This window comes from Podarcis pityusensis, assembly GCF_964106645.2.
Source record: "Podarcis pityusensis genome assembly, chromosome: 1".
NCBI lineage: Eukaryota > Metazoa > Chordata > Lepidosauria > Squamata > Lacertidae > Podarcis > Podarcis pityusensis.
Window position 1 is genome coordinate 70605697 of NC_138028.1, and position 1153433 is coordinate 71759129.

General features: G+C 42.4%; 12 protein-coding genes and 6 long non-coding RNA genes across 54 annotated transcripts in view; 7 read left to right on the forward strand and 11 right to left on the reverse strand.

Moving 5' to 3' along the window:
- Window positions 1-419: 419 nt before the first annotated feature.
- LMO1 (LIM domain only 1) lies at window positions 420-102112 on the forward strand. Of its 6 annotated transcripts, none has more exons than XM_080975361.1 (4): window positions 420-688; window positions 71157-71370; window positions 91667-91792; window positions 101655-102112. In XM_080975361.1, exons 1-4 carry the CDS (start codon window positions 667-669, stop codon window positions 101758-101760), a joined length of 468 nt encoding a protein of 155 aa, XP_080831487.1. In that variant the 5' UTR covers window positions 420-666; the 3' UTR covers window positions 101761-102112. The 6 variants fall into 6 exon arrangements, with proteins under 6 accessions (XP_080831487.1, XP_080831486.1, XP_080831483.1 ...); XM_080975360.1 differs by lacking the exon at window positions 420-688 and adding an exon at window positions 7917-8511; XM_080975357.1 differs by lacking the exon at window positions 420-688 and adding an exon at window positions 7917-8507.
- A 76364-nt stretch (window positions 102113-178476) lies between these two features.
- On the reverse strand, window positions 178477-180841 carry LOC308479725. Its single transcript, XR_013987801.1, has 3 exons — window positions 180700-180841; window positions 179022-179146; window positions 178477-178847 (listed from the first exon to the last, which is right to left on the reverse strand). It is a non-coding gene; the product is annotated as an uncharacterized lncRNA (long non-coding RNA).
- A 5249-nt stretch (window positions 180842-186090) lies between these two features.
- On the forward strand, window positions 186091-206158 carry RIC3 (RIC3 acetylcholine receptor chaperone). Of its 2 annotated transcripts, none has more exons than XM_080975297.1 (6): window positions 186091-186334; window positions 193755-193993; window positions 194562-194640; window positions 195349-195442; window positions 200674-200822; window positions 202207-206158. In XM_080975297.1, exons 1-6 carry the CDS (start codon window positions 186187-186189, stop codon window positions 202707-202709), a joined length of 1212 nt encoding a protein of 403 aa, XP_080831423.1. In that variant the 5' UTR covers window positions 186091-186186; the 3' UTR covers window positions 202710-206158. The 2 variants fall into 2 exon arrangements, with proteins under 2 accessions (XP_080831423.1, XP_080831424.1); XM_080975298.1 differs by having other exon boundaries at window positions 186093-186334; window positions 202393-206158.
- An 8124-nt stretch (window positions 206159-214282) lies between these two features.
- On the reverse strand, window positions 214283-345353 carry TUB (TUB bipartite transcription factor). 6 transcript variants are annotated; one of them, XM_080975235.1, is made up of 12 exons: window positions 345100-345352; window positions 256230-256281; window positions 254812-254974; window positions 247884-248018; window positions 236897-237061; window positions 233445-233566; window positions 231842-232033; window positions 229661-229773; window positions 223293-223407; window positions 219564-219662; window positions 218136-218307; window positions 214283-216974 (listed from the first exon to the last, which is right to left on the reverse strand). In XM_080975235.1, the coding sequence occupies exons 1-12, from the start codon at window positions 345153-345155 to the stop codon at window positions 216841-216843; spliced, it is 1518 nt and encodes a 505-aa protein (XP_080831361.1). In that variant the 5' UTR covers window positions 345156-345352; the 3' UTR covers window positions 214283-216840. The 6 variants fall into 6 exon arrangements, with proteins under 6 accessions (XP_080831361.1, XP_080831362.1, XP_080831366.1 ...); XM_080975236.1 differs by lacking the exon at window positions 345100-345352 and adding an exon at window positions 284000-284618; XM_080975240.1 differs by lacking the exon at window positions 345100-345352 and adding an exon at window positions 262992-263083.
- A 2321-nt stretch (window positions 345354-347674) lies between these two features.
- Window positions 347675-355930, reverse strand: LOC308462828. Its single transcript, XR_013979376.1, has 4 exons — window positions 355872-355930; window positions 354723-354796; window positions 349468-349610; window positions 347675-347782 (listed from the first exon to the last, which is right to left on the reverse strand). It is a non-coding gene; the product is annotated as an uncharacterized lncRNA (long non-coding RNA).
- Window positions 355931-363234: 7304 nt separating this feature from the next.
- Window positions 363235-394493, reverse strand: RRAS2 (RAS related 2). Of its 2 annotated transcripts, none has more exons than XM_080975319.1 (6): window positions 394161-394493; window positions 369942-370029; window positions 369408-369510; window positions 368829-368937; window positions 365804-365922; window positions 363235-364479 (listed from the first exon to the last, which is right to left on the reverse strand). In XM_080975319.1, the coding sequence occupies exons 1-6, from the start codon at window positions 394263-394265 to the stop codon at window positions 364392-364394; spliced, it is 612 nt and encodes a 203-aa protein (XP_080831445.1). In that variant the 5' UTR covers window positions 394266-394493; the 3' UTR covers window positions 363235-364391. The 2 variants fall into 2 exon arrangements, with proteins under 2 accessions (XP_080831445.1, XP_080831446.1); XM_080975320.1 differs by lacking the exon at window positions 394161-394493 and adding an exon at window positions 393508-393552.
- An 18931-nt stretch (window positions 394494-413424) lies between these two features.
- On the reverse strand, window positions 413425-435607 carry COPB1 (COPI coat complex subunit beta 1). The gene is made up of 22 exons (XM_080975145.1): window positions 435432-435607; window positions 432130-432281; window positions 430967-431196; window positions 430477-430646; window positions 428221-428335; window positions 427156-427248; window positions 426268-426405; window positions 425404-425523; window positions 425069-425176; window positions 424745-424891; window positions 423687-423832; window positions 422011-422107; window positions 421445-421605; window positions 419742-419862; window positions 419185-419412; window positions 418870-419049; window positions 417806-417950; window positions 417594-417713; window positions 416977-417122; window positions 416346-416435; window positions 415616-415771; window positions 413425-413754 (listed from the first exon to the last, which is right to left on the reverse strand). The coding sequence occupies exons 2-22, from the start codon at window positions 432218-432220 to the stop codon at window positions 413695-413697; spliced, it is 2862 nt and encodes a 953-aa protein (XP_080831271.1). The 5' UTR covers window positions 432221-432281; window positions 435432-435607; the 3' UTR covers window positions 413425-413694.
- A 2611-nt stretch (window positions 435608-438218) lies between these two features.
- PSMA1 (proteasome 20S subunit alpha 1) lies at window positions 438219-448303 on the reverse strand. The gene is made up of 10 exons (XM_080975318.1): window positions 448151-448303; window positions 446299-446343; window positions 445459-445560; window positions 444322-444425; window positions 443571-443659; window positions 442679-442749; window positions 441511-441640; window positions 440849-440928; window positions 439564-439668; window positions 438219-438551 (listed from the first exon to the last, which is right to left on the reverse strand). The coding sequence occupies exons 1-10, from the start codon at window positions 448151-448153 to the stop codon at window positions 438495-438497; spliced, it is 786 nt and encodes a 261-aa protein (XP_080831444.1). The 5' UTR covers window positions 448154-448303; the 3' UTR covers window positions 438219-438494.
- A 10032-nt stretch (window positions 448304-458335) lies between these two features.
- On the forward strand, window positions 458336-508426 carry PDE3B (phosphodiesterase 3B). Its single transcript, XM_080975133.1, has 16 exons — window positions 458336-459591; window positions 483985-484035; window positions 488745-488993; window positions 489487-489626; window positions 492901-493007; window positions 494466-494670; window positions 495217-495293; window positions 496239-496339; window positions 498400-498537; window positions 500261-500372; window positions 502240-502353; window positions 503199-503398; window positions 504348-504551; window positions 505332-505493; window positions 506339-506585; window positions 507241-508426. The coding sequence occupies exons 1-16, from the start codon at window positions 458581-458583 to the stop codon at window positions 507465-507467; spliced, it is 3345 nt and encodes a 1114-aa protein (XP_080831259.1). The 5' UTR covers window positions 458336-458580; the 3' UTR covers window positions 507468-508426.
- A 7116-nt stretch (window positions 508427-515542) lies between these two features.
- On the forward strand, window positions 515543-522570 carry LOC308459848. Its single transcript, XR_013978337.1, has 2 exons — window positions 515543-515798; window positions 520337-522570. It is a non-coding gene; the product is annotated as an uncharacterized lncRNA (long non-coding RNA).
- Window positions 521077-535657, reverse strand: CYP2R1 (cytochrome P450 family 2 subfamily R member 1). Of its 2 annotated transcripts, XR_013978263.1 has the most exons (6): window positions 535372-535657; window positions 531197-531338; window positions 527584-528216; window positions 526410-526739; window positions 524759-525592; window positions 521077-524386 (listed from the first exon to the last, which is right to left on the reverse strand). XR_013978263.1 is itself a non-coding variant. In XM_080975196.1 (5 exons), exons 1-5 carry the CDS (start codon window positions 535597-535599, stop codon window positions 525414-525416), a joined length of 1512 nt encoding a protein of 503 aa, XP_080831322.1. In that variant the 5' UTR covers window positions 535600-535657; the 3' UTR covers window positions 521077-525413. The 2 variants fall into 2 exon arrangements, 1 of the variants encoding a protein (XP_080831322.1); XM_080975196.1 differs by having other exon boundaries at window positions 521077-525592.
- Window positions 521077-927557, reverse strand: LOC308459821. The gene is made up of 2 exons (XR_013978330.1): window positions 927452-927557; window positions 521077-524603 (listed from the first exon to the last, which is right to left on the reverse strand). It is a non-coding gene; the product is annotated as an uncharacterized lncRNA (long non-coding RNA).
- LOC308471791 lies at window positions 543864-547012 on the reverse strand. Its single transcript, XR_013983155.1, has 3 exons — window positions 546910-547012; window positions 544859-545014; window positions 543864-544118 (listed from the first exon to the last, which is right to left on the reverse strand). It is a non-coding gene; the product is annotated as an uncharacterized lncRNA (long non-coding RNA).
- CALCB (calcitonin related polypeptide beta) lies at window positions 549784-557970 on the forward strand. 2 transcript variants are annotated; one of them, XM_081022789.1, is made up of 5 exons: window positions 549784-549858; window positions 551462-551557; window positions 552087-552209; window positions 555188-555372; window positions 557495-557970. In XM_081022789.1, exons 2-4 carry the CDS (start codon window positions 551472-551474, stop codon window positions 555345-555347), a joined length of 369 nt encoding a protein of 122 aa, XP_080878915.1. In that variant the 5' UTR covers window positions 549784-549858; window positions 551462-551471; the 3' UTR covers window positions 555348-555372; window positions 557495-557970. The 2 variants fall into 2 exon arrangements, with proteins under 2 accessions (XP_080878915.1, XP_080878914.1); XM_081022788.1 differs by lacking the exons at window positions 555188-555372; window positions 557495-557970 and adding an exon at window positions 553117-555170.
- INSC (INSC spindle orientation adaptor protein) lies at window positions 571514-722422 on the forward strand. Of its 3 annotated transcripts, XM_080975215.1 has the most exons (14): window positions 571563-571615; window positions 575165-575215; window positions 623657-623727; window positions 657664-658009; window positions 659417-659469; window positions 659815-659938; window positions 660849-660962; window positions 668333-668458; window positions 693959-694130; window positions 698806-698984; window positions 716277-716343; window positions 716444-716599; window positions 718237-718313; window positions 721573-722422. In XM_080975215.1, exons 3-14 carry the CDS (start codon window positions 623693-623695, stop codon window positions 721699-721701), a joined length of 1578 nt encoding a protein of 525 aa, XP_080831341.1. In that variant the 5' UTR covers window positions 571563-571615; window positions 575165-575215; window positions 623657-623692; the 3' UTR covers window positions 721702-722422. The 3 variants fall into 3 exon arrangements, with proteins under 3 accessions (XP_080831340.1, XP_080831341.1, XP_080831339.1); XM_080975214.1 differs by lacking the exon at window positions 575165-575215 and having other exon boundaries at window positions 571514-571615; XM_080975213.1 differs by lacking the exon at window positions 571563-571615 and having other exon boundaries at window positions 575038-575215.
- On the reverse strand, window positions 724890-727939 carry LOC308459829. Its single transcript, XR_013978334.1, has 2 exons — window positions 727138-727939; window positions 724890-725093 (listed from the first exon to the last, which is right to left on the reverse strand). It is a non-coding gene; the product is annotated as an uncharacterized lncRNA (long non-coding RNA).
- A 110591-nt stretch (window positions 927558-1038148) lies between the features above and the next one.
- Window positions 1038149-1107205, reverse strand: LOC308459808 (uncharacterized protein). Of its 5 annotated transcripts, XM_080975518.1 has the most exons (5): window positions 1104500-1107205; window positions 1088416-1088507; window positions 1078252-1078328; window positions 1078126-1078148; window positions 1038149-1038993 (listed from the first exon to the last, which is right to left on the reverse strand). In XM_080975518.1, exons 1-5 carry the CDS (start codon window positions 1104525-1104527, stop codon window positions 1038881-1038883), a joined length of 333 nt encoding a protein of 110 aa, XP_080831644.1. In that variant the 5' UTR covers window positions 1104528-1107205; the 3' UTR covers window positions 1038149-1038880. The 5 variants fall into 5 exon arrangements, 1 of the variants encoding a protein (XP_080831644.1); XR_013978326.1 differs by lacking the exons at window positions 1078126-1078148; window positions 1078252-1078328 and having other exon boundaries at window positions 1105258-1107205; XR_013978327.1 differs by lacking the exons at window positions 1078126-1078148; window positions 1078252-1078328.
- Window positions 1107206-1113337: 6132 nt separating this feature from the next.
- The window catches only part of LOC308459771 (uncharacterized protein), a 179598-nt gene continuing 139502 nt past the window's right edge, over window positions 1113338-1153433 (forward strand). For 16 of the 17 annotated variants that reach the window (XR_013978314.1, XR_013978315.1, XR_013978316.1 and 13 more), the window contains exons 1-3: window positions 1113495-1113515; window positions 1113726-1113839; window positions 1117506-1117576. Coding sequence is in view for 6 of the 17 variants with exons in the window: in XM_080975412.1 (XP_080831538.1) it covers window positions 1113501-1113515; window positions 1113726-1113839; window positions 1117506-1117576 (200 nt within the window). In the remaining 11 variants the exon portion in view is untranslated. Of the gene's footprint in view, window positions 1113516-1113725; window positions 1113840-1117465; window positions 1117577-1120149; window positions 1120224-1120425; window positions 1120463-1153433 lie in introns of those variants that run through there. The other variant, XM_080975416.1, reaches the window with a different exon arrangement.

Genomic DNA, 1153433 nt, shown 5'->3' on the forward strand with positions numbered 1-1153433 from the left:
GTGGAGGTTACGGGGAAAGGGACGAGCAGGAGAGAAGGAGAGAGAGAGAGAGAGAGAGAGAGAGAGAGAGAGAGAGAGAGAGCGCCCTCGATTCGTCTCCCTCCTTTTCTCGATGCGTGCCATTTCCAAACTGGCATTCGAGTTGCAGCCCCAGAAGGAGGGTGGGTGTCTCTGAGGTTGCTGCTGCTGCCGCCGCCGCCGCCGCCGCCTTGGGGAAAAGAGAGAGAAAGCTAGAGAGAGAGGGAAAGCGATCGAGCAAGAGCGAGCTGGCTCTTCGGGGGTTCGCCTCCTGTAATTCTAGCTGAGCGCGATCTGGGTTAAAAGTCGTGCAACTGTAGCCGGCTTGGCCGGGGTGTGCATGTGCAAAAGGGGGGTGGGGTGGGCGGCTGGGGGAGAGCGGAGGAAAGAAAAGGCGAGAGTGTGGGGCGGGGTGGGGGGGAGAGGGGGGAAAGAAGAAGAAGAAGAAGAAGAAGGGAGGACGCCGAGCCGGGCGCATTCCCCCTCCCGGGCGGCCCGCTTTGCAAACACTCCTCTCTCTCCCCCGCGTGCTCCTCTTCTGCCGCCGCCTGCCCTTTTTCCAACGGAGCGGAGGAACAGCGAACCGGCGGCTTGGAGGGCGAGCCGGCCACGGAGACGGAGCGGCGGAGGCAGCCGATCCCCGCCACAATGGTGCTGGACAAGGAGGACGGTAGGTGGCGGGTGCGGCGGGGTGGGCGAGAAGCAGCAGCAGCAGCAGAAGCGGCGGCGGCGGGGGGGGGGGAGCTGTGGCGAGGAGCGAGCGTGGCTCCCGCTTGCCCTTTCCACCCTCCGTGCCTTCCTCGCTGCTGCTGCTGCTGCTGTGCAGCTGGCAATAAGGCACCAGAGCCGCCCGAGCGGAGGGAGAGAGAGAGAGAGAGAGAGAGAGAGAGAGGCTGCCTCCGGGCGACGTGCGCGCGCGGGGCTGGCTGAGGGACATTTCTGCAAAGTGCACGGCCCGTCCCCTCGGCGCCTGTGCAAAGAAGAAGCCCGCGGCTTCTCTCTCTCGCTTTGCCCTCCCGCCTTCGGGGCTAGGTTTCCGAGGATTTGCCCGGGTGCTGCTATCTTGTCTCTCTCCCCCGTCACAGGACCCCGAAATTGTCATGTTGCGAAGGGAAGCCAGTCCCGTCCTTCCCTCCCGCCTGCTGCGTCTGCTTCTGCCACTTTCTTCTCCCGTCCCCGGATTAGCTCGCCTGTCCTTTAAAAACCCATTAGTTCCTCTCGCGAAATAATGTCGCCACCTTGCCTCGCTCTCTCTCCCCCGCCTCCTCTTATTGAGGAGAGCCGGCTTGGCTAAACGGCCTCGCCAAAAGGCTCCCGGGTGTTTTCAACGGGGAAACGGGGCTACTTTTAAATGTTCGAGAGAGCGCTTCTGAGGCCGAGCTGAGGGGCAAGGTGTGCGTGGAGAGGAGAGGGAGGGAGGGAGGGAGGAGAGTGGTAACTGCGTGCAAGTTTCGAAGAAGCGTGTGGTTATTGTCAAGACTTGCTGAGAATTCAGGCAGGGCTCACTTGGGGGTAGCGAGGGAAGGCCGGAGTTGGAGGCGAGAGTTAAAAAGACTATATAAGCTAATGAAAAGGGCAATTGCTGAGGAGGAGGAGGAAGGGACGTCGCCTCTGAAGAGACGGAGGGAGCTCTCCCAAGGGGTAAATAGGCTCCTGGAAATTGGCGTGTGTTGAGACTCAAGCGAGGATAAGTTAAGAACAGTGGCGTCTACTTAAGCAGTAATTTTAGCTGTCAGACTCGGCTGTAGCACTTTTTTGAGTTAACCATCTGAGGCGGCCTTTGTCCCAGTTGCACTTTAAAAACAACAACACAATAAAGTCATGGAGCAAAGCTTGAGCTTTCGTTTTCCCCCTCTCCCGCAAGAATATGTTGCTTTTTCTTTTTCTTTTTACAACAAAACTATTTGTCAGCACAAACCTAATAAAGCTTCTCTTGCTCGTTGCACAAGGATTACTGTTGGGTTGGGTTTTGGTTTTTTTTGAAAAACCTACGTGCTTCGTGAGAGTGCGTCCTTTTAAGTTTATGAGACAAATCTCTCTTCTGCTTTTGCAGCTGGGAAAAAAGATTGCTGGTACTGTATACTTCTCAGAATGCAGCATCCTTGGATGTCACTGCATCTCAACATGTGTTGGGTTGCTGTTTTTTGGGTTTTTTTAGGTGTGCACCTAAGGTTTCAAGGTGTACACCTAAAACATGTACAAGTGTTACTGTAAACAAACAGGTGTCCAAAAACCCATGTACAGCACAGACACATGAAAACCAGATTGGATGTGGCTCCTGTCTGAGGGTGAAATTTGCTTGCAAACTCATGAGAACATTAAGAAGAGTGCTGAATCAGGCCATTGGCCCACCTGGTCCAGCATCCTGCTCTCACAGTGGCCAGGCAGGAGAGTCCTCTCCCCTCCCATGGTTTCCTAGCCTAATATGTGAAACTGTTCTTTTAGTATGTGAGAGGGTCTGGCGCTGTACCATTTTTGCATGGCGCGTTCATGAGCAACCTTTTCCTCTCCTGAGTTTTCATTCGAAGCATCAGGGCATAAATATTCCCTCACAGAGCTTAGCTAGGGAGCACTGATGCTTTCCCTTTGCAGCACCGGTGTTTCAACACAGAGTTGCGCTCTCTCATAATTTCTCCTTAGTTACTCAGTTATAGGGCTGGAAAGGCTTTCTTCATTGGAGCTTACTTCCAAGTAAGAGGACATTACATTGCATCTTTAAGCATCAAAAGATGCTCAGGGCCATGAAAGAGAAATGCTGTCCTTAGATGTAAACTGATGTTTTGGCCTTGATAAAGTTATGGGAGGACATGAAGTTTGGGACATGAAGTCGTCATCCCATCCCATCCCCCCCCCCCATGAAAGTACTGTTAAAGTAGCATCCCTTTATGTGTTCTGCAAGAACATAATGGTAAGAGAAAAGTTTCATCCTCCTGCTTTGCATACACTTTCCATTTCCAAGGATGTATCTTCTGAGTAAAGCTTAATAAAATGGAAGCGCTGCCTTCTCTAACTGATGTACCCAGTTATGAAAGCTGAGAACCAACGATATAAACTGGGGCTGGGGGGGGGGGAGCGGGAGCACAATCCTGTGCCTGTTTCATGACTCTGCCTTAATACCAGAGGGCAGAACTTTGTGCACTTACAGAGGTTAACCCATCTATGGCTGTGCACTAATCAGGAGAGGAATCTGGCTGTCATACATTGAAAAATGCATGATAGTTAAAATTTATATGCTATTTGTAAGGCCATAGAGCAAGGCTGAGGGGCAAAGTAAATCAATCAATCAATCAATCAATCAAGCCCTAGCTCCTGGTTGCTAAAAGCTCTTAAAATTGTTATTACCAGGTAGGAATTAAATATCTTTTCATCTCTATGAGAGAAATGTGGCATATGTTTCTGTCCCCTGTACTGAGATCTCAATTCTTTTCAGGGTAGGTATGCCTAGTTGTCTATATGCCCAAATTGGAACTTTTGTTGCTATCATGTCCCCCGTCCCCCCACCAGCAGATATCTGAAACTTAAACACTGTTGTCTCAATCTTGTATTCTAGCAATTGAGGTTTTCCCTCCCAGTCATCAAAACTTAGGCCTCCGTCATAACAAATAATGGCTATATCTATGAACAAGTTCATTTAGGACTTGGGTCCCCATAGTAACTACATATGAATTTTAAAAAGCCTCCGCCTTGTCTATTCCCCTAAAGACAAAGATGTAAGAGGTTAACTAATGTCAGTATAATTAAGCAAGGTTAATTCATTGCTGTTTTGTTCCTGTGGGATTTTACTTGCATTTCCATCTGCTCTGGTTTTGATGGTGTGAACTGCACCAAATCATCCGAGTGATGTTGAAATGTTACAAATTTTGTTTTATTAGACAAAAAAAATGGGTCTTTTTTTTTCTTCATCCTTTTAAATAATAAGCTGGGTGACATTCTGTCCTCCCTGAACTTTTTTTTTTTTTTTGCCAAAGGGAGCCTTCCAGCCTATATCTGTTTAAATCTGATTGACGGGTCAAACAGCATGATGCTGCCTCCACAGAGGTAGTAAGGGAAGCAGGTGAGCTACTAGGAAAGACTGAGATCTAAGGAGAGTTTCCTAATGGGGGTATTTGGGTTCTTTCAAGTATTGCAGACATACTCATTAAACATAAGGAGCTCAGGGGCTGGAATGATGGTGGTGTAAGGAAGTGAAACTAGAAACATTGATTATCCAGACAGTTCTCAACAGCCCTCCTTCCAGGAGCTCTCACGAATGGCTGTATAAAAGGAAATAATGGGGATGGTAGTGAAGGTAAAGAGGAAATTAGAATGGGATGCACTTAAAAAGAAGAAATGTTAAGGAACAAACCCCTGATGAGAGGGATGTGGAGATCAGAGTAACAAACTGAAGCGGCGCCTGGGAAATTTTTCAGAATTGTTTGTAAGGAAGTTATTCCAGCAGAGAAATTTACGTCTGTTGAAATGTGTCTCAGAAATTAAGGGCAGAAGCTGCGAAAAGAAACTTGAAGGTTTGCCCCCCCCCTCCATTGGGGGTTTGCGTGCTGTTCTACACTAATATTTTTCTTTCTTCTTGATTGGGCTCCAGTTGTTGCTAATCTGCAAACATTAAAGGGAATGTCCTATTGCTACATTAAAAGTGAGAGAAGTGGAAGTTTTTATTGGCCTTTGGTATTCCTCTGTAAACCAAGGTGGAGAGATCGTGTTAATGATACTTTCAGGAAGTCTTGTTTATGGGCAGAAGGTCAAATTGTCACTTTACCTCTAACAGTCTTATCATTTCATCTCATAAAGTATCAGCAATTAAAAAAACCTAATAAAGTCAAATTCTGAAATAAGAGTTGTTCTCTTCAGAGTGGGTGTTGGACTGGCCATTAATATTATGGGCTGTCCTTTGACAAACTTTGGTTTTTGATATCTTCTAGGATATCTAGCAACACTAATGGTTTAAAAGCTGTTCTCTAGCTAGGAGAAGACTGCAGTGCACTGATTTTTTCTGTATTACTAAGATCTCTGCAGATCTAGTTCTGAAGCAGGAGAGGAGAACTGGCTTCATATTTATTTTATTTTTAAATTTTCTATCCCACCTTTGGAAGCATAGAGTTTGCACAGTTGCTGTTCTTTCAAATCTGATATTTTTCGTCAGTGTTTTTCGCAAATGCTCATTTTTTGTATAAGTAACTTGTTAATTAACATCCAGGCAAAAGTCTATTTCTGTGGGATAGGACTCAATAATATTCCAAATACGTGAAAGGACAAGAAGACAAAACTGTCACAGTCTTGATTTGATGTCTCCTGGCACCATGTCAAGTTGTGTCAGTGAGGTACCATCACGTCCTATAAGTCCAGAGTGATCTGATGTGATTAGATTGATGCAATAGAATGTGATATTGAGGTAGTGATGGGGAATCTTATTTTAGGACAGAAGCAAAGGTCAAAAATTAGGGCTGAAGGAGCAGATTCTATGACCTGGAATGTATAGAACTCAAGTTATACTCATGTGGACTAGGTTACAACTGAATTTCATTTTCTTCATCTTTATTCCTTCTTGGGTGATTATGCCTGTTCAAACCAACTCAGTGCCAGGTGTAGATCCACGGTTGGATCAATAGGGACAGACTGCTTTTGAATTGCAAAGGATTCAAGTCCTGCTCACGGAGTCAATTCGGTGCAGAATAATATGACCCATTCTAACCTTGGTTTAACTGAAGGTGCTTCGGTTAATAATTTGAGGCTACAGTTTGGCCGAAGTTAAGCACTTTTCACTCATACTGATTTCAGGAGCAGAGATTTTAAAACAGGCTCTTCACTCTTCCATTGAGATCAAAGGGATTTTTAAAATGCTTAACTTTGGCTGGATCCTGTCCTTAGTTTATTAGCATTTTAGAGAGCATGGGCGGTGGGGGGGGGGGCGAGGATGCCAAACAGAATGAGTGGAGGAGGAGATGTTGAACTGGGTAAAATTAATAGATGGAATTGTGTTTGCATACTGCTTCTCACTGTAGTTTCAATTGAGGTTTAAAATAATGGGATGGGCTTAGGGGACATTTAAGTCTCCTGTTCCCATGAAATGTAATAACACTCTCTCTCTCTCTGTCTGTCTGTCTGTCTGGATATCTCTTAAATGATACTGCTGAAGGAAATCTGTGGTGGTATAAAGAGGGAAGCAGTGTTTCAAGAAACTTAAAATTTGATAGCTATTAAAGTTTAACAATGTGTTAGAGAAGTATTATATTTGCTTTTATGATTCATTTAAAAGAACCTCAAACAGGATGAAACCTGACAAAATAGATGCTGTGTATACTTTTTCAATTTGGCAAAAGTGATGCTTTCTGAGGGCATTTAAGGACCAGATCTAAAACTATGGATGCTTAGGATTGCTGGAAATGATAATGGCATGCCTTCTGAAAAGAAGTGCCTTTGGGATTGTGGCATTAAAATCCCACTGACAGTTGTGGCATTCATGCTATAGCATAAAAAAAATTCTCGTTTGCAGATGGGCAGTGGCCAAATGAGAAGGGAAGTTTTAAGTATTGAATGAAATGATTCTCTATGCAAAATGATCTATTTAACATCAAATACGTTCAAGGACTGTTAGGATTAAGCATTCAAAATGAAGGGGAAAGGCAAAGCCATTTGAGTTGAGGATAAGGAATCTAATTAAAATAGGTATTAAGGGTATCTGGCTTGAGCTTGCTATCGTGCTTTTAAAAGATGACTCTTGTATCTGTTGTAAAGTAGAGGGAGAAGTATAGCGGAAACTGGAATGAAATGTTTTCTGGGATTAAAAAGGCAGTTGGAAACTTGTTCTTTAGCACTGAGTACTTAAGAACCTCATCCTGTAAGTGTAACCCTTATTTCTTGTGATAGAAAAATCTGAACGCTTCTTCTGAGAGTACGTTTTATGTGTGCAACTAAGGAGCGTTTCGGTTCAGATTTTGGTTTCAGCACCAGCAGTGTAAACTATCATAGTGAGACAATATGGAAAGAATGAATTGCAGACGAGAACCAGCTAGTAAAGGATTCCCCATCTTCATCATATCTAGGTGTTACTAGTGAAAAAATCATGGGTAGAAGGTCTCCCCCTGTATCCAAGAGTTCAAGTTTTAGATGAAAGCATATTGATGTGAATATTGTAGCTTGTGTTCAGTGTTGTGTCAAAATGTCAAAGTGGGGTGTGTTTTAGAAATAAACAAAGTGATTTTACAGAGGAAGCTGCCAGAACGGCTTTCAAACATAGAAATATAACATGACTGTAGGATTAGGGTGGAAGAGTCATATATATATTATTCAGATGATAAAGTCTTTTGCATAATGACTTACCACCTAATTTTTTTGTGGGAATCCATGCATGTGAAATAGCACCCATGCACACCCACACATGTAAGACTACAAAAAGTTATTTCACACTGTATATTAAAACAACAGCCCGAGGGTGTTTTACTATCTCAATAAAGTGAGAGGGGGAAATGGGGGGGGGGGAATCTGCCCTGAAACGCCTATCTACTACAGTGTACAGAACTGTGTTTCTGAATGATAGACTATGACCTGCTAGCAGCAACCAGTTATTTCAAAGTAAGCAGGAGAGAAAGAGAAGTGTGTTTGGGGGGGGGTGTCTAAGTACGATTAATAATGCAGATGGTAGTTTACTGTACAGATATTAAGGATATTTTTTTCTCTCCTACTGAGCATCATATCAAAGGTGCACTCAATCAAATAAATGAACCAATGTAATGAAAATGGAGAGCATCAAAACGACAAAGTTAATAGAAACGCAACGTAGTTGGTGCTCTCTGGTTATAGCGCACACGGTGCTGCAGGTGGTGCTGCTGAGCTGGAAAGCTTTAAATTCTCCATTAAAACCTGACAGAAGAATAAGCGGGTGTCCCTGGGAAATGAGTGCATTTATTCAGCAGCAAGGGTGCAAAGCTCACACAAATGGAGAAGCAGAGGCAGCAGTAGCTAGGCTCAGATATTTTTCTCCCCCTCCTCCCTCTCTTTGAGTGTAATTTTAGATTGAGATTCAGCTTAAATCCAAGGGGAAAACACTTTATAAGGCTGAAAGCTGTATAGTTGCAACAGCCAAGGTTATGGGCTATCAAATGCAATTACATTAAAACAGATTATACTGTGCAAATTGAGCCATTTAGAAGGTGAGAACCAAAGAAACAGCTCTGACCCCCCCTTTTTTTCTAAATTGCAGTTTTAGTTCCTTGCAATTCCAAGGTACGAAAGTAGGTGAGACTGCTTTTGTATCTGCAAAGTGCTTCATTTTTGAAGGTAATTCTAACTGAGTGCAATCTAGGTTAAAAGCTGGACAACTGGATAATTAGAGCTCTCTCACTGCTAGAGGACAATCAGCCGTACGTGGCAGCTCATCTTGGCTCCCACGTAGACTAGCTCTTTTCTGCCTTGAGTGGAGGCTATTGGAGACAGAGCATCTGCACCCCGACTTCCTCTGAACCCTGAGATGATGGTGCTGGACAAGGAGGACGGTAGGTGAGCTGAGATTTTGTGGGCATCACTCAGCATATTCACGTATGCTGCTTACATGCAGCGAATGAACCTTAAGCGTGCTTTAGTCTCCTGTCTCCCATTCATTTTATGACCCTGTCTGATAGAACAGCTTGCTCCCTCCTCTGCTCCGGCTGATCGGCAAAGGGGGGAAGCAACTCACGCTGCTTTACTTTTGGTTCTAGTGAAGGCTAACAAGTTAAAAACTGTTTAATTTTAAAATAACTGTGGGAGGGTCCCCCCCCCCTTACTGACAGCATCTTGCCACCCTGCTTGCTGAATTTATTTTTGTCATCTTAGTGTAGTTTCTCCCTCTTTCCCCCCCCTCTCGTTTGCTACTTGAGAGAGTATTCAGAACTCTGCATCTCTAAATGCCTCTTTCTCTGTAGCTATAAGCTTAATAATTACAGTTGTGAATGCAGCTACTAAATGGCTCTTGGAACAAACATTTTGGTAGGAAAGAGTTGATTTCTTTAAACATAAATGTGTGTATGTGTGTGTGTTTGGGAACTCCTCCTGTTTTAATTTCTGAGGCTAACTTATCCCTTGCAAAGAGTAAATGAATAGCATACAAGTACAGCAAAGGGTTCAAAGGCAGATGTGGCATAGTTGTGTGTGACTGTGAAATGACTTGCGAGATGCAACTTAACACTGGTGGTTTCTAGGAAAAGTACGGTAAGTGAGAAAGACATGCTGTTTACAAGCATTGTTTGTGTGTGTGATATATCTGCTTCAGCTAGTCTTGGTGTGCCTGAGATACAGATTATCGTTGGTCAAGTTTAAGGGTAGCGTATGAAATGTTGAGCTTGGAATGCGAAGGGGCAGCTAGTAAGTTAAAAGAAGTGTGAGAGTTCAGAATCCTCCCTCCCCTCTACTGTTCATTTCATTTTCTCAAAAATGACACAAAGTGAACTAGAACATGCTTCCAGGGAGAAGTTGTGCGTTAGGTTAAATATTAGTTCTGCATATGGTGGTTTCATTTAAGCACGTTGTCTCCTGCGTTTACCAAGTGACAGCAGAAAGTATCTGCTATCTGTTTCTGCTATCTGTTGCTGAATAGCATGTATGTTGGTTGGGGTATGTGTTAGGGTATCAATGGGGAGAGGGTGAAAAAAAAATCCCACACTGGATATGGCCAGGTTTTCAGTGTGGAGATCAGCAGCAGCAGCATTATTTTACTTTTCCAGCCCGCTTAGGATGATAAATAATGTTGCTGTTGAAGAAAGTGCTCAACATAACTTTTCATGCAGTTGGTGTATTATTTAAGGCAGCTCTGAATATTAAAACAAAGCAGTGTTGATTGCATAAGGTTGCTATTTACAACATTGGCTAGCTCAGTTTTTTTTAAAGGCAGCAGTCTTACACAAGCATCTGGGAATACGTCCCGTTGAACTTGCTGGAGCTTCTTTCTGACATGCATAGGATTGCACCATTCATGTCTCTTTTATCAAAGGTAAGTTAACACGAGAGTGGGGTGGGACAGAGATAAAGCAACACGCTTGCATTTAAGAAAATTGTTAATGCACTGATGTGTTTCAGGATGACAGAAGTTCTTTGAAATTTTGTGTCTGCCCATAGATCATTTAGGTCTTTCTCCTTGGCATGTAGTGGGGTGTACCTAATTTGGATGCTGGGAGCCCCCCTGAAAAGTATTGCAGTATTTAATGCATACACTTTTGATCTGCTTTATATAAGTTTAACAGTGCAATGCTTTACATCGGTGCAGTCCTATGCATATCTATTTAGAAGAGAGTTCCACAGAGTTCAGTGAGACGTACTCTCAGGAAAGTATGCAACCTTACTGTATTTTTATAACTCCTTTGATGTTTATATAAGTGTATTACAATGTCTCTAAAATTCTTAGTTTGAGCTGTCAGTCATATGCACGAGTAAAAGCTGCCATCTAAAATTTTGTATTAACCGGACATGTGTGATGGCAGAAGTTTTTCTACCAGTTCTGTTTGACTTTATGAAAATGCCCTGGTGCTTAAAAAGTAAGTCGTCCAACAACATTTGTTCTAGCCTCTTTTCAATAATCAGTAGATACAGCTTCAAATAACAAAGTGGTTTAAAATTATGAACAAAATAGTTATTTAGTATAGATTAGTGTAGGTTAGAGATAGCAGTTTTGCAGAGAGAGTTAAAAGTGGTATCACTCATTTTTGTTAAGCACCCCAGAAACTCCACTTACTTCTTTTGTCGCGGTGTTGCTTTTGGTTGAAGAGGTGTTTCAGGTATTTGAAGCACTGCAAAACCTGCAAATCCTGTTTCCTGGAGCCAGTAAGGGATGAGTGCACACACCACAGGCAACAGCATCTCTATCAGACCACTCTTTTTCCCCTGAAAAAACTGGCAGAATTAGCAAAGGTATTTCAAAGTGCTTGCTGATGTTAGACACTTGCTGAATGAACATTGTTGTCGTTGTTCTGTTCCAGCTTCTACTAATCTAGCAGTTCGAAAGCATACCAGTGCAAGTAGATAAATAGGTACTGCTGCATTGGGAAGGTAAATGGTGTTTCCGTAGGCTCTGGCTTCCGTTGCATCAGAAGCGGTTTAGTCAGGCTGGCCATATGACCCGGAAAGCTGTCTGTGGACAAATGCCGGCTCCCACGGCCTGAAGCAAGATAAGCGCCACATCCCATAGTCGCCCTTGACTGGACTTAACTGTCCAGGGGTCCTTTACCTTTTTACCTATTGTTGTTCATGGAACAGATGGTGTGTGTATATATATATATATATATATATATATATATATATATATCAATCACGTAACAAATTTAGTTACATGAGAGTAAGCTCTGCATACATAAGGAAGCACATCATAAGAGTACTGAGGTTGCAATGCTATGCACACTTACTGAAGAGTAAGCTCAATGAAAGCAGTGCATAAATTATGCTGTTGGCTTATAATTCTAAACGTTATTATTAGAAAGGAAGGTTCATTGTAGCCTATGTGTCTTGCTTCCAAGTACACATGATTAGGATCAGGCCCAAACCTCCATGTGAGTAAGAAATATTTGGCAGGCTGACCTTATTTTTTTACTCATCCACAATAACTGTACTAATTTCTTTGTTTCCCTTCAGAGTTTCAAGTGTTCAGATGAAAGCAACATCTTCTATGGTTGGAGTTTCTTGTTGTTTCTTTTAGTTCAAACTTAGTTGAAGGTGTTGCACCGTTGAGACGGAGTTTGGTATCAAAGCCAAAAAAATATATTTCATGACATGATGGTCTTTCTGAAATCAATAGGACTTGCATAACAGTGCCTGAGATCTCTGCTAGATTTTTTGGGTGGTGGTGTAATCTAATTAATACATGAAGGAAAACAAAATGAAGTTATGTGCAGGAATTTAGAAACATTGTTTCATATGTAAAAGGGGTAAGTGAGGAGTGCAGTTCAGAAATAATAGAACTCCCACCCCACTCCAGCCGCCAAATTAAATAACCACATATCAAGTTAAACTCAAGTGCTTTGATAAATCTGTTTTAAAACCATTCCTTAATAAAGGAACTTTGACAGTTACTCTGCCTCTACTACCTAGTTTGATTTGCTGATAGCCTTGGACCACATTGTTTACATATTTTTTTTTTGAGGAGGGGGGAGTTTGCCGGAAGCTGGATACTTGGAGTAATGAATATCAAATAATTTTTAGAGGAACGGGCAGGTTAACTGCTTTTGCAATCCTTTACAAAATACTTATTTTACAATATGGTGCAAACCTCTACACCTGTTAATACCACGAAGAGAATGAAATAGCAGAAACCTGAACTGCAAAGAAAGATCAAACCCTGAAGCTGCCCAGTCCCTGTTTGTATATAAGGTCTGATGGGTGAGGGAAGTCAAATGAGATGGTCATTCAAAAAGCTGGTCAACAGCTTAGATCAAATGGTCACCATGACAGTGAATATATTTGGAATTCATTTAAATTTGGTATTTATATTTGAATTTTGCTCCTAAATGGAGTCTCCAGAACTTTAAATAAAATTCCAAATTTACCGTATTGGCCTGAATATAAGCCTCACTTTTTTTTTCCAAATTCTGACCGTCAGAAAGTTAAAGTAACGGCTTAAATTTGCGACCTTACAAAAATTGGCTTTTACGATTTCGCTGCTGAAACAAACATACGGTAAAATGGAATGGGTGTGAGTGCCTGTGGAATTTTAAGGCAGAGGCTTATATTTGGGTATTGTCTTTTTTCTCCCCCCCCCCCTTGAATTTTAAAGGTGCGGCTTATATTCGGGCCAATACGGTACATGAATTCCAAATATATTCACCTGTCATGAGACGTAAGCATATCCCCCAAAATCACTTCATCAGGAGCATAAACTTTTGCAAAAGATAGCTCAGTGGTTAGAGCATGAAACCTTTAATTTCAGGGTCATAGGTTAGAGCCCCACGTTGGGCAAATGATTCCTGCATTGCAGGGGTTAGACTAGAAGGCCCTAGTGGTCCCTTCCAACTCTACAATTCTATGATTCTGTGAAAAGCACTATTTATACCTAATCTCCAAATCCTGTATTTGAGTTTAAGATCCTAGTGTTTGAATCTTCAGATGGAAAATTCAGCCTTTGCATGTAGATTTCAGTTTGATGCTTCTAATTCATTTCATTTTGGAGTTGCAGAAGGCATAAATCGCTGGTGTTACTTAGGCGTACTATTTAGTTAGCACTGTGTTTTTCTTAAATGGTTTGTTTTTTTAAAAAAAGTAAAAGTAACAATATGTAAAGGAGAGTAGATACGGATGAAGGTTGTTAGCAGTTGGAAACATCGGCCAGTTATAGAGCAAGACATTGATCAGCATATTGTAGCATCCATAGCTCTTGAACAGAACAAAGGTCACAGTAGCAGGAAGCATCAAGATTAGTTAGAGAACTCCAGGCACTTGACGTTGGGGTAGATTTCTCTAATAATAGTGAAAGTCAAAGCTTGCAGATAAATTGATCAAGAAGGGACAATCCACTTGATGTAAGATACCATTAGCAGCACACTTACGGGCATTTAAGAAGGCACTTACAGAGTAAAAACAAACCTGAAGTGGGGTGTTGACGGTATTGAAATGTGGGAATGGGAGATATCTGGTGTATTGATAGTGAAGAAATGGATGAGGGGGGAAAGCAAGTGACTCACTCTAAAATGTCACCTTAAGCACCACTCTGACTGCTTTCTACTTTGAGAAAACGATATGCATGTGCAACATTATGGAGCCATTGAACAGGCACTTCTGTATATTGTGCGTCCCACCAGTCCTCCTATAATGATAAATCTCTTTGCCTTGGAATAGATGCATTTCCAGGATATCTCCTGGTAAAAGTTATCTGTAATTACCTGCGGCAAATTGCAAAAAGAATTAGAAATACATTGCTGCCGAGGGACTCTGTAATGTACCTAGTTCAGAAAATTATGCAGTCTACTAGGAAGAATGAAGATACCTTGTTAAAAATGAGTGTTAAGAGTATCAGTTTATTAATTGTATTTATCATTGGCAATGCCAGAAAAGAAAAGAGAAAAGAAAAGGTAGTTTTAGCAGCGGTAAAAGCAGAAATAGATAAGTTTGTCGTTCTAGTATAGCATAAAGGAACGCCACCAAAACATCTCGCTTATGTAGTGGTAGTAACATCACAACTTCTTAGAAGAACACACAATTCAGTTTAATCACTAAATATTGGGGATTCTCACATGTCAAACTGGTAGTACTGGTTTAAAAGTAATTCTTGGTTTAAAAGTAAAAGTCAACCTAACATGAGTGAACAAGGCTGATGGCACATGTCTGAATGTAATAAACTGAATAGTTGTATGTGATTAAAAACATAGCTATTTTGGGTTCCCACCCTAAGTACAGCGCTGTCTTTTTAGAACAACAGTCTTAGAACAGGCAGTTCAAATGTATGAAGCATACAGTATGTCTGGACAGAAATTTATTCCTCAGGGTCTTGAGTCAGTGGTACTTTAACCAATCTATTTTCTCCACCCAAAAGGAAAATGAGGTGTTCTAAGAGCCATAACAATGAATACAGGTGACAGCAGAGAGCCTGGACCATCCACTGGACAGAGAATTTGCTTTGTAAGACCTGGGTTCAAAGCACAACTTTGCCACAGGTTTCCTAGGTTACAGTGAGCAAGTAAATATTTTCTGTCTCATACTCTAAATATTGGAATATTCAGAGAGTGGTTGTGAGGAAGAGTGAGCTTAAATTTGTCAAGTGCTTGGCATGCCATTGAAAAGATTGATTGGAATAGACTTTCCTTTATTTTAAGGTAACATCAAGGCTGTAATCCTGTGATTATGGGCTATGATTAAGGTTCATCTGAATCAACGGCAATTGCATGCGTGTGGCTGTTGTAGGATGTCAGCCGTCATTTGACTGGCTATGCTTGCAAACCCAGTTCCTAGAACTTTTCTAGAGAACAAACACATAATAAATAAAACCTGAGGTTGGATCCCTCCTTCAAGTTGTGCTCTTAATTCCCAGATGTTGCTGTTGGGATCAGCTTGGATACTCTGTTTTAGCATTAATCACTGGAGAAGGGGGATGAATGTGTATGAAAAGTATGCACTTAAAGGTTTACTTTTAACTGTAGTATGGAAGAATCTTTGAAATGCAGGGATATAGACACTATCTTTCTATGGACTTGCATTCAGTGTTCATGTTGCACTCACAAGAGATGATAAAATATCAATCTCTTTGCTGTAGCAGCTCTTATGAAACAGTGGAACTACAGAATCTTCAAAAAATGTTCCTTTTAAGAGCAGTACATTATTAATAAAGTAGTCCATTAGGTCTGGTGATAAAGGGTCAGAGAGTCTGAAATATCTGTCTCTCAAATGGTTAAGGAATTTATCACGGTTGGAGGATTAATTGATTTCATTTGGGAAGCATTTTAGGTCTTCACATTTCAAGTTCAGAGGTAGCTGTGCTCTGTAAATGTGACTTTCCTACTGGAAGGTCTTGTTTAATCCACATCAGATCATAAATTTGATTCACCCCCCACCTCCCAGTGCAAGCGCGCCTCTGACTTGGACTGAACATTTGTATATTCATTAATCTGTATCCTTCCAGCTATCTTCCAAGGAGATCAGCATGGTGTTTTAGTCCTTCAACCACCCGGTGGGGCAACTGAGGCTACGTGAATCCACCCAGAAAGTGCCGGGATCTTGAGGCTGGGTTCCCACATTCAAGAGTACTGTTTAATCTACTTGCACCAAACACTTGCGCAACACTTTAAAATAGTTAGATGATGGAAAGAGCACCATTATAACCTCCAGGTGAGATTTCAGTATGGAATTTGAAGTTAACAAGACTGATGTTAGTAAAGTTGGCAGTGTGTACGTAAATTAATTTCAGCCGCTTTTGGGCTTGCAAACAGCAACAAGAAACAGTTAGTGGCTGTGTTTGTACATAAAGCATTCATTTATTGTGTTTGGAAAAAGTCACAATACCCCTGCTAGTCCCACCCTCTCTCTTCTCAGATGTGGCTACAAAGAGGAATTCTGAAGTTGTTGCGTTTAAAACAGTTTGTTGCACCTGAACCCAATCAACATAGGTAGTATTAATTATGGCTTGCTGAAATAAGTCAGCTTCAACCATGGTTATGAAGCCGGTTTCTTGAAACCCATGGTTGAAGCTGACTTGTTTCAACAAATGATATGTAAGATCAACCACAGACAGGACATTGTAAACAGTGGTTAAATGAAATCAGAAATGAGAACTTCCGACTGAAAGCTGCATTGGAGGAGGAGATGGGAGAAGACGTGCATGGACTGAGGATCACCTAGGCTCAGTCCTCTCACAATAATCCGTAGTCGACCATAATGTCCAGACACAGCCAGTGTCTGTTGTGGGTGCAAGTGCTGTTATTCATTTCAGGTCTGCAAGTACCTGTCAGCATTGTTATTTCCCATATCTATTAGGTTAATATTATTGTCCTCCTTTCTTCTTCGAAGACACATCCTGAGATTATTTTTTATCCACTTGGCTCAAGAAATTCTATCAAGAATAGCACTAGGCAGTACTGACGCATAATTGAATAGGTTTTAAAAAACAAAAACACTTGATTTATTCCTGGACAGTGTTGAAAGGTATGGCTCAAAGTCACTGAAAAGAAGGGGTTTGGTAGAGCAATTCTTTGTTCTGTACTTCCTTGAGCTGGATTTTCTCTTCTTAAAAAGATTGATACTTATATGCTTAAAGTGAAAGAGATTGGATGTGAAGTATGTGAGCGGCTACCTTCGTGTCTTCCGTGGAATGATCAAGAGCTGCGATCTCACAAGCTGTGTTCAGTTTGGACGGAAGAAACAGAAACATATTGCAGTGGACTTGATTTCTAATAAATAAAAGCAAGTATAATGAGTGTGTAACTGGGAAGGAAGATAAAGGCAGCCATGCTTTAAATTGTTAATGACGGTGCCAATGGCTGCAGCTTTACCACAGCTGTTTAAATTGATCAATTTTGTTTAGGCAGTAGCCCGGCGTGCAGCCCTTTCAAGGGAGCTCCAAGATATTTTTAAAGACAAATCTGGATCTTATTAAATGGGCTTTTTAAAGGTCTGGAGTGCCAATATTGCGGATTATTTTTAAGGGTGGATTTGCTTTCTATTGTCACAATTCCGACAGGCGCGCATTCTCTGTGTAACACCTCTAAGCCTCGGGCTCCTAATAAAACCACAGTTTTGAAACCACTTAACAATTAAAGTACCAGGATTGTTTGTGAGTGGATTCCGGACTGCAGCCCTAAAGAGTTCCACTTGTTAATTTTTAACTAATGACACGTAATCAAAATGGTGGAATGGAACACCAGCACGAAATACGCCACTGCTTTGCCATGAGTTCTTGGCAGGCTTTTATTGACAGACTGGGCAGGGAGGGGGAAAAGTGTATATATTCCAAGATTGTGGATGGCCCTTTAATAATACTTAGCATTTATATAGCAGTTAAGAGTGTTCAAATCACTTTTCCGATATTGTAATATTTGCAGCAACCGTGTAAAGCCACAAGGACCCCCATATGCTAACTCCAGGTGTGAGGACTCCCTAGCAAAATACCACAGCAGGCTTACCCACAGCGAGAGGCAGAAGCGCCACAATTTGTGCCAAATGACTGTGAGCTGCCTGCTGTTCTAAATTTCACGCAGTTCCCTAGTGTCGCTGCAGGGCACTGTGGGACATTTAAAATGGCAGGCAGCTTCCCAGATCCAGCTGCTGGCACAAAGTTAGCCCACAGCTGAGAGAACAGGCATGTAGGAAGGCTCAACCTCAGTGACAGTGCCCCAACCCCCCTCTGGTCTGTGGGCCTCAGCACCTGCCTGAGGGTTCCAGATGCTGCACCCGGCCCTGAAGGTAGAGGTTAGAGATGGAAAATGTGATGGAGTGATTTGCTGAAGAACATCAAGTGAATTAATGGCAGAGATGAATTTGAGGTTCTGCTGCTTAGCCATTGTTCGATACTAGAGGTATTCTGGTAGGTGTTTACTAGCATTTGTTCCATACATCCATGCTCAGTAAGTGCCAGATTTGTGTGTTCAGCCACGCTACCTATTTTTGAAAAGTTCATCTGCAGCGAGTACAAACAATTGTGGTAATCGGGACTTTTGTTGCTATTGGTCTGTATTCGTGGGTGGGGGACTACTGAACTCTAATATGCAATGGCACCTACTCAGCTCAATGCTCTTTGGTTGAAGGTTGAATAAGTGATTGAAGGTTTTTGCAATGGCACCAAAGGCTGGCAAAACCTATCCAGTTGTTGTTGTTGTTTAGTCGTTTAGTCGTGTCCGACTCTTCGTGACCCCATGGACCAGAGCACGCCAGGCACTTCTGTCCTCCACTGCCTCCCTCAGTTTGGCCAAACTCATGCTGGTAGCTTCAAGAACACCATCCAACCATCTCATTCTCTGTCGTCCCCTTCTCCTTGTGCCCTCCATCTTTCCCAACATCAGGGTCTTTTCCAGGGAGTCTTCTCTTCTCATGAGGTGGCCAAAGTATTGGAGCCTCAGCTTCACGATCTGTCCAGTAGCTCAGAGGAAAATGAGCCTTGTTTGAGCACTAGTTATTCCTTGGCCCCTATAATGTGTTTATAGTTGCGTAAGCTTAAGATGAATCTGATTTCTTTCTCTTTTTTTAAAAAAATTATCCTTTGAAAGGAAAATGGTTTCTATAAATATTCTGCTATAGATATGAAGCCAACAGTGGGCAGCCGCCTTACACCTTTTGACCTGTCTGCAAAGAACAGAGCTCTTCTCTGCAAAGGACTCCTTGATGTCTGTTTTTACTCTGTGCCCTTCCATTCATTTGCCTATACAAAGCAATAAAGGGTAAAACTAAAGTAACATAAATTGGTCTGTCTTCCTGAATCCATGTCTCGCTAATGTACCCAGATTAACTCAACTGTAAATTGTCTCCTTTGGATGTCGTGTCTTGCTGAAAGTTTCCTATATGATTCATGATTTGAATTGCTTTTAACAGCTATTGGCTAAGCAATATGGTAAATGTACAAGGTGATGCAATTGGCATTAGTGAGAGAGAGAGAGAGAGGATGCACAGGAGCATGTAATGCAGTCAATACTACATTAACTACTGATGCCCAATTACAGAAACTGGAAGAGTGGCTTTTAGGAGCATTAGGACTTGCAGAAGAGCTGAGATCACCTGCCGCTCCTTGCCTAAAAGCTTCACCCTTTATGCGCTGGGATCAAAGCAAACATTCAGTTGCTATTTTGTCGTGCACAGCAACAAAGGGGCGTGTGGGGAGGGGGCGGTTCTTGTTCTTTTCCTTGCCTAAAAAGAAGTGTCACACAGATGCTTTTAATGCATGTAAATTCATGTCTTCGTTTTTCAAGATTTTGCTCTCCCATCTCCTGGGGGAGAGGCCCTATTTGAATAAAGACTTTAACCACCACTGCTCTAACTAGTTCTGTTGCTCTGTGCCTTTGTCACTGAAAGACGTACTCTACCTCTCCCCCCCCCTTCTTCTTTTTTTGTCTTTAGTGAATTAGACGGAGCAGAATTCATCCTCCCCACCCCGTATGGTTTCTGCACTTTCTCTAATCCCAACCTGATTGTTTGAGAGGCGAGGTGCCTTAAGTCGCTAGAAAGCATTCTAAATATAGAGAGATGATGGCTTCATTTCCACTGAGGTGGTAAACCTGAGATTCAACTGTACTGCTTCAAACTGCAGTTGTGGACTCGCACAATTGAAAGTGCTTCTACACACAAAATCAGTCAATAAAAATCCCAGCATGTCAGGGAGAAGGGTAGGTTAGATGCTTCCACCATGCCAGTTTCCCTGGGGGAGGGGTTTGGGGGGCCCTTCAGGTTGGTGTTTTATTGAGGCTGCATTCGGCAACATGTTATTGACAATACTAGGGCTAATACTACATTAGCAGTGGATTTAACCTATGTTATTAGTTATTCTATGATGATTTACCAACGCTACCACAGGATTTATGTCAGGAGGGGTTGCAGCATAACAAAAGCAGGGATTTTAGCAGGAAGTTACAGGATATCTGCCCCAACAGCATCATGAGTGTAAATCTTCATAGATGTGCAGGATAGATAGATAGATAGATAGATAGATAGATAGATAGATACAGTGGTACCTCTGGTTGCGGACAGGATCCATTCTGGAGCTCTGGTTGGATCCTGAGGTTTTTGCAACTGGAGGTGTCCTGCGCATGTGTGCGGCGTGGTAGAGCGCTTATGTGCATATGGCATATGGAAGGCTAGGGTGAAACAAGTTGTTTGGGATAGCTAGAGTTCAACTGGTTGAGTAGAGTACAACAGATAAATGCTTTAAGCTCTTGGGGCATCTAAGAAGGAGCAACTGAAGCCCATACTTTAAAGATACAAAGTTTTGACACCTAGAGTTCAAATTCCATGCTGTAACTCTCAAATATTATTTTTCACTGTTTTTAGTCTAAAAGTAATTTGCAATATTTAGCTCATCCTTGAGAAATACAATGTGATTCCAGTTTTACAGATGAGAGGAATGGAGATTGATGCTTGTCTAGGAACTGTTCAGTGGAGTTAATGACTGAACTCTTATTTGAACTTCATGTTGATAGGACAGAGTGCAGTGCTATCTACTGGACCATTGTATGTGGCAATTTAGAAGAAATAAGGAGAGGATGTAAGCCAGTGGTCAGTGTGCAATGCAGATTCTTAACTTCCACCTCTTGTTTCATGTCAAAAGGTAATGACATATGCGAATAATTTTATAATTAGGCACAAGTCAAGCACAAGGAATTATTAAAGCCACTGGGGGCTTGAAAGGGTCTAACTTTGAAATTGTAGTAGTGCAGAGTGAAAGGTTTGTATTGTAATGTTTAGTGAAATAAGTTTAGTAGAATGAAGAATGCCAAGACTGAGGGCTCATAGACATCATGACCACTACACAGAAGTCAGTGGAAATAGCCTCCATGTTGCTGTGATATGCAGGGCAGCTGGGTTCTCCCTTCTCCGCCATGGTGTGGCAAATCGACCTGCATGTTAAAGCCACTGAGTAGATATCAAGTGGCCTCCATAGAGTGGTCTCTTTGGAACCCCCTCCTCTTCAGTATTGGACAGGCACCACCTATCTTATGTTTTCGGTGCCTCCTGAAGGCCTTTGTCTTCCAACAAACCTGTTAAGTTGATATCTTTTCCAGTCTGCATTACTACTAGAATTGTTTATACAATGTTTTATTGTTTTACCACTTGCTTTCTGCCTTGGGCTGCTTTGGAAGCAATGGAGGGATATAAATTTAGGATGGAGTTCAGCGTCATGTTGTGGAGAATGTGCCACCAGAACAAGCTTCGCTACTTTCCAGATGGAACAATCCTCGCCCCCCACATGCTGTTCTGGGTGTTTTTCCAACCCTCCTGATCCAATTTTAGGGTTTGGGAAAAGCCCTCATACAGAGCTTTTGTTGATGAGACTCAAAAGAAATAGTATTAAGAAATAATGGAGCAACCTTATCAGTGTCTTCAAAGAGCAATTCTGAGAGGAGGAGCCGAAACTATTGTTGTCTTAGTCCCAGTTCATACATTCAAAAATCAGGCATTCAAAGTGGATTTAATCACTGTAGCTGTATAGGAAAAATAACATAGGCGCTGGATCCTCTTTGTCAAAAAAGAATTTTTGGGAGCCCTCTGACATCCTTATCCTTTGGAAAGAGAAAATGCATGAAGGACTTCCTTGACAACCTCCTAGACCCCAGCTTCTATGTTACTTTTGTGGCAAAGAGGGAAGAGTTAGGAAATATATGAATCTGACTATGACTTAGATTCCTAGACTGAGACATTCCTTCTTTGTCCTGCTACTTTTCATGGAAGGGAGCAATAGAAAGCAGTATGTTTTCATCGCCTTCCTGTGAATATATCCACACCCCCCCCCCCTTTTTCATAGAGGGAGAAAATTCAAGTCAAATGCTAATAAATCCCAGAACAGGGGTGGCCAACATGGTGCTCTCTATATGTTGCCAGGCTACAACTCCCATCAGCCCCAGCCAACATGGCCAAGGGCAGTGGGAGTTGTAGTCCTGCAACATCTGGAGGGTACCACATTGTCTATCTCTGTCCTCGATATATAATTTCTCAAAAGAATTCATGGGTATCCTTACTGATGAATCAAGAGTGCATTCTAGTGTTGTTCCTGTCTTGGCTAATACTTTTGCACATCTGCATATGTTTTGTTCAATCAAGTATTGGGCAGAATCAAAAATTGGAAGAGGATTGTTGCTGTTAGCTCTTCTTCATCAGTGCTCCTTTGCAGACCCAAAAACACTCAGGAGAAGACCAGAAAGTCATCCCTTGGCCTTCAATCAGGGCAAAGTGTGTGTAATGTTCTGGAGTCATGAGTCTGCTTGGTTAAGATCTGGTGGTTTTCAGAAATCTTGTTAGAAACGGATGCCAGTGGTTCTATATGCAAAACACTTCCAACACATGCTAAGTTGTTTAAACAAGCAATAGATTCCAACTGGTCAAACTCTTGTGACCAGTGTTTACCATATTTTTTGCCCTATAGGACGCACTTTTCACCTCCAAAAATGAAGGGGAAATGTGTGTGCGTCCTATGGGGCGAATGCAGGTTTTCGCTGAAGCCTGGAGAGCGAGAGGGGTCGGTGCGCACCGACCCCTCTCACTCTCCAGGCTTCAGGAAGCTATCCGCAAGCCTTGGGAGCCTGGCGGGAGTTCCCGACGGGCTCCCAAGGCTTGCGGACAGCAGCCTGCAGCCCGAAACCCGGGGAGCGCAGCGGGGCGCACCCCGGGCTTCAGGCAGCTCTCCGCAAGCCTTGGGAGCCCAGCGCGACTTCCCGCCGGGCTCCCAAGGCTTGCGGACAGCAAGCTCCGGGAGCAATGGCGAGGTTGCGCAACCTCGCCTTCGCTCCCGGACCCGTTCTGGGGGCTGGGGTTGGGGGAAGCTTGGGCTTCCCCCGCCCCCAGCCCGGCAAGCTCCGGGAGCGATGGCGAGGTTGCGCAACCTCACCGTCGCTTCTGGATCCGTTCTGGGGGCTGGGGTTGGGGGAAGCTCAGGCTTCCCTCACCCCCAGCCCCGCAAGCTCCGGGAGTGATGGCGAGGTTGCCCCCAGCCCCGAGGCTAAAAACGGGATGGATCCCGCTAGCTGTCCTGGCTTCTTTGCTCTTTGGGGCTCGGGGGGGGGAATAATTTTTTTCTTTATCCCCCCCCCCAAAATAAGTGCGCCCTATGGGCCGGTGCGCCCTATAGGGCGAAAAATACGGTAGTTTAATGAGCATTGTTGACAATATTTCCCCTGTAACAGTTCAGGCCCACAACCCCCAAAGTATAAGAAACCTAGGCCTCCTTTTGATTTTAATCACACACCCTTGCACTCTGATACTTTCCTTGGTGAAGTTCTGGGCTCACATTCCTAGTTAAGATCACAGGCACACCCCCCCATATGACTCATTTGTTAGCCTTTTCTTTTTGGAAAAAAGTGCACTCTTTAAGTGGGCTGCTCAGCGAAATAGGTACATTCATAAAATAGCTGATTGAAAAGCAATATTTCAGATAAATACAAGCCAGTGATCTATCAGCAGCTGTAATAAAAGCTGGGCTTCAGGCTGTGATTTTATTTTGAAATAATAAGAATTGCTTTATTCTTTTTACTTGAGTTACCATGGTAATTCTGTCGTGTAGCAGTGTTATATTGATTTAGAAAGTGGACAGTAATATTTCTTTTGTGTTACTCTGTTTCTAGGGGTTGATTTCTAATTTCCACTTGGAGATTACTTTTATAAATTTCTTAAGTCCTTCCCCCTTTTTTCTCTAGCAGTGTAATTTCCCTCTCACACAGTGCTATTTTCTGAGCTTATTGGTTTGCTCTTATTTTAAATTAAACTTGCAGGCTTCAAATATTGAAATGACATCTTTGTCTGTGTCTGTACTTTGGTTTAGCAAAATATTACAGTCTGGTGTTTTATACTTAATAATTTAAGGGAAGCTTTATGGCTGCCATCAGTGGTTCTTGGGTAACGTATGACTAAACCAACAGAAAGCGTGGACCTTTTAACATTTTAATACTGTGTAATGATGCCTCAACCTTGCATACCATTTCCTTTTTAAAGAAAAGTGTACCTGGTATGCAAGAGCAGGTTTTAATAATTAAGATATCAGGTTATTTATGTGAATTTATAATAGCTGGCTTGGTTTCTGCCTTCATAACTTCCAAGGTAGCTAAGAAAATAGCCAGTTCAGTGCATGAGGAGTTTGGAGTGATGGGGAGACAAAGCCTTCTATACATTTTCTTCTTTCAAAGTGTTCTTCCATGTCTGTGCAGGTGGTAGCCAGAGCAAAATTATTAAAAAGCAAACACGTAAAACGGTGACAGCTAAAATGCAACATGTTGTTGTGCCCATATGACATCTACTCAGAATTGCTTGGCATCATGTAGTGTTCTTAAACCTTGAGTCACCAAACGTTGTTAGGCTACAATTCCCATCATCCTTGACCATTGCTGGCTAGAGGTGATGGGAGTTATAGTAACTGGTCCAGAAGCTTCAACTAGTACAGAATGCAGAGGCCTGGCAACATGTAATTCCACTACTGAGACAGCTGCACATTCCAGATTCTTTTGTCAATTCACAAAGACCTCAACAACTTGGGCCCCAAGTATCTTAAGGATTGTCTGATCTCTTGTACTCCATCTTGATTATTGAGATCCCCTGATGGGGCATTTTCTCGTGATTGCCCACACCCCTGAGGTATGGTCGGACTTCATAATGGGCTGAGCCTTTAGTGCAGGTGGGCTTGCCCATCGAACTTCGTACCAGTAGAGGTTTGCCAGGAACCATCCCTGCCTTCTTTCAGACATCTTTGGAAACTGTAATATTTAGACACACCTTCACAATATGAAGTCCTCTTTTTAGCCAGCCAGTCTCTACCCATTTTGCATGGATGTTTTGAATTATGCTTTATAGATGCATATGGACTGGCTTTATTGTGTATGCTGTATGATTTATGTTCTGAAAGTGTGGGTTATTAAATAAGTAAATAAAGTTGGACAACATCAGTGGCCCAAGGCCATCTGGGGACCCTGGTATAATAATAAGCCCTCTTCCTTTTTCTCCTCCTGCCCTTAAACCATCTTTCTTTCCTCTTTTCTTTTCTACTGTTCCTTTTTCTTGTTCCCTACTGGTTGTCAATATGTTTGGGGGAAGACTATCTCAGGCCCAGGAAGCAAAGTGGTGCACTCCAGATGTTGGACCACAACTCCCATCATCCTTGACCATTGGCTATGCTGCCTGGGGATGATGGGAATTGTAGTCCAACAACACCTGGAGGCCATCACTCTTTCATGTTCAAAAGGGTAGATTTAGGGAGGGATTGAATTGTCCTAGGTTTATAAAATATAAAATGTATACATTATTATTATTTTTTTAAAAACCAATCTATGAGCCAGTTTCAAACATTTAGGAGCTATAACTGATCTGCCAACGTTGCCATACCTTTGGTGCTAGTTATCAACACTTTTGGTCTGGATACCCAACTGCCAAGGATCGTGTAGCCGTTATCTGCAGCAGACATTTAATTGCTTATCAGCAACTTCCTCTGAGCGCATGAGAAATAATGCTCACATTATACTCTGCCTGGGAAGGGTTTGTCTTAGGAGTCTATCCTTGCATGTTTCTTTGATCAGTTCCCTCCACTGAAATCAATAGGGATCCCTGTGTCGTCTGTGTTCCACAGATCTACGAACACATCTGCACACTCACTGATCCTTAGGTGAGACTGATGTGCCTTTTTATTTATAAAGTGACCTGTAAAGGTTGTCATCCAATTCCTGAAAGTGCTCATAGATTCATAGAATTGTAGAGTTGGAAGGGACCCCAAGGGCCATCTAGTCCAACCCCCTGCAATGCAGGAATCCTGCCCACAGCTAGTAAATATTCGACATCATTTTTAAATTGGGCATAATTTTACAGATTGAGAAAGGGATCCCACTTAGGATTCTGTCTATTTAGAGGATCAGGACCTAATTTTATTACTTAAGACAAAGGTAATTCTTCATTTGCTTTAAAACTTTGTATTTGGGAAAAATGGTTCAAATGTGAGGGCCGATACGAAACAGTAGAGTTATTTTTAATCTGAGAACAAACTTTCAGCATGCTTTACAAATCACCCACCTTGATATCTTTGCACATAAAGCAGGTGAGAGTCCCTAGCCATCCTTTTGACGTCACTTGACCGCAGCTTAAATGCAAATGCATCAAATTAGGAAGCCTATCCCTCGTAGCCTTGGGCTTTTCTCTCAAACCTGCTATTCTAGAATGGCCTTATTGTTTGGATACAACCAATATTTTTAATCAAAATTCACTTGGCAGGAAAACCCTGCACATTTCATTGCAGCCTGAAGATATGTTTATTTTATTTTTCTGCTAGATGTTTTGCTTGATTTTTTAAAAAACCCATTACTTTCAAAATACAGGACAACGTAAATCTTGGATTCTAAAAGTAATGTTACCTAAGATGCTGGATTAGCTATGCAAGGCTGAAATGAATAGCCTTTCATAGAAGACAGCATATCCCAGGGTGAGGGAACTAGTGATCCCAAGTGCTGGATGTTCCGGATCTCCAGCTCCCATCATCTCTCACCATTGTCCTTGCTGGCTGGGGCTGGTGGGTGTTAGAAATCCAAGGACCACTGGCAGAAGATCTTAGAATTGTAGAGTTGGAAGTGACCCAAGGGTCATCTAGCCTAATCGCCTGCAGTGCAGGAATCTCAACTAAAGCATCCATGACAGATGGCCATCCATCTGGGTTATGATGTGTGTAACCTACAATGGGGTGTGTGGTCTGTTCTCCAGTTTGCAGGTTAATTGTTGAAGAGGTTCCAAAGTAAAATACTTGTCATCGTAATAGTAAACCTTTTCCAGAGGTGTAGCTGTGTTAGAGATGTGTTGTGGTATGTGCACGAATGCGCATGTGTGTGAGAGTGAGAGGCCTATAAGGCACTTGTGTCCCTTTGAAAAATATTAGACACCCCTGCTTTAGCAAGACATGAACAAGTTCAGCCTTTTCTGCGCTCCATCACTCCCCCTTTCCTTGTCTTCCTTCCCTACAGCCAGGAGGAATTTGGAAATGTTGACTTTTGCATTGGGTTTGCCATAGCTTCCCATGTTATCCAAACTGGTTTATATGGTTTTTGTTAACCATGGTTTAAACACACCAGCATTAGAAACAATGACTTGAAGTTGGCTTGTTTTAAGCTACTCTTAGTTAAGCCAAACCTGCTCCTCTCAGCAGCACAAGGAGGCGGGGAAAAGGACAGAGTGGGGTGGGACACAAGCCCAAGAGCAGGCTAGGCTTGTTCATGGTTCATTAAGCCATGGTTCAGCATGATATCCAAACAGTGCTGAAACAGTGGCACTGTACACATACTTGCTTTTGTCCTTTTTTCATTCCTCATCCTCTCTCTCATTTCCCACTGTTGATAACTGACACCCTACCTTGTTTTTAAGACTGGGGTTTTCTGTGATTGTGGCAACAGATCTTTTTGTTAATCCTTGAATCCAGACTTGCTGATCCTCAGCTTGAACGCTGGCCTCATTTCTAATGCTTAGGCAGTTAGGTGCAATGCCTTCTGTTGGACTGGATACCATAATTCTTCCCTTGCAGGAGATATTGCTAAATAGGAGGGCTGGCAACCTGGATCTGAATGAACTTCATAAGCGAAAGAAAGACCTTCCAGGTCATCCCCAAGTGATCATCCTGGATGCTTGATTCATATATTACTCGTTGACATGGTAACAGCATCGCATAGTTTCACTACATCAGTTTTGCATGGTGATAGTATTTGAATGTATCGTCACACATAGAGAGTGCATAAATTGACTACTGTAGTCTTCACTAGGGTTGAACTAGGTTGAAACACTAGCCTTCCATAAATGTCAACTCTTGCCACATGCAGATGAAGTCAAATAGTTTCAAATTGATGACCTAGCCTGAAGAAAGGAACACAATTAATGTTAGCATGCAAAGCGAGCAACTGGGGGACTGCTGGACAGTAAAATATCAGGCATACAATTCCAAGTCAAGCCAGCTGCTTTGCAGTTTTTATGCAAAGATCTGGATAAGGTTTTTGAGTACTTTTAGTTGAAACCACTTTGAAACTTACCCAGTCATCAGGGACCCTAAAAAGTCAGGGTATCTGCTCATGTGTTTTCTAAGTCTGTCCAGTCAAACATGCTTAAAAACCCTTCTTCAGACCTTAGTGCTCATCACATAAAGATCTGAAGGACCATGCCCAGAGATGATGGCACACCCCTGTGCCTTCTCACGTTTTTGCTGTGGCATATTGTGTCTTCAGATGACACCAGAATATAGCTAAAGTTTTTGAAGGATGAGTGATCCAGGTTCAAATCTGTGTTCACCTGAAAAGTTCACTAGCTGTCTGTGGACAAGCCACTATTTCTCAGCCTGAGTCCACACATTCATGTCCATCCCTTAGTGACCTTAGCTCTGAACAATTCCTTGCCTATGTAACAAAAGCCATGAGAGCTCAAATGCTAACGAATAGATATTTCGTGTCATCTGGAGCACAATAGTTTTCATTGCTGGCAGCTGTAGGCCGTCAAATGATAATCACCGAGATGCATATAAATGCGTAATCATTCTACCTTAAGTCTTCTTTAATAAGGCTGCAAATACAAAGGAAATCCATATGCATAAATATTTTCCTAATATGCATGGGGACAGGTGGAGAACAATAACTAAACATTCAGAGCTGATGGTGTTGGTGCTTGTTTCCATTTGTGGACACATAGAGCAATGAAAAGTTGAGCAGGGCAACAAAGGATTTATAGCACATGAAGGCAAGACACCAGAGTCTAAGCAGAAGTAGCTAACCCCAGTTCAGGGGCCTAATCTGGCCTCCCACGTGAATTTGTTCTACATCCCCTCCAAGACCCAGCCTAGATATAAAGCCCAGCACCCTGACGGCAGTGCAGATTGCCCCATCCCCAGTCATCAGATCAATCATTTGATGAGCAGAGGGAGGGGGCGATACCCCCCCCCCCATTTCTGCTGATTTACATGTGTGGCTAGCTTTGAATGCATGGGAAAGTGTGAGGTGACCAGATCCACTGTTAGTCATACACAGTGCTGGCATGATGAGTCCATCCCCAGAGGCTTGCTCAAGGGTAAACGTGGCCCTTGGGAAAACATGTTATTCTCCCATTAGTCCCGAGCATTATTAGTCATCATATATGGCAGGTGATTGCAAAGGCCAGGGCCTTCTCAGTTGTGGCACCGATGTTGTGGAAACCTGTCTCCAGGGTAGTTTACCTGCACCCATCTTTATGTTCTTTTTGTGACTTTGTCAAAACATGGCGTTTTAGCGTGGTGACTGAATGCTTTTAGGATTTTCTTCTACTTCTTTGATAGATGATTCTCCTTCATGGGTTTTTCTAAATTATTACTGTTGCTGTGCTTTGATTGACTTTAAGAGGTGTGTGTGTGTGTGTTTTTGTCAGAAACACATTATAAAAATATAACCAGTTAATACTGTTTGTTTGGTCTAAGATAAAGAGAAACAGGGAGAGATCACATGAGGGGAATCAACATCCTGACTTGCCCAGCTACTGTTAGTATCTTGGAGAGCCTCGCCTCAAGGCATGGCCTAAAAATACAAATAGATAAATAGATATGTCAGTGAGTTTATGGTCTGTATGTTGCTTGGACAAGATATTTGAGGCTCCCGCCATCTGCTTTAGACTGTAATTGCAATTTGTCTCTCCCTCTACAGTTCATTCGATTATGACTATAAAACACACCTTCTGGGATGGCATAATTGGGCAGCTCAGAAGTAATCTTGGTTTCCACAGGAGAGAAGTTTGCAAACTGATGTATGTGGTACCAGAACTCACTAAGAATCTGATTAGAGGCAGGAAGATCTTGCGCAAGGACTGTAAGCTCCCTGTTGATTTGAAAGGGTCAATAGATTGACACTGGCCTAACTACTGTGGATTAAGTTAGGTTTGATTCAAATACTACTTTGTTTGTAGTACTGATTGGGCTATTTTCCAAGAAGCCACTGTTAACATAGTATAAATACACATGGGCCTTCCATTTAGTGCTATGCTTACTGCTCAGCAGTTGTGGATACTCAGCAACACACATGGCAAGATGGCGCCAGTATAGCTTGTCTTTGTTTCTTTTTGCTTTCTCGTCTTCTCTCTCTTCTTTCTCACATATGCACCACCCCATCTCTTTCTATTTTTAAACAGCATTTGAAGATCCATCTTTAAGAAGAAATGCCATTGTAGCCTTCAGCTCTTCCTCTCCTTGTGTCTCCTTCCCCTTACCTTATTGTCTGTCTCTGGTTGCTTCCTTGCTAGTCCTCATTCCCAGGAATTGCCAGAGAAATTTACAGGGAATTAGAGATGGAGGAGAATTTTGTTTGGTCTGCTTTTTCAAAGTGAGCTGACACAATTCATGCCTCACAGGCTAGTACACAGATCAGAATGTAATTATCCTTCAGGTTTTGCACTTCTTTGAATTTTGCATTGCACTTTTTGTTTCGAAAATCTATTAAAAATGTGTCTTTTAGGGTAAAAGATGTTTAGAAATGCATCCACTGAGATTAAATACATACTGTATTTAAGTGCATGCTTTATGCTAAAATATTTATTTGCATATGTATTAAAATAAATACAACTTTTTGTATAGATTTTTAAAAAAAAATTCAGTAATGAGACTGAATGGTCTTATGAATGAACACATGAAATAGACAAAGATCTGAAGTATAGTGTTTCAGCCATCCGTACAGAGAATCCCTGCTAATTTGTTGGTAGCTAATTGAATTCCATTTTTTTCCTTTTTTTAAAAAAATGAATCTGAATTTTCCAAGTGGCTGTGGCGTTTAAGCACCTCACTTTAATGTATAAACTATTAAAGTGCTATTGATGCACTATTGTGTGGCTTATGAGTTAGGGTGACATACTTGGCAATGCTGTTGTGGAAGAAAAGTTAAGGGAGAGAAGCAGAAATCCCCCTCCTTCGAGCCAGTCAAATTCCTAGAGGAGCAAGGGCTGTTTTTGGTACCCTACATGTTGGTAGAGGCCGTGAGAAAGTGCCCTCATTCATCCCTGGAACTCTCCATTCCCTTGTCTGTGACATACACCTGCATGTTGCTGTGCAGCCTCAGATGGAGCATCTGCCTCTTGCTCCAGCTTCTGCACTTCAGAGACGATGGGGGCATAATGTCCTTGAGCATCAGCAGCTTTTGGGCATTTTGGACATCTATCTCAGTGGCCCGCTCTCCCCCACCCCCCACCCCGCGCTATGCCTGGACAGGATGTTACAATCTTGGGGTTGGGGAGCACCAGGGTCACCATTTGCTGCCATCCCCATATCCTCTGCAGCCACAAGGTAGCACAGCAGGTAATCTAGACCCTGTGCACCTTGCATTTTCCCTTCCCTGTAACTTTTAAATTTAACTCACAGCTGTTGGCATTTCTTTGGAAAAGGTGTATATTTTCACTGTTCAGCTAAGTGTGTGTGTGTGTGTGTGTGTGTGTATATATATATATATATATATATATACACACACATACACACACATATATATATATATATATATACACACAAACATATATATATATATATATATATATATATATATGCGCTCACTGGAAGGACAGATCGTGAAGCTGAGGCTCCAATACTTTGGCCACCTCATGAGAAGAGAAGACTCCCTGGAAAAGACCCTGATGTTGGGAAAGATGGAGGGCACAAGGAGAAGGGGACGACAGAGGACGAGATGGTTGGATAGTGTCTTCAAAGCTACAAACATGAGTCTGACCAAACTGCGGGAGACAGTGGAAGACAGAAGTGCCTGGCGTGCTCTGGTCCAGGGGGTCACGAAGAGTCGGACACGACTAAACGACTAAACAACAACAACAATATATATATATATATATATATATATATATATATATCACTTTTGAAAAGGCTGCAATCCTTAGCGCATTATTTTTACAGTGAATAAGTACCATTGCATTCAATGAGGCTTACTTCAGAGTAAAACATTCTTAAGATCTCAGCAAGGCTGCAATCATCCACTTTTGCCTTTGCTGTGGAGACAGGCATTGTGAGGCGTTAATATAGAGCTGTATTAAATGGTTTGTGGAACCACAATTATAATTGCACTTCCAGCTGATTTGGGGCGAAAGTAGTGCTTCAGCTGCCCTAAAGGATCATAGTGTGGAAGCAACCTACATAATATTATAATAGAGAGAGAGAGAAAGAGCTTGTTTCCTTTTTTAACTGCTACCCAAAACTTATTATTTAAGTCATATAGAAGCAATAAAGGTGACTGCTACACAGCATTTGCCAAACTAGTTCCTAATACTTGCCGTTTTCTTTCTGTGAGATGGTTTACACTTAATGCTGAAACCAGGTTTAGGAATCAGGATCAGGTTGCAGGATCACCTGTGCCAGCCTTTGCCAACCCAGTGCCCTCGAGATGGCTGTTACAGTCCAAAGTATCTATGCCTTGATATGAACATAGCCAGGATCCCAAGCTTTCTGCATTGAGTGTTTTCTAACGTAAGATCCCATAGGGCATGGCCACCCCTACTATTTAAAACAAGTGTAGCATTAAATCTCAACCAGTCCTAATAGATTTTTACAAATAAAACAAAACAAAAACCATTGATGGATATGCTATCTATACAGCACCATTAATATTGGGGTTCTTCATCAACCAGTCTAGGGAACTGGGATGACAGCAGAAAGGATGTATTTTGCATCCAACATATAAGCCAAAAGAATGCAACAAAGCTGACATTATTTTGGTTCATCCTTGTTGATTCAGTTTGTGACATGAATAATTAGGTGCTGATAGTCGTTGAGGAAGATGGCTTTGTCTCTCAGAACTGTGAGGAAGAATAAATTGGCTGTTATGCCGTTTCGTGAATTAAATGTCTCTTGTTTTCCTCCTTGCATTGTTTTGCTGTTTAGGGGAAGAGAGAAGAGGCTTTGTTTATGCCTTTGCTCCATCTTCTTCTCATTTGATGGAGATGCTGACAGTAGCTGAGTCAGGGCACCTGCAAATAAGAGTAATAATGTACTTTACGGTATATGGTTTACACATTTCTTTAAAACAGAAACGGTGTCCTAGAAATATACAAAACAATGATCAAGCGAGGATGCAATCTTGTAGCTCCATCAAGAAGCACTCTGAGCAAATATATGATTCCTTTGAGTTTTTGGATGAACAGAGGCCATAATTCAGGCCAGCGTAACTCAACCTGCTTGAGCCTGCTGCCTTTGGGTCTACACCCGACCCCTTATTGACTTGCTGGGCAGCAGAACTCCCCAGCTAAATTTCCTCCAGATTCTCTCATGTGTGCAAATGCCCAGTAACATAAGCAAGCAAAGTTCTTGGTGTAAGTAAAGTTGCTACTAGGTTTCACCTGCAGGCTGAGGTTAACGTGAAGTCAGTACACAAAGAGAATTAGTGACAGTTCTCAGGCAGATTTGGCACACCCCCAAACATAAGGAACTAGAGTGTTGGAACAGTTGTTAGTGGAGGAAGAAAGCATGGTAAAAGCCTGTCCATAACAACAACCACCACCACCACCACCACCCACATGGTACAATAGGGCAGGGCAGTCCAGAAGATGCAGTGTCTAGGCGAACTCCAAGTAAGCAGCTCCCTCCAGCAAGTCTTAGAGTGGCCTGAAAGGTTTTATACTCTCATGGCAAGTTTACCACTCAGAGATGATGCAACTCCTGGACTGCCCTGCAACTCCTAGGCATCTTTCAGGCTGTAAAGGGACAGGTCTCTGGCATGGAGCTCAGCCCAGACACTGTTCCATTCCAAAACATCCTTGCATTGATGAAATGACATGGGCATGGAGAGATCAGTTCCTGGGGAGGGGGGACAGCATTGGAGGGCAGAACACTTCAGAGCTCTTGATCTGCTCTGGCTCTGACTCAGGCCAAGAACCTGCTGGATGAGGCCAGTGGTCCAACTAGTCCAGCATCCTGTTCTTACAGCGGCCAACCAGATGGCTATGGGAAGCCCACAAGCAAGACCTGAATGCGAGAGCATTCTTCCCTCCTGCAATTTCCAGCAACTGGTATTCAGAGGCATGCTGACTCTGTCCCTAGAGGTACAGCTTGGCCATCAGAGTTAGTAACTATTGATAGTTGGTTGTGTTGCTGGTGCCTGTCTTTCCCCCTTGAGTCACTGATCCGATGGATCTGCTCCATCTTTTAAGTCAGAGCTCGCTCTGCTCCTCTGAGCCATGGGTCCTTCACAGTGTCTGTTTTCCATGGGACGTTTCATGGAGTAAATGTATACATTGGTAAAACATGAATATTGCTTGTATCAAGAGACTCTTTTTAATAGATGGTACTACCACTTGCTTTGATGCAAAAAAAAGTTGTTGATTGTGAAATTGAAGGTGGAATATAGAGTGAAAGCTGAAATGGAACATCTTCACGTGTGAGGAAAAATGGGATATAACAACAAAAAGAACAACAATAGTAACAAATGTATAACAAAATACCCCTTTCTTTTTTCTTCTTTAAACTGATTTGATTTTAAACAAAAAAAAAAATACATGTCCATATAATCCTCCACCGTTCAGTTAACAAAGTAAACAAGTTCATGTGTTGCTGTTCCTGGCAATATGCATTATGCATTATACATTTGTACATTATAATTATGCACTTCATTGCTTAGCTATTTTACGTTTGCACGTATCTTTTCAAAATTGATGGAAGCATGTGACATTGTATCGTTGTTCATAGACCTGCAGTTTTAGCTAGTTTAAACCCAACACACTGGTTATTTTCCAAAATTTAACGAAATGTTTCCATCCCCTCCCCTGATGTTCACACATTTCACTCTTCTCTCTTAAGGCAGGGGAAGCTAGCTTGCAGCCCTCTAGAATCTGTGTTCCTGTGCAACTACAACTCCTATCATCCCTAGTCAGTAGCCATACTGGCTGGAGCTGATGGTAACTGTATTTCTGCAATGTCTGAAAAATAATAACAAACTGAACAAACTGAAGATTAGAAAAATGAGAAATGGAGAGAAACCAAAGCTGACAGATTCACCCATTCCTACTCTAAGGTTAATTTATTCATCCTCTCAACAGTTGTTGTTGTTGTTGTTGTTGTTGTTGTTGTTGTTGTTATTAAAAGCAGCAATGGGAGTCTGAAATCAGCAGCAGAAAACTGGCAGAGGGAGGGGCTTCTTAACCATTTGTTTTCCTGCTGTCTGCACAGAACCCTCCCCACTACTTCCTGGGGCTGCAGGGTGGGGAATTCTTTGAACCCATATCTTTTTCTCTGTGTTGAGGAGGACAGCTGAATGATGGATGATACCATGATTGCAATGAACAATAAGGAAATAGGGAAAGGGTTAAGCACCCGTCCCACCCTCCCACCACCTCATTCTCAGTTTCAACCCAAGCGATAGCTTTTATTTTCGAAAAGTGTCTGGGGGAAAATCACAAAACTGCCCATCACATGTAGCTTGGCCTTTAAAATAGAAAAAAATATACAGTATTTAAAAAACAAAAGAATTGCGCAGATTGAGAGTGTATAGAAGCTCCTGCTGGTTTCTCTTTCCAGACATTTTTCTCCTAAGCCCAAGCAAGCAGTGGTCTTGACTGGGAGAAAAGAGATGTAGAGAAGTAAGCACATACAGTGGTACCTCGCAAGAGGAATGCCTCGCAAGACGGAAAACTCGCAAAACGAAAGGGTTTTTGGTTTTTTGAGTTGCTTCGCAAGACGATTTTCCCTATGGGCTTGCTTCGCAAGACGGAAACGTCTTGCAAGTTTGTTTCCTTTTTCTTAAAACCGTTAATACAGTTGCGACTTGACTTCGAGGAGCAACTCATAGCACGCGGTGTGGTAGCCTTTTTTGAGGTCTTTGAAGACTTTGGTGATTTTTGAAGCTTTTCCAAAACTTTTCCGACACCGTGCTTCGCAAGACGAAAAAAACCGCAAGACGAAAAAACTCGCGGAACGAATTAATTTTGTCTTGCGAGGCACCACTGTAGTGGGTATTGAGGAAAGGGTTCCACAAATCCCCATTGCTTTTAAAATTTGATCCCCTGCCATCACCTTTCCACCTGATAGTTGCAATTACTAAGTCCCCATGAACTTTGGGAATTTATTCTGTGTATACATGCATGGGATTGCACTATAAGGCTGTAAGCATAGTTGGAGTCACGACTAGGGCTTATTTCTGAGTGGGCACACATAGGATGGCATGGCAAGTTAGTTGGCACTTGGTGCTCGCTGAAATCAGTGGGGCTTAAGCCTACTGAATTTAATAAGGGCTTTCTTGTGAGCACACATGGGTCCAACCTGTGAAACTGCTGCCACTGTATCTAGTTTGGCCCTCAATTAAAATGAATGTGTTAAAACAGGATTTGACCCTGGATTTCCACCAGTGGGTGGATAGCTTCAGTCGCAAAACTTGAGTAACAGTTCGGGATTTTTTTAGTCCTTGTTTCAAACAGTAGTCTATTCTTTCCGCTGTGCTTTATCAAAGTTGCTCTATGAAAGTCCATAGTGGGAACACAGTTTTAATTGTTGGAATTTGGGGAGGTAGACGGAGAAGAGCAAAAGAAAGGCTCAAGAGAAACCCATCTGAAAGAAGTTGGTTGCATACAGAATATTTCTGCCTCCCTCCAATGTTAAGTAATCTGTGTTAGAAATCCTTTATGTCACGTCCTTTACAGTTCTCAATAGGCTTTTTCAGTCAAACAGTATGGATGCTAGCAGGAGGTATATTTGGCAAATGACCTCTTCTCAATACATGTATGTTCAGAGGTTTGCTTTTCTCTATTCTTTTAATGCTGTGCTCTAAAAAAATATACTTTTCTTCCTTAAGAAAAGGGAGATTGAAAAGGCACATTGAAAAAAATAATTCTGAAGGGAGGGAACTCTGTAATTTTTCTTCCATGTTAGTAGCACTTAAAAGTTTTCAATCCCTGATTCTGAAACTTGTTTTTAAATAATAACTTTTTGGTTCCACTTAAAAACGGGTGGTATTCAACTTGGTTATACTCAGAGTAGGCCCATTTAAATTAGCATGTCTAAGCTATGCCTATTAATTTCATTGGTTCCTCAGCAAAGCATAGTTAAATGATCCTCTTGGTTTTTTAGTTATGTTGAATACTTGGGAATCAAGATTCCAGCTTCCCAAGCAAATTAGTAATTAGGTCTACTTTAACTAAGTATTAATCTCTTTGTGTTGGTTTTGTGTATCTAAATACATGACTACTAACACAGCTGGTTAGTACGTAACACTTTTCATCCTTCATGTTGCTTTAGGGAAACATTCATATTTTCTTGGATGGTATATCAGAGGCAAGGCCTCCTATGGGGTAGCTGTTATTGATAACACAATCTTTTGCATGTTTACTCAGAGGTAGGTTTCATTGAGTTTAGTGGGTTCCATCTATTAAGTGTGCATAGGATTGAACCCATAGGTACATTATTTATTTATTTATTTATATCGTGCCCAAGGCAACCCAAAGTTACTTAAATATAACATAACAACATTATATATATATATATATATATATATATAAAACATAAATATAAATTAATCTCTTCAAAAATGTTTAAGTTGGTAAGTGGTACTTGACAATACAGTGGTACCTCAAGTTACAAATGCCTCAGGTTACAAACGCTTCAGGTTACAAACTCGGCTAACCTGAAAGAGTTACCTCGAGTTGAGAACTTTTCCCCAGGATGAGAACGGAAATCATGCTGGCGGTGCAGCGGCAGCAAGAGGCCCCATTAGCAAAAGCGCGCCTCAGGTTAAGACTTTTCTGCTAGGTTACTGAATAATTATTTAGTGCATGGCCTAATTTGTTTGGTCTCTTCCCTCACAGGGCTACTATTCCCAGAGTTCCCTGTCAAGAGGGTTTGATTGTCGAACCATTCTGGGAATGGTAGCTCTGTGAGGGGAATAGGAGGTCACCTAACAACTCTCAGCACCCTTAACAAACTAACCCTCCAAGAATTCTTCTGAGGAGGGGAGCCATGGCCATTTAAAGTAGCAACATAGTGTGAATGTAGCTTGAGTCTGCGGCAGGGCTAAATCGAAACAAATTTTGAAGCTGGAGTGTTTCCTGTGGTCTTTTCCTAAGCTCTTCAGTATGGCTAAGAAATTAGCAGCATGACACTCGTCCTGAGCCATCAGTGTGTCTTCCTTGACACCTCCGATGTCACATCTCAGGAGATACAGCGTTCCAACCTTCCACTCAAAAGTGCAAAAGGAGAAAGTTCGCTTCTCTCATTTTGCTCCTTCCTGTATAACACCAGTTCCACCCACTGTTAAGACATCAGAACCTTTTATCCAGACACTAAGTTTAATGTGTGCCACAAGGCAGCCTTTTACAACCGAAGTTCTGAAGCATTTAAGACAAAACTCCCAGGCTAGGCAGAAGTGTCACTCTTTTCGGCTCTTCTCTTTCCCTCCCTTGCAACTCCAACCCCAGAAGGGACAGTTTAATGGAGTCTGACGCTTTCAAACTTGGAAATGGTTTTAAACATCAATTAGTTGACCAGCTTCCTCGGGTAAAATTGAAAATGCTTGCCAAAAATCTTGTGGTATTTAAACCTTTTGTAAAGTCTCTTGTCAAATACAGAAATGATTGCCTCTTTTCCCACCCCTCTCTCTCCTCCCCAGCCACTCTCAGCCCTGCATCTGGTTTAATATAATGGGTGCTTGCATGAATGGCTTAGTTAGCCGGAGTGGTAATAAAACACTTTAAATTTATTGTGACATTTGGATTTAATTAAAAAGTACACACTTAGAAAAGTAAAACATAATGTGAAGAGAGAGTTAGGAAGGTTTTTCTCCTTTTCTTCCAAAAAACTAATTAGAGTTGTATTTTAAATTGTTTATGTGCTGCTAATCATTGTAATAAATCATTTATACTGAAAAAGACACACTCTAATGTGCCTGTGTAACTGTTTATGTTCTCAAGTTTCTATCATGAACAAATTGATCTGGAAGTGAATTTATTAACCACTAGGGAAGAAATCATTAGTGCTTTCTCTAAATATTCCCCAGGTGCATTTTTATTATAGTAGTTTACTGCTTTAACTAAACGCACTGCTATACAGACTTGCTTGTAATTATGATGCAAATTGACTTTCCATCACTTAAAAGTGAGGGAGCTGTCTTTTTTAGTTGCTCATATTTGTCTTTCTGGTATCAGAAAATGACATGTCTTTAACATTTTGCAGAGGCAAATTGAAATTTAGCCAATGTACTCTTCTCTTTGGCACTAAAAGGGGAAAAAAGTTTTCTCCTGCACTTTTGATTAAACTGGTATATTATTGTCATTTTTTTGCTGCAATGTGGAAATCAGCAACCACTCACTGGCCCTTCTTAGGGTCTGATTTCTAAACAGGCCATGTTTTTGCTCGAATCCTCTGCTGTTTTGCGATGTTTTCAAAACCTCTGAAAGCTGAAGGCACCCTTTCATTCTGAATCAAAGCTGGAGACATGTCTCATTCTTACACCCCCAAAATGTTTACTTTTTGAGCATGCAAATGTAGGATGCGTAAAGGAGTCCAGCCTCCATATATCTTCTTGAATGACTATCCTGCATGTGGCTACTACCCTGTTGCATTTATCTGCATTGGTAGTGATTAACTGATCTAGTTGCATCCAATCCATAGATCTATTTGCCCACTGTTAGAAGATTGGAAACAGGAAAGGCCAGAGTAGCACATTGCACTCAGTTATGACTTCCTGCAGGGCCCACCTTGATAGCTCTCACCATTTGACAGGACCGACTGCACTGTCTTCTTAGGAACATTGGAAACTCCCTTGTGACAGCTCAGGGCATTTGTCCATCTACCTGATGGACTGCTCTGTTGGGCAGCTATTCTCCAGAGTCTCTACCAGAAGTCTTACCAATTACCTGCTATTTGACCCTTTTTAACCAGAGATGCCAGCTGGCTCCCAACTCTTTACTTCTGATGCTGTTGTGTATCCACACCTGTGCTAATAGAAAGATACCTTAGAATATTCACGATATTCAGTGAAGCCCATTTCAATTATCATATTTGTGCTATTAACAGGCTTTCACTAACTGCTGGTGGTCTTTCCTTTTCTCCTGCTTCTTACCGTCAAATTGCTTCATAAAACATTGCTTCCCTAATCTCAGTTTCAGAACCAATCTAAAGCCAGTACAAAGTTTCTCTTTAAAGGTTTTATGAAATCTCATAGGCCAATTACTAATGGCCTGTAGACAATTTAGTGTTCTAAAGCATTAACTCAAGATCTGAGTTAATTTCAATCGGCAAAACAATTTCTGACCTGTAATGTGTGTTTTCATAAAGAGAGTTCTTACCAAAAATTGCCCATTGGCAGGAAAGAAGCATTGTGGGGAAAAGTGGTTCGTTATACTGATCAGCTTTACTTGAACATTGGCTTTCCCTTATATTTTTCAGGATATTCTAGCCAACCCACATTCTGCTACCCCATAGTGCATCCTGCCTCTCCATCCTGCCCCTCCCATTTTTGCAGGTAGATGGTCCCTCCATCAGCGGCTGGCTGCCATTGCAACAGATGCTGCCCATTCATCCTACTGTTTAGCTGGCAGTGGAAAGGGTACCACTGCAAGTGAAATCCAGCTAACATCCAGTCCTATTATATTTTATGTATATGTTAAAGAAGAGTATGTTAAAGCTGCTGCTTCTTTTTTTAAAAAAGTAGCTATTACGCTGTGTTCTACCACATTAGGTTTTCCTAATAATCCATAGGAGAATATGATCAAGATGTATTACTGCTTCCTGATATGGTAGACTGTGATCATCACTAAGTTTTATGAAAGTTCTGCAGTGGTTGAGATACTTTAATCTGCATTTTGATACATCATTGAAAAATAATAAAGAAAATGGAGTGTCGTCTTTGGAACACTCTTTTCAAGAATGTGTCTGAAGTAAAATTAGTCTATACTGAGCCACAGCATAAATTTTAGTCTTTCAATCATTGTGTGGACTTTTTTTGTAACCAAAAAAGAGGCCTTTGCACATTAGCAATCCATCTAAGTTTGCTACTCAGAAATAACTTTAATTCCCCCCCTTCCCCATCAAGATGCCATTAATTGAGAATAGTAAATGCTACTTTACTTGCTTGCTTTTAAAGGAAGGAGGCCTCTGCTTCTGTTTCTGAATGCGTTTGTTCCTTAAAGGCATAAAAAATTCAGCATATAAAACAGCGTTTCCTATCGCATTGCAGCTCATGCAATTTCAGCTCTACATAACCAGCACCTATCCATAAGGAATATATTTTACAAAGTGTAGTTTCCAAATCTGTTCCTTAAAACAAGTGTGGCATATGTGAGAAGTGATGTCTGAAATGATAGCTCAAAACCAGTGGCCTTTATGGTGATATGTATGAGCAAGTATGCAAAAGCGTGATTTGAAGAGCACCAATACAAATGCAGACCAGTTCAGATCACATGTGTGTATCTTCTGTAGGGCCATCATAAAACCATGAATTTGTATCATGATTATGAAAAAGCAATGGTAAACATATGATACCTGAAGCACTTTCCATTTTTTAAGTCAGGTCTTAGACTTCGAGATGAAGTAGCAGGCCTGTTACTGGGCTACCACTTTTTCTGGATACTCCCCCCTTTTCAAGTGCTAATAGAAAACCAAGATACCAGACTCTTTGGGGAAAGCCACAACTGGTGGCTTAAAATGGTGTGATACAGCTTTGAATGTATAGTGCATATGGGGCCTGAGTTGCACTCCCTGTTTCTACAGTTCTCGTATAATGCTTGAAATGGATGCTTATTCATGTTCACACACTACATACCTTAGATTCGGGCACAGCTCAGGCTTACGGAGCCAATCCAAAGCTGTTCTCTACTGCAGACCCAAGTAGTGGTGGTGGGGATATGTGGATTTTTGCCTGCCTTTACCAAATATCGTTCTGCAGATTTGAGGAAGCCGTTTTCTTGTACATACTCATGCACCCATTGAGAATGTTGGCGACCTTTGTTGCCACTGTCCTCTGCAGCCGTGCAAAAGCATCCTAAATGAATGTCTCATGCAAAACAAATGTTTTCCTAACGCATCTCTAATCCCTGTTCTCTGCCATGTTTGCGTGAGAACTGCTTTTTTTTTAATGTCCAGCTCTGGAGAACTGCAGCTAAATGGAATAAACTGGGTTGTCTGACTCTAGAAATGACTTTAATACACATGCATCACAGCAGCATCTTAGGTTTTTAAAAAGTACAGCTGTGTTTAATATTTAGACTCAGATCTTCGCCAGTGACATTCTAATATGGTATTACACCTTATATATTATTAAATCTGCACTGTGTTTAGTCTCACTGATCTCATCAGTACACTGGAAGTGAAAACCATGCTTAAAATACCTTGGGGGCAGCTTCTCTGGGATAAAAATTCGTTATATGTTATGTGTGAAGATACCTACCGTATTTTTCGCCCCATAGGACACACTTTTTCCCCTCCAAAAATGAAGGGGAAATGTGTGTGCATCCTATGGGGCGAATGCAGGCTTTCGCTGAAGCCTGGAGAGTGAGAGGGGTTGGTGCGCACCGATGCCTCTAGCTCTCCAGGCTTCAGGAAGCTATCCGCAAGCCTTGCAAGCCCGGCGGGAGTTCCCGCGGGCTCACAAGGCTTGCGGGCAGCAGCCTGCAGCCCGAAGCATGGGGAGCCCTCCGGAGGGCGCCCCGTGCTTCGGGCAGGTGTGCGCAAGGCTTGGGGCTGCAGCCGCGGCTGGGGGGGGGGAAATAATTTTCTTTATTCATTTCCCCCCAAAAAAACGAGGTGCGTCCTATGGGCCGGTGCGCCCTATAGGACGAAAAATACAATATTTTCTGGTTCTGTACCCACAAACACACATATAATGAACATATAAGGTTAAAACGTGTGTCCAATAGTAGCAGTGCATTTACTCACTTCTCAAAATATTACATAAGAATTTTGAGTTGGGGGAAATGTAGACGTATCACTAAACACAGTTCTGCTTTTGTGGCACTGCTGTTGTTTAGTTGGATGTGTCGTAAATGGAGGGAGGCTGTATAATTTAATTGGCAGATTAATCAACTAAAAGTTAATAGTGCACTTATGTACATGTCTACACAAAAGTAAGTCCCATTGAGTTCAATAGGACTTGCACCTCGGTGAGTGGGTACAAGAGTGCAGCCCAACAGCGTAATCCTAGTTACCCATCTTATGAATATACATTCCCTATTTAGGGAAGTTTTTAATGTCTGGTGTTTTATTGTATTTTTAATATTTTGTTGGAAGCCGCCCAGAGTGGCTGGAGAAACCCAGCCAGATGGGTGGGGTATGTATATATGTATATGTATATACAAAAATAGTGTAACCAATCATGGACATTTAAACTAACAGCAAAACCACTATGCAAAAGAATTACAGTAGCACCAAACCAGCAGGACATAAATGAAATATGTCCCAAGACTAATGCAATAGGTTTGTCGGACACATTCCAAAAAAGGGGGATATAAATTTAGTCAAAAACATTTGAACTCTGGCTTCATGTTGGAAGAAACTAGCCTCCTTGGCTCTTGGTACCTCATTTTTGCTGAACTGGAAAGGGCTTTATTGAATGACCTCCTCAGCAGTGGATTCTGGGGTGTTTATTCTCTTTCCACGTTCCCATCAGGAAAAGTTGCCTGAGATTGCCCACTGCTGCTTTTATATGCCCCTGAATATTGGGGAAATAGGCAATTGGCAGATGTACTCAAACCTTTGTGAGGGTTCATATAGGCCAAGCAAATAGACGCTTGTGAGCCCCTATACAAAAGCGAGGACCTAAGTGATTGAGCGCTTTCCAGAAAGAGATCACTTCTTTTAAACAATGATCACCCAATATAATTGCATGGGTGACGGGGGGCAGAGAGAGATAACAGGAAGATAACAAGGATCTTCTCAGAACCCTTTTCAGGCACACCGAGGGCTCGAAAGGCAAGCACCCACCAGGAATCTTAACACTACTTCTGCAACTGGGGCTTCAGGGAGAAGGCACCCCACACTGGTAAGCACAGTAGGAGGGGGGCTCACTAGGGAGAGGAAGGTCACTCTTCAAAGCAGAACTTCTATGCCTCCTCCATCCATGCCTTCAAGCACCTCCCTACAAGAAAATTAATTAGTGTGCAGAGCGCTCAAAACAGCAATGGCCATAAGAACATCTCCTTCTTGCCCCCTTTTATAGTGAAGGATAAGGCACTTTACTAGCTTCATAAGTCAGGAATCTGAGTATACAAAAGAAAACAGCTTTTTCCCAATGTAGGGCTTGAACCCATATCTATAATTCGTATATATTCCACACGACGCTCAGCCAATCACTTTCGGGTACACCTCTTCAGTTGCTAGAGCTAATAAAAGATTAGAAACATGGGATTTGTGTTTTGTTTGGGCACTTCCTTCAGTATTTCAAGCGTGTTTTGATGGAACCTCACTAGAGAAAGTAAGACTAAGATGCATATTTACAAGAGGTGGGGAAACTTAAGAGAAACAAACGCCTAGCTTGAATACCCCACGAGTGAGAGAAAAGACTATGGTAACAGGTATAATCCCATATTTGTGTTTGTACAGCAATGTTTCCTTTTTACAGCACTTTGTGCTTCCTCAGTATGAACTTGAACTGCCCTCCAAAAATGGAAAAAACGCACACGTTATGACTGGGTTTGGTAAAGTCTCTTGCTTCCTCCCTTGTTCTTAGTCCATTAAAAGCTTGTTCTCCCAGCACTGAGTTCACTTTAATAAAATGGGGGGGGGGGGAGAGGGAGGAGTAAAAACCTAACACGATTCAAAAGTAATAAAATGGACTATGCAACATCCTCCTCCCCAGAGACAGTTTTGTTCTTTCAAATCTGGTTTCCAGACACTTATGATCCATGAACTTTTCTCAAAATCTCTCTGAATATCTGTAGCTGATCTTTTTTTGTGTGGGCTAATATATTGCCTGATTAGTTCATGATGCCATTTGACATTTTGTGGATAATTCCTTTTTTTGTTCAGTAAAGAGCAAGGTCATTTCTCCGTGGTTCATTAGTTCTTAGCAAATGTTTGTGTAAAAAGGAAAACACTGACGATAATCTGGCTAGCCAAGGTGGGGTCTGTACTGTACTCTGCTCCAAACACTTTGGTGTTCTAGCACATGGTGTAGTTGCCAACAGGAATCGGACATGATTGTCTAGTGCAGAAGTAACAAAATCTCAGGTAGTAATAAACTTACAACAGGGCTTAATTTTTCTTTTTATGTTCCTGACCGCTGAGGAACATCTGCTATGGAAACTCTATGTTGTAAATATAGATCAGAATCTTTCAATTTTGGTTTCTCTCGGTTTCACATTTTTCCAGTCTTAAGCTCAGTTCTCCACATTTGCACATCAGTTTGCAATTTAAACAGTCCTCACGAAAATCCGTAAGCATTTTCGGGTGCACACATTTTCAATTCAGTTTTGCATAATATACACAGTTTTGCAAAATCATTCTCCCTGATGCAGTATGATGCATTTTTGTATGTTGTTTTCACTAATATATATGCATTTTCTCAGTACATGCATTTCTGTACACTGCTTAGCTTGAGAACTGTACTGCAATATTCAGAAATGTGCGGATGCCAAAGGGTGTCTGTGTTTTGGTTTGCGTATTGTTTTGGAAACTGCAAATTTGATAGGGTGACCTTTAAATGCAAACTAGCATGTATTCATTCTCAACTCCTAGCTGTAGACTCAGTACTGTAGAAGATTCTGAGGAAATGTTTTTGGGCTCACAGTCAGTTCACACAGAGGTCGGGCCTCTTATGATTCCTGGTTGCCTCTGAGAGCTAAGATTGTGCTCTGTGCCTGCACATTTTAGGAGCAACTGGGATGCTTGTTCATCATTACTCGTCATCTCATTGAGGAATACCAGCTAAACTTCTAAGGAGCCCCAGCATTTCTCATAGCACAATTTGAAAGCCAGTGATGTACTGTACAAAGTGGTAGCTTCTAGAGGTAAATTGTGTTAGGACTCAGCTAGACTGGTAAAGAAAAAACAATTGATATGCGTTGTATGTGCGATATAACATTATGCCACCAGATGGCGACGTTGAGTTCCTTTTTTTCTCTACCTGTTTTCCCTGTTTAAACTTACAGTGCTTTAAACAGAAACGCTTCATTGATGTGTCTAGATCCAGCCTAAGTCTGTTGCAGCCAAAACAGTAAAGGGTGTCATGGCTTAAAGACCCTTTTATTTCCTCAGTCCACCTTTGAAATGGAGGAAGTGTATGTGACAGGGGTGTGGCCCATGCCCACCCTCTCCCCCTCCAAAAAGGTCTTCTGCAGGGACTGTTTGCCACCAGTGCTGCCCATCTGTGTCCATCTTTTGCCACTGTGGAGACTGTGCACCAGAATATACCACACAGGAGGCTAGATTTGGCCCTAGGTGTACCAGCAGCAGAATTGTGCTTTTCCTGATTTCCCCTTTTATCCAGAACAAGGGTGCCTCTTTATTTGTGGTAGTAATAATAGATGCAGAAACTGAGGGGTAGATAATAAAGGTTGTTTCACCCAGTTTTGAGAGAAGATCCATTCATTTTTATATTGTATCTTGAAAGTCCATTCAAATAATTCCTTCACAGCTCAAAGTCTTCTGAATGGTATGTTCCTCTTAATTGCCTCATTTTTGCTGCTTCTTAAAAAAAAAAAAATCAAGTGCCCACAGAACTTTAAACCATTTTAATCTCTATCTAGTGACTTTTTCCATATTAGCAGAGGCGTTTAGTGCTTTAAAAGCTTTCTTGAGTCTTTCTAAATAACTTAATTTGAGCTTGACAGGTTTTAATTACAATCTCTTGAGATACTTAGTGCTAGTTCTGAATACAAAGCAAACCTGTGTCAAGTTGCTGAGCATTAGCCATCTTAATTGCTTTTGGGCTGACCTTTGACCTCAGTCCTCTCATCTATATGTCTTGCAAATTTTCTTGCCTCATCTGAAATAATTTGAGTGGAGTTTTTTTTTTTTTGTATAATCACATGAATTAGTTTAAGGTTATTCAAGTGCTTTGGGGGAGGGTTGGCTTTGGTTTTGGCTTGTACTACCAACTTCTGTGATTTACTGTGTGTAAAGAAATGTACCTGCCATTTGAGGCTGACTTCATCCAGACTGTGTCTTCTAAATGAAGCTTATTTGAGTGGTGCCTACAAAGGGGGTTAGATAACTGCAGGTTTTGCAGTGTGCCTGTATGTTGTCCTGCAAAGACCCGTGGGAACTGAAGGCTGACTTTAGTTTGTGTCCATGCTGGAAGCACAGCACAATGGTGTCTGTGCTTGCTGGACTCTGTTAATATCGGAAGTACGTAAACACAGTTCCCTTTCTCCGGGAGATGTGATGTTAAGTACGGGGTTGGCCATTGCATGTTTGGTTTTTGTTTATTAAATAGCAGCTGTGGGGAGGGGCCTGATCTGAATTGGGACCACAGGGACAAAATCACCCCTTCCTGACACACCACATCCCTGTTGGAGATTCCCTAGGGCTGCTGTATCTTGAACAACAACAGCCTTGGCCCAGTATACCTGAAGGAGTGTCTCCACCCTCATGGTCCAGGCCGGACACTGAGGTCCAGCTCCGAGGGCCTTCTGGCACCTCACTGTGAGAAGTGAGGTTGTAGGGAACCAGGCAGAGGGCCTTCTCGGTAGTGGCACCCGCCCTGTGGAACGCCCTCCCGTCAGATGTCAAGAGAATAAACAACGCTCTGACTTTTAGAAGACATCTGAAGGCAGCCCTGTTTAGTGAATTTTTTAACGTTTGAAGTTTTATTCTGCTTTTAGTGTTCTGTTGGGAGACGCCCAGAGTGGCTGGGGAAATCCAGCCAGATGGGTGGAGTGTAAATAATAAAATTATTAAATTATTATTATTATAACAAGCCAAGTATATGCTTCTCATGGCTCCTAGTTTTTGCTCTTAGTTGCTGCATAGAAGAAGTGGCTGTGCAAGATAGCCTGTTCCATGCCTATATATAGTATAGGGACGTGGGTGGTGCAGTGGTCTAAACCTCTGAGCCCCTTGGGCTTGCCGATCGTAAGGTCGGCAGTTTGAATCTGCGCAATGGAGTGAGCTCCCGTTGCTCTGTCCCAGCTCCTGCCCACCTTGCATCTCAAAAACATACCAGCCTGAGTAGATAAATAGGTACTGCTGTGGCGGGAAAGTAAACAGCGTTTCCGTGTGCTCTGGCATTTGTCACGGTGTCCCATTCCACCAGAAGCAGCTAAGTCATGCCAGCCACATGACCCAAAAAGCAGTCTCCAGACAAATGCTGGCTCCCTTGACCTGAAAGTGGAAAAGAATGCTGCACCCCATAGTCAAATTTGACTGGACTTAACCATCCAGGGGTCCTTTACATTTACCTTTTTACCTATAGTACATCTGGAGACATTGCCTGATCTCAAGAGAGCTCCTGTGCTGAACCTAGTATTCCCATGCAGGCATTTTAAGACGTGGAATCACCTTTCAGGTAGGCTCAGATGCTAGAAGGGTTGTTCTTGTTGTGATCACCCTTGGGGACAAGCGCTGGAAGTGTGTGTGGTTTTTAAACATACTTATAGCCCCCTTTTCAAATCAGATGACTACACAAAGCTTACACTGACCCATAAATTAATACAACAGCAGGAGCTAAAGAAGCTTTAGATGTATCTATAAAATCTATGCAAGTGTCTCTGAACAGTGTGGCTTGAAACATAACACACTTTGCATTGTTGAAGTTTAATTTCTTGCACCTATGGGTTTGTTTCATCTCCTGTTTTGCATTTTCTGGGTATGCGCTTCATTATATACAGTACCATTTAAGTTTCTCTAGTCTTCTAGTAGTGAAACTGAGTAAGGTGCCAATCAAAGCGAGAAAAGACATGGTAATATGAACATTCAAATGGCGCAGGTTCTCCTAGGCTGCCTGAACTACTGTACGAATCAGCCTGAAGCTTTCTAGAATTGTTGAGATCCAATTCCCCCCCCCCACCTGATTTAGGCCTGCGAGCACCAAAAGGTTCCAAGTTGCTTCTTTTCTTTAGAAAACTTTTGAGTTGCACTGAAGCCTGTAGCAAATTAGCCTTGAAAATACCCACTTATTGCAAGTTCGTTTTCTGTGTTCTGGAGAGTGAGTGCATTTAAAAGTTTGAATCCAAAATTGATTTTGAAGTACCCTAATCTAAAATAACCCTGATGTTAGCAATGTGTCTCTAACTCCTGCTAGACTCTAGCTTTCTGGTTCAGTGCATTGGCACACAGTTACCTGAGGCAGTGAAATTGAGACTTGCCGAGAGAATCGGACTGTTCTAAAAAGATTGGAAGGTGCTTAGAATGCCTTATTTTATTAGTTTGGTAAGTCCAGTTCCCTTCAGCACTCAAAAATCCAACAAACACTAAAGGAACTTAACAGCCGTGGAATAAAGTGATGGGTCCTCTGAAGGATCTGTAATTGCCTTACTGCACAATTCTACTACAACATGTTGACTCAGAAGTAAGTCCCATTGAATTCACTGGAGCTTACTCCTAGGTAAATGGCTATAGAACTGCATATTTAAAGGCAGTAAGCGAGGCTAGGGATAAATGGACCTAAAAATTGCTTCATTTGGGCAGAGCAAAGGTCTTTCTGGTCTCCAGTTCTGTCTTTGGCCACATATCAGGAGTGTCCATTTCTGTGTCTGGCCTTATATAAGAAGTGAGGAACTGTGAGCCCTCCAGATGTTGCTGAACTACAACTTCCATCATTCCTGATCATTGGACAAGCTGGCAGGGGCTGATAGCAGTTGAGTCCAAAACATCTGGAAGGCCACAAGTTCCCCATTCTTGCCTTATATTATGGAAAGCTCTTTAGGAGGCCATGCCATGCTGTTTTGATAGTATGCCACATTGGATTGGACTGTCTCAGTCTAATCCATTGAGGCCCCATTTGACTCGTGGCTGATATCCAAATATCCACTTAATTTATCACCCACCCACCCACCTTTCAATGGCTATCATCACATGTTATGATAATAACTTTTATAAACAAGTTATGTGTTGTATAAAAGGGGTTTGGGGGGGCGCTGAATCTACACACAATCAGAAAATCCTTTTGCAACAAGAGAAAGTAAACAGTGGCACCCCCCTGACCAAAATATGTTTACATTTGGACAAGTTTGCAGTTGAAACCCAATAGCACAGGATGGTAAAAAAATAATAACCACATGGATCTTAAATAACTGTAAAAGGCGCTGCATTCAAACTGGTCAGATAGAATTGTAAGGTGATGCACAAACAGGACAAAAAAAGGCACTTTTTATGTATGCTGATTGGGTATGAATTGGTTGAAGCACTCGGGAAAGAGATTTTGGAGTCATAGAGAGCTCACTAAACACACCAGCTCAGCGTAGAGCAGCAGCGAAAAGGGCAATTTAAAACTGGGAATACTTAGGAAAGGAGGTGAAAATAAAACAGCAAGTATCACTGCAGCCTCCGTATTCATTGCAGATTTGCATTTAAGGTCACATCGCATTTGGCCCAAAGTCAGATGATTTCTTCAAACAGGAAGAAAAGAGAACGGCTTGGATCATAAGTACAAATCACTTCTCTTGGTGTGAGGGGGTCCCTAATCCCCCTCCAGCTGAACCACCAAGAGTTACTCTGGGAGAGATGCAGGATTGTGCAATGGGAAGGGTGAGTCAGGAAAACTCCATTCAGAACGCAGAACTCTGCTTGCATTCCACTGAATCCGAGCCTGTGCATTGAGCTTCTCAGAAGACAGTGGTGCTGGGGCTGAAGAAGATGGCTGCAGTTCAGTGGTAGAGCACATGGTTCACATGCAAAAGGACCCAGCTTCCATCCATTGTGTCTTCAGGTAGGACTAAGAATCTCTCCATGTCTTTAACCCCAGAGAGCGGCTCACAGTCAGTGTTGACAATAGTGAGCTACATGGACCAATGGCTTGACTCAGTAGAAGGCCGCTTCCTATACTCCTAAGGTGTTAAGCAGTGGGGAACACTCAGGAACTTTTTCTCCTCCTTTGAATGTTGCCTGCATTTGCAAATAAATTGTTGCGTGGATGCCACCTTGCGAAGCCTGGGCAGCCCAGTGGAATATTCAAAGTGCTGGATTCCATCTTCCCATACTTAAAAATGCTCTTGTAAACACATCCCCCTGGTTTGAGGTGCATGTTAAAGTAACTGGAAGTTTGAAATGCCTCTAAGTTAATGGGATCTCCAGAACCAAATGTGTCAAAATCTGCTCTAGTCATGATCTGTGTTTTAGTCTCTGACTTCAGGGTAGGCTAAATGAAGATGCTGAAAGGATTTTGCCTAAGGGCTGTGTTTAAGTAGAAGGTGCCCTTGGGGCCAGCACTTTAGGTATTCACAACTACTTTCAGAACCATTTTTTCCTGCTTTCCTTGTAGTGGAGGGTGAAAGGGATATCTGCTTCCGAGTGGATAAAATATTCGGGGAGTGGCTAAATTTGGAGCACTCGTTATGGGATTTAGCAGGTCTGGGTGAAACAAGCATGCCTTATGTGGCAGCCTCTTACAGGAGTAGTCCAGTGTAGGAATATTTTTATATTTATGTTCAAGGATTTATGTTTCACCTTTGAAAACACAGTTTTCCTAAGGTGGTCTACTGTTAGTAAAAAAAATTTTTTAAATCACACTGAAATGTGAAATATTGGAACTAAAAGAGCAGCGTAAAAGAACAGCACCCCAAAATACAGCCAGCAATATCACCATTTTTAAGAACAATCTAAAGCAAAGGCCAGTAACAATTTAAAGTCTGACGCCCTTTAATCAAAGGCAAATTGAAATAAAAAGGTATTGAAGTCTGCCTACATGAAAACAGGAAGGGAGCCAAATGGCACCTCTTGTAGGAAGATGTTCCACAGATATGGACCCACCACCAAAAAGGCCTCGACTCTTGTGACTGCCAATCTGATTGTTGGACCTGCAAGCAGGGGCTGAATTTAAGACCTGGGCAGGTTAACCTGGCACAGGCAGATATTCAGTTAACATTCTCCAGGACCATATAGGGCTTTAAGGATCAATGCCCAGCACTTTAAATTGGGCTTGGCAATGAGAGATGGAAAAGGAATGAGAATGGTGAAAAAAGGAGTGGGAAAGGCTACCTGTAGTGGAGGTATTTAGATCCCAGAGTGGTGGTTGTGCATTGAGTCTGATCCTACATCAGAAACAATAGTTGAGAGAGAGGAAATAAGCACTTATTATTTATTTTATTACCTCATATCCCACACCTCTTCCATCATGGAAGATGTGGTTCCAAGGTGGTCACCCATCCAAGCGTTGACCAGACACAAACCTCTTTAGCTCTAAAATGGAAGTTGGCCTCATGCGCCTTTAGACCACTCCCTGTGACGTATTGTTTCTATTGTTTTCCCCCTTTGACACACACTGCGTGTTGTAGTCATACAGCAAAACAGAAGCTACGTTTGGAAATATTAACACTTCCTGCATATAAAGTGAAAGAGAATTGATCACTGTTTTTGTTTGCAAAACTTGACTTTAAAACAAAATGGTGACCCCTCTACATCAAGCTATCTTCGTATGGAGCCTTGGAAGCTCTGCCACGACGGCACAATTTTCTTGCATAATGGAGAAATATACCACTTTTGATATTTAGACTGCTGAGTAGAAAATGGCTTTACTCCCATAACCTTTGGGTTGTTCTCCCCTGCTTTCACTCGACAAAATTCTAGCCTGCTTTATTTTTGAGTCTGCAAACTGATTATATATTGTAAAAGATCAGTGTTTTCATGGGTGAATAGTAATTACCAAGTAATGGCTTAAAACATTTCCTGAAGGAACATAAAGCTGTTTTTTAAAAGTCAAGAGTACATTAAAAGGATTACCGTGTAGATTTGATTTTTAGATAACACTAAAATGGATCCCAAATGGACTTATGAAAAAGGATGTTATCTCTTTAATGGAAAGTGCATGGTCTGACAGCTCAGCATGCAAATGGTCTGTAGTTATTCCTGCAAAGAACTGGGTGGGGAGGGAGGCTGTTCGTTCTTTCAGCTGGAGAGGAAAAGTTTTTTTTTAAAAAAAATCTCTTCAAACTTTTAATAGAAAATGTTTTGGTTCTGCTGTTATTTGTAAAGGTATAAAGAGGCTAAGTGTGGAAGGGAGCAGCATCTTTTTGAATCGTCGGAGGTCTGTATTTCATGACCTACATTTCATGATGCATGAATTGAATAAACTAGGAAGTCCATTAATACAGACTTCAAAGGGGTTGTCATTCACCTTTTCTGATACAGAGGAAGTGTAAATGACTCTACAACCATTAGATATTGTATGGGGCACATCTTGAAAAGCTGAATAATAAAAAAAAGGTCAGATCCACATAAGTCTCTAGGCCTTTTCAGAAGTTGCAAGGTTTAAACTGTGTTTACCATGTGTGCTGGACCACGGTGCTTCTATTCAGACACTGTCACCTTGAGTAGCAAAGTCCGGACACACTTGCAAACCTTCCTGTGGTCAAAAACTCTGATTCCAGAACATCCCCAATTTTGGGGGTGGGCTTGTAAGTTAGTTCATGTGAACCCACGTACAGGTCCCCTTGGTGGAAGGGGCAGGACTGGTGCACACAGGCCCATGCTGCAAATCCAGTTATAATGTTGTAATTTCTGAATAGGATAAGCAGGTTTTAGACAAATATATTTCAAGGCTTTCTTTTAGATCCTCAGGCTGTATGTGGAGCAGTTCAGTAATAGTGTGAAATATCGTGCAATGACCAGATTTCTTCCAAACGGATTTGGCTTTTCTCCATTCTTCCGCCTCTTCCCAAACCTACATTGTTACCTGCAACAATGAAAGTGTTATACCGTTTTTTCACAAAAAGCACCAAAACCTGCAGGTCTGAGGGCAGTGATGTGCTGATGACCTGAAGATACGGGGGGGGGGGGGCATCTGTGGGAAGAGACTTCCTCTCATGCCCTCCCATTATTTTGGGCTCCAAAAGTCTTCAGAAATGTCTGTAGTCCTGTAAAAGCTTGAGGCTGGAGAGTTGTCATTTGACTGCATTAGTGCTCCTGTGACAGACTGGTTTAATCTTTGTACACAGAAGAGAACATCAGATGGCCATTTGGCAGTGAATGCTGAAATTCTATTAAGGTTGTGGGGAGGTAGAGCCTGATACACACTGTGTGTGAGTGTGTGTTTTGCAGGAAAGGGGAAAAATGTCTTCCTTGCAGTGATAGACCTTTTTAACTTCAGAACAACTTTAAACAACTTTAAGTGTGTTAAAAAATTAAGAAAGACAAGATACCTGGAAAGCATGGGTGGATTTACAAACAATAGCTGAAGAGTCAGCTGAAGAATATCATAAAGGTCTAATCCCAAAAGCTATAACTTCATGGAGATTTGGGGTGGGGGTGGGGATACAGTTAAGCAATATTCTTGTATGTGATACAGTGATTGCAATGGATTCAAATAATCAAAGTTTATAACTTCTTAAACGGTTATACAAAGATGACTGTCATGAAATAACATTTTAAGTTCCAAATCAATGTCAGGCATGATGAACAAAATTTCTTCCTCTTTTGGAAGGATGCAGGCTAAAGGGCCCCTGACAGTTAAGTCCAGTCGCGAATGACTCTGGGGTTGCGGCGCTCATCTCGCTTTACTGGCCGAGGGAGCTGACGTTTGTCCGCAGACAGTTTTTCCGGGTCATGTGGCCAGCATGACTAAGCCGCTTCTGGCGAAACCAGAGCAGTGCACGGAAACACCGTTTACCTTCCTGCCAGAGCGGTACATATTTATCTACTTGCACTTTGACGCACTTTCGAACTGTTAGGTTGGCAGGAACTGGGACCGAACAATGGGAGCTCACCCCGTCATGGGGATTCGAACCACTGACCTTCCGATTGGCAAGCCCTAGGCTCAGTGGTTTAGACCACAGTGCCACAATGCCTATTTCAGCAGTCACCTTATTCATTCGACTTCATGGTGACTTCAGCAGTCACCTTATTCATTCGACTATAATACACTGTCAGCTCTGGTGAAGAGTCCTAACCCTGGGAGCAAGCTTTGTTAAGACTGGACCACAGCTGGCTATCTTTTAATGGACTGGAACCAGACTTAGTCAAGCTTTTAGTAATGAATCTACTTTAATCTCAAGAAAGGCCGTCTCTGCACCATGCATTTAAAGCACTGGGATACCACTTTAACAGCCATGAGTTCCCCCAAAGAATCCTGGGAACTGTAGTATCAAAGGCTACTGAGAGTTGTTAGGAGGCCTCTGTTCCTGTCACAGAACTACAATTCCCAGAGCTCTTTGGTAAGAAGGATTGATTGTTAAACCACTCTAGGAATTGTAACTCTGTGACAGGAATAGGGGTCGCCTAACAACTCTCAGATCCCTTAACAAACTACAGTTTCCAGGATTCATTGAGAGAAGCCATAACTGCTAGCGGAATAATAGTGCTTTAAATGTGTAGTGCAGCTGTGGCCTAAGTCTGGTTGCAGCCCAGTGTTAGGTCTTCAGTGTATTCCATTCTACCCATTGCATTATTTGCAATCACACACACACACACACACACACACACACACACAAAACTCTGCATACCAAAGACTATGTGACCTTAATTTTCTTTACACATGGGAGCTATAATGATAATTTGGTTCTAATTCTGTTTGATCCCGATCCATGAGTGATCAGAGTAATGCCTTCCAGGATCTTCTAATAAGAACACACTCCGTTTTCTTGTTTGGGAAACAGATTCTGTAAGAACAAGACAGTGCTAATGCCTTACATTATTGTCACATGAACCTGTCTTTATGTGGAACCAGAGCCCACCCATCTGTGGTCCAGTCTGCCATGGTGGGGGCTGTCCAAGGTATCCAGCAAGGGATTTTTGTTCTAGCACTGCTACCTTGAAATCCTTTTAACTGGCAGTGGCAAAGGGTTGAGCCTGGATCATTCTGTATGCATAGTATTTGCTGCATTGCTGAGCTATGGCCCATCTCATAAGGAAATGTTTCTTTGAAATTCAGAGTGAATATGTTGCATACTTTTACGGAAATCCTTGCAGGACGCTGGCATTAAAAATTGAATCAGATTTGGATGTTTTGCTCCTTGATGATTTGTATACCAATAAATGTGCTTTTGCAAATACAGTGGTACCTCGGGTTACATACGCTTCTGGTTATATACGCTTCAGGTTACAGACTCCGCTAACCCAGAAATAGTGCTTCAGGTTAAGAACTTTGCTTCAGGTTGAGAACAGAAATCGTTCTCTGGCGGTGCGGCGGCAGCGGGAGGCCCCATTAGCTAAAGTGGTGCTTCAGGTTAAGAACAGTTTCAGGTTAAGTACAGACCTCCGGAACGAATTAAGTACTTAATCCGAGGTACTACTGTATATATATATATTATGAGAGTCTGCCAACAATAAGACAATTTTGCTTATAGACTGGACTATAATGTATTATTATTATTATTATTATTATTATTATTATTATTATTATTGCCAGAAGATGAGCAGTTGCTTCTGTTTGTGCAGTGTGGCGAGTCTGACATTTTACAACCATTGGAGACAACTTTGAAATGCTGCTTCTTTATTGTGTTGACCAAAGTTAATGAGATTACTTTGCCATTCATTTAATTTTGCCAGACTCCTAGATGCCAGTCTTTTACTGGAATGAGGTGGCTCAACTATAAATGCTGGAATTAAACCTTTTTAAAGCTTGTGCTCTCAAATGCCATGCTGTGTCTTCCCAGTCTCTGACCTCAAACCATAAATTGCTTTAAAGGTGCAGCCGTTACAGAGCCTGACTCCGTTCTTATACATGTTTCTTTGATTCACCCAGTACTTTTTAATTCACAGGAGCATAACTTGAGAAGAATGGGACTGAAGAGTGCTTCACATTCCAAAATGTCAACAATAATGAATGAGCAGTCAGGTTTTCTCAAGTGAAAGGTAGGGAGATTTCCTGGGAAACTAGGATTTCTCCCTGATAACTCCTGAAGCGTGCCGTAAAAAAGATCTAAATTAACTAATAAACATTCACACTTTATAATGTGGGTGCCCTTTGCGGGATCACGCGTGGTGCTACAGTTCCCATGGAACTTTCTAGTAGAGAGGGGGCTGGCTTGCCTCTCAGTGTTATTATTTGGAGGTTCACGCCCAGCCTCAGTAATCGAGTTTCTTGCTGGGAGGCGGGACCAGCCCCATTTATAAATAGGGGGTGTAACTGATGGTAACCAGGCAGTCAGCTCTGGAGATTCACCCTCCCTACCTGCCCTTGCAGGTTAACTTTTTCTTCATGTTTCGCGGGTGCTGCTACGGTCTTTGATTGGTTGCTGTTAAAGGATCAGGAAGAAATTTTCCTGCAATGGCAGGTTTGGTCTTCTCCACAGCAATTCATCACAACTTTGGTGGTAATGGCCTTGGCTGGAATCTTTTAGTCTTTTTCCCCCTGTAATGTGTGTGTGTGTGAAGTGGTGACTCACTCCCCTGCGGTGGCGATTCCACGGTCCCCTCTTAAAGGGGTTATATAATGGGTGTCACTGGCCATACACTGAAAGGTTGTCAGTGAACTACCCTGCATGAGGGGTTATGGACTGGGCTGCCTGCTATACTTACATCTCGCAGAGCACCCCCATATCCCATTTACCCTGATGTGCCCCAGTTTCCCCGGCTGGGGGGCTGTGAGGGATACACGCCCAAGGCCTAAGCCAAGGTCTTCCTACATTTGGAAGTTTAATAAAGTTGTGGCCTAATTTTAATTCCATAACGTCGTCAGAGTCTTTATTCCTTTCTTATGATCCCTGGGGGCTGGGGCTGTTATGCCTGGTCACGCAATAAACCACACACCACAGAAATTGGGGCATAGACCAACTGGATCTGCATAGGGCACTCTGCATGCACAGTTGTATGTATCCCCCTTCTCAGTATGATGTTAAACTTGCTCCTGGTTCCAAAGCTCCAGCTAGTGCAAAATGCTGTGCCCAGGATATCTTAAGGGCCACCTCATCTCTTGTATCCCTGACCAGTCGCTGAGATCTTGGGGCAAGTCTCTGTTGGTGCTCTCCCGTGTCTCAAGAGGCACGGCTTATAACTGTGTGTACCTGTGGAACTCTCTCCCACCTGAGATTTGACAGGCACTCCCCTTTGATGAACTTCAGGTTCATGACAAAGTCACATTCTAGTGGGCATTTTAGGGTAGCGTACTGGCTACTGTTTCATTTTATGTGATTTTTTTTATCGTTTTACTTGCCATACGGTTTGTTTTTAGGCACACCACTTTAAAATGCCAACGATTCAGTGGTATGTAAATGCCTTTAAATAAATAAATACTTCAATAAAGAAACAAAACTCCCTACATATTGCCTAGCAAGCTTTTCCCCCCAAGGGCTGATGAACTTCTGGGAAGCAGTTTCCAATGTGTATATGAGCAATTGGAATGGGGAGGGGGGTAGGACAGGAGGAGAGCTAAGTACATATTGAAAGCACTTTTGCCACACATTACTAAAAAGTCTTTTTGATTGCCGGCCATAACTTCGGTTCTTAAGAAGTGCGAAGTTATTCTGTCTGAATAAGTAGAATGCCAGTGAGACGGTGGGTGTAATTGTGTTTCAAGACTGGGTTTTTATTTGTTTATTTTTTTAACTCCGGTACTTAGTGCGATCTTGGATGCTTCACAAAGAGTAGAAAACTGTGGTGTCTAAGCTGAGGGAATGCCTATGATATATTAATACTGCAGGGGGAGAGAGAGATGGTTAGCGCTTAGTGGAAGCACTTATTTCTGAGACATGCTCACTCACTGCCACTTCCGGGTCTCTTTGAATGAGTCTTCATAAAAATCTCCTCAGCACATGCACAGGCCGTATCTGTGTGTGAACCGCTTAGGTTGACTAGTGCAGCTGCTACAAAATCAGACAGCAAACCAGGGGGAGCGCTCCTGAAGAGCAGGGAAGCATACCCAGAAAACCAGGGGGGCAGGGACTCCCGAGGCCCTTGCTTTGAAGACCAGAGCAACATGCCCGCAAGGCATTTTGGGCTCCCAGTGAGAAGCTAAAATCTGAAAGCCATATTCACACATGGCCTTTGGTGGGGATCGTGGTTGCATTCCTCACATTGCACGTTGACATCTGCACATTGAAAGCCATGCTGTTTTGATTATGTAGCAATTAAGTTAAACCTTTAGTTTCCCAGTGATTAGCAATTAAAGGAGCAGGGAAGAATGTTTTCCCTGATATAAGGAAGGAAATGTTCGAGTGCGTCTCTGTACCTCAGTGCTAGAATTGCTGCACAGCTGTAAGGTTTGGTAGCAAAGCTTGACAGTGGATGGTTTTGTTCCGTTCCAGCGTATTCGCCGTTTCAGAAATATTTCCTCCCCACAAAGCCCAAATTTCATTCCAAAGCATGAATTCCAAAGCTTAGCATGGATTTTCTTTTCCTTTGCTAAATACAGCTTGCTCTTCAACGTTCCCACTTGCAACCTACAAAGGTCCACAGTGGAAATCCAGACTTGACACTTGAACCCTGGCCTGTGGTTAATCAAGGGAGTTTGTTTATAATGGGATTCAACCATTTCAAATGGGTAATAGTTGGGAAAAAATGGAAGTTATGTAACTCCCCTTTCCTCCCATTTCAGTGCTGTTGCTTATTGTCTACTATGCAATCATTTAAGTACCAGGAGTCTGTTTTTTTAGTCTTCGTTTTCTTCACAAGATCTTCTAAAGAATTACCTCGCAAACCCACGCTTTTGTGCAATGAACTGTGTGATGAGATATGGGTGGTAAAGCACGCGAAAAGTGCTCTAGAAACGACAAGCAATAATTATTGTCTCTATCTTTGAAGCAACAATGAATGAAGCATTTGCTCCCTGATTTTAGGTGCGGGTGTAGTAGGGAGGGAATCTTGAGATACATTTGAGTAGAAAAAAGAAAAAAAAGAGTGGCTATTAGGATTCACATACAAGTCTTGGGGGTGGAAACTGCTCCAACTTGAGTTGCAGCCGGAAAGAGTTAAAGCCATCTGCCCGAAAGCATTGTGTAAAACACACACAATGTTGGGGAAATAAGCCAATTATGTGTGCTTCACAGGAGGTGGGGGACTGACCTTTGTGTATAATTAGTTCTTTTATTTAAAGCAAAGATTTTGAATAGAATAACTAATTAGCTGTCATAACTGGCAAATTGAAGATTTTGGCCGGATCCCCTTATGGGATGTGGGAGGCCGTCTTTTCCCACACAGAATATTCGCACGCTTCTTTAATTAGGCCTGCTTTTAGTTCTGCGCGGTGGTAATGAGGAAGCCAGTTTGCCGCACTCGATGGAGCCCCTTCTAACAAGGCATAAAATACAGGTGGAACTAAACTGCCTTCAGCTACTGTTGCTTTAATGTGAAGCATTCCCCTTCCCCAACCCCCCTTTTTTATTAAAAAAAAATCCACGTTGATTGTGAGGTGATTGAGAGCGACTGAGATTGTGGCGATCTCGACAGCGGGCTCAACTCTGGACTCGTTCCTATAAAACACAAGAAGGCAGGGAAGCCTCGAGGCGTCTTTCATTAGCCAGCAGTCCCACATTACTCTTTCACAGACCAATTAACCTTTAGAGTTGCATTAAAGAAATGAGATGGTGAATTTCCATGCTTTTCAGATAGCAGCAGCAAACCTTTTCCAGAGCAGACGACACTGGGGTGTTTGTGCTTGACGTCTAGGGAATCTGTGTGGCTGTGCAGTGCAGGCAAGCAACCCTTCCTGCGTCTGCTCTAAGTCTCAGGCATGTTTTTGGCCTCGTGCAATGGAAGGGACATGCAAATGGTTTTACCTTTTCAAGGCCACCTCAAAAAGCCAATTTAAAATAAAGTTGGGTGCTAGTGGCGTGACTCAAACAGAACGCTCTTGCCATGGAAGGCCTAGGCTGATTAAAGCCAGTTTGTCATTCTTTGAACGGCGGTAAAGTCTAGCTTATCCAGTACAATAACAGCCTGTTTAGACACCCTCGTAAATTTCAGTATGACCAGAGGTGGTGTCCATAATTTTTTTAATGTACGCTGAAGCCGTGAGCGCTCCAAACAGGTTTTGTTTTTTGTTTTTACCAGCAGCGAGTCTATTAAACTGAAAGGACAAGGGGAGGAAAGGGGACTGGTCACCAAAAATAGAAAAAGTTCATCCACTGATCTTAAGAAAAAGGTGCCCCAGCCTGCTGGCATTTGTGTTGGTGTGTGTATGAAACAGGAACCTGGAAACCAGCCTTCTTCCTCAATCAACATTTTCTGTGTAACACGTCTTGATCACATATTTAAACAAGCAAGTATCAGTTTGTTGCTGCAAATACGTAGTTTCATTTCTAGTATTACCTTATTCTCTCCGTGTGGAATTGTACCTCTGGCAGGCTGTTTATTTCTTTTTGATAAAACACCACATAACACGTAACAGCATGCAATAAACTTTTCCCTCACCTTCCTTTCCGGGCTTATGGCTTTGGATGACTGCTGAAGGTGGAAGGAATCGAAATCTTCCGATTCCAACCAAAGACGAGGCTTTTGAATGCGTATGTTATGGAGGACAGTTATGTGCAGGGCAGATCTCAAACTGGTTTAGCAGTCTTCCCTTGCCCTGGGGAATCTTGGCAGTGCAGTGCTTTCATTCCTAGAGAAAGGGATGTGGGGAGACCACGTCTGTGCCAAAACGCCATCTTCTGATCTGAAAACCCTTCACTCCTGAAGACTGGGGATTCTTTACCATTACCCACTGGTCAATGACATGCAGCCTACGTTTTATTCATTTATTTTTGAATCACTTCCTATGATACATCTTGAAGTGATGTACAATGTAACACAAAACACTGAATATATTAAAAAATTACATATATAAAAGCATGACTGGAGGTCAAAAAGTATTTTCCCTAGCTGCCTGAGATCATATAGTAGGCTTCTGCTGTTTTATGTTTGTGGCATTAAAGTCAGAAAGGAGTTGCTTTCAGGTGCTTTCCAGAATAGTAGTTTTATTTGCCCTTTGTACAGAAACAGAACAACAACAACAAACCATCAGCAATAGCCCATTCAAACCCTGCAGGACTCATTTCTGAGAAGGCCAGTGTGGAACTGGAAATTCCAGTCTTGGGTAGCCATGATGCAAATTGAAACCAGTTGCTTTTCTTTCTGGATTAGTTAATCCAGATCAGTATCCCTCTGGAGCTGTCCAGTGCCAAGAGCTGGCCCCTAACAGATTACTGTAAGGAAATGTGTCTCTTCACAGAAAAAAGGTTGCCCAACCCTATTCACCTATGGCACAAATTAATTCCTGAGCACTCTATTTGCATATGGGTAGGGGTCTCTTACAGAAATGTCTGTAAAAGTTTCAGAATGATAATTATCAGAATAATAATTAAACTGCTCTAAAATTAATACGATATAGGTGGGCCCTCACTGTATCTAACTTGCAAGGACTGTGGTGATCACCAAGCTACTGGAAATGGAGAGATGACTGCAGCCTTTATATTTCCATGCTGAATATTTCTGTTTCTTGCCAGGGGCTGCTTTAAATGCTAACAACATTCTGAACTTGAAAGCACTTCCATGTTGGAATGAGCATCCACCTTATTTCTATTGATACACCGCCCACGCATAAGGCAGTGCAAAACAGTATATACAAATAAAACATAAGATACCATAAAACAATATAAAATAATCATAAGGATGATTAGCTCATCCTGAAATTTTTTTTAACAACCGAATAGGCCTATAGCATTTCTTTTAAGGATTCAGCAGATAGAATCATAGAATTGTAGAGTTGGAATAGATCCAAAGGGTCATTCTAGTCCAATCCTCTACAATGTAGGAATCACAGCTAAATAATCCATGATAGATGACCATCCAACCTCTGTTTAAAAACCTCCAATGAAGGAGACACTACCTTCTGAGTCAGTCTGTTCTACTGTCGAACAGTCATTGCCATCAGAAAGTTAGAACCTTACACTTGTCCCTACTGAATTTCATTTTGTCAGCTTGGGCCCAGTTCTCCAATCTGCTAAGAACAACTTGAATTCTTTGAGATATTAGCTTCCCCTCCCAGTTTGGTGTTATTTGCAAATTTGATGAGCATCCCCTCTGCTCCTTCATCCAAGACATTAATAAATATGTTGAACCACAGGCCCATCACAGGACCCTGCAGCACTCCACTTGTCACTGTTTCTGAGATAATGAGTGAGCACTCATTGGCTTCAGTCAGTCAACAAGCAACAAATCCACCTAACAGTAACATTGTCTAGCCCACATTTTACCAGATTTGTTCCACAAGAATATCATGGGGGACTTTGTCAAAATCCTTACTGAAATCAAGACCCGTTACATCCCACAGCATTCCCCTGATCCACCAAACTTGTAACTCTTTCAAAAAATAAGAAATAAGATGAGTCTGGCATCATTTGTTTTTGAGAAACCAATCCTGGCTTTTAATAATCATAGCATCCTTTTCTAAGTACTCACAGACTGTTTAATTATCTGTCTAGGATCTTTCCTGGTATAGATGTCAAACTGACTGGCCCATAGTTGTATGGTCCTCATTCCCTACCTTTTCGAAGATTCCCTCTGTCTGAGCATTAGCGAGGATGACTGCTAAATCTCTGCTAGAAGAGTATTCCACAGTATGGGAATGGTGACACTGAGTGTCCAACTTCTAGCGGAAGCAGGACAAATTTTTGAGCCATGTGTAGTGACAGATGCACTTTGCTGTGTACAACATATACATGGCGAGAAGCTCCCATTAGCTGCAGCTTCTCACCTGTGGATACACACAGCATGCACACATGACTCATTATTGCACATGTGATGACATATATGCAGATTACGGGCAGTCGTTTCCCTGTGGAAATTCTGTGGCATTGGAGCAGCCCTCAAAAAGAATAAGCACAGTGGTTTTACCTGCTCTGAGCCATGTCTCCAGAGGCGTAGGACTGGAAAGTTACAAGGCCACAGAGACAACGTTTGCTTGTTATTTGCCACAGAAATCCGCAGTGATGAATGCCGGCAGTTTTGAAATTTGTTTCTCAGTGCCCTTCCCACATCAACCAGTTGCCAGCTAATTACAGCCCCAACTTTTCTACATCTCTATTTGTTCCATCTCCAGGTTGGTTCGGGTGTCAGGGAGAAAAGCATTCCAGACCAAAATGTAATTTCAAAAAACTGAACCCGACTGGCATGGGTTGACCTTGCTCGTTATTATCTGAGTGGGAATAGCGGCTTTGAACATCATATGATCTCTGAAACGGTTGCTTTTTTTCATTAGAAAACCCCCTGCTGAAAACTGACCAAATGTGTCTGTGTGTGTGTTTTATCTTGCAAAGATAACTGCAAAAAAAGAGAGAGATCTTTTTCACGAATAACTAGAAGGGAGAAGAAGAAAAATCAGAAAGTGTCCCTCTTTTACCTGTCTCATAAGCCTTTCTGAAGACCATTGTGTCTCTAAAATGGATAGTAAAGAATCCGAATTGTTTTTGTCTGCTAGGTATGTTGGAGGCAAGAAACCTGCCTATGACCAATTTCCACATTCCTAAAAGTATTTCCTTCTCTTGTTCTAATTCAGCTTTTTATCATTTGTTCTAAAAGGAGACTTTTATGGATTGGAGGGGGGAGGAAGTGAAGGTACATGCCAGTCACAATTTTATAGAAAAAGTCATGGTTAAGGTGTGACATATCCCAAGGGTAAAACTACGGCTATTTTATGTCCACTCACATTTATGCATGTTGGAAATTCTCCGCTGTCTGACGTTAAGGCACTTGTGTGTGTAGGAAGGGAAACTAAACAACTGTAGTCACAGCCTTAACCTAGTTTAATGCCATCCATAACTTGTGTTTCTGGACTCACAGGGCCATGGGCTGAATGCAGCCTTCTCACTTTCTCTAGCTGATCTCCTCCGCAGCCCCTCCACACCCTCCTTGAGGTTTTTTACCTGGCTTGAATTTGTCCATGAATTCTGTTCAAGCCATTTGCTTCTCTGGGTAGAGAAGAGAGAGAGAGTGTGTAGTGATGGTGCTTTGCTTCTCCCAGACCTTTATTTAATTAGCCAATTAATGGTCTTTTAAACTGGGGGGGGGGGGTATTGTTTTTGTTTGTTACTATATTGTGCATTTCTGTGTTTTTATATTGTGCACCACCCTGTGATCCTCAGATGAAGGGCAGTATATTATTATTATGATTATTATTATTATTATTATTATTATTTCTCAAGAAGTTACAGGCTAACATTATCTGGTGGCACCATACTGAAGGTGGAGGGAATGGTAATGCATTCCCAGCCTAAATGCCACCCACCTGCCCCCATCGAAAAATGAAAGGCTACTATGGATTCTTCCATTTTTATTTTTAAAGAGAGGAATGAAGCTCGATGAGACTTTTCTTATGCCTGAGTGCTGGTGAAGTCGTGCTGATGCCTTCTCTGTGGGCCTCCTTCTGTCAAATGCCTGCACCATTAATATATATTTATTTGTACTCCACATTTTTCCCTGACAGGACTCAAGGCAGCTTACAGATAAAAACAAGAATTGCTAAAAACACACAATTAAAACGCAATTAAACATTAATAAAATGAAAACTGTATACATATATTTAAAAAATTGCAATAAAAACAGTATGGCACCAGCCCTTTCATTAAAAGCAGTCAATTTCCAAAAGTGTGTTGGAACAAGAGGTTGTTCACTTACTGATGAAGGACAAGAAGGAGGGAGCAAGTCTACCTTCTCCAGGGATGGAGTTCCAGAGTCTGGTAACAGCACTGAGAAGGCCCTCAATAATACTATACCCAGACTAGGAAAGATCCCCTCATGCCCTTTGACATAACATTTCAGCCTATATGAACTTCAGTAGCAGCTCAACACAACACGGGTGGCAACTTGTATTGGGTGCATGACTGTCATCCCGGCAACTATTTTCTCTTTTCCTTTCTAGCTAATGAAACCAAATATTTCCACTAAAGCTTCTGTTTTGAAAACGGATCTCGCTCCCCTGCATGCAATTCGTTGACATTTTGAAATGAGATTTTATTCCAGATTTGGAAGAAATTGCCAAAATGCTGATTCACTTGACAGGAGTCAAGAAGCCCTCCCAAAACGTCTCTCAAACTGGGTGAGGAGGGGGTGGGATGATTTGTATAATGAAGCCTTTCAGGATGTTGAAATTAGACAGCCTGTTACTGTATCTCTCAAAGAGTTGGCTCAACGCTTACTGCATTTCCCCCACCCCAAACAGAAAAGGTGTCAAAAATTTAGATTCTGAGGGGGAGGGGGACAAATCTATTCTGGTAAAAGTAACAAAAGGTGAACAAAATTTGGAAGTGAAACCCAAGATCTTCTGTGGGTGAGCAACTTCTCTCTTAGCCTAGCAGATACCTTTGAGTAGGGTGCCCAGTACAAAAGGGGACAAGGCTAGTGTACCTTTAAAAAGTTGTGTTTGTTTGAAGAGAGATTTTCAGTAGGTATATCTTGCATTACAAAGCTACAGCTGCTGAAATCCTCTCTTCCAAACAACTGCCCTGCCGCAGGTGGGCTCCCAAGGAAGTGGGCTGTGATTGTGGTACCTCTTCGCATAGTAGCAGATATAGGTGCTGTAGTCGTGTTCAGGTGAGGCAGAGGTCAAGCCAGAAATCTGGATACTGGCTGGAGGGAAGATGTGGCTTCAAAAAGTTTCCCCCGAGTACCTTCTGCTGCCTTCTGAAGGCCGGTGGATCAGTTCTGTTGGTGACCCTCTGCCCTTGAAATGTTTCTGCCTTGCTCTGCAGACATTGTCTGCTATGCCATGCAAATGGCAGGGGCTGCCCCAGAAATCTTTGGAAGCATCTGCAAAGCCGTGTCTTCTGTTCAGGAGAGACAAGGAGAGGGAGGCATCCTCAAGATCAGTGTGTGTGTTTGAGAAATGTAACAGTTGTGAGGGTGCTGCCCTGACCTTTCAAAACAGGTGAGATAAAAATCTAGCCCATAAATAAAAGTCACCACATGCTCCGGAGTCGTCATACTGAGTGCTTTCTTACTCCTACCCCACAGATTTTGGCGCCACTGGGAGGCAATTGATCACTGCAAGATGCTGCCAAGACAAAATATGACTGAATTACACCTCCCATTTGGGGTGTACAGCAACCCTGTTTGTTTCGTTTTGTAATGGATGGCTGCACTCTTAGCTTTGGAGAAATGCTAAGTATCTCACTCCACTCCGAACAAAAATCCCAATCCCTATATGGGTCTGTGCTTACTGGGTTTTATTTATTGAACTGGATTTCAATGTCATAAAGTCTGATACAAAGTGGCCCGTGTTAGTTATACCTTGGGTTCAACTGTGAGAAGTAAGAAAGCATTTGTTCCTTTACATGGACACTTCTTGGGTCAATAGTTTTGGAGTGTCTTGTGCCAGCTTTGGCCCTCAGCTGTCCATGTAGCGGTTCTGGTGGTAACTGATGCAACCTATAAGAGGCAGACAATTTTCTTTGTCCGGTCTCAAGTCCTGTCTCAGCATTTTCCACTTCACTGTTGGTCTCATATGGAGGGAGTCTTAGAATTGGAAGACACCCAGTAGGCCGTCTAATTGAAGACCATACTCTGTGGGAAATGGGCTGTTGGTTTTATTAGCCAAACTAAAATTATTGAATATCACGGTAAATGCAGCAATGCAGCTGCAAATGGACTCCTGAGTCCTTTCCAAAGCAGATTTAATTGAAAATAACTCCTATTGATTTCACTGGAACTTTTAAGCTAATTTACTTGGGATCATGCCTAAATATACATGGACAAAGTCATCCATAAGCAGACAATGGCTGTACAGTTAGAGGGTAGACTGATGAACTCAGTAAAGGGAAAGTTGGATTCAGCTCCCCATACAGCCTTGGAGTTGACCGGGTGGTCATGAGGCAATATGTTTCAGTCCAATCTGTACATTCATTCCTATGTCTGTTCTGTCCCATTTGCACATTAATACGTACACGTGTAAGCTTTTAAAAAAGAACAGTCTGCATCAAAGTATGTATTTGTGAAGTACTGCCACAAAAGACACATTTCTAAACTTAATATTTACTCAAAACTATGTGTATTCAAACATAGTTTATCTGAAAATACGGACTTCTTATAATTATTATTATTATAAAAGCTTTTCATTTACAAAAAAGAAATACCATTGATAAAACACAACAGCACTCAGTAAAAATAAATAATTGTCCGTAAAATACGATCAAGCAAGAGCATTACCGGTCAGGTAATGGCTGGGTAAATGCATTTTTTGTAGCACAAGAACTACATCGGGGGGAGAGTGAAATCTGAAGGATAGCTACACTCTGTCCCACACCTTACTTTGGAAGCTGTGGATCAGGTCAGTTCATCGGAAGAATTTGCAAAGGACAAATTCTCCAAACCTCTCTAGATCCTGTGTGCAACTCTGACCTCCTTAGCGGAAGAGTAGGATACACACAGTTGACAAATAAATAATAACAGGGAGCTACCCAGGGGAGATCTTGTGTAATGCCTATGCATGCATCCATATATTCCGAGTCACAGACATATTTTGAGTGGCACTATTGATTGTGTGCCGTCTTTTGAGAACATGGTTGTATTTTTCCTTAGTAATATGAGTTTGGTAGGCTGTTTTTTTTTTTAAAAAAAAGTCAAAAGTTGCTGGCATTAACACTGAAAGTGGATTTTTGTGACTCCAGCAGGCTCAGTGAAGAGGGCTCTTTTTAAGTCTCAAGGGTTTTTGAACATTACTTGACCTGTCTCCATAGTACTGAGGCCATTTTTGATAACGAATGGATCAATACCTCCCTGTTTGTCTTGAAGTGTCTTAAGTGCTGTTGTTGTCCGCTTGCAGTTCTGACAAAGCAATTATTACTGTAAGAGTGGCGGTTTTTATGTGTTGAGCATTTGCTACCCTCAGGTCACCCTTGCTTTTAAGGAAAGCATAAAATGTCACTTGCCATAGCGGGATTAACTAGAACCACTATGGTTAAGGGTCTGTTAATAATTCCATAATATATCCTGCTTTGGTCTGAAAACTACTTCAACTTGGCAAGAGAGTTTTTCCTTTGACTATCCTACTAGCGACCATTTCATTCTCTCCTCATCTCAGGCCAAATAAGTGCGTTGGGGTTGAGTTTGTTTTTAGTGCAAGGAAACAAGCATTTCTAATAGGGATATTGATGGTTCCTAAATATTCAGGAGTAGGAGCAAAGACATTTGCTACCAGGGACAAGAGAAGAAATTATTATTTTCTAAGAAACAAAACACAAACCCTGGAAATCCTCACACACAGTTGGCTAACTTATTTACTCTGCTATAATTGGGGTATAGTTATATATGGATCCACTGCAACCAGAATTTGACAGTGCTGTTTGCTTTCTTCTTTGTACCTCGTGTGTATGTAATGGGACCTTTTGGGATCACCCCAAGAATAAAAGAATAGTATTCAGAATGGGTATCATTATTGTTATTACTATTATTTATTAAATTTGTATACAGTGGTACCTCGGGTTACATACACTTCAGGTTACAGACTCCGCTAACCCAGAAATAGTACCTCGGGTTAAGAACTTTGCTTCAGGATGAGAACAGAAATCGTGCTCTGGCGGCGTGGTGGCAGCAGGAGGCCCCATTAGCTAAAGTGGTGCTTCAGGTTAAGAACAGTTTCAGGTTAAGAACAGACGTCCAGAACAAATTAAGTACTTAACCCGAGGTACCACTGTACTGCCTTTAGTCCGAAGATCACCGGGTGGTTCACAGCATAAAAATACAAAATGAGAACACAAAATGCATAAAACAAACAAACAAACAAACCAAAGAGAAACACATTTAAAATGCCAAAGAATATTTAATCAGCCAAAGGATTGGTTATAGAGAAACGTTTTTGCCTGACACCTAAAGATGCATAATGAAGACACCAGGCAGGCCTCCCTGGGGGGAGCATTCCACAAACGGGGAGCCACTGCAGAAAAGGCCCGTTCTTGTACAATGCCCATGTGATACCTTTTCTCGTGACATGCTGAGAGGCATACTACTTGATCACTACATTCGGAAGCAGCTTCAGGTATTGACCAAGGTCCAGCAATTGACCTTGATGGTTGAAGCTCCAGGGAAGCATCTAGGATTAGCATGCCAGTCAATTGACCAGATATTGTCAGCTGGCCACCTGTTACTTGACTGTGGCCAAACATTGTCAGATGCTTGAAGAATTCGCCTCCAGCCTCCTTAGCATAACTCCTTTCAGTAGCAGCCCTGGGTGAAGCTGCCCAGCTGCCCACTCCCCAATACTTGTGTTGACTCCAGCTACCTGGACAGGCTGTGCAGCCCCAGCCACCCCAGCCTCGTCCAGGTAAGGTACAACAACACCGACATCATCCAGAAAGTGGCTCAGTGGCCCTGCCTCAGCTTATGGGCCACTGTTGCTGCCTTTCAGCTTCTCACTGCAGCTTTTCCTTCTCTGGCCAATGAAGGGGGCCAGGCTGGTGTTCTCCTCGCAATGATGTTTATCTTGAGAGGCAAAAGGTGCAACATCTCAGCAGCTCTTGGATCCCTGATCAATGGGAGAGGCTACTTATCTCTTTTTCCTTGTTCTATTTTATTTTGACGTTTTTTCAAAAAGTTGCAACAAGTTGATCATACCAATCATGTCGTGTCTGCATAAAGCCTATCTTCTGAAATGGTTCCCCCCCCCCTCCCTTAATGAAGCTTTTTGATCAGAATCGCTGGAGTAGTTCTGGAAGTCAGGCAGAAGACTCAGTAGAGGTAGCAGAGAGGTTAACCTCAACTAGGTGGGCAACCTGCGGACATCTGGATGTCTGTCCTTGGACTCCAGGTCCCATCATCCATGACTGTTGGACGTGCTGGCTGAGACTGATGGAAGTTGGAGCTCAACAACATTTGGAAAGCCGCAAGTTGCCCACCCTTGACGTAAGCAAAATCCATGGTGTCAAGCCAGTTTGATTATGGGGGCAAATTATGGCCATATCCCTGCAACTAATCATGCTGCTCAGAGCAAAAAAACGGGACTCAGATTGTCTGTTCACTTAGTGGACAACCGGCTAGAAAACACCAAGAACCTGCCAACATTCTGTACAGGGGATTTCCTCCGAGAGCTAGCAGGAACCTGCTCAGTAACGTTACCTGTAACATCCTCATGGGTGTGCTTTGTTGTTCATAGGTGTGCCAATGTTATCCGTCCAGCCGAAAGGGAAGCAAAAGGGCTGCGCTGGCTGCAACCGGAAGATTAAGGACCGATACCTTTTGAAGGCCTTGGATAAGTACTGGCATGAAGATTGTCTAAAGTGCGCCTGCTGCGACTGTCGCCTGGGAGAGGTTGGATCAACACTTTACACAAAGGCAAATCTCATTCTCTGCCGCAGAGATTACCTGAGGTAAGTTAGGTTTTATGCCACACCTGCTTATAAGCATCTCACTCAATAAACTGCTTTCTTTTTCTTCCTGCCAGGGGTGCTTAAGACGTACCTCTATTGTTTGTTAACTTTATTTCCTTTTGGAAAATCTGTGGCGTACCTGTACAAAGAAGACCAACCCCCACAAAACAAACCTGTGTCAGCTTCTCGGGAAGAATAACTTTGGTGGGGTGCTTTTTGTTGGAACCATAGTACAGGAGGAAAGGGTTATACTTGCCCCCCCCCCCCAAAAAAAAACCCCAAACTGCTATTTAAATATCAAAAGACACATGAAATGCAATCACACCCTAAGTTTCTTAGTTAATTTTCTATTCTGATGTACCTTCAAAGGAAATTATGCTTAGATTTTTAGCAGTGAAGTACAATAGAAAGCCTATTGGACCTTATTTCTCTCTCATTTCTTTTGGCCAAAGTTGCTAGGGTTTGGGGAAATGAATTGGGATTGCAAATGTTCCCTCCTTTGCCCTTCTTTTGCCCCAAATTGCATAAGTACTGAGCAACCAAAGGGGATCCCTCAGTTATTTGAATGCAGAATCTCCCATGATCCTGAGAAACCGTCAAAAGATGGTTTTTCTCCCAGGGTAAGGAGGAGAATTCCCACGCTCAAAAAACAATATGATCTCCCCCTTCATTGCTTACTTTTTCCTGCAGTGAGGAGAGTAAAAGTAAAAAAAGTGCATAAGCTTTACTCATAATTTAGTAACAATTGAGATACAATCAGTTTCCTGTGAAATTCAGCAACAAAAATACTATGGGCTTGATACTCAGATAATACAAATAGAAATAAAGAGCTAATATATATATATATATATATATATATATATATATATATATATATATACTCAAATGGGTATAGGCTGCCTGTGGTCCTTCAGATGTTGGATTTTGTGCACCAGGAACTTAAAACTTCGTGGCCTGTGAAATAATGGAAATAATGGAAGCTGTGGTCTAGCAATATACGGGGCACCATGTCTTCCCAATCCCTGTGCTATAGGCAGGGCATTTTTTTCAGCCGGAACTTGTCATAACTCAACTCCAGCACCTCTCAGGTGAGCACCATTGCCATTCTAAGAGAATGAGGGAGATGTTCATGGTGAGTTCCAGCTCCTCTTTTTCTAGAAAAATAGCACAGGCTGTATGAAACATTCATAGTATCATGAAATAAAGGAAATGTATGCATGCCTTACAATGGTTTTACCTTGCTTCCAGATACGGGCTGAATAATAACGTAGCTCTTGTAAATGGTCCTACCTGACACCACTTTCCAAATTCCAAAACTGCCATTTTCCACCTCAGCAGCGATTGTGTGGACCAAGCCTATACAAAGTGTGTGGATAAACTTTTGCTGAATATGTTTTATATGCATTGAATCATTCTTAGCCCCGTTGTGTGGATTAGGTGGGCTTGAATGGTTCCTTCAGCTTTCTCGCGGGGCTCAATAAATTTGTTAAAATGATGCTGTATCCATGTAGGATAACAGAGGTGGGTTTTTTTAAAAAAAGCATATGGCAGAAAAGCTTTCAAATACCATTTGAAAAGTATCCCTGGCACTTAGTGCACTGCAACAGGGCATTGGTCCCTGGCACAGAGGCCTGCCGTGCTGTAGCTGAAGAGGCATCATCCTGTGTAGGGCAAGTGGAACGGGACTGTCCCGCTCAGGCCCTCTTGCCATTTCAAATGCATTAGCACACGTACACACGCCATTCCCTTTACTCCTACAAAATGCCAGCATCGCTTTGTACCAGAGCTCTGGGATTTGGGACCTCTCTGTCCTTTCAGGTGGCACGCAAGGGACTGCAGGCGGAATCGGCTATTAGCTGTCATGCCAGCATAGGCGAAAGTGAGGGAAGGTGGCCTGGTTCCAGCTCCAGTTCAAAGGCATAAATGGGTAGCACTCAAGACTGGGGGATTCTGCAGATGACTTGCTTATTGAGCATCTGTCCTGATTTGCTTGCACAAAGCTTACGCAGAGGTTAGACCACGTCCAGTCTTTACCGAGCAGTCGTTCTCCCTTGTTTGCACAGTGATTATACACCTTTCTGTTGATCATTAGTTCTGCTCACACTTTCCAGCGCATTTCCTGTCACTTTCCTAACCATAAAAAAAATCTATTTTTTCTTAAATAGATTTGTTTCTCCATGGCGACAGAGTCCTTTAACCCACTTTAATTGAGCAAACTTACCTTACTGGAATCCCTCCTGCAAAATACTGACACTCTGGAGGTGTGACCCCCTGTTAGCTTGTATCTTTTGCATCATCACCTTGGCCCTCGGTATCAAGACTAGGGCTGCAAATGTTCTTGACTCTTTCCAGAGAGAAATCATCACCACAGATTTGGAGGGGAAATGCAGCCTTGGCACACTAAAATGTCCACTCCCCCTCATTTTAAATCAGCCCTCAGAAAGGTCTCAAAATCTTAAAGGTAAAGAGACCCCCTGACCATTAGGTCCAGTCATGGCCAACTCTGGGGTTGCGGCGCTCATCTCGCTTTATTGGCCGAGGGAGCCAGCATACAGCTTCCAGGTCATGTGGCCACCATGACTAAGCTGCTTCTGGCGAACCAGAGCAGCGCACGGAAACGCCGTTTACCTTCCCGCTGGAGTGGTACCTATTTATCTACTTGCACTTTGACGTGCTTTTGAACTGCTAGGTTGGCAGGAGCTGGGACCGAGCAACAGAATCTCACCCCGTCACAGGGATTCGAACCGCCGACCTTCTGATCGGCAAGTCCTAGGCTCTGATGTTTAAGCCATAGCGCCACCTGCGTCCCTCTCAAAATCTTACCTTTGGGTATAATTAGAATCATAGCAATGTATGGAATTAAAATCTTGTTTGTTTGTTTGCTTGCTTGCTTGCTTGCTTGCTTTATTAGATTTCTTACCTGGCCTGTACCATAAGGTTCCAGAACGGATTACAGCAGTAAAATATACATTTATAAAACAAATAAAACAGAGCCGTAAAAATGTAAAAACAGTTCAATACATAAAAGAGTTTAAAACAATGTCACATCTAATAACAATGCAAACATTTGAAAGCAATTCCATATATATAAAAACAGTTTAAAAATACTTCCAGTACAGATGCAATCTGGGAAAAGGATTCATCCATCAAAGGCTTGTTGAACACTCCACCCTGTGGAAGGCTAGCGTCTTCTCAATAGACAAATGTAAACCGTTTCTGGTCCACAAATCAGTCCCTTGGTACCTGTACCACACTGGCTCTCATCTTCTGGCATCTTTGTCTGTTTTTTGTTTGTTTGTTTGTTTTAATGTAACATTAGCATCCTACCTTTCCTCCAAGAAGCTTAAGGAGACGTATATGTTTATTCTCCTTCCCATTTCCTCCCTTGCAACAACCCTGTAGGCTGAGGAATGGGGACTTTCCTAAGGTCACCCAGTGAGCTTCATGGTTGGGTAGGGGACTGAACACTGGTTTCCCAGGTCCCAGCCCATCACTTCTAACCACTACACCACATTGGCTCGCAATGAAGAAGGCACTGGCGTTTCAGGAAAGTAGAGGGCATCAACCGTGAGAGGGACTTGTGCCTCCACTTGCCCTGCTTCTTGTGTGAGGCAAGATCTGCAAGTCTCCTTTTTCCGTTGAGATGTGTGATCTCAACATGCATACTCCCCCTCCTTCCGTTTTGAGTGTCATTTGCATCGCTCTTCTTAGCTATCAAATGGAATTATGGTTAGTTGATTATTAGCTATGGCCCCACAACCCAGAAAAAACTTGTCACAGTTGAGACTCATGGAAATAAATAGGATTTTAGTTCATCACAGCCAAGTCCCATTTCAGTAGTCACAACTAGCTTTTCCTGGATTCCGCCCAATGCCTTTTTGAATGTTATGAATAACTCCTCGCTCTTTCTTGTAGGAGCTATTGTAAATGAACCTCACAGACCTGCTATCTGAACATAGATTTATGCAAACGTCCATTTTATTTGTTCAAATAAATACTTTGGAGAGGCTTCTTGTACTGAAGCATGTAAACAATCACCGTGAACCATGTCATGGCTGCGGGTCAGGTTGTATGATACGATTTCAGGGAGCTGATGTTCCTTTCCTGCCAGCCTTAACCGACTTCAGTTCCATTCACCATAATTATTTTTTTGTATTTTGGCTTATTGCAATTAAAGGGAAGGCAGGAATAGGAAGGGAAAGCAGGGGGATACACATCTCTGTATTCTGACAATGCCTCTAAATGGCTGAGTGGCACATTATTGGAATGTCATATGCCTTGTAAAGCTTGTTCCATTCAGGACAGAAATAGAGGCTCCCACAGAAAATTAGTAGTTGCATTCTCAAGGTTAACATTTAAATTTACATTAGCAGGAAAATATGCCGGTTGAGATGCAGTTTCAGAGCCTTTCCATAAAGATGCCATTATATCCAGAAACAAGGAGGCAAGTAAAACAGCTAGAAAGCACGAGGCACAGTTTCGTGAACAGTTTGTGATATAGGGAGATCTAATGGTTGTGGCTTCTGGTGCCTGTGCTGCTAGTATTCTGCAAACAAAGACAGTGTCTGGTAGTGCAGGTAGGGAATAGGCAAATCTGTCAGTTTTGGTTTCCCATTTCCCCAGTCTTAAATTCAGTTCTCCACATTTCCACATTAAATTGTTATTTTTAAAAAATAAAATAAAATAAAACCTAATGGAAATTCATCAGCATTTTAAGTTCTTTTAACATCTATATATTCAAATAAATTATTATTTATTCATTTAACAAAAGTGTATGTACACACACACACACACACATACACATCTCCATCTCATAAAATATTAGGGCAGTATACATATATGTATACGAAAAAACATAAAACACCACTAACACAGTATGAAACAATCATTAAATGACTGACTAATCAAGAAGGTTTTAAATGACTGTGAGGACCTGGTGGCCTAAAAGGGTCTTCAAGAGACGCCCAAATGTCAAAAGGTAAGGATTGTCTGTCAGATCTGTGCCAGAAGAGTGTTCCATGGCATTCGACTAGCAGTGCTCAGTGCCCAAGAACAAGGTGAAGCCAGTCAGGCGTCTGTAACATCAGAGGCGGATCCGAGGGAGCACAGATTTGAGGGCCTATTCAGCTGCATTAGGTGAGAAGCCTCGGAGGTGCTGCCAGTGGAGGGTGCTATATTTTGGCGTCGCACAGGGCACCACTGAAATTTGAGACCTCAAGGATGGAATCTACACATATATAAAAAAACTGCTGTGAAAATGCTTTTTTTAAAAACGTATTGAAAAATATATTGAGCTCACCTTCGCCATCTAGTATCACATTTGTATATTGCACTTTACAGCACATTTAAAATGTTTTATTTGCAGCTTCAGTAGCAGACCTTGGACTCAGCTATATAGCTGTATAGCTGAGTCCAAGGTCTGCTACTGGTAACATGGGGGACAACTAACAGCATTCCTCTGGATGATCTCAGGGCTTGGCCACACTTTCCCTGTGCCTAGAAAGCATGGGTCGGAGCGGTTTGCCTTTGCCCCACCACTTTCCCCTGAAAAACCCGCTCTTTGGTGCTAAACCAGAACAAATAGCCAATTGCCATTTGTTCTGCTAAACTATGGGTTTTCCTGGGGAAAGGCAGTGGGGCAAATGGAGGCATGGATGAACCCTCAGTGACTGAGCTAGGATATAAGGGCTCAGGTGGTACCCAAGGTAACCTGAGGAAGGCAGTCCTTAAGGTATATACTAAAGAAATGATGGGTTGACTTTCTTTCTCTTTGTGATGAGGAGAGCCATCCTGGCCATTAGCTGCATGTCCTGAGAAGATATGTTTTTTTGCTCATGAACCATGACTGTAGCTCAACAGCAATACTCTGTGTTTCCTACCCTCAGCCAGTTGCATAGTGCAGCGGTCTGTCCTCAGCAACCGTTCTGTGGACATCCTGTTTCAGTTTCCAAAGTGCTTCATAAGCACTGTGGGTGAAAGGTGTTTACAGTAGCTGCAGTGTCTCCTTTGATTACTGTCTGTCCAGAGTAAGACCTTGATTCTTGGAAGTGTGCCGTTTCTACCTGGAGAAGAGCTGCTCTTGGGAATACCTAGTTTTCATCAGGCTACCATTTTGAGGCAAGGGCGGTGGAACAAAATTAAATGGTCAGACCACAGGTCTGCACATAGACCCTGAATGTCGCATGTACGCATGCCAAACTTGTCAGACTCAAGTAACTGTCAAAGTGATTAATTCAAGTGACTGCAGCTTCTGTGTTCAGGAACGGACTTTGGTAAAACCAAGAATCGTTTTAAGGCAAATGGTGCTTCTTCCACAAATAGATGTCATGTTTTGTGGCCACTGGCAACAAATACCACTGGACAGGAATAGTGAACTTTTAAATAGAAAGCACCAGTCTTTAGAATTTTGATGGAAACATCATTAATATAACTTCCCAAAAGAAGGTGGCGATCAATCTGTTCATATTTTTTAAGGTGTACATCTATGTAAGAGGGTAAAAACAAGAACCATACATGAAGTGTGTGTGTGTGGGGGGGTCCATTAGGGCAAAATAGGTACTGCCCCACTAACCTCTGTGCGTCTCCAGCTAGCCCCCCCCCCGCCTGCCTTCTTACTTACAACCAGTTTAGGGGGTAGCAGTGGCTGCCAGCTTCATCCTCAGTCTCAGTGTTGCACTGAGCTCATCAGGGAGGAAGATGGGAACAAAGCTCAAAGTAGTTGACTCTGCTTGCCATTGGCTCTAGCTCCCCCTACTGCTGGCCTCCTGCATCATGCCCTAGCAGTCCCAATGGATGTCACTGACACACAGCTACTAACGACACACGTGGGTAGGTGAAAAAAAAGTCTGCAACCTTTTTTTTTTGCACAATACCTTCCATGGTTTGGTGTAACAAGCGGCAGGGACTAAATGACCCCATCCAGCTTTCTGGGTAGAATTTCAGAGGAAGCAAAAGCAATGTGGTGTAGTGGTTAGAGTGGGAGACCAGGGCTGAAATCCCTGCTTGGCCCTACTTGCTTCAGCCTAACGCACACCACAGAGTTGTTGTGGGGATTAAATGGGGGGGGGGACGACAACGACCATGTATGCCACCTTGAGCTCCTTGGAGAAAAGGTGTGATATAAATGCAATTAATAAATCATAAGACGAGGTTCATTGTACTGACTTATTTTCTCTCCCGCCCCCAATATCTGGAGGTATCATTGATTAGGTCCCAAGAAATTTGAGTTCCCATAATGAGGCACCCTCAAAACAAGCTATTGGGGAAGTCCCACTCTTCTTACTTCTCAAAGTGTCATCCTTGCCCAGTCCCAAGGTGTGGAGTTTGCACCTGGCTGGCTGGCTGGATTCCAGCACCAAAGAAAGAGATAGACACTGTCTTCTCCACAGAATTCCCTGCAGTTGTATGAGTTCTCCAGATAAGCAGCTACACGCATGCACATGCACACACCACAAATGTGGGCAGGAATTTTGCATCACCTTTGTTATTTATCTCAAGCGAGTCTTCAACTCACTTGGGTGATAAACATGCTTCCCTAAACAATGCTAGGGAAGCTATAGCACTTTTAATTCCCTTTTTTGTGATATTATCCTACAAGACTTACTACGAAATGTGGGTTTGCCACATCAGAATGGCATTGCCGGGATAAGGAGTAAGGCGAGGACGCTGCTATAATAATGTGATCTCTATAAAAGGATTTCCCTATTCCTTTCATTTAACCTACATTTGGCTCGAAAGATCTGAGCAGAAATTTACAGCTGCCCATTTCTACCGTTCTCAGATGTAGCAGTCATCCCATTAGAGCATACTGGCTTTGGCATAAAAGTTCTATTGCACTGTCTGCAACTTTGAAGCAAAGACCTTCCCCAAAGTATGATATCTTAACTGAGGCCGTCTAGTCGAAGTTCCACACTCTAAAGGCAAAAATAGATTGCACTTGGTTTGTTAGTTGACTTTTTTATTATTTCCTAAAGCCTTGTGATTAAGTGAAAAGCTTGCGTGGACTAAATCTTGCAGCCGTTTGATGTTCCAACCTGCCTCTGGCACTTTCAGACTTGCTGTTTTGCTACTGATAATTTTTAAACTCTCCAAAGAGACCTCTGCTCTGTTCATGTGTGTTTGCATAGCCTCTGTGAAACTCAAGTTGTGTGTTAATGCTCGTTGCAGCAGTTACACCCCAGGTGTCTCCCCCACGTAATACTAATACTGTGGCCGGCAAGCCAAAACCTTGTGGTTGAAATGAAGCACTCAAATTTGTACAAATTTACTGGATTTCTTTTGTAAAATGGTTACACGGTTTGCTCAAAAGAAATGGAGTCGGGCTCTAGCAAATTCCGGAGGACATGGAGAAGAAAGTGCCCAATAGTAAAATTCTTCCTTCTTCAGAGATGAGAAGCTTTATATTGAGATCACCACTGGTTTGAGTCTACTGCTTTGAAATGTAATGGCTTCTGTCTGAAATTAGTAATTGATTTCTTAAACTCTGGCATGAAGAGAGGAGGACTGATAGCTGAAAGGGCACAGTGGCTAGGGTGAATCTTACATAACGAGAGCCCTGCTATATCAGACCAAAGGCCCATCTCGTTCAGCATCCTGTTCCCCCAGTCATCAGCCAGGTGCCAATGGAAAGCCAGCAAGATGAACCTGCCTGCAGCCCTGCTAGTTCGTCAGCTGCCTCCTCAGCTACCATGGAAATCTTGGGCAGCTGAGTGGAGGCTGACTCCTCGCCTTATGTGTCATTGGCCTAAGAGCCAACTCATAGGGGCCAAGGTCTCTTCACCCCCAATAAAATTGAGAGGGCCACCCCCACCCCAAATGATGGGCATTGACATTCAAATGGTGTGTGGGCACCTTGTCTTGTGATTGATTATGTGTTGGCAGGAATTCCCTGGGGTCCCTCTCATATTTTATCCAAGATGGCACTTATCAGGCTTCAGGGAATCAGCTTCCTCCCCCTCCCCTCCCCTCCCCACCCCCTTGGCAGTAGGTAAGCAGAACAAAGGAAAAGGAGTCTTCTTACCAGTTAGAAATTTTCATGGTCACAGTGAGAGAACAAAGAATCCCTTTCCTAGGAATGGCAGAATGCTCCCAATTAAGGGTTCAACCCACTTCCTCCTTAGGAACCCACGTTCATACTGCATCTTGTAACCTGAGCTCATAACCTATGTGCATTCTGTTCTGCCACCTTATCAGCTCTTCTTGTCCTTGGGCTAGGTGGAGGACTGCTTTCCAGAGACAGTGAGTCTGTTCACTCTCTCCTGCAGTTGGTCTTCACCTAGCTGTTCCCCATCCAGTATTTCCCAGCTTCCGCTTTCTGAACTATGTCCCTCTGCAAACCACTGTTCCAAATCTATTCTGTCCTCCTGCTCCTGGGAAGATTCAGGATCCTGAGCAGGGGGAGGGGGAGGCTCCCACCATTCTTCCTCAGTGCAGTCCTCCTCAGGACAGTCCCTGACAGCACCCCTGGTATCTTCTGGCAATATTGTGGCAGGACCCTTTCCCAAGTCACCACTTGAGCTCTTGCCACACTCAGCCTCTCATTCCTCCTCCTCTGCTGCCCATCTGTCTTGGTTGGCACCATGGGACGCACGGCAGGGTTGGGTTTTTTTGTCCCAATGTGCCTCACTTTACACTTGCATACATTGAATCACATCTGCTGCTTCAATCCCCATTCATCTATTAAGGATAGAGTCTTCGCCTTATGGGTGGCTTGTCTCAAAGGGTGATCACTATTCCATGCAGACCCCAGGGTTGTAACCATTAGCTATCCGTTCACCAGCAAAAACTGCTCTTTTATAAGATGTATACTATCCAGGTAAGCAAGGCGCTGTTAAACAGCATACGTGTGGAAGGGTTACAGCTCAGTAGCAGAGGACATGTTCTGCTTGCCAAAGATCTCAGGTTCAGTTCCTAGTACAGTCATACCTTGGATCCCAAGCGCCTTGCGAGTCGAACGTTTTGGCTCCTGAACACCACAAACCCAGAGGTGAGTGTTCCGGCTTGCAAACGTTCTTTGGAACCCGAATGTCCGATATGACGTCCGCGGCTTCCGATTGGCGGCAGGAGCTTCCTGCAGCCAATTGGAAGCCGTGCCTTGGTTTCTGAACATTTGGGAAATTGAACAGACTTCCAGAACAGATTCTGTTCGACTTCTGGGGTACCACTGTATCTCTAGGTAGGGCAGGGAAAGACTCCTGTCTGAAATCCCAGAGAGCCACTGGAAGTAAATGTAGGTCAGGGGGTCTAATCAGTAGCCCTGCAGATGTTGTTGGAGTCCCAGCCAGCATGGCCAGTGGTCAGGATGATGGGATTTGTAGTCCAACCACAACTGGAAGGCCTTAGGTTGGTCATACCTGCTGCAGGCAATCCTGAGCTAGATGGACAAATGATCTCATAAGAAACAAGGCAGCTGCCCAGGGTCCTATCCTTGGTGCGGGTTTTTTTTGCCATTTAGCACAACTAAAAAGGTGCAATTTATTTTGTAGAAGGGAAGTAAGTGTTCTTCCATATAGATCTTTACCATACATATGCCAAAGAGTGAATCTGAAAAGGTAGCACATGTATCTTGTTCCATCTGTGCGTCTGTCTCTTCATCGGACTGGAAAAGTGTAAAAAGACTCCCAAACTAGGTCACCTTTTATCATACCACAGAAAAAGCTTGTAACAAGACACTGCACTTTCTTGATGCTACAATTCATTGGTTGCTGTCCTGTTAATTAAGTACGCAAATATTTATCCAAACAGCCCAAGGAGCACTAGATCCTTTGGATAGGCAGAGCTTCATAAAAGCTGCTGGAGTATTTCTATGGAGGATGCACAATGAATTCTGATAAACTGGAGCTTGAAAATACCATGGTTCAGCAAATGGGGATTCTGCTGAAAACTAGATTCAGCGGCTGAGTGCATCAATGACAGGCATGTCATCATTACAATAGCAAATCTGTGATATTTTTAAATATGTCTCTGACGAGGAAGCCCCCCCCCCCCATTGGAAGATTTTCCAGAAAGTCAAGTACATACAAAAATGTGCTTGTTAGGAGAAATTCACATTAAGATACTGAAGAATTTTCATAAGGAACTTGATGGAGAACAGATTTTTTTAAGAAAGAAAGGAACCAGAAAATTGGCAGATTCGTCAATCCCTAGAGATATGCCATGTGAATATTGTTTTCTCTTAAGCAGGCACATATTGAAGGTCAAATTTTGTCCCATTTCAGAGATGCTGTTTAATGTGATGTGTTGTCTTATGTAGTAATTCCAGTACAATTTCTGTTCCTTATCTAGATCCACAATAGTGAAAGAGATGAGATATTATAAAAATCATTTGTATTTTACCATTGTTCTGCCCGGACACTGAGGTCCAGCGCCGAGGGCCTTCTGGCGGTTCCCTCGCTGCGAGAAGCCAAGTTACAGGGAACCAGGCAGAGGGCCTTCTCGGTAGTGGTGCCCGCCCTGGGGAACGCCCTCCCACCAGATGTCAAAGAGAAAAATAACTACCAAACTTTTAGAAGACATCTAAAGCAGCCCTGTTTAGGGAAGCTTTTAATGTTTAATAGGTTATTGTATTTTAGTGTTTTGCTGGAAGCTGCCCAGAGTGGCTGGGGAAACCCAGCCAGATGGGTGGGGTATAAATAAATTATTATTATTATTATTATTATTATTATTATTATTATTATTATTACTGAAATTATGTAAGACTTATTACTGCTAACAATAAATAATAATAATTTAACCACAGAAAGGGTTTCTGTAACCGAACTGTCTCAGTAAATAAGCAACAGCATCAACATCAAAAGAAATTTATGAAAGTGCCCCAATATGCAAAGATTTCAGTATGAATAGCAATAATAAGTCTTACATAATTTCAGTAATAATAATAATAATCACATTTTATATTTTGGAATATCACTATGATAATTGCTCTGTTCATCTCAGGTACATAGAATCATAGAACTGTAGAGCTGAAATGGACCCCAAGGGTCATCTAGTCCAGTCCCCTGCTATGCAGAAATTTCAACTAAAGCATCCATGACAGATTGCCATCCAACCTCTGCTTAAAAACCTCCATGGAAGGAGAGTCCACCACCTTCTGAGGGAGTCCATCCCACTGTTGAATAGCTCTTACCATCATAATGTTCTTCCTGGTGTTTTGTTGGAATATCCTTTCTTATAACTAGATGCCATTGGTTTGGGTCCTACCCTCCACTGCAGGAGAAAACAAGTTTCCTCGATCTTCCATGTGTCAGCCCTTTAGATATTTGAAGATTGGCTATGGTATTTCCTCTCAGTCTCCTCTTTTCCAGGCTAAACATTCCCAGTGCCCTCATAATGTTTGGTTTCCAGACCTTGATCATCGTGGTTGCCCTCCTCTGATCACATTCCAGCTTGTCAACATCTTAAATTGTGGCGCCCACAGTACTCTAGGTATGGTCTGACCAAGGTAGAAAAGAGCAGGACTATTACTTCCCTTGAAAAGGACACTATATTTCTGTTGATGCAAGCTAGAATAGCATTGGGGATATTTTTGCTGCTGCATCACACTGTGGACTCATGGTAAGCTTGTGGTCTACTAAGACCCCCTAGATCCTCTTCACATGTACTACTGGCAAGCCAGGTGTCCCCCATTTTATATTTGTGCAGCTCCTGCGCATGTTGGCCAGGGCAGAGCACAATGGCAGAAGGAAGCCATTTTTGGAGGCATGCTATGTGGAGAGCCATAATGAATGTTCCAGTTCTAGTGGAAAAAGCGAGGCAGTGTCAGACATAGCAAGCATCCTGACAGAAGGCACAGAGGTGGGGCTGAGAGGGGGACAAAGAAGACACCCTTTGAGATGAGTTTGAAAGCAACGCTGTCCTCATTAAGAAAGTGAATTGGCGCAAAGAAGCATTAAATCTAATGTGCCTTTCTAAAGAATCAATTACTATTCCTTGGAAGAAGCCAGCCTGCTTGCCATATTTATCATAGGACCTGCTCACTGTGCCATCATTTTGGACAAAGTACCAAACCTTAGGCAAATCTGCACACCCGCCATGGATTTGGGACATAGCTGCAGCCCCTGAAACATGCACAAACTACTGTACAAAAGATTGCTGCTCTAAACAGAGAAGTCTTTAAATAAAAAGCCGCCTTCAACAGTCACACGCCGCTAAGCGTGCTTCCTTTTATTCCATTTTCTCCCATCAATTCATTCGTATTCACTACCAGTCCTCTGTGCCAATTAGCTTTAATTTTTACTATACACAATGACATCAACAGCCAATGGGATTCTAGGCTCGCAGGATTTTAGTGTGCCTATAAACTACAGAAAATTGTCCTTGGCTAAACTCCTGCTTTCAGATTGGCTGACGACAATAGGCATGGTTAAGTTCAGAGTAAGAGCCATTAAGCATAATTACTACCACAGGGTAAAAGTTTAATTGTGTTAAATTTTAAATCTGCATAGCCTAAGCTTATTTACAAGCTGGCTAGGCCCTTCCGTTACATAACGGAAAATAAATCTGTACTTAAAAATTTGCTGCTTGCCAACTTTTATTTTACAAAAAGTTTTTTAAAAGCTGATAAAAGCTTCTCTTGTCTCTGACTCATTCCTTCCTGTTGGGATCACGCTGGCTAAGTATTGAGGATCTTATGATATACTGCACTAATATGTCTGAGCCTTCTATTGATATGAGTGACAAGATTGCGTTTTGTATGAAAGACCAGGGGGGCGGGTGTCACAGGGACTGAGGATCCTCTCCCTTGTTTTGATACATTTAAGTCATGAGGATTTTTATTGCTGGAAGAAATCCTGATGTCCCTCACTCCTAACCACCTCCAATATCCTGTTGTAGATTCTCTAGGGAAAGGAGCACAACTGGTCATGTTATCAAAAGAAAATGCATTTATTGGTGGGAAACATACCTTGCCTTCAGGGCTATATAAATCATGAGACATGCTCCCCTCCTTCACTTGAGAACACATATGGATGGCTTTTCTGATATTACCAAACTGTGGGTACATGGCAAACATCCGGACACTTTCACCCTTTTTGAAAATGGAGTTGCAAAAAAAATCATAGGGGCAGATGAAGTCCTTAAGGGAAGAATGGGCCATAAGAAAAGGCTTTTTTGTTGTTGTTGAGAAGGCCTTCCCCAACTTGGTGTCCTCCAGATGTTTGGCACTACAACTCATAATTTCTAACCATTGGCCATGCTAGCTCAGGCTAACAGGAGATGTGGTCCAAAACATCTGGAAGGCATCGGTTGTGGAAGGCTGGTTCAAATCAAAGTCTTTCTGTTCCAACATGCTGTTACCAGCTTTGGCCAGTTGCATGCCTATAGGAAGTTCACAAGGAGTGTGTGGTGCGGATCATTTCTTGTTGCCCCCCCGCCAACCTGCTACTAAAATAGCAAACCATTTAGCTGTCGCTACTAATTGAAGCTGATCCAGGAATGGAGAACCTGTGACCTTCCAGATGTTGTTGGGACCCCCAACTCCCATCATCCCCAGACAGAATATCCCAATAGTTAGAGATGGTGGGAGTTGTACATCAGCATCTGAAGGCCCAAAGGTTCCCCCAGTCTAAGTCATCCAAGTTGGTGGTCATCACCTCACCTCATCTTGGGCGGGAGGGCGGAGAAGAAAGGAAGAAAGGTTTGGATCCTAAGCTAAGTTGACTTAAGGAAGTTCACCCATCTTCCCATTCCCAAAAATCCTCTGGAACCCCATTCCACATTGTTTAAGAGGACTCCAGAGAGGCTTTAGAGGTGTGGTGCCGGCTGCAGTGGGGAGAAGGTAATGGAAACCTTCCCTTCTGTGAACTTATTTAAGGTAAGTTATTTTAGGGTGCAAGCCAATGCGTTGAAAAATCAAAGCTTGTTTTCTGCCCTCAAACTCTGCTTGTACATCCTTTTGAAAGTCATGACCAATTGTCTGGGAACGTAACCTCTGCATGTCAAAGAGCTCGGTCTAGAACGCATAGCAGATGTATTCAGTTTATGTCCCTTAGTTCCTGTTGACAACCCCACTTAGATTACCTAACTGCTCGTTGAACATCCCAGGACATTTTTAAATGCAAGCAACTTTACCCTTCTGTGCTGTTCCCACAAAAGACAATTTGAACTTGGAAGTGCTAGAGTAAGTGAGATATATTCATATACTGAAGAGTGGGAAGAAATGTTCGAGGCCGAGAACAAGATTAGCACGCAGACTAGCTGGGAGCTATATTTGTTACAGACATTAAAAAGCAACATGATTTCAGCTGGACAGAACATAAGCCTTAAATCTTATGCAAACATTCAAAGCTGTTTAACACTGTCTTACCCCCAAAGCCCCTGGAAGGAGGCAGGTGAATCCAGTACCAAATACATTTTTCATGTTCCTTAAGCTGACTGTTTAAATAGTTAAGTGAACATCTGTCCAAACTTCCCATCATTTCCATTTAGAGAAGCCGCTAATTCAAAGGGTGACAAAAAGTGCCTGTTTAACAATGCAGATGGTGCTGTCTGCCCCCCTTTTTTTGTTTAATCTAGATTGAGCTCCACACAACTGTGATGCTAATGAATAATGGATTTTTTTATATTCGCACATGGAGTGGCATTGCGCTCTGAACAAATCTAGGATTAGCTTGCTTCTAATTTCCCCATTTGGATATAGGGCAGTGATTTATTTATTTTATAATGGTAACCGATGTGGATATTTTAAAGATCAGAGGGGTAGCATTCTGATTTCAAAGATGAAAGCAACTTGTCAACTTTGTCATTTGGAAGAGTAACACAGATTAATATGAGTGCAGCAATAAAATGCTGAGAACCTCCATTTTTTTGCAATTTAAGTGAGCTGCATCCATCAGTGATACTTATATTTTATTGGCAAAATTGACACAAATTTGCAACTGTCTGATAAACACATTGTGTGTTACCTACCAGTTTTCATAGAACTAGTGTCCCTTTAAAGATAAACAAGTATAGTCTCATTTCAAAGATAAAAGAAGTAGGGATACTTTCTAAAGCACAAACCAAATCAAGATGAGGCAATGTTATAGTTTCCTGAACTGATTTAGGCCATTTAGATTCATAAAACCTACAGAGAGGTGATGAGTTAGTAGTCATTCAGTAGCAGCAGCAATTATTATTATTATTATTATTATTATTATTATTATTATTATTAATATCCCACCTTTCCTCCAAGGAACTGGAAGTAGCATGCATGGTCCTCCCTATCCCCTTTTTACCTCACAACAACCCTGTAAGTAGGTTATGTTTAGAGAAATAATGACTGGCCCAAGGTGACCTTCATAGCTGAGTAAAGACTAGACTCCTTTACACCACACTGTTTGGGGCAAAAAATCATATTCAGCTGACCCCAGAAAGCACATCGGTTGAACAAATTCATGTGAGATTCGAAGTGTTCAAATATTTGTGGGGTTATTTTTTCAGTGGGATGTCTTTTGAGGGATGTGAAATGCCCGGCATAGTCATTTCCTGGGTTTGTTTCCCTTTCGTTGCAAAATTCGTTTAATGCCTCTTTCTACTTGTTTGCTTAAAGCTATTGTTCACTATAGCGGCCATTAAGTTAGATAACAGCTTGAGCTAAAACAATGTAAAGTAACAATAGGATAAAATCCATTCAACGTAGTCATTACAACAAACTGATGTGAATAAAGACCTTTCATATCAATTGACTTAGGCTGGAATTCGAAACACACTTCCAAAGGCCTAAATCCAGCTAACACAGATGAATTTCTGAGTAAACATGCAATAGATTGATCTTCTTATCTAACTTTTGAAGATAGTGATGGCTTCACTGCTGGGGCATCAGAAAAGGCTATCTCTCAAATATTTTAGGTAGGGGTAACCAGTGTAGTGTCCTCCAGATGCTATTTTGTCCCATTCATATGTGTGGGCCCCTTCCCCCAAGAAATACTACTGAAATGGAGGAGGCCTTTTCAAAGAGCTAAAGGTTGTGCCAACCAGCCCAGGGACGGAGGAAGGGGATACAGTGGGGGCAGGCCACCCTGGGTGTCACCACTGAGGGGGGTGACAAAATGCCAGGCAGCACTCACTGCAAGGCTTGCAGCGCGCCAAAGCCATGCGTCTCTCCTGGGAGTGATGCATGGCTTGGGCGCCCACAGGCACCATGCTGCCCCAAACAGTCCGCCAGCTGCCTCATCTGTAGGGCAGCTAAGTGGGAGGAGGCAGGCAGACCCCTCAGAGGCCCCGTGGAGTATCCTGACCTGGCTCTCCCCGCCCCACGGGCAGCTGGCCCCACCCCTGGGTGCAGGGTACACACGCCACTCCAGGCGCCCGATCAGCTTGCTCCACCGCTGAATCATTTTTGCTTGGTTCTATTTTAAAGTGCAAGTTAGAGGACTGATACTAAAACTCTGGACAAAGAGACTCTGGGTCTTCAGAGTCTTGTACAAATACTCCTAACTTTGTTTGAGAAAGAGACAAAAGCTTCAAATACTCTCCCACTTCTCCAAGAACAGGCTGCACAGGAAACTCTGGTTTCACGCAGATCTAGACAATGTTTTTCCTCTGACCTTGTGGTAACTTTTCCCATCACCTCATGGTGAGACCATATAGAAGTAGGTCATCAGAAGGTTATGATGCATATTTTTACTCTTGCACCCAGTCGCTGATGGAACGTGATTCTCAAGGCTCTGTCGAGGTAGACTACAGCCTGAGCTCAGTTATAATGGAAGCAAGGATGCGTCACGGTTGATGAAAAGCTGAACTCAGATCTGGGTTTAAGTAGCATCCGTGTGACAGCTTTCTTGTGTGTGGCCTTCAACAAATCTCAGATTCAGCTCCCCATCTGTAAAATGAGAATAGTAATGAACCATCTTGCCAGTCTGTTGTGAGGATGAAAGCAGTGAAGATTGCAAATTTTCTCTTCAGGATTAAAAGCACAAATATTAGCAATAGCACTAGGCCCATATTAATATTTATATATACAAGCATTTCTATCTACTCATTTGGCCCTAAAGAGCCTTCCCCCTCAAGGTAGCTTACATCTATAAAAGATGTAAGCATCAATTACAGTTATTATTGTTACATTTCTATAGCAGCAAACATGAACAAGTTGAAACATTACAATTTAAAACAAAACCAATTTTAAAACCAACTAAAACATTTGAAAGCATATAGAACATCTAAAAACACAATGGCAAACTCTCGCAGCTGCTAATTTCAAGGTTGCCATGGCCAGTATCTTTCAGTCATCAAAAGCCAGGGTGAACAAGAATGTTTTTCGATTCCTCCTGAAAGTCAACAATGAAGGAGGAGACGGATTCATCTCCCCAGGTTTTGAACACATAAGAGAGACCTTATCACAGACTCATACTCACATACTAAATCAGCACACTGTGTATTTTGTAGTTTTTACTGAGTATTTTTTACTTAAAGTGTAGCTAGCAGTTGATTGGCACCATTGTCATACAAACTTTGAAGTGGAATCATTTGCCAACTACTGAGGTTTAGCTCTTGTGTGTTGGAAAAGGTAACAGAATACTGTCTTCCACACCGCTGTAGTAATTACTTAATAAATCATATTGGATCTAGAGTAAGTTAGTTGTACTTAGGCCCCATTGAAATCTGCCTGAAAAATAAGACATGAAAGAGTGGAATCCCACTGATTTTTAAAAGTTTAACCCACTCAATCAGGATCAAACCTATTGCCTTTCAAATAAAGCTATTTATTGCCTACATTTATTGTTAAAGAGGAACTTAATCTGACCGGGTATGAAGTTGCTTTATATTGAGTCTGTCCGATGGGCCATCTAGTCCCACATTTTCTACTCTTGACTGGCCATAGCTTCCCAAGGTTGCAGGCCCTGCTGCTTATGGTTCTTTCACCTGAAAATACAGGACCTTCTGAGTACAAAACTTGTGGTCTACGACTGAGATACGGTGAACTTCCCATGTGTCGTACTTGTCAAGAGATTCCCGCCTCTTTTATAAGAGTTGTTGTGGTGCATTCTTCATGTGCTGGTGATGCTGCAGCGATCTTCAAGGACTTGTAGGTGGGCCTGGAAGAGCAAACCGTACTTCTTGGAGTGTCATGCTCTGAAAGCAGCCAGTATCTGTGGAAGCAGATAACAAAGTTGGCAAAGCGTTCGTGTTGACACAAAAGCTATCTCCAAAGACCAGGGGTGGGGGAGGGGTGGAACCAATTGATGTAGAGGAAGAATTACTTTCATTGAGAAATTGAAGAGAAAGGAGTAAAAGGGAAGCAACGCTATTTTTTGCCAAAATTCATTTCCAGGTTGAGATTCCAATTAAGATTCTTAACATTTTAACTGTGGGAAGATTGGACTCTTCTCAGAGGGAGACTTTGGGCCACGTAAACTTGGTTTACGTGGAGTCAACTTGACTCTTCCAGTGGATATGGATGGGCTGAGTAGCTTTTGTGAATGCCCATGTATGTTCAGATCACAAGTCCTCCACGTCCTAGAAAATCCTCCAGTGATGTGGTAGATAGTGATCTTGATCCACGTGGAAGCGGTTGTGGGATCTGTTCTGCACTGGAAAGATCAACTTGCATTTCCAATTCAGCACTAAATGCCTGAATTTGAAATAATTCAGATGAGTTTTTTGAGCCAAACCAAACTTGCATTGATTGATATCACCCTGGGGTCCCATCAGCATAGGATCTTTTCTCAGTGTTTAGTTCTAGAATGAAAATGCCACCACCACCCCCAGTCTGAAAAAATTAAGTATCATGTAGAATAAACTTTGCTCTCTCTGTCTCCCAGGTATCTTAACTTCACCCAACTTCTGCCTATAACAAAGGCAAATTGTGGCCCACAGGGAACATGTTTACATCCAATGCTCTAAAAAAAAAACATACCCAGCGCGCGCGCGCACACACACACACCCGTATAGCTAACAAATCAGTAGGAATTGATGAAAGAATAGCAAATTAGAAAGCGGAAGGTCTGAAAGAGGGGCCTGTAAAGATGTTCTGCAAAGATGCTCTTAATTTGCATAAGGGGGGGGCAATTAGATTGCTTTGACTAAGATGTTGGAAGCCCCAAAATAGTGCTCTGTGTGCAAAATGCATTTCTTCATTAGGCAGTCAATTAGCAGGAGGCTCAGCAGCCGAGCAAAGGAGCCCAGCTTTCTTCTCTTTCTCCCTTTTTCTTTTCTCCGTGCCATTTCAGCCCACATTCCCACACACTGGCTGGTCAGCGAAATAAGGGACGGCAACTTCTCTTTATTGGTGCAATACAGTATTTGATACTGCTAATTACACTTAATTAGTCCTTCCGCCATTTAATTAAAACGGCTTCTAATGATTGTGCTTCCTTGGCAGGCTCTTTGGGACCACGGGGAATTGTGCTGCCTGCAGTAAGCTGATCCCTGCCTTTGAGATGGTGATGAGGGCCAGAGATAATGTTTACCATTTGGACTGCTTTGCCTGCCAGCTTTGCAACCAGAGGTGAGGACATGAGGCTTTTATATGAACAGAACAGAAAGAAAGAAAGAATGCAAGTTATTCCCCACCCCCCACCCACCCCTGATCCCAGTGGAACAAGAAAGTCTGGCTCACGGTTTGATATCCATCACCTTCTCCCAGGCCTTCAAATTGCCACTGCTGGGTGAGTCATTTTACCTGCTAATGGAACACTGGAGCCTTCCCCCTGATAGGCCAACGTGTGGAATTGGTGGTAGGTTGGATTGTGGCAGGAGCAAACAAACAAACAAAAGTGAGTGCTGTGCTGCAGGCTAGCAGGTGGTGTTAAGCGGCACCGAGGCAACTGAATGAGCAGCTTCAAAGCCAAGTTTCTTGTCGGTCTGCTGCACATCCATTGATATGAGGATGGCTTGGCATAAATACTTTTTAAATCAAGGTTACTTAAGTTGGGCATCTGACAGGCTCGGAGGCCGGGCTGGGAAGAGTCAAAGGAAATAGAGCTCTTCAGAATAATTCCTCGCAGAGCCCCATCAGCTCGCCGCACGGTCGGGAGGGTCTGTTCAGAGTGCAGCTTTAAGTGCGACATATCATGTGTGCCTAAAAGGCAAGCTATAATAGGAGAGGCTATGTAATGAAGAGCACGGTCGCTATTCTGGCGTGCTTCACATCACCATTGTACTGAAGTGTCCTGCAGCTTTTAATGCACCGTGGTCAACTTGTATGTTGCGCATGGATATCAGGAGGGTATCCACTTAAGGTTTAATTTGCGGAGGGTTAGCTGGGGCCTGGAGCTTTTCTCTCAGATAACAACCATATTTCCCAATGACACGTAATCATCAAACCTAGGAGTCCTCTCACATTAAAATTCCAAACTCTACACAAGGCCAGCCTGGTCTCAGAGCCCTTTTGGGAAAGGTTCAGGTTTCAGTGAGTTTCCAAAGGCAGGAAAAGGTGGGAAATATGTTCGTTATGAAGCAGCTACAAACAATGCTGCCCTGCTATATACACCCTCGTAGTACATATTGAGATTTGCCACGCAGGTGATCTTTGCACTCAAGATGGTGTTTGGTCTAGGCGTTAAGCTAGATCAAATTCAAGAGCAAGACAGCATGCAATCCAGGCAGGGCTGCTTGCAAAATTACAGAAACATCTATTCTAATTAAAAAGTACTTCAGTATCTCTAAAGAGAAGGCGGAAATGCTTCATGCAGATGAGGGTAGCCAGCCTGGTGCTCCACATACGTTTGGGACTACAACTCCTTTCAGCCCCAGCTAACATTGTCAGTGCTCAGGAATTATGGAAATTGTAGTCCACAACATTAGGAGGCCACCAGGTTGGTACAGATAACTGTGAGGAAACAGAATCTGACAATGTCCAATATCAAATGTAGCAGTACTGGAAATTCAGAATCAAGTTTCCATAAAAATGCTTTAAATAAAGAGGAACATCAGTGTGTTGGGAATTGGGAACCATGTTAAGTCTGCCATTCTTATGCCTACTTACCTGTGCTTAAGTCCCATTTAATTCAATGGGATTTATTTCTGAATAGATATGTATAGGATTGTGCTCTTGGAATAGTTCCAGACACTACACCATGTAGAGGGGAAAGGAAGCACAATTTTATTAAGCTTCCTGATTGCTACAGTTCTTCTTAACTTTTGCATCTTTCTCCTACAGAGTTGCGAGCAGGAGTATCACAGAGAAGTTGCGCATCCCAGTCTGGCTCCCAAATTTCAACACATTTATAAACATGCACATCTCATCACAGAGGGGAATGTCTAATTGAAACTTGAGACATTTAGAAGAAGCCTGAAGGACAGGAAGTGGGAGCACTTCCTGTTTCCTGCACACAATTAAACCACTCAGCTGGCATCCTAGCATAAGCTTGCTTTCAAACAACAAATCCATATGCATACCTTACTTTAACCCAGATAAACTGTATTTCTACCTCTTAATATACTTTTTAAAAAACCTCTAAGCCTTATATGTGCCAAACAGGTAATCTAAAAAGCTCAGCTCATCGGCAGCTTGACATACTGCTGCTGTTGCTTCACCACACTAAGGAAGTTTGGAATTAGCAAACCAAATCCGTTTTTGCTTGATGAAGCATTCGGACAACAGACCTTCGTGCACAAAGAGGTCTCCACAGGATTACCGGTGAGTAGAGCTGCACTGCTGGCCCTCTGGATGTCCACATGTTGGCATAGACACCTGCACTGTCAAAGTAGCTCCTTTCATGTATGCTTCCATGTGTTCCAGAGCCCAAATCACATGGGCACCTGCGCATAAGCAACCAGTCACACATAGGCTTTGACAGTGCAGGTGTCCACACCAATCGGTGAACAGTCAGGGAGCAGAAACAGCAGCACAGCCCTGCTCCCTGGTAATCCCATGGAAACACCCTCGCCAGATTAATATGTGAAGGGTGCTCACCTTTTGGCCACATCATATTAAAAGCAATGACCAGTGGGCGTGTGGATTGGCCATAGAGAACATCATTATCATGATGAATCGATTCACTTTACTCAAAACCCCTTAGCTTCACAGCCATGCAGGATCCCTTGCGTGCAAACCCACTGCATTTCTTCTCAACAATTTCTATGAAATAATTTAGCTTTTCGGTGAAGTCAGTGTAGTTTCCCCTGATGGAAGGGTGCGGGGAACAGAACATATCTGAAGTTAAGAGTATCAGGAATGCTGTCGTTTTGGGTGGCTGTTATTGAAAAGGCTGCATCAAGCACGAAGCTGGCATTATTTGTTTGGAGTAGACTGCCTTTCTGTATGAAAGAGGCAGGCTCAATAAATCAAGCTGTCCCATTTGATAGGCTATTCCACTGAGGTTCTAGTGACATCTAGTGGGTTCAGATAGATATCCCCATTTCTGTGTCCGCCTTTGTTGAAAAATGTTGTAGGATCTTATTGTCTGCCCCGACTTTAAATGTGTTTGTGGAGCCTTTACCAAAGTTATGTGAGGAAAACGTATTGACTGTTTTTTAGTACTATGATGGTAACAAAAATACTTTCTTTCATCGCAGCGGAACTTTTTAGTAAACAGTGGAGTTTCTGAGGCTTGTTCATAAAGCTTTAGCAACCCTAATTAAAAATGAAGAGAAAAGTTGGCTGAGTTGATGGTCTGGACATTCTATGGAATAAGGCAAAGCTGAAGTTTTCCCAACTTTCCCAGACATAGAATTGTACTCATGGTCACTGTAGCTTCAGCCTTAAGCATGATAATCCTCCATTTATTTATTTATTTGTAATATTATATCCTCTCCTTCCAAGCATTCATGGAGCTATTCTGTGTTATCCTTCTAGCAACCCTGCATTCAGTGACCATGATATCCCCTATGATGGTTCTTCAGAGATTTGAGCAGAAGGAGTTTGCTGGTTAGGGTGGAGCCATGCTAGCGTCCCAGTCACCGTTGCTTACATGGGGCAGGTAGGTCAGGGTGGTGCAAATGCGCCAGCAGCACCAATCTAGTGCTCCTGCTGACCTGGTTGGGGAGGAGCCAGCCTGCAGTGTGCAGACCTGGCTTCTCCCCATCTTTCTTGCAGTAAGCAACAGTAGCCCACCTGCAGAGGGTTCTGGATTTGAACCCAGCTCTTCCCAGTCCAAGCCCAACACCCCAGCAACCATACTTTGTAGTTTCTCGGTGCTACTGAATGAAGAAAAGGCTAGGTTAATGTTTATTTCTGTATTTATTTGATTCCATTTATTAATTGCATCTTGAAGTAAAAGAACCATATAAGCAATTCCATGTTTGTACAGCATTGGAAACAATTCCTTATTTTATTTAAAAAAAAAAAACAATTTAAACCAGTTCATAAGTAGATCCAAACCAAGATGTGGAGCATATTTCCCAAAGTTTGGAAGGGAAGGGGGAGATAAGCACATAATAATGAAGTTCCTTGGACTTGAAGGGATGGAAACAAAATCAGATACTTCCTTGTCAGTTGGATTTGAAATTGTTTTTATATGTGTTTTTACCGATAGTGTTTTTAGTATCATTTTTTAAGATGCTTTGGTTGTTAATTTCCTCAAGTTTGTTTCATGGGAAGCGCTTCATAAATTAAATGAATGAATGTTACTTCTAGGGCGTTAGGTAAGAGGTGGGTGGCCCCTGGCCCTCCAGATATTGTTGGACTCAAACTTCCATCAGTCCCAAGCACACTGGCCAGTGGTCAAGCAACATTTGGGGGGCCAGAGATCTCCCACCCCTCTCTTAAGTCATAGCCTTTAGACACACACACACCCTTGACAACCCCCCCACACACAACTCCAGTGCTTGAGAAATGTCAAAAAGTGTGTCATGGAAGAGGTCCCCCCCCCCCAGTTTCCTAAAATATATGTCACCCAGATATATGATCAAAAGTTAGACTCATTTTAGATGACTTGTCTGTGCTGTTAGCACACTGTTTTTTTAAAACCACAAACTCAAAACTACTTCAGCACTCTATTTCCATTAATTATCTTCCACAGTGCACTGTTAGTGTTACTGTCAGCGTTAACTGTTACTTCTAAAATATTTCCTGGCAATAACTCTATTGCAATTTGTTAGATGAGAGCTGGGTTTGTTTGGTTTGTTGTTGGGTTTTTTGGGTTGTTTTTTTTTAAAATCCTTTTAAATCCTCAACCTCATTTCAAGAATTGTAGGCAGTGTTTAAAAGAATCCTGAAGGCAATTTACCTGCTGCTTTAAACAAATGTTATAAATTTAAACATTGGTTCCTAAAGTGACTGCGAATGGGACACCTCATTAAAAAAACAACAAAAAACTCATGCCAGCAGAATGAAAATAAATGATTTCTACTGATTCTCCCTGCCTTCTGCGCTTTCTGAAAAGCTGCTCCAGAGAGCTAGAGGCCATTCTGGAACCGTGTATTTGCAGAATGGACAGTTAGGGTCCAAGTCATTGATTCTGAGGTGATTCGGGCTGCACTTCTGCACCCACTTACATGGGAGTAAGCCCCACTGAACTCAGTGGGACTAACTTCTGAGTAAGCATATAAAGTGGATGGTTACTCATTGCATCTGGTACTGGTTCCTTTCACCCAGTCCTCAGGCACACCAGTTATCTCACATGATATGGATGCCCCAGGCTGCATGAAAATCTGTTCACTCTCTCCACATGAACCCATTTAAGTGAATATCGTGGAAATCATAGATTTGTAGTGTTGGAAGGGATCCTGAGGATCATCTAGTCCAACGCCCTGCAATGCAGGGAAATGCAGCTGTCCCATACGGGGATTGAACCTGCAACCTTGGCGTTATCAACACTACACTATAACTGAGTATCCAGAGTTGTTACATGCCAAATAAACTCATTGGTGTGTGTTTACCAACAATGTCCCCATATATAATGCATTTTTGTATATGATTTTGATTAAGACCTGCATTTTGGTGCATACTTTACCCCAATATACACATTTTTTGTATGTATTTTTGGGTTGGACAACTACATTGCAAAATTCAGAGTAGTGTGCATCGGTTTGGAAGGTGAAAATTAGGTAGATTCGCATAAAAATGCAAACTGACTGAATTTGTCCCCCTCCCCATGTCCAACCCACATCTGCTGCCATGTAATATATGACACAGCCCAGCTGCGGGGGGGGGGGCAGTTTGACCCCACTTTGAAATTCTAGTCGGGGAGCTTCCAAAATGTCATTTCTAAAACATAACACATTTCTTCTCCATGCTTTGCGAGGGCTTCCATCCCTGCTCCTCGAAACCTCCGCTGATTTGGCAAGAGGCAGCTGTCAAGCGCGCTGCACTTGTGCCGGTGGCAAGACTTTAATCTTCATTTTGCATTACTACTCCTTCAGTTTTTTGCTTCTTGGTTTAAGGCAAAAATATGTAGCGAGTCAGCAGCTGTCTGTTTTTCAGTCAGCAAGGGAAACCTTTCCAATTCAGCAAAACACTTGGAGAGGCCTGCACTTTTCACAACAGATTTTGAGGTGCGGATTTTAGCTGGTGTGGTAATTATTTTGTCTATATCTCCTTGATAGAAACCCAAAAATCATAGAGCTCTATAATATTGAAAGGAGTTTCGAAATTCTCATAAGGCTAATACATATAGGGCACCAAGCTGAATCTTACCTGATCTATTAATTAACCCTTTCCCCATTGAACCCATAAGCTTCTTGCCTATTGTCATCAAATTAAGCTGCCAGCAAACCTGAGGGTCAGAAGAAAATTAGCTGTCACCAAGACCGCTGATACTTCATTGGGCTAAGTGGAACCAGTATTTCCCCAGTGTGCAAGTTTGCTGCGGGAGGGTTTAATTTCCTATTCTGTGAAGTCTATAATTTTTTTCTGCAGCAGCATGAAAACTGCTTTGCCACTCTCTGGTTCCATCCGTCTCAAGCAGCATCCAGATTGGGGATAGCCAACATGGTGGCCTGCAGAGCTTGTTGGATTTCAATCCACATCATCCTTGACTGTTGCCCATGCTGCTTGGGGGGATGGGAGTTGCAGTCCAACATCTGCAGACCACCATGTTGACTACTTCTGACCTAGGCATTATTTGAAACTGATGACAGGGGACAAGGGGAAGACATTCTTTTGCTGCTTCAACTGCATATATGCCAATGTCCACACGTACATGCTGATCAGAGTCTCCCACATAAACCAGATGAACGATCATTACCCTTTTCAGTAGGTGATATTCAATGAGAAGGAACCATGATTATTGCTTCCTGGATATGGTACCTCGATCTGTATTGCAATGGGACTGGACTATTGAGCAGGAGCTCTCAAACGTTTGAAGTCATGTGCACACTAGGACTAAGAAAAATAAGCATGCATTCCATGAAGGTGTTTGATGGAACGACACCTCACTTTCCTTTATAGTGCAGGATAATTCTAGGCCTCATCAACACATGTTTGATGATAAATGTGTGAATCTTCCTTGAGCCAAAAGCTTAAGTAGGTCCCAGTGAAACTAAAATTGCAATCCATAGTCCATTTTCTCAGGAGTAAACCACACTGAACACAGTGTGACTTACTTCTGAGTACTCAAATTCATTTTCCAAAGCTTAGCAGCAAGACTCTCTGGTGATATAAGCAAGTTTCTTGCTGCCAGAGAACAAGTTACCTTGCAGTGTGTTTAGCGGGTTCCTGGTCCCTCAGTTGAGAGTAAATGCATTAAGTACCCACCAAAGTGCAAAGGCTGACACCTCCACTCCAGTCATACACTTGGCGTGCATGAAGTATTCTCTAGCCTTGCCTTTCAAATTATGCCTCTTGCACAGCCCTGAATACAATCAAGTGTTGCATCGCAGCAAAGTAGGAAGTAGGAAGACAGTTTGCCTTGGTGCCTATAGTTCAGCTGCTAGTCTTTGTTATGGGCCTGGCAAAGTTATTTCAGCCTTACCTAAATGATCTCACAAGTGGCCAATGCTACGTGTGCATAGCCCTGTTTTTAATGGGAAGACACTGGAGATGAGGTACACCTATAGGAACAGGATTAGCTGCCATGATCCAACTGTCCCTTCTGCTTAATGTGTGGGTGGGAGAATTGTGCTTTGGGAGGCTGCATTTCTTACTCATCATTCATCAAAAGTAACGTGAATGTCAAAGGAAATACATGCATACATCATTTTATTTGTATGCCGCCTTTCCATAGTTGGAACCATGCTCAGGGGGGATTGCAACATGTAAAAAAATGCATAATCACATACATAACAAAAGTAGTCAAACAATAAATAAAACATCCAAAAGTACAAAACCAAACAGAACAATTTCCACATAAATCATAAGATCAAAAATAAAGATACAAAAAAATTAATATCAATAACGGCAACAACCCCCACGCAGCAAAACCACATAAACAACACCCCCAGCCCAAGAGTATGGTCAGCAGCCTCAGCTTCTGCAGCTGGAATGAGTCTTCCAGGACTCACAGCCAATAAATAGCACATGGCTCATATTATGTTGGTGCAATATTCCATATACAACGTGAAAAAAATTACCTAGACATAGATTTCCATGCGCTGCTCTGATTTCACCAGAAGCGGCTTAGTCATGTTGGCCACATGACCCGGAAAAACTGTCTGCAGACAAACGTTGGCTCCCTTGGCCAGTAAAGTGAGATGAGCGCCGCAACCCCAGAGTCATTCACAACTGGACTTAACTGTCAGGGGTCCTTTACCTTTACCTTTTATACATGGATTAAGTTTTAAGATGGGAAGAGGCCAAGAGAAGAGACAGTTCCATTGCAAGTTCTCATTTGGTAACTAAGATGAGCATAGGCCATGGCTCTTTCAGACTACTGTTTCTGTCAGCTAGACTACATATCAGGTGAATGTAATAGTGGAGATCCTTGTTTTTAAGGTTTCGCAAATTCAGTTAGGTTCAATACCAACAGGGGCTTGCAGATTTATGGCAGACTTGGAATGAAGGTGTGGGTGTTTGCGAGGGGTTACACTTTTAGAGATCGTAAGTCGGACCCTTTATAATTTGATGGGTAATACAAAGAATGGGGACTCATGTGTATGTGTGTGCAGAACCCAGTTGCATTTAAAGACAGAAGGCACCACCTACATCCAGTACCAGGTTGAGACCTTAGATGAGCACTGGAAGTGTTCAGCAGGTGTATAAGCAAAGGGCCAGGACCACGGACAGCTCACTGCAGAACATAATAGGCTGGACATAAAGCACCAGAACACAAGTTAAGATGCTTCCACACAGCCATTTACTGTGGACCCTGTGCTGCAAGCTTTTCTCACCCACCACATAATGTCATCCTTATCGAAATGCCCTCCCATTCCCCACTTCCCTAATTTATTCTGCATTTACTATTTGCGATTCTTTTATTTTTTTACTTATCAGATTTCCCACAGAAATGGAAAATCCAAATTAAATTGTAAAAATGATACAGAACATCATTTTTTATGCACTCACTGTCATATGGATGCTGTGCAAAAGTTGCATGCAGGAGCAGCCCTGAGTCCACAATAAATTACCGTATGGAAGCGCCCTGTCTGACCTGAATCTGTATTGGGCCTGAATTCCATCCTGCTCCACAGTGAGCTGTCCATGGTCCTGGCTCCCCCACCTGCCCACTCACCTGCAGGTCTCAGCCTGGTACTGGACCTCTCATAGGTCACTGGGAAAGTGTGTGTAACTAAACATAAAGGGGGTGATTTATTAAAGGATTGCCAGAAGTGTCTGATGCATTGCAAACTCAGGGCCAAACAAGTTGAATAAGCCTGGTTTGTGGCCCCTGGAATCACCGGGTTAATTTTACTTTTCCAATTAACAGTCATAATTGAAGGCCTCTAGACCTTTTCATGCTATAGGCAGAAAATCTTAATGACATTCTTCTCTCCTACCCCTCACTTTGGTGTTTAAAAATATGATCATAAGCCAAATTACTGATCATTTTATGCCCTTTAAAACTTGCCATTTGAACCAAATCATCTAACTTCGCCTAATGTTAGGGCCAATCCCCCTTCTTGGGTTTCTTAATCAGCTCATAGCAACTCAAAAAGCGTGATCTGAATCTATCTTTGTGGAGCATTTTTATCTATACAAGCTTACCCTGCCATACGACCCAGTTTTATGTTCTTCTGATTCCCACTGCCCCTTTAAAAAAAAAAAAAAACTTTTTGCTTTTGTGTTGATTATATGCTCATCTCTTTGAGAAGTGTTTTTTATTCCTGATGTGGTGGTAATAGAAAAGTATTTGTAAATAAATTAAATATTTTCAGGTGGGGGTGAAAAAGACGCACAACATAACCACCTCTGTTTTTCTCAAAGGCCAATGGAAGAGAAAACATAAAGACCTTTAAAATGATGCATTACTTGCCTACTTAAGGTCAGGAAAGAGATTCTTGTTTTTTCTTTCCTTAGGTAAATGATCTCTTCTTTTTCTTCTGTGTTCTAGATTTTGCGTGGGAGACAAATTTTTCCTGAAGAACAACATGATCTTGTGTCAGATGGACTATGAGGAGGGGCAGCTGAACGGGAGCTTTGAGCCCCAAGTTCAATAACAAACCCTGCTTTGCTGAAACACTGTGGGATGGACGTTCAGCCGCACTAGCAGTGAAGGGCGTCTGTCAGCTTGCCTGCAATATTTTTTTAATTCTTGGTCCACAAAGGACTCTATACATTGTAGTATTTTCCCCCCTCCCCACAACACAAAGCAGTTACAATTTTAGATGTACAGTTGTGCCTGCTTAGCTGAGCACTGCATTGCCTGTATGTTCGTGAGTTTTTGGGGGGATATTTGGGGGAGGGCTCTGTACAGTCTGTTTTTTCTGTATATAAACTGGAACATTTATTTTATGAAAAATGTAATGCAATTTTATTACAGGTGTGAATTAAAAAAAAAATATGAATGTTTCCTGGCCATCTTTAAGCGATTATTTGCTCTGGCGGTGTTCACATAGGAAGAAGCCATGTCACTCAGTGCACACAAATTTCTCCATGTGGAAGTTCTCAGAGTGGTCTGAGATTGCAGAAGAGCAGTTCTGTCCTGGGGCTCGTCAGTATTCTAAGAATCAGTTTTAAGAAAAGAGGAGGACAATAGTTCATCCTAGCCTCTATGACATACCTTTTATTTCTGCATTCAGGGAGCTTCTCTTCAATACTGAATAAGTAATATTTAAACCAGCCAGCAGGAACATAGGAAGCTACCTATTGGTCCATCTAGCTCAATATTGTCTACCCTGATAGACAACATGCTGGGGATTGAATCTAGGACCTTCTGCGTGCAAAGCACGTTTTCTACCACTCAGCTATGATCCTTCCCACCGAGCCACAGCAACCAGTGCCAGGAAATCAGGGGTCACCAATATGACCACTAAGACTATCTCTGGCATCCACAGGGTTTCAGTCCCCTCTGCTCCACTGAAAAGAGACTTGGAAGATGCATTCTGTTGTAGCCAATGTAATAGCTTGTGTTGCGTGCTTGGCTGCCGTGTGTGTGTGATGCCCACAATGGTTTCTTCTGCTTGCAGATGTTCCCGTGGGCTCCAAAATGTCAGCAACCCCAGCTTTACCATTTGATCCTGCTGATTGTATAAGCCGACCTACAGAGTAAAAGGAGGAGAGATGCTGTAGAGAGAACTATTCAGGTTCCAGGGCAGAGGTCGGCAACCTAAGGCTAAACCGGTGCAGTGCGGCACGGGGACTCTCTTCCGCAGCTCCGGAAATCGCTTCTGCGCGTGCCCAGGTGCCAGAAATCGCATCTGCACATGTCTGCGGCGCCGAAAATAGCTTCTGCACAGGTGTGACTTTCTGCATCTGGGCATGTGCAGAAGCAATTTCTGGCGCCGCGGACATCCACAGACACAATTTCCGGCATCGCACTGCGCCAGTCCGGCCCATGGAGGAACTCCGCGGGAGTGATCCAGCCCATGCCTGGTAAGCCTTGCCGACCCCTGTTCCAGGGGATGCCTGTAGAAAAGAACTTCCTTATACATGATAGCACCCAATTCAAATGCACAGCCACTGCAGCCCAGGCCGGTGAGGCAGAGCCATGGTGTTGCCCTCTTGACCTGGGCAATGTTGCAGCTTCCTTGGACGAGGCTGGAATCATGCATCCACATGGGCATGGCTGCACCAGTGTGCAGGCACAGCCAATTCAGCACTCACACTGGTGTGCCTCCACAATTCCTGCCTCATCCCTACCCTCACCCCATCCAGCTAAGCTGTGGAAACAGTGGTGTCCATAGGGCGTCTCTTCTTTACCACATGGCCACTGTGGGCAGTAATTGTGCTGATCCATTAGAGGAGATGAACTACACCGGCTCTCCCCACCTCTGAATATCTATTGCCATTATTCTAATAGGACACCTGGACCAGCATCTGGGTGCTTTGACCAGCTTGGTATATATCCCTTACAGCAGAACCAAGCACATTACGGAGTCATTGCAAACAACATTTCGTATGTCATTTCCAATGGAAGATTCCACTGCTCCCAGGTTACGTTGAGTGTCACATTGAAAGAACACAAACTTCTTTCAGGGTTGTCTAGCTCATTCCTGGGGGAATGGGTGGGAACTTTAAACAGGGAAAAGTCAGTCAACTTTTTAAACAACAACAGGCATGGGGCATAGGCTGTTACTACTCATAACAGTGTGTCCAAACTGCAGAATACTGGCTGTGTTTGGATGTAATACTAAGCCATGGTTTGCTGAACAAACCAGGATCACAGTACAATAAACCGGTTTCTGGTTTTTAATGGTTTACCATGATATACCATTGCCCCCACTTCATTCTTCATCTGGCATGAGCAAGAGAAACGAGCAAGGATGCTGCGATTCAGCTCGGCTTCCTGATTACATCTTGTCCCCCATCATGTCACAGTCTGGAATCTATAAGCCACCCGCAAACCATTGTTTAAGACTTGCAAATGACCGTGGCTTGTTAGTTAGCTACAAACCACAGTCCTGGGTTTGGACATAATGAGAAGCCAAACCTAATTGCAGGTTTATGGTATGTTTTGCTTGTGTGAGGGGAAGAGTCAAGAGGGAGCCATCAGGCAGCATACACCAACATCCTGCTCAGTCACGGTAAACCACAGTAGGCCAGAAACTATGGTTTATCCTGATGTGCAAATGTGACTGCTCAAACAAGCCATGGTCTCTTTCATCTAAGGTGGGTTAGTTGCCCTGCTACCTCCTCTGTGAGAAGCCCTTTGCATCACCCATTATCATACCATTAGAGAAACAAGGCAGGTTGCAGAGATAATTTGGCTTTCAGCATAACCCTGAGCAAAAAAAGAGGGGAGGGAGAAACCAGTCTTAAAGCACCACTCCCTCCCCTATTTCTAGTCAATCCTCACAAAACCTTTGCAGCCCTCTTTGATAACCCTTACCTCTCAAACAAAAAGTCATCCCCACTGTAACCACTTTTTCAGTAGGAATAGTCCCACCTCCCCAGTACTAAACTTTCAGTGGCAGCAGAAGAAACAAGTGCTGGAAATGACTTGGGCCCTTGGAATATAAAAGGTGACAGGTGGATTTTTGCAGAACAAGGGCTTTTCATGGGAAGCAAGGGGAGGAGTGCTGGCCGTGGCTGAGAAGAGGAGCACAGAAGAAAGCTTGTGGCAGGACTGCTGTGCTTGGTAGCACTTCAGAGAGAGGAGACGGGACAGAAACATGTAAGAGCAGATTACAGTTCCTTTTCTAGGAATTCCTGGGGCTTGTGGAAAGGGAGGTGTTGAAACAGCGCAAAATACTATGATGAAGGACATCCAACAGCAGGAAAGAAGAATGGCAGCATTAAACAAAATGCTCCCCAAAAGCAACAAAGAAATGCAAGCCTCAGTAAGGTGCCCCAAGAAGAACATGTTCAGATAGCTGAATTGCCGAACATGTTTGGGGAAGTGTCATGCCTGTTTTGTTTTTTTAAGGTACTAACTAAGGGAAAGGACAGTTGCAACTTGGCGTCAACCTTAGTGAGACATGAAACGCATGTATGACTGCATTTACCATTTAAGATTTAACTTGCCTGCCTGCACACACACTTGCCATGGTCCCAATGCAAAGTGGCAACTTTCCTCCCAAAACCAATACAAACTTTCCCCTCCCCAGGCACCACCCCACTGACATTGATATATATAACACAAGGTATACGTAATGCATTCACACATACACACATGACCACAATCCGTTCCGGAGGCCCGTCCGGAAGTTGAAATGGGTCTCTGGGAGAGGTGCCATTGTGTGCAGGCGTGGGTGGCAATTGCCCGCTCCTGCACATGCGTGAACAGCAATCGCTGCTCCTGCGGATGCGCGAATGGTGGCAAACCCGCCGGTTACTTCCGGGTTTGCCATGGACGTTGGGCAAAATGGACGCGAGCGGAGGTGGATGTAAGAAGAGGTTTGACTGTATTGTATGTTCCAGATCATCACCCGTTTATCAAAAGGTGTTTCCCAGTAATCATTTAGCCTGATGCACTCCAGTTTACTTGAAAATAAACCACACTGACCTTAGGTATTTACTCTCAAGCAGGGTACCCAGCAGTGCAGCTTGAGCTGACCTCTTGCTTCACCTTCCTTTGATGCTTTTTGCATCCACAGAATCCAAGATCTGAGAAATGAAGTTGCTAGTGATTTCAAGCAGTTTTCATATTTCTAATGGGAATGTCTTTCTTAAGACAGGTTAGATGTGTCAATGTGGAAGCTGTTATTCATGTGCCCAAAATGGTATCCTCAACAGTCACCAGTCTTGCAAGTAATTCTTCTTATGGTCATAATGGTTTCCTAGAGCTTGCCTTCCACCAGGGTAAAACATGGCTCGCTTCAGAGATGTTGCACGTCAGGGAGAAGTTTGGACTGGAATACAGCCAGCATCTCTTCTCACAGTTGCCAACCAGATTCCCATGGGAAGCAAACAATCAGGACCTGTGCACATCAAATAATCTCCCTCCCATGGTTTCCAGCAGCAGGTATTCAGCCTCTAGAAGTGGAGGTGGAACATAGTCATCAGGGTTTAGTGGCCACCTCAGTTCTACAGATGCCAAATGCCTGCTATCTCTCTTCCCTCCTCCCTCCGTCCCCTGCCTTTCTGATAGTGCAAGCATCATGTCGATCATACTGTCATGTGATCTGGGCATCTGTATCGTGTGTGTGGTGTTGTGCTTGCTCCGCCACCATGCAAAAACTCGCTAGCTGGTAAACGTCTGAACTGGAACCATCACAGCTCATTCTGCTGTAATGCAGATGCGGGCCATGCTGAGTTAACTTGAGAATGGCTGTGCAAGCACCTCTGGTGCCAGGTCCATGCCAGAGATACCCACAATTGAAATGCTCCAAACCTAAGCCCCAGGGCAACAGGTCCACTTTTCTCTAGTCAATCTGCCAGCTGCTGTTCTTGTTGTTTCCCCCAAAACTTTAGTATAAAAGAGGGAGATTTGGAATGCACACATGAATCGCTAGAAAGTTAGTTGCACTTCAGGGCCATAGCGCAGCTCGCTGAGGCTCCGGGAATCTCATTTGTTTAGCATCTTCGCCACATGGACTCCCATGCAAATCCTGTTTGCATTTCCCTGCCTTTCATCTCGTTGCATTCAGAACAGCTCAATGCTCGTGTGCCCATGCAAATGGCTTCTTGAATTATTTCCACGATGTAAGTTTGGCAAGCGGGGGAAAAAACATTTGTAAAAAAAGAAATAAATCGCAAGGAATTATTGATCGGCTTTCACAGAAGCTGCAACAAAACAGCCAGAATTTCACATAAAACCTGGGAGAGAGATTGTACAGAATCTATATAACAGTGTACATAAATATATATGTGTGTGTTGAATAAGGCCCTCCTGCCGTGACCCACATTCTTAGGTGCAAAGGAATGATTTCCTTTTTTAAAAAAAAAAAGTGGAATAAAAATGCAATCATGAATTTTGTGTGAACACTGCAAATTTGCTTAATAGAAACAAGTATTGAAGACCAGACCTGCCGCTGAATAATCGCTGCAGCTCTGAAGAATGGAAACGGGGGGAGGAACCTTTTGATGGTGCTGTACTCATCACTTGGCATAAATATTCATTCACGGAATCAGAGCCGGGTAAATGGCATTTAGTATTAGCAGATAGCCTTTTTGCTGATAAAGATAACCACCTCTTAATCAGTTTAGTGACCACTGGCCTATAGTGAGGCATTTAAGCTTTTGAATCAGACCCTGCATTGAGAACAAGTTAATCCCTGCCCCTGGTGCTTGAACCTTAATGAATCTTACTTTTGAGTCCATTTATAGATGCTGCTGGATGCAGCAAAAAGGGAAAAAAAGTGCATGCTGCTCAACTTCTGAGGCCTGGTTCACGTGGCCATGTGGTTCTAGAAACAAACTATGCAGAGGCAGAGGGAGAGAGAGAGAGAGAGAGAGATGTAACTTCTAGAGGTCTAGAAAGGCAAAATAGGAGTTACTTATCAAGGCATAGGTACCACAAATTCGGATTGGTCTGGTAAATAGGAAATCAGATGGCACATACCGTCAGGTGTTCAGATGGGAGTCTTTCTCAGCCCTACCTAAAGATGCTGGCGATTTTACCGAACCTGGAATTTTTTGCACGCAAAGCATTACTCTGTCACTGAACAATGGCCTTTCTACTTGCAGGGATTTTCACCTTTCCCCTGCACCCTGAAAATCTGTTCTGGACTGGTGAAGCCTTAGCTGTTAATAGATCATGAACATCCACTCTTGCTTTGTAAATTTAGAAACCACAGGAATTCTAGGACTGACCAACGGTTCAATGATGCAGGAGGAAGTCCCTGCCTGACCAGATTCCGGTAAAAACAAAAAAGAAGATCCTGTAAAATTAGAGTTTGTCCGCACCCAAAACTGAACAATGATCAACTATGATCATTGTATTGGAAAGTGTTTGGTCTTATTTTAATTCAGGCTTACACCATGTTCGAATAACCAAAGCTGTCTTCTCCCACCGAATCCGTAATGCTGTGGTGATTGTTCTGCCAATGCTGACTTCATTTCCATTCTACCTCTTTCGCTTCCCAGTACATCTGTATTTCAGAGAGCCGCTGCTGCCGCCACGGCCGCCACCACAACCACCTTTTCCCTCGACTGCATTCCTTTTATTGGCCAGGCCAGCTCCAGGCAATCTTAACTCTCGCGAATTCATATCTTTCCAAAGAAGTTAATCTAATATTAACAGCAATTTGTTACCGTGCTATTAGCTTAATTTGAATTACAAAAAGCTGCTGCATTTGCAGCTCAACTCTGAGCCGTTCATTTGTAAGCTTTATCCAGCCTCTGTGCTGTTAACGATCACTCACTTTGCTGAGAGCGATACGCCAAAAAAAGAAAAAGAAAAGAAGGGGGGAAAGGAGGAGGTGGGGGGTAGAAGAAGAATCTCTTTGCCACGGCTGGCTGTAGCAAGTTACATATGGCAGACAGGGGGAAGCATAATGAGAAGTGTTCACTAATTGGCTGGGTGGTGAAAGATAGTCTGAAGAACTCTTTCAGCGATAAGGGCTACAGAATGAAGATCTGTGCATGTCCTGGAAATGGGAGAGTCCGCCGAATACAAATACAATACTGCTCTTCCAGTAATACCGCTAAAGAGTAGACAGCAGTTTTCCCTTGTGGCAAATGTATACAGTAAATGTCTTTAGTATGGAAATAAGCAGACATATGGGCACAACAGCAGACATTTCTAATACCAACAGATTCCTGACGCATTTAGATGCTGCTTCCACGCTCTTCGTCAACATGTGCATTAGGGTTTTCCGAGATTTATCTACTGCCAAAGTAAGTATCTGTCTTTTTGCCGGCAAATTCTTGTAAGAGTAGGGAGGGGAAAGGAAGAGGAATGCTGATGAACGCAATGAGGAAAGCTTTGCCCCCTCCTCGGCACTTACACACACACCTTCCCAGCTTCGCTACGCTTAGCTCAGATCTCCAACTGAGGAGGGCTGGGATGTAATTGGATGGAGGTCCTCCAAACGAAAGCTCGGCAGCAGATAAAATGCTGACAGCAGTTCAGTCCCTTCAGCAGTAAGCCGCAGTCTGCCACTCTATAAAAGGGAATGGTCCTGGTAATTCTGGGCTAATTGTTGGCCATGATGGGCATTGACCTGATCAGATTTGAGGCTAAATTTGCTGAGTCACTTTTTAATGGGGAGAGGATGTTCCAAATGTCTGTTCGGTGTTCTCATCCACTACCGAATACCATCTTTTCTTGGGAGACTTTCAGAGTGGTCCACATACTGAGCTTAACTTGACCCAGTTGGAGTGGCGGGCCAGTTCAGATGGGAAAGTGTTTAAGATGAAATCTGTGTCAAGGTTACTGACTGAAGATGTAAATCAAGTTTATATATGGGGGTGGGATGGATGTTTGGGTGGGCTTGGGAATTTGTTAGATTTTGATGAATTTTGATGAATAATTTTTGCAGTTTTTATTTGTATTGTTTTATTGTTTTCTGGGTTTTTGTTTTTTGTTTTTATTGTTTTAAGGTTTTATTGTTTTAGGCTGCGAAAGAATAACATTAATTGCCATCAATGGAGGCTACTATGAGGCTTGGGATTGCTACCGTGGAGGGGCGAGGGAGGTATGGCGGTGGGGGCTGATGTTATAGGTGAAGGGGATCGAGATATGGATATGCTCATACCCCTTCCAATCTGCGCCTCATCCCAAGGGACGAGGGTAGGGTGAGCAAGGATTACTCACCTCCGTCACTGGTGCTGTGCAATGCCAGGTCTATAGGCAACAAAACCGCCACCCTGCGAGATTTCTTTATCTCGCAGGGGGTCGACGTGGCTTGTGTGACGGAGACCTGGGTGCACGAAGGGGCAACAGTTACCTTATGAGAGATGGCGCCCCCGGGTTTCTCCGTCCTCCACCAGTCGCGGACTGTGGGCCGGGGGGGAGGGGAGGCATTATTAATCCGGGAAGATTGTCCTTTCAGGGCTCTACCATCGCCATCGATCCCCGGCATTGAATGTGTTGGCCTAGTGTGGGGCTCCGATGAGAGCTTGGCTGTCTGGCTGGTGTACTGGCCACCTAGCGCACCAGCAGCCACCCTGTCAGGCCTATTGGAGGCGGTGGCCGGCTGGGCCTTGGAGTTCCCTAACCTATTGGTATTGGTGGACTTCAACATCCATGCTGATGCCACTCCCTCCTCACAGGCTCTGGACCTGGTGTCTTCCATGGTGACACTAGGGCTCTCCCAGTTTGTTTCGGGCCCTACACATCAAGCAGGCCACACGCTGGATTTGATCTTTGGTGTAGGTATAGATGTGATCATGTCTCCTTCGATGAAGGTGCCATGGTCTGATCACTACGCTCTGAAAGCCAGGATTGACTTTCCACCCCCACCCTGCTTAGGTGGCGAGCCGATTTGGGCTTGCCCGCAGAGGCTGATGGACCCTGATAGATTCTGCCAAGCCTTGCAGGACCTTGCTCCCCCTGGCGACTCATTGACTGAGCTTGTTGAGGGCTGGAATATCCAGCTCCTGGCAGCCATCGATGAGATCGCACCTAAGCGCCCTCTGCGACCCCGCAGAAACCGGGCTCCCTGGTTTACCGAGGAGCTCCGGAAAATGAAGCGGGACCTCAGACGGCTAGAGCGAGTATGGCGGGGTGCCCGTGACGGAGCCTCAAGAACATCTTATAGGGCTTTTATGAAAACCTATGAGATGGCGGTGAAGGCTGCTAAGAAGTCTGACTTCTCGGCCTCCATTGCATCCGCTAGCTTTCGCCCGGCGCAATTATTTAGTATAATCAGGTCTTTAACGTCCCTTGAGGGACAGCCAAATTTAAATAACAATTTGACACACAGCTGTGAGGCATTTGCGAGCTTTTTTGCGGAGAAGGTCTTGTTGCTCCGCCATGACCTCCCTGCCAATTTGGATACAATAAAGGAACTGGAGGCCCCTCGACTGTCCTCGTGTCCAGTATTGGACCACTTCAACCGGATATCCCCAGCTAATGTGGACAGATTCCTCCAAGCTGGAAAGCCCACCACCTGTCCTCTCGACCCGTGCCCGTCTTGGCTGATTAGAGCGTGTCCAGACGAGGTGTGGGCCCTCCTGGGGGATATCATCAATTTGTCCCTTGGCACGGGGACATTCCCAGGGGAACTGAAGGAGGCAGTGGTGTGCCCGCTCTTAAAGAAAACATCATTAGATCCTTTAGATCTCTCCAATTACAGCCCGGTTTCGAATCTTCCGTTCCTGGGTAAGGTGATTGAGAGAGTGGTTGCTGAACAGCTTGGTGGGTTTCTGGATGAAACATCGGCTCTGGATCCATTCCAGTCCGGCTTCCGCGCTGGTCATGGGACCGAGACGGCTCTGGTTGCTCTAACAGATGATCTTCGTAGACAGCTGGATCGAGGTGGGTCGGGGCTGCTGATTCTTCTAGATCTGTCAGCAACTTTCGACATGGTCGATCACGAACTTCTGGACCACCGCCTTGCCGACGTGGGGATCCAAGGCACAGTCCTTCAATGGCTGCGCTCATTTCTCTCTGGTCGGGGACAGAGGGTGGCGCTTGGGAGGGAATTGTCATCGCGCCACTCCTTGGTGTGTGGAGTACCTCAGGGTGCGATACTCTCCCCGATGCTTTTCAACATCTTTATGCACCCCCTTGCCCAGCTTGTCCGGAGTTTTGGGCTGGGTTGCCATCAGTATGCTGATGACACCCAACTCTATCTGTTGATGGATGGCCATCCTGACACGGCCCCAGACACACTGACCAGATGTTTGGAAGCTGTGGCTGGATGGTTACGTGGGAGCCGGTTGAAGCTAAATCCTTCGAAGACAGAGGTCCTGTGGCTGAGACGGGATGATATGGGATTGGGGGGGCAACTCCCATCTCTTGCGGGGGCGCAATTAGTGCCAGCACTGGACTTCCGGGGGTGGCGCGAACGGCAATGGCGGTCCTCTTCTGAACGGGAGAGGAGGCTCCGCAGACAACGGGTCGTCCGCTACGGCGAAGCGGAGACCCACTTCGGAAAACCCCAGGCAGCAAGAGCCTGGGGTCTTGAGGCTCGGTGGGCGCCTTGAGCGACCCTCCAAGCGCGAAAGGAACCCCGTAAGGGGCTCCGGAGCGTGGAGGGGGGTTGCGGCGCTGAGAGCTGCTTCACAGTCTGTGGAGCGAAGCCGCGCTGCTGCTGCCGGTGAGCGCTGGTCCCTTTTCCTGTCAAATTACGGATTCGGATGAAAAGCAACTTATTCGTGAGTAAAAGACTGAATCACTTGAAATTAGAGACTTTAAAGGAAAAATCTTAATTGGCTTGAACTTGGCTGAAAGCGGAGAGACGTGGAAACAGGAAGTCCGTCTTCCGCAGCCATTGAACTTGAAAAAAGCAATCAGCTGGAGGAGTGGAGGCTGAAAGAAAGAGATTCTAAACTTTACAGATCTAAGCATCTACTGAACTTGCAATTTAAAGTAAAGACTTTAAGCTAAAGATTTGGAATTATTACTTGCACTTGACTTTCCTCCTTTTATTGGATTACAAATTAGAAGGTGAAACCCAGAGTCAGGAGCTGCCTGAGCATTAAGAGATTGAGCTGTCAGTACTGCAGATTTGGATACTGTATATTGGAACTTGCAACAATCTGAGGGTATTGAGACCTTTTAAATTTGAAACATTCTTTTTGGAGATAAATAAGCACTGTCTGTAACAAAGTGACCATTTATAAACTCTGCTAAACATTTGTATCTGAAGGTTCTTGGACATTAAATTAGACTCTGAAAGACATTTTAAGCTCCCTCTAGAGGATTGGATTAAAACAGTGACTTTACATGTACATTTACTTTCGATTCCCTTGTTGTTTGCTTGCTCTGGGCCTTTCCATTCCCATGGGAATAACTCAGTGTGACCTTGACTGACAGATAACGTTGGAATGAGTGGCACAAGAAAAAGAGGGAGAGTTAGACAAACAACTTTAACAACTCTAACCTCAGCCTCGCAGACACGTAGATCATCTGTACCTACTTTGCCCTCAGAAGTAGAAGTTGAAGAAGTTGCCTTGTCACAGGCAAAAGAGGGAGAGGGTGAAGCAGAGCAGTTACAACTGGAAGATATGGCCTCAGGAGTATCTGTTTCTGTTCTAGACAAAATCTTTGAAAAATTGGAAGCTTTGGACAAGAAAGTAGATGTGCAATCAGCAAAGATTGACAAAAATACAGAATGTCTAAATAAACTAACCATACAAGTGGTACAGAATACACAAGCAATTGGACAGTTAACGGAGGCCTCAGCAGAAAATCGGAAATTGGCTGAGGACACCAGACAAAAATTGGAAAATTTAGAGCAAGAGGTAAGACCACTCACTAAACAAGTTGGGGAACATCAGATTTATCTTTCTATGATAGAACTGCGAAATCGTGAGAATAATTTGAGGATTAGATCATTACAAGAGGCAGAAGAAGGAAATCTAACTGAGTTTTTGACCAAAGAATTCTCCAAGTTCTGGAATTTGGAAGAAAAGGACTTTAAAATTGTGTCAGCTTTCAGACTTGGAAGATTCATAAAGAAGGAGAGGCCCAGAGACTGTTTGATAACATTGAGATCAAAGGAGGAAAGGGATAAGATTTTGGGCCTACACTACGGAAAGTCACTGGAGGTTTTGGATAGAAGAATTGAAATTTATAAAGATATCCCAAGACAACTGCTGGATCTTAGAGCCGCCTATTCTGAACTTGCTAAACTACTAAGGAGCAACGCAATTCCATTCAGGTGGGAATTTCCCCAAGGAATATCTTTTACCTTTAGAGGGAGAAAGGTCAAAGTTAGAACATTGGAAGAGAGAGACAAATTTTTGGCTACATACGGAGAGGATCTTCAAAAAGGAATTGAACTACCCTCTGGGCCTGGGGCAACGCCAGCATCAACACCAGCACCTGGGGAACCTGAAGATTCAGAGAAGATACCACCCCTGGAGAAATAACCAGATTGATCCAGGATGTCTCTGCAACTGCTGAGTTGGAATATTAATGGTTGTAACATTCCGGAAAAAAGGAAGAAAATATTTCACATATTAAAAAAAGAACAATTGGACATTATCTGTTTACAAGAAACACATGTGACGAGGCTCCACAGAAAAGTGTTAATAAATAAAAGATTGGGCCAGGAATTTGTATCGTCGGACAAAGTTAAGAAGAGAGGCGTGGTGATATATGCAAAAGAGAGCCTGTCACCTAAATTCTTATTTAAAGATGAATATGGAAGAATTTTGGCTATTGAGATACAATATCAAGGAGAGAAACTGTTGATATTAGGAATCTATGCACCTAATGAAGGGAAATCGGAATTTTACAAGAAGCTGCAGGAGACAATGCTGGACTATCTGGATTACAACAACATCATAATGATGGGAGATATGAATGGGGTCGTATCAACTAACATGGATAAGTCACAAAGTCAAAATGTTACAAAAGACGGCAGACTACCTAAAACCTTTTTTGAAATGACTGACAATATGGATTTGATTGACATTTGGAGGACAAAGAACCCACTAGGAAGAGAGGGAACATTCTTTTCTGAAGCCCAACTGACCTGGACAAGAATCGACCAAATATGGATTTCTAGAGGCCTGGCACCTAAGGTCAGAAAAGTGGAAATCTGCCCAAAGACCTGTTCCGACCATAATGCAGTAAAGATGGATATGACACTACTACCAACTGGATCCTTTAGATGGAAGATGAATGACAATTTGTTCAGAGATCAGGAAATTACCAAGAAGGCCCAAAAAGTTTTGAAGGATTACTTTGAGATAAATATGAATAATATGGTGGAAAAAAGAATAGTCTGGGACGCAAGTAAAGCTGTAATGAGGGGATTCTTGATACAACAGAATGCAGTAAAGAAAAGAACACAAAATGAGAAAAAAGAGAAGATCTTGGATAAAATAAAAGAATTAGAGAAGAAATTAAGAGTGAATCCGAAGTCACAGCCAACTCTGAGAGAAATTAAACTTTATCAAACACAATATTCTAAATTGATAAATCAGGAAATTGAATGGAAGGTTAAATTAATGAAACAAAAAACGTTTGAGTCGGCGAATAAATGTGGAAAACTGCTAGCTTGGCAGTTGAAGAGAAGACAAAGATTAAATACGGTTACAAACTTAGAGGTTGATGGAAAAAACATTCAGAATCCAGTGGACATTAGAAAGTGTTTCCAGAGATATTTCAAAAAACTATACACCCAAGGGCCGCAAGATGATGTTGAGATTAAACAATTTTTGGCAAAAAATGGACTATCTAAATTGTCACAAGAAAATAGGACAATCCTGAATTCTAAAATAACACGACAGGAGATTGAACAAGCCATCCAGAACATGCAACTCGGCAAATCTCCAGGGCCAGATGGGCTGACCTCCAAGTACTATAAGACATTAAAAGACTATTTGATACAACCTTTGATGGAGGTCAGCAATGAAATTATGGAGGGGAAGAGGGCACCGGAGTCGTGGAAGGAAGCGTTCATCACATTAATACCAAAGTCGGAAGCTGAAAAGACACAACTTAAGAACTACCGTCCCATCTCCCTTTTAAATGTGGATTACAAAATATTTGCAGACATTTTGGCAAGTAGATTTAAAAAAGTTTTAAATGAAGTAATCCATAAGGACCAGGCCGGCTTTCTCCCAGGTAGACATCTGTTTGCTAATACAAGGAACATTATTGACATTTTGGAACTTTTGCAAACAGATATAAATACAAAAGCAGTTTTAATTTTTATAGACGCGGAGAAGGCCTTTGACAATATCTCCTGGAAATTTATGATGGGAAATTTAAAAGAGATGGGAGTGGGACGGGGTTTTGAGAATGGGATTGAGGCGATATATTCAGAACAGAAAGCTAAATTGATAGTTAATAATGTGGTTACAGAAGAGTTCAAAATTGAAAAAGGGACACGACAAGGTTGCCCTATCTCCCCTTTGTTATTCATTTCGGTTCTGGAAGTGCTATTGAACATGATTAGAGGGGATCGGTTGGTGGAAGGAATTCAGGTCGGTCAGAAACAATATAAATTAAAAGCTTTCGCAGATGACCTGGTTTTGACCCTGCAGAAGCCAGAGCCCAGTACGAAAAGAGTATTACAACTGATTAATGACTTTGGTCGGGTGGCTGGATTTAAATTAAATAAACAGAAAACTAAGGTTTTGGGGAAAAATTTGACTGATACAGAGTCAGAACGGTTTCAGAATGAGACGGAACTTAATGTGGTTAAAAAAGTAAAATACCTAGGGGTAAACATAACAGCAAAAAATCTAAGTCTATTTAAGGACAACTATGAAAAATGCTGGACAGAAATTAAGAGAGACTTAGATAGTTGGTCAAAATTGAAACTTTCTTTGTTAGGCCGAATTGCTGCTATTAAGATGAATGTATTGCCAAGGATGTTGTTTTTATTTCAAACACTTCAGGTTCTGGACAAAACGGAGTGCTTTCAGAAGTGGCAGAGAGACATTTCTAAGTTTGTCTGGCAGGGCAAAAAGCCCAGAATTAAGTTTAAGATATTAACTGATGCAAAACAAAGAGGGGGTTTTGCCCTGCCAGACTTAAAGTTGTATTATGAAGCCGCAGCGTTCTGCTGGCTAAAAGACTGGCTACTTCTTGAAGACACTGATGTGTTAGATCTGGAAGGGTTTAACAATGCTTTTGGATGGCATGCATATTTATGGTATGACAAGGTTAAAGCAAATAAGGCCTTTAAGAACCATATTGTCAGAAAATCACTGTTTAATGTCTGGACAAAATATAAAGACTTGCTGGAAAATAAAACACCAAGGTGGCTTTCACCTCTGGAAGCTAAGGCCCGAAAAAGACCCAATATGGAGGCTAAATGGCCAAAATATTGGGAAATACTAGAAAAGGATGGAGACAATTGGAAATTGCAGAGTTTGGAGAAAATGAAAGACAAAGTGCGAGATTGGTTACATTACGCTCAGATTAAAGAAGTTTTTAAAAATGATAAGAAACTAGGGTTCCAGGTGGAGAAATCGAAACTAGAAACAGAATTGTTAGAACCAAAGATTAAGGTACTTTCAAGGATGTATAACTTGCTGTTGAAATGGAATACACAAGATGAAACGGTTAAATCGGCTATGATAAGGTGGGCACAGGACATTGGGTATAATATCATGTTTGAGGACTGGGAGAGGTTGTGGAGTAATGGATTGAAATTTACTGCATGTAACGCTCTGAAAGAAAATGTAATGAAAATGATTTATAGATGGTATATGACCCCAGTCAAACTTGCAAAAATTTACCACCTGTCTGATAATAAGTGTTGGAAATGTAAAGAGTGTGAGGGAACGTTCTTCCACCTCTGGTGGACTTGCCCTAAAGTGAAGGCGTTCTGGGAAATGATTTATAATGAATTGAAAAAGGTATTTAAATATACCTTCACTAAGAAACCAGAGGCTTTCCTTTTGGGTATTGTCGGCCAAGGGGTGGCAAAGAAGGACCAGACATTTTTTATGTATGCAACAACAGCAGCAAGGATACTTCTCGCAAAACACTGGAAAACTCAAGATCTACCCACACTGGAAGAATGGCAGATGCAACTGATAGACTACATGGAACTGGCTGAAATGACCGGCAGAATTCGTGACCTGGGAGAAGAGAGGATTGAGGAGGATTGGAAGAAATTTAAGAATTATTTACAAAAGCATTGTAATTTGAGTGAATGCTAAATAAGATGCTAGATTAAAATAACTGAGCACCACTAAATTTAGAAGTTTTTAAGAAAATAAGTAAGACTGTGAAAATTTAACTCCTTTCGAGAATTATAAGATTATGAAATATAGAAGGGATATAAGAATTTAAATAAGATGATAAATTGCTGACAAAATGCTACAACGATGAAAGTGGGAGCGGGAGATGTGAGGAAGTCCAAAGAAAATGTGAAACTATGTTAAGACAAATGTTATATTGTGTATTATGTTTACTTTTATTGTAAAACCCAATAAATTGCTTAAAAAAAAAAAAAATTAGTGCCAGCACCGTCCGTTAAGAGTTTGGGTGTAATCTTCGACACCTCCCTTTCCATGGAGGCGCAGATTGCAGCTACAACAAAGGCGGCATTTTTCCATCCCCGCCAAGCTAAGCAGTTGGCTCCCTACCTCTCTCGCCCTGACCTAGCCACTGTGATCCACGCGACGGTCACCTCCAGACTGGATTATTGTAACTCGCTCTACGTGGGGCTGCCCTTGAGACTGACCCAGAAACTCCAGCGGGTGCAGAATGCTGCAGCGAGACTCCTTATGAGGTCTTCGCTGCGAGATCACATTCACCCGGTGCTATACCAGCTGCACTGGCTCCCGGTGGAGTACAGGATCAGGTTTAAGGTGCTGGTTTTAACCTTTAGAGCCCTATACGGCCTAGGACCCTCGTACCTATGGGACTGCCTCTCCTGGTATGCCCCACAGAGAAACTTACGGTCTTCAAATAAAAACATCTTGAAGGTCCCAGGCCACAGAGAAGTTAGGCTGGCCTCAACTAGAGCCAGGGCTTTTTTGGCCGTGGCTCCGATCTGGTGGAACACTCTGTCACAAGAGACCACGGCCCTGCGGGACTTGACATCTTTCCGCAGGGCCTGCAAGACAGAGCTGTTCCACCAGGCCTTTGGCCAGGGCACAGCCTGACTCCCTCCCTCGGCAATCTTCGCGGAGCTCTGGCCCAATGGTTGCCAGTGGCTTGAATTAATTAATTTTATAATGAATGATTTTAGAGTGTTGTTTGTGCTGTACTTTTGTACTGTTTTATTGTTGTTAGCCGCCCTGAGCCCGGCTTCGGCTGGGGAGGGCGGGATATAAATAAAAATTTTTATTATTATTATTATTAATATATGTTTGGCTTGCAACATGCTTTGGAAAGAAATGTGCTAAAATGTGTGAGGTGTTTAAAATATATATGGTATTAAACCCACAAAAATGGCATTGCAGCTCCTTCAGAGTTCTGAAGGGCGCAACTAGTGTTTTTTTAAAAAAAAAAAATGTTTAGGGGTACTTTCGTTTTGACTCAAGAAAATCACCATTTTACAGTTCAAATCGGGGGAAATAAATACAGAAAATGGACAAAAGTACAAAGATTCACAAAATGTTTAGGGGTATGCGTACCCCTGCATACCTCCAGAAAAAAGCACTGGGTTCAACTGAATAGAACTTCCTCACTGTGTATACCACATGTTAAAACCTGAGGCATCGAGTGGTGAGGGACCTCCATGTGTTCTTTAGCCATAGTCATATCTCCAGATGTCAATTCAAGCATAATAGCGTTCAAAGAAAACATGTCCCAGCTTTTGCCCAGCACAGAAGCTCTTACATTTAAGTAAGGAAGAGAGATTTATTCTGGCAAATAAAAGCACTGGCTCAGCAGCAGACATAGAGTTCAGGAATCATGATTCTGGAGATTAGGAATCAGGCAAAAAGTTAGAAGCAGCAAAGATGTCCCAACCCTTTGCATATGGTTCCACAGCTCCCCCCAGCCTCCACCAGGGCTCTCTGTTTAACTGGAAGGTCAGGCGGAGGAGAAGGCACCCCTTCTCCTGCTTCCAAAATGGCTGAAGTTGGGGCTCAATGGGGAATCTCCTTACCACCACCAACCCCAGTTCCCACCATTTAGGTCCCTTCTCTGTTTCTTCTTCCTCCTCCTCCTCCAGGGCCTGGCAATCCAAACTCAATCTCAACTGTACTGTCAGGCCCATGACAAAGACAATACAATTGTCCATGGGGTCATCTCATGTGTGAACCAATCCATGGAATCATAGGTACAAAAATGTCATTCAATCCAATCCTCTACCCTCAATATAGGGCTGTCCATCAGTTCACCACAGATCAATCACACAGTCCTGGGCTCAGTGTTCTATACAGAGAGAGAAGCTCGCCTGAGTGCTTGATAGAGTAGCCTGACTTGCCTGAGAAAGACGCAAGCTATTGTGCTATTGTGGGCTCGGTAATGATGAGCCCTGTTAAAAAATGTTGTCTATCTTCCACTTCTCCCTAAGTCTTAACATGCCTATTGCAGTATTTCCTCTCTGACCTAGAACTGTTTCCAGAAGATACTGTGAAGTGCTGAATTGATTTTGTGGGCATTACACCGATATGAAATTATGAATGGGGTCCAAGAAGGTCCACTATGATAGCTTCATTAGATTCTGTTTAATGAACTCTTACCTTCTACTTGACATAGTTTTTCTGGTATGTATGTCGACATTATTCCTCTATCAATGCTACATTGACTTTGGTTTTGAACTCATACCCAACTTCACACTCTGCTATAATGCTGTCAACTCACATTTTGTCACATTAAATACAGTAAAACCATTCAGATCAAATGTTGGGGGTTTTTTGGAAGCTAGTTGACATTTGTCATTTCTCCATTTTTCACAACTGCCAAGTTTTCCTTTCAGTGCCACTGACTTTTAATTTTTTCCGTCTATAACTTTTACTTTGTTCTCAGTTTAATTTACCACAGACATGCTTTTCTTTTCTTTCAACATTTATTTCTTCAACATGAATTGGTTTCCTAGTTCTCCTATAATTTCTGACTAGATTATCGTCATGTTATAAGCCATGAGTTTCTTGGTTGTTTTTGCTGTAAGAGGCTGCCTCTCCAGAGTTTTTGTCTTTCTTAATGAACACCCAAGAGGTCTTTGAACCATCTGTTAGATTTCTGCCAGTATATCTTATCATGGCTGTGCTAGCTGGAGCTGATGAGATATCTGCTGCAAAACAGCCGACGGGCACCAAGTTGGCAAACGCTGCCTTATCAGGGATCCAATTTCCTTTAAAAGTAAGTAGCATGCATTTCTCAACTATAGAACATAACTCTATTGGATCTACCTTGGGATATAGTACTGAGGGTGTTTATATTCTCCTATGAATATTGGCATGGAGAAGTCCCAGGTTAATCTGTTACCTACTTCTGGCTTTAATATTAACAAATCTTTTAAATAATATCTTGGAACAATTTGATTTGATTATTTGATTGCCTTATTTACACGAATCTAATGCACACTCAGTTTTCAAAACCTTGAAACCAAAAACAATTTGCTATATCAGTGGCGTTTATCAAGTTTACAATCAAACCTAATGCGCCACCAAATCTAATGCACACCCTAATTTTCACACCACTTAGTATAGGAAAAATATCTTTTCACCTGGAACACATAGGCATTCATCTTAAAAGGCTGATCCTAAAGGTGCAATAGAAATCCTGAAGGGTAATCCTATGTGTGTTACAGATCACTTATGAAACCAGGCCATAATATGAGGCCACATGAATCAGCCACCTTTTTGCTAGTAAGCAAGTCTCAATCAAGTCAGTACCTATATAGGAGATCCCCTGGGATTACCATCTTCATTTCTCTAGTAAAATAAAGGTGGGCTACATATGTTGCAAATAAACCAGGGTTTGCTATGGACACCAGTCACAAAATGGTTGCTCTGGGGCCTTGTAAGAGAGGCTGCACTAGTGCAAACAGGAACTGAGCAGGAGCAGCAAAGAGCTTCTAAACTAGTGCATTGTGGATAGATAGATAGATAGATAGATAGATGATAGATAGATAGATAGATGATAGATAAACTTTATTCGCATTAGCCAACAGCCATAGCAACATAAAACAAGCAATATATACAATTAAAAAGACAACAATGGGTAAAAAAGGCAATTAAATGACCAAGATTATCGTTCAGATAGTGGCCCTTAATCTCATTGCACCCTCGATAAACCTAGCAACCTTTGCTGTTGTCTGATCATTTTGATCTGATAAAAGAAAGGACAATGTGGCAGCAGATGGACGGCCTGGGATGGTAAGTAAGAGTGGGGTAATGATCTCATTCCTCAGATCTTTATAAAGGGGGCAGGACAGGAGAACATGCGCCACTGTTTCCAGATTGCCATCTTCACAGGGGCAGAGTCGTTTCTCAGTTGGAATCTTTTGGTATCTGCCCTCAAGTACGGCAGAGGGCATCACACTGGCCAGATTGGATGTGCATTGTGGATTATTGAGGGGATCTTGACTGAAACCTCACAAATAAACCTTACTAAAGTGATACCTCGATATCAAGGAACAGATCGCCTTCAAGTGCAAGGAGGAGCAAGGAGGAGTTAATGATCCACTATTCCAACATAAACCGTTGCACATAGAAAACAAGATGTGAACAATTCTAGTCTAGCTTTCCCCAGAACATGCTAGTTTTCTGTCTTGGGGGGAAACATTATATGGAATATAGCAGCATGCAGTCAAGAATGCCCCCACCAGTAGTGTTAAGTGGTGGGGTCCAGGCTCACCTCAGTGAGAAGCAATCCATCATTTTCTGACAGGGTATAATAGCTCAATGGGTATAGCATTGAGCAGATGCAGCAACAGATGCAGCGGCAAATGTTGGATTTTTCCTTGGCTCACAGCTATTGCAGTTACAGGTCAGGAGTTGGCAAAACACATGTTCACCAGAAGGTTCGGCTAATGCTCATTGTCCCCCTCAAAGGTGATAGTGGAAATTCAGCATATAACTTGTTCTGAAATACAGACGAGGTTGGGGGCCTTAATTCTTAAAGGTAAATGGAAGTCAGACTAACTAAATATTTCAAAGACAAATACCATCAACCCATTTGTCAAGCAATTAACAGATTTTACCTTCATTTAAAGATGAAAGTTAATGAGGAGATGACCCACTTTAACAGGCTGCAGCAGCAGAGCAGAGCAAACTAGATAAGGTGGTCCAAACCAAACAGAATTGGCACACACAGCAAAGCATTAAATATTTAAACACCATTTTGGTGAGCGGAGGCGACTCTAGTCCACCTGGCTGCTTTCTTCTTCAGCTGCTTTTGCTAGGCCTATGATGATGCTCTTATTAATCTAAAAAAGTTCCTTGAGCAAATAGTTCCTTTCTCCCCAATCTGCAGGGTAATAGCAGTAGATGGATTCTCCCTCCCAGACAGCATGAAGTGGCATTTCATTATGGCTGGACATCCAGTGAAACTGAATTTTGGAAGATTCGGGATGGATTTTTAAAAAGCACTTCTTCATGCAACACTATGGAACTTTCTCCCCTGGGAAGCAGTGATGGCCACCAACTTGGATGGCTTTAAGAGAGGATTTGACATTTTCCTCTTTTTTTGAATAACCTTTGAATAACCTAAAAATGTTATTTATTTAAGCTGCTACTGCTACTGTTAGCCCCAAAATGGAGAACAAGCGAGGTCCCAACGAAAGAAGAATGGCAACTAGAACTGATGGAATATGCGCAGCTTGCAGAACTAACATATAGAATAAGAGAACAAAAAGATTGGAAAATGTTTATAGAATATATGGGGGGGATGATAGTATACACTTGAAAACGTCGGCAGCATTAAGATAAATTCAACAGTGTAGATAAGTTTTGATGGATGTAAAAATGGAATACTGAATGGTTTAGTTTATGTAAAATATGCAGGGATTTATGTTATGCAAAATGAACCATGGAAAAGTGAAGAAGGGAAGTCGCTGATATTTTAAGGTTGTTTAAATGAATATTGTAAATTGTAAAACAGAAAAGTTAATAAAAATTAGAGAGGGGCTAGGAGAGAAAGAGAGAAGCGGGGTTTGACAAATTCATGGAGGGCAAGACTATCAATGGCTACTAGTCATGGTGACTTTGCTCTGCTTCCATGGCTTGACTGCCAGTTGCTGGAAACCCCAGGAGGAATGAGCGTTCTTGTGCTCAGGACCTGCTTGCTGGTTTCCCACAAGCATTTGGTTGGGCACTTTGAGGTTGCTGGACTAGATGAGCCAATGGCTTGATCCAGCAGGCTCTTCTTACAGTCTTATGTTCTAACTCTTGGCTGAACGTAAGAAGGATGACCATTCCCACCTAAATTAGGCTGCCGAAATTGAGAAAGCTAACCAGGAGTGGTCTTCTTTGTGAAAGCACTGTGAGCTCAGATCAGCTGTGGTGCTGAAAAGCAATCCCTAGACTGCTCTGAAGCAGCCCGTTCTTGAATTCTAACTGCATGCCCTTTGCACCTGACTCTAGCTGATAGATGTTGAGGTTCTAATAAAAAACAAAATAGATCTGCCAAGTCCAAAGTTCGCCCAACCTTGCTTCAGAAGAATGTCACTTTTGGTGCAATGTTTTTTGGTTTTCCCCCGAGCCTGATCTCACAGAGCAATTGGAAAGAAAACATTTTCCAGGTGTGAACAGTGCTGCAGCATTGCTTATGTACTGAGAATACTGTGGCATTCATGTGCTGGGCTGGTCCAAACCTGGGTTTGAGTCTGGCGTTGCTGCTTGTGATCAGCTGGGATCATCGACTGCTTTTCAAAGTGGCCAATGAAGACAGGCATTTGAACATGTCACCCCTGATGAAATCCTGCATAGACCAGGTGTGGGAAACCTTTGGTCCTCTGGATTTTGCTGAACTGGAACTCCCATCCTCCCTGGCCATTGGTCATGCTTGCTAGGGCTAATGGGAGCTGTACTTCAGCAACACCTGGAGGGTCAAAGGTTCACTTCCCCTGGCATAGACTATGCTTGCAAATGGCATTTGAAATTCTTATTGGTTGGGTGCAGAAATCGCCAGTTGTGCAATTAATCCTGAAAGTGAGTGTGCCACATGTCAATATATGCTTCATTGTAAACAGAACTTTGTGTAATACGCAGTAGGGGCTTGTGCACTAGGGACTAGGATAAAACCCCAGTTAAAAATTAAAATGGGAGCTCTGTGGGACTTACTCCCAGGCTGTTGTGTATAGGATGGCAGATGGAAATTATCAGATATTTGTAGAGTTGCGATATTTAAACGGAGGATGCGAACAAAACCAAGCCCCTTTGGCCCTGCCTATATGACCTCTTTGTCCACAAAGCAGCCCCACCAGGCTTAGGGATCACGAACCATCACTGTGCATCCATCTTAGTACCTTGCAGATAGAGGGCTAAATTTGTGCGCTAGTGCCAGAATTAGCCCTGGTGCAAGGGAATTTCCCCCACCCACGCCAGACATATTCCCAGATCTGCTCTGGAGTGTTGTGGGGAAATTCAGGACAGATTTCAGGGAGTGGGCTCAGGGGGAGAAGAATGGGAGCCCCCTGCCAGTGTGTTGCCTGATTGAAGAGAAATGGACTAAGGGGGGGGGTGTCTTGGTTTAATGCTGGGGTCTGGAAGGACAACCTCTTGAAGCAGGATTGAGCATCTGGGTTTCCTGTTGCCAATAGTTTAGACCATTGTTGTCATGTTCATTCAGAGATGAGAATACATAGATAACAAGTTGTGTTGGTAAAGGGGTTTGCAAGCTTCCCAAGCCCTGCTTGGGAAGAGCCAGTGTGGTGTAGTGGTTAAGAGCGGTAGTCTCGTAATCTGGGGAACCGGGTTCGCGTCTCCGCTCCTCCACATGCAGCTGCTGGGTGACCTTGGGCCAGTCACACTTCTTTGAAGTCTCTCAGCCCCACTTACCTCACAGAGTGTTTGTTGTGGGGGAGGAAGGGAAAAGGAGATTGTTAGCCGCTTTGAGACTCCTTAAAGGGAGTGAAAGGCGGGATATCAAATCCAAACTCTTCTTCTTCTTCTTCTTCTGCAGGTGCTATTACTTTTCAGTGTAATAGCTGAAGCCCATCTAAAATTCGTGATCTTCATGCTAGGAAGCCAGATGGGCTTCAGGTGTTATAGTGAATTTAAAAGGTGGTAAAATTGACGCACATCACATTTATAATCAAACAGAAGGTGTTTTTTTATTTAGGCAGTTCCGTATTCAGCACAAACTGATCTATCGCTACATGTGATTACACGAGAAACAGCATATAAAACATTACTAAAAGCATGCTGTAAAAAAACAAAAAAAAAAACCAAACCCCGCATACATTGGGAGGTTTGGCCTTGAAACGATCTATGACTGATAAGCTCTTTTACCATCCTATGAAACTGCATTTGGCACAGGAACCCCACCATGTATCTAAATATTCTCATTTGCAGCCTTCAGTGCCATAGGACCAGCCCATGCAGTTCATCACCTATACAACATATATGTCATTGTATATATTTGAATGGATGGGTGGCTGGATGGGATACGACTTTGCTGTACAAGAACCTCCAAACATTACAAGATTTGGGCTGCAATCCAAAAATACCCCAATGCTGGGCTGGTGTCTTTGTATGGATTGGGTAGAAGGACCCTCTGCCCAGCCCTGATGGTCTCTGCCCATCTCTGGCAGGTTCTGCCCATTGAATAGGTAGGATACAGGGCTGCTGCTGCAGCATCCCCACTGACTGAAACCAGCAGAGGCACCCCACAATGGGACATTCCGGGATGGGCTAGGGCTGATCTGCTCTGTGGTCTACAGTTTTCCAAGCATGCACGCACAACTATAATGTTGTTGGAATGATACTTAAAGGGACAGGAGCCGTGAGTTCATGGTAGAGTGCATGTGTTGCTCCCAAGTTAGCATCTTCAGTTTAAAGGAATGTGGGGCAGGGAGAGGCCTCTGCTCCTAGAGAGTTGTTGCCAGGGCCAGATGAACCAGATGGACTAATATTCTGACCTGTTTATAAGACAGTGCTCTATGCCCTAACCAGATACAGTGGGGCGCAATACCATGTGCATCCTAGGAATGTACCTTCTCATTTGTTTTACAATGAAGTTGGAAATCTGCAACCCCGTCTATGCCATGTAGTTCAATTGCAGCCTGCATCACTTCTGCGTGCCAGTGCCAATGTGGATACACACTGTGTGCAGCTTTTGTTGACCTGGATGAAGTAATGTATGAGTCTATCTCATTCTTTAAAGATTTATATCATAAATAAAGGGAACAAAGCTTAACACTTTTTAGGTTCACAAACCCAATCATTAAATAATTCCTCTGTCGTCTGCAAGAATTAACTGTGTATATAAGAAACCTTCGTCTACAAAATAACCACTGGCATCATATGGCAATCTTAAAACTCAGAACAGCAAGGTTACCAATCTCACTGCTATGTCCGCGCCTCTCCTTGTTTAGGGAGATTCTTTAGCTTAAATAAAAACCAGCATCAATCTCTGCTGTCCAAAAGCTTTCTCTCTCTCCCAGTCTGGCCTCCTCCTTTAATTTGCATTGGTAAAGCATGAAACAAAAATAAGAGTGTCAGTAAACCACTCATTTCAATATAGCAATGCTCTTCTACAAGTGAAGTTTAACCTACCATATTTTTCCGTGTATAACACGCCCCTATGTATAAGACGACCCCTTTTTTTTGGGACTGCAACAAAAAAATTTGGGGGGAGATTGCCCAGACTTGTTGAGCTTTTTTGGGGGGGGTCACCACCACCAAGCACTCTACACCCTTCCCGCAAACAGAAGTCGCACGCATTGCCGCAGCCACAAATCATCTGCACGCCCACCCCTGCTAGCTGTGTATAAGACAAGCCGCAATTTTTGCCTATTGTTTCTAAGGAAAAAATATCATCTTATACACGGAAAAATATGGTATATTGCCTTTCTGGATTTTTATATTATTATTAACATTGTTATCTTCCAGATTCAACAGTTTTTAAAAAAACAATGTTTTTGTTCCATACGGGGGGCAATTGACCAAGATGATTTTAAAAATTGAAAAGAATTTCAGGGAAGAAGCAGCTCTAGCATGCCTGACAGAGCCCAGTCCAAGACAAAGTGGAATGGAATTTGGCTCTGGGAAGCATGCAGAAACACTGAATGAACCATCTGCACATTTGCGCTAAGGGCATTACGGAGGAAATGTGTGGCCCGGTTTTGCCATTCCATATGCTTTCCAGCAAAACATTCATGTGGATTTATTGCTGCAGCTGACTCAGGGAGCTTTGCCTTCTCTCCTTGGGCGCTCATGGCTGCATCCTGAGGATATATTCTAGTGCTCATGGAATGGGTGTCCAGGAAGGACTTGATTTAGGAAGAGAGGCATGCTGGAGATACCAGTGCACAGAAGCAAAGGGCTAGTCCATGAAAGAGGATCCAAGAATGCAAGGAGCAGAGTTACAAAGTATTTTAAAACATATTATAATTTTCTGCCCTTATACGTTCTTAACTGGCCAAAGACAAGTTAAAATTGGTAGCCACTGTGGAATGCCCTCCCATAAGACGTCAAGGAAATAAACAACTATCTGACTTTTAGAAGACATCTGAAGGCAGCCCTGTTTAGGGAAGTTTTTAATGTTTGATGTTTTATTGCATTTTTAACATTTTGTTGGGAGCCGCCCAGAGTGGCTGGGGAAACCCAGCCAGATGGGTGGGGTATAAATAAATAAATTGTTGTTGTTGTTGTTGTTTATACCAATTAAAGTAATATTCAATAATCTGTTAGAATACAATAGAGCACAATAAAATTAACTCTCAAAATAATTAAACAGAAATTCACTCTTAGCAAGCACAATAAATAATTACTAAACTGCATAAAATACCACAATACATACAAAACTATGTAAAAGGATCAAACTGAGAAACAAAGACATGCAACTTATAAAAGTATTATTATTATTATTATTATTATTATTATTATTTAAAAAACCCAAACTCCTAGTCTCCCTTTCCAGCTGCTTCTGCTCTTCTTAAAGTCCTGACCTGGGAGAGGCTATTGCTCAACTGGACTTGACTGAGGGTGGGGGAGGTTCTTTCCCCTTCTTTGCACTTCCCTGCTGAGGAAGCTGGCAAGATGCTGAGAAAGTGGTAGATGTTCAAGGGGTCCTTTCCCTCCTCCCCATCCTTGATTCTTCTGCCTGTTCACTCATCAGGTCAGTCTGGCTGAAGCCTCAACATAATGCCCGTGGCAGCAGCTCCATTCTGAAGGTTCCTTAGGCCGGAGGTAGGGCAGCACGAGTGAAACCAACCACCCCAAATCTCACAACCCTCACAATTCTTAAGATTTAAGATAAATTTATTGTCATTGTCCGTATATACACAGTATACACAACAACGAAAATCAAACACCCACCCAAAGACCGGGTTCACATACACATTTGCACGTATCTCCAACACTCTCATCCTATTCAGACATAATCTATAAAAACATATCATACTCCAGAATGTAACATAACCTATTAAAGGCATAACATAACCTAAAAACCTGTCTCATTCCTTCCTACTCCCTGCTTGCTATTTCTTGCAACTGGCCCTGAGATCATTATTTAGTGCAATCAGAGCTCTTGGATAGAAACTATTCAGAAGCCGTGTGGTTCGTGTTTTCATTGTCCTATATCTTCTGCCCGAAGGCAACAGTTCAAAGAAGTTGTGAGCAGGATGGGTGGGATCTCTCAGGATATTGTGTGACTTCTTCAAAGTGCGAGACGTGAAGATCTCATCCAGGGTTGGTAGTTGGAGCCCAATAACATTCTGGGCAATTTTAATTATTCTCTGTAAAGCTTTTTTATCCGTTTCAGAGCTGCTCCCATACCACGATAATATACTATAGGTTAAGACACTCTCGATGGTACTGTGATAATAGGACAGAAGTAGGTGCTGAGATAGATTCAGTCCCCTGAGCATTCTCAGGAAATACAACCTCCCCTGCACCTTCCTCACAACCATATTAATATTTGCAGTCCATGAGAGGTCCTCAGAGATGTAAATGCCCAGGTATTTAAAACTACTAACCCTCTCCACCTCCTCGCCATTTATGTGCAATGGTAAAAATACACTTTTCTTTCTCCTAAAGTCAATTATGAGTTCTTTGGTTTTTTTGGTGTTAAGCATAAGATTGTTTTCTTTACACCATTGAATTAACCCCTGTACTTCTTTCCTATAAGCAGTCTCATCGTTCTCACTAATGAGCCCCACCTCCGGAAACAGCCCCCCATGAGGGCTCTTAGGACTGGAGGGTGGGACAAAGCCATTGCCTGGTGGCCAGCACAAAGTCTCTCACTCCTCACAGCTGCTACATGATGTGTTCATCCATATAACCAGTATGGTTATAACCAGTTTTTCGGGGGGGGGGGGGACGTGGGGATACACAGACCCCTAAACATCCATTTGTCCATTTACTGTATTTATGTTCCCCGATTTGAACTATAAAATGGTGAGAGTACCCCTAAACATTTTTTTAGGGGGGGAAGCACTGCATTTAACAGCCAGGAAGGTGGGCTGTGCTTGACATCCAATGCCCTTTTAAAATGTTTTGGGGAGGGGGATTATTGGGTTGTCTTTGCTTTAAGTTTTATTATGTATTTTGTGTTTTTAAATTGTGATTTTATGTTGTGAATGACCTTGAGCCCTGCAGGTATAGGGTGGTACAAAGTTTAATAATAATAATAGTGTTTTTTCTTTTAAAAAAATTGTTTAGGGGTACTTTCATTTTGATTCAAGAAAACCACCATTTTATAGTTCAAATTGGGGGAAATAAATACAGTAAATGGACAAAAGTACCAAGATTCACAAAATGTTTAGGGGTATGCATACCCCTCCGTCCCCCCAGAAAAAAGCACTGAATAATAATAATAATAATAATAATAATAATTACTAAAAAGGCATCATTGCCTATAATGTGTAATCATCTTGCCAATAGCAGTCAGTTCCCAATGTGGCAACTTACTGTTCATGTGCAGACATTTACATGCACAAGGCACAAGTTATATCTTCTGCCATGTAACTCCCAGAGAAACGGGGGAAAGACTGAAACCTAACAGACTAGAGCTCTAGCTATGCTCCTCAATGTCATTGTGAAAGGGCACCCCTTAAAAGCAAAGTTAGAGGGAGGGGAGAGAAAGAGAGAAAGATTTACCAGGATGTGGTACAGGAATATTGAGGTTGTTCCTTGCAATTAGGAATAGCTTGTTCATATGGGGAGAGAGCAATCACAGATTTGTTTGGGTTTACTTTGGTTTGAGCTATTTCCCCCCATTATACCCCCAGCAAGGAAAATAGCACACAAGCCTATCTTTTTACTCATCCCTGCAAAGTGATGCAGGACTAGCCATGAAAGTTGTGTTTCGACCACACAGTAACTCGCCGACAAAACTCTGCACTGCAGGTGTCATGAGAGGGCTCCAATATGTTGGAGGGGAATATAAAATCTTCTACAGACCCAAATAAACTGCCCCACACCTGAGCTGCTGACACCATCCCACATGTTCTCCCACAAACCATGTGTCATTGACTGTGCCTAATGGCTCTGTAACAAACAGAAGCATCCTGTTTAGTGCTGACAATGCTGAGGGTGGCAGTTTATGAAATATAATCTGGAAAGGATCCTGATTTACACATCTGCGCCTTCTGCATCAAATTGGACTAGGTCGGTCAGTGCAATTGCATCTGGTCTTTGTAATGCAGGTTGCAGACAATCACATTCTCTAAAACAATTAATCTTCTCTCCCCTCCACCACCACTTCCAATGTAGAAATACAAAAAAATCTGTCTCTTGGCAGCTTACCTGCCCAACACAGTAAGCATATGACAGATACAGCGTGCCTCATGCCAAGGTGCTTTGTACTGGAATTGAATTTTTTCCCTGCAGTTTATCTTTTTACACAGCATAGTATGTGCAGACAAAGCGGGTTGCGATGCACAATCGGAGCATTTATGCCATGTAGCAGATCATAGAGTTGTGGGAGAGAAAGGACGTTCTACATCAGGGATGGCCCCCAGTTAGTATTATCAGGCCCTGAAGCTCCCATCAAATTTCATCAAGCTGTTGTAAAATGCTTCCTCCAGTTCACTCACAAGGAATAGAAAACTGTTCTCGAGATGTAAGAACAGGTAACATGAACTGAGTTACAGTGAGTTCTGGCTGGGGGGGGGAGCCCTGTATGTAGCTATATATATTTACATGTAGCATTATGCCGGAGCATAATTATAGAGTCCATAATTGAGAAGTTCTTCCTCCTAGCTAGTGTTGGTGTGGAAAATTTGCAGGCACTCCAGTAGCCTGCAAACATTCAGGGCCCTTGACTCATTTTACAGCAAGACCAAGAGGGATTGGGTGTGCTGGGAAGTTCCTAATCCCACCAGCATGGATTGACTAGACAACAACAATAATGACCATAATTTAAACACATTAGAATCAAGAGGCTGGCTAGGGAGGTGGCTGGACGTTGGGACAACAAAGGACTTGAAAGTGTGCTAAAAGCTGCAAAAGAGATCGCAGAGAAACTGAATAAATTATTTGCATCTGTTTTCATAGCAGAATACATGTATGTGTGAACTAACTTTCAGAAAGAGCATTTAGAGAACTGCTGCCAATGGTAGTGACAAAAGACAAAGTCCTAGAACTTACTGACAAATTTGAAAAATGACAACTCACTTTAGCCACCATTGGCATGTCGGCCCTGGAAGGCTCTCCATGAGAGGATGCAGCTCAGAGGCTGAAAAATGGTTCTGCACACCTGTATAAGACAGAATCTTATAGTCCCTTCATTGTCTTCTCAACCTATTGTGCATCATACATCACCACCCGTTTGCCATTCAGCACTGTTGCAGACATATAACATTATATATTACGACTATCACTGAATGATCTATCTTAGATAATGCAATAAATTTTTGGAAAATATTTCAGAGGATTTAGAACATGCAGAGTCAGGCAAATGAGGTGAACACTGTTAAATGGCAATGCACAACTTACCAATTTCCCATCTTGTGTACATAATACCAGAGGTTTATTTGAATGTACACTTCTGCATCTGCACCTTCCTGGTGACGGCCTTTTCACTCCAGCTCCCCCGAATTAAGTTAAGTATGCAAGAGCGGTGGTCAGATTTCCAAAAGTCATAATCAACTAGCAGCTCCTGTTCTTAAATATCTTTGCACATACTTAAGTGCTCCAAATGGAAATCCAGGGGGCTGAACTTCTTTGAGAGTCTGGTCCAAACATTCCTTGTAAAACCTATTCAGTTGGAAGGCAGAAAAATATGCATTAAATGGAACATTACCAAAGAAAATCTCATTGTGAAAGTTAAAATGAGAGTAGGGAAAGGAGTCACTTGCAGTATCTTACAATTATGAATTCCCTCTGCGATTTTATTATAGGTATCTGTTAAAATATATTATGAGGCAAATTACCAAAGGCAGTGTAGTGTGTTACAATTACATTACAATGTGTGCTACAGAGGGAAGCCATTTCAGTACCTGTAGTAGTGTGAAACCAAACCAATTTTATGACAAATGAAGTTGTAGTGTTGTCAGAAATAATGAGAGAAACAAAGGAAATTTAAACACAAAAACCCGCCTCTAACATCAATTAAATTTCAATGTCTTGTGGATTTATGTCAGACCCCGAACGCTAATTTGAAGGGATTTTTTTGGTTAAATAATAGACGTGTTGAAAAGAAATGAAGGAAATCTGGTTATAATAGGACAAGTGTTAGTCTGCCACTACTGTATTTATTTATGGATTGTAAAAAAAAACCTAATCAAGTTTTAAACCCACATCTCAGGTAACTGGAGATGATGCCCCAATCGCACAACAACTAATAGAGCTGTCAACAGCTTTGTCTTCATAGTATTAATGCTACAAACCCATTCCTGGCTGCACAATCACACCGTTCTCTGCATAGTCTTTGGCTTTATCAGCCATCTTAGACCAATGGTTCCCATAAGAGGACTTGGGCCACGGAGGAGACCCAGCAGGTGCGAGTTGAATTGTGACCATTCTCAGTTTGCTGATGGGACCAGGAAGTAGAATATCAATTTATCTACCCGATGCAATCAGCACATAAGAAAAGCTTTGCTGGATCAAGCCAAAGTCCCATGTCATCTGGCATTCTGTACTCACAGTGATTAATCAGATGTCCATTGGAAGCTCACAAGTGGGGCCTGAGTGTAGCAGCACTCTCTCGCTCACAATGCCCAGCAACTCATCACTAGGGGCAGGGCCGTCTTAAGCATATGCAGCGCTGTGGTGCAAAAATTCGTCCGGCGCCCCCCCCCCCCGTTTCCCAGAGTTGTCGACCTTTTCCCAAGCCTCTGCGGGGTTCGTTCTCCTTCCACGGAGGCTTGGGAAGGAAGCTGCACACCCGCCAACCATATGGTCGACAGGGCACAGCTGGTGGGCATGCAGGGAAAGGGGAGGCCGCCGGCAAAGGCGCGCAGCTCCCCCACTCACTGGGGCACCCCTGAGAGACCAGCGCCCTGGCGCAACGTGCCACTAAGCCCAATAGGAAAGACGGCTCTGGCTAGGGGCATACTGTGACAAGAGAGGTATACCATAGCCCTGATGGCTAGTGACCATCTTACCTTCCACGAATTTGTCTCATCCTCTTTTAAAGTCATCTTCAGGCTATAGTTTAACTATGCAGTCTGTGAAATACTTTCTTTTGTCTGTCCTGAATCTTGCAGCATTTGTCTTCACTGGACGTCCCCAAGTTCTAATATCATGGAAGAGGAGGAAGATCTCCTCTCTATGCACCTTCTCCCCACCATGATAGACACCTCTATCTTGCCTCCTCTTGCTCACCTTTCCTCTAGCTAAAAAGCCCTGAATGCTGTAAACTTTCCTTATAGGGCAGCTGCTCCAACTCCTTGATTGTTTTGGTTTCGCTTTTCTGAACTCTTTCCAGCTCTACAATATCCTTTCTAAGGGGGATGTGACCAGCACTGCACCCTATAGTGGCACTATAGATTTGTATAATGGCATTATGATATTGGCAGTTTTATTTTTAGTCCCTTTCCTCATGATCCCTGGCATGGCGTTCACCTTTTTCACAGCTGCAGCAAACTGGGTCAACATCTTCATTGAGTTATATCCACTATGACTCTAAAGTCTCGTTCCTGGTCAGTCACTGCCAGTTGAGAGCCCATGAGTGCATATGTCAAATTAAGATTAGGATTATTATTTTGTTCTAATGTGCATTTACACTTGCTTACCTCAAATTGCATTCACCATGTTACTCCCCATTCTTCCAATATATACTAACAGTCATCCTCCTCACATCTTCTTAAATACACAGATTCAAAAAATCAGTGTCATGATCCAGCACTGTTGATCAAAGCCATTCCAATATATTTTGCCGTCTGTATTCCTTCATATATGGACACTTACCAGACTGGCAATTCAACATTTGCAGTGGAGCAGTATCTTGCACTGCCACTGGGGGCAGCAGGCTAGATTAGTGGGTGCAGGGCAGGTAGCACTGGCCCTTCAACTCTATCCTCCAGCAGAGGGGAATGGCTACAAGGCTCAGGGGGAATATCTGGAGGGTCCATCACAACTGCCCCCACATGTACCTAGTGCCTGAGGCACCACCTCACTCTGTTAATGAAAGATGGTCATGTCAGATTGCCCATGCTAGGGCTCCAGGCTGTTTGAATCTTACAGTCATACCTTGGTTGTCAAATGCCTTGGTACTCGGACATTTTGGTTGTCGAATGCCACAAACCCAGAATTTTTGCGAACTTTTTTCGGAAGCTGGACGTACGATGTGGCTTCCGCAGCTTCCAATTGAGTGCAGGAAGCTCCTACAGCCAATCAGAAGCCGCACCTTGGTTTTTGAACCATTTCAGGAGTCGAACGGACTCCCAGAATGGATTAAGTTCGACAACCAAGGTACGACTGTATTTGTTTTCTGAAAGGTGGGGTGTGATATCACATGTTGTGTCAGCAATGGTACTTTCTCAACCCTCTGGAGCAGATTTGGAAAAGGCAGGAGCTACACTCAGGAGAAGAGGGAAAGGAAATCCCATTGTGCTGGTGGAAGTTCATTCCAACAGCAGATAGTTACCATTGGATGTCACCAAAAATCTTCACACACATTCCCCACTCATGACCAAAGTTCAGGAGGAACAGAGCAGTCTAAAATACCACTCCATCAGAAGAGTAGCCATTCTAGGACTCTCAAGGGCCTTCAGTGAACTTCTCACACGAAAGGATTCATGAAATGTGGTGAAAAGAAACATCTTCTCCACAAAGCTTCTTGTGAGCCGCCATGTGTTCTCTCTCTTTTTCTTTGTCTTTTATTCAGGAGTTTCTCTTTCTGCTTCTCCTCTTTACAACAATGCACCATAATTTGGCACGGTTGTTTTACATGCTTCAGGAACAGCCTGGCAATATGACTAGCACGGATGCCGGAGATCAGGATTTAGTCCCACTGGCAGCACTCTGTGGAAAAGGTTCCCTGCCACCTGCCTGTACCATGTCCCCCTCAGTCTCATCAACGTGAATATCCTCCACATTAAAAAAAGAAAGAAAAGAAATTAATGGCATAAAAGCAATACAACTTCCACCTATGAAGGACATTTTTTTTGGTATCAGTACAGACAAAGAACCGAAATTTGGAAGCTTTTGAAGGGAACTGGGTCTGAACTTCTGAGTAAATGAGAAAGTATTGAAAAGCCCTGTGTTTGTGAGCTCCTCTGAGGTAACTTTCCGCTTTGAGAGAATATTTCACAAGACATTTTATTCTTTCAAAGATGCCAAAAAATGCAAGACTTGGCACTTTAACAAAACAGAAAAACGAAAATACATAATCTTCTTAACTAGTCAGTCTTTGAGCCCAGCATCACATTGTTGCCATATAATAAAAAGGATTGCTTTGCAGTAATTTGGGCAGTTAAGAATTCTGTGCATGCTCAAAATCATGACATTTCAAGGACAATAAAGTTGGCTGGCTGTTAGCCATTGGCTGTACAGAGTGGGGGGGGAAACCTGTTTTGTCAGCTGGTTATTCAGACTGCATTATAAAACAAGTTTCCAAACAGACAGCCACTCTTTTTATTTCCCTAGTATGTTACTCCAAAAAATATGTACATATATTTTTAATTCAGCATCTTTATGGGGGCATATTTAACAAATGTCAAACCCATACACAAAATTCCTCAGCACAATATGGTGTTCAACTGTTCTTTGTGTATGTTCAACAGAAACAATGGATGCAGAAAAGATATACCGTACTTTCATAAGCAAAAAATTATACCCGGTTAAAGTGAAATTTTAATAAGCACAGATCAAGTTTACCCCCCCCCCCCCAAAATAAAGTGATGTGATTAGAGCTGTTTCCAAGCCAGCAAACACAACACAAGTATCCTCGAAAGAGTTCTGTTTTGTAAGTCCTGTTTCCGCACAACCTTCAATTGTGTGGTACCACCAGCTGCTCTGGCATGGCTTCTTCTGCCCTGACCAATAATCTCAGAAGCCCAGACTCACACAGCAGGAGACACCATGCTGTGGTTAAGGATCTGAAATTGCTTCCACAATTACTTTGGGAAGACACCACAGAATGAACTCCTCCCATGTGATCATCATGGGTATCCATGTTCAAACTGCATGGGAAGGAATCAACCTGCAGTGGCTCCATCAGGCTGAATGGGACCCAGGTTTATCTTCAAGATAAGTTAACCCAGATAAGTTATTAGCCTTCAACCATTCTATTCTGTTTCCAGTTTGGTAAGATGGTAGTTTTTCTCTACCCTGTCCTATATCAGTGCATGTATATAGATGAAATGGAGTGTTCACTGTAGATTCAATAGAAATTCTGTGCAGATCGCATCCCCAACTCCTTATGTTCAAAATTCAACTCTCAACAGGCTTATGCATATATGTCTGAATCATACATGTAAGCTAGCCTGCAAAAAATGAAACATGTGGATCACATACAGGGAATACCCCATTCATGTGGGTCCCTGTGTAAATGGGAAGATCAGATTAGGTCCAGCGGGTGCAATCCCAATCCTTTCCTCTACTCATTCATTTTGCACACTCAGTGCCAGTCTGCATGGAAATGGAGACGAGGTATTCCAGACTGATTGCTGCAAAGTTTAAGAGTGTGGTTTTGTATACATGTCAGTCACTTTGAGAACAGGATGCCGGACCTGATTCAGGAGGCTCACCTTATGTGGCACGTTTTCATAGAATCATAGAATCATAGAGTTGGAAGAGACCACAAGGGCCATCGAGTCCAACCCCCTGCCAAGCAGGAAACACCATCAGAGCACTCCTGACATATGGTTGTCAAGCCTCTGCTTAAAGACCTCCAAAGAAGGAGACTCCACCACACTCCTTGGCAGCAAATTCCACTGTCGAACAGCTCTTACTGTCAGGAAGTTCATTTTCCCTCTCCATCTGAAGCCTTGCTTGTTGCATGTGGAGCCCTGCGGCCTTTGCCATCTCTTAGCCAATTAGGAGATCCGCTTCTGGAGAAGCCCGAAACCTTCCTTTGCTTCTTTGTCTATAGTTCTGTAATGGTTTGAAGACATGTCTTGCTGACTTGTTAGGACAGGCTGTCATTCTGGAGGATGGTATATTCAGGGGCAATGTGTGCCTAACTCCAGGATGGGGAACCTGCGATCCTCTGGAAGTTGAGAATAACCAAGTGGCCGCCGAGACCATATAACACTGGTCCTGAAAGACCTGCATTGGCTCCCAGTATGTTTCCAAGCACACTTCAAAGTGTTGGTGCTGACCTTTAAAGCCCTAAATGGCCTCGGCCCAGTATACCTGAAGGAGCATCTCCACCTCATCGTTCAGCCTGAACATGAGGTCCAGCTCCGAGGGCCTTCTGGCGATTCCCTCATTGCGAGAAGTGAGGTTACAGGGAACCAGGCAGAGGGCCTTCTCAGTAGTGGCACCCGCCCTGTGGAATGCCCTCCCATCAGATATCAAGGAAATAAACAACTATCTGACTTTTAGAAGACATCTGAAGGCAGCCCTGTTTAGGGAAGTTTTTAATGTTTGATGTTTTATCGTTGTTGTTGTTGTTGTTGTTGTTGTTGTTGTTGTTAATTCTGTTTGGAGCCGCCCAGAGTGGCTGGGGAAACACAGCCAGATGGGCAGAGTATAAATAAATTTATTATTATTATTATTATTACTACTGCTGCTAATACTACTACTACAACCACCACCACTTGAAGGCTGTTGCCTCCACCATCTTCTGTCCACGTGCACCCAGGCCTAGCATTTGAAGGAGAGAAAGGAGGCTGGATCAGAATGGTGTTTTATTACCTCTCAGTCCCCTGAGGGGTGTAGGAGGGGGTGCTATTTTTGAACTAGGGCATGCAGTCTTTTTCTTAATTAAATTTCAGAGTGCCTGAATGAATAGCAGAGACCGGATTAAATAATAGACACTCGTTATCCTGTTTCACAATGCGGCCTTCTTTGAAGTCAACAGGGTCTCATCGACACAATGGCTAATTGCACTCTTGCCTCTTTTTACATGTGGGCAGCGTTGGCCGGGGTGGGGGGCGGGGGCTGTGTTTTGCCAGACAGTAAGTGCGGCTGCAAAGCAAATAAATACAGGTGAGCAAATTTTGTCCGAAAGAGTTTGGCCTTTCTCGAGCTTGAAGGTTAATAGATTACAAAATGATTGCAGCAAAAATTGAAGCCTGTCTATTGGGAGGCTTGTTTTTTTGTCTTTCCCTACAAGCAGTCAACTGACAGTCATGCCTTCACTTCTCATTTCAAGGAGGCAACCGACTTCATTGACTTGATTTTCCACATAACCGTCGATCCCTTATGGTTCTTGTTGACTAGGTTTTATAAAAATGAAAGTTATCAGCAGTAAACTTGACCCTGCTGATCCTTGAAATTTATTTATTTATTTGTGGAAGGGGCAGACAGTCAAGGGAAATTAAACTGAAGCAGCTGATGTTTCGTCTAATAATACAGCACCAATATAAAAAAAAGAAAGAGAGAGAGAAGAAAATCTGAAGGGCAGTCTAACAGCACACTTTCAAACTGTAAAGAAGGCCTCCTGCCTTTTAATAGGAAAGACTTTGGGTTGCCAGGGCAAAGAAAGTTTTCCCAGCCATTTGGAGGAAGAAAAGAGGAAGAAGCAATTTGAAACAAAGACATCTTATTTCCTGGTCTAACCATGCAATCTTTTACATGCCTACTTAGAAGTAAATCCCACTGAGTTGTAATGAGATTCATTCCCGCCTAAGAAAGTGCTGGATTGCAGCCTAAGCTATATATAATTCATAGTTATTTTGCCTGTATTTTACCCGCTTTAAATTTTGTGTCCCAAATCTGGATTTATTTTGGACATGGCAGACCCTCCAAGTGTCCCTATTTTCCAGGGACGTCCCTGGTTTCTGATTTGATCCCAGAATGTCCCATTTTTCCTTAGGATGTCCCTATTTTCACTGGAGAAATGTTGGACTGTATGGAGTTATCCGACCCCCGAGCCATCTGAAGGCAATCCTGTATAGGGAAGGTTTTTTAAATGTTGAATGTTTTATTGTGTTTTTATATATGTTGGAAGCTGCCCAGAGTGGCTGGGGCAACCCAGTAAGATGTGTGGCGTATAAATAGTAAAGTTATCATTATGGAATGGGACGTCCCTATTTCATTGGAGAAATGTTGGAGGGTATGACATGGAAGTAAACTGGAGCTTTGCCACAAGAACTGCTTGGGTCCGGGATATGACTGTGTACATGATGTGAAGATTCATTACAAAGATATTCAGAAGCAAAAATGATGGAATCAGCTTTCATTTCATTACAGGTTTAGGGGGCTGCTGTAAGGACAATAGGAGACACCTGTCAGTGATGCATGTTTTGCATCTGATTGGACCCTGATGGAACTATAATGTTCAACAAAGAAAGCTGCTGTATTTACCGAGTCCATCTAGCCCAATAATGTCTACACTGACTGGCAGTAGCTCTCCAAGATCTCTAATAGGAGTGAGTGGTTCCTTTTTCATCTCTACCAGAGATGCCAGGGAATAAACCTTGGATCTTCTTCATGGAAAACATATGTAGAGTCACTGAGCAGGGACCTTACATGTATGATGGAATATAACCATCTCTCATCTCAACAAGGAGATGAAAGTATTATTGTGGGCAAGACAGGTTGTAGCAAAAAATATATGGAAGGGTCTGAAAAGGTGATAGAATCTGATTCCAACACGGCAGGCTGCCAGGGACATATGGATAAGAAAAGCTCTTACCAAAGTCTTTTATTCAGTATTCACAGAGAGCGGCTTACAAAGACAGCCTCTTGGAGTAATGGCATTGTTCCGAGTAATCTGCACCCCACTTCCCTTCTCAATCGTCAACAGCACCACCTCTGTTACGGTGGCTGCTTAAGGCCAATTGCCTCTTAGCACTTTGCTCTCCTACTTTCACTGCTCACCGGGTTCTGGGAGAAGGAGGGTCTGGAATGCTTTCTAGTGATAACGTGTCAGCCAGCTGCTCTGGCTCTGCTTCTCCCCCTCTCCTCTTCTCCCATTATTTCTCAGCTTGGCCCCTCATCTATCCCTGAGCCGCGACCCTCTGCAAACCACTGTTGCAAATCTATACTGCCTTCCTGTGGGAGGTTCAGGAGGAGGGGGAGGCAGTCTCCATCACGCCTTCTCAGTCCAGTCCCTGACATTGGGGCAGCTTTGTTTAAAAGTGTTATTGCCTTACAACATTCAGCAACATCCACAGGCAAAAAACAAAAACCAGACACACATGGACTTGGATTTCTACTGCTCTCTTTCCACTGACCCACCAGACATTTCCTCTTCAAGAAATCACCTTTTCAGAATTCCTAGCAGCGACCATAAGAGGTGAGTCCAGAAACCTAGACACTAAGAAAGGCCTATGCCCAGTCCAGTTTGGGCTTATGTGCTTCAGACTCAGAATGCATACACACCATACATTTAAAGCACATTTAAAGCATGTCCCTTTGTCCCAAAGAATCCTGGGAACTGTAGCTATGTGAAGGGGTCTCCTAACAGCTCATAGGATTTTTAATGTGTCACTGTTCCCAGGATTCTTCGGGGGAAGTCATGTGCCTTATGTGTGCTTTTAAATTTATCTAGCCAGAAGGATAGGGAGCATCTATCGTCTTTGTGTACATGCTCCATCAAATAAACTGACATCTCTGGGAGATAAGGAAACTGTCTTTTAGGGGAAAAAATCAGGGGGGCAGGACTGGAAAAAGTAGGAAAGGTATAGCAGCAGGCCTCTTTGAAGCCCATCACATGCTTTGAGGACACCCCTTAGGGGACACCTAAAAATGGAATGTAAAGTTATTAACTGTTGCTCATGCACAAATAGAGAAGCGGTCAATGACGCCATTTGAGCAGAGCTTTGCTCTGTGTGCTGCACTGTCTTCAGACCTGCACCCATCCCACAAATGCAAGTATAGGCCTAGTATGAAGATGGGCAGTTGCAGTCACGATTTCATCAGCGAAATGTGTGGAGGATCTACCAACAAAAGCTAGCTTCCCTACTTCCCTATTTATCATGTGGCTTAGAATTTCAACCTGCGTGCAATTATGCATTAGTTCTTAATTGCTCATTGACCCTCAGTTACTATAAACTTCCTGTAAATTAATTACATTAGAAGATCCCATGGTGGGAGGGGAGCTGCCACTGCAGAATGATTTGATAATGATTTGTACGGCTTATGATCCCATTACCCAAGCACGAGTGTCGAACGATTCTCTTCATTCAAGAGCAACATCAGCATATGAGGATTGCTGAGGCAAGCAGGGATGAGGGGAGGAAGCAAAAGTCCACGTTCAACCAAAGGAAGCTTCCTAAAATCTGGAAGTACAGAGTTACAGCGGCATCACTCCTATCTTACTAGCAAATTCCAGAAGGTACTGCTGTCTACTGCTCATATACAGTGGTATCTCAGGTTACGTACTTAATTCGTTCTGGAGGTCCATACTTAACCTGAAACTGTTCTTGACCTGAAGCACCACTTTAGCTAATGGGGCCTCCTGCTGCTGCCGCACCACTGGAGTACGATTTCTGTTCTCATCCGGAAGCAAAGTTCTTAACCTGAAGCACTATTTCTGGGTTAGCGGAGTCTGTAACCTGAAGTGTATGTAACCCGAGGTACCACTGTATTTATATTTATATTTATTTTTTTATTAGATTTATATACCACCCCACATCATAAGATCCCAGGGCAGTTCACAGAATAAAATGCATGATAAAAACAAGCAAATAAATGAAATGAAAGAGCAAAACAATAACCCCTCCCCTTTCTACATGTCCATTACTATAATGCATGCCCTTCGTGCTATTTTACATCTAATGAAACTACTGGGAATGGTCACTCAGGGGTTTGGGATGTGTTCATTGGGGTAGCCAGCAGGGTGCCCTCCAAATGTCACTGGTTACTGGTCAAGGATGATGGGAGGTGTAGTCCTTCAATATTTGAAGGGCTTCCCTTGATCCAGTGCTTTTTTTCTGGGGGTACGCAGGGGTACGCATACCCCTAAACATTTTGTGCATCTAAGTTTGGCCTTATTGAGGGGCAGTATTTCAGTAGGAGTAGGAAAATGAGAGTACCCCTAAACACTTTTTTTAGGGGTGGAAAGCACTGATGATACCCAGCTCTTCTTTTAACCTAACCTAGCTGTAGCTGTGAATACCCTGCTGAAGAGTTTGGAGTCAGTCATGGGCTGCATAGTAGGTTTATAATCTGATGTTTAATTGGGACAATATGGAGGCTGGGAATCCATCTCAGCTTGTATGTGGGGTTTGGCCTGTATTTGATGGGAACTGCTTTCCCTCTTAAAAGACCCGTGGTCCACTTTGAGCACTCAAATTTCAGTGGTGCCTTATGCGATGCTAAAATCCTGCCCCCCCCGCTTTGTTCTACAGCATTGTTTTGGTGCCCCCTGCAGGGCGGAGTCCAGGGTGACCACACCAGTTGTGCTACCCTAAAACCGCCTCTTCTGGTGGCTAGTGGCCCAGTTGCATGAAGTGTATTTCATTACTCTGGCTTGTTGCACAGATGCTCGCCTTCCAGAAGAAGATTATATTGCCTCATTTATCCACGTTTTCATATCATCTGCGCTTAATTGTTGCGATGCATTACACTGAGGACGGAAACTGTCTGGAAACTTCAGCTGGTTCAGAATACAGCCACTCGGCTGTTAACTGGCAGTCACAGTGAAGAACGTTATTTCTCTAAAAAAAACTTTTTGTTTCTGGGTTTATTTCAAAGTGACCTGCCAGGGAATGGGAATATGTAAAGTAAAAGCCACCCTCCACTTATTTCCTCTGTGGTAATAGCAGAAATATGTTGTTAAGTAGTGGTTCATCTCCAGCAATGACTTCACTATAAACCTCTGGAATGTAATGCATTGATAGAGGTGTGTGTGTGTGTGAGAGAGAGAGAGAGAGCCGGTGGGGTGGGGGAGAGAGAAAGAGATAGGGTAATAAGAAAGGTTTAGGAGTTTTGTGCAGTATTGTACAGTTCATAAATCCACACCTTGAACAGTCAGAAAAGACGGAAGTATCACAGCTCTTGTAAATCACTCTGCTCAAGAGTTCAATAGATTAACTCTCCAGTCATCCCAGGTCTTTTAAAGGGCTTTTTCTCTTTTTATTATCCAATTAGCTCTACATGTTAATAAGAAATTTTCTTTCTTATAAAACTGTGCAAATTTCTTTCCGTGCCTGGGGTGATATAAATAGACCTTTTCACATATAATTTCAGTGCCCCGGGACTGATTTGTGGGTATATATTGCTGCTTGGGAACATTATAATTTACAGGTGATTGTTTGGAGGAGTTCAAATTACCAGCACTCATATATATGGATATATAAATAAAAAAATGAAGCTCCTCAAGAGATTCTGCACAAACAGTTTTTTTGGACAGGAAAAGAGTTCTCAATAAAAACGTGTGTATATATATGTATACGTATACACACACACACACCTCTGCATAAAGTATTGATAGATTATTTCAGTCCTTCATTTCTATTTCAGCATTTCTGAACCATTTCCTCTCACATTTTATCTCCTCCCCCCACTCCCATCATCATATAAATCCTCATATATCTCAGTCCCTATGGAATCAGGCCATTCCACAGTTTGAAAAGGGGAAACCGAATCTAGGCTAGAGAATCTGGGTTTGTCAGTGGGATTTGATTACTTACTGCAAAACCGACTGTAAGAAGAAAAGATCGGTGTGCGGGTCAATCCGAAACCCTGATCTTCCTTGCTGGATAGAGAAAATGTGTCCCTCTGCTCAGCCCTGCCCAGTTCCACCAGCAGGAACTGCATCAGCACCAGCAGGAAAGCCATGTCAGAGAACCCCAATGTACCCAGGCAAATAACGGATCAAAGCAATCACCAGCAGTATTATTGACGTTTCATATAAAGGTAAAGGGACCCCTGACCATTAGGCCCAGTCGTGACCGACTCTGGGGTTGCGGCGCTCATCTCGCTTTATTGGCCAAGGGAGCCGGCGTACAGCTTCCGGGTCATGTGGCCAGCATGACTAAGCCGCTTCTGGCGAACCAGTGAGGCATCAAATCAAGGCCTGCATTTTAAAATGAGCTTTAAAAATATATTTGCAAATGTTTGTATGTCTCATGCCAGGCATAAAGCAGCTGGCTAAGTACTTTGGCAGTTGTTTATCTCCTTGAACAGGACCCTCCCTGATTTATAGTAGTAACAGGAGACACGTTTCTCAAATTTGTAAAAGGGAAATACAGGCTGGGAGCAAAGGTTACATTGACCCTACAAATTACAGAATACAATCAAGCTGCAAAAACACTAATTAAGAGTTGGTAAATAGTAAAATTTATTGTTTAACAGAAAATAATACCATGTGCCTCCCATTAGACTCGAGTCATATTTTCCTAAGGTTAAAGGGCAAGAGCTAATAGGAACAGCAGCTGGCTAGGAAAGGGAGTTGTAAATTGAAGAGGTTGCTTTTGAAACTGTTTTTACTAAGTTCCTTTTCTTCTAAAAATCTATCTATGTTATGTATGAAATATATTGGCTTAATGTAATTATGCAAAGGATTTAGAAAGTAAGAAATGTTAGATTCTTATGTTAGATTCTTATTTCATTGATGGTGTGTGAGAAGGTGAACCCAAGATCTCTGTTTTGACAAAATTTAATACCATGAGCCATCTGTTTTAGCCATCTGTTTTGGAGTGAAGGGGCAATAGGGTAATAGGGCAATAGGGCAAAAAGGTTATCTGATAATTAAGGTGCCTGGTCGAGGCAAATATAAGATATATGGCTACTTGTCTGCCATTTATGGATAGAAGGAAATATAGCTCTTTGTCTCCCATAAAAGGTAATAGGAAATGGGTGTATCTTTTATGATTGGTTCTAGCAAACAGCCAATAGGAATTTCAACCAGGCTGATTGGACAGAGGCAGCCAAAGGAGGAGCAAGGGGGCTGGGCTGAGGAAATATAAGTGCTAGCCATCAGGGCTGGAGTGGGCAGAGCTTTGGTAACCATATACCACTGTGTCTCTCATTTATTTGTCTGACAAATAAATTATTATTTTAATTTCTCTATTGCTGCGTTGAATATTTCATTCCAGCTAAGCGTTAACCACAAGCAGGGTGCTACACCAGAGCAGTGTACGGAAACGCCGTTTACCTTCCCGCTGGAGCAGTGCCTATTTATCTACTTGCACTTTGACATGCTTTCGAACTGCTAGGTTGGCAGGAGCAGGGACCGAGCAAGGGGAGCTCACCCCGTCACGGGGATTCAAACCGCCGACCTTCTGATCGGCAAGTCCTAGGCTCTGTGGTTTAACCCACAGCGCCACCTGCGTCCCTGACATTTCATATATTGAAGATTTAATTTATGTTTTCAATATTGCATATTGTTGTAAGCAGCTTTGAGACCTACATGGTGGGGAAAAAAGAGGAATACATGTTCAAATAAATAAACGGTAAATAAGTATCCTCGCTGGCAATAGTGGGAATCCCACCAAGTAGGGCATCTGAGGAGGCTGGAGGGATCCCGGCCAGCACTGATTTGTGGGAGCCATGATGGCTATGCTCTGCCTGTTAGGATATTTCCGTTCCACCTTAAAAGGGAGCAGGCTTTGAGAGTCACAGAGTCTGCGCATGTCCTGTTCACAGGATGTTTATGTTTGCTATTCCTTTCAATTTCAGTCGGTCAGAGACGCTGACTCAGAACGGTCATGTTTTTCTTTGTTCTGTTCAACGCTAAATAAAGTCTGTAAATATGCTCTTCTGCTCTTCTGCGGTGCAAGCTTTCTGGCTGTGTTTCTGCTGATAAAGGATGTGCACGAGCCTGGAATATGGCAGTCTATTTCTAAGGCTTCGTGTCGCTAATTGCTGGATCTGCGTGGCTACAGAGATCGATGGACGTCCGGCAGCCGGCTTGGGGCTCAGATGGACGCTATCTCCCTGGCAGTATCCCAACAACAAGGTTATGGGCCCAGATTCACAGCACCTACAGGAGAGTAAAGCTGCAACAGCCTGAGAGGTACGGGGGAAAAGCGAAAGAAAGGGAGGCTTTTCTTTTTCTGTTTACCTCGGAAGGAGCCTTTGGAACTCCGGCAGATTAATGGCTCTGGGAGCCAAGCCAGAGAGTTCGTGATTAATGAGCTGCCAAGATAAGGAGTCTTTGAAGGCATAAGAGACTCCCGGCTCAAAGGAAAAGCTGAAATGGAGTTTTTCCAAGCTTCAGAGGCCACTCACTGCCCTAAGTTACATGGGCAGAATTATGAAACCTGGGCAAAATGGTGTGAATCTTTGCTGCGTCAGTTTCGGGTGTGGCATACCGTATCTGAGCCCCCCCCCAGTTCCTCTGACAGAGAAATGGAAAGCCGATGATTCGAAGGCGATAGACGTAATAGTCTTATCCGTATCTCTTGAGGAAATTAAGACGCTTGCTGGCAACACCACTGCACGTGGGATGTGGAATGCTTTGATGAAAGCTCACAAGCCAGTCATCCCAGCCCAGAGTTTGACTGCATCGGAGGTCCTAGCTGTTTCCCAGAATGCGAGTGAATGCAGGGATGCTGAGGGCACCGGTTGCAAGCTGCAGGGGGAGCTGACCGTCATGTCATCCCAGGCAGCATTCCAGCCTCCAGGGGGAGCCAAGGAGTCGGCAGCTGAGAGCTCTGTTTCTCGTGGGAACCAAGGTCATCGTCTTTGCAGAGGCCGGAAGGCCAGAGGTAAACAAAGACAGATGCCTGCAGATGGCCAGAAGCAGAGGGAGGGTGAAGAGCCCGCGCCAGGGAAAAACAAGGCTATGTTTGCTGGCACTGCTTCACCAAAGGCTAAAGGCATGTCTGCTGACCAGAAGCAGGGGGGCAAGCTGCAAAAGCCCACGCCAGTGGAAAACAAGGCTATGTTTGCTGGCACTGCTTCACCAAAGGCTAAAGGCACGTCTGGTGGCCAGGAGCAGGGGGGCAAGCTGCAAAAGCCCACACCGGTGGAAAACAAGGGTTTGCATGCTGAAAAGACTGCTCCAACAGCCAAAGGCAGATTTATTGTCGATTCAGGTGCGAGCCGCCACGTTTCGAAGGACCGCCATCTCTTTATCTCCTTCAAGCCTCAGGAAGGTGAGATCCACCTGGCTGACGGAAGGACGTTGCAAATCGCAGGAGAAGGGACTGTGAAACGTGCAAGTTTGCACACAACCATCAGCGGTGTACTTTATGTTCCAGGCGCTGCAAGCAATTTGCTAAGTGTCCCACAGCGTACTGGGCGTGGTTTTCAGATATCCTTCAAGAGGAGCGTCTGTGTCATCAGTAAAGGCAAAGAGGACTATTCGCATGCATATAACTTATGAGGACACTGCTGTTGTGTCTAATGCTGATTCTTGTTGTGTTGCTCAAACTAACAAAGTTCTTCATGCAGGTTGCATTCACGATGTGCATCGAAGGTTTGGTCACCTCTCTTGGAAGGCACTGGCCAAGATGCCAGAGGTGGTTGAAGGTTTGAACATCAAACCCTGTAAATTTCACATGAAATGTGTATCTTGTGCAGAGAACAAGGTGAAGGTTGCTCCAAAAGGCAAGGAGTCTAGCAGGCAGGCCTCCAAGCCCTACCAGCTAGTGCATGCGGACCTGGTTGGTCCACTTACGCCCTCTTTAGGGGGAGCAAGGTACTTCATGGTTCTAATTGATTCTTTTTCCAGGTACATTCATGTGTTTTTGCTCGAACAGAAATCGCAAGCGTTTCCGAAGTTTAAGGCATTCTGTGCTTGGTTGGAGAATGTGCACGGTAAACGTATTGCCTGTTTGTTTACCGATCGAGGCGGGGAGTTCACTTCTCAGCAGTTTGAAGCTTTCCTGACTGAGAAGGGAATCCAGCATGACATGTCAACGCCCAGATCGCCATGGATGAATGGGCTTGCGGAGCGAGCAAATCAGACATTGCTGCAAGGAATGAAAACCTTGTTGCATGATGCCAATCTCCCTGATAAGTTTTGGGGGGAGGCTTTGGGGAATTTAGTTTATACCGTTAATCGCAGATTGTCATCACCTATTGGTTGTACTCCCTATGAGAAGATGTTTGGCAAGAAGCCCAACATCAAGCACATGAAAATCTTTGGTTCTGACATGTGGGTACGCACCCCACAAACCAACAAGCTTGGTAAGCGTGGGGCACATGGTTTGTTCATGGGGTACGAAAAAGGTGCATACAGGGTATGGATGACTAACTCTAAGTCCATTAAGTTCACAAGGAGTGTTGAGTACAATCCTAAGTGGGGGGAAAATGTGGGAATTTTCCAGAGTTACCCAGAGGAGGATGAAGGTGATGTCAAGCAAGCAGCTAAAGCTGAGGAAGCTGCTGAGGATGAGGATGATGAGGATGAGGATGATGATGATGATCAGAGTTCGGATTCCAGTTCAGTGGGCGGTGCTGCTGCTGGTGTCAGTGACAGTGATGACACAGCAGACTACCAGAGCGCAAAGGCCTCAGTCAGACCATCTGATGCGTCTGACAATGAACTGGAAGAACCACTGTTCACCATTGGTCATTTTTCTCCTAAGAAAGAGGAGATGAGTCCAGAAGACTTGCGTCTAGTACGCAGATCTGAGAGAGCCACGAAGGGCAGACCTCCAAAGAGGTATGCTGATGAGTTTGCTAAGACAGCAACTGCTGTTCTTAGTAGCTCAGAGAAGGTGTGGGAACCTTCAAGCTTCAAAGAGGTTCAGGAGTTAACCTCTAAAGATGCTGAGCCTTGGCTTAATGCCATGAAGGCTGAAGTTGATTCCTTGAACAGGAACCAAACTTGGGAACTGGTACCGGTAGTCCCAGGAATGAGACTGGTTGGCAGCAAATGGGTCTTCAAGGCCAAGACAGACCAGAATGGCAAGGTAGTCAGACACAAAGCCAGATTGGTTGCCAGAGGTTTTTCACAGGTACCAGGACAGGATTACCACGAGACCTACTCACCCACAGTCAAATATGAGAGCATTCGGCTGATGCTCAAGGTCGCTGCGGAGGAGAAACTGCATGTTTCCCATCATGACATTAATACAGCTTTTTTGTACGGGATTTTGAATGAAGAGCTGTTCATGCTTCCACCTGATGGGATGGAGATGCAGAGGGGAATGGTCTGTAAACTGCGGAAATCCTTATATGGTCTTAAGCAGAGTGCCAGGTGTTGGAACACAAAACTCACTGAGACGTTGCTTTCTCTAGGTTTTCACCAGGGCAAAGCTGATCCATGTGTGTTTGTCAAGGAGGAGGGGCAAAACAAACTGTATTGTTTATGTTTTGTTGATGATCTTCTGATGTTTTGGAAGAATCAGGCTTTCTACCAAAGCACCCTAGCTCAGCTGAAGGAGCACTTTGACATGAAGGATCTTGGTGAGGTATTCAACTATCTTTCTCTGCAGGTGGAGAAGGACCAAGCAGGTAATTTTCTGGTACACCAAACACAGAAAATTGCTGATGTGTTAACCAGGTTGAATTTGGTTGATGGAAACCCAGCAGACACACCGATGGTGACAGGTTACCAGGTAGACAGTACTGCTGAAGCGTTTTCTGACACAACGCTGTACAGATGCATTCTAGGCAAGTTGAATTTCATTGCCAGATGTTCAAGACCTGACATAGCTGTAAGCTGTAATCTGCTTAGCAGACATGCCAACAATCCTACGATTCAGGATTGGAAAGCTCTGAAGCGCATAGCCCGCTATTTGAAAGGGACTATGCACTACAGGCTGAGGTTCACCAGTCAGAAGACTGGAGGTCTTGAAATCTTTGCTGATGCAAGTTTTGGAAGTGACACCACGGATGGTACAAGCACTTCTGGAGTATGCTACATGTACAACCACTGCCTGTTTGACTGGTTGTGCAAGAAGCAGACAACAGTGAGCCTAAGTTCCTGTGAAGCAGAACTCAATGCCCTGTCATTTTCACCCATGGATTGTGAATGGTTGATGCAACTGTTTAAGGACATCGGAGTTTCTGTGAAATGTCCTGTACAAGTGTATCAAGACAATAGATCTTGTTTGGCTTTGCTGAACTCCGAGAGTTGCAAGCAAAGAACCAAGTACTTGCAGATTAAGCTACATCGTGCAAGGGAGTGTATTCAGAAAAGACTGATTCAGGTGTCCTACATGCCAGGAAATGAAATTCCTGCTGATCTGTTGTCTAAAGTTGTTAACAAAGAACAACTTAAGGTTTATGTACAAAGGTTGCAATTGGGTTGAACCACAGGTACTACAGGTTACACGGAAAGGGGGAGGATGTTAGGATATTTCCGTTCCACCTTAAAAGGGAGCAGGCTTTGAGAGTCACAGAGTCTGCGCATGTCCTGTTCACAGGATGTTTATGTTTGCTATTCCTTTCGATTTCAGTCGGTCAGAGACACTGACTCAGAACGGTCATGTTTTTCTTTGTTCTGTTCAACGCTAAATAAAGTCTGTAAATATGCTCTTCTGCTCTTCTGCGGTGCAAGCTTTCTGGCTGTGTTTCTGCTGATAAAGGATGTGCACGAGCCTGGAATATGGCAGTCTATTTCTAAGGCTTCGTGTCGCTAATTGCTGGATCTGCGTGGCTACAGAGATCGATGGACGTCCGGCAGCCGGCTTGGGGCTCAGATGGACGCTATCTCCCTGGCAGTATCCCAACACTGCCTTCACAGTGGGAGGCAGCAATGCTTCTGAACGCCAGTTGCCAGCAGCAGCAGGAGGGGAAAGGGCTGTTGTGCTCAGGCCCTGTTTGCAAGTTTCCCACAGGCATCTGGTTGGTCACTGTGAGAACAGAATGTTGGACAAGATGGGTCTTTGGCCTGATCCAGCGGGCCCTTTCTTATGTTCTTGTGCAGGGATCAGCAGGGGGCCGGTCCACTGTCCCTCAGACCTTGGGAGGGGGGAGACTATATTTTGGAGGGGGTGAAATGAACGAATTCCTATGCCCCACAAATAACCCAGGGATGCATTTTAAATAAAAACATACATTCTGCTCATGGAAAAACACCAGGCAGGCCCCACAAATAAGCCAGAGATGCATTTTAAATAAAAGGACACATTCTACTCATGGAAAAACACGCTGATTCCCGGACCGTCCACGAGCCGGATTAAGGCGATCGGGCCGGATCTGGCCCCCAGGCCTTAGTTTGCCTACCCATGTTCTTGTGGATGTTGAGTTAGCCCTGCTGTTGTCAGGTGATGACAAGGAGCCTGATCCAAGCCTCTTTGCTGTACCAGCCTTGGTAGCGACACAGTAAAGAGGCAGTTTTTCCTTCCCCGTCTTTCCTCCCTGGCAGTGAGGCTGTAGATGCGGAGCTGCCAGCAAGGGCTGTAGTTTAAGGAGCTGGGAATAACTAATCAAATGACGCCTTCCAAAGGAATTAGTTTCAGTGGGTGTCAAAAGAAAAAGGAGACAACTCCGTAGGAACCTGATATTTCAGAAAGGACTGAGAGCACCAACTTGAACAAGTCAGTAGGGCTACACCAGCCAGTATCTGCTTACCCCTTCTGCCTCCTTCCTTGTCCTTGAGAAATGAATTCAAAAGTTTTAAAACTGAAATAACTCGGGGAAATTAAGCAGCTTATTCAAATCTCAGCAGCTTATTTTGATAGCTCCATTTGAGGTATTTGACTGCAACATTTGTTGTGTTTTAGTGCAGAAAGCTACACACGTTCACACACCTGCCAGATGTAACTGATTTGTGTAGTGTAGCACTCGGTTTATAATCCTGCTAGCTGTTATGTTTCCAGATATGGCAATTTTAAGATTATTGGAATTTGTACTTTAATTGTAGCTTTCAAACTGTGCAATTTGTGTTAACCAACTTTTAACAGGCTACTAAAAAAAAAAGTGAGATCTATCTTTACACACAGAGAGACAGACACCCAGGTTTTGAGGTTGACCGAGATGGCTTTTTTTATTTCTTTCTTTAAAATTAACACAATCTATATGCCAGAGAAAGAGTTATCTATTTGAAAGGAATATTTCTGAAGTGAGATTACCTGATCCATGAACCATTAATAAAGCTCAATTCAATATATGCATTCCCTGGGAGTCAGAGGTAGATTTATTGCTTTTATTGCCTGCACAATCTCTTGTGACAGACAGAAAGAAATTCTGAGATTGCTGAGCCTGTTTTACCTAGGAGTGGTGAGCTGAGAGGAAACTGCATGGGCTCTTGTATATCATTGATCTCCTGGTCACCAAATAATGATTCAGATTCACAGAGAGATCCGTAAAAGTCTGTGGTTTATTACTGTCTTGTATCTCTATATTAACCACCTCATTATCATCCCAAATGGAATATAAATCTAGCAGTATCCAGTTGCTTTAATCTGCACGCTAGCTCCTCCGCCATCTTTATCCTGTAAATCTTAGCCCTACATAAAGTGAACAAGTGTACAATTACCAGGTTCTTGAATAGAAGACAATTACAGGAGATATATTTCTTTTGCTCGGGGGGACAAGGTACACACAGTTTCATATTTCTTAATAATACTTCCTTGCTTGTACAATGTTCCTCAGTCCTATTGACACAATTGATCAGGAGAGGCTGCTAGATTGCGGAAGGGGTTCAGAGTTAAACCACACTAATAATCTTCCTTCATTCCTGTTTTACAGAGAGGGCCGGGACTCTCTTATCCAAACCCATCTGCGGAATAGCACTCACTATGCAAACCTCTGTCAGATATAGCAGCTTCTTATCCAAACTCTCTACCCCACCAAATGATCCTTAAACTGGAATGGGGACCCTGTGATCCTCCAGATGTTGGACTATCGCTTCCATTATCCCTGACCTGTTAATGTGCAGGCTGGGACTGATGGGAGCTGAAGTCCAACAGCATCTGAATGGCTCTAGGTACCCCAAGCTGTGTGTATAACGTTTCCTGTTTGCATTACACTCTGTCCCAGAGTAAGTAGGCAGAAAGAGCCCTGCTGATCTGATTTACAGTCCATCTAACGCAGCATCCTCTTTCCAACTGTGGTCAGCTGGGAGGTTTGCAAGCAGGAGGTGAAGGCAACAGCCCTCCTCTGTCATATAGATACAGCATCTGATATTGAGGCATATACTACCTCTAAAGTGTATAAGGTGTTAGGGGAGCGGTAGTACCTCTGCTGGGGGACACATCATGCTCATTCTGGGGTAGTTTGCCCACCTTTGGTCCCCACCCTGCATTAATTTCTCACCTGTGACTCCTAGAAGCTGTCAATAGGTGACAGCGATCTCACCCCAGGAATGCCTTCCACTGGCCAGCTAAACCAGGTGAGGGTAGTCGATGGGTCTCAAACCCTCAGTGAGTCAGGGACTTTCCCTGCATGCAAAGACAGGTTCTGCTGGTTTGAGGTGATAAGACTAATAGTTGGCTCAACGGTCAAGAAGACAGTTTCTGCACATGCTGAAGAAAGAAATGAGGGGCAGATGGGGCCCATCAACCTGGGAAGGTAGCCCATCTAGCAGAATAAAAATTCTGATCCTAAACCTTCCCTGCTTTGTGGGATATCTTCAGGAGAAGAAAAGGCTAAGAAGTAAGCCCTACACAAATCTGGAGTGGAGTTGGTTAGATGGCACATTGGATGCTTCCTTCTGGCAACTCCTGCAGTCAAGCTGGTGCCAAATGTATTGCTCTGCTTTCCTTTGGATCACATTAGGGAAGCTGAGAGTGGAGCCTTGTCATCTGGGTAGCCCGGACCTCCATACACTCCATTTTGTACCACAAAATTCAGAGCACTTCAAAATTCAAAGAATAAACATGTTCCAATTCGTACATTAGGCCAGGGGATACCAATCAGGTGCCTTCACACCAGAATTAATAGAAATTGAATCCCTCAAGCATCGTGGGATTCAAGCATCGTGCCACAACAAACCTGAGGTCTTTCTAGATTCTTGCATACCTATGGCTCCAGACATATCTGAGTAATGTGGGTCAGTTACTGGCAGCAGTGTCAGGCTCCAATCTATTGCACTAATCCTACTGTAGTTGTAGGCAAGTACTAGAGCACAGTTGTACTCATTTGCATGGAAGGTAGACTTTGGCATGCCGATCTCACTTGCTTAATTAGGTGCATGTCTTTCAAATAGTGGAGGTTTCTACCTTGCAGGCCAGGGAAGGTGCATCCTTGGCAAGTCATACAATGTAACCTCAGAACTGCTCTGACTAGGCTTCCCCCCCCCCGACCTTATGAATGCTATTGACCCAAAACACAGAGTGAGCTAACAGCTCCTCCCGAGGTAATGAGGAAATAAGGCATCATTCCTCAGGTGAGAAGACCTATATTGCATTTTTACAGTTTCGTGCTACGTAATTTATGAGACACCCCTCAAAGTAGCCTTATACTTCAGTGTCTAGAAGAACCCAATTCTCTTTATGATCTGCCTGCTGGCACCTGGCAGAAAGGTTTAATAAAATTCTATAAGTCATGATGGGTAAAACACGGCGTAATTAAAATGCATTTGACAAAACAATAAAAAGAGCTTATGCTTCAAAATATAAGACCCTAGCATAACACTCAATCCCATCTGGCACAACTTAGATCCTCCCCTATATTTCAGGGGAAGCACACCAAAATAACTTGAGCTGAAGATGTGGTCCATGAAGTCATATCATTCAGGAGACTAGTGAGTTTATTCCATTATAAATCCAGTCAGTCTATGCTTTGGATACAGTAGCCAACACTTTCTGATTGTTTTTGACGGTAATTTCTTTACATTTTCTTGAATGGCCTCCTTTCCTCATATTTTTCCTTTCTGCTCAAAAAAGAGCTCATTATTTAACTTCTCCAAAGTGTTTTGGCTGAGCCAATTCAAATCTGATGCAGCCTTAATTTAAAAAAAATAAAAAATAAAATAAATCTTCCTGTTTGCCCCCTAAATGAAATATTGCTGCGTTTCTCTTCCCATGAATGCTAATTACTGAACAATTCCTGTTTGAACAGGAGCTTTGTTCCTCATTTCCCTTTTACCCATCCACTCAGTGTTTGTATCATTACAATCTGATGCCATGGAAATTACTCTAACATTACAGGCAGAGAATAATGAATCTATTGCTTGAAATGGTGAAGAGAGGAGATAGATTGTAAAAAGGAAAGGTCTGGCTTGAATAATGATACTCCTATGCTGAAAAAGAGAAAAGAGCACGATGATGATCTTGAAATTACAGGAAACATGAATATAATTCTATATATAAATATTAGGCTGAAATGTCCTTTTTAGGCAAAGAGGTTTTTTTTTTAAAAAAAAAAACAAGAACCATGCACTCTCAAATAGAAAAGGAAGAGAATGCAGGCTGAAATTTATTCTCCAATCCTCAGACACTACAGGCTTTGTCTTTTCAGTAAGCTACTTATACAAAAGAAGAAAAAGAAATGGTGATTCTCGTGATATTTAAGCGGCATTACCAATTTCCCAGAATAAGACCAATTAATATCTTCTCTCACACACCTTTAAAAATAGGCCTTTATTCCAATGAGAGCTGAGCTGAAATTTCTTAGGAGACAGACTTTGAGAACATTTCTGAGATATTGCACCAGTAGCTTCCTATTTTGCCTCAGGATGAATTTGTTACCAAAAGAAAAAGACCATTGGAACAGTAAATAGCTTCACCTTGTGTTTATCTGGAAGACATTCTGAAAATAGAGAAAATATGCAGCTATATATTGCTTTGTTTGCTGCGGTGCAGGCTTTCAAGATGTTTGCCCAAATGAAGCAGTGCTTGCACAAGTGACATTTGGTCCAACTTGGGATGAGTTGTGCACCACTGTCTCTAGTTGTGTGACTTGCTATTTCATTCACCCAAGCTCTTGTAGAGCCAAATAGTCCCTTGAGACTGAGGCAACAGAAGTGGTAGGGATGCTTTTTCAGTTTGGGGCTGATTGGGCTGTGGCCTCCAAAAAGTAAACAAACCCAGAACAAGAGCCCTCTCTCTCTCTCCATTCTCCCATATAAGCATCAGTTCTGACTATCGGTCCTCTCTTCACCTACCTCTGGAGTCCATTTTCAGTTTGTGCTGGCCAATCAGCTGCAAGTCAGACACATGTATCCAATCAGCAATCACTGTGTGAGGGGTGGGCAGGAGCTTCACTGGAAAGAGCATCTCACAGAGTTGGCAGTACAGCTGAAAAGACCCTGCCTCCCCTGTCCACCTTTGGCAGGTGGATACAGGGTAGGACCTCTGATGCTGAACAGAGAGAACAGGAAGGCACAGGTAGGAGAAGGTTAGACCCTCAGGTACCTGAGTCCCAAGCCATTTAATGCTTTAAAGCAAGGGTAAGGTGTCCCCAGGTCTTTATTTATTTACAAAAATAGTTGTACAGTGGTACCTTGGGTTAAGAACTTAATTCGTTCTGGAGGTCCGTTCTTAACCTGAAACTGTTCTTAACCTGAGGTACCACTTTAGCTAATGGGGCCTCCCACTGCCACCGCACGATTTCTGTTATCATCCTGAAGCAAAGTTCTTAACCCGAGGTACTATTTCTGGGTTAGCAGAGTCTGTAACCTGAAGCATCTGTAACCTGAAGCGTCTGTAACCCGAGGTACCACTGTATAACACTATTATCAAAGTGGTTTACAACAGCCAAACATACAATAAAAACCATGTAAAATGTTTAAAACTAGAGATCAAGTAACTGCAGAAATATACCTTCTCCGTTGCCTGAATAAGAGGTGTGGCACGGAAAAGTTTTCAGCAGCCATTTAAAAGCCAAAACGGAAGGTGTCTGTGGTTGTGGTTAGACTCCCAGCAATCATCAGCACCAGCTGGCCTGGTCAGTAGCCAGGGATGGTGGGAATTGCAGCCCAGTAGCACCTTGAGGACCATAGGTTCTCCATCTCTGCTTTGGAGGTAAGAATCAGCACTTTGAATTGAGCCTCGAAACCAGCAGAATTGTTTACTAGGCTGCTGTAGCTCAGCACTAGAAAGTGGAGAGATATTCTCACCGCTCTGTGCCAAGTGGCCACGTGGATAGGGGCCCTTGCTGCTGGTAGCAGCCTGAGAAAGAAAACAAGAAAATGCTTCTCATGCTGTTAAACTACTTCGAGGATTAGTTTGCAAAAGACTGATATTTTCAAAAGCAGGTCTATGACAAAGCAGTGGGTGAATGGGACCGGCTGCAGCTAAAATTCCAGTCAACAGAGTGTGTGCTTTCTGTTTGGAGAATTGTTTCAAGTGGCTGTTTTCTACGAAAACTTCTTTGAATTAATTTTCACCATTTATTCCGATTAACCCCCCCCCCTTTTGGAAAGAAAATGATAATGTAATATTTCATAATTGTGGACATTTGGATGCCATGGTGATGAGTTCAATATAAATTCCAAATGAAATAGAAGAGATTAGCAATAAATAGATTATGCAGACTAGTTACCTTTGCCAAAAACACTGCTCTGATTTATGGCTCCATCTCTAACACTAAGAAACAACACATTTCCTAGGTTTATGAACCCTCTGAACCAATCTTACATACATTGATCTTTTTGAGTTCATATGTTTTATTTCATTCGTGTTCAATTCAAGAGGATTTACTGAGGATGGTGGATACGTAATCTATAGCTGAGGGCAAAGAGGAAGAAGCCATGGAATATTTATTTCAGGGATCGGCAATATGGTGCCCTGCAAATGTTATTGGACTGCAGTTCCCATCAGTCTCAGCCTGCATGAATAGTGGTCAGGCATGAAGCAGCTTAACCACATCATCAGACTACTACAATTGAAACAGAGAAACGTTAGAGGGTAGAGATCTTATACGCACCATGACCCAAGTAAGGGATGCTTTGGTGAGGAGCAGAAGTGGCAGCTACTTCCTGCTTTGCCTCATGCCGTGAAAGGCTAGGCCACCCCGCCTATTCATTTCTCATTTACGTAGGGCTATTTAAAACTGCTTTACAGCTGATTATCTAAAAGATTATTATTATTATTATCCCACACACATGGGGTGGGATATGGGTGGCGCTGTGGTCTAAACCACTAAGCCTCTTGGGCTTGCCAATCAGAAGGTCACGGTTTAAATCCCCGCAATGGGGTGAGCTCCCATTGCTCAGTCCCTTTTCCTGCCAACCTAGCACTTTGAAAGCACGCCAAAGTGCAAGTAAATAAATAGATACCACTCTGGCGGGAAGGTAAACGGTGTTTTTGTGCGCTGCTCTGGTTTGCCAGAAGCGGCTTAGTCATGCTGGCCACATGACCCGGAAGCTATGCGCCGGCTCCCTCAGCCAATAAAGCGAGATGAGCGCAGCAAGCCCAGAGTCATCCGCTACTGGACCTAACGGTCAGGGGTCTCTTTACCTTTACCTTTACACATGAGGTACTAAAGCAAGCAAGGCTAGCAAAATGGCAGGACTAGAATCCCAATCTCCCAATCCAAGTTCACTCAGATCCTAAACTGGGGTTTTTTTAGGGTATTACATCCCCACATTATAAGAGCATAGGCCAGAGATTACCATCGTATTTACCTTTGGCGCATTGTGCTGCTTCAAAGTGATTGCATTTCTATGCTGTTTTCCCTTTCAGATGAAAAGCATTTGAGGAAGAGGCTCACAAGTTTTATGGCCAAGGTACACAAGAAGCAAATTAAAATTCCATAAATATATTTTCTTGTGGAAATTTACACATCCTGTATTCCTCGGGTATCTAATTAGAAACTGGGAAGAAAATAGCCCTGGAAAGAATAGACATTTTGTTCAAATAATTTTAAAAATTGAGCTAAATAATGGCCATTTTATACAGCACACAATATAATTGTTCTTCTTGTATTGGGGAGTAGTTATAAATTATCTAGTATCCCAGTTGGCCTGGTTGCCATGCAGAGCTCCAAACAATTGTGAGTTGAGTTCCTGGCCACGTAAATCCAAGGTTTTCTGACAGCTAGACTGTTATTGTAGCTAGTAACTAACCCTCTGCATAAAGAGAGAGGGGGGAAATGGGAATCGCCATGAAAGAATGGGCATTTATCTAAGTGCTGACATTGAAACATTGTGAATAACTCTCAGAATCATTTGTATTATTATGAGTAAAAAATATAATTACTGTAATCAGCCTTGAGTCTGAGGCAATGTTGTTTAAAAAATGGGAGAGAGAGGGAATCCGGAACTGAACAAACGAAAATGAAGCTTGATAATAGAAAAACCTTGAATTCCACTTCATTTATCACACTAATGGATGTCAAGATTACCTCAATCAAACATTTTGTTTTCCAGTTTCCAACAGAAAGGCTTTCCCTTTTTTTTCCTGAGGGGGGAAAAACTTATTTAAATTGTTTCTTTATAAAATGATCCTAGCAATTATATTACAGTAGAAGGTCAATTCCATTATTGGATTATTAAATGAAGGATGGGAGCTAATAGAAATTTGGGGAGGGATATTGATCACTACTCCCATGTATTTTGCTATGTAAAGTGAGAAATCTAAATGAGCATATACTGCTCACAAGAGAAGCAAGTCGTCTGCATTTGTTGAGCTGGCATAATCCATAACCAGAGACAGGGTCTTATCAAATTGTGGCACCTGTTTGTAGAATTGTCTCCCCAGAGAAGTCCCCCTGGCACCAACATTGTTATTTTTATTGTCCCCAAGCATCTGCTTTGCATGCAAAAGGTCTCCTGTTCAATCCCCATCATCTCTAGCTAGGACTGGGAATGCCCTCTGCCTGAAACTCTGAAGATCCACAATACTGAACAAGATGGACCAGTGGCCTGACTTAATATGGTGTCCTCCAATGTTCCTATGTATCCTTAATTAAGCCAATTGCTTGTTAGTGGCTGAGGATATCTCCTCAGTAGGAGCTAGTGGTTGAGCTATGGAAAGTGAGGGCCACTTCAGGAAGATGACTTCCCATCCCCAGCTGTGGGCAAGTGGTCTTAAGAGTCTCTGTATGAAAGAAGCTGCATATGGTGAGACAGGGAACAGATTCTCTCCCTACCCATCCCAGTAGTTTTCAATTAGGCCTTGGGGACTTGGCTTAATTGAGGTGAGGGTGAGAGTTGAAAACAGAAGTGTGGGATGAGCAGAGAACACAAAATAAAGGAGGAGGACTATGGTCAGGAAGACATTGTGAGGGAATAAACTGAGCAGTAACAGCATCACTGGAGAAATGGGTTTAAAGAATGGTAGTTGATCTACAGTAGAGATAAGGGTGAGATAGGCAAGTCCTCAACTCTTCAGTCCAAGAGCAGAGATCAGGAGCAGCCTCCTCTCACCCTGCCCTCTCACAGGAGATGAACAGACTGAGGTGTCACTGGGGAGAGTTCCCTACCATTAGGCAGAGTGAAGTAATTGCCACAACCAACTGGTTTGGGGCGTGTCATAGACTAACAGCACATTGCTGGTTAGTTATGGCAGCTCTGACCTCTCTTGTTGTTTAATTATGGATGTTTGCTGCTCTGCTTCAGGCAGTGAAATGTCTTGGGCTTAACCATAGAGGCCCACCCCAAACTTCTCTTCTCTTCACTGCAGCTTTTGAAGAGACAAAAAGAGAGCTTGTTATAAGATCCAAAGGCACCCTGAGACATAGGGACATCTCAGGAAGAATATGGTGGGGAGGCAGTGGGTCTGTTGCATGTTTGCTTCTGCCTATGTTTTACTTGAATAATGTCATAAGTCTCAGTGACTCTTCCCCAAAAGGAAGCCAAATCCTAGTAGTACTGGCCCTAGAATTTCTCACATTCAGAGAAGCAAGAAGCATGTAACAGTATTTTTGCATATTTGAAAGCCAGTGTTCCTGAGCTGTGAACCTCAAAGTCTCCCTGTTCAAATCTTGTTACAGGTAGGTAGCCGTGTTGGTCTGCCGTAGTCGAAACAAAATAAATACCTCAGATACCTGAGGTATCTGAAGAAGTGTGCATGCACACGAAAGCTCATACCAATAACCAACTTAGTTGGTCTCTAAGGTGCTACTGGACGGATTTTTTAAAATTATTTTGTTCAATTATGCCTGTGCAAAATTTCAGTAGGTTGCCTCAAGCAAGCCACTATTCTAGGGGAACACTGTTGCCTTTTCCCCAAGTCAGATCACTGCTCCGTCTAGCTCAGTAACTGACAGTGCTTCTCAATAGTTTCAAATAGGTGTCATTCCCAAGACCTGGTGAGGTGTGGGGGTGGAATCTGGGACCTGCGTATGGAAAGCATGGGCTCAGTCCTCAGCTTCAAAACACTACTTATGAAGTTATGTGATGCCTTTGAAGACATTATAGCTGTGTCCACTCCTATGATGATAGGTCCCCAGATGACCGGGAGAACAAGTGTGTCAGAAATAGGCCATTGCTCTAAGGAAGGTAAAAATGTAATAATAGGCCTCAGTTAATAAAGATTTTAACCTGGTGCCAAAATGAATACATTGTGGGTCTTCTTCTTCTTTGGCGATCACTCGTAGCCGAGTAAGATTGTCTTCCATAAACATGGTTTTAACCGTGAGTCCATATGTGACTGTGGAGGCCAATTTTGGATCCATGTGTCCTTTCACAGTGGGGACATAGGTTTCTGGGCAAGAGTTGATCATGGTGAGTGTTTGCCAAGCATGCCTTCCTCTTAGCATGCTTAGCACACTTCCTCTTCCCCTTTCATCCTGAGTTTGAGCGTCTTCAAAGCCCACGACACCTTTGGTAAAGGCTGTTCTCCAATTGGAGCGCTCGCAAGCCAGTGTTTCCCAGTTGTCGGTGTTTGTACTCCATTTTTAAAGATTTGCCTTGAGGGAGTCTTTAAACCTCTTTTGTTGACCACCAGCATTACACTTTCCATTTTTAAGTTCAGAATAGGGTAGTTGCTTTGGAAGACGATAATCAGGCATCTGTACAACATGACCAGTCCATCAAAGTTGATGTTGAAGAATCATCGCTTCAACACAGTGTGGGTACTATGTAGGTGTATATACCTTGGAAGGACATTCCACCATCAGAGTGCCAGCACATAAAAAGTCCTCTCTTTTTGCACATTTGTGATGTATATGATGTACTTCTAGAGTCAAAATATGAGGAAGGTCTTCCTCTAATGATCTGAGTGCATGAGCAGCTTGCTACAGAAAGATGCTGGCTCCTAGACTTTTTTGCCTTTTCCTTCCATGCCTTAAGTCTATTGTGAATCTCCTTTATTGTTTTCCTGTATGGTTCCCATGCAGGAAACCAGGACTGCCATCAATGGTTGTCATGGTTGGGCAGCTTATAGGGGCTCACACTCCAGCAGGGGGGCCACGGACAACAGCCCCCTGGACCTACTGCTATGAGGAAGTAGACTCACTAAGGGAGAGGGTGCCCAGGGAAAATGTTTTACCCAAGAACTGCACCTGACGCTGTAGGAAAGTGATCACTTATCACAAAACAGTACTTGCCTGCTGGTGAAACAAATGTTACCAAGGTACTTAGATATCCATAGCCCTTAATGTGGGCACTACTAAACACTGTTTAACAAATAGAAAACAGCAGTGAGTTATGATGGGGACATTATAATAAAGATAAAATTATTTTTAAAAATGAACAAGAAACACTGACTTGTCTGTCTTTACTAGGGTTAATGAATGCTCTCCTTAGTTACATTGGGCTAAAATAAAACCCCAAAACAGCCAATCATAATAATAGAGTGTTGAGTGGGGGTGGGGGTGGGGGTGGGGGGAGAGATTATACTAATTTTAAAATAAAGCTTTTTTAAAAAAAGTTAACTGAAGAGTTAAATCAGCTACCTCCCCTGCTTTCTCTCCCTTCCTCCCAAACATTTACCAGAAGGGTTGGAAATGTTTGTGGGTTCCACACACACACATGTATTTTCTTTCTGTTTTTGGTTTTTTGCCAAATCATGCAGAAGATGCTGGCAGCTGCAAAGATTCAATTATACACAATGCAAAAAATAATTTTTTTAAAATAATGGCACTCCAAAAAAAAATGCCTCTCCAGAAATTGCGTGGAACAATAAATCCGTTAATTAGCTAATTAATATTCAATTGGGGTCAGTGGGCTTAATAGAACATTTTTCTGAGACCCAAGAAATTTTCAAATCACAATGTTAAGTCTGCCCACTTCCATTATCATCTAAGACCAGGCAGCTCTTATCTAGCTGCCAGATGTATTAGAACAATACAGGACCATTATCATCTCATTGCAGTGGGTGAGAATACTACATTTGGATGTTGCAGGCTGTGAAGTAAAAATGCTTGAGCATTTAGCGTAATTGATATATGGTTTCTGCTATATTGTTTAGGGCTGTTTGTTTGCTCTACTGGTATTTAAAGCAACGGAGCATCAGAAGATTGATTTTCATTGGCTGCTATTTTTTCCCCTCCACAAAGTCAGTGACAACCTGCCAGGGCTAGATTCTGACCAATAGAACCAATCCAGTTCTTATGGCAACCCTGGTGTGTGGGACAGAATTTGGAAGTTTCATTTGTTCATCCACAACAGCCGCTATGAAAGATGGTGCAGCTTAAGTTCTGTATATTGTGATATTTGCAGGAGGAGGGCAAGACTGCTTTCAAGCTCATTCCGACAGGGCAAATGTGCACATAGGATTGCAACCCAAAGTACTAGGAAACTGGCTGTTACTGAGTCAAACCCATTGGTCCATCCAGTTTCAGACTGGGATTTCTCCCAGTCCTACCTGGAGATGCTCAGAATTGAACCTGGCACCTTACACATGCAAAGCTGATGGTCCACGAGTGACCCTTTACCCTTCTGCTAAATTCTATCCCTTCCTTTCACTGTTTGGTAAGCAGGTTCACAGAGGAGTTCCTTTTCTCCCATATGTGGGTAAGTCCTAAAAATGAGCTCTACTACAGAGCTGGGGCATCATGATGTTGGGCTTTACTCATTTGCAGGCAGGAGGTCCCAGGCCAACATTCTGCTTTGGTCCTTTTAAGGTGTGTCCAAACTAGAAGGCCATAACTGGATGTCCACTGGATGTCCACCCCCAATGTTTGATTTTTTTTGTGTGTTATTCCCATTGAAGGTTTTTATTACAAGCTTCCTCCTATCCAAAGAAAATATCCTACTCTTAAAAAACAACCATCACCTCCATCACCACCACGAATTAGCAAACACTAAATGCAGGACATTGTCCTATACAAATTTACACAATGCACAGTGTTGATGCTTCACCCAAGTCTGCATCTGTGCCAAATATGAAATTGTTTCACATATGAAACTGCTTTTCTTTTTCCTTTTAAAAGTCGTTATAATTGTTTTTATATACAAAATTGTATAATTTATAGTGAAATGACTTTGGGAGATTTTATAGAAAGCAATTAATAAATGGAAATAAATAAATGTCCTTTTGAATTATGGTGCTGGAGGAGACTCTTGAGAGTCCCATGGACTGCAAGAAGATCAAACCTATCCATTCTTAAGGAAATCAGCCCTGTGTGCTCACTGGAAGGACAGATCGTGAAACTGAGGCTCTAATACTTTGGCCACCTCATGAGAAGAGAAGACTCCCTGGAAAAGACCCTGATGTTGGGAAAGATGGAGGGCACAAGGAGAAGGGGACGACAGAGGACGAGATGGTTGGACAGTGTTCTCGAAGCTACCAGCATGAGTTTGACCAAACTGCGGGAGACAGTGGAAGACAGGAGTTCCTGGAGTGCTCTGGTCCATGGGGTCACGAAGAGTCGGACATGACTAAACAACTAAACAACAACAACAACAAATAAATATCAAATTTGTCCTCTTGTAGATCAATGCGGTAGAAAGTGTAGCATCCCAAGGACATATCTGTTTGCCTCTCTGCCACATTACTCCACCTGGGCAAAGCTGTGCCACTTTTGGACGCTTCTCCCAGTCAATGGGTGAGGGCTCTGACAGTGAGAGATCTGGGTCTGGAATGTTCAGCTTGGTGTTGTGTCTTCATTTCCCAGTTGGTGTTGGAAACTTCCATAGACTGCACTTCCACCTCTCTAAATCCCCCATATTTGCCTACCTAATATTCTTGTGTTTTGGGGGGGGCGGGGGGGACAAGCTTGAGAGTGTGAGATATGAGGTAGCGAATGAGGGGAGGCATCTCCCTCTTGCTCTGTCCTGAATGCCCCTTTTACAATACGATACCATTTCCAGGGTGTGCACTATCCTGTGCTATCTCTGCAGCTTTCTTATGGCACCTGGAAGCATAGATTTGATCCAAGGTGGGAAGAGTGCACCCAGTTATTCTCTCTGCAGTCTTTACAACCCTGGACAGCATTGTTTTTCCCCTGACCGTGCAGCTCCCAAACCACACACAGAGACCATAAGTTAATACACTCTCAACAGTACAATGGTAAAATGCCATCAACAGGTCCTTTGAGAGATTGTTTTTCCGGAGGATTACCCGTCCTGTCTGATTTGTCCGACGCTTTTCCCAAGCAAGAGGTACCAGTGCCTTCTGTGCAGTTGCTGCTGAGGCAGAGCTGTATGGCAACTGCAACTCTGAGGAACAGTGCGGGTCTGTGGGCATCAGACCCAGCCTGCCTCCCCTCCCCAGAAGTAAGACTTCTGCTGCCAGACTCTGGTAGCTCATTAACAGACTTCCTGGGAATCAAGAGAGCCCTGAGGAAAAGAATCCCACAGCTAGAAACCCAATTGTTTCCAATGAAGCAATGCTGCAGGGAAAAGGCTCCAGCTCTTGAAGTCGGCTCCCAAGGGGTAGGATCTCCATGTAACGACTACCTAGCCATCCTGTAAAATGCAGCTAGTTGCTCCAGGGCTATGCTGAGATAACTCTGCTGTTTGGCCTCAAGATAGGAGCGCTGTCCATTGTCCTGAACCCACACCTTGATCTCCTTCCAAGTTGTTAGACCTTGCCTTGCCATTCTGTCTATTGGAAATGACTGACCTCCCATTACTTGGGCCACCACTTCTCCTCAGTGGCGGGCGTCCACACTGCTCATGAGAGATATGTAGATAGCTAGACACATAGGGAAAGTGTTACATGTGAAATGGCCCTAGCGCTTGAGGAAAAATAATCTAGTTATGGCCTTGATGATTCTGCAGTGGGTCTAGCCATTGTCTTCTTGCCAGGAAATCAAACCAGGAAAGTTGGGAGTGAAAAAATTTAATACAAATCTTGGAGAGTGTTATTACAACTTTTGGAGTTCACTGGAGTGTACACAGTTGTTTATGGCATTCCACAAAATTTTATAAAATAGTTGTGATCAGAATTAGATTTTTTGTTTAGTTGGTAGTAAATCCTCCAGGTTAGTTTAGGAAGGCCATTTAGGTCCAAGCAGTTTGACATAGACTCCTTAAATCACTGTCACAACCCCTTGACATGTAATATACTCTTTTGATGATTAGATTGTAAATGAAAAATATAGTCTGCATTAACACTACCGAAAATGAACAGGATCTACACTACTCACCTATCAGCCTCTATAGGCCCTTTATGAGGCCTAATTTTAGCTCAGGGATACAAATGACACACACATACAGAGAGAGAGCATTTTTTAAAGCATAGAATGCTTAGTAATTTCAAGCATTCATCTTTTATGACTTTCAAAATATGTTTCCCTATGCCTGAACAGTTTGTGAACAACTTTGTTTCATAGATGATTTCAGGCATTTGAAAAAGGCAGATCAAGTCAGGAAGAATTTTTCCCCCTCCTTTGTGAATGCAGAGGAGAAAACATGAATATCTTCAAGGAAAATTATGAGAATATACAGGGATTTCACAATGGCAGGCTTTGTAATGATTTCTGCCCTGTATAGCTTAGCTTTTAAACCAAACTTCTAGAGATGGAGGACACTGTGCATCATATTATTCTAAAAGGCTAACTCTGGAGAAAATCCTTGCGAAAGTAACTTTTATTGGCCAATTCTGGAATAGCTATTCAGCAGACCTCTTTTGGGTTGTTCATAGCTTCTTAATATCTAACCCAATGAATGGGATCCTAGAACCCCATACTGTGACACTTTCAGTTATTGTGGCCTGAGGATGCAGGCAAAATTTATTTGTTTGTTTGTTGAATGGAAATAATTTATACCACGGAGGTCTCAAAATAACAATAAAATATACAATATACAAAATTTAAAACATAAATTAAATTTCCCAAATTTGAAACTTCTAACAAAAAAATTAGAATCTCTGTCTCCCCACCCTCTCCAAATGTAAAACATCTGAGAAGCATTCAGGGTGCAACAGTTTTGACCAGGTGCCTGAAACTCAGGAGGGACGGCGGCTGTCTAACTTCTTGTGGGAAGGAGTGCCACAGAGTTGGGCCCATAATAATGAAGGCACGGCTCCTCATTGACATGAGTTGTGCTTCTGACCTATAGGGACCTACTAACAGCGCTCCCTACCACTACCACCACTGCACCCCAAGCAGTCCTCTTGAAGGAGTAGGCTCATAGCTTGGAAGTGCTTCCTTAATCCAGCTTTGTCATTGGCAGGTCAGGGCCTCACCGACTAGGAGTGCCTTTTTGGTGCACCAACCATGCCTGTTCCCTGGATAGAGATGGCTTGGCCACAGTAATTCATGTATTAGAGCAGCGGTTCTCAACCTGTGGGTCCCCAGATGTTGTTGGACTACAACTCCCATCATCCCTGAGCTGTGGCCTTGCTAGCTAGGGGTGATGGGAGTTGTAGTCCAACAACATCTGGGGACCCACAGGTTGAGAAAGGCTGCATTAGAGAATTCTAGATTGGATTGTTGCAATGCCTCCTACACGGGGCTGCCTTTAGGGTTGATTCAGCAGCTGTAGCAGTTGCAAGAGTATTTAGTGGAGCATCCTAAAATGAACATCTTACAACTCATAGAATTGTAGAGTTGGAAGGCACCTCGAGGGTCATCTAGTCCAACCCCCAGGAATGCAGGAATCTCAACTAGATCATTCATGACAGGTGGCCATGCAACCTCTGTTTAATGACCTCCAAGGAAAGTGAGTCTACCACCTCCCGAGGAAGTCCATTCCACTGTTGAACAGCTCTGTCAGAAAGTTTTTCCTGGTGTTTAGTTGGAATCCATTGGTTCAGGTCCTAGCCTCCAGAACAGGAGAAAACAAGCTTGCTCCATCCTCCACGTGACACCCCTTTAGATATTTGAAGATGGCTATCCTATTAGTTTCTCTTTATCAGGCTAAACATACCCAATTTCCTCAATTGTTTCTCATAAGACTTAGTTTCCAGACCCTTGATCATCTTGGTCACCCTCCTCTGTGCACATTCCAGCTTGTCAACATCCTTCTTCAATTGTGGTGCCCAGAACTACATATTGTACTCCATGTGTGGCCTGACCAAGGCAGAACAGTGTGGTACTATTACTTCCCTTGATCTGGACACTATAGTTCTGTTGATGTGGCCTAGAATAGCATTAGCTTTTTTCGCTGCTGCATCACACTGTTGACATGTTCAGCTTGTGGTCTACTAAGACCCCTAGATCCTTTGCACACACTGAAGAATTTGAACCATCTGCCTGTTTGCTACAAAACCTACTTTAAGGTTTTGTTGCTGGTTTATAAAGTCCGGTACACCTTAAGGACTCAGCTAGATTGGTTAAAAAAAGACGAAGAGTGTTTTATATGCATAGTATATGCTATATAACACTGTGACACCAGATGGCACTGTGGAGGCCAGTCTTCCCCTACCGGATTTCTCTGTATGAATTTACAATGTGTTTAACAGAATCGCTTCTATGACATGTCTATATCCAGCCTAAGAGCAGGCTGAGAGAGTGCCTCCTTCCATATAGACCAGCCTGTTCAATGAGCTTTCCTGAACTCAGGATCTCTGGTGCCTGTATTGTAGTGCTTTTGTTTTGTAAATTATCCTATTTTCTGCAATGAAAGGCAACCTTTAAATATTTTAAAAATTATATATATATATTTATTCATTCCATGTTTATCCTGGTCTTCCCTTAAACCCTACTTAGAATAGGCCAACTGAAATAAATGAGTCTAGATTAGTCATTTTTGTTAAATTCAACAGGTCTACTCTGATTAAGACTAGCATGGAATACCACCCACAGTAATTATATCTAAGTTTGCACCTATACATTTAAATTAGAAGATGCATCATTTTACTTTTTGGGGTAAGTGTGTGTCTTTCTTGTCTTCTTTATTTGGTGATGAATAAGTGTCTAACCCTCTGTATAGCTGTACCGTATTTCTGTATTATAATTATTAAATTTTTACCGCACTCTTCCTCCCAAACAGAAGCAATTACCAACAGATAGATATTTCCTTGACAAGAAAAATAATGACAGGAATGAAAAATGGAATTTAGAGAGGGGGTCAAAACAGGTTTTTAAAAAAACCTTGAGATCCAGCTGTTTCTATTGCTTTATTCTGTGTTACCAAAAAGCAGGGGATTTATATATACATATAGCCTTATCTAAACTCACTTAAAAAAAACTAGGTCCCCCACCTCTTTGCAAGCTACTAGGCCTGTCCGTTGTGTTTAATTCAGACAGAGCCTCTGTGCAATTGTTCAGATTAGATGCCAATTGCTACCTCTCTGCTGTAAAGCTCAAGCACCCAAAACCTTAACAAGAAAATGAAAGCTCCATTTTCGCATTTCCATAAATGAAAAGATGTTTAAGTATTGGGAGACACTGAAAGAAATTCTGCAGTTTGAAGATACTTCAACTTAACTGCTAATTGCAGGGGACCAGTGGGCGTAATTTTGGCACTGTATTAGCTCTGCTACTCCATGAATAATTTGCATACAAAATGCTTTATTTTGGCAATCTATTAAAGAGCTATACAGTATTTGTGGCTTATCACATTCACGCAGGAAGCAGGATCCTTGGCCATCTCGTTAAATTCTGTTGATGCATAACAATTTAAAGCATGGCACAAGCTGGTATGACATTTAAAAGATGCCTTCACTTAATTATATTACACAAATATTGGGTTGTTTATCCTTGGGAATAAAGTCTTTTTGAAGTCAGAGTTGGCATGTGCATAAAGGAGTAAATTTTAACTGATCCCTCAAGTGGGCCTCCTAGCTGCAAATTGGGGTGCTTGCATTTTTTAAATTATTTGTGATAAGAAGCATTACATTTTTTGAATACAGTCACTGGAGTTTGGGTGTTTATTTTTTTTCCTTCCTCCCTCTTCTTTTTCTACGGTGGAGAATGTGTTGCTTAACAATAAATCATGTCGTGAAAATAGAAAGTGTGGAGTGTGCAGCAGTGGGGGAGAGATTGAAATTTTACAAACAATGCCTTCATGACAGTTACTCGCTGCAAAAGCAATATAATTAAAATGGTGATGCGTGTGGATTTTTAATTTTAAAACTTTACTCAAAAAGTAAAATAGTCGTTGAAAGTTTAGTTTTACAGTATTTGGGTACGGGTACATAACCTCCAACATTTCTCTGATGAAAATAGGGACGTCCCATTCCATAATGATAATTCTACTATTTATACCACACACATCTAACTGGGTTGCCCCAGCCACTCTGGGCAGCATCCAACATTTATAAAAAACATTAAACATTTTAAAAACCTTCCTTACACAGGATTGCCTTCAGATGGCTCGGGGGTCAGATAACTCCATACAGTTCAACATTTCTCCAGTGAAAATAGGGACATCCTAAGGAAACGTGGGACATTCCAGGATCAAATCAGAAACCGGGACGGTTTCTCTAAATCAGGGACGTCCCTGGAAAATAGGGACACTTGGAGGGTCTGTGGGTATACAGGGAAACAAAATGAGATTCCTTCTTTCTTTCCAAAATAGCATTTTGCTGTGGTGGATTAAAATGTGTTACGCAAATTGTGTGATCCAAACCTTGGTAGACAATACCAAGAGCTGTAACTGCACAAATTCTAGTTGTTCTTCATGGAACTTTCTGTGGCACATGATTGTGCCCATCTTTTAGCATCCTTTCTGAGTCAAACAGGTCACCTTTTGTCTCTGGGAAACTGGAAGTTGCTGGACTGGATGGGCCACTGGACTGAGCCAACAGCCTCTTATGCAAACTGTGCTGCTTTCAGACAGATTCTATACTAATTTTATGCCGTTTCACTGCTGGAGATGGTTGTGTGTGTATATTTGCTTGTTTGCTTTTCTGCCCATAGGCTGCATTCCCTCTTGGGCAACCCTATGGGGGGCATATAGGGCAGTGATGGGCAGGTCAAGAAGCAAAAGTAGCTGAAGCAATGGATGCCATTCTTCAGGGAAGCAAGAGGCATGGCTTTTTCGGCCGTGGCCCTGATCTGGTGGAACACTCTGTCACAAGAGACTAGGGCCCTGCGGGACTTGACATCTTTCCACAGGGCCTGCAAGACAGAGCTGTTCCACCAGGCCTTTGGCCAAGGCACAGTCTGACCCCCTCCTTCTGTAATCCTCATAGTACTCTAGCCCAATGGCTGCCATTAATTTGATTTTGAATTGATTTTAGAATGAACTGATTTTAGAATGCATTTCAATTAATTGATCGTGATTTTATGTAAACTGTGTTACTTTTATTGTTGTCAGCCGCTCTGAGCCCGGCTTCGGCTGGGGAGAGTGGGATATAAATAAAATTTTATTATTATTATAGTTCAGGGGTACATTGCAGCCAGGTGAGAGTACTCAAAGAGGGTGCAGAGCGGACTTGGCCTGGGGAAAGTGTGTGCGGCCTGTGGAAAGTCATGAGGGCCCAATAGAAAGGGCTGGTGGGGAGACATTTGGCCCTGTACCTGGGATTTCCAGTGCATGATGTAGAAGGAAACATAGCAGGTTGCTCCCTTGTGGTAATAGCTGGGTTGGTGACCACTGGTGAGGAAATGTGAGAACTGTGGGTCACTGTGTGGCATGCTGTTAAGATCGGAAGCTACAAGCACCATGTCTCCAACCTCCAGTTATGTTACCGTGTAAGTTTAAAACGGCTGTCACAACTCAAAGCCTCTCCACTACAGAAACCACCACCCCACCCTACAAACCCTTTTCCAGTGGCCTTTGGGGCAATACCTGCCCCCCTCCAAATAACTACTTGAGGTAGAAGCAATGTTACTTTTGCTGTTGGAGGGCAGGGGCCTGAAGGATTTCAGGAATAGAATTGCAGCTGGAAAAGCCTGTAAGCTTCATGTCATAATCTGAGCTGCTTTAGAAGTTAATGGGAAATTTTAGCACTCCATCAACGATATAGACAATATCCTCATGGGAGAGCCAGCAGGAGTGGGGCATAGCAACTGTTAGTTAAGTCTATGACAGGCTTAAATTTTATTCTCTAAAGGGGATCGTTTTCTAACAAATCATACAGATTTGCAATTTATACATAGCATTTACCAAATATTGCAGAAAACATAACTATTACATTCCAAGCCATAAAAATTATATATTGATGAAAAATGGGCACATAGAACACATACATAACATTTCCCAGTAACAATAAATGATATAGCATGCACATTTCGTCGCCATTCTTCGTTTTACATTAGGCTCATGTGCTTTTAAAAAAGGCTGTTAATTTGTGCATCTTGATGTTGCAGATGTTCATTGGTTTTATCAATCATTTGCTATTTGAACTCAAGCAAACAAGCCCATCGTGTAATTCAAAACATTTCAGAGGCTTTATAGAAGGAGCTGGACATTTTCTATTCTCTTACTCGGTTTCTATTGCATTGATGTGCATCATCTATAGAGGATTGCTTTGGGATTTATTCCAGTGGAAATACATACATAAAAATGTTTCGTCGGAATAATGCCACCCATCTAAATGTGTCAGCCATGAAACTTTATTTAAAGGTGATCTCATAAGATGGATAAGCAGGGAACCGGGAACCAATGGACATTGCTGTGGACAAATCTGCCTTGTGGCTTTACTTCCAAAGGTGCAATCCAGGCAGAATTAAGCACTTTTAAATGATGGAGGTAAACACTGCTCTCCATCTTTTGTAGGGGCTGTACCATCCCATGTGATCATTTGGGTATTGCAGGATGAACATGGACATTGTGTGACTTGCTGAGATCAGATGCATTGGTTGCGCATGAGTGACGCAGAATCCACAGCTTCAGATTCTTTGCATGGATCTGGGGTCAAGGGCTGGGCAGTATGGCTTACAAGCCCCCTACCTCCCTTCAACTCTATAATTCTAGAAACTTCACTCATAATTTGCACCCTGCTTTATGTAATCATTTTAGTTTAGTATAATGAAGCTTCTACTTGCTTTACAGTACAGCTAGTTCACCGCAGCTCTGCATTAGCAGATGAAAGGATGATCAAATTTTAAAAGCTACTCCATACATTACAGTTTTCATGTGTACATAGGAAAACGAAGGTGTCAGTTCAAAGACTGTATACAGTATGGGCACACAAGGCACAAAATCAAGACTTGTCACTGTGTCCTGCTGCATGAACAACCAAGGGTCTTGTGACACCTTAAAGACTAGCAAATTTATTATTAGCATTAACCATAATACATTTGTTAGGCTCTTGGGCCTTCTTAAAGATTAACAAATTTATTATGGCATGACCCATAATGTTTCTGCCAGAGTTTAAGGTGTCACAAAACTCTCCGTTATAGCAGAGTACCACAGCTACCCTTCTATATGCTGTCTGAATATGCTGAGATAAAACATGCCTATCATTATCCAAGGTTTCTAAGCTTTGGATTAAAAAAAAAAAAAAAAAAAGCCTCAGCTTGTGATCCAGGACTTTTTGATCTTAAATTGTAATTCTTTTCTGTTTGCTCATTTGTTTGTTTGTTCAATTGCTTGCACAGCCCTCTCTTATGTTTAAGTGCAAAAGATTGATGAATTGATTAATTAGCTGGCTGCTCCTGTTTTCTGCGTACGGAACACTGTTACCACACAAACTGAAACCTGCAAGACCAATGGTAAACAGCATTGCCAGTTATTTTTGTCTAGTTACTTCTATCTTCAATTAAGAAGTCTGTGACATGTCTTCCATGGAGTTCAGATTTGCAACATGATTAAGGGTGCTTTCCAGATTTTACACTCTCTGAATCAGAGAGCTGAATACCCACCAGGTGGGCAATGGGGAGTGATGCTGTCAGTGCACATGAACTTTGCAGGATCAACATCTGGGAAGGGTTATTGCCAGAATGAAAGACCAATGGTGGTGCAGATGCTCCCTGGCAGGAAGAACAGGGAAGATCACTTCAGTTGGGAGGGCTGCTTTCTCACAACCATCACTACTGGAAGTGATGTCTCAAAACAACCTGAGGGACAATCTTAAAAGTCATGTCACTTCTTACAGAGATTAATTCCCATGTTGGAAAAACGACTTTGCAGCTTAGATATTGAATCCTACACAAACACACAAGTACATAGGCTGAGAAGTTGAGGTACGCGGCAGTTTCCACATTAAGCCTTGGCTGTGACATCCCATGCATTCTGCTTCATTGTGTCCCAGACCTTGGATACCTTGTGTGGGTCAATGGGAATCCCATGGTTCTCAACTTTACCAAGGCTGCCTGAAGGCAAACCAGAGGAATAACCATGTGTGCTTCATCTTGGAAGAAGATTTAATGCCTGAGCTAATGGCAGAAATACAGAAACCTTATTGTGAGAGTAACATCTGTCTTGCCTGGGAGCTTTCTGAGGTGCTGACCATCCCTTACCACCTGTTGCCTGGAAACTGTCACTTTCTGCTGGACAGCTCTTATTCCAGTTAGTCCTTGCCCCATGGTCTGTCAGGCTGCCCAGAACTAGGGACAACATCAAACTGTGCAATTTCAGGGAGAAGGGTTGTAGATGGCAAGAAACAGCTCTGGAATTCAGAGATCTTTTTAGACACAAACATGGTTCTGCACTATACTTCAGCATATTTTGAGGAGTGTTTGAGGATTTTTTGTTTTTTTAGTGACATGAATAGCATTAGTACAAGCAGGAATTGACACTCATTAGTCTTTTATGGCTGAGAAGAATAATGGACAACACACTATACTTTTGGTGGAAGCAGCAATATTGGATACGCCATTTCACACCATACCACCTTACAGGTATTAAGTGGAATGGACATGCACGAGGCTTCTGACGTGCACAAGGCTTCTGTCCAACCCTGATAGATAGATAGATAGATGATAGATAGATAGATGATAGATAGATAGATAGATAGATGATAGATGATAGATGATAGATCGCTCTGCCTTGTATCTTGTCCACTTTCTGCAGCCAGGGTTGGGATGATGGTAACACAGTTATGGATCATCAGGTATTGTGTCAGTGGAGAAGTAGCCACACTTTGGAGCTATGATAAGTGCTGTCGTTATTGCTTTTGACAATCACTGAAGTAACATTATTGGATCATCCGTCTCTCTAAAAGTAAAATTAGGACCCCTCAGTGTAGCAGTGCTTCTTTTCCGTCAGAAACCGCTGACCGCATTCACACACTTCCCAACTTTGCTGCGACAGAAGCATGACAAACAGCCAGGAGTGATAACAGCTTAGGCTCCTTCAGACTTTTTTCTTTTATCCCATCTCCCCATAACATTTCACTTACTGTAAAAGGCACATTTGTGGCTCACTAAAATCTAGCTGAGTGGTTTTTTGAGTCAATAGAGAGATAAAATCTTTGTTAACTTGTAGCTCATCATAAGAAGGCTTTAATGAAACGGGATGAAGTTATGTGTGACCAGGTGATGAGGACTACAGAATAACTCTTTCCAGCAGCCTTTTACCTAAAGAAGGGAGTGCGGCCCTATTTTTGTTAGCATGAATCAGATGGGTGGCATCAACGAAAAGGCAATAAAGACTAAGAAATGGGTGGGGCCAAGCAGACTAGATCCCCCCCTCTCCCTCTCTGCATTTCACTGATCAGTTACTTTTTCGCTACGTTGCCTGTCAGTGTATGCAAAATCGTGGAAAAGCTTTGTGACATATTAATCAGAAATCAGGCTCAACTTAAACATTAGAGATTTAAGCTTGTACAGTTCTTGAAAGCAAATGGAATATCTCAGACAACCTCATCAGCATGTTGCAGTCTACTTAGCAACGTATTTAGCATATTGCTGCTCCTGGTAAAGTGCCACATTCCTTATTACTTTTTCAGGACATTTGGCTGACTTTCATTGAGTTTCACACGCAGTGCCAGAAGTGCTAGTCCATTCTTCCAGATGGGGGGTTGAATGTAGATTCCTATTTAATGGTTACCGTAAATAGTTCTGTCGTGACACTGGGCAGGAAAATGCAAGGAAAGCATGAGAGGCGTGGCAAAAGCAATTCAATACCCAACAAGAAGGTGTTTAGTTAACGTTAATGCTTGTGATTGTTGTATGTGACAGAAATCGAATAAAGAATGATCAAGAAGGTCCCTCAGCTTCCATCTGGACAAATGAAAGCATCACGTAAACCACTGAAAAGGCAAGCACATTTCAAAGTTGTAATGAGTCCTATCATTATTACTTTTGACCATCACCTAAGTACGATTATCTGATCATCTGTGCCTTTACTTTTTAAAAATATAAATGAATAAATAAATTAGGATCTTGAACCTATCAGTGACCCACTGGCAAATAACTGTAGAACAGAAATCGTAAGAATGAGCATTACGGCTTGTTTTTCTAGAGGGATGCTGCCACCTTCTGGGAGCCAAAAGCCTTGCTTCTATGAATCTTCCGGTTATTCAAGGATGGACATTCCCTTAAAAAAGTTTTTTGTTGTTGTTGGACTACTGAAACAATGGAAGGGAAATATTTGGAATTTGGATACATTTGAAGCAGGAACCTGAGGACCAGCAAAGATCATAGTGGACTAACTTATACTAACATATACAAAATCTTCATCAAGCAGAAAAATAGCTTATGTAGAACTACTGCTATTGGTTGCTGCTGCTGTTATTATTATATAATTGCATCACCAGTGTATCTCACTTACTTACAGATGAGATGCATCTGTATAGATAAACTGCCTTCCATACACCAAAGGAAATATATGGACTGGTGCATACCAAGCACAGCGTGCCATGTTAATTTGTATCAATATTCTCACGACAAAATTCTGACCAAACATCACAGTGGCACCTCGCTTGTTGAACGTAATACGTTCCGGAAGACCATTCGACTTCTGAAACGTTTGACAACTGAGGCGCAAATGGCCTTCTGCAATTTCCATTGAGCAAAATTGGAAAACACGCAGCAGAAGCCGTTCGACTTCCAAGGTGCGTTCGAAAACGGAAGCAATTCTGGGTTGTCGGAGTTTGGGTTCTGAAACATTCAGCTTCCGAGATGCTCGGAAACCGAGGTTCCGCTGTAATTATGGAGGCCAGATTCATACAATGTGACTAGAAAATATTTTTAAATGGTAAGAACAATATAGCACTTCCCATGCATATATTAAAAGTAAGCAGTGTGTGCAAAGTCGGTGTGGGGCAGGACAGAGATACAGGTTATATCTGGCTATGTTCTGGCAAATCTGTCTGAAGGCAATGAAGAATCAGCATGTATCTCTCTCACTGACTGTGTGTGTATTCATTTCATCAGGAACGCTACTCATTAAGAAGTATCCCAAAGGCAAAACAACAGGCTGATGACAGCAGAAACAAAAGAATAGAAGAACAGAGGCCTGATTCTGGTTTCAGAACAGGAATGTGCCAATGTTATCAAAAAGCATGATCTCCAGAAAATTATAGACTTCCTTGGACGAAACAACTTAGTTACTCATGAAGCATACAATCCTTAAATTTCCTTTAGTGGTATGTATGTATGTAAGCCCTGGTTATTGTCTGACTTGTCTTCTTCGACATTACATCCCTCATTTTGCTGATCTTCCCATATCCTTCCTGGACACACTTTGTTGCTCTGTACCTTGTCTCTTGCTCTAGAAAACAGAAGAGATAAACCCCCTACTTCATATAGCTGTGAGAATAAAATGTTATGGCAGTAATCATGGAGGCCATATAAATAAATACCATAGATAAATTTCACCTGTTTGCTTAGAAGCTTTTTCTGTTAAGTATAATGAAATACTTCCAGCTCGTTATTTTTACCTTACCAATATAAGACAGGTGGAGATATTTTTCATTTTCTCTTCCTCTGCCTCAGCTTTCGGTTACATCATTTAGAAAGAAGGAGATTCCTTTCCATTCTGTAAGATGCTGCTGCTAGCTGAACTTTCTTCTGTAAGGCAGACTGGAATGGGGGGTGTTTTATCAAGGGCAGCCAATGGCAACAGCACCTGTCCTGAAGGTGTGCTGCAGGTATAGGCAAACTCAGCCCTCCAGATGTTTTGGGACTACAACTCCCATCATCCCTAGCTAACAGGACCAGTGGTCAGGGATGATAGGAGTTGTAGTCCCAAAACATCTGGAGGGCCGAGTTTGCCTATGCCTGATGTGTTGGCCTAGTACTGTTGAGCGATAGTAAACAGATCTGTCCTTTATGCATTTGAGAAGCTTGTCTGTTTGCTAAGAGGAAAGTATTATTTCCAGCACAGGACACATAAAGGCTAGTTTCTTCTTAGGGTTTATTTTGTTCTTACTTTTCATCCTGTTTTTGATTTTTCCTAATCCTCATGGGTTACTTCTGCTAACAAATCTTCCAGTGGAAAACAGTAGACCACACCACAAGACATCTTGTAGACATGGACTTCTGATTAATATTTTCCTAATTTAAAATCACTTATGTACTCATTATGCACAAAAGCTACTAAAGTTTATCTCAGTACTAGATCAATATATACCAGATCAAAGTATAATTTACTTCCTTTAAAATCTTAAGTAACTTTGGGTTATTGCTGGCTTTTTGATTGGGTATTTTGTGGTTTTATATTTTTATTTTATTCTGTGAACCACCCTTAGACCTCTGGGTATAGGACGGTATATAAAGTTAATAATAAATAAATACATAAATACATAAATAAATAAACAACTTTCCCTATATTGATTTAGAAAGCCTTATAATATTGTGAAACTTTCTTCTGCTTTAGCTTTTAAGTTAGCAGGGCAGCAAGGAGTCTGTTAGGACAATTGTTTTCTTATACTTTCATTTTTCATTTATAATTTCTTGGTACACCATAAGCAGCTAATGTAGTTTTATATTTCTTCTATTTAGAGTTTGCAGTATCACCATTGTAATTGTTTCATCTAGTATATTGTGATCGCTTTATGTAATTTTCTGTTTATTTTCTATTGTGCTTTTACTATTTTAAAGAATTTTTTTCTCAATTCGTCAGTAATTTTTAATAACAATGTCAATATCTTTTGCTGTGGTTCTGGTTTTTTGATCACTGTTCTTATGCTTATGGGAGCAAATGAATACAGACCGAAATGAGAACCGTTTTCAATGGCCATCGTCTTGGATGACTTTGAAAGAGGATTATTCATGGAGGCTAAGGCTGTCAGTAATGCCTATGTTTTACTATCTATTGCTACCATGATGGCTATGTTTTCCTTTAACTGTTGGGGGACTTTGTATACCAGTTGTTGGGTTTCACAAGTGGGGAGAGTTCAGAGGTGCCATGCTTCAAAGCTGCTCCATGCAGCTAAACACCATTCACAGATGAAAAAATAAGAAGCATCCCTCAGCCAACCATATAAGTAAGAAAACGGAACCAGTGCTCAGAAAGGCAGGTAGGCCTGAGGCCTAAATCACAGGGCTACATTCTGCTCCAATTCGACAGGATCCAACAGGGCACATCACACCAAATGGCGGAGTAAAAGAAAACCCTTTACCATTCCTACCAGAGATTAGCTATTTCAAGTCCCATCTTTTACATTATGTCAACATGTAACTTGTGTACAGCACTCAAGCAATAATATCCTTAGAGTCCCATCCCTGGGCATTACATTTAATGTGATGACACAAGACAGCACCCTTTCCATGGCAGAGCTCTGCAGGTGGAATGCTCTCCTCTATGAATTCTGCCTGACGTGAACTTTGTTTTCATTTCAGTGACAGTTTAAAATCTGGTTATTTACTCAAGCTTTTGGTCATCATTCAGCTCACTCTTAATTTGTAATAACCATAACTTGTGTTTTAAGAAGATTATTTATTGTTTTATTGTTTATCCACTTCTGATCTGTAGATAGGGGAACTTTTTATGTGTGTTTTAATTACAGTGGTACCTCAGGTTACATACGCTTCAGGTTACAGACTCCGCTAACCCAGAAATATTACCTCGTGTTAAGTACTTTGCTTCAGGATGAGAACAGAAATCATGCTCCAGCGGCGTGGCGGCAGCGGGAGGCCCCATCAGCTAAAGTGGTGCTTCAGGTTAAGAACAGTTTCAGGTTAAGTACAGACCTCCGGAACGAATTAAGTACTTAACCTGAGGTACCACTGTATTGGTTTTCCCCTCCTAAAATCTTTGATAGAGGGTGGGATATAAATGTTTTAGTGAATAAATAAGCTTAGCTACATGTTAATGCCCCCCCCCCCCCAGTTGAGATTGCACATAGACAAAATCTGTATGTTCTAGTCAGCCCTTCCTGGGCCCTTTTAATCAAGCATAGCTGTGTCTCGATGAAAATCAATAGCATCATAAAATGTGAGCATACTCCTATCTCATAATTAGCAGGAATGTTTTGCCTGCAATGGAGAAAACCAAAGTTTGGCTCCAAAGGTAGCTGGCAGATGGTGTGAAGGCTGTGGTTTCTAGTATCCTTAAATGCATTCTCCAGCAGAAAGAAAAACAGTGATTATCAAAAAGTCAATTGTCATTCTGTGTCTTTAGAAAAATTCCCATTAAAGATAAAGCCAATTTTAATTAGATTAAGTATCCAATTACTGTAATTACATTTTTAAAAAAATTCACATCATGAGGATGACCCTTTTAAAAAGGGTTACAAGAATAATTAGTGTATTCATATTAACCAAAATGTATTGGATAATATTTATACCCAGAAGGCAAAGTACATTACACATATTTCACCTTTGGGGAAACCTTGTAAATGTTTTGGCAGTAGTATGAATATTTATAGGCAGGAATGTGCTTTAGCAAGATTATGTGAGAAAGCATTTATATCCTCACAATTTTTTACCCAAGGGTAAAGTATACATAAAATGTAGTGCAGAGATTATGGATATGCAAAGTACAATTTAAGCAGGGACAGTTTTTATCCGTTTGTTTAATTAATTGGAGCAGACTATTTTCTTTCTTTCTGCGCCCAAATGACCCACAAATCCAAGGGTGGGTCCCTTTTTTATTCAGTAGTAACCAAGCAAACAAAACTGCCAAAGGGGCAGTAAAGATATAACATACAGGCTGGGCATTAATTAGACTGGGCTAGAAGCCACATGGCCTTAAGGCCGTCCATGGAACAGGAACCTGGTACTCCAGAGCTTGGCTTGAAGGGATGCTATGGGCCACAGCAGGCTGTTGTTATCGGCTGGGCTTCCCCGGGCCAACAGCCTAGTGCCACTAGGCCAGAGAACAGATTCTATCGCTGCAGAGGCAGGACACGCCACACAGCTGAGTGAATTGTGTATCCTGCCACCATGTATTATACCAGGAAGCAAAAACTATGCTGAACAACATAAAATGCAACTTAATCGCAGCTGCTTTGTGAGCGAAGTTTATCCTCTTGTTGTTTATACACCGGCTCAGGGTGCATACACACTGATGCACGCCAGCACCTAGAAGGTTTATCTCCAGGTGATGGGCTGACATTGTAACACAGCCTAGAATGGGAATGGCTAACCTTTGGCCCTCCAGATGCTGCTGGACTACAACTCCCATCATCCCCCAAGTATTGGCCATACTGACTGTGGCCAATCGGAGCTGGAGTCCAACAACATTTGGAGTGCGCAGGTTAGTGTATGCTGGCCTAGAACATAGCTGAGAGAGCCAGTGAGAGAGGAGAGTGAGACTTGCCCAGAGACATTCACAAGACACAGAAGACTTCTCTGGAGCCCACACAGGTAAAGAACATACCCTGGAGAAGGAGCTCTGCTGGCCTCACCCTGGCATCTGCATGTCGGGCATGGACATCAGAAGAGGAGCTCCCTTGCCTGAGCAACTCTTCACACAAAGGGGTTCCTCTTCAGATGCCTGAAGTCAGTGCGTGGACCTCAGGGGCAGCGGTAGCATCTCACTTCTCCTACAACTGAGAGTAATGTGTGAATGCGGCTGGAGATACACTGACATATATAACAGAAGGAGGTGGAGGTTCCTATACTTTCTCAGAAAATAAGCAGTGCAGATTTATTTCATGGGGAAGAGCAGTGGGTTGGATGGAAATGAGGTATACGCCTACAGCTTTTCTGTGGATCTGCCATAGAAATGCAGACACAAGAGAATGATTTTTTTAAAAATGTGAAGATCCCACTTATGAGTTGGCACACAATTCTTAAGTCTGGTTCTGGAAATGCAAATTGGGACTATTCTTGCTAAGCAGGACATTTGCATAGTCATGGCCCTACCTCACAGAACAGGTTCAAGCTGAATATATAGGACAAGTCTTCATGGCTGGGAAGAAAGGGTGGGATCCAGACCTAGGCTGCAGTCCTAACCCTGCTTACCTCAGAGTAAGTTGGGTTACTTACCTGAGTGTCATCCTGACCTGAGTTCATTTTCACACAACCCTGCTCTGGCACAGTATATGTCCATAGTTAGTGTGGGTATGGAAAAGCCAACAAAATCTAATTTCAGGTAAGAAATAGTTTTGATAAATTGAATGCACAATAAGAAAATGTGTCCAGAAGGGAGCCCTGTGACTTGCTGTTCTTCAGTTTTACTCCTCATTGGTACAGTATCTCAAAGTTTAATATGTGTTGTCTTATCCCAGTTTGGGAGTATTTGGCAATGTTGCTAAACTACAACTCCCATCATTCCTGACCACACCCCATACTTGCTAGGGCTGATGGGAGCTGTAGTTCAGAAATACCTGGAGGGCAAAAAATCCCCCCCCCCATCTGGTCTTATCCAAAATACATATATTATGAACATTAAGGGCCATGCCATGCTACAAGCTATGCTAAATATGTTCATTTGTGACATTCTGGTTGTTCCCATCCCCAACAGAGACGTTGCCCAACCATGGATTTTGAAAGGATATGTGTTACTCTTTTTATGTGTGGAATTATACCCGTGCCTCATTCACCAACCAGCGGTGCTGCTGTCCTTTTATTTTCAAAGACAGCACTTCTGTAACTGCTGCACGGCAGGGCCGAACCCAGGCTTTGTAGGATTTTTTGCCAACATCCTCCTCCCGCTACAGCAGACCTAATATCAACCACTAAGGCATCCAGATAGAGAGAGCACAGACAAGAGAGCAGAGATGGCCCTTTTCAGCACTGTTACCACTCACTCCAGCCAGTGGCTGAGCTCTTTCATAGGTGGTGCGGCAGCCAGGAGTTCTCTTTCTCAAAAGGGGTGCATCTTTCTCAAAAGGGGTGCATCTTTCTGCTACACAGGAAAAGAGTGAGCAGAAGCAGCTTTGTGCAGCCGCCACTACCTCCCCTTGCTACCTCACATTTATATACCGCTCTCATAATATTCTTTATCTCTCTGGTGGTTTGCAATGCAAATTAAAAATTAAAAACTATGCAATTCGATAAAACAATTAAAACTAATTCTGTTTTCAGTGTGGCCAGCCATAGAAGAGTGAAATGCAAGAATTTCTAAACTAATTTTGACAGCATGCTTAAGATATTTAGCTTCACCCTTAAGAGTTCAAGAGTTTAGTTCTAGGTGACCATTTTAGAATGGACTTCTAAAGGTAGATGTTCAAGGAAAAGTCAGTTAAAAGGCCAAAGCTGATTTCTAGACAGATTTCCATATGTACCGAGATAAACAGGAATTGGAATACCAGATGTCAAGGAGAAGCCTGCAAGCAGGACATGGGTGCTACAGGGCTCTCTGCAGCAAATTGCATTCACAAAGGCATACTGCATCCAACAGTAGAAGCAGAATATAGCCATCATGGGGGGGGGGGGGCTATTAGGTTGTTGTTTTTATTTTTATGCATTTTGTTGCTTTATATCTTGATTTTATTCTGTGAACTGCCCTGAGACCCCTGGGTATGGGGTAAGGTTACCAGACGTCCCCGTTTCTCAGGGACAGTCCCCAGATTTACAAATCAGTCCCCTCACAAAATCCATCTATTAAGTAGGAAGTTGAAAAGTGTCCCAGGATTCATTGGGAAAAACCTAGTAACCTTAGTATGGGGCGGTATATAAATTCAATAAATACATAAAATAAATCACAGCCACCAGCCACTGATACCTTTCTCCTCCTGCACGGACTTGCAACACAAGTCATCTATCCACACATTCATTTAATAAGATCTATATATGTACCACTTAGAATTACAGAGTTGCAAGGGATCCCAAGGATCATTCAGTCCAATGCAGGAATACACAGCTGTCCCAGGGCCAGATTTAGGTGTGATGAGGCCCTAAGCTACTGAAGGTAATGGGGCCCTTTATATGTCCAGCTGTCCTTTGCCAGCAACAAATTGTCACTGTTTTTTGTGTTGAATATATGCTACATGGTAATTTATGGACCTAATAGGTATCTAAAGCCATTTGCACATAACAAAATACGTCTTTTATCAAAGCAATTGTTGAACTGAAATACAATTAAGAAGAAGTATATTAATAGTGAAATATTGGGGGGGGGGGGTGCAAGAGAGTGGGGCTCCAAGCTATAGTTGTTTAGTTTATACGTAAACCCGGCACTGGCTGTCCCATACAGGGATCGAAGCTGCAGCAACCTTGGTGTTATCCGCACCGAGCTCTTACCAACTGAGCTATCCAGGCTGATTGTAAAAAATAAAATAAAAAAGCAAAAAGCAAACCTCAAAAAGTTCGCAAGAGATGGAAAACAGTTTTTTTAAAAAAAGATCAACAAGAAGAACTGACGATTTCAAAGCATTCAAAAAATTAACAACAAGGATAAAGTGAAAGCAGATTAAAACATGCCTCCCTTAAATTCTGAGGTAAAATGTGCAGGGCAGCAAGCGGCAGAGGCTGCTGCTCTTCTTCGCTCTTCGCCTTCCCTCCAAGTGTGGGCACCCTGGCGTCCGCCGGCGCCTTCGGGAGAAGTGCGCATGTCCGCCACAGCCCTTCTCTTTCTCCCGCCCTCCCCCCGCCCCGCCCCAAGCCGGAAAACATTCCAAACGGCTTAGGGAAGCGAGCGAGGATGTGACGTCGTGCGGGAAAGGACGCCGACGTTCCGCTCCGGGCCGCGGCGGACGGGCGCGCGCTTGTGGCCAGCCATGGCGTACTCGACGTTCCGCAAGGTGGCCCTGGCCTCTTGCTTGGTGCTGTGCGTGTCGCTGCTGCTGCCCAAGGTCTTCCTTTCGCGGGGCTGGAGGCAGCCGGAGCCCAGCGCTGCGCCGCCTACTCTGGTCGCCGCGCCCGAGGGTAAGAGGCCGTCCCGAAGGCCCCGACCGCCCCGAACCCCTTCCGCCACCTCGTGCGTCAAGGGTTGCCGGACTGAGTCATGTGCATGTCAGGGTCACATCTGCACCCCCACCCCACCCCACGTAGCAGCTCCTGGAAACACAAATAGGGGGGTAATATTGGGTGGGATTGCTGTGCAAAATGCCCACGCATTAAATCACTTTCTCGATATTACTACGCAAGATTAGAGGAAGGTGGGTGGGTGGGGAACCCCAAGGATTTGCAAACCTATGCACACACAAATGCACCCAACCCCTTTTGCAGAGTTCACCCGTGCTGTTTTTTGCACGTGCTTTTTTTCTTTCTTGCAGGTGATTTTTTTCTTTCCCCTGCTCTTTCCGCACAGGAATTTTGGAAAGCGGGGTGGCTGGAAGCTCAGGATACATGTAGCGGGAAGGTGATCCTTGCTCATTTAATTTAGATCGGTCTTATTTGGGATGAAATGGACCATTCACTGAAGAAAGTAAATCGCAGTTCCTTGCCCTCGTTCGTTTTCACAACTAAGCTGTTGGGAAGTTCTGTCCGATGTGCTGAAACTGCTTAAGAAGCTGGGTGAATGGGCATTCCAAGTGTTAAATGCCATCAGAACAGACAAAGGGAAGTGCTTCTTCACACAGTGCGTGGTTAAATTACGGAATTCGCTGCTACAAAATGTAGTGATGGTCACCAACGTGGATGGCTTTGAAAGGGGTTTAATACAAATTAATGGAGGACCATTTGTTCAACGCCTCCATTGTGCAACTGTATCAGTTGCTAAGGAACACAAGTAAGGAGTGTGCTGTTGCACTCATGTCCTGTTTGAAGGCATTCCAGAGGCATTTGGTTGCCACAGTGAGAACAAGATGCAGAGCAATGAAGCTATTACTGAAGCTGCCCCTTGAGTCTAGGAGTGAATAAAAAAAAAGTGTGTGAGAGAAAGACTTCACCTTTTGACTAGTTGATATCTTGATTGAAGGAGGTTCAGGTTATTGTATTCAGTGTTAGGAAACGTGCAGTTATTTATACCTCCAGGTTTAGCTGTGGCTAGCAAAGTTAAGATTACGACTTTACCTTACCCGGCCTTTACCATTGAATTCACAGAAACTTTCTTCCAAGATGACATGCATTTTAAATTGTGTTCGTTTTTAAGCCATCCCTTGAAAGCATCAGTTTGTCAGCATCTTATAGTCATCACATTGTTTTTGTTTTTATAAACTTCAAAATTCCATGTCCACCAATTGTTTTGATGTTTGTTACATTGCTTTGGATATTTTATATGAAATAAAATATAATTTAAACTGTCTGTATCATTTTTTTGCTGCTTTCTGCCATTTCTTTTCTTTTTTTCAATTTCTGCCAGGCTTGGGGCAGAAATGGTCACCATTTGCATTATTTTTAAAGTGTCTTTCCTAATGGATATCTGTGATTGTACATGATGACCAAGGATTTCTCATGTGCAGAAAGAATCTGCACTAGTACTGCAGTATTTCTGCAATTTCTTGCCTTCCTTAATGTGTAGCTGATCTTACTTCTGAAGGCATAACTGTACATGTGGGGTGATAAGAGCTTACCGTCCTTCCCTTATTCATTCTCACGCCATTACGTACCACCCATGTCACCTTTTAAAGTTGCACTTTTACTATAGAGCTGCAGGCAATGAATGGTAGAAGTAGCATTTCAGGTGTGTTTAAATTGCCAGAAAAGAAGTACCCCATCTCAGCTATGTTAGCCTTGCTCTCTAAACCATTCATTAAGTACTTTTAAATTGCTGCAGGAAGTGCAAAGCATTTACCGAGTTGGATTTGTTGCCACTTAGTCGCAAGTCTCACTGTGGCAGGAATCAGGCTTCTCTGTCTTTCTGGAATTCAAAGGGGGAAGTATTGGCGTGGCCATATCCCATGAAGTTTGGTGCGGATGGTCATTTTTAAACTGCAGGTTTTTTGTTACAAATTATGCTGTTTGTAACACACTCCTTTTATTCAGCTAAAGCAGGGGTTTTCAACCAGTGTGCCGTGGCACCCTGGGGTGTCTGGAATGATGGTCAATGGTGCCACGGGCAACAGTGGCCTCTGTCCCTCTTTCCTTCCCTCCTTTGATGCCCTCTCGTGTCTCTGCCCCTCAAAGACCTGTGCGGCTGTTTATTGCAACAACTCTGGCCACAAGCTCTACAGGCGAATGGTGCCTCTGGGGCTGGCCAGGGGGTGCTGGTTGCCCAGAGCTGAGGTGGCCTTGGAGTAAGCAAGCAAGTGGGTAACGGAGCCCAGCCAGCCCTTGCTATTGGGAATGGACAGACAAGTGGGAGGTCGGGCAGGTAGACAGGTGCTGTGCTGGCCTTTCTCGTACTTGCTGTATGCCTGGGAGCTTAGTGCCTGGAGCCGAAGGGGAGCCTTTCCACCATGCAGGCCCAGCAACTCCTGCTGTTGCCACTGCTACCTCCCAAGGTGAGTAAGATGGTGGCTGCACATTCACCATCAGGCTGCTAAGGCTGGAGGCATCTTTTTCCCAGGTCCCTGTGGGTCGGTGTGAGGAGGCACCTCTCTTTGGGGTGGGGTGAGCGTGTCTCATGGACCAAAAGTGGCTGCGGTGGCTGCCCAGAGGACTTCCAAGGAGATGAGAGGAGGCTGAGGGAACACTCCACAAGGGCTGGTGTTCAAAAAGAGGTATGGGGCTGCTTACTCTGCAGGCAAGGGGTGACATAACTGGGCTTCTGAGGCTCAGAGCACGTTTTACCACAGGGAAAGAGTGTAGTTGGTCAAGGGAGCTGTGGACTCAAAAGGGTTCTTGAGCTAAAGCAATGAAGATAATGTTTTTAGCATTCTTGTTTCAGTTAAGTAAACAAAGCTTCTGTCAGGCTGAATATCTCACATGATAGTATAAAAGTAGATGGATGTAGCATTCCCTAAGCATAATAAAGTAAATCCCAGTTAGGGATAAAAGTATAGAAAGTGTATCCTGTTTCATGACCAAGCGTGATATATTGGCACAGGAGAAGGGAGCAGGTGGCGCTGTGGTCTAAACCACTGAACTTCTTGGGCTTGCTGATCGGAAGGCCAGCGGTTCGAATCTACACAAATGGGTGAGCTCCTGTTGCTCTGTCCCAGCTTCTGTCAACCTAGCAGTTCAAAAGCACGCCAGTGCAAGTAAATAGGTATCAGTGCGGCGGGGAGGTATTTCTGTGCACTCTGACTTCTGTCAGTGTTCTATTCTGCCAGAAGCAATATAGTCATGCTGGCCACATGACCCGGAAAGCTGCCTGTGGACAAACACCAGCTCCCTCAGTCTGAAAGCTAGATGAGCGCTGCACCCCCATAGTTGCCTTTGACTGTACTTAACTGACCAGGGGTTCTTTACCTTTATCTTTTTTTGGGGGGGAGGGGGACAGGAACAGTAAATGCAGGGATTTTTTCCCCAGCTGGAACTTGCTGAAACTCAGTTCTGACACCTCTCTGGTGGGCATTGGAGGTGGGGAATGGGGTGGGTATTGTCTAGATGGAGCAGGTCTAGATGCTGGTTTTGTCTGGCTCCCTCCTCATATAGTGGGTTAGTAACCCATCTAGTACAGCCACATGCAGCAGCCGTTCGTGTACAACTGCAATTAAAATCTTTGCACATTCCCCTGTGTATCAGAGTATTGGTGTTGAATTATGCAGGGCCACAAAATAAATGGAAGGCCAAGTTGGGAGAACTTTTACAGATCAATCATGGAATCACTGAGCACGCAATACTTTCATAAATCATCTTGAAGTCACAACGAGCAGAACTTTACTGATGACTGATGGGGCAGAATCAGGAGCTTCTCCTGGCAAAAAGTGACTCCTGAGCTATGGCAGGCCAGGCTCTGTAGGGCCATGGTTTTGTTGCCAGGTGTATTCAGGAAAATGGCGGTGGGGTGGGAGGGTAGACTTAGATATCTACCAAGGAACTTATATGAACCTGTCTTGGAACTCCAATGTCTTGTAGAGGCATCTGGGAAATATTTTGTAGTGTATGCAACATCATGTGGACTAGAGCATTAGCCAGGCCTGTCAGGACCTCCCTGATCCCCAGTTGAACTGAAAGGTAAGGTTTAAAGCACAGTGGAAACTATCCTGCAGCTACTCATTGCAGGGGGACACTGGTAGTGGTGAGTCAGCTGTCTTAACGTGCTCGTTTGACGTTCCTGGATTTTGATAAAAGCTCAGTAAGCTTCTGAGGAACCCCAAGATTTCCCTAAATTGTAGTTCATCAGTGGTTAAGGAATTAAATATATACACTGTAGTGCCTTAAATGTCAGGTGACTTTTCTGCAGCCCCCATACAGTTTTGAATTACAGTGTCTCTCAAAATCTGCATAAAATAGAATACAAACTGGTGTGGTTCATTCTGGCAAGGTATGCATGTCAACTTAGCTGGCAGTGTTCCATCTTGGCAAACTTTGGTGCCATAGCAACCTCCCATCATTTTTGATTAATCTCTTTTAGCTTGAGGTCGCATTCACCCTCCAGGAGCGGCATACAAGTGGTGAAGTTTGCCCAAAGTGCACCACCACACACTGTCAGAGACTCACAGCTCCCCCTCCTTAGTTGATTTGTGGAGATCAGTTGAGAAAGGGGCTATTGCTCCCCCTCCACCCATCAAATGACAGTTTGCATCCCCATAAAGACATTGGGCTCTGCCATCCTGTCCCTGCCCCAGACTGTGACTACTTTTTCTTTTTGCCGCTGCCACCAAAATTGATGGGTTCCTGAGGCAGGCCTAAGAAGCTGGATTAGTTCCTCAAACCGGTTGTTTAGGTGTTCCCACTTTGTGCCTTTCAACATACATTGTTATCCAGTGCTCATTCAATTGGATTCTTGACAGTAATTAATATGTCAATTACCATATGTTAAAATTGCCGTATGGTTTCTGATGATGGGGACTTATTGATAGAAATGTCAAACAGTCATTGTTATATGTGCAATCTCGTGTGAAAAAATATGGGTGTATGAACACCTTATTAAGGACTCCTCTATGAAGTTTACTATACAGCGGAAAGGAGCAGCCAAGCATACTAGGACTCAATTTCTTGACTTTAAGAAAGCCGACTTCATAAAACTTAGGGAAGTGCTGGGTGAGATCCCATGGAGAGTAATACTAAAAGGAAAGGGAGTTCATGATGGCTGGGAGTTGGTTAAGAGGGAGATAGTAAAAGCACAACTTCAGGCAATACCAATGAGACGGAAACATGGAAGGTGCCTAAAGAAGCCAGGGTGGCTATCTAAAGAACTTTTAACTGAGTTAAGATTAAAAAAGTACAAAAAATGGAAAAGGGGGGAAACCACCAAAGAGGAATTCAAACAAATAGCCAGCACGTGTAGACACAAAGTCAGAAAAGCTAAAACACAGAATGAACTCAGGCTTGCTAGAGAGGTTAAAAGCAACAAAAAAGGCTTTTATGGGTATGTTCGTAGCAAAAGGAAGAACAAAGAAACAGTGGGGTCACTCAGAGGAGAAGATGGTGAAATGCAAACAGGGGACACAGAAAGGGCTGAACTCCTCAATGCCTTCTTTGCCTCAGTCTTCTCCGATAAAGAAAACAATGCCCGACCTGAAGAATTTGAAGCAAATGATTCAGCATAGGAAACACAGCCCAGAATAACTAAGGAGATAGTACAAGAATACTTGGCTAGTCTAGATGTATTCAAGTCTCCAGAGCCAGATGAACTGCATCCAAGAGTATTAAAAGAACTGGCAGATGATTTCTGAAGAACAGGCGAAGTCCCGGCAGACTGGAGGAGGGCAAATGTTGTCCCTATTTTCAAAAAGGGGAAAAGAGAGGACCCAAATAATTACCGCCCAGTCAGTCTGACATCAATACCAGGGAAGATTCTGCAGCAGATCATTGAGCAAACAGTCTGTGAGCACCTAGAAAGGAATGCTGTGATCACCAATAGTCAGCATGGATTTCTGAAAAATAAGTCATGTCAGACTAACCTGATCTCGTTTTTTGACAGAATTACAAGCCTGGTAGATGAAGGGAACACAGTGGATGTAGCCTACCTTGATTTCAGCAAGGCATTTGACAAGGTGCCCCATGATATTCTTGTAAAGAAGCTGGTAAAATGCGGTCTTGACTATGCTACCACTCAGTGGATTTGTAACTGGCTGACTGACCGAACCCAAAGGGTGCTCATCAATGGTTCCTCTTCATCCTGGAGAACAGTGACTAGTGGGGTGTCACAGGGTTCTGTCTTGGGCCTGGTCTTATTCAACATCTTTATCAACGACTTGGATGATGGACTCAAGGGCATCCTGATCAAATTTGCAGATGACACCAAACTGGGAGGGGTGGCTAACACCCCAGAGGACAGGATCACACTTCAAAACGACCTTGACAGATTAGAGAACTGGGCCAAAACAAACAAGATGAATTTTAACAGGGAGAAATGTAAAGTATTGCACTTGGGCAAAAAAAATGAGAGGCACAAATACAAGATGGGGGACACCTGGCTTGAGAGCAGTACATGTGAAAAGGATCTAGGAGTCTTGGTTGACCACAAACTTGACATGAGCCAACAGTGTGACGCGGCAGCTAAAAAAGCCAATGCAATTCTGGGCTGCATCAATAGGAATATAGCATCTAGATCAAGGGAAGTAATAGTGCCACTGTATTCTGCTCTGGTCAGACCTCACCTGGAGTACTGTGTCCAGTTCTGGGCACCACAGTTCAAGAAGGACACTGACAAACTGGAACGTGTCCAGAGGAGGGCAACCAAAATGGCCAAAGGCCTGGAAACGATGCCTTATGAGGAACGGCTAAGGGAGCTGGGCATGTTTAGCCTGGAGAAGAGGAGGTTAAGGGGTGATATGATAGCCATGTTCAAATATATAAAAGGATGTCACATAGAGGAGGGAGAAAGGTTGTTTTCTGCTGCTCCAGAGAAGCGGACACGGAGCAATGGATCCAAACTACAAGAAAGAAGATTCCACCTAAACATTAGGAAGAACTTCCTGACAGTAAGAGCTGTTGGACAGTGGAATTTGCTGCCAAGGAGTGTGGTGGAGTCTCCTTCTTTGGAGGTCTTTAAGCAGAGGCTTGACAACCATATGTCAGGAGTGCTCTGATGGTGTTTCCTGCTTGGCAGGGGGTTGGACTCGATGGCCCTTGTGGTCTCTTCCAACTCTATGATTCTATGATTCTATACAGCTGCAAATAGAACATTTTAAGTCTGTTGTAAAGTGCATTATACAAATGTGACACTAGATGGCGATGTCAAGCTATGGCAAATTCGATACATGTTTCAAAGCATTTTTTTTAAAGGCATTTTCATAGCGTTTTTTATATGTGTCTAGATTCCACCTAAGATTCATATTCAGAGGATAGAACAGGACTTAAAACACAACACATCCCTTTAAGAATGGATCTTTTTAACCTTGATTTTCAGGAAAGACCAGTCAGTTTCCTCCAACAATGCATCCCCAGATGTCTCCAGAAACCAGACCACCCACTACCCATTTCCCAAGGTCTCATCTTGCGGAAGCAGTTGCAAAGGCCAAGGGTGGAGGTGGAGGCGGCGGTGGAGGTGGAGGAGGTGGCGGCGGCAGTGGAAGAGGTCTTGTGGGACAAGTCATCCCAATATATGGATTTGGGATCCTTTTATACATATTGTACATTCTTTTTAAGGTAAGAAATACCACTTCACCCTTAAAGTTGCATCAGTACAGTTTCTTAACCAGTGAGTCATTGACCTAGTTCACATGTCATGGTAAATCTAAGGGCTCTTTTGCTTCTCTCCACTAGTATTGGGGTGAAACGAATACTTAGTTCATATGGTCACTTGCCGGAGGAGAAGATCAAGAGCTTCTGTTTTGAAACTAACTGTATTTACCTGTAATGATCAAACTTGTTAGTGGTTCTTTTGAAAACCAACCAAAAAACCCTCTACTTAGTGAGCATAAACGAAAAGCAAACTGTGGTTTCTGATCCTGATAGATTCAGCAACTAGAGTTTGAACAAAATCGTAATTCCTCAAGTTAGGACTTGATAGGGAACTTTGGTTGGTTTAAAATTGAAAGCGGAAGCTTTCAGACCTGGCATGCAAAGGGGGAGTGTGGCGGTAGAGTGAGCCATGGCTTGCCTCAACTCATTTCATAACTTTGGTTTCCTTTTATGTTTTAGCTGAGGCTGTTAATGTCTTTCTAGAAACACCTATGTCTCTTCTGTCACAGCAATAACCCTTTCCAATTAATAGCTTTCTTCTAAGGGGAAAACCACAACAGTTGAGCGGAAATGTCCTCCGTCGTCATCTGGAAACACAAACAGGAAAATCAGTAAGTAGCATTTCCAAGACTGAATTGAAATGGCATCCAAAATTGGCTCTCACTTGGAAAATAAATCTAGCAGCACGATAGATGAGGCAATGTGATTATTATTACTACCAGTAGTAGTGAGTGATAGTCAGTGTTTGTCACACTGAGTAAACCCATTGAAATCAGTGGGATGAAATCCATGGGGAGAAATTGGATATCACCCATTTTGACACAGTTGGATTTTGTGTGTATGCAGAAGTAAATCCCACTGTTGTTAAATTGAGCTTACCCCACATAAACTATGCATAGAGTTGCAGCCTTGATCTCCTTCTTCGCAACAAAAATAATTGTTAGCTTTCCTTTTATTCTGAACATCCCTTATGTCATTAGACTGTGTGGTTTTCTGTGTCGTAGCCTTTCCTGTCTTGAGGCATTTACAATCAGCCAGTCACTCTGCATGTAGCTGCTTATGAGCAATTGGGTGCATTATATATGCTTCTCCTAGCCTTAGGGAAATTTTCTTTTTCCTTTCATTCTGCCTGGGAAGAATAAAAAGATTATTTTCATTAGTTCTGTTTACCGGTAAAGCCCTCTTAGTCGCCTCTCATGGTTCCCTCGGAACAAGTTCCATTTTGTTTGCTGCACATTCAGAACAAATACATGCTGATTGAATGGAGTGAATTGTCAGAGCTGCCGCTGATGCCTTTTGGGACCACATTTATTTTGCAGCTGACTATGAGCTTGCCCAACTTCAAGATAAGCTGAGAGAGACTGAAGAAGCCATGGAGAAATTAATCAATAGAGTGGGACCCAACTGTGAAAGGTATGTGGCAGTGACTCTTGTTCCGGCAGATTAAAAAGGGCGGGTTCTTTTTGTATTTCTCTGTTCCCAATAAAGCAAATTAGAACATTTCAAATAAAAATATGCTGTCAAATAAAAAACTGCATCTCTTAAACATCTTATAATTTGGAGGTACTTTTACTCAACTCTTTCCTCTTCCAGTTCTATGTTAAACTAAATTCAGCATTTTGAATTAAACTAAAAGAAATATGGATGCACGTGATTTCTGGTGTGGTGTTTCACTAGCTTTGTAGCTTCATAAATCCATTAAACACAGAGGGTGATACTCCTGTGTAGACCCATTTAAAACAATGGCTCTCCAAGACCATTCATTTCAATGGGCCTAATCTGAATATGATTTAGTTGGATGTCACCCAGAGATTGTAAAGAGATGACGTCAACTCTGTTACAATGTTCTGCATAAATGGATTGATGCCTTCTTAACCTCTATAAATTCCATTATGGAATTTCAGAAGGAATGCCAATATTTATAACTTCCTACAGTATTCCATTTGTTCACAGTAGATGGGAAATGAAAAAGAGGGTGGCTTGATGGGTTAAGTAAGAAAAGAAAAAATATCCCAGATCAGGCAATAAATAGGCACTTTTGTATGGTCTATAATTAAGTTATTTGTCTGAGTACTGTTTGTTTGAACTACCCTTACTACCTACTAGATTAAGAATATTTATAAATGTAGAACTAAAGATACTCACTCTTCCCAGTCTTTGCCATGCTGATGAGAATGGCCTATTTGCTACCCTTCACTACAGATCATATTAATCTGTAGCCTATCTTCCAGCTGCCTGCTCATCTGATGGCAGATCGCAAGGCTCTTTTTCTTATGCTTGGCATCCAAAAGCATAGGTGCATATTTATCCCAAAATAAGTCCCACTGGATTCAGCAGGTCTTGCTTTCAAGTAAGTGTGTTTAGTATTGCTGCCTAAAGCTAAGTCTCCAATCAGTTTGACACAAGAGACTGACCAAGGGGAAGGATGTAGCTCAGTGGTAGAGCATCTGCCTGGCATGCAGAAGGTCACAGGTTCAGTCCCCAGCGTGTCTGGGTGAGAGATTGCAGTGTGAAAGTCTGGAGAGAGCTGCTGCCATCGCTATAGACAAAACTGAAGGTAGATGGACCAATGGTCATAAAAACATTATGCTCCTGGTCTGATTCAGCATAAGACATCTTCCTGTGTTTTAGAATGGAACGGTGGACACATGCAGACAGGTTTCCTCTACTATTTGATTCTTCATAGATAAGGTTGCTGAAGTTATCTATGGAAAATTCAGCTAAAACAGTGGAGTTCTGAGTGAAATGGCACCGGTAAAACATTTCAGATGGCTTCTGTGTGGCATACAGTGAACAGAGCACATGAAGGCAAATTGTGAGCCACGCTGCACTGTGTTTGCCTCTTGCCAGTGTTGGATGCCCTAGTTAGGAGCCTGGTCCCTGATAGAGAAACTATAACAGTAATAAAGTCTGGGATTAGAGTTGCCATTGGCCATTAAACGTCACTCAAAGCAAAGCAGATTTTTGAAGGAATGTTGCTCAGGAGACCAGCAACGTTTCTCTAGGCAAAGCAGTTCTGCAGATTCCTAAACAATCCAGCTTCGTAAGATTCGCCCTTAGGCCAGAGCCACGACACTGTGTATCTTTCCTTTTATTTAGAGGCATCTTACTTTGCTAGTCTTGCTGCTTTCTAATGACATGATATGGAAAGGCCTCGTCACAATATCTTGCTATTCCTGTGAGGTAAAGTCTCTCTCATTAGGCAACCCAGTACCCATAGCAAAGACAAAGTGGCTTTGATTTTTTTCCTGCCTGTCTGGAGGTGACAGTCTTTCAAAAGGCACACGTTAGTTTGATAACCGTCAGGGTTGTCAGAGGAGACACTATCTTGAAAGCTGAAGAAATTCAATAGGGGTTCAATTCCTGCTTAGGTATGTTTACTTGGAGAAAAGTAGGTGGAGAAGGGAGGGAGACCCGCAAAAGCTATGACAAATGGAAAAAGAAATATATTTCCTAGAGACTGATGTGCCTCATTAAGGGTCGTGTTGGTTCTAAAAAATAATGAGAGAAAATCCCTACTGGTTTTTAATAAAAGGACCAGAGGCCTTATGCATAATTGTTTCAACCAAGTTGCTACTGTACTATTCCTTTTACTGTTTTAAAGATGAGACCTAGAAAACTCAGGGTGCTTCCAAACCACTGCTAATTTGTTTTGATGATTTCAGTGATATACTGGCAAATTTAGGTTTCAGACAATTAAAGTCAATCTGGCACTCTTTTGCAACAAACCTGCTCTCCCTCCAGGCCCATTTTGCTGTAAGGAAATAATTAATAATAATAATAATAATAATAATAATAATAATAATAATAATTTATTTGCCCTTCAACCAAAGAACTCAGGGAGGTTCACAAGATAAAATCAAAGAGATAGCACAAAATGAATAGATAAAACAAAACAGAACAATAACCCCCTTCCTGCAATCACATTAAAAAGGCCATAGAACATTAAACAGCCAGAGGCCTGGTTGAAGAGGGAATGCATTGGAAAGTGTGGGGTAGCAATTGCTTGTTGCATTGTCACAGAACCCGCGAGCAATCAAATGGGAATGGATGCTCCATAGAGAGCCAATGTTGTCTTGCCTCCCTGCAAATTTTGTGCAAACCAATTGGGATGATTGCTCCATAACTGGCCAGCTGGGAGTGACCTTTCAACAGATACAGAAGAACTATTGGGTTGCAGAGTCCAGCTCACTTTGATGCATGCGTTTTATTTATTTGGTTAGAATGCCGGTTGTGAGCTGACAGGAGCAGTCGTCTAAAATACCTGGAGGGCACCAGGTTGATAAAGGCTTTCACAAGCAATAGGTTGGATCTTTACAAATTTGTAAGATCAGAACCAGGCATTCTCCCCCCGCCCCGCCCCCTTCCATAGCTGTCTGACGGTCCCTTTTCTTAACTTAGGAGAAAAAATATAAGTAATTTGAATGCTTTCCTCTTTCTGTGATATTTAATCAGCATGGGATAAAATGATGATAAAAATTATGAGCCACTTGATCTTTCTCAAATAGTTGAAAATAACACAAAAGGTCACTGTTTCCATCTATTTCCTAGTCACTAATACTGTTCATCTATTATATATATAAAGCTCTCTGTGTTATTATTGCGCAGTGGCAAGAATTTATTCTACTGTGAGCAATAAAACAAATCGCCAAATGGTATTTTGATGGTCTTAGGGCATGGTCTGGAAGCACACAAGGCCCCCAACTTGCTGAAGCTAAGCAGGACTGGGAACCGCATGTATGGGTTGGGTTCCATGGTGGAAGAAAGGTGGGATATAAATAAAATAAAATAAAATTTAAAAGAGAGAAATAGGGATTCAGACAAAGATTTAATCAGTTACTTCATTTTTCTTTCTTTCTCCTTTTTTCCAGTTCCTTTGTTTTTTGAAAAAATAAAGGGTTTTTTAAAAAAAATTATGATTTTCAGGTTTATACATTTCACTAATTTTACAATCATTTTAACATTTCAAAACTTGACTTCCTTCCCCCTCTTTCTGTGGTTCCTTAAATTTATTTTTAATATCTTCTGCATATCCAAATTAACTTAATTTGCTCATTAATTCATCTACTTTAAATATATACTCTTATAAAACTGAAGGTTTACACTTTATCTGTAAATATTCAATAAACCATTTCCATTCTTTTATTAAAACATTTGTTTTCATGATTTCTTATTCTTCCGGTAAGTTTTGCCATTTCTTCATATTCCATAAGTTTTTGTATCCATTCTTCCTTCGCTGGGACTTCTGCTTCTCTCCATTTTGGGGCAAGTAACATTCTTGCCACTGTAGTAGTATACATCAATACGTTTCTGTACTGTACAATACGTTTCTAAGCTCTGGAGCCAAGTGAGGATTCCCAGGTAAGATCGTCCCTCTATTGTGTGGGCAGGTAATCCCTCCCCTACCTGGCCTGGTCTCCTTGGCAACGCTTCCCCCAGGTGGGATTGGACAACTGACTGAGGTAGGCGGAGACCTCCAGGTATCCCACCTGAGGGAAGGCAAAGCCAAGCCTATGCTGTTGGAGCCGCTCCAGATCTAGGGGCTGCGCGCGTCCACGCAAAGGGCGCCCCCCGTTTTAAGCGGGGAGCGGTCATTCTGTACAGTTTAGGTAGTTCTGTCCCTATAATTCCCAAAAGAAATCAGTTACTTCAGGTCAACATGTGAAGTGTAGCCACCTGCTTTCTTGGTACCTTTTCTTCGCCAGCTCCCTTGCATCTGTACCCTTTCATTTCACCCACAAAAGCTGTGATGTTAGTTGGCATTCCACAACTGTGCCTGAAGGCGGAGTGATTTAAATTATTGATTTATAAATTATGTAAATCAGCCAGAAAAAAATGCCATTTTAAATCACCAATAGTATCTCATTGATGCTACTTCATTTATTTTCTAAATAATGGTGTGAATCATATTAATTGGCAACAAAGTAGAATATTATTTACACTGTTTCAATCTTACAACTAGGTCTTTCATCTCCTTGTATGCTGTCCTTTTTTAAAAAACCTATAGAGTGAATGCCTTTAAAATAAGGCCTTTTTATGATTCCCCATGGCAGTTGGTGAGGTTAAGTATGGGACTATATAGCAGTCTTTTTTATTTGACATTGGGATACAGGTATCTTAATTGGCTTGCACGGTTGCTTTTTTCATGTTTGTTCACTAGGACAGAGAACCATTCCTCTAAAACTTATTCGGATATTGCCAGTCATGTCCAATAGTAGGTCTGAGCTGTTGTCGTGGGGTTTTTTAATGCCTGTTCCATGTTGTTGTTTAGTCATTTAGTCGTGTCCAACTCTTCGTGACCCCATGGACCAGAGCACGCCAGGCACTCCTGTCTTCCACTGCCTCCCGCAGTTTGGTCAAACTCATGTTCGTAGCTTTGAGAACACTATCCAACCATCTCGTCCTCTGTCGTCCCCTTCTCCTTGTGCCCTCCATCTTTCCCAACATCAGGGTCTTTTCCAGGGAGTCTTCTCTTCTCATGAGGTGGCCAAAGTATTGGAGCCTCAGCTTCAGGATCTGTCATTCCAGTGAGCACTCAGGCCTGATTTCCTTAAGAATGGATGCGTTTGATCTTCTTGCAGTCCATGGGACTCTCAAGAGTCTCCTCCAGCACTGTAATTCAAAACATCCATTCTGTTCCATAGTCGGCCCCAAAACGTCACGACTGATCAAGAGAAAAGGCTACTTCAGCAGCTCCGAGAAATTACGAAGGTCATGAAAGAAGGCAAACTCATAGATGGGATCTCCCCAGAGAAAGAAGCTGAAGAGGCTCCGTATATGCAGGACTGGGAAGGTAAGGAAGACCTTTCGATTTATATGAAGGAAGAATGAGTGTGCTGCTGTTTGTTTTTGCTTTTCCTTTAAAAGAAAAGCTTATCACAGGAAGCCATTCAGTATTCAAAGGCATCTGAGCACCTGGCTCTCTTAACAAGAGAGAATCCATTGATTGCTTAAGCATCTCAGACTAGCCAGCTGTAGTTTGTTGTTCATGAGGGCTTATAGCACTATGCTACAAAGCTGAGGGACAGGAGGGCTCCTTGGTAATATCTAGGGATGGGGGGAGAAACTTTATTCCTTTTGTATTTAAAGGCAAACCTACCTGATTTGCCCTTACCAAAACAATACACGAACTGTAACATCACTTCCTTTGACATCCACACTTCTCTGAATTTTGCAATGGAGTTCTCTAGACAAGTAAATGTGAACAAAAATGCATATGCTAGGTAGGCTGCCACTTACATAAAAATGCATATAGTGGTGAACGTAACATACAGAAATGCATAATATTTGTGGGGAACTGCTTTGCAAAAAAGTGTGTATCGGGCAAAATTCAATACAAGAAATGTGCATGTTAGGATAATTTCGGACTCAAGGGCTGATTTAAATAAATAAATAAATAAAATCACATACCGATGGGAAATTGTGGAGACCTGAATTTAAGACTGGGAAAATGAAAACTGAACGAAATCAAAATTGCCATTTTCACACATCCTGAGCTAACATCTGAGGCAGTTGTTCAGATTAAGAGTAGCTCCCCCAGTCTACATAGGGAGGAATACCGTGTCCTGAGTTGGGCATCTTTAAAAAGAATCTTATTGCCACTCCACTGTCTTTCTGCAGATGGATCAGTATCATTCTTTTTATCTCTACCAGTCTGTGCTTCATTTAGTGGTGCACAGGTGAAAGGCAGGTGGTTTCTACCGTGGAGGTAGAAGCAGGTGGTTTTTGTGACCCACCAACTCTCTTACAGGAATTGATCCAGGGGTTGAGAGAAGCTGCTCAGATTTGACCACTGTTAATAGCTGTGTTGGTGAAGCACAGTCAATGGCAGGGAGAGGGGATTTGCTCTAGGAAGGCAGTGTGCAATCGAAGAACTAAATCCCAATTTGTTAATCCTGGTTAGCAAGGAGCCATTAGTATGTCTAGACCAGTCCCGTATGGATGCAGGACAGATCTCATTCTAAAACACATAAGCAATTGATGACATTTCAGCCACTAGATGATCTCTTCTGGCTGCAATCTCAAATCAAGCACACTGATTTGAAAGTGCCACTGAAATCAGTGTCACTTCCTACAGGAATTCAGGTGTTTGTATGGCTGAACAGATCCAGTAATACTATGAGCAAGGTGCCTGGCATGATTGTTCCATCTAAGATGAGTTTATTTTATGTTCTAAGGTTATCCAGAGGAGACCTATCCTGTCTATGATAACTCTGATTGCGTCAAGCGCAGACAGGACACAATCCTTGTGGATTACCCTGACCCCAGCCAGCCTTCGGCTGAAGAGATAGCAGAGAGAATGGCGTTTGTGGACGATGAGGAGTGTTTATGTAGTGAAACCGTTTTGTCTGCTCTCGCTATAGTGAACAGTGACCCTGCAGCAGCCCACGAGACGGAGGGCCAGCACGCCACGCTCAGCGACCAGAGTGGCGCTGGCCATGACCCTGAGAAGTGCTACTGCTGCCACTTCGAAGAGGACGACCCTGCTGTGATAGCGGAGAATGAGGGCTTCTACCCCGAAAGCTGCGGTGAAATGGAAGATGCCACAGCCCAGGAGGAGCTGCTGCTGAATTCCAACCTCGAAAATGCAGATCCCCAAGAGCAGAACGAGGGAAGTCCAGACGAAATGGGCATTCTGAGGAAGCGAAACACGAAGGGCATAGCGTTGCTGGGACACTGAGGATCAAACGCGGAAGGCTATCTCCCCTTCTAGAAACTGGGCTAAACTGCTGCTTGCAAGACAAAGGCTTGTCTCCGTTGTTGCATACCCAGCTGCTGCATCTCTTTTGCATTTGCTGCTTATTTGAATGGAAAATGAGTAGCCCCCCACTAGTTCATCAGCCTGGCCACTTCAGCATCAACTGCCTTGGAATCATAGAATCATCGTTGGAAAGGACCCCAAGGATCATCTAGTCCAACCCCCCGCAATGCAGGAATCTCAACCAAAGCAACCATTACAGATGGCCTCCAACCTCTGCTTTAGAGCCTCCAAGGAAGGAGAGTCTGCTGAGAGAGTCCATCCTACTGTTGAACAGCTCTCACCGCCAGAAAGTTCTTAGTCAAAATCTCCTTTCTAGTAACTTGAAGCCATTGGTTTGGGTCCTACCCTCCAGAGCAGGGGAAAACAAGCTTGCTCCATCTTCCGTGTGACAACCCTTTAGATATTTGAAGATGGCTATCATGCGTATCTCCTCTTATTCAAGCTAAGCATACCCGACTCCCTCAATTGTTCCTCAGAAGGCTTGGTTTCCAGTCCCTTGCTTGCTATAGCCTCCCAAGGCGTCTAAATCAAGATAGCTTCCCATTGTGCCTTCTTTCAGCCTCTCCTCCTGTATAAAGTAATCCAGTAGGGAATTTTCCCACTGTACTTCTAACACCTTCACCAATGTTAACCATTCGTCAGGTTGAGGCAGCCTGTTTTAGATACACTTAAAAGGATAGCAGATAATCAGTTTTTATATTTGATTATCATATTTGATTTGCGTAAAGTAGTTGGCGTTTTATTTTATTTTTTGCCTCTGTCTTGGGTGGTCTCTTGTTGCAGACCAAAATCCTTCATGCTCTTGTAATGAGGAAATCATAAGGTGAAAGGGGTGTCTTAATGCCATTCCTTACGTGCAAGTGTTAGTTGATTTTCTTGGCTGATAAGCACAAGGCATTTCTGGGAAATTTAGGGGCAAATCTTAATACCGCCCACTGCCTAGCAGGACTCAATGGAGATAGGGGGCCAGTGGGGGAGGCAAGCAGATGGCTGTGCCAGCCTGGAGCTGGCACAGTGATGAGGCACTGATCTGGCATGATGCTGCTATCTGACAAACATGGTGCCAGCTCTGGTTCCAACTGATCCCAGACTGGCCCAGCCCCTTTGCCCCTGGAATGCCCCATTGCAGAGCCTTCCACTGGCTGTTGCTGCTGGGGATTCCACCAGTGGCACTTCTGCCTGCCAAGATCTTTGGCAGTCAGAAGGGTGATGTCTGTATTGATGGAGTGATGCTTGCAACCAAGTTGGCAGAGACAGGTGGGAGGCTTACTTAAGTGATAGAGGTGGGTGGAGGGACGCTTCTGCCCAATCCAACCCTTCCCCCCAGCCTGGCGCAAGGGTGTGTGGGTGTGTGCCAAATTATCTCTTTTTTGTTGTATCAACAAAGAACAGGGTTTCTTTTTCTAGGTCACTTGTGGAATGAGCAATCCATTTCACCTCGCCTGTGGCTCAAGATGGCAGCCCTTCCTGTGGCTCAAGGCTAACTTACCACATGATTCCACATGAACTTCAAGGCCAACTTTTCCAAAATGCACTCACAGTTAAAGTGTGCAACCAAAACACAAGGGCATGATTTTTGGAGGAGAGCAAAACAGATGACCAATATGCGTCATTTGACAGATGAATTAACAGCATCTTCAGAAAACCTGCTTCACTTGCCCAATCAAATCGCAGAAAGAAAGGGATTTCCAGGGTTCAAAGCAAAGAGATGAAGATGCCAAGCGGCATAACACTCCTTCTCTGAGGCCTAAAAGTACATGAGTAGTTTGTCTCCCTATTTTTCTTTTTCTACTAAAGGGTTTATAATTTCTTTTGATGTTGCAATTATTTATGAAAGCACTATTTATTTATTTATTTATTCATTTATGCAAGTATTTATATAGCTAAATATCACAACAATCCGAATACAATAAAACACAACTATAAGCTGTACAAAATAACCACTTAAATGACTGGTCAATCGATAACACTTAAAAAAAAAACAATGGGGAAAAACCCTGCATATGCTTGTTGGCATACAGGGGTTGTTTTGAGGGCTCTTTTTCCTTACAAGAATTTGGGTTTAGAAGAGATGCTGAAAGCATAAGAAGGATCACTTTCTCCCATGTCAGCTTTTCATAGCGCAATCCCATGCAGGTTTACTGAGAAGCAGCCGTGGCTTGAAGGAAGTGGGAAGGGGGCACAGTGCTGGCACTGCAGTCATTGGGATGAGGCAGGACAAGGTGGTGATGGGGCTGGGGAGCTCCAGCGGGGCACAGTTGCACATATACTTAAGGGGCCATTGCCACTAACCTTGTCATGATCACCCTGCTTCATCCCAGTGAGTTCACTGCTGCCAAGAGTAGACCACTCCCTTGGCCTACTCGCCCGCAATGGACCACTGCTCAGCTCCAGGGTTTGCTCCCAGGAAATTGTGGTTAGTATTGTAGGCAATCGGGTGCAGTCCTGTGTATTGTCTGCTCAGGAGTAAGTGCCAGTGAATTGAGTGAGACTCAACTCCGAAGAAATGTGTATAGGGTTGTGGCCTTAGAGTGGAATTCCGTGTTGTGCTTTTACAACCATCTGTGCAAGCACATCAGCTTATAAGAAGGAGTGATCTCTTCCTCCTTCCCCATGAGCTGTTCTGGGGATTCTCACAAGAAGCCAGTTTCAGGGAGTGCAGGGGAAGGAAAGGGGAGAAGGCCCTGTTGTGCAAGTGAAAGTTCATTAGATGAATCCTGTCCCATGTATGTAACATAGTAGGCAGACCGTCCATTGAAACATCATGCAGATGTAGCTATCCAGTAGATCGCTAGGAACTTCTCGAGAAGGTGACTCCATAGAGCCATTATGGCTAATTCAAAGTGTGGTTGTATTATAGGGTACATGGAGAACGTCAACAGCTGCACTTATAAAATGGGAGGGATGTAGGGAGGGTTAATTTTGGTTGGGTTTTCATTGCTGCCTACCTATTCTGCAGCAGGAAAGATTGTATGTGTATGTTGTCTTACGTTTGTGGCTTCTGCTGCTAGAAAGCCTGCCTTTTGGCAACTGTCCTGCTTAAATAACTAGGGGCTGAAATGTCAGATATGCCTGGCCAGCAGAAATGCTTCTGTATTATAAGTTTCTGTTCCTGGAATAAGGGACTTTGGTCATTCCAGTTCTCCATGCCTTTAGCAAAGATCTGCTTTAGCGAAGTTGATAATCAGTTCAGCACCATTTCGTGGCCCATGTTGGACATTACAGAAACCTGCTTTGAAAATAGTTTGCAGCACTAAGTGAATGGAAAATACCAGAGGAAATTTTGTAAGCATATTTCTCTTTTGCATCCATATTTATTTTTAAATTTGTTTATCTGTCTGAGTAAAATGAGGAACAACATTCCAGTATATATTTCGTGTGTGCGTCATGTGTGTGTTCTCTGGAACAAGCAATGTGACTTTCAAAAAGAATGGCAGACAGTTGCGTTTCCCATTTTAAGGCTGAGTGAGAAAAGACCATTCTGCTTACCATGAATGGAATTTCTGGATTTCATAGAAACTGCTACCATAGAGGGGGCTATGCTCCCTTTCCAGCAGCCAACTGGCAACGTTGCAAGTTCAAAACAGGTAACTAGGAAATACATACTTGGCTCTACCCTGCCCTGAAGGGAATCAGGTTTTTTAAATGCCAAGCCCCAAAGTGGAGACAGCTACTAAAACTACATTACTATAGAACAATGAGTAAACTAACCTTTGCTTGAAACGGAGGCTCACTGGCAGAGGGAAGAACAGAATAACTTTACAGAGGATCGGTAGAATTTGTTCTGGGTAGTTCAGAGGCAGCCAGATTAAGCCCAGGTGGGGCTGGTGGCTGTTTCTACAAGATCCAGAAATCCCATTCGTGATATGTAGAACGGTCTTCTCTTGAGATTTCCTGGTAGGAGCTGCCACCATAGAGACATACCAGAGAGAACATTTGATGACTAGATCTTCAGTGGTCTGTGGACATCCTGGAAAGACAGCACTACCCCTTCTTCGGTGGCAGTTACTACCAGGAGATCCAGAGAATGTGGTTCCACCTTTTCTTTCTGGATTTTGAACAGCCACGTTTCTTGCAGAAATTTCACAGTCGAATCCTTCCTTGGAATGCAGTCGTAGTGAAATTCAGCTGAGAAAGTTTTCATATCTGTCCAATGCACAGATGTCCCATGGGCCAGGAAGGGGAAAGCAGTTATGGTGAGAAGAGACAGCAATCTTGGAGCCACATGGTAAATGAGTAACGACCACGTATTTAAAAAAAAGCATGTTTTTTGGAGGGAAGGCACAATTCTTTGAAACAAATTCAAGTTTAATTTTTTTTCTGCACAAGTTTTCTGTATTGACATGTACTGTACTCTCTACAACAGACACAATGTAATTATGTGAAAATACCAAATTAGTTGTACACATACTGATAAATAAATACATTTGCTTCAGAATACCAAAGTGTTTTTTAAAAATTGACTTCATAAAAGCACATTTCCCCCCTCAGATTTATCTAAAACTCCATATAGTTTGAAACGAACGAACAAAAGAATGCCTGACTGCTCCAACAGGACAAGACAGTCTTGTGCAAATGGACAGAACACATTCTAAGCATTATGCAAAAATATGACTAATTAAATATTTGTTCGGTCCTAATTCCTCTTAGCCCACTCCCACCCATGTTTTGTTTAAAACCCAAAGACAATTTAAAACAAATTGAGACAGGAACATTGTCAAATTCTACTAGAATGATCATTGGTTTGTTTTAAGAAAGGCACAGTGATGAATTAGAAAATGTTAGCCATGGGAGACAACACTGCTAGCAAACCTTGTTCACCTAGCATCTCCAGTTTTCTGCTTTTTTACAATTAAAAAGTCAGCTGGGTTTTAAAACGCATCTTTGATGAAACAGAACATCTGGGCTTAATCCTACAAATACGTATGCCTGGCTCTCTATATTATACTCGAGCAACCACCTGGTTAGTTACAGGACAGATCCTTCAGAATAACATCACACAATTCTGTCCCCAGTTTGGTTCTCATTTATGGGTTTTTTTCACAATTCAGGCTCACATATTCTTCGCTGGCCAAAGGACAGCAGTGATCCGGCTGTCTGAAAAACTGTTAAGGTACAACTTTCAGTGACACAACTTCCTGGGACATCCTTGTTTTGTCCTTACAATTACATTTTAATAAGCCTTTCACAGAAACCAGAATGGCAAAATCTGATTTTTGCAAACTGCACTGGGGTTTTTTCCCCATTAGGGTTGATCTCATTCTAAAATATAGGGCCCATGCATTGAGAGAGAGTGAGTTAGAATTACTCATGGGAAACTGAGGCTGTCAGTGACATTTTTTAAAACTGAAGGAAGTTCAAAGTAAGTAAAGTGGAAAGATATTGAAATGCTTTTTGCCATATTCTTTATAAGAACCCCCCCCCCAACACTGGCTGGATGATTCTACAAAGAAGTTAGTGGGAGGCTGGGGTCCACACATTTTGGCTGGCCTTGGTCACCAGTTGACAATTGTGCTTGCCACTGACTCTTCCCTTCTCTCTGAACAGGGACAGCCAGTGTTTGCTGTAGAGGCCAGACCCCTGTCCTGCAGGGGCTCATCCCAGCCATGCTGAGCCTCAGAGAAGCTTGATAAGCTGCAATACAGCTTGCTGCTTTCCAAGCAAAATCCAAGAGAGTCTTTGGCCAGGTCCCCGCTCTGGAGAAGGCAGAGAATATCACCAGATTTAAAGTTGGAAAGTCACCAGGCTTGATTGTGGATCCCGAGCTGGAGGTAAAACTCAGGGCTGGCTTCACCCCCTTGGCATTAATGGGCAACTGTCAGGACACCTGATCCCTAGCAGGACCCACTGCTGGTGCCTGCCCTGGACCACACTTTTTGTTGTTTTCTGGTCCAGAGCTCCAACCTGCACCACACAGGTGGGTCACCATTTAATTCCTCCATGCCTCCAATATAAGCATTGGTTGGGGGCACAATACCAATAGCAGCTAGATCCAGCATATCAGAGTGCTGCTGATGCCCTCCGGTGCCACCAAGTAATCACACAAAAAACGAGGAATTCCAGGCCCTCTCAAACCTACAGCTTGCCCTGATAGAAAAGTTAAGGTGATGTTTCTCCCATGAGTCCTAATTTAGATGCGACCTGTGCTGCAGGTAGATTTTTCATGGATTAACTTCCAGCCAGTCTCTCCTAAATGCCCAAGTAAGGACAGAACTAGAAAGGTTGGTGGGAGATCAACGATCTGATCTGATTAGTTGCTGAAGACATCTTACCAAGTCCTTTTCCTGTGCAAACATAAATCTTTAGATATTGTCACAGGACTGTTTGTGTTGATGGAGGGGCCTAACTGAGCAAACACTATAGCAGCCTCCTTATTCTTTCACAATATCAGAAAGCAGTCCTTAGTGTTAAAGGTTTTGAATTTGGCTAAGTATATATAATGCATATTACAATGGATAAATATTTGGCCCTAGCCCTCCAAACATTTGTGTTTCTTTTATTTCAAACCAAATAATCACCAAAATTACATTTTGTTGTACAGCCTCAAGGCACACCCATGTAACCCAAATCTCTTTGCAAGTTGTTTTAGGGACAGAGAATGCACTCTGCCACTTAGTGTTCTGCATTTGTCCAGAGTCTTTGAGCTTTCCAGCTTTTAAAATGCTTGCCTTGCAGGACTTTTTCCTGCACCACATTACTGCATTACCTAAAATAGTGGCACTTTTATTTATACGTTGGTATCGCAGAAGTTTCAAATGCTGCTTTCAAAAGAAATCCAATGTACATTTCATGCTGGCAGCCAATGCTTTCAAATGGCGGGGAAATAACCCGGGAGGTCAACAAATGCTTTTTCCCCAAGGCTGTGTGTTTACAAAAATGAAACAACCACAACCAAAGTTATTTCTTGACTGTTTGGAAATATCTCTAGATAACTCAACCAATCATGCAATCTTCCAAATTTGGGGACAGGGGGGCTTGACTGATTTATCTGTTTGCCATTGCACACGGCTTTTTGTTCTTTGCCCATTCATGCTTTCACTAAAGCTGCCTAGGTATCAAAATGTAGCAAATCATAAAGTGTCTCATGAATAAGGCACATTAAACAGGCGGGATGGTGGGTTTTGCTGTTTTGGGATGCAATGAAACAGGCTGGCGTAAAATCCAGGACAGTATAGGGCATACCTGCACTACAAACTGGTACCTGCTTTCTACAGCCATGGCTTCTGTCTAAAGCATTCTGGTAACAAACATGTTAGAGGGTTAGTTTTCAAACTTCTGCTTTTAGAAACCCTTTCCATATACGCATCTGCTGACAAACCTCTACATATCTGCAATAAAAGCCACACTATCCTTGTGTGCTGCAGAGAGATGAGCTATTTTGTTGCCGGGTCACTGAAGCTCGTGTCAGCAGACCCCTCTGAAGAGCTTCACCAGGTGGCTACTTGAGGATGCAACTGAGGATGCCAAGTAGACCTTCACTGCCTACGCCATCTTATAGTACGTATCATTATGTGCACTAAGTTGTGTTCACTCAACTTCTTGTGCCAGGTCTTGTGCCACTCATGCGCTAGACATCATTTGGCCTGTTTCATTGCCATTAGTGACTCAAGGGCCTCAACTGGATGGCCAGCTCTAGCCACTGGGAAATCCCACCCCCACTAGAGCACACATGCAGGCATCCATTGGATAAAATTAGTTTCTGGGGGCAGACTACCCGAAGAGGTCACCCTCTCCTGCAGGGAGCAATTGCTGTTGCAAAGCTTAATTGAGCAGAAGTGTGGTTCTTTTTAGCAAGTTATCCATAAATTTAAAAGGTGCTCTTGATAAACTGGACAGAAGATTTAAAATATAAGTATATGCTTTTGTGGTATTTTTATGCATTGCGATTCGCTGTTATTTTTATTGATTATAGATTAGTAATTATTGTAATTGATAAGTGTAAACTGTTTAATTATTATTTGCTGCTGTTTAATTTTACTGTTTACTATTAGATCTTAATGGCTTATCCAATATTGCTTTATTTGATATAAGTTGTTTGTTTTAAGGTTACTGTGACATTTTTTATATCGGATCAGATTGTTATTATTAATATTTGGTGTTTTATTATATTTTTATATGTTTTTGAAGCCACCCAGAGTGGCTGGGGCAACCCAGACAGCTGGGCAGGGTATAAATTAAAAATTATTATTATTATTATTATTATTATTATTATTATTATTATTAAAAATGCAGATTGCAAGCATCATCTTAAGAGACACTTCGCATTTACTTCCGATTCCACAGAATGCTGCTTCTAAAGAAGACTGTGACAAGTTAAACCAGGAGGGGTTGGAGAAGGAATTATAGCAGAAAAGGAGGTGAACTTTTATTTCTTTACCCCCACCCCCCACAGGAGCCCACCTACAGCCTAAGGCTTGGGTGCCCACAGGGACAGGGATGTGCATAAAAGTGAACTATGGAATCTATTTTCCTTTGCTAACAAAGATGACTGCTTTAGTTTGTAACGCTGTGTGCACCTATTTGGCCATTGAACCAAGTGGGAACGAACCTTTCAGTCAGTGTGCCTAGGATCTGTGTGCAGGGCAACCTAATTCTCGAATGGACTATCAAATATGTTGGACCTTCTGCAGTTTTTACTCTGTCGGAATAATGCAAGTCAACTGAACTGACAGGGACCTGTTTCTGTGTAAACATGGTTAGGTTTTGTATTATGTAAGTGCCTTCAACTAGTGCCTCTTTTCTTTTGGAGGTGATTGAAACCGGATACAACCCAGTAGCCTCTAAGTCAGATTTGTAGAAGAAAACCAACTACGCCAAGAGTGGCATCCCATGCTTGCCTGCTCCTTAGTATGTTTAGGGTGGCAGCCTCTGGATAGGCAAGCAGTTGCAGCGTAACCTTTAGTAATGACAGCCCTAGGAGCAATATAGGTGGGACAGAAATAGAATATACTTTCTAGAGTGTTTTATAAGTCGGCTTTAGTTTATTTGCCTTTCATTTTCATTCTGCATGAGCGACAGAACCTTGCTCACCCTAATCCTTTATTTCTCTGGCATTTACACAACAATCACCTTGATATTTCTCTGCTGCTAGAATAATGCCATTTCTAAGAATAACACTGTGCGGAGAACAGGTATGTTCTTATATGGCCAGGATATTGCATTTTCTCCATATTCAGAGGATTGCATTTGTGTCTTGGATGATGCTGTTCACCAGCTACATGCGTGAAATATGGGTTTTGTTGTGGCCTTAGATGCTTTTGTTAGAAAAGCAGTCAGTATTCAAAAACAAATACCGTATTTTTTGCTCTATAGGACGCACTTTTCCCCTCCAAAAATTAAGGGGAAATGTGTGTGTGTCCTATGGAGCAAATGCAGGCTCCTTGGCTTCAGCGATAGCAACGCGAAGCCTCCGAAGCGCAGAGGGAGCGCTCCCTCCGCGCTCCGGAGGCTTCGCATTGCTTTCGCTGAAGCCTGGAGAGCAAGAGGGGTCGGTGCACACTGACCCCTCTCACTCTCCAGGCTTCAGGGATAGCTGCCTGAAGCCTTCGGAGTGCAGCGCGAATAAGCGAATTAGCGAATTACCATTTAGTATGCTCTGCTCCACAAAGCGTTGCTCTAATCCCAGGTATGTGGAGAGTGGCTGTAGTTTCTCAGTGAAGAGGAAACCAACTCAGCTTTGCGCTCAGGTAGAGCACTGAGGCGGGCATTTGAGATAGGTGCTAGGGCCAAATGTCAGCCTCAGTGCTCCACCTGAGTGCATGCCGAGTTGTTTTCCTCATCACTGAGAAACTACAGCCACTCTCCACACACCTCGGATTAGAGCAATGCTTTTTGGAGCAGTGTAAAACTTCCAGGAAGGAGGGAGCCCTGGAAGCAGTTCACCCCCTTTGAGAACTTAAGTAACCGGTACCCCCCCCCAAAAAAACCCCAATTCAGTAACATTTTGCATCTAAACCTGGATACCCTTTTAGCTATGATGTTTAATAGCCCAAGAATGTCTGCTCCTTTCTGAAAGTGCCATGCTGGTGCCCAAAGCTTCACCTTGTGGCAGAACATTCCATTTATTAATCATGCATTGTGTGAACAAACAGCTTTGTGATCAATTTCACTGGCTGACCCCTAAATTCTGGTAATGTTGGGAGGCATCTACTTTTTCCCCCATTCAATGCATAACTTTATAAACCATCTTGCCCAGCCCAGCTGCCCAAACACTTGACCTATTCAAGTCCTCCTAACGAACAAGGGTGCTGTAAAACGCAGAGATGTAGATTCTTTCGGCAATCGAAACACCTTTTTCTCCAAAGCGCTATCCTTTATGATTATTATTTCCTTAAGACTATTTGGTTACTGCACTTAAGGCCTTGGAAATGCTTGCTCTTGAAATTTCCCCAGAAATGACAGACATTGTGGATGTTCTTTGAATGTTCCGGACACGGTAGAACAAATTCTTTTCTACTGTCCATTGTACAACCAGTTACATAAAATGTGTGCTATCCTCTTTTTTGGGTAGTCTAACATCATGGCACAATGAAAATATCAGATTCTATCTGACATCAACCTGGAAGTAACTGCAAGGGTGGTTGAGTTTTTGTCAACAGTATGTCTTCGGGTGGTGAATGGCACTATTTAGCGGGAAGAAATCCCAATTAAAATCCTCATTATTATATATTTTGCATGGCTGTTTATTCCTATATATTTTAAAATTTTATATATGGATGTTTTATGTTGGCCTAGAATTGTAATGCCTAATAAAAGTTTGGCGGAGTAAGTAAGCTCTTCACAGTTGTTTTGGTTTCCAGCCACAAAGAAATTTTTTTAAAAGCCTAATTTGTTGCTGTGAATCTTGCTTCCCTCGCATGCACTTTGATAAGGTGCCCCTGAATCCAAATCTCTAGTAATCTAAAACCTGAAATTCTTTGGTGCTTAATGCATGTCTTTTCTGTAATGACTGATGGTGGGTAAAGACAGCAACAATTCTCCCTGTTTAGAATATTTTGATAACTTGGCCCAAGGCATGAACAAACTCTCACTCAAGTCTTCCCAGCTACTCACTTTGGAAAGGATTGCTACTGATAATCCCACTGAGGCCCCTTTGCCTTGCTGAAAGAATCTATGAAATCAAGGCATTAAAAAGCAACAATAATTCAAATGCACACTTGAACAAGGAAATCCACTTGCTCCCTTCTTTGTAAAAATCTACCTCCCCACAGGGGGCAAATACACAGAACATAATTATCTGAATATCTAAAATCACACAGTCCAGATGGATATAAACTCTCATCACAGCCGCGTCCTTGGATCTTATTTTCTTATCATACAAATATTTGGTAAATTGGAGGAAATGGCTGATGGTCACGTTTCTGAGGCTGCAACACTCTTTCTCGGAGAACAGGTCCACAGAAATCAGCCTAAATCTAATTCTTCTAATATCAATCTGCTCTTGCTTTAAGATTAGTGAAGGTATGCTATTTAAACAACTGACGCCAACAAGCAACATTAGCAAGTTATTTTATTTCACTGGTCAATGAGGATTTTTGAAATTAGGTTGTATTTTTAAAAAATTATGTATGCCACTTTGGATTTTTCCTAAATATTAAGTGGTTGATAAATACATGTAAATAAAAAACAAAACAAAAAAGGCTTTTTTTCCAGCAGTTTTTCCTCTCTCGTGCCATGTCCTCTCTTAAAAAAAAAGGCTAGCTTGACACCTATGTTGCAATCTTTGGCGCCAGGCAAATGTGTTATTCTTTACCTAGGCATTCTAAGATTGCAATTTTTAACTGTTTTATTATTGTATATGTATCATGATACAATTGCTCCTGAAATCCTAAATAGGGTGAAGACTGACATATAAATATTTAAAATAAAAAAAAATAATGTTGAATAAGGCTCTTTTGGATTCTGCCATAAAGCTCTTCTATCAGATTTTTATGTAGAGTTCATTGGCAGAGTTTTGCAGTGGGTTTTTAGCTAATCCATAATCTGGGATGCCGTAAATCTCTTTCCTTGCATATTGCATGGCCACATGAAAGTATTTCACCACTCTCATAATCAGCTATCATCCCACAGAAAATGGAAATTCACTGGGTTGGGTGAATCCTCGTGCTGTGTGAACTGTCATTATATTAGGGTTTCTCCACATCTTGGGGCATGGTCCCTGCTTCGTTGTCATCCAATAATAGAATGCTAATGTGTATTGACTTAGGAGGGGAGATTTTGAAGTATTTCTTGCCCACTACACAATGACATACATCCAAAGTGAATCCCGGTAACCCTTGTATGGTATTGGTGGTGAAGCTGTTTATTCCCAGCCTTCTCTTGATATGGCCAAGAAAGAGTGTCTTCCTACAACTCGCATGGCACCTTGGTTTCTCCCAAGCTGTGTGCTTTGCCTTACTGCATTCTCCCTCTGAATCTGGACCAAAGTGGCGAACCATCCTTTCAGCTCAATTTGTAGTACCTTTTTCTGAACTTAAAATACAATAAATTAGGATATTCAACAGCCTGTACTCTTCTGAAACATTTTGATCTAGTAATTAAAAGGCAGCATAGTGTATATTTAAAACTGGGACACTTTAAAAAATAAATTTGCATGTCCACCACAAATTTTCATGTCCACTTTTGCGTGTAACCTAAAATACACTTGCACAGCAAACTGGCTCAGTCTCGGTGGGTGGTATTTTCACATCAATGTGCAACTTAATAGTCCTTTCTATGAAAACAGATACGTGGACAGTATCAGTCACTGTAGGTTTAGCATATGGTAATTCTAGATTTTGTCCTCAAAAGGGCAGGACATATTTTGTAATCGTAACATTTTGCAATAGCTGCATTATCTTCTAAACAGCTGCCACAGAGGCAGTTGTCTGAAGAGGTCTTCATCCAAGTAACTGAGTGCCATACAGAACATATGGAGGTGACCTGAATTTAGCCAGCTCAATATTGACAGTGTTCATGAGCAGCAGTTCTTCAAGTCTTACAGCCCAGCTCTTCAGAATCTTAAGATCAGAAAAGTGGAACCTGCAGACCTCTGGGTGTTGCTGGACTACAAACCCCCTCATCCCCAAGCATTGGCCATGCTTGGGAGGTGAAATCAAGCAAAACCTGGAGGGTCACAAGTCCCACAACTCTGTGTTTACTGAATGTGCCACAGATTGAACCCAAGGCATCATACATGCAAACTGAATGCGTGCTCTTGATGATAACAGGAAGTTCCCCAGATATGACTTATGAGATAACATAATTTCTAGCATCCATATGGCAATTTTGCAAGAGTGCAGATTCTCTCCTTTAAAAATAACAATGACTTTGCATTTGAAAGTAAGGTTTAAATTAAAACACGTCTATAAAATGACAACTTTGCTTACAAGTGACTTGTGCAACATTAATTTGTGCTTCCTGTTTCTCTCTCGCCCATCTCCCATCATGACTAAAAATTCATCAGGCCCCTCCCACGTAAGCAATATAACAACTTAAGTTTGGTCTTGGCCTTGAGACCAAATGCTACCTTCATCTCTGGGTGCGTGTGTGTGTTTTTAAAGTGCATCTTTCCCGTGGTCTTGTTTCTAAAGTGGGTGATGTGAAGCTCTCAAGGAATTTAACGTGATCTTGAGGTATGCTTACAGCCTCTGAATACTTCTTAAATTTAAAACCAGATTTGTGTTGCGGTAGCTGTCATGGATTTAGGAAAGAAGAAGAAAAAGCACCACTCTCAATGGTGTTTTCACTTTAAGCCATGGTACAGTACCTCATGGCACATCTTCATCACATAACTGAGGACATAAGATAGGATTTCTATTTACAGATCTCTGATGCCCCTTCCAGAAAAAAATAGAGACTAGATGGAAAAAAAATATTTCCTGAAAGTCCTGAATTTTAAAATATTTTCTCTCCAGCAAAAGGGTTGGTCCTTCAAAAAAGCAAATTTTACCTGCCCCGTTAAAACATGAAACCAGTGATGACACCAGAGAAAACCTGGAACATCTCTTTACTCCTCCTTCTTCTGGTGGCATGTGGTCCTGGCGGTAGAGAGGCTCGGATGTAAGCTAGTTCACTCACAAGCCAGCTTGCTGTCAAAACTGGACAGGGCAATAGCAAAGGCTTGAAGTGCACACATTGGGTAGTTGTAGTCCATAGTGAAAATATCTTCTGCCACACGGCCAAACTGCATCACAATATAGTCAGCTGAAAGAGGGTGGGGGTGGGGAGTAAAGAAACACAGTACAAGGACATCAATATAAGGTTCTGTGTATTCAGTGTGTGTGTGTGTGTGTGTGTGTGTGTGTGTGTGTGTGTCTCACACTAACTTGTAGTCCAAAATATAAAGCAGGGGAAGATGAAAAATCATTTTCACCGCCCAGATTCAATGAATTCAGCCTGGGAGACAGTTTCCTTTAGAGAGTTGAAAGGGGCATGATTGAGATGCTGGCCAGCTGTGAATTGCCTGGCGCTTCCTCTCATACCAAGGATGTCCTCATAAAGGGCAGAGCCAGGAAACAGAAAAAGGATACAGAGATGCAGATGAGATGAATAGAGAAGCGGAAGGCAGCTGCAGCAATCAGGAAGAGACGGGGCAAAGCATCCTTCTCCCCTGCCCCCACCTCAGCTCCCCAGCCTGCTACCCTGACTGAACTCACTCAATAGTAGCCTTTCCCAATACTCTTTACTCTGCCTTCACTGTTAATCCTTGCCAGCCAGGCAAATGTTAAGGGGTGTAAGTCTCCTCTCCCCATAAACTGTGGGGCACATCACAGTGTAGCAAAGGCCTTGATCCCCATGGTGCGCATGTTCATTCCTCTGTTTCAGGTTTCATCACTTTCGGTGGCCATATTTAAAAAAAGCAGCCTGCAAAACCTATTTAACTAGCGGCAACAGTGACAATAGCAAATGAATGTGTACACCACCAAAAGCTATACCCCCCCCCAACATAAAACCTTCCAACTTTCTCAAAAACTAGTACATGCTCAGACTGAGTTCCATGGTGAAGTCAAATTGCTTGGTGTTGGTTAATTCTGTGAACTAGTTAACAATAGTTCAGCCATCTCCAGTCTGGTAGCCTTGAGATGTTTAGGACTATACCTCCTGTCAACCCCTGCCAGTGTGGCCAATGGTGAAGGATGGTACGAGCGGTACCCCAAGACATCTAGAAAGCACCAGGTTAGACCAGGCTGCCCTACTTCCTCATCTTCTGTGTCAAGCCTTTGCACCCACAGAACGGTTGGGGGACTGGACACTGAGCAAAGTGTAACAAAAACAGAATCTCTCTCTCTCTCCCTCCCTCTGTTTATCAGATTTCAGACAAATAAGCGCATTTCCAGGCAGTTTTGCTATAGCAGCTGTACTTACGATCATTATCGTGAATAATCTGAAAATTTTTCACTGAGGCCTGTGTCACGCGACCGTGGAAATTTAAAACGTAAGACTGGGTGTCATCGTTCCAGACTGGAGTTTTGTTGTGCAGCTCAATGACACTTTCTGTGTTTTTATTCTGCCACCTTGCAAGGAGAGTTTCATGCTCCTATGAAAGCCAAGGAAAAAGACATCATTTTAGCAAAAGACTACTTTTTACTTTTGGTTTATGCAACATCAGAATGTGCCCACCCCCATGCCATCACTCTCTCAAAAAGCAGTCTTTACGTGCAGCCCCCATATCGCCCATATCTGTCTGCCCACACTTCAAGGTCAGATGCCAAAACTATTCTCCAAGTGTCTCCTTTATTGGTGATGAGATTGAAGACCATGACAGAGAGACAAGTGGCTTTTTTATTTAAAGATTTCATATATTAAATATGAATCAGGGAAACTCCTGAGATACATGATTTAAGCTAACATGACAGCTTCTCTGTATGCAGAGCTGTAGCCGCTAGTATCTTGTGCAGACTGTATTTGCTAAAAAAGAAAAGCCACCTATCATTCAGAGGCTCCTTGTTAATGACCCATTCTCACAACTTCAGCAAGCATGACAGCTTTTATGTATGCAGATGTGAGAAGCCACTGGTACCATGCGCAGAAGAGCGGCAACCCTGACAGCGAGCACAGAGCTCTGTGCACTGAATTTTACCATACCACCGTGAAAACAGCTTTTTGCAATGCTCACGGGGTTAAAATTGCATGACAACACTTAAGTTCCTTGAATTCCTTGCACCGAGTGTTGTTGTCAGCTAGCTTCCACTCAACTGTAGACTCACTGAAATTAATGGACCTAGATTAGTCATGCTTCTTAATTTCAGTGAGTCTACTATGAGTAGAAGTTAGTTGAAGGTAGTTGTCTCTGGAGATGAGCTAAACACGTCTGCTTCTGCACATGGAACTTAGAAGAAGAAATTGGCATAGGCAGCTGCAGCCATGAGAATATTATTGACCGGCACCTTGGGTAAATCTCACCTGCAGTAATCTGTGAAACTCAGATTAGGAACCTAGCACACAGTACTAAGACAGAACTTTGAGCTCAGTATTCTCTCTGTTCAGTGTTCTCTCCTAATCTGGAAATGCCAGTGATTGAATGTGGAACCTTTGGCATGAAAAGCATCTGTTCTATCACTGCTTTATGGCAGCTAGGTTTTTTGTATCTCCAGTATCGCTCCTCCACAGCCTGTGACATTTACTTTTATTTTAGATATTTAAATGTATCATCAACAACAACAACTTGTCTTAGTATACACCCTCCCACACACACTTGAGACTCATTATGAAGAGGCTGGCAAACCCTTAGCTTAAACAAATGCGCCCACAGTCATTGCAGGTGAGCTAGTTTTACTGAGAAGAGTGACTTACATTGCGTGGCCTGATGGAAACTCTCTCATGGTCCATATTCATCCCTGGTATGATGACACTCATCTTACGAGGACCCTTAAACCCCAAAACATTTGTTTCCTGTTTTGAAATGAATAGGAAAAGCGTTTTGAATACCACACATCTTTCCTTTGGAAGTCAGTCTTTCCAAACAAATATCACTGGTGATAAAACAGTAATTAGCCTACAAAGGTGTTGCTACAAAGCCACCCCACTGTTGGCCAACGGCGTCCCAAAATATTCAATTTTACCTTGTAAGTTCACGGGGAAAGGGAAAATGTAGGCGCTTCATAAAACATACTTTGCATAAAGTTTAAAAATGTGCAGACACTTCAGCACCGGCTGCAGCTCTGCACTACCCAACAACAAGTATCATTAACAAGAATGCAACAAGTGACAGTTTTTGACAGTTACTGTATATTTTCAGGACCCACCTTATTTTTGTGATTGCAAGTTGTTCTAAACTGTTTTTGATATGTGTTTTAATGTTGCAACCCACCCAGGGAGCTTAGGGTGAAGAGCAGGTAATGATAAATAAATAAATACTTTTATATAGTACTTCTGTGTGTTGAAAGTGCTTGGCATACATATCTTAGTAACCCTTACAAAGGCCCTTGCAGTAAATCACCTTAAGCTACAGTGATCTCAGAGTGGTGAGACAGTGAGAATGAATGGGGTGGGTGAAGAGAGTGTGACGTAGCTCCCATGCTTCTGGCCAGAGTGAAAGACTTCCTGATACCTCCTGATTGCTCCTTTGCAGCTCCCAACTACTTTTGTTTCTTGGGCTTGGACATGAAGGAGGACCAAAGGGATGAACTTGCACCCAGTGAGACAGAGGAGGCTGCAGCAGGAGTAGGAAGAGAAATTCTTCCTTTGGCCATTATGTACAGCTTGGGTTTCCTTCTTTTCTACCATCATGTCGCAGGCAAAATAAGTAGATGATCTCAGAGGCTATATGTAGCCACTTGTCCTACTACCAACCAAGCTCATGGCACATGTAAGATTTAAACAGGACTGCATAGTCTGACTAAGTCCATAGGCATCAGCTTCTCCTAATGTGACCACATGCCCCTCCTAATTCACCGTGGAAGGGAGGCAATTGAGAGGTATCTCCTCTTGCATAATTTTGTCACTTCTCATTCATCAGCTGGCAACTGGTGCTCTACTGGCACCCAGCACACACAAGCAGGTGAATGCTAACCCATTATCACAGTTGAGTAATGTTAAGTGCACAACTGCAAAAACTGCGTACTCAGTTGCACACACTTATTTCAACGGTAGTATTCCAAAAACGGTTGGTACTGCAGCCCAACTTGATAAGTGAGGTCCATGTCACAGTTTTATGCAAACTAAATTGCACGTACGTGGTCAAGAGGTTAGCAACGGACCATTTCTCACTAATTGTTATATTTCCAAGGACTTGGCTGGAATCTCTCTTCTGCTGCAGTTCTAACTGTGACCATTAGATGCAGCTGTAGATTTATTAATCAGCAGCAGTGCCATTTCTGTAGGACTGCCTTGTTTTAAAAGCTATTCAGGATCCTGGGTTTTCTCTAAAGTCACGAGTGTTTGAAAATGCTATTGGAAATGTACACACCTAGGACTTAAGTGAATATGCATTTTGGGGCCACTTCTGATCCGATTCAGCAATTTGCATAGAATGTGTTTTGGGAACATCTCCCAGGCATGGGAAATTTTTTTGTCGGAATTGATTATCCACTCATGCAACTTTTTTGTGCATAATCCTGTGAGGTGGACTGCAAAACCATGCCCACATTCTTCCACAGATATGTAGCCAAGAGTGCTCCCAAATGTGGCTATAATATACAAAATGACCATGCAGTGTATGATCTTAAAAGACATCTGAATGTGTAAATACAATATATTAAACAAACAAACTTTTCTGATGAGTGGTTCCTGAGTTTCTCAGACTTGAAGCTTGCACAAGGTACAGCAACCCCCCATTTAAGCACTTTCAATATATGTGCAACCATGCACAAGAACATCGCACAGAACCTGGAAGTGACCCAAAAATGTCACAAAAAGGAGCAGAACAGGGTGCTTGCAGGCTTTTTCAATGGTGTTTCAAATATACATGATTTCGCTTAAATGTGCAGTGCCTTGGAACGTAAAGGTAAAGGTACCCCTGCCCGTGCGGGCCAGTCGTGTCCGACTCTAGGGTTGTGCGCCCATCTCACTTAAGAGGCCGGGGGCCAGCGCTGTCCGGAGACACTTCCGGGTCACGTGGCCAGCGTGACGAAGCTGCTCTGGCGAGCCAGCACCAGCGCAGCACACGGAAACACCGTTTACCTTCCCGCTATAAAGCGGTACCTATTTATCTACTTGCACTTAGGGGTGCTTTCGAACTGCTAGGTGGACAGGAGCTGGGATCGAAAGACAGGTGTTCACCCCGCTGCGGGGATTCGAACCGCCGACCATACAATCGGCAAGTCCTAGGCACTGAGGTTTTACCCACAGCGCCACCCGCGTCCCCCACCCTTGGAACGTAACCCCCATGTAAATGGGGGGGGGTATGGTTTGCCTGCATAGGGCTTAATCTGATGCAAGCCTTTGCCTTGAAAGTCCATTTTAAATATCAGGTCTGAACCTAATAACTTATGAAAGAACTTTGATCATTTGCAGAGAGTCTTTCTTTCACCCAGGTCCTATTCATTTAGAATTAAGGATGACGGTTTCCAATGCACTGGAAATGATTTGGAGGCAGGCCAAGCACCTCTCATTTTATAAATTGAACGCTGACTAGGGTTTCTCTTCAGTCCTGTAATATCTGGCAATTGGTTGTGAATCTACTGCCAACCTTTGGCTTTGCTTGTGCAACTCAAAGCAGGCTGGATGACTCAGACCCACAGCGGAACCAGGAGTTTGCTTGACCCAGGCACAGCAAAGGAGCATGTGATCATCGTGAGCTAAGAGCATTTTGCATCTTGTATATCAGATGCTCATTTCAGCAAGTCGCATTTGCTCCAGGGAAGTCTAGGACTTGAGCAGAAATGGGTCATTTGAGGGTAAAGAAATCCCGAGTACATCTGTGCTGGGGTTGGATGACTCATGCAAACAACATTCACCATCATTAGCAAATGGATGCAGATATTCTCAGTCTTATGGCCAGAATGAATCAACGGACACAGCCACCAGTCCCATTTACTCTGGTTTTACACCACCTCTGATTATACACTGTAATCTGTTTTTGCATAAGAGGCCCAGGTGTCCAATAATAAACCTAGAGAAATGAACCCCACTCTTGCACAATTTATGTACATAGACTTAATTTAAGAGCATCAAGGCCAGTGCCCATTTCTCACTGAAAAATCTGCTCCTAAAGGTAATCATAGTTTCCTAGAGGCACTTGGTCACTGCCCCTCCCTTGGACATGATGCCACTGTTCCTCATTTGAACTGGATGGGGGAGCATCTGGCCCCTTCAGTTAAAAGAACTACACAAGACGGCAGAGGAATCATTGGACATCCTCTTATTTTTCAGCAAGTGTGATAGCGGTGAGGAGGATGCGCTGGGAAGACAGTCTGAGCGCAGCACCAACCAGGCAAAAGGCATCACTGCTCTCTGGCTTCCGCCGATGGGTGTCCCTGATTTAGGTATGGGTGTGGGTCACAAATGTGTTGAATGGTTGGTACAGCTTTGCATGCTATTAATTACCTTACTGAAAAACATTTGCTTATGAATGGTACTTACGTAGCAAATAGCAGCTAGCTCCTGGCGCAGATTACTTGCCTCCAAGCTCAACGTTGTTTTCATTGGGTTTACTCCATTATCATACACTGTAAACTTAGTCCCCATAAGATTTGATCTATTAGAGAGGAAAAACAATGGATTACCTTCATAGCCTGCTACTGATTGATTATCATCATTTGAGCCTTAAGCACTCAGAATCTCTCTCTCTCTCTCTCTCTCTCTCTCTCTCTCTCTCTCTCCAGTGTATCTGGGACATCATAATCCCAGAGAGTGCAGAGGTTCTGGAGGTTGCATACGATAAGAGGCAAGCCAGATTGAGCTACTGTTACTATAACTCTGAAATGAATTTCACAAAATCTCAGAGAAATGTATCAAGGCTAGAGATATGATCCCATGTGAACCAATTATGAAGCCTTCATAAAAGCATACTTCTCTCCTGAATCAAATCATGCAGCATTAATACTCACCACTATCATTAATACCGGTATCTCCCCTCTCCTTCAAAGAGCTCTGGGTAGCGTACATGGCTTTCCCCTGTTTATCCTCACTACAATCCGGTGAGGTATATTGGGCTGCGAGAGATGTGTCTGCTGCTAGCAAGCTTCATAGCTGAAAAGGGGTTTGAAGTCAGGTCTTCCTGGATCAAGTCAACCATTTCCTCCACTATGCCCAGGAGTGGCTTGCCCAGTGAGAAGAGGTAGGGGGTGAGGAGGCCAGCCAAGCACACTGGTGGGAGTGGTGGACTGGGTCGCAGCAAGGGAAGGATGCGCAGAGACACTGTTCCTGGGAGGGTATTACTTTGGCTCTTCCCCATCTCCTGACTCTGCTACAGTGGCACTTCTATCTCTCATTAGCCCCCTTCTTCCCAATGCTCTTGGGAGGACAGAATGCCAGTTTCCTTACCACCCTTTAATCACTCCAGCTTGTGTAAATAAAAATAGTAGTTAAAATTAATTAAGGGGGTAATTAAACCAAGTTATTCTACAAGCATTCTGAAGTTACTGCAGTGTGTGAATGGACAGTAAATAAATAAATAAATAAATAAATAAAAAATTGTGTCAGCTTTCAGACTTGGAAGATTCATAAAGAAGGAGAGGCCCAGAGACTGTTTGATAACATTGAGATCAAAGGAGGAAAGGGATAAGATTTTGGGACTACACTTTGTAAAATCACTGGAGGTGTTGGATAGAAGAATTGAAATTTATAAAGATATCCCAAGACTACTGCTTGACCTTAGAACCGCCTATTCTGAACTTGTTAAACTACTAAGGAGCAACGCAATTCCATTTAGGTGGGAATTTCCTCAAGGATTATCTTTTACCTTTAGAGGGAGAAAGGTTAAAGTTAGAACACTGGAAGAGAGAGACAAATTCCTGTCTACACACGGAGAGGACCTTCAAAAAAGAATTGAACTACCTTCTGGGCCTGAGGCAACGCCAATACCAACATCAGCATCTGTGGAACCTGAAGTCCCTGAGAAGATACCACCCCTTGAAAAATAACCAGATAATTCAGGATGTCTCTGCAACTGTTGAGCTGGAATATTAATGGTTGTAACATTCCGGAAAAAAGGAAGAAAATATTTCATATATTAAAAAAAGAACAATTGGACATTATTTGTTTACAAGAAACACATGTGACGAGGCTCCACAGAAAAGTGTTAATAAATAAAAGATTGGGCCAGGAATTTGTATCTTCGGACAAAGTTAAGAAGAGAGGCGTAGTGATATATGCAAAAGAGAGCCTGTCACCTAAATTCCTATTTAAAGATGAACATGGAAGAATTTTGGCCATTGAGATACAATATCAAGGAGAGAAACTGCTGATATTAGGAATTTATGCACCTAATGAAGGGAAATCGGAATTTTACAAGAAGTTGCAGGAGACAATGCTGGATTATCTAGACTACAACAACATCATAATGATGGGAGATATGAATGGGGTCGTATCAACTAACATGGACAAGTCACAAAGTCAAAATGTTACAAAAGACGGCAGACTACCTAAAACCTTTTTTGAAATGACTGACAATATGGACTTGATTGACATTTGGAGGACAAAGAACCCACTAGGAAGAGAGGGAACATTCTTTTCTGAAGCCCAACTGACCTGGACAAGAATCGACCAAATATGGATTTCTAGAGGCCTGGCACCTAAGGTTAGAAAAGTGGAAATCTGCCCAAAGACCTGCTCTGACCACAATGCAGTAAAGATGGATATGACACTATTACCAACTGGATCCTTTAGATGGAAGATGAATGACAATTTGTTTAGAGATCAGGAAATTACCAAGAAGGCCCAAAAAGTTTTGAAGGACTATTTTGAGATAAACATGAATAATATGGTGGAAAAAAGAATAATCTGGGACGCAAGCAAAGCTGTAATGAGGGGATTCTTGATACAACAGAATGCAGTGAAGAAAAGAACACATAATGAGAAAAAAGATAAGATCTTGGATAAAATAAAAGAATTAGAGAAGAAATTAAGAGTGAATCCGAAGTCACAGCCAACTCTGAGAGAAATTAAACTTTATCAAACACAATATTCTAAGCTGATAAATCAGGAAATTGAATGGAAGGTTAAATTAATGAAACAAAAAACGTTTGAGTCGGCGAATAAATGTGGAAAACTGCTAGCTTGGCAGTTGAAGAGAAGACAAAGATTAAACACTGTTACAAACTTAGAGGTTGATGGAAAAAACATCCAGAATCCGGTGGACATTAGAAAGTGTTTCCAGAGATACTTCAAAAAATTATATACCCAAGGGCCGCAAGATGATGTTGAGATTAAACAATTTTTGGCAAAAAACGGATTATCTAAATTGTCACAAGAAAATAGGACAATCCTGAATTCTAAAATAACACGACAGGAGATCGAACAAGCTATCCAGAACATGCAACTTGGCAAATCTCCAGGACCAGATGGGCTGACCTCCAAGTACTATAAGACATTGAAAGACTATTTGATACAACCTTTGATGGAGGTCAGCAATGAAATTATGGAGGGGAGGAGGGCACCGGAGTCGTGGAAGGAAGCATTTATCACATTAATACCAAAGTCGGAAGCTGAAAAGACACAACTTAAGAACTACCGTCCCATCTCTCTCTTAAATGTGGATTACAAAATATTTGCAGACATTTTGGCAAATAGATTTAAAAAAGTTTTAAATGAAGTAATTCATAAGGACCAGGCTGGCTTTCTCCCAGGAAGACATCTGTTTGCTAATACAAGGAACATTATTGACATTCTGGAACTTCTGCAAACAGATATAAATACAAAAGCAGTTTTAATTTTTATAGATGCGGAGAAGGCCTTTGACAATATCTCCTGGAAATTTATGATGGGAAATTTAAAAGAGATGGGAGTGGGACGGGGTTTTGAAAATGGGATTGAGGCGATATATTCAGAACAGAAAGCTAAACTGATAGTTAATAATGTGGTTACGGAAGAGTTTAAAATTGAAAAAGGGACACGACAAGGTTGCCCTATTTCCCCTTTGTTATTTATTTCGGTTCTGGAAGTGCTATTGAACATGATTAGAAGGGATCAGTTGGTGGAAGGAATTCAGGTCGGTCAGAAACAATATAAATTAAAAGCTTTTGCAGATGACCTGGTTTTGATCTTGCAGAAGCCAGAGCCCAGTACGAAAAGAGTATTACAACTGATTAATGACTTTGGTCGGGTGGCTGGATTTAAATTAAATAAACAGAAAACTAAGGTTTTGGGGAAAAACTTGACTAATACAGAGTCAGAACGGTTTCAGAATGAGATGGAACTTAATGTGGTGAAAAAAGTGAAATACCTAGGGGTAAACATAACAGCAAAAAATCTAGGTCTATTTAAGGACAATTATGAAAAATGTTGGACAGAAATTAAGAGAGACCTAGATAGTTGGACAAAATTGAAACTTTCTTTGTTAGGCCGAATTGCTGCTATTAAGATGAATGTATTGCCAAGGATGTTGTTTTTATTTCAAACACTTCAGGTTTTGGACAAAACGGAGTGCTTTCAGAAGTGGCAGAGAGACATTTCCAAGTTTGTCTGGCAGGGCAAAAAGCCCAGAATTAAGTTTAAGATATTAACCGATGCAAAACAAAGAGGGGGCTTTGCCCTGCCAGACTTAAAGTTGTATTACGAAGCCGCAGCGTTCTGCTGGCTAAAAGACTGGCTACTTCTTGAAGACACTGATGTGCTGGATTTGGAGGGGTTTAACAATACCTTTGGTTGGCATGCATATTTATGGTATGACAAGGTTAAAGCAAATAAGGCCTTTAAGAACCATATTGTCAGAAAATCATTGTTTAATGTCTGGTTAAAATATAAAGACTTGCTGGAAAATAAAACACCAAGGTGGCTTTCACCTTTGGAAGCCAAGGCCCGAAAAAGACCCAATATGGAGGCTAAATGGCCAAAATATTGGGAAATACTAGAAAAGGATGGAGACAAATGGAAATTGCAGAGTCTAGAGAAAATGAAAGACAAAGTGCGAGACTGGTTACATTACGCTCAGATCAAAGAAGTTTTTAAAAATGATAAGAAATTAGGGTTCCAGGTGGAGAAATCGAAACTAGAAACAGAATTGTTAGAACCAAAGATTAAGGTACTTTCAAGGATGTATAACTTGCTGTTGAAATGGAATACACAAGACGAAACGGTTAAATCGGCTATGATAAGGTGGGCACAGGACATTGGGCATAATATTATGTTTGAGGACTGGGAGAGGTTGTGGAATAATGGACTGAAATTTACTGCATGTAACGCCCTGAAAGAAAATGTAATGAAAATGATTTATAGATGGTACATGACCCCAGTCAAACTTGCTAAAATTTACCACCTGTCTGATAATAAGTGTTGGAAATGCAAAGAGTGCGAGGGAACGTTCTTCCACCTCTGGTGGACTTGCCCTAAAGTGAAGGCGTTCTGGGAAATGATCTATAATGAACTGAAAAAGGTATTTAAATATACCTTCACTAAGAAACCAGAGGCTTTCCTTTTGGGTATTGTCGGCCAAGGGGTGGCAAAGAAGGACCAGACATTCTTTATGTATGCAACAACAGCAGCAAGGATACTTCTCGCAAAACATTGGAAAACCCAAGATCTACCCACACTGGAAGAATGGCAGATACAACTGATAGACTACATGGAACTGGCTGAAATGACCGGCAGAATCCGTGACCTGGGAGAAGAGAGGATTGAGGAGGACTGGAAGAAATTTAAGAACTATTTACAAAAGTATTGTAATTTGAGTGAATGCTAAATAAGATGCTAGACTAAAACAACTGAGCACCACTAAATTTAGAAGCTTTTTTAAGAAAATAAGTAAGACTGTGAAAAATTAGCTCCTTTTGAGAATTATATGATTATGAAATATAGAAGGGATATAAGAATTTAAACAAGATGATAAATTGCTGACAAAATGTTTTAACGATGAAAATGGGAGCGGGAGGTGTGAGGAAGTCCAAAGAAAATGTGAAAATATGTTAAGATCGATGTTACATTGTTTACTATGTCTATTTTTATTGTAAAATTTAATAAATTGCTTTAAAAAAAAAAAAAAATAAATAAATAACAGGAAATCTTTTGACTCCGTTATGCAAAATAAGGAACAGCTTGATTCTCTTGTGAATTGCTGTCAATTGTGACTTTCCATCAAGAGCTAAAGAACGCATGGTAGGTAGGAATGAAAACAGGGACTGATATCAAAGGTTTGCTTTCAGTGTTACCACTGGTATCCTGAATCCCAAAATGTTTATCTGATTCTCTTAGAATACAGTGGTGCCCCGCAAGACGAATGCCTCGCAAGACGGAAAACCCGCTAGACGAAAGGGTTTTCCGTTTTGGAGGTGCTTCGCAAAACGAATTTCCTATGTGCTTGCTTCACAAGACGAAAATGTCTTGCGAGTTCCTGCGGGTTTTTTTTCCTTTCCCCCCCCTTTCTCCCAAGCCGCTAAACCGCTTATCAGCTGATCGGCTAAGCCGCTTAACAGCTGATCGCTAAGCCGCTTATCAGCTGATCGTTAAGCCGCTTATCAGCTGATCGCTAAGCCGCTTAACAGCTGATCCGCTAAGCCCGCTAATCCGCTAATACTGTAGCGCTAATCCGCTAAACCGCTAATGGCTTGCTGCGCAAGACGAAAAAACCCGCAAGACGAAGAGACTCGCGGAACGGATTCTTTTCGTCTTGCGAGGCACCACTGTATACCCTAAATCAATGATGGTGAGCCTGTGGCCCTTCAGATGTGACTGCACTCCAACTCCTGTCATCTTTTATCACTGGCTATGCTGGCTGGAGCTGATGGAGTTGGAGTCTAAGAACATCTGGAAGACCAGAGGTTCCCTGTCCCTGCCTCAAAAATCTAAACCTTTACCTTAGCTTTCCAATGAAACTCTCTCCTCCTCGTGACAGGTCTGTAGGGTCAATGGAGATGAGGTAATTTGAGGTTTTGCTCTTCTTTCGCTTTCTTCCAGCTAACAAAAATACCTGAGGAATTTGAAAGTGGAACAAAACGTCACACTCCAGGCAGAATCTGATAGAACCACCAGAAAACGAAAACGGACTCTAATTTTCTTGGGGTTTAGTATCATCAGCAAAAATGTAGAAGGCCAAAGGGAAAGTTAGCAAAAAAAAGGGGGGGGGGAAATCAGCAGATGAAACTACTTCCTTCGATCCATTATTTATGGTTTAAATAATTCAACCTAGTACACTTTGTTAAATGTTTAATTTGAGCTTGAACAGTTTCCTTCAAGTAAAAGGAAAACAGATGCCAGTTCAGGTCAAAAGGGTAGAGAGTCCAACTACTAATCACTTGAAGACTCCAAGCATAATGACTTCTAAGGACAAAGTATAAAGTAAAAGACAACTACCTGAAGCCATGTGGGAGTAAATATTACATTACCCTTTTCCCAAGTTTCCCAGTACAGTGGTACCTCGGGTTACGGACTTAATTAATTTCGGAGGTCTATTCTTAACCCGAGTCGCGCTTCTGCTAATAGGGCCTCCTGCTGCCGGCGCCACACAATTTCCATTCTCATCCTGGGGCAAAGTTTGCAACCTGAGGTAACTACTTCTGGGTTAGCAGAGTTTGTAACCCAAAGCGATTGTAACCCGAAGCGTTTGTAACCCGAGGTACCATGTGTTGCTAACACATTCAGAAAGAAAAGAGAATGCAAGCTACTCTGACATGTTTCTGAAAATCATTTCAGCATACTCCCAGCTCCATAGAGCTATTGTAGCATGTGGCATTGGCTTTCCACATGGACTGGAAGGATGGCATGTTAAATATCCCAAACCAGGGTTGCACTTCCCTGAGGTCTAATGAGCTGACCTACGGCTGCATCTTATGGACCCTTCTCTGGGACCAAGTCCTATTGATTTCAGTGTGATTTACTTCTGAATAAATATGTATAGGATTACACTTCATATAAGGTAAAGGTAAAGGGATCCCTTGACCATTAGGTCCAGTTGTGACCGACTCTGGGGTTGCGGCGCTCATCTCGCTTTACTGGCCAAGGGAGCCGGCGTACAGCTTCCGTGTCATGTGGCCAGCATGACTAAGCCGCTTCTGGCGAACCAGAGCAGCGCACGGAAATGCCATTTACCTTCCTGCCGGAGTATTTATCTACTTGCACTTTGAGGTGCTTTCGAACTGCTAGGTTGGCAGGAGCAGGGACTGAGCAACGGGAGCTCACCCCGTCGCGGGGATTCGAACCGCCGATCTTCTGATCGGCAAGCCCTAGGCTCTGTGGTTTAACCCACAGCGCCACCCGTGTCCCTACACTTCATGTACTTCTGTACAATTTGACCATCTACAATAGGAAGCTGATTCCAGATGTCAAGTCAGCTGCATGGACTCTTGGAACTGATATTCAATGGCCACCACATGGCAATTAGAAATGTGTAAAGCTGCCCTAAAATGTTTACCATCCATATCTGATGCAAGAAGAGCACGTTTTAAGAGGCCGCTCCCCATTCCACTCCTTGATTACTTTTGATTATTTGCATATGGCTCAGGATTGGGTTGCCTCACCAGGACTGTCCTAATGAGACACAGCATCTAAACGTCTCTGTTTGTATACAGTTAATAAAGCAATAAATTTCCATGTTTAAGAGTGTGCCTTATGACACTTAGCACTGGGGAAATACTTGAATGAAACATTTTAACGGGATGAACAAAACCTGTATAAGCTCAGAAATTAAATGTTAACATTCAAGTGGTTATTCAATAATCATGCATAGTATTCCTCATTATAAATAATGCAGAGAACATTGAGGAGTTTGGTCTCTTAACAGGGCAATCCTGTACAGGTCTACTCAGAAGTAAACTCCACTGAGTTAAATAGGACTTACTCCCAGGAAAGATTAAAGCATATTGTTATGTTATTTTTTCTCTCTGCTTGCAGGTTATAATGTACTCTCAACTTTACGCATTCATATGTTGGGGGTGGATGGTCCAAACTCTGGGTATAGGGATTTTCCCACTTGTACAAGCTTGTTTCTGCATGTTTTCTTTTGCTGTTTTATATGCAACCAGCAAGATCTGCTTTATGACCTTTTTCCCATCTTCCCTTTCCAGGTGGAGGTAGTAAGTAGGGTACATTCCACGGTCCATTCCCTTCTTGTCCCTTGTGATTCGGCATTTGACAGTAACCCCCTGAGGAGCAGGTCTCACAGCAAACACCTCCAGGTCGTCTACGTCTATGACGGGGTTGTTTGTTGAAGGGCTAGGCCCGGAGGCCGACTCCTAGGAGAGGAAGAAAAGTGACCATGTGCTTAAAAGACAGACACAAATTTGCTCACAAATTTATTGACAGCTGCACGAATTATTATAGCTAGGAAATGGAAGGGCCAAGCAGAATGTAAAATGGAAGAATGGTATAAAGAGGTATGGGCTATAGCTATTAATGATAAATTAACATGTGCCATTAAGGTAAGATGGGGAATATACAGGAGAAATGATTTTGAGGAGATATGGAAGGTGTTTGTAGAATTTGTACTGTTAAAATGGAAAGGGGTCAAACTATCGCAAGAGGTGTTGAAATTTTGGGAGGTTGGATAGTTACAATGGAATGGTCTCAGTGGTGGGGAGCACATTTTTATTTTAATAATAAATTTTAGTTTATTTTATTTAAATTTAAATTTAATAAATTTAATAAATTTAATAAATTTAATAAATTTAATAAATTTTAATAATAATTTATTTTATTTTATTTTTTATTTATGATTATTACAGAAGTGTGGCCCTGCAGGGTCTGCATTGGAAAAGGGGATGTGCCTAAACTGGGCAAAAGCCAGAATGCGGGGCAATATGTCCTCACTGAACCACAGAACCATAGAATTGTAGAGTTGGAAGGGACCACAAAGATCACATGTATCAAAGACCATGTGCTGAACTGACAACACTGGGAAAACTGGGGTTTCCAAATGGTCGATGAAAGCCAGGCGCCAGTGTACACTGCAATCCTGACCCTATCAACCTGTGAGCAAGCTCTGATGAAATGTTAATATTCAATGTACTCAGGAGGACTTCTTCCTGACTATGTGTAGTTAGGATTGCACTGCCACTCAGAAGTTTGATGAGGGCAGCCAGCCAGGCAGAATAGCTCTGACGCAGTTTCTCATTGGCCCTGTGCCTTCAGCCATAATTAGGAAAGTCACTCTACACTGCTACTAAGGGAAGGGAGAAAGTGGGAAACGTGTGACATTAGTCAGCAATAGCCAACCAGAAGGTGGAGCCTGTTGATGGTAATACAACTATAAGCGCTCCCCTGATGTCACCGAGGGTCGTGCCATGCCCCCCCCCCCCGCCACACAGGCATCGGACAGGATCTGTTTGCCACACAACAGCTTATGATCAGGAGCAGTCTATATGGGACAGGTGACTTTACAGCATATCCTCCAAGTCTCACAAGTAATGTTTATTCACCACAATGTTGCATAATAATATTTGTTATGTTGTTTGCGCTCATCACACTTGTCATACAACGCTAAATCTGATTCCATAAACGGGCTGGGCAATAGAGCCAACAGCCCAGTGGAAGTATGGGATCTTTTCACTATAGTCTGAAGAATACTAACGTTTCTAGCAATTGCACTAGATGACTCTTGACAAATGTTTGAACCATGACCTGGCCTCATCACACCAGAGTTCTCACCTTATTTGATTTCTTGCTTGTTGCAGAACCTGGTCGCGTATTACTATTCAACTGTGATGAACTTGAGCTGTCTTCATCCTCCTCGTCCTCCTCTTCATCAAAATTCATGCTACTTGAAATGCCTAAGGGACATCCATCACATTTACAGATTTAAAAAAGGCATTTATAATATTCAGTTTGAATATACATCTCAATTGCTATGATAATTCTATGATTTTCAGAGACGGAATACCTCTGGTGACTGGATTCTGGGTATTTACAACAGAAGATGGAAACTTTCTTTTTATTGTTATTTATCATTTTTATTTGTTGTATGGCGGTCTGAAACACGTGTAATACAACAAATAAACATTAATACAGAATAACAAGAGAAGCTGTTCATTTGTTTTCCATTAAAGTCTTTTGCGGCAGGAAACTATCTTCTTTCCCTTTTACAGCATCTTTCTGCACATTAACAAATAGACAGAAGGCTGATTTAAGCAGAATATTTATCCAAACCATGGATCAGGGCAGGACAATTCTTATGCCCATACTCCATAGCATCACCATTCTATATTTCATATCTAAATGGAGATGCAAGTACGTGACAAAAAAATGATAAGGGTCACACCCATGGAAGATGTTAGAGCATTCTTCCCCAACCTGGTGCCCTCCAGATGTTTTGGAATACATCTCCCAGCACGGCTGTGTTGGGTGGAGCTGATGGGCACCTTATTTATTAACATTTCTTTACTGCTTGATTGTAGAAAACCTCAAAGTAGCACCACCAATGCCAGTTCGGCAGGTCAAAGTGGTCAAGAAGGCAGATATGAGGAAATATGTAGTCCAAAACACCGGCAGGGGGGCACCAGGTTGGGGAAAATTATCTTAAAGACTTGTGTTTTACCATCTCAGAACAGAAGATGTGCCAAGTATACAAGGTCTTTACACTGCAGAATGGTTGCAGTGTGGCTTCTGTCTATCAATTCATTGCTGTTAATGCTGCTTAAGGACTACCGAAGGCTGCTAATTTTCATATTGTTACAGTGACATAACTGGTACTGACAGCATCCCAGAAACAGAATGCTTGCTATAATGTAAGAAACAGTTGTACTGTCCTTTTGACTCTGTTCACCGACAAGGAAAATTGAAATCTAAATGGCAGAATATTTCCCAGTAACTAAAGCTGCTGGTGGCATATTCAGATTAGAGTATCAAACAAAACAGTTGACATTCTTTGCAGGCCTTGTATTTCCTGTACATTTTTATATTTTCAGGAAGTGCAAGTTTGGGGGGGGGGGGCATTTTGTGGATGCCACACAGGGAACAAACAAGCATTTGTTATGTGAGCTAAATATTAGCTGATGCTGCCACCAAAGAATTTGAACAGAGTAAGTTCAAACCAGAGCAAAGCAACTGGAAGAAATAGTTGCAAGCTTTCTGCACAGTATTTTAGTAATCCCCTTCTGTTGTTTATAGCTTTTCAATAATATTAAATTGATGGGGGTGTGGAGGAATACAGTGAAAGAGTTGCACATGTTCTCAGTATCCACAAGGGAGTCTAGTTGGCTTTCAAAGGCCTTACTTGGATATCAGACTGGCAAGCCATGCTCCTTAATAGAAATATCCCAAGTCCCCTAGTCATTAAAACTCGCTGCTTGATCCTTCTAGGACATAATATAATCCACCACCACGGGACAGGGGAGACAGTCACACAGCTAAGCCTCAGTCCTATGTACGAAACGGCGCTATCCACTGATGTTGAGAAGTGAGGCAGCTAAGCTCTCGTGTTTTCATGTAACACTTTCCTACAAACTTGTCACAGGTCCTAAGTGTGTCAATTTTAACAGGATTACTGGCTTGCTCCAAGAAAACACATAGCAAGAAGGAATAAGTGAAAACATCAGCTCATTAAAAAGTAAAATAAAAAATACAGCACATCTGAGTTACAATAAACCCAGATTTGACTTTAGGGGGGAAAGCAAATTATGATACACTGTGAAAATAGGGTGGGAAATAGGATGCTATTTTATTGAAAAACAAGCTGAAGACCCAACATACAGTGGTACCTCGCAAGACGAATGCCTCGCAAGACGAAAAACGCGCAAGACGAAAGAGTTTTCCATTTTTTGAGTCGTTCCGCAAGACGAATTTCCCTATGGGCTTGCTTCGCAAGACGAAACGTCTTGAGAGTTCTTGCGAGTTTGTTTCCTTTTTCTTAAAGCCGCTAAGCCGTTAATAGCCGCTAAGCCGCTAATAGCCGTGCTTCGCAAGACGAAAAAACCGCAAGACGAAGAGACTCGCGGAACGGATTAATTTCGTCATGCGAGGCACCACTGTATTCGAAAAGTAGGTAAACCCTCACCTTCCCACAACCAACCTCATTTTTTTCAGTACTCTGTACCCCACACTCCTATCATTTAGGCCTTGGCCTCAGAAAGAGGAAGGGCAGAGCCTAGGCTTCTTTTCCAACCCTGGCCTTGAATTCTTCTTCCTCAAACCTTAGCTGCAAGGTCCTCTAAAACAGTAAGGAAATCTTCTCTCCTTCCTAAACCTGTTGTCTGAAAGTGGGTCAAAACACTGGAAATGTAATACCCATTTCTAAAGCAATGAAGTTTTTTGATCCCGACCCTGAATGGATCCCTGTTTGAGGTAACTACACCAAACAGTATCAGACATGAATGGGAAGGATATTCTCCCACTGCAATGTTTCCAAGTGCAAACTACAGGGATGTGGTCAAGGATGTCATGGGGACAAGGGCTTAATCTGTCTCCTGATGAAGTCATTTTGATGTCTGAAGTTTTGGCCCCTCTTGGCTGAGTCCCAGATTGGAGCCCATTTACTTGACTATGAGGTGAAAGATTGAGATGTGATATGATCTTCAAGCATCCAAAGGGCTGTCAAATGGAAGGTAGGGCAAGTTTGTTTTCTGCTGAATGTAAGCCATTGGATTCAAATTTCAAAAAAAGAGATTCCAACTAATTATTGGGGGGGGGAGGATTTGACAGTAAAAGCTGTTTCGCGCTGGAATGGGTTATCTTGGAACCTTGACTCAATGAGAACCAAGCTAGTCCTTATCTCAGTAGTATTAACTAGCCATACTCTGGCATCTATTTGGGGGAGCATATTATGAATTGGTTTTTAGTAAAAAAAATTAAAAAAAAATAAAATCACAGTTTTCTGGAGTTGGAAAGGAGCCTGAGGGTCATTTAGTCCAACCCCGTATAATGCAGGAATCTCAACTAAAGCATCCACGACAGATGGCCATCCAATCTTGAATGATGGAGACACCACCACCTTCCAAAGGCGTCCATTCCATTGTCAAACAGCTCTTGCCATCAAAAAGTACCTCCTGATGTTTATTTGAAATCTCTTTTATTGTAACCTGAATCCATTGGATTAGGTGACCTGTAATCAAACCGAGTAGAACCAACAGCCAGCAGCATCAGCAGCAAGTTTCGTGGTTCCTTACCTTTCTTCTGCATTGTCAGTCTAAGGTCCTGTGTCCCTTGTTGTTGACTGGTAGCTATTGTCTCACCATCATCCTCATCTTGGCAAGCCTCTCCAACAGTAAGTATTTGAACTTGGCTCCCTACTTCCTGTACATCATCTTGAAAAGCGGCCGGACCATCAATTCCTATCAAGCAGAAAAAGTCAAACAACAGTGTCACTATCCAGAAACAATATGTGTTTTTCAACCTTTGACCACGGCATACCTAAGAAGTCAAACCTGGCAGCCATCTTTAGGTATATTTAAATAAGAAACGTAGTTTTCATACAAAAGAGTGCTTGCTTCCTGTTGCTTCCAGGGGTCTGGCTCTAGATCAGTTAGCATGAAAACTGTTATTTAGAAGAGTACTGAAAGAGCAATGTTATAGGAAGTCCTTTCACAGAGCACTTGCCTTTAGAATGGCACCTCAAGTGGCCTAAAACTACCATTGTAACCAATAGAGATTGGTCACATCCTGCGTGGGCTGCAGGAGACCCTGGATAAGAGGCAGGCAGTGGTAGGAAATGGCTCCCCATGGTTTGTTTTTTTTTTCTTGGCATGAGGAAGAGGCATGTGGAATTACCACTGCTTCCTGCCTGACATTTGGAGCTTCCAGGTTCATGGCAGGCAAAGACAGAAGCTGCTTTGGCTGTAGGCTGGGGAGGAATGGATTGAGTGCGTCACTTGCCTGCACAGCCACTGGATATGGAAGGCTAGCCCCACCCACATAGCTGCTTAAATGACCACAATATGGAATGACATGAAACAAGGATTGGATGCGTTCCGACAATCTTCCAAACCAAACTCAGAACTGAAATGTAAAGGTAACAGTACTCCCTTTGAGAAAAAAGCTTGCTATAGTGACAGAAAATCAAAACAAAATAGAATTATGTGCATTTCAGCTTCTGATTTTATGCTTGCATGTACAAAATGTTGTGCTTGTGTTTACTTATTTGTCCGCCCTATAAAAATCATTTTTGAACTGATATAAGCTGTAATATTTCAATTTCTTTGCATAATGGTTTACATGCTTCCTGTTCTGTGCGGTTCAAAATTAACTGCCGGAGACAGAAACTGCAGAGCACTAGGCAGAATTCACTACTATTTCAAAATGTCAATATTTTAATAATGTCTCTTGCAAAGATGATCACAAATGGGAATGTGGGGGGGGGGGAGCAAATCAGAACTGGGCAAACATTGCCTAATTCCCTCCTTGGCTATTAGCATTAATTTGCATCATCCATTTTACTTTCCTGTGACCACGCAACTTTATTATTTCTCACATACTATCAAAAGTAAATAAAAAAATGTTAATGTTGAATTTCTGCAGACTAGAAATTGGCACTTAAGAACTGGCAACAAAGAATTAAATTGGCACAAAAGTGCCTTATGCTTACACTGGTAGAATAAGCCTGCAAAATGTATGCAGAAAAGCCTTTTAGGGAGACAATTATGTGCACTATAGCCACAATAATTCTGCAAGTAACTAATGAAGCAAAGGTAGCCATGGGAACTAATTCATACTTTACAAGGAAGATTTCCCTTGCAGTTCCCTTTAAGCACTTTCCTTTCACTGGATATTCGCCCGAGACAGAGCACTGCATAGAATGGGCCACTGGTGTGACTTAGCATAGCAATTAATTGCGATGGTTTCTCACATTCATTAAGCCAGGCATCTTCTCTGCACGGTGAGAGAACAGACATGCATACAATGTAAAATGCCGGGTGGGTGGGTGGGACACACGTGTGCATCTGTTTCTGTTTGTGCCCAACTTAAGAGGGGAAAGGGTCACACCATCAAACACAGAAATATGCTACCCGTAGCCCTTAACAAACTAGTTATGCACCAATATGCTGATTCCCATCCAGAATGTCATAGCCTTCATTTGAAGAGCGCTATCTACAATTGAATAGCCAGAGGGATTCTAGAGTGAGCATCACTTATTTATATATCATTTATATTTATTTTCATGGGGGCTGCTGCTGAACTGTAGCTTTGATACAGTTCGATACAGTATAATTGTTCTTCTATTGTTTTTAATTGCTTTGGGTGGGCATTTGCACAGAAAAGCAGCCTAAGTAAAATATTTAAAAATAAATACATACATACGTTTTGTAGAAAGGCAGTATGGCTACACAAACAAACATTTCTATTGATCAACAGTGCAAACTCACACATGCTACTCAAAAATAAGGCAAAACAGAGAGAAAATAATTGCAATAATCAAACTAGCGATCAAAATATTTGCAGCAGAAGGCAATACAAAACAGTGGGTTAGAGCTACAGATAGGAGTAATTCTGCCAATGGCGCTCTTCTGTGTTGTACACGAGCTACTCGAGGAAATTGTGTGGCACTGAACAAGGCCCTGCAGAAGGGTTTGTACGACACCCTGGGCTAGCACTTGTCTTGGGACCTTATGCAAGGGATTACGAATTGTCTTGTACAAACAGAAGCACACCTCTGCATTTCAGTCCTCATAATGGAATCATGTGCTAAATCAGTCTGTCTATCTATCTAGATATAAGCAGAACTGAAAAATTATAGCTATGTGTTAGATATTTCATGATGACTCCTAGATATGTGTGTGCCTCCCCCACAAGAGGTCCAGAGGGTGGCAACACAAGAATGGGCCTTTTCTGCAGTGACTCCTCGTTTGTGGAATGTTGTCCCCAGATAGGCTACTCTGGTGCCTTCACTATATTATCTTCATTATATAACTTTAGGCACCAGGCAAAAACAGTTCTCTGTAACCAGGCCTTTGGCTGATTAACATTTGATGGTCTTTTAAATGTGTTTTCGTTCTTGTTTTTATTATGTATTTTGGGTTCTCATTTTGCAATTTTTTCTTGTTAACCAGAGGAAGGGTAATAAATAATAATAATAATAATAATAATAATAATAATAATATGATGTCCCATTTTTCTCCTCTTGATAATAGCTGCAGTGTCCAATGAGTTTTCAGAAGGAGGATGGAAAGAAGAGCAGAGAAAGCTGACTCTCATCCATTCGCTTCCTGTCCTCTGCCCTGACAGTAACCAGCTGCCACTGTAGCTTTCCTCACAGAACTACAGGAGTCAGGGGGTTCTAACTGCATCTGCCCATCCTAACAAACAAGAGACATGACCACAGATCCAAAACACATTCCAGCCAGGAAAAGGCACCTGAGGAGGGTGCAGAGTAGGGCCAATGAGGGCCTCAGCCAGGGGATAGGGGCCCAAGTCCAGAGGCCCAGAGCCTGTTGGGCCAGATTCAGGCCCTGGGCCAGATGTTGCCCATCCCTAGTGAAGGTACCGTATTTTTCACCCTATAGGACGCACTTTTTCCCCTCCAAAAATGAAGGGGAAATGTGTGTGCGTCCTATGGGGCGAATGCAGGCTTTCGCTGAAGCCTGGAGAGCGAGAGGGGTCGGTGCGCACCGACCCCTCTCGCTCTCCAGGCTTCAGGAAGCTCTGCGCAACCCTCGGGAGACCGGCGCCACTTCACGCTCGCCTCCCGAGGGTTGCACAGAGCTGCCTGCAGTCCCGGGGCGAGCGCCGCTCTGCGCAGCCATCGGGAGCGGGGCGCGAAGTCGCGCCCGCTTCCCAATGGCTGCGCAGAGCTGCCTGCTGTCCCGGGGCGAGCACAGCTCTGCGCAGCCATCGGGAGCGGGGCGCGAAGTCGCGCCTGCCTCCCGATGGCTGCGCAGAGCTGCCTGCATTCCGAAGCCTGGGGAGACCGGCGCGACTTACCACTGGCATCCCTAGGCTTGCAGATAGCAGGCTGTTCTCGGGGCTGGGATTGGGGGAAGCTCGGGCTTCCCCCATGCCAGCCCCGCGCCTGGGGGGGAAATAATTTTTTTTCTTTATTCCCCCCCCCAAAAAAAAACTAGGTGCGTCCTATGGGGCGGTGCGCCCTATCGGGCGAAAAATACGGTATTTCCCCCTGTTGGAAGTCAAGATGAAATTGTGTGTGTGCGCAGTTTCAGCTCAGCCGTAATGTATGTAAACCTACAAACAAAGCCAATTGGCCTCATCGGATGTGTAGTTCATAGCTCTTTCCCCTGGGATATTTATTACATTCAAAGGCCCAGTGTATACAGCGGAGTCACATCTGCACATTAGAATTCTGAAGTGCTGCTGAAAAGCCCACATCATCGCCAACCGTGCTGGAAAGTTGGCACTGCTATACATCAAAGAAACACTGGCCTGCTTTGAAATTAAGAAGAATGATAGGAGGTTAGGAGTAAAAAGAAGACACCAACTCTTTTTTTAAAGAGACAACTTATTTTGAAGTATAGCTAACCAAAATGACACTGTAAAGGCTTTCATTTAATCCAAACCACGACTCTCAAGAGATTCACATTTGAAAAGTGAACAGGAGAAGTAGCCAGATAATGATCTGAATTCCTTGCTCGTTTAAAAAAACCCACCTATTTCTTTGAGAATAGAGCCTATTTTTAGATAACTCTTACCGACAATTGTGTAAGGAACACGGCACAGTTAGCCTTGCTTCATCTGATCTGTCATCCAATGTCCCTTTTTAGCAACTGAAGTTGGGCAAAAGTTTGTACCTTATTCTTAATGAAGGCAGATAATCCTTATAGCAGATTGAATGATTTATGGTTACTAACTTTCCCAGTTAAACCACAATCCCCTGAGCCTCTGATATTCAGAGGTATACTGCCTCTGAGTCTGGAGGTGCCACAATCAGATGCTGAGGACAAAGAACAGGGGATCACCATCCCGTGCCCTAATGCTTCCAGAGGCATCTTACTGCATGGTAATAGAGAAGTTTCAGAATGCATGGAACTGGTTGGGTCTAGCAAGCCTATTCATGTCTATTCAGAAGTATGACTCATTTAGCTTAATGGGACTTACTCCCAGGTAAATCTGTACAGGATGGAAACCTAAGGCTTTCTGCAACTGGTTTGGATAGGAGACTTCTGCTGTCCCATCTCTATTCAATTTATGTTCACCACCTCCTGTATTATTATTTCTCTCTCTCTGTGTGTGTGTGTGTGTGTGTGTGTGTTTGTGTGTGTATGTGTGTGTCTGTCTGTCTCTCTTACCCATTACTAATATGTTTACCTTTGCCCCATGCATACCTTCCTAATTCTGTCACTTGGTTTATTTTTAATAAAGTTTTGCATACATACAGCAAGCAGCAGTTCTGGGTAAACCATTTTTGTCAGGGAAATGGTGGAGGCAGGGAGACCTAACCCTCTCTCCCACACCATGGTCCCAATCTGGATCTCTCACACAAACACACCAAAATATTTGTGAAGAGATTCGATCATGGATTTCTATTGTCTTGTCTGGGTTTGATCATTGCTAGATTATTATTTTTTTAAAGTTGGTTTCTTCTTGGATTTGGTATCTGGCTCAACTATTGACTAGACTTCTGTTAGTAGGGAAAATTGCCTTGGTGGCTCTTCTGGTACAAGAGTAGTCTTTTCCTACTATTCAGCTGTCTACTCATGCACAAGACATCTTTTGCACTCATCCCTTTTGGATAGTTGCCCTGACTGAAAGTAGGAGGATTTCATTGTTGCTGAACTTGCACCCTTAAGGAGGCAACCTGGCAACAGTCATTCTAATTAATTTCTGCATGTTTCTGAGGTAAGGCATAAATGTCAGAGGGAATTAACGAATTTGTTCTGGTCTGGATGTGCCCTTGAAGTTGGGGTACCATAAAGCTTGCCCCCATCTTAGTTGTTTAAAATAATAAGAACATGTCCATTTGCCATAGTAGAGGGAAACTACTGTACTGGAATTGAAATCTGCTCAGTTACAATTCTGGAACACCACTCTTGGGATTTCAAGTGTGCATTTTAAGGAGTTTACAGCTGCTTAAGGAGTTAACAAGTTTTCTTGTTGTCTGGATTTTGTAATTCCCTGTTCTTTCCAAAGTAGCATGCTCACGACTGACTGAGTTTGAAATAGAACTAATTTCAGAAATCATAATCACTACAGCTAAATTGCTCTGAGGTCAAAAGGACAATTTTAATGTGTCATCTTACATCCATGGCCACAACTAACTGAATTTACAGGACTCCAAAGCATATCTTTAATCAGCGATCTAGCAAGGATGGCGTTATAATCATATAGCTGAGACAAGGTAATGTTTGTGCTTGAAAATTATTGCAATTATTATTTTCCTGCCTATGAAAATAGAAGAAGAAAGCAGGGTTTCTATTAATGTGCATTGTGAGGGCTGGATAACCTATCCTTATTCTAATGAGAGCTTTTATGCACTGCACCAAAGCAATAGCTCTTTATTGGCCTGTAAGTACACAGGGAATGCAATGACCCTACACAAACAATTAGCTGCATCCAGTAACTAACCATTTCTCTCTCATTTTATGAAAGTGCAGCTTCGTTATGCCTAATATTTCCCTGGTGTTCATCTTTATCACATTGTCCTGAATGCAATGTCATCAGCCACTCAGCCACTCAGAAAACCATCAGTTTTTACATTTAAGGTTCTGCATTCAGTTATTACAAGAGAGACTATGAGTACTGCTCATGTATAATTCAATAGTTTACAGCTCAGAAAATTAGCTGATCATTCATAAAACCTGGTCTACTTTTAGCCCAACGAGATTGGCCTTACTATGAAATGAGACTCTTACATCATCTAAATGCATGAAAACCCTTTCGGAACATGCTGTTTCCGAGTACAGCTGAATTCTAACAGCACACCGCAGGGTCCCGCCAAATAGGGGATACACTACATATGATATACAAAATAAATTTTGTGATTTTTGTGCAACCTCTCAGCCATTAGAATTCTACCAGTTACTGAACTCCCAAACTACGCATTCCTACTGTATCTGTAAGTTATCAAAGTGAACTGTGACCATAAATAAGTAAATGGATACCAAAAGCAAAATCATGGAAGGGAAATTCCCATTCTCTTAGATCCTAGTTAACAGTTGTGGGGGGGTGACATTTTAACTGTGGAGGGGAGGTCTCACTATAGCACGTTTGGAGCTGCACAAGCAAGAGCCCTTTTAAAACAAATGAAGTCTACTAATCAGGTGACTTGTGGGGATAATAAGGATTGTGGTGGGGGGAAATAACTGAGCAAACAGCACAACGTTAGCTCTCTGCACAGAGCACCTGATGCTGGCCGGTCCACAAAGATGCAAGACACATGACCTAGGGCCCATGTACCTACGGGACCGCCTCTCTTGGTATGCCTCGCGGAGGACCTTAAGGTCCACAAATAACAACACTTTGGAGGTCCTGAGCCTCAAGGAGGTTGGATTGGTTTCAAATAGGGCCAAGGCCTTTTCAGCACTGGCCCCGACGTGGTGGAACACTCTGTCACAAGAGACTAGGGCCCTGCGGGACTTGACATCTTTCCGCAGGGCCTGCAAGACAGAGCTGTTCTGCCTGGCCTTTGGTTTGGACTCGGTCTGACCCTTATGTTTCCCTCCCCTTATGGTCTTGATTTATCGGCTATTTTAAATTGCATTTTAACCTGTATTTTAAATTGGTTTTTCTCCTCACCTCTCTTTCCCCCCTATTATGTTTTTACTGTGATTTTATTGGTGTTAGCCGCCCTGAGCCCAGCTCTGGCCAGGGAGGGCGGGGTATAAATAAAATGTATTTTTATTAATATTATTATTATTATTATTTGCCTATGCACATGCAACCTCATTTGATTATGGATAGAGACCTACTTCCATGCAGATAGAAGCCCTCCAATCAACTGGAGCAACTGAGACACTAACACACAACTGATATATAATAAAACTAAAATGCTAGTCCTATCCCCAAAATGTGTGAAGAAAAATCTCCAGAAAATGTTTGTATAGTTGTTGTTTTTCCCTTCTCCACCTTTTCCTGATATTAGACTGTGAAATTTTAAAAACCAGGAACATGAATTATTAGTCTGATGTGTAGTTTGATGCTCTTGAGCAGATGGGTGCTACTCTGGTGAAGAACATTGGTCAGGGTTGGCAGAGGAATATGCCCAAGGAGCCAAGTCCAAAATGATTGGATATGAAATTTTTTATCCTACTCCTTTGCATCCTACTCCCCCCCACCCCCACCCACCCCCAAAATATCTCGCTGCCTGAAAATCTCACTGTCAAAAAACAGAGTGCAAGTTGGGGGGAAAGTCCTAAATATTTTACCAAAACCAAAAATGTTAGTTACAGTATATACATTCATTAATATTAATACATAAGCTTAATGAAAATAAATACGTTCAAAACAACACATAGTTTCTAATCTGCTCATCCTTAAAAGCACGGCTTGTTGTTTTAAACAAAAATCACAAACATTTGTCTCTAAATTTCTTTGAGAAATACAGACTAGGCATTCACAGTTCTTCCTCATTAAGCGTGGTATTATTTTTTAACCAAAACCTTAAATCCAGTCCAGTTGAGGTAAACACTACTTTCACAGACAATATAGTTTTTTTAAAAAGCTAATTAATTGGGTCTAGATTTAATTAATTAGGACTACAGCCATTTTGACCCAGAACTGCCACTGCAGTGAGAGAAAAAGCCACACTGGAGAGCACCTGCAGCACTTGGCTCTGTCCCGAGAGATTTGTAAGAGGGGCCTTTCATGACCGAGATACACAAAAATCATTCAATCAGCATTTTGTATGGACGATTGTATATAGAGTTAGAGAATACACCAGCGCTTCAGCTAAAATGAATAGCCTTTTCAAATTCAGAAATCAAGTGAGTGCTTGTTTCCTAAACCATGCCAAGTATAATCTCATTCCTCTGCATAAACTAGGTAGATTTCCAGATAATCGGAAGATTTTGGAAAAGCAGGTGTACTGCCTATACAGGGTATCTCTGCCTTCTGGCACACTACGGAAGACAGCACTTCGCAAGTCTGCATTCCTGATGCACAATTTTTCAAGGCTGAGGTGTACAAACAGCCCCTTATAGATACAAATTCCAGACCAAGGGCTTAGCAGAGCAGCATGGATAGCACAGTTGAAAAAAGGGCCAGCAGTATGGGAACCTTGGGTGTACACTGACTAAAGGGCAAAGTAGAGGGCATTTGTCATTCATTTTGCCCTTCTACAGATGGGTAGCCGTGTTGGTCTGCCATAGTCGAAATAAAAAAATTCCTTCCTGTAGCACCTTAAAGACCAACTAAGTTAGTTCTTGGTATACCAAGAACTAACTTAGTTGGTCTTTAAGGTGCTACAGGAAGGAATTTTTTTATTTTGCCCTTCTGTTGTTGAATTTTCTTTAACTCAGGGCATGGACAGGCAAACTAAGGCCTGGGGCCCGGATCTGGCCCAATCGCTTTCTAAATCTGGCCCGGGAATCAGAGTGTTTTTACGTTAGTAGAATGTGTACTTTTATTTAAAATGCGTCTCTGGGTTATTTGTGGGGCATAGGAATTTGTTTGGTTTTTTTCCTCTTCAAAATATCGTCCAGCCCCCCACAAGGTCTAAGGGACAGTGGACCAGCCCCCTGCTGAAAAAGTTTGCTGACACCTGACTCTGGGTGTGTGAGAGAGCTAAATCAGGACTGTAGTATACTGAGGGGTAGGAGTCAACACTTTGCCATGGTCCCTATTAGAATGACTAACCAACACCTAAGTATTCACCTTGTGGAGGCTGGTGGGGGATTCTGACGGAGACAAAGAGGGGAAGCCCACCTCTTCCCAACACAGCAGGTCTGATTCAGTTTGCTAACCACACAAGCTATTTGTTATTTGAAAATCAACTATGCATGGGCTACCTGTGTGACAAACGTCACATCTAACTTGGCCCTTGGGATTGCCAAGGTTGTGACAATGAATGCTGGGCACGTGCATCACCCAGATCAGTGGGGTCTGTCACATGTCCTGTTCTGTTTGTCACAAGCGCCAACTGTGCTCAGAAAACAAGCAGATCCTTTGCTCTTCATTCACACACAGACACATGTGGAATCCTGCTGCGATGACTGGCAGAGTGGAGCTTCACATCCATGTCTTCATGCACAACATGCAGCACAAGGAGAAACAGGTTCAATGGCGATGCAGTCAAGCAGCCCAGGCTGAAAGCCTCTTGACAGTCCACCCCCATATCCACAAAGGTGAACCCAAATATCTACTAGCAAACTCTGGCCTTTATTATGTGGAATAGGAAAATATGTTCCCAAAAATGCAATCGATGAAATAAATCAATAAATACAAGCACTTGGATACAGCTGTATCTAGGCTTTCCATGCTAGATGGAATGGGCAAAAACATGCCATTAGAACAAGCCAGAGGAACAGCCCTATTGACATTCAGCAGGCACTGACTTTGTTATTATTTAGACACTAGCTTAAAATACAGTTGTTTGCCTAAGTTTTGGATAAATTTTAATGGGTGGCTGTGATTTGGGGCTGATCTGCTGCATCTGATGGATTTTGTTAATTTTGCTCATTGTGAACGCACTCTGTTTTCATATGCTTTTATTGTTTCCCACCCAGAGAGGCTATAATTTTTTTTATTAAAAATACATAAATAATGAATAATTACACTCTTTATATGTGGCAAGTAGCTAATAAATTTAAAACATCTCTTTGGAGACTCAGCAGAGAGAGTGGATATGTGTATCATTTCAAAAGTCTTGAAAACATTTCTAATTTGGATTTGAGTCACTGGTGTTAAGCCACGATTTTGTGGGCAGCATTCACCAGGGACTTGTTATATTATTGCTTTGTTACTGGAATCTTGCACTTTGGTTTATACATGTTGTAGCTTGCTCTGAGGCTTTCTGGGAAAGTGGTAAGCATTAAATCCTTAACACCACCAATTAAAGGAGTGGAAATATCAGTACTTTGGTGCACTTGATATCTCAACTGGACAATGCAAACTCCATCTATTGAATGCTTATACATATATATAATATAGGTTTCGGACAATGTGTAGCTTGAATGAAAAAATATGAAAGGGAAAAAAATCACCCCTTGCCATTGTATAAACATATGGTGACTTGTCTCATTCTTATTTAATAATCAGCAGCATGCAGCTAACCTTTGTGCTTCCCCTTTTTCTCCTTTCTGATGTTGCCAGTTTGGCAGCCTCCTGTGGCTGCCTTGGCTTTTTTAGTTGACTTTGGAGCTTGTGACTCTGCTACCACCTTTACGTCCTCTTGCTCAGGCTCCTGTACTGCTTGAGAGAATCCAGACACCCCAACCAAAAAGAAACATAAAGAGAAAAACAGAGGAGAGAAGAAATGAGAAACCTATGAAGCCACAAGAAGTGAGCAAGCAAGCAGGCAGATTGTAAAAGTATTTATATATATATCAAGTCAGTTCCAGAGAAAGAAGACAGTATAGGGTAGAAGACTGCAGGTTTATAACGATATTTTAAAAATACAGTATATTACCGTCTTTACCTTTAGGCTGCTAGTAAAATAAATGGCAATCCCTTTCTGTGTTACATTTTGCCTGGGTGAACCAGCCTTGACTGCTATGTCCAAGGACATCAGAAGAACTGAGAGTGCCATGTGCACATGGTCCCCTGTGATATCATCAGTTAAGGCTCCATTTCTAAGATTTCTTCTGGGGGAAAACAGCACCTTATTAAAAATGTACTAACATTCCTGCAATGTTCCTAATAATATCTGGAGGGATGCTGCAAGGGACACTGTCTCCGTCAAATTTGCCACTTCAAATTGCAAGCAGCAGCATTTACCTACAAGTCAACTTATTTTTATTGAGGGGGCACCAGCCTGCCCTTTCAAGCATCAAATAAAAGTCCCCAGCAGCAAGTAAATTTACTGGCTAGTATCTGGTCTTCTTGTCTCACTTCTCCTCTGCTTTATCTAAACATGTTTTGCAAATTCTCAAAGAGGAAAACAGAAAAAAATGAGAGACCATCAACTCAAAATGTAACAAAATTAAGCACAGAAGCTTTTGTGCTGGCGTAACCCATTCAGCTTCTTTGCAATTCAATCTATGCATGCCTGCTAATAAGCAAATCTCACTATGTTCAATGAAACTAATTCCTAAGTAAATGTGCAAAGGATTGCAGGCCTAATCATTAGACCTGCATGAACCTGTGAGGCAAACAATCACTGTAGTTTCATATTGTCAGTTTACTTATTTGAAATACATACAAACAAATATTTCTACAACAAAGTAAAAAACAGAAGTTGGCAGGCTGCTCCTTCTGATCCTCCAATCCCCACTCCATGCACACACCTTCATAAAAGTACAGAAAAGAAAAAAGTGGTAATGTTATGTAACTCCAGAGCTCACTAACAATGCAATTACAAGTACGTACACTTGGAAGCAAATCCCACTGAATTCAATGGGGCTTTACTTCCAAGTAAATGTGCATAATATGGCAGCCTAAATTGCAATACTCCTTTCATAAGTCAGAGCTTCTGCACACCATTAAAACGAACTCCACACTAGTTCCATCTTTGATTTAACATTCTGCTTTTTTTAGAGTTTAGGATAAGTGCTCAGATGTTCAAGCTGCCAAAAGAGGGTCCTTTTAAAGAAATAAGATTCAAATGGCAAGCAGCCTTGAGTAAAAGACTTGGCATTCATATAAAGCCATTTAATTATATTTGGGAAGTTCTAAAGCTTCAACAATGACCAGTAATGGTAACAGGAAGAGTTCCAGGAACCGCTGCTCCTTGACAAAGAAAAAGGTGAAGGATGGTCATATCAGGATTTCCTCTATGGCAGGGATGAGGAAGCTGTGGTCAATCAGCTGTGGCTGGGTTCCAGCTTCCATCAGCCCCTGCCAGCATGCTCAATGGTCAGATGATGGGAGTTGGAGTCGAGCAACATCTGGAGGACCACAGGTTCCCCATTGGTGGTTCATGGCATCCTATAAGCTTGGTGATCTGGTGTGGATTGCAGCATCTATTAGCAATGAATGATTAGGTTTTCAGGTCACTCAAACACATAGATTTGTGTGTATCCACATCTATTGTTTTGCCTGGTGTTTCCTGCAAGATGACTTTCAATAGTTGATCCATTTCACATCCGGATATCATCATCGTCGTCGTCGTCGTCGTCGTCGTCAATTCTTTCTTGGAATCACACACATAGTCTGGACCAGGCATAGGCAAACTTGCCCTGCAGCTGTTTTGGGACAACTCCCATCATCCCTAGCTAACAGGACAAGTGGACGGGATGATGGTAACTGTAGTCCCAAAACATCTGGAGGGCCGAGTTTGCCTATGCCTGTTCTGGACATCCCTCCAACAATGTCCAGCTGTGTTGAAATGCATTTGGGACTATCCAATTTTTTTGAAAAGGGACAAGAAGGCTCTGTTAGTGCTCCACTGAGCACTAGAAGGCTCTGTTAGTGCTCCACTGAGGAGTTTTGAGGCCTCGCAAAAATTATAAAAATGTGTATTAAAGGTGTCTAAAGCATGAGTTGATTTGCATGTGTCCCTAAACTGCATTTTTAAAGAAACACAGAAACTGTCTGGCACTTCTTATTTCAGCAGTTTGCTCAACTAACTAGGAATAGCCAGAAGCAAAATAAATAAATACTGTGGGCTGCAGCTTGAGAATTAGTTCCAAAGGTGGCACTTTCTCTGCACTTGTCAAAGCCTGAATTTCAGTTTTAATACGCATGTCGAATTTTGTTGAGGCAGAGCTTAGCAATCCATATGACTTTAGGTTTGAGGACTGATCCATACTGTCCATAGCACCACATGAGGTGGGGCAGGGTCATGAAGCTGCCCCACCACATGTCCCTCCAGCAAATATTGATGTCTTGAATCCACATAAAACTGAATTATTTGCTATAAAAGCAGCCAAATGAGATTTTCAAAAAGATAAACAGAGAGTACCCTATAATTTCAGCAGAATAAATTGACACTTAAGAGTAGAACAATAAACTATGGCAGGGACGGAGAACCTTTTTTGCTCCTTATTAGGATCAGCCTCGCAGGTCAAATTTGACAGGTGGGCAGAACTGAGCAGAATTCCTGAGCTCCTGGAAAGAACCATAGTAGGTGGCTGCTCCATGTTTGTGTTTATTTCCCTGTAATAAGAGTCAAACACAAAAACTCACTGCAATCCCACCTTGTGCTCAATTCCTTTTTGCTACCTCAGCAATTCATTCTTGGGAATGCTTCAGCCATGCTCAGTAGAATGTCAAGCTTAGAAGGAAGCCAGGTGGTCTTCTAAACCAACCCTCTACTCAGCGCAAGATTTGCAACGTAGGGTGCAACAACAGCATCCCTGGCAGGTGGCCACCACTGTTTAAAAGTCTCCAGTAAAGAACAGCCCACTATCTCCCAAGGCAGCCTCATCCATTGCCAGATAGCTCATACTGTGGAAGTTTCTCCTGCTAGTTAGCCGAAATCTGCTTCCTTGCCATTTCCATCCATTAGTTCTAACCCTGCCCTCTGGAAATCACAGAGTGCAGGACTTCTTGTGCTTCATCAGCCTGCTGAAAGAGAAGACCACGAGGAATATATGCCTGCAACCAACCCTGCCTGCCTCTGGCTTTGCGGCTCCATTATGTTAGGAGAGCAGCATCTGGGGTTGTCCCAGGGTGCACTTCTCTGTCGAGGAAGTGGCCAAAGATCAAGTGTACACATGGCTGCAATGGTGGCATGAGGCTTCTAGTCACCTATCAATGTGGAAGCAATAGAGAGTACAGAACGCTCCATCCAGAACACAAAATGAAATGAAATACAGATGGCATTTATACAGAGTGTAAATTAGCCAATTAGCCTTCTCTGAAGAGAAGTCTACACGGGTGAACTCATACATATTCCAAATCTTACCTGCTACAAATGACTGTCATGGAACTGAAGCTCTGCCTTTGCGAAACCACAAGGTGCAAAGGAGAGGCCTGTGTTTTACCCTGAAGAGATTTCTGCTGGCACATAGAATACCTAGCCCTATGTACCATGCTAAACATCAGTCTGGGAGGCTGATTTAAATAGGCCTTGAATGACAAGGAAGAGCAGTTTCTTTTCCTTTTGGTAAATAGCGTGAAATATTATTTTAATTCACTTGATTCCTTTCCTGATTTTTAGATGAATCTTACTACAGTGGTACCTCGGTTTTCGAACAGCTTAGTTCCCGAACAACCCGGAACCTGAACGCTGCAAACCCGGAAGTAGGTGTTCCGGTTTTCAAACTTTTTCTCGGAAGTCGAACATGCTCCTGAGCTTCCATTTTCACTGTCGCGCAGCAAATTTGAGTCCCCCACATAGTAATTAAGGCTTTTTTCATCTCGTTTTACCCTTGCCCAGCAAATTTAAGCCCCCCCCAATCGTAATTAAAGCCTTCCCAATCGTAATTAAAGCCCCCCAGTTGTAATTAAAGCCTTCCGTTTCTGATTGCAGGTGCTTTTGTTTTTGCTATTTTTTGGGTTTTAGTTTGTGTGGCTTTTTCATTTTTGTGACCCTGGCTTGTTTTATGATTGATTGATTGATTGATTGATTGACTGATTGTGTGACTGTGGAAATAGATAAAAGCCTCCCATTCAAACAATGACTATCATCAGTGCAGGTTAGAAAAAAAAAATAATTTTACTTTTTATCATCTACTATACTGTCTTATTTATTTTATAGTACAGAGCATTGATTATTGGATCAACGGTCTTGTTAGATAGTAAAATTCATGTTAAATTGCTGTTTTAGGGGTTGTTGTTAAAAGTCTGGAACAGAGTAATCCATTTTGTATTACTTTCTATGGGAAAGTGCACCTTGGTTTTGGAACGCATTGGTTTCGGAACAGACTTCCAGAACCGATTAAGTTTGAGAACCAAGGTACCAAGAACCAAGAACCAATGTTGAAGCATTATCATCCCACAGTACTGATAAAACCTGGCTGGTTGTTAACAATGTTTTGACTTGACATTTTCCTATGCTGGTGTCCTTTGATAAAGACAGAACATTTTTTTTCTTTATCTTTCTCCTGTAACCTTAGGTTTTTCCTCCCTATGTGAAGCTTTTCTGGAACAATTTTATCTCATGTTAGATTTGTACCCAGGTCCTTTTGTTCTACTGAAAAAGTAGAAAGCTATTAAGTTTCAACTGTACTTTTGTTAAAGGAGGATGAACTGAAACAAAAAGGTAGGTTTTCTTTAATAGAAAACATTTAATTTCCTGTATCAACCGATGCTTTCGATTATAGGTTAACAAAACTGAAATTTTCTGATATCTTGAAATGTAAATTAAAACACTGTTTCATATATATATATCATGTCAAAAACTGTTAGATTCCCCCTGCTTGTGTGAATAAAAACATTTAAAACATTTTAAGTGTTAACTAATACTCATTAATAGAAGGTGCACAAACATCCACTGAACTGGTAACTTGAAACTTGCCACTTGGTGGAAAACTGACGTCATTTATGGCTCAAAGTAAAATGGGGCTCAAAATTAAACAATGTACAGCCAAAACTTTTCATCTGAAATACATTTAATTTTTTGATGATTTTTTTACAAGTTATATAAAAGGAAGGAAGAAGCAGACAGGAACTGAATGTATTTTGAGCCAACACATTTTCCATAGGAAAAATGGGTTGCATCCCACTCTGCATGATCAGACTACCACACACGCAACAGGATTCCACCTTCCTCTCCTCTGCCTGCAACCCCCTAAATGCCAAAATCCGGTCCCTCAACATTACAGAGCATCTTTTGGCATGTGCAGGGGACCGTAGGAGAGATAAGAGGATGGAGAGGTTATGCCAATGATGGCAGTGCTGGATGCAACCTATTGCTTCTCTCCTCTGTGCACATGCATACCAACATGTGCTGGGCCACAAAATGCAAATCATTAATCCAAACAGAAGTTCTATTCACAGTGTGGTTTCCAGTTTATAAATGTAACTGAAGAAAAGGCTGCTGAGACTAAGTCAAATGCATTTAATATTCAGACACTGTGTACATTTAAATTGCTGTTAAAAACGGCTAATGAAATTCAAATGCTTCTTTAATTTTGAATTTAAAAAAACAAAAACACTTTTGAGGAATGCTAAAGGGGAAAAGTGAACATCAATGCAATTTTCTAAAAGGCTATTGTAAAAAAATAACATTTTCCCTGTAATATTTTGCAATGAAATACATACTTAAGGGGATTGAGATTTTAATATGGTGGGAAGGGGAGAAGGGTTGTTTCAGACTTACTGCAGTTGAAGCAAATGATGGCATAATTATAAACTAAAATGTAATGAGCATGCATATAAAATGAATCTGTGAGCAAAGGAACTGTATGCTCACATTAATAAGGTCATTTGGGCTGCATGATATTGCAGTGTTGCACATAATGTTTACTAAAATATGTATATTTACCATTCTTTGCCAAGATTGAAAGGCTGAGGACAGCAACCGTATACCAAGAAGTAAGATTTATTCAGTCAGACATTCAACTACCGATGGTGCATTTTTATTTTTATATTTAAAAGTTTAACTGGGGAGTGAGGGCAGTTAGTGATTATGAAAGTGGACAAAAAGCCTGAAAGTTTTATGTGCAGTCAACTTTCTACAGAACATGGAAAGGAAATGTACATTCTGTTGACAAGTTGTCCTCTTCCGTTTTATGAAAAGTAGTAGTTTTAGTTTTTGCTTAAAACCATGAGAAATTCATTGCTAAAACAACAGCAGTGCATTCTGCAACTGTGAATGGAACACCTCCCACAAATGGTGAATGATTGAATAATTTCAGAAGGAAGATAGATGGCTCAGTAGCTCTGTCAATCTCTGACAGAGATTGACAGAGCTAACCCCCCCAAACCCTTTCCATTGGGAGAATAATAATCAAAATACTATTTGATGGATTATTGAAGTAAGAGTTATGGGGAGACTGAGCCGCTGTGTAAAAAGGAACAAATATTCAATTCTGATGCCTATGTTTAGACCAGTTTATATTACTTTTTTCCCTAAAATTCTTGTCAGCATATTCTCGAATGCATCTCTTGATCTTTTCCCTGCCCTCGACATTTTGCAGTAAATTAGGACACATACCATTATAAATGGTGCTGCTGTTGCTGTTGAGGTAAGATTCAACCAATGGTGCTTGTTCTTCTGACTGTTTCATTCTGCGCGCCCTTGTCCGGCTGTCCACATTGGACTGAACCATCAGTGGCTCCTGACGTTTTTTCTTCTGCTTCTGCTCAAGTAATGCGCGCTGGGAAAACACACAGTGACACACAGAGAGAGCTCCTCATTAAATTAAATAGGAACCAGTGGGCCTATGGACTGATTTCTGGGTGTCTCAGCAAGATGCTTTGAACCAAACAATATTAAATTGGACGTCAACCTCCTACCACAATTCTGTATCAAACCATTTATTTTGCTACTATTATGTACAATGGAGATACGCAAGCAATTCTTTATGGAGAGGCTCTTTTAAAACTTAAAAAAGCAAAAATACCTACGGTGATAAGAGCAGAGATATTTGACTCCTCTACTGATAGTCAGATTTGAGATTTAAAATCGCTTATACTAAATATTGGGAAAGCAATAAAGTATAGGAACTAAAATTATTGCTGTATTATGGTGATTATAATTATGATCTAAGCTCTATGTGCTGCAACTCCCTAGCCACTGAATCAATGGAATTTATGTCTGAATAGGCACAGGGAGAATTGCACTGTGAAATGCATAAAAGTCTTTCCCAATGCTACAACTAATCTAGCACAGAGATTCTGCAACAATTGCATGATCCATCAGATCAATCCACACACCCCAGCCCTGAGAAGCACAAAGCAAGCGGGCTGCAGCCAATTGCTAGTGATGATTCTGGAAAACATACTAATAACTACTTGCATCAGACCATGTAAGTGACCCATGCTTGTTCAGGGGTGGCTGAAAGTAATTTCATACATCACACCCATAACCTGGAGAATGGAGCACTGTGGCCTGATTATGGAACATGTGAAAATGCTGACTGGGCCCAAAATGAGAGGGTGGGATATCTGATTTTCCAATTTAGATTCCAAATATTATTTTGTATCAAAGACAAATTTGAAAGCTAGTATCAACATCGCAGCCCAGGGTAACAGTGATCTTCGCTGAGCATTAAACAATTACCGTATTTCCGTTCTCAGTTCCTTAGCAGATTTTATAACCAGAAGGGGAGTGTATTTTCCAGCTGTATGGATCTCTCATTCCAGATGTTTCCATGTTTATATTATGATGGTAGATAGTGCATATTTATGAGTCATTTGTCCATATCCACAGCAAAACTACACACCTAGTTTTAAAGAGCCGGGTGGCTTATTGGTCAGCACTGATTTATGCTATGGAAAAAACCTAAAAGTTACCAGTTGTGAATATCAGTAAGAGGAAGTTTGTCTTATACTTAAGAAATCCAGTTAAGCAAGCTCCAGCTATCAACATGAAATAACCAATGAAGTGCAATGAAATTTTTACAAACTCACCTGTCTGTCAAGTTTTTGTTGTCGGAGATTGCTGCTCTCATCATCTAAAACGCTGCCAAGATAAATAAATAAATAAAAGCAGAATTTATTCATCTAACCACAGAAGAAAAACTTGCTGTTCTATAGTTATCTATACAGTGGTGCCTCTGTTTGAGAACAGTCCAGTTTAAGAACGATTTGGTTTACAAATTCTGCAAAACTGGAAATAGTGTCTTGGTTTGAGAACTTTACCTCGGTCTAAGAACAGAATCCAAATGGTGGAAAAGCACCCGTGGCGGGAGGCCTCGTTAGGGAAAGCACGCCTCAGTTTAAGAACTGTTTCGGTTTAAGAATGGATTAAATTCATAAACCGAGGTAGCACTGTAGTAGTTCACAGGAATTTTGTACCAACACTCTGCAACAGGGTTCCACAATTTTTTGTTGGCATTACACAACCATTCTTTGTAGCTGTCACAAATTTTGACCATCCCTTCCCTAAAGACACTCAGAAGCAGCAATAATCCAAGTGTCTCTAAAACCTGGCACATAGTAGCCAAATGACCTCTCCCTACCACCAAGTTCTGTGTGTGTCTACCAGAGCTTCTCTCTGTTGCTTATTCCTGCCGCCTGCCCCCCCCCCCCATATCTCGAAATCCTCTGGAGTGTAAGGAATACTCAGGAAAGATGAAGGATCTCTCATTTCATTGTGGGCAACCAGAGGAGGGTTGCTGCCGGAAAGAGATTTATGGTCACTATTGACATCCTGGTGACTATATATGCAAACCCTTGCTCTGCAATATTTTGGATCACTTGGATCAAGTTAATGTAATAACCACAGCAAAACAGGGCCTTTTCAGTGGTGTTCCCCCAGGTGTGGAATGCCCTCTCTAGTGAGGTGTGCTTGTCTCCCATCATTATTAACTTTATGAGGGAAATTAAAAACATTCTTGTTTTTAAACATTCGGTGGCTTAAGAATACCGTTTATGGAAACACTGAGATCATTGGATGGAAATATGTTTTTAATTGTAAGTGTTATCAGAACGTTTTGATCTGTTTTAAAATGTTTTTGCTTTGTTTTTTGTTTTTAAATTGTATAAAAATCTGCCACCCTGAGCAACTTGGGGGAGGCAGGGCAGGGCAAAAATTTAATAAATAAAAAAAAATGTGAGTGTAAAGGTGTCAGAGTCAGGGAATGATAGCACTGTAGGCATGGTTGCAATGGGCAATCTTTCACACGTATCCCACCATACACACAGAGAGAATGTCCAAACTGAGCCATTTTTTTAAAAACGTGCAATTTCAAAGCAAAGAAAAGGTGTTCCAGAATCCGCCAAACAGCAATATATTAAAAGCGCTAGCACAGAGCTAAAGCCCATCAGATGACAGTTCACTCAAGGCCTTCTGAAACAGATAAGTCTTAACAAAATGTAAGAAATAACACAACTTAGTGAATGAATCCCATCTAGCCATTTCAAAGCTAAATCCAGAGAATGGTGCGAAAAATCAAATCACAAACTTTACAAGAGTAAATAACTGTATGGCAGATCAGCTGTTAACTACATGTGAGATCTTATTCACGATTCTCCTACTTCATGTCTGGTTTGGCCCAGAGAGCCATTATCTTGTTGAAAGGGTTGGTACATCCCACAGTTGTGCAATGCAAAGCTTTGCTGCAGACAGGGGTTGCATGATTAATGGGACTTCTTTCTCTCTGACATTCAATATGACAAGCTGGGAGTGCAAAGGGATAGAATGACTGGTAATGAATTGAATTAACCTCAAACCTGCCTGCCAGAGGGCTCTGATATATTTACACAACCACCAGATTTATAAGCTATTGCTATCCTGGTCACAAGAGATCTTCTGCAGCAGCTTAGATAACCTTATTTAGTGCTGATATACTACATTTCTCAAACAGCAAATCTCCACTGCTAAGTAGCTGATCAGTTCCCAAACGATTTCCTGTAAAAAATTATGGACTCACATAATGTTTGTATCCTGTAGGAGCAACAGTGGCAAAAATGAGGTCAGAACTGGGCCTTAAGTACATTTCTATTATTTTAGTAGGTCACTCTCTGCAGGGAAGCCAGTACCCCACTATTATTGTCAAAGGGACAGCCATTCCGCCTTGAGCTAGTGACTAATGGCCCCTTGATTTCATTTTCCTGGACTCCTTGATGCAGAGATTGGGATTCAGAGGCTGGTGGGTCAAATTAGTCACTGAAGGGATGCTTGTCATTTTAAAAATACAGGTTTCTATCTCCAGAAAACCTCCACAAAGCTAGTTCTGAGAAGAGAGAGTTTATCAGCGCTGAAGTGAGGGTCTGGTCAATAGAGCTGACACAGATCCTCCCTCAGCAATGTGGCAACCTACCGGAGGCAGATTTAGGGGAGATGATTGGCTCGCCCGCAGGAGGTGCTGAGCCAAGAGGGTACCACAGGGGGGGCCCAACAATGACAAACAATGAAAGGCGAAAAACAAAAGTCCGCCAATGCAACGTACATACACTGAGAGATGATCCAGGCTGCAGGGTCCGCTAAGGAGTCACCCAGCAAAATATATGCCTGACACGAATGGGACAAAAATTGGTGAGATGCATTTCTATCCCCATCGCCCCCTCTCTTCCCACACTGAACAGTGCAAATAATCTACAACTGGTGGCTTGTAAAAGGTGAAGAAGACAGTTGAGGTCACATTTTAAACAGTATCACATTGCTTTATTGGGAGCTACATCTAACATCACGTATAATACTGTGACATCAGAAGTGATGGAAATTATGCAATGCTGTTGTTTCCGTTACAAACTTCCAGAAACCACTGAAGACAAGGAACCACTTTCTGTCCATTTACAAACTGATATAGCCTAAAAGTCTTTAGTCAGTATAACCTAAAACTCCTTACACTGAAACTCAGATTTCACCTTTCCATTTCACCCAAAGTGCCGTTGATTATCTCTATTTCTTTTTTTCAAAGGTGAGTTAACTGGCGTTTAAGATGGCTTTGTAATTAGGTCATCATCTGCGACGAGTCAAAATTTCCTTCAGGCAAGGCATGTTTTGTCCTCTTCAGCAGATCAGGCAGAGTCATGTGGTACCCACTCAAAAGCTTACTGTGTAGTGCCCATAATGACATGGGGAAGCAGCAGTCCAGAGCCTGGCCACACAATTATGCTTGTTGCTACCAGCTCCTTGCTTCTCCAGTTTCCCAAGCAGCTGTGGGAGGTCTGCAGTCTGGGGGTTGGCTGGTTAGTCGGAAGCTGGAGATAGTTGTGAACATTATGCAATAAGCTTCTGCGGCTACTACATGCTTCTCTGTCATAAGAATCCACTCACTGAATAGGCATTTTATTCATAATGCAAATTACTTAGCTATATTAGGGATGCTACAAATAGCTTCCAGTAGAGGAAAATGAATGTATTACACATACACACTTTGCATGCAATGTCAAATAAGATCCCTTGAACTAATTCTGCAACACAATTCTGCTAAAAATCACAATATTGCATGTAGAATCAAACATGCAGGGCCTGTTTTTCATTCTACCTTGTGGATGTCTAACTTGACTAGGAACCAGGTGGTTGCATTAATATATGGAATATTTGCCCCTAGGGCCTCTAGCTTATGTATATAAAGGGAGTGCAAGTTATATTTATACCACATACAATTCAAGGTGTTGTTGTTGTTTAGTCGTTTAGTCGTGTCCGACTCTTCATGACCCCATGGACCAGAGCACGCCAGGCACTCCTGTCTTCCACTGCCTCCCGCAGTTTGGTCAGACTCATGTTTGTAGCTTCGAGAACACTGTCCAACCATCTTGTCCTCTGTCGTCCCCTTCTCCTTGTGCCCTCCATCTTTCCCAGCATCAGGGTCTTTTCAAAGGAGTCTTCTCTTCTCATGAGGTGGCCATAGTATTGGAGTCTCAGCTTCACAATCTGTCCTTCCAGTGAGCACTCAGGGCTGATTTCCTTAAGAATGGATACGTTTGATCTTCTTGCAGTCCATGGGACCCTCAAGAATCTCCTCCAGCACCATAATTCAAAAGCATCAATTCTTTGGCGATCAGCCTTCTTTATGGTCCAATTCAAGGTACATACATTCAAATCCAACCTGAGATGTCCATTAAGCACATAAATGGAAAGGGAGCAGTGACTTTTACCTATAGCAAGTATATTGCAGAGGCTTGCAGCCACCTCATTTTGACATCTCTTAACCCCTTTTTTACTCCAATGCAGCTCCAGAGAACACCTGAAGAGAGTTGGCCAACCTGAGTGTCGGCCTCCTTGAGGTTTTAATGCCTAATTCAAACCCACTACCGTCAATGGGAATTGACAGCACAACTTCAATGATCAAGAACAAACTTTAATGGGCTCTTAGGTGCACATTTAAAATATGTTGTTTTGCTAACATTTTTCACAGTACAGTGATACCTCGGGTTGCATATGCTTCGGGTTACATACGCTTCAGGTTACAGACTCCGCTAACCCAGAAATATTACCTCAGGTTAAGAACTTTGCTTCAGGATGAGAACAGAAATTGTGCTCCGGTGGCGCAGTGGCAGCGGGAGGGTCCATTAGCTAAAGTGGTGCTTTAGGTTAAGAACAGTTTCAGGTTAAGAATGGACCTCCGGAACGAATTAAGTACTTAACCTGAGGTACCACAGTAAATGAGTTAACACTTGCTGGTTTTGCTTCAGTCAAAATATTTTTTGTCAGGAATTCCCTCTTAAGAAAAAATATGGCAATACAGTGGTACCTCGGGTTACATATGCTTCAGGTTACAGACTCCGCTAACCCAGAAATAGTACCTCAGGTTAAGAACTTTGCTTCAGGATGAGAACAGAAATCATGCAGCAGCGGCACAGTGGCAGCAGGAGGCCCCATTAGCTAAAGTGGTACCTCAGGTTAAGAACAGTTTCAGGTTAAGAACAGACCTCTGGAACGAATTAAGTACTTAACCCGAGGTACCACTGTAAATGTTTAAACTACCAGTATGTTACAGGCTAAACCCACTGCACTTTTCCAAGTTTCACATTCTTAAGAAGGTTCAACAAACCCTTAAAAAATGTTTTTTTTAATTAAAAAAATTAATTAAAAAAAACATTTTCGTACTTCAAGATGTAGGTGGCGTTTCAGTATATGAGACGCAAAGGCATATCCTTCATCAAGTTTCCCACACAGCCTTTTCATTTGCAAAGCCCTGGAGCTGCCACTGCCTTATGAAAACATGAGGAACTGATGGTGTATTGAGCTTATTTTAAAATCCCCCCACAGGTGAATTTCATACTGATATATGAAACTGAGACCAAGGCACGTACTACAGACACCATCTGGAGGCTGCTTCAGATCATTCCACATGGCAGCTGAGTTCATGCAGCAAGCAAAAAGAAGCTAAGACAACAAGGAGCTGTTATACAATCCAAACCAACGTCACATTAAGTAGAGCAGACCTGCGTACAGTTATAAAAGGAAGATTCTGCTGTGCCCTCACTGACAGGGACAGTGGCTCCTTTGGAACAAAGTGCCCAACACTGATCTTCCCCATCATTTGTAGGGCTGGAAGAATATCACAAATGCCACCTGCCATGGAAGCAGAAGAAGCTGTGGGGCACAGAGCACCCCTGGTATCCAGAAACATCATGAGGCAAAATGTGGACAGTCAAAAAAGACAATCATGTGGGGGGAACTGGATGAGATATTGAGGTGCATGGCGGAATGGGGGCAGTGTGAGGTAGTCGCCAGAGCGTTGGACTAGGACCTGGAAGATCAAACTTCAAATCTCCACTCAAACCATAAAGTTCACTGGGCGACCGCAGGCCAGTTGCTGCGTCTAATCCTAACCTACCTTGGAGGGCTTAGTGAGGATAAAATGAGGAGGGGGGAAGAGCTTTGAGCTCCTTGAAGGAAAATGAAATACAATAAACAAACAAATAAATAAAATGTTAGCAGCTGTCCCCCTGAAGCTTCCTCTTTGTTCGCAAAAATTTGTCTGAGAGTATGTTGAGGGTGCTACTCAAGCAGGCAATAGTAGTTGCTATGTCCCTTATTTGACAGATCCTCTAATCAGAGTATTTTCTAGAAGGAAAGCCTCAAGAGCTGTTTAGAAGTGTTTATTCTGAATATGACAGAAATAACTTTGGAAGGGCAACTATTCATCTTGGGCTTCCATCTCCTAGAGAGAAACACAAGGTCACTCAAATGTCAACATACTGCTGTAGTAAGGTTCAGACAGATGCCTGAAATTGCTGTAAGAAATGAAAAACAGTTTCACTCTTGCTTTTTTTTATTTTATTGTGGTGCTTTACTTTGAAATACTCTTAGCAGCCTGAAGAGACAATGACTGAGCTGACATACGGCATGTTCAAATTGTGTTACAGGCCAAACCCCTCTGTGCTAGGAGTTCAGCATCACTTATGCCAGCTCTGTGACAGAGGCTAGGTTTACTCTGTGTGCAAGGAAAAGGACAATCCAATGGGATAAGGATAAAAGGCGGGAGTGCAAAAGGAGGAGGGCAACCACAGAATCCTCACAATTATATGCAGCACCACACAGAGATGGAAGCGCTATTGCCATTTCTTAAACAGCAAGTGTTGCATGCCAACCCCTTCTAAGCAACTTGCCGCATTTGTATTTTGAGGAGAACAGAATACACTCTAAACTTTAGGACAGATTCACACACTGGCCTCCCACATTGCAGCAAGCAATATCCATAGGAATGTGACATTGTGTGTCAGAAGATCTGGTGTGTATTGTCTTGTGTAGATCCAATGAGCCAACTAGGCTACCTGGCAGGGGCCTAGTGCTGCTCTCTCACATGGGGAGAGGCAGTCTTTGAGGAGAAGATTCAACCACTGTGCCTTCCACCTCATTTCCCCACTGGCCCCTTCATCTTGCCACCGCCTCCATCTGCTATGGGGCAAAACTGAAGTCCTACTTACTACCACAAGCACAGGAGGAGGAAAGGCAAAGGGACCAGTGAAAAACACAGGACAGGAAGCCCAGCAACTATTGTGCTTTCTTGTTACCATAGAGATTTTAAAGAGACAGACAACAAGAGTTCTGGGTTGACAGATGGCAATGCCAGCTGCAGTTCTATGTACAGGGGTTACTGCAGGCTTCCTCAACATCAGCCCTCCAGAAGTTTTTTTAGACTACAATTCCCATCATCCCTGACCACTGGTCCTGCTAGCTAGGGATCATGGGAGTTGTAGGCCAAAAACATCTGGAGGGCCAAGGTTGAGGAAGCCTGGGTACCACTACCAAGGAGTAACTACAGTTTAACAAAGCCACACATGGTAACTACATCCTGGGTTAAATATAATGAAGAAGAAAAAAGTCGTGTGCTGAAAATCTGTCGAGAGTGCAGCGGATTGGAATAGGACAGCATGAGATTTAACGGTTTACTAGCCCAAGTCATGACAAAACTGAACTACAATCTGTAGAAAACAAAACACTGTTATAATGCTGGCATTACATGCTTCTTTATGGTTTAGCAGAGCACTATCATTTGAGCACAGTATGCCAGTGCAATTTATTCCACAGAGGTTCACTTCCCTAAGAAGCATACACACAGAACAATTTCAAAAAATCAGAGTGAGCTGTCAACAATCTCATTAGTTGGCTGCTTGAAATGCTGACTGCAGGGCCTGTTCCTTGAATTGTTATATACATTCTATAAATACCAAAGTCTTGTTTGGTATGTATTCAGCATTTGTCAGCTGGGATTAATATACAGAATTTTGGACTTGTAAAGCAGGAGTGGGGAGCAGCTGTCTCTCTTCCTTCACCATTCCTGGTACTAACATTTGAACAAGCAAAAACTCTGGCCTTTAGCAGCACTCCTTTCTGAGAGCTGTGCAGCAAACAGGACCGAAATGTCAACATGCCAGCTCATCTTTGCTTTTCTCACAGAAAGCGCTGCCAATGAATGGAAAGATTTGTTCAACGTTAAGGGCCTTGCATCAAAGTAACTTGCTTTATCAATTCTGAGGAGATACAAAAATTAATGGCAAACCCCCAAAGATACACACGATTATTCCAGCCTCTTTCCTCATAAATTTATTGATTTGTAATTAGCATTTTCCATCAAGGGAAATCGCTCCTGCAGGGACACATAACTACTGAGTAGAAAAGCAATAGCAAAAGCTAGGGTACAGGACATTTGCGGGCTTAGAGAAAAGGCATACATTTTTTCTTCCCACTCTCACCTGCAGGAGGAGAACGACATGAGGGGTTCACTGCCAAGCTGGTCTAAAACCAGGTTTCAATGGCTGCAAAAAGAAGGTGGGAAAACAGCAAAGGCTGAAAACACCTGATAATGTGGGCTGCAAGTTCCCCAAGTCTCCACCACAGATTTAGAGAGAGTGCCATGGACACAGGAAAAAGTGAATGCAGTACACCCAAAAAACAAATGAAAGCATTCCTAAGAGCATGTGGAATACAACAGACTAAAAACAAAGAACTAAATCCTTGGCTCACGGACAAGAGTTAGATGACCGATCCAATATACACAGCAAGAAGTGGAGGATTATCAAATCTGTGAAAATGGATTATTCCTGAAAGAACATTTGAGTGCTTTCTCCAGGGTCAAATGAGCCAAAGGCTAGTCTATATTGAACAGCTTCAGTACAGATCCTTTACATTTGCATAGCTGGCAATATAGCTCTCAAGGATAAAAAGCAACAGCAATAAATGCATATGAAAAGAATAGATGAGTTTAGTTATTGCTTCCATCCTGGCTTTAGCTCTTCAGAACACAGGAACAACCCTTTGGGATCAGACCAGAGGTCTAGCCAGATGCCTGCAAGTAAGGCATGAGCACAACAGAACTCTCCTACTCATGATCCCAAGCAACTGGAATGTTCAGAGGCAGGTCGCCTCTGCACTTGGAGGTAATATATACCCATCATGAGTAATAGTCATGGATAGGCTTAAGTGCAGTCCTAACCATCTCTACTCAGAAGCCCAAGTTAAGGTTGCAGCCTTATTTTCCTTCATGGAAGCTTCCCTACTAAGTCAAATAGCAGGAGAAGAGGCACCCAGTTTGAAATAGGGGCTAAGTGTTAAAACAACATGCACACCTGTGGCTGTTTTTTCTTTCTTTCTGAGAATACATCAGTAAATTGTTATAAACATCACTTCTAGTTTGGTCCATAAGCATGTAGAATTTCCCTGTCAGCTCAAAACTTATCTATTTGCCCAGGCATTTTAAAGTTGGCATTTTAGAATGCTCTAATTATTTTTAGTTGCAACTAATTGGTCCCCCCGCCCTGCTGCTTTATTTTACTTGTACTGTACTACAAACATTCTTTGTGGAATGTTTAATTTCATCCATGCCTATTGTGCACCAGCCTGGTATCTGCATGGATAAAGAGCAGTCTAGAAATGTTTTTAATAATAATGAAAAAGAAAATTAGAAATCCAAAAATAAAAATACAAAAAGCCATGAGGGGGATTGTAAATATTTTTTTAAAAAAACACACACGTTTTTTAAAAATACTATAGGCAGAAAACCATTTTCTAGGTTCTTCTACAAGCTAAAATGACACACATTTCACAGCTGCCACTTGGATAGCAGAACTCTTCAACAGGGGGAAGATATTGTATCCCAAAACTCTATGTGGCAAGAAACACACCTGGAAGTGATTCCCACTCAAATGGGGATACCAGATGGCATTCAGTAATGTCTGCTCACTTGCACAATGGAAATCTGCTTGAAAAATGGGGCTTCAGGACTGTCATCTCTCCTCTTTTCCCATTTGCAGCTCCCCCCCCCCCCCCGCATGCCTCACCCCAGAGGATCACCCAGCGCAAATGAAGGGTATGTGGATAGCTGTAGAGGGAGAAGAAAAAAAGCCCTGTTGAACATGTGGGTGCCTACTGATGCTACAGTGAATGTCACCTATTTAGCTAGAAACAGAAGGTATCGATCAAACTGCTTTGGGCTGGATTCTCCTCATCTGGATTGTGAAGATTCCATAACATCTGGACAGGAATGTGAAGCGATTCCTTGACACCAGAATGGGGAAAGAGTGAGAAGTTTTCACAAACTAGGTACACCACAGTTGTGCCTGAAGTTTACATAGTCCAAAGCCCTGCATGGTTACCCACAAACCAGATATAAGGGAAGTGAGGGAATGGTAATGTGAATGAACATCACATAGAAGCAGCTGTGCTTCTTGGGTTACACCAATTCTTATTCAGATAATGTTGCGAAGCCTGAGAACAACAAAGACAGAACGAATGTGCTAACTATACATACCCAAACCTACTTAAATGATCAAAGCTCAATGGAAGTACAATAAGGACTAGAGCAGTGCCACAACACATTTGTAGAGTGATACATCATAGGATTGTACTCTGTTTGTTGAAGCCTGCTTTTAGAATACAGCTTCAAACAGAATACATGTTTTTTTCTGTTTAGGGCTAGATTAAGATATTATCTTTTGACAGTCTCACAAATCTTCTGTCTATAAAGTTTGTGCATTGCTGAGATGGAGGAAGCAATTTTTTTTATATACTGTAATGTGAATTCATTTATTTTACTCCCAGTTGGGGCATTTTCAACATTGCTTCTGATGTACAGTGTCAGGTTTTAGAGGCTTCTCCTGCAAAGGAGAAAAATGTTATTATTTTGAACAGCCACTGTTTGTTAGAGCAGGTTCTAATTTGTGGTTGCCAGAGCTCAGCAAAAGAAATCTCTTTTCAATCCTTGAGTTAAATCACAGGACATATGAAACAATAATACTGTACATAGAAGTAATTCGGAACATGTTCAGAATGATATAACCTTTGCACTGAGTGACCACAGTCTGTCCCCAAACACTTTAAGGAATGTGTCTTCAAGGACAGATGGCATGGCTTTAGGCAGACTTGAAACACTCTTTCTCATCCCATCCTCTCTGACAGGAGCATATATCTGTATCTAAACAGGAAGTTACAGATATATGTTTTGCAAGCATCCAAACAGAAAACCAATGTTTTAATCATAGAGCCTTCCAGAAATAAACACACAAAGCTTAAATCAGCTTTGTTTTAAATTTGTTCCAGAGTGATTGTGAAACATACACTGAACTAGAACATACATTTGCTTTTCCTTCCAAATTCTCTCCCACATTAATGGAATTCAGACTCAACACAAATGCTCCTCTTCTCATATCACTGCTGCTCTTTCTCAGTGTCAATATACTGGGAATCCGACTTCAAGACCAAAAAATCCCCTTTAATTTTAACTTTGGTCTTTATCTCACTAAAACTGCAAGTCAATTGTTACTTTAAGAATACATTCATTTTATGAACTAATAATAATCTTTTATGTTCTATTTTAAAACCCCATTCTGGAATACAGTTCCAATTTGTGCTATGCTCCCAGGTAGCACCTGCCCACATCTCACCAAGTTTCTTTTACACAATACAAATCTGGGGGGAATTCAAATTGTCAGAAGTATGGCCTGATGTTTGTGGAATTCCATAATAATATGGAAGTGATAAGTAGAGTGGAATGTTCTAAGAACCATGCCCTGTCTTGCCACCAGAAGTATTAACACTGTGTAAATCTTAATTAGGATTGTGATTTGCATGAAGTTTAATACTTTGCAATTTGTACATCACATTGCATTTAAATCAGGGTGTATTTGGGGTTCTGCTGTCAGACTAAATCCCTTTGGTATTGCTGAAAAACAAACTCACCATCAATTCATTGCTTCCTTTTTAATACTAATTACTACATACGGTACATAGTATTCATTCATTTGTAATCACACACCTGTATTTAAAAAAGTCATTGTGTTAATTTCATTGTAGTCGTATTTATTTGCATTTAATTCCTTTATACCGCCCACTCGCATAAATATCAAGGCAATGCACAGCATAAAATACTGCAAAACAATACAAAATAATCACAATAACCATATGGCTTTTCTAAAACAGGTAATTGAACTGACTAGGCCTGCCAGCATTATTCCAGCAGTGTTTTGTACAGGAAGAAAAAACACACCACATGAATTCCAAAAACCCATTATGCCATTTATTGTATTGTTAAGCACTAGATGATAGGGGTAGGCAGCAGCTAGTGTCTGCTCTGGATTCCTATTATCTTCTAAATAATATTCAAGATGTTGACCTTGAATTATAAAAAACTAAAACAGAGAACTTTACAAACATATGAGGTAGGATATGAGAAGCCATTTTTGGAGACTGATCCAAACACACAGACACACACAAAAAACCACTTTTTCTTTCTTTGGAGACTCTCGACATCCTGAGCTAGAAACCAGCATTCAACAATACAGCACCTTTCTTTACTTCCTGAGTTAGCAGTGCATCACAACAGCATCATTAGTTCTATGAAGTATCTATCCCCCCCCCCCATATTCCCATGACTTCCATTGTTCTGTCTAAATCTATTTTTTCCTGCAGATAACAATAATTGCTCTGGTTGCTTACAACGGAGGCAGTAGAAATGATTTAAATTATACAAAGATGTAACAAAGGAGAGATGCTACATGGCTTTGTGGGCAGCTGGAAGTTATTTATCGAAACATGTATTTTGTTCAGAAATTCCTGCCATTTTTTGTAAACAGGTGTTGTGTTTTTTTGAAGAGATGTGTCTTTCAGGATGACAATAATATTAAAAAGGAATGAACCCTACCTAGTGTCAATATATCCAAGAATTGGATAAGTGACCTGGGTGGGCCTGACCTATCTCAGCTGTGTGCACCTGGGTAGTCAGTACAGCACCAGGCTAGACTGGAGGATGAAGGAGGGTGTTGTCCATTGAAATACTGTCTCATGTACCAGAAATCCTTGGAGTGGGCTTAAAAAACTCTGTACCTGTATTGGGCCAGAGAGAGAGAGATTGAGGGTTCTGCTGGCCTATTGATCATTCTGTTGCCCAACAGCATCCTTGACCAAGCTAGTCTCTGGCATGGTGGAGGACAATAGTTCTTCAATATCCATGAGAGTGCTGCCGTTGGGCTGGAACAGGACTTCATGGGTGATCCCCGCCCGGTAATGCAGTATGCAAAATTTAGCATGGTTCTGTGGTGGAATCGGATAGTGTTCTGAGTGAGTTCAATACAGCTAGTGGAATTTGTGGTGGCAGATGCCACCGGAAAAAGTGCTGGCTTGCCACCAGTCTCATACCAGATGCCTCATCTACAAAGGGAGTGGCAGTCATCACTGGCGTCATCAGTAGCAAAGGCCATTCCCACCATGATCTCCATTCTTCAACACCTGAAACTGGAGTAAAGAGAGGAGGCAGCAGGAAAAAGTTGGGCGGCAGGCAACTTTAAAGTTAGCACTGTAGCAGGTGTGTGAGACATCTCTGAATAACAAACACTGGAGAGAAATAATATTACATTTATCATTTCTCGTAAATATTTACACACACTCTCAGAATGCATGCTTTCTGCAGGTTTAATTGATTAATTACTGGTACATTAATTGACTAAAACTCAGATGATTAATTGGGTAAGCTTTTCTAAATCAAGTGACAGCCCTCGAGACTACATGTTAACCAGATATTAGATTGTCCAAAGAGCATTTCAACTAGTTTTATGCCATCATTCCATTAAACTTACTACAAAGCCACATTTTATTCTCCACTGTAGTTTGCTGAGCATGTACGTCACAAATTGAAAATTAAAGCATGTAAGTCTGGTAAACATGCACCAATGAATCTAAAAACACAGGTTTTTTCCTAGTAGTTTCCCCAAATAATCTACAACTCAATACAGTGGTACCTTGGGTTAAGAACTTAATTCATTCTGGAGGTCCGTTCTTAACCTGAAACTGTTCTTCACCTGAGGTACCACTTTAGCTAATGGGGCCTCCCGCCGCGGCTGCCGTGCAATTTCTGTTCTCATCCTGAAGCAAAGTTCTTAACCTGAGGTACTATTTCTGGGTTAGCAGAGTCTGTAACCTGAAGCATCTGTAACCCAAGGTACCACTGTAAATACCTCTTTCTTCCATTCTTAGAAATATCCAAATTTAATTCAGGAAAAAGGACAAAACTCCACAATGTAATAATATACCATATACCATATCCTTCCTATTCAATTGTCATTTTGTTTCCATTTCAGACTATTTTGCAAATTCACTTGAATGAAAACAGAAGTAAATGAGTTTAATAACCACTGATAGCTCTTCTCACTGCTATGTTCAGAAGATTTATAGGAGCTAGCTAATTAAGGAAATATAATCTAATAAAGTAACCAAGACTCAACATCTACAAATAGAACAAAATTGCCTAGAGTTTCTGTTGTCCCAGTTACTGAGATGGACAGCCTTTGTTTCAGACAATTAAGCCAGACATTTAAAATTACTACATAGAGAAAGTTCAATTGTTCCCAGACTACTTTCTGAATATTGAGGAATACAATCCTCTTGGAGTGAAACTAAGTGTTTCTCATTAATTACTCTGGGGCAGGATTCACTACTGCAGCATGCCTATTTACATGGCCAAGTGAGGTTGGTTTGTTCTTAATGATATTTAGGGTGTATGTCATTTGAAGGATGTTCACAATTTAAACTGCTGTACAATATTTTCTCAAATGAGCATGCATTACACCAGGAATAGATATTAGTGTTTAAAGAAGCAGTATGGAAAGTGCACTCACAGATGCAAGAGTCATTCATTCACATACTATTTCCCCACCAGACTATGCCTAAAAGCAGCTTACACAATGTGAGTCATAATAGATACAACTTGAAGTATACTATAGCAAAAACAATTATGGATATCAATAACAGTGTCAAGAATGAATAGCAGCATTCAATATATCTCAACACACTTAACGCAACCATAAAAAACAGGGTTAAACGAAACCAACCAGGAAATCATGGCTCTCCACCTTCCGATTCAATTCCATTTGCAAAGAGTGCACAACAGGTGGCAGGGGCTCCAATCTTGCCAGTTTTCAGTAAAGCTCAAGTTCATTCAAATGGCTCAAGGATAAAACCACCTCAAGGTTGCTTCTCAACCTCAGCTGTCAATCCTGGGAGGCAACTAAGTTATCCCTTATTCATAAAAAGTACTTGCTAGTAATTTCAAAAGCTAGATCTTTGCAGGTTACACATACTTATCTTCGATGTTTATGATGCAAGTAACTTAGCCCTTATAGAACCAGGCTGAACACATGAAAAACATTATAATATTTTCTATAGGGGAGGAGCCACCACTCAGTGGTAGAACATCTCATTTGCATGTAAAGGCCCTATGTGCTATCCTTGGCATCTTTAGGTGGGGCTTGGGGTGGGGGATGCTGTCTGAAACCCTGGAGAGTCACTCCCAAGCACTGCAGACAACACAGAGCTAGCTGAATTCATGAGTTCACGCCATGTAAATCAGCTTCTTACATTCCTATGAAAATGTATGATTGCTAAATTCTATTATACGAGATCTAAAATATATACTTCAGTTTATTGTAAGAACAAAAAATCTTGCGGCACTTTAATGTCAAATAAATTCATTATACCACAGGCTTTTGTAGGCCACAGTCCACTTTGCATGATTACAGCACCATAATGAATTTGTTAGAATTAAAGGTGCCTCAAGAGTCTTTGCTGCTTTTGTTACCAAAGATGAATATGGCTGGAAATTGCTCTACTGTGGTCTCTATTCTTAGGGTGCTGAAAGGATCAACAAAAATCCCTTTGCTCAGCTTCCTATTTTATTAATCTGTTAATGCAATGGCCCTCATTCCATCTCATCTGTCTTAATGCCCATAGGCAAAAGAAAGAACAATTATATTCAAATAAACAACACAGGGAATGAAAGCGACTACATATACATCCTACATTTAAGTATACTTCTTAGCTTGATAGCTCATTCATGTGGAATGCTTTCAATTAGCATATGGGAGAAGGAAATGAAACATAAATTGCAGTAGCATGGACTGCTGATTTCCTGGACAGGGCAAAAGGCAATGTGCAGTAGAACAAACAAAAATGTTCTATATGTGTTTGGAAAGCTTGCAGTTTAAACTATGAACTAAAACCCCTCTCCTGTGCAATGTTGGAGCTACAACCCATTTTAAAAGAACAGAAAGGAAAATGGGTCTTTAGTTGCAATAGTAATAGAGAAGTGTTTTCTATAAAACAAAACCTTGCTTTGCAATCCGTCCTAATTTGTTCTGTGGCAAAAGCCCACCAAAAGTAATTCTGCGAGCCTGCCCTATAAACATGAAGTTATACATAAGCAGATCAAAAGAAGTATCCAAAGTCAGTGGACATGGAGTCACAATGAATATAATCAGTGAGCACCACCTGTCAGCTAAGGAAGAAAAAACAGAAAGTTTATCAGTGACCTCATGGTATTCCCCAGCTACTCAGTCTCTACCCCAACCAGGAACCTTCTGGGGTTGACAGGTTTGATGCCTCAAGTACCTGGGAGTCATGGATGATCCCAGGCATCATGTCATGTGACCAGAAGAGGTCTCTTCTGGAGCCACATACAAGTACAATCTAGAGCCCTCAGAGCCAAGGGAAAGCCTTCAACCATGATCCAGGAAAGTTCTACTTTGAACAGAGGAAAGGGGGTGAACTTCTGGTACTGTTGGGCCATGGCATTTAGAAAGGTATCCTGGCATCTGCTGGTGGGGGACTGTGAAATAAGCAGTTTTAGAAACTGAGAAATGAAAGCTAGGTGCTAAATGGCACCTTAAATCTAGGTTATGGGTGCAACAATGGAATATCTAGGTGCACTTTTTTATAACAAGAATACAAAGCTGAAAATGAATGAACTGCAGCTAAAATATTATGTTCATTTTTCACATGGTCTAGTCCTTCCCCTGCCCACCCCCCTAGTATCCTTAAGAGGGTCTCTTCTCCAGTCTTCAAAGAGTAGCTAGAAGTGGGGAGGCAGAAAAAGGTCCTCCTTTCCTTCCACTCTGCAGTTTGAATCCAAAATCTTAGGCGCATTACTGAACCCAGTGCTCAGAAACTGCTCACACCAATGAAATTCCCTGTCAAAAATGCACTTAGAACGATGGGAGTTTTGAACACTGGAAATAAGGTGGGCTCCCCAACCAACATCCTATTGGAAGTCCTCTGTAGCCAGTTAATGCAGCCTCATTGGCACATCCTGCAGCACAAGGAAGTCTCAGTTGGAGTGCTCAGACCCCTGCAGGTGAGAGCACATCATGTGCAGCATTATATGTAATGCACATAGCAAAGATACAGAAGAACCTCTTCACCATGTAAACCTCTGAAGATACCTAACAATCAGGCTTGAACAAGCTTAAGTAGGAAGGATGCTTCAGCTCATGAAGCCACTGAAACCACTCGGTACATTTATGGAAATTATAATTTAGTGTCATTTTTGCTGGCGATGGAAGAGAAGAGAACCCCACAGATTATTTATAATACCACCAGATATAATTATGCTGTTCTTGGCACTGTGGGAAGCTGACTCTAAATGCTATGTTTATTTTCCCATATTGTACTGTTTGTGTAGCCAAAATAAGATTTCCTGCTATTTGTAATTGAAATCTGTGGCCTAATTGTTTGGCTGTTTCGCAAATCATTACACATGGCTGCACATTCCAAGACTTCTTCATGAATAAGGCAAATGCTCCTGCCATGACACACATGGTGTAATGGCATGGCATAATCATAAAGTCTGTGTCAGTTGAGGTTATGCATTCTGCAGAAGGGGTGTTCTGGGCTTACGACTGCGCCAGAAATGATAATTCAGACATCATGAACTTAACAAGACACTGTAATCAGCCTTATTCCCTGTTTTTGCTTTCCTTGTTGTGGCTGCTTTGTTACACTCTCACTTCCCAGGACAGTCAACTTGTACAAAGGTGAGAGAATGTAACAGCAAACAGTCACAGTTGTTATTGCGATTTTCTAAGTTTTACTGTTCTGGGACAGAATGAGATCATACAAGGCACTGAGCCGTCCACTGTGCTATGCAACAGCGTCCCCAAGCACAAAGGAGAGTAACTATGGCTAGGCAAGATGGGCACCAGCTGCAGCCCAGAAACCCATCTGTGATATGTTTCATTGTTAAAATAGTGTTAAAGCTATGCAATGTCATATTTTCACTTTGGAATGACAAGAGATGAAAAGCCTGATCTCCATCCACTGGGAAACTTAGCGAGGGCAACAGGCCAGACAGATTAGCAGCTTTTCACAGGCTCCTAAACTGACAGTCTAAAACAGTAACGCACATTCAGCGACTGACGGCTGCTGGTGGTTGAACAGCCTCTTCCACCAGGGCGCTTTTCTCTTTTTGCACTCTAGCTTGAAGTTCTGACACAGTATCACTGCAGAGCAGAATAAATATTTCTGATCAGCGCAAATTTGGGGGTTTCAGCAGCAGTATCCTTAAAGGCACACAAACCGCTCTGGATCCTACAAAGCAGTGTTCACGAGGGTCAAGCCGGAGGCAATTCCTATTTTATGCACTGACCTGTGGGGGCAGGGGAATTCAATTAAGTTTGACCTGAAAGGTGACTGTACCTAATTTTCCAGCCAAGTAATGTGTACAAGAATGAATATACCAGTGGAAAGTCTCTGCTCTATTATCAGTGAGAATATACAAAAAAATGAGGTGTTTGGGGAACTAGGGAAAGTGCCCCTTCTCGCTCCACTTTCCAACTCCTCCACTTCTCCCCCCCCCTGACCTCACCAAAGCCCCCTTACTCATACTACACACCTCACACCGATTCCCAGTTCATGTGGAAATAATTCTTATAAGAACTATTCATCCAGGGAAGGGGAAAGCTGTGGCGCTCTAGATGTGGTTCTACTCATGACTCTCATCATCTCTAGCCAGCATCTCTGATGGTCAGAGATAGTGGTAACTGCAGTTCAGCAAAATCTGGAGGGCAACAGTTTCCCCAGGTGCTCCCTACATCATTATAATTATCTTCAGTAAAGTATGCGGACAAAAAAATTTGATTTCCAATAACTCTCATAGACTCACATAATGGAAGATTTGCCTGTTGAAAACAGTGGAACTTAATTCCAAGTCAACATTAATAAATAGGATTGCACTCAGTGGAATAAATTACCAGCGCCAACGTTTTCAATTGATTTGTCTATCAATCAATAGGTGGCTTCCCTATTTGTAATCTGAAGCTATAAATAGCATACAAGGAAAGTTAGGTTGTCTGTCGGAAACACTGTGTGTGTCAAACATAAACAGCATTCCAAACAATAACAGCAATTATATATATCTATATATCTATATGTCAGGGAACTGCCATCAGTGCCGGAGGGAGAGAGCAAAAGCCAGAGGGATTCCAGAGAGCGTCCAGGGATCAGGAAAAGCAGCCCATCTTCTGGGGAAGAGAATCAGCGTAGCACCAGTGGAGAAGGGGGGCAGATGGGGGAAGCGGCGAGGCGGACCCATGACTCCTTGCCTGGGACCAGCGGGGAGAGTAGGGGTCCTCCGTTGCCTACGCCCTCCTTGCGCAGAAGGCTTTCGCGCAGAGAGAGTAGGAGGAGACTAGACGTCAAAGAGCTTCTTTGCTGGAAGAAGTTTAAGAAACGCCCACTGACGGATTCTGCCAGCAACTGAGTCAGCCACGGGTGAGTGGCTGTCCGGACAGAAAAGGTTCACTTTGGCAACCCAGCCAGGTGTTTGCACCCAGCCGGGGAGATAGGCACCTGCTTACGCACGAGCAACCCCATTACATATATATCTATATATATAAATTCTCTCCAGAAGGCAGCAAGATATTCATATAATATAATCCCAGATTAAAAATACAAATCTGTTAAATATTAGCTAAGTATGCAATTGCAAAAGAGATGGCCCACATCTTTTCAGAAGCAAGCTAACCTTCTACATACATGTAGATGAAGACCATCTCTGCTTGCCCACACATCTTCCTTTGAGCACACAGTCCTGACCACATCATCTGATGTCCTAAAAGCTTGCAGTTGATGTGCTGTTTTGGACAGCCCTACATGAGATGATAGGGTAAGGTTACCAGACATCCCCGTTTCCTGGGGACAGTCCCCAGATTTACAAATCAGTCCCCTGACAAAATCCTATCATTCCGAATGATTTCAATGAAGTGTCCCCGGATTCATTGGGGGGAAATCTGGTAACCTTATGGTAGGGCATATGGCTATAGACCAACTGGATCAGTCACTGTTTGAGGCTAATTAGCATTAGATAATTCAGTGGAGGGGTGAAGAATGATGCAGGAAATAAATTTTTAAAGATAGGAGAAACAGGGTGGAAGACCAAGTGTTTGTTTTGGGGTTTTTTTAAAAAAAAAAAAAAAAAAAACAACCCAAGATTCAATAAGATCCAATAACATTTCTTGTGATAACATTCCGTAAAGTTTCAGATTTACTGATTTGCCAAAAAAACATGGAAACTCTAAGTTACAGCAACTGACCTCTGCTTCTGAACCATGTAGCAATAAACATGTTCCACACTGTCACATATTGTGCTTGCTTACATGTGAGCACAACACACCCACATTTCACCTTGGACTTTCAGCTCCAATCCTCTTTCTCTGCAGGTTGGGGAAACACTCTGCTTTACTTGCAGGCTTTAATCTGGGTAAGAGGGTATATGTTTGCAGTAATATGGGGCGGGGTGACAAGATGGAAAGATGGAGAATGCCAAGGGGAGACATGGGACAGCCAGGCATTGGGGAAAGTGTGTCTCCAATTTCACCTTCCATACTAAGTCACTCTTTTAATAAAAATTTTGTATAGCATTTCCAAGTGTTCATGTATATCATATGCAATATCTATTTATTATTATTATTTATCTATATTATATTATATTATATTATATTATATTATATTATATTATATTATATTATATTATTATATTATTATCTATTATTAATTATAACCCATCCTTTGCCCTAAGGTCCCAGAATGGGTTAAAACATTAAAACACAGTATTAGAAACAGTTTTAAACAACCCAGAATGCAGTGGTCAAGTCATCTCTGTCCAAAAGGGCTGTAGGTGGAGAAAAGGCATTCCTAGCCCCTGAAGCCACCGGAGCCTCCAGTGACAGTGTTGAATCTAGGAGTGCCCCCTAAACTGAGAACCTGCTCCTTCCAGGAGACTGCAACCACATTCAGGGCAGCTCGCCTTCCCACCTCCCAGATGTGAGAACTTAGGACAACTAATACCTGTCTTTTCAGGATTCGGTTTCATTTTCTTGGCCCACATCCAGCCCATCTTACACCTCTACTGCCTATTCTGATGCACATGGAACAGAGAGATCGAGCTGGTTGTCACCTGCAGATTGACACACTTCACTCCAAATTTCCTGTTGACAGCTGCCAAAAGCTTCATATACATGTTGTATCTAGTTGATATCATTACACAACCCTATAAGGCAATACTATATTATTATCTCCCATTATCCCATATTCCAAATAGGGTAGGGAAATGCTGGAGCTTAGAGGGAGTGCCTTGTCTAAAGTCACAAAAATGAGTGGATAGCAAAGGCGAGATCTGAACCAGAGACTTTGAATTCAGTCTAAAAGTTGCATAGGTATATTGTTAATTTCAGTATGCATATTTTTAATCTCAGTTTCATAATTATAACCATGATTCTGATTCCAACACTAATAGGGATTTGGGTGGATTTTATTTCCCCCCCATAAGGTCAGAATGGATGGAGGCTAGACAGAGATACATTTTGAGCAATATTTTACTCAGCAAAAGTGCAGCCATAACACACACACACACATGTTCTGTGCTACTTCAGATGTAGTTGTAGCATTGCCACATCAAACCAACAGGTAACAGACTGCTGTAAGTCCCTTTCTGAGCTATGTTGCTCCTTTTTTTAATCAAATATGTCCTGTTTAAGCAAGTAAAGCTATTCTAGAGCACTGAAGATAGGATCCATGTATTTTCCTCCCCTACGTCATAATATGGTTTGGGTATTGCATATTTAGGTTACTTTACACACCGCCATCTGCTGTTATGAAGCATGCTAAATGTTGCTAATCAGATTATATAGGCCTTGCTGAAAATTTAGAGAGGCAATCATGTTATTTTCCCCATACTGTGCGCACACAGAGGATGACACTTTACGTTTCTGTTCTTAGCTGCCACCAGCAATGAGTTTTATATAAGCCTAATTTTCAACAGTGCAAACCATTTCCCATATGTGTACAAATAATCAAATGCACCAGATCTACTGAGACATGATGATACCACAGAGGGAATTATCTCTTCAGTGCTCTTGTAGCAGGAGTTCTGCACAGTCAGCACTGCAACCGTGCTGCTTCATTCAAGGCATGTTTGATGCGCTGTCAAAACAAAGCTAATATGCAAACTCCAGAGAATGCCAACCTCTCCAATGAGCTTGTGCTAGTGTCTTAAGCTTCCGAAGACCTCAGATTACGAGTATCAATATACATCACACAAGCAGTCAAAAGCAGTCAACAGACACTTTGAAGAGCTGTTAAATGAAGTAATTCCTGCTGTGCAAGCAGGAATTCTAATGTAGTATTAAGTGCAGAGCACTTATTTTGGGGACTGAATTGTCTTAGAGAAACCATCCATTCACCACAGACTTTATATATTAAGGGAGTGTTATCCAGGTGGGTTACCTGCCCACCCACAACACTAATGGATCAGTGCAGGCTTTTAACAGAGGAAGTATTTCAGAAGACAGTGCTTCCATGGACACATCCTGAATTTTCAGTACTTACTGCAGCGCATATGTTGGTTTAGAGTTAAAGAACCTCATTTAGGCACACCTGCGAAGCTTGGGAATGGAAACTGATTTTCTTTGAGCAGCAGACCCCAATGGCAAATCTTGGACCACTTTTGCAATTACCCAGTTTCAAATGCCACTTCAGGTAAGGCACAGAGAGGGAAGAAGATGCTCTTCATGGACCTCAACTACCCTACTCCATCCCTGACTGTGCATTTCTTTTCATCACAGCCATCTAAAGGCATCAACTGTTTTTAAATATATGTATATATATTTAACAGGATTTATATACCACTTAATCATCAAAACCTATAAACAGTTTGCATCCGCTATAATTCAGCCTTTAATCCACTAGAATGGAAAAAGAAAGTCAACGTTTCATTGGTGAAGGCAGTTTGGGACTGAGAGTATAATAACATAAAATAAGCACTCAGAAGAACCCATTGCGTTAGTTTTAAGTCACTGCAGGCTACTATGCTGTAAGGTATGTGCATTTTAAAAAGGAGAGACAGTGACAGAGATCAAAGAGAGGCAAATAATAAGAACGTTCATTTAAGGCTCCATTTCTTTGATGTGCACAGCGCAGAGAAGACAAAAGGATTACTTTTCACGGGGAAATGAAGATGAAGCACTGCCTCCCTTGCACAATATTACAAAGCCCCATGCAAAACCTTGGCATCAGTTGATAGGTTGCCTGAGTGATGGCATAGCTGTTATTCCCACCACAACTGCTTATCTTTCGGCAAATCTTTAGAAGGACAGAGAGAAAGCAATTGGAGTTCTTTGTTCTCTGCCTGATCTGCATACACACAAAAATGCTTTCCAAGAGTCAGTGGTGGTGTTGCATTCTTAGACATTCTGTAACAACTTTTCAACTACCAGTTAGCAGGAATGTTTGTTTACATCCTGCCTTTCCCCCAAGGAGCTCAAGGTGGCATACAGAGAGAGTTTCCTAGACCCAAACCTCATTCACTTCAGCAAGGCTGTTCCATCCTGAGCCTTCAGCCCATGCCCTGGGTCTTGTGTGTTATATCAATATGCATTTCCTTTTTCACAAAAAGCAACAACAAATAGCATGTTACAATCTTTGATTTCGCCACCCCCTGCTTATTTTTACTACATGCTGTGAACCAATTTGTCTGTCATGCATTTAAAGTTCATCCTCTCCCTGTAGGAAACACTAAAATGGCTGTAAGGTTTCCCATAAAATTGTGCAGTACTTGAGGGGAAATACTTTCTCTAAGTTGCTGTGCAAACAGAAACGTTTTACTAAAATACAAAGCATGTTCAGAAAAGTTATGATTCAGCCTTCAATTAAACATGCACATCATTAATGTGTATTTTTTAATTTTAAAAAGTTAAACGAAACACACAAGACCTAGTATAGCAAAGAAAAATGGAGAAATGCACACAAGTTACCCTCAGGACAATTTTAATTTTCAGTATGTTTTCCTGCCATCGGTGCAAAAAATGTGTTTTCATATTACAAGCCTGCTCATACAAAGCTTATTACTTTGAAGTAAGCTTCACTGAGTTCAGTAGGACTAACTTTCAAGTGTGTGTACTGGATTGCAGGCTCTGTTACTTTGTAATCTGCTCTTCAACTCTAATGAGTTCCCATAACAAAAAACAATTTTAATAACAAATAAACGGCAACGCCATTTTAAAAAACCCAAGGGGAAAAATACATAATAAATTAACAGCATTATCTGAACAGCAGGGAGTGTAGTCTAAACCACATTCCCACATTTGGAAAGGAAAAGCTGTTTAGGAAGGAAAGCTGTGACGTGCAGCCCTATAGATATGATTGCACAAAGGTAAGCAAAATTAAGTTCAGTGGGACTTATGCATAGGTAAGTGGGCAGTGATTTGCAGCTTTACATTAAAAATTTCATAGCTTAAGGGTGGCAGCAGAGAACTGACTATTGATTGTGGAAGACAATCAAGCCTCTGAAGGAGGCGATGCCTGCAGCAAAGATTTATCAGTTGGCAGAGCATGAGACTCAATCTCAGGGTCGTGGGTTCAAGCCGTACGTTAGGCGAAATATTCCTGTACTGCAGGTGCTTAGAGTAGATAATCCCGGATGTCCCTTCCAACTCTACAATTCCATGATTCTATGATTATCAGGCCTCAGTGTGAACATGAGAGGAGAATCCTTGACCCAGGCTGTACGGAACTATATAAGATCCAGAAGTCAGACATTAACCTTAAAATAAACTGGCAACCAGTGGAACTTCTGCAGCATTGGTGGGACAATGCTCCTGTCAGCTATTACCAATCACCAACCTGACCATTGTATTCTGGACCAAATGAAGTTTCTATACTGCCTTCATGGGCAGCCCCACAAATAGTGCATTACAGTAGTCCAATTGAAAACTTATCAGAACATGCAGAACAGTACATAAGAACTATGGCCACATGACGCATCTGGCAAGTATGTGTTTTAAAAACAAACATCGACAGCCCAAGGAGTTATCTAATTACAAATTTTCTTTCATTACAAAAAAGAGAGACAAAATACCATTTTATTTATAAGCCAAAAAGCATGGGTAGGCAAACAAAAGCCTGGGGGCCAGATGTGTCCCAATCACCTTCTAAATCTGGCCCGTGGACAGTCCAGGAATCAGTGTGTTTTTACATGAGTAGAATGTGTGCTTTTATTTAAAATGCATCTCTGGGTTATTTGTGGGGTATAGGAATTCGTTCATTATTATTTTTTCAAAATATAGTCTGGCCCCCGACAAGGTCTGAGGGACAGTGGACCAGCCCCCTGCTGAAAAAGTTTGCTGACCCCTGCCACAAAGTCATTAAAAATATTACAGAGGTTTACAAATGGTGTATGTCCCTCCTATAACCAAAGTGTTCAGACAAACCTAGAAATCCCACTTCACAGGAAATCAAATGCAATGCTGCAATGAAGCAAATATAAACTTAACCTTCTAAACTAAGCTACCAACATAATCCTGTGTCCATCAAAACTGTACTCTCAACTTTTATCAACTTCAAACTACTACTGGATTCCCGGCACAAACAAAGATCTTCAAGCCCTTGCCACTCTGCTCCTTGTCTATACCTCCCCTAAAGCCCTGTTACTTTCCCTGCTTCATTAGCAGGCAAGAGGAACAGGGGATCTAGCCCAGAGTGACAGGCAATGCCCCCCACAGTTTGACGCACAAACTTCCCCAGAAAGAGGCTTTGGTAGCTTATGGCAACCAAGGAGCCAATGACAGGCAACAGCAGCTGGTGCTGCCATGGCGATCCCTGCTCTTCTCCATGGCAGCAAGAGCAGCAGCAGGAGAATATGGGAGAGCAGCTAACACTGACTGCCAAGCTGCTGCACAGTCCACACTGTGTGTATTCTGTAAGGGGAAATGGATAGACAAGAGGAGGGCAAGAGGAAGGGGAGGAGAAATATTTGAGATGCCTTATGCAAGAAACTACCGCACTATCCCCTCCCCCAATCAATTTATGCACCGAAGTTGCAAAAACAGACTTTAAAAACAAAATCAAGCAAAGATGTAAAACTCTGGCTGCCTATCTCTCAGCAAAATTTCCCCAATTCCTTCTCCAACTTCACCTTTTTATTTAATAGGTTCATGATCTGTGCTTCTATTCATCCAGTAAGGGCTGCTTCATACAAGACAAAATGCCCTGCGTGGACAGCTAAGTTCCTTGTTCTTTGCCCTATACAGTGGTACCTCGGGTTAAGAACTTAATTCGTTCTGGAGGTCCATTCTTAACCTGAAAGTATTCTTAACCCGAGGTACTACTTTAGCTAATGGGGCTTCCCGCTGCCGCCGCCGTGCAATTTCTGTTCTCATCCTGAAGCAAAGTTCTTAACCCGAGGTACTATTTCTGGGTTAGCGGAGTCTGTAACCTGAAGCGTCTGTAACCTGAAGCGTCTGTAACCCGAGGTACCACTGTACTTGGAAGCTAGTTTCACTCTGCAGTGAACAGAGATCACTTCCACATAATAGGTAATGTCATGTAACCCATGTGCAATTTGTGGAGAGCCATGAATTGCAGTGGCTTACTGCCGATGATACACATGGCACGAAAGGCACCTGTGCATTAATCACTTGTGAAAGTACATACAGGTTTCATGCAATTGCACATGGAAGCGATTTAAGAGTAGGAATGAGCCTCTAGTGAAATCTCGTCAAGAAGGCACTATTAACAGAGCAGAAGTGAACTCCAGGTACAAAACAGGAGCTGGCACCTGCATTTCACAGCAAATGATGAAGAAGGATTTTGCATTAAAGTCAAGGCTGTCTTTATAGCTGTAAGTGTTCCACGTGTACCAAAACAAATAAGATTTCATACTGAAGAGTTACGAAAAATAAAAAGTATTTTCACAGCTGTTGGGAATATTGCAACAGTTTAAAATTTATAAATATGTCCTTAAAGCACCCAGCTAAATTTGAAGACCAGAACAAAACATAAAGAGTGGATTTCAATGGATAAGTCTGAGATATCACTCTACCCCAGTACATAAGTCACTCCTGTTAATAACTTGAGAGAAACCAGGGCAACAGAAGAATAGAGGAAGGAATGCCCTTGCCCACCCTAGAATTTGAGTTACTTATCATAAACCTGAAACACTACCAAAAAGAAAAATCAGTGTTGCTATCATACAAAGACAGCAATGCAGCTCACCTGCTGTTTTGGTCTTAAAAAGAAGTTTTATTAGCACACCCCCTAATCCAAGAAGGGGGTGAGCAATTGTCTTCGACATAGTTTTGCCTATCTGGATCTCATGTTTTCAAAGGAAGAGATTTCACAAGCACAGCGCTCATGCCTGCAAAATACCAAGATTGTAAAACAGAATGGCTGTGCGCGACTTTCATTCATTCAGGAAGCCTGTTATCCTACAATGAGGCGCTTCCTTCATAGCAACCTCCCTAAACAACACGATCTGCCGTCCTCCACTCCCCAAAATGATCGTGGGCTAACCTGGTTCGTGAAAACAAGGCAGAGCACCCCTCAATTTCCTTCCCTTCCTTTTCTTTTCTTTGAAAGGGCAACAACTTTGCTGCAGACGGGGCTGCTCCCCTGCTGGACCTCTTTCCCCTCTCCTGCCCACTTTGGTGAAGGGGGCGCCCGCAGCAGAGCCCCCGCCCTGGCGCCCTACCTGTAAGGGATCCAGTCCGCCTGGTGCTTCGAAGTCATCGCTCGCCGAAGGAGCTAGCAGCCGAGGCAGGGACAGCAGTCCCCAGGGCCGGGACGGGAGGCGAGCGGGCGGGCGCGGATCCCCTGGTCACAGCCTCCCACCGGCCAGGGCAGCATCCTTTACCCGGCCTAAGGAGCGGCGGCGGCGGCGGCGGCGGCGGCGGCGAGGTCAAGTACATGGGGAGGAATTATCCAAGCGGGGCTCCGAAGAGCGGAGGCAGCATTTTCCGCGCGAGGGTCGCGCGCAGCGGCAGCGGCTGAGGGAGCGGGAGGCGCCCCTAGCCACAGTCCCTTTCAGCAGCGGCTGGTCGGCGAGTGGCTCACGAGACACACGCGAGGAGGAGCAGGAGGCGGGAGAAGCCGCGGCGACTCTGGCGACCCCCGAGCCCGCGTCCCGGCCGTTGTTGCCTTCCTTCAGCCAATCAGGGTCAGCCCGCGCGTTTGTACACAGAGCCGAAAAGAGACGCCCGCCTTGCCCCAGCAGCGCCCAGGCGCGGCCACTGCGCTACACTGCACTGCATTGCATGCTCCCTGGACGCGGCGGCGGCAGCCGGGCCGGCCGCCTCCAAAACGCCTCCCTCCTTCCCTCCCTCCTTCGCCCTCGCGCCGGCCAATCGTCAGCGCCCTCCCTCCGGCCTGCCGGAGTTCCCCGCCTCGGCCGTCGCCGTGGCCCTGAAGGGGTCCTGCGCGCCGCGCGCGCCCTCTCGCCAGGAGGCTTCCGAGGCCAGTGTAGGCGCGCGCATCTTAGAAGGGGGGGGGGATGGAAAGAGCGGGCCGGAGACGAGGAGGAGGGGGCCGGCGGGGGGGGGCTTGGAAACGGCGCGCGCGAGGCGGAGGCTAAGGGATAAAGAATTTGTGGCGTTTTCGGGATTCGCAATGCTCTCCTGAGGCCCCACCAAAATAAATACTGTAGATAAATAAACCATAGTTGTCAACGTTTTCCTTTGTTAAGGGAAATTCCCTTATTCCGAATAGGATTCCTCGCAAGAAAAGGGAAAAGTTGACAGCTATGTAAATAAACAAACACACCACAACCAATAAGGCGTTCATCTTTGAGGCGCCACAGGACGACGTAGGAAGCTGGTTTTCTACCGAGTCAGGCAATCTGTCCATCTAGCTCAGGATTGTCCTCACGTGCAGGCAGTGGATTTGCAGTGTTTCAGACGCAGGAATAGCATTACCCTCCAACATTTCTCTGAAGAAAATAGCGACGTCCCATTCCTTAATGATAATTCTACTAGAGTCATACCCTGGGTTACAGACGCGGTTTCAGGTTGCGCACCGTGCCAAACCCGGAAGTACCAGAACAGGTTACTTCCAGGTTTTGGTGCTCACTCATGCACAGAAGCGCTATATCATACTTTGCACATGCACAGAAGTGCTGAATCAGGACCCGCGCGTGCGCAGACACGGTGCTGCGGGTTGCGAATGCTGTGGGTTGCAAACATGCCTCCGGCACAGATCACGTTCGCAACCCGAGCATCTTTATACCCCACACACCTTACTGAGCTGCCCCAGCCACTCTGGGCAGTCTCCAACATTTATAAAAACACCATACAACATTAAACATTTAAGAAACTTCCCTTTACAGGATTGCCTTCAGACAGCTCGGGGGTCGGATAACTCCACACCCTCTAACATTTCTCCAATGAAAACAGGGACATATCAAGGAAAAGCAGGACATTCTAGGATCAAATCAGAAATCGGGATGGCTTCTCTAAATCAGGGACATCGTCCCTGCATAATAGGGACACTTGGAGGGTCTGGAATGGTCTCTCCTGTCTCTACCTGGAGATGCTGTGGGTTGAACCAGGGACCTTCTGCATGCTGTACCGCTGAGGTGTGACCCTTTCCTTCGTGAACATTCATCCAGATTCGTTCAGAGTAAGAGCAGGCATGGGCTGCTTCATGAGTATCCATTCTGATTTGTTTGTGGGGAGGTTAGATGGTGATGTGTCAAAAGGAATGTTCTCCCATGCTTTCCGGTGCATTTCCCCTCTCCCCCTTCCCTTATCTCAAAAAGTCAGATCTTTGGGGATTGTTGTGCAAGACTTCCCAATCAACTATGGCTGCCTTCACGTGACAGTTTGTTCTGCTTCTCCTGTTAATCTCTGCATTAGTTTTGAGCTTTCACAACATGTCAAAGCCGCTTTCAGAAATCTAGTGGACGTTTATTGCTCATTTCCATGTTAATTGCTTCAAGGGGAAAACATTTGCAACCCCATTAAGAACGCATTCAGACTTAGAAAATATGTTGTTAATTTTCCTTTTTATAATGCTAGTGCTTCTGTGCCTTTTTCTAATACTGTGTTCCTTTCACACTTATCCAGCATGGGTGTTCTTACAGTTAATGTCAGAAAAAACAGGCATGGCTGCATGTTTACCAGCTACAACCTGGACATTGCTGTGTGAGCAGCATTCTGGTCATGTAGTGGGACTCATCCTCTGGAGCAGATTTTGAGGATATTTCTATTTTTACTATCTGAGGATCACAGGGCAGTTTATGATATAGAAATACATAACACTGTAGGAGGCGAAGGGGAAGTTCTGTTGTGCAAATGGAGTGGCGGTGAATCCAAATGCAGCCATATAACAGAAAGGGTAAGAAGAGAAGATGGTAATGAGGATTAAAAGGCAGACTTCAACAGTTACCATACCAGAAATGCCTGTAAGAGGTACTACCAGTCTTCTTTCTCTCTCCCACTATCGACTAGCACTTTGTTCTGTGAACACTTTTGATTCTTGTCCCTCTAGTACAACAAACTCTGCTGCCAGAAAAAGCCACTCATCCTGGCTGCGTGATACTGTTCCTTTTGTACATAAAACACTCTCCCAGTATTAAAACAATGCAAACACTTGCACCAATTCAAATGGCCCAAAAGTCCAGAGAGAGGGAGAGAGAGAGATTTTATTTCATGTTTGCAAACAAATTCTTCAAGCAATCTGTTAAATTTTAAGGCACTTTCACATCCCACTGATACCATCATGGATCCTATGGTCTTCTGATTTTAAATAGAGTGGTACCTCAGGTTAAGAACTTAATTCATCCTGGAGGTCTGTTCTTAACCTGAAACTGTTCTTAACCTGAAGCACCACTTTAGCTAATGGGGACTCCCGCTGCTGTCATGCCGCCGGAGCACGACTTCTGTTCTCATCCTGAAGCAAAGTTCTTAACCCGAGGTACTATTTCTGGGTTAGCGGAGTCTGTAACCTGAAGTGTATGTAATCTGAAGCGTATGTAACCCGAGGTACCACTGTACCTCAAATAATTCTCAGAATAGGGCAATGTTAAGACAGACAATGCAACACAGAATTTTATTTCTGTCTGCCACAGCCTAGCATTCAGAAGGAAATAGGAGTTGTAGGGCTGTTATCTGGAAGTTTAGAAAGAGGCCAGGCTTTATCGTCTTGGTCTTAAGAGCTTACAGTGTTACTACAAACATCAATGTAGACACAATTAAATGTGTCTGCCCTTGTATCATTTTCTTTCAGATTCATCGCATACTAGCCTGGTGATAGTCTTTGTGGGTTTCCCATAGCGTCTCCCCAGAAAGTTGGGTTGTATTTAATTCTCCCTGACCTGCACCACAATAACAATGTCTTTGTGCAACAATGTACAGTACTCACTTCAGATAACAGAACCACAGACTTGTTCATTTGTCATTGATTTGATTCTCACATTGCTTGGAGTAACTATCAACATCAACAATTGACAAATTCAGGAAGTATGTGTAATTCACTCCCTACAGGATTGCTGGTAACTATGCAGGCAGTTCTTTGCGCGGACAGGCGGAGTCCCCAGATCCCGAGCGGTCCCCCCCCCCGGTCATGTGGAATAACGACTCAAGACAACGTGCTATGGGATTAAATTGGCCACAACTTTATTAAATTTCAAATGTGGGTAGACCTTGGCTCAGGCATTGGGCATTCTCCCTCCCCAGTCCCCAGCCGGGGACCTAGGGAGCTTCAGGGTTATCCAGTGGGGGAGGGGATGGGCCGGCTCTGGAGAACATATGTTCAAGCAGAGATAGCAGCCCCTGTTACGCCGCCGCCGCAGGGGAGAGCAATGACGACCTTTCGGCGTACGGTCAAAGCCTCCCTTCAGAAACCCCTTTAACGGGGAACCCTGGTATCGCCGCCGCAAAGAGGAAGATGGACTAAAGGATTCCGCCCAAGGCCTGATACCGCCAAAGTTGTGACGTTTTGATACGGGAAAGGCGAAACCTGCCAATGCAGGGAAATTCCTTTCCGGCCCTTTAACAGCGACCTTAACATAGCAGCGCCCGCATCCCTGTGAAGAAAAGTTACCTGTAAAACCTATGAAGAAAAGTTAACCTGCAAAGAAGACATTAACTGAGGGTGGGTAGGGTGGGAGAAGCTCTGGAGCCAAGTGAGGATTCCCAGGTAAGATCCTCCCTCTATTGTGTGGGCAGGTAATCCCTCCCCTACCTGGCCTGGTCTCCTTGGCAACGCTTCCCCCAGGTGGGATTGGACAACTGACTGAGGTAGGCGGAGACCTCCAGGTATCCCACCTGAGGGAAGGCAAAGCCAAGCCTATGCTGATGGGGCCACTCCAGATCCAGGGCTGCGCGCGTCCACGCAAAGGTCGCCCCCTGTTTTAAGCGGGGAGCGGTCATTACATTTTTGTGTCGTTTTCTCAACTGCAGTCCAGCACATTAGAGCACCAAAATCTTGTTCCAAATAGAAGAAAATCATTCACACCTGGACAGAATAACCTCATGAAAAACAGAGCAAAGACAAAGGATGTAGCAAATGAACAGCTAAAACATAAGCATCCACATCACAACTCATATATTTCTGGCCTGCCACAATTTTTTGCCTGCAACAGGGCCTTCAATGTTGCTGCACCAGTTCTCTATCTTGAATTATGCCAGGCTCTTGCAATTGTGGGCTTTTAGAATATGTTGAAAACCCTTTTCTCCCCTCTCACTCAGGCTTTTCTAGCTTAGCATTCTTGTTAATTTTTCCACAACAAACAATTTGAATATGCCTGGGGGGGTGTTCTTTGTTTCTTTTTCTTCCTTCCTTTTTTAGACACCGCTTAAATAAATAAATAGCTAAACAAATAACATTTATTTAGCAGCAACAGACTACTTTGGGATTCAATCAAATGGGCATGTGCATGTACCACCACTGGCGTACACACAGTAATATAATCTTTAAAAAAAAAAAAAAGGTTTCATCTTAAAAACAAAGAACAACCAAGCCTAATAACCTTTAAAGATACAAAAAGAATGAGCAGCAGGTAAAGTGTGGTTTGTTTCCTAAAGCAGTGGTTCTAAATTGGTGGTCTGCGGATCCCAGGGCTTCCGTGGCAGCATTCACATAACAATAACTACCATAGAAATATCAAAATTTTCAAAAGTAGAGGGTCCATGGCTTGGTTTTTGAAAAACGGGGGGAGGGGGTGGTCCACAGTACTTAACTAATTAGGAACCACTATCCTAAAGGATTCATCAATAAAGGTCTAGTATCAACCTGCTTAAGGCTTTCTGGAATTTTGCATTCGTCTAGGGACATATCAGTCAGTCTGCTTACCAGTTGTTCCAGACCACCTCATGCTACCTTGAGCAGTCAAGACAGGCAAGGGTCAAGCGCACAGGTAGTTGGCCTTATTTTAAATCACTGTTTTGAAAAATGGGTCAAAAGCAATTTTATAGCTAAGGGTCCAATTCCCAACCCTTCTTGAAAACCATTTTTATCAAGGGCTGTTTCAATTAGGATGCTAATTGGTTGCCTAAGCCTTCTAGCGTTTCCTACATTAAAAGTGAACTGTCCAGATTTCATGATTGATACAATGAATACCACCCCTCCTATGTGCCAAACCCCTGCACTTGTTAAAAACAAAATCCATCTATCAATCGAGCCTAAGTAACAAGAAAGCATCAGAAGATAGTCTCTTCGGTCAGAATAATTTTAAAAGGATTTAATATAAAAGGCTGACATATATTTCCTTTTAATTAAAAATTAAATAGCCTAGTCCTGTAACACAGCAATCTCCCTGGCAGACAATAAATATCTGTTAATACTCCAAAATCAAAAGTGTTAAGCAGAGTGTTTTTTGTTTCTCATTCATATTCCCTCTTACTGCAGCCTTTTGCTTTCTTTGTTATTTTTCAGCTAGCATGAATGTCATTGTGCACAACTAATCTGCCAAGGCTTGCGAGAGCCTCTGATCACTGTGGCTTTGAGCATTTCCCATACAACTTACCTGTCCTCTGCTAATTGGGGCTTTATGAGCAACCTAATTAAAATTCCCATCTCATGCGCACTAATTATTTCCCCTATTTCCATTTCAGTCCCACATTTAAGCAGAGTGAGATCATGAAGCAAATCCAAAATACTCCAAAGTGTGTATGACACAGACACTGAGCCCTGCATCTGTTAAGCTACATTATGTTGAATTCATACCAAAACTTAAGGTGTGTCTTCTATTTAATCTCATTTTAGGCACAAGAATTGGGCATTTGTCAGCCTGCTTCTCATAGCGTGTTTTGCTTGCACAGTAGCATAGTTTCTTATCACTAATTAGTATTATTATTATACAAATGGGGGTGGCTTGTTAGTATAGTGTTCATTGACTGTTGTTTTGTATTAGATAGAAATGGTCTGTGCAGGCAAGTATTAAAGCTACTGAATATAGTACAGTACTTGAATAATGCACTGAAAGGATGGTCGGTGGTGTACCCATCTTATCTTTGGAACTACCAGCCCTTCAGTCTCCACTGCTGCAAGTTAAATGAGACAATTACATGTACCAGGGTTTGTTTGTTTTTTGCGTTAGCTGCCTTTCTGATCTTCACCTCCCCCTCCCCATGTAGTCTCCGTAACCACAAACAATGAGGTGTACAGATGCACTTTTCTTAACAAAATGAAACAAATCTTTAGGTAGAATCCAGTTGGTGCTTTTGCAATTCTATAATAACTTTTGATCCAGCAAATGCTGACTCTAGAGAAAAAAAGGGGGGAGGGCTCTCCCTTTTTTTTTGCTAATTCTTCCTCCCCTCTGCATTTCCCAATGACCCCCTCCTAAATCAGCTCCAGGGTGTTGGGTAAGGTTACCAGACGTCCCCGTTTCCCAGGGACAGTCCCCAGATTTACAAATCAGTCCCCATACAAAATCCATTGAAGTTGAAAAGTGTCCCCGGATTCATTGAAAAAAATCTGGTAACCTTAGGGTTGGGGAAGCCTCCAGAACAAGGTGGGAAAACCACAGGGGAAGAATAAGCAAATATATATATATATATATATATATATATATATATATATATCCTCCCCCTCCTCTTCCATTAATAGGCATCTGCTGAATCAAAAGTATAAGGGCACAAACTGGATTCCACCCAATACTGATAGACTATTTTAAATGCTTCTTTCTGAGTAAGGATACACCTCAAAGGATGAAGTTTCACCTGCAGTTATTGGTCCCCAGACTTGCACCGCGTACCTTACTGCTCAGTGCAGCTGGAACGTTATACCTGCCCTAAGACCATGTTTGTGATTTGGCTTTTCTCTGAACCATGGTGACTGAGGATTGTGATGGTGGAGAGAGAGAGCATCTTAGTGCGTGTGTTAACGACAATCCCAGCACCTGCCCATCACAAGCAGGGTGATGCCCCTGATATAGCTAATTCCAGTATTCAGTACCAAACTGCATGCAAAACCACATCTATAACCTCTCGAGGGAAATGGTTCCCAAAGAGCAGTCATCTCCAACCTACATAAATTAATTAAGAATTCTTTGGCTGTTTGGAGGAAATAACAAGCCTGGCTCCTTTCAGCTGAGTGAGAGCACTTTGCTAATAAACTATGAATAATTAGGATGTGTAGGTTTCCTTTTGCATTTATTTAGCACTTGCAGGTTCAACTTCTTTGAACTTCCCAAAGCACAAGATCATCACACAAAAAGGGAAACACCACTTTGGCTGGGCTCTCAAGTGTGGCATGGCAGTTAATTATATAATGTCAGGATGTCTCAGGAGCTTCTCCACTCATGTCTTTGTCATGAAAGGTACAAGCCTAGACCATCCCTGAAAAGATTACTTTGATAAAGGATGCTAAGGACAAGGTTAAGCAATAGCTTGGGTTCCCAACATATTCAGTCCTTGGTGGAAGGACTGTGCTACTCTGGATCAGCTCAGGGGGATGTTTCCAGTGGGCTGATCCATGTCACTTTGCTCCAAGACACATTGTCCCCATTGCAGAGCACGAGTACCAGCTTATTTTTTTCTTCCACAAGATTGTAACTATGCCCCCACCTTGCCTCTATCCTTCTTTGTTCCCTTGCCTGTAAGCTATGTTTATTCTTATGGGGGCTAGTAAGGACCTTCTTGGGGGACTACTAAGACAGGGGAAGATTTTTCTGCTTGCAAACTGCACTAAAAAAAACGTTCAGGAGAACACTAGAAAAGAAGGATCTACATGAAAGAGGAGTTATTTTGGCCCCATCAAGGTCCTGGTAAATGACTTGGGTCCCTTGGACAAGCAGGCACTGTCTCCTGGTCTTTACAAGGCACCAGGTTCTGTGTGGTAGTTACAATTAGTCTGGTCATAGTACTATGAACTCAGTATCCATGGCCCTCTTCTAAGTTACAGGCCATTCCTCATTTCCTCCTCCCACAGGGCAGGTAAATACTAGCATTTCATTTCATTTCTTTCTATTGCCTTATCTATCTCAGCAGCACATTATTATTAACATTATTAGCTGATTTTTTATTAGAACATTTTATAGGGTTCTTCCTAAGTGGTTTTATGTACTATTGATCTAAACCAAATCTTTTTTTTTTTAATGAATAGTGATATATACATATGTTATTAATACCAGTCACAATCCAGCCAAAACATCCATGAGAATATTAAAATCAATTAGATTTTAAAATGCTCGATTAGATTATGTACTTGGCTACATTGCGGCAGTAACCTCTGCATGCCCCACCCCTTGCTAGCTCTGACTTCAGGCAAAATATAGACTTTAGTCAATAAATAGTGAAAGCTTACATTTCTTTACTCTGAAGCAAGCTCAGCTGAGTTCAATGAGGTTTAGTCTCTAGTAAGTGTACAATCTGTTTACAACCCTAAAGGGGTGTTCTAAGTTCCACTGAGCTCAATGGCACCTACTTCTGGGAGAATGCGCAGGATAGGGCTGCTATTGAACCAAATCCTTCGTATACCTTCAAATCCTTAAAAGAGTGATATTAAGAAGTTAGATATTTAACTTTTCTGTTTATATTTTTTGTTTAATGAGCAGTTGTCTTGATGGAGTCACACTGTACACTGCTTGAAATGTTTGTGTAGTACACAATGTAATGTAATGAGGTTTCATTTCAGCTTAAATCTACAGTATCTTGGCCTTATAAAATAATGTGTGAATGATGATCCTTTCACTACACTTGCTTTTCGAAGAATGAAAACAATGCGGCCCATTTCATGGTTAAATCCACTATTTAGCAGATTTGGCTCATTACACTTGAAATATTGCATGTTGAAGTACTAACAACAATCTGTTTACATAAAAAAGGGATATTGTACGCTTTCAGCAGCCTTTTAGAATTACTTAACTGAAACAAAGTAATCAAATCCAGTGGAAAAGCTTGGTAACATTCATCTTCCTGAGATTTCCCTTCTTTTACATTTCCTGCAGAAGCTAGTTTAATGAAATCATGGCACTGATATCTAAATAAATATGTAAGTGGCTTGGGATCTATCACATAAAGAAGGAAGCTCTCCACATCTTGTTGCTATTTATACATTTGCAATTGCTTCAAATTTATGTCCCACCTTCCTTCCTTCTTTTTTTCTTTCTTTTTTTTAAAAGAAAGCTCCATGTACCTAACAAAAAAGAAATGAAAGATACATTGGTCACAGTGGGGAATGAGAAGGATTGCACTGTTTTTTTGCCTGGGGACTGTGATGTGTGGGCTAGTTAGAGTTGCCCCCTTTCTTCCATGGCCAGAGCTCTGGCTTCAGGTGCTGACCAGATCCAGGCCTGCTTAGTTGCAGCACAATAGTGGCTTCATGTGCCTTCAGATCATATTATGAGACCATGCCCTGGTAACTTCCTAACTGGATTAGTATAATGTGTTCTGTGTGGGGCTGCCTCTGAAGATGGTCTGGAAGCTTCAGTTGATGTGCCAGGATTTTGACTGTGTCAACTTATTTAGATCATGCGCTGCCTGTCTTTAAAAAGCCTGTCCACTTCTGAAGACAATTCAGTCTGCTAAGATTTACTTTTGAAGCCCTACATGGCTGGGGACCTAGCTACCTGAAGGAGTTTCCTCTCCCATATCATCCTATCCATACCTTCAGATCATCAACTGAGGCTCTTCTCTCTGTTCTCTCGAGTGAAAACCAGTTAGAGGACCCTTTTGGCTGTGGCATCTGGCAAATGGAATGTCCTTCCTAGGGAGACACACTGCTCTCTTATAGACTCGGGGGGAGGGGGAAGCTATTACAAGAGTACCATTGTGGCATTCTCCATATGTTGTTGGGACTACAACTCCCATCAGCCCTAAAGAGCATGACCATGACCAATGGACAGGGATGGTGGGAGTTGTTGTCCAACCACTTCTGCAAGCATCTGGAAGGCACCACATTGGCACTACAATGCTCATAGCTCTGTTTAATCAGTGCTTTTATTACGTGCTTTGATTGTTTTAAAAATAATTAATCGGGTTGGATGGACTCATGCTTCTTCATGGTGGAAGGGGGCATGGAGGTGATTTTCCTCAAGTTCCTCCTCCCTCTGCAGACCCCAGCACCACCTGCCATGCTATTCCAGGGCCCACCCCAACTTTATCCAGCAGCTTTGGGGGGAGGCACATTGGGCTGCAAGGAGAAAGAGGAATAAAGATAAATTGACTCCCCCCCCAACCCCCGGCTCTTTCCTACAGTGCTGAATGCAAGTATGGATCCATTGCTAGTTTTCTAGAAAAAGAGGTGCTGGAACTCATCATGAACACCACCCTCATTCTCTTATAACAGCAATGGCACCCACCTGAGAGGCACCAGAACTGAGTCCAGCGAGTTCCAGCTGGGGGAAAAAGGCCAGTCTAAATACAATTTTGATGAAAGGTGATATACAAAATGTTTTAAACAAATGAACCAGTGGGAAACAGTTTTAGTAATATGGAACCTTTGTATGACCTATAACGAGTGGAGTTAGGACTTTGCATGGTTGTGGTGGTCCATGGGAGCCCTTGGATTGGGAAATAAAGAAGATTTTTGGTACACCACAGTGACAATAAAACAACTTTCAGCTTAGCTTCCTAGAAGTCTCTAACTTAGATTAACTTCAAGATCCTGGCACAAGTCCAGTGTTTTAGCAGGTGGTAAATTGGACAGAAAATTCTTCAAATAGGCCCTGAGGAGCTGTTGATATATAGCTCATGCAGTTCCCCAACACTCCTAGCAGAGAGTAACCATCTAGTTCATCACTCCAGCTGCCCATCAGAGACTCTGAAGGAAATCAAAAGGGAGCCCTTTCAGTGGAGACAACGGAGGAAAATTTCAGATTTGAGGGAAGGCAAATAAATGATGTTTGAACTTGGCAGTTCACTTCTCAGTTAAATTGCTTTAGCAATTCTGAATTCTTCCCATACTTTGAAAAGACATCACAGGAAATGGTTAGCATTTCCATCCAGCGGTTTGTGATGAGGTAAATTGGGCTAACTCAGCAATGGGCACTGACTCAGAATACACAGCAGCACTTATGGAGTTATCCTAAAGTACAGTGATACTTTTCTCAGGCTCTTTCAAGCACTTTGGGCATTATAGGCAAAATGGCTATCATGAATCATCAGCAATTCACAGTGAGATTAATGGTGCTCACTCCCAGCTAAGTGCATAGGATTGCAACCTCAGCCACTATAATCAGGCACTAGGCATCAGTAGTTTGAGCAGGTTTTTCCAACAAGGAAACAAAATACATGTTCTAGTGTCATTTAAAGATCCCAGGACATTGTTTCCAAAATTGGCCTGATCCTCAGCATAGAAGAGGGAAGATGTTATTTTTAAATCCCTTTGTCAAATTATTTAAGCACCAGTCAATACATACTTCCTTCAAAAAAAAAAAAAAAAAAAAAGGGTGTGATCACCTGTAGATGTTCACAAAGTCATATTCTCATTTTAAAATGCCATTGTCTTTAGAAAAGAAAGAGTTCATTTTTTCCCCCTTTCAAAGACAGGATATAATACATATAATGAATTTGATATAATGAATCCATCAAATGCTCCAACATGTTGTTTGAAACCACACAAACACACACACCACTGTCAATAGTGTTATATAAGAAGCAGTAAGATCTGGATTTACGTTCCATGCACAGCCTTGAACTACATATATGGCTGTTGCTCGCCCTCTCCATCACATAAATTTGTGAATAATATGTCACAGAGTTTTGTGGCGACAAAGAGAAAATATATGGAGCATAGAGAGCTGCTTAGGCCCAGTAAGTCTAGCCCAATACTGTCAGCACTGATTGGCAATAGCTCTCTGGGTTTTCAGGAGGGAGTCTTTTCCAGCCCTACCTGGAGATACCAAGGCTTGGACCAAGGGCCTTCTCCTTGCTGAGCAATGTGAGCTTCCACAGAGCACATTCCCAAAGGGGATATGTCCCATCTGCCTCCTTAAGAGAGCGAGCTAACATTCTTTTTTTTTTTAATAAGATACTTATTAGGATTTTTTAAAATATTACAATAAAAAATGAAAAAGAAAAAACATACAAAATAAAAATGATTAAAAACACTCAGATTTTCCATTGCTTATTTTTCTTTAGCTTGTTTCCCGGACCTCCTCATACCTCCCTTTTTTGTATTCCAGTTCAGTTTGTTGGTTCAGCAAATCCTTACCCTCTTTATTTATCCTAATCTTTGGTCTTAAAATAATAACATTAAATTTTTACCTCTTAATAACCCCTTTTTCATATTCCCTTAAAGCATTACAGCTAGAAACCACTTAATTTCTATCCAACATCATTCTAACATTCATTAATTTTACAGTATTTCTGTAGATAATCTTTGAACTTCTTCCAATCTTCTTCCACCGACTCTTTTCCCTGGTCTCGGATTCTGCCAGTCATTTCTGCCAGTTCCATATAGTCCATCAGCTTCATCTGCCATTCTTCCAGAGTGGGTAGATCTTGTGTCTTCCAATACTTTGCAATGAGTATTCTTGCTGCTGTTGTGGCGTACATAAAAAAGGTTCTATCCTTCTTTGACACCAATTGGCCGACTATGCCCAGGAGAAAGGCCTCTGGTTTCTTCAAGAAGGTATATTTAAATACCTTTTTCAGTTCATTATAAATCATTTCCCAGAAAGCCTTAATCCTTGGGCACGTCCACCAAAGGTGAAAGAATGTACCTTCAGTTTCTTTACATTTCCAACATTTGTTATCGGGCAAATGATAGATTTTTGCAAGCTTGACTGGGGTCATGTACCACCTGTAGATCATTTTCATAATATTCTCTCTTAAGGCATTACATGCCGTAAACTTCATACCTGTGGTCCATAACTGTTCCCAGTCGGCCATCATTATGTTATGACCAACATCTTGTGCCCATTTAATCTTGTGCCCATTCTAAATTTGTAATAGTATTTAGTTTTTGTCTTTTTTTCATTTGCCAGGCCAGCAATTTCCCACATTTGTTGGCTGATTCAAATGTTTTTTGTCTCATTTGTTTAATTTTCCATTCTATTTCTTGATTCATCATTTCTATATATTGTACTTGATATAACTTTATTTCTCTCAAAATCTCCTGCGACTTTGGTTTTGCTCTCAATTTCTTTTCACTTTCTTTTATTTTCCCCAAAATTTTATCTTTCTTCTCATTTTGACTTCTCTTCTTTATTGCATTCTGTTGTATCAGAAACCCTCTCATAACAGCTTTACTTGTGTCCCAGATTACTCTTTTTTCTACATTAGTATTCATATTTATTTCAAAATAGTCTCTCAAGGTTTTTTGGGCCTTTTTGTACACTTTTTCATCTCTAAATAGGGTGTCATTCATCCTCCATCTGAAGGAGCCAGTTGATGTTAATTTCAACTCCATCCTTACCGCATTATGGTCGGAGCAGGTTTTTGGGCAGATTTCCACTTTCTTTAACTTTGGTGCCATTCCTCTAGTTACCCATATTTGGTCAATTCTAGTCCATGTCATCTTAGCTTCAGAAAAGAAGGTTCCCTCTCTTCCCAAGGGGTTCTTTGTTCTCCAAGTGTCCACTAAATCAAAATTGTCTATCATCTCAAAAAATGTTTTCGGTAGTCTACCATCCTTGGTAACTACCTGTCTTTGTGCCTTATCCATGTTTGTAGAAACTACTCCATTCATGTCCCCCATCAAAATCAGATTGTAATCCAAATAGTCCAATAAGGTCTCGTGCAACTTTTTAAAGAATTCAGATTTCCCCTCATTCGGTGCTTAAATTCCTACTATCAAAAATTTCTCTCCTTGAACTTGGATTTCAATTGCCAAAAATCTTCCTTGGTCATCTTTAAAAGTTAATTTCGGTGATAATTTCTCCTTTGCATATATCACAACTCCTCTTTTTTTGACTTTGTCAGATGATATAAACTCCTGTCCCAATCTCTTATTAATCAGTAGTTTCCTGTGTAACCTTGTTACATGTGTTTCTTGTAAACAAATCAAGTCCAATTGTTCCTTTTTTAATAAATGAAAAACACTTTTTCTCTTTCGAGGAGAGTTCAAACCATTACAATTCCAACTTAACAGTTGCAGAGCCATGATGGGGTTACTTCGCTTTACCTCCAACTGCGCCAAGTGTCTGTTCTTGTTCTGTCAGTGGTGTCTCTTTCTCTGGACCATGCAATCCAAAGGATAAGTTTGCTATGTCTAGTATTCCTTTTTCCAGTGCTTTTGGCTCTTCTCCGGATTCCACTTCTTTCTGTAGATCTTCTCCGTGATCCTTCAGAAACCTATCTTTGTCATTGACTGATCTTATATTTAAAGGACAGGCCTTGAGGGAATTCCCACCTAAAGATGATTCTGTTTCTTCTCAGCAGGGCAACCAGATCTCCGTAATTGAGCCTTAAGTCCAAAAGATGTTTTGGGATGTCCTTGAATATCTCCACACTTGAATCGTAAATTTCCAAAGTCTTTTGGTAATGCAGATTCAAAATTTTGTCTCTCTCCTCTTTTGTTCGAAGGGTAATCAAGCAGTCTCTCACCTTATTCCTCCTTCCTCCTCTTCCAAGTCTAAATGCACTCTCTATCTTGAATTCTTCCTTCCTCAAATCCTGTTGCCAGAAATCTGCGAATTCCTGAGTAAGAAAATCAGCCAAATTGTCACGTTCTGGTACAGCCCTGATTCTTAAATTTCTTTGTTTCTCTTTCAATTCAATCATAGACAATGTCAAACCGTGGTCCTCCAATTGCTTATATACCGGTGGTATCTTCTCTTGAGTAGCAGTTGCTATATCTTTTGCTTCTTCAACTATCTTTCGAGTCGAAGCAGATTCCTGTAGTAATTTTTCAATGGACTCTGTATTGGTATTCACCTTCTGTCCCAAATTATTAATGCTTGTAGTATTCTGGTCAATTTTAACTGATGCTTCAGCTACTTGTTTATTTGTTTCAGCTACTTGTCTAGCCAAATTTTCCAAAGATTCATTAATTTTTCCAAGTGCCTGTGCCAAAACGTCTTCGGACGACATAACTTTTGGTTTATCCTGTGGAGGTGCAGCCCCTGGTATTCCAGATGGTCCAGATGTTGAAACCCTTTGCTGCAACGCAGTATCTGTCTGATAGGGTCTGCCAGACCTAGTAGTTTTTTCCTGCGCCAACTCTAACTTTCCTCTTCCATCTGCCATAACACTCTCATGGGAATTCAAGGTCTATCCCACAGCTGAAAATTTGTTTTGGAATGGAAAATTCCTCTAGTCCAGTTGTTATTGTAACAATGTCAAGCCTCCTCTAGGGGGACACAGTAACAGCCAAAGCTTGCAACTTTTTTTTTTAGAAAAGAAAATAGTCCTTATAAGTCCCCCAATTCACATAAAAACAACAGTTTCAGTTGCACTTAATCAGTTACTTTAAAACCAGGAGAAGTTCAGAAACACTGTATTCTCTTTTGCAGAGTTAACTGTCAAAAGTCCTCTGCTTACCGATAGGCTTTCCACAGAGCGGCATTCCTTATCTGGGGGCAGTCCGTTCCCAGGTTTTAGGCAGCGGATTTTAGCTTCCTTCCCCCCCTTTTTTTTTGCAGATAAATACAGTTCAAACCTTCCCCCCTCCTCTCCTGCAATCCGGAGGGGAGACCGCTTTCCAGATGTTAAGATTTAAGTCTTTTTTCAAACGTCTTTCCAAGTTTCCGCTTACAGTCTCTTTGCTTTGATCTATTTACAAGAAAGGAAGGCAGACTTCCTGTTTATACCTTCCCGCTTCGGTGCCGAATTAACTTGTAGTTGCTTTCAAAGTCCAATTGTCCCAGGAAAAAGTCAGCGCTCTCCGATAACGGCTGTGCGGCTTCACTCCGTGGAAGAAGCAGTCGACTCTCAGCACCGCGCCGCTCACCCTGTCCCGCTCCGGAGCCCTTAAAAGGGTTCCTTGAGAGCGAGCTAACATTCAAATGCAATTGAATGGTTCCATTTTTCAGATCACAGTAAGTGACAGTATGCCATCACTAGCACTGTCATGATACTGTTGCACACAGCACTCTGATATGAGGAAATCTACTGTGCCCTCAGTAAGAACCTCCTTGTTATACAGATAAGAGAGCCCTTCTTAAAGTATTTGTAATAACATTGAACATGAGAAGTGTCCACCTGCATCAGACCAGTGACCCATCTGCTCCAGCATCCTGTTCTCACCGTGGCCCAACAGATGCAGGAGCTGAGCACAACCACACTGCCCACCTGTGATTCCAAGCAACTGGTATTCAGAGGAATACTGTATCTGGCAGTGGAGGTAGCACATAGTCATCATGGCTAGCAGCCACTGAAAAGCTAATGAAGTTGACCCATTGATGCAAAAACTTCAATTTACAGAACAGAATTTCCTGTGCAACTCCCATACTCCCTGAAAATCTGTGCTCAGAAACCCAGAACAGATTTGCAAGGTGCATGGGGGTTCCATTGCACAAGCAGAGGATCTTGCATGAACAGGACAACTTAGTTGGACTCAGCCCATTGCCCTTTGGCCATTCACAGAGTGATGTAATTGGATATGCATTAAACGATTATCTTTCTAGACCATGTGTGCCATCAGTCGTCCCTTTTACATATTCAGAGAGTGACACACACACACACAAAAGGAAAATGCTGTCAGAACAGGAGGTTCCTTTGAAGTTTTCCTGCACATGCTGAAGAAGAACCCCTTCTCACTTTGAACCTGGGAACTTTTCAAATATCTTGGCTTGAGGTGGCTGCAGTTTTTAAAAATGTGCTTTCCCACAAGGGGCAAACAAACCAGAAAAGAAGGCAATAAAGTTTAAGGACTATTAACCCATCGCCTTTTAGTGCAGTGGTTCTCAAAGGATGTAGTGTGCCACACTGGTGGGACTGGAAAGGAGGGCAAGTGTGTCAGGAAGATTCAAGGACAATCAATATGATATTTTGGGAATAATTCATGCTCTTATGTAGCTGCATCATTTTATGCTTTCTGGATGTCCCATGATCATATTACAGTATAAAGTAGTTGTGTTCTGTGTTATAAATCAAGCATTGCTAGTTATTGTTTCTTTTCATTTTCCAATGTATTTTCCCTCAGTAATTCAGTATGACGTGAGCAAATTGTTATTCTGAAAGTGAGGCCCAGAGAAAAAACTTTGAGAACCACTGCTTTAGTGGGATCTAGTGATTACCTTTTCAATTGCTGGGGGAAAGAAGGTGGTAATCTAACTTCTTCCTGTTTATAGTGCCTTAAATCCATATTAATGCCAGTGAACATTGACAGAAGGAAAGCACACATACAGTGACACCTTGGGTTACATACGCTTCAGGTTACATATGCTTCAGGTTACAGACTCCGCTAACCCAGAATTAGTACCTCGGGTTAAGAACTTTGCTTCAGGATGAGAACAGAAGTCGTGCTCTGGTGGCGCGGCGGCAGCAGGAGGCCCCCTTAGCTAAAGTAGTGCTTCAGGTTAAGAACAGTTTCAGGTTAAGAACGGACCTCCGGAATGAATTAAGTATGTAAACAGAGGTACCACTGTACACTGAAGAGACCAATCTCTGCCCATCTGCTGGAAGCATTTGCATTCACAATAGGCATCTGAGTAGAGGGTATCACATGCTTGGGCACAATGCACATTTGCTCACATCTGTCTTTCAAAGACATCCTGGTTTTTAAACAAAATGGATTAGACTGCATCTGCTTTCATGTTGCATTGTAGACGCAGTTTATCGGCTTCCTCTCTCCAGTGCCTGCCTGCTATCACTGGCAGACTTTTCCGTTGTCGGAACTGCTGTGTTCTCTGAAATGCAGTAATTGTTTGAACACGGCATTAGAAGCTGAAGCTGAATAAGAAGCTGCTTGCACACTCCAGTTCTTGCGGCGTGGAGAGATGCCTTTTTGTGTCTCAACATGTCTGCCAATCTCCCTCTCACAAGAGCCATAAAGAACAATGAAACCCACCCTGTCCTCTGAAGAAACCACAAAAGGAAATTGTTGTTTTGTTTCTTACGTTTTTAGAATAAGAAGAGGTGGAAAGAACAAAGCCCAAAGCAAAAATGTTGCAGTGGTTTCATTTCGAAAAGTCATTAGCTACATTCATATTGAAAGTGAGAAAGAGAAAGATAGAATTGAGGAGAGGAGATGATGGGAACCAGTTCTGAATAAATGGTGAGGGTTTTGGATTGTATTATGTACTAGCCATGAAAGTTGTGTTTTCTGCTTCAGTGGTGATGGACTTCATTGAAGGTTTTCAAACAGAGGTTGGATGGCCATCTGTCAAGAATTCTTTAGCAGTGATACCTGCATTAGAAGGGCTTGCACTAAATGACCCTTGGGGTCCTTTCCAACTCTACTGTGCTATGATTCGAGAAAACAAACCAATGAAGGCTTGCTCTAAACTACCAAATGACTCTTCAGTTCAATAGACAATGTATAGCTATCAGGGAGTGTTATCTAAGTAAATCTCAAAATGCCCCATCTTCTTTCCTCTTTTTTAATTATGCAGCTCCACTTTTTTGGCAATGCATAATGGCAGCCTAGCCTGTGCTGAAAGAGCAGGATGATTTGGCAATATCCATAATCAACACATGAACAGTCCATCATGCGCATCAATTTTCTGTGCACTGTTGAGCTTGGAAGGTCACTTCTCTTCACCAGGTATGTAAGGTAATGTGTGACATAAGAGCTTCATGTGTACATTTGTAGGTGCCAAAGTCTAATTACGAGCATAAAAAGAGCCTGTCTAGTCCAGCATCCCATTCTCACAGTGACCAACCAGATACCTATGGGGAGCCTGCAAGCAGGACCTGAGTACAAACAACACTACTCTCTCCAGTCTTGATTTATAAGGATATAGCCTTTGTTATGCCTTAATTCTTCCCCTCAAAATCTTTGAAGAGTTCTACAATCCAAGCTCACTTCTTTATAGACAAAATGCTTGACTCTCAGAGAAAGGACCCCTCTTTTAGACACATTCCATTTGGGCTGATATCTTGGTATTCTTATCTGTTTCCCCAGACTTACTAAGAGGATGTTTACTGGTTGCTGAGTCACTGTGCCCCTTACTTACCAGTTCTCGTGGGAGTGAAGACTAAACATTGTGCATGAAGCCCTTGAAAGTAAGAACCCCATGGTGTAGTGAGGTGCAATGAGTCATTCCATTTTAAAACAAAAGCTTCTTCTTTGTCCTTTGCATTGGTGCGTATTTACCAAAAATAGAACATCACTCATGCAAGATCACTGCCCGTTTGTGGCAATGCCTCACACACACTGCAACAAAGCCTGTTGTGCCCCCACCCCATTCCACCCCCATTTGAGTCAAAAAACAATGTGTGCATCAATTGAACATGCACAATATGGCGGCTGCCTACAATAGATCATCTTCATGGCCTTCAGGATTTAAGACAGGGGCAGAGTTTAGCCGTAAAGATACGGCAGTTAAAAAACCCACACCTATTTATGAATTTTTTGCTATTCAAGGAGTGCTATTAGGAAGCAAAATCAGATGTGTGATCTGAGCCCAGATTATGTTTTTGCTTTTGGAATGGTAATGCAGACTGAGCACTCGCACTATGACAAGGTGACAACAAGTTACTCGCCAGCACACCGATTGCATTAACAATGTTAGATCATAGGCTTGATAGATTCTGAAATTGTGTTTTAGCATCTGCAGCCGGTAGGGTGGGAGTGATATAAAAACCTTGTGATGTGGCTCAAAATGCAAATTGTTTGTCTATGGTTGCAGATGAGATCAATGAATATAAAGACCCCCTGCTAGATTAGGCCAAAGGCTCATCAAATCCAGCTTCCTGTTCTCACAGTGGCCAAACAGATGCCAATGGGAAGTCCAGATGTAGGACCTGAATGTGTGCTGAATAATTGCATACCGTACTGAATTGTATGGTCCCAGTGCACATATGGGGCTCTGTGAGACACCATGTCCTCAACTTTGGTAGAATAAACTTTACTTGGAAGCCATAAGGAGAGCATGTATGTGTTTGGGGCAACTTTGGGCTGCTTTGGGGTTGGATCTGCAGGTTCACTAGGTGGTTGTTGTTTAGTCGTTTAGTCATGTCCGACTCTTCGTGACCCATGGACCAGAACACGCCAGGCACTCCTGTCTTCCACTGCCTCCCGCAGTTTGGTCAAACTCATGTTCGTAGCTTTGAGAACACTGTCCAACCATCTCGTCCTCTGTCGTCCCCTTCTCCTTGTGCCCTCCATCTTTCCCAACATCAGGGTCTTTTCCAGGGAGTCTTCTCTTCTCATGAGGTGGCCAAAGTACTGGAGCCTCAGCTTCATAATCTGTCCTTCCAGTGAGCACTCAGGGCTGATTTCCTTAAGAATGGATAGGTTTGATCTTCTTGTTCACTAGGTAGTATCAAGTAATTATTTCTTCTCTGTGTGTGTCTCATGCCTTCCCTTTGGTACATAAAAATAATATACAAGTATATGCAGAGTCAATTTTAATGTTACAGCTGCCGTGGGACCCTCCAGACAGAGTCTTTGTATGATGGGTCTTACTGAACTTCTAAAAGTCTTCTAGAAGAGTGACTTGGATTTAGCTTTTAGCACCATTGTGCAACGCTTGCTGTCTGCACAGGTAATACTCAGCATTGTAGAAGCAACGGCTAAGAACTGGAAAGATCCCAGCGGGATGTGCCTGGCTTCTGATACAGTTAAGTTAGGGGTGCAGAACATGCAGCCACTCACATGTTGCTAGATTACAACTCCCGTAATCCCTTACCACTCGGGGTGGGTGGGAGTTGCATTGAAAGGCCTACTAGTTTCCCATCTGTGCCAGATGTGGAGAAGCTGTCCCTGGGCAGATCCTTAGCAAGGGCATGATGGTGCATCAATTATCCCTCTTGGAGTCTCTTGGAGGAAGAGATGCAGACGGAGATGTTAAATTTACGGGCATAGCAAAGCCCACTCTGGCAGCAAACTCATCACCATGTGGATTGCCCATCAGACGGGGAATCTCTAGATCAGCACCAGCTGGAGCTGTGTGGAGACTTTCCATCAGGGTGATCTATGTACAATGAGCAGTTCCTAAGTGATGATGCACATAATAGCCACCAAAACAATGGAGCCACATGTTGGTGTGGTAACTTTAACCATCAGTGACACCAACCTGAAACAAATTCAGAAGTGCTGCAGGTATATAAAATGTTGCTGTTGTTGTGCCTGGTTCTAGTGTGGCTCATTCTTGAAATCAATGGTATCAAGGGAGACCTCGCTACCTAGGTATGTTTTTTATTGTAAAGGTCACACTAATTACCACAGAGAAAGTATCACTTAATCTGAGCATGTCGCATTAGTATCTCATAGATTTCTGCATCCATATGCTCATTGTAACTTGTACCAAAAGAAAAAGTATGAGCAACCATTCCTGAATGCCACTGTCTTGGTTTGGCTCCAGTGACTTTTAATATTTGTACATTTTGGAAAATTAATTTAATGACTGTGGCATTTTAAGGACTCATACGAATAGCAAACTGACAAATGCTTGCACATCATTCATAGAAAATCATTTCAAACTGTGCCCAACAGCTATAATTGCACTGTTATTCAGATTGTTCAATATGTTCGAGCAATCAGACAGAATCTTTCCTTACTGTTCTAGCAAGTCAGCATTTTACAGGGGAAAAAATCCATAAGGAGCAAGTCATGAACATCAGCCCTACTAAAGGCGGCGGCGGGGGGGGCATCCAATAATGTGCTGTAAAAAGAAGAGAGGGTATGAAACTAGATTATATAATGCAATTAAGAGAGATATAACATTTGAAATGTGGCAGAGGTGGTGAGAAATGCCCTTTATCTATTTGTAATTATTATACCATCTCTTATTTTGCACATTCTTGCTAATGAACAGACATTAAGAAAAACACAGGATGGCATGAAGTCAGGGAATTTTTCAAGTAGGTTAATCATTCGAAACAGACAGTAATGTAGCAAGCTGCTGTATACCGAATCAGACTGCTGCTTCATCAGTATTGTCTACTCTGACAGTGGCTGTCCAGGTTTCAGAGAGAAGTCTTTGCCAGCCCTACCTGGAGATGCTGAGAATTGAACCATGGACCATTTGCAAGCAAAGAATGCATTCTACCCCAGAGCAATGGCCTGCCCTGTGGATGCCTAAATCTGAAAGCCATTCAGTTCTGACAAAATCAATGAACTTCAAGCAGACATTTATGCCTGCAATCTAGGAAATCCTAAGAAATTATGTTTACAAATGACTTCACTTTTAGTAAACTTCTGACTTTGGAGCCTGAAGTGTGAAACAAAGTGTGTCTTGACACATACCCTATATAAACTGAAACAATTCATACCAATCTTGGTGGCAGCTGCAATTGTAAATGCCCAAGGGGGGGATGAAGCAAAAATGGATCACATGGTATTTCTGAGAAATGCAATTCCATTAGCTCCTACACACAGCACCCACTACCTTCCATTAAACAAGGAAGTGGAAAGAAACACAACTGCAATGCTTTTTAGGTGATGTAGTGCGTGAGGCAAAATCCACGCAGGCCTCGCACGTTTCATGAGGGAAAGTGGCTGATATGGAATAAACCACCTCAAAAAGGGTTATCAACGTGTGGAGAACACAACTTAGTAAAACCCACCACCTGAGAAAAATATGAACCCCAAAATACCAACATTACCTTCTTGTGCAAGGATGGGAGTCTAATTAAGTTATAAATGAAGGAAACCCAGAAGGCTTATACGATTACAGTGGTACCTTGGTTTAAGAACAGGTTAGTTTATGAACTTGGATTAAGAATGCTGCAAACCCGGAAGCAGGTGTTTTGGTTTGTGAACTTTGCCTTGGAAGCGGAACATGTTCCGCTTCCTGTTGAGTGTAAATTGAGTCCCCCGCTGCTATGGGAAAGCATGTCTTGGTTTAAGAACGGACTTCCAGAACGGATTAAGTTCATAAACCAAGGTACCACTGTATACAATTCAGAAAAGGAGTCAGTTTTTTTTCAGCCCCGCTCATTGTTCAGATTACATTGGCTTTGTTTTGGACAAAGGAAATCTGTTGGAAAGGTTATTACATTGTTGGTATGAAGAATCATGAAACTGTCCATCAAGTGTAGCCGGTCAGTAGACTAAAGCAGGAATGCCTTGACTTCTCAAATATTAGAGCAACTTGTTCATTTTCTAAATGTGTCCAATTATGTCTCCCCCCCCTTTAATAAGCCAAATGAATGAAGCTTCCTTTTCATTCCATTTTAATCATGTGCCCATCACCTCCAGAGGGGCAAACCCCCTGAGCCTTGTAATATTTTCAGGTAGAACAATGAATTACATCATAACGTTTTGACTCCCTGTCGAATGAAATTGACATGGTGATTCAGATGACAGACTGCTTCTGGTGAAAGAATCAAAGGAAAAACCATTATGTGTTCTAGGGATGTGCATGGCCTCATAATTCTCCCTTTATCTCTGTGCATATTTTAAGACAGGCGGCAACCATTTTGCATGGGGGAGGTTCTGTTCCTGACCCCCAGGCTCATTGGCGGAGTGTGCATAAACCTGCCCCACCCTGTTTGGCCCTATTTTGGGGCCACTTCCAGGTCGGCAGTGACGAACATGTACACAACCGCACGTCAGTTGGATGTGTGCTAAATGTTTCCTGCCTGTATTCTGACCTGAGTTGCTGTGTGAGCTCTCTGCCCTTTGATCTGTGCTCCAGGTTCCAAGTTACTCTGCATAAAGTGCAGTTCTGTGTTCCCTGTGCACACTATAATGGGCAATCTTAAGCCACATTGCAGGCATCTTAGTTTCCCCGAAATGCCCCAGGAACCATTGCAACTGTGTCCTAGCCAGTTAGTCCCATCTCACTGAGATCAATATGAAGGTGGAATGAAAAGCTGCCCCCACATCACTTACCATTCCAGTTCCTCTAGTCCCCACACCATACTAGGCAGGTATTGTATAAACCAAAACACGTGCATGTATTCTTACCTAGCCTGCCTATGTCTCCATTCCTGCACTTCCTCTGTTGTCTCCCTGTGTCTTACTATAAGCCCTTGGGGTAAGGACCTGCCATACTTCTTCATTGTTAAGTGGCACATATATAGAGGGTGCTATATAAATAAATAAATCATCTCGGGGAAGGATGGCAAGCTGAAAGGAATCCTTTGCCCAGATTACCCCACCCCATTTAATCACTGGCTATCCATTTTATCTTATAATTAAATTGCAACAGCTAAATTTGCAATACTAAATTTGCAACTTTTTAAATAAAAATAAATAAACAACAGCACCTATTTTCATTGCAGTCAGCCTAGTAAATAAACTACTTGCTGAAGGAAGAGTGCTGGCTTTTAAAAACATTAAGTATGTTCCTACAAGTACTTCTTTAATTAAGCAATAACGAACTGTCCTGAAGATTAATGGCTGTCTGGGGGGACCAGCTGACTCAAGACAGCTCATTACCACACTCAAGATGCCCTGCAGGAAGAATCTTGGTTTTTGTATTTGCATATTTCTAAAAATTCAAATTGTTTCTGAGTTGCTCTGCACTCTCTCCACTTCTCTCCGTGTTTCAGGCTCCAAGCATCTTTGTATGAAACAGATTTTTGTATTTCCTAGTTATAATTTTCAGCCCTTTGACCAAAGCAAATTAAATTTACAAGCACAGGAGCACCCCCAGAGTGGATTAAGCTTGCAAAATGGCAGACAAACAGAACCAGGGGCTTTTTGTGGGGGAAGGAAAGGGGGTTGCTTCCCTATATAATTCTTACTTGTGGGGGTTGACTCTTGTTCTGTTTTACCTTAAAATCATTTAAAGATGGCTCGGTACTGTGTATTCTTGCTTGTACATTTTTGCAAACATTGTGGCTTCACACCAGCCTTGTCAACGCTTGCTTGTTCCCTCCAATAGCTCTTGAAACATCTGGCTATCCAAAATATTGGGATGCTTTTTTATTGTTGTTAAAGCAGAGCAGGGTAGGATCTTTTAAGAAGCAATGAAGCATTTAATTTTAAAGAAATACTCTGTTGCTGTGCTTCAAAATAAAAATCCAGAGTTCTTCTGTGCTCCCCAGGCAACTTTGTGAACAACCTTGTTATTTGCAAACCTAGAAATTCAGAGAGCTAGGAAAGGCAAAGCCATGCAAGAAGTCCACAAAAAGTGCAAATATTGAAGGATGGTTGTGCTTCGGCTCACGTATCCTTTCAAAAAGTGCAGATGAGGTAGGTTTGCCTTTAAATGTGAATTGAATTTCTCCCCCCCCCCCCTGAAAGCTACTGAAGCCTGCCTTCAGCTGAGGAGTTCAGAGCAAGCATTGGATAGGGGGAGCAGGAAGGAAAAACTGGTGGGTTTGGAAAGGGTTCCATGTCATGCTACTCAAAATGTGTCCATTGCAAATTGTATCTTCTTAGCCTCCATTTACCTAGGAGAAGCTGTGAGGAGGCTCATGACTACAGTGGGAGTAGAAAAGAAACTGGAAAGCCAACAGACAGAGCTGAATAAAGAGTAGACTACAACTTTATTAACCATACTTCCAGCTGGGATCAAGGACTCGGGCCTCATCAGCCTAGGGTGACCACTAGGAGTCACTTTACATGACATCCCGAGACAACTGAAGGATAAATATTAAAGGAGGAATTGGAACAGGTAGAGGCTCAACATAGGTGATTCCCACACCCTTAGATATCCCTCCAAAGGTGCATCAGGCCACATTTTCACTTCCTGAGCTGCTTTAGGGTGCCAAAAGTCTTTGGTAGCAGTCACTTGAGGCTTTCCTAAGAGGCTATCAAATGCTGGAACCCAACACACACTAACACAAAGTAATATTCCCAACCATAGCTGTCAACGTTTCCCTTTTTTAAAGAGAAATTCCCTTATTCTGAATAGGATTCCTCACAAGAAAAGGGAAAAGCTGACAGCTATGTTCCCAACAGACATTGGGTGGTGACGGCCAGAGGAATGGAGTCTGTTTGAAGAAGACCCTCCTAGTCCCACTTTGCACAAGAGTAGTAGTAGGAAGGCTTTGGGGGCTTTTGTTTTATTTAAAACTTGTATTTACCCCCAACTTACACTTGAAACATTTACAACCGTTAAAATAACAACACAGCTAAAAATAATAGAAAAAGCACATTCCAATAATGAAAGCCACAAGGTCTAGAGAGAATATAAAAGTTCTGCTTTCAAAAAGTGCTTGATCAGAGGACATACATGCTGAGACTTCCATGGCAACTGCCCTCTAAACAAAAACATCATGTTCTTCTGCAGATTGAGGTACCTCATTTGTCCCATGAGCTCAAAGAACCATGGAAGATTTGGAATGAGATGTCACTGAGACCTAAAGCATCAATATAACCCAAGATATTTTGTGTAATCATTTGCTTTTGTTTCTGTATTTTTTGGGGTGGGAACCCTGCTATCATATTGAATTGTTAGTCCTTCCATGGGTCCCAGGCAGTGTTGGATTTACGTATAAGCTAAACAAGCTATAGCTTAGGGCCCACTCTCTTGGGGGCCCCCAAAAAAATTAAAGGGAAAAAAACCTGGATGTAAATTTTCAAAATATAAGATAAAAAACAAAACAAAACCTACATACAGCAACAGTGTTTTGTACTGTGTAGGCTCCTATGATGTAAATACAGTGGTGCCTCGCAAGACAAAATTAATTCGTTCCGCGAGTTTTTTCGTCTTGCGGTTTTTTCCGTCTTGTAAAGCACGGTGTCGGAAAAGTTTTGGAAAAGCTTCAAAAATCACCAAAGTCTTCAAAAACCTCAAAAAAGGCTACCACACTGCGTGCTATGAGTTGCTCCTCGAAGTCAAGTCGCAACTGTATTAACGGTTTTAAGAAAAAGGAAACAAACTTGCAAGACGTTTCCGTCTTGCGAAGCAAGCCCATAGGGAAAATCGTCTTGCGAAGCAACTCAGAAAACCAAAAACCCTTTCGTTTTGCGAGTTTTCCGTCTTGCGAGGCATTCGTCTTGCGAGGTACCACTGTAATGGGCCTGACCTGCTAGCCTGCTCCCTAAAATATCACTGGTTTGCTCATTTCTATATTCATGCCTATATTCTGCATGTGCAAATGGCTTTAGATACCTATTAGGCCCATAAATTACCATATAGCATATATTCAACACAAGAAACAGCAACAATTTGTTGTTGACAAAGGACAGCTGGACATATAAAGGGCCCCATTACCTTCAGTAGCTTAGGGCCTCGTCAAACCTAAATCCGGCCCGGGTCCCAGCTATATTTGTGCCACTTCCTATTGCTCTGGTCTTTAAAAAGCTCAGCTCTGGGTAACTCAGGACCCCAAATAATGAATCTGTGATTGGCTGTGGAATTTTGGAAGCTGCAGCTCTTAAAGATGGCATCCCCCTGGTGTTAGGTTCCGTCCCTAATGTTCCTTGGGTGCTTTCATCTTCAAAGGCAGGATGCAAAGTCAAAACCTTTAGCCTGGCAAAGCTTGCTTTCTGGCAGGTTCACAGCTATAGCCCATCTGCTGGCTTCCCAAGGTGCTTGTTCTCATTTGAATAGCATCAGAGGAATGGCAAAGAAATTGGCTCTGGGCCAGAGTTCCCTCAAAAAGGTGAATGTTATTATACTCTTATGGACAGACAAAAGAAATCACTTCTTCACACAGCACGTATTTAAACTATGGATTTCACTCCCACAAGAGGCAGGGATGGTCACCAACTTAGTTTGCTTTCAAAGAGGGTTAGACAAATTCACGGAGGATAAGGCTGATCTCAAAACACCATGTAAAACAAGTTATGGTTTGACTGAGTAGACTGAGATGCTCCCACAAATGGCTTGCTGATGAGCACACATGTACCAGCAATGACCTTCACTGGTGACCACAAGTTCCTCCCCTTGCTGAAATTAGGCTTGGGAAAGTTAACTCTTGGCTCCCCAGCAACACTCACCAGAAAGATCACCCCCAAATTAGGTTGAGGAAAAGCAAAAATATTTTTCTAACATTTTTTTCAGGTAGGGATGGAGAACGTGAGTGTGCACATGTGCCTCCTGAACCCCTGGCCTACCTGGCAGCAAGTCTCCAGTCCACATGTCCAAATTCCAACCTGAAGCACAGTCTCACAGAAATCCTGGAGCATCCTTCAATACGGGCAGCTGAGCAAACACAGCACCTCAGCTCTGCTTCCCTTTTATACTTCGCATGCTGACTGCAGCACCTGGGCTTGATGAGGCATGTGACCCTCACCTGCTCCAAGCCTACTCCAGCTGAGAAATCATGTCACTAGTGAGGCCCACCTGGCCAGCTAGGGAGCTGGGCTATGGGCCTTTGTCTGCCTCAGCTTCCTAGAGCACCACTCCCGCTGCTCCCCATGCCTCAGAGCCCGGCATGTTCATGGAGACAGGGGCCTCTCTGGCTCTGGTGATGGGTCCTGCTACTCTGGTTGCTGTGCACTGAACCCTCCCCCCAATCCCTCTGTCACCCTGTGACTACTTCCTACACCAACCTCTCCTTCCCCATTCCCAGCTTGCTCCAGTATGTCCCAGTTCCAGCTACACCCCTCGCCAAGATCCTCTCCTCCTCTTCCTCTTCCCCGTAGTTCATGACATCATATGCATGGTTATAGGCTATAGGACAGACGTGTGTTATTGCTGGATGCCCACAACAGTTTCTCTGTGCTCAGAAAGGTTGGCAAACCTTGTGATAGAAGTCTTACTGCAATTTCAAAACTGATTGTGTATTTTAGGCACATCCCACATAGTGCTCTAAACCTAACCCAAAATTAATCCTCGGAGTTGTCAGATAAACCAAGCCCAATCTCAGTCTGTATCTTATCTTTTCAACAAAAAAGGCAAAATATATATATATAGAATGACAAATGCTATCTGACTTCTAAAAGTCAAATTCCAAGGTGACAGAGTGATATATAAGGAGTTGGCTGTTTTTAAACCCTTACATAGTAAATGAATGTAACCAAAGCAAGTAAATTCCTCCTAAGGAAAAAATATGTACCATTTTTCCATGCTTTTGAACAGTGGAATGTGTGGGTTTATTTTATAAAGCTATAATAATAAGCCAGTTTCAGTGTGCGGCATGAACTTTTAAGCTCGCATTTTGACATTGAAAAGGATAGATAGGAATTTCCCGGTTATCATCATGTTTACATTAATGTTTCTTCAAATTGGACTACACAGTGTTTCTGCTCCTAATTGAATAGCAAGACAATGGCAATTACCGTATTATATTACCATGTAATTGTTTTGGGTCTACACTGAAATTGGTGCCTCATTGTCCTCCAGAGATGACACACAGAGCACAGGACAGATTGAATTCCAGTATAAGAGGTCTGCCTTGTCCAATTGGTTACGCACATACACTAAATTGTTTTTCCATTGCCCTTGCTCTTCGTTCAGGGGAGCCAGCAGTAAACTTGCACGGAGCCCCATTGCCAACGTAGCACCACCAGCAGCTATGCATTCTGCACAACTGCCTTGCTGCCTTCACTGAGGCATCAATGCAAAAGGTATCTGCATCTCTCCAGTCCTGCCTTCCCTCCTCTGGACAGGACTTATCAGGTACCTGCCTTCCACCTTCTACACTCCTAGCTGTGCACTTCAGTACCGAACTTAAGAGTCAGAGAGGTTGCCATATGATGGGCCCCAACAATATAGCCTATCAACTGATCGGTGGCCAATTAATCATAATGAATCATTGCTGGAGTCCAGGAGGCTGGACAGAGGTCAGTGAAATGACGTCACCAGTCAGTGATGTTTCCTCCTTATCATCGCATGAAACAATGTATAGCTCCTTTGACTTGCTCATTCCAAGGGAATCAAAATCTGCTGGACCAGGATTTCAGACACCTCTGTGCTCAATGTGCCTTGTGCAGACAAGTACTCTGGTGTTTCTGGTCTCACCAACGGCAAGGATTAGTCTATGCCAGGCTTCCTCAGCCTCGGCCCTCCAGATGTTTTTGGCCTACAACTCCCATGATCCCTAGCTAGCAGGACCAGTGGTCAGGGATGCTGGGAATTGTCATCTCAAAACATCTGGAGGGCTAAGGTTGAGGAAGCCTAGTCTATGACCAACAAGGTAGAGCAAATAATGCTCCTTACATCTTTAGCAATGTGTGTCTGATTATGGATCCAAAAGTGACTTACATGGGCAGAATGGCACTTCTGCCTGGGCAAGGTAGTCTAAATTCTGCTGATTTCCCTCATGCCCCCATACCCCATACTATTCCAGAGGATCCCTTCACCATCAGGAGTAGCTCTTGGGAGATCACAGAAGCTCACAGGAGACTGAGACTGAGCCAGAAGCCTTGTGGGCCAGAGGCACCCCCTCCATCAGCAATTAGTCTGGGCTGAAAAGCTTTCTATGGAAGCCAGTAGGAGTCTTTTTTCAAGACTAATTGCAGTGTAGGGACCCATTTTCAGGGAGCTCTCCTCTCCGCATGCACTGTGACTTCCCTGCCGAAAACACACCACGCCACACAATCCCATGCTGCAATTAGGTTTGGAAAAAGCCTTCTATTCACTCATGCTTTTTTCCAAAGTGGCACAAGGGAGGGGAGTCATCTTCATGGGGAGCGCTGATGAGGAGAATGTAGCTACAATCTCCAGGACAATCAACTTTCCTCCTGCAATCAAGCTTCTAAAAAGCTAGTGTTCTCCCCCTCTGCCACCCTGAAGCTTAATTGTAGAGGGAATTGTAGAGGTGGAAACGGTAAAAGTCTGAATGCGTGTGAGCATAGGAGGGAGCAGCTATTTTAAAGACAGATGCCCAACATCACTTTTTCTAAACATTCATCGTATCAGAGGGGAATTGAGTCTATTTTTCAGCCATTTGTCCAAAGGTTTTGGTTTGTTTTTTTACAATGGAAATAGAATAACACGTTGTTGCTCTAGGAGGAGGAAGCCAAACATATGTGGTGCTGGAATGCCAGACAAAACAACAGATAAAGAGTTTTGCATCGATGGCTTTTTCTCTGATTGCAAAGTCAAACGTTGTGTTCTGCAAACGTGGCAAGGAAACAGCGGCTGGAGGCACATTAGACACAACACTTCTGCTTCTTCCCATAAGCAAATTCTATATAAAAAGCATGCTTCCCCAAGTGGTAGGATGTTCCAGGAGTCAGAGTACAGAGTCCATTTTCCTGGAAAGGGAGAGCTCCTGTGGCTTTTTTTGTTGCTGTCTCCAAATATCCATGCTGAGCAGAAGGGGGAAGCAGGCAAGCACCAAGGGATGAGTTGAAGACACTTCCAGGAGGGTTTCCAACACATCTCAGGAAATGTAGGTTTGTTCAGTTAAAGAGGCCTAGCACAACAAATCCTCTTTAAAATATAAGAAGAAAGAAACTGACTTTTGGTGGGATAGTTAGGAAACTGACAGGAATATGCATTGAGGAATGAATGAATGATTAACAAGAAGTCCCCAACAAGCAAATCGGGGCAGATGCTCGTTGTTATGCAAATCAGAATGAACGCAATCTAACTCCCACCTAAGCTTTGTGCAAGCAAATCGGGATGGATGCTCAATAAATAAGGCTACCTTGAGTCTTTGAACCAGGGTTATTTTTCCTCAAAGCAACGACACATCTTTTGACCCCCTCCCCACAAGTGCTGTTCCTTGCCAGCCAGCTGCAAAACTAAGCATTCCGTCTCCTCTGTTGACCTCACTGCACCAGCTCCCAAGTGTTTCTCTTGAGCCCCCGCCTGAGCATGGGAAGTGTGCCTTGGACGCAACCCATCAAACATCTATGCCCATTCACTTCCTGGCCATTAAAACATCTCCTGGTCATTAAAAGCCAGTGAAGAGCCATCTATTTCGACTGACTCTGGAAACACTGGCTGACCCTCACTGTGCCCATTAGTAAGCAGCAACACAGCGCAAAATATGGCCATATATTTGCTGGACATCACACTATAGTTTTCCTTTTATTGCATCTTTACTCTCACTGGTCCTTCTGTCACTTTGGGCTGTAAAGAAAAATGATAATGGCTAAGAGGGGGCTGGAATACTCAAATGGGCCTGCCATGATAAATCTATTTGCTTCTATCTATTAAATTTCATTTCACAGGGATCATCTTAGGCAGCAGTAGACATGGTCTCCCACCCACTCATTTTAGCCTCACAATAACTCAGAGAGGGGGAGGGAGATTCAAGGTCACTCAGTGATCTTTGTGTAGGATAAGGCAATAATGGCCACTAGTCACAATGGCTACTTTCTACCTCCCGTGCTGGCAACAATACCAGTTTCTGGGAAGAATGAGGTTGCCCTCAGATCTGCTTGTGGGATTCCCATAGGCACCTGGTTGGCCACTGTGGGAACAGGATGCTGGACTAGATGGGCCTTTGGTCTGATCCAGCAGGCTCTTCTTACATTCATGGCTGAGCAGGGATTTGAATCTGGGTCTTCCCAATCTTTCAGGCACTCCAGTCACTACTCCATTCTCACTGAAGCTGTTTTGGCTTTGGCGGGTGTGAACTATATAAACTTGGCAGAATGCAGGGAAAGAAAGAAATCATCAGCTTGTGACTAATGGGAAGTATTCTTTGAGACTCTGAAACAGTTTCAAAGTAATTACATTTCCCTCAAAATATCACATCAAATACTCTCACCCCTTTCCTCCTCCCTAGCATGCCTAGTCATTTGCTCAAATGTTGCTTTTTTGTAATGAACAGTATCTAGGCCAAAATTAAAAAAAACAAGAGTCTTATACAAGTTCATGAATGTGCAAGGCCAGGGATAATTTGGGGGATAAAAGCTGCCAGTTATCAAAATGGTTTCTTTCTTACTAAAGCTTATAAAACTGGAAGTTTACTTAGGCTCACAAATCTCTGGAAAAGCACCACCAGTGGAAGCCAGTCCACTGGGGTTTCTGGGACATAGCCTGTGCACTGAAAACATCAAGCATTTTTATTTTTAAATCCCCACCTCAAGACTTTTTCCTGTCCCACACACTTTTTATAGCTCCTCAAAGAGGCATTTCTGTCAATCATCTGTTCTTCGGCCAATCAGCTCTCTGCACCACTCAGCCAATCCAAATCCAAAAGTATGGCTACTGCAAAGAGGTCCCTTCCATGTGTCTCTAGTCTAAGCAGAAAAACCATCTGACTGACTGCACTACTGGAAAGTCAGCCCCAGTAGGAAAGCTCTTACTCCATCTATCGTTACACGGTCAGGCCAGCACAGCCACTCTAGCAGATATAGGAGGATTCAGGACTGCCTCAGAAACAGCCCTGTGTGGTTAAAATCAACCTATCAGAAGCATACATTGGTTCTGAGCATGGCCAGGTGTTTTCCTGAAGGCCAGGGAAGCAACAGGGAGCGTTTCTTACTTTGAGGAGCTTTGCTTGGTAATTTAATTTAGTCTTTGTTTTGCGACAGAGAGAGAGAAAGAGGGAGACAGAGGGAGCAACAGATGCTTTCAGATTCTGTTGTGTTTTTTAAATGATATTTTTGTTGTACTTTTTTGGGTAAAGTGTTGTATTATCATTTCATTTTGCATATATAAAACAGAGAGAAAAATCATAACATGAAAATTAAAAGAGGAAGGACAAAGCTATAAAATAGGCATTTAGAATAACAAAGTAAAGACTATCAGCCTTATCAGATTATCAAGTAATTTGTTTGACTATTTGGTTGTATTTTTATTGGCTTTGATCTCAGTTGATCCTTCCATGAATGGAAAATTTCCATGAATGCAAACTCTCCTGGAAACTTTTTGGAAGGGTGGAATAAAAACACTGTATAACAGACACTTGAGTAATTTGACCATATATAGAGATATGGATCTAAATATTGATATGTATAGACTGTGTACACATTACTGGCTTAAAACACAGCTATGCCATTATTATTATTATTATTATTATTATTATTATTATTATTATTATATTTCTTGTACCCCACCCATCTGACTGGCTTGCCCCAGCTACTCTGGGCAGCTTCCAACAGAATATAAAAGAACACAATTCAGATCAAAGCTGGTTTTGGGGAAAATATCAAAAGTTTCCTAAGAAACAACAGGATAGATACAGGATAGAGATGGGTTGCAGCTGAAGACGTGTGTACACCTTCCCAAACTGCCAGTGTGAACATAATATTAATGTAATGCTTGATTGTAAACAAAAACAAAAGCAAAAAACAAAAACCTCTCAAAGTGGTTGCAAAATACCTCAAAGACTTTATAATCACCTTATACCTGTGCTTTGCCAACTAACCTGGCTCCTAGTTCATTTCTGGGCTGAATTCAAAGTGCTGATTTTCATCTTTAAACCCTTTTCTGCATTGGTCTGTGATACCTGAATGACTGCTGGCCTCCAGAAGGACCCGTACATCAAGAATTTATACAAAGGCTCTTCTTTGAGTACCCCCCGCCATCTGAGGTGCAGCAGGGAGCTATAGGGGAAACAGCCTCCTCATGGGTGGCACCCCAACTGGGCAATGCCCTCCCCAGCAAGATTCACCTGGTACCAGCCTTGATGCCATTTTAGTGCCAGCCACAAACTTCGTGTTTTCCCAAGCTTTTATGCCACTTCACATTTCTGCGCCTAGGTTTTATGCTGCTTCACACTTCTTTTTAAATCTGCAGATTTGTTTTTAGAACATTCTTTTTATCTTGCAGTATTTTATTTGTTTATTTACTGTAATGTGTCACTCTTTAAAGGGACATGGGTGTCACTCTTTATAAGCTACAATTATAAAGAACCTCTGGGAAACCAACTAACCAACAAAACAGGCCAACTGTTCAGGAATGATGAGATTTGTACTCTAGCAACATCTGAATCCTTGCTGTGAATATACTGCAGTGGAAGAGAATCCTGATCCACAACATTTCTTTCTATTCCTTTCCGGAATAGAGGAAACTCTGTACGTGTAGTTTAAATGGAAGAGTGCAAAACAGAAATAATTTTCCTATTTGGAACTGTGGAGAGGGAGGGAGGCAGATGTAACCTTTGACAGAGCGTTTCTTAGAAATGTTGCCGACTGAATTATCTTACATCTCCCTGCTTCCATGCTACTCAGAAGTGCAAAGGATAATTGCAGGTTCTTGCAAAGACATGGCAGTTCCACTCGGTGGCACCATGGTTCCAGTTTCCATGGAAATACCCAAGGCTGGCATAGTTGCAGCAGGATGTTCCCATGGTAACTTGTTAAGAAAAATCTGTGCGGAAGACAATGGCCTAGTTTTATAGTGCTAGCATGTGTTCACGAACAGAATTATTGCCCTAGTATTGAATTACACTTAGGTCATCCTTAAAAATACAGAGTTCCCATGCTGAAACAAGCAAGCATGTGAAAATGCTTCATTTAATGTACTCCATTCATTTAGTAACTTTGATATTTAATCACTTTAAGGTTAGCTTAGTAACTTTAATATTCAAGTAGCTAATATCAAGTAACTTGATCAGGCAGTATAGGACCACCCATACGGTTCCGGGATCTCAACATCATTGGGCAGTATAGGAAGCTGCTAGGGAAAAGTAGCTTGCACAGCACCACTGGAAGGATTGAATTGGTAGCAGAAATATAGATAATATATACCAATGATAGGACTGCCTACAGTTTACGTTGGAGGGTTGCCAAAATGTGTCAACGTTCTAACATTTTCTTTGCATAACTGAAAACCAAAAATGTGTTTATTTGTGTTATTAAACTGAACTTGAAAGTTCTCAGGTTGCAAAATGCCCTGTGCCCTCACCAAATCTTGCTTCTCTCCTCCCCATGCCTGCACTGGCGGATGAAGGTGGGGGTGGGGGGCAGTCTGCCCCGGGTGCCATCCCAGGAGTGGGTGACATCGTGGCCACCCCCACCCCCAGGAATCTCAGCACTCACCTCACACGCCCCCAGACGCGCACCACTTGCTGCACACACACACCCCGACGCGTGCCACGCCCCCACGAGCAGTGCACCACACCCCCTGGGAGGTGTGCCAGCCACACCTGTGGATGTTTGCTGCTCCCAGTGCCGCAGCAGGTAGCTTCGCCACTGCCTGCATGCAGCCCTATGCTCTCCCCAGATCTGCTCCAGAGGTTTGGGAAACTCCTAGAACAGATTTAGGGGCTACATAGGGGGGTGGAATGGACTTCTGCTTGCACATCTAGACTTCACCTTCTGCAGTTCCTGCAGGCTTTCAAAATCCACTCCAGAGGAGCAGGTTTTGAAGGGGAACTGCAGGAGATGGGGAAGGAAAGTGACTTCTGCTTGCATGTCATTTCATTGTGCCCACAGCTGTAGGTATGAGCCCCCAGGATATTTCCTTTGATCCAGTTGACATCTGTCTCCCTCAAGAGGCAATGGAGTGTGCCTCTGGGGGTGAAGTCAAACTGCTGCATAAGCAGCACCAAAGTGACCTCCCTGGGGTACAAACCTGGGCAGTGTGAATGGAGGTCCTGGGCTGCCCAGACAACAAGACCCCTCCTCTTGACATCACTGATGTGGTCCATAGAATCATAGAATCATAGAATCATAGAGTTGGAAGAGACCACAAGGGCCATCGAGTCCAACCCCCTGCCAAGCAGGAAACACCATCAGAGCACTCCTGACATATGGTTGTCAAGCCTCTGCTTAAAGACCTCCAAAGAAGGAGACTCCACCACACTCCTTGGCAGCAAATTCCACTGTCGAACAGCTCTTACTGTCAGGAAGTTCTTCCTAATGTTTAGGTGGAATCTTCTTTCTTGTAGTTTGGATCCATTGCTCCGTGTCCGCTTCTCTGGAGCAGCAGAAAACAACCTTTCTCCCTCCTCTATGTGACATCCTTTTATATATTTGAACATGGCTATCATATCACCCCTTAACCTCCTCTTCTCCAGGCTAAACATGCCCAGCTCCCTTAGCCGTTCCTCGTAAGGCATCGTTTCCAGGCCTTTGACCATTTTGGTTGCCCTCCTCTGGACACGTTCCAGTTTGTCAGTGTCCTTCTTGAACTGTGGTGCCCAGAACTGGACACAGTACTCCAAGTGAGGTCTGACCAGAGCAGAATACAGTGGCACTATTACTTCCCTTGATCTAGATGCTATACTCCTATTGATGCAGCCCAGAATTGCATTGGCTTTTTTAGCTGCCGCGTCACACTGTTGGCTCATGTCAAGTTTGTGGTCAACCAAGACTCCTAGATCCTTTTCACATGTACTGCTCTCAAGCCAGGTGTCACCCATCTTGTATTTGTGCCTCTCATTTTTTTTGCCCAAGTGCAATACTTTCCATTTCTCCCTGTTAAAATTCATCTTGTTTGTTTTTGCCCAGTTCTCTAATCTGTCCAAAGAAAGCAGAGCAATACATTTGGCACCAGCGTGGCCGCAGGAGTTGCCAGGAGGAGGTAAACAAGGCACCATCCTACCGTCTCAGGGACTGCACTCCGGATTTGTGTAGGCCTGACGCCTTAGCCTTTTCTTCTCCTGAAGATATCCTGCAAGGAAGCCTTTGATCCAAGGTTTAGGATCAAAGTATTCCTTCTCCTAGATGAGCTACCTTCTCAGGGTGACGAGCCCCATCTGCCCCTCACTTCCCTCGACAGCATGTGCAGAAACTGCCTTTTTTGACCTTGGGACCCACTGTTGATTTGTCTGCTCAATCCACTGGAGTCTGACTTCACATGCAGGGGAAGCCCCTAATTTGCTGAGGGTTGAAGACCCATCAGTTACCCTCGCCTGGTTTTACCGGCCAGTCAAAGCCATTCCCAAGGTGTGGCCACTATCGCATGCTGACACCTTCTGGGAGCCACAGGGGAGAACTGCGGGCTGGATGGGGGGCAAAGGTGGACAAACCACCCAGAAGGAACACAACATGTCCCCCACCAGAGGTACTACCCCTCCCTTAACATCCCATGCGCCCCTTTCTTCCAATACTGCCCAGCAAATGCCATTCTTTTCACTGACATTTATACTGAACAGAACATATGTACCTCTCTATGTGGCATTTTATTCAACTAGCAAGGGGAAAAGGTATGAAAACTGCTGTTACAACACTTGGAAGCAGCAAAGTCAATTTCTTCATTATAAAGCACCAGAACACAGCAAATCTCCCCACAACCTATTCCATATGATGCATGAGTACCACTAGAGGGCAATAAATCTACCAACCTGTAACGAGTGAAGAAAAAGGATTCTGAACTGAATCTAAAATGTTCATTAATTTTACAGCAATTGGTATACCTGCTCTTCTAAAAGAATGTTATTGTTTCTAAGATAGTGCAACTAAGCAGTTCCTTATCTGTCTTTAGTATTTAAGAGATACCTGTGGGGAGAGATCTTTAACGCATTCTTACAACAGAGATACGTTTAAAATGCTAGCTCATCTAATTGTCTAGATGAATTGTCTGTTCTAATTGAATTCAGATGTTCTCCCTGAGATGCTTCTGGTAGTTTCCCTACCCTTTGGATAGTTATCCATAAAACCAAGGTAAGTGCTCAAATTTAACCCTGAAAATTAATGAGCATGGTTCTGCCAATATCTTCATCCCTATTCCTAGTTATTCCTCTAATTAATAAAGCAGGTATGTTTAGATTAATTTGAAAGGGGCAGCGGGAGAAGAGGTCAGGAGTGGTTTCTTGCATACCATGGGACTCTTAAGCATGCATTTTAAAAAATCATTAAAAATTAAATAATAATAATAATAAAACTATACTTTAACACACATACTCAAAAAAAACCCATAGGGACATGGCACATGTATACTGCCTGGCAGCAGAGAGGAGCATGCAAGTGTGAACCCACAGCATACTAGGGGTGCATATATTTTGCCTGCAAATTGACCCAGGCTCAACCCTTTGACATTTCTAGTCTGAAGGAATAGGCAACTGACAAAGTCAGTCAATCAATCAATCAATCAATCAATCAATCAGTAAGTTTAATGCCCTAGCCAAAGGCTATAACAAATTTGTAGCAATCATATTAATAAAATAATACAGAACATACATCCATGATATCAGCTGACATCCGTGGTGTAAGACAAAGAAGATACCAGAGACACTGAGCTTAAATCTAGCCTAATTTCAAATTAAACCTCTGAATCATCAAAACAGTTTATAGCAATTTTATCTAACTTGTTTTTCTTGATCTTTTTTTGTGGCCAGTGACAGAAGCAAGTGGCATTGGCTGTCGCTTGCTTTTCTGTTGTCTGGGGGCCACAAGGAGAGAGGCAACTGGTCTTAGAGAAACCCATCTCAGACAAACTGGTACCATGATAAGCCTTCACTTTGGTTCATAACTGTTGACATAACCAGAGAATTGCATTAGGGGATAGCTATCTCTCAGTGATTTTTTCTTCTCTAACCTTCTGCCTTATCTGTTGGGTTGATGTCACAGGAATCACTGTGAAAACTGGATTGTAATAAGAATAAAACGCTTGGGCTGTCAAAAGGTGGCCAAATGCAGAGACCCTGTGCCTCTGAGCTACAGTTATGAGCCCACTTGAATCAAATATGGGTATAGGGTGTCAGTTGAAAAGATGAGCAAAACCATAGATGGTATCCTGTCAACCTGGAAACAAGGTGCAAAAACAAAACCAGCCTTGAAAGATAACTCCTTGCCCAACTGAACTGGTGAGGTTATCCAGCATCTCCAGGCAGGGCTGGGAAGGATTCCTGACTGAAAGGCTGGAGAGAGTCATTGCCGCTCAACTAGATAAGCCAATGGTTATCCAAGTGGCTTCCTTGGTTCCTAAGCTCCTTAACAGAATTTAATAGATTTGAAATCAACAAAGCACATGAAGAGAATGGAAGACAATAGTTCTGGCAGGCTGGATCTTCTACTTTGGTGAAGGCAATAAGCCTACTCTGGAATCAAGCAAGTTATGAACATTAATATACAGAGCCACATATGGTTTCTCATCACTGCACACATCAGTAGGTGCATAATCTTGTTTTAGTTATCAGTTCTCATTGCTCTTCCACAATAAAGCGCTCAACAGAGACACAAAAAGAATACTGAATGTTGCATTCTTTTTTTCTGGGGCAAGACTGAATTAGTAGCCTAATGATACTGTTGCTTGCTTGCTTGCTTGCTTGCTTGCTTGCTTGCTTGCTTGCTTACTTCGCCAAACCTTTATTAGGCATTACAAGAAGAGACCATCATAAAACACCATAAAATATCCATATATAAAATTTTATGATACTGTTGGATGACACCCCGATCTCTGAGTGGTGCAAGATTCCAAGCGTTGCAGGTGGATTACCCAGGGTCCATGTTTCCTTTTGGAAATGAGGCACAGCAGAGACTGTGATGTCTTGATGATTTATGGCTTATTTACACATATATACAGCCTGAGCCTACAATGGAGGGGTTCACAGCATATTCACCCAATGCCCTGGATTCAAAAAGACATCAGACATTGTGCTTTGCCTGATACTTTGCTTCTCCCAGTCACATAACTCCTTCCTAACCCAAACTTCTCACTCACATTGCTGCCAATTCTCTACTCTAAACCTTTATCTGTTGAGGGAGGGGCCCCACCTGTTCGCTTTCTCACACCGAGTTCCTTTCATCCATTGTTTTCTTAATGGCTCATCACCCAGGCTATCACCTCACACAAGAAGCTTAGCCTGGCTTAATTAGCTTTTGGCACTTCCTGATTTCAGGGAACTAGAAGTGTCTAGTACATGACTTGATACACACAGATCTGGCCCCAGTTTTAACCCTCCAAGTCTTGATTAAGTTCTAACATTTACTGGTTCCAGGAATTGTGGGTTAAACCACAGAGCCTAGGACTTGCCGATCAGATGGTCGGCGGTTTGAATCCCCGCAACAGGGTGAGCTCCCATTGCTCAGTCCCAGCTCCTGCCAACCTAGCAGTTCCAAAGCACGTCAAAGTGCAAGTAGATAAATAGGTATCGCTCCGGCGGGAAGGTAAACGGCGTTTCCATGCGCTGCTCTGGCTCGCCAGAAGCGGCTTAGTCATGCTGGCCACATGACCCGGAAGCTGTACACTGGCTCCCTCGGCCAATAAAGCGAGATGAGTGCTCCAACCCCAGAGTCAGCCATGACTGGACCTAATGGTCGGGGGTCCCTTTACCTTGCTCCCACAAACTCGTAACAATACTTTTGCATTCTTATTTCTGTAATATGAGACTGTTGAGAATTCCAAATGCACAGCCACGGAAAGCCCTGATTGAAATGTGATACAACCCCTTCCCCTTCCTCATAGAATATTCTGTTGCACTACATACTGTAAGCTGTGTCTTGTTACATCCTGTGATGCATCCCATTCTCTCCAACAAATGATGCTGGCTTGGCATACAAAGGTTTTTGCTAAAGCGATGTCAAGTAGCAGAAGACTAATGAGCGCTGCCAGGGAGGAAAATGAGGGAAATGTTATGCGATTAATATCAGTATTTGCTTTGCAAGCAGATATGTCTGAAACTGCTCTTAACTAGCACAAATTTCCAAAGCATTACAGTAACTGTTTAGGCAGAGGGGGAAATACAGTAACTTAAGGCTGCAATCTCAGGCACTCTTTCTTGGTGGCAAACCCCATCAAATTCCATTGGATATGCTTCTGACTCACAGGGGGAGAAGTTTAGCCTATTTCCAGTATATGTCAGTTTCACATAGGTTTATCTGAAGTCTGTTAGGACCCATTTCTGCATTAATCTGATACACACTAACACAACATATTTCATCACAAAGTAATACATCTTTTATCTCAATGCATCCATTTCTAAACATATTTTATCCAAAAGTGTGCATTTTAAAATAGCTATGAATTGTACCACAAAATTAAGAGAAGTGCAACATCCAAAGGATAATAATGCTCTGGTCTGTGTTTTAGTCTGGGGAATGCTAATTAGGTGACTCCACTGATAAATCAAGACCAAACAAAATTCTTCTCCAACCCTACTCTGAGAAAACATGCACAGGGCGCCGCTGCTGTGTATAAAAAGGGGATTTGAAATGTGAAGTGGTACTATGGGTAAAACATGCATCTTTCATGAATACTCCTTCAAATGATTTGCCTATCTATCTATCTATCTATCTATTGCCAGCTCTGTCATCAGGCAGGAAGATATCTGTCACCACAAAGAGGGGTGGGGAGTGAGAAGAGAGGCCATTTTTATTTTCTGCTTCCATGGTCACCACCATGTCTTTTCTGAGTTATTTCCCTAAAATGAACACCATAGGAGAAAACCAATCTGTAGCACTAATTGTAGCTATTCTTTAGAGATTCACCTGGATACCACAGATCTAAAATTAAATGCTTCAATCAAATGAACAATGTGGATAATGTTAAAATACGGTGGCTGGAGTCTACATATTGTTTATTTATAAAAGCACTTCTATACTGCCCTATCATAAAATATATCAAGGCGGTGTGCACTATAAAACACCATTTAAAATAAAAAATAAAAATGCAGACAATCATTCAGGCAACAGACAAATAAAAAATTAAACAACTGCTAAGGCCTATCAGCACGAAAGAATTGCCAAGAGATGCCTCAAAGTTAAAACTGAGGATACCTGCTGAATCTCTATTGGAAGAGTATGCCACAGCAGGAGATCAATGACACTAAATGACCAACTTCCAGTTAAGGCCAGTCAGTTCTCTGTAGTACAGGGACAACTAACAGCACTCCTTCAGATCCCACAGTGATTGGGATGCGATCTAAGGGTGCACAAAGCCCTTAAAGTATTTTCAGCCCAAGTTGTTCTGGTCTTTGAATATCAACACAAGAACCTTCAAGGTGGCTTGGTAGCTTATGGACTATCATTGCAGATGCTTTCGCAGCAGAGATGCTGTCAGCCATCCTCCCCCATCAGCAGTCCAGCCACTGCATTCTTTACCAGCTAGAGCTTTGGAACTAGGTCCAAGTGCAGCCTCGCAGAGATTGCATTGCAGCAATCCAGTCTCAAGGCTACCTCTGCATGGACTACAGTGGCCAAGGTATTCCATGCCAAATATGGTTGTAGCTGGCATACCAGACAAGACTGGGAAACTGCACTCCTAGTCACAGAGGTCATTTGGATCTCTAATGACAGACATGCATCTAAGAGTACCCCCAATTTATGCACCTGCTCATTCAGAGGGAGTGACCCCTTAAGCTGCATGATGTTTATGGGGAAAATCTGGATCACTGTTGAGCCTATATATCCAATTTCAACCACCAAAATAAGATCAAGATACCTACAAAAAGCAAATCTTGAGAGAAAGGCAGAGAGATACAGGGGTCAAATACATACAGAATTCCTGGTGTTGTTGCAGCTTCAACAGCAACAAATGAAACTGATCTGTAGAAAATGTAACTTGAAAAAAGAGACATGGCACATACTTTTGTTAACCAAGAAATCTTTAATAAAAAATATGTTTTTTAAAAAATCCTTATGAGATTCATTCTTCCTTTCATTCTTGCCATAAGTTTCCCCTCTGATATAACCACATGTTCCTTTCAAGTTGAGTCCCTAAACAATCTTTGCATTGTTTTGGTTTTTTTGTGTGGAAAGCTATAGTTTAGCACAGATGTCATTTTTTTTATTTTTTATCTTTAGTAAAATCTCGTGTTAGAGGTGAATTGCTGGAAGCACAACAGCCAGTTTGCGATCTCACATACAGAAGATGGGGGCAGGCATGAAGGGAAAATAAACCCTTGAATTGCCCATGACAATAGTTCATTTCTGCCAAACTTTAAAAGTCAGGTATATTAAGTTGGTGCTGCCCAGGGCTCTTATTAGCTTACAGTTCCAGTATTTGCTTGACAGATAACCCAGGAAGGGAGTAACCTTGTCAGCATTGCCCAGGTAATCATTACATAAAGATGGATGGGTCAGGAACAATTTTCCAATCTATTAGACTCAAAGCATTCCTTCTGCAGCATTAGTCAGGCATGGCTTCCCCCTACATCAATTTCCTCTTTGGCCAAGGATTAGATTGCAGGAATGTTGCAAGCAGTTCTGACATGGTATTTAGATTTTGGTTTACATAAAGTTTTGAGAATTGTCAATTCATCCAGTTGTTTAAGAAAGGATTCCTTGGATTCTCAAAATTCATTTGTAGAAAGCAAATAAACTTCTAGAGCTCTTGTTGTTGTTGTTGTTGTTGTTTTGAGAGATACTGATATTTTGTTGAAAGATTTTCATTTATAAAGAAATAAAGTGATAAAAGAAAGAAAATAAAAAGTGGAGAAAGAGAAGAGAGAGAAAACAAAAACAATAAAAAAATTAGAAAACAAAAACCTTTAAAACTCTTGTGCTTCTCAACGTTGAAAGACTGAAGTCTCTCAAAGAGTCCATAGGTGATTTATCACAATGCCCTTAACGTACCATATTTTTGAGGCATTGTGGGAAATTAAAATGGCAGCCCTTGGTCACTCACTTCTGACTTCCACCACGGCTGTATAAGCCTTCCAGGGCCTTCCACCACAGGAATACCATTTACTTAGGCTGACCCCCAACCTGCAGCCACTTCCATTCATTGTGCTCTACATGTGACATGGCAGGAGTACCAACTTGGCCCCACACAAACATGGGTGCCCAGGGCTGTGGGTGTCATGCAATGTGCATAACCCTCACACCAAAATTTGTGGATGCCTGGCCCTTTCATGGGGAATTTTGTGGGTGCTCGGGTACCCAGGGCCCCAGGGAGTTGGCACCTAAGTGATGTGACTAAGTGCATATGTACTATTGAACAGTGATAGCTGAAAAATGCAGACAGACCTTTTGAAGTCTTTGAATGACTATGAAGACTGCACCTAAACTTTGTGTTGTCATCTGTGCAAGGATTTAGTATGTGGTTGACCATAGCTGTGTCAAAGTCTGAATAATAATAATAATAATAATAATAGTTGTTGTTGTTGGTACCCCGCTCATCTGGCTGGGTTGCCCCAGCCACTCTGGGTGGCTTCCAAGATATATATAAAGTCTAAAGATGTTTGAGATATAGGGCTGGTGTGTGTGTGTGGGTGTGTGGGTGTGGGTGTGTGTGGCAAGATCAGGGCCATGCCAGTGTACAGACGCAGTGCGGCTGTCAATTCAGCACCCTCACCAGCACAAAGGGATAAAAGCTCAGATAAAAGCCATCTAAAACTACCCACATTCCCCTCTTGAGCTATGTAGAAGGTCCCATGTTCACTCTCTGGCTTCTCCAGTTAGAAGGATCAGGGATGAGGAACCTGTGGCCCTACCAGATGTTACTGGACTCCAGCCCCCATCAGCCCCAACCAGCATGGCCAGTGGTCAGTGCTTATGGGAGCTGTAGTCCCACAACATCTGAAGGGTCACAGACTTCCATCCCTGAGGTAGCCGGCCACATGCTCCTTCCCTCATCTCTACTTATGTAGAAGCCTGGGTTTTTCTTGCAGCCATTTCTAGGACAGAGGTTTCACCATGTGTGTGTGCTGAGAAGCTAAATGCAGACGGAAACTGCTGCTGCTTATTCTAGTCACATGGAGCAACTAACCTGCTTAAAGTGCCTTCTTATTTCTAAATACCGTTTCACAGTGCTAAAACAAAAGAGGCTAACATTATCTTGACTGTGTACTAATCAGAGCCTGACAGTCAGCTTTTGTTTTGCTCACAACTCATCTGTGTATGGTGTGCTAAAAACATGGCTATTTATTGTTCTGTAAAAACTCTATGAGAAACCTTCTAAGCAGCAACTCTGAAATGACAAGAAGCTTCCAGTTTCTCCTGGAGGACACTAGAGGGCATTCGGAGTAGCATTTTCTTGCAATAATAGTTCCACAATGCTCACAACCCTTATCTGCAAGTTATAAACTGGTCTTTATATATATCCCTCATTGCTTCCCATTATCTTCTTTATTCTTTCACTATAGCACCCTGGCAGCTTGAGCAAAGATTACGGTTTAAGAAGCGGTATATGGGAGCCATTTGAATCCTTCTTGAAGGCTCTGGCATAAGATCAACATTTCCTAGTCGGAGCCAACGGCTGTTGCCTTGGTAACAAATCTATGATTCATAAATAACTAATCATCAAGCCCATAGTACTTGCTCATATCTGAGGCCTGCCAAATATGCTGTCAAAAGGCACTTTCCAGTCAGAGTGACATGCTTTGGAGGCAGTCCAGTTAATACTAGTTTGGAAAATGAAGTTCCATTCCCCCCCCCACACACCTCTATTTCATTTCCCCAAGCAGGGAAAAATGCTAGGAAGAGAGAGAGCCCCACAGTTTAGGTGCATATCAACTAAGTGCTCAAGCTTCAGACTTGAAAGAGCAGCAGCAAACTACTTCCTTCGGCCAATACATCACAAAACAGGATATTCTGTTTCTGGCATTGCTGGAAGGCTGCACCCATGTGCTTATTGGAACACTGAAGATTGCTTACCATTTAGAGTGCCCAGCATGCGCAGCACTGTGCAAAAAGAGGTCATCTGATGTCACTGTGATGTCAGGTGATTGACAGGTTGTGGCTCCACCCACCTGCCAAACATGGTCCATAGTGGTGGGGAGAAAAAGATCCTGTCTGCCCACCAGATTCAGGTCCCAATCCCTGATTCAGACCAGCAATTCTCAAGTGTTGTTTCAGGGTAACCCCGAGGTAGCTTGGAGGCTTATCAGGGAGTTCCTTGATGAGAAGATCAGGAATGGTGAATTAGCTTTCTTGAGTGACAGCTTGCATACCACTACCTAAGCTTTTCCCACAATGAGTAGTCACAAGGGAGTGGTGGCCATGCTCTTTTGAGCAGCCTCTCAGTTTATCCAGGCAACAGTGTAGCAGTGTAGCCTATCAAGTCTGGCCAGTGCCCTATTGTGAACTGAGTAGATGAACCGAAGAATATGCCCCAGAGTATGCCTCCTTTCAGGGAAACATTTAACTGTTTCCCCTTTGACTAGCAAATACTAGTTGAGATGTGAATGGGGCAAATGTATGAAATACAAATAAACATGCCCATTCCCATCACATCTAGTTTGGTCCTCATTATAAAGACAGATTGTAAAGGTAAAGGGACCCCTGACCATTAGGTCCAGTCGTGGCCGACTCCGGGGTTGCGGCGCTCATCTCGCTTTATTGGCCAAGGGAGCTGGCGTACAGCTTCCGGATCATGTGGCCAGCATAACTAAGCCGCTTCTGGCGAACCAGAGCAGTGCACGGAAACGCCGTTTACCTTCCCGCCGGAGCGGTACCTATTTATCTACTTGCACTTTGACGTGCTTTCGAACTGCTAGGTTGGCAGGAGCAGGGACCGAGCAATGGGAGCTCACCCCATCGCGGGGATTCGAACCGCCAACCTTCTGATCGGCAAGTCCTAGGCTCTGTGGTTTAACCCACAGCGCCACCTGCGTCCCAAAGACAGATTGTACATCCATACAAACACACACTTTGGGGTGCTCATGGTGACATATTGGAAGTGGGGATGGGAAGACAGTGGTGCTTCATATTAAACAAAATGATTTATCAGTGATCGACATGCAATTTATTTGAGCTTTCTGAAAACAACACACACACACACACACACACACAATTGAACTGAAGTTCTCACTAATCTGAAACAATGAGGTTAAGAAAAACAACTTTTATATTTTCCAGGTGAGTTTTGTTTTTGTTTTTTGCTGGCAACTCCAAGCAAGGAGGTTTTCCCCTTCCCTATATATGCACTTTCCAGTTATCAAGAGGATCCATATATGTGCTTGTGTACACACACACACACACACATAATGGAAAGGAAAGAAAAGAAAACAAGCAAAGGGCCATTGGGGATGCAAAGCCAGGCTTGTAAAAAAAAAACCCAACACTCAGCTAATAAATAGGAGCTGTATAATCAGTCTACTGGGAGGGAGGACATTTGTTTAATGAGTTTATTTATATATATAGAAATACCCCTGTTCTGTTAAGGCAACATTTAAATCCTCTTGATGATTACCAAGGTTCTACTAGAGACTGAGATCTCTCTCTTTGTCTCTCTCAACTCAAGATTTGAGGGCATTTTTCAGAGTTGGCAGATAAATGCAAAGGTCAGCACAGGTTTGAAATTTAAGATATGTTTTTCGGACTATGAGTAATTTAGTAACGCTGGTACAAGAAATAATGCTTACATAATTGCACCCTGAGGGCCAATAAAGCAAGGTTCTCATTAAGGACGATCTATGGGGATTTGATTGTGAGAGAGGGATCAAATTACCGTTTTGCCAAAGATATTCGTACTGTGTTATACAAAAAACCTTGTTCCAATGGCTGAAATCTCCTTATCATCAATATTTGTAACAGACCAAAGTCTTCAATTTGGAAAGAAGTTAAATAAAAACAGAGTTATATAGGAACTGATGTCTTTAGCAATGCCTCATTTCATATGCCGTTTGCATATATCTCCACTTCGTTTGGTAATTTGAGCACATGTGCTCCCACGTTCCAGGGCAGGAATACACATCTAACTTGTTCTTTACTGTTTTATAAAAAGCTAATCCCTTTCAAGAAGTCTCTTCGTTCTCTCCATCCGCTGCATCAATTACAACATGACTGAAACCATGCTAATCTTTGAACAGGGACTTGCAAAACTATCACACACAAACCCCAAGGCTAGGCCGTCTGCTGTGGCTTAGTGGCTGCTAGGTTGATCACGTATGCAGGAATATGTGTGGATCTGGATCAGAGGAGTAGTAGTTATTATACCCAAGTCACAGGAACAGGAAAAGGGCAAAAGAAGACCTATCCCTTCTAGATGTGTGGGCACAAAAAAGGCCAAAGATGAAGCCTCTCTTAGCTTCCATACATACATCTAGGCCCTAAAGGTAAAGGGACCCCTGACCGTTAAGTCCAGTGGCGAACAACTCTGGGGTTGCTGCGCTCATCTCGCTTTACTGGCCGAGAGAGCCGACGTTTGTCCGCAGACAGCTTCCTGGTCATGTGGCCAGCATGACTCTGGCGAACCAGAGCAGTGCACAGAAATACCGTTTACCTTCTCACCAGAGCGGTACCTATTTATCTACTTGCACTTTGACATACTTTCGAACTGCTAGGTTGGCAGGAGCAGGGGTTGAGCAACGGGAGCTCACCCCGTCGCAGGGATTTGAACCACCGACCTTCTGATCAGCAAGCCCTAGGCTCTGTGGTTTAGACCACAGTGCCACCCACATCCCTACACCTAGGGCCTAGACTCTATGAAAAAGGGACTGCCCATTTCCTTCTTTGTTTTCTTCCTTCTCAGTTAATACAGTCATACCTCGGGATGAATACGCTTCAGGTTGAATGCTTTCGGGTTGTGCTCCATGGCGACCTGGAAGTAACGGAGTGTGTTACTTCCAGGTTTTGCCACTCGCGCATGTGCAAAGGTCAAAATGACATCACACACATGCGTGGAAGCAGCAAAACGCGACCCACACACGCACAGACGCGCTGTCGTGTCTTACGTTCTGTTCAGGATGCGAACGGGGCTCCAGAACGGATCCCGTTCGCATCCCAAGGTACCACTGTATTAGCCTTGTAATAAATATACAAGTGCTATTAGCTTATACAGACTTCCACTCAAGCCAGATTTAGGGAAATTGGCCCAAGGTGTTCTGTTTTGAGCAATTGTCTCAGTAATATAGATGCAAGGCTGGTACCCTGGACAGCTCCCCGTAGGTTCAGGCTGGATACACCTTAAGAGGAGAGCTCTAATATTGCTTCAGCAACAGTCATCCTTAGACTGAGCCTAGCTCCAACATTCATAAGAGGAGCCTCCTTGTTTAAAAAGACCCCAGCCTACTTTAGCAGTTGTTGCCGCCAACGAAAGCAGGGGAGACTGGGGTTCCAACAGGGATTCTGAGCGATGCAATATACTTGAAGCAGAGAGATACTGGCATAACAGGCTGTCTTGCACAAATGCTTCTTGCTGCTAATCTGGAACTTGCCCCAAGGGCAACTGAACTCTTAATCCCCTAACTCATCCCCTGTGGTAGAGGAGCCATAGCAGGGCCGCCATTGGGGGTGTCTGTTATCAACCTTTTATTCAGCTATTGGTTCAGCAGTCTTTCTCTTTCCAGATTCAGGAGATTTTCTTTCTACCCATTTTCAAGTACAGGGTTTTCTAATTATTGGGGGGTTGTATATTGGGGGACAGTGATAAGTATGCTAAGGAAAGCCTCTGATCTTTGGAGAACTCAGTCTGATGTGTTTGTTGTAAAAAGTCATGGAAACATAATTCGTATCTTCATGAACATTATCATCTGTCTTTCATAAGTGCAGGTAGATATAAATCATAAAACTGCTTTAATATCACAAAAGCATTTCAAATCTCTATTTCCAGGCTCCGATAATTTTTGTAAAACTCGGGCAAGGTTTATCATATTTGTGGACAGAAGCGGGGGGGACACAGACAGACAAAATATAACTCCATTAGCTTTCATGGCAAACATTATGTACAAGCAAATAACATGTACATTATGGGAATTGTATGAACTAATTATGCCAGTTAGACTTTGCCTTTCAATATGTTTCCAATGAGGTACTTAAATATGGGATCATGTTCGTCAGCTCAGCAACATATCAAATCACCATTTTAAATAGTAGCTTCACTTATTTCAGATTATGTTCCAGTGATGCAACACTGTAACCATGAAGTATGAATGAGGCTCTGAGCATGCATAACAAGCTAATAAATTAATTCATAAAATAAATGACAATTGAAGGAAACCTGAGAGAGGTGAAAATGCATTCCCAGTTCTAATACTGTTTGTTGATTCAAACAATTATTTTACATTATAATTCCAATAAAAAATATATGTGCTTGTTTGGAGAAAATATGGTGTGCTAGAAGCACCCATTTTTATAATTTGACATTTGCTAACACTGGTAGTCAATAATAGATATAGATCCAGATTTCAGGGACCAAGCTGTTTTACTTTGCAAATTCATTTCTCATTCATTATTTTTAGTTTTGAATAAAATTGTGGTGAAAGTAAATAAAATATTCTTATCATCATTTTAAAATTTTGAATCCTGAAAATAGTTTGGTTCACTGGGCATAATCCACAGTCCAGATCTTCTGCCTTCCTGTGGTAGCTTTAAGGATGGGCGGCTTATCCACACACCCCACCACGCTGCCTCATAATGCTAAGGATCGGCCACCCAAAATGCTTAAGTGTCTCTGGGTTGCAACACACACAGCTTGTTGCAATTCATATACCGCAGCTTCGTAGCATGCTGTTGGGGAAGAAGCACGCTAACAGCTCTTACATATCAGTGCATTATGCTTTCATAGATAACTAAGCAGAAAATGTGACTCCTGAATCCATGTAAGATTTCCTGATCACATCAGACAGGTGGAGAGTTACAAAACCATTTCTGTTCGAGCCATTCAATTCCAACAACGGAGATTAAGTTTCAGGGTTATATTGTTGTTACAAGATAGATTCTCATCTATTTTCATGAACATAGCTCATTAGAAAGTCTCGATGCTCCCACTCGCCAAGGATAGCAATCTCAGTCAAAATGCATCTCAGAGACAAACTATACATAAGAGCAGCAAGCATTGCTCTCTGTTATGGGTGTCCTCAAGCCCTGTCTCAGCTTGGCGAAAGGTATCATGGAAGCTGCATAGCTGTCCGGCAAAATGCACTTCCTATGCTCAACAACAATAGGCAGAGGGAGGCAGCAACCTGAAGTGGTAGATGCTGCAAGGGCACATTCCCCACTGAGCCATGCTCAGCCCAAGTCTATGTGCCAGTACTGGTGATGCTTGTTGCTTTCACACTTACTTGCCTCCTCCCTTTGTGCCAAAGCATCCAACCTGGTTGTCACAAGTTATTTATTTTATTCCATTTCAAGTATCTGAGTTCTATGGGATGTACTCACAGTGTTATAGGATTGCAACCTCCAGTACTTGAGGGTTTATTATCTATTCCTCAGTAAAACGAGTAGAGAAGATTGTTAAAAGCAAATAAGAAACATCATCATTAAGACATCTAAGGAAAATAGACTCAATAAATTAGAAGCACTGTCTTAACAGCAGGGAGAGTAGAGAAAAAAATCACACCTGGAAGTGAAGCTGCTTAAAAAGAAGATCCATCCTCCTTATTTTGTTACTTTAATGTGTTATTGAATTATATGTTGGTTTGGGTTTTTTAATGTATGTTATTGATTTGTCAACATCTCTCTTACATCATGGGTGCTGGCAAATTGGATTTTAAAAAGGCAAAATGATATTAGAATCAGAGTTGTCAGAGATGCACAATGGAAACTGTTTTAATGCTCAGGAACTTGGCAAAGTCTTTTATATATATTATGGATTTTTATACAATGAATGTATGTTCTGTGTTATTTTATTAATACTATTGCCTAGTACAAGCTTGTTATGGCCTTTGGATAGAACAATAAACTTGCTGAACAGGTTGTTTTATGCCATGACAGCCATTTTGTGACTGGTTCCCACAGCACTATCTCAGAACCAAAAAGGCTGACAACCCCTACCTTTGGGAAACATGTTTCAGAGCCCTGGTGTAGCCACTAAAAAGACCCTCTCGCATGTGTCCACATTCCATACTTCAGAAGATGGTGGGAATTATACAAACCTTCATTACTGTTTTCATTGACTTGTGTTTGGTGAACTGCAGCTATTTTTGATGTTACAATTGTCACATTAATCAAAGGTGAGAAGAAACAGTTTGCAATTATTTAAACACAGCAGCACTTCACTGAAACATTTCTGGTTAAAAAATGTTTCTTAGCCGTTCTTACTTAGCATGTTAAGTTTAAAAATGTATACTATTTTAAAGAGGAAATGAAAAGCAATGGAAATCAAGCAGGTACTTTCTGTGCTTCGCTATGACAGCATCTGCACCTTGCCAGAAGGAAATATTGTTTCAGGAAATGGCTATACAGTCATGTACATTTTGCATTTCCTTGGCCTGCTTCCAGTTAATATACTTTGGGAACAGCACACATCTAATTCAGAGGACAGCACAATCCGTTGCTCAGTGCCATCTCCCTGTGTAGGAGAAACCTGAACAAAACAAGCTAATCTGCAGAAGGATGTATCATATATTCAAAAACCCATCCTCTGGAGTAGACATTGCTGTACCTGAAATGCTGTGGGTAATTACTCTTGCATTTTGTTAGCATTATGCTGCTGATCAAAAGGCTCTTGTGTGAAAAATAGTGGCAGACAAATGGGTGAGGAAATGAAGGAAGGAAATTGGGGAAGGATAAAATATCACAGAGGAATCTGGAGAGAGGTACAGAAGGACTAACACAGTAATAGCATGAAGGTACCATGAGTTACCTTTTCCTTTTTTAATTCAGTAGCAAAACAGTCTCTCAGGTGAGCAAACAAAGCCTGACTTCTGTACTTTTCCCACAGGATTTTGATTAGATACTGGGCAACTTCTACAGCAGCTGGTCATAGTGCTCCGACTCTGGTGCAAGGCCACACTGCTTTCTCCTGGAAAAACCTGCAGGTTAGCGCTGAATCGGAACAAATGTCAATTTAGCAAATTGCCGTTTATTCCAATATAGTGCTAGAGAGTGGGTTTTCTGGGCAAAAGTGGTGGGCAAAGGCAAAACCACTCAGACCCATGCTTTCTAGGCATGGGACAAATCTGCACATGTCTTATTGACTAGTAAGGGCAGAGTTAAGAACTTGCCATCAGACGTTGCAAAGGGAAGTTCAACAAGGGGGAAACGCCTAGATTAAAAAATATATTGTTGTCATTATTATTCAAAAGGAATAATAATATTCCTGTAAGGACAGGATGCTAGACTAGATGGGGTACTGGTCTGATCTAGCAGGCAGGTGTTTTTTACATTTTAGCCTCCAGGGTGGGACCCAATCCAGCCCTTTAAAAATTCAGTGAAAGCCTATACTTCTACCTTGGCCAGTGCAAGTGACAGAGATACAGGTGTGGTGGTTGTTTCCACCATTTCATTCTATCTCTCTGCATCCTGGACAAAGTTGGCTTGTTCTAGCAGTGAAGGCTGGTCCACTGGGCCAAATGGGGCACTAATTCGCCAAACTCAGTTACCTCCCACCTCTATGCCTTCTTACTTACAACCAGTCCAGAGGGTGGTCCCGGCAGTCAGTTTCCTCCTCCTTCTTAGTCTTAGCATTGCCCCTGAAGAACTCAGGGAGGAGGAGGGGAGAGGGGGACAAAACTAGAATTAATTGACACTGTCTGTCATTGTTTCTGGCTCCATCTGCAGTTGGTCTTCCTGCCTTCTGACCCACCAGTTACCAACTGTCAGGTGTGCATGTAGGAGCCAGGCCCTGTGACCAATAGGACTTTGCAGGACTTCCTAAGTTTGTTCTGAAGAGGCAAGGCACGGCCTCACAGGTGAGGCTGATTGGTAACTCACAGCACCTGGTGGCAAGAGCTGGGAAGGGATATAAGGTCAGCATTTCCCTTCAGCTCTTTGCCACAGCAACATGTTCCCTGCCTTGCTGTGTTTGACTCCTTGCTTCTTGATCCTCGGACCCATGACTTCGTGACTCCTTGCTTCCTGACCCTTGGACCCATGGCTTCTTGACTCCCAGCTCTCTGACCCTCGGACTCTTGGCTTTCTGACTCCTGGCTTCTGGAATCCCACCCCGCCATCTTGCCCTCGGTCCCGACGTCCCCAGCCGGGATTTCGATCACCCATGAACCAGACCATGGCACCAACCACTACTGAGATCCACCTATTTGTTTTATTTTCTAAAGCGAAAGTCTCTTTCTATCTTTCATGTTGGTTCAGGAAATAAAATATATAAAGGAGAATTCCTTGGTGCCAAGATCCAAGTTTGGAGCAAGTCAGAGAACCTCAGCAGAGATTTAAAATCACAAAACATGCTATGTGGAAATAAAGCATGGAAATATAGGCTGTAAAACATTAAAATGTGCCCTTTAAAGTGAGTTCAAAAGGTTTCTTTCCAAAGTTTCCCTCTTCCCCCAATGTAGGAAAATATCACACATTTGGTGAGTTGAAAAATGGTTTACTTACAAACTCTTCAAAGGTCAGGTTCATGCGCTTCAGAAAAGTTTCACAGGCGGAAAACCTGGGCTTTAGCTACGAAGTGGTCGAATTCCTAATTCATTGGTATAGGAACTCAAGGGTGGCTTGTGAGAGCTATGCAGCTAAGCTGGAGCAACCAGCTCAAACCTCTTCTATAATTATAATTATTTCATTATTTATTGAATTTATATATCGCCCTATACCTGCTGGTCTTCAGAAGATGAGCTTCTCACATAATCTGGAGGAGAACAAAGGTTTGATTACCTGATTCCTCTCAAGTTGAAGGGAAGTGGACATAGATAAGCCTGGCAGGACAGCTTACTATGTGGTATTAACCCCTTCATGCATTAATTAGACTTAAGAATGTTGGTTATATCAGGCTGGTTATCCTACATTTCACACATAAGGAGTTGCCTTTTGCCAAGTCTGTCCATCCATCCAGTTCAGTATTGTTTGTACTGACTGGCAGAGACTCTCTGCAGTTTCAAACAGAAGTCTTTCTTAGCTATACCTGGAGATGGCAGGGGTTGAAACTGGGATCTTTTTTTACGCAAAGCATGTGTTCTGTCACTGGGTTACAAGCACTCCAACAGCAGGAGAGCAACTCAAATGTGCTTTAAGTGGCATGTGTGAAATCAGTTTGCGTCAGTAAACAGTCAACAGTATTACTGTTGCTGGAATTAGCAATCCTGGGCAATGGTCCATAGTTTATTAACTTGTATTTGAATCAAGCTGATAATGAATGGTTCCTTTGCTTCCCGTACCCTTGGCAACAAAATGTTGTTGTCATGAGCTGGCAATAATCGAGGTTCACCTTTTCAACACTACTGCTGGTGAATGAAAAGCTATGACTTGAATTCTAAAGGCCATGACTGAATGAAGCTAACAACATATCTCTGCCTTTGAGAATGTACACTTCAAAGCTGCTTTCACTTTTGCACCAGTTATTCAAGCCTTGCCTTGTTCACTTCTCGCACACAATCACAAAGTAGACCTACAGATTTCAGTGACACGGCTCTCTAAAAAAGTAATTTAAAAACTAAAGATAGCTTTAAAAAAAAAGTTCCTGTATATTTGAATACGTTACAAAACCATCCAATTTAATTAGTTAAAAAAACTCAAAACACTACATTTTGAATACAGGAAGCATCTGATGGAAACTGATATAAGATATGAATGAAAATTGCATCCCTGGTTATTGCAAATGAAAACGCTATTCAGTAGAAAAGTGATAGGAATGCAACAGCATCAATTTGACACTGGTAATGTTACATTTAATCTGGCTGGTAGAGGAAGAAATTTGATATTTTTTAAAGGGGAAAAATGTTCACAGCATTCTGATCTAGTCTGATCAGTTGTATTGATTTAGCAATTAGCTATCATTTACATTGCAGGTCTATTCAAGTTGGAAAATCACAGATTACCTTTTTATGATCATATCACAATTCTAGTTTTGATCAGCAAAGCTGATTCCAAACCTCTGAAGAGCACAAAGGCTGGCCCTATTACTGCTTATGCCATTCTCTTTCCAACCATTTTCAGCTGATTTCGATGTGCCTTACTTTAGACCTACTGATAGAAAACCAAAAAAATTCAGGATACCACTTGTGATAAGACGCAAATAAAAACAGACAGGGTGGTTGAGAAAATTGAGAGGAAAAGCAACGTCCAAACAAGAAATAAGTTATTTTATCTCCTTTATACCAGCATCATAAACAAAACTATTAACAGTCAGGAACAGTTTCAGATTTGGGGCGTCATGAGGAGAAGATTTTGAATCACCTCCAAGGCACCTTGCCCCTCACAGTTTTCAACTATCTCTGTGGCAGCCTGCAGCATATTTGCAGAGAAGTAAGTTCCAGCAGTTCTAGAAAGAGTCTTGGAGAATAAGCCAGCACAGAGTAAGTAAAATTAGCCAGCAATTGAGATGGCAGGCTTAGAAATGTGAAGAGGTATGTGTCAAGTCACTAGCAAACTGGGAGAGAGGCAGGCAGTCTCAGGAGCTGCTGCTGTCCAAGTCTGTGCCTCAGCCAGGTCTATTGTCAATGCGAAAGTTGAGACACTTTGAATAGATCCCTACCATTAGACAGTGAGGCGGCCTTCACAGGCATCAGATTAAGGTTTTACAACAAGGTGGCAAATTTTTATTTTATTTTTCTAGTTTTACTACTGCCAGGGAGAGGTAAAGCTACTTGTAGAATTTCTGGCCTTGGCAGTCTTGGGTATTGTGGGCAGTATCCAGCTAAACAGTTCTGCTAGCACACAGCCTCCCCACCCTTACCTCTTGATTATGTTATATGGCCGCTGAGACCATATAACACCGGTCCTACATAGGCTCCCAGTACGTCCCTAAGCAGAATTCAAAGTATTGGTACTGACCTTTAAAGCCCTAAATGGCCTCGGCCCAGTATTCCTGAAGGAGCATCTCCACCCCCATTGTTCTGCACTGAGGTCCAGCGCCGAGGGCCTTCTGGCGGTTCCTTCACTGCAAGAAGTGAGGTTACAGGGAACCAGGGAGAGGGCCTTCTCGGTAGTATCACCCGCCCTGTGGAATGCCCTCCCCTCAGATGTCAAGGGAATAAACAACTCTCTGACTTTTAGAAGACATTTGAAGGCAGCCCTGTTTGGGAAGTTTTTAATGGTTGATGTTTTATTGTGTTTTTAATATTCTGTTGTGAGCTGCCCAGAGTGGCTGGGGAAATTATTATTATTAGTAGTAGTAGTAGTAGTATTACTATATCTATTTGGCTTCACGTAATGTGCTACTTTTGAACAGAGTATCAAAAATAGAGAAAGTTTTCTGCAGTCGTGCTTCACATCATAGACAGCCAACTTGAGTAATACTCTATGATCCAGGCCATGGGTAGGCAAACTAAGGCCCAGGGGCCGGATCCGGCCCTTTCGCCTTCTAAATCTGGCCCGTGGATGGTCCAGGAATCAGCGTGTTTGTACATGAGTAGAATGTGTGCTTTTATTTAAAATGCATCTCTGGGTTATTTATAGAATCATAGAATCATAGAGTTGGAAGAGACCACAAGGGCCATCGAGTCCAACCCCCTGCCAAGCAGGAAACACCATCAGAGCACTCCTGACATATGGTTGTCAAGCCTCTGCTTAAAGACCTCCAAAGAAGGAGACTCCACCACACTCCTTGGCAGCAAATTCCACTGCTGAACAGCTCTTACTGTCAGGAAGTTCTTCCTAATGTTTAGGTGGAATCTTCTTTCTTGTAGTTTGGATCCATTGCTCTGTGTCCGCTTCTCTTCTCTATTTGTGGGGCATAGGAATTCGTTCATAGTTTTTTTTCCAAAATATAGTCTGGCCCCTCACAAGGTCTGAGGGACAGTGGACCGGCCCCCTGCTGAAAAAGTTTGCTGACCCCTGATCTAGACAGAGGTTGGGAAGCCAGGAGTGGTAAGCTCCATAATCAACTTGTCCCTAGTAAACAGTAAGGGTTTCATGTCATTAGAAAGAAATCCATGCATTTATGTTATCATAGAACATGAAGGTACATAGTCTCTATTTCTTAACACTTGAAAACATTTTTGATAGAGCCACCAGAGGCCAGACAAGATTAATTCAGTTGACCATTTCCAATCTGCATGAGACTGTTGTGTTTGGGGCAAAGCTTGCGCACAAATCAAACACAGACAGTATACTGTTGATCATAAACGATCAATTTTATATCTTGTGGGCTGTCTCCAGCTAATCAGCTATGCATTGGAATTTCTCTACCCACTTCTCTGCCTGTGCAATCTGTAAATATATCTAGGGGGTCCCCCAACGCTCTGAAGTAGGTTTACTGGGTGTGCAGGGGGTGTGCAGAGAGAGGAGGTGGTAGTGAAGTTCTATTGCATAGCTAAAAGTCCTTGAGCTAGCAGAACTGTTTAGTTGAAGACCACCCTAGACCACCCCACATGGTATATATTGAGGTGTATACATCATTCTCTCCAGCTTGATGACTTTATAAACAAATAAATAGGAGAAAACTAACTTGTGACCCTGCATATAAGCAAATTAAAGTATCCCCCATGAGAATATGAATTGCCAGCCCAAGTGATGCTTTACCAAGCATGGAACCTGCAGCCATTCATCTTCTGTTAATGCATTTTGCTATAAGAGATCATCCAAGATGCAACATGTTATGACTTCCATAGTTACAGCCACTGGCAGAAAGCTACTTTGAACACAAGAGAGAATCCATCTATTTTGCAATTGTCAAGTAGCACAGAAGTGTGAGGGCAGATTTAATGAGCAAGAGACACCTCTGCACCATTTCTCAACTTAACAGTATTAGCCATTCAGGATATATGAAGCAATATATGAACTTGCACAACATTTCTTAACCCCTGTCAAACACACACACACACACACAGCGCCTGGAAACCAAAGCAGAGGAGGCCCTATCCTATAGAACCAAAACATGGGAGCTGAAAAAAGTGTTGTCCATATAAGATCCATCCTTTTTTTTTTCTTTCCCCCACTAGCCTGTCCTATTACAAGAAGACATGAAGTAGTGAAATTAAATTCTATTGCTAGGCAGAAACTATTTCAGTCACCTGTAGTGTGTTTCAGCTGTCACACACCTGTCATCTATCAAAAGGCACCAAGTGCATCACAGAACAGGGCATGATGGAAAACATAGACTGAGGCGGTTGGCTCTGATACACTCTCCTCCACCTCTTCTAACAGCACACAATGTTAGTTCAATGTTTTCTTCCTGTTGCTGTGTGACTATCATTTACCTTACGAGGCACACACTGCAGCTTGAACACACAGGAGGATTTCTGTGGCCTGGTGGGCGGTACTTAAGATTTTTCAGAAATTACCTTTTTGTGATTCATCAGTCAACAGTTATTAAGGAACAACAAGCACAACAAACACAAACATAAGAATCCAATGTTCTAGATGCAGTTAGAGAAAAGGAACTTAAACCTTTCGTTTGGTTACTTGTAGAGCTGCCATTGCACCAATTCTCTAATGATAGTGAATTTTATATTGGGGGGATATAATAATGGGGAGGTGGACAGAGGGAGAAAAATAGCTGCTTGTTGCAAGATGTAGCAGGTGCATCACAGTGAGCTCCCCCCCCCATCTAAATGCTTTGTGAACATTTTGCAGAGTTCTCAGCAGAAAATCTGCCCCAATTTTCCCTTTACCTGACACATCACCCCACATGTTACAGAACATCTCCTGCTAATTTCTAATGGAACTTTATGGCACCACTTCTAAGCCACTAATTAACCACACAGGTCTTTCCTTCTGCTCAGTTCTGGGGACACCATTTCTGCAAAAGACGAGAAACCGAGCACATTTCCCTGAACTTTCCCACCTTCAACATTACAGAGGAATTGTGGGGAGAAGCCGGCTGTCATTTGGAATAAGGAGGGAAACAAACAGCAAGTTGATAACATTGTCAGTTCAAGCGAACACCAAATGGTTATGAAGGAAAGTGCCAGTCTGACGCCTCAAAAGTAAACACTGATTTTAATAGGGCAAAGGCTGTGAAGCTTTTCTAATGAGAAGGCAACAGTAAGTTTAGGAATCGCCTTGCCTAATTTTGTCTACCTGGTAAAGAGAGGTGATGTCAAAGGCTGCAAAACACAGTACCTGTCATAACTCCACCGACTGTAAGACATCGTCCTGTTGCCACTGACACCATCCATTCTTTGCAGCTGAGCGCTTGCTCCTACTCCCTGCAGCCTCTCCGATTGTCTAATCAAAAGAATGGCTGAAAAGAGTTCCTTTTAAAAAGAAGGAGGGAGAGAGACAGAGACACCTGCCTCTGAAAATCCTGTCCGACTGGAAAGATGCTGTACAACACCTATAAGCACTGAACAGTGGGACTAGAATTAAATGCACAGCAACCAATTTAGTAGAGGTTCACAATTGAAGGAATGTACCACTGTCTTTTCAAGAGCAGGGGATTCTCCCCGAGCTGCGATTCATATGTTCTGTGCCAATGTCTGGAACATGATTTCAGCTGTTTCTCTGGCAATACAAGATGACGGTGGGAGACAATAGGATTATGCTGAGGAGCTTTCAAGTGTTTGTACAAATGTGCAGCCATGGATAGGAGAGATGTAACTCCTGCTGCAGCATTTCTTTGTTATTTATGCTCGTTTCCACAGATACAGCTCCATCTTCCTTCCCCCCCCCCATCACTTTTCTCTGGCCAATAACATAATCCCTAGATCTTTCAAATGCTACCTTCAGATGGACATGTAATAATGATGTCCTCTGCGTATTAGCTGAAATGAAGCACCAGCCCCAGAGTAACTTGTTCAATGGTTTAGCTGTGTGAAGAGCACTCTGTTTGTTTTGTTTTTGACAAAAAACACACTTCTAATCCTGTTTTCTGTATATATGCAAATGAGCCACAAAGGCGGTTCTGTTTGTTTTTAATTCTGCTGCTTGACAAGCAGCACTTTAATTTTTTTTATAAAAAAGAATCTAAGCCACTAACTGGCCAGCCCAAAGAATGCTGAACTCAGTAACATGAGAGCCACAACCAGAGACATTGCTTTCATTGCTCCAAATGACAGCATACTGGAAATACTTCACATGCTTAACATGTCAAATCACTGCATTTATTTCATGTAAAATAAACCTGATCTTGTTGTTATTATTTATATGGGACCATTCATGTTCATGATTCTCCACAAAGCCAAATGCCTCTCCTGAAAGAGCCAGACTAGCCTCCAGGGGAGGTGATAGCTTGGGTGACAAGCCACTAAGGATAATAATAATAATAATAATAATAATAATAATAATAATAATAATAAATTATTTGTACCCAACCCATCTGACTGGGTGGCTTCCATCACATATAAAAGCATAGTAAAAACTTAAACCTTAAAAAGCTTCCCTATACAGGGACACTTGCAGGTAAGTTAGAAAGACAGAGGCAGAGTTGAGTTTTTGAAGAGATGTGAGCTAGAGGCTAGATGCAAAAAGCTGTAGGCTGAGGAGTGGAAACAAGAGGAATTACCGACAAAGAAAGAATGACAATCGAGTATGCGGAACTGGCTAAAATGATGGGAAGAATCCAAGAACAGAGGGACCAAAAGTTCATCAAGGACTGGACTAAATCTGGAGATTATTTGAAAGACAATTGTATTCAATTAAATACGTTGGTAGGATTGCAAGAAGCTTTGTAAGGAAAGGTACAAAAACCACTGCAGATAAGAATAAGGAAGTATGATGTTTTAATGTTTTTTATTTTAAAGCAATGGTTAGATAGTGAAAATGCAGAAATTTGAAATGAAAGATAGAAAATCATAAGAAAGTTTGAAGGAAGTCAGGGCCCTAAAAAGCCAAAATGTATAATATAATATCATATGAGGAGATATTGTAATGGAAAGTATTAATGTAAAACTAATAAAAATGATATGCAAAAAGCTGTAGGCTGGAAAGGCAAAGAGAGAGAGAGAGAGAGAGAGAGAGAGCCATGCTTGATTTCTGCAGGAATCTAAGGCTGTGGCTATGAGAGAATCAAGGCCTTCTTAGGGTTGACACTGTGAACTCCTCCATCACAGGCTCGTATTAAATGTATATGTAAACAAACCATATATAATAAAGACCATATGATGTGCCTCATTTCCGAAGGAAATACAAACCCTGAATACGCACCTAGAAACTCACACCACTCAGAGATTGGGGTGGCGTGCAAGACTATACATGACTACAGACAGCAATTAGAAATATCAGTCTCTGGTTGTCCCAGACTGCAGGTGTTGAGTTAGTAGATGGGCCAACCAGAGCAATCCCTCCAGCCAGTCATGGTTGACTTTGACAACTCATCTGATCGCTTAACTTACTTCTCAAGGCTGGTGTAAATCCTGCATGAATTCAGTTGTGAATGCCACAGAATTTCTTGAAGGTGGGTGGGATACAATCAAAGCGAATTCCAGAGGAGAAGCCGTGTTAACCTGCTGCAGTGAAATCAATTTATTAAGGCAAATCTGTAGAGACTAAAAGAATTGCCATAATAAAATGTGTTTCAGGTGCTATAAGATTCCTTGTTGATTTAAATGTAACAGAAATATTTAAATGGGGAGCATGTCCCCTTGAGATACTTCAAATGCTACATTGTCCCTTATTTATGAAATTTTCACAAGACAACTCATTCTAAGAATACTGCATGAGGCTGTGTTTCAGCAACTAGACATTAAATCCTTTTGGAAGTCTGGTTTTTATAGGGCACCCTTTATTTGTTAGAAAATCACTTTTGTTGCCAAGGCAGGTTGTACATTACAATCTCCATGTGCTGGCAGTGTGCATTCCCATTAACCTATCAAATGCAAAGAGAGAGAGAGAGATAATCACAAATTTGGTTGAATGGATTACACGGAAATGTTTCTCCAAAGGAGAGACACAGTAAATTCAAGTAACTGGGAAATGCAAAATAAGGAGTCTTCTAGAAAGGCTTTTATACTTTGTACTCTGCTGTCTCGATAGCTTTAACAACACATGACTTCATTATTTATTTTAGTATAGGGCTATGTTTTTTTAACACTATCATGTGTAAAACAGATGGTCCTAGTATATTATCCACAGACCACTGGCTCCAAAGATCACAGCCTTTTGTGTGAGCGTAGCCTTTAAGGTGGTGTGAAAATGCTGGGAAATTGTTTCTGCCTTCCTCCTTGCCAGTTTAATTATGTTCAGCGCAGTGATAACACAAGTTTCTACGGAACACGAATACATATTCTGAAAAGTGACCGAAGTGAAGTCATTCCTTTGAGACGTGCCGGATGGCTGTTCCATTCAGTGTGTAACACCGTGAGCCATCCATGAAACAGAATAATTGGCCGTTCGTACTCTAGGGCCCTTTATCACAGCTGAGGCACTGCTCTTCCGCAATCGGCCAGAAGTGGAATTCAAACGGTGGTTGCACTGCGACATTTATTGCAGCTATATTTCAATATGGGTCTGCAACAGTCTAGCAGTGCCCACAGGCATGATCCTGTTTCCTCCGAAGCAAGTCCCATTCAGTGCCGTGCTGTCGGACTTGTTCCCTAAGAAAGCATGCAGCCTTTTCAGTGCTACAGGGTTAATTATTAGCAATAATATTATGAATTATTATATTATTATTTGTATTCATTTTATTTTTGTTCCTTGCTGCACCCATGCGGTTGCACACCAACAGGAGAGAAGACAACAAATGTTTTATTGTCATGCTTGCTGCACTCTGGCTGCTTGAAATTAACGAGGAGAAGTGGATTTCCCCAGGTGCCCATTCCTGCTGCCACCACCGAGTTCCTTTCTGCATCCATGGAGCGCAAGCTGTGGCTGGGCAGTCTTGGATATGAGTATGAAAGGGACTGCAATAGTGCAGACACTGCTGGTTGCTTTGACTGGGCTTTTCCCACACGGAGGGGCAAAGGCTGGAAAGAACACAGACAGGGCTCTCTCCCTGAACATCAGCTACAGCCAAAGGTGACTAGATGAGCTAACACAAAGAGAGGCAGAAGTGGACACTGCCAGTGCTAGATTTACATATAAGCTAAACAAGCTATAGCTTAGGGCCCCACTCTCATGGGGGCCCCAAAAAACGTAAAAGGAAAAAAAAACCTGGCTGTACATTTCCAAGTTATAAGATAAAAAACAAATAAAATAAAACCTACACATAGCAACAGTGTTTTGTGTTGTGTAGGCTCCTATGATGTAAGTAATGGGCCCGGCCTGCTAGCCTGCTCCCTAAAAGATCACTGGTTTGCTCATTTCTATATCAATTACTTTGATAAAATACATATTGTATGATGTGCAAATGGCTTTAGATACCTATTAGGTCCATAAATTACCATATAGCATATATTCAACACAAAAAACAGCGACAATTTGTTGCTGGCAAAGGACAGCTGGACATCTAAAGGGCCCCATTACCTTCAGTAGCTTAGGGCCTCATCAAACCTAAATCCGACCCTGGACACTGCACAAGGTGAGACCTGGTGAATGCAGAAGTTTCCATGGTACCTGCGCAATGAGATTCTTGCTGCCTCCTCCACCTCTTGACTTCATGAACTTGCTGCTCCCAAAGATGAGATGGGGAAGGCCCCCCAGAAGTGATTGGAAGTCATCTCCCATCAGCTGTAACCACCGTCATGTCGTAGGGTTGGCTGTGAGGAAAAATAACCCTCAAATAAGATTAGCCACCTTTGCAATAGAGGGTGTCAACAAAACCTGCAAATGCAGCCTGTCTGAATTGGTAGCCAGCCAACATTTTCAGATGCAGTGGGGACCTGAACAGGCAAGATAATAGCATGGTGACAAACTGGGGGTTGTGTTAGTGCTCTCTAAACCAAATAAGGACAAAATCTTGTCAATCAGCAGAACTTCATTAATATTTTGTTCTGTGTATCATTTCAATTCACCCTAAGGCTCTCTTTAGCCTCCTATGCCAATTTAAAGCTTCTGTTATTGGTCTCAGCACCTTTGTTGAAAATGGCTGCTAAATAAAACAATCAGAAGTTGATGCAAGCAACAGTTAGAATCATCTCTAAGATTTCCAGTACAATGGATGTCATACTTAAGGTGCCTGAAGTATCTCAGTGATAAATCTGCTGAAACAGAATTGTTATGTAAGAGCAAGCTGTAAGAATCTAATGTAGAAACTCAAATAAAGGCCCTGTTTTTCTATCTGAACTCTTCTGATCACACACTTAAATATGCCTCTCTCTCTCTTTTAAGTACAGTGGTACCTCGGGTTACAGACGCTTCAGGTTACATACGCTTCAGGTTACAGACTCTGCTAACCCAGAAATAGTACATCAGGTTAAGAACTTTGCTTCAGGATGAGAACAGAAATTGTGCAGCAGCAGCGCGGCGGCATCGGGAGGCCCCATTAGCTAAAGTGGTACCTCAGGTTAAGAACAGTTTCAGGTTAAGAACGGACCTCCAGAACGAATTAAGTTCTTAACCCGAGGTACCACTGTATCTGAAAGAGAAAAGAACTTTCATCAAATCTATTTTAAAAATCCATGTTATGAACAGATGCTAAGTGAACCACCCCACCACCTCCTCCTTTTCCTCCCATATACTTCCAATGTATTGCTCTTACTCTGGATTCACCCCAGAAATAGGGATCTTATGCATATTTTAGGACCACATGCAGCTTTGTATCATGACTATCATACACAGTACAGGAGAAGACGTGAGCGTATTCACGCATTTCACCAGCAAAAAATATTTCACTGTTTACTCAGGAGAGATACAAAATACTGTGCCAAGAAAATAGTTATTTATGCATGTCAGGGAACTGCCATCGGAGCTAGAGGCGGAGGGAAGGCTCCAAAGGGATGCAGGAGGGGGTCCCAGTAGGGAGAGAGGCAGCCCATCTGCTGGGGAAGGAAATCAGCGTAACACCAGTGGAGAAGGGGGGCAGGTGGGGGAATCGGGGAGGAGGCTCCAAGACTCTTCGCTGGAGACCAGCGGAGAGAGTACGGGTACTCCGCTGCCCACACCCTCCCTGCGCAGAAGACTTCCGCGCAGGGAGAGTAGGAGGAGACTTGGCGTCAAACAACTTTTATGCTGGAAAAGGTTTAAGAAACGCCCACTGACGGATTCTGCCAGCAACTGAGACAGTCACGATGCTGGAGGCTGCTCAGTCAGAAAGGGTTAACCAGGTAACCTAGCCAGGAGTGGCGGCAACTTACGCACGAGCAACCCCTAAACCCGTTACAATGCACTACAGATAAATAACTTTTGCATGCAGTACTAACCAAGGGGAATCTGAATGGCTATCTTATTCAACATGGCTCAGAATAGGAGGAGGTATGAGACTGTCCTAGCTAGGCTGTCCTTTTTCTCAATTCAAATCAAAGTTGGCTTTGTGGGTGTGTGCATCAAAATCGAGTATGTTATAAGATGGGTATGGGTATGTTATAAGATGGTTATGGATCATGGCCAACGTCAACCCATGCTGTTATCATCACTATTAAGAGGAGAAGGATACATTGTAAAACCAGCAGAGGGCATATCAACTAATCCCTTCTCTCCAAAGCAATGGGAGCATGCTCAGTGACTTGCTTCTCTGAGAAAGTTGCAGAAGAGATACCACATCCAAGAATTAAGTAGGCTGTAAGCTGTAGGCTATGAAAGCGCAAGCCACAACAAATGCCAGATTTTAAGGAATAATAATAATAATAATAATTTATTTATACCCTGCCCATCTGGCTGGGTTTCCCCAGCCACTCTGGGCAGCTCCCAACAGAATATTAAAAACACAATAAAACATCAAACATTAAAAACTTCCCTAAACAGGGCTGCCTTCAGATGTCTTCTAAAAGTCAGATAGTTGTTTATTTCCTTGACATCTGATGGGAGGGCGTTCCACAGGGTGGGTGCCACTACCGAGAAGGCCCCCTGCCTGTTTCCCTGTAACCTCACTTCTCACAATGAGGGAACCGCCAGAAGGCCCTTGGCTCTGGACCTCAGTGTTCAGGCTGAATGATGGGAGTGGAGACGCTCCTTCAGGTATACTGGGCCGTGCTATCATGTCCTTACTGCTTCATGTAGGATCCAAGGCAATAGAAACATGTTCCCTAACTAAGGCTGCCAAGCTTTTGTTAAGCCACCAGCCACCTCCAAAAAGTGAGTTTTCCATTGTTGATACTTAGTCCATATTTATTGTGTGTGAAAATTTGTTTTCACTTCAGTGCAGCTTTCAGCACCATAACACTGTGCCAGCAACAATTCTCAGGTGTATTTAGCGCAAATAATTCAGCTGAGATGCACACAGCAGAAGCCTCAAATCAGCCCTCAGGCTTGGTAAACAACTAGTGCAAACAGGTTTCATTAACGCTTCTCCCCACAATGGCACTAACCTCTGTTCGGTGAGAACAATGCAATTTGGATCTGAGAATGGAAACAGCGGCAGCCTAGCCTCCCCTTTGCCTATTACCTGAAGACACTTAGTTGCTTGCAAGAAGTGGGTTGAAATTACTACAATTTGGACTAAATGTGCAGAGAGTGTCGAGGATGCTAATTTCACCTGTTTTCCTTAATGTGCTCCCCCAGAGCATTTACAGGTGTGTGCTGGGAAGGTGATTAAACTGATTTGTAATCCTTACAGTGCTTTCCAAAGCAACTGATCATCCTTTTTTTAAAAAAAATGGTATGATTGTTAGTGATCAGTGGTGGAAACAAAAGCAAATGTAGATGGCAGGCAGGAAGAATTACAGAATTCAGATCACAGAATTTGATATAACTGCTGCAGCAGTTATAACTGATATAACTGCTGCTGCAGCAACAACAACAACTAGCAAATTCTGTAAATGAGAGTAACCTGGTTCAAAATTACATCAGATGATAGTTTAATAAAAAATTATTATTATTATTATTATTATTATTATTATTATTATTTATACCCCGCCCATCTGGCTGAGTTTCCCCAGACACTCTGGGCGGCTCCCAATCGAGTGTTAAAAGCAATACAACATTAAATATTAAAAACTTCCCTAAACAGTTTAAAACAAACAATGATTTACTGTGAACTAGCAGCATGCTGTTCAAAAGTTCCCATGGTGCTCTCCTCCTCCTCCTGCCTGCCATGGATGAACTATGCCACAGTTCGGCTTATATAATTTGAACCCAGGCTCGTGGTCTGTTTCCTCCAAACAAACCGCAACTCATAAAATCAATGTTTATTCCTCGCTGACCACTTCAGGGTTTTTGGGGGAGGAAAACCGAAAGTCCAGGTTCAGAGGACATGACAAGCCAGCCTCTGGCTTGCTTTGTCTGCAGTGTGGCAGCAGAGTGAGGAAGAGATGCTGTGGGGACTTTCATGCACCGGCACATTGCTTGTTCTCATTAAATCATTGTTTTAAACTATGGTTTAATGTGACATGTGACCTAGGCCAATGGCTTCGTTTCAGAGGATGGGGGATAGAAGGCCAGAATGTGTTAGTGGTGTTCCGCTAAATCTTTCGCAAATGCAGTGTAGCATTTCAGGGTTTGTTATATGGTAGCAGAAAGGGAAGCATGAAACATCCCTCCAGACCTCTCTTTACAACCCACCACGCTTGCCACTGGCTCTCCTCACTGGCACCCTCCTCAAATGCTTTTCTATGCCTGGAAATGGTCCCTGAACTCTTGATAATGCCTCTTGTTTTCCTGGATGGAGGATGGAGAGATGTGATGTGTGAGAGGAGTCCAGCAACATCCAGAGGGCTTGTCCCTATTTTCCCACAATCAAATCATCCCATTGTTTTGCAGCTCCCTTGCCTACTTCCAGTTTTGACAATTTATGCCCTACAACTCAGGCGTCTGTTGTACGAGGGCACACGCTGGTGAGGGCACAAAAGGGACCAGTTGCCCCTTTACAACTTGCTTAACTGCAAAACGATGCAAAGATGTAGAAGTAAGGAAATATGAAGATCTGCCAACTCCCCACTGCTCTGAGCGCTATCTTAAGCCGCCGGCCCCTGGGACTACTTGGAAATCTAACATTTTTAATCCACTGAGCCTGCCGAGCAGTTTTTTGGGGGAGAGTGCAGAGGGCTGTTTTGAAAAGAGGGAATCTGCAAAAATAAGCTTTGCTAAAAGATGAGCTGCTTCTTAGTTCACGTATGTGACAAGGCAACAGTGAAATCACCCAACTGCTGTGCTCCTTTAACTATGATCCAAGACACGTATTTGCTTTTCTCAAGTGTACATTTGGGGATGCAGGCAGCTGCCTTAAACTAGATCAGACAACTGGACAATCTAGTTCTGTTTTAGCCACTTTGACTGGCAGTGGCTCTCCAGGTTTTCAGGTAGGAGACATTCAGAGCCCTGTCTATTGGGGATTGAACCATAGCTGTCAACTTTTCCCCTTTTTAAAGGGAAATTCCCTTATTCCGAATAGGAATTTCCCTTAAAAAAAGGGAAACGTTGACAGCTATGGATTGAACCTGGGACCTTCTGTATGCAAAACACATGCCCTTCCATTGAGCTACAGCCCTGTTTCACAACGTAGGTTTTGAATAAGAGACTGTCTGGGTCTCTACTCCCTTTTACAGCTCACTGTTTCTCAGACTAACCTGCCACACAGGCATAAAGCACTCAAAGCTTTCTGAAGCAAGCACAATGTAACAAACATCTGAGTCAATGTGATTGCTGGTTTTCTCTCTTCCTCACACACACAGAGTGCAATTTGCTTTCCTGCTTTGATCACACAACAGGAGGATGAGAGACCTTGCAGGCAAATCCTGAACATGCCTAATTGGGAGTTGAACCCCACTGTGGCTTACTTCTAAGGCCTGTTTTCTCGCATTTCGGAAGTAGCTTCATCATGCCAATCCAGTATCATTAGATCCAGACAACCCTGTAAAAGAGACCAAACGTATGGTTACTTCCTACATCAGCATCAATCCATGTTAATTATCAACACCCTTAACTAACAAATCTCTCTCGTGTGTGTGTTTTGAAAAACCCAGTGCAGAACAGAACCTAGAGTAGGTTCTAGAATTTCTCTAAAAGTGTGAAGTTATTATATATCATATCCCAATACTCTTTTACCCTTTTACAAGTCCAACCTCATCCCTGCTTTAAGACAAAGCCTTGTTGATGGCTTCACTAACAGCAAATACCAAACCTCATGTTTAATTGTATCTTGAACTGCAGTAGGCCTCATCCCGGGCTAACAGATGGCTCTGTATTTGTCTCCGTCCTGACAAACCTTTCCATTACTGTTGCCCGGTAGAGCAAACATGCCACTTAGGTAAAGACTGATGAAATCATGGCTAGAGAAAGGAACCTTGCTGAGCAGCTTTGGGTTTGGGGTAGAATTCCTAACAAGAGACAGAAGATAAAGGCAGATGTGGCTGGAAAACCATGCTCTTCACATCAGTTGCCTTACCGTAACAAAGTAATGTGATGTTGCTTCCATAGATATACAGGGTGATATCAAAGTAGACTAACTGGGCTTACTCTATATGACTAATGTTGGATGTTACCCAAAATACAGGTGGATGCTTGGAACATTTGTTGATTTGGTCTAATCACAATTTAGGTGTCCTTGTATTTGCTTAGAATAGCTTCTGGTCCCAATTTTGTGGTTATCTTAATAGTGTCACAGAGGCATGTAATAATACTTCTTGACAAATAGTAATAATAATTTTATCATTTATACCCTGCTCATAAGGGTTAATCACCATCACTGCCAGGGATTTCCCCCCCCCCCCCAACATTTATATACTGTGCAATCGTAATAAAACCTCAAAACAGTTTAAGAGTGAAACAATGACATTATCAATGAAAAAGTACTTCAAACGTTCAAAAAGTAACTGAAATAATAAGGTAAATCCAGATTAAAACTGCTTCTAGATGCAACAGAGGACGCAGAAAAGAATATATATCAACCTGTAGTGCCAAACAGAAATAAGGAAAAGCAATGGCACCTTTAAAAGATGAAATGGATCTCCCTTCCCTCTTCCAGGCAACAAGGGCTTTGCTTTTAATGTAACTGTATTTAGCAGACAGCCTATATACAGTACTGTACTTCCTTGCCAGCTTGCACCTCCCCTCTCCCACTCTTTGCTTGCTGGAACCAGAAATATTCAGCCAGATTTGAAGCGCATCCAAGCTCGTTCTCAACTATGTAATTATTAAGCGAAAATTCTGCTGCCTGCAGTATGTTCAAGGCCCCCTCTGCTGGACAAACTGTTGATTCAGCTGTCAACAGTTAAAGAAAACAATTGAGTCAGAGTTCCTGGCACACTCGACAATGCAAAGAATGCTGTATCTAAGCAGGAAGACAAAGGAGGCTGTGATAGAGGGAACCTAATACTTTTACAATGCCCATTCTACTCAATCTCCGGCATTGCCATATCTGAGCCACAAATCACACCCTGCAGCAGACCTCTCGAAGCAAATGTAAATAAAATAATCCCCATTCTTTAGCCTTTGCTTCCTCGCCATCCCCAGACTACTGTGTTCTTATAAGCCTTTTTATCAGGCTGCATAAAAGGTGTCCTCTGAGGCCTAATCCACCTCCCGAGTTCTCACGCCAATGAAAATGGCCAAGTGCAAACAAAAGTAAGGGACTTGGTGTGTGAGGGCTGTCCTGAAGTTGAGTTTAGGTGCGATTTAACCTTGGCTGGATGGGACCCTCATAAATCTCCTCCTCACCCATATTTGTATCTGGAGTCTTTCAGCTGCAGATATAGATGAGCCTATAAATAGGATTAGGCCAGGTTCAACTCTGACTGGGAAGGATCTCCCGCTCTGTGGAAAGCTTACAGCCAGCAGTGGCTTCTCCTCACAGGTAACAAAAAAGAACAGACCTATGCACAATTACTCAAATTGTGCCAAGGCCTCAAAAGGGCATCATATGCATAGGAAGGAGGTGTGGGGCCACACAGACCCCCAGGAGTCACAGAAATTTCCCTACCCCCAATGTCCAGGCATCAGGAGAGGAGGACGTATGCAGAGGAAAAGCCTGGGCTTTCTGTGCTATGCAGGACCATGTTGGAGCCATATTCATTGCTTCTACTGTTAATTTTAATGCATATTTTGTGTTGTGTAACCCACTTAAGAAGTTTGGATGATTAAGCAGCACATAAATCATGATAAATTATATATATGAAAGCAGTGGTGGAAGGTTATTTAGACTTGGGCCAAGCTACCAAGAACTGAGAATTCTTGGAGAACAGGTGAGGTCCCTACAGACTGGAGGCGGGCAAAAGCTGCCCCCATTTTCAAAAAGGGGTACAAAAAAAAGACCCAGGTAACTACCGACCGGTGAGCTTGACATCAATGCCAGGGAAGGTCCTACAACAGATAATTCAACAGTTGGTCTGTTAGCATTTAGAAAAGGATGCTGTGATTCCTAAGACCCAGCATGGGTTTCCTCAAAAATAAGTCATATCAGACCAATCTGATTTTTTAAAATGGAATTACAAACTTGGTGGATCAGGGAAATGCTGTGAACATAGTGTATCTTGATTTCAGTAAGGCTTTTGACAAAGTCCCCCATGATATTGACAGTATCAAGGGCAGCCATCTTAGCAGTTAGCCATCCAAGCATGTTTGCCATGAAAACAAATGAAACAATTACATTATAACAGGGGTGAATTCACATGTCAGCCACTAGTTTACTTCACTTCCTAAAAAACTTGTAATTGCTGTTATAAAGTCTAAGTCTCTTCAGCAATTTTTCATGTGGTAAAGTGCCCCCTTTGATATGCCATCCTTGTGGAGAGGGAAACGACTTGGATGGACTTGGCTGCATATTCTCCAAGTGAAACTTACTTGTTTTTAAGCCTGATATTTTGCTACAATTGCCAAGACTGCCAGTCACAGCTGACAAGCTGATACATTTTCACACCTTAGTGCCTGTTTACTTACAGTGAAGCTTATCTGAAAAAAACAGAATCCTTTATTAGCTTTCAACTCCCCTGAATGGGCCTCAAATTACAGTTGGTGATCTGGCCATTCTCGGGGTACAGGAAATTTAGATTTCATCAGGGCTTGACATTACAGCAAATAAAAAAAGGAGGTTTAAAAAAAGCACACCTGTTGGCACAGGCCAACTGCACCTGTTAAGAAAGTTCAGGAATTCTCATAATACTTAAAAGTTCATTCAAAATAGCTTTATGCTCTTATTCCGGAAATCACATGCTTTTGCTTCTCTGTGGAAAATAGAAGTTAAGACAAAAACATTCCTCAGTCAATGATTTAATTCTTCAGATTTCAGACATTGTCCCTACATTCCTGGGATGTTAATTAAAAAAAAAAACCACAGGGAGTTTTCATCATTTAGTTCCAATATGAGATTATTTGACATACAAGTGCCGATACCAGGGTTTGAGGTTTCTTTGTGGAGAGGAAGATTGATTTACCAGAATTTATATATAATCTGTCAGGTTTATATCTAAACCTCCGCTCAGAATACAGCTTTTGATTGCAGTCTAACATTTAAGCTTCTGTTGTGCAGACTGCTGCTTTTCAGATGATTTTGTTAAGTTTCCCTGCTACCGTATTGGCCCAAATATAAGCCGCATGCACATATAAGCCGCACCCTTAAAATTCAAGGCTTATTTGCAGGTGTTGCCACCAAGCCAGTGCCAGCCAACCCTATTCAGGGCAGTAGTGCCGGGAAGCAGGTGCTCAACTTGTTGGCGGTGCGTGTGCTCCCTAGCTGGTTGGCCTGCGCACACTCCCCCCACCCACTGCCAATCAGCTGGGAGGCGGGCACACCGCTCCCCGCACCGCCAAGCAGCTAGGGAGCGTGCATGCTCCCCAGCCACTTTCAACAGCATATGATAAAAAGTCATGAATATAAGCCACACTTATATTCTCTTCACGGTCTGAAATTGGAAAGTGTGGCTTATATTTGGGGCAATACGGTATATCCAGTACTATTTTTCCTAGAAAAAGAGGTGCCAAATCTCACCATGAATGCCTCCCTTGCCCACTTATAATGGCAATGGCACCTACCTGAGGTGGTAGGAACTGAGATCCAGCTGATAAAAACCCTGACTGTATCTATTAATTTGTCAGATAAGTGAATCCATTTTAGATGTAGCTCATCTTAAGAAAAAGATAAAAGGGAAATAGATCTAATAGGACACCCAAGGATTAAGCTTTTGAATTTACATAATAATCTCAAAACGCAGGCACCTGTTCAACAATTTGGGTACAGAACAAAAAAAAGCTACACAAAAAGGGGTTAAGAGATCCCATTTGTGCAAGTGGGGGGGGGGGGGGAATGCCAGTTTGATAACATGTTGAAACGCTAACAATTTTGAGACCAATCACTCCAATAACAAGAAATCATTCTTCAAAAAACAAAAAAAGAATTCTTCTTTTCCACATGGAAGAACTGAGATAACACAGGGGTGAGGGGGAGGAGAATAGCCATTCTATTTATTGCCTCTTGAGGTTTGTTCATGCTTGTCAGTTTTAGTATTGAGTTCTCAAATGCCATCTTTTGCTGCGTTGATCAAATCGTTCTGTATTGCATGGTTCTTTCCCAAACATCTTATCCAATAATTTTGTACCAATCCTTTGTTTCCATCGTTTGCTTTGAACAGCCAGGGCTGCTGACCATGCGCTGCTATTCTGAGATTGCCACTACAAATGCTAATCCATATGTACTTTGCAGATACTGAAATCTAATATGGGGGAGTGACTAATGGGTAACATTTGCACCAGATGACAATGTGGTAACATCATGGCACAATTTGTGCCACACCAGACATTACGAGGAAGAAGATCTTGTAGCATCTAATACAATCCAGTGTCCAAGCCCTAGAATGTCACTGAATTTTTTGACATTTGAAATCTCTCTCTCTCTCTCTCTCTCTCTCTCACACACACACACACACACACACACTCTCTCTCTCTCTAAGACATCACTGTGTTGCATTAGCAGAGCACAGCACTAGATTGACTAACATCTAGAGCAAACTGTCCCTGCCTTCTTTCACTCCTCTAGAATTGAAGTGCACAGTTGACACCATGCTGTTAAGGACAGCTGCGGCTCTTACTCCAGAAAGAGAATGCCGTTGTGCTTATTGCATTGAATGAGCAAAGTTTGCATGCATAAAAAAAAAAGATTGCAGTGAAGTTAGAAGACAACAGGCCATAGTCTGAGTAAAGTTGAGTCCTATCCTAGTTGATGGAATCATGGTCAGGTCTACACCTTTGTTGGAGAGCTGGTGGGAGTTAGATGCTAGAACAAATTCCCCACGCCTCTTGATGTCTCTTCTGCTATTATTCCCAACAATCAGTGTACCGCTTCAGAGCCATTTGGTGCCATTTATACCAAAAGTATTTTGCAACTTTGGTCTGCACTAATAACCAGAGAGTGGGCAGCAACTGGTGCTTCAGTGAGAGATGTGAATTCTGGCCCAATGCCAAAACTGAAAAATAAAGACAGGTGTACAGGAAATAGTTGTGTGTTTTTGCTTTTTGTTTTGTTTTGTTTTATAGAATGCTTTCAATCTTCACAATTCTTATTGGGCATGCATACTGAAATGAGGTCATTCGCCCCTTGACAGACAGACAGACAGACAGACAGACAGACAGACATGGGAACTCAGACTAAATGCAGGAGACAGTCAAATCCAGTTTATGTATTGTGCTGCTGCTGCTGCTGCAGTTGCCCTGCATGAACAGCTGGGATATTGGCTGCATCCTCTCCCATCCTGTATGAAGCGACTGAGTGGAGCCAGAGCCAGTTTCTGTGGTTGCTGAGAAAGGCACACAACTGGGACACCAGTTGCTCTTTCTGGCCAGCTGAAGGGGCACTGGATGCAGCACTGCTAGACATCTGTCTCTCTCTCTCTCTGCCCTTCATTGAGCAACCTGAACAGCAGAAGGCATGTACTGCATCAAGGGCTAAGCAAGAGAAAGGAGACAGGATTCAACCCAAAGCTTCTAATTGTTTTTTCTTTCCCATGTACCCACACAATTCCCAACTCTGGAAGTATCTCATTTTCCACCAGATAACTAAAAAGGCGTAGGTCTGATACGAGGGGGGGGGGGGGAGAGAGAGAGAGAAAGAGAGCTGGTTGAAAATGGGGTTTGTACAATAAGTTGCCACAAGTGGATATCAAAAACCAGGACAATTTCCAAATGCATTAAGCACCTTTGGCTATCCAACATAACTTCTCCTCCTTACCCTATGTGCCCCTAAATCTGTTGTGAGTTTCCTCCCATATTTGGGGTGGGGTGCAGGGAGATGAGGAAAGGCAAGTCCTGTTGCAGACCCAACTGTTTAGTTGGTTACTATCCCAGGAGGTAAGTTAAGGGACGCAGTGGCGCTGTGGTCTAAACCACTGAGCCTCTTGGGCTTGTCAATCCAAAGGTAGGTGGTTTGAATCCCCACGACGGAGTGAGCTCCCATTGCTCTGTCCCAGCTTCTGCCAGCCTAGCAGTACAAAAGCATACTAGTGCAAGTAGATAAAACAGGTACTGCAGCAGGGGGAAGGTAAACAGTGTTTCCGTGTTCTCTGGCTTCTGTCATGGTGCTCCGTTGCACCAGAAGTGGTTTAGTCATACTGGCCACATGACCCGGAAAGCTGTCTGTGGACAAACACTGGCTCCCTTGGCCTGAAAGTGAAATGAGCGTCACACCCCAGTCGTCTTTGACTGGATTCAACTGTTCATGGGACCATTTTTATTTATTTTTACCTATCCCAGGAACACAAAACAGAGCCATCTTGTGCAGTGCGTACCTAGTTGTTGATCCAAAGTGGTGAAGGAGTTTGGCTTCTTCCCGTTATGGATCTTTTCCAAACTGAGGCCTGCATTTTCTAGTGAACAACCTTCCAGGTGTTGCAGACCAGTGGTTGACAGCTACATTCCAACCACACAAGGTTAGAGGTTCTCTCTTCCCCTCACATTCACACCCCTACCTATAGCCCAGGCAAGCAAAAGGTAATCTCAAAAATTACTATTCAGATTCTTCAGGAAGATTTGGGAAGTGGGCTTTAGGCTCATGCATTACTCTCCTCCCACTGGTGGTTGGAAGGGAACTACGAAAGTTATCTTCTGGCCCTAGGAGATAATAAAGTAAATACCAATACAGGTGAGTGAAGGGACCACAAATAAGGTCTGGGAAGATCAAGGACTGAGTACATGAGCCTAAGATCTGTTCCTAATCCTCTTCAATGAAGATTCAAGACAAATAAGGGAAGACAATGTACATGCACTACCTTGCCAATTCTCTCATGATTTACTTACATAGTGACATGCTCATTAGCCAAGAGCGCTTGTAAAGTTGGTCCCAACTTATCTGGCTCTGGATAAGGTAATCTGTGCTTTTGGAAGGGTGGGAGAGGAACAAAGGACATAATTAACTCTGCACATGAAGAGGGCTGAATCTTCATCAGAACTTGTGCCTTGAAACTGCTCATATGTTGAAAGTTAAGAAACATGCTGGCTGATACAACTATTACATATTCTACCACCACAGAAAGACTGGTTTCACAATGGGGTTTCTCTTAAAACAAACTGAACAGAAGATTCCAAAGTAATTGGCATGTGAATGTGTACCAAATACTTTTTTCCGACCAAGGAAAAGGCGAGTGGGGCTGAGGCTAAATCTAGTTCCTTACTCTCTTTCCCAAAGAGTTGGTGGTGTGATTACAGGTTTTCTGCATAAGATTTACGAGTGTAGCAGAGGCTCCAACTGAACTGGAAAGAACCCTTTATGCAACCTCTGCCTGTAAGCAATTTAAAAGTGTTCTACATTCAAGTTACATTTCAACAGCCATGAAGTATCTGCTTGCAACAATTTAACAGAGCACTGTTTTACACCAGGATGGGTTGTCATCTTTTAATCAGACAGCTCTTGAGTTATTTTAGCCTGAAAATGTGTAAGCCCATATTACTGTTTCAGGAACTGGTCTCTTATCCTCTCCAAACCTTGATCCAGTGCTTAAAAGAAAATGGAAATAGACAGTGGAATTTCTCTTCCAATAAATGACTATATCCCGTGCTATTTTCTAGAAAAAAAAGATGCCGGAGCTCACCATGAACTTCTTCCTTGTTCTCTTAGAATGGAAATGGTGCCCACCTGAGAGGTGCCGGAACTGAGCTCCTGCTGAAAAAAAAGCCCTGACTATATATCCTATTTAATTCTAGCACCTGAACTTATGCAAGGGTATGTTTAATAACCTGCTTTATACTTTTGGTGCGGTGACAAAAACTGCAAATCCAACCCAGTATTTAATGTCACAGAATAAGCCTGAATTATTTGGCTACATTTTGCGTCATTCAAAGTTGAACAGCATTCACAACTGAACAATCATGTAAAGGTTTGTACAGTTTAATAGTCACATAATGGTCAGTCATTTGTAAAGGGTATGGAAGGCAATTTGAAAAACATGACAGTTTAACAGATACATCGGGCAGGCACATGGTGTATACAACTGGAACAGAAAAGAGGTTCTACCACAGTTCTGCAGATCTTGCATTAATTTTGTCAGTTAAAAGTGTACTGTGAGAATTAAATACTCATCTTTACATTTACACGTTATGCCATGAAAGCATATTTGCTTACAAACATATAAAAATACTTGTTAACTAGTTTGATAAGAAAATAATGTATAAAAGTATATAGCAAAAAACATTTAATCATCTGACAATGAAAAGAGAAAATTCATTTATTTTTTTATCTTACATCAAAACAAAAAACAAAAAAACAGCTACAGGTTTCGTTTTCTTGAATCCCTTACCTGGAAAATACAAAAGGAAGACACAATTTATTCCAAACCATGATGTAAAATCTTCTAAAACTGAAACAAATGCCCAAGTCCAGAGTGAGCACAGGTATTTGGCCACATAGTTGTAATAATAATAAATCCTGTAGCTGTTACTGGAGCCATAAAATAAATACAGTAGACTGTTGACCACTGAAAAAGCTGCAGCATAAACAAGAGCTGAAACACACAAAAAATCTTTACTGACAATGAAATTCAGTGTATTGGCTTCCTGTAAGGCAAGCTGAATTTTGAAGTCTAACCTACTAAAGGGTAAAACCTTCAAATCCACTTTTTAAAAAAATACTCTACATTTTGATCAGAGGATTCCCTCTCAAGTGTGATTAATACGGATGTCACAAGTGGAAAAAATACCCATACCAGCAATGCTTAAGCTTGACTTCAATACCTTGTTTAATATTGTTTTGTTCCCTTTGTGAATAAAACTCCACAAGGTGCAAGCTTCTTGACACAAGAGGAGAAAGAAACTGGGAAGTATTAAAAGAAGCCTTAGTGTTTTGACATCTGCCCTGAGATGACTAAGATGTCTTCTAGACTGGGTCAGCCTTGTTCTTTTAGCCTAAGGCTACTTTGGTGACCATTTATACGACATGCACATATAAGGCTAGACAAAACACCGAGACACATAGAAAGGTAGGCAGAAAGGTAGAATTAATCTGGCAGTTGACAGCTTGGTTCAGAGGATTCTTAGAAGATGACACAATGACATCCTTTCTTGTCCTTTTCCTTCCTTGTCGGCTCTGGGGAAGGAGGGCATTCTTGCTCTTGAAATTTCCTGTGAATGAAGCAAAAAATGCCCATAGAAACAATAAACTCCAGTCCAATGCAATTCCATATATAAAAGGGGCACTAACTTTGCTTTTCAACTGACCCTAGATTCCTCTGCTAAAAAATACAGCTGCATTGTCAATACAAACCATGGTCCATTTCTCTTAATATACATAGGTCTGAAGATGAAAGCAGATTTCATCTTTTAGGAATATGTGTGATATTACTGCAGCAATGCAGCAAGCAGCCGAGGTATTCGAGGGAATAAAGAGACCCTTTTAGCTCCCAGACTGATGTGTTTTGTGGAGATCCGATCAGGTTTTGTGGAGCATTCACTGTTGGCAATACTTGAAATGTCTCATCCTAGCCTCTTGTCCCACAGCATGGTGTCTTCTGCCAATGCTTGCTTGGAAAGGACTGTAGAAACAGCCTAGGTTGAAGGCTTCACCCCTTCTAGAGGCCAGATGCACAGCAACAGCTGCCCCATGGCATAGAAGTCCCTGGAGTATCCTAATACACACTTGGTGTAGGTGCAGCTTGATTGTATAATGTTGTTGATTGCTAGAACTCAAAACAGCAACATAGGTAACACATCCCAACAGGAGTATTACTGAACGAAAAATGTGCTCAAGTTAAAGTAACGGAGTCTGATGTGTGTAGCTTTTCAAGATATTTTACATTAAACAGCAAGTGTTCCTGCTTATAACACTTGTCTTTTTGTTATTAAAGACAGGAAGCTTGAGATGGCGAAAGGCTTTCCATCTACCCTGATAGACTATGAACAAGAGAAGGGCTCACTTTACGCTTTCCTGGCAATGTCAGGCTAACAGAAAAACTACATATCCTCATTAAGGAGATTTTTAGAAGGTGAACTGAACACAGTGTTGTCCTGAAGGAAAAGGGTACAAGAACAAGCTGAGTCAGTGCCCAGTGTCAATGTTGCAGTTCCACAATACATTGTCTATAACAACACAGGGGTAAAGATATTATATAGGACAATTCACGCCGGAACTCTTGGCAACATTAACATTCCCCATTACATGATACTGTTAAATGACCCAGTCATACTGTGACAACAGTGTCAAGGTGGAGACATTTAAACAAGATGCAAGGGAAATTGCTACACATCTGCCCAAAAGAAAAACTGTGTGTTCCTATGTGACTCACATTAATTCTAGTGTTACAAAAACATAGTAGTTTACATTTTGTTACAGTATTCAGGCACTGTATCCCTTTGATACAGAAATATCAAAGGGAAGCTGTGCTTCATTTCTTTCTTCCTTTCTTTTTGTAAAAGTGCATTTCAATATATTTACAATACATGGGCTTACCTTATAACTCTGACAAGCTCATGAAAAGCTTGGTCTACATTCAGTCGTATTTTTGCTGATGCTTCCATATATGTTACCTTCAGCTGCCTTGCTAGTTGTTGACCTTCCTCTTGCATTACCTGAAAACAAGCCGAGATAGGATACGCATTCAGCAATCTACTGGTGCTTTCCAATTGGCTGACTTACCTAATGAATACTCTCATCACCTACAGCAATTTTTGCATATTATCGGCACGGCAATCCTGTGCAAAGGCTTCTTCAACTCTGGTCTTTGTCAATATGTTATTTGAATACAAACACATTTTTAAATTTTAGAGCCCAAAGCTCTGTATGTTTAAAAATGTGAAGACAGAGCCTAAGAAGGCTTAGAATCAAATTGTTTCCATATAAACTTTGAATGTAGAATTTATACACTGAAGTGTTGCAACTAAACACTGGCCTCAGATCAGTAGCCTGAATACTGCAGTGACTAAGAAGATAACAAAAAATGTGAGGAGCCCGGCCAGATCAGACCAATGGTCCATCTAGCCCAGCATCCTGCTTCTCCATAGCAGCCAACTAGCTGTTTTGAAAAACACCATTAGCAGGGCATGAAAATAATGGCTCTCTCCTGGGCTTTGGTCCCCAGCAGGTGGTGTCCAGTAGCATACTGCCTCTGAAGCTGGAGGTAATTGATAGGTCATCATGAGTACAGTGGTACCTAGGGTTACAGATGCTTCAGATTACAGACGCTTCAGGATACAGATTCCGCTAGCCCAGAAATAGTACCTTAGGTTAAGAACTTTGCTTCAGAATGAGAACAGAAATTGTGTGGTGGTGGTGGGAGACCCCATTAGCTAAAGTGGTACCTCAGGTTAAGAACAGTTTCAGGTTAAGAACAGACCTCCAGAATAAATTAAGTTCTTAACCCAAGGTACCACTGTAGTGGGACGCGGGTGGCGCTGTGGGTAAAACCTCAGTGCCTAGGACTTGCCAATCGCATGGTCGGCGGTTTGAATCCCCGCGGTGGGGTGAGCTCCCGTCTTTCGGTCCCAGCTCCTGCCCACCTAGCAGTTCGAAAGCACCCTTAAGTGCAAGTAGATAAATAGGGACCGCTTTCAAGCGGGAAGGTAAACGGCGTTTCTGTGTGCTGCGCTGGTCCCGGAAGTGTCTCCGGACAGCGCTGGCCCCCAGCCTCTTAAGTGAGATGGGCGCACAACCCTGGAGTCGGACACGACTGGCCCGTATGGGCAGGGGTACCTTTACCTTTACCACTGTAGTAGACAATGCACTGTGGAACTGAAACTTGAACACTGGGTCTAAATTGAGTTCTTGCACCACTTCCTCCAATAACGCCTATCCTCTACTTGTGCAGCCCAAGTCACTATGCTAAAAAATTGGAATATTAAAACTATTAGGAAAATTTGAACTATTGGATCCTGCAGTTACTGGATCCTACAGGGAAAGCAGTGCCTTTATTAGGCAACATTTCTCTCAGCACATAATTAAGTGACCTCCTTGCTTCATGCTGGGGACATTTGTAACACACACGTCTCTCCTTAAGAAGGTATGGAAGGGGGCGGGGACTATATACTTAAAAGATTTCTTACCAACACTTTTCCATAAGGTCCCAGGCGGGGTTAAAACAACAGAAAGTGTGCTTACAAGCTATTGCAATTAGAAAACACATAAAACCATTCATAAATTATAAAGGAAGGTATGGCAAGCCACTCCACCTGACCCACATTAGTTACTATTCCAGTACTGCAGCTTCCCTAAATAAATTTGCCTTGATGTGCATGAATTTCCACATAATGTCATTAGGGTTCTGGAATAGTCTTGATAATGTGCCAGCTCTCAAAGTACTTTTCAAGTTGTAGATAGTGCTTGAATAGTTTGCAAGATCCAAACAGATGGGAAATAAGAATACATACTTGTTCATAAAAGCGACAACTTGACTTCTTGCATTCAGAGTGGAAACCCCCCTTTTACTGGAGGTTACACTAGCTATTAAGAGATGGTCCTCCTGGGCACACTCTCATGGGATGAGTAATTGTTGGTATGGCAAGTGTTGTAAACATAATTGAAGAGAGACTCATGCCTTGATAATGATGTCATGGATCATTGTCTCATCCTCATAGATTTTGACCTGAATCATTCATATGGCAATTACTCAGGGAACAAGCTGAGTTAACGTAGAAAGTGCAACATTATAATCAGGAAGACCAGTTTCCTAAGCCACTTCCTAAGTGTCAAGCCTCTTTATGGGAACATGCATGTATCCACTACAGATGCCCTTATCTTAGCACCCATTCCTCCAAACAAGTACTGTCAGATCTCCTTTATAGCTGCTTGATGCTAAATGTCATTGACAAAAGGGATTTGTTCATCACCAGAGTGTCTCCTCCCAAAAAAACTACAGATCAGTCATATGGAAAGGGATAATTCACAATAATGGCTTGGCCTACCAATTTCATGAGAGCATATCCTGTGGCCTAATCCAGCTGACTGTGGAATTTATTGTCACAATCATCTTCTTGCAATTACTGGTATAAGAAAACTGCCTTATACCAAGTCAGACCACTTTATCTAGCTCAGGAATGTCTAGATTAGAGATAGGCATATGGCTTCAACCCAATTCCACATGGCATCAACCTCATCCTATATGGCCATTAATCTTATTTCATGCTGATGTCAATGAGAGGTGAAATGGGAAGAGCAGAAGAGAAGGGGTGCCCTGACTGCATTTGGTTCCATCTCTGCCAACGTTTGGCTCTGATCCCACCAACTATTGCTGGCCTGGGTTCCATGGCCAATTATCCCAGAAGGAATGAGGCTCTCAAGAGAGAGAAAATGTTCTACAATTCCAACCTGCCCTGTTTAATAGCGGCTCTCCAAGGTTTGAAACAGGAGTTTTCCACCACTGCAAAGATGCAAAGGATTGAACTTGGGGACTTGCATGCAAAAGTTATGCCACCGAGTTATGGAAGTTCCCTCGAAAAAGGGAGAGCCCTTTTTCAAACTCTGACTATTGCCAATAGGTTACCTGTCTCTGATGGTCCAGGTCTGCTTTGTTGCCAACTAGAATCATAGGGAATTCATCACGATCTTTTACTCGAAGAATCTGCCTTTGAAACTTATAGATTTCTTCAAAGCTGGAATAATAATAATAATAAATAAACAGCAGCAGCATGCTAAGAATCCACAGCTTCACAGTTAAGGATTGCCTAAGGCCATCTAACAAGTATTTGCTGCAGAGATGAGATGCAAACTGAAGATAACACATACAGACCCACCAGCCCAGCAGGTATCCCAAGACCTTGTATTCACCCACTAGAATTGTGTTACCTTCCTTTAAAATGCCAACATGATTTTGAAAAACTCTTGAGTTCCACCCCCATCCCCACTCCCCCAAAAAGTGGTTTGATTTATCATGTGGCAGGGGGACTGTTTTTCAAATAACACAAGTCTGCAATTCTCTTGAGCAGACAGAACTCTGGATTCTGACCCTACAGTTAATTCAGGATGTTGCAAGCCACAACCCCATTTAGTGTTATTCTAGCTCTGCCCCTACACAATCCAGGTATTGATGCACATTTTGCAGCAATTTTGTTTTTTGCCTTACCTTCCTCTATCTGTGACTGAGAAAACAAGCAGAAAGCCTTCTCCTGTCCGCATGTACTGTTCCCGCATAGCTCCAAATTCCTCTTGGCCTGCTGTATCTAGGACTAAGCAAATCAAGAAGCTAGTTAATTTTACAGGCTAGCGAGGTAGTGTGTGAGAGAGGGGGGCGATGTGCCTTTAAGCAGCAGAGCTCAGGAAGGGGCAGATGTTGTTCCCATCCCATGCCTGCCCTGTTTAACCTTATAAATTAACCCTACACCACAGCCTAGTGTTGGCAAGCCAGCAATTTAATATACAGATACCCACATCTGGTTAAGCCTTTAGCTTCTATATTAAGAGGTTGAAAACTGTACCACAAAAGAAAGGGAGAAAGGCTTGGCCTAGTAAACGGCTAGATCACAAAGTTATTACAGTCTCTATACAAAGTTAAGGAAAATCAGTTTTAGTACCTGTATCAACAAGAGAGCAAACATACATTCTATAGGCCAGTGCAAATTCTGTAGAGGGTCAATCATCATCATCAACAACAACTTACTATCCAATCTTGCTGCCCTCTCATCTATCACACATTGTTTTGTGTAAGAATCTTCAATTGTTGGATCATAATCTGTAACGAAGTAGGACTGCAGAGAGAAAAGAAAAAACAGAGTTACTTTTAAGCCCATAGCACCCGCAAATGCTCTTTCTCATGTATAGTTTCCATCTGCATAGAGAATGAATGCAACCTTCGCTGACGCCTGGCAAGTAGTTTCCTGGGGACTGATATAGCCATAAACAATGTGATCATATACCCACCCCCAGGGTGAGCAGCAAGGTTGTGAGAAAGAAATGGCTCCAGGATTACACTAAGAATGGTGATACTATTATAGTCTAGCTATATAGATGTAAGAAGAGAAGAAAAAGAGTTTGGATTTGATATCCCGCCTTTCACTCCCTTTAAGGAGTCTCAAAGCGGCTAACATTCTCCTTTCCCTTCCTCCCCCACAACAAACACTCTGTGAGGTGAGTGGGGCTGAGAGACTTCAAAGAAGTGTGACTGGCCCAAGGTCACCCAGCAGCTGCATGTGGAGGAGCGGAGACTCAAACCGGTTCCCCAGATTACGAGACTACCGCTCTTAACCACTACACCACACTGACAATGCAACATTAATCTGGAATAATTTGTGGAGAAATCCGATTTAGATAACCAAAAAATTTCAGAGGGTTACATTCCAGAATGTTTGTATCACTGCTACCCAGGAATGGCTGAATTATAACCAGCCACGCGGGTTCTTATAGGCAGCAGTCTTGCTTCTCTACAGTGCAGTGCAACTATGTGGGTTACATAAAGATGCTGAGCTTGGTTCCAAGCGCTATCACCACCTGTCTCTTCACTTTTCACAACCAAGGTCCTGCATATCCAGGATTTGACTTGGAATTGTAGGTGAGCCAGCAGAAACCAAGTCCGGACTAAAGCAATGACTTTTAGCAGGCTCAGGGGACTGGAGAGCAAGAAAGGAAGATATGGACACACTGCCATGATTAGGTTCTTTGACTGCTCAGGCTCCGAGTTCCAGGATGCTCTTGAGTTCTGAAGTTTTGATACAGCAGTGTGACTAGGATCACTTTGTACAAATTACAGTTTGACAACCTTTTGGTGTTCTCTAGGTAAGACCAATACATTCTTGTTGGCAGTAGCAAAGTTTTAAGTACTTGAAAATTTGGCAGCCTATCTGCTGGTGAAAACAAAATGATGGGAAGAAATCACTCTTGCATTGGATTCGCATTCATTTGTCAGGTGCTTTAAGACAACATAGCTTGCAGTCACCCACAAGCATTAAAAAGATAGAGCCCAAGAAGCCAGGAAAGCAACAGAGCCACACACATACCATCTCGCTAACCACCACTGCTGAGTGTAAGCTGTGAGGGGGTGAGTTTATGCAGAGTGATAAACAATGCAATCAGGGGCACAGACCCTAGTATATTAATCCTCTCTCTCTCTATATATATATATATATGAGAGATTAGTATTACTTTCTGATATTATAAATATTTGTATATTTAAGCAATTATGCAATGGAATAAAATATTTGAATATTTGTATATTTAAGTTTAGGGAAGTTTTTAATATTTAATGCTGTATTGTTTTTAACACCTGATTGGGAGCCACCCAGAGTGGCTGGGGAAACTCAGCCAGATGGGTGGGGTATAAATAAATTATTATTATTATTATTATTATTATTATGTTTTTTAATTTTTTAAAATGGCAAAAAACTGTTGTTAATGCCACATCAATACAAAATAAATAATAAATAATGATGATGATGATAGTAATAGTAATAGAATTTATATACTGCCCTATACTTGGAGGTCTCAGGGCATTTCACAAAATAAAGAAATAGAAAACCACAAAATACATACTCAAAATAAAAAGAACAATCCAATAACCACCACCCCCATATGAACACTTATACATGCATACAGATCATCCTGTGTACACATTTAGACAGATGATATGAACACTGGGTGCAATGCCTGCACATCTATGTGAAAGTAAGGTCCAGTCAGAGCCCAGCATCCAGCTTCTTGGAACTTCTGGCTCTCAAGAGAAGAAACCTCCTTACAGTCAGGAAATATGTGTCCTAGAAATGAGCACCAGTACTGTGTAGTCTGTGCTTCAGGTGTGAAAGTGTCTAAGGCCAAAACTACAGTCAAGAAAGGGCAGTATAGCTTACGGTTCCTCTCTGAAGGGAGTCGAGTTGTTCTAAATTAAACTCAGAATGCAAGTTAGGGAGTAAAAAGCTTGCTTTGAATCATGTGCTTTAAGATTGCTACACATACCAAGGAAACAAGTAATTCAACAGCCACCCCACATAAAAATACTTTTAAGGATGATCATATATGGAAGCACTCCCACCCCAGGAGGGAACACGACTTGACAGCTGTAAATGAAGGGAGGAAAAAGGCATTTCACCGAGATGAAAGAGAAGCAACAAACAGACCTGGCAAGAGCTCGCAGACAGAGGGTGGGAAGTGGGGAACGGTCAATGCAATCATGACAAAGATGACAATGCAACAGTCCCTCTCTGACCAAAAGGGCTGTAACTATGAAGTCTTTCTATAGCTTCATATTCATGACTCCACAAGCTGTGAATGAGTCATTTAATCAAAATTGTTTGACTAAACCTGTCAGAACAGATGTTAGGATTATTCACAGAATTTAGTTCAAAGCTCAAGTTATTACAAAGGGACTTTCCTGGTGTGGCTGTCTGTCAGTCGTTCCCTACCTCCCACTCTTCTTCCAATTCATGTAACATGAAGGCAACCATTTTGACAACCATTAAGGTCCTGGCTTCTTTGCTCATAGGTGAGCCCAGGAAGGTAACTTCTACAGAGTTTCAGCAAGACGCTGCAAGTTGTGGACAGGTCTTCAAATAGAGCAGCCTGACTCAGGTATAAAACAGATACACAGGCTTGCCCTCAGCAGTCATTAGCAGAACATAAGGCAACTCAAACATTTGGGGCCTTTGAAACTTTTGTACGCTTTTATGGCCAGCGGACAAAACAGAAACACTGGAGAAGCTGGAGGTGTACCACTCTGTAGCAGACCTTCCAAGCAGCATCACAGAAGTTCAGCCTCAACAACATGCTGACAAAATGACAGCTGAACTAGTGAGTTTTCTTAAAGCTTGACTCTACCAAAACTGAGAACTTTTTCCTCCTACCCCTTACCATCACTTTCAGTTGTTCTTGATAATACTGATGTTTGTTCACCAAGTTCAGAATCTTTAAAGAACTTGAATACTTGACTTTATTAACATTTTAATTCATTCTTCTGTTTCCTGCACTGATTGGAACATTCTTCTTGTTGGTTTTCTTTCTCTCTTAGCCTTTCCACTCCGACTTCAATCCGGCTGCTTGCTATTTTCGGCTCATATTATTCCTTTGCACCAGTTTCTTCACTGGATCCCCTGACTTTAAAAGTTATTGTACTTGCTTGAAATGTCTCCAGTTTCCTCCTGTATATCTATCTGCTCTTTTCTTCCTATACACTCCTCCCTGAACTCCACAACTTTCAAGGTACCAATATTCTAACCCAACTAGCTGTTGATCCCTTACCTGTGTTTCCACCCCACCCCACACAGCTACTTTGGAATGCCCAGTGACATCCATTTTAGAATCTCTATAGGACATCTCATTGGCTTCTCAACCCTTGATGGATCCCCTTACCTCCCCGATATCTTTTATTTTAACTTTCTCCACAAAGTTGGGATTCAAGTCTCCTTGAAGAGGTGCGATATAAATACATTAAATAAATAGCTAGCTGTTATGGTATAAGCATACAAGCAGGGCGCGTGCTATGTTTGCTTTTGTAAAGCACCTAGCAATTTTAGATGCTTTATAAAAACAGAGCAAAACCCCAAAATATAGGTTGCAATCTTGTAACCAGGTATGAACTGGCAAAAAGCAGCCATCATCACTCTCTCAGCTTCATATTCTTTTTAACTTTCTGTATTCCCTCTGAGTGTGAAATGGCTTTCTGAACAAAAGCTCTCTTAGAATTTAGCTTTAGCCACTTGTTGACGAGAGCTGAAAGGTAAACAAACAAACCTCTTTGGGGAGGAAAGAAGAAGAAGAAGAAGAAGAAGAAGAAGAAGAAGAAGAAGAAGGAGAAGTTTGGATGTGATATCCCGCTTTATCACTACCCTAAGAAGTCTCAAAGCGGCTAACAATCTCCTTTCCCTTCCTCCCCCACAACAAACACTCTGTGAGGTGAGTGAGGCTGAGACACTTCAGAGAAGTGTGACTAGCCCAAGGTCACCCAGCAGCTGCATGTGGAGGAGCGGGGATGCAAATCCGGTTCACCAGATTACGAGTCTACCGCTCCTAACCACTACACCACATTGGCTCTCTGAGACTGGCTACTGTGTTGTTTTCACATGCTCCCACCAATCACATTTCTGATTACAAGAAGCCAAATCAACAGGGCTTCTCCTGAAACGTGTAGAGTGGATGTGGAACAAAGCAATCCCCCATCATGACCACCACAATGAACTGGACCCAGTACCATGTTGTCAATCAATGCAGTTGGAACAGCATTGGGGTGGTATGGTCAGAACTACTGTCTGCCTTCCGTCAGAAAAACAATCTCATTGCCATATTCTGAGTCAACTGAAGCTTCCGAACTAGCCTCAACTAGGGCACAGTACACAATATAATTTGGGTGTAAGTAGAGTAAAGAGTATGAATAACCATGGCCAGGTCTGTTTTCTCCAGAAAGGGAAGCAGCTGACATAATCAACTGAAGAGAGACCCTGACCACTGATGCCACTTTGACATCCCATAGTGGCACTCAGTTCCAAAGGAGTCATACAAGGAAAACTTGATTTTTAAGGGGAAACGCAGCCCTGGCCAAACGTAACTGCAAATCCTTAACTGATTTTACTTCTGTCTTTTCAAGAAGAATCTTTAACCCTCACTGGCTTCAGGTTTGCAGAATCACACTATACACCTTACTGAGTTATAGCATCCAATTATTGAATAGTTAACACATGTTCATTACTTATGCAAATCCCCAAGACAAAGCAACAGACTAAATAAGGAAGACTAGCTATCTTCAGCCCATTAACAGTGAAAACACGGGGGCACCAATGACCTCTCTGCAATAGAAGGTGTGACTTTAGGGCCCCATATGCACTACACATTTAAAGTGGTATCATACCCGTTTAAACAATCATAGCTTCTCCCAAAGAATCCTTGTTATAGGTGGTAAGTGTTGTTAAGAGAGGCCCATTGAAAATTTATGTTTTAAAAAAGAGACAACAAGAGACACACACGCACAACCACGCACAAAAGGAAAAACACACACAAAATCATCCTCACATTCACACGACAATCAACACCAATGCATTCAACCTAATTTGCATATACAGATTGATCTATGCCATCCAAATGTCTGTGTATGCATTCAAACAAAATATGCTCAGTTGTAGCAAGGGCATTATGGTATTTAGACCATTGGTGGTGAGCATTTACCCTTCTAAGCTCAAAGTATAAGTCACTTAGCAACCATATAAAATCCACTGTTGTCCTGCTATTCGTCCCCATCCTGCAGGGATATAATTTAAAAGGACACTAACACCTGCAAATATCAATGATTTTGCAAGTACAAGATTCATAGGGACAGGAACTTCAGACCAAAAAGGAGATATCACTGGACAATATAATAAATGAGCCTTGCAGCAGGGAGCAGCCCTCATGGCGGCAGCAATGTCATATACCTACAATGAGTTATTTCCAGAATTATAGTTTCAGTATCTACCTGAGGCCTTCTAACTGATGCGCCCAACCACATTAGAGCCCTGTCCATCCTAGCTTATTAAAGCTAACCAGGGTGGGGTGACTGAACAGGCACAGCACTGCAAGTATCCTATCCACATCCTCAGGCCATTTTAACTAGAAATGATCCTACACCAACCACACAAATGATGAGGTTTTAAACATTCTGCCTATTTGGGACAATTAAGACCTTTAGGGAGATGCCTCAGTTTCAACACAATGGGTGGTTGCATTACCATAACTCTCCTACTCAGATCAAAGTCCATGTTAAAAAAACACATGCTTTATTCTCAATATTTTAAAGGTTCACTTCTCCACCCAACAGCTTTCCTACAAAGCAATACATGTTTCACATTCATGCAAAGTCACTGCCATGGTGGCATGCAACCAGAAAACATGAGTACCTATTTTCCTGGAGTCAAAACAGAAGACAAAGCTACATAGACAGTAAGACACAGAGAGCAAAGATTTGGTGTGTATCTGTTCAGGCAGAAATTCCCCCATTTAAAGTATAAACCTCGTAAGTGGCAGGAGAAACTGTATTTTTAGAATTAGTAAGCACAACAAGCTGCCTTTGATATTCTAATGCAACTTCAAAGTTACAGTATTTCAAAGAGCGAGTTGTCTGCCCAAAAAGAGAGGCCTCACAATGTATGCATTTTGTTTTTTAGATCAGCATAAAGGGAGGGTAAGAGAAAAACTACCCTGAATTGGCACTTGAGTTCTAGGAAGTCAGGCTCATACTGCAGCAACAACTACAATTGTGTCTTACCTCAAGATCACATTCCTCACATTGTGCATGTTTCAAGAACAGTTTAAAAATACTTGTAAGGAGCAAAAAGCCATAATTGGCTTTGTGCATTGAAAAAATATCAATTTAAGGCTACTGCTTTGGGCACCCTAGTCATTAAACACTGGAACAAAGACCGCTCATATTGACCCAGTTTCCCTAACCCAAGTTTTAGAATGGCAAGAAGCTCTCAGGCTTCTATTTTGGGGTGGGGGACTATAGAAAAGCAGCACAAGGCTGCTGGTTTTTTGGCAGGTGTAACTCCTGCAAAAAAAGGGGGGGAGACTAATTCAGATGTCACAAATTGCTTACATATAAAAGGCTGCGTCTAGGTTCTAATTGCTTTTATATCTTCTGCCCAGCAAAATCCATTAAGTAAATATAATGTGAGGGCATACAAAAGATATGAGGTCAAAGGCTACCTGAACACATTTATTTGAGCCACCAATCACATGGTCTATAGCCATATAGCATCTGGTTTCAAGTCACTGTTAGATTCCCCCTCCAACCCCAATGAAAAGAAAAATGCTTTGTCCCAGAAACAGTGGTACTTGTACAGAAATGAAGCATTTCAGAATAGCAAGTCTAATTAAAGTAGTTGATTAATAGCTGGTTCTTACTATTGATCAATCCTCTGACTAGGGTTCATTATGGACTTTCTCCCCTGAGACTATGCATTCAATTACATGTTGCTCATAAAGATCATCCCTGCTATTGATAATAATTCACCTAATAGAACTCAGGATAAAAAAAGAACACTGGATTAGATTCATAATATTTATAAAAATAGGATACCAGTGAAACAAAATCAGTGTCTATGCCTCACGTCCCACATCCTTTCATAAGCATGATGGTACACCTTGCCAAAGTCACAGGTCAATTATTTCTCAGCTCTAAACACACACAGAGAGAGATTCTTGTAAAGCTTTTACTATCTAGGGAACAATTTGTAAAGTACAACCGATTCATGTAGACAGAAAACAACTAATACTATCCTTACGGTTGCAATTAGCACTGGGAAACCTTGCAGAACTGAAGCAGCAGCAGGTTGAGCGCAGCCAATGGGGCAAACATTGGGAATGAGCTCCCCTGTGGTTGGGATACGGTCAAGAATACCCAGACACTTACCCCACCTGCTAACGATTGTAACCCATGGCTAGTTGTAACATCAGCTATCTGCATGCAGCTATCTATGACTGTTCTTATCCTCTCAGTAAAGGCAGGCAAGCACTGCAAAATGCCCCTCATGTCTTTACTTTCCTGGGTATGCTTCCATGTCCAAATCAGAAGCATAGTGTTAAGCCCAAGTCTACCTACCTTAAGGAGAATAGCTCCAGAGCACACATGGGCATATTCAAGTTCATTTTATATGGATGTCTTATCCTTGGTTTCCAATACATATTTATGGGCGTATAATTCTGTGTTTGATTAAATCTAAACAACTGGAACCAGCATTTTATTTTTCAAATACTTGCAAGGCTATTCCAAAAGTTAAGTCCACAAAGTCACTAGGAAACAACATTTTAACAGACCACTTGCCCATGTGCATTTTGCCCAATAACTCGAAGTGCATCACCAACCTACGAGAGGAGGAGGAGAAATCAAGAGACCAAGAACCAATTTCATTCCAGCACACATCACTTTCATCACATCAGTGGACTTTGGGATCTCACATTGCAGTGGCGCCCAGTGCGACACCAAAATTCGCCTCCTCACGTCTGGTGCTCCATTCTGAATCATGCTTGCGGCATCCCCTGCAGCAGCATGAAGGCTTCATGCCTAGTGTGACCAAAACAGCGGCGCTCCCCTAAATCCACCTCTGCCAACATGGTAGCAATTTCTATCTACTGTGAGCAACCATGCTTGTGCATGGGTAAGTACAGGAGAATCCTCACTTATGTGGGGGCTCCATTCTGGTTCACACACAAGTGGGGATTCCAACCCTGCCCCAGTCCATTCTGCCCCACCCCCCCTGCAGCGCTGTTTTCGGTGTGTGTGTCAGTGGGCCCACATATGTCACATGCTGACCGTGAGCAAGTGGGGAGATGCCTGTAGTCAAGAACACTCTGTCACTCTGTGGGCTAAGATTCAGATTCACACATGCTTAGGGAATTGGGTGCTAACAGAAGCCGGCAACCGTCTTCCTCACCTCATATTTTATTCATGCAAGTGTTTAAAAGCTCTTTCTGTCACTCCTTGCTGCTTCTACATCTACCAACGAAGCAGACCTGACATTTTTCTTGTGGTGCTACAGCTTTTCAGCTACAAGTGGCAGGACCTTTATTTCAATAATCCTTTATTTCAGCATTATTGTTAGTCTGAATGGAATTTCAAAAATGCCAGTCAGGTCAGAGTTCCATTTAAGAAAGATTTATGCATGTGAAAGGGAACTTTCCCCCTCTTCTCCTACTTTGCAGCCCCTTAATCTGTTACAGGGGTTACCCCAACTCTCCAGAGCAGATCTGGTGAGGGCAGGGAGAACATAAGGGGGAAAGTTCCATTGCTCAAGCATAAATCCTTGCTCTAATTGGGACAAGTGCATTGGATACCAAGAATAGATGAATCGGACAGAAAGATCATTGACTCTTTATGCTCCAACCAGAACAGATTGGTTACTGTTGACCCTTGCTTCTTTTGTGCTTTACATTACTGGAGAACAGGTTGTTGTTTTTTAATGACTAAGCATTAGTGGAGAAATTAATATTTATAAAGACTCTGCCTCAACAGTGTGTGGTTAGTTCCCTATGTCATTGTTTGCTGGATCAGACTTTGCTAAAATGATCAGAACCACTGAGATTAAGTTAACAAAAGGTATTAGTACAATGTCTGATGACACTAGAGATAAATACACAAATCAGAGAGATTACTCTAACATCATAGTGACTAGAAGTATACACTGGGAATGAGAGTTGACAAGCAGCTTTATTCTCTTTACTGAATGGTTCCCTCTCCCCATGCTGAGCCACAAATTATACGCTGCCATTAACAGAATGAACAACTGCTCAGTAAGAAATTGTGTAAAAACCTTTATGTACTGTAAGCCACACAACAGTCAAAAATACCTTAACCACTTTTTTCCAAAAGACTGCAAGAAGTTAACAACACACATTGCTGCTGTTAAAGTTCGGGAGCCCACTACTGCTTTGTATTAACCAATGCCCTACTCCCTGAGCAGAAACTCAAGACTTCCTTAGCCAAGTGTGTCTGGTACCATTCCAGATGGGAATGTAAATACCTGCAGTTCAGAGCCAATCACTTTACAGTTATTACAACGTTAACATAATACAAATAAACAATGTTTGGTTGGGCTAATGAAGTGTTACAACTGGACAATCTCCAGATAAAGAGTAAACCTATCAAATTTGGAAGTATCTGCATGAAAAAGCTCTAGAAAGTCAGATGTAACCACTGTTATCTATCAAATTCCAGAATAAAAGGAGTAATACTAGGAACTTCAAAAACAAACAAAACTTACACACTTATACACACACACAAGATTTTCAAGAACCATAAATGTATTGGAGAACCAGATGTCTACAAGTAGCCACTATAGGGATGTTTGAGCACTGCGCATGCCATGGGCTTGGGATTTTTTGGAAATATTGGTGCTGAGTGGGCTTCCCCTCCATAACTATATTAAGTAAAGTTCTAGTGCTGGTTGGATGGTGTTCAGTGTTGATGCATGTAGGGAAATTTTATCTTGAAAGTTTAAAACTATAAACGTTGACCGCTCAGCTTTGTTTTTATCCACAGCTCCACAATCAATATAGATCTATGTAAAGTAGTTTGTAGTTACAAAAAGTGAGAGTGGCTCACCATGCCTACTGATTTCAGAGCCATAGACCATTAAGTCTAGACTCCAGGAGTAAGCCAGATGTGAAGCTTGCATTACAAAACTCCACTAAAGACTTTCCTACTTTAAGAGTTCAGGGCACATGAGGGGAATCAGTCAGATAATCAGGAGAAAATTCAGCCCCTTTAATAGCAACAGATGTTTATTAAGATAGTTACTGCTGGGGGCTTTCCAGAAAGGTACTTCCCCTTGAGGGCTCCTGCCCCAACTTATTTTCATTTCTTGTTATTTGCATGAGTAAGTTCCCACATGTGAGTTGTTCTCAGGTTACAGATAACCTGTGTGAAAGCCTTACTGAGGATCTAAAAGTAGAAGAATGAATGGAGAAGAGAATGCAATGCATAGACACACAAGCCTCTGAATACTAGAATGGCTTTCAAAGGGGCTCTTTACTTCAATACAGCTCCAGGGTCATAAGGTTGCCAAGTCATCTCACAAAAATGCCCTGCTGAATATTGGAGCTTATAATAATAGTGATAAACCCAAATCATGTAATAAAAAAACAAAACAAGGCATCTGGAGCTTCTAAATTTTGGATTTATTTGAAATATAAAAGGCCAGTCAACTGCTAGCAACTACTTATTTCATACTGCATAGTGCAGGCATAGGCAAACTGGGCCCTCCAGATGTTTTGAGACTACAACTCCCACCACCCCTAGCTAACAGGACCAGTGGTCAGGGATGATGGGAGTTGTGGTCCCAAGACATCTGGAGGGCCCAGTTTGCCTATGCCTGTCATAGTGCATTGCCTTCTGGATCACCACTTCCAGGAATGCCCCTTTTAATTACACATACATCTTTTAATTATACATACATACACACTTGCACCTAGCCAGATATAAAACTATAATTATTAAATCTACAAAGAGATCATTTCCCAGTTGGACTAGGCTTGCTGCCCAGAATGAGTACCACTTTCCAGACCCGGTGTGGACCGTTAGCACATGAGAGGTTTCTACAGCAAGAACTCATAGGAACTGAGACAGGAGGAGATAATGCATTTGTTTGCTATTGCAGGCAGCCCAATTTCCATGAGCAAAGGAGAAGCAATGCTTAACATATAATAAATGCTCCCAAGCTTAACATGTATTTGTTGGTCAAATGAAAGCTTGCCTGTAGCAGCCAAACAACTGGGTATTGGTGCCTCTGAGCTCCAAATTAAACTACTTAGAAGTATTTTAAGAGAAGCTTCTACAGAATATCAAACAGAAGAGAATCCCAAATGCACACTGGTTATTATGTTCACTTTCTATAAAAGTTATCAGTTTAAATTTTGTGTGTGTGTGTGTGTAAGCAAGTACTATTTCTGTTGAGACACCTGGTGAGCTGTCAGCTGTGCACTTGTGCCACAGAACTAGCTCTGAGAGGAGTTGTTCGGCACTTTTTTTGCTTTTGGTAAATGAAAGAACACAAAGTTAGCATCTATGAAAGTGCTGTATTGCAGGGGAGTAGACTCTTGGACTGAATGTGGCCTTCCAGGCCATTCTACCTGTGGCCCTCAGGACTCTCCCCATGCCATGCCCCTCCTTAAGTGCTCTGCACCCTCCTTAAGTGTTTTTGCCTGGGTTTAACCTGTTCTTGAACTACAGTTGTGCCTCTTCCCTGGATGAAGGATGAAGGGATGAGGGGTGTAGAAACTTATGACTAGAATGGAGTTGGTTGTCCAAAGGCAAGGGTCACATTCCTTGCTTCACCCAACACTGGGTGAAGCTTTGCTGTCTTTTTGGAGAAGCTACCCAAAAGTGTACACACTCCAGCTTTACCTATTGGCCTCTTTAATGATCAAACCCAAAATCAGATCGCTAATGTGTGTAGCCCACTTATTACCTATTTGGAATGGAGAGCTAGAAATTAATCCTTCATTGCAACATGTTGCAATTTGAGCACTTTTAGAGTTGCCAATTTTTGAAAGGGGTAGATGCTTTTGAGCCTTTTTAACAATCGCACAGCAGGCAGAAAAACAACAGCAACTTTCCCCATCGCTGTACTTTCCATAAGGTACAAATTTACCTGTTGATTTCTGCCATTTGTGCAGCTGTCACAATGTTTAGTCTTCACCCTCTACCCCTCCCCCTTTCGACAATGCCCCCTCCACCTTCCTCACCCACTTCTGCTTCACCTTCCAAATCACCACTGGACAATTCCTGCAAGAGGTTTGTTGTCTAGGATAAGGAACTCATTGTAGCACATCTCTCACTCCTATGCATCCAGGACACGCAGTAAGGACAGCAACTGCTATCCAAGCACACCGATTCTCTCCACACACACTGCACTTTTTAAAAGGCTGTTTCAACACATTGTTAACCAAGAGGCAAATTCAGCTCCTTCCATACTGCGACATTCCAGATGGGAGAAGGTACAGAGTATTATCCCCTTGCTTAATAAAGGTCAGTGGAAGGCAAGCCTCTTGACAGCTTGATCTTCCTTAAGTATACCATGAAGAAGTGGGGAAGAAGAGGAGGATTGTTTTTCCTGCTCCCTTCTCTCCAACAGCAGGTTTGCTGTAATTATAGGGCATGAAACCAAACTATTAAAGCACTGACAGCTGTCACCCTGTAGTTGGAGGAGTGCTGTGGCTGTGCATAAAGGATAAACACTGCTATCTGTATGAAGGAAGTCTACAATCGAGTGCTTGGCCCATCCAGCACACAGGTATGTGCGCTGAGGTCCCATTTAGTTGAGTGGCAGCCAAGCATATTTTGGGTGCTCTCTCCCACTCTGTTATTTGTTCAGTCGTTTGGTGCAAATTATCCCATTTGCACAAAGATGGCATGCTCAACTCACTCCCTTCACAGCTTCCAAGCTTTGCTAGCAGAAAATCAATTCCAATGTATCCTTTCAGAAAGGGTTATATAACAAACTCTTACATGTTTTGAAATAGCTCGAGCTTTCTCAAATTCATAAAACTGTTTAAAATATCACTGCAAAGTCAAACTTAGCTTTGAGAGCTCATCAGGACACCTATTTAAAGCTATGTTGCTCATCCAAGCTCTAACCCTCACCCCTACAGATTTACCTCCCAAACTGGTGAGGATCGTCCAAAAAACCCAATGTGCAGTTCTGTAGACAAAAATGGCATTCTCTTGTTATCGCTCTTTATCAATTCCCATCTAACAAACAAAAGACCCTTTTCAAGAAGGCAGGATCTCCAAACCTCTTGGGTTGCAGCTTAAAGTAGTAGTGGAAGGACATGCTTGAGTTAACTACAAAATGAATGGAATGCAGCATGCCAGGGAGTTACCAGATTAACCCCAAAGGGAAGTGGTCTGACTATATAGTGCCATTTTACTACCCTGACTCGCTAGAAAAATTTGTGTTTTCATACTGAAAAACTGAAACTATCTTAATATAGCTACAAACTTTTGAAATTGATGCACAGACATGTCACTGGCAATACCCATTACAACACATACCTGTTTATAGAGCTAACGTGGTGTTCGCACGTGAATTTACAGCCATCACTTGCCAGAGGCTCATAGGCTCTACAAAGGGGATTTAGTTGTCATTAAAAAAACAAAGAGTCAACAGATTTGATTTCTACCACTCATTGTTCTAAGCATCCCTTCCTGCCTTTGGTGAGTTCCAGGTCTCTTTGCAGCCGGAAAGGGGAATGTTCCCAGTACACTTTATAGAGCAGAGGTCAGCAAACGTACCACACCTCAGGCCGGTGTTTCCAGCGCCGATTGTGCGGGGGAGCGCGTGTGCACACGCTATTTCCAGTGCACTTCCAGGTCAGAGGAGCACCAGAAATAGCTTGTGTGCATGTGCACAGGCCTCCTCTGACCCAATGTGCACCAGAAATAATGCTTGCACATGCGCCCAAGCCATTTCCAGTATTCCTCCGACCCAGAAGCGGGCAGCCGCGCAGCGCAGCGCTGGTAAGAGCAGGTGGTGGCAGCGGGCCGCGGGGGTTACCGCGGACCAGATAAATGAGTCCCTTGGGCCTTATCCGGCCCGCAAGCCTTAGTTTGGGGACCCCAGTTATAGAGGCTCCACGTTCCTCAGAAGCAGTGTGAAAATTCAGCGGCAATCCACCACTTCACTGCCCATCTCCAACTGGGAATAAGGCTGCACCTCATCCATTCATCTTTAGAACATTTCTAATTTACCCTTCATCATAACTGATTTCAATGAGACATAATACAATTGAAACTCATTGCCATTACACAATAAGAAATTCACTTAAAAGCAAGACACATAAATATAATTAGTGGGTGGAGTGCAGAGGTGCCGGAACTCACCACGAACACCTCCCTTGCTCTCTTAGAATAGCAGTGGCACCCACCTGAGTTCCAGCAAGTTCCGGCTGGAAAAAAAGCCCTGAGTGGGTGTATGAAATGAGTATTATCCACTTCTGTGCAGAAAATACCTCAATTTAAAGTTACCTCACACACAATTCACTCCATGATTGTTATAATTTGCTGGCTGTAAATATAAGGCTGGTGCCGCCCCCTACATACAAGAAAAATATTCTCCGATCTTTCAAGTGGCACAGTCTGTAGCAGTAAACATGGATCTCTTTCAAACTCTGAGCCCTCTGGTGCTATCTAGTTAGCAAACTCTCCCCCAAGCATTACCACATCGTTATTTGGTGCTGTTGCAGTTAACTGCGTAAGTTGCAATCCAAACTTCTGTTTTGTTTGTTTAAATGACAATCACTCAGTCCTTCTGATACACGGTGTTAAAACTTCCTTTCAAGAGGCATGGATTGCAACCAAAAACCTCCACTGATATTTTTAGCTAAGTTTTAACAAGCTTTAACCACTTCCTTTACCCCATCGCAACAAACCTGTTCAAAAAACAATGCAAAGTTTCAAAACTGCCTGCTTTTTAGAAGGCCCCTTAAAGAAGAGGTCACTACTTCTGCAAGACACGAGGGCATCTTGTGCTCCTTGAAGGAAATATATAAACATAGCAAGATCAATAGACAGATTCCACTCCTGATTGAACATCATTACTGAAGCTGGCAAACCAGGAGCTCTTAAATTGATGAATATATTAAGCTACCTTATTTAAACATGGGTCCATCTTGAAACAGCTCTCATGCAGCCCATCTGTCCAAGAACCTGGAGCCTCCTACACAGACAGAGCCTGTGTGTTCCAGATAGTTCATCTGGAATATGAGGCTCCCAGAATCAGTTCTGCAACAGATGTAACAGTATGATTGTGATAGCCAAGAAACATGGATATCCCTTGGAATCAGGCAATATACAGTGTGAAAGTATGGTAGGTGTTAACTGCCATTCTCTAATCAAGAAATCCACGATGTCTTGTGGCTATTGCTTAACCAGAAGAGCCTCTGGTTTGGGGACACACACACTATTTTGACCCCTTTCGGCTTTTAGTCTAGTCACGTGGCACCGTGATATACCAATATATCACAATGTCTGAAATAAGAATGGAGTTGTATAGAGGCATTGACTGGTTTCATGGTTTTTCCCACATCGTGATTTTTGCAAAGTGCGCGCTTACACACACACACACACACACACACACACACACACTATGATTTGTGATATATTGCCAGGTCAAAAATTATGCAACTGATATCACAATATGGACTTCTAACCAGTTTTGGACAATATATCAATATATCGCCCAGCCCCAATATACATTACCACCTGCTTCAGAAATAGAAGTAAATTGCATCTTATCTGGATAGTCTAAGCTGGAACACCAGTAACAGTGACTCTGGTCAAAATAGTGTGTCAAAACAAACAGATGCTTTATAAAAGAGGTATTTTACATATTTAGGATTTGTTGGTTTGCCACATCATGAGAAGAGAAGACTCCCTGGAAAAGACCCTGATGTTGGGAAAGACTGAGGGCACAAGGAGAAGGGGACGACAGAGGACGAGATTCAGATTCACTGGGGATATTAAATTAACTAGAGCTAATCAGCAGAGTGCACAACAATGAGCTTTTATTATTTATTTATTTCCCACCCTTTGCTGCAAGGTCTCAGGGCAGGTTACATAAACTTTAAAAAATCAAAACAAGTTTAAAAACTTTTCTTTAACTGCTGTTCTACACATGCAATTTAAAGAAAAATCAAACATGAAGCAACACATTTCTAACATTTTGTATACACAGACAAGTGTACTTTTGGAATATTGCTTCTAATTAATAGCTACAAACTGTTCAATTTAAGCCTAAATGAACTAGGAAGCAAGCAACTGTTTGCAGTTTCCCCTTTTTTTAAAAAAAAAAAAGAACAGTTGAGGATCCACTAACCCCTATTCCTTTGGGTACAGAAACTCAGAAAGTTAAGAGGGTTAAGTGGGAAGAAAATGCAGGGTATATTGTGACAAACCGGTGCACGACAGCTGGGGGAAAGCTCTGCAGCAGCTGCATGCATTCTATAACATAACCAACACCACAAAGCAACTTATCCCTACCTTATCCCAGGCTAAAGCAAAGAGTCTATTCAGGTTGCTTTTCCAAGCAATTTGCTGGGATTTGGATATTCAAGAACACCAGTGGCTAATTGCATCTCAGGCAGCTTTGCACTTAGCCCCTCAGATTGAAATAGCTACCCTGATCTCAGTTGTGCTTAATTCAGGTTGTTCTGGGAATGGAGGAACACTTCCTCCCCTTGGATCAAATTGGAGGTGCGCTCTGCTCTTGCAGATTTGACAGGGGATATCCAAAGTCAGCCATACTCAGGAGTAGATCCTTCGGAATCTACGAAAGCAACAAACTTAAGCGACTTGTTTTTTTGATGGTTCTGCTCAGAGCATGTCTTAGTTGCATACCGCCTAGTGGTCACAGGAATTTTTCCAAAGTAAATATTCCCAAGAAAATAAACAAGAAAATAAATGTGCCTATTACAGAAGCCTCATCCAAGAACACTTCTTCCATTTCTGGTAGACCTGGTGACTGTGGGGCAGTGAGGTGTGAGCAGACCTGCCTCTTGAGAAACTGGTTGTTGCCAGGTCTATTCCTCCATTGTTTCGCAGCAGGCAGACCTGCTGTCTATGCATGACCATCCAGATTATATATTTCCACCTGCTATTTTTTGTTTGTTTGTTTGTTCCCCAGGCTCCCTGCACCCTCCTTCCCTAGCCTTAAGTGCACTGCTGCTGCAATCAATGTTACTGCCCCTCCAACAACATTTCTCTAGAACACACACAAGACAGGGTAATGCTGGATTACACTTCAGGGTTGTTGTGAATATGGACATGGCTTTTGGTTATTTTGTAGAAGGCAAAGTTGCAGAAGGCATTCTGCACTCCAGCGGGTGCAGAATGCCACTGCGAGACTCCTTACAGGGTCCTCGCTGCGGGATCACATTCACCCGGAGCTATACCAGCTGCACTGGCTCCCAGTGGAGTACAGGATCAGGTTTAAGGTGCCGGTTTTAACCTTTAAACCCCTATACGGCCTAGGACCCTCGTACCTACGGGACCGCCTCTCCTGGTATGTCCCACAGAGGAACTTACAGTCTTTAAACAAAAACATCCTGAAGGTCCCAGGCCACAGAGAGGTTAGGCTGGCCTCAACCAGAGCCAGGGCTTTTTCGCCTGTGGCTCCAATCTGGTGGAACGCTCTGTCACAAGAGACTAGGGCCCTGTGGGACTTGACATCTTTCTGCAGTAAGGACAGCAACTGCAAAGCCCCACCTTCTGCAATATGGGCATAATAAAGATGGACTTTATCTGCATTGGCACTAGCAGGACAATTTTAAATCTTCGGGGGGGGGGGATTGCTATGAAATAAATGCAGGCCAACAGTCCATCTGGCCCAGCATCCTGGCCAACACGATGCCTGTGGAAATGCACAAGCAGGACCTGAGCACAAGTGCACTCTCCCCTGCTGTGGTTTCCAGCAAATGGTATTCAGAAGCATTGCTGCCTCCAAAGTATAGCTAGTAACCACTGACAGCCTTATCCTCCATGAATTTATCCAGTCTTCTTTTAAAGCCATCCATGTTGGTGGCCACCACTGCATCCTGTGGAAGTGAGTTCCACAGTTTAACTATGTGCTGTGTGAAGAAGTACTTTCTTCTACCTGCCCTGAATCTTTCGACATTCAGCTTCACTGGATGCCCCCCATGAGTTCTACTGTTAGGAGAGAGGGAGAAAAGCTTCTTCATGCGATGCAGAATTCTATACAGTGGTACCTCGGGTTACAGACGCTTCAGGTTACAGACTCCGCTAACCCAGAAATAGTACCTCGGGTTAAGAACTTTGCTTCAGGCTGAGAACAGAAATCGCACAGCAGCTGCACAGCGGCAGGAGGAGGCCCCATTAGCTAAAGTGGTGCTTCAGGTTAAGAATGGACCTCCGGAATGAATTAAGTTCTTAACCCAAGGTACCACTGTACACTTCTGTCTAAACTGAAAAGCCCCAAATGCTGCACCCTTTCCTCAAAGTGGGGTTGCTCCACTCCCTTATCATTTTGGCTGGCCTTTTCTGAAGGAAACTGCCTCCCCATTGCAGATATCTGTCTCTCTTGGAAGTATTTGCCTTTGGAGAAATCTATTTCCTGGATTTCCTTCTCTAAGTCATTGCTTTAGGTCAGTTTCATCCCTTATTCCAGTCAGGATCTTTGCAGCCACAAAGAGCACAATTTCCTTTTTGGGTGGGGTATTTTGAACTCAGAAGAAAAGCACATTTACTCAGACATAAATCCTACTTCACTCAGTAAAGCTTGCCTCCCAAGTAAGAGTGCATTGAATTCCAGGCTTAATTTCTTACAGTATGTCAGTGGTGTAACCAATTTGGAAATTACAGAGTTCAAAGGATCTATACCACTTACTGCAGAAGTAGCTGCACCTCTTATGAGAAATGTTATGCAGATCCAGTGGGAGTGCCCAAAGTCTCAAGTGCAATCAATTACTGCACCTGTGGAACTGAATATGATCAATGACCTACGCCTACAGAAGCCTTCCCCAACAAGGTGCCCTTCAAATGCTTTGAACTACAACTCCCAGCCAGTATGAGCAATAGTCAGGAATGATGTGAGTTGAATCTGGAGGGTGTAGAGATCTCCTGCATGCCGAAAGAGCATGCTATGAACTAAGTGCTATATTAACTTTAAACAGATAAAGCTAAGCCAAGTGATGCTGCTAGTACTTTTCCTTACTGCTCCAACAATTAAGCAGTAATCAATCACTGAGATTATCCTGCAAGAGCATTGTTAGTTGCTCCAAGAGTTGGCAAGGCTCATTTGACAACAACAAGAAACCAAACCATTAGTGGTGTCATCAGCCCAGTCCTATAGAATACTCTGCCAAAAGAGATTCAGTGGGTGCGTTCTGAGCCAAGTTTTAAATGCCTGCTGAAAACTTTTCTATTTCATCAGCCTCATGCAGGCAATCTTTCCACAACAGTTAGCTGATTTCTGATTTTAACTTCTCATATAGTTGTTGTATGGTGCCATGCACAGTTGCTGAAAGCCACTGACATTTTTAAACGAATAGTGAAATACAATTATTTTAATAAATAAATACATAAAGCAATGGAAGCTGCTGTTTGTTGCAGCTATGACTATATGAATTTCATATATTCACATTTCATCTTCTTGCTGCTTCAATCCATAACAAAAAATGAACGAGAACGAGAACTTCAGTCTAGTATGACCAGGGCAGGCTAGAAGATGAGGATGTGGCACTGATACACTCGTAGTGGAATGCTGCACAGGGGCATGGCAGCAATGAAAATCTGCAGTTGACGCAAAGTTTCATATATTAAAACCTAAAACAACACCTGCCTCTGAATCCAGCAGCAAGCTACATCTACTCCCAATGGCAAGACACTCTTTGCACTGTTAAGAGGTCACACTGTGGATCTGGACACCGCTCAGCAAGTGCCAAGTTTTATACACTCCTGGGATGTTTCACACAATTAGTTCATTCTTGTCTTCCCTGCCAGAAAGATGACAGTGTCTCTTTCCTCCCTCCCCTCCCAGCTCTTGCTACAGAAAGGAACTGGGGTTAGTTTGTACAGTAGTGATAACTTTATCTAGCCCCGGAGAGACCCTGGCTTACAGTTAGAAGAACTAAATGAATGTTTATAGTGGTTACAGCATCAATTATGAAGAGACTTGCTACTTGGACAATGAATGCATTGTGAAATGCTTGGCATGATTAAGGGTACCATGAACACCCCCCCCCCAAAAAAATGATCTAGATTTTTCTGCTGTTACTATGAAGCCACTGTCCAGGCTAACTAACCTTACAACATTTAAGAAAGTCAGTTTTGATTGCTGCAGCAGAGGGTGAAGGCGTTTGTAAAATAAGCTTGGCTGAGTAGTCGCAATACAACACTCAGCTTGTGTAGCTTTAGTCCACAGTGATGCATTGCTATAAAAGGCAGTTGCCGATGACAGGTACAGTTGTGCTACTACTATGCAGTGTGGACAAAGATTGCCACCAATGCAAGCACAGCTGTACTTTCAAAGCAGCCAGCTTTCAGAAGAGAGTTCTGTATGCACTGCAAAGCAATTTCAAGGCACAGGGCTTTATGAAAGCCATGATACTCCTGCAGCCGAGCACCTAGGTTAAGCCCCCCAAATCCCACTGTAGATGGGCTGTGTTATCTGGCAAAGGTTGTGCAAGTACATCTGAGGATTCACTAGCGCGTTATATCAGACCTTTATCATTACTCACAGGGTTTCACATGCAATGAAAGCAGCAGCCTTACTAAGCATTGCCCAAGAGCAAAGTAGAACATTTTGCCACTGTGTATGTTCCCCTTGTACCACAGCAACATGAAATCACACATCAACTTGCACTAAGTGCTATGCAAGTTACATCAAAAGTAGAATAGAAATGTTCTATTTTGCCTCAAGCCTAGACAAAGCAACTGAGTTTAGAGTACTTTAAGTGGCTATGGTGAGCAAAAGTTATTTGAAGTCAATTAAGATATCTGCCTGAACAAAACTTTCGGGAAATCTTCACATAGTTGATTAGAGCATATTCGGAAACCCAATACACACATTTTAGCTCACCATTAAAAAAAATAAGATACAGAATAGCTCACTTATTCCTCATTTCTATCTAGAAAGCAACTCAGATTGCTTTTGACGCTGTGTTGCCCGAGTGAAACCTAATGAGCAGTATCAGCTCATCAGCATCAGGAATTTAAAGTCAATCGTTAAATCCAGCTGCTCTGATCTCATCTAAAGTCACATGTACTTTGCTAAATGCAGGTATGTAGATTTAGATATTTTAATGGCACAACAGTGGAGGCTTACTGCACTAAATTTTGGAGTATGATTCTATGTACTCTTTTGGCCTCACTGTGTCAAAAACCAACTTTGGAAACCAAGTGATGCATCTAGCCCACAAAAGCTTGCATCCCTGCTAGCCTTAATGGTGCCATAAAACCAAAGTTGTTTTGGCCACAGCAGACTGACATGCCCACCCCTCTGGAATGTAAAACTACACAGGGGGATATATAGCCATAGTCAGCATCCAGACAGTACTATCTATGGAAACTATACAAAGTCTGAATGGTAATCTGTCAACTGTAGCTTCAGCCATGCAGGGATAAACTAATTATCTCCATCCACTGGCAAATATCCACCAATAAGCCGCACAAAATGGGATTACAATTATTCTAAACCCAGCATTTCAGAAAAGGCAAGCTATTCAGGTCTTTGCTACCATGCAACAGCAGTAGAAGACAGCAGACATTCAAACTGATGAACAAACCCAACATTATGTGTAGATGACCATAAACAGCCCTTTAACTCAAAGCAGGGCTGTAAATGGATACTTTTATGGTTGCACTTTGGCTTCCATTTTTTTCTCCGTCAGTCAAAATGAAATCAGAAGAGAGTCACAACACAGCAACCGTCAGATACATTTCAATTCTGAGTGTACTTACTCAAAAGTAAGTACCACTGTGTTCAATGGAATCGACCCAGTAAAATTTGCATAGTCTTGCAGGCTTAAACAGAAGTTCATTATTTCAAATCCTAGATAAAGACAAGTTTGGGGGTGCATTTTATACATTCCATGAACTAATCTAACAGTTTTCCCATCTTCAGAATGCGGCCGTGCAAGCAATAGGCTTCAATTTATCTTTCAAAGGGGCTGTGGAATTCGTCATTAATATGCCAGTTGAGTTAGAGACAGTGAAAGACATATGCAAATAGTATGAAGTGCCTGATGGCTGCTCTGAACTAATAGTCACAAATTTTGTGCTCCAAGTGCAAAGCTGCACAGAATCAACCTGTCTTTTCCATATCCATCTATTGCAAAATGAGCTAAATACGATACAGAATCTAATATTTCTACTACCTCTTCCAAGCATATACAAATCATGCTTCCCAAGCATTAACAATTCCCAACAATGCCAGGTCACCTTAGCTGAAACTCAGCTTTTCTGTGCACAACCACCAGACCACCACCCTCCTTCCCATCCCTTCTACTGCAACATAGCTTCAGCTGCCTTATACTGCCTATATAACAAGAATTTTATTTCCTGTCCCTAGTTTACCCTCAACATATGCACACAGATATTTTGCAAGCTCCTTTGAGGTTTTACTGCGACCAAGGAGCATATGAATGTTCTGAAACAAATAATAAAAATAAAATACACACAAAAGACATCCTGAAATTGTTACTTTGGTAAGAGACCATTTTCCTCCCACTTCAACACATAAACGTGGAAGGCACACTTCAATTCAAGGTCCTCGTGCCCTACAGGGCTTGGGTACGCGGAACAAGAGCAGTCAATCTCCTCATCCATTCAGAGCCTTAAGCAAACATTACATCAAGGCTGAAAACCTTAAATAAACATTGCATCAAGGGCTTTTTTTATATAAGTGTTCGGCCTTTTTTCCCTCCGTTTCCTTTTAAGCAGCGGCTTCCACTTTATCACAAAGTATTTTCCTACTTATATGCCCTCAAGCAGATGCCGATACTCTCCTACGCAAATAATACGTACTTTAGAGCTCAATAAGCATTACCTCTTTAGGAGAGGTTACCTGGGCAGAGGTAACGCGCCCGTCACCTGCCAGAAGCGGGATTAAGAAGGAAGAGAGATTCTTAACGCATCGCCTTTGCTTGGAAGGATTTTGTTCCATCAAGTATGATGTAAGCAAAAAGTCAAAACATCTTTGAACACACGCCAAAGCTCATTGGCTGCCAACGCGGCCGGTTCCCAGACAGCGCTTAAAGGAACATACCTGTTGCAAAGCAAATTCCTGGAAAGGCATCCGAGCGCAGAGATTTCGCGCCGACAGAGCCTGAAGCTACGGGAAGCAGCCTCGGTGGCCGGTGGGCTTCCTCGGAAGTAAACCCCGCCGAGTTTGGGGGGCACTTATTCAAGGAAGGCGCACGCGGCAGCGCCCAGGGGACGGACCCACATCCAGTCCGAGATCGCCCAGCCGCGCGGAAGCAACGGGCCGAAAAACGTCTCGCAGAACACGGCCGCCCCGTCGAAGTTGGCGCGGGGAGCAGGACCAGCGCGGGGAGCAGGACCAGCGGCACACCCCTCCCCCGGCTGTGCGCGCTCCCAGGCCCCAGGAGCAGCGTCGCCGCCAAGCCAGCGGGCAACCCCTCCCTTCGCCCCCAGCCACCCCGTCCAGGCTCCTCTGGCCCCGAGCAGCGCCACAGGCCTCCCCGGGCAGGGACGAGAGGAGCTTCGCCCCTCCCAGCAGCGCCTCCCGTCCAGGCGCGCGCAGGCTCCCCACACGCCCCAAGGGGGCCCCCACCCTGCAGGCAGCCCCGCGGAGGAAGGGGAGGGGGCTTCGGCCGCCTGACGGGGCCGCCGCCGCCGCCCCACCCTGGCGAAGCACAGCAAGAGGCGCCGCCGCCCCCCCCCTCGCAGGCCCCTCACCTGGATGAACTGGATGGTGAGCGCGGACTTGCCCACTCCGCCGCCGCCCACCACCACCAGACGGTACTTTTCCTGCCCCGGGCCGTCCCGGCAGCCCGCGGCCATCGAGGAGGAGCCCAGGCCAGGCGAAGGCGAGCAAGGGGCGCCGCGGGCACCTCCCGGCCCGGGCTAGGGGGTCGCTGGCCGCCGCCTCGCCGCTCCGGGGGCTGCCACCGCCACAGGCCCAGCGAGGGGGGACTCCGGCCAAGGGAGGCGCGAGCGAGGAGCCCAGGCGGCGGCAGCGGCTCGGGGGCAGCTGCCAGCTGCAGGCTCCTCCTTTTCGGCGCGGCAGCTGCGAGCAGAGTGAAAGCGGCAGCAGCCCCGCTCCGGCTACAAATGGCCGTCAGGAGGTGGGCGCCGGCATGCAAATAGATTTATGAATATGCATGAGCTGGGCGGGAGCTTCTCCCTTCGCCAAGCGGGGCAGCCGGCGCCTGGCGAGCGCGGTCTTGCTTACACACCGAGGCAGGCGGGGGGGGGGGCTCTCACACGCGCGCGTCCCCTTTCTCAGTCTCCGCCTCCCCCGCGCCTCAAATTCCCACCGTGAGTTTTTTGCTGAAGGGACTTGCATTTTTTATATTTCGGGGGTTTTTTTTAGAAGTTGCTGTTGCAAAGAGAGAACTCCTATGTTTTGCTGTGAGAACCGCTTTGCACATCGTTTCGGTCAAGGAGAACACTCCGGTTTTTCGGATGCGTTGAAGTCGGCGGCGAGCCTCGCGTCAGTCAGCAAAGATTCCGTTTGCAACCCTCGGCCACGCAAACGCAAGAAGTGTTTGAGCCCCTTGGGAGAAATGGATTTAAGGGTGCTCTACAGTGTCACGAAACTCAAGGAGCGTGGCAGTGATGGTCCTGACAGTGCAGGAGGGTCAGGACCTCCCAGGGCATCACTGCTTGGAGCCGCATAGCCAAGGAGTTCTTCAGGCTCCGATTCCTGCCAGCCCACTTGACCACTACAGCCCTTGGCATGCCCCCCCCCCCCAGCCAGTCACCGTGACTATCTCTCTGGCACCATGCACCTATGGCAACAGAGCTGGCCTTTGAATGAAGCAACATGAAGCAGTCTGCTTCAGGCTGCAAGATCCACAGGGACAGCAGATTCAACCCCCCAATGGATCGCCCGCTGCTACTGCCAGAGAAGAAAGGAGAAGGGGCAGCTTCCGGGTTCCGGCGAGACCTTGTGGGGCTTTTGCAAGATCTCACTGGAAGCTGTCGCCACAACCAGTTCTCCAGCATTGCCACAGGCGCCCCACCACCACTGGAGAAGTGAGAAGAAATGGCTGCAGTGGCTTCTGGTGAGAACCCTGCCTCTCACATGCCTCTTGCAAGACTTTGCCAGAACCTGGAAGTCTCAGGTGGCAAAATGAGACAGACTGTATGGCAACCCCCTTCCATTCATGCTGCCTCTCTCCCACCCAGCTGCTTGCCTCCACCATGCCCCCAGTGCAGCATTCCCCATTCCCTCTCCACCCATTGGCTCCCCCAACTGAACCTTCACAGCTCACTAGCTGTTCCCTCACACTTGTCTGCCCCTCTGGCACCTACTCTTGAAATCCAACAGAGACAGGCTTCCAGATCTTCCTTGATTGAAAATGGGTTTGGCTTCTCTCTTGGACTCCCCATCTTGCACCCAGAGGTGAGTGTGCTGTGCTCCTGCAGCCCATGACCCTGAACAGATGGCCAGTGCGATCATCTCAGCTGGTACAGAGCACTTCTTAAGGGGAAGCAAGAACCTCACTTCTCCTTTCCCTTTCCCTTTCCCTTCCAGCCATCTGTGAATTTCATGCAATATTAGCAAAGGGTGCTATGACATGAGTAAAAGACCAAAGACAGCCCCTTTCTGCAGCATTCAAAGGGCATTTGATGCACTGTACAGTAATTCCATGTATTCTCACAAACCTCTCTATGTTGGTGATCTAGTATTTCATAAAGCACAATTGGACACACAGCTCTGTTAGTCTGCCCTTCTTGCCTGACACTGCGTAACTGCTGTGGTGATAACAATGCACAGCACACCGTTACAAGACCAGGCCAGCTGAGTTATTTTGGCATCTGAGGTAGGAAATTCCACAAGCACCTTTCCCTCCCTCCCCAACGTAAAAAATACAATAATAATATTTCATTGCTGTTTCATGACACCCAGAATCAGCTACTTGCAGTGACCATCTCACTCTCCTTCATGGTAGGACTGCCGCTGCATAAAACCACACATAAGGTGACAACCCTTTGGCACAGTGGCTTCTAAACTTTTTCACTCATGGACCACTTGAAAATTGCTGAGGGTCTTGATGGGCCACAACGATTTTTCTGCCTCTTCTAATGTGTGGTGCTAGGGGCTGTATGATTTAAAATTGTATTTTCACATACTTGTGCTAAAGCAGGCTTCTCCTTAAAAAAGCTCCTGGCACCAGGAGTTACACTGTAAGACATCACAGCATCCCGGGTCCCTCTCCCCCACTCCACAATCATTACTCTTATTAAAAGTTCAGTTACTTCAGGGAGAGTCATATCTGGCTTAGACAGGAATGTCAGAGGCTTGGTAACTGCAACAGCATGCAAAGCACAGCATGCGCAACAACTGGTAAGTCTGCAGCACAACTGAATTTTTACACACTGATGTCAGCAGCATAACAAATGAATCAGTTGTCACCTTTGATGTTACCACAATAATGGGAAATCAACTCATCATTAGCAATGAATTCTTCAGTGTATACTAGTGACACCGCCAGCTTTTCCAGCAGTAGATCGTATCTCAGTGATTGATGGTTACTTAGAAAAACACACCCCAGGTCTTTATTTTCTGTGGTTTTTTTTTTAATTCCTGGGCTCAACACCTTTATGAAACTACACTTTATCATATTCAGGTAGGATAATAATCCACAGAGTTTCTCTGGGGGTCATGGATGTGGTTTGCTGATTTATTTTCTTAAGGTCTGGTCCAAACCCCAAATCTGGTGGGCTGGAAGGTGTTAAGATGTGGCACATCTTCCCACCAGCTGAGAAGAGCCTCATCAGAGCAAATATCACCTTCTGGCAGAAGCCCACCAGACAAAACCACACCTGCTGGAGATCTTCCTGGCATAACTTCCCCCAAAGGACCATGCTGGGGACAAAGATGATCCAGGATACAAAGAGTTATTGACATATGGGGTTGTTGATTTATCTTCTTCATTTCCCTCCCCTGACCCACCATCTTATTTTTGTCTACCTCCCCATAAATGTAGCCATATACATTTATTTCTGGGAGGTTTCTTTTGAGAGCTCTTTAATGGATATGTATGTCACTTTCTGTCTCTGTCTTCAAAATGGAGTGACTTGAGCCCTGAAAATTAATAGCTACAAATAAAATAAATAAATACACTGCCAATAATGTTGTGGTGCCTGGTGACATGAACAACTCCTTATATCACTTTCACGGTTAGTTTTTAAAGGCATTTTATAAAGAGAGCAACTTATTGGTTGGTTGGCATCCATATCGGTCTCCGCAGAGAGCAACAGTTGCTTGTGAAAATACAAGCTGTTTCATCCTTGTTTTTGTAAGCAACTGACAATGAGCTAAAACCACAGCGGCAGCTAAAAAAGCCAATGCAATTCTGGGCTGCATCAATAGGAGTATAGCATCTAGATCAAGGGAAGTAATAGTGCCACTGTATTCTGCTCTGGTCAGACCTCACCTGGAGTACTGTGTCCAGTTCTGGGCACCACAGTTCAAGAAGGACACTGACAAACTGGAACGTGTCCAGAGGAGGGCAACCAAAATGGCCAAAGGCCTGGAAACGATGCCTTATGAGGAACGGCTAAGGGAGCTGGGCATGTTTAGCCTGGAGAAGAGGAGGTTAAGGGGTGATATGATAGCCATGTTCAAATATATAAAAGGATGTCACATAGAGGAGGGAGAAAGGTTGTTTTCTGCTGCTCCAGAGAAGCGGACACGGAGCAATGGATCCAAACTACAAGAAAGAAGATTCCACCTAAACATTAGGAAGAACTTCCTGACAGTAAGAGCTGTTCGACAGTGGAATTTGCTGCCAAGGAGTGTGGTGGAGTCTCCTTCTTTGGAGGTCTTTAAGCAGAGGCTTGACAACCATATGTCAGGAGTGCTCTGATGGTGTTTCCTGCTTGGCAGGGGGTTGGACTCGATGGCCCTTGTGGTCTCTTCCAACTCTATGATTCTATGATTCTATGAAAACCATACTTTATTGAGGCAATGACAAATGACGGTTCAATGTTGTGCTGGGCATGCTGGCATGCTGACTTCAGATCTTCAAATCCATCCCCAGAAAGGAGGGACCCTAAGCAGGTCAACTAGGCATGTGTGTGTATTCAGCATCTGCCCACCTGTTTAACTATCAAACAGAAGTGTGGGTGCTTTTTATCTCAAAGAAGGATGCAGGTGAGGAGAGAAAAATCTGCTCCCTCCCATCCCTGCTGAATCCAGCCAATCAGAGGCAGTTTTAGGGTAGCGCTGCCTGTTTGGCCACACTGGGCCCCATGTTGCAGGGGATGCCACAACAGTGCTGTTGTCAGGCTTCAGGAAATCTGATCCCTCCCCCTCACGGCAGGCTGCCAGTAATAGAAAGAAGAAGCTCTTACCAATGTCTTTTATTCAATGTTCACAGAGAGAAGCTTAGAAATGTCGCCTCTTGGGGTAATGGCGTTGCTCCAAGTAATCTCCCCCCCCCCTTCCCTCTCAGTTGTCAAGAGCACCCTTCCTGTGGCTGCTTAAGGCCATTTGCCTTTTAGTTTTCTGCTCCACTACTTTCACTGTTCTCCGGGTCCTGGGAAAAGCGGGGTTTGGAATGCTTTCTAATGATAACGTGTCAGCCTGCTGCTCCTCCCTCCTCTTCTCCCATTCTCTCCCAGCTTTGCCCCTCTTCTGTCTCAGAGCCATGACCTTCTGCAAACCACTGTTGTCAATCTATACTGTCTTCCTCTTCTCTGGGAGGTGCAGGGGTGGGGTTTCCACCATTCCTCCTCAGTCCAGTCCTTGACAGCTGTAGAACAGAGTGTGAGAGATGGGGGGCACCAAATTTTAGCATTGCACATGGTGCCACTGAAATTTGAGAGCCAATCAGAATTCTATAGAAAGCCTACAAGTAGGACATGAGTGCAACAGTGCTCTCTCCATGTGTGATTCCCAGCAACTGGTATTCAGAGACAAACCTCACTATACAGTGGTACCTTAGGTTAAGAACTTAATTCGTTCCGGAGGTCCGTTCTTAACCTGAAACTGTTCTTAACCTGAAGCACCACTTTAGCTGAATGGGGCCTCCTGCTGCTGCCGCGCCACCGGAGCCTGATTTCTGTTCTTATCCTGAAGCAAAGTTCTTAACCTGAAGCACTATTTCTGGGTTAGCGGAGTATGTAACCTGAAGCGTCTGTAACCTGAAGCGTTTGTAACCCAAGGCACCACTGTACTTCAGTGCTGTAAAAAGCCCCCCTCCCCACCCCAGTCCTACTCTGATACTGGCTTAAAGGATCTGTGTGATGAGGCAAAGCAGGTTTTGCTCCCCCACAACACTCCATGTGTTCGACTTTACAGTGGTGCCTCGCAAGACGAAAAGAATCCGTTCCGCGAGTCTCTTCGTCTTGCGGGTTTTTTCGTCTTGCGAAGCAAGCCCATTAGAGGTTTAGCGGCTTAGCGCTACAGTATTAGCGGCTTAGCCGGCTTAAAGATCAGCTGATAAGCAGCTTAGCATCAGCTGTTAAGCGGCTTAAAGATCAGCTGATAAGCGGCTTAGCACCAGCTGTTAAGCGGCTTAAAGATCAGCTGATAAGCGGCTTAGCATCAGCTGTTAAGCGGCTTAAAGATCAGCTGATAAGCGGCTTAGCCATCAGCTGATAAGCGGTTTAGCGGCTTGGGGAAAAGGGGGGGAAAAGGAAAAAAACCCCGCAGGAACTCGCAAGACATTTTCGTCTTGCGAAGCAAGCACATAGGAAATTCGTTTTGCGAAGCACCTCCAAAACGGAAAACCCTTTCGTCTAGCGGGTTTTCCGTCTTGCGAGGCATTCGTCTTGCGGGGCACCACTGTATATAAAAACCAGGCAAATGCTTTTTTTAAAAAAGTAGCAAGCTATTCAGCAGACGTAGGTTTGGGGTTAAAAAAAATACAGCTTGTCTTAACATGTTGTATTTCATTTCCGTCTCACCTTTATCCTCCAAGGAACTTAAGATAGTCTACATGGTTCTCCACAACCACATGTTATCCTTGCAACAACCCTGTAAGGTACATTAGGATGGGAATCAGTGACTGAGCCAAGGTCAAACTTCATGCCTGTGTGAGGATTTGGCCTGTGGTCTCTCAACCCTCTAATGAAAGAGCCTGGGACAATGGACAAGATGCCCCCTCTCCCATTACATGACTGGACAGGCAGTTGAATCTTACTTCAACACTAGCAGTGGGATTTCCAGTGCACTTGGCAGCCAGGAAGTATGTGATGGGCCTGTGGTGTACATAGATTTGCTCTCCAGCAGAGGGGAATGGCCAGTGGTCTCAAGAAGAATGGCTGGGAGGTTGTCAGCTGCTGCCACCTGAGGCGCTTGCCTCACTCTATCCAGCGGTAGGACCACCCCTGGCCAATGTCAAGTCAAACTTAATATTATTTAGTAGAGGGAGTACATGCAATTGGTTGAGAGTTGCTAAATGCTAAGCAAATAAGAGGTGACAAGTGATGCATACATGGATGCGTGGGCCAGCTTAAATTCTAGGTGGAATGAAGCCTATGGCAGCCAAAAGAAGCTAAGAGACAAGAATTCAAGACAGGCAGCAGGTGGAAGGACATGTTCACAAAGGGTGCATGGTAGGGAAAAATGGTAGAAAACAAGCCTTCAAAGCAGTTTGAGGGAGGGAGGGAGGGAGGGAGGGAGGGAGGGAGGGAGGGCAACGTGGTTGTTCTGAACTTCTGAGTAAATCTGATAGCCTCAGATTTATCAGCAGCCTCTTCCTCCTTCCTTCTGCTGGGGTTTGCTGGGAGGCTGAAGCACAAGGCAACAGGGACCCAATCCCGTTATGCCTCATTGCCTCTGGTTGGCAGGGCACATTTGAATACCAGATAGTACAAACAGAACTGCTGGATTAGACCATGTAATCCAGTACAGTCGTACCTTGGTTCTCGAACTTAATATGTTCCATGAGTCTGTTCGACTCCCGAAACCATTCGAAAAGCAAGGCACGGCTTCCGATTGGCTGCAGGAGCTTCCTGCACTCAAGCGAAGCTGCGTCGGATCTTCGGCTTCCGAAAAACGTTCACAAACCAGAACACTTATTTCCGGGTTCGCAGCGTTTGGGAGACGATTTGTTCGACAACTAAGCCATTCAGGAACCAAGGTACCACTGTACTCTGTTTTCAACAGCAACACCTCGGGTAAGAACATGGATGGGGCACAAAAGGACCAGTCCATCTCTATTGAAAGGGAGGGAAGTCTGGGACAATAAGCAGAGCAAGTCTGAAGAGTTACTGCTTGCACTCTAAAGAATCTTACTTCTTTTTCCTTAGGCTGTGTAAAGCTTTCTGGCTGTAAGTTGTGTAACTCCTCAAAGCGTGACACACACATGATACATTTACAGAGAAGTGTTGGGAGGAGAAAGGTGGCCATGTGCTTATGCCAGAATTATTATTGGCTTTCGTGGGGACCATCCCCCAGGAATCCACACACAGAAGAAAGAAAGAAAGAAAGAAAGAAAGAAAGAAAGAAAGAAAGAAAGAAAGAAAGAAAGAAAGAGGTGGTAGCAACTACCTGAACTAGGTCCCAGTGGGAGAACCCAGACTTGCTTGTGAGAATGCCACAAGAGTGCGGGGAAATCCAAAGTAGCCTCCAGGCCTGTGGCAGGATGTGAGAAAGTGAAATCTAAACTAGGACCACAGGTCATAGACAAGAAAGGATTTTACCCCAAGATGGGGCGTTGACAAGTCTGTGAATCTTCCTTCTTGTGTAATGGTGATTTTGGTAATGGTAATGATGTTGAAAAATGTCAGCTGCTTTACATATTTCCTTCTAAAATTAGGCCTGCTACAGATAAATCCAAGAAAATCAGGTGATTCCCTGAACTCTAAAATATGAAGCTAATGCTGAGTCCCACAAAAAGACCATTGATATATCTTAATAAGGAATTTGAGGCTTCTTTTCGCCATTATTGTTCTTGTGCTCTTATTCTTGGCATCAGCATTTGAAAAATATTCATGCAAAGGGGTAGGTTTTCCATTACTAACAGTTTTGCAGACTAAAAGTTTTGTAACACCAGTATCAAACAAAGCTCCTTTCCATATGCAGCCATTATTTGTTGCTCTTCATCCCTTATCCCATTTAGCAATGCAGGAATTTTTTGATGATTCCTCTCCGATGATACAAGCCAATGAGATATTTCAAGCTGAAAGAGTCTGTGTTCTTCTGGAGTGCAGTCCCTAGTCATTTGAGGTTCATTTCATAATGATAATATTATAATTTATTATTTATACCCCACCCATCTGGCTGGATTTGCCCAGCCACTCTGGGCATCTTCCAACAAAATATTAAATATTAAAATACAATAGTCTGTCAAACATTAAAAGCTTCCCTAAACAGGGCTGCCTTCAGATGTCTTCTAAAAGTCTGGTAGTTTTTGTTCTCTTTGACACCTGGTGGGAGGGAGTTCCACAGGGCAGTTGCTACTATTGAGAAGGCCCTCTGCCTTGTTCCCTGTAACCTCAGTTACAGTGAGGGAACCACCAGAAGGCCCTCAGTGCTGAACCTCAGTGCCCGGGCTGAACGATGGGAGTGGAGACGCTCCTTCAGGTATACTGGGCCAAGGCCATTTACGGCTTTAAAGGTCAGCACTGAGTGATAATTGGCCATATTGGCCGCATCTAAAGATAGTTTTTTAAGAAGCGATTTGATAACCGCCTCTTTCAGCGGGTCTGGGAAGGCTCCCTCACAGAGAGAAGCATTCACCACCCCGCGAAGCCCATTGCCCAGCCCTTCCCAGCTAGCTTTTATAAGCCAGGATGGGCAAGGATCAATGAGACAGGTGGTTGGTTTCACTCGTCCAAGCAGCTTGTCCACATCCTCAGAGGTAACAGATTGGAATTGATCCCACACAACTTGACTAGACAGGACTCTAGCACCATAGCTGTCAACTTTTCCATTTTCTTGCAAGGAATCCTATTCGGAATAAGGGAATTTCCCTTTAAAAAAGGGAAACGTTGACCGCTATGCTCTTGCACTCTCCCGCCCCGGCCCTGCTCCCACGGTGGAGTCTAACTCTTCCCGAATCTGAGCAACTTTATCTGCAAAAAACTTTGCATAATCATTGCAGGAGATCATGTGGCCTGTACTGGGCCCCGATGGAGCAGGTGGTTCCACTAAATTGCGAACCACCTGAAAGAGTCTCCTCCTTCTGTTTTCTGTAGATGCAATAGAGGCGGCGAAGAAGACCCAGGGTGTCATCGACCTGGCTGCTGGCTGCTGCTTCAACTCCACCCGATTCAATTGTCTGCACCCCCTCTTATCCCCATGAAGCCCCACAGCAGAGGTGGCTTCCCAGTTCCCTGCAGAGCTTGCTCATCAGAAATAATATTTTCAGCGTGATTAATTCTTCCTTCCATTTCTAAATCTCTCCCCCACAACTGGCAGAATGTCTCCCAGTTCGTGTTGTTACAGAAATAGCACGAGATGGCATATGTTAGTGTAATTGCTTTAATTGATCATTTCTCTTCATTTGGAGAGCGTGCTTGAGCTCTTATCCCTGCAAAATGAAATTTAAATGGAGTTCATCTTCAGATGGCAGGCACAAGTACAGGGAAGCACAGGAGACACTGCCAAGAGCAGCCCTGCCAGAAGGCAGGGTGAAGCCTCAGCTTCAGGCTGCAAATGGAGGCACAATTAATGGAGGAGCTCCGTTTGATAAGTACCTAAACACTGTATCTCTTTAAAAGTGCCTTGACTGCATCATGCATGCTTCTCTGGTACCAGGATGGAAAGAGGGGCATAACGATACCAAGAACATGACCCTTGCACACACAAACAACAGTGCATTGCACACAGACACTCTTGAGAAGTCCCGTGACATTCTGGATGCATCATGCCAAGAAATATCAAAGATACCAGTGGATTGGGTGTGCCTGTGCAAAGGAGAGTGGCTGGATATTGTGTTGTTGTTTTTTACCTTTGCAGAATCAGGTACATCTTCTGATCAGAGTATAGACATTTACTGATTTGTTTTCATATTTTGCATTCCTTTTCATGTCTATCCCACCTACATTAGTTATTTACAGGGCCACAAGGAAGATTATTGCTGAAACATGATTGAAACGCTTCGGGCAATTTTGTTGCAACAATAAAATTGGGGAAAGGCCATAGCAAAACAGCTTGCCTCCAGATTTCAGGTTCAAGGTTCAATCCCCATCTTCTCTAGGAAGGGCTTGGGGAGATCCTTGAATTCTGGAGAGTGGCACCCAGTCTTAGTAGACAAAGGACCAAGCCCAAAGGATCAAGAGTCTGACAGCTTCCTGTGTTCCTTATAAGCAACTACTTTTGAGCACCAGTCTAAGAATCCACCCCTTGCTGTTTTCAGCTTCTAGCCCTTTTCCCTTTTAGCTGGATTTCATCTGCACAGTGAGAAGGCTAAGGTTGCCCCTTTATGGATGAGTTCACTCTCTTTTTCCCAAGCACCGGACTCTTCCACACATCCTCTGAAGGATCTGTTTTCTGGGGAGGAAATAGAGCACTCTCAGTGATTTTGTAAAAACGTTTGCATTTGCACACCTATACTGTATTTTTCTGTGTAGAAGACGATGCTTTTTGCTATTTAAAAAAAGGGCAAAATTGGGTGTCGTCTTATACACGGATAGTGAATGCAGAGGGGGGACATGCGATTAACGGCAGCAGCAAGCAGGAGATTGGCAGCGGCAATTGGGTGGGTGATTGGTGGCTGCGGCAAGGCCTACTGGCGATTGGCTGTGGCTGCGGCAATTGGGCAGGTGATTGGTGGCTGTGTCAAGTGGGTGAGTGGGCTGTTGGTGGCGGCAATAGGGCAGACAATTGGCGGCTGTGGCGAGGTGTGCGATCAGCAGTGGCTGTGGCAAGCGATCAGCAGTGGCGGGCAGGCGGGTGAGCGATTGGCGGAAGTGACCTCTCCCCCCAAAAAAGCTAAACAACTTAATTTCTTAATTTTGGGTTTAAAAAAATAGGGGTCGTCATATACATGGGGGATTCTTATACATGGAAAAATACAGTATATTGTGGAGGGAGGTTTAGGATTCAGCAGCAGGCATGGGAAGTATGAGGAGCAAGAGAGAATCAAGAGAAAATTCCTTCAGAACATACAGTCTGAGAGCTTAGCAGGGCACCTCTGCCAAGGCTCTGTCACCAGCCTCTAGAACCACCACTTAAAAACTACTTATTTACTGCCCTCCAGGCTGCACCTGCATTCCATGTATCAGGTTTCTAAGCAAACCCTAAGCATGGCATTAGGCTTTTTGGCATCCTCATTTCCCTATAAAATGGTCACTTGTTTCCATTAAGAATGAATCCTATGAATTGCAGCAGGAAGTGAATGGAGGTGGAGTGGGGAGGAATGATCTTCACAATGTGCTATAAATTTATCTGGCCACACTGCCTCATCATGCCATGTTGACCATATGAACCTATAATGAGAAAACATGGTCAGGTTTGATCACTAGGTTTGATCCTTCCCAGCTCTCTGATGCTAGGACACTAACCTTTCAAACTAACATTTTGTTGACAACATCTGCAACTTCTCGAGTGGTATTCCTGGGGTCTTTCTTTTCCCTTTGTAACACCAGTTAGTTGAGCATCTCCTCAACTAGCAGAGAGCTGGTTTATGTCACTGAATAGATTCACATTGTACTTTGTTCACAAGACTTTATCGATTTGTTTATTTGTGCCTTATGCCTGGAGAGAGTAAGGTCCATAGCTCAGTGGTAGAACACCCTCTTGGCAAGAAATTCCAGGTTCAATCCCTTGTGTCCCAGCTGGGGCTGGGGAAGACCTTCATCTGAAACATGCTAGTCTGTGTCAACAAAGGTCTGACTCGGAATATAAGACAGTTTCAGTGCATGAGTTTCATGAGCATCTTCCGTCGTCCCACCCACAAACCTTAAATTTCTATAAAAACCAATGGAAATAATAAGGCAAATCTTAACAATAATGCAGCTGAGATAACTGATATTATATAAGCAGCAGGAATTCTGAGAGATTTTGAATCTCCCTTCACCTAAAATCTCATCCGGAGTGTCAGTCTTGTATAATTGGTGCGTTTGTTTCCAGCCTGAAATGCATGCATGCTTGCACACTTATTTAGTTAAAGCATTTACCAGCTGCTTTTGCATTTTTAAAAAAAATGTTCAAGGCAGCTTATAATCACAGTACATTCTCATTTAAAAAATAAAACAAAAATTAGGTTCACAGAATCTGTTTGGATCTGTTTTGTGTAGCTGCCAAAAGACACAACTGAAATCTATGGGGCTCCTACAAAGCAAACTGCTCACATTGAGCAGACTTCTCTACTTGTTTTCCTTGATCATTGTCAGCCATCACTGCTTCAGGGTAGTTTTTACCATACTGCTTTACAGTTTATATGCTTTCCTTTTTAAAAAGGAAATTCATCTAGTGAGTCAGAATCCCTATAAATGTCAACCCAGAGCTTAATGTTGTTAAGGTTTAAACCGGGAGCTTCATCTAATGAAATGAAATACTTTTTACAATCTGGGCTTCTGAGTCATGATCAGGTGAGATCTCGGAAAGGTGAGTAACCACAGAAGCAACTTTTCTGGGAAAACTCAGAAGTCTATTTCTGATGTTTGCTTCCATCAGTGTTTCTAAATGAATATTTTAGATTATTCTACGTAAACCGCTTGGAGGTTAAATTTTGTTGATTAAGTGCTATAAAAATTTCAGAAGATAAAATAAAAAATTATTAAAGCACCAGTGGGAATTTCTTATATGGAAGGCTAGTTGAAATCAATGGGATCCCATGGGACTTTGTGCAGGAGAAATGTCCAGAACTCAATGTTTTCAAATAATTCTGGGCACTGTCGTTTACCCCTCACAGAGTTCCAATTCCCAGCAACCCTTAGCAAACTACAGTACCCAGAATTCTTTGAGGCTTCAAATGTGCTTTAAAGGTACAGTATCTACATAGTCTCATTATTTGAAAACCTTCATGTTTTTATTTTAATAATATTCATTCATAAGCAATGCTGAAACAATTACGAAAGGGGGAAAAGGTAAATTTTCAGGAAGACAGCAGAAGAACCCCCAAACCATGGTCATACAAGGAACAGTCACCTTTCCTGTTGTCCCGTACTATACTGTGAGCGTAGTTCAATAGTCTCTTTCAGTATAACATGACAAAACAGATGTGTCTTAATGCTGCTGCGGTGATCACATGATGTTCCCATACCCTCCAACATGCCACAAAGGAAAATTGGGACGTGCGTCTTTCATAGCTGTGCTCCCACACAAGTCATGTGACTCACACAAGAGTGTGACCCGCCCCCCAAATGTGCATCTTTTGTGGCCACACTCCTGTGAGAATCACGCAAGTATGTGATCCCTGAAAACATGCATCTTTTGGGGCTGTGTCCTTGCGAGAGTCAGGTGATTCATATGATAGCATCTTCTGGGGCCACGCTCTTGCGAGATAGAAAATGGGACATCCCAAGATCCAATCAGAAGCAGGGATGGTTTCTATAATTCCAGGATGCTCCACTCAAAAGCGGGACAGTTGAGGGGTATGTGTTCACTGTTCTCCAACATGGCACTACAAGAGGCTATGAAACTTCCCTTGCAGCACAGTATGGGAAGGCACAACATTGTCCAGTTGTCTTGGCAACCCAGGAGCCTTATACCAAGCGAGACTATTGGTCCATCGAGATAGGAGGTTGTCAACATGGCCCCTACCGCCCACTAGTGGGCATTTCAGGATTCTAGGTGAGTGGTAGGGGGTTCTATGGCACAAGCTGAATCCTCCTTCCATCGAGCACTGGTGGGTGGTAAGGAAATTTTACCATCAAGAAAGATGCATTAGTGAGCGGTAGGTATAAAAAGGTTGACTACCCCTGGTCTAGATCAAGTCAGACTGGGAACATTGCAGTCCTACCTGGGGATGCCATTGATCAAACCTGAGAGCTTCTACATGCAAAGCAAATGTTCTACCCCTGAACTAAGGCCCCAGTAGGTAAAATCCTTTGCCACTTGGATGTCCCCTGAAAAAATCACTCAATTGCAGGAAGGTACTTCATTGGAGGGGCAGTGAAAAACATTCCCTGTTTTTAGTTAGACCAAAATAATTACTCAATCTTGAATTTGAAAAAAGAAGAGAGCAAAAGAGTGTCCGATGAACATAAAGGAACTGAAAATCCTAGAGCTGTACTTTGGTGATTTCAAACAATAAGAGCATGGGTAGGCAAACTAAGGCCCGGGGGCTGGATCCGGCCCAATCGCCTTCTAAATCCGGCCCGCAGATGGTCCAGGAATTAGCGTGTTTTTACATGAGTAGAATGCGTTCTTTTATTTAAAATGCATCTCTGGGTTATTTGTGGGGCATAGGAATGCGTTCATTTTTTTCTTCTTCAAAATATAGTCTGGCCCCCCAAAAGTTCTGAGGGATAGTGGACCGGCCCCCTGCTGAAAAAGTTTGCTGACCCCTGAATAAGAGCTCCCTCATTTTCTCTTTTTAGATGTCACCAAATTATGAAGCTGGGAGCAACTGAAAGGGTGGTCGAAATGACTGATCAGGGACTTTTCGCTCTTGAGTACCCATGATATGTCATGACTCAAAGCCAAACCCTCCACTACTGAAATCAAAAAGCTGTTAATGTTAGATATTTTGGTAGAGGGTCCCACCCAGATGTCTTGAGGACATCTCACAAACCACCAACACCGGTTGATCACCCAGACTTGTGTGAGCAGCTCTAAACGCAGTAGGCAGGTGTGGATGGGCAGAAATAGGTTGGGTATCTCAGGAAATGGCAGAGCATTTGGGATGAACCTTAGGGGCTACAACCACAAGCATCGGAGCTGTCCTTGTTTATGAGTGGAAGTAGAGGTAATAGTAAAAATTGACTGTAGTGTGCGAGGAGAAAGTATGCAAAAGGCAACACAGCGCAGGAGTTAACAAATCCAAAGCAGATGGGAATGTGCAAGCATCCCTATGGCTCGTCAACTTCTTAAAGGTAAAGGTAAAGGGATCCCTGACCATTAGGTCCAGTCGTAGCCGACTCTGGGGTTGCGGCACTCATCTTGCTTTATTGGCCAAGGGAGCCGGTGTACAGCTTCCAGGTCATGTGGCCACCATGTCTAAGCTGCTTCTGGTGAACCAGAGCAACGCATGGAAACGCCGTTTACCTTCCCGCCGGAGTGGTACCTATTGATCTACTTGAACTTTGACGTGCTTTGGAACTGCTAGGTTGGCAGGAGCAGGGACCGAGCAACGGGAGCTCACCCCGTCACGGGGATTTGAACCACCGACCTTCTGATCAGCAAGTCCTAGGCTCTGTGGTTTAACCCACAGCGCCACCCGCATCCCTCGTCAACTTCTTACACCCCAACATTTACACCACTATCCTGACTCTGAAGCGAAGATTTAGGTCACTACTGGAGAATGAATGGCCCTCCAGACTCCAACTCCCATCAGCCCCAGAGAGCATGGCCAATAATGAGGAACGCTGGGAGTTGTGGAGGGCCACAGATCCTTTATTCATGATTTAGGTTGCTGTGGTCACTGGAATCTCTGAGCTATGTCAAACATGCTACATTTCAGTAAGTCAGCAGGGATCATTTTCCCATGATGGTATTTAGGTAGGGAGGCCCACAAAAATATATTAATTCTCTTCCTTGTAGAATAATGGATGAAAATCAGTGCAGTATAGCAGATACATATTCAAGCTCTTCCCTTGGATAGCTGAAAATTAATCTAAATTAAGGGACGTTGTTCTCAGAAATGACACGTTCTGCTTCCTCCAGTAATGACCATGTTGTGGAATGAGCTACAATAGCTCGGATATGCTCATGGGAAGAATTCAATTGAGTAACCCTATAATGATCCAAGACAGCACCAACACAATTAAGAGAACCATAGCATTCATTAATGAATGAGAGCATTAGGAAAAGAGGAAGCTGGAGCTCTGTTAATGACTGCTCATGCCATTTAGGAGCTGAAGCTTCAGAGAGTTACTTAACTTGTGTGTTTTGATGCTAGCAAGTGAGGTTCTTTGTTGGAATCAGGCATTTATAATGGACACTCTTTTAAAAGTCCCCAAATTTTAATTTCATTGGAGCTAGTATTGCATCATGTAGGGTATGCAGAGCTGTAAACATAATCCTAATAAAAATGTAGCTTGCTTTTATGTTCTTAAGCCATTTAAAATTGCCAAAAATGATAAAAGCCCCCCAAATGCATATTTTTATTACAATTGTGCTCACAGACCCCCATGCCATGTATGATGCAATGTGCTAGCTCTAGTATATTGAGCAAGTAGAATGGGTTATTGCCATCATGCCTTCCTTGTGAGCTTCCTGGAGTCATTTGATTGGCCGTTGTTGGAAAAAAATTCCTGGAGAAGATGGACCTTTGGGTTCATCCAGCAGGACTCGTTCTTGATGAAGCAGGCCAACAACATGGTGAACCTTGTGTTGTGGACCATCATATAAATCTCAATGAAAGGAAGGATTCCATTCTTTGTTGTTGTGTAGTCGTTTAGTCGTGTCCGACTCTTCGTGAACCCATGGACCAGAGCACGCCTGGCACTCCTGTCTTCCACTGCCTCCCAGTTTGGTCAAACTCATGTTAGTAGCTTTGAGAACTCTGTCCAACCATCTCGTCCTCTGCCGTCCCCTTCTCCTTGTGCCCTCAATCTTTCCCAACATCAGGGTCTTTTCTAGGGAGTCTTCTCTTCTCATGAGGTAGCCAAAGTACTGGAGCCTCAGCTTCAGGATCTGTCCTTCCAGTGAGCACTCAGGGCTGATTTCCTTAAGAATGGATAGGTTTGATCTTCTTGCAGTCCATGGGACTCTCAAGAGTCTCCTCCAGCACCATAATTCAAAAGCATCAATTCTTCGGCGATCCATTCCATTCTTAGACATCTTTAATAAAACAACTGGGGGTGACAGGCATGAAATGCATTCCACCCTGTAACTGGTGCTCTCAGAGGTTAGCATTTCACTGGACTCAACCTCTTGGGTTTTTTTTTTCTGGGGGAGGATTGTAAACATAAAGCAGTTGAACAATAAATACATAAATTGACTTGCAAAGTTTCTGTATAGTTCACCAAGAACAAGCAAGTCGGAACAGTTGTTCTCAAGTTACAGAACAAAAATTAATAACCACTGGTGATGTCAATTATTTGGAAACGGAGAATATCAATATGAACAACACCCAGGTATCTTATCTACTCTTCCACCTCTCTTTATTTTACTGGCATATTGTGGAATGTTATTTGATCCTGGAAAGAACCCTTAACGACAACACTTGGTGAGCCCCCCCCCCCCCCCATCTCTACAGGTGGCAAGGCACTGATTAGTTCAGAGGCAATTCTTCATTCCTTCCTTAAATTACAAATCACATCTCACACTGTTGATGCATTCGTTTCCATAAATAAATGGACCTTACTGACTCACAGATGAATGCCTTCATCTGCTCCTCATGCCAGCCTGCTGACAGAACAGATTTATTTGGTACTCCGACACATCATAATTATCCTTTCTAAAAGCGACAACGTTCCTATGGCAACATTTGCATTTTAGTATTTAAGATCTCACGAACATTCCAAAGTGAGAATATGTGTGAGGAAGAGTACTGGGGCGGGGGGGGGGGAGGAAAATTCTGAGCTGTCACTTATGAAGGAGGTGGCATAAAAAGCCAGGTGCACTTGTCTATAATGTGAGATGTCCCGGCATATCTGGAGGAACACAACGAATTTCTGGTATGCACTTGCAGGAGAGTGTTTATCAGTTTGTTTTTACAGTGGTACCTCGCAAGACGAATGCCTCGCAAGACAAAAAACTTGCTAGACGAAAGGGTTTTTTGTTTTTTGAGCTGCTTCGCAAGACGATTTTCCCTATGGGCTTGCTTCGCAAGACGGAAATGTCTTGCAAGTTTGTTTCCTTTTTCTTAACACCGTTAATACAGTTGCGACTTGACTTCGAGGAGCAACTCATAGAACGCGGTGTGGTAGCCTTTTTTGAGGTTTTTAAAGACTTTGGTGATTTTTGAAGCTTTTCCAAAACTTTCCCGACACCGTGCTTCGCAAGACGAAAAAAATCGCAAGACGACAAAACTCGCGGAACGAATTAATTTCGTCTTGCGAGGCACCACTGTAATATGTTGGAAGTGATCTGATAAAATGCCATTGGAGCCTAACACTGAGACAAGGCATAGATTCCAATGGGAACCAGATAAGACTTCACAGGAAGTACCTTCAAGGAATGTACACCTAGAATTAAGAACCTAAAGAAATACCTCACACTGACATTTTGGCCTCGAGTACTGCTTTCAAAACTGCCCTGAATTTTTTTGTCTCTTAGAATGCATTGCTGGGTACAAGGCTTCTATTAGCCAGATTAAGATGCTTTGAAGCAGAGTGTTGGTGATTTTTATTAATTTCTTACCTGCCCTTCAGCAGGCTACAACAATTTTAAAAGACAATTTTTAAATCAATTAAAACAAATAATCTGGTGCAGTGCTTGGACTAAGTCCATTGCCCCCAAAACCTGCTGCATTAGACTTGTTAGCACCTCGTGTGGCGCTGGCCCCCTCCATCCTCTTTCTGCTCAAATTCAAAACATATGGAGCCCAAAATGTTCTGCACAAATTACTGTCTCTGTTATCAGCACCCAATAACCACATTGATCACAGCTTGATATTGCATCAGTAAACCAACATGTCCCAGGAAGGAAGGAAGCAACTGCCCTTAAGTAGGGATCAATCTTGATCATTCCCCCCCCCCCCCACACTTTTCATGTGTTCCTTCTCAGCTCGCTGCATGCATCTGATAACAGTACGTTGTTGACTTAAGAAAGCTCACCACAGTGTGGACCACTTAGGACTCTAAAAGATACCAGCATATGTTTGCCTTCTGAGTACTTTTTAGTTAACTGAGAGGCTATAGTACATATCCGCCATACCTTGGCCAGGTTGACTGAGAGGGAATATGGTTCTCAGGTCAAAGAAATATTCCCCATCTCTGAGAAAAACAATGCAGATTAAAGTACACACCAGAAGAGCCAGACTAGCAGAGAATTTGTTTATTTTATTTGAAATAGTACATAGAGAAGACAACATTACTTCTAGACATTTGAGAGAGAAAAAATGTAGATTTAGAGTTTTATCAACAATGATCTTGGAGTGATAAGTAAAACCTACAAATTATTTGCTGGAATGCATTCAGCACAAGAAGATCAGCTTCTACAACCAAAGAATATAGAAGAATACAAGATGTTCTGAATCCAACAAGCAAAATTCCAAGCATTTAACTGCAAATAATCAAAAGAATCTTACATTTATAGATTAGTTTTCTTCTGAGAGAGATTGATTTTGTCACCGAGACTGAGAGCCATTCCCTGCAAAAGAGATGAGAGATTAATGGGTACATGTCTAAATTAATTATTAACATGCAATAGAAACAATTTTCTCTATTTATATATCCAACCAGAAATAGCTGTCATTCACAGTTCAAAGCAGGGTTTCAAAGGTTAGGTCTGTTTTCTAACAGAATGCTGAAATAGCTATACTGCAGGCAACCCTTGATACAGAGGGAAACCTAAATCAACATTGGCTACTTCAATCTTTCATCAAATTAAATGCTGCCAGGACAGCAGCAGAGAGTGTCATAATTAAAGGAGGAATGTGTTACATGGAGAAGCTTTACTGGAGGGGAGGGGGGAGGGGATCTCAAAGGCAAGTTTAGTGGAGAAATACCCAGTAATAATTCAATTCCTATATTTTGATTGAGAGCAAATACCCACATTTCCATTCCCTTCCAGTAAGGACCATATTATTCGGCAGATTCCCTCCTATATGTCAGGCATTATAACATCATGAAGCGTGAGATGGGCAGAGCTTTGTGATATTGATACAATATTCTATTCTGCTCCTGAAGTGAGAAGGGAAGACAGCCCTTGGCTCTGGAAAAGAAGTTTCCTATCCCATTCTGGCTCATATTTTGCAAACTACAAAAGATTATTGTAAAGTGGTGGTCATTTTCATCATGCAGTGTGGGCAGATAGTTTTCCATCACTGCTTTTAATACCACTGTATGCATTAAGGCAGAGATGGGGAAACTGTGCTCCCCAGGAAGACGTGGTCCTTGGAAAAGGAAGAGAGCTTGGTGGAAGAGCATCTGCTTTGAATGCAGAAAACCTCAGCCCTGAAGCATTTCCAAGCGGGGCTCAGAGAGACTCCTGCCTCAATCCCTGGGGAGCCACTGCCATCAATGTAAACAATACTGAGCCAAAGTAGAAGGCAGATTTCCATGCTGGACTACTGCTCCCATCGGCTCTGACCATTGGCCATTCTGCCTGGAACAGACAATGAATTGGTGTCCAGGACCATCTGGAGGGCCAGGGGTTCTCCATCCCTGCAACATGCATGTGAATCCTCCTGCAAACTGCTTTTATCTTTTTTTCTGGATTCCTTCCTCATTTCATAACTCCCCAGCAGAAACCTCTTTTTTTCCCTTTTCTTTTTTTGAGGGGAGGTGGCAGTGGCATGGGGAACTGCAGTGAGGAAACTTTATTGCATAAGTGTCCTTCTGCTTGCCTAAGTTTTGGATGCAATCTTGAGCATTTCATCTCATTCTGAGATTTCTTAGCGATAAGATGCTCAAACTCAAATCCCCCCACAGAACTAAATAGTATGTGCTGGAGGCAAAAAAGCGCCACTTCTGTCTCTGACACTGCTTCTTCCATACATAGTTGAGACACAGCGGAACTTTTTTCTGCGGAAAATGCAGTTTCTATCAAAAATAGCTTCTGGTGCAATGCAAGAAGCCATTGTTAGAAGTGGACTTTGTTGACATTCTAGTATGTCCATGAAGGGACTGGATACATACTAGAATGTCAGCCAAGTCTGGTGCTCCTTGCACTGCACTTCTGAGAGTCGCCTCAGTTTCATGAGCACATTTTCCAGTAGACTGCGATGGTATTTACAGGTCCAAGAATTTGTCACACACCTGGAAAAGCATAATTTACAACCAACTATTTCAGACACCATCCTGCTAAATAGAGATTTATGTCTCAAATGTTTACTTGGAAATTCATCTTTAACTCTATTACAGGACTCAGTTGCCCGCTCTACCTAGATATCCTAACACGGAAAGACATTAACCCGATTACCAATTAGATAATATTAATTTGTAAATTTCAAACTTGCAACATCAGTTTGGGAGCTGACTCTTTGAGGAGACATATAAAATATAATTACCTGACTTTTTGCACGAATTCTTATGTGTCCGGTGACTGGAGCATCAGGCCCAAGATGAATGGGCTTTTCAATGCTGACATTTGCAAGGGCATCTTCTCCGAATATGGACCGTGCATACAGATTGGCTGCCATGAAGCCACAGTAACCAGAAAGTGCCTAGAAAGACAATATTTTATACACCTTTTACAAGGGCATTTTATTTATTTTTTGAAATTAACTCATCACTACATAGCATCTTAAACTACATTATTTACTTACAGACACACCTACACCCACCCTGCGCCTCATAAGGGATTCAAGGCAGATGGTGATTATTATAATAATTCAATAATAATAAATGCATGGACTCAATGCGGAGCTAAATTACACTTTAAAAAACCCCTCAGTTTCTAAACCCAAAAGACAAAGAGAATCATATAATCGCTTGGATCCTAAGTTGCTCTTCCATTTGTGCCAAATGTCCTTTCATTTGTAGCTCTTAGCAACATAACCCAAACGTCTCCCAAACCTCGGAAGAAAATTCTCCACGGGGGGGGGGGATTATAGAGGGCTGCTAATGGAAAGGGAGGTGGGAAAGCCCCACTCCATGAATGTAACCCGATTCATTCACAGAAGGGAAGTTAGGATCCAAGCCAATGTATCTGGGTAACAGAACAGATTTAAATTCAGTGAAAGTGGTTTTATTTGTGATTTGAGATCAGAGTTATAATTTATTAGCAAAAGGTATTACCTTTTCTGGAGTAAGGCACTTCATATTAGTTGACTTTAATATATGTTGCAAATATTCATTCAGATCTATTATATTTGTATTCACAGTGACCTTGAAAAATAAATAAATACAAGGACAATCATCGTACCAAGAACCTACAGAAGCTAAATTCACTCAAGGCTGATAAGATCTATGTGGAAGGCTGTTCATCTAACATGGAAACAGGGGCTGTTCTACCTCGTAACAAGTTCAGAAGGATTAGATAATACACCCTATTCTATTTAATGTGACCAAACGAAACAAAACAGCACACATTTGCCGTATATCTGAAAGGGTCCTGCACAACTCAAAAGCCTGTATTTGAAACAAATTTCAGCCCAAGAAAAAGTGTATTGCCATGGGAGGTGCACCTGAGCCAGAGTGGTAGTTTTTCTGAAAGCAGTACAGTAGCTCAGATGCAAAGACCGGCATGCGGTGTTCTGCATGTATACTTGGGCTCTTATGCTCCTGCAAATAGCTGCATATGTTCCCTAGAAAGCTGCTTCCAAGGGACAAAAACAACCAAACCATATCTCCCACACCCACACCTGTATGGTTTCTTAATAATATTCTATTTTAAAATGTGGATAAATAAAGGGTAGTGAGAGCTCACTTTGTTTTCCCATTCAAATTCTGCCCACATCTGACGGAACTCAGCATCAGTACAAGTAGCAGGCTGGATGTAATCCATGATGTCAATATGGATGTCACTGAGGACAACACAGTTTCTGTCACTAGCTGCTCCAGAAACATCATACACTAAAAGAGAGAGAGATTAGGAGAATGGAGACCATTACATAACTTGCAACAAATTTAAAGGTTGAATGAAACTCATACTCCTTCCAATTCAGAATGGAGACATCTCTTTCAAAATAGCGTTTTCCTAAAGCTAAGTTTGTAAAATAAATACAGTCACATTCTTATAAAATAGAATCAAAGCAACACACTTTTAAGACTCCTTAGTTACTGTATACTATCAGACTTGTACCCAGTATTGCTCAGTAATTCTAAGCAAACAATCAGTGCGGCTTTAAAAGGTAAGGTCCACCATCTTGATTCAAAATGGGGTTCAGCTGTATCCAAACATAAGACAAAAATCTGTTCCTTGATCTCAGAAAACATCATGCAAAATTTGGTCACAGTATCTTATAAGGTGTCCAAATGAATAGAGAAGAGACAGACAGACAAACAATATTCCAAAATCTATAGCAGATAATACAGAATACCTACCGATATTACCAAAAATTATTCCATTCTCAGTGGAAGCGACTTTCACATTAGCCTTAATATTGGCAAAATCATGTGGAGCAAGTGTCAGAGGAGATGGTTTTTCCACAAGCTTCAGATCACCTGTTTAAAGAGAGGATGCATAGAAGTTATCCAGGGGGAAAACTATTACCAGTAAAGCATTTTACATAATTGTTATATCTGTAATTGTTTACCTAATGTAGCTAATTCTAGTGTGCAATTCTGCAACGTATCACTGGTCTGGTTTACCACGAGCACATCCAATACAATATCATATTGGTTGACATGAACATACGCCTCTGCATAGACTGGATCCGAGAATCCTGTCAACTGAGTCACCTGCCAAACATAAATAGAGAGTTAGGCTGCAATCCTATCCTCACTTAAATGGGAGGAAGCCCTGTTGAAATTCAATGTGACTCACTTCTGATCAGAGAGGTATAGGATTGTGCGGTTAGCGTCTTAACAAAAAGCTGGCATACATTATTGAAAATGAAGCATCACTACTGAAAACTGCATTATTCCCTTACACTATTCTCTTCCATTTAGGTCCATAAGGAGATTTAAGATCTTCCACATCCCAAACCATTTCCGATTATTAATACCAGAACACAGCTACCCTCTCTGGCATCCATATCTTTCTGTAAACTGTACACTTGGGAGATATGTTAAATAAGACACTCTAATGAACTAATGTCATTTCTGTGTTTTGCCCAGTAAAAACAACTTATCTTGACAATTTCATTCTCTTCAACCACAGCAAGGCCCCCTAGTTGCACAGATTTTTCTCAAGGCTTTCCTCTGCTTGTTTAAAAAGGCAGCAAGAATCCCTACAGGACTAACTGCTGTAAGAATGCAACTTACAAGACTTTTCAATATGTTTTCTAATATCACAAGCCAATGTAAGGGTAACTGAAGCATTAACTGCCTAATTGGTTTGCTGCAGGGGAAAGTGACAAGAGTATGCCAGCACTGTGTCAATTGTAATTATGGGACTAATTCAGTGCTGCACTTTGTTGTTTGTTCCACCAGGGCATGCATTTCAGCTGTGCCCTATTCTGGAGGTTCACCTGACAACGCCCCGAGGGTATACTGGGGGAAAGCACTGTTGGCTCAAGAGGAAGCCTTCCGATTATGGGAGTCAAAAGCTGAATCTTGCCCTTTTTTTAATAATTAAAAAACAACAGCATGGAAAGTGAAAGGATTTCTTTTGCTTCAGTCCTAAGGACCGCCTGGGAAGACGGATATTTGACATCACCTTGTTGAGCTTGGATGCCAGTGGATCTGCAGCTTCTTTCCTTTGTGTGTTCCCCATAGCTGCTAGAAGACTCAGCTGAAACTGATCTTCCTTTGAGCTCATTTCATTTTTAGCAGTGAGTTGCATAAAGGAAATGGGATCATCTGGCTGAACTGTCACACTTCTCTTCTCAGACTCTTTCTGTGGTAAAGAGGAATAGGGATGAGTTGAGATATAACATACACACAAGGAACAACCCTCTGTTACCTGGGCTTTTTGTCAAGAGTCAGAGGCCTACAAAATGTTACTGTTACACGGGCAATTTTGAGCTCTCACCTTCTGCGAGAGCTTCTCCTCTTCCAGCTTAGCAGACAACATGTGAGAAAGGGACTGCCTGCACTCCTTGTTGAAGATGTCATTCATTAGCGGGGAACATTCTGAGAGGACCTTCAGGCAGAGAGAAATCCGATCCACGTCATCATCCGTTATTGGTTTCTTGGGAAGAGATGACTTTCCCAAATGGAGGATAGTAGCCATGAGCAACATCGCCTCAGCTACAAAAGACTGAAGGAGGGGGAAAGAGGAGAATATTAGGATGTGCATTTCGTTTTGAATTCCAAGAACTCAACACTCCCTCTTAAAAATAACATGCAAAACTCAATCAAAAATGGGGGACACAGATTATATCTGAAGCTGACAGCCGCAATTTGTTAGCTTGAAACTAAGTAGTACACCTTCACACAAAGCGAGCTGTAAAAGCAGTGAAGGTGCCTTGAGTGTAAAGAGACTGTCCAAAAGGTGTGATCTTCAAGTATCTAAGAGAGATGGCTGTCCTCTCACCAAGTTTCAGAGGCAGGAATCCCTTAAACACAATTCAAAGAAATATAACGTACATTTTGCTTCTTTTTTTCTTGAACCAGCATCACATAACGTAACGCAATCTTGGTCAGAGTTGTGGCGAGGGAGGCTGCGACAAAGAAATCCCCATCCAGCAAAAACCCTCTCAGTGGAGGCCTACCAAAAAAGAGAAAAGGGCAATCTAGAAACAGCACCCAACGTATTGCTTAGCCATGTGGCCTATGTGACAGACTTCAGAAACAAAAGAACTCATCTTACTGTGCCTAAATGTTTTGAAATCAGGAGGCTATGTGACAAAAGCAGAAAAGATAGCCTGAACATCTAAATCAAAGTGCCCTGTGGGCTTGTAAGCTATATATGTTTAAATGTTTACAACACTTTTTTATACAAAGCAATAAAAAGAAGGAAAAGTTATTGTGGTGCCCTCAAGATGTTGGACTACAACTCCCAGCAGCTCCTGCCAGCATGATCACTGATCTTTTAGTCTTTTAGTCACTGTGACTTTTAGTCCAAAACATCTGGAGGGCACCACACTGGCTGCACCTGATGTAACAGACTACCTATCATCCCACCCACAATAAACCCTCAAAATGCATAAGTACACAGAAAAGGGCAGGAATGGGGGGAGTAAGCCACGCAGGTTGACTGATACATACTCATCTATTAAGTTACTAATTAATTTAATGAAATGATGCATTTTCAATTTTTCCTTCCATACAGAAGAACAGAACGGCCAATAATGTTCCATATTGGATAAAAAGTCCGCCCCACGTTACTGGCTGGGACTGTAAGTACTTGGTGGGCTGTTTTTCTTGGGGGGGAGGGCGGTTATTTTTTTGTAAGCAGCTTTACCCAAGCTGCAAACAACTCTTTGCTTTGTGTCTATGCCCTGGGCCACAGCAACAAGATTCTCTTCTCTAATGATTCAGCAGGACTCGCTGCCAACGTGCAGATATCCCGTCTGAACTCAGTGTCTCCTGCCAATGATGTGCTTTCCAACTCCTGGCTGCTTGCTAAGAGAGAGAAAAAATCTCCAAGGAATTCTGTACTCTGAGTTTTGTTCCTTAAAAACTTGAAACAATATACTCAGCTCTGACCATATGGCAATAAAGGCACACCGCCCTCTTCTGTCCAATATTCACAGACAATAACTGCTGCAGTCTGTTCAAGCGTCATTACTGGAAAGTTGAGACGATTAGAGAGATTACAGGAACAGAAAGAATTGCATGAAGCATTATATATCATTTGGATTCTTTGTGTTCTTGTCCTTTAAGGCAGCTTTAGTCTGGCAACTGTGTTTTATACATATTTTCATATTTTGGCAAGTCATTACAAGCAACTCCTTTCTGGAAGGGAGAAACAAGGTATACATTTTTGTATAATAAAATGTATCACATTGGCAGACTTGTGTAAACATTGATTTATTTATTTTTAAAGATAGGTTTATATATACAAATATTTAAATCCCACTAATGCTCCTGCTGCTGTTGCACCATCTAAGCAGAGAAGTAGTGGGGATTTCCTTCAATTCTCTCTCCCCGCAAAGTTCCTTGGACCCCATCTCCCATCTAAAAAAATTGGGGGTGGCAGCTGTAGCGTTAATGGGGAAATCAGGGGAAAATCAGCTCCGCACATCTTACGTGAGTGGACACCTCCTGCCAGATCTAAAGCCCCTGTACTCACACAAAAGCACCAGTTGTAAATCATCCACTGCTAACAGAGGCAAAAGCCAAATCACCTGTCTTCTTCTTTTTTGGCAGGTCTGGAACTGCTAAGAGCACTCTGTGTAGCATACGTTCCCATTTCAGTAACCAGTTTTTGGGCAGGACCCACAGTAATTTCCTCCTCAGGCTTCATCTCACCAGCTTCTTTCTTGATTTCAGATTCTACTATTGGGATCTGAAAGATTAACAATGTGACTGATAAAAAAATTAACAGCATAAACTTCAGCCTGGAAGATGGGGCTATATTCTCTCAGATGCCCCAAAGAAAATAAACTTAACCAATCTCCTCCTATACGCACCACCATATATTATTTTCTTTCTTTCTATTAAAGTACTCTCTGTTCCATTAACTATTAATGAAATGATGAATTATTTCAATACGATTAATCTTTGATTAACTTGTTCAGCAGAAACTACAAGTTGGTATTAGCATGGTATTGTTTTTCATTTGTACAGCACATCCTCAAGAAACCACCAAATGTAACCAATTTTAAAATCCTGTGGTTTTCAAAGGCTTATTTCCCCCCTGAAATGTATAAAAACAGAAAAATGTGTTTTGATTAACAATACAGACACCTACCTCTCCCAGTGATCTACGAACTTCTGTCATTACGCTCTGTATATCTTCCTTTGTGCTACAGTATTCTCCAAGGATCCAGAGGGCTCCGCGATAAATTCTATAAAGCACAAATAAATAAATAAATCAGCCTTGCAATTTTATACAGATAATCGATGCAAACTGCACCCTCATACATTTCATGGGCACATCAGTCATTCCGGCTCAAAAGGATTAAGTAGCCTACAAAAATTATTAGTATTTGCTTAGCAGAGGCTCAGCTATCCACTGATCTGCTTACCAGATATATGAACTGCCAAAGGTAAAGGAGACGAGTGGAAGAGCATCCTCCTCCCTCCTTCACTCTTTCAGTTACCACTCTAGATTTATTTCCCAGTGGCAGAAAAATATTGCAGGAACAGTAAAACTGCTAACAAAGGCAAAAGTCTAATCACCTGTCTTTTGGGGCACTATTGTGAATGCAAGGGCTTTTATCTGGTAGGCATCCACTCATGGAGGAGGCAGGAAGGTGAGAGGAAGTGGGAAAACAAAAGACATGCGAATGGGCCAAATCGTGGCTTCTGATTGGCTGCAGGAAGTCAGATGTTCGGGTTCCAAAAGAATGTTCACAAACTGGAACAATCACTTCCAGGTTTGTAGCGTTTGGGAGCCAAAACGTCCGAGTTCCAGGGTGTTTGGGATCCAAGGTACGACCGCATCAGTAAGGTAAATTTTGGACAGATTTCCATCTGCACAGGCGTTGCAGCTTCCCATATAGAATGGTACTCCCTGTCCCTGGGGGCTCTTCTGGGGGCTCTCCTGCCCCCCACTCCAAGCCATGGTTGGGAGGTGTGGTGGAAGTAGGAGGAGAAAATCCCTGCTGTGCTAGCAGACATCCTCACACAAGGCTTCTACTGATGCGGCTTGTTATGTGTCATAGAATTGTAGAGTGGGAAGGGACCCTGAGGATCATCCAGTCCACCCTCCTGTCCCATATGGGGATTCAAACCTGCAACCTTGGAGTTATCAGCACCATGCTCTAACCAATAGCGCTATGGCTTCAAATGTCAATCCCACCCAATAATTTATTTAGAAAAAATCACATGCTGCTGTAGATGTATGTAATGGAAACAGATTAATTTAACTGCCCAATAACTTCAGATTTATAAAGGCAACACAAGTAAGTCACATGAGAGTAAGAACGCTGCATTTTTGGCAGTCTATCAGATATACGATTTATTTTCACATCTGTTCAGAGGCACACAAAAATTTGAAGGCAATAAAATGAATCCTTATTAAGCATTTTAGCCAAAGTCATACGTGCCCACATCGGTTTCCTGAACTCACTTCTATTTTAACAACTTAGAGCAGGGGGTGGCAAGGTTTACCTCGCCTGGGCTGTTTCACTCCAGCGGAGATCCCTCTATGGGCCAGATCGCGAGCGCACATGCCCACGATTTCCGGCATCAGTGTCTGCGCAGACGTGATTTCTGGTGCCACAGAAGCGAGTCCCCGTGCCGTGTTGGTTTAGCGCAGTGCGTGGGGACTCGCCGAGCGGGCGGCTCGTGGGCCGGTTAAACGACCCCCGTGGGCTGCTTGTAGCACATGGGTCTTAGGTTGCCAACCCCTGACTTAGAGCACCTAAAACCTTTAAATCCAGGTGGTGAGCAGTGTCTACTTGAGGTGTAAGTTAAACTTACTTGACAGATTTAATACAGTGGAACACTTCCAGCATCTTCTCCACAATAAGTAGTCTGAGATTATCAAAACGCTGGATGGCTTCACGCACAAACTCCAAGACATCAGCAGCTGCAGCTTCATTATAATCACTGAGGAACTCCATCAACTAGGATGAGAGTGAACAAGTCACACAACTTGAAAGACATCAGCACCCCATTAGCCAGATCAAGAACTAGAAGTTAACAGGATTTGGATTGACTGTACATGTGCAAGAGTGCTTTAGGCGCAACTATTTCTGTAAGACACAGTGCACGGAACAAGGTGGCAGTTAGGTACAATTCAACAGCTGCTTTGCATGCATAGAGGCCAATAGCTGCCCATATCATATGGAGTGATATTCAACAAATGAGTCCCTTCAGCAGAAGCCCTGTGCAAAGACTTCTGCTTGTGCAATGGGCTCCCCCCCCCCAATTCCCCCCCAGGCAACTGGCTCAGGGGTTGGGGTCAGGGAACCCTTGGAACAACATGGTGGGAGAAAAGGGGGATAATTCCATCTGGCAAGCCATATTGCTTGCACTGACAGAACTATCAGAACAGCATAATATTGAATTCTTTCTAAAGACTTTAGTAAACTTTGGCCAGAAGAAGAAGAAGAAGAAGAAGAAGAAGAAGAAGAAGAAGAAATCCTAGGGACCTCAGTGCTTTCTGACTCAATAAAGTTGTTCTGAAGCTTTTATAATTCAAAATAGAGATGACAAATTCTTGTTTAAACATCCACAATGTTGTCTGGTTACTTTCTGGCAGTAATACAGTTTGTTCTTCCAACTACAGTTCCACAAAAATAAGAACCTCTTCTCACATAACAAAATTATGAGAATTTATAATAAAGTGTGTGCTTTAACTAATAGAAAACAACAAACTGGGAACAAGAATAAACTTATAAAGGGGGGGGGACCAATCAGGGCTACAAGAAAAGTAGCTGAGAAGGTAAGCGACTATTAAATATTAAACAATTATTGCAAGCTAAGTGTAACAAAATTTGTGTAACAGGAAGCAAAATGTTGACTGAGTTGCTTACCACAGGAATGACATTTGCAGCCATATCAGGGAACCGAACGCTACAGGAATGTAATGTCCGAACGAGCAACTGTCTGTATTTATCAGTATCTTCATGCTCTGTCACATTATTTGTTTTAATTACTTCTTTCTTCAAAACAATCACCAGCTAGACAAAAGCAAAGCACAAAACAACAATTACATTTTTTTTAAAAAAGGTCAAAAAATTAAAGCTAAAGTATTATGTAGTTACTCAAAATTAAGCTAAAGTGAATTAAGAGAGACTTTACTCAAACATTAACAGGTATAGGATTCAGCTGTGGGGGGAAAGGAACATGTGTTTTACCTCTTCTACATTTCTGGAAGATACAAGATCGAGAGCCAACTGTAAGGTCTTCTTGCGCACTTCCAAGTCTGGAGTACTCAGAACTCTTAGTATGTCCATTACTAGATCCTGAAATAAAATACACTTTGTTTGTAGGCGTGGGCTACTTCATTTCTGTGCAATGTGCTGTTTATATTTATTTCTATTTTACTTTATTTATTTAATCTCTATACCACCCTTCATCCAAGGATCACAGGGAGAATTAAGATATAAAAAAACCAAAAATGCATAACACAGTTTTAACATACAACATACATTTTGTTGTATAGCTTTGAATTTTGGAAAACTATGCCTACCTGCAGTACTCTTTCATGGGCTGGGTGATCCTTGAGTTCAATCAAGCGGTCCAACACAATGAGCTTCACATTGTTGTCACTTTCTTTAATAATCAGGTCAATATAGCACTGAGCTGCTGCCTTCAGTTAAAAAAAAGAAAGAAAATGCTTAAAACATTCCAATTCGTGATATAGGAAAAGAAGTTGACAAACAAATTAGGTGCAAGAACACAAGTTTTTCTAAATCAACAGGAAATTTTACAAACTAAGGAAGATGGGCAAGCCTGCACAATAATTCTGAGCACTTGAATTGATTTGCCTGTTTGACATTCTCTGGTAGTTTGCACGGATATTTGTGGCACTATATTTTCCATTAAATCTTAGGCATCAGGATGAAATATGGTGTAAACATTCAGAAAACAATTGTATGTATATTTCAAGTGCAAAATGCAGCTCAACCTTTGCATCCATTTCTGGGGGTGGGCAGGATGCAAATACGATGCTATACTATATCTCAGCTGAAGAATAAGATACTGGAGTGTTCTATTACCATGGTACTTTTGGACAACATACAGTTTGAAGTCCTTCTAACTTGGCCTGTTCCTGACTTAGTACAACATCATGGAATTGCAAAATGGTCACTTTGTCTCTGATCACACAGTATGCTCAAAATGCTTTCTTTAAATTATAAATTGGATAATGGTTCATCCGATGTTCATATTCATGTGCCAATAATCAATGAACAAAGCAGTACCTTGGTGAGACACTCCTAAACTTTACCTGCTGTTCCAATTCACAAGCCTTAAAATGCCTTAGTACCAAATGCATACTGATGTCCAAGACACTTAAAAAAATGTTTTGATGCGTCACAATACGATGCAGTACCTTGATTGCTGTTGGTGCACTGGAAAGTGTAACTAATGTTCCTGCTGCTTCATATTTTACTGCAGGGCTCGACGATTGCAGTAAATTGTAGATACAACGAATAAACCGAGCTCTTTCTGATGGATTAGCATGGCAAACCTAGATTTGGAAATGAAAGATGCAGAAGCAATGTTCTCTTGCTGAAGGAGGAATGGATTATCTCTTTTTTTAAAAACACCCCCCCCCCCAACTGCTTAGTTCTCTTATTACTACACTACAGCTGGTTGTCAAACACCGGGGAAAACCTTAACGAACGTACTAACCATACAAACATTAGCAGTACCAAAATGAAGAATATCACTGATACAGAAGTCTTATTCAAACAACATTTGTTTCTAAAAATACACCAGTTTGAATCTGATAAACTACAATAACTCTGATTTTGGAACATTGCTTTTTTGTCCTCTCCTCCTTGCTACAGCTTCCAAAAATCGCTTCTGTGAGTTGGGAGACAATCATATTCAACCTGGGTGACTACAGATGGAAATGAGTTTTATCAGAAATCACAGAATCCTATTGTGTCAGTGCAAGTGCCTTCTGATTGCACTTGCATCCAGCCTATCATCTTTCCATCTGATGATGTGGAATCTGGCACACAAAACTGTAAAGGTTGTAAAGGTCTATTGTAGACCTACTAAAATGAATGGGCATAACTAACTTAGATTCATTAGTTTCAATGGATCTACTCAGAGCAAAAGCTAGCTGGAGACAACTCTCAGTTACTAACACATTTGTTAGTCCTTAACTTCTATTTCCCAGTGTTTGCAACAAACGAGCTGAGGCTCATTTAATTTTTTTTAGAAACAATTTCTTTCCCAATGAAAGTTGAAAATTATTTATTTCCTGTACCTTATAGATCAGTTCCACAATAACAAGTTGTAGAATATCACCAAATGTCTGGACTTGGTCAATACAGGTACTCAAGTAATCCAAAGCACGATCCTTCAGAAATAAACAAAATAATTTTCACATTTGAGTTTTGCCATTTCTCATTATAATCCTAGTAGTATATATTCATTTTTACATTTTATATCCTTTCAGTTTACCAGGGACACTCCAAATTACAGCAGGTAGTTTTATTTTTAGTCATATGTTGCCATCTTTGTATATGGATGACACTTTAATAAAATAATAGGCTCAAGAGGCTTACAATCTAGAAAAAGACAAAATGGAGACAACAGAAGGAAATGGAGGTGGGCAGGCCTGGAAGATAATGCGTATATTAAAGTTACACATACTTAGGCATACTGGGAGTAGGAGACAGTGCCAAAGGGATCATTGAAAACCTGTGTTTTGAAGAGGAATTTGAATAAAAAGAGAGAAATGGCATCACAAAAGGCATTCTGGGAGATGTTTCCAAGCATAAGGGGCAGGAAGGGAGAAAGGGTGCAGTTGTTTGATGAAGCAGGAAACATTTAGACAGCTTGGGGTGATAGAGCTGGATGAGTGAAGGCAAGGTAGGGATATGCCTCTTAAATTAAAACACAAATTCAAAGTGTTGGTGCTGACCTTTAAAGCCCTAAACGGCCTCAGTCCAGTATACCTGAAGGAGCGTCTCCACCCCCATCATTCTACCCAGACACCGAGGTCCAGCACTGAGGGCCTTCTGGAGGTTCCCTTGCTGCAAGAAGCCAAGTTACAGGGAACCAGGAAGAGGGCCTTCTCGGTAGTGGCACCCGCCCTATGGAACACCCTCCCACCAAACAACTACCAGACTTTTAGAAGACATCTGGAGGCAGCCCTGTTTAGGGAAGCTTTTAATGTTTGATGGACTATTGTATTTTAATATTTTGTTGGAAGCCGCCCAGAGTGGCTGGAGAAACCCAGCCAGATGGACAGGGTACAAATAAATTATTATTATTATTATTAAACATAATTCAAAACCAAGAAGAATGGGGGGACAATTATTTTTACCTGATCAGCATGAATAAGCATCATGAAGGCATTTCTTTTGCAACTTGCATCTTTCTCATTCACAAGAAAATCATGGATCAGTTCAGGGGCATCAGGTATAAGATGCTCAAAGTTTCTTTTAAAAGAACAGAGATTAAGATTACAAATGTAATGCTCAATAATGCAATTGGATTAATACCAAATGTAGATGTAGCCTTTTGAAGAAAAGTTAAAGAACAATTGTTCTGTGCTCAATCTTTATATTCAAAAAACAGCAAAAGAGGTAAAGTTCTTTCAGTTGTTTTATCCAATGCCATTTCTGCAGGGTTACAATTACTGTATTTTTCGCACCATAGGACGCACTTTTTCCCTCCTAAAAAGCAAGGGAAAATGTGTGTGCGTCCTATGGAGCGAATGCAGGGGGGGAGGCAGGCGGGAAAAGCCTGCAAGAGCCGCACACAAGCTCTGTGCGCTCTTGCGGGCTTTTCCACAGGAGGGAGAAGGGACTGACTGGCCAGGAGAAGCCACGGTCTCTTTAAAGGGGTTGCGCGGCTTCTGCGGGCTTTTGCGAGAGGTGAGGGAATTCCCCCACCTCCCAGGAAAGCCAGGAGAAGCTGTGCAGCCCTTTTAAAGAGCGCGCGACTTCTGCCAGTTTTGTGGGAGGTGGGGGAATTCCCCCACGTCCCAGGAAAGCCAGGAGAACCCGCAATCTCTTTAAAGGGCTTCTGCGGCTTCTGCGGGAGGTGAGGGAATTCCCCCACCTCCCAGGAAAGCCAGGAGAAGCCGTGCAGCCCTTTTAAAGTGCGTGCGGCTTCTGCCGGTTTTGCGGGAGGTGGGGGAATTTCCCCACCTCCTAGAAAAGCCAGCAGAAGCCGCGCAGCCCCTTTAAAGAGCGCAGGGCTTCTGCGGGCGGTGGGGGAATTCCCCCACCTCCCGCAAGAGCAGGAAGAAGGTCTGCGAGAATCGCACAGGCTGCCTGCAGCCTGTCCACTGCTCCCAGAGCTTGGGGGGGGGGGGGAATCGTATTTTTTTCCTTGATTTCCCCCTCTGAAAACTAGGTGCGCCCTATGGTCAGGTGCGCCCTATGGTGCGGAAAATATGGTATTTGCCTTTCCTGAAAGCTTGTAAATAGAGAAGACTACTAACAGGGTAAATCTGTAACATTGTAATTATAACTTAGCTGCAATTCATGGGCTACACACCAAACTCCTAACAATCATGATGGCTTCAAACCTTTCCTTATGCACTGCTTGACAAACCAATTTGAAGAGTTTCAAAACTATAATATGCTGCAAAGAAAAAAGCCACATAGAAAGGAGTTCCATGGATTGCAGCCTCAGTTTATTTAACAAGCTATGAACAGTTCTGTTAAGTCTCATGATTTTATTTTAGCCTGGTTTACATTAGCTTGGACCAAAAAGTAAACTTAAAATAAGTATTTCTGAAAATGAAGTTAAATGCTCCCAATTTCTCACAATGGCTCAATGCCATTTCTTAATTAATTTGAATGATAGACTGGCTCACAAGTATTCCGCATAAAAAGCTATCAAAATTATGGTCATTAACTGTTTTTCACCAGAACCCAGTGTGCTATACCCCTAGCTCTGCAGGTCTGTGTGTACTTGTAAAGGGGCTTCTGGACAGATTGGAAGACAACTGTGGCATCCTGCTTGTGCAATGGACTTCCACTCATGCAAACATTACTTTCCCTTCCTCTCCTCCCTCCTGTGTTCCTCCAAAATCTGCTGAGAGCTACAGGGAGGAGGAGAGATCACACTGCATTCATTGGTGCAACACTGGATTTCATCCATTAGGGTCAAAGAAACAGGACTGCTTTCCATACTTGATTTAATTTCAGCGCACACAAAACTGATAAAGTCCTTTCATAAGTAACACTCCCATGCAGCATGTGTGAACAGTTTAGTAAAGGCAAAATAAACCAAACCAAAAAGTATTTAGAAATATTTCTCTGCTAGAAGTAGCAACTGAATTGGGATGTAAAATCCGCAATAATATAAAAACCACAACAGATACGAATTATGAATTCTTCAAGCATTTATTGAAATAAGATTTTAAGTCGGTGTTTTTAACAGGTGATAATCAAGCTTAATTTTATTTGAGCATTATATAATTACTAAATAGCTTTAATGCATTAAGAAGGGGGAAATATGATGAGCATCATTTTAGGTTGTCACCTCCCCGCCCCCCCCCCCAAGATACAGCATAGCTATGTTCCTAGTCTGACAGCTGGGACTTTAGTAAATTTGCAAAATTTACCTGTAAATAGTGTAGATTGCAAGGACTGCATTCCTGCGCACATAGCTATGACGATGTTCCAGACATGCACGAATAGCTGGCATCAATGGTTCCAGCAATTCTGCTTCTTTAAGCTTGCAAAGGAAACGGAGAGTGGATCCTCTGATGAACTCGTTTGGATGTTGAAGATCCTGAAACATCAAAATCAAGATGATATATTTATTTGGAAACAAAGTACAATTGCATTCTGGTCTCCTTACATCAACTAAGTCTACTAAATCTGAACAAAATAAAAATCAACTAAATCTGGACAAAGGCAAAAATAATCCAAAACTGAAAGTCATTTTTACAATAAAACCACATCTTGGTCCAAAAGAACAAGACAAAAACATATTCCACTTACAAAGCAGGATTTTTGGATATATGCTATAGCATTAGGATGGTTGATTACAAATTGCGTTGATTACATATTACGATTCTATGCTACAAGTAGAATAAATAAAAGATTAACCTTTCTGTAGGCATCACAAACAAGGATCATTTCTTGCAACAGTCTACCATCTGGAGTGGTCTTGGGAACAATCTCCCAAAATACTAAAAGCAGTTTTTTGATGGTGTGGTCCTGAAGTGGCAGCACAAACCGAATAATAGTCATCAAAAGTCCTGGCAGCTTTTCACCATTTAAAATCATTATGATTACTTTCTTCAAGGCCTCTGTCTTAGATTTCACATCTCCTTTTTCTGTTAGACAAAAGAAGCTGCGTAAGTTACATTAACCACAAACTATGATAGAAGAACATTTTTTAAAATGTTGTTGCATTACATACTATCATTCTGAATTTCTTGTTCTTTATCCTGCTACTGCTACATTTTGTTACGTGATAAACACTACAGAGGAGGCTTCTACACTTTGGCATAGTAAACCGTAGCCTTTGCCAACCTGGTGCCCCCCAGATGTAAGCCCCAGCCAATATGACCCATGCCGGCTGGTGCTGACTAGAGCTAGAATCCAAAATACCTGGAAGGCAACAATTTGTTGACGGCTATTTAATTGTGTACTACTCCAACCAAAAGAACACACAAGTAAAGGGGAAGGGGAAGCATTTCTGGGTAGACACTATTGGGTTTACACGTGCCTCACATTACTCACAATTCAATTTAGGCAAAATTCTTACATACAACCACCACACAAAAGAATGCTTGAAAAGTTCCCATATGGTGGCTCCTCTATGCAGTGGCTGTAACGCACAAGAGTTGCATGCAATAGAACACACACACACACACACTTACTCAGCAATGCCTGCACTTTTGCTGCACTCCACTTTTTCAGTAGAGCTGCAACAGAGTGCAGAAGAACTGAAATTTAACTCATCATTCATCACTGTTTACTCTGCAACATGTTTACTCCACCTCCCATGTTTTGCCATGAGACCTTATGTATTTCCTCACACTGATGTGTGGTCTGTTAACCATTTTAGCTGCTACTATATGCTTAAATTAGTTTGTTTCACTTTTTAAAGGCTGTTCTACAGCATTTAATGTTTAAAATATTTTCATTTCATTTTTTTCTTTCCTAACATTTCTCTGATTGCCACGACAGCACAACAGGCAATAGAATATTTGAAATAAATGTACATACAACTATAAAAGTATGGTCCAAAAAGCATAACTTACCCAAGTCATTCTTTAAGCTCATTTCAGAGGGTGGCTCCGAGTCCATAGGAACAATGATTAATGTATAGCACACATTTTCTGCAGCCGTCATTTTGTCTCTTTATCAAAGTTCTCTTAATACAAGAAATTTTTTTAAAGATGTCTCACAAACTCTGGAAAAGAATTCCAATAATGAAGTTACCATATTTTTCGCTCTATAAGACGCACCAGACCACAAGACGCACATAGTTTTTGGAGGAGGAAAACAAGAAAAAAAAAATTCTGAATCTCAGAAGCCAGAACAGCAAGAGGGATTGCTGCGCAGTGAAAGCAGCAATCCCTCTTGCTGTTCTGGCTTCTGGGATAGCTACGCAGCCTGCATTCGCTCCATAAGATGCACACACATTTCCCCTTACTTTTTAGGATGGAAAAGGTGAGTCTTATAGAGCAAAAAATACGGTAATTGATTAGTATGCTTCTACTGTAGTCCATAAGTTGCCATAAAAAATTCCCACAAATATCTTCAAGTCTGCATTTTGTCTACTGTACTGAGGCCTGCAGGACAATGTACTGTATTGAAAATAATGCAACAAATGTGCAAATATTTGCATATTTCAAGGGGAACAGTGCAGCCTTGTATTCAGGCATAGGCAAACTCGGCCCTCCAGATGTTTTGGGACTACAACTCCCATCATCCACGACCACTGGTCCTGTTAGCTAGGGATGATGGGAGTTGTAGTCCCAACGCATCTGGAGGGCCGTGTTTGCCTATGCCTGCTTGTATTTAACAACTCTCCTGCTGGCCACAGTCATCCAGGAATGCCATACAGCTGAGGCTAGTAACTTTTGTGGGCTGATTTACAAGTCTAGAATAACCTCAACAGAACGCTCACATGTACTAAAGCTTCAGTCCCATATATGTCTATTCAGCAGTAATACTGCCCCATTAGATTCAGAGGGCTGTACTTCCAGGTGTGTATGAGATTGCAGTCAAAATGCAACAGAACAGAACAGAACAAAATGCAACAGAGTAGAAAGTGTTTTTTAAAAAAGCAGTATCAATATACAGTATCCAGTTATCCAGTTCTCAATTGTTATTTAGACATTCCAGATGCTTAACTACATTAATATAAACCCTTCTAGTAAAGAATACATACACAATAAGGGCCTAAGAAAACACAGTTGGCTGTATAGTCACTAAAATAAGTGGACACTGTATCAGCAAAATAAAGTACCAAGTGCTTTATAAATTTCAGTGCTAGAATAAAATTCATGCTTAACCTTTGATGGGTTCATGAGCACTGAGACATTATTCATTGAGCAGTCAAATGCCAAACCCCAAGTTATAGCCAGTGGGGAAACAACCTTTTGACAAAGTCCATCACTAAAAGCTCATAAACTTAGCAGTCATGGAATTGGAGAAAAGGTACCCTTGCGGATGGGTAACTCCTTCAAAAATAGGAAGTGCAGGATAGGTACAGATTGTTCTCAAAATGAAATGCAGTATGAAAACACCCAAGGTTCTGTATTGTGATATTTGTTCATAAACGATCTGGAGACCAGGGCTAGCAGGAAAAGTAGCCAAGTTTGCAGTTGACACCAAATGATTCCACATGGTGGTAGCTCAAACAAGTTTTGAGGTGTAGCAAAAGAACTTCTCCAAATGCAGTGAATGCATTTGCACAAGATGGCAAATGAGATTTAGTGTAAATAGATTTAAGGTGATATACATTAGGAGGTGAAAAAATCTAGATTCACATATACACCAATACAGCATACATTGATGGGAAGCAACCAGACAGGGGAGCTTGAAATCATGGTGAATCGCTAATGAAAACATTGATTATGTGCACCACATCAGTAAGGGAGAATTCCATGCTAGGGATTATTAGGTAAGAAACTGATGACGAAGTGATCTGTGCAATAAATCCACAGTGTAGTCATCTCCAGAATACTGTGTTCAGTTCCCACCCACTTGAAAAGTGGTCCTCACAGAGCTAGAAAAGGTGCAGAAAAGGGGAAACAAGGCTATCAGGGAATTTAAGTAATTTCTCTACAAGATTAGGTTTAAACTTAAAAACAAAAGAAATTAATACGGTGGCATATAACAGAGATTTATAAGATTATGCATGGCATAAAAAGAATGGAAACTTTTCTATTTTTATGCCTTCTCCTATAACAAAGACTCACTCAGTGAAATTGATTGGTAGTGGATTCAGAATTTTAAAAGGAAAGGACTTCTTCTTAGAGTGACCAATTGGTGAAAAAACAAATCACTCCCACAAATGAAATCACTGGGTCAGATAGTTAAAAACAAACACACACAAGTGATATTGTAGAAAATTGTCCTCATATTTTTAACCAAAAAACACAGACCCTCTTCTATGAAACTCACAACTACATACATGTACATGGATAGGTGAATCAGTAGTTCTCACCCATGGCTAACAAATGCAACCTCCATGTTCAAGGGCAGCATGCCGCTCAATGCCAGCTCCTGGCAAACCACAACGGGAGAGGGCTGGTGCCCTCATGTCCTGTTTGTGGGCTTCCTAGAGGCACCTAGTTGGACACCAGGAGAAACAGGATGTTGGACTAGGGGCAGGTCCTTGATCTGATCCAGGCACAGGCAAACTCTCCCCTCCAGATGTTTTGAGACTACAACTCCTATCATCCCTGACCACTGGCCCTGTTAGCTAGGGATGATGGGAGTCCCAAAACATCTGAAGGGCCGAGTTTGCCTATGCCTGACTTCTTAAGTCACTCAAAGAAGGACGCCTGTGCACACCAGAGCCAACGAAACAGCTTTCGGGGCCAAGATTCTCTTTTTTTAAGTTGAAATCAAACTTCCAACTTCTCCCGTTCCCCCGGTTTTTTTTCTTTTTTAATCTCCGGACTAAGCTACCTGGCAAAGAACTGAACCCGGGTGTTTCCAAACCACTCGCTGCCCACCGACCCAGCAGCAACGAGGCGCCCCTCTTGCGCCCGTTTAATCCAGGGGGAAATCCCACCGCCGGCTCCTCCGCCCTGGGAAGGCAGAGCCGGACTCCCGACCTGAGGCTCCTGACCGACCCCCGAGTGACAAAGAGGCGCCCTTCTGCCTCCCCCATCTTGGCTCGGCATTAGGCCCAGTCGAGGGATTTGGCGCCCGAGCCTTCCGTGAGGGCGCACGTTCTTCCAGCGGGAGGCTGGAGACGGCAGGGAAGGTCCTTCTCCGCCTCACGACGACGCTGAAGCCCCTCAGGAAACTCGGCGGGCCCCGACGCTCGGCGCCTCCCCGGCATCCCTTTCCCCGCCCGCTCGGCTGCCCCGCTACTACTAACCTCCCGCGGCTCCGGGTCGCTTCCCCTCGCTGGCGGTCCCCGCTGCGGCCTCGGAAAACGGGCGCTGAGGCTGCGCGGCCGCCGTCTCGTCGCTTCGGTAGCGGGCCGTAGCGGGTCCTCCCCGCCTTCCTGGCTCCTCCCGGCGGCGCCGCTGCCTCCTGCAGCTGACGTGGAAGCACTCGGCGCGCAGGGCCACATCGATAGTACGGCGGCCCGGACGGGACACGCCTCCTCCGCCGCTTGCCGAAACGCGCGTTCGCCGGAGGCGGGGAGCTGAAGCGCGGCCTCTTCCGCCTCACAGCGGGTCGCCGTGTCCGGGTTGGAGTTCAGCTTGCGAAGGCCGAGGCTGCTTCCTCACCCGCTCCTGGGAGCAGGACGTGGGCGCCGTCCGCCCTAGTGGCGGAGGGGCCGTTACACTGCGTGGCATTCAGTGGCCCCGCGATAGGGCTTTCGGGTTTCAGGCGCCCGTTTCTTTCTAAGCCACGGATGGGGAACTTCAGGACCAGGGGTCAAATGCAGCCCCTCTCCATCTCGGCCGTGGGCCTCTTTCCCAGGCCGTGTACCAGTGCCGGATTTACGTATAAGCTAAACAAGCTATAACTTAGAGTCCCACTCTCTTGGGGGGGGGATTAAAGGGGGGGACTGGATGTACATTTCCAAAATATAAGATAAAAAACAAATAAAATAAAACCCACATACAGCAACACTGGGTTGTGTTGTGTAGGCTCCTATTTGTTATGTGCAAATGGCTTTAGATACCTATTAGGTCCATAAATTATCATATAGCATATATTCAACACAAAAAACAGTGGCAATTTGTTGTTGACAAAGGACAGCTGGACATCTAAAGGACCCCATTACCTTCAGTAGCTTAGGGCCTCATCAGACCTAAATCCGGCCCTGCGTGTATCCTTCACCCCAAGGAACACCCCTTATCAGTCTTTGCTCAGCCTTGTTTGTGGTAGCTGGAATGGGTCCCTGAACTCTGACTGTGCTTCTTGCTTGCCTGACAGGTTGTGTGAGGGTGTGGAAACTAGGCTAGGGTACAAAGGCAAAATTCACATCAGTTGCCCCATCCAACACAGGCATACTGGCTCAGGGAGGGGGTGTTGCCTTGAACTGAAAAGAATTCCTGACAATGGCCTTAGGTTGCAATCCTAAAATGCTTTCTAGCGTAAACCACATTCAATTCAGTAGGATTACTTCCAGACAGACACACATCTAGTATCCTATTCAAAACCTGTACTTTTTATTTTGTAGAATCATAGAATGGTTCATAAATTATCTAGAGTTAAGGGTGAGTAGTGTGGTCAAGTTTCCCGATGATACTGTTCAGAGCTGTTAAAAGAGATTGTGAAAAGCTCCAAAAAGACCTCTGAACTAAGTGACTGGGCAGTAAATGGACAAGTGAAATTCAGTGTAAACAAATTTAAAGTGATGTGCGTCAAACACAATCTTAATTTCTTATACATGCTCATGGAGTCTGAACTGGTGGTGACTGACAAGCAGTAAGAACTTGGGAGTCAAAGCAAATAGCTCCATGAATGGCCCAGCGTGTGGCAGCTGTGAAGAAGGCAAATTCCAAGCTAGGGATCATTAGGAAAGGATTTGACAATAAACTGCCAATATCATAATGCAATTATTCAAATCTATGGTGTGACTGCATTTGGTATATATACTGTGTTTCAGGGGTTGGAAAAGTTTTTATGACTTGGGCCGCTTCACGGTCCCGCAGATGCTGCAGTGGGCCAGAGTGCGCACATGCACACATGCGCAAACACTATTTCCAGCGCTCCTTCCGGCACACAGGAGGCACACGCAGCTTCCCATTGGTTGCAGGAGCTTCCTGCAGCCAATGGAAAGCCAGCCAGCGACACGGAAGGCGGTCCCCACTCTGCTCCGTGCCAGTTTAGCACGGCGCATAGGAGCTAACCAAAAGGGCGGCGGGGTCCCTGAGTGGGTGGGAGAGGTCCATGGGCTTGTTAAATGACCCCCATGGGCCGCTTGTGGTGCATGGGCCTTAGGTTGCCAACCCCTGGTTCTGATCACATCTCAAAGGTCAGAAAGGGCAACGAAAACGATCAAGGGGGTGTTGCAACTCCTCTGAGGAAAGGTTGCAGTATTGAGGTGATTATGCATAGTATTATTATTATTATTATTTATTGAGTTCATATACCGCCCTATACCCGCAAAAAGGGACGCAGGTGGCGCTGTGGGTTAAACCACAGAGCCTAGGACTTGCCGATCAGAAGGTCGGCAGTTCAAATCCCCGTGACGGGGTGAGCTCCCGTTGCTCGGTCCCTGCTCCTGCCAACCTAGCAGTTCGAAAGCACATCAAAGTGCAAGTAGATAAATAGGTTCCGCTCCGGCGGGAAGGTAAACGGCGTTTCCGTGCACTGCTCTGGTTCGCCAGAAGTGGCTTAGTCATGCTGGCCACATGACCCAGAAGCTGTACGCCGGCTCCCTCGGCCAATAAAGCGAGATGAGCGCCGCAACCCCAGAGTCGGCCACAACTGGACCTAATGGTCAGGGGTCCCTTTACCTTTACCTATACCCGCAGGTCTCAGGCATGTAGATAGAGGATAGAAAAAAGTCCTTCCCCGCCTCATAACACTAGAACTCAGGGCCATCCAATGAAACTGAATGTTAGACAATTCAGGACAGATAAAAGAAAGTACTTCTTCACACAGTGCATAGTTGAACTATGGAACTTTCTCCCTCAAGAAGCAGTGATAATGATTTTGCTTTTCCTGATTTAATGAATTAAAAAATAAAAACCAGAGCAAGTTGTTTCAAGAAACAGGTTTATTTAATCAACGCCTTTATGACAGGAAAACAAGCTTTTTCATATAAAACAATATTCCGTAGTTTCTAGAAAATGACATCTCAAGAGCAGTGGTCAGTTATTAATTCTTTGCTGCCAGTTTAGGATTTTTGGCAATACATTTTTGTAGACCAACTCACTAGAATGTATCACTACAATATGCATTTATCTCAGAGTTATGTTAACAGAATACAAATGCATGCTCTGGCATTCCTGTGTCTGAAGTGCATGCACAATGATTAGTGCTCCATTGGTTCTTCAGCCTTTTCTGCAGTTTCTTCAGCAGGTTGAGCAGTCTTGAAAAGGTAAAATAAAAATATTAAATGTAATTAAAACTACGTCAGTTTTAATTGTCACTGGTAGCAAATTATAGAACAAAATCTTACAAATATAAAACCCCACCAATATTTAATTTTAGAGGCCAAGTCAATTCTGATTTTCAATATTCCACAATTCTGCACTAAATAATTGCATAGAATCAAAATCAAATTAGGCCATGATATATCTTTATTAATCAAATCTTTGCAACTTTAATATAATTCCCATTTAGTTCCCAAGCCTGACAGCAGTCATACTATACATGCCTGCTTTAACTGTAATTTGTTCCTCTTATTTAAAAATGGTTCTAAAGTTCCAATATAAATAAGAGTGTCCAACATAAAAAACTTTTTAGATAAACATGATTCTGTGACTGAAAAACCCAATAATGGTTGTACCAAATAATTTCATACTGGAGCCTATTAAGTGTCCTCTCATTGTCCCCATTTACAGGACAACTTCCTTAAAAATACTTTGTGATATCCAGCTTATCTTTAGTGCCATGGCATCTGAGGGGGCTATTTTTGTTGATTCCCCCTCCTGCAGCCATCAGAAAATGTATTCTAGAGAGTTAGAATCTGTTCAGAACAGATTTTGAGGGCTGCTGGGGTGGTAGATGGGGAGGAGAAATCAGCAAAAGTTGTTGCCTTTCATTAGTAGATGTCTCCTGCAGGACCAATAAAATAATTACCTATTAACAATTACAAATATAATTAAGACAATTAAGACAGTTAAACGTTAGCAAAGTATAGGAGTCTCATTTCTCCAGAGGTTAAATATTGGACCAGGCTTGTTAATTTAAAATAATGCCTTTTTCTAGTGCCTAAAGGACAAAAAGCAGATGTCAAGAGAATTACACTGGGGACAGCTTTCCACAGAAGGGGTTTCACAAAATGTAGCAAAACCATAGCTTACAGAACACTAAAATCAGGTATTTTACAAAATGTTACTGTGTAAGTAAATTCAGCGTGTTGTATTAAATTTGCGTACCTTTCTCTGGGGTCTTTCTTCAAGTCCTTCTAGGAATGGTGCTACATCATCATCATCATAAATAGTGAACTCCATATCTTTACCAACAATCCCAATGGAAACATTCTGTTAAATGATAATTGTAAAACTAAGAAAGGCGCCACTGTCTTTCTGCAGCACAGATTATGTACATCTGTTCAAAGGGAAGTCAGGAGGATTTAGACCATTCTTTCCCAATATTGTGCCCGTGCAGAAGTCTTTGTGTAGGGCTTCTGCTGATGAGGCTGGTTAGGTAAATCCTGCCCGTTAAAGCAAAAGATTAGCCACCTCCATGATAGACACCAAGCAACACCTCCTGTTCATTTTAATCAGGCATCCCCATACTCGGCCCTCCAGCTGTTTTGGGACTACAATTCCCATCATCCCTGACCACTGGTCCTGTTAGCTAGGGATGATGGGAGTTGTAGTCCCAAAACAGCTGGAAGGCTGGGTTTGGGGATGCCTGATTTTAATCATGATGAAAAGCCAGCATAGGTGAAGCAAGGTACTCCTTAGCTGGCAAAGCATCTCACAATGTATTAATTGCTATGAAGGAGCAGTCCTGTACCCTTGTGGCCTCACAAATCAGTAAAATGACAGGATATGGAACACCACCATGGAGTAGATACAAAAGTGGCAGGTACATACAGGACATTCCGCAGTATACATAAGCCTTTGATCACATACGTATGTATTTGACTGGAATAGGTCCAGAAAAACCTGCTCATCCAAGAATTCCTGCAGCAGCTCAAACATTGCCTTTATTACTTCGGCCCCAAACCCCAGAATTTCACACAGGCCTGCTGTTATTCAAGCTATCCAGATAATCAGAACTAGTGTTATTGTGCATACAAGTGTCTCCTTGCTAGTGCTGGTCAATATCCAATATTAGCCATATTCAGAGCAGACCCACTTGAATCACTGGCAAATGACTTACTTGGCTATCATCTGCTATTTATAAGTAGGTAAGCACATTTCCAGTGTTTGCACAAACATGTATAAAAGTGATGCATGCAAGTGCTGTTCAAATGTAGCAGAGTTGCTTAAGCTAATGATACAGTTCAGGAGTTCTGGGTGCACTGGTAAAAGGGTTATTTTGTATCTTTTTACCTGAATAATCTTCACTACGTACAACTCTTCCGTTGTGAATTTTGGCTTCCACTTACACAAATGATAGGATTCATCCCCCTTCAGTATTGTGCTTTGCTAGTGTTACGCTCCAAAATCATAGAACAGACCACAAATAAAAAAAGGTTCCAGCACTTGCCTTAGTAGTCAGATCCTGTTCTGCAGGAAGAGTCTCTCTCAAGGCACGTAGTCCATGCTTAACTAGCTCATTCAGATTACCTGTAAAATACGTTTTCAGTTATGACCAGTTCAGAAGCTCAGTACAGTCATACCTCCACTTATGTATCCTTCTGGATACGTAATCTTCGGGATGCGAATGCGGCAAACCTGGAAGTATTTTTCCGGGTTTTGCTGCATGTGCAGAAGTGCTAAACTGCGTGCATGCGCAGGAGCAGTCCTCCGGTTGTGAATTCCTCGGGATGCGGCCGGACCTCTGGAACGCATCCCGTTTGCAACCAGAGGTACCACTGTATTTCTCCTGCGGGGAAGGGAAAGTTTCAAAGCACTCTCTCCCTCCCCATGCCTGTGATTACCAGTCAAAGTCCGCTCAGCAATAAACCAGGAACACAACATGTACATGGGAGAAAGGGGTAGAGCAATATGTGCGAAACATCATACAGTCAAACCTCGGTTGTCGAACTTAATCCATTCCAGAAGCCCGTTCAGCTTCTGAAAAATGTTCGAAAACTGAAACACTTCCAGGTTTTCGGTGTTCAGGAGTCAAAACGTACAGTAACAGAGGCATTCGGGAACCAAGGTTTGACTGTACTACAAATCAGCTAGAGGAGACCAAACACTTACAGTCAGCAAATTCGGTCATGTGTCGCTCCAAGTAAGTTCGAGCTGACTGGGACCTAGCTCCAATGGACATTGCTTTGCAGTCAAAATAATTTGCAGAAGGACAGGTCTGGAAGATATGGGGACCCATATCCTAGTAAAACAAAGGGATGTTATTTATTTACCATGAAATAGCATAAAGATATTTCCATTCTATTTTATTTCAGAAGAATGCAACATATAAAAATCTGTATTTAACATATATGGGTACATAAACAATTTTCAATTTTCAGGTTTCCTGACCAAAGGCATAAAATAATATGGTGCTAATACTATACCATATGTTTCATGCCTTGCATATAGGATGAAATACAACTGATTCTCCTTGTATTGTTACTGCATAAGTGGAGTCTTCTTCTTCTTCTTCTTAAATAAATTTGTATACCACCCTATACCTTAGATCACAGGGTGGTTCACAACATAAAATTACAATACAGTCATACCTTGAAAGTCAAACGGAATCTGTTCCGGAAGTCTGTTTGACTTCCAAAACAGTTGAAAACCATAGTGTTCAGAAGCACCGTTAGACGTTCAGGTTCCAAAGAACGTTCACAAACCGGAGCACTCACTTCCAGGTTTGTGGCGTTCGGGAGCCAAAACGTCCGAGTACCGAGGCATTCAGGATCCAAGGTAAAACTGTATAAATAGCAGAATAAAAACAAGAACAAAAGTAAACCAATAATCCTCCCTTCCACAACACATTGAATGTCAACCGGCCAAAGACCTGGTTAAAGAGAAATGTTTTCACCTGGTGCCTAAAGGTGTATAATGAAGGCGCCAGGCGAACATCCCTGGGGAGAGCATTCCACAAGCGGTGGAGAAGTGGATTTTGCCTATTCCCCCTCCTCCATCTCCCCAAAACCTATTCTGGAGGTTTTGGCCTGTGACAGTATAGAATGGGGGGGGGGGGGGGAGTGGGGCAATCAGCAAAAATCTCTTCCCCTTAGTGGACACCTCCACTAGATCAAAAGGTCTTGTGCTCACAGGAGGCCAGCCCTTGGAGACAACCCACTGTTTACTGCCATGTTGCCAATATATTATCATGCTTCTAGCATGGTAAACTCTCATTATACTTTAGAATAATGTATCATCCAAGGAATATGTGATAGACAAGTATGAAAAGCAGCCTTACATCATAGCCTGCAATGAGAAGTCCGACACCATATGGCCTTCTGCCATACCGTTGTGTTGGTATCTGCGTTTCTTGGACAAGCTGAGGAATGTGTCTCAAACGGCATGTATATTTCAGTTATAAAAACATTTCTATCCCACTTTTCCACCCTCAAGGGGGCCCTAAGGCTTACAAATAGAGAGAATAGAAAGACAAGTAATGCTAAAATCAGATAGTATTTAAAATGAAAGTTATTAAAACCATCAGCAACACACATTTCAATTGAACACAGCCCACAAAACAGCTGAGCAGAGAAGCCCCTCACTAAACCAAATGTCTGTGAATACTCAACACAAATATTTAAGATATATGCACTTGATTTATTGTGGCAACTACACAAAAGTTATCACTTACTGCTCAAGTAACATGAACGTGCAGAACCATTCAAACATTCTGAGTTATACTCAAGGGTGTCACTCAGTGAATATTAAGACCTTTGATAGCAGAAGATAATCAATTTTCAAATATATTCTCCCTCCCTAATCTGCTCTGGAGGACCTCCCAATCCTCTAGAGCAGAATTTGGGGGTGATGGGTGGGCTGGAGCTGCAGAAAATTACTTCCCTCCCAGTTTTGGTGATAGAAGCCTTACCATCAGCTGAGTAATACTGTTGAATACAACTCTTCAACTTTATCATTTGGTTTTTACCACTACCATCTGTGGCTGAAATTTTCCAGGGATCAGTGGATCCAGCACCTTTAATATTAAAGCAAAGGGTCTCCAATGACCTGCACTAGTTTAGTTCTTACACAAGTCAATACACTTATTGAAGTAGTAAGAACATTGGTCAAGAGCAGAGCATAATCTTGACAACTATGAGCGTCTCACAATAACAATCACAACAAAAGGATACTGCTTCCAATCAGAGATACTAGTCGAGACACTGGAAGAGGTCTGTCAAATACAAATCTAGAATCCAGACACTCCTGGCGCATGAAATTGCTGCAGGATTCAAAGAGAGAAACAAAAATACACCAGTAGATGGCTTGTTATGCACAGGTTTCATTCTAGGTGTAGCTTTGATCCTTGTTATATTACTGGAGTGCCATGCACTAGCCCCATCTAGAGGGCACCAGCTTAGGCAAGCTGTTCAGCTAGAATTATATTGCTTGGGGGTCACAGCAGCAAGCAGTGCTCAAATCTCACCTCTGCCAAGAAGTTACTGGACAGAGTATGTTTAGCCACTGTGTTTTATACAAGGTTTTCATGTTAGTTATGCTGCAAATCACTTTGGGACATTCATAGAATAATAAGAAATTGTGTTTATTCAGGCTGCAATCCTATATTCACTTACTTGGGAACAAACGCCACTGGACTCAATGGCACTTACTTCTGAGTAGACATGCACAACATTGCCTAGCAAGTCACTGTTCCGCCCATCTCAGCCCCTTCCCCCGCACCCTCACAATACTGGCTACCTCTTAGCTGAATCCCAGACAATGTGTTTATAAGTTTGCTTTAATTCCAGTCAATGCTACCACTGGGGTTTACATGCAATTTCATGTACTCTTAAAAGGAGGCATATAAATATTTGAAATGCACTAAAATATGTGTAATTTTATCTCTGTGCCCTATATATGAAATAAACCAATTTGCAAAATTACCATAGAAGTCTTGCATCAGCAGTAAGCCCAGCAATTGAAATACCGATATGGTTGTCAACATATAAGATTTTTTTCTGATGAGCTGCCAGCTCAGACTGTGCCCTCTAAACACAGAAAAAATAGTTGTGAGTCACACAAACATTTTGACAATGACAAGTATGGTTATAGTAACAACTGAATGGAGAGTCTTTTATCCATCCCTTCTTATGAACACATGAAGATGCGGTACACTGCCAGATGATTGGTCCAGACCAGTAGTTCCCAATTGGTGGTCCACGGACCCCAGGTCTGCATAACCCACCCAGGGGGTCTGTTGCACCATTCACATAACAAAAATTACCATAGACATATCAAAATTTTCAAAAGTAGTGGGTCCATGGCTTGGCTTTTGAAAAACGGGGTCTGCAGTACTTCGCCAACTGGGAACCACTCTTCTAGGTAGCTCAGTATAGGCAACTCCCCATTTATGTTGGGGTTACATTGTGAGGCACAGCACATTTAAGTGAAATCATGTATATTTAAAGCATGACTGAAAAAGTCTGCAAACACACCATTCTGCCCCCGCCTCACTTTTGTGACATTTTCGAGTCACTTCCAGGTTTGGCGCAGTCATGCACATATCAGACACGCCTAAAACCATCGCTGCTTGTACTGTCTATCTGGCAGCAGCTCAGCAATGATTAATGGCAGGTAGTGTATTTAGAAAGGAAAAAGCACCATTATGTTCTATTATTTCCAGAGCATTTAGAATGCAGTACTTTACTTCATGGTAGTTAGGCTTACAATTGTATAATAGAGGAGTTCAGATATATTATAGAATCATAGCATTGTAGAGTTGGACAGGACCACAAGAGTCATCTAGTCCAACCCTCTGCAATGCAGGAATCTTTTCCCCAACGTGGGGCTCAAACCCACGACCATGAAATTAAGAGTCTCTTGCTCTACCAACTGAGCTCTACCAGCTACAAGGATGCTTGGCAGCGGTGGGATTCAAACCCACACTTCCAGAGATTCTTGCCCAATACAATAGTCCCCCTTACCACTGACATATTATTATAGTAGGAAAGAATTGCATGCATCCTCTTCTCATTTTAAAGGGGGTGAGGGATTGACTCCAAGCTTTACCCTAATGTTTACCTTTAAAGCAACTAAAACAGCATGGTTCTTTGATTTTAGTCCAACAGTTGCAGAGCCTTGCTTCACAGCCTCCATTGCATATTCAATTTGGTGAATTCGCCCCTAAAGAAGAAAACACAGATTAAAATGTTCCTCTTTTAAAATGTACTGACTCCAGAAGTACATTGATCATATTGCATACTGCAATGAGCAACCTTCTGGCACCATTGCAACTAGGAAGGTGAAAGAGATAGAGAGAGAAAAAATACACACCAAGTTACAGTAACAAGGAACTTCTGAACTAGCATAGTGAAGCGCTGCAACTTGGCTTGTATGTGCATTCTCTCTCAGCACCACAGCCTTCCCAGGAAGTCTTTTTACTTTGGGCTGCCAGATACATTTCATTCCAAATATATATATGCCTTTTATAATTCCATAGTTTACCAACCAATGGAATATAACAAATGCCTTTTTATGTTCAAGTGGAATTAATGGCTTCACAAGACAGTGTTTGGCACATTGATACAATTATGTTCTGACCAAGCAACCCTAAATACTTTTCACACCAAGTAAAATATAAAATACCTGAAGAATTACCATCCATTTGGCAAGGATCTCTGTTGTTTATTCACAAACAGCACATGCATACACACAAAACAGGAATTGGTATAACTGTGTACACACTAGTTCCTACAACTTTCCCTTTAAAAAAAATGCACTTTCCACAATGTCTAGGCAATCAATCAAACTTGTATGGAAAACTGTTTACTAGCGTATTCCTTAGGCTATTAAAATTAGGTACAAACCACTGCAATGAGTTGAGAAAAATAATATAATTAATTAATTAATTAATAATAATACCTGAGGGCTCCAAACGGTGACATCATTGTCATACTGGTTGCGAAACTAAAGTGCACAAAATAGAATCTATTAACATGAGTAGCATTATCAGCTGCAAAGGTACAACATTATGCTTTAAATCATTTTAAAGTAAAACATAAGAACAGCCAACCTGATGCCTACGGGAAGCACACAAGCAACACCTGAGTGCAACAGCACTCTGCCCACTTGCGATGCCCAGAAACTCTTCAAAGACATATTACCTATGGCAGTGATGGTACAGCCAGTAGCCACAGAAATATACAAGCAGGGACAAATTTTACTTTCAAGATAAGACTGAAGAAGCTTTGTTTGTTTAAATGTGGCACTTCACAATTATTAAGGTTTGCTAAGCTCAGAATGCAAAGCTAGGCATAGGGAGGAAGGGAGAAATAAGGTAAGGTATGGGAAAGGGAGAGATTAGAATTACTCAAAAGTATTGCAAACAGTGCAGTAAGTAGCATAGGCACATGGCCTAATCATGTTATCATGGATTAGGGGTAAGAAAGAACATTTTTAAGGTGAGGAGCTTTAAAGAAATGATTCGTGATTAGCAACCCAATACTGAACATGCTGCACAGAAACAAGTCCGAAGTCTAACACTACAATCCTGCTTCCTTAAAATCAAGGTTTTACTTTTGATTACAGTAAGAGCAACATCATGCCTTTTTTGGCTGATCAAAGCATGAATCAACACACTACTAGACAATTGCAGAATAACAGCTTTCTACAGCATTAACTGCCCCACACCAGCTATGTTGAATCAAATGGTTTCACTTCTCTTTGAAGGGCTGCATTCAGGGTTTACAAGACATTGAAGCACTTTGGCATTTTTAAACCAAATTCGAAACTCCTACATGAATGAAATTTTAGCAGAACACTTTTCTGCTATTTTAGTGGGGATCAAGAAAATTCTAAGATGTGTTCTAAACAAGAAATCTGCAAATTTAAATTTGATTATATGAAGGTGCGTGTGAGGGCTACATGAAGGCCTGTATTTAATTCAAGAAGTTATGCTGAAGTACATGTCTCTTGCTCATAGAATACCCGGAAGAAGTAAAACTGGAGACTGGCACCACCGGGGCTCTAAAATATTTGATACAGCCACATACATACCTGTTCAACTTTCACCCTGAGAAAAGTCCTCCCCCGCTACCCCGAAGTCATACAGAGGAGAACAATGGAGTCATGAAGCAGAATAAAATGCTGCATCATTGAGCAATGGTGAATGATTCGCTCTTTGTGCAAACTGGACATATGCTTCCTCTGGAGGTTATACAGAAAAACTGGACGGCAACCAGTTTCTTGTCAGACATTTTATCTTGCCTGACAAGCCTGCGATTTCGAAGGGATGAGAAAGGAGTTTCGCTTTCGGTTAAGGAGGAGAGAATTTGAGATTATTATCGGGTTGAGGTGTTGGGGCAGCCATAATAGTCCCTGCATTTTAGAGAAAGGTGGATTATTTTCTTCTTTTATGGAAAAAAAATCTGAACAAACGGTGCGGGAGGGATTGATGCTGCTGCTGCCCCTTTCTTGCGGAAGGGGCTCGGAGGCGCGAAAAAGAAGATTTGGGAATGCAGGAAAGTTTGATTTAGGGAGAAGGCGGAGGGATCAGCCAAAGAGATGCGGAGGCAGCGCTGGGAGGCTTCAGGCTCCTGAAGGCGGCAGGAGAAGAGGCACAACCTGGGCCCAGACACAACCACCACTCCGATGTGCTGACTCACCCACCTACTCGGACGAGGGAGACGCAGCCTCCCCGCGATCTCTCCCCGGGCTCCTTCTGGCTCTCCGTCCTCCCTCCCTCCCTCCAGCCCCCGATCCCCACCCGTCTCACCATGTCGGCTGCTTCCCGAACACCACCACGAGCGGCTGCACCGGCGAGGGTAGCTTTGGAAAAAGAGGAGATCGATAGCTCGGCGAGCGTCGAGTGCGGGCTTCGGGACTTCCTTCCGTCTCTGGCGAGGAATCGCAGCCGATCGCCGAACCCCCGATCCAAAGGCGCCTCGCCAGGACGGCTCCTCCCCCTGGAACAGCAAAAGGTCGGCGCGTGCGCACTGGACACTCGCCGCTTCGCGCTGTGAGCCGCCTTGAGCTCTTCAGATGAAGAGCGGTGTACACACTTAATGAAAGCGTAATAATAAAAATAGCGACCTGCCCCATCCTTTACCTGTTGTTGTTTTCCCCCTTTTAAAATATTAACAATGCAATACTATATGATTCTCCTCAAAAGTAAGTCCCCTTGAATTTAATGAGATTTAGGTAAAAGGTCCCCTGACCATTAGGTCCAGTCGTGACCGACTCTGGGGCTGCAGCGCTCATCTCGCTTTATTGGCCAAGGGAGCCAGCGTACAGCTTCCGGGTCATGTGGCCAGCATGACTAAGCCGCTTCTGGCGAACCAGAGCAGCGCACGGAAACGCCGTTTACCTTCCCGACAAAGCGGTATCTATTTATCTACTTGCACTTTGATGTGCTTTCGAACTGCTAGGTGGGCAGGAGCAGGGAACCAGCAACGGGACCTCAACCCGTCGTGGGGATTTGAACCGCCAACCTTCTGATCAGCAAGTGCTAGGCTCTGTGGTTTAACCCACAGCGCCAGTCCCAGGTAAATTAGTGTGAGACTGCAATCTAGATTGACAGAGCTGGGAGAGTTGGTGGGAATTGTAATCCAAAATGTATGGAGGGCACCAAGTTGGTAAAGACTGGTATACATAAAAAGCTGTGGAATTATAGAGGCAATCAGGTGGCACTCTTGGCAGCACAGAGAGTCCAGAGCAAGGCATTAGGCCAGGCACTCCCAAACGTGGCCCTCCAGATGTGTTGGGACTACAACTCCCATCATCCCTAGCTAACAGCACCAGTGGTCAGGGATGATGGGAACTAATCCAAAACATCTGGAGGGCCGATGGGGGCACCAAAACATCTGGAGGGCCGATGGGGGTACCTGCATTAGGCCAACCTTGCAGGAGGGCAAGTGCACTTCGTTGATGGGTGGGGCCAAAACAAATGAGATGGGGCAACAAGTTCAAGTCAAAGCAATTTACAGAAGCTTAAGCAGCCCGGGGAAAATATCGAGGCCTTTGCCTGGCACCGAAATTACATCAAGGTCACATACAGGACATCATGCTTTAATTCTGCTGTATGCATCTCAGTTACCCCTTCTGTTGCTACACTGAAGTAACTTCCCAGAAAGAAGTTGCACAGCATATTAATGGAGCTTGGGCATGCCTCATTCTAAGTAGTATGCCAGTGTAGTGAATAAATCATGCTGTTGGCCTGTATTGATCATCTGTAAGGATGGATGATTGTTACATCCTGATTCACCAAAATTCACCCAACATTTTTACACCCGAAAACCAGGACATCAAGATTTTTCTACTACTACTATCTTATCAATAAAGGTCTGAATCATATCTAATGAGAGAAAAATGGGCCCTGGGGTGACTGTGCACATCCCTCATCCCCACCTCCTGTGTGCGCACCCTTCTCAAGGTCTTCTTGTGAAGAAAGATACATGCATCTGTTATATCCTTCCTTTTTGCCGTAGCACATATTCATTCTTTTGGGGGTATGAGGAAGAATGGGCACATAATTCTTTTTTTCTGTGCTCTCACGTATGAAAGGTACTATCTCATCACTTCAGGGTAGGAGACCTGTTGAAAGAGGACAGGATTCCTGCCCTTTTAAATAGTCTGAGTAAAAGGCGAAAGATTTATACGATCTGAAGAGAAACCACGAGTGAAGGGAGCAGGAGACAAAGTAAAGTACAGGTATAAATATGAAGAAGAACCGCGGATGGGACATGGAAGGGACTTAAGGGCCTCGGACATAAGATTACCAGGTTAATGCGCTAGATTGATGGGATAGAAAGGACTGACAAAACCAGGAGGAAGAGACGCTGGATGAAGATTGGAAGGGGAAATTTTTTTTTTTATTAGGATTGTTTTATAAAATTGATGAACGTTAGAAAAATGATGGAACGAAATTATTTGGCTTTAGCAAAAATGTTTAAAGAATTATGTAAGAATATTATGGTTATGAGAAATTGGTATAAATAAGATCTAAGTTTTAAGTTTTAAGGTCTTTTATAGTAAGATAAGATTAAAATAGATTAAGGTAATGTAATGACAGAATATTATGAAATATGGAAAGGATTTGCTGTGACAATTAACAACTAGGATACAAAAAAAGGGAGGAGTGAGGAGGTCAAAGAAAGAAGGTAATGACAGTTAAGGATTTGAGAATATTGGATTTGTTTTTAAATGTTTGTGGCATATTTTTGTCTTTTGATTGTGTTGTGTTATTTTTTGATTTTGATTTTGATCAATTTGTATTGTTCGATTGTGGTTTGCTTTTCCTTTGTTTTTTCTCTCTCTTTTTCTTTTTTCTTTTTTTTGTAATTCTAAAATTCTTAATAAATATCATTTAAAATAAATAAATAAATAGTCTGAGTAGAAAAGGTACCTTGTTATGCAAGTTACACTTGCTGAAATCCTCTCTTCTGCACAAGTATTAAAGATATAGAAGGCACCTGGCCACCCTACTTAAAGAGTCTTTAAAGACTTTTGAAATTATTCTTGCTCATCTTCACAGAATAGTACCAGTTCCTAATTGTCACAGGCTATGTCCCTAAGTATAATATACATTTTTGCCTTGTATAAGGAGGTTTTGCTACATTTTTGGCTGTTGTGATCAAATATATTATTAGCTCATTGCTATATTTGTTTTGTTTATTAAATTCCCATACTTCCCTTCATCCGAGGATCATAAGGCGGTTTACAATATATTTGACTGCCAACATAAAAAATAGTTCTGATATGGAAACTTATCATTAATACAAATTTGTCTGGAGTCCCTTTTGCTACAGTATATGTGAGGCTTGTGTCTTTTTACCCTTGTAATTCCCTACTACACTAGATGGGAACCACTGCTTCAATTGTTATTTATTTAATCTATTATTTTCATTATGCCTTTGTATATGCACTCTCAGAGTTGGCAGCCTTGTTCAGCAAATAATCTTTTCTGTCTTTCATATCTTGTTTGCCAGTTGTGTTTACTCATCCATTTTTCTCTTTAGTTGTCAAGCAGCAACCACCCAAACTGCATCCTCTGTACCAAAAGCCATCTAAGGAAGCCCAGCAGATGGTCTAGCTGCTGTGAAACAAAGAGTTGCTTTCATTCTTAAATTTGTTTCCTCAGCTCTTTTCATTTGGTAACTCTGTAATAGAACATTTGACCTTTGCAAAGATCAAAATGTAAATAATGTTCTTTTCATGTTGTTCTTTAGCAACCATTTAAAAAGTCAAATAACATTAAAGTCCTTTTTCACTTTTAAAATGTTATTGCTGCCAAGATCTCTCTCCCCCTCTGCCTTGGAGTCCTTCTGTGATTTATCACAATATGCATTAGACCTGAACAGGCTTGTCAGCATCAGGTGATCAGAACTATAAAGCCCAACCCTCTGTGGTTTAACTTGGAAATAAGTGTGAAATCAATTAATCTAGGCTGTAGCCTTGCAGCAGAAGGCCCACTAGGTTCAGTGATGCTTATATCTAGATATGTATAGGATTGCAACCTTTTCAACGGAAAAGGGAGTTAGGGGGCAATCCTATACATTCTTACCTTAAGCCTTCTTGAACTCAATGGGTCTTTCTGCTAGGTAATCAGGAATAGGACTGCACTGATGAAAGCAATAATATGCTTTTACTTTGTCTTAAACTCAGAAGAAAACAGGTTCAGATTCAAGACCCATCAATAAAAACATGCATAGGATTGGACTAATTTACAAAAACAAACTTTGAAAAGGTTGCAGTTAAACTTACATAATGATAAAGTATGCACAGTATGTCACATTCAAAAAACCCAAATGATTTAATACATCTAGATTTTACTCTACAGTAAGTTGAAAACTTGCCATTGCATGAAATGTGAAAAGCCATTTCTTAGAACTTTATATTGTTTCCAAGAATATACTTATTACTGAAATACCAATAAGCATTTCTCAAACTATCTTATGGCTTCATTTTTGTGTTTCTTGTATAATTATGGTATTGGTTTTCACTTTGAAACATCTACCTATTATGAAAATTGAACTAATGCTCAGAAAAAGTGTTGCCGATTTTAATTGAGCAACCACCCTGCTGTGAAAAACCTCGCCTGATTTCTTCAGATCATGTTACTGTGAAAGGAATGGGAGCAGAGCAGCTTTTCAGAGCTCATTTTGCAAATCTAGCTCAGATAGCTAGATAAAGGTCTTGTGCTTAAATTCTGCTTGTGGTTTCCCAGCAGCTTCTGGTTGGCCACTATGAGAACAGGATGCTGGACTAGATGGGCCATTGGCTTCATTCAGCAGGCTCTTATGGAAATACATCCACAAAAGACTTTTTTAGCATGGAAGCATGCCTGGATCATGATCAATAATTCTATTTTCCCCCCAAGATATATATTTATGAGGTCCATCGGTATTTCAGTTATGCTTCTACAGTGGAGTATGCATAGCTCAGTTCCTTGTAGCAGTTCTCTGAAACACATCAATGCACTTCAAATAAATGAAAATGGTAAGCAGAAATGTTTGTAGGATCCAAGCCAAGGTGTAGTGCAAATAGCAGAAGAGCATGGGCCATGAAAAAAACATTTTTACAAAGACTGCAGTAAAGTCAGTGTTTTCCTATCTGCCTTGGGAATTTAAAACAAGCTGCAATGGATCAGACTAAAGGGCTATCTAGTTCAGCATCCTGTTCTCAGATGCCTATGGGATGCACACAAGCATGGCATGAGTGCAACAGCCCTCTCCCCACTCTCATGTTGCCCAGCAAATATAACTGTGGACAAAGTGTTAAGTATAGAAAATTAATCATCCTAGCTTATCTGGCTACAGTTCTGAATTTTTGTATACCATCATCCACTAAAGAATGACATTTTAAAACACTGGAGAAGGCACCTGGGAGACTGTTTGGATGATGATTAAAATGTATCTGCCATTGATAAGAAACAACTATATGCATAAGATGATAGCTGTAGATGTATGAAGTCTGTGGTACTACTTAACTTCTGATTTACAATACAGGAAATGACTTTGGTACAATATACCCAGCCAAGTTATTGTATTTCATAATATTTTTCAGAGTGAATTTTAGTTTTGGGAGTCCTGTTGACATCGTTCACATTTATTTACAGTTTGCCAACCTGCCGAATAATGCATTGGCTGCAACCGCTTTGTGTTAATTCAATTCAACATTATGTACTGCAAACATTTTCTTTGGCAGCGCCATCTTAGTCACCTCTGCTCCAAGACCATCTGCTTTGGAAGCAGAAATATGATCCTGGCTTGACAACAGCGAGACAGCTTCTGGCAATGAAACATCCTTCCTCTGCAATTGTTTTGACAGATTCCTGACTTCAGACAGTACATAATGCATGATGCCTACATTCTTAGAGATTTCACTGCTGTAAAGACATTTCTGAAAACAGTGTATTTGATTTTTTTCTATGTCCATGGAACAATGGTTCCATGTAGGCAATGGTAAAATGTCTACAACAGTCCTGTAGAACTTGAGACCCCTCAAGGCAACCAGACCCCACTAGTGGGGACTACTAGTGATTGACAATTCCTCTGCATTTGTAGTCCCAGACCTGCAACAGAAATAGCGTTACAGTACTGAGCCTTCGGTAAGCCACCATTCATAGCTCATAGATATTATACGGTTTCATAGAATCAAATAATTGTAGAGTTGGAAGCAGTGGTGTAGTGTGGCAGGGTGGGCTCACAGGGGGTGGGTGCAAAATTGTTAGGGATACAAAATTTTAACACCTGATGCTGCCTCAATACAACTGTGCGCTTCCATTGATGGGCTCTGTTGAAAACGGCTTCTCCATGCAAACCAGGAAGTGACCTCTCCAGACAACGGAATGACTCTTTTCTTATCTCTGCAGCTGCAATCTCCTGGGTGATCAAATACCATTAGACAGTTGAATGCACATGCATATTCCGTCAATTTTATTGTGTTACTCTTTTTGTGAAACACTTTACAATCAAGTGGTATATAAAAGTGGTGAAATAATAATAAATATAATGCAAACATTATTAAATTTTTACTTACATTTCAAGCCTATTCCACCCCAAATGTTCAGGATGGGCTAAAACATATAGAAATATATACATTAAGCTATTAAAAAGATGAAAAAATAGACAATACAATATATCCACGATCTTTTTAGCAGTGGTCCATCAGTTGTGGAATCCTGTTACTTGGGAGGTGTTCATAGTCTTCTCATTGTTCTTTCTTCAACCGTAAGAAAATTATTTTCCTGCCATGTATTGTAATGAAGATTGTACTGGTTCAATATATTAGTTCCTACTGTTTTTAACTACTGACTTCTTTTTAACAGTTTTGACTAGATTAAAGTTTTAAGAGAGTTCCTTTTAAAAGGTGGTTTTGTGTGTTTGTGTAAATAAAAGGTCACCTTGTAAGAGTAATCCCCTTGGGATTCATGCTATCTTCAGGCAAGGGCTAGAGATAAGGGGGGCGGGTTGCAGAGAATTCAGAGTATGGTGAGAACCACTTGTCTGCTGGCTCCTGATACCTTCTGTATATACATAAAGGCTAATGGCCTGAAGGCACCACCATCTAAATTTGCAGCCTTTCATTCTCACTCAAAGTGAATATAGAGCTGGTGGAAGCTCTATATAGATCTGGTGGAATATAGAGCTGGTGGAAGCCGCCCCCCGGCTGAGATTAAGCATTGAATGGTTATATAAATCAAAACTAACATTTCCCAATAGTGGCCACTCAAAGATAGTCCAGGCAAGATATTCTGAGCTACCTTTACAAATGGAAAGGGGGCCAGAGTGTCCTCTCTGGAATGGGCATTTGTAGGAGGGGTTCGAAAAGATTTTGTGCCTTCAAACAGTTATATTCTATGTGTTTCCACCATGGCTGCCTGGGTACTAGGTGTACCAGGCAGTTTACATAAAGAGATTGGCACAGTGCCCTTCCTGAAACAGACACTTGTATAGCTGTTGATTCTGGAGACATTTTCAGCTGAATATCATGAGTGCCAGCTAGATGTGTGACTTGGGTGACTGACACCAAATGATCAGGATTGTTTTCGTAAATGGGATAATGGCACTGTGTCCAGTCTCAGACTGACACACAGAGGTGAGTTTAGGAGAGGATTTATTGCAGTATACTATGGACACCAAATAGAAGAGTTATGTCTATGCTTTGGCAGACCTTGGCTGCTAAAATTGAAGGAATTCTGGGTTTGCTTTACTAAATGGGGTGTGTATCAACAGAATCAAGTTTTAAGCCTGGGCAGTTTGGGGGAAGAGTTATTTTGCAGGCAGAAATATAGGCACTTTTTATGCACTGTTTCTGTACTTTAGGAATACTGTCATTGAACTTCATAAAAACCTAAAAAAATCTATGTATTTCAACTTTTAACACAGCTGTTAAATGGTACTTGGCTGTATTTTACAGCTACAGCATGAGAGAAGATGACTTGTGCTACTAAAGTGTTTGTAGTTTGTATTTTATACTCATAGCGGTGGAATTGCGGAATTTGTTGCTGGGTGGATATTGAGGGTGTTTTTGTTTTTAACATTGTCTCATTTTTTTCTTTGTGAGAAGGTAGTGTAGCTGAGCTCCCTGGTAGGGTCAATTTACCTGCAGAAGTGAAAATAACATCTTGTTCAAATTGGGAATATCATTAAGAGCATTAAGATAATGGTCTTTTGAGTCCCCATCTTTGGAACATGTTAGTTTATGTGCCTAGGGAAGGGAAGTAGCTGGGTGGAACAAGGAGCTATCATCTCTGTGAGTATGGGCAGATATGGTTTAGGGGAAACTATTCATATCTTGTAAAAAGGGGTTGACCTTAGTAATCTTCTAGCTACTGGAGTTTACCTTAGTAATATGGCGCCCTGTGCAAGGCCAAAATGTAACAACTACCCCCTGCCAAGGCATATAAGGGACCTGCAGGTCTTTGGGAAGGAGTTGTGAGGCTCTGGTAGGTCATAGAGCCCTGACACCTCCTTCCCAAAGTTGGTCAAGTGCTAACTAGGCTTTGGGAAGGAGGCAAGAAGACTCTAGGAGCCCTCACACCTCCTTCCTAAAGTCCAGAGCTTTGGGAAGAAAGGAAGGCACCCCCTTGGTCCCTATGTGGAGTAACCAGTCATGCTGCCCTAAATCTGCCTCTGCTAGCTATTATAAAGCCGTTACCCAGCGTCAGCTGATCCCCAGCACATTAGTTAGTTACTCGTTCTCTGACAGTGTTATTGATAAGTACCGGGTTAGTCCTGAAGAAAACATCAGTAAAGGACCAGCCTCGTATGTCTTGCAGAGACCTTACTAAGGCTGGGTGATTTACCTTTGACCCAGCTTTGCACCCAAGGGTACTCAGTCCAGCATCAGCACAGATTGGAGAGAGGGTGGGTGTCACCATCATTCATATATCTTTCACTGTCCTCATCAGAAAGTCAATCCCCTTATAACAGCATTTGAGGGCTTGTTCTTGGTGCTGATCCTGAAAAACGGACTAATGCAAAATATGGCAGCCACAGTGCTATTGAGGAGCAGTCTGAACACACAATTCCCATTCCAAAATGATTACACTGGTTAACAATTATTTTTCTAGGCCCAATTCAAGGAGCTTACATTTCTGCTTAAAGTCATGAATGGCCAGCAACCCCCAAACCTTAAAAAAAACACCTCCTCACATACCAACTTGCCTAAGTCTTAAGCTGAATGGATAAGGCCCAGCTGGTGGTTCTTGTGCAGGGTGATTGCACAGCGCTGTGAAATGCATAGCACTAATTTCCTACAAGGGAAAGCACAGAATCCATAAAATGGGAGGATAACATATGGAATGTATAAGGTTCATGCATCATTACAATTAGATGGAAATTATTTTTATGGCGAATGACCCCTAGACTTGTTGCATAGCCCTACCCATTCTTGAATCCTGATAATTTATTGGGCTTTAGATTAGACCTGAAGATGGAATGAAATAGTGAAAATGACCTTTTACCGGCTGTGTCTAAAATGCTGTTTTAATGGGGGCCTAATCTAAAATCCATTTTAATCAACTGTTTTTCATAGTAAGAACTTCTGTTTGTTCCACTGCCAACACTTTAAGAGACAAAAATATTAAGCTAATAAAAGTTGCATGTTAGAAAAGAAAGGTGAAACAGAGAAGCACCCAATGTGAAGGTTTGAGATGAAAAGTGTTGCATCCCTGACATTTAAACTGCAATTCTGTACTCATTTACCCTGGATCTATGCCCCACTGAACTCAGTGGGATGCACTGCACATGCCTATCCATTTCTACTCAGCAGGGCCAACCCAAATCTTTTTTGGCATCTGAGATGAACCACAGAGTGGTGCCCACCCCCCACCCGACCAGGAAAGAAGAGGTTTGAGTGAAGATCTAAATCAGGAACCAAGGTGGAAAATCAAATCAACCCCACCAGTCAGTTGAACTGCAAATCAAAGGCCGTCATGGGGCAGGGCGGGAGAAGGGTCCCACTCTCAACCATGCCAGGTGGGTGCAGATAGAGCAGGAGACTGCAGAGGGCAACCCCTGCCATTCCCTCCCGGGTCTGCTGCTCCCGTGGAACCTGCCACTCGAGGCGGTCGCCTCACTTTGCCTCCTGCTGCCCCTGCTACACAGAAGCAAGTCCTACGGAAATCAGCGGGGCTTCCTCCCCAGTAAGCAGGGCGAAAACTGCAGCTTTACTGCCGATATGTTCCGAGTTCGTGCGCTGTTCGGCCTCCCGCCGCCCTCCACCTCCGACCGTTAGGATCCAACTGTCCTTGAGCGGGGGGGGAGGGCGCGGCGGATTTTCTACTTCGTCGGTGCTTTCGGCGCCTACTGCCACGTGACTTCACGCGGCGGCGGCGCAAAACTTCGTTCGCCACACCGGACCCTCCTGAAAGTCGTTATTTCTCAAGAGCGTGGAAGCGCGCGCGAACGGACCGTTGCAGCCGTTGAGCTCTGGGAGGCGACCGCGAGTTCTCTCTGAGGGAGCGCAGCGAGCGAGGGAGAAAGAGATACTTTTACCTTTCCCTCTCTCTCTCCCTCCTCCCCCCTTTTACCCACCATGCTCCGAGTCCGGACTCTCAGCTTCTGCCGTCGCCGCCGTTTGGGCTCTGCTCGCCGCCGCCGCCGCCTCGCTCCGCGTGCCTTTCTTTCGACGAAGATGAGCGAGGCAAAGCCGGGAGGGAAGAGAAGCTGACGGCCTCCCCGCTTTTCCTGCGCGACCACCATGAGGGAAGAGAAAGAAGCCTCCCCCTCCTGCTCCCCCCTCGCTCCTCACAGGCATAACAACAAACTTGCCAGCCCGCCTCCTCCTGCCCCGGCCGGCGCGGAGCCCAGCCTGAGGAACGGCTACGTGAAGGGCCACGCCACCCCGCTGCCGCAGAGCCCGCCGCTCGGCTCTGTCTCGCTGCTCCGGGCCGCTTGCCGGCGGGGCTCCCTCTCCGTGGCGCTGGGCGCCCTGGCTGCCGCTTCGGCGGCGCTGCTGCTCTCGTGCTGGCTCGCCTGGGGAGAGGGCGAGAGGAAGGCGGCGGCTCCGGGGGCGCTGCTGTTGCCGCTGGCGGGACTGGGCCAGTGCCTGAGCCCGCTCTTCACCCTCGCCTGCGCTTTCTTCTTCCTCACCTGCTACCTGGCCCGGGACGAGCCCGGCGGCCCCCGGTGGCTCCTGGCGCTGCCGCTGTGCTGCCAAGCGGGGGACTTGGCGGCGCTGCTCTTCCCCTGCCGAGAGGAGGCGGCCCCCGACCCCCCGACGGGCCACCTGCAGGTGCTGGCGGGCCGTCTGCTGGCCACGCTGAGCACAGTGGCCGGGCTGACCCTCGCGCAGCGCAGCCTCGGGCACCGCAGGAGACTCCTGCTCCTGGCTTTCTCCGCCCTCGTGTGGCTGCTGTCGCTCTCCAGCCTGGGCTCTCTGGCCCCGGCCCTTAGGCCCCTGCTGTCCGGCGCCGTCGGAGTGGCGGGGTGCCTGTTGGCGCTGCTGGGCGGACGGCGCTGCGCCTTCGCCTCCTGCTGCTGTTGCTCGCCCGGGCGGGAGCCCCAGCCGCACCACCAGCCGCCGCCGCCGCACGACCACCGCCAGTCTCCTTACCCCAAGTCGCCGAGCGGCGCAGCAGAGGAAAAAGTGCCCGTGATCCGACCCCGGAGGAGATCCAGCTGCGTGTCTTTGGGGGAGACGTCCACCAGTTACTATGGGAGCTGCAAAATGTTCAGGAGACCCTCGTTGCCTTGCATTTCCAGAGAACAGGTAAGCCTTCCTCCGGCAGGGAGGTGAAGGGTAACTTTTCTCTTACAGAAAACTTTGGCCTCAGCCAGGGACGCTGGAGAAAGAAGATCGCAGTTTGCTTGCTAGGCGCTCAGGCCACTAATTTTGATGCTTTAGGTTTATCTTAAATCCGGGGTGAAACTGAACATTCCGATTTGGTCTGTACTTAGAACTCCAGTCTCCTGGTATAAACTTCCAGAGAGGGAGCTGCTGAAGAAAAAACAACAAGAGTCTTGTATGCCCTGATATTATTGGCTTTTGAGGTGCTACATGACTATTTGTTCTGCTTCCTGATATTCTACCCCTTTTGAAAACTTGCATGCTCCATGCTCAGTTACATAGGAACATAAAAATGAAACCTTATTAGGACTTTGTAACAGGACAGCAAAAATGGTGAAGTGATGTATTTTGGGTCAGTAACTTCTACAGCAAGAAAGACTTTTCAGTTGCAAAGTTAGTATGAATTTCCAGACTGAATTTCCACGCAACCATGGAGCTTTTGGAATTAGCCAGGTAGTGCCATGGAGAAGGATGGGGGAAAGTGTGAACATGCAAACAGAATTCTTTTGCCAATGAAGAGGATGTTTGTTCACAGTTTTTCGTGCAGCATTGCTTATCATTTGATCCATCGAAATCCAGCAAACTGGGCAAGCTTCACTTGCTAAAAAAACAAAGGAGCATTTTAACAGAATTTGAGAGGCAACCTGTTATGCTTTGAAAACATAGAGGACTAATAACGGTTTCATGTGGTGCCAAGAAACAAGGCTGAGGAAAGAATACTGCGAATCCTGTATCAACATTAGAGAATAGGGTTTCAGTATGTTAAGCTAGTAGCATTTGTTGTATGAAAAGCTGAAATTCAGCTCTGAAGTGAGACAGCATTTACTGGCTGTACTGTCATAGGAAACAACTGGCATATGTAGTGTGTATGTGTGATTGAATCAAGCCATCTTTGTCAGCAGGAATTGTGCTTGAAGGGATTTTTAGTGGGCACATTTTTTTCTATTCTTCTGTAATTTACCTTGTGCATAATACATTATCATGCGTCAGCAAAGTGAATACCCCAAATAGAAATAGTCAGATACTGGAAAAACTTTAGAGTTGACAGCTAGTATGGGATTTCCTCCTAACTGGAAAAATTGACTATCACACAAAAATTGGCCAGTAACAAATTAAGAAAGCATTTGAGGAGTTTCTATTGAACTGGCTCCATCTTATGTTGCAACAAGAAACTTATTATTAATGTGTATCCTAAGGCTGCAATTCTATGCACAAATACAGTAGTGGGAGTAAGCCCTATTGAAATCAGTAGGACTGGTTTCTGAGTAAACATATACAATATATGGTTTGGCAGTCTAGTTCTCAGACACCAAGCTTTTCTATACTGAGGTTTTGTGTGAAGTGAAAAAGCATATGGATATGCTGGAACTTAGAAATGTACTGTATGGCTGCTTAGTTTGTTTTATTGTAATGTGATTGTATTTTTTGATTAAAATCTTAAATTCTGTGTGTCTCCAGCAAGCTGTTCTTGAACACAGTCTAAGATTTATTGCTTAGTTTTCTAAAACTTTTTGTTCATATTTACTATGATAAAGGAAATTTACATTGCATTTTTATTTTAAATAAAGTAGAAATTAACTGAAAGTATCATCTTTGTTATAGAGCATAGGATTATTAGTAGGCCTTCAGAAATAGTTTTGTAGTCAGATGTTTGAAGTAGCCTACTAATAAAGATAGTAAATAATGTAATGTATACAGTATAAATAATAGTAAATGCCCTTTGTATATAGGGCTTTTTTAGCGTAAAACATTGCAAATAGAGGAACATGAATATTTTAATTTCCACACCTTTTTCTTTAGCTTTTTTCTTTAAACATTAAAAAGCCAATTCATATTGCTCAAAAGGAGTTAATAGGTGTTGTATATCAGTTAGTAACTCTTAATGTAGCCCATTACCTTAGTATTCAGATCATGGCCTTATTATGCCAGAAGTTTGTACCAAACTAATTTTATGTAGTTTTTAAAAGTACACTCCCTTCTTTCTGCAGGTAATAATGCAGGAGATTCAAGCAAGTTTAAAAAATCCATTTAATAATACAGTATATTATATTATATTATATTATATTATATACATATGATCGATCTTAATGGTGCAAATATCTCTTCCTAGCTTTCTAGCCGAGACCATATAACACCGGTCCTGAGAGACCTGCATTGGCTCCGAGTACGTTTCTGAGCATAATTTAAAGTGTTGGTGCTGACCTTTAAAGCCCTAAATGGCCTCGGTCCTGTATACCACTCCCATCATTCAGCCCGGACACTGAGGTCCAGCCCTGAGGGCCTTCTGTTTGTTCCCTCACTGCAAGAAGTGAGGTTACAGGGAACCAGGCATAGGGCCTTCTCAGTAGTGGTGCCTGCCCTGTGGAATGCCCTCTCATCAGATGTCAAAGGAAATAAACAACTATCTTACTTTTAAAAGAAATCTGAAGGCAGCCCTGTTTAGGGAAGTTTTTAATGTTTAATGCTGTATTGTGTTTTTAATATTTGGTTGGAAGCCACCTAGAGCGGCTGGGGAAACCCAGCCAGATGGGCAGGGTATAAATAATAAATTATTATTATTCTACTTTTTAAAGCAGTACACTGTGTGTTTAATCCTGTACGTATCTGCACAGAATAAATCACATTAAGTTCATTGGGGCTTACTGTCAAATAAATGGGCAAGGAGCTGCTGTCTAAAAGTTAATTTATTTGAGCATTTAAAGAATTTGTTTCATACGTACAGCACTTGAATTTTCACTTTCAGAAAACACAAAACAAATCAAATTCTTTCATTGAGGGAGTGTGGTGGAAATGCAAGAAAGTCAGTCTGTCCCTCAGTACAATTTTAGATCTAGAAACTTACTTTAAAATTGCACAATTGGTACATTATTATGGTGTAATTCTGTGGTGCCAGTTCCAAAGCACAGATCAAACAAGATGGAAACAAACACATATTATATACACGAATTTGGGCATGAATGTGCCCATTAAATTATTTGTAATTTTCTTGAACACTGGAAGCTTGCACTAAAAAGTATTTGTTTGCCGTATGAGACTACAGTGGAACCTTGGTTCTCATTTGACTCCCAAAACCGTTCGAAAACCAAGGCGCAGATTCCGATTGGCTGCAGGAGCATCCTGCACTCAAGCGGAAGCCATGTCGCACGTTCGGCTTCCGAAAAACATTTGCAAACCGGAACACTTACCGTATTTTTCCATGTATAAGACGACCCTTATTTTTTTAAAACCCAAAATTAAGAAATTAGGTTGTTTAGGTTTTTGGGAGGGTGGGGGAGGTCACTTCTGCCGGTCGCTCCCCGCCTGCCTGCCACTGCTGATCGCTTGCCACAGCCACTACCAATTGCACATCTGTCCGCAGCCGCCAATTGTCTGCCCGCTTGCCACCATTAACAGCAGACTCACCCACTTGTTGCAGCCGCCAATCACCTTCCCGCCTCGCCACAGCTGCCAATCACCTGCCCAGTTACCACATCCACAGCCACCAATCACCGACCCAATCGCTGCTGCCAATATCCTGCTTGCTGCTGCCATTAATCACACGTCCCCCCTCTTCATTCACTATCCATGTATAAGATGACACCCAATTTTTGCCTAATTTTTTTTTAGCAAAAAGCATCGTCTTATACATGGAAAAATACAGTACTTCCGGGTTTGCGGCATTCAGGAGCTGATTTGTTCAACAACTAAGCCATTCTGGAACCAAGGTACCACTGTAGATACATGATGTGATACATGATGTACTGTGGTAAGAGCAACTGTGTACATTTCCCTGATACAGAAATGGTGTAATGTTTGGAAAGGAACCTGTATGGAAGAGGTGTGCAAGTTTCAGATGAGGAAATTACTTGTTTATCTCCCCAGTGCAAGTTCCTTTTTTAATGTCACACTAATCGTGGCAAAACAGGAAGCACATCTCATTCATGAATTGTGCTTCTTCTCTCACATCAAAAGAACATGTAGCATTTGTAATTTGCTGTAATTATTCCAGTCTCCCCTTCTTGGGGAAAGTTCTTGAGTAGGTGGTCACTGACCAGATCCAGGTGCTTCTGAAAGAGAGGAGGTTTTTTTCCTTCAATCTGGTTGCCAACAGTTTGGCAGAGTCCTTTGACAAGCTGAGGTCGCGAACTAGATCATTCAACTCCTTTTGGGAAAATGGATGTGGAGCATCATCTTCAAGAACCACTTCTTCTTCTTCATGTCCTTCAACACTGGAGGCATCTTCGTCACTAATGTCAGGAAGTTCTCCAAAGATAGGCACTGGAATTTCATCACAATGAGCTACAGGACGACGTGCTGATTGAAGATCAGGATTAACTTAGTTTTGATCCCCCAACTTTATGCTTTGCCGCACCAATTTATGGAAGATTTCGAGGTTTTATGACTTCAAACTGATCCCTTTTCGATATAATCACCCAGAACTATCGGACCTGAATACTTCTTGTCATTAAAATAATCATTTCCAATCAAAACAATTATTCGACACCAACTTCTTCTAAAATGCTCCACACAAGCGTACATGTGAACAAAAACATAAAAAATGACATGTCTCCATAGCTCAAAAACTTGACCTGATTGAGCAAAACCAATGTGATTTTTGGATTCAGCGCATCAGAGTCTTCCTAAATCAACTGAAAAAACGCAGACAACAATTTTGTTGTTGACCAGTGTTATTGTTTCCAGATGGTGATGCTTGGGGAGTGCTCTTCAGCCCTGTGGAGCCTTCAGTGTGGTGCTCATCAGGGCTCATTTTTATTTCCTGTGCTGTTTAATATCTACATGAAACCTCTGAGTGGGGTTATTCCGAGTTTTGGAGTATGTTGTGAGCAATACAGTGGTGCCTCGCAAGACGAAATTAATCCGTTCTGCGAGTTTCTTCGTCTTGCGGATTTTTTCGTCTTGCGAAGCACGGATGCACCCTGGTACTGTATTATAATGGGATAGCGGGCAAAGCACAAAGCGGGTCGCTCCCCAGCAGGAGGAGTTTCCCCAGCCTGGAGGATCTGTTGCTGGGAAGAGGCAAAGACACCCCCTCCCACCTCCCCACGAAAACAGCCCCCCTTCCTCTGTCGCCAAGCCTTGCCGCGTCTTCGCTCAGCCAAACCGCGTCCCACATCAAAGCCCCAGCCCGCTCCTCTCCCTCTCTCTCCATGAGGTGCCAAAGGAAGTTCGAGCCCAGGAACCGAGGGCGGACGCACGAAGCGCCCGGCGCGGACTCTCCCTTGCTCCCCCCGTTACCTTGCGCCACGCCGCCGGGCTCCCCACAGTCTCGGCAGCTGCTCCCGGCTTCTTCCCACCCCCGCAAAGGCGCCTTCATGGCGGCCCAAGCGCAGTGGATGCCTCCTCCTCCTCCTCCTCCTTGGTCCCCCTGCCTTTGCGCAGTTAGGGCAAAATGGAGCAGCCACGTGGGGAGGGGGAGAGAGAGGCAGAGACAGAGGCGGCGGCGGCGCAGAGACCCAGCCAGATCTGCTGGATCCCAGCCCACCTGCCTCCTCTGTGCCCTCTCCAGAAGAGGATCCCTCTGGAAAAGGTAGGTCGCTCCCTCCCTCGCTCGCTCCCTGCCAGCCCAGTTCCCGCTTCAAAAGGAAACAAACTCGCAAGACGTTTCGTCTTGCGAAGCAAGCCCATAGGGAAATTCGTCTTACGAAGCACCTCAAAAAACGAAAAACTCTTTCGTCTTGTGAGTTTTTCGTCTTCCGAGGCATGTGTCTTGCGAGGTACCACTGTAAGCTGATGATACCCAGCTCTACTCTTTTATATCTGGCCATTGTTTTGCCTCAGTAATGGATTGAGTGAGAGCCAACAAACTGAAGCTCAATCCAGATAAGATTGAGGCACTATTAGTGGGTGGTTCCCTAGAGCAGAGGGATGGGAGGAGGCCTGCTCTTGATGGGGTTACACTTCCTCTGAAGGAGCAGGTACATAGCTTGGAGGCACTTCTGGATTCTTCGCTTTCTCTTGAGGTGCAAGTGGCCTCGTTGGCAAGGAGTGCCTTCCATCAGCTTCAGCTTGGTGGGGCCTCACTGTGTTGATGTCTTGACAGGGATAGCCTAACTTCTGTCATCTATTCTCTGGTAACCTCTGGATTAGATTACTGCAATGTATTTCAGCTGGTGCAGAATTCAGCGCCAGGTTGTTCCCTGGGGCAAGACTGTTTGAGCATATTGCACCAATCCTGGCTCAACTGCACTGGTTGCCAATTAGTTTTGGAGCCCAATTCAAAGCGCTAGTTTTGACCTATAAAGCCTTAAATGGCTCAGGACCACAATACCTGAAGGACCTCCTGAACTGACCTGGACCCTGCAGTCATCACCTGAGGCCCTTCTTCGTGTGTCTCCTTGCAGTGCCTCCCTGTTTGTGGAATGCTCTCCCCAGGGAGGCTCGCCTGTGATCACTTCCATGTGATTTTCAGATGAAGGGCGCTATACAAATTTAATAAGTGATAAAATACACAATATCAACATGGTACTTGCTCGTAGCAAGAACCTCTCCTGATTTCCATGAGAGATGACATAACAATAAATTGTTTCCCTTCTTCCAGTGTAACCAGGAGGGGAAAAGACTAGCAGGTCATGGGAATTTTACCAATCAGGAGCCACTGAGGGTTAATGCTGTCAAACTCCCCATGGCTGCTAAGGGGCACCTAACACTTGTCAATATGTCAATACAGAAAAGTGGGGAAAGGGAGAGGCGTGAATTTGGAGATATTTTTGCATCCGGGCAGCACTTTTTCTTCTGAATTTATAGGCAAGGAAGGGATTATCTGCCTTGTCAACTTCTGTACAATGGAGATGGGATCCTTTTTAGGCAGACACAGTGGTTTCTTTATAAAGGGCAGGCTCTGAATATCTACATCTTATCCACAGTCTGGTTAGACATTGAGTTAAACCAATGCCACAATATTTCTGTTAAATAAACATTTATTGTAAGGAAATCAGAATAATACGATCTTTCAAGTATAAAAGGAAATAACCTGTTTCAAAAAATGTTAACACCCGCCCCCCCCCCCTTGCTGGTATCTAGAATACAGAAGGGACAAGATACAAAATACTTTCTTAGTTCTAGTGTTTTTTTGAGTCTTTGTTCAAGCCTTTTTCATAAATTTCATACACAGTCAGACTCATGCTGCCTGGGCTGGCTATCCCTGGCTGGGAACAGTTTCAGCTACAGATGTAGTTCAGGTAAGCATTAGGAAGTGAGAGTATTCTAGAAGAGAGTGAATTTAATTTCCCAGGAGATTTGTGTCCCACCCTTTAATAGGAAAATCATCCATCATTTACCAAGGTGTCCACACCCCTTTAGAAATATAGCTGATCAATATTGCAGAGGCAGGGCATGTGAAAGCTAATCAGGGCTAGAAAAGATATGAAAGGCAGTTCACGCACCTAAGCTTGGGGAAACTTCCGCTTAGCAATGAAGTGCATTTCAGTTAAAGATTCTAGAGCAGGGCGGTCCAACTTTTCATACCAAGTAGGCTGCAAGTGTATTTCAGCATGGGCCTGCACACTGCCTTGTCGTGCACTGTGCGGGGGGGGGGGGCAGGGGGGAGCGAGGCCAAAATTGGAATTCCCCCAAGCCCTCCTGCCATCCCCAAGCTGCACTGGTCTTTGTCATGACAGGCTCTGACAGGGTCCTAGAGCCCTCCCATCTACTTTCCAAAGCTGGGAAAGCACTAATTAGGCTTTAGGAAGGAGTTGGGAGGACTCCAGGACCCTGTCAGAGCCCTCACACCTCCTCAAAGCCCAGTGCCTAACTTTGGGAAGGCAGGCAAGGGCTGGAGGAGGCATCAAATGTTGCCAAGGGATGCCCAAAAAGGCCTCAAGGGCCATAGAAGAGTTTATATTTACTGTATTTTTCGCTCTATAGGATGCACTTTTCCCCCTCCAAAAATGAAGGGAAAATGTGTGTGCGTCCTATGGAGCTAATGCAGGCTCCTTGGCTTCAGCGATATCAACGCGAAGCCTCCAAAGTGCAGAGGGAGCGCTCCCTCCACGCTCCGGAGGCTATGCGTTGCTTTCACTGAAGCCTGGAGAGCGAGAGGGGTCGTGAGCACCGACCCCTCTCGCTCTCCAGGCTTCAGGGATAGCCGCCTGAAGCCTTTGGAGTGCAGCGGGAACTCGCGCTGCGCTCCAAAGGCTTCGCAACCTTGCCGCCGCTCCCGGACCTGTTCTGGGGTCGGGGGATTTTTTCCCCCTTGATCCCCCCCCCCTAAAAACTAGGTGCGCTTTATGGTCCGGTGTGCCTCATGGAGCGAAAAATACAGTAACTCCTCTCTGAAGACTGATTAGCTTCCTTTAGTCAATGGATAGGCATCAGACAGGGACAATATACATCTGGTTGGTGGTAGCTTCACAAACTCTTGTTTGACTGGAGCCTGCATATGTAAGTATGTATTTATAAACATATACAGTGGTGCTTCGGTTTAAGAACAGTCCTGTTTACGGACGATTCGGTTTACGAACTCCGCAAAACCAGAAGTAGTGTCCCAGTTTGCAAACTTTACCTTAGTCTAAGAATGGAATCGGAATGGTGGAAGGGCACTGGTGGCGGGAGGCTTCATTAGGGAAAGCGCGCCTCAGTTTAAGAATGGATTCGATCTAAGAACTGACTTCAGGAACGGATTAAGTTCATAAACTGAGGTACTACTGTATAAATATATATATGTATGTGTTTATAAACATATATAAATATATATATATGTGCTCATGGTCACCCAGTGAGCTTCATGGCAGAGTGCAGATTTGAACCCTGGTCTCCCAGGTCCTGGACCAATGCTAGTTACCACGATGTACAACAATTTGTTTAAGTATCTTGAACTTGAAATGCTAGCCTTTTGCTGTCTAAATAGAAGACACAGTTCTTGTTCGTAGCCTGTATTTATTGCTTGCTAAGAACTTGAAGTGCAATCCTAACCCTTTATCTTGCCATTGGAGGGAACGAGGATAAGGTAGAGGTAACTCTCCGTCAGAACTCCACCAGTGGGGATGGCTCTGCAGAACCCTCAGAACCTTCCCATTGCCACTGTTCTCTTCCAAAAAGGCCCTGACAGGATATTACAGCACAGGGCATGTGGCTTTGGTGCTGGTAGGTTCAAACCCTTGCCGTTCCCCTGTAGCTGATACAAGTGGAGTGAGACAGTAGGGGTGGGAATAAAAGAAAATACCTCCATCTTCTGCCATGGCTGGTGCAATCAGCAGGATGTGAGACAATGTGGCTGCTCTTCTGCTTCCCTCTGCCCTCCTGCTCTGTAGCTGGGGCTTATGTTTGCTCTGCCCCCCACCCCTCAAATTCCAGAAGCTGAGTGGTGTTGCTCTGTTGTCAATAAAAAGGAATTGTGGCATTGTACAAGCTAACTGGATCATCGTGAAATTAATTGAACCTTTCTAAAAGGAGTCCTAGATGGAACACTGCAACAGTATTTTACATTTTAAATAGTGTGTGGATTATGGTTTACGTAAAGCAGCATGTGCTATCCAATTTTCAGTTTTCCTTTGAAATAATCCCATACTTTTAATCCCATACTAAACTTTTCTCACTCCATGCTGAAACAAATTAGTTTCCCACAAGCCAGAATTGTAGTACAAAAATACAGCAGTGGTGGAAGCCGCTCAGGCGCCTGGGGCGGCGTACCCCGGGGGCGGGGCAAGCTGCCCATAGGGGCAGGGCACACCATGGGGCCTCCAGAGTTTGCCTGCCTCCTCCAACTCAGCTGCCCTACAGCTGGGGGGGGAGGCAGTGGGTGGACTGTTTGGGCAGTGCGGAGCCTGGGTGTGCCCAAGCCACCGCTTCTCTCCCAGGAGAGATGCGTGGCTCTGGCACGCTGCAGGCCCTGTGGTGAGTGCCGCCCGGCATTTTGTCATCCCCCTCAGCAGTGACACCCGGGGTGGACTGCACCCACCACACACCCCTTCCTCTGCCCCTGCAGAAATGTTCTCAATTAATGTTTATGTCTTTTACAGTCAGCAAGGTGAAAACAGAATGCTGCCTTCTCCAATGACTCAGCAGCATGCTAATGCTCTTTAGAAGTAGCCCCATATGGCACTAACCCAAAGATTGAAAATTATTTATTTATTTATGGCATTTTTATCCCACTCTTTTTTTAAAAAAAATGTTACTAGAGTGGCTGAAAAATGTCAGTGATATGACAGTCTCTGTCCTCAGATTTATAATCTAAAAGACATAACACAAAAGGAAAAGAGTTTGTCAGGGAGGAAGAAAAAAGCAAATTGAAACACTAATTCTGAGTTACAGAATTCTTTTGATGAGCAGCTGGAATGGAAATATTCAAGGACGGAAGCCAAATGTTGTTGGTCTTTTAGTAGAGCAGATGGAGAGGCCTTGCAGTCTTAGCTCTCTCTTCTGTAGCCTGATGGAATGGCTACTGTAGATGACAGTTGAGGGAAGAGCCTGATGGAGCTTGTCTTACAAGCCTCCCATAAGCATTTGGTTGGCCACTGTGAGAACAGTATGGTGGACTAGATAGGGATTTGGTCTGAACCAACAGGACTCTTCTGTTTGAATTCTTTGCCCATTCCATAGAATAGCTAATAGTTTGGGTTTTTCTCACTCCCATTAGGGCTCATTTGAGCTAGAGAAAAAGTGGGTACGGTGCATCCTGGGATATCCCTACTTCAATATTGAATCTTGGATTGCATCCTTACTGTAGCAGCCATTGCTATAAAGGCCCATATGCACTACTGCTGTCTGAAAGAATGGTGGTCTGAAAATTGCCTATGTCATTTTGGTTTGTAGAGCTATCCTGTATAAAAAGCTATTCTTTTTCAACCCAAGGTCCACATTCCGTCATGGGGAGCCTTCCACAGCCCACATGCAAGCGATATGTAGGGGACAAGAGGCAAAAATAGGTGAATAAATGAATGTAACTCTTTCCTCCATACCGTAGACTGTATTGTAGCATTGCAACCGTTATAGGTTTCTACACTGTCCCACCCATACAGTTACTTAATCCTCTATCCAGGCAAGCAAAAGACATTATTACAGTCAAGGACACCTTTCAGACAAGCAGAAGCACTCAGGGAAAGCACGGAGCAGGAGTAGGGTGGCCTGGGGCAAAAAAGGCTAATGCTAAAAAAAATTATTTGGTTGGGCAGAAGTGGAACATTCTCAGTTTAAGAGTGGCTAATGCAAAAAAGGCCAATTCTAGGCTATTCTAGGCTGCAACTTATTATTTGTACCCAGCCACTCTGGGCGGCTTCCACATAAACCAAAAATACACTAAAATCATACATTAAAAACTTCCCTTAAGATGTCTTATGAATGTCAGGTAGTTGTTTATCGCTTTGACATCTGATGGGAGGGCGTTCCATAGGGCGGGCGCCACTACCGAGAAGGCCCTCTGCCTGGTTCCCTGTAGCTTTGCTTCTCGCAAAGTGTTCAGATCAAGGGAAGTAATAGTACCACTCTATTCTGCTTTGGAAAGACCACACCTGAAATACTGTGTCCAATTCTGGGCACCACAGTTTGGGAAGGATGTTGAAAAACTGGAACGTGTGCGGAAGAGGGCAACCAAGATGATCAAGGGTCTGGAAACCAAGTATTATGAGGAGCAGTTGAAGGAGCTGGGTATGTTTAGCCAGGAAAAGAGGAGACTGAGAGGAGATATGATAGCCATTTGCAAATTTCTCAAGGGCTGCCACATGGAAGAGAGAATATATTCTCCAAGTGTACCAGGACATGCACATATGTGAAAAGCAGGTAGCAGGTTTATGCTTACTCTGATCAGTAAATTTTACAATCCTGTGAAACTGGATAGTGCTACAACTGAAATTGCTACTCTTCAGTGTCATATTGTGTCATATTGTGTATTTTTCAAGCCCCTGCTGCCTTACAACTCAGTTAGCACTCATAGATGTTTAACAAGTCTTACCTCTTGTAGATAGTGAGGTATGTATGTATGTATGGGCTTTATTTTTTAAAAAACTTGCTTGCTCTCCAGTACCAGTTAGTCAGTTTTGATTTGCAAAACAGAAAGAACACACTTTTGTGAATGCTTGACTTTCTGGTTACCTGGAGTCATTTCTTGCAGGCAAACTGTTTATTAATGACTTCAAATGGCATCAGCTGGGTATCACATATATATTTGATTTTTATGCTTATTTTCACTAAAATGTGACTCATTTTGTTATTTATTAAACTTTGATGTGCATGCAAGAGGTACTAGGTAAAGACTGAAAAGAGGAGGTTAAGGGTATGAGCCATTACAATGTGAGGGAAAGACCCCTCTTCTAGCAATAGCAATTATTTCCTTTAGAGGAAGTTTTATTTATAATTTAGAGCAAATTTGTAGTTATTGGTTTGTGTTAACTTTAAAATTATTTAATTTTCTTTGTCTCCCAGTAGATATTTCTTTTCCATATTTTCACACTTGTTCTTGTGGTTAGAGATGTCTTTTCAAATATATGCATAGTTTTGTTTAGTTATGTTTTGAAGAAAGGTTTTAATTTGATGTAATGAAAAAATAAATAGGAACATCAAAATACTGGTATGAAAGAATCTATGAGAACTTTAAAAATGATAGTCAGGGGTTAAATTCTGCATTTCAGTGTCTTTTGAGTAAAACAGGATGTAGTGACTTTACTGTCAGACTGCTGGTGTGAGTGCAAACAGATGAGGAAATGCTAGGGCTGGCACTCCAGTATGGGCTGTTGTCTAGGAAACTGTTTGCGTCATTCCTCCCAGCAATTAGCTTACAGTGCTTTTATTTTTGATAGTGTAGTAAGCTGAACTTGACTGTAACAAAGAAAAGGCTGGTGGTACTGTTGCAGTTCTGAAGATATAGCTTTTGTGGGAAATGGTAATAAAATAAATATTAAAAACATAATAGAATTTTATATCCATTGATAATGAAAACGAAGTTATTATTTTATTAACAAAAAGGTTTTTTCTGATCCGTTTTTAGATAAATTATTAAGACTTTTTGTTGAAACCATAAAAAAATTAAAAAGCAGTTTAAAATACTATATTGAAAATACATATTGCTACTAGTTCTAATTTGCATATAGTTTGATACATTTTTCATGTTGAAATAAATTATACATTGCTGTGGTATGAAAATGGGAAAGTCCATATTTGCATTTTTAAAATGCAAATTCATAGTCTGATGGTGCAATTACATATATCTTTATGCAAAATTAATGTCCCACTGTGTAGCGAGGTGCTTATTGCCTAGTAAATGTGTCTAGGATTGCAGTCTTGACATAAATATCTACTTATTTGAACTTATAAGGTTGTATGTAGCATAAGTTTGAATTTGTCTGAACCACCCAGCTGTACTGTAGCATGTGGGCAAATGTTACAACTGAAAAACTAATCGGTTTTGCTTAGGTACAGAAGTAGTAAGTATAGAAACAGGGCTTCTTTTTCTACCAGCACATCCTATGTTCAGAATGATGGAAGAAACTAAAGATGGCCTATCTAGGAAGCACTCTGCTTACATTAATAATGGAACTGATGGATCCAGATTCAAGGTCCCTGCTATAAAATAGAATTTTGCCATAAGATGAGTCTGCTAGATCAGGCCAGTAGCCTATCTAGTCTAGCATCCTGTTCTCACAGTGACCAACCAGAAACCTGTAAGGAAACGCAAGCTGGACCTGTGCACAAGAGCACACTGCTCTTTGGTTTCCAGCACCTGGTATTTAGAAGCATTACTGTGCTGACTGTGGAGACAGAGCATAGCTATCGTGGCTAGTTGCCATGGATACCCTTTTCCTCCAGTCCTCTTTTAAAGCCATCCCAGTTGGTGACATCAGTACCTCCTGTGGAAGCAAGTTTCATACTTTTAACTGTGTGCTTTGTGAAGAAGTAGCCATAAGCCTCCACTATCTGTGGTGCACTTGTGCTACTTTGATGTATGTTTCCCAAGCTACTTAGGTTTCTTACCTTGCTGAATCAGTGTTGGGATAGGAGAGTTTCAACAGCTGGTTCTCTCTGGTGTGTTCTACTGAAGCTGGCTTGGCTAATGGCTACTGGGCTGATGTAGTAGTTACTTCACTCTACAGAACCAGTCTTTCTTGGAGGAAAAGTGTATATATGTGGAAGTTGTTCAGACTCATCACTATAACAAGTATTGCTGGTTTTTCAATAAATGGTAAATGAGGAGCTAAAAAAAAAGCTGGTTTTTGTTTTTTGATTTTTGAAAAAAGACTTAGAAAATGGAGACCTAGTTCTTTGTATTATTAAGATTAGAAAAGTTGCTGTGAAACATTTAAACACAGTTTAACTACTTCGGAAAAAGCTTTTAAAGTATTCATGTTTTTGTATTTTTTTTAATAAAACTGACTCTTCTTTCATTTGTACAAATAGAAATTTTGCATTGAAAGTTTCTAAGAAACTGCTGGTGTCAGCTGGAGGTGTACCAGAAAGCTTGGGTGATTATCTGTGGAGACTGACTAGATCTGCTCCTGCAACTTGTCATGCTGAGTAGTGACACTTTCTACTTTTTTTGGGGGGGGGGATAATATTTGAGTATGTTTCTCTCTCAGTCTCTCATTGTTAAATGAAATAGAATTTTGGAAACAAACATTTTTTGCTAGTTCAACTTTATTTATTGATTTAAATTAAGCATTATTAAATCTCAAGAGCGCACAGTAAATACACCAAATAACTAAGTGCATGCACATTGTAAATACCTATAATATACAAAAGCTTGTATAGTCAAAACACATAGGGTTCAATGACAAGTAGGACTGCCAAAGTCATTTTCCCCAAAACCCTGCCCCCTTTCCATCCCCGATTGATTGATTGATTGATTGATTGATTGATTGCCATGTGTGTAAAGCTGAATGCACACAAGTTAAATGTGCACGGTTGCGGGCTTACTGTACTATAAACTGACAAAGAGGAATTTGAGATACACTTTGAGTGGGCAATCAGAGACTTCCAGATCTCATCCTCCCCCTTCAAAGACACTGACCAAAAAATGTGTCTTGATCCGCTGTGGAAAAGCATTGAAAGATGTGCCAGATGCTCCTCGAAAGGGAGAACCTTCCACAACTTGGGGCCACTGCAGAGAAAGCCTTCTCCCGCATTACTGCTCTTTGATCTTTACATGGTGCTGCTGCTTTTTTGTGATGAAACCATGTTCTGTCTTTATAATGATACTGAAAAGGCCACTTCCTTTACTACAGAAACACTTCTGCAGTTGTATGGAATTTTTAAACATGCTTGTCACATTAAAAAAAAAAAAAGAATCTTAGACAAATACCAAAACTGTTATGAGTGAAACCAGGAAAGAAATATCATACATTATAACTTGACATCTGAAAAAACTTGCTGTCTTTCAAACATTGTCTTTCCTTGCTTTCAGTTGCGTTTTCAGTAGGCTTAGTGAGCTAATTCCAATAGGTTTTAATCATTATGAAGCCACATCATTCAGTAAATGGCTAGCTACTACAGATCTGGTTTCAGTTCACCTCTTGTTCCAGATAGCCTTTTGAAATGCGAAACTTCATTCTTTACATGGTCCTGTGATTTGTCTAGAGCTGATTAATGTCACCTGATCAAGCAAATGAGTCTGGTAAATGCTTAGACTCTGTTTTTTTTAGTAGAGCTGTTAGGGTTATGTAAAGAAATTCAGAAATCTAATTAATCTGGAAAGAGACAAAAGTATTACAAGTTTCACATTGGCTATTGTATGACATTAGGAAAGAATGTAGTCCTTTTAAAAAAACTTATCCATTAAAAATCTTTGTAACATGAGCATTTCAGACAAAGCTTCTGTCTCAATAGATTTCTTCATCATGGAGTCATGGGACTGTATCCTAAGGATTCTAATTGTGAGCCAACCAGTATTTGACCATCATCGGCTCTCTGTTGTTAAAACATGGTCTTCATTTATTAAATTGTAGCTCATCTCTGATGTCATTGTAAAAGATTTCTTCAGTAGCTTTACTTTTTTTCAACACATGACATTTCATGTTTGTTTGTTTTAAAAAATATACCAGCAGTTATAATATTTTAAATGAAATACACACTTCCTTACATTGCAATTCTGCACATATATACTCAGAAATTAGCACCTTTAAATTCAGTGGGACTTACTTCCAGGTATAGAATTGCAACCTGAGAGGTTCATAGAATAGCAGCCTTAAATTGACTGCTGTTTGTCATTCTATATTTTTCTGTGTTTCCCAGCTCTCTTTTCCTTTTTTCTGCCACCCTCCTACTTTCTCATGCTCTCCTATTTCTGTACCATTCCATAAATTCCCTTCTCATCACCACCAATATTGTTATTCCACATTTTTATTGGAACCAGTTATGAAATTTACAGAAGGGTCTGGTTGAAATTAAATCTTTTTCCACCCAGATTTTTTTTACATTATTGCAAAGCAACTTCTCAGAAGGTTGGGAAATGAATAATTTATTTGTGCTTTATAATGTGTGTGAATCAATCTGTCCGCTGACAGTTATGTTTTCATCTGTGGGTATTTGTAATTTTACATTCAGTACCTTTTCCTTCAATGTATGGGTCAGAGAATCATAGAATTGTCCACTTTAAATATGAAAATAGTTTTCACTCTTGGTGAGATAGTGACAGAAAATTACTGTGGTTTTAAGATTGTTATTGAGAGGGCAAGCAATGGGAGAAATGCCTTCAGCACACAGCTGTGGAGACTGCTTTAAATTTTCAATTCCAGGGGAAATTAACATGTTTGATTTTTTTTCTGTATTGGTGGACTACTAGTCAATGCCACTTGGAGTAAGTGATGCAGGCTTTGACACATGGAGTAAGTGATGCAGGCTCCCAAGTGTTGTGGTTTTAACATTCAGAGCCCTATCATCCATAGATAATTTATTGGTAGCCATTAGCTGCAGTAGCTAAATGGAACCTCCAGGTTCAGAAAAATACTGCCTCTAAATATCAATTGCTGGGTGTAGAGGGAAGGGCTACTGTTTTGTGTCTTGCTTGTAGGCTTTCTGGCCCTGTTAGAAACAAGATGCTGAACTTGATAGACCTGTGGTCTGATTCAGCAGGGTTCTTGTGATGTCCCATAAAGCAAAGTGTTTAGATGAACAGCTGGAGGAGACTTTTGAGAGTCCCATGGACTGCAAGATGATCAAACCTATCCATTCTTAAGGAAATCAGCCCTGAATGCTCACTGGAAGAACAGATCCTGAAGCTGAGGCTCCAATACTTTGGCCACCTCATGAGAAGAGAAGACTCCCTGGAGAAAAGACCCTGATGTTGGGAAAGATTGAGGGCACAAGGAGAAAGGGACAACAGAGGATGGTTGGACAGTGTTCTCGAAGCTACCAGCATGAGTTTGACCAAGCTGCGGGAGGCAGTGGAAGACAGGAGTGCCTGGTGTGCTCTGGTCCATAGGGTCACGAAGAGTCGTACACGACTAAACGACTAAACAACAACAAAAAATGTCTAGAAAATATATACGTTTAAGTTAATAGGTATACAAGGTATTGAATCTATGTATGACTTTGTCAAATGCATAATGCGTAAACATTGTCAAATCCAGGGCATTTTTTCTGGTAGACCTCTCCCGAATGCAGTACAGGAATCTCTGCCAAGCCACCTCTTCTTCCCTATTCTGAGGCTTACTTTAAAAAAAATGGGGGAAGGAAGGAACAGCATCCTGTACACTTAGGATACTATTGTTAACCAGCAAGGTGGACCTTGTGGTGGGTGCCCCAGGGAGGAGCTTTTCTAAATTGGGGGTGAAGTTCCTAAAGTAGTGTGTGCGATTGATTGATTGATTGATTGAGAGAGGTATGCATGTGTGATTTGTGTAAGAGAAGGAGAGGTGTGTTTGTGGTATGTGTGTAATGGAGGGAGGGTGATATCTATATGTTGTGTCTGTGAATGTTAGAGAAAAGGAAGTATGTATGCTTTCTAAGTTTCTAATTTTATTTAATTATTTAATCAATTTTCTTGAGACTCCCCTTCAGCTGTTATTTTTATAAGTGTTATTTCTAGAAGAACAGTCTTTTTATCTGTCTCCAGTTCATTTTTGTATACAGAGTCTCTTCAGATAGTGTCATAATATCCAGATCCTGTCTGGAGCCCCAGACCTAAAATGTTTGCATAATTTGGGTATTGTTGGGAGATTTATTAATGCTTCTTTGGATATACCATTGTATATGAGCCAGACTGGCTTCTTTCCCAGACTGCACCATTGGCATCTCTTTGGCTTAGACGACCTGCTTCTGTTAAAAATTTAAAAAATCTGTAAACATAAACATTACTACTGTTTCAGCAATGCTTTTTAAAAAGAATTTTGAATCTGCATTTCATTAATGGTAGTGACAGAATCACTTAACATACACTTAGTTACATTTAGAACCCTTTCAGGAGCTATAATCAGTCTGTATGCTTTCCTGCTTCTGAGCACTAGGAGGCAGCCGTTTCTGTTAGAAATTCCAAAATCCTTACTGAAGCAGTATCTTCTTTATTAGGCCAACCAAAATGTTACAAAATGAAATGTAAGCTTTTGAGTTCCCAGAACTCTTTATCAAGCTAGACGGTAAAATGTGCAGAGGGAAGGAAGCCATCCATCCTTGCCTACAACTGGTAGATGGAATGTGGGAGGAGTTAGCAGATGTTCAAGTGACCCTCTTTCACCTGTTTAGCAAGTTTCTGATTGCAAACAAGCCTCCAGAGAAGGAGAAAAACACAAAGGCTGAGCCTTCATTTCTGCAAATATAAAGGTTTTCCTTACAGCCCCCCCCCCCAATTTCCCTGTCTACACAATGCATGAAGGTATTTACTGTTTCTAAAATCCATCATAGACACATTTGAGCTTATTTCCTCTATCTCAGGGTAACTTTATCTGAAAACAATGCTACTTCTTTGCTATTGATTCCCATCCTTTTGTTTCTAGAACAAATGGAAGTAGTGTTCCAGTTCATAAAATACCAGTTCACCAGCCAGTCTTACTTACTTACAATAGGTCAGACAATTAAAATAATTTTAGCCAGTTTCTGGAATTGCCCAACATATAGTTTGTCTTTGCAGAAATGGCGGGACAACTGTCAGACCCAACACTGTACCTTTTTCCTTTGCAACTATGCATGGCATAAAAGCTAGAGAAGGAAATATTTCATAGTAGCTTAAAAGCTTTGTGTCTTTAAAAGGTAGAAATTCTTCATAAAATATGGGTAACAATAAAACAATCTTCTTGTTGCCTCTCTTCTTCTTCTCAAAAGAATATTGAAAAAGATTTCTGATTTCAAGTTGCTATGGTGTTAGTATCTTTGTTTAGTTAATTTTGTGCTAAGTTGCTATGGAAATATTTATTTACTGAGTTAGTGCCTAACCAGTGTCAAACAGATGCTGCTAGCAAGTACAAATCATGTTTTAATCAATAAAATACCCAAACTATTCCTAGTCTTGAAGATGGAAAAAATAATGTAGCAAAATACTTTTATTTGTGTTTTTCATAGCACATACATTTTACATTAAAATGCTAGCTTATTTGATCTGCTAATAACAATCAGGTTATTATTAGGGTTCCACATTGTTAATGTTACAAACTCATTCTTATCTTGCAGGTGTTGCCTTATTTGTGAAAAAATGTATATGATCCATCTGTTATTTTACTAGATACATTCACCATAACTTCATGTCTCTGGTTTTAGTACCTATTTTCAAACATACTTACTGTATTTTTCGCCCTATAGGACACACTTTTTCCCCTCCAAAAATGAAGGGGAAATGTGTGTGCGTCCTATGGGGCGAATGCAGGCTTTCACTGAAGCCTGGAGAGCGAGAGGGGTCGGTGCAACTCCCGCGGGCTCCGAAGCCTTGCGGATAGCTGCCTGCAGCCCGAAGCCTGGGGAGCGCGGCACTGTGCGCGGCTTAGGGCAGCTATCCGCAAGCCTGTGGCGCCCGGAGGGAGTTGCCCTAAGCCCGGGGTGCACAGCGGGCTACAGCGCCGCGCTTCCCAGGCTTCGGATAGCAGCAAGCTCCGGGAGTGATGGCGAGGTTGAGCACAACCTCACCATCGCTCCCAGACCCCCAGCCCCAAGGCTAAAAATGAAGCCAAGACAGCTAGCGGGATCCATCTCGCTCGCTGTTATGGCTTCTTTGCTCTTTGGGGCTCGGGGGGGGGGGGGATATATTTTTTTTCTTTATTTCCCCCCCCCCAAAAAAATAAGTGTGCCCTATGGGCCGGTGCGCCCTATAGGGCGAAAAATACGGTAAGTCAGCTATACCACATTTTAGATGACATTTTTACTCTAATTTAGAATGTGATTTATCTCAGTGGAGCAAATGCTGATCAAATCTTCAGTTGAGTATTTCAGATCTGAACCATTTCCAAATATTTAGTTGTATGTAGACAGCAGCCTTGAGGAATTATAGTTATTGAGTAACACATCTAAACTACATGTCACCTTTGAGTAGGGATGAACTGAGCAGCCTAATTCTGTCGCACTTCATTCTTGTAAATACTCAAGAGTTCCTTAATTGTATTGTATGCATTTTGATTGTACAGTTAACATAAAATATGCTTTCAGTGCATTAATCCAAAAATAGGCATTTTATGCGTATATTTTATGTAAAATAAAAATTTATTTGTGCACCAAAACTGTGTTAAAATCTAGAAAAGTGTTCCATCCAACTGGGAGTTGCATTCCAATCTTCAAGGAAGTTTGGGAGCATCTGATTGGGTTGTACTTTTTGTGAAAAGTGGAAAAAGCAAATTCTTCCCCCATCCCTCATTTTGAGTAACTATACATAGAACAGTTTTAAAGTTTTTGCCTCTCTTCCCTGTCACATGCCTCCTCATGCATAACTACTCGTATATACTAAATCTTTTCTTAAAAGACCCTCTGTAACATTCAGAATACATATCCTACACCAGTGAAATTCAGAAGAGAATACAAATTAAATTAGGAACCAATGACTACTAATTGGTGTGCTAAGAGGTCAGGGAGAACAAAATAGGGAAATAGTTGGTGGTACACGTGTGGCGCTGTGGTCTAAACCACTGAGGCTTGCCAATCAAAGGGTCGGCAGTTCAAATCCCCGCGACCAGGTGAGCTCCCGTTACTCGGTTCCAGCTCCTGCCAACCTAGCAGTTCGAAAGCACACCAAAAAGTGCAAGTAGATTAATAGGTTCCCAGCGGGAAGGTAAACAGCGTTTTTGTGCACTGCTCTGGTGTTGGTGTTCTGTTGCACCAGAAGCAGCTTAGCCATGCTAGCCACATGACCCAGAAAAACTGCCTGCGGAGCAGACAAACGCCGGTTCCCTCGGCCTGTAAAGCGAGATGAGTGCCGCAACCCCAGAGTCGTTCACGGCTGGACTTAACCGTCAGGGGTCTCTTTACCTTTACCTTGACTGCTAGAGAGAGGCATTCCAGGATCTAAGAGTGAGAAATTCATCTACCTCTTGGGCAGAGCTCCAGAGATACCACCACACCTGAGAGCTCTGCTCTCTGCCCAGCTCAGCCTCCTTTGCAGTAGCACTTAAGAAGTAGGCATTTAGACTTATTTTTTAGTTTAAAGAAGTTTATAATGTAATTGTCATTGTCCCTTTTATCTCCCAGACCATTTTATTTTCTTAAATTGTGACCCTGTTGAGTTCTGTCAGTGCAAGCACTGTGCAAGTGTTTGCATTTGTGCAAACAGGGTGTGCCTCCCAGTGTCCCCTCCCCCAAAAAATTGTCTGTGGGAGAGTCCCCATTATTTGTGGTTGCTGCTAGCCTTCCCCTTTCCCCAAGTAATCTAGCACACATGGAAGACCTTACAGAGGGCTGAGGTCTCATCTCTGACATTTCACTGATCTAGAGTGCTACAACTTCACACTTGTACCAAGTGCCTGTGATAATGAAGTTCACTGATGTCAGAGAGATGTCCTCAAATGGGTTGTAGCATCCTCCAGCAATGGAAGGCAAAATCACTGGTCTACATAAAGTTAAACTGGCTCTCCATAACACACTTTCTTTCCACCCTTTCTCCTTAGGGAAAAAGGTTCCAAAGTCAGCTTGATGGCTTAAAGCCTGTATTTCATTAATCTATGCATGTTTGCATTTTACTCCGCCTATTACTATTTCAGCTCACTCAGGTCATCAGCAGCCTCAGCATCTTTTCTTTAAATGTTCTTCTGCAAGACTTTTGCAGGGCTGCCACATGAAGTGGATTGGATCTGAATGCCTCTGGTGTCGATTCCAACAAACAATAATGGTGACAAGGGACCTTGCTTTTATTTATTTATTTATTTATTTATTTATTAGAATTATATACCACCCTTCATCAAAATATCTCAGGGCTTTGTTCCCGTGTAATCTTCATTGGCATGGAGTCCATATTATTAGTTTGTATGAAGGAGGTAGAAGGAGCAAAAATTTTGCTGAATGGCATGCAACATCGCTGTACCTATTTGTATCTTGCTCAGTATCTATAACCAAAAAAATAAAATGCTTTCCATACAGTCAAAGGCAGTCTCTTGGACTTGCCGATCAGAAGGTCGGTGGTTCGAATCCACACAATGGGGTGAGCTCCTGTTGCTCTGTCCCAGCTCCTGAGAGCCAGTGTGGTGTAGTGGTTAAGAGCGGTAGACTCGTAATCTGGGGAACCGGGTTCGCGTCTCCACTCCTCCACATGCAGCTGCTGGGTGACCTTGGGCCAGTCACACTTCTTTGAAGTCTCTCAGCCCCACTCACCTCACAGAGTGTTGTGGGGGAGGAAGGGAAAGGAGAATGTTAGCTGCTTTGAGACTCCTTTGGGTAGTGATAAAGCGGGATATCAAATCCAAACTCTTCTTCTCCTCTCCTGCCTACCTAGCAGTTCGAAAGCACACCAGTGCAAGTAAATGAATAGGTACCGCTGTGGCGGGAAGGTAAACAGTGTTTCCATGTGCTCTGGTTTCCATCACAGTGTTCCATTGCGCCAGAAGTGGTTTAGTCATGCTGGCCACATGACCCGGAAAGCTGTCTGTGGACAAACGCCGGCTCCCTCAGCCTGAAGCAAGATGAGCACTGCAACCCCATGGTCGCCTTTGACTGGACTTAACCGTCTAGGGGGGTCCTTTACTAATCTTACAGTAGTGAATGATACTCAGTACTGTGCATTGAATCTGCAATTTACCTCTGCTGCTCTGCATTAAAAAATGCTTCTCTTAAGATTTTAGATTTGAGTGCCACCTTGTGGAATGTTGTAAAATGTTAAAAGAATATTACTGAACACATCCTTGAGCCTTACTAATTGAAACTCATCCAACATAACAGGACTAGACAGTGCTCTGCGCACCTCTCAAGATTCATCTGCTGTAACAGTGGAGTCAGGGTCCCAGTGGATGCAAGCAATTTGATCCTCAAAAAGCTTTGCAAACAACTCACAGGGAGCTACCATCTGTTCTGTCATCTCCTTCAGGCCAGACTATAAAAGGTTCCTCAATACCTGGAAAGGCTCTGTTGGACAACTCAAATGAGAATGCATTGGAGGCAGCAAAGTATGCCTTATTTGCTGCCTTCACTGCCACTAGGTAGGCATGATGATGAGCCCTCACCAGTGTTCAGTTACATTCAACTAGAGTTTTCCTTCATTTGGATTTGAGTCGTCTCTTAACTTGTCTAGGCTAAATCACAGTGGAATGTCTTGTATCTTAAAGTGAGATATATTCTCTTCACCTGACTAGTGATTATTAGCACTAAATATTTTTTAAAAATCCAAGTGTACCAATGTTGATATTTTTGTCAACAATTTATACTGTAATTTTTAATATAGTTTGGAATTTTAAGTAATTTAAGTATTATATGAAATCAAATAATCCGTGCAGCAGAAGTTTGAAAGGAGCTGTGTAGGTCGGTTTAGGTAGTTTTCCTTTATCCGGTTTGAGGAAGACATTCTGGACTGTGTCCTTCAGTAGGGGCAAATAGATGAGGGAACTTTATGAGCACAGTGCTTGGATTCTCTTCCCAGGGCTGCCGGATGCAGGGGATTTCCCTCCCTCATGCAGCAGCTTCTTGGAAGTGTCCTAAGGTAACTGCCTCTTGCTAAATTGGGGCCTGTATCTTTTGATGGTTTAGAAGTATCTTAATTATAGCTATAATTCGTATTCTAATACCTGAAAGCTTGGTTTGGCACATTAAATAGGGAAACTCACAAGAATAATAATAATAATAATACTGCTACTACCACATAATTAAGTTTCAATAACTGTGCTAAGCAGACTTAAGTGCATTACGTACAGTTCCTTTTTCACTTGGTTATGCTTATTGGAGTGTAACTACAGCAACTGAATGCTATACTGTTAATCTAGTCATTTAGATAGATAGTAACAAGTGTTCGATTTGCAAAATATTTATTGTTTGTTTATAACTTCCAGTTTTGTTGTCTTACAGATGATCCTTTGGGACTGGGACTTAAAGCAGTGGTATAAACCTCATTATCAGGTCAGTATATCTAAATATAACCAGTATATGATATTTCACAATCAAGTCTGTGGGTAGCATACCTCCACCCTCCCTTCCCCCTCATGTGTTCCAATTAATTAATAACTTCCTGGCTTGAGCAAGCCATAGTTTACTGCTCCATCCAAACCAAGAAACTGGCATGGTGATTCTCTAAACAATGATTTTACACTGACTTTCAAAAGTTTCACATTGGTTCTTAGGTGTAGCTGGAGCCTCTAAACTGAACTGCTATAGTTCCTGCACTTTCTCTGGCAAGGCTGCTTGAACTGCATCTCTGAATTTGCTCTGCATTCTCATTTTATCTGCTATGTGATTTATTTATGTCAACTCTTCCAGGCACTCATCCTCATAAAACTCTCTTATCTCTTTCTTCTGTTATTCTTCTTCTAAGTACATTGACCGTTACTGTCTCTATCTCTTCCAGAATGTGCAGACATTTCTGGCAATCCAGAAAATGTGTTGGTCCTTCCCTTTTTCACCTAGGCCTAGCATCCAGCCTCAAAGATCTAAGTGGTTAGAGACTGGAAGCTGGCAGTTGCACTTGGCATCCATTAGCTATCTCTCATAGAGGTTACCAGAACATAGACAACAAAAGCAAGGCTGTTCCAGTCCAGATAATCATGCAACTAGGTGTGCAGTTGATGGAAGGTAATCCATGCCACTGAGGCCACTCAAGCCTCAAGAGAGAATAATGGATACCCCTAAGCTTTGTGCTTGCTCCTCCAGAGGACGTGTAAACCCATCCAGAGCAGATATTAATCTGGGATGGAAGAAGTTATAATCTCCCCTAGGATTACCAGATGCAAAAGAGAACAGGGTTCCTACATCTCTAATTGCTGAGCAGGATTTCAGCAGGTGCAGCTTTTCATGAAAGCAGCATAGATTTGCATTCAAATAAAAAGAGCAGGAGAGTTCTTTTGTCATATACTTGCCCAAGCAATAAGCAGGTAAGCTATATTTTAAGGAGGTGCAGAAGATCCATGCCAAAAAGACAGTAGTTTTGACTCAGAAATCAAAGTCTCTCTTCTAACTTGGCAGTAGAGTAGAGCTTCTGCAAATTGTACTAAAGGCCCCTGACACAGGACTTGGCTGTATGTTGTAGGAAACTTGGCTATAAAATATATGTGATGGCATAAACTGATTTAGAAATGGTTATTCATATATGATATATAGCCAGATAAGTCTGGGCTTCCCAGGGCAGGTCTGGGTTTGTCCTAGCCTATTTACATTCAGTGTCTGGTGTGAGATGGTAATGCTCTCTTGCCTCTCACAACATTTGACGCAGGTGGGCTTTTCATCTGTCCAATAGAGATATTACATTTAACTCACAAGGAATTAATGTACTAGGAATAAAATACATTAAGTTATAGGAGTTACTATACTCCTCTCACCCAATAAATTGATCCAATAAATTGTCTCCAAGCCCGTGTTTGTGTGTGTGTGTGTGTGTGTGTGTGTGTGTTGGGAGATCCACTCACATATCTGGTGTGTCATTTTACTTTCCCCCTGCTTCGAACACAAAGATGGGAATGAATATTTTAGACCATAGGCCCAAAATAAGGTAAACTTACTTGTTAATTAGTCCCTAATTCCAGGGTTTGGCTGCAACCTTTGATCCTGATCAGAGACCTGAAGAACAGTTGAAATAAGAACTGTCATCCCACTCTCATAAGGCAGGGCATTAAGGTGATGTACGTAGGCCAGCTGTTTCAGAATAATAATTATGTAATGTTTAAAATGTTTAAAGAGGCAGAACTAGTACTGTACTAAGATTTAAAAGAAAAATCAGTCTGTATCTTTCGTTTTCCCCAGAAGCAAACGTCAAGGCAATAATTAGTAAGTAGTTTCAGGATCATGTAGGGATGCACATAAGCAGGCCTACAATGGGCATAATCGTACATTAGAAAAAGGGAATATTGAGTCCTATCTGCATCTTCTCCATCCAGGAGAACATAATGAACAACAAAAGGAATATAGAGAGTTGGAGAGCCTTAGACCAGGCTAGCAAATAACCATCTGGGAGCCTGGGGTGAATGAAAATTCCCTCTGGGCAACCAGCCAGACAACTCATTTTTGTGAACACTCACCTTCTTAGAAGGGAGAGAGAGGATCCCAGTGTGCATCCTTCAGAGCAGAACTTTACTTAAAATAATTTCATCCCCCCCCCCAATATAGAGCATGGGGCTGATTCTTCCTCCCTCCCTGGAATAGGAGGAAGGACAACCCAGAACAAATGTTGAAATTCCCTCTTCTTGCTCTTCTTGCATCCATCTGTCTCAAGAGTGCGCCTCTGGGGGTGAACTAAAACCTCTGAGTTAGCAGCACCAAAGTGACCTCCCTTGGGCACAAGCCTGGGCAGTGTGTATGGAGGTCCTGGGCTGCTCAGATGAAAAGGCCTTGTTGATGTGGTCCAAAGGAAAGCAGAGCAAGACATTTGGAAATAGTTTGGCTGCAGGAATTGCTGGAATGGGGTGTACAATGTGCCACCCAACCGTCCTAGGGACTCTGAATTTGGGCAGGGTTTACTCCTTAGCCATTTCTTCCAAAGGTGTCCCACAAGGCAGCAGAGGTTTAGAATCAGAGTTTTCCTATTCCTAAATGGGCTTTCTTCCCAGGTTGATGGGTCTTATCTGCCCCTCTCTTCCTCTACAGCACATGCAGAAACTGCCTTTTTGACCATTGGACCCACTATTGGTCTTGTCCACTCAATCTGCCGGAGCCTGTCTTTGCATGTAGCGGAAGCCCCTATCTCACCAAGGGTTTGAGAACCATCATCTCCTCTCACCTGGTTTAGCTGCCAGTCAAAGCCATTTCCCGGGATGTGGCTGCTTTTGCATTCTGGCAGGTTTTAGAAGCCACAGGTGAGAGCTGAGTGCAGAGTGGGGACCAAAGGTGGACAAACTATCCCAGAAGGAATAATGTGTCCCCCACCAGAGGTACTACCTCTCTCCTAACACCTGATGCACCCCAATTCCATCTTTTACACAAAAGAGGAGCCCTACCTCTTTTGGCTACCATAGCTATTTGTGGCTTTCTTCTCTTTATTCTGGAAAGGAGATGATCTCTGCTCTGCTATCTTGAAGGCTGGCTGGATTTGAGTGTGTTTTTCTGACTTTATTCTAGCCTCCTGTGGTGCGGATTAGGTTGAAGAAGAGAGGAGAAAGAATGCAAATCAAGCTAGCCACTCTGTATTTGCTATACTTTCTGTTTCCTCCCTGTATTCTGTCCCTCTAACCAACTCAGTCATAGCATTTAGAAAGGTTGAGCCTTTCCCTTCAGAAAGTGAAACCACTATGTACTCTGCCTTCTGCATAGAGCCTGGCTTTAAAATGGCTCTTTTTGAAAGGCTACGTGGTGGGGCTGCCTCTCTTCTTCCCCTTTCTTTTTCAGAAATAGGGAGGAAACACTTCTGTATTATGCACTTCTGAAAGCTGTACTCTAGGTTTGATGGACTTTCTAGAGACAGTTGTGCTTGGCTTGCCTTCTCCTGGTCTTTCTTTTTCACTCTCCCTCTGTAATGCAGTTTTGCAATTTTGCACCAGAGAGACACTATGGAACCATCAGGCTTGGGCTCTTTCTTCCTCCTAGACAGTTTGAAAAGGCGAAAGAGATACTCCAAGTAGAACTGCACAGACAGTTCAGTGCTAGAGGTAGTACCCCCTTGTCACAGACTGGTTGGCCACAGAAGAATGGTGGGAAGAACTAGCTGGGGAGCATCCAAGGAAAGAAGGCTCAGAGTCTGGGGACTGGTGATTTCCTTTAGCACAGTACCCAAGTATCATTGTCATGGACTGGTTGGATGCAGAGAAATGATGGGAGGAACCAGCTGGGGAACCACCCAGGGAAGAAAGCTCAGGTGTTGGGACAGTGATGAGTGAGAAGAGGGAGAAGCCTGGGAAGGGGAGGTGTTGGAAGCTGAAAAGGTAATAGTGAGCAGAGGGAGTCTGTGGCAGAGTCTGTGGCAGAGAGCAGTCCAGAATCAGAGGTAGAAGCTGAAGCAGGAGAGGAGGGAGGCCAAGAAGCAGAGTGGCTGTTGAAGAGGCACAGGTGTCTCCCTGTCCTGCTGAGACAAGCTCTCTTCCCCGCTGCTCTCCCAAGAACCAGGAGAGGCATGAAGAGGGCGGAGGAGAAGTTAGCCTTACACAGGCACAGTCTCAGAGGGAGCTGCTTATTACAATGCAATTTAAAAAATAAATAGTAAGATTTTCCCGCATGGTGAGTAGCAGTGCATATAGCTTATTGGGGTTAGGGAAGTATCATGTTTTCCCAGGTATAACATATTGTACTTTGCTCAGAAAATATGGTATTATTTCAACAAAGAACAGCAGGAGATTTGTTAACTCTTTTAAGTAATAAGCCTGCATGTATTGCATGGAAACTGCAAGAAATTCACCGTTCCTTCAATCTATGTGTGGAGAAAGGAATAAATGGTACAATTTGAAATTATTTTTCTGCTAAATTGTAAATAAATGACCTTACATCAAATGGTCTGTTTTAATTAATTTAATATTACAGAATACTTAGATGAGCATTATTTGTGGATATCTATGTATCTAAAAATCCATTCAGTTTAATGTGCATCTTACTGAAATCCACAGTAAGATTTCTTTTAATATTTTGATAAATTGACCTTACAATAACAAAAGGCTTTTGTTGTTGATAGCTAACAGCATGTTTCTCTGTTCTAGAATGCTTGCAGTGTAACCGGAGTTGATTTTTCTGTACTAAATGAGACTCGCAACATGATGACTGACCTTCTGAATGATCCAGTCCTTCCTCCACATGTGATTTCTTCCCTCCGAAACATCAATAGCTTGATAAGTGCTTTTGCAGGTTCATGCAGGCCAAAGGCTAACATGTTTACCCCCTTTCCGGGCTTTTATCCCTGTCCAGAAATGGAAGACTCATCTGAAAGAGGGGACCGTAAACTGCATAAGGTCAATATATATATATATCAGAATACCTCTAAGCAATTTCCCCCATATGGTAATTTTCCTATTCTTCTAGTGTGAATTATAGTTAATTCTATCCAAACTGACAAATTTCTATTCCTTTTAGATGCTGGGTTACAAAAAAAATAATTTATTGAGACACTGAACAATATTATGTATCCTTCCAGCTCAGCTAATCAGAGGCTTCACTACCAAAAGTTCATTATACTACAGAATTATTATTATTATTGCGAACCGTTCCTTTAGGAAACATAGGATAGCAATACAAATGGTACAAAAGAGCTAGACACTTATCCAGGATTCAGCTGTTATTTTTCTATATAGCTGTTTAAAGTTAAATCAGTTCAGCCAGTTATAATATAGCTTAATACGCTTAATTTAAACTGAGCAATGCTTAGTAAAAGTGTATATTACCACGGAAGTGTGGAAGAGAGCTGTTTTATCAGAAAAATGTAAACTTTATCAACTTGTTCAACAGGGGCTAAACAGCCGAAATAGCTTACCAACACCACAGTTAAGGCGGAGTTCAGGAACTTTGGTCTCACTGCCCATGGAACCATCTTCTAGGTGGGAACGCAATAATGGCAAAAGATTGCATCATGAGTATAATTCTTCAAGGTAAATATTTTATCACTATAGAATTCACAGTATTATGAGGTATTTCTTAAGTGCTGAAATTAAAAGTTGAGTTGGGATCGGAAGGAGGACAGACATATTTTGAATTGAATTAATTTTCCGTAAGTGCTGCAATCAAATGTTTAAAACTTATAAAGTATGCTTGTATAGCTTCATTCATCCAGGATATTTGAAGTATGGCACTTGAATATGCAGTTAATATTTGATGACAACCACTAATTCTGAACTTAAGGTTCTAAAGGAAATTACGATGAAAGATAAATCGTAACATTCTGTATAGTCACCATTTATGAGATAGTGAAAGAAGATCCACCCATCCATCTCTCTCTTGGGCTGAAACATAGGAAAGTAATATAACAAGAGTGGCTGACAATAACACACTGCTCTACTTTTGTTTTGCTCTTGAAAGTCTTATGGCGCAGTAGGTGAACTATGTTTATTAATCATCACAGATTTATTGGTTTTCTGCTTGTTTTGTATTGTAGTTAGTAACTAGATCAGTTTTTACAGTTTTTTCAAATATTACAGCAGATAATAATTTGTTCCTAACCTTGAGAACCAAATATACTGTATAGGAGAAGTTCTTTTCTTTGCACTGGCAAAGAAAGTAGGAGGTTTGGAGCACTGCAGTGCTTTATAACAGTCTTCCCGCCTCCTAAAAAGCTAAAAATGCACCACTTTTCTGAGGTATCATATAGTTAAAAATTAAAGACTGTTCCACTGACCTTGTTTGGTATCTCATCCCAGTCTCAAGACAAAGAGAACATTCAGAATCTAGACTCTTAAGTAGCTACGTTTATAATTTGTGCAGCTTGCCTGTGGCTCTAGCTATGGCCAGCTGTAGCAGATAGGCTATATTCCCCAACGCTGCTGGTGGTTTGTGCAAAATGTAGCCATTTATAGTACAGTCAAACCTTGGATCCCAAACACCTCCGTTTTGGAATGTTTTGGCTCCTGAACACCGAAAACCCGGAAGTAAATGCTCCAGTTTTCGAATGTTTTTTGGAAGCCAGATGTCCGACACAGCTTCCACTTGAGTGCAGGAAGCTTCTGCAACCAATCGGAAGCCAAACCTCAGTTGTCAAACATTTTGGAAGCTGAAAGGGCTTACGGAATGGATTTTGTTCGACAACCAAGGTTTGACTGTAGCTATACGATGGGACAACTGCTGTTTCAGAGATGTTAGTCCTGGAAGAGAGTTTGGGAAATGATGGCAGATTCCTGAACAGATTCAGGAAAGAAGAAACAAGCCTGGCTGCTGCAAGTAATTAGGCAGCAGTAAGAGATCATAACTACATGCACTCCTGCTCCATTACTCTACTCTGTTAGAAAGACAGCTGCCTGAAAGACCTTTGGTAGAAAAATGCTGTATTCCCACTGTTTTGTCCTTGGGAGAGAAGATTTTGAAATGCTGAGGGACTGTGCCATGTTTGTCCTACCAGTTAGGACAGATTTTTGACAGATCTTAGGAAGAAATGAAAGCTGTCATTTATTTCTGGTTTTTTTCTTCTCCATTGCTAGAACCTGATGTTGTCCCCAGAACATAAGATGTTCTAGTCTCCAAGACCCATTTGTTCATTTTAGGGCTCATGTCCTTCAGTGTCATACTCTGCATATTATTTAGTGACAGTAATAAAAAAAATTAAATCAGTTTTAAATTTTCCAGTTACATAAGAGACAACATATGACTCATTATAAACAAGTAATGGATAGTATAAATATTTTTTATCCTAAATAAACTTAGACCATCACACTTCACGGCAAGATTTTTCACGACGTGTTACCTTTTTTATTATTTTACAGGTTGATGATCAAGGGGCTAACCAGTAGATCTAGTTAAGATACAGATACCGTAAAAAATATGTTGGCAGGCCTGTTCAGTGGTTTAAGTTTTTTAAAGAAGGACCAATAATTTCTATGATCATTCTGTATTATTTTTATGGTTTTTTGTTTTGTTTTTTGCACTTACAAATTTTGTTCTACACCACCCTGGTATTTTATATGAGGGATGGTCTATAAATATTTTTATAAATAAAAAAATAAGGGAAGGAAATTGCTGTTTGAGGTTTATGCAAAATGTATTTAAAAATTGCTTTCTCCACCCAGAAAATAAAATAGCAGGGTCTGAATGCTTCCTGGATTAGACATCATGTATATTAAATATTGTGCTGTGTATGTATCTTCAAGCTTTCAAACAGCAGATGGCATGCTTTAGCAACATAAGTGTCAGTTTATAGTCAGTTATCAAAGGTGAAAAGTACTGAGCATAGAAATTAAAAGAGTATTTCCTTAATGCTATGTAGCATTACATTTGAATAAAGCACCAATAGCATTGATCAAGATCTTGTTAAATATGCAATGGAATGAGCTATTCACAAGATTTTTCAACTGAAAGAACAATTTAGACTGTAGTTCTAATCCCTGGTTGGCACTGGAGGGGCTTGATGGAGTGCTACATCCACAGCAGCACTGCTAGCATTGCCCAGGGAGGAAGGTGCAGGGTTGAAATGGGAGGGGGGGAAATAGCCTTTTACTGGATTCAGGCCTGTTGCCATCATGTAGGTAGCAGGGCTGACTCAGGATCCAGTAGATCCTGTCCCCAAAGTGTTCCATCTTGGTGGTTTCCACTGAGTACTCTCCATGACATTTCTGCTCCATCTAAACTCCTTCCAAAACAGTAGATCAGGCGTTTGGACTGTTCTGCCCATTTCTTTTCTGAAAGAGTGCTACTGCAGATTAAAAGAATCTTCTTTAGCAAGAGGAAGCTGATGCAAATACATTAATGTCATATTTCACATTTTTCTGGGATGACCTGCTAAAAGTGGCATTAAGTTCTGGTGTTGCTCATGTTAAATCCGTTAGATAAAACTTTATTCTAGTTGGAGCATCCTGTGAGCAGAGTATCACTCCGGGTAAACTCTGGAGAGCTGGATGACAATGTCTTCAGTGTATCTGACATTTCAGGTTTATGTGATTGCCATCTTAGATACTTGGCAATCTTTCTGTTCAAAATTTTAACTATGTTTTTAAAGAAGACTTATGCAAGTTAAGATTACTAATTTTTTGAAGGCTTTCTCCTAATTTTAAGTGCTCTTTATTATAGCTGTTGATTCCGTACTTGCATCTAGAGATCCTTGTGCACAGGGTGCATTTAACTCTAATTTTGCTTTGATTGTTTACATTTTAATTAGAAGATTAAAATATGTGTACCTACCCTTTATTGAGTATAATAATACTTTTTTCTGTTTTCAATTAGCCAAGGATCTTATCCAAATGGGCCTTTCAACATGAACCTGTTGACAATACCAAAACAAAGATCATCTTCAGTGACCCTGACTCATAATACAGGCTCCAGACGAGCTGGTAGGATAAAAGCATATTACTACTTTATAATTATATTTTAGGATAGATAATTTGTGGAAGTGTCTCTGGAGCAATATGATTTTTAAAAAATAACAGCACTATATATCTCATAAGATTATTTCATTTTGTTAAGATTTTCATAAGCATGCTATCATTAAGCATCTATCTAGTTGCTTGTTCATATATGATATTGCATGTTTTGCAAATGACTTGAAGACACTGGATATCATCATCTATACTAATAGCGAACTCATAATATTATAAACCACCTTGTGATCCTCAGATGAAGAGTGGTATAGAAATTTAATAAATATCAATAGATAAAATTATCCAATTGCCCATTCTTGTGTAGCCAAAATGTCACTGCTCATGAACAAGAGGGCGGTATCAGCATGCTTGGTAAAACCCCAAGGTTTGCAGAAGTATGCAAAAAACTGTGAATGGGAAAACAGCCCCCACGACAGCAAAGTCAACATGGAATGCTGATTGTGTTGGGAAGGTGAGAGGGCAGAACATTGGATGAGAGGAGGGAGTGGAATGGAGTACTATAGAAAAGGGCATGGCCGATTGGCTGGAACTCTGAACAAGAAGACTTCACACTGCAACATTTTGTTGAAGGTCTCACTTGTATAATATCTGTCCTGCATATTACAAATAATGACAGTTATCCAGAAAACTATGTTACCAATTGCATACCAGGCTGGAGTAGGGTTGACCCACATTGTGTAGCAAGCAACTACAAATCAATAGAGCAGCCAAAGTTGAAATACTGCTTACCGTTCTGGTTACCACACCTCGAAAATTATATTGTAGAGCTGGAAAGGGTGCAGAAAACTGCAATCAAAATTATCAAGGAACTGGAGCAATCCATCTAAGAAAAAAGGTTGCAGTGTTTGCGCATTTTTAGTTTAGCAAAAAGGCTAGTAAGAGAAGACATGATAGAGGTGTATAAATTATGCCTGGTGTAAGTTTTCTCTCTTACTGTGCTAGAACCAGAGGTTATTGAATGAATGTCGGAAGATGCAGTGCAGACTAAATACATGCTATTTTACACAGTGCACAATTCAGCTACAAACTTTGTTACTGCAAGATGTGATGGCCACCAGCTTGGACAGCTTTAAAGGTGAATTACAGTAGTCTGATTCATGGAGGATAAGGCTTTGAATACCAGTTGCTGGTGATTAGAAGCAGGAAACGTATCCTGCATTTGGGCTTCTCATAGACATCTGCTTGACCCCTATAAGAAGAGAATAGCCAACGGAGAGATTCTGCAGCATATTACTTCCAGTGTATGTGTGATTCTGTTATCTGCAAGAGCTATGAGATAAGATACATTTTTGTTTTTGTCAGTCATCTTTTATTTTCTGGAAAATTTAAGGCACTGTTCTTAAATATGCACAAGTTGCACTTTAAGATATATTTATGACTTCCAACATTTTATGCCTCTGTTTCCTTTAGGAACTTCTCCAAATCTAAGTCCTGTGGCCTCATCAAGTAATGGATTTCTGTCAAGTGTGTACCACCGGTCACCTGTAGAATTTCCTGATACTGCTGATTTCCTTACTAAGTCAAGTGTTAATATGCATAAATCTGTGGGATGCACGGTTAGTCCTTCAGATTATCAGCAACAACTTAGCACATCTTCACATTATACATGTAGTAGGTAATGCTCTCTTTTTATTTAATCAGTGATTCATGTGTCATCAGAATAAAATTTCTTATCATATACTGTCTTGGATATTTCTTTGGTAGAAGGTTGAGAGGGGCCATTATTTCTTAACTGCTTCTTAAGTACTCTTTTATCTCAATACTTGAGTTGTGCTCTCACCACTCTCAATATATTGTGTTTTTGGGCTGTTTTTCCTCCTGCTTAAATAATCTTTCCACCATGAGGATCCTATAAGCAGCCAGCTGTAAGAGAAAAGATGGCATGACTGCTCTTTATGAATCTTCCTGTTTTGTAGACATTTGTACCTATATACTATCTGTGAATCTGTGTGGGACACCGACACTTGAAAAAATAATAATAGAAAAGAGTCTTGGACCTCTAAGCCTTCTTGGATATAGCTAAAATCTCATGATTGTGAACACTGTATAAAAGCTGCTTCAGTGATATTCTATCAGTGGTTTAATGGATGTTTCTGCAAACAAGACTTAAGAAAAGTATTCAAAAATAGAAATTAGAAATAACTGTTTTATTTTTCTTAAGTTGTGGACGACAGATATTCAAGTCTGTTGCATCCTCATTATCTGAATCTGCTACAGAACATCAGAGTCAAAAATCAGGTGGGATTATGAATTACACCTATAATTTATAGTCTTTGTTTTATTCCTCCCCCCAAAAATGAACTTGTAATAAGAGTAAATATTCCAGATCTGTTGAAATAGAGAACTTGACTTCAATCAGATATGAAAATTGTATGCAAATATTTTTATCTATTTTGTCACAACTTTAGCCATACTTAAAAAATACAGCTATATATGTCTGAAGTAAGACAACTATTTTATGTTCTTCAAAGCATTTTTATCTTGCTCTTTAGCCAAAAGAAGTTCCCAGAGCAACTTACAAATGTCATTATTTTCACATTTCTGGAATGACAAAGTAAATGAATATATTTTTCCTTTTGATTTATTCATGGTATTACAGAGTTTTTGTTATGTTGTCCCTCTCCCATTTTCATATATCATATCCTTTCTTTTCTTTTTTATTGCACTTGTTTTCTTGTATCAGAAGCAAGGATGTTTGACGTGTAATGGTGTTTGCTATATATTGTTATGAGATATATATATATATATATATATATATATATATGAGAATGGCAGTCCAAGTGCTTGTAGCATGCTTACAATCTAAAAGCATGAAACTAAAGGGAGTGGCATTGGGAAGGACGAAGAGAAAAGCAAACTTAGCTATAGAATATTTGTAATGAAAAGCTGGAATGGAAGTATTCCAAGGAGTGCAGGAGCCTAAAGTTGCCGGTCTTTCCGCAGAGCACATAGAGTGGCTCTCTCACTCTCTCCTATAGGCTAATGGAATAGCTACTATAGCTGGGAGTTCAGGGAGGAACTGATGAAGCTGGCCTGTGGTTGAGACTTAATAAGAGCAATTTTAAAAATTCATTTGATCCCATCTATGAGTTGCTTCCCATAAAAAATTCAAATAAAGCATTATGAATTTTTGTTGTTAAATTTACTTATGTTAAACTCACTGTATTGTTTACATTTCTTAAGGTGAAGATGCAAATAATACTATTTCAAAAGACTCTGCTCACCTTATAGAGAAAAAGCAGGATGATACTGAAAATCACTGTCATCAAATGGATCAAACTAATGTAAGGTTATCATTGCAGTAATACTGTAGTGATGCAATTCATGTTTTTAATAGAGACATACTATTTTATTGCAACGTGGTATATTTTATTTGTTTTATAACATCAGTGCTTCACATACAATATTCTGAACTAGAATTAACTTTCAAAATGTCTAGAATTAACTTTCAAAATGTGAAAACTCCGTAAAAACATGGGTTAAAAGCATGATAAATATAGGATTCAGAACATAAAGTAGCTTTTTATTTTCTATATTCCAATACCCAACATGTGGAGATATGACTTCTCCAAGTGATCACCAGGCACAACCAAAATCATGGTTGAGACCTGCTGTTTTTATTATAATTCTTGGTTTGTTTTAAACATATTTTATGCAGCAATAAAACTGCTAATCAGGGTCCAGTATGGTTTCACATTGGATGGGGGACTGCATGTTGAGATTCCTGGACTGTAAGGGGTTGGACTAGATTACCCGTGCGGTCCCTTTCAACTCTACAATTCTATGATTATGTATAGTGTTAATTCTACCAGTGTTTAATTATAATTTAATGATTGATTTTTCTATGTTTTAAGTATTCTTGTTTTCATATGTAAGCTGACTTGAGTCCCATTAGGGGGTGGGGTGGGGTGGTATAAAATCATCATCTTCTTCTTCTTCTTCTTCTTCTTCTTCTTCTTCCTCTTCCTCTTCCTCTTCCTCTTCCTCTTCCTCTCCTCCTCCTCCTCATATCATCAATAATTTTTGTTAGATTTCTGCGCTCTTCCAAACTCTACACATATTATATCATTGATGCCCATATAGGCACTTTTCTACAGCAATAGTATATTATCTGCTTATGTTTTGTTGATGGAGCAAATACTTCTTTTTCGGCCCTTCTCCACAGTTCTGCTCCAGCAGAAACCCAGGATGGTGACAGGAAGACAGCTGTGTTCATGAGGTTCCTATTGGGCCTGCTGTGGTACAGCCCCCCCCCCTTTCTAACCTGTGCCCATTAGGGAGGATTGTGTGTAGCAAGTGAAAAGGGAAGACTTAGCTCCACATCCATCTCACCTTCCAGTTTAAGCAGAGGCGAGTGGAAATAGAGATACACTCATATCAGAAGTCAACATGATCAAGAAGTACAATTTCCTTTTAAGTATATGATAGCTATCTTCCCATAAAATAATTAAGGATGTTGTTTTACACAAATATCAGTATCTGCAAAGAAGTACTAGTTCTTGTAACATATTAGTCTTTGCCCTAGCATTGCTAACATAGGCAAAGATCACTGCTGGACAGTTAGTCCTCATTTGGCAGTGGTGTCTGCATCATGGATATGAGCATGAGGGTATAGAAAACGAAACAAGAGAGAAGCCAAATAAAAAAATAAAGTACTAGATCCACAGGTTCTTGAACAGCCAAGAGTAGATGTTAGCTGCCAAATAGTGCTCAAGAGTTACTACAGTTTTGTGCTGTGCTAAAGTCTCCTCAAAGCCCAGTTTGGCAGTCAGAATAGCTGCTTGAATGAATGGGGCAGACTAGCGAATATTTTAGGGATTCTGCTGGGAAAGTAAGACTAACAGAGTTTTATGCATTATGATAATAGAGCAATTCCTGAAATTATTTTAGATACCACAGATTTGGCTCATGTTCATTATTCTGATGTGACGTTAAATGTTTTTTTGAGCCAGAGATCTTGGGCGGTTGCTCCTGCACAGCAAGTAATCATTCTGTGGTTTTTAAAAACCCAGTGCTTCAGATTACATAAATTTGTCCCAGAGTATCAGGAGGCAACCACCTTGCTGAATCTAGGCCGGTCTGGATTTGGTCAGTGCCTGGAAGGTTGTTCATATGGGCACCACATGTATGCTCCCTTGGATGATGGAAGATAGGATATACATGTTGCTAAATAAATCCTATTTTGTAAACACTATCTTACCTAGTTTGATCAAGTTTAGCAATGTCCAATCATATGCAAAGTGATTACATTAACTAGCCTCAGAAGATTGTGGACTTATTTAAATATAAAACTAAATGCATATAATAAGTTAGTACTTTTATATGTTATACTTTTCTTATACAGATGGAGACAGCTCCTTCATTAGAACTGATTCTAACAGAAGACCATGATTCATTAATGGAGAAGATGAACAACTGGAATTTCCAGATATTTGATCTTGTTGAAAAAATGGGAGACAAATCTGGAAGAATCCTTAGTCAGGTTGGTTGTTCCTAGATATATGTCATTTGTTACACATGAACACCTTCTAGGCTGTGTGTGTGCTATTATAGAATTATGCTATTTTTCTAAGCTTACATGTGGATAAATGTTAAATGTAGGAAATGTTGTTTTGCATTTAGAGAACTTTGGAATATCCCAAAGTGGGGAGGGAGGATGTGGTGCCACTCTTAGTGTGTGTGCCCCCCATCCCCACCCCAACCTGTCCTTTGTTTTGCTCAACCTGTCCTGTATTTTAAAAGGTAGCGACCCTACTTTTAAGTCTTGATTAAAAAGGAAAGTAGAGAGCATTCTGGAACTGTGTATAGTAAACATTCAGCTTCCTATACTTGTGAAGATTGTTTGTTTGTCACCTTTTTCAAAAAATTACATCAAAGGAACATACAAAAACAAAGATTTAAAAATAGGTGTAAAACAATAATAAAACCCCCACTAAAAATATGCAGAGAATTAAATTCCATAGGCCTGGGCAAATAAAGATGTTTTTACCTAGCAACTAAAAACAGACACTGAAGGTGTCAGGCATGCCTCTCTGGGGAAAGCATTCCAAAACTGGGGTGCCACCACTGAGAAGGCCCATTCTCATGTTGTGTCCCCGCCCCCCACTTTCCTCAGAGATGGAACCTCGGAGGGCCTTGGGTGAAGAATGCAGGGTGTGGGTTGGTTCACCTGGAGTCAGACAATCTCCAGGTAGTGCCAGAATTGGTGCTATTTGTTCAGACCATCTTACTCCAGTCAGCAAAATTCTGCACCACCAGCAGTTTTCCAAGCTGTCTTCAAAGGCAGCTGCACCTATAATGCATTGTACTACTCTAATCTAGAGGTTACAGAGCATAGATAACAGATGTTAGGCTAGCCCGTCCAGATAGGGGCATAGCTAGGCCCCCAGCCCAAGCTGATCAAAAGCACTCTGCATCTCTGAAACTTTTACCAACGATGTAGTGGATGCAGAATGACACAAGGGGATGGCAGAGCAAACAGATTAATCTCTGCTGTTCTCCCCTCCTCATATACTTACTAGTCACAGTTCTGGTCAGCAGTGAACATTATTAATGTTCATGTAGATGTTGTGCCATACTGTAGTCAGGAACTTAGAAAATGGAGTGGGAGTTGCCAGAGGAGATTCAACGCAATGTTTAAAATATAAATAGTTGCATGTAAGCCTAATAAATAACACACATTCTTGTGAATTATACACAGAATTCTTTTAGAGAGCAGTAATTAGATGGTTTTTACTAATTAATAACTAAACCTCTTTGGTTAGGAAACCTCAATAATTGGTTAGTAGTAAAATTGCATTAGGTTTTAACTTAAGATATCCATAGCTTGATCTGCTTGTGTAAGGTGAACCACTGATCTTTTCCCTATACCACATCCCATATTCTAGAGAGGCTCTTCACCCTCAGGAGCAGTTTTTGGAGGACAGAGGGGTTTGCTATGTTGAGGAGTAAGTGAGAAAGCCTGTTCTGCTAGTGCTTCTGCTTTTTGGATGCAGACCTAACAGCTTTATCCACTTCATTGTTTATTTATAATGTGCCATCCTAACATTCTTAGTATTCTATATATTTGATCCTAATATTTAATTATTATTTTTAAAAAATGTAGTTTTCTTTTAAAAGACAAAATGTAAAACCTAAAAAAAGGAAGCATAAATAATTGTACATTAACTTTCCTTACAATAAAAATAATTATATTCTGTGTTCAGGTTGCATTCACATTGTTTCAAGACACTGGTTTATTTGAAATATTCAAAATTCCAACTCGGCAATTCATGAACTACTTTCAGGCACTAGAAAATGGTTATCGAGACATTCCCTGTAAGTAATACCTTACAACATTAGGATTATTATTTTTTTCCTTTAAGCCACACTGCGTAGTTTATCATGTTAGTCCTATTTTCAAATATCTGATGCTGCAATGTAATACTATGATAATGATGGCTGGGTTTCTTTTATTAATATTTTTCATACGTTTTGGAAGAATAACAATAAATAGATTTAAATTGCTAATAATGTGATAACAAAAATGGATAAAATGAACTGTATGCATGTAAATCATTTGCTAGCTTCGTAAATACAAGGATATATTAATCAGTCTTGTAGAAAGTTTAATGCTGAAACTTTTAAATAACTTGGACTGTCTTTTAATTTTTATTCTTTATTCTTTCTCACATACACCATCAGTATTCAAACCCATCTAAATAAACTCCCCACTCCCACAGTGTTAGAAACCAAGATATGACAGCTAGGAGCTAAATGGCACCTTATGGGCGCAACCGCGCTATTTTATAACAAGAATACAAAGCTGAAAATGAATGAACTGCAGCTAAAATATTATGTTCATTTTTCACATGTTCTAGACTTTCCCCTGCCCACCCCCTTAATATTCTTAAGAGGGTCTCTTCTCCAGTCTTCAGAGAGTAGCTGGAAGTGGGGAGGCAGAAAAAATGTCCTTCTTTTCTTCCACTCTGCAGTTTTAATCTGAAATCTTAGGCACAGTACTGTGCCCAGAGCTCAAAAACTGCTCACCCTAATTAAATTCTCTGTCACAAATGTGCCTAGAACAATGGGAGTTTCAAACATTGTCCTCCGATTCAAGGAATTTTAGCAATTTTAGTTTTCTTGGTGGTATAATGCCAGGGGATTTCTGACAGAATTATCAACAGCCACCTTAAATATTCACATATCTATTTCTCTTATTGCAGACAAACTTTAATTTTGAAACAACTCCTACCTGCTTCTTTAACTCTTCCTTCACTCTACCATGCCATTATGCTTGTCTGCAACATTGTTGAAATATTCTTGAAAAACTTGTGTGGAAGATACTTTGAGAAATAGCTCAAATAGCTTATTTGTAGCAGCTAATACACCCCATGCTGAGCTTTTTTTGGCACATAATTGTGGGGTTTGAGTACCTTTAGAATGTTGACACATTTGTCACTCACCCCCCCCCCCCGTACTGTCATTAGAGGATGGGGGACCTTTCTGGCCAGTAGGCCAGATCCTTATCTCCCCTGGAGGAGGGTGCATGGGGCCATTAATCTGTCAATCATCTGGTGATTTGGAGCCCCAGTTGCCTCAAATGGGGGGTGGGGTGGGGAGGATGTCTGAAAGCCCTATGTAAAAGGAAGAAGTCCTGTGTGCAGGCAATGCTGTCAAAGGGCCAGATTTTTTACCCCACCAGTAAGGAAGTGTATGAACTTTCAGAGAACAGCTGGCTGTGAATTACAAGAAAACTAAAGTCATAGTGTTTTCAAGAAACTATAGGGCCCATACACGCTATATGGATAATCAGTTGATCAAACAAGTTAAAAGTCTTTAAATACCTTGGCCTTATTTTTCAGTCAACAGGGTCATGGGGAGCACATCAGAAATATGCAAAGGAAAAAGCATTTCAGAGTGCCAAGATTCTGACATGCTTTTTCCATACGAAAGGTGGCAATCACATACCATCAGCACTTAAAATATTTAAAGCTAAACCCCCCTAGCACAGTTATTATATGGGGCTCAGATTTGCATAGGCGATCGCCTTTAATCTACAGAAGCTGTTCAGTCTAAATTCCTAAGGCATTTTTTGCCTCTTCCATCCTGTGTTCTAAGTGCTTCACTGCTAGCAGGTTACAGATGGTATGTTTAGTTTATATTATGATAACATTTGGATTTAATTAAAAAAATCTTATTTTAGATCACAATCGAATACATGCAACAGATGTTCTTCATGCTGTTTGGTATCTTACAACAAGACCAATTCCTGGATTTCAGCAACTATATAGTGATTCTATAACTGGAGCAGACATTGGTATGTGACTTCGTTTGGTCTTCCACAGAGACCCCCCCACCATAATATAAAATGAATATATTTGAAGTGGAGGAAATGTCTCCTATTTTTTTCTCTTATTACTTGTAGATTTCATGGTTGAAAGATAGAACTAACAGTCTATGTCATTTACAAGCACTGTGTGTCTGGTTTTAGGATAATTGATTGAATAATTGCTGACATGCTTTGCTTCCTAGCCAAGGAAACTGTTTCACTTAGATCTCTTATCCAGAATGAGACCTATATCTTCCTGCAGTGGTCAGCATGTTTCTAGCAACTAAAATACATTAGGCTAATATTTCTTTATTTAATTAAGAAATGAAACGTCTCAGACTAAAAATACCTAAGGCTAAACTATTTAACTTAATTAGAGCTTTTCCTAATTATTCCAATGTAAAAATGAAATAGTCCTGAACATTCAAGGTCTTACTTTAATTAATATATACTCATCTTAAAATGTTCTGTTAAGTTTAACCCAGTATGACTTAAAGGAAATTGTTTAGCCTTAGTTTTACACAATAGAAATAGTAATAGTAAGGCAATATTTTTTTAAAATTATGTGTTCTTTATATAATAAAAGCATCATAATATCTTTGGGTGGGGGACTTGAATTGCATGTGTGTCTTAGAAGGAAGTATTTATTTCTGATGCATCGCAATTACATAGGATCATTCAGATACAAGAAATACAGCTTTTTTAAATTTAATTTTTAAAATTTAAACTCAACACAGTGAAATCTGTTCATTGATGGGTTTAACATAAATATTTATGAAGATGCTATCGCTGAATATTCTTAAAATGTAAGTTCATGTCTGTTATTTCCCCAGATACAGAAGATGATATTTCAGCTGACCGAGTTGCCTTTATTTCCTCCAGGAGTTGTGCTATGGTTGATGAAAATTATGGATGCTTAGCCTCAAATATTCCAGCCTTAGAATTAATGGCTCTTTATATTGCAGCAGCTATGCATGATTATGATCATCCTGGCCGTACAAATGCTTTTCTGGTAGCTACAAATGCTCCTCAGGTAGGATGTTTGGTCTTCTGGAAAGTTTCTGGTATTCAATTCGATTCCTGAAATTTAGCAGACACATGCATTAATATTTGCTGACTTTTAAATGTGTTTGATAGATGGGTACTGTGCTAAAGGAAATCATGCAAAATCATATATTCCCAAACACATCAGAACAAACAAGATTAATAGTAATACACATATACCTCATCAGTGTTCCAATTATATAGTCTTACTGCACTTTTATAACAGGATTTTAAAACATAGCTGGATGTAATAGCAAAAAAGATAAACATTGTAATGGGAAATTCCATTCTGAATAGCCAAGCAGGCTTCATAAATGAAAATTGTATTCAAACATAAGAAAAGTTATAAATGCAATACATAACATAAATAAAACTGATAAACCTTACAATATAGTTTTGCTCAAGAAAGCTTTTGATTGCCTGGAATGGGATTTTCCCCAGTTGGCACCAGGACACTACCAAGTGCGTAATATTGTTCCTCCTGTTGCTTGAGGCAGGAAACCTCATCATATCAGCTTTTGAAAATACCCGGCTAAGATTTGCTTTTGTAATACTGGATTAAATATATCGGTAACTGATTTATAGGGCCATCCTTTGGTTAATTGCTTTGACTGTTTTGAAGGGGGAAGGAATGGGTTTCTGTGCAGTCAGTTTGAAACTGACCCAAAATCCCCATTTTTCCTTCTCCAAGGGAGCATTTCTAAAATGCTCTAATAAGGCTACAGTTTAAATATTTTGAAAACATTTGGAGGAAATATCACAACCACAGTTCTTCCCAATATTTTCAGGTACAACAAACTGCCAGCAGATTAATTGTAAAACATGGACCTGCTTATACATTAATTTTGCTCTGAATTATCTCTGGAGTCAGAAATTTTATTTGGTCTATACATTTTTGTGAAATGTCAATCTTTAAAGGATGTGTATTAATTTTGCAGGCTGTGCTGTACAACGACAGATCAGTTCTAGAAAATCATCATGCTGCCTCTGCATGGAGCCTCTTCTTATCTCTGCCAGAATATAACTTTTTGCCTAATCTTGATCATGTACAATTCAAGCGATTGCGATTTTTAGTGATTGAAGCAATTCTTGCTACAGATCTTAAGAAACATTTCGATTTTCTTGCTGAATTTAATGCCAAGGTTTGTAGCCCAAGTTTATGCCTGCATGCAGGCTATATACCATAATGATTAAAACTTAGCTTTACATATTTAGTTACCGTGTTTTTTTCGTGTATAGGGTTCCCCCCCCCCCCAAAAAAAAATTGGTTTAAAATTGGGGCTCTTCTTATACACGGGTAGTGCTGGGGGGATGTTTTCTTAATTTGGAGTCCCCCAAAATAGGGACCATCTTATACATGGGGGTGTCTTATACATGGAAAAATGCAGTAAGTTTTTTTAACCACTGAGTCAAAAAAATCTTTTAAAGTGATGTACAGAATTATAATAATTATCCACAATATGCAGATAAGCTTAACAGAATTTACATTTGCATGCATTTGCTGAAATAATTTTTTTTAGCAAGCATGCAGTACTATAACAATAGTATTCGTAGGCCAGAAATTTCAAAGCATGGATGCCATACTGAAATATTAATTCCTCATAGATGTGGAACAAACATTATATGGCACTGAACTGCAGATCAAGCAAGCAGTCAGGTAGGTACATGAGGGAAGATTATTCTCCCAGGCAAGTGTGTCTACAACAGCAGCCTAAAGCTGCTATTTTCCATACACTTACTAGAGAGGGAGACCCATTGAACTGGGAGTCATGAATAGTATTGATTGTTTTGCACAATGTATAATATAAATAATGCTCTTCCTTATATGATGAATGGCAAGTCCACTGAATCTAAGTCTGAAAGAAATAGACTGTGGACATTAGTAAACCAAAATACTAAAAACTGTTTTTTCTTCCAAACAGGCTAATGATGTAAACAGTCATGGTATAGAATGGAGTAATGAGAGTGACCGTTTATTAGTGTGTCAGATATGCATCAAGCTTGCAGATATCAATGGTCCAGCAAAAGTTAGAGATCTGCACTTGAAATGGACAGAGGGCATTGTCAATGAATTTTATGAGCAGGTAGGCCTGGGAAATCAGAATTTTTGAAAGATTTGTACAGTTTAAAGAATTCTATTCATATGTTTTAGTTATAAACTCCCATTGTTTTAGGCACATTTTGCAACGGAATTTCATTAGGGAGAGCAGTTTTGAGCTCTGGGCTCAGTACTGCACCTAAGATTTCAGATTAAAACTGCAGAATGGAAGGAACGGAGGACCTTTTTCTGCCTCCGCACTTCCAGCTACTCTTTGAAAACTGGAGACTCTCTTAAGATTATTAGGGGGATGGGCAGGGGAAGGACTAAACCATGTGGAAAATGAACATAATATTTTAGCTGCTGTTCATTCATTTTCAGCTTTGTATTGTTATAAAACAGCATGCCTAGACTTTCCATTGTTGCGCCCATAACCAAGGTTTAAGGTGCCATTTAGCTCCTAGCTTTCATATCTTAGCTTCTAACACTGGCTATTGGCATAACTATAGCTTAGTAGGAAAAGTGCAACTGTATCCATTTGTATCATGATGCAAAAGTCTGTTTTCATGACCAATGGTTACTGGCTATCAGCAGATGGCAGCTGTAGTTTGTAGCAATACTTATTTAAATATTGTATTTACATGCTGGGCGTGGCATAAACCAGCTTTATATATTCCATGACTGCTGCTTAGAAAGTGTGATTACAGTGTAGTTTCATAAGGAAATATCTGCTGATAATATGTTCTTTGTGATGCTCTATAAGACTAGAACAAATGTAACACAACTCCTTATTGAAATATTGGCTGTTTGTTTTTGTTTTATGTGCTCCAGTTACCAAACTTTGCACTGATACCCAATCTTTTCTAAGTGTTTGTATTTATGAATTTACAGGGAGATGAAGAGGCAAGTCTGGGATTACCCATTAGCCCTTTTATGGATAGACGTTCTCCTCAACTTGCAAAACTTCAAGAATCTTTTATTACTCATATTGTTGGTCCTCTCTGTAACTCTTATGATGCAGCTGGCTTGCTTCCAGGCCAGTGGATTGATCAAAAAGATGATGATATGGAAAGCTCTGAAGATTATGATGAAGAAGAGTTGGACAGTGAAGACGATGAGATGGAAGATTTAAGCACAAGTAAGTCTAAATACTTAAACTACATACAGAATTTTAAATGGATTTGGATCTAGTTAACTTTTTACATTTGTTGAAAGCTGCCCAGAGTAGCAGATGGGAGGCATATAAATAAATTGTTCTTGTGTGATCCTGATATCATAGTAAAATATCACCATTACAAGTATCTATAAAGGGTAACGTTCAAAGCTGCTTGAGTGAACTTTCCCCATCTTCTCTTCCTCCCTGAACACCAGCAATCTGTTTGATAGAGTCCCCTGACCCTCTGGAACATATCTTGGGGGTGCATGTGAGGCTGCAGGTGAGAGGGAAAGCCCCATTTCACCAGCAGAATTCCCTTGGATCTGTGCTGCTCATTCAAACATTGCACCAAATTCCTTCATATTTCCATTTCCAATTAAAAGGTTCCATTACTCCCCAGGTCCTTTCTTCCTGCCATCTCACAAAGCTCGTCTTTCATCATCATTCTGAGCACACAGACCATTCTCCTTTAACCTTTAAGCACATCCTGCTCCCTGTTTAATCAGCTAGAATGCCTGACAAAGGTGTATTCATAGCCATTCAGGTTGGTTCAGTATCACCACTTTCCTAAGCATAAGGAAAGTGTTTCATACTTGTTTAGCCCTCTTTTGAAAAGTGGCATTTCCCTCTTTTGCAGAACTACAGAGAAGAAAAAGCAGGCAGCGAATATTTTGTCAGCTGATACACCATTTGAATGAAAATCATAAAGTATGGAAGAAAGTAGTTGAAGAAGAAGAACTAAATAAATCAGAAGAGAGTAAACAGTCAGAGAATACATCCTTATGTCAAGCAGATGAAATTCAGGTTATTGAAGAAGCAGATGAAGAAGAGGAACGACATCAAGGAGCAGAAAAAACATTTTAAGAAGCCTTCAGAATGATGTACAGTACTGCTCCAGAAATAATGTATTATTTCACATAATGCTGACTTTAGACTGACACAGTGAACATAACTGTAAGAGAGATTTGAATACTGTGAAAGGACATATTTTCTCTTAACAGTATCCCACTCCTATGCACTTTTACCACATGGAATTTGAAAACTTTATTCAAAGGTTGAATATTGCATTCCATGATGCAAAGATCTTATGCCCAAGGTGGTGGTCAAATACCTTGTTTTGCTGTCTTGCTGAAAACAGCTTCTTAATATTAAAGTAGTATATACCATTTTTGAGAAAAAAAAGTTAGCTGCCTTATTTTACAAAGTCACCAGAAGTATTTTGTTTATAGGACCTACCGGTAATTGGGCTGAATACCAATACATGTTTTGGAATTTGTATTTTATTTTTAATGTGGATTCAAAAATCACTGTTTCTTATTTGTCAGTATGAATATTACAGTTTACACCTGTTTGATTTGCAATTGTTTTATTAATGAAGTTTTCTTGGATTGATTTAACCATTAGATGACTGCAACCAGAATAGATAAATTCTGGATTTTGTGGTTAAAATTTTATCCCACCTGCATCAATTTGATGCTTTTTACTGTGGTGCACAACCTGCCATTTTATTTTATTTTTTGGAAAATGTTCAGGTTTGCAGTGAATATCCAGGCTAGTTTGCTAAATATACACCTGTTGCCTTGTTTTCATTGTTCTGTAATAGAACACAAAAGCTATCTCACTTTTGATAATGAAGGGACTGTATTATTTTAGTCAATAATATTATAAATATGTTCCACTCTTACTCAGGATTCATGTTTAGAAACATGACACAACAGATTTTATATTTACAATATTGTGCTAATGCTAGGTGTTCATTTAAAAAAGAGAGAGTCTACTTTTTCTTTGTATGTAAACCTTTGAAGAATTAAAAGATGGTTTTCTATAAACAATTGTTGTTCTTCACTTTGCAAAATAAGAAGCACACGGTAAATATTCCTGCTTGCGGTAACCACACATTAGATTTAAAAAATAATGAAAATACAATAGTAATTGAAGTCCAGTCACATGCCCAGGTTATCTGTTGTCTGCTCATTTTAGTTTCACTTTACATACAGCCCATATTGCATTGGGCAGTAAGTCCCTGAACTGTGTGCCTGATTAAAGCCCACTTAGCTTGTACTCTTTTTGGAAGAAACATTAACACTCTTCTGAAATGATGGGGAGGGACAGTAGCTCAGCCATAAAGCACATTCTTTTGTATACAAATGGTTCTAGCTTTGGCACTTTCACATAAAAAGGAGCAGGCGAAGCGGAGAGAAGTCTACCTGAGAACCAGGAGAGCTTCTGTCAGCCAGAGTACACAATACGAGATTTGATGTTCCTTTGCCTGCTGTGTGTCTAGAAACAAACCATATGATATCTATCTCAAAATAATTGGTTTTGCTTACAAGCAAATCTATGCAGAGTCAATTACTCAATTAAAACTCATATGTTTAGGTCGCAATCCTTGCTGCCTGGATTGGAACAACCACCAGTGGGTGGGTGGGCAGATTACAGGTCACTAAAAGCCTGGAGTTGGTACAGTGCTCAAGCCCAGATTGGGCCTGGGTTCTGGGGCAGCTCAGCCTCTTCCCGCCATCAGGGAAAAAAACCATTTTGTGGCTTTTTGCTGGTGGCAAGCCTGCCACTACCACATCTACCCCACCTGTTCAGCAGTTGGAAGTGGAATCCACATATCGGAGTGATGACAGCACTATGCAGGCAATGGCCAGAAGGGCTGCTCTGTCCAATCCAGCCCCACCCCCTGCAGCCCAGGGCAAGAGGGCGGGGCTTGCATTACTCTGCCAATCAACTAACTTCACTGTTGGCTGGGCAATAGCCCTATTTGAAATCTTAAATTTCATATCCAAACAAGATTCTGTGAACCACCCTGAGATCTAATGATGAAGGGCAGTATATAAATCTAATAAATAACAACAATTATGTTTACTAAAATTCTGCATCTATTAAAAGTCACTAGCAAAACGCTCTAACGTTAGTGGCCCTGCAGATCCTGCCTTAATTCTGTTAATCAGTTTCAAAATCAGGGCAAGACCCATTGCATTCCGCCCTGCCCCACAAAGTGTGAATATGTTTCTCTGCCTTCTCTGAGGGCAAGCCCAACCTTGTAATAATAAGACCTTAACACCAACATAAACTTTCAGGTCTTTAATATTGGAAGACAAAAATTGTCAGAACACTTAAGTGTAAGTGATAACTGAATTGCACTCTAGATAGATTTTGCTCAGCCTTTCCAAACTATTGAAATATATTGCCAGCTCACCCTCTAATAACAATTAATATAGCTCAACCTGCATTTATAATCATTTCTGTTTTTCAGAGCTGAGCTCAGTCGGAATGAAAGTCAGCTTTAATGAATTCCTAGAGCACTGTGCTGGAAAAGGGCAGATTTTAAAACAGTGCAAACTCCTCCAATAAAACAGAGATTAATGATCAAAAACTTTTTCTGTAATCCTATATAAAGTGTATGATATAAATAAAAAGGACATTTGGACTTGCTATCTAGGAGTATGGCAAGAGGGCTGTATCTATCATTAGGATTTTTATCCTTTTCTTAAAAAGCAAAAAAGGAAAGAATCAGGAGGGTTAAAAAATATCAAGGGTGTGTGCTTGGAAAAAGAAATTGGAGGCTTTCATTAGTGTGTGAAAAAGCCAGCCTGCATCCCACCTCTGGAGCTACAGAGGTGGGCAGACATGCCCTGGCACTTGTGTGACAATCCCTGCCACCACCCCAGCTCCAAAGGTGGATGGAAGATTGGGGATTGATAGCTGCATGGGCAAAGCCCCGGATGAGCCTTGTGCATTCAGAGCCAAACTGGGAGCAGCCTTTCCTTGAAAATGCTCAGGGTGGTCTCAAGCATCCAGAAAACACAGGGTCCCTTTCAAGCAGCTACACCCAACCTGGCATGCTTCCCACTGGCCCTTTCTTCTGTTAACATAGTGGGATATGCTTCTGAGATTGAATAGGTTTGTCCCACACAAATAAAAAAGCTTTTGATAAATTAGAATGTTAGATATTACAGCTGTGAGCTGGATCTGTCTGAGTCTTGGACATCAAACCACATTTGGTTCAATCTGGGAGTCGGTCAGATCAGGTTGCGGCAGCCCCAGGGTGGGTCCACCCAGAGTGATCTGGGACTGTCGCAAGGGCAGTGTTGGTCTGGCAATGAGGAAAGAGGAAGAGACCAGCATCTCCTGCCACTGACCATTTCTAATTAGGGTTTAAACCCCTGATTAAACAGCTGGCGGGGAGGAGAAGGACTCATGATTGTGCAGGCCTCAAATAGGTTTGAAGTGTGAATCTGGGTCAGGTTGGCTCTGGATCACCTTGGATCAGATCAGAGCAACTCTGAGCACTGGATCAGGTGCCACTCAGGAAGATGGACAATTATTAAACACCATTAGACATGTTTAATAACATATTTATCAAAAACAGAAACGTTAAAAACTACCAGGTTCAGATGGTGACCTCACAGTATTTAGCAAGACACTTTCAGATTTTAGTCACTTTTCATCCCACAGATACCTTTCTTTAATAAATGCTGATGGCCTTTTTAACTTTACGATTCACTGAATGATGCTAACATTACTTTGATATATAAGACTACTTTGTGCTGACTGATCTCTCTTCTGAAGCAGGTTTCTAATATCATTGCTGCCTCACTTGCTAAAAGATTAATTAGAATAATAACCAAATATGTACACCATACTCAAGCAGATTTTATATCTGGACATTTGTTATAAGGAGGGCTTTTAATATAATCAATACATGTAGTCAAAATGCGGGTGACACCTCTGGATGTTCCTTAGTGCTGAAAAGCTTCTGAACATTGCAGATGGAAATTTTTATTTTATTTATTATTTTATTACTTCATTTCATACCATGGTTCCTCCTGAGCCCTAGGAGTGTGTTGGCAGTGAGAAGAGGGTGACATATGTAGCACAACAGACCTGCACTGCTCCCAGTGGGTCTTACTCTCCTGTAGTTGCTGCTGAGGCACATTAACACAATAACTTATTAAAAGCGGCCCAGCTCTCCTCCGTTCAACCTCCACCTTTGTGGTTTAGTAGCAGCAGCCCACACTTTCTCAGACCTCAGAAGAGTACGCTGGTTACTCACAGCTCCAATCCTAAACTCCCAGTAGCCCAAATGCCAACCATTTTGGCACATGGGGATTCTAAAACCCTGAGGCTGGCAAACAGCCAAATTATTCAGAATAAAGGTAGGAGAGAAGCTGGCAAAGGTCCAAACAGAATACAAAAATAAAACTGAACCCTGTAGCTCTAAAACTGAACTTACCGTAGCCTATTCTCTACACTCCTTCTTCACATTTCCTCACAAAGAATCGGCAAGGCTGGGCAACTTCACAGAAGATCCCATCTTGGAACACGGGCTGGAAAAGGAACTGGATCCCCTGCTCTTGGAAGGGGAACAAGTTGCAAGAAGCTTGCTGTTTTGGGCACCTGTCAGCTCAGCTTTTTAAAGGCTCTTTCCCTGCTTATTATGAGAGGTGGGGAGTGTGGCGTCTGCCCTCCTAGGTGGGTCATAAGGAAAGGGTTAAATGAGTGTGAAGTGATTGGCCAGTGGGAACCCAAGGGGAGGAGTTAGAGTTGGAGTTGTTGGGAAGTCAGCTGGGAGTTGAAGAAGGAAGAGGGAAGATAAGTCTGTGGGTTGGTCTAGTTTTGATGTGAAAGAAACTGTTAGGAGGAGTCAGATAGACAGTTGGGAGAATCAGTTAGAAGTTATTAGGAAGGTATAGGCCGGTAAAGAAACTAAGATTAAGAAACTGACAAGAAAAATTATCTGAAACCATAACCTTGTTAATGCTTATAAAATAAACTTGCTTATTTGATTTAATGTTAACAACCGTCTGGACTCTGTGTGTACCCGAGAGAAACGGGTTGGTGGCAGCGGGGAAGCAATCACAGTGGTGGCACAGGGGTCAATAGACCATCAAACATCTGGGGACCCTGTGTGATCGTCACAGGGAGCCTTGGTTCTTTTTCATCACATTCCTCAGGTAGGCCCTTTAAGTGACCTCTTTGCAGAAGCAGCTTGGCAGGTGGCAGGTGCCAGGTTGACCTGGGGAAATGGCGGGCTGCCAGAGGGCACCAGAAGATGGGAATGAGGACTCTGAAGGGGAGGAGGAGGCTAGGCATAAGAGGCTGCTTGAGGAAGTCCCCTTCCTTTCCCCCAGATGTGCCCAGACTCGATGAGGCAGGAAACCCTTCTCAGACAGTGGAGGATGAGGAAGAATTAGAGGCCAAGCCCTCTTGTGAAGACCTCTGAGGAGAAGGTGCATCCATCAATCTCTTCCATGGAGACGCAAGGTATCAAGAGAAGGGAGATTTGTTTCCTTTGAAGAAGGACCTGCCTCAGGCTATGAATGATCACAGGGCTAGTGATAGAGAATCTCCTACACTACTTCCATGCCTCTGAATACCCATTGTTTAAAGAACAATAGTACCGTTGTCTTCAAGTCCTGCTTGCAGGTTTCCCATAGGCCCCTGGGTGCCCATTGCCAGAAACAGAATACTGCACTAGACAGGCCTTCAGTCTGATCCAGCAGGGGTCTCCTTATGTTCTTACTTCAGATTTCGTTTTATTTTGAAAGTCGTTTTCTTTTAAATCTGTATTGAAGTTATTTGTTTGCTTATTAAAAACAACAACAACCACGAATGAGTTAACGATTAGAAGCCCCCCAAAACACATAGAACCTGTCCCAATTCTGGTCGTATCTTGTGAAAAGATCATTTCTAAAATATGCCACTGTGTATGCAAGGTTTAGGGGTACCATTGAAGCAGGCATTGGGTTTTGTTATTGCAGAGTAAGTACCACAGTGCACAAGGGCATCAACTGAATCTCACGTGATTACATATGTAGATAATTTGCTTTTGAAAATGACATTGAAATTTATGTTGTTTTGAACTTCAAGTTTTGGAATTTCATTGTCTTTTCCAAAAATTTATTTCTGCTGTAGCTACGGATATGTTAGCAAGATGTTCACAAAACGGTGGTATGTAGATAGAAGAGCGCTTGCAGAATGAGCAGTGTTTTTGAAGCTCACCATCGAAAATGTGTGCTCCTAACTTCCTCAGCACAATGATGCCACTCAATTGTGCTTTGAGACAGTAGTAATGTTGGCTGCTGCTCACTGCTGTACACCCACATTCATTTCTAAGTGTTCGCTTCCAGACCTGTTTAAATATGGTAGCATCGTTGAAGGGTGTGTGGGTTGCTACATGTGCAACTATTTCTGATGATCTGTTAGCAAAATAAGGTGTTTGTTCCTGGACTTTCCCCCCCTACCATCTAGAAAAATTACAGGCCATAAAAAATGAAAAATGAAAATGAGAGTCATTTCCCCTATTGCTGTGCTTTGTTAATAGAGCACATAAGAAATAATATTTCAAATTCAGGTATTTCTCAGGCAAGGTTTTACTCTGCCTAATCTTTCTCAAGGAAAAAAAACCACCATGAGGGAAGAATCTTTAACTTATGCAGAAATAAATACAAGAACCATTGAGCCGAATAAGCTTTAAAAAACAAAAACAAAAAACCACCAGTTCCACAGCCCAGTATATAATGTTTTAGACAGTCCCCCTACCACTCACCTTGTGATTTCCCTGTGTTCTAGGGATTCAGCCAAGAGACAGAATGACTCAGACATTTGACTCATCCCCGCTGATCAGCGCTATCCTCAGAATCACTTGCTGTGCTAGATGAGATCAGGAAGAACATTTACTTTGCTTCATTATCATAAAAAACAAGGTGGATCCCAAGGTATGTCTTGCAGTTGATGAATCTGCGTGCATTGTACCAAAATCTCAAACTAGAATCACCAGGCTGATTTGCCTTTTATTTTGTGGGCTGGAGAAGCATGTGCTTCAGTTTGAAGGAAACAGAACTTCGTCCATCGAGCGATCAACCAAGTTTCCCCAGATTGCTCCAAACTTAAAAGAAAAGTGATGATGTGCACATAGATGGCTATTTAAGGGATAATCAAGTAACTGGAAACACACAATACTCGCTCTTTTAATTTACATGGATAGCACTCGAATATGCACCCCCCCAAAAAACTTCCCATTCTCACCAGTGATCTTTTTTCACACACCCTGTTCCAAATACCTACTCAATTGTTTTGAAGTATTATTTCATCTCTTATCTCTTACATCATTTTTGTTTGTTATTTTGATTTGCAATTTTGTATTTTTAGATTGTAAACTGCCCTGCGATCTTCAGATGAAGGGCGGTATAGAAATTAAATAAAATAATAATAATAATAATAATAATAATAATAATAATAATAATATGGCTATTGAAGATATAAAAAGCCACTTAGCATAGCCATCTAAATAAGAAAACCCAGGTAAAGAAGAAAAATAAAGATGAACAGCAAAAGCTAAAATACAAAAACAATAAAAAGAGCATCCAAATCATTCAGCATTCTATATTTAAAATACAAACTTTGTTTTCATCAGTCTAGCAGGAAAGGATCTCAGTGAGCTTTTCTGGACAGGAAATACCACAAGAGTGCTGCCATTGAAAAGGCCCTGCTTCTCTGGCCATTCTTCAGTGGCTCAAGGTACCAAGAGTACCGCCTGGTATTACTCCTAAGAACACTTGAAGTTCCAATGTAGAAATCCAGGGGGGAAAGCCTTGGATTTAATCAGAAGCTGTGTTATAAAGGATGCTATAAAGGGCCTTTTCACCCTGTGGAACACCCTCCCATCAGATGTCAAGGAAATAAACAACTATCCGACTTTTAGGAAACATATGAAGGCAGCCCTGTTTAGGGATCTGAAGAAGTGTGCATGCACACGAAAGCTTATACCAAGAACTAACTTAGTTGGTCTTTAAGGTGCTACAGGAAAGAATTTTTTACTTCTGTTTAGGGAAGTTTTTCATGTTTGATATCACAGTGTTTTAATTCGTTGGAAGCCAGTCAGATGGGCGACATATACATTTATTAATACTATTATTATTATAGATTACTTCTTGTCAAGTAGGATCTGCTTATTTCATACTCTAAGATCCTGTAGTAATGTCATAATGCTAGTTTCGGAGTAGAGCATTTTTAACATCAACAGAGCCTGGTTTCTCAAAACCCTTTACTTGATGTCGGGAGGTAAATTTGGCTGTGAAAGAGAAAAATGGCATCCATGTTCAGACTTCAGTTCTTTTAGTGAACATAACATCTTGGGGGATAGCTCAGTTGGAAGAGCATGAGACTCTTAATCTCAGGGTTGATGTTATGTACTGAGTTGAATATTTCACTGGCGACGAAGGTGGGATCCCGCTGAGCTGACTGCCACACACAGCACCGCAGCACCGCCAACTGCCGCACCGCTGCCTCGCACCGTGTATCCAGGCTTCAGCTCCGGGGCACAAGGAACTCAGAATGGCAGCCAACAGCAGCTTCTCGCCATTCAACCCAGCATCTGGAGACTGGGAAGCGTACGCCTCCCGTTTCACCTTCCTCCTAGAAGCCAAAGGGGTCACCGACGAAGAAGACGCCAAGAAGAGGGCGATATTCTTCAGCGTCTGCGGAGAGGAGACGTTTGAAATCGCCCGGGCTCTCCTTGCGCCTGAAGACGTCGCTACTGTTCCATACAAAACAATAATGGAACAGCTGAAGGGGCACTTTTCGCCGCAGCCCTCAGTGGTGGCTCGTCGAAATGCCTTCTACGCAAAGCGGCAAGCCCCTGGGGAAACCATAACTGGGTTTGTGACCTCTCTCCGCCAAGCCGCCCGGTTCTGCAACTTCTCAGAGCTGGAGAACATGCTTCGTGACCGCCTCGTCGGTGGCCTGAAGGATGAGAAGCTGCAACGGCGCCTCTACGCTAAGAAGGACCTAACGTTCCAGGTCGCTCTGGAGGAGGCCCTGGCAACAGAAGCTGCCGAGAGGTCGACCCAAGAGGCACGGCCGAGCCTGCCATCCCAACCGAGGGTCCACCATGAAGACCTCACCGACGACTCAGGATCCGACAGGGAGGAGGTGCACCGAGTACAGCAGCGCACTCAAGCAGCGCACAGACCACAGCTGCCTCGACGAGAAGGAGGGAACTGCGCAAGCTGCGGGGAGAGTCACGAGAGGAGGACCTGCCGTTTCCGCAACGCAGAGTGCAGGCAGTGCAGAAAATCGGGACACATCGCCCGGGTGTGTCGGGCTCGGCCCACCCGACACCAGGCATCAGATGACCAATCCAAGAGCCCCAGGTCCCGGGGCCCAACGCACCAAGGCAACTCGACGGAGCTCACGGACTTCCAGGTATACCAGTTGCCCCACCCCAACGTAGAGAAAATTTATGTAGAGGTACAGATAGAGGGGGCCCCATGCCGCATGGAGCTTGACACGGGTTCAACTCTATCCATAATCTCGGCAAGGACCTTAAGGAAACTGTGTCCCACTGGGGGTCCCAAACTCAGGCCGGCCCCATTCACCCTCCGGGACTTCCAGAAACGTAAGGTCCCCACAATGGGGGTGGGGACCTTCAGGGTGCAATACCGAGGGCGGACGCGGCAACTGGACTTGCTTGTGGTCAAGGGCCCCTACATTAGCTTACTGGGATTGGCATGGTTTGGACCACTGGGGCTAGCTGTCACCGGGGTGAACCACACTAGCTTACAAGTGGACGTGGACGCCATATGCAAGGAATTTCCAGGGGTTTTCGATGGGAAATTGGGACAGTATACGGGCCCCCCCATTGCGCTACAGCTTGACCCCGCAGTACGACCGGTCAGGCTCAAGGCCCGCCGGGTCCCGTTCGCCTTGAAACCCCGTATAGACGAGGAATTGGACCGACTCGTAGAGCAAGGAGTGCTGGAGCCGGTGCCTAATGCTCCCTGGGAAACCCCAATCGTCACACCCGTCAAGCCTAATGGTTCGGTCCGCATCTGCGCAGACTACAAATGTACCATAAACAAGGCCCTCACGGCCCACGCATACCCAGTGCCAGTGGTCAGCCATGTCCTTGCCACCCTGGCTGGGTCGAAAATTTTTGGCAAGCTGGACTTGGCCCAAGCATATCAACAGCTGCCAGTAGATGAGGCCACAGCAGAGGCACAGACGATTGTGACGCACAGAGGAGCGTTCAGGGTAAAGCGGCTGCAATTCGGTGTCAGCGTGGCACCAGGCATATTCCAGAATATAATGGACTCTCTCCTTAAAGGGATTCCTGGCGTCACCCCCTTCTTCGATGATGTGTTGATTGCCGGCCCCACACCAGAGGAGTTTGAGGACCGCCTCCGCACCGTTCTGCACCGTTTCCAGACGGCGGGTCTCAAGGTGAAGCGGGAAAAATGTCTACTAGGAGTGCCTCAGGTGGACTTTCTGGGATTTATGGTGGACGCAGAAGGGGTCCACCCGACTGGGGACAAGGTACGGGCCATTTGTGATGCCCCAGCGCCCAAGAGCAAGACTGAACTTCAGGCCTTCTTGGGACTATTGAACTTTTACCATTCCTTCCTTCCCCACAAGGCGGCGGTAGCGGAGCCCCTACACAGACTCCTGGACAAGCGGGCCCCTTGGGTGTGGGGCCAGCGCCAGGAGGCCGCATTCCAGGCAGTCAAGGACTTGCTTGTCTCAAACTCGGTCTTGGCACACTTCGACGAGAGGCTGCCGGTGGTGCTAGCATGCGACGCCTCACCCTATGGCATTGGAGCTGTCCTGGGGCACCAACTCCCGGATGGAAGAGAGGTACCGGTGGCGTACTTTTCCCAGACACTCAACACAACCGAGCGGAACTACTCGCAAATCGACAAGGAGGGTCTGGCAATCGTAAAGGGAGTAAAAAAATTCCATGATTTCTTGTACGGGCGGCCCTTCACCGTGGTGACTGACCACAAGCCGTTGCTCGGCTTGTTTGCCCCCGAAAAGCAGACCCCCCAAGTGCTGTCTCCTCGCGTCCTCAGGTGGTCAATTTTCCTTGCCAGCTACCAGTATGCACTGATTCACCGACCTGGGAAGGCGATGGGCCATGCGGACGCCCTCAGCAGGCTACCACTACCGGAAACAGGCCCTGACCCAGCACCTGCACAAGAGGTTATGAGCCTGGAGCTGCTTCCCGACCGCCCCATTCAGGCACAAGAAGTTGCACACCATTCCAAGAAAGATAGGGTCATCTCCCGGGTCCTGGACTGGGTGTGGAGGGGATGGCCCAGCAGCAGCCCCGGGCCAGAATTCGCCGGCTACACAACCCGCAAACATGAACTGTCGGCCCACAAGGGGTGCCTGTTATGGGGAAGCAGAGTCGTTGTTCCCCAGCCCCTCTGCAAAAGGGTCCTCACAGCCCTACACGAGACACATCCAGGGGTAGTAAGAATGAAGGCCCTTGCCAGGAGTTATGTGTGGTGGCCGGGGATCGATGGAGAGATAGAGGCCTGGGTCAAACACTGCCAGGCCTGCCAAGAATCCCGCCCAGATCCCCCAAGGGCCCCAGTCCAGTCCTGGGAGTCCGCCCGAGCACCATGGTCACGCCTGCATGTGGATTTCGCTGGCCCCTTTCAGGGGAAAACATTCTTCATAGTGGTGGACTCCTACACCAAATGGCTGGAAGTCGCACTGGTACCGTCCACTTCCACGTCCGCAGCCATCCGGGTACTACGCAGGCTGTTTGCAACCCACGGGCTCCCTGACACTCTCGTCTCAGACAACGGGACTGCATTTACGTCAGGAGAATTCCAAACCTTCACAGCGCAGAACGCCATCCGCCACATCCGTTCGGCGCCGTTCCACCCTGCCACCAATGGCCAAGCAGAACGCATGGTGCGGACCACCAAGGACACCCTTCGCCGCATGACGCAAGGGGACTGGGAGTACCGCCTTGCCACATTCCTTCTAGCACAGCACAGCACCCCCAGCTCAACGACTGGCCGGAGCCCCGCTGAACTACTAATGGGTCGGCGCCTTGCAATCAGATTGGACCGCCTTCACCCCGATAGAGCTCAGGATGAGGTAGTGGTGGGGGAAGGCAGGAACCCCCGGACCTTCGAGGCCCAGGACCCAGTGTACGCAAAGAATTTTGGGGCAGGCCCAGCATGGGTACCCGCCACAATCACCAGGGTCACTGGCCCCGTGTCGTACGAGGTGCTAACGGATGGGGGGCAATGCTGGCGCCGCCACTGCGACCAGATACGGCGACGATTCCCGGGAGAAAACCAGGAGGAGGACAGGTCAGAGGAGTCCCAAGGGAACAGCGGGGCAGTGAGGCCCACAGAGCAGGAGGGGCCAGCAGGAGAGGCAGAATCAGTAAATACAGAGAGGACCCGTGAGGCCGAAAGGACACCGGAGCCAGAACCCGGAGCCCGGACCAGGGAACACCCCAGGCCACAACGCACACGTAGGCCGCCGGCATACCTTGAGGACTATGAATGCGACCTCCCGGGCAGGACTGGAACTTAGAGGGGAGGGGTGTTATGTACTGAGTTGAATAGGATCCAAACTGTAGCAGTCTGATTGGTCCTAGAACAATAGGATCCAAAAGGCAGCAGTCTGATTGGTCCTAGAACAATAGGATTCAGAATGCAGCAGTCTGATTGGTCCTAGAACAATGCAGCAGTATGATTGGTTGGCAGGAACCACCCAATCCTGCTCCAGATAGAAGTGAATCCACAACCTGATTGGCTTACAGTAGAATTCCAGAATTAGCCAATCATGTGCAGCCCATTGTGTAAATAATGTATATAAAGCAGATACTGTGAGGGGACATTCATTCATTCCTCCTCACCACTATGAGCTGAATAAAGAGCATGAAATCACTTTGCGACTCTGAGTATATTTCAGTTGAGTTTTTGAGCCCCACGTTGGGTTAAAGATTCCTGCGTTGCAGAGGGTTGAACTAGATGACCCTCATGGTCCCTTCCAACTCTACAATTCTATGGTTCTATATGTATCATGGGTAATCAAAGCCAACCAAGAGAAGCTGGACTAGTTACTGGAGTTGGGGCTTAAATCGAAACCCTTTGTTTTTGCTTGGGAAAAATATTGACGCCAATGGTTTTCCCAATTTTCATCGCCGTTTGTTATATGGATCGCCACTCTTGTCACTTTTTGTAGCCACTTTACAGTTCTACAGATTCTGGCAATGCCATCCCGTTTGCTTGTAAATCTTCTTTACTCTAGTTTGAATAGGTTGCTGATCTGAAATATTGATAGTATGAAATAAAAATTACCTTGCTCTCTTATGACTCATTGTTAGGTACAGGGTAGGTAAATGACTAGCGTGACTCACACCAAAGTACTGCAGAGGCATAATCCGTCTTGCTGAAGTGAATAAAGCTTGCACAGCTTTGAGCATAAGCAATTCAGTGCGAAATCTCATTATGCATCCCTGTTGGTGGCACAACTGCTATGTTCTTTGTAACTCTTCTCGGGGTGGAGAGAGGACACAGAATCATACTGTTAGAAGGGGCCTCAAAGGTCATCTGGTCCTACCAGCTGCCAATGCAGAAAATATGACCTTGAGAGGTGGCCATCCAGCCAGGTCCTCAGGCTGACAATACCAATGAACAAAACAAGGCACCAAAAACACAGGGAGACACAATTTTATTTTTAATTTAACAAAAATAATGTCGGCTTTTCTAGCTGAGTGTGTCACATTTTGGTCTGAAGTTGTAAGTTGTAAAGCTTATCAAATGCCAAAAAATTAGCAAGTGTCTAAATTTGAGCCCTCCTTCGAGCTTGAGGTCCTGAACCAAATGACTGTCCTGACACACACACACACACACACACACACACACACACACACACCACCCAATTGGCCCTGCTTAAAAACCTCTAATGGAGGAGACCCCACCACTGTGTGAAGCAGTCTATTTGACTTTAGAATAGCTTGGCCCATCAGGCAATCATAATGTAAGAAGACCTTTCTTTTTTAATGTCAATATTATTGTAGGTGCATTTTTAACCACAATTATTGTACGTGGCATGGCAAGTGGGACGGATGGGGAGGGTGACATCTCTTGGATGCAATGAACAGTTAATTGTGTTACATACACATGGTCAATTCTTCAGTCCTACTTTTAAGGAGTCAACATTTCTTTCTGGTAGAAAGCCAGCAGTCAGCTATTATATATTGTCCTTACTGAGTCATGTGGGGATAAACATTTAACTTTATTTATAGCAACATGTGAAATTGTGAACATGGTGACTTGCTTTCCATTACCTTTCATAAATGATCGTGTCGAGTGTGTGAAGGGGGGCAGTTATATCTAAGAGGCTCTTTGCGTTGGTCATGAGAATAGTTATCTGAACATTAATGTTTGTTCTATTAATGTGATCCATTATTTTAATGGGTCCAACTTGCTCAGGGGAAAGTGCTGGCACAGTAAAGCTATATGCATGGAAGCTAGCCAAAATGTTTCTTCTTGTCACAAGGCCTGCCTTCTAAAAGCTAAGTCTGTGCTACAGAAATCCAGAAGCCACTGCTTCTGAAATTCTGCTTACAAAACGAAGGGAAGATAGCATAATGCCCCCCTGCCACCAGATTCTTCATAGGAATTAATGGACTCATCGGTTGTTTCCTCTCACAGTGCTTAGGTAGCTGAGCAGCTCAACCTGTTCTAGCCCCCAGTCCATTTCACCTTTTTGTAGAGGGTTCTTGTTTATCCAGGACAGGAGCCTGGTTTTTTCAAATCCCGACTGTCACAATGAACATAATAAAAAGCTTTCATTTTGTGTTTTGGAAGAAATAGTGAAGTAAAGAACATTCCAAGTTCTCGTGCCCTCTCTCTGCTATGGCTGCCTTCCAAGAAGCTGTTAAGTTGGACATATGGCATCTTTCAGATATGTTTAATAGTTATTGTTCTGAATGAACTAGACCTGGAGGCTTTTGCGGAAGCAAGGACATTTTGCAGATTAATAGAGATGTATACATAAAAATGTCTGCAGCTTCTGTTCTTTCTCTTCTCAGTGAGGGGGTGTAGGGTGGGGTGGGGTTAAGTATGAACATGTACTCTGTTTAACAGTGGAATCTCTCTCCGTTTCCCTCTCCTTGGAGGCTCTGCAGGCTGAAAGTGACTTTCTTTTAAAAAATAAAAAATAAATCCTCTGTCTGTGCTACCCAGCTGCTTAAAATAACAAATATAATAAGCAAAGCAAAAAGTTACCATACTGACTAATGGCCAGGCCAATCTACAAATAAATATTTATTTAGAATATATGGTACTTTAAAAAACCTTTTAAAAAGGCACTTAAGGAGGTCTAAGCTGTGTACAATAAAATTGTAACTCACAGCTAAAATCCACAGTATAATTTTTAAAAAATGCCACAAAACCATTGAGAGATAAAATACGTAAAAAAACACACCCATATAAAAACAAATATAGGTAATTGAATAATAATTGAATTGCTGTGTTGTTTTGCCAAAACAAAGCTTTCAGCGGGCCTCTAAAAACACAAGTGCTGCCACACTAACTGAACAGCTCCCCACAACTGAGGAAAGGACCTCAGGTAGCATTTGAAGAAGTGCAAATAAGCATGTATGTGGCAAGACACCCTTAAGTAAATTGAACCTGCAAAGTATTTACAAGTTTTTTAAAAAGAAGAGGAAAGAATCCTATTATAAGTGTGGACAACTTGATACAGTAGTTCAAACGGCATCGTTTTAGGGTGTACCAACAGCATCTGTAATCACATATAATATCTTAATAAACTGTACAACTACGAAAGTAGGTCAGCATTATTTTCTTCATGGCTGTAGGAACAAGCTTCCTGTTAGTTTACTCTCTCAGCCATGACTACACCACACCCGCTCTCAATTAAAGCACTTATATAATACAACACTTCATTTCTATTGCCTCAGTAATATTTTCAACAGCCATGTGAAAGGCAGTGCAAGCATTATTTGCCCTATATTGGAGGGTGAAATACAAATAAAAGTGTAGCAGATAGGGTAGTGGTTCATTTAGGGCTAAACTAGTTACCTGCATGTTGACTAAATGGATGTTCACCTGTTAAGATGGGTTACACCTAAAAGGGCATGTGGGGAATGCAGTGAATCTCCACTTCCTCATCTCGCATTCTGTTGCTTTGGTGTGTGTTTTTCCCTTCTGTCCTGTGTCTCCTACTAAAAGGCTGCCTTCAGTGGTCTTCTCCCCTGCATGCCTTTAGTGCAGTGGTGTCCAAACTTTTTTTAAAGAGGGCCAGATTTGATGAAGTGAAGGGCCATGGGGGCCGACCAAAGAGCCAGCCAAAGTTGTTGACCTTTTTAGGATTGAAGTTCTTGAGCTTTTTAAAGGATTTTACCCCAAAGAAACTGAGGGTTTCTTAGGATTTTACCCGAGGAAATCAACTGCCACAGGGGCCAGATTAAACCCACCGGGGGGCTGGATTAGGCCCCCGAAACAGACTTTGGACATGTCTGCCTTAGTATAATTAAACTCCACCCTTCATTGCCAAACCAGTGTGTTTTAAATAAAAATGATGCAACTGTTTCAGCACTAAAGGAATTGCTGAAAGGATACCTGAACCAGAAGTTATCCAGCTTATAGCTAGAGATTTACAATCTGTAATGCATCAGTGCTCTAGGCGCCACTAGGTAGCGTAGGCAAAGTCACCTTAAGGCTTTTGCCAGAGCTTCAGAATGGAGTGCCTCACACAGGTTGCATTTTCATAGGGTTTTGTGTACACGCATCTTCCCCACTGTCCTCCTTTGAGCCAACGAGAATCCCAGACTCATGGAATATTCTGTGCTATGGACGACTGTTGTGCAGCCTTATGTACAAGTTGGAGGGCAAGTACTAATGAAATGGTGGAGTGAAAAAGTGGCTTGAAAGCCTTTTTTAAAAAAATAAAATTGGGTGAGCTTGACGTACAGAAAAGTCTTTGCTAGGCTATAACTTCTAAAGGTAAAGGTAAAGGGACCCCTGACCATTAGGTCCAGTCGTGACCGACTCTGGGGTTGCGGCACTCATCTCGCTCTATAGACCGAGGGAGCCGGTGTACAGCTTCCAGGTCATGTGGCCAGCATGACTAAGCCGCTTCTGGCGAACCAGAGCAGTGCACGGAAATGCCGTTTACCTTCCCGCCAGAGCGGTGCCTATTTATCTACTTGCACTTTGACGTGCTTTCAGACTGCTAGGTTGGCAGGAGCAGGGACCAAGAAATGGGAGCTCACCCTGTTGCGGGGATTCGAACCGCCAACCTTCTGATCGGCAAGTCCTAGGCTCTGTGGTTTAACCCACAGCGCCACCCGCATCCCATGCTGTAACTGCTACACAGAGGGAAAATTATAGTTTTTCTCCCTCTCTCATAACACTAGAACTTGTGGACACCCAATGAAGATAACTGTTGGAAGATTTAAGACAGAATAGTCAAACTATGGAACTTGCTCCTTCCAGAGGCAGTGATGACCATCAACTTGGATGGCGTCAAAAGAGGATTGACAAATTCATGGAGGAGGGAGCTGTCAATGGCTGCTGCCTCTGCAGTTGGAGGCAGCAATGCTTCTGAACATCAGTTACTGGAAGCCATGGGAGAGGAGACGGCTCTTGCGTCTTCTCCCTGGTTTCCCACAGGCATCTGGTTGGCCACTGTGTGAACAGGATGCCGGACTAGATGAGCCATTGGCCTGATCCAGCAGGCCATTCTTACACTTGTATCCCATTCACCACACATTAGAATACGGTGGAGCACCTTCTACTCATTCTCCATCACTTGCCCTCAAAAACCATCTCTCTCAATGTCCTTACACACCATTGAAGGATTTTTAAGATGGACAACAGGCATTTAAAAAAACAACAACAGAGGGAACGATTTGGGCATTTGAGTCAGGAAAGCGTGGAACAAAAACATTACTTCTCATGATATTTCCATGCCTCTGGCCCCAAGGCCTCACACTTCGAACTGTTGGCACTAGGTGTTTCTTCAGTAGCGCCTTTCTGCACAAATAAGGTATGGATGGGGTTGCAGAGTCATGCCTAATTTTGGCTTAAGGTTGGGAGTCCAACCACTAGGAAAATGCAGATGAAATTGTTGAAGTAATGAGGTGAAAAATAAAAACATTTCCATTCTGGCCAACTGTTCCCCTAAACAGTGCCTTCGCCCTGAAGGGAAAAAATAAAGAAAGGAAAATAGTATTTTAAAAGAGCTAAGGGTTTTTTGTCGTTTATCAAAAAGTACAGGTGCCATTATGATAATAAAGTACTGCATCTCTTAAAAATCAAATCCTATTCTGGTAAGCCATTAATTAATCTATGTTGTTAAAGGCTTAGACACCATTCTAAAATTAAGGCAGTGAAAGAGGGACAATTTGGAATTTGGAAAAACATGGTTATCAAATTACTTTACTACCAATCTGGTAAAAACCTGATTGCATCATTTAATTCTTTTGAACATATGATTTTCATAAACCAGTTCTGCATAAACTACATATAAGCCCAAGTATGAGAAAACCAATGGCTGATGTCCAAACATTCCAGAGAGCAGTTCTTTCCTGTAAAGAACACACTGTCCTACCAGCACAGTGCAAGATCCACATGTTATTTCCCCCTCAGATAAGCAGGATAGTGAAATCTTTAGAGCCTGATAAGGCTGCTGTTGCCAAGATTCCACTAGCTTATACCATTTTAAAAAATCTTTCTAAACTGGAAGTGGGTTGTTTCATGCACAGTAATCAGACAAGAACTGTTACGACACTCAGTTCAGCCTGAGTCTAAGCTCACGATTTCACTGCCTTGGTTTCATTACAACCTTTGTATTAAAACAGTTGGTTTAGTTGATGAACAACTGAAATTTAAAATGAATTAGTTTATGAAGTCAAAGCCTTTGGAATATTTGGTTGGTAGATATAGCATGCTAACCATTTTGGCTCTAGCCACAAATTTGTTGCTTCTAGATTTTTGGTGAAGTACGTACACTTACCTAGTGAAAATGGAATGAATGCTTCTTTCTTGACAAATTGTCCAGAGCTGTCCAAAAACCTCTCAGGACAAAACATTTCAGGGTTACTCCAGTACTTTTCATCAAAGTGTACAGAGTAGAGATTTGTAATGACTGTAGTGCCTTGAGGGATAGAATAGCCACGTACAACTGTATCCTTAGAAGTCGCATGGAAAATACCTAGTGGAGCTACGTTACAGAATCTTAAAATTTCATGTAGTACTGCCTCAGTGTATGGCATTTTACACTTTTCTTCAAGGCAAGGTGTTTTGTTCGGCCCAATAATTAAATCGATTTCTTTATGAACTTGCCCTGTTGGAGAAAAAGCTTTTAGTTTATTGAGTAACGGTTTGGCAAAAATAAGTAGAAACGTTCATTCTACATTTAACTATGAAACCTTTAAATATACTTGTAGCGCCACTGATTTTGTGTACATTAGCCACATCCACTAGTCATGGAGAATCCTGGAAATTGTAGTTTGTTAAGGGTGCTGTGAACTGTAGGTCTGTGAGGGGTAACTACAATTTTCAGGATTCTTTGGGGGAAATCATGACTGTTGAAGTGGTATAAGAATACTTTATAGTGTCAGATGTGACCTTTGAACCAAATGCAGTCGTACCTTGGATTGTGAATGCCCTGGAACTCGGATGTTTTGGCTCCCGAACATCACAGACCCTGAGGTGATTGTTCCAGTTTTTGAATGTTCTTTTGGAACCTGGATGTCCGACAGGGCTTCCGTGGCTTCTGATTGGCTTTGGTTTTTGAACGTTTTAGAAGTCGAACAGATTTCTGGAACGGATTCCGTTCGACTTCCAAGGTACAACTGTACTCCAATACAGTCAGCTGAATAGATGATGCAGTTTCCCTCCCCTACTTTCCCTGTTAAAATCTACTCTGGAGTCTTGCGGAATACTCTAGAACAGCATGGAGTCAGTAACTGGGAAGGATAAGTTGGGAAATAGGCCCCTTTTTCACCAGCAGACACATCCTGAACAAACTCTGCTCAAAGGATACAACTTCCAGTGGGACCAAACTCTAGTTTCAACCTAATGTATTCAGATCAGGTAAAGATTTAACAAGTGCTGTTAATACCCTGCTTGGAATGCACATTCTTAATCAAAAAGCAAAACACATCACGGCATATGGCATAACTTACCTTGAATATTAGGATAAAGAGCCATGAACAACACTGCCCATCTTAGAACATTTGTTGTAGTTTCTGTTCCAGCAATTATTATTTCTCCAGCAGAGAAAATTAAGTTTTCTGTTGTAAATGTAGACTCGGGGTCTTTTTTATTTTTGTCCATCTCATCAAAATATGCATCTATAAAATGCCTTGGTGACTGAGGTTTCCTATTTTGTGAGAAACGCTCAATAAGGTGGAGTAGAAAAGTATAGACTTCAGATGCATTTTTAAAGAGTTGCTGATGCTTTCCAAAGGGCAAGGCACCGATCCATGGAAAAGCATTGTACAAAAATGCAGAAGAACTAGCTGCCAGTTCAATGTTTTCACTAAATATGTCCATCATATGCTGAAATTCAGTGTCTTCATATGTAAACCGTTCTCCAAAAAGAATCAAGTTAGTAATATTTGAAACTGCATTTGTTATCAAGTATTTCAGATCAAAAGGCTTGCCCTTATAGGTATCAATGGCCTCAAGGAAAATGACTGATTCTTCTGATATTTTGCTTTCGAAGGACTTTTGACCATATCCAAAAATACGGAAGCATGTTACAGCCAGCTTGCGATGCTCTGTCCAACCTCTGCCATAACTTGAGTTCAATAAACCTGAAATATATGAGCATCAATATGTTTAACCCAGGATCTTACTTCCTCTTTCATACATATGATCTTTCTATGATCTGCAGCTACACACATAGTTACACACACGTACAAACAAAAACGGTATCCTCAATTTATCATAGTGAATTAGTTTTACTGTTATCTTTCTAGAGTTAAAGACTTCCGAATTATGTCCCATGTTTTTAAGTGCATGCAACATTATACCTACTCAAAATGCAACCTGTTTATAGCACTTTGGGAACTGCATGCGTAAAAATGTTAATTTTAATGCCAATTTGCCTTTTCCACTTCTCTGAAGTTTCAAGGTAGCCTTTGGCTAAGCCAGTTTTCTTGTAAAGTGTATACTGGTGATTTATGTAATAGATGCTTATTTACAAATACAAAAGGACAAGCAGGGGGGAAAGGCTTTTTTACAGATGTTTATTTACAAATACAAAAAGTCAAGCGGGGGGTGGGGAGGCAGGCACCAAGACAGGTAGTGCTAGGCAAAGATATAAAGATCAACCAACTATTTCTGTACATCCAAGATTTTGTGTGTGTGTGTGGGAGGAGAGTGTTTCTTAACAGCAAACCAGTATACCTTCTCACCTATCCCACAAGGTAAACAGCTTTTGAAACAGAGTGTGACGTAGAAAAGCAGCTTGAGTTAGAGTGACAAAACTTGTTTAAAGACATTTTTAATTTAGATTACGCTTGAGGAACTGAATTGCTGTAAAATTACAGAAGACAGATAAATAGATTTACATGCAATTTTAAAATCTTCCGAAAACTTTTTTTTTAAAAATCTTTTAATTTATATATTTTTTTTATTAATAGGGTTGGCTAAAACTTATGTATCCCTTAGGGTGCAGTTAGTATCTTTGAGAACTTGATGCAGGACTAGTGACTAAGTTGCCTGCTAGCTGGATAGCTCAGTTGGTTAGAGTGCGGTGCTAACAATGGCAAGGTTGTAGGTTCGATCCCCATAAGAGACCGCTGCATATCCCTGCATTGCAGGGGGTTGGAGTAGATGATCCTCAGGGTCCCTTCCAACTCTGATTGTAAATAAGGTTTTACAAGGACACGTTAATTCTCCAATGCTCTCATGCCCAGAAGAAACTAAACTCAATCTCTGGAGCTTTCATCACCTTGAAGCGTTTCAAGCACTTAGTAATTTGGGGTGCTTTTCATTTTAGTGTCCAAGATATATTTCATTTTTGCTTTTTAAAGGGTATGTTTTCAGCTCTTAACACTGTCTACAGCACTGAACATGTACAAGCAATGATTTTCAAACACAACTGCCGTAACTGCATGCTACCACATGAAGGTGCTTCTTTGTCATGAGAGTACAGTGGTACCTCTAGTTGCGGACTTAATCCATTTCAGGGTGCCGTTTGTACCCCGAAAAGTCTGCAACTAGAGCGCCTCTTCCGTGCATGTGCTATCGAGTGCTTCTGCGCATGTGCGAAGCGCGCAGATCGCTTCTGTGCATGCGGCGAACCCGGAAGTAAACACATCCGGGTTTGCCACGTTCATAAGCTGAAAGTCCATAACAAGAGTGGAATGCAGCTAGAGGTACCAATGTATTACTTAGCTATGTATCTTGGTCTCCCAATCTAGTTTGCAGAGTACACTAAGCATTACATGCAAATACATGTAAACAGAGTATCATAAGCTAATAAGAAGTCTTAGGAAGATACAATTCTAAGTGGAGGAGTGTCATGGAAGAGAACACTTCCCATTGGTTTTTCTGCTCAATGTCACCTCTGTTTTCCCACATGGGGTTCTGGATGCCAATTTACTAGGGTGCCACACAAATTTGAGCCCACCCATTTTGATATTACTAGCTTAAGTCAACTGCAAATCACTGTTGCATAAACATTAGAGAATTGGTTTGTTTTTAATAGATGAAAGGCATTTATAAAAGGTATTAAATGCAATTCAGCAATATCTTTTAAGGAACATTTAAGGAATGTACAAATGAAAAACGAAAGAAAAAAACAACCCATGAGATTATCAATGCGCTCCAAATTCTGCAAGCAGTGAGTAGGGGCAGAGAGGGACAAGTCTAGGGCACAAGTTAAGCAGTTTTATAAAGTCCAGTCAATTTAAATGAAACAGTTTAGCATATTCTTACATTTTGTCCATGTTTTCTACTAGATTGTGGCAGATTTAGCTTTCTGTTATATTGCTGCAGGGGGCCCCCACGTCTTTGTTCTGGGAACTGCCCTGAGACCTCCGGGTATAGGGCAGTATTCAGTAAATAATAATAAAAACAGGTGCTGAACCACTGTAGTAAAGGTTCCTAAACAATGGCAACCTGCTAGTTCTACAATGGATTTCTCACAATGATAAAAGCAAAGGTAGCAAAGCTACAGTTAAAAAAGAATTGTGTATTAAACATACCTTCGTGAAATACACAAATACCAAAATGTTGCAGTGCTTCCTATGTGTGCATTAACCTTGGCACACGAATGAATGGGCGTTACTCAAGTGCCTCAGGCCACCCCCTTCACTCTTCCAGTTGTTCCTCCCCACATTTGACTGTCAGAAGTAGTACTGTGTAAGAGAAAGGGATTGCAGGAGGGTTATTGTTGCTGCCTCCACTGCGCTCTTGCTGTAATGTTTACTGAAATGAGCCTATGAGGTGGGTAGAGTTGGGGGTGGGGGGCAGACTTCAAGGGATGGAATGATTAGAAATATAGCCTGCCTAAGTATGAAGCCGTCTTATTCTTCCTGGCTAAAGGACAACATTTCCAACAGTGCACATCAACAGCCAGCTTCAAGTTTGATTTCCCAACATTGCCCTTTGGAACAGAGCTTGAGGAATTTTGCAGACCAAGTCAGAAAGCACATACAAATGAAAAATGCTCTCAGGATTGTTTCTTTAAAGTTAGTAAGAAGACAGAATTGCAGGCACCTTTTTAAAAAGCATATACCCAATACACTAATAAGATTCTATTAAAACAACAACAACACCACATACCTCCCATTTTTGTCAGCTTCTTGAACAAAGGAAGAGATGGCCTGTCTGCAAAAATCTCACTCTGCTGAACAAGGCATTCTTTTACTGCATCATAGCCATTCAGGACAATAGTTGATATTCCTCCAAGATCAAGGCTAAATACCTTTTAAAAAAAAGATTACATGTCACTTTCAAGAATTGGGGTGGGGGGTGGGCAGATGGAGAAATACTAGTTTCTTTTTCTTTAGAAATGTTCATGTTTGGTCCATGGGCAGCACAACAGGTATGCTTCTAACACCACATGATGCTCATAAATATGCTACATGTGCTATGTAGAAAGATTACAGTTGCATAACAATATCGCAGTTTGCTTTCATTCATAGATGGTTATACAGTGGTACCTCAGGTTAAGTACTTAATTCATTCTGGAGGTCCGTTCTTAACCTGAAGACCACTTTAGCTAATGGAGCCTCCTGCTGCCGCCACGCCACCAGAGCACGATTTCTGTTCTCATCCTGAAGCCAAGTTCTTAACCCGAGGTACTATTTCCGGGTTAGCAGAGTCTGTAACCTGAAGCGTATGTAACCTGAAGAGTATGTAAGCCGAGGTTCAACTGTATGTCAAAATACAACATCAATAATATCTCTTTCCAGTCCAAAATGTTGGCTAGGCTTACTGTCAGACACATGAGCTTCCTACTTATTGCTTCACTTTGCAGGAGGAACACTGTCTGCATCATTCTTAAAGTGAATGCATTACCTGTCACAAGAGATAAACATAAATTGGCAGTATGTTTCTGTGGCAGCAGGAATGACACGTCATGAACAAAGTGTCCCTGAGCAGAAGATGATAAACTCTGCAGTAAGAGGCATGCTTCTGACTGTTAAGATTAAGCAACAGGTGCCTCACTATCTTTAGAAGACATCCAAACTAGAAAACAGTTGTTTAATTTAAGCTATACAGTGGTACCTCCGCTTACAAACTTAATTCGTTCTGGAGATCTGTTCTTAAGCCGAAACTGCTCGTAACATGAGGCACGCTTTTGCTAATGGCACTTCCCGCAGTCGCCACGCGACTTCCGCTCACATCCCAGGGCAAAGTTCGCAACAAGGGACATCTACTTCCGGGTTAGCGGAGCTCGTAACCAGCAGCGTTCGCAAGGAGGACAGTACGTAACACAAGGTTCCACTGTAGTGAGCAAGCAAGGGTCTGAAACCACATTTTTATCCAAACTTGCTTTCACTAACCAGAGTTTAAAGCAGTTTTGTAAATAAGTTTAGAAATTGCTAGCATGCACACCTAGTCCACGTTTCCATACTAGCTACTTTTAAAAAAATTATTCTACAAGCAGGGAGGACAGGTTGATCCTTGCTCCTTCCTCCGTTGCTAGCAGTAGACCAGGCATAGGCAAACTCGGCCCTCCAGATGTTTTGGGACTACAACTCCCACAATCCCTAACAGGACCAGTGGTCAGGGATGATGGGAATTGTAGTCCCAAAACATCTGGAGGGCTGAGTTTGCCTATTGTAGACTACAGTAGACTATTGGAGGAGGCATGGAGCAATCTGTCCTGCCTCTGCCAGACTTAGAATCATAAAATCACAGATCTAGAGTAAGAAGGGACCACAAGGGTCATCTAGTCCAACCCGCTGGAGTGCAGGAATCTTTTGTCCAACGTGAGGCTCAAACCCACAACCCTGAGATTAAGAGTGAGCCAAACCTCTTGCTTGCTTGGAATTCCTGCTCACTTAAGGTTACCAGGCAAGTTGTTAAATACTTGGCTGGTCCAGACAAGCCACATTTAAGATGCCACAGGGAACTGTGGTTAGTTCTGTGGTATGTGAAGGAGAAGGCTTATGCAGGCTTATTCACATAGTGGGATACCATGGTTTAATTGTATACCATACAAGAAAGTATATTTTATCATTTTTCTGTACTGATCAAATAGCTGAATATGGAATCATTATTTTTGCAATTAATAAAAAAATTGCATAAAGCTTAAAATTCTGATTTTGGTTTCCAGTTTCTGTCAGCAAATGTTCCTTTTCATAAGCTAAAGGAAAGTGTTTCTATTTGTGACTCATTATGATTGATATGATCACTAAACAAACAAACAAACAAACAAACAAACAAACAAACAATTAAAGGGAAACTTTTAAGGAGAAATGTCCTAGTGGTCACTCCTTTTCCTGTTCCTATAAGTAATGATATTTTTTCACAAGAAACTCAAGGCACTGTGACTGTCCTCTTTGCATCCCTGCAGTGGAAAACATCCTGTATTCCAAAGAGTATTAAAAACATGTCCTTTCTTTACAGCAATTGGCAACGAGCCTGTAGGATAGTAAACTGTCAACATTCCAACCGAGTTTATGCTTCTAGCAGCTGTTGATACATTTTAATTTGTTGTAAATGTTTTTTATCAAGATTTTCTAGCTGTCCTGGAGATAATTTTTAAAGACAAAAAGGTGGGAGATTATTGGTTGTCTCCAAAGCAGCATCAGTGGAGTTTTCCAACCTCTGAAGCTGATTTTGAGGGCATGCAGGGTGTTGCCAGGAAAAGGAGGAGAAAGTTCCATTCATGGAGCAGCAGTGTTGGATGCTATTCTGTATACAGACCAGCATGTCATCACTATGCAGCAGCAGACAACTAAAGTAACAACTTCGTCATTTCTTGGGAAAGTATATTTAACTCTGAGTTGTGGCTGTGCGGTGCTCCGCTCGATAAATATGAAAGGCAAACAGGCTTAAATCCCCTACCATCAGGAACGTATGTTAAGAGTCTTCATTGGCTGCAGCTTCATGGTGTATGTTGGTGATTAGTAATCTGGATGGCATGCAGGATGATGCTTAAATTGAGAGTGCCCCAAGTTCAGTGTTACCCGCAAAGGGAAGACATGCTCATTTCACTGATGACTTCCTTCCCCTGTTCTATAACAGTTTTTAAAAACTTGCCACATTCTCTTAGAAATTTAAGTAAGAAAGCCCTCTAACTCACATCTCAAACCTAAGCAGTTTTGAGGTTGAGTTAGTTTGGTACTGTAGTCCAACATGTAAAATAGAAACAAAGATTCCTGTGGCATCTTAAATATCTAGCAGAGTTGAGACACAAAGCCCAGCCCACTTTGACAAGCGTCACAGGGTTTATGTAAAGCCAGTTTGTTTTTTTTAAAATGTTGAACTTGGAGCTGTATTAACAGACAGTATTAGCAACATACTGCACTGGTATACTTGGTTGACAAGTTAGGCAGCTTTCTGAAAAAAGCAGGTGCACACCTTTACAAAATAGTATTTAATAATAACTATGATGCAACCAAGTCTCATGATTGTACTGCAAACTTTATATATATTAAGAATTCTGTGCCAAACACAACAAGACTCAATACAAAATGGCAAATAATAAACCACATCCTGTTACTGCAGTTCAAATATGCAACAGCCCAAACATAAAGTGACTTTAAAATAAAGTCCCGTTGATTTCAGCGATACTTAATCCCAAGTACCGTAACTAAGCTTAGAATAGCCTCCTAAACCTTCCTGACATAAAAGCTGGTCAATGTAACGAAGCCTTTATGACTTCCTCACTTGCAAGGTGAGTCTTATATAATTCTTTTGTTTGTAAAGTGCCTCCAACAACAACTCTCGCAAGTTGGCCACTAGGCTAACAGTGAAATCCTATACACATCTACTCAGCTTTAGCTTTAACAGGATTTACTCCTAGGTTAAGTGGGTGTAGAACTGCATTCTCATTTAACTGAATGGGGCTCAACTTCTTCTAGCAATACAACAACTAGTACATTTGCAAAGCTAAGCAGGGTCCGGTATGGTTTCAAATGAGATGGGACCGGGGTTGAGATTACTTGCAGGGGATTGGACTAGATGACCCTCCAAGTCTCAGCCATGAGATTACATGCCCCTTTCAACTCTAGAGTAGACACTGATACGGTTGTCTTGCAAGGGCAGGAAAGCACAGCCTTGGGCAGAGAGGAAGCGAAACTTGAACCCAGATCTGAAAGTGAAGCTGTGGAAAGAGTTCAGATCCAGGTTTATTCACAGGAATCGTAAAAGCCTCGTCTTACAACTTAACGGAGGGATCTGGAAGTGGCAAATGTCTCAGAATTAGACCGAGGGGCGCTTGGTCTCCCCAGAGACAGCTTCTCCTCGGGACCCCCAACCCCCCTTCCCCGGGGCTGCAGTACCTGCCCGTAGAGCTGGCTCTGCCTCTTCATGTAGACGTGCGGCTGCTCCGAGGCCAACGAGTGGATGTTGCCGATGAGAGGCAGCCCCGGCGGGCCGGGCGGGAAGCCCACCGGCCGCCTCTGCTTCAGCAGCTGCCTCACCACTAGCGGCAGCAACAGCAGCACGAGGACGCCGGCGCCCACAGCCGCCGCGGCGGCCGAGCCCACCCCCGGGACCCCGGACCACATTTCCCGCTCCTGCCGGCCCCAGCCAGCCAGTCGCCGGCTCTGCTCTCGCGCTCCCTTTCTCCTCTTTCTCCAAACACGCAGAAACAACAACATCCCTCGGCCCGCTTGCCGCGTCTTCTTATAGGACGCCGGCGACGCTCGTCAGGCGAAGCTGAGCCTGATTGGTGGAGCCGCCTCGCGCTCTTTCCCCCCCGCCCCCTCCTCTCGCGCCGCGCTTGTTCTGGAGTTGCGCCTGGGGACAGTTCGCGAGTGGGATGCTGGGGGGTTGGGAGTTCCCACGGGAGCAGCTGCAACTCGCGCCGCGGCTTCCCCACCCACCCCGCCAAGACTCGCGTTTAACTCCCCACACAAGCTTGCTTCATCATAAGCAGCGGTTCTTCCTTGCATAACAGGCAGCAATTGCTGCAAACTGATTTGAATAGGGGCGGGGAGGGCTCACCTGATAGCAAATTCAGGTCAGGGGCAGCGGCGGCGGGGGGGGGGCATTCGGAAAGAGGCAGGGATTTCCCCGTTTCTGAAAGCCTGAGAATTCCCGGCAAAAGCCCGTCCTTTCAGCGCTAAGCTCTTTCCGCTGGCTGCCCCATCCTCAGAGCAAAGGTTAAAAGAACAACTCATTGCTATGCTCTTTTTTAAAAAAATAATTTTGTAGCATTTCCAGTTGTCAAACCTGAAACTCCTTGTTCTTGCAGTTTTCAGTGTGTGTGTACTTGATGCCACAACAAAGCAGTGGCTGTCACTTGGAGAGCATTTCAACTTACTTCATGGAAGCTGTTCCTGAAGGAAGACCTGTGAGGGGAGAGACTCCATCAGCCAAGGCCTCCTTCCATCTGCCTTGCTCCACCTTCTAGTCTCTGCTTCTCAATTTGTATTGTATTATTTTATGTACTGTGGCTTGCCGTTATTTTATTGATTATAGTTTAGAAATTATTGATTATATCTGCTGAGTAGATTTCTGTTTAACTTTTATATGTTATTATTATTTAATACTATTCTAATGATTGTTGAATGTTACTTTTTTGATATAGTTTACCTATTTTAAAGTTATGTTTTATTATCACATTTTTGTATTGCATTAGATTGTTGTAAGATGTACAGTTTTTGTTTCTTCAGCTTGTAAACCGCCTTCAGTATTGTAAGATAGAAAGACGGTATACAAATTAAAAATGATGATGATGGGTGATAAGCAGTTCCCAGTATGTGGTGAGTTATTTGCAAGTAGTGGCTCACCACATGACTCATGGTTGCTACTTCCTGGTGGTAGAATTGACACCAAGACCAGTTGGTATGAAAAGGGCTGTTTCACATATAAATGTACTTCTTCAGTTTACTGTAGGCTTGATCATAAACAACAGAATGTGTGAACAGACCCCAACAAAGAACAGTGGCTTGGATCCTAAAATAAATTAAGGTTCCTCTGCCTGATTTTGAGCGATCCTCTGATCCCCTTCAGCTTCCTGTGGCCAACAGAAGGCTGTCTAGCATCTGACTGAATGTTTGCAGATAGAGAGAGCCCTTCCATTGTACAACTGCTCTTCCTGTCAACAAGCATCTCCTTAGGCTGACTCATCAATCTACTCTCCTGTAACTTAAGCTCATTAGATCTAGTCCTGCCCTCTATAACTGTACAATAATTGAACATATTTCATATATAAAGTTTTCATATTTTGTTATAAAATAAATTTATCACAAGGGATGATTGTAACTAATCTTAACTGTTTATAATGTTTTTAATAATTACATGTGGTTAATTTTGATTTTCGGATAACTAAATGTGAAAATCATCTTTGAATGTGTGAGATTTCATGCTATAATAATGATTTTAAGCTACATTCTATAGGCAGTGGTGAATCTCCTCCCACCCATCTTGCACTTGGTGTTCAGACATCACTTGCACCACCCTAGTTACACTACTGTTGTGAACTGCCCTGAGGATCAGAGATTATGTCTTTCGCCTAAGTGACAGCTCTTCAGGTCTTTGAGGAGTGCTGTCATGTTCTTCCCTCCAGTCTTCTCTAACCTAAACACACACAGTTCCTACAACCTCCTCATAGGAATTATGATCCACATCTCCAATTATCTTTGGTGTCTTTTGAACTCATTCCAATTTGTCTACCCAGAATTGGAGATTGTACTGATGACATCTGACTAGTGCAACATAAAGTGGAACTATTGTTTCCTGCAGCTTGGAAGCCTTTATTGTTACAACCTAAAATAATATCTTCTTCCTCTTCCTCACAGCCACATCACACTTCTTTGGCTCATGTTCGGCTTGCTTTTGTTTTGTTTTCACGTGTACTATTGCCAAGCCAGGGCTGGCCTGCTCATGAGGCAAGGTGAGGCAACCGCCTTAGGTAGCAGACTCTGGAGAGCTGTGATGGGTGGCATGTCTGTGCCTGCCACCCCCCACTGTGTGCTGCTGCAAGAGAGAGGTGGGTGATGGAAAAGGCGCTCAAGGGAATTGGTTCACAGCCAGCACGTTTTTCTCTCTCAGGGAGAGGGACATTCAGAGACAAGAGAGGAGTGAAGATCAGGATCAGAAACAAGCAAGAAGTGAAGATATTATTGAGGGGAAATAAGGGGAGAGAAAAGATCAGTATTGGGATGCGGGGGTGAGGAGCCCCAGCTGTACTTTTAAAAGCACCCTTCACAAGCTACAGTTGGGAGAATGCCCATTTTTTATTTGCCTCAGGTGCCAATATCTAGGGCCGGCCCTCCATCCTATACCTATGCATTTTATTTTTAGTCCTAAATGCAGAACTTTGGCATTTCTGCTGAATTTATTTTATTGGCAGCCCAGTTTCCCATGCTCTTCAGGTAATTTCGAATACAATTCCTGTCTTCTAAGGCATTTACTATCCCTCCCAGTTTTGCACCTTCAACAAATTTGATAAGGATTCCTTCCACCCCTTCATCAAAGTTATTGATACAAAAGGTTGAAGAGTACTGGTCCTTGGACAGAGCCTTGCAGCATCTCACGCCTTACCTTGTTCCAGTTTGATGTGCACTCTTTGTGTACAGTTTTCTAACCATTTATGAATCCACCAGGTGATATCATCATTAGCATGCACTTAACCAGTTTGCTAATCAAAATATTTTGGAAAAGTTTGTCAAAAGCTTTGCTGACTTCAAGATAAATTCCTCCAGAGCATTCCTACCATCACCACCGCCCAGGTTTGTTTTTGTTTTTTTTTATAAATCAATTAAGTACAAAACTAAAGGAATAATGAAAAAAAATCTCAAGTGCCTTGAAAATGAGGCAAAATCAATCAATCAATTAAAATGCCTCTTTTATAGTGAAAGAAAATGTTCAGGAAACTGGAGGACAGCTTTCAGCACAGTACTAGCTAGTTTAGAACAGCCATATCAAAATATTACATAAATCTGCAATTAAAAAAAATAAACTTTAGAGAAACTTCTTTCCCTTTTCCTCTTTAAGGAAAAACATGTTGAATAAGCATGCTAATTTTTCATTTGGAGTATGAGACTCTGTTTCATAAGACTTTCAGTAGATGAGGTGCCAAGAAGATTTTATCTGGAAGATTAATCATAAGTCATGTTGATACTATCAGAAATACTTACTATTATCTTAATTAAAATGTTTTGGTGGTAAGAACTTTTTGCTGCAACATGGCAATCCCCTTGGAAATTTCTGAACGGTACATGCAAAAATATTGGAATCAGTTTTTGTCATACTTTCTTTTTATTACTTTTTAACCTTTTTGTTATTATTATTTATGTATATTATTTTTGAGACCTGTGCTTTTTAACTTGTTCATAACTGATCTGGAGTTAGGGGTGGGCAGTGAGGTCCCATGTTTCCTGATGGGACCAATTTTTTCAGGGTCATTTAAAAAAAGGACCTCTCCAAATGGGTAGTAAATGAATGGGTAGTAAAATGGGAAATGCAATTCAATGCAAGCAAATGTAAAGTAATGTATATTGGAGCAAAATTTCCCCATATACAAATACACACACACACACACACAGAGAGAGAGAGAGAGAGAGAGAGAGAGATGCATGCTATCTTCCATAGCACAGCCTTTTCCAGCTGGTGTACAAAAGATATGGGGATCTAAATCTATCTCATGATAATTGAGCCTCATGTTCAAAGCAGGAACATTGTGCTTCCAAATCATTTATCGTGCAGTCCACTTACAATGCTTCCACTCCAGATTCTGTAATTTGAAAGACTATGTAATTTGAACAGCTTTCATGTATGGTTTAGACTGGCTTGACCGTCTGTTCACCAAATCATGTCACATCTGCATGACAGGCAGGATATTCTACTGAATTTAAGGACAGCCTCCATTTAACATCCTATTAAATTTGTGTGCCCACACAAACCTACAAACATGAGTTCCTTTTATATGCTTGGAAAATAACTGATGGGAAAATATTTCCATGGTAGTGTGAAGCAATTGAGATGGTTCAAATGAGGGAACATCCTCTTCCATCTGCAAATAAATCTAAATGAGAAATTATGAAGGCATCTATGAATTCATGGGTGTATCATGAGATGCTTATCTAAATTTATGTTAGGAAAGTTAGCACATTTTCAGTGAGGTCATAAATTTCTACTGAAGAAATACAGACATGGTGTTCTATACAGGAACAACCAGTGCCAGGGAACTGATTGTGGTGCTGGATCCATCACCTCCTTCTACCATTTTAAAAAGGTAAAGGGACCCCTGACCATTAGGTCCAGTCATGACTGACTCTGGGGTTGCTGTGTTCATCTCGCTTTATTGGCCGAGGGAGCTGGCATACAGCTTCCGGGTCATGTGGCCAGCATGACTAAGCCGCTTCTGGCAAACCAGAGCAGCGCACGGAAACGCCGTTTACCTTCCTGTTTATCTACTTGCACTTTGACGTGCTTTCAAACTGCTAGGTGGGCAGGAGCAGGGACCAAGCAACAGGAGCTCACCCCGTTGCGGGGATTCGAACCACCGACCTTCTGATCGGCAAGTCCTAGGCTCTGGTTTAACCCACAGTGCCATCCCTACCATTTTACATAGCAGCATAAAAGAAGAAACATTGTTGGACCTTCTTGGCCTTTCCCCCCACCATGGGTCAACTTTGACGGGTGGTGGGACAATTCACTTGTCAGTCACCTGGTGTCAGCATGACATTAGATCAGGCATCCCCAATCTCGACCCTCCAGCTGTTTTGGGACTACAGTTCCCATAATCCCTGACCACTGGTCCTGTTAGCTAGGGATGATGGGAGTTGTAGTCCCAAAACAGCTGGAGGGCTGAGTTTGGGGGTGCCTGCATTAGATGGTTGACAGGTTGTCTCACCCACCTGTTGGAGTCCATTGCATAGATCTTCCCAATGCACTGATTGGCTAGAGTCTTGTGCTGTCATGAGCCCACCCCCTTCCAGGGGAGCAATTTTTTCAAATCCTTTAAAACTGTGTGACTTTTATATTAAGTAAACAAAGAGCCAAATGTACATTAAATGAGATAATCTTTCAAGGAGGGTTTACTTTTTGAACAGAACAATTCTATACTTGACCTTCTACCAGTGGGGAGGTACTTCAACACAACACCAGGAGAATGGCTACTGTTTCCTATATGTGCTCAGGTCAAGGGGGGAGAAATAGAAAAAAAACACCTCATTAAAATGACAGAAAGACCAGAAGCACAGCCTGTGGCAATCAGTCAGGGACTGTGTTGACAACACTGTCCACATGCCCATGGAGGAAATGTTGGGCAAAGTGAAGAATAAAAATGTAGGAAATTAAATAGCTGTTGGTAGGTTTAAGGCATTTATGGCACAGTGACAGCTTAGGCAACATTGTACAAGTAGCAGGAGAAATTCCAGTTTGGTGTAGTGGTTGGATGGTAGTCTAGGAGCCTAGGAGGGTTCAAATCCCCAGTCAGCCATGAAAGTCACTTGGTGATCCTGGGCCATTCATAGTCTTTCAGCCTTACTTACCTCACAGGGTTGTTGTGAGTATAAAATAGGGAGGGGAGAACTATGTATACAAACCTGAGCTGCTTGGAGGAAATGCAGGATAGAACTGTAATAATAAATAAAGGGACAACTAGATAACTGGGCCATATCTCAGCTGATTTCGGGGTGATTTAGGTGAGGCAGATAGAACACAACTTTAGGGGTTGTTGTTTTTTGTATTGTAACAGATACACTATCTATAGCCACAGTGATAGAGGAGGGAAAGAGGATTCAACAAATATTGCTCACCAAAATTTCTCATCTTCAATTTCTCAACTACTAAAGGGAAAACAACCACCCCTTTTCAAGCAAAACAAAAAAAGAAAGGGAAATGATCCTGTAAGCTGAGTCAGTTCAGCCAACCATGTTGCTTAATTTTACTGTGTCGTAATAAGTCATTATTATATTTATAATTACATTTTCCAGACTGAAGAAGATTCTGGGGAAGCTTGCTCACTACTTCGTGACAGTGTTCTGGTCCTAATAAAATGCACTTTGCTTTTTTTACTTTTGGATTTATTCTTATGGACAAGCATGCCTACCTGTATTTATCTACATTTATGGCTAAATTACTGTGTTTACAGTTACTGTGCTTAGAGACAGAATAATTCATTGCTTAACAGATATAATATAGTCAACACATTTTTCCCAGAAATGCATTTTTTTTTATTCTTGTAAACACAAATCCACCTGGCACTTCCACCTGCTCTGGTGAAGTCAGGAAACAAAGATGGATGCAGAAAATGAGGTGGGTGGCGGGAGCTCCCGGTGAGCCCAACAGAATAGCAGAAGGGATCATGGTGACTGAGGGGGAGGAGACAGAACAAACTTCTCACTTCTCCCATCTGAATTATCTGGCTTGTTACCTTGATGATACTCCTAAATCAGAAATAACTCTCCTCTCCTTACCTGGACTTTTGTGGGTAGATTATCACTCTAACTCATTGTCAACAAATCATAACTCGGAGCAAAAAGTTGTCACATTAGTGATGAGATGGGTCAAACTGTACACCTGAATATGTCTAGGAACCCTAAGGCTTTTGGGTCAGAGGCACCCCTTGAGATGCAGTCCATATGTAAACTCTTCCATCAGGTCAACCTATGGTCCTCTAGATGCTGTTGGAACTCAAATTCCCATCCACGCCAGCCAGCATGGCCAATGGAAAGGAATAATGGGAGTTTTAATCCAGCAATTTGTGGGTTGCTAATCTCAACAGACTAAGGGCAGATCTGTAGGGGTCAGATGGGATTACCATGAGGAATTATAAAATATACATCAAGCCATCGTGTCCATGATGAAGACATTGTGTTGACTGGGTTTGATATATTGACGATAATTTCTGATTAAATCCCATAAGATTCTACATTCATGCCCTTTTCATGCCCTTTTGCCTCTGCTGCCCATTTCTCCTTGCTCTTCATGAATCACGTACACACTTAGACAGGCAGGCGTCCTGTGTCCTCAAAGACTGGGCAGTTTCGTCTTTGTAGTTTTCTGATATTAATCTTAGGATGTTAATCTTAGGGCTAGGAAACAGATCTCACATGAAGGTACTAGTGATCTGGTCTTTCTGGCCATCCTTCTTATCATGTTTATTTTTCAGCTCTGGGGTTGCCAGATGCACCCCTTTGTAGTTCTCAACTTATTTACCACCCCTTTGTAGTTCTCAAGTTATTTACTACCCGTTTGTAGTTCTCAACATATTTACCCCAAAATATATGCATGCTAATTAGTGTTGTAGTGTTACTTTTTCCCCACGTGGGGTTTGATGAGATGCTCAGAGGAAATATGATTGGTTCTTACGAGCACTGTGTAAAAGATTCTTTTGCTAATAAAATGGCCTGGTGAGGGGTGTGGTTTATGCACTTTTCTCCGAGAGCCTTGCTGGTCAAAGCCTCGTGTCTTGATTTTTAATCAGGGTCCAATCCTTCCTTTACTTTGTGAACGCAACACAGATCCACACCATACATTTAAAGCACATGACCCCCCACCCCAAGGATCTTGGGAACTGTAGTTTCCAACTCACATAACTACAGTTCACAGAGCCCTTAACAAACTACAGTTACCAGGTTTATTTGGGATAAGGCACACGCTTTAAATATGCATTAGATACGCTTTAAATTTGTGAAGTAGATCTGCCCTAACTGATGTCATCAGAGTTGGCCCAAAACATTTGTTGGCTGCGGCTGAGCAGGAAATTGGGATTAACCCAGAGCATTCGCATGCTCCTTGACTCATTTTGATTGCAAAGCAGCCAGTTGCTATAAAAGACAGCTGGCTTCTTTAACTCTTTCAGTTTTTAGGAAAAAAAGTCTTGGCTGAAGGAACAGTTCACTTGTCCCAGAGGTATTAAGCTAGAATGAGCCCACAGTGACACTAATTTTCTTAATGGCTGTGAATCATGGGGGAATTCATTTTTTGGTGAGACATTCTGAACCAAGTTTTGAAATACTCCAAACCCTGTTTATTTCAATATATTTTATAAGTCTTGCCTAAATTTGTTTTTGTAGTTCAGCAACATCTGGAGGAGAGCCACATACATGTCCAGTTGGCCATGTCTTCCCTGCAAGTTTAAAAGAAAAGGGGGAAAGGAAAGATGCTGCGGTGAGCAGGGCCTCTTTGCAGCTGCTTCCATCATATCCCACTGTCTGGGTGGTCCCTTGGGCTGTGAGGCCCTAGACCTCAGCCCCCAGGTCCATCACTTGCTGAACAACTAGCTACAGTACCAGGGCATCTGTAACATCCCCATCCCATCAAACCACTAGGCATTGTTGCTCCTTTCTGAGGACTGGTCACCCTCGCAAGGACCCAGCAGTTCTCAACCCTTGTGGCTCAAGAGCATCTTGGGTTGAGGAGTATCCCACAGATTCTTTCAATAGCAAGCACACAATTTGTTCTTTCCCCAATTTCCCCACCCTCCTTCCTTAAAGTGTGTGTGTGTGTGTGTGTGTGTGTCAAAATTCCTGCATTGCAGGGGGTTGGACTAGATGACCCTGGGGAATTCCTTCCAGTTCTATGGTTCTGTGAAAAGGGCAACTAACTCTTCCTACGAGATTGCTTTAACGTTTCTTTCAGACCCAGCAATCCTGTGTCCCCCCAAGACAACTGCAACTCCTTACTACTGCTTTGACCCAATCCCTGTGCACATCAGAGATTTAGGGGGTTGTCTCTGGACCCCTTCACCTCCCAACCACTCCCTGAGATCAAATTTGACGCTCCTTTGGACATTTTATGTGGGATACTAAACAGTAGCTTTACCCACGTCCAGGCTGTCGACCCGGTGCCTGAAAATCAAATACTAACATTATAGGAAATCAGGCAGGTCCTGGATTGGTCAGCACCCGACTACATTCTGCTTGCTCTGAGCTTCGTCCGGGGATATCGAATCCCGTGTCTAAACAGAGGGTGTTTGTTGATTCAGACGAGACGGAAGAATGAATGGAAGAAGAAATAAATCCCCTTTAAGAGAGGAAATGGATATATGTGAGTTAAAGTTTCCTGTGATTCTGCTGTGCCTGCAGCCCCCAGACCTTCAACGGGGGAACTGCCAGACGATTGCACACAGCAGCACAACGGTCCATTCAGCACAGTTTTCTCTACACGGACAAGCAGCAGCGTTTCAGGCGAGGAGTGTCTCCTCGCTGCCGCTGTGGGCTGAACCTAGGACCTTCTGCATGCCAATCAGATGCTGTGCCACTGAGCTGCGATCCTTCACCATATTTACTTTGCCTGTTTAGGCTGTAGTCCTAGCCCCACACGCCTGGGGAGTAATCCCGCACTGGATTCAATAGGACACGCTTCTGAGTAAACAGGGCTAGGGTTGCGCTGTGACGTAAGAGATCAAAGGACCGATTTCCTTTGGCCAGAAACAGCCAGGGAAGTTTGCATATTGAAGCTGAGCACATGAAATGGTATTAACCTGCTGGGTTTCTGTTTGTCAATCAAGTTTTAAAGGCACCGGATCCCCCGAAAGGGTAAGGGGAAATTGGGGGCTCTCATACAGAGCTTTTAAAATATTCTCTGTTTACATTTTGCCAACTGGAGACTTCTGTTTTATTAGTCTTTCCAGGCTGACCACACAGGTGCCAAATGTTTGTTTCCTTCCTATTTCCAAATCCAATGAATTGGGAAACGCGCGTGTTTGCTCAGAGGTAGACCTCACTGCTCAATGAGACTTCTCTCAAAAAAGCGTGCCTCAAGTGGTCGCCTACATAATGGGCAGCGCGATCCTATGTGCATTTGTTCAGAAGTTGCTAATACTGCACAGTAATCGGTTCAGCAGGACTTAACTCCCAAGAAATTGTACTCGCAGCCTTCGACGATCATAACCCATCTATCCAATGTGACTACTCAGGAGTAAATACGGAGCGCGCTCTTCTTTATTCTAACGGCTGGACATCTAGCAATTCCGCTAGAAACGCCAAACCACTTCACTAATTCGTTCCCAAGCAGCGGACTGAGCGCCTACTCGGTGCCATACATTGCAGGGAAGAAAATGCTCAGGACCATAACGTTACAGGTGTGATGTTTCATCCTTCCCACCCCCAATCTGATCTTGCTCTAAACCTAAAAGCATTCTTTTCTTTTAAAATAAAAATATATCCATTGGAATTTCTCTTTGCTTTTTCACGGGTGGTTTCGTATAGACCGCCGGTGAGAAAATTAGCAGGAGAAAAGGATCCGCTCTCCTGTTAGAATGGCACTCGCTTTGGAAACACGTCTGAATAGCGGCAGAGCGGGGAACGGGCGCTCAACCCTTCCTTTCACCAGGAAGAGGGCATTTCCACATCCTCCTTGGCAGGGCTGTGGCAGCCACAGATTTTTTCGCCGTCGCCATTTGCCTTTCCCCATCCATCCCTTGGCCCCCAGGAGGGGAGAGCGCTCTGGGGTCCGGCACACGGGTTTCCCACGGGCATCCAGCTTGACCACTGGGAGACCAGGATGCAGTGGGTCGCTGGCCGGATCCAGCATTACTCTTTGAATGTCCTTCTGGTCATCACCCTCTGGAAAAGAAATTACCCGGCTGGGTCTGGACTGGGAGGAGAGAAATAGCGTGGCAGGAGGCCGGGGTGGTGTGGAGAAAGTCTCCCCCCCCCGCCCCACCCACCCTATTTTAGAATGATGCTCCGGGACGATCCTTGCCCCACACCTTAGCTATCTGCCGCTGCCCAGCCTGTATCGGCTCCCCCAGCCACAAATGAGAACGCAAAAAGTTGAAAGGCAGGGAAAGGTTTCTAGAGCTCAGGAATCTCCCCGGTGGGGACTAACTAGACACCGGGCTGTTTGAGCACCAGCCGCCTCCCTGGCGCCTCTAAAGCCGCCTGCGTGTCCCCTTTCCCCGATCCCAGGTTCACCTGCACGTGGGATCATCCTGGCGCCAAGCAGAGAGAGACCCGCGCTGGCCCCGAGGAGCCCCAGCTAAGCTTTTAAGAAAGACGAGGGAGAGAGAAATCGGACGTGCTCTGGACTTTAGCTATTGCAAACAAGCTACCCAACAACCTCTCCTCCCCCGCCCTCTTTTGGCCCGCCCCCACGTGCCCGTAGCAAATTCGAGACGGAGCCGGGACTTCTCTTGTTGCCAAAGGAAGATTGATAAACCAGGAATTCTCTTAATCCTACAGGGGGCGGGGGCGGGGGGAGGAAACGCAGTTTGATTCTCCAGTGAAGCTGCCACGCAAGCTTTGCTGTGTAGGCGCAAAGAGGAGACGAGGCGATCTGTAACTATCCGGCTTCCGATGAGAGACGGATCTCCCGCGGATTACGAGATTTCCCTCTCGAGAAAAAAAGGACACCCCTCGAAGGGGGAAAAGTACACACACCCTCCCCCTCCGGCTTCCTTGCGAAGGTGGCTTGTTATTGTTATGTCTAGCGCCTCCCGGGAACCCAAACATCCTGCCGGGAGGAGCAGGTGTCCCCGCGCCAGGCACGACTCGGCGGCAGCCAGGCCATGACTAAGAGTCCCCTGGAGAGTGATGGATTCGCCCCTTGTCGCTCCTCGCCCCCCGCCGCTCCTCCTCCACCTCCGCTGCGGACGCGGCGCTTGGCGCTCCAAGTGCCCGCGGTGCCGCCGAGCAGCTGGAGCCCTGCCGGGCGGAACGTGACCACTTCAAGCCGGGAACAGGCACACACCCCGGCGGGCGGGAGGAGGGGGGTTGGCGTGCGTGTGGTCCGACGGCCTGTCCACTGCCACCTCCTGCAGCAAGAGGCGCGGAGAGCTGCGCCCCCCCCCCCGCGATGCCACGCCGGGGGCTCTTTCTTGGCACCAGGGTTGCACTGGGCAGAGAGAGCAGGCGAGCGGCGGTTGGTCCTCTCCGGCAGACTCCGGGCTGACTGGCTCGGGACGCCCTGAGCCCGTCCCTGCGCGGGGCAGCGCTGCCCTCGGGGGCGCCAAGGCAGTAGCGCGCCTCCCGTCCGCACTGCACCCCCCTCTCTAGGGGGACCTGCTGCAGCGAGCAAGGCAAACGCGCTCGAAGTGCTGGCGGCGGATCTCCACAATGCAGAGATCTTAAATATACAGTGGTACCTCGGGTTACATACGCTTCAGGTTACATACGCTTCAGGTTACAGACTCCGCTAACCCAGAAATAGTACCTCGGTTAAGAACTTTGCTTCAGAATGAGAACAGAAATCGTGCGGCGGCGGCGCAGCAGCAGCAGGAGGCCCCATTAGCTAAAGTGGTGCTTCAGGTTAAGAACAGTTTCAGGTTAAGAACGGACCTCCGGAACGAATTAAGTACGTAACCCGAGGTACCTCTGTATATAACTCAATACATACACTTATCACGATCCTTATTCAGAAATACGGAGAATAGCCCCTATCTTTCCCCCTGAGAAACAGGTAAAGGGTCTGCTTTTGCACCAGGGCACCCCCTCCCCCATTGATTCAATCCCCATTTATTCAACGGTTGGAGTGGGGTTATGGATCACCAGGCTGCCTCTGGTTTTCTGCCTAGTGTGATTTAGATACCGGGGGCAGGGTGTTCAAAGGTTTCAGCACCTCAGCTTTCTTTGATGCTTGTGCAAAAATTAACCTGAACACGAGTGACTCCCCTGACTTGGTGTTTGAATGGAGTTTCGTTGATCCCTCCCATCGACCCGCAGGCTTCTTCGTTAGGGCCCCCCGCCCTTGCCAAAGTGACCAGATCTTAAACATTTTACACAGGAAACGCAGCTTTGTTAAATTCGGTGTCTCGGGGAAATATACAGGGGCAGCAGGATTCTACCGATGCTTCCTCAGAAGTAAGTCACCACTGAGGTCTTACTCTTAAGTAGCTTCACATGGGATGTCAACCTTTATAAAGGGTTTATAAAGGCTCTCTAGGGTATTCTGCGAAGCAGGTTAAGCGATATGTCACTGTCACGTTCACAGGTATAGGAACGGTGTGGCCTTTATGTGTAATCCTAAATATCCCCTCCCTGTGCTTCGGATCGCAATTGCAAATAAGGTTTGCAATCCCATGTACATTTAGCTGGGGGTGAGATCCGTTGAGCACTGAGAGACTTACTTCCGAGTAAACATGCATAGGATTGAGATGCACATTGTTTAATGTGTGGGATAAAAAATGACTGTGCATTGTAAAAGTGTTCCCCAGAGAAATGCTCGCTGGGTTTTGGTGAAGAGAGAGCCTTGCGCTTATTCAGGAATGGATGCCAACTCCGTAATAAACGTCAAGAGCCGAATTCTCTACACATCCACTAGCACCACTATGGCCATTGTAATATACAAAGAAGTTTTTAAAAAGGAAAGCTGCCAACTTCCATTTTCTGCAATGCAGCATTTTTTGCAGTAGATGTCGCCTCTAATAAGTAAAGAACCTGCCCTTTGGGTTTGTTCATTAAAAAGATACGGTAGATTTTGTAGGGATGAGAGTATGGGGTGGCCTGGATATTATTAATGACTCAAGACGATTTCCCTTACATTTCATTAATCGTCTGATATGTCCCGCTCCCCCCTCCCCGCGTCCCCCCCTTTCCCTCTCTCTCTTCGTCCGATGACCTCAATGCAAATAAACCTATCAGATGTGCCTAAATGACTGGCAATTTTTTTTGTGAATGGAATACTCAGTGACTGGAGGATGACGTAATTCGGGAGCTGGGGTTTCGTGGTCAAGCGTGGATTGGTTTTATAGTTGACAACCGAGGTGCTGATTGGCTGGCGGGCAGCTCGTCGAACGCCTACACACTTTTGCCCTGGCGGTAGATATAAAAGGGGGTCGTTGGGCACGGAAGACCATCACGACTGGGAAACGCACACCGAGGCCGCCACCTGCACTACGCTTTCCTCAACAAGCTTTGCATCTGAAGGTAAGTGCGTTCTCCTTTTATTGACTTTCCAGTCCAGGGAGTGCTGAAAAGGCTTCTCAGTGGCGGAGAACTTGCAACTCCTCAAGTTCGGAGGATGTTAGGCTGATGCTGGGTCTTGTGGCGTCTCGTGCTTCTCTCCTTGGATTCTTGAGCAGAACGGCTTTTTCCCCAGATATGCTTTGACAGGTATTATTTATTAGTCACTTGCTTCGGAAAAGGCGTGAGCGCAGAGAAACGCCTAGGTTGCAGAACGGCAGTTTAAAACCATTTCCCTTTCTGCAAGGTGAAAATCCCCCTTTCGTTCGTGTAGACTAGAGGCTGCCCGTTTGATTCTGAGTATTTTATCAATAAGAGTCGTGCAAAAATGGCACGTGGGAGATGCCTTCAAGAAACCTAATTTCGCGTAATTGGGAATGCTCCCCTGGGTATGACCGCCCCCGAGAGTAACTCTGCTGCAGCAAATAAGAATCTCGTGGCACCTTCAAACTATTTTATTGCAGTCTGAGCAATAAAAGGGAACTGCCTGCTTCCATCAGGTGCAGGAAGGTGTTGGACCCAGAGGCGTGGCAGGGAGGGGGAGAGGAACCGTTTTACAAAATGAGTAGGGTTGCATCTCTATACCCATTTACTAGGAAGATGTCTCCATTGAATTCAATGGGAGTAGCTATATATAGGATTTCACCGTAATGAACTCATCTGGACACTACAGACACAACTCCTGGCATAATATATTACTTTCCTTTAAGATGCCACAGAGCTCTTTAAACAAAAGTATTGCGTATGCAAATGTATTATATTCCTTATAATTCCTGGATTTTGTTTTTCAGAAACAATTTTAAAATCCTCATTTCCGTAACAGGGCTATTTATTTAAATGAGGACACCCCCCCCCGATTTTTCAAGTAATCATTTATTTCAGCGCAAAGGATTATGCCTCCCCACCCTTCTTTTCAATTTAAAACAAAATACACAAAATTTCTACATGCAGTTATAAATGCAGATCTGGCCGCATTTTATTCGTTTTCCTTTGATCTTTCGCGCTCGACCCGATTCCCAGCATGGCGTGAATATTATCAACGATTTCATAGTATTGGTCCCCATCTGTTGATGAAGTTGACATGGTTGCCTTCTGTCCTCCAGCTATATATCAACTCTGCGAAATTTCCCAATTTCCCAATTTTCTTCCTACCTGAGCATTGGCGACATAGACATTCTTTGAAGATAACACTTCCAAAATAAAACACACACAAATCCTACCAAATTGCGGGGTGGGGACCTCGATGCAAATAGCAGATGATCCCATGACCCCTTTTAAAAACCTAGGAAATTAAAGCATCCTTAGAACCTCGATCCTATTACGCATGCTAACGCAGAGCTGGCCGTAATCCAGTGGGGGGCTTCTTCCCAAGTGAGTTTGCGCAGGATTCCAGCGTTAGGATGGGATCATAGCTGTCAACGTTTCCCCCTTTTTAAGGGAAATTCCCTTATTCCGAATAGGATTCCTCTCAAGAAAAGGGAAAAGTTGACAGCTATGGAGCGGATCCGGAAAGATGCAAAGCGTGGGAAATGGCCCCTCTTTGAACGCAGTCCTGTTGATTTTGCAGAGACAACGCTATGGCCATGGTGAAGATGTGCTCCTTCCTGGCTGCCTATGCTTTGGTGGTGTGCCTGATGGACAGCTCCCGCGCAGTCCCGCTAAGGTAAGAGGCAGCAGACGGGAGGACAAGGGTCTGCATGCAGAGACTTCTCTTGAACGCCTCTTTGGCTTGGCGATCGCCAGAAAAGCGACTGGGGTGGCCGGTTCTGCAGAGGGGGCGGGCAACGGAGGGCTTGGCGCCGAGGGACGCGAGTGCACGCGATTGCCCGCTTGGGCAAGATTCCTTGACACGGATTAGCCTAGTGGAGTGGGTGGGGATGATGCAGGGAAGGAAAAAGGCTTCCCCCACCTCCCACGCCTTTCAGCGCGTGGTGAAACAGGGGCACTCGTCTGTGTTCGTTAAGGAAGAAAACGGGAGGGCAATCTACGCCCAGTGAACAAGCTCAGCGAGCGTGGTCTCGTGAATAGGGACGAGTTACACGTGTGCGGTGCTGTGATCCCTCCCCCGCCCCCAAGCAGATCGATGAGTTGGGTTGGAAAAAGGACCCTCCCGCCCCCGCCCCCTTGAGCACCCCTCCCTTTGAGAGAGCGCCGCTGGCCTTGAGCTCTCCCCCCTCGCTCCCTCCCCACAGACCTGGCTTGGAGCCTGTCACAGACCGAGGGAGCATGGGCGACTACGAAGCCCGGCGGTTGTTAAGCGCGCTGGTGAAGGAATACCTGGGGGAAGAGCTGGAGCGGGCGAGCGAAGGGAACAGGTAAGGAGAGCGACAGGTCGACGGGGAGGTAGGAAGGGGAGGGTGGTCGCAGCGTGGATAGGGGCGGGGGGGGGACTCTCCTCTCTGGGAGTGCGGGCTCTTTCCTGGCAGATCAGCTGATGGGACCTCTTCTCCTCCCTGGGATGTGCAGACCCAGCTCCTGCGAGACGGGTCCTGCCATCCTGATGTTCCCACTCTGATAGCCATGAACTGGGGTCTCAGATTGGTCTTTTCTTAACTTGCTCTCTTTTGGGTTACTTCCTCTTGAGTTACTTTTTCTTCTCGTAAAAAAAAGAGAGAGGCCTTGCAAGTTGAAAGAAAGGGGGTTAGAGTAAAGTGGGGCAGCAAGAGGTACGTCTTGGTTTTATTCCACCCCCCCCGTGAGAAATGCACAGAGTTCTTCTCATCACAACTCAAGCTTCTGCGCGCGCCCGAGTCAGTGCATGCCGTCGGGAAGAGGCGAGGCGGCCTTCCAAGTGCACGCAGCGCCCCCTTCCCTCTCCAGGCCGAGTCTTGCAATTGCACCTGCACTTCCCTAATGAGCTCCGGTTGCAAAGCATGCTGATGAATGAGACTCACCATGCATGCCGGATGATCTTGAACTGTCCCTCCTCGCGTCCCGCCGGGATCGCTAACTGTCAGCATCCCAAGCAAGCGAGCGATTGATCACTTGCCATTTACTACAGCCCGATCCTCCTTCCGACAGAGCCCTCTTGCATGGACCTTGTTGCACCAGCATTGCGTCGAGATTGTCTTGTTGTTTTTTAAATGCCTATTTGTTGGTCGTTTGGTCTCCTGCTGTGATTTTCGTTGAGTCTGGGCTAGGGGTGGGGATGGGATATAACAAGGCATGATGACTGCGCATGGTTTTCTGTTACTTTGTTCGGCATGTTTTTCCCCCCTGCAGCTTGGATAGACCTATTTCCAAACGCTGTGCCAACCTGAGCACTTGTGTGTTGGGCAAACTGTCTCAAGAATTGCACAAATTGCAAACTTACCCTCGTACTGACGTCGGGGCTGGAACTCCTGGCAAGAAAAGGAATGTGCTGAATGATCTGGAAAACGAACGCTATGCAAACTATGAGGAAGCCCTCGGAAACAACTAGATTGGCTCTCATCTCCTCTTCCTCTTATATTTTTTCCTCCTCTTTTTTGATGCATGTGGATCTAACCTTGATTGCTAATTTTGCTATGTTCTTTTGAATCTATTTTTGAGTGAGAATGTGGAGTGAAACAACTTCAAGTTAGGAAATTCAGGCTGCAATCCTACACACACACACACACACACACACACACCTGTGAGTAAATTCCATTTAGTCAAATAGGACTGACTTCTGAGTAGACATCTTTAGGGTTGCAGCTGTTAAGAATATAACACATATATTGGGGGGGAGGGACGGGACTTGGCTGAAACTGGGGAATAGAACATGCCAAATTAAAATGAGTAAGGACTAGCATTGCCTCGAATTTTCAACTGATTTTCTTAGATGTTTATTTTACAAATAATAATCCTTTGATTTCTGGCTACGCATTGTAAAATAAATAAATAAATGTTTCTTTCATGCCTGACCATGCAACTGTTCAATAAACCTATTTTTCTATAAGGATTAGGTCTATTTTATGAATGGTGCAAATCAGTTAAAAATAAAAATAAAAAGATGGCTTTTCTGGGCATGGTTTTAATGGTGTTCAGCTCAGGGTGACTGCTTTGGATTCATGCTTAAATAAGTCTTTTAAAAATGCAAGATATTTGCTCAGTGCAGGATGAATACGCAGGGTGACAATTTTTCTCCAGTGAAGTCAGTGGGAAACTTCACACTGACTATATATATATATATATATATATATATATAATCAGTCACCCATTATACTCTTTGTAGCAGTACAATACGTAGTTTGCAAATATTAGAAACGTTAGCCAGTTACCAAAGTTATATTCTGATTGAAATCATCCAGGTAAGAACTTTAATACTTTATTTCTATTTCATTGTTCATTGATTTTGCATGAAGCTATGTAAGGTACAGGAGTAATTTATATTGGCTAGCAACATGTGGAGAATGGGGCCTTCTTCAGTATCCCTTGTGGTTACATTGTACAGTCTGCCTTGATTTACAAGGTGTGTCTGCTTGTAATTTAATCAGCCCAAATATTATTTTTTATACTGAGTGTAATCCAGACAAAGTTAAGCCCTGGCAGTACTTATTTTTCCACTGAAATCAGCGGAACTTAAAAGTGATTGGTTTTGCAAGGTTGAGAACATGAGAACAGCCCATCTAGTTTAGCATCCTGTTTCCTGTTGTGGCCAATCAGATGTCTCTGGGAAGCCCACAAACAGGAAGTGAAGGCATCTTTCTCACACCCTTACTCTCCCAACAGATGGCATTTGCGCCATTGTACCAGGATGCTATGATTTGCCTTTTGGCTGAATTCCAGTGCACCAAGGCAGCAAGCTTATACTCATTTGCTTGGGAGTAAGACCCATTGTAGTCAGAGGGGCCTCCTTCTGAACAGCTGGGCATAGGATTCCATTATAAGGACTGCAAGGCTAGCCATACTTGCTTCCTGGTTAGCACTGAGATAATGTGCTTCACTTCTGTTTAAGCAGGTCTAACTGCATTTTCAGAGGCAGTCATCTGCCCACTGCATTGCCTGACTACAGACAACATCTGTTGAATCCAAAAACATTACTTCTGAGCGATCAGGCTGAGGATTACAATCTCTGATGGTTAGAAATATCTGGGAAGTCACAGAGCAAATGTCAAGGTCTCTTTGAAATGCAGTCTGTCATTATAGCACTGCAGAAGTCCATTGCTTCAAGCCTGAGCAAACCAAATATAGAAATCTTTTAAATATGGATATAAAGTACCAGCACAATTTTATCTTCTCAGGCATTTTCCAGGATTTTGCTTATAAAACGTGGTGTTGTTGAAAGATGTGCTCTGTTTCTCAGATCTGAATTCTTTCTTTCGGAAAACAGCGTGACAACTCAGAAGAGGGCATGCAACACAGCCACCTGTGTGACCCATCGTTTGGCAGACTTCCTGAGTAGGTCAGGAGGAGTGGGCAAGAACAACTTTGTACCCACCAACGTTGGATCAAAAGGTTTTGGCAGGCGAAGAAGAAATGTCCAGATGTAATCTGCTGAATGACCCCTGGAATATGGTAAGTGCATTACAGACATATTTCAGCAATATCAATGTCTTACTGATTTATATAAATTTCAGTGCTTGGCTGGATGTCATATGAATTTGAGCAAAATCTCAAATCAAGAACAGGATTTCACCTGTGGATAGGAAGCCTGTGTCCCTCTAAATTTTGTCGGTCTCCAGCTCCTGTAACCCCTTGACTATTGGCCATGCTAGCTGGGGATGATCAAAGCTGTAGTTTAACAACTTCTGAAAGACTACAGGTTCTCCATCTTGGCTTAAAAAAAACCATCCCCTCTCATCAATAAATTACTTGTGGGTTTTTGGTTTTTTTTAACAAATTCAGGAGGATATTTGGGAGAAAGTATGTAGATGGTCATTTTTCCACCTTAATATTTAGTTGGAATAAACATAGCAGAATTAGATCTTCATAGTTGCATTTGATATTAATATGCATTCCTATTCAAAAGTAAGCCTTACTGTATACAGTGGGGGTTAGGATTGGAGCTGAAATGGTTTAGCTACAAGAACTGAAATTTATTGGCCAAGTAATGGATGTTTCATGGAAGCCAAAATTACCAATCATAAAACAGAATGAATTATTTGTTTATTGACATGTACATCTTATCATGCAATGTAGGCATTCTGGGGTTGCGTTTAGAATCCTTGTGTTACTTGCCATGCATTTAGTCTGCCCAACTACTGCCATTTAACGATTAGTGAATGAAATGTGTGAAATGTCATGGGAGCCGGTAGGATTTTGTTTTAGAGATGAAGATGGTGGTGAGACTCCATACTCTTGTCTCACTTCCCTGTACTCTATTTTTTCCACATACCTCTGGAGTTAGAGTTAGGTTTGGGAGAAAGCTTCAGGCTCCCACCACTTTCCCCTTATTTTATTTTATTTATTTAACAAAAAGTGCATACCACTTGTTTGTTAAAACAATCTGTAAGCAGTTTTAAAAATATAAATATGGAACATTAAAATTCTTGCTTAAAAACAGTTAAAAACAAGTCTATAAAAGCATTCAAAATAGGAATTAAAATCAGCAATAGCTAAGAAAAGAGAGAAAGCACCTGTTACTTCTGTATGTCTAGATTTGCTTTCCTAAGCTAGTGTTTAAGGTGCTGCCTCCTTGTGCTGTTACCACAGCATTGTATATTTCTGCATGGAGATTTCCCCACTGGGTTGAAATGGATGTTGAACTGGCACTGCCTGCTAGCTGTGTTTCTCCTGGAATGCTTCCAGATTTTCCTTCCAAGTTGAAGGGTGAGGAATGGGCACTCTAGATCCCTGGCCTTGACTTAAGATTCTCCTCTAGCATAATAGCATGGGGTGAGTTGGCATCAGTGCAGAAAAGTAGTAAGAATACAGTGTTGCTCTCAGGCCACCCAAACAATTTCTGAGTTCTTCTTCTTCCTGTCCTTTGACTGACTTTTGTCAAGGCTGGTCCTGAGATGGCTCAGATATTGTAGAAATGGATCACCTTGTTTTCTCCATCATTTAGGTTGCCTGAGGTTCTAATACCTCACCAATCTGAATAGATGACTTGTGAGATAGTACATTTATAATGAATTTTTTTTTCTAATTTAAATGCTGAAAAATGAATCTGGTCATCCTTAGGCATATCATAACTGCCCTAATATCCTTCCAGCAAAGGCTTCCTAAAACAAACCCCTTTGATGGTTTTGTATGAGGCGTGGCAATCAGTTACCCAGTCTCCTAATTACTCAGTGGGTCATTTCTGGGACATATGGATTAGCTTGTCCTGTCTTCCATATAATGCTCAGGTAACTGAAAATATTTTTTTGGGTGGATGCAGTCCAATGCTCCCTGAGAAGAGGGCCAAGATGCCATGGACTTCCCTGGAATTCCCAGCACTGCCAGAGGTCTACCTGATGCAGCGGGAAAAAGTGCCACCACCAATGTTTCTGTACTGGCATTGGGGCCTGGCACAGGGTGTTTGGCGTGTGTGCCAAGAAAGGCTTTCACCTTGAAGCCCCTCATTCTCCCCTCCCCCCAAGAAATAGCAGGAAAAGAAAAGCTACATGGTAGGGCATAGGTAGCTCCATCAAAGATTACCCTCCACGGGATTGCTCTATCAAATATGTGTAACATCTAATTTGATTTCTTTCAGATTGCCATGAAACTGAGCAGCAAACGCCTTTTAATTTCTCTTGAAAGCAACTTTCTTCCATAAATCAAGATGGCCGAATAAAAGACTCATTTTTGCATCCTTCTAATATTGAAGAAATGTTTTTGTTTTGAAATTAAATTGAAGCACTTCTGTTATATATATAAGAGATATATATATCTCAAGATAATTATTCAAATTAAATTATTGTATATTCTTTTTATATGCAGTTCTATTTCAAATAAAATGTGACAGCATCTATTTATTTACTTATTTATCTTCTAGCATATCTGTGAAATATGACCCATGCTATTTATCTTGGCAATACTGCCAAATCTCGGGGATTACACTAAATTGCTGCCTATCAAGGTATATCTGTAAGATATGGTGTGCTGTGCCTTGATGTAAAACAGTTAACTGACATGATTGTACAGTATGTTTAAAAAAATACACTTACAATATTGTATCATTTGTGAATTTATGCAAGATTAAAAAAAGTATTTTAGATACACATGGATTGAGAAACTGATCTTTCATTTAAACATTTTCTTTATTGCTAATTTACTGTGCAGATATTTGAAACTCTTGGCAGTGGTCACTGTTGGATATCAGATTCAACAGAGCTTTGCTAAATTTCAGCACGGCACATGGATGTTCTGTCTAATGTCTGATGCTATAGAATATTAACAGAAAGCAACAATTTGAATGTTCAAAACCAATAAATCCCTTTTTGCAGACACCCTCATATGTAAAGCCAATTTTTCTTGGTTCCGTGTCTGCTCCCAGCACAATGGAACCCTAGTCATGGCTATGACCATTATGTGCTACAGCAAGTCAGAGTGTACCTTCTTATGGATAAGATGGAGAAATTAATGGTTTTCTCCCCATGCAGTATTTCCCTTTGTTACTGAGTGTGAGGATGTACATCAGCTGCTTTCTAGATGTTTTGGACTACAGTCCTCATCAGTCTCCATGCTGTAGCCTGTAGTCCAAAACTTGGGGGTGGCGGCATCAGGTTCACAAAGGCTGATTGATGTAGATGGAGAACCTGCCGACTTATCAAGGATTGCAGAAAACATACATTCCTAGCTGTTGGGTAGTTTTAGGCTACAATTCTAGGCATGTTTACCAGGATGCAAATCCACTCAGTTCAGCGAATTCCATGTAGACGTGTATAGGACTGAGCTCTAAGTATATTTAAACTTCAATCCTTAGCACACAGTGAACTTGGCAAAAGAGATTTGTGAGTAAACATGCTGCGAGGGTATCATAAGGAAGCACAAAACAGAAGACATCCATCTGCTCAGGGCTGGCTTCCAAGGCAAACCCCAAAATGATGCCTCCCAGCCAGGGAAGAAAGAATGAATGAAGATCTAAATCAGGAACAAAGGGGTGGGGGATAAAGATCTACACTGGGAGTGAGGGTGGGAGGAAGCCAGCAACACCTCCTATTTGCAGAGAGGCTGCTGAAGAGGTGGCATCCAGGGGAGGTGCTGAGGAGGCAGCTGGTCTGGCCTCTAAAGAGCTCACCTCAACCATTGGTGCCAGTATGGCAACAGCAGTGGGTAACACATTCCTTGTAGGCCAGATTCCACTGCCCCTTTGGATCCTGCTGCCAGAGGCAGCAACCTCACCTTGCCCCATAGGTGGGCCAGCTCTGCATCTGCTGTAACAAAGATGCTGAATACACAGAGAAGCCATTTCAGACTGTAAGGCTCTGAAATACGAGTCGCCTTTGAAATCAATTTGACCAAGCTGTCACTTTGAGTCTTTTCCTGGAAAGAGGTTTTCTGGTTAGGAGTGGGAAACTGGGATAATGATCACCAGAAAACTTGGCTAAAGCTATATTTAAAACAAAGTGTTTTATAGAAAGAAAACGAACCCCCTGCTTTTAAAAATACTGAATGTCAGATTAATGCTGTGTAGTTCACTGCAATTGAAAGCTGATTCTAAAGCCAGCTCCGTCAACTCAGGGCAGACCATTACGGAATCATAGAATCATATAACTGTAGAGTTGGAAGGGGCCTCAATGGTCATCGAGTGACTCTAGTCCAACCCCCTACAATGCAGGAGTCTCAGCTAAAGCATCCATGACAGATGGCCATCCAACCTCTGCTTAAAACCTCCAATTTGATGAGGATCCTCTCAGTTCCTTAATTCAAGTTGTTTATAAAAACATTGAACAAAATAACAGGCCCAGGACAGATTCCTGCTGCACTCCACTTGTCATTTCCCCCCATGATAGTCAGGCACCATTAGTGAGCACTCCTTGGGTTTGGTCAGTCAACCAGCTACAAATGCACCAAACAGTTACCTCGTCCAGCCAACATTTTACCAGCTTCTCTGCAAGAATATAATGGGGGACTTCGTCAAATGCCTACTGAAATCAAGATACACTATGTCCACAGCATGAGACTCTTCTTTGTTTTTTGAGAAACACATGCTGGGTCTTAGTAAAGCACCATTTTGTTAGTGCTCATAGACCAGCCATTTAATTATCTGTTCTAGGACCTTCCCTGGTATAGATGTCAAGCCCACCAGTTGGTAATTACCCGGGTCTTCCTTTTTCCCCTTTTTGAAGATGGGGACAACATTTACCCACCTCCGAGTCTGTAGGGACTTCACCTGTTCTCCAAAAATTCTCAAAGATAATAGACAAAGGCTCTGAAATTACACCCACGAGCTCCTTTAGAACCCTTGGATGCGGCTCATCAGGCCCTGGAGATTTGAATTCATTTAAAGTAGCTAGGTGTTCCCTTACCATCTCTTTTCCTATCTTGGGCTGTAGCTCTCTCTTTACATCATTTATTCTGTTATCACCAGGTTGGGCACTGCTTTCCTTTTGGGTGAAGACAGAGGCAAAGTAGGTGTTGAGCAGTTCTGCCTTCTCTCTTTCACCCAATAGCATTTCTCAGTCTTCTCCACTCAGAGGCCCTACTACTTATTTGTTCGTCCTCTTGCTTTGAACATAGCTGAAGAAACCTTTCTTATTATTTGTAACCTCTTTTGTAAGTCTGAGCTCATTCTGAGCTTTGGCCCACCTGACCTTCTCCCTGCAGCTGCTGGCTACTTGTGTATCCCCTCCATTGTGATTTGCCCTTTCTTCCATTTCTTATACATGCCCTTCCTAAACCTCCACTCATCTGTAAGCAACTTATGCAGCCACACTTTGCCTCCTACTTTTCTTTCTTTTTGGAATCGCCTGCATTTGTACCTTTTCACCTTTCAGAAACTCCTATCCATCTTGGACTCACTTATCATTGAGTATTTCTGACCATGGGATCTCACCCATAGTCCTTAAGTTTTTTGAAATCAGCCTTCTTAAAGACCAGAGTGCATGTCCAACTGCACTCAGCTTTCCCTTGCCTCTCTATCATGAAACCCAGGAAGACATGAAAACTTCCTTTCAAGGTTCCCAGTTCTCCCACTTCATCAGTCAGTTCCTCCCTGTTGGTGAGGTCCAGATCCAAGATAGATGACCCCCTTATTCCCGCCCCCCCACTCCACCTTCTGAGAAATAAAATTGTCAGTGAGGCAATTGAGGAATTTCTTGAACTTTACATTCTTGTTCCAACAGATATTGGGGAAGTTGAAGATTTCCATGACTACTATATCTTTCTTTTCTTTTGAATGTTTGCTAATCTGCTCTAGGAAGGCATCATCCAAGTCTTCCGTCTGGCTTGGAGGCCTATGGCAGACACCCACAGTAAGGTCACTGTGGTTTTCCTCTCCTACAATTTTTACCCCTATACTCTCAACCTGCCTTCCATGCTCCATGGGCCTCTTCACAAGTGCGCACATAGTAGACCTTCACACAACAGAAGAAAAGCTTGCCGGATCTGGCCAGCAGCCCATCTAGTCCAGCATATCCTGTCCCAGCATCCTTAACTATTGGCCATGCTGGCTGGGGCTGATGGGAGTTGCAGTCCCTCAACATATTTTAGGGCACCAGGTTGAGGAAGGCTGTTCTAGGTGATTCTAATATGCAGCACCCAAACAACCCTCATTATATAGGACAACTGATGTAAATTTAAGCATGTTTTGACTCACAGAATCACACCAGATGGTCTTAGTGTAGCGCTCTGATGGTAAAGCAGATGTGGGAGAGAAGCTAGCATCTGTTATGCAATATGATGCTGCTCACATAATTAACTCAAGGACCCACCTTCATCCACTTTGTCCGGTAATTCTCATTATTTGCGTCTCTTTGCTTATCTCTCATTGGATGAATTGAACTTATCTTTGTGAAAGCCTTCCTAGCTTTCTATGCAAGAACTAAGCAGGGCTAATGCTATTGTTTCTGTCACAGAACCTTGCCAAAAGCAAAATTTAGCAGACAGCAGTAAATTCTGGTTTTAGCGATCACATCCAACACGGTCATGTATAATTAGCAGATGGAATGTCTGCATGTGGAGTGGGTAATTTTTATATATTTTTTTAAAGAATCTATTTAGATAATGTAAGGCTATGTATACTTTTTATTCTTTCCTGCATGAACATAGATAATTACCATGGCCACAAGGTGAAAATTGCAGCTCTCTGAAATCCATGGATGTTTTGCCGTTGCCTTAATGGGGTCAGGGTTTCACTTGCAGGGTGGCAGATTTTGCTGAGAATATATTACTGACCTGGATTTCAGAAAGGCAGCTCTCCAGTAGCTCACATTTATTTTTGTTTGAGCTGTAAGTATTAGTAGCACTTCTGCAAAACCAGGCCCAGATCGAGGGAGGGGGTAAGGGGAGGGCATGTGCCCCGACTGGTGTGTTAGGAGGGCATTAACACAGCATCCTGCCCTGATGGCAATACAATGTGGGAGAGAGAGTAGGGAGGTGTGCTGTGGCCATAGCACATTGCTCCGTGACTCCTTAAGTTCCATCCGGATTCTGCTTATTAGAAGACATGGCTTGACCAGCAGGAATGCAAAGTAGGATAGCTCAGTTGGTTAGAGTGTGGTGTCGATAACACCAAGACTGCAGGTTGATCCCCATATTGGACAGCTGCATAGTCTTACATTGCTGGGGGATGGACTAGATGACCCACAGGGTCCCTTCAAACTCTACAGTTCTATGGTTCTGTGAAGGAGTCATGCCCTCACATGCCCAGCTGTGGCCCATCCACCTCTTCACTAAGTGAAGGAAGCCTGTTGTCCTGGCTCTCACTGGAGAATAAAGAACTCAAATGTGGAGTACAGTTTCTGCCAAAATCATCATCATCATCATCATCAACAACAACAACAACAACAAGTTTATTTTCTGTACCCCACTACCTGGCTGGGTTGCCTCAGTCATTCTGGGTGGCTTCTAACAGAATATACAAAAACACAACAGAACATCACACATTAAAAGCTTCCCGATACAGGGCTACCATCAGATTTCTATAGAAAGTCATATAATTATTTATCTCTTTGACATCTGATGGAAGGCAGTGGCGTAGCGTGGGGGGTGCCAAGGGTGCCGGCCGCACCGGGCGCAACATTGGGGGGGGGGCGCGAGTCCAGAGGGAAGGGACAAGTTCCTTCCTCCGCCGGGCTCCCCGCCGCTACCGCCAGCCTTACGCCCTAGCGCGTGCGCGCTCCCCGCCGCCGCTGCGACTGCGCTCCACTCACTGCTCGCAGGAGGAGCAGCCGCTGCAGCAGCGCCGACGCTGCCACCGACGCCGGGCAGCCTCCGCACCCCGCCGCCGCCGCCATCCCCTCGGCCCAGCCACAGGCGGCGGCTGCTTCTGCTGACTGGGAGGGAGGAGAGCTCCGAGGGGCCTCGCCGCGCCTTGCGCTCCCCAAAACCCTCCGAGAGGAAGCCGGCGGGCGGGCGAGGGTCTCCCGGCAGAAGGGGGCGCCGCTGGCTCCGGCTCTCAGCGCAAGTCTCAACTGCGGGGGGGGGGGGGGCGAGGACGGAGCACGGCTGGAAGCCCCCGGACCCGGCCGGGAGGAGGAGAGGCGCTCGCCAAGCCCGGATCTGGAGCTCCACCTACAGCCCAAGGAGAGGAGGGGGCGGGGAGGCGCCTGAGGGGAGGGGGCTTCGGCTGCCTCGGCCCGCGGGGGCTCCGCAAATAATAAATTTAATAAATTCCTGCTGAGCCTTTGGGGGGGGGTCCTTGGCTCCTTCGCTCGCCCCCAGCCCCAGTGGCGTAGCGTGGGGGGGTGCAGGGGGGCCGGGCGCAACACCTGGGGGGGGCGCTCGCACTCGAGTGCTAAAATCCACGGGTTAGGGGGCGCAAATTACTTGCCTTGCCCCGGGTGCTGACAACCCACGCTACGCCACTGATGGAAGGGCATTATACATGGCGGGCGCCACTGCCGAGAAGGCCTTTTGCCTGGTGATATATCTCAAAACACTGCTTTCCTCCACCCCTTATTCACTTACCCTTGGCGTTCTATTTTATCTTCCCTCCCATTATCTTCCCTCCCTCATCAGATATTTTTCTTCTGACTGCCCTACAAAGCTGTATGACCTGTGTGAAATTTAATCCCAGCCAAACTGACGACTTTCCCTTCCCTCACAAAAAATGGGGTTGCTTCCTGAAAACTTGGAATGTTCAGACATGTTTCATGCAGTGACGTCAGCTCAGTCTCTCAGTATCATAGGCTTCACTACCCTAAAGTCAGTACTGTTTCATGGATGTTCAGAAGATTTCTGACCACTCACATATCCGCTGTGCGGAGGGGCAAGTAGCCCTGTGACCCAGCCCCTAATGCACATGTGCTTCTCAGCTTTGCCTCAGATCATCATCTCTGCATGTTTGGTGTGATGTCTGAAAGGGAGCACATACAAATGCAGTTGTATATGTATAGGTTTTCCATGCAGTCGGAAACCCTGATTGTGCAGGATTCCCAATCATATTATGGGGTATGTGACCACATCTCTGTGTGTATTGTTTCTTCCTTTCTGATGTTGCACTGAATGTGTGGACATTGGAGGTGGGACCTGGAAGTGTGAGGAGGCCAGAGATGGAAGGTGTGTGGCTCCTATTTCCCCCTCCATATCTTCCCTTCTCTTTCCATATGTTGCATATACCTGGAGGTGGACCTTCTGAGCATCTCAGCAGATATTCTGAATGCACCTAGATGTTTCCTTTCAACATTTCTGTGAATGATGGTCCATGAAGCAGTTTCCCTCCCTCACGATATCCCCCCGCCACAGCATAACATATTTGGATTCCTGTTATCTCCTGTGAGCAAACAAAAATAGTTTGCGAACAGTGAAGTTATTGTATGTAACTATTAAGCATTTTCAAACAAGGACACTCCTAATTGTTTAAATTGATTAAGCCTTTGTTTAATCTTTTGGACCAGGTTCCATTTCTGTGAAGATAGTGCTGTGCCTATCTTTCTTTTTTAACCAAATTTACAGGGGAATTGAATTGTTTGTGTCTTATTCCAGACTGATTGCAATTGACATTTAATTGTTATCTTGTTTCTTTTTAATGCCAAAGAGTTGCGCAGTTCTTATCTGCCTTGAACCCTTTTGAAGAAATTGGGATCCTAATGAAATTAAATAATGTTCTGATCTTTTGTTTTGTTTCCAAACCTTTTGCAATGCATATCCTTTATAAATACTTACTAATACATTAACTTTCATGTTAGTGGAGCAGTGTAGCTATTCATAATGTACCCTTTTCTAGATAGTGCAGAAGATAGGATTAAAAAGCAATATAGATCCGCTTAAGCCTCATTAATTCATGGGGAGGGGGGAGGCTTTAGAGAGATGACTATGCAAAAACAGTTTAAAAATAGGATTAGTCAGACATAATAAATTAATAGGTGGGATAGAAATAGTTTAAATAAAATATATCAATAAAATACAAGTGTCATTATTTTAGGGAATAGTATGCATCTGCAAAAACACCTCAAATATACAAAACACTCATGAAACCAATCACATGTAATCAAATAGCTAATACATCCATTATACAGTTGCTGATCCCAGAAGCCAAACAAAATTGTGTATATATCAAAGACACTTCCCCACTTTGGTGTCACACTTCATCTTTACACTATGGAAGGTTGGTGAATTATACGTTAAAAATGGACCATAGATCCATCGACTCCCTTAGATACAATTCATTGATTCAAATAGAATAGAAGAAATTCGGATTTATAATCAATACCAAAGCAACTCCCCAATTGTGAAAAATGTCACAGAGCCTAGGACTTGCCGATCAGAAGGTCGCGGTTCGAATCCCCGCGACAGGGTGAGCTCCCGTTGCTCGGTCCCTGCTCCTGCCAACCTAGCAGTTCGAAAGCACGTCAAAGTGCAAGTAGATAAATAGGTACCGCTCCGGCGGGAAGGTAAACGGTGTTTCTGTGCGCTGCTCTGGTTTGCCAGAAGCGGCTTAGTCATGCTGGCCACATGACCTGGAAGCTGTACGCCAGCTCCCTCAGCCAATAAAGCGAGATGAGCGCCGCAACCCCAGAGTTGGTCACGACTGGACCTAATGATCAGGGGTCCCTTTACCTTTATCTCCCTGACAAAAAGAGTTGGAAGATATAAAAACAATACTGTAAATCACAGATAGAGCTAATTAAAAATTGTGTTAGCTGACATGGTCCAATTTTACACTGGAAGCTACTCTCTCTCTCTCTTTATAACAAAGGAGTTTTTTCCTTGACGCTCAAGTTTTCCATCCAGAAGGAGTTTTTGACATGGGCACTTTGCATCAGATCTTCCTCCAGACCAATAGTAACCATCTCCTGAGAGGGCTGTATCACTTCAACTGATGCATGTTTGAATTACTTGCAGTTCTATAACTGTACATGGAAGCAAAGTGAGACAATTTCCCTGCTCTGTATCTCTAGACAACAATCCCATAAAACTGAAAAATAGCAGTGAAGTACTGTAAACACTTTCAAGTTAAGGAGTGAAAAATGCAAGTTTTTGAAGCTAGAGGGCATAGGAGACATAGAATGTACGAGTGCAGCATTTACCACTTAAAAATATGAGATGGCTGTTTACAGTCGTTTTCTCATCTTATACAATACGTCATTCATGCTGTAACACAATAGGGCACTGTTCAGACTGATTATATCCTTTTCCATAGAAGAAGGCATTGAAATCCTTTCCAGAATCTTAACGAGCTTTTCATATGCAATTGGTGAAAGTAACGACAGCAGCAGCAGCAGCAGCAGAAGCAGCAATGTTTTGATGTGGTCCATGAATATAATAGAGATTCTAAATTACAAGTACAGACATATAGTTATTTACAATGTGGGGTTTGAGTGGGGCAATTGGAGGAAGAAGATGCCAGATCCTGCCTTGTACCCTTCTTCTGCCCCAGCATGGATCCCTCACAGCTGAGGTTGCTTTAGGTCAAACCCATTGGTCTATTTAGTGCAATATTGTCTACACTGATTGGCAGCGGCTCTCCAGGATTTCAGACCAGGGTCTCCCCCAGTCTGGAGATGCCAGGAATTGAACATGGGTACACGCAAAGCAGTTGCTCTACCACTGAGCCATCATGACCCTTCCCTACAAAGCCCCTCACTCTGTGGGTTGCCTTAATGGGAATAGCTTGCATGGAGGGGGCTGCAGTTGCTACCAATCTGTTCAGCTTTTTTCAGGGCTGAATGGGGGAGCCAACGGTCCAGGGACAAATAGGAGGCTTGCAAGTCAGAGAGAAGCAGCCAGCAGTCCATCTGTCCCCCCCACCCCTTAGCATGGGACTTTTTTTTTTTTTTTTAAAAAGCACTCTAGAAAGGAGAAGCAGCACCAGGTCACCTGTTTTTTTTCTTATACAGGTGGGAAACTTTGGCCCACTGAATGTTGCTGAAATACAACCCCCATCAGTCCTAGCAAGCATGGCCAGTGGCCAGCAAGGATGGGAGCTCTAATTCGGCAACATCCGGAATGCCAAACTTCCCCCACACCTGGTCTAATAGACATTTTCCGCCCTTCTCAGATACATAGCTGTCAACTTTTCCATTTTCTTGCGAGGAATCCTATTCGGAATAAGGGAATTTCCCTTTAAATAGTTGACAGCTATGCTCAGATAGGTCCATCAGGGAATTGAGGGTGCAGCGGCCTAGCCAACTGGGATCTTGGGATTTTTGGAAGGGGAGGGCAATTGCTCTTGGAAGTATTCATGGAAAACATTTTTGACCAGACTGATCTTCTCAAGAGTGTACGTTTGGGGGTCTGTTTCATTGTTACACTGGAAATGTTTCATTGGTTTAGTTCTAAGGGCTATCCTCCACCCAATTCAGAAGCATTGTCAGAGTTCAATGACACAGCCCAGCCAGTGAAAAGAATTCAAGGAGGGTGCAAAATCAGGGGTGGTTATTGGTGTGGCCTGGGAAGAGTTCTGATGACCAGTCATGGAATTCCAGAGGACTAAATGCATCCCATGGCATTGATGTTCCTCAGGGCTTTTTTTCCAATTGGAACTCAGTTCTAGCACCTCCCAGAGGGGCACCATTGTCATTCTAAGAGAAAGAGGGAGGCGTTCATGGTGTGTTCCGGCACCTCTTTTTCTAGAAAAATAGCACTGATGTTCCTTATCCCTTGGATAACATAGCTTTCTTCTGTGAAGGTACAGTATTGTAGGAGAACTATTTCCCCCACAAGATAGAGATTTACTTCACAAACATAGTACAAATTGGGCAAGTAAGATGCAAATGTATACCCAGATGTAGTTTCAAAAAATTGTACAAGCAGAGTATTTTTCTGTTGAAATAAACCAGAAAAAACATGGAATCCCATGATGAGCCTGGATATTTTCACTGCTCTTGCATACGTTTTAAAAAAGAAATCTGCCTTCAAAACTGTGCTGCTTTCAGAAATTCAACAGGTTAGTTTCTCTCTGGCCTGGAGATACATGCTGCTTTTTGATGGCAACTCCTATTATTTCTGACAATTAGCGGTGATGGCTGAGGCTGATGGGATCTCAGTACATCTGAAGGATCACATGTTCCCCACTATGGCAAAACAAGGAGGAGGGAAGCTTCCCCTGATGAATTTCTATCTAGTCTACAGCTGCGAAAGGCAGCTTCTAAACTTCAGTTCTAATATTAGAAGCACTTGCTAACCCTAGCCTTCTCCTTAGTTGCTGCAATGATGTCCAAATATTGTTTATGTGAGAAAAGGAGAAGCTATCAGCAGAATCTAATGTGTGATGTTGACAGCAAATAATGCCAGACTAAATAGTGTATTGTTTTACTGAATAATTCATTTGCTTCTAAATTATGCAGTAATGGCTAGGAAATAAGTTCTGTTGAATACACTTGATGGCAACAGTAATGCAACACAAAATATTCTGATCGCATTAGATCTCTACCTGTTCCCAAGCGCACTTACATGCAGCAATTATTAGACTAGAAATTGAGAGGGCTTGTCTTTAATTTTATTCATTATAATGTGCTTTGTTTGAAAAGCACTTCAGAAATAATAATATATCATTATTACCACATGAACAGCAGGGCTGTCATGCGATTAAAGAAACAGTAACTGATCAAACATACTAGTTTCATTGTTTGACCAATTAATCTATCAAATCTACATAATTTTGAATAACACAGTGCTTCTGAAGCATTAAAATGTATATTTAGATGAGACACACTTGCACACATACTTTATATGCTGACTTTCAGGGTGTGAAAAAAGAGCAGAAAGAGCACAAACACAACATAAGATAAAATAACTGGGTTAGTGCATATCTCTTGCACGGACCCCTTGCAAGTCTTTGGATATCGCACTTCATTTTAAAACAATATATATATAGTTCAGCCTGTTCTGCCAAGGCTCAGCAGAGGTAGTAGCAGCAGCTGGAACACCTCTTGTGCATCTGCTCAGAGAGGGAGGCTGTCATTAGCAGTCCTGCTTTATAGGGTTTGTAAAAAGGTTAGGTTGGCAACTTGCTTTTTTACAGACCTCTGCTGCTGTGCTTTTGACAACAGCTTGATCTTTACACATAGATCAATAGATCAGCTTAGATAATGCTGATAGATAATGCTGAAAAGTCACTGGAGCAGGCCAAGCCTTGGTCAGCTTGCAATCCTAGAGAATTTTTTTTTTAATGAATTGCCCCAAGGGGCTATGAACAATATAAGAAATCGTTCCCCAGAGGATGCTCGTAAAATGATCCTATTCACAAGCTAAGGAGATAATGAAACCTTTTCTTCATGATACATGCCTGGTGCCCTCAGAGCTATCCTGAGAATAATTACAGGGTTTGCTGAGTGAAGAGTTCATTATATCTTTGAGCAGATGGATGGACCCCGGAACCTTAATATTCTGCACAACATTCATACTGAGACACATGTCTAGACTTATGAGAAGCCCTTGGAGGCATTATCAGTATCTCAGACAAATAAATATGAGCATGATCACCAGTAACAATGCCTTCTTTTTACAAGTCAAAGGAAAGAGCCTGAAAGAAAGCTCATTCGTGTTATAGCTACTTCCATTCCCCCATCCCCCAACTGTTGCACTTCAAACCATAGAGCAGTCAGTGTAGTTTCTGGGTGCGGGAGAGGTGAAACAAACTACTGGGTGAGATCCCATGGCCAGAAATACTCAAAGAGAAGGGCTTTCATGATGGATGGGAGTTTCTCAAAGGAGAGATATTGAAGGCACAAAGGCAAACAATTCCAGAAAGGAAGAAAAGTGGGAGGCATCTAAAGAAACTGAGGTGGCTGCATAAGGAGCTTTCTAATTTAAAAGGGGCATGTATAAGAAATGGAAGAAAGGGCAAATCACAAAGGGAGAGTATAAATGAGCAGCCACTACTTGCAGGGAGAAGGCCAGCTCAGAATGAGCTGAGGCTTGCAAGAGAGGTTACAAATAATAATAAAAGGTTCTTTGGCTATGTTCAAAGCAAGAGGAAGAACCAGGAAGTGGTAAGTCCCCTGTGTGGAGAAGGTGGAGACATGCTACTGAGTGACAGAGAGATGGTGGAACTACTTCAACACCTACTCTGCCTCTATTTTCTCCCAAAAGGGAAACAGTGCTTAACCTGATGATAATAGAATGAATGATGCAGTGAAGGAGCTGCAGCCCAGGATAGGAAAAGAGGTTGTTAGGGAACACCTAGGTCCTCAAGCCTTACCAACGGAAACTCACCCAACATAACAAGACTAGACAGTGTTCTGGACACCCCTTGAGATTCAACAGCTGTAACAGTGGAGTCACAGTGAGATACTATAGGTTCTGCCCCTCCTTCCGGCCAGACGGAAAAAGACCCTGCATTGCCTAGAAAAGTTCTGCTGGATGGCACAATAAGGATGCTGTTATGTACTGAAGTTCTCACCCTGGGCCAGCAGGGGGATACTGTAGATAGTTATGCAAATGAAGGATCGAAAGTGACGTTCAGTGATTGGATAGTTTGTATGCAAATGAAGGATGGAAAGTGACTTTCAGTGATTGGATAGTTTTAGAAAGTTGCTACAGTTACGTTGTTCTGGAACTCTATATAAGCAGGCTGACTGAGCTCCTCAGTTCAGTTCTGTTCCAGCTTACAAATAAAGAGCTGCTTTGGAGAAATCGTTGTGTTGTCTGATATGTTCACCCACAACTTAACAGATGCAATGGAGGCAGCAAAGTAGGCCACTATGTAGGCTCTCCTCCTTGTGAAATTTCCTATTCTGTCTGCAGGATCCCTTCAGGGAATAGTTCTGTGAAAAAGAGATCAAGAATCAATTTGTTGCTGCACAGATCTTTCTTTCTTTCTTTCTTTCTTTCTTTCTTTCTTTCTTGGGCAGGTCCAGTCCCTGTTTCCAGCTTCTAGAAAAGACTTCTTTGAAATCAGTTTAATTCAAGTCAGGACGCCTGTTCTTCTTCCATGTACTCCTCACTCACTCACTCACTCACTCAATCACTCACTCTTATTGTTTGCCTTGATCCTTAAGGCCTTTCTCCTAATTCTCTTTTAATGAATCTGAGCATGGGAGGTGGGTAGAAGAAGAAGTCCTTTGCTTTCTGCCTAGGGGGACTGTTTCTTTAAATCAACTTCTAGTAAATGCTCCCATCCAGGAAAGAGCAGAAGTTTGTAGAAAAGCCACGTGAGGGGAGGAGACAAAGAATAGATCCAAGCGGTTACAAAAGGGATTGCAGTGGTGATTTATTCCCTCAGGTTAGTTTAGAGAAAACATAACTGAGCTGTTTGTTCTTCAGAAATCTAAGAAAGTGAGAAACTGTAAGTATATAGAGTTTTTCAAAAGATGAAACTTTAAGCAGCAGGGTCAGCTGTGTAGTCTATTCTGTCTTTGCTGGGATCTTGCAACGAATCCTTCTGTTCTCTGAGAAATAGAGAGACTTCAGCCAAAACCTGTAATTTACCAGACTAACATCCTGTAGAGAGATAGTTTAGTTTTTAAGGGACAATTACTAAGCTAAGAAAAGAAAATGCTGTTTGATGCATTCGTATTGGCTTGCTTAATTATATATACCGTTCACTTTTCTTAAGCGTAGGTTTTTCTTGCTTTTAGGGGGGGAAAACAACATTGGGTGTGCCCCGTCTGCATTTCATGTTGGAAGCATAGAATTTCCACATGTGGGATCATTTACTTCTTTCAAAAGCAGCAAAAAACAAACGTAGTTTTGAATCCAATTGAAAAGAAATCTTGTTCCAGATAAAGAAACAGAGGCACACCTTTCCAGTGCAGGGAGTTGAGTGTGCATCTCAGTTTCTCGTGGCTTCCTCGCATGCATATTTTTGGGATATTTCCTGTGTGGGTTTCCCATTATGCTGTTTTCTTGGGCATCAAGAAAGATATGCAAAGATCTGAGCTGAGAAATAAAGAGGGGAAAAAATGTTGGGGAGGGAAAACTCTGCTGTCTGAAAAAGATATGATCTCTTTTGCTGACAATTCTTTTCAACGGACAATGTTCTCTTCAGTGCCGCTAGTCTAGTGAGATACATGCAGTGCAAATTGTGATCATATCCCAAGGCTGCCTTTTCAGACTTCTCAAATAGTGTGCAATGAGAGGATATTAATAGGGGCTAAACTATATATATCGGAGGAATATGAAGGAACAGTGGAAGTAGTGGCTGCATATGGCTTGCTTTGGGTTGCCTGGTGGCATAACCCAAGTATTTACTGAATATGGAGTAAATATGGTATGTACATTTGTTTTTGGAGATACTTAAACATTTCCCTGCTCACTTAGGCTGAACTTAGAACTGGCCTGATTTTGTCCACGAAGAGACTGGAATAAATTGGATGGCTTGTACAAATTAATGGGGGAAAAGGGTAGCCAGGACGTGGGTGGTGCTGTGGTGTAAAACCACTGAGACTTGGGCTTGCCAATAGAAAGGTCGGCAGTTCGAATCTCCGCGACGGGGTGAGCTCCCATTGCTTAGTTCCTTCTCTTGCCAACCTAGCAGTTCAAAAGCATGTCAAAGTGCAAGTAGATAAATAGGTACCTCTCTGGCGAGAAGGCAAACAGCGTTTCTGTGTGCTGCTCTGGTTCGCCAGAAGCAGCTTAGTCATGCTGGCCACATGACCTGGAAAAACTGTCTGTGGACAAACGTCGGCTCCCTCGGCCAGTAAAGCGAGATGAGCGCCACAACCCCAGAGTCGTTTGCGACTGGACTTAACTGTCAGGGGCCCTTTACCTTTTTTTAAGACTAGCCACAATGGCTATATTTTGTCTACACTGTCAGAGGTAGTCAGCCTCTGAATACTAGTTGCTTATACTCACAAGTATGGAGAATGCTGTTGCACTCAGGTCTTGCTTGCAGGCTTCCCATAGTTATCTGGTAGGCTCCTGTGAGAACAGGGGGCTGGACTCGATGGGCCATTGGCCTATTGCAGCAGGGAGGTAGAATAGCACTAAGGAGTAAAAATGCAAGCAACGTCCCCTAGCAGAAAAGCAACCAAGCAGACCAAGTAGACTCCAGAGAGGAATGAGAATAAAAGAGACTAGTTTAAAAGACCAAATACAGTGGTACCTCGGGTCACATACGCTTCAGGTTACATACGCTTCAGGTTACAGACTCTGCTAACCCAGAAATAGTGCTTCAGGTTAAGAACTTTGCTTCAGGATCAGAACAGAAATCGTGCTCTGGCGGCGCGGCGGCAGCAGGAGGCCCCATTAGCTAAAGTGGTGCTTCAGGTTAAGAACAGTTTCAGGTTAAGTACAGACCTCCGGAACGAATTAAGTACTTAACCTGAGGTACCACTGTAGAAACAAGAGGGGTTTTTTGGGGGGGAAGGATAGGGAACAGAAGGCAGCCCTGTTTAGGGAAGCTTTTAATGTTTAATAGACTATTGTATTTTAATATTCTGTTGGAAGCCCCCCAGAGTGGCTGGGGAAACCCAGCCAGATGGGTGGGGTATAAATAATAAATTATTATTATTAATTATTAAAATGGGAACTGTTCCTGGAAAAACAGAGAAACTTAGATGATAGGTTACCCTCCTTTGCTTGTGACCTGGTTTCTCGCCTTCTAAGTGCCTAAAGGCCTGCTTCCATGCTTTAAGGAAGGGATGGGGAACCTGTGGTCTTGCCAATGTTGTTGGACTTCAACTCCTGCCATCACTGACCATTGGTCATGCCGGTTGGGTCTGATGGGAGTTGGAGTCCAGCAACATCTATACACTGCTTTCAAAAACTCCCAGTTGGATGGCTCAGTTGGTTGGAGCATGGTGCTGAGAATGCCAAGGTTGCAGGCTTGATCCCCATATGGGACAGCTGCATATTCCGGCACTGCAGGGGGTTGGACTAGATGATCCTCAGGTCCCTTTCCGACTCGATGGTTCTAAGAATTAACTCCTCTGCCAAGCCTGCTGCTGCTGTGCTGAGGAAGAAAGCACCTGGAGGCTGACTGCGTGTGACATGCAGACATGCTCTCCCAGCAAACCATGAGCAGTAGTCAAGAGCAGAAGCAAGGGAAGAGTGAACTGGGAACTTTTCAGCAGGATGTGACAGCATGCTGCTTGTTCACATAACAATACATTTGGAAAAGACTATTGAAAGTGCAATCCTATACATATCTACTCAGAAATAAGTCCCATTGTGTTCAGTGAAACTCCTTAGCAGGTGGGTATAGGGCTGTAGTGCCGAAAGATGTGCTTTAGTTATCATAAGCGATTGAGCAAAATAAGATTTGCTTTTCAAGGAAACACCTGTGACATTCTCCAGATGGTAAATATATTTGTGCTATGTCTTTTTTTTAAATATAAAAAGTCCAAAATTTCATTTCAGGGGGAAAAAAGAATCTTGACAGTTTTTAAACATTTTTGTGATTAAACCGCATTTACAGATTTTTCCTGTATAGTGCATCTGGCATTTTTATTTGTGTGTGATGCTTCCTCCATTACAGGCCCCTGGGGAAAAAAAAGCATCTATGTTTATCTTGCTCTTTGAATGTGCTCAGCTCCTTTTCTCTGGGCTAGTTTAACCTCACCAGGGCCTTTAATTATGCTTCTCCTCCTCCAGCTGACCACCATAAAACTTCAAGCCCTTGCCACAAATCTGCAAAAATGTTTCTACTGCAATGGGAGACAAAAATAGAATAATTCCATGTCTTTTTGGATAGATGCCTAGTTGAAACTATGCAGTGTTTGACTGACAGAAGGCTGTAGTCTTTGCTGAAAAGTGGGTTTCCCTTCTTCAATGCTCTGCATTTAGTTTTTAAGAGTATACGAGCAAGGGAGGAAGAGAGGATTTATACTGGTTAGCCTCTGATGTTGACTGTTCCTTTTGTCTAACTTTCTGTGACTTATCATCATTCGGTCAGGTTTTCTTCTTGGCTTCCCCATATTCTTGGAGCACATTGTCATATGAACGAGTGAGTATTTACTTCTTTGGTTTTGAGTGGAGTGACTAGTTCCTTAAAGTTATTATTTTATATGCAGCTGGATAGAATATCAAATACCACTAGTGATCTTGGCACTAAAATTGTTCACTCTCTAACAGTTGTCATAAAAACAGACCTCTCAATTGTTCTTTAGACCATTTCAATGATAACTCTGCTTTATATGCAAGCAAGCAGCAGAAAGAAGCATGGAAAATAGTTATGAAAAAGTTTTGAATGTGCATTCCCTGGAGTCTTCTACTTTACAGCGATTCCGTTTACTTTCTGCATCTGCCTGCGTTTTAGCCAGAAATTGTATGCATAAGAAGAATTACAAAACTAGTTGGTAAATGAAGATAACAAAGCAAAAAATAAAATAAAATGATATTCACTGGTGAGTTATAGAATGAAAAATGAAAACAAAAGAATATTACAGTGATGCATCAACATTCACAGTTTTCTAATGTGCCTGTGAGACTGCATTAATACCCACCAGGATATCAATCCTTCGGGTAAATTTGCTTCATTTTACTGAATAGGTTGAGTTAACTCTGACAATCTTTTCTGAATGCTGTTGAGCATTATGTCCTGTCTATCTTGTATATATGGTCATGAGGTTTCTTAAAACTTTTGTAGGCGATTTATCTATACAGTATTGCATTTATTTCGGTGTAATGTTACTGGAAAGAAAACAACCACATTCCGTTGTTGAGGGAAAAAGATTTTTGAAGTTGTATATATGCCATATTCCAGAAGCTGCTGGTGTTTTATGATTTAAACAAGCCAGGGGATTCCTTGAATGAATCAGAAGAGTAGTACTGATTATTCGTGCGAAAGAGAAAAAGGGTAATGAGTTCAGTCCTATACGCATTAATAGGAATCAAGATTGTGTCTCCACTTCGCAGTGTTGCAATTGCGGAATGGTGACTATGGCCCAGAGCAGGGATGAGTTACCTGTGACTCTCCAGATGTTATTGGACTTCAACTTCCAGCAGCTCCAGCCTGCATGACCAATGATCAGGAGTGATGAGAGTTGTAGTCCAGCAACCCCTGGAAACTCACAGGTTCCCCACAGCTGGCCTAAAGGGAGCAGAGGAAAAGGACAGAGTGAAGCAGCTGTATCTACCACCAGAAACTTGCCAGGGGAGCGGGCAGTAATTGAGATGTTGAGGAAAAGATGTACGTCTGCCACATAGCATGCTCTGCACTCCTTAAGTTATCCTAATGTCCTCAGAGGACGCTGTGTTGTTGCTAGTACTGAAGAAAAAGCCAAGTTCCAGTTTGGTTGCTCGGATAGAAGAATGCCGTTCTTCTCATGTGGCAAAATGTCTGGCTCCCAAACATGTTTCCCTCTCACCCCTGGTAGTTTTCAGAGGGCCCTCCCCTTTCTCTGTGGTCTTAAAGAAGTAAACAAGCCGTGTGTGTATGGGGTGTGTATATTTGTGAAGAGTGTGTGTGTCAGGGTGTTTTTTTGTACAGTTAATACTTTAATACTAAGTCTTACTGCTATTAATAGGCCTAATAATCCTTACTACTATTGATGGGTCATTCAGGTATTGCAAATGGGTCATTTGTAACAGGTGGGGTGTTTTTTGCTTATTGGATTTTCTGTGGAATGGGTAAATCTGAATTAAAATGGGGCAGTGGGGGAGAAGTGGACTGGCATTTAGATGCTGACAACATGGTGTCGATGCTGCAAAAAAGTGTACATGCATGAGGAGCACCTCTCGCGCAATAGGCTCCAGTAGTTTGTGACCAGGAGGGATGAGCAGTTTGTGCGTGTGTTAAAGACGGTTGAATGGCTATGTGTGAAAATGAGACATGGTTGTGTAGAAAAGTTATTACAAATAATACAAAACACCCACATCTATAATTTTTTGTGGAGCTCTCTTTGTAATATCTACAGCGGTGCTATATCTTTCCAGTTCTTTATTCCTTAGCCAAGTTTAGCAGCAAACCAGATGCCAAGAGTGGCATGAGGAGCCCTTTGAATCTACATGTGGGCCATATATAACTACCATTCCTTTGAGGAATTCTTAGCAGATAAAAAGTTAGCTAGACCAAGTTCGGATATAACACTAGGGCAAGCAAACAAATGCTCGGGTCACTGGAGAGATCGTGGCTGCTTTTACCATCTCTGCTCCTACTACAACTTCACGTGGCTGTGATCCAAGTCATGGTTTATGTATGAACTCATGGTTTATCTTGCTCCAGGCTCAAATGTAATGCCAAACCATGGCTTTATCTCACAGCAATGTGGCAGCAGTAGGATTGGAGAAGGTGCAAAACAGCCACGATCTTCTCGCTGGGAAGCTGCATGTCTGGGAATTCATGTTAAGTACAGTGGTACCTCAGGTTACATACGCTTCAGGTTAAAGACTCTGCTAACACAGAAATAGTGCTTCAGGTTAAGAACTTTGCTTCAGGATGAGAACAGAAATCGGGCTCCGGCGGTGCGGCAGCAGCAGGAGGCCCCATTAGCTAAAGTGGTGCTTCAGGTTAAGAACAGTTTCAGGTTAAGTACGGACCTCCGGAACGAATTAAGTACTTAACCTGAGGTACCACTGTAATGGTTTGACTGAGTGTTGCATGTGATCTGGGACAATGACTTTACTTGGTTTGCCTAGGGACCATCAGTAAGCACTACCATACTTTCGAAAACCTCTATCTCTTCCTGATTACAATTTCTTTAGAGCTGTTCAGATAATTTATACATAGCATAACTTCTCAGTATGAATAAGTTGTAAATGTGTCTCTCAGTGAGATGAGTGCCGCACCTCATAGTCGCCTTTGACTGAACCTTCTAGGGATCCTTTACCTACCTTACCTTTTTTACCTATGTGAATTAGGAATGTGTGTGTGGAGGTGGGGAGGAGAGTTCAATCTTGTTTGTGTTTTAACAAGAAACTACATAATCCACACTTCTCAAACCTATGTGTGAATTATAAGACAGATCCTTCACAATTTGCACAAATTCTGCAGAACATTTCTCCAGCTAGGCAATGTGTACAAAAATGTATACACATGGATAAAATCAAATTATATAGAAAAATTAAAAAATGTCCAGCACCTTAGAGACCAACAATTTTTAAAATTTTAATTTTTTTATATATTTTGACTGCGTCAGACCAACACGGCTACCTACCTGAATCTAGAAACATGGATAAAATGTATATTAGCAAAAAGAGCATTCAAATATGTAAGAACATAAGAAGAGCCTGCTGAATCAGGCTGATGTCCCATCTAATCCAGCATGCTGTCCTCACAGTGGCCAACCAGAAGACTCTGGGAAACCCACAAGCAGGATCCAAGCACAAGAGCACACACCTCTGTAGTTTTCAGCAACTGGTATTCAAAGCATTACTGCCTGTAATTGTGGAGGCAGAGCATAGCCATCATGGCTCATAGTCACTGCTAGCCTTCTCCTCCGTGATCTACCATAACTCCATGTGTGATATTTGGCAGAATTGCACTGCGAAAAAGTGCAAAATTGCAGGAGACTATAAATAGCAGGAGAAATTTGCACTGAAATGCTGATGACTTTTCATGAGGACTTGCTTAAAATAGTAATAATAATAATAATAATAATAATAATAATAATAATCGCCAGCTGATGTGGAAATGTGGAGAAAAATAATTGATTGGGAAAATGAGAAGCAGAGACAAACCACAACCAACAGATTTGCCCATGCTTATTGTGCATGCATATCTAGGCATGGGAATGCAGTGTATCACTGGGACTCCCTTGGCATTGGCCCTTAATCCTATAAGCGCTCCTCCTCTTCAAGAAAACAAGTCTTATCCAACCTGACTTGTATACACACACCTCCTTTGCTGTCTTCTACTCACCTGGTTTTGCCTTCGACTGCAGGCCACTACCCAACCACCCACCCACCTGCGCCCCCTATTAGCACAGCACTGGATTCTACCCAAGGTTTTTTACCAGTTCCCCAAGCTGAAGTTTCAAGTAAAGCTCCCCTGACACTGACATAAACAAGATGGTTTGCTGAAGACCTCTCTTCCAAAGCAGAAAGGCGCAAGGCTATATGGAGTCCACCGAAGACTTCATCAGGGTTTTAGTGTTTTAAACCAGGGATGGGAAACTTGTAATCCTCTTTCCAGATACCAGTGGACTTCAGCTCCCATCAGCCCCAGTCAACATGCCCAGTGACCAGGAACAATGGGAGTTGTAGGACAGCAACACCTGGAGGGTCAGCTGCTTTAAACCTTTTCATTCCCAGGACTGATGCATTCTGCCTTTGCATTGTGCAAGAATCTCATGCACATTTAGCAGGCAATGAACTCCATTCAACACCTTTCTATTCTTCACTTAAGAGTGAGTGGTACTAACACATCTACTTCAGTATAAAATCCAGATGCTGAAATTAACAACTCCGAGCCTCGTATACTTGTCATGACCTAGAAACCATCATGACTTTAGTGTGCATCTATCATGAGTGCATAATTTAATTTGTTACTAGACAGCTCAAATTTAAATGAGAAATAATCACTGTATTGTTTTGGAGTGCCCAGAGAATAGGTTACAAAAGAATAGAAATGAGTCGTGGTATAAAATCTAAATACGGCAGTAAACAAAAAAAAATCCTAATGGAGTCTTTGGTGTTGAATTGTGTGGAGAGTTTTGTTGTTGGTAACAAAAGTGAAATTGAGATTTGAGCTGAAAACATTCCATTGTATGTTTCCATGGCTACATATAGCAACCTGTACAATAACAAGCCATGGGCATTGATTGATACAGCCTGTCCTCTGTTCAGGAAAACTGTTCCTCCATTCCTTATAATTATGGAAAGAAACAAAGAGTGATACATAAATGAGAAAAGTCATTGAGAGCTTGACTTGCTGTTTTCCCTGAGTGAAGACCATGTCTTTACAGAGCTCTTGTTCATATGATACTTAGGGAATTTGTGTGGTAATGGAACAGTGGTGATGCAATGCAGGGATGGGGAACTTTAACTTCCAGCAGTGCTAGTGGTCAGGGCCGATAGCAGTTGGGGTCCAGCAACATCTGAAGGGCCACAGGTTCCCGGGCCTTGATATAATGACGTATGAGCTAGTCTTCACAGAATAGCTAGTTCCACAAAGGACCCATTAGCAATTCCTTCCCTCTCTTTCAGAGAGATATCACATGAACATATCGCATTTGATATCGCATTATCAAATATTTGTCTGAAGGTCACCAGTCAGGGCTGGCCCACCTATGAGGCAAGGTGAGGTCACCACCTCACGCGGCAGAAACCTCAGGGGCAGCCGATCCCAATGTAGATATTTACACCCCCCCCCCAATGTAGATCTTCATTCACCCCTTCTTCTCTGGCAGAGAGGGAGGCACCATTTTGTAGTTCACCTCAGATGTTAAAATGTCTTGGGCTGGCTCTGCCCCGGTCATATGTTTTCACTTGTAGGGTGCATTGGTACATTGGATTGGAGAGTGCCAGTTCTCCACCACATAGAAGCCTCAGGTCAGATATGAATATTGATGTGAACTGAAGGTAAGAAGACATATGAAGGCCTAGGGAGGTGGGACCTGGGAAGGTTTGTGGGGAAATTTCTCTCCATTTCTCCCCAAGGAATAAAAAAATAAGAGAATAAAAATAAAGAGAAAAATCAAGAATCTGTGGAATGAAGTGAAAAAAATATGAAGCGTTTTATTTTTTGGAATGACTTACTTTAAAAGGCACATTTTTACTCAAAATGTGTAATATTATGTAAGATAATCTTCAGCAATAAAGAATGGTAAGTGGTGTGTACACTGTGGGTAGACATATGCAACACTTAAATTCCTTAAACGACAGAAGAGCATGCTGCCCCACACTTTCTAGGCATGGGTCTGAGTGGTTTTGCCTTTGTCCTGCTGCTTTCTCCTGGAAAATCTGCTCTTTGGCGCTAAATCAGAACAAATGGCAATCTGCAGAAAACCCAGTTGCTGTTTGTTCCAATTCAGTGCTAAACCGTTGGGTTTTCCCAGGGGAAAGTGCAGGGTGAAAGAAAGTGTGGATCAGCCCTGAATTGCCTTTGCCATTTCACAGCCCATTCACCTAGTTTGGAGTGATCCTTTTACAGTTCCTTTTTTTGTTCTAATGACCCAGAACAATTCAGCAGCAAGCTACTTGCTTGTGAATTACGGCTTGCCTGCTTTGAGTGACCTTTGCTCTAGATTCCACAAGAAGCAAGCATCCGTCATCGGCTGTCTTTTCTGACCTGACCCTTCCCTTCTGGTTGACCCTTTCACTTCTTCCCTCAAATTACTGCAGCACAGACACACTGCGACTGACTGGAAAGCAAGCGGATTATTGATCTGCCGTGCCAGAGGATAAAAAGGTGAACCGTTCCCAGCCATGCTTACCTGGGAGGAAGTTGTACTGTAATAGCACAATCTAGTTAGTGCCTAGATGAGTGACCACCTGGGAACAACATGTACCATATCCTGGGCTTGACCATTGAAAGGATGTTAGTAACAAAATAATTTAATAAAACCTAAAGCTCGCTCCCATAGGGACGTGGGTGGCGCTGTGGGTTAAACCACAGAGCCTAGGACTTGCCGATCAGAAGGTCGGCAGTTCGAATCCCCGCGACGGGGTGAGCTCCCATTGCTTGGTCCCTGCTCCTGCCAACCTAGCAGTTCGAAAGCATGTCAAAGTGCAAGTAGATAAATAGGTACCGCTCCGGCGGGAAGGTAAACGGTGTTTCCGTGCGCTGCTCTGGTTTGCCAGAAGCGGCTTAGTCATGCTGGCCACATGACCTGGAAGCTGTACACCGGCTCCCTCGGCCAATAAAGCGAGATGAGCGCTGCAATCCCAGAGTCGGCCACGACTGGACCTTATGGTCAGTGGTCCCTTTACCTTTACCTTTAAAGCTCGCTCCCACAGGAGACAGTGAGAGCAACCAACTTGGGTTGACTTTTAAAAAGGATTTGACAGATTCAGTAGATACTAGCCACAATGGCTATTTTCTATCTCCATCATCAGAGGCATCAAACCTCTGAATCCCAGTTTCTGGGACTTGCCGGTGGGCAGAGTGCTGTTGGGTTCATGCCCAGCTTACAGGCATCTGGTTGGTCACTGTGAGAAGAGAATGCTGGGCTAGATCCAGCATGCTCACCTTGTAGTCTTATGTTCTTACATGTCTATGTAGATATGAAGCTTACTGTCATGGATAAAGGATTGTAGCCTAAATTTTATAAATATGCCAATCATGGCATATTTGCTAGGTGATAAGCAGTGAGGTCTCCCAAAGATCTGTTCATAAATGAATTGGAATCAGGAATGGGGTGCCCAAGTTTGCAGGGGATATAATAGTATTCAGGATGATGAAAACCCAAGCAGTCTGTGAAGGTCTCCAAACTGTGTGAATAGGAAAGAATGAAAGAAATATGGCAAAAAAGATGTTTAACTCCCGTTTCAACAAAAGATAACAACACATACCCCTTATTTCTTCTTATAAACCACTTTCAAAAATTAGGAAGTGGCAAAACCCCAAGATGTAAACTTGCAAAAGCTTATGTGGTTTGCAATGTGTGCCTTCAGATGAGCACATAATAAATTTGTACAAAACAGCTAAAAACTGGGAAAGGAATCAATAAGAACCACTGATATTTTCCCTTTACAAGCCCATCAAACAAAAGGATAAGCGTGTGTGGCTTGGTTTAACCACTTTCTCTCTCTTTCCTGCTTGCCGTCTTTTAATTCCTTCGTTTCTCTGACCTGCACCTTTTGTGACTGGCTCACTGGAACTCTCCAGGGAGGATCAGTATCGGGTCTAATAAGCTTGCTGTTACTTTACACCAACAGGAAAATAAATGTTTCATCTGTTAAATTGGCAAATAGAAAATGTTTTTTCTCCCCCTAGAAGAATGAGGACAATAGAAAAGTATTTTTTGCTTTGATGCGACTGAGAGCAGATAAAATGGATTCAAAGCTATGGACGTAAGTGTCTTCGGTGAACGCTGACTTATATAAGACTTCTCATTCTTTATTTAGCTGTTTGCACTGAAATGTGATCAGATGAACACTGCATGGTCCACTTGAAATGCCTGTTGCAGGCTGTGAAATTCTTAGAGCTTTAAGACCTTGACTGCAGCACATAAGAAGCTTGCTGTGAATTCAAGTCCTGGGGGGAAAATAGCCTGTTATGAACAATGCAAGAACATGTAACTCCAGACTGTTTGTTCATTTAGGTCTCGGTTCTTCTCTTTGTTAGTTTGGGGCTCAATACTGCTATTGAATGCATTGTTTTTAACTGGCAACAGTGCCGGCAGACATTAGTGGTTTCTGTTTGGGTTTCTGTTTATTTCTTATTTTTTAATGTGCTTCATACATCTGACTACATTTCACTGGTTTCACTTAGTTAAACGTTCTTTTTCATGATTATAAAGTATAAAAGGAAGCTCTTTCATGGTATAAACAGGGTGTCAGTTTCAGCGCAGGAGGGGCAAAGTGATATATTCTAAAATAAATGTCCGAAAAGGCAGGATGTACCAAGACCATTTCTTGTCATTACTTTCCTTATACCTTAATAATCAGAGACATAGGTGCTTCTGAGAAACAATTGCATATGATTTAAAACACAAAGGGTGTGTGGGTGTGTGTAGTCTTCCACCCACCCTCTCTGATTTGGTTCAGGATTTAAAATAAAATTTGTGAAAATTTGAATCAAGGATTTAATGGGAATATAATAAAGCACAACCTTCTGAATTTGTCAATAAGCTACCAAACCATGCCAATAGGCTAGATTAGGGAGATATGGTAGAGATAGTATGACTATAGACTTGCACATCAATGGGACTTCATTACATCTATGAACAGAGTCAGCTGATTCTTTGCAGCTAGGAAATGGCAAGCTGCCTTGTATTGAGTTGGACCAATGGTCCACCTTCTACATACAAATTATTTGCTCTACCATTGAGCTGTGGCTGCTCTTGAAAAGAGCCCATGGGATGCATGTTGACCATCCTGGATACAAAAAAAAGTAGATACTGTGATCTGGAGAAAAAATAAGGAATGCAATATAAAATTATGGATTAATTTTCTGTACCCTTTCTTCAACAATTAAGCCCTTTGGTTAAATCTGTTCTGGATTAAGGTTAAATTTAGTTTTTAACTAGAAGAATCCAATCTAACCTTGGCTGCTTGGGAAGTCAACATATCTTTGGAATGCTTTAGTAAATTTGATTTGATTATATTATGTTGATTTGACAATTAACTATATCTAGATGCAATTCTTCTTATGATGATTAACTTCAGGCAAAAGGAGTCAGCAGAATGCTAGTTCCGATGGATTCTGGAACACATTAAATGAAAAAGTGGCTCAATTCATAATAGGCATGCAAGTCTCTGCAAGGTAGTTTATTCATTTCCTAAATACACTATGCAATAGATCTCTTTTGCATTGATAACTGTAGCGTCAAAGCAATTTCTTTCAAGATATTCAGAAACATTAAATGTAATAGAAACACTGGTGAAATAAATTCAAAGTTTATATATTTTACCGATTCTAGCATTCAATGTTTAAGTATCATAAGCTTGGCTGTCTGGCTGGTGTACCGGCCACCTAGCGCACCAGCAGCCACCCTGTCAGGCCTGCTGGAGGTGGTAGCTGGCTGGGCCTTGGAGTTCCCTAACCTATTGGTATTGGGGGACTTCAACATCCATGCTGATGCCACTCCCTCCTCACAGGCTCTGGACCTGGTGTCTTCCATGGCGACACTAGGGCTCTCCCAGTTTGTTTCGGGCCCCACACATCAAGCAGGCCACACGCTGGATTTGATCTTTGGCATCGGTATAGATGTGATCATGTTTCCTTCGATGAAGGTGCCATGGTCTGATCACTACGCTCTGAAAGCCAGGATTGACGTTCCACCCCCACCCTGCTTAGGTGGCGAGCCGATTTGGGCTCGCCCGCAGAGGCTGATGGACCCTGATAGATTCCGTCAAGCCTTGCGGGACCTTTCTCCCCCTGGCGACTCATTGACTGAGCTTGTTGAGGGCTGGAATACCCAGCTCCTGGCAGCCATCAATGAGATCGCACCTAAGCGCCCTCTGCGACCCCGCAGAAACCGGGCTCCCTGGTTTACCGAGGAGCTCCAGAAAATGAAGCGGGACCTCAGACGGCTAGAGCGAGTATGGCGGGGTGCCCGTGACGGAGCCTCAAGAACATCTTATAGGGCTTTTATGAAAACCTACGAGATGGCAGTGAAGGCCGCTAAGAAGTCCTACTTCTCGGCCTCCATTGCATCCGCTAGCTCTCGCCCGGCGCAATTATTTAGTATAATTCGGTCTTTAACGTCCCTTGAAGGACAGCCAAATTTAAATAACAATTTGACACACAGCTGTCAGGCATTTGTGAGCTTTTTTGCGGAGAAGGTCCTGTTGCTCCGCCATGACCTCCCTGCCAATTTGGATACAATAAAGGAACTGGAGGCCCCTCGGCTGTCCTCGGGTCCAGTATTGGACCACTTTGACCGGATATCCCCAGCCGATGTGGACAGACTCCTCTGAGCTGGAAAGCCCACCACTTGTCCTCTCGACCCGTGCCCGTCCTGGCTGATTAGAGCGTGTCCAGACGAGGTGCGGGCCCCCCGGGGGATCAATTTGTCCCCTGGCACCGGGACATTCCCAGGGGAACTGAAGGAGGCAGTGGTGCGCCCGCTTTTAAAGAAAACATCATTAGATCCCTTAGATCTATCCAATTACCGCCCGGTTTCAAATCTTCCATTTCTGGGTAAGGTGATTGAGAGAGCGGTTGCTGAACAGCTTGGTAGGTTTCTGGATGAAACATCGGCTCTGGATCCATTCCAGTCCGGCTTCCGCGCTGGTCATGGGACCGAGACGGCTCTGGTCGCCCTAACAGATTATCTCCGCAGGCAGCTGGATCGAAGCGGGTCGGAGCTGCTGATTCTTCTAGACCTGTCAGCAGCCTTCGACATGGTCGATCACGAGCTCCTGGACCACCGCCTTGCCGACGTGGGGATCCAGGGCACAGTCCTTCAATGGCTGCGCTCGTTTCTCTCTGGTCGGGGACAGAGGGTGGCGCTTGGGGGGGAATTGTCATCCCGCCACTCCTTAGTGTGTGGAGTGCCCCAGGGTGCGATACTCTCCCTGATGCTTTTTAACATCTTTATGCGCCCCCTCGCCCAGCTTGTCTGGAGTTTTGGGCTGGGCTGCCATCAATATGCTGATGACACCCAACTCTATCTGTTGATGGATGGCCATCCTGACTTGGCCCCAGACACACTGATCAGATGCTTGGAAGCTGTGGCTGGATGGTTACGTGGGAGCCGGTTGAAGTTAAATCCTTTGAAGACAGAGGTCCTCTAGCTGGGACGGGATGATATGGGATTGGGGGGGGGGCAACTCCCATCTCTTGCGAGGGTGCAATTAGTGCCAGCACCATCTGTTAAGAGTTTGGGTGTAATCTTCGATACCTCCCTCTCCATGGAGGCGCAGATTGCAGCTATAACAAAGGCGGCATTTTTCATCTCCGCCAAGCTAAGCAGTTGGCTCCTTACCTCTCTCGCCCTGACCTAGCCACTGTGATCCATGCGACGGTCACCTCCAGACTGGATTATTGTAACTCGCTCTACGTGGGGCTGCCCTTGAGACTGACCCAGAAACTCCAGGGGGTGCAGAATGCCGCAGCGAGACTCCTTACGGGGTCTTCGCTGCGAGATCACATTCATCCGGTGCTATACCAGCTGCACTGGCTCCCGGTGGAGTACAGGATCAGGCTTAAGGTGCTGGTTTTAACCTTCAAAGCCCTATACGGCCTAGGACCCTCGTATCTACGGGACCGCCTCTCCTGGTATGCCCCACAGAGGAACTTACGGTCTTCAAATAAAAACATCTTGAAGGTCCCAGGCCTCAGAGAGGTTAGGCTGGCCTCAACTAGAGCCAGGGCTTTTTCGGCTGCGGCTCCATCCTGGTGGAACGCTCTGTCACAAGAGACAAGGGCCCTGCAGGACTTGACATCTTTCCGCAGGGCCTGCAAGACAGAGCTGTTCCACCAGGCCTTTGGTCAGGGCGCAGCCTGACTCCCTCCTTTGGCAATCTTTACAAAACTTTAGTTTATGGTTGCCATCAATTTTGATTTTAATTAATTTTTATAATGTTTTTATAATGTTGCACTATTTTAGTGTTGTTAGCCGCCCTGAGCCCGGCTTCGGCTGGGGAGGGTGGGATATAAATAAAATTTATTATTATTATTATTATTATTATTATTATTATTATTATTATTATACTTGTTCTAGCAAAATGAAACCTATAATTGATGTCTAGGTTTGTAAGATGTGTAAGTCTAACTAAAGAGCCAGATATCCATTATGTGGAGGAAGTGATTGGTATAGCAATATGATGGGAGTTGCAGAGTGCAAGCTTTGCATGTGAAAATGTCCTAGGTACAATTACTGACATCTCCAGATAAGGCTGGGGAAGAGTCCACTATGAAACCTCAAAGAACCAACATCAGTAAGTGCATAGTACTGTACAAATGGTCTGACTCTGTCCTATGACCACTTCCTATGTTCCTAGGTCATCCAGGAGAAGCATCAGCTGCCAGTACTTGCTCCCTGACTAGCAAGTATGCTTCTAGAATTCATTTCTTCTAATCATAAGAGCTTTGGCCCATCAAGTCCAGCATCCTGTTCTCACAGTGGCCAATCAGATGCCTCTGGATTATTTTCCTTTCTCCACAAATCTCTTGTTAAAAGCCAGGTTCATAAACTGTGTGGCAAAGTAACAGCCTACAGAGTTAAAATAATGTAAATATTAGCCCATGCATTGATGTCCTATTTAGCAAAGGTACAGTAGACTCCAGCCAATTGCATTTGAAAATAGAAACACTGGATTTCTTTAATCTATATTCGTGGCGGCGGCAGTGGCAGTGGCAGGGGGATGAAGCAATTGACACTATATAAATAAATTGTTCTGCATCTTTGTGGATTTGAGCATCCATTTATGTAATCACATAGATGAAAGGGGTTCTATGAGGACACAACACTTTCTAGTTTTAAACGCCGCAAAACTATTTTCCACCTCAGATCCACTCTTCAATTATCTGGGACTAAAGATGCATTGAAATAAGTGAGAATAAGATATCCTGCTCTTCCGTTCAAACCTAATATGATATATTTTTTTTTGGAAAAGATTAAAGTTCAGGGCTCTAAAATAAAAAAATAAATAAACCACCTTGCGTTCTTAACAACGCAAATGAGGAACTGTGAGATCTGCAGCCTAGATGAAAATTCTGTTAAAAGGCAAGTGCTGAAGGGGGCTTTGTCTGTGCTCATCCTCACTAGACATACATCCACCTGGGTAATTGGTACATTTTTTTGTTCTCTTTTCCTCTCTCCATTCCCGTAAGTAGAGATTCTCTAAGTAGAACTCAGATTCTCATTAGCCTTGTTCATGTGTTATGCTTCCATGATGCCAGTCGTGTGAGGGAGGAATCTGGGATTGCGCCTGCAGCCCCCGGGTTTTGTCTGTCAAGTTCTGAACACCTTCCGGTGGAAAAGCAGGTCAATTTCAGTCACTCATTTTTCCAATATTACCCTCAGTTCTCCACATTTCCACAGCTGTTTGCAATTTTATTTGTTAAAAAACCAACAGTAATGGAAATTCTGCATTTTTGTATGTAAATCTCTTAATATACACATCTTTGTAAAGCAATTTCCCCATATATTATGCATTTTGATTGCTATTTTCACTACTTTATAAATTTTTATGCACATTCAGTATATGCATTTTGCTGCACATCACTTGGCTGGACGACAGCGTTGCAAAATTTGGAGGAGTGAGAATTTCAAAGGGCAGCTATGTTTCAGTTCTGAATTACAAAGAACAAAGAAATCTGGATCCGCTACCAGTTTAGTCTATCCTAGTTTAGGTTTTGATCTTAAAAGATCTCCCATGAAAGCACATGTGAAAGACAGTTGTTTCTGGGCTAAGGCTGGTATTTGTCAAAGCAGGGGCAGAGGAAGGGGGGTGGTGGGGTGGTCTGCCCCGGGTATCACCACAGAGGCAGGGTGACAAAATGCCGAGCGGCACTCACCGTGGGCCTGCAGCACGCCCAAGCCACGTGCCTCTCCTGGGAGTGACGCTGTGGCTTGGGTGCCCGCAGGCTCTGCGGTGCCCCAAACGGTCTGCCCACTGCCTCCCCCTCAGCTGTAAGCGGCTGAGTGGGAGGAGGCAGGCAGACTCCTGGGAGGCCCCACGGAGCGTCCTGCCCTGACTGGCCCCACCCCTGGGCGCAGGGCACGCGCACCGACCCAGGCTCCCGATCGGCTTGCTCCGCCACTGTAAAACAACAGAGATGATTGTTGACGCCTATGGCTCCTGCCCCAACACAATACAACTTCAGCAGTCCTCTCACAGCAGAGAGACGTGTTAATCCCATTATGTGGATATGGCACAAACCTTCCAAGCATGTGCTGCACTGAGTCCACAGTAAACTGCTGTGTGGAAGTACCCTTAGTCTTCAAGTCAACTTTGGATTTATTTCTTTTGAAGACAATTTGAGTTTGCCAGAATATTGGAGTCTCATTTTTAGAGAGAAACATCTCCGTTTCCCTTGCTCCAATTTAACAGCACACACGCATACAGAATTTGGGCTTATTTGTGGTAACTCTTCTTTTGCACAATATTGACAAGATGCATGATTGTGTCGTGTTCTGTTTCATGACTGCCCTCTCCACCCACAGCGTGACTTCAGGGAACTTGCAAAGCATAAAATTGCAAAAATGGTGGCACCTGAAAGCATTTGAAGAATAATCTCTTCCTTTTCATTAGGTCACGACTTTGCTCTTTAATTTCTTAAATGGCAAGCAATCTGCATAAGGTGCTTAGCATACAAAGTAAGATGTTTTGCCATCCTTTGGCTTTTGACATGCTATTTTTCTAGCGGTTTCTGTACGGCGGAGAACTTGGGATATTTACAGATGGATTTAGATGTGGAAGATCTGGAACAAAACATAGATGTCATATAAAATGTCCAGGGGTTTGCAAATCCCTGTGCCTTTTGCTGAGAGATTTAGAAAGGAATGTACAAAAGTCACATCAATCTTTGTGAGAAGCTACCTGGGGAAGATGATGACTCTGTGAAACATGGGGATTTTAAGCCAAGTAGATTTAATAAGAGTTGACAGAAAAATGGACGTTGATTTTTTTCTGGTCATGTTATGTGTGGATGTGTATTTCAATGTGCACTGTAAGGCTTGTTAATAAAAAAGAAGGTTTTCTTGCCCTCCATTTTCGTTGAATGAGACTGACGGGTATTCAGTCAGTGCCTGAAGCCACAAACCACAGGAAAGGTGCAATCTGGAAAACTCCCAGTGATGTTTTCCACTAAGCATCTAGCATCAACCCACTCCCAAAAGGTGTCAATCTCCTTTACCTGCCAAACAAGTTCTGGACTTCGATTGGTCCAAAGAAGCTTGGTGTCACTCAAATCAACGTGGGAAAGGGAGTCCTTAAAAATGAGCTGCTGTATGCAGCCTTTATACCTGTCCCACCCACCCTCAGGTTCCTTTCATCCTTTTCTGACCAGCAGAAAACCTACAACTGACCATCCTTGCAGCTTTATTTTTAAATGCTTTGTTGTAAGTAAATAGCTTAAGAGCTGATAGACTTGGCCCAGAAAGCTCTTTTTATTCTTAACCTGCCCTGTTCATTTGCCTTCTTCCTTCTATTCTTAATAAAATGCCTTAATTTAGTTCCTGGGGTCTGAAGTGTGTGTTTGCCAATCTCACCGATTCTTGAAATCTCTCGTATTCCTTGGTCGCTTGGGTTCACGCTGTGGGAGTATTGGTGCTGTGATCCCTGGGGAGGGAAGTTGTGGCAGGAGAAACTGGTTAGTTAAGATACAGCTGGCCTTCTCTACTAGGTAGTTGTGCAAGGAAGGGCACAAGAGGATTTCCTGAGCTTTGATGTAGGCTTGGTCCATTTAATTAGGGGGAGGGGGAAGGCTGATTTTAAAGCCATGTTGCCTCTTTTGTTAAATATGGTTTAGCAACAAGCCCTCCCCACCAACCTGCTATGTGTATGATGTGTGCTTAGAAGTAATTTTCTCTTCCACTTGATTATAAAGTACAGCTTTGCTAATAAGTTGTCATTCTCAATCCCTCAGAGTCATCAGTTTGCTTAACCTTATGCAGGCTCACAACAGCTGACATAGTATTTGTCTTTCAGCCATTCTGTTGGTAATAACATTACTGCTAGTTCCAGATTCTCAAACACTCATGGCTATATGCCTTAAAGTCAAGAATAAGTTTGACAAACAACTCTCTTCCATTCTCAGTAACTGGAGGCAAAGGGTTTTTTTTTGTGGTATTCTGAAAGATTTTTAGGCCAAAGTAGAGACTATGCATTAACTTTAGCAGTAAGATTCCAACTTAAATTTTGCAATGAATTTCTTGAAATATAGATGGCTTAGAAAACATTGATAAAATAGATTTTTGAGTCTTGGATCAGGTTACATTTATATTGGTGTTTCGAAACCAGCATTTACAACATGGGCAAAAGAGGTTAGAGCTTGTGTAATCAAATATATGGAGCTAACTTTTATTTTATTTTTTTAAAAACAGAGGATGGTAGACATGCCTATAAATCTCAACATAACTCAAATTACAATGACAGAACAATAGTACACTGTACATTTAAGACAATTGCTTCATTTAAGTGGTTTCTTTAGTACGAAAGATGCACAAGTGGGAGAAAAGGGGAGGAGGGGACTTTCAAGTGTTTCACAAGTTTCAAATATTTTGTCAGGGCTGTTCTCCCTGTGTTTTTGTGGTTTACATACATAGCAAAACCTATACATTCACCATAGCATGGGTCTTATTTGGTTTGCCTGCTAGCTAGCTGAAGCTCATGTGTTGTGTTTTCAGAAATGGCAAGAAATCAGAGTTTATTGTGCCACGTCTTTATCATTGCCCCTTCAAAGATTTTTTCCAAAATGCATGATTACAAGTCTTGGTGCCTTCCAAAGGACACTAAGGAACTCATTACTTTTTAAGATTTCTGTTGGGTTCATTTCAGATATTTAGCAAAGTCAGGGTGGGATTAGGCAAAACGGCTTGTTTAGTTACACAGTATAGTGTTAATTTCTGAGAATACTTCCTACCAGGAGCTTACCACACAAGGACATTTCCATCAAAAGTGCTAAAATGCTTTGTGACATGCTCTGCAATGCTGGCAGAACCAGAGACAGGCTCTTTTAGGTGCAAGACAATTTCACTAGAGCAGAATGCCAACAATATAGTTTTTAACATCATTTCCTGTCCATGTGTGGAGAGCAACATTAACCCATTAACAACCCCAAACTTTGTTCCACTCTAAGTCTTCAATCCCTTGTTGGAGGTCTTGTTCCCCGGTTCTCCTCAAAACCCGCAGGTCTGTAGGATCTTTCTCCAAATCATCTTAGAGACCCTTGGAATCCACTTGTTGCATCAAACATCTGAGTGGCATAGGTCCACATAAAGAGAACTACTTTCAATGGCCTTTATAGACACCCATGCTTTATTTGAGTCCAATGTTAGGGGCAGTCTCCATTGCCTTTGTTGAATTGATTTTTTTTCTTTAGTTTTGATTGTTCTGTTGCATTGTTGCATTGGACTAAACGGATCGAGGATGCTGTATCGCAAATTCATGTATGCCATCTGGGTATATTGTTCTCAGCTGCTCTGCACTAGATCTTTGATCTTTGACCCCTGAGTTCTTCTGCTCTAACTTAATATTCCAGCTTTTGATCCTGACTGACCCTGGCTGATCCCATGTCCACTTTCAATAAGCGGAATAATTGCTTGGATTCATCCATCTGGTTTCTTCCTTGAACTATGTGTTCAGTCTGGGCCTTGATCGGGGGCATTTCTGGCTGTTTTCTGATACAAGCATGTTTTGCATTTGCACAGCAGGCTCTTTTTAAATGGATGATTTAAAGTGATTTCATGTCAATAGCTCAGCTATTTTTAGATTAGATTCAATTTTTACTGCCTGCATGTGCGTCTCTTAATTAACCTTGTGTTACTGATATAGTAAGTCATACAGATTCTATTTATGCTTGCACATTTATGATAACTTGGCCATTGCATAATAAGGGACCAGATACTCATTTGATGCATGTCAAATGGGTGGAGAGATGTTGACTTTGAGCAGCTAATGATCCTGCCTCTATGTGTTAGATAATGTGCTGTATCTTCTCAGTAGGAATATCTTCTCAATAGTTTGTCCTGTTGGGAAGATAAAGCATCTCATTTCCCACAAACGCGTTATGTAAATATGCACTTGCGTTGAAAAAGTTTTTAGTTAATTGGAAACTTATTATGTCTTGGATTTAAAGAATCACAGAAGTATTATATTAGGTGTATGTTTTTCCCAAACAGTAAACCCCACAATGGAAACGGCGTTTCCGTGCACTGCTCTGGTTTCGCCAGAAGCGGCTTAGTCATGCTGGCCACATGACCCAGAAGCTGTACGCCGGCTCCCTCGGCCAATAAAGCGAGATGAGCGCCGCAACCCCAGAGTCGGTCACAACTGGACCTAATGGTCAGGGGTCCTAAACCCCACAACCCTCCAATTTAAGCCGCACAGCTGGTTGGTTTTGAAACAGAGGGAAGTTTCAAAAGTTGTTTGTTATATGGCATGTATGCCTTTCAAAGCATAAAGGACAAACATCCCACTGGGCATAACCAAGCTTTTAAATTGCTTTTAGGCTGGGATCCAATGCTTCAACAATGGCATAATGTTCTCCATCATATGTGGATGCTACAATAGTTCTTATTTCTCCCCCTCAATAATGTTTTAGTGTTCATGGTATACCAATAGGCCGGTTATTGGTGGTTTTGTGTGTGCTCATTTGCACATGCAGACACACACTTAGAAGTGCTATCATATTCCCAACATCCATCCTTTGCAATTTGGCTGCTCACTCTCAATACCTTGCTCCCAGCCTCCCATTGTATTGAGAACTAGTATTAACCATATCATATTGTAAGCTGTCAGACTGAGAAAAAGGAGATATTTTAGCTATAGCAGGTATAAATGTGAGCTTTGGAGTTATTTCTGTGTGCCCAAGTTAGTTCAGCTCTCAGAGTAAATATCCAGCTATGATGTGAGATTTGCTTGGTTTTTTTAAAACCAGAATGGATGGTGAAATACACAGAGACCCAAAATCAAACCACAGCACAGATGATGGAGGCATGCCAGCATACTTTTGTATGCAGCTTCCTATGTTCCTAAAGGATTCAATAATTTTCTTTTTTTTATAATATATTTATTAAGATTTTTAAAGATATTACAATAAAAGTGAATTTTTTTTAAGCAAAAATACAAAATAAAAATAGTTAAAAGCACATAGATTTTCCATTACTTATTTTCCTTTAGCTTGTTTCCTGGACCTCCTCATACCTCCCTTTTTTGTATTCCACTTCAATCTGTTGGTTCAGCAAACCCTTACCCTCTTTAATTATCCTAATCTTTGATCTTAAAAATAATAGCATTAGCTTTTTGCCTATTTATAACCCTTTTTTTCATATTCCCTTAAAGCATTACAGCTGGAAACCACTTAATTACTATCCAACATCATTCTAACATTCATTAATTTTACAATATTTCTGTAGATAATCTTTAAATTTCTTCCAATCTTCTTCCACCGACTCTTCTCCCTGGTCTCGGATTCTGCCAGTCATTTCTGCCAGTTCCATATAGTCCATCAGCTTCATGTGCCATTCTTCCAAAGTGGGTAGATCTTGTGTCTTCCAATACTTTGCGATGAGTATTCTTGCTGCTGTTGCGGCATACATAAAAAAAGTTCTATCCTTCTTTGGCACCAATTGGCCGACTATGCCCAGGAGAAAGGCCTCTGGTTTCTTCAAGAAGGTATATTTAAATACCTTTTTCAATTCATTATATATCATTTCCCAGAAAGCCTTAATCCTTGGGCACGTCCACCAAAGGTGAAAGAATGTACCTTCAGTTTCTTTACATTTCCAGCATTTATTATCGGACAAATGATAGATTTTTGCAAGCTTGACTGGGGTCATGTACCACCTGTATATCATTTTCATAATATTCTCTCTTAGGGCATTACATGCCGTAAACTTCATACCAGTGGTCCACAACTGTTCCCAGTCAGCAAACATAATGTTATGTCCAACATCTTGTGCCCATTTAATCATAGCAGATTTCACCGTTTCATTCTGAGTATTCCATTTCAACAGCAAGTTATACATCTTTGACAAAATCTTAGTTTTGGGTTCTAACAGTTCTGTTTCTAATTTTGATTTTTCCACCTGGAAGCCGATTTTCTTGTCCAAATTATATGCCTCCATTATCTGATAACAATAAGGCCAATCTCTCACTTTGTTTTTTAATTTCTCGAAACTCTGCAATTTCAATTTGTCTCCTTCTTGTTCCAAAATTTCCCAATATTTCGGCCATTTGGCCTCCATATTGAGCCTTTTCAGAGCTTTCGCTTCCATCGGTGACAACCACCTTGGGGTTTTGTTTTCCAATAAATCCTTATATCTTATCCAAACATTAAACAGTGCTTTCCTGACAATATGATTTTTAAATGCTTTATGTGCTTTAACCTTGTCATACCATAAGTATGCATGCCATCCAAATACATTGTTAAAACCTTCTAAGTCCAAAATGTCTGTATTTTCAAGAAGTAGCCATTCTTTCAACCAGCAAAAAGCTGCTGATTCATAATAAAGTTTAAAGTCTGGCAGGGCAAATCCACCCCTTTCCTTTGCATCAGTTAATATCTTAAATTTTATTCTGGGCTTCTTGCCCTGCCAGACAAATCTAGAAATATCTCTCTGCCACTTCTTGAAACAGTCCATCTTGTCCACCATTTGCAATGTTTGAAACAAAAACAGCATTCTAGGCAATACATTCATTTTTATCACAGCAATACGACCCAACAGTGAAAGCTTCAGATTTGACCAGATTTCTAGATCTTTTTTCACTTCCGTCCAACATTTTTCATAATTATCTTTAAATAAGTTCCCATTTTTGGCTGTCATATTAATCCCCAGGTATTTCACTTTCTTAACCACCGTCAGGCCTGTCTCATTCTGAAACCTCTCTCTTTCAATCGGTGTTAAATTTTTCTCTAAAACCTTAGTTTTTAGCTTGTTCAGTTTAAATCCTGCCACTTGACCAAATTCTTGAATTAATTCTAAAACCCTTTTAGTACTAGATTCTGGCTCCTGTAACGTCAATACTAAGTCATCTGCAAATGCTCTCAGTTTGTACTGTTTGGCTCCGACCTGTATACCTTTAACCAACCGGTCCCTTCTAATCATATTCAGCAGGACCTCCAGGACTGATATAAAAAGCAGTGGGGAAATTGGGCACCCCTGTTGTGTCCCTTTTTCTATCTTAAATTCTTCTGTCACCACATTATTTACAATTAATTTAGCCTTTTGTTCAGAGTATATTGCACCTATACCATTTTCAAAACCTTGGCCTACCCCCATCCCCTGTAGGTTCTTCTTCATAAAACTCAAGAGAGATGTTGTCAAAAGCTTTCTCCGCATCCACAAATATCAGAACTGCTTTAGTGTTTATATTCACTTCTAGTTTTTCCAGAATATCAATTATATTCCTCAAATTATCAGACAAATGTCTTCCTGGGAGAAAGCCCGCTTGGTCTTTATGAATCTCTTCCATCAATACTTTTTTCAATCTCTTGGCCAAAATGTCTGCAAAAATTTTGTAATCCACATTAAGTAACGATATAGGGCGGTAGTTCTTAAGCTGAGTCTTTTCAGTCTCTGTTTTCGGTATAAGTGTAATGTACGCCTCTTTCCACGACTCTGGTGCCCTTTTCCCTTCCAATATTTCATTACAGACTTCCTTCAAAGGTTGTAATAGCCACTCTTTCAAAGATCTATAATATCGAGAAGTCAAGGATTCAATAATTTTCAATGAGTAGTTGCAGTGAGATAAGGAACCAGTGGTTCCAAAAATGACTTCAAACATAATGCTCTGGTGCAGATGTGTAAGTGCTTGGTCAAGTTGACAGTATGCACTGTATCCTGGCCTGTGCCTTCAGAACTGAGCCTTTGCTTACCAGTAAAGGTAAAGGTAAAGGGACCCCTGACCATTAGGTCCAGTCGTGACTGACTCTGGGGTTACGGCGCTCATCTCGCTTTATTGGCCGAAGGAGCTGGCATACAACTTCCAGGTCATGTGGCCAGCATGACTAAGCTGCTTCTGGTAAACCAGAGCAGTGCACAGAAACACTGTTTACCTTCCCGTAGGAGTGGTACCTATTTATTTACTTGCACTTAGATGTGCTTTCGAACTATTAGGTTGGCAGGAGCAGGAACCGAGCAACGGGAGCTCACCCTGTCATGGGGATTCGAATCGCTGACCTGATCGGCAAGCCCTAGGCCAGGGGTCAGCAACCTTTTTCAGCCGTGGGCCAGTCCACCATCCCTCAGACCATGTGGTGGGCCGGACTGTATCTTGGAAAAAAAATAATGAACGAATTCCTATGCCCCACAAATAACCCAGAGATGGATTTTAAATAAAAGCACACATTCTACTCATGTAAAAACGTCAGGCAGGCCCCACAAATAACCCAGAGATGCATTTTAAATAAAAGGACACATTCTACTTGTTAAGTTGTGGGCGAACATATCAGACGACACAGCGATTCTACAAACAGCTCTTGTTTTTTCAGAGGCCAGAACTGAACTGAACTGAAGAGCTCAGTCAGCCTGCTTATATAGAGCTCCAGAACAATGTAACTGTAGCAACTTTCTAAAACTATCCAATCACTGAACGTCACTTTCGATCCTTCATTTGCATAACTATCTACAGTATCCCCCTGCTGGCCCAGGGTGAGAACTTCAGTACATAACACCACTCATGTAAAAACATACTGATTCCCAGACAGTCTGTGGGCCGGATTGAGAAGGCGATTGGGCCACATCCGGCCCCCGGACCTTAGGGTGCCTACCCCTGCCCTAGGCTCTGTGGTTTAGACCACAGTGCCACCAATAGCCATATATAAATGAGTGCCCCAATCTAAGCCACTCTTCAAACCTCAACTGAGAGTCATGGTACTCAACACCTGAAAGGAAGGAATACACAAACAAAGATAAGCTCCAAGTAAATTATTCATTGCTAATTGTTTGTTTTTGTCTACTGTCCTAAAGCCACTGAAGCCTAATGTGAAATGTGTAATTAGTTTTAGTTGACTTAAAAAAACAAACAGGCCAACATTCAGAGCAGGGGTGCCATTTAAAAGGCTTCCCGCTTTCCTCAGTTAAGAGAGGATGTTGACAGTGTGATTTTGCAAAGAAGATTTGTGGGGCCAGGGAAATTTCGGTGGTGTTTCTGTGATCTATATTGCAGTGGTTTACATTGTTAAAGCTATATGTACATAAAATGTTGTGTTTGAATGCACTGTATTTAAAATATTGTAATGGGAAATTTACCTTAGGCAAAAAGGTTCCACTCTGGCAAAAGCGTCAGAGAAGGCTGGTATTTTCCCATTACACTGAGATAAGCTACCTGATGACTCATCTCTGTAAACAGGAGCTGCAGAGCTCTCACAGTAGGAAGCTGAAACTTGAGAAGCCTGTGTGTGTTTTGGAGTTAGCTGGCTAGCAGCAGCAGCAGTTGCATACAAGTTCTGCAGTGATAAACAAGCCTAGGATCTTGGGACCAGAGAGAGGAACGTTTACTGAACTACATAAAGGACTGGACCCCATTGCATTTGCTTTCTTGAAATGTTACTTTATTATTTTGTAGCATTTATCTTATTGGAATTAGTATTTAAGCCTGTTCTGTAGTAAAACATTCTTGTGATGGAGAGAATTTATTTCTACACAAGGTCCATATCAAAGATTCCATTCAATATCTCTAACATGCCATTCCATACCATCCCCCCTTTGGAATGTAGGTGGAGCTACACATTCCAGGTTCTCCTGGGACTTCCTGCCAATTCAAAACTCCAGCAGCCTGTGGTGTGTTGGTCAATGATGAGTAGCTTGGCTTTATCCCATGTCCACGATGTACTGAGCTGACTAGACATGAAGATGGGATATTTCCACCATCCATTCCAGTTGCAATAAACTTTGCACCTGCTATTATGTTCCACCGTCACTCCTATAGCAGTTTATTACATATAAATGACAAATCCACTCGGGAATCTGTAACCTTGGCACAGAAAAATGCATACTTTCCTTCCCTGCTTCCACTAAAGAATGGATCAACAGTATAGTGCTGGTGGGCACACACACACTCAAAGAGGCCTTCCCTAGTGCTCATGGGTGTCCCAAACCCACCCCACCTCCTTCTGAAATTAGGCTTGGAGCCAACTTTAGCCGATAGTAAGCTTTTTTCAAGCCTAATTGTAATGTGGGAGCTATTCTGGTGGTGGAAGAGCTGCAGTGCACATGTGGGGCCCATGCTAGCCTCTCCCATTTGCAAATGTGCCGCCAGGCCCAAAACAGTTGCCGACCCCTCCTCTAAAGGATATACTATTGGCACAGATTCCTTGCATGCCATGAGCTTTAACTTCATTTTCTGTTCCACCCCTTCCCACAGCTCAAGGAAGAAAGAAATATAATAAACATTTTACATATTGCATCTTTTTGCATGCTCAGTTCTATTCTGCCTAACTGTCAAGAGACCTGTTTGCCAAACAGCTTGTATACTGGGGGAAAAAAAATCACCTCTCTCCCCAATGTCTTGTGCAGTGCAGTGTACAAGCAAGTGTTTGTAAGTTGTCGTGTCACTCCCACTTTTTCATACAACACTGACACTTTTGTACATAGACCCTTGTGCAATCCTTCGCTGTCAACTGTTTCCTTCTAGTGAGAAGTCCAGGGAATATGTGGGTATTTTTATATGTCATGTGAAAACAACAGAAGTCCGGCAAAAAAACGCAACATACCAAAAGCAGTTCCAATTTGCTTGCCAGGATCTCATTTCCTCTTCTCTGTGGGTTGATCCTGTTGAGGTGGTGGAAATTTTTCCTGACATGTCAGATGCACTCAATTATTTTGAATGCCATAGGCATTGCATTTCCCCTTCCTCTTGAGATTTGTCAATGTGTGTGGGGATTGATTTTTTCTTTGCTCTGTTTCTCCACATTGTGTTGCTCTCTACTTTTTAATGTTAGCATTGCCATTATATGTTACCCCATGTGCATTTCCTCTATGCAGGTACTTTGGCTTAAGTGTTTTTTGTGCAGAAAATATGAAATGCAATGTATATATGTTATGCTGCTGCTGTAGCTAGTATTATTTTGAAAAGCAGTTCTAAGATTAAGGTCAATTGGAGAGGCAGAAGATACAAGTTTTAAACTTGGCTGTAAGACCCAGTCTTCATACTTCAAGTGCTGAAGGAAAGTGCAATTAGCATTGAATGCCCCCCCCCCCGACCAATTCTCTTTCTTTGAAACAATAGGTACTCAAATAGAGTGTTGTGACAAACCGCAGACCTTAATAAAGGATGTATAATTGTGCCAGGAAAAGTATGTGGCTGTGCTTTTCTATCCTGTCAGCAGTTGCCAGTCATATTTGTCTAATTTACTCCTCCACTCTTTATTCCTTTTGTAAACTTTTCTCATGACATACATTATTGAAGAAGGGATCTACATGCCAGGCACCATACAAAATGAATATTTCAGAAGGCCTTTGTTATTCGCGTGACCTGTGAGGACGAAATATTAAAATCTGCTGTGTAACACAAGACTGACATATGCTTGCCTTTGGGATGCTGGGAAGGCATAAATGCCCATATAGATCCACAGAACACTCTGGAGAGGTTTAGCAAATGATATGGTATCTGCCCTTTTCATTGTAGTCATGAATCATCCCCCTCCTAATGCAATATGGAAATGGACAGAATGAAGTTTTAGGAAAAGTGAGCAGTACTTCAGTGTAGTGGGGAGTGAGGAAGCATGTCTGTGATTTGCAATTGTCCCATGATTATCCTAGCGTAGATTCTACTGCACTGAAATACTAGTTGTGTTTGGAAATCGTCATGTTTGAGGCAGCCAACAATAAAGCTGTAATGACAGAGAGGGAGGCTAGAAGCAAAGGTTTTGGCATGTGGGACATATCAGTTTTGACCAAAGATGGAGATTGGGGCCAAACTAGATAGGATATAAAATGTGCTATTGGAATTGGAGGTGGTGGAAGGGAGTTAAACATTTTTTCTGCTGCTGAGATCCTGAATGCTGGCACTTTAAGGGAAATCCTCTGTTGGTGCCAATGAAGAATTTCCTTCCAATAAAAACTGCACTTTCTAAGAAGTGATTTTCCGCAGGATCTCAGCAGGGAATGAAAGAGTTAAGTTTTCCCAATTTTTCTGCTGCAGTATTGATAATTATCAGCCACAACTGATACTCTTTGCATTTTTTAAAAAGACAAAACTTAATAAAACAAGGGCAGAATTCAGCTAATGAATGGAAGTCCTGCACAAGGACTTCTGCTTGTACAATGGGATTTGCCCGTGCTCAACCCTCCTGTTGTTGATTAGTCGTTTAGTCGTGTCCGACTCTTCGTGACCCCATGGACCAGAGCACGCCAAGCACTTCTGTCTTCCACTGCCTCCCGCAGTTTGGTCAGACTCATGTTTGTAGCTTCAAAGACACTATCCAACCATCTCGTCCTCTGTCATCCCCTTCTCCTTGTGCCCTCCATCTTTCCCAGCATCAGGGTCTTTTCCAGGGAGTCTTCTCTTCTCATGAGGTGGCCAAAGTATTGGAGCCTCAGCTTCAGGATCTGTCCTTCCAGTGAGCACTCAGGGCTGATTTCCTTCAGAATGGATAGGTTTGATCTTCTTGCAGTCCATGGGACTCTCAAGAGTCTCCTCCAGCACCATAATTCAAAAGCATCAATTCTTCGGCGATCAGCCTTCTTTATGGTCCAGCTCTCACTTCCATACATCACTACTGGGAAAACCATAGCTTTTACTATACAGACCTTTGTTGGCAAGGTGATGTCTCTACTTTTTAAGATGCTGTCTAGGTTGGTCATTGTTTTCCTCCCAAGAAGCAGGCGTCTCTTAATTTCGTGGCTGCTGTCACCATCTGCAACCCTCCTACATCCCTTGAAATTACCTGGGGGGCGGGGGCCAGGAGAACTCCTGGAACAGTTGGGGGGGCTGGGAGGAGAGGGGAATTCTTCCATCTGGCAAGTAAAACTACTTGACGTGACAGAACAGTCATCCGAGTGTGGTGTTGAATTCCTTCCGATCTCTTGTGCTTTTTGGGAAACTTCAGTGGGAAGTGGTATAGACCATTGTTTGTCACGTGCGTCTACTGATACATTATGTACCGTATATGGACATACAGTCTGAATTCAGTCCTTGTCTTAAAGTGCCATAGTATTGTTTCAGAATATTTTAGCAGTAGTGGCTCACACCATTTCTGCTTGGTTTGCTTGTGTTGCAATTGATTGCTTATATTGCATTCAGGAGGTTGGGTTTTATTCTCCTTTGTTTTGGTTGAATGTGACATGTGGACCAGATGACTAAGGTGTCACCTCTCAATATGTCTAATGTCTCTAGAAACTGACTTCTTTGCTGAGGTCCCATATTAATAAATCTGACCTGGTTTGGGACATCTTTTACCCCAACACAATGAGTGAAACCTGCTGACTGATTATCATGGCCCAATATTGCTTTGAGATGATCACATTCCATTTCATCATTGTCTCTTTGTTAACTCTTCTTTACAGAGTCCTTGTTTTCATGACTGTCTCTCAAGTGTAATGTAAACTCAGTTCCTTTCCTTGGGAACTTATGCCTAGTTTCAAATTTTCTCTCACGTCAAAATGTCCACACTTTACCAGAAAATGTAACTGCTGTTGAAACCTACCCACACATGGACACTTGCTTTTGTGATTTCTTGAGCAGACAAGATGTTCCTACTTTAATGGTTTCTTAAGGTCTGGAACAGTCTTGCTCAGTCCATTATGGCAAGCGAACCTCCCGTCATGAAAAATTGCATTAATAAGAACCTTAATCATTCTGAATAAATTGATCAGCATAATTATGTTCTTTGGCTGTGAAGCCCTTTTTATGACAGCTGTGGTCCTGCTGCTGTTGTGGCACTTAAAATCATGTGCCAAAGATGCTTACATGCACAGCTCTTTCCAGTAATATTCTCTTATGTGCTCCTCTATTTACTGGCCAGCTAGACATACAAAAGGAAACTGTCTAATTGTTCTTTATAATATACCCCTTAAGTTGTATCTTCCAGTGGTATGATGTGGGACTCTGTAACCTTAATCGCATTATATCAGGTGAAGCTTTTCACAGAAGCTTCAATTTCTAAATGTTTTTGCCACGCAGGTGTTAAAAAAACATTGGTATATATTTGAAACCCAGTTTTAGGAGTAGCGTCTAACATGTCAATAAAAATGTAAAATAAATAAATAAATATGGAAGCTTTGCTCCTGGTCTAAGTCAATTCCCTTTCTGCCCATTAACAGTTTCCTATGCCCAGTGCAAAATTAGACAAGTACATGGAGCAATTTAGTATAAGGAAGTGGTTTCCTTGGAAATGGTAACCATATGAAAGCCTTCATAACTTCCTTCCCTGCTTTGTAATACAGTAATTGTTTGGCTAAATAGTCACTGATACAAACAATTGTACTTGAATTCATGGATGTACACAAGCCTGAGGATGTATGTTCCAGTGAAAGGAAGGGTAGAAGCAGATGCTTTCTAGGGAGTTGGCGGAAATGTCGGAATAGCTTCGATTGTAGAATGTACATAGTGAGAGTTAAATTACTGTATATGTTAAAAACAAAGTAACTAATTTTCAGAAAAAATTGTATAGTATTAGTTCTTGGAACTCTTGATGTTTTCCATTACTGGTTTTGAAATGTTCATAAGTTAATGGGCTTAAAAAGGTTTTGAAAAACACTTTTTTACACACTGCTTCTTGTATTTTATTTTAAAGAAACTAGTGATCAAAAACACTCAGGCTTGGTCCAGATGTAGTGCCAAACTATGGTTTGCCACTGTGTAAACATGCCTGGAATAAAACTCATGATTATACACTCCTTTCTCTTGTGTATTGAGAATTAGTGATTCCCGCCCTTCCCACCTGATTTGGGTGGCACTGTGGGTTAAACCACGGAGCCTAGGACTTGCCGATCAGAAGGTCGGCAGTTGGAATCCCCGCGACGGGGTGAGCTCCCGTTGCTTGGTCCCTGCTCCTGCCAACCTAGCAGTTCAAAAGCACATCAAAGTGCAAGTAGATAAATAGGTACCGCTCCAGTGGGAAGGTAAATGGTGTTTCCATGCACTGCTCTGGTTCGCCAGAAGTGGCTTAGTCATGCTGGCCACATGACCCAGAAGCTGTACGCCGGCTCCCTTGGCCAATAAAACGAGATGAGCGCCGCAACCCCAGAGTCGGCCATGACTGGACCTAATGGTCAGGGGTCCCTTTACCTTTACCTTTAAACCATAGTTTGTTATTGCATCCCAACCAGCAGATGATGTTTGGTGCTTAACCTCAAACCAAGATTGCAAACTAGGGTTTGATCCTAGAGGACAAGTGCAAACCACAACTTGTTGGTTGAGACGCATTGATTGGCAAGCTATGGCTTGCTTCAAACCAGGAAGTAACTAAGTAAGCAAAGAATGTAGGGAAGAGGAAGGAAACTTTTCCCAGCACCTTTGCAATTTCAGGACAATATAGAGTCTCTTCCTCCATCTTTCCTCATTTCAGTCTCTCTCTTATTAATCAGACCTTCTCTGACTGATTTTTTTTTTAAATAAACACACACACCCTTGCCATTTTCTCATGCCTACTGACCAGAATTTTCAGTGTGTGTAGAAATTGTTGGCAGCTTCCGGGCTGAGTGTTGATGTCTGTGAGTAAAACAACAACAACAACAAACAAACAACAACAAAAATTTACTTGTACCCTGCCCATCTGACTGGGCTGCCCCAGCCACTCTGGGTGGCTTCCAGTATATATAAAAACACTGATGCATGCTCTATGTTTTATGTATCAGGAAAGGATATTTGTCAGGCACTCTGAGAGAAGAGTAAAATGAAAAAACAAAATGTGCCTAGTTGTACTAGCTGTCATCTGCCTACTAAGGAGCTGTGGCTGACACTTTGTAGGCACTACTCCAGTTTCTGAAAGTGGCTCAGGTACATGTGTAGAGGACAGCAAGTCTCTGTGAAGTACGTTCTTTTCAGTGAGGAGAGCTACTTACATTTTGGTCCATTCTGTATCCGGATTCTCTTCCTTCTTGTCTCTCTTCCCCACATTGATGGTATTTTGTCTGCATTTTGTTTGGCAACCAAGAACAGCAAAAATGAGCTATTTTGCAAATGAGAGTGATGACCTCAGTAGAGACAGTCAGCGCGATGGGCTCAGGGACCTCTCACTATGTAGAAATAGGAACCTTGCCATTTTTTCCTCCATTAATTCACTGCAAAGGAACAATTTATTAATGCCTCATGAAAAACAAAACTTTAAACTTTAACTACATTCAACAACAGGAAAGAGACTTGGGGCCAAACTAGTTGTTGCATTGACTGCTTTTAAGTGCAGGATTTTGGTGTTTGTCTTAAAAACCCCCACACAAATTGCTAGTGTGCGGACTCCAATTCTGATTGGTGCTCTAGTCTTAGTAGGGGTGTTGCCCCTGGTGATCGTCCCAATCTAGATTGGAGGGAAACACTAAAACCAAATGGAGTTTTTTTTCTAATGAAAAATGTAGGGGCAGTGGTGTGTGTGCATGTCAACCCAGATAGCATTCCCCCTTCTTGGCATTTTTTTTTTTTTTAAGCCACTGCACTTGAAGGCACAGAAACATAGCTAATGTAATTATTAGTTTGACTCCTAAAGCTCCAATGAGTGAAGTCTGTTTAGAAATTGTATTTTTCTCCCTGTGCTGCATGGTGTGAAGCTGTCTGTAAGAGAGTAGTAATGTGATGTTATCTGCGGCAGAGTCCTGACTAATTCAGGACAGAGGAAATGTCCAAGGATGGACATGTCCAAGGTCCAAGTGGAAATGTCCAAGGATGAGACCCATTCTAAGTAATGTTATGTAACAGGGAACATAATAAGGGAAGATCACACACCCTGACTACTTGGGAATATTTTGAATGCAGTAACAAAAAAGAGAGGGAGGTATATTTTTATACATCACCTCTTGCTTGCAGCGAAAAAAAATATATGTATTTTTTTAAATAAAAGAAACACTGTGGGTTTGGAAGTTTAGGTGCAACTCAGCTTGCAGAAAGGGGTTTGCATGGGGTTAGAACAGATAGAGTAGGGGGATTACCAGATCCCTAGACTACCTCTGTACCTCTGCTCTCTGTGCTTGCTTCACAAGCACAAGCATGACCACCTTTGCTATCTCCAGTTTAGTTCGTTTAGCTCAGAACTTGAAACTTGTCTATCTAAGTTATGTACTTCCTCTAATAAATGACTTTGTTGCTCTTCTTAGTAAGCATCTCCATGATTGTAACAGGTAAAGTCTACTCTCTTATACCAGATTCAGACTGTTTCAATACGTGGAAGAAACCTCATGCCACTGATATCCCATGAGGCTGGAAAATTCCTTTATCTTGCCACCAGGGATAATCTCGGAAGAGAATGATACTGGAACAATGCAATTTCTGAGAAATCAGGAACAGGAATAGAGCTTTTCAAACATTTTAAAAGGTGATATAGAAAGTGACAATGCAAATCCTCTGCAGGCTTACTCAGATGTAAATCCCAGTGTGTTTAATGCCACTTAAGTGTGTGTTTAGGATTCCCCCCATCTTCTACATTTTTTGAGTATGTTAGTTAAAATATCTCTCTATTTCTGTTTATACTTTCGAACTGTCTAATGCAGAAGTTGATAAGCTATTATGAAAAAACTAATCTCACCATGGAGAAGTGGAAACTGCCGAACATAGGTATAACGGAAGTATTAGCCTTGGAAAGATCTTAAATTAGCTGAGGAAAAAGCACTCTTCTTAAGGCTTTATAGACTTTACATTTTTATGGATGCATGCAGAGGATTTTACAGAGTCCAATAAACCTGCAACATGTGCATGTTTGCGCTACACACCAGAGCAGAGAGATGGAGAAAATCGAACTTTTAATGTTAAAAACATTATCAAACTCAGAAAAGGCCCACACAATCTGCCAGACGCTTTCTGAACATATCCTGGAACCTGTGTTCCTCTCCTTTCCTCAGAGTTCCCTTTGACTTCTCTTAAAGGGACAACAACAGATTCACACTCAATAAAGTCAAAGCTTAAGGCAGACTCTTAATCCCTTTTCACAGAGCCACATCTGTGTTCTTTGAAATGACAGAGCGAGTATATGTTCCAGAAACTCAGGATGTCTGCACTTTTAAAGGGTGTGTAGAAGAGGGAATTTCAGCAGGTGTAGCTTGCATGACAGATTATATCTGCAGAAATCCCTACAGAACTATCAAAGCTTGGTCCTGCTTTTTATCTAGCCACCCCTAGTTTGGCCAAGGCTCTTTTGTACATGTTGTGTGTAATGTACAAAGCCAACCCTAGGATTCTATTTCAGCAGAAGCAAATATTATATGCCAGTCCCCGCCATACATTTGAAGCACATCAAACTCACTTCCTCCAATGAATCTTAGGAATTAGTATTCTCCCCACAAAACTGCAATTCCCAGCACCCTTAATGAACTACAGTTCCCAGGATTCTTTGAGGAAAGCAACGTAACTTAAATGTGCACTGGCTGAGCTCTAAGCCTATGGTGTAGATCTTATGTTGTCCTCAGTAGCTCTCATTTTAATGTCATGATTTAAATACAAGATGCCAATTGTTTGCTGCGTTTTAAATTAATGAAATATGAGAGTGAGTACCGGTCTGAATTTCATTTAGTCATTCCACCCATCCCAGTTAGTGTTTCCTCTATAGCACTCCAAACACATTCATTGATGTGAAAATGCTACTAGATGTAGAGTGGTTTTCTAATTTGGTCCAGAGCCAATGCAATTTTTGCTGGCAGGTAGCTTGATGTAAAATGTAAGCTGAAGGGAGTTTTAGAAGATCATCAAATATCAGAAAGCTAACAGTGAGCCACTTCCTACTAAGCTAAAGAAAGGTCAGCAGATATTGGATATGGTTAATCTGATGACGGTAAAGAGAACAAGGAAGATATTGTATGAAGAGAAAAGCTGAGGGGAAAATCTGTTTTAAAGAGACTGAAAGAAAACAGTCCATTCCACAAAGGTCTAGTCAAATAACTCTTGAAACAAGAAAGTTTACTTCTTAAACTTCTTTGAAAAAGGGCTAGATTCTTAGCAAATATATATACCTGAAAGCAGTGGAGCATTGAAATGAGCCAACCCATTGAGAAAGTGTCCCAAGGCTGAATACATTGAGATATTTATTTATTTAAAAACATTTCTAAACCATTTAGTATTTAAATGTCTGTAAGTGGTATAAAAACAACCCCCCCCCCCAAAAAATTATCATTATATATATAGAGAGAGAGAACAGGTAAAAATGGGATATCAGAAATAAAAAGGTGTTCAGTGAAAGCTGGGACAAAAAGATATGTCTTCACAATATTTAGTCATATGTCTACTAAATGAAGCATATTCCAGATAGCAGAAACAAGGATTTCCTAGGCTATAACTGTGCCTTCCTTAGCATCAGCATCAGGTACAGCTGCTTACAACATACAGTATAGACCTGAATTGGTTTAGAAGTATTTCCTTCTGTCCAGGCAACATTAGCTGGGAGTTCTGAGAAGGTGGTGTGAGCTCTAAAAATTGTCAATGCCTTTGTAAAACTCACAGTTCCTAGGATTGCCTAGGGAAATGCATGCTGGTTAAACCAGTGTGAAACCAATAAAGAGAGGCCCAAGTGTGACAATAGTATCATTTTACAGAGGTTTGGTTGTGTTACTATGTTTCACCAAAACAAATGAAGAGTTTGTGTCACCTTGAAGACTAAGAAATTTATTACAGCATAAGCTTTCATGGACTAGAGTTTACTCTTTTGCATGCATGAAGTCTTATCCTGAGTCACAAATAACACACACACGGTTTCTTTGGGTGGCGTTGTAAGCAGTGAGGTCAGGGGGATATGAAATACCGCAAGTACAGATAGTTAATAACTGCATTATTGACAGCAGCATTTCAGTTGCTCATGATAATACAGATATTCTGGCACTGGTGAGCCAATTAATGCACATAGCATCATAAACATCCTTTGTCCCAACTGAGTTCTCAACTGGTAACATTGAAACTCCTAATGACTTGTGGTTAAGTACAAAGTGACAAAAATTTGTGACTAGATGTGCGGTTAGGCTCATGATATCCCTGATGGCTTGAGATCCACCTTTGTGGAGAATGTTAGTGCAGAGAGCCTCAACACCCATGGTAGCGAGGATGGTTGTAATTTCATCAGAAAGTCATTGGTACCCCACCTTTAACTTGATTACTGATGCATATGAGCATATGGCTAGTGGTGGCCTTGGTATTTATAATATCACCATAGATTTGTTTTGTGGGCTGAGTTCTGAAGCTTTAATTTCACCCAATATCATATTACCTACTAAGGAGAGCTGTTGCTTCAGCATTTCTCCGTTATCTTGATTTGTGCTCTTGCAGACTTTCTGAAAGCAGGCCCATGACCTGTGGTCATCAGCAGGCCGCAGTTTAAAGAACCACTCTTGTAATTTGATTCTAACCCCTTCCTCCATGACTTTCCTACCTTGATCTAGTGGCTTTGGAATAACTTTCTCTGATCTCTGGTTCATGAGCCAAATAAAACTTCCACCGTTTTCTCCAACATGCCCTGGCCTTTTCATTTGACATGCGCTACAGGATTCGAAAATGTGTTTTTAATTAAGTAATAGCTGGCGAAAGCTACGAAAACCTCTTTTATTTTGTTTGCCATGTTGTGGCGTTGTGTGGTTAGAATTAAAGGACAAACAAACGGACCCTATAAGACTTCAGCATCGAACGCAATATTTGCTATGGTAATTGGATGCTGACAGCCACACGTGGAAGTATCTTTATTTACTCTCCGTCTGTAGATTAAACAATTGATTCTGTAAGATTAAAACGCCCCACCTACATGCTTGCACACTTCTATTTTTGCCACGTCAAACAATATAAAATGAACACAGCACTTCTCTCCCTATCTAATTGAATAATTTACTGTAAATAGCTGTCATTTACTTTCAGAGGAGTAGGGTATCATTAGCCAAATGGATGTGAGTAAGTCATGGCTTTAATGCGTTTGAGGGTCTAAAATGGAATCATCTTAATGGGACCATCAATACAGCAAGCTGAATAAAGCCCATAAGCACTTAAGGCTTCAAGTCCCCTTTCTTGTAAATTACATATTCAGTCTGCAAGGGGGGAAAAAGAATCAAGAATTCACATAAAATATGGCATTTCTATCCCCAGCTTTGTTTTTAATGAATATAATAATACAATTGATAGGTGTAGCTGTGTTTCGGATCCCCCTCATTTAATTAGCCAGCCCTCCCTGGAGTGCCTGCAAGCAGTGCTTGTGCTGAGTAATATTGGCTGAATTCTCTGGGGGGAAAAGTGGAGATGAGCAGGTAATAAAATAGCCTGGACATCTGGCCTTGCTAAATTGCCCAATTTCGGCCTGCATTTGTATATGGCAGAGAGGCTGCCTTGTATTAACTAAGGCTTATATATTAGCTCAGCGCAAAGCACTAGCCAATTTACTTACCTTTTCAAAATTGCAAGCACAGTTTGGGACCAAGGAAACTTCTGCTTGGAAGTTCAGCTCAAGGCTTAAGTAAATAAATAAAAACCTTCTCATTCACCACCTCCAGAAGTAGATTTAAAGGGACACTCAGTGTGAAATGGTTTTCCATTGAGGACATCATTCAGTACCTGCTAACATCTCTCCAATGGCTTCCTTTTGGCTTGCCTATAGCTGTAATTCTAGAGAGGAGGCTTGAGATGGAGAATGTTATTGACCCTGCTTGAATTTTGTGGGCACAGCTGAGCAATCAGGTGGCAATAACGGGCTACTGCTTATAAGAGGGGTAGTCAACGTGGTCCCTTGGGATGTTGTGGACTGTGGTTGCATCTATGCTAGCCAACATGGAGGCTGAGCAATAAATATGAAATCTGTAGTCCAGCACATCTTTAGGACACCACATTTGCTACTCCTGGCTTAGACCATCCACCTCCTACAAGTTGGGCTAATGCTCATGTATCTGCCAAAAGAGGAACACACTGTATCAGCAGGTAAAGTCTACAAATATTTTTAGTAGCCTCCCTTAACCTGTTAAGTTGTCTGTATCTACCTTTGTGCCTTTGTGGAAAAAAGGCTTTCAGTTGCCTGAATATTATTTTTTCTCACCATAAGGCAAATGGCTGCTTAGAAGTCTGAACTGCCGTGGTATTGATTCATTTTTAAAAGAAAAACCTCCTATGTCAAATTTATTGAGAAGAGTTGTTCATGTATTTCTAGTGTCACTGAGACGCAGAAACATCTACTAAATATCAGACTCTGCACAAGTAGTAAAATGAACTTTTTTTTTTTAAAAAATGATGAATTAATGGAGTAAATGCAGAAAGGTAATAAATCTAGATATAAGAGACATGGCTACTTGTAGCAAGATTGTGGATGCACAAAAGGGAAATGCAATATGACTGAAAATGAAATATAATATGGCCAAGAGATGCCCTGAAATTCAAGACTCTGGGTGAATTTGTCCTTTAAAACTTTTGAGATTCTTCTTATATGCTGCTCTTGCATTGATTGGATGAGTCAATCCTGAAGTTCTACCATGAGTAATGCTTACTATTTTCTTATGTTCTCTGGACATTTTAATTAAAGGAAGAATTTTCTCGTTTTCTGCTGTCTTAATGGACAGCTAGGTGGCTGAGTATTTCAACTGATTTATATTTATCACTGCAGTAAGAACGCAGTCTGCTTTTCTTGCAGCCATCACTTCCTCCTCCCCCACCTCCCTGGAATCAATAAAATGCTATGCAATTTCTTTGCACAGAGAACAGCAACAATTTGGGTGCTATTGATCTAATCCTAATATTAAAACACAAAAATTAAATGCAAGTTTTTGGTTGCCCTTCTTCAGGAGTAGAACAAGTCTGGTGACTGCTTTTATACCAATATAAATCAAGCTGGAGAGGCTCCAAGTAGCTAGAACGACTTGGTTGGTTGGAGTAACTTTGTAGCATCGTTGGAAAAGGATCACCATAGGATAGGTGGCATGGTTTGAAGTGGCAAAGCAGATACTTTCATTTATAACTGTTATTGTGAAACTGAGTTGGCCAAGGCTCCCCTAATTGCAATCAGGATATATAGTCAGGAGTTGGTGTGTATATGATGCAGGAATACATTTTACAGTGTTGGTCCTAGCAAGAATGTGGGAGCTGTTTGGGCTCTGTTTCAGGCAGGCAGCAAAACGCCTTTGGCCTGCATTGATCATCTGTCACTCCATGTTGATCACACACAGATTTGTCATCTGTGCAGGACCTTAGTGTTGCCTCTTCCCTGCCCTGCCTTCTCCAGGCTTTGAGCATACTTGTAGCTGCACTGGGAAAAGCCTTGCCTGAGTAGCTGGCGCTCTACAATTGCACATCCCAAGTACCTTGACCAGGACAAGACTCCGGGAGTTCTGCATGCCTTGGAGCAAGATTATGAAGTTATCTATGCAGAGATAGATAATAAAACTACTGCCCCCCCACCTCCTAAACTCATCCATTTTGTGTTGTAGCAGCTTGTTAGTAGTACCAGTAGTGATTAGTGTTTTTCTCTCATTTTTTTTTTAAATATCACAGCTTCTTTTTCTTTTTCTATCCCAGAAGTTTCATTCTGGTGCTTGAACATGGGGCCACAGATGTTAACTGGGATGTATATAATCATAGCTTTACTCTAGAAACCTGCATGGAATTATATGCTATTTAGCAACATTTAGAACGCTGAGAGAGAGGGTCATTTATTTGGCAATTTTGAGGTATGATTTAATCCACTGACTCTTTTGAACTTTTGTTTGTGCGAAACTTTATCCAAGAAAGCTACCTGCCACACATTACTGTACCAATAACCTAAAGTTAAGACATTTTTATTTAGCTTAAAGCATTTTAATTTGTATAATTAGTCTGTTTTACTATTTTGTCTACTGTGTCTTGTTATAATTGCTAATCTTAGTACTTTATTGCATTGTATTAGGTTTTAATTAATTTATAATCCATAACATTGTACCCTAATCTGAAATCTGTTTTGATGAAGGGTAGAATAGAAATGAATTCCAAAAACAAAATACATTTTAGTTGGTTGGTGCCAATTTTAATTGATGGAACGCAATTTAAGAACACACTTGCTTTATAATTTGAGGTTATTTAAGTTCAGGTGTAAACTTAAAGGAGTGGAAAAGAAAACGAATGTTGGGCTTTCCTTTTAACAATCAGTGGCAATTTTGGTTCTCTTCAGTATTTGAAGATAGCATTTGTACTGAGTTTAAACAACCACAACAGGCATGCTTGTTTTTTTTTTTTAAATGACTCAGTCATTGGTTAATCAGCTAGACATTCTTTGATTGGTTGACCACTTTGATTGGTTGATAACCCTAAAAGGGACTAAAAGTGATGGCAACAGCTTCCAGGACTGCTTTTATGAGAATTTGTGAGGAATCAACAAGAGACCAGGGGCTGCTTTAAGGTATCCCATAGCAGAGATTACCTGATATGAGAGAAGAGAAGAGATTTCTTAATCATGTACAACCCTCCTCTGTGTCTCTTAAGTACATTTTAGTAACATGTGATAAGCTCTCATAAAGGATTGGCAGATGGGAAAACTGTTGGTGAGGAGAGATGTCATTTTCACTTTCTCGGAAATGGAGTAGGGTTTTGAGATTGTGAGCCTCTCACTTTGAGAGTGTCCCAGGCTTTCACTGGGGCTTCTTGGTAAAGCTGTCCTGAATTTGTCATTAAATTTGATTCTCTGAATGGTGGCTCCTTTGTATTAAGCTCAAATGTTGAATAGCTAGCAGAGGTCTGTGATTTTCTCCACCTATTGCTTAAGTCTTTTCCTCATTAATGTACAAGTACTGCCCGTTGGCCAAGTTCTCCTACTTTCTTCTTCAGGGGAAAGAGCATGAGAAAATAAAAGCAAAGACCATGCAAGATTATTATGGAATAATAATAATAAACCCCATCCTGTTTACTCTTTTGTGAGAGATAATTGCTCTAAGACTTTTCCATTTGTCTGTTTTCCCATGCTACTTTTTTCAGCAGTGAAGATGTTTTCTGATCACTTCAGTGCTGGTTTTGAAATGTTCAGGTTAATGTCAAAAGCAGTAATCGGGTTTAATCATCTGTGGGATGAGAAATACTAGTGACAGCTTGCAAATAATGTGAAATGCCACCATTGTTTATTGGGACACACTTTGAGATGTTTCCAGTATCTGAAAGCTGTGCATTGAACTGAACTAGCATTTATCACCTCTTTCGAAAAGCCCTGAACAAACTACCTTTTAACATGAGATTTTTTAGAGGATGCTGACTGTAGCCTAGTTAGGGGTTTGTTTTTAAGAATGCTGAACAAAGTATAGTTGTGTGTGTAGATAGATAAATAAATAAATAGACAGTGATGCATTTATATAACTCTAGCTCGGTTGATACCAAATTATCACTGCAAGCCCCAGTTTTAATGAGACAAATGTCTATTGCTTTCCACCAGGTTTTTAACAGTATGTCCTGACACCTGCAGATTCAAACATTACATTGCCCAGTGGAGGCACTGAGAAAGTGTGTGTGTGTCCGCGCGCATGATACTTGTAATCTATTTACCTCAGTTCTGATCTCAAGCTAAGTGGACGGCCTGCATGTCAGCACTAGACAGTTCTGGGGGCTATAAGCGATGACATTGTTAACATGTGATTAGGACAGCCAAAGTGGGAAACCGCTTCCGGGTATTAGGAGGCCTGGGATGTAGATGGGTTTTTAGCTCCTTCCATGTGGAGAATGTGATAATGTATTGGAAGAGGGACCGTGGCCTTCAGGAAATGTGTTTTGTTTTCTACACAGTCATAGTTTTTTTTTGTCAATCCATAATGCTTAATATACATTCATGTTTTAGTTGCAGTTTATAAAACACAGTGATGGTATTACTATCCTTGATTATCCCATGATTCTTAATGGCTTATTTAACAAAATTTACATACTGCTTGATTGTGAGAAAACCTTTCAGATTAATTCACACAAAAAATGCTTGTTGAGTTGTAAGCTTTGGATGCTAAGTAACTCACGTGATAGTAGTCTCATAACAACAACAACAACAACTAATTTATTTATACCCCGCCCATCGGGCTGGGTTTCCCCAGCCACCCTGGGCAGCTTCCAACAAAATATTAAAAATACAATAAAACACCAAGCATTAAAAACATCCCTAAACAGGTCTGCCTTCCGATGTCTTCTAAAAGTCAGATAGTGTTTATTTCCTTGACATCTGATAGGATGGTGGGTGCAACTGCCAAGAAGGCCCTCTGCCTGGTTCCCTGTAACCTCACTTCTTGCAGAGAGGGAACTGCCAGAAGGCCCTCTGAACTGGACCTCACTGTCAGGACCTCATAGGTCTGTACCACTCTAAGCTGGGTTGGACCAAAGCATTTTGCTGCCTAGGATGAAGGAAAAGATGGTGCTCTTCCCAATGCCAGATGCAGAAAACAACCTGACCGAAAGCTGAATTTTATTTAATTAGTACCAACGGAATAGTGCCAACCTCCTTGCCCCTCTCCCTCTTGGTTACTGGCAGTAACCTCCGTGTTGGGAAGCCATGTGAGCAATGCCACTTCACCCTGCCCTGTCCCACTGACGACTACTGGTCCAAGGTGGAAAGGACACCTTTCTCATGAAGTGATTAATCACATTTGGGCACGGGAACCAGGGTCTCTCTCTGTTGGAATTCTGCCTGGGTCAGAGGAATGTGCCACAAGCGTAGGCACCGGCAGATATTCCTGTCGACCTCCCCGCGTCTCCCAACCTCTGCTGATAAGCAGGCGAGGTCCGGCGATTCTTCTCAGATGTATGAGAGGAACACACCGTTCTTCCTCTCTCCCCTTTGGTGTCCCCAGGGAGGGGAAAGAAGCAGACAGAAAACTATTTACATCATTTATTTCTGCCTCTTACATCAGTACAGAGAATCATGTCTGCACTCAACAACAGCAAGAAGAAAACTCCTTCCAAGTACATCCAGTACGGGTCATATGACACACACACACTGAGCTAACATCCGGTGCTCAGTACAGAATGGACTGCCCCTTTGTTCCCATGGCAACAGTCACAAACATCCTGTCTGGCTTTCCAGCCACAAGCAGCTGGCTGAGCTGCTAGAGCCTTTGCTTGCTGCAGCATTGGTGCTTTATGGTAACATACTCCCCCTAAAGTATCAATGTGTGCTGCGAGCAAAGCGTCATCCAGTGAAGAAAACAAACAGTTGTTATATTTATAACATTCCCCTGTTGTTTCAGTTCCACCCTTGGAACTACCCGCCACTGGTTTAACCAATGTACCTCTCTGGTTGTGTGACTTCGCATTACCTCGGTTAACAACTCTCTGTTGTGCCTTTGTCTCTGACTCAGACACAGCTTCAATCTGTCCTTGGTCGTTTACAATAGCAACATATGCAAGGTTAGCAAACTCCTTTGAATACCTCTTGGGTGGTACACCCTTCGTTGCTCTCTCAGACCTGCGTATGAGGTTCTGATCCTCTGTGCTCACCGGTTCAACCTTTGAACTCTCTGGAGAACCAGTACTAAGCTTAATCAATGGTTCATCCTCCTCTTCTGAGGGTCTAGTCATTATGTGAGATTTCCTCTCAATGACTGTGACAACTGAGCTGTCTGAGCTATCGCTGTCATCATCAGTACTACTGAACTCAATAAGATCAAACTCATCATCATCATCTGAATCGTTTCCTGTGGGAAATGTCTGTACTATCCGCTCTTGCTTTGGAGCACTCTCTAGGAACTTTGTGAGAATCACCTGACCAGATTCAGACAAAATTACTCTGTAGAGACCCTTTTCATAACCCACAAAAATGCCTCTGGCATTCTTTACTCCACCTGGAGCTTCTGTTCTCACATGAGACCCGAAAACCTTAAAATAGGCAACAGAAGGTTTTCTATTGAACAGCTTCTCAAAAGGAGAACATCCCAACTCTGTTGAGACTTTTCTCAGCCACACATGAAGATAGGACGCTAGCGATTCGGCCCAATATTCATGTGGCAAATGTGAACTCAGCAATTGCGCATTCATCCCCTTTTGCAATTCTTTGTTCACTTTCACACAGACCCCCCTGTTCCACGCTTCTTGTGAAACTGCCACTTTGTGGTCTATCCCTTTTCCATCCAGGAACTTCTGAAACTTCTGTAACAGAAAAACTTGCTTCTCATCTGTGAAAAGACAATCAATGTTAGCATCATGCATACTTTTAACCTTGTCACAAAACTCCTGAAACTTTTCTAAAGTTTCTTGCGGTTTTTTCATCATATAAACCCAAGAATAATTAGTGAAACAATCCACACACAAAAGGTAAAATCGTGCACCGCCTCTAGATGGTTCTAGAGGACCAATCACATCAGCATACACCCGCTGAAACGCTCTGTCGACCTTTTTCGTCACCTTCCTGGTGCTCACACTGGTCACACCTGTAAGAGAGATTTCGTTAGAAACAGAAGAATTACATTTCATGTAATCACTTTGATCAAAAGTCAACAAATACAGTCCATCTTTCTCTTTGGCAGTAAGAAACAGTTCTCCATCTTTGTAGATCTTGCAGCTTTTAGCTGCATAGGACAGTTTCAGTCCTTTCTTTGCAATCTGCGACACGCTCAGCAGATTAAATCTCAGTTCTGGAACCAGGTAAACATCATTTATAGTCAAGTTCAGACTCTCAAGATACACAGTCCCAATTCCAGTCGCTTCCAACTCCTGACCGTTGGCCTGTTTCACAGTGAAGCTTTGCTTCTTCAACGTCGAAAACAGTCCTCTGTGCGGGCACATGTGAACCGTTGCGCCCGTGTCAATTATGAACGAGTTCCCAACATCTGGCGTGGTTCCTTTCGCCATCATAGCCTTTGCAGGTTTCACCTGGCACTTGGAACGGCTTTTGCCTGACGCCTGAGGCTTCGTAGAGCTGCTCTTTGCTCCTCTTGACTGGCGCGGCTTCTTACAGTTTCGCTGTAGATGCCCAGTCTGTCCACAATTGTAGCATCGGACAGCACTCAATGCTACACCATGCTTCCCAGTAGCATCATCAGTGGGGGAATTTGAACTCTGTTCTTCCCTCCCCCTGTCCTTTTCTTCCAGTGCAGCAAGTCTGTCGTGTTCATTCAGGACCACAGCACAAACTCTCTCCGCGGTCAGCTGCGCGGCCGGTAGGGAACCAAGCTGACTGGCAACAACCTTGTAGGTGCGGCTAAGGCTGTTTATCATCATGAAGCAAAACACTTCCTCCTGAAGACGAAAATTGCGTTCCACCATCTGTTGACGCAGAAACTTCATTTCTGTCAGGTGCGCTTGAACATCTCCATCAGGCGCAAGTCTCAGATTGGTCAATTTCTCAAAATACAGCAACGCTGAAGAACCAGCATCTCTCTGATGCGTTGTACGCAGCGTGTCCCATACCTCTTTCGCATTTTCTAAATGCTGAACATGCACCAACTGATCATCTGAGACACACAGAATTATAGCAGTCCTGGCCCTCACGTTCCGTGATTCCCAACCTCTGGTTGGTGCTGCAGGGATGGGGTTTTCAATTACATCAAAAAGCCTCTGATTCTGCAGCAGGGCCTTCATCTTTACAGACCAAGATGAATAATTGTCATTGGTTAAGGGAGGTGGGCAAGGCAAAGCTCCTTTCTTGGCATCCATCTTGAAGCCAAGCCTCTTCAGCTTTCCAGCCCACACTCTCAAACAAACTGTAAAATCCAACAGTCGTTTTTTTTCTTTCTCACGCAGCAAACTGCAAATTGTTTACGCTCTTTGCACCTGGCAGCTAAACTCAGGCTGCTATTGGAAAGTCCCTTCCAAGAGCTCGTAAACCTTGTAGCCGAAACATTCTCTGATTTTGTTTCGCTTTCCCAGGCTCACACTCAGAGTCCAGCCCCTTTGCCAGTAACTTTCCAGGACCGTTACCTAGCAACAATGCATTTCAATGGGACTTCTTATCTACCACAAAAATTTGTGGAATGCAGGCTTCAGCCTTCAAGCTGCAGGCCTCTTCCTCCGGAGCTTTTGTTTTCTTTGAAACGCAGCTCCGTGAACCAGGGAATTAATCTTCCTGCGTTCACACTTTTAGCCCGAAATGCAGCATACCTTGAACTTTGTTGCTCTGGAAAACACTTCTTCTTTCCACCAGCCGTCTGTGGAGCCTCTGGCTTCTGTCAGACGCTTGCCTTCCTCCTTGGAGCAGAGGAGGACAATCCATCAGCCTCTCATGCAGATGTTCGATGAATCGCAACCATCCGAAGGCTGCCACTGTTGGAATTCTGCCTGGGTCAGAGGAATGTGCCACAAGCGTAGGCACCGGCAGATATTCCTGTCGACCTCCCCGCGTCTCCCAACCTCTGCTGATAAGCAGGCGAGGTCCGGCGATTCTTCTCAGATGTATGAGAGGAACACACCGTTCTTCCTCTCTCCCCTTTGGTGTCCCCAGGGAGGGGAAAGAAGCAGACAGAAAACTATTTACATCATTTATTTCTGCCTCTTACATCAGTACAGAGAATCATGTCTGCACTCAACAACAGCAAGAAGAAAACTCCTTCCAAGTACATCCAGTACGGGTCATATGACACACACACACTGAGCTAACATCCGGTGCTCAGTACAGAATGGACTGCCCCTTTGTTCCCATGGCAACAGTCACAAACATCCTGTCTGGCTTTCCAGCCACAAGCAGCTGGCTGAGCTGCTAGAGCCTTTGCTTGCTGCAGCATTGGTGCTTTATGGTAACACTCTCTGCCTTCTTAAGGTGGGAGCAAATGTTACCATAAGAATAATGTTTGCATATGCAGGTCACTCAGATAAACATACATTCATGACAAAACAGAAGCATATTTGAAAATAATAAATTTGGGGTGAGGGAAAGCTGCTTTTATAAAATCTGAGAACTCATATTACTGAGAGAGTCCAAGTGAAACTTACTAGAAAGAGGAAAAATCATTAGGCTGTTGTCTAATGGATGTGTAGGCAGAAAAATGTGTCATATTCAGGTTTCCTTATGACCGACTACATTAGCAGTTTATAGTGATTATCGAACATCCAATAAAAAGATGAAATGCTCCTTTTTAAAATGCAAGTTCCTGTGTTTTAAAAGCAAGCTGTTTGCTACTTGTGCAATTTGCTACTTTGTGGTTAATTATGCAGAATGAGATGTCCACTTCTCCTAGCAATTTCATAATGTTTTTTCCCCCTAGTCATTTTGGTCATTAAAAAAAATAGGGTGGATGTAAAGAAACGCTGGATTCCCTGAAGTATACAATTCAGAGCACGTTTGATAAAACAAGAAGTTTAGAGCAATCAAACATTTGCAATGGCTTATCAAAATGGAAAAGAAAAAAAAAACCATACAGAAAGTAGTCAACTAAATCACAATGCAACTGAATAATACCATCAGCTGCCACCCTCCTTGCAATTCCTTCCCTCCCTGATTTAAGAACATAAGAAAATCCCTGCTGGATCTAGTCCAACATCCTGTTCTTACTCTGGGCAACTAGATGCCCATTGGAAACTTGCAAGCAGGTGTACTGTCTCCAACAGTAGAGCCTTATCTTGATGAATGAATTTGGTTTCTCTCTCTCTCTCTCTCTCTCTCTCTCACACACACACACACACACATTCTGGAGGGAGCAAAGTGATAAATGATAGAAGTCTTAGATATTTCAGTTTCCTGCTTAACAAATGACTTTAGAAGACAGATTCATTAAAAAAAAAAAAAGCTGGACAAAACTTGAACACTTTCTGAAATGTCGAACTATGAAATGGGACACTCCCTGACTGGCAAAGTGTCCCCTGATGTAATTTTAAACCACAAGAGCTGTTCAGACGGCATTATTACATTCAGTTTTCAGTATTATTTCTTTGTTAGATATGCATCTTTTATAAGTAGGCATATTGCTTCCAGGAAAAAAGAGAACATTTCCAAACAAACCATGTTATTATATGAATGAGTGGCTAAATGAGTAAGTAGATTGGTCACATTTAGAGAACATTTGTGGGTTCTCATATGCAGACCTTGGAATAAAGGAAGGAAAATATTAACAACAAGGTCATTGTGTTGGGGGCCACATTTGGAGCAATTTTACATGCCAACTTTATATAATGTAAACTGGTCTAAACTAGTGACCATTATTATGATGTCAAGAGGTACAAGGGGCATATTTCTGTTTGAAGACCCCCATTACTCTTCTCTCAACATCTCAGAAGAAAATTAGACATCGTTTCTGCAGTTATAAGCATTAATACACTCCTCTTGTCTCTACATTTCTGTCTTTTTTTCTGGATAAGGTGTGATATCCAACATTAGTCATACTTGGAGTATATCCACTGAAATGCATGGACTTAAGCAATGTTTCCTATGTAGAGGCAATAATCATAGCAATATAGGAGACATTTCAAGTGAAATCCAGAGACAGTAGTGGTTAATAGAGCAGCATTGCTCAACTGGTTTCCCAGCTTCAAGTGTTGCTGCTGGTTATCAAAGGGGAAGGTGCTAGGTGGTGGAGATCTTGGTGCAATAAAGGTAAAAGTAAAGGACCCCTGAATGGTTAGGTTCAGTCAAAGGTGACTATGGGGTGTGGCATTCATCTCGCTTTCAGGCTGAGGGACTTGGTGTTTGTCCACAGACAGCTTTCCAGGTCATGTGGCCAGAACACTGCATAGAACACTGTGATGAGTTCCAGAGCCCACAGAAACGCCGTTTAGCTTCCCACTGCAGCAGTGCCTATTTATCTACTTGCACTGGTATGCTTTCAAACTAATGGGTTCTTGGTGTAACAGGAGAATGATTGCAGAGTCAATCCATGCCCCCCAAGTGTCCCATTTTAAGCGGGACATCCAAGATCGCAGAAGCCAACCATGGCTTCTGTCTGGATCCCAGTACATCCTTTGTGACATTCACTCTGGCGCAAGTCAGCAGGGGCGAGCCAGAACTTTGGTGCAGCCCTTCTGATGAGTGCCAGAGTGCCAGACCAGAAGGCACACCCCTTTTGGGACTGAAAATGTTGGAGGGTATGGTCAATCATGTGCCATACTCAACTGGAAGAAAGAATATGCCCTTCTGATGAGGGCTGTCAGGAACCTTTACCCTGTCCTGCTGTATTGCAGATATTATAATGAAGTTAGGAATGACTTTATCTTCCCATTTTAAAAGCACTCACCTGCTAGAATGATGGGTCTTAGCAGGTGTGTCACCTTGACCCCACGACAGACCGTACCTGGGGCGTGCCACTGTCACCGCAGCATGTGCACATGATGTTGGCATGTTCCCCGGTGTGCTGACACCACTCTCACACATTGTGGGGGCGTTTTGACATGACATGTGCATGCCCAGTAGCGTAAAACTGGGGGGGGGGGTTAACTGAAAATTTGTGAGTGTCCAGGCCTCCATGGTCCCACATAGATGGTGCCTATGGTTGTTAGAATTCAGTATGAAGGGAGAGGATGAGTGTATTGCTAGAATGGTAGACCTTTAAAAAAGTTTAGCCATCAAGATGAGAGCTCAGATTAGATCAGAAAAAGTTTTGGATGGATATAAAGTTGTTTATGTTTTTGTTTGTATTATACTTCATACTGTGTTCTAAATTCCATGTTTGGGGCCTATAACTCCAGTTGCATTTTATAATGAGTCTATAACCATATAAATAAATTGGATATGATTTTCTTCCACCAACCTGTCCATCCTTCTCTTAAGTCTCCATCTACCCTCCTTTGTTTTAGATTATAAATTGGCATCAAAGTGGCTTATGCCCATTTACTTGCCCACTGTGACATGTAATTGGTCCCATAGACTGTTGCAAAGAGCCAGTGATACCCTTGACAGATAACAAATTAATGGGGCAGAAGCATTTGTGGGTTAGAATATACAAAGTGGCATAGAAAGTTGTTATAGTACAGCTTTGGATTCCAGAGGTGATGATTTGTCTCCAGATTAGGATTCCTATAGCATTGCAAATGAATAAAGATTTGGGGGGCTGTTTCCTCTGCTATTCCAGAAACGGTTCCTGAGAGTTTCTTCCAACATTATTTTAGAATTATTCTCAAATTCACATCTGTATCTTTGATTAATTTACTTTTAAGTTTTTGGAAGGTGGCCTGGGAACTTGTTGAGAAATTCCTAAAATAAAACCCAGCATTTTTCCCCCAGAGAAATTTAGCCTGTTTTCAAACTTCTTTGAAAAATATTTTTCCCCTTCCTTTTTAGATTTGGGTCTGTGGAGAAGCATGCAGATGAGTTGAGATGAGTATGGCTTTCCTAGCTTACCCAGTTCAGCGGTAAGTACTGTTAGGATTCTTTTCCCGTGTTGCAGTCATGGCATTGTTTTTATCACATGTCGGTGTATGTTTTCATTCCACATTGTGGGAAGTGATGGAGACAGGATGTTTTTATTACTGTGTTTCCATGATGTAGGATTTTTGTCCTTTGCTCTCTCTCTTTGCTGTCTGATGCTGAAGAGGAAGGAGCTGAGTCAAGATGCTCTGAGTGTGTATATGTAAATAAATGTAGTATAGTCAAAAGCTGCGCTACTGAGTCTGTACGCTGACTGCCTATACTCTGCTGATCCTGAAGTGTGCTGATGCCTCTTGGTATCCATCACTGTGATGTTTGGGCTAGAGAAAGTTTCTGAATCTCCCTAACGACCCACCAGGAGGGAGAGAACATGCCATTTGGGCATGTGTCTCTGCCGGACTCCTACTCGTGTGTAGGACCTAAAATATATTTGATACAAGTATCAAAACATACAAAAGTTATCTTTCTGAAAGGTGGCTTCTCTATGGAGTGTATGTTCCAGAGTTTGTGGTGGCCTATTTTTTCTGTTTTTGTGTAAACAGCATGCAAGCACCTACTATTATATTTTATATTAATTCCTCATGTTTTATTTCTGGGTCTAAGTGTGGGGAAGTGTAAGGTGTTATTCATGATATTATCTTCACTACCTCTTCCCAAAACATTTTAGTTACTGGACAGGTCCACCAAATACAGTATATTCCCTATCTGCCTTAAAATGTCCACATCTCCAACACTTTGCACCACAGATGGTGTAAATTTTACTCAGTCATATAGAGTCATATAGCATTGATGGAAAAAATTGTAATGTTTTTCTCTAAAGTTAACACAAAGAGGTCATGTTGGTTCCTGATTAAAAAGAAAGCCCCATTCTTATTCAGAGATTGGTCCACCTATTATTCAAATTAGTCAGAAAAAGCTGAATTAGCAAAACAGAACATACATGCAATTTGGAGAGTCCTATGTCAATTTGGATACAATAAAGGAACTGGAGGCCCCTCGACTGTCCTCGGGTCCAGTATTGGACCACTTTGACCGGATATCCCCAGCCGATGTGGACAGACTCCTCCGAGCTGGAAAGCCCACCACCTGTCCTCTCGACCCGTGCCCGTCTTGGCTGATTAGAGCGTGTCCAGACGAGGTGCGGGCCCCCCTGGGGGATATCATCAATCTGTCCCTTGGCACCGGGACATTCCCAGGGGAACTGAAGGAGGCAGTGGTGCGTCCGCTCTTAAAGAAAACATCATTAGATCCCTTAGATCTATCCAATTACCGCCCAGTTTCGAATCTTCCATTCCTGGGTAAGGTGATTGAGAGAGCGGTTGCTGAACAGCTTGGTAGGTTTCTGGATGAAACATCGGCTCTGGATCCATTCCAGTCCGGCTTCCGCGCTGGTCATGGGACCGAGACGGCTCTGGTCGCCCTAACAGATGATCTCCGCAGGCAGCTGGATCGAGGCGGGTCGGGGCTGCTGATTCTTCTAGACCTGTCAGCAGCCTTCGACATGGTCGATCACGAACTCCTGGACCACCGCCTTGCCGACGTGGGGATCCAGGGCACAGTCCTTCAATGGCTGCGCTCGTTTCTCTCTGGTCGGGGACAGAGGGTGGCGCTTGGGGGGGAACTGTCATCCCGCCACTCCTTGGTGTGTGGAGTGCCCCAGGGTGCGATACTCTCCCCGATGCTTTTTAACATCTTTATGCGCCCCCTCGCCCAGCTTGTCCGGAGTTTTGGGCTGGGCTGCCATCAGTATGCTGATGACACCCAACTCTATCTGTTGATGGATGGCCATCCTGACTCGGCCCCAGACACACTGATCAGATGCTTGGAAGCTGTGGCTGGATGGTTACGTGGGAGCCGGTTGAAGTTAAATCCTTCGAAGACAGAGGTCCTCTGGCTGGGACGGGACGATATGGGATTGAGGGGGCAACTCCCATCTCTTGCGGGGGTGCAATTAGTGCCAGCACCGTCCGTTAAGTGTTTGGGTGTAATCTTCGATACCTCCCTCTCCATGGAGGCGCAGATTGCAGCTATAACAAAGGCGGCATTTTTTCATCTCCGCCAAGCTAAGCAGTTGGCTCCTTACCTCTCTCGCCCTGACCTAGCCACTGTGATCCACGCGACGGTCACCTCCAGACTGGATTATTGTAACTCGCTCTACGTGGGGCTGCCCCTGAGACTGACCCAGAAACTCCAGCGGGTGCAGAATGCCGCAGCGAGACTCCTTACGGGGTCTTCGCTGCGGGATCACATTCATCCGGTGCTATACCAGCTGCACTGGCTCCCGGTGGAGTACAGGATCAGGTTTAAGGTGCTGGTTTTAACCTTTAAAGCCCTATACGGCCTAGGACCCTCGTATCTACGGGACCGCCTCTCCTGGTATGCCCCACAGAGGAACTTACGGTCTTCAAATAAAAACATCTTGAAGGTCCCAGGCCTCAGAGAGGTTAGGCTGGCCTCAACTAGAGCCAGGGCTTTTTCGGCTGCGGCTCCATCCTGGTGGAACGCTCTGTCACAAGAGACAAGGGCCCTCCAGGACTTGACATCTTTCCGCAGGGCCTGCAAGACAGAGCTGTTCCACCAGGCCTTTGGTCAGGGCGCAGCCTGACTCCCTCCTTTGGCAATCTTTACAATACTTTAGTTTATGGTTGCCATCAATTTTGATTTTAATTAATTCTTTGATGTTTTTATAATGTTGCACTATTTTAGTGTTGTTAGCCGCCCTGAGCCCGGCTTTGGCTGGGGAGGGCGGGATATAAATAAAATTTATTATTATTATTATTATTACTATGTCTTCTAAATGGCTTATGCATGGCAGGAAGCCCCCTTTTTATGTACATACTTTGCAATTTATCATGAAGATCCTCTTCACAAAGGAACAGAAGCTGAGTGAAACTTTAGATTTTGCATAGCTGGAGACTCGGAAGTCACCAGTATCTCTAACTGAATGACATCCCTCCTTCCCCATCTTTTGAACCGCATACAATTCAAGCATGCTTGTTACTCTTGATTCAGGGTCTGAGTATAAAATAAGGCATTACCGTTATTGCACTTAGCATCTGTTCCCCTCAGCCCCACACATAATGATTGCCAACTTGCAAAAAAGCAATTTTAAGAATGTCCCTCTCAGTCTAGAAAAAACTATATTTGGCTGTGATGGGACGATGAGCTGCTTGTGTGTAAAATCCTAGTCCCTCAGAGTTTGGTCAAGTTTGCAAACCTCTGTCTGTAACGGAGCCCCTTAAACATGGCTCCGTCAGTCGCTGGCAGATTCCGACAGTGGTTGCTTTCGGAATCGCTTCCAACATAAAAGCTCCTTAACGGAAACACATCTTCTGGACTCTCTGCGTGACAGTTTCCGGCGAGGAGTGGGTGTCCCTACAGGAGGTCCTGAAACCTCCCCACTGTTTTCGCTGGAAGTGTCTCTGAGCCATCCCTCCAGCTCACTTTCCCTCAGCTCAGCTCCTCTCCCCCACTGGTTCCCTCTTCAGCTGCTGAGTCTCTCCCAACCTGTGTGAGCCCTTTCACTTCCCTTCCTTCCGATGGCAGTTCCCTGACATCCACCTCCCCTCCAGGGCCCCCTTCCTCCCCTCTCGCCCCCTCCTCTACGGGCGGTGAGGAGGCAAAACCCCGGAATGAACTTCCTTCATCTTCCGATGTCCCGAACACTTCTCTCCACCTGTTGCGGTTCCTGGTCTCGAAGTACTCCTCCTCCTCAGAGTCCATCTCCCCTTCCCCTTCCGAGTCCGAGAATCCTTCCAACTCCTCCTCCTCATCGGTGGTCCCAAAGTATTCCCTCCGGAACCTCTCCACAGGCTGAGGTTTCCTTGGGAACCTTTGATGGAACGTTTCTATCAATACCTCGTCATTGATATCTTCTGCCATTACCCAAGTGTTTTCTGACTCCGGTTCTCCTTCCCACGCTACCAAATACTCCACCTGATCCCCCTTCCACCTGGCGTCGAGGATTTCTGCCACATGGCTGCTGCATTCCCTTTCTTCTATGACCGGTCCCCGAGTGGCCATCCCTTCTCGTCCCCCCTCATACGGTGACAGTAACGACCTGTGAAATACTGGGTGCAGTTTCATGTGGTTGGGTAACCGGAGCCTGAAAGCCACTGGGTTGACCTGTTGAATGACCTCAAAGGGACCCAATCTCCTGGGTCTTAATTTCTTACAACCTCCTTTGAACGGCAACCCTTGGGTTGACAGCCACACCCTATCTCCCACCCTTATGGTTTCACCTTCCCTTCGGTTCTTGTCTGCCTGCCTCTTGTATTCTTCCTTCGCCCTTTCTAAGTTGAGTTGGAGCTGACGATGGATTGCTTCCATTTCTTCTACAAAATGCTCGGCTGCCGGGACGCTCCATCTCTCCCCTTCTCCCCCTGGGAAACCCCTGGGATGACACCCATAATTAGCCAAGAAGGGGCTCATCCCTGTGGACACATTCTCGGCATTGTTGTAGGCAAATTCCGCCAGCGCCAACTTTTCTACCCAGTCATTCTCTCTGTCATTGACATAACACCTCAGGTATTGCTGGAGGACACCGTTTGCTCTTTCCGCCTGCCCGTTGGTTTCAGGGTGCCGGGCAGTCGAAAAGTTGACCTCCACCTGCAGTAAGCTCATGAGCTTCCTCCAGAACCTGGAAGTAAATTGTTTTCCTCGGTCTGAGACCACCCTCAATGGCACCCCATGCAACCTAAAAATGTGTTCTACAAATAACTTCGCTGTCTCTTCCGCCGTGACTGCATGCGAGCAGGCTACAAAGTGGCACATCTTTGTTAGTAGGTCTACCACCACCATGATGGCTGTTTTCCCCTTGGACTTCGGCAGATCAGTCATAAAATCTATCGACACTGCCTCCCAAGGTCGTTCTGGGGTTGGTAAGGGTTCTAATAGCCCCGCCGGTGCCCGCCTCTCCCCTTTGGCTCGCTGGCATTGCTCACACCCTCTTACATACTCCCGTACATCTTCCCTCACCTTAGGCCACCAAAATTCCCTGGTGACCAACCACATGGTTTTGTGTTGTCCAAAATGCCCCGCCGTGGGGCTGTCGTGCAACTGCTTGAGTACCCTCCCCCTTAAGTCTCCTTCAGGGATATACAGTGCCCCTTTGTAATACAAAGCTCCATTTCTTTCCTCGAAACCCCCTGGTTCCTCTCCCTCACCCCTAAGACCTCTGAGCTTATTCTGGGCGTATTCATCATTCTCTGTTTCCTCTACCAGTTCTCTTTGTCCCACCAATGCCGCCCCACACACCCAGCGGTCCTCTGGAATGACATGTCTCTCTTCGGGTGCTCCCTCCCCCTCCAAATATTCAGGTTTGCGTGAGAGAGCGTCCGCCCTAATGTTCTCTGGGCCTGGCACGTAACAAATCTCAAAGTTAAATTTGGAGAACTCCTGGGCCCATCTCACTTGCCGTTGGTTGAGCACTCGTGCCGTCCTCCAATACTCTAGGTTCTTGTGGTCAGTGCACACTTGCACCTTATGTTGTGCGCCAATTAGCAGGTGCCTCCATCTCCGGAACGCCTCATGAATGGCTAGTAGTTCTCGGTCATACACCGTGTAGTTCCTCTCGGATTTGTTCAGCTTTCGCGAAAAAAAGGCACACGGTCTCCACTCTGACTCCTCCTTCCCTGGCTGCAGAAGCACCGCCCCAATCGCTCTGTCTGATGCGTCAGTTTCCACTCTCATCGGTTTTTGTAAATCCACATGCAGGAGTTGTTGTTCCGAGGCGAAGGCCCTTTTTAGTTCCTCAAATGCTCGCTCCGCCTCCTCAGTCCAAACGAACTTCTTCTTACTGCTGAGACAGTCCGTAATGGGCGCCGTCAGGTGGGCAAAGTTTCGGATGAACTTACGATAGAAGTTCCCAAATCCTAGGAACCTCTGCACATCCTTCCTTGTTTTGGGTGTTTTCCATTCCAGCACCGCCTGGACCTTGCCGGGATCCATGGCCAATCCCTTGTCTGACAGGCGATACCCCAGGAATTCCACCTCCTTGGTATGAAACTGACACTTCTCCAGTTTCACCCACAGCTGGTTGGCTTGCAGCCTGCTCAACACTTCTCTGACGTCTCTCACATGCTGCTCCTCATTCTCAGAATACACCAACACGTCGTCTAAGAAGGCCACACAATTCTTGTAAAGCAAAGGCCCCAGGACGTGGTTCATAAACGATTGAAAGCACGCGGAGCCTCCTTGTAGGCCGAAGGGCATAACTAAATATTCAAATGCCCCCAAAGGGGTGAACATGGTGGTTTTCCATTCATCCCCCTTCCTTATTCGTATCAGGTTGTACGCCCCCCTTAGGTCCAGTTTAGTAAAAATCTTTCCCTTCCTGACCCTTGTCAAAATGTCGTCAATCCTGGGCATAGGGAAAGCCACTGGTTCTGACACTGCATTTAAGGCCCTGAAGTCACACACAAGCCTCGGCTTGTTCGTGTTTTTTTTATCCACAAAAAACACTGGGCTGCCCCCCACCGCCCTGGACTCTCTGATGAACCCTCTCTTCAGGTTCTTGTCAATGAACTCTCTTAGCTCCTGCATCTCTCTGTCTGACATGGCGTACAGCTTGCCTACAGGGAGCTGTGCCCCAGGGAGTAAATTGATTTGACAGTCAAAGGGTCTATGCGGGGGTAGTTGGTCAGCTTCCCTTTCGCTGAAGACGTCGCGGAGATCTGCGTATTGTCGTGGTACCTTCACGTTCTCCGTTACTTCAGTCCCTGCTAGGGTGGCTTGGGCCCCTGCCAAACCCTTTCCCTCTTTGCAGTGTTCTAAGCAATGTGCTGAACCAAAAGAAACCACTCTCTGATGCCAGCCCACCAGCGGATCATGTAACGCTAGCCAGCTCATCCCCAATATAATGGGAGCTCCTCCCAAGGTGGCCACATTAAACGCTATCAGTTCGGTGTGCCTTGCCACCTTCATTATCATTGGGACGGTCTGCAAGCTGACTTCTCCTCCCAACAGCTCCCTGCCATCGATCGTGGTCACCTGCAGGGGGTTGCTTAAAGGGATCGTCTGTATCTGGTGTTCAGCTGCAAACTCTTTGCTCATGAAATTGCAGGAGCTGCCTGAGTCCAACAGCGCCTTTATCTTTAGAGGGTGTCCGTTTGGCAGCTCTAGCGCCACTTCTATCACTAGGGCGGGTTTAGGAGGTTCTGGCGTGGGCACTTTCACTGCTCTTTGGCCTGGCTGCTGTGCCCCGACGGTGGCAGCCAGGCGTTGGCTTTTACTTGCTTCGGTATTTCTTCCTCTCTTCCCTCCACAGCTCCTACCATCCCTTGCCATTCCTTCCTCTGGGGGCAGACTCTGGCAAAGTGACCTGGCTGTTGGCAGAGATAGCATTTCCGGGCGCCTTTTCCCTCCTTCTTTCCCCCCTCACTGGGCTTTGAAACTGCGCGCGCGCGCGCTGTTCCGATTTCCATCGGCTCTGCCGGCGGGAAAGTTGGCTCTGGAATGTCTGGAATGCGGAACTCCTTCCAACGTTCCCCCTTTTTAAGATGCCCAATCACGAAAGCCACTCGTGATTCCTCGTCAGGGAATTCATCAAACTGCAGATTGAGGGCATATTGCATCTCTGTCCGAAAGCCATGATAGTCTTTGGGCTCCCCCCCAAACTTCTGCACCAATCCTGGTACCTTTCTGACGAGCTGGGTGTCTTTCCCCTTTTTGTCTGCATCCTGAGCCCTCCTCTCCTCAAGCCTCGCCGTCTGCAGCGCTAGCTGGACCTCCAACACCCGGTACCTTTCTTCCAGGCTTGGACCCGCTCCAGCTCCTGCTTCTCCGGTTCCGGCTGGGTTGCTCATGATGCCTTCTCCTGCACAAGCTGCTCACGGAGACTGTCGGAATGCTGTGATGGGACGATGAGCTGCTTGTGTGTAAAATCCTAGTCCCTCAGAGTTTGGTCAAGTTTGCAAACCTCTGTCTGTAACGGAGCCCCTTAAACATGGCTCCGTCAGTCGCTGGCAGATTCCGACAGTGGTTGCTTTCGGAATCGCTTCCAACATAAAAGCTCCTTAACGGAAACACGTCTTCTGGACTCTCTGCGTGACAGTTTCCGGCGAGGAGTGGGTGTCCCTACAGGAGGTCCTGAAACCTCCCCACTGTTTTCGCTGGAAGTGTCTCTGAGCCATCCCTCCAGCTCACTTTCCCTCAGCTCAGCTCCTCTCCCCCTACTGGTTCCCTCTTCAGCTGCTGAGTCTCTCCCAACCTGTGTGAGCCCTTTCACTTCCCTTCCTTCCGATGGCAGTTCCCTGACATTGGCCTTTGGTCTATTTTATTTCATTTGAAAGAACTTTTTATTCTTCAAACTGTAAGGTAAAATGAAATGAAATAAAATGAAGTGTTGTGTTCACTGACTAACAATGGCTCTCCAAGATTTCAAAGATCATTTCTGGGAATGTCAGGAGTTGAACTCAGGGCCTTTTGCTTGCAAAATGTGTGTTTTGTTACTGAGATGACCTTCCTCAGTGGATGAAGGCCCTTTCTCCCAACACAGCTATGGTTTACATGCATAAGAATTACCAGCAGTTGTTTTTATCGTGTATCATGGATCTGTTTTCCCTTTCCCTCTACGCTGTTGTGCAGTGAGTCCCTTGGGTATTTCTGCCTAGTGCTGGCTTTGTACTGTACTGTCGGACCTATGAACTGTAATTGACATATGGCTGAAAGAAAAAAAAAAAGCGAGTGAGCCAGGGGTGGGGTCGGGGAAGAACGTATTGTGGCAAAACCTCACTTTGTATTTCTGACTTACAACAATGCAAGTGATACGTGTGACTGGGCCAATAAGCATTTTGAAATGAAAGTGCACATGAACTCCCCCCTTCTTTATTTTTACTCTTGATTAATTTGTAATATGGCTTTTGTCCAGAATGGAAAATCTATGGAATTTCCAGAAGGAGGAAAAAAAAATCTGTGACGGGAGCTGCAGTTTGACAGCAGGGCAGGGGCGTTGGTGTTGATGTTAATCAGTATACAAGAGACACAGCACTCCTTTGTAACAACACAATCAAGAAATAAGTTTTTTGTACCAGCGATAAATACGTGTGTGAACACAAGTTACATTGTACTACAGGAGGAACATAATAAATTATCAAAATTAGGATTCTCCCACCCCCGCTTTAAAATTAGGAATTCCCGATAATGGATGGTCTGAATGACAGGAGCCCTATTATGTATGCTGCTCACTTTGCTATACTTAAGCCCATGTAATTTCATTATATTTGTAGTGTTTCGCTGTACAACCTGATTGTAAGGAACAATGAGATCGCAGAGCTCTCTTGTAAAATCTGATTTAGTCTTGAAATACCTTTATGTGAACAAAGAAAAATGGATAGATGCCATTATCTCAGTACTGTAGTGGAATAACTTTAATACGCAGCTTTATCAAATTAGTGACTTTGGAAAAATATTTCCCTACCATGGGAAATAAGTAGAATGGGATGGTTGCATTGAAGTTGTGTTTCAATTGCCCGTGACTCCACATTTCTGGAAAATCTGGCCGCACAATCATTAGAAGGCATAGCATATGGTCCTGCTTTCGGGTTGATATGGTTAGCACACATTGAATAACAAAGCTGAGACAGGAGGACTTCAGATCATCCTTAAGCAGGAATGATTTGGCAAAAGGAGTAGTTTCTGTTGATTTCTCCATGGTGATGGAAAAATTCTGTTTGCTGTAGGAGAGTTTGACCACTGTAGTTCAGCCACTGTTGACTTCAAGATTGGCTTGCTTCAATGTACTCAGTGGGTCTTCCCTTGTGCTTGATCCAGAAACTGCAGTTAGTGCAGAATGCTGCAGCACGATGGCTGACAGGAGTGAGGGCCAAGTTCAAGTAGATAAAGCCCTTAATGATTTGGGGCCCGTGTATCTCCACTTGACCATTTGGATCTGTGGAAGTGGCACTGTTAACAGGTGCCACATAATACCCATGCCACATTTGTAAGAAATTGGTATTGTAGTATGACAGCACCTACGCTTTGGAAATCCCTGCCTGTTGACAGGATCCTTCACTATACCCTTTTTGGCACTCGCTTAAAACATTTTCGTTGAGCCAAGCCTATCTAGACTGTAGGAGGAATTCAATGTCATACGCTTCTGATAATTCAATCAGGAGACACATGGCTGCTCACCAAATGGCACAATCCTCCCTCCCCTCTACCTTGCCCTGTTTTTGGGTTCTCCTGACCCACCAGAGTAAGTTTGGGGATGGCACGTGGGCAATGATGGAGGAGGAGGGACGGAATTCCCTGTTGTGCCAGCAGGAGCCCTTGCCTTGCTTTTGGCTAGTGTGCCAGGTTTGATGAATCCAGACCTTTGCTTTTTAAATAGAAGCCTTTTCATGAAAAGGCAAACTCTTCAAAATCAGTTGTATTATTTCAGTGGTTGTGTCTGTCTAACCTTATTTATATATCTAACAGATTTGTGGCTACCCTTTTTTTTTAAAAAAATGTTGGCAATAGCAGGCAAAAAGAAAGCATAAAATATGCACAATAGGCAACCACACACTTAAGAAGGAGCTAGACCACTGCAGCAGTAGCAGAAACAGAGATCTGGGTAAAGTTTCAATAAACATTAGAAAATAAGATTGGCAACATTAAAGCATGAGTATATGAAGAGACTGGTTTTTAATTAAAAGCCTGGGAAAATAAAAAGTTTCTTTACTCGGGGGCAGAATGGTGTTAAGTGTTGGTGCAAGGGACCCAGAACTAGGGAGGGTGTCACCACATTAAACTGATGCCACCACAGAAATGTCAATTCTTCCCCACTTCCTGAATCTCAGCAAGCCAAAGAAGCTGGAGAAGGGCTTCATCAGAGAATGTTAATGAGCTACCCCTGCCAGTCAAGGGGTGGGGAATGTGGTGCCCTCCTGACGTTGCTGGATTACAACTCCCATGAGCCTGCTGGCAGAGGCTGGTGGAAGTTGGAGTCCCTAAAATATTTGGAGGACAATAGGTCTCCCAGCCCAGAATGAAGTCCTTCAAGTTCAAACTCAATGGCTATTTGTAAGCTGATAGAAACCAGAGCGCAAATCTATCTCAATTCCTGAAATAAATGCTCGTTTCCTGATTCCGTGTGCCTTAAACACATTGCAACCTTTCCTCCCTTTGTTCTACTGTTTTCCTTTACTTTGTTAGCGTCAACCAAACCCTTAATATATCAGAAGGAACAATCCACATAAGGTCACCTCATGCATATTTATAGCCTGGTACAGCTTTCCAGAATACTGCTTGGAATGGTCTGATAATTTATCTATGTAAGGAAGCTGTTTAAACCCTTTGCCCTATAAATTAACATCTATTTGACCCCTGGTTCTAAGAAAACCATATTTAAGAAAGCTTTCGTTGCTCTGGGTTAATACTGAAAGCTTTATGTATTGTTTCACATTGTTTTTAGGAACGAGTACCTGATCCTGTTAATATTTCTTTTTAGTGCCCATCTGGGTTTTATTGTTATCTCAGATTTATACTGTAAACATGAATGTGTTAATGTTCAATCTAAGTGCATAAATTACTGCTGGCAGATGTTACAGCAGTTGTAGTATGGCTCTTGGAGTAAAGAGTAATGGGTATTTTGGAGTACAACACTTTGGAAGTATTTTTATTTTCCTTACTGATGCTAAAAGCAAAGACATTTTGCTGCTTGAGGCAAAGGACAAGATGACACCATCCTCCCTTCCATGCCACATATAAGAACTAACTGAACTGGAAGCTGAATCTTTTTTAAACATTGGAAATGGGGCAGAGTTGTCCTCTACTACACCGGACGGCATCAGGCTAGTGTTGCAGACCAGGCTGCTTAGCACATATACAGTAGCTCATACCCTCCAAGTGTCCTGATTTTCCAGGGAGAGTCCCAGAATTACAAAAGCCAACCCAGCTTCTGATTTGATTCCAGAATGTCCCTGTTTCCCCTGCCACTGCTGCCACCGCTGAGCTCAGGAAGGGGATGAGCCGGTGCTTGTCCCGAGCAGCAGTGGCAGTGAGGGAGCATTCCATGGCCTTTCCATGGCTGCTGTTACCTCCCTTGGGCAGCTCCTAGTAGCTTCTGGAGAACAGCCCATTCCTGTTGTAAGGGAACATTTTCTGACAGTAACTCTGTTCTTCCAGAGGGCAGGTTGCTGTCTCTTGAGTAGAGCTGGCCCTCAAACTGGAACACTTAGCAAAATACACAAGAGCATAGTGCACGTAACTCTGGGTCAAAGTCTGAATAGCAGGATAAATATTTGAGGGTGGTCAGATCAGAGCTTTTCTGGAAGTGTGAAGTTTTGTTTGATGAAGTATAACATAATGGTAGTTTAATAGTTAATGGTGAATGAAGGCTGTCCCTGAGAAAGGACAAGTGTAGGGCAGGGTACAGGAACTTTAATATGTAACCAGAATGCTGACGTTCATTCCAAACTGAGATAGAAGTTTATGAAAGAAACATGCAGAAGTGTGTGTTGTGTTTTGTCTGCAACATAACATCTGAATAAAGTGGACCAAGCATGTAGGCCATCTGGAATCATGGTGTGTGTGTATATGTGTCTTCCTATCTGCATTCCATACGGAGGGAACTCCATGAAGCAAACTGCGTAGTGTTAGACAACAAAGGAGTTCAATACCCTTCTGTCCCTTTCAGCCCAGGGATATTTGGCTAGTTTCTATAATAGCGGCCTTCATCGTTCCTTTATGGAAAATCTCAAAGCTTCCCCATAACTTGTTACAGATATTTACAAAATGTTACCCAGTGGCCACAGAATAACAGAGACTCAGGAAGGATGTGCTGAGTTAAGGTTCTTTACCCACCAGACAGAGGTGTGGAGCACTGATGTACAATAGACTTGCAACTAGCAGGGAACAGTCGATCTATAAAAAGAACAGGGGAGTTTGTCTTCTTGCAGTCAAAGCTCTTCAAAAGGAACTCTTTCTCTTTCCCACGCCTTGGCTCTCCTTCCTTTCATTCTTCAGAGGTCCGAATATAATTGGACCTTTTGAGATAGGAAGGAACCAAGACGGTTGAATAGCTTGCCCCTTATATCACTCTCTTCTGATGCACTGGATGGCAACACTTTCTGTAATGAAATAAAACTGCAAAGGAGGTCATTGTGGGCCAGAGCTGCATTCCGTCTCATTAGTACAGGGATAGAAATAGTTCTTTTTCATTAAAAAAACAAACCCCAGTATTTGTTGCAGGTAACAAAATTTCTCTTGTGATTCAATGTGTCTTCCATGTGTGCATGTCTGCGCATTTTTAGTGTTTGTGAGGAAGATGTATGGCCTTTTTCTGGCAGTTGTATGGCTTCATGAACTGATAAATTCACTTAATGCCCTTTCTTTCTAAAGGAATCTTTCTGCTTTGTAACTGGGGCTGCCTTTAGACTAATAGGTTCTGCACATACCAGGTATTGGAGAGAATCCACAACCCTCTCAAGACTTAGAAAGTCTTGCTCCTTCACCCCCTTCTGTTTAAATGTGCAGAAAATCCTAATGTGAAAGTTGAGTTTAGTGAAATTTGGTGTCTCTTTATGGGTAAATGCAAGGGGGAGGCAGACAGACCCAGAGGAGAGACCTAGACCCAGCCAGGAGGTGGGCCAATGGATGCAGAGCAGGCACTGACACATTGGGCGGATCTACACTCAGGGTTTTTGACGTTAAGGAATGGTTTTCATAACATATAAGGACACATGATGCCCCACTTTTAACTTTAATAATGCATTATTAAAATGTGACACCAGAAGGCATAACCAGCAGTAGGGAGACAGCATTCTGACAGAAAAAACAAAGGTAAGAAATGCTTTAGTTTACAAGTAAGCCGTTGTTAATATCATCCTAATAACATTTAACAGGTCAGTGTAGATCCAGCCATGGTACACAGGCGCTGGCAGGAAAGCAGATATACAGTAAGTGGGAGAGCAGTCACAACCAGCAGAGGCAGAGTGGGCAGACCACAGGGCAGGCACAGGATGGACTCAGGACAATTTGGGCAGTAGGCAAAAACAGTGAGCAGTCCTGTAGGCAGATAGATGCTCTAAGAAGGCTGCACAGAGCAGATTGGAAAGACATGATAAAGACAGGCAGGCAGGCATGAAGTGGGAAGGTGTGCAGGACAGACACTGGCCAGACAGACATGTTGAACAGTTAGCAGACTTACACAGAGGCAATGAGCAGACAGAAAGGAGACAGGCAGGCACAGCGAATAGGATGCCAGAGAAGGCAGTTTTTCCAGGCCTCCAATTGAGACATATTTTCCACAATGTGCAAGCAGCCCACCACTCTAAACTGCAGCAAGAAGGAGACTTTTCATTAAGATATACTGGAAAGACAAATGCAGCATGCAGGTGGGATGCACAGGCAGTCAGGCAGGCAGGATCAGTGCCAGATTTAGGGCAGTGCAGTCAAGGTCCCCCATACAGGGCGCTGAGCTGAGGGGTGCTTTGATAAGTGGGTCTTGGGGCAGCACATGGCAAGTCACGACTTGGAAAGAAGTATTTAGTAATCAGTACCAAGTGTTCTAAAAGAAATTCCTGTGAAAATAAAAAAAATGGGGTGTTGTTGTTGTTGTTTAGTCGTGTCCGACTCTTCATGACCCCATGGACCAGAACACGCCAGGCATTCCTGTCTTCCACTGACTCCCGCAGTTTGGTCAAACTCATGTTTGTAGCTTCGAGAACACTGTCAAGCCATCTCGTCCTCTGTCGTTCCCTTCTCCTTGTGCCTTCCATCTTTCCCAACATCAGGGTGTTTTCCAGGGAGTCTTCTCTTCTCATGAGGTGGCCAAAGTATTGGAGCCTCAGCTTCAGGATCTGTCCTTCCAGTGAGCACTCAGGGCTGATTTCCTTCAGAATGGATAAGTTTGATCTTCTTGCAGTCCATGGGACTCCCAAGAGTCTCCTCCAGCACCATAATTCAAAAGCATTAATTCTTCGGTGATCAGCCTTCTTTATGGCCTAGCTCTCACTTCCATACATCACTACTGGGAAAACCATAGCTTTAACTATACGGACCTTTGTCGGCAAGGGAGAAATGGGGTATGTGCTCCAAATACTGCCCTCACTCAGGGTGCCATTTTTCCAAAGTCTAACCCCGGCAGGGGGCATCCAATGTGCAGGCACATAGACAGAGTGAGTGAGTGGGCAGGCGAGGGTAGTGCATGTGGAAAGGGGTTGGACAGGGAGACAGAGAATTGGACAGATTCAAGAAGACAGATTCCTGCAAGCAGGGCAGGGGACACAGGGCAGTCAAAAGTAGATAGGCAACATAGACGCTAGACTGGAACACAGACAGAATGAGTAGACATATTAAGCAGAACAGACACAGTGGGCTGGCAGGCAGATGCAGTGGGAAAATAGACGCAGGACTGTCAGGAAGAGAGATGCAGACCAGATGCACAGAGCAGACTGGATACCCAAACGATTATGGAACACTTGATTTACTGTGTTTTAGTACAACCTGTCCAAGTATGTACATAATTCCACATTTCTTTTGATCAAGTTCTTCAAAGACATATTCCCCTCACCCTGCAAATGCACATCTTGGTTCCTAAAACTCACTGAAGCCAAGTTGAGAACTTGAATTAACCCTTCCTTTTCATTGCATTGCATTTCATCTGCCCAGGAAATTTTTATTGAAGAGCTTGGGGCTAAATCCCTCAAATTAATAGTTATGCCTTTTTCAATGGAACTGGCTCCTTAAATGGACACAAATTGAAGTAAGGATCAGCAGTCATCAGGGAGTCCCAAAAAGGGAGCAGCAAAGGGGGCTAAATCATTTGTAAGCTTCTTTACACCATACTTTTAACTAGTTTTATTAATGTCATATGATTTAGCTAGTGTTATTTAAACTCCAGTTAATATTGAACTATTTGTGTTTTAACTGGATTGATCTTCCGTACAAAAACAACCAAAAAGTATTGCCATAGGTAGTTTAAACACTTCTTTTGTTGTGTTTTATGAGATGTGACTAATGCAACAGTTTCTCAGCATCTGTAATTTAGACAATCGTATTCTCTAAAAGGTCCGTATAGTTAAAGCCATGTTTTTCCCAGTAGTGATGTATGGAAATGAGAGCTGGACCATAAAGAAGGCTGATCGCCGAAGAATTGATGCTTTTGAATTATGGTCTGGAGGAGACTCTTGGGAGTCCCATGGACTGCAAGAAGATCAAACCTATCCATTCTTAAGGAAATCAGCCCTGAGTGCTCACTGGAAGGACAGATCGTGAAGTTGAGGCTCCAATACTTTGGCTACCTCATGAGAAGAGAAAACTCCCTGGAAAAGACCCTGATGTTGGGAAAGATGGAGGGCACAAGGAGAAGGGGACGACAGAGGACCAGATGGTTGGACAGTGTTCTCGAAGCTACAAACATGAGCCTGACCAAACTGCGGGAGGCAGTGGAAGACAGGAGTGCCTGGCGTGTTCTGGTCCATGGGGTCACGAAGAGTCGGACACGACTAAACGACTAAACAAATTCTCTAAAAATATGAATAAGTAGATACATATGTACTGCTGCGATGGGAAGGTAAATGGCATTTCCATGCACTCTGGCACTCATCACGGTCCTCCGTGTGCCAGAAGTGGTTTTGTCATGCTGTCTGTAGACAAATGCTGGCTCCCTTGGCCTGAATGCAGAGATGAGCGCTGCACCCCATAATGGAATTTGACTGGACTTTACCGTCCAGGGGTCCTTTACCTTTTACCTGCCTGTAAGTTTTTGTACAACATCATTAGCATCAAAATGCCAGCTTGCATTTCCCTTCTCCAAATTTAATTTGATTTCCTTTTTTTGCCGGGGGTGGGGTGGGGGGACCTGGCAGTATACAAAGACAACCGAACCCAACACCGTTGTCAACAGCTCACTTGCTATATCTCAATGACCCACTGACAAATTAAGCCCTTGTCTGGAAGCATCCCATCAGTTTCAAACTGACCCTGGTAACTATTTTTATGTTGCGTATAATTTCTCCTTGCTTCAAATTTCTTTCAGGTCTGCTTCAGGTTGTTGACATCTTTCCGGAAGTCTCCGGAAGTTGAACAGGTGTTTAAATGTGAACACCCTTATTTGTTTTCTTCCTCTGAGTGCTATTTTAAGAGCAGTGTTTTGCCACTGAGTTATTATCCCATTTGCATGGGGTTGTGCTTTGCGTGGGATTTTTCATTATTGGTTTGTGTTGAATATTGATGGTGACGCACTTACCTGACACAGATGCTTCTGGCTTTGTTGTCTATTAAATGCTTTGTTTGGGACTGTTTGGTCATGAATACAAATTCTAGCAAAGACTTCTATTGTGCTTCATCTTCTTATTTCCTATTAAAACCCTGAAGCATTTTTATATGCCTGTGTACCTTATTGACTTATTGAAGAGATCTATATCTGGTTTTCAGTACAGATTCTTGAAGAGCTTTATGATGGAAGCATAAAATGATACACATTAAAACCACCACCCTCCTTAAAACAGTAGTACAAATTGAAGTCCTTAAGTGTCCTGGTAGCCAGAAATATGAGATGAGATGAGATGAGAATTTTTCCATTTGTGGATGGGAAGCTTACCTCTGAAGAGCAACTCCTTGGCTACATATTGCTGGTAGCCTTGTGGGTTGATGAAATTGTTTTTTAATGGGAATCTAATTGTACATTTGCTTATGTCACTGGATGGTTTTAGATGAGCTACCGTGCCTCCCTGCAGCATTGACCATTTGTCACATTGAAGAAGTTCCCAGATGTGGAATATTGTTATTTGTGTGCAATAACATACAATTTTGTTTAGACATACACACCCAGATACTTAGAACGCTGAGGCAAGTTTTAATCTGTTTTTAGTTTATTGTTGATTTTAATTTTTGGAAAGTTTTGAGTTATTGTTTTTAATTATTATTATTGATAATTTTATTGTTTTTTCATTTTTTGTAAACCACTTTGAACTTGTTGTTGTTGTTTTTACAATCAAGCGGTGTATAAATTTTATGAAATAAGTAAATAATATATTGAAATATTTATAATATTCTTGATTTATGTTTTTACAAAGTTAGTTAGAGAGGGTGAATCTAACCAGAATCTGAGCTGTGTGTGAAAAATATAATGTGTGGACCTTTTTAATCCATGATCCATGCCTTATTATTGACTACATCCTTCTCCCCATCGACTAGCTAGCTCATGGAGCTTCTTTTCACCAGTTAATCTGTCAAATCAGTGGACAATTGTTCATATTATATATATTTTCAATGTGTGCACTCTCTCTTTGCAAATAACTTCTTCCTAGAAAATTACTTATTCTGAAGCTTCTTGTCACCACAGACTCAGATTTCTGTCTTATTTGTTGTCCTTCATTCCAATTTACCTCCTCATTTAATTGCCTTAATTTGCTTTTCTGCTGTCTATAGATGCAGGAGCAGGTCTTAAAAACCAATTGTTCAGTCACATCTAACAAGCAAGATAAAAAGAGAACTGGTAGAACGACTTCACAGCTCTGTCAGTGAATTTGCTCTTAGCTTCTGACAAACAGGCTAGTGGCCTAGTGTGTTACTGACCCAATTTTTTTTTGCCTCAGCAAATTATTTGGTATCTGTTAGGTCTGTTAAGTATTTGGTGTCTGTTAGGTCTTTCAGACTGCGATCCTCTGCATGTTTTCTCCTATTAACTTAATGAGGCACAAGATTACATTGTCGTTTCTGTTGTGTATATTAGCCTATATGAAGAGAAGTGGTGTAGCAAGAAATGCAAAGGATTTTGTAATGACAAAGAAATGCTTCTTGTCTTCTGTTTTTGCATAGATGTAGACCTTTAAGCTGAGAAACCTGTACTGATATACATATACTTACAAATATAACCACTGAATATCCTGTTCTCTTGAGATGGAACAGGATGGCTCAAATCACTCTGCCGCATGGCCATATTTATTTCTGTTCTAGGAACGGGTAGTGCCGTGGTCTAAACCACTGAGCCTCTTGGGCTTGCCGATCAGAAGGTCAGCAATTTGAATCCGCGTGATGGGGTGAGCTCCCATTGCTCTGTCCCAGCTTCTGCCAATCTAGCAGTTGGAAAGCTAGGTAAAGGGCATTTCTGTGCACTCTGGCACTTGTCACAGTGTCAGGAAGTTGTGCAAGAAGTGGTTTAGTCATGCTGGCAGCATGACCCTGAAAATTGTCTGTGGACAAATAGCGACCTGAAGCAAGATGAGCGCTGCACCCTGTGGTTGCCTTTGACTGGACTTAACCGTCCAGGGGTCCTTTACCTTTACCTTTACCTATTTCTATTCTAATCAGCTTTGCACATTCTGTGAATTTAGTGCCCATTTTGACCAGAAGATAAACAAAGGGGGTCTCAAGTACTATTTTTTCCATTCTCTTAACTCCTAACGACTGCAATTATCTTGCTGAAATTTTGCGTGTAACTTTCCTCTATCCTGTACATAGCTGTCAGGGTTTTCCTTTTTCTTGCGAGGAATCCTATTCGGAATAAGGGAATTTCCCTTAAAAAAAGGGATATGTTGACAGCTATGATCCTGTATGCAATGTTCATGTGAATTTCCAAAATGAAACAAAACATCTGCAAAACAAAACATCCCCTCCTCTCCCTTATATGCTGGCTTTAAAGGCACCTAGCACAGAAACCTGTTCACACTGTTCTCTGGACTTTGGCAAGATTCTTCCCACCTGAAGGTGCTGCTATGTCCGTTCACCTTTTTCAGTGGGCAATCTTGTGGCCGCCCCGGCTGCACCACCAGCAGTGGGTGGGGCCATGCCCAGTGTGGCCCCAATGGCCAATCAGAACCAGTGGGGGGTATGGCCATGGGAAATTAAACTGTGGCGTGGCTGGAGGCCCCTCCTCCTTTTTATTTTTTATTAATGCTTTATTGAAATTAAAAGGAAACAATGAACAAAAGGTTTATCCAGAAAAAAAGAAAAGAAAATGGTAATATTTGTTATATCATATCACAATAAGTTCTTCTTGCATTTCTAACGGCTTCCCATCAATCCATCTACTTCCCATCAATCCATCCACTTAATCTATCTAGCTCACTGTTTGTTTTCCTTTTCCTTTTTGTCAATTTTCATCAGTAATATATTCTCTTATAATTATCCATCATGCCACAGAAGTCATACGAGGCCTGCCACTGATGTCATATTATTACAATAGTCCTTAAGGTATTTTTTGTACATGTCCCATTTTCTAATAAATGTTTGATCAGTATGACCTCTCAGTTTCTCTGACATTTTTGCCAGCTTGGCATATTCTAGCAGTTTACTTTGGCACTCCAGTTTAGTCAGAATTTTCTCTCCTTTGCAATTCATAGCGATTAATATTTTTGCAGCTACTGTGGCATACAAGAATATTTCTGGAGGGCCCCCTTCTCTCGCCCTTTTGCCAGATCTCCCAACCTACCCGCCCTGTTTTTCATGCTTTGCTCTGACACGACCTTGCTATGGACAAATGTTTGCTGCCATATTGTTGGGGCCAGGTAGGATTTTTTTCCACTTGGCAAATTGGTACCAGCCATTTGGTTTTCGCCTACCTTGTAGCAATCGGCATAACTTTGCAAGGTTAGGCATTGGGTAAGCCTTTGTTTGGATGGAGGGGAGGCTGTAACTTCCGCCTGCCCTTCCTCATTAAGGATATCCTGTTAAAGCATCCATGGGTGTGGATCCTGTCCTATGCCCGGACATGGGCTAGGGCCATGCCACGATCCCAACAGGGTCCTCTTGGGTTGCCCCTATTTGATGTAAATCATAGGGCTCCACCTATTGGTGGTTTACCCTTAGGTGGACTCCCTGCAGATGGGCGGGAGTCGAGATATAGCTTGGCTTCACCCAATGCCTAAGCCAAACCGCTCACACCTGTAACCAATAAAGTTGTGGCCCATAAACCTAAATGCTCATGTCCGTGTGTTTGTTAGCCACTAGGGAACTGCGGGTCGCGGCTCTTGGCATGCAAATCAGCACATTTCCTTCAACAATGTAAAAAGTTATACTCATTTGTGGATTTACCCATTATGATCAAGGTTGAAATGTCAGAAGCTCAACCTTTCCACTTCTGATCACGAAGACATAATGGAGTCTAGCCTAACCATCCCACCTTGCTGCCCTGTCACTGCTATAACCACACAGAATATGAGTTTGTGTGGCACTCTGATGCTGTTTTTCTCAGTGCAAGGGTAGGGGCTTGCGTTACATCAGGGAATTGACATGAGAGGACAGGTATCCCAAACCAACACCCCCATCATCTTTAGAGCAGCTCACTGGAGCTAATTATTAGCAAAACAAAACTCATGGAAGACCCTAAACTACAGATCTCCTCTCCTGCTCTTTTTCTGCCACTGAAGAGAATCCCTGTTACAATAGTCAAGCCCCCAAGTTTTTCTACATACCAGCCTTCTCACTGCTTCCACAGACTTAAAGTAAAACTGCTTGTAAACTGAGAGTACCAAAAAATGGCAGGTGTCTGGAGTCCTGGGTTCTTTTGGATTCTTGTTATTGCTTTTCTCCAGAAGGTGCTCACCTTTCAAAAGTAGCTTCCTACTCTCATTAAAAATACATCCTCGCAAGACAAAAGTCTGTCAGGAAGCACTGAAGTCCAGGCAAAACAATCAGTTCTGCGTATCCTGACAGCCTATGTATTATATTCTGATAGCAGGATGTTGTGACTGAATGAGAATATGTACTTCTGTGGTTTTGAGTCTAAACATTTGGACCCACCATCATTTTAAGCGGAGGTGTTAAGACAAATTGGAAGCAAATCTTGTACAGTGTGTCACTTGGTCAGGGGAAGCTGGTTCATTTATGGGGCTAGAGAGCAGAAAGGACAACAGTACAGACATTTTCTTTTCTGGAAGCTGGCTGGTCTAGTTCACTTTTCAGATTGTTAGATGTGAAAACCAGCTCTTCCAAGCTCTTTAAATGGTTAGATCTTTTTACTCATAAATACAGCTGTGTGTGTGCATTCTACCCGCAGGGTTCAGGACAGGAAGCAATATTAGAAAACATTAGCCAACTATAATATCTCACAGGAAGAAACAGAGCATGAAGAGATGATTGTTGGTTTTGCTGCTGTTTTTAGTTTGATGATTTGAGTTTTAAGGGCTGGATTTTCGCTGCTATTATGTTCACATCTGAGGTGTAAAGCTCCTGAGTTTCACACATTAATTGTAACCCCAGCCAGTTTATTTGCTTATTTATTTGTCTGCAGGCCTATAAACTTCTAATTTACAATTTAATGGGCCAGGAAATCTCTCTTTGTTTCTACAAAAAGGGCAGGATAATACATAATTTTTTATACTCTAGAGAAAAAATCTAGATATTTTAAATGTGCATATTTACTTAGAGTAAAACAGGGAGACATATATATTTTGAACAATATTTTTATTCTAATATTTATTTTCTATTGCAAATTGGCTCCTGAAGAAAAACTATCTGCTTGTTAATATTTAGTGTCAGGGGTTACATCCTCAAGCCTGAGAGGATGATATTGCTATTGTGGCAAAGACAATAGTATCCACTGCTGTTTCAGTTTTCTAATCCCAAAGGTTGTTTTCATGTATAATAATAAGTGAACTTTATTTGAGCCCAAAGCAACAATCATCGCAGGACAATTGGCTTATTTTTGTTCTGTGTGTTCTCTTTCTGGAAAACATTGTTTATTTTGGTTTTTTTTTTTATAATGCCTTGGAATACTGAGTGCCTAATTTGTATTTAGAAATTCACTGGGAAGTGAATGAGCTCCATTCTTATTCAGTGACAAGAAATGAATAGGGTGACTTCATATTCTTGAATCAGTTAATTATCTGTCTGGTGCTACCTGTTTAGACACCTCCTCTCATTCTCTGAGTTTCCACAATTTCGATTCATTTTGAGATTTAGGCTTTCAAAACATGATGTCACCACAGACTGGATAAAATTGCAAGTGTTGGTAGAATCAGGGTTAGCAAAGTATTGGTGTTTTGGGTGGGGTTGGGGTGGGGTTTTTTTTGGCTGATTCATGCATTTCAAAACTTATGTGATTAGCTTATTCATACAGCTATGGAGCCAGGTGGCTTGCAAAATGAATCCTGCTAGCAGAAGTTAAGCTGCAGGATTTTGTGAGACTAGTTCTCTGGTGTTATATGGCTTACATTGCGTAAGTAGTTAGGTGGATATATCAGTCAGTGAAGGCACCTGGTTAGTGAATGTTGGAGAGGAATAATTGGTCTTGTAGGTAGAATATAGTAGTCTTCGTTCCATTAACAAAAAGGCATCCATTAGCAAAAAGGGCAGGACCAGCCCACCTATGAGGCTAGATGAGGTGACCACCTTAGGTGGCAGGATACACAGAGGCAGCAAATCCCAATGTAGATCTTTATTCCTCTCTTGTTTCTGAGGTAGATATTCACTTAACCCCTCTTCCCTGGCAGGGTGAGATTGGGGTGAGCACCAATTGGTGGCTTGTCTCAGGTGCCAAAATGTCTCGGGCTTCTCATGATTCCTCATTCCCATAGTCCCCTGTTCCCCCCAATTCTGGTCTTCTGTTGGATTCTACCTTGTATTTCTGGGAATGATGACATCAAGAAACAAAGGAAGGACATCGTAAGGGGAAAATATACCCTCGCAAAGGAGGGGTCCAGAGCTTTGTTTGCAGAACTGTTTAGACAAGTTGTGCTACTACAACATCAGTATTTCCGGTATAAGAACAGTGTAGCTTCTCAGGTATTTTGAAGGATAACTGGGCCACTATAAGTGGCAAGCTCTTGGATCATGAAAACTGCTGTGTAAAAGGTTAATGAATTTTCCACATCTGTCTATCCTCCTTGGACAGAGGATACTGGAGAAATACCCACCCCTGAATTATTTATTGTCTTATGGTAGCATATCCGAAAAGCTGTCACACATTAACGTTTCGGTGGAAGAAATGTTTCAGTGTAGCTAATAGATTAAACAGCAATAAGTCACCAGGACTGCTTGGCGTTCACCCAAGAGTGCTGAAAGAATTCAAAGATGAACCTGCTGAACTGCTGACTCTGACTTGTAGCTTCTCTCTGACGTAAGCCTCTCCACGGCAGATTCAGAAAATCACACTTTTAAAAATAAATAAATAAAAGACTTCCGGACTATTCCTGTAAACTATGCTCCAGGGTTAGAAAAACTGGTTTGCAACAAGCGTATCATGGCAAGACTATTTGTATTCTTTTCCTTTGAAAAGAAATCCCAGTAAAACAGCTGTACCAACATTTACACAAGTATTCATGATGGACGTATGTGAAAGTATTGCTCCTATAAATGAAATGGTTCTGTATGATTGCAGAGGTACTGGAAGCAGGTAGAAGATACTCAAGAGGATCAAACTATTTGGTGAAAACATTGCTTTAATCACAATGCAGTCTAAACCTTATTCTCTTTTGGATGCTTCCAGATGGGTTTCATTGTGGAATTGGTGCCCCCATGCATGCCTTTTAATTGCTTCTTTTTTTTGGTTTTGACCATGTATTTAGATGATATATACCAATCAACTGAATAAATATTCTGTCAACAACTCTGGACTTCTTAATCATCAGATACTCCAAAGTGTTGGTGCAACACTTCATTAACCCTGTAGATATCCAGGCTTTGTAATAATAAGTGCATATTCATAACTTATAAATTTGTCACCACTGGTGATAATGAAGATAATTTATTCAAGAAAAATTAACTCTGTACTGCTGCATCTAACCTACATCTGTACAATTGTAATGATCAATACAATCGATGCTGGTGGAGTGAAATCAACAATAATTTCCTGAAAAACTTAATTTTAATAGCCACCTATGTCAGTTATAAGGAATTACACGGAGATAAAGTATTTCTTCTAACATCTGCAGGTTTAACAATGATGTGCTTCAGGCACCAATAAAACTCTGAAATTTTTGATATAGTTCTCCAAAAAGTGTGGCTAAAAATGGATGTAAATGTGAAATATATATGTGCATTACATTTGGTATATTTGCTTAAAAGGTTTGTGTCAGGTGAAATATTAGGAAAATTTGTACTAAAATTCAGATGAATTTTAATTTTCAGTTTTTTTGAATGGATATAATTGAACTGAAGACTGGAAAAATAAGACACAGAGAGAAATGACCCAATGCCATCAGTTAACCTTTTGCATAAATTTACAGACACACTAGTAACGTTTTTGGAAATATAGGTGAGTTTCTGGAGTCAAATGCCATTTTTACCACCACAGAGCCATTGGGCACCTCACACCCGGGAAAGAAGAAAAGAGGCAATTAGGCCACCAGGGCCAAAGAGGAGATCCCTAGTCCACCAACCTGAGTAGGTTGGCTTGAGTAACAATCCCCTCACAACTGCAATCCCTCAAAATGTTCACCACTGTCCTCCATGTCTTTCCCTTCTGGCACCGCCACACCCTTACCTGCACCACACCTGTAGTGTGTGTGGCAGGTGTGTGAGGCTTGGTCAGAAAAGATGGTTGTTGTTGTTGTTTAGTCGTTTAGTCATGTCCGACTCTTTGTGACCCCATGGACCAGAGCATGCCAGACATTCCTGTCTTCCACTGCCTCCCGCAGTTTGGTCAAACTCATGCTGGTAGCTTCGAGAACACTATCCAACCATCTCGTCCTCTGTCGTCCCCTTCTCCTTATGCCCTCCATCTTTCCCAACATCAGGGTCTTTACCAGGGAGTCTTCTCTTCTCATGAGGTGGCCAAAACATTGGAGTCTCAGCTTCAGGATCTGCCCTTCCAGTGAGCACTCAGGGCTGATTTCCTTAAGAATGGATAGGTTTGATCTTCTTGCAGTCCATGGGACTCTCAAGAGTCTCCTTCAGCACCATAATTCAAAAGCATCAATTCTTCGGTGATCAGCCTTCTTTATGGTCCAGCTCTCACTTCCATACATCAGTATTGGGAAAACCATAGCTTTAACTATATGGACCTTTGTTGGCAAGGTGATGTCTCTGCTTTTTAAGATGCTGTCTTGGTTTGTCATTGCTTTTCTCCCAAGAAGCAGGCAAGAAAAGATGGTTAATCCATTCAAAGTCCATTCAAAGGCGACTATGGGCTTGTAGCTCTCATCTCGCTTTCAGGCCGAGGAAGCCAGCGTTTGTCCACAGAGAGCTTTCCAGGTCATGTGACCAGCATGACTAAACCCCTTCTGGCACAACGGGACACCGGGATGAGTGCCGGAGTGCACAGAAATGCTGTTTACCTTCCCACTGCAGCGGTACCTATTAATCTACTTGCACTCACGTGATTTCGAACTGCTAGGTTGGCAGGAGCTGGGACAGAGCAATGGGAGCTCACTCTGTCACATGTATTAAAATCGCTGGCCTGCCAATCGGCAAGCCCAAGAGGCTCAGTGGTTTAGACCGCAGCGCCACCCATGTCCCATTATGTGTGGCAGGTGGGTGACACTTGGTCAGAACAGCCTCACAGGCCAAATGGGTAGGTGTGGCAAAGCCTACAGGTCAGAGGCTCCCTACCACTGCTTTTTCGTAACTTACACAGAATCTGTCTGTTGTGACCTAACTCATACAGAGTGAAAAAAAGTCAAGCTATATGAAGCCCGCCTTGAGGCCAGTTAATGTAATCATGCAGAAGAGGTGTGTGCCTCTCTGTGTGTGGAACCTTTCATCCTTGGACCCATTTAGGAAAGGGAACCAAAATTTGCTCAACTGGCAACTACGTAATCCTGCGCTGCTCCAGACCAGCTAGGTGGGTAGGATGCTGCCGTGACTGCAAACTGTAGGAATCATCGTGTCCAAATGGCTGAGCACAAAGTGGGTTAGTGAAAAACACTCTTTTGATGCAACTTAGCACAACCAATTTAGCATTTGTTGCTGCTGGTGACATTAATTCATGGGCATTATTCCATCCATGCACTTAATATTTAGTGGATTTTTAAAATCAGGATTGCAGAAAACACACATCGCAAAGCTGGCTTGGCAAAGGGTGTAGCCACAAGCTACTGTGTGGCCAGTCACAGTTATTCATAGGTAGGGCAGATATATATTTTTTCAATTACCTAAGCTAGAATACCTTTGGCTGGCAGAAGGATATGTGCTTTTCTCCTGAATTATTTTTACTGCTGCTTTTATATGTAGCTATTTCCCACCCATTGTTACGTTGGGATAAATGGCCTTTTTGTCAATATGCCATACCTTTGTATATATTCTGAGATTCTAACAGTGGTAACTTTAATGTGTTATGCTTTTAATAGAATTAGCACAAACTGACAAAGCTCCAAGGTTAATGCCTTACCATTCTCATCACGCAGACAATGGCACCCTTCCTGAAATCCCCACATTAGTTTTCTGTCTGATCCTGAATGGAGCACAGACTCCTCGTATTTACCTTCAAAGCCTTCCATGTCTTTGCCCTCCCTTCCCTGCTCTTTGTCCCCATATCTCCAGAAGTGGAGTGGAGCCCCAACACTGGCTTTGTGGCAGGTGTGTTGTTGCTGCTGCTTATGGGACAAGAGGGGCAATTGATGTGGAAAATGACATGGCGCGGATGCACTGACTGGACTGCTGGATTGGTTTTGCCAGTGCATCTACACCAGTGCTATTTTTCTAGAAAAAGAGGTGCTGGAGTTCACAATTAATGTTTCCCTTATTCTCTTGGAATGGCAATGGCGCCTACCTGAGAGGTGCTGGAGTTGAGCTCCGGTGAGCATCAGCTGGAAAAAAAAGCTCTGATCCACACTGCACCAATCTGTACTGAAATGTTTATACATATATATAAACATTGCAGATTGGGATGAATGCTGTTTGGCACATGACCTCCCCAAACACCAATCGGGATGAATGCTCATGAAAAACTAAGCACACTTATCAGAACGACTACATGTTCTCTGGTGAGTGCTTACTCCTTCATATTCCTTCTAAAAATATTGCTTTTCTGTGTCATGCTAGCAACAATCCACTAGCCCTCATTTTCATTTATTTGTTATGCATTCTTTTATACAGCTTTTTGAGGGTAAAAAAATGACCCCAGCTGAAATGACATTTAACATGTCACTGAAATGAATCCATATTCTCTTCTAGTTTGTGATGATGAGCTGAAATGTCTTAGAATACGTGTTTCAGATATAACTTCTACCAATTTTGCACCTAATTCTTTCAAAGCTAGCACACACTTCTTCTAACAGCATTAAATATCACCTGTGGCTCACCAATCTACCTTATCTACTATTGTTGACAGGCGTTGTGGACTATGGCATTTATACTGCTCTTAACTGCTGTAGGAAAGTGGATCCAGTGCTTTATGGTGGAAATTTGCTTTCCCCACAAGTAATTGCTGTGTGCCCCATCTCCAAGGACCTCCACCCTTTTCTAGGGTGGGAAATGGCTGCTTTCTCCCTTTTATCTGAATCCTATGCTGGATCGTAGGATACCGCACCAAGGAGACAGCACAACTATGCTCTTATACAAACATTTTCGGAGCACAGTTCGGATGCAGGTGGTGAGCACCTGCTACATTCTGATCACTAGCATAAATTCTACTCACAAAATACTGTAGTATAGGATGCTTATGGGTTATAAAAGGCAAATGAAGCAGAGCATGTGTAGCATAAAGTGGTCCTCAACTGAAATGGGGTTATGGTAGCATATATATAAAAATGGATTGAATAATCAGAAGGGATTTGTTTTGTTTTGTTTTGTTTTGTTTAAATGACCTGTCTCAAGGCAATTCATTTTCTATAATTTCTGCTGGACAGGATGACTACAATTTCTTTAATTAGTTGCCTGCTATGCAAATAATTATTGATGTGTGTGTATAGTTAAAATGGAAAGGTAAATGTGTAGACACATTTAAGAGGGTCCATACTGTGAATTAATGTAGGTTTGGGCTGTCTATTACTCACCCCAGATTTGGAAGACTTTCCCACTGGCTCCTGTAGCGCTCTGTAAGCATTATTTTAGACTGTTGGGAAAGCATGTAATTTTGGTTAGGGCATATGGTCAAATGCGATTAAACCATGTTTGTCACAGATATTTGTGGCTTAAAAAAAAAAAAGTCAAGAATATAAAGGCCCAAATGAAGGAAGTAGAGAGAGTGTTTTTCAATTTGAACCATGTGTGTTTCTCAGGTTCTCCATAGTTAATTTAGGTCAGAGAGAGAGAGAGAGAGAGAGAGAGAGAGAGAGAGAGAGTATGTAGAGCTCTCTTTACACAAGTTTTCATACTTTTTTCTATGAGCTGGATGGGAGCCCTGTGATTCCTCAACATTATGGTTTGAAAAGAATGAACACACCTGAGAAAGGACCCTAGATTCACCTTTAGCTGTACAGAATGGCTGTGTTTGGATATCATGATAAATTATGTGATGGGAATTAGTTTAGCCTCTCCCCTACTCCCAGGGTACTATGCTCCCCACCCTCCTCTAGTAAAGTTGTGAGGAGATCAGAAATGTTCACTTCTCACATGTCAGTCAAACCGTAAACTTTGGTTAATCTTGACTCTGGTTCATTGAAACAAGCCATTGTTTGAAGTTGGCTTCTTTCAAACACATTAAGAATAAACATAGTTTGTTTCACTGGAAAGAGATGACAAGCTCCCAAACTTCCAAATTCCTTATAGACAAGCCAGAAGAGGAGAAATAAGTGCAAACCTGGGGGAGGCAATGCTTGCAACCTTCATTATAACCATGGTTTATTGTGACATCTAAATACAACTAATGTGTGACTAGCGCTGGCATAGATCCATTCAAAATAATGTAGAATCTTAGATTTTCAGAACAGTGATTTTCATAACTGTAGGGTTGTAACCAAGGACAGAAGAGAAGTCAGTTGTGCCTTATGCATCACATGCATATTCTAAGTAATTTATGGCACAAGATTCATACCAATTAAACCTGAGCTATTACCCACAAGCCAGCTAAGCCTTGCTGTCTTTAATGGAAGAGATCAGGCTTAATTGCAGGCATTATGGTTTATGAATCAGGTCTTCATGAGTCCAAGATGGATGTTGTGTACCTAATTACATTTGCTCAAGTCACCTTCAGTGTGACTGTGTACACAACTGGATTAATGATTGAAATCTAATCCTGAGTTGTAAGACCTAGCTGTTCTGTTTGGCTTTTGATAAAGTAGCTGGTTTTCTGTGGGTGCCTTAAATCCGTAGTGACTCTGTTTATGTTTTTCATGTATTTTTCTGAATTGCTGTAAAAGCGATATAAAAGAAAAATGCAAGTTCTCAAGCCATTCACGTGGATTATTCTTAATTATTTCATTTGTACTCTGCTGTATATATTTTAAGAGTATGTGAGTTCAGAGTTTTAGCCTAAATCATTCTAAGAAATGACAATACTTAGGAGCTCATCACATTGAAAATCAATAGTACTTTACTTCACCTGAAATGTGACTGACTTTGTTTAGCCATGTATTTTACTTTATTATCTAAAGTGTTTTGGACCGGACTGCTTGGCATAAACAGGAAACTCTCAAATTTTGAAGGCTTTACAATACAATGCATCTGTCTCTAGAAAGGATGGTGTGTGCCTGGCTGGACCAGTAACTGCACACGTTGAAGATGTCTCTCTGCATTTGCCACTGGGGGATGAGCAGAATTGTTTCTGACACTGCCAGCAACGAAATGTCAGCTTTAATAGCACCAGCCATCTGCTCGTCTGAAAGTTTTTCTTCCCACTAAAGAGATGATCAGTTTTGTCAGAGATTGACATGTTCAACCTGCTGTTAGGTCTGTGCAGGGTTTGATACACACGAACAGCTCATCTCTAGACAGTTACACAAATGTCCGTCTATCTATCTATCTATCTATCTATCTATCTATCTATCTATCTATCTATATCATCTACTGTATCTATCTATCTATCATCTATCTATCTATCTATCATCTATCTATCTATCTATCATCTATCTATCTATCTATCTATCATCTATCTATAGGTCTAAAATACTTACAATGCTAAGATATTTATAATTCTCATAGCTTTTTTATAATGCTGTTCTTCATGTATTTTAGAGAAATATTTTGACACAAACCCCACAGCATTATAGAATATTGGAAAACATAATACTGAAGACATGTGAATTCATATCAGCTTATGAAGCTGAATCCGATCAATGGTCCATGTCGCTTGGTACGGTATATAGTTGCTCTCCAGGCAGGAGTCTTTCCCACCCATCTCTGAAAAAGCTGAGCATTAAACCCAGAAGCTTCTACTTTCAAAGCTTGTGCTCTAATTTTTGCATAAAGGTGCATTTGTATTTCAAACCCAAGATTCTACTCATGAACTGCCTTGGACGATTGGATAGTGGAGATACACTGAAAGGCAGGATAAAATCTATTAGATGAATTAAACCTTGTAAGTGAAAGGTGAAAGCTCACAATCTAATTCTCTTGTCCCCTGCCCTACAAGGCAGTTCTTATTTCCGACACACACAACTCTTACTATAGTACCCTGAGACTCCTTTAGATGTTTGGATCACAATAATTACATTTGCTGAAAGATGCATGCCCAGCAACAATTCAAGCTTAAGACAAATGGCCTGTAACTATAGTTTTCATTCAAGTTCTAGAACTACCGAACATATACCCAAAACATTCAGCATGAATGTTCATGGTACAGGTCAGAAAATATCCCCCCCTTTTTTTGCAACACTCCCAGCATCGATTCCTGAAATCTAATTAGGGTCTGAACCAAGAGCATCTCTAAGAGGAACAGTAAAGGCAGTGCCATTTCTATAGCTGTTAGTGTGGGCTCAGAATGATTGCCATTCTAATACTTCTATTAATCTCAGGAAAATCAGTTAAGCTGTTTTCCTGCCTGTAAAGGTTTCTCTCTGCTGGTTTAGTTATTGATTTTAATTTTAACTGAAACCAGGGAATAAATGTAGAATAATAAAGAAGTAATATAGTGGTGCTTAGAGCTATATATTTGCAGCTTGTTTGGAGATGTTGTGCACCTTGAAAGGCAAAGTAGCCACTGTTCTTAAGATTCCACTCTGGATTATAAAAAACATCTAGTATGGTTGTTTTATATGTAGCCAGGCTAATACAGTGGTATCTTGGATTAAAAACACCTTGGGTTAGAAACACTTCGGGTTACAGACTCCGCTAACCCGGAAGTAGTACCTCAGGTTAAGAACTTTACCTCAGGATGAGGACAGAAATTGCATGCCAGTGGGAGGCCCCATTAGCTAAAGTGGTACCTCAGGTTAAGAACGGTTTGAGGTTAAGAACAGACCTCTGGAACGAATTAAGTTAGTAACCCGACGTACCACTGTACTGAATACAAAATGCATTTATGAATTCTATTATGAGGGCTGGATTTTATGTTCCATGATTATATATATATATATTCAAATAAGGGGTTGCATCAAATAATGGCTTTGCTTTAGGGGGAAATGTTTTTACTTGTGCACCCCAGGGCACCCAAATGCTGCCAACCTCACCAAACTACTGCAGCCCTCTCGGCCATACCCCGTTCTATTCTAGAAGGCCCAGTAATAGTCAGGAGCAACTCAGGGTCAAACTGATTAGAGAGGGAATGGCAAAATGACTTGTGCAAGTTGAAATGTTTCCTGCGAAGGCAAAGCCACCATTGGATGCAACCCGGGAAAAATAAGTGAATCCACTAAAACAAATCAGAATCTTGAGAACAAGAGTATGAATGAAAGAAGCTATTACAGTATGAAAATACAACAGGCACAAAACATAACTAATCAAATTACAGCTTTGAAGACTACAGCACATGAAAACTACAACCCATAATAAGGAAGAATATTGGTCATAGATTGAGTTCAAGGTAACTCTTGTGACTTTTGGAGCTAGCTCAGGAAAGTTGCTGGATACCTCAAGGAATCCTCCTAGAGTCATAATTTTGGCTTGCAGATCAAAGGTACCTTCAGATTAAATTTGCGAATAATCCCCTCACAGCAAGGTTAGTACACTTCTCTGTATGGCTCCTCTGTAGTGACAGACGATGCAGCACCTCTCAGTTGAGCATAACTGGCAGTGTGCTTATTCTTGTGTCATCTGTAAACAATAAGGTCTCGACATGTGTCCAATGTTTACAAGATTAGTTCAACACCCACCCCCAAATTACTGAACAAGTCAAGTTGAGTTGCTGCATAGGAAATCGTGATATGAAATAGCTCTGGGATTCTAATGCTGGTTATACACACTTAGACTTGCAATCAACTTAAATCATTGTGACTGACATCCAAATAAATGTTCAGAATCTGACACCAGTCATATATTAAAGTGTGACTGGCGTGTTAAATAATCACAGTGAAAACAAGCTACTAACTTGCTGGGAGAGTGGAATGGGGAGCAGGTACTCAAGACCAAACTTTAAGCAGAGTTGCATATGCCACCATGAATGGGAAATCTATGGCTAATGTGCATATTTTATGTGCATATAATATGTAACATAATCTCAGGAATTTTGTGGGTATTTTGTGTTAAACAGGCACATATGATTCAGCCAAATGTCAGCTATTGCAGGAATGGACATTACTGTGCAGTTTATGCATGCAGACAAATTATAAACCATGTGTAGCTGTAGTTCATAAAGTGGATTAGCTGGAACAAAGTAGATTCTGTTGCCTTTTTCTCAAACTGAGATAAATGGTCTATTTATCCATAATCATGGCTATTAGCCATGATTATGGATAAAATATAATCTCTAAATGGAGGCAGTATATGGTATCTTGGGGACAAAAAACAGGAAATGGCTGTCTCTATCAGACCCTAAATTTTGACTCACCAATACATCTGCCCGTCCACTGTTAGAAACGTGGATATTTGATAGAATCTGGAAAATTAATGCTTATGGGATCAACCTTAGAATGTCTAGCATTCAGCCGGTATTCATTTTCATATGCCAAATGGAACTTCAATACACTTTTTGTGCCTGAATCTTGTGCCTGAAATTTAGAAGCTCTGTACCAGATTTACTAGATAGGAGCTAGTATACTAATATGTAGTATTTTCATCTCCCCCGCCCTTCTTTTCAGTATGCATTTAATCCAGGTAGACTCTGTTCAACGGTGGATGGAAGACTTGAAGCTCATGACTGATTGTGAATGCATGTGTATTCTTCAGTCAAAACCAATCAGCCTAGAAGAAGATGCCCAAAGTGAATTTTCTCTGTCATCGGAACACAGCGCTTGTGATAACTTGCAGTTGTTGCTGAAAAGAGCTTGGATTATAAGTACTGAGCTAACGAGGATCGTTCAAAAACTAGAGAAGAACAGGTGGCAGAGGGTCCACAGCATGACAGTAAGAGTCAACTGCCATGTCCGTTCAATGATAAATGAATACAACACATTCAAGAGGAATTCTTGGGAAGAAATGCATGAGGTAGGATTACTGTGAAATAACAGCATCCAGAATGCTGATATAAATGTTGTTTGTTTTTAAAGGAAAGACCCCATAGAAAACTTTACATGCATGTTTTTGTTTCGTTTTGAATAAAACTTATTCTGAACATATTACCAATTCATCCTCTTGGGTTTTGGAAATAGACACATCATGTAATAATGGGAAACCTATCAAGCTGCCTATACTAGCTCAGACTGTTTCCCCATCTAACTCAATAGCTCTGACAGGCATCTTGCTTTCCAAGGTAACAGCCAGGGCTCCTTGACATCACTTTTTACCTATGGGAGGAATTCAGTGTAGCGTTGAACAGATAGCTTCATCAGCACAAGAGAAGAGGAGAAGAAGAGCTTGGATTTGATATCCCGCTTTATCACTACCCGAAGGAGTCTCAAAGCAGCTAACATTCTCCTTTCCCTTCCTCACCCACAACAAACACTCTGTGAGGTGAATGGGGCTGAGAGACTTCAAAGAAGTGTGACTGGCCCAAGGTCACCCAGCAGCTGCATGTGGAGGAGCGGAGATGCAAACCCGGTTCCCCAGATTACGAATCTACTGCTCTTAACCACTACACCACACTGGCTCCCACAAGCATTTCTGCTTGCCGAATGGAATGGCCTGCCCTCTCCTTGTCCCCCTCCCTGCTGTTTCAGGGGTTTCCCTGAGTCTCCCAGAGCCAAAGGGGTGGGCTATAGGGGACACACAGGGGGAAGAGAAAGGGGGCAAACCCAATTGCTTGAAGTCGTTACATGGGCTTCTGCTTGTAGGGCTCATTAGTTGAGTGTTTTAGATTGGCAATGTCAAGGACTGCACCTGGAACCTTCTGCATTCAAGACACACTCTATGTACTCTCTTCAAAACCCAGCTGATTGGGTACAGCTCAATTTCCACCTCTTAGAATTGTTCTCAAGTTAGCATCTTTAAATGCCAGACTAATGTTACATGCACATGCTTAATCAACCTCTTTTTGAGAGCAGGGGTGGGGAAGTCTGTGGCCCTCCATATGTTGTCAGACTCCAAATCCCATCGGCCTTGACCAATATGGCCTATGGACAGGGATGATGGAAGATGCCCTCCAGAAGCATCTAGAAAGCCACAGATTCCCCACCCCTGTTTTAGAGAAAAGCCACTTTGAGACGAGGGTGTTTAGATCAGAGAAACAGGGGGCTGGTGGGAGGAAAGTCCTTAAAACTTCTACTTCTTTCCCCATTGATTTCCTCCTCTAAATCGCCCCTCTAAGCCACAATCAATTAAATTTACTTTAAAAATACATTAAATTAAAATTCATCCTTTGGTTCTGTTTAAAGCAATGTAATTCTATCATTTCCCATAATGCAAAGACAAACGATAACACTAAAACAACACATCTCTGTTCTCTTTCATCTGCAGTATGAAAAAATGCTAGTGGAAAAATGTTCTGAACTTACAACAGTTACTGAAAGGTAATATAAAATATTTGTTTTGCCCAATGCTATAATTGGTTTGAAATAAATGGGTCACTTTATACTCTCAATTAGTGCTTGTAATCTGTTGGCTCTGATGCACGCAATATTTTTTTCTGTTAGTAGAGGAATGGTGGTTCTACATAGCGGAGTTCTACATTTCTGTGTTTTAGCCTATTTCTTGAGAGAAGTGAACTGGCGCTTTGGGTCATCATCTTAAATTGGTGCCTTAATATTAAGAGCTACTGTTTGGTCTCACATCTTGATTAAGGCTTAGCTTCTGTTCACATGATGGCTAAAGCACCACAGGGACAATTGCACTATTTTTCTTACCTTTCCTTTCAGGTGCATCCAGATTGAAGATGAGCAGATATTAAAGTCTATGAAATCTTGTATTAATGATGCTCTAACCACAGTTGCACAGTATTTTGGCCAGTTGATAGAACTAGCTTTAACCCATGAAATAAAGGTTAGTAAATGTTCTTAACTATATGTAACAATAAGGAAAATGTTTGGAAGTATTAAAATATTTGCTTGGTTTTCATCCCATGAATGTATCATGCAGCCTCTGAGGTCTCCTGGGATTCATCACTGATGTTCTCATTTCGGGGGTTTGGAAATGCAGTTTGACTTTTCCCAGGGCCATTTTCCTAGAAAAAGAGGTGTCAGAACTCACCATGAATGCCTCCCTTGTTCTCTTATACAGTGGTACCTTGGTTCTCAAACTTAATCCCTTTCGGAAGTCTGTTCCAAAACCAAAGTGTTCCAAAACCAAGGTGTGCTTTCTCATAGAAAGTAATGCAAAATGGATTAATCTGTTCCAGACTTTTAAAAACAACTCCTAAAACAGCAATTTAACATGAATTTTACTATCTAATACAACCATTGATCTATAAAATGAAAGCAATAAACAATGTACTGCAGTCACACAATAATCAATCAATCAATCAATCAATCAATCAATCAATCAATAGCTGAACTGGGTTCCACACAGTCACAAAAACAAAACAAAAAGAGCAAAATAAATAGCAAAAACAGATAGACCTCAGTGTAACACTCAAAACAGAAGTGTTGCACTCACGGAAGCGTAACACTCAAAACGGAGCACGTTCAGCTTCTGAAAAAAGTTTGCAAACCGGGTTACTTACTTACTTCCGGGTTTGCAGTGTTTGCGTTCCAAGTTGTTTGAGTACCAAGGCATTTCAGAACCAAGGTACCACTGTAATGGCACTTTTCCCTAAACAAAAACTCTGCAGTTTCAACACAAAGCTTTAAGCTAACTAAATTCACAAGAAACCAAGAAGCCAAGCCCTAGACATCACTCTGTTTGCACATATATGTGGAAGTAAATGAAATTTATGTTTGTCTTCGTTGCCCAGAACCTGGTGAGAGAAATAGACACATCAGATAATCTGTATTCTGCTGAGTCAGCTACCAGCAACTTGTTCAGTCTTACCCAGGAAGGCTCTCACCTGTGCCGCATCATTGCTAAGGTAAGCCCCCCTTGTACTCAGGCAATCTGAGAACTTCTTAGGATCTTTGTTGGCACATGTGTTCTTTTGTAGGTGTCTTGTAACATGAAATGACCAGGTAAGCTATTCTGTATTCTAAGAGGAAATCAGTGTTTCTGAAGCTCTATCTCAATCTATCTATTCATGCTCTATCTAAAAAAAAATGTCCACAAGTCAGTCCAAATGGGCTCTCATATTTGCCAAGATAAATATTGTCAAAACAATTGTAAAACAATTGCAATATTAAATAACCAAAGCAGCTGTTTAGCAAGCCAGCCTAGCAATGTAACAGTAGCAGGAGCCCAAGGCACTACTGGTCATCCTGCAGAATCATTTGTCACCAGAAGATGTGGTCTTAATTTCACAGAGATACAAGGTTCTTTCAAAACAAGCTTTTTCTATAAAAATAAAATAAAAAAATCATTTGAACTTTCTATTACTTCAATCGATTGCCTCTTCACATCTTTTTAATTTCAAAAGGTCAGTTGACAAGAAGTTGTTTGGGCTGTCAGTCACCTTGATTGAATGGTTTCAATGAAAAAATGAACTTTATGCTTAGGCATTGTGTTGGGGTTCTTCATAGTTATACAAGATTTCATGGAGTGGTAACAAAGAGAAGTAAATATAATATATTGTATTTGACATAGCCAATCTGTTAGATGAAACAGACTGAAATCCTATGTGCATTTATGTGAAAATAAGCCCCACTGAGCACTGTGGAACTTCCATTTGAATAAATTTGCATGGAATAATACTGTGAGTTCCTTGAATTATTGTTTGTATATTATTTTTGGTGTTGTAGCTGAATTCACATCTTACTTTTCTACAAAAAGTACACAAGGCAGCTTACACAAAATCAATACAGTATAAAATAAGATAAAAGAGAGTGCCAAGAACAGTCAAAAATAAGCAGCAAATAAATGGCTAAGAGCTATTTAGCCTCTAGGATTGTGTTCTCAGCCTACAAGCATTAGAGTGGTCTCTTTGGCTTAGGCCAACATTTCATTTAGCTCAGCATTCTGTCTCTGATATGGGTCAGGCTTACAAGCATAATGCTGAGAGCCATCGCTTGTTGTTTGACTACTTCATCATCCTCATCAGATATATTACTCCCCAAACCTGGAGTTTCCATTAAGTTACTACAGCTAATAACTGTTGACACAATAATCCTTTCTGAAGCTATTCTAACCCTAAAAAAGAAATTCACCTAAAACCCAAATTACAAGCTGCTTTGGAAGTGTGCCTACCATTATGATCCCAAAATTGATGGGTATCTCTCCATGTTAGCTTGGTACTTGTGTGAACAGAAGCTGTATGATCCAAGCAAATAACCACACAAGAGAAACCATAGTTAATGAAGGCATGGAGATAATCTGCCCAAACCAGAGGTGCTCCTGCCCATGTAGCTAGCTAAATGCTCTGAGGAACACATGAGGGCAAGTCACTAGCCATTCTGGTATCCTGATAATTAAGTGACTTGTGGGTTGTGTAAAAAAGTACTTCATTTGGTCCATTACTCAATAACCCAGAGTTCTAGTCTTTCATCTGTAGAGCCACATGGCAGAGGAAATCAAAGCCCCTTCCACTGGACTCCTCTTACCCATTTTATATTTCTCTCATTTTGTGTGGGAAAAGAAAAGCAGAGCATACATATAGTACTTGAATACATTAAATTGTACATATTGACCAGAAGATTTGAAGAGAAAATTCTCTATCATGGTTTGTCTGTTAGGCTCTGCCTTTTGGACTGTCAGCTTCCAGACCCATAAATCTTACCGCGTTTGCAAAAACAATCTGTCTTTTTAAAGCTTTGCCATCACAATAAGACCTCAGTTAAGCGGGGTTATTAATCTTAAGGATGGTTTGTTGGACTTGTAGAAAATGGGCTCTATTAAAGCAAATTATTTCTAAATTATTTCAGTGTTTGTCACAGTTAAGAATAAGGCAAGACCAAACAGACAGACACAGACAGACAAACATGGTTAAGATTCCTGTAAACAGTTTTCTCCAAAGGGGATCTACTGAGCCCACCAAAGAGGCAGTGAGGGCATGGTTTACGACTTGCTCACCATACCAGTGACATTGGAGTCAAGACTTACGAACTGGATAACTATTAGGGTTGTTTAAAAAAAATAAAAAATAAAATAAAGCATCAGTTTTCACATGGCTGGAGGATGTAGAAGGGGGACCTTAAATTAGGCAATTTACTCATCTCTCTTTCTTGCACACACCTCCACGGAACAGATTCATCCTTTTATTATTACAGGCTACACCATGAAAATCAATGCTGTTTTAATAAAGGAGGTTGAGTGGATTTCCATTAAAATGTTTCTCAGCCCTATAGCTCTGATATTTAGAATGCCCTTCGATCACACCAGGTTTTTCATTCTGTGGTAAATAAAGGGTTGAGTCCAGCATTTAACGCTCAGGAGCAAGAATGTTTGAAAAGCTCCTGCAGCCTCCTTCCTTTAATCCTATCCCTCTTAGATTAAACATGTTCAGTTTTTTGAAGTTGTTAAACCATCTGCTTTGCCTCCTGCAACCTTTATTTTTCATTTATTTGTTTCTTTATTTTTAAAAAACAAAGCACATTGCCAGTCTCCTTTGAACCTCTTTCAGTCTCCCCCTTCAGCTGCCTATGCAATGTGCGACCTGTGCCGAGTATGGAGAAAATTGCCCAAGCTGCATGGCAATCCACTGTACCCAAATAGCTTTCTCTTTGAACCAGCTGTTTTATGATAAACTGGCTTTAACTTCTATCAGGGAGAGAGACAGAAATGAAAGGCAAAGAGTCATTACTGTAGAGTGCAGAGCTCCAGCTGTCAATTCTAATTCTAGGTTCCACATCACATCGGCTTGCATGCTCTTCCTGAAACACAAGAACGAGAAAGGCCCTACTGAACCAGACCAACATTTTCTTTCCCACAGTGGCCAAGTTGATGCCTCTGGGAAGCTCTCAGGTGGGACATGAGTGCAGTAGCATCCTCCCACTTGTGGTACCCATCAACTGGTACTCAGAGACATTCTGCCTCCAGTACTGCATGTCATGTAGCTCTCATGACGAATAGCCATTGATATCCTGAAGGAGTGTCTCCATCCCCATTGTTCAGCCCTGACACTGAGATCCAGCGCTGAGGGCCTTCTGCCGGTTCCTCTACTGCGAGAAGTGAGGTTACAGGGAACCAGGCAGAGGGCCTTCTCGGTAGTGGCGCCTGCCCTGTGGAACACCCTCCCATCAGATGTCAAGGGAATAAACAACTATCTGACTTTTAGAAGACATCTGAAGGCAACCCTGTTAAGGGAAGTTTTTAATGTTTGATGTTTTATCGTGTTTTTAATATTCTGTTGGAAGCCGCCCAGAGTGGCTGGGGAAACCCAGCCAGATGGATGGGATATAAGTAATTATTATTATTATTACCCCCCAGGAATTTGTCCAGTCCCCTTTTAAAGCAATCCAAGTTGGTGGCCATCACTTCATTATGTGGCAGTAGATGCTACAGTTCATCTATGAACTGTCTGAAGAAATACTTAATTCACTCAGCTTCACTAGATGACCCCAGATTCTAGTATTATGAAAGAGGGAGAAAAACCTTCCTTTACGCACTGTGCATAATTTTGACCTCTTTCTCATGTTCTCCCTTACTTTTTTCTAAACTAAATGTTTCCTATTCCCTTGCGGACTAAGGCAACTGAAGATGCAGGGACCATTTGTTGCTGAACTTGGCATCTCCTCTCTCAGTGGATGCGTTAAGCTGCAAATGATATTATGCAGTTAATATATTTTGCTTTTTGCTGAAAGTACGCTGATAGTTCACTTTCTGTCAGTGGCAGATGAAAGCATGCGGCCGTGCAGCCTTTTTGTCACACAGTTGTTTCCAGCTAATGTACTAGTGTCAGCGGGGACTTAGCAGTGTCATCCATTTAAAGTTCCCACTTAATAAGGCTGTAGAGAAGAAAGATAGCCCTTCAGTAAAGCCTGATGGTCCTGCTGCCATTCTGTAAACTGATCAACTGCACTGGCTTTTAAACGTGCAGTGACAAACTCTGCACAGTACATATTGCCTTTGATTTAGGATAAGTGCAGTGTAATTGTTTTTTAGTCATGTGTGCAAACATTTATAAAACTATGTCACATTCCGATATTTCATTTCTTTGCTTTCACACACAGACACACACAGCTTGGGTTTCCTGCTTGTGGATAGCTGATATTAGTGTAACTGAAAAGCTCAGGGGACATGTCCCAAAATTGCAGGTGAAGTTTTCATGTGCAATGAGGGCCACTGTGAGGTAAAAAAATATACCACAGATGAAGTGGTAGAATGAAGAAGTGTGACTCCGAGGCCAATTTTCTCCCTTCCAAGGATGTTTTAAACCAGGGGTGGCTAATATGTGGCCTTCTGGAAGTTGTTTGATTGCAACTCACATCAGCTAATGGTGAGGGATGATTCGAGCCAGCTCTATTTAAATAGCGAAGGAAAGTTTAAATAAACTTGCAGAGGAGTGGCGGCAGTGGGGAAATAATTGGTCTTTGAGTGAAGGGCAATTCCTCTGACAAATTTTGGAGAAATGGTGTTCAGAGGAGGCAACCTAACTCTCCACCTTGGCTGGGTGAAGGCTTGGCCCTGGATGCTGCTCTCTACTGACATTTCAAAGCAGCATGAGGGCAACACATGCACATTGTCTACAGTGACCACAATGCCACCTGCTCCCTTTTTTAAAGTCTACAATGAATGGCAACAGTCCTCCAGGGTTACAGGCAGAAGTCTTTCCCAGCCCTAGATGCTATGGCCCTTGTGTGATGCAAGATGTGGTGCACAGTGCCTGTGTAGTAGGATTTTGATGACAGATGATTGTCCCACTGACCTTCCACAGTGGTGATGAGCAGCTAGGTGTGCTGATTCCTCCCCTCCTCAAGAACAATCTGGGAAATGTCAGGGAGAAGCTCAAGTATCTCCTGTCAATTGTAAGCAGAACACAGCAGAATCGATGAATGCTATTAATGAAATCAAGCAATAGCAACATGCCTGTGGCCTTGGGTGATTAGAAGTTCTTCGTCTGGTACCTGGAAGACCACAGGCACCAGGCTAGCCTTCCTGAAGGTGTGTGAACAACCACCAAGAGAACCCTCCTTCGAGGAGGACATCTGATGGTGAATGCAAATTCAAATGCATGCAGCAGAAGTCTGTATCACTTCTGGAACATTAGCATTTTCCATGGTATGCAAATGGAGTAAGATATAGTCAGATTTTGTTATGAAAAAGTGGATACAGTTCCTACTTACCACCAGGTTAAATACACATTCATATCCATTTACTTACTAAGTGCAACGTTGGAAAATAATAATAATAATAATAATAATAATAATAATAATAATAAATTTTATTTATATCCCGCCCTCCCCAGCCGAAGCCGGGCTCAGGGGGGCTAACAACAATAAAACAGTACAAAAGTACAGCACAAACAACACTCTAAAATCATTCATTATAAAATTAATTAATTCAAGCCACTGGCAACCATTGGGCCAGAGCTCCGTGAAGATTGCCGAGGGAGGGAGTCAGGCTGTGCCCTGGCCAAAGGCCTGGTGGAACAGCTCTGTCTTGCAGGCCCTGCGGAAAGATGTCAAGTCCCGCAGGGCCCTGGTCTCTTGTGACAGTGTGTTCCACCAGATCGGAGCCACGGCCGAAAAAGCCCTGGCTCTAGTTGAGGCCAGCCTAACTTCTCTGTGGCCTGGGACCTTCAAGATGTTTTTATTTGAAGACCGTAAGTTTCTCTGTGGGGCATACCAGGAGAGGCGGTCCCGTAGGTACGAGGGTCCTAGGCCGTATAGGGCTTTAAAGGTTAAAACCAGCACCTTAAACCTGATCCTGTACTCCACCAGGAGCCAGTGCAGCTGGTATAGCACCGGGTGAATGTGATCTTGCAGCGAAGACCCCGTAAGGAGTCTCGCTGCAGCATTCTGCACCCGCTGGAGTTTCTGGGTCAGTCTCAAGGGCAGCCCCACGTAGAGTGAGTTACAATAATCCAGTCTGGAGGTGACCGTCGCGTGGATCACAGTGGCTAGGTCAGGGCGAGAGAGGTAAGGAGCCAACTGCTTAGCTTGGCGGAGATGGAAAAATGCTGCCTTTGTTGTAGCTGCAATCTGCACCTCCATGGAAAGGGAGGTGTCGAAGATTACACCCAGACTCTTAATGGACGGTGCTGGCACTAATTGTGCCCCCACAAGAAATGGGAGTTGCCCCCCCAATCCCATATCGTCCCGTCCCAGCCACAGGACCTCTGTCTTCGAAGGATTTAGCTTCAACCGGCTCCCACATAACCATCCAGCCACAGCTTCCAAACATCTGGTCAGTGTGTCTGGGGCCAAGTCAGGATGGCCATCCATCAACAGATAGAACCGCTTGATGAAAAAGCAGAATGCAAATTTAATGAATAAGTATATTTCCCTACGTTAAATTAAACTCTTGGACTATATTCTTTTTATGTAGAATCAAAGAAAAGGTTGATGGCAACCCTTGGGCCACTGTTCTGCATTAGCTCCCAGGGAGATAATAGGACTATTCAAGAGCAGCTTTTGCCTTTCATTTTCATTCCATAAATCAATGGAATTTCATTTGCTTTCCTTGGGCTGTTCTATTGCCAGTAAAGCTTTCTGAATTGTCTTATTGCTGTGTAATGCAAATGTAATAGGGAAAAGGAAGAATTTCATGAAACTGCAAAACCACTCAAGCCAAGGATTTTAAGCAAACTTATCTGCAGATAATTTTCACTCAAATCAGTATTGAAATTTGTGGTGTCCAGAATTTCAGCAAGGCTAAACAGAACTAAGTTTATTTCTGCATTGGCCTGTCATTTTATTATTCCATTAGATACTGTGGTCCTGGGGCAATTGCCTCTGAACTTGGGTCTGGAATCTGGCAAGGAGCCTGTGAAAACAAACACATTGCTAATGAACTAATTCAAGACACTCAGAAAAGCTAACATTGTCTTGGGGGGTAGGATTTACACCTATTTGAAAATAGTAATTACAGACAGGGAAGCAGAAATGTGGATAATTACGCATAATTTGTGTGTGTGTTCTTACTTTTAGTTGAAGTGCAAAACGAACAGTTTTCATTTTAATATTTCAGGAGAATACAGTGCTCTTGAAATTGGAAATTCTAATGGTAACTCACCATATGTGCAACAAATTTAAATTTAAAAGATATGTGTTCTCAACAGGAGCTTGTTTCTGCTGACCTGCTGGTATGTACATAGAAGAAATTACAAAAAGAGTAATAGCTGGTCCTGAAATAAGACTGCATTGGACTGCATGATAATTTATTCCAACTGGTTTCCTGATTTTTTTTCAACAGGAAGGGGGCATTGTTGCTCTTTTTAAGATCTGTCGTCAGGATTGCTTCAGGTGCCTATATCCTCAGACACTCAGGACATTGGCATCTGTCTGCTGTGTGGAGGAAGGAATCCAACAGCTGGAAAAGGTATGATTATCTTAGCACTCTGTCTGTGCTAAAGAAAGTATTCTCCTTAGGACTTTGTATAATCCAAGCCAGGGAAAGTATTTATTCTTTCCAGAAAGGGACTTTTGCTCGATGTACTGGTTGCAAATATTGCACCCATTTATTTTAATGGATGCAGATAGCACTTTTATTAAGTGACCAGTTTTGCCTGTCAATCCTGAGAGTAGCAAACAGCCTCTGCTGGATGATTTTGGATACTCCCTTCCTTTCATTTGTAGTAGAACACTGTAGCGTAGCATCTAAGCAAAATTGGGCTGTGAATTGGGAAGCCTTTGGATTAAATCTTGCCTTAATTATGAATCTGATCTACCCTACAGAGTAGTTCCAAGAATTGCTAAGATAATATATACCTATTTTTCCTGGCTTTTCTCCAAAGAGCTCAGGAGTGGTAAATTGCCTCTTTCTCCACCCATTTTATACTTGCAATAAGCATGTGATGACTAGAGAAGGTGAACTTCAAGGCTTAGTGGAGATTTGAACATGGATCTCCCTGGTCCCCAGTCCCCCAAGGGAAAATGTTTCAGGCAGGGCCAATATCAAAAGTGGGTGGGGCCAAAGCCCATCCACTCACTCCGCATTGTCTAGATCACTACATTTCATCTCTACATCCTTTCTCAGCATACAGAGGCAGTGAGTGTAGCGTGGCCAGCATTCAAAATTGCCAGGTGCTATTGGCCACTTGCGACCAAGTGAAGATGCCCATGCACCAGGATGGTGTCTGACGTCTCCACCATCTGGAGGTGCATGCTTGGGAATCCTTGGATCTTGCTTGATTCCACACACTATCTGTGATATATTATCTGCACAATCAGAATGAATTTCAGGAAGAAAAATATGTATTGAAAAATATGACTTTTGAGCTGTCTGGCCCCAAAAGGACAACTAGACATTCCGTTTTGGTGATTGTAACCCTGGTTTAAGGAGCCACATGGCACCTAGCTTATATATCTGAGTTTCTAACATTGTCAGTGACAGGCGAGACCTAGCAGGCTGGAGGTTCTCCATTGCTGTTCTAACCACTCCATATGCTGGCTCTCACAATGTATGAAAATTGCTATGAATACTCAGCACGGTCAGGAGAACCAGTAGAAGGAGCAGAGAAGATATTGCTCTATTTGGCAAGTAGAAATGTTTATGCTTGTGTGACAATTGCATTAGTGCAAGGTTGAATTCCACCCTAAGTATATACAGTTTTGCATAGGGAAAGTAAATATAGAGTTGCCTGGAAGGAAGTACATGAAGCAATTCTCTCTGAATTGGTTATATGACTTTGTTTATAAATTTGTGCTCTGCCCAGTACCTCCCCCAATTCACTGAAATGTGGAGAGTTCTGAATAGATTCAAGTCATTTTTCCTGTCAACACTTCAGGGATGGTGACACATAAGGGGTAAATTAGCACCGGTTCCGAGACAAATATAACAGCTGAAGATCTGAAAGAGGTTTTCAGCAATGTACTACACAGGCTAATTTTAACTCTCAAAGGTAGCTATTCGACAAACCCTTGCAGTAAACATGAAAATGCCACCACTTACGATTTGAATTGCTCATAGCCTCCCTTCCCATTTTTAAACTTGGGAAAATGAGCACTATTACAGTCACTAAATCATGACCTCATACATCGCATTTCATAAAGCACATCTTGCACGTTTGAATAATGCGCCTCTTCAGCTTAATGATAAATGATTTCATTTGTACTTTACAATGACATGTCTTGTAATTGAGTGTCCTGAAGGGAAGCAAATAATGGTGGGACATCTGCAGCCTAAGTGAGAACTGTAAGCCAATTGTCCATGAATATATTTTTTCTTTCTTTCATATTGTAGCTGGGTTCATGCAAAGAGATCCCAAGTCTTTCTTTGCTATGTTTGTAATAAGCTTAGGGTGGCAATATTTTTAAATGGAAGGAATTTATAAGATCTTCTTGAGCAGCATTTCCCTGGAAAAGCAGATTATCAATACTGGGGATACTGTTGGCAGGTATCTGTGGCACGAATCCTATGGAGATGCATCTTGTGCTAACCATGTAGGTGGTTTCTATCAGTGCTTTTGCAATTGGTTGGCTGTAGTTTCTGCATTCTTGCATACAGTAAAGGTTGTTTGAGGTGAACCAATATGAACCTTTGGTGCTATCTGGCTTTCTCTCTGCAGCAATAATGGCAGAACAACCCTTTCCCCTATTCCACAAACTTGTTCTTTTTCAAAAAAGGAAATGGGAGAACAGGGGTGTTGTGTAGAATCACATCTAAGTGCAATGTCATAAAGGAGACACAAAGTTAAAATATACAAATGGTGAAGAGAGGCATAGTGTCTTGTGCTATATTAGGGGATATGTCGATTTTGCTTTCTCTCCATTTCTCATTTTTTCAGGTCTTAAGTTCATTTCTCCTCAATTCCAGATCAGTTTGTGGGTTGTTTGTTGTTTTTTTAAAGTCATCATGAACATTTACCAGCGTTTTAGTGTCAAATTCTGTTAATATGCATATTCTCGCACAGCAGTTTCCCCTAATACAATGCACTTTTGCCTGCTATTTTCACTCATTGTAGAACAACCTTGTGAAAATTCTCAGAAGCATAAACTGAATACAAGTGACCATCTTTCGGGAAGAGATTAGCAGCCACCTCCCTTCCTACTTTTTAAAAAGGCAGGTGTTGTATCTTTCCTTTGTATAATTATGCTGTGTTAATTTGTTCCCCAGTACATTATATGAAACCTAATGGTGCATTAGACTTCAGAAACATCACTTTAAATGGCAAACAGATTTGTGAAATTAGAGTTGGGGACAAAGCAATGAAATTAAGCTCACACTGGTCAAAATGACCTTTTCGGTTTTCCAAGCCACTAATGTTTCTACAAGTCCATTCAAAATGATAAAACAGGCTGCATCACTTAATGGAATATTTAGTGCTGTGCTGTGGTAACTTGGTGTGGCACACTCCCTGAAGAGATTGCAATGCTTAGTTTCAACAGATAACAGAAACATCCTGTGCAAGTTCCTCAAGTGGAAGAACACCAATGTGCTTGAGCCAACAGAAATGCTTCCATAATGAAATATTTTGTGGGCTTTTTATTGTAAATATAGTGTCTGTCAACTTCCTGTAACAAGAGAAATTAAAAGGAGTGTCAGCACACATCCCTTGAGAACTTTAACAGAACTTATCCTCCCCATCTCTGACTGACAGATGTCACTAGTTTGGTCAAAACATTTTTTGTTGGTGTCCCCTCTATGATTCAGATGCTCTGTTCAAGGAGGAACTTCAAAATGTTCTTTGAAAATATGCTAACAATAAGCACAAATGTAACAGAAAAAAAGAGTTTGGTCTGTAGGTAATAGATAGTAACTAGACTGCAACTCCCTGCAGTGCAAATTGGGCACTGTGGGCCATAATGAAAATGTGAGATTTGTCCTAGGAATAGCAGGCATAATTTCCCAGGACAGCCCAGCACTGAGCATGGAAAGCTGGCAATGTGGACTCATGCTGGTCCTGTATTCATCACTGGATGTTAGCTATTGAGCAGAAACTTAAATTGGAAGAATGGCAGGAGAGCGACCTCTTAGTTCTCCTGCTCTTCTTAAGGATTTCATCGTTATTGGGAGAACCAGGGCAAACCACATACAGTAGTTAACACTACATGTAGTTTGTGCCTAAAACATGGTTTAACAGGAGCCTGACCTCAAGACTGTCTCTGGGCAATGACCAGCATTAGATCCACTATACCATACTAAAGCTCTCATTGTTCTTGTTATAAATATTTATTAAAGTTTTCACAATATTACATAATGAAAAAGAAAAAAGAAAAAATACAAAATAAAAAACAGTTAAAAACAATTCTATCTTTTCATCACTTATCTTTCATTTGCTTGTTTCCCGGACCTCCTCATCCCTCCCTTTTTTGTATTCCAGTTCAATTTATTAATTCAGCAATTCCTTTCCCTCCTTATTTTATCCTGATCTTTATCTTAATATATTATAGCATTAAATTTTTACCTGTTAAAAATCCAATTTTTTCATATTCTTTTATACCATTACATCTAGAAACCACTTAACTTCAATCCAACATCATTCTAACATTCATTAATTTTGCAATATTTCTGTAAATAGTCTTTAAATTTCTTCCAATCTTCTTCCACCGACTCTTCTTCCTGGTCTCGGATTCTACCAGTCATTTTCGCCAATTCCATGTAATCCATCATTTTCATCTGCCATTCTTCCAGAGTGGGTAGGTCTTGTGTCTTCCAATACTTTGCAATAAGTATTCTTGCTGCTGTTGTAGCATACATAAAGAAAGTTCTGTCCTTCTTTAACACCGATGGCCGACTATGCCCAGGAGAAAGGCCTCTGGTTTCTTCAAGAAGGTATATTTAAATACCTTTTTTAATTCATTATAAATCATCTCCCAGAAAACCTTAATCCTTGGGCACGTCCACCAAAGGTGAAAGAATGTACCTTCAGTTTCTTTACATTTCCAACATTTGTTATCGGGCAAATGGTAGATTTTTGCAAGCTTGACTGGGGTCATGTACCACCTGTAGATCATTTTCATAATATTCTCTCTTAAGGCATTGCATGCCGTAAACTTCATACCTGTGGTCCATAACTGTTCCCAGTCAGCCATCATTATGTTATGTCCAATGTCTTGTGCCCATTTAATCATAGCAGATTTCAACGTTTCATCCTGAGTATTCCATTTCAACAGCAAGTTATACATCTTTGACAAAATCTTAGTTTTGGGTTCTAACAATTCTGTTTCTAATTTTGATTTTTCCACCTGGAAGCCGATTTTCTTATCCAAATTGTATGCCTCCATTATCTGATAATAATGAAGCCAGTCTCGCACTTTGTTTTTTAGTTTTTCAAAACTCTGCAATTTCAGTCTATCTCCATCTTGTTCCAAAATTTCCCAATATTTCGGCCATTTGACCTCCATATTGAGCTTTTTCAGAGCTTTCGCTTCCATCGGTGACAGCCACCTTGGGGTTTTATTTTCCAATAAGTCCTTGTATCTTATCCAAACATTAAACAATGCTTTCCTGACAATATGGTTTTTAAATGCTTTATGTGCTTTGACCTTATCATACCACAGATATGCATGCCATCCAAATACATTGTTAAAACCTTCTAGATCCAAAATGTCAGTGTTTTCAAGAAGCAGCCATTCTTTCTAAAGCTCTCATTGTTTTAATCCCTGTAGAAAGCAGATACATAAGGAAGGTGGTTCCAATCTTGAGGTGTTTAACATATTCTTTTAGTCATAGTTTGAGTATGCTAATACACCACACTCAGGACTGCCTTAAGCCATGTGCTCATTCCACACAGAGCTGCCACTAGTTGCCTTGGGTTGTTTGTGAATAAAGGTAAAGGTAAAGGGACCCCTGACCATTAGGTCCAGTCATGGCCGGCTCTGGGGTTGCGGCGCTCATCTTGCTTTATTGGCCAAGGGATCCGGCATACAGCTTCCGGGTCATGTGGCCAGCATGACTAAGCCACTTCTGGCGAACCAGAGCAGTGCATGGAAACACCGTTTACCTTCCCGCTGGAGCGGTACCTATTTGTCTACTTGCACTTTGATGTGCTTTCAAACCGCTAGGTGGGCAGGAGCAGGGACTGAGCAACGGGAGCTCACCCCATTGCAGGGATTCGAACTGCCGACCTTCTGATCGGCAAGTCCTAGGCTCTGTGGTTTAACCCACAGTGCCACCCGCGTCCCTAAGAAGAAGAGTTTGGATTTGATATCCCACTTTATCACTACCCTAAGGAGTCTCAAAGCGGCTAACATTCTCCTTTCCCTTCCTCCCCCACAACAAACACTCTGTGAAGTGAGTGAGGCTGAGAGACTTCAGAGAAGTGTGACTAGCCCAAAGTCACCCAGCAGCTGCATGTGGAGGAGCGGGGAAGTGAACCTGGTTCACCAGATTACGAGTCCACTGCTCTTAACCACTACACCACGCTGGCTAACTTGTGTGTGAATAGCAAGCCACAAATGTCTGCATTGCTGTTGGGCAAAGTTGCCCTGTTTTCTATCTTAGTGCTGAACCGGAGAGCACCAGAGGCCAGCCCTAAATGGATTAGCTAAGAACTGATTACCACACAGAATCCTGTCCCGTGCCTTTTCATATTCTAAGAAAGCAGCTATTTTTGAATAAAGGATGTGGTCTTCTAATACTCTTTGACAGGTGAGATCAAGATAAGCAATAAGCCTATTACTAAAATTAGGGCAACTCTCCAGAGAATTATAGACCCATGACAGAGCCTGGATGGTGCCAGTAGGGCTTAACTGACAATTTCTTAAGTCAGAAATAATATCTAATTAGTTTAAGAGGAATGCAGTACCAAGCCAGTAATGAATACCAGTTGCTGCAATATAAATTAGCAGCTATACTTTATAGGACAGGAGACAATGCATTCAACCAGGGAGGGCCAACATGGTGCCCTACAGATGTTGTTGGGGCTACAATTCCCATCACCCTGACCCCTGACCATGGTCTTTTCAATAATTAAAGAAGCTGCAGCATGCCACCATGGAAATCATTATTCAACTAGCCATGCAGATATTGCCGCTGAACAAAACATATTTGTTTTGAAATGTCATGAAGAGCCAGATAACTAGAACCCATTAATTTGTATAGAAATGGATAGGAGGGATTGTGTGTGTGCTGCAGGAAGGCTGATAATGGCATTAGTTGCTCCTGCATCTGTTCAGATCTAGGTTCATTAATACAGACTATGATTAGAGAAGAGGAACAGCAAATTATTTATGCTGTGAGTCTTCTTAGGTTGTCCAGCCATTTTGGGGTGGTAGGACACAGTTTATTATGGGAGGGAACTGTCTATGGTTTGTTTTAAATGGATTAGGTGTAGGGATCGTTGTGTAGGGATCTGAGGGCATTATGACAGTGATTTTCAGGAGGAGAGACATTTTGGACTGGAGGCCAAGAGTAAAAAAAAATCTGGTTGGGCGCACTTCTGGTTGGAGGAGCTGGGAACGGATTGCTCTTGAGAAAGCAGGGATTAATGAATTGCGAGTGGATTTTTGTGATAAACCCCCAAAAGTGGGTGGGTGGTTTTGTGTAAGCAGTCCTATGCATGTCTAGGCAGAAGCATATCCCACTGTGTTCAGTGGCTATATACTCATTAGCAGCATAAAACACACTGAAGTTATTTCCCACCACTGTGTTTTGTACATTGCTGTACACATTAGAGAGGGGAGGGGGTGTCTTCACCTGATGCACATTACCTGTTTAGTTTCCCCACCCCTGCAGCATGCCCCTGGAACTCCTATTTATAAAGATGCCAGCTGCAGATTTGTCCTCAATGTGCATGTGCAATGGCTGTTTCAGATACTACTTCTTTCTTCTTCTTTGGAAGACGTCTGTGCGTGAATTTGTTTTATGTGTGTAGATCAGGGGTGAGCAAACTTTTTCAGCAGGTGGCCGGTCCACTGTCCCTCAGACCTTGTGGGGGGCCAGACTATATTTTTTTGGGGGGGGAATGAATGAATTCCTATGCCCCACAAATAACTCAAAGATGCATTTTAAATAAAAGCACACATTCTATTCATGTAAAAACACACTGATTCCCGGATTTAGAAGGCGATTGGGTTGGATCTGGCCCCCGGGCATTAGTTTGCCTACCCATGGAGTAGATCAGTGCACGCTGACCAACACACAGGCTTCACAGTAAGGCTCTATTCCGATGGCATGAGCAATCACAATGACCGGTGGATTCTTATCTGCTGCAGCCTGTTGGAACATACTGCTTGTTATCTTCCACTTGTTCTGCTTTTGAGGACTTTTTGGGTCATTCTTTGTCTAGCTCCTCCCCTTTGACCTTACCACCTTGAGTGACCCTGCTGGGAGTACAAGACTCCCAATGGCTTCACTCACAAGGGTCATAGGAACGTGCAAGCCCACTCACCATGACAAGGTGATAATCCAGCGATATACACACTCAGATATACACACCTAGCTTCACTAGGTGAATGTGGCTTAAGACTTCTACTTGGATTGAAGTTGCTTTGAGAAAAAAATGCAAGGAACAGCAGCATATCTCAAGAAACTACTGGATCGATATTGACTGTGGCTAATGTCTTGTGAATGCAGCTTCAAAAAATAGCAGTGGGAGAACGTTGAATGCAGAGTAAACAGTCCCATGTACACAGCTTGAGTACAGGGCACAGAAGGTTTTTTTATATTGTGAAGTTTTGTAACTGCCATTGAATGCTCAGGATAAGTAAAAGCCAATTTTAAATACATAAAATATCCTAAGTTGCTAAATACCATTTCTGTTTAAAATATCAAAAGTTGAGGCAATTTGCTTCAGTAGTTTGATATTTCCCAGTTTAAAATGTTGGTTGTGGTTTAAGATGGAAAAAGTATGCAGTGATGGTTAGAGAGCTAAAAGCCATAAGAATTATTCTGACAAACCTTCTTAATAAAGAAACTTCTCATTATAGCAGGAAAATGGTATATAAAGCTGGACTAGGAAAATCAATTTCTCTTTCTTTGCATTCCCACAAGGCTGTCAGAAAGACAGAATTCATTTGCTCCTGTACCAAGTATATTGAACATTTCCACTCATACAAAATATTGAAGACAAAAGGGATATCAATAGATGTTTCTTAAAAATTCTGTGTGTTTGGTAAAATGTCACCTCTGACTGGTTTTTTTGGCTTGAACAGTTGGTACTGATGATCATTAGTCATTACACATAACTGCATATAGAATTACTGAAGATCTTCCTCACTATCATATATTCAAGCTGGGGCTGTTATAAATAACAGTAAGAGGTGACATAACAGCCATTAAATTACAACTAAGGTCATTATTTTCTTTCATGGTGGTATCATTAACCAAGCCTGGGCCATCTTAGTTGATCATCAGACACTGATTACCATCTACAGCTGGTGAACAAATCTCACAGTCTCCTTTGTTCAGTATTACGTGGGTGATAACTGCAAATGAAGAGTGGGACTGAAGGATCCCAAATGACCAAAACATATTGAGGCATTTAAGATTTGAGGATGATGGCTATGGTTTTTGTTCCTTCTGAAAGCTGTTTGTTTCAGAACTGGATGATGTGGCACAATCAGATAATGTTAAAGGCCCCAGAGGCTTCTTCAATTAACTAGTAGTGGAAAATATGCTTTGTTTTGGCACGTTAAATCAGAACCAGTGAGGGCAGTGAATGTCCTGTGTGAGTGTCTGGAGGTGGTTAGAAGATGGATGGCAGTTAATGGATTGAGGATGAATCCTGACAAAACAGAAGTACTATTTTTTTTGGGGGGGGGGACAGGGGGCAGGCAGGTGTGGGGGACTCCCTGGTCCTGAATGGGGCAATTGTGCCTCTGAAGGACCAGGGGCACAGCCTTAGGGTCATTTTGGACTCATAGCTGTCCATGGAAGCACAGGTTAATTCTGTGTCCATAATTATATTAAAGAAAACAAATATATGGGCTTAAGTGAATTTACCAGAGATGGTTTGGTGAGGAAGGCTTAAAATATCATCAAAAATATGCAAAGGTCATGGTTAAACATTGAAATACCAGGCACAATGAGAGCTTCCAAGAAGAACACATAGCAGACTTGATAAAACCATCACAGGTTTTCAAGGTGCAGAACTAAATGTGCAGCCAGGAGCCCTGAAAGCAAATCTACCTGCACACATAGGCTGCATTTGCACATAATGCTGTGCCAAAGTAGGGGTTCCAAATGAAAGTTTAGGCTCCTGAGGAATGACATGCTAAGCTAAACCCTGGCTTCCTTGCCAAGCCACTTTGAGCTGAAAGCATTGGGGAGGATCAAAGTGTATGTGAGTTCTTGCTTTGGGGCTCCAGCACAATTTGTGTGGCCTCACTGTAAATCACCAGTATGAACACACAGCAGAGTTGAAAAAAAGCACTACAGATTTACAAGGGTGCACAAAGGTCTGGAATAATATCTAAATCGACCAAACTACGGCACCTGTATTATTTGCGATTGCAGTATTTTGATACGAGTTTTGGTTAAAGTGCTATTTAAGATGTAGTCTGCAGAGGCGGAGGCCTGGTGAGGCTCCAAGACCATTGCTGCTCTTTATTATGTTTCTGTTCTAAAAGAAAAGGCTATGTCGAGATCCTTAAGCATCCAAAGGCTTCAGTACCACCTCCAAGGTGAACTTGAACTTGTTTGAGGCATTTACCTGCTAGCCTGGTGGCTTGTGCACCCGTCGGAATCAATCCATTTGAAAAGATCACATTCTCTAAATCTCATCTATCAACCACCAGTAAAAGAGAGCAAGAGATAATGGAGTGTACTATTTAACTTTGTCTACTGAGTCTAAACCAAGCATTCTCTTCAGAGGCCTGAATCAGCACCAGATTTTGGGCAGTGCTGACAGTTCTTCCACACAGGTCGCCGAGCTGAGGGGACACAAAATATTACTACTACTACAACTACTACTAATACCTAAATTTATACAGGCACCTACTGAGAAGATCCATATAAAAGCAACTGTACCGAAAGGAATCAGTGTGAAAATAAGACATGGGGTGGGGGTGGGGACCATTTTTTGTCCTTTTTTAGGGTGCCATATTACCAAGGTTGGCCCCTGACTGAATCGTGTTGCTCAGGGGCTACATTCACTGTGCGACAGGTGGCCTGTTAAGATCAAAACCAGGTCTAGTGCAACTTGAATACAAGTTTCTGAAATGGAAATTTGCTGGAAAGCTGATAATCCTTTTGAAGAACGAGGTACAAATAAAGTTTTCCTGACCTGGATCTACTTTTGGGGAGGGGGGTCCTTTGGTGGCCAACAGGAAGTTCCTTTGCGGAAGGGACAAACTCTAACATGAACTATTGTGTTTAAGAGAATAGAAACAAAGTCTTAAGGAGTGATCTTTTGCGGAACTGTGTTTTCCCTAAATCTTGTTTGGGAAACTGTATTTCAGTGATGGTGAAGGGAAGGAATCCAAAATCCACTAGTACTATATGAAAGACTTTAGCATTTAGACCTCAGCTAAATATTTCATTTTGAAGAATTGGAATTAGTACTAGATTTATGGCTGAAAAGCCCACCATTACAAGAGAATGAGAACTGACTACTGTGAATGAAAAATAGTCTATGGTCACCTGATGATGCTTTTGATTCTATTTAGGGATTTGTAAGTGGAGGCAATAACCAGGACTGACAATGGTCCATAATCAGCATGTGAGAAATCATCTCCACTGTGACTAATGCTAACTTTGTTTTATTATAGCTCAGGGAAACCCACCTGGCAAGCAAACTGACTTTTCTGAAGAGAGAGGAAAAGCTTGCTCAGCTTTTAAACTCAAGGCAGTGCTTAATGAAAATCAGTGATGAGATTTAGAAAAGTAAGGCTTAAATGCTGCCTTCCCCCTTCAGACAGACCGTGCTGGAAGCTCAGAGAGAATAAGATAAGAAGGAAAATGTATATTTTTATTTTTTAAAAAATATTATATTCATTTCTTTTTCTTAGTGCCAGTTAGGTGAGAGACCCAGCTCAACATGACACCTCTCAGTTTGCATTGTTACATTTTTCATAATAAAAATATGTATAACCCTAAGAATATTCATCACAACTAAGAGTAATCAGCAAAACAATTACAATTTTTATTATTATATTTATATCCTGCCACCCTAAAAAAGAGGGGGGGGGGAATGTATCATAGGCAGAACACTCCTGTCATTGGGATAAGGTGGTAAGGAGAGAGATTTTGTAGCAATGTAACCACCATACCCATGGCTCTGCTGTGGCCAGGGCAGGAGATGTGGGGGCAGAATTTTTCTTTTTGTTTCCTGTTGACTCAATGCTGGACCCAGGGCAGACATAGTGTGGGGCCACTTTTGTCCACATGTCTAATGAACAAGGGAGCTTGGGATCCTGCAGATTCACACCTGTCCCCAGCATACCCATAGGACATCTACACCAGCAGAGTTTTCCACAGGTGTACCGAAGAATCCTCCACAGATACACATGTTGTTTGGCTCATGGTTCTTTCTCTCTGCATGTGGAGCAGCACTAACATGGCTCCCTAAAACACCCTAGATGGCCTTCAACTGCCTGAAAGATTTCAGCTCTAATAAGTGAGCTGAAATAATATTATTATTACAGTTGTACCTTGGATCCTGAACGCCTTGCGAGTTGAACATTTTGGCTCCCGAATGCCGAACGCTTCCTGCAGCCATTCAGAAGCCGCGCTTTGGTTTTCGACCGTTTTGGAAGTTGAATGGACTTCCGGAACGGATTCCGTTCGACTTCTGAGGTACGACTGTATTTTAAAGCAACGAGCAGCCATTCTGAGATTACTATGTGGATCAGCCTTCCAAAGTCTTCTGAAGTAACCGCAACCTGGAACACAAAACACTCTCAACCAAAAAAACTTTGGCTGACTTAAAAGATCCATACCTATGACTTAAACTTAACATGTATCCAAGATAAGGCTAAGCACTACACACACACCCAACCCCGCTTCCCCAACATCACACATAACCCTAACTGGCGCCCTCTTCATATATGTGGGCTCTCCTCTGCATGGGGGGGGGGCGGTAGGGCTTGATGCATTATGGCGTCACCCCTTGCAATACACTCCATTGCATGTCTGCAACTTTCTCTTGTGCACAACGCAGCTCTCCACGAAACTGGGAGCTCTGCAAAACCAGAGGGGCCAGTTGTGTGTGCAAGTAATAGATGAACTTCAGCCTCATGATATTGCAAACATTGCATCTGCATGAGAATTATCAGCTTACCAGATGGAACCACCTGCCCTCTCCTCTCCATGCATCATTCTGGGGGCTTTTCCCCAGAGCCAGTTTAAGGGGGTGCAGAGAAAAAGGAGGGTGGAAAGCTCCATTGAGCAAGCAGGAGCCCTTGCATAGTGCTTCCATTGACTGGGTTTGTTAGGTGATTTCCACCCTATGTGTTGCACACATGAGACAGAATGCATATATGGTGAGTGGGCCGAGCCAGCTACCCCTGCCAGGTGTGTATTCTTTTAACATCAGGATGTGCCTAATAAGGAGCAAAAAGGGCTGCAGTGAGAGTATAAGCAAAGCTGCCTTACTGGTTTAAGCAGCACACAAGAATGGTGCACGCATTTGCACACAGGGTTACGAGGAAGGTATGCAGAGCTTGTGAAGGCTTATGCATCTGGCTTCTCCACATTTAGAGGCACTGGCCAATAGCAGTCGTCGTGTTTCAGGACTGATTGAAATAGTTCATAAAGAAAAAGCAGTCTCAGTTGGCACAAAATATCCTTGCCAAAGCATATTCTGTACTGGAGCCAAACACACTACTATAATGAAGTAGACTTGCTGACATGCTGGCTTTGTCTCTCACTACAAAGCATACTGCTGACTTGGTGATTTATCAGAAAAATCTTCAGCCACAGAGGGGCAACTGAAACCTAAAAGCTTACACAAATGTATCTCCTTTCTTGAGTTTGGTCATGCATGATTTTCTTTCATATGTTTTGCTTCTGTGCGTATTCTACACACAGTCACTGGTGCTTGCGAAAGGCGGCGGCAGAACTCAGTGGTAGACCATCATCTGCTTGGCATACAGAAGGTCCCAGGTTCAATTTCCGACATCTCCAGATAGGGCTGGAAAAGACTCTTTCTGAAACCCCAGAGAACCACTGCCAGTAGTCTGACTCAGTATAAGGCAGGTTCCTGTGCTGGTAGCTACAGGCCTGCAGCCACGACCTCTGCAGCCACCATCCCCTGCCCCATAATGCTGCTGGAATGATGCTACATTGTGGGGTAGCATAATTCTGAGGTGGCCTCTAAGGGGAAAGATAGCAGCCCCCATGTGTTCTTGTTGGTTTTTTTAAAGTATTTCAAGAAATAACGGATGCTGCCACTGTCAATGTAAGGGAAGATCTGAAATCTTTGGGGAATTTTAGCTGCCCTTTTGTTACACATCACCCTCCCCACACTTTCAAAACCAAAAGTCCACTTGAAAGAAAGTTAAGACGTGTACACCCATCACCTCCCTTCCTCAGTACTAATATATAGAAAATTTGTTTAGACCAAGAGCAACAGTTTTACAAAGCCTGGAGGCCTCTACCTCAGTAGACAGAGAATACTGCCTTTAGACAGAGATTAGGCAGTTTCTCTGTTTCTGGTGTATTTCTATCATATTTACATGTGGCAGAAACTTTCATGTTTAGAATTCTTGCCCTGGAGCAGCCAATGTCCTATCAGCCTTGGTCATGCTGGTTGTGGCTGATGGGGACAGGCAACATCTGTGGAGTACCATGTTGGCCACTTCTCTTCTAGTTCACTGATTCAAGTAAAATACTGGTCTCCCATAACTACAGGAAGCATTCCTATTTCAGAACCAAAGAGAACCAATGGGACATCCAAAATGGCTCCAAGGATTTTATGTTAAATCTGTTCAGGGAGGTCAAAGCATTTGTAAAATACATTTCCATATGTCTCAGTCCATGAGAGAGGCTGTCTTATCTGGAGTCTCTGAAGAATGCCTAGTAAGAATGGCATCTGGGGCAACTGCTAGTATATCCAATTATTTTCACCCTCTCATTAGAACATCTGGGAGGAGGAGTAGGAAGATGAACAGAGGAGGCTAAAAGCTGCAGACCAAATCTCTGCAATGCCCTTAATTTCACAATTCCACTCAAGGAACTCTTGCTAATAGATGGGGCCATGAAATGAAGCTCTCAGAACAGTGATTGAAAATCCAGTAGAAAAACCTCAACATAAAATTCAGACTCTTGTGCCTGCCAATTATTTCTTGTAGCATCCAAATTACAGGACTGTGTAACAGTGACATCCAGTGGATATGTGGACTTCAACAGCTATTCTTCATGTATATATATATATAGGCCTACACAGAGTTGTGCTGCCTGACTTTGACTGTTAGGGAGTTGCTTTATGCTAGGCCTGACTTATTTGTTCATATAGGCCAGTTTTGTTTACCCAAGCCATTTAAGTGTTGCAGGAACACAGTCTAGTATACTGTATTAACCGTTTTCCTAAATTACTTTAGGTAGTTTTCTTTTGAAACTAATTCTTATCAAATACTTTGTTACCTTGCATAACTGATGTTTGGGTACTGAATTCCTTTAACTAGACTAGACTGAGAGTTGTTGAGGGTTAGGGATATATATCCAGACATCAATGCATGTATTTGTAGGATATTGGTCAAGAGATGCAGTTGATAACTAAAAAGTGACACAGGTGAAAAATAAACAAATAACCAATCTCTCTTTAACCATTGCATGCTGTGGCATAAACCCCCCCCCCCAATTAAGCACGAAAACTGTACTAATGTAGAACTATAGACTTTGTGCAGAATCACACCATATATTTGACGTACATCCAAAGCATGTGATTTCCCCCAAAGAACTGTATTTTCCCCTTCACAGAACTATAATTTCTAGCACTTTTAACAAACTACAGTTTCCATGATTCTTTGAGTGTGTTATGACTGCCTGGTTTAAAGTTGAGTTAGCTCCTTATGTCTCTCCCTTTTGAGAGATTGTTGGGGCTCATATTTCCTGGCTTGGAAATACAAGACTTGGAGGCTCATAATGTTCAGCTCATATATGGTAAACATGGCAACCTCCACATTCTCCCCTGACTCACTTTATAATCTGAGGCAGAGAAGAATTTCACTTTTCCCTTCTCTAGCCATGCAGCTGCACACAATTTGTCCAACTCCCTCTCCATCCCACCTACTTACTTGACTGCAGTTGGGAGGGAAGAGAAGGAAGGGACGTCCATAATATCCTCACGGTTAATAATTTTTAGATTGCCAGGGATAGTATATTTCAGCCATCAAATGCCTCACTGAACAGGGATGTTTTTAACACTCTTCTGAAAGTTAATAATGAGGACACAGCCACACCTCACTGTATAGGGCAGCCCACAACTGGGGAAGCACCTGTCACAGGCCAGCATACATGAAAACAATTCACAGAGGTCAAATTATGTGTTACAGATCTAAACGTAAATTGAAGACCTTTACTCTCAAAATCTGGAATGTAGTTATGTTCTGGGTTTCTGAAGAATGAAGTTATGTTCTGGGTTTCTGGAGAAAATGTAGATGCTTTCCCCAGGTGCCAAATGCGAACACTTTTTCACCTGTTGATCATTCATGTTTTCTTCTTCAGTTGTAGCATAGTTGGTTTCCTCTCTATTCTCATTAATCATAATTTGCCAAGAGAGTCCTCTGTTAGTTTGAGTGTGTATTCCCCCCCTTCCCATTCTTGACAAGGGACACAGCAAAAGGCACTCCTTGAGTATGAAATGTGGTATTTTACTCAAAGGGTTTCAAAGTTAAATCTCACAAAATAAATACAATCAGCTGCATTGAAATAATAACCTTCTTTGGAAAGACTTAAGTGCCAGGTGTTGGATGATACAGCCTCATGCTACTGAGTGTTGGTGACATTATTTATTTAAAACTACAAGATCAGAATATATATTTTTAGTGAGCACAATTCATTTTTAAGGGTACCATGCTATACATAAGCCTAACCCAACTGTCATCCCTCAGGGTAAATAAAAATGAGAACTATGTGGGAAGTGCTACTGTTTGACTTTTGTTGAGTCCCAGGTTTTAGGTCCATCATTATTATGGGTTACCTGACAGGTTTTTTCCCCCTGATTGCAGCTTCCTCTGTTGATTTGTGGTGTACCATCATGTTTTGAATTCAGACGTGGAATATAAAGCAAAGCCTTATTTATTATTTAAAAAGACTCACACCCTCTAGCCTGTAGGATCCCAAATGTGGTACTCACAGATTTAACTATTAGACATATTTGTGAGCAAGTTGTCATATTAATACAGGACAATGCAGTGTACATCAAGCACCCAAGAGGCTGTCAGACAATGGTTTCTCAAGAGAGTTGAAAGTGACATGAGAGCAGTGTGGCTCTGTATATGCACTTGGTTAAGCAAGGTTTGCAAAGTTTCAAAACAATACAAAGCTCTGCAAAAGTATATTTTGCTAAGCTAGATCAAATGTTCAGCATCCAGGGTTCTATGGTAACTGGATAGTTGATACATGGTACATGAAGGCAAAAGACTGCCCCTGCTCTTGCCTTCCAGCAACTGCTATTGAAGAACATATGCCTCTGAACCTGAAGATTCCATTAGGTGTCATTTCTACTTACCATTGATTGAATTATCCTCCATGAATATATTTTAATCCCCTTCCAAAGAGGAAATTTCTGAAAATTGAATGGAAAGGGTTGAGTGGAAAGGCATTCAAATCTCTCCAGTTTGTGTGTAGGTTTTTCATAGTCTAAACAATAGATGCTGAGCTAGAATATAAACCACATAACAGGAAGGATACCACCAAGGCCATGATGATGCCAGCATGGTTAATGAGCAGAGTCAAGGAAGCTATAATAAGCAAAAAGGCTTCCTTCAGAAAAATGGAAGGCTTATTCAAAGGAAGAGAACAAAAAGGAACACAAGCTTTTGCAAAAATAATGCAAGCAGACAATAAGGAAGACTCTCTCTCTCTCTCTCTCTCTCTCTCTCTCTCTCTCTCTCAGAGACAGCAGCGGAGCAAGCCAATTGGGCGCCTGGGGAGGCGTGTGTGCCCTGCGCCCAGGGGTGGGGTCACTCGCCACGGGGCGGGGCGAGCTGGGGCAGCACACTCCATGGACCTCCAAGGAATCTGCCTGTCTTCCCACTCAGCTGCCCTACAGCTGAGAGGGAGGTGGTGGGTGGACCGTTTGGGGCAGCGTGGAGCCTGCGGGCACCCAAGCTACCACATCACTCCCAGGAGAGACGTGTGGCTTGGGCGTGCTGCAGGCCCCGCGGTGAGTGCTGCCTGGCATTTTGCCACCCCCCTCAGTGGTGACACCCAGGGTTACCCGCCCCACCACACCCCTTTCCTCTGCCCCTGCTCAAAGATAGATAAAATATTTGCAAATATCATCATTGCAAAAGATGTAAGACAGACACCTGTTTTCAAATTGACCATGCAGAAGCTCAGCTGGGCGGGGGTGGGCCAGGACTTCCTTTTTAGGTCACAGATAAACAGGGACGCTGGTAGGCATGACAGATTGGCTCTGCTGGTGTACCCAAGCAGCCCCGACCTCAATGCCATCCTACTCTGCATCAGTCCTCTTTACAATACAATCCCATCGCATGGGTCACTATGCCAACAGCTCTGACCTCATCAACTCTGCCTGGCCTCATCCACATCTGGGTTAGCTGCAGCAAACACTGGTGTAAGTTGGGTGGCTACCGGGGGAGGGGGCATTTCTGTCAGAGATGCTGGGGAGGCAAAGTCACACAGGACTGATGGGGGTGGATCATGTTCCAAACCTTGTACCTGTCATTCCACTGCATCAGAGAGGGCCCTCTTAAGTGGAAGCCTTTGGTATTTTTCAATCACCAACATTACTAGCATTACAGTCAAGGTTTTTGCCTACATCATATTCCTCAAATGCAGAGTCTCTGTACCATCCTGTTGAATTCATAGAGTTCTTTTGTTTGTATTATCCAGCTGACCCATTCTCTCGTCTTGCCAAAGCACTGGACACGCTTGACATTTTAGCTGATTACTTCCCCAGAATTAAACAGAAAGCAGGGCAGCGGTCCAAAGTTCCTTTCAGTGTGAAAGCTAATTATATAAATGCTTTGAACAGCAATTTCTTTTTGGATGTTAAAGTGCTTTTATTAGATTGTTCTCCTGTCCTCTTTAAATTTATTATTGGACACTTATAAATGGTTGTGGCCTAGTAGAGTTCCTCCCCCCCGCCTTCACCACTTCAGGATCAGGCCAAAATAGTATAAAGTACACCTTAGTTTATTGCATCATTGTAATAAGGAAGAGGGAAAGCATCCTAAAGCAAGTTGCTATGGATGGACCTGAAGCATTGATTTATTGCTGGGTAGCCAAGTGAAGGCCCATTCTCTTAGATCCATTCTTACTATTAAACAAAATCCTAATTTCCAAATGCAGCATGTCAGCAAATCTGTCACCTCAAAGGAGATCTCCCTGAATGATTGAAAGAGATTCCTGTGTTATTGATATCTTACTGATATGTAAAACAGCCAGGAATGTTGAATAAAGAGATCTAAATCTTATAACAAACTAGACTCCTAAGAACATAAAAAATGTATCTGAAATGATTGGTGAAGGAATGATATCTGTAACACTCGGAAGTAGGGCATAGCTACTTCCAAATTGTGATGAGTCCAAATTGTAGTTCAGGGGTGTATCTTTCAATCTTACTATTGATGTATAACAGGAATGGGGAACCTTTTTCAGACTGACTTTCTGGGCATCCTCCTGGGGCCACATGCAAAAATGGGCATAAGAACATAAGAAGTGCCCCCCTGGATCCCCCAAGGACCACTCTAGTCCAACATTCTGTTCACACAGAGACTGACCAGATGCCTGCTGAAAACCTGCAAGCAGGACTGGTACACAAGAGCGTTCCCTCTTCCTGTGGTTTCCAGCAACTGGTATTTAGACACATACTGCCCCGATAGCCTGATCTTCCATGAAATCGTGGAATCCTCTTTTAAAGCCATCAAAATTGGCAGCCATCACAGCCTCCTGTGGGAGTGAGTGCCATACTTTAACCATGTGCTATGTGAGGTAGCTGTTCAGAGTGTGTGGTTGGTCTTCTCCACATATAATAGAGAGGCCAAAGGTACAGTAGATAGACACAGAATTTGTACAATACTTGTTGCCCTGTGTGGATGATGGAAGTATATGGTAGAGCCAGCCTTGAATAAAGTGTGTTTTCCATCCTCAAATTCTTGGAGTGTCCGGAATGTGAATATATCCTCTTGCTGCTGGTATTCACTGTATTCTAGTAGCTCCTCTGTCTGTAGTGAAGTATTCTAGTTGTAAGATTGCTGGTGATGCTTTAAATGCTCTTCCTTATGTAATACCATATTAGCCTTCCCATTTTGTGAACTTGCGATATAGTAAATCCAGAAGTTGAAAATGGGGTGTGTGGTAGAGGAGGAGGAGAAGGGTCCAATGTATTTTCTTCTGTTACTTGATCAGGTTTCCTTGTAGCTGTCAATCACAATAAGACATCATACGAATAAGCCCATAAGAATTGCCATTGCTCTATTAGCAACATTAGTAACTGGGCATGTTTCAAGTCAGGGTTCCTAGGCTATTACCAGCCCCCCTACCCACAAAATTGACCTTCCCAAAGGTGACATTAGCAAGTATTAAGGGATTTTGCCTCTGCAATAAAATCCTGAAACACCACCAGTGAAATCGTTGTTTTATCAGTTTCCCCTGCATAAAAGATACTGTTCTCTTGTCTTCATTTTTAATGGCATAGAATACATAGCCATTTCTCCTAAATGATTATTTCCCCCAGTGTGCCTCTTTACCTGCGAGCCAGAGCCTTCAACACTATCCCCTGCGTATCCAGGATAAACCCATTTATTCTGAGACTAATTTGTTTCTTGGCAGCCTTTGTGCTACTTTATTCATCCATGATTTGAACAAGCCACTGATCCATTTGGTTCTAAGGGCGTGCCATTATTTCTCTACTATTTCCCCCCTTTTTCTTATTGCTGGGCCAACCCCTGCAATGGCGACGCTACCTGCAGGCAGCATCTTGAGGTGGAGGAATCAGACTAGATAAAGGCAGGAATTTTTGTCTGAAGAGTGCAGGAGGGTTTTGGAGGTGTTGGCCCCTGTTGCTATTCGTTGCTTCTTGCCAGGACCATCTCTACCATTAGGCAGAGTGAGGCAGTTGCCCAGTATGTTTTTGGTGTTGTGAAAGGGCATGAAATTATTAGTAATTTTAATAGTTGTTTAAGTAGGGAGGGATAGTGGTACTTGTGGGATTCTCTGCCTCAGGTGCCAGTATAGCTTGGCTAGCCTTGGGTACAATGTACATTGGATCACAACAGATCACAAATATCAAGGCTAAGTGGGCTAACATTTTGCTTAGCAAAGGCAACATGAGATCTGTATGAGTGGCACAAGTTGAAGCAGGGATTCTGTATGAGTGGCACAGGTTGAAGCAGGGATCCCTGAAGTGCTTTGTGGCACTTTGGCAATCCAGACATTTTGAAAAATACTGTAGACAAGCATGTACTGAAAGCAAAAGTAATGTCTCTAAGCTTATCACAACTCCATAATGCCAGGGTAGGATGGTATGGAAAGGGAAAGCAAACAGCAGAGTGAGAAGGTAGAGGGAAAACTCTGTTGTGTCTGAGACATCAAGCTTATAATGAGAGGGAATGAAAGTTGCAGGTCCCTTACCTGTCTGCAATTTTCAGACTAATTGCTCACAAAACACTTAAATGATCCCCTTTCTTACCCAACCAAAAGGGCAATAGCTGCCCTTGCAGGGAAACCCCTGCAGTGATCCTTCTGAAATGTGGAAGAATTCATGCTCTTAGAAGGGAAAACTTCCCCTGCAGATTCCATCTGTTTCTGCTCCAAAATTAAAAAGTTATAGATGTTTCCACAACACAACACAACACAACACAACACAACACAACACAACACACAACACAACACAAAACAAAACACCAGGGGGTGGAGAAGGGGAGAGGAAGCTCCATCGCTTCTTGACAGAACAATCTTGTAATCAGAGGGAATAATTTTACTCAGAAAGTGAATCTTTTTTAAAGTGTCCAGCACAAAAGCTAATAGAACTAATTTGGCAGGTGTTAACCACTCAAGGTACCACTCAAGGGACGCAGGTGGCGCTGTGGGTTAAAGCCTCAGCGCCTAGGACTTGCCGATCGAAAGGTCGCGGTTCGAATCCCCGCGGCAGGGTGCGCTCCCGTCGTTCGGTCCCAGCCAACCTAGCAGTTCGAAAGCACCTTTGGGTGCAAGTAGATAAATAGGGACCGCTTACCAGCGGGAAGGTAAACGGCATTCCGTGTGCTGCGCTGGCTCGCCAGATGCAGCTTGTCACGCTGGCCACGTGACCCGGAAGTGTCTGCGGACAGCGCTGGCTCCCGGCCTATAGAGCGAGATGAGCGCACAACCCTAGAGTCTGGCAAGACTGGCCCATACGGGCAGGGGTACCTTTACCTTTTTAACCACTCAAGGAGTTAGCATGTCTGCATATTTCATCTACTTCTGTCAAAAGCAATATATATATATAGGCTTCAGAAGGGGAAAAGTTGGTTTTGCAATAGTGAATGGGGTAGGGGAGGGAGAAGAGAAATTAATTGTCTTTGGACAGACCCTGAGCTGAATTAGGAATTGTATAAAGTGCCTCAAACTTAGATGGCCTATTTTCTGAACTCTGAATTGGGGTTTGAACAGAACCTTCTGGTCACTGCACACCTGTACTATGTACCTTGATTTGAAGGAAGTGCTGTTTGCAGCAAGATGCCTTGGTTTAGCCCTGCTCCTCCCCTGCCTACATCTCTGCTCCATTTTGGTTCACATATTCATTAAATGGTTCATTCCAATGCAGAAATGAGATGCAACAATGGACCTACAGGTGAATGCATGCAAAAGTGGCCTAGATCATCAACAGATTGACTCATCTGGCATGTATGGTAGTCCACTAGACTTCAATAGATCTCCTCTATTTGCAATCTGCCTAGAACTACAAAAGGAAGGAGATTCTCAAGTTGCTAGTGGGCTGCATGGCATGTCTGGTGGACAGTTTGTTGGGTCTTAAGTTATACAGAGCTGACCTAGTTCTACAATTGTATTTTGTCCTAGTCCACAATGGCATGTCTTCCCTAGGAATAAAGTAAGTTGCCTTATAGTGTGGCACAGTATTTGTCCATCTAGCTCAGGATTTTCTACATCAGAGTAGAGAACCCTTTTCAGTCCAAGGGCCACATTCCTTTGTGACAAACTTCATAGGAGGACACATGTCAGGGGTAGGGGGGCCCCAAGATAAAAGTGGCTGGGACAATAGGTATGGCTTTTACCTTTGCACAGTAGGCTACATTCCAGCTGGAAGTATATACACACACTTCTCCATCCTCCAGCAGGAAAGCCAGAGTCATTATCACAGTTCTTATTGGACTGTTATTTCCATTTTATAATAAAGTTTTGAAAACGGAAAGGAAAAAGGACACATTTCAGTAAGGCAAAAGCAAGAAGAGCATGGAGCTGGTGACGGAAGCAGCCTTGGGCAAGTCTCGAGGGATGAGTGGCGAGGCCTGGAGATTCACAATTAATGAAACATGCATACTACCCAACAACTATAGTTTTCCCGATTGACAAACAGTACAATTTATTTGGACCCTTTTAAAAATGCAAGTTATTGACTTGCCCTTGAGCATCCATTTTAGGCCCAGAATTGGTTTTGGCACTTCAAAGGTGACTCCAAGATGACAAAACCAGGTCCTTTTTATTATTATAGTATCTAAGCGCGTATATTTGCTGATCATAAATCAGCCTGTGAGGACACAATATTTTGTAATGTCGGAATTTTTAAAATATACATTGGAGCAAAATGAATTATGTGAAAGGCTGGCTTTGACCTCCAGTCTTGCCATGACTAGAGAAACATCTCTTGTGGTAAGTAGATGGATGTTGAAATCTTGTCCCTCCAAAAATGAATGCTGGAATCATTTCTTTTTCATTTCTGAACACCCCATGCTGAACATTATTTGTATTCTGTAAAATAAATATCCCAGTGATATATTTATCTTCTGTGTATTCATAACTATCTCCAAGATAAAAACACTTCCTTTCATAAGCCTGATAGTGTTTCTTATACCATGTTCTTATTGACAGCAAAAACCGAATGCTTTAATTTATGTCCGGCTAGGGACATTTAATTAAGATAACTTGGCATTGTGTATTAATAAATAACTGAAATGAGAGCAACAAAAGCTTTAAACAAACAATTTAAGGAGATGAATGACAGAACATTAAATATTGACAAGGACTGAGGAGACACTTTGAACATACGCACTGAATGCTGTGTGATGAAGAGCTCATAATGGAACTTTGTGCCAAAGGAAGATGGAGATGTGGAGGGTGGGGGAGGGGGAGGGGGAAATCAGTGTTGAGAATAGAGATGCAGGTGAAGTTCTCCTGAGCCAGTTCAAAACTTTTGAGGGCTTGTTAAAGCCACCTCACAGGTGAAATGAGCTTTGACATCTCCCAAATTCTTCTCCGCTATTAGATTAGATTAGAACCTGAATTGATACAATCTGAACTGATATCTTCCTCACATTCCAAGGGAAATTTAACGGAGTGGCATTAGTTTGCAGTTGGAGACTGCAGAGGTGAAATTTCAGGTGCAAAAGACTAAGTTCCCACTCACTGCTCATTGGATTTCATTCAAATACATGAAGCAGCTCTGTTACCTTGCTTCAGGAAGAAAGCCCTGCAGGATTCCTGAGGGTAAGGGGAGGGGGCACATGGCTTGCTAAGGGTGGGTGGGGAATAGGTCCCTCCCACACCCTGGGAGTTTTCTTTAGCAAGCCATGTGCCCCCTCCCCTAGGGTGGGGTGAGATTTTTCTAGGGGCAAAGTCCAAGAATGTGGGAGGTGGACACCATAAGTACATATTTTCAGAGGCCTCAGAAATTATCTGAGATCCTCAAAAAAGGATAAATTATCCCAGGTATTTTCAAGTTACTGCATGGCAACCTTTTGAAGAGCTCATCCATTTTTAGTTAAATGTATAACTGAAGGCCTATTCAGGTGTTCAGCACATGAAACAGGAGAGTGGGGCTCTGCTTACTTATACACCCACCCACTGTCCCATTCCATTCAGGCCCCTTCTCAAGCGTGTTTGGAAGAGGGGCGGCCTGCCAACATGCATAGGCAATCCCTGTGAAATGCAATTGTGAGTCCTAATGGCTGGGCCAGCTGGGCCCCGAGAGCTCATGTTTGATAAACTGTTTCTGAACCTGCAGTGTTAAAGAAGGGCCAGTGTGGGGTTTAGGAATGGGCATAGTGTGATGAAGTCTGGTCCTCATCTCTGCAATCCTTATGTGCATTGAATGCCTGAATAGGACTTGAAGGGCATTCCTGATCTCGCCAGATTCTTCCTTATCAACCTTGCTGCTGGTTGATGTGGAAAATTCTTGCTAGTAAATAAGATTACTCTTCTCTGTTTGGTTTGTGTGTGGAGAGAATGCCTTCCTCAGAACTGGGTGGGTAAGTAGAATGAGCTAGTATTGGTCTGATATATCTCTTTCCAGCCCCAATTAAGCAGCAAGCTCAGAGTAGTAGTTGGGATAGACCTGATTCTTACCTGTACAGGGTCCCTGTGATGTCTTAGTTGTGTGCAGTTTGCGCTGAGAGACAGGGATAAATGGGAGATTTGACTTGTCTTCTGCCAAAGTGATGTTATGACCTTTTATTCACAATTATTGTATACCGCTTGCCCTCTCAAGGTGTGCTCTTCATGTTGAAAACATTGTTTCTGACAGATTTCTCTCATGACGCATTTCGTATGCTTTCAGGAAGGAAGGAGGCTTTCCCCAAAGAAATGTGGCACTTATTTTTGTTGTTAAAACATACTGTGGGTAGCTTTGTTACCTTTTCCTCTTCCTAGGTTGATGGAATATTATGCTTAGCTGACATCCTTACGGACAATACCCATTCCCAAGCTACCCATGCAGAGGCGGCAGCAGTAATAGCTCAGATTACATCTCCTCAACTCACCATCACCCATCATCTCAGTAGTTTCCTGGAGAACATGGAAGAGATTGTCACAGCCCTTCTTAGTATGTATACCTGACTGCTTCACATTACTCTGTACAAGCTAGTTATGAGCAACGAGGGAAAAGGAACCTGCTTCCATAGACCTAATTTGCAATTTTACCATTTGCCTCGGTAATTTCAATCCTAAATAGAGTGTCAGAGATCAAATGTAAAATTTCTGGAAAAGAATGCAGCAAACTTAAGGGATGTTGATTTTGAAATTGATTATAAGAATTTAATTCCATGATGCTGTCACGGAGGCTTGGACAGTTAAGGGTTAAATTGTGGGAAATGCATATAAATGTGGAAGTTTTATCTTTTGTTATACCAGGTGTCAGTGTTCTTTTTTGTCTTCCTCCCTGAAGATGCCATGGTGCACATTGCCCTTTGTTTCACCTTCCTACTACTGTATCTTGAATTAGGGCTTGGTATTATATCAGTTTCAAATTCCTATAAATAGATAATCTAGACTTTTGGCTAAGGAATGTCGACTATTTCAGTTTTCCAGTCTTCAGTAGGAGCTAGCTAGCAAGGCTCCCTCAAGTCCAGGCTGCCAGAAAAATAGAGACCTTTGGATTTGACTCAACTATTGCTTCCTAGCCTGCTGCTTCTGCAATTTTAAAGAATGAAAGTACTGGCTTATTCTGCCAGCCAGGGCAGGCTTATCTGTTTGTAATTTAAACTCTTAACAGAGGCAAAATGGAAAGGTGCTGCCCCCACCTGCCTGCTGTCCCTGGAGGTGGCTTTCAGCAAGATCTCAAGAGATCTCCTGGCGAGATTTTGCAGCGGTGGCAGGATGGGTGGGGCACCCAAGAGAATGCTACCCCATGGGATTCTGCCACCTGAGGCAGCTGATTCCGTCTGCCTCATGGGTGGGCCAGCCCTGTATTAACAGCCCAATCCTCTGTACCTCCACTCAGAAGCAAGTCTCACCAGGTCCAATGGGACTTGCTCCTAGGTGTATACAGGACACTCTTAGATATGTATGGTTGCGTACGCACCATACATTTAAAGCAGACCCCCACCCAAGGAATCCTGAGAACTGTAGATTGTTAAGAGTGCTGGGAAATGTAGCTATGTGAAATGTAAACTACATTATTATTGTGTGTGCTTTAAATGTGTGGTGAGTGGTGGAACCCTATAAGACACCACTCCCTTGCAGGGTGGATTTGATTTAAATCAAATTGATTTAAATCAAATCGAGTTAAATCACAATTTAAATCACTAGTCAGTAAGACTTGATTTAAATCATAATTTTTTTTACAAAAAGAATCATTCTTGCTGGTATAATCTTAATATTTACAACCAGATGAAGGTTTCGTTTTTGGAATAAGAAAGTTTCAGAGTAGTTTTTACAGTTATATCAAAAATTACTGATTTTGTTATACTATTAGATATGCATATACAGATAATTATGAAATTATTGTGAGGTTTAACAAGTTAACTGTTTATATTTGGACAACTTTTCTGTTGTACTGTATTGGAAGGAGAAAAACAATCATTTCCTTAATACAATTTAAACAATTTATTTAACTAAAACAATAACATTATAGTATATACAGTGCTTTTTTCTAAAAAAATGTTTAAGGGTACTCTCATTTTGACTCAAGTAAACCACTATCTTATAGTTCAAATTGGGAAAAATAAATACAGTAAATGGACAAAAGTACAAAGATTCACAAAATGTTTAGGGGTATGTGTACCCCTGTGTCCCCCCCCCCCCAGAAAAAACAAACACTGAGCATATATATCCATTTTTGTTAACTGATGTGGTTAAACAATTTTTAATTTTTTTAAAAAATCTGATTTAAATTTTAAAAAATCTGATTTAAATAAAAAAAAAATCTGATTTATTTGAATTTTTTTTTTAAAAAAAACCATTGATTTTTATCCACCCTGCTCCCTAGTATGCAACTCATTCTGGGCCCTGCCCCTGGCAGTATATCTATGCATGCAGTGCTCTCCAGTAGTCTACAGGTCATGTGTGCTTTCCCAGCAAAAAAGGTCCTCTTCACTGGCAGAACAGCACTTACGTTGATACCCAGGACCCATCAGCCGGACTCCCTATGAATAGATAATTACTCTGTTAATCTCATTAATGTCATTTTCTCTCGATAGTGCCCTAACTGACTACTGTCGGTTTTGCATGTTAGTTTGTTTTCTCTTTAGGCTGCACTCTTGTCGTCTTCTTTCCCCCCGTCCTGTATTGTGTACTTTTGTGGAAATTACAAATTCAGTAGTAACAACAGCAGGATTATTGTAGTGCAAGATAAAAAGGGGGCGTTATGCACTCATCACGTTTGAATGCTTTGAAACTGGCCATTAGGTGGTGACTATGTCAAAAGTATATAAGGCAGCATCTTGTATATCATTGAATTTGTGGAGTTTTGTGTCTGAGGATTTGTGGGCATATACTGCTCAGATAGCACAACAGGCATACTCCCTATGTTTCCATTAACCTCAGAATTTCCAACCAGAGATGCTGCTGGCTATCAAGAACACATAGTTTAAACACATCAGTTGTAGCCATGCTGGAGGATGAGGTACTGCAGGCAGGATTATGATGGAGAGATTTAGATATTTTTCTGTTGTTCCCACCCAGTGTCGGATTTACGCATAAGCTAAACAAGCTATAGCTTAGGGCCCCACTCTCTTGGGGGGCCGTAAAAAATTTAAAGGAAAAGAAACCTGGATGTACATTTCCAAAATATAAGATAAAAAACAAATAAAATAAAACCTACACACAGCAACTTCTTAATTGTATTTCTGTTCAACAATTACTTTGATAAAATACATATTTTGTTATGTGCAAATGGCTTTAGATACCTATTAGGCACATAAATTACCATATAGCATATATTCAACAACAAAAAACAGTGACAATTTGTTGTTGACAAAGGACAGCTGAACATATAAAGGGCGCCATTACCTTCAGTAGCTTAGGGCCTCATCAAACCTAAATCCGGGCCTGTTCCCACCCAAGCAACACCTGATTTAGAAAGATGAGGCAAGATAGACAGAAAAGGCTGCAACTTATCGGGGGGGGGGGGGTGGATAAACATTTCCACCAATCAACCACCAGTTTCTCTATCATATTTATAGCTTGAACAATTAAATTACTTTACTCATATATTTAATCTTTAAACTGTGGTGATTAAATTACTTTACTCATATATTTCATCTTTAAACTGTGGTGAAATTTAATCTTTAAACTGTGGTGAAACTGTGGGTGAGTTAAAATAAATGTGCAACAGGAATTAAAAGGCACTTAGAAGGTTATGATAACAATAGCTGTGTCTGCAGCATTTTTAAGAGAACTTCCAGGGAGGGTGGGGGAAAGGATTAGATTCCAAATGCATGGCTGTAGCGATAGCAAGATAAATTGCAGAATTACACTCTTACAGACCAATTAGTTTTACCCATCTGCCCATACAATCACATTTTATTTAGTATTATAACATCATCTTGAACAACATCCAATGCAGGCTGCTAAGTGTAGTAACCCAGGGCCACTAATGAAGTCTGCTCACAGAGACTTTAGCTCATGATTTATCTTCCTATCTGTGGCAATACAAATAGAAATGCTTCTAGAATAAATATTAATAAGCAATTCAGAAAATGATAATGCAATGTGTTTGCTAAATAGTGGGTGATTTCTGGGGTGATGTTGTAATCTTTTAGTGATAAGTGTTATGTTAAACAAAAGGAAATCTGCAGGGCAGATTTTTAGAGTAAAAAGCTTTCAGCGCTGGACAAGCATGTGATTTATTTTAATCAAATTCCATATAACCGGCCACGATAATTTCAGGGATGGGTAGGGGGAAGAGAAAGTAGACTGTGGCACTTAAGAGACTTAATTGTGTCCTGACAGTTTGGTGCATGCTCTGATAACAAGCATGCAGCTCCTGACTATTCAGGCTTTTCATTTGTTTTAATTGGGGGACACCATTAGCTTGCACATTTTGTGGACATAGATCAGGCCTCTCTATTGAAAAAGAAAATGTAAATTGTTGAAGGGAAACTCGGTAGCCATAAAAGAAACCCTTATTGGACTGTAGTGTAAGGATGCAATCCACAGGTAAAGGTAAGTTCCACAGAAACCAGTGCAACTTACAGGCACAGGCAAGCTTTTAAAGTAGGGGTAGGGAATGTGGTACCTTCTAGATCAGGGTTTCCAAACTTGGGTCTCCAGATGCTTTTGGACTACAATTCCCATCATCCCTGACCACTGGTTCTGCTAGCTAGGGATGTTGAGAGTTGTAGTCCAACAACAGAGGGAGACCCAAGTTTGGGAAACTCTGTTCTAGGTGGTATTGAATTGCAACTTCCATCAGCCCAGCCAGCATGGCCAACAGACAGGGAGGATGGGAGTTGTTGTCCACTGGTCTAGCAACATCTAGAAAACACCACTTAGGCTACTCCTGATTTAAGTGCATTTTGATTTAACTTTCTCTTGATTTCATACTTGCCAGTATTGCACGAAAGCTGAGTGGCCAGTTTCAATTTCAAACACACAAAGTAAAATGAGAGAAGTGATTAGCTGTACACATAGGGATGCTTTGGGTTTCACCGGAGGGTAAATCAGGTTACCAAGACCTGATCCTCCTAGCTAGTTTAATAAACATTAGCAGAAGTTTGTTTGGATAATCCAGTGGTTCTCATTTAATATTTTCATCACCTTGTTTTGTATATATCTAGAACTGTGCCAAGAGGCCACCTCTGGAGAGGTTTTCCTGCTGGCTTCAGCTGCACTTGCCAACATTACTTTTTTTGATACAATAGCATGTGAGATGTTGCTTCAGCTGGATGCAATGAATATTCTCATAGCAGCTTGTGGTGACAAACAGAGAGTGGATAGTCCCTATTCCCGAGATCAGGTAAGTGAATACACATTTATATATCACTATAGAACAGGGGTGGGGAAACCTTTTTCAACCTGAGGCTCACATTTTCTTCTGAGCAATGTTTTCAGGGCTATGGCTAAGTGATGTGTCTACTATATTGCAACTCCTTGATGGACGTCACCAAATCCCACTTCTGTGTAATAACATCCCACATGGCAGGTTTAGAGAACATGTGACAATCAGCTGTAACTCTGCAAAGATTTCAGACACCATGTAAAAATACTCCTTGAAACAGCCTTTCTTTAAAAAATGGGGATATGGGTTTGCTCTAGCAAAACTGTGATAGCTTGGGAGTGGATAGGACCTTCCTCTAAGCTTCCATTCCAACTTGTATATTTAGGATGTATACAATTCTCTCTTTCTGACCTCTTATACGTTATCTGCAAGTCTTTATAATCCTTTAAAAGTTTTGATGCAAATGGTTCTGGCAACTCATCCGCCTGTGTTAGAACATATAGATCTGGGCTTAAAGAGTAGCTCAAATGAGTACCAGTGAGTTCCAGCAAAACCCCACAAGTCTGAACAAAGCTGATTCAAAACCCCACTGAAGCTTAATGAATGACTGTCATTGACGTCAATGCTACGGAAGCTTAATTAACAACTATCATTGCACTCTGGCTCAAGAAGCCAGCAGTTTACAATCTCTGCTGGCAATCATCAAGCCAGCAGCTCTGGAATTATTCTCTTCCTTAAAGGCCCCACTTCTTTCTTTTTTTAAATGAAGCACTGTAAATGGAATGAGAGAAATTACTATGGCTGTATAGCTATGAAAAAGCAAAACAGTACCCATGTTTCTTTGGAGCAGTGGTCTGCCCTGCTGCTATAAAGCTCCATGACACTGTGTGTGAAATATTACACTACCACAGTGCAAACTATCCTTTAGGTCAGGGATAGAGAACCTGCGGCCCTTCAGATTGTTCTGGCCCGGAACTGCCTTCATGCCCAACCAATGGCCATAAGAACATAGTATAAGAAGGGTCTGCTGGATCAGGCCCATTCTGTTCTCATAGTGGTCAATCAGATGCCCATGAGAAGCCCATAGGCAGGACCTGAGCATTAGAGCACTCTGCCGCCCTGTGGTTTCCATGCTGGCTGGGGCCGATGGGAGATGGAATCTAGGAATTTCTCGAGGGCCACAGAAATTGAGAGATATTTTGAGTTATATAGAGATATTTAGAGTTAGAACAAGTGGTTCATGACACAGATGGCCACCAACTTAGATGGCTTTAAAAGAGGATTATAGGAATTCATGAAGAATAAGCCTTTCAGTGGCTACTAGCCATAATATCTCTGATCTGCCTCCACGGTCAGAGGTAGTGATGCTTCTGAATAGTTACTGAGAAATGCAGGAGGGGAGAATTCTCTGGTGATCAGGGCTTGCTTGCAGGTTTCACACGGGCAATTGGCCTGATTCAGCAGACTCTCCTTTTGTTCTTATGTAATGCTGACGTGTTTTGCAAGAAAGGAGGTAATTTGCGGGGTCAGGTCCTGGTTGCTACAAATACTCATTCGACATGAGCCAACAGTGTGACGCGGCAGCTAAAAAAGCCAATGCAATTCTGGGCTGCATCAATAGGAGTATAGCATCTAGATCAAGGGAAGTAATAGTGCCACTGTATTCTGCTCCGGTCAGACCTCACCTGGAGTACTGTGTCCAGTTCTGGGCACCACAGTTCAAGAAGGACATTGACAAACTGGAACGTGTCCAGAGGAGGGCAACCAAAATGGTCAAAGGCCTGGAAACGATGCCTTATGAGGAACGGCTAAGAGAGCTGGGCATGTTTAGCCTGGAGAAGAGGAGGTTAAGGGGTGATATGATAGCCATGTTCAAATATATAAAAGGATGTCACATAGAGGAGGGAGAAAGGTTGTTTTCTGCTGCTCCAGAGAAGCGGACACGGAGCAATGGATCCAAACTACAAGAAAGAAGATTCCACCTAAACATTAGGAAGAACTTCCTGACAGTAAGAGCTGTTCGACAGTGGAATTTGCTGCCAAGGAGTGTGGTGGAGTCTCCTTCTTTGGAGGTCTTTAAGCAGAGGCTTGACAACCATATGTCAGGAGTGCTCTGATGGTGTTTCCTGCTTGGCAGGGGGTTGGACTCGATGGCCCTTGTGGTCTCTTCCAACTCTATGATTCTATGATTCTATGAGTCTATTCTATGATTCTATGACCACATATGTGGTAGCAACTATGTGAATGGTTTGTAAAAATATCCAGCAGGCATGGAGCCCCCAATCCAGACTGGGATGCAGGTGGGAGGAAAAGAAGGGGTTTAACCCTATGTCCTTGCTGCAGGCCTGACTGGGATCATTCTCCCCCTCATCTGCAATTTGCTTCCATTGGTGCAAATGGGAGCTTTCCTTCAATGGAAATAGTTGAGGGGGCAGCACCTTATCCAAGGTGGAACCTCAGCAGGTGCCAAAGGGTTAAAGCATTTGACTTGACTGCTGCTGTCTTGCAGCTGCTACAGTGGTGCCTCGCAAGACGAAATTAATTCGTTCCGCAAGTCTCTTCGTCTTGCGGGTTTTTCGTCTTGCGATGCACGGTTTCCCATAGGAATGCATTGAAAATCAATTAATGCGTTCCTAGGGAAACCGCCTTCAGACCAGGTCCGGGGACAGTCTGTCCCCGGACCTCTTCTGAAGGCTGGGGGGGGGGGATAAGGGCTTTTCTTCCCACCCCCAGCATTTTAAAAAACCCCGGGACAGCGGAGGACTTCTCCGCTGTCCGGGCAATCTTAAAATGCTGGCGGGCGGCATTTTAAAATCGCCCCGGGACAGCAGAGGACTTCTCCGCTATCCGGGGCGATTTAAAAGCCCCTGGGAAGGCAGGCAGGCAGGGGGGACTTTTGTCCCCCGCCAGCCTTCAGAAGGTGTTCCCGCCCCCCCGCCCCGCTTCGGAGCACAGTTCCGAAGCGGGGCGGTGGGGGAAGGTGTTCCCACCCCCCGCCCCGCTTCGGAGCACCGTTCCGAAGCAGGGCGGTGGGGGAAGGTGTTCCCACCCCCCTGCCCCGCTTCGGAGCACCGTTCCAAAGCGGGGCGGTGGGGGAAGGTGTTCCCACCCCCCCGCCCCGCTTCGGAGCACCGTTCCGAAGCGGGGCGGTGGGGGAAGGTGTTCCCACCCACCCCCGCTTCGGAGCACCGTTCCGAAGCGGGGCGGTGGGGGAAGGTGTTCCCACCCCCCCGCCCCGCTTCGGAGCACCGTTCCGAAGCGGGGCGGTGGGAGAAGGTGTTCCCACCCCCCCGCCCCGCTTCGGAGCACCGGGAGAAGCGGGGCGGTGGGGGAAGGTGTTCCCGCCCCCCCGCCCCGCTTCGGAGCACCGGGAGAAGCGATCTCCCCGCAGCCCCTTGCTTCAAAAGAGGTCCGGGGGCAGCGGGGAAGAAGCGCTGCGCTTCGCGCTGCCCCCGGACCTCTTTTGAAGCAAGGGGCTGCAGGGAGAAGCGATCTCCCTGCAAACCCTTGCTTCAAAAGAGGTCCGGGGGCAGCGCGAAGCGCTTCCCGCTGTCCCCGGACCTGGGGCTGCGGGGAGAAGATCGCTTCTCCCCGCCGCCCCTTGCTTCAAAAGAGAAGACCCGCTGTCCCCGGGGCAAGCTTCGTTTTGCGAAGCAAGCCCATAGGGAAATTCGTCTTGCGAGGCAACTCGAAAACGAAAAAACCTTTCGTTTTGCGAGTTTTTCGTCTCGCGAGGCGTTCGTCTTGCGGGGTACCACTGTATTTGCTTTTTTAAAGCTATCCATGCAACTGCTAATTGCATGGGAGAAATCTTGCCTGGTTTGGCCTTCAAAGAACCCAGCTAGCTTGGGACGAGAACTGGTCCTGGAATAATTTGATCACCTCTATGGGTTCTCTGTAGAGTCCTCCAGTATGGTGTAGGAAATATGTTCAGTCACCTATATGACCCCTATTTGCTAAGAATGTGATTCTTTATTCCCACAAATTTTATATATATATATATATATATATATAAAAAACCACACGAATAAGCATTCTCTTTGAAAGACCAAATCGCTCCATTCAGTAAAATGGATGGATTAGCCATGCCAGACTCCAAATATATTGTAAGTTAGAATGATTAAAAGAGCAAATGGATAGAAATGACGTTTTTATCCAGTGAGTCATCTTGCCAAAAATGGAAGAGAGATAATTTAATTGAGATCAAATGTTATCCAGTATTTCCTCAAACACAGCAATGATGGCTTCTACAAAGATGATAAATTTAAATAAAGCAATTTTCCTAATAGAAAATGTACTGCAATTTGTGTTTTCTTTCTTTTTTGTGGCATCATTGCTGGCTTTTGTAAGATAATTTTCTCTGACACATGCAAGTTGTTCACTTCAGCAGGCATCCAGGTGGTGGGTGGACTAGGTCGGTCTAGTGCTTCACAGCCTGTGCCACAAATAAGGACACGTGGATTTAAGTCTGTTTCACTTCGCTTTTCTTCTCATGTGCCTCTTCATGGTGTCCTTCAGCAGGCCTAAGCAGTACTGCTGCAGCCTGCTGGTGGGCCTGCACCAATCCAACACCACTCTGCTTTGCACCCTCCCAATGAGTAGCAATGACTCTGCTGTGGGGAGGCAGACTCTATGGTGGTCCCCCACCCTTTCCCCTGGCCTGGCTGCTCCTGCCTGAAAAGGAAGGTATTACAATGCTTCTTAAAAAATGTTCCAATGTTTGCAAGTTATGGAAAAGGCATTGAGAACACCTCTACCTCCCTAGCTGTATATTGTTATGTTGTGAATCACCCTGAGATCTATGGGTATATGGTGGCATACACATTTTAACAATAAATATATCTTTAACAAAGTCTGAGCTGCTTACACAAGGCTCCCTGGGATTTTCCAACCTGGCACTGATTAGCCTCACATCCCTTGAACTCCATCAATGCCAAAACATTGGGTCTTGCCACACCATTCACTGCTATATGCCTTCTGTTATATAGACTTGAAACGCTCATTGTGAAGTAAGTACTTTGGGTAGATTTTTGAAGACTGATCTCCCATCTTCTATATCCAGCCATTTTGAGCCAGTTAACGCATGATGGTTGAACACACACAAACACACACAGTTGTTTATAGGATAATGACTGGGTTGCAACTAGCTAAGTGTTTCCAGGTAATATAGGACCAGTCCGGCCAAACCTGGCCGTGGACTCTCTTGTAGGCCAAGGGTTGCAGGACACATCCCCTACCCGTTCCACCAGAAAGCACACCAGTACTTAATGAGGGCAGATTTAGGTGCCTTTGGGCACCTCAGTTCGGAGCAGAGAGTGGAATAGGAGGGTGACACCTATACCAGTAGAAGACTGCTGCTGTTGCCTACTGCTGCTGATAGCTCAAAGCACAATGGCTCTTAAAAGAAAGCTTCAAGGCTGAGCCAAGTTTCTCTCTGAAACAAAGAGCAAGTAGGAGTGAAACACCCTTTCTGCCCAAAAGAGAAGGGTGCTGGTTCTCTGAGGGCTTTACCAGCATCAAGGTAAAGTGTGCACTAAGCATTGCTCCAAAAAAATACACAACAGATTGTCCAGAAAAGCAAGGGGTGGGAGAACATAGGAAGAGATTAGCAGCATCAGGTCAAAGCCCATCTAGTCCATCATCCTCTTCTCACAGTGGTCCATCAGATGCCATGGGTAGCCCACAGGCAGGGCCTCTTGTCATTCCCAGCAACCGGTGTAAAAGGGAAGATGTTCCTTTTTTTAAAAAAATGTAAACTTTAAAAGGCTGTCCTTGCATAAACCACCCTGCTGCACCTATCTATCTGAAATTTGGCAAGCTTCATTTCCCGCTACCCCAGACGTCATCCAGTTTTGGGAGAAAAAATTGGAGAAGTTATAGGCACTTAGTGCTTGCCAAAACTAAAAAAAGAAGTTATAGCTGTTTGTTGAGTTTTCCATTATAGTTAATGGGGAGACATCCAAAGCATCAGAAAATGAAGTGAGGCAACGCAATGCCGTTCCGTGGCTCCAAACCAAAGCGCCCCCCTTTACAAAGTGGGTTACAAACCTGATATTTATTTAGGGCTCAATCAATTTATGGCTTTCTGGGACAACACACCAGCAGCTTGAATGTGGCCCAGGAGCAGATTCTTTTTTCTTTTCTTTCTTTTCTGCCTACATCACAGCGTTGGCTAAAGTTGTCTTTGTTTCTCTGGAGCCTTTTGCACAATACATCCTGGCATGTGTGACACAGTCATTTACGAAGTGACTGAGCACACATTTAGAAAACAACTTTGGAAGCATTGCTTATATAGCAAGAGGTGAGGTAATCATTTTGTCTCTCTTAACAAAGCTGAATATGATGAATTGCAATAATTAAATTTCTCAAAATACTTAGGAAATTAAACAAGTGGCAGAATTGCCAGTAATGGGTATAAAAATAAGAGCAGGGCAGAGTTTGGGAGCTGGGCTTTCATGAACTCTAGCAACGCAGTTAGGGTGGAGCTATCTAATGACTTTTGTCTGTGAATCCATAATAATTTATTTCCATATTTTAAATAAAAGTGTTGATCTATGCTATATACATCCCTGTTTTGTTTACAAGAATTTAAGCATTTCCAGGACATAAGAATTGAGTCAAGACAAATGGCAGAAGTTATTCTTCTTGTGCTCCAAGAATGGGTATGGGGGGGGGTAAGGCCCCACTACATGCTGGCCCAGTCCCAATTTCCCTTCCTCTCTTGCTTCTACTCCAAGACCTTTGCATAGGGGGAAGAAGATCTAAAGGTGGTGGCTACACAGATTTGATGGGATGCATGTAGGTCCCTCCATGGGATTCAGAACCCTGCATGACTGGAATTCCTGGTAGATGGGTGAAGTGAATGTGCATATTTCCCTTCCAGACTTTCTTCTCAGTGCACAAAAGTCTAGTGGTAGGGCTGGTGTGGCCAGAGCATGCAGCTCCTCTCCTCCTTCTCCCATTCATTCTTGGAATGCCTGGAGAGTAACTTCTGAAAGAACCTTTAGACAGCTGCAAAACATACATGACAAACCAATGCAGAGGAACCATCCTTCTGAGGATCCCATGGTATCAAATACCCTAGTCCAGATGTGCAGCAGCAGCATAGAAAAAGTGTTACTCTGAAGACCTAGCGAAATGTTGCGCTGAATGCAGAGCGCACACTTTTCTTCAATAATTTACTAGTATGGGGGACACACACCTCACTGGGAACTTTTGTCTTTCCCTTGGAGGTGTAGGAATGGGATTTTCATCCTGATGTCAACTGGGAAGGAAGAAATAAGCTTTCCTGCATACTGCAGTCCCAGTAGCAATTGCCCTCCCCTCCTGTCATGAAATAAAGGAAAACAGAAAGGTAGCTGCACACTAACACATTAAAAATAACTTACAACCACAGTTCAATCAATATAAATCATACAGGCTGACATTTGGAGTTGTTCAGAGTGAATTATAGGATTAGGGCATCAGAAAGCTTGGGAACAGGGTTTTTCATCTTCGACACATTTTTCAGGTAAAGTAAATGTTTTACTTTGCTTCCAGTGTGCTCCCTTTAGAGTCTTCTTAAAAACCCACAAACTATCAAAAACCCTGTCAGAATCCTGCATTATATTCAAACATGATAATTGAAGTCAAACGCTGATGATGCAAAAAGGATGCATGAAGGTTTTTTTTTATAATCTATGATATATTTTCCTATTTATTTGTTTTTTGAAGGATGCATATCAACACTGCATAATGGAAGCCTCTGAACTAATTTTGCTGACTTGATTGGGTCACCACCTGGAGTCAAGGACCACATAGCGCATAGAAGCCTTTTTCCTGTCTCAGATGGAACCCTTTGTCTTTCTATAATTTACATGTTAAGATCAGTAACTGCTTTCCCAGTCTCCCCAAACCCTCATATCTATGATAGGAAGGTTGGACGAAACATTGCAAGTCTTCCTTAACTGGACTTTATGCAATTAACTGAAGTGAAATAAAACATAGTGGGAAGCAATTTTGCTTAGCTAGATGATAATTAACCACTCATTTTAGCACTTCCATATTTATGTACTTTGCCACCTAGTGAAATGAACACAGGAACTTTTGTTTTAAGATTCATTTTCCCCCATCCTTGTTAGTGACAGTAATAAAGCTCATGAAAAGCTGTTTTCTTATGACTATTAAAGATTTAATTAGCATAATGACTCCCAGCTCTGCTGTATGAGATGCTGACCATCAGAAAACGAGGGCACTAATTCTTAAAAAGGTGAGAGCATAGCGAGGGGGGAAATTTCACTATATGTCATTGCCAAATTTTCTTCTCTACAAAATTAAGCTTTCTTCCCCCGGATTCTCCAAGACGGTATTATAGTGCAATCCTCTATGTGTCTACTCAATGTAAGTCCCATTGCGTTCATTGGGACTTGCTCCCATATGTGCATTTAGGATTGCAGAGCCTCTTGCTTCCTTCCCAAAGTCTGGCTTAAGCCAGCACTGTGAGGGCTGGGGGAAGGCGTCAAATGTTGGCTCTGCGTAGGGGGCAGTGTATTCTCAAGGCCCGCCCCTTCAGCTTGCTCCTCCCCTTTCTGCAAATGCTAACAATGATAACACAAAAGAGAGCTAAATGTGCACAGTGCAAGCAAAGGTAGTATTTGCAGATCACCTCTTTGAAGTGGTTATTTGCAGGGAAAGTCCATAGCTCAGTGGTTGAGCAGCTACCCTGCATGTAGAATGTCTCAAGTTGAGTCCCCAGCATTTTCAGGTGGGGCTGGGAGAGATTCCCACCTGACCCTTGGAGGGATGCTGCTACTCAGTGTAGACAATACTGATCTAGATGGTCTGAGGCTCAGTATAAACTAGCTTCCTATGCTGCTGTTGTTTAAAAAATGCTGCAGCATGGAAGGAAGAACATTTTGTTCTTTTCACTGTCCCGCACCCTGGACTTAATAATATGGTTGTCCTAGGATACCAGATTGCTGGAATTTTTGAACTTCTGTTTATCGCACAACTATTGTGCAATTATTACAAGTCATTCCATGAAGATGAATCAAAGCACTTGCTTATTTGTTTTTCTGCCAGTTTGTATTGCCTCTTATCTTATTTTATCTTATCTTATCTTATCCTTCCCTGCCTCTGTTTCTCACTGTATGTACTGTGTCTGCTGTCACTGGCAAAACTACTAATGGTTGTTAAGCACAATGCAGTTAAAATGTTCTGACCAGATAAGGAATTCTAAGGAGCTATTAGACTGTAAAGTTGGAACCTACGTTGCAAGTTACTGATTTCCAGGCATTATGAATATTAGGCAAGTCTAGGATTGCCTCAACCTGGTAACTCATGACTGTTATGTTTGGACACGGTATTCTGGGGGTTATGGACCACTGGTTTGATTGAATATGCTAAGTCTTAGGTTTGTGGTTTTAATTAAATGAGGTTTTGTACTGAATAAGTCTCATGTATGTAGGGGTAATTTGCCCAATCTGTACATTATGGTGGTCTTCTTAAAATTTAAACAATTTTGGTATTGAATAAATTCCCAGCACCATGAATTTGCTGCCAAGGAGTGTGGTGGAGTCTCCTTCTTTGGAGGTCTTTAAGCAGAGGCTTGACAACCATATGTCAGGAGTGCTCTGATGGTGTTTCCTGCTTGGCAGGGGGTTGGACTCGATGGCCCTTGTGGTCTCTTCCAACTCTATGATTCTTTCCCCCCCCCCCATAAGATATTTATTAAGGTTTTTTGAAATATTACAGTAAAAATGAAAAAGAAAGGAGAAAAATACAAAATAAAAACAGTTAAAAACACATATATTTTCTATTACTTATTTTCCTTTAGCTTGTTTCCCGGACCTCCTCGTACCTCCCTTTTTTGTATTCCACTTCAATTTATTGGTTCAGCAAATCCTTACCATTAGATTTTAACCCATTTATAACCCTTTTTTCATATTCTCTTAAAAATATGGAACGCTTCACGAATTTGCGTGTCATCCTTGCGCAGGGGCCATGCTAATCTTCTCTGTATCGTTCCAATTTTAGTAGAGCATTACAGCTAGAAACCGCTTAATTGCTATCCAACATCATTCTATCATTCATTAATTTTACAATATTTCTGTAAATAGTCTTTAAATTTCTTCCAATCTTCTTCCACCGACTCTTCTCCCTGGTCTCGGATTCTGCCAGTCATTTCTGCCAATTCCCCAACTCTATGATTCTATGATTCTATGATGGTCACTGTTTGTCTTGCACATATAAAGAAATTCTTTGGGATAATTGGATAAGGGGCAACTGGAGTCATTGAGCTGATATAAATTCATCAGTCAAAAGACACAAATACAAACACACATACACACACACATTTCTAAGATTCAATCAAATAACTTGAAGGAGTGGAATAATTGGCATGTATTCAAATTGTCCTTAATTGAATTCTTCATCTTTTGCTTAGAAAGCTGCATGGGGTGCAGGCTCTCCATGGAGCAAGTAATTTTCATTAACAGGATATCATTTAGAACGAAGGGACACATGCCTGAAACACTGTTAATAATTAACATTGAATCAACACATAGATGTGTCTTGAGTTCCCATTTTTTCTGCCTGTCACTATTGGCATTTCATCAAGTCATTTGCATCCTAAATGGGCCTGTTTATTCAGAGAGATGACACTGTGGCACTGCTGAAGGAAGCAGGAGACCTTCGTGACACACAACCCAAAACAAATATCCTTTGTTACTATAATGACCTAGTGAGAGCCAAATTGATGGCAACTTGGCTTCCTTAACTCTATCAGTGAGGTTTGTTTGTTTGAATACACAGGGTAGGGCCTCAAGCTATGTTATCCAAACATGTGCATTTGCCCTACAATAGCATCGCCTGAGCCCCAACAAATGCTCTTGTGTTTCTGTACATTTCATTATGTACAATTTGTTACCATAAAGCACCAATGCTGCAGCAAGCAAAGGCTTTAGCAGCTCAGCCAGCTGCTTGTGGCTGGAAAGCCAGACAGGATGTTTGTGACTGTTGCCATGGGAACAAAGGGGCAGTCCATTCTGTACTGAGCACCGGATGTTAGCTCAGTGTGTGTGTGTCATATGACCCGTACTGGATGTACTTGGGAGGAGTTTTCTTCTTGCTGTTGTTGAGTGCAGACATGTTTCTCTGTACTGATGTAAGAGGCAGAAATAAATGATGTAAATAGTTTTCTGTCTGCTTCTTTCCCCTCCCTGGGGACACCAAAGGGGAGAGAGGAAGAACGGTGTGTTCCTCTCATACATCTGAGAAGAATCGCCGGACCTCGCCTGCTTATCAGCGGAGGTTGGGAGACGCGGGGAGGTCGACAGGAATATCTGCCGGTGCCTACGATGTGGCACATTCCTCTGACCCAGGCAGAATTCCAACAGTGGCAGCCTTCGGATGGTTGCGATTCATCGGACATCTGCATGAGAGGCTGGTGGATTGTCCTCCTCTGCTCCAAGGAGGAAGAGAAGCGTCTGAATGAGGCCAGAGGCTCCACAGACAGCTGGTGGAAAGAAGAGGTGTTTTCCAGAGCAACAAAGCTCAAGGTATGCTGCATTTCGGGCTAAAAGTGTGAACGCAGGAAGATTAATTCCCTGGTTCACGGAGCTGCGTTTCAAAGAAAACAAAAGCTCCGGAGGAAGAGGCCTGCAGCTTGAAGGCTGACGCCTGCATTCCACAAATTTTTGTGGTAGATAAGAAGTCCTATTGAAATGCATTGTTGCTAGGTAACGGAAAGTTACTGGCAAAGGGGCTGGACTCTGCGTGTAAGCCTGGGAAAGCGAAACAAAACCAGAGAATGTTTTGGCTACAAGGTTTACGAGCTCTTGGAAGGGGCTTTTCAATAGCAGCCAGAGTTTAGCTGCCAGGTGCAAAAGACTGTAAACAATTTGCAGTTTGCTGCGTGAGAAAGGAAAAAAACGACTGTTGGATTTTACAGTTTGTTTGAGAGTGTGGGCTGGAAAGCTGAAGAGGCTTGGCTTCAAGATGGATGCCAAGAAAGGAGTTTTGCCTTGCCCACCTCCCTTAGCCAATGACAATTATTCATCTTGGTCTGTAAAGATGAAGGCCCTGCTGCAGAATCAGAGGCTTTTTGATGTAATTGAAAACCCCATCCCTGCAGCACCAACCGGAGGTTGGGAATCACGGAATGTAAGGGCCAGGACTGCTATAATTCTGTGTGTCTCAGATGATCAGTTGGTGCATGTTCAGCATTTAGAAAATGCGAAAGAGGTTTGGGACACGCTGCGTACAACGCATCAGAGAGATGCTGGTTCTTCAGCGTTGCTGTATTTTGAGAAATTGACCAATCTGAGACTTGCGCCTGATAGAGATGTTCAAGCGCACCTGACAGAAATGAAGTTTCTGCGTCAACAGATGGTGGAACGCAATTTTCGTCTTCAGGAGGAAGTGTTTTGCTTCATGATGATAAACAGCCTTAGCCGCACCTACAAGGTTGTTGCCAGTCAGCTTGGTTCCCTACCGGCCGCGCAGCTGACCGCGGAGAGAGTTTGTGCTGTGGTCCTGAATGAACACGACAGACTTGCTGCACTGGAAGAAAAAGACAGGGGGAGGGAAGAACAGAGTTCTAATTCCCCCACTGCTGATGCTACTGGAGAGCATGGTGTAGCATTGAGTGCTGTCCGATGCTACAATTGTGGACAGACTGGGCATCTACAGCGAAACTGTAAGAAGCCGCGCCAGTCAAGAGGAGCAAAGAGCAGCTCTACGAAGCCTCAGGCGTCAGGCAAAAGCCGTACCAAGTGCCAGATGAAACCTGCAAAGGCTATGATGGCGAAAGGAACCACGCCAGATGTTGGGAACGCATTCATAATCGACACGGGCTGTACAAAACATTTGTGCCCGCACAGAGGACTATTTTCGACGTTGAAGAAGCAAAGCTTCACTGTGAAACAGGCCAACGGTCAGGAGTTGGAAGCGACTGGAATTGGGACTGTGTATCTTGAGAGTCTGAACTTGACTATAAATGATGTTTACCTGGTTCCAGAACTGAGATTTAATCTGCTGAGCGTGTCGCAGATTGCAAAGAAAGGACTGAAACTGTCCTATGATGCTAAAAGCTGCAAGATCTACAAAGATGGAGAACTGTTTCTTACTGCCAAAGAGAAAGATGGACTGTATTTGTTGACTTTTGATCAAAGTGATTACATGAAATGTAATTCTTCTGTTTCTAACGAAATCTCTCTTGCAGGTGTGACCAGTGTGAGCACCAGGAAGGTGACTAAGACCAAGAAGGTCGACAGAGCATTTCAGCGGGTGTATGCTGATGTGATTGGTCCTCTAGAACCATCTAGAGGCGGTGCACGATTTTACCTTGTGTGTGTGGATTGTTTCACTAATTATTCTTGGGTTTATATGATGGAGAAACCGCAAGAAACTTTAGAAAAGTTTCAAGAGTTTTGTGACAAGGTTAAAAATATGCATGATGCTAACATTGATTGTCTTTTCACAGATGAGAAGCAAATTTTTCTGTTACAGAAGTTTCAGAAGTTCCTGGATGGAAAAGGGATAGACCACAAAGTGGCAGTTTCGCAAGAAGCGTGGAACAGGGGGGTCTGTGTAAAAGTGAACAAAGAATTGCAAAAGGGGATGAATGCGCAATTGCTGAGTTCACATTTGCCACATGAATATTGGGCCGAATCGCTAGCGTCCTATCTTCATGTGTGGTTGAGAAAAGTCTCAACAGAGTTGGGATGTTCTCCTTTTGAGAAGCTGTTCAATAGAAAACCTTCTGTTGCCTATTTTAAGGTTTTCGGGTCTCATGTGAGAACAGAAGCTCCAGGTGGTGTAAAGAATGCCAGAGGCATTTTTGTGGGTTATGAAAAAGGTCTCTACAGAGTAATTTTGTCTGAATCTGGTCAGGTGATTCTCACAAAGTTCCTAGAGAGTGCTCCAAAGCAAGAGCGGATAGTACAGACATTTCCCACAGGAAACGATTCAGATGATGATGAGTTTGATCTTATTGAGTTCAGTAGTACTGATGATGACAGCGATAGCTCAGACAGCTCAGTTGTCACAGTCATTGAGAGGAAATCTCACACAATGGATAGACCTTCACAGGTGAAGGAAGAACCACTGATTGCTACTGGTTCTCGACAGAGTCTAAAGGTTGAACCAGTGAGCACAGAGGATCAGCACCTCATACGTAGGTCTGAGAGAGCAACGAAGGGTGTACCACCCAAGAGGTATTCAAAGGAGTTTGCTAACCTTGCATATGTTGCTGTTGTAAACGACCAAGGACAGATTGAAGCTGTGTCTGAGTCAGAGACAAAGGCACAACAGAGAGTTGTTAACCGAGGTAATGCGAAGTCACACAACCAGAGAGGTACATTGGTTAAACCAGTGGCGGGTAGTTCCAAGGGTGGAACTGAAACAACAGGGGAATGTTATAAATATAACAACTGTTTGTTTTCTTCTCTGGATGACGCTTTGCTCGCAGCACACATTGATACTTTAGGGGGAGTATGTTACCATAAAGCACCAATGCTGCAGCAAGCAAAGGCTTTAGCAGCTCAGCCAGCTGCTTGTGGCTGGAAAGCCAGACAGGATGTTTGTGACTGTTGCCATGGGAACAAAGGGGCAGTCCATTCTGTACTGAGCACCGGATGTTAGCTCAGTGTGTGTGTGTCATATGACCCGTACTGGATGTACTTGGGAGGAGTTTTCTTCTTGCTGTTGTTGAGTGCAGACATGTTTCTCTGTACTGATGTAAGAGGCAGAAATAAATGATGTAAATAGTTTTCTGTCTGCTTCTTTCCCCTCCCTGGGGACACCAAAGGGGAGAGAGGAAGAACGGTGTGTTCCTCTCATACATCTGAGAAGAATCGCCGGACCTCGCCTGCTTATCAGCGGAGGTTGGGAGACGCGGGGAGGTCGACAGGAATATCTGCCGGTGCCTACGATGTGGCACATTCCTCTGACCCAGGCAGAATTCCAACACAATTCTCACACCTCCTTAGTTTAGCATTATTATTATTTTTAGCGCAGCAGTGCACTGCATAAAACACAGAAGTGCCACATTCCTTCTTGCTGGGCTTTTGTGTCGAGAGGTGATGATCAAAGTTTGGTTCGTAGCTCTGTATCTGTGATGCAAGGCATCAGTTGATGTGGCGTCCAATTAACTCATACTCATGCTGGACCCACTGAAAACAAGGAACATAGTTAGCCATTGATCTCAAGGGGTCTACTGTGAGTATGAGTTATTTGAATACAACTCATAGAAGATACCTCAGTGATCATCTGGTTCAGCTCTGTGTTCAGTACAGGATCTGCAATGCAGGATGGAACTGAAGCATCTCTGGCAGAAGGCTATCTTCCAGTGGGGGGGGGGGCAATACCACCATTGGTTAACAGCTCTTACCATTAGTATTCTCTTCCCTGATGTTCTCAACATTAGCTTTTCTACCATTTTCACCCATTAGTTGTACTCCTGCTCCTCTAGAGCAGACCCGTACAACCACAACTCATGGTAGTCATGCTAGCAATGGAATCACGAGTTAGGTTACTGACTCCCACTATGGGGTAGGGACCTCTGGAGCTTTTGAAGACCTGATTTGACTAGCTGCCTATACACTTGGAGGATAACTTTGGAGTGATATTGACTCTGCAGTTGTTACAACTCCAGCCAAAGTGTCCAGTGCCTCAAATATGATGTAGTGTGGCATTGGTATCAGTTGACAGAATCAACTGATGTGGACAAGACGCTGGTAGCCACGCATCTGACCACATGCCATCTTGACTCCAGTCTCTCCTACTTATCAAATCAAGCAGAGGGTACATGAATGGTTAAGTCTAGAGCATGGTTAATGTTTCATTGTGTTAGGGGAAGTTTCCTGCTGCCTTGAAAGAGGTGGTGGTTCAGCCATGGACCCCTTGAATTGAAGCTACTATCAACCAGCAACAAATACTTTTTTGGGCGAAGTTGTGGAGAGAGTTGTGGTGAGACTGTCATGTCTTGGATGAAACCGATTATTTAGATCAATTCCAGTGTGGGTTCAGCAGTGGCCATGGGGCTGAGTCACCTTGATTGCATGGATGGATGACCTTTGCAGAGAGCAGGACAAGGGAAGTGCAACCTTGCTCCTGCTTCTTGATCTCTCTTTGGCTTTTGATACCATTGACCATGTTATCCTCCTGGACTGGCTTCAAGGAATGGGAATCGGGGGCAATGCATTACAGTGGTCCCAGTCCTACCTCCAGGATCATGTCCACAGAGTAGCATTTGGAGGGCATTTTTCAGACCCCTGCCAGTTACACTATGGGTACCACAGAACACTATCATATCTCCAATGCTATTTAACATTCTATGGAGCATCTGGGACAGGTCATTAGGCATTTGAGGCAAGGTGCTATCTTCTTCTTCTTCTTTGGCTATCACTCGTAGCCGAGTAAGATTGTCTTCCATAAACACGGTTTTAACAGTGAGTCCATAAGTGACTGTGGAGGCCAATTCTGGATCCACACGTACTTCCACAGGGGGACATAGGTTTCCGGGCAGGAGTTGATCATGGTGAGGGTTTGCCAAGCATGCCTTTCTCCCTTTCATCCCGAGTCTGAGTGTCTTCAAGACCCATGACACCTTTGGTAAAGGCTGTTCTCCAACTGGAGCACTCGCAGGCCAGTGCTTCCAAGTTGTCAGTGTTTATACTACATTATACAATGTAGTGTAAGGTGCTATCAGTATGCTGATAACACTCAGCTCTGTTTCTCCATAATACTTAAATTGGGAGAGGCTGTGCAGGCCTTGGACCAGTGCCTAGACAAAATGATGAGATGGTTGAGGAAAAACAAGCTGAGCTTGAATCCTGGCAAGACAGAATGGTCCACATGTCCAAGAAGCTTGTCAGTTGCCTACCCTGAATGGGGTTGCACTCCCTGTAAAGGAGCAGGATTGCACCAGGAGATGCTTCTGGGTGCATCTCTGTCACTAGAGGCCCAGGTTGTCTCAGTGACTAGAAACACCTTTTACCAGCTGCAACTGGTATAACAGCTACAACCATTTCTGAACTGGAGTGCTTGGTCACAGCAGTTCAAGCAATGGTTTCTTTAAGGCTGGATTACTACAATGTGCTCTGTGGGGTTTGCTATGGAAGCTTCAGCTAATACAGAGCACTGTTGGGAGGTGGAAATAATGATCTGGCTTCCCTTGAGCTACTGTGAAAAGGTGGCAATAAAAGATACCTCAGAAAATCGAAGGTGCTGATACTTAATTGGCAGCTTAGAAGGACATGTCTTAAATGCATGGTGATGGTAAGAATTGTGAAATGTAATATTTCAAGTGGTTGTTTCTCTTTAATTTAGGTTGTGACGATATTAGCAAACATGTCTGTCCTGGACCAGTGTGCCTCAGAAATAATCCAAGGAAATGGTATGCAAACCATGCTGCATCCTTTTTAATTCTGCTTTTTGTCCTGAATATTCTCACTATAGCCTGGGATGCTTATCAACAGTGTTTCACTCCTTTGTAGGTGTTCAAGTTTTAATGGAAATGCTGTTTGAGAAATCGTCATCTGGGAATTCACCAGAAGTAGCTGCTTGCGAACGAGTTCAGCAAAAAGCCGCGGTTACGCTCGCCCGACTGAGTCGTGATCCCGAAGTGGCACATGCAGCCATAAACCTTAGTTGTAAGAATTTTAATGCTTAACATGCTGGCACTGTATAAAATATGCAAAATGCTGCATCCGTCAAAGTGAGGAAGCAGCTGCTTTGATTGTCAAAGTGGTCTCACTTATCTGCTCTCCGTATACCCTCTTATCAGCTGTGCTACATCAGAGGGCCAGTCCATTTGCTACTGTTTAGGCTTCTTCCCCCCCCCCCCCAATCCATGCAGAATTTCCATCCTTCTGTATGGACTCAATTCTGAACTAGTCTACACCACTTGTATGTCTTCAGCAGTACTGTACAGATTTCCCTTTCCATGTTGCTCATTGCATTACAACTGCAGGGGTCAGTTTACCTGACTACAGTGGTACCTTGGTTTACAACCAGAATCCGTTCCAGAGGTCCGTTTGTAAACCAAAACAGGTTGTAAACCAAGGCACGCTTTCACCAATGGGGCCTCCAAATTTTTTTTGGTTGTAATCCAAAAAAAATGGGTTGTTATCCAAAAAAAGGTTGCAAACTGAAACTGGGACACACACTTCCGGGTTTGACGTGTTTGTAATCCAAAATGTATGCAAACCAAGACATATGCAAACCAATGTACCACTGTACTTCAATTCACACAACTGTTGCAGAATTAGGTTGTTTTTTTTTGCCTGCTAACCCAAATGAACAAAACAGGTTTCAACACTGTTCAAAAAGCTTAATCCTGCAGACAGTGAAAGTTGCACATCTTCAATTGGCCCTGAGCAGGGACCTGACATGTGCACAACTGTTAAATGATTTCCATGATCACAGCTGGTGCATATATCAAATTTTCTTCATTTTTGAATCTCTTACTATGACAGCATTTCCTTTTAAAGCATTTTCAGCTTTCCAAACAAAACACCTTTTATGGGACTTTGTTAGTCCTCCAAAACACAGGTGATTATTTTTACAGTATTTATCAGAAAAAAGTAAGAGGCAGGGAAAATGGGAAATCTTTTTCAATCCAAGGACCATGTTTTCTTCTGGAGGCTCCATAGCAATGGTGGGTGTTGTGAAAGTGGGTTTGCCCACACCGCTCTCCATCTTCCATCCAGAAAAGCAAGAGATATCTCAGTTCAAGGACACATTCTGGCCTGGTAAGAACACCAGAGGAAGGTGCTGGGTGCCAAAAATGATGTGGTTTATGGAGGGGTGTGTCTTGTTCAGAGTCCTGAGGGCCATATAGAGATGGTGGAGGCCACATTTGACTCTCAGGCAGAAATTACTATCCTTGCTCTACAGTCATTTAGTGACACCAGTGGGGTCTTCCAGATGTGGGAAAATGGGGAGGGCAGGGGGGCGATTCTATACCTTTTCTAATAGAATAATGATAGAGAGAACTAAGGGGACATCCCCAAAATTACAGAGACTCCCTGGTTGTGAAAACAGAACTGTGAGTGCTTTCTGAGTGATGCTTCTACAGTTCGCTGTTAAACTGATACATCACATTTCAGCTCTTTATAATACACACAAGGGAAGTTCCTTTCTTGTTTTCTAGCATCACTTTTTACTGAATTCATCATCATTTTCCCTGAAACGGATAAATCTGGAAAGTATATCACACTGATGCAATGTTGAGAATTGTGGAGATTTGAAATTACTCACTTTTCAATGTTCTTCTCAAAATTTATAGGTATTCCACGCCTCATAGAACTTTGCAGGTCTCCTACCAAAAGAAATAACAGTGATTCTGTTCTTGTTGCATGTTTGGTAAGTGCATCTAATTATTTGCCTTTAGCTTTCCCATGGGCTTTCTATGCACTGAAAATATATTCAGCACAGTAGGATGTGTTTTGTAGTCTCTCTCACATCTAGAGAGCATATTAGAGCTTCCTTTTGTTGCTGGTTAGTATAAATTTCTAGAGAAATATTGCTTCAAAATCCTCTTGTTCCATGCCAAAATCCACACCTCGTGAGTTGATTTACATAGAATACTAAATATATGTTTTCCCCAGTTCATTTATATGGAAGAGGCAGCCCCAAACACACTTTCCTTTTCATGTGTTGCTTACTTTGTTGAAATGGAGAAGCCTCTTTTGACAGGAGCCATTCAGAGGTCCTGTGCCCTTAAGGGATCATCTGGTTTGGCTATTTAGTTTTATTTAATGGGTGCTACCACTAAAGACTAAGTCCTATTGAACCCAGTAGATAACCTGCATAGCATTTATGAGATAAGGTAAATCTGGCTTTGCAGATTTGTGAACCATCCTGTGATCGTGAGATCTACGGAGAAAGGGTGGTGTACAAAATTCTTTATTATTATTATTATTATTTACCGTATTTTTCGCCCTAGAGGACGCACTTTTTCCCCTCCAAAAATGAAGGGGAAATGTGTGTGCGTCCTATGGGGTGAATGCAGGCTTTCGCTGAGAGCCTGCATTCTCATTGGGCTTCGCGCAGCTCTACGCTAGCCGTGGGAGAGCTGCGCAACTTTGCGCAGCTCTCCCAGGCTTGGGGATAGCAGCCTGTTCTGGGGGCTGGGGTCGGGGGAAGCTTGGGCTTCCCCCGCCCCAGCCCCGCACCTGGGGGCGGAAATAATTCCCCCCCTTTATCCCCCCCCCAAAAAACTAGGTGCGTCCTATGGGCCGGTGCGTCCTATGGGGCGAAAAATACGGTATTTAATTTGCAAAGTATGTGCTTAAACAGTGAGCAAACATTAACATTCCAACAGCTGTGGCTATGGAAGAAGCAAGACCTTCTTGGAGTGTTAATGCTGTGAACCCTTTCGTTGTAGCTGTTGATTTACTTGAACTGAGAACTTTGTGAAACCCAAGAACAAAGAACCATTCAGGCAACTGTATGGTGTTGCGGGTTTGTGCTTTTGGGGTCTGTTTACTGATTTGTTGCAAGTTTAGGCAATGCATTTTATTTTTTTAAATGCTGTTAATATGCACTTTTTACAGGTTAGTGGCAATGGGAATTGTTTAATGATTTTTTTAAAAGAACTGTTTAATTGTTTTTAAAGAATTGTTCTCCTTAATGGCCCACCACCCAGGCAAACATCTTCCTATATTTTAACACTTGCTGGGCCCAGGGGTTAGAAGGGTCTCAGCAAGCAGCCTGCTGCCCCGCTGCAACTCACAACACTCTAATAGGCACACTCTTGCCAGTAAGTAAGTAAGTAAGCAAGCAAGCAAGTGTATACAAGCTTTACTATGATTTAGGTCTCTTCTGTTCCTGCTACCACTGTGTTGTGTACAAATTTGCCTCCAGGATGTTACCAGAAATAGGGATTTCAATGTTACAATGTACTGAGGCTTGTTAGTCTGGAATCATTTTTTATTTTCATTGCAGAGGCAGTTAGCTTATAAGAATTTTTTTTAATAAAAAGATTATCATGTTGCCATAAGCAATGCTCAGAATTTTGTGACCTCCCATCTGATGACACAATAAAATAATTCCCATAATAGGCACATTTTTTTTTAAATGTTGATAAGTGGATAATATTTCTTTGCGCAACTGAGTTTTGCACTCATATTTCTATCCCCAAATGGTTGGAAATCATGTGATTTACTCTTTGAAATAATGGTAATGCTTACAGACACCAATCAGGGTGGAAGCAGCTGTATGCTAAGTACTGGGCAGAGACAATTCCTATGTCAATTTTAAGTCTGAACAGTTTTAAGTAGGGAGATGAAGTGGCTTGCCTGAGGTCACACTATAAATCTTTGCAGGACTTGAGAGCAAAATGAAGACTGACCCTCAAAGTGCTTCACTGGCACAAACCCCATAGAAATGAATGTGCCTTTTGCCAGCAAAGGGATTTCAGGGTCTTCAGGAAGGGATGCTTTCAGAGAGCTTGGTTTTAAGCAGTCTTTTAAAAGAATAGATTCAGTTTAGTTTATTCGGTGGAAATTAGCAGATTCCCCTACCAAAATTAAGCCACAAAATCAAAGCAAGGGACAAAGGGTCAGGGTCAGGATGCACAACCTCACTCGATAGAAGCCTGAATGGGACTTAGTCTAATGTTGTTCCATGCACCATCAAAAGCAATTTGTTAGCAAGGTTGGTTCAGCCACGTATTTGGGCAGTGTGGACAGTCTCCCCACACAGGGCACCGAACCGAGGCAGGCACAAAATGATGATGATGATGATGACACCTATATTTATATAGGCACCTACTCAAAGTTAGGCCATGGTCAGATGGGCAAGTGAGTTGCCGCAACTATGACATAGTGCACTGGAGAGCCCATTGAGAAGATCCATTAAGAAAGCAACTGTACCAGAAGGAATTATTGAGAAAATAAGAAATATTTTGAGGGGGCGGGGTTGGACAAATTTTGTCCTTGCTCAGGGCACCATATTACCAAAGTCCACTCCTGGTTTAGTTTAGTTTAGTTACAGTTTAGTTTAGTTTAGATAAGAAATTTAGCAGAGACCTAGATTTCTTTTCAAGCACCCATATTACAACTGTGCTGATATCTCAGAAGCATGGTTTTTACAAAAAAGGGAAAAAAGTATGTGTTTTTAAGACAATAGTCCTATACATGCCTATTCTGAGTTCGATGGTGATTACTCCCATAGACATACATGACATCCCAACCTAAATCTTACAGATTGCAGATATCCTTAGGATGGGAGCACCCAGCTTAATTACGTACACACAAACTAACATGGGAACATAAATGATGAAACTTTTGTCGACAGTAATGCTGTCATTTAATAATGTTGCCCATTCTGATACCTGTACATCTAAACATGTAAATCAATTCTAGAATGTTGATTTGCTATTTGAGGTATGTGGCCACACACACACACACACACACACACACACAATGCATGAGTCTCAACTGCTTTTCAAGTATACAAATAAGTAACTGTATTGAATCAATAGTGTCAATCAGTTAATGGTCAAGGGGATGTCTGCCGGACCTCAGCTCAATAGTCATTCTGAACAAGCGATGTTGCTTTAGCATTGCATGAAGCCAGATTTTTATTCTAAAACTGTATTGTCACATTTTTCTTTCAGGCAGCCTTGCGGCGACTTGCTGTTATCAGCCCTGATGGCCTTCAAGAGTCAGATTTCCAGCAGTTGGTCAAGCCCAGGCTTGTGGATTCCTTCCTGCTCTGTACCAACATGGAAGAAAGCTTTGTATGAACAAACCACAAATATAACCCAAAATAGGAAATAGTGTTACATAGGGCAACGTAGCTAAAATGTTATTTATGATTAATTTATTTCAAGTGCTAAAAAATCAGCATAGGGAAAAAATGAGGCCATTAGGCACATAAAAAGAGACCTGCTGGGTCAGACAAAAGATCTGTCTAGTCCAGTATCCTGTTCTTGCAGTGGCCAACCAGATGTCTGTGAGAAGCCGGCAAGCAGACACAAGTACAACAGCCCCCTCCCCATTTGTAAACTGGTATTCCAAGGCATCCTGCCTCCAATATCAGAGGTAGTTCCACTGAGAACCTTAGGCTCCATAAATTTGTCTAACCTCTTGTGGGAGCACATTTCATACTTTAGCTACCCCATTCACATTACTTGGATAAGCCAAGGTATTATGAGAGAGGAAAAGAAACATCTCTCTATCTACTTCCTCTACACCTCACATAATTTAATGCACCCCTATCATGCCTCTCGTTACTCACCTCCCTCCCCCAACTGAGAAGGCCCCAAATGTTGAATTGTGTCATAGGGGAGTTGTTCCAGCTCCTTTATTACCGTATTTTTCACTCTATAAGACGCACCAGACCACAAGACACACCTAGTTTTTGGAGGAGGAAAACAAGAAAAAAAATATTCTGAATCTCAGAAGCCAGAACAGCAAGAGGGATCGCTGCGCAGTGAAAGCAGCAATCCCTCTTGCTGTTCTGGCTTCTGGGATAGCTACTCAGCCTGCATTCGCTCCATAAGACGCACACACACTTTTCCCCTTACTTTTTAGGAGGGAAAAAGTGAGTCTTATAGAGCAAAAAATATGGTATTTGCTTGCCCTTTTCTCTACCTTCTACATCAGCAGATTAGGCCCCCCAACCTGTTTTCCTCAAGTTTATTGCTCACCTGCCCCACAACTGCTGTATATATGAGACCAGAAAAGGCATGACCACAAAGTAGCAATGGGGCAGCCTTATAGGGCACTCCCAATTGCCCCTTGGCAAGTAAGGGCTGTACCGGGCACATTTTCAGTTTACACCGGAGGTAATACATAGCCATCGTGGCTACTAGCCTTATCCTCCATGATTTTGCCATTTCTGCTCAGGGAAGGAGATCAGCACAGAGTGCTCTTCTTACCCCCCCTTGATTTGTACAGCAGTATGCAGGTCATTGCACAGAATAGGGGGTCAATACGCAGCCAGTTTCCTTTTCCCAGAAGGGATCCTAACCATCAAGTTATGAATGATCTGAACTTTGGCTGGATGGAAAGCAAACCCACAGGAAGAGCACATAGTGCTGGATAAGTATACAGACACATGCAGGGTGATCTATGTTAGTTGTTGATGTGTAGTGAATAGCCATTTTATATTTCCCTAACTGGCAAAGTACTAATTGCACAGAATCATGTATGGAAGCCCCAACAGCCTTCCTCCCACCTTCCAGAAATGAAAAGCAGAGTGCTTTTGAGAGTGGAGGTCATGATTCTCCTCCCCCCACTGCCCCACAGTAGCTGTTTTTCTTTCTACCACCCAACCACGTTCCCCTTCACCCAGTTCAATATGTGTGTTTATTCTCGTAAGTGGGAAACTGGACTGTGAGCAATGACAGGCAATGTATGGGGGTGGATTTGGAGTGGGAAAACCATCAGGAGAAAGGGTTAAATAATGCATCTGCTCATAAGTGACCTGTTCTAGAGTTGCCTTTCATTTAAAACCATGCAGTTGGGGTTTCTGTATATGAGTAACACCGCAAAGCAGAAGACCAGATATTCATCATGATGTTTTAATATTAAGACTGGAGTAGAATCTTCACCAATAACACATTTGTGCAGAAAATCTGTGGCTTCTGGTTAAAATGTTTACCATTTCTTTTTTTAAAAAACAACCACAATTTTATATATCGACAGTGTTAGCTGATTTATCAAACTATATTAACATATGAAATGGAAACAAAGAAGACTACAATGTAAGCTATTGGGTGCAGTCCTGCTCCTATTTAAGTCAGTTGCGTTATGTGGTGATGGGAAACGAAAAGCTTTATATCCAAAAGTGAATGTTAACATAAATTTCGTTAGAAAATGAAGGATCAGTCATGCTGTATACAAATGTGATTCTTTGAGTGCAGTGATGACTAAATGCTGGTAAAGTTATTTGCGAGAACAAGTGCTGTGCTGAAAATTTCTTCCACTTTCCTTTCCCCATCACTTAATAAGAAAAGAAACTTTGACTTCAGTATAGAACTGTGTGTCGACTTAAATTACGAATCTAATGCCACATCTGCGCTATACAGTTAAAGCAGTACAATACCACTTTAGACAATCATGGCTTCCAGCAAAGAATCCTGAGAAGAGAAGTGTTTTTAAGGATGTTGAGAGTTGTTAAGAGGATTCCTATTCCCCTCATAGTTATACTCCCAGAGTTCTCTGGGAAAAGGGATTGATGGTTAAACCACTCTGAGAGTTGTAGATCTTTGAAGGGAATAGGGGGTCTCCCAGCAAATGTCAGAATCCTTAACCGACTAGACTTCCCAGGATTGTTTGGGGGAAGCCATGACCATTTCAAGTGGCACGATACAGCTTTAAAGTAGTGCAGATGGGGCCTTAGATGCCTATCCTGTATTCAGCATCACTGAGGCTAGTGGGAATTGTGCATGCATAAGTGGGAGAACTATTGCAACCTCAGTGTTTAGAAGAATTGGTGGCAAAGTGCCGGGCACTTAGTTAGGCTCTTGTTTTCTGAGTGGCAGACTTGCCAGAAACATTCTCATATCAGCGATTTCCTGTCAGGTTATGGGTAATGCTTTAGGCATGTATTTAAGCATTGAACTAGCCTGGCCTAAACTATAGGTATGATAGAGAGTCTTCTGCACACACTGGCATATGTGCTGAATATGGGAATTGTAAAATCACGTTTACTTCAAAAAATGATGATGATAATAATAATTTTCTCTGACATGTATTTGCATCCACCAATTCTACTATTTATATTTGTTTTGGTCTCCAATATTATTAAAGATTATTTGCATTGAGAATCCTTGGTCAAATACTCATATGAAGTAAATCTTTTTTAACATACAAAGTGGAATCCAGGAGATGGTACATCAGTGGTCCAATTCTGACTCTCTTCTGATGATTTAAATAAGTGTAAAATGTTCTTTTGTTCCTGAACAGGTTTGTCTAGAGTTAAGTCTCAATGTTTTAAAAGAGCTTTATTCCACAAGCCAAGCTGTTTCCATTATATTAATGCACAACACAGAGGGAATGAATATATTGCTAAACGCATTCCCGTCTTTGAGTAATGAGAGGTTTCACAGGTCTTGCACATCTCTTGGGTTTAGTTTCCTTGGGGTGAGGTTCACTGGAGACTGATCGTGTTTCTGTGATGTCAGCAAAGCTGCTCGAATGGTTTATAAGCACAAGTTAAAATAGACATATAGAATATTACAAAAACAAATACATTAGCAGCACAATCCTATACATGTCTACTCAGAAGTAAAGAGCCATGGAGGTAAGTGGGTATACAGTGGTACCTTGGTTTACAAACTTAATCCGTTCTGGAAGCCTGTTCTTAAACTGAGGCGCGCTTTCCCTAATGAGGCATCCCTCTGCCAGTGCCCTTCCACCATTTGGCTTCCGTTCATAGACTGAGGTTTGCTAATCGGAACACTACTTCCGGTTTTGCAGAGTTCTTATACCAAATAGTTCATAAACAGGGCTGTTCTTAAACCGAGGTACCACTGTATATTTAAAAGTCTGAGAGCAAAAATGCATTTTTGCCTACACTTCAAGGATATTGATGGAGTCACCAGACAGGCCTCTCTGGGAAGTGAATTCCACAAATGGAGTGGGTGGCGGGGGGGGGGGGCAACCAAGGATGATCTCTTTCTGGTCCCCACCCATCTTACATTTGATATTAATTGGTGTGTGTGGGTATACACGACACTAAGACATGAGATTTTAAAAGAGATTTTGACAGCAGTACAGGGAATATTGTGCTTCCATCTAGTAATCTCTTCCATGATGTATCATGTCTCCTACTGGCAAGACCCTTGTGTTTTGGCTCAGTATTTCAATGCCTCCTTAATAATTGCTACAGTTTTAGCTATATCTTTTTGTAACACTCAAGGTGTTTGGCACTAAAAGGTTATGTTCTACTGATGGGAAACTCTATTAGATTAGAAAAGGGAAATGTAAGAAACTGATTATATATAGAACTGGAATAATGAAACTATTAACCAAAGATGGAAACATGTCGTGAAAAGAAAATGAAAAGAATCCACATAAGGAACTGGCTCAGATAAACATATGTTCAGATATACCAGTTTGGGTCAGAGTGAAATTAAACCGAATAAATAAAATTAAACTGCTGCTCACTTTTAGTTGTTTGTTGCCTTAGTATTTTTTTCTCTAAGTGAAATGTGGCATGCACATCCTAACAAACTGTTTTTGTTATCAGTATCATCATAATTCTTTAAACTGCTTTTTTGCAGATAAAAAACATGAACACCCAATAAGACTACACGGTGAGGTGATATGGATACAGGTTTACATATAATTTAGTATTTGAATGTAATTTGCCCTTGTCCCGAAATCTAGGAGAAATTTGGCAAGGTTTCTGCCCTTGCCTCAGCATAATACCCTCTTTAAAAAAAGCAGTAAGCATCTGTTTCTGTCAGGTTAGTATGCCTTGGCAAAATACATACAAATACAGTTCTAGTGAAAACTGTTAAAACCTGTTTTTCGTTTTCTAAAACTTATCAAAACTGCTTTTGAATTTTGAGAGTTTTCAATAATCTGGTACAAACATTTGGTCTTGTTGATTTAGATTGTAGTCAAATGCAATGTTTTTATACCTTGATACTTCCCTTACACACACACACACACACACACACACACACACCCCACCCCCACCCAAAACATCCATAGTTAAGAATATTGACAGCCCGGAGAAGGGGGCTGGATCAGAAGAGTATAAGTTAGAAGTTTTGTTTTTAATTCCTGACCTGCTCACACTCCTTTGATATATCTTCATAGTATGAGCATCCTCAGAAGTAAGTCGCATTGAGTTACATGGGCCTTACTCCTTAGTAAGCGATCATAGGGTTACAGCTTGAGAAGGTAGCAAGCTTTGTATTGAGAAACACCTGATGGGTGCAATTTGCATAGTCCCAATTCTTCCTGGTCATCTTCCAGAAATCCGGAATTCTGATAATATTTCTGCTGCATTTTGGTGACTGGAAACAGGAAACTTTTTTGCTTATCCTACCAGCAGTCTTTTTTTGGGGAATCAAAATGACTCTCAAAGGCAAAGAAAAACTTACAATGCTGTTGTTGCTTTTGCTTTTTAAATCTCTCCCCCCTCCAAGCACTTCAAGTGTTGTTTTGAAAAGGTTTTAGTCGGTGCTATTTTTTTAGAAAAAAGAGGTGCCAGAACTCACCATGAAAGTCTCCCTTGTTCTCTTATAATGGTAATGGCGCCCACCTAAGAAGTGTTGGAACTGAGTTGCGGTGAGTTCTAGTTGAAATAGAGCCTTGATTTTAGTGATGTGCTCAGGAATTTGAGATAATTCATCAGATTTGCAGAGACTACAAATTTCAGGCAGATCTTTTAAAGCAGAGTTCATGTTTCGCCTTTTCCAGGATGTTCCATGGTTTATTCAAACGGAGTTACTTAGATTGGTGCTGATGTCCAAGGCAGAATTCACTATCTTAATAAAACCATATTCTTCAAGGAATGCAGTCTAGCATTTCTACACAGCAAATAATCTGGTTGAAACTTCTCCAATCACCAAAGAAATAATTTCAGCAGAAGCTGCAGTATCCAGTAGGTCTGGAGTTATTTGGATGACGGGTTGTTTTGTGCTCCTGCGTGTGAATTTAATAAGGGAGTGTCTTTGTTTAGGTGCCCTGTAGTCATCTGAACTTTTTCCAGAAACTTCAGAAGTGTGGCTTTTTCTCGGTCCATTTCGTAGGAGCTTAGACACGCCGCTTTTTGGAGGACTTTGATCTTCTCGGCATACCTCTTCTCCTCCGCACGATTTACTGCTCTTGCCCATTTCAGAGCCATCGTGTCTTCGACCTTTGTGACAGACATCTTCTTTACTTTCTGTTTATTCATAGTAGACACTTTACTTAAAATCACAGCACAGCAGCTAAGCTGGACAAAGAATTAAGGTTTCCCCCCTCTTCCAGGTAAAGGGGAGTTATTAGCTTATTTCTTTCAAAAACCAAAACAAAAGCTATGTTGCATGCATGTCTCTGGGAACCCTTCAGGTGAATAATTAACCAATTTTCTCAGGGCTGGCTGCTTTCATTGTTTCCCTAGTGTGCCATCCTTTCAGTTGATTTAATAAACTGCCTGGAGAGTTCAAGGAGGAAACAACCTTTAATTTTGTACCTGCGCTTGAAAATGATTTTTAATTTAAAGGTGCTGAGATATAAGCTTTTTAAATTTTATTTTACTTCACGTGAACTTTTGAGCACGGTGGCCCTGATCAGAACTGTTCTTGATTCCTTCTATTTTATTGCTACATTTTATCCTAGCCTTCTTTGAAGTGGGATACAATCGTTCCCCTCACACTTTAACCTCATGACAAACCTGTTATCTGAGTAAGTTATCTGAATGACTGACTGACCTCAAGCTGCCAGGCGAGTTTCATGGCTGACAAAGAATTTGAACCTAGACCGTCCATTTCAAGCTTTGAGCCTCTATCCACACCATACCTCAAAGGCAACGTGGCTAATCTTCTGCCTTATTTTAGCTCTGGGTGTTGCAACACCACTCGTAACGTGCATGGAATAATCTGAAGCCCTGCACAGTTAGAGGAAGAGTTTGCCGATTGTAACCAAATATGTCGCTTGTCATGACGGAAGTGTCTGATCTGAGAGAGGCTTCTATCAGTGGAACAGGAAGGGAGGGGATTTTGCTGATTGTCTGCAGAAACTCTCTGCAGCTTCCTGTATCTGCTCCAGAGGGTTGGGGGTCTGTTTTAGAACAGCATGAGAGGTGGTAGGAGGAGACTGCTGAGGGAGGAGGAACGGGCAAAAATCGACTTCCCATTCTGTTGGTGGAAGTGTCCATTGGATGAAGGAGCTTTCTTTCTTCTTTGTATATAATTTTTATTAAGTTTTCTGTTTTAAAATTTAAAATGCTCATTTTACATCCTTAAGATATCAATGACTTCCCTTCTTCTCTTTCCATGGTTCATTTTTCATATCATAAATCCCTGCATATTTTACAAAAACTATACCATTCAGTATTCCATTATTGCTTCCATCAAAACTTGTTTACACTGTTGAATTTATCTTAATGCTGCCAGCATTTTCAGCTGTATGCAATTATTTCCCATATATTCAATAAACATTTTCTAATATTCTTTATTGTTCTTCTTTTTCTCTTATTCTATATGTTAAGTCTGTGAGTTGTGCATATTCTTAAGTTGCCACTCTTTTTAGTTGGGACCTCGCTTGTTTTCCATTTTGGGGCTGGATGAAGGAGCTTTCCATTACCCAGAGAATTTATGGTATGGGGAGAAATATTCATAGCAATTCCTATAGACAATAGCCCTGTTTGACAGTGTTTCCCATCAAGTGAGAAGTAGAGCAGGGAGAACACCCTCCAATATATTTTATTCACTGGCTTCATCATCTTCTTCCACATGTTGGGAGCTGAACTTCTGAAGCAGGGAGACTTTTCTACTCACAAAGGCTCCCTGCATGATGTAGAACCTGAGCTTCCATGGAGCGAACAGGACCACAGAAAGCTGCCCTACTGGAGACATTTGTCTCCCGAACACAGAGACGGTGATGAAGCCAGCAATGGGGACATGCTAAGTGTGTGTGTGTGTGTGTGTGTGTGAGAGAGAGAGAGAGAGAGAGAGAGAACATACTAGCAAATATTACAAAGTCAAGAATATTTTGAAGAAACAGTATTGCAAGAGTAGGATTGTATTAATAAATTGATGCTGATCACTTGATTAGTATTGCTGTTTTATTTGATCAATTGACTCTTCATACACAAGGGTATGGACACTAGTGCTTTTTTCTGGCGGTACTCCATGGTACGCGGTACCAGCAATTTTTTTTCTAGAAAAAAAGCACTGCTTAAATGTCAGGGACTGGCTGTGTAGGATTTGTTTGTGTGTGTGTCCCCCCAACTGTAATTCATTCATGGGGGTCAGGACTTTGGGTTGTGTCAGGCGTCAGAGGATCCAATCCCCCACAGTAGGTTGCCAGGAATGGATAAGACAAGGAAAGTTCTTACCAATGGTTTTTATTCAATATTCACAGAGAGAGGCCTAGAAATGCCGCCTCTTGGAGTAATGGCGTTACTCCAAGTGAGTCTACACCCCTCCCCCTCTCCCATTATGCGTCATCACTACGGGTGCTGAGAAGTGCCCTCTGCCTTTGAGCTCTTTGCTCTCCTACTTTCAATGCCTGCCAGGTTCTGGGGAGGGGGGGGGTCTGGAATGCTTCTAAAGACACTATGTCCATCAGCTGTCCCCCCTCTGGTGCTTCTTCTACCTCCTCTCCCATTATCTCCCAGCTTTTCCCCTCATCTGCCTCAGACCCCGGTTGTAATTCTGAACTGTCTTCTTCTTTGGAAGGGTCAGGCTAGGGAGGCGGTCTCCACCATTCCTCCTCTGCCCAGTCTCTGACAGGTTGGCGCTCGCCTGTCCATTGGGGCACCTTGGCTGGGTAAACCAAAGGTGCGTCCCGTGGTGCAGCAACTTCTACCCTGCCAAGGCAGCTAGTGCCGTGTTCGTAACTTCAAACCCAGAGCAGGGCAGGGGTGGGTGCAGCTGGCATGCCGTGAAGATAAGCTGCTCCTCTCCTCTCCCTTTAGAGTCTTGTTATGGCTCTGTCCACCCAGGACTCAGCAGTGAAGCTGTTTTGGTGGGTAATAATGGCCACAGGGCGGAGTGTGCACCTGCCAGAGAGAGAGCCGGACTAGGCCTCTGTTCGCTACACAGTACCAGCACCTTTTTGTCTAGGAAAAAAGCACTGATGTGCACCCAGTTAATTGTGGCATACAGTGGTACCTTGGTTCTCAAACTTAATCTGTTCTGGAGGTCCATTCAAAAACCAAAGCATTCCAAAACCAAGGCGCACTTTCCCATAGAAAATAATGGATTAATCCGTTCCAGACTTTAAAAAACAATCCCTAAAACAGCAATTTAACTTGGATTTTACTATCTAACGAGGCCATTGATCCATAAAATGAAACTAATAAACAATGTACTGCAGTCACACAATCAATCAATCAGTAACTGAACTGGGTTCCATACAGTCACAAAAACAAAACAAAAAAGAGCCGCAAAAGCAAAAACGCAAAATAAATAGCAAAAACAGACAGACTTCCATGTAACGCTCAAAACGGAAGTGTGGCACTCAAATCGGAAGTGTAACACTCAAATCAGAAGTGTAACACTCAAAACAGAGCACTTTCGGCTTCTTAAAAAAGTTCAGAAACCAGAACACTTACTTCCGGGTTTGCAGTGTTTGAGTTCCAAGGTGTTTGAGAACCAAGGTACCACTGTAGTTCCTTCAACCTACAATTTTTGCAAATGTAAAGGGAGGCTGAGCAGGTTAACTCCAGTCTTCCACTTAAGGGTCTCCAGAGAGCTCAGATGAGAATGTGGTCACTCACTTCCCTTGTTTCAAGAAGTCTGTTCTGCATGAAGACTTTAAAAATCTTTCTAGGCAATAAAGACAACTATTAAAAAATGGCTTTATTTGGATAAACAGGAAAGCTTTCATTTGCACAGCTTCAGTCTTTTAAAAAGAAAGAATCAAAAATTACAATTTCACAATGTAAGCAGGGAAGTGCTCATTGAGGGAGATGTGCTGACATCTACTGGAAATGTAAAACATTTCACTTTGCATTTACAAGTCAGCTTGCTCAGTGTCTTTTGGCTGACATCTAGAGTTTGAGGAATCTTTGCACTTGCAGTGGTAAGTGCAGTAAAAGAGGCAAGCCTATTAAATCAGGACTGGCAAACCCGTATCACTCCAGATGTTGTTGGACAGCAACTCTTATCAGCCCCAGCCAGCATGGTCAAGCATGATGGGAGCTGTAGTCCAGCAACATCTGGCGGGCCACAGGTTAACTGCCTCTGATCTAAATGGAGGGATGGGAGAGCAGAAGGTAGGAGGGAGATACAGCAATGGTTAGAGGAAATGTATTTCTCAATATATTTATATACTTGATATAAGTATAATATACTAGTTAACCTATGGTAAGATGGAGTTCTATACTTTTAGAGGGTTCAGCAGAAAGAGAATAGGAAGCACACCATCATTTTCATCTCTCCTCCCATGCTATCTTGTGCTCTTCTGTTTTCCTTGCATGTTTGGCCCTCAGGGATAGCTATTTAAATCCCTTGCCATGCAATCATAGGAAGCTGCCTTATACCAGGTCAGACCATTGGTTCATCTAGTTCACTATTGTCTACAGTCTCTACATGGATTGGGGGCAATTTTCTAGCACTTCAGATTGGAGTGTTTTCCAGCCCTACCTGGAGATGCAGGAATTGTACCTGAATCTTCTGTATGCAAAACACATGACCTATGACTGGGATGCAATCCTTCATACTGGTCATATGATATTGTCCAGAAACCCTTAACAATAGTTCAGTGATATACGTTCAATAACTTATGCCAGCCTTTTTGTTTGCACTCAATCATTTTTGTCTTGCGAAAATAAAAAAACCCATTCTGATTCTAGTTTTTATACCCTGAGAGGAGGATTCTGGGTGATGTGATGTGAAGCAGACTACAAGCATGATGTGCTACATTCTGTTCAGAACTGGAATTATTTGGCTGTCATCCAGCATTAGAGTTAGAATCTCTGACATGACAGTTTCTGAGTTGTATTAATATGTTTTAATCTTGCAAATTAATTTTGTTCCTCCAGCCAGCCGTTGCAGCATTGTGTTTCAAATTTGCAGGGCTAACCAGTTTCCATCTACCCATCAATTTCATTTAACTTCTTTTCGGCTGTCACAGATTGTTCACAGCCCAGAAAAGGTGGACCAAGACCCATACATCCTCATACAGATCAATGCCCACATTGCAAACTATCTGAGCCCTCTCATCCTAAAGCAGAGGATTCAGCTAAGGATTGATCCAAGAGAAGAAATACTGAAATGGGGACAATGAGGAGATGGAAGCAAGAGGGCCAAAGGGGAAAAGAAAGATCTACATTGGCTTCCAGTACGTTTCCAAGCACAATTCAAAATGTTGGTGCTGACCTTATAGCCCTAAATGGCCTCGGTCCAGTATATCTGAAGGAGCATCTCCACCCCCATCATTCTGCCCGGACACTGAGGTCCAGCACAAAGGGCCTTCTGGCAGTTCCCTCACTGCGAGAAGCCAAGTTACAGGGAACCAGACAGAGGGCCTTCTCAGTAGTGGCACCCACCCTGTGGAATGCTCTCCCACCAGATGTCAAAGAGAAAAACAACTACCAGACTTTTAGAAGGCATCTGAATGCAGCCCTGTTTAGGGGAGCTTTTAATGTTTAACAGACCACTGTATTTTAATACTTTGTTGGAAGCCCCCCAGAGTGGCTGGGGAAACCCAGCCAGGTGGGTGGGGTATAAATAAAAAATTATTATTATTATTATTATTATTATTATTATTATTAAGCACTTGTCAGCCCATCCTTATGGCTATGTTTCAATAAGGGCCGTCCCAAGACATTTTAGTGCCTGAGGCAAAGGATAAGATGGTGCCTCCTCACCCTCATTCCAGGTAAAATAAAAAGGTGACCAGACTGGCAATTGAATCTTATTTCGACACTGGCAGTAAGACCGCATCCTGCACTGTTGTTCCCAAGGACAGCAGGGTAGCTACCTGATGCAGGGAAGGCTGGCCCTGGTTTCAATGCACATCTGCTGAGCAACTTGTCCCGCCTTTTGTTTCAAAGAGAGCTCTCCTCAAAAGTCTTCTCTTAAGGAATGTAGAGAGAGAAATACCCCAAGTAATATGGTCTAAGGAAGCAGAGCTGAATGCCTTTGTAGTAATAATAATAATAATAATAATAATAATAATAATAATAATTTATTTGTACCCCGCCCATCTGGCTGGGCTTCCCCAGCCACTCTGGGCAGCTTCCCAAAAAAATATATTAAAATACTCTAATACATCAAACATTAAAAGCTTCCCTGAACAGGGCTGCCTTCAGATGTCTTCTAAAAGTCTGGTAGTTGTTGTTCTCTTTGACATCTGGTGGGAGGGTGTTCCACAGGGAGGGCGCCACTACCGAGAAGGCCCTCTGCCTGGTTCCCTGTAACTTGTAGTATCACAAACCAACACACCAATGCACCTCCATTCTGCATTATCCCCCTCTTTGCATGTTGAGAAGCTGACTCTTCTTCATAAAGTCCTAGTAGTTCTCAGTGCTGAAACACTGAGCACGGTGTAGCCAATGTAAAGTGCTCAAGGTCCCATTGATTTCAACAGGCCTTCTGCCTCACAATTCTTTGCCTCTCTAACTCAGAATTAAGTCAATCAATCAATCAATCAATCAATCAATCAATCAAAACAGGCTGAAAACACTGGACATATAGCATTTTCAATTTGCAAAATTCCCAGCGATTCTCTGTTAGGAAAGGCCACAAAGATGGGCTATAGCTCAAGAGGCAGTGAATGTTACGCCTTCCTTCATTCTCCGGATACCAGCACCTTTTGCTTCACTGACCTCTTGGCCCAGTTATTTTTCAGTGACTTGTTCCTGAATATGTTCTAAAAATAAGGGAAAGAATCCACACACTTTAATTTTTCAAAATTAAAGATTGTAGTCTTGGCAGCAGAAGTGCGGCCGGCAGGTTCAAGACTAGCCTCAGCGTCTGGTTTCTTGGTCTGGTGAAGGGTGGGGAGGATCGCAACCCGCAGACAATGAGCTCATTTTTGCAGGTGGAATGTTTAGCTGTGTTGATCTGACAGCACCCCAGTCCATTATGGCGCTTGCCATAACATTGGCTGTAATCTGAAAGGAAATTGTTCTCCTTTTCTAATAGTTTAACTTGCACACTTTAATAACATTAACAAAATGAAATGTTAAATAACAGAGGCAACAAACTCCATTAGGCACACAGTAATTTCCTAGAAATGGCAAATACAATCAGCAAAATTCTGAACTCTTTATTATGTAATTGTATTTTCAGGGAGTCAGCCAGTCTCCCTGGCTAAGCTGATGTCAGTTCCAAAATATGTGTATAATGGACTTTATGCATCTGTTAAACATAAATTTCACGGGCAATGTTGGTGCCAAAGTAAACTCATTGGCTAACACTTGGTGTGTCTGTATTGCGAATAAGGCCAATGTGATTATTTAAGAGTAAGTAGTTGGAGGACTGCAAACTGTGTGACTCCTAGCAGCTTAATACATGCCACTTCAATCATGTACAAAAGTCTACCCTTGGTACAAATCTATTAAACATTTATGTCAGTGGTTTAGGGACTGGGATTAGAGTGAACATGCTTATATATTTATTCAGTACAACCAGCCCAAAATCTGTCTGGATAACAACTTCAATGTTCTGTGTTTTCACACGCCATGGATAACCTTATTGCAGCCTATGATGCAAGCAAACTTTTACTGAATGAATTTATTTTTGTGTTTTTATATAGTAAACTTCCCCATGATCTTTGCATGAAGGGCAGTATAGAAATTTAATAATAAAAATAAATGCTGAAGGAAAAACTGCTTGCAGTAGAAAGAGCATGTCAGAAGTACCAGTATCAGCAGCCACAGAGTCAGGACATCAAAGGGGCATTGAATTGTCTTCTGTAGTGCCTTCTGAGGTGTCTTCTGTAGGTCTCTACCACCTTGTATAAACTGATTGGGTGTATAGGGGACACGGGTGGCACTGTGGTCTAAACCAAACTTTTGGGCTTGCCGATCAGAAGGTTTGTAGTTCGAATCCCTGTGATGGGGTAAGCTCCTGTTGCTCTGTCCCAGCTTCTGCCAACCTAGCAGTTTGTGGGTGGGAAGGTAAACAGCGTTTCTGTGTGCTCTGGTTTCCGTCGTGGTGTTCCATTGCTCCAGAATTGGTTTAGTCATGCTGATCACATGACCCGGAAAGCTGTCTGTGGATGAACGCCGTCTCCCTCAGCCTGGAAATGAGATGAGCCCTGCAACCTCATAGTAGACTGGACTGAACCGTCCAGGGGTCCTTTACCTTTTACCTTATAGGCTAACATGTACTGCCTATAATGGAGACCTTCTAGGGAAACAACTTGAAATCTGTACAGAGTAAGTGCCATTCAAAATATGATTGAAATATTTGTTAGGAGTGCCATATATATATATGGTGCATTTTTCAGCAAAAAGCAAAGGGGGGGGGAGGAAATGCAGGGGGAAATTGAATACTTCCAGCTCAATTCCTGACTTGCATTTGTTTCTTCTCCGATATGCAGACCAGGACAGAATTCCAGTTCATGTTTAAGACTGAATCTCTAAAATTTGCCCTTTCTGAAAGTACTGAAACACAACAATCAAGTACTGAAACACAACAATCTTTCAAAATTCACACTTCTTTGAATTTTGTGGCTGTTTCCAAATAATGTTTACTTACTGAAAGGCAAACATATGGGGGTAACATGCATTTCACAGAATCAAAGAATCATAGAATTGTAGGGTTGAAAGGGATCCCAAGGTCCCACTAATATGAAGAAATTAGTGAAGTAACTTAAATGTTTTAAGTAGCATACAATTTGTTAATTAGTTAAGTAAATTAACACTTCACACAGCTCTCATTGGTATATCCTTATGTGGACATAAACGTACAGGTTGAAGAACCCTGCTGGCTGCATGGATTGCTTTTTACCAGCTTTGTTTGGTGTGCCACCAATGGCCATGTTTGGATCAGGAATATGGCCACTGTAATCCATGCATTGGACACCTCTAGACTGGACTGCTGCTTTGTGTGTGGCTGCCATTGGGCCTGGTCTAGAAGGACTAACTGGTGCAGAATGCAGTGGCTAGACTGCTGATAGGGGAAGGTGGTCAACAGCATGTGTCACCTCTGCTAAAACATCTGCACTGACTCCCCCATATGCTACTGGGCCAGGTTCAAGGTTATTGAATTGTATAGATCCCTGAAAAACGTGGGTCCAGGATATCTTAAGGATCGTCTGACCCTTTCTATCCCAGCTTGGTCACTGAGATCATCTGGAGGAGCACTGTTATTTGCTCCCCCGTCTCAGTGTTTCAGAATCCCGACTGCCTTCAACAAGAAGTCAGGCATTTAGTATCACTGGTCCCATACTGTGCAATAATCTTCCAGCAGAGATTCAGCAGACATCCTCACTATTAACTTCCAGCAAGACGTTTTTATGCTGACAGGCCTATGCAATTGCTTAATTTTTTTAAAACAATGATTTTGTATTGGTTTTATTGTGTTTTATTGCACCTGTACATATTACTGTTGTACATTGCCTCAATATTTTATGTGAATGAGAGGCTTAAATATATTTGTATCAAAAAAGTAAGTAAGAGGAGACGGGCCTAGAGTCTTCACACTGTCCTGTCCTCCCCGCCGCCCCAATTCAGATCTTTATAGGAATTAAGCTGGCTGTGAGGCAGCATTTATTGTGGAAAGAGATTCTTGAGCGTTATTTTTTTATGATATCACCACCAAAATATCTCGAAGACGTTGTGAAGTCGGGGCTTAAAGAACCACTTTCTGCAGCCGGCTTGTGCAGAAGTGCTGACAAAACAAAGCCTTTCCCACTGGAGTTGTCTGCCTCAGAACAAATCAATTATTTACTTTACACCATGCCAATGGATAAATACCCCTTTTGGTAACAAGCTTATGAACCTTGGCAGATGTCTTTTGTAATTACTTGATTTTATAAATACCTGCTACTCGAGGCAGACATTGAACAGTAGATGTATAGCGCCCCATTGTTGTTGAGCTCCCCCCCCCCCAACCTCTCATAACAAGCTACATACGTACAGTATGTAAATTGGATTTTCTGGCTAAAAAAAGAAAGGAAATTGTTTACCTCAGAAAGAAGGGCAGATCAAGTCCCATCGCTCTACAGAAGCTAGTTTATTAAACCCTAATGTCAGATACTGTCGGGGTGGGATGGAATGCTCACTTTTATGAGTTTATCTTGTGTCACATTGTGAGAGAAGACTGCACACCAGTGTAAATATTCATTGTATGGCTTAATTGGCTTGATATACAGTAGCAGCATGCATGTCGTCAGATGCTTGCTATGTAGGTCTTCGTGTTGTTTCAAAGTCTTTATTATAATGACAGCAAAGTCTTGTTCATTAAAGTTTCACAATCCATTTTCATTAGGATGAAACTGATGCTGTAAATGAACAGTTGCTCTGAAAAATCAAACCCTTGCAGCTATCACAGGGGAGGTACAAAGTCTGTATTAATTATCAGGAATATGGTGTCGATCGAAGATGTTAATTGCCCTGATGGTTAGTTATTTGGGGAATTGCCATGCATTTCATGCAGGGATAATAAAAATGAATTTTTAAACAAAGAGATCTTAAAATAATATCTAATCTGTGGAGAATACCGACATCAAAGGCTTCTCTCAAAGCTTTGAATTTTTATCTTTGTGATCCAAAATGTTAAAGATGAACCGAGCGGTATTTCAGTTGGTTCAAGTTTTTTGAGACAAAAACAAAACAAGAGTTAATTAACTGTTATTACAGACCTTTTCAACTTTAATTTGACTTTCAAATATTAGCATTTATCTCTGAACTATGCTTCTGGGTTTGACAAATTAACTTTCACAGAACAAGTCTAATTAGGCTTCATTGTGCTTTTATGTCACTTTGCACAGCTCCAAACAATGAATGGATTAACTTATTAAAAGTCAGATGCTTAAAATATTTTGTTGCATACTAAAAAGGTTGATAATGTCAACCCCCCTCCACCACCACAGAGCTTTTTCCTAGCCAGATGTGGAAGAAATGCATCTTGTTTAGAATCACAGCATGCATCCTTTGGCAAGGAACAGCTGGCACCAATGTTCAAAACCCTACTTAGTTATTGTCGGATTCCCATGGGTTATTCCACCCACCTGACACTCTAGAAAGTGTGGGGTATATGTTTGCTTCCTAAGCCTAATATATTAAAAACAAGAAGATAAGGCAATAGCTACTGGTGCGTACCACCTGGGTAGGTGATATATGAATGGAAAAGGTGGGATTGTTCTGTAATAATATTATGTTCTTGCGCTATACCTGTATTTTTTGGTCATATTGCCATGTCTAGTAGTTGTACTTTGAGGCAGCAATCCTATATAGAGCTTCATTGAACTAAACGAAGCTTTCTTTTGAATAGACATGTATAGAATTGCACTGCTAGGCTGTAATCCCATCCATACTTACCTGGGAGTAAATGTGGCATGACATACATAGGACTATGTTGCTACTTAGGAGTAAGTCCCACTGAATACTACATTATAATGGAGCATTTACCTAAAAGTAAAATGTCAAGTTGGGCTATATGCAGACATGATTATTACATCTGAATTAAATATCTAAACCATGACTAGCAAATGACCAAAGATCAGAATCTGAAATCATGATCTGAAGTGAGTTTTAAATCCAGGGTTTGTGTTAGCTGTTGTTAAGCATTATACAGTGGTGCCTCGCAAGACGAAATTAATCCGTTCCGCGAGTCTCTTCGTCTTGCGGTTTTTTCGTCTTGCGAAGCACGGCTATTAGCAACTTAGCGGCTTAGCGGCTATTAGTGGCTTAGCGGCTTTAAGAAAAAGGAAACAAACTCGCAAGAACTCGCAAGACGTTTCGTCTTGCGAAGCAAGCCCATAGGGAAATTCGTCTTGCGGAACGACTCAAAAAACGCAAAACCCGTTCGTCTAGTGAGTTTTTCGTCTTGCGAGGCATTCGTCTTGCGGGGCACCACTGTAGTTACATTAAACCAGTCTAGCTGGCCACTATGAGAACATGATGCTGGACTAGATGGGTCATTAGACTGACCCAGCTGGCTTTGCTTTTGATCTTGTTGGCTAAGGCACTTTCTCAGGCTCTCCAGTCTCTGTGCTTGCAAGGTGAAAAATAAGCCTCTGGTCTCTCCCTATAAAAACTAGAGCTGTGCACAGGCCCCAAGAATCACTTTGTATCTGTGTGTTTTCAAAAATTCTATTCTGTTTCTGAGTTGCTCTTCGCACTTAATTATTGAGGGATTTTGGCTCCTGATCCGCTTGGTTTAAAACCAAAAGTGCCATGCTCCCCTATTTCCTGTAATGCAGAATATATAAACAACTTTTTAACCCCCCCCCCCCCACTTTTGGCCAAAGTGGATGAAATTTAAAGACACAGGAACAGCTCCATGGCAGATTGCAGGTAAATAGGTCCAGGCTTTTTCTTTCACAGGGTGAAGGAAGTAAAAGGGATCTAAAGGTAAAGGTACCCCTGCCCGTACGGGCCAGTCTTGACAGACTCTAGGGTTGTGCGCCCATCTCACTTAAGAGGCCAGGGGCCAGCGCTGTCCGCAGACACTTCTGGGTCACGTGGCCAGCGTGACGAAGCTGCTCTGGCGAACTGGCACCAGAGCAGCACACAGAACGCCGTTTACCTTCCCGCTATAAAGCGGTACCTATTTATCTACTTGGACTTAAGGGTGCTTTCGAACTGCTAGGTGGGCAGGAGCTGGGACCGAACGACGGGAGCTCACCCTGCCGCGGGGATTCGAACCGCCGACCATGCGATCGGCAAGTCCTAGGCGCTGAGGTTTTACCTTAAAAGGGATCTACCTGATCTACCTTCCTCTATAATTCACTTTGAGGGGGAGGGAGTGGCAGATTGTCTCTTGTTTAAGAATAATTCAGAGGCTGCTGATCCCTGTGTATTTTTGCTTGTATTTCTTCAAACCTTGGAGCTTCACATCAGCTTTTCGTTCTGGTGGCTGTTTGTGCACTCCAAAGGATTTACAGGCACCTGACAGGACTTGCAATGTGAGTGTATCTAGAATGCTGCCCATGGAGTTCTGAAGAGTACTGGAGTTTGTTTGTTATTAAACCAAAGCAACATTGGAGTGGGTAAAAATTAAATGAAGCTTTTAACTTTTAAAAAAATCATCTACTGCTGTGTTTTAATTAAAAAAAACCCAATCCATAACTGTTCAGTGCTCTGCAGGCAACCTTTGGGCAGCCTCGCTTCTTGGAAAGCCCATGGATCTAGAGAAACATAGAGATAATACATAGGAAAACACATAACTATATTAGCACTAAAAAGAACAGAAACAGCTTTGCAGGGGACCCAATCTGATTTATCTGAAGATTATTGATGTTATGATTCAGTTCAGGGTTCAGAAACTACTGAATTACCCTGATTTGCTCTATTATTCAGTCCCAAGAAAGAGCTGGCGTATGTACATCCCTAATGCAGACCCTCCAAGGAAACAAAAACTTACTTGACAAGGTGAATCATGGTTTCACTGAACATTGTGGATCTTAACCAGTGTATAGTGTTGGAATTCTGCCTGGGTCAGAGGAATGTGCCACAAGCAGGCACCGGCAGATATTCCTGTCGACCTCCCCGCGTCTCCCAACCTCTGCTGATAAGCAGGCGAGGTCCGGCGATTCTTCTCAGATGTATGAGAGGAACACACCGTTCTTCCTCTCTCCCCTTTGGTGTCCCCAGGGAGGGGAAAGAAGCAGACAGAAAACTATTTACATCATTTATTTCTGCCTCTTACATCAGTACAGAGAATCATGTCTGCACTCAACAACAGCAAGAAGTAAAACTCCTCCCAAGTACATCCAGTACGGGTCATATGACACACACACACTGAGCTAACATCCGGTGCTCAGTACAGAATGGACTGCCCCTTTGTTTCCATGGCAACAGTCACAAACATCCTGTCTGGCTTTCCAGCCACAAGCAGCTGGCTGAGCTGCTAAAGCCTTTGCTTGCTGCAGCATTGGTGCTTTATGGTAACATACTCCCCCTAAAGTATCAATGCCTGCTGCGAGCAAAGCGTCATCCAGAGAAGAAAACAAACAGTTGTTATATTTATAACATTCCCCTGTTGTTTCAGTTCCACCCTTGGAACTACCCGCCACTGGTTTAACCAATGTACCTCTCTGGTTGTGTGACTTCGCATTATCTCGGTTACCAACTCTCTGTTGTGCCTTTGTCTCTGACTTAGACACTGCTTCAACCTGCTTTGAGTTGTTAACAATAGCAACACATGCAACAGCTACGTTAGCAAACTCTTTTGAATACCTCTTGGGTGGTACACCCTTCGTTGCTCTCTCAGACCTACGTAAAAGTTGCTGCTCTTCTCTGCTTTCTGGTTCAGCCTCTGAACTCTCTGGAGAACCAGTTCTAAGCTTAATCAATGGTTCATCCTCCTCTTCTGAGGGTCTAGTCATTATGTGAGATTTCCTCTCAATGACTGTGACAACTGAGCTGTCTGAGCTATCGCTGTCATCATCAGTACTACTGAACTCAATAAGATCAAACTCATCATCATCATCATCATCGTTTCCTGTGGGAAATGTCTGTTCTACAACCCGCTCTCGCTCTGGAGCACTCTCTAGGAACTTTGTGAGAATCACCTGACCAGATTCAGACAAAATTACTCTGTAGAGACCCTTTTCATAACCCACAAAAATGCCTCTGGCATTCTTTACTCCACCTGGAGCTTCTGTTCTCACATGAGACCCGAAAACCTTAAAGTAGGCAACAGAAGGTTTTCTATTGAACAGCTTCTCAAAAGGAGAACATCCCAACTCTGTTGAGACTTTTCTCAGCCACACATGAAGATAGGACATTAACGATTCGGCCCAATATTCATGTGGCAAATGTGAACTCAGCAATTGCGCATTCATTCCCTTTTGCAATTCCTTGTTCACTTTTACACAGACCCCCCTGTTCCACGCTTCTTGCGAAACTGCCACTTTGTGGTCTATTCCTTTTCCATCCAGGAACTTCTGAAACTTCTGTAACAGAAAAATTTGCTTCTCATCTGTGAAAAGACAATCAATGTTAGCATCATGCATACTTTTAACCTTGTCACAAAACTCCTGAAACTTTTCTAAAGTTTCTTGCGGTTTCTCCATCATATAAACCCAAGAATAATTAGTGAAACAATCCACACACAAAAGGTAAAATCGTGCACCGCCTCTAGATGGTTCTAGAGGACCAATCACATCAGCATACACCCGCTGAAATGCTCTGTCGACCTTCTTGGTCTTGGTCACCTTCCTGGTGCTCAGACTGGTCACACCTGCAAGAGAGATTTCGTTAGAAACAGAAGAATTACATTTCATGTAATCACTTTGATCAAAAGTCAACAAATACAGTCCATCTTTCTCTTTGGCAGTAAGAAACAGTTCTCCATCTTTGTAGATCTTGCAGCTTTTAGCATCATAGGACAGTTTCAGTCCTTTCTTTGCAATCTGCGACACGCTCAGCAGATTAAATCTCAGTTCTGGAACCAGGTAAACATCATTTATAGTCAAGTTCAGACTCTCAAGATACACAGTCCCAATTCCAGTTGCTTCCAGCTCCTGACCGTTGGCCTGTTTCACAGTGAAGCTTTGCTTCTTCAACGTCGAAAACAGTCCTCCGAGCGGGCACATGTGAACCGTGGCGCCCGTGTCAATTATGAACGAGTTCCCAACATCTGGCGTGGTTCCTTTCGCCATCATAGCCTTTGCAGGTTTCACCTGGCACTTGGTACGGCTTTTGCCTGACGCCTGAGGCTTCGTAGAGCTGCTCTTTGCTCCTCTTGACTGGCGCGGCTTCTTACAGTTTCGCTGTAGATGCCCGGTCTGTCCACAATTGTAGCATCGGACAGCACTCAATGCTACTCCATGCTCTCCAGTAGCATCAGCAGTGGGGGAATTAGAACTCTGTTCTTCCCTCCCCCTGTCTTTTTCTTCCAGTGCAGCAAGTCTGTCGTGTTCATTCAGGACCACAGCACAAACTCTCTCCGCGGTCAGCTGCGCGGCCGGTAGGGAACCAAGCTGACTGGCAACAACCTTGTAGGTGCGGCTAAGGCTGTTTATCATCATGAAGCAAAACACTTCCTCCTGAAGACGGAAATTGCGTTCCACCATCTGTTGACGCAGAAACTTCATTTCTGTCAGGTGCGCTTGAACATCTCCATCAGGCGCAAGTCTCAGATTGGTCAATTTCTCAAAATACAGCAACGCTGAAGAACCAGCATCTCTCTGATGCGTTGTACGCAGCGTGTCCCATACCTCTTTCGCATTTTCTAAATGCTGAACATGCACCAACTGATCATCTGAGACACACAGAATTATAGCAGTCCTGGCCCTTACATTCCGTGATTCCCACCCTCTGGTTGGTGCTGCAGGGATGGGGTTTTCAATTACATCAAAAAGCCTCTGATTCTGCAGCAGGGCCTTCATCTTTACAGACCAAGATGAATAATTGTCATTGGATAAGGGAGGTGGGCAAGGCAAAGCTCCTTTCTTGGCATCCATCTTGAAGCCAAGCCTCTTCAGCTTTCCAGCCCACACTCTCAAACAAACTGTAAAATCCAACAGTCGTTTATTCCTTTCTCACGCAGCAAACTGCAAGTTGTTTACGCTCTTTGCACCTGGCAGCTAAACTCAGGCTGCTATTGAAAAGTCCCTTCCAAGAGCTCGTAAACTTGTAGCCAAAACATTCTCTGATTTTGTTTCGCTTTCCCAGGCTCACACTCAGAGTCCAGCCCCTTTGCCAGTACCTTTCCAGGACCGTTACCTAGCAACAATGCATTTCAATAAGACTTCTTATCAACCACAAAAATTTGTGGAATGCAGGCCTCTTCTCCCGGAGCTTTTGTTTTTCCAAAACGCAGCTCCGTGAACCAGGGAATTAATCCAACTGCGTTCACACTTTTAGCCCGAAATGCAGCATACCTTGAACTTTGTTGCTCTGGAAAACACCTCTTCTTTCCACCAGCCGTCTGTTGAGCCTCTGGCATTTCTCAGACGCTTTTCTCTTCCTCCTTGGAGCAGAGGAGGACAATCCACCAGCCTCTCATGCAGATGTCCGATGAATCGCAACCATCCGAAGGCTGCCACTGTTGGAATTCTGCCTGGGTCAGAGGAATGTGCCACAAGCAGGCACCGGCAGATATTCCTGTCGACCTCCCCGCGTCTCCCAACCTCTGCTGATAAGCAGGCGAGGTCCGGCGATTCTTCTCAGATGTATGAGAGGAACACACCGTTCTTCCTCTCTCCCCTTTGGTGTCCCCAGGGAGGGGAAAGAAGCAGACAGAAAACTATTTACATCATTTATTTCTGCCTCTTACATCAGTACAGAGAATCATGTCTGCACTCAACAACAGCAAGAAGTAAAACTCCTCCCAAGTACATCCAGTACGGGTCATATGACACACACACACTGAGCTAACATCCGGTGCTCAGTACAGAATGGACTGCCCCTTTGTTTCCATGGCAACAGTCACAAACATCCTGTCTGGCTTTCCAGCCACAGCTAGAGCTAACCATGGCTAAGAGCAGTGGAGGCTGGTCCATTAGGACAAATGGGGCATTGCCACATCAAACTCGATTTGCTCTCAGCCACCTTTCACTTGCCTACCTCCTTCGTTGCATCCAGCCCTGGGCTGACACTGTCTGCCATTTTCCTTCTCCTTTGTGACTGAGTTGTCCTTGTAGAGCTCAGCAAGGAGGAGGTTGTGGGGAGAAACATATAATTGGTAGGTTATATGTTTGAACACAGTTGGTTCTGCTCCACCTACTGTTAGGCTCCTTGCCTTCTGCCCCACCAGCCCCAATGGTAAGAGTTATGTCTGCACAAGGCCTTGCTTAGTGTGAGCAAGGCCATTTGGTTTACAGTTGTTCATGAGTTAATGAGTTACACTTTCAGTTGCTTCAGGCAGATCACCTATAATGGAAAGGGAGGTAAAAACATGTCTTCTTCGATCATGTGCTATATCTTATGTGAAGTCATTAAATCACTACAGGGTATCCAGTCACAGGGTTCAGTAACACAGACATTATGTGCTTTCATGATAATGTAAAGTGCATTAGAAATGAATGCATGGTACTTACCTCTCAAATTATTGTAAAGACAATGATGGTCATAAGTGCAAATGCAATTTATATAACCAGTATATCACAAATAAATTTCGGAGCTGCAACACTTGTAACTGTAACTGTTAAGATATCAGGATTTTATTTTGACACACAACTGAGGTAATGGTAGAGCTGACATTGCTAATGCATGGTTTATGCCCTCCATATGCCTTTGACATCAGTGCACTTACATTAGTGTAAATTGTTTTAAACAAGTCCAATGATCAGCTGAGTATTCAAGCATTTGTCTTTTAAACTTTTGCTGCTTTCTGCTGGTGATTGCCATGTCACAAGGCATTATTATACATAGTGATGCATAGAATTTGTAAAATCATTTCAGTGTTTTGAAAGGCTTTAAATAGCCTCCACAGAAACAATCCTTTCAATACAGCACAACATGTGGATGTTGTGAGAGGGTAAGGCAGGTTCAGAGAGCAACTGTATTTCAAGTGTCGTTAACAATGAGATGAAAAATGATGGATTGCCTTGTACCATCCAGATAAATACAGCAAAGAAATGGAAGATGGTAATTAATTCTCCCAGCATGCCAGGTCTGGAACAACAATGTATATGAAAGACTACACACGTGAAATGGATTTTATATTTATGTATAAATATAAAATATAATAATGTAACATAGGTGCTGTTTGGAAGGAGGAAAAAGTGGTTAGCTGCAAGAATGGTGTAGCGACAAGTGAGGGATGGCAACTGGACCCTAAATAAGAAATGAAGCAGCTATGGGAGGAAATGATGAATATATGCTTGCAACAGGGGCAGGAAACCTGATTTTAAGAAATTGTATTAAATTTAAGTGATTTGGTTTGATTTGTAACAATTTGAAAAATTAATAAATTCTTTTTGGGAAAAATAAATAAATGATGGATTGACTTATATAACCCATTCAGCAAGATGAAATGTGGGTTCTTTCATAAGCAATAAACATGGAATCTTTGCGAGATAAAAATACCAATTACTAAGACCACAGGTCTGGATTCCAACAATAATTGATTCTCTTTGGGTAATAATGTACACCTGCAAGAATGTAAAAAGCCGAGGTGCAGCAGATGGGTGCATCTGCCACATTTTTTAAAAAAGAATAACAAAATTGTCGTCTTAATTTTTGACATGACAGACAATGACAGCCCCCGTTTAAGATTAACTGCTTGTTTTAAAAGCAAGAAAAAATTAAATATACGACTCACTGAAAAACCCAGTGAATAATGCAGGACAAGTACACAACTGTCAGGCTTTGGGGGGTCGGCTTCCTTCCCCGTGGCAGTAAATAAGCAGATCAAACATAAGGAAAGTCTTACCAGTTAGTTTCTTTAATAAACACAGTGAGAGACAAAAGATAGCGTCTCCCTAGAATGACGGTGCTCCCAATTAAGGCTTACCCTCCCTTCGTCCCTATTAACCTCTCCCACCTCTTGTAATCTGAGCTTGTACCCTCTGTGCTTTCTGTTCTAACACTGAGCTCTCCATGTTCTTGGGAATGGGGGGGGGGATGCTGTCCAGAGACTGTGAATCTGTTAACCCTCTCTCTCCCAGTGCTTCTTCTCCTAGCTGTTCCCCATCCATTTCCCAGCTTCTGCCTTCTGAACTATGTCCCTCTGCAAACCACTGTTCCAAATCTGTACTGTCCTCCTGCTCCTGGGAAGATTCAGGATCCGGAGGAGCGGGTGGCTCCCACCATTCCTCCTCACTGCAGTCCTCCTCAGCACAGTTGCTGACAACAACAAAAGCTTCATCTGGAAAAGCCCATGAAAGTCTGCTTTCCTTGAACGAGGGTGGATTTTTAATGATCATAGTCACCCCACAATTACGTAAGTGATCCTGGAAATCAACACAGCCTGCATGACACATGACCAGTTAAAAATTATAACTTCGTGTTTTGCACTAGAGTTAGACTTTTGGACTTTTCCTCTGTTTTTCAGCTTCACTGTTCTTACTCTGTTTCTAAACCTGTATTATTATTATTTTAATGGTATTGTTGTGATACAAGATTAAAACTGAATTGTTGAGAAAACAAGCTCCACACTAAGTTTAAATTTCCCAGCTTTCAGATACACTATTTTGTTTATTTTACATCTTTTGGTATACACAAAAAGTATGCCAGTCATTTAATCCCTGGTGCTCATACTAAATTTTCTGTGGGAATTGAACCTAGAACCATTCACATGCAGAACAGATGGTCTGCCTCAAGGCTACAGCTCTAGTTCTCAATTTTAGCTATCCATACCTACACAAAAGTCCAAACTTTCTCTCTAAAAGGTTACATTGGCTGAAGTAGGTAGCCTAAACATGGCAGTTGTGATATAATAATGCAGATGAAACGAGAACTGCTGAATTACTTTCACATGGGAAACCCCTGCAGGATCCAGCACTGAGATCAGGGTCTAAATGGTGCCATTTCCTACTGGAGGGGGAATCATATTGCTAATTGTTCATCTAAGTTGCTGGCAATTTCAGGAAAGAATCCAGGGATTAATTGGGCATAAATATTGAACTATCCTTTGATTCCCACTGAGGGTTCCCTAGGGATGAACCTGACACATTTGCAGGGCAACATAAAGGAGCCTTGCAATGCACCTGCTTCTCTAGCAGTTTTCTGTCTTTATTTTTCAAATGAAAGAATGCACTTCTATACAATGTGCCCATGTTTATATAAAATGAATTAGCTAAAACCAGAAAGTATGTGATAGTAAAACAAAACATTAACCAAAGCAGTCCAAATAGCAAAGCAGCCCCAAACGAAATGCAGATAGAACCCAGTAGTCTCCAAAGAACTAAGCACAGCTGGGGTGACAACAAAAGTCTTAACAACTTGCCTATATGTGTGCAGTTTGCAGAGCCTTAAGGAGGGGAGAATGCCACAATTTTGGTGTCCATCTCTAGGTCTCTGGTGGGCAAAGGCAGCTTTGGCTGGAGACTCCCAGCTCTGTAAAGACATCAGCCTATGAAATGAGCAGTGGGAAATCTTATTCAGGCATTCCATATGGACTTCAAAATTTTAAGATTAGATTTCATCTATATTTTACATTTCTGAAGTAAGCCGCTATAGGCATTCTTTCGACTACTTTACATGCGACCTCGCTCGGAAGTGGGAACTCCACGAGAGGCACAAAGCAGCCACATTTACTGGACAGGAATGCAGCCTCCCAACAGATTAGTCAAATGCAATGATATCCTAGCACAGGGGTCACCAAGTTTTTGGGGTCAATGAGCACATTTGGCATTTTGAGAAATTGTTGTTTTAATTAGACAACTCCTTCCTACAGAGGCAACACAAAGGTCTAAGCAAGAGCTCTGCACTATCCCTTTAAGGCAGGGCTTTGTGGAGTCCATTTCCAAAGAACTTTCCAGATTCCCCTCTTCATGGCACCCCTCTCCTATCCTAGACATTCTGGGACATGCTACCCAACTACAATAGGAATGCATCTTGGATTTTTAAAATTGGTTTTCCCCACCCTCTTGTTGACAGACATAATGGTGAAATGCTTTCCTGGAGCGTAACCTTATTCCAAACTGGGACTTTTCTAAGTGGCACTGAAAAAGAACAGAATGTTCTGAGTTCTTCTGATGAAGTGGATTTAGGAGGCAATCACATTCTGTGGCGTCTAAATATAAAAACAGGATCCAGCTACAATACCAGTATAGTTACGGTGGGCGCGATTTCTCTTTTATTTCTTGCATGGCAGCACTCAATGTTTTCCGCAGGAAAAAAGCCAGAGAGAAGGAAAAACTCCAGTGCAACCAACATCCAAAGAGAAAATTGAAAAATGATAGCTCAGAAAGTCACCGCAAAGAAACAAAGTGAAAACCTGAGGGAGTTTGCCAGGCAAATTAGGGCTTACAAATGAAACGTTTGGTAAGAATAGCCATGATGTAGCTCTGGGTGTTCTCTTTGGAATGCAAGCCTTGAAGGTTAGGGATATCCCTGAAAGTAAAAGGCCCAATATAGGCTTCCTTTAAAGAGAGTAACTTAGTCAAAAACACCAGGCGGTGAAACATATTCTGGAGGTAAATACTAAGGCCTTGTCTGCACAGATTTTGAGTGACCAACTAGCAAGGACATTGTTATCTGACAGAACATGGTCTGGTTGTAGCTATATTTAGTAGTATTATGGAAATATAGCAGTCCACAGCATACCTAGGCTGGATCTAGACACATCAAAGAAGTGTTTCTGTTCAAAGGGTTGTAAATTTAAACAGGGAAAACAGGTAGAGAAAAACGGGACTCCATGTCGCCATCTTGTGGCACAATGTTATATCGCATATACAACGCATAGAAACTGCTTTTTCTTTGTCTAACTAGTGTACTATGTGTTTATTTTTTTTTTTATAAAATATTTATTCAAATTTTAAGGTTACAGAAAAAGAAAAAAGTAAAAAAAGAAAAACAAATCCCATACATCCTACAAATCACATACATCCTACAAAAAAAACACACAATACAAAGAAAAATACACAAGACAAAAAATCACAATAAAAAAAATAACAAAAGAAAAATTCAACTTAAACCATTAAAACCGTTTTCTCATTTACTTATTTCCGTGACTTCCTCTCACTTCTCTGCTTTGTATTCTAATTCAAATCGTATCTCCAGCAAATCCTTCTAACCTTCTTTTCATTTGCTTATTTTGACATTCGAAAATATTTAATTCTCCTCTATCTTTTATTTTACACTTCATATTTACTTATTCCATTATACTCTGTCTGCCAATACGGTCTAATATTCTTCTCCAACCTTTTCTAACATTCTTTTATATTACAGTATTTCTGAAGATATATTTTAAATTTTTTCCAATCTTCTTCGATCGACCCTTCTTCTTGATCTCGAATTCTGCCAGTCATCTCAGCCAGTTCCATATAGTCTATGACTTTTCTCTGCCATTCTTCTCGGGTAGGCAATTCTTGTGTCTTCCAGTATTTCCCAATGAGTATTCTTGCTGCTGCTGTTGCATACATAAAAAAATTCCTGTCTCCCCTTCGCACCAATTGACCGACCATGCCCAAGAGGAAGGCCTCTGGTTTCTTCAAGAAAGTATATTTCAATACCTTTTTTAGTTCATTATATATCATTTCCCAGAAGGCCTTGATCTTTGGGCACGTCCACCAAAGGTGAAAAAAAGTACCTTCATTTTCTTTACATTTCCAACATTTATTATCAGGCAAATGATAAATTTTTGCTAGCTTGACTGGGGTTAAGTACCACCTGTAAATCATTTTCATTATATTTTCTCTTAAGGCGTTACAGGCCGTAAATTTCATACCTGTGGTCCATAACCGTTCCCAGTCAGCAAACATAATATTATGCCCAACATCTTGCGCCCATTTGATCATAGCAGATTTAACCATTTCATCCTGTGTATTCCATTTCAACAGCAGATTATACATTCTTGACAGATTTTTAGTTTTAGGTTCTAACAACTCCGTTTCCAGTTTAGATTTTTCCTCCTGGAAACCAATCTTTTTGTCTAAATTGAAAACCTCCCTTATTTGATAATAATGCAGCCAATCTCGAACTTTAGTTTTTAATTTGTCAAAGCTCTGCAATTTTAGTTTATCTCCAACTTGTTCTAAAATTTCACAATATTTTGGCCAGTTTGTCTCCATATTAGTTTTTTTTAATGCCTTTGCTTCCATTGGTGACAGCCACCTTGGTGTTTTGCTTTCCAACAAATCCTTATATCTCACCCAAACATTAAACAATGCTTTCCTGACAATATGATTCTTAAAGGCCTTATGCGCTTTAACTTTGTCATACCATAGATATGCATGCCATCCAAACACATTATCAAAACCTTCTAGATCCAAAATGTCCACATTTTCAAGAAGTAGCCAATCTTTCAGCCAGCAAAAAGCGGCTGATTCATAGTAAAGTTTAAGGTCTGGCAGGGTAAATCCCCCTCTTTCCTTCGCATCTGTTAATATCTTAAATTTTATTCTAGGTTTTTTGCCCTGCCAGATAAATTTGGAAATATCTCTTTGCCACCTCTTGAAACAGTCCATTTTGTACACAATTTGTAATGTTTGAAACAAAAACAACATTCTTGGCAATACATTCATCTTTATCGCTGCAATTCGGCCTAACAATGATAACTTCAATTTTGACCATACTTCTAAATCCTTCTTCACCTCTGACCAACATTTTTCATAATTATCTTTAAACAGATTCACATTTTTGGCAGTCATATTTACCCCTAGATATTTCACTTTATTAACAATTGTTAATCCTGTCTCTTTCAGAAACCTCTCCTTCTCTATCTCTGTAAGATTCTTCTCTAATACCTTGGTTTTCATCTTGTTTAATTTAAAACCTGCTACTTGACCAAATTCATGGATTAATTGTAACACTCTTTTTGTACTAGCTTCTGGCTCCTGTAGTGTCAAAACTAAATCATCGGCAAAAGCTTTCTGTGTACTATGTGTTTAAAGCACTAGCATATCACTTTAAATAGTTATGGTTTCATCCATAGACTACTGGGAAATGTAGTTGGTTAAGTACGTTGAGAGTTGTTAGGAGACTGCTATTTCCCCTCACAGAGCTACATTTCCCAATGTTCCCTGGGAGCAGGATTGTTAGACCACTCAGAAATGTAGCTCTGTGAGGGGAGTAGGAGGTCACTCTGCACCCTTAATAAGCTACCATTCCCAGGATTCATTGCAAAAAGCCATGACTGTTAAAGTGGTACTTTACAGCCTAAAATGTATTGTGCAGATGGGATCCTGGTCTCATAATAATGTTGACATTATAGCCCTGTTCAGTCATTAACCTCCTCACCCATGTAGTTAGAACTACATGAAGAACATGTGAGGTCACACTCATTGGCCCCACCCCTTCCGCTATTCTCCTGTCCCTCACCTCAATTGCCCTTCACCTGTTGGACAGCAGAAATGCATGTGGTGAAGCAGAATCACACTCCTGACACCAGCATCACTGCTGCTTACCTGAACAAGCTTGGGGTGGAGCTTGTAGATAAAGCAGCAGTGATCCTGGTGTCAGGAGGGCAGTTCCACCCCACTCCATGCATGCCATTGCTGATATTGCAGTGGTAACCTCTGCATCAGGGAGCCTGATCTACTGGCAGGGGCTCCGAATGCGATGTAGAATCCAGCCAGTGTGGTGTAGTGGTTAAGAGCGGTAGCCTCGTAATCTGGTGAACCGGGTTCGCGTCTCCGCTCCTCCACATGCAGCTGCTGGGTGACCTTGGGCTAGTCACACTTTTCTGAAGTCTCTCAACCTCACTCACCTCACAGAGTGTTTGTTGTGGGGGAGGAAGGGAAAGGAGAATGTTAGCCGCTTTGAGACTCCTTCGGGTAGTGATAAAGCGGGATATCAAATCCAAACTCCTCCTCCTCCTCCTCCTCCTCTTCTTCTTCTTCCTCTATCAGACCTGTTGATAATAGGTGTAGGTGGGTGTCTACATGTCCTTCAGTACCCTCAGACCAGATTGGTTCAAGGGATGCGTTGGCTGGATAAAGGACTTCCACCTTTTCTTTTGTCCCTTCAGCGTTTACACATGCAGTCAACAACAGAAGTAGAAGCTCTGGTGGAAATTTCTGTTGGGGAAATGGTGCAACAGAAGGGCTAAGCCCTTTCCCCCAGTACTGTGGCCCTGATCCAACCTGGATCTCCTGAGGCTGCTTTTAATTTTAAAAACAAATGAACGATAGGTGATCCAGTCATGGCTCTCTTCTGTCTTACCCAGTAGTTGCACCTTTGGAAAGGAGGCTCATTCAACCTCATTATAGTGCTAGTCATATCCAAACTTCTCTTCATCCGGTTAGCAAACAGAGCAGCTTTTGGGGGGGGGGGGGAGCATGCGTTGTACAAAGCTAGCTTGCAAGTTATTTGCAAAGATGTTGGTTAAAGTTTATTTTTAATGAAAGTTTTGTATTAGGCTTACAGAGGAAAAGATGGAGAAAGACCTTGAAGCGACTGCATAATTTAAAATATTAATGGTGTACATTTTCTAAAGCCTCCAGCCATACACCAGTCTTAATTTTTCTAATTTACAGAATGTACTACATTATGCATCTTAATGAAAAATTTCTGCTTTATTTGCCACTTTAAAAAAGCATAGTGTATTTCCTCAAGATGCCTTGATTTTATTCCATCACCCTTCAAATTACAATTATGTGGCATTTCAATTTGTACCCACAGGGCAGAGGAACACAGGGAAGTGAGTTAGTCAGACCACCAGTCCTTGTAGCTCAGGATTGTCTACATTGATGCAGGAATCTTCCCAGCCTAACTGTAAATGCTGAGGACTGAACCTGGGATTTTTTTGCATGGAGAACAGCATTCAGTTGTGGCTCCCCATCTGTGGAGTCCTCTCCCTAGTGAGGTCCACCTGGCACCTTTTCTGACACCTTTGTGGTGCCAGGTAAAAACATACAGTGGTACCTCGGGTTAAGTACTTAATTCGTTCCAGAGGTCTGTACTTAACCTGAAACTGTTCTTAACCTGAAGCACCACTTTAGCTAATGGGGCCTCCTGCTGCCGCCGCACCGCCAGAGCACGATTTCTGTTCTCATCCTGAAGCAAAGTTCTTAACCTGAGGTACCATTTCTGGGTTAGTGAAGTCTGTAACCTGAAGCATATGTAACCTGAAGCGGATGTAACCCGAGGTACCACTGTACATCTTTTTCTAAGTTTTTGGTAGACTGTGTGATGATGTTGTTTTTGCTGTTAGTGTGCTGCCAAAGTTTTCTTCGAATGTTAGGGAGGAAGGGTGTTTGGATTATTATTTTTAAATAAATAAATAAATAAATAAAGTGCATGTCTTTTTGTATGAATGGGTCGATATTATAATGCATTTTATCTATGCGTATATTTTTAAATATGTTGTAAGCTGCTTGGAGGAACAAATGTAACAAGTGACTAACAAATGACGATGATAATGATACAAAGCATGTTGTCAGGCTTTGGGGAATCGGCTTCCTCCCCCGTGGCCGTAGATAAGCAGAACAAAGGAAAAGGAGTCTTCTTACCGGTTAGAAACTTTAATAATCACAGAGAGAGAACACATCTCCTAGTAATGGCGGTGCTCCCAATTAAAGACCCTACCCCCTTCAGTCCCTATGAACCTACGTCACTTCTAGGTCTCATAATCTGAGCTTGTCCCCTCTGTGATTTCTGTTCTGCCACTTTCTGAGCCCTTCTTGACTTTGGGGAGGGCAGTGGAGGAATGCTGTCTAGAGACTGTGAATCTGTTGACCCTCTCCCTTTCAGTGTTTCTTCTCCTAGCTGTTCACCATCCAATATATCCCAGCTTCTGCCTTCTGAACTATGTCCCTCTGCAAACCACTGTTCCAAATCTATACTGTCCTCCTGCTCCTGGCAGGGGGCGGGGGAGGCTCCCACCATTCCTCCTCAGTGCAGTCCTCCGCAGCACGGTCCCTGACACGTGCTGTATCATTGTGCTACAGTCATTTACCTATAATACCTATAGGATCATTTAGGTTGAATGAACAAAGGATACCAAGACAAGTGGCTTGCTGCAAGACATCCATGTACCCGCAATCCCCACTTCAGATCAGTTTATACAATCCAATGATTTACTGGATTTACAAAACGAGAGGGGGTTCGCTTGGTAAAAATACCCACGGAGCAAAAAGTCTAGATGATTTATAGAAACCAAATTATAAGCTCCACAAGATCATGAATCATAGATGTGAGTCTCAATGTCTGGAGATCGATTCAAAGATTGACTACAATATCAAAATGAAACTAATGGTTCTTTGATGGCACAGGGACCCATGTCACTGCCCTCAATAATTTTCAGGGTCTCTCCTCTATTGTAAACTTAGACACCACATAGAACATTGAGAATTTTCAGGAAAGCAACTGGCAGTTACAGGGTTTTTAATTTCTCGATGGAAATAACATCTGTACAGGGTCTTTGATCATTTGAACTGAAACCATGAGGGTGATATTTTTTGTACCACAATTTGGTGGTCTTGTTTTGCTCTGCACTTTTGGTAGTGTGGTTGCTTGCCTTTTCTTTGTGGACAGCTGTTCATTTCATGTAACATTTACTTTGTTTTTCATTCCCCGATATCCCCCCCCCCAAAAAAAACAACGTAGTTTGTCTTCCTAGCACAAGCTAGAGACATTTGGTTTACTCACTCATGGATAAATTTGGATAGTGCAGATACTTCTCTTTTTTAAAAAAATCAGGAGAGCTAATGCTATGATCTACAGTAAGTTTGATCTAATGTTCAGTTTTTTAGCTTCGGTTATTGGTTCTTTGCATTGTTTTATATGTGAAAAGAACAATACTAAAAAATACATTCTGTTTGTTTTAAAATTTCACCGTAAGAAGTGAAGTATGGTTGCAATTCTATCCTGCTTACTTCAGAGTAAGCCTATTTGAATTAAATGGGACATACCTCTGTGTGGAAATAGTTAGGATTCCAGCCCCCGAACTCAGCTATACAGCTGCAAATAAAACTTTTTTAGTGTGTTTTAAATGCAATATGCAATGCGACACTAGATGGCGATGGTGAGCCTTACGGAAAATTCAATGTATTTTTAAAAATGCTTTTAAAAGCATTTGTGAGGTGAGTGGGCCTGAGAGATTTCAAAGAAGTGTGACTGGCCCAAGGTCACCCAGCAGCTGCATGTGGAGGAGCAGGGAATCGAATCCGGTTCACCAGATTACGCAACCACCACTCTTAACCACTACACCGCACTGGCTCTGTTATACTTCTATAAAACTTATATAAGTTATAAAACTTATACAAAATCAACAAACAACACTTCAGAAAAAAGAAAAGCAATAAGGCACCTGTTGGAACAGAGGAAATTAGAGAATTAGTGAATATGGAAATAACATACTCTGCAGAGCAATTGATATATCCATTTATGCATAATGTGTGCATGTTAAAAATCTATAATGTACTAGGGGCTGCTGCAGCTGCTTGTTCTGCTCACCAACCTTACCAAACCCCCACCCCTTCCTTTACATCTGATGAAACCCTCATCCCTACCCTACCCTACCCAGCTTGGCCCAACCCTCTCCCCACAGCCTGCCTCAAACTCCTTCCTCAGCTCAACCCAAACCCCAATCTGCTTCCTTCACAGCTCCCCCCCCCCCACGTTCCTCACATCTCACCCAGACCCTTTCCTACCAGGAAGATGTTTAACAGGAGGGCTGAGTGCTTTAGAGAGCGGCTTCCTGACCTTGCTCGAGTGATTTTTTGGAGGAGGAGCTTTAGAAAGCAGGTTTGCCAAAGTGCTCCTTTATACACTGCTCCAGCAATGTTTAGTGGAGGGGGCATGCTTCTGAGAGTGGGGTGCCAAACTGCTCTCTAAAGTCCCCTTTAACCATCTCCTTTAAACATCAGTCCATCGTCAACAGCTCACCTGAGCTGCCCACCACTGCTCCACTTGCTTGCTTGCCCATCTCCTGTTATCATCTGCTGCAGTTGGCATTGACCATCTATCAGCAGTCACGCAAACTACAGTGTGACAACCATTTTTCTTGCAAAAGTATAGTATAGACTATAGAGAAATAATTAGATGGAACACGTGAACTAATGAGAAAAACATTTATAGTAAGAGTCTGTGATGGGGCTTACATGGACCAGAAGACAAACACCTTGATAGTCTCACTTTCAATAGGCATCCCTAGGTACAAGTTTTGAAGAGAAGACTCCCTGGAAAAGACCCTGATGTTGGGAAAGATTGAGGGCACCAGGAGAAGGGGACGACAGAGGACGAGATGGCTGGACAGTGTTCTCAAAGCTACCAGCATGAGTTTGACCAAACTGTGGGAAGCAGTGGAAGACAGGAGTGCCTGGCGTGCTCTGGTCTATGGGGTCACGAAGAGTTGGACATGACTAAATGACTAAACAACAACAAAGGTACAAGTTTGAATTTCTGGGGTTCCCCATCCCAACCCTTTGTAAACTTTCTCGGGTGTTTTTGTAAGCAGAAAGGGAACACGTAAATGATTTTATTAAATATATTAATATTTTTCAAAAATAGATACTATGTTCTGGTACTTGCGTCTTGCCATTCTGGTCCTACATTCTGTCACTATATGCCTTTCTTTGCTGTTTGCCTCTGTTTCCTATAGGGCCTAATGTTGTGTTGTGTGAGGCTGATTCCTAGCAAAAAATAAACCAGGATCAGATGTTCCTGTGCAGAGTGGAGGGATGTCTAAAAATGGAACCCGCAGAAATCTGCTCCCAAATCCAGCTGAGCATCCATGCAGTGAAAACCACATGCATCAGTTGTGTAAGTTCTTCCCCAAACTCTGAACATCAAACCATTCTGTCAGAAATAATTCATTTGCTTTCATTAATCCTTACTTTAGTGATCTTACAGTCTCCACTTTTCTGACTTGGCTTACACCCCAGCTACTACATACCTTTGGGACTAGTTTGATTTCTCATTTTTAGGATCTTTTCTATATTACTAGACTCTGGGGTCATCTGATGAAAATTGGCAGATGCAGGATAGACAAAGAGAAGTACTTATTCACACAGTGTACAGTTTCTCACAGGTATCTCAGCCCAGTGGTGTAGTGTGCAGGGGGCACAAGGGCGGTTGTCCAGGCACAAAATTGTTAGATGCAGGAAATGTCAACACCCAGCTTCTCTGCTGAATACAGCTTCTCCATGCGAACCAGGAAGTGGCCTCTCCAGAGAACGGAATGACTCTTCCTTGCTTATCTCTGCAGCTGTGAACTCCTGGGTGATGCTGGCACCATTAGGCAGTTGGATGTGCATGCATACTCTATCCAGTTCCCTCCCTCCCACCCACTTCCTCCATTCAGCCCTGGGCACTAGCAACCCACGCGATGCCACCGTCTCAGCCCCACAGCTTGCAGGAGGCATGAGAAGAAGGGCAAGAGCAAAGGGGCAAGTAGCTTGATGCAAGCAGCCTCAAGAGAAGGGTATACATTTGTTGTTAGTCTAAGTCAGATTCAGATTGACACTGTGAAAAAAGAAAACTGGAATATAAGGAGAACCTCCCCCAACTCCCACCTTTTCTTGGGTCAAAGGTGGATTGAAGTTTGGGTTTAATAATGGACCCAAAGAAGCATGCAAGAAATGGTTTGAATCAATGTTTACAGTCTGATTCAAAGCAGCTTAAAGTAGATAATTTTTTCTGTATCAGCAATTCACCTTTAAAATATAAGGAGCTTGCAAATTATATGTCTGATGGATATGAGGGTTTTAAAATGCCAAAGAATGTGACCCAGAAGTAAGGAAAGCTAATAGGGAAACATCTTTAACTGAAGATATGGATAGAATCTACTTAGAGACTAGAGAACATAGAATAATAGAAATGTAGAGTTCTCACTAAAGAAAACAGAGATGCTTTAAAACAGATTATAAGACCGTTTCTCGAAACAGCTTTAGGGTGCATTATTTCTTCCAGGTTTAATTATCCAAGAAATCCAGGATGCTTCTAGAGGCTTGCAACATGTTACAAACTCCAGGAATGAATCTTAGCCAGTGGTAAAGAAAGGGAGGGCATCTTTCCAATTAGTACTCCAGCCTCTTCACAGCACAATAGCTGACCTTTAGAATGCAGCCCCTTGTCATCGGTCTGACATACAAGGTACTTTAAGTTATAGTTACCCAAAGTAACATTAATGAATCAGTCTGTTGGGCACAAGGTGATGTTGTGACCAGTAAATCAGTTTGTTCACATAAAATAAACCTAATATACATGTCAAAACCTTTCTTTCTTTGGCAATTCATATCTTAATACTGTCTTCCATAATCAGCTAGCATTGCCCCATACTTTTAGAAGCCTGCAGGCTAAATGGAATTGAATGCCACGGGCATTATGTTGCCAATTATATGGTACATCCATTTTCATATCCAGCATGTCTGGCCATAGACTCTGGGTGCGAGCAATATAGGAGGATGCTAACCTGTACATTTGTTACTGCTGTCTGTAGCCATATTTCACAAGCTCTGGAGCAATTCAGTTCAAAATTCTGGGTGGCAGTTCAGTGTATTATTGTAATCTCCAATGCTATAGTTTATTCTGATGGAGAAAATAAGAGTTTGTGAATTTTAGAGTAGCAGTGAAGTTTTCATTCCCAAATTTCATCCATACCCAGAAAAATGTGTTAAAACATTCCTTTTGAAAGAGGTTAGACTATTATATCTTGATTAGACCATTATAAGGATGAAAGATTATGTGCAATGGTCCCAGTAGCAGTTGTTGTGCCACTGCAGGTGGTATCACTGCTGGTCCCTGAGAAGGACAGGTGCAAAGTTGCCAGCACCACCAATCCGATGGTCCTGCTGCCATGCTCGCACCACACCAATTTCCATGCCCTCCCCTCTCTCAGGAACTGGCAACAATACTTAATGTTTGTCAGGCAAATGAGCAATAGTATCCTGCCTGCCCTGCCCTAAACAACTGCCACTGAATGGTCCCCCTCTATGAAAAGAAGTTCTTGTAGTCATGGAAGAGTCTAATATAGTGGAGATTCTGGGTGGCAACAGGGGAAAGTGGTGTCAATGACATTGTCTCTTCTCCTTTTCCTTTATTAGAGGCATCTTCTGGATCCAAAGGCCCCCTGCAAATGGTAGGCCACATTTCAATTCAATCCCAAATCTTTTAAATAAATGGAGTTGGAACCAATTTTAATCATTCTACGTGTAGTCCTGTTGAAGCTAATGGACGTGATGAATTTAGGACTGTTAAATGTAGTGTATCTATTATGATTGGAATTTACTGGGATACAACAAAATTTCAGTTCCCTCAGTTTCTAATTTTAAATTTAGCTCTCCATATTTCTGCAGCAATTTGCAAATTTTAGTTTAAATAATCCTCATGCAGTTTGATTAGTATATGTATTTTGGCAAGCAATTACCCCTAATATAACATTTTGTATGTTATCTTCACTAATATATGCCTTTATATGCACAATTTATATTAGCATTTTTGTACACATTAGGTAAGTCTGTCTTTAAATATGAATGGAATCAAATTTCTCCTCCATCCCTAGTCCCCAAACAGATGCTCGGGGGACCCACTTGTGATAGCTATCCATTTATTCCTAATCTCTGACCTTCAGCAATTGGTGGTTAAAGAACTATCTCTCATCCCATGACTGCTAAATTTAATCTGAAAAAACTTTATTGAGAGCTTTTTGAATGTCTAAACACAAAGTGCCTATGTCATCTCCCCTATCCACATGCTGATTGACACTCTCAAAGGGTTAGTGAGATAGGACTTACATTTGCAGAACCATGCTTCTTCTTCAGCAAGACGTGTTCTTCCATATCCTTGTTAACTCTATCTTTAATAAAGCTTCCCACCACTTTTTTTTTTGGAACAGATATTAACTGCCCTGTAATTTCCTGGAACCTGTCTGGATCCCTTTTTAAATAAAAAGTGTGCTACTTTGGCCAGTTCCCAGTCCTCCCTTATGGAGGCTGTTCTTAGGAACAAGTTAAAGTGTTTTTGTTAGAAGACGAGCAATTTCACATATGAGTTCATTTCAGCACTAGCCAGTGGATAAAATCAGGACCCGGAGTTTTGTTCATTGCTAATTTGTCATTGAGTCATAGAACTTTGTCTCCTGTCACCATCATTTGCCTAAGTTCTGCAACATTAGTTCAGTTACAAGGATCTGGCCTACACCTACCCTAGTTAAGAAAGGTGTGTAGAATTCATTCAGCTTCTCTACAGTCTCCTTATCCTCCTTTAGAGCATCTTTGACTACCTTGTAATAATAATAATAATAATAATAATAATAATAATAATAATAAATAATAATAAATTTTATTTATATCCCGCCCTCCCCAGCCGAAGCCGGGCTCAAGGTTCCACTATCTCCCTATCTCCCTTTGGTTAAGGATCCCCCTGTCCTTTTAGTTTTATCACTAATTTACTGTACAGTGGTACCTTGGGTTTTTGAACGTCTCTGTTGACGAATGTTTCAGAAATTGGAGTGTCGAAAACCCGAGGTGGTTTCCGTTTTGAGTTTTCCGTATTGAGTTTTCGGTTTTTGAAAGTTTTGGAATTCAAACCGTCTTCCAGAACGGATTACGTTCAAAAACTAAGGTACCACTATACATAAAAATGTTTTACATAATTCCATAAGATGAGTTAGGCTTCTATAACACACCCAATTACAGAAACATGACGGGCCACGAGAAAGTTAGATTAAAATCCATGGGATGCACACTTTGTTGGCACCCATCTGTCTGAGGAGACGATGGAGGAATGCAGCTTTGGGGGGAAAGTCAAACTGTTGGAGAGTTATCACACTTCCTGGGGCTCTAGAGACTGATATGGGAGAGACATTATTTTGCAGCTGGGGCAGACAGTACTTGGAAAAATATGTACATTGAAAATGGAAACAAGCAGGTGTGTTTGGTAATACAGAGCAATTTGAAGCATCTTTCCTCAGAAGTAAGTCCCATTTTGCTCTTGTATAAGCATGTCTAGCACTGCAGCCTCAAAGCAAGGAATGGGACCTAAAGGGCACAATTCATCGCATGGAGGCATGCTATGGCTTTACCACCCATTACCATCACAGCCTCTCATTTGTCCCCCCCCCCCAGCTGTTCCTTAAGGTTGCAGGACTCTCCTGAGCAGCATTCAATACAGGGTGAGGGGATGCAGCTGGAGAAGAAAATTGGCATTCTTCCTCCCACAGAGCATGCAGAGAAGTGTTTTCCGATTTTGCACGGAACTGTTTGGATCTCGGCCATGAAATACATACAGATAGTACAGTATCCCAACAATACAGTTGCCATTATTAGCAGTTTGGTTTTTTTTAAAAAGCCTCAATTAAATATTGTCAAGGCTTTGTTTCCATGCAGCTGCCTCCTGAATTATGACGGTTTCTGAATGCCCTGGAAGTTCTTACAAAATGAACTGAATTTATTAACACTTTTGTTATTGCAAAAGTTGCTGTAGGAGAAGACAAACAGGGAAAGCATGCGATAACTTTTGTTCCTTTGTACGTGGGTGACATGTTTGGAAGTGCATCCCAGCCTGTCATCTAATTTTAATCAGAGACGTATAAAATATGGTGTTATGTGTGTATATTCATTCCAAGGAGAGACACATAACACATGAAAAGTGAAGCTCATTTACACAAAAATATTAATTCAAACTTTTATTCTTTTGACAAAGAAATGCCTTTTTTTATTCCATATTCCCACCGGGAAGGGGCAGGATTGTAGAGATTTCTTAGTCCTGCTTTCCAGCACTATAATTAGCTGCAATCGGAGGATTTGCATATAGAGTATATAGTGTATGAATCCTTTTCTCTTTGCATACTTTAATGTATGCACTTTGTATTTGTTTGTACTTTCTCTCATGCAAGAGGGACCATATCCATGTTTGGGGATCCTGGGGGTATAATAATTAATACTAATTTTTGCATGCAACATCAGCATGTAACATTATGAGAAAGTAGATCACATCTGAGAACAAGCTATTGGGGATTAGTTAAAATAAATGTGGGATTTCCCATTTCATCTTTTCAGTTCTGGGATGCACACATAGCATATTTCTAGCATGGAGGCCTTAGATTCCAATTATTAGGGGTCCCGCATCACCCCCTAATTCAACACAGTTGATAATGATCCTATTCTTATGACATAGGTATCACATTCAGACCAATAACCAAACAATGTGAATCGGGATAAATTGTGTTGATGTAAGATGTGATGAGGGTGATGGCCAGGGGAGGGGACTCTGTGGGGAACGGGTTGTGGCTTATTGGTGCTCAACGGAAGAGCATGTGCTTTGCATACAAAAAGTTTGAGGTTCAATCCCTGGTATTTCCAGCTAGGGTTGGAAAAGAAAACTTATGCTTAAAACCCAAAGAAGCCCTGATAATCATTGTAGGCAGTGCTGAGCTCAATGGACTATCAGTCTAACTCAGTATATAGCAATTTCTATGCTCTCTTTGTGATTCTAATTCCAGCTTTCTGTCTTGTGAGACCTCTTCATCTTTCCCTGTTGGGATACACAGGGCTAAGTCACAGGTCTTTCATTCATCATCACTTGAACAAAAGATTATAGAAGATGTGTGACTGCTGCTAAAAACAGCACCCCCCCCATGATACCCTCCTTCTTTCTCCAATAATCTTGAGCAATATCAAGGCACACATTTTGTACCTGTGCACTCACAAGTTGGTATCCAGTTGTGGCATCCTGCTTGCACAACAGAGTTGTGAGATTTGGATGGTGGTGACAAAGGAGAGGGCCTTTTCAGTAGTTTCCACCCCCAGTGGGGCCCATGTGGTGTCAATTTTGTCATCTTTTCACCACCAGGTCAAGATGCAGTTCCAGACATTTGATAGGATGAGATGGTCGTTTCTATGTCTTTTTAAAAGCTGATTGACCCTCATGTTTTGTCCCATGGTCGGTACCGTTTTGATATGGGAAATTTCTTTTTAGAAAGTGGCCTTGGAGATTTCTATTGGAGAACGACTGGAAATTTAAATATAATATCAGCAATTCTTTGAATTTTATTACTTTTTATTACATGCTGTTTTTGCAGTTGCATTTTTTGTAACTGAGTTTTAACTTGTTTTAACTCGCACTGGGACCTTAGGGTGAAGAGTGGGTAAATAATAACAATAACAAATCAATAACTATAATAAATTTTAATACTATTTCATAGCATTATCTTGTTTAAAATGTGTTTATTTTAATCTGCTGTTATATGTCTAAAGTTTGCTTTTTCTTTTTTTTATAAATAGAGATTTACAAAATTCAGTAAACTAAATAATACTTACCTGGGAGTAAGCCCTATTGAGTTCAGTGTGTCTTATGTCTGCATAGATGCCCATACCTCTGAATTGTGATTACAATCTGTAGCTTGGGGAAAGCAAAAAATGTTATGCTCTTTCCCCAGATTAATAGCATTTTCTGCATTGATTTTTAACTTTGCATTGTCCTGCATTAAAAGCTAAAGTGGGAAAGTAAAAAATAACAACGACAGATACTCATTGGTACTCTGGTGCATCCTCCATCATTTATAGTGGGTATTTGCTTCTTCTTTTTTTCAAAATAAAATTTTCAGGCTAAAAGAGGGGAACTGTTCCCTTGTTCAAAAAATTGAAATGGAAAAATGAATATTGAAATGTATTGGCTTGGGACTTTCAGCACAGTTTAAATAACTAATTAAGAAGAAAATTTGCAGGGAGGAAAATGTTAAAATGTGCAGTAATTTATTTTTAATAAGTATAAAAGAGATTACTTTAATTAACACATTTTTTAAAAAACACACCATAGAGGGTAAATAAAAAGCTTTTAAATAGTCATTCGGAGACATGTAGAGTTGAAAGGTTTTTGCAGTAGCTGGAAACAGAATGCTTAAATAAGAAATTAGTTGAATTAATGGAACCCATATTGTAACATGATCATCCTCATACATTTAGTGGCTTCCAGATGTTGCATGAAGTCTCACCAGTGGGTTGTGGGTAGTTTGCATGGCTAAACAGGGAACAATGTGACATAAGGAGAAGGAGGCCTTTAAAGAGGCAAAGGAAAGGTGTGGCTTGTGACTAATCGGAAATCAGAGTCTGCAGTACTAAGTTTGAAAACTACGGTGGTACCTTGGTTCTCAAAAGCCTTGGTACTCAAAAAACTTGGAACCCAAACACTACAAACACAGAAGTAAGTAAGTTCTGGTTTGCGAACTTTTTTTGGGAAGCTGAATGTACTCCGTTTTGAGTGTTACACTGACGTCTGTTTGTTTTTGATATTTGTTTTGCATTTTTGTTTTTGCGGCTCTTTTTTGTTTTGTTTTTGTGACTGCGTGGAACCCAGTTCAGCTACTGATAGATAGATTGATTGTGTGACTGCAGTACATTGTTTATTGCTTTCATTTTATGGATCAATGGTCTCGTTAGATAGTAAAATTCATGTTAAATTGCTGTTTTAGGGGTTGTTTTTAAAAGTCTGGAACAGATTCTGCATTACTTTCTATGGGAAAGTGCACTTTGGTTTTGGAACGCTTTGCTTTTGGAAAGGACTTCTGCAGTAGGATTAAGTTTGAGAAGCAAAGGACCACTGTACTGGTATGTCCCATTATGAATATACTGTGAAAGAAACAGGTAGGGATGGTGTCAACAGAAGCCTACCAGAAATCTTGTTGTTGGTGTGGCTGCAGATGAGAGAGAGAGAGAGGTGCAAGGTGGCAGAGAGGTTGGTGCGGCATGGAGGCACCAGCTAAGCTCATCTGGTGCACCTGCTGGTGCGCTTGAGCAGCATATACCTCCCTGTCTCATCCCTCACCCTCCCACAGTGACTGTGGTGTCAGGAAGCCAGGTTAGGATGGCTGTGCCTCCCTGCCAACCCCTCCTGTATATGGTGATAACTGAATGGAAACAAGATGCTTCTTCTTCTTCTTCTTCTTCTTCTTCTTCTTCTTCTTCTTCTTCTTCAGACAAATGTGATACATGACAGCTCAAACATATCTGAAACAACTACTCGCCTGGCAGACTTTTCCCCTAATCCCTGATGTGTGGGAATATGTAGTTAGTCAAGGGTGGTGTGTGAAGTGCACCCTGCACCTGCTCAGAGATATTTTCACCTATGCTTACACTGTCATTTTTAATATGAGCCTCCCTAAATCAGCCCTGAGTGCTCACTGGAAGAACAGATCCTGAAGCTGAAGCTCCAATACTTTGGCCACCTCATGAGAAGAGAAGACTTCCTGGAAAAGACCCTGATGTTGGGAAAGATGGAGGGCACAAGGGGAAGGGGAATGACAGAGGATGAGATGGTTGGACAGTGTTCTCGAAGCTACTAACATGAGTTTGACCAAACTGCGGGAGGCAGTGGAAGGCAGGAGTGCCTGGCGTGCTCTGGTCCATGGGGTCACGAAGAGTCGGACACGACTAAACGACTAAACAACAACAAAAACAAGAGGATCGAAAAGTTGAGAGTCTAACTACAATATTTTAAAAGCGATAGGGGTTGGCAATCCAGGTCATCTGCTCTGAGAAAATGGGTGGAAAGCATCATTGAAGATAAGAGCAAATTAAAAGCAAACAAAATTACTGGGTCCAGCTGGTACCCACCTCTCCAACTGTGGAATTGTTCCTATTCTGAGGAGAATATGTTTGTTTCCAATCAGCATCTATAACTGAGGACTGGAAAGTGGCCAGCGTAACACTAATTTTTAAAAAGGAAACTGGAGGAGATCTAGTAAATTTCAGGCTGGTCAGCTTAACGTCTGTTCTGGGGAAATGGGTGGGAATAATAATAATAATTTATTTATACCCCGCCCATCTGGTTGGGTTTCCCATTATTAAATATTATTAAACATAAAATTACCAAGCATATAGGAGAACAAGCAGGGCCGGATTTAGGTTTGATAAGGCCCTAAGACACTGAATGTAATGGGGCCCTTGATATGTACAGCTGTCCTTTGTGAACAACACATTGTTGCTGTTTTTTGTGTTGAATAAATGCTATATGATAATTTATGGACCTAATAGGCATCTAAAGCCATTTGCACATGTTGCCATGCAACCAGTCCACGCAGGATGTAGGCACTCTATATATAGAAATGAACAAACCAGTGATATTTTAGGGAGCAGGCTAGCAGGTGGGGCCCATTACTTACATCATAGGAGACAACACAAAACAAAACACCATTGCTGTATGTAGGTTTTATTTTATTTGTTTTTATATTTTGGAAATGTACATCCAGTTGGTTTTTTCCTTTACTTTTTTGGGTGCCCCCCAAGAGAGTGGGGCCCTAAGCTATAGCTTGTTTAACTTATACGTAAATCCAGCACTGAGAACAAGCATACAGAAGATGCAGCATGGCTTTCACTAAAGAAAGTCCTATCTAACTAAGCTTTTAGAGTTCTTTGAGAGTGTCAAAGAACTTGTGAATAGAGGTGGTGCAATTGTGGAACTAGGATTTCAAAAGACTTCTGAATAGGACTTCTGAATATGTTTGGCAATCATAGGAAATGAGAGCAATTCCTCTCATGAGTGGTTAAAGAGAAGAAAGCAGAGAGTAGGGGAGCAGCTCAAGGCTCGGTATCGGGACCTTTTCTATTTAAGATGCCCATAAATAGTCTGGATGTGGGGATTAGCAATGAAATGGCCATGTATGTTGGTGATAATGCAAAATTACTCAGGGTAGTGAAAACAAAAAGAGATTGCGAAGTTCTCCAGAACCATGTGCCCAAAATGAGTAAGTAGGGAAGGAAATGGCAAATGTGGTTCAACTGTGTGTGTGCTGTTTTTTGTTTGTTACTATGCCATGCATTTTTGTGCTGCTATATTGTAAAGCACATTGTGATCCTCGGATGAAGGGCAGTATAGAAATTTAATAAATAAAAAAATTAAATAATAAAAAACAAGGATTACAGCAAACATTTTATACAACAAGAAAGTAAAAGGTTGTCTCTCTGCTCCTAATCTAAAATAATTCTGAGCAACAAGGTACACAAATCCTCTGGTTGAATGGATCCTAGATGAAGTCTCATTGTCTATTTCACAAATCGAAATTAAATTATTAAACTAACAGTACACAAAATGTTGTGAGCAGACAGGAGGTACAGAAAAGCAACAATGAAAAAGCAATTTTTCAAGTACCCAAATGTCTTAAAAATGGGGCCACAATAAAGGTTATTAAGTCCATCAACATCCCCCCTGAATTATGTACAATTTATTAATTACTGACCAAAGAAACAGTAACTTATTCATCAGAAATTGGAAAAATGCTTAATAATGCAACATTAAGGAACACGTTATATCTGGAAAATGTAAATTGCTTTGAATATTTTCAGATAAGAGATAATATTTCAGCTATTTGAGGCTTTTAAATATTTAAATGAAAACAGAAGTGTAAGAAAATTAACCAAATAAAAGAAGTAATAATAAAAAAGGAAAGTACTGAATATTTAGAATGTATCACCTGCTATTAAAATGCAACTGTGAATCTGAACAAGTTAAAGATTATATGATAAAGTTGGCTCACAATATTGGTAGCAATATTTCTATGGAAGTCTGGGAGAATCTGTGGGAGACAGCGCATAATATATTTTAAAGTCAAGCAATAAGCAAAAGCAGTTATAAAGTTATGACAAGGTGTTATATAATTAATGCTATTAAGAAAAATTACTCAGCAATGTGCTGGCAATACAGGAAGGATTGAGGTACTTACTTCCATATGTGGTGAACATGTTCTTTTAACACAACAATATTGGAATATAATCACAAAAGCACTATCTGAAATAGTACAAGAGGTTATAGAAGTGAAATTTGTTATGGAATGATATGTCTCACTTAACAAGTAATGACCATACAGAACTAACATTTTGCATGATAGTAGCAACACGATTGCTTTATGCTCAAAAACTGAAACTCCCCAAGTCTCCAATGACTGGATAAATAAGCTCTGGGAACTAACATTAATTTCAGATGTAACATTTTAGGTAAGGTCAAGAGAAACAGGTATTGAACAGAACAAATTCATGGAAATATGGTGTCCTTTTATATCACATTGCTCAAGAAGCCATGATCTCCCTAATGCTCAGTATGACTTTGATATGTTTTGATGAGCAAACAGTTAGACAATATTTTAAATAACTAGAAATATGCTAGCTGTGACAGGAACTAGAAAGAAGGATAAAGTTATGAAAATCAGCATCTTCATTAGATGCCAATACAATTTATTTTTAGTTACTAATGAATTGTTTACATGACATGCGCTGTATTCTTTAAATCTACTACTTGCTTTGTATATTTAATGAATGTATGTAATATATGGTGGGAATTAAAATTGATTAAACATCATTGTTATCATCATTGGACTGGAGAAGAAGAGGAGTTTGGATTTGATACCCCGCTTTATCACTACCCGAAGGAGTCTCAAAGCGGCTAACATTCTCCTTTCCCTTCCTCCCCCACAAGAAACACTCTGTGAGGTGAGTGGGGCTGAGAGACTTCAGAGAAGTGTGACCAGCAGCTGCATGTGGAGGAGCAGGGAATCGAACCCGGTTCACCAGATTACGAGACTACGGCTCTTAATCACTACACCATACTGGCACCATACTGGAGAATACTGGAGAAATTCCCCTGTGATGGGAAGTCGCAATGTTTGGGGCTTTTTAGTTTGGAAAAGGAGACATGAAGGGAACATGATAAGATCATAGAATTGTAGAGCTGCAAGGGACCAGGATGGCCATCTAGTTCAAGGCCCTGCAATGCAGGAGTCTCAACTAAAGCATCCATGACAGATGGCTATTCAACCTCTGCTTAAAAACCTCCAGTGAAGGAGTGTCCACAACTTCCTGAGGGAGTCCTTTCCACTATTGAACAGCTCTTACGATCTTTCTGATAAAATAAAAAAATCCTTCAGTAGCACCTTTAAGACCAACTAAGTTAGTTCTTGGTATGAGCTTTCGTGTGCAAGCACACTTCTTCAGATACAGTGTATCTGAAGAAGTGTGCTTGCACACGAAAGCTCATACCAAGAACTAACTTAGCTGGTCTTAAAGGTGCTACTGAAGGATCTTTCTGATAGTTAGTTGGCATCTCCTTTCTTGTAACTTGAATCCATTGGTTTGAGTCCTACTCTCCAGAGCAGAGATGTTTAAATGATGTATAACAGAAATGTATGTTAGAGATGTATAAAATCATACATGGCATGGAGAAAGTGTATGTAGGGGAGAATGGCTTGTTCAAGCTGGCTTGTTGTAACCAAACCATAGTTAACATTAAGTACACTTTGTTAGTTCGGATGCCACAACAAACTGAAGTTAAGCAAAGACCGGAAGCCATGACTTCCAAGCTCCTCTTTGGAGCCACAATAGAGAACAGAAAGATGGCCTTGAGTGCAGCACACCCTCACAGTTTCTGTGATTCACCTGGATCTGCTGCCACTGATCAACTCATCCATCATATATATATATATATATATATATATATATATATATATATGCGCAGACCTAGTTCATGCTAAATTTGTTAGGCTCAGTGACTGATTTGCGTCTCTTAGCTAGTGCCCTTTCAAGAAAAGCACTCACATTGGTCGTGGATGCCTCTCGAGATCACTGCTAAAGGGAACTGAGATGTGCTTTGCTTTCTGTTCATTCAATAAAGCAACTGAGGGTTTGTATCCCAGTGCCCTGCTTTACTCAGTAGAGTTAGATTAGTCTCATATTGAAATATAGATTGAAAGAAAAAAGAATGTCTTATTCACAGTGTGGACCACGACGTGATGCGAGTGGATGCACTCAGTTCTTCGGTAGGAAGTGTTGCGTGCTGTATAAGGGGTTTCGTAGGACTTGGTTGCTAAGACTGCAGAGCGGCAAGTTTCATTAACATTAACAAAAACCCTGGATACGTTACAGTTCCCTCCCTTGGTTGTTTGTGCTGTTCTTATCCTTGGGAACCATCCTTGTAAAAAGTACACAGAGCAATATAAGAGGGTCTCGTTTTCCCACCACCCTTAATTCTACCTTCTATCCACTTCTTAGGCATACTAATGCAAACTGCGAAATGAGTGATTTCATAGTTACTCCTTATATCCAGGTAATTCTTATTAATTAATTTGTGATTGCTGCTTTGGGTAAAGAGATATAATACACATGCTTTTTTTTTTTTTTGCAATGGTCTGGGAAACTAGGTCTTCTTCCCATATAGGACAGTGGTTCCCTTGCTTTTTGTCTCCCATGGACCACTTGAAAATTGCTGAGGGTCCTGTTAATTATTTTTCTGCCAGTTACAGAAATTGTAATGCACTATGCTAGATATTGTATGACTTTAATTGTATCTTTGCAGACATATCACAGACCACATGTACATTAATTTCTAGTTGTTTGGGGCCACAGTCATAATCCGTTATCTGATCTCTGAAATATGTGTGAAGTCACCTGAAAAAACAAAGCTAACCAAAAGTGGTTGGTCTTGACTGATATAGATTAGGAATTATGCTTCCAAATTCAAAGGCCATTACTTACCAGTTTGTTAGATTAAATTTTCTAGTTTTGCAACAATTTCTATCTGCATTTCTGATTGTTGCCATTGGGTGGTGCCAGGCAATCAGAGTATTCAGCAGAAGATAACGGTTTCATTTTCTATATAGGGAATGAAATAAGATTTCAAATGTGTTCTGAAATAATTTGCAGTGCAAATAGACCCAGCAACTAGTTCAAATAGTTGTGTGATTCTTTTTTATATATAAAAATAATTTTGTAGTGCTTATGATAAAGAATGGCTCTGTCTCATTTTGGCTTATTTTTTAAATGTGATAAGCCTGACCCAAAATGTTTTTGTGCCCCTAGGATATGGCTCTCTTTAAAAATATATATATATAAAAATCAAGTTGTGCTACAGTAGTTTAATTAATTGGGCCACTTAAAATCCGTGCTAATGTTAAAGGGACTTTTGTTCTGTAGTTTTTTATTGTATACATATATGCGTTAAATGCCAAAGCTTACTGAAAATCAACTACCGCTTTGAGTAGTAGTAGTAATAATAATAATAATAATAATAATAATAATAATAGCTCAGGTACATTTAAGAGGAAATAATGCATCCTTTTAAAATTCAGTTACTTTTTCACGAGTCTGCAAAGAGGTTGAAAGACAACATTTTAAAGTTTAAAGTTAAAACCATCTCTGAATCATCTGTTCATATATTATGTTTTGTTAATCAAACAAATCTTTCGAAATAATCTGACAGTCCTAGTGTTGTAAATTTGAGTTACGAAATTTACTTGCTTGAAAAAGCCAATTGTAGGGAATTCAGAGGGAAGAGGGAGAGCTGTATGCCTGCTCTATTTTGTCATCTGTATAATGCTGTTAGAAGAGGATTAAAAATGTGTCCTAACAGCTCTGATTGCATATTGACAGCTTGAAATAATTTAAAAGACTTTGATTCTAAGTATGGAACAGCACCCGTATGAATAACATTTTCTTTTGGGACAAATGTGTTATCTAAGAAAATGAATATACCTCATTACTTTAATCACAAGGAGACAAAGATAACCACCAGTTTTTGTTCTTCATAGGAATAACCCCACCAAAGTGTATTCTGACTACCGATGGATAATGTTTAATACAAAGAAAACTTTTGCCACACTTGTTTGGGTTTGCTACCACTTGCCCTGCCTCAGCGCAATTATTTAACTGTCAAATGGTGTCTAGCCATTTGGTCCTTCTTCCCCTATCTGATCCGTTAAAGCAATTTTACAGCTTTAAAAAAATTTGTCGTGTAAAGATTTTATCTAAATACGCAAGTCCATTTTAAAAAGTGAAAAAGAAGACAGAAAATGAAGGGATTCACCACATTCAAACAGTGTGAATTCACACTTCTCATCTTACTCATTTCCACTGAATTTGATCAGACCAGTCCTGTGCAGCTAAAATGATGCAACTTTGCCAAGAGCTACATAAATATTTGTAGCAATACAGGTAGTGGTTGCTGTCTAGCCTTCTGCCACCCACTGTACTTTGATTTTAAAGCTGCAGTCCTAAACAGGTCTCCTCAGATGCAAGTCCCATTGAATTCATTGGGACTTGCTCCTAAGTAAGTGTGGTTAGAACTGCAGCTGAAGTGGTGGTTTTTTGTTTTTGTTTTGCATGATACAAATAATTCCAACATGCCTATCTACACACTTTTATTCAAAGGATACTCTTCCAATGCATTCCAGAACACTGAAAACCAGCAAGAGCATGCAACCAAACATTTAATACAAATATAAGAACTTCTGTTACAAGGACAGCCGGCAAGGTAAAAGCTTTTTCTTCAAGATCTATCCTGTCTCTCTATACTCTGATGTCACCAGTAGCCAGGCTACTAACATCGAGAAACAGCTAACCTCCTCCTGCTTCCTCTTAAAAAAAGAAAACAAAACTTTAGTAATTTAATTGCCTCCCCTTTGCATTTTGCCACTGTAGAACTCTTTCAGTGAATTTTCCTTTTTGCCGTGTAATTACAATCTGACTATTTAATGCAAATGTCTCAGTGTTACATCATATTGGAACATTGTTCATAATGTTTATGGTCAATGATTATGAACAATGTTAGAGCATGATATTTATGTGCAGCATAATGGTCAGTTGTTGACCTTTCCTATACGTTGCATAAAGACACAAATGCCATTTTACATGCAGCACAGCTGGGTGGAAATTACTGATGTGTGGCAGTTGCTTAAAATAAAACTAAACAATCGAAGACTTGCTAGATCAGTTGTTTAATTTTTTTTAAGGCATTTAAAATGATGGATCCAGCATTCTTCATTCCTCTGCTATCCCGGTCCCAAGGAGTTATATCAAAGAGTATGAGTAGCATGAATAAACCCTTTCATGCAATAGAAAAGTCACTGAGGAGAATTCTTTTAGAACTCATCTTCCTGATTTGGATACCTGGAAAAACAACAACTTATTTTAGCAACCAAATCTCACCAAGCATGAAATAGCTTTTTACACTGGGTACTAAAATCTGGTGTACTTCATTAACAAGTAAACATGCTGAGTTTATTACTGACCTTATTATGTAGGGATGAAATGCCAATTCCATTAAATTGGACAAGCCACATTACTTATTTATTTATCCTATTTCAAAACCTCCTTTCTATATGTAAGAATTCAAAGCAGCGCTTCAGCCAAGTCAGAGCTGACCCAGAATAGTTTAACAAAGTTGGGGTTTTTTTGAACTTCGTTGCTAGCTACTGTGCAACTAAAATCTGTGTGTATCGAAATGTATTATCCAACCTGCTGCAGATCGTGAAAGAGGTTAATTCAGTGAAATGATGAACTTCTAAGAGCCATTGTTGGAGACACATCTATTTATATACCAATAGAAAAGAAAACAATAATTCTGGGGAAATGTGCTTTCTTGCTGAGTAATCATTTGCATGTTTCCTCAGATGTAAGTTCCACTGGGTTTTTTTCACAGTACAGTACAGTATTAAGCATGTTTAAGATTACAGCCTTAATGACAGTTTAGTGAGAAATATTTTTAGATTGTGGGGAAGAATCTACCACCTAGGATGTTTCCATGCACAAGCCTTAAATCGTGTGTCTTCAAACCACTTTTGTGATATTTATGTTTACATCTGGCCATGTGGAAGAGAAAGCAGATGAGAGGGGTCTGTAATACAAATCAATGGCTGCTAGCTACACCGGCTGTATTCAACCTCCACTGTCAGAGTCAAAATGCCTCTGGATGCTGGCTGCTGGGAATGGCAGGTGGGCAGAGTGCTGTTGCACCCTGGTTCTGCTTGTGTGCTTCCCACTGGTATCTGGAGGCCACTGTGAGAACAGGATGCTGGACTCAATGGGCCATTGGCCTGTTCCTGCAGGCTCTTAAGGTCTAATCAGCATTCTGGCCAATGAAGTTTTTCAGCTGATATTACAAACTGGATTAAAGCAAAATCTGCTTTAAGCCTGTTTTGTGAAAATGCCTTGAGTATTATCCCTTGTTACAATGATGGTGAATTCACCCGCATTTCCTTCCTTCCTTCCTTCTTTCTTTCTTTCTTTCTTTCTTTCTTTCTTTCTTTCTTTCTTTCTTTCTTGTTTAATTCATGTCCATTGAATGGATGAATTCTCCCTCTCCCTGTTTTTAAATTCTGGGCCCAATCCTCAATCATAACAAATTAGTGTAGCTCAATTTATGCCTTTAGTCAGACACCATACAAGTTGTGTGTGTGTGTTTGTGTGTGTGTGTGTGTGTGTGTGTGTGTGTGTGTGTGACATCTTAACAAGCTGTTACGGTATCACTCTCATTCTCGTAGCCCCTGACTGCCCCTTTCCTTTTTTAAATGCAGTGTTTAGAGACTTCTTATAGTCTTCATAGCTGTCAGTTGTTTCAATGTGCTTACCACTTTGGGGAAAACAATTTGCTTTTCAGGCTCTTTCTATTGCTCAACAACAAATGCGCATAAGGCTGGGTGTCTAAAAACCAGTTTTGCTGCTGCTGCTGTTTTAAAAAATGCTAGTACAGGGGAGCTACTATATTTACACAATCGCCTACATCAAGCAGCGAGTGGACCCATTGGAGAATTGCAGGAATCATCAAGGCATCTTGTTCCTTGTTACAATAATTTTACCTCATGACCCTTTTCGTTATTCCTACTGCCATTTTAGTTTAAGGGTGACAACACTTCATAGCACTCTGCAGGTGTGTGTGTGTGTGTGTGTGTGTGTGTGTGTGTGTGTGAGAGAGAGAGAGAGAGAGAGAGAGAGAGAGAGTTACACTCTGTGGGTCCCCCCCCCCCCCCCCGCTTTCTCCCCTAGCCCCAGATGCCTTTGTAAAGCAGTCTGGTGAAACAGTGAACAAAACCTTGTGGGATAAGTCTGACACTGGAAGTTAATGATTATCAGTTGAAACAAAACACTTGTTTACATGTTGTAGTCATTAGAGGTTCTAGTCAGTCATACCTCGACTGGGATTCCTGCCAAATGTTTTGAGGGTTCTTTCACAAGCTGTGCAGTTTTGTAAATACAAAAGCACTCTTATTAAGCCTTTTTAGTATTAGACTGTGCAATTAAGATGACGGGTAATTAAATTCCTTTATTTGGAATAGGATTTGTCCAAGATGCACTCGCACAACTTTTCCTTTTTCAGGACACCAACGGATTCCTCTTTGGGTGTTCTTTTGCTGAGCAGTAAGTTTAAAGGAATGCTTTCACTGAATGCATTTTTAGAAATGAAAATAAAATAAAATCAGATGACATTCCAAAACTGGCTAGCTTAAGATTTTTTTTCTCACCTTCTCAACTTTTTTCCGATTTCTGCCTAGCTATAAAACTTTCTTTTCCCATTAATATGCCTTCATTTTCTGGAATTGCTTTTTTAAAATAAAAAAAAATCCCTGTAGGTTTTCATTTTAGGTGTATTATAACTGGAATTAAAGCAGTGATTTGATTTTGAAGGAATTTAGGACCACTTCCAATTAGCTAAGGATGCTTTTAAGGTAATGCAGCATAACGGAAGTGCCAAAGTATTTTGTCTGGCATGCAGCTGCTCCTTGTAACACTTGCGTATGACTCTGTACCTGTTCGAATAACCCAGATCCTACTTGTTCTTTAGTCTCATGAACGAGACACAAATAACTCGGATGTGACCGTGTTTTGTAAAAGCCTTTAACTAGGCATGGCTGCCTTTTAATAGAAATAGATGAGCTCATTTTGCCATGCTCCTCTGCCACGACAGAACCTTCTGTATTTATCGCAATAGTAAATTATTTAAGATTTAGGGAGCCATATTTTGTAACGGCAAAATTGTGCAACAACTGAATTGCCCTATACATATTTTATCTCGCTGTTTCTTTTTTTAATTTGCCAAAGAAGATATCAGTTTTATAAGCTCCTATGGAGGACTGCTCGCTTTGACATTTCCCGGTTGTCTGTAGTGCTAGGCAATAATTAAATATCAGGTGCATAAGCTGCTCTTTAATTTGACATGTGTGCTCCAGGCAATAAACACATGGAGTGCAATGTGGGAGTGTAATTGCTAAGGAATAAAATCTTGTACCAAGTGAGATCATTGTATCAGGTACTGGGTGACAGCTCATTTGATCATTATGCCCAGGCTAAAGAGGTTGCCTAATTAGTTTCCATTAAAACTCACCCTTTAATCAGGAATTATTCTTGCATAAAGAATGTCACTTGGTCCAGATGAATGAACAATTGTTCCCCCTTGAGATTCAACTATCTGTTACACTTGGGATACCATATGTCTTTTCAAACAATTCAGCTATAGCAGGTCCCCTGAAAACCTGGATCTTATGCCATAAACAGCATGTGCATTTTTAAAAACTTAGCTCTTATTCTGAGGAAGAATTTTGAAAGCAGCGACTCCATACCACGCTGCAAATTGCCACCTCAGGAGCAGAATAACAGCCTGAGGGGTGGGAGGGAAACGGTCTGAGAGAAAGGGCTAACTCACTTCCTGTATACAGAAGCCCTGGTCTAGATCCGGGCTACCCACAGCTGCTGTTCATTTTTAAAAAGAGCAGAACCCTAAACATGCATGTTGAATGCCACATCTAGTTTGATTTTAAAACGACACCTGTTGCTACCTGAGTGATGAAACAGATTTCCTCCTCCATGGCTTGTTGACATCACCATCAGGGTCAAAGCCAATGTTGCCTCATCCTCCCATCCCAATTCAGTTTTTCTTCATTGATCTTCTTAAGAAGAGCCCTGCGGGATGATCAATAGACCAAGAGTCCAGCATTCTATCCACAACAGTATCTATACAGATGCTTTTGGAAAGCTCACAGGAAGAGGCACGGAGGCAACAGCATTCTCTCCACTGCATGGTATTCAAGGCAATAATGTGTCCAGTTTTCGAGGCACCACTGTTGTACAGGCTTGGTTCTCCATGAACCACTATAATACCATTTTGGAACCATCTAAGCCCCATGGTGGGGACGCGGTTGGCGCTGTGGCTTGCCAATCAGAAGGTCGGCGGTTCGAATCCCCGCGACGGGGTGAGCTCTTGTTGCTCAGTCCCAGCTCCTGCCAACCTAGCAGTTCGAAAGCACGTCAAAGTGCAAGTAGATAAATAGGTACTGCTTTGGCGGGAAGGTAAACGGTGTTTCTGTGCACTGCTCTGGCTTCGCCAGAAGTGGCTTAGTCATGCTGGCCACATGACCTGGAAAAACTGTCTGCGGACAAACGTCTGCTCCCTCGGCCAGTAAAGCGAGATGAGTGCTGCAACCCTAGAGTTGTTTGCGACTGGACTTAACTGTCAGGGGTCCTTTACCTTTCTTTTTTTTTTTAGCCCCATGGCTGTCAATGTGGCAATGAGTTAAATAAATTAATTATTTCCAGCTGAAACACTGCTTTTAACCCTCACTATGAACTTTCTCCCGATGAAGCACTCAAATGAAGGGGCTAGGAGGCACAAACTGCCTAGGAAACAACTGGCATCCAAAAGCAGCAGGTGGGAAGGGTCATCACTGTGCACCTGCCTCCCCCCCATAGCTGTCAACTTACAGATTTGAAAATAAGGGACCAGCAGCCTTGAAAATAAGGGACCAGCAGCCAAAATAAGGGACCTGCAGCCTCACCTGTTCCAGGCACTCCAGTCTTCCTGTCCTCCTGCAGTCTGGTCAAACGCAGGCTGGGTAGCTTCGAGAACACTGTCCAACCAACTTTCTAACCAGAGGTTCAACTGAATAGAATCTGAATCACATGCACCACAAGGCCTATGCAGCCTCAACTTAAGATGGCTCCCCGGCCTGGCTTTGCACTGCAAAGTTTGCAGCAGCACGTGCAACAAAATGGCGTCCAACATTCAAAACCCCCCTCAGCTTGCATTAACTAGCCACACACAAGGCATGCAAGCTCCACCCCCCAGTCGTTCTTAGACTTCTTATTAGGTGAGCAACACAGCCAAGCAACACAGTTGGAGCCTCCCTTCTCCCTGGCCAGCAGGGAGGGAGGGAGAGGAGCTGCTTGCTTTGAAATTTAAGGGACATCATATAAGGGACATCCATCAATAAGGGACAGCAGCGGAACATGGCGCTGGAATAAGGGACTGTCCCTTCAAATAAGGGACACTTGACAGCTATGCTCCCCCCTCCCGTGGGCTGTGGCATCACTACTGATTACCAGGAGAGGGAGGCAGTGGGAAGGTTGTCGCTGTGCAGGCACACCAGTGGAGCCAATCCAGCGCTCTTGTGAGGACATCCAAGCAGCACCCAGCTCCCCGCCATCTCACTCTTCAAGGAGTGGTAGCAACACCACTATTAGGGGGGCAGGTGCTGGGCAGATCACCACTGTGCTGTCCTTTCTTGATCAATATAGTATTCAGGATCCCTACACAGGACTCTGGAAATTCTGGTTGCAGGATATGTGCTAAATGCTGCAACACTTCTTTATTTTACAGAGAATGATGGCCTTTATTTTAATGCTAGCATTGTTTTTGTTCACATGGAAATTTAATGAAGCAGCTGAGTAAATATTTGCAGGACCGTCTGACCAAAATTTAATAATAATAATAATAATAATAATAATAATAATAATAATAATTTATTATTAATACCCTGCTCATCTAACTGAGTTTCCCCAGCCACTCTGGGTGGCTCCCAACAGAATATTAAAAACAACATTACATCAAACATTAAAAACTTCCTTAAACAGGGCTGCCTTCAGATGTCTTCTAAAAGTCAGATAGTTGTTTATTTATTTGTTCATCGAATTGGCCTTTATGGTTGGCCATGTGGGCAAAAATGTGCGTAATGTTTGTGTGGATATTCTCTCCTCCACCAGCAAGTATGCTGGAGTGTGAAGCTTTAGTGTCACTTAGTGAAACCGTGGTGCTATTTGGGATACTACAACATTAGTTCATGGGACATACAACTGACCTTTCACTCATTATTTACCTGTGGTTGAAAGTTAGAAGCTTTTAGGTAGAAGATGAAATGGCCAGACTATCATTTTGCAAAAAAGTTCAGAAGAGTTAGCCATCTGTCTTCCTGCACATACCTGTGCTAGTTACATGTGGCACACTGATGGCCTCAAAGAACAAGGAGCCAACTCTCCCCTGATAACTTCCACACATGGTTTCCTAGGCAAAATTCTTGCTCACCATAGGTTACTGAGCAAGTAGCTCTTCACAAGCCTGTTGTGCTATATCTATATTGATGGACAGGTCATGTTGTTCAGATATCTGATTGTCAACTTCCACAGCAACTACTCTATTCCAAACTTAAAAATGGAGAGCATGATGCAGGTAGTAAGAGAGAGAGAGAGGTTTAAAGACTCTCTCAAGGCAAATCTTAAAAAATGTAGGGAAACACAAATGGGACAAATGGGAAACACTGGCCTGCGAGCGCTCCAATTGAAGAACAGGCTTTACCAAAGGTGTCATGGACTTTGAAGAAGCACGAACTCAGGGCAAAAAGGAGAAACGAGCTAAGAGGAAGGCTTGTTTGGCGAACCCTCACCACGATCAACTCCCACCTGAAAACCCCACTGTGAAAGGGTGTATGGATGCAGAATTGGTCTCCACAGTCACTTATGGACTCACCATTAAGACCATGTTCATGGAAGACAATCTTACTCAGCTACGAGTGATCGCCAAAGAAATAGACTATATCTATACAAACAGGAAACCACAGAGAAGAGAGGAAACTTGTGAGAGGGTAGAGGAATGCTCTGAAATATTTTCAACTGATTCCAGTTCAAAGAATAATGTGAGATACAGAAAAGGACTATTTACTGATAGGCGATAGAAAGAGGCACAGATTCCAATAAATGGGCTTAGAGGCCTCAGCATTATTGAAGAAGCCTGGCATACATCGGGAGTGGGGAACCTGTGGTCAGCCCAAGTCCCATCAGCCCAAGTTACTATGGTAAGTGATGATAGAAGCTGTACTCCGACAACATCAGGAGGGCCACAGATTCCCCTCCACCACACATGCATTTACTTGGACTAGTGTGGAGTAGGAGGGTAGATCTAACTTCTCCTAATGAGCCTTGCATTATATAACCAATCCTGATGTTCCCTAGGCACCATTAAGGTCAACCCTGAGCTATAGTGGTGACCCATTTTAGACACCGTCCAGTGTTGTGGTCTGCCTTTAAAACCTTAGAGCAGGATCCCCACTAAACTCCAGTGAGTGTCTTGCTACCTCCCATCTCAGCCAAGATAAAATTTATGGGCATTTTCCCTCTCTGAGGTGTGAGGACTGAACTCTAGGTCTAAAAGAGCCAGGCAATGTTTCTTACATTGTCTGAGATATGCAAGAGTTTCTTGGGGAGAATGGCTGAACAATTGGCATTTGACCACATCAATTTGAGACCACCCCTTACAATGCTTAATTCTCTTTTGAATTCTGGCCATAAAGGGTCTGTGAACATTATGGAAAATGAGACTTTGGAGGTTGAGGTGGAGAGTATAGAAGCACATAAGACACACAAGAGAATTACACAAAGTATGGCATAAACATTTTTTAATCTACTGCATATTCTAAAGTCACAGACTGGCTCTGTATACATATGCCCCTTAATGTACATTTCACAGCTCTAGATTTATTAAATTTATATCCAGTCCTTCCTCCCAAATGAGCCCAGGGTGACAAACATGCGATAAAACAAAAAACAAAACAAAACAAAAATTTAATACACCTTTAAAACAATTCAAATACAAGTGCACACCTGGTTATTTGAAAAGTTGTAGTTCTCCTGCATTATTTTCTTTTTGTAAGGGGGAAGTTCAGTTTATGGGAATGTTCAGTTTAAGTTTGAGAAATGGTATGCATTTACAACTGACTTCATTTTGAAAGCTTTTCCTGTTCATTCTTTCATAGAATGTTGAGCACATAATATTCACAGGGCCTCCAGATAACATGCTCACTGGGACAGAGAAAGCAACTGCCTTGTTCTTTCCATTTCAGCTGATACATTTGGTATGAACTCCTGAGACTTTAGTTTGCATGCTACCTACAAGCTTTGGACTAAACCCTTCAGAAGCTGTTTTGACAAGATCCTTAAATGCCTTAAAGAAATGATTGTTGTTGTTGTTGATATTATTATTTTATAGATGCCGTGAACTAAAGCATCACATTATAATCTGTGTCTTTTCTGTTCAACAGACATTTCTTTGCTAAAAAGGATAAGCTTATATGGCAGATAAAACAGAAGCCAGTATATACAACAAAGAGGTGGTTCCAATAGTCTTCAAATGAAATCTCGATATTTTCAAATGCCAAAGAGATGTGAACCAAGGTCAAAACCTTAGCAAATGATGAAAACTAGGGCACAACTTACCAGATGTGAACACCAGGGGACCGCATGCTAATGAAGGTGTTGAACTTCATAATTGGCGGCAGCAGCGGCAGGGGCTCACAATGGCAAACTGGTTTACCTCCATCTCCAACTTTTTATTACTTGAGCCCAAATTCAGCTGAATATTAGGGTCCGGCTAGTATGCTTCTCACTGCCATCACTTCCTGCTATCACAGTTACCTCTTCCCATAAAACATACTTGGTGGTGATAGTGGGAGTGAGAATGGAGAATTGGGAAGTTGTTTTGTAATGCCCCGATTCCTTCCCCCCGTCTGCCATTTTTATTATGGCAACAGTAGGAGCCTACCAATCAGGAATCCTGGAAACAGTTATCCTGGGTGCTGGAGTCCTTTGTGAGGATTATTAATATTAATATTAATAAATTAATTACCCCCTTCGCAAGCAGATCCCAGGGTCGATTACCACAGATTAAAAGGAGCATTAAAACAATTTTAAAGAACTTACGATCACAAAAGTAGTGTGTGTCCTAAAAATATACATCTCAAGGGCCCAAAGTCAGGCTAAACATGAGCATCTTCAGCATTCACCACAAACTGTGTAAAGTGAAAGTATAAGGCATAGGTCTGTGGGGAGAGAATTCTGCAATGTAGGGGCTGCCACAGATAATGTCCTCTCTTGGGCAACCCCTCCAAACTTTGGAGGGCAGCAGAGCTACCAAAGTCCTCCCTCTACTGATCTTAGCATCCAAGAGGCTCTGTAAGCAAGGAGGCAGTCTCCCAGATATCTGGAGATTAAGTAATTGAGAGCTTTAAACACTAATGTGAGCACCTTGAAATGGGCCTGGAAACAAATCGGCAACCAATGCAGCTGCTTTAGAACAGGGGTTTTATGAGCTCTAAAGGCAAGCACAACCACTATATACTGTATGGCCTCTGCATTTTGGAGCAGTTGGAGTTTTTGAGTCCTCTTCAAGGAGTTTTTGAGTCCTCTTCAAGGACTTTTGTCCAAAAGCTAGAAAACCATCTGCAATTGGAATTAGGCACTCCTGGCCACTGAGGCCACCTGGGCTTCAAGTGACAATGTTGGATCCAGAAGTACCCTGCAAGCTGCCGGGGAGTGCAACCCTGGAACCAAGAACATGGAACCCATGACACCTCTCTAATTTATTTATTTACATCCAGCTCACATTCAATTATGTTTTACTTAAAGTAGCCCACTGAGATTAATGAACATGACTAGGTCAGGTCCAATGGGTCTATACTGGGTTTTAGTTTTATGTGGGAGGGAGTGAAACTTCTCATCTCCTTGTTCTACACCATGCACACCTCTGTAGCTACCCCTTTCTAAAGTAAAAAGCCTCGGGTAGTGTGAGCTTTCTGCATAGGGGAGTTATGCCAGCCCTCTGATCATTCTGGGTTGCCGTTTTCTGGATCTAAAACATCATTTTGAGGTATGGCAACCAGAATTGTACAGAACTATTCCACTGTAAGTCACACCACTGATTTGTATGGCAACATTATGATATTGGGACTTTTATTTTTGATCCTTTTCCTAATGACCTCTAACATGGGATTCACCTCGTTCAATATCCGCTGCACGCTTAACGTTTTGAATGAGCTATTCCCCATAACCTCAAAATATTTTTCCCTGTCAGTGACTGCCAATTCAGACCCCCATCACCATCGATGTGAAATTAGGAACATTATTTACCTCACTGTGCATCCCTTTACACTTATATTGCATTTGCCCAAATATCCACATTAGAGACATCCTTTTGGAGCTTAATGAAATATCTTTTTGTTTCTACTTCCCTGAATAATTTGGTGCCAGTGGATCTGATCGACTCACGGTTCACCATGAACTCCAGATCATTCATGAACAAGTTAACAAGTTCCAGTCGCAATACAAATCTTTGGGAGACACCACTTCTTTCATCCCTGCCTCATGAGAACTGTCCATTTACATTGGCTCCCAGTATGTTTCTGAGCACAATTCAAAGTGATGGTGCTGACCTTTAAAGCCCTACATGGCTTTGGTCCTGTATTCTTGAAGGAGTGTTTCCATCCCTATCATTCAGCTTGGACACTGAGGTCCAGTTCAGAGGGCCTTCTGGTGGTTCCCTCACTGCGAGAAATGAAACTACAGGGAACCAGGCCTTCTCAGTAGTGGCACTGACCTTGCAGCATGCTCTCCCATCAGATGTCAAGGAGATGAGTAAATATATAACCTTTGGAAGACATATGAAGGCAGTCCTTTTTCAGGAAGCTTTTCATGTTTCATGTTGTTGTTGTTGTTGTTGTTGTTCTTTTTCCTATATTTTTGTTGGAAGCTGCCCAGAGTGGCTGGGGCAACCCTGTCAGATGGACGTCTACTGGATCAGTTCTATCCATGTATGTGAGACCTCTCAGCTTGGCCTGTTTTGATGGCCCTGCATGTGGAACCGGTAGCATTTTAAAGAAAGTTACAGTGGCTGTCCTGTTTTTCTATTTTCTGCATGGCAGCCTAAAAATTTCTTTCAGAATTTTTGGTGAGCAAGGGAAGACCTATTATACTTCTCCAGATCTTTAAAATTGGCTACAGCCTTTTCAAATCTGTTTTAGCCTTGTTACCACATGGTTCTAACTTAGTCATGCTAATGAAAACTTCGTTGAATCATTGATATATTCAACTTTAGAATTAATTTTGAAGAGTAGTTTTTAAATAAATATATACTGAGTTGGATTCAAAGTTTCCTGCTTCTGATAGAATGGATATTTTACCTTCCGGTGATAGAACATTCTATCAGTGCTGGGACTCTTTCCTCAGAGTAAGGGAACATCTGCTTCCAACCCTTTACTTTGTCATTTGGAGGTGCAGAAAGTTATCCTTGTGGTTTCTTCTAGTTACTTTTTCTATAAAGAGAACCTGCTTACTCCAAGGCAGCCTTTCCTCCTTTTTCTACATGTTTTTATTTTTCTTCTTAGCGTCATCACAGTGAAAGGGATCAGTTTTGCATGGAGAATACCATTAATAATGAAACGCAGTCTGTGTGCTTTTAAAAACTCTATTTCTTGCTTATAAATAAATGGTAATTTGTTTTAAAGCGTCATTGCACATAGTGTTCAGCCAGATCTCATGCTTTCGATTATTTTAAATAAATGTACCATAAATGGAACAAGTTCTTTCTAATTTGCAAATGATATGCAACATTTTTCAAAAAAGGAAGGGGGGATAAGAGAAGGGAAGAAGAGGGGGAAAAAGAAAAACTGTAAAATTCCTTCTTAACTACTTCTCATTAATGGGAAACTGTTCAATGACCTGTAAAGATTAAAGAATTAGTGAATTGGTAAAATTATCAGAATGAAAAATCTGTATAATTTTGATTTCATTTAAAAATCTGCTAAACAGTCTAGAGCCTTTAGAAAAGGATATTACTTTTTAATTTCACACTCACAAATGTCCTGGTATCAGTGTTACAAATGGGCTGAAATAAAGGCAACAAATAGTATGCTTAAATGTACAACATTAGAAGAGTCTGTTTAAACTCAGCTTTCCTCCCTCCCTCTCCCCCGCCCAGCCCATTTCATTAAAACAACTGAAGACATTTAATTAAGTGACCACTCTGCTAAGTGGAGCAAAAATTAATATACGTAAATGAATTTATGTATGGGTGATGATGCATAATTAAAAATACACTTCAATGAGGGGCTGAAGAGAAAAGGAAAACATTTTAACAAGATTCTTCATAAAGGCTACCATATCTCGAATTTTAAGCATGTCTGATATATATATCTTATGATACTAATTGCTAGTAATTTCTCAAGCGAAAACCATGCTACAGTTGCCATTCCATGCAACCCCAGACCTTCCATGTCTACTCTGAAGTAAGCCCCACTGAGTTCATTGGAACTTTATTCACAAGTAAGTGTGCCTATCATTGCTTGGTCTTCCCCATGAATATTTATTGATTCACAATGTCACCTATAGGAACGTGCTACCTAATTGGCTGAGAATGATATGCCAAGGCAAGCGGCCCAACCACTTATTTTCAAGCTTGAAAAGGACAAGGCAGAGGTGGGGTGGAGGGCCTGATATACAGCAGCTTAAGTCCATATTCCTCCAGCTAAAAACCAATATAAGCTTAAGGAACATGCACAGCAACAGTTTTATGCACATGTAATCTTGTTTGTCAAGTATATCCAGCTGGAGCACATAAATTCAGCCAACATAGAGCAAATGAAGGAGGATAGTGAATAATAGAGAAGATAACCAATTGAGTCTGGCAAATCAAAGGTCACAGATTTGTCCTCAGGTGCCTTAGGCTGAATTCACACTGCAGTTTTATACTGTTTCCCTGACGTTTCCCTGTTAATTTCTGCATTATATCTGAACTTTCACAAAATGTAAGAAACCACTTCCAGAAATATAGTGGAAAATAGCATGAGTTTTAGTGCTTATGTCTGTTATTTGCAAGCATTTTTTTTTCTTTTCTGGAAGCAAGTAACACAGAAATGAGTGCTAAACTTGTGTTATATTGTACCATGTAAGTGGTTTTTACATCATCTGAAAGCTCAGAAATGTTGGGGAAACGGAGATAAAAACTACTGTGTGAATGCAGCCTTTGGAATCTCTTGATGCAGCTCTCTACTTTAAGACTACTTCCTTTAATATGCAGCCTTTATTGATATTTTTCTTATATGTTAGCTTAATTTCCTGGGTGGAACAATATTTCTTTATTCTCATTACTATCCTATACTCCCTTGAACAGACTGGACACATTCTCTGTGTGTTTAGCTTTGCACAGGCATATGTAAATAACTGTCCAAGGCAATGAAGAATATCTCCCATTGTATCTTTTCCCCAAAGTTTGTAAAGAAAAGAAGAAGAAAAAACACCACAGAAGGAAAAACACACAGAAATGCAGCAGCAGCAGTTCTCTAAATAGCACCACTGGAGACACACATAGAATTGCTGGAAATGGGAGTAAATTTTTATTCCATGTCAGTCGTAACTCCAAGAGTTACAGCCTGAGCTCAGTTGCTCTTTAATTGGTTTTTTAAATAGTATTTGTCGTGATTTGTGTTTTACTTTTTTTTTATAAGATATTTATTAAGATTTTCAAAATATTACAATATAAAAGTGAAAAAGAAAAAGAAAATACAAAATAAAAATGATTAAAACCACTCAATTTTTCCATTACTTATTTTTCCTTAGCTTGTTTCCCGGACCTCCTCATACCTCCCTTTTTTGTATTCCAGTTCAGTTTGTTGGTTCAGCAAATCCTTACCCTCTTTATTTATCCTAATCTTTGGTCTTAAAATAATAACATTAGATTTTTACCTGTTAACAACCCATTTTTCATATTCCCTTGAAGCATTACAGCTGGAAACCACTTAATTTCTATCCAACATCATTCTAACATTCATTAATTTTACAATATTTCTGTAGATAGTCTTTGAGTTTCTTCCAATCTTCTTCCACCGACTCTTCTCCCTGGTCTCGGATTCTGCCAGTCATTTCTGCCAGTTCCATATAGTCCATCAGCTTCATCTGCCATTCTTCCAGAGTGGGTAAATCTTGTGTCTTCCAATATTTTGCAATGAGTACTCTTGCTGCTGTTGTGGCATACATAAAAAAAGTTCTATCCTTCTTTGGCACCAATTGGCCGACTATGCCCAGGAGAAAGGCCTCTGGTTTCTTCAAGAAGGTATATTTAAATACCTTTTTCAGTTCATTATATATCATTTCCCAGAAAGCCTTAATCCTTGGGCACGTCCACCAAAGGTGAAAGAATGTACCTTCAGTTTCTTTACATTTCCAGCATTTGTTATCGGGCAAATGATAAATTTTTGCAAGCTTGACTGGGGTCATGTACCACCTGTATATCATTTTCATAATATTCTCTCTTAGGGCATTACATGCCGTAAACTTCATACCTGTGGTCCATAACTGTTCCCAGTCAGCCATCATTATGTTATGTCCAACATCTTGTGCCCATTTAATCATAGCAGATTTCACTGTTTCATCCTGAGTATTCCATTTCAACAGCAAGTTATACATCTTTGACAAAATCTTAGTTTTGGGTTCTAACAGTTCTGTTTCTAATTTTGATTTTTCCACCTGGAAGCCAATTTTCTTGTCCAAATTATATGCCTCCATTATCTGATAATAATGAAGCACTTTGTTTTTTAATTTCTCAAAACTCTGCAGTTTCAATCTATCTCCATCTTGTTCCAAAATTTCCCAATATTTCAGCCATTTGACTTCCATATTGAGCTTTTTCTGAGCTTTCGCTTCCATTGGTGACAGCCACCTTGGGGTTTTGTTTTCCAAATAAGTCCTTATATCTTATCCAAACATTAAACAATGCTTTCCTGACAATATGGTTTTTTAATGCTTTATGTGCTTTGACCTTATCATACCACAAATATGCATGCCATCCAAATACGTTGTTAAAACCTTCTAAATCCAAAATGTCTGTGTTTTCAAGAAGCAGCCATTCCTTCAACCAGCAAAAAGCTGCTGATTCATAGTAAAGTTTGAAGTCTGGCAGGGCAAATCCACCTCTTTCCTTTGCATCTGTTAGTATTTTAAATTTTATTCTAGGCTTCTTGCCCTGCCAGACAAATCTAGAAATATCTCTCTGCCACTTCTTGAAACAGTCCATTTTGTCCACAATTTGCAATGTTTGAAACAAAAACAGCATTCTAGGCAATACATTCATTTTTATCGCAGCAATACGGCCCAGCAGTGAAAGCTTCAAATTTGACCAAATTTCTAAATCTTTTTTCACTTCAGCCCAGCATTTTTCATAATTGTCTTTAAATAAATTCCCATTTTTTGCTGTCATGTTGATCCCCAAGTATTTAACTTTCTTGACCACTGTTAAACCTGTCTCATTCTGAAACCTCTCTCTCTCCATTGGTGTTAAATTTTTCTCTAAAACCTTGGTCTTTAACTTATTCAACTTAAATCCTGCAACTTGACCAAATTCTTGAATCAGTTCTAAAACTCTTTTAGTACTAGATTCTGGCTCCTGTAACGTCAATACTAAGTCATCTGCAAATGCTCTCAATTTATACTGTTTGGCTCCGACCTGTATACCTTTAACCAACCGGTCCCTTCTAATCATATTCAGCAGAACCTCCAGGACTGATATAAAAAGCAGTGGGGAAATTGGGCAACCTTGTCTTGTCCCTTTTTCTATCCTGAATTCTTCCGTCACCACATTATTTACAATTAGTTTAGCCTTTTGTTCTGAATAAATTGCACTTATACCGTTTTCAAAACCTTGGCCTACCCCCATCCCCTGTAGGTTCTTCTTCATAAAACTCCAAGAGATATTATCAAAAGCTTTCTCCGCGTCCACAAATATCAAAACTGCTTTAGTATTTATGTGCACTTCTAGTTTTTCCAAGATATCAATTATATTCCTCAAATTATCGGACAAGTGTCTTCCCGGGAGAAAGCCCACTTGGTCTTTACGAATCTCTTCCATCAATACTTTTTTCAATCTCTTGGCCAAGACGTCTGCAAAAATTTTGTAATCCACATTAAGTAACGATATGGGGCGGTAGTTCTTAAGCTGAGTCTTTTCAGTCTCTGTCTTCGGTATAAGTGTAATGTACGCCTCTTTCCAAGACTCTGGTGCCCTTTTCCCTTCCAATATTTCATTGCAGACTTCCTTTAGAGGTTGTAATAACCACTCTTTCAAAGATCTATAATATCTAGAAGTCAGCCCATCCGGTCCTGGAGATTTGCCTAATTGCATGTTTTGAATGGCACCTTCTACTTCCTGTTCAGATATTTTATAGTTCAACATTAGTTTACTTTCTTGAGATATTTTTTGTAATCCATTTGTCTCCAAAAATCGGTCTATATCCATTTCTTTCTGTGGCCCTTGTGTATATAGTTGTTTAAAACACCTCTGGAAACAGTTTCTAATCTCAGTTGGGTTATGTATATTCTTTCCTTCCACTTCTAAATTTGTAATAGTATTTAATTTTTGTCTTTTTTTCATTTGCCAGGCCAGCAATTTCCCACATTTGTTAGCTGATTCAAATGATTTTTGTCTCATTTGTTTAATTTTCCATTCTATTTCCTGATTCATCATTTCCATATATTGTACTTGATATAACTTTATTTCTCTCAAAATCTCCTGTGACTTTGGTTTTGCTCTCAATTTCTTTTCACTTTCTTTTATTTTCCCCAAAATTTTATCTTTCTTCTCATTTTGACTTCTCTTCTTTATTGCATTCTGTTGTATCAGGAACCCTCTCATAACAGCTTTACTTGCGTCCCAGATTACTCTTTATTCTACATTAGTATTCATATTAATTTCAAAATAGTCTCTCAAGGTTTTTTGGGCCTTTTTATACACTTCTTCATCTCTAAATAAGGTGTCATTCATCTTCCATCTGAAGGAGCCAGTTGGTGTTAGTTTCAACTCCATCCTTACCGCATTATGGTCGGAGCAGGTTTTTGGGCAGATTTCCACTTTCTTTATCTTTGGTGCCATTCCTCTAGTTACCCATATTTGGTCAATTCTAGTCCATGTCATCTTAGCTTCAGAAAAGAAGGTTCCCTCTCTTCCCAAGGGGTTCTTTAAATCAAAATTGTTCACTAAATCAAAATTGTCTGTCATCTCAAAAAATGTTTTCGGTAGTCTACCATCCTTGGTAACTACCTGTCTTTGTGCCTTATCCATGTTTGTAGATACTACTCCATTCATATCCCCCATCAAAATCAAATTTTAATCCAGATAATCCAATAAGGTCTCATGCAACTTTTTGAAGAATTCAGATTTCCCCTTATTCGGTGCATAAATTCCTACTATCAAAAATTTCTCTCCTTGAACTTGAATTTCAATTGCCAAAAATCTTCCTTGGTCATCTTTAAAAATTAATTTTGGTGATAGTCTCTCCTTTGCATATATCACAACTCCACTTTTTTTAACATTGTCAGATGAGATAAACTCCTGTCCCAATCTCTTATTAATCAGTAGTTTTCTGTGTAACCTTGTTACATGTGTTTCTTGTAGACAAATCAAGTCCAATTGTTCCTTTTTGATTTGTGTTTTACTTTTGTACACTGTTTTGAGGGCTTTCAGCAGAAAAGGGTCCAATAAGTACGGAGTATGAAGAAGAATAATGATTTCTAGTCATGCTAAAGTAAGATTACCAGATGTCCCCATTTCCCGGGGACAGTCCCCGGATTTACAAATCAGTCCCCATACAAAATCCATTGAAGTTGAAAAGTGTCCTCAGATTCATTGAAAAAAATCTGATAACCTTATGCTAAACGCTTTAGCATAATATCTGCTTAGCTGCCTCTTGCCGTTCTTTTGGTATATAACTACAGTGGTACCTTGGGTTAAATACTTAATTCGTTCCAGAGGTCTGTTCTTAACCTGAAACTGTTCTTAACCTGAAGCACCACTTTAGCTAATGGGGCCTCCCGCTGCCGCCGTGCCGCCGGAGCACGATTTCTTTTTCTCATCCTGAAGCAAAGTTCTTAACCCGAGGTACTATTTCTGGGTTAGCGGAGTCTGTAACCTGAAGTGTATGTAACCCGAGGTACCACTGTATATTTTAGTTTGCATAGAATGCATGGCTTCTTCAGTCCCAGGCTCTGCTCAATTAAAAAAACAACAGAGCGCTCAAATATTTCAGTGATTCATAGCATTAATTGCAGCAGGTGTGGGAAGCCTGGGGCCTAGAGGGCAAATGCACCCCTTAGATTTCTCCATTTGGCCCTCAGGACTCATCTGTAACACACCTCTCACTGCCCCTGTTCTGTACCCTCCCTGAGGGCCTTTGCTTGATTGATATGTGTCCTTATGATGGGTAATGCTTCTTGCTCTCCTGGATGGAAGATGGAGAGAGTGAATGTTTGTAGAACCCTTTGACTTTTGTGTGACTGTTATTTAACCTACAGCCCTTGGGCTGAGAGATGTTTGCCATCCCTGAATTAGAGTTGGGCAAGAAATTTGGTCTTTGCTTACAATATACTGCTTGAGGATTAAAGAAAAAGAAAACCCTGCTGCCCTTTAATATTTATTTGTTTTTGCATTTATATCCCAGCTTTCTGTCAAGTTGTTCAATGTGATACACACAGTTCCCCCTTCATTTATCTTCATCTTCTGTAAGGAAGATGAGGGTGAGATGGTAATGGTTGCCATCAATTTGATTTTAATTAATTTTTATAATGAAATGTTTTTAGAATATTGCACTATTTTATTGTTGTTAGCTGCCCTGAGCCCGGCTTCGGCTGGGGAGGGCGGGATATAAATAAAATTTATTATTATTATTATTATTATTATTATTATTATTAGAGATAGCATTCAATAAATTATTAAAGAAATAGCATGCAATTAAAAATAATATCTAAACTCAAAGAAAAGAGGCAGAGGCATAGGATTATTATTATATTTTTTAAAAAAAAACTTTAAAAACTACACAGTTTAAACAAACACATCTGGGAAATTGGAATTAACAATTCTGCAGGACAAATGCTTGAAAGAAAAGATTCATACAGGAATGGAGGGCCATCAGATTTTGTAGTATGCCATGCAAAAATATCCATGCATCCCAAACATAACACATTTGTTTGCAGGACAGACACATAAGAAAACCTCTGTAGGGGAGAGATTCATAGAGTCATAGAACTGTAGTCCCACCCCTTGTGATGCAAGAATCACAGTTAAAGATCTTAATACATGGTCACACTCATTTGTGAGAAGGGAGAACATCCCAGTCCCAAGCTGTATGGGGCTTCACAGGGCTTGGGATTGGGCCCAGAAACAGACTGGGAGGCTGGTGAAGATGTTGCAACAAGTGAGTCACCTCCTAATAAATGGTTCCAGTCAGTGGTCAATCTGCAGCGTCCAGACATTTTTGAATGGCAGTCCTACATAAAACCCATTGAGTTCACAACCCCTGCCCTTCCTTCCTAGAAAGCTACATGTTTTTGGGTAGAAGGTCTACAGGAAGAAGCTGTAAGAGACTCGTGTGAGGAGAAAATGTGATTTGATAAGGATTTGAAATAAGAAAGATGGTGCTTGTTCTAGGAGAATATTTTAGGTAGAAGAGGTGGCAATGAAGAACATGTAAAATTGAGAAAGAGGTAAGTTTACTTTAGAGCAATTAACTTTGCCAGAGTATTATGAGCAAAAGTGTCAGGCAGGAATGTGCTGGTGGTTCTATTTAATTTATTTAATCCTAATAAGAGGGGAATCTTTCTCAATTATTAGTTACATTGGAATACCCTATTTATAATAATAATCACTCTATTTTATCCCCCCCCCCCCGGTAGTATGTCAATGTCAAATGAAGCAATTATTCATTCACATTTCAATTAGCTGAAAACTGCTCTAATTTTTGGCCAATCAAATAAAAATCTCTTTTCAAAGAGGGGAGCCCCCATTCTAATTGGATGGAATAGATGATCTAGTTTTAGATCATTTAGGGAAGTTTTTAATGTTTGATGTTTTATCGTGTTTTTAATATTCTGTTGGGAGCTGCCCAGCCAGCCAGATGGGTGGGGTATAAATAATAATAATAATAATAATAATAATAATAATAATCTAATAGTACATCATGCATAGACATGTCTCTACACAAATGCACAGAGTATGGGAAACAAACAAGATGAACTGGAGCTTTTAATACAGGATGACAAATATGAGCTGGTATGCATTACTGAAACCTGGTGGGATGAGACTCATGACTAGAATGTAGCAACTGAGGAGTATAACATGTTCAAAAGGAATAGGCCAAACAGGAAGGGAGGTGGAGTAGTAGCATTGTATATAAAGTATGTGTACACTTGTGAAGAAATCCATGACCTGGAGCATGAAAAGCAGATTGAGAGTATATGGGTAAAAATTGTAGGAGACAGAAACAACAGTGACCTTATTGTGGGTGTCTGCTATAAACCGCCAAGCCAGATGGAAGACTTGGATGATGCCTTACTAGAGCAGATTACCAAACATTCAAAAAGGAGTGAAATAGTAATCATGAGGGACTTCAACTTCCCCGACATCTGTTGGGACTCAAACTCTGCCAAGAGTGTAAGATCTGACAAATTCCTCCATTGTATTGCTGACAATTTCATTTCCCAGAAGGTGGAAGAACCAACAAGGGGATCATCTATCTTGGACCTGGTCCTCACCAATAGGGAGGAACTGATCGACTAAGTAGAAGTGTTCAAAAACTTGAGAGGACGTGGTCATGTTCTCCTGGGTTTCAGGATAACAGAGGCAAGGGAAAACTGAGTGTAGTTGGACACAAACTCTGGACTTTAAGAAGGCCAATTTTGAAAAACTGAAGAAGCTTGACACCAATACCAGGGAAGGTCCTAGAACAGATAATTCAACAGTCGGTCTGTGAGCATTTAGAAAAGGATGCTGTGATTACTAAGACCCAGCATGGGTTTCTCAAAAATAAATCATGCCAGACCAATCTTATTTCTATTTTTGATGGAATTATAAACTTGGTGGATCAGGGAAATGCTGTTGACATAGTGTATCTTGATTTCAGTAAGGCTTTTGACAAAGTTTTGACAAACCTCCCCATTATATTCTCACAAGGAAGCTGGTAAAATGTGGGCTGAATGAGGTAACTGTTAGGTGGAAAAAATTGACAAGAGGGGTGATGCAGGGTTCTGCCACGTTGTTTTTCAATGTCTTTGTAAATGACTTGGATGAAGGAATTGAGGGGATGCTCATCAAATTTGCAGATGACACCAAACTGGGAGGGGTAGCTAATGCCGCAGAAGACAGAATCAGAATTCAAAATGACCTTAACAGATTGGAGAACTGGGTACAAGCTAACAAAATGAATAGGGACAAATGTAAGGTTCTGCACTTAGGCGGGAAGAACCAGATGCACAAATATAGGATGGAGGACACCTGGCTTACTAGCAGTACATGTTAAAAGGATCTAGGGGTCTTGGTGGACCACAAGCTTAACATGAGTCAACAGTTGGATGCAGCAGCAGCAGCAGCAGCAGCAGCAAAAAAAGCTAATGCTATCTTAAGTTGCATCAACAGAAGTATAGTGTTCAGATCAAGGGAAGTAATAGTACTATTCTATTCTGCCTTAGACCACACTTGGAATGCTGTGTCAAATTCTGGGCACCACAATTTAAGAAGGATGTTGACAAGCTGGAACGTGTGCAGAGAAGGACAACCAAGATGATCAAGGGTCTTGAAACTAAGCCGTATGAGGAGCGCTTGAAGGAGCTGGGTATGTGTAGCTTGGAAAAGAAGAGACTGACAGGAGATACTATAGCCACCTTCGAATATCTTAAGGGTTGTCACATGGAGGAAAGAGCATGCTTATTTTCTCCTGCTCTGGAGGGTAAGACTCAAACCAATGGCTTTAAGTTGCAGGATTCAGGATTCTGACTAAACATTCGGAAAAACTTTCTGTCAGTAAGAGCTGTTCAGCAGTGGAACAGACTCCCACAAGAGGTGGTGGACTCTTCTTCCTTGGAGGTTTTTAAACAGAGGTTAGATGGCCATCTGTCATGGATGCTTAAGCTGAGATTCCTGCATTGCAGGGGGTTGGACTAGATGACCCTTGGGGTCCCTTCCAACTCTAAGATTCTATGATTCTATGTCCTTTATGAAAGACATTAAGGGAAAAAAACCCTGACTTGATTTGTTGTGACTGCAGCATGGAGTGTGGCAGAGCAGGAAAGATGGAAAATGCTGAGCTTTCACAGTCTAACTGCTGACAGAGACAGTCACCCAGAATGAATGCTGGAAATCATTAGTGATGGAAGATAAAAGTCAGTACCACAATGACATAGACCAGCCTTTCTCAACCTAGGCTTCCTAGATATTATTGGACTACAATTCCCATCATTCCTCACCAGGATGGCCAGTGGTCAAGACTGAAACTCAAAGTAAAGCCATGTTCTTAATTCTCCTGTCTCAAATTATATCATGAAAAAGTTATGGTGACTGTTACAGCTTTGCAGGGGGCAGGGAACACTACCTGTCTGTATGTGAAACTTTTAATGGCCCTTTGCCTTCAAAGGCAATCCACATTATTTAAACCTGCCACTTGCAACATGTTACTTCCAGAAAAAGTTTGCTCCCTGTGATATAACACCCCACACATTTCCATGCTTCTGTGTGGCAAATCAGCCAGAAGTTTTGCAGCATCTCTTACTGCTTCCAGCTCCTCTTCCCCCTGCCTGCATTAACCCCCTTCCTCCTAATGGAGCTGTAAACATTGGGATTAGATGCAAGAGAACCCACATTTTAATTTGCAAGCATTTCCCTACAAGATACCCTCGCTCTGTTTCTCGGATAACACTCCTGCTGAGGGAAATAAGACCACATAACCTTGTGATATTTATTTCCCAGCGCCCACTGATGAGGAGCATTTTGCCATTCTCACATCCCCTCTACCTCTCTGTCCTTTCGCCCTTCTTCCACTCTGTGCTGCCCCCTGCTAACAACCACTCGTCTAAATTTCCCCAATGAATCCAGCGTGCAAGGAACAACAGACTTAACCTGAAAATGAAATGTACATAGGAGCAGAGGGCTTTGGAATGGAAGAACTCTGTGTGTTGGGGAAGAGGAGGAGGTTAGTTGAGAGAGGGAGGGCACAAGGGAGGGAGGAGGGAGCCTTATAAACAGATACACAGCCTTGCCATAGCCAGAGTAATCCGCAAAGCCTTTGAAATATTTCAGCTTCATGTCTGTGATAATTAAAGAGCAATGACCTTCTCATTAGTACTAAGAGGCCTGATGATGATTGTTACCCGTTTTCTTAATGGATGCAAGCTACATGCGTGAACTTGGAATATCAAAGCAATTCTCCAAGATATTTATTAGAGTCAAAATTACAAAAACACATAGCAAACCTTTAGTTTGAATTACAAGTGTTAATATATGCAGAACCAAATGAATAGCTCATCTTTCTTCCTCTCTTGTATCTTAAATTTTTCATTACAAATTTCCAGGGCTTCAAAGTAGCATCTCGCAGTCGGCCTCCTTTTTTCTTTCTTGCATGACAAAGAGCTGTCAAAAATTGTTCCTGTGTTTGTTAGTATTTCTCCCCCCCTTTTTTTCCTCTCTCATCTAAATGTCAAACAACTTAGCTTAAATAAAGCACAGCATTCTTCATCTGGTGCTTCTCAAAAGAGAAACAACGCCACAGAAGGCGTCTAAAAAGGCCCTAATTAATGTTTCTCATTGATTTTTGTTTTAGTGTGATGTATTTTATGAAAAAAATATGAATCCAGAAGGCACTCTCATTAAAATCATTAGCAGCTCAATGTTAGCTGAAAACAGCTCATTCTTTGCATGGTAGTGTTTAAAAAGCACATCCACACATAGTTCCTTATTAACATCACAAGCTTGTGCTCACTGAAAACTAGCATTATGTTTGTCAGGTACTATTGAGCTGTGATGAGCACAATGTACCCAAAAAGAAAAAAAGGAGAAGAAGCCTCTATGAAGGTGAATAATAAGAGCCTAGCATCGCCGTATCGTGCCTATCTTTTCAGGACGTCTTTCATGCACGCAAGCATAAAAATGTAACATCTTGAAACATGATTTTCTGCATTCCTCGTTTGAATTATAGTAATGACTAAAAGGGGGAACAGCATAATTTTTACCTTGTGAGGCCTGCCTCATCTGTGCAAACAGGGCCTAGAATATTTGAGAAAGGGGGTGGGTAGGAGGGAAACCTGATGTCGGATTAAATAGCAGTTTCTATTTCCTGCTTTAGGAAAATGTGTTGGCTTGTTGGGGTTGGGAGAGGCTCTTTAGAGCTCTCAAGTGGCAAAGCAATGACCAATAATGCCTTTATGTCAGCTCTTGTGGGGGGGGGGGGAGACATTGTGGAAAATGTTACTAGGAGAGAGGCTGTTCTTAATGAAATGTGGGGGCTTAGCAGGACACAGGTTGATTTGGTTGTATTCTTTGTTGGCTGGGGAAAGGCTTCTGAGCTATTCCTAGTGTCCAATGGTCCATTTACCTGCTAAGGAAAGAACGATTCCATTGTTGGAGGCTAGAAAGCACAAGTGGGGAGACTGCTGCTGCACTCAGGTCCTGATTGATTGATTGATTGATTGATTGATTATTTATTTTGTATAGCTTCAAAATTCAATATAAAAACACCAAATACATAGTAAGAAACAACAAAACAAAACGAACCCATAACTCCCTCTCCCGTAAACATATTTAAAAGGACGTGGAATGTTAATCAGCCCAAGACCTGTTTGAAGAGGAACATTTTTGCCTGGTGACTAAAGATGTATCATGGGAGCCTCATAGGGGAGAAAAGGACTGTTTTTGTGTGGCCAACCTCTGGACTTCTTGTGGAGGAGGCACACGAGGAAGGGCCTGAAATGATGATTGCAAGTTCCAAGTCGGTTCATATGGGGAGAGGCAGCCCTTGAGGTACTGCGATCCTGAACCATTTAAGGCCTTATAGGTCAAAACCAGCACTCTGAATTGGGCCCAGAAACTAATAGGCAGCCAGTGCAGTTGGACCAGGATCAATGTAATATGCTCAAACAGTCTTGCCCCACTGAGCAACCTGGTCACTGAATTCTGCACCAGGTGAAGTTTCCGAACCGTCTTCAGAGACAGCCCCACGTGTAACGGATTGCAGTAATCTAACCTAGAGATAACCAGAGCACAGACATATTTATACACTTACATATTTATGCCCTACCTTTTCCCCTGACAGGACTCCAGGCGGCACACAGATAAAAATAAGACCTGCTAAAAACATAGAAAAAACAACCATTTAAAAACAAATGTTGATAGAATTAAAACTATGTACATATACAAAATCTATTAAAGCCATATCAATAAGTTCAATAAAAACAGCACGGTGGCAACCCTTTCATGGAAAGCAGTCAGTTCCCAGAAGCCGGTTGGAACAAGAAAGTCTTTATCTGCCCGAAGAAGGGCATCAGGGAAGGAGACAGTCTAGCTTCTCTAGAGAGGGAGTTCCAAAGTCCGGGAGCAGCCACTGAGAAGGTCTTCTCCCATGTCCCCACCAAGCATGACTGTGAGGCGGGCAGAACCGAGAGGAAATCTTCCCCCAAAGATTGCAAACCCCAGGCAGGTTCATATGATGGAATATGGTCTTTCAGATAGCTTGAAGCTAAGCTGTGTAAGGCTTGGTAAATCAAAGCCAGCACTTTGAATTATGCCCGGAAACAGTCCAGTAGCCAGCGGAGCTGTAGCAAGGGAGTTGCATGCTACCTATGACTAGCCCTGGTCAGTATCTGGATGCAGCTCTTTGAGCCGATGGATTGCATTTAATTTTAAATTTGATGCTCTATTTGTCAGAACAGGTGCTCAAGACAGCCGATGCTCATGATAAAAACAAAATAGTTCTTTTAATTTGAAATTATTAAAAAAATTCCTAAAGTGAAAAAATATGCAAATTTAGCATTAGCTTTAAAATTTTAAGACTAATGCTAAATCTGCATAATAATAGGTTTTATATAGGCCAGCAGATATGCCGGTTAAATTTAAGATTTCCATTTAATAATAAGAAAGGGCCTTTGGGACTAGAGGGATTTATTGTGTTGTGCTTTTTGTACATTGACAAGTGTTACTTTATTTCCCAGTTCCTGGACATACTAAATTCACTGCAAAATTTCTGGTTGCAAACTTGGCAGTAGATGGATTTATATTTGCAAACAGCATGCCCGACTGGAAAATTCACTCTCTTGGCATTACATGTCTTTGACGATTTTTTTTGGTCTGATGTCCGCTAATGGCGTTGTCAACCAAATTATCATAGAAAAATAATTACGCTGCAAGTAAAGAAATTTACATCCAGATATGATCTCCATTAATATAAGGCTCAAAATATGTTAATGCTTTGTAATATTTTTTCTTTAAAGGGAACACAATGGTGAGGTCATCTGTAATAAACTTGTTAATATTGAACCTTGGTAGTTTTACCTCTCAGATCGGTAAGACATTTATGGCTGAAATATGGGAGAGAGATCCTTAAAACGTTGTTTTATGGCAACCTCTATGCAGGACTATAAAACACTCCTGTGAATGATAAATATAAACTAAAGAAGATCTATGCCTTGCTAAAGGGTTCAATGTTTATACTTATGGCTAGTTTGACTTCATTGACATTTAACTTGCTTTTACTTCATCAGGCCAGATTTAAACCTCTTTTTACCTGCTCAGGCTGAAGCACACATGAGCTGAAGCAGGAAATGCAACCATTTAAAAATTGGTGCTGCTGCTCTTTAACTTCAAATAAAGGGGATTGCTTTATCAGTATGATTGCTTTATTTTAAAACTTTGGCATGTCTTCAATTTATGCTTTCCCTCTCTTTTTTCCTGATACCTGTGAAAATGTGTGCAAGTATTGTGCATATACAGTGGTACCTCGGGTTACAAAAACCTTGGCTTACAAACACTTCGGTTTACAGACTCCGCTAACCTAGAAATAGTACCTCGGGTTAGGAACTTTACCTCAGGATGAGAACAGAAATCACGCGGCGGTGGCGCAGTGGCAGCAGGAGGCCCCATTAGCCTCCTGCTAATGGGGTTAAGAACAGGTTTCAGGTTAAGAACCTCAGGTTAAGAACAGTTTCAGGTTAAGGATGGACCTCCAGAATGAATTAAGTTTGTAACCCGAGGTAAAAAGGTAAAGGTAAAGGACACCTGACAGTTAGGTCCAGTCGCGAACGACTCTGGGGTTGCGGTGCTCATCTTGCTTTACTGGCCGAGGGAGCCGACGTTTGTCCGCAGACAGTTTTTCTGGGTCATGTGGCCAGCATGACTAAGCCGCTTCTGGCGAACCAGAGCATTGCACAGAATTGCCGTTTACCTTCCTACCAGAGCAGTACCTATTTATCTACAGTGGTGCCTCGCAAGACGAAATTAATTCGTTCTGCGAGTTTTTTCGTCTTGCGAAGCACGGTTTCAATTTTTTCAAAAAAATCTTCAAAAACCTCAAAAAAGGCTACCACACTGCGTGCTATGAGTTGCTCCCCGAAGTCAAGTCGCAACTGCACCTCTTCAAGCAATGCACCCTGTATTACTGTAACGGTTTTAAGAAAAAGGAAACAAACTTGCAAGACGTTTCCATCTTGCGAAGCAAGCCCATAGGGAAATTCGTCTCGCGAAGCAACTCAAAAAACGAAAAACTATTTTGTCTTGCGAGTTTTTCGTCTTGAGAGGCATTCGTCTTGCGAGGTACCACTGTACTTGCATTTTGACGTGCTTTCGAACTGCTAGGTTGGCAGGAGCCCCGTTGCGGGGATTCGAACCACCAACCTTCCGATTGGCAAGACCTAGGCTCTGTGGTTTAGACCACAGCGCCACCCAAGATACCACTGTACTATTGTTCAAAAAGGACCAGTTCATGCAGTTGTTTTGGACCCCATACATGCACACTCTACCTGAGCACACCATGACACAGAGAATGCCACCTTGTAAACTGGACCTACCCACATACCATAGGATTGAGGCTGTGTGGCCACCATTCACTAAAAGCACATTTAAAGTTCCCAAAGATTCCTAGGAACTGTAGTTTAACCCCCACAGATCTATAACTCCCAGCATCCTTACCAAACTACAGTTCGCAGGATTCTTCTGGGGGAAGCTATGTGGTTTGAATTCATGGTATGTACACAATTACAGAGGAGGAAAGCGGATAAGCTCTACAGTGATGACCAGCAATTTCAGCTGCACCAAAAGCACTGCCGTGCCTTATCCTGCAAAATCTATTCTTGTGAAAAGTGTACTTTTGCCATGTGGTTGCAGACACATATGTGCCCAAGGATTATCATGATGGAGAGAAATATGTGTGGCAGAAATATGTGTGCACGTGAACTGGAAGTTAGAAATCAGTGAAAAATTTGTACACATTGCCTTTTAACTATCATGCAGTGAAATATTGTTTTAATTTATCATAGTGATGAAAGGTCTCACACTCTTAATCTGGTTCTGAAGCATCTTAAATCACTGCTAATTGAACGTACTTCTATTGTTCTCCATAAATTGCTGTCTGCTCTACATAGACATATCATCCTACTTTCAGAGGTGAAAGAGTTTCTAAGTGTGCTGGAGGAATTCTCCAAGCAGGACTCTTTAGTTCAAATACATTTTTCAGGATTAAATTGTTTTAGGATTGCAGGCTAGGTTTTAAATATTGTCTATAGTGTCTACCACTGTCTGAGTATGTGTCACAGATGTACACATGATGGTGGCCTGTGTCTTCAAATTATTAATTACTTTAATAAAATAAGCATACCCTCAGGGAAGCTCACAATATTAAAATGACCAGCAACAGTTAAAAACAACTAATAGTGAACTTAAACAGTCTGATAAGCAACAAAGCACAATTAAAACCTATATACTGTATAGAGAGAGAGATCTTAACACAACAGCAAAGGGAGAGCAATCTTTTACTCAGGAAATGGAAGTCCTTCAAAACAGCTGAGTCTTCTTCTGTCAGTGGAGACAGAACAAAAATTTGGAGTTGTTGTTGTTGTTGTTGTTACAACTTAGATCCCACACTTCACACTAAGGTCCCAGGGCAGGATACAACAAAACACAACATTAATATTAAAACATAATCTTACACAATATTAAAAACAAAGTAAAAACTGAAAATTACAAAAACAAGGTGTGCCCTAAAAATAGTTTAAGAGCTTTGGTGCCCTGTCCTGGGTTTTCTCCCATCATGATTCAGGCAGCAAGGGAACCTGCAGCACAGCCTCTGAAGAAGTTCTTCACTAACAGATTGACAGGTCTGCACCCCATCTCCAGCTTGGTCTTTCCCTTGTGCCCTATTCTTCCTCTGCCCATTACTTTCTATCTACAGCCCTTTCCCCCAGGCTGTTATCTCCACTCCCAAGCCACTCACTTCTGATTTTGGATTCTATCCTGAAAAAATACAAAGCCTGTGGGGTTTGGCGGTTAAGACTTAAATGTTGACTCAGCCATGCATCTTACTGGGTGCCCTGGGGCCAGATACCTCTCTGCCTAACCTTCCTCCAAGGCTTCCTGTGATGATGGAAATCAGTGGAGGAACCTCTCTGGGTTCCTTGGAAGAAAGGTTTGCTCTAAGTCTGGATGGGAGAAAGTTTCAACATCTTCCTTCCACCTACCCATTTTGGTTACTATGTATGTTTCCAAGCACAATTCAAAGTGTTGGTGCTGACCTTTAAAGCCCTAAACAGCCTTGGCCCAGTATACCTAAAGGAGCGTCTCCACCCCCATCGTTCTGCCCGGGAACTGAGGTCCACCTCCGAGGGCCTTCTGGCGGTTCCCTCACTGCAAGAAGCCAAGTTACAAGGAACCAGGCAGAGGGCCTTCTTGGTACTGGTGCCCGCCCTGTGGAATGCCCTCCCACCAGATGTCAAAGAGAAAAACAACTACCAGACTTTTAGAAGGCATCTGAAGGCAGCCCTGTTTAGGGAAGCTTTTAATGTTTGATGGACTACTGTATTTTAATATTTTGTTGAAAGCTGCCCAGAATGGCCGGGGAAACCCAGGCAAATGGGCGGGGTATAAATAATAATAATAATAATAATAATTATTATTATTATTATTATTATTATTATTATTATTATTATTATTACTTGCCTGACCTCTGCAACCTTTGGAGGGATTCTTCTAGATGCCTCATTTTGACTTCTGAATAAACAGACGTTTCTGAACTTTTAAATTCCTTTTCAATGTTCCTGGCTAGATGGGATTTGAAAAGAAAAAAGAAAAAGAAGGAAAGCAATGTCCGCAAAATACTATTCATTCCTTTGTAGATGAAAGATCCGCTCAGTATCATACAATTGCAAAGTTAGTGCTTGCTGCTTCTGCAGTGGGCAGCACATGAGAGGAATGCTTCAGACTCATGCTTTTAATTAGCAAGGGGCAGGATTTAGCAAGCCACGGCTTTTAATAAAACACTTCTGACATAACTCCACTTTGCAGCAGCAAAATTAAGACTTAAGGCCACATTAGCAAAAAACAGATGGCTTTCAAAATCTCTCTCTCTTTTAAGAGTGTTAATGTTGCTTTAGATGATGCAGTGGAGTTGGAAAACTTTGCAAAATAATTGCCAGATGCAGGTCAAGCTGTGAGCTTCTGTGCACAGCATCCGTACAACTGCATAATTACTCTGTGTTATATAACCATGTTGTAGGCTGGGCACATCAAAGGCTATATTTTGCCTCTGTTTGGAGTGTTGGTGTTGACTTTAGTGTTAAGTTGCATTACTGATCAAAATTCCAAAAGCATCTCATTTTCTTGCAGGGTGGGGGGAGGAGTAAATCGGCAAAGATATGCAGAAGAAGCAACACATTGCCACCTGAAGCAGAGGCTGAATGGCATTGCCACTTCTGGAGCCAACACTTTAAAAAGTTTGGTTACCCTATTCAGATACCAGTTCCTGCATTTATCTCCCTTCTCCCCTCCCAGTGTAGCTGACTGAAGGGACTTCTTCCAAGCCCCTGAATGGCCAATCTAATCAAGTTAAGCAATTGTTTGTGTGCTTTCAGTGTTTATGTGCTTATTCTTTCCATGGGATAAGTTTAAGCGCATGCTCGTAACTTTTTTCATCTGAGGGTGGCATTCCCTTTCAGCTATCCTCCCAAGGACCACATGCCAGTGATGTGTGAGCCCAAAGGCAAAAGTAGTCAGATCAAGAAATGCAATTTGTACCATTGCTCAGCAGGTTTGTTCCCAAGTGTTCACACACCCCACTGTATCCAGGCAAACAAACATAATTTTCAGATTCCAGCCAGTCAAAAACACTCAAAGAGAGTACAAAGTAAGGACCAATGAGGGGTGTGGCCTGAAAAGAAGGGTATGGCTGAGGAGAAAATGTAACCTGGGGAAGAAACTAGAAAGAAAGAAAAAGATCTGCTTAATGGCTCTGTGGGATTGAGGGTTCAGATGAGCCCAAATCCAGCAGCTTTGGGGAATGTTGAATCTGAAATGCTGAAGTTACTTTCAATACTTGTTGGGCTGTTCAGTGTATTTGCTTAGCATCTCTTAGCCTCTCTGGGTCATTGAGAATTGAGAACAAATGGTCTGAAACATGAACCAAGAAGAGAGGGCTTTGGTGCAAATTCACAGGAAGTCCATCATACAGACAGAGGTAGTTATAAGCCAAGGTCTGGAGCGGAACAGGGCAGGCAGCCTGCCAAAGAAAAGAACTGGAGCTGACTTCAGGAGCAGTTGAGGTAGATAGTCCAAAGGTAGAATATGACCAGTCCCAGGGGTAATTATCCCTCAATGGATAATGAAGCTATGAAAAATTGACCTAATCTTCTTCCATCGTAACCGGGAGTGGTTCATCACTAAGGGCCACATACCTCAAATCATAAAGCTACTGAACTGAATCCCAACTGATCAAGATGCAGCCTCTTTTATTGTTTACTGAGTGAGACGCTCTGTACTCTGAGCTAAGTGGACCAACAGTAACACTTGCCTCCTTAGGTAGGATGCTGTAGAATTCCACGACTACCACCAAGGGCAGGCTTAGACATTATTTTTTAGCAAGTTTTAGGATGCAGTATTGTCCGTACTTCTTCCTTCTATTTGACCTCTCCCTACACCATTTCCCTGCGGGAGGGTGGAAAGTATTATTTGATTTGGTTCAATATCAGGTTGGTCTAAACCCAGATTTGTTTTCTACCCTTCTAGATCTGATGGGGAACACCAATATAGAAGAGCTTATTTCAGCTTCTTTAGCCTTCTATCGTTTTTCATTTTACAAAAATATACAGAAAAAACAAAAATGCAACCCTTTCTAGTGCAATTACATAAAACAGTAATACCTACCCGCATTTTTAAAAAATATGAAGATGATAGTTTGTATGTAGTCTTTGCAAAACAAAGTAGATGAGCACTTATTGATTAAAGGGATGCACACGCTGCAGCAATTTATAAATTCAGGGTGCAAAACAAAATGTTTGTTTTTACTCTTTTTAATTATTTAACATGCAGTGACATTACTGTTTTGCCAACAGCAGTACAATAGGTCCCTAATGAACTGCACTGAGTTAGTAATAATTAAACCATCAGGCAGAAGTAAAGGGTGCAGCGTGTTATTAAATGAACATTCTTAAATAATCATTCCTTTGTTTTCTCAAAGAAACTCTTTCTGTGATTCTTTTAACTAACCAGAAGAAAATGGTGGTTCTGCTCATTTAATAATAGAGGGCATCACCAAACACAGAGCAGAGATAGGATAATGCACAGCAAACTAAGAGGAGACCTCACTGTGAAGGCTTTTATTTAGTAAAGGCCAAATGAAAGTCTACCTTCTAATTCCACTGGGCTTTCCATGGAGGTGGTAAGGGCAGGTTATATGTTAAATTTAATTCTGATTTACTTGAAATGCTTTAAATTAATACTGATTTACTTGGAATACATTGAATCAGAAGTATATATATAAAACGACTTGTGTTCTAATATACAGTATGAGGATGTCTGGAAATGGATTCCTAAACTGCTTAGTGAAAACCACTGTCAAAAGGGATTATTTAGTTAAACAAACTCACTCAGTTACTGTTGCTGCTTTCCTTAACGTCTGCTACTTGGTGCTTTACATAAAGCAAAGTAGAGATACACTATATCCCTCAGGTTTATTATATATCAGCCCTTCCCAACCTGACACACCCTCCAACATTTCTCTGATAAAAATAGGGATGCCCTATTCCATACCCTCCAACAACTGATAAAAATAGGGATGCCCTATTCCATACCCTCCAACAACTGATAAAAATAGGGATGTCCTAAGGAAAAGCGGGACCAGGAAAAGTGAGAGTTGGACCATAAAGAAGGCTAATCGCTGAAGAATTGATGCTTTTGAATTATGGTGCTGGAGGAGACTCTTGAAAGTCCCATGGACTGCAAGAAGATCAAACCTATCCATGCTTAAGGAAATCAGCCCTGAGTGCTCACTGGAAGGACAGATCGTGAAGCTGAGGCTCCAATACTTTGGCCACCTCATGAGAAGAGAAGACTCCCTGGAAAAGACCCTGATGCTGGGAAAGATGGAGGGCACAAGGAGAAGGGGACGACAGAGGATGAGATGGTTGGACAGTGTTCTCGAAGCTACCAGCATGAGTTTGACCAAACTGTGGGAGACAGTGGAAGACAGGAGTGCCTGGCGTGCTCTGGTCCATGGGGTCATGAAGAGTCGGACACAACTAAACGTCTAAACAACAAAAACAACAAGGAAAAGCAGAAACCAGAAAGTAAATCTAGGACTGTCCCATGGAAATAGGGATACTTGGAAGGTCTAGTGCTCTCCAAATATTGCCAGACCCTTGTCTGATTAGCTTTTGTACATAGGGTGGGGGAAAGCCCTTTGCCTCTGGCATGTTTTGAGCCAGCCCATGACTCACCTACACAGACATATCCGTTCTGTACATCTCCAGGTAGAGCTGGGACAAACTACCATCAGAAATCTGGGAGAACCATTGCCAGTCATTGTAGAAAATACTGAGATAGATAGACTAAAGGTCTTACTCAGAATAAGGTCTTACTCAGACAGCTTCCTTATTTTCGAGTATTCAAGGAGAAAACCACTTTAGACAGTGTGGTTTTAGATCACTTACTCATGCCTTAACTAAGATATTTAGGACTAAATACGGGCTTCAAAATGAGAATCCAGGTACGATTTGAGATCTCTCTCTCTTTGTGTGCAAGTTTTACACTACAGTGAAAAATTCTTTCCAATATTCTCTTAGAAATGATTCCTTCTGCAGCTTCTCCACAGTAGTAGAACAAACTTTTATACTGGCTGCAAGTCAAATCAAAATATTTTGTCAGTTACCACAGGGACTCGGTTAGCTCATGTCATCTGTCACCCCGAATGAAAGTCTATAGAGTTTCAATGTATGTTTATTGTGTTTTGTAATCTATGACAGACTTTACAATACTCCTGCCATTTACACAGTGCTATGCCTTCTATTTCACTTGCAGAAAAAAATGCAAACAATTTTTACATTGATTTGATCATTTGTGCCATATACTTAAGGGTTATATTATGCCCTTAGGGTTCTCTGAGCTTTACCCTAAGCATATGGGGGCACTTGCCTTGATCAGTGTGGGAAGAAGTTGTGCATGGTTTTGCCTGATCTTTCCCATCTGTCCTCTACAATCCACACTGACCTTGCATGTCCTTCTGGATTACCCTGCAGACAACAGAATATTACTATGGAGCCTATGGGGATACTGGAAGGGCATATGGTTTTATCAGTTTGATGTTGTTATTATCCATAGATCCCAGTCCAGGATGTTTAGCTTTAGGTTGGAGAAAGCTGACAAAACCAGTCCGAACCTGCCAAAGATCCTTGTAAGTCTCCTCCCGGCTCCAGACCCAGTTCTATGAGGCTAGAATCTGAAATTCAAGCCTACTTCTGTGTGGTTTGCAGGGACTGAATGTATTGAATCAGCACTTCATAACTACAAAACAAAACAAAATATCTGTACAAAAATGCCCTAAGGGTAGAAGCAGCTTGAACAGATAGGACTGGGAGGAATCTTTATGCAAAGGCATTTATGCCTTTTGCATTCACCAAAATATGACAACAGCAGAAATTAGGTCAAATATATTGCAGTTCTGTTTCTAGATAACCCCCCACCCCCGAACATTACTTTGAAAATTTTAGTAGTCTATACAAAATCTGCAGTCTTTTGTTGCTTCTGCTTCATGCTTATCTGAGGAGTTTTGTTTTCTTGCTATAGCAAAGCTGATTTTGCATTTCTGTGATGATGACTATATTGCAGTACTAATCCAATAATATGAAGTCCATGATGCAGTGCTGCTTTAAAAACACATGGTTTGCATATGTATGTGCACATCAAAATAGTCAATTTCATATTATAAACACTGCACATGTTTGCTGTTGAAGTATGACCTGATGAAACAGACATGTACCACAGAAATTCAGCATACTGTCAGCAATACAACTCTGACAGCTGCATACACAAATTGTGTATACCCAAATCATATACAAACTGTATGAACAAATTGTGCTCATGTAATGATGAATTCTAGCAAAGAGGAATGGATTGTTTGGATGACGGGATTTGGACTTAGCAATATTAATTGTTGCAGGGACTCAAATGATGAAAACAAGGGCTGAGCCAAAATTCCTCAGAAAATAATTTCTGGCCACCTTTCCGTTTTTGAGCTCCACCTGCTAGAAAACCTCCACTCTTCGTAAAAATATTTGATGTAATGGCTTCCACAATTTCACCACCCATGAATTTTGGACCAAACTGTGGATCCAGTTTTATTTTTATTTAATACTAAATATTTTAACAACATTAAAGATTTCAATTTCATTGTTCTGCATGGAACAATGAAAATAAAGATATCATATTGTATGGTCTTGGCCTAATCTTCCTGTTGTAGCTCATTGTTCCTTCATCTACCAATATGAATGAACAGCAGGTTTCCCTTCAACTTAAATGAGAAATTCTCAGAAGATAAGTTTCCTAATTAAAAAGAAGAAGACAAAGAAGAACAAGAATTTATTGGGAGGGGGGACTGTTGGAGAATTTGACCTCCACTCCAAATATTTGGCAAAATTTCTCCCCCACAAAATGTTTGTGGGAGTTTGGGAGGCCACTTTTCCCCAGTCCTAATGAAATCAGGTTGCAGGACTGCTGAGTTTTGTCTGAAGCTAAGTCCTGCCTGTTCCCATAACTTGAGAATGTTTGCTGTGTAGGATCTAATATTTGGTACAGGGGATCTCCTTTATTAAAAAAGCAGCCCATTAATACATTAAAAAGTAGTAGTTCTGAGAAACAGAGAATCATGCGCTAGTGTGTGGGCAGGAAACACAAAGCATATCACTCATTCTGCCTCTTTTAGCCTAAATTCAAAGCTTGTGGGAAAGGCCCTACAACCAACAAGATCTGTTGGTCCAAGTTGGTTTCACTAACAGAAGTTGTTGATTCACTGGACAATGTAGATATTTGGCTACAGGGCCAGCATGATTATTAGGCAGAGTGAGGCAGCTGCCTCAGGCAGCAAACATTAAGGATGGGGGCTCAGTGGTGAAGTGTTGAAGGACAAAGATGGGCATGGCATGTGACTTACTGTTACCCCATAAGTTAGTCTATCACGCTCAGGTGTGCTAGAGCATGCTGTCCTGTCACCTGCCAGTCCAGCTGGATTTTATACATGGAATTTTGCTCAGGCAGCAAAATGTTTTCGACCAGTCTTGTGTCTAGTCGTGACTGCTGAATTTAACAGTTGTGTGGCCCATCACCCTACAGCACAGAAAAATTCTCTCTCTCTGGGATAAACAACAACACCCCACATTCCTTGTCTTCATGTCACCGAGCAGAAGGTTCAGAATAAGTTCTTCTTCTTTTATCTTTAATCACTGTGATTAGCCCTCCCCCTCCCCAAAATGCTTTCAGAACCCATACAAACATTGCATTTATTTGCCAACATCAGAATGAAGCTCTAGAGTTCTGAGGAAAGTACTTCTTTTTTTGTCTACTAATGTAATGGGTGCTTATTTTCTGCATCTCCATGTTCCTTGGGAAAGCATCAGGGTTTCATTGTAAATCCATTATGTCTTCCTGGGTCAGAAATTATAAATGACAACTAGTCCCAAGGTAAAGAAAAGAAAGTATTATTTTGTAGAGTAAAAAGGGGTTAAATCACTTTTTATCATGACTGTCCTCCTGGTTATGACACATTCAATGTATTATTTAGCTTAAGTGCATGATTAAGAAAGAACTGGGGTACTTCTTGGGAGCATTTTCACAGACACTATACTTACGGTATCTCAATCTGTAGTACAGAAGAAAGAAAAATGACATGTCCCTTTGTGAACCTTTCCATTTAAAATTAGGCTATAGATTATACAGTGGCGTGGGCTCCTGAAAGAAATTCTGGGTCAGAGGTACTTTGTTGTCTGTCTCTTTATACAGCAAAACCCATGTATCATGATTAAAAATGTATTTGCTGTCAATAATTAAATGCTTATTATTTGATCTTTAATGGGGTCAGGATCCCCATAGTCCCATATTAATGTGATAATGCAAAAGTTTTTTTTAATGCCTTTCAGATGGAAAAAGTACTTATTATTCTTTCTTTATTCTGAGAGTTTATCTTCAATTAAAAATTAAAAAAGGAATCGTCTTTAATCTTCGAGTCAAATTAGTGCTAATTAGTTCTATTTTCTGTTACAATTTTCAAATGCCGAAATCTTAGTCATTTCTTCAGAGTATTAATGGTGCCCTTCGGCTGCAATCAAGATTGTCTTCAATTAGAAGTTATATAGTTGACTCCATTATATTAAGATTTATTGTTCTCAAACCACAGGAGCACAAATCATGAATGTTGATGGAATGGAGAGGGCTACAAATGTGTCTGATAAAGTCACAAGCAAAGCGAACCAAAACTTTGTATAAGGTGCCACTGCTCTAGATGCACTAGCAAACTCTTGGAATATGGAATATTGTTCACATATCCATTGAATACTGAAAAGCAAAAGTGTGTGTGTGTTGTATATTTCATGCGGTTGTCAGCTGAAACCTTTTTTAGGCTATAAATCCAGGAATTCATAATATCTAAACTAGACAATAAAACAATGTAAGTTATGTGGCATGATAGAATTTCAGCTTAATTCACATTTGAAAGTGAAAGGTTATGGGACATTTGCTGTTTTGCATTAAATCATTCAGCTTCACTAATGCATTTTCTTTCAGTATGGAAGAACTGGCCTATAAAGTAATAGTTGCTGTAAGCTAAGAAAAAAAAGTGCATTTCATCCAACATTTTCAGCTAAACAAAAGGTAGAGAACATTGGCTGTTAAACATGTACACTTTATACATTCTGTCCAGTAGAACATAAAACAATGTTCCTAGCTACAAAGCTTTGTTCTGTGTAAAGACCATGTTCTTCATGTACCAGGTTTGGCAAACAGAAATTTATAATGGAAACAAGACTAGTTTGTAACTGAATTGATGCCCTCGTAGAAATGTCTCTATTCTTTTGGCATGTAAACAAAAGCGATTGTCATTTTTATGTATTGTGTTATCACCCACCTCAAGGTCAGGCCTCTACTCGGGAACCCATTAATAAATCCTATTCTTGGGTTACTCAGATAATAGTGTTGGAGATATTTGGACAATTGGTCTTGTTAGTGACAGCTTTGATTTGATTTGAGATAATAGTTAAAAGATATAACCATTAGTGATTAACTAATTTGATATAATAGTTAAAAGAATGATGAAGAGTTGGTTTGTGGAAGGTGGTGCAAGGAAAAGCAGTGTGGGAAAGAGGAAGACAGCCATAAGCAGTGATGGCTGGCCTGGGGATCTGGATCCTGAGAGCAGAGCCCTGAGGGCTGGTAGAAAGAGAAGCCAGCAAGGGGGAGGGGGTTGGTGGGGAGGGCTGCGATGAAGTTGTCCTGACCTGTTTTGAATATCTCTCCATGACTCGCCTAGACTGCCCATTCATTGCTTGTTGTCATGCTGTAGTTCACAGCACCATCTGTCTGCAGCCATGTGAACTACAGCATGATAACAACCTTGTATTATTCTTATATGTATAGGTCATTTTATCCACAAAACCTTTTTGTTAAAAAAGTAAAACCCAGTGCTGCCATTCCACATGTGCAATTGTTCCACTGATAATGCCTCCACAAACTTCCTCTGTTTCCCCCTTTTCCACAATGCTCTGGGAGTGCTATGGTTCAGAGGGCTTCAAGGGAAAGGGGATGCCCCCCTCTTCCATTAGTCAAAGCATCTGCTGCTTCAAGAGCTGTCATGTGATGGGAATGGTAGCATTTGATCTCATCCATTGTACTCTCAGTTTCCAGATCCTGCTCAAATCAGAAATGATGCTTGTACCATAAGGGAAGAGCCACTGAATTCCCACAATAAACTCCCTCTCAAACTTTGTTCCAGTGACTTTAAATGGCAGCTTGGGAGACATCGCAGCAAATCCCTTTTTATAAGTTTTTAATGTTTTTCGTATTTTAGGGTAGTTTCCAACAGAGAATAAAACAATAATTTCCTCACTGTAGTTAAGTGATGTGCAAGAAATTGTCACAAAAGGTTTTGGATAGTTGATTGATGAAATGAAAGATGGTCCTGCCATCAATTTACCAAGATTATTTTTTAATGAATGCTACTTTAAAAGCATATGCAAAATTAAGATCAGTCACAAAAATGCATTTGGATATGGCATTTAAAGAATGATATACATAATGTATTGGTAGTAACATTTATAAGCCACAGATGTAAAATAATTCTTGTTCCATGGCCTTTCAATTTATAAAAGCTTTGGTAGTGAAAATATTAATTACAAGCAGGGGAACCTGAATTATAATTTATTTTCAGATATTTATATCAATTGCTTTTCCAATAATGACTCCTCAGAATTAGGAGTGGGTAAGTAGGCTGTATTCAGAAGTGTCATAACCTGTGTTATGTGTCATGTCACCACATAGGACCACAACAGAATGCTGAAATGTATAATGAGCCCGTGTAGGCCTGCGTTTTTCACTCTATGTTTCAGCTACTGGCCTTACTGAAAAAGTTGATTGCTGGCACAGGTGCTTAATGGCCTTGGTACCTGAAGGCAGTGCCACAAGAATGACACAGGAGACTGGTATTGGGTTGAGTTAGGCCACAACTTTATTGATTACATGAAAGATTAGGTTTTGGCTAAGGCATTGGGCATGCATCCTGCACCAAGCAACTTGCCTGCTACCTGATAGAAACCTGGTGGGGGTCAAACTTGTGCTGGAGAGTCGCCCCCAAATGGATTAAATGTCACAACCCCACACAGGCTGCCCCACACAGACTAAAGGGTGTATTCACCCTTTAGTCCACCAGTGGACTCCTGGACAGAGTCACCTCTCTGGGACCCCTCTAATGGGGTACCCCTCTGATGAAGGATGCAGCCCAATGCTTAACCTACCAAAGTTGTGACAGTTGCTACGAGGTGAGCAAAAATGTACAAACCGGCCAGTTTGCTTGAAGAAGAAAATTCCTCCCTGGCCCTGAAAATACGGTGACCAAATAAATCATAGCAAGGTCCATAAGCAACATGCACACTTCCCCTCTCTGGATAGGTCCCTGAAGACTGAGTGGTTGGGTGGAAAATCCCACAATGATTGTCCAAGAGGATAGCTGACAGCTGGCCACCCCCTTAAATAGGCTGGGGGTGGGCTGCTCAGAGCTCCAAGCCCCAGCCTCTGATTGCCTGAGTGAGCACTGCCCGCCCTCACCTGAGGGTCTAACACAGCCCGACTGGGCAGTGCCAGTCACCCCTCCCCTGGCTGTGCCTGGAAAGATGGCAGCCTCCCTGAACCCACCACAGCTGCACCATGCGGCAACGGCCACTCCGACTCCCCTGAAGTCCCAGGTGAGCTGATATTATCAGTGCAAAGATTCTGACCGAGGTCACCAGCAGTTGGAATGGGGTTTCTATATATTTCCCCTGTTAATCCTTTCTGAAAACAGGTTTAAAACATATAAGTAAATAAAGGAAGAACAGTTTGTTTTTATGAAATGGAACAGGATTGAAAAATAACCCTCTGAGATATAGATAAAGCATTATGAAAGAATGTTATCAGGTGTTTTAAACTTGCCTTGGGGATAAGACTGTCAGAGAATTCCAACAGAAACGGGAATGAAACTGCAGCTGTTTGCTTATTGCATGTCCAGAACAGAAATCAGTCCAGAAAATATGATCAATATTCACTGGTGGTGGTGTTTTCAGTCCGCAAATGATATGTAATTGATATTACACACACACACACACACACACACACACACACACAGTATTGTACTTCCTTTGTGTTGAAATGAATGGTGCAAATAGCAGAATGATAATTAATTACATAAATTTCTACCACAATAAGCCAAATAACATAGTTTTTGTTGGAAGCTGAACTGCAGAGGAATGGAGACAGTGCTGTGTTTGATGAACACAGGCTGGAATGGAAATCATCGCCGAATTGCCTCCTGGCTCAAAGGAGTCCACTGAAGTTCATTCATATGCTTCAGCTCTGGTGTCATTTTGTGTAGCAAGTTGTCTCTACCCTGAGCCCACTTCCTGTAGGAACATCTGTAAGGAGGGTCCAGGGGATCATGGGAATGATGTGGTTGACAAAGGCCCATCTAGTTAAAGCTATGGTTTTCCCAGTAGTGATGTATGAAAGTGAGAGCTGGACCATAAAGAAGGCTGATCGCCGAAGAATTGATGCTTTCGAATTCTGGTGCTGGAGGAGACTCTTGAGAGTCCCATGGACTGCAAGAAGATCAAACCTATCCATTCTTAAGGAAATCAGCCCTGAGTGCTCACTGGAAGGACAGATCGTGAAGCTGAGACTCCAATACTTTGGCCACCTCATGAGAAGAGAAGACTCCCTGGAAAAGACCCTGATGTTGGGAAAGATGGAGGGCACAAGGAGAAGGGGATGACAGAGGACGAGATGGTTGGATAGTGTTCTCGAAGGTACCAGCATGAGTTTGACCAAACTGCGGGAGGCAGTGGAAGACAGGAGTGCCTGGTGTGCTCTGGTCCATGGGGTCACGAAGAGTCGGATATGACTAAACGACTAAACAACAAAATGCCTTCATTAGCCATACAAGCTCAGTTGAATGTGGACAGTACTGAGCTTCATGGCAGGTTGGGGGTTTGAACTCTCAGCTCCCAAGTGCTAGTCCAGTGCTCTAACTGCTACACCACACTACCTTTCAATGTCTAAGGAAAGATTCCTCCATCTCCTTATGGGGTCATGTTCAGTGGAAAACACTCATACCAGCCCTGCATGCGGATGGCTGCATATTCAGTTACTTTTTCACCCTTAGTTCCCAAACTTCAAAATGGGAATATTGTCTGTGTTTCTGATTATTGTTTCAAAAGTGAACAAACTAAGAAAATGAAATAACAAAAACTATGAAATCCCCCATTATTATTAATTATTACAATATCTGGACAAACACATGGATGCGTTTCGCCCTGTGTTCTGTAATTCCGTTCATTGCTCTTTTCATAATTTTAGGCAATTTATTCTTCCATGAAATAAAATATGCTGAAAGCCTCGAGATTTTTATGCCTTCAAAGCTCTCTGCTTCGTTTTTGAAAATGGTAGGTTTTGAAGCACAAGAGGTTTTAAAAGTTTGGTACCTCAAAAGATCTCCATCGTTTTAGGTAACTACAGATTTAGCTGTAGTTATAGATTTTGCTTATCTCCCAAACCCTTTCATAAGATATTTAACCTAATTTACAATTAAATACTTTGATCATATTTACTGTAGCTGTTTAAGATATCTCTGCATGAATGATATATGAGTTCAGTTTCTTCATCAGATGTGCCGCTCATTTGATATCTAGAAAGTACATGTGTCATTTCCTATAAGAAATATAAATCATGGTTTAATCAATCTGTCTTCCTGGTAGCTATTGCCAAGTCACTAACTATCTTCTCTCTGTGCCATCCTTAGAACATGCTATGGGGTTGTTCAGCGGTAATATTAATTAGTCATTTCCCCTCCTCACACATAATTTAATATATTGGAATACTTGCTTCTGAGCATGACACATGGCTTGGTTCCAGAGTTCCCGTGAGCAGAGCTCTGCTTATGGGATGCTTTTGCTAGAGGAATTGGGTGGGAAGGTGATTTTTGCAGATTCCTTCTTTCCCCTGCAAGCCCCTGGGTTCCCCAAAAAACTGGTCTGGATGGCTGGGGAAGGACACTCTGAGAGGAGGAGCTGAAAGGGGAATCAGCAAAAGCTGTCTCCCTCCAGTGGGCGCCTCTTCTCCACCTCACTTTTGCATCTTTTCACAGAATGGACACTGGATCCAATCAATTGTTCCTAAAATGACAGAGCACATGTGAAATGGCTGTGTTCATGTCTTCTTTAAAGAACTATCAGTCGGGAGGGCTAATCTTCCCTGTTCCTAGTAAAGTGGTACCTTAGTTGCGTGTGTACGTCCCCCAGGCCACCCCTCAAATAATTTCACACATAACACGTAATTTTAGTTTTGGTTTTTGGGCACTATTTTGGCCACAACTTTATTAAATTACAAAATCAGTGAGTGGTTGTTTAGACATTGGTTATGACTATCTGTTCCCCCGCCTGGGACGGAACTGACATACCGAGGTCCGATCGGAAGCCAGTAGAAGAGAAAGTCAAAATCGGGGATCATTTGAGCTGAGCATCGGACCCACGCCGCTCACCCCAGCAGCTCCCCAAGGCTTGCTGGCCCTGGTCCCATGACAGGGATTGGACGAAATCGTGGCAAGCCCCAGGATTCCTTTAACGGAATTCCCTTCAGCGCAATAGGAGGGGCAGGCACAGCCTATCCTGACCCCTCCACCACCAGCATTTTATAACCAATGCCTAACCGCAACCTTACAAGTTGTGACGAATTGCTGAGTAGTAGGCAAAAACCAAATGGCACAGCCAATCACCAAATGGCAAAATTCCTACTAGGCCCCTGCACCAAGGCAGGCGACCCCATGACAGGCAAAGCAAGGTCAACCGGAAAAGAGGGCGGGCGCGCGGGCGGGTGATCCGATGCACTCTGCTAAAGAGAAAGAGAAACCAGAGTGCCCCAATATTTAAAGACTATGGTCCCACCCACCCAATTTGCAACATACAATTTGCCCCAGCAACCCGGTTATCCAATCAAAGTGCCAGGCAACAACCATTAACCTGCCTGGCAACAATAGGGCTGCCCGGTGGCCCACACCACAACACACGCTCTCATTTAATTGGAGAACGCGCCTTGTCGAACAAATCGGCTCCCGAACGCTGCAAACCTAGAAGTACGTGTTCCAGTTTTTCGGAAGACGAACGTCTGACGTAGCTTCCGACTGAGTGCAGGAAGCTCCTGCAGCCAATTGGAAGCCATGCCTTGGTTTTCAAGCGGTTTCAGGAATCAAACGGACTCCCGGAATGGCTTAAGTTTGAGAACCACTCAGTGGTTTGAGGTACCACTGTAATACATTTAACTTATTTTCTAGCTTGACATTAAGTAACATCATTTAGGACCAGGGATCACCTTTCTCTGTGATCCAGTCTTACTTTATATGATTTAGCTCCAATTCATCTGAGCTCTTTACCAAAAAAATGGCAGTAAGTACCATTGAACTCTATGGGGTTTTCTTCTGAGTAGACATATATTGGATTGTGCTATTAGTGTCGTTTGTCATTTAGGCTGCAATCCTAATCCTACTTACCTGTGAGTAAGCCCCACTAACACAGAGGGATTTATGTCTGAGAAGGCCTCTCCTCCTCCCAGAGGGGAGAAGTTGTGAGTGGGAGCAGCTTCCCGCAGCGGCAGGGAGGCATATTCGGCTCCCTGCTTCTGGTTGCCTCTGCTGCTGCAGCCAAGCCTTTCAGCCGGTCAATAGGGCCGGCTGGTGGGCAGGGTTAGCTGCATTTAAGCAGCCGCGGCAGCGCTTTGTCCCCCATTGGAATATGTGTGCTGTGTTGGAGGATTGGGTATCGGCCATCATCTACCCCTCCTCTTTTGGGTATTCCGTTAAAGGAATCCGGCGGTTGTGGATCCTGTCCGATGCCCTGCTGGTGGCTAGGGCCATGGCACGACCCCTGGTGATATCATGGGGAAGCTTCCAGTTGTATTTGCACCAACAAGCTCCTCCCACTGGTTGTTAACCCTGAAATGACTCCCTATTGAGCAGGGTGGAGTCATGTACAGTGGTACCTTGGGTTACAGACGCTTCAGGTTACAAACGCTTCAGGTTACAGACTCCACTAACCCAGAAATAGTACCTCGGGTTAAGAACTTTGCTTCAGGATGAGAACAAAAATCGGGCGGTGGCGGCGCAGCGGCAGTAGGAGGCCCCACAGTTTCAGGTTAAGAACGGACCTCCAGAAGGAATTAAGTTCTTAACCCGAGGTACCACTGTATTACTGTTTTATCCAATGCCTAAGCCAATGCTACTCACATGCTGTAACCAATAAAGTTGTGGCCTAATTTTGCCCATTAACCTAAAATAATGTATCTTTGTGTCTCATTATAATCCTATGCGGGTGGTGGGTCCTTGACTCACAAAACATGTGTAAGATCATGCCATTAGCTTTTGAAAAGCATTTGTTTGCTGCGTATCAAAAGACACCTTCCCTCTTCCACCTGAGAGCCCGACTTCCCAGGTGTTTTTTTCATTTCTTTCAATTGTGTGCCACATAACATCAACAGAAGTGCCCGAGTCCAACCCTTCTAAGATTCGGTTAATCTTTCATTTTGTTTGGAAAGGATGCCACAGAATACTTTTATAATTTGCTTTTTTAAAAAGAAGAATCTATGTTTACCTTCCTACAAAATGCCCCTGAACATCGTTACCCTTTGCCTTGTAATCAAATTCAATATTTCTGCTTGGAATCCTTCCAGAAACATATGCTGTGGCTGATCTATGTAGTACTATTCGAGCTTAGGCTACTGGTCATATTTCTCCTAAGAAAACTCTTTTGATTAACTCTTCTCATTAGTCAACTTGGTAAACAAATTACTGCGGGGAGCTTTCAAGCTTTGGTTGAAAGCCTGAGCAGTAGCAAACGATATCTTCTTTTTCTGCCCCCCCTCCCGAAAAATAGCATCGCCTCCTCTATCAGGTTGTCATTTCAGGTTGCTACAAATTCACATTACTCAGGGTTAATTGCCTCTGGCACAATAACTCAGATTTCTCCTGAGGACTGTTGATAGCACACTCTATCTAAAACCATATTTAGAGTTTATCCTTCAAGCAAGGTGCAACAATTTTAAACATTTCTTTTAAAAGTAGGATTGATGGCATCCCACGCCATGTTTCTCCTCCTAGTAGATTTGGCTTTTCACCTCTCTGCAGGGTATAATTTTTCTGTCACTAAGTGGACTCTCCCACTTTGACATGTCAGTTAAAATGGTACATACATTAAATACTGTCCTTTCAAATGAAGCTATTAATTTTCCGTCTTGGGGATCTTGTTCTAATCTTTTGTGCATCTTAGTACTGCATCTCGCATGTGGAGCTATAGGAATTTAATTTCCAGATATACGTGTGTGTGTGTGTGTGTGTGTGTGTGTGTGTGTGTAGAAAGCAGTCTTCCATTCTTATAAGAAAGAACCGGCTTACCTTTGACCCTCTATACTTCAATTTCTTTCCTGGTGCATATGAGGCATGAGTGACTGATTCAGGGCCAAACTACATGCTACATTAATGCATATTCACATCTAACATGCAAGTTTTGAAAATTGCAAATAGCATTGAGGGGTGTGATCATCATTGCTGTGCTGGCAGCCATTGTGGATGGAGGATTAACCCCTTCTTTCCCTGTTGCTATTTGCTTTTGGGGTGGGTGGGTGGGTTTCTGCTGTGATCCTGATGATTATCACACACCCCAGCTGGTGTATTTACCTTTTTTTAAAAATTGCACATTAACATCACAACTCATTTGGCCCTCAATTAGTCCCTTAATGGGCTTTGCTCACATGGTACTACAGTGATGCAAAACAAATACACACATTTTCTTTTCTTCTGTGAGATGTGATGTGAAGTGCATCACTCCTCCCTCCCTCTCTCCCGAATCTTCACAATTCAGAGCTCTTGTACATCTCTCTCCTGAACCAATCTCCTGCTTGAAGTTCAAGTTAAACCAAGTGCGAGTCCCTTTTCTCTATTGAACTCTTCATTGTATCTGCTGTAAAGGTTGTCTCCCTGGCAGAGCAGGGCAGAGGTATTGCATTCCTCCTTCCTTTTCCCTCCTCACACCCCTTTTAAAATAGTTTCTGTCTCATTTGAAGCAATCAGAGGGAAATTACTGGGAAGGATTTGGGCCAGTTCTTGAGGTGGTCTAAATCTCTATCCAATTTGAATGTGCATTGAGTGGCTTCAATGCCCTTTGTGCGGTGGGCTGGTGTAGCAGCTGCACAAAGAGTTACTGCTGGCGGTGGGAGGAAGTTTCATTGCTTCCTCCTAAGGTTGCAGTGTGCTATTTTTGCTTGGGCTTCCTTCCTGCCTGAGGAGCACAAGCTTAAGTGAGGAAAGCAGTGTTCAACAATTTCCAGCCAGTGGTTCCAGAGGATGTCTAAGCCAACTGAAGTGCTTTAGAACTGTGCCACAGGAGAAATTCTGGCCCACATATTTTTCTTCTTGTCTGTCAGATGCAGGTATATTGTTTCGCACATGTGCAAGCATTGGGCTGAGGAAGTGTTGAGTGGCTGACAGGGCTTTGGGCCCAAACCATTTTCAGGTCATTTTGGACCAGCCCAATGTCAGAAAAGCACCCTGAAAAACTGTTCTGTAAGGTTGGTTTCCTCTCTGGAACAGCACCAGAAGTAGTGCTAGGGGCTTTAAAAGGAAAGGAGAATCAACCCAAAGCCTGTGGGAGTCTTTGCTGGTCTGCCATGAATGGAAGAAGCCATTCTCTTTGTGAAAGGGCAACTCTGGGTCAAAGTGCTGTCCTTGGAGGGAACAGAGCTCTTCCGGCATGTCAACATGGATCTTTCCAATACTTCGGACTTGAACAAAGGTGGTGGTGGGGTTGATCCCCTTTGCCCCTCCATGAACTGACATGGTAAGAAAATATTGGATCTCGCTCCTCTTCCTATTTAATGTTTCACCAACAAAGGCCCATATAGTTAAAGCTATGGTTTTCCCAGTAGTGACGTATGGAAGTGAGAGCTGGACCATAAAGAAGACTGATTGCTGAAGAATTGATGCTTTTGAATTATGGTGCTGGAGGAAACTCTTGAGAGTCCCATGGATTGCAAGAAGATCCATTCTTAAGGAAATAAGCCCTGAGTGCTCACTGGAAGGACAGATCGTGAAGCTGAGGCTCCAATACTTTGGCCACCTCATGAGAAGAGAAGACTCCCTGGGAAAGACCCTGATGTTGGGAAAGATGGAGGGCACAAGGAGAAGGGGACGACAGAGGACGAGATGGTTGGACAGTCTTCTCAAAGCTACCAGCATGAGTTTGACCAAACTGCAGGAGGCAGTGGAAGACAGGAGTGCCTGGCATGCTCTGGTCCATGGGGTCACGAAGAGTCGGACATGACTAAACGACTAAACAACAACAACATGTCAGGCACAGTGGTCTTTTTCTAGGAAATGAGGTGCCAGAACTGACCATGAATTCCTCCCTTGTTCATTTATAATGGCAATGGTGCCCACCTGAAAGGTGCCGGAACTGAGTTCCAGCGGGTCCAGCTGAAAAAAGCCCTGGGCACAGCACAAGCCACAGATGTCATAACAGGCCTTTTATCTAAAAGACATATACTCATTCCTGGTATGCCTGTACATAATTTAAAGACTATAGGCTTGTATGGGTGAATCATCCATCAGAATTAATCACCAGAGATAGAGCTATCATATAACTGGAGGTCATCTGACACACTACACTTTTTGATAGAGATACCTGAACATCTGGCTAAGAGTAATCCAATGTTCAGGCATCAAATAGCAAGAGCTGAAGGGATGTTCATGCATTTGTGAATCAGTCCATCAGGTCAACCTCTCCATCACACAAACCTGATTCACATACATAGCTAATGTATTGTGCAGTTGGAAGACAGACCCAGTCCATAGAAGTCTATGTTTCATTTTCTGCCAGTTAAAATTGTTTTCACACCTCTACTTACAAGCTATCAAAAATGCTTCATTGTCCTCTTAAACAAATATTGGTGAATGAACATGCGTTGAGTTGCCTTAATAAAAATGAACATGAAAAGGATTTCCTGGAAGGGTTTGTAACTCTGGGAGTTATTGTTAAATCAGAGTCCCATGTCACCAGATGTTCAAAAGGTGTCCTTGCCACTCTGAAGGGATGATCCCACCATTTAAATAATGGTTTATCCCTGCTTTTATTTGAACAATTATTGGTTATTTCAGACTTGAAATGGGCAGATTAAGCTCTGTGAACCTCACAGCTGAAACCTCACAACACTGGCAATTTTCAGTGATTAAAGTAATTTACTTTATAAAGTGTAAAGATATTCCATAATAACTGTACAGCAAGTACAGGGAGGTGTAGTTTTCCTGGAGATAATCAGACCTCTGGGGATAAAGGGTCCTGGTTGCACCTCATGCATTGCAAAACCCAAAGGGCTTTATTATCTGATGATTACCCCACCCCCCTTTCCATGTCTTTTTGCTTAATTAATCACAGTAACATTATTGCCCAACTTCAGACAACAAAAATAATGAGAGAAGCTTTAAAAGATTCAAAAGACTAGAGGAAAAACAAGCGATCCCAAAGGAAAGGACCCGTGGTGCAGCAGAGGTTTACAAATCGAAAAACGATGCTTACATTTTGTAAAGTGCCCCCTTTAATATAAATATATTTATATTTTTAATATTGTAAGTATGTATATATAAGGGATAAAATGTACACTTGTTTTAATTGGGAGAAATGAGGTTATATATATATATTTGGACGTCACATGTCCCTGATGCAGCAACCCTTTCATAAATCTAGGACTCAGGAAAACATGTTAGGGTGGCTGCTATTCTTTCACACTTGTTTGTATTTTCATTTAGTATTTCAAGCCCTGTGTATCCTGGGAACTTTAGCATATTAAGGGTGCTGAGAGTTGTTTTGAGACCCATCTTCTCCTCACAGAGCTGCACCCTAAAGGTTCTAGGGGGAAACCATGACTTTTTTAAAAGTGGTGTGATTCTGCTTTATATGTGTAGCAGAGGTGAGGCTTAGATGGAGAACCCATTAAACACTCCCACAATATGATCCCTACAATGCTTCTTGAATAATAATAATAATAATAATAATAATAATTTATAATAATGTATACCCCAGCTATCTGACTGGGTTTCCCCAGCCACTCTGGGTGGCTTCCAACAAAAATACAGGAAAAAGAAGAACAACATGAAACATTAAAAGCTTCCTGAAACAGGGCTCCATTCAGATGTCTTCTAAAAGTCAGATAGTTGTTTATTTCCTTGACATCTGATGGGAGGGTGTTCCACAGGGTAAGTGCCACTACCAAAAAGGCCCTCTGCCTAGTTCCCTGTAGCTTTACTTCTTGCAGGGAGGGAAGCGCCAGAAGGCCCTCAGAGCTGGACCTCAGTGTCTGGGCTGAACAATGGGGGTGGAGATGCTCCTTTAGGTATACTGGGCTGAGGCTGTTTAGGGCTTTGAAGATCAGCACCAACACTTTGAATTGTGATCGGAAATGTACTGGGAGCCAGTGTAGGTCTTTCAAGACCGGTGTTATATGGTCTCGGTGACCACACCCAGTCACCAGTCTCGCTGCCGCATTCTGGATTAGTTGTAAATTTCACATACTTGCATCTTTCTTCAGAAACCCAGGAGACAAAACTCCCTTAGGAGACACTCACAGCATGGGCTATAATTGACCTCACAGCCCGGTCACAATTCAGCACAGAACTCAGCATCTGAAGTCTATTGAGTTTGGTGGGCTTCAGCATGCTACACTCTGTATTGGAATGCAAGTCTTGAGATATATATAATGAGAGACAGGGCAGAGTTGGGTTCCTGGCAGTCATTCATGCCATGGCAGTTGCTGCCTTATTTTACAAAAGAAAAAGCATGAAAGGGATGCAAATTTTCCGTAATTATACTTTTAGATTGTTCCTTAAATACCTGTCTCTTTTGCATTACAGGCAAAAGTTGGTGACTAAAGGGATGTATACCTCAGATATGCTAATAAAAATAAATGTCTATGGTTTCTGGCAAAATTATATATATATATTTAAAAACCTCCAGTACTTTGCTGATTGTGAATATATACATCTCTTAGGCACTGTCGCGGCGCCTACCGAGGCAAACTTGGATAAAAACCACTACAGTGTAAAGATTAAGGCTGTGCTGTATTCTTTGATTTTCATTTTTAATGCTCCCTGCATTTAAATTACTATATTACTAATTTTATCTGCTATTGGTATTTATGCCTGAACTATTTACACACAAGATGTAAAAGGCAAGCAAAATAAAATATTGAGTAGAGTAATTTTGGGGGTGGGAGTAATGAGGCTAAAAAAAATACAACAGCATTACTTTAGTGAGGATTTAAGTTTGGAAAATATTAAATATGGAGAAATAGGCAGTTAAGCTGTCCTACTTTGTCTTGTGTGGTGAGTCAAAGCAGATACTTCATCTAATTCGCTATAACACAATTGTAACTTAAGGTCAAATTGTGCCTGTCCTGGTCTTCTGAGGCATTTAATCTCAGAAACAATGGGTTGTATTCAACATAGTGCTAACCAGCTCCATGCACAAGCAGAATGACTTCTGCTTGCACAACCAGACTCCCCTCCCTCTCCTCACTTTGCACACCTGCTAAATATGATCTGGGTTTCCCCCCACCCCCAAAGTCTAGAGCTGATTTGGGGATAACTCAGGGTATGTGGTGGAGAGGAAGTCCCATGGCATAAGTGGGAGTCATTCTGTTCACATAATGATTTAGTTGAATACCAGACAGTGCTTCAGCCCAAAGACCACAGAATCTCAGCCAGCAATCCTGGGAACAACCTCAACCCACAACAATGGAGTCATTCTAAGGAGCCATCACTGGGCTAGATAGACCAAGGCCTTATCCATGCATACACAATTAAGAACAAATCTAAGCTAAGATACAACAAGGCTCCCATTATTCAAGGCACAAGTACTAAAATCCACCATATATATCCAGTGTGGTGCCAATTCAGTATATATTTTCAAATGCAGTAAGTGCATTCTGGGATATGCTCAAAGAACTATGTGACTAATTCCATATTCCCAAGGGCCTGTTATGGGTTTATGTTTCTTGAACATCAGATTTGCCTCTTGCTGCCCATGGACACTATTTTTATGCTTCAAAAGCTATTTGTAACATGGTATGGGTGGTGTGTGTGTATGTATGCCATTAATGAAAGCAAAATATTCCACTTAGCACATCCAAGCAAGCCAGGTGTGCCCCAAGTCGATTTTCGAATCCAGTGTCTAGGAGGAGGCCCAAGCTAGCCAGAATATGCTACCCAATAGCCTTTTAACGGGTAATACCTGTGACTCCTGCCATTTAACTATGGCCTCTAGAAGTTTAGGTTTATAGTCAGGGTAATCATTTTCTACAAACTCCTTTCTCTATAAGAATGATTCTCACACTGAAACCTTTTATGAAGATATTAAAGCAACTTCTGCAATTGGCCAAATTTTCACTCGCAAATGAGAGAAGCAGCATGTGCAGGGTCTGTGAAGTCCAGGAGACACTTTGCTTCCCCCTCCCCACTCACTCCCCCCCCCGCCCCAGGAACTTGCTCAGAAACAATTATTGTGATTTGCAGCATAAAACATCTTGATAGATCCCTCATGGGATCACTCCTAACAGCACCTCTGTATTTACTTTCTCTATAATTTTACCTTTTATACATTTGCTTAATCAAGACACTCATTTATTGTATTCACCTGTGTGTGTGTTCAGGATCACCCCACTCCTCAGATAAATCATCAGTTAGGTTAAGTGAATGCATTAACCTAACCATCTTCAGCATAATTATCTGATCACAAAACTTCCAGATCTCATAGGGGATGTCTGGTTTGTAGCTGTTCAACCTCTGGTTATAATACAGGATAATTCGCATAGCCATCAAGCCTATCATTATACTTTCCAAGCCGTTTCAATCCCCTTCTCTGAAATTATTTAATTCCTTTGAAACAAGCTCCCATTCATTTGACATAAGGATTAGTGCTCTTCAAAAGCCATCAGCATTTCAAGGTGCAGAACAAATGGCAACCAACACCTTTCTGGGGAGGGGAGATATTTGAGTTGAGTGATAAGGAATGAGAAAGTGCTTGATTGCATGGCAGTATTCAGGTGGCTAGTTACTCACTGCCAGGACCAGCCTGGACAAAAGTACTATTTATGAAATTTACATGATTAAGGGTCAAAGTCTTGGTAAAGCCAGGAAAAACAGGACAGACAGACAGGAGGCAAGCAATCATAAAAGACTGTAACTGGGAATTTGGGTTGAGCCGAAGGCTTCGCTGAAACATTCACAGGGGGCACTGGGCAAGAAAATCTAAGGATCACAAATCGGCAAGGCAAGAAGCAGGGACACATAATTAAGGTTCTCTGTGCAGAAGCTTGAAGGCTGGGTGCCAATGAGGCCATAAGCCACCCCCACCCCAAATTTGAGAAATTCGAGACTGATTTCCATTATGAATAAGCGAACAATGGCAATTCCCACTCCCACTTAAATTATCTAATATCCCTACTCACAAAACCCCTTGGCCATGACATTTCCACCATAATCTGCTCTTCTCTTTGATAATACAGTTCCTTTTATCATTAATTGATGGAGAATGATAACAAAAAGTGTGTGGAAGACATTTTTGGCGTAGCACTAAAGTTTATCGGTTAGATTTATTCTCATTCTACTATTGTAATTATGGTGAATAAGAATTAGTCATATTTCCCCGAATCTCTAGCTTAAAGGAATTAATTGTTGATGTTTACAATCTGTAATTAATAAAAATTTTTATTGAAAGTGAGCCCAGAACTAAAGCTATAAAGATCAGACATTAAGAACATTCTTCTTGGTGAATAAACTATACTGTGAGATTTTATGGGCCATCTTATTAGGGTAATTTAGACAAAGACGTGTGATTACTCAAGGCGAATAGTAGTAAGTATTTCCACCTGAAGCTGGATGTGTGTATATGTGGAGGTGTAGTTGTGTCCTGCCTGGGGCGTTCTGGGCTTATTGTAACGCCTCAGGCACAGCATTATATAGAAATATCCTATTTTGAAGCAAGCTTGCTCATTGCTGCTGTGAAAACATTAGGGTAAACATACACAAGGCAGCCAAGTCTAATAAACCAATTACCAGTACCAAGTCTCCTCATGAATTTGTTGTATTGGGCTGGGGGCTGCTTAGCTAAATTGGCAGCTCCAGAATCCTTGCAGATATATCTCCCTTCCTAATCAAAATGTGGTTTTTGGATAATGAAGTCGTTACATTAAGCAAAGGCAGCCTTTGCTCTAGTAAAGATGGCACACCTTCATGACCCCTCAGAATTGCAAGGAACTGCACCGATATCACTCCAGTTCCAAGGGGACATGAGGTCTCAACTAATAAGATGATCATACCATAAGAAAACCTCTTGAGAATGAATGGGTGGTAGAATAAGACAGCAAAGGAAATGGGACATTTTCAGTAAGCAGAGCCTGAACAAATACCATGACCAGGGTAATTCCAGATACTATCTGTCTTTCAAAGTGACTGTTCTGAGACAAAAAAAGGGAGCCTGCACTAAACTGCCATCCTTACAGGTTTACCATTCCTTCCTTGGATACAGAATTGAACCAGCATATGGATGGGAAAGGGAGATAATAGGTCAACAGCATCTCGATTCTTCTTCTGAACTCAGAAGAGATGTTCTTTAGTTCTTTATTTCCTGAACTTTCCCCCCTCTCTTTTAATATCTTCTCTCTCTTTCTCTCTCTCTCTTTCTCTTTCTCTTTCTCTCTCTCTCTTCTCTGTTTTTATTTTATTTAGATTAATGTTTTAGTTTGGATAAAAAAGATATTTTATATTAAGCTTTGTATTTCTCTTTATAAACCCTGATAAAACTCATTATTATAAAAAAAAGACTTAAAGATATGTTGCTTTTAGAAAGGACAATCCTTTTATTTATTCTAAAATGCATGTACCAACAACTCCTCCAACCCAGTGCTGGATTTACGTATAAGCTAAACAAGCTGTAGCTCAGGGCTCCACTCTCTTGGGGCCCCTCCAAAAAATTCACTATTAATATACTTCTTCTTAATTGTATTTCAGTTCAACAATTACTTTGATAAAAGACATACCATATTTTGTTATGTGCAAATGTCTTTAGATACAATTAGGTCCATAAATTACCATATAGCATACATTCAACACAAAAAACAGCGACAATTTGTTGTTGGCAAAGGACAGCTGGACATCTAAAGGGCCCCATTACCTTCAGTAGCTTAGGGCCTCATCAAACCTAAATCTGGCCCTGCCCCAACCTAGATCTGCATGCCAGGGGTCAGGTCAGACCATCTTCAGGCAGGTGCAAGGGGCTAGTGGTGCTTGTGGAGTGGGCCCTACATGCCCATTCACTCAGCTCAGCTTTACCTTCCAACAGGTAGCTGTGAATTGCCCACCATTTTAAGTTTACCCTGAAGTGCTGCAAAAAGGAGGCGTGCAAATAGATGCATTAGATGGCACTTTGCCATGTGTTTGTGTATGTCCTTAAATCTAGAGCTGGCCTTGCCACGGTTAATTTAATGTACCTCATCAAGTTAGACAAAATACCTTTTTTGCTAGCATCAGATTCTACAGCTCCTGGGAGCAGATTGAGAGGCTAGACCTCCCCCCAACCCCGAGGAGGAAATAAATTAGTTTCTGTGTGTATTATTAATTATTAGTACACATGACATTGACTGCTTTTCAGTGCCAAAGACTTTCCCCTTCTCCCAAGCATTGGATTGTTAGAACCTTTCATTATCTCCATGGGTGTTTTAACTGGACCCTGTTATCATTTGCAGGAAATGCCCAAATTCCTGTTCTTATTTGGTTCTCTATGCCTTTATAGTGATGCTTAATTGGTTTTATATTATATTTTTGTTTCAGATATATTGTTTACTGTTTTTATGTTGTACACCTCTTAGAGATTTTTTAAAAAATATAAACAGTTTATAAATGTAAATAAATAAAATTTATTGGTTACTGTGACCGGAAGTTGGCGGGATTTCTGTCTGTTGCTATTCAAATTGGACTGTGGTTATTTTTAGTGCTTGTTTCAAAGCTCTTGCATATTCCTGAAATGTAAAGTAAATGTAAAGTGCTGCAAGACGTTTTTGTAGTTGGCATATAACCAATGAAACAACAATAATATACCATGCGTAATTGCAAGAAAGTAGCAGATAGTGAGCAACGTGAGAGCAGTGAACATGGTTAAATTTGTAGTTTTAATCAGTTTGGGTTCTTTGGCTGCTCCTGATTGCTGCAAAAAGATAGGACCATTTCTGCTGGCCAGGTGTGGTTCAAGTTTTTGTGAAACCTTTCAGCTTGTGTTCACTTATTGGAATTCTCGCTTGCTTTCCTAATTTCAGGTGTATCCTGTTCCTGATCAAAAGTTCTACTCTAGACATGACTTCATCCATGTCTTCCACCACCTGGATCCACTCTTTGCAAGGTTTGGCATTATTGGTTAAAGTCACAAAGGTTGGTGGTGGTAGTTACTCTTTCTCCCTATCAAACAGTTTTGTCTGGGTGATTCAAGGACCTCTTCCTGAGGCAATTCAGATTTGACACACCAAAGTTCATAGGAACTATTAGCTTTTTTGTCCTATACAACATAGGCCTAGGAGCAATGGCATGCAGCCGCCTCTCCTTCAGACACTGGAATTCAGCTTCGAAAGTGGGGTCAGAAAAACTTGGTATCTAAACACACTTACCTTGGAATAAAGAGCTGTTCGACAGTGGAATTTGCTGCCAAGGAGTGTGGTGGAGTCTCCTTCTTTGGAGGTCTTTAAGCAGAGGCTTGACAACCATATGTCAGGAGTGCTCTGATGGTGTTTCCTGCTTGGCAGAGGGTTGGACTCGATGGCCCTTGTGGTCTCTTCCAACTCTATGATTCTATGATTCTATGATTCTATGAAAGAGCATTGAAGTTAATGAGACTTCCTTCTCAGCCAAGCTGCATATGATCACACTATAAGGCACTCCTGCATACTTAGCTAAGAATACTGACTGAGGAGAAATTCATTTGGTTCACACTTTAATACGAACCTACTTAATTTGTTCTTCCGTAACCAGTACACAAACTGAAATGAAGCTATTGTTCATTATTTACTCTTCTCTGAATTTTGCGATGCAGGACTCCAGTGCAAATGCCCATAGGGGGAAAGTGAACCCAAACTGTATATACAGGTAGTAGTGCAAATAGCACAAAAATGCATTAGGTATGAATAATTTGCCTGCAGAAATAAATGTATATGATTTTTCATGTGAACTATAAGAAATTCACAAACCAATGCAGAAATGGGACATGCTGAACTTAATATGGGGGGGGGGGGGATGGAAACTAAGAAAAACTGAAATTGTCAGAGTCATTCATCCTTACATGAGAGTAAGCCCCACTGAACTGAATTAGGTTTATTTCTGAGTAATCATGTGTACAATTGAACTCTAAACTTGACATGTTGCCCCCTCCCCCCACCATCTTAGGAAGGCAACAGAAAATCTACTTTTAAGAAGATGTTGAAATACCTTGTGTTTTCTTCCTTTTTATCATTAGAATACTGTGTTATACTGACTTGATAACAATAAAAAAATTCTATTTCATTGCAACAAAGAAATGACACGTAGAAAATACTTTTCTTCTTCTTATAGATCAGGTTCTATTGCTCATTCGGAAAGTGTTCACGTTTCAAGTACAGTGGTACCTCGGGTTAAAAACCTAATTCGGACTTCCGGGGGCGGCGCGAACGGCAATGGCGGTCCTCTTCTGAACGGGAGAGGAGGCTCCGCAGGCAACGGGTCGTCCGCTACGGCGAAGCGGAGACCCACATCGGAAAACCCCAGGCGGCAAGAGCCTGGGGTCTTGAGGCTCGGTGGGCGCCTAGAGCGACCCTCCAAGTGCAGAAGGAACCCCGTAAGGGGCTCCGGAGCACGGAGGGGGGTTGCGGCGCTGTGAGCTGTTTCGCAGCCTGAGGAGCGAAGCCGCGCTGCTGCTGTCGGTGAGCGCTGATCCCTTTTCCTGCCAAATTACGGATCCGGACGAAAAAGCAACTAATTTGTGAGTAAAAGACTGAATCACTCGAAATTTGAGACTTTAAAAGGGAAATTTAAATTGGCTTGAACTTGGCTGTGAGCGGAGAGACGTGGAAGCAGGAAGTCCGTCTTCCGCAGCCATTGAACTTGAAAAAAAGCAATCAGCTGGAGGAGTGGAGGCTGAAAGAAAGAGACTCTAAGTCTTACAGATCTAAGCATCTATTTGAACTTGCATTTTAAAGTAAAGACTTCAAGTTAAAGATTTGGGATTTCTATTTGTACTTGACTTTCCTCCTCTTATTGGATTACAAATTTAAAGGTGAAACCCAGAGTCAGGAGCTGCCTGAGTACTAAGGGAGCTGTCAGTACTGCAGATTTGGATACAGCATATTGGAACTGGAAACAATCTGAGGGTATTGATACCTTTTAAATTTGAAACATTCTTTTTGGAGATAAATAAGCACTGTCTGCAACAAGGTAATCATTTATAAACTCTGCTAAGTATTTGTATCTGAAGGTTCTTGGACATTAATTTAGACTCTGAAAGATAGATCAAGCTCCCTCTAGAGGATTGGATTATAACAGTGATTTTACATACACTTTTTACTTTCGATTCCTTTGCTGTTTGCTTGCTCTGGACCTTTCCATTCCCATGGGAACAACTCAGTGTGACCTTGACTGATAGATAACGTTGGAATGAGTGGCACAAGAAAAAGAGGGAGAGCTAAACAAACAACTCTAACAACTCTAACCTCAGCCTTACAGACACGCAGATCATCTGTGCCTGCTTTGCCCTCAGAAGTGGAGGGTGAGGGCGAAGCAGAGCAGTTACAATTGGAAGATATGGCCTCAGGAGCATCTGCTTCTATACTAGATAAAATCTTTGAAAAATTGGAAGCTTTGGACAAGAAAGCAGATGCCCAATCAGCAAAGATTGATAAAAATACAGAATGTTTAAATAAATTAACCACACAAGTGACACAGAATGCACAAGCAATTGGACAGCTAACTGAGGCCTCAGCAGAAAATCGGAAATTGACTGAGGACACTAGACAAAGATTTGAAAATTTAGAGCAAGAGGTAAGACCACTCACTAAACAAGTTGGGGAACACCAGATTTATCTCTCGATGATAGAACTGCGAAACCGTGAGAATAACTTAAGGATTAGATCACTACAAGAGGCAGAAGAAGGAAATCTAACTGAGTTTTTGACTAAAGAATTCTCCAAGTTCTGGAACTTGGAAGAAAAGGACTTTAAAATTGTGTCAGCTTTCAGACTTGGAAGATTCATAAAGAAGGAGAGGCCCAGAGACTGTTTGATAACATTGAGATCAAAGGAGGAAAGGGATAAGATTCTGGGACTACACTTTGTAAAATCACTGGAGGTGTTGGATAGAAGAATTGAAATTTATAAAGATATCCCAAGACTACTGCTTGACCTTAGAACCGCCTATTCTGAACTTGTTAAACTACTAAGGAGCAACGCAATTCCATTTAGGTGGGAATTTCCTCAAGGATTATCTTTTACCTTTAGAGGGAGAAAGGTTAAAGTTAGAACACTGGAAGAGAGAGACAAATTCCTGTCTACACACGGAGAGGACCTTCAAAAAAGAATTGAACTACCTGCTGGGCCTGAGGCAACGCCAACACCAACATCAGCACCTGTGGAACCTGAAGTCCCTGAGAAGATACCACCCCTTGAAAAATAACCAGATAATTCAGGATGTCTCTGCAACTGTTGAGCTGGAATATTAATGGTTGTAACATTCCGGAAAAAAGGAAGAAAATATTTCATATATTAAAAAAAGAACAATTGGACATTATTTGTTTACAAGAAACACATGTGACGAGGCTCCACAGAAAAGTGTTAATAAATAAAAGATTGGGCCAGGAATTTGTATCTTCGGACAAAGTTAAGAAGAGAGGCGTAGTGATATATGCAAAAGAGAGCCTGTCACCTAAATTCCTATTTAAAGATGAACATGGAAGAATTTTGGCCATCGAGATACAATATCAAGGAGAGAAACTGCTGATATTAGGAATTTATGCACCTAATGAAGGGAAATCGGAATTTTACAAGAAGTTGCAGGAGACAATGCTGGATTATCTAGACTACAACAACATCATAATGATGGGAGATATGAACGGGGTCGTATCAACTAACATGGACAAGTCACAAAGTCAAAATGTTACAAAAGACGGCAGACTACCTAAAACCTTTTTTGAAATGACTGACAATATGGACTTGATTGACATTTGGAGGACAAAGAACCCACTAGGAAGAGAGGGAACATTCTTTTCTGAAGCCCAAATGACCTGGACAAGAATCGACCAAATATGGATTTCTAGAGGCCTGGCACCTAAGGTTAGAAAAGTGGAAATCTGCCCAAAGACCTGCTCTGACCACAATGCAGTAAAGATGGATATGACACTATTACCAACTGGATCCTTTAGATGGAAGATGAATGACAATTTGTTTAGAGATCAGGAAATTACCAAGAAGGCCCAAAAAGTTTTGAAGGACTATTTTGAGATAAACATGAATAATATGGTGGAAAAAAGAATAATCTGGGACGCAAGCAAAGCTGTAATGAGGGGATTCTTGATACAACAGAATGCAGTGAAGAAAAGAACATATAATGAGAAAAAAGATAAGATCTTGGATAAAATAAAAGAATTAGAGAAGAAATTAAGAGTGAATCCGAAGTCACAGCCAACTCTGAGAGAAATTAAACTTTATCAAACACAATATTCCAAGTTGATAAATCAGGAAATTGAATGGAAGGTTAAATTAATGAAACAAAAAACGTTTGAGTCGGCGAATAAATGTGGAAAACTGCTAGCTTGGCAGTTGAAGAGAAGACAAAGATTAAATACTGTTACAAACTTGGAGGTTGATGGAAAAAACATCCAGAATCCGGTGGACATTAGAAAGTGTTTCCAGAGATACTTCAAAAAATTATACACTCAAGGGCCGCAAGATGATGTTGAGATTAAACAATTTTTGGCAAAAAACGGATTATCTAAATTGTCACAAGAAAATAGGACAATCCTGAATTCTAAAATAACACGACAGGAGATCGAACAAGCTATCCAGAACATGCAACTTGGCAAATCTCCAGGACCAGATGGGCTGACCTCCAAGTACTATAAGACATTGAAAGACTATTTGATACAACCTTTGATGGAGGTCAGCAATGAAATTATGGAGGGGAGGAGGGCACCGGAGTCGTGGAAGGAAGCATTTATCACATTAATACCAAAGTCGGAAGCTGAAAAGACACAACTTAAGAACTACCGTCCCATCTCTCTCTTAAATGTGGATTATAAAATATTTGCAGACATTTTGGCAAATAGATTTAAAAAAGTTTTAAATGAAGTAATTCATAAGGACCAGGCTGGCTTTCTCCCAGGAAGACATCTGTTTGCTAATACAAGGAACATTATTGACATTTTGGAACTTCTGCAAACAGATATAAATACAAAAGCAGTTTTAATTTTTATAGATGCGGAGAAGGCCTTTGACAATATCTCCTGGAAATTTATGATGGGAAATTTAAAAGAGATGGGAGTGGGACGGGGTTTTGAAAATGGGATTGAGGCGATATATTCAGAACAGAAAGCTAAACTGATAGTTAATAATGTGGTTACGGAAGAGTTTAAAATTGAAAAAGGGACACGACAAGGTTGCCCTATTTCCCCTTTGTTATTTATTTCGGTTCTGGAAGTGCTATTGAACATGATTAGAAGGGATCAGTTGGTGGAAGGAATTCAGGTCGGTCAGAAACAATATAAATTAAAAGCTTTTGCAGATGACCTGGTTTTGACTTTGCAGAAGCCAGAGCCCAGTACGAAAAGAGTATTACAACTGATTAATGACTTTGGTCGGGTGGCTGGATTTAAATTAAATAAACAGAAAACTAAGGTTTTGGGGAAAAATTTGACTAATACAGAGTCAGAACGGTTTCAGAATGAGATGGAACTTAATGTGGTGAAAAAAGTGAAATACCTAGGGGTAAACATAACAGCAAAAAATCTAGGTCTATTTAAGGACAATTATGAAAAATGTTGGACAGAAATTAAGAGAGACCTAGATAGTTGGACAAAATTGAAACTTTCTTTGTTAGGCCGAATTGCTGCTATTAAGATGAATGTATTGCCAAGGATGTTGTTTTTATTTCAAACACTTCAGGTTTTGGACAAAACGGAGTGCTTTCAGAAGTGGCAGAGAGATATTTCCAAGTTTGTCTGGCAGGGCAAAAAGCCCAGAATTAAGTTTAAGATATTAACAGATGCAAAACAAAGAGGGGGCTTTGCCCTGCCAGACTTAAAGTTGTATTACGAAGCCGCAGCGTTCTGCTGGCTAAAAGACTGGCTACTTCTTGAAGACACTGATGTGTTGGATTTGGAGGGGTTTAACAATACCTTTGGATGGCATGCATATTTATGGTATGACAAGGTTAAAGCAAATAAGGCCTTTAAGAACCATATTGTCAGAAAATCATTGTTTAATGTCTGGTCAAAATATAAAGACTTGCTGGAAAATAAAACACCAAGGTGGCTTTCACCTTTGGAAGCCAAGGCCCGAAAAAGACCCAATATGGAGGCTAAATGGCCAAAATATTGGGAAATACTAGAAAAGGATGGAGACAAATGGAAATTGCAGAGTCTAGAGAAAATGAAAGACAAAGTGCGAGACTGGTTACATTACGCTCAGATCAAAGAAGTTTTTAAAAATGATAAGAAATTAGGGTTCCAGGTGGAGAAATCGAAACTAGAAACAGAATTGTTAGAACCAAAGATTAAGGTACTTTCAAGGATGTATAACTTGCTGTTGAAATGGAATACACAAGACGAAACGGTTAAATCGGCTATGATAAGGTGGGCACAGGACATTGGGCATAATATCATGTTTGAGGACTGGGAGAGGTTGTGGAATAATGGACTGAAATTTACTGCATGTAACGCCCTGAAAGAAAATGTAATGAAAATGATTTATAGATGGTACATGACCCCAGTCAAACTTGCTAAAATTTACCACCTGTCTGATAATAAGTGTTGGAAATGCAAAGAGTGCGAGGGAACGTTCTTCCACCTCTGGTGGACTTGCCCTAAAGTGAAGGCGTTCTGGGAAATGATCTATAATGAACTGAAAAAGGTATTTAAATATACCTTCACTAAGAAACCAGAGGCTTTCCTTTTGGGTATTGTCGGCCAAGGGGTGGCAAAGAAGGACCAGACATTCTTTATGTATGCAACAACAGCAGCAAGGATACTTCTCGCAAAACATTGGAAAACCCAAGATCTACCCACACTGGAAGAATGGCAGATACAACTGATAGATTACATGGAACTGGCTGAAATGACCGGCAGAATCCGTGACCTGGGAGAAGAGAGGATTGAGGAGGACTGGAAGAAATTTAAGAACTATTTACAAAAGTATTGTAATTTGAGTGAATACTAAATAAGATGCTAGACTAAAACAACTGAGCACCACTAAATTTAGAAGCTTTTTTAAGAAAATAAGTAAGACTGTGAAAAATTAGCTCCTTTTGAGAATTATATGATTATGAAATATAGAAGGGATATAAGAATTTAAACAAGATGATAAATTGCTGACAAAATGTTTTAACGATGAAAATGGGAGCGGGAGGTGTGAGGAAGTCCAAAGAAAATGTGAAAATATGTTAAGACCGATGTTATATTGTTTATTATGTCTATTTTTATTGTAAAATTTAATAAATTGCTTTAAAAAAAAAATAAAAACCTAATTCGTTCTGGAGGTCCATTCTTAACCTGAAACAGTTCTTAACCTGAAGCACCACTTTAGCTAATGGCGCCTCCCACTGCTGTTGCGTCACCACCGTGCGATTTCTGTTCTCATCCTGAAGCAAAGTTCTTACCCAAGGTACTAGTTCTGGGTTAGCAGAGTCTGTAACCTGAAGTGTCTGTAACCTGAAGCGTCTGCAACCTGAGTTACCACTGTATGTCTTTATGAATGCTGTTATGTGTCTAAATTGTAAGACAGAGCAGGTTACAAGAGGGTGATGCTGATGTTAAAAAGTTGTTGGTACCTTTATGTAATAAGAAGGCATGTCAGAAATTATTTATTTTATTTATTAAATTTCTAACCTGCCCTTTCTTCCAAAGAAGCCCAGTAGAAACACAGGAACAAGTGCAAAGAACAAAGAAGGTGTGACTCTTTTTGTTTTATTTTAAATAATTATACCGAGGGATGTCAGAGAATTTCAACAAAAACAGAAATGGGAGCAGAAGTTGCCAATGCTTGCTTGTTTGTCCCATGTCAAACAGAAATCAATGCAGTGATTCGGTAGTCACCCTTGATATTGCTTTCAGTCTGAAAATGATATGTAATTGATTACTTACCCCATTCGCCTTGTGTTTGCTTTGCACGGGAAATGAATGGGGTAGAATAACATAATGACAATGTAACTTATGTAATTAATCATGTAACTTACGTAATTAAGTCACAGTGAAAAGCTATACAAATTTCACAGTGGGAAATGAATTGCAGCAGAATAGAAACAATGCTGCGTATGACAAATACAGGGTGGAACAGAAAACAATTCCTTCTTACATGCCTTCTTATTTATCCCCTACCTTTCTACTTTATCTGTAAAGTCCTGCCTCTTCAAGTTTAGGGCCCCTCTCCAAGAGCACTATACATGAGGGCACTACCACTGGCTGGGCCCTCCTTGACTGACAGGTTTACCTGGTAGCAGTGTTTGGGTCTGGAAACTTTCCTGCCGTGTTGCATTGCCCACAAATGAACCAGAAAGTTTAACATAGTGACACCGAATGATCCGAGGTGATGCCTGGATCTAGAATTCTAACATGGCGGTCAGTTTTACAGTTTCATATGCCGCTGCCAGGTAAACCTGTTTGTGAGAGAACAGATGACAGGGAGGGCCAAGCAGGCACCAGCAGGCTCTGCCAGGACAAAAGGACTTGCCCCCTTCTTCAAGTTAAAACAAATACAGTCGTACCTCGGGTTAAGAACTTAATTCGTTCTGAGGTCTGTCCTTAGGGATTCACCCACCAATGTTTTCTTTTTTTAAGCAAACTTTGGCCACACTTAAGCAAGGGAGCTCTATACAAAAGATATACAGGACTAGGGGGAAGAAAAAAAATAACTGATTAAAATTTAACCAGCTGCTGGGCAGATAGTTTGCCTCAGGCACATTTGTCAGTTTCAAAGGGTCCTTTTATTAATTTTGCATTTTGTATTTTGTTAGTGGAAAGAGCTTACTCTGCTGGGACTGCCAAAAGCTATACGATGCGAATCTTACAGCAGCAAAGAAGCTGTAGAGAATGCCAAGTAGATTCAGCACGCGGAGTAATCTTGGAACTTACATTTGTTTTATGAGTGCTAAAATATATATTAACTTCCAGGTTTAACGTTTGGTGAATGTAGCTATCACGTTCGTTTCTTGATTGTTGATGACCCTCTCTTAGTCTTGTCTGTGTAAATTAGCCCCTTCCCCATGCCCAAAAGCCCCTCTGCTAAAAATGCAACCTGCCTTGCAATTTTTACTCTTCTCTTTGACATTAACAGCTGATTCACAGTTAGCTTGTTTCTTTCTTTCCTTCCTGACAGTACAGTAAGTGTGAAAAAAATAGTTCCTTGAACAGACTTTAATTTCCACAAAAGTCAGTCATAGTTTTGAGTTTTCTATATATGGCCAAAGAGATATTCAGAGTGAAGGATGGCTTGCAACTGAGAGTACCTCAGGTCTACAGTGGGTGAAATGATCTTCCCTAGCATGTGGAAACAGATACATACAGCAGGTCTTTCAGACAATTTGTGAACACCAGTTAGAACTCAGGGGTTAAGTGGAAAACACAAACCTCTCCTGTGATACTAGGGATCTCACAAGTTTCACTCAAGTAGCTTCAAACAGCATTAAATACAAAGCAAAAAAGTATACCCCCAGGCTAGAATTTTCAGCAGACTTACCTGCAGGAGAATGAATCTCACTCAAAGCCTGAAGACAAAGCTTTGGGCTAGAGGTAAGGAAAAAATGAATGTCAAAGAACTTTTTTGGGTTTTTTTTGCTCAATACATATTATACTCCCTCCCCTCACAAAACACTTTTTGCTCGCAATAATTTTTATGCTCAATCAATACATGATGGGGATCATTCTGAATTATTTAGTTTTTTCAACAACCATAGTTGTCAGCAAGCCTGTAACAGCTAGCTTCATTCCTGTCATTTATGTATCCTATCTGGCTGCTCTCGCTGAACTCGCTAAAGATTCGACAAATCGGTGAAAGCAGGATGAGCCCCTAATATTTTTGCAAATGAACGCAGGTAAAAATCAAGATGAACTTGCACTGATTCTGTAGGAGTGTAGAAAGAGAAAAGCATTGAGGAAAAGAAATTGCATTCAAAACCTTTCAAATGAGAAAGAGGAAATTGGTGAAATGTTTATTGGCCGGGCAAAGGGTTATGATGAAATGTTCATAGGCACAGGGTTTCAGTTGCACTTACACAACTGGCTTTTAAGGAGGTCATGGGGCATTTGTGAGTTTCCTTTCATTCTATAAATCACCTGTGGTTTGCATGCTGTATCCTTCCTGGGTACCTGCACTTCAGTGAAAACCCAGGGGGAAGGCATCATCAGGTAACTCCTTCCACGAGGAATATTTCCAGTCAGGAAAGGAGGAACGGTTATAGCTTAGTGGTAGAGCATCTGCTTTGCATGCAGAAGATTCCAGATAAAATCTCTGACATCTCCAGGTAGATCTGGAAAAGAAGATGGGCCAATAGTCTGAGTCAGTTTAGGGGCAGCGTCCTATGTTCCCAGGTGGGCAGTCAGGAGGGCAGCAGAAGACTGGAGAAATGGCTTCCCATCTACTACTAGGCCAGGTTCAAGATTCCATTAGTTTACAAAGTCCTGAGCAACTTCGGCCCAAGACACCTTAAGGACTACCTTACTCCATAAGTCTCCAGCCAATCACTGAGATCACCTTGAGGAAAACAACAAGTAGTCCCCACTCCCACTCCTATGGACCAGAAGTTTCAAGTTCAGGATCAACAAAGATTGTTCAGGTTTTTCCCCAAGTTCATGAAAATATAAAAATTCAGACCGTTTCTTGGTTCTTCTTCAGCTTTGGTTTGACCTCTCGACTGCATTCAGGTGAGAGAGTCCCTCAGTTTGTCTCACATTATATGTATCATACTTTTCCTTATAATTTTTAGAAGAAGAAAATTCGGAAGTTAGTTTGAATAGGAATAATATTTTGAAGGGAGAAAAAAAATCGAAAATCAAACACTTACCACTGAAAGCTTAGTCCCTCCTGAGGTTGTTGGAGGAGATATTTTAAATAAAAAATTTAATAATTTGTACGATTGATGCGTAATGTCGGCTGGTGCATTTTCATTGCTTGTCTAGCCTCCTTGAGTGTATAATAAGATTTCCTTTAAATGGAAATATGTACATAAAATGGAGAGTTGTAGGTTTTCCCCAATAGTACTCTTCAAGCCTTTTGCCTGCATTAAACATGTGATAGTTATGTCATGTGCTTAGTGTAGGCCTTTAAAAGAGATTTTCTGTTGGAGCATTAAGGGAATAACAAATATCTATGGAATGCTATGCTGCCATATGTTAGCTGGAAATCCTTCACACTCAACCCATGCAAAAAATAGCTTAACTTCTAAAAACAGCAAGAAGGTGTTTGTAAAGGGGGGGGGGATCTTCATTGATTTAATTTCCGAACTAGATGCAAATTGAAATGCACTGGGATACACAAATACTGACTTGGATCATGAGCCAGAAATTATTTGTAGTCACCATTTGTTGTTGTTGTTTAGTCATTTAGTCGTGTCTGACTCTTCGTGACCCCATGGACCAGAGAACGCCAGGCACTCCTGTCTTCCACTGCCTCCCGCAGTTTGGTCAAACTCATGCTGGTAGCTTCTAGAACACTATCCAACCCTCTTGTCCTCTGTCATCCCCTTCTCCTTGTGCCCTCCATCTTTCCCAACATCAGGGTCTTTTCCAGGGAGTCTTCTCTTCTCATGAGGTGGCCAAAGTATTGGAGCCTCAGCTTCAGGATCTGCCCTTCCAGTGAGCACTCAGGGCTGATTTCCTTTACCCACTCCCAAATCCTCTGCATAAGCAAGAGGACCCAGAATTGGTTTGGTGGGGTGTTATCTTACCCCACAATGCAGGTTAGATAAGGTCTATTTCTGCTGAATCCAAAACTCATTGCAATGTGAGAGACGCCTTCAACTTTCCCAAGCCTTCTGTGCATTTGCAACCATTATACACTCCCAGGCATAGAAATGTGCTCAGCAGCATCTTCCTTCTAATTTCTGACTCATCTTCTTTACCTTATCATCCCCAACACCCCAAGAGCTCTAGGCATGCTCCTTCTCAGTTATTTGAGAAATTTACCTAAGCATAAGGTGGCCACATCCACATTGCCTAAAAGGAAGAAATGCATCATCAAAACAGATGGCAGAGAATTGCTATTCGTTGCTGAACTTTTAAGAGGTCATAATACAGCAGGGGGTATTTCAAAAATAGCTGTGTTGTCTTGTGGGCTAAATAAGGCTTGCACTTCTTCACAGTCAACTCAGAGGCCCACAATTTATCTGGCTGCAGCTAAATCATTTGCCCATCCATTGGGTTTCAGGGAGAGTGACTGCAAGGAACACATTCTTTTCAATATACCAGGTTGTTCTGTTTAAAAGCTATACTGGCTGGGCGTATTTGTTTACTCTTAAATATCATGGATTTATCAGACATAGACAGCACCATCCTATGCCTATCGGCTCAGAATCCATTCCCAAGGAGCTCAGTGGAACTTAACTCCCAAGGAACAAAGCCTTCATTTATTTATCCAATGAAATAATTTACCCCCAGCAGCAACACATAGAATCAATGGAGCCAGTCTACATCCCTTCCTTGTTTCCCTCAATGAAATATGCTAATGAATAACAACCTGTGCTGACATGCTAATGGAGGGAGCCCTGTTGCCACACCAGATTTGTGATGCCTGACCTGCAATTATTGATATTGCCCCTATTTAAAATATGTTCTTCTGAATGCACTTGGCCAACGGTTCCACTCTGCACAGCCTGCGTGAATGAATGGGCTTATTGCTGCTGTTAACAGGTCATTGTCCCTTATGTGGACATTGGTGCACAGGTGGATCTACTTAAAAACTGAGCTGATGGCATCATTTGTTTGTTCTTCAATCCTATGCACTGCCATAAATGCTCTCATTTACTTAGAGCCCCAGAGAAAGCTACGTAAGCATTGTTCCTCTTAATGCAAATCAAACGTCCCCGAGGGAGAAATTAATATTGTCTGCAAACCTGTGGAGCTTATGGCACCTACTCAGAAGCAGCCAGAATAGCACAGCAGGGTGGAATTATTATAAAAGGAAACTCAATATAAAGAAACAATATTTGTTTGATTTAAATAGGGTTTGTAGGGCAGGGCAAAATCTGAACAAAAATCCTCTTTAAAGTGTCTTACAAGTCCTGTTTTGAGGAAGAAAGAAAAGTCACGATTAACAATGAGGATAGCTCTACATCTACTATGTGGGAATAATAGTGCAAAGACCATGAACATTCTTAGGCTATAATCTCATACACAATTACATGCAAGTACAGTCATACCTTGGATCCTGAATGCCTTGGTACTCGGCCGTTTTGGTTCCTGAATGTCGCAAACCTGGAAGTGAGTGTTCCAGTTGGTGAACGTTCTTTGGAACCCAAATGTCCAACGGAGCTTCCACTGCTTTCAATTGACTGCAGGAGCTTCCTGCGGCCAATCAGAAGCACTTTGGTTTCTGAATGTTTTGGAAGTTGAACGGACTTCCGGAACAGATTCCATTTGACTTCCAAGGTACAACTGTACTATTTAACTGGTTGGCCTTGTTTCTGAATAGACATGCATATGATCACACTGCAAAACACTACTATTGCAAAAATGTTGTAGCTATTTGCAAAGCGAAGTAAATGCTTCCATTATTCTCCTTGGAGATGCTCCAGAAGAGATGAGGAAAGGGACGATGGGTGAATCATATATTCCAGGGGGTGTTCATGTAGCACTAAACCTGGAGGCATCTAAGCGCCCCTGAGGAAGAAGCAATTTTTGAAATGCACTGGGACAAGAGACCTTCATTCTTGTGCTTGAGGCTCTGTCTCTCTGTTTCCTTCCAACAGGCTAAACCAGGGGTACCCAAACTTTTTTCAAAGAGTGCCAGATTTGATGAGGTAAATGTGTGGTGAGGGCCGACCAAAGTTGTTGAGCTTTTTTTTTAGGATTGGGATTGAAGTTGTTGAACTGTCAGATCAAGCACTTTAGGGAGACTTAGTGAGGGTAGCATGGACCAGCATGTTGGTCTCCTATCGCTGTCATAACTTGTGAAGTGGAAAATCCAGGATCTAAAATGTGTAGGAAGCTTCTATGAGTACAGAAGTTTGCCCAGCCAACATGTGGAGCATGGCCCAGAAGAGTCACAGGGTGGGTGTGGAGGTGGGGCACTTGTCCCCACTTTCCTCCCTCATATAGTTACTTAACTTGCATCAAGCACACTTCGAGAGGGCAGTAGCAGCCATTTTCCTGAGACCAGTGTGCTGCGCATTTGGATGGGGCAGGGAAAAGTGGTCACAGGGGTTGGGGCTATGCAGACACACTGGCCTGAGTTCATATGTGATGCCCTAACCACACAACCACCTTCTCCCAGCCCAGCCTTGGCTAGGCAAACTGCAGCACTGTCAGTGTTGGGAAGGCAGCTCTGCCTGACCACGCTGGTCACTACTGGAAGGGGTTTTATATTTTCCCACCAAACAGTTTTCCAAGCCAGATGAAAAACTGTCGGGACCAGTCACCTTCCCATATTCCATATGATATAATGTGAAGTCAGATACTAAATAAGTAAGAGGAGACAGAAATACACATTTCTCGTGCACTGTGTCTTTCTAGAGTTCATCAAAGCAAATATTTAAAGAGTTGTTTTTAGTGAAGGGAAACTTTGCAATTAGATGAAAGGGCCTATCGTCTGTATAGATGCTAGTCTCTGAAGTTTGCCCTGACTATTTCTGCACACCCTTGTGGATGTTCTATGGTTGTATAAGACCTAGGTGGAATATATCTGCCTAACTGCTGTAATTTCTAGGAAGTGCCATCCCTCGGCTGCTTCTTTCCAGTGTGATACACATCACCACAGCATGCCCTCCATTAACTTTAAACATTTGTCCTGATGTCCTCTGGAATGATACGATGCATCAGAAAATTAATGTAGAAAGACTGTACCTGTTGCAAAGTTCTCTTTCTCCACTTAAAAGTCTTCATAGGTCAAAGGAAAATAGCTTTAAATGCTCCCTGGTCAACCACGGTACTTAAAGTACTACACAATAAAACCCTGTTGGGTGCCTTTTACACCCTCCTGAGTGCCTTTCTTAAATTGATCTAATATTGACTTCCCTTGGAAATTTTTCATGTCATTGTAGTCAGGAATAGCAAAGTGCATCTTCCATTAGTGGTGATTAGTGGTTAAAACCACAATTTCTTTTTTCAGAGGAAAAGGAATATATATCCAAGCTATAGTGGTCTCTTCTTGAAAATATACATGGGTTAAGCACAATTCCCGAAGTTTACAAGGGGCAGCTACTGTATATGATATTTGATAATGGAATAATTAAATAGATCAAAAGATATGTTTAAAGACGATGCGAGAATGTAAAAGAGGAACTGAGATCCTCACAGAAATAACATGGAAATATGGTAATCAGCTGAGAACGTATGCCAGAAAAGACATAAGTTTACAACATACTGATTTGTCACAAATATTCAGGCAGATGTTGATATTAAATGCAGAGATGTTTATTTTATTCAGAGTCTTTGTGGAGTGCAGGAGGCAATTACCTGAAAGGACAGGATCCATAGAACAGTTGTCTTTTCTGATTCAGTTCAGGCTTGGAAGTTCATTTTCCCTTTGATGTGTAAACATTAAAGCCCCCCTCCTTCCTCTACTCTGCTTTAATTGCATTAGTGTCTAGAGGTCTCAGCTGGGGGATCAGGCCCCCATGAGCTAGCCGTTGAACAAATGTAATAAAATATAGAATGTTAGTGAAAGACTAGCAAAAAACAACCACCACCGAGCGCTGTTTATGTTGAGCTAATTATTACATCAGTCTCCCTACATAGCCTTGATTGATAACCAAATGAAAGACATTGAAGAATTATTGTCTCATGCCTAGTAAAAAAAAAGCAATGCTGAGCTTTAGGGTTTTCACAAATTGCCAGAAGCTGTTTGGATCTTGACTGAGCAGAAGCTTCATGGGTTTTGATTTTGCCATCAAAACTTGCCCGTTCAAAAAAAAAGAAAAAGTAAAAGTAAAGTAAAACCTAAAAAAAAACCACACAGCCCAAAACAGAAGGCCAGTCATGCAAAACAATGATTTTTCTCAAGGCTGTTTCATTGAGGCAGCATTCCAGCTTCAGAACCAAAATGCGGCTGTGGCCAACAATGGCAGCTGCAGCACAGCAACATCTGGAAGGCCACATAGTAACATTAGAGTCTGAGGGATCAAGCCAATGGTTCATCTAGCCCAGCATTATCATTCTTTATTAATTTATTATTAATTAAATGTCTATACTACGCTTCATCTAAGGTTCACAGGGGAGTTGACCATATCAAAACACAAAAATATATAACACATAGACAAAACAATGCTCTCCCCTGTTCTCACAGTGGCCGCCCAGATGCCTGTAGGAAACTCTCAAACAGGACCCAGAAAGAAGAGCCCTCTCCCCTCCTGTTTCCAACAACTGGCATTCATAAACATTACTGTCTCTGACTATACAGGCAGAGCATAGCCATAGTGACTAATGGCATGGATTTAAAGTAATCAGTCAAGTTCTTGGCACAAGCTCCTTGTCTCGCCTATATTATCGAGAAAGGGCTGTTCAAGTTCTGGTTTCTCAAGAGCCATTTCTCAGGGAAGTGCTGCTGCTGCTCTGGTGAGTGCTGGGTGGGCCGCTCCCTTTCCGGCTAACTCCATCTGGCCTAGCGGGCGGGGCCTGCACTCATCGCCACAGCTTGAGAGCCTCCATCAAGGCCTCCGGGACACTGCTGCTGTTGCTGCCTGCGTGAGTGTTGGGAGGACCGCTCCCTCTCCTGCCAATTCCATCTGGCCTAGGGGGCGGGGCCTGCACTCACCACTACAGTTTAGAGGCCTGAGCAGCTACCTGCAGCAAGTGACAAAATGGTTTTAAAAGTTTTAACTGCTTTTAATTTGCTGCACCTTAAATGGTGGTTGTTGTTTTTTATAATGTTTTATAATTTTATAATTTTATTTCTGCTTGCGGTTGGTTAAGTATTTAGTTAGGGTGGGGAGTAGTTTAATTTTAGCACTATTGTTTTTTGCTGTGCTTCTATTTTTATTATTCTGTTAAGTTATTATATAGTTTCTATTTTGCCTTTTAAGGGGAAGGTTCAGGGCTGCCTGGGAGTGGGCCTCAGCCAATAGAATGGCTGGGGCAGGTTCCACAGGAGGGAATGTAGTGGGAGACCCGATCTCAGTGATCACGGGCAGGAGAAGGAGTTACGCTAAGACCAGACCATGTCATTACCGAGGAGGCAGGTTTAGTTGTTGTTTGAGGACTATCCCTGCCTCCAGGTCTGGTCCTGACCGGAAGGATACTGGAATCAGCAAGGGAAACCCACATGACCTGAAAGTGTTGCTGTGCAATACCAGGTCAATGATGAATAAAACCACTGCCATCCACGACCTGATTGTGGATGGAGGATTTGACCTGGCATGTGTGACAGAGACCTGGTTGGATGAAGCAGATGGGCCTGTCCTTGCCGCTGCTTGCCCACCAGGTTTCTCTTACGCACAGCAACCCAAGTCATGTGGGCGGGGAGGGACGGGGTTGCAGTGATTTTTAGGAAGTCATTAGTCTGCACCAGGCATCCTATTGGGAAGACCCAGTTCTCTGAGTGCATGTTCTGGAAGTTGGGCAATAGGGGCAGTACAGGATTCCTATTGGTGTACCGACCTCCCTGCTGCACCAAGGATTCCCTGCCCGAGCTGCTTCAGGTCGTGGCGGATATGCTCCTGGAGACACCTAGCTTGGTTGTCCTGGGGGATTTTAACATCCATGCCAACATGACCTTACAAGGGGCCGCTCGGGACTTCGTGGAAAGCATGGCCTCCATGGGGCTGTCCCTGAATAATTTTGGCCCAACTCATAGCCGTGGACATGCCTTAGACTTGGTGTTTACCTCTACGGATGTTGGTGATCTGACATTAACTAAAAGCGAAACAAAAGAAGTGCCATGGTCAGATCACTTCCTGGTGCAACTGGACTTCTCCGCGACCCTTCCCCTCTGCAGGGAGGTGGGACCGATTCGGATGGTCCGCCCCCGCCACTTAATGGATCCAATTGGCTTCCAGAGAGTGGTAGATGATGTTTTATCCCAAGTTGATGGCCTTTCAGCTGATTCCCTGGTGGCCCGCTGGAATGCGGAGTTAACCAGGGCTATTGACTGTCTGGCTCCGAAGTGCCCTCTCAAATTGCATGGAGCCTGGACAGCCCCATGGTTTTCCCCAGAACTGAGGGTGATGAAACAATCGTTGAGACGGCTAGAGCGCCGGTGGCGGAAAACTCATTCTGAATCAGACCGGACACGGGCTAGAGCTCAACGTCGAGCCTACCAAGTGGCAATGGCGACGGCGAAGAGGGCCTTCTTCACCACCTCCATTGCATCTGCAGAAAACAGCAGCAGGAGACTTTTTCAGGTGGTTCGCAATCTATCGGAACCACCTGCACCACCGGGGCCTGGTAGGGACCCCAAGATCTCCTGCAATGCTTTTGCAAAGTTTTTTGCAGATAAAGTCACTCAGATTCAGAAGGAGGTAGACTCCACCGTGGGAGCAGGGCCAGGGTGGGAGAGTCTAGTCCTGTTACATGGGATCAATTCCAATCTGTTACCTCCGAGGATGTGGACAGGCTGCTTGGACAAGTGAAACCGACCACCTGTCTCCTTGATCCTTGCCCATCCTGGCTGATAAAAGCGAGCCAAGAAGGGCTGGGCGATGGGCTCTGCGGGGTGGTGAATGCTTCCCTCTGTGAGAGATGTTAATGGTTTCAGAACTCACAGAGTTAAAGAGTTCTGGTGACGTCTCTTTCCTGAGGCGTGGTTAGAAACACTTAAGGGAGTGGTTTGACTCTAAGTGTTTCAGTCTGACTCTGGGACGCTATGCGAGAGGGAGAATGTGTCAGTTCTCGCCAGGTCTGAATTTATGGTGTTATTCTTCATGATTAAAGGCAAGAGAAGATAAGGACTGCCTTGTGTCTGCTCTGATTTATTACACACGTGCTGCAATTTGCTTTTCACCGCTGTGTTTCGCTCTGCTACCGGCAAGAGAGAGGCTGGAAGGATCGATTGATCGGCACGGACAGCAGTGATTCTGCGCAAGGAGGAAGTGTGCCAGGCTCCATGTTCAGCCTCTGTTTACACTCTTGTCCGGTGTAATCTCAGAGGTTATGGATGCTTGCCGACGCTGTGAAGCATTGCAGGAACGTCCCACGTGTGGGGGAAGCCAGCAGGAAAGTTGCTGGGACCAGCTGAAGCTGGAAGGAGCTCGCTGGGAGGAGAAGCCGATCTGCCGGAGCCGGGAGGCGGAGGAAGCTACTGCCGAGTCGTGAGTAAGCTTAGCCCCCGGGGGAGGAGATGGCTCAGTCCCAGGAACACGGCTTTGAGCTTAAGCTGCCGTGTGCGAAGTTAACTATTAACTCGTGGCTAGAGTGGAGTTATTTAGCAGAGTTGTCCCTAGTTGGAGCCAAGCTCTGGGAAACAGTCACGCCGATGTCTACGTCAGCTGGGGCGGTTCCAAGCCAACGTGAAGCTGAGGAGCGTGTGCTTACTTTTCTGGCTGAGAATGTGAGTGCTGATTTGAGGCCTATTGTTCTGGATGCAAGGAAGCCTGAGGTCGCTTGGGTAGCTCTCCAGGAAGCGTGTAAAGCTGGGGGCAAAAGCAAGGGCCGGGAGATGGCTGCATCAGGACAGAAAAGGCAAGAAAGCACGGAAAGCCGGTGCACAGCTGGGAAAGGCTGTGGGACCCCTGAGGGGGGCGAAGGGACTATTGCCACTGCTGCTGCTGCTGCTGGTTTAGCAGAGTCAAAAAGCTGCGTGGGTGATGCAACATGTCTGCGTGAGGAGCTTGGAGAGAGGCAAGCTGCTGGGGGCCCTTTACCCATCACTGGGGGTGCAGGAAAGCATCCTGGGAGCCCTGGGAGCAGTGGGGGGCGGTGAGCAGTAAAAGCTCAGGAAAGCCTCTTTTTCCAAAGGCTGCCAAGAGTTGTTTGCGTCGTGAGTCGAAGCCTGGGAAACAGGACAGTGCTGAAGGCTTCAAGGCCAGCCATCTGCTGCAGAGGGAGATACGTGCTGCAGAGCTGTCTGGGAACTCTGAGATAAGTCCAGTCTTCAGAGCAACGCAGGAAGTTGTGGTTACGGACGCTGCCAAGGACAGGTGCAGCCAGACGTTTGTTGGCATGGCAACGCTACAGAGCAATGCCAGCAGGGACACAACTGTGAAGTGGGTGTTGGATTCAGGAGCGAGTCATCACCTGATAACGCCATCTGCTGGGGAGCTGCGGAATTGCAGAGCTGTTTCAGCTGGAATGACTTTTACATTAGCTGACGGGACAAAACGAAATGTATCTAAAGCTGCAAATGTATATGTTTCTGTTTTGCAGGCGGAGCTGGAGTGCTTCATTGTACCAGGGATGAAGTGTTGCCTGTTATCGATTTCTGCTCTGGCGAAGCAGGGATACAAAATTTGTTTTGAAAATGATACCTGTTCCATTTTCAGAGGGGGGAGGCAACTTGTCAACGTGGAGAGCAAGGACAATCTCTTTGTTCTGGAAACACCTCTGGAGGGTGGGGGGAATGCAGGGAAAGCACAGGCGCAGTGTGCTAGTGTTCCCAGCCATGATTCATGTGTTCATATATGGCACAAGAGAATGTCTCATGCTTGTCTGGAGGATGTTAAAAGGTTGCCAGGCTGCACCAAAGGTTGTAAAATCACGCCATGTGAGGGATCCCTAGTGTGCAGGGCATGCAGCAAGGTTCAAAGGTGCAGGTTTCCCGGGGTAAAGAGGGTAACCACAAAACCTTTTGAGTTGATTCACACAGACCTTACAGAGCCAATGAAGTGTAAGAGTCTGGGTGGGGCCAGGTATCTGCTAACGATAGCAGATGATTTTACTCAGAATTTATGGTCTTTTTCTCTCAGGTCGCAGAGAGAGGCGGCGCAACTCATCCAGGATTGGGTTGCGGAGGTGGAACTAAGGTTCTCCACCAAGGTGCAAGAGTTCAGGAGCGACCGTGGGTCACAGTTCACTGGGTCTGCTCTGAAGGAGTTCTTCAAGGAAAAGGGAATTCGTCACCAGGTGACGGGTGCAAAGTCTCCTCAAGAGAGAGGCGTGGCAGAGCACAGGAGTGAAGCACTGGCTGAAGTTGTCAGGGTTTTACTGTGTGACTCTGGGCTGCCTCAGGGCTTTTGGAGTGAGGCTTGGAAGTTTGCCAGCTTTATTTTTAACAGGTCCTACAATCACGATGTAGGTGACACACCGTTTTTTCTGTTGCACAAGAGGAAGCCACAGGTGCATTTCTTCCGTTCGTTTGGTTCCAAGGCTTCAGTGCCAATACCAACAGCGCAACGGAAGGAGGGTGGTCCTAGGTACCAGGACATGATTTTCTGTGGGTATGATCCTGCAACAAATGGGTGGAAGTTTGCATACCCAGAGGGTGATCAGACCACGCTGCTGGTCAGCAAGCATGCTGAGTTCTTTGAGCAGGGTGGTTGGTCACAGCCTAGGGTTGGTTCTGATTTTCTCTCAGAATGCTTGTCCGATTCTGAGGGGGAGGAAAGGGAGAAAGAAAGAGAGGAAGGAGAGGCAGAAGCGGAGCCTGTTGCTGAAGACCAGGTTGCCGATGATGGTCAAGCACAGGGGTGGGTTTCTCCACAGGTTAAGAGAGAACCCAAGAGTGAGCCTTCATCTCCTGTTAGCCAAGTGCAGGAGGCCCGAAGACGCAGCAAGTCAGAGGGGGAATCTTCTGAGCTTGCTGGAGACACACTTGCTGACCCCAGTGGGTCAGGAGGAGCGCCCGAGGTTGTGCTCCGGCGGTCAACTCGGACCACAAAGGGGGTTCCACCTGAGAGGTTTCAGGTCACCAGTGCGTGGGTTGGTTTCGCACAGTGTGATTCTGGGAGTGTGGAAGGGATTCAACAATTGCCTGGGATAGATGCCAGTGGGAGGCAAAAGGCAATGGGAGGTGAGTTGAACTCAAAGAGGTCTGTAAATAGGGGTTCACAGTTTCCCTCAGGATTCGTGACGAGAGGGGGTGTTAATGGTTTCAGAACTCACAGAGTTAAAGAGTTCTGGTGACGTCTCTTTCCTGAGGCGTGGTTAGAAACACTTAAGGGAGTGGTTTGACTCTAAGTGTTTCAGTCTGACTCTGGGACTGTGCTGGTCCCGGGGGGGAAAGGTACTAATACCGTAGCCGAAGTTCAGTCCAGAGTCACTAGCAGGGTAGACGATCACTAGATGAGACGCGAGGTCCGAAACAGGGAGCCGGGCGGGTGAACAGGAACGCTGGTAGAGCAGCAGCAGGAAGCCAGGCGGGGAACAGGAACACCGGAGAGTAGAAGCAGGAAGCCGGGCGTGGAACAGGCACACTGGGAGTGCAGATCTAGGTCTGGGTAAACGCAGGTACTCCACAACGACGTTGCTCCCGCAACCTGGGACCGGGCTGCCTGACCTTTATCTTCTTCTAAGGCCGGGGGCGGTCCCGGCCCCCAGGAGCCCCGCCTCTCCTGGCCTTAAAGCGAGCACTCCTCCTGGGAGAAACCAGTTCCCTTCGCCTCTCTGCCCTAAGCCTCTGCAGTTCAGGAGAGGCCGAAGGGTTACTGGGCCCCAGGGGAGGCTCACCTGTAGACACTGAGTCCTCCAGCACTTCTGGGGCCAGAATGGTTTCACCTGATGCCTGCCCCTGAGGATCTGGCACAGGTGCAGGCTCCTCAGCATCTAGGCCTTGCCCCAGTTCAGCCGGCCCTGGAGGCGGGGACTCCTGTGCCGGCTGGGATTCCTCCGGTTCACTCTCAGACTCGGAATCCCAGGCCATCACACCATCCCCCCTCCCAGGCCCCCCCCCTCAATTGAGGGTCCGGACCCGGCTTGTTGGGGTACGCCGCATGAAACTCTCGGAGGCAGGCAGGTGGATGGACGTTGGCCGCTGGTTCCCAGGAACGGTCCTCCGGCCCATACCCCTTCCAGTCTATGAGATACTGCAGCTTTCCCCTGCGGTATCGGGAGTCCAAAATGCGTTCCACCTCGTACTCACGCTCCCCCTGAACCAAAACCGGCTGCGGACGGGGACGGTTCGGGTGGAACTCGTCGGGTGGGGCCACCGGACTCAGAAGGGACCTGTGGAATACCGGGTGAACCTTCAGGGTTGCTGGCAACCGGAGACGGAATGCCACAGGCGAGACCTGGTTCACGATAGGGAACGGGCCGGTGAACCGGGCATCCAGCTTCCGCGAAGGTCGAGAAGGGTGGAGGTGGCGAGTGGAGAGCCATACCAGGTCACCAACGTGGAGTTCCGGCCCCACCTGGCGGTGGCGGTCGGCCTGGACCTTGTACGCCTCCTTGGCCTGGCGCAGCTGCTCCATCAACAGCTGTTGCTGGGACTGGAGCTCCTGAAGCCACTCTGTCACCGCAGGGACCGCAGATGCCGGCAGCACATCCGGAAACAACCGTGGATGAAAACCGTAGCTGGCCTGGAACGGGGTCTGCTGGGTGGACGCATTCACCGCGTTGTTATAAGCGAACTCCGCCAAGGCTAGGTGGTCAACCCAGTCATCCTGCTGGTAGCTGCAGTAACACCGGAGGTACTGCTCCAGCACCGCGTTCGCCCGTTCCGTCTGGCCGTCAGTCTGTGGGTGGTAAGCAGATGAGAGACAGACCTCTGTTCCGAGGGCCTGGTGCAACGCACGCCAAAACCGGGACGTGAACTGAACGCCACGGTCGGACACCACACGCTCAGTTAGGCCATGCAGGCGGAAGACATGCTGAAGGTACAGCTGAGCGGTTTCCTTAGCTGAGGGTACGGATGGGCAGGGGGCACAGTGCACCATCTTCGTGAAATGGTCGGAGAAAACTAGAAGGCAGGTGCAGCCCCGAGACGGGGGTAGCTCCACTACAAAGTCCAGAGAAACTGTGTGCCAAGGACGTGGTGGAACCGGCAACGGCTGAAGAAGGCCGGGGGGTCGCCCGGTAGGCCCCTTGGCCCGCCTGCAGACATCACAACCAGCGATGTAGCGAGCCACGTCAGCCTTCAGACGGGGCCACCAAAACTCACGGCTTACCAGATGGGTGGTCCGATACCGCCCAAAGTGCCCCGCTGCTGGAGCATCATGGGTCATCCGGAGAACCTCAGCCCGCAGCGGCCCTGGTGGGATGTACAGGCGCCCGTGGTGCAGCAGAAGACCCTGATGCAAGACCAGCCCTGGATACTGAGGGCATGACCCTTCGGCCAGTTCCCGGAGTCGTTCCTGGGCCCAAGCGTCGACCCGCTGCTGTTCCCGCACCCGAGCCTGCAGTGGCTCAACCTCCTGGGTGGCCAGGAATGCAGCTGGTGGTAGAATCGTGGTGGGTACTGCTTGCTGTACCGTGTCTGCGTTGTCTTCAGGTTTCCGGGACAGGGCATCCGCCTTCTGGTTTTGGGAGCTAGGGATGTAGCGGATCCGGAACTGGAACCGGGAAAAGAACAACGCCCACCGGATCTGCCTTTGGTTCAGCTTGCGGGTGGTCTGGAGGTACTCCAGGTTCCGGTGGTCGGTTCTCACCTCCACCGGGTGTCGTGCCCCCTCAAGATGGTGGCGCCAAACCTCAAAGGCCACCTTGATGGCCAGTAGTTCCCGCTCCCACACGGTATAGTTACGCTCCGCTGGGAGGAGCTGGCGGGAATAGTAGGCGCAGGGTAAGAGTGGCGCTTCCGGTCCGCACTGCTGAGACAAGACGGCACCGAGAGCCGTACTGGAGGCGTCAGTCTCTACCACAAAGGGTCGAGAAGGATCCGGATGTTGCAAGATTGGCGCTCTCTGGAAACAGGCCTTCAACCCTTGAAATGCCTCCTCTGCCTCCTTGTCCCAGGAAAACGGCCTCTTGGGGCGCAGTAACCGGGTCAACGGGGTGGTGCGATGAGCATAATCCGCAATGAAGGTCCGGTAATAGTTAGCGAACCCCAGGAAACGCTGTAGGTCCTTGCGGTTCCGAGGTGCCGCCCATTCTCGAACCGCTGCCACCTTCCCAGGATCCATCTGCACCCCACCTGGTGAGAGTCGGTGACCCAGGAAGTCCACTGACCGCTGATGGAACTCGCACTTGCTGAGCTTTGCATACAGACGGTGCTCGCGCAAGCGCTGCAGCACGGTCCGGACATGACCCTCGTGGCGCGCCGGGTCACGGGAGTAAACCAGAATGTCATCCAAGTACACCACCACGTACTTGTCTAGCAAGTCCTGGAACACGTGGTTGATGTACCGTTGGAACACAGCAGGCGCGTTGCACAAACCGAAGGGCATAACCAGGTATTCGAACTGCCCGTACCGGGTCCCGAATGCTGTCTTCCACTCATCCCCGGGTCGGATCCGAATCAAATTGTAGGCACCCCGGAGGTCTAGCTTGGTGAACACCTGCGCCCCTTGCACCCGCTCCAGTAACTCCGAAATAAGGGGCAAGGGGTACCGGTCTGGGATGGTAATTTTATTCAGGGCCCGGTAATCATGGCAAAGGCGGAGCTCCCCACATTTCTTTTTAACAAAGAACACTGGCGCAGCAGTGGGCGAGGTAGAAGGCCTAATGAACCCACGCTCCAGGTTTTTGCGCAAGAAGTCCTGCAAAGCCTCGCGCTCTGGCTCTGTTAAAGAGTATAAGCGACTCACCGGTAGGGGCGCTCCGGGCTGGAGGTCTATGCCGCAGTCAAAGGACCGATGCGGCGGCAGCTGGTCTGCCCCCCGTTCCTCGAACACGTCGTGATAGTCCCGGTACTCAGCGGGGAGCGTTGCAGCAGCCTCCTCAGAGGGCGCAGCTGCTAGCATCTCAGTCTCGGCAGGAGAACTTGGGTCTGGGAAGTGTACAGTCCGTTTGACCCAGTCAATCTGCACATTGTGAGCCTCCAGCCAGTCCATCCCAAGCACCAGGGGGAACCGGGGCATGGAGGCAATATCCAAAGTTCGCATCTCACGGTGCTGCTGGAGACACAGGACCAGGGGCTGGGTCTCCTGAGTAACGGCACCCGAACGCAGGAGCCGTCCGTCGATTGCCTCCACCTGTACCGGTTCTGGCTTGTTCTGAAGTGGCACCCGATGATGGGCAGCAAAAGCAGCGTCCATATAAGAGCGGGTTGCCCCCGAATCCACTAGAGCATGGGTAAGGATCCAGGGCCCACCTGGAGGGTATAGACGTACCGGAATCATAAGGTGTTGTAGTTCAATTGGTGCGGCCCCATTCTGTGCTGTTTGGGACCCCAGGTAGCCAGGGCCATCAGCTACTGGGGTTGGCGGTTTCCCTCCCTGTGGCTGGCGTTTCTCAGGACAGGACCGGGCATAGTGACCGCTTCCGCCACAATAGAGACATAGATTCCCCTCCCGACGCCGCGACTTCTCTGCGGGGGAGAGGTGTGGCCGCACTGCCCCAAGCTGCATAGGTTCCTCCAATGACTCGGCTGTGCCTGTGGGGCTGCTGGTAGAAACTGGTGCTGAGAACTGGAAGTGCCGGCGGCCCCAAGCCTGACGACGGTCCTCTAGCCGATCGTCTATCTGTAGACTCCGTTGAATGAGGGTGTCTAGCGTGGTGGGGCGTTCCATTGTGGCCAGCTGGTCCAGTATCTCGTCTGAAAGTCCCTCGAGATACTGGTCCCGAAGAGCAGAGTCATTCCAGGTCAAGTCCTGTGCCAGCAGCCGGAATTCCGTGGTGTATGCGGCCACCGTGGACTTGCCCTGTTTCAACCGCCGAATCGCCCGGTTGGCTTGACTCCCCTTCTGGGGGTTGCCGAACGCGGCCTCCAACAGATTGCAAAACCCCACATAGTCCGCCAGCAAGGGGGAGTCTTGCCTGAGCAGCGGCAACGCCCACTTGGCCGCCTGGTCCTTTAACAAACTAATCAAAAAGTGCACCTTGGTACGGTCGTCAGGGAAGTTCCGGGCGCGCCCCTGAATATACAGCTTGGCCTGGGCAAGAAACATGGGAAAGCTGGCCGGGGCCCCATCAAATTTCTCAGGCAAGGCCACTGGGTACTTGCCAGGAGCCGGGGCGTCGGCCCCAGGAGCCGGTAGGGCGTCCAACCGCTGCTGAAGTGCCGTAACCGCGTTACTGAGCTGCTGCACGGTGTGCGTCAAGGCCTGGTTCTCCTGGGCTATTGCCAACAGTGTAGCCGCTTGGTCGGCCATGGCCTCTGACTCTTCCCGAACGCACCCCAACAAAGAGGGAGTGCGGGTGTGGCGGGAGCAAACTGTGCTGGTCCCGGGGGGGAAAGGTACTAATACCGTAGCCGAAGTTCAGTCCAGAGTCACTAGCAGGGTAGACGATCACTAGATGAGACGCGAGGTCCGAAACAGGGAGCCGGGCGGGGGAACAGGAACGCTGGTAGAGCAGCAGCAGGAAGCCAGGCGGGGAACAGGAACACTGGTGGGTCAGCAGCGGGCAGCCGGGCGAGGAACAGGAACACCGGAGAGTAGAAGCAGGAAGCCGGGCGTGGAACAGGCACACTGGGAGTGCAGATCTAGGTCTGGGTAAACGCAGGTACTCCACAACGACGTTGCTCCCGCAACCTGGGACCGGGCTGCCTGACCTTTATCTTCTTCTAAGGCCGGGGGCGGTCCCGGCCCCCAGGAGCCCCGCCTCTCCTGGCCTTAAAGCGAGCACTCCTCCTGGGAGAAACCAGTTCCCTTCGCCTCTCTGCCCTAAGCCTCTGCAGTTCAGGAGAGGCCGAAGGGTTACTGGGCCCCAGGGGAGGCTCACCTGTAGACACTGAGTCCTCCAGCACTTCTGGGGCCAGAATGGTTTCACCTGATGCCTGCCCCTGAGGATCTGGCACAGGTGCAGGCTCCTCAGCATCTAGGCCTTGCCCCAGTTCAGCCGGCCCTGGAGGCGGGGACTCCTGTGCCGGCTGGGATTCCTCCGGTTCACTCTCAGACTCGGAATCCCAGGCCATCACAGGGACGCTATGCGAGAGGGAGAATGTGTCAGTTCTCGCCAGGTCTGAATTTATGGTGTTATTCTTCATGATTAAAGGCAAGAGAAGATAAGGACTGCCTTGTGTCTGCTCTGATTTATTACACACGTGCTGCAATTTGCTTTTCACCGCTGTGTTTCGCTCTGCTACCGGCAAGAGAGAGGCTGGAAGGATCGATTGATCGGCACGGACAGCAGTGATTCTGCGCAAGGAGGACGTGTGCCAGGCTCCATGTTCAGCCTCTGTTTACACTCTTGTCCGGTGTAATCCCTGTTACATGGGATCAATTCCAATCTGTTACCTCCGAGGATGTGGACAGGCTGCTTGGACAAGTGAAACCGACCACCTGTCTCCTTGATCCTTGCCCATCCTGGCTGATAAAAGCGAGCCAAGAAGGGCTGGGCGATGGGCTCTGCGGGGTGGTGAATGCTTCCCTCTGTGAGAGAGCCTTCCCAGACCTGCTGAAAGAGGCGGTCATTTAACCGCTTCTTAAAAAAAAATCTTTAGACCCAGCCAATTTGGCCAACTATCGCCCAGTCTCAAATTTACCATTCTTGGGCAAGGTGATTGAGCGGGTGGTTGCCAAACAACTCCAAGCACGCCTGGAGGATGCGGACCATTTGGATTCCTTCCAATCGGGATTCAGGCCTCACCATGGGACTGAAACTGCCTTGGTCGCGCTGGTTGATGATCTCCGGCGGGCTAGGGACAAAGGTGAGAGCTGTTTCCTAATTCTGCTGGATCTCTCAGCAGCCTTTGACACCATCGACCATAACATCCTTCTGGACCGTCTAGAGGGGCTGGGAGCTGGGGGCACTGTTATACGGTGGTTCCGCTCCTTTCTCCTGGGCTGTGTCCAGAAAGTGGTGGGGGGGGGATGAGTGTTCAGACCCCTGGGCTCTCACTTGTGGGGTGCCTCAGGGTTCCGTCCTCTCCCCCATGCTTTTTAATATCTATATGAAGCCGCTGGGAGAGATCATCAGGGGGTTTGGGCTGGGTGTTCATCAGTATGCAGATGACACCCAGCTCTACCTCTCCTTTAAATCAGAACCAGTGAAGGCGGTGAAGGTCCTGTGTGAGTGCCTGGAGGCTGTTGGAGGATGGATGGCGGCTAACAGATTGAGGTTGAATCCTGACAAGACAGAAGTACTGTTTTTGGGGGACGGGGGCGGGCGGGTGTGGGGGATTCCCTGGTCCTGAATGGGGTAACTGTGCCCCTGTGTCATTTTGGACTCACAGCTGTCCATGGAGGCACAGGTTAATTCTGTGTCCAGGGCAGCTGTCTACCAGCTCCACCTGGTACGCAGGCTAAGACCCTACCTGCCCGCGGACTGTCTTGCCAAAGTGGTGCATGCTCTGGTTATCTCCCGCTTGGACTACTGCAACGTGCTCTACGTGGAGCTACCTTTGAAGGTGACCCGGAAACTGCAATTAATCCAGAATGCGGCAGCTAGACTGGTGACTGGGAGTGGCTGCCGGGACCACATAACACTGGTTCTGAGAGATCTGCATTGGCTCCCAGTACGTGTCCGAGCACAATTCAAAGTGTTGGTGCTGACCTTTAAAGCCCTAAACGGCCTCAGTCCTGTATACCTGAAGGAGCGTCTCCACCCCCATCGTTCAGCCCGGACACTGAGATCCAGCGCCGAGGGCCTTCTGGCGGTTCCCTCATTGCGAGAAGTAAGGTTACAGGGAACCAGGCAGAGGGCCTTCTCGGTAGTGGCGCCTGCCCTGTGGAATGCCCTCCCAGCAGATGTCAAAGCAATAAACAACTATTTTACTTTTAAAAGACAACTGAAGGCAGCCCCCTTTAGGGAAGTTTTTAATGTCTGATGCTGTACTGTTTTTAATATTCAGTTGGAAGCCGCCCAGAGTGGCTGGGGAAACCGAGCCAGATGGGCGGGGTATAAATAATAAATTATTATTATTATTATTATTATTATTATTATTATTATTATTCCATGTAACCCAACCTCTTCTGGGTGGGGGGTGCAGTTTCTGTAGCACATATCAGTAAGGACTTCATAGCTCAGAAACTTTCAGAAGAGTGTTACACTCCCTCTGAAGGAGTGGGTGTGTAGCTTGAGGAAACGTCTGGATCCATGGCTGTCACTTGAGGTTATGTTGGCCTCAATGGCACAGAGTGGCACCCGTATCTGGAGAGGGCTAGGCTAACTTCTGTTGTCTATGCTCTGGTAACCTCTAGGTTAGATTACCTCAACATGTTCTATGTGTGGCTGCCTGTGAAGTCAGTTTGGAAGCTTCAGGTGGTGCAGAATTTGGCAGCCAATTTGCTCCTTGGGGCAAGATAGTTTGAGTATATTACACTGATCCTGGCCCGAATGTACTGTCTGCCAATTAGCTTCTGGACCCAATTAAAAGTGCTGGTTTTGACCTATAAAGCCTTATATGGCTCAGGAACACAATACCTCAAGGACCGCCTCTCCCCATATGAACCAAACCAGATCCTGTGATCATCCTCTGAGGCCCTTCTTCATGTGCCCCCTTCATGAGAGGTCCAGAAGGTGGCAAGACGAGAATAGGCCTTTTCTGCAGTGGCTCCCCATTTGTGGCATGCTCTTCCCAGGGAGGCTCACCTGGCACCTTCATTACATCTCTTTAAGCGTCAGGTGAAAACACTTCCCTATAACCAGGCCTTTGGCTGATTAACATTCTATGGCCTTTTATGTGTTTGTGGGAGTAGAGGGTTATTGGTTTGTTTTGTTCTTCTTGTTCTTTATCATGTATTTTGTGTTCTCATTTTGAATCTTTATGTTGTGAACTGCCCTGTGTTCTAAGGATGTAGAGTGGTATACAAATTTAATAAATAATAATAATAATAATAATAATAATAATAGAACCCTTCTCCTTGACAGTCTAGCCCAGGGGTAGTCAACATGGTGTCCTTCAGCTGTCCATCTCCCACCTACATTTACCATTAGCTGCACTGGATGGGGCAGATGTCCAACAACATCTGGAGGGCACCATGTTGTCTACCCTAACCCTCCGGTAGCCTAAACCATTTGACCTTTGGTCTAAACCTTTAGACCTTTCTAAAGACAGGTCATGATTGCTACCATAACCACTCTCACCATTTCAGAGCACTGAAATCTCTCTCCCATTATTAACAAGTCATCCTTCTAAATGCTCTCTTCCTACTGAGGTAAAGTGAGGAATTCTGTCGTTAACGCCATTACCGTTTCATGGTATCTGACTCTCTTCTGCCATGGGCATCAATAGTGCTTTGCGGCCTGTCTCCAAGCGGTTCTGCATCAGTGCTTCTGGATGGAACATGACAGATACAGTAATGTTCTCCATGTAAATTGCTCCTTACATAAATGTAACAAGCAAAATAACATGGAACATTCATTGCCCCATGACTGCCACAGCAACAAAAGAATTGCAACTGTGCTCATTGTCTGCCGCTTAAAATGTATGAGCAGCACATTACAACAGACAGCCGTGACTCCATAATTTTTAAAGCCGTGCTTTAAATTTAAACAATGCTGTGAATGTTGCATGGGATTTTTTTAGGGTGTGTGTGTTCATATACATTATTTATTTTTATTTTTAAAGGCCAAAAAAATCCAATAAAATAGATATATCTTCCAGATAGTTTGGAACTGAAACTAATTGAAACTGGGTGATCCATCTGCGATCCATCACTACAATTGGGTGATCCATCACTACTCAACCTCGTTTTGCCCCAATGCAAATATCTCATAATAATCTTCTTTTTAGTGGCGCTCCATCAACAATGCAAAAAGTACTAGCGATGCACTCATGCAAAAGGCTATGTAGCAGAAGTGCAACTTTTCCAAATAACCTCACGAGAAAAAAAATCAGCATGTGTCACTACCAGTGTTGATTTCAGTTGCAGTTTCAGTAAAATGGATCAATAGTCTCTTGAATCTAAATCATCAGCAGTGCTGCTCCCAACACTTCCAGCACAATCCGATACATGTCTATTTGGTAGTACAGTGGTACCTCGGGTTATAGACACTTCAGGTTACAGATGCTTCAGGTTACAGACTCTGCTAACCCAGAAATAGTACCTTGGGTTAAGAACTTTGCTTCAGGATGAGAACATAAATCACGCACTGGCAGTGCGGCAGCAGCAGGAGGCCCCATTAGCTAAAGTGGTGCTTCAGTTTAAGAACAGTTTCAGGTTAAGAACGGACCTCCAGAACGAATTAAGTTCTTAACCCGAGGTACCACTGTAAATCCAATCAATTTTGATGGAAGTTTCTTACAGGTGAGTAGGTGTAGGGTTGCATCAATAATTATCCTTGTTCACCTGCATTGCCTCCAGACCATAGGCAATAGGCCTCTGTAACATCATCCTAATAGGTCAGTAGCCTGGAGTATAGCATTATGAATGTATGGTCTCTATTCAAATTCTGATCCTGACAAATTGTAAAAAAATTGTCATTCCCTCTCCCTTCAGCTTGACCTGCCTTTTACAATGCATTTACCTGTCAGAAGTAACAAGAATTAATTAAAGAGTTAATTGAATTAAGTACTTAACACTTTAAATGGAAATATGTAGAGGTAGTAAGAGAAACCAATTAACTGCTGTCAGTGGGATTTGAACCCAGCCCCTCCAATGTAGTAGAGTGATCCACTAACCATTGACACACCGCTGCTGCACTCACAGAAATAGCCTTGGTAGTTTCTGATAACATCACAGGCAGAAGCCTGTGCCCTATGGGCATAGATTACAAAAATTACTGAAAATTGAATCCAGCACTGTTAGGATTTTGGCAAAGCTGCTGCATGTTCACCCTGGGTTTGGATGTTTGTTTACACTCAGAATACCGGACTGGATCTATGATTCTGTGATTCTACAGGATAGAGAAGCATATCATTCGGTCAAAAATGATGCCAGACAGACCAGTCAGTGCTATCTGCTATTAAATCATCAACAAGTAAAGCAGGGCTTTTCTTTGATACTGTTTGCAAATTGAAAGTCTAACAACTTTACCACTCAACTGCCTGATGATTAGTAGGCAGTAATTTAAACTATACACATTATGCTAAGTATCCTTATATTAATTCAGTTTGAGTGAGTTTTTATAAAATGCTTTGTTCTGCTCAATAAAGTTAATTATATGTTCTATGTTTCATAACTGAAAGTCTTGATTTTTTTGAACATAATGGAAGCTTCAATTGCACTTTCCCTGCAAAGCTTGATCTGTAACAAAAAGCAAGCCATATAAGGAAGCAAAGCTGTACGCCATATGCACAAAATGAAGAGCTGGAAGTCTTATTTGTTTCAAGTATTTTGTTCTCAGTGTGTAACTGAGTCAGAGAAGAGAAATGCAATCTGCCAACATTAGGCATGTGACTAGCAGCAAATGTTATGATGTGCAAGCTTTTCATTGCTGAAGCCCCTTTGACAGGGCAGTCATAGGGTGTCTCAGTTAGATCAGGGCTATAAATTTGTTTCTAGACTTGCTCTAAGGTCTATGGAGCAAGAGAGTTGCCATTACAGCTCAGACAGCTCACTGCGTAAGGAGTAGTGCCATCGCTTTCCAAAGATACTTCTTTGGAATATGTATTTTGAATAATGCATCTTTCATGCACCATCAAGCATATGTCCAACCTGCATTTTGAAAAATCACATTTAATTAAATATGGGGCATGCTTTTAATCCACACTAGAAGGTTGCTGTCCCCCAAAAACCTGACTAGTTAGTTCAAATCAATATGTGATTTGTGTCGAATTTGTGTGCTCTATATGAAATTCAGTCCGACCACTTCCTCCCAAGATCAAACTCCTCAAATGGACCTGCAGGACATATGCTCTCATATGCCTTCAGTTCAACTGAAGATGGTGTGTCCGAGGAGCCTGATTATGTTGAAGAAGGTTCTGGACGTGTTATTCTAGTCTAGGTAAGGTAAAAGGTAAAGGACCCCTGGACGGCTAAGTCCAGTCAAAGGCAACTATGGGGTTGTGGTACTCAATTTGCTTTCAGGCAGAGGAAGCTGGCATTTGTCTGCAAACAGCTTTCTGGGTCATGTGACCAGCATGACTAAACCACTTCTGGTGCAACAGAACACTGTGACGGAAACTAGAGCACATGGAAATGTCGTTTACCTTCCCACTGCAGCGGTATCTATCTACTTGCACTGGTATGCTTTTGAACTGCTAGGTTGGCAGAAGCTGGGAAAGAGCAAAGGGAGCTCACCCCGACACGTGGATTCAAACCATTGACCGTATGATTGGCAAGCCCAAGAAGTTCAGTGGTTTAGACCACAGCGCCACCCACGTCTAGTCTAGGACATCCAGTTCAAGGAGGGCATTGACCACACTTGAGTTTATACCCTTGAACACATGTGATACTCCCCTACAGACTGCAGAGGGAGTGGAAGAGTGGTGAGAACTTTTTATTTTTTGAATGATTACTCTTTGCCATTTTGGATCTTCTCATTGAGGATCATCAGTAAGCTCTGAGGAATCTGAGGTTTCTCCAGATAATATCTAAATCCACAGGGCAAACCACAAGCATGGTTATGTAGACAAGACTGTCTCAATAGCGTAGGTCCATGCATAACTCCATGAAAATAGATTAGAAAAGTGGGAATTGATCCCAAGACTGGGAATGTTTTCTCACAATTGACACTGGAAAAGCACAGAGAGCAATGGGGAAACACACCACAAACATTATTTACTAATAAAATAATATGGGAAATCCCGACAACTGCAGTGCATAAGACTGGGTCATGGTGTATCCTGAGCATAGCAGAAATCAGTAAGCCTGTTGCTGCACTCATAGCTATCCAGAATGCATGCACATGTAAAGGGATTACCGGTACTTTAAATTTGTCTCCCCCCCAAATTGCTGCGCTGGATTGGGCAAGAGTGTTGACCTTGAAAAGAAATCATGCATTTCATGCATAAGGTATTCTATTTCTATGTAGTCAATATGTTCCCCCACCACACCCCATCTCATGTCTCATCAAAACCCCATGCCATTGGTTTATTGCATCTCATTTCGCTATTGTGCAACACTTTCCAATCCATCATATTAATGAGGCATTGAAAAGGCAGGATCGTGTCAACATCTTGATCTTATCTGACAAAACACATTAAATGCACACACCTGATCATGCAGTGCTCTCCCCCACCTTGCAGAAAACAAAAAGTGTCCCTCTTTGTTGCATTGATTAAAGTGCACTCTGAATGATCCTGTTGTTCAGTTAACAATGTGTTTTGTAGAGCAGAATAATACACCGTTTTACAAGGTGTCTCCAAATAAGCCTCCTAGGTTACAGGAAACCAGGGAGGGGGGTGTTCTTTGATAGATGGAGCTTCACGCTGCAAATCAGAAGTTACTTTTCCTGGTTGCTTCTTTAATGAGATGTATCGCACAGCTGGATAAATTATCTGCTATCCAAAGTGACTTATCATGCCAAAATATACAGCATATATTGTCATGGGCTTTTCTTTTACACTTTTTTTTTTATTCTCCAGTATCCTGATAAATTATTTGCAACATTTTCTTTTTTCACGGCTGCTAGAATAATCAAGTTATGTTCCTTGAACATCAGTCTATCATTTTCATTGACTTCCTCTCTTGTCAAGGATATGGGCGTTGGTGATGGTGGGGGAGAGAAGCACTGTTTAATTTCACAAGGCATTTTCGTATTCCCTTTGCAGTCTGTACTTCCTTTATCACAGCTTGGGAGAGACTTTAATTCTTCCTGTTTCAGACTAAGCTAATGAAGTCTCTCTCTCCCCTTCTCTATTCTATATGCCAAGTTATCATCACAATCTACTGAGTTCCTTTCCTGTGGTCACTATTTGGTTGGAATTTCTTTTTCCATCTTCACCCTAAGGCTGGATCCCTGCTTCTGGTGGTTACTCTACACTCAAGGTAGCCAGTTGACAGCAGCAGGCTTTGCCCTTGCCTTGGTGTGTTATGGCTTCCTGTCCTTAGCCTATCACATCCACAAGTGTCCCCCAAAAACTGGGAAATCCCGCTTTTTATCATGAGAGCACAGTGACCACTTTGATTGCTGTGACCTTGTTTTTTGAAGCAATCTCGTGCAGTGCCCCAAAATGCAGGTTTTGGGATGCTATTCCTGAAAAAGCACTTTTTGAGGAGGGGGCAGAAACCACGCCACAAAATCACATGATATCATGGAAACCAAAACGTGTGCCGTGCTCTCATGATAAAAAATGGGAAGATGGCATCCAGGAAGCTGGTGTCCCAGATTTTGGCTTCAAAGTGTTGGAGGGTATGTTGGCCATGACCAGACCTGAGTGAAAACTTAAACTCTTTCGTTTGCTCAAAGGGCAAGCTATGCATAGACCTGTCCATTGTGTTCCACAAGGGGCGGTACTCACCTAACAAACTCCCATCAGTGGAAGTCCTTCTGTGTGTGCTTCTGCCTGTGCTATGGGGCTTTCCAGCCTCTTCTCCATGTGTTTCCCAAAAGTAGCTCTGGAGGGAGGGGTCAGGTGACATTGAATTCCACCCATTGCCTCACGGGCAAGTACGATGACAACAACTTTAGTGCTTAGGCGCATGCTACTTCTGAACATGGAGTTTCCATTTAACCATCATTGCTAATAGTTGTTGACAGATTGAACTACCAGGGGTTTTACTCCTTTTTAGAAAACATCTAGGCTGCTGTTACGTTTTCTACAGAAGAAGACCCAACTATGAATGTGTATATAATTTAATTTTGAAATAAGTAATACATGAACAAATAGTGAAAGGCTGTAGCTCAGTGATTGAGCACACACTTTGCACAAAAAAGGTCCCAGGTTTAGCCCTTAATTGCATCTCCAGGTATGACTGGAAAAGACCGCTATCTGATACCCTGGAGGGCATCTGCCAGTCAGTGTAGACAAGACTAAACTAGATGGACTAATGGGCTAACTCAGGATAAGCTCCAATGAAAACAATTACATTTACTTCTGAGTAGACATATATGGGATTGAACTGTTACAGTTATTTATCTTTATGGCCTTGCTTCAAACCAGTTCTTGGAGTTTTGAGTATCCTTGATCTTCTGAATCTGGACAAAGCATGATGTCAACTGTCGAACAGGAAGTGACCAACTCTGACTACTTTGTGGGAGCTATTTCTGTGGCATGGAAAGTGACTAATGACTTCACTGTGTCTTAAATTACTAACTCTGTATGTTAATTATGAGCTCCCTGAAGATGAACTTCCTTTTGTCCCGAAACTTCTGCTAATCTATTTCATTTGATCCTAGTATTAAGAGATGGCAAAGGGGAGAATCTCTCTCATTCCCACCCCCTTTTCCTTGCCTTTGGCAACTGGGAGCAACTGTTAAATATTTGAGTAAATGCTTAACCATAATAGCTGCCAGAGGTCTCTGACCAGTTTTAGTCACTGCTTCCTGGCTGTGAACACTGTGTTGAAATTGTTTATTTATAAACAGCCCAACTTCAAGAGTTCCATCTCAACCGGCACAGTTTTACAGAGCTCAGGACTTTGATGCATATGCAAAGGCTTTGCATCTTAAATAAATAACAGCAAATTCATATTTAGAGACTTCAACCTGTGATATAACAGGTTTCATTACAGCCCAACATTTTATAACTTTTTTTTTATCTGTGATAACAAATCCTGCAAAGGTCTGACGGTATATTTCTTCCCAATGAAATTAAATTATGTTTCAAATGGCTTAATTTCCTGGAGCTGCAGCTACAAAGTGGGCCTCTGTCTCATCATGCATACTGTATATCTTTACAGAACATTTTTTTGAAGCTGAGATGCTTCCACCTTATAAATGCTATGCAAAAGCTCTAATATACAGCACAAGGAACATGCCAAGGTCAGCCCCAGCCTCTTGATGTTACAACTTTTCAGAACACAGAGATGCCCATATAGCTTTATAGTACCAGCAACGGACTTTATAGTGTGTGTGTATTGGGGGTCCTAATAAAAGGGTGGCTGCTGACATATCACCCCCAAAAAGATGGCGCCAAGTTGCAGAATATTTGCATATGTTAAATTATATGTATAAATGCAAATTTAATTTCTATAATTTGCATTGAAATCCATTACATACCATAGCAGAAAATATTGCCTCCAGGTGATCTGTGTGCCTGCTCAGTCTACTGTCTAGGTTTTAACTGTTGGTGGGCAACTTGAAGTTATCCCTTCTGATAGTTCTGTGAACCAGGCTAGGATTGGACAGTCCTTCAAATAGAAAACTGTCTTCTGGCAGCCTTTTGATAATATGGCTTTCCTCTGTAAAGTAGGGCATATGGTCATTCTGCCTAATAATGTTTTGCGATGAGCATCATTGTAGTCTGCAGCAATCTTTTCTAACCTGAACAGTGTTGTTGTTGTTGTTTAGTCGTTTAGTTGTATCCGACTCTTCATGACCCCATGGACCAGAGCACGCTAGGTTAGGTTTATTAAATTTAGGTAGGGCTTTCCACTTCAAAGTTCCAAAGCAGTTTACAGCCAAGTTTGTTTTTTTAAAAAAAAAGGCTCCTGCAATATTAAAATCACAAACATGTTAACAGATTTAACAAGACAGTATCATATTACACTGTCTTTTCATGGTGCCAGAAAGTTGGCAAGACTGGTGCCAGATGAACCTCACTGGAGAGAGCATTCTGGGAATAGGTAAGGTCCATTCTGCAACAGATCAGACCCTTTCTCTCTTCAACAAGCTCCAGACCACCCTCAGAGGTGGCATGCAGAAAAGAGTCTCAGAAGATGAGCTCAGGGTCTGGGCAGGTTCATACATAGGGCAAGGTGGTCCTTTAGGTATTGAGTCCTGAGTTTTTATTGCTGTCAGAAGGGGCTATAGCAGGACAATAAAAGCCGGACACCCCAGGGCATTGGTGGTATAAGAAGTCATGGAATTTTAGCAGGAAGTTACAGATATGCACTGAGTAGAAGCAAAGCAGTGTATGCACCCCACAGTGTTGGCGGCGTAGGCACGGACAGTATGAAAAGTGAGATATTGTGAAAACACCCTGATAGCATCTTGACCACAAATCGCCATGAATATACATTAAAATGACATGTGGAAGGGCCCACTGTTTCCTTCCTGAAAAACTTGCTCACTTACATAATCAGAGTTGTTTGATGGTGAATTGGAGTCTAGACAGTATTTGCATCCTGCACTGAACAGGCCAGAGTGGCTGATGCCCATTTGGACTTGTGGGGCAGAAGGCAAGGAGGCCAACAGTAGGTGGGGCCAGAGCCTATGCCAGACTAAGGTGACTAATTCTACTTTTGACGCTTTCTGCAGAGTCCTACAAGGGCAACATTGAGATTAAGGAGAAGGAAGGAGCTGACCACCCTCTGGATTAGCTGTAAGAAGACAGGCAGGCGAGGACTAGAGACTGAGGTTGGTGGTTCCCCAGTTACCCTAACAGAGCACTGGAGCAGAGGGTTAAAGTTGATGAGCATTAAGTTTCCTTTCACCTGCTAAGGGATTCTAACCGACCTAAGATTACCAACCTATGAACACTTTCCTAGAAGTAAAGCCCCATTGAGCACAGCAGATAAATACATTCTGAGCAAAAGTTCATATGACTGTGCTTTTATCTATATATGTATATTATGAAAAAAAGGAAATGTAAAGCTGTTTGCAGCAAGAAATCTCATTCTACAATGCTACTCCAGCTATAGATATATATTTAGAACTTTGAATAAATATTCTGCTTCCACAAAGCTTAAAAATTATAATGTGGTTTTAAAATACGTTTTAATGAGTGAATGATCATATAATCGCTGTTTTATGGCCACCTTTCGCAGATAAATGATTCAAAGTTTACAAATTTGAAACCGCCAGAAATATTTTTTTTTAACATTTTGACTCCAAGCATATTCCAAAGTCACCCAGCATTAAACTAGGCAGAATATAGGCCACAATTAAAATGTTCAAAACCCACTCTTAATATATATTCAAAATGATAAAATAATTGCTAAATTATGTAAATTTTTATGGTAGACCAAGAAGCAAGTAGATTTTTATTTAATTGCCACCTTTTGCTGATTCAAGTATGTTAATCAGAGGGAGTTCTAATAGTTCCACGCAGCTTCACTAATATATTCAAGTAAAATGAGCACAATTATTAAATGTCTAAATATTGATTTAAAGTGCTCGAAGTATTAATGAAGTTGTGCTCTCTGTTGCAAATGGGTTAAACTGGTTTGGATAACTCCATGCTTTGGATTTGTCTCTGACTGTAAACACTTCCTAATAGAATCTGAAAGGAGGAATGGCAAATGATCCACACCTAAGTGAGGGCTGGGGACACGATTCTGAGGTAATTTGCCCCTTGCCATTGTGAAGAATAGTAAGAGGTATGAATGAGTGCTTTGCTGAAATCTGACCTTCAGTTTCCCCAAACTTTTATTCCCCTCTGAAAGAGGCTTCAATTTTTCTGCCTCTTTCTCATGGCAGTTAATAATTTCTTCATAAAAAAGACTTTGGGAAGTATTCAAAGTAGTGCTTAGTAACTTCTGGTCAGCACAAGGATTTCTGCTTGCACAACAGAACTTTCCTCCCCATTCTATCCCACATGCACCCCCGAAATCTGTCCTGGCGGTTTGCCCCAACCCCCTGAAGCAGATTTGGGGTGGGTGAGGAGGGCACAGGGGGAGAAGGGAGGGAAGGCAAGTTCTGTTGCACAAGTGGAAATCCTTGCATTGAGAGATGAGTTAGTTGAATACTGCCCTTCAGATTGTGCTTGCATTCTATTGATTTCAATTTGTAAGATAACCTGCTAAGGACACAGTGGGGGTTTTCAGGAAATGTGGGCATTCAGAAAGGCTGCAGAGTGCTGGCCACCAGAACAGGGGTGGGGAATGAGTTATCTGTGTTACAAGAATTATGATGATGAAACTCCTGGCCTACCTTAATAGGCTGTAATAAGGATTTCTGAAAAAATGAACGTGAAGTTTTAAACACCCAAAAATGGGGTTCAGGTGATGCACGCTGTGGCCATACCCCTCCCACCTTCATCATATTTAGCCAACACACAAAGAGACTCTATGGGCACAGTGATGGACATGTACAGAGCTTTTGTGGGATAACCAACCTCAAATATTGTGTCCTCCATCATGGAGAGCACGTGTTGCGGTGAGATCACCTAAACTGCCTCCCTGTTGTGGGGAGGGACCGTTTGGATAGCCACAACTCCCCATTGGTTGCCCCTCAGTTGCTGGGGCAGAAATTTGCCCTGTTGGGTCATCTATTGGCTACTGAGGATCTATTTAAGCTGCTGCACGTCGCTAGGAGCTTTCTCTTTCTTGCGACGTGCATCGGATCACCCGCCATCCCACCCTATATTTGGGGCTGTTCTTTGGCCTTGCTATGCCTGTCTAGGTTCATCTGTTTTGGAGCAGGGACCCGGTAGGAATTTTGCCATTTGGCTGATTGGCTGTTGCCATTTGGTTTTTGCCTACCGTGCAGCAAATCGTCACAACTCGGTAAGGTTGGTGGTTAGGCATTGGTTCAATGTTTTTGGAGGGGAAGTGGTTGGCTGTGTCTGTCCCTCCATTGCTGCTGCTAGGGAATTCCATTAAAAGGAATCCAGGGACCCGTCTTGCTTTTGTCCAATCTCCTTTCAGGGGTTAGGGCCACGCCAGAGTCCCTGGGAACATATGGGGTGAACTGGAGCCTGCACTGAACTCCGTGCTCCCCCAGTATGTTTTCCCTTACTGACCTCTGGTGGAGTCCAGTTCTCAGTCCTGTCCTGCCACGGTGCAGGGTCAGGTAGTCGGGAACCAATGCCTAGGCAACCACTCACGTGCTATAATTCAATAAAGTTGTAGCCAAATTATTGCCAAAAACTTTAAACCAATTTTCTGTGTCTATTGTGTATTTATTTTGGGGGTGGTTTTGAGGGTCTTCACATGCAAATCCAACATGCTTGAAACTAATTAATGCATGGAGGGGTTAATACCATAGAGTAAGCCATCCTGCCAGGCTTAGCTATGTCCACTTCCCCTAGGGAGGAACTAGGTTATCTCTCTCTCAGTCTACCTGAGAAGCTCAACTTGTGAAGAGGTTTGAGGTGGTTGCTCCAGCTCAGACCACATAGCTCTCACCAGCTCTCACCAGCCATTCTTGAGTTCCTATACTAATAATTTAGGAACTTTCATCACTTTCTAACCAAACCAAATTTTACTGCCTGTGCAATTTTTCTGACTGATATAGTGCACTGGCTTAGTTGAATCTGGCCCCTTGTACAGCATCAGACCACAGGCCATCTAGTTTAGGACTATCTACATAGCTTGGCAACTGCTCTCCAGGGTTTCCCAATCCTACCAGAAGACATCAGGGACAGAACCTATATGCAAGGCAGATGATCTTACCTCTGAACCATGCTCTTTTCCTCAGTTAACATTCCTTATCAGCATTTTCTGAGAAGTAAATTGTTTCTCCTTTTCTGAATGCAGCCTAGCGAATAGTAAAAGTCACTTTTTCAGGATGTCCAGTTTGTTCCAGGGGTTTTGAGCATATTTGAACAGAATGAGATGGTCCTCATCTCAGTTTTAAAAGCAGACAAGCAGCAATTGCAGAGTGTGTGTTTTTTTGTTTGTGTGTGCTGGCTTCAGCTACAAAATGTTCTTTTGTACTTCTCAAACAATAAGCTGTCAGCTTCATGAAAATAACTTAACAGCAGTTGAGCAAGCTGAGGAGGAAAGGGAATATCTTGACTGTCTTGGTAGGGAAATACATTATGCATTGAAGCAGTGTTTCAGGTATTCATATTAGATTTTTAATGGAAAAAATTAAAAAGTAATGCTACTTTGCACTGCACTTACTTCCTGTACATCAATGGAATGTCTTTATTATTGGCACATGAAGGGTAGTTTCCACAGCACTGGCATCTGTACAATTGAGCATTGCAAGACATGGTTTCCTGCCTTATCTAGGAAGAGAATACAAAAGCTGGAACAGTGCAATCTAGTGCATGGACAAGTAAAAACTTGATATGCTTGAAGGAAATCTGTTGGGACTTTATACCTGTGTAGCAGATAGGTCCATGAACAACAGGATTCAAAGGCTACAGTTCCCTGCACAGTACAATGTACCTAGGCCTATTAATCTCAATGTATTTGCTGTCCCTGAATAGGAATGATGTTTTGTCTCCCAGAGCCTACCATGATCCTTTGAATATATGTGCCCTTGTGCCACACACACACTCTTATTCCAAACGTAGCACATGACCTGAATGAATACTAGTTGCCTTTTGGCTTGTAAAACTTTGGGTAAGCATGTTCTTGTTTGTGATTGATCTTATGTAGGCCACACGGGGAGCCATATTGGCTGAGGAGCAGGGTAAAAATTCTTGCAATAACATACCCTTCCAACATTTCTCTGATGAAAATAGAGATGTCCCCTCCAACATTTCTCTGATGGAAATAGGGACATCCAATGCTATTTGTCTTGAAGAAGAGATAATGGAACTCACCATGAATGCCTCTCTTGTTCTGTTATAATGGCAATGGTGCACAATTGAGAGGTGCCAGAACTGTGTTCCAGCAAGTTCTGGCTGAAAAAACAGGGACATCCTATTCCATACCCTCCAACATTTTGACGATGAAAATAGGGATGTTCTAAGGAAAACTGGGATATCCTGGAATCAGATCAGAAACCGGGACAGCTTCTGTAAATCTGGGACTGTCCCTGGAAAAGAGGGACACTTGAAGACCCTGCAATAATAAACAAGCCAACGAATATTTTTGCATAGTGTTTAGAGCCTGTGCTCCCATGAGAACCATATAGTTGCAGTTATGTGCATATTCCTAACTTAATATTATAAATGAATGCCTGGTATAAGATTCTTTAAGCAGCATGGCTAATAAAAGGGGTTTAATGGGAGTTATAATTAAGCATACCTGAAGAGCAAGAGGTTTTCCATTCCCTGCTTTAATGGAAGAGATATGCTTGTCCTGGCCACCCCCTGTAAAAACTTGTGGGATCAGCCCAAGCAGGTACCACTGGAGAGCTAGTTCTTCTTCTGTTTGAGGCATGCCATTCTGACGACTCAAAAGAGGGCAGCTTTTTAGAATCTAGGAATATAAGAAACTGCCTTGTATCATATTCCATCATGGAGAGTCAGCATGAAGAGACTAGCATTGAGAAGGTCCCAGGTTGAAATCCTCATCTCACCAAGAAGTTAACTGAGTGATCATGGGCTAGTCCCTAGGTCTCAGCCGATCCTACCTGCTGCCTCACAAGACGGTTATAAGGATAAAGGGGAAGGGGAGAACCATGTATGCTTCCTTGAGCTTCTTGGAGGAAAGATGAGACATAAATGCAATAAGTAATCATTGTCAATATAGCCTGGGTTTGGTTACTCTGACGGCAGTTCTTCATCTCACCTGAGACCTTCAAACTTTTAACAGGAGATGTAAGCAGCTAAACCTGGGACCTTCTGCATGCAGAACCACATAACCATAGTCCTTTTAGGTCTTAGTAACAGAGGAGGTTCTGCCAGTGCTTGATTAATTGGCACTTGGGGCTGCCTTTTGTTATCATCCCTTAAGAGTTATCTGGGAAGCTCCACCCACCTTGAAAAGTGACATTTAAATCAGCTTTGCCTTGACTGGCTGAATGCTAAGAGAAGTGGATGGTCGGCATTTAGTGATCAAAGATGTGGATTCTGTGGTGCTGAGATTGCTTTTGAGCTGGCACTGCTTGTACATTTGGTTCTGCACTCTCTGCAATGAGGTTTCGATTTATACATCCATGCATAACTGGTTCGCACAAATGCAGCATCAATCTGCAGCCATATCCCCACCAAAAAAGCAGGCACTGTGAAGGCTACTCTGAACTTCTGACCACTCAGGGACATAGGGAGCTATAACCTCTAGCTTCCATATACTGAAGTGCATCATTCTGACTGGTCCATCGTTTAATAATGCCACCATCCTTCTCTTTCTACAATGGTAAGTGCCCACAATTACTGATACATTGTACAATTTTCATGTAATTGCATTGTTAACCTCCTCGATTAAGGCTTTCGGAGCACATTAATCAAAAGCATATACACATATACGTCCTAGTACAGACCAAGATGGAAAACAATGTTTCTGTTCTTCCAGCAATTAATTATCATGATGAATGCGCTTCCCCACTTCCCAAACACAATTCTGCCAGGCGCAGCTATTCCGCTATGGAGTTATAATGCATATCTAATTAAAGGTGACCTGATAAGTAGGATTCTTAGCCTTCCAAGTCAGGACCAAGACACTGTTAATCAGAAAGTGCTTGCTTTGCCCCCCTCCCCTTGCTCTCTCTCTCTCTCTCTCTCTCTTTATTTTGTGTTAATTTCAAATCCTCTTCCTGCATCAGTGAGCAGATGAGATCTTCAGCCAGCTTTCATCTTTCAGAAAAATGAATAGTGCAGAAAGAACATTATCAAATGAGCTGTTGAAGAAGTCAGTGAATATGTCATTGAGTGTGACTGCTTCCAGAATGAATTTAGATTTATCTCTGTTATCTCCCTTCTCCCGACTCACTCACCCTACTGTGTCCACGTGTCAAGCAGGCTGGATCATAATGAATCATGAGGGACAGCTACTTGGAGTTGGGTGGCAGGTCCAATTGTGATACGGCTTGTTCTGGAATTAAGTTTGTTAGCATTATAAATTGTCTCATTTGACCAGAGATTTAAACACCTAGATACTTTTTTATGCATGCAATTTCCTAAAGCATTCCATTTCCATTAAGTGGCGGTGACTGCTTTGCAGTGTTCCACATGTAAAGTTGCTCTACCACATCAATAGTTGCACAAAACCACTGTGACAATGGGAAAGCTGGTTTTGTCTCCTCCTGTCTTCGGGTGGGGGGGGAGAGGTATGATTTAAATCAATAACCTCCAGCAATCACATAACAACACCATGCAAAGGTATTTATTGAAATCCTGCCTTTAAAAACAGACCTGAGCTGGCAGCATCCCAATGAGCCGCCCAATCTTGGAATTGTTTTTACAGCATTTATAACCAGACTACAAGTTGTTCTTACAGTTAGTGTAAATTCAAACCTGCGGTTGTGATGACCAGAGTACTTTATTTGTGGGAAGGTTGACAGAAAGGGCTCCAAAGGAACTAAGATGTGGTTCTCATGATATTGTTTTTGTTACATTGCTTTGAGAGATTCCAACTCCATTTGCACATTACAAGATATAGGCATAACCAAAAGGTCACTTGTGTGGCATTGACTTTTCTACTCCTGCATCCTCACAGCATCCCCTTGGACTCCCAAAATGCTGCCCCTGAAGGCCAGGGCACCTTCTGAAACATAATGGCGTGGGGGGTAGAGATTCATAGTGTGTGCGTGCGTGTTTGGTTAACTGGAGGAAATCGGGCAGAGACATTTTCTGTTAAGAATACAGTGGTACCTCAGGTTAAGTACTTAATTCATTCTGGAGGTCCGTTCTTAACCTGAAACTGTTCTTAGCTAATGGGGCCTCCTGCTGCCGCCGTGCCGCCGGAGCACAATTTCTGTTCTTATCCTGAAGCAAAGTTCTTAACCTGAAGCACTATTTCTGGGTTAGCAGAGTCTGTAACCTGAAGCGTATGTAACCCGAGGTACCACTGTACTCAGAGCTGCCTTATTGGGGGGGGGGGTTGCATTAGAGAGAGTGCTCCATTGCATTAGCACTTGCGCAAGTCTGGATGGCCTATCCTTTTTGTTCTTCAAGTTCCCAGAGTTCTTGGCCAACACCTGGGATCACACTTTGAAAGATGAAGGATTTTGTCTTCTGCTGTGGAGCATGAACAAAGTATAGGTTTAAGCCTTGTATCCATGTTGAGAGACATTTATGTTCCTGCTCTGAAGAAGACAGAGCCACAGCCTTTGGGGATAGCACAATAGAACTACTGTGGGAACTGAGGAACAAAGGAAGCTTTCTTACACTAAATCAGACCATTGGTCCATCAACTCAGTGTTGCCTACACTGACTGGCAGCATCCCTACAGGATTTCAGGAAGGAGCATTCCAGACCTACCTCTACCTGCTGGGGACTGAAATTTGGTCCTTCTCCGTGGAAAGGAGATGTTCTACCACCAAGTGACTTCCTTTCCCCCATGCACTGAGCTACCAATAACCCATACAACAAGCTTCTTGCGGCAGGTAGGTAAAACATTTAATAAATAAATATGATATGAACGAATCATCCTACCTTCTTCAAAACACAGAGCGAGCTGTAACCCCATAGCAGGATTGACTTCTGAGTAAACAAGCATCGGACTGTGTGATTAAAATCTTTACTACCTTCAGACCAGTTCCAGTTTGGTCTAAGCACCGCCCTCTAAGCTACCAGAAGATGTTGAGACTCTGTTACTACAAATGAGTTTCTAAGAAATGTCACACCAGCAGATGTTCAATCTCAGATGGATTATTTGAGTTAAACTACATATTCACGAGTCCTTGATTCTGGGTGCACATAAGTAGTGCTTTTCTTCTAGAAAAAAAGGTGCCAGTACTGCTGCGTACCCTTGAGTATATAACCATATAACACTGGTCCTGAAAGACCTACATTGGCTCCCAGTACGTTTCTGAGCACAATTCAAAGTGTTGGTGCTGACCTTTAAAGCCCTAAACAGCCTCAGTCCAGTATACCTGAAGGAGCGTCTCCACCCCCATCGTTCAGCCTGGACACTGAGGTCCAGTGCCAAGGGCCTTCTGGCACCTCATTGCGAGAAGTGAAGTTGCAGGGAACCAGGCAGAGGGCCTTCTCGGTAGTGGTGCCCGCTCTGTGGAACGCCCTCCCATCAGAAGTCAAGGAAATAAACAACTATCTGAAGACATCTGAAGGCAGCCCTGTTTCAGGAAGCTTTTAATGTCTTATGTTTTATCACATTATTATTATTATTATTATTATTATTATTATTATTATTATCATTAATTCTGTTGGGAGCTGCCCAGAGTGGCTGGGGAAACCTGGCCAGATGGGCGGGGTATTATTATTATTATTATTATTCCCCAGAAAAAGCACTGCCCATAAGGATATCAAACCAAAATTCATTTATATGGAAGGGATAAGAAGGAAGTGTGGAGAGGTATATTTTTCCATTGCCCAGACGATTCCTTGACATCTTTGGTAGTACGAGTGAGAAGATATCCCAACCTCCTTTCTGCTGATTTCAACTCCCAAGCATCAGCTTTTAGCCAAGCATGCTCCCTTTGGGAGGAAAGACTGGATATAAACTGAATAAATTAATTAAATCAATAAAACATTTTTCCCTTGTCAAAAGTAAGCTATTTTCAACTCTGCTTTGCCACGTATTCACTGACTCGGAGTAAACGGCTACCCTACATTTACTTGTTGGGTACAACGTAAAGCTCACACACAAATCAGGACTGTCAGAAGAGCAAGGAACAAGGCCAGTGATATGATAAAGCAGTAGCTTCCAAACACAGATTCCAAAAGAGGTGTCATTTCCCACCTTTTAGTATCCATCCAGAAATTTAGCTCTAGATGGGGGAAAGAAGGGAAAAAACTATAATTTTAACATCATTAAATTTTAACATCATTAAATGCAAACATGACTATAAATTTCTCCTGGATCTTGTTTTAGTACATTTGCCCCTGTGTCACCCTTCTGTTATTGGTTTATTTATAAAAATTACCCTCCCAACATAGTTTAGAATAATTCTTTTAAAAACATTACGTGAATCAAACACATATAAGCAATCCTATCCCAAATCCAAACTACAACCCCCCCAAAAAAAATCTCCATAAAGCAATGCACATCTCCTTAGGGAGAGAATTCAAAAAAAATGGGGCCACCTTGAAAAAGGCCCCATTTCTGGTACCCACCAGGGTGATGGACTGAAAGCAATGCCTCTGAGACTTATTTTGGAATCCCAGGCAGATTCTTAAAGGTCACCACCAGAACTTTAAATTAGACTAATGCAGCTGGTTTGACATGATATACTCTGGATGCTTGGCCGTCACAAGAATCCTAGCAGTTGAAGTTTCTAAACAGTATTTAAAGGCAGACCCATGCAGAGCTCATTACAGAAGTCTAGTCTTGGATGTAACCAGAGGATGTGCAACTGAGTCACAGTCTGTTTTCTCCACATAGAATAAAATGTTAGAAGCCCTATTGATCTTGAGAGTTGTTTCTTCTAACAAGTGAATTCCTTGCAGCATGAATCTTCCCAGGGTGCCCTTGGCCACCACCCAAATCTACCTTTGTGCTAATGACACCAGCCAAATGGGCAGACCCTATGAGTGCTTTGTAGACTAGAACATGGGGGAAGGCTTTAGAATGGTGCCCGAGTCAACTAATATATATATATATATATATATATATATGAAAATAAGAAAAAGAAAAGAGTGAGAGAAGGAAAACCGGTGATGTAGATTCTGCTGTTAATTATGTGCATGTAAATCTCAAATAATGCCAATTACTTCTATGGAGCTACTTCAGATTTACCCCACTGTAAAGAAAAATGAAAAATCTGGCCCATTGTCTTAGCAAAAATATACCCAGTCAATGTCAGTTTATTACGGAGAGAAAGAGAGAAAGGGAATGAGAAAGAAAACAAGGATTTCGTTAGCAATGCATTCTGGAGTATAAAAGATAAAAAGGAATATCTAATTAACACACCACTATAATTGCTTGCAGACATTCTTTTTTATTTAAAGATGAAATAGCTAAGAGTTCTCATCAAAACTAGGGTCACAGCCTACATATTAAATGAAAGAAATTGATTGGGCTTTATTACACCCTGACTACTGCAAATGTGCCTCAATCACTGATTGCTATAAATTTATTCTTATAAACTACTAATTGCCCAAGTCATAATGGTAACAATGGTATAATGAAATTATCTTGATCAAGCTGATGCACAAATTTTGCTTGACAACATGAGCAGTGTGAGAAAAAAGGAAAGAAGACATGCATACAAATACATAATCTTTCATTAAAATTAAAATCAATGTTAAAACAACTGTTCTCTGAAGCATACAAAGTTCTGTATTAGAAGGGTTTCCTTTAGAAAAAAATCATTTAAGAAGACAGGCATTTACATTTATAATAAAATGATCCTGCATATTTTATTTGTCTTGAAAATTAATGACTTACTTAATCACATTTGATCAAAGGAGATAAGTTGATGTAGTCATGTGTTTCTGATTGCATTAGGCCTGATCTGAAGTGGCATGATGGATATTTAATAGTCTTCCCGTCCCTCTATATATTGTCACCACTTTTTGATATTCATGGATACTGTAGGATAACATCAGCACTCAGATTTGTACTTTCTGTTTCACAGGGTTCCTCCTAGACATCAAGTGGGTGGGCGGGGAGTAGAAGAGGACGGCAAAGGATTTCACGCAGCAAGTTTTGTAGATTTTATTTCCCAGTCAGCAGAGACCATAACACACAAAGTTCTAAAGGGGCAGGAGGAAAAGAAATATTAATATACAGCGGTCATATAACAAAAGATGGTATGGAACTGGATAACTGGAAACCATTCTCTTCCTCCACTTCCAAAATACACTTTTTCTGTATGATGCCCTCAACCAAACCCACACACCTAACCACAGTAAGAGTAACTGGAATGATCACATCCTCCCAATTTTCCCCATGCTGCTGGTTTCTTCCCCTTCTTCTGTTGAAACCAAAATTCAACCATCCATTGAATTTTAGATTCTAAGCTCCTCAAGGTAGGGCCATTGGAAAGCACAGTGCATATTAAGGGCTTTAATAAACAAATAACCAACCCAAATTGGCATGGCCTAATCAAATTTGAAGACACTTTGCAACTTTCCTAGAGCTAATCATCCAGAAGAACCAGTGTCCTGTTTACTCTCTGTCATACAATCTCCCTCCCACAATAGACTTCTCCATTTACTTCAATGGAGGTGCCGTTTGCACACCACTGAAGTGAATGAGAAATCCCTTGTAGGCAGGAGTGATTTACAATTATGGCGAAAGGGTGAATGTGTGCAAGTCTGGATACATTGTTTCAAGGAAAGCAAACAGGCAGATCCTTTAAAGTGTGGGGGGGACGGGACCTGTGAGCCTCCAGATGTTGTTGGACTCCAACTCCCATCAGCACCAGCCAGCATGGTCAGTGGTAAAGGATTATGGCATGTGTACTCCAGTGATATATAGAGGGCCACAGGTTTCCCACCTCTGTTCCATGGGAATGCCTGTCATTTGTCTGGATGGTGATTGTGGCCTTATCTGACTTGCTCAAAAGTATGCTCCCTAGAGGACCTTTTCTTCTAATAAGTAAAAATTTGAAGAAAAAGTCTCTTGAGTAAGCAAAGTGGCTTCAAACTCCGCTCCAGGAGCCTGCACTTTGGTGTGGCCTCGCTAAGCCATAGTTTAGCTCACCATGTTGTGTGAACCAGGTCATTCTCAGAAACCCCAAAATGACAAACCCATGCCAAGTTTCTGCCTCCACTGGTTGATGTGCCATGTCTCCTGATGACATCATACTATTCCACGGCCTCTCCTCCACACTTTTGGCTGAAGCTTTCAGTCACTCAGTACGTTGCTCTTGTGACATGAGGCCATCCACTTCATGCTACCAAAGGGGAAACTCAACATAGGGCTGTTGCGGCAACTCCATTTTTGTGATGAATGTCATTCTATGCTTAGAAAAGCAGAAACCTGGAATATTCTCAGGCAAATTTCACTAAACTAGAAGATCAAACCTATCAGTTCTTAAGGAGCCTTGAGTGCTCACTGGAAGGACAGATTCTGAAGCTGAGGCTCCAATACTTTGTCCACTTCACGGGAAGAGAAGACTTCCTGGAAAAGACCCTGATGTTGGGGAAAATGGAGGGGACGACAGAGAACGAGAAGGTTGAACAGTGTTCTCAAAGCTACCAACATGAGTTTGACCAAACTGCAGGAGGCAGTGGAAGACAGGAGTGCCTGGCGTGCTCTGGTCCATGGGGTCACAAAGAGTCGGACATGACTAAATGACTAAACAACAAGAAGTAGTAGATTCAGGCATTTTCAGATAGGGCTGGTTTTGAGGCATTCTGTCTTTGTGATTGAATTATACGCAGTTTGGAAGTTGGCTGCCCAACAGATCATGCATTTCTTCATAAGTTGCAATGCCAATCTTCGTAGTTTAAGTATATCAAATTACATTCATAGATGCACATTATTGATTTTTTTCTTTTACATTTTGAAATGAACGGAAATTAGTTTGTTGAGAAAACAGGTTTAAAAATTCATACAGTGGTACCTTGGGTTACATATGCTTCAGGTTACATACGCTTCAGGTTACAGACTCCGCTAACCCAGAAATAGTACCTCGGGTTAAGAACTTTGCTTCAGGATGAGAACAGAAATTGTGCTCTGGCGGCGCTGCGGCAGCAGGAGGCCGCATTAGCTAAAGTGGTGCTTCAGGTTAAGAACAGTTTCATGTTAAGAACGGACCTCCGGAATGAATTAAGTACTTAACCCGAGGTACCACTATATTTAGAAATGTATTTAAATTCAAATTTCTATGGGTTTAAAAAAAACACCCAAAATTTAGAGATTGAATGAGGTGGAACAGACTGGAAATAGACTGATTTGTCCATTCCTGTTTTCAGACATATGAGCCCTACAAAGACATTGTCATTGGACCAACATAAAATCAACATATGGAATATTTCAAAGGGATCTGCCCAAAATTGTTAAGCAATTTGAACTTCTGGGGATTAAGACTGGCAGGGACCACATGTTTGATTTAAAGAAAAAGAAAAAGATTGCTTTCACTACCCTTCCAACCCACAGCACCATCCTTTTGACTTCCCGTCTGTCTCTTTCTTTATCACAAAGTGACAATCCGAAGTTACTTTAAACTCTCCAAAGGAATATTCTTAAATGTTAATGCTGGGAAAGCTTCGCGGCGACTAGTACTTTGGCTTAATGTGTGATGGCTTTTGACAGCTGCCTCTGTAAGGAGAGCAAATGCTGACTGCATTAATGTCAGTTTCTGTCACCTGCCGGTTGCCAAGTCTGCTCTGTGATGATGACAGTGAACCAAGCCAGAGTGACAAAAGGAGCCAAAGCTGTGATTTGAAAGAAGGCAGAGTGTACATTCTTTTGCTGCATTTTTCATGTGTCCTGAAGTTGTCCGTTCTGTTCAACATGGAGGCCGCATTGTGTTGAGTGCCTCTGGCCCTGGCTACCTGCTTTCAAAATCCCCAGAAGATATCACAAATCTTCTCAATGCAAAGATGTTCAGATTGTTTTAGTAGTGCAGCATTGAAAGTGCTGTGGGTGGGAGCGTCATCATCTCTCGGGGCTGCTCACAAGTGAACTGGAAACTCTTCTTCAAAGCAGTTAAGAGCAATGAAAGAAAGTTGCTCTGAAAAGGAATTGACTGAGGGGATGAGTTGACAAAGCGCATCATCCTGCCAAAGTTTAGCATTTATAGACCCTGTAGATTTCAATAGGAACATAAGAAGAGTCCTAGTGGATCTCACATCTAATAATAATAATAATAATAATAATAATAATAATAATAATATATTTATACCCTGCCCATCTGGTTTCCACAGCCACTCTGGGTGGCTCCCAACAGAATATTAAAAACATGATAAAACGTCAAACATTAAAAACTTCCCTAAACAGGGTTGCCTTCAGATGTCTTCTAAAAGTCAGATAGTTCTTTATTTCCCTGACATCTGATGGGAGGGCGTTCCACGGGGTGAACGCCACTACCGAGAAGGCCCTCTGCCTGGTTCCCTGTAACCTCACAACCATCAGAAGGCCCTTGGAGCTGGACCTCAGTGTCCAGGTTGAACGATGGGGGTGGAGATGCTCCTTTAGGTATACTGGACCGAGGCCGTTTAGGGCTTTAAAGGTCAGTATCAACACTTTGAATTGTGCTTGGAAACGTACTGGGAGCCAATGTAGGTCTTTCAGGACCGGTGTTATATGGTCTCAGCGGCCATTCCCAGTCACCAGTCTAACTACTGCATTCTGGATTAATTGTAGTTTCTGGGTCACCTTCAAAAGTAGCCCCACGTAGAGTGCATTGCAGTAGTCCAAGCGGGACTTCAGGGGCACAGTTGTCCCATTCAGGACCAGGGAGTCCCCCATACGTGCCCATCCCCTGTCCCTCCAAAACAGTTTCCTCTTCCCACATTGGCCCACAAGCAAGACCTGAATGCAACAGTACAGTACCTCAGTTTAAGAGGGGTACAGTACAGTACCTCTGTTGACAAACTATTCGGTTTACAAACTCCGCAAAACTGGAACTAGTGTGCTGGTTTGCAAACTTTACCTCAGTCTAAGAACGGAATCTGAACAGTGGAAGGGCACCGGCTGTGGGAGGCCTCATTAGGGAAAGCGCGCCTCGGTTTAAGAACGGTTTAAGAATGGACTTCCGGAATGGATTAAGTTCGTAAACCGAGGTACCACTGTACTCTCTTCACTTGTGACAGGAGGTAGTAGATAGCCATCATGGCTAGTAAGTTTGGAGAGCCCCCTCCTCCAAGAATCTGTCTAGCCTTCCTTTAGAGCCTTCCAAGTTGGTGGCCATTATTACAACTTGTGGGGAAGTTAATATTTATCTAGGACTTCAGAGAACTGATAATCCTTAAACAATCCTTTAAAACGAATCTCTGTCATTCCATATTGCCGATTAGAGTTGAGGGTGAGGGGAGACAAATACAAAAAAACAAGCACTGCTTTCCAACATGTGTATGTCCTCCTAAAGTTTTTTTTTAACTGAAGCTGTCAGGGACTGGACACAGAGAGGCCTCTGAAGGCAAGGTCTGGGCTATGGTGTTGGCTAGGGTGCCCTGCTTCTAACTCAGAAAGGATATTTGACCACCAGATCCAGCAATGAACTGAACAGGAAAGTTTCAAAAGAAGGAGAGAGAGGAGATTACGTATATAGCTTTGAAAAACAGAGTGATTACAGGCTGCCTACCTTTTGCAGGTGGATAGGTGTTCCTGTATCTCAAGTGGAGTTTTGCACTTGCAAAACAGAGTCAGCAAGCAGAGTCAAGCCAGCTGTTAAGAACAACACAGACAGAGGTTCAGGTTGAAAACAGTACTGAGCCCAGACACTGCTCCTTTTAGAAAGCGAATATATATACTATATCCATAGTAACTGAGGGCCATGTAGCATATCACATGTAGCATATTATGCAGTGCTTTCCTTGTGGAGGACAATTTAAAGAGTGCAATCTGGCGACCCATTACTGTGTGCAATAATGTGCAAAGGCACCCTGTGAGAATCTGGACCAGTCCCCCCCTCCCACCCACCCAAGATTAAATGTCTTCAGTGGAAAAACTGAAAATGTATTTTGAAGAGCAAAAACGTCTAACTATGGAATGCTATGACGACTCTACCCATGGAAAAGAGGACGTATGTCAACTCATAAGTTAAACTGCTTTGCAAACCACTGCATGGGAAGCTCCACCCTCCAATGGTGCTTGCAGGGCATTCTCTGTGGTGGCCCCTTAGCTGTGGAATTCCTTCACCACAGAGGTGTACATGGCACCTTCATTGCTTTTGTAAAAGTATAGCTTTTGTTATATGCTGAAGATACACTTCTCTTACCCTGGCTTTTGATACTCTGTGTGTGTGTGTGTGTGTGTGTGTGTGTGTGTATGTGTGTGTAGATAGGTAGGTAGGTAGATAGAAAGATAGATATTTCACCTTGTTTTTGTGATTATAAATTCTCTGTGCCAGAGGATTGCAGGATCCTCCGGAGCAGTATTTGAGGGCACATGAGGGAGAAGGGAGAGGAAAGGAAAGGAAAGGGAAGTCCTATTGCACATGCCATATCGGATACAACCTCAAATAAATAATAATAATAAAAGAAACAGATGGTGATCTGGTAACCGCTGCCATATAGCAGACTTAAAGTACTATACAGTGAGAACTTGAAAAGCATGCTGTTTTTCTCTCCGTGCTCCCCTTGAGTACTGAAGCAGGTCATCATGTGCTTTAGTGTGTTTAACCTGCCATAAATTACAGCCCATAAAATGCCGCAGAGAAAGGGCTTCTTTCTGTCATGCAGCTGGCCCTTGATGTCCTCCGCCACATTCCTTTTCATTGCTTGCTTTTGCATACATTTCTCAGTCAGGAGCTTTTTATTTCTACATTTTCGCCTTTGACTCTTTCGTATACAAATCTCCCTGATCTAAACCTCCACAGGGCTGACTTTGCATTCAGTGCCATTTGTCAATTTCATTGATTGCTCTCTGACCAACAATAGCAGAGGCAAACTTGACGAGTCAGCAACATGGCAATTGGGCTTGTGCTTTAAGAACCTCCAATTTAGAATCAACCAGGAGCTTTCATGCTTCCCAGCTATGGGAATAACAAAATGATTTTATATATATATATTATATTAAAAAAAAACCTCAATCCACTTTCTTCACTCAACAGCAATTTTTCCCTATTAATTCCTGCTCATTTTCCATAGTATGACTCTCTTGTGGAGAAGCAAAATGAGTTTTGCATGCTTTAAATTATTTTAAATTTGATTTGACTTCTTATTAGGTTTCTGCATGCACGGGAATCAAGCAGAACCCCATGTTTGCTTGCTTATACAACTCCCACAGTTTCAGAGATGATCCTGAACTTAGACCCTCTCCACAGCCCCTAAACCATGTAGCTTGCTGGAAAACAAGCAGAGCTCCATGGTGTAACAGCTACTACTATATCCTGTGTGCAGATGCAGGACACTTAAAAAAAAAAAAAAAAGGAAATTGACCTGAGAAAAAGCAAAAACATGCAAGAGAAAAGTAAAGCAATAAAAAAGAAGCAATAAAAGGTGAACAAAATAAGCACAATAAAATAAATGATGTATAGGGTTGGATAGTAACCCGATGTCAGGGAACTGCCATCGGAAGGAAGGGAGGTGAAAGGGCTCACACAGGTTGGGAGAGACTCAGCAGCTGAAGAGGGAACCAGTAGGGGGAGAGGAGCTGAGCTGAGGGAAAGTGAGCTGGAGGGATGGCTCAGAGACACTTCCAGCGAAAACAGTGGGGAGGTTTCAGGACCTCCTGTAGGGACACCCACTCCTCGCCGGAAACTGTCACGCAGAGAGTCCAGAAGACGTGTTTCCGTTAAGGAGCTTTTATGTTGGAAGCGATTCCGAAAGCAACCACTGTCGGAATCTGCTAGTGACTAGAGGAGCCATGTCTGAGGGGCTCCGTCACAGACAGAGGTTTGTGGACTTGAACAAACTCTGAGGGGATACGATTTTACGCACAAGCAGCTCATCATCCCATCACAGCATTCCGACAGTCTTTGAAAGCAGCTTGTGCAAGAGAAGGCATCATGAGCAACCCAGCCGGAACCGGAGAAGCAGGAGCTGGAGCGGGTCCAAGCCTGGAAGAAAGGTACCGGGTGTTGGAGGTCCAGCTAGCGCTGCAGACGGCGAGGCTTGAGGAGAGGAGGGCTCAGGATGCAGACAAAAAGGGGAAAGCCACCCAGCTCGCCAGAAAGGTACCAGGATTGGTGCAGAAGTTTGGGGGGGAGCCCAAAGACTATCATGGCTTTCGGACAGAGATGCAATATGCCCTCAATCTGCAGTTTGATGAATTCCCTGACGAGGAATCACGAGTGGCTTTCGTGATTGGGCATCTTGAAAAGGGGGCGAGAGACTGGGTTAGACCCCTGATGGCAGCGAATAGTGACGTCCTAAAGGACACGATGAAGTTCTTTCGCGCCATGGATCTGATGTTTTCCAGCGATATTGAACAGGGAGTGGTGCGCAGACAGTTAATGGCTTGCAAACAGGGGAGCCGATCTGTCCGTGAGTACTGGACTGAGTTCACCATGTTGATCCATAAATTGGGGTGGGATCTATCGGCGGAACCCATTCAAATGCTCTTTGAAGAAGGGCTTTCTTCGGCTGTGAAAGACGAACTTTCCCGGGCGCCCAGGGCGGAGTCTATGGACCAGCTGACCAAATCAGCGCTGACCATAGGAGCGCGCCAGGAGGCGAGAGCATTGGAGAGGCGGGAAGGGAAGGGGGAACGTTGGAAGGAGTTCCGCATTCCAGACATTCCAGAGCCAACTTTCCCGCCGGCAGAGCCGATGGAAATCGGAACAGCGCGCGCGCGCGCAGTTTCAAAGCCCAGTGAGGGGGGAAAGAAGGAGGGAAAAGGCGCCCGGAAATGCTATCTCTGCCAACAGCCAGGTCACTTTGCCAGAGTCTGCCCCCAGAGGAAGGAATGGCAAGGGATGGTAGGAGCTGTGGAGGGAAGAGAGGAAGAAATACCGGAGCAAGTAAAAGCCAACGCCTGGCTGCCACCGTCGGGGCACAGCAGCCAGGCCAAAGAGCAGTGAAAGTGCCCACGCCAGAACCTCCTAAACCCGCCCTAGTGATAGAAGTGGCGCTAGAGCTGCCAAACGGACACCCTCTAAAGATAAAGGCGCTGTTGGACTCAGGCAGCTCCTGCAATTTCATGAGCAAAGAGTTTGCAGCTGAACACCAGATACAGACGATCCCTTTAAGCAACCCCCTGCAGGTGACCACGATCGATGGCAGGGAGCTGTTGGGAGGAGAAGTCAGCTTGCAGACCGTCCCAATGATAATGAAGGTGGCAAGGCACACCGAACTGATAGCGTTTAATGTGGCCACCTTGGGAGGAGCTCCCATTATATTGGGGATGAGCTGGCTAGCGTTACATGATCCGCTGGTGGGCTGGCATCAGAGAGTGGTTTCTTTTGGTTCAGCACATTGCTTAGAACACTGCAAAGAGGGAAAGGGTTTGGCAGGGGCCCAAGCCACCCTAGCAGGGACTGAAGTAACGGAGAACGTGAAGGTACCACGACAATACGCAGATCTCCGCGACGTCTTCAGCGAAAGGGAAGCTGACCAACTACCTCCGCATAGACCCTTTGACTGTCAAATCAATTTACTCCCTGGGGCACAGCTCCCTGTAGGCAAGCTGTACGCCATGTCAGACAGAGAGATGCAGGAGCTAAGAGAGTTCATTGACAGGAACCTGAAGAGAGGGTTCATCAGAGAGTCCAGGGCGGTGGGGGGCAGCCCAGTGTTTTTTGTGGATAAAAAAAACATGAACAAGCCGAGGCTGGTGTGTGACTTCAGGGCCTTAAATGCAGTGTCAGAACCAGTGGCTTTCCCTATGCCCAGGATTGACGACATTTTGACAAGGGTGCGGAAGGGAAAGATTTTCACAAAGCTGGACCTAAGGGGGGCGTACAACCTGATACGAATAAGGAAGGGGGATGAATGGAAAACCACCATGTTCACCCCTTTAGGGGCATTTGAATATTTAGTTATGCCCTTCGGCCTACAAGCAGGCTCCGCATGCTTTCAATCGTTTATGAACCACGTCCTGGGGCCTTTGCTTTACAAGAATTGTGTGGCCTTCTTAGACGACGTGTTGGTGTATTCTGAGAATGAGGAGCAGCATGTGAGAGACGTCAGAGAAGTGTTGAGCAGGCTGCAAGCCAACCAGCTGTGGGTGAAACTGGAGAAGTGTCAGTTTCATACCAAGGAGGTGGAATTCCTGGGGTATCGCCTGTCAGACAAGGGATTGGCCATGGATCCCGGCAAGGTCCAGGCGGTGCTGGAATGGAAAACACCCAAAACAAGGAAGGATGTGCAGAGGTTCCTAGGATTTGGGAACTTCTATCGTAAGTTCATCCGAAACTTTGCCCACCTGACGGCGCCCATTACGGACTGTCTCAGCAGTAAGAAGAAGTTCGTTTGGACTGAGGAGGTGGAGCGAGCATTTGAGGAACTAAAAAGGGCCTTCGCCTCGGAACAACAACTCCTGCATGTGGATTTACAAAAACCGATGAGAGTGGAAACTGACGCATCAGACAGAGCGATTGGGGCGGTGCTTCTGCAGCCAGGGAAGGAGGAGTCAGAGTGGAGACTGTGTGCCTTTTTTTCGCGAAAGCTGAACAAATCCGAGAGGAACTACATGGTGTATGACCGAGAACTACTAGCCATTCATGAGGCGTTCCGGAGATGGAGGCACCTGCTAATTGGCGCACAACATAAGGTGCAAGTGTGCACTGACCACAAGAACCTAGAGTATTGGAGGACGGCACGAGTGCTCAACCAACGGCAAGTGAGATGGGCCCAGGAGTTCTCCAAATTTAACTTTGAGATTTGTTACGTGCCAGGCCCAGAGAACATTAGGGCGGACGCTCTCTCACGCAAACCTGAATATTTGGAGGGGGAGGGAGCACCCGAAGAGAGACATGTCATTCCAGAGGACCGCTGGGTGTGTGGGGCGGCATTGGTGGGACAAAGAGAACTGGTAGAGGAAACAGAGAATGATGAATACGCCCAGAATAAGCTCAGAGGTCTTAGGGGTGAGGGAGAGGAACCAGGGGGTTTCGAGGAAAGAAATGGAGCTTTGTATTACAAAGGGGCACTGTATATCCCTGAAGGAGACTTAAGGGGGAGGGTACTCAAGCAGTTGCACAACAGCCCCACGGCGGGGCATTTTGGACAACACAAAACCATGTGGTTGGTCACCAGGGAATTTTTGTGGCCTAAGGTGAGGGAAGATGTACGGGAGTATGTAAGAGGGTGTGAGCAATGCCAGCGAGCCAAAGGGGAGAGGCGGGCACCGGCGGGGCTATTAGAACCCTTACCAACCCCAGAACGACCTTGGGAGGCAGTGTCGATAGATTTTATGACTGATCTGCCGAAGTCCAAGGGGAAAACAGCCATCATGGTGGTGGTAGACCTACTAACAAAGATGTGCCACTTTGTAGCCTGCTCGCATGCAGTCACGGCGGAAGAGACAGCGAAGTTATTTGTAGAACACATTTTTAGGTTGCACGGGGTGCCATTGAGGGTGGTCTCAGACCGAGGAAAACAATTTACTTCCAGGTTCTGGAGGAAGCTCATGAGCTTACTGCAGGTGGAGGTCAACTTTTCGACTGCCCGGCACCCTGAAACCAACGGGCAGGCGGAAAGAGCAAACGGTGTCCTCCAGCAATACCTGAGGTGTTATGTCAATGACAGAGAGAATGACTGGGTAGAAAAGTTGGCGCTGGCGGAATTTGCCTACAACAATGCCGAGAATGTGTCCACAGGGATGAGCCCCTTCTTGGCTAATTATGGGTGTCATCCCAGGGCTTTCCCAGGGGGAGAAGGGGAGAGATGGAGCGTCCCGGCAGCCGAGCATTTTGTAGAAGAAATGGAAGCAATCCATCGTCAGCTCCAACTCAACTTAGAAAGGGCAAAGGAAGAATACAAGAGGCAGGCAGACAAGAACCGAAGGGAAGGTGAAACCATAAGGGTGGGAGATAGGGTGTGGCTGTCAACCCAAGGGTTGCCGTTCAAAGGAGGTTGTAAGAAATTAAGACCCAGGAGATTGGGTCCCTTTGAGGTCATTCAACAGGTCAACCCAGTGGCTTTCAGGCTCCGGTTACCCAACCACATGAAACTGCACCCAGTATTTCACAGGTCGTTACTGTCACCGTATGAGGGGGGACGAGAAGGGATGGCCACTCGGGGACCGGTCATAGAAGAAAGGGAATGCAGCAGCCATGTGGCAGAAATCCTCGACGCCAGGTGGAAGGGGGATCAGGTGGAGTATTTGGTAGCGTGGGAAGGAGAACCGGAGTCAGAAAACACTTGGGTAATGGCAGAAGATATCAATGACGAGGTATTGATAGAAACGTTCCATCAAAGGTTCCCAAGGAAACCTCAGCCTGTGGAGAGGTTCCGGAGGGAATACTTTGGGACCACCGATGAGGAGGAGGAGTTGGAAGGATTCCCGGACTCGGAAGGGGAAGGGGAGATGGACTCTGAGGAGGAGGAGTACTTCGAGACCAGGAACCGCAACAGGTGGAGAGAAGTGTTCGAGACATCGGAAGATGAAGGAAGTTCATTCCGGGGTTTTGCCTCCTCACCACCCGTAGAGGAGGGGGCGAGAGGGGATGAAGGGGGCCCTGGAGGGGAGGTGGATGTCAGGGAACTGCCATCGGAAGGAAGGGAGGTGAAAGGGCTCACACAGGTTGGGAGAGACTCAGCAGCTGAAGAGGGAACCAGTAGGGGGAGAGGAGCTGAGCTGAGGGAAAGTGAGCTGGAGGGATGGCTCAAAGACACTTCCAGCGAAAACAGTGGGGAGGTTTCAGGACCTCCTGTAGGGACACCCACTCCTCGCCGGAAACTGTCACGCAGAGAGTCCAGAAGACGTGTTTCCGTTAAGGAGCTTTTATGTTGGAAGCGATTCCGAAAGCAACCACTGTCGGAATCTGCTAGTGACTAGAGGAGCCATGTCTGAGGGGCTCCGTCACAGACAGAGGTTTGTGGACTTGAACAAACTCTGAGGGGATACGATTTTACACACAAGCAGCTCATCATCCCATCACACCCGAAGTGTGTCATTCCAAAACACTACAAATAGACTTCATCACTCTATAAGCTTACTTGACCGTTGATCTTTATACACCCATTTATCAGTTCAGATAATATATTCCTTATTTTATTGAAACAGTCTGATAACTGAGGAGCTCTGTTCTGTTCCCATTTGGCTGCAATACAGTGCAGGATTCTCCTAAACACAAAGAAAAAGTCCTTTGATACAGATCCATACCTGTTCAGTGCTGACCCAGGAACAAGAAAGAAAACAACAACAACAACAACAACAATGTATACAGAGTACATCCTCAAAGATGCACAAGTATGATAGATACAAAAAGTAGAGCATGGATTTACAATATCCCATGTTTATAATGGTTGGATGTTGCCCTCCCAGATACCTCAAGGATCTTGTTGGCAAACACGTCTCCTCTATAATCTGCTTGGACGGAGATTGTATCACATTTCTACCTTTCTTCACATTAAATTCTGAAGGCTGGGAGGTGGGGGGAGGGAATGCCAAGGCCCGTATGAATGAACTGTGAATTGAACTGTGAATTAGTTCCTTCTTGGAAGGGGTGAACTGGAACCTTTTTAAAACATCCCAAGCACTGCAGCTGCTGTTTTAGTATAGGGAAAAAAACAGCTCCAGGAATTGAGATTTCCTGAAATCCCCTCCAGCTAACTTGGGACACTTCTGCATATGAGGAACTTCTTCCTCCTACCATATGCCATCATCCCATGAACAGATTTGTTAAAACAGTTTTGCAGACTTCTGTAGCCTGTTTCATTCAGAAGAAAGTACAGAGAGTACATTACAGACCTTTCTCTTCACCTGTTTCCAGTCAAAGACTCCATCCAGTTTCTGGTATCATTCATCACATCCATTGTTTCATAATGTAACCTGGGGTGAGGAACTCAAGTCTATGGGCTCTATATCTGACCCTCAGGTCTAAGCTAACCCCCTTCCATAAACCATCTCTCTGAGAGGCATATATACCGTGTGCCATGAATATAGTGCTTTTTCTGGTCCTTTGTCCTTGTCCTTTTGATCTTTTGGCCCATAGAGACCTCTTTTGCTTCCATTTGCTCCTGTATTGCGACTGCATGCAAAACTATAACAGTGGTCCCCAGCCTTTTTTCAGCTGGGAACTTATTTACTCAACTCTTTGTTGTGTTTATGCGACCTGTTATTGGCATGGATGCATTGAGAAACCCAGATTATGTGGAAGTCTACTGAGGATGCAAAGTGTTTTGTGATTCACCTATGAATATATGCTGCTATAACATTATTTGACAATGACTTGTGAAGCCATAGACTAGGCATGTGCAAGTGGGGGGGATAGTTAATCTATTCCTTTTCTTTATTAAACTTATTCAAGATAGTGAAAACCCAAGCAGACTCTGAAGTCTCTTTCCAAACTGAAAGAATGAAAAAGAGGTCAGTATTATACAAATCTGCAGTTGGTTGCATGTAGAATACTGTGTATGTTTCTGGTCAGAAAAGGGTGACCATAAGTGGTTTAAGAACATCTCCTATGAGGAAAGGCTAAATTTGGTATTTTCAGTTTTTTATATATATAAAAAAGACAACTAAAATGAATGTGAGAGATTTATCAGATGGTACATGGTGTAGAAATGGGTCGCGGGTGGCGCTGTGGGTTAAGCCACAGAGCCTAGGACTTGCCGATCAGAAGGTTGGAGGTTTGAATCCCCATGATGGGGTGAGCTCCCGTTACTCGGTCCCTGCACCTGCCAACTTAGCAGTTCGAAAGCATGTCAAAGTGCAAGTAGATAAATAGGTACCGCTCCGGCAAGAAGGTAAACGGCATTTCCATGTGCTGCTCTGGTTCGCCAGAAGCGGCTTAGTCATGCTGGCCACATGAGCCACAAGCTGTCTCGGCCAATAAAGCAAAATGAGCCCCGTAACCCCAGAGTCGGTCACGACTGGACCTAATGGTCAGGGGTCCCTTTACCTTTACCTTACATGGTGTAGAAAGTCTATCATCAATCAATCAATCAATCAATCAATCATCTCCCTTTCCAACACCATAAGGAGAAAAGGAGCAGTCTCCTAATGAGATTGACTGGCAGTAGACTGAAGGCAGACAAAAAAATTCATGTGACACACAAATAATTTATGGCATTCACTGCCATAAGAAGTGATGGGTTAAGGCATGGCTAGACAATGAGGTACCGTCCAGACAGGGCTTTTTTCAGCCAGAACTCATCAGAACTCAGTTCCAGCCTGGTACGTAGTAGTGATGTCATTGCCATGAGACCTGGTGACTGCACCATGCACACACACCCCTCCTTTGCACCAGCCAGTCCAGTCTTCCTGGGTAAATGTACAGTAGAGTCCCAGTTTTGGAAGCAGGTTGCCAGTGAATACAACAGTAGAGGGAGGCCATTGCTTCCATGACCCAGGTATTCTTACTGGAAACATGCAGTCAACTCCTGTGCTGCGAGGAACAGACAGAGCTTGGGTTGCATCTACTCCTTCTTTGGCCTCCTCCCTCTGCAAAATGAGGATAATACTAATGTGCCTTAAAAGGCTGCAGTAAGGATTACTGGGATAAGTGGGATGCGAAGTGCTCTGAACATTTGAAGTTTGTTCTATAAATGCAAAGGGTTGTCATTATAAACAAAATCTGCATGCCATCGAGTTGCTTTTTGTGTTAGTTATTCTGCCTCCAAAGGCAGAAATGATCGGCAAGGTCATCCAGAAGGCAAAAATAAAATGAAATAACTGAAGCTAATGCAAATACACCATGAGTGCCGCACAAAGGGGGAGAGCGCGCAAAGTACACTTTATGAACTCGATCCTCCCCCTTTCTTTTTAGTCTATTGAACATGTACTCCAGCTTTAGTCCCTGTTTGAATTAGTGGCCCATTTCTCATTGGCTTCAAAGGTCCTGGATCAAGCCTCTAATGGTTGCCTTTGAGTTCATGTACGCCTCTGTGAAGCCACAGCCACTTTCAGCCGCCAGGCCTGACAACAAACCTAAGTTGAGGGGGGGGGATTACAGAAAAGAGGTAATGGCAAGATCCTCTGTGGGGAGGCTTCCCTTCAGACATTGCTAGTCACAATTCAGTCAGTCAGACAATAGGCCACAAGGTCGAGAAAAACAGGTACCACTGGAACCTCTGAGCAAGAGAGATGCTCCAATTCTTGCAGCTGGATTCCCTTCTCTTTGCTTACAGCTTCTGCGCCTCATAATCCAGCTTCTCTGCAGATGACAGAAGGGCATGGCCATCATCGCTCCCCCCCCCCATGCACTACTTTTTGTCATTATGCTGGTGCTGAAGTGTCACTTAAAACACACCAGAAAGAACACAGCCGAAGTAGAGCTGTAGGTCAGTTCCAACAGGTTTCAACTAGAACAAGAACAGGGCTACGTTGGTTCTTCCCTCATTCTCCTGTAAAGTGTTGAGAAATGGAGTTATATCTAGTGTGGTGTAGTGGTAAGAGAGTTAGGCTAGGGCTGAGGAGCTCACCACTCAGCCATGATGCTCACTGTGGTTCCCTCATTGTATTTCTGCTTAACCTTCAACCAAATTACGAAGCAGTCACTCTAGTGTATCTCCAAAGTTATGAGGATGAAATGCGGTGGGTGTGAGGACAACAATGTACACCACTTTGGCCTCCCTGGAGGGAAGGCAGGATATAATAATATATATCTGGTAGACTTGAGAAGAGCATATTTTCCTGTCTGAAAGGAAAGACGATTTATTCAATGTCAAATATGACTTGCCCTTCTTTTGCCCATTGTAGACATAACCCATGCAGAGGTAGAAGGACTCCACCAAAGGGGGAGCTATATTTCCACTTTACACAAGCAAAATGAGACTTATGCAATGCACCTTTCTGAATATACCATTTGCAGTATGAATCGCAGAAGAGCCTTGTTTTAAAACCATAATTTGTAAAGCCTTATTTTCCAAAGTGATGTCAAGAGCAGGGGAGAAAACGCCTGCTAATTCTGAACTGAAATCTATTCTTCTGAGAAACATTTTATGTTAATTTCTTGATACAAATGCCCCGGGTCTCCTTTAAATAACATTTGAATACTCTTTTAATAACGTTGAGAGTTAACCATAGATTGAAATGTAGTTGATCTCACAGGCAAATTTAAATAAAAATGGCATTCTGCTGACAGAAGTGTATTAGGAAGAAAACCTATGTAAAGGAGCCGTTAACCCAGATCTATTGTGGGGTATATTATATATTGTCTGACATACTTTCATAACAGCAAGCAGAAGTATCCCATCCTTTAGACTCTGGTAATGTGCCTTATTGTTAAATTCAATAGGAAAAGCTATTCATACGGTGGTATGATTGAAAAGAAAATTGAACACTTTTGATGTTATAAATGTGTCTATTACAGCATGTGCACACAAATTTTCCATGGAAATTATTGTGAAAGTAGTGATTCTCCTAGAAAAATGCATTAGTGTTGACATGTTCAATTTCATCTGCATCAGAATATAAATACCTTTTAACTGTGGCAGAATTGTTTGGAATGTACATACTGTAAGTTGGTTGTCTAGCTATCCAAAACATGTATCTTCCTTTAGTCTAATTGTGTTCTTTTTCATTTCAGGAATGCAGACATTGTAAACAGGTTCTTGAAGTTGCAATACGTTTTAGATTTATGTTGTTACACATTATCTTTTTTAAAAAGTTTTAAACAAAATGCCACTGATATGACATAGGCGAAAGGTTTATTTCACTGTAAGCCTGAGATGGTTTACTATCATACATTAACAGTACTAAACTTGAGCCAAGATATACAAAAGTGGATTACATATGCATATAGGTCTTCTTATGAGTAACGAGTTGTTGAAGAAAGTGGTTGTTGAAAGAGCTGCAATATTAAAATAATTAACAAAAGTTAATATTGTGGCTTGCAAGAGATCACAAGATGTATCACACTTTCATTGCCTCTTGAGTCAGACAGATGCCAACAATAATAGCTGCTTTATACAAAAGAAAAATAATGGATATTTGATACTAACCTTAATATTTTCTTTCAAACTTTAGTAAAAATTATTGGAGGGAAAAGGGGGAAAAAATCTCAAAGTGACTTAACAAAATAAAAGACAAGCAGATAAAACCAACTAAAAACAGAAAAATGAAAGCAATGTACAATACAAAATTTCTAAAATGTTCATAATAGCACTAGTTAAGTTCCTTCCTCTATGACCTTTTTCACAAGTATTTTAAGAATGTGGACTGAGCCATACTATTTTGATGCCAGTGCACTGCGGTTCCTCCTCTATGTCACTCAGAAAACATGCCACTGGTATAGTTCAAAACTCCTCAAGCCTAGAATGTATGCATGTTTTTCCAGGCAGATGATTATTACTAGATCATAACAGTTCACAACATACTAAAGTAAAGAGGTTCTTTAAAACATACAGTTGACCAGTCTATCAAACAGCTTCTGTTTGTTTCTCCCCATCTCCTCCCAATGTATTCCCCTGAATCTATTCTGGAGTTCCCCAACTCTACGGAGCAGATTTGGAGTGTGTGCAGGGGGAGGCATGGAGAGAGGAGAAGACAGGCAAGTTCCATTCCACAGGTGGAAGTCCAGGCCAAAATGGAACACCACTGAGTGTGGCTGGACCATATCCTATTTCATGCATTTACAAAACAAGGATAGGAAGAGACTTGTAAAACTGTGCCAAACATTTTAACCGGGCCGCATATAGCTTTTCATTCTGAAACATTCTACACACAAATATATGACTGTAACAAAGCACCACAGCTTCTTGAAACATTTGGTCTCATATAATGGCTGGATCCTCTACTAGTGGAACTCCACTGACAGAAGAGGAAGGAGGCCATTTTAGGTGTTTCATCCTGAAGTCTCATCTCCTGAAAAGTTGCTGGAGCTGGCATGGGGGTGGGGTGGGCGGTGGGCCTACACAAGGAAGCAGGAATCAACAAATATAAGCTCCACCCTTCCTCCAGTGGGAGTCTCTATTCGATTTTTGCCCTTCCTGCAAATGGAAGGAGCCATTCCATTTTCCAAAGGGATACTCCAGCCCATCCCACTGTTTTAAAATACACTTTAGGTTATTTTAAAGATTGTATAATGTATTAATTAACTCCAGCTATTTATATACCGCTTAATCACTGACGTTTATAAGGTGTATCAAGTGACAACTCAAAGGAATATTATCCATTTCTTTCCCCCTGTGATGGGCATAATATACTAAGCCGTTTCCCCGCTCTTTCTGTTTGCAGCCCTGACTTCAACAAAATCATCACAAAAACTGAAATAGCTTTTCCAAATGGAAATGTCAGAGTTTTAACAAGCATATAATAGTTAGGCACTGGAGAAGAGTTTCCTAAGAAACAAAATGTCACAGGTTCAAAATAGAATCCAGCAGCATTAAAGGCCAAGGAGTTAGTATTTCTGCATGATGAACCAGGTGGTGGGGAAGAGGTGTAGCCACGGATGAGAAGACTTGATGGAGGACCACATCTTGTTATGGAAGTTTTCCAATGTGCAAACAGAAGTTAAATCTTCCACTATCTCAACCAGACAAGAAGCACCCATGAGCACCATCATTAGAATACTATCTATTTATATTATTACTTCACACTTTCAGGACTGAGCCACGCATTGCAAATATGTTCTGATGTGCTTTGATCTGTCATGGCTCCAATGAAACAACGTATGTCTCTTGGTTGGAACACTTTGTTCTTTGCATTTAAAGAAATAACTGTTTTGAATAATGAAAAGTTAAAATGATTCTTTGGGGAGGAAAACTGTATGAAACTAGAACAGTTTCTGTGTGTTTGTTTAGTTTTTGTCAATGGATGTTTAGGTGGAAATAAACGTATTCCAAAAAAATGTGACATGTGTTGCTTAATTTCTATATAAGAGGCACGGAGTCAATCTTGTTTGAAAATCATACATAGACCCTCTTACATATAAGCTCTTCCCCAGTTCACAGATATATAAAGAATAATTGATATTTTAAAGTGAGAAGACAGTGGTACTCTGCACATGTGTAATGGCACGCTTTCCTAAATCAGCACTGTTGTGAGGAAAATGGTACAGTTAAATAACAAAATGCAATCAGCTGCTATTGTGCATGTGGCTATGTTTACTGCAGGTTTATTTCTTTGCATTGTAAAAGATGAGAATTTCCTTTGTGAATTGGAGAAGGAAAGGTGCAGTAGGTACTTTTAAAATTCAGAATCAACCTGGGATCATTGAAACAATGTATAAAAGAGCTGGAGAAATTTCCACTGGAGCTACCCCAATTTCTGAGTAAATTTGTGGTGGGCAAATATGTTAGAGTGATATTTTTGTGAAATAGCTTTAAGGCCATTTTGTACATTTCCAGCCAGTTCCATGTAAATGTATTTCAGATTAAAGCACAAAGCATCTGAAATCCAAGCACTTTGCTAGAATGAACTATGGACGAGCTGTTCCACCAAAATTGGTAGGTCAGAGCTTCCTAGACATTGACTTCCCAAGAGAACAATGGGTCGATTGTAGTTTGATTTGGAAACATGTGCTCCTCCTTTGTGGTTCTGGTTAGCTTTCTTGAAATGAGATCACCACCCTAGAGATGCTATTCTAGTCGTCTAGCATGCTAAGCCAGCCCTGTGACATCTTAAACTCAGCATGCAATAAATATTGGTGATAACTTCAACGGCTTCTGCTTCAACAGGTCTTCAAACAAAATCAGTGATGGGATTGATTAAATATACGGGCTTTAAATCAAAGCAGACTTGCTTCAAGTGAGACTACAGAACGGGTTTATAGAAACATACACTTTCAGATGAAGTTAAACATGAAATGCCTCTGCCTTACTCCTGAAAAGACATGGCAAGTCATATGGTTGCAAAAAGACAGTAAGTTCTAACACCCAGTTAAATATATCTGTATATCTCTAGATTTGCCTTCTGAACATTGAAAATGTAATACAGTGATATCTCGGTTTTCGAACGCCTCCATTGATGAACATTTCAGTTTCTGAATGCCAAAAACCTAGAAGCAAATGGTTCGGTTTTCGAACACGCCTCGGAAGTCGAACATGCCACGTGGCTTCCACGGAGTGCAAAATCCTGAGGCCTAGCTGTCGGCTGTTGAGTTTTCGCTTTTCAAACGTTTCAGAACTCTAACGGTCTTCTGGAACAGATTACATTCAAAACCCAAGGTACCGCTGTAGTAATGGTGCAGTCTAGAGCCCTGCGGGTGCAGGAATTTCCTTTATCTTCCATAAGAAAGGAAATGTGATGACAGCAGCTGCATTCTTCAGCAGGCTCTTTATTGCAGTGTTCTTCAGCACTGGGTCCCCATATGTTGTTGGCCAAAAATTCCCACCATCCCCAGTCAACTTAGCCAAGAACATAAGAAGAGCCTGCTGAGTCATTCCAGTGGCCCATCTAGTCCAGCATCCTGTTCTCACAGTGGCCAGTCTGATGCCTATGGGAAACCCACAAGCCAGACCTGAGAGCAAGAGCACTCCGCCGTCTGCAGATTCAAGCAACTGGCATTCTGAAGCATTGCTTCCTCTGACCATGGAGGCAGTGGCCATTGATAGCCTCCCCCGTCCAATGCTTTCTTTTATCTGTCCTGAATCTTCCAACTTGCAGCTTCATTGGGTGTCCATTAATGCCATGAGAAAGGGAGAACAGCTTTCCTCTATCCCCTTGCATAATTTTATAAACTTCCATCATGTCGCTTCTAAACGAAAAAGTCTCAAACACTGCAACCTTTACCTCCCCTTGATCATTTTAGTGGCTGTAATGACCTCAGGCAGGCAAGCAAGCTCCAGTAAGAATTAACGAGTCTCTGGCAGTTTTATGGACGTTTATTCTCAACTAACATAATATACAGAGAGCGGCTCCAAGCCTGCCACTCTTAGCTACGAGTTGGTCACTCAGAGTCTCCATCGCTGTCACACCACGAAGGGCACCAAAGTCCAGTCCTTCCTCTCTTGCACTTCCATTGCATTTCAACCCATTCAGCTCTTCTGGTTTGGGGAGAAGGTGGGTGGAATTTCCCCCCCCCACACACCTCGTTCTCAAAAGAAAAGCCCTCTAAACGCTGTTTCTCTCCTGGTTGCATAGCAACTCCCTCAATGCCGTCTATCTCCTCCCCTCCACCTGCCTGCTTGCTGTCCGAGTCTACTGCTGTATCTGAGTGGGAACTCTTGGTGAAGGGGGGCCGAGCTAACCCACTCCTGCCCTGTCTGGGGCTGCAATCCCTCGTCTCCAGAGTCAGATTCTGGCTCCTTCTGTACTGGCATTCCTTCATCTCCAGAGTCTGACTCTTCCCAGGCATTCGATTCAGCCATGTTCCTAACAGTTGTTCCTTTTTGGAACCTTTTCCACCTCAACAATATTCTTTTTAAGATCAGGTGACCAGAGTATTCCAAATGCAGTCACACCAGAACAGCATTGCGATATTGGCAGTTTTATTTTATTTTCATTTCCTTATGATTCCAACCATGGAACTTGCCTTCTTCATAGCTTCCACACACTGTGTTGACATATCCTAGCTAACCAGTATGGCCCCAAGGTCTTCTGGTCAGTTACTGCCAGTTCAGACCCTAAGAGCTTACATATGAAATTAAGATCTTTCTGCCCCAACAAGCATCACTTTACATTCATTCATGCTGAATTGTGTTTGCCATTTTACTGCACATTCACTCAGTTTTGGAGTTTTCCACAACCTTTCTTTTAATGACCCTGAACAATTAAGTAGCATCAGGAAACAAGGCCCCCTCACTCCTAAACCCTAAATCCAGATTATTTTGAACATAATTGAACATAAGGTCCCTATATCAATCTTTGGTGTTGCTTTCTGCTCCTTAACCAATTCCTGTTCCACAACAGATCCTCTCTTCATATCCCATGGCAGTTAGAGAGCCAGTGTGGTGTAGTGGTTAAGAGCGGTAGACTCGTAATCTGGTGAACCGGGTTCGCGTCTCCGCTCCTCCACATGCAGCTGCTGGGTGACCTTGGGCCAGTCACACTTCTCTGAAGTCTCTCAGCCCCACTCACCTCACAGAGTGTTTGTTGTGGGGGAGGAAGGGAAAGGAGAATGTTAGCCGCTTTGAGACTCCTGAAGGGGAGTGAAAGGCGGGATATCAAATCCAAACTCTTCTTCTTCTTCTTATTCAGGAGTCTTGGCTGGGGTACCTTGTTTAAAGCCTTTTGAAAGTCCAAGTGCACAATGTCAACTAGATCATCTCAATCTATATGCTTGTTGAAACTTTCTAAGTCCTCTTAACAGCTTAGTGAGAAGATTTTGCCTTTGCAGAAGCCATCCTGGCTCTGCTTCAGCAAGGCTTGTTCTTCTATATGATTAGTTATTTTATCTTTAACAGTACTTTCCACCAGTTTTCCCAGGACAAATGTCATGCTAAGCAGCCTGTAATTTTCAAGGTGCCCCATTGATTTCCTTTTTAAAAATTGGTGTTACACTGGATACCTTCCAGTCTTCAATTATGGAGACTGCTCTGTGGGGCAAGATGCATAATTTTTGCTAGAAGGTCAGCAATTTCACATTTGACTTTTTTGAGAACTCTTGGATGTATTTCTGAATTGAATTTCCACCCCACTGAAGGCAAGTGTTGGTCTGAGTAAGAGCAAATTATTTTGTCTTTCTTCAGTGGACAGGATACTTACAACAATTCTGACTTTATATTAGTCTTGTCCCAGAATTTCAGGCATCCTGGTTCAAGGCTATACATTCAGGTGTAATACTAATAATCAAAGACCTTATTACAGGTTGCTGGGGTAAAATTATTTCTTTCTCTTTGCAGTCCTGCCTAGATTTCATTTGCATTGGCTCTGACAAGATCTCATATCTATTACCAGAAGTCCTCAGCCATCATTTTTTGCTTTTGTTGTTTGAGGTTTCTGTGTGTTGCCAGTCGATAGTCTCTTTTTCACATTGCTTCAAACACTAACATGCACAGTCTTGTTTCAGCCGCTCATTCCAGGGTGTTGTGCTTTCAATTAAACAGGGAGATTTTTATTTTATTCAAGGGGGCCACATCATGTCTAGCTCAGTAGCTATTTGACTAGATAGCAACCGGGGGGGGGGGGGATTTCATTGGAAATGGTCTAACTTATTGCAGGAGAATCACAGGATTAGCTTTTCCCTAACACTATTATTTTTCTTCCAATGGAGTGCAAAGTTTTAAGAGGAACTTCTATGCTTTGCAATACTAAAACTAGGTTGTTTTTGCATATATAACACTGAAGTAGATAATCTGGACATCAGAGTTTCAAGTGCTACCTGTTTGCTTTTGTCTGCTTCTTCCTTTTTTATTAATATAAAGTTTTGTCTACTCATGTGAAGACCTCAAGGGAACTGATGCACACATTAATGAACAATGCATTATAATGTGTAGTTTTCTGATTTCTAAATTTGGAGTGATGGGATGTAAGATGAGCCCACAATCTCTCCAGCCTCCACTGGGGTTCTCCACTCCACAGGAACAACAACAACAACAACAACAACAACAACAATTTATTACTTATAACCTGCTCATCTGGCTGGGTCTCCCCAGCAACTCTGGGCAGCTCCCAACAGAATATTAAAAAAGGATAAAACGTCAAACATTAAAATATTCCCTAAACAGGGCTGCCTTCAGATGTCTTCTAAAAGTCAGATAGTTGTTTATTTCCTTGACATCTGATGGGAGGGCATTCCACAGGGCAGGCACCACAACCGAGAAGGCCCTCTGCTTGGTTCCCTGTAACCTCACTTCTCAGAGTGAGGGAACCGCCAGAAGGCCCTCGGAGCTGAACCTCAGTGTCCAGCCTGGACCATGGGGGTGGAGACAGGAAAGTGGGGGCAGGGGGAGCTGGCATCTCTGTTCCTTCCAAAATCGCTGAAGTCAGTGCAAAAAGGGAAGATTCTTCTTCTTACCACCATTCAGTGTGCACACACCCTATTTCTTCCTCCTCCTGCTGCTTCAGAGCCTGCTGTTCCAAACTCAGTTCCAAAAGCATGGCAGGACTCATGGCTCAGAGACCTCTAAGTTGGTTTGAGGCCAAGATACCCATAGGTGGTGGTTGTCGCAGATTTTGCACATAGCACACACCTGCATGGAAGACGGAGCCCCTGCCCCAGTGCTGCAACTCCAACCCAAGGGGGCTTTGTGTCTACCTTGTTGTTGCTGCTGCTGTTGTTGGGTTGTAAGTAACCCTGGAAGATCCACTCCTGGGTCTCCTTGCACCTTGTCTAGTTTGGACCCTTAAGAGATGCTTTTCTCTTGCTTTCCAAATAACATGCGAAAAATAGCATAGTCTTCTTGCCTGGCCCAGAAATAGAAAACGCTGAGAACTTTAGTCGTTCAATATTCTTTGAGCTTGTTTTGTTTTGGTTTTTGTTACCCGGTTTTGTAGGGTATTTATTCGCCCCTCCCTGCTAAAGCATCAATATAAAATCCCCAACGATGTGTGTTTTTGAAAGCAAGAGGCACTGATAGCGCTAGCTGGCATTTTCCCCGTGTGCCACACAGGATAGACTTCGCCCCCAGTGCCACACTCCCCAAATGCATTGTCAACAGCTCAATTAGCTCCTGCTTCTGCTTTAATTAATATTGCCGCCTGGATCTATCAACAGCAAATCAGTATGCTTCACACCAGAGGATAAAAACAATCTGCACCTTGTCAGCCCCAGCACTTGGGAAGCGGTTCTGGGGCTGCAACCCTCCTGGTAATTACTCACCTGGGTCTTCACGCTGCCTTCATTTCCGTTTTTTGATTGTTGACGTTGCACAACACTGCTTCGTCTGTCTCAAATAAAATTTAAAAAGTGGAAGAAATAGTGTCGGGCCCAGTAATTATGCCTCTGTCGCCTCTCCCTCTTCCCACATTTGGACCCCCAGCAGCAAAAATGATAGACATCATTTTCATGTTAACTGTTCCATTAAAAGAGAGTGATTATGTTAAGCTGAGTGAATGAGTTGACACTAAGAATCAACACCTCCCAAGCAGCTGTGAAAACATTTAGAATACATTCATGTACCAAATGACTAAGTGAAAGGGTGCAGGGGGGGGTATGTGCAGGTTGGAGATGTATTTTTAAAAAATAAAGCAAGGCGAAACAAGGGGAAATAGATATCTCTCTTCACTTCTTGTTGTGTGCATAAAGAATGGCTGGATGGTGGTGGTGGTGGGGAATTATAAACCTGCACACAGCCCCGTTCTTTCACAGCATTATGCGATTCTAAAGGAATGCAAGAATGAAGCTGAATCAAGGAAGCCTATCTTTGTATTGTGCCTGCATTTTGGAGCATAAAATATTCACACTTCAAATGTTTCACATTTGGGAATAACAATGGCTGCAGCAACAATATAACAAATGATTTATTGGCACCTGTCCGGTGGGGAGGGGGGGGAGGTTTGGAGGGAAATAAGCAGATGCTTATTAGGTTGTTTTAGGCAAGCCAAAAATTTTAGCTACAAATGCAGGAATTTTCTCACAAGGCTGTTGTTCAAAGAAAGGCATTTGGATGATGATCTTATTGTGTTTGAAAGCCGGACTGGAAGCTGCCCTGAGTTTTTGGAAAGGCATGATAAAATAGTTTGAAATAAATAAAAAATCAGTAAGAACTAATTCCTTGTTAACATGCAAAGCTGTGGCCAAACTCTTGGCCACTGGTTTAGGTGGTGGAAACCATCATTGGCAAAAGATTCCTGCATTGCAGGGGGTTGGACTCGATGACCCTCATGGTCCCTTACAACTCTACAATTTGTTTATGATTTGATGATTCTGTCTCCCCCTCATGCTCCAGATAGGTAGATTGATAGAAGCAGTGTTCTTACTTTTTCTCCTAACCTGGATTAGTCTACTTTTGCAAAAATAATAACAATGAATCAACCCAGTACTACAGCATGTCATGGGGTGATGGTTCCTGTGCCCCCATATTCAGCATCCTTATGTTCTCCAGACATGTTTGGAGTACAACTCCCATCAGCTAGCTGGGGCTGATGAGACTTGCAGTACAGCAACATCTGGAGGGAGCCAGATTGGTGAGGGCTGCTCGCCAAAATCAGGGACGAGGAACTTCAGAACCAGGGGCCAGATGTGGCCTCTCTGTTGGGCCCTTGGACCCTTCCCCCATCCCACACCCCTCACTGGCCCTGCTGTGGGCACTCCGCAGGTAGTTTTGCCTGGCTGGAATGTGCTCTTGGACTGTGATCATTTGCCATGCTCATTCAAATGGGGGGCGAACAGGAGGGTGATAGCTCAGTGGGAGAACGTATCTGCTTTGCAGGCAGAAAGTTCCAGGCTCAATCTCCAGCAACTCCACATAGGACAGGAAAAGATCCCTGTGTGGAACCCCAGAAGGTCATTGTTAGTCAGAGTAGACAATACTGAGCCAGGTGGACCAATTGTCTGAATATAAGGTAGCTTCCTGTGCTCCAATAATCTCCAGATTCTGGAACTTTGCACAGTTAGGGTTGAGAATCTGGTCTATGAAAGCTTCCCCTCAACAAATGTCCATGAAAATGTGTGGTCACTGGGGCTGGGAACAGCCATACAGGCATGACCCTCTACTGCTACTTTCATCTAGTGCCATTTCAGCCAATCAGGGCTTGGGAAGAAGATTGTTTGGGTTGTCCTCTTGGATGACCTCGGAAGAGACCAGAAGAGCCTGATAAGTCCCTTGGATCTCACAGACACTTTTGATCCCATTGACCACGGAATCTTTCTGAGCCACCATTGTGGAATGGGAGTCGGGGCATTGTTTTAGAGTGGTTCTACTGCAAGCTGGATGGCAGATTCCAGAAGGTGGTGCTGGCAGACTGCTGCTTTTCCCTATGGGAATTTCCCTGCAGGTTTCCCTCTGTCTCCCATGCTTTGTAATCCTGCTACACCAAATGCCCATGATATTCCATTTTGATTGTGAAAATTGATGTTTTGAAGGCTGTTAGAAGGTCCATGAAATACTTTCTGGCTTTTCAGTGTTTGTGTCTGTTTCCAGTCAGGGCCCATCCAATCTGCAGCTCCTTCAGAGCAACTTCCAAGGGCATTGCTGATACTTTCTTTTTCACTGGGAGCTTTCTTTTTCATTGCTGGGAGCTGATACTCTTGTGAATACACATTAAAAGACTCCCTTTAAAACACTTTTGTTCCTTGCTATTGCTTGCCTTTAAAAACAACTGCAGATTTAAAGGATTCTTAAAACCCCATTGATCAGCATGGAGACAGTTTTAGGGGGTGCAAGGGGGAAAGGGCAAGGGTTCTGTGAAAATCACCTTTCTCCCTCCATCAGGGAACATCTCCTTTCACAATGGAAGGGCATGTCTGGATCCAATTGTGGGAATGTTAAGGAAGGCAGGAGAGGATACATTGTTTAGATATTATCCCTCACCACTCATGCTAGTGAGTAAACAGCAGAGCACATTCCCTTTGCAACTTATTGGAAGCAAGTTGATGATTCGTTAGAATCCTTTAATTAAGCAATCCAGTCTGGCTTGTCCAGCCTGGCTTGTGTCTGGTAAGTTTCCCCTTGATTTCCATCCTAAAATAATAGTAACACAACTCAGCCTTCTTTAAAAGTAAGAATAAAGTTTTACTCACATTCAGTTCAGAGCAGTAATCTGAAAGCAGGTTTTATCTTGTGGTTACAGTGAAAAGAAGTCTGAGCTATATCTCAGACGTTCTGCTTATGGGCTCCATTCTATGTGAAGGTTGAGCCATGTGCTAGATAAGAGCCAGGAGCGTCCAATAGTAAGAAAGTAAGAGTCCAAGAGAGAGATGGTTAAGTGGCCAGTGCTTTCATCTGGTCAACTAGGGTCACAACCATCTACCTGGTCACACATAGGGAGAGGAAGCTCCAGAGCAGGTATGACAGGAAGTCCTCCCTATCTGGAGCTGCATTCCCCTGTGTGTCCATTCTAGGGAACAGGAAAATGTTGGACTTGACTGCTCTAGTAATAATACATTCCACACCAATACCACCATCCATGTTGCTAGTTCTGTTGTTTTGTTCTGCCTTCTTTCCCTGGACTCTTCGGAACAGCCTCTGCTGGCTGGAACACACCTGTATTTTATTTTTGCAACTAGTTAGCATGAAACATTACTATGATGGGTGAGACAGGAAATTAATGTGAGATTATGGGCTTACCCGTGAGATGTTTTTCTTGTACCTTATGCCAACGTAACCAGCTGTGTGGGACCTTGTCTTTATGGACTGCCAGCCCAAGGAATTCAGATAAACATCATAAAGGATATTTAAACAAATCTTTCAGCAAAACATGGTTAATACAAAATAAATAAATAGCCACCTGGAGGCAATCCACCCTTTTAAAAAAAAAACAACAAAAAAAAACTAATTTAAACTCTCAAAATAGCATACCTACCAGCCAATAGATAATGGATACTTTTACTGCCAGGCATGGCAAAGGAAGGAAACTGATACTCCTCCTCTTTTTCTTCAGAGACGGGCTTCTATTGCACATTGATTTTTATGATTGTTGTATGTATTCATTTAAAAAGCTGTAAAATAAATATAATAACAGTAGAGAACAAAGAGTTTCTATGACAGCTGCCGCATACCAAGCATTCTTCTTAATCGAGCTCTGCTATAAGTTAATGTTTCTATTTATAACACAGAGTATCTACAGAGTCTTCATTATTGGCAAAATACAGGATGACTCTTGCGTGTCCTCCCTGGAGAGACAGGGAATCCAGTAAGTAGACGCGAGCTTCTTACACTGGTGCTCTTCGTTCAAATCTTCCCTTCATTAAAAACTTTCAGCATAAAATAACATAAATGATGGCAAAATATCAAAAGAAGAAGAACCCATGAGGCAGGTTAAAATGGGGAATTAGTGGGTTTATTGGGGTGACTGGATAAAACAGTGATTGTTGTCCATTGCTGCTGAAAGTATCACAGGGCAGTGATTTGGCACACGCAGGTCCACATTCTTCAACCGCCATCCTTCCTGTAGGGTGCAAAAGAACCTGGGGGGGGGGGGGATGACAGGTGTAGGCCATGGGTTTTGGCTCAGCTACGCCTACTCTAGAGCAATACACTACGAACTGCCTCTCCCCATGTGAACCAACTAGGTCTCTGTGATTATCATCTAAGGCCCTTCTTCATTTGCCCCCTCCACAGAAGGTCCAGAGGGGTCTTTTCTGTGATGGCCCTCCATTTCTGGAATGCTCTCCCTAAGGTGGCTCACCTGGCTCCTATCTTTTATGTGCCAGGAAAAAACTCTTCAACCAGGCTTTCAGCTGTTAATCAATCTATGGTAGGGCTGTTGTATTCCCCCCTGCATTTTACTATGACTATGACTATGTTATATATTTTGTTTTTTAAATTGCAAACCACCCTGTGAAGGTTGGTATATAATTTTAATTAATTTAACAACAACAGCAAATAATAGTGTTGTAGCCCTTTTGTTGTTTTGTGTGTGCTGTGTTCAGGGCTATGGGGTTAGCAATTCTGGGATGATGGCTAGATGCTCACCAGTCTTGCCACATTTCTACCTTCACCCACCATGTTCTCGGGCACAGTTGCTTAGGTACAGGGCCACACACTACAGTGGTACCTCGGGTTACATACACTTCAGGTTACAGATGCTTCAAGTTACAGACTCTGCTAACCTAGAAATAGTACCTCGGGTTAAGAACTTTACTTCAGGATGAGAACAGAAATTGTGTGGCGGCGATGCAGCAGCAGTGGGAGGCCCCATTAGCTAATGTGGTGCTTCAGGTTAAGAACAGTTTCAGGTTAAGAACGGCCCTCCGGAACGAATTAAGTTCTTAAACCGAGGTACCACTGTATTGTGCATCAATTTGAGCTGTGCAAATGCAGTGCAGATACCAGTCACATTGCTTCAGTGTAAAGGGACGTACATATGAATCCTTTCCACCTACTTACTTCTTACTGGAAGATGGGATCATCCCAGAAGTGGAGCAGTAAATTTGTGGCATATACGGTCCAAATATAGAGTACCCCTTCAGCCACTTCCAAGGTTCAGCTGATGAAAGTGAAATGGATTGTGCTTTTCAGACTATAGTAAAATGGTTTCACGTAGGAATGAGTCACTCCGGCACAATACTGAAGAAATCACTTACGAAACAGAACTTTTAAAACTTTCATAAATGACTTATTAATTCTGGTTTGGCTTCCATTAACATCAATTGCATTTTTTTCTCTTGTTTTGCCAAGCCCATTCTTCCTGCATTAGCTACAAGAACTGACTGCTTCATCTTATTTAGAACTCTCTAATGTGGAAGCCAGTTAACAGCCGTAAAAGAATGACTCTGTTTCACAGCTCACTAAATCATGGATCCTTGTGAAGCTTTGGCTGCCCTTTCGAAGAGGGCTCTTTGTTTACACACAAAAAAGGTCAATATACCAAAAAAGACAGGGGAAAACTTTCAAAAGTTTTCATTTATTTATATAATTGGAATTCTTGCTGACCAGTACTATTAATATTTTTATGGATGTTTTCTCTCCTTCCTTCTATGGATTTGGTACATTTCCCCCAATTCAGCTAAGCCTGCTTGCCCTTTAGGTACACTCCCATCTATCTTGCTCATTGTCAGTAAATTCCTACCAATGTACCCAGGGGTATCTCACCAATGTTACCAGTTTTCAGACCATCCACAAAACATTAGAAGAGGGCAAGTTCTTTTTTCACCCACCTCAAAATAGTAAAGTCTGCCCTAGCAGGAGAACAACTATGGACTCAGCTATACAGCTGCATATAACTCAGCTATACAGCTGCATATAAAACATTTTAAGTGTATTGTAAATTGCAGTATACAAATGTGACACTAGATGGCAAATTCAATATTTTTTCAAAACGTTTTTAAACAAAGCATTTTCACAGCATTTTTTATATATTTGTGTGTGTAGATTCCACCCCAGTCTGTCATTCAGAAAGTTTGCAAGCTTCATCCCCTCAGGGGAGGCAACCATGCCTGAAACTTGCTTCCAAGCCTAGCAGAAAATTAACATGCTGGGGTATCTTTCTTTGTTTAAAAAAACCTGAACAAAAATTCTTGTATGAATCTGCTTGCAATTTGGCAGAATTAAGGCACTCTGGTAGGGCTCTTTTTTCTGCAATTTCCATCCACTTCTGTGAAAACAAAACACAAAAATTTCCAATTAGTCAATGCAGGGGCAGAGGAACTGTGGATTTAACAAAATTTATTTGGATCCAAATAATAATAATAATAATAATAATAATAATAATAATAATAAACAACGGAATCAGAATGATACAGAGAGGATCTGGTTGCTTCCCAGTGCAGCAGATACAGAGAGATGAATATTATGGTTGAGGTTTACAACATATATAATAGGGATTTCTTTTACAATCAAGTGGTGTGTATTTTACTAAATAAATAAATGTTGCATGCCCGAAGAGGAAAGCCTAGTTGCATTTCAAGAATCCTCTGAAAACCAAAACTAAAGATAATTGAGAAAGAAGGAAATCATGCTCTCTTTGTTCTGTCAGGATCAGTCAAATGGTCTAAATGGGTTAACAACTGCTCAGCGTAATGTGTTGGCTGGCGCATGCATAGAACAGTGGAGATCCTACACTAGTTGCATTCTCTCTGCTCATAACCTACCATTAATTTGTTGTTGTTTAGTCATTTAGTCGTGTCCGACTCTTCGTGACCCCATGGACCAGAGAACGCCAGGCACTTCTGTCTTCCACTGCCTCCCACAGTTTGGTCAAACTCATGCTACTAGCTTCGAGAACACTATCCAACCATCTCGTCCTCTGTCGTCCCCTTCTCCTTGTGCCCTCCATCTTTCCCAACTTCAGGATCTTTTCCAGGAGGTCTTCTCTTCTCATGAGGTGGCCAAAGTATTGGAGTCTCAGCTTCACGATCTGTCCTTCCAGTGAGCACTCAGGGCTGATTTCCTTCAGAATGGAGAGGTTTGATCTTCTTGCAGTCCATGGGACTCTCAAGAGTCTCCTCCAGCACCATAATTCAAAAGCATCTATTCTTTGGCGATCAGCCTTCTTTATGGTCCACCTCTCACTTCCGTACATCACTACTGGGAAAACCATAGCTTTAACTATATGGACCTTAACCATTAATTACTCTGCATGATATCCATCAAAGTGAATGGGAGACCATCCAGAACTGGAGCATTGTAGTGCTCTTTAGTAACATATTTTGTTCAGCTTCCATTCAATTCAGTGGAATAACCTCCCTTTTAATGGTTGTTTCAATAAAAAGACCACATGATTCCCATCTGACACATGAAAACAAGATACCAACATTCCTGGGGTTCACTATGATTCCCATCTGACACATGAAAACAAGATACCAACATTCCTGGGGTTCACTTGTCTTAGTGAGTTGATAGCTGAGCTGGGATGTTGGTGCTGAATTCTCAGTTCTCTTTGCAACCCAATTGGAAGCTCTGTTTTATTCAGCATGCATGTGGTTATAGATTTGGCCTATAAAGCTCTAAGGCTGCAAACTTACATACACTTACTTGGAGGTGAGCTTTATGTCTACGTGGGGAGTCGAACCCTCCTCTCTCAGGTCATAATCCAACAATCTAACCATTATACTGCTCTGGGTGCTTCATTGTATTTTTGTATTTTGCAGTTTGATTGGAACTTGAACTATGATGTTGCAATGCGACAGGATATCAGTGTGAAAGAAGAGCATAATGAAATGACCAACTCTCTGTTCCTCTTCTTATTGGTGGGATGAGGACTGATATAACTCAGGGACTATGTGAAACCCATCAAAGTACAGTACCTGCTGTCGTGAGCTGTTGGGTCTTCTTATAATAGGCCTGGTTTAGAAATACAATTTGTAGCTATTAATGCAATTCCTTGGATCAGGCAGAAGACCATGAGGGGGCAGGGAAGCTTGTTATACAAACTTTTCTCTAACTACGTCGAGCATTCAATCCCCTGACTGCTACGGTGTGTTTTGTAGAGAACAGAATCATTATTTACATTTGAAACAAAGGGCTTTGTGGCATGAGGATATTCTGTATCGAGCTCTAAACTTGTGTACGATTCCTGTTGCCTTAACTTTGTTTTGTCAGGGTAAAACTTTGACTGATCAGTTTCTCCTTTTGTGCCTATTCCCCTTGCCTTTTGCTTGTAATCTATTATTAAAAGGTATATTTGAATTTGGGAAGGACACACTTTTTTCTTTTATTGACAAAATCCAGTACTTAAAAGAAGTCTAGGAAGACTATAAATCCGAGGAATCAACTATAAACCTGAGGTGTATATGATTATGTTACAATCACAGGGGTACGTGGTGGTTGTTTGTTTGTTTTTTACATTTGGGAGAGGGGAAGGAATCTATAATGAAGCATTCTATCAGTTTTGTGCAGTGTTTTACACTGAAATGAACATGATTCCTGTAAGCATTATATGTTGCTTAAATGGCATTTTTATCTCCAGGGACGCAGCTACATTGGCAAAGAAAAAGCGCTTTATCTATGTTGTATATGCATTTTAACGCTGTGACACCAGATGGCGCTGTGGAGTTCCACTTTTTGCCAACCTAGTTTCTCATACAAAGTTTACAACGTGTTTAACTGAAACGCTTCTTTGATGTGTCTAGATCTAGCCCTGGATTCTCAAGACCTCATAGAGAACTAACAGCTCAAATCCTCAACATGACTACACGTTTTATTGCAGTGCCCCAAGACAGCATAGGAATATAACAATTGGCCTTTGCGCTCACATCTCTAGGTGGATCGGGGCAAGGGGCATCCCATGCAAATGCTGTGTGCACAATTCCCTTTCCTCATCTACCAGCCTGACTGCGCCCTGCTGGATTTATTCCCTGTGCGCTCCCTCTCTTCACAGAACACCGGTCTGACACGTTCAAGGCCTTAACTAGGGCTGCAATGTATAGGTCTTGAGCAGCGCTTAAGTCTCTTGCGTCACCACAACAGTCGTTTTTCATTAACTCATAACCTGCCTTGTAGAAGAGAAATCTTTCCAAGGGAATTCAGCAGAAATAAAGCAACAGTAAAATGCGCACTACAGCCATGGACCAAAGGTTACAATATTTCTGTGGTATATTACAGAAATATACCACAAGTCTAAAACCAACCATATTGGACATGTCCTGCACATGTCGTCCAATGCTTTATTGATTTGCCACTCTGTACCCGTCATCATGATGCCAAATTGAGCTGCTGTTGGAACTTGGGTGTAGATCTGCATACCCTCCAACATTTCTGCAACATAAAAATAGGGAAGTCCTATTTAATAATAATAATTGTCGTTGTTTTACTATTTATACTCCACCCCTCTGACTGGGTTGCCCCAGCCACTCTGGGAGGCTTCCAACATATAGAAAACCATAATAGAATATTAAATATTTTTGTAAAAAACTTCCCTATACAGGGCTGCCTTCAGATGGCTTGGGGGGTTGGATAACTCCAAACCCTCCAACATTTCTGCAATGAAAATAGGGACGTCCTAAGGAAAAGCGGGACATTTCAGGATCAAACCAGAAACCGGAATGGCGTCTGTAAATCCAGGCTTGTCCCTGGAAAACAGGGACACTTGAAGGGTCTGGATCTGGGGTTTGTATGTGACAGGACTACACAACAACAACCCAGGATTTCATTAGAACCTGATAAGAACTTGGAAATTTCAGTGCTTCAGGAGGCCTGCTTATGTGGACTGCATCACACATATACATGGAACATTGTGTGTGTGTGTGTGTGTGTGTGTGTGGTAAATATCAGTATATGTGGGACTCCACTATATGTCCTAGTTCCTAGTTTTCTCCTATTTTGCTTGCAGTCTCAAGTTAGGCTCCACAAAGAAAGTCCATTTTTAAGTATTGTATGGAAAACAGAGAATCCCTTGTGTCTGCTGAATTCCTTTCATCATGGTGGCTGTAAAGGATTGAAAATGAAGTAAAAGAGCTGCTTCACACTGTCACAATCTCATTGATCTGAAAAGCACCAAAAATGCAAGTGATGATCTAAAAGGATATTGCTCTTTCAGTTTCAATGATTGTGATTTGCATGGCCTTTTTGTTTCTCGTGTGTGTGTGTGTGTGTGTGTGTGTGTGTGTGTAATAAATCCAAAACGAAGACAACTGAACTAATATGCAGAAATTGTGGTAGAATGCAGCTTCCTTTTAGTATATTATAGACATGCATCCTGTTTTTATCCCCCCCCCCTCCAGTCGTCTTAAAGCACATTGTTATCTTAGCCTTTGAAATGTAAAAATACAGGGACATCAAAGAAATATTGTGATGGTCAAAGGAATGTAGAAAAAGAGACTACATAATAAATACTTAACACCAGAGATTTGCTTCATGCCTCATGAAGCTATCCATTGTAGCAATAGAGTTGGAAAACAAAGCATGAAATTGTTTGTAGAGGAGTCAATACACTGCATATTAAACGTTTGCCTGCATTTTGCAATTGAGGAATCATGCTTGAAATTGTAGATCTTGCTTTGGGTTTACAAACTAGTCCTTTGATATGTGAGGGGAAAGGCAATAAAATTAGCTGAAGGGCAGCATTGTGGCGTAGGCAGCTGGATCCAAACAACCCAAACTTCACATCACCACACTTAGAAACTATGTGCATTTACCCCATAGTGAAAAATTGTACATGTGGGAATATGTTGCCAGTTTTCAACTATTTTAACAGCCCTAGGAAGTCAAATGGAGAACAACCATTCACCCTATTCAATGATTATATGACAAAGGGTAATTCTTTTCACTGTAGGGAAGTAGATTTATGTTCAGAAACAGGAAGAACTTCATAACCAAAATAGGAATTAACTAATGGAACAAGCTAGTTAGAGATGTTGTAAAATATTATTTCTTTGACTGTAGTATACGTTATACAATTATATCCCAGGGACATGCTATGTTTAAGATGTCCTGCCATAGGGCAGTGTGGGAGGGGATAGGACAGGCCATAGACCACATGGGTTGCTAAGCAGTGTATATTTAAGGCACATCCTTCCCCTCAAAGAATCCTGGGCACTTTAGGTTACCACTCACAGAGTTACAATTTCCAGGAACCCTTAACAAACAACACTGCCCAAAATTCTTTGAGGGGTGTGTGTGTTTGTGTGCTTTGAATGTGTTTTAAAGGTACAGTGTCCACAGAACTACAATTATACAGGAAGCTCAATATTCTCTAAAGCAACTGGCAGCAGCTCTCCTTGGTTTCAAGAAGGGTATTTTTCCAGGCCTAGTTGGAGATTTCAAAGACTGGCCCTGGGAGCTTCTACATACAAAACATGTGCTCTAGTGCCGAGCTATAACTCTTCCTCAGTCTGTTCTAACATGGCTCTCAATAACTGAGTTCAAACAATGTTCATTTATACTAGGAGGGGTTTGGTGCTTATACCCTGTTTGAAATTGTCTTACAATATAGGTGTCATGGACTGGTTGGACACAGATGAATGGTGGGAGGAACCAGCTGGGGAACCACCAAAGGAAGAAGGCTCATAGCCCAAGGATTGGTGGTGGCATGACGAGTGGTCAGATGGAGAAGACTGGGAAGAGGTGTCAGAAGCTGAAAAGTTAACAAGGCTTAGTAAGCTGGGAGAGTCTGTGGCAGATAGTAGTCAAGAATCAGAGGCAGAAGCTGAAGCAGGAAAGTGGGCGGAGTAATGTCAACAGGCAGAGATGAAGAATCACAGGTGTGTCCCCCTCCTGCTGTAACAAGTTCCCCTAACCCCTTAACTCCCAGCACCAGAAGAGGCATGAAAAGGTCAGAGGTTGGCTGCACACAGGCACAGTCTCCGATTGTTGGGAGAAAGCCCTGAGGAAGCGGTGACTTTCAGTCTCAGTAACTGATTTTCATGGAGGAAGACCACTGGAAATGAGCAGTTCTGCTCATTAGTCATGACACTCTGTGGAGCTCATGTTTTTGCTAATAACAAGTTAACTCCATCTGTGAACCATGTGATTACTGACCAGCACACTCCTGTGACAATAGGTACTTTATTCATTGATTGATTTCTCGAATTTCTACTCTGGATTTCTACTTAGAATATAACTGAGGCAGGTTCAAAACAATAAACAACAGCAGTGAACACTGGAAAAGCCTGCCAAATTAGGTCAATGGCCCTCCAGTTCAGTTCTCACAGTGGTCAGTCAGATGCCTGTGGGAAACCCGCAAGCAGGATTCGAACACAAGAGCTCGCTCCCTTATGATTTCCAGTACCTGGTATTCAGAAGCATTGTTTCCTCCTTCCATGGAGGCCATATTCATTGATAACCTTCTCCTCCTTGAATTTGTCCAATCCTCTTTTAAAGCCATCCAAGTTGATGGTCCTCAGTGCCTGCTGTGGGAACGAGTTCCAGAGTCTATCTGTCCTAAGTCTTCCAACATTCAGCTTCCCTGAATGTCCTCTGTTGAAATATATGGATGCAAGGGGAAAGCAGACGTTAAGAGCATGAGAAGCAGCCTTGATCTGTGTCAAACCACTGGTTCATCTAGTGCACTATTGCCTACACTCACTGGAAACAATTCTTCAGAGTTTCAGTCATGGAGATGCCAAGGATTGGATTTGGGACGATCAGAATACAAAGCATGTGTCTACCACTGGGCTATGATTCTTCCCCATCTGCATATATCTATATATCGCTATGTATTTAAATCCAACCATCTCATCCTCTGCCGTCCCTTTCTCCTTGTGCCCTTCATCTTTCCCAACATCAGGGTCCTTTCCAGGGAGTCTTCTCTTCTCGTGAGGTGGCCAAAGTATTGGAGCCTCAGCTTCACGATCTGTCCTTCCAGTGAGCACTCAGGGCTAATTTCCTTAAGAATGGATGCGTTTGATCTTCTTGCAGTCCATGGGACTCTCAAGAGTCTCCTCCAGCACCATAATTCAAAAGCATCAATTCTTTGGCGATCAGCCTTCTTTATGGTCCAGCTCTCACTTCCATACATCACTACTGAGAAAACCATAGCTTTAACTATACGGACCTTTGCTGGCAAGGTGATTCTGCTTTTTAAGGTGCTGTCTAGGTTTGTCATTGCTTTTCTCCCAAGGAGTCGGACACGACTAAATGACTAAACAACAACAACAAATTTAAATACATCTCTCTCTCTCTCTCTCTCTCTCTCTCTCTCTCTCTCCCCCTGCTTCGCTGCAAAGTACACATACTAGGAAATTGTTGTTGACTTTGAGCTCCCATATACATATGGCCAAAGAGACACATGCCCAAATCATATTGCAGGATGATGTATGCATTTTCTGTAAACTTATGTAAATCTTTGTGAAGGACTGGGGGCAAAACCCATGTTCTCTCAACCACACAAGTGGTGCTAAGTAAATATTTAAAAGTAGGAGTAGCAAACTATATTTCCCAAGGCATTTAATGCTTAGTTGTTTCATCCTTGCATTTGTAGAAACCCATGTCCATATGCAAACTGCAGCCTGCCTTTTCTGCAGGCTGAGAAAGTTCCCTCATCTGTGTTCAAACTGCTTTCTCCCTAAGTTGGCAATATTACCTTTCTTTCATACCTTCACGCGCTTGCGTTTGCTTTATGCGAGACAGTGTCATTTCAGCGACGCAATTAATCCTTTATTCTGCTCCATCTGAATCACAGGCATCCACAAAGCTGCCTGTGATTGCAGACTACATCTTAGAATACTTTTTCACTTCTTATTGTCTCACACCATTTCCCCTATTCCTCTTGACACTTTCAGATGATTTTTGACATCTGAGAAAATATATACATCCAAATTATTAGAATGTCACTGCCTGGTCTCTGCCCGAGTCAGCCACAAGACGTATAAAAGAGCATTAGAGTAAGAGGAAATTAAAAGGCAATGATATATGATCTCCTTTCTATGTTATTTATTGAAAGATCAGGTGAATGTCAACTAGAAAACACTTTTGCCTTTCTGGCTTGATTTTTGATCAAGCAATTTCCACGTTGATATTCATGTCAGCATATTTTTAGTATCCCTGCAAATTCAAAATTGACTGTTCTCTATGTGTCAACTTGGGTTATTCGAGGCAAATTGCCACTATATTTTAGTTCCTTGTCATTGCTAGAATGATACCCCCCCAATACACCGTTCTGGTGAGCTGTTGAAAAGAAGAAAAAGCCTTCTCCAACTCTTAGGTATCAGAAGCCGCTTTGCCCTCTTCTTCTTCCTAGTTCTACTGAGTATGTGCTACAGGGACAATAAAATAAAAATGCCTCTTTGCCTTTTCTGCCCTACCTCATTGCACGCATTGTGGGATGGGAAGAGAACAGCACAATGCTAGGTTGCGAGCTGTGATCATGGTAATACTTAGCATTTAAATGACAGGCTGGAGTATTTCAAAGCACATTAAACACATTGTCTTAATATTATCAGTACTATTTACTTATTATATAAGTATTACCAAATAAATAACTAAATAAATAGTAAGTCTCTAAGTATTACAGTGGTACCTTGGTTGTCGAACGGCACGGCTCTCGAACAAATCGGCTCCCAAATGTTGCAAACCCTGAAGTGAGTGGCTTCCGTGGCTTCTGGTTGAGTGCAGGAAGCTCCTGCAGCCAATTGGAAGCAGCGCTTGGTTTTCGAATGGTTTCGGGAGTCAAATGGACTCCTAGAATGGATTTAGCTTGACATCCAAGGTACCACTGTGTTACCTCAGGTACCTCAGGTTATGAACTTAATTCGTTCCGGAGATCTGTTTTTAACCCGAAACCGTTCTTAACCTGAGGTGCGCTTTCACTAATGGGGCCTCCCACTGCTGCCGCACCACCGGTGCATGATTTCGGTTCTCACCCTGGGGCAAAGTTCGCAATTTGAGGTAACTACTTCTGGGTTAGCGGAGTTTGTAACCCAAAGTGCTTGTAATCCAAAGAGTTTGTAACCTGAGGTACCACAGTGGTACCTTGGGTTACAGACGCTTCAGGTTACAGACGCTTCAGGTTACAGACTCCGCTAACCCAGAAATAGTACCTCGGGTTAAAAACTTTGCTTCAGGATGAGAACAGAAATTGTGCAGCAGCAGTGCGGCGGCAGCAGGAGGCCCCATTAGCTAAAGTGGTACCTCAGGTTAAGAACAATTTCTGGTTAAGAACGGACCTCTGGAACGAATTAAGTTCTTAACTCGAGGTACCACTGTATTATCCACATGATTTCAGCTTGCCAGGCAGAACAATCTGTCCTCTCCTTCTCTTGTGTTCTGTCCTGGAGTTTCTCATGACCCTCTGAGCCAATTTGGGGGATGCGGGTGGCACACAGTGGGGGGAGATGCGGCTGCAGAAACGGAAGTCCTTGCAAGGGCTTCCACTGATGGAACTCATCAGTTCTTTGACCATAAGCCATAGTAAAACTAAAATATCATAGAAAATAAAATCTCAGAATGATACAAACATACAGAGAAGAACCATGATTCAGCAAGCAGGGTACCAGCTAGTAAAACAAAATATCAAACTTGTCTCAAGAGGGTCAGGGGGAGAGAGGAGTCAGTCCTGTTGTACTAGTGGCAATCCTTGTGCTGAGAGCACCCTTATGAGCATTACATTGGCTATAACCCTTTCCTTCCAAACATTTAGAAAGGAAGTTTATTTTTTTACAGTAGTGCCCCGCAAGACGAATGCCTCGCAAGACGAAAAACTCGCTAGACGAAAGAGTTTTCCATTTTTTGAGTCGTTCCGCAAGATGAATTTCCCTATGGGCTTGCTTCGCAAGACAAAATGTCTTGCAAGTTCTTGCGAGTTTGTTTCCTTTTTCTTAAAGCCACTAAGCCGTTAATAGCCGCTAAGCCGCTAAGCCGTTAATAGCCGCTAAGCCGCTAAGCCGCTAATAGCCGTGCTTCGCAAGACGAAAAAACCGCAAGACGAAGAGACTCGCGGAATGGATTAATTTCGTCTTGCGAGGCACCACTGTATTGGGAAAAGTGAGCAAAGCTACACCTGAGAAACAAGGGAAATAAGTTGTCTTTTCATGTTGTCTTTAAACATATGTGTATATATGTGGGTGTGTTTCTGGCTAGCTTTACTTACTTGTTCAAGAGGAAGTAGGAGGACAAACTACAATCTCTTTGTTTCCGTCACCTCATCTACAGTGTGGGGAAGTCCTGTCTAGAGAGAGAGCTTGATACGAATCTGGTTCAGTACCAGTCAGTGGGGCAGGGTGAAGGCGGCTGCCCTGCTTCCTTGGCTTCCCGATACTGGGGTCACTGCTGGTTACTAAGAGGGACAGGGACTAGGTGGCAGGGAGGTCAGCAGGGTGTGGACACAGTGGGCGGGAGCAGCAGATTGGCTCCACCCATGTCCCTACATCATGCCAATCTCACCCCTCCCACTTTTTCTCTCAGTAACTGGCGATGCCCCCAATATTGGGAATCCAGTTAAGCGGCACAGCCCCTCCCTGACCCACCTTGCCAACTGCTACTGATCTGGTTTGACCACTTTCCCCTTTATCCCTGTGCTCATAGAAAATGTGGCCAAGGGAAGAGATAGGCCGTGTGAACCTGGTTCTGTGCGGACTGTTAAGTCAAGCGTTAAACTGTGAGCAAGTGCTAAGTGAAAGGACAAACCCTGGCAGTGAAGAATTGGTCTGGACCAAAGTACTTCACTTCATGATTACAAAGCTGATGTGGTACAATTGCCCCGAAGTGCTACTTAGCAGCTGATGTTAAATAAAAATGAAAGGCCAGAACATTTCTCGCTCTCGCAGAAAATTTCCAGGGATATGCGCTCTAAAGCAGTAAAGTAAGTAAGTAAATAAATAAATATTGGCGATACGAAATGATGTCAAAATGCTGTTCAAAATTACAATCATCTCAATCCTTTTTGGAGTTCTTAAAATGGCTACACAGCTGCTACGGTTTTAGACAATTAGCAATATCACATCTCTACCAGGCAAATCAGTGCTTAAGGTACAGTTCAGCTCATAATTTTTTGGCAACAAAAATATCAGCTTCATCTGGGATATTTTCCTGGAAACTGCAAACCACTTGGTTGGCTCGTTTAAGGAGACTTTGACACAATTAATGAAGGATAACAGAAATTTCAGTTGTATAGAAAGGTTCCACCGTAGCGATGCTATTAGAAAGCCTTAGCCAAAATCACTCCTGACATTTGCGATTTGAGTGTTTTTTTAGATGTGTTGCAAAATGTTCTGCTTTTTGTTCTTGTACATTCCCCTCTCCCTTCCCAACCCCTAAATATTTGGCTTTTTTAATATGTTGCCTCTCAAGCTACGGAAACCCAAGAAAGAGTGTTTATGATGATATTTCCTTGTTGGTTTTGAAAAACAATTGATACAGATATTTACATTCTGACATTCCTTCTGCACACATCTTCCTCCGTCTGTTCTTTTTTGTAATGAGAAAAGTCATCAGAGGGTTGCTTGCATCAACAACTGGCTGGTGGAATATCCTTCTTGAAACTTTGAGAATGGCTGTACTTGTGCAAAGGCTCTTGGGCTTGTGTTCAACAGAGCGTTGTCACTGGTTCCATCTGTAGAAAGATTTCTCTTTGTGCAACAGAACGATTTCCCCCTGTCCTTCTCACATATTCTCTAAATCCATTTCGTGGTTTTCCCCGAGCCTCCAGAGCAGTTTTGGGGGTGCAATAGGATACACACTGGGGGAGAAGAGGGGATTGTGCTAGCTGTACTCCTTGCCCTATTTCATTGAATGCCACACTTGGATTCCACGCTTGGATTTACAACAATAAATATAGCAACATTAAAACTATAACTTAAAAAATGGTATCAATACAGCCAAGAGGCCTCATCTATTGTACCTTACTGAATCCATTTCTTGCGTGTGTAGGTCCCCAGGCCACCCCTCAAATAACTTCACACATAACACATATTTTAGTTTTGGTTTTTGGGCACTATTTTGGCCACAACTTTATTAAAATACAAAATCAGTGAGTGGTTGTTTAGACATTGGTTATGACTATCTGTCCCCCTGCCTGGGACAGAACTGACATCCCGAGGTCCGATCGGTAGCCAGTAGAAGGGAAAGTCAAACTTGGGGGTCATTTGAGCTAAGCGTCGGACCCACGCCGCTCACCCCAGCAGCTCCCCAAAAGCTTGCCGGCCCAGGTCCTATGACAAGGATTCCCATGACAGGGATTGGGCGGCCCTGGTCCCATGACAGGGATTAGACGAAATCATGGCAAGCCCCAGGATTCCTTTAACGGAATTCCCTTCAGCGCAATGGGAGGGGCAGGCACGGCCTATCTTGACCCCTCCACCACCAGCATATTATAACCAATGCCTAACCGCAACCTTATAAGTTGTGACGAATTGCTGAGTAGTAGGCAAAAACCAAATGGCACAGCCAATCACCATATGGCAAAATTCCTACTAGGCCCCTGCACCAAGGCAGACGACCCCATGACAGGCAAAGCAAGGTCAACCGGAAAAGAGGGTGGGCGGGCGGGTGATCCGATGCACTCTGCAAAGAGAAAGAGAAACCAGAGTGCACCAATATTTAAAGACTATGGTCCCACCCACCCAATTTACAACATACAATTTGCCCCAGCAACCCGGTTATCCAATCACAATGCCAGGCAACAACTATTAACCTGCCTGGCAACCAGAGGCCTGGCCCGGTGGCCCACACCGCAACACGTGCTCTCATTTATTGAAGAACACGCTTTCCCAAAGGTCTGGGGTGAAGAGGTGCATTTTTAAGTGTCACTGAAAATCATAGAACAGTACTTGCATAAAAAGCTGCCGCTGTTCTTTCACTCTTGTATGTGCAGAAATAAGTTTTTAAGAAGTGTTAAAAATTTAAAGCATGGGACCAAAGCAGCAGGAGATTGGGTAACAATGGCTATGAAATGGTATGAAGCACGCTGAGAAATTGGAACCGATTTCAGCCTGCTTTTTGCACTTGAAAGAACACTTTTAGCCTGAAAAAAAAACACAGTTTGGGGGGGGGGCAGCAAAAATTTGGCATAGCCTTTGTTGTAGCATTGATGATATTACATACATGGCAGACATTTTTAATGCTCAGACAGTTCTTAAATATTTCCAAGTTATAATTTTATTACATCCAAAATATATCTAAGATCTGGGCTCCATAATATGCCATCATATTTTCCCTGATTCTTGGATTCTTCTCATCTGCCTTTATACAAAAAAGAAAGAAAGAAAAAAGAAAAGCCTTTTCTTCTTGATCTTGGTCCTCTCTTTGTTTTTAAAAAATGTTCAGCTGGATTCTCATATACTTAGGAACAAATGCTCAATTTCTATCCTTGCATGTTTTTTCTAATTTCAAAATTACTTGAGCAGGTGCTTGCTATTTCTTCCTTTATAAAGTATCGTGCAATCGAATATTATCAATTCTTCTTTGTTGGTTTTTGTAGAGAGCTCACTATGCCAAAAAAAAATGCTCTATTGAAGATTCCTGGTCATACATTTCTTGTCAATACCCCAAGACTGTTCTGGCTCCCAGTATACTGTGGATCTGACTGTGGTTAAAGCATTTCTTCCCCCTCTTCTTCATCGTTTTCCAGTCTTTCCAAATATTGATTTTGAAGGTATAAAGAACAGCTAGTGCCTAATTTAAATGGCCACTTCTTTCAGCTTCCTTACACTGCTGAAAACATTATCCACTGAAGTCAATATGACTTTTGTTCATTCTGACCTCTAGTACTAGTGTACGAGAATCTCTCAGTTTGAATCCTAGACTCTCCTAATTAAATGTTTTCCACTCCGGGGAGGGGGGGGAAACATACAAATAAACTGATACTTCTAACAGATTTCTCATTTATATTTAGTTATTTATTTATTAAAAGATTTCTATACCATCCTTCACCAAATATGGTCACGGGGCACTTTACAGAAACAAGGTCATGTATAACCTAACAAGCAAGATATTAAAAGAATTATCAGACATTACATAAAGACATAATGATCATTATCCTTTAAAATGACTATACTCAGCCCCTGAAGGCCTGACAAAGATGAGTCATGCTCCTTCACAGCATCCCTCCAAAGTAGAGATCATTCCCATTTTGCTGGCAAAGACTGAAAACCAAGATACAATTATTTTGCCTTAGGTCATACAAGAAGTCTATGGCTTCATCATGACTGCAAGTGCCATCATCTCTGACCATTGGCCATATGGACTGGGGCTGATGAGAACTGGACTCCATCAACATCTACGGGGTCCCCAGGTTTGCCACCCCTTCTGCCACTACTTACTTGCAAATAAGGGTATGAACTATAGTAGTTCCTTTCCAAATATGTTTTCCCCAAGTGATTATACCAGCCTGTAGATTGTTACTTATCATTTTTATAAGCTGTTTGGCCACAGGAAGAATGCAAACCTTGTTTATCTTTCTTGAGGTTATCCAGGTTTTCAACCCGTCTTTTATTTCTTGAAAGTACTAAGAAATAAGTGCTGCCTATAAAATAGACAGAAGGTGGCTTCATGTCTGAGTCATTTTGATTACCCAGATGAGTTCACTAGGGGATATCAGTAGTACAATGCATCTCACGTGCTTCTTCCAAAAGAGGGCACTGCTACCCATGTCTCAAACCCAAAAGCTCTGGGTTACTTGTAGATGCACGATGCGGCAACAACACAGTAAACATCCCCGCTGCTGTACCAACAAGAGCCACTGGAAATCATATTAATAATTTTCTTTTCTTTTCTTTTCTTTTCTTTAATTTATGCATCCGTTGAAACTCTTATTGTGCGGCTGTGATGATTCTGCCTGGAGCAACTAACTGGATGTGGTTTGTTGTATTGTTGTGTAGTAAATTAATTGACAGCAAGAAAGAGAGATAAAAGGGAAAGGAAATGCTTTGGGGGGAGAAGTGAAACAAGAAAATTATTCATGGTTTGTTTGTAAGTGTTTTCCTCTGCAATTGGTTAACCCATATTTACATATTAGCTACCGGGCTGAGTTCAAGGTGCTGGTGTTGTTCCATAAAACCCTACAGAGCTGAAGAACAGGATATGTAAAAGATTGTCTTATATACCAAATTGATTACCGTGCTCTGCAAGTGAAGGCCTCTTGCAGATACCATCCTATCAGGAGGTCAGTTCCACCCAATGGAGATATCGAGGCTTGTTTGTATTTATTTATATGCCAACCCTTCATCTGAGGATCACAGGGTTGTTTACAGTAGAAAAACACAAAAATACATAATATAATACCATGGCCCAACCTAGATTAGGGAGAAATAGTTAACTCTTTATTTGCAAGAGAAACACAGCAGTTTGCATGGTGCTCTGGATACACATGTTCACATACGTCTAGTCTCTAGGCAGCTGTCCACAGGTCTGGGCCCTATGGAGCAACTGCAGCAACAGTGGGTCTCTCCTCTGGCTTACATACCCTGCCTGCTCTGACAGGTTGCATGCCTGCAACCTGAGACTTCTCCTGCACAGATGCCATCACTGCTCTTCCCTTTTCAAGCTACTCCTGGCTCTAGGAGACAATGGGGCTGGGGAAGGTGGGGAATCTACAGACCCTGAACCATCCCTTCTTCTTCTGCCGTGTGCTGCATGCCTTCCCTTGCCTTGGACTTCCCTGATTCTCCCTCCTCCCCTGGTTCCTGCCTGTAAATGCAAAGGTAAAGGTACCCCTGACCATTAGGTCCGGTCGCGGACAACTCTGGGGTTGTGGCACTCATCTCGCTCTATAGACCGAGGGAGCCGGCATATGTTCACAGACAGCTTCCGGGTCATGTGGCCAGCATGACTAAGCCACTTCTGGCAAACCAGAGCAGCGCACGGGAATGCCGTTTACCTTCCTGCCGGAGCGGTACCTATTTATCTACTTACACTGGTGTGCTTTCGAACTGCTAGGTGGGCAGGAGCTGGGACCAAACAACAGGAGCTCACCCCGTCGCGGGGATTCGAACTACCAACCTTCCGATTGGCAAACCCTAGGCCCAGTGGTTTAGACCACAAGAAGTGTAACACCCCATAAATCACTGGTCCCCTCTCCTGGGTCACTCCCTTGGTCACCTGTGTCTGCCACACACTCTTTAGAGCCCTGCCACTCACTGAGTTATAACAAACAAGGGGGAAAAAACCAATAACCCACCTTAAAGGGCAATAGATCAATTAGCCAAAGGCCAGGGAGAACAGAAATGTTTTTGCCTGGTGCAGTAGCACTCAGGTTTAAAAAGTTTCCCCATCCCCTATGATCTAAGGTGAAACATCTGAGACCCTCTTGAAGAGCAGTTTTCATTTCTGCTGCTGCTGTTTGTGGTAGAAATCCAGTTTAAAGGATATTATTTAAAAACATCGCCCATGAAAACGTTTTGTTTCTTCTTTTGTTTAACTATAACAGCTTGTACTGTAGAATACAAAAAAAATGAAAACCACGCTATGGAAGTCTGTCCTCTCTGCAATAGAAGACTAAATATTCAGGTCTGAAACATTTTTTCCTCATTGTACAGTTTCATGGTTTTTATGGAATCCCCCAACACCCGGCTGCTGGCTAGAAAGCTATATGTGTGGCTGTATTGGGGCGAGGGGGGGGGAATGAAGGCAATACATTGTATTAATTAGAAACTTAATATATGCTAACTAATCAGCATATATAATTAACTATGGTTTATGTAATTAGGGGAAAGACCCATGTAGGAAGACTCTTGAATTCCAGGTGCAGTTAAGAGAAAAAGCAATAAAAGGATGGGATCTTATTTGGATCACCTGAGACGAAGAACTGTGGAAAAGGAAAGATGAGCATATTCAGTGAATACAAGGTAAGTTGGTCTGAGATTTGGTTGCCCAAGAGCAATATTTAATCCTTTCATATGAGCAAACAATCCACAGTAATGGTCCTTTTCTGACATTTCAGTGCAGTTGGTGAGGTTTACTGAGATTTAACATGGGAGATAATCATTCATAGAAAACATATTTCATATTTATTTCTGCCATTCTCCCTGAATAATACTGGCCTAAGCAGGGTTGCTATTGTGCTACCAAATATAAAAATAGTATAGGGTAAGAGAAAGAAGGAGCAATGATATGGCTGTTGCTGGTTATAGATAACTTTTAAAATAGATTTGTCTGGTACAATATAATTAGAAAATAAATATGATCGACTTTGTACTGAGCTTGCATAAATCAGAAGTGTCTGGTATATGCTATGAAATTGTAAAGTATGCAAGTATGCAAATCAGCACTCTATATAAGAGAGACAAGCTTCTGTTTGCAAAGGTAATTAAAGGCAGCCTTGGCACCCATAAATTGCATGGCCACGGTGCCAAGGAGAAAGCGTGGCATTGCCCAGAACAACCCTTCTATAGAAGCATTCTCTTTCTGAGAGCTGATTCGTATGAGCTTGCAGTTAAGCTCACTCACTGCTTTGGGAAGAGGTGAATTCCTGCACACACTTAACTGGGAGTAAGTACCATTGAAGAGAGTGGGATTTCTTTCTGAGTAAACGTGAACGGGATTAGCTGTTACTCGAACAACACCCTCGCAGAACTGACATTGAAGCCCTGACTCTGGGATGTAGTGAGGGGGCATGGCTGGGGGAGAACCGGGAATAGATTTGGATCCAAAAAACCCAGAGGGGTCTTCTGACACACCCTTGAACTCAGAAGAAATTTATATAGTACAAGAGCAGATCTAAATTTCACCACCCACAATCTTTACCATTGTTTCCAACAGATGGGAAAACACAAACTTAAAGACACAACAACAACAACACAGAGAACAACATAGCAGGGCATAGGATATAACAATGGAAGCCACCTTTAAGTTGGACAGCTTGTAGTCTCTGATGCTCCCAAGAAAAGCCCTGAGAAACGGTCCTTTGGTGTGAAGCGTTGGTAGACCCAGCTGATATTCAGAGTGGAAAGAGGTGCCAATGATTCCTTTCATCTCAATTAAATCATCATTTCTTTAGAATAAAACAGTCCCTGCTATGGAATCAATTGAAATTAATTATCCATGTTTGCTTTTTACTGACTAAAAGGGGTCAGAGGGCACTTGGCCATGGGGAGCAGTGAGTTTTGTAGCTTTTAGCTATTTGTACAGAGGGGTAACCGTGCGATCAAGGAATAGCCCGTCCCTTTGGTCTTTTAAAGCCTCTGAATACAGTAAGAGCGCTCTACCTTTCTGAAGAAAGGCAAATGCCTGCATTTAAAAAATTTGCATTCATCTTTCCCAGGCCTCTGAAATAGAAATATGAAATATCCAGAACCTTGTCACTTCAGTAATAATTAAGCTGATGGCCTATTATGTTCGATTGCAAATCAATATAGTATCTTTTGGTGCCACTTGAGTTCTTGAGGGTTGGCTTGGGGCCAGCACTAGTTATACAATTGAGGAGCTGCAGCTGCGTGGAAAAACTTCACTGCCATTTCCATTCAAAAAGAATAGACTGGTAACAATGGTGGCCAGCGTCTTCATAGTAATTGTGTGCAAGTACACATTTTGAAATAGTGTTTTGTTCAGCAGGTGCTGTTATTTTAGTTTAATTTCAATTTTGAAATATTGAGGAGAGAGGGGGCTTAATCTTAACAGCATCTAACCTACAGCTGTGCAGAACAGGACAGCAAACCGCATATGTTGCTTTAGATGGGGGGGGGGGGAGAATCATAATTGCTCATTCTTCCTGGCATATTAACAGACCAGATCTACGCCTCTGAAATTATCCTGCATTTCAGGCTTTTCTTACTTTATAAAGTGCTCTGCAATGCTCTGGAAGTACAATCCTAGAACATATGACTTGTGTTTCCCCCCACAAGAAAAGGCTTTGTGATGTCGTTTTTTGCACAGTAAAGGTAAAAAGGTAAAGGGACCCCTGACCAGTCATGACCGACTCTGGGGTTGTGGCTCTCATCTCGCTTTATTGGCCGAGGGAGCCAGCATACAGCTTCCAGGTCATGTGGCCAGCATGACTAAGCTGCTTCTGACGAACCAGAGCAGTGCACGGAAACGCCGTTTACCTTCCCGCCGGAGCGGTACCTATTTATCTACTTGCACTTTGACATGCTTTTGAACTGCTAGGTGGGCAGGAGCAGGGACCGAGCAACGGGAGCTCACCCCGTCACGGGGATTCGAACCACCAACCTTTTGATCAGCAAGTCCTAGGCTCTGTGGTTTAACCCACAGTGCCACCCGCGTCCCTAACAGTAAAGGTAGCATTGCACAATAGCAGGGGATTCTCTGCACATTCACGGCCACAACCTGCCTGCCATTCTGCCCTAGCCACAAGCTCCTCGTCTCATTCCTTCTCTGTTATTTCTATGTGCCACACCATTGCTATGTCTAGCTGAACAATGTGGGCATTTCATTTTCGGCCATGCATTGAGTAGAATGGTGGCGCTCCCTTTATTTTTCCAAAATAGTAAATGGTGGTTACTCTATTTTCCCAGAATGTCCTTCATATCATTTCAAAATTCTCAAGGGCTGGGGCATGATAGTCCTTACTTGCTACTTGTTCAAGTATGTTCAAATTTCTACTCAAACACATAGTGGGGTCAGGGCAGATACATGTGTCTCCTTCTCTCCTCCTCCTGCCAAACTGCCCTCCCTTTCGAGAGCCCTGGATCACTGCAGGTAGACTTGATCTGACCCAGGGCAATCTGTGACTACCTCAGCCCGATCTGGCCAAATCCCATGTTTGGGGATCTAGGATTCTACCGGATCCTGATGTTGACTGTTGATTTGTTTTCAGAGAGAGAACAGCAAGTTTAGAATTCCTGTACTGCTTAGCATATTGCTGAGAAGAACATAGGAGGAATCAGAAATCAAAATTAAATTTCTAAAACATCATGTCCCCTTCTGTGACTATTAAAGATGAAAAGAAAATAACACACCTAGCTTGAAGTGTAAATAAAGAGGAAAGTTGTGTTGCCTTATAAGGTTTTGAAGGACTTTTCTAGATTGTAGCAACAATCTTGTGCAAACAGGTGCAAGCATTGTATGAATACCAGAGTGTGTCTGCTTATGGGCAACTCATTTATCCCTTTGTTAATGAACTCTTCCAGCTGCTCTGGGATGCTAGATCACCACCTCTACCTGGTTATTAACAGACCATTTGCTTAAGTGCCTGGCATAATTGCTTTCTATGGTACCTCAGAGAGGCACACTCCATTTAAGAAGGTCTAGCAAAACTTCTGATCATCTGACTGATTACCACAACCACATAGTCCTGCATCTACCACCTGGTATCAGTTCTGGAGCCAAAATGAGGAAACGATCGCCAAAGCACTCAGCCAGGCAAGGGCCGTTCATTGCACAGGAGCTTGAGTTAGGACTCAGCTCGACTGGTAAAGAAAAAGCGATTTATATGCATTGTATGTGCGATATAACATTCTGCCACCAGATGGCGACTTGGAGTTCCGTTTTTCTCTACCTGTTTTCCCTGCTTAAATTTACAATGCTTTAAACTGAAACGCTTCTTTGGTGTGTCTAGATCCAGCCCTAGAGGAGCTTTGAAGACTTGCACATTGGTTTTCAATAATAATAACAATAATTTATTATTTATACCCTGTCCATCTGGCTGGGCCTCCCAGCCACCCTGGGTGGCTTCCAACAGAATATAAAAAATAGAGTAATTATTGCTTAATAAGAATATTAACTCATCAGCCACGTCTAGAACACTTTACAAAGAACAGACTTTACAAGTTTTTACCCCAAGGTAATATTCATTTAACGAAGAAACAAAAACCATTGGATTTAAAGTGTGTTAAGGGATTTCCCTGTTCATTCAAGGTCCCAAATGCTGGGAAATTACAGCTGCTAAGGGCCACACCTTTAACAGATGTGTTATTTGGGAAATATTTTTATGGTACGGTGTCCTGTCCTCTGATTAGTCCCAGCTTCACCTTGGAGTCAGCTGTCAGTGGCAGAGTGGTGGATCCAAGTGTTCACTGGAATATACACATGGCGCTTACGCAACTGAAGGCACCATTCCATGTGAATTGTACCCACCTGGTAGCCAATGTCATCAACATAGAATAGTAATTCAATTTGTGTCTCCAGTTCCTTCCCTCTTTCTTCACAGAGGGCACTTACAGGAAAGGCTTATTATATATAACAAAGGTAAAATCATCTACAGTGGTACCTCGGGTTAAGTACTTAATTCGTTCCGGAGGTCCGTACTTAACCTGAAACTGTTCTTAACCTGAAGCACCACTTTAGCTAATGGGGCCTCCCGCTGCCGCCGGAGCACGATTTCTGTTCTCATCCTGAAGCAAAGTTCTTAACCTGAAGCACTATTTCTGGTTTAGCGGAGTCTGTAACCTGAAGCGTATGTAACCCTGAAGCGAGGTACCTCTGTAGTAGTATGACAGCCTCTGGACCCATCTGTCTGAACATTGTCAGGTTTCTTAACAGCAGTTACCTCTCTTATGTCTCCAGTTTTCAAACTGATTGCCCCTGCAAAAAAGGGGGGCAGGAGCATGGTTTCTAGTTTCCTACCCCAGAAGGATAAAGCACTGCTGCACCTATATTTCTGAAATTTGGCAGGCTTTCTTCTCTTAGAAGGAATCATCATGCAGCTTGCATTCCACTCTGGTAGAAAATTAAAGAGTTAGAAACACTTCTCTTTTTTCTTTTTCTTTTTTTAAAAAGGGGGGTTTCCTGCATGCTATGTCTGGCACTTAAAATAGATAAAGGTGGCACCAAGTGTGTGCCTTCCTGGGAAGAGCATTTCACTAGTGGGGAGCCACCACTGCAAAGGCCTGTTCTCATGTTGCCACCCCCTGGGCCTCCTGGAAAGTGTGCACAGGGATAAGGGCCGCCAATGGCAATCACAGGGCCTGGGTCAGTTCATTTTCTTACTTCAGAACTCCAAAGGGTATTTTTCTTCTCTCAGGAACACGGTGAGCAGTATCTCTACCTATGAGTTTTGTACATTTCCCCCCTCACATTTGATCTCTAATTGACAGCATCGTTTGCTCACTAAGACACTATTAGTGCAGCTTCTAAAACAAACAGATAATGTTCAGTTTGGATTTTTAAGAAACAACGCACAGCACAGAACTTCAGAACTGCCCTGCCTTATGAGCGATCAGAATTCTTCATTGCTTTTCAGGGGCTGAATTTCTTTTACTTTTAAACTCTACCTTTAAGGCAATGTTGTGCCCAGGAAGAGGCAATAATATACCTGTCAGATTAGATGGAAGCTGTGTAAATGACTTCCACAGGGCATTATATAATTTGTACCTCCTTTGTAAAAACCAATCCTGCTATTTCCTAAAAATAGGTGTTTAAACTGGAAGATGACACGTTGAGGTGGAGAGGTGTGAACAGACCTGGTGCAGAATTGTTAAACATTAGGTATCTAAAGAGGCAGGCGAGACCCCTGTGGCTCATCAAATGCCAAATTAGATATTATAATGAATGGTAATTGGTTAGATTATTAATCATTCTATTGCTTATCCCACAGTAACTAAATGGCCTTTCAGTTGCTATATAATTACCAGGTGACTGATGCTCTGTTTTCTTTCTTTGTAGGCCTTATAAGCACGGATATAAAGTCTAAACCCTGTCATAACACAGCAGGCGAAAAAGTTGTAGAGAATCTTTGAAAACCAACAGTACAGAGTTGAAAACTCTTGGATCCTCTTCCGTCTTATTCTTTAGGCCTGATGTCTCACAGGCATGTGTCATTAGTCCCTTGGAATGGAAGGAGTCGGGAGCAATCAAGACAGGGTCATGGAGGAAGTTAATCTGTAGAGTCACCAAGGGCAGCAGGGGAACTTCTATCTGTGCTGGAAAGTGTGCTGTCAACTCAGTGTCATGCTGGGAATAACTTTGGCAACATTTGAATCAAGAGAGGCTGTGAAAACTCTGGACCGATGTCAGGATGCAGTGGGTGAGGACCAATAAACTGTTTCTGAATCTGGAGAAGACAGAGGCTCTTTGGGTACGTGGTTCTCATGTTTGGGAAATTGGCAAGTTACCTGTTCTGGATGGGATTACCCTTATTATTATTAGAATTTATGTACTGCCCTATACCCGCAGGTCTCACTTCTTCTAAAGGAGCAAGAGGATCCTTTGTGAGTACGTACTCCTGGATACATCTTCATCACTAGAGGCCCAAGTGTCTGTGGCTAGGAGTGTCTTTTACCAGCTTCGTCTAGTTTGCCAACTAGTTTTTCCTCTGTATGTTTGGCTGATTGCCTCTTTCAGGATGGCGAACAGGCCTGTCTTAAACATATGCGGTGCCAGGGTACAAAGATCCACCCAGTGCCCCCCTCCAGATCGCCCAGTCCCAGGCGCGCAGGAGAGCGGAGCCGGCCAGCCGCTTCAGCATCTTGCTGGCTCAGTCACCCCCGAACTCGCGGCACAGAGCTTCCTGCAGCAGAAGGACCCACCGCGGCACTCCAACTGATGGGCGGGCTCGTCCCCAGACTCAACTCTCAGGCCCCGGACTCTCGGCCTGGTGCCCCTGAGAGCCCGGCGCCCAGGTGCCCCGCACCCCTAGTGCCTATGGGTAAGAAGGCCCTGATGACAAAACCTCTCTTTCTCCTCAAAATACATACTTTTTGTTCTGTTTCTACAGTAAAGTGTTGTTAGGATTTTCTCTCTCTCTCTGGATTCCATCTGCATTATTTAAGTGATCATGCTAACAAATGGAACCCACAAGGGGCCTAGCAATGGTCCCCCATTGCATTCTTCCCCCCCCCCCCCCGGATGCTTATAGAGAACAAGAGGCATTTTATTTCTAAAAGCCAGGGTGGCTGACCCTGGCTTTGTAAACCATTTTCAGAGTGAGTTATTAGTCAGTCCCTCTTCACAGGGAACTCTGAGAATTGTAGCTCTGGGATCGAAATAGAGGTCTCCTAACAACTCTCAGCATCCTTAAACTACAGCTCCTAGCAAGTTGTATCATGGCTCTTTAAATGTACTGTGTGAATGCGGCCTTTGCAAACCTAGTTTTCTTGTGGTGCACAGTGGTTCTTGGCTAGAGTCAAATACATATGGTATTAGTGAGGATACGTACATAGTACTATATATGTGCAAAGAGGGATACCCATTTACACCATACATATGGGGGAAGAGAGCATGAGAATGGACGCATTGACAGTGGTCTGTTCAAGGTATTTCCATTTTTATTTCTCTAAGGTGTGTGATCATACCAATTTGTGCAGATGAAGGTAAGCTCAAGATGTAGGGTGTTTTTAGAAACACAGACAGGAAGAACTATTGGAATTACAGTTTTAGCGGTTATTAAAAATAGTTAAAGGAAGAGCTCAGGCCCAGAGAACATTGGAGTTCTCCAGCCCTACTCTGAGTCATTGTGGGCTGTGCTGCCATTATAGGTAACAAGATATCCAGGATTTGAACATTTTTATTATTATTATACCTTGAAATACATATAACAGAAGATTCTTTCTTCAGCACAAAACTAAAATAAGCATAAGAACCAAACCAGACCTGTGCCTCATCCAAAGAAATTGAAGTATCTGTTTTATGAGTTTAAGCAACTTAAGGTGAATTGCATTAAAAGTAATAATTTTGCCATAATTCTTCCATGACATAAGTTGCTAGGACAATTGTATTTTGGAACTATATTTTACCGTAGGCATAAAACACTAAGGGCACCATCTGGTTGATAGCTGGATTTGAATGTAATGTTCAAGTGTGGCTTAGCACAGGGATTGGGAACCTATGGTTCTCCAGACGTTTTTGGACTCCAGGTAACATCATCCCCAGACAGCATGGCTAAGAGTCAGGCATGATGGGAGTTGTGTCCAGTAACATGTGGTAGCACAGGTTCCTCATTTCTAGTTTAGCATTCCATACCTAAGCCTTGGCCTCATGCACTTCCTCTTCTCTGCAAGGATACTACATAAGACCATATGTCCACCTACTGCAGCATCCGCTTCTCACAATGATAAACCATAAGCACACTGGAAGCTTGCAAGCAAGGCATGAAGGCAACAGCTCTTTCTCCACTTGTGATTCTGAGCAACTGATGTTCAGAGTCATTCTGTCTCTAACAGTGGAGGTAGAACATAGCTATCAAGGCCATTGGTAGCCCCAACCTGCATGAAGTTGGCTAATCCTCTCTTCATGCTACCCAAGTTCCATAATTTAACTATGCGCTGGGTGAAAAAGTAATTTTTATACTCTGTCCTGAATCTTCGAACATTCCATTTCATTGCTTGGCCCTGGGTTCTAGAGTTATGAAAGAGGAAGAAAAATGTTTCTCTGTTGAATTCAAATTTTAGCTAAAAGTAGTTTGTTGTCATGTCTAACTATTTAAGAGGGGGGAAATTAAAAAATTGTCCAGAACAAACTTAGTTGGTCTCTACGGTGCTACTGGACAATTAAAAAAAAAAAATGACTGCGTCAGACCAACACGGAAGAGTTGATAATAATAATAATGATAATAATAATAATGATGATGATGATGATGATAATAATAATAATAATAATAATAATAATTTTATTATTTGTACCCCGCCCATCTGATTGGGTTTCCCCACCAACAGAGATTAGAGTTGAGCAGAGGGGCACAGCTGATTTCCCAATGGGTCTTTTAAAAAGGGTATTTTAAATAGGTATTAAATGGGTCTTTAAAATGCTGAGCTTTTACAAAATAATCGTTGGCTTTGGCTGGATTCTGCCCCCAAAAAATCTGAGCTGAGGTATTTTCCCCCTTGCTTTTCAAAAACCATATATTAATTATTTCAGGTTTCAACGTCCCTATAGAAAACAACAGAAGAGACGTGTGAGCTTTCTTCTATTCTTCATGCCATCAAGCTATACTTTGGCTTTATTGACCGCAACCCCCTCTGCCAACCTGTTTGCATTTTTCAAAAATGTAAATGCTCCTTGAGTGTCAATACGGTGCATTGCGGATGGGTGAAATCAAAAGATCTGCTTTTCCAGAGTGATTCAATTGACATTTTGTTTCCATGCTCTAGACTTTCAGAATGTTAAGAGTATTGATTAAACATCTGGTATTTTGCTAGGTTTCTCTGTATCTTTAAAAGGAACAGTTCTCAAATGAATTGGAGACTCAAATAGCTCAAAAGAGGAGCATGCCGCTTCTCATTTTAGTAAAAAATGGACACAAAAGGTTTTTTTGAAAGAACAGAAGGATGCACACACGCACACACATGGCTCCCCATGGTACCTTTCCCCATATTCCCCTATCATCACATTCATTAATTAGAGTGAGGCTAAAAGTGGAGTCTTTTTTTTGTCTGAAAAGAAAGAAAACACAACACAACTCAGGTGAGAGCAGGTCTGTTATTGTCAATGGGTTGTATCCAGTTGCTCCCTTTTATGAATGGAAGGAGTCCTTCTATTCATGGCAGAGTCTTTGATCTTGCAGGTGCCTCTGCTAATAGAAGAGGGGACTTTTTATTTATTTATTTTTTGCACATTCCCCCAACACTCTGTATCCCTACCCAGGGCTGACCCAATACAGTTTGGCACCTGAGACAAACCACAAAATGGCGCGCGCGCGCACACACACACACACACACACACTGCCAGGGATGAAAGGGTGAGTGAAGATCTATATATCATGAACAAGGTGGGAATAAAGATCTACATTGGGAACAAGGCTGGGAGGAGAGCAGCAGAGCTTCCTGTTCACCAAGAGGCTGCTGTAGAGGTGGCATGGCAATGGGTGGTGTTGCCAAGGAGGTGTCAGATCCGGCCTCCAAGGACTGTACCACAGCTGTCACTGCCAGTAGGGCAGCAGCGATAGCAGCCAGCAGTGCACTCCTTGGAGGCTGGATCTGCTGCCCCTGTGGATTCTGCCACCTGGGGCGGTTGCTTCACCTTGCCTCGTGAGTGGGCCTGTTAGAATTCCTGCTCCGTGATTACAGTCATGGGATTTTTGTCTATTACATGACGGTATATGTTTTGACTCCACAGAGTGGGAAGTGACGGAAACAGGATGTTTGTGTTACTGTGTTCCATGAAGTGGGACTATTATCCTTTGTTCTTTCTCTTTGCTGTCTGATGCTAGAGAAAGAGGGAGGCATGTTGCAGTGCTCCGTGTGTGTTTATATGCAAATAAAAGTAGATTAGCCAAAATGCTGAGTTGCTGAGGTCTGTCATGCAAGTTGCGAAGACTCTGCAGATCCTTAAGTGTGCTGGTATCTGTAGGCATCGGTCGCTGTGATGTTCGGGCTGAAGAAAGCTACTGAAGCTCCCAAACAAAGACCAGGAGGGAGAGAACATGCCACTCGGGAATGTGTCTCTGTCAGGGTCCTACTCGAGTGTAGGCTGAACTCCTGACAGGGCCAACCCTGGCCCACCCCAAGTCACATTCCACGCTCTTCTGGAGCAGATTTGGGGTAGTTCAGGGAGCTCTAGGGGAATTGCGAAATCAGTGAATGTTACTTCCCTTCTTTTTTTATAAGTGGAGACATCTAGTGGATGGAAAGCCCTTCAACAAGTGTATGCATGTCTAGTCAGAACCCAATTAAACTGAGATGGATGGAGGTTACTCCCACGTAAAGTGGGTATAGGACTGCAGTATAAAACACAGAAGAACCATGTAACAAATCTCCAAAATAAGTTCCCTACTGTCCAAAACCACCAACAAATGAAGAAGCCCATCTGCACCTTCCACTGCATGCATGGTATATGCATCTATGCATTGGGGCGGTAGTGGCGCTGTGGTCTAAACCACTGAACTTCTTGGGCTTGCCAATCAGAAGGTCGGTGGTTCATATCCCCACGACGGGGTGATCTCCCGTTGCTCTGTCCCAGCTCCTGCCAACCTAGCAGTTTGAAAGCACATGAATGCAAGTACCGCTGCGGCAGGAAGGTAAACAGTGTTTCTGTGTGCTCTGGTTTCCGTCACGATGTTCCGTCGCACCAGAAGCGGTTTAGTCATGGTGGCCATATGACCTGGAAAGCTGTCTGTGGACAAACGCCGTCTCCCTCGGCCTGGAAGCGAGATGAGCGCCGCAACCCCATAGTCGCCTTTTTAACCATCCAGGGGTCCTTTACCTTTACCCTTACCTTTACCTTTTTGCATCTGTCTACCAGTGTGGACTGTCTACCAGTGTGATAGCAGCAACAGTCAAAATCCCAAAGCCTGCTCAGTGCTCCATATATTAAAAAATATGCAACAGCTTCACTTAAAAAAAACTAAAACATTCTTGGGAGATGTTTATGCACACAATTGTGTCCCATCCCTTTACATATCCAGTATGGCATTGAGCAGCTAAGACTAATAATCCCCTACAGTGCTCAGGGATGGGGCACCTGATGTTGTTGGACTCAGACTCCCATTAGTTCTCAGCCAACATGGCCAGTGGTCAGGGACAATGGGAGTTGCAATTCCCCCATTCCTGTTATATAGTACTTACACTACATTGAAGGACTCCATGGTGTGTGTACTGGTTTTGCACAGGACAGCTGTACTTTATACTACTGTTGGGAAAATATGGAACAACCAGCACAGAGAAAAGAAAAAGAACAGCTCAATAGAAGGCAAAGTTGGAGCACCAGTTCTGAGATGAAAACAACAACATTTGATAGCGTCCCCCAGTAGAGCCTAAAGTGTCTCTTTATGTCATATCATGGCAATATTGGCACTATTGTCACTCGAAATCAGTCATGCGTCTCTATAGAGTTGATATACTTGCGAAAACACAGACACAAGTGCAGAACAAATTGTTCCAGGTGGTAAGAGCAAAAAAAGGGCTTGTGAGGATATCTCCAAGGATATCTCCAAACTGGGTGAATGAGCATTAAAATGGCAAATGTGAGACAAGAAAGGATGCACATTGGGATAAAAAAATAATTTCACATATTTGCTTATGGGGTCTGAACCAGGTGAGGGATCAGGAAAGAGATCTTGGAGTCAGAGTGGCTCGCTTCAGGAAAATGCCACTCTCACTGTTAATTGGGGTTGAACTGACCATATCCCGGCTCCACCAAGAAGAAGGTTCAAATGGTCTTACCCAAGGGAGAAGCAGGGATAGCCACATGGGGGTGGACTGGTCAGTCAGGAAATGTTGGGGACCAGGCTTTATAAGCCACAAAAACTCCACTGTTCTTCATCACTGTGCCTTTGCAGTGAGGGCTTCTGCTAGTTGCCTGTTTGAAGGTGAGTAAGAATTGTGGGAGGAGCCCCTGACTGGTTTTTGGAACTCCTCTTCACACTGCTGAGAATTCTTGTTTGTTTGGAGTGGCATTTTCACATTGTGATTAATTGGCTTTTAGCCCGGGCAGGAAAGAGAATTTTAGGAACTAGTTGGGGAAATACCTGAGGCATTATCGGTTTAAGAGCACTCTTTGATCACTTTCTGCTGCCTTGGCTTCAGAGTACTTGGGGTGCCCTTTAGAGTCGGCACGCATACTAGAGGAAATGCTGACCAGTAGGGATACAGTGTACTTGTCAGGTCCACAAACCCAAAGTTCCCATAGCAAGGAAGAGGAAGCGTTGGTGATGACTTTTAAAGCCCTAAACAGCTTCGGCCCAGTATACTTGAAAGACCGTCTCCACCCCCATCATTCAGCACTGAGGTCCAGCTCTGAGGGCCTTCTGGTGGTTCCCTCACTGTGAGAAGTGAGGTTACACGGAACCAGGCAGAGGGCCTTCTCAGTAGTGGAACCTGCTCTGTGGAACCTCCCAGCAGATGTCAAGGAAATAAACAACTATCTGTCTTTTAGAAGACATCTGAAGGCAGCCCTGTTTAGGGAGGTTTTTAATGTTAAATGTTTTATCGTTTATTTTTATTTTTATTATCATTATCATCATCAATTCTGTTGGGAGCTGCCCAGAGTGGTCGGGGAAACCCAGCCAGATGGGCAGGGTATATATAATAAATTTATTATTATTATCCAATCCTTTGCTACAGGGCCACAGATTGTACCAGTAAACATGCCCAGGAGATAGAAGGAAGTATATCCCTCCTTATTGTAACACTTCCCTACCTAGACTATTTTGATTCGGCTAATTCTAGTTAATTGGTTTTATTTGCAGATTGCCTGTGTTATATTTTAACAAATATAACCTTTTATCACAACGGCCATGTTAGCAATGTTGACCCAGTGTGCAGAAGTTGGGGGTGGGGGAAGGTGAATTCCATCTTAGGGATCCTATTAGGGAAGTGACTGAAAATAAAATGGCCAATATCTTGATATCATTACACAAATGTATAGTGTGGCCACAGTTGCGTACAATTCTGGTCACTGTAGCACAAAAAGGATATGGAGCCCCAACCTTGAAATTCAGTAATAACTTCTGTGAAATGTTTTAAAAGTACTCCGATTTTTGGCACCCTGCTTTTTCATCTCTGAAGTTAAGACCAGGTCAGACAAGCAAGCAAGCAAACAAAACCCCCCAATGTCTTCCATTCAGATTCAATATATGTCAACAGACCATCATTAGAAATCTAACAGTTTTACCTTGCTGTATTTTTCCACCGTCTGATCGAGGAATGGTGTTTCCAGTGCTGTCAATCTGAGACGTTCTCTGTGTTCTCCCACCTACTAAATATGTTTTAGCCCTGGAGCACAAAAGCAGCATGAGTGAAAATTGAAACAGAGTGTGCTGAATTTTCTTCTCATTTACAATGGTAACAATTGGATTTGTCTCAGCTGGGTCCTCAAAGCACCCCAGCCGGCACCAGCCCCACTGAATTTGGACGGGTCCTGCATCAATGGAGTGCCTCGAGGAATAGATTGCCAGGATTCCTGCCGGAAAGCAAAACTTGACCGAGATTTTGTTACAGAATAGAAAATGTTGCCAAAGGCAAGGAAGCTAATAGCTTCCCAAATATTTCTGAAAAAAGTATAATTAGTTATCTTAATGCCCAGAACTTACCTCAACTTTTCATGAGCTCTCTCTGTCTCTCTCCAATATCAGCTCTTCCTATGTCAACTATAATGGGACCCCTGAAGTCTTGGCAGTCCTAATCATTCAAAGGTCACAAGTAAGGTCCTGCAAAACATCCTGACATTTGCTTTAAAGCCTTCGACGCTACCTATTAAATTATATAGTCCATTAAGCTATATTTATTTGGGCTCAATTTTTTGCAACTCAACTGATATATATATATATATATATATATATATATATATATATATGCGCATGCAGCCATGAAAATCAAGACATATGGCCAACAGTTCAGGCTTTCAGATTACTTTCTAATGCTACCTTATTTGACCTCACTGATATTCCAAAGTGGCAAAATGTGAAGCCTTTCATCAGCTGTCATTTCCTCATGCAGCAGGAAACTTGCAAATACCAAACCACAAATCAAGAAAGTTCTCAGAAAATCAACACTGACATGCAGCTAGAATTTGCCTTAAGAGAGAGAGAGAGAGAGAAGCGCCAGCATACTTGTGTCGCTTAGGGCATGGTCGTTCCACTAGCATTCCACCTTATTAGCAGAGAGCAACATTTGCAGGAAAATGGAAGGGTCAGACTGAAACGAGATTTCTCACAGATTCAGAATCCCAACTGATCTTTTCGAATTCTAAATTTTGTTTTCGAAATGTGGCTTTAATCTTGATTAATTTTAAGGAAACTGTATCGCCTTAATCTGGCCACATTTGCTACCACTGTTTTGAGTGATAGCCAATGTTACTCAGTCACGGCAGTCAACTGACTTCAGTAGATCTGCTCTGACTTGGTTGGTTATCACCCTTGGTGGTGGTTTTTACCTCAAACTTTTTAAATCCAAGAAATAGATGACAATGTTCAGAACGAAAAGCCATTTATAAGGAGAATATTAATGACTTGGCTTTCCTCTCCAAGCAAATTTGAATTATATGGGAGTTTGCTTGGGAATATTTTGGTGATTTGGCATAGCTCTAAAATGGACGACGATTTCCAGTACCCTTTTGTCACATCAAAAATGGGAATCCTAATGTACAGAAACTTATTATTGTCTCAGTTATTTGTTTGTTTTTTAAAAAACAACCCACCTGAAGACTATGGCAATAAAAATAACTAAAAGGAGCACAAAAATAAATTTAAAAATGTTATTATTTTTAAATATGTAGCACTTATAAAACTTTAATTCATATCCATTAAAAAGCCAAAGCCATACAGGACAGAAATTAGCAGATGATCTAATGAAACAAAAACATCTCAGTAGTGCATGAAAACCTGTACAAAGGATCTTTTCAGTGGCTGGCTACATCTGCGATACAGTCTCCATGCTGAGGTGCCTCTAGCCATATCATTGTTTTCTTCTAGGAGACAAGTAAATCATCAATGCAACTCTTCAAGCATCCTGGCCAAAAAACTACAGATGGTTCTTTGGGGGGGGCACATATTTTAGATTTATCCAGCACAAATGACCCTGTACCTATTTACCTATAGCAGGCTTCCTCAACCTTGGCCCTCCAGATGTTTTGAGACTACAGTTCCCAGCATCCCTGACCACTGGTCTTGTTAGCTAGGGATCATGGGAGTTGTGGGCCAAAAACATCTGGAGGGCCGAGGTTGAGGAAGCCTGGCCTATAGTTTTGTACGCTTTATACATTTGGGAGGAGCTACTGTGCCTGCAAATTTCATCCATTCCTGGGAAAGGGAGGGAAACCTAGGTGGTTATTTTAAATTTCCCAAGTGTAAATTGGGGTGGAGTTGAAGCAAACTTGGACCTTCACGCTGAATTGAGTGGTCTCTGAATTGGTCCAAACGGAATTGGACTGTTTTGCGAAGAACTGAGTTGGGGTCCAGACAGAATCTTGTTAGCTTTCTCTTGTCAACAATATATTTTAAAGTGGGTCCTTCCTGAGCAAACTATTGCAAGACCAGGAAGGAATTCAAAGAGCAAAGAGTTTTCATCAGATAGCAAGCAGCATTTGTGCTTTCACACAACTCCAGAGTCCAAAGTCTTGTGGAATTGACAGGGGAAAGTTTGCTGGCCTGTATTCTTGTTCTCTGGTGCTTTCTAGCTGAAGCATCTAAAACCCTACAAAACATTGGCTAGTTACCAACTACAGAATCAGACATCTGGGCACCAGATGTCTATAACATTATATCCAGCTGTGTTACTGCTGCTACATCTGCAAACCACAGCATATGTCAGTTGCTATTGTAAGAGTATTTTGAGAACAGAAGGCTTATGAAAGAAAACCCTGAAGCAGAAGTAGCAAAGTGTGCATTTTACGTGTGCATAGATGTTTCCTTCATGTTGGCAGTTTAGAACACTCTGTTTGCTTTCCAGTAAATTTGGACCAAGTTAGGTAGGGAAGTCATAGATTAAGGCATCAGTCCTTTGTCTTTGGAGTCAATGAGCTACTTTGTACATTATAATTTACACATTTGGCACTTGGGTTTGGCACATGTATTTCAGTGATATGGGGAGTAGAAAGAAATGTGGCCAATGGCAACACCCACTACCTTTGGGTTCCACAGTTCTATGCAGTGTTTGATGCAGCCGTGTGAAGGCTTCAAGAATGCATTGAAATGTCTGACCGAACCCAAAGAGTACTCATTAATGGTTCCTTGTCATCCTGGAAAAATTGGCAAGTGGGGGTGCCGCAGGGTTCTGTCCTGGGCCCGTTGTTGTTCAACATCTTTATAAATGACTTGAATGAAGGAGTTGAGGGGAATCAGAATTCAAAATGACCGTAACAGGTTCCTCGAGACAGGCACAAGCTAAAACAATGAATTTCAATACGGACAAATGTAAGGTTCTGCACATAGGCAGGAAGAACCAGATGCACAAATATAGGGTGGGAGACACCTGGCTTACTAACAGCACATGTGAAAAGGATCTAGGGGTCTTGGTGGACCACAAGCTTAACATGGGTCAACAGTGTGATGCAGCAGCAGCAGCAAAAAAGCTAATGCAATCTTAAGCTCCATCAGCAGAAGTATTACTTCCCAGATCAAGGGAAGTAATAGTACCACTCTATTCTGCCTTAGACCACACTAGGAATACTGTGTCCGATTCTGGGCACCACAATTTAAGAAGGATGTTGACAAGCTAGAATGTGTGCAGTGGAGGGCAACCAAGATAAGCAAGGGTCTGAAAACCAAGTATTACAAGGAGCAGATGAAGGAGCTGGGTATGTTTAGCCTGGAAAAGAGGAGAGTGAGAGGAGATATGATAGCCATCTTCAAATATCTTAAGGGCTGTCACATGGAGGAGGGAGCATGCTTGTTTTCTCCTGCTCTTCAGGTTGCAAGAAAGGAGAGTTCAACTAAACATATGGAAAAATTTTCTGTCAGTAAGAGCTGTTCAGCAGTGGAACAGACTCCTACGAGAGGTGGTGGACTCTCCTTCCTTGGAGGTTTTTAAACAGAGGTTAGATAGCCATCTGTCATGGATGCTTTAGCTGAGATTCCTGCATTGCAGGGGGCTGGACTAGGTTGGACCAAGGTCGCTTCCAATGCTAAGATTCTACAGTGGTGCCTCGCAAGACGAAATTAATTCGTTCTGCGAGTTTTTTCGTCTAGCGAATTTTTCGTCTTGCGAAGCACGAAATCCCATAGGAATGCATTGAAATTCAATTAATGCGTTCCTATGGTCAAAAAAAGTCCAAACAAAGCCAAATTTGGTTCAACAAGAGTTTATTAAGTGCTCTTTAAAGTCACATATACTGTAAAGAGCATTTCAAAAATTGAAGGAACAATAAATTAAGTTTCTAAACATGACAGAAAAAATTTAAAAATCAACAAAGTGTACAGTACATTTCCTAAGACTCTGGGGGACAACTCGAAGAAGGTTCCTCTTCCACTCTTTGCTTCTTGCTGAAGAACCCCCTCCTCAACTGTTCCCCCAGCCACCCACCACACAGAAATTCAAATCCAGAATTTTTTTTAAAAAACAGCAGAGTGGCCCAATGGTCACAGAAAATCATAAAAATGCAGGAAAAAACCACACAAGCTTCCAGATTCTTGCAAACCCCTCCTCAACTGTTCCCCCAGCCACCCACCACACAGAAATTCAAATCCAGAATTTTTTTTAAAAAAACAGCAGAGTGGCCCAATGGTCACAGAAAATCATAAAAATGCAGGAAAAAAAACACACAAGCTTCCAGATTTTTGCAAACCCCTCCCCAACACCAAGTCCTTGAATTCCAAACACCCCAACCCAAAATCCAAAAACCCCCAAAAAAGTTTTAAAAGTTTAACTTAACCAAATGGCTGCAAAAGAAGTTTTGGAAAATAATAATAATAATAATAATAATAATAATAATAATAATAATTTATTATTTATACCCCGCCCATCTGGCTGGGTTTCCCCAGCCACTCTGGGCGGCTTCCAAAAGAATATTAAAATACTATGATACATCAAACATTAAAAGCTTCCCTAAACAGGGCTGCCTTCAGATGTCTTCTAAAAGTCTGGTAGTTGTTGTTCTCTTTGACATCTGGTGGGAGGGCGTTCCACAGGGAGGGCGCCACTACCGAGAAGGCCCTCTGCCTGGTTCCCTGTAACTTGGCTTCTCGCAGTGAGGGAACCGCCAGAAGGCCCTCGGTGCTGGACCTCAGTGTCCGGGTAGAACGATGGAGGCTTCAAAAATCACCAAAGTCTTCAAAAACCTCAAAAAAGGCTACCACACAGCGTTCTATGAGTTGCTCCTTGAAGTCAAGTCGCAACTGTATTAACGGTGTTAAGAAAAAGGAAACAAACTTGCAAGACGTTTTCGTTTTTCGTCTTGCGAAGCAAGCCCATAGGGAAATTCGTCTTGCGAAGCAGCTCAAAAAACGCAAAACCCTTTCGTCTAGCGAGTTTTTCGTCTTGCGAGGCATTCGTCTTGCGGGGCACCACTGTATGATTCAACATAGTGGGACTCGTTTCCAATTAAAAATACATTGGTTTCCATTACATTTAGGGCAGGTCCCAGTCCTAGAGAAGTACATTTAAACTTTGCTGGTTTCAATGAGAAAGTTACAGATGTTGAAATCCATGCACCCAGACCTTTATGTGGCTCTTACCCCTTAACTAAGACCTTTAAAATAAATCACAAATGTTAACCTCACCTGTAACCCTTACAGAGACAGACTGTGGTGTGGAGGGCATGGCACTCTTCACATACTCAAAGTCACATTTGATATGTTTTCATCCTATTTCTCAGAAATGAACCCTGTTCATAATAAGGTCAAATATAAATGGATTGTTCTATAAATAAGATATTCCTCCTCTTGGCTTCATTCTCATCCTCCCATTCTGCCCCTTCCTCATAGCATTAACCAGGATATCAGATATGACTTGTCCACACATTTGCCTGTCCTGACATTGTCAAAAAACAGACGAGCCTCATGGAAAAGAGCAGACATAAACAAGATAAAGGAAGCCTATTTTCTCAGGCCTAAATCATAGGGATTGTTATCTGAACTCTGAACTTAGTTTGCATCTCGCTAATAAAGGGAAAACATGATGAAACATTTTTGTGTCCAGTCCAAGACGTTTAGTAAGAAACAACGATCTATAGCCAAAAAGTAGTCAGGTTTTTGAACCGGAACTAAGAACCCCCACTCAAATTCATAGTATGTTCTAGAAAGAAATATCTGAAATCTCATGGTGTGCAGTGATCTCAAAAAGGAAGTAACTGGGCTTTCAGAAAGTGTTTTCCATTCTCTAAATTGTTTGTTTGTTCCTTCATTCCATTTACAGACCAACTTTCATCAATAAAGATCACAGCGTGGTTTACAATGCATAATGAAAACAATATCATACAATTAATATTGATAAAATCATTCAAAGAAAATACATTAGAGGCAAGAATGATTAACTCCCAATAACAAAGACAATCGGTAGGTTCAAGGTGTTCCAGAAACCTGGGACAGTCACCCAATCATCCATTGCCTTAGCATTTTGAGCTGACAATTAAAACTGCACACAGAAGGTGATTGGTGCCCTTCAAGGGGGGGCGTGTTCCATAATTGCGGTACTATTACAAAAAAGGTCACTGCATCATGGGCATTGGCCACCAACAGGACCACAATGAGGACATGTCCTGCATATCTCAAAGACTGGGTCAGCAGATAGAGGGAGAGGTCATGCAGAGCTTTATTAGTTTAGTATTAATACATTGAATTGTGCATGGCCTTCTGTGGAGGGTTAAATCAGCATCTGGAAAATAATAACTAGGCATTTCTCTTGCTCAGTGCTCAACCGAAACAGGTCTTCTTTAGACTGAGGAAAAACATGTGAGTGGTTGCACACTTTCTGTCCTGTCGGACTCGTCACTCACCAGCCTCCACCTCTTGGATGAGTAGTAGTTGCACATCTGTTAGTGGGAGGGAGAAAACAAAGAAAGAGAAAAGGAGAAGTTGATATTCTGTAGGCTTGCCCTACCCGTGCTCGGTTGCTTCCCTTTTGAAGTGAAGAGCTCTCGCTCACAGTTTAGGACTAGCCCTCCAATTTTCCACGTTTCCTTCTGCCATGGTGCTAGACTGAAAGTGCGGACACTCAGAAAGCCCCTAAACCATCTATCTCAAAAGTAAGGTGACTGCGATGAAAAATGCATATTCATAAAAATTCCACCTATATTCGCCCCCCCCCCACACACATAATTTTCAAATGCAATTTCTTTTCTCATTAATTGATGGAGAGTGGTTTGGGGAGAAATGCAGGAGGAAATTTCAGCACAGCACTTGGAATTAAAAGGCACTTCTAGGCTGTAGGTGTATGAAGCAGTGATGTGCTTGGTTTGTTAGAGGTATGCCCAGGATGCAAATGAAGATGTAAAATACTTTGGCAATCTGATCCAAAGTTCTGTGGATGTTCCAATGCACACATAGTGAGAAATGGGATACAAATATGAAACTTCTTCTGTCATTGATATATGCTGTCAGTGTATCTACTGGAACATCACATGTGAATCAAAGCTCCACACTGATATTTATATACAGTGGTACCTCAGGTTAAGTACTTAATTCGTTCCGCTGGAGCACGATTTCTGTTCTCATCCTGAAGCAAAGTTCTTAACCTGAAGCACTGTTTCTGGGTTAGCGGAGCCTGTAACCTGAAGCGTATGTAACCTGAAGCATATGTAACCTGAGGTACCACTGTATATGTATGACATAGATGTTGTTTTCATGCAGCAATTTTTTTTTGTCCTGCAAATATTTCTCTTTTTTTCATTTTATATTTGAAATACCGTGTGTGTGTGTGTGTGTGTGTGTGTTAATCCCCCTCCTTGTTTACCTCCTATATAAAAGCCATTTAAGGCCAAAATTGGAAGCAGAAGATTTTACTGTAAAGGGAACAAGGAAATTGATTTATTCCACTATTGCTGTGTTCCAATTCAGGTTTCAAAATACCTATTATATACAAGAGCTCTTCTATGGCTTTCAAGCTTTATCACTGCATTTTTCATATCAGCCCTATCAGTCACTGTTGCCTTTCTGTGCTCCCTGTCATTCGTTTTGACATCTTCTGCAAACAAGAGGAGGTGGAGTCATGCTCAAGTTTTTCTCTATTGCTGACAAATGTCGCTGCTTTGATATGACAGGTGTCTAAGGCCTGGGCACTACTAGGCTTTCATTTGTAACATGCTTGAGAAAATAGGGAATCAGTGTCCAGCACTATGTGAGAAGCAGAATTGCGGTTTCAGATAAAAGAAAAGGATCTGATACCGTACAAACATATTCAAGAGAGACTTTTTAAAAACATTTTTCAAAAGCCAATGACGTAAATGTACAGAAAGGCCCATGGATGTTATAAAAAAGCCCTTTCCTACATTATCTCAGCCCAACATACAAGAACAGTTAAGCACTTTCAAGTCCCTCTGAAATAAATGCATAAATATATTCCTCTTCACTCCAACAGTGTCTCAGCTATACAGCTGCAAATAAAACGTTTTAAATGTGTTGTAAAGCGCAATATACAAATGTGACACCAGATGACGACAGTGAGCTCAAAAAAACCCAAAATTCAATGTCTTCTTCAAAACGTTTTTTAAAAAAGCATTTTCACAGTGTTTTTTATATGTGCATAGATTCCACGCAAGTGCAGTGATTTACTTTCCGTGCAGGAGTGGGCAGCAGCCATCCATTAATATGGAAGAAATGTTTGCCCACTTCAACTGTGTCCAGAATTGCAGCCCATCTACTAGTCTCCTATAGAGCTCAACAAGAACTATTAAGAGTAGATTCAGCCCCTAGGTGAACATCTCTGCCCCTTTCATTTGCATTTTCATGATTGTGCCCTGACTTCTGTTTCTTTACTAGGTAGAGTGAGATGGAACCCAGAGACAGAGAGAAAGATCATCCACCTCCTGTACTTCAACAAAAGCATTCAGGAATAATTAATTGGAGGCAAGAGTAGTTCAATGCCCTGATTCAGCAACTTCCAGTGTGTACACAAGGTATGCATGAGCTGGGTTGAGCACCTTAATGCAGGCAGCAGGTTGGAAAGTATGACATGGTGAAATGTTTCATCAAATTCTAGAATCAACCAGAGAGTAACCAATCAAATCATAGTCCTCCAGTAGATAGTCAAATTATGACCTAACAAAGCTACAAAAGGCCTCTCCAGGAATTACAAATTGTGGGGGATATAGCACATGAGGGCACAGCAGTGAGGACTAGCTCCACACACACCCCCCCTCTGATTTCTAATGGGAGTGAGTTCCATAAAGATGGGTTCGCTACACTAAAGCCACGACTCCTGATATGTGATGTGCTTCTGATCCTTCGGGAACCGCTAATGGTGATTGCCTAGATGATCTCAGTGATTGATCTGGGACAGGTGGTCCTTAAGGTCCTTAAAATGAAGTGGTGTAATGAGTCAGTGCATCTGGCTGTTAACCAGAAGGTTGGTGGTTCAAGGCCGCCCAGGGATGGCTGTGGGCAGGATTCCTGAATTTCAGGGGGCTGGACTATATGACTCTTGGGGTTCCTTCCAGCACTACAATTCTACAATTCTATGGGACTGCAGAAACAATGGCTAGTGTGGATAAGAGATTCTTGCTTCCTGGGCCATTACGACCTTCTGAAAACTTCTGCTGGTTTCCAGCTAATTGTCCATGAATAGTTTGTAAAAGAACGGTTTGTGATTATGTAAATACTAAAACGGAATTACTCTGAAGTTTTCCCATGTCTCTTACAGAGATTTTCACAGTCTATGCTAAGCAAACTACTCTCATAACCTGCTATGTGTGGCATTCTGTATAATAACTGTCATAGGTCACTTGCTGGAGGTTCTGCTTGTCTAATACATTAGTGTGATGTTGCTGCAATTTTATGGGTTTTGTTTTAAATTGTGATACATGTCCCTCCTTGTCTTTACCCCTTTTATTCTCCCCCCTCCATGCGATAGCACAGTCTTATCTGTTAAGATTAGCATCATGCCCTTGTAATTCCATAGACTTGTTATATACATGCCATTTTCCTTTAACACATTTGCTAGAAGGGCAAGTCCTAGTTTGTAGGGAGTATCACTTATTCTGAACTACCAAAAAATAATTTATTTGGTCAGAGATTCACCCCCCACTTCTCCATCAAGGACAATGAGGTAGAAATGAATGGCAATCTCTCCCTCCCGCCGCCTCCCTCCAATTCTGGGCTAATGTACAGACAGATCAGCCCAAAATCCTTAAAACTGATGTGAATTATTCAGTCTTAGATTCACAAAAGGCCCGGGATGTTTTCCTGCCTGAGATGTAAGGCAAGATGGCACCTCCATCTACAAATTTGAAATATAAAAGCTGATCAGATTAGCAGCTGAACCTTATTGCAAAAGTGGCAATGGGACGGCATTGTCCTAGGGGTGGCAGAGTGGCTTACCGGGTGCATATGTAGGCTGTGTAGCCCACACAGTTCCTTCCACCAACATCTGGATGCCGTTCCCCAGCATCTGGCACCTGAGTCAGTTGCTGCACTCTGCCCCATGCTCCGCAAGCAGGCTTAAGCATGCACACCTCTAGCTGAGTAGGGAATCCCATGTGCAAATCACAGAACCATAGAAGGGACCTAGTCGGATCTCCTGAAATGCAGGAATCAAATGGGTTTCTTGGTGTTCAGTTCTCCAAGTGCAAGGCAACAGCCAGGAATCTAGAACCCCACTAGTCAGGAAGTGGGATGAGGAAGCTGTGGATCTGAATATCCTGTGCATGCAGCATTCACAGCCAGCTGGTTTCATACATTCTTTTAGAATTTCATTTATTCTTTTAGAAATAAAACTTAAGCCCGATCCTAGGAGTTACTGCACTTTGTCACTCAGTCCTAGGACCACTGCAAGGAATGGCTAGCCCCTTGATGATGGCACTTAGCACTGGACAGTCTTCAGCTATATTGTGCTTGTGGTGCCAGCTGTACTGTGGTAGGGCCACCGTAATGACTTGATGCAGAAGGAAACAGTGACACTTCCTCCCATTTCCATATTGTACATGGTAGTGGGGAGGACTCCAAAGACAGGTCCTGGCCAGATAGCTCTTTCCGACTCCCCAGATCGTGTGATTCTGCTTTGGCCGCAGCAGTGCAACCGTTCCTTGGAAACCATGCCCACCTGTGAGGGGTTTGTAGTCAAATCACAAATGCATGTTTTGCTAGACAAGAACAGGGCTAGTACACAGAGCGTTCTTAAGCTTCCTAGAGAGGACCCTCTATGTGTGGTCACTTCCTTTGCCTCATCTGGGCGGGAATTCTGAAACAAAGGAGACAATCCTTTATATTTCCTTCTGCCTGTGAGAAGACTCTCTCCTTCTGCCATGCCTCCAAGCTGACTAGACATGCATGGCTAAAGCTCCTGCTTTCAGCCATATTAGCTAAGACTACCAACTTTTATTTTACTGTAACGTAGAAGTTACAGAGTGGCTGGAGCAATCTAGCCAGATGGGTGGGCTATAAATAAAAAAAACTATTAGTATAAATATTATTATTGTAAGTGTTTTTCTGCACATGACGTGGTTGTATTTGCTGCCTGCATTGATATGTAAGTAAATCTTTTTACTCTTTATCTTATTAAAAACACGTGGTTCATTATCTGAAATGGAGCTGAAGAGGGAAAGGTCAACACACCACAAATAAAAGGAGGTAAAAAGATAAAACTCCCTAATTCCTAAGCTTTAATAAGTTGCAAAACTTATAAGTGTTTTATACTGTTAAAAAGGCTACAGCCAGATTACATTTGTATTTCTCCAACACACGTGGGGTAGGAGGTTTACATAAAGTTTCCAAAAGTCATACAACATATTTTCTTATCTTGTACAATGTTTTGGACTTCCATCAACCACATCTGAAGATTTTTCAATCTTTATAACTTAATCTAAATTTCATTAATTTCACTATTACAGTGGTACCTCAGGTTACATACGCTTCAGGTTACAGACTCCGCCAACCCAGAAATATTACCTCGGGTTAAGAACTTTGCTTCAGGATGAGAACAGAAATCGTGCTCTGGCGACGCAGCAGCAGCAGGAGGCCCCATTAGCTAAAGTGGTGCTTCAGGTTAAGAACAGTTTCAGGTTAAGAACGGACCGGCGGAACGAATTAAGTACTTAACCCGAGGTACCACTGTACTTTTAATAGCCCTTCACTATTCTCTTCATACTTTCTCTGCAATATTTTGCATAGTCCTCCTTACAAAAATTCTTGTAAACCTACTAGCGTAATCTGTTGATTACGATTGTTTTTCAAATAATTCATGTATTTACTCCAGTCCTCTGAGAATCTCTGGTCCCCCAGGTTTCAGATTCTTCCTGTCATCTTGTCTAATTCTGCATAGTCCATTAATTTCGTCTGCCATTCTTCTTTCGTCGGTAGTTCTTCTTGTTTCCATTTCTGTGCCAACAATACTCTTGCTGCTGTTGTTGCATATAAAAACAGTTTATTATCCTGTCTATTAATGTTCTCACTTACAATGCCAAGTAAAAATGCTTCTGGTTTTTTAATAAATGTATATTTCAACATCTTTTTCATCTCATTATATATCATTTCCCAGAAGTTTTTTCACTTTCTTACATTCCCACCACATGTGATAAAAAGATCCTTCTTTTTCTTTACATTTCTGACATTTATTACTTGTTTTATACATTTTAGCTAATTTCACTGGGGTAATATACCATCTGTGCATCATTTTCATCACATTTTCTTTCAAAGCATTGCATGCTGTAAATTTTATTCCTTCTTTCCACAGTTTTTCCCAATCTTTTAACTGTATATTATATCCAAAAGCCTTGGCCCAGTGTATCATAACTGACTTTACTTCTTCATCTTTCAAATGCTCTTTCCCACAACCTTTGCACACCTGACATTATATGTGACATCAGGTTTGGGGCAGGTATGGACACAGCTACGAAAGAACAACCGGGAGCTTAAAGTTGAACTCTCTATTGTACCTGTTGAACTCCCTAGTGCAATCAGGCAGGGTGGAGGAATCACTTTGCATTCAAAATGCTTCCACCAAACAGGACATTTTTTCCTTGTAAAGGAGAAAATAACACTCTGCTTGGGGGAGGTATTTGAATCCAAAGTGCTTCTTCTACAGATAGAGAAATGCTCTATTTTTAAACATGGCAATGCAGAGGAGAAATGATTTGAATCCAAACAGCCTCTCCCCCCAAATGGGCTTCAGGTGGACTTCCGGTAACCGCTGATCAACAGATCAGCAGTTACAGCAAGTTCCTTTGAAGGTGATCCTACCCAATTGTCAGAGTTGACCTATGAAGGAAAGGGTGACTGTCAATACAGCCCACCCACTGGATTCAGTTCCCCACCCCCAATTGGTTGGAAATCCCAAACCATTGAAAATTCTGCCCTGCTTTAATGGACAACTTTGCACATGAGTTGCCAAGTGCAGCCAGTACCATTACAGAACTCTTGGCTAAAAAATTCACAACTACAGTTTTGCCATTTCTGATTCTCCAAGTGATGTTGGAGACAAGCAGATGTGGCATGATAAGTAAATATTTATAATCTCTTTTATACTTCACTTGGTGAATGCACAGCATATTCTGGGATATCATCCAATAGCGTTTCCCCTCTTTTTAAATAGAAAGATTTTTAAAAGGCAAGGAGAATGTCTTGAACCTAACACTATTTTAATGTGTTTTTAAAATAATGCCGAATCTATGGATTATTATACAGATATTTTCGTTGGCTGCTTTTCTGTGCAAACGAGACAAACTAGAGGGAAAACACCTAACACGGGTCACAAAATTACATTGCAATGGAACATTCGCTGATTAAAGGCTTGATCTCAGCAGCTGTGCTACTAAGTACGAGAGAATGACAAAGTCACCCAATGAAGGAGGACTCACGAGGATCAACCCCTGGGGCCTCTGTGCTTGTGTTCAAATACTGGGGAAGAGGGAAACAAATCAAACTAAATGATTGACCTGCCACTGAAAGCTCAGGTAGACAGAAAGTGCCATAAAGAAGGAAGGCAAAACAAATCAACATTTCTTAATTCTCTTTAAAACTAGCTGCAAGTGATATAATTGAGTCACAGTTACACAATTTTGCTCGCATAACGTTTGTTTTGTCTTGTGATCATCACTGGCTGAATAGGTTTTTCAGGTTTCAAATACTACACAAAACCTGCAGGACCTGTTTGAGCAGAGGTCATAATGGGGCCAAAGAAGGGAATGTATGCCCCTAGTTGATTTTTATGGGCATGGCAAATACATTACTTACATACAGCACCACACTTTGCTTTCAAGGCTCTGGTTTCAGTAATACAGCTGAATATTTCTACTCTGAGGAGATCGAGTTCTGCCACAGTTTCTCTCAGAAAATTTTCTTCTGAGGACATTAGTGTTGAATGAAACTCTGCTCTTAGTTCATATTGTTGGATGAGAGAAGCAATGGGCTACGAGAAAAGGAGCAGGGGCTAATACCTTAAATGAAACTTTAAAAATTTAAACAATTAGAGGCTGCAGCTCTGTTCACTTCACTCTCCAACTCCAACTAGCTGCATAACACCTTTCTAGCAAAGCCACCCAGCCACTCCATTTACTCCTTGCCCAAACCACCCGACATTCATTTTTTATTTATTTTATTGCATTTATCTACAGCATTTTCTTCCAAGGAGCTCAGGGTGGTTGCCATGGTTCTCCCCCTCCTCTCTCCCTCCCCACAACAACCCTGTGAGGCAAGTTAGGCTAAGAGGTAGCGACTAGCCCAATGTCACCCAATGAGCTTTGTGGCTGAGAAGGGATTTGAACCCTGACTTCTCAGGTCATAGTCCAACACTCTAACCATTACGCATCACTGGCTTCCTCCTCACCAAAGCCATCCATCCCCTCCAATTGTACTTTGCAAAACCCAGCCCTCCATTTAGACCTCTTCAAAACTCCACAGTTTGCCTGGACTGCTCACTTGCCAGCTGCTTGTCCACTTGTTAGCCTGGAGCACTCACCTAGCCGCCTCCATTTCCAGTTTGCTCTTTCTCACCCTCCAGTGCTACTGCATAGCCCAGCAGTTCTGAGAGCCTAGTTTCTCATTGTTCAGTAGTTTGCAGTGCCACCTGTTGGTGGCTCCATAAACTGCAGCATGATGATATTCATATCTTTATTATATATCAGATATGATCCACAGTTGTCACCATGTTAATCTGTTGCAAGGAAAACAACATAAATTCTGGTGGCACCATAAAAACTAACAGACTTTAAGGTACCACAAGACTTCAAATTATAATTGGTCAAAGCCACATGGGCACCAAGCCATATAGGTACTACCACTAAACATACAAGACATACCATGAGGAACTCATGCTAGAGGGATGCGCCGTAGCTCAGTGGTAGAGTATATGTTTCGCATGCAAAAGGTCCCAGGTTCAATCCCTGACATCTCCCAGTAGGGCTTGGGGGAACTCCCTAAAATGCTGGAGAGTCACTGCTAAGTCAGTGTCAGTAAGACTGAGCTAGATGAACCAGTCTAAGGCAGCTTCCTATGTTCTCATGTACCTAGGCTGTCCATGTTCACCAGTGAACACTAGTGTGAGCCAGTGAAAATTTGGTGCAAATGGGACCTTTGCACATCCTAGTTCCATGAAGGTATCCATTCTAATGCAAATTTCCTTGCCAATGCACTTTGATATACCGGTAAGCACAATCTTCTCTAGTTATAATCCACCATGTTCTTATAGGTTTTGTCTTGTTCTCTAAAAGCTGATTGCAAGTGTGCTTCCCTCTAAAATAGCATGACTCTCTTTTTGATGCCCTCTGTACATATGCTTGCAATCCCCCCCCCCCCCATCTCTCTCTCTCTCCCTCCTTTCCAAGTTTCTTTCATGTTATCCATTGGTTTTTCTGTTTCTCTTGCTTTAGCTACTGGTCTTAAGGAATGTCAGTGTTTCATGATTGTCTTGTGGTTTGGCTTTCTCTATCTGGTTTCGCATTCAGTTCTAGCCACTAAACGGGCTGGCATCGCCTGCTAGGTTTTTACATAGCACTGCAAAGTGGAAAAACTAGTTCTATCCAGCTTCCCTTGTTAGAGATGAGCCGGCTGTTAAATGCTTTTCCAGAATTCTAGCACGAATGCTGGATTTAGTTGTGACCACATATCCAAATGTTCTAAGGGTTTTTTAAAAATGTATGGAAAACAATAGGCTTGCCACTGAAAGACATACAATGTATTAACATATTCACATTCACGTCCAGTGATATCAGATCTTAACATGATGGAAATGAACACTGGAAAAATGACATAAACAACATATACTGGGGAGGGAGGCATCTGAAATGTGGGGATTATCAAGTACACAGACACAAATACTGTACTGACCTACCTGTGAGATGTAATCTACTGGGAGCAGTCAAGTACAACATTGTTTTGCTAGAGTGGTCATGCAGGGGATGTTGGTCCAGCCAGTCGAACTTCCTGTTACACCTGGCTGGTGCATCCTTCCTTGCATGTGACTGGTAGGTGGGCGTGACCTTTCCAGACCTGGTAAAAGGTCGTCACACAGCCACCTCCCTCTCTTTGACCTTCTTTTTCGTCCTACGAACTTCCTGGTTCACCTGGACTGTACTACTGGCTGCCAGCCAGCCAGCAGTCCCCCAGCTTATCTCCCATATGGGGTAAACCTGTTTGTACATGTTTGTAACTTCAAGCCTAAAGCTTGCCTTTAGGAATCACACTGTGCTCTGCCTGATCATGAATAAAACTACTTTTTGTTACTTATGAATAAGACTGTTGTGTCTTTATTCTTTTAGGAGGGATCAAAGGGGTCTTACCAGGAATAATAGAACATAAACGGGCTCAGTTCAGTATACCTGAAGGAGCATTTCCACCCCCATCGTTCTGCCCAGACACTGAGGTCCAGCGCCGAGGGCCTTCTGGCACTTCCCTCGCTGTGAAAAGCCAAGTTACAGGGAACCAGGCAGAGGGCCTTCTCGGCAGTGGCACCCGCCCTGTTGAACACCCTCCAACCAGATGTCAAAGAGTAAAACAACTACCAGACTTTTAGAAGACATCTGAAGGCAGCCCTGTTTAGGGAAGCTTTTAATGTTTAATAGGTTATTGTATTTTAATATTTTGTTGGAAGCTGCTGGGGAAACCCAGCCAGATGGGCGGGGTATAAGTAATAAATTATTATTATTATATCTCAATCTGGGCAAGCCAGATTGAGTTGCTTGTTGTCTTAAGAGACTCACATGAGTATGCAACCAGCTTTCTGCTGTGTAAGAAGGGGAATGTAATTCTGCTATATAAAGGAACTTGCTAGCGTGAGTTCAGAAGGATATTAATAATCAATTTATCCTTTCCTACCACCCTCAACATTCCCACACTACCTTGGTTAGGAGTAGTGAATTCAGATACTCAAGCAACCTAGATATCAAGGTTTGGAGAGAAAGGGAATTCTTCAGACTGGAACAGAAATTACACATTTCACAAATGCGCAAATCCAGAAAAAGCAATCTGTGCACAAAAGCAAGCTCTGGATTCCTCCCATAGGAGGGCCGTGTGGAAGATGTGATCACCCCTGCAGTGTGGAAGGATCCTAGCAATTCATTTATGGGGAAGAGCTCAGTGGAAGTGTGCATACTTTGTGCGCAAAAGGTTCCAGGTTCAACTGCTGGGCTGGGAAAGACTGAAATCTTGGAGAGGTGCTTCCCGTCAGTGCGATCCTTGGTCCATGTAGCTCAGTGTTTGACTAGCTCACTTGAGCTCATTGTTTAGCTCTCTGAAGGCAGCACTCAGCTAGATGGACCAAGGATCTGACTTGCTATGTTTTTGAATTGTGTATTCATTCTGAAGCCGCCCCAGTTATTGCTTATCTGGTGGGGTAGGGCTCTGAATTACGACTTTTCTCCCACCTCCCACAGCCCCATCCCACCAACCAACCATATTGGTGGATCAAACCAGCAATGATAATAATTTATTCAGCATAGCCTCTGGGGGCCTCAGGACTGAGGACTTTTTTTATATATAATCATCCTAAACATTTTCAAGCTATCAGTGGCAATATGACACTTGTGCATACGATCGTGCTCTCCTCCCCATGTCCCAAGTCGGTAATTCATGTTTGCATTTCTCCCCCTTAATAACAAGTTTGATCCCTCGGCTGCTGGCAATTGGTCATTGAAAAAAAATCTCCTGACATAAAGAAGGTATCTGCAAGATAAAGTTGTACAAGGGATGATTAGCGGCACTTAAGTTTCCTTTTTGTTGAAAGGAAGAATCCCTGATTGAACAGTGCATTGAATGATATGACAAGCGAGTACTTGATCCCTGTCCAGCTGGAAAGGAATTGTATTCATCAGCAGCTTTTTCAGCTAAGGATGTCTTTATATTTTCACTCTTTGTCTGAGTCTCTCCAGATCCTCCCTTTACTTCATGTCAGCACTATATAGTAGGTATGCCAAGTGGTTTTGAAATTTAAATTACAGTCTCTCTTTCAGATGTTATTGGAAAGAACATGTAATTTATAACCACGTGTTAGAAGTACAGGATGTTCATGGTTCGCTGCCAATTCTTCTTTTGTAAAGTTAATAAAACTTTTCATAAAACACTTACATACTTGTATATTTCATGGTAAAGATTTTTTTTTCCTATCTCAGAGGCTAATGTAAAGATTTATTAAAACCATTCTTGTTAAGGGGAGTGTCAATAGTCTGCAGCTGAGTATAATTTCGCATTCCCACTAGATGACGGTCTGACTGAAAAAAAATGACAGTAACAGCTTTGTTGATTTAGCGCTAAAAATACAAAAAAGATACTTTCAAATGATAGAAAGCTCCTGATGCTCAGAAAGTGTGCTGCTGAAATGCACTCAAGGCCCAGCAGTAGTCACAGTGAAATTCTTGCAAGCTCTATGAACTTTGCTGCCCGTTCCACCACTAGGCTAAGACTCAGAACTGGCAAAAGAACTCAGACCTGTGCTGGCTGGTGCCTGTCTGCAATGGTAGGACAGAAGGCAGAGTGACCAACAGGTGGAGCCAGAGCCAATGGCCAGCAAATCTAACTAATCCTGGTGTGGTTCCCCCTGCCTTCTTCCTTCCTGCAGTATTCTATAAGAACAGCACTGAGACTAAGGAGGAGGAAGCTGACAGGGGGTTGCAGGCAGGTAGGGTTTTAGCGAGGTGCCTTGTTTGCCCTCGTGAACTAGCTGCCACTTGGGCTGGGGGCTGATTGAGGGCAGATAATGGCTGGTAGGACACTTCTGTCCCAGACAGCATTCTAATTAGACAGTTCAACTCCTTAGAATCTGGGGCTGTTCAAATTGGTGCCCCTGGGAGCAAGCTAGGGATGTGTGGTTTTAGTGCCGGTGGAAAGGGATGAGCCTCTACACCAAAATGCATTTTAAATGGCTCTCCCTTCATACCTGTATTTAATAAAACTAAGATAGAGGGAATGGGAACTGCCCACTATTTTTCCATTCTACAGTTCAGTTCACCACAATACTGTTATCAGTGGTGCAATTTAAAAAAAAATTCCCATGGAAATTCATCAGTATTTTAGTCCACCTGTCTTCTATCACACTCCCCTTTTTGTCTGAATTTTTGCCTAATAAAATGTTTTTGCAAATATATGCATTTTTATGCACACTTTTCTCTAACATTTGCATCTTTGTACACATTATTTGGTTGTAGAACAAAATTGCAAACTTTGGAAAAGTGTGGATTTCAAATGTTTGCTGTGCTTGAATTTGTGCCTTGTTTGAGGAAGTGAGAATTGGGTACATCCATATTAAAATGTGTTTTTGAGTGGTGGTTGTCTAGGCAGAGGTTTCCCCCCAGTTCTGCTCCTTGAGATCCTTTTACATAGAAGAGCCATGGATTGAACTGGGGTCTTCTGCAATGGAGGACCGTCTCAAGATATAACTGAAGGGAAATTGAAAACCAGATGAATAAGAGAAAAAGACTGCAGAGTGCTAGGAAGTGTCACATGCATTCCTAAAATTATTCCCCCAATGAAAAGAAAATAAACCATATGCACTCAGTCACATAGACTAATACACATAAAAAACCCAATGGCAATGGAGGGAGAAGAGAGACTAGTTAGTATATCCAAATACATCAGATCATTTCATAAATCTGGATGACTCACAGCTGAATGGGTGAACAATCCCAATGAAAAATCATTCAAGGGGTTTTGACCTGTGATGGCTCATTCACACATCCAAGTCAGCGCTTGATGCTACAGTCACCAGCTTAGGAATGTGAATGTGTGAACCGCTTGGAATGCATCCTGCTCAAATCTGAGGCAAGGAATCATGGTGCATGAATGTGACTAGTACAGACAACAGATGTTTTGTTGTTGGAAATGATAATAGGATTTGGGGACACTTGCATGTCAAACTTGATCATGTTACTTCAATTCATCCTCCCTGTGTGAATAAATAAGAGCATAGAGCCTTAGAGACTCAATTAGTGAGCATAAATATAATGAGGAGGTAACTACACAAAGAGACTCAAAAAGAAACTAGTTGAAAATAGAATATGTTTTGAGACAGTGCTGAGTTACTGCTGCTTCCTGACCTAAATTGGCCACAAATTACTAGTCTTAAATGGAAATGTAATGCTTCTTGAAATGGAATTGTGTAATTCGGCTTCTGACATACTTTGGGAATCATTCAGCTCTTCTGTTCGGAGTCCTTTGTTAATGGATATGAATAAAGCCCTGAGCTACTGGACCCAGAGGAAAGGCGCTCTCCTTCCACACATTGGAAGGAAAATGCAAAACGAGTCCTTTGCACAGAAATGTAAAGTTTATCTGCATGGTGGGCTACAAGGAAGAAGGGTTTGGAAATCATCTCTCACTGGCAACCAGTGATGTTTGAGTTCTCCATGCAATAAGGCTAGCATGCATGCAAAAGTGCAGCAATTTTTGCATGTGTAAAAAGCATTTTTGGCAGCTTTCACAAAGGGGCTATTCTAGGGGTGTGCATCAACTCCAATACTCAGTTTATGGGGGGGGGGGGACCTTTTGCATTTAAAACAGTCTGATTTAGCTCAGACCACTTTGGAGCTGCCTGATCCAGCTTGAGGGTCCAAGTCTTCTTTGTTCTCTCTACTCCATTGACTGTTGGGAAATTTAAAACATGGCCGATCCATGTCTCTCTCTGGGTGTTATCTCTCTCTCCCCCCCCCCCCACTAGTACTAATAATAGTCCCTCCAGAGTGGGTAAAGCCAGCCAAATTAATAATGATTTATTCTGAAAGGTTTAAGATAATTTTTGCTGTTGTTAACTTTAATGCGTTAAATGTGCATTCTGTAGTTGATCTCCTTGGTAATGTATTCATTTTTGAAATATTTAAGAGAATATTTTTGTTTCCTATTAAAGCATTCCTGCTTTGAATGTATATTTTATATTTGGCATTTATTCTGCATTGTTTTATTGGATGTCTAGATGTAGGTTGTAAACCGCTTTGAGGTTTTTTTCTTAAAAATATAAAGTGGTATAGAAATGAAATGATGATGATAAAAGCAAACTTGTATTTCTTCCTGCTTCAAAGATGCTCTTTTTTATCTCTTGTACTTTCTCAGCTTGACTGCTATAATTTTCTTCTTTGCCCCTTTCCCAGAGTCACCTTCTCTCCTCCATTCTTAACTCTGCAGGTCATTTATTTTATTCATTATCTTATCACACACACCCCTTCCTATTGCACTTCTTGGAATAGGCTACCTATAATGTCACCTCTTGGTCAACTTTTCTCTAAACTAAGAATTCCAAAATGCTTTCTTCCTAGGGAGTCATTCCACCCCCTTGACCATTTTGGTCACGCCTTCCCAACTCTACAATATAATTTCTGAGGTGAGGCAACCAGAACTGAACACAATATTCCAAAAGCAGTCACACCACAGGTTTGTGTAGCAGCATTAGGATATCAGCAGCTTTATTGTGGAACAGTTGCTGGGTGGGGTGGCATAATGTTTCTGTAAAAAATACAGTGATGATATGAATATGTTCCTGTGAGGTATTAAGGAATACATCGGGATAAAGCATTGTACCTAGAGACGCCTAAAAGTGGCAAGCTATTGATTTCATGGAGCCAGAATGCCACAAAATGAGTCTGTTTGTATGCTTAAAGCAATGAACATGCAGGTTCAGTACCTACTGAACCATGTCTGCCTATTCTATTAATATGCTTACCAGCTCTGTGATTCAAAAGAGAAGTATCAAATACTCTCTAATTGAGGCCGAATGTGTGAAGTGCAGAGGTCTTCTTTTTCCCTCATAGGGCAATCTCATACATATGTCAGTTCAGTTGTATTTAAAAACTCAGACAAAAAAAAAATAGCATAAATTGTTTTGTTTTGTTAGAAATTGCATATTAGAAGATTAAAGCACACGCAGACAGCCCTCCTCACCACAATTCATGTCAAAATGATATCAATAATTGCCAGTTTTTAACTGGCTCAGAAGGTTTCACAGTTTATGCTTTATAGAAAATTGCTTATTGTTGCCTTTGATGTTGACACTATTTAATAGAGATTCCCCCCCCCCCCATGAATTGTTTCAACTTGTTGGTGCTGTGTTTACATTAGCAAAGCTTTTGAGAAGCAAGCCATCAACAAATGATATTGGACGATTTAGAAAAGATATAGATTGTATTCCATCACTAGTTTTTAATGGGTGTATGTAATGTGATTTTCAACTGGTCATTTCATTGTGCGTGTTTATATGGTAATCTGCTCCGACTCTAGGGATGGGATGAGTTTGAAGCTCAATCAAACAAACAAACAAATGGCCTATGATGATGGCATTTTAATATGTGGAACACATGAACCATCAAAAATTTCAGTGGTGTAGTTTGATCTTTAAATATGCAGTGTTGTGTACTTTACATTTCATTCACATTTCTAACACTTCCCCCCTTTTAATTTACTGCTGCTCAAAGTGTGGCAAACATTGATTCTATGAGCTTGCAAGGAATGGCCTGAGAGTCCCTGATGGTGCAGCGGTGGTTGGCGCTGAACAGCTGTCAATCTGATCAATCTCCTGGAAGGATGCAATCATTCATTTAAAAAGAAGGAGACTGCATGATCACATATTCCAATTGCAAGGATCATATAATTTAGATGAACAAATCAAGTGGTGGAAATGAGCTACCAAATGTCTTCTGTTTGTAAGGGAAATTGTAAAGAAAAAAAGATCTAGGGCCACCGTGATTCTTTATTCTTAGCGCTTTTGCAAAACACAGTTGAACAGGAGTGGTGGGCTGGGCAATGCTGTGTGGACAGCAGCAGCACTACGGCATAGTGAGATTGCTTGGCAGCAGGGTAGGGCGGCAGCAATGCCAGGGCAGCACAAGGGCACCAGTAATGCTAAACTTGCAGTCCCATAGGTGTGCAGCCAGGCCAGCTGCTCCTGTGCAACAAAACATATGCAAATACTATGCAAATCTGTGTCCTCTTTCTCGGGTGGGTCTGAGGGTCCAATTCCTCTACAGTGTACTGGGCCATAAAGTCCTGTTGCCACCCCTTTTGGAGCACCTGACTGCTTTGATATTTCATGAACCCAGAACCCCATTGAATGAACATTGGTTTTGCTTGGAGCACTGCCCATTCCAGTAGAACTTTATTTCTCTCCTGGATTTGGCTCTCAGAAAGTTGCTATCTGTAGCTTGAAACATACTGTTGAACAATTCCAGCTCCAGATGAACCAAGCTGAGACCTTGCTTTGAACCACCCATCATGCACTCAATCCAGTTGGTATAAGACAAGGATCTCCTCGTCCTGCTTTTCATCTCCTTGCATGCAGTGGTGGCTCATGTGGGATGTAATCCATTGGTGCAGTCAAATGCAACATTCCTTATTTCTCTAGAGTGGGCACAAGCAGGGGGACATCCAGTCAGTGTAACTTCCTGTTCCACTGGTCTGGAGCTTCCTCCCCCTGTATGTGATCTGGGAGATGGGCATGGCCCTGGCTCACTCCTTAAAAGAACCAAATCATGCAGCCATTTTCTTCACTTGCAGATTTGTCCTGATCACTTGTCTTGTTCTACTTTTGCTGCCATGCTGCTCTCCTGCAGCCATTTTGTTCTATTAATGTAATTTTGCTGTCTGCTGGCTCTCAGCCAGCAGCGCATGAGTTCAGTCTCCATATGAGATGAACTCACAGTTTATTTGTGTAACTACCAAGTAAAGTCTGCCTTTCAGGGATCAAATCGTGAACTGAAATGTGAGTAAACTTTTTGTTACTTTACTCAGAAAGACTCTTGTTTTATTCTTTTAAGAGGGATTAAAGGGGACACCAGGAATAATCTTAACTAAGAGATTATAACAAATCTGAAAAGTAGCTTTCAGCTATATTGAGGGGAATCTGCTCTGCTACATCACTTACTACTTATCCAATATATACTTTCCTACTATCCTTAACATTCCCACAGCTCATGGGGTGGGTGAGGCAGTGGCAGCCTTGCACCAGCAGTTCTGCATTCTTCACACCAATGATGGGATGGGGCAAGGTGGTGGTAGTGAGGTTGGAGGTGCTCTGGGCTGGTGACAGTGGCCCTACAGGTGCACACACTCCTCTGGGGCCCCTGCACCCCAGAGCTCCCCATATCCTATTGCCTTTGCCCCACCCCATGTCCACCCCAGTGAACGCAGTGCCACTGGTGGCCAGACAACACTTCTTCCCTGCTCCCATGAGCCACTGCTGCGTGCCTGTACAAATTTCATTCAAACATGTAGATCTACTTCAGGGGACACTAGCACTTTCTTTATGTTCATAAGATAGCCTGTTCTGATCTTTCATTCTTTTTGCCATTCCCACAATTTTACTGAAACTTTTATTTTTATACTATGAATTCTACTCTTCTGGAAGTGTCAGCTACTCAAGCTGCCTTCCAAATCACTTAATTATTTTACAGAAGAAGAAAAAGGAAACCCACCAACTGCAAAGGGGTTTACTCTCAGGTAAGTGTGTAGGGGATTGCAGCCTTAGCCTCCCAAATTTGGGATCAAATGTTCCCCTGTCTGAACTTGTTTCTCCACCTCCCACTTTCTCTCACAAAGAAACTCTTGTGCAGGAATTGTCATCAGGGAAAATAGAAGGGGGAAACAGAGAAATCTTTGATCTTTGCAGTCAACCTCTGCAGCAAAAGTGAATGGGAGATCAAACACAAGGTGAAATATATGCTATGATGGGTCACAGGAATCCAATATTCCAATGAACAAAAAGATCTGCTGGAAATACCACAATTAAAGCAGGTTCTATGAGTAACAGAAAATTCAGGCACAGATATTTGCTTAATAACCTTGCAATTTCGCACAACTAGGTTTTTGTTTTTTTTTTAAAGGCCTATAAAGCGTATATTGTGCAGTGACAAGAAGAAGCTTCTATTTCTAAGAAACTTTTCAAAAGGAGTCTTTTCACTGCCTCTTAAAAACAGCATTTCAAAAACACTGATGGTGGTTGCCTGCTTTCCATGGAGAAATTCCTAGGTTCATTCCTGGGGCATCTCTGATTAAAAGGATCTCAGGTAAGAAGAAGAGTTTGGATTTGATATCCCGCTTTATCACTACCCGAAGGAGTCTCAAAGCGGCTAACATTCTCCTTTCCCTTCCTCCCCCACAACAAACACTCTGTGAGGTGAGTGAGGCTGAGAGACTTCAGAGAAGTGTGACTGGCCCAAGGTCACCCAGCAGCTGCATGTGGAGGGCGGAGATGTGAACCCGGTTACCCAGATTACGAGTCTACCGCTCTTAACCACTATGCCACACAGGTTTCTGCCTGAGACAGCAGAGCATAAGAACATAAGATCCTGCTGGATCAGGCCAATGGCCCATCTAGCCCAGCATCCTTCTCTCACAGTGGCCACCCAGATGCCTATGGGAAGCCCACAAGCAGCACCCGAACCTTCTCGCCTCCTGTGGTTTCCAGCAACTGGTAGTTAGAAGCATTACTGCCACTGACTGTGCAGGCAGAGCAAAGCACATCTTACGTTCCCTTTTAATACAGTATTTCCCCACTGTAGGATAAATTAATAACTAATGCTCCAAAGCTGTTGCCTTTGAGAGCCCGGGTGGTGTAGTGGTTAGACTGGAGAGGCCTGTGTTTATTCCCGACTCTGAAGTCCATTGGGTAATCTTGAGCTAATCACAAAGTTTCCAATTTTTTTAATAGGGAAAAAAAAATTCTGCTCTCCCACCAAGGAGCTTGTGGTTTTCTTATCTCAAATTTATGATAATAACATAACACTGCTCATTCATAAAAAGACATCTAATAAGTAATTGGGATCAGTAAATATTTTTACAATGGAAATCTGAACCATCACTGTTGGTGGTTTTTGGCTGTGGTTCTTATTAAACGTCCAGTTGACATGAAAAGGTTTTATGGATATGATGATTATGGATATGATGATTATGCAAAGCTCTCTTATGTCATCATAGAGACCAGAGGGAAGTGGCCATTCACAGATCTGAATGTATTCCCAAAAAAAGGATGTTGTCCAAAAAGGCAGAGGGTTATGCTTGTAACAAGAAATAGAATAGATGCTAGCAGGATGTGTTTCTGTGTTATAAATCTCACCCTGACATGTTGGCAGAATTCCTCATCTTCCCTTTAACATTGTCCCTCTGCAGATTTCTTAATTTTCTCTCTGTTTAAAATTTGTCTCTTTTTCTTGGAAGCCATGTGACTTTACATGACATGAAACAGCAGTGAGAAACTTCTTTGACTTCTCCTTTTGCCCACTTCACTGTGCTGTTGAGAGAAACTTCAGCCCACTTCCTCCAGCTCTCTGATCTGTTAGAAATAGCTAGTGATGAGACCTCTAACCCAGAAGCTGATGGATGTGCCTTTTCTATTCCCCATTGGCTTCTACAAAAGTTGATCTCTAGATCCATTCTGCAAGAGGGGCATGCTTGTGTTCAGAATGGAAATGGCTTAAGGTTGCCTGCAGAAGATTTAGGGAGGAGTGTAGACCATGGCCTGTAACTCATGTGCAAAGTACAGTGGCCAACTTAGGCACTGTCAGAGAAGAGGACAAAAGAAGACATAGATTTGCATAAAGTTAAAAATAATTACTCTAATCTAAATAGAATTACAAAACAACCTAGCATAATGGGGAAGACTCTGGGTTTGTTTGTTTTCCAAGTACTAAAAGTTAAAGGGCAATTGTTCTTCCTTCTTATGGTTCTTTATCTTTAAACTGAACTTGGAGCAGACAAGACTTAAACTAGAGGATTCCTTCAAATAGAGTCACCCTGGCATTTGGCTGCAATATTTTGAAGAGCAAAAAAGAGGACATATTTGCCAACTTCTACTTTTAACTATGGATCACTATGATGACTCTACCCGTGAAAAAGAGGACATGTCTTGGAAAAAGACGATATCAGCCTAAAGAGAGCAGTGCAGATTTTAACCACTAATAATGTGTGTGTGTGTGTGTGTGTGTGTGTGTGTGAGAGAGAGAGAGAGAGAGAGAGAGAGAGAGAGAGAGATGTATATATAAGGATCATCTGTATACCCTGATGCAAAATACCTTGGATTCCAGACTATAATCACCTCCTGTAGGATCCGCAGTAGCTGATGCAGAAAATGGATTTTCCTGCACAAGGAAAGAAGACCACACCCAACAATGAGGTAACTCATGGAATCTTCTGCTGTGCTCCCAGTTCACTAGATTGGGGCATTTTATGTGAAATTATTCTATAAATTAAATCAATGGAATGCTGTATTTGGTGTTCAGCTGTTAGGGTGTTCAAATGTGCCAAAAATTGTCCCTTTGTAATAATGGCTGCTAAGGATTAGCTATTCATGCACTCCAAACTCCCTTTTCAGTATTACTCAAAGCTCCCTTTTCCATATATGTCTATCAGAGGTCAAACTCACTAGGATGAATGGGATTTGCTCTCTGGTAAGCATAGGTTGGTGCTGTGGGTTAAACCAAAGAGCCTAGAACTTGCTGATCAGAAGGTCGGTGGTTCGAATCCCCACAACAGGGTAAGCTCCCGTTGCTCGGTCCCAGCTTCTGCCAACGTAGCAGTTTGAAAGCACGTCAAAGTGCAAGTAGATAAATAGGTACCACTCCGGCGGGAAGGTAAATGGCGTTTCCATGTACTGCTCTGGTTCGCCAGAAGCGGCTTAGTCATGCTGGCCACATGACCCAGAAGCTGTACGCCGGCTCCCTTGGCCAATAAAGAGAGATGAGCGCCGCAACCCCAGAGTTGGTCACGACTGGACCTAATGGTCAGGGGTCCCTTTACCTTTACCTTTAAGCATAGGATAGAAGCCTTAGTTTTTATAACTTGACAGACTAAGCACTCAGGACAAAATAGTGCCTTGCGGGACCCATAACCATTGTGGGTCCGTGGAATAGTCTTCAAATGCTACTCTCTGGGAAAGCTACTGAGAAATTAGATAAGAGAAACAGGATCACACACCCCTCCCTGCTGTAAAGTTGTTTTGTTTGTCTATCACTATGAATGCATTTTTAAATAATTAGAGTTAGGCTGCAAGTGCAGCTTTTGTTTATATTGCTGTTGGACGGGGCAAGGCAGTTAGGCTGTATGCCTTCTAATTCTAGCGAGGATTTAATTGTTGAAGTATTCACTTCCAAAATGACAATTTTAATATAGCCAAATGGTCCTAAGCAACAGATTGAACGTTTTTGATGCTATTCAGAGATCTATGAGTCTCTTGCTGCTGCTCCATGGCATGGTTTTACTTTTTATAAACACCTTCACATAAAGTCCTCGGCCTCATTTTGCCCTCTCTTGCATTTAGCCAGATTGGCTGTGACTGGTTTTGAGCACCCATCATAGTATTACATCAGATGCTGCCGTGTGATGTCACTGGATGGGGTGGGGGAAGCACTAACCATGGCAGGGGAAAGAAAGAAAGAGGGAAGGGTGCTAAAATGAAAACATCAAAACAACAAAAAAGAATGCATTACCAACAACCAAAATTGCCAAGAATGAGAGGTGTTTTTTTCCTACACTCTCCAACAAATACAAAATCAAGTTAACTAGCTGTAGCTTAGCTCTTGCTTTAATGTATGCTAAAGAAGAAAAACCTATATGGCCGCTTTGTCCAGCCCAGTGCTTTCATCTGTTGTTGGACTCCAACTCCCATCAGCCCATGCCAGCATGGTGGATGGTGAAGGATGATGGGAGTTGTAGTCCAACAGCATCTGGAGGGCCCCAGGTTGGGGAAAGCTCACGCGCCATCTCTCCCATTCATCTATTCAGTTTGCTGTGTCAGTTTATTGTAGCATGGTCTTACACCAATGGATTTGCTTGGTGGCTCTTAATATCATTTTGACCAAAATGCATTCCTGTCTCATTCAAAGGAATTGTACTTGTTCCTTTTTCCCTTCCCTTTTCAAAGAAAATAAATGTTTAGCTCACACTAATTCTTGGCATCAACACTTGCTTAATGATGTGTTAATTAATGAATAAGAATGAATGGTGTAATCATTTTTGGCACAGTATATTGAGGGGCTTTCTAGGAATGTTGTCTTGTGTGTGCCGGCAAATGTGTTGTTTTGCTTTTGATATCAGGAATGGCATGTTTTAAATTCCAATTTTGAATTGGCGATTGCCGTTGGATAACCCCGCTGCAGGATGCAAAGTGCAAAGTTTTACATGTGCAGTATTTTGCTGTCCATATTTATATGATGAGAAAATTCACACAAGAGAAATCTGTGGAAGCTGGAAATTTGGTTGAGAAAATAATTGACCTAAAAGGATATGGGTGAACCCAGTTTTTAATGAAGTCAAACATTAAGGCTGGCCAATACATTTTTTTTCCTTGAGTGAAGCAAAAGGTGGCACATTACCAGCACACACACACACCCTGTCTGACACAGAAAACTGAGCTGTGCTCCCTCAGGTAGTGTGCTGCCCTCAGGTAGTGTGTTCCATCACAAGTGTTGCCATTGTTCCCTGCCCCTCTGCCACAATAATCTCATGCCCCAAAGAATTATGGGAACTGTAGTTTATTAAGTGGGATGAGAGTTGTCTATTTCCCTCCAAACTACAATCCTCAGAGTAATCTAACAGTCTATCCCAGGGAATTCTACTGCTTTATTAAAACCTTTGATCCCAATTATTTTTTCTTGACTTGGAGATTTATATATTCATGAGCCAGGATGGCTGGGTGATTATGTGGGATAATGAGAAGAAAGAGGGCTGAAGGACCTATCTGGTGTTTTCTTATTTGTATTATGTCATCATAAACTCATTTTTAAAAAAATACCAAAATCTACAGTTAAACCAAAAAAAATTGTCCACTTTAAGCTTTGTCACCAGTCCAATTCTTCTTTTCCTCTTTAGAGAAAACGTCAGAATTTCTGACTGAATAATTTAAATATTGAAAAGGCCTGGTTAAATAACACTTTACATTTGTTAGAGTATCACATGTAAGTTACTTTTAGATGGAATAATAGAGTGAGCCAAAATGGATCACCACTCAGCCCTGGATGTGATTAAATAAACAGGAAAGATTCTATCCCACCCATGCCTTGGGTATAAAATTCCTACCAAGACCAGCCTACAGTAGAGGAATATAAGGCTGCCTGCCAAATCAACATAGACAAATGTTGGGTGGTCCCATTTTACACATGATTTAGTCAGTGTTTTCATTGCATGAGTTTAGCTCTCTTTCAGAGAAAATCCTGAAAACAATACGATCCATTTACATACTCTCAAGGTGCTTTGTTTTGTTAGGGTATGCAATTCAGCCTCAAAATCTGCAATCCAGCAATGAAAACATTTGATTCAGATTAAAATATGTGGCCTAAAACACTACAGATCTTTCAATGAAAGGCTCTTAACACGTCTTCTGTGATGCGGCAGAAGTTACATCACCACTGCAGATGTAGTAGCTATTGCTGCCAGGTTTCTGTAAGATGTTGGCTCTACGAATGGAATAGATCTCCTGAAAGATGGAATGTAAACCTTGGCAGTTGTCTCATAAAACCAGATGAGAACTTGTTGACACTCGTGTTATCAGGTACAGCAGATTTCAAGAGAAACCATGCTTCTAGTCTGCTTTGGGTGGCAAGGGGTAGGCCAGATAGAAAGATAAGTTTTGTTGTCAATCCTTTTCCTAATGTTCCCAAACATGGAATTTGCCTTGTTCACAGCTGTCTCACATGGGGTCAACATCTTCATTGAGCTATCCACCGTGACCCCCAAATCTTCCCTGGCCTTCACCCGCCTACCAAGTATGCAGTGTAGGTTTCATTGATTGCTGGTTTCCATTGCTCTGCTGGAATCTTGTAACCTACTGACCCAGGTGGGCTGAGTGTCTAGTGGGTGGCTTTTGGTTTTAATAAATTCTGTTGCAAATCAGAAGTATTGCCATCAATGCTGTCAAATGCTAACTGCTGCCCTATGCCAACGATCTAATACTGCAAAATACCAGCTGTCATATATCAAACATTTAGATCGACATTTTCCATTAGTTCTAACATTTTCATTTAGTTATCATATCAAGGATTTGAGAGAGAATGGACACAACTGTAAAGCTACCCAGAAGGATTCAAACAGCACTACCTACCTGCTAGTCTGGGTGGGCTGAATTGAAAAGGCATCTTTCCTTTGTAAACTGAACATGTGGGATTACATACATCCCCAGTCCAACACCTCTGTGGACTCTGCCACTCACACTGATCCAGCGGTTCCCTTCGTTTCAGAAGCGCCAAGCTGCTCCCAAGATTGAGGGGGTCCGACGCATGATGTGTACATGGAGTCACAGTGTCTGGAGGAGGCCAGGTGCTCTAGAGGAGCCAGCCAGTGAATCTGTGTCACATTCGGCTCCGCACTCAACCTCCTCTGCTCCCTCAACATCGAGACGGCCCAGCACCCTTCCAACAAATATTGAGAGGGGCAAAGACACCTTTCCCTCCTAAAGTTGGTGTGCCTGCTTGGTTTCCTCTCTGGACTAGAACAGTTATCATATCATTTGACTAACATTTAAGAGACAGAGTCATGATTAACATTGGCTATGTCCTTGAATTTTCAATTGCTTCAGAATATAGCATTGCATCATAGCAGGGAGATGGTTAGGGTGCGGCTGAAGAAGTCCCTTTCCCCCCTTTAGTTTGATTATGGGGCAACTGGGCATGCTCCAAAGAACCCAACCAGGCACCATCTTCTTTTGCAGACAGCCCAATCCACATTACAGTCTACTGGGCCCAGCAGAACCTATTGGCCCTCCATAATTCAGAGTTAAGCCTTGGCAGCAACAGCCAGAGCTTGTTTTCCCTTCTCTCTGAAATTTGGCCTAAGTGTGTATTTATATAAATCAGTATATGCTGTTGCACATTCATCCCGTGAGCCCAAGTCTTTAAGTATCAGCCCAGCACCTAAGACTGCAACCGTTTAGAGTAAGCCCCCTTTAAATCAGAACCAAGGACTTATTTCTGAGTAGACATATAAGAGTTTCAAGAGTCCTTGGTTTGGAACCATCATGTTACAGACTGTTTACCTATGAAATGGGTACTTTTAAATAGTTAGAACACTCCAAACATTTAACCACCATGTTCTGAGTGATAATAAATCATTCTATCCCACGCTTTTGGCACACCATTCATTTCAGGCAGTCCTTTGAAAAGCAGTGGAGTGTTTCCTATACATTCTGCTGCCTAGACTGCTTAGAGAGGCATTGTATATTTGTCAACAGCACTCTGTGCTGAATTTCTTCCATGAGCAGAAAATTAGCAGGATATTCTAAGGAAGCCTCTCATGATGGGCTTCGTCTTAATTAACTGAATGTCCAAGGCAAGAAATGGGAATAGAAATAAAAAAAGACCGTCTGTGGAGATCTTCTTTCACCCCACCTCCTGCCCCAGTCACCATCTGCAGCAGGGCTGTGGGTGGAACAGTGGCCTTGCCACTCCCTACAGCTCTACCAGTCATTGGGATTTGAACTGTACTCTTACAGTTATTTGAGGAAGAAAGTAAATATTCTGTGAGGTGAAAAGGTATGGGTATGATGAGTCCCAAGGCTTGGAAAGAGAGAGAGAGAGTTAGGTATAGCATACCCTCCAACATTTCTCCAATGAAACTAGGGATGTCCCATTCCATAATGGTACTTTTACTATTTATACCCTAGACATCTTACTAGGTTGCCCTAGCCACTCTGGGTGGCTTCCAACATATATAAAAACATAATAAAACATTTAAGAAACTTCCCTATACAGGATTGCCTTCAGACAGCTCGGGGGTCGGCTAATTCCATACCTTCCATCATTTCTCCAATGAAAATAGGGATGTCCTAAGGAAAAGTGGGACATTCTGGGATCAAATCAGAAACTGGGATGGCTTCTCTAAATCAGAAATGCCCCTGGAAAATAGGGACACTTCAAGGGTCTGATATAGCCCTTGGGCCTGTGGTTCCCCACCCCTGTCCTAGTCTCATAAAAAGAAATTACAAAATTGGCTAGACCAGCTCAAGCATGTTTTTTAAATGATATTTATTAAAGTTTCAAAGAATACAAAAACAAAAGATAAAAATACAAGACAATACAAAATACAGAAAAAAGAATAAAGTTTTTAAGATATAACAAAAAAAATGAAGAATAAAAAGAAACATACAAAATAAAAACAGTTAAAAACACGTTAATTTTCCATAACATATCTTCCTTACACTTATTTCCCTGGACCTCCTCGTACCTCCCTTTTTTGTATTCCAGTTCAGTTTGTTAGTTCAGCAAATCCTTACCATTAAACTTTTACCCATTTATAAACCTTTTTTCGTATCTCTTAAAGCATTACAGCTGGAAAGCACTTAGTTTCTATCCAACATCCTTCTAAAATTCCTTAATTTTACAATAGTTCTGTAAATAGTCTTTAAATTTCTTCCAGTCTTCTTTCACCGACTCTTCTCCCTGGTCTCAGATTCTGCAAGTCATTTCTGCCAGTTCCATATAGTCCATCAGCTTCATCTGCCATTCTTCCAGAGTGGGTAGATCTTGTGTCTTCCGACCAGCTCAAGCATTCTATAGTTGGGTCAGTTTCATGCTTGAATAGTGGGATACTGCTGAGAGCGAGAGAAAGACTGGTCTTGCACTTTTTTTTTAAGGGTGCACCTAGATATGAAAACAAGCTCCCATTGTTTCACATAGTTAAAAAAAAAAAGCGAGCAAGTGGTGCTGTGGGGGGGGGGGGATTCACACATCTAGCATCAATACTGGTCTCACCTCAGGGAGTTTGGTTAGGTTTTTCTAAAATGCAGCTCAGAGTACAACGAAAGCTTTTTCAGCAAATTTAGAAGACCACTCTGGATCATTTCAGAACAGCTAATACCCATAGGCTTGGTAGGTGTTGGCACTGTGGGATGCATATGGCTGTCCTGCATACAAATCTAGCTTTGTGGGGAAGTAAGCTGGGATGTGGGTGATGCTGTGGGTTAAACCACAGAGCCTAGGACTTGCCAATCAGAAGGTCGGTGGTTCGAATCCCTGCGACGGGGTGAGCTCCCGTTGCTCGGTCCCAGCTCCTGCCCACCTAGCAGTTCGAAAGCACGTCAAAGTGCAAGTAGATAAATAGGTACCGCTCCGGCGGGAAGGTAAACAGCGTTTCCGTGCGCTGCTCTGGTTCACCAGAAGCAGCTTAGTCATGCTGGCCACATGACCCGGAAGCTGTAGGCCGGCTCCCTTGGCCAATAAAGCAAGATGAGCGCCGCAACCCCAGAGTCAGCCACTACTGGACCTAATGGTCAGGGGTCCCTTTACCTTTACCTTTTAAGCATCCTGTAATGGTTGCAGAAGATTTACTCAAAGCATAATCAGCTTTGGTAAATTTACACACACAAATATAATTCTAGATTTCCAGCATGAAAATATTACATGCCTAAACCAGAGTGAGCAGTTCAACTTTTATTTAATATTTTATACATGCATGTTCATGAAAGCTCTGTGCGTGTGTGCTGCATTGGAAAGTGGCAAATGCTTTTTGGAGCAAGTTGAACATACACAAACCTGCATATGCACAGACTTGCGTTTTTATGTCAAACTGGTATATATCTGGTATATGCCAGACCAGTGAGGAACCATTAGTTATCGCTAAACCTCTGTTGAGCGATCTTCTTATCTTCCAAGTATCTTATTTTTGCTTAAAGGTTCAAACTTGGAGGATCAAAGTTAACATCAATTCACTTTACTGCTCTCCCCTTCCATAATGATGGGGTCTGGAGAATAACACAACACTACCATGTATGCCTAAACTGAATAAGGGTGAATAAACAAAGAAAAGGATGAAGGGCAAAACTTCAAAAAAAGGCAATGATTAAATGGCTTTGTTTTTGTGCAGCAAGAAACCAACAAGTGTGAGAGAGAGTGAAAGAGAGAGGGACCTTATACGGCCATTTATTAATGCACTGCTCTGGTTTTTATTAACATCAAATGCTGTACATATTTACTGCCAATTATTTAATAGAACTAAATGTTAAAATCCCCCAAAATAAATATATTGGGTGTGGAGTAAAGTCATTGAAGCCTACACAGCGTAGTTTAGACAGATGACTCAGTTATACACTGGCCGTAATTGTGCAGTGTTATGGATTCTCTTTCTTACTTGACTCAGTTGCACTGAAACTCAGCTAAAACTCTGAACTGTTTCAAATATCACATCCGAGAGTCCCGGCTTTATCCCAGGTAGTGTTCAGATGAAACGATAATTCTTGAAAATCAATTAACTAAAGTGTCTTCTGGAGATAATCCCTGCAATGCTGGTATACATTTCTGAAGGCAAAAATTCTTTTCCTTGTTGCACTATAAATTATGAAATGGCTTTAAAAGTCTGAATATAAGTGGAGCTTTCTAACTAACTGTCAGTGATGTCATGGCCATGTCAATAACGCCCTGTAAGTGCAGGGGGTTGACTTCCTTTCCCCCCTATATTTTGATTTATAAATTCCATTTCATAATAGCAAAAAAAGACACTTAAAGGAAAGCCTTCAGCTTCTTGCCTTAGAACACCACCCAAGGCATACAATAATCATCCAGAAATGTGCAGCCTGTCATGTCTTATTGCTTAAATATAGGCCTGAAAAAAACTGCCCTATGAGACAGGATGAAATAAGTGTGACATAGGAGAGAGTGGTGAAGGCAGAGCAAAATAACTGGATCATCTGCTCCCATAACAGCAGAATCCAGGCAGAGGTCCAGTGGAAGCATAAAAACAGAAGACTAAAAACCCGAAAAACTAGACCCACCTTATGGAGAGTCTAGGACCCTCAGTAATCAGCAATGTGATTGTCATTATATCTTTGCTATTTTGAATAGACGGTTAGTTCCTTCTCTCTCTTGTTCAGCGTATTACAGCTGATGTTTTTCTTTTTCATGGCTATTGTTATTTTGTGTGGATTCCGAAAAATGACAAGCAAGGTAATTCAGATAGAGAACAGCCACAGAGAACAGAGTTTCATAGAAGGCCAAAAGGCTGGGAAATGTGGTTGAAATTGTTTGCTGTGATTTTAGTCCTTTGCCTACATCTCCTACACTTTACCACCTTCCAGCATGTTGTGCCTTCAGATATATTCAGTTTTGTTCCAGGTGGGTGTCTGGAAGGAAGCTCAGCTACCAGGGGCTGAATATGGTTCTCCAGGGCTCTCTATCTGGTCCTCAGGACCTTTTCCAGGCCACATCTCCTCCAGAGCCACTTCATACTTTCAGTGTTTTTCCCTGTCTGGGATGTATCCTTGGACTCTGTTAATGCCTCTTGCTTGCTTGCCTGCATGGGCGGAATATAGAGGGCTATGCGAATGTCTGTAGAAACAAGCCTAATGTACAAAGGTAAAATTTGCACTCATTATTTCCCTTCACCCTTCCCACAACTGACATCTGGCTGCTGGAAGGGAATATGACGCTCAGGTTGAAAAATGTTCCCCACTGCTTCCTCTTTGTCTCTCTCCTCCTACATATGAGAGAGTTTTTAAATTTCAAAAATAATAACAAACGAAGGGTGTGATTATTGAGTGTAAACACATATAGAGGCTTTTCGTTAGGTTTTGTATAATTTAGTACGAAAGACCAAGCTATTTTGAGTGCATTCTTTACAACCCCCCAAATGTAGCAGAAGACTGTCTTCATGAGCTGCACAATCATCTTGGGAAGGTCATTAATCCATTTGTACATTTGCCAACAATATTTTTAGCAAGCCGGTAATTAGGCCTAAGTACCAGTTTCAAACAATAAAGGAAGAGTAAAACAGCCATGTCTGACTTCTTCTAAGAATATGATATTACTTCTTTCCAGCAAAGCTGGTGACATTCCAACATTATTTTGATAAGGCTGTTAACCAAGACCAAAGACCATGGGAACAAAAAAGAAAATGGCAGTGTGAATCAAGGATTTTGTTTTCATTCCCGTTTTAAGATGAGCTGCATTGCAGAATGATATAGACCAGAACTCATTGTTAATGCATTCTCAGAATAAAAAGGGTTTCTGGAAATTTAGTTTGTAGACAAGGTCAAAGGCAACGGAGTGCTTTTGCCTAGCAAACTAACCCATATTATTTTTTTCTCATACACTGGCTGGAATGTTGAGGGAAATGACTGAGCATCAGCATCTATGTTCATTTTCAGTCTGAGGAAATGGATTCTTTCAAGACTATCTGGTGTTGAATCTTCAGCTTGAAACCTTGTTCAATTAAGGATATAAGCAAAATGCAATCTCAAAGTAAAACAGAAAAAGTGCCCCCTAAAAGACTATTTACCTTTGATGGTTTGTCAGGTTCTTGACTGAAATTGTTCTTAACTCCCTGTTTTACAAATGTCCAGATCCAAGTAGCTTCATTAATCTTCACAAGCAGTGGTTGTGTACAATACTTTTCAGGAGGTGAGAGTGGTGCATCAGGGTTCTCACAAAGTGCCTCAATGCAAGCACATGCCACAACTCAATAAACATTCACCAAACCACAGCAAAACCTTGTCTGGCCACTTTTATTCTGGTTTGTACTGGACTTTTGTACAATGTTGTATTCTGCTTATGGTGGTGGTAATCATAAGACCATCATGCTATGAGAACCCAAATGACCTCCTCACTCTTTCACAATGATTCTATAAAACAACCTCAGGTGAAATCCATTGACATAATTAGCTGGGTGGGTTCGACCCTTTCCAAAGTGCTGGTGCTCATCTTTAAAGCCTGGATACTTGGGAAGAATATATCCCCATCTACTTCCCCATATGCTAAGCTCTTCCTCACAGTCCTTTCTCTGGGTGCCCTTGTAATCTGAAACAAAAAAGGTGGCTACAGGAAAGAAGCTCTTTGCTTGTGAAACTCTCTCACTTGTTTATAATTTTAATGTTTTCTATTGTATTTACAGATTTTTAAATATTAAGCACTTTAGATATGCTTTTGAATAACTGAATAATTTAGACTTTGAAATTGTTCTTCTGAATCTGTGCCGGAAAATGGTTGTACATTTTATGGAAATAAGAACTGATATGAATATTTACAAACATTCAGGGTTTGTCAACATTTTCATTTACATCATTCAAATTTTAAGTGTGATATATCAACTTCAACATGTCCATTCAAATGTCACTCTTGACGGTTAGTTTGTCAGATTTCAACAATGAAATTTCATATGCAGTTGATGGCTACGTATCAATTCTTGGTGTCTATCCATGCTGTCAGATGAAATATGTCTGTGCGATGCACTGCCATGGGATGTGCATACTGGATGTGCTTCAGAGCAATCTCTCAATTCACAATAGGTGATGGAGTCCCAGCAATGTCGCCATATGCACCATAAAACAGCAGAATCCTCAGCGATGCATGGGGGATATGGAAATTATTCGCTGAAAGTTAGCTTGAAACTAGAGTGGTATGCCACTGAGTATATTGGGGGGAAATATTGTGCATCATTTCCTGAAAACTATTAAATACTGATAAATATCAACAATCAAATAGCAATACTGAAATAAAATATCCTTGGGTTTCAGATGCATTTATTCATAGGCCATTAGCATTTGCATTGTTCGAGAATATTCCGTAGATAATTTTTTTGCAAGGGGAAATTTTGAGAAGAATTTTTGGAACCAACTTGTTTTCCTGTAATGGAAATACAAAACCCAAAAAGGAATGTATCCAAATAGAAAATAACTGCTCTTCCTAGTGTTCTGGCTGAACCAGGGGGCACAGCTATTGTTGTTGTTGTTATTAGGTTTGAAGTCCTTGTGATTTCTTTTTGTGCGTGCAACATGCTTTACATTCCCCATCTTTGCTGTACTTTCAACAGCATGTGCTGGTATAAATTAGCTCCTCAGTTCCACCCCTGAGGTGACAGCACTTGGGAGATTGTCAAGTGCTTCTGGCATGCCGCTCTCGCAAGGCTACATGATCCTGTGTGGTTGAAAGGTGCCACATAATTGTAAAATTTCATTTCCTTTCAATTAGTAGCTGATTACATTTGATGAGCTGCAACATTGTTTCCTCCATGCAGATTACGAGTCAGCACAGTCAATGAGCTGTGAAATCCTCTCACATGTTGAAACAATAGACAATGATTAAAGAACAGCTAATCTGATCATTATAAACAAACCCTGTTGATCATTAGAAACCAACAGAATCTAACAGATTGGAAGTGCTTATTGGTAAGCTGAAGGCAATTGATGAGTACAGGTAAACAGTAGAAACTGGCAGTGGTCATTAGTCTGAACTGGAATGCAAAAACTGTCCAAAATACCAATGGAGGAATGGAAGGGTGCACTGTATGGTTCAGGTGACCATAGCAGTTCATCTTTGGTTTATTTTTACTAGGTCACAACCATCATTTGCGTGTTCAGACCCAGAAACCTCCCCCCTAAATAAATTCACACTTGACTCAAATTTTGTTTTTTGGCAGAATTTAGACCACAACTTTATTGATTACAGAAAGTGAATGGTTGCATAGGCTCTGGCCATGCAGGTAACGCTGACCCAGAGTTCCAGCATAGGTCAGCCAAGGGTAAACACCTGGATAAGCGGAAAGCCGGGAACAGGCTATCTCCGCCACCCAAATGTCCCCCTGGTATCAGGCGTGGGCACAACCCCATCTCAGGGGTTGACCAAACCATCAAGTCCCTGGATTCCTTTAATGGAATACCCTTCACATAGGGATGGCAAGAGTGTTCTCCCATCCCTATCACCTGAACCAGAGCCTATCCGCAACCTTACAAGTTGTGACGATTTGCTACGCAGCAGGCGAAACCCAAATGGCAACAGCCAATCAGCCAAGTGGGGAAAATTCCTGCTGTGCCCCTGTCCCAATGACAGACAACATACGACGGCATAGCAAGGCTAAGCGCAAAGCCTTAAAAGTAGGGAGAGGTGGGCGGGTGTTCCAAATGCACGTGCTGAAAGAGGAAGCTCTGGGTCACGTGCATGGGCATAAATAGGTCCCTCAAACTGTTTGGACTGCGTCCCGTTGGCCAAATTGCACCCAGCTACGAGGGACCTACCAATCGGGTGTTGTAGCTGACCAATCGTACCCACCCATAACACAGGGTGTCGGTTTCCAGGTCTCACCACAATACGTGCCCTCTTTAAGGGAGGACCCAATTATTTACAGTTATTTGTAAGTTAGAGAACAGAAAAATTGTGCCCAAATGTATAGCCTTACTGCAAGTGCTTAGAGCAAGGGTGTTTATGATAATAATGAAGATGGGTCTTTCTTTTTCTTTTCTCTTTTGACTGACTAGACCAGAATTTAGCCAAGAGTCTATATTCTTGGCCTGCAGCCTGAGTTAGCCATAAGGGAGCAGAACACCAAGGCAGCTCTCTCAGGCCAGATGTTCATTTTCATTTTTGATACAGTAAATTCACCACAACATGCCTTTTACTCAGTAATTTTGGGTGTAGCATGTTTTGCCTGGATGTAGTAAATCTCAGATCTCACTACGTGCAGTTGCTTTTGAAAGAACTGCTCACTGTGCAAAACTAGTAGCTAAAAGTCACCTTGTGCATCTTTACTGTGTCAAAAAAGGAATAAAAGAATCTTGCTTTATTCCTACTGCAGCCTTCTAAACCTCAGGACATTTCTACGCTGAATTGTTTTCCAGATTTGTGTCCTACTTGTTTATTTTTAGCTGGCCAAATTGTAATTTTCTACACCTCTTGGTATGATTACTTTCAGAAAAGTGGAATAATCATCAATAACAAAAAAACATTGGTAATGCTACAGTGAATGTCATAAATTTGTTGCCGTTGACATAATTTTTATCCAGGGGCTTGGGGTTAAATGTTGATAATCACAAATGGAGAGATTTCTGATAATCCCAGTGAGTGGTGGCAGACTCCACCATGTGCTACAAGCTTATGCACAATATCTGAGTAACATGTGAGTAGGGCTAATATTACTCATGAACACATTCAGTTTGGGTAACATCTGAATTGCCAGTCAGGCCAGCCATAACTCGAAGGAGAGTCAGGGGTTGGAACTGGATCTAAGACATCTTTGTCTGGACTGCAGCAAGCAGGACCTCTCTTCTGATGGTCAAGGAAATGCAGATGGGGCAAATCCTAATCTCTGCACCTGCTCTGGCAACCCAGAGGCTTTATACTGCCTGTTGCATCCTTGTTCTGTTCTGTGCCCAGAGAATGGTTTAGAGCACACAGTCTTGGGCAATGTACAGTCGTACCTTGGAAGTTGAACAGAATCCTTTCCGGAAGTCCGTTCGACTTCCAAAACATTCGGAAACCAAAGCGTGGCTTCTTATTGGCTGCAGGAAGCTCCTGCAGTCAATCAGAAGCCACAGAAGCGTTCAACTTCCAAAAATAGTTTGCAATCCGGAACAATCACTTCTGGGTTTGAGGTGTTCAGGAGCCAAAACGTTTGAGAACTAAGCTGTTCAAAAACCAAGGTACGACTGTAAAAGGCTAAACCCCAGCTTCAGATAATGTGTGTCTCAATTCATGCTCTGCATGCCCTAAGTCAAATCCTGGAGAGCACACAACAAGCAAGGTGTCCAAATGTCCAGGAAACAAAACAACAACAACCTATCCTGGACAGTCTGGGTGTGTTTTTGTGTCTTTAAATGGTAGCTTGATGCGCAGGAATCATTATGCAGCTCATTTTCATACACTAATGTCTGTAGATCAGCCTCAAACCAGAGGCAGAGGCTATATAAAAAGTTGGCCACCTTACAAGGGAATGGTGGCCTCACAATGTTAGGATGCACTGTGGCTTCAGTTTGCGGGGAAATATTTTCTAGGCTTCAGAGGTTGAGCTTGCTCCTGCCCTCTGTGCTTGTCTTCCTGCTGGACCCCAATCTTGTGGAAACTTCTTACATGCAGCTTTCTGGAACATGATCCTGTGGAAACTTGTCGCTGGCTATGCCTGTTTTTTTTTCTTTTTTCTTTCTCACACTATTCCCAGCAACCATGTTGATAAATTGGTTCTATGAGATCACCCCATGCCAAGTTGTTAGAAAGGGAATCAAAGCAATTGACACAAAATGAATCACAAAAACACTTGAAGGAGACCAAAGACACTTCAGCCTCATGGATGTTCCCTCATTGCCACAGTCTGTTGCTAAAATACAGTCAGACGGTAATGCAAACAAAAACGTAAGGCAGAAAAATGTAAGGCAGTGCTTCTGAAGACTGAGCGTAAAATTCCTATAAGGAAAAGTACAAAAGACAGGCATACTCTTGACTGTTTTGATGAGTTATGTTGTTGCTATGGTTATTATTTATTTTTGAATTAAGGCATTTTAAATGACCTAACTTTCCAATTATCCAGCCAAGTAAGAGGGATGGGACAGATGTGGTTTCATGGTTCAGATCATACTGAATCACTGTCTTGAGAGCAGTTTCTTTTAAAAACCCAACCAAGTACTTGAAGCACTTGCAAAGTGTGCAAGGACTGATAATAGCGGAAAACGTTCCTTAACTGTCTTAACATTCTTCCAGGGAGAAGACCAAATGTGATTACTTTCCTAACCATTCCTACCTCTATCCTATGAAAGGTCTAGTATTTATGTTTGTGTCTAGGGATGGTAGTTCTCATGGAAAGGCAGCTGCTTTCTACAACATGTCCCAGTGAGTGGTGCTATACAATGAAGCTCAGATGTTAAGAATGTAAGAAAGGCCAACCACAAGAACATAGGAAGCCTTAAACTGAGTTAAACCATTCCTGCATCCAGCTCAGTACTGTCTAAACCAGGCACCCCCAAACTCGCCCCTCCAGATGTTTTCGGACTACAGTTCCCATCATCCCTGACCACTGGTCCTGTTAGCTAGGGATGATGGGAGTTGTAGTCCCAAAACATCTGGAGGGCTGAGTTTGGGGGTGCCTGGTCTAAACTGACCACCAGAGGCTCTCTGGGGTTACAGACAACAATACAGACAGGGATCTCTCCCAGCCCTTCCTGGGGTTGCCAGAAGTTGAGTCAGGGATCTTTTGCATGCAAAGCAGGAGCTCTCCCAATGAGCCACAGCCAGTTGCTTATGGGAGGCCCCTGAGAAGGACTTGGAGGCAAAAGAATTCTCCACAGTTGTTTAGCAGCTGATTTTCAGAGGCATGCTGCCCCCGAATTTGGAGGTAGTAAACAGCTTTCATAACTAATGTTATTTTTTTGGTCTTGTTTTTGTACTCAAGTGCCTCCAAGCGACTTTGTTGTTGTTGTTTAGTCGTTTAGTTGTGTCCGACTCTTTGTGACCCCATGGACCAGAGCACGCCAGGCATTCCTCTCTTCTACTGCCTCCCGTAGTCTGGTCAAAGTCATGCTGGTAGCTTCGAGAACACTGTCCAACCATCTCATCCTCTGTTGTCTTCTTCTCCTTGTGCCCTCAATCTTTCCCAACATCAGGGTCTTTTCCAGGGAGTCTTCTCTTCTCATGAGGTGGAGCCTCAGCTTCACAATCTGTCCTTCCAGTGAGCACTCAGGGCTGGTTTCCTTCAGAATGGATAGGTTTGATCTTCTTGCTGTCCATGGGACTCACACAGTAATACAGTGGTACCTCGGGTTACATACGCTTCAGGTTACATATGCTTCAGGTTACAGACTCCACTAACCCAGAAATAGTGCTTCAGGTTAAGAACTTTGCTTCAGGATGAGAACAGAAATCATGCTCCCACAGCACGGAGGCAGCAAGAGGCCCCATTTGCTAAAGTGGTGCTTCAGGTTAAGAACAGTTTCAGGTTAAGTACGGACCTCCGGAACGAATTAAGTACTTAACCTGAGATACCACTGTAAATAAAATAGCAAAGATGTTAACAATACATTAAAAGGGCAATGAACAAAAACTGAAACACTCACCTCATGATATATGTAAAAGGAGCAAGTCTGACCCACCTTGCTTCAACGCTGAGCACAACAAAGGTCATGGACATATCTAATGATTCTCCCAATTAAAAAAAGTAAGTCTGGGTAAATAAGAATGATTTTGCATGGCACCTAAGAACAGACAGTGGTGGCACCAGGCATGCTTCCTTGGGGAAAGCATTCTGCAAACAGGGAGCTGCAACCCCAAAGGTCATTTCTTGTGTTTGCCCCCATTGCACTCAGTGTCTGGCTTGGTTCATGTGAGGAAAGGTGCCCAGGATTTGTGGGGGAAGCCATGAATTTTAAAGTGGTATAAGAGTGTTTTAAGTGTATGGTGTGAGTGACCTTTGCCTTTTTTCAGGCAACGGGGGGTGGGGGAGAGAGAGAGAAGGTGTGTGTGTGTTTTACCACATGTGTGTACTTACCCTAGCTGGAATTGTGGGCTCAGGAATTATCCATTTATTGATTTATTAAACAAAATACTGGTTCAAATATAAGCTGAACTAGTTCTCAATTTTGAGAGAAGAATTTTGGCTATTTCCAGACATGCACAGTCTACGGTAATCAACTGCACAAAGTTTACCGGAAGGTTCAACATACCAGTTTTAATGCTTTTTAAGAAGCAATAGTGGCTATTTGTTCTATGCATTATCTTGTCGCATATAATGATAATCTGACAAATTACTTCTGTTGTTAAAATTTGTTCCTTCCATCACAAATGATCAAGTCACTCTCAGTTTGCTTAAATCTAATTAAGGCTGTTACTCCAAGTGGTCTCTCATCCATCTACAGTTAATTTGACAGTTCTTTGAATTGCCACTTTTTCTTACCTATAGGAAGCTTGTTCCTTCATCAAGGAGAACCAGTTAGGATTCAATAGGTTGAAAGGGTGCTAATGTAATGAGGCTGCAAACCAGGAAGGAGGACAAGGCAATCTCTGGCTGCTCCTTTTGAGATGGACGGGAACATGCATTCCAACTCCAGGCCCCTAGTTGTCATACACAGCTACAGAAGTGCTGTCTAGGGAATGATTTGGGGCTATATGCATTCTGTATAGGTTGAGGATAGATTTCCTTTGCAAATGGTAACTGATTAGATCTAGTTACATATGACCCCTTAATGTGCAGTGCAAGCGTCTTATAATAGGCTCATTGTTGTACAGTTTTCTTAATGATGTCACCAAAGTCTGTTTTAAGTGTTGTCCATTAACGTTCTAACTCCTTCTGAAATCACACTCCTTTCTGAAATCACACTCCTTTCTCTCTCACTCGCTTGGAGAGTCTTTAGTCTCTCCAGCAACTCAATCCAGGTTTCTATATTAACATCAAGGACTAGGGAGGCAAGTTCCCAGTAGAGAGAAATCTCCATTCACCCATCAGCACTACACACATAAAATACTGCACAATTTCAGTTCAGGTATAGGAGCCTACGGATCATTTGCTGATTGCAGTTCTAAAAGTGGTGGTTTCTGTGAATGACAAAATCCTGTACACGTCTACTGAGAAGTAAGTCCCAGTTAGGCTTACTTCCATGTAAATGGATATGGAATTGCTGCCTGAGCAATTGGAATTTAAACGATTTTTTATTCCAACTGTTTATCTCCCATTTAATTACAGTTGTCTCTAAGCAGTGTACAGAAGCTCAGTATAATGAAAGTGAAAATATGTTAAAACCATAACATCAGAACTCAATTTTCAGGAGGTACCAGAAGTTCAACAGTGGGATGGCCTGTCTTACCTCAGCTGGGAGAGAGTTCTGTAGAATTGAGCTCACAATACTGAACACACCAGCTCCTGGTGGGTACAAGCCATATATCTGAGCCATGGGGGACCACAAGCAGTGACTTCCCCGTAAAACAGTGTGTTCCATTGTCAGCTCAAGCATAATATTTGCAAATGGAACTGATTCACACGTTCAGATGATAGACATCAAGTGCTGACAAGCAAAGGAAGCCGTGTTAGTCTAAAAGAAAAATCCTAAAGAGGGGGAAATATTTTTCTTAGGACCAAGCAAAATGCCACAAAATAGTGGAGAGGTTAGAAGAGATGACAGGATTTGAATGTATGTGTGCACTAGCCTGGGGAAAAGGTTTTCTTGGGTTAATTTTCCAGTGGTACAATGGCAAAGAATGATGCTTGGGTTTGTTTTTATGGGATGTTCTACTGCTTTTAAGTAAGTCTGATGAAGGATGGTCTGCAAGTTTAAAACCTGAGCAGGCTGGATGATGCTACAGATAAAATGAAAGTAATTATAGTTTTGGTGTTTTTTGTTTTTAAAGAAAAAGAATATGACACAGGAGCAAAGACATCTTCCAGAGAGTTCACAGTGTTAGTCTACAGCAGCAAAAAAATAATATAAAGAGAGATACATAAGCATATTGTCTTTGTCAATAAATCACAACTTAAACTGATTAAAATATGAAAATACGCGTTCTACCTATTTTCCCACACTCCAGTAAGCAATATGGTAAGAATAATTCTCAGATACTTGTACTCCATTTTGTCTTAGTAGGATGGTAATGGGTCACACATGAGTGATTCTACAGAATAAAGGATAAGATTAGATAACTCTTCTTAATAAAGTGAGCATATTTCCAATGAGGTTTTTTTTGGTGTCAATTAATCACAGTTATGCATCTGGGGCTAACTTCCTTCTCTTTTTAAATGTACCTCATTCAGAGTCCTGAAAATGAGGTTAAGCAAATATTACTGAGCATGACAGTTCACACTTTGGACAGCTGTTCCCAACTATTGTCCAGAAATTAACTTGAAGTCATACAGGAAAAGGTTTGTGTCAAAAGGAAGGAAGGAAGGGCAATTCTTCTTAAGCCATGTGAATAGCTTTTCAAAGGTGACCTTATCCCTGACCAAAGGTAAGTCCCACTGTGAGGTAAGAAATAATGAGCGTCCCCCATCAATCTGCCTGGACACTGAGGACCAGTGCCGAGGGCCTTCTGGTGGTTCCATCACTGAGAGAAGCCAAGTTACAGGGAACCAGGCAGAGGGCCTTCTCAGTAGTGGCGCCTTCCCTGTGGAACACCCTCCCACCAGATGTCAAGGAAATAAACAACTATCTGACTTTTAGAAGACATTTGAAGGCAGCCCTGTTTAGGGAAGTTTTTAATGTTTGATGTTTTATCATGTTTTTAATATTCTGTTGGGAGCCGCCTAGAGTGGCTGAGGAAACCCAGCCAGATGGGTAGCATATAAATTATTATTTTTTAGGATGCTTATGTTCTAGAAAGGAGTGTGTTCTAGATTACAAAGGAAAAATGCTAATTACACTCTGCACTGTTTCCAGCTTCCCCTCATGGACCAATAGCAGATAAGGGAGATGACTTTCACTGATGATAATGGTGGATGGTAAAGAATAGCCCTCCCATACTATGATCCAAAGAGAGGCACTACAACAGCAGACCCTCCAAGTGGCCCTATTTTCCAGACGTCCCTGATTTAGAGAAGCCCTCCTGGTTTCTGATTTGATCCCGGAATGTCCTGCTTTTTCTTAGGACATCCCTTTTTATTGGAGAAATGTTGGGGGGGGGGGTATGGTAGGATGTCCCTATTTTCACTGGAGGGTATGGAGTTATCCGACCCCCGAGGCATCTGAAGGCAATCCTGTATAGGGAAGTTTTTGAAAAAAATGTTTAATGTTTTATTGTGTTTTTATATATGTTGGTAGCTGCCCAGAGAGGCTGGGGCAACCCAGGAAGACGTGGGGTATTTCTCATTATTCTTTCACTGCACAGCTCATATTCATCCTGTCTCGGCTGAACATGCAGTAAAGAGAAACTGTGCTTTTCTACTTTTCAGACTGGAAATGGGAGTTGTTCTGAACATGGCATGACTAAAGCAGAATTTTCTGGAGGATCTCTTCTGGGAGAGCTTTATCAGCCAACTCATCCATTATATAATTATTTAAGCTGTCCTAACTTCTGACCAAAGTCAAAAGAGAAGAGTCAACGTATTTACTGCCTCTGTCATTAACTTAAGAAAGACATATGATGACTTGATATCATTTTCTTCATGCCATGTACAATCTGTTGGAATTAATTACAGCCCATCATCAACTCTGTGCCAAAGTGACCCAAATGACTGAGAAGTCTCTTGCGTTTAATAAAATACAATCCAATTAAGAGGAACGCTTCGGGCCAAATTTGTTGCTGGTGTGACCGGGCAGAGAATGAATGAAGCCATTATTTACCTCACCAGAAAATTTGGCCTAAGCAGGATATATGCCATGATCTATATTTTAAATGACAAAAGCTGCAACTCAGGATTTTATCCAGATTGCTATTTTAATGTCAGTGCTAAAAGCCAAGGAATGTCAGATGTAACTTATTTTCACCCTTGGAGTGGTATTACCAGCTCAGAGGAAATAGAATTGCAAACGTTCTTGACCAAAGTCCTGAGAATGGAAGCCAAGAGATATTCCCACAGTGAGGCAGCTAGGCTGGATCATTTGCGACTGAATCACACGGCATGGGGAAAGTAACGTTACAAACTGGAAGCATTAAAATCCACATGGAATCGTTGAAGAGTGTTTATTTGTGCAAGATCGAAGCTTGCCAAGAGCCTGGGCAGAAAATGAAGCTTCACAGAATAAAAGTTAAGCATACTATTGTTAAGGGAAGTAAGCAACTCCTTGTTACGCAGGGAGCTAATGAAACAGAAAACAATAGCTATAAGTTTTTATAAAAGCATAGTTTTATAAGAGCCAGTGTGGTGTAGTGGTTAAGAGCAGTAGACTCGTAATCTGGGGAACCGGGTTCGTGTCTCCACTCCTCCACATGCAGCTGCTGGGTGACCTTGGGCCAGTCACACTTCTTTGAAGTCTCTCAGCCCCACTCACCTCACAGAGTGTTTGTTGTGGGGGAGGAAGGGAAAGGAGAATGTTAGCCACTTTGAGACTCCTTCGGGTAGTGATAAAGCGGGATATCAAATCCAAACTCCCCATAGTGAATTTCTCAAAAGGCCTGTCATTTTAGGAGCAATCCTCCACTTGAGAAATTGAAAAACATGGACTACATGGAATTGGCGGAAATGACTGGCAGAATCCGAGACCAGGGAGAAGAGTCGGTGGAAGAAGATTGGAAGAAATTTAAAGATTATTTACAGAAATATTGCAAAATTAATGAATGTTAGAATGATGTTGGAATGAAGTTAGATGGTTTAAGCAGTAATGCTATAAAGGTGTGTGTAAAAAAGGATTGTTAATAGATGAAAATTTAAAGTTATAGTATATTAAGTTAAAGGATCATGAGAAAACAAAGAGGGAAAGAAATTGCTGACTTAACTAATTGAACTGGAATACAAAAAAGGGAGGTATGAGGAGGTCAGGGAAACAAGGATATGAATGTAAGCTATGGAAAGATTGACCCATTTTTCTTTTTTCTCTTTTTAAGTGTCTTTTATTCTTTTATTCTGTATTTTGTATTTTGTATTTTTCTTGTATTTTTACTTTTTGTTTTTCTGTAATTCTTTTTTTCTCTGAAATTTTAATAAATATCATTTTTAAAAAAAGAGAGAAATTGAAAAACCAAGACAGTGAGGTTGGGTTGACATCTACTGCTTATGTCCACTTGTCTTTTTTCTTTCTTTCTTGGATGCAATCCTATGCATGCCTACTTAAAAACATGCATAGAATATATTGCACCCTAAATATAATACCTGTTGCACTGCAACCTGTAGCGTTGCACCCAGTCTCTTCTGTAACTGAGGTGCAACAAAAATGGGAAACCCAAAAAGGAGCTAGAAACTGAAGCCCCCCAAAAGTCGTGGGGTAGACAAGAATGTGGATTACTGCATTTCAGACCCTACTAGTTCTTCTTCAATGGGACGCGGGTGGCACTGTGGGTAAAACCTCAGCGCCTAGGACTTGCCGATTGTATGGTCGGCGGTTCAAATCCTCGCGGCGGGGTGAGCTCCCATCGTTCGGACCCAGCTCCTGCCCACCTAGCAGTTCGAAAGCACTCTTAAGTGCAAGTAGATAAATAGGGACCGCTTTATAGCAGGAAGGTAAACGGCGTTTCCGTGTGCTGCGCTGGTGCTGGCTCGCCAGCTGCAGCTTCGTCACGCTGGCCACATGACCCAGAAGTGTCTTCGGACGGCGCCGGCTCACAGCCTCTAGAGCGAGATGAGCACGCAACCCCAGAGTCGGACACGACTGGCCCGTACGGGCAGGGTTACCTTTACCTTAGTTCTTCTTCAAGAATATTTAAAATCATTTTTAAAAAATCAATTTTAAATTCAGTTCTTCCTGGAAATGACTTAGCAAGTATTACACACGATTTGCAGACCAACAAAATATGTTACTTGCAATAGCCAGAAATCTGAGTCTGAAACCCAGTCTAGGATGCACACAACGCTAAGCAAAATCAAGGCTAAGCATAAATGAGCAGACTTGCAGATATACACAGGAAGAAACACGACTGCTTTGCTCTTCACCTGCTGCTACGCTACCCAGTGCTAAGCCATGGTTTGGTTTAGTGTTGCATTCAATCCTGGACTCATGATTTGTCTCGCTCCAGACAAGTCCCAAGCTGTAGCCAAGCTTTACTTGCTGCTCTGGGCAACACAGCAGCAGCAAGACTGGGGCAGGAGTGAAGCGGCCACCAATTCTAATGTGAGCACCTGCCTGCTTGCTTGGTCATGCCTGCCCATGCCTTAGCAAACTAGGTCCAATACTATATGGGGGGAATACCATTGCAGAATGGGACACGGGTGGTGCTGTGAGTTAAACCACAGAGCCTAGGACTTGCCGATCAGAAGGTCGGCGGTTCGAATCCCCGTGACGGGGTGAGCTCCCGTTGCTCAGTCCTAGCTCCTGCCCACCTAGCAGTTCGAAAGCACATCAAAGTACAAGTAGATAAATAGGTACCACTCCGGCGGGAAGGTAAACGGCGTTTCCATGCTCTGCTCTGGTTCGCCAGAAGCAGCTTAGTCATGCTGGCCACATGACCCGGAAGCTGTACACTTGCTCCCTCGGCCAATAAAGCGAGATGAGCGCCGCAACCCCAGAGACTGTCACGAATGGACCTAACGGTCAGGGGTCCCTTTACCTTTACCTTTACCATTGCAAAGGACACAGGATTTATGTACCTCTACTCCCTCCCACCCTCTTCCTTCTGTTTATTTTTTTCCTTTCCACCACCTCACTTATTACAAACAACAACAGTATGATACTGTTCCCCAAACACAATATGTTTCAATCGCCTCTAATTAGGGAGGCAATGAGTAGTTGGAACTGCCTTAAAGCGGTTAGATAAAATGCTCTTTTGAGCCATACCAAGTCTGTGATGTTATGTTGCTAATCTGAACCCAGATCCCTGCATCCCAAAGCAAGGTGTTTGATGACTAATAATCACCCTGTTATGTACCGTAGTTCTGATCTTGCATCATTTCTCTAATCTTAGTGTTCCATTTTAAACCCAGCCCTGTAGCCAGAATCCTAATCCCACAAACCTGCAGCAAGTTCAGCAAAATATATCACACTCATTTTTTTCTTCCCCAATATTCAGGGACGACAGCCTTATACAAACTGATTTTCAAAGGGAGCAAAATCATAAAAGGGTTCAGAGAGCTGTAATTCTAAGTGGATAAGGCAGAATGAAATCTTCCTTTACTTGTGACATTGCATAGTCAATTACCAGTCTCAGAAGTAATTTCAACTGACATAGTATTTAACGTAGAGATCCCATGCTGTAAGAATTATTGCTCCCGGTTGGAATGGCTTCAAAAACAACCCACCAAGATAATATTAGTTTTCATTTCACTTTTGGTCCCATGTGTCTAATCATAAGAGCTGAACAGTATGTCATGTGCAAAACATTGACTGGATGTTGAAGCTGTGACACTAAATGACAAAAGAAGGATATGCACAGTTAGCTAGGAAATGTACCAAACTGGATATTTTCCAATACAATGCCACAGTAAATTAGATCTTTCGAAAAGGCAACCCATGTAATCCTAGGTTTGTTTGCTTTTTCCTTTCCATCTTCCTGCATTGTTCTAATAAATGCAAGTCCTAAAACAGAACAGAATCTTCTGCTGCTTATTTCCTTCTTGGGTGTGGGAAGAGGGAGAGACAGATGGGGGGGATTCTACCCTCTGTCTTCATACACCCCATGTTTTTTGGGTTTGTGAACATGGAGTCCATGTGCAAACAACTTGTGCAGATGTAGCTTTGGTCAACATGAACTGAGATGCTATAAAAAGCAGGGAAAGTGCCTACAAACACATGAGATCTTTGCATGCAAAGTCAATAGGTATGTGGAGGTCGTGGTCAGGCAGGCCTAACAAGATGGAGCCCACAAATGAATGTCTCTGAGAGTGACAGGATGTGGGGACATGCCATACCTCCCAGGAAGGTTGTACAGAACAAATATTTAATAATAAATAAAGTAAATGTTTAACCCCACCTCCCCAATGGCTAAAAGTGACATGAACAGGATTTAGACAGATTTGTCCATTCCTAGTGTCAACCACCCCATTAAAATTATTAAATACAGGAATGCATTTGGCCACATCACTGCAAGGACTTGAAAAAGATGGCAGTGGTGGAGTTGCATAACTTCAGGAGGAGCAGGTAAGAACACAGCAGGTTTCAAATTGAGCCATGAAACTTTCAATCCCAGTGCCACCTGGTGTACTCATTCTAATCATCTTGCAGGAGCTGTACTAACAGAGTCCCATGATACCCTTAACAGTAGATCCAAACTTTTGATTACCTGAACAATTGGATATCCTCCAGGCCTTCAGATAGATGGGACTGTGCTATACAGTATTTTTAATATCACCACTAACACTTAGGAGAATATCTATAGCCCTCTGCATCTGGAATATGAAGGGTTAATGGGACTAGCATTTGTTTATTAAGCCCATCAAGTACAAGTTTCTGCAAATTTGTCAGTTATCTGAGCGAGGCCAGAAAAACAACATGGATCTTGAAAGAAAAAGAAAGAAAGAACTTCCCTGCCCCTGAGAATTAAAGAAAATGTACTGTAGATAACTAGATATCTCTATGTAATGAATATTTTTATCAGATTCTATCATATGGCTCTGTATAAAAGAATAATTCTTTATCCATGTTAACAGTCAGTGAACATCATATTCACTTAATGGTACCACAATGGGATCAGCTGTCTTGTCAAGTAAATCTATTGCATCAACACCGTGTTTTATCCCTCGATCTTCAGCTTCGTGCACATAAAATTTTAATACGTACAGTCTTCAGCAGAATGTTCTTTTGTCCATCAGTCACAAATGCATGGTTTCATCCTCTAGTACCACAGTATATTGATGTTACTGTGCATGGTTGCTTTTGGAATCCATCGCAAAGGAGACTGTAAGTTAAAAGGTCTTTTACATCAATTCTAGGGAAATCAGAAATGTGCATCTGTGGATATTGCTGCTTATGTTGAATTTCCAATGGATTCATGTTCCTATCCTATAAAAAGGGCCCTGTTTTTAACATGAAAACAAATGTATTCTGTTTTGGTGGGGAAAATGTATATATTTTAAAGCATTTTGATCATATCTGCTCCATATTTGGATTTCCTGAAGAACTAGACTCGTTTTCCTATAATAACTTTCTGGCGAACTGTGGCAAGAGAAGTTTTAACCTAATCCTGTGACTGAATCACAAAGAAGTATGGTAGAGGGCTTTAGTCAAATGAAACCATTCTCATGTTCAATGAACACATGTGGAAGTAATGGAAATGTGCATGCTAGGCACACCCTTTCCATGCCAATGTACCCACTGGTCACAGTCCATGACAGCCACACATTTGGTGTCCATAAGAAAGAGGCTACACACACACACACACACACACACACACACACACACCTGTATGTAGGCTTCTCCAGCTATTGGGAATCTTGACTGGCTCAGACTTCTAATCAGGTGGAAAATCGCTATGTGCCTAAGGCTAGCCAATCAGAATTCCAAATACCATAGGTGAATCCTGATTGGCTTGGATTCGCAATCAGATGCACACAGATATATGTGTCACTTGTTAACAATGACAACTGCTGGGGGCTGTGGCCACAGGACACATCACAGTGCAGGAGGTGAAGGCAGTAGGCACGTTCCTACTACCACTGTGGGGCACGTTTGAACAAGGAGTACAACAAGGCTGTATATTGTCTCCCTGCTTATTTAACTTATATGCAGAATTCATCATGCGAAAGGCTGGGCTGGATGAATCCCAAGCCAGAATTAAGATTGCCGGAAAAAATATCAACAACCTCAGATATGCAGATGACACAACCTTGATGGCAGAAAGTGAGGCGGAATTAAAGAACCTCTTAATGAGGGTGAAAGAGGAGAGCACAAAATATGGTCTGAAGCTCAACATCAAAAAAACTAAGATCATGGCCACTGGTCCCAGCACTCCCTGGCAAATAGAAGGGGAATAAATGGAGGCAGTGAGAGATTTTACTTTCTTGGGCTCCATGATCACTGCAGATGGTGACAGCAGTCACGAAATTAAAAGACGCCTGCTTCTTGGGAGAAAGGCGATGACAAACCTAGACAGCATCTTAAAAAGCAGAGACATCACCTTGCCAACAAAGGTCCGTATCGTTAAAGCCATGGTTTTCCCAGTAGTGATGTATGGAAGTGAGAGCTGGACCATAAAGAAGGCTGATCGCCGAAGAATTGATGGTTTTGAATTATGGTGCTGGAGGAGACTCTTGAGAGTCCCATGGACTGCAAGAAGATCAAACCTATCCATTCTCAAGGAAATCAGCCCTGAGTGCTCACTGGAAGGACAGATTGTGAAGCTGAGGCTCCAGTACTTTGGCCACCTCATGAGAAGAGAAGACTCCCTGGAAAAGATGCTGATGTTGGGAAAGATTGAGGGCACAAGGAGAAGGGGACGACAGAGGACAAGATGGTTGGACAATGTTCTCGAAGATACAAACATGAGTTTGACCAAACTGCGGGAGGCAGTGAAAGACAGGAGGGCCTGGTGTGCTCTGGTCCATGGGGTCACGAAGAGTCGGACACGACGAAACAACAACAACAACAACAACAACACTAAAGTTTGTATCTCCATACGTTTGGCTGCAGTCTGCTCAAATGGCCACATCAAAATTTGCTTCTGAATCCCACAAAACCAGTGTAAGGAGGGCAACACCTGATTTGACTTGGTGCCAAACCCTTCAGAGGCTTTGAGTGTGCGCTTTTCTTATGATTGTTAACATGGCTTTGCAGGAAAATGTAATAATGAGGAGAAAGCTCTGACATGGTTCTGATGTATCACAGTAAATGTTCATGCAGATGACCCATTCATGTAAACAAGATAACATTTGCTGCCTTCTCACGTCTCCATGCCTTTAAAAATGCAGCTTGGCCTTCTGCATAACACACACACATTCAGAAATGCACTTTGCCTGTTCTGTGCAGTCCCTCAAGATACACCCTCATCCCCAGTGCTACCACTTCAGTATCACTTAAGAGTCATTGGTGAAAGTGCTGTTGCCACCACCAACACCAATGAGTTCAACCCCATTCCAGAGGCACATCATATATCCACCCCTGTCAAATATCCTACCCCTCCCCTTTTCTGGTGAACGGTGGCAAAAACTGAAGAGCGCCATTTTGGTTCAGCCTTAAATTTAACTTTTGCCCTGAGGAAGAAATGCCACATTCAAAATGCATTGGGATTTTTACCTGGCAATAAAATATTACTTGCACTCACTGGCTTTCGGCTTTTACACCTGTTTGCAGTGTTTGATTAAATAATACACTTGTGGGGTAGGAAACTTGCCAGAGGGATGCTGATACAGTATCTGTCACAAGTGGAGTATCTCAACCAGTTACATTTCCTCACCTACAGCATCTTTAACTTATGGAATCTTTGACTGAGACCTTCTTGTGATTCTTTGACATGACAGTAATCCAACAAGCCCTATCAGGCTATTTCAATATGTCACCGATGCAGAATTCAGCAAAATGAAGTGTATGTGATACATTATACTATACAAGAGCACCATAGCTCCTTAATTTTATTTCTTCTGATGTCTTATTTTCCTCTCAGTTTTAGCTCTACCAACAGTGTATATTTGGAATAAAGTAATCATAATAAGAGTGATTTTAATAATATGATCCTTTGATTAAACTGCTCTTGATCTACGTCTAGAATAAAAGATCAAGTGATAAATTAAAAGCATAATATCCTTGCTAATGAAATCTGTTCTTTTTGTGGACTCTTTGGTCATCTCCGTCAGTATTTGCTCTCTAAAATCCCTAATGCAGTCCATTTATTTCAATAAGTTGCAAGTATACATACGTTTTATCAATATTATAGATTTCAGTTGTCAGGCTACATTAATTTCAATGTCAACGCCATCCACCATGTTCCTGGGTTTTGAACTGAATAGCTCAATGTACCAGTAAATACACATTATTCTTATTCCAGGATGAGTGACTTTGCAATGAGCTACTTTCATCTGAGAAGAACGCTTTCCTTTTGGTATCCCTCAGGTGTGAGTTTTAGTATACACATAGTCAAAGCAAGAGCTTGAAGAGCTCCCAAGGTTTTTTTTTCCTCTTCTTATTACATGTCAAAATCTTATTCTGTAGGCAGCTCCTTTTAAAGCAGGTTGCGATAAGCAGCTAAATCTAGATTCATCCTCCTTTCGCTAGAGGGAATCACCTTGCATCTGTTAAAACTAAGATTATCACCTGATTAGAACATCTGAGATCAGAAATGCTTTACATCAAGCTCAGGCAACAATCTAAATAATGAGGGCAGGAGAGAGAAAGAGTTGGAGGGAGAAAGAGAGATTGAGGATGTGGCCCGCATACTCATGTAGAGCTGCTGACACATCTTGAATACTTAGAGTTTAAATGCTAAGTTAATATAGAAGAATAATTGTGGATTTTTAGGCAGGGAGAAAAAGACGTGAATGGTGTACGCACGCCTGTATTTATGCACTGGAGACTGAAAAGCACTTCCAATATTCTGTAAAAATTTACTATCTCCCCCCCCCCCCAGTAGAATAAGCCATATCCTTTATGCTTTTTTAATGACTCTGTTTCTCTCCCCCCTCCCTTTTAAGAATCTACATTCAACTTAATGTTTACTCGCTACGAGGAAATATTAGCAGGATAAATGGATGCTTGGTAATCGGAAATACATTCTGTCTCAGAACCACCATAGTCAACAATTTCCATGTAATAAATGCAAGCATTTGAGAATAAAATTTGTAAAGAAAAAACCCCTGTATTGCTAACATGAATTCCAAAGAATCTGATGTGATGCTCCAAATTAGTCAAACCATAGAGTATCATTTGAATCTGTTTAAAGATAATTCTGATGGGTGTAGATGTCTACGAGATGGGTTTGGGGGCTTGTTCATATAGCACTGAAAGTGGGCTGATCTGGGGCTTATGGCGAAGCGGCTACATGTTCAATGTATGCCAGCATTTTCCTGCAACACTATGAACCAATTCCTAGTGTGAAAACAGTTGACAGTAATGAATTTATGATGCCGGGTTAATTCCTTGTAGAATAAAGGTTAGGAGAGAAGGGTTACAGTTAACTCCTTCCCCATTAACTACAAGGAATTTACTTATGCAATAAGAGGGAGGAAAAGATCACGTCAATTACATACTCATTTCTTTGAAGAGGCACAGAGGAGAGTAGGGAGTCAAACCAGATTTCCCAGAAGGGAAAGTAAAACACACATACATACTCAACATATGCATCCTTTATTGCCATCATTTATAGGTCATACCATCTGTTTTGCATGCAGAAGGTGCCTAATTCAATCCTTAGGATATCCAGGTATAGCTGGGAATTCTCCCTGCCTGAAACCCTGGAGAGTCACTGCTAGTTACTGCAGAACATTACTCAGCTAAATGGGGGTAGTGGTCTGATTCAGTATAAGGCCGCTTTCTCTGGGCCTATGGACCCCTAACCACTTAAGCGAATGTGCAATGCAATCCTAATTATGTTTACTGAGTTCAGTGGGACTTACAACTTAGTAAAGGTAGCTCATATACAGGAGGCAACCATTTTAGGCATGTCCAGTTGACACATGATCCCTGAAGCGTGGATCCTTTTGTACCCGGAAGATGGCAGAACGGGGGTGGAACAGAGCACAACAGAGGCGGGGCAGGGTGGGGCATAACAGGGCACAGTACATTTATTCATGCTCTGCTGACATGCATGGGGACTGGGAATGGAACGCCCACAGGAAATGATTGCCACCTGTATACATGTAGATAATGTAAGTTGAGCAGTTAATGTGCATAGTAACCAAACATTTTGCACATTCACCAGGCCTCATACAGAATGCGTTCATGAAGAGGGCATTGTGCACATTTTTTTAGTCAATATACGTATGTAGGGTTGTAGCCAACTAAGCTTTATGCAGATTAGACCTCCTGAACTGAAGAAATCTACAGTGGTACCTCAGGTTACATACACTTCAGGTTACAGACTCCGCTAACCCAGAAATAGTACCTCGGGTTAAGAACTTTGCTTCAGGATGAGAACAGAAATTGTGCTCCGGCAGTGCAGCGGCAGCGGGAGGCCCCATTAGCTAAAGTGGTGCTTCAGGTTAAGAACAATTTCAGCTTAAGAACAGACCGCCAGAACAAATTAAGTACATAACCAGAGGTACCACTGTACATTAGTCATGGGTGGGATTCTACTAAGTTGTTGCATGTCTGGGACAAGGTCTATTCACATAATAGGACTTCCCTCCTCTCCTTCCCCAGTGCCCCCTAGATCTGTCATGGAGAGTTGTGAGAAGCATGACAGGAGAAAAGGGGTTGTGCCAGCAGACCTTGTTCTCTGTATGCATACCCCACCTAATGCAAGATGACCACCCAACCTCTGTAAGGAAGGAGAGTCCACCACTTCCTGAGGGAGTCCTTTCCACTGCCAAATAGCTCTTACCATCAGAAAGTTCTTCCTAATGTTTAGTCAAAATCTCCTTTCTTGTAACTTGAATCTATTGTTTTGGGTCCCCCCCTTCAGAGCAGGAGAAAACAAGCTTATTCCACCTTCCATGGGACAGTCCTTTCAATATTTGAAGATGGCTATCATATCGACTTCCGGTGCAGCGCGATCTCGTTACAAGCGGGGGTTTTACCGAGAGGGAAACCCCGGGCTATTTTGGAGGATTAGGGGGGCTTTAGGGCGCGGAAGCCCCCCGAAAACATCTCTGGAGGGTGTCCAGAGAACCTGGTTCCCGTAGCGACTGGAAGCGACCAGCTCTGCTGTCAGGTAGCTTCAAACGAAGCGAAGAGAACGGCGGTGTTGCTCAGCGGGTCGAGGGAAGCCATTGCCGACCTCCATATAGCGAAGCCCCGGGCTTGTTGTGAAAGCGCTGCGCTCTCATACCAAAGAACTCCGACTTCAAAAACGCCTAATTTTGTGGTAATACTAACAAGGAAGTCGGGGAGTGAAACAAAGGTGTAAACGGAGTTCAGCTTGAAAACGGAATCTGCAAGACGCAATACGACTCCAGTGCTGGGAAAGTGAAAGTGAGTTGCCTTGGCGGATACTTTGTTTTCTTCTCATTTATCTCCCTCTTAAAAGTAACTTTTGTGCAGAGACTCAATATTAAAAGGCTTGTGGGAGAAAAGGGGAGACCAGGGACAAATTGTTGCAGCTGAGAGTCCTTGAGGAAACGGAGGCTTGAAATAGACGAAAGGGGTACTTCTCCCTATTTTGAATTTAAAAGCGCAAAGAGAAGGGAAACCGGAAGAGAAGGCTCCGTCGCCATTAAAAATTTCTGAGCGTGGTGGATTGAGGGAAAGCATAAGGAGAAAGGAAGAAAAAGAAAAAGACTATAACTACATCTATTTCTGTGGCGGGGAAAATATAGACGCTTCGGATTTACTGCAAACACATCTCGGACTTACTGTAGATATACTATCCCCCTGCTCTTCAGGATTTTTGATATGTAGGAGAGATTGAATGTTTGTGAATCAAGATATTGTGATATCTCAAGAAACAGCGTTACTTTGAAGAGACTTGGTGACCTCTAGTGGCGAGACTAAGATTAACTGATTTACAACTTTTTGCTTCCACCCGCTTTTCTGTTCCCTCCTTTTTCTCATCTTACCTCACTCCTCTCCCAACCAACTTTACTTCTCTCTCTATTAACTCCAGCCTGTGTGTCTATTTGACTAGAGGAGTATTCTGAGTGGTTAAAAAGCTCCGCTGGGAGAGAACCATATATTGAATGAATGGTAAATATTTGGGTGGGAGATAGCAATTTCATGCAGTTTAAACAGTAAAAAAAAAAAAAAAAAAAAAGAGGGGGGGAATTGGAGGAGGGAAATATAAGTGAAGGTGCTATATGAAACAGGGGGAACAAGGAAAATATAAGAATACAAGATGTCATATACGGTGAAGAAAGGTACGAATGGGGGGACTCCCGGAGAAAGGAGGGGGTCTAAGCAAGAAACAGATTCTAAGGCGGATATTGTGAAGATGCTAGTGGAGATTAAACAGAGTCAAAATAATTTAGAGCATAAGTTAGAACAAGTGGATAATAAAATTGGAAATATGGATAAAAAGATTGATGAAACTGTTAGTGAACTCAAAGGCCAGATAAAAGAAGTATTTAGGAGAACGCAAAATGTAGAGGAAGGGATAAAGAAGACAAGATTGGAATTAAAGGATATCAAACGGGACAAGGAAAGGATTAAAGCCGAAATGTTGGATTTAAATAAAGCACAAGAGGAGATAAAAGATGTTATAGCAATGAATGAACTCCGGCAGAGAGAGGCGAATCTCAGGTTGAGAGCAGTTCCGGAGATACAAGGTGAAAATATTAAAGAAAGATTGATAAAAGAATTAGCAGATTGGATGGACATACCAGTAGAAGAAATGGCTAATAATGTGCAGAATGCATTTAGAATGCGTGCTAAAACAATAAGAGCGAAAAAATTCATAGGTGATTGTTTGATTACATTTAGGGATAAGGAAGTGAGAAATAGGATTCTACAAAAAAACAGGGAAAAGAGGCTGAACATAGGGGGAAACTACATAATCATCTTTAAAGATATCCCAATTAGATTACTTAAACGAAGAGACTTTTATAAACCACTAGCACAGACATTGAAGAAGAATAGAATTGAATTTAGGTGGGAGTTCCCCGAAGGAGTATCATTTGAGTACAGAGGCAAAAGACATAGGCTGGTAAACTCAGAAGAAACTGGGAAATTTTTGAGGAAGTATAAGGAGCTGAAATCTGAGGAGGGTGGAGCAAAAGAAGCAGAGGGTGGATCACCAAGAGATATAAGAACAGAGGACGAACAGGAAGCGAGCGGAAGTAGATCGAACGAAGAAGAAGAAGGGGAGGAAGAAAACACAGAAAACTTATAAGGGAAAAAAGAGAGGAAAAGAAGGGAGAAAAAAGAGAAAAGTCAGGTGAATGCCAGGCATTATGGGGTTAAAAATTTTGAGTTGGAATATTAATGGAATGAATGAGGAAAAAAAAAGGAATAAAATTGAACAATTCTTGAAAAAGAAAAACCTGGATATCATCTGTCTTCAAGAGACGCATGTGGCTAAAAGACATAAAAAACTGTTAATTAATAAAAGATTAGGAATTGAATTCGAATCTTCTGATAGAGAAAAGAAGAGAGGGGTGGTGCTGTACATTAAAAATAAGATTGAAGCCAAACAAATATTCAAAGATGAGGAGGGGAGAATGGTAGCGGTTCGAATTAATTGGCAAGGAGAGAATTTGGTTGTGATTGGAATATATGCGCCAAACGGCAATAAGACTGATTTCTTTAAAAATCTCGAAGGGAAAATCTCGGAATATATGGATCAGAAAATTATTTTAATGGGGGACATGAACGGTGTGGTTTCCCTAGATGCGGATAAACTTAGGGAAGGAGTAAGCAAAGAAGGGAAACTACCAAAATCCTTTTTCTCAATGGTGAAAAATTGTAATTTGATAGATATTTGGCGTCTTAGACATCCATTAGGCAAACAGTATACCTTTCACTCTGAGCCACACCAGTCGATGTCACGGATAGATCAGGTTTGGGTATCGAGTGAATTGTGCCCTAGGATCAAACAAGTAGAAATAAAACCGAGAGTAATTTCTGATCACAGTCCGATAGAATATGAATTGGAGAGTTTCGAGAGAAGAACCTTCAGATGGAGACTAAAGGAATACCTCCTAGATGACCAGGAAATTGTAGAGAATGCGCAAAAAAAGCTAACAGATTACTTTGCGGATAATTGTGACAAAGGTACAAGCATTAATACAGTTTGGGATGCAAGTAAAGCTGTAATAAGAGGATATTTTATTCAACAGAATGTGATTAAAAATAAGAATAGAGAGAAAGGAAAAGAGATAATCTTAAAGCAGATTATGGACAGTGAACAAAAATTAATTAGGAAACCTAACTGTCAGGAAACAAAAGAAAATATCAAAATTTTGCAAGCCCAATTTGCCACAATAATAAACAGAGAAGTAGAGTGGAATATAAAAAGACTAAGACAAAAGAATTTCGAATTTTCAAATAAATCTGGTAAGTGGCTTGCATGGCAAATTAAGAAAAGGAAAGAACAAGGTACAATAAATAGAATTATAAGAGAGGGAGAAGAAGTAACTGACCCAAAAGGAATTAGGAATGAGTTTCTGAATTACTATAGAAGCCTTTACAAAAATAAAGAGAGAAATAATTTAAGGAGGATAGAGAGATTTTTGAAAAATAAAACGGTGCAGAAAATCCCAACGGATAAGAAACAACGACTAAATGAGCCAATCGAAATAGAAGAGATAGAGGAGGTAATCAAAGATCTAAAGAGAGGGAAGGCTCCGGGACCTGATGGATTTACAGCGGGTTATTATAAAGAGATGAAATCTGTTTTGATGAATCCCTTGAAGGAGACTATGAATAACATCTTAAGAAAAGGGGAGATTCCGGAGACCTGGAAAGAGGCATATATTACCTTTATCCCAAAACAGGACGCAGATCTAACCCAGGTTAAAAACTACAGGCCGATTTCGCTGCTAAATACGGACTATAAAATCTTTGCAGGAATTCTGGCGAGAAGACTGAAGTCTCTACTGGTAGAAACTATCCACAAAGATCAAGCTGGTTTCCTTCCAGGCAGGTATATGAGAGACAATATAAGAAATATAATTAATATGTTAGATTTCTTATCTGTCAGGATTGATAAACAAGCAATAATGATGTTCGTGGACGCAGAAAAAGCGTTTGATAATGTAGTGTGGGACTTCATGCTGAAGAATTTGGAACATATGGAAGTGGGCAAGGACTTTTTCAATGGTGTAAAAGCGATATACACAGAGCAAAAAGCTAAATTGATCATAAATAACATCGTGACAGAAGAAATAAAGATACAGAAAGGTACAAGACAGGGATGTCCACTCTCCCCGCTGCTATTCATAATGGTATTAGAAGTACTTCTGAATTCAATTAGGCAAAACGGGAAAATTAAAGGAGTAACAATTGGACAAAATGCCTATAAGATCAAAGCATTTGCAGACGATCTAGTAATAATGACGGAAGACCCAATAACTACAATAGAAGAAATCTTAAAGGAGATAGACCAATTTGGGGAAATGGCAGGCTTCAAATTAAACAAGAGGAAAACGAAGATGATGGCTAAGAACGTCGATCAAAGTGTAATAGAGACAATCCAACACCAATCACAGATAGAGGTGGTTAGGAAAGTGAAATATCTTGGGATTTGGCTTACGCCCAAAAATATAGATCTATTTAAAAATAATTATGAGTCGGTGTGGAGAGAAATAAGAAAAGATTTGGAAGTTTGGGGAGGACTGAGACTGTCCTTTTGGGGAAGGATTAATACCATTAAGATGAATATATTACCGAGGGTACTATTCCTATTTCAGACTATCCCCATAATTAAAGGGAGCCGAACATTTAAAGAATGGCAAAGAGTGCTTTCAAGATATATCTGGCAGGGCAAAAAACCTCGGATAAAATTTAAATTGTTGACAGATAGAAGGGAAAGGGGAGGATTTGCCCTGCCAGATTTGAGACTGTATTACGAGGCATCATGCCTCTGTTGGATAAAAGACTGGGTCAAATTAGTGAATAAGGAGCTACTCGATTTAGAGGGCTTCGACAATAGGTTCGGCTGGCATGCCTACCTATGGTGTGGCAAGAGGAAAGTGCATAAGGGGTTTGAGAATCATATTTTTAGAGGTCCACTTATTGAAACATGGGAAAGGTATAAAAACATACTAGAACCTAAAATACCGCACTGGCTCTCACCCCTTGAAATGATGAGTGTCAAGAAAACCAATATGAGAAGTGATTGGGCAACATATGGTCAACTGTTAATGAAAGATGATGGGAAATGGAAACTAAAGCCATATGAGCAGGTTAAGGAGTATGTGTATGATTGGCTCCATTACTTCCAAGTCAATGAGATGTTTAGAAAAGAGATCAAAGATAGAGGGTATGCAGATAAAGAATCAAAATTTCAGATGGAAATCATAAACAACGATGTGAAAATAATATCTAAAATGTATAAGATATTGCTGGATTGGAACTTGGGAGATGAGGAAGTTAAAACAGTGATGATTGGATGGGCTAGAGATGTGGGTCACAACATACAATTTGAGGATTGGGAGAATCTATGGAAGGAAGGTTTGGACTTTACGGCGTGTATAACGGTGAAAGAGAACGTTATGAAGATGTTTTACAGGTGGTATATAACACCTGCGAAACTATCGAAAATGTATAAAGTAGATAGCAAATGCTGGAAATGTGAAGAGAAGGAGGGCTCCTTTTACCACATGTGGTGGGAGTGTGGGAGAGTGAGAGAATTCTGGGAAAAAATATACAATGAACTAAAGAAGGTGTTAAAGTATACGTTTATAAAAAAACCTGAAATATTCCTGTTGGGGATATTAGGGAACGAAATAAAAAAGAAAGATCATAAATTTGTATATTATGCAGTTACAGCAGCAAGGATAACCCTCGCCAAGAAGTGGAAAAAACAGGAAATACCAACAATAGAGGAGTGGAGATTAAAGTTATTAGACTACGCGGACTTAGATAGATTGACGGGAAAGATTAGATATCTAAGAGACCAAAAGTTTATCAAGGAATGGGGAAAATATGTAGATTACCTGGAACATATTAGCAAAGGACAAATAACGTTAAGGGGATTCAGAGAAGTACTGTGAAAGACTAAGAGTTATTGTTTAATGAAAATAGAAGAAGAGAAATGTATAATGACAATACAAACCAGGTAATGCGTAATTTTGATTTCTACTACGGAAGATTTACGGACGAGCTGAAGGAAGCCCAGAAAGAAATGACAATGTAAAATTGTAGGTGAAAACTTCTTTATTGTGTATATTGTTTATTGGTTTTGTGTTTTGTTGTTGTTTTTCTTTTTGTTTGTTGTATGTGGTTTTCCTTTTCTGTTTTTTTTTCTCTTTGAAAAATCAATAAATATTTATCTGGAAAAAAAAAAAAGAAGATGGCTATCATATCACCTCTTGGTCTTCTCTTCTCCAGGCAAAACATATCCAGCTACCTGAACTGTTCCTCATAAGGCTTGGTTTCCAGACCTTTTATCATCTTGATCACCCTCCTCTGCACATGTTCCAGCTGGTCTCATTCCTGTACATGTTCTGCCTCATTCACTTACTTGCCAGAACAAGAAGGATTCATCAGTTCCTCTTGTGCTTCATCAGATGATGTCACCGTTTCTGCTCTGAAAGAAAAGGTCCTGTATCTTTGGTCCCTTGTTTGATCACTGCTACATCACCGGCAGGCAACAAGGCATTGGTAGCAATTTGTGTGGGAAGTCTGAGACCAAGATGAGCATGGAAAGTGCCAGCGTTGTGTTGTGGTTAAGAATGGTGGACTCATAATCTGGCAAACCAGGTTCGATTCCCCACTCCTCCACATGCAGCTGCTGGGTGACCTTGGGCTAGTCACACTTCTCTGAAGTCTCTCAGCCTCACTCACCTCACAGAGTGTTTGTTGTGGGGGAGGAAAGGAAAGGGGATTGTTAGCCGCTTTGAAACTCCTTAAGGGGAGTGAAAGGCAGGATATCAAGCCCAAACTCTTCTTCTCTTCTTCTTCTTCTTCCACTTCAAGCATCAGGTATAGAATGAAGGCTGCTGCTAAAACAGTTGATATTTATGTCACCTTATCATTATAGGCTTTGGCTTATTTCTTACTAAATCACACAACTACCTTTGGGTCACCTTTTAATCATGCAACTATCGAAGACTAACTTCTTCCATATGAATCTACACAAACTATAACTTCTTCTTCAGTGGACCTGCTTTGAGTGACCCTCTAAATGAAGGAAGGTGTGGACTACCAGGAGAGGATCTTTTTGGTTGTGGCTCCCTGGTGACAATACAGCCTTCCCAGATAGGCACCATCTTTGTATCTTATGGTTGCCTGGTGAAAACCCTTTCAGATGCCATGTGAAAATAACTTATGTTTTAGAGTCTGATCCTTTAAGTTGTTTTTTTTAAATAAAATAACACCCTGTGATTTAATTGTGTTTTTTAAAAAAATTTTAAGTGTGATATAATTTTATATAATTCTGACTGAGAGGGGTGGAGAGAGAGAGGAGCAGAACAGGATGATCAAGAAGACAGTGGTGACAACTGTTATTACGAACCTGACATCGAATATTCTGAATTTTTTGGATTGCCAGAAGAAGATGATGCTCCAATTAAGAGAAGAAATACTGTAATGTATTTTCCCAAATACACAGAACAGTGGACTGACCTGCTCCCTGCCTTGCAGGCCTTTTCCCACCTGGCCTGGGACCGTAGGTCCCGGACAGACTCCAGCTACAAAAGCTGAGGCTGGTGAAGAAACTCTTGGGCTGGGGTGTTGTTTGGGGGCTGGGGGTGGGTTGCAGAAGGGGGTTGTTGCTCCTGTTGCTGCCATTTTCTTTGTATCTTCATTTTAGATTTGATTTAGGTGGAAATTGTTCAGTTTGGTTGTGCATTTTAAAAATGTTTTATTCTTGTTTATGACTGCTTTTCTTGTAGTTAAGTATTTTTTTTTCATGTAGTGAACCACCTTGAGCATGGTTTAAACTGTGGAAAGGCAGCATTCAAATAAAATTATGTATGTATGCAGTAGCTCTTATTATTTTATATTATTTCAGCCCCAGCCAGCACAGCCAATGGTTAGGAAAGATGAGAGTTATAGCTGAGAAACCTCTGGTGGACCACAGGTTTCCTATCCCTGTTTGATCATTGTGTTTTAATTGTTCTATTTGTTTTGTGATTCACCCAGAGTACTGTTATCCAGAGTTCTTCAGCTATATACTCCCAGTATGTCAGTCAGTCGGTCAATAATTAGGAAGATGGCACTTGCTCTTGCTGTACAATAAAACAATGCATTGCCGTTCCAAGTGCTTATGTTGTTAAGCCGCTGAACATCTCTTGGGTAAGAATGTTGAACTGCTTACATGATAAGCTAATTACTCATCTTCTTGCATTTTTTTTCAGACTCGTAAAACTTCAGTGTAACATGATCACACACAAATCTGATTCCCTTCCCAGTTCAACACAACTAGCATCTAATAGCACTGTCTTCATCAATCTGGTATCCTATAGAAATATAGAAATACTTTATTGTCACTGTACCACTTGCTTACAGTGAGATTAAACGAGTACAAAACATCCTCCAGATGTTTTGTACTCTGACTCCCATCAGACCCAGCCCGAGCCCCCAACATCTGGATGGTAGTAGCCTGCACTAGGGTGTTGTTATATGTAACAGTAAAGCAAAACCTAAATCCCTTGACAATTGACACCTATGGTCTCCCCCACCCCATGCCATTATTCCCACTTTCTGTAACTGATATTCAACAAAGGATCCTCCACTTTTAAGACCCTTGCTTAACATATTTTTATTTATTTTTTAGGGACATGGATCACAGACTTTGTTTTTTTTAAAAAAAAATCTATTTGGAACTCGATCAATGCACATTTGACTTTTTACCTTATTTATTGCGCTTCTGTGCATGAATTATAACTTAATGGCTGGCATGCTTTGAATTCCTTAGCATGTTTTTTATACCTAATAAGTGAATCATCCTGCGTGTGTGCATTTTAAGGCAGTCTTTATAAGTCCTGTGTTTGAACATCTGTCAAGGGATGGAGATTAGCTGAATAGATACAGGATGCAAGTATATTCTATTCTCTGTTATCCTGTATACTGCAATTATCTTGATCCTCAAACAACTCTGTGACAGTTACAGCCACTTTTGCAGACTTGTTATTACTGCAAATTCAGAAATTTATTTTACTTGAATCTAAATTAAATTGATATGTAACAAGGCTCTACCCCCCATTTCTTTCCATTGCAAAATTATATTTTAAATGTCCTTACCTTCATATGATACAGTATCGTTTATAAATGCTTTATAGTGTTGTATTGTATCTACCGGTACATCTTTGGGACGTGGGTGGTGTTATAGTGTTGTATTGTATCTACCGATACATCTTTGGGACATCCAGGGCTTGCCGATCAGAAGGTTGGCGGTTCGAATCCCCGTGAAGGGGTGAGCTCCCGTTGCTCGGTCCCTGCTTCTGCCAACCTAGCAGTTTGAAAGCACGTCAAAGTGCAAGTAGATAAATAGGTACCACTCCGGCGGGAAGGTAAATGGCATTTCCATGTGCTGCTCTGGTTCGCCAGAAGCGGCTTAGTCATGCTGGCCACATGACCCGGAAGCTGTACGCCGGCTCCCTCAGCCAATAAAGCAAGATGAGCGCCGCAACCCCAGAGTCGGTCACGACTGGACCTAATGGTCAGGGGTCGCTTTACCTTTTACCTATCTACATCTTTATAGGTAAAGGTAAAGGACCCCTAGACGGTTAAGTCCAGTCAAAGGCAACAATGGGGTGTGTCGCTCATCTCGCTTCAGGCCAAGGGAGACGGCGTTTGTCCGCAGATAGCTTTCTGGGCCATGTAGCCAGCATGACTAAACCGCTTCTGGTGCAACGGAACACAGTGATGAGTGTCAGAGCGCATGGAAACACCAGTTACCTTCCCCTCGCAGCGGTACTTTTTTATTTATTTAAACAGCATTTCTGTGTGCTCTGGTTTCCGTCACAATGTTTCATTTCTCCAGAAGCAGTTTGGTCATGCTGGCCACATGATCCGGAATGCTGTCTGTGGACAAACACCGGCTCCCTTGGCCTGAAAGCGAGATGAGTGCCGCAACCCCATAGTCGCCTTTGACTGGACTTAACCATCCAGGGATCCTTTACCTTTACCTTTTATCTACTTATTTATCTACTCGCACTGGTATGTTTTTGAACTGCTAGGTTGGCAGTTTGGAATATACCATTTCTGGGCTTGATGAAAAAAAAAATCATTCACACAGTTGTTAATAAAGAAAATTAGCAGAATTGATTCCATTGGCCTGGGTGTGTGTGAACCTTTTATTCCATTATTTCGTTCTTTCATTAAGGATTCTTTTTTAGAAGCATTCTGAAATCCTGAACCAAAAGTTAGTAAGGGGGAGGAAATGAAAGCATTGCTTGTTAGGTTATGTGAGTTTAAGGCTGAAATCCTACACACACTTATCTGGGAGTAAGTCTCATTGCTCAACAAAGTCTACGATTTGACTGTGAACTACGCTCTTCTAAAACTCAGTGATGGGCTGTAGTTACATAGAACCCCCTGCTCCGGGATCCTATTAATTACCTCATCTAGCAGGCCTGATCCAGCAGGCTCTCCTTATGGACTTGGTAACTGGACACACCTACTTGCTTTCTTTTCTCTATTACTGCAACTTGCCATCAGTATTCCAGCTGCTGGAACAATCTTTGGTTCCGTCTATGACTCCCACTTCTCCAGTGTTTCCTGAGCTCCTATTCTTCTTCATTTCTATTCACCACAACTCCCATCACTGCTGGCAATTGACCATGGTGGCTGGAGCTGATGGAAGTGTGAGGTCAACAACATCCAGAGGGCCATAGGCTCCTCATCACAGCATCAAAACTGACTTTGAACCTGTCCTATCCTAAGGGTGGGATTCAGCTACGTTTTACACAGAGGAGACTCCCTAAAATTGATGACCATGACTAAGTTATATCCATTAATTTCAGTGGGTAATTCTGAGACAGTGGTTTCCAATTAGTCTGAGGACCCCATGGGGTCCACATAAACCACTCAGGGGGTACATGGCACCATTCACATAACAAAAACTACACTAGAGATATCAAAACTTTCAAAAGTAAGGAGTCCATGGCTTTTGAAAAACAAGGGGCCGACAGTCCTTAGCTAATTTAGAACCACTGCTCTGAGTAAAGCATAGTGGAATACCACCCTAAGATTTCATGTGGCAGCAAACTGCATAATGCACATAACTCTTCAACACAGTCTGGCCACATTGATGTCAGTAATGACACTTCATGGACAGACTCTCATTGTCCCATACTGGAATATCTCATTAGTTAACCGACTGTAACTTATGACTTCTATGCAACTCTATGTCAATGCAGCCATACCCAAATGGCTACACACTTAGCCAAGTGTCTCATTATCCACACGTTTTGGATGTCCTCCAGACTATTTGGATAAATGAAGATGTGCTTTATAGCACTGCTTAATTTGTAGAATGAATTCTCACATTATTGATTTTTTTGATTTTTTTACTTCAAAACCACAACCACTCTATGGTAAAATCACGTGAGCCTTTTCACAACCTTGAATCTTTACTTAAAAGATTAAAATTGCATCATAATATAATGATGATATCACAATGCAATTATTAACTTTCTTTCTGAAATAAAGAATTTAAATTTGGCACCAGCTGCCAATAAAAGAGTTTCATTGTACTTTGTTATCTAGTTATAAAAGGCCCTTGGGCTGGCAGATGCTTCAATACACATTTATTTGCCTATTATCTTTTTTTTCTTTTTTGTGGCCCGATTGTATAACCTCCCAGTCAGTCATTTCTGATAAATTGAAACGAAGGACCTATCATAGACATATTTAGATAGATAGATGAATGATAGATGGATGATAGATAGATGACAGACAGACAGACAGATGATAGATAGAAATAATTTGTGTCATTATCAACAACAAATATAGTTTGATAACAGTTATGGAAATACAGAATATGCAGTCAAAGACTATATGCAGATATTTTCATCTCTCTCTGTGTTAAAAACCTTCTAAAAATACAACTGCCATTTCCCTAAAGTACATAATGATGATTTCCAGTAATTTTTGCAGGTTACCATCAGCCCATTAATGTACATGGGCAGTATTTTTCAAATAACACAGACTTTATCTATGCATTATGATGACAGAAAGTGGGTAGGGTTTTACTTTAGTGTATTTTATTGTATTTAGGCTTACAGCCTTTTGAATCTGTCTCCCCCAACTGGGTTCATCTTGAGGGAAAGTGGCTATGAGAATCCTATGTGGTCGAACCGCATAGCACCAATCTTGAAGCACTTGTACTTTCTGCCTATATGTGACCAGGCTGCATATGTGCCACCAAGCCTGAATCTAGATGTTGCTATTAGCATGTATGCTACATGACTTGAGACTCAAGTATATTGAGCAGTGTCTCCACCAGAATGGGGTGGAGTTAGCCTTGCTTCTGCTTACCAGAAGAAGAAGAGGGTCTAGCTGGCACTGAGGTCAGGCCTGTGTGAGTACACCAGCAGAGTCTATCTGGTGCTCGCACTGGTGACCTTGGCAATAGTTCACTCCTCCCCTCATTTCTGGCATTGTGGCTCTGCTCCACCAGGTGAGACATTTCTAGTATCAACCTGCCCATGAGTTAAGATCAGCAGGAGAGGGCCTTATTGTTGTTCCATCACTGAGAAAAACTTAAGGTGCAGTGGCACAGAATAGGGTCTTCTCTGTGGCAGCACCTCCTTTATGGAATTCTCTCACCCATGAGGTGCATCTAGATGTTATTTTTCTCTGACACACATCAGCCAGTAGGGTGATGAAAGTTGGAGTCCAGCAACATTTGAAGGGCCAAAGGTTCTCCACCCCTGCTCTAAACCAAAATTTGGAGGTTCAGGATGTATGTACTTGTTCTTTCCCTTCCGATTTTCCCTCCTTCCTTTCCTATCATGAGTTGATTTCGCCTTTCCTTCCTTAGGTTAAGAATATTCCTAGGTAAGTTATGAGACCACATTGGCTTTTTAAATCTGAGCTGTATAAGAGCATGATGTTCACCTCATATTCAAAGCAAGCATTATGAGTTGCTGAGATTCCTCTTTATCAGCCAGGAAATGCAAATCGTGAAAACATTGCAATTCAAAACCATGGTTTGAAATGGGTTTTCAAACTATGGTTGGGAAACAATCATGGTTAATGCTAGCTGTAGTTTACCCAGGTTGGATGTTGGCAAATTTTGGTTATAGGAAAATAGGCAAATGAGGTGTCTGAAGGAAGAGGAATTTTGTAATGAGCCAACAACATGCTCCTGATTCTCCCATCCATGAGGTCTAAGCTGGACCTAGAAGTTATTTATATGGAAGAGAAAACAGAGAAATGAGACATGCACAGCTTCTCTCTCTCTCTCTCTCTCTCTCTCTCTCTCTCTCTCTCTCACACACACACACACACACACACACACACACACACCCCTCCCCACCCCCTCTCTCTGAAGGGATGGTTTTACATTTGCAACTGCATTTTAGAGATCAAATGAATTAAACCCCCGAGTAGAGCTGGGAGGGTGACCACATCAAAGGGATTTTTAATTGAAAAATAAGCCAACAACAAAAGACAATTATTTATACAAATGTTTTCAATCCAAAGTATCTGATTATATATGAGAAGGAATGACACCTGTTAAACGAAACCATTTAACTTTTTTAATGCATGCTGCCTCTGTCTTTACAATTTCCTTTCTCCTGAGAAATAAACAGTTCATTATATGTGTCTATATATGTGTGTGTGTGTGTGTGTGTGTGTGTGCGCACGCGCTTATGTGTGTGCACAGATAATCCACTAGACATTTAAACAACTTTATATTTACAATTCTGCTTCACATAATTTTACAAAAGTAGGTCTAGATGCATTTCTTTCCATCTGGCAGCAGGGGGCAGTAGGCAGTGAAGAATCTGATCTCAAAAAGCCCACTTCTGCTTAAAATAAAAGCTAAAACGAAATATGTCCAAGACGTTTGCTGCCCTAGAGTTATGAATTTATCAGATAGAAGAAGAACTGTCAGAGAGAATTTGTAAACCGTCTTTTCTAAACAGGAGCTTTCACGAAATACAAGGAGAAAGCTAAATGAATAATAAAGCAAAATTGAGGCTACTGTTACAACAGTGCATTTGTAAGAGCATCTCCGTGTGTGTACAGAAAAGTACAGCTCTGGTTTAAATTCCACACTAAAGTTCAGGGGGGAAAACTTCTGCTAGCTGACTTCTTCAGTGGAACTGACTTGGGCAGCTATAGATTAATGGAACTATGCTGGCTATGCGGTGATCACAATTATTACGAGACAGCTTGACTGTTTGAAGTTTCCATTAAGCATAATGGAAAAACATAGTGATAGAGCTTATATAGTGACAGTTGTCATGGGCCTTGAACCTATCTTACATTTCTCTGTTATCATCCCTAACACTCCCTGCCACCTCCCACTAATCTCAGGTAAACAGGCCTGTGCCTGGAAAGACAGACCCCTCTCCACTCAAAAAACTCCTACCACAAACTTTGTTGGGAGTCTCCACTTCTGTGTGCTAAATATTAGTAGCTAGAAGGAGGAATGGACAATTCTAGGGATTTTGTTTCTCTCTGTTTTTCCCAATTTTAAATTCACTTCTTCGCATTTCCACACCCATCTGTGTTTTTTTAAAAAAAAAGAAAAGTCAGCATGAAAATGCACGTGTATTTTTCTGTGCATTTCACTTAATGTATGCTTTTTGTACACAATTTTATCTAATGTGCATATTTTTTTGCGAGCAACTTCTGCTGACTCTTGCACATTAAGTTCAGTAATATAAACCCTTTGGTGTGCACATTCCCCAAATAGTCATTTTTATACAACACTTTTTGTTTTTCATAATACAGTACAGGGAACTGTTAATTCTGTTGGATAGCTGTATTTCGCATTTTGGAAGTGTGAACTGGGGTAGTTCACCATTAATGCAATACACCAATAACTTGTAACAACTTTCAGAACAGCATTTCTTTCTGAAAATGAATGAACATATATTTTCAAGCAGATGACATCCTGGGTTTCAAACAGTACACCTGAAAGGTAATGCAAACTGAAAACTTGCTTAATTATTTTTGAGAGGTGCGTAGAGGCAGGAAGGCTAAACCATCTATGGCTGTATAATGGGTTCCATATCTCTTCTGTGGGTATAAGTGGAAGGCTAGCAGTAGACTGAAGAGGTAAGCTGGCTGGCAGCTTAGCATATATAGGTTGAGACAAATCGATAGCAAAAGAGAAAGCCTGAGAACAGCAAGGTCGTGTTAAGGTATGGCCTGCAGCTTCAAAGTTCAGAATGTCCCTAATGAAAGTCACAAATATTTCATACCTTTTATGCATTGAGAATCTTTGGTTTGGCATGTGTAGAAATCTCCCTACAGTCCTGAGTGTCAACAGGGCCTCTCTCACTTCCAAAGCAGAGTTTGGTCTACTAAAGATGAAATGTTGCAGATCAAGATAATCCCAGGACAACTAAAGTTTGACATTAAAGCACCCCCCCCTTTATATTATTAGCTTTTTCAATCATAGCTGCTTCGGCTGAGTAACACAACTCTTACGTTTAAAAGACATCAGATTGTTTACAGAGTTTTCCTTTCATGAATGGAGGGTGTTTTTCTTTCCACTCACATAAGGGATTGCAATTCAGGGGTAGCTCCCACTGGAGAAAGGAAAGTGTGATTTTTACTGACTCCCTTTTGCCCCTGAAGCTCCTCACACCACTTCGGAGGGGTCTCCAAGCTCCTGGAGCAACTTTTCAGCAGACACAAGGGGGCAAATGAACAATAGTAAAAATTGTAAAAATACAAAGCTCAGGTCAGGGAAGTCCTTAGTCCCGGTCAGGGACTTCCTTAGCTTATCTTAGGTATCTTGATAAAACTGAGGGATGCAGGTATTCTTTTAGGTATGCAGTGTAAGACTCAATAAATCACATCGAAAGCATGAATTGAGTAGTGGCTGAAACAATATAAGGTGTCAGCTGAAGCTTCAGGGAAGTAATGAATCATGATGAGCAAACTCAGAGTAGCCTTGCATTTTATTCAGGCTTTTTTGAGCCCTCTCTTAGAATACTTGGGGAGAGCTTTGTGGGTGGTATTTTTGTTTTGTTCTGCTTTGAGAAAGCTGAAGGTGCCTGCCACCTTCCCCCCACCAATTCCTTTCATCTGTCCAAGCAAACCTATGCGGAAGAATGGAATGATCTAGCAGTGCAGAGGAGTTACTACAGACAGAACATGCCTGGTAGAATTGCACCCTTTAGGCTTCAGGGTGCCTGAGCAGTACTCCTTCTAGAGGAACCTCTTTCAGCTTGAGGGCTGCGTTCCCTTGCAGGCAACTTCCTAGGGCAGAGGCGGGTTTAGGACAGCATGACTGGTTCCGCCACACTGGGTGCCAAACCTAGGGGGCGCCGCAGAGCATTCCAAGTATGACATAGTGGATTAAGCAGAACGGAAGGCAGAATCTGAAAGACCAAAGTCCATCCTTACCCAGGGCCTGTGTGCCCATGGAGGGGAGGGCCAAAGCCTGGAATTGGTGGGACCTATACCACATAAAAACCTTTATATTCCATTCACACTCTTCCCCCATTCATACGCTTACATCCACCCACCCACTTACCTAAGGAGCAATCTCTTCCATCATGGGCAGCTCTGTAGTAGGATGGTCAGCAGCCACTCAAAGGTTACGCTGCTCATCAGATTAGCAGTAAAGTCACTGGCTTCTCACGTGCTTCTCTCTGGCTTCTCTCAAAACCCTGCTGTTTTGCAGCCCATGGAAGGGCAGAAGAAGTGGCAAGGCTCACCATGCCCAGAGTGGCAAGTGGTTCAGCTTGCTGAGTCATAAATAGTAGAGATCTGGGCTTGCCAATATAGGATTTTCACCATATGGACCAATTGTTCTACAAGTACATCATTTATTCTTGCGATTCAGCAAAGCCTAGTGTAACTGCTACAATTGTCTACTTAAAGCAGCGTGCCTGGGATGCCCTTGCAGTTATGAAATGGACGAGAAACCTTCTTTTGGGGGGCTAGATTTTCTTTGCTTTATTTTTAAATTCTTTGAGAAATATTCATTCAGCTGACATTTTATTCTGCAACAGTACATAAATCTCTCTCTTCCCCCCTTCTCGGTTTGGAAGCGCATACCTCAAGGTTTGACGATGTGTCAAAATTAATTGAGAATGCTTTAATTTAATCAAGTTCAGTTCATTAGGCAAACATTTAAATTATTAATTTAAATACTAGGGTAGTTCAATAACATTTATGACAGTAACAAATACAAAAACATCTTCTTCTCAAAGCCTGATTTCTCAGAGATGCACAGCTCAGTAGGTTGCTGTAATTACCATTGTACATGAGCAAATAGTTTTCTTCTTCTTTGCCAGTGTTTAAACTTTTTAGGGCTGCCATTTGAGTGGGATTTCCTTCTGATTATATATGCATAGGATTGTGCTGTTAACAAATGTTACGAGCTCATAAATGTTACATACAAAACAATAGCAGGAGGGGAAATGAATTGTTGAACTGAAGCAGCAATAATATATCCAGGAGGTCAGGGCATGGAAATTTAACACGTATGTAGGAATGCCTGCCATGACAGAAAGGTTTGTCAAATTCTATATTCAAGAACGCATTTACCGTGATATGTTTTATCATTCTAAACTGCTTTGCAATGAGGGGGTGGAGGATCCAGAATTCAGGTCAAGTATTACGGTTTTGTCAGAGTGGAACTGAATCCTGGCCTGCTAATCTAAAATCTACCAGCCATTTAGAAGCCTGATGCTTAATCTCAACAGACATGTGTGGGGTGGGATAACTGGCTGCTCCCATTCCTGCTAATCCCTGCTCCCTAATTATCATTTCCTGCCTGTGAACACAAAGATCCTAGTTCCCTTGGCCTTCGGATTTAGTTTAGGAATCTAAATCAATTACCCATCTCAAGTGCCTAGGCAAGAAATCACACTCATCTTGACCCACCAGAAGAGCATCATTCCCAGTTACTGAGAGGCCAGCATGGCCTGATTATAACTTAGTCCTCCCAGTTACAATTAACTTCTGCCTTGTCTCAAACATTGCTTAGGAAGGGGGAGACTAATGGGGCCTGTGTTTTATTCTTGAATTTGAGGGGGGTTAGCTTTCATGAAGAAAATTAGCATGCCTTTTAAAAATAGTTTTCAATGAACAATTTTAAAAAATGGTTTTCAAGGCAAGCTGACAGAAATTTGCTCATCACTCCTATAATTTCTAATTTTAGAATATCTTGATGTTTCTTCATTTTACAAAACTGTTTACTTAGATATTAGGCTGCAGCTTTTTACACTGAATTATCACCCAGCATGGAAATAGCCTGTTTTCCTATTTACTATGCAGAATACAAAAATATTTAAGAAAATAGTCTATATGCTTCTTTAAAAATGGAAAAAAATCCATATCATAAAATAGAGTTAGGATCATTAATAATTCTTTGTGCCTTGCCTTCTCTGTCAGGAACCATGCTTTCCTTTGAGTATTAAAATTATTTTGCAATGAATATTTGACACAGCTCATAATTTGCAAAAATGCACGAGCAGTATGTGTTTCATTGCAAATTTTGTGCCAAACTTGACCTATGCTATAATGATTTTTTTCTCTCTCTCCAAGATTTTTCCATGATTGGAAGCAAAATAGCCTTTTGTGAATTAATGGAGAGAGCTTTGATTAATAAATAATGTGTGAGATATTAAATAATAATGGTATGATTACACATATGACTCCTGTGCCCACACCCAAAAAGAACCATATAGAACTCAACGAAGCCTTCTTCTACATTCTGTGCTCATGCATGGGCTCATGGGTAGTTGACTAGGACAGTCTGAGGAAAAGGAGGTCTGTGCACACCTTTCATATCCCCATCCTGCCCACCTCCTCTACTTGATTAAGTCATGTGAGCTCCAGACCTGGGTCAGCTTGATGAAGCAGAGAAAGCAGGCTGTATGGGGGACATGGAAGGCGCACACACAAACCCCCCTTTCTGCTGACTGCACAAAGCCAACCTTCTTATTTAGCAAAGTGAGGCAGATGCTCACCGAGGCAAGACGGTTTGAGCATAAAGTGCCAATCCTGGCCCGACTGCACTGGCTGCCAATTAGTTTTGGCGCCCAATTCAAAGTACTGGTTTTGATGTATAAACCCTTATATGACTCAGGTACACATTATCTCAAGGACTGCCTCTGTCCATATGAACTGACCTGGTCCCTGCGGCGATCACCATCTGAGGCCGTTCTTCAAGTGTCCAGGGGCAACATGAGAACAGACCTTTTCTGCGGTGGCTCCTTGCTTGTGGAAATCCTCTTCCCAGGGAGGCTCACCTGGGGCCTAAAGTTATGTAACAAAGACACTAGGCAAAAACATTCCTCTTCTCCCAGGCTTTTGGCTAATTAAACACTACAGTGGTACCTCGGGTTAAGTACTTAATTCGTTCTGGAGGTCCGTACTTAACCTTAAACTGTTCTTAACCTGAAGCACCACTTTAGCTAATGGGGCCTCCTGCTGCTGCTGCGCCGCCGGAGCATGATTTCTGTTCTCATCCTGAAGCAAAGTTCTTAACCTGAAGCACTATTTCTGGGTTAGAGGAGTCTGTAACCTGAAGCGTATGTAACCTGAGGTACCACTGTATGTGGCATTTTAAACTATGGGAGGTATTGTTTTTGTTTGCTACTATATTACATATTTTTGTGCTGCCATGTGATACTTGGATGAAGGGCAGTATAGAAATTTAATTAATGATAATAATAATGCGTCAGGCTGAAGATGGAAGTGGCAGCAAGATGTTGGAAGAAAGAGCTGGATGTGCCACATAGCTTGTATGTACTGCAACTTCTAAGCTAGCTCTCAAGTGCAGAAGAGGATGCTGTCCTATCACTAGTGCTGAAACAAAATTCTTTAAGTTGCCATCTTCTCCTTCACCTTTGGCAACACAATGTCTTGTGCTGGCCCTGTCAATGCGTGTATAACAACAGGCAGAGAAGGAAGAAATAGGATTCTGCTGAGCTCTGTGGGAATCTGCACAAGCAAATAATACCTCCAATGTTTGCAGCTCAAAAACATGGTTGGTTGAGGAAGGTATACCACTGATATTATGATGATATTGGCATTCAGATGAAATACACAGTGCCAAATGAATTTCAACAAGCTGCTGCAAAATACTTTAAACTGACATGGGCGGTGAACCAGATGCTTCCCAGGGAAATACAAAATAGGTGTGGTTGAGGTATATGGACAATGACATGTGATTCCTGAGGTGCCCAATCTTGCACTAAGGAGTGATACAGGATCTTCAGTAGCTGTGTAGCCTTACCAGCCATTGTCCATAACTTCTGGTAGCAACTGCAAGTCTCTCAATGCAAACTTCAAAGAATTGTGTCCAGTGCTGACACTTACAGTGCTGACACTTTGTTAATGCACGGCTAAACATAGTGCAGCATGGGTTTGGTACAACTTACTGTTGTCCACTATCTTTCAACCAAAAACAGAAGACAATGATAGCATGTTCCAGAGATGGCATTTCATAACATAGATCCAGCGGGATTTTGTAAGATAGATTGATCGATAGGAGTTCTGCACATTTTTAGCTAAATTTAAATCCCACATTTCTTTAAATTGCAATCATTTACTATTAAAATACACATTTCATGACGTTTCTTTATTTAAATAAATGTGTGTTTAATTATTTAAAATGAAGATTAAAAATGCCCTTTTATATTATTTTGAAGTGCCCTTTTGAGTTCATTCCTCCTCCCAGTGAAAATTCATTTAAAAAACCCTGGTTTCCTGTGACCTCAATCTGGGATAGGCAATCACATGTTTACCAAGTATGAATTCATGGTGGCTTTACTGCTCAAACAATCTAGACTGTCCTCACCCTCGATGACACAAGTGCATCTTTAAAAGCTCAAATGATCAAGCTTTTCCAACAGCATGATTTTCTCAATTTCCTTTTGTCTTTTTGCAATACTTCTCCAATAACATTGCAGAACTGTAGGAATGTAATATTATTATTTTTTCAGCAAGAGACTAAATCCTCTGTGCTCTTAAGAAAAGCAAAACAACCAACTTCTAGCTTTCCCCACAATTAAAAGTAAAATAGATAACAAATATAACTAAAGTGAGTTTGGGTATTAAATCTTTTTGCAATCTTTGTTCCTCAGTTAACTGGTTTAAGAGATTCCATTATTGAAAACAGGTTTTAAAAGCACAAAAAGCCTTTCTTTGCACAGTGGGGTTTTTTTAATCTAGTCCTATATTACAGGTATAATAATGTCTTCTTTTATCTCTCTATTTAATATTTTTATTTCTCTTTGATAAGATTTCTGTTGAAGTAATATAAATGATTAATGTGAGAAATAGACAGTACTTTTTCAAATCACACAAAAAAACACAGAATACTGGGCATTTTATTTTCATTTATTTGCACCAGATTATTCAGAAATAAAGATATTGATTCCTACTGTTAATGAGTTACATTTGCTTTGTTAGGTACAGAGTAAGAGAGACCCATATAATCACTCAGTGCTACGATTGGTACTATTTGTGTTTTGTTGCATATACTATTTATGATGTCATCCTAAGTTTGTGGGGGGTGGAGCAAAGGCAAGTGCCTCTCCCCATCAGGGCAGAGATAACGGTAGAGAAGTACTCTTGCACTCCTCCATCTGTTTTGCATCTTCCTGCTTTTTGTTTCAAGAAGATGGGATGCTGGGCTAAATTTCTTCCCGATTTGGGGACATATCTGGTCCCTAACACCAGCAATACATAGGCAGGCAGGAACAAGTAGGTGAGATAGGAAGGAATGCACCATATAATTACACTTCTTTCTCTCCCTCCTTCAAAAGTCCTTCTTTCTGCAGCAAATATCCAAGCCACCACCAGCACACTGGTGAGTGAGCAAGTGGGAAGGAAATGAGGACAGGGATGAAGCGATCCCTGCTATTGTTTTCTTCACTCCTGCTACTCAAAATCACTTCTGGGCAACAATATAAGCCCTCACCCCATTACCATCTTTTGAGTCCAAACACCTTAAAAGAGGCAAACAGGCCTACCTTTGGCTACAACCACCTTCCTGACTAACTCAGAATTCCCTCCAAAAATAAGGGGAGATTATTATTTCACAGTCAAACAGATTGTAAGGGGACGAGCCATTGTGACTCCTTGAACTGCTCTGCAAAGCAATATGAAGCCCGTGTCTCTTACTTCAGAAATATCTTGTTTCCAGTCAGGTTGGTACCTTGCACATTTTGATTCATAACTTGGGAGGGCTAGAGACTTGCTTTTCTAAAAAGTAAAGCTAAGACTTTAACCATCCCGCTCCCTGCAAGCATGCAATTGTTCCAGTTGCACCATGGATAATCTAGCCTTGGGTTCTTGGGTACAGAAGAATGAGTCAAGTCACCTCAGCGTTCTTAAGTGCTTTGGTAACAAAGGTATGCCACTTTGGGCTGAGAAGCAGGGACAGAGAGGGGTGTGGCCTGGAGAGAGTTTTGAATGGCAGATAGAGAGGCCAGGAGGGCTATGTTCAGCGCTTGGGCCTGAAGTTCCTCACCTCTGCAGAAAAACAAATCAGGATCCAGGTAGAATAAGCCCCAAACCAGGGTGGTGGAATATTCTAAAAAGAAGCTCAAATGCCATTGAACATCTGAGAGAACAGGATGGGTTTCACCAGGCATATAAAGGACCACAATGAAGATGCCAGGCGAAGATACTTAGGGAGGTGGTTTCAACCTTGGTTAGCCATCCCTGAGAATATCATCTCACCATTAGCCAGGCAGCTAACCTCTCAGAGTGCGGAAACCCAGAGAAGGGCTTCTGATTTGCCTGGTGGGTTCATAAGGAGAACTATAAAATGAGAAAATCACAAGGAATAAAGGTTATGAGGGAATTTCCATGGCTACACTGGCAGCTCTTCCGAGGTGCAGCAGACCCTCGCCTCATTGATTTTACCAGTTCTGTCATTGATTTTACCAGTTCTGTCATTCTACAGAGGAGTGGAATACAATGTGGAAGAATCAGAAAGGACACTGCTTAGGAAACATATGCCTCAGGATTGATAAAACAGGCTTTTCCCAGACTGTATCAATTTCCCACATGTTCATTCATAAGTCTGTCATGTCCCTGCATTAATCTGCAATTTTTTATCTCCACAAACAGTTTCTTTAAATATGTATTTTAAAATGTATTTATAAACATATTTTATCTCAGAGTACACATATCTAAAAGCATTTTATTATAAAATTTGCATTTTTAAATGTATTTTGGCATGCCTTTGAGCCCAGAATTGCATCACAACATTTGGTGAAATGAGAGGTCTGATTTATATGTTAGTTCAGGAGGTGTTAGTTCAGTTTTTGCACAGGAGTTCTCAAAGACAGCAAGCACTTCTTCAGCAATACCTGGATCTTGGTCATTCCCATGCACAGCATTTCTCAATGAAAATGTGTAGGGTGTCACTGCAGCTACTGTTTACATGATCCCTTAACCTAGAATGAATGAGAGGTGACTCTAGTCCCTGACCTGTCATGGTTGTTGACTCTTTTTCAACTCACTGATACTTTTGATTCATCACTTGAATGTATACTACAGGCCAGGGGTTGTAATCTCAAGTTAGTTGACTGTACAAACAGAACCTTAATAGTCCCAATGTTTTTTCAGTATGATTTCTAGAGCAAACACATATGTTCTGCCTTTCACTTTTACAAGCAGGGACACCACTAGTTACTTAAAGGACTCAAGCTCCATCATACCAATTTGCATACAATTTTCATATACTAACTTATATGCATAGATGTAAATTTCAGTTGACATTAAAAGAGGGGGAAAACTGGACTGTGTCCTCAATCCCAAAATGAAGGCTTAAGAGAACAGATTTGATATCAATGTTATATACATTTAGTGCACTTTTTTGTGATTATAGTCACAGGTATGGAGTACTGACACCTCCTTTTTTGCTCCTCATGACAGCCATTTTGGACTGGTGCCCATGACGCTTTTATAAAGAGCAATAGCACCTCATTTTTTAACACCCCCCCCCAAAGAGACCACTTTATCGTTTAATAATATAACATGTGGATCTGTGCCAATAGTTCGGCTTAACAAGTGTAGACAGCTGCAGAGGCACCAGGTTGCCCCCACGATTGGGGAACCTGACACTCATTGTGCATGCAAAATCACGCATGCAACACGTGCCGTGTGTGTGATGTCTCACACATTATATGCATGTGATGATGCAAACACAATGTTAGAGTAACTGAGAAAGAGCCATTAGTTTCCAGGAACTGTGATAAGATTCTTGAAGCATCGAGGTGCAATATTATTTAGTCTATAGCAGCTATAAATAGCTGTGGACTTGTGTGATTCCTACAGAGGAGAGAAGCTGAGCCGAGGGCAGGCAGCTTGTTCGACTGAAGTGTGCCTTACTATCTGTGTGGTAGAAAAGTTGTAAATATTCTTCTACCAGCAAGATTGTCGATGCCTGTCAATTAAACAATGCTTGACTGAACTTTACTACTTCCATGAGTGTTTTACTGACATCGTCTGTGCACAACTTGAACCTTCAACACTTAAGCTGCGTGAGTGTTACTCTGCTAAGCAAGGGAGCTAGCATACATGCAAGGAAGTGTTGCTGGACCACCCTCAAGATGTAAGGTTGAAGATCGTAATATCTTCTTCATACAATGTTTGCGTGACACAGGATGCCAAGTGCTCTGGAGGAGCCGGCCACTGGATCAGTGCACAACATGTACAGGGCCACCTGAAGATTGAGGGGGCCTGGTGTCCTTAAAACAAATATTGAGGGGGCCAAGGTGCCTTTGACCCCGTAGAGTTGGCATGCCTGGACAACTGTAATCTGCAGAGATAGCATGGGCAGACCTGCTGCCTGCTGCCAAGGCCAAAACCACCCCAAGAGTGTCCCACCATTCTAAATGGCATGATGGGACTCCACAATGTCCATCTCCCTTGAAAAAGGAGCATTGGGTGTATGTAACCATATTGGCAACCCTAACCCCTACTGTTAAGTATAAAGCAGATGGCACCCACCAGACCCCCAAGAGCCATTAAAAGGAACAACACCCGTCCATGATAAGGCAATCTAATTAAGGATAGTGTGGAAAAAGGTGCACCAAAGACCAATTGAGGTGGACCCTGACAATTCATAACCACCCCCCACCCCACCTCCCGGGTGGAAGAGCTGGATGCTGCAAATAGCAAGAGAGATATGTGATGATGGGGGTACCACTTTTTATAGGGCATACCAACCCCCATGCTGATTGGCCAAACAGTCCATGTGACTGCCTCCCTCACCATTTCCTTCAGAAACAACCCTATTGAGACTCTCTCCTCATTAAATGCCCGCCCCGTCAGAGTGGTAAAAATGTCATAGTGGGTTCCTACGGGTATTTCACTGCATGAGGTGGATTGGCCATCATGCTGCTTATAAATGTATTAAAACTAACACAAATTAAGGTGGAAGATGGCTGGGTCTCCCTGGTGTTGCATTTGTACTGTGCTCAGTCACTGTGTAAGCATGATTTAAACACACACACACACACAATTTTATTTTATTTTATTTTATTTTATTTATTTTATTTAAAAAAAAGAGGGAGGGGAGGCATGCAATTAGTGGTCCAGCAGAAAAAAAATCTCTGGCACTCATATCCTTGTTTACAAGAAAGAAGCCCAAGTTTGAAATGTAACTCTATTGTTTCTCGTTCTGACAGGTAAGAAGCAAAGGAGGTTTAAAAACTTGTTTCAAGCATCTCAAAAGAAATGAAAAGGGTTAAAATAAATCCCAGAAATGTTAGGATGAAAGATTACAGATACCGAACAATAACCGTCCACAGTAAACTGTTGATCTGGGTATCTGTATTAGGTGGTGTTTGTAGTCTCTTCATGTAGAGTGATGGAAAACACAGATTAGGGCAGTGAAAGTTGCACAACAATGTAGTCTGATGCTTTGTTTCCACTTTTCAAAGGCTTTTTTTTTATTTATTTGATAAGGCCCAGGAAATTGTTAGCGACATGCTGGTGGGAACCTATGGAAAAGAATACGCACTCTATCAATGGCGCAGTTCTTATCCCAAGAGCTGTGTTTGGTGGGTGTGGGAATAGCATGCTTTCAGTGTCTGCTGTTGCAAGGAGATAGCATTGAGAGACCAGGCTGGAGAACAGTACAAATTCAGTCTAGGGAACTAGGGGCTTTATCCAGCTGTAATGTGTGTACAGACAATGTGGCAGTATATTTGGCCGAACAACAAAGAACTGTAAAAGGATTTGATAGAAAGGGATTGGCAGAAATGCTGGATTGGTGTGCAGTATAATAACAACCTTTTTAAGGCATTTAAGTGATATACTTATGACCTAAAAAGAGAGTATTTGAAACTATCCATTATCTTTAATAGGTCTCATTATTTTTCAGTATGTTCATTTGATACAAGATGAGTAGCATTTAATAAAGGCTTTAGCAGGTTCAGTTACTTACATTATAGCTATTGAAAAGTGTAATATATACTATGGCAGGAATGGGGCGAAAAAAGGCTTAATAATCAATTAATTTTTATAGGCATGAATTCAATTTGGATTGCTGAGAAGTCAAAGGTGAGCACAAAATTTTTACGGCATATAATGTATCAGATTAGTCCCCACATAAACCTTCATGTCCCTTTCCTATCAAAAATTCAAAAGTGTGCTTTGTGGCCCTGATAATGGCAGAGTGTTAAAGCTTTCTCATGAAAGCACTGCTGAATCAGGAGTAGATTAGCGATACATGCAGTTGCGCCGATATCCTGTTCTTTTTTGACACATCTTTTTCTCAGAAAGGGCCGATTGCTGGGTAAACAGCCGAGACTCTCTTCCTAATTGTATGCAAAGGAGGAGTAACTTTGGGCAAGGTAGAACTGTCTCCCTTACCAAACTCTGATGAAAGTTGATTACCTTTTCCAACCAATTTGAAGAAGCCTCAGATATCCAGTTCCACCCAGTGCAATATTGAATCAGTAAGATCCTTATCCTCTATCCTCATTGTCACAGACAATTATGTGGCCTAATATAAAACTTTGGAAAGAAAAGGGACTTGGACTTATGGATAGCTCTGGAATGTTTCAGAGAGGAGGCTTGCCTAGTTACATAAATTCTGGGATATGCAAAGAAAGCTGCATATCAACTTGCATGGTGTTTGGTTTTTTTCTTTTTCATTTGTTTGCTATTTATGTTGTTTCTGCATTTTAATAGCGACAACAAAAAGGGCATCTTGTTCTGGAGTGGCTTAAGTGAAGCACATTTCCCCCACCATTCAGATTCTAGTCCCTCCCTTCTGTACCCTGCCTGGCACCCTCTGAAGCAGGTCACTTCATGCTCCTACATGGGAGGACAGGACACAAAGAAATTGCTAGGTTTAAAATCTCATGATGTAAGTGGCAAGTCCACGTTCTGCAACAGACCCCATGGTTTTCTTTATCTTAAAAAAAAGATGTGCAGAGAATCTTCATGTTTGGGTGATTCTTTGACATCTAAGTACATATTTAGCTTGGGCAGACACGCTCCTTTTCTTGCATGAGTTCTTTAGCGACCATTTGCCAAGATGGCAAATACACAAAAGAGGATCTGTGATAACTTGTGAAAGTGTGCCTATAGCAGAGGCTGATGTCACGCAGGCAGCCCTCTAAACATTGAGGGAACCAGCGCCCTTGGCCTGTACAAAGCTAGTTTTGGTGCTGTTTCTTATTTCAATAATTATTAAGGAAATACAAACATATCATTTTCATCCTACCCCTTACTCAAGGCAGTGCACATGTCCCCCTCTCCTCTTGCAGCAGCAGCAACCCTTCTGAAGAGATGGGGATTTGCTGAACAGCACCTGCTGAGCTTCATAGCTGAGCAAGAATCTTCCTAACCCAGCTTTCTATATCCACTAGATGAGGGCCACATTGGCTCAAATCCAAACCTCTAAGGGCCATATTGAAAGATCTGGCAATGATTGTTTTTTGTTAACACCCTAAAAAAGGTAAGAAAAAGTGCAATTGCTCTTCAATAGCTGTAAGAGAACAGAATGGAGAGTTATAAAAAGCAAATTAATGCACTCAAGATGTCTTACCTGTAATTATACCACAAAATGAAATCACCGGAATATTGACTGTCCTCATGCTAAACACCATGTTTAATTATAAAATATCACGTGCAGACACTATTTTCAGCATTTGGAACATTTATATGGAGTGCTAAAAATCTCCTGTTCATGGCTGTTTATCTTCAGGCACTGGAGAGTTAAATAAAAAATATTAAAATTGTGCTGAGGGAAAGGGGCGAGTGGGAAGAGGCTTCCTTATAACATATTTTCATTTATTTCAGTGTGTAATCTTTCCCCCCCCCTCTTTTCTTTTTTTAAGTGGATACACTTCAAAGATAATGTGAAATTGGAATTATGAATATCCCTGCTTTGTAGTAAATGCATTGCAAGCTTCTTAAATAATTAAATTATGTGAGTTCTGAAAATGGAGTGTAATTAGTCATTAAGGAGCAAACTCTATTGCTGTGCTGGGCCACTACTGTGCTCTGTGAAGAATATCTTAGAGCTTGAGAATATTATTACAGGATAGTTTCAAATACCAATGGAGCAAAATCAACTATTGTCTACATCATGATGAGAAAAACTAAGCTGTGTTTCAACCCAAATATATTAAACAGCAGTTTAATAAATGATTGTACATCACAGCCTTTGATTCTCTTGCTTCTCTCACAAATTGGAAACAAGGCCTGAGCCAGACCAACACTGGGGGCTGTCATGGGCAGTCTCTTAATTTGCAGAAGGCAGCAGTCGCTGAGGACAACAGTGATAGTGAGCAGGTTTCAGTTGGGGTGAGTAAAGAGAGTTCCAGAAGGCGAAAGGGTCACAATAAGGTTCAAAGGCCTGCTTGAAAATTAAATTGCAAGAGGCAGACTCTTCCAGCAGCATTCCTTATGGTTATTTTTTAAATACCTCACAGGAACCAGAGGTAAAGGCAGTGGCGTAGCATGGGGGACACAAGGGCAGTTGCCCCAGGCGCAAAATTGTTAGAGGACGCAAAATTTCAACACGCAGTGCAGCCTCAATACAACTGTGCACTTCTGTCGCTGGGCTCCATTGAAAACTTCCATGCCAAGCAGGAAATGACCTCTCCAGACAACAGAACAACTCTTCTTTTCCTATTTCTGTGGCTGCAATCTCCTGGGTGCCGTGGACGCTGTTAGGCCATTGAATGAGCATGCGTACTCCATTTCCCTCCCTCCCTCCTTCCTCCGTGCAGCCCTGGGCGCTGGCAACCCACACTAAGCCACTGGTTAAAGGTATTCCTCGGTTGGGGGTAGGGGTGTAAAAATCACATGTGTTTTGAAACATTGGGAGAGAACCACCACCCTTTTCCTCTGCTCAGCAATGGAGCTCTGCCTGAAGGGACATTGTAAGAATGGCAAGGGGGAGGTGAGTGTGGTTGTTATTTATTTGAGGGAGGGGTTTTTTATTCGCCAGTTGCCATAAGGTTCTGGGGCAGGTTACAACAATTTAATTATATATTTATAAGAACAGGCAAAGTAAGTAAACCTGTCCCACCAAAATAGATTCCACCAAAGGAGTGGGTCCCACGAAACAAAATACCTCAACTGTCAAGAGATAAGTCTCCAGCATACAGCAGAAGGTGCTAGATGCACTGACGGAGGAAGAAGAGTGCGGGGGGAGCATACCGCCCCCGGCAGCGCAATCCCAGTGGGGTGCCATTGCGGCTGCCCCCCGCCCATGCTGGGCGCCACACCATCACGCCCCCATAGATGGAGAACCACGCTCCCGCCTGCTCTCTGCCCCCCTGGTGCTGAAGCGTGAAGCTCCTCCACTGACTAGATGTCCCTCAGAGGGACTTTCACAATTCATGGACAGCCTCAGATAAACTCCTCTCCAACCCCACTTTCCACACGCACCTGAAGGTGATGACACTTGTAAGAAGGGAGCTCCCTTTGCAGATCTTAACAACTGAGAAGGTCTTTAGTGATGGACATAGTTGAGGCTTTCAGATATTTGAGGCTTCAGCCAGGTCTTTCATTTATTAGGGGAAGAAGGAAGTCAAGATGTGCTGGCATAAAAATGTAAAAGAAAATTTAAAAAGTTGGACTTGGCATCAAAACTAAGAAATAGGAGTTTGTATTGACATGCAAGTCCTGGTCCAAAGTGCCAAGCGCTCAGCAACACATACACAGAGCTACTGTGGACAAAAACCAGTAAGATTTATAGGCACTGGCATGTGGCTATAAAATGGCATGTTAAATAATGAAAGGCATAGAGAGAGTCAGTCTAGCATTCTTGTTTTCCCTTTTGTTTTACTACTTAAGTACCAGAGAGCTGACCAATGGAATAGTCAAGTAACAAATAAAACATAATAGGAAAAGTAATTTTACACTGTGCATAATTATCAATTTGGAGTCCGGAATGGGAAGGGGCCACCATGGCTGGATTATTTGTCTCTATGGGACTTTATATGGACTTATCATTGAAACAATAACCACAACTGCATAAATAATAAAAGGATGTGCCACATGCTACGGGGAATGCGACCTAATTGTTAAAAAGCTGCCTTGCAAAATCGAATGCTTAAAAGCTTTCCTTTGCAAACACTGTTCCTGCTTCCTGTGGGTTGCTCTTGTGCCTCAGTTTGACCTTCTGCCAAATGGGGACAGGAACATTTGTTGTACACCAAAAGTATGTGCCACAGTTTAACTATGGATACGAACAAAATGCTGGTCGTGGGCCCTGTACGGAACATGTCAGCAGCAAAGGGCAAATACACTGGTGGTGCTGGCCTTACGCCAATTTGAGGAAATGCATGGTGTTCATTACCAAATCCTTCTTTAGGTTCCTCCAAGTTAAGTGAATGTGCATGGGAGTCAGCAGAGACAAGAACACTCACTCTGCCCACTGGTTCTGCTCCCTGCACCCCCCACAAGTTCCTGAATCTCCATACCCTTTAGAACTCTGATTTTCCAGAGGGAGACTCCATGAGTAGAGAAGACTCCCCATTTTGAGAAAAAGGACCACTCCCACCCCTTTAAAGATCAGGCTAAGCTTATAAATGGCAACTGCATGGCTCCAGGCATTGAAACACTACCTCAGACCTTGTATCATGAAGAGCTTGACTTGAAAGGTAATATTTGGAAATGTTCTTGAGTCAATTTCTCCTGAAGGACTGATTCGTGAATTGAATTAGAGGAAGATTTGCTGTGGCTTTTCTCCTTTTGCTGCATTACTTTAAAGAATACGCAAAACATTCATATGGGTGACGCTTAAAAGTTGCTCTGAGCACAATAAATATGTTTAACTAATTAGTGTTTGCAAAGTTCTTCTGGTTATTTGATAAGAGGCACTATAGATGTGCAAAAGCACAATTATTCAATCATTTATTAATGACTGCTCGCAATATAAAAAACACAACTTAAGTACTATTTCAAAAAAACAGGAAAAATTTAGCTTTCTGATATTTGCAAGCACATTGTAAGAAGACCTTTTTGTTGTTTAAATTTATATTAGAACTGGTAGCAAAAACACATATGGTTACTTCTACTGTTGAAGAGATGCTGCGCGTTGATCATCCTTTAGTGCATTTTGAATGATAGTTGGTCTATGGGGACCAGTGAAGACCTCCAATTAATTATTACTGGAGAACATGAAATCATAAACAAAATTCCTTGTAATAAATTTTTAAAATGAGATTGCATGTTTTATTTACAGTACTGGTCCATTTTGGGCTTTAAATCTATGAACAAAAACAAACATGTTTCTTATCAAACTGAAATAAAAAATATATCAATAGTATTTCTTTCCTATCAAAGTAGGACACACAATATGTGGAATGGACTTCTGGTGTGGGGGAGGAGGAAGGAAGGTATCGCTGAACAGGAAGAATAGAATTACTGTATTCCAATTTGTTGAAAGGGAGGACGGAGAAGGAGGAAGAAGAAAAAGAGAACAATAGCACATGGTGCCAATGTATGATAGCTAACGCATGCTATTGTTTGTGGAGATGTTTGTTATTTTAAACCTCAGCCTGCTATCAAATTAAATCAGCAAAATATTTAGATGTCTATTTCAAATGGACTTCAGTTTAATTCACTCTTCTCTGCCTCAGGCTCTCTTGCCCACAATTCCTCTGCCCTCACCAACAAGGTACAAGGTCTTTCCTTGGGTAGGAATATAGAGAGCCAGACTATTGGTCCATCTAGTTCAGTGGTGTCTGCACTAATGGGGCAGGGGCTCTACAGGGTTTCAGATAGGGAACATTCCCTGCCCTGCCTGGTGATACTGGAGACTGAAGCTAGAACCTTTCGCATGCAAAACAGCCACTGTACCACTGAGCCAGGGCCCTTCACTCATTTCTTCTTTTCTGAAAATTAGAAGGCAACAAGGAAGACATACAAGAATGATTTCCACCCCTCCTGGCTTTCTCCAAGGAAGCCCAGACTGGTGTACCATTGTCCCCTCTTCTATCCCCACAACAGATTCAGCTGCAAGATACGCTTCATGGCTGAATGGAGAACGGAGCCCGATCTCCCCAGTGCAAGACTAACACTCTCCCATGGAGAGCCAGCATGATTTCTAGCTTAGCCTTCTCCAGTCATGCTTTATTCTGAAAATGTAGATGAGCTCTGATATGCAAAGGCCTCTGGGGATAGGGTTGTCCGCCTGGGGTGTGCCATGCTAGCTACTGGGATCTTCAGCCTCAACATTAATTAGTAGTCCAAGATGTCTGCTATATATATGCAGGGGTGAGGAATATTAAAACTAGGGGCAAAATGTGGTCCTGCAGTGCTCGCTATCTGGCCCCCAGGACTCTCCCTAGGTCACACTCTCTTCTCCATTCCACACTGGCCCTGCTTCTAACCACCTCAAGTTATTTTGCCTTGCTGGAATGACTTTTTGAAGTATGATAGGGCTTCTTGATTAACTGGCTGGGGGTGGGGCAGGTACAGCATTTCCCAACTTTTGCCTACTGCACAAAGTTAAGTCTCGCACCCAGTGCCGGATTTACGTATAAGCTAAACAAGCTATAGCTTAGGGCCCCACTCTCTTGGGGGTCCCAAAAAAATTTAAAGGGAAAAAAAACTGGATATATTTCCAAAATATAAGATAAAAAAACAAATAACATAAAACCTACATACAGTTAGAGCTTAATAATTATTTCACTATTAATATACTTCTTCTTCATTGTATTTAACTATTAATAAACTTCTTCTTAATTGTATTTCAGTTCAACAATTACTTTGATAAAATACATATTTTGTTATGTGCAAATGGCTTTAGATACCTATTAGGTCCATAAATTACCATATAGCATATATTCAACACAAAAAACAGCGACAATTTGTTGTTGACAAAGGACAGCTGGACATATAAAGGACGCCATTACCTTCAGTAGCTTAGGGCCTCATCACACCTAATTCTGGCCCTGCTCACACCTGCTACCCTGCCCAATTTTGACTCTGGCCCCAACTGCCACGGGCATGAGGCCTCTGAGGGATTGAACTCCCTCCATTTAGAAAGGAGGGAGAAAAAGGGGGCGTTCGTGCTGGAGCTATGCTTTCTGCTCTTAACCTCTCTGCCTGGCTGGTTTTTAAGTGGGTTGGCCAATGCCAACAGCTACCATATTGTGAACAAGTGCCTGGGAAATAAGAATTGTTTACATCTGTAGGGAAAAGAGGCAGCCCTGTGACCATGCTTATGGTACATGGAGATATAGCTCTGCAGATAAGACACGCCATGTAAGGAGAAAGAGTAGTCTTGCCATCTCTCTCCACCCACTGTTGTTCCCCCCATACAAAGTAACTATGGTAACCTTGCCAGCTTTCCCTTAGGCCTCTTCATGCTGTTACTGAATACTAGTTCATGGTCTGGTGTGTATTATGGAGGCATGGGTGGGTGATATGGAAGGAGCACCAGCTCAAGGCCTGTCTCCATGCTTCCTGGCTAGCAGACTACCAGTTTTGAGTTATTGTGCCTGGTCAAATGGAACAGATCAGTGGTCTCCTAAAACATAGTTATCCCTTCACATATTATGGTTTTCCTGCATGGAGTTAATGTTCACATAGAGAAGAAAAGCCGCAAACTTTTACTTAAGAAGGTCAGCACAAGTGTTGATTTTACTCTGGGAAGCTGAGTTGAGAAGCATACATGTGGGAGATTCATCCTATGGGGGAGATTATCTCTCATTTGGAAAACCATGTGAATGCCATATGTGATTTGGCTTTTACTGCCTACATTAAATAGAACTTTCTCCTCATTCTTATTCCATTGAGTTGGCATCTCAACAAAATAATGCCTTCTTTACAAAGGTGCATGGCACACTGACAGTGCATCAAAGCTACTTTGGTATGAATCAAACCAGAGGTGGGAGTACTGTGATTGGCTAGTCCCTTTATCAAAGGCATCCATCAATACCCTTGGGCATTTCTCCGGATCAAAGGGCCTTGTGTTCATAAATTTGGTTTACTGGCAGTTCCTCTGTTCAGATTATGAATTGTCACTCTTGCTGCTACTGCTTCAGGTCAAAGATGACACAGAATCATAATAGTCAAAAGTTTTTGTGATAGTAACATCAGAAGGAGATCGCTGAAGTTTCAAACAATGTCCCTCAAATCCCCCAGAGCAAAACATGAAAATGTGATTTAGGAATACCCGAGGCAAATTCAGAAGTTGAGGGGGAAGCAGCTCTCACTATTGGCTTGAAAGTTAAAGTATTCCCCCCCTAACATTATTACTTTGTTCTGACAGAATTATTCACTCTCAGGTGTTGTTGTGGGGTTTTTTTTTTTCCATTTGTAATGCCCTCTGATAGCTATCAAAAAGGAGACAAACTCAGGAACTCTTCACAGTTTGGTCTAGGCATTAACACCTGAGCAAGATTTCTTACTGGGTTAATTTATGTGTCATCTCCTTTTACATATATGTGTGTTGTTGCTGTTTTTTAGAAACAAATAAAAAGAAGCCAATCTAATACCTTTCACGGAATTACAGGTCTTCATGTGTAAAATGGGAGTGATATTGATTAAAACAGGAGAAATATTGATCTTTCTTTGTACAGTAGTTATTGTTTGGGATACTAAAGCCAAGACTGAAAATAGGGCAAGTTAACGTTAGAAATGAGTCTGTAGTTAGTTTTTCACTCCTGGTATAATAGGGTGAAATGCATGCAGATTGAGTAAGGCTGGGGACACTCTAAATCTTCAAAGCACATTGGAAGCAAACTACAGTGCCCAGAATTCTTTGAAGGTGTGTGTGCTTCAAATGTTCTTTATGTGCACAGTCTCAGAGCAAAATCAGAGTAAATAAACTCTGGCAGTTTTGTGGGAGATACTGATGATTTGGGGATACTGGAGTTGGTGGCAATACTGTGCCTTATTCATGTCCCCTGCCCTTTAGAAAGTGTGTTCCATACCTGGTGTACTAAAATAAAGTAAAATTTGAGTAGTCAAGTCCTGAGGTGTCACCTTTAGACAGAATTTATCTAAGATGTTAACAACATGGTTACAATATCATAATCTGTATGAAGTATTTGAAAAGGATATGAAGCGGGAGTTTAGGGAACAAACATCACAACTAGAAAGAGACCTGTTAAACTGTAATGTTAAAGTAATATCTAACATGTATATGTTATTGGAATGGGAGACAAAGGACAAACAAGAGAAATATTCAGTGATACACTGGGCAATAGATATTGGTGATAATATAGAAATGGATGCATGGGAACATTTATGAAATGTGGATATAAAATTCACAGCATGCAATACTTTAAGAGAAAACTATATGAAAATGTTATATAGATGGTACCTAACACCTAGTAGATTGGTAAAAATGTATAAATCCAAATTGAATATGTGCTGGAAATATAAAGAGAAAGAAGGTACCTTTTCATATGTGGTAGTCTTGTAATAAGGTTAAATCTTACTGGGAAATGATACATAAGGAACTGAAAAAGATGTTTAAGATAACATTTATTTAAAAACCAGAAGCCTTTCTTTGGGGAATTATGGGATCAGAACTACCTAAACAGTATAGAAATTTATTTATGTATACAACCACAGCTGCAAGAATGTTATTTGCCCCCAAAAATGGAAGGAATAATAGATCCCAACGAGAGAAGAATGGATACAGAAGTTAATGGACTACACAGAAATGGGGATACTTACCAGGAGAATAAGAAATCAAGATAACTTTTTTTTTTTTTAGAAAGGAGTGTAAATGGTCTATTGTGTATTTACAAACAAACTGCAAACAGATGAAGACATTGACAGGATTAATGTAAAAATCTGCAGTTTCAAAATATATATGGGATATATATGGGAATAAATATATAAAATAATATGTTGAGATAATTTGGAGTATGCAGGAAGATTAAAAGAAATGTAAAGAACCACAGAAAGAGGGGGGAGGGAGTCAGGGTTTGAAATGTTAAAATTATGATCAAATAATTGTTGTTATATATATATAAATGAAATTATAAATAAAAAAGAGATGCAAAAGCAGTGGTAATACCAGGGGAAAATGGGGCATTGAAGGGGCAAACTATATTTGTAGGTGAGCAAATTGTGCCCCACATATTAAGATCTCTGAAGCAAAATATTTGTTAATGGCAGAGTCCAGCAATGAGGGCAAAGCTTTTTGTTTAGGAGAAGCCCCGCCCCCAACGCTGGTGTTACCTGTGACTCGAGGTAGTCAAGCTCTCTGCAGACGCCTACTTGCAGACAGGACCCTTCCAGACCCCCACTTACTAGGTAAGTGGAAAGAAGGCAGCAGGGCCTTACACTGGGAAGATTTGAGAGAAATAAGTGAGAAGTGAATACCACAGGATAGAGTATGGGCGCTTCTGAGGGGGAAAGGGAGGCATGGAATACCAATGGTGGTCCTGAGGATGTTATGGAGGTGTGACAGGATTCACATATTGAAATTAGTTTGGAGAACAAGAAAACGCCTTTCAGTTGTGGCATCACAGGTATGGAATATTGTTCCCATGAGAGCCACCTGGCACCAAAACCAGTGCCAGGTTAAATCTTTATTCACATGCATTTTGATGGTTTTGATGTTTTGATTCCTTAGGATTTTTTTGTTGATCTGTTTGTTGTGTTGATTTTGAGAATTTTTATGGGGCTGGGTGGTTTTAATATTGTATGGGAAAACTGCCATTTTATTGTTTTTAGAAAGTTGTATAATTTGTATGTTTATGTAAGTCACCTTGAATCTTCCTGAGAAAGTTGACTAAACAATTTAGTTAAATAATCACAATATATTTTCCAATTTTTTAAGGAAATGTTTCATTTCTTGAAATATATTTGCCAAAATATCACTTTCCTGAGCCCATTTCCTAACTGAGATGGCATGAATTCTCCCATGTCTAATGAAAGAGAGCAAGCAACCAGAGGAAGAAGATACTACTAATATGATATTGATATAGATATAGATATATTAGATAAATATATATAATCAGATATATTTTTCTTTAGCAGGGTTGACTTTAGAAGAGCAAATGCTGACTTTAAAATAAAAAGCCCACCTTTACAAAGTAATACTGTGAAGAACAGAAATCATAAACTGGGTTTTAAAATACCCATTTGTGGCATGCCGTTGTAAGGAAAGCAAACAAATAAAGAATTCTTGAAGAGATCTGCCGTTGGTGTTTGAAGGTCTGTGGCAGCATCTGAAAGACAAAAAGGGAAATAATTGATTAGTGGGTTTTGTTTGATCTGTTCAGGGATCAAAGGGACAAATACTGTCTGCAAGGATGAAAGAAAGGGAAACTGCTCCCTGTACTGATTCAGTTATCTGCTTAATCATACACTCTTTATTGTGCATTAGAGAGTTGCTGCTACCTGACCCTGCCTCAAACTTTGAAGCAACAACTGCAGGGCCTAAGCACTTCCTGCTGTTGCTCAATAATCTCACGTTGAGGAGTATTGTTGTTATGCAGATCTATAAGAGTGAGATGCTTATTTTCCAGAACGTGGAATTTCATTGCCAGCCTATTACGTAGCTGGGAGTAATAGGTTCTCAGCTTGTGAATGAGGGCTGCTTTGCCCTCATCTTCCCAATCCCAGGTGCTGAGAGTTATTTGGAGACCCCTCACGGAGCTTACAGTTCCCAGCACCCTTAACAAACTACAGTTCTCAATATGCTTCAGGGGAAGCCATGACTGTTAAAGTGGCACAAGCGTATGGTGTGTTTTTGATCTAGAACTAATAGCCTTGAGTTATGGAAGTGCTGGTTTTGGGTGAACATAAGCAGAAATGTCTTGATGGTAAGAGCAGCTTGGCAATGGAACCAATTACAGAGAGAGTGGTCCCCCCCCCCCATTGGAGTTCTTCCATTATCTGCAAAAAGGAAACATGCACATTGGATCTGGTAGCGTTATTGGTCATATTATTTCAGCTCTGCTTTAGAATCATATGCCTCATGTGCTTTGCCATCCCTTCTACTACATCGCTCCTTTGCATTCCATTCTTCTTTCCCAGAGTCTGGACAGTTTCGTTTTTTCTGACATAATGAAGGGAAAGCACTGTTAAGAATTAAATTGGCCAGGCTCATGACAGGCTCATGACAAAGCATCCAGTGGGTTTGTCTTTCTCTGTCTGTTTATAATCATGCATGCCTCCTCTTGCACTTATAGTTGCAGAGTCAAGGGTTGTGAGACTTAAGGAAACAATACTAACTAAGTTATGAGAGTATTGGCTGGTGACAACAAGGTCACATGGGACCCTGTGAGGCTGGATCCACAGGATGTCACAGTCTCAGGCTGCCAAGAGTGGTTAGGGTTAGAAGTCAATCCTGCTTAATTGAGCTCTCACCAGCCTTCTCTACAACATAAAAGTGAAACCCAGACACTCTTCTTTGCCCGCAGATGGCAGAGAAAAGGCTGAGAGACATATGAGCACTACTAATAACCTTAAGCATCAAGTGGCCTGTTTTTGTTATTTGTTTGCTGCTCTCTAGAAATCAGTTGTAAATGCATTTTCCTAAATGTCTTTATTTATAATAGCCTGGATTGAATCCAAGGATGATCTTCTAGATGCCATCCATTCAAAGAATGGCTGTTTTCTGCCATACACTACTACAGTGTGGAATGAGAAAAATAAGACCAGCCCTTCAATCCTGTGGTCCCTGGGAGGGCATCCTAGGGGGCAAAGGATGTTTCAGATCTCCCCCTCCAAGGGTGGTTTGACCTCAGAGATCCGATTCACAAGGCCTTTCCGCACAACTGAAGAAACCTCTGCAGCCCTTGCCTTAGTGACATCAAAACATCAACATTGTTGGAAGTTGAAAGAGGTGTGTGCTGGTGTTAGGCTTAATTTTGTGCCAACGTGCTTCAGCAATAAGCTAAATTAGCAACAAGCTTATGTAGGCATAGAAAATCATATATAAATATCATAGGGGCTTCTCTGGTACTATTTTAAGCATTAAACCTCTGTACAGGGGACGCGGGTGGCGCTGTGGGTAAAACCTCAGCGCCTAGGACTTGCCGATCGTATGGTCGGCGGTTCGAATCCCCGCGGCGGGGTGCGCTCCCGTCGTTCGGTCCCAGCGCCTGCCAACCTAGCAGTTCGAAAGCACCCCCGGGTGCAAGTAGATAAATAGGGACCGCTTACCAGCGGGAAGGTAAATGGCGTTCCGTGTGCTGCGCTGGCTCGCCAGATGCAGCTTGTCACACTGGCCACATGACCCGGAAGTGTCTGCGGACAGCGCTGGCTCCTGGCCTCTAGAGTGAGATGAGCGCACAAGCCTAGAGTTTGTCAAGACTGGCCCGTACAGGCAGGGGTACCTTTACCTTTACTTACAGCGGTACCTTGGGTTACAAACGCTTCATGTTACAGACTCCGCTAACCCAGAAATAGTACCTCAGGTTAAGAACTTTGCTTCAGAATGAGAACAGAAATTGCGCGGCGGCAGTGGCGCAGCAGCAGTGGGAGGCCCCATTAGCTAAAGTGGTACCTCAGGTTAAGAACAGTTTCAGGTTAAGTACGGACCTCTGGAACGAATTGAGTTCTTAACCAGATGTACCACTGTATTATATACTCTGGTTCAGGATGCGCACCATTAAGTATGAGGCTTTTAGAAGTATTTTAAATGTAACTGCCAGGTTGCTGGAACAGAAGAAGGATATAGTAGTACAGGTATAAAAAGTGAGAGAGTGGTTGAGAGGGAGACGTCAGCCAGTTTCACCTGGCCTTTTAACTCCTAAAAGGCCAGTTTCACCTGGCCTTTTAACATCACAGTGTATCTGTGATGTGACAAGATCGACTGGGAGAATCTAAAGAATCCATAGCTTCCCCAGGCCTCCAACCTAGTGAGACAACTATAGTAACTCTGGAGGCTGTGACGGACCTTGGGGTCTCAAATCTCAGTGCACCCTGTATGATGCCATACCCTGATATAGCTGACAATCGACCATCAGAAGCAGTGTCTGGGCAGAAATCGCTGAAATGTCTTGAAAAATCCAGACGCATGGCAAAAAAAAGCTCAGCAACTTTGGCCATAAAAAGCAAAAAGCTCAGCAACTTTTCTGTCCGGATTCTCACTTTTTGAAATGTGGCAACCCTATATTACCTTCCATTTTACATCATAGTTGTGGTGCCCCCACAACACCCCCAAGGCTCCATGCCCAGTGCGACTGAATTGATCACGCGCTCCTAAATCCACCTCTGCTAGAAGTGGCAAACAGAATTTCTGCCACATCATTCTCATGGATGGATGTCATTGAATGAAATGTCACTGGATGGAGTGGGGCAGGAAAAGATGAAGGAGCAAAGGAATGCGGCTCTGTTTTCTTTTCTGCCCTGCCAGCATGAGCTCGACAGAACACAAGGTACTTATGAGCTGATCTGCCTTCTTTAAAATATGTTTTACAAGAATTCAGGCATTGTATAGAAAAAGGATGGCTGTCCCCACTGTTACTTGCATACAATCTCCTTGCATGTCATTCCATGTCATCCCTCTCCAGGACATTTCTGGCTTCTTCTCAACCCTTGCAGTAGCTGCTGTGCTTTCTAGTTGCACCAAGCTGCTAAATCTTATAAAAAAACAAACAAGCAAATAAATAAATAAATATAAAGGAGAAAGGGAGAAATATTAAATGCAGCCCTCAGGCCACCTCATAGAACTTGGCAGGAGTATAAATTTTGGAACAAGCCACATTCCAATCTAAATATTAATCCAGAAGCTGCAAATCAAGTGAGTTTGCTCTGGAATGTGGACACCTTCCTCCCCAAATTCCTCACCCTTTGTAATACCATCACACCAAGACTACTTTCTTAAAATGTTTCATCAATGCACACGTGCACAGTGGCAATGCAGAGCTGGGAAGAGTCTGAAAAAGAAATGAAAGCTAAGGAAATGAAATCTAACAGAAGAAAAATCTCCTGGTTAAGCCAGAATTGAGGGCAGAGTGAAAAAGGAAGCCCAATGAAAGAAGAAATGGGGGGTTATTTCACCCCCGTAATAAATATAACACAAATGTTCAAACAATGTCAAACACAGATAAATAGTCCCTTTTGGTTCCCTCTTCCTCAATTATGCAAGATCTGGAAGTCTGAGGAAATGTTTGTTATTCCTTCTGAAACCAATCTTTCCTCTTTCTGTCATCGACCCAAATAAAAAACCTACTCTGGATACTTATTCTGCATCAGAGTAGCTTCAGCAGCTGTTTGATACTGATTGCCAGATCCCTTCTTAGTAACAGGAAGCCAGACAAATTCCCAAACTTCTTCAGTGTCAAACATGCCTATCTTCTCTTGTAAAAAAAAGAAGAACACAACCAGACAATTTCAAAAGTTTATATACCACCCAAGATTTCTCCAGTGAAAATAGGGACGTCCTATTTAATGATGATGATGATGATGATGATGATTTGCTATTTACACTCCGCCTATCCTAAACATTAACGAACTTCACATACCTCCATACCCTCCAGCATTCCTCTGATGAAAATAGGGATGTCCTAAGAAAAAGTGGGATATTCCGGCATCAAATCAGAAACTGGGACAGCTTCTGTAAATCCAGGACTGTCCCTGGAAAAAAGAGACACTTGAAGGGTCTGAGATTATAAAATACAGTACATTATTTTGCATATTCTTACTTATTTGGTAAACAGTAATCACCCAGATAATTTGCCAGCATCACCTTTCCCTGGGAGTGTTGATGGATGGTTTGTTCATGGCTTTGATAGCTTTGTGCTCATACCACATTTGAATCTTTTTCACATGACCAGAAAAGAAGGGAAACAAGATGAATAATTGATTTGTTAACATAAATTGTGCTGCTGGGCCCTTTAGTTGTTTTTGCTGCTGCAACAGCCTAAGACAGTCTTCCAAACATGCCCCCACAGAAAGATGTGCAAACTCCCATTGGGAGGTTATTCCCCAACTAGGAGAGACGGGGCAAATCAGAGAAGTCCAAGGAAGAGAAGTTAATAGTTTGTCATAGCTTTCCCCAACCAAGTGCCCTTCTGATATTTTGGACCTCAACTCCTATCAGCTACAGCCAGCATGGCCAGTGGTCAGGTATGATGGGAAAGTCTGGAGGACATCAGTTTGGGGAAGTCTAGCTTATTCTGTTCTGCTTCCTCTGCCCTGATGTGCAATCATGACTAAAGTACCCCATTAAAATTTTATAAAAGATACAAAAAAGGTATGATGCTAATGATCTCCCTTCCTTCCAGAAATAACTCTGCTGCAGTGGTCAGTTGTCCCTCTATTTATTTATATAATACATAGAATAACCAAAACACATAAGGCAAAAATTGTACTGTACTACTGCAAAGATTAGAGTAGCTTAACCAGGGATGAGCTGAAACTTCTCAAAAGAAACTTTCAGCAGAGGTAAATGCAGAGCTTTGTCCAGGTATGAGGTGAAATTTACTGGTGCTACCAGAGTTTATCCCAGTGGTGGGCAACAGCGGCGTAGCGTGGGTTGTCAGCACCCGGGGCAAGGCAAGTAATTTGCGCCCCCTAACCCCTAACCTGCCGCCGCTGCCAGCTTCTTCTTGCTGCTGCCTGGGCTGGTCTGGTGTGGTTCTCTCCCGCGCTCAGCGCTGCGCTGGGCGGCCACTGCACTGTCCCTCCCCCAGATAGTCCCTCGCTCTCTCTCCGCACCGCACGCCTGGCACCCACCCCCTCCACAGTGGGCGGCGACCCAGCGGCTCGGATCGGATTCGCACAGCCAGCACTGCAGTGAGAGAGAGTGAGTGAGCCAGGTAGGGGCAGAGAGCTGCGAGTGCGAGCGCGCACCCCCCAGATGTTGCACCCGGTGCGGCCGGCCCCCCCCTGCACCCCCCACGCTACGCCACTGGTGGGCAATTGCCACCCCCCCCCAAAAAACAGCCCATCCTTTAGACCAACAGAACATCAATCAACAATGTGAGTAACCAGGCAGGGCAATAGGGTGAAAGGTACTTCTTCATGCAACCTGGTCCCAAGTTGCTTAAAGCTCTGCAGGTCAAAACTAAAAGCTTCAGCCGGGCCTAGTAGCATATTGGCAGCCCACCCAAGCTGCTCCATTGAGAACAGTGTAGCTAATGCATGAGAAGAGAAGACTCCCTGGAAAAGACCCTGATGCTGGGAAAGATTGAGGGCACAAGGAGAAGGGGACGACAGAGGACGAGATGGTTGGACAATGTTCTTGAAGCTACCAACATGAGTTTGACCAAACTGCGGGAGGCAGTGGAAGACAGGAGTGCCTGGTGTGCTCTGGTCCATGGGGTCACGAAGAATTGGACACAACTAAACGACTAAACAACAACAATGCTAACGCACACTCCACTCAGGACCCTAGCTGCTGCATTTTGCACTAGCAGTAGTTTCTGGACACCACCCTTTTCTGGCCTGAAAATGAGGCCACAACATGGTGGAGAGAGAGGAGGCCTGCCCTAAATAAACATATTACTCTGTGTGGACTGCCATAGAACATTTTAACTCTCACACAGCCACTTATTGTTTAAGTTCTTTATAAATTGGATTTATTGATGGAGTTCTAGGCATTTGGTGAGCTTGGAGACAGGAATCATAAATCATATTCCTTCTTAAATGGAACAACCCAGTCAGGTGCTTGTTTGCTTGGAAGTATGCCCCACAGAGTTCAAGAGAATCTACTTCTAAGAAAGTGTCCACAGGTGTGAAGTCTCACGTCCACTTCATCTTTGAGCATCACCTTTTGTTTAATAATAATATGGGCACCAAGCCTTAGTTTGATCAGCATTTTTCTTCCAGGTCAGTTTTTGTAATGGCATCAAGGTAGCATATGCAGTCATTCGCCCACATATTCTTGACTGTACTTTGCCAAATGCAATTAGTAACCAGTTTTATGGCTTTCGGACAAACAAGCTATTTTCAAACATCACAATGAGCTCCTTATTCCTGAGCTCTGTTGAAGTCTCAGTAGGATACATAGGAATTTGCCTTTAATTAGGGCTTCTAATAGAAATGTCAAAAGAAAGATGCAGCTTAACCTTAAGCATAATGGAAAATTAACAATTTGTTCAGCTACCATATTTTCCTAGAAACAGACCCCTTTTGATGTTGGAACGCAAATAAAGCAGGCCAGATCCCCTATAAAAGAAGGTTAACTCTCATGTCATTTTAAAATAAAGCTAAATGGATGAAACTGAAACAACCGTCTCTGTTTCTTCCCATGCCAAAGGGTAGAACATGCAACCATTTAAGCTACTGCATTGCTTTCTTATACACTGCTTTCTGATAAAAATCAAAGCATTTCATTCACTTTTCTGCTTTTCATGTTTCGTTTGTAATGTGTGAAGAAGGACTGGAGCTAAGAACCACGAGATTCGCTTTGTGTATTGCGGTGGTAGAGACAGATAAAGTACATTAGAAATTGCTCATGATTCTGAAATGCTCAATTACCCATCATAATGAAGATACAAGTCATGAATGGGATGAGGGTCACTCACTGTATTGAAAGAAGAGCTTTGCAGCAGATCTCTCAGATAAAGGTCAGAGCCTTCAGTAGAGAAGTGCACAAGAAGGTCAGTGCATCATATCTAATCCCCACACCGGAAAATATAAGCCCAACAGACAATTGTGCACATCCCTGTTGACTCACCTCCTAGCCATTTCAATATGGTTAGGATGGCGGGCTCTACATAAAAAGCGGTATTCCAGCATCTCAGACCAAACAATCATGAAATTAAGAATCCAAGTCTTTAGTTACCAGATATCCTGACTGTGAAGACGAATAACTAGTAATGCACCATGCACAGGTTAAGATCCCAAAACTGAATGGACACATTGTGAAACTTCTCTTTCCAAAAGCTACCACGATAGGGAGCAGTTCAGAAAAAGTCAGGTTTTGAGTTGACTCTTGAGAAACCCAACTTTCAAGTTAGCGTTCTGCCCACCAACGCCTCTTGGGAAATGCCCCCCCCAACCAATTCCAGCAGCAGCATTTGTGACAGTTCAGCCTTGAGCAATACAGTAAGGTACTCCTCCAGAAAGAAATGCAATTGAACTGTAAAATGCACCTTCACATAAGCATGTCGGCTCTCATGTGAGCTGCACCCTGTGAAGATGATCAGCAGTAAAGCATGTTCTCCTTCTTGGAGACCACATGTTGCGATGGGTGCTAACAAGACACCCCACTGTTGCTGGGCAGGTAAAGAATTTTAGCCACCATATCCATTGGTTCCTATCTGTTGCTGGGGAGATTTATATGTTGCCATTTTGTGATTGACAGCCATAGCTTATATATATGCCCTGCACACAGTGTTGAGCTTCCTCTTTTTGCTGGATGCATCGGATCACCCGCCCTCCCTCCCTATTTTAGGCTGTTTGCTTGACCTTGCTATGCCTATCATGGGGTTGTCTGCTTTGGGGCAGGGGCCCGGTAGGAATTTTGTCCATTTGGCTGATTGGCTGGTGCCATTTGGGTTTTGCCTACTGCGTAGCAAATTGTCACAACTTGTAAGGTTGTGGTTAGGAATTGGTTTTATTAATTTGTTGGTGGAGGGGTACGGATTGGCTGTGCCTGTCCCTCCAAAATACTGCTCCAGGGGATCGCCATGCTTTTGTCCGAATCCCTGTCAAGGGGCTAGGGCCACGCAAGAGCCCATGGGAGCATTTGGGGAGAGGTGAGGCATGGTACCCAGCTCCGTCTCTCTCCCCAAAATGTTTTCCCTTTCTGACTTTGCGGGCGGGTGAATGTCAGTTTGTCCCCATGCGGGGGCAGATAGTCACAACCAATGTCTAAGCAACCACTCACATCGCTTGTAATTTTAATTGTGGCCAAAAGTATGCCAAAAACCTTAAACTAAAATTATGTGTCAATTGTGCTTTATTTGGGGTGGCTTGGGGACCTCGACGCGCAACACACTATCTTGTGTCTCAAAGCATGTGAAGAAAGGCATGCCAAGCGGCCACCACCTCACAGGCAGAAGTAAAGTGCCTCACTAGTTCCTGAAGCTGCCTGAGAGTCACACCTTTGGCCTTAGAACAACTTTCCAGCCTCTTTCTGGAGGTCAGCACCTTACTCTAAGGGAGGCAACCAGTCTCACTCACCATGTTAAATTGGTGGCTGGCACCTTCATTTTCTTTACAGCTAAGGGGAAGCCAATATAATCTGCTCGTTCCTTAAATTAATGTATTTAGGGCAAATATTGTCCTTAAGTGGCAGGGCCTGCAAAAAGCAAATTATTGAGATAATTAATGACACAAAGCAAACCAGCCTTGCCTTGAGGATCCACCATATCTCTATGGTGGCTGGTATCCATTGGGACTGTAAGAGCTTAAGGCAGGAAGCCAACAGTAGGTCTAATCAGAGCAAATAACAGGTGAAACCACAGCCAATGGCAGGCAGAACCAATTAATTATGGTTTTGTCCCCATCCTCATCCCTGCTGTGTTCTGCAAGGACAACACTCAGAATAGAAGGAGGAAGCTGATAGCCAGCATCAAGCTGACACCCCTAGACTGGTTGTAAGTATGAAGCTAGGCAGATGGGGGTGGCTGAGGGTAGACTGAAGTTGGTGAGGTAGTGCCCATTTGCCCTAATGGACTGGTCTTCTCTCTCTCTCAAGCACATTTTGGGCTGCACAGGGGCTGCAGGGAGGATGTTGTAGGAGCAGAAGTCTGTTCCATTCACATGCAGACACCACTGGATTTCACCCTGATAAAATTATTATGGCATAAACTTTTGTGGACGACACTTCACTTCATCAGATGCAGGAAATTATCTTGGGACTGTGGTCTAGCAAAAGCACACACAATTCCAATTAGCTGTGCCAAATTCCGGACTGTTTTGAGGATTGTTTTGTACAGATTATTTGCCCTGTTGATTAAACTGCCTGCAAAGCAGTCAATTTCCAGATACAAGTAGAGCCCCAGAAATATTATGCAGCCCGCAATTTGCCAGTTGTCTCTTGACAAAGACTGAGAGTAAGCCACTTACTACTCTTTTTATACAATGAATCACTTTTTCCCCCTTCTTGCAAAAAGGGAATCGTCTAATGAAAATTCAAATGTATTGCTTTCCAGGATACAAACATAAGCCCAGGCACTTCATATACTCTGTAAATAAGCCTCATTTGCTGCACTGTGTCAGCTAACAAGTGATTTTAGTTTTACATGCAAACTCCAAGGGGAAATTTTTCAAATGAAAACAGGTAGCTTCATTTCACGTCCAATAAGCAAACATTTTCAAAATATTTAGACATCTGTATATAATAGACTTTATAAACTGTTTGTTCGGAAGCGTAAATAGATCTCTCGGTGTTTGAGTTACCGTCTATGTTTCTCATTGTAGAAAACAAAACAAAAAAATTCTACCTACAATGCAAAGCCATATGTCTTATTCTTCTTTCCTTTATGTTAAAGGTTTTCAGAGTCAGGCCTTTACAAGCAAAGGAAACAACTTCTTGTTCATGAGGCCTGATTCACCAGTGTGGTGGTGACCATGTGGGTGGGCACTTGGCATTGCAGATGCATGGGTTTTACAGCATGCAGAACAGCGTGGAAAGCACCTCCTTGTGTAGTTCTCAAAAATGTATGGGGACACCAGCTGGTTCAGAATGCAGCAGCTGGGATATTGGATATTGACAGCAAAGCACTGCAGCAGTTAGATCCCACCAGTTCTTAAAGATCTCCATGGAAATTCATGGAGGATAAGGTTACCAATGACTACTAGTCATGATAGCTATCTTATAACCCCCTAGTGTATTGGAGATCTGTACTAGGGGGTCAGTTTGTTTCGAAACACCATCCAAAGTGTTGCCCTGAACAGTTTGGTTTCCGTGTAGCAGAGGGTGCAATCCCATACAGTTACAGATTCCCAACTGGTACAGCACCCATTTGACTTGCATAAAAGCAGCCTCCAAACCACAGTCACTGCACTTGAGAATATGGTTGAAGAGAGGGTGCTAACGCTTGTCCAGGGTGGAGGCAGACCAGGCGAAACAGAGAGAAATATGCACATGTGCAAGAACAATGAACATTTGCACAGTGTTAAGACTACAACAACCTATGATGCAGTGTGAATGTGTGTAATACATGCATAAGCAAAAACATTCATGTCCTTTAATGGAAATGAACAGTTGACAGAATTGAAGAAATAGTGAGGGCACCACAGTTCATATGAGACAAGGCTGCTTTACTATGAGTACATCTGCATATGAATTGTCAACCCGGAAATAAACGTTATTCCGAACTAACCCTTATTCATAGTTCCATTTACAACTGCAGCATTCTTTATATTACCTTCACATTTTTGAGCTAATCTCCACAACCATGAGTGACAGACACACTTTTAATGCGTGTGGTTTTTTGTTTTTTTTAAAGTATCTCAGAATTATAACAAGAAGTCGGGGGACACAACAAGCCACATCACAACTCTGTTGAACCCATGGGCCATGTTGCTCACTTTTGACTGAAGGAATGATTAGGACAACCACTAGCTCAGTTTTTTTTTCCGTAGCTAATTTTGCTACTTTTGAAAAGAAATATATTTTATTCATCATCGTATCACTTGGATATCAAGCTGGCTCCCTTTGTGAATCATTAAGAGTATGCCTTTTGTGAAATAATATAAAATCATCCACCAGAGAAAAGGACATTAACCGCTTGTGCTTTGGAGCCAAAAACTTATCTAAAGAGTATTTCTACCAGGCTAACTTTTACTTATTTTGCTTTGATATAGAGGGTGCCAGCATCCCAACCAGAGCCTATGGAGGGTGGGCGGGGGGGGGGGGATCTCATTTGTTAGAAGCCTGAGAAATACTTACTTTTTAACGAAGTTCACTACTTAAAGACTTTACATGGTATGATATTGCTGGGAGCTGGAACCTGACACCCCCTTCTCCTGCCTTGCCTTTTCTTTCTTCACATATTTGCTTTTATCAAGTCAGTTTTACTCAAGTGACACTGAAATATGGAGATTTTTCTGATCCTTTCTTTTTCGAGAAGGAGCTTATCAGTTGTAAAGCCTACATTTTTTAATGTGAGCTTTGATGTTAACAGCCCCAGTGCTTTTCTTTCTTATTTGGGGCATTAAGTTCAATTACATATTCAAAGTATCTGTTCAGTGCTTTTCCTAGATTTTTTAATAATTCAAATGGCTAAGGTTTTTTTAAGGTCTCTTTCATCGATGTTTCATATATTTTAGATATGTGATTCAGGTTCAGTCCAGTCTTTCCTATCCATTTTTCCACTTTAGTGGCTAATACTGACCAGCAGTGAATACTTTAGTTTAGGTTGTTTCATGCATGTGGAGTAGCAAGGAATCTATGGAGTAAAAAATAAAATGGAACAGCTGGAATAGTCAGTACTGCCCTGAGTATGTACACTCATTTCCCAAGCACTTCCAAGGAACTGTGTCTCCACAGCAGAAATGGGGGATCAGTGGCCTGCAAATATTTCTCCCAATTTACCTTGAATTTTCCTGTAAGCAAAATCTGGTGGAGCTCAGGGAAGGGCAGAAGCCCCCTCAGAAACTTTATTCTCCTTATTGAAATGCATATGGCATTCATTTTATATACAGTGGTACCTCAGGTTACATACACTTCAGGTTACATACGCTTCAGGTTACAGACTCTGCTAACCCAGAAATAGTGCTTCAGGTTAAGAACTTTGTTTCAGGATGAGAACAGAAATCGTGCTCCGGCGGCGCGGCCGCAGCAGGAGGCCCCATTAGCTAAAGTGGTGCTTCAGGTTAAGAACAGTTTCAGGTTAAGAACGGACCTCTGGAACGAATTAAGTACTTAACCTGAGGTACCACTGTAAACACACAAACTCTTTTGGCTTTCCTCTCAGTTTTTTGGGGGTATTTTGCCTATGAATTGTCAGTGTGAAAGCCTGAAGTCATTCCAAAACTTCAGACAGAGCTCAAGCCACTGTTAGCCACTGTAATCTCTAGTTTCCCTCCTTCCAAAACTTATCTTGTGGCGTGAAGGAAAGGGGGACTGATAGTGGCTGAGTCCTAGTCCTTAAGTTCTCAGTTTACTGGCACCAGTGAAGGGTTCCAAGCATACTCAGAATCATCCATTGACATTAGACACACGGCTCAAGCCGTAAACCAGGAAAGTTGGAAACTGCGTATCAGAAGTCACCCATGTCTTATGATGTCTGCTGTGAGGCTTCCCAATAGCATTCCTGCATCACAAGGATTAGTTTAGGAAGAGGGTCTTGTACCAGACTGAGCACATAACTTCAAGGGCAGGGGGTGGACTCAACATCAAATGAGCTCAGGGAACAAACTCATGAAGCCACCCTTCCAACCCCCTCCGTTATGAGGTATCCCTTGCTCCAAATTAAAATTGAAAAGGGTATCTTAATGTTACCGTTTGACAGGAGACATAGCACCCAGAAGGGAAAGTTGCTTCTTGTTGGGACTTTGCTCTGGCTTCCAACCCAAAGGCTTTTTAGCTCCGAGCAGCATAAAAGGGTAGTTCACCACTGTAGGAGCCTCCTGCCTCCATTGCAGATTTACTAGTCACAACACTGGTTTTTGCCATAATCCTGAATGTATTCCAGCAAAAGACTATACAGTTGGCTGCTCTACAGCATTCATATGAACCTTCCAAGAAAGTTTTCTAAAGCTGGAATTATTTGCACAGTCCCAGTGCCATTTTGATTGCACAGTGTGCTCATATTGGCATTGTACTTGTTAGGAAACTTTTCAGAGTTTATTGGAAATACACATTAATAGTAAACAAGAACTGAGATTGGCTATGGCTAGATACTTGCAAACTGTCCTCCCATAGGCAAAAGCTCTTCCATAGCAGGGACTATGGGACTGTGGCTGCTGATAAGTTGGAACTGCATGGGCACCCCTTGATTCTATACCTGCCAACATGTGTCTCATTCACAGGAAGAGGATGAAGAGCTAGAAGAGGAAATGGGGAAATGTTGTTGGCCCCATTCCTTTTAGCATTATACTCATTGAGGCTGGACATCCAAGTATGGGCGTCTGAAAATGGATGTTCATTGAATGTGGATATCTTACAGGTTCAGAGCAAGATGTGCATAGGCATGAACAAGATCTGGAACTCTGAACACAATGCTGCCACAAGTCTGCATGGAGCCCCTTTCATGGATGAAACACACCAAGAAGCACTTCAATGTTTCATTCTTATTTTGTACCATAAAATTTATACATCGCTTGATTGGGGGGGGGGGACTCAGAGCGGTTTGCAAAAAAAACACAAAACAATAAAATTATCAGTAAGAAAAATCAGCAACAATAATTTGAAAAGTTAAAATAACAATAGACTAAAACAGATTAAAACTCACACCAACTTTCTAAATATCTGGGTTTAAATACCTGTCCCTGGTTTTCAAATACTAGACATTACACAGGAAAGACACAGACACTACCCGCAGAATATAGCATTTACGTCAGATGCTGCTGGATGTGGGATGTGATAATTAAAGAATTGGGAGTGGGGATGTGGCAGGGGAGATGAGAATAGGGTGATATAGGGGCCCAACGTGGGTCTTGAGGAGAGACTTGAAGGAGGTCCAATGAAGAGACAGAAAGCTGCTGTTCTGAATCTAGTGATCAAAACAGAAGAGAGGGAGATAAGACAAGAAAGAAAGAGTTGAAAGTCACCCCCCTCCCCTCAAAAAAACCAACAAGCAGCTATGGTTTACCATTTGGATTGCATATTTTCCACAGTATAACTAAAGCTTTTCTTTACGTATGAGGTATCTGACCTGCTGTACAGAAACAGTGTAAATCCAGTGTCCACACAATGGCCGCCATGTTAAGGATAGGATGCTTAAACTTGCTTGGGGGAAAGGATGTGGAAAGTTGTAAAAATGGAGGCAGTGCAGAGACTTAAGGGTGACTGCTGACAGGAAAATAGTGATGTAAAGGAAATACATGTTTAGCAGAGAACTGCTTAAATGCTGTTACTAATACTTTGTGCATTTGTGTAACTTGAAAATGTGTTTTCTACTGGAAAGTTTACTTTGAAGTGATGAGCGATCTCAAAACAATACAGTATTGAACAGGAGGGGAAATCCTAGTTTCCTTTGCTTTGATTAAACAATTGTTCACATAATGGTTACTGGATTAATTGCACAATTATTTAATAAATAGCCTTAGGGCCATGTGATGAACTTTTTTTTCTTAAAAAAAACACCAAACCCTTAAGAATCAGACTCACTAAGCAATTCTTCTGCTAGAGCCTCACCACTGGGCAATCATTAGGAGTGGAAATGAGTGGTTTTGTATTATTAAACACCTCTCCAAACTCACCTATTAAGTAAAGCAGCAAAGAGAACGAGGATAAGCTAAGTCTTGGGCTTAATGTGCTACTCTTTTCCCAGTAAAAGCCTTTAGAAGGACAGAAAGCTAAAACAAAAGCAGATTTGTAATACAGCATCCCATCTGAATGAAGCCCCCCCACCCCGGCCGGTCTGGTGCTTTATTAAAGACCAGGACATACTCGATACAAAGAGTTCCCTTGCTCAGATGAATACGCCTTTCACAATTTGTTTGGGAAGTAGGAAGGGGAGGAAGGGGAGGTTAACACAAAACAACAGCAGCAGCAACAACACAAAAAAGTCCATTCATGGGATGAGTGGGGAGGGAGGGGAGTCTGAGGAGATTTTGCTTCATAACTCAAGTGAGAACATTAGTGACACAGAGACCTGCTTAGAAACCTTAAAGTGTGTTTCAGTGTTTAACAGAACAAGTCATTAACAGATATTCAGGCTCAAAACTAAGGCATCTGCAGAAAAACGTGTAATGACGGACCCTCACATAGCATTTGTACTTTCCTAACAGTGCAATAATATGCACTGCTACTCAGAAGTAAGTTCCATTGGATTCAAGGGGGGTTCCTCCCAGGTACAGGAATGCAACCCAACAGCACAATCCTATACATATCATCTCAGAAGTCAGTCTGATTTCAAAAAGTAGTAAATTGATATAGGATTTCAGCCTTCATCTGTTTCACAGATAAGTAGGTTTGAGATATATAGGGTTAGCCTACCCAAAGCAACAGAATGCTATTCCATTGACCTCTTTGCTTTACTTGTTTTTAAAGACAGAGAGATGTGTTTGCATACAGGTGGAGACCATTTTGCATGGGGGTTCTGTTCCCCACATAAACCCAACACACCCCATGCCACCCTTTTTGGGCCACTTCCAGGTTGGCAGCGACAAGTGTATGCTTGATCGTGCACCAATCAGACGTGCCTAAAATGGTCACTACTTGAAGATGCTGGTGCAACCAAACCAGCTGTGTTCCAATAGACCCACCTTTGTCTGTGATGCAAGGATTTCCACTTGTGCAATGGAACTTTCTCCTCCTCTTCCTTTCCCCATGCTGCCTCTGGGGGGTTAGGGGGGAACCCAGAAGAGATTTTGGAGGTGTGGGAGGATACAGGGAGAGGAGAGGGAGGGGAAGTTCCATTGCACAGCCAGAAGTCATTGTAGTGGCAGGTAGGTACTTCACTGGATACTGCCCATTGTTTCCTCTTTGGGGTGGGGGTGGGATATATTTTTGTCACCATAACCTTCAGTGAATACTTCTCTTTTCTGAGGCAGTTGTGTTGGTAATCCATTTGAACCAGGAATTGTGTTGCTATACCACCATTATAAGGCTGATGGCATTATTCACTTGCACAGTTTACACTATCCCACACCTCACCATCCATGAATTGACAGGAAATGTATGAAGAGGGGAAGCTGCACTACATAGACTGCCTTTGGTGATGTTGAACCCTAATCATGCAGTGTTCTAAATAACCAGGGTAACCTAAACTCATAGAGGAGATTCCTCTCTTTATATGCTTCCCAATCCATGGATGAAGAGAGTTGGAGCCACGGGGTGGGGTCTCAACCCCCCCCCCCCAATGTTAGTTGATTATCGGTACATAAAATTATGTGGGCTAATAGAACTGACTCAGCGGATTAGCTGGTTGGAGAAATACCTGTGACAACATTCCATTCTTACCTAAGGAGCAGCTTTCAGGATGCTGCTAGATTTTCCGATGGAGGCTTTCTGGCCTGGAGTTTTCAGATGGGACTGATTCACCGCCTGTGTTGGAAGATAGGCACCTGACCACCATCATTCACATCCAGCTCAGACTAGTGTAATATGCTCTATGCAGGGCTGCCATCAAAAGTAGTCCATAAATGCCACTGCTCATTTGTTGACTCATCTTGATCATCCTGAACATATAACACAATTTCTAGAAAGCAGGAAGTTGCCATTCCCCATTTGCGGTAAATAGTGAGTAGTTTGTTTACGCTGAGTTTAATTACACTCAGAAAATGATTGCAGAAATTCAGTATAACATCCTGCTGCAAACAATAAAATTTAAGTTTTAAGAAGTCCGCATGTATTGACAAATGAAAATACCTTTTTGTCTTCAGCATAGGGAATTAGGCAGCAGTTATAGCAGGCACAATTAATATGATGTGGCATTATTTGTTGTAATCTACATGGCATTTTGTACCCTTTCCTAATCGTTCTGATGCTCCAATGACCCAATAAAAGCCCAAACCATGTTGTCTACAATTTTGTCTGCATCCCTGCTTGACATCAACAAAAATTACTGTATTTTTCATTACTTTGGCACCTTTCCAGTTAGGAAAATACAAGTCTAATGTGATTTCTTTATTGGCCCATAAATGCTGCCAGTATGATTATCCATGAGACCTCTCATTTCATATGCTAACCCCAATCACATTCTTATATTTTAGTAATTATTATGGGTCAGCAAGAATTGATCGGGCATTGTGGTTTTTCCATATGAACTTCATGCCTTTGTGACAAACACATGCCATGATGCAGTTTAGCTTTGTTAGCCCTTATTATAAAGAAATCAAGAGTAGGTATTATATCAACATTTTGCATGTTGTTACCTTGGTCTTTGACGTTAGGGTGACACCAGACTTTTGCCAACAAAAAAAACCTCTAAACAAAGGGAGCTGCAAAAAGTTCCACATTACATCCCCTTTGTTTACCTTTTCAATGTGCTACCTCTTACCTGTCCACAGCTGTTTCATTTTCTCATCTACAGCTTTAGTACCCTTTTAAAAAATAACCAGAGGCTTCTTCTTGAAGTAATCCCAGCCAGGCTGGGCGATATGATGAGTTATAATCATAATTATTATAATGAGTAAGGGCAATACTTCATGGGGGGGCCTTTTCCACATACCTATGTCTTAACTGAAACATATTTGATATACATATTCACTCATGCTGATGGTAAAATATTGACTTTGTTTAATGAGGGAGCACTACCTATTAGAATCTGAGAAATGCAGGACACTTCATATTTTAACACTAACCATTAAAGATATACTCAGTGAGATTCTGTAGAAAGTTAAATCGTATACTTCTAGTTCAATTAAGCCAGTACATATTAATAAAGTGCCATCTGCATCCTTTAAAATCTACTGGTTGCACTCAAACGCTGATTTTTAATGTAAAATGATTGAGCACTTGTTCACCTTATTCACTCAGAAGGATCAGCCTCTCTGATGGAGGCCAGTATCAGATATTTGAAATAATAGCTCTATAATTGGGCACTCAGTCCCCACACACAATTAAAATCAAGTGAGTGGAGCAAGGTATTTGCCCAACCACTTCAGTTGTATCGGCCCACATGATTTTATTTACTGATATCTGCTAACATACAAGGGGTGGGGAACCACCCTGTGGCCCCACCCCTCTCTGTCCATGCATTGGAGGGCAGGATTGTTGTGCAGGAACGCCTCATGTAATCTCCCTGATTTGTGCAAGGTTCTAAATCATGGGGAATGGGGGCTTCAATATGTGCAGCAGACTCCCCAATGCACACATCTAGTGTGTGGAGGGCAACAGGTCCAAGGGATAGAGACAATACAAAGGGGGTGGGCAGTGAGGGTGGCCCCACTTTACCCCTCACACATTTATCTTGTGCAGAATTATTGGCAACAAGAAACCAGAAGTTCATTTGTATGTTCTCCATGCCAAGTCATCCATTCCCAGGCTTATGTTACTCTATAGTTTAATGGCTTTGGGGCACACCTAGAATAAAGCTTTACTAAGTTAGCGTATTTACCAGCATTTTGAACTTGAGTGAGCATCTTTCACAGGCTAACATCTAGCCCATTAATTTCGTTTCTGTGGAATTTATGTGTTCTTTTTGTGCAGGCACCATTCACTTTGCTTTTACTAAGGTGATGGCAGGATTTGCATTCTGGAGGTTATAAGCTGCTCTCATAAACAACTACACTAGTAGCCATAAAAACGTATCTCTGGAAAAACTCGGAAAACAAAATGCCAGCAAACTAACAATTGGCTCCAAATGTTCCAGGAGGGACATCTGGGAGGCAGCCAAAAGAGAAAATGTCATAATCATATGTGTCTTCAATTATCCTCACATCAACTGAGTAGATGTATATCTGGATAATGACAAAGGGACAACCACAGTTCTAGATATGATAAATGATTTGTTTTAGAACAATTACAACAAGCCTTTGATTTAATTCTGAGAGGTGCCCAGACCATTATTGATGTAGTTGTTGCCAAACCACTCGGAAACGCCAACTGTAACACTGTATTAAACTTAACCAGTTTGTGTTCTTTGAGATGGGACACCTCTGCCACAGGAGCAAGTGCCCATGCTTTGACCCAGCCTCCCCTAAGACCTCAATCCAGAAAAGAACAGGCTAGGGCTGCAGCATCATGTCTCAAGGTCAGTGTGCCCCTCTGCCCATGCCCTTCAGGGTCTTATGTGTTTGGCTGAAAGGGACTCCAATGCAGCCACGTGTAGCAGTTCTCAATAGCATGGAAGTCCTATACACCTACAGTGGAGGAAGACTCCATTTTAGCAGAGAATCCAGGAAGGACTTAGCATTGAATCCTGCTGAACTGAGCAGGCTTTTCCCTCTCTCCCTCCCCGCACTCCTCATCTGATGAGGAGGGCTAAATCCTACTGCCTTGGGAGAATTGCACAGCCAGTGCAGGATTTAACCTCATCTTCCTTCCCATCAACTGACAGTAGGTGACTGTGGTTTGGGAAAATAGCCTGATAGGCCAATTGGGGCTTCCTGGCAGGCCAAGATTTGACCTGTGTGTCTAAGGTTTCTCAACCCTGGTGTAACTCCACCACTTACACTCTGTTCCCACAACTCAAACACACAGGAGAATGAGGACCCACGTGAGGAACAACCTTGGGTTATTTTCTTTGGAATCCTTCCTCCAAATCACTGTGATTGGCTTACTGCTGGAAAACATCCCACTATTATTAAAAGTTGGCCTTGTACATCAAAATACCCCCTTGTCTCTCTTCCACACCTGATCTCCTCTTGAGCTCTGAGAGTTTTCCTAGTTGGCTTGGTTTGTTTCTCAGAAAACAAGGGGGGAAGGTTGCATATTTAACTTTTTTGAAAACCTGAGACAACAAAGCTACTGCGAAGGTTGGAAACTCCCTGTTCTGCCTTGACAAGCCTTATTAGCAAGCAACCTGATTTGGGAATACCTCAGACCACCACAATTTGGCTTGTAATTTGGAGAATACACACAGAGCCAATGCACACCCCTAATATATGCTGCTTTCAATACAGATATACCATTCTCAGTGGGAGATCCACACCATGGAAGTAAAACCATCAAAATATATGTGTATGTTTCCTAAGAATCAGTGATAACACACCACCCAAAAAAGTCCAATATAATCAGAAAATACTCATTAGTGATCCCACCAATTTAACATGCATGCAAGTGTGACAAACTATCTTTATAAACTATAAACACCCTCAAGAAGCTTTAATAATAGAAAAGCTATCTGTACCCAAATATAACATGACAGTACTGTAGCACCAAAAGAGAGAATGAGAGAGAGAGAGTTAGAGACCAGACAAAGACAAAGTTAATTAGTGAATGGGGAATCAGAGCCAAGTGAATCCACAGTTTATTCTAAGTTCTACTGAAACCTTCTAAACAGGAAAGTTGAGTGAATATATGTATTGAACCTTGCTTCCTGTATGAAAGTAGAAAGGCAGCACATCCTGCAGGATGATCTTATAAGCATAACTTCAGCTCTGCGTAAGGATAACTTTAACTCCGTGCATGTACGTATTAACCAAAACATGACTCACACAATACGATATTCCAGTAGCTGTACAGAGAAACAGATGTCGCAAATAAGCATTTAGTTTATACTAAACATAAGAACTCAAATATTAGTCTAATTAAAATTGCTTGTGCAAAACAGGCATGATCTTATGGTGAATGGCCAAACCAAGGGAATCTGCCAGAGTTTACAGAAATGTTCCCATTTTATCTTTGGTTTCTTTCACATTTAGAAATAAAAATTACAGCAATGAAACTAAGGCTGAAAGCTGGGTCCAAATGCTGAGAAAGGTACCTTCATATTTGTAACCTTGGATTATTACATTCCTCTGCCAGGTCTTATAAATCACCAAAACATCATGACCAATGGTATCCAAAAGCCACTGAAAGTTGAATTAGATCAACAAAGAACATCTGCTTCTGTCAATATCCAACTAAAGATTGTGTGTCAGTTTTCTTCCAAAATGGAAGCATCTACAACCTCATCCACAACAAGTCCTGTCCAAGCTTTTCCTACCCAGCTGACACTGGCCAAAATGGCCAATAACCCAACCTGCAGTTTGTTCCCTGTTTGCCACCCTCTACCCAACACATACCACCTCTGCTTCCCTTCTACACCTTTAGGTGATGCCAACTATAATTGATCCATAAGCTGGACACAGCTGAACTTCTCCCATCCGGAATTCAGATTCTTTTTGAAGATGTTGGTGACTTCATCTGAGAGAAAGGTGGGGAATTCAACACAACAGCAATTTACCAACCAGTCACTAGGTAGAACAAATGCAATAGAATGCTCTCAAAATAAATGCTGTCACTGAATAAAATGCTGGACCTTCTATGTCAAGCATATATATTTTTCTTTCTTTGAGGAAAGGTGCACTTTAATCTTTAAAGGCTTTTATTCACCCAAAGGTTCTGCATGAGTGAGGACAGCTGTTTTCACTACTGAATGATCCAGTGGCAGATCTCTTGAAAGGATATTTACTGCTAATATTCACCTTTGGCATAGGTGGGACCCATTTGCACTGTGTCTAACCAAGAGGATTAACACTGACAACAAGCCATTGCTCTTTTTGACAAGGGGGCCAAATGATTTCATGATGCCTCTCCTAAGTGAAAACAGTTTTACTGCTGTCAGGGATCTAAAATATGTTCATCTTTCTCATTTTATTGCAGGAGGAGACAAAGCACAGACCAAAGAATAGTGCTTTTTTGTGGTCACCATCTTAATTACACCCAGGAAGATGGAGACAGAACCTCCAACTTCTTAAAAAGGGAAGTGGTGAGCCTTTTTAAATGTGTGCGGATAGAACACATTATCAGTGACACAATGGAGAACAATAACAGAGTTAGGGTTTATTTATGGAGTGTGCATATATACTTACAATGTCTTGCATTTATAAAAAAATAGTGGGAGGAAAAAAATGTTTTTTCTGGGTATTATAACAATGAAACGACTACCAAGAAACAGCATTCAATCGGACCAGAAAAGTCAAAAAATTAAACAGACAACCACAATAAGGTTCCTTTTTATAGTTTTTCTGTGCACACCTGCAAAAGAACTCAGAGAAATGAATGTTGTAGAGGGTTTGTGTCAGTCAGTGTAGACAGTGCGGAGCTAGATGAACCAATAGTCCAACTCAGTATAATGTGACTTCCTGTGTTATTAGCTAAGCAGGAGTGAAACTTAGGGTGGAGTGAACCAACTGAACAAGAGGGAACAGAATGAGTGAAATACTTTCAGCCTTAGTCAAATCCTCGAGAGCCAAGACCCACTGGTACACATGGGTTCAGTGTTGTGGAACGCCCTCCCATCAGATGTCAAGAAGATGAGTAACTACATAACTATACAACCTTTAGGAGACATCTGAAGGCAGTGCTATATAGGGAAGCCTTTTAATGTGTAATGTTTTACTATGTTTTTATATTAGTTGGAAGCCGCCCAGAGTGGCTGGGGCAACCCAGTCAGATGGGCGGGTGTACAAATTAACGATGGTGGTGGTGATGATGATGATATTGAAATTGTTCCATCAGTGCAAACATTTCAGCTTCCCAGACAGAACAGTCCTGGCTTTGTCTGCACTGTTCTGGAGGTTCTGCTGGACACACCCAAGACAATTTCAGGAGGCAGGGGGAAGAAGGTCCTTGCACAAATTTCCACGGATGGGACTCATTAGTTGAATCCCACCCATGTTTTTCACTATTGTTTCCCACCTAATCTAGGGTCACATTTCATTTTTGAAAAGATACAAGGAATTATATCTTTCTATCCTTGATGAAGTTTTCTTTTTCTTTGCATGCCTTTGCATTCTGATCGGTTCTGTTAAAAACTGTGTTTTGTCCAAAGTGGTCCCCATAACCACCACCACCACCACCAGACCAGAGCTCCTGAGACCTGTGTAGAGTATAAGGTTTAGGGAACAATAATCTGTCCTTTCTTTTGTATCTCAGTATAGACATATACACAAGAAATCTTCTGAGAAAGCTCACGGTATAATGAGGAAATTCTGGGAATAATTATGCAAGGGATAGTATATACTCCAGCAAATGAAAGACATCTTTTTATTTAAAGCAATGTTTTTTACCACCAACTTGCTGCAATTAGGAGGTTGTTGGAAAGATATCAGTTGAGATTTGAAGCCTTATTTCTGAAGATGTTTTGAATTAACAACTAATTGGTAGCTTTCTTTGATAACTATTTTATTGTAGGGTGCAGCTCAGATGAAAATCAACCACAAAGGGAACTCAATTTTGTTTGTCATTAATTTAAACAGATGATTTACATAGACCCGCTTCTCCGCCTCCATTTTTGTGTGCCTTACAATTCCTTAATGCCAACTAGCAGCAGTTGGAATTGATGCTGTGTCATTTCCTATTTATATATGTTACAGAATGTTTCCTGTCATACATTAGCAGTGGGTTGTGGGAATGGCTGGAACACTGTGAGAATCCAAATGGGAGCCCTTGCAATGTTATGAAGAAGTGGCAAACAAAACATTGTAAGGGCATGGCTGTGTTTGGGTTAGTGAGGCCATTCTAGTCCCACTGGACAATTCAATCTCCATGAATTTACACTTGTAGCACTCCAGGATTTTTTAAAAACTCTCTGTGAACTTGCAAATAGAACTACACATATCTGATTTGAATCAGAAATCATGCAAGTGACCACAAATACCCACACATTATCTACAATCCCCCTATACTTGATGCGCCTGATGCAAGAGTTTAGGTGTTTATATTTTCTGGTAACTAAGTACTGGATGGTTGAAATACTATGAAAGGGATGGACCATGGCTCAGTGTCAGAGCACATGGTTTGTATGCAGAAAGTCGTAAGTTCAGTCCCTGGCATTGCCAGTTAAGAAGATGAGGTGGGGGAAGACGAATCAGGCGGCTTGTGACGTGAAGAACTGATAGCTTGCATATCCAGTGCTAGTCAGGGTAACAAAATGTTTGATGGACTAATAGTGTGATGGGACATTAGGCAACTTCCTATCAAGTGATGACTTGATCAGAATAAGTCACAGAATTCATTCTGAGAATGCATTGGCAATTCACTAAAAAAAAAAGCCTCACAACTTGCTCATAGGAGTGGGCTACTCATGGAATCTTCTGGTACACCTCTCTCAAAGTGTGGATGGGAGAAGGGGTATTCATGAAAGCTACTGAGACCATATAACACCAGTCCTGAAAGACCTACATTGGCTCCCAGTACGTCCCCGAGCACAATTCGAAGTGTTGGTCCTGACCTTTACAGCCCTAAATGGCCTCGGTCCAGTATACCTGAAAGAGCGTCTCCACCCCCATCGTTCAGCCCGGACACTGAGGTCCACCTCCAAGGGTCTTCTGGTGGTTCCCTCACTGCATGAAGTGAGGTTACAGGGAACCAGGCAGGGGGCCTTCTCAGTAGTGGCGCCGCCCTGTGGAACACCCTCCCACCAGATGTCAAGGAAATAAACAACAATATGACTTTTAGAAGACATCTGAAGGCAGCCGTGTTTAGGGAAGTTTTTAATGTTTGCTGTTTTATCGCTTTATTAATATTCTCTTGGGAGCCGCCCAGAGTGGCTTGGGAAACCCAGGCAGATGGGCAGGGTATAAATAAATTATTAGCATTAGTATTATTAGTATGTTTCCTGCCTCCTCAGTTCCCAACCTTCCTTGTGTGATGTGGGGAAGGTCTGCACTGGGCTTGCGTCTGCTGGAACAGGAACAGGTTTCTCCACACAATCAGGGAGCCTGCTTTACTAGGGTCCCTAGTTGTGATGGGGGTTCTACTTGTATAGACCATGTATTCAAGTGAACAATGAATTGCTTGGGAGCTACCCACCCATGATTGCCTTCTCTTTGTGAACTGGAAAATTTAAAAGCTTTCCGTTTTTTCCTTTCATGGAAGAGGGACTATGATCTTGCATTGAGTTCACGGTTCTGATGCAACATTGTTTATGAGACTGTTTCACTTTGATTACAAAATTTGGCTCTTGGGGTGTTGTAGGAACCAGTTCAGGGATAGTCACAGCAGCAGTAGTATACACTAATGGGCATATCCATCTTTGCACATAAGGGGTGTGTGTGTGTTATTAAGTGTTGCCTGGCTCCGAGGTCCCACCTGCCTAACCCCATAATGACATGGAATACTCACAAGCAATCTAACTTTTTAGAGGGATACTGCCAGCAATAGAATATTGCCACCTAGGGGGAGAAATGAAGAGTGAGTTAACTAGTCAAAATCCCGCACAGAGCCTAGGAAAATGAAAAATTGTGTGCAATGTGGCCAAAATTCACAATTACAGGTTCAGAATATGAATTTGGCACACTCGTATTGTGCACCTGTATTCCAAACTGGGCATCATTTCCCCCAATTCCTGTCCAGCTTTGATTATATTCATAATGTATGACTGTACGTAAATTTTGGAAGCATCCAAGAGGCTTTGTTCAAATCCTCTTTTAATCCCATGGTTGCTACAGGCCTCCAATCCACAGATCCTTGCATATAGCATGAGGCAATAGTGTACATGGATACTGAACATCAATCTATGGTGCTAGAGACAAAGTAGCATGAGCTGAGATTGGATTTGAGCTCAAAAGGATTCAGAAACTCTGAGTTAGTACAACCCATTCTTCCCACCTGTGATTTGAAGACAGAGCCTCCAGATAGACTTGACTCACTGGCATTTATTTATTTTCAAGAAAGAACACAAAGAAAACAATTGAAGAAAGGTGTCTGGCCTGGCTTGGGTATCAAGTTGAATTTGCATTAGAGGTAGCTAGACAAATAAACCTTTTGAACTGCAAACTCTGTAAGAACTATATGTATGGAACATGTCAAGAGAAAATAAATCCAGATCACCACAATCCCACTTTTAGAAGGTAGTTTTTGTAAGAGGAGTGTTAATCTTACTTTCAATACAGTTATGAAATGTTTGGCTTTTCTGTATAATATTTTAAAGTCCCTGATGAAATTAAAGTGTCTAACTCCTTGAGCAAAAATGTATTTTTAACAGCCTTTCATAATTGGGATGATCATTTAATTGGACAGCTGTGTAAATTATATGAAGGGAAATCTGGATTTATACAATGTCCCCTTAGTTTGATATTTCAGAGTAGTTCTAAAAATTGTAGATTAAAGTATTTATTTATTTTACATTCAACCTGCCTTTCTGTAGAACAAAAATATACTCAAGATGGCTTACAATTAAAACAAAGCAAGGAATGTTGCACATACACAGCTCCCTAGAAGTATAATACAATTTAAAAAGAATCAACAGAGCACCACCACAGCCCAGTTCGCTGGGCAGCACCCAAAAATGCTTGCTGGAGAAGGTTAATTTTAGTCTGTCAGAAGGCAAACAGTGGTTGGGCCAGGCCAATGTCCTTGGGCAGCCTGTTCCAGAATCTCAGTGGCATCACAGAAAAGGCCCTACTTCTTGTGCCTGGCTGATTTCGGATGATGGGCATCAGTGGCTGATCATAAGAGTTTAGCGTTTTCATGTTCTTTTCATATGGAAGAATGTAAGATGATAGATAGATAGATAGATAGATAGGGTACCAAATTCCATCCTTTGCGTCATCTTTGATTCAAAGTACACTACTAAAATTCCCCCTTTTCAGAATCCTTCTAGATCAAGTATGGGAAACCAGTGGCCTTGCAGATGTTGCTGAGTTACAACTCCCATCAACCCTAGTCATTGATCATGCTCACTAGGACTGCTGGGAGTTGTAGTTCAGCATCTTCTGGAGAGTCAAAGATTCCCTGCTCCTGCCCTTGATCTTCTCCCTCCCCACCCCCATCTTCCTCTTCCCACCTCTAATGACCTACTGCCATAACTAAGAGGCATTGTTTTCAGGTTACCTTGGCTGTGTAAGGATAATGGGAACTCAGCAATATGCCATCATAGTGTGTGCTGTGAGCACAGTGGGCAACTGGACATGGCTCAGTTAACAATGTACAGGCTCTGCTTCTTTATTTAAAGGCTTTAAAACTTCTATGCTTCCAAACTTCCCATGTTCTTTGGTTCACTCTGGAGCAATGTTGGGCTATGCTACAAGAGACTGGGGCAATGACTCATGCGTTTGGGCTGCATAGAACATGCCTCACGAGGCTCATGGCAGAAGGCAGGGATTCCTCAGCAAACACATCAACCTGGCAGGTGTTTCGTGAAGGACGGTACCACTGTTTGAGGCCATTCAGTCACCCTCACAAGGAAAAAATAAAACTGGGGAAGTTTTCTTCCCCAATGTCTTAATGTGCACACAAATCTGGCACCCTCAAAATAAGTGGATATGTAACTCACCTTGTCATGTTCTCAAAGCCACTTTAGAATTGTGGCATTGTTCTGGGCACAAATTTCTGTGTATTTACGAGGTGTGCGTGCAGGTATGAAGTGGCATATCACAAAAGCAGGTTGTTAGAAGCTACATTAAATCAGATAGTTTAGATTGTTCATATATGCAGCTGAAACGGAACAGCATTGCAGCAAATGATAATTCAAGTATGCTAAAATGTGTGTGCTGTTTTGGAGTCTTCAGAAATGATTAGAGGAGAAGAGTGTTCTGGCTCTCCTGGATAGCGTTGCAGACTGTGAATGCTTTTAAAAACTAAACAATTTATCTACCGTATTATTCTTTAATATGTATTTAAGCAAGTCATTCCACTGACTCTTGTATTACATTACTTTCTGCCCTCTCTCGATATAGTCCACCATTTCCTAAAATTATAGGTGTAATCCAAGCTGCCAGTAGCTATTTGTTTTCCAATTTAGAGCCAGAACTATGCAGTCCGGAATGGGAGAACACAGACAAGCATAGACTGTGTCCTAATAGAAGAAGAAAAGAGTGACCATAAAGCCATCGGTAGCCCAGTCCAGAAGAGACTGCAATACTTATAGCAGCATTAGCCACAACGTAACTTCAAGGTGCACAGATTAATGTGGGAATTGCATGAATCCTAGATTCCTGGGATTTCACTTTCTGTGAACAATGCCCCAATGCAGTAGCTGTTCAGCAGGGTGGATGTTATTCACAGGACTGCTAGGTGGCATCTTTACCTGAAAACTTGTGTGTTCTCTATTAAAAACATTGCTGTATACGAACAGAAATTTGAATCCTATGTGGAAGAAGGACTTTCTGTAATATCCAGTTGTTGGCATCTTTCTGTCTCACAAGACAATGGAGTGTGCCTCCACTCTGGGGCACAAGCCTGGGCAGTGTATATGGAGGTCCTGGGCTACCCAGATGACAAGACCCCACTCTCAGCTTCCCTAATGTGATCCAAAGGAAAGCAGAGCAATATACCGGTATTTGGCACCAGCTTGGCTGCAGGAGTTATGAGAAGGAGGCACACAATATGCCATTCAACTGTCTTAGGGATTCCACTCCAGATATGTGTAGGGTTTACTCCTTAGCCTTTTCTTCTCCCCAAGATGTCCCACAAGCAGTGGGTACAGATTTTTCCTCGGGGTTTACTCCTGAAGCCTTTCTCACGAATGAATATAGCCATAAGGCAGCAGATGTTTAGGATCTGAGTTTCCCTTCTCCTGATATTCAGTAACTCGTGGTATTTAGTAGGTTTCCTACCCAATCAAAGCTGCAGATTGCTCTTGGGTTCCCTAACTGCATGATTCCTTTATGGGAGATAGGATCCAGGCTTCCTGTCATGCTTAGAGTAGGAACATTTAGATCAAGGGGACATAAGTTCTAAGCATGACTAAGTCTGGCTCCAACCCATTAGATCTGCATACTGTAGCAGCCAATATTGTATATATATATATATATATATATTTGTTTTTCTACATTGTGGGCTGCATTATTTTCCTGTTTTAGAGTTTTCCTGAGAAATGTACTATAGTCAAACATGTGTAAGAACAGCAGGCGTGGAAGTGATACATACTCCATTTGTTGCTTATTGTCTTGTATAAGAAGTGAACTCATATTCTCTATCGCAGGGAGCTGCACGGGACTCTTATCTTTTTCTCCCATGCATCTTTTTTCTCATAGAGCAAACTGGAAGTCCTAAGAGCAACATTTCGGCTTCCCCTGTGTGTGTTTCAGGCAGAGGACAAAGAAATTCACAGCAATAGTGAAAGTATGTTCTCAAAACTATCCAATGCTAAATGACAAGAAGCCATTTTCAAAAGAGTGTTTGTTGTGGTTCCTTTGTATGTGCATCTCATGACAACTATACTTTTGTTTATTGATTCACTATGACATTTATAAACTTCCTTTCATCCACAGCACTCAAAGTGGCATACATTGTTTTCTCCCCACACTGCTGCCACCATTTTTATTCTCAAAACCACTGTTTGAGGTAGGTTCAGCTGAAAGACAGTTATTGGCTCAAGGTCACCCAAGGAGTTTCAGGCTGAATTGGGACACTCAAACCACAACACTGTGTTGTCCCTCTAGATATAGGGGTTTCTGAGAAATAATCCCTTATTGTGTGAAACATAGTATATATGGGAGTGTTCATATCCTGCTCCTGGTGAGTCCCCATTTTGAGTCAAGGCAATAGGCCTTGAAAAGCTGACTCATGCATCACTTGCACAACTATTTGTTCCTGCTACATGTTATCATGTGAGAAAGAGTCTTCAGATTAAATTAAATTGAGCCCAATTGTAAACAGTTTCTCTTTTCTTTTTTAAAATAAAGGAATAAAAATAAATTTGAAACACCAAATGAAAAATCTATTTTTCATATTGACTTCAGATTTAGAATGTAACGGAAGTGAATTCCACTGTATCAAATTTGTGTTTAGCAACAGAGACTGCTTTACATTAAAAGAGTGAGAACAGATTATTGTGTGGGTTGTTTCTTCCATGGTATCAAATACATTTGTAACACGCAGCCTTCTAAAGAATCTGAGGTTCTACATGTCTCTCATATTCTTTTTATAAAAAAATGTCCAGATGTTTCCCTAAACATTTTAGAACTTTATTTGAAAAACATTTTTCTTCTTTTCAAATGAGAATATCTGTAAAGTGCAATTAAACATGTTTTTCCAACTAAGCACACTAGCTTAAACTGTGTGGCAAGAAAAGATAAATAAGGAAAAATAAAAACAAGCTGTGACTTAGAAGTGAACAAAATGTAGCATCCTCTAGTTTACACCAGTTCCTGATTCCAGTTCATGAAGCTGCAGCACGCAGTTTCCATGAATTCTAGGTTCGTGTGGCCTTTAATGCATTCATTTCTAATCTTAAACTAATCAGCACTTACCAGCATTCACATATTGCACTTAACAATGAGATGAAAAAATGAACTGTATGTTGCACATAGAGTCTATGAAGAAATGCGTATGAATAGTCAAATGCTTATGTGAACATCCTAACATTTTAGAATCAGAATGAAACCTCCATACACTCATGGCCTGCACAATCTCCTATACTGTTTCTCTGCTTTCCCCTAAAATGAACCTCAATCATATTTCAAAACTGTGAAATGATTTAGGCAGCAATCCCGTGCCCACATCCCAGAAGCCATCCAAGGGGGCATAGTGAAGATAGGGGTCCAGTCACAGAGGCCTCCTTGCAACAGGTCTGCTGCTTTTACCTCTCTGCCTCTAGGGCTTTATCAGCAGAATAAGCAAAAGGGGGTCTTTTTCCTGATTGTTGAGGCATAATGGGGTACAGAGGAAAAATCCTGTAAGCTGAAGGAAGAGGGGGGAAAGAAGATCAATATCCCTCTTTCCTCGTCTTCTCTTATTCTGTCCATAATTTGAAGTATTATATTGGATTATGGATGGCGGTCCCAATCCTGTAATAGTGATGTCTGCCTTGAGAAAGAAGATGGGGGGAGGGGAATGTACACCTGCCATTTCCCGTCTTCTTTTTAAATTGTTTGGGTGCTGGGGGCATGCCTCTATACTTGGCTGGCTCCTATAATAAACAGGGTACTGCAAGGAGCTATACGTGATACTGTACACTTGTCAATTACATATATTTATTTTGGTTTGCACTCATGGTGTTTGTTTCTCTATGTTCCAGCATTCAGAGTGCAATGCTGACACTTCCTTTTATTGTATTCTATTGTGCTGTCAGCTCTGGTTTGCAGCACAGTCAAGTCATGGAGGCTGATAATTTGCATACTTGTTATGAGTATTCACAAACACATTACAGCAGTGCAGGTAGCAGATTACCCACCAGAACTCAACAATCTGCACTTACAGTAAATATTCCACTTTTGGAGAATGAGAATGATGCTTTAAATGTCGGTGGTTCTTTTAGAAACACTCTGTCACATTTATGGATCTCTGCGTCACGTTTATGGCACCCGGTGTCATGGTAAGTTGTCTAAAGTGCCTGTCAGCTTCACTCACAAATTGAACAGAAATGAACACCTCACAAGACTAACATATGTTTTCTCCCCGACCCTGGCTTCTCAATGCAAGGTTTCTTTTCTACTTTTCACCCAAGGCTTGGATCTATAATTTCTCTTGTTCCATATAAATGGAGCAGTTCAATAGGTGGAAAAGTTATAAATACTGAAATCTTATGAAGTGAAATGTCTATAATTACTCTTTAAAGCAACAACCACATTCTAGTTGAGGGGTGAGCAGAAGGTAGACAGACCGGAAACTACTGGTAGACCTTGGGCTGATCCGCAGTAAATCAGTAAATGTTTCTGACACCCAAATGTTTAACGATAGCAACAAACAAAACTGCTTTTCCCGCCTAATTTCAGTTGCTAAAATGAAGAAAACCCACCAAGAGTTTCTTTTTGTATGAAAGGTTTGTGTCCTGCTCTGGTAGTGAAAACAAATTCCTAGGCTCTGAATGTTCCTTATTTCTATTTTGCATCTGGCTCTGGCTGAAGTTTTAGTGAAGAATAAACGTTGCACACAGATGCAAAGTACAAAAACAAGTCTGAAGTCTGCCCTCTCCTGATCTAGATCTATTAATCTGGATTTAGACCAGGCTTTCGAAGAGAAACTGTTTTCCAGAGCGATCCAAGGCACAGATGCTCTTCAACAGAAGGGATTTAGGTGGAGTTAAAGTGTCCGTCCATCATCCCTCACTGGTGGAGGAGCTTTCTTATTGGTGGGAAAGACCAACAAGCAAGGAGCACCCCAAAGTGCCCATGCAAGCAGCAGGTAGGAAGCTACTGCCAGCAGTGTCCCTGCCAATGGTATAGCCAGAGGAAACCTCCCTCACCCACAATGGGGCATTGTGAGGGGTGGTTCTGATAGCAACAGGGGCAGTCCAGGCCTCTTTACTATGTCAGTCTGGGATCTGGCACAGTAAAGGGGCATCCTCATCCTTATTGCTTCCCACCTTCCTCCCTGGCATGTGCAAGCAATGCGTCTGTGGTTGCAGTGGTGGCTGCATGGCTCTACCAAGCCATACCACTGCCAGCCAGGGGCAGACTTAGGCTGATATGAAAACTTCTAACATTATTATTTTGGTGACTGTTGTGAGGGAGTAAAGAAGGAGTAAATTCAGGCCTTCAAATAGGAGCTAGGCCCACTGTTCATTATTGAAGGGGCTAGGCCTACTCTTTGTTATTGTTTCCTTTAGCAGTGGTGGTGGCAGCTTCCATATTTTGTTTTTGAGATTCTCAATGAGCCGTTATACTTCTACAATCCTGTTCTATTGTACTCCATCCTCTTTTACAACAGAGCAGGGGTGCCAACTTGAATAAAATATTGTGGGGGCCCAGGAAAGCCCTTCCCCTGCATAATCGATCACATGACGCAGTGCGCACAAACCCATTTGAATGGGAATGCTCGTCATCTTTGGGGGGGCGCGAGCTGTCGAGTGGTACATGCTCTGGTTATCTCTCGCTTAGACTACTGCAATGCGTTCTATGTGGGGCTACCTTTGAAGGTGACCCGGAAACTACAACTAATCCAGAATGTGGCAGCTAGACTGGTGGCTGGGAGCGGCCGCTGAGACCATGTAACACCGGTCTTGAAAGACCTACACTGGCTTCCAGTACATTTCCGAGCACAATTCAAAGTGTTGGTGCTGACCTTTAAAGCCCTAAATGGCCTTGGTTCAGTATACCTGAAGGAGCGTCTCCACCTCCATCGTTCTGCCCGGACACTGAGGTCCAGCGCCAAGGGCCTTCTGGCGGTTCCCTCGCTGCGAGAAGCCAAGTTACAGGGAACCAGGCAGAGGGCCTTCTCGGTAGTGGCACCCGCCCTGTGGAACACCCTCCCACCGATGTCAAAGAGAAAAATAACTACCAAACTTTTAGAAGACATCTAAAGGCAGCCCTGTTTAGGGAAGCTTTTAATGTTTAATAGGTTATTGTATTTTAGTGTTTTGTTGGAAGCCGCCCAGAGTGGGTGGGGAAACCCGGGTATAAATAATAATTTTTTATTTTATATTATTATTATTATTATTATTATTATTATTATTATTATTGGGGCCGAAGCCCCCACAGCCCCTGGGAGTTGACTCCTATGCAACAGAGTACAAAATGTAAACTTCTTAAAATACACTAAAACAGTGCCTTTCTAGCTGTAAGGAAAGAGAGCTGGGGTATGGTGCTGGGGAAGAGATCAGGAGCTCTGCTTTTCATCATATTTAACCTGAGATGTTGGAGATCTTCCCAGCAGGAAATATGAGCAAAAAGAACATAGAAACTCAGAAAGCTGACCATCTAGCCCAGTATTATCAACAATGATAGACAGTGACTCACCAGGGTTTTAGGCTGCGGCCTCTCTCTGCCTTGCCTTGAGGTTCCAGGAACTGAACCAGGGACCTTTCACATTGAAAGTAGCTGCTCTGCCACTGAGCAATTTTTTCTATCTTACCTGAGGATATTGTATCCCATTGATTCCAATGGGACAAGCAGAACGAGTTTTTCTGGGCTAGTGGCGTGATTTTTGTAAGAGAAAATATTGGAAAGATAAAACAGAAGAAGGAAGGAATGCTTTCCTTTCTGCCAAGGTGGTAGAAAGATATTGTGAGCAGTGAGGTTGGTGCTACAAGCAGCAGACAAGTAAAGGAGAAACAGAGCTAAGAAGAGGACATTTAATTTGTTAGGAATAACATCACTGAAAAGCTTTTGAAGTGGTGATCAGGGATGGAGAAGAAATTCAATTCAGTTTGCATCTAAAGGCTAACTTACCAGTTGCATACTTTCTGAACCGGTATGTAACCCGAAGCACAGATATCTTTTGAAATTTGCACTTCTCCAAATTTTATAACACAAATCTCCAGTCAGGTAATGTGCACAACAGTTATTAGATTAAAGTGTGCGTAAAAATGCATATATTAGTGAAAGTAACATGCAAAAATACATTATATCAGGGGAAGATACAAAAATGTGTATTTTAGGAAAAACTGCATGCAAAAATGTGTAAATTAGGAGAAATTCACACTAAAATGCTGATGAATTTTCATGAGAACTTTTTTCCCTCAAGGAAGCAGATTTAGAAATGTGGAGAAGTGAAGATTTAAAAAAATGAAAAACACGGAGTAACTGAAATGGGCATTTTTGCCCATCCCAAGAAACAAAAAAAGTGGCAGTAGGATGCAACGAGTAAAAGCTGGAGTTTTCTGCCCAGCCTCAATGCACTAGACATTGCCACAAATGCCTTGAAATATCTTCTAAATAGAACTCTGTGAGGACAATGTGATCATTTAAAATACTTTTCCAGATTCACTTGCTGGGGAGCAAACATTGCATTGCAAACAATCAGAGCGTAAACGAGCCATTATGTGTGTTCCAGCTTTCAATGTTTTCGGTACTTGGCCCTCTTGACTCACCCATTACTACCCTCAGTGTTCCTTATTTACATGCACCTGCCGCACTATTAACACCTCATTAAGATACACACCTGCTGTGGTTCATATTTAAGTCCACTGTACCACAACCATTAACCTGCTGTATTTCATTAGGAGGCACTCAGCACAATGGCAGCACAGAGCAGAGCTCATTAATGGGTCACATTGCCACTGAAAATTGGTTTTCTGGGGGGAGTCTCCTTTGGGTTCAAATTCCCTTTTATTAGTAATTGATTTTGTATTAAATATTTTCCCAGAAAAAAGTATATATAACTGGAACATGCATAACATTAAATCCAGCTGAAACAGCATCGTTTTCAGACACTGCAGACTAATAATAGGAAAGTGAAATATATTATAATTAGGTAACAAGGTCAGCTTTTCAGTTAAACCTAAGGGCTTGGGCCTGCCACAAGCTCTTGGCTGAATAATGCAATCTCCCCAGACCTTGGTTTATTCCTATGAAAAATGGACACTTCTCTGTGAGTGAAACCCATACAGTTGTGCAGTATATGGTTTGGAAGCCATTGTGGCATAGAGGTTGGTTACACGTTGGCAGGTTCAAATCTGCAGTGAGCAATGAAGATCAGTGGGAGGAGACCTTAGATCTCTCTCTCTCTCTCTCTCTCTCTCTCCCTCCCTCCCCTGAGAATTGCAGATGGGCAGAATGCTGTTGTAAACCACTCCGGGATCTGAACTGATGAAGGATTTTAAATGTAAATTAATGTGGGATGATTGCCATGGAGGACACAAGAATGCCCTCACAGAGGACATCTATAGCAGAGAGAGCAAGCCCCCCCTCCCCCAAATTCCCCTATATACCAAAAGTACTGGTCAAGAACATTTGGCACAGCCTTAGGTAGTGGTTTCATTTGACCCATAATAATAAAACCAAGAAATTGTATAAGTAAATTCTATATGTTTGTGTAAAGCACAAAATATGAGGTTCTTGACATTTGTGGTTCTAGTCACTTTCAGAATGTAGACAATAAAGAACATTGATAGTCCCATAACAATTTCTCAATATCAGTGATCAAGTTAGTTAAATCTGACATTGTGTCTTGAGTACTGACTTAAGCATTACTCATTATATCTACATCCAGACAATGTATATTCTATAGGGTTCCCAAGCAGTCTCCCACACCAAACCAAGACCTGCTCAGCTTCTGCAAGGTTGGTGCATTATTTGCCTCCGACACCATGACTCACAGAGAACCACACTGCACAGTGCATCTTTTGATTGTTTTATCTGTAAGAGCAGATTGTGTCATTCAGGTTAATGTACCGTAGCTCAAGGAGCATCCTCTGGACTACAAAGTCTGCATAGGCTTCTTTGCTCTAGAACAAGTTCACTGCAGGGATAGAGAAATATGTACTGTGTCAGCTAACATGAATGAATGATTGCCAACTTTTGTCTGATGTAAGCAACTATCTATATTAGCTTCTTTTATATAAATGGCACTGTATTCCTGACTATATGATTTAAGGACTGCAGATACAGTGGTACCTCAGGTTAAGTACTTAATTTGTTCCGGAGGTCCGTTCTTAACCTGAAACTGTTCTTAACCTGAAGCACCACTTTAGCTAATGGGGCCTCCTGCTGCCGCTGGACCGACGGAGCACAATTTCTATTCTCATCCTGAAGCAAAGTTCTTAACCTGAAGCACTATTTCTGGATTAGTGGAGTCTGTAACCTGAAGTGTATGTAACCTGAAGCGTATGTAACCCAAGGTACCACTGTACTGCCGTTCACATGAAATCCATGGCTAGGAATCCTACAAGTATGAACGAACAAGGTAACTGATGCAAACAACACTGCTGTTGTTTTTTTTCTGAGAAAGTGGGCTTCTGCCCATGAAAGCTTATGCCACAATAAAAAAACCTAATATTAATGGTGCCACAGGACTCCTAATTGTTCATATTACTATATGGTAGTTTCACATCCCATATTTTGAGAGAATATTTTAATGAACTGAAAGCCACATTCCAGTGAAGATAAAGTGGTAACACCACAGAAATTCTTATCTTCGGCATACAATTCCAAGAGATATTTTCTGATGAAAAGGCTAATAAACCAATGGCAATGAGGACACTTAACATATGCAAATCTGTTCCCGTGAAAGAGTTAAAGTGCTTTATAATATAATTTTGCTTTCAGTGCCAATATAATTAGATTGTAACAAGCAAATCCTCACAACATAACACAGTGAAAATTTGAAAATTTGATTCTGCCTGGCAAACAACCAAGTCCCTGTGTGTGCGCAAACCTGACATTAATAAGCTACAAGAGATTACATGATTTAGAAAAGAAGCACTTGGTGTTACAAAATCAAATAATAGATCTCTAGGCTATAATTAGGAGAATTGGGATTCAACAATGAAGTCATAATAATGTAATTTAGCTGTAAGTAACAGAGCCATGGAGTCACATTAGGAGGTGTGATCACATCTTTCAGCAAAGCTCCACTGTGTAGACTTATTGCTGCTCCGTTTAGTCGAGTTCCCAGCAACCTGTTGGCACCGAATCATGAGCTGTCGGCCTCTTGTTCTCCAGGGGCAGTATGGCAAGGCGCCACCCATGCCTTTTTATTTCAGCCTTGTGACTTTTAAGTTCAAACAGTAAAATTATATATACTGAGTGCAAAGTTGCCAGCGAACATTTGTATAAACAGCATGACTGTAGGGGCCATCTGAGAAATAATAATGCATTAAATAATCACACAGTTAAAGCAATGCGTTAGATGTCTGCTTGGGTTGTGGGCATGTTAAATCTAGTTATTTCATTAGTCCTGGAGCATTTTTTGTTATTTGAATTCTGTTGTTAAGATATCTTAGCTGGAAAAGTGTGGTTGTTCCCCCCCCCCATAAGTTAAGAATGTATTTTATTTATTGAATTTGTATACCTCCCTTCATCTGAGGATTGCAAGGTAATTTCTAATATATAAACACAAAACACATAACATAGTAAGTAACAAACACAAACACACTCTGTTTAAAAGGCAATAGATTGTTTAATTGGGCCTGAAAACTAGTTGGCAGCCAGTGCCGTCAGGCTAGGATTAGCGTTACTGTATATGCTCAAACCATCTTGCTTGCCTTCGCTAAAACATATTGTTACTTTTTTTAAAAAACCAAGGACAGTGAATGTTGTACATACACTGGGAAACAGACATAAATCATTTATGTAGCTAAGTACTTCATCTGAATGCTGTTCTGACATTTGATATTGATTGCTGATTTCCATTTGTACAAAACTCTATAGCTGGGACTGGAGTCTCACAGACTCTCATTGATAAACTGATACTGACATCTGATTTGTGTAGGGCTGCCATAAGTACAGGTTTCCCCGGACACATCCAGGAATCAGGCTGCAAAAATGGTGTCTGGGCAGATTTTTGCTGAATCAGCAAAATGGCTGGGAAAACCTGGACATATGCCAAGCAGGGTGATTTTTAAAATAAAATAAAGCTTTAAAAATCCAAGAGAAGCCCAAAAACCTGGGGGGGGGGGGGCTCAACAACTTTGACTAAAAACAACAACAACTGGGATATATGACAACCCTAGATTTCTGAGACACTGCAAACTTATTTTATGATCTCTTTACAATATGTGAACTCCATTTTCTTGCATTGGGTCGTTCAACACAATGCAAGTGTGCAAGGGGGTAAACCCTTAGGATGTCACAGAGCATGCTGGTCAGCAATCACACAGACCAAAGTTGGAGTTCACTCTTTACTAGCAAAAACACAATCTTCACAGACTTGGCTGAGCATCAGGCCTAATGAGCTCAGCATCTCATTCCTGGTGGGTCTTACTCCATCAGTTGCTGAGGCTGAAAGGCTCCCCACAGCTGTCTATGTTTCCTCCTCTCCAAGGCTTTTTCCCTCTGGGCAGCCAATCTCTCCTTCCCCCTTTTCATGCCTCTCCTTGTTCTGAGAGACGGGGAAGTTGAGCATGTTGCAGCAGGAGGGAGCTACACCCATGACTCTTCATTAGCCCAACTCATTTCTGCCTCTTGACCTCCTTCCCACTCACCAGCTTCAGCTTCTGATTCTGGACTTCTCTCTGCCACAGAACCACCCTTCTCACCAAGCCTTGTCACCTCCTCAGCTTCTGACACTTCCTCCTGCCAGTCTTCTCCTGTCTCTGACCACCCATCACCTTCCCTGTCCCTGCAGCTCTGAGCCTTCTTCCCTTGGTGGTTCCCCAGCTGGTTCCTCCCAACGTTCCTCTGCGTCCTACCAGTCCATGACAAAGGAAGAGAAAAAGCTCATGAACGCTCATGTACATTACTATGTGCACAAATCATGAATGCATATATTTTAGTCCATCTGCATAGGTTGGGAAGTTGTAATTGGCAAACAAGCTTCTCATGCTGTAGATCAGTTGTGTCTTGTGGTGCCTTGGTGTATACTTGTTTTCCTACCTCCATGTAGGAAAACTACTATGTGTGAAATAGGTCCTAGTTTGGTTACTGGTATCAAATAATGAGGCCTTTTGAAATCTCGCTGTATCTTCTTTGTACTGATATACACAATTAAAAATAAGATAGCTACAATGAAAACTATGTAAGTATAATATGACCAAAAGTTCATCATTTCAGAACAAAAGACACCAACTCCAACAAAGCTTTCCCGACATTTTCTCTAAATCTGAGGGTTTATCATATGGAGGAAGGCGAGATCCTTATTATCTAACTCAGATCAATTCATCACATTTATGAACATTGTTTTACCACTGTAGCACAGTTAAGGGCATCTTGTTATCCAAGTTTGTGTTTTCTTATTGAACTGCAGGCCTTGAGTTTTCCTATCATTTTCATGTGTTGAACTTTCTGAGGCAAAGAAAAAACTGTTAGCTTTCAGGAGCCTGTTTCTAATTTGAATTTATTTGGTATGTGTTAGCCAGGACTGTTTCCTTGGCTCATATCATCTACTCATTGTAACTTAATAAAATAAATAAGTCAGCTTAGTTTTGCGAGTTGTGACTTGTGCAGTGGCTGGCACCTCATTATGACAAAAATGCTAGCCATTCACCGGGCAAGAGCTATGCTTACGTCAGTCGAGACGGCTGGGTATACATACAGTTTTCATTTATGCTACACACTATCCTTGTCTGAGTCAATTATCTCGCTGTGTGAATGAGAAAAGAAAAGGGCTACAGACCTATGCAAACTTACTTGGGAGTAAGTGCCACCAAACTCAGACGAACCTTCTGTCAGTCATATATTTGCTCAGCTTCTGAGGTTGCACCCGTATACACGTTGGCCTCTAAGTTCAAGACTTCAGTTATTTTTAATCTTCTCTTCAATAATACTGGTTTAGAGGAGATTTCCTGGTTTCAGCCATTCATTTCTATGTGTAGTGAGGGGACCAGCGGAGGGGCAGGACAATGGTGGGAGATTCAGGACAGTCAAAAGTGAGAGCTTCACACAGTACATCGTCCATCTGTGGAACCCACTGCCATGCGAAATATGGTGATGGACACCAACTTTTCCTCTTATTTATTTTCTTTACTCACATGTCGCTATTTTGAATGAGTGTAGATTTTCCCTGAACTGAGAAAAGTTCCACGATTGTAGTCACAGTCCTAATGTACCCTCATGTTCCTCCAGCAAGTAAATGTCAGAGTTATAAACATGTGCAAGGGAATGCCCCCTTTTTTGGCTTAAAACTTTTTAATGCCTAGTATTCCAGAATACTGATCTTGTTGGGAGTATAGGAGATTAGATGAGGAATTTTGTGACTCCCTGAGCAATAGCCAACATCAACAACCTTGTTCTTGTCATGAAATTTTATATGCAGCTAATGATTGCTGTCATGGGCAGTACTTTGACACTTCCATCTGCCCAACCTGTCCTCTGAACTAAGCTCACAAATTGACAGTATGCACCAGTCAGAGGGAAGTGGCAGAAAACTGATGTCTCCAAAACCACCCCCAACAACCCCAACACAGAAAGCAGGATGGTGCCTGCATGTATTCCACACAATGGAAATTACTGAGGATCCAGCCGGAATCTTTCCCAAAAGTCTTTTTCAAAGCGGTGTAGGAAAAATTAGGTTTTTGAGAACTTTATCATACTAGCTGAATGATGTCTTGTGATAACCTGTCCAAAACATATTTTAAAAGTTGCAACTATGCAACTTTAAATGGTGCAAAAAGGCCTTGAGTCAAGAGCTTTTGGAAAGTCAAAGTACACTATGTCCACCAGGTCACGTCTGTCTATATAGTTGTTCACACTCTCAAAGAACTCTCATAGGTTGGTGAGACAGGACTTGCCCTTCCAGAAGCTGTGCTGGCTCTGCTTCAGCAAGACTTGTTCTTCTATATGCTTGGTTATTTTCTCTTAAACAATACTTTCCACTAGTTTTCCCAGGACAGAGTTTCTCAGCTAATTAGACGGTAATTTCCAGGATTTCCCCTTGACCTCTTTTTAAAAATTGGTGTTACATTGGCTACTTTCCAGTCTAACAGCTTGAATTAGACCCAGTAACTCACTGACACTGCTTAGAGATTTTTTAAAATATCAGACAATATTTAAATACTTTCAAATAAATAAATAAAAATGCAGCACTTTCAGGACTAGTGACTTTATTTAAATAGCTTTGAAGGGACAAAAAGACAAATTCATGCAGGTTGCTAGCCATTATGACTATATATTCCATTCAGAATCAGACACAGCGTGTATCTGAATACCAGTTGCTGGAAATAACAGTGAGAGAAGGATATTGTCATGGTGTCCTGCTTGTGCGCTTCTCAAGAGGCATCTGATTAGCTAAACCAACAGAGCTAAACTTATGTAAGTGCAAGGAAGGATGTGAGCCTATACAATATCTGTGTATATGGATGGGACAAGTAATTATAAACAATTTCATTGAGTGCCTTCATCCAGGTTTTATTTTTTGTGAACACTTTTTGGTCTATCCACAATCTGGATTTTATGGCATATTGCTATCACGACTCCATATCTCCAATGCTAACCATTTATCCTAAGTGAGAGAACACCAAATTCCGCCGAGTAGAATTAACCCAGATCCATTTTGATCCAATTTTATAGCATACACAGCTATAAAATTAGGCTTTATTTAACTATAATGGACACAAAGCTGAGATTCCCCAAATCACAAATGGCAAATAGCTGCCTCAGTACTTTGAATGTCAATTGTCGTAAGGTACCCTAACTGTAATTTGTGCCTTGGCTAATTATTTCCCCTAGTCCCTACACAATCCTAAACATTTATATCCAGGATATCAAGAGAGAGTTAGAACAATTCAGATGTGCTAATGAAGCATCAGATGCCATGAAAACACAATGATTCATTGGAAACTATTTGTTGGCTTCTTTAAATAGCAGAATACTCTTGATTCACTGAACGGAATGATGCTGTGTCTTAGGACTACTTTATATAAGACATATTATAAATATTAACTGATTTTAATACTCTGATGTAAATTGCCTTAACTGTTTACAAGGTTATATTGTTGTAACCTGCATTGTAATAGCCCACCTTTTTGGTGAAGGGCGGGTAAGGAATCCCATAAATGAACAAATCTTGTGGCAAGGAAATGATACAAAATACATGTGCAATTAAGAAGGACATGCATTTGTTTGCTGCCATCATTGTGCTTGGTGCTTTATGGAAATTAGCTCCCTGTCCCAGGAAGTTTGCAGAGTGGGATGTAAAGACTTTAAATTTAAAAAATACCCAAGCAAGCTTGGTTTAGGCAAGAGCTGTAGCTCGGTCTTAGGGCATCTACTTTGCATGCAAGAGGTCCTAGCTTCAGTCCAGGCAGGCCTGGGAATGTCTCCTGTAGAGCCACTACCAGTCAGTATTGACAGTGCTGAGCGAGATGAACCAAGGACCTGACTCAGCAGAAGGCAGCATCCTAGATGATGATGATTAAACACATGACTGCAAATCTTCTTTTGTTGGTGGGGAGTGCTAGTGCTGTGTATAGGTGTATAGATCAATTTGGCCAAGATGTTCACTGCTCAACTATTTTTATATGATCCAATTTTTTTATGCCCCATCCCAAAAGCTGTTCTATGAACCACCCTGTGAGCTTTGGATAAAGGGTGGTGCAAAAATTTAATAAATAATAATATTCTATGAATTAGCTGAAGAGCAGCCAAATTCTTGAAATTATAGAGCCCAGATTCTCCCTGTATAAGCTGCTATTCTCTCAACACAGCTGGGTTGGAGACAGTCCACAACCACAACCACCCTACCCAATGCTCAATAAGGCTACAGGAGATTCTTTCTTGTAGGTGCTGGTCCATTGGTAAGATCAGCGGTTTCCTGTGAGGCCTCTACAATATGTCTCTGGGGGTTATGTGCCATCTCATTGCACACAGAGAGCAACGCCTGTTGGGCTGAAAGCTGGGCATTCCAAGGTTGACATGACTAAACGCAGTGCAAGAGCAGGTCTTCCTCTCTGTTGGAAAGGACAGGTTGCCCTGGGGATTCAGAGGTCTCTGGGACAGCCTATGGGAAGCTGCCTTATTCCAGGCCATAATCATCCATCTGTCTAGCCCAGTCTTGTCTACTTTGACTGACTGAGACTCTCTAGAGTCTCGGGAAAATTTCCCATCACTTGCTCCTTCTTTCTGAAGGAGAGATGGTGAAGGTTGAAGTTGGGACCTTCAGCATTCAAAGCAGTTACTTTAGCCCTGGGCTAAGTTCCCTCTTTCTTGGCATCCCTACACTTCCCAAGTTCCTCCTTTCTAGTACCTTAAGTTGTGTTAACTTCTAAAGAGAGGGAAGGGGGGCTGAGCATGCTCAGTTGATATTCATGCGGCAGTGAAATAAAGGCACTCTACTAATGCTATTGACCTCATCTGTTCCATTTTTTTTTTAAAAAAAGCTGTATTATTTACCACTTAAACAGCCATTTAGATGTATAGTTAAGAAATAAATAGTCCTAGTTAAAAATAAAAAAACTGGATTATTCATCTCAAAGCTGCAATGCAAGGATGTAAGGTGATGATTTCCAACTCTACATTTCTATGCTTCTAACTCAAATCTCTCTCTGCCAATTTACACAGAGCCATTAGTCCCCCTTAAAGAGGGGGTATTTTCAGCAATTTTTCAGGTAGTAAAAGAAAGAGAAATAAGCGCAAAGCTCTGTCATCTCATCTTACAATAGTAACCCCTCCTGCCCCTACAGAAACTATAGACTATCTTCACTTGACCTTTTCCCTCTGTCCGTGAAATTGCTGGAAAAGTGCGGGATGAAAACGTTGGCCCAGCTCTAGACATTGCCCTTTGCTTTTATAGACTGGGACCCTATAATGTGTTGAAGAGGGACTGCTCAGTTACTCAGGAAGGTGGGAAATATGTTCTGCATATGTTCAGGGACACTTTCCTGCCGTAAAAGCCCAAGATAATGCTAATACAACTTGTAATTGACCCCAGAAGTTGGTTGGGGGTGGCTGTGATTGTTCTAAAAATAATCATTTAAAAATATATATCAGCACATCTTTCTTTCTTGTTTGCTTGTTTATTTATCTTCCAAAAACTCCCCTACATACACTTTAAAATTGAAACCACTCAGGACATTGCAAAGCTCCAGAAATGTACCCCACAAAAAAGTTATTAAGACTGGTCATGTATTTCATCTTCCATTATATTTCTGACACAACCTTAACATTTCAGGCACTACCACTTCTGAATAATGAAACTGGCATGGCTCTCTCTCTCTCTCTCATTAAAGAATAATAAAAATAAATTATTTACAGCAAAAAATTGGACAGGGTTCTGTGAATGGATTCCTGCCTTTTTAGAGATTTGCTTTACTCTCCCTTTGTGCCTTTTGGGTTGATAAGCCAGAGTAAAAGCCAGCAGCCCATTCCCTCACCTCCTAAAATAAACCCACCAGCAGCTGCAGAAACAAAGAGGTCATGAAAAGTAAGTACTGTACAAATACCAAGTATAGAAAGCAAACATAAATGAGTGTAAAATGAAGACAACATTGGGGAGAGAGGGAAGAAGAAAAGGAGTATGAAAGAAATACAGATTTCCCTAAAACACCAAAATGAAGAACCCTGAAAGCTAATAAAATGATCCACTAACAGGGAGAAAATGTAAATAATTAATTGGAAAAGGGCAACAGGTGACAAGAATGGCCTGTCCCCAAAAAGGAGCTGGAAAAGCATCAGAAAAGAACAACCAAAAAACCAAAGGGGTGGAGCACCACCCTTATGTGGAAAGGTTATATTTGGGGCTTTTTAGTTTAGGAAAAAATGAGGGTAAAGAGGTGAGGGGCAGGATAGAGCTGCATTATATTATTGATGATATGGAGAAATACTAGAACTCAGGGTGATCCAATGAAAGCAACTGGGCAGAACTCAACAGCGGCATCACCAACAGGGCCTCCCCTGCCAATTGTAGGGGCCGAGGTGGTTGCTATTGGTCAAGATGTTATGGTATCTCAATGGTAATACTAACACCTTGAACCGTGCCTGGTATCTCAATGGCAGCCATTATGGCTTTGGAGACACTGGGTCCCACCAGGCTGCCCCATTGCTTGTTCAGACCCAGAAACCTCCTCCCCCCCTAAATAAATTCACACATGGCTAAAATTTTGGTTTGGTTTTTGGCAGAATTTAGGCCACAACTTTATTTATACAAAAAAGTGACTGGTTGCATAGGCTCTGGTTTGACTAGCTCCCTGCATGGAGGTAGCGCTGACACAGGGTTCCAGCATAGGTCAGCCAAGGGTGAACACCTGGATAAGCGGAAAGCCGGGAACGGGCTAACTCCGCCACCCAAATGTCCCCCTGCACTCAGGCATGGGCACAGCCCCCTCTCAGGGGTTGACCAAACCATTGAGTCCCTGGATTTCTTTAACGGAATACCCTTCACATAGGGATGGCGAGAGTGTTCTCCCATCCCTATCACCTGAACCAGAGCCTATCCACAACCTTACAAGTTGTGACAATTTGCTACATGGCAGGTGAAACCCAAATGGCAACAGCCAATCAGCCAAGTGGGGAAAATTCCTGCCGTCCCTCTGTCCCAACGACAGACGACACACAACAGCATAGCAAGGTCAAGAGCAAGCCCTAAAAGTAGAGAGAGGTGGGTGGGTGTTCTGAATGCATGCACTGAAAGAGGAAGCTCTGGGTCACGTGCATGGGCATAAATAGTTCCCTCGAACTATTTGGACTGCGTCCCATTGGCCAGATTGCACCCAGCTTTGAGGGACCTACCAATCGGGTGTTGTGGCTGACCAATTGTATCCATCCACAACACAGGGTGCTGGTTGTCCAGGTCTCACTGCAATACGTACCCTCATTAAGGGAGGACCTGATTTACCAATCTAGCAGCCACATTCTGCACCAGCTGCAGCCTGTCTTCATGTGGCATGAAAGGACAGGTGAGCATGGCTTCTCAAGTCTCTGCTGGGGAGGTGAGCCTGAATAGGCTCCCCCCCCCCCCCATCTTCTGAATCCAGCTTGCTAAGAATTATTGGGACCATGTGTTCACCCCTTCAGCACAGTTCTATCTCTCTCTCAAATAGTGCAGGCAGCAACAGCTGCTTTTTAGGAGGAGGTGCCAGGTGTTGTTCCCAACAAGTCTGCTGCCTCTCCTCCTGCTGTTACTAGACAATGATGAATAAATAGAAAAGCACAGCAAATTGCCAACAACTGCCAGGGCTTGTGTTCTGGGCAGCAGGCAGGGATGAGCCAGGAGCCAGGGAACATGATACAGTCAGTGATCAGAACCAAAGACCAAGGCAGGAGCAGAGACCAACCAAGAACACAGCGACACACCAGAGCTCAGGAAGACTTTCAGTGGAAATGGTTCAGGAGGAAAAGAAAGCTGTGAATACTCCTTGCTGCCCAGATGATCTGATGGCAAGCCATGTAGGCGGAGTCAATCCAGAAGGTCTTCATTGAGAGAATGCTACCTTCAGCGGTTCACCACAAAAAGCAGCCATAATAATAATAATAATAATAATAATAATAATAATAATATCTTTATTGTCAATGTACAACCTGTGTATAATGAAATTAACTGAGCCTCCCTCCCCCACCCACAAACACTCAGTCTCATTGCACTCTGTGTGCTTGTCGCACAACACACCAACCCCAAAAGTCAGTTGCACTATATTATTTTCCATTTAGCAGCTGAACAGCCCATGGATAGAAACTGTTTTTTAGCCTGTTGGTAGGGCTGATTATACTTCTATATCTCCTGCCCGAGGGTAGAAGATTAAAGAGGTGCTGGCTAGGGTGTGAATCGTCCCTGAGAATTTTTCTCGCTCTCCTAAGGCAAGGATCCCTTGCGATGTCATCTAGCGGGCTCAGGGGACAGCCCATGATATCATGTGCTGTGTTCACTACCTTCTGTAAAGACTTTCTGTCTGTGGCTGTCAAGCCAACGTACCACACTGTGATACAATACGAGAGGACACTTTCTATTGAGAAGGAGGTAGAAGGAGGTCATCAATTGTTGTTTAACATTGTTCTTTCGCAAGACCCTGAGGAAATGGAGTCTCTGTTGGGCCTTCCTAACCACCTAAGTTATATTGTTTTTCCAAGTGAGGTCTTCACTAAGGTAAACTCCCAGGAATTTAAAGGAAGAGACTCTCTCCACACAACCCCCCCCCCCCGATATACAACGAGGTTAGTTCCCCTCTCTTCCTCTGAAAGTCCAACACCATTTCCTTTGTCTTGCTAATATTTAGGTGCAAGATTCTCTAGGCACCATGTAGATACTTTTTTGAACCTCCCCACTGTCCGCTGATTCATCTCCACCAGCCATACAGAAATTCCAGCAGCTCTTGACAAAAGTATCATATAATTATAGATCTGTAGTCAGAAGGGACCTCAAGGGCCACCAAGTCCAAACCCCTGCAATGCAGGAGTACAGCAGACAGGAAAACAATTACCTTCACATGTGAAACCTTGCAGCTCTGAACTATGCCAAAGAAAAAACACAATGGTAGTGGACAGATGATTCAATCATATAGTAATATATAATCACAGCTTAGATATTTTTAAACATGTTATTTATAACTGTCTGGGAAAACTTTCAAAATGATGGTTGAGTCAGGAGCTGAGGTCTTTGATCTTGACATGTATTTGAGCATACACAAGACTCATGTGTGCCCCCCCCCAAAGGGGCTATATGACAACAGAAGTCCTCTCATGGTAATACCCACCACTAAACATATGGTTGTGTGAATCAAGAAGTTGATTGGGAACTTCCCTCCCAAGCAGTTCATCTGCTCTGCCTTTCCAAAAGCAGAACCATGTGTGTTTGCTGCTCAAGAAGCAAAACTGCACCGTCAGCCAAACGCATAGCAGCCCCCATTAGAGATCTTGTTTGCAAGATATGCATATCCCACAGAACGAAACTTGAACATGGTACAAAAAGCGAAGTGCAGAAGTTAGCCTGAGGGCAGCCTGTGACTTACATGCCAGCGAGTTATATGGTTTTGCATAACTCTCACTGGGGAAAGGAGAAGATGAAGACATGGTGCAGGCCAAAAGCTGCTGCTGCTGCTGCACACATTGCAGCGCTTATAACCTAAGCAGGTGCTTTCTCTTGTGCAATAATAGGTTCAAATATCAGTTTATATTATATCGTGTTCTCCATTATTAAAATAGCCCACTTTCTCCTCCTCCCTTAAAAATATATATAATCTGTTGCCATGTTCTTTCTTCTACCCTGTTACAGTCATAGGGTGGGGGCATTGCTTTCTTACTAAGAGGGCTCACCATTATAATGGCCTAGGGCAGCATTTCCCCAAGCTAGTGCCCCCAAGCTAGGGGGCGCTCCTATCTCCCAGAACACTGGACTATTAACCTGAAAGGACATAGGTAGTTGCCTTATACTACATTGGACTATTTCTCCATCCAGGTCAGTTATGCCTACTCTGACTGGCAGAAGCTCTCAAAGATCTCAGACAGAGGCATTTCCAATTAGAAGATAACTAGATAACCCCATTATGTATATAAACAAAAACAAAGATCTGGCAGTGGTCGGGCTTTGAACCATGTGCCTACACGTCCTGAAACATTGAGCTGTGGTCCTAAAAACTGTTACAGAAGTCTTCACAATCAAATTTACATCTTCTGGCATTCAGTATGGATTATATTTGCTGCACTTCATTTCCTATCAAAATGTACCTTAAAGCCCATGCCCCTAAGGTCTACGTTATGCCTCTTCCATTAAGTTCCATAATAGTTTCTTTACAGGGACCTCTTAACGATTTGAAATCAAAAGGTGAACTAATCCATCCGTTTGTAACCTGAATTACATTACCCAGCATGCTTGAGGAATTCCGTCTTTGCAAATTCCAACAAGAACTGACCTGATCCGCACCACCTGGAGGACTTGTGACAACTGGAGCACAGTCACCCTTCAGATTTCCCATTTCTTCAGATTTTGTGATGCAGTTCTCTGCTGTAAATATACACAGGGGGGAAATGCACATTTTAGGATAAAATACATTTAGAAAAGTGTGTCTTGTGGGGGGATGCATATTTAAATGTTTAGATATGAACTTCCATGTAGATTTTTAAAATGGATAATGTCGAAGTGGCATGGGATGGACTTGGGCATGAACACATGTTAAACTGACAAAGACTAGAAATAGGCAAATCCTTACTTTCCTTTATATTACAACTTATGCTCCTGAGAGATCATTGCCCTCTGTACAGACCCTTCGGGCTGTTATGAGTACTGGAGGGAGCAGTCTTGGTAGTTCCACCTCCCTCAGAAGTTCAGGTAGGGGTGGCCTGGGAGAGGGCATACTCTGTAGCAATGCCTAAATCAGCATTGCTTCTGTGAGGAGGAAATGCCACAATTTAGGCCAGGCTTCCTCAAACTCGGCCCTCCAGATGTTTTGAGACTACAATTCCCATCATCCCTGACCACTGGTCCTGCTAGCTAGGGATCATGGGAGTTGTAGGCCAAAAACATCTGGAGGGCCGAGTTTGAGGAAGCCTGGCCTAAATTGTGGCATTTCCTCAGAGAAGTGTGTGTAGCACCTTCACTATACTGTTTTGCTGTTTTGGGTGGATGCTGCAGCGACATTTCTTTACCTTGGCCTTTGACACCCGAGGGCCCATCCTATTCCTGTGACTATCTGTTTTAGCTGTTTTCAGTTGGTGTAACTGCTTTGACAAATGTGTTGGCTTCCTTCCGCAAACCTACACACTGAACTCAACTCCTTTCACTGCTCCTTTCTGTACTTTTTTTTTTGTGGAATAATAATTGCTCTGGTTAAAACACGATATACCCTGTCACATGACTATAACTGAGCTAGTCGGCAAAAGTAATTTTATGTATCAATTATTTAAACAGAATCTGTGATTATCCATTGGAGCAATGTGAGGGGTTGTTTTTTTATTTTTTTGCATAGAATAAGTCTTTTCTTTTTAGGGAATTGCAGCATGATAAATAAATGAATAAAGACTTGTAGCAGTGTATATCTCTGTGAAGAAAGCACTTCTGCTGTGGGAGCATGCCTATCAGAAAACTTAGAAATCACAATATTCCCAAAGGTCCTACTGTTCTGTATTAAAAAATAACTAAAGACTCCAGATGTATGTTTCCTTCCAATACATAAAATGCATTTTATGCAACAATGCCTGAGATGAGAAACTGGCTTGGCAGAGCTTACAACTATTCCACATTACTTCTTTTCATAGGGCTGCTGCTGCTACAGCAAAGCAGATTTACAGGCTATTGTGGGTGTCACAGCGTTTTGCTTGGATTAAAATTCATGACAAATCTTGCTTGCATAAATAAATCAAAGAGGCAAAAGTAAAGTTTAAACACCCATACACAGCAGCTGACATTATGCCAAAGAAGATGCATAGCACAATTTCAAATTTGCTACATAATTCAGTAATTGAGAAGAAAATTTGCCATACTGAATGAATTATGAGAGTCAACACTATTACACACAGCACAGGGTGTATATACAAGTTAGTTCACGCCCCACCTCTATTACATAGCATACTTTAACTTGGGAGCTACAGACTATGGATAATTAGAAAACACAATCCAGTTGATAACATGTATGTAGCTGATTTTTGCTACACATACATAAACTTCATATTCATAAAATTTCATTTAGTCCACAGCCCCAAAGCAGCATTCAAGTCAATTTCATGGAGATCAGATGTAAATATCAGTGTTTAATCAAGTTTCTAGCCCATATGGAGATACCTTTGGGGGGGAAGTGGTGAAGGTGTGTGCTATGTTTCTGGATCAAAGAGTAAATTAAGAAGTACAATAATGTGCAATATTAATTATGTTTTCATTAGTCCTTTTAGGCCATCTTAAAGATTTTTAAAGAATTGTCCCAGTTTTGTTCTAAATTGGCAATCCAAAAATACAGAAACTGCTGTTGCATATGTTCACCAGCTATGTGTTCATATTACTATGGTCATACAAACTATTTATTTATTTACAGATATTTCTATACTACCAACATTAAAAAAGAAAGAAAGTTTCTCATCCCTCTTTATTAAAGGCTTGATGAAGAAACAATAACATTATGAAAACTCAGTGTTTGATCGGGACAATAAATGAACATCCACATAATTTTACATGGTGGCGCAGAAATTATCAGTCACCTGGATCCAATAACAAATTGTGGAAATTAATTAAGAACACTGAACAATCTATTCCAAGCATAGTTGCAGTACCCACAAATGGAATGATCACATAAGAGCCCTGCTTTCTCCTCCAGTGAAAGCATTATTATAGGATATAGGAGGTCTGTGTGTGCCTCCTTAATTCCTCTCCAGCTTTCCTGTGTGATGCAAGCTACTTGAAGTCTAGAGAGCTCAAGCTCTTGTTAATAATGTATTAGCTCTCCAATTACAAACATTCTTTTTTAGTCTGGTATTTTAACTTTATCTCGACTAGTGGACCAAAAGCTTCATTCTCTTTCTTGGCATATTTGTATTAGGGAGCATGCATTACCAAAAAATGACCAGTTTTCAATATAATTTGTTAAATTTCTGAAATTTGGCCATGTTAATGTGCCTCAGATGGTCTCAAACCTGACTTGCATTCCTTGAGCATTAGTTATATTCAGGGTAAACTATTATACAAAATATTGCACAACTGCCCTTAATCAAGACCCATCATCTGCTGACCTAGGTGACGTAGCATAAAATTCTCTCCCCCAAAAAAACCTTTTGATGTGGGCAATTTACAGAATAACAAATGTTGACGATGTAGCAGCTCATGAGCAACTCTAGGCCATGTGTTTTGAAACTGACCTGTTATCAATCCTGTCACAGGTAAAATCTATTTAATCTAATCTTTGAAACTGGAAATCACACTCAGTCACCTGATTTGTGGAAAACATGCCTGTGGGCTAAACTGCCAGACCTTCAGCATTAGCAAAGTCTTTTGGAAGTTACAGTCTGCACATAAAATGGATGTCATGGACTGGCTGGATGCAGAGGAGTAGTGAGAGGCACCAGCTGGGGAACCCCCAGGGGAAGAAGGCTCAGAGCCAGGAGAATGGTCAGGGAGAAGGAGCAGGCCGGGAGGAGGAGGAGGTGTCAGAAGCAGAAGCGGTGACAGGGTTTGGTGAACAGGAAGAGGCTATGGCAGAGCACAGTTCAGACTCTGAGGCAGAAGCAGAAGCTGAAACCAGGGAGCCTCCCCCTCTTGCTGCAGCCAGCTCCCCTCCACCCTGGTCTCCTAGAACATGTAGAGAAATGAAACGAGTATAACAGGGTGGGGGCGTAGATGCAGCCTGAGATTGTGGCACCTCCTGGTAGGGCTAGGGCAGGGACACCCTGGCCTAAAATTATGGGGAGCAACTGCCAGCCAATGAAGATAATCAGGACCGGATTTAGGTTTGATGAGGCCCTAAGCTACTGAAGGTCATGGGGCCCTTTAGATGTCCAGCTGTCCTTTGTCAACAACAAATTGTTGCTGTTTTTTGTGTTGAATATATGCTATATGGTAATTTATGGACCTAATAGGTATCTAAAGCCACTTGCACATGCAGAATATATTGAAATGAGCAAACCAGTGATATTTTAGGGATCAGACTAGCAGGCCGGGCCCATTACTTACATCACAGGAGCCTACACAGCACAAAACACTGTTGCTGTATATAGGTTTTATTTTATTTGTTTTTTATGCAATATTTTGGAAATGTACATCCAGGGGTTTTTTTCTTTAAATTTTTTGGGGGCCCCAAGAGAGTGGGGCCCTAAGCTATAACTTGTTTAGCTTATACGTAAATCCGGCACTGAAGATAATACTGAGCTAAATGAACCAATGGCTTGGTATAAGGCAGCTGATTCAGATGGGCAGGGTAATGAATAGAATAGAATAGAATAGCAGAAGTTATTTTCAAAAAATGGCCCACATCCATCAAAGTACATATTCTATAGGAGGGAAAATACAGAAAATTTCAGTGCGACCACTTCCACAAGAAGTACACCATAGCAGAATCACACTGAATCATAGAATCATAGAATCATAGAGTTGGAAGAGACCACAAGGGCCATCGAGTCCAACCCCCTGCCAAGCAGGAAACACCATCAGAGCACTCTGCACATTGAACGTGCAGCTTTCAGTGTTGGAGGAAGTATGTGGCTTGCAAGCTTCCTATACACATCAGTTGCAGGTAGGTAGCCATGTTGGTCTGCCATAGTCGAAACATCTGAAGAAGTGTGCATGCGTACGAAAGCTCATACCAATAACTAATTTGGTTGGTCTCTAAGGTGCTACTGGAAGGAATTTTTTTATACACATCAGGTTAGCCACTGTATGGACAGGATGCTGGACTAGATGATCCCAATCCACCAGGTCTCTTCTTATGTGCCACAAGACCGTGCGATCAACCTAAGGGCCATGTCTGTCCATTAATTAACACTACCAACTTAGTTAGAGGGTATGGGGACACCACCCACCACATCTGTGAAGCTTCAACCTACTCATGTGTATATTAACTCATGCCTTGGAATAGCCATCAGCAATCTGCATTGTGCAGACAGGGCTATGTTTGAGAGAAATAATGGATGGATACAAATCCTACATTAAAAAAAACAAAAACACAAAGACAAAAAAGAATCCTTTGAATAAACATTTTAACCTCCCTGGACACTCCATCAGAAACTCAGAGTAGCTATCCACGGGAAAATCAATGCTTGTAGATATATGGAGCGTGAGATGGCAGAATAGGAATTAATTTTAAAAATTGGCTGTGTCAATCAAAGCCTAACCCAGGGACTATGGTTTCCTCTTGCATTATAATAGCTGGAAGGAGCACTGCTGATTTTGTAACTCAATGTTTGCAAAGTAGACTTTGCAGCTTGGGTAACTGTCCCTTTAAAAACTGAAAAGGACCCCACCCCCTGCCACCCCCCCACCCCAATATTCAGCTTTCACTTCTAGGGCAGTATCTGTTGAATTACATAATCACCTATGAAAGCTCATGCTCTTTCAGTAAAATTTTTAGTCTTAAAAATTCAAGTACCCTAAGTTATTAAATCATAAAACAGTTTCAGAAGCAAATGATTTCATGGTAATGCAACCTAGCATATTGGAAATTGACAATATGCAAGTCATTTGGGTCATTTCTTGAAAATAACTGAATAATAATAATTTTATTATTTATACTCTGCCCACCTGAAACAGCTGCCTTATACCAAGCCAGCCCATTGGTTCATTTAGCTCAGAATTATATTCGTTGGCTCCCCAGCATTTCAGGCCAGGGTCTTCTTCCCCCAGCCCTACCTGGAGGTGCCAGGGATTGAATAGTGGACCATCTGAATGCAAACAGGTACCCTGAAACTGAACTCTGCCCCTTTTCTCTGAATGTGCACATTTGTATGCAATTTTGCCTGATAGATACATTTTGTGTGTTATTTTCATTAATATATGCATTTTTATCCACAATCTGCTCCAGCATATGCATTTTTGTAGTCATTATTTGGCTGGGAATAATGAATTTCAAAGGAGCGGTACGCTTCAGCTTGCATATTGTTTCAGAAAGTAAGAATTAGGGAGCTACACCTTTAAATGCAAAGCAAATCAAATTCCTCCCACATCCTTCGCGTCAAGGGATTCTGACTTAAGGTTACCAGACATCCCTGTTTCCCGGGGACAGTCACTGGATTTACAAATCAGTCCCCATACAAAATCCACTGAAGTTTAAAAGTGTCCCCGGATTCATTGGAAAAAATCTGGTAACCTTATTCTGACTTCCACTTGTTTAACAGCAGCAACACCAAAATGGGTACTTCCCCCTCCTTTAAATTACGGTACATTGTTGAAACAAAGAAACTTGGGGGAGGGAGCTAGGAAAAGTTCTGTATGAAAGGATAGCAAGCATAGTTCTGGTCTGGAAAACAAATTCCTGAGCTAAGTGAGCTCTTAGAAGTGCCCCATTCCTTAATTCGTAGGGTACATCATATGCCCTACCGAACCACTGTTTCGTACCTGGCTCACATTCACACAGAAGCCCCCAAAGAATTCCATAGAAAAGAGTCAAATAAAGCAGCACAATCCCCAAACCGAGGGCTGAACATCAGTAAGCAGCTGTGATATGCACAAGATGGCAGAGCACTTGCCTGGTACTAATGAACAATGTTTCCAACAGCATTGATTCCCTGGGATGATGCATAGCCACTGAGAGTTTATAAAGTAATGGTGTGCACAGTGTGTAAATTGGAACAAAAATGTACAGTTTTCAGCCTGCCTGATGCCAATTGCTTATTTTGGACAGCATGACTGTGATTATTTTTCTGTTTCCGTGCTATGTCAGCTCACCTAGGTAGAATGAGCAGACTCAATTTCACTGAAAGTAATGGAGTGCGATTAGCTAGAATTATTTCCACTGGGCTGAATTTGTGCACCCCTTCTGTTAGGAGAATAGAAGTAAACAATGAGGCACCTTCCCTGAAACCCAAGAAGCTTCATACTACTTACCTCTTCATAAAGATAACATTTTCTTTCCAGCCATGCTCAATTAACTTATCCAAGAACTGATCCAGTCAGAAAACAAGTTCATTTAAGTGAGTTAAACTGGGCATCTGTTGGGGGGGGGGACCCTGATTACCCAAAGTCTCCTTTCACCAGGAGGAAATGAAATGTTCTCTCTCCACATTTTAAAACATATGCCACTTAAAGTGCATGTTTGTGTTTCTCTATGAACAGGGAAGTTTGTATGCAATAAAAAAACTGACTTTAAAGATGTAATACCCTGAGCACCCAGCACTGTGCTAAATGAGCCAACATTTCCCAGCAGATATATTTTTCTGAGAAAATTTCTGAAGTCTTTCTTTTTCTTAGCCACTAGAAAAAGAAGATGATATCACAATTGTTTCTTAATTATTATCCACCATTTTGTGATGGTCACCATCTCTCAACCTTTCCAACCCCAGGCCCTATCAATGTCCTGGATCAACACTGGGGTCTGATACATTTAAAGTAGTATCACACCCCTTTAAACAGTAATGGCTTCCACCAAAGAATCCTGGGAAATGTAGTTTGTTATGGGTGCTAATAATTGTTAGGAGAAGCCTACTCCCCTCACAGAACTACAATTCCCAGAGTTCCATGGAAAGAGGGACTGACTGTTAAACCACTCTGGCCCAAAACACAGAAGACATAATTGCACACCTTGGAAAAGATACACCAGATCAAAATAAATAATGTTAGTGTCTAGCGTACTGAGTTTTGTGTAGCTGGCATAAGAAACAATCTTAAATTTGTATTCATTTAAAAAATAAGTCATATAAAAATCACCATGTGAAGAAATTGCCACTCTTTCTTTCTTTCTTTCTTTCTTTCTTTCTTTCTTTCTTTCTTTCTTTCTATAAGGGCAGATTATTAGTCTCACAAATGACCTATCTCTGCTTACTCCCTACAACAGGGGTGTCTAACTCAAATTCATCGGGGGCCGCATCAGCTGTTTGGTCACCCTCAAAGGGCCGGTTGTATCTGTAGGACTTACAGTACAGGAGAGAAGGGTTCAGGCAGCCGTTGGATCTGTCACATCACAGGATAGCATGCGCTCAGTATAAAAACAAGTGGAGGTTTCCTGAATGCATATAAAGTGGAGGTTTCCTGTGTAGAACGGCCGGCGCCGCTAGAGGGCAGACGTTCTCTGGCTTGTAGGCTGCCGCGCATGCGCTGAAGAGGCGGCTTTCTTGTGTCAAAAAAAAAAAGCGAGAATAAAAGCTGAAGGCTGGCGGCTGGCGGCGGCTACACGGGCCACATGGCAAGGTCTGGCGGGCCGGATTCAGCCCGCAGGCCTTGTGTTTGACACCCGTGCCCTACAACTATCAGCTTAGCTTAGTAGAGTCGATGCTTTAACAAGGTGCTGTTGATTTCAATGCTGGGCACACAGAGTGTGACTTTGAATTCCTTGCATACTCAAATTGCTATTGCTCATTGCCTGGGACGTTTGCTTTCCACCTTCTGCTTGTTGTTTGGAACCAATGAATCACAAAATAAGTATGCATGCCTAGTTTTCAAAATTATTGCATTTAGAGAATGAGATCCCGATAGCAAAATAGTGAGATTTGTTTGTTTATTAGACTTACAGAATCATGCAACTTTTGAAATGAACATTTTATTAAACATAAAGCGAGAGGCGGCAGAGCTACCCAGACTTTGCGATGTGCTTGCTCGTTCAGTATCAGTGTACTACATGGAGTTTTTCTCTCCTGTCAAATACTGGATGGCACCAGCTGTTGGGCAGTTTGGTTCCCAGGGGCGCAAAAGGGCCTCTCAGCAGCATGAGCTAGCTGAGTTGCCACTGACTGCCCTCCTTAGTAGGGCCCTGGGTAGCCATTTTAGCAGTGGTGGGCAGCAGTGCACCTTTTGAATGTAAGCCAAGCTTAGTTGCTATCTGTGGCGTCTACCTACCATGTCCACTTACTCTTGATGGTTCAGTGGCATTACAGGCCAGCGCCACCTCCCCCAGCACCACTTGACGAGGAACACTCACTGCAGAGGGTTTCCCAGCCAATTGGAGGGAGTCTTTGAGAGCCCTGATGTGTTCATCTGTTATTATACCCACTGAACAGACCAGAGGAGAGGAGTTTTTCTGGTCCACTCCTGGGCAATACCCCTTTTCCCTGGTGTGAGGCCTGATTGGCTGCCACCAGGCAACCAATCCAAGGTCCTGCAGTGCCAACCCTGGAGCCCAGTTAGCTCCCTTCCTCTCACACGCCAAAGCACAACGAGACCCACTATGGATTACCAAACGGTTGCATGCTTCCAAACCTATACACGCCTAAACTTAGACGGTCCACAAATCGTCCATTTGCAAGTAATAAAGGAAAATTAGCTAATAATCTGTGACAGTATGTGAACAATTGCTGCTAATCTAAGTTGTGCATAGGCAACAGACACCAATTTGTAAACTACCCAAAGCCCAAAAGCTTTTTAAGTATTTCCAGTCCTGGTGAATTTCAATGTGCCACATTAAGGTACAATATAGACAGAGGGAAAAGGGAGCAAACCAATCTATTGGAAAAAGCAGGCACGCAAGAAGTTTTCTAATGCCACTATGAAATCCAGATTCTGAAATGTTGAAAGAAGGGGAGAAAATACCCAGAAAGGATTCAATAATAGGCTTACATTAAACTAAATAAAATCATTTTGAAATGACTGAAGAGAAATAGTGTACAGGGGGGGAGAAACGCCCTTGGGTCTGCAGTCTGTTTATGCACTGCATATTATACCTTTTCATCACAATTACCTAAAGTGGTACATTTGTATTTCTGTAATGTATGGAATTCATTACATAGTTTTGCAATGAAATTATCACACTGTGGCTGGGACATCTGCACCCTGTCATGTATCATTCTATTCATTTCTAGTTAATTTAATCTTAATATCTGCCTACATGACAAGACAGATGTTCAGCTATACTGGAGCTTCTATAGTTTCTGCCTGGAAGAAACTTTCAGACATTGCAAGAAATGACATATTTCATGCAAACACCTTATGGGCTTCAAAATATGTTTTTTGTTCAGCATTTTCTGTTCAATTAGCAGTCGCAGTCATAAAAATCAATGCATACCAATGAATTCTTAAATAATATTGACCTGAATGTCCTTTTCTCTCATTTATATTGAATTGATTTCTATAAAAAAATAAACTTTTAATAGCATACTGAATGTGAGGAAATATCAAGTATTGTCGCTCAGAGAAATTAACCTAGAGCTTTCTTATGCTGTCATTAATTTTGATCTCTACTTTTATATCAGACCATTAGCAGGTGAAATGACTGGCAGTTGCCTATAATGACGCATATCAAGGGTCTGAAATGACAAGGTGCTAAACACATGATTTTGACCCAGTGAAAATATTACATATGAGCTTAGCATTAGCAGAAGAGTAATTCCATTTCTGTGTGTACTGAAATGGCAACAGCAATGCTACCATATTAAATTGCCAAGAGAGCTACTAATTAATGGAATAAAGAGAGCAATATATTTATATATATATTAGTGAATCAAGGTGCTTAGGAGCCAAATTATTAGGTGGTAATTGTAGTAGTAATTAACAATAATAATAATAATAATAATAATAATAATAATAATAATAATAATTTATTATCACATCTAATATATTGGACATTTCTGCACCACAGCATGCCCCAAACATATTCTAGTTTTTTTCCATACTACTCTGAAATCTCCACAAGTCACTCATCAGTGGCAATAGTGAAAAATCCATCTGCACACAACAGATTGCAGAGCTTTGCTGCAGGGAAGATATCTGTGCTGATGTTTACCTCCTTTGTTCTGTGTTCTTTAAATATATCTGGATAGATCTGCACAATGTTGCATTAGAACGAGAGAGCAAAGATGAGCAGAAAGCATATTCATAGCTTCTGCCAATCTCCCTGTCTTCCTTTAGCATGTCTTTCACTATGTCGTCCGATGGCCCAATCTCCCCCTTGGTGGTTTCTTGCTTCTAACGTATTTACACAAGCCTTGCTATTAACCTTACTGTTTTTAGAAATGTGTTCCTAAAATTATGTTTTTGCATGTCAACTTATATTTGTTTTGATCTGGTTTTGTGCTCCATTTTGTTCTCCATTTCTGCAGAACTTACTTTTAAAAAAATGAAAGGTTCTGGTCTTGGATTGTGCTAATTAACCATACCAGAATCTGTTGGACTTGTTGGTACCTTTCCTGATCTGTTGCATACATTTTACCTGAACTTCTATTACTATGGTTGTAAACGACCTCCAAGTGTTTTGGGAAATATCTGACCCTTGGCTGAATATATTTTAGACTTCTAGATATGCTTTATGCAAATTTCATTGCAGCTTGACATTACAGCTTTTATGTTCCAATGTTCCAAAAAACATTGCAGCTTTTGATTCCAAAAGGTTTATACAACTTTGAAGATGGATTTGCTTAAAACAACAGTACTCTCACGCATATAAAGACTGTGGAGAGGTTATCCAGTTTCTTAGCAATTATAAGGAGAATTTTCTGAAAATTCTTGAAAAGCATTGACAACATAACAGGCTATTGTTTTCTTCAGTGTTTTTCAGAACTGAGCCCTCGAATATTCCTACTCCAAGAATAAAAGGTAAAGGGACCCCTGACCATTAGGTTCAGTCGTGACTGACTCTGGGGTTGCGGCGCTCATCTTGCTTTATTGGCCGAGGGAGCTGGCGTACAGCTTCCGGGTCATGTGGCCAGCATGACTAAGCCACTTCTGGTGAACCAGAGCAGTGCACGGAAACGCCGTTTACCTTCCCGCCGGAGTGGTACCTATTTATCTACTTGCACTTTGACATGCTTTCGAACTGCTAGGTGGGCAGGAGCTGGGACCAACCAACGGGAGCTTACCCCGTCACGGGGATTCGTACCGCCGACCTTCTGATCAGCAAGTCCTAGGCTCTGTGGTTTAACCCACAGCGCCACCAGTGTCCCTCCAAGAATATTTCCCAGTAATTCTAAGATATATACATTGTACCATAGAAAGACAGATTACAGTAATGTAATCCTTTAGAATCCTTGTCTCTACTTCTTCTGTCTTACCTACTCTCTCAAATGTCTTCTTTGTCTTTGTCTTTGCATTTACTTGAACTTTTAGGGAATTAAACAATATTTAGCTTATTTTAAAGCAGTGTTTTGGGTGGAGGAAGTGAGGAGGAAAATGTGATGTTTATCAACTCAGCTGAATCCCTGGTTGTTTAGGGGTATTCCATATCTCCAGCAGTGGTGGAACTTGGGGTCTTAAATTTCCGTTGCACCCTGCATGATGCCAAAATTCTCACCTGCACCATTGTTGCAGCGCCCCCTATGGCACACCCAAGGCTACATGCCTAGTCTTCTTCTTTGGTGATCACTCATAACATTGTCTTCCATACACATGGTTTTAACAGTGAGTCTCTAAGTGACTGTAGAGGCCAATTCTGAATCCACATGTCCTTTCACAGTGGGGACATAGGTTTCCAGGTGGGAGTTGATAACGGTGAGGTTTTGCCAAGCATGCCTTCTTCTTAGCATGTTTCTCCCTTTCATCCTGAGTTTGAGCGTCTTCAAAGCTCATGACACCTTTGGTAAAGGCTATTTTCCAATTGGAGCGCTCGCAGGCCAGTGTTTCCCAGTTGTCGGCATTTATACTACATTTTTTTAGATTTGTCTTGAGAGACTGAATCAGTTGAAGTCACTAAAATTTGCCTCTGTCTCCAGGATGCCTTTCCAAAGTGACTTAAAATCTCAAGTTTCACATGTGCTGGAAAAGAAAAGGGCCCCCTGTCCCACGTTTTCACTATCACAGGTAGCAGAAAAGTATCTGGCTCCCACTCACTACTTTGACTGTGTCTGAATTAAAGTCACTATAGGCTTATTCACAAGTTTCACTGAACATAGGTACAAGCTGTTTCTACCCATGAACAAGCTGTTGTGTGAATGATTATACACTTGTTGATTTGTGAAGCTCAACTATTGTGCATACAGTTACACAGACACGAGCAACTGCACAAGCATATAGTTCAGCTGTTTGTGTACACAAGTACAGAGGTTGTTCGCTCACTGAATGCAATGTGTGAATACCCCAAATGATTCTCTGAGTTGCTCTTCTGTCAGCCTTAATTAAGGACTATATTGTAGTCAGGCAAACAACAGTCAGCCATTACTGTTTGTCAAGCAAAAGTCTCTGGTTTTGATTTTGATTCCTCATTGGGAAAGTATATAAGGACGACTGTAACAGAATTAAGTTAAATTCCAGTACCAAATGGCTGAATATTGGTATTATGCCTAATACATTTGAGGGGGTTTAAGTTTCTTAATATGGAATAGATTTATGCTGGCAACAGGCCCAACTCTCTTGAGAGACATAAAACAGTAGCCTCGGCCTTGGGACCTCTTGTGGGTTCTCTAGGATTATTTGTTTACTTAAATCTGTTTGCCTTGACTGTTCTTTAAAACAAAACCCCCCAAAGAAAAGAGAGTTCCTGTCTACGGCTGCTACTTAGGATTCCCACAAAGCACCCAGGAGGGGGAAGCTGGGTTGTTTCATGACAATATATAACAAGATTGTTAAATTAGAAACACATGTGTTGAAGGAAAAGTGAGATAGACTTGGAATGGCAGAGATTTGGTTAAACCAAGACACTGAGCAGAAGAATTAGGACCACAAAGGCATAGAGGCAAATTCAAAATACAAGGGGTGTTGGAATGAGAAATAAAGGAATTTGTTTAATTGTGAACTGGAGAATGTTATGACATTTCTTCTACTCAGTAACTGAACAGAGACCTGTAAGGGTCATACCAATCTTGGGATTTTTTGTACGTTTCTACAGTTTCAGCAGAGGGAAGGGGCCAAGATTCAGCAAGACACACTCTTGAGTATATTTGAGCTTAATTATTTAAAATAAAAATAAAGTCCATCTTAAGAGTGCTTGTTGTATTTAGTTTGTTTTGTGTACTTCATAACACTAATGTCATCTACACTGAATAAACAGGTACTTTTGTTTGAAGAAAAGGGATTTGTGCCATTTCAGATCTTAACACATGGAGCTATTTCAGTGTGTGGAACATGACCCGGCAGGACAGATTTCTGCTTCTGCTTCCCAAGCTGAGTATTGTCTGAATGGAGAGTGATAGCTGGAAGCTGACAATGAACTCGCTGGGCTACCCAAAGCAACACAACATCAGGCAACACAACATCAGCAGTTGGCGTCACTGGGCATCTGACATTGTTCACACACCAGCAGCTGAAACACCATTGACCTCTGACATCAGGCTTGCTGCTGTTGGTTTGGGGATGGGTGGTGTCGGCCTGTCTTCCCTCTTCCTCTGCATCTGATGCAGTGGGGTAGCAATGGCTAATGTGAGCTCCTGGTGTTTTTCTCTTCATACTTGTCTGTCCAAATTCTTCTCATAGTGGGAATTGAACCCAAATGGACAGGCCAAGCAGTGCTAGGTGCTGTTCTTCCTTTTGTTCTCCCTTTGGAGTCAATTTTCACCCTGGGATTGTGGTGAGAGCAAGGAGGAGGAACAGAACCGCTGCTATTGCCGGACTGCCGGTGACCATGTATGCCATGAGGTGGTGCCATGAAAAGAAATGGTGTTTTGTGAACACGAGTGCGTAGGCAGTACCTCATTTCTCTCCTAAATCTTTACATCTTAACCTGAGAGTATCTTGCCCACCTCACACACAAAACATTTCAAGTTTAAGAGGAAAGCTATATGTTATGATTTAATGGTTGAGTAATGGTCAGCTAATGAAATGGGCTGTGGTTGTGCTGAGCTGAATATATAGGGTCTGAGCAGCTGTTGTTTAACCAGGGCCCAAGGGCCTTTTGTAAGGCATGCTGTAAAAGTGCTTTCTAAGTTAGAGATGTCAGTTTTCTCTGCTTGAGTTATTCCTTGCAGACAGTGCAGTGTTTTGTCTTCAGTGATGTCTAGGAGGAAAACATTTGCACTATTTCATAGGCATTCAAAGTTGGTCATGGAGCCCAGATTACAAAATGCAAACTCCAGCTTTATTATTTTGACAGATACATAAAGTAGAAGCGAAGCAGCATGTTTAGTTTTCATTGAAATCAATAGGGCCTAATCACAAGTTAAGCATTTAAGACCCACTGATTTCAGTGGGACTTCTAACATTATCTGGCTATATATTTAAATATCCTTTTTTGGACCCATCAACCTTAACCTGTTTGAGGATTTAAGGAAAAGAAATTAGTATAGCCAGCAATGCATAAAAAGGAGGTGGCTCAGTCAGGTTTTCAGTTGGGTCAGTTACACACACATCAATCTTTTTAACAATCTGATAATGCAGTTGTGTGGGTTTGAATTTGTTTGTATGTGACCAATGTATGGTATCACATATAAAGTAGATCCCACTGTTAAGCCTCTCATTAATAATTCTGAATCCTTTAATTGCCAGTTTAAACATATGAAACTGTCATCAGCTTCAGAGGAATGAAGTGAAACTGAACTCAAATGGTGATTATTTAGAAATTTAAGTATGTGCTCAAATTGGAAACTACTGATTTCAACAGAATAGTTTGAATGCTTTGTACCTAAAGTGAATGCTCGTGTAGCTGTGATAAGGGGACTTGCTAGTCTCTTGAATCAATGACCATCTCCTTGAGTTTTCATGACTTCATCTGAAAGAACTAATGAATGTCTTGTTTTGAAAGATAATGTTTAACAAGTTCTATTCTACTCATTTGTATGCTTAGTAGTTCATCCTCAGTGACACTATCTATGAGTGGTATTCAACTAAGTTTTACTTAGGGCAGACCCATTGAAATAAATGAACATGGATCAGCTATGTCCATTAATTTCAGTGAGTCTACTCTGAGTAAAACGTCACTGAATACCACTCTATACATTCAAGATCACCTTTAATTCCTATGTGAACAACAGTTTAATTCTGGGACAGGGACACTTGTGACTTCTCCGTATTATTTCTGCTCATTTGTTCTTTGTTCCCAAATTTCCTGGGAGCTTAAACACTAAAATCCATAAGCAGCTTACATAAAATATATTCTCTCTCATACACAGATACACACACACACAGAGAGAGAGAGAGAGAGAGAGAGAGAGAGAGAGAGAGAGCGCAAGCCCAGTCTTTATGAAGGGTAGAAAATAATTATATATAAATCAGTTTTGAATTTTGGGATGAATCAGTTTGGGATGTTCACACCCTAATAGGACCAAGATGTCATTTTAGATATGATAATATAAGTACTGAAAATGCCATGGGGTGGGGGGGTGGGGAGAGATGATAAAAGACTGGTGTACAGAACAATTAGTCTGCGCTTGTATCTATGCAACCCACAGATTCACCAGTTAAATATAAACTTCAAGAATAAAGGCAGTGTTCTCATTCAGCTTCCTTCAATTCCGTTGTTGCAGAACTAAGCAATTAAAACAAGAACACTGTTCAGTGCAACTAAATAAGCAACTCACTTTCTCTGCAGCAGGTCCAATCAAACATGAATATGAAATTAAAAAATGGAGGAAAGAGCTATTTAAAGCCCTTGGGGTCAAACTAGATGTGACAGCAACAGTTGTGTGTTTAAACATGGATCTATCAAAACCACATAAAGTTGGTCCAGTTTTAATAGAAAAAGTATTTCATTGTAGCTCAGCTGAGAACAGAGGCTATATACATGAAGGCAAGCCTCATCCGTATGACTCCCTTTGTTGTAAAAACCAGACACCCCTCCAGCTTCTAGAGCCAGCCCTACCATTAGATAGAGATGGCCACCTCAGGTGGAAAATTGAGCTGGCCCTACATTAGGCAGAAAGTGGTGGCTGTGTATGCTATGTGGTGTACTCATGCCCCCAAGGTAGCCCACTTTTCTTAGGTGTGATGATGGATGCTGCCAATCCCCAGTGTTGAAGCGAGCCAACTGCCACTTCTGTTGGCTTCTGTATGTGGAATGGGGCTGCCATCTTGCCTTTTGCCTCAGGCAGCAAAACATCTTGAACCATCCCTGTCTGCTTCTGCAATGTTTAAACACATGCAACCTGCTGCAGTCAAATGTGGAATTTTTTTTTAAGAAATAGAATAAAATGTCTAGCAATTTTTCAGTCGGTTATGACTTAGATCCAAAGTACTGCCAGCAGCAGGAAGCTCATGCAAGGAACCTTTTGTTGTGGAAGTGGGGGGACGATTAACAAAATCAATTCTCCTGGCAAACTGGGAATATCCCCTAACTCGCCTAAGTTTAGGATATTCCACACCTTTCCTCGGCAGAGTTTCTTTTTCTTTGAGAAAAGTAAGTAGCTCACGTAAATGTAAACTAAGCTTTAATAATAAAGAAAATTGTAACAAAATAACATGATGAGAGAAGCTAAATGCAATGTGAGGCAAGTCTGAGACAAGAAAAAAGAAGAGGCAGTTGGTCCCTCGTAACTGACATTCTTAACTGAACATACTGAAGGGAGAGGCTGATTTGGGAGCAAAACACACAAGTCCCGCCCACCAGACACCAAGCACTCTACTATTCAAATTAGGCCCCAGTGCTACAACAAACTTACAACGTTCCCACCCCCAATTCCCCCTCCAGCCCCATGAACCCTTGAAGATATCTTTTTGGAATGGCAAAGGGGATCCGAAACTGTGTGGGATGGGGGCACAGGGAAGTGCTAGGGAAATGCCCCAAATTGGGCAGAGCCACCAACCTCAAAATAATGGATGCTTGACTCTAGAGGCTGAGTTTAATTCTGCCTTAAACACCCTGCAATCAAATGGGAATACAAAAGCATTGCTTGGTTTCTCCTATGTGTCACCAATGAAACCTATACAAAACAGGGGAGCTGCTATACCAGGGCATTGTGAGAAGTCTCACAACAAGAGAAAAGCTAGGGCAAAGCAGCACAACACCACTAGGAGGGGACAGTCTTACATGGGACAGAGTTTCTTAGCTTTTAATTACATACTGTGTCTAAGAACACAAATTAAGCAGTTAAAGCAAACATAGTTCAGGTTAGGACCAATTAAACACACAAGAGCTGGGGGAAACAAAACAGAGCCTTAACTTTGTGCTGCATACTGTGGTAAATAGTGGTCAAGTCTGCAGATGATTCCAAATAATTCAGAATAGTAAAATACAAAGGAAAGGACTTAGCTCCTGAGTAGCCTGGAAACAGAATGCCAAGCTTGAAAAACAGGAACAAGGCAAATGTCCTTCAGGCAATGAAGGTCAGGGCACATACTGGAGTTGTCACACTGAATTTCCTCAGGGAGACACATTTGACACACCATGTTTTGGTTCTATTTGCTAGTCTGATGTCAAGCTGCCCTGCAACTAGCCCCCAAAGTCCACCAAGATTGGTGTGTGTGTGTGTGTGTGTGAGAGAGAGAGAGAGAGAGAGAGAGAGAGAGAGAGAGAATTGCACAGTGCCTTTCTGATCAAATTTCAGTAGTACACATATTAAATAAAACTATCCATTTGGCAAATACAAACTGTGCCACAGCACAAAATGCCACTTTAAAATTCTTTGCCAAATGCCCTCTGCAGTCTGTTTGTCCAACAGCAGTGGATCCCCACTATCATGTGGTTTGTCCCAATGCCACGGCAGAAATGGAAGGCCAATAAGAAGCCGCTGTCGACATCAAAGCCTCTGTGAACATCTCTCAATATTGCTTAGGTGGTGTACTTCTCTCTGCCATTTTCCCTCTCTTTTCCCCCCATTCCCATCTAATCCTACTGGCTATGGCAGTCCCTTAATTTTGTAAATAATGTAATGAAACCAAATCTGATGTTAATAATGTCACAGACAACCATAAGCAAAGTCCTGTGGGGATACCACAGCTAATTGGATTAAACAGCAGTGTAGATAAGCAAGAGGTGGAGGAAGATAGTGCTGAGAAGCAGCGCCATTCGGGGCAAAAGGGCACCAGACGGTACTAAACTGATTCAGTGAGTGTATTTTCAGAATAAGAGTGTATTTTCATAAGAAGGAGCCTGTTGGATCAGACCAATGACCTATCTAATCCAGCATCCTGTTCTCATAGTGGGCAACCAGATGCCTCCAGGAAACCCGCAAGCAGGATTTGAGCACATAACTATGCTCCATAATTGCTTGGCTGTATCAAATTTACTTTCTTCAAGGCAAACATCAAAATTGGAGAATAGTGGCACAGACCTACAGAACCAAGCTCCTGCTCTCTTTTATGGCTCCACAAAAATGGGAAGGGGAATGGAAGTTTAGTTTCCATCCTGCTCTGTTTCCTGCAAGTTGAGAACTGAAGTCCGCTAGGAGCCTCTCCCAAAACATAGGAAGATGCTCTTAACCCCTTTCTGCCTCTGGGATTTTGACACAATTTTGTATTTTATTGCAAATCTCTGTGGACTGGAGTATTATTCTTCAAACCCTTTTCTCCTAAGCAGTTGGCAACAGCTTTAACATTAGCTCTTAAAAATAAAATACACGTTATTTTAACTATTTTAAGTTGCTGTTTATTTCATTTATTTGTTCTAAATATTTGTTCCAAATATCCAAAGCAGTGTACAAAAAGTAAAGCACATGTTAAGACAATGAAAAACAAATTAAACAAAGCTAAGTACAGAGATTCAATTCATCACACAGTATGTGGCAGTAGTAGGCAGTTGTTATTGACCATGGGGCAACTATATGTCATTTTGAAAGCCTCCATTATTTTTATAAACACAACCACTCCAATCTGCTGCTGTGTCTGCATTTAGAGACCCTGTTCCAATATGTGTTCAGTACTGTCCAAACTGTCACTGTTCTTCATCTGTTCAGCTTAGCTGCAAGGAGCCAGAGTCTGGGACACATTTCTCCTGCCCTACAGATAATCAGAAATGTTCTGTGGCGTTTATGTGATAGTACAAGAGCATTGCTTGTACAGTCAAGGATGCTGAGGTTGAGTTCTTTCCATCACTACAGCCATTTGCAGGAAAGGTGGAATCAATTCATGTGTGGAGCGTATGCATAAATATTAGTTCCTCTGGAACAGGGTGTCACCAGGCAGCTGAGATAAAGGCTGCCATCCTATAACTATATTTACCTGGAAGTAAGCTCCATTGAGCTCAATAGGATGTACTTACGAGTGAAAATTGATACACAATTGCATTTAAGCCCTGGTCTGCAAATGGAAACTTTATATTTAAACAAACTTAAGTTTGGTTGTTCTTAAAAAAAAACACACTAAAACATACAATGGCATTTTTGGCTAGTAACTCACATTTAGATTCCCAGTTTAAAAAAAAATTTTAGGGAAATGTACCTAGTTGTTTTCTTATTACAATACGGCTCCTTTTGTTCACTGTTCCATGTTTTTCTTGGAATGCACTAAAGTGGAATGTTTTAAATTATGAGGTTTTACTTCAGGCTGTCCAATATCTACTAAATATCCATCATCTCATTCTGAAATTGGGAAGCAGCAAATGTACTCTGGTAGCCAACAAAGCGCACATTTTTTTATTCCAGAAAAGTGCCCTTCTGTTCTGAATTTACTGCAAAGTGTTCCACAGACGGGGGGGATCCTCTACCAACCCCAGGTTTCGTTCTTTATAATGTAACTCTCTATTCAAACAATCTAGCTTTACATAATATAAACTGTGGGGAAAGTTTTCTTCTTCTATAATACATAGTAGCAGTTGCTAAGCTTTAGCTGATCTAACACCAGGCTCTTTTGTTTATTACCAGTAAAAATGAAACTATGGAGCAAATGAAGGCATAAGATACCATGGTGAATATAAATCAGAGTCATATTGTAGGCTCTAATTATGAACAGATTTGGAAATGTGAGGCAAAAATTAGATTAAAGGGCTATAGATATCATTCCTACCACTGGAATCTGCAGCGTTATTTCCATGCCCCCCCCCCTTGAGTCCCAGCCACAACTATCACCATTGTTAGCTACATATGCAGGCTATATTAGTACAGAACATGTACTGAGAGAAACATAAATAGTGATGCAAGAATCTCATTATGAACCTAATAAGCATCTTCCTGTTGGAATGATTCTAATTTGAGACATGTGAAGCTCCGGAAGCCCTGCCACATAATTCCTTTGCTTAATGACAGGGAGAAAGTCTAGTAAGCTGAGGTATGGAGTTGGGACTTGGAAGTTGTAGGGTCAAAAAACAAACAAAACAGGTCTGCTATCAGCACCATATATGATCCTCAGCAAGACAAATGTTCCATTTATCCTCTGTTTCTGTGCACACAAAATGTTCAGCAGGTAGCAGACTTATGAAATCTTTCCAAACCTTCTCTGGCTCTGCACAGTGCCCCAAACCTCTTCTTTTTTTTAAAAAAAAAAAAGACATTTAAAGGAGCTCTAAACCCACAAAGAAGTAACTGACAGGCCCTGCCCTCACATTATGTGAGTTCTATCACACATCAGTAATGTGCATACATCTCTGCATGTAGAACAGAGATGTGGAATCTGTAGCCCCCCCCCCCCCCACAGAGTCCAGCTCACATAAGAACACAAGCAGAACCCTTGGGATCAAACCAAAGAAAGGAGATTCCTACTAAACATCAGCAAAAAATTTCTGACAGTAAGAGCAGTTCCATTTTACAATGGAACGGTCCCCCTCTCATTCACTGGAGGTTTTAAAGCAGAAGTTGGATAACCATCTGTCATGGATGCTTCAGTTGAGATTCCTGCATTACAAGAGTTGGACTAGATGACCCTTCCAATTCTACCATTCTATGATTCCAGGGCCCATCTACTCCAGCATGGTGGCCAAGCCAGATGCCTCAGAGAGGTGCAATTCCCAGGGTGGTTTAAGAATCAGTCCCCCTTTCCGGGAGGCCTTTGGGATCTGTAGCTCTGTATGGAGAATAGGAGTCTCTTAATAATGCTCAACATCCTTAACAAACTACAGTTCCCAAGATTCTTTGGGGGGAGACAGGCGTGTTTAAAATGGTATGCTACTGCTTTAAATGCACAGTGCAGATGGAATCTCAGCCAATCATACTCATCATTGCTGCTTCAAAATAACTTGCATAGATTTTGGTACAAAGAAATACATTCTTCTTGTTGCCTTTGCTACTTTTTACTTAACATCCCATTCGTCTTTGCTCATTGTGCTCCATTTTCCTTTTCTACTGTTACCTTGGTCTGATTATTTTATGTACTGCTTTGTTTCTACTGTTCCCAGATTTCTCCCCATTGTGCCCAACACTTTTTAAGTCTATACTGAAGACCTACATACCACAACTTCTTGGTTATTTTTGATTATTTCTCAAGTATTGAAAGGCTAAGGCCAACCCAGCTGAAATGCCCTTTGCCACTGTAAAATATTCCTGTTGTGTAGTCTGAGGATTGTTAAGGTTCAGATTCAAATGAAAAGTCTTTCACTGGTTTCCAGGCATTAAACAATCTCAGCCCAAGTTTTTTGAGCAAATCTGTCTAGTATTTCCTAGCAACAGTTCAACTAATATCTACTATATTATATGCTGAAATATTACTTTTTTTACTCACTGTATAAAGAAATATGGTTGATTATAACCTCACATCTTTAGGTCTTGAAACACGTACACTAGTTACTTGTTATGACATCTCTCTTAAAATAATAATTTCCATTAAAGAATCTTTAGACTACAAATACCAATACTGAATTATATGCAATAGCATCAGAAAACATTAACTGTGTGAGCACACACACAGGCAGGAGAGAAGAAGGTGTATGTAACTGAGTTCTACTTTATGCCTAAAACACCTGTCACATTATCTGAAAATAAAATCCAAGATATTTTTGGCACAAGCGTGAACTTCCAAAGTGTTACCTAGTTTACCTTATCATTCACCAAACAGAATCTTAAGAAAGCAAAATCCAGTTGCAAATACCTATTTCTTCAGTATTATTTGGAGATGTCCACTTGGAACAGAATACAGAGGGGTTCTGGAACTGATTCTATATATCCATAGCTAGGATATATAATCTTTAGGAAGTACTGTTGTCAAATCACAGTAGAAATCTACCATGCATCCTAGATGCAAATCTAAGGAGAGATTCCAGAATTTGATAAACTGTTATCAGTTGAGACTAGGGAGCAGTGGCGTAGCGTGGGTTGTCAGCACCCGGGGCAAGGCAAGTAATTTGCGTCCCCTAACCCTGAGTGAGCCAGGTAGGGGCAGAGAGCTGCGAGTGCGAGCGCCCCCCCCCCCGATGTTGCGCCCGGTGCGGCCGGGCCCCCCTGCACCCCCCACACTACGCCACTGCTAGGGAGACACAAAAGCCCTTGATGAAATGCAATAAAATTGCACCTAGCACAAAACAACAGAAAGTTAGACGTTAGCAAACAGCAAACTGGGAATGTATCTCTTTTATCTGTTTTATTGGCTACTGAAGGGAAGAACTTTAAACAAATGTTTCATTGGCAAGTCTGATTCTGGTCATAGTTGAACAGAAGAGAGAAGCAGCTACAAATGAAAGCCTTGAATCAATTTTCAAGAATTTCCGTTTCCGAGCAAGTGCAAGTGTGCTTGCCTTTTTGAACTGGCAAGCCACAATTTTTCTTTTTTTTAATAATCACATATAATATATTCACTTCTATTCCATAGGTTTATTTTTCAAATTTCTGTGAAAATCATGCATATATTATATACATATATTAAATTTTTTATACTGTGATTTCAAGAATGTGCTCAAGCCCGGAGGTGTCTTCATTAATTGAAACTATTGGTTTAACACCAGGAAAAATATTGCTCATGAAGTTAATTTCACAGTGGGGGAAAAGCAAGGCTTAACTTTATAATCTCTCTACATAGGACAACTTTGTACTTTTCTTTTTCCATTGCATATGCTGGACCATCTACTATATATATATAGAGAGAGAGAGAGAGAGAGAGAGAGAGAGTATTAGAAGCTGCCCCCCCCTCCATTCTGGTACTTGCTGAAGCCATTAAATTGTCTTGAACTTAATGCGTCTCCATATATGTCTGTTCAGAAGTCAGCTCCACATAGCTCCATGAAGCCTACTCCCTGGTAAATGGGTACCGATTGCTGCCTTGTTCTGTTATTAAGAACATAAGAACAGCCCTGCCTCACAGTCGCCAACCAGATGTCCCAATGAGAAGCCTGCAAGCAGAACCTGAGTGCAAGACAAGAGCACTCTACTCTCCTGTGGTTTCCAGAAACTGGTATGGAGAAGCATACTGCCTACCACAAGGAATGAGTTTGCCTCCATTTGTGTACTTCTTGTATTGGATATTTTTAAAAAATTATCTAAGTTTTGTAAATCCCTTCACAAAAGGAGCCAGTGGCTGGCAACGCTGCCCTAGAAAATCCTCACTACTTGCCCAAGTGGGGAGCGTGTAACAATGTAATTTGGGATGAAAATAAAGATATATACATAGTCTGCACAAAGATCAAACTTTTTCCTGGCAAGTTTAAGGCAGAAGTCTGGTTTTTCAGCCAAGCTGCTAAGCTCAAAACACTGAGGTTTATAATGGAAAACCTGACAATCTCTTAAGTGTAATGGAGTAAAGATATTATGACAACAGGGCTTTGTCTACTGAACACGGCTGAAAAAATATACTCCATGCTAATTGTTAACCAAAATGAAGCATACCCTTTCCCCTTTTATTCAGGCCTTTTTGTCCGAGGGAGATGTGGCTATCTAATTTCTTGGCAGTTGTCTTATTTTATTACAATAACCTACTGCTTAGACTGCTGGACTTCCAGGTAGCCACGAGGCTATTATTCTGAATCAACATATAAGTCATGCTACTTACAGGATGAGCCAAGCAGTTCTGCAGCCTTACTGTCTTCCTTTATTCTGGCATTTACTTAATTCAGATTTTGATCCCCCCCCCCCGATCTCCCCTCCCTCTTAGAACACTCCATATTTACATGAGCTGCTGCGCTTTATTTCAGCACTGTGGTTTAGACTTAGGAAATGAGCAGCAAAGTTAATGACAGTCTGAAAACACTTCATGCAAAGCACATCTAGAATGTAACAAAGAAAGAAAGAAAAAGAAACCCCCACACACTTTAGGCCAGATGTACATTTGGTGTAAATCCAGTGATCATAGTGATGAAGGGTTCGTAGGATGTTGGCTGGATCTGCTATGGTCTGGTTCCATTTCTTCTCCCCCATGAAAAATATGTGTAAAGGTGCATAAGGTGGACAGAAGCGGGCAGGAATCTAGTCCCTTCCTTACAGATATTTGTCACACAAAATACAAGTGGATACTGCATCTTGGCACAATCATTTAATCAGAATTTATCTTTCGTTACAAGTTTTGGTGGGGTTGCTGTTCCAACTGTAAAACCATCATTTTCTGAGGTGGGGGGGGAGAACATTGCTATAATACATCCTGAAGAAGAGAAGGAAGACAAAACTAGAATTAATTACCAGTAACTATGTCTGTCATTGACTGTGGCTCCAAGCACTGCTTACCTCCCTGCCTTCCTCCCTACCAGTCCCAAAGGTCACCAACTGCCACTGCTGCCAGGAGTGTGCCTAGGAAGAGATGCTGGAGATGCGAGTGAGTACCTGTTCCAGGCAAAGGCATGCCTCTTTAACAATTCCATTCCCTAGCAAGGAGCCAGTGCCTAGGAGAGGTACTCAGTCTGAGGGACAACATTAGGGTTTAGTTAGCACCCAGCACTTGTTGGGAAAGGTCATTCCTTCCCTGGGACCTGTCCAGGGTTCTGAAGGATTAATGTTCTTATTACCCTTGCTTTCTAATTTTCAGACTTTTGAACAGCTATCCCTGGCTGTCAGTCCCTGCCCTGACTTCCTGTTCTGGACTACTGCCTGGCCCGCTTCATTCAGACTACTGTGGGCTCATCCTTGCCAGGACTTGACAGTATGTGAAGCACTCTGTATACTCTAAATCATTACCTAAGTACTGCTTCTTGTTGTGGTTACTATTGCTATTATTATTACTGCTTCCCAAACATTCCCTGAGATTTGGGAATTCCTGGTATAGTTCATGTCAGATCCTGGTGGCTGGTGCTCCAAGTTCAAATGTTATTGTAGGAAACTTTTCTGCAGCGTTTCACTTGATGATTAAACCAACCGAGATGATCCAATTGTATCAAAGGCGATTGCCCACTTCTAGAGAAAATCAGCAGATGGGAAGGCTTCCAGCTTATTGATTTAAATGGATATGGAGTCTCTCCCAGAAAGCAGGGCTCCACCCTGCCAAATGCAGGGTCTTCAGTCATGTGAAGAGAGCCTAAGCATTTACATGATATATTCCATAGACTCTGTTCTAATTCTGGATCAACACAAGCAGGTCAGGTGTGTAGAGAGTGGGCAGGATCCCACCCACTCCTACCTACATAAAGCATACGTGCCTTTTGAAAGTATCTAAAGGACTTTCTGATGAAATGGACACTAACGCACAAAGAATTAATATGCTGTAATAAACTGCTTAGTCTTTAAGGTGCCACAAGACTATTTGCTGTTTTCACAGAAGGGTGTGATTGTGATAGGATTTCTGGGGAAACAGTTCACCACCTTTTCTTGTATTGAAAGAATAAGGTAGAGTTTTATCTATTGATATCATTTAGCCAGTGTGGTGCTTTACAGACGCTGGATTAAATCTCCCAAACTAATGGAAGAATCTGTATCTAAAGTACCGCCATCTTCATAGGCTAATATTATTCACTATGATGGTATTCTGTGCATTAGTACATAATGGCATGTTGACAAGTCCTGTGCTAATTTTGCTTTAAAAATACATGTCCCATGTTTCCTGATATTAAAATGACAGCTTTCTTCTTTACATCAGAGACAAGAAGATTTAGAGAAAGTAATCTCAAAATAATACACTTTGTTAATTTCACTATGCCCCATTATGCATGTGAAGTGATCAGATGTCACAGAGTGTGAGTTGTATTCAGTAGCACAATGTGATGATGGATGTGAAAATCGCAGCATGTCACCAATGTGATAATCACATTCAAAAACCATAAGACCTAGTTTTCCTTTAGTGATCCTAACATTCTTTTCCAGGCAAAATTTCAACTGACATAACCAGGAGATGGAAAGCATGTCCCATATATTGTCTAAGGATAGTCAAGCTATCAGGGATGCGGGTGGCGCTGTGGGTTAAACCACAGAGCCTAGGACTTGCCGATCAGAAGGTCAGCGGTTTGAATCCCCGCAACGGGGTGAGCTCCTGTTGCTCGGTCCCTGTTCCTGCCAACCTAGCCGTTCGAAAGCACGTCAAAGTGCAAGTAGATAAATAGGTACCGCTCCGGCGGGAAGGTAAACGGCGTTTCCGTGCGCTGCTCTGGTTCGCCAGAAGTGGCTTAGTCATGCTGGCCACATGACCCAGAAGCTGTACGCCGGCTCCCTTGGCCAAGAAAGTGAGATGAGCGCTGCAACCCCAGAGTCATTCATGACTCGACCTAATGGTCAGGGGTCCCTTTACCTTTAGTCAAGCTATAGCAATTTAAGAAATATAAAGTGGCATAGTATTCATGGTAACTATCAGTGTTCATGTTGCATTTAGCAGTCAAATATATCTAACATCAGCCAAATCTCTAGATTCAGGTAGGTAGTCGTGTTGGTCTGACGCAGTATCTGAAGAAGTGGTATGTGAAGAAGTGTGCATGCACACAAAAGCTTATACCAAGAACAAACTTAGTTGGTCTCTAAGCTGCTACTGGACATTTTTTTAATTGTTTAAATATATTTCATCAGCCAAACTGTAATACTTGAGCCAATGTGGTTCCCTCCAGATGTTGCTGGACTACAGCTTCCATTGTTCCTGACTACTGCCTATTGTTTGGGGATTATGAGAATTGTAGTCCAACAACATGTGGAGGATGCCATGTTGGAGACCCCTGCTCATTAGCAAAAGTCAGTGTATATCAGACTTGGACTGGGAAATGGGTTTAAAAACTTTCAGTCTAAGAATCATTGTGAGAGAGAAATGGGATACATCCATGTTTGCTACCTGGGGCTCCAAAGAAGAAAGGATGGGGTTGCAACAAACAAACTGGGGTTGCTACAGGAAGGGTTAGTTATATTAATAGGCATGGCTTGGAACCATAGAATCAGAGTTGGGGAGAGTCCTATAAACTGTGTGGTCCACTCCCCTGTTTCATGCAGTAAGAAGGCAAAGCAATTAGAGAGAGATTAGGCAAAAGTAAGCTAGAATAGATAAAAGTTTAAAAAATATTTAAAAATTGAATACAAAAACAGAGAAACTAAAGAAGGTAAAGAAATTCATTATTTAGAAGAAATGTGTTTAGATTTTTTAAAAAGAAGCTACAAATTAAAATTAAACTATTTAAGTTGCTCAGAGTATCAGATTCTAAAGCAGTTCCCTAATGGGACTGAGCACAGCTCTTGTTTTTTTATGTGAAGAAAGCAACGATTTGCCATTAAAGTTTAAAAGTAATCTTTAAAAAAACCCCAACCCACCCTCCATGTTTTTGTGGGTTTGGCACATGACTGTGCTCACTTACCAACAGTGTATGCCCCTTCAGGGCTCAGTAGACATTTGCTTTTGTGGGTGTCAAAATCAAAACCTTTCCAAAACCATTTAATGGTTTATGGGGATCCAAACGCAAACAGAAGCAACAATATATCTGTGTTACTTGCTGTCCTGGCAGTACTTACCGGTATAAGCTGCATTTAGTCTGGGGCAATCTTGAGCAGCTTGGTTGTTGCGGACTCTCCCATTCTTACATTTTGTTAACAATATTTGAAGACATTACCAGTTAGTGAACTGGAAAGTCTCCCCTTCTTCAAATATCCACCTAATCCTTGTCGCTGGGCATTATTATATGAGGGTGAACCAATCTATTGTGATCTGAGAAGTGAATCAAGTACCTTTTCAATAGGATTTCCTACTGAATTTTCAATAGCTCTTTTCTTTACTATATTTCTTATCAATTCTCTAGATTAGGTTGGGAAAATAACCTCTCCTGTCTACACCTTGAAATCTACCTGGAAAATAATCTCTCAGCCATTGAGAATTGTCATTCTGAGTTACGATGATACAGAATAGATGGAGTCATAAAAATATAAGGGTTGCTGTGCTGGATCAGACCAAAGGCCAATCTAGTCTGTGAGTGGAATTAGGTCATGTGAGTGGAAGATTAAGAGTGACGGATGGATGAGAGGTTAGGCCTTTGCCCAGGACTCTTAAGCCTGTGCTCCATTCCTTTGTGCAGGCGGTCAATCATATTGTGAGTACATTGGGAACAAAATTTCACTATTCCCCACACCTCCCTAATCATAAAAGTATTAGCAGTCTTGAGAAAACCCCAAAGATTGTAGGTGAACCAAAATAATATTAAGAAAAATGAGGTCAGATGTAGAATGCTGACTGGCTAGGGAGGAGTAGCAAACAGGAAGGAAGGGAATGGAAAGGAGAGGTTGGAATCCTGAACGACAGCATTTTGTTGCAGGTCCTCACTTGTCACCTTAGGATCGTAACCCAGCCTATATATGTGTCATTATTAAAAACAGATAATCTTCCTGAATGAGAATGTGTACCTTCCATCTGCAGTATGCCAGATGTTGGAGAAAGTATCAGCCACTTTACATTCCATACAAGCTGATCAACATCTGCATGTACAGGTCAGCTCAGCTGGGCACAGTTGCAAGCCTATAATATGCATGGATAGTGGGTCTCTGGAACATGTTTGGTAGCTTGGATGTGCAAGGGAGCTGAACCTCATGACATAGCCCCTTCCACACGAAGAAACTGCTGGATTGGGACCTATGACATTAATATTGTAATTCATGCTTCTTCAGGTGAGTCTGTAGGAGCTGATTTTAAGAGACATTGCATGTCCCATCAAGCTCAGTGTTAAGTTGTGTGACCCAAACACTCCACAGTTCCTGTAATCAAAAGTGCACTCGAATGGTTTGTAAGAGAAATAAGTAGAAAAGTCAGAATGCCTAATTCCTTCACAACGCTTAATGTGCAGCTTTGCAGAGTGTCAGTATTTTCCAACACCAACAAAATTATGCATTTTTTTCCTCACATCACGGATAGAAAACCTGCCCAATGTTGCCATTACTTGAGTGAAGGAAAGTTATTTGGAAATTAAATCTTTGAGTAAATGTACTGTGGTGTTCATGGGCAATAGTTCTTATAACTTTAGAACACAGGTATTTCTTTCAGCAGCTATGGCTTTCAGTAGTTCATCAGTTTGGCTTTGCATGAATGTAATTTACCTTTCAAGTACCAAAGGCCTACAGTACAGGGTTTGTCTTTAAATAAACGGGTACTGTAATAGTGCTCACATTATGATCTTTTAAGGGGAAAAAACACCATGCCAAATGTATTCCAACATTTTCTGAGCAGTTAATTGAGATGCAAACATAGTTTGGGTACATTAAAAAAAATGGCATTAACACTGCTGTTTTGTGAGCTAGAAATTGTGTCTTGTGGAATAGATTAGGCAACTGCCATTATTTTTAAACAAAATTATTGGTAAATGACTGTGAGAGCTGAAAACTTCAGCTTTTCAGGAACAACAGAGCCTACTAGACTGAAATGAGACACATAGGAATGAAGGACCCTCCTGAATAGGGTGGGCTGTGGTTTAGGAGAATTAGGGGAAAGTGGGATCACACAAAATTGGGCCAGGACACCTTCTGTGAGTGGAATACCTGAAGGTAAGTTAATCCAAACCTATTGCTGCAAGCAAATCACATTCTACAAGAGTGGATCTAAAAACAAATGATCAGATGATTGAGTAATTTTTCCTCAACATCATAAAATCATATAATCATCACAGAATTGTAGTGTTGGAAGGGGCTGCAAGGGTCATCTACCTCAAATATTAGTACTTGGTAATAACTTCCTAACTATTCAGTTGATGTTCGCTTAACTGCATATAGGAAGAATCAGTGGCTGAATTGCCTGCATATTGTCTGATTCATTATCATGAAATTCATCCAGTGGGTATAGAAATTAATGCATTTATTGGTAAAATTTACCCATAGGTTGTCAACTCACACACTAGGCAGATGCAGTAACAACTCCTATATTTGAAAAAAGGCAATATCTTAGAGCCAAGTCATGTGACCTATCTGGACCTCATTTGTCATTTCATTTTCTTGCCTACATTGCAGCTCTATCCTTCCTTCACTGAGTTGGTTGACCAGTAACCTCCCTTGCTTTTTCCAGTCATCACTACTTTCCTGTGCATCTGGTGAAATAATAATAATAATAATAATAATAATAATAATAATAACGTATTTTAAGAGGCAACAAGTAGGGATGTAGTAGCACTTTGATTAAGTTCACATTTAAAGGTGAGCCTACCTAATTCAAACTTCCCAAAACAATGTGCAAATTGAAACACAACCATTCTTCAAAATCTGAATTTTGTAATGCATTTCATCAGCTAAGTAATAGTAGAAAAATGTGTACATTAGGGTAAAGTGCATGCATTGGTCATAATAACATACAAAATGCATTAGGTAACATTGCCTTACAAACATGTATATTAGGCAAAATCGCATCCATATACAGTGGTACCTCGAGTTACAGACGCTTCAGGTTACAGACTCCGCTAACCCAGAAATAGTACCTCGGGTTAAGAACTTTGCTTCAGGATGAGAACAGAAATTGCACAGCAGTGGCGCAGCAGCAGCAGGAGGCCCCATCAGCTAAAGTGGTGCTTCAGGTTAAGAACAGTTTCAGGTTAAGTACAGACCTCCGGAATGAATTATGTTCTTAACCAGAGGTACCACTGTATGTGTATAATTAGAGAAATGTCTGCTAAAATTATTATTAGTTTTTATGATACCTTTTTTCAAATTAACAGTAATAATCACAAACTGATGTGGAAATGTGAATTGAACTTAAAACTGGAAAAATGCAGCACCAAGCAAAACCGAAATTGGCATATTCGCAGGACTATTTATTGCTGTACTTGCTGCAAGACGCTAATACAGTTACCTATTTGGAATTACCGTATTTACTCGAGTCTAATGTGCCAGCAAATCTAATGCGGATCTTAATTTTGACAATGTAATTTGGCCAAAAAAGGTGAGCATTAGATTTGAGCAAATACAGTACTTCTCATTGGCATCAGACTACATTGGACTTGTTCCAATAGATACTGGTTTTGTCGTGGCTAAGGAGGGGTGAATATGCCACTATTTTACTAAGATACTTGAATATTTTTTTGCAGGTGAAGGGAGAGAATTCAGTTGATGTCCCCGCACTCACAGAAGTGTTTTTGATCCAGCTGATGCCACAGGAGAGGTAATTTTTGCCAGTCATCAGTATGGATATTGAAACACTTTGCCATTGACAACAAAAGAAGCTGGACCCCACTCTTAGTCACGAAAGTGACAATAATGATACAGTTATACAACCTAGCTTCAATTATAAATGCAATTTAATTCCACGATGCATTTTTGGATGTTTTTCACTTCTCCACTGTCCCAAATATTTCTGTTTACAGGAATTGATTTATACGATAGAAGCTTTTACAACCGCACTCAGTATTTAGAAAGGAAATTTAAAACCAACCATGGAACTTGGTGAAAAAAACTGAGTAAATCAAGTCAGTTTATGCACTATTTTACAGGAAAGGATTGTAACCTATCCAGGTAAAAAAAATAAAAATTTAAAAAACCATGACAAGTCCGAATAGGAATGGGAGATTCCACTGTTGTGATTCATTTTGTAGCAGCCCTGCAGGAACTGGAAGAGAGAAGTTTCAGCCCAATATTAACTCCTAATTGGTTCCCGGGGATTCTTAAAATCTAGCTGAGCCAAGTAGCCAAAATGTTGACAGCTTTATTAGCATATATAATTCAAAAAGGCTCCTATGTTTTAAAAGATTTTAAAGCTATCTTTCAATGTCAACATAAATTCCCCTTAAGACACCTTCAGACACCAGCTTTTTCAAAGTATCTCTTTCAGTAAGTGGGGTAACTCCAGCCATCTTTATGTTTGTTATGTGTCCACCTTCCCACTAACCACAGAGTTGCCCTGGGCAACTGGTTTTGAAAAACAGGAGTGAAACCATGTACTTGATTTCATACCAGCACGTCCTGGCTGCTCTCGTTTGAAGCATTAAGTATCCAGTTTAACTATGCACTATATTCAGCACTTCAAACCTCTACAGTTCAGATGTGCAGGTTTCCAGCATACCACCTAAATTCATTCTGCATTGTAGATGACAGGCTGGTGTGAGCTATGCAATTTGCATGGCTGGCTTCCAACAGTGGGGACACTGTTGTCCTGTGGTACATGCTGTTTCCTAGGAGATACCCTGTATTTCTTCTAGCTGTATAACACTGCTCTGAACTGAAAGGATGGGAGGTATGCCCCATTTATAGGAAGCTGCCTCTGCAGCTACCTCCTAAGACCCACTGCACACTCATGAAGGCTTTATATTGTTTATCTAATTTTTATTGCTCTTTCTATTCACAAGGAGCCCAGGGAGGCAAACAGACACACAATTTAAAAAAACAAAAGCAAAGCAGAAACAGATAAAACATTCTGAAAACGATTATAATGAAAAACATCTTAAAGCAGTTACAATTAAAAACATTCTAAAAGCAATTAGAATTAAAAACATACTTCCCTCTAATGATCATGGGATTGCCAGGAACAGTATTCTTCTACCACCAAACGCCTGGGTGAACAGGAATGCTTTCCAAGTTGTCCTGAAAGCTAATCGCGATGGAGACTGATGCACCTCACATGGAAGAGTATTCCATAACCAGGGAACCATCACAGAAAAGATCCAGTAATGTGTCAGCACTAAATGGGCAAACCCAGTTATACTAGGCATACAGAGCTTTTTTTTTTAAAGCAATGCTTTGGGTAGAGGATGAGAGGGGGTGGGTGGGAAGGCAGCTTTCAGGTCAGGAAACTCTTGCTTTTGGTAGTTGGGGATTTGTCCAATTGATGCTGAGTTATCATTGGTCTGATCACTGGTTTGTGTAGTCCAGGATTGTCTGCTCTGATTAGCAATGGTTTTCCATAGTCTCAGGCATAGGAATCAACTCTTAAAATATATGAGCCCTCCCCCCCCCACACACACACTTCATGAGCATTGCCATTCAAATGGTGTGTGTGTGCTTGTCTTGTGATCGATTATGCAGGGCTTACCGGGGGCTCCCCAATATTTTATTCAGATTGGCACCCCTGTCAGGTCTTGATCTCTTCTAGTTCTGCTACCCTGAGATGATTTTAACTAGCAATGCAGGGGATTGAATCTTGGGATGCTGTGCATACAAAGCATGAATTCTACCATGAGCTACAGCCCCCTCCTTTGACTTCACTGGGAGTCAGATCAGGCCTTAAATCAGGGGGTTGGACACCAACAAACAAGTACGTCCTTTTCCAGATTTTCTTATTCCGTGTGTGTTTTAATGTGCAATTCCTAAGGCATTAATTTCTACAGACAATGTCCCAGGACTGCTGGAGTCATCTTTATTATTTCACTGATTTGAATTCTCTCTCTCTCTCTCTCTCTCTCTCTCTCTCTCTCTGTGTGTGTGTGTGTGTATGTGTGTGTGTGTGTATGTCTTAGGCATATTATCACACACTTGTGTTCCCTCCTTTAATCGCTCCTTATTTTGTTCCTCTCTCTAGTAGTTTATAAATGCCACTTTTCATTAATGTGACCAGAATGTCATCAAGTAGTTTAATGCTCTTTAATGTCCTTGTATCGTTTACGTTTTTTGAACAGTGTGGAAATGAATCCCATCTGTGGGTTCCCTGACATCAAAAAAGTTTGACAGGCTATTTAGACGTGCTACTTCACATTGCATTAGCGTGTACAATGTCAGGCAGGCAGGAGTCAAAGCTGGGCTGCAGTGAGCTGCTTCCTTCCTTGCTCCTTTCACTGGTCTAAGAGCGACAGATCACTTACCTTAGAAAATCAAAGTCAATCACAGAATATCTTGGCCTGGACAGGAGCCCACAGGCCCCGGGAAAAGTGTGAAGCAGAAATAAAATTTTAAAAAGAGAAATGAGTCAGTTGGAGAAACAGGAAAAAAGCAAGCTCTTTCTCTTGCATGATGCCAAGTTACCTTTACAATCACATTTTTTTCATCACATGGCTATGCAGATTCGCCACCAGGCCATCTGACTCATTCATTAGTAATCACATTTTTATGATTTGATTTTTTTTTACTCTCCAGGAGGCACTTTTAATTTGTAGCATAGAAGCCAACTGAAAAGGACATTCTAAGCAGCATATTTAGGCTACAAGCAGACACGCCATACCCCAAGGACTTGATTTATTCTGTTTTGCATGACATTGGGATAATTCTGATTGTCTTCATAGCATGTCTTCAACCCATACACACGTGACTTGAAGAGCTTCGTATGAAAGGAAGACTTTTGCCATAATCGTAAATGAACTCCCTTCACCACATGACTACTAAGCCTGAGTCACACATTATTGTTGCAGTGTGGCACCACTGGGTATACCCCACCCCTGTGGTTGTTTAGAGGGAAAGGGAAGACTTGGCTCCCTTTTGCTGCAGAGGTGACTAGAAGTGAGGGGAAGTGTGCTTTCCTTTGTGTTGCCTGAGCTGGCTTCCCTTAGTCAACACCAGTGTCCTTCTGGCATTAATACTCCAGCGTGGGTATGGGGACAGGCTGAGGAGCCTTGCCTGCTAGCTTTCACACAAAGAGCACAACTGTTTCCACTGAGGCAACTTTGACATGTTAAGCTGAACACATGAAGGTCTCTACATGGCCCAACATGCGGATCACGCTTTGCTTCAGGCCACGTGGAAGCCTTCATGGCTACTTCCAAATAGACACTGTTTGTGCAAAGGTTAAGAGACAAGGCTTCGTGGCAGGCCCTACGATGGCTCAACGATGCCCTACGATGGCACCATTGGGCCCGCCCTCACTTAAATATAATGCACCCACCTCACAGAACACCACTTCCACGAATTCCCACAAACTACCCCAGATTATCCTGTGGGAAACTTGTGTGAGGGCAAACTTAATAATTTGGAGTCTCAGGCAGGATTTGATCAAATAAACAATAAAGATTTTATTTAACAAAGGAAGTTTATGACACAAGTGGATAAAATAGGATACTTGAGATTATAATGTTATTTCACTTCAGTTCTTTCTCAGTTGTTGGACAGCTGTTGCCGCTTAATACTTTGGTTCTTGAACAAAGTGGTACTTCCTGTCAGTTGCACAGCCCTTAGACAACCCTACTCCTGAGGTACTCCAAGTAACAGACCCAAGGGATCACTGGTTGGGGGTCTTCTCTTTTTGTAGAAGAATATCTCCCCCTCCTGACTGGAATGAGTCCTAAGTAGACTGTATTCTCACAGCTTCTACTTCTCCTGGCTCAGGCTCAGCCTCCCAGTTAATTCCTCGCCTATTACTCTCACAGGACACCACACACTGTCCTTCACACTAAGCTCAGAGACTCCTTTCTCTACCTTGTGATATATTCCTCAGAGTGGATGTTTCTACCCAGAACCAACTCTCTCTCCTCTCATTCCCTATTTCCCAACCTCAGTCCAGCCTACTCCTCCACTGTCCCTCCAAATCCTCTCCTTTTTAACTCCCCCTCCTGGAACCCTGGCCAATCAGAGGCTGCCATTCATTAACCATTTGCTGGCAGGAAAAAAGAAAAAGAAAACACTTGTTGACCCAACCTGTCCAACAAAACAAACTTTTCCATCACAGGCCCCTTCTCACATGCCGAGTAACACAACTTTCTCGATAGTATGGCTCAAAGAGCTGTGAGACTTTAGCCATTTGTTCCTGAGATATATGGGGGTCATTATGGGGATGGCGGCTAATGGATTGAAGTTGAATCCTGACAAGACAGAAGTACTGTTTTGGGGGGACAGGGGGCGGGCTGGTGCAGTGGCGTAGCGTGGGGGGTGCCAGGGGTGCCGGCCGCACCGGGCGCAACATTTCGGGGGGGCGCGTTTGGCCGGCGCTCCTGGAGGAAGCAGGAACCCCACTGTCCTCGGACCTCCTCCGAAGGCTGGCGGTGGGGCGGAGAGACCTCCTCCCCGCGCCAGCCTTCGGAAGGCTGCTCCGAAGCCTGGCGGTGAGGCGGAGAGACCTTCTCCCCGCGCCAGCCTTCGGAAGGCTGCTCCGAAGCCTGGCGGTGAGGCGGAGAGACCTTCTCCCCGCGCCAGCCTTCGGAAGGCTGCTCCGAAGCCTGGCGGTGGGGCGGAGAGACCTCCTCCCGCCGCCAGGCTTCGGAAGGCTGCTCCGAAGGCTGGGGGCGGGAGGAGGGCTCTCCGCCCCACCGCCAGCCTTCGGAAGGCTGCTCCGAAGCCTGGCGGCGGGAGGAGGTTTCTCCGCCCCACCGCCAGCCTTCGGAAGGCTCCTCCAAAGCCTGGCGGTGGGGCGGAGAGACCTTCTCCCCGCGCCAGCCTTTGGATGGATGCTCCTGGCGGTGGGGCGGAGAGACCTTCTCCCCGCGCCAGCCTTCGGAAGGATGCTCCGAAGCCTGGCGGTGGGGCGGAGAGACCTTCTCCCCGCGCCAGCCTTCGGAAGGCTGCTCCGAAGCCTGGCGGTCGGGCGGAGAGACCTTCTCCCCGCGCCAGCCTTCGGAAGGCTGCTCCGAAGCCTGGCGGTCGGGCGGAGAGACCTTCTCCCCGCGCCAGCCTTCGGAAGGCTGCTCCGAAGCCTGGCGGTGGGGCGGAGAGACCTTCTCCCCGCACCAGCCTTCGGAAGGCTGCTCCGAAGCCTGGCGGTCGGGCGGAGAGACCTTCTCCCCGCGCCAGCCTTCGGATGGCTGTCCTGAAGACTTGTGGTGGGAGCAGTGGCGTAGCGTGGGGGGTGCAGGGGGGCCTGCTGCACCTGGCGCAACATCTGGAGGGGGTGCGGAAGAGACTCGAGTGCTAAAATCCACGGGTTAGGGGGCGCAAATTACTTGCCTTGCCCCGGGTTAGGGGGCGCAAATTACTTGCCTTGCCCCGGGTGCTGAGAACCCACGCTACGCCACTGGGCTGGTGTGGAGGACTCCCTGGTCCTGAATAGGGTAACTGTGCCCCTGAAGGACCAGGTGTGCAGCCTGGGAGTCATTTTGGACTCAGAGCTGTCCATGGAGGCACAGGTCAATTCTGTATCCAGGGCAGCTGTCTACCAATTCCACCTGATACGCGGGCTGAGACCCTATCTGCCTGCAGACTGTCTTGCCAGAGTGGTGCATGCTCTAGTTATCTCCCGCTTGGACTACTGCAATGCGCTCTACGTGGGGCTACCTTTGAAGGTGACTTGGAAACTACAACTAATCCAGAATGCAGCAGCTAGACTGGTGACTGGGGGCGGCCGCCGAGACCACATAACACCGGTCTTGAAAGACCTAAATTGGCTCCCAGTACGTTTCCGAGCACAATTCAAAGTGCTGGTGTTGACCTTTAAAGCCCTAAACGGCCTCGGCCCAGTATACCTGAAGGAGCATCTCCACCCCCATCGTTCTGCCCGGACGCTGAGGTCCAGCTCCGAGGGCCTTCTGGCGGTTCCCTCATTGCGAGAAGCAAAGCTGCAGGGAACCAGGCAGAGGGCCTTCTCAGTAGTGGCGCCCTGTGGAACGCCCTCCCATCAGATGTCAAAGCGATAAACAACTACCTGACATTCAGAAGACATCTTAAGGCAGCCCTGTTCAGGGAAGTTTTTAATGTGTGATATTTTAGTGCTTTTTGGTTTCTATGGAAGCCGCCCAGAGTGGCTGGGGAAACCCAGCCAGATGGGCGGGGTACAAATAAAAAATTATGATGATGATGATGATGATGATGATAAGAGTTAGGTCATGGTAGATTTTAGGAAGGGCAACAGGGAGTGGGAGGGTAATTTCATGCAATATGTTATCCTTTATCTTCTGTGACTATGATGCTGGTCACAGAGCTGTATCCTTAAGTGCAGGGTGCATTTTTTGAGCAATAATAATAATAATAAATACAAATTGCCAGCAGTGAGGCAGGACCAGGGAATCCAGATGGGAACCCTGGTGAGTGTGTCCTGTTAGAGGATTTTAATTTTTTTAAGCCATTTGCTCCCTGCTTTTGGCCTGGCTTGGGGCAAGAGGTGAGTGTGTCTGCATTTTGCAATGCTCTTAAACAATCCCATTTGCCTTTTTAAGTAATTCAAGTTGAATTGCAGCTGAAGGTGGCAACGAGTTAAAATTTTGAAGTTCCAATCCAGATATGGGTTTGAGCATTAACTATTTGGGGGGGGGGGGCTGCACTTAAGGGTGTAGCTATGTGAGTAACAGTTTGCAATTCGAAACTGTATCTCTAGTTTTTTGAAGCATGAACAGTAACCAGAGTAAATACCATAGTTTTTAAAGTACACTGTTGCAGTTTTCTTGCAATTTGATCTGGAACATACCTAGAGCAAGCCTACTTGACGCTGGGAAGATGCCCCTGATACATGTTTATCTTCCCTTGTACAATATTTAAATATAATGTGAGAAACTTATAGAATCATAGAATTGTATTAAAATACTTTTTCTCAATTTTGTGGCTTCTTTGCCTTCAGTCTAATCATATATCTGCCCTACAACTGACAAAAATTAACAGAGATCCAAACGATCTCTTTTTGGAATTGTATGTATTTGTATTACATATGTTCTTCACTTATAACAACTGAATGAAACAACCAAGGAACATCTAACACATTTTAGAGGAAATATTGTATCTGACTGTGCAGAAATCTGCTTTTCTTCAGCAGAAAAAAACCCCTGACACCTTTTTCAATTTGTAGACTAACAAATTTATCGAAAGTCTGTAAATAATAGTATCTTCCATCTGTGATAACTGTCAATCACTATTTAATTATGCATTATATTTTGTCAACATAGTTAAACTGTAGTTTTGCTCCATTTTCTTACATTTTAATAACGTGCAACATTTTGGATGTCTTGTAAAATGTACACTGATTAATCAGATTGCATTTACTGAGTCATTACTGGCTCAGGAGTTCTGTTTCCGAAATAGAGGTGCTAGGGGTCATTGGTTCTCACACACAGGCAGCGGAGAACAATGTTACAATTGTGTGTTTTCCCCCCTGGGTGATTGGGATGTATGCAGAAGTGGGTGGGATGCTACAGTCTTGTCAAAGTTAAATCAGTGCTGACCCTGATGGCTGCTGGCATCCAGTGTAAGCCCTAAGCAGAAATGACACATTAAATAAGGTCCTTTAATGCAGGTTCATTAATTTCAATGGGTCTACTCTGAGTAAACTTAGTCGTCTACTACTTATTGTGCTGCTGAAAGTGGAGCCCAAATGGTGCCCCCTCCCCTCTTAGGTCCAGCCCTTTAAAAAGCTGTTGGGTAACCATACATTACAAAGGACAGATCTCTATTTCAAGATGTCGTTTATTTAGAATGACTGTCTGGTTCAATAAAGTGTAAGCAGTCTTGGAAACTAATAATAATAATAATAATAATAATAATAATAATAATAATAATATATTTGTACCCCGCCCATCTGGCTGGGTTTCCCCAGCCACTCTGGGCAGCTCCCAACAGAATATTAAAAACGTGATAAAACATCAAACATTAAAAACTTCCCTAAACAGGGCTGCCTTAAGATGTCTTCTAAAAGTCATATTATTTCCTTGACATCTGATGGGAGGGCGTTCCACGGGGCGGGCGCCACTGCCAAGAAGGCCCTCTGCCTGGTTCCCTGTAACCTCACTTCTTGCAGGGAGGGAACCGCCAGAAGGCCCTCAGCGTTGGACCTCAGTGTCCGGGCTGAATGATGGGTATGGAGATGTTTCTTCAGGTATACTGGACCGAGGCTATTTAGGGCTTTAAAGGTCAGCACCAACACTTCGAATTGTGCTCGGAAACGGACTGGTGTTATATGGCCTCGGCATTATCAGTAGATAATGACTACTTGGCCCAATTTGCACACAGCAGAGTTCTGTCCACATGCTATACCAATGAAGGGTGATTTTCACAGATTCTTCCTTCTCAATGTATCCCATAAAAAGCTGCTGCAGAAGGTTGGGGGTCTGTCCGGAATACCATGGGAGGTGATGCTAGCAGCTGAAGGTGGAATTGGCAAAAACAGCCTGCCACTGCTGGCTCCAAGTCCCATTTATGAATAGAATAAGATCTGCGGTGTGCAGAATGGCAACTCTGGAGCCAGCCCAGTATAAATACAATCGGCCCTCAGATGTCCAAGCATACAGAATTTCACACAATGCCTTTGATTCTTCAGTTGGTTTAAGAGATCCACTGTGGTCCAGCTAATAGAAAATTGGACTCGGATAGGGGAAACTAACCTCAAATGCAGCTAAGCTAAAAGACTCATTGGAGGGCTTTTGGCAAGTCACCACCTCTCAGCCACCACCAGCTTGTTTTAAGAATGAATAAGGCAAGAGTGGGACAGCACAATGAGCATATACAGTGGTACCTCAGGTTAAGTACTTAATTCCTTCTGGAGGTCCATTCTTAACCTGAAACTGTTCTTAACTTGAAGCACCACTTTAGCTAATGGGGCTTCCCGCTGCCGCCGCACCGCTGGAGCACAATTTCTGTTCTCACCCTGAAGCAAAGTTCTTAACCCGAGGTAATATTTCTGGGTTAGCGGAGTCTGTTACCTGAAGCGTCTGTAACCATGAAGCATATGTAACCTGAGGTACCACTGTAGATGGATATATACCTTGTAAACATTGTTTTGAAAACATTTTCAAAGGATGTCACAGATGTAATCTGGGTTATCATTAAGATTGGATTTGAGCCAAGGTTTAATTATGGAACTTTTTTATGCCAGGACATTGAAATATTTGAAAAAAGAATAATGGTGAGTGCTTCTGATCATGCACAGAGTGCTCTCTTCACCTCTGAGTAGACACAACCTGCTGCCACACACCTGGTAATGAGGGTGTTTTACAGACAGATCTGAGTGTTGGCATCCTGCTTTTTATAGAGGGATTTATTGTCCAGGTGGGATGCGGGTGGCGCTGTGGGTTAAACCACAGAGCCTAGGACTTGCCGATCAGAAGGCCAGTGGTTCAAATCCCCACGACGGGGTGAGCTCCCTTTGCTCAGTCCCAGCTCCTGCCAACCTAGCAGTTCGAAAGCACGTCAAAAGTGCAAGTAGATAAATAGGTACCGCTCCGGTGGGAAGGTAAATGGCGTTTCCATGCGCTGCTCTGGTTCGCCAGAAGCAGCTTAGTCATGCTGGCCACATGACCCGGAAGCTGTACACCGGCTCCCTTGGCCAATAAAGCGAGATGAGCACCGCAACCCTAGAGTCGGCCATGACTGGACCTAATGGTCAGGGGTCCCTTTACCTTTACCTTTTATTGTCCAGGTAGTTATTTGAAACATGTGCCCTCCTTGTCTGTAAAATGCTCTCCCTAGACAGGCTTGCCTAGCACCTCCTTTAATGTATTCTCAGCTGCAGCAAATATTTTTTGTTCTCCCAGGTCATTTAGCATTTTTAAATATCCTTTAATATTATTGGTATTACTTAATTCTAATCTGTGCTGAACGCCGGCAATTTGGCCAGGTTTTAGCTTCTGTGGCCGGATTGATTTTGGTTGAATTGTTTGCTGAGGTTTTCTATTGTGTCTGTCTATGTTGGATTTTAGGGCTGGAATTATTGCTAGGTTGTTTTTATAAATTTATGGGTTAGCTGAGTTGCAGGGTTTAATTTTGTCTGCTTTACTATGTCTTTGGCCTAGAGATTCTTTTACATTAGATGACATAAACTGAAACAAATAAAAGTCCTTAAGGGATTGTCCATACCTAGGAGAACATCCACATTTTCCTCTGAATAGCAGCCTCTCGCTGCCAGCCTTCCATATTCTGTATCTGACTCAAAATGCTTACAAAACACCAACAGGCTATATTGGGTGTTGAGTCATACTCTGAGTAGGCACGCGGAAATTAATGAACATTATTAACTTTTATGTTGTACATTGCCTTGTTTTATTCATTATGAAAGTGCAGTTTAGTCATACTTGAATAATAACAGCAGCAACAACAACAACTTGAGCTTACTGATTTAAGGAGGTTTCTCTGAGGAGAACATGGCTAGATTCAAATGCCGCATGTTTCAGAAAGGATTCGCCAGGAAGTGTGGGAGGAAAACTAGCATTTTCAGAAGTCAAAAGCCTCACAGGGCATGCAGTATTATTACTTCTACAATTCTTTGGATTGTGGCTCATGAGAGCTAGAAACTTACAAGTGACTCACAAAACGCCACATGTAATAAAAGGCTTTATGTTTTCCGAAAACTAGAAACAAAGTTTATAACAGGACTGGGCTTTGACTCATCACTCTTAAATCTGTGTTAAAATGATCAGGGGCTTCTGGAATACTTATTAGCAGGGGCCAGAGAACCACCTCTGCCAGAGCTGTAGTGCTGCACAGGCAAAGGAAGAGAGGAGACAAACTGCTGCAGCTGTACTGCTTGCCATTCATACAAGCAGTGTATTTTTCCAGCTTTCGTGGTTACATTAATTGTTAATGACAAAGGCAACCTTCACTCTGTGTGGTTTCCTGCCTGTATTTGGATCCTTTACAAGGCTTCTTTTCTCCCCAACCCCACCGTCCTGCTTTTCCCTGATAGGATATGCAACCCGAGATGTGCGAAAAAACAGTGCACACATTGTCATTTAATTGGCCCTCACTCAGGCGCATCGGGCCTCAGCGCGTGTGCTGCAGAGTGTCTGCTCCACAACAGGAAAGAATAAACTCAGGCTCAAATCATAGGAAATTCATCAAATATGCTTCTTAGAGTTCTGTCTTTCAAGGTCTGTTTCCTTGCCATATGATCTCTATAAACCAAATTACTGCTGGCCTGAGTACAAGACTCGAGGCGCCTGGGGCTAACATATAATGAATGCCAAATGCATGTGACAATAGACTGATCATGGAGAAGAATGGAAATTTTTTAAGTACTTCTTTTATTTCATTTATAGAAAGCAAACTGACTACACTTAATACATTTCTAAAGGAGCCAGTCATTTCCTTGTGGTTCCAGACCTGCGCACCAAGTCTTTTTATATCAGCCTCATTAAATCAGAAGGATGGATGGAAGATCTTTCGGAATAAGCAGTATAAGCTGAAACACACACAAAAAGCAAGACATTTCCTTTAGACGCATTGTGGAGTGAGCTCAGTTGTTCCTACGAGCAATGTTCCATAAGCGACGGATTGTATCCGATTCCGTCATACTCAGGGAGTAGACTTATTAAAACGGACGGACTTCCAATTAATAGTGTCCAATGGTTTCAGGGAGTCTACTCTGAGTATGATTTAGACCTTCACAAGATCCATTGCAATGAATAGACAGTATGGAAACAGCAGTGCTGGGTAGTTTATACCCTTTGTTCCATTTACTTAATGCAACCAAGAGCTCTACTGCTTTGCGTGGAATTTATCACCCCATCCAGAATTGCTGTGTTGTTGTTTAAGCAAGGGTAGGGGGTTGGGAAATCTCCTTAAAGGCTCAATGGATGGGAAGCAACTTGTTTTATTAATTTGTGCAATAAACAGCCAAGCAGGGTGTCCCTCCCCCGCCCCAAGTTTGCCAATTATATTAAATTCCCTAACAACTGAAAATGTTACCGGTGAAGGATTGCAAGAAATGCGAAATCTCCAGACAAGGAAAATGTACATACATATATATATTGCACTCGCCATACTGTATGCAGAGAGGCAATTAATATTGCTTCTTAGGCTTTAGAAAATACTGCACTTAGAACTGCAAGTCAACTAACAGATCGTCTATAACCCATAAATGCTTCCATATTCACAGGCATCAGCACTCTTACACTTACAAAAAAAAAGAAAAGAAATAATACATACATATTAATGGATCACTTTTTGTCCTTTGGGGAGTATATTTTTTAAAAGGGCCAAGGCAGCAATAATAGCTCCTTTAAGAATTCTAAATGCTCTAATTGTTTTATATAAGTTACAGTGTTAGTATTAATTAATGATGAATGTTTTGTGTATGTATTTGAGGAAAACAGCCAAAGAAAAACATATATATATATATATATATATATATACACACACACACACATAAGCCCTATTTCAAGCCGATGTTAATTTTTGCCCTTTTTTTTGAAGGTTTGGGATTGCTTAAATACAAAATTATTTTAACCACATTTCAATTAGAACCATGAAATATAGCCCATGAGGTCATGCAATTCAGCAGACGGGTTTTTATTCCACACTGAAGCTTAAAGCAACACGTGAAAACAGCAGGAGTGCCTTCTATTATATTTTCATCTAAATCCTTAAGGAGGTACTATGAGCTACTGGGCCACTGCAGTTACATATAGAAATCAGTGTATGTTGGTGCTGTACCCTGCTATCGCAGGGGAGCAAACGACATAAGCCCCAGTGCAGCAGAAACCAGTTGATACAGCTGAACCAGCAAGGCACTCCCCTGTGCCAAAACTCAAGTCCAAAGTAGGTGATTGTGTCAGTATGTTTGTGGTCCACCACTCCTTCCACCATATTGATGCTTCTGGAGAACTGAGCCAGAAAGTGGCATTGCACTGCGGAGACTGGCAGGCCCAACTTTGTGGGATCAGTGCCTTCGCATGTTGAATGAGGGGTGCTATTGATTTTTTCATAAGAGGATAATGAAAAGACAACTCCTTTAATACAATCTATGTTTTCCTAAATGTGAGGTAGGAGGAAGGAGAATAAAGCTTTTGGATTATTGAGTATATATGGATAAAGATGTACAGTGGTCCCAAATAATACTAAGAGGCATTCATAGGCTGAATAGTGAGGTTTCTGAATGATCATCATTCTGCTAATTAGTTTTACAGTATATGAATAGCCTAAATGTCCTCCTTACTGGCACATTTGTGTAGCTGATGGAATTAACTAGAATCAGCAAAATCCAGATATCCTTGGTTTTGGTTCTCCTATTCTCCAAGGTAAGCCTTTTCCCACTCCAAGTAGGACAGAGGAAAATGTATTTGGTTTTGTGCATGTTTTTCTATAGGTATTTTGATTGCAATAGAGACTTCCAACATCTACATGCTGCCTGAAGCAAGTTCCGAATGCCATTACTAAACAAGTGCCCTACTTGCCCACATAAGGATACAACGCCAGAAGAGTTTGGGCACCATCACAAATATGTATATGCTGAAAAAATGCACACAATATATTTTTACAAAGTGAAGCAATCAGTGCAAAGAAATGTGGACATGAAGAAATTATTGTGGTCAGGGTGCTGAATGCACACATACTCAGAAAAGAAAATTGTGCTGAATTACGCAAAACCTCCTTTAAATTCAGCAATGCCTTTAGTGGGGAAAACATCCAGCAAGGAATATATTAATGTACATATTGTCAAGTATTTCGTTTTATAAAGAGTATAGTATAGTATAGTATAGTATAGTATAGTATAGTATAGTATAGGTGCCAAAATATGCATTTACAAAGAGGACAAAAATAACTACTCTGGTCTTTAAGAATATGTGGGGTTTTGTTTTTTTAAAAAAAACTACCTACAAATAAATGTATATCTCAGTCTGCCATCAACAAATTGCATACATTCTCTCTCTCTCTCTCTCTCTCTCTCTCTCTCTCTCACACACACACACACGGAGAGAGAGAGAGAGAGAAAGAGAGAGAGAGAGAGAACATATAATGTTCCTTAATATAGTAACACAGCCGTAGTCACATTCAAATGTATATTGTGTTCTAGGCACGAATACTTCTTGCAGTTGCATCGCCTAAAGCCTTTTCCTTCACAAACTAACGTAATGTTTGTTAAAGTGCCAATGGTTATGCCTCCTTCGCTGTCTCTGGAAGCTTTGCCCAGGTGTTGATCATTCACTGTATAGAGGTATTTCTCTCAAGGTCTCCTTGGCCTGTTGTGTGCTATCATTTTGAAGGGACTTAGCTCTAGATTCAGCCTCAGACCTTGAGCCAAAATGGGCAGACTCTGAAGTGCTTTGGCCAGGGATCAAAAAAGTAAAGCCTTGGAACTTATTTGTAGACGCAAAATGGCATAGAGCTTTCCCTCACTGGATAACCACTTAGTCGCCCCACATCTGGTATGAGGCAAAATGTCTTCCGGGTCAAAATCCATGGCTGCCAGGCAAATCTGAGCCCTGTCACCTTTCATTTGAGAAATTAAGCACTTGCTATTGCTGATTAAAGAATTCAAGGTGTGGGTCAAGCAGGGGGATGGGGGGATTTCACCGTCCTCAAAGAGTCCACGGGAGTCATCAGCTTCCTGGGCATGTTTGCATTCTTTGATATATGGGGAACTGAGAAATACAGATTTCCTTGCTTAAGGGGCCTTCAGAAAGGCCAGGTTGTATTAATTCGGGTCTACCCATGTGTGCTTGTGCTCAGATCAGCCATAGGTAGCCAGGTTCCCTGCTACAGCCACAAGAGCAATTTGTAGACAGACTGCATGGAATTATTGCTAAATTCCCAGCTGATGGAAGGTATTATAGGTTATGTCCTACAAGGGAAGATGTTGTAGACCCCACTGTGTGTTGTAGCTGACTTGCTAGAAATAATGGCTCTGTGAAAACACTGGAAGGAGGACAGTACCTAAAACTAAAAACACGCTAAAATATGGCAGGAAACCTTGAGGGAAGTTTCATTTTTGTGGGGCTTGTGAGAGTTAAAGCATCACAGAAAGGCCTAAAAAGGGTAAACAAATATGGCAAGGGAGCCAAAGAACATTGTTCAGCTGAACATATGCACTTCTTGTTTGTGTAAGCTTTTTTCAGAGAAAAGAAATGAAGTCCCGTTGAAACATCCAAATAAAATTAGGAAGGCTCAAACGCTTTAGATTTCTGGGGGTATGTCTTGGCTGCACTCTGATCAGGAATTTAGGCTGCTACTGAAGAAGGAGGAATCATTCCTCTCCCGAGGCAAATTAGATTTTGTTCTCCTACTAGGGCTGACAACTTCATTTTTAGCCAGCTTTCCCTCTCAGCCAATGTACACTTGGGGCCATGTGTAAACTGCTGTGTTTTTTGCTGGCACTCAGAGTTCTTTTCTTTTTCTTTTTTTCATGATTTCATGTTGCTAGCGGCAGTACAAATAAAAAAAATGTGTGAGATGAGTGTCGCTATATTGCCATGAGATACAGGGCAGGCAAATGGCAAGATTGCGGTTAGCCAAGGTAAAACAATGCAGCTGATTGAAAAAGCTGGCTCCAAACTGCATGAATGCTAATAGCTATAAGAAGCCATTATGACTGATTTAGGATTGATTTCCTTTTTGCCGCTGTTCTTAATACAGCAGACAATACAGTGTAAATGCAACACATATTTTTCACTTATATCCAGGAGTCTCAATGTGGCCTCCCTGTGGAGGTGCACAAAATTTAAAGAGAAGTGCAATTTCTTTCCTTTTCTTTTCTAATCCCTTCATGATTTTTATGTCTATCAGGGTTATGAAACTGGGTACAGAACTTCACAGTACAGCCCTCATGTTTTATGCGGTGTAACACCCATGCACAGCAATCTGTGGCACTGAATGCACGATGAGTCATCAAGACTTTGCCCAGCTAGTACCTCTCATCTCATGACTTTGCTTTAATGTCTAATAAATGGCATATACTACATTGCAACGCAAGTTTGCCATGTAGCTGAAGCACATAATTGTGTGCAATGGCTCCCCACAAAATATTTCTATTGATGGCATCATTTCAGATTGTGAGTAGTGGCAAAATTCACAGCATTGTTCAAAAGCTTGCTCTTGGATCAATTTAAAATTAAATTAAATTAAATTAAAATCCCTGTATTTTTAAAAAGCAATGGCTGTGTTTTTTGTTTATTGGTTTTTTAAAAACTCCTTTCTTATAACCTTCAGAGATACAAGCGCTCTTTGGGGGGGACTTGTGGTCTAACATGCAAAGGAGCAAATTGCCTTTTTTGTGTAGCATCCTTGGCACATGGTGCTGTGGCTAGAACTGAAGGGTAGCAGTGGATTTATTAGGTTAAGTATTTCAGAAGGTCATAGCTTGGCATCTTCTTCTTTCCAGTTCCTTATCTCAGGTGAAAGGCTTTTTTACAAAATGTAAAAAAATGGTGTGCCTGGTCAAGATAGGCTTTTACTCATTGCAGAAATAGATATTTCTAAATATAGCTTAAGCATTTGCAGCACAATGCTAACTATGCTTACTCAGAATGAAGACCTACTGAATTCACTGGGGCTTACTCCCAGATATGTGGGGTGCAGCCTTCCTTCTTTTGATATGGTTGCTTGAAGGACGGGGTTCGAAATGCATGCAAGTTCATGGCCAGAACTGGCCATCCCATTTAAAAATAAAAATGATCTCACTGGATTGTCAACTCTGCTTGCAAAGATGGTAGAAGAAGAAGAAGAAGAAGAAGAAGAAGAAGAAGAAGAAGAAGAAGAAGAAGAAGAAGAAACCAGTCTGTCAGTCGTCTCTCCACCCACATCTCTTACAGGCCGCTGCCTGTCTTTTTTTCACAATGAAGCCATAGTTGGAATGAGCACAGTCAAGATCATCATTAGGTGATTTCATGAGCCCTCCATTTCCAGCAGTGTCATATGTGGTGCTGGGTGAGGCCACCCACATAGCCCACTGTTGTGGCCTGGTTGCTCTGTTGAAAGAAAGTTATAAAGTCAGCTTTTTGACTTCTGCCAATGCATCCAGATGATTTCAATTTGCTAAGGATCTAACTGTAGCATTAGTCTGACAAACCTGTGCCAGTAGGCAACTGCGTTTCTTCTGCAGCAATTTTAGAACTCAAGGGCTTCATTTGGGACTGGGCAAGGGAACAGTTATCTTTACAACAATCCATTACTGAGCTGGCTCCTTAACTGGCAAGTCCATTAAGTAACTCCCATATATGCAAGTGTTTATTGTGGGGCTTCATTGCTCAGAATCCTTTAACTGGGAATCCAACTGATTTTTACTTTTTTAGAAAAAGAGAGATGTTAAGACAGCAGCCTGCCTTTTGCAAGGGAGGGCATCGTGTGGAATCCATTTTGAACTGCAAGTGAAGCTACTCAAAAGTACGGTAACATGCTGAAGTTGAGTCAATCAATTACCAGTCTAGTTTAGCAAGTGCCAAAAGTATTGACCCTACACTTAGTATAGTGTTCTCCAAAGTACTTAAAAATCATATATGGAGGGTAGTATTACCATAGAGATCTATTTTTAACCAGGTTTTGGCAGTATGGTCTCCAAGCTTGAAAAGCCCTCATGTGCTTCTAAGGCAATCTACTGATCACAAACATTCTAAGTATTTTAAAGGTGTTTCGTGGAAGAAAAAATTGATGCTGTTTTATTATGTAGTAAAAGGGAGGAAATAGTCCTAGCACTTGCTGTGATGGTGTTTAGCAAGTTAACCATCAGCAGGAGCCCAACCTCATATTGGCAAGAGTTGCATGTTCTCAGACTTTCCATCTATTAGCTGCCATTTTATTAGAGAGAAAAGTGCGGGGAGAACAAGTTGGTTCTCTTTCCAGACATTTAGACTGTTGTATGATTGTTAATCATCAGAGGAATTCAGGGCTTCAGAAGTTTTTCAGATGTCTCTGACAGCAGAGTGCAGTTTAGAAGAGACATTTCACATCTAAGTAATGTATATAGTTGGAAAAGCAAACACCATTACTCGTGCCATTCATTAGCTTGCTATCGAAAACACAAATGCCAGGGTCTTGTGCATACAAAAAGACAAGCACCCTGGATTAGACCTTAGGGTCATTGGTGGGGGAAAAGGAAGAAACGAAAGAACTTCCACCAACATTATTGCCAGAGAATTGGGAAACGTTCATCCCGTGAAATGTGTATGGGTTGCTCGTGCATAAGTTGCTGCCTCTCCAGGCTTTGTTGCCTTGCTAAACCTTTCAGTCTGGGCAGCCCTTCACTTCGTGACTGCCTCAGTTGCTAGCAGAATCCGTCAGTGGGCTTTTCTTAAATCTTTTCCAACATAAAAGTTGTTTGACACCCAGTCTCCTCCTACTCTCTCTGCGTGGAAGTCTTCTGCGCAGGGTGGGCGTGGGTAGCGGAGGACCCGTGCTCACCCCGCTGGTGTCCGGTGAAGAGTCTTGGAGCCCTCTCGCCGATTCCCCCATCAGACCCTCTTTTTCCCTGGTGTTGCGCTGATTAGCTTCCCCATCTGCGGAGCTGCCTCTCTCCCTGCTGGGCCCTTCTCCAGCATCATTTGAGAGCCTTCCCTCTGCCTCTAGCTCTGATGTCAGTTCCCTGACATCCACCTCCCTCCCAGGACCCCCTCCACCCCCGGCCCGACCTGTTGACCCAACTTCGTCCCTTTCTTCGGCCGACGATGCGGGGAACCCCCGGAAGGAGCTGTCGCCATCCTCTGAGGATTCAAAACCCGCTTCCCACCTGCTCTGATCCCTTCCCGCGGGGTGGGCCTCCCAGTCTGATTCTTCTTCCTCCGAACCCTCTTCTCCCTCCCCTTCGGAGACAGAAAAACCCACAAAATCCTCTTCATCGTCTGTGGTTCCAAATTGCTCCTCCCAGAATCTCGCTAGTGGTTTGGGTTTGTCCGGGAACAGGAGGTGGAATTCCTCCACCAGATACCCGTCAGTGATTGCCTCCGTGGGAACCCACGTGTTTTCCGACCCGGGTTCTCCCTCCCAAGCCACCAAGTACTCCACCTGGCGCCCTCGCCACCTTGAATCAAGTATTTCCGTGGCCAAGTTGTGGTGCTCCCTCTCTTCTACCTGCGGGTGTGTGGTGACTTCTCCCTCTCGCCCCGGGAATCCCCTTCCTTCCCTGTACGGTGAGAGTAGGGACCTATGGAACACCGGGTGTATCTTCATGCTGTCTGGCAATTTGAGCTTGAATGCCACGGGGTTCACCTGCTGTGTTACCTCAAACGGTCCCAGCCGCCTGGGTTGCAACTTCTTGCACCCCCCCTTAAAAGGTAACCCTTGGGTTGACAACCACACCCGATCTCCCACCCATATGGTCTCCCCTTCCCTACGGCGCTTGTCTGCCTGCCTCTTGTAAATTTCCTTGGCCCGCTCCAAGTTCATCTTAAGTTGCTGGTGCAGGGCTTCCATTTCTTCCACAAACTGCTCTGCTGCCGGTACACTCCAACCTTCCTCCCCACTCCCCGGGAAGGCCCTGGGGTGACAACCATAATTGGCCATGAACGGGCTCATTCCCGTTGACACATGTTCAGCGTTATTGTACACAAATTCAGCCAGCGCTAGTTTTTCTACCCAATCGTTCTGCCTCTCGCTGACGTAGCAGCGTAGGTATTGCTGGAGAATACTGTTCGCTCTTTCTGCTTGCCCGTTGGTTTCCGGGTGTCTCGCCGTTGAGAAGCCCACTTCGACCTGCAGCACGCTCATGAGCTTCCTCCAGAAACGGGAAGTAAATTGTTTCCCGCGGTCGGAGATGACCCTTGAAGGAGCCCCATGCAACCGGAAGATGTGATCTACAAACAACCTGGCTGTTTCCTCTGCCGTGACCGCATGTGAGCAAGCTATAAAATGGCACATTTTTGTTAGTAGATCGACCACTACCATGACCGCTGTCTTCCCCCGGGACTTGGGCAAATCGGTCATAAAATCAATGGATACCACCTCCCAAGGTTTCCCCGGCGTGGGTAAGGGTTCCAGTAATCCTGCGGGGGCAGCCCGCTCCCCCTTTGCCCTTTGGCAGCGGTCGCAACCCCGTACATATTCCCGTACATCCTCCCTCACCCTGGGCCACCAGAACTGCCTGGTGACGAGCATCATGGTTTTGTGCTGTCCAAAGTGCCCCGCTGTGGGGTTGTCGTGGAGTTGTTTGAGTACCTTCCCCCGTAGGGTCTCCCCCGGTACATACAGCGCCCCCTTATAGTACAGCACCCCTTCCTTCTCCTCAAACCCTCCTTGGGTTTCTCTTCCGTCTCGGAGTTCCCGGATTTTAGTTTGTGCGAACACGTCGTTTCTAGTAAGTCCAGCCAGTTCTCGTTGCCCCACCAAGGTTCCCCCACACACCCATCGGTCCTCGGGGATCACATGTCATATCTCCGGTGGCCCCTCTCCTTCCAAGTACTCCGGTTTCCGGGAGAGAGCATCTGCTCTCACGTTTTCCTCTCCTGGCACGTATCGGATTTCGAAGGAAAACTTGGAGAACTCCTGTGCCCATCGAATCTGTCTCTGGTTGAGCACTCGTGCGGTCCTCCAGTATTCCAAGTTCTTGTGATCTGTACAAACCTGGATCTTGTGCTGCGCCCCTATTAGTAGATGTCGCCATCGACGAAACGCTGCATAGATCGCAAGCAGTTCGCGGTCATACACCGTATAGTTTTGCTCCGACTTGTTCAGCTTTCTTGAGAAGAAGGCACACGGTCTCCATTCCTGCTTGCTCCTCCCTGGCTGCAAAAGAACCGCCCCAATGGCTCTGTCGGATGCGTCGGTCTCTAGCCTCATGGGTTTCTCCAGATCCACGTGCAGGAGCTGCTCTTCCGATGCGAACGCCTTCTTCAGTTTTTCAAAGGATTGTTGGGCCTCCTCTGTCCAGGCGAACTTCCTTTTGCTACTGAGACAGTCTGTGATGGGTGCTGTCAAGTGGGCAAAGTTCTTGATGAACTTCCTGTAGAAGTTGCTGAACCCTAGGAACCTCTGCACGTCCTTCCGGGTTTTGGGAGCCTTCCACTCCAGCACTGCCTGCACCTTGCTTGGGTCCATTGCTAAGCCTTTGTCTGACAACTTGTACCCCAAAAACTCGACTTCTCTGGCGTGAAACTGACATTTCTCCAGCTTGACCCACAACTGGTGCTTCTGCAGTCTCTTCAGCACTTCCCTGACGTCTCTGACATGTTGCTTCTCATTGTCCAAATAGATTAAGACGTCGTCCAAGAAGGCTACGCAGTTCTTGTACAGCAGGAACCCCAACACGTGATGCATGAAAGCTTGAAAACAGGCGGAGCCTGACTGTAATCCAAATGGCATAACTAAGTACTCAAAGGCCCCCAGGGGGTGAACATTGTGGTCTTCCATTCGTCCCCCTCCCTCATCCTAATCAAATTGTAGGCTCCCCTGAGGTCCAGCTTGGTAAAAATCTTTCCCTGCCTCACCCGTGTTAAAATGTCGTCAATCCTGGGCATTGGGAAGGTCACGGGTTCTGATACCAAATTTAACGCCCTAAAATCTACGACCAATCTGGGCTGGTTGATCCCTTTCTTGTCCACAAAGAACACCGGACTGCCCCCCACCGCCTTTGATTCCCTTATGAACCCCCTCTTCAGGTTCTTGTCAATAAACTCCCGCAACTCCTTCATCTCCCTGTCCGACATGGCATACAGTTTACCCACCGGTAGCTGCGCCCCAGGGAGCATGTTAATTTGGCAGTCAAAGGGCCTATGTGGGGGTAGTCTATCTGCCTCCTTCTCGCTGAAGACCTCCTGCAGGTCAGCATATTGTGGTGGCACCTCCCCTTTCGGCTCCACAGCTATCCCAGCCACCCTGGCCACGGTCATCCTTGGGGTTTCTCCCCCTAGACAGTGTTCCAAGCAGTAAGCGGACCCAAAGGTGACGGTTCTCTGATGCCATGCCACCACTGGATCATGTTGTGCTAGCCAGCTCATCCCTAATATTATTGGGGGCCCTGCCAGTGAGGCTACGTGAAAGGCGATAGTCTCCGTGTGCCTGGAAACCCTCATTCTCATTGGTGGGGTCTGGTGTGTCACTTCCCCTCCCAGAAGCTCCCTGCCATCAATGGTGGTTACTTGCAAGGGGAAATCCAGGGGCAGCAGGTGGAGCTGGTGCTCTACTGCAAAGTCCTTGCTGAAGAAATTGCAGGAACTGCCTGAATCCAACAGCCCCTTCACCTTGACCGGGTGCCCATTTGGGAGTTCTAGCACCACTTCTATGGCTATAGCCGCCCTGGGGGGGTCTGGTTTGGGCACTTCTATTGGTTGCTGGCCTGGCTGCTGTGCCCGCTGAGTGGCAGCCAAGCTTTGGCGTTTCCCTGCTCCTTTGCCATCTCCTCCTCACCCCCTGCAGCTCCCACCATCCCTTGCCAGGCCTTTCTTTGCGGGCAGACTCTGGCAAAATGTCCTGGCCGCTGGCAGAGAAAACACTTCTTGGTGGTTTCCCCATCCTTTCCCTCTCTCTTGCGACCTTCACTGGAGTTTGAAATCTCCCCCGCACGCGCCCCATCTATTTCCATGGGCTCTGCCGGCGGGGAAGGCTGCCTTGGTATTTCAGGAATGCGGTAGTCATGGTAACGTTGCTCTCTCCCTTCCCGCTTCTCCTGGGCCTGCGCTTCCTGCCTTACACCAATCGCCAGCACAGCCTTGGTCAGCTGATCCATCGACTGCGGGCGGGGTGCGCAGGAAAGCTCGTCCTTCACCGTTGGGGACAACCCCTCCTCGAACAGCATTTGAATAGGTTCAGAGTCCAAATCCCACCCGAGCCGGTGGACTAACATGGCAAAGAGTGACCAGTAGTCTCTAACTGACTGGTTCTCCTGTTTGCAACCCATCAGTTCCCGCCGAGTCACACTTTGCTGTACATCACTGGAATACATCGCATCCATCGCCTGGAAGAATTTCCTCAGGTCTTTCAAGGCGGCATTCTGCGTTGCCATTAGGGGCCTGATCCAATCTCTGGCCCCATCCTGCAGATGTCCAACAATATAGGCAACCCTCTCCCCATCGTCTGCAAAATCATTCTGCTGCAGTTCCAAAGCATACTCTATTTCCGTTCGGAACGCACTGTAGTCCTGGGGTTTCCCCCCAAACTTGTGTACCAGTCCCGGTACCTTCCTTGCTATGGGGGTGGGTCTGACCTGAGCATCCTGAGACCGCCTTTCGTCCAGCCGCACCGTCAGCAGAGCCACATGCTGTTCCAAATCTCGGTTCCTCTCCACCAGATTTTGCCCCCCAGCTGCTCCTTCCGTGGCGCCAGCTTCTCTGGTTTTGCTCATGATGCTGCCTGCCTGTCGCTGTGCACGAGCGACGTCAGGGACTGACGGATTGCTGAAATGTGTATGGGTTGCTCGTGCGTAAGTTGCCGCCTCTCCAGGCTGTGTTGCCTTGCTAAACCTTTCAGTCTGGGCAGCCCTTCACTTCGTGACTGCCTCAGTCGCTAGCAGAATCCGTCAGTGGGCGTTTCTTAAATCTTTTCCAACATAAAAGTTGTTTGACACCCAGTCTCCTCCTACTCTCTCTGCGCGGAAGTCTTCTGCGCAGGGTGGGCGTGGGTAGCGGAGGACCCGTGCTCTTCCCGCTGGTGTCCGGTGAAGAGTCTTGGAGCCCTCTCACCAATTCCCCCATCAGCCCCTCTTTTTCCCTGGTGTTGCGCTGATTAGCTTCCCCATCTGCGGAGCTGCCTCTCCCTGCTGGGCCCTTCTCCAGCATCATTTGAGAGCCTTCCCTCCGCCTCTAGCTCCAATGTCAGTTCCCTGACATCCCACTATGCCATTATTTGCAATTGTATACTAATTGGGTCTTCCAAATCTCCATCAATTAAATGGAAGGTGCCCAACTTCCCTCACACACTGTAATCTCATCTCCTGACTTTGCTTGTGTTCTGGTCAGCAAAGCCAACTGTGACAGCCAAGCTCCTTTAAGAGCTAAGCTGGAAGGAACAAGGGGTGTGGGCCAGAAGCAGAGGGAGAAAGTGGTACAGCTTGAGCTAGAAGGTTAATCATGACGGAGGCCTGTCGTATGAAAACTCAATAATACATTTGTTGTTCACAACATTTTTTAGCTTCTCACACACAGCTCACTCCCACCAACCTGAATGGCCATGAAAAATTCATGGCGAAAAGTCTATCAATGACTGCTAGCCATGGCTACCATGCTCTTGACCATCTGCCTTGAGGGTTGAGGAAGTATGCTTCTGAATACCAGTGATTGGAGACCTCAAGATGGGAAAGCGTTCTGGTGGTCAGATCCTGCTTACAGGTTTCCCACAGGCACCCGGTTGGCCACTGTGAGAACAGGATGCTGTCCATTGGCCTGGTCCAGCAGGCTCTTCTTAAGTTCCATAAAACAAAAAACAACACACTGGCTGCAAGTTTGAGGGGGTCCTGAGCAGGGTCCTGAGCAAAGTATCATCTGGGGGGTGCTGTCTTCTGTCAGGGGGCCCTAGAGCAGTTATGGTGGCAATGCTCTGTCTCTTTAAAATTCTTTTATTAAAAAAACTTACCTCATTTATTTTTTTTAAATTGCATTTTTAAAAAGTCAGAGGTGACTGTGCTGGACTCTATGGGAATCTACAGACTTTATATTGACTTTGATAATAGAGAGAACTTGATGGGAAAGTGTGATGTTTCCTAGTAGTGATTGGTGCCCATTGAGACTGGTAAGACAGAAGGCAGGAAGACCAACTGTAGGTGGAGCCAGAGCAAATAACATGCAAAGCCAACTGATTCTAGTTTTATCTCCACCCTCCACCCTGAGGAGTTGTACAAAAAGAAGACCAAGAATGAGGAGAAATCTGGTAAGAAGGGCAGGCAGACTGAGGTTGATGGAGCGGAGCTCTTTCACCCTAATGGACCAGCCTCCACTGTTTCTACAGTGGTACCTCAGGTTACATACGCTTCAGGTTACAGACTCCGCTAACCCAGAAATAGTGCTTCAGGTTAAGAACTTTGCTTCAGGAGGAGAACAGAAATCGTGCTCCGGCGGCGTGGCAGCAGCAGGAGGCCCCATTAGCTAAAGTGGTGCTTCAGGTTAAGAACAGTTTCAGGTTAAGTACGGACCTCCGGAACGAATTAAGTACTTAACCTGAGGTACCACTGTACTGGCCTTCTGCAGGGGTTATGCAGAAGGGACAAGCTGGGCTTCACTGTTGCTGTTTCCGGTGAAGTCCTGCAGTGTGAGATAGTCCTTTCCTTTCTCCCCAAAGTTCTCCACATGAAGTGTGTTTTCTTAACTATGTACCCTAGGCTTTTTGCAGAAAATATCCTCAGCATCTCACTGCTGCCACCAACTTTTGAAAAAGCACAACAGGAAGAGAAGGAAGTCAACCTTCCTTCTCCTTCAATTTCCAGGAAGTGTGATAGGTAATGTGAGGGAAAGGAAGGGCATGCTCTCCTCTGTCTTTACTTCATTTTCCTCCAAGAATTTTTCAGTTCACACTGAAATAGGAGGAAGAAATCATTACACGGGGCTTGGGGAACAGGACAGGAGCACTCACAAAAACAGAGGGAATCTGGAGAATTTGTTTGCAGTGTTTCTTTGTTTTTAAGAGAAAAACCCTGCACATTACTAGTTACCAATTTACTTGTCCAGTTCTGGTTTGTATTTAATGTACCTGAGAGATTTTAGCTTCAGGTTCTGTTCCAGTTCACTTGTGTGTTGGGTGTGTGTGTGTGTGTGAATTTACCACCCTCTGAACAAGTTGCTGGGTTCATGTTCAGGTGTGGTTTGTCTCTCTGATTGTAATTATGTCCTGTCTGGCAAATTTCTTGAGAAAAACTTATTAAATTAAGAAAACCACACGTAAACAGGAAGAGTGGCGCTTTCGCTACCTACAGATGTTATTGTGCTTCACCGTATCACGTCAGTAAAGAAGAAGCTGTAACTATGAACTCTGCTTATTATGATAGCTATTAGACTGGATGGGGAAAAGAGATATATATATCCCAGAAATATCTGTTTTGATCTTCTAAGACAGGCAACACGAGTCCAGCTTTGGAATTGTTTATAAAGTAATCAGCATTAATTTGTTCTGTTCAGGTTTAAATTATATACCTTGGGCCTTCCTGACAGGACACCGCCATAGCAATTGCTGTCAAATGCAAATTAATTTGCCAGCAGGATGACCGTCTCCTTCATAAATTATTCATAGGGTGTCCTTCCATGTGACCGCAGCTCAACGATCTCTATATTTAAAAAAAAGCATTGAGGGATCTGACAAGACAGCCTGCTGCCCATGGAAGCTCATGCCACAGTAAGCCAGCGTGGGCCCAATCCACCAGGGCAGCCTCCTGCCCTAGACCCCACCCAAATGAATGGGAGTTACATGAAAAGCTCTTCCTCGCAAAAGGTGCCATATCACACCTTTTGTCTCCAGGCGCTTTAGAAAGTGTCTGATAAGGAAGGATTTTATGCGATGAGCTGTGTAAGGAATAATGCCTGAAATATTGTTCAAAGTATGTTTCTTATTGACACTATTTTGGTCACATCCCCCTTCTCCTTCAGCAGCAATAACCGGAATACTATCAGAAAGGGGGATAGGCCATTGCATTTATTTTTTCAAATTCAGAATTGATGGCCCGATTTACATTTGTTCTTTTAAAGAATCAGCCTTGGCAAACAAGCGTTAGATTTCAGACATAATTCTGTTATTCAAATGGGAGAAGAGTTTGATAGCTATGCTAATCACTTTTATCTGAGAAAACATAACTAATAGCTTGGTTTACATTTGCCTACATTTATGAGCATAATTTTAGCACATAATTTTATTGCACCATAAAACATAATACTGCATTAGCCTGCTCTTAAAAAAAGAAAAAAAGAAAGAGAAATGTACCTTCAAGTGATTTGCGCAGAAACCTTCACACTGCATTTAAATGACAGTGTCATTTTTAAAAGTTGACCTGTTTGCATTAATGCAAAAGGCTCTCTTGTAACAATTAACCATTTAAGTCCATTTCACGCAGACATATTTAGCCAGAATGTTTGAAATCTTTATATGGCCATTGATTAAACAGGAGCATTTTCAGTCTGTTATTCTTCAGCCATCTCAAACTGAATGAAGCTTTTCCTCACCACTTTCCCTACCCCACTTCAGAACACTGGAGAATGTTTCCGAAAGCCTTTATTGCTATACACATAAGCTGCAAAAATGAAAGCAAGACTGATCCACATAGAATAATTTTTCACAACCATGGACCTGCATCCAGTGAATATGTATTTGCTGGAAATATCATAAAACAGAAGTAGAGATCATGTTTTATGATTCAAGTGGGTCAGCCATTTCCACTGAACATTCTGGTGTGTGGATAAGGAGAAAATGTGCTAATGAGAAATCCATCTGCAATAACGTACTTGAACATTTTGTCTTGGGAAAGGTCAAGTAGTGAATATACTTTGAGGATTACTTTCATGGGAGGACAAATATATTGATAAGTCCCCTTAGTCACACGGAAGAACCCCAACCAAACCTAAGAGGAGGCGTGTAGTGGTGATAGGGGATTCCCTACTGAGGGGAACAGAAGCAGTGATCTGTGGGCCTGACAAGATGTCTCGGGAAGTGTGCTGTCTCCCTGGGGCTAAGGTCCAAGATGTAACTGAACGACTGCAAGGAATCATAAAACCCACTGACAAATACCCCTTCCTCTTGGTTCATGTGGGAACCAATGACACTGCAAGCAATAGGCTCCAGAAGATCAAAAGAGACTATGAGGCTCTGGGCAGGAAATTGAAGCAATTAAATGCACAAATTGTCATCTCATCTGTCCTCCCAGTTGAACGATGTGGCCCAGGGAGAGAGGGAAAAATAGTGGAAGTGAACAGCTGGCTTCGCAAATGGTGTAAACAGGAACGGTTTGGATTCTTAGATCACGGACTGCAGTTTCTTGAAGATGGACTTCTGGCAAGCGATGGGCTGCACCTCACAACGGTTGGGAGGAATGTTTTTGCCAAAAATCTCAGAAACCTCATCAGGAGGGCTTTAAACTGACTAATGTGGGGGAGGGAGACAGTGCTCCTGAAGGTAGGAGTCTATCAATTGATGAAGATGATCATCCAAATGTCATAGACCAAATGGAGCAAACAGCACGCAGACCTAGTGGTGGGAGGAAAAAATCCTTAAATAAGAGACACGGGGGAATGATTAATGGACTTCAATGTCTGTACACTAATGCGCAAAGCATGGGAAATAAACAAGATGAGCTTGAGCTCTTGGTACAGCAAACTAAATATGACATAATAGGCATCACTGAAACCTGGTGGGATAAGTCCCACGATTGGAATGTAATAATGGAGGGATACAATCTATTTCAGAGAAACAGACCAGACAAGAAAGGAGGAGGAGTGGCATTATATGTCAGGGATGTGTATACCTGTGAAGAGATCCAAGATTTAGAACCTCAAAGCCAAAGTGAGAGCATTTGGGTCAAAATTAAGGGAGAGAAGAATAACAGTGACCTTATTGTGGGAGTTTACTATAGATCCCCAAGCCAAACGGAGGATATAGATGATGCCTTCCTGGAACAGATGGCCAAGCATGCAAAAGGAAGGGAGATAGTAGTAATGGGGGACTTCAATTACCCGGATATTTGTTGGATGTCAAACTCAGCCAAGAGCATAAGGTCAAACAGATTCCTCACTGGCCTTGCAGACAACTTCATTGTCCAGAAAGTGGGAGAAGCAACAAGAGGAACAGCCATTTTAGATCTGGTCCTAACCAATGTTGATGACCTGGTTAGTGGGGTAGAAGTGGAAGGATCATTAGGCGCGAGTGATCATGCTCTTCTGAAGTTTACTATACAGCGGAAAGGAGCAGCCAAGCATACTAGGACTCAATTGCTTGACTTTAAGAAAGCCGACTTCATAAAACTGAGGGAAGTGCTGGGTGAGATCCCATGGACAGTAATGCTAAAAGGAAAGGGAGTTCATGATGGCTGGGAGTTTGTTAAGAGGGAGATAGTAAAAGCACAACTTCAGGCAATACCAATGAGACAGAAACATGGAAGGTGCCTAAAGAAGCCAGGGTGGCTATCTAAAGAACTTTTAACTGAGTTAAGATTAAAAAAGGATGTGTACAAAAAATGGAAAAGGGGGGCAACCACCAAAGAGGAATTACAACAAATAGCCAGCACATGTGGACACAAAGTCAGAAAAGCTAAAGCACAGAATGAACTCAGGCTTGCTAGAGAGGTTAAAAGCAACAAAAAGGCTTTTATGGGTATGTTCGTAGCAAAAGGAAGAACAAAGAAACAGTGGGGTCACTCAGAGGAGAAGATGGTGAAATGCAAACAGGGGACACAGAAAGGGCTGAACTCCTCAATGCCTTCTTTGCCTCAGTCTTCTCCAATAAAGAAAACAATGCCCGACCTGAAGAATTTGGAGCAAATGATTCAGCAGAGGAAACACAGCCCAGAATAACTAAGGAGATAGTACAAGAATACTTGGCTAGTTTAGATGTATTCTAGTCTCCAGGGCCAGATGAACTGCATCCAAGAGTATTAAAAGAACTGGCAGATGTGATCTCAGAACCACTGGCAGTCATCTTTGAGAATTCCTGGAGAACAGGCGAAGTCCCGGCAGACTGGAGGAGGGCAAATGCTGTCCCTATTTTCAAACAGGGGGAAAGAGAGGACCCAAATAATTACCGCCCAGTCAGTCTGACATCAATACCAGGGAAGATTCTGGAGCAGATCATTAAGCAAACAGTCTGTGAGCACCTAGAAAGGAATGCTGTGATCACCAATAGTCAGCATGGATTTCTGAAAAATAAGTCATGTCAGACTAACCTGATCTCGTTTTTTGACAGAACTACAAGCCTGGTAGATGAAGGGAACGCAGTGGATGTAGCCTACCTTGATTTCAGCAAGGCATTTGACAAGGTGCCCCATGATATTCTTGTAAAGAAGCTGGTAAAATGCAGTCTTGACTATGCTACCACTCAGTGGATTTGTAACTGGCTGACTGACCGAACCCAAAGGGTGCTCATCAATGGTTCCTCTTCATCCTGGAGAAGAGTGACTAGTGGGGTGCCACAGGGTTCTGTCTTGGGCCCGGTCTTATTCAACATCTTTATCAACGACTTGGATGATGGACTCAAGGGCATCCTGATCAAATTTCCAGATGACACCAAACTGGGAGGGGTGGCTAACACCCCAGAGGACAGGATCACATTTCAAAACGACCTTGACAGATTAGAGAACTGGGCAAAAACAAGATGAATTTTAACAGGGAGAAATGTAAAGTATTGCACTTGGGCAAAAAAAATGAGAGGCACAAATACAAGATGGGTGACACCTGGCTTGAGAGCAGTACATGTGAAAAGGATCTAGGAGTCTTGGTTGACCACAAACTTGACATGAGCCAACAGTGTGACGCGGCAGCTAAAAAAGCCAATGCAATTCTGGGCTGCATCAATAGGAGTATAGCATCTAGATCAAGGGAAGTAATAGTGCCACTGTATTCTGCTCTGGTCAGACCTCACCTGGAGTACTGTGTCCAGTTCTGGGCACCACAGTTCAAGAAGGATACTGACAAACTGGAACGTGTCCAGAGGAGGGCAACCAAAATGGTCAAAGGCCTGGAAACGATGCCTTATGAGGAACGGCTAAGGGAGCTGGGCATGGTTAAGGGGTGATATGATAGCCATGTTCAAATATATAAAAGGATGTCACATAGAGGAGGGAGAAAGGTTGTTTTCTGCTGCTCCAGAGAAGCGGACACGGAGCAATGGATCCAAACTACAAGAAAGAAGATTCCACCTAAACATTAGGAAGAACTTCCTGACAGTAAGAGCTGTTCGACAGTGGAATTTTCTGCCAAGGAGTTTGGTGGAGTCTCCTTCTTTGGAGGTCTTTAAGCAGAGGCTTGACAACCATATGTCAGGAGTGCTCTGATGGTGTTTCCTGCTTGGCAGGGGGTTGGACTCGATGGCCCTTGTGGTCTCTTCCAACTCTATGATTCTATGATTCTATGAAATCCCACTATTATTGCTGTTGTTGCCATGCCATAAACGCAGCCACTTCTGAAAGGCTACTGTGATGTTTGGGAAGATATTCTCTCAGTGTCCCCAGCTCTGGATTGCTAATAAATATAGCCATCCAATCAAATGGAAATAAATGGGGAAATCCTTCACATGGCAATGAGCCATTATGCTTGGACTCTTATGGCAGAAAGGAAACAAAACACCTCATGCGTAGTACTACCAGTGCTCATGTAACTATGTGATAGAAAATCCTAGCACGTGCTAAGCAGTTTATCATATTTACCATCTCTCTCTAAGCAGTGCTCCCAGACCTGTTGATCACAGGCAAATACAATATGTGCTGTTTGTTTATAGAAAGAACCTGCTTCAGGTGATAGCAGTAGTATGGCCACATTAACAGGCTACATCTCCAAATCTGACCCACCTTTGAATTAGAATTAATCACCAGGTATTTCAAACCCCACCTGGATTAATCCCAGATGTATATATTTTTTTCTCTTCTCTTCTTTTTTTTCTTTCTTTTTTTAAAAAAAAAAAAAATATTTATTAATTTTCAACCGTTTAAACACAACAAAACAGAAAGACAAAAAAAGAAAGAACAAAAAAAGAAAGAAAAGAAAAACATAAAACTAACAAAGCAAGACACCAACCATTTCAAACACAAAACAATTTCAATGTCTTATCTTTCATTCCCTAATTTCCACGACCTCCTCACACCTCCCTTTTTGTTTTCCACTTCTATTAATTATTTCAGCAATTCCTTTCCATCTTCCTCTGTTTTCTATCCTATAGAATCTTAACATATTCTAGCCTTATTTTCCCTTTAATACACTGTTAATCTATTTATACTTGATTCCTTATAGCATTTCTACTAAAGCCGTATAACTTCATTTCAACATTTTTCTAACATTCATTATTTTTACAGTATTTCTATAAATAGTCTTAAACTTTTTCCAGTCTTCTTCCACCAACTCTTCTCCCTGGTCTCGGATTTCTGCCAGTCGTTTCCGCCAATTCCATATAGTCCATCAACTTCATCTGCCATTCTTCCCGAATAGATAAATCTTGTGTCTTCCAGTACTTCACAATGAGTATTCTTGCTGCTATTGTTGCATACATGAAACAAATTCTATCCTTCTTTAACACCAATTGGCCAACCGTGCCCAGGATAAAGGCCTCTGGTTTCTTCAAAAGGGTATATTTAAATACCTTTTTCATTTCGTTATGAATCATCTCCCAGAGTGTCTTAATCCTTGGGCATGTCCACCAAAGGTGAACTCTAATCCTCAAATTCGTCTGTTTTTCTTTAAGTTCAGTCATAGCAAGCGTCAACTTATGTTCATCAAATTGCCTCTGTAGGGCTGGGGCTCTCTTTCTCCTTCTCTCCAGTTGTGTTACTTTACCTTCAGCAGCAACAACTTTTTCCCTGACTTCCTCCACAGTTTGCCATATCAAAATAGGTTCTTGTATCAATTTCTGGGTGGTTTCTGTATTGGTATTATTTATACTTTCTGTGTTTAAGTTAGTTTTAGTAATTGAAACATCCACTTTCGCATTTATCATGTCCATTTTCCTGTGAAGCTGATCCAATGAGTCATTTATCTTATATAATGCAGCCACTAAAGCCTCTTCTGTCGACATTCTCCTGGATTGTTACCAAGTCCTCCCAGACCTTAATGTTTTGTCAGCAGTTGACTGGTCTGTTTTTCCTCTTCCATTTACCATAACACTTAAAAGATTCAAGGTCAGTCCCAGAGTCTCACGGTTCTTAACTTGCAGCTGTAAATTCCCCTAGTCCAGCTCTTGTAAAGCAACCAGTTTCAAAGGCTTCCACTAGGGGGAAACAGTTTCTATTTGTAATAGTCAATAGTATCCTCTTTTAAACAATCCATAATTAGTTTCAAATTAGTTTCAATTTTCAGTTACT

Excerpts from the sequence above, each read along its gene's own strand:
- LMO1 (XM_080975356.1), top strand. The coding sequence starts at position 8,943 with ATGCAGCTACTAAATGGCTCTTGGAACAAACATTTTG. Across the intron at positions 71,371-91,666 it reads TGCCGCAGAGATTACCTGAG|GCTCTTTGGGACCACGGGGA; the intron begins GTAAGTTAGGTT and ends CTTCCTTGGCAG. Across the intron at positions 91,793-101,654 it reads TGCCAGCTTTGCAACCAGAG|ATTTTGCGTGGGAGACAAAT; the intron begins GTGAGGACATGA and ends TCTGTGTTCTAG.
- RIC3 (XM_080975297.1), top strand. The coding sequence starts at position 186,187 with ATGGCGTACTCGACGTTCCGCAAGGTGGCCCTGGCCTCTTGCTTGGTG. Across the intron at positions 193,994-194,561 it reads TATTGTACATTCTTTTTAAG|CTTTCTTCTAAGGGGAAAAC; the intron begins GTAAGAAATACC and ends TCCAATTAATAG. Across the intron at positions 200,823-202,206 it reads GTATATGCAGGACTGGGAAG|GTTATCCAGAGGAGACCTAT; the intron begins GTAAGGAAGACC and ends TTATGTTCTAAG.
- TUB (XM_080975235.1), bottom strand. The coding sequence starts at position 345,155 with ATGGATGGTGTCAGTGGCAACAGGACGATGTCTTACAGTCGGTGGAGT. Across the intron at positions 237,062-247,883 it reads GAAAAAGGGGAAGCACAAAG|GAATTGATGGTCCGGCCGCT; the intron begins GTTAGCTGCATG and ends TCTGCTTGATAG. Across the intron at positions 233,567-236,896 it reads ACTGACAATGCAGAAGAAAG|GCATTTCAAGTAGCATGAAT; the intron begins GTAAGGAACCAC and ends GATGTCCCTTAG.
- RRAS2 (XM_080975319.1), bottom strand. The coding sequence starts at position 394,265 with ATGGCCGCGGGCTGCCGGGACGGCCCGGGGCAGGAAAAGTACCGTCTG. Across the intron at positions 370,030-394,160 it reads TCACCATCCAGTTCATCCAG|TCCTACTTCGTTACAGATTA; the intron begins GTGAGGGGCCTG and ends TTCTCTCTGCAG. Across the intron at positions 364,480-365,803 it reads GAGCTTGTCAGAGTTATAAG|GAAATTTCAAGAGCAAGAAT; the intron begins GTAAGCCCATGT and ends CTTCATTCACAG.
- COPB1 (XM_080975145.1), bottom strand. The coding sequence starts at position 432,220 with ATGACGGCTGCAGAAAATGTGTGCTATACATTAATCATTGTTCCTATG. Across the intron at positions 431,197-432,129 it reads GAGCTTAAAGAATGACTTGG|AAAAAGGAGATGTGAAATCT; the intron begins GTAAGTTATGCT and ends TTTGTCTAACAG. Across the intron at positions 417,951-418,869 it reads TGGCATCCAAGCTCAACAAG|GTGACTCAGTTGACAGGATT; the intron begins GTGATGTCAAAT and ends TATGTTTGGCAG.
- PSMA1 (XM_080975318.1), bottom strand. Across the intron at positions 442,750-443,570 it reads AGTATCTCTGATTGGAAGCA|AAACGCAGATACCAACACAA; the intron begins GTATCCTTTTGT and ends AGCTTGTCCAAG. Across the intron at positions 441,641-442,678 it reads TTCTCATTGCAGGCTATGAT|GATATGGGTCCCCATATCTT; the intron begins GTAAGGCTGCTT and ends TTGTTTTACTAG.
- PDE3B (XM_080975133.1), top strand. The coding sequence starts at position 458,581 with ATGAGGGAAGAGAAAGAAGCCTCCCCCTCCTGCTCCCCCCTCGCTCCT. Across the intron at positions 489,627-492,900 it reads CATGAGTATAATTCTTCAAG|CCAAGGATCTTATCCAAATG; the intron begins GTAAATATTTTA and ends GTTTTCAATTAG. Across the intron at positions 504,552-505,331 it reads TTGCTGAATTTAATGCCAAG|GCTAATGATGTAAACAGTCA; the intron begins GTTTGTAGCCCA and ends TCTTCCAAACAG.
- CYP2R1 (XM_080975196.1), bottom strand. The coding sequence starts at position 535,599 with ATGTGGTCCGGGGTCCCGGGGGTGGGCTCGGCCGCCGCGGCGGCTGTG. Across the intron at positions 528,217-531,196 it reads GAAGCTGACAAAAATGGGAG|GTTTATTGAACTCAAGTTAT; the intron begins GTATGTGGTGTT and ends CATATATTTCAG. Across the intron at positions 525,593-526,409 it reads ATTCATTCCATTTTCACTAG|GGCGAAGGCACTGTTTAGGG; the intron begins GTAAGTGTACGT and ends TTTTCCCTTCAG.
- CALCB (XM_081022788.1), top strand. The coding sequence starts at position 551,472 with ATGGCCATGGTGAAGATGTGCTCCTTCCTGGCTGCCTATGCTTTGGTG. Across the intron at positions 551,558-552,086 it reads TCCCGCGCAGTCCCGCTAAG|ACCTGGCTTGGAGCCTGTCA; the intron begins GTAAGAGGCAGC and ends CCCTCCCCACAG. Across the intron at positions 552,210-553,116 it reads CGGGCGAGCGAAGGGAACAG|CTTGGATAGACCTATTTCCA; the intron begins GTAAGGAGAGCG and ends TCCCCCCTGCAG.
- INSC (XM_080975214.1), top strand. The coding sequence starts at position 623,693 with ATGAGTATGGCTTTCCTAGCTTACCCAGTTCAGCG. Across the intron at positions 660,963-668,332 it reads TGTGCCGCATCATTGCTAAG|GAAGGGGGCATTGTTGCTCT; the intron begins GTAAGCCCCCCT and ends TTTTTTCAACAG. Across the intron at positions 694,131-698,805 it reads GATTGTCACAGCCCTTCTTA|AACTGTGCCAAGAGGCCACC; the intron begins GTATGTATACCT and ends GTATATATCTAG.
- LOC308459808 (XM_080975518.1), bottom strand. The coding sequence starts at position 1,104,527 with ATGTTTGATTGGACCTGCTGCAGAGAAA. Across the intron at positions 1,078,149-1,078,251 it reads GAGCTGCAGGGACAGGGAAG|TCCAGAATCAGAAGCTGAAG; the intron begins GTGATGGGTGGT and ends GGCAGAGAGAAG. Across the intron at positions 1,038,994-1,078,125 it reads AGAATCAGAAGCTGAAGCTG|ATGCTGCCACAGACCTTCAA; the intron begins GTGAGTGGGAAG and ends TTTGTCTTTCAG.